General features: G+C 37.7%; 21 protein-coding genes and 2 long non-coding RNA genes across 42 annotated transcripts; 14 read left to right on the plus strand and 9 right to left on the minus strand.

Annotated features, from left to right (window-relative positions):
- The first annotated feature begins 16,205 nt into the window (after positions 1-16,205).
- On the plus strand, positions 16,206-357,357 carry LOC134790442 (leucine-rich repeat neuronal protein 1-like). 2 transcript variants are annotated; one of them, XM_063761247.1, is made up of 9 exons: positions 16,206-16,716; positions 103,218-103,261; positions 162,733-162,783; positions 208,448-208,495; positions 265,676-265,714; positions 339,536-339,595; positions 352,611-354,068; positions 354,147-355,274; positions 355,392-357,357. In XM_063761247.1, the coding sequence occupies exons 3-8, from the start codon at positions 162,748-162,750 to the stop codon at positions 354,570-354,572; spliced, it is 2,067 nt and encodes a 688-aa protein (XP_063617317.1). In that variant the 5' UTR covers positions 16,206-16,716; positions 103,218-103,261; positions 162,733-162,747; the 3' UTR covers positions 354,573-355,274; positions 355,392-357,357. The 2 variants fall into 2 exon arrangements, with proteins under 2 accessions (XP_063617317.1, XP_063617316.1); XM_063761246.1 differs by lacking the exons at positions 339,536-339,595; positions 355,392-357,357 and having other exon boundaries at positions 16,220-16,716; positions 352,611-354,284.
- LOC134791063 (uncharacterized) lies at positions 177,559-179,967 on the plus strand. The gene has a single exon (XM_063762095.1). The coding sequence runs from the start codon at positions 177,908-177,910 to the stop codon at positions 178,658-178,660; it is 753 nt and encodes a 250-aa protein (XP_063618165.1). The 5' UTR covers positions 177,559-177,907; the 3' UTR covers positions 178,661-179,967.
- A 4,322-nt stretch (positions 357,358-361,679) lies between the features above and the next one.
- LOC134790460 (translationally-controlled tumor protein homolog) lies at positions 361,680-365,766 on the minus strand. The gene is made up of 3 exons (XM_063761268.1): positions 365,617-365,766; positions 365,148-365,406; positions 361,680-362,077 (listed from the first exon to the last, which is right to left on the minus strand). The coding sequence occupies exons 1-3, from the start codon at positions 365,642-365,644 to the stop codon at positions 361,846-361,848; spliced, it is 519 nt and encodes a 172-aa protein (XP_063617338.1). The 5' UTR covers positions 365,645-365,766; the 3' UTR covers positions 361,680-361,845.
- A 260-nt stretch (positions 365,767-366,026) lies between these two features.
- On the plus strand, positions 366,027-391,063 carry LOC134790467 (zinc finger and SCAN domain-containing protein 2-like). Its single transcript, XM_063761276.1, is given in 19 exon segments — positions 366,027-366,185; positions 366,658-366,756; positions 367,042-367,150; positions 368,182-368,420; positions 368,970-369,153; positions 369,508-369,713; positions 370,101-370,272; positions 371,100-371,242; positions 371,788-371,928; positions 372,508-372,663; positions 373,988-374,132; positions 374,586-374,796; positions 378,849-379,080; positions 379,801-379,953; positions 380,819-380,992; positions 380,995-381,144; positions 381,689-381,778; positions 390,645-390,704; positions 390,959-391,063. Coding segments are annotated over 19 exon segments (2,901 nt in total). The 5' UTR covers positions 366,027-366,050; the 3' UTR covers positions 391,061-391,063.
- A 6,878-nt stretch (positions 391,064-397,941) lies between these two features.
- LOC134790430 (patronin) lies at positions 397,942-505,291 on the minus strand. 14 transcript variants are annotated; one of them, XM_063761210.1, is made up of 29 exons: positions 501,300-501,489; positions 458,619-458,714; positions 437,921-438,136; positions 433,445-433,633; positions 431,840-432,084; positions 430,404-430,495; positions 426,543-426,713; positions 425,970-426,188; positions 425,188-425,355; positions 424,628-424,737; positions 423,494-423,590; positions 421,638-421,828; positions 420,676-420,708; positions 419,457-419,513; positions 418,039-418,106; positions 417,068-417,323; positions 415,798-416,046; positions 415,011-415,028; positions 414,787-414,800; positions 413,378-414,023; positions 412,960-413,091; positions 412,697-412,801; positions 411,858-412,044; positions 407,723-407,791; positions 406,172-406,267; positions 404,126-404,233; positions 401,840-402,016; positions 400,195-400,477; positions 397,942-399,909 (listed from the first exon to the last, which is right to left on the minus strand). In XM_063761210.1, the coding sequence occupies exons 1-29, from the start codon at positions 501,411-501,413 to the stop codon at positions 399,765-399,767; spliced, it is 4,551 nt and encodes a 1,516-aa protein (XP_063617280.1). In that variant the 5' UTR covers positions 501,414-501,489; the 3' UTR covers positions 397,942-399,764. The 14 variants fall into 14 exon arrangements, with proteins under 14 accessions (XP_063617280.1, XP_063617271.1, XP_063617268.1 ...); XM_063761201.1 differs by lacking the exon at positions 501,300-501,489 and adding an exon at positions 504,929-505,291 and having other exon boundaries at positions 414,787-415,028; XM_063761198.1 differs by having other exon boundaries at positions 414,787-415,028; positions 423,494-423,598; positions 424,642-424,737; positions 501,300-501,488.
- A 541-nt stretch (positions 505,292-505,832) lies between these two features.
- Positions 505,833-508,881, plus strand: LOC134790418 (serine/arginine-rich splicing factor 4). 2 transcript variants are annotated; one of them, XM_063761185.1, is made up of 3 exons: positions 505,833-506,328; positions 506,801-507,135; positions 508,767-508,881. In XM_063761185.1, the coding sequence occupies exons 1-3, from the start codon at positions 505,932-505,934 to the stop codon at positions 508,851-508,853; spliced, it is 819 nt and encodes a 272-aa protein (XP_063617255.1). In that variant the 5' UTR covers positions 505,833-505,931; the 3' UTR covers positions 508,854-508,881. The 2 variants fall into 2 exon arrangements, with proteins under 2 accessions (XP_063617255.1, XP_063617256.1); XM_063761186.1 differs by having other exon boundaries at positions 506,807-507,135.
- A 310-nt stretch (positions 508,882-509,191) lies between these two features.
- On the minus strand, positions 509,192-509,726 carry LOC134790419 (mitochondrial import inner membrane translocase subunit Tim13-like). The gene has a single exon (XM_063761187.1). The coding sequence runs from the start codon at positions 509,611-509,613 to the stop codon at positions 509,341-509,343; it is 273 nt and encodes a 90-aa protein (XP_063617257.1). The 5' UTR covers positions 509,614-509,726; the 3' UTR covers positions 509,192-509,340.
- A 22,690-nt stretch (positions 509,727-532,416) lies between these two features.
- On the plus strand, positions 532,417-533,498 carry LOC134791064 (U11/U12 small nuclear ribonucleoprotein 25 kDa protein-like). The gene is made up of 3 exons (XM_063762096.1): positions 532,417-532,621; positions 532,700-532,771; positions 533,197-533,498. The coding sequence occupies exons 1-3, from the start codon at positions 532,469-532,471 to the stop codon at positions 533,437-533,439; spliced, it is 468 nt and encodes a 155-aa protein (XP_063618166.1). The 5' UTR covers positions 532,417-532,468; the 3' UTR covers positions 533,440-533,498.
- A 2,882-nt stretch (positions 533,499-536,380) lies between these two features.
- On the minus strand, positions 536,381-559,211 carry LOC134790466 (uncharacterized). Its single transcript, XM_063761275.1, has 21 exons — positions 559,068-559,211; positions 558,724-558,983; positions 558,212-558,315; positions 550,653-550,817; positions 549,582-549,746; positions 548,908-549,117; positions 546,680-546,897; positions 546,255-546,437; positions 545,839-546,167; positions 545,421-545,565; positions 544,879-545,034; positions 544,337-544,588; positions 543,198-543,422; positions 542,706-542,885; positions 542,061-542,193; positions 541,136-541,227; positions 540,683-540,819; positions 540,034-540,191; positions 537,650-537,774; positions 536,937-537,080; positions 536,381-536,529 (listed from the first exon to the last, which is right to left on the minus strand). Exons 1-21 carry the CDS (start codon positions 559,098-559,100, stop codon positions 536,392-536,394), a joined length of 3,552 nt encoding a protein of 1,183 aa, XP_063617345.1. The 5' UTR covers positions 559,101-559,211; the 3' UTR covers positions 536,381-536,391.
- Positions 559,212-561,633: 2,422 nt separating this feature from the next.
- On the plus strand, positions 561,634-584,446 carry LOC134790464 (tyrosine-protein phosphatase non-receptor type 23). The gene is made up of 21 exons (XM_063761273.1): positions 561,634-561,829; positions 561,909-562,111; positions 562,357-562,679; positions 563,113-563,286; positions 564,229-564,515; positions 565,064-565,254; positions 566,563-566,707; positions 567,138-567,369; positions 567,834-568,033; positions 570,590-570,722; positions 570,995-571,174; positions 573,031-573,174; positions 573,608-573,694; positions 574,233-575,918; positions 576,258-576,712; positions 578,475-578,606; positions 579,312-579,440; positions 580,148-580,326; positions 580,979-581,163; positions 583,366-583,488; positions 584,146-584,446. Exons 1-21 carry the CDS (start codon positions 561,743-561,745, stop codon positions 584,364-584,366), a joined length of 5,496 nt encoding a protein of 1,831 aa, XP_063617343.1. The 5' UTR covers positions 561,634-561,742; the 3' UTR covers positions 584,367-584,446.
- A 3,381-nt stretch (positions 584,447-587,827) lies between these two features.
- On the plus strand, positions 587,828-859,435 carry LOC134790434 (protein spire). 4 transcript variants are annotated; one of them, XM_063761214.1, is made up of 19 exons: positions 587,828-588,288; positions 658,119-658,156; positions 738,711-738,837; positions 759,688-759,839; positions 771,367-771,567; positions 773,477-773,506; positions 773,920-774,092; positions 774,416-774,479; positions 775,114-775,228; positions 834,026-834,138; positions 850,034-850,148; positions 850,747-850,827; positions 852,048-852,165; positions 854,989-855,130; positions 856,611-856,757; positions 857,747-857,848; positions 858,381-858,509; positions 858,624-858,826; positions 859,233-859,435. In XM_063761214.1, exons 1-19 carry the CDS (start codon positions 588,033-588,035, stop codon positions 859,429-859,431), a joined length of 2,505 nt encoding a protein of 834 aa, XP_063617284.1. In that variant the 5' UTR covers positions 587,828-588,032; the 3' UTR covers positions 859,432-859,435. The 4 variants fall into 4 exon arrangements, with proteins under 4 accessions (XP_063617284.1, XP_063617285.1, XP_063617287.1 ...); XM_063761215.1 differs by having other exon boundaries at positions 854,989-855,103; XM_063761217.1 differs by lacking the exon at positions 850,747-850,827.
- Positions 802,371-806,231, plus strand: LOC134790420 (uncharacterized). Its single transcript, XR_010144186.1, has 2 exons — positions 802,371-802,996; positions 803,364-806,231. It is a non-coding gene; the product is annotated as an uncharacterized LOC134790420 (long non-coding RNA).
- A 3,167-nt stretch (positions 859,436-862,602) lies between the features above and the next one.
- LOC134790421 (cytochrome b-c1 complex subunit Rieske, mitochondrial) lies at positions 862,603-867,386 on the minus strand. Its single transcript, XM_063761188.1, has 4 exons — positions 867,092-867,386; positions 866,854-866,997; positions 865,848-866,025; positions 862,603-863,132 (listed from the first exon to the last, which is right to left on the minus strand). The coding sequence occupies exons 1-4, from the start codon at positions 867,294-867,296 to the stop codon at positions 862,844-862,846; spliced, it is 816 nt and encodes a 271-aa protein (XP_063617258.1). The 5' UTR covers positions 867,297-867,386; the 3' UTR covers positions 862,603-862,843.
- Positions 867,387-870,228: 2,842 nt separating this feature from the next.
- On the plus strand, positions 870,229-1,021,458 carry LOC134790446 (zinc finger protein chinmo). Its single transcript, XM_063761253.1, has 9 exons — positions 870,229-870,244; positions 905,504-905,535; positions 986,824-986,969; positions 1,010,702-1,010,925; positions 1,012,045-1,012,361; positions 1,012,768-1,012,991; positions 1,014,514-1,014,702; positions 1,016,710-1,020,157; positions 1,020,350-1,021,458. The coding sequence occupies exons 3-8, from the start codon at positions 986,849-986,851 to the stop codon at positions 1,016,937-1,016,939; spliced, it is 1,305 nt and encodes a 434-aa protein (XP_063617323.1). The 5' UTR covers positions 870,229-870,244; positions 905,504-905,535; positions 986,824-986,848; the 3' UTR covers positions 1,016,940-1,020,157; positions 1,020,350-1,021,458.
- A 3,930-nt stretch (positions 1,021,459-1,025,388) lies between these two features.
- LOC134790427 (cuticle protein-like) lies at positions 1,025,389-1,026,543 on the plus strand. Its single transcript, XM_063761194.1, has 2 exons — positions 1,025,389-1,025,415; positions 1,025,952-1,026,543. The coding sequence occupies exons 1-2, from the start codon at positions 1,025,404-1,025,406 to the stop codon at positions 1,026,519-1,026,521; spliced, it is 582 nt and encodes a 193-aa protein (XP_063617264.1). The 5' UTR covers positions 1,025,389-1,025,403; the 3' UTR covers positions 1,026,522-1,026,543.
- Positions 1,026,544-1,028,915: 2,372 nt separating this feature from the next.
- On the minus strand, positions 1,028,916-1,030,780 carry LOC134790422 (cuticle protein 16.5-like). The gene is made up of 2 exons (XM_063761189.1): positions 1,030,684-1,030,780; positions 1,028,916-1,029,836 (listed from the first exon to the last, which is right to left on the minus strand). Exons 1-2 carry the CDS (start codon positions 1,030,693-1,030,695, stop codon positions 1,029,033-1,029,035), a joined length of 816 nt encoding a protein of 271 aa, XP_063617259.1. The 5' UTR covers positions 1,030,696-1,030,780; the 3' UTR covers positions 1,028,916-1,029,032.
- Positions 1,030,781-1,038,274: 7,494 nt separating this feature from the next.
- LOC134790425 (cuticle protein 21-like) lies at positions 1,038,275-1,040,018 on the minus strand. Its single transcript, XM_063761191.1, has 2 exons — positions 1,039,818-1,040,018; positions 1,038,275-1,038,888 (listed from the first exon to the last, which is right to left on the minus strand). The coding sequence occupies exons 1-2, from the start codon at positions 1,039,827-1,039,829 to the stop codon at positions 1,038,304-1,038,306; spliced, it is 597 nt and encodes a 198-aa protein (XP_063617261.1). The 5' UTR covers positions 1,039,830-1,040,018; the 3' UTR covers positions 1,038,275-1,038,303.
- A 940-nt stretch (positions 1,040,019-1,040,958) lies between these two features.
- On the plus strand, positions 1,040,959-1,041,970 carry LOC134790424 (cuticle protein 64-like). Its single transcript, XM_063761190.1, has 2 exons — positions 1,040,959-1,041,018; positions 1,041,197-1,041,970. Exons 1-2 carry the CDS (start codon positions 1,041,007-1,041,009, stop codon positions 1,041,851-1,041,853), a joined length of 669 nt encoding a protein of 222 aa, XP_063617260.1. The 5' UTR covers positions 1,040,959-1,041,006; the 3' UTR covers positions 1,041,854-1,041,970.
- Positions 1,041,971-1,045,466: 3,496 nt separating this feature from the next.
- LOC134790428 (larval/pupal rigid cuticle protein 66-like) lies at positions 1,045,467-1,046,442 on the plus strand. Its single transcript, XM_063761195.1, has 2 exons — positions 1,045,467-1,045,576; positions 1,045,821-1,046,442. Exons 1-2 carry the CDS (start codon positions 1,045,565-1,045,567, stop codon positions 1,046,367-1,046,369), a joined length of 561 nt encoding a protein of 186 aa, XP_063617265.1. The 5' UTR covers positions 1,045,467-1,045,564; the 3' UTR covers positions 1,046,370-1,046,442.
- A 2,793-nt stretch (positions 1,046,443-1,049,235) lies between these two features.
- On the plus strand, positions 1,049,236-1,050,359 carry LOC134790426 (larval/pupal rigid cuticle protein 66-like). The gene is made up of 2 exons (XM_063761192.1): positions 1,049,236-1,049,389; positions 1,049,778-1,050,359. Exons 1-2 carry the CDS (start codon positions 1,049,378-1,049,380, stop codon positions 1,050,351-1,050,353), a joined length of 588 nt encoding a protein of 195 aa, XP_063617262.1. The 5' UTR covers positions 1,049,236-1,049,377; the 3' UTR covers positions 1,050,354-1,050,359.
- Positions 1,050,360-1,064,144: 13,785 nt separating this feature from the next.
- On the plus strand, positions 1,064,145-1,066,048 carry LOC134790429 (cuticle protein 8-like). Its single transcript, XM_063761196.1, has 2 exons — positions 1,064,145-1,064,303; positions 1,065,432-1,066,048. Exons 1-2 carry the CDS (start codon positions 1,064,292-1,064,294, stop codon positions 1,065,978-1,065,980), a joined length of 561 nt encoding a protein of 186 aa, XP_063617266.1. The 5' UTR covers positions 1,064,145-1,064,291; the 3' UTR covers positions 1,065,981-1,066,048.
- A 2,863-nt stretch (positions 1,066,049-1,068,911) lies between these two features.
- LOC134790338 (cuticle protein 18.6-like) lies at positions 1,068,912-1,071,373 on the minus strand. Its single transcript, XM_063761106.1, has 4 exons — positions 1,071,242-1,071,373; positions 1,070,451-1,070,811; positions 1,069,944-1,069,984; positions 1,068,912-1,069,631 (listed from the first exon to the last, which is right to left on the minus strand). Exons 1-4 carry the CDS (start codon positions 1,071,251-1,071,253, stop codon positions 1,069,017-1,069,019), a joined length of 1,029 nt encoding a protein of 342 aa, XP_063617176.1. The 5' UTR covers positions 1,071,254-1,071,373; the 3' UTR covers positions 1,068,912-1,069,016.
- Positions 1,071,374-1,141,893: 70,520 nt separating this feature from the next.
- LOC134790473 (uncharacterized) lies at positions 1,141,894-1,150,043 on the minus strand. Of its 2 annotated transcripts, XR_010144190.1 has the most exons (3): positions 1,149,927-1,150,043; positions 1,142,673-1,143,300; positions 1,141,894-1,142,265 (listed from the first exon to the last, which is right to left on the minus strand). It is a non-coding gene; the product is annotated as an uncharacterized LOC134790473 (long non-coding RNA). The 2 variants fall into 2 exon arrangements; XR_010144189.1 differs by lacking the exon at positions 1,149,927-1,150,043 and having other exon boundaries at positions 1,142,673-1,144,056.
- Between the last annotated feature and the right edge of the window lie 3,390 nt (positions 1,150,044-1,153,433).

Here is a 1,153,433-nt window from a genome sequence, read left to right on the forward strand (position 1 = left end):
GCGCCGATCAGCTACTGCAGGCTGATTGGTGACCAAATGCAATCGTGACTATCATGTCCTTTCATTATTTAACGCCACAACATAGTACATAAAGAAAAAAAAGAAGACAGAAGGCAATGAAGACATAAAAAACCGGGCAAGTGCGAGTCGGCCTCGCGCACGAAGGGTTCCGTACCATAATGAAAAAAAAAAAACGGAAAAAATGCAAAAAAAAAAACGGTCACCCATCCAAGTACTGACCACGCCCGACGTTGCTTAACTTTGGTCAAAAATCACGTTTGTTGTATGGGAGCCCCATTTAAATCTTTATTTTATTCTGTTTTTAGTATTTGTTGTTATAGCGGCAACAGAAATACATCATCTGTGAAAATTTCAACTGGCTAGGTATCACGGTTCGTGAGATACAGCCTGGTGACAGACGGACGGACGGACGGACGGACAGCAAAGTCTTAGTAATAGGGTCCCGTTTTACCTTTTGGGTACGGAACCCTAAAAATCATTGGACGCTAAAATAGAATCCCCAGCTATTATCCAGCAGTAGAAGGACTCAACATAATGCCGCGGCAATCCGCCCTGGTTTCCATTAGAGTACCACGCTCGCAGTTATTAGTGAGATGCATATTTGACGACCGGTCTGGCCTAGTGGGTAGTGACCCTGCCTGTGAAGCCGATGGTCCTGGGTTCGAATCCCGGTAAGGGCATTTATTTGTGTGATGAACACAAATATTTGTTCCTGAGTCATGGGTGTTTTCTATGTATATAAGTATGTATTTATCTATGTCCCCTGATATTTTTTTTTATTGACACGACTCAAAGTCATACCGTAGTAAGATAAAAACTATATCAAATCGTTACTACAGAATCGGCCTCAGGCTTGTGTAATACTTAGCGGACAGCCTTGGAAGGGAATAGGTTAACTTGGCTTCGTTAGATACTGCGTCTGTTCTGCCTATAGAGTTGGTATTTGGGGTAAGATTGAACCATTTCGTGACCATTATGTTATTGTGTTACTTGTTGTTTTTTTTTTTTTTGTCACGAGTAAATGCTCTTCTCTATTCTATTCTATTCTATTCTACAAATGCTTGATGAAGTTAGAAGCTTATATGTGTGTGCACAGATTTGGTACCTATATTTTGAACTTTTAAAGCAAAAAACAAGTGCTAAATTTAGACAGAAGTAGGTAACTACCCTACCTATGCGTCTTACATTCCACGCAATCTTTAAATAAATAATAAGGGCTCCTTTTGTACCTTTTGGTACGGAACCCCAAAAATTTAGAGTAACCTTACTGATTGAAACAACTCCGGCAATTTCCAACGGCTTATGATTGAAACATATAAGTGTATGTTGAGTGCAGTATGAGGTATCGATGAATGGGTTTTAGCGATTGGCACGCATCGCCAGACAGAAACGGAATATCAAATCAAAGCTGCGTTTCGTCTCTTAGATTATATTACTAGTCCATAGACTCCATAGTAGATAAAATGAAATATATTTTATAAGTAGCTATGGTGAAGCAAATATAAAATAAGTACATCAGTACTGCAAATAATACTATCTTTTTTTTCTTCGTTATTTGCATTTTCAAAATACATTTTTACAAAGTTAATAATAATAATATTCTTTATTGTGCACAATCATGATTAAATACAGCAAATTAACATAAATAAAAAACTAAGCAACAACAGGCGGTCTTATCGCTAAAGAGCGATCTCTTCCAGACAACCTTCAGGTAGTAGAAATTATCGAAGGGAAGAAATAAGTATAAGGGTAGCAAAAATAAATTAAGTGCAATAACAGGAAAAAAAACAGCACAACTAAATATATAACAATATGAATACATACATTAATTAAAGTTAAAGTTATTAGACGAATAAGTTTTTAACTCTGGCATAGGACTATATAGTAACATTTTTAGTTTACAAAGGCTGCTAGCCTGCTACCTACTTATTAGCTTCTTTTTGGGTCTTGGGCTTAGGTTTGGAATAAAAAAAACCTAAAAGAAAATAAAAAACATCGTTGTCTTTTGCTGAAAGCGTTTACTGCATTGAAGGTATTTAATAACTGCAATTTAGTGTTTTTTGTATTTCATACACGACGTTTATACGACTGTAATAGGGTCAAACAGATCACTGTGTTATGTCTTTCCTGTAGACATACACAAGAGTTAAGGGCTATAAAGGTTAATTTTCTTATTTAACCCTTATCCACGTGAAAAGGTCCTCCTTTTATTTAAAGAACTATGATAAAATTATTACTTACATGCCCACAAGCTGTTAACTATTGCCCACAGGAGAGAAAACTAGTGTATAACCTTTTCACGTGGATAAGGGTTAAATAAGAAAATTAACCTTTATAGCCCTTAACTCTTGTGTATGTCTACAGGAAAGACATAACACAGTGATCTGTTTGACCCAATATCGAAAAACGTTGGGTACCATCTTCTTTTGTATGGTATAGGAGGCAAACGAGCAGACGAATCGCTTGATGGTAAGCAATTATCGTCGCCCATGGACACCTTGCAACACCAGGGGGATTTAAGATGGGAATACGCTCTTTTTTTGAAGTTTTGAAGGTCGTATCCGGAAGTAACGCGAGCGACAGTTCATTCCACTCCATCTAATAATAATACTTCCTTTGTACATATTTACTCGTGCTACCACAAACGTCCACATTCAAGGAGTCAGGAAGCCACAGGGAATTGCTTTCGCACGATAAACCACCGGACCTTATATATGTTTATTTATAAAGCATTGTGTTCGCAAAATATTCGGCCGTCCACGGAGGATGATCAGAGGGTCACATATTTGCATAGAGCGGGCGTGTTGGGACTTAACGGGACGCCCGGAGGCTGCAACGCTACCCTATATGGACTGGGAGTATGGTTCCATTGTATATATTTATTCTGGGCTCTGATAATTTTGAGAGACACTTGAAGGCAAGTGTGTTATATTTCTGGCAAGAACCATAACTCATAAGACTGAAGGATGATTCTACTTAGAACGGTGCGGGTCCGAGCCGAGGATTTCGACACTTCGTTTTCTATGATAGATAGTAGATGATCACGTGATGCTCTCATTCTCTATATAAAAGACGGACCGTTTAGCGTAAGTCGTTCTTTACCTATATGCGGCAAAAATATCACAAGCTTCTGGTAATCTTCGGTAGATTAGATACTTCAGTTGGTAAAGAGCGATTGGATCGGTGTTCCAAAAGGTCGGAAGCGGTGTCTGTCTTGAAAAAATGTTGTATCGCTTGCAACGTTGCTTGATAAAAACTTAGCTTACTTAACCTTTTCGACGCCGTGTCAAACACAAAAGCTGTCACTCGGACGCGACGTCACCCAAGTGTCAAAACTGAAATTGAACTTTATGCATATGCACGTAGGTCTATGTTGCTCTGTGGTCTGTAACCGATTAATCGGTCTTTGGCGTTGAACCTGCGGTGCGGATATATCGGTCATTGGCGTCCAAAAGGTTAACACATTCACTGCCCCCAACGCACATGTGCGTTCACCGTCATATAAGTTTGTTCCTAGGCCACGCCCCCGGCAGTGAATGCGTTAAGGATCACTCACGTTAGACCAGGCCGACCGGGCCGTGTCCGGGCCGGAGCTTCCGACGCTTACAGATGACAGGTGATCACGTGATGCTTTCCATAGAAAATAAAGCTCCGGAAGCGCCGGCCCGGACACGGCCCGGTCTAACGTGAGTCATCCTTTACATATGTGTCGAACACCGTCCAAGAATTTGAATTGTTCAAGGATGCCAAAATCCTCACCCTCCCGAGCTTGTATATTCTCGACGTAGCCAAGTATGTGAGAGGTAACCTTGAACAATTCCCAACGCGCGGCGACTCGCACAACTATAAAACTAGGCGACGAGGCGAACTGCGTCCACCGAGTACTCGTCTAGCCAAGTCTAAAAAGTGTCTCCACTCAATAGGTCCTAAGATATATAACCACATAACCTTAGACATTAAAAGTGCCACTAGTAATAAAGGTTTCGTGAATAAACTTAAGGCTAAACTTATGTCTGAAGCGTACTACTCTGTTGACGAATTTTTCAACGGCGTGCACTCTTAAACTGGTTCACACCACAATTTAACTTTATGTGCCAACATTTATAATTTGAAAATGTAACATAAATTGAAAATGTAAATTGTACTTAATATTAAATATATAAATGATGTGTTATGTTATGTAATATCGATGTAAATAGTTGTAAATATGAAATACTGTAATTGACATGTAAAACTATGTTTTATAAAGGAATAAATGAATGAATGAATGAATGAGCCCCCTTGTGGCCGGTCAATATCGCCTATCTCTACTCTGCCGTAGGACACGATACTGCCATTATTTTGTATATCGGTCCGTCCATTCGTCTGTCTGTCGCTCTTACACGATATTTCTCGGACGCCGTCCAACAATGAGCCGCCGGCCGGCAAAGATCACCTCTCCCAGCCCGCGGCGCTCGTGGCCGGCCAATAACGCCTATCTCTACTCTGCCTCACGACGCGATACTGCCATAATTTGTATATCTGTCCGTCCGTCCGTACGTCCATCTGTCTATCGGTCTTATGATATTTCTCGGACGCCGTCCAACAATGAACCCCCGGCCGGCAAAGATCACCTCTCCCAGCCCGCGGCGCTCGTGGCCGGCCAATAACGCCTATCTCTACTCTGCCTCAAGACACGATACTGCCATAATTTGTATATCTGTCCGTCCGTCCGTCTGTCCGTCGATCTTACAAGATATTTCTCGGACGCCGTCCAACAATGAGCCGCCGGCCGGCAAAGATCACCTCTCCCAGCCCGCGGCGCTCGTGGCCGGCCAATAACGCCTATCTCTACTCTGCCTCACGACGCGATACCGCCATAATTTGTAATTCGTAATGCAACTTTGATGTCTAGTGCGATCTGTGCGATGTCGGCAGGTTTGATCTGATGGGTTAACGCGACGGTAACGCGAGGGTAAAGTGTCACGATAAATTGTTTCTGAGTTGTGTAATGGAAAATCTGTCGGAAATGACTGTTTATTTTTTGTTTACAATAGTTACCGTGTATTTTATATTCAAACTGGGTGAAATAACAAGAATTATTAACCCTTAAAATATTTCCATTTGTTGTCTTATACATTTTGAAAGATATCGAAAATAACACAGTTAAAAAAATTCACAATATTATCGAAGATCGATTGATTGTGTAAGACGTGTATAGTCTAAGTCAAATTCGTACTTCGAATTTGACAGGTGATGTAGATAGCGCTTTATGGCTCCGTACAGTCAGCAGCAGAAGTTGATAAGCGGGCGAGGTATTCAAAATTACCTTGATACGCTCTTATTCTCTAAACTAAAGATTATTTTGAACACCTGGCCCGCTTAGCAACTTCTGGCTGCTGACTGTACATTATGCAGTAACTCTGGAAAGTAAACTATCAGTATAAAATGATAATACATACCTAATATAAATTACATAAATACGGAATCAAACCTACAATCTCACGAACACAATATCACGAGTCGAGTCCGTCACAACGACGTTATCATCAGCCTTAGGCTGTGATAGATCATATATCTGAAGCAAGTTGCAACTGATAGAAAACCGTAGTCATAAATAAGGTGACGTTCGCTGCGTTATTGATGCATATATAACGGAATGAACGTCAGATGGTAATTAGCCACCAAGTTAGGACAGTGTGAGATATTCATGATGAAGGAACAGTTACCTAACAAAATCAATTGTTGACAATCAGAATTAGCTCTACGGCAATGTAAGATGCCCTACTTTATAAATCTAAATGTTAATTAAATAAAACTTATTTTGTTGTTTATTTCAGGTACTAACGACGATTTAAGCGTGCAAAAGGTATGTCGAAAGAATAATCTAAAATAGAAACTGACCAAGAACTAAGAACAGATTATAGCTTAATCTTCTCTAAGCTAATACATGAATTATCCATTAAGATTGTAAGCCCAAAAACTGAACTGGAATCGCTTAATCTATATGTGAATAGTTTACTAGTATTCTAAATCTTCTTAAATTCGTGTTTTGTGGCTAGAAAAGAACCGAAGAGACATAAGTAAGCTTAGCACACTTACTATAGATAAAAACCCATTTATAATAAGTTTCAAGCGTGCTTTGCGAAAACTAATTTCTAAAAAAAAATAACTTTATAAGTATTCAGTTTTAGACATCGGTCACATAACTTTGTCCATTTTGAATGACAGAAAACTGATAGGAGACTCAACGTGTAACCTGTTTGTGTCATTCTCGCGTCAATCACCATATTAGACAAGACTAAATGACTGTGTTGCGTTCTGTGTCCAAACGGCGACTGTGTCGTAATTTTATCAGTCTGTTGTCAGTCTGGACTGATCGTCTAACCGTGTCCATTTTCCATCATTCTGGCATCAGTCAAAACTCGAATGGACTGATGCACTGAACTGACGCCAGAATTAGCGTATAACCGATGTCTATGGATTAAGCACTCTAACTGTTTACTGTATGTTATTTCTGTCTTTTTTCTTCTTGTCTGTTACCTTCCGTGATTCTTCTCACTTGATGGTCTCATCGGAAGATCAGCGCTGGAAGCCACCAGCAACATGCTGAGATGGGGCCATTTCGTGGCACTTTAATCTTATTTTGTGTTTTCTTTTATACTATGTACTGTTCCGATTGTTTGTGCTTACGAATAAATCTATTCTATTCTATTCTATTCTATGCTTACTTATTTATCTATTCTAGAAAATATTGTTTTATGCAAACTTTAAAGATAAGTTCAAGTGCTCTTAAAAATAATACACAACCGTGTAAAAATCTTCGCTAATCACCTTCAGTCTTCACACTTCTTCCGCACTCTAAGCCAGGATATAGCCTTTTCCCCGTAGCCTTTATTGTTGCAAATAATTTGCGCCCTTATTGTCAAAGAAGCTCTTTGTGGACACAAAGAAAATCCTCTGGAGCGAAATTGATTCAGAACAATAGATCCTAGATAGATGTTGGGGATTAAATTCTGAATGGAGGAGACATTTTGCTAAGTGTCGGGCGGATCGGAGCTTTGAGAAACTTAAACTTAATGGGTATTTGGATTTGGGTTGTTGTGAAATGATATTGACAATACCTATTTACTGTAGATTAAATACAACAGGCAATTTATAAAATTTATTGCCGAAGAGAAGTAAATGAAATGAATAGTGAATAGAATCAGGCGTTACTTTGCGGAAATCCATACTAATTAAAACCAAAATATTACTTTGCTAATCCGCGAAAAGATAACGTGCTAGTCAATCAGTGCTAACCCGTTATACTTACTTGCGTATTTTTACATGCAATTAATATATTTATATGGAGGGTGGGAATATTAATTGCATGTAAAAATACGCAAGTAAGTATAACGGGTTAGCACTGATTGACTAGCACGTTATCTTTTCGCGGATTAGCAAAGTAATATTTTGGTTTTAAATGAAATGAATAAAATGACCATACACCGGTAAAATAGTCTTCTTCATCGCGTTATCCCAGCATTTATTTTGCCACGGCTCATGAAGCCTGGGGTCCACTGGACAACTAATCCCATGATTTGACGTAGGCAGTTGATACAAAAGCGACTACCACCTGACCTTCCAACCCAGAGGAGAAACTTGGTCTTATTTGGATTAGTCAGGTTTCCTCACAATGTTTTCCTTCACCGAAAAGCAACTGGTAAATACCAAATGATATTTCGTACATAAGTTCCGAAAAACTCATTGGTACGAGCCGGCGTTTGAAGCCGCGACCTCCGGATTGGATGTTGCACGCTCTTACCGGTAGGCCACCAGCGCTTCTTATATTATATAATAACTACAAGCTTATAAAATTCCACCTGCTAACATTATTATCACGAGCAACATCGGAATGGGCTAATGTCTTGCAAATGGGAAACCAAGCCGCGGGCCGCTCGCCGGCACTTCCGGTATGTACGACCCACTTATTGTTAGTACCTGCCTGGCTTTAGCACCGGTTAATTATATACCTATAGTAACGGTTAAAAAGTAATTAAGTATGTTATTGTAGTAGTGTACACTTTATTGTACACAACACAGGTTTACAAAAATAAATTACAGTAATGGAAGTACAAAGGCGAACTTATCCCTATAAGGGATCTATTATATTATTATTATTGTTTACTTCATTGTTTTTAAAAAATAAGTTTTCAGTGGTTTTTCAAACGTAGTATAGTCATATGATTTAAAAATGTCCACTTGAGAGACTACCTACCTCTGACGATAAATGTCATTGTTATCTTTGCTGCCGCTTGAAGGATATAGAACCTTTTGGAAACGAAACATGAAACACAAACAAACACCTGGGCGACCACGGCTCTGAATTCCAAAAGGTCCTATAGGTATATTATATGTAAGTAACACACACGCATATAAGATTCGCAAATTTATTACACTTCTAATAAATATTTTATACATCAAACAATTAAATACCTGTCAATCTTGTTTTATTTAAGCTCAGAGTTGCATTCCTACCTAGATCTGAAATAAATATGCTTTGGGCAGATATATCCCAAAAAAATCTAGTCATTAAGGTAACAAAGCATCTTCCTATTGCGTAAAACCCCACGGAACTTTTCTTTGAAAAGGCTAAATTAAAGGTTCGGCCTACCTGCTCTATTATGTAACAAAAGAACGTAAGAGACGTCGTTTTCTAAAGAAAAGACGTTTGTTGTTCGTTCCCGAAATAAAATGTTAGTGAGGGATAAGTAATTTGCTATCTTATTTGGTGATAAGGTAAAGTGTGAAATTACACAGAAAAGATAATCTTAGTTTGTTATTTTTAAATGACCATGACTGTTTGGGAGACCTCCTCTTAGCTAATATTGTTGTGAATATGTATTACATTACAGTCACGCCTAAGTTTGTTACCTGGCTAGGCGACCTCAAAGTTATACTCTGATTGTCCTTCTTTAAGCATGCCATACGAGTAAATAATATTACATTACAAAAAATATTGCTTGTACGAGGGGGTCAGGGAGTGAGCGACTTTCGACTGGTTGGTAGGTTTAAAATCCTCGCTTGTATTAGCGGTGAAGATAAAGAATGGTGAAATCTGTATAAAATCTCTTATAACAAAAAACACCCAGGAACGAAAAAGTAAAACATAATTGATATTTGTTTACGATTTCCTGGTGTGTTTGGAGTCGGTGCTGCCAAGCCAAATAGGTCCCCAGCTGCCCAGAATGATCGGATCCCAAATCATGCTTCACCACTTGTCAAAACTGCAAAACTTTTGGTTGCAACATATATTTATCAACTACCTCATTATGAATAGTTCCAAACTGCACTTTTATACAAACCTGTAATAGCTATAGTTACAATCTCGTTTGCAATACATTACTCTCACGAACATTCCCGTAAACTGCGAACCGACAATTATGCCGGAGCCACATGAACAAAAACAAACATTCTCTTTGCCCCGATAACGAGTCAGCGAGCGACTTCGCACATTGTTCGTAGTTCAGGTGTTGTTGCAACTTGTGTTCGTTAGGTGCGCGCGTAATCTACTTTGCGGCGTATTGCTCGATCGTATGCTTCTTATTCTCTTTATTTTCCTGTTCATCTTGTTAGTCTATCACACGTTGTTCTTTGATAAAAGTGATTTATTGTTAGTACCGGAAAAGTACAGTAAAATCCAAGGCATAAAACTTTTACGAATTGCAGTGATCATTATTTCGTAACTAAACAAAAAATCGTAAAACTTCGCCAACGGCGCTCATTGTCTGAAACCCCCCGCGCATGTCTAGGAAGTCGTACTTCCCGCCAACTCCTCGTCTCCAAGCCCCGTCCCATAAAAGACAGATTAATAGCACTAAAGATGTGCTGAAACTCGAATCCTTTCTCCAAGTTGGCCAACTAAGGAATAATTAACATAGGTACCTACGATTGAACGGAATTTTCGCAGGGGAAGCGGGAACAAAATGGAATCGAGCGTTTCTTTTTTCCGGGAGAATAAAATCGTTGTTTCATTTGCTCTTTTGTCGCTACACACGGCTGGGTTTATTTGGCGACTTGCAATCGTTGAAAATACTCTTGATCGGTATAAAATGTTTCGAAGAAATAAATCTTTGTTAGGTTTCCGGGCATTTCGTTTAATATTAGAAATACCTTTATCTATATTTTTTCTACAAATTACCATCAGTGCCAATATTTACTCAGAAATATCGAACAATGCCTAGTCAAAACCAAGAAGTGCATTAATGTATATTCAGATATTTTTCAGTTTAGGTAATATCAAAAAGAATAGATAGTATAGAGGGGTCCTGTCATTGTAAATTTTGTAGTCACTGTAAATTTACTGCCATCTATCGACACACGAGTAAAACTCAAAATGAAAACGTATAAAGTTATCAAAAAATGTATATATATGGATAAATGATTTTATTATTTTTATATCATTTTGATCCATGTTCATTCACTGATATCTATGTGTTAAAATTGTTAAATATGAAACGGTGTCGTCACGCCATCTAGCCGAGGATAGGCTAAAGGTGTGTGCGGCATCTATTCGAGAATGACTTTTACTTGAATTCCGAGGCACGTTTTTTCCTTAGGCTTTATTCGTCTTATACGAAGTTACATATGTCTTTGGTAATATGTGACGTCCCACGGCAAAAGGTACCTTATGGCGGCTGGCGCTTACGTCGCTTAGCGCCGCAATAATATTGGAGCGGCGTTAATAATAGCGTAAGCGCCAACCGCCATAAGGTACCTTTACCCGTGGGACGTCACATATACAAATATGTTGGTACATATTTACGAAGACATTCATATTTTACGATTTACTTTTAAAAACCGAAAGCTACGAGATTTTGTGTGAGCAATGTTGGAATGATTTAGTTTAGCGACAAAAGGATTTCGCCAGTCATATTCGCCATATTTGAACACGCCGCTACACATTTTATCTGATGTAACGGTAAATTAACCGCTGTTGTTAAATATTTTGCACTATATTGGCGAAGTTTTTGCTCGAATAGTTGAAGAACAAAAAATGTTATCTGAAATCTACTCTTTACCTGAGGTACAAAACTGTAAAGTAATTTCAACTTTATAATTTGATTGGACTAAAAACACAATTGTATTTTTATAAGAATTTCTAATGGACACAGCCTAAAATAATTATATTATAAATTCGAAAGATACGTGCTAAGTTTGTTAATATTTAATGGTGTGACTGAATTTCGGTAATATAAAATATATTTTGTTTTATTTATATAGGGAACTCCATTAGATGCCAAAGTCTTTTCAAGACTACAGTATGAGGTCTTTAAAAAAGGAGGGTGTAGTATAGTTTTCTAAAGAGTAGTCAACGTACATGTAACTTCCATTAAGTTGCAATGGTCTATAGACTATGGCAACCACTCACCACACCAACGGCGTATACGCTTATTTGCCGCTGTAGTGATTAGGGTTGCCAACCGTACTATATTATATAGTATTGTACTATATTTTGGCTCTCTGTACTATATACTTTTGGAAAAATATATAGTACGCTAAAATACTATATTTCCGATTAAACGTATATTACACTCATATTTAGTATTTTATCTGAAAGTACTATATTTTTTTGGAATGTACTATATTTTTATTCCTTATTCTGGAAAATACTATATTCCACCAAAAAAAAGTTGGCAACCCTAGTAGTGATATGCAAAATGTTCTACCTAATGGGGTTGACCGGTAGCAGATGGGGCTAGCATAGCTTGCCCTGTCAATCCCTGGAAATGTGTCAGTTTTTTAATGAAATTTTATGCCCTGGATGCCAACCCTTTAAGCCAAATCTCATAGAACTAAACTAGTGGAAGGGGCAAGCTATGATGTCGCCATCTATGGAAACCTTTGACAGATGCCAACCCCATTATAGCAAACAAATCTATTTGCTGTAAAGTGCATAAGCCGTGTGATAATCGCCGGTTCCGTATGTCACTTGCATAATAGCGGTTTTCTCATCCCGATATTCATCTGCCTCTTTTATATCGCTGTTCCGTTTCGATTTTACGAGCCGCGTCCGAGACAGAAGCACGCTGTCAATGAGACCTACCTGCTTTTAAATTGACCAGAAAATATCTGCGGACGAAAATTTATTCCCCGTTAAAATTCAAGCTTTATACCGTTCTGAATAATGGCTGTATTCCTGTGGATTTCTATTTACGGTTACAATAAGTCTTGTTTCGGCATTAAACCGCGAGTTTAACTCAAAAGGGCTGAATGGTTGTTCAACTTTTGTCCCTTTCATCTACATCCGGCACACGTGAACGGAATCGACTGAAATGCCGAATGGCAATAAGAATGAAATCCCCAACACACGTCAGGAGATTAATATCAGCGCCGCTGTTATTGTCTACCGCTGATTTTATCATTTCTCTTTGTTTTTGAGATGATAACGCGTTCCCTATTGTGCTATTCGTTTTGCCTCATTTGTTTCACTTAAGTCGCTTTTTTATTGCAAGGCAAAGCCGCGCTCATAAAAAGGACTGTCATTTTGTGGTTAGGTTGTTCGGAACCGCAAAAAATTGCCCTCAAATTATACTCGAAGGCAGCAATTTCGTTAAAAAAACGTGGTTTAAATAAAAATACACCACGCTCTTTAAAATACTACTGCTTAATCTTGATAGTGGAACATGTGTAAAACGAATTCCACGTTTGGGTTTCAATGAAGGAGAAAGTTTTTCGAATTGAATAACTTTTTGCTGTAAAACAAGATTTAAAGTTGTATCAACAAAAGAAATCAAGAAATCCGATAACACATCGACTTGACTTTCTGATTCCAGTTGAAAAAGAATATTCACAAAGCGTTGCCAAATAGAGCAACATAGGTGCGGGCAGACTCAGGTTATTAAAACCATATGGACTAGTTTCAATGTATTTTGGCTTTTATGTCTCTTAGATACGGTTTATATTTGAATGTAATTTTTTGCAAATGTTGACATTATCGACGAGAAAGCGCGGTATACGTAAAACTACGTTTGACCGTTGTATTATTATCGATCTTTATCTCTTCCTTACAATCTGCGACACAGCTTTTGAACGCATCTAACGCATCTTCAACCTTATCGTGTTCGTTATAAGACTCATTTATTTTATTATAATGGAGTGTTGCTATCTGTACTATTGGACATGCATTATTTATGCTCTAGGGGAGTTTATTGAAATCATACGAAACAAGTATTGGACACCATTTCCTATCAGTACAATGATCTCGGAATTTGGGGCTCGTGTAATATGCCCTAAAACATTGTTCGGCTGTATACGGGCGATATATTAGCTTTAAAAGAGATTAATTCGTTACGGCTGCGTGGTTTAGAACTTTACAGTAAATTTGGTTCAAAATAAAAGTTGTTTTTGTTATCACTACATAGAAAGCAATTAATCGTGAAACCAACGCTAATAAAGTTGTATTTGTGGTATTTGGATTGTTACACTTGATTTATACAAAAGGTTTCAGTTACTGTACGATGAATTAGGCTTCTTTCTTTGAACTATAAAACAAAGCGCTGGATCTGATATCGTTTCTGGAATATAATTTCCGAAAAATAACACTGATTAGGTATATATGGAGTTATTCTTCAACGTTAGTCAAATCTAACGAACCGTTGATAATAATTTGTCCCTATCCGTCATTTTGACTTTTCTGTTTGTTAGAAAAAGACAAATTTTAACAGAGGTTTGTAAGAGGTTGCTATGTTTTATGATACGGGGGATAGTCTGGCAAATAAGTTTTGTCAGTAACAGTAGCGCTGAATCTGATATTGTATAAAACCATTTTCTAAAAATAACACAGGATAGGCATATAGTCTGGCACACAAGTTTTGTCACTAACAGAAGTCTTGTCACTAATAGTAGCTCTGAATCTGATGTCGTTGGTAGAATACAATTTTCTAAAATAAACAAAGAAATAAGTTTTGTCAGTAACAATAGAATTAAATTATACTCATCCCTTTTTGGGTTAAAATACCAGCATAAGAAAAAGACAGTATGATTATCTCTGCCTATACTCCACTGACAGGCGACTCTTGGGGTCTTGGGACACTATAATACAGAAGTAAACAGACCTTGTAATCATTAACTTTAGTAAACTGATCTCAACATCGACGGTGCCACTGTCAATATTGAAGTATCTAAGTTAAAGGTTTAAATTTTAAATTAATTAACAGTTGTTGTTGTTTTGGCAGGAAATGAATACCGTTGCCTGTTAATTGAGTATATTTTTAGGTCCGAAGCTGAACTCAATAAGAGGGAAGTTTGGACATTCTTGACTTTAAGAAAGCTTCATTGTAAATAATAATTGAGTGTTTCATCGATTTTTAATTAATTATACTTGGCCTTTGTTCATTTGATTAATTTTGAAATCTGGTTTTGAATTCGAATTTTTATTTATTAAAATTCGCGTCAAAACTGGCTGCTTCTCGACATACAATTCTCTTTATTCTTTATTTCTTTATTTTAAGTCACATGCATAAACTTACAGCTAAGGATGCCAAAACGATTATGCGGTAGGGACAATACATACAATGAGATTCAAACATAGTTTAGAGATTAAAACAAAACATAAACAATCAAATAACCTTTTGCACCGTTAAAGTTACATATGTGTTCATTTTGCGTATACCTAATGGTTGCAATAAACAATAGACACCAAATGGAGGCCTTTGCTGAGCAGTGGGATATAAAAAATAAAAGTAGTGGGTATATACATATTTTAACATGTTTATCATGTTAACTTTATTCCGTTGTTTGTATCCGTTGTCGTTGTTGTGTCGTTTTTTGTTTATATTTCGTTGTGTTTGTATTCGCAGTAATATCACAACTGTTTTTGGCCGATTTGTTAAACATTTAATTTAACTCCTTAATTTGGGTTATGGGCGGCTGCTAATTCTAACTTTGGCCGCTAACTTTACACCGGTTATAACTTTGCGCTTTTCGTCCGCTCAGAATTGTTATCCGTGTACAGTTAGCGCCATCTGTGATCACTCATAAAACTTACTGTTAAATATAAGAAATATAACGTAAAAAAATATCACCTAAACGGAATAAAAAATATTCACTCTGAGGTAAAAACGATTACCTTAACAAAAACGCTTCTAATAATACCTCCTGTAGTAGTTTTTACCGGATTATCTTTAAAGTACAGATTTTGACTCCATAGCTCTTTATAGGTATTAGGTATTTATACTAGATATCTATCAATAGGAAAGAGTATAAATGCCTCTTAGTTCAGTATGCCACTTGGCCAATATTTCTCTAGCTATTTCTATACCCATACTAACTAACGGCTAAAGATACATATGTCAAATGAAAATTAAATGCAATAAACTCACTAAATACTCCCACAATTTCAACCAAATTGGCTGTCAAGCCAACCGGCATCAGCTATTTCCCGACACAAAGCTGTGTATGAGCGAACAGTTTTACATCTGATTCGAATTTCGAACACAATGGAGTTAGTTCGGTTTGAAATTTGTCGGTAACTTCCCCCGTCTTCCGGCTGCGATTATTGTGTCCAGAATTCACTTGATTTATTACCTCTATTGCTTTGGTCTGATCGTCTGTGGCGGTTTTATTTTATTCGGCAATGAGATCATTATTCTTGATTTTAGGAATAAATGTGAAGTTTATTAGTAACCTGCAAATAAAAAATGTAACGTTTATAGGTTCAGCAGTTTTATAGTGATTTTTATTCAGAGTAAAGTTTCATCTTTAAAAACTGTTTTGTGGATAATTAGGTTTAACTCTCTATGATGCATATTTTCTCTCTATAATAAATATGTAGGTATCTGTAAAATCATATTACCAATATGTAGAGTCTGGATAACCTTATTTCCCTGCCTCATTTCGGTGCGAGGTTTCCAAACATCTGCCTGCATTCGATCCGCTCCCGATCCTCTCCGGCCATTGTGATGTCAACACTACAATACCCCCTTTCAATATCTAAAGTCATCTTCGATCCTCGGATAATGCCTAAATACAGCAGGTAGAAGATATATCAAAGTTATTAAAATTTTAACCGTTTCCATTATAAAATTTATAAGCTTCCTCAAAGTTGCAACAGCTGATATTTTAGATAACGCTCGAGTAAATTCAGTTAAGTCAGGAGGCAGTAGAAACATTACTCTTAATGAAAATGACGCAGCTATTTCGTGAGAGCACGTCGAGCGCAACGCTAATTACATTGTATACACGGAATGAAATGCAAGTGTACGCGGCGACACCGCACCGGCCGACAGCGTAAGCTGAGGTAATGTTCAAAATAATAATACTTATTTCAAGCTGAGGGTCCGCGAACCTCACGCATGGCCCGATGCGCCTATTCGTTCTCTCCCGCTGCCTATTCGCGCGCGCGGCCCCCTCAGTCGCTCGCCAGCTCGCGCCGCAAGCGGACCTATGTCTCTCGCAGATTACCCCCGTTCGTAGTCTCCGACGAACATATTTTTAATTGTTAAAATAAACTGGTTTCCGTGTTCACGTGCCTCGTTCCCGGCTTTTGCTAACTGGATCTCCTGTTTATTCACAGCTATTGTTTTTCTTTAGTGCAAAATGTGATGTTATGTGTGTTCAACGAGCGTACCGTCCTGTGTAACGTTAGCCCAAAGTGAACTCAATGGATGTAATGTGCTTTTGAATTGAAAACGTTAATCTTTTTGATCCTTCGCAGCCGGATTTTTCTCTGAGGTTGGTGAAAAATTTAATTTTCATGTAACGATAAGTAGTTTGTGTTTTACGGTGATAAGATTGAATGAATGTTTGCGAATGTAGAGTACGTGAGAACCAGTCAAGGTAACGAATGTAACGATATTGAAGCCGAACCGCGACGTGAAAACGAATTTTGAAATTATAATTTACTTCGTAAGCAAGGATCTAATAACAGTGATGAAACTGATGAATTCGAGGAGCGGTACTAATTTGTACGAGTATTAAACACAAATGAACTCAAGTATGTAGAGGCTGAAACTATGAATCAACATAATCGCTTCGTGGTAAGCAACGTGTGGGTAGATAACAGATATGATGAATCAAACAAACATTGATATAAGCAGGTGAATAATTTAAGAAGTTCGTTGATTTATAGAAGGATTTATAGCAATACAAAAATGACCAGTCTACGAGAAAAATATATCGATGAAGATACAATAACAGACGAGAATTAAAAAGACGCTGAATAAAAGCGCCGAGAGGAACTCGAACAATTAAACAGAAATCTTTTTAACCGGAATCACGTTTTGATGCACTTTCCTATCGAAGGTCAATTGGGTTGCAAATCTCATCGAAACAGTCAATAAACAGTTGGAATATAAAATAAATACAGATACATAGCCAGTCCTTCCGTTACTTGATTATTTTGGCTCCAATCCAAACATTTGCGGCCGACCACAGCATCCTTCCATCTTAATTCGACCATTCCAGCAATATACCCTAGTATTTATTACGTTTAAGGGTTCATCGCATTAGATTAACGGGACAGTAAAAGTGCTGAACTAAGTCCCATAAAGCGGATAAAGTATTCGTCCCAGGCAATTTACTCATCGGTATCTAGAAGACATAAACTTATAAAATTTTATTTATTTCCAAGAGAATTTTAATAATACCAACACTCTATCCGCAAATATATTTTACGAGGAAAATGATTCTTATTTAGGTAGTAAAACGTTTATGGCCGTCACTGTAAATTTGAGAGCTGTAGATAGTTGTGTATTCATTTATAAGCATTATTTTATTATCACATTGCGTTATTTCGTGTAAAGTTTATTCTTAGACATATTTATTTTACAAGGTCTCTAGTTTCTCATTAGCATCAATTACCTACTTAAACGGAGAATTTCTAAGGTGCCGCAAGGTTATCAGTATTTGTAAACAGTTATTGTAAACGTTGCGACTTGAGACGATTGTTCTGATAGAGGTGACTTGTGCTCCGGTTTATTTTATCAGTCCCATTCAGATATCTGGGTCAATATGATTCTCGAACAGAATCAATCGATTAATTAAAGAAATACGATTCATTCAAAGATCTTAAAGGCTTCTGTTCTGTTTTCTAGAAACCGGTTTCAAAGAGATTAATTACGATTAGATTTATGTTTTTGTTCTCGTTCAATCTCCTTTGCCGATTTGTGTCTTAAACTTGTGTTTATTTTCTTTGGAAACCAATTGGAGCCTATTTCAAGTTTCGGGTTCGTGGAAGTCCTGAATATTTATCTCCTTTGAAAGACGCAGGATTAATCAAGTTTATGTTTTGCACTGTCGCGACAATACTCTTCTCGGTATCGACTACCTTGATCTATCGGAAAAGTCGACAATAGACTTTGTCCTGTAAAGTGTTTGTTGTTTTAAAGTTCTGCGGAGCTTTGGCAAGATTAATAAGTTTGAAAATGTGATAACGACGGTACTCAACTTGGTCGGAACTGTTTTGATCGAGTAAATTTTGAAGATTTAAAAAAAGGCTGATTAGTTTAAATTAGAGGGTTGAATAATTTTGAACATGAAGCTTAAGTAAAAATGCTGAACTAAAAGTCATGTTGAATTGAAAAAAAAAATGCTTATTGGACTTTATAAATAGACCTTCGTAACGTCATAAACAAAACCTTTTCTTTGCTGTCACCAGATGACTAAGAGAACAAAAATTTAAAAATAAAATTATTGATTAACAAAAAAAACTTTTATCAGGTACATGTATAGCTTAAATATCCCGGTTGTCAAGAAGTACCAAAATATTGCCAAATGCCAATGCATTAGTAAATGATAGGTACATCCAACGCAATAAACAAGGTATAAAGTTCTCCAAACAGAATTACATCAAAGTAAATACAGCGGATCCAGCGAGGATCCTCTCTCGAATCCAATTAGAGAGATATCCATCTTAGGCATCCACTTCCAACAGCAATTTATCTTAGACCAACTGCTGTATGTGTGATTTACGTGCTCACCATAATACCTGCACTTTCAAATTATATCCTGCCTAAATAAAAATAAATACATGTTCTACTTTCGCAGATTTATCTTTTGGACCAAGGATCCTGGATCGCGCTTAAATGTAAAATATATTCCGCTCTCAGCAGAATGTGTTAATTTCTAAAAAGCATTATCCTCCACTCCGAATATTCCATTACTTTCTGCAGCGAGAATTCCTGAAACCTCATTAAATTCTGCTTTCTAAGATGCTGTATAAAGATTAACTTTGATATTTACTTCGAGCAATATCCTTATTTAAAAACGGCCGCTAATCTGAACACCCATTTAATTTATAAGAAACGTCCTGGGAATTAATTCCCTGAGAGCATTATTCGGGGATACAAATTATGTTTATAGCGAGAGCCTTTTCAGAGCGCAGCGGGGTCGTGACATATGACCCAGTGACGGAGATTTACCTTTAAATATTCCGTCGGCGAAGCAAAACATTACGCTTCGCTTAGTGGAATCGCTGGAGCTTCTGTTACGAAAACCATTCATATACACATAGAGCAAAAACGTTCCTTTGAATTCTGATTCCATCTCTTTCATATTCGTAAATATGGACCTAAAATGTCATACTTAAAAGTACTCGAGATATTGAAGCAAATCATCAAAGCACTGTAAAATGCAAGCCATAACTGTGAAATTCGAAATAAGAATTTCGAAAAGAAATATTAATAACCGTTGCTTTTAAGAGGCAGTAGGTTAAGCTTAAGTTTCTCTGAAGGTTTCCGTGGCGAGCTCGCTAAAATATGCAAGCCGAGCCCGTGCAGTTGGGAAACGTACACTTAATTATTTGTTTGTATTCCGTACCCAATTATCCGAGACGATGTTATTTCGAGATAGCTTTTATTGCTTTATTCTTGAAAGTTGAATTATGAAATAGGCGCGTGACAAGTGACGCATTGAAGAGCGTCTTTGTTTATTTAAATACACGATTTGACGGTGCGTCAACAGAAAAGACACTTGAAGTAGTGCTTAGACGCAGTCAAGTCATCATCCGATGCGACCGGACCGGATGGATTAAATTTCATACGACTGAGATTGCGATCACAAAATGTGAAACTTTTTAAACCATTGACACTTATATAACACTATAAAATCGAACTTTTGACTATTTTAGTTTTAAGCGCGGTAATGGAGCTATAGTTAAAACGCTACCTAGGTACTGAAACATTAAACGCAACTTTAAATTTAAAGGACTCTTGTACAGAAAACAACACGGTTTAATTATTTTGACTTTATAAAGGCAGGCTGGTCACGTCTGCCGAATGCCGAATGAGTTGTCGGGCAAAATCACTACAGAGTGGGAGCCCGAAAACTCAAATCGGGGAGTTGGCAAACCCCGCCAGCGATGGCGGGATGAACTAGACTCCTTTTTGAAGAAGTGGCCAGACACAGGATCGGAAAGAGATCTGGAGAAATTGGGGGGAGGCCTTTGCCCAGCAGTGGGACACGTAAGGCTCCAAATAATAATAATAATTGTAAAGCCTTCGCTTAGTCATAGATGTGCTGCTGTTTATTGTTTCAAAAAATACCTACATACCTGAACGTACGTACCTAACTACATGTGCAAGGTAAATATTTAAACATATAAAGTGCCGATTTATTGAAATAATATGTGGAAATCGTGAAAGTTTAAATACTTTAAATCAATATCAATATTTATTAATGTACATCCAAACATTCGTAAATAACATGATAATCGTAAGTAGTTCCATCGGATTATTCACATCGTGCTCAGTGTATGTGAACTTGACACCGCCGCCGTAAACGCTACAATCGCGCGCTTGAGCAATATCGGGGTCGACTTATGAATAAACTATGTATTCTAATTCCACACCGCTATTGATTTTAATCGAATTTAATTATATTAGCCTTCTGTTTCCGTACCAACATCCAGCAATTACACAGAATCTGATAATCATTATTAAAGGTAATTTTTCCACGCCCACTAAAAGCACCCGAAAATAATTTCTTAATTTCCTAATAGCGGCATAAAATGAGTCGTAAAATCTCCGGTGTTTTACTTATTTGGCTCGTTTTTTAATGTTTACGTTAATGGGTTTCAACTTAAACGGGGTTTTTAACTTTTTACGGCGGTTTTTATCGATATTTTGACTTGGCCTTATAGCGGTATGGGAGCAGGTGTAAGGATTGTGGCAATGATGGTGCTTTAAACAGGAAAAAGCGGGTAAAAAAGTAATAATCGACTTTCGTTTTTACAGCAACACGTGCTACCATGTAAACATTGTAAATAAACATACCATATGTCACACTTTGTTTCCGAACCGAGCGAACAAAAACTGTATTCCAAATCTAATAGGCCGTGACTAAATGGCCACCGAAAAATTACACGAACGCGTTATGGAGTATGTAATACACGGAATTTAACGGTTCATTTGCTCCCAGGCTTCGCGTAATGGCGGTCGACAGCTGTCAAGGCGATGTCAGTTTTAAATTTAAAACAAACATTTCGTTTTTATTACGTTTATGTATCTGTCGTTTGGCCGAGGTCGGTTTTTAAAACTTTTAATTAAAATTTAATAACAAATGGTAGATGAAACCCTTTTTCGGTTTAAGTGTAAAACGAAAGTTTGTTTAATGCCGTAATCATAAAAGTGTAATGAAGATGGTTTGCTATTAAGGTTTTTGTTTTGAAATCTTTTATTGTGTAACCTTTGAAGTCGTTGTGATATTATCGTGAGATGAGACCTTTTGTTAGCGGTTTAGTCTAAATATTTTTTCGTCTTTTAGTACCTAGCTATGACAGTAAGATTTTGCAATTCATATTCTTAATCTATTTGTAATACCTAATTATATTTTGTTTCAACAGTGACACTCTTAAGTTACCTAATAGGTAACTATATTATCAAAAAAAAATCTACATTTATATATTATTATATTATTATATTAGCCTTTCATCCTGAATTGTGGTAGTTTGTGATTTTATTTTTGCATCAGAGTACCTATGTCCCTCAATTCACTGTGCCTCTTGGCAAAGGCCTCCTCTAGCTGCTTCCACTGTACTCTATCGCGGGCCACTCTCCTCCAGTTGGGTCCCGCAGCAAGTTTTAGCTCATCCTCCCATCTTTTGAGTTGTTTTCCCGTATTCCTCTTAGCGTTTCTGGGGTACCAGTCTGTTATAATTTTGCTCCACTTCTCTCGATTTTCCCTCATCATGTGTCCAGTCCACCTCCACTTTTGCTGATCGATTCTGGTTAGGATGTCTGTTACTTTTGTTTTGGCTCTTATTCTTTCACTTCTGACTCTGTCTCTTTTACTTATTCCTGTCATACTTCGTTCCATGGCCCTTTGACATGATTGCAATTTATTTCTCTGGTGCTTTGTAAGTGCCCATGTTTTACATTTATATATATACGTTTCCAATTCTGGCTGTCTAGACAAAATTATGCAATACCTAAATTGATACTGTTGACAAAATTAGCCATTTTCACATACCTACATGTATACATATATACCTACTACAAATAGTATGTCAATACTAAATAGGTTCACAACACTAGCCTTCAAAGGCCTAAGAAGGCGTGCTTAGAATTTTATTAGTTCTTTTACACCTAGATATTACAAAATCGATCTGTATTTCTATAGTAGTAAGAGTGTTCGTGAATGCATTTTTGTGATGGTTTTGTGCAGACTTAGTAGCGAGCGTTTGCTAATTCTTGGAACTAGGTGTCCACACAAATGTTTAGTGACATATAAGTCCCATGTGACTATAGTGAATATAGTCACATAGGACTTTTATTGTTGTACTTATTTAACTTTAGTTGATCTATTGAAAGATAACAACGTATTATGCTGCAAGGTGTTAAGTGAAGAATCATGTAACCACGACTACGACTTTCTGCTCAAAAAAATACATATATTTTAAATTTTTCTTGAATTATAAAAATAAAGTACAACATGACGCTAAAATCCACAAGCTTATTTATTTCTTTAAGCTTCTGTGGTAAATTCAGAACATTTCGTTAATATTTTTATTTTAATCCAAACGTACGCCGTAATAATTATTAATAACCTCACCAGACAAAAAAGTTCTTACAACGCAATAAAATTACAAACTATTTTATATGTAGTCAACTAGTCTTGACATTAAGCTGAGAGACCTTTTCAGTGACGCTTAATAATAAATTAGTTCTGATGTCTCATGTAATACCTAAAAATCGTTTTCTGAATAAAGGACCCCGCAGCAAACGTAGGGAAAAAGTGGTTTCAGTCAAATCTCACGAAATTTTAGTATGATGTAGATTTAAGTCTCCTGATTATTTTTTTATAAGGGCACAAATCCCTCAGAAGTATACTTTCAGAAATATTCAAGTTAATATTTTTCTATTTCTATGAGGTATTTCCTAAAATCGATACATTGGTCCTTTCTTCTATGCTATTCTATTCTAGTCATTTCCATTACTTATTTGTAGTAGCAATCAACATTAATCATTCATTCGTTAATCGACTATTATCTACTTGTAAATCAACTATTAAAACTGCATAGACTAAACCAGTAGGCACTGTAAAGAAAGTAGCACCTAAGCGCGGGTTAGTGGGTCAAATAGCGAAAACCAATTAGCATGCTGCTTTACAGCGCTTTATACTACTTTAATGACTAGACGGTAAACCAAGATCGTAGGACTTGGCGCAGGACAGTGAGGAGACCCGACCCCAAATAATGGGAACAGGAGAGGAAGAAGAAGAAGAGAAGAATGACTAGACGGTAAACATTACGAAAGCGCTGCAACTGCTTACTTTCCTGGTATTGATCAATATAATTTAAAAAAGTCGCATCTGATTACCTGTAAGTTAGAAATATACGACGTTTTGATGTTAACGTGGAGTAAAGTTAAGTTCAAAACGTCGTATCTGTGTATGAGTTTGGTTATAAACATACGACTTTTTGATATCGCGAGTTGGATTAGCGTGCTGGCTGAGTAAGTTGACGTAATTAGGTCGAAATAGTCATTTTATTGGCGATGTTGGAAATAGGTAGTTTCAATTCGCAGTTAAGCAATTTCTATTTCTTTATAGAATTCGTAGTTCAATTTCATATTTGTGTAATTTATGCAAAGTTTTGCTTTTAGCATTGTAGGTTTTTACACTAGATTTTTTATAAATATGTATATGATTACTATCACTGATGATTGAACCGTGTGTGATGATGATGACTAATTCGCACTTATAAGGTAGATATTGAAATAGATTAACGGTAATATTTTCGTGCTTATTTTCTTTTCAAATCTAACTGTCCATCGATAATCCTTTGTCCGTCTCCAATATTTTGTAATTTCTATTATTTAGAAAGAGCCAAAATTTGACAGAGGTTCGTTAGAGCGTCCGTGAGCTGGCGCGGGTGCCATTGTAGGTAAAATCTGCCGCACGCTTCCGCGCCAACTAGGGGACGCCATAACCAGTCTATCTATCTATACAGTCGTTCGATGAGGGGTGACGGGGGGTTCGCGTGCACCCGAGCTGCATACATCGCTGTCATTGCATTGTTAGTCGGTACACGTCAACGGCCGTCGGACCACTGTTACTTTTTACTTTGTGCCCTATTAAATTGATCATTGACATAGTTACGTGACAACTCCGCCGTCAGACCCAGTTAAAATTTAATGAAGTGATCGATCTACAGCTGACATTAATCTCGGCTAGCAATTAAAACTTTCAACTCAACAACTGCATACATTGAAGTCCCAACTTAAAGTCTGGTTATGTAAGCCTTTTTTGTATAAATACTCAACTAAGGCCCACTTGCACCATCCCACTAACCTGGGGTTAAGCAGTTAAACCGTTAACCCAGTGTCAAATTGTACTGGTAACCATGGCTTCTCCAGGTTTAACCGGTTAACCCCGTGTTAGTGGAATGGAGCAAATGGCGCTAAGGGATGAAAAAATCTGTCAATACCGAATCGTACATGTGAGGATTTTTAACTACCTAGTAGCGTCATAATTATTTACGCTGGACGACATTTTTTTTTTAAATTAGGTATTAAGCTGTCTTTCCACTCGAACATGCCCCGGGTTTTCTTCTCCGCTCCGCTGGATTACAACTAAGTGGAAAGGCAGCTTTTATATTTTTTGACGAAACGACAGAAACTTGTACTGTGGTTTACTCATAGATTAATAGATACTATATTTCTATTTCAGTATATACACTATAAACAATTTATACTGTATGTAGGTAGAATTGAGAATTGGTTAGTTGAGAACCATAGAAAACAGAAGAGGAAAGATGCTTGGACACCTGCTAGGTACGACACGACGAATTTATGAAAATTATCATTGAAGGGAGAGTTGAGGCAAGGAGACGGAGGAGAACGTACATATGATGTAGGTATTAGAATAGGACTATGGTTCCGTTGGGACCGTACGACGAAAACCGACGGATACATAAAGTCTACATTGTAACATGATTGCATTTTTCTCTGTCAATCCAATGGCCATAATGAATGTCACCGGTTAAGCGAAATGCCAAATACGAAAGGGCACGAGAACACGAGTTTCGCACGCCCATTTCAAAAATCAAAAACCCCATTACGTAACTTACGAAATTCGATGTTTTTCCAACGCTTAAGAGAGTCGAGCGCTTACGTACCTATACCATAATAAATGCGTTATACAAATCAAAAGTAAAGCGTGGGACACATAAATAATGTAAACTTTGTTTACGTGAAAGTACTATAGCGACGAAATACTCATAGTAGGTAATTGCTTCAAGATTATAGAATTCCAGAAGCGCTGCTGTGGCTATACGGCAAGAATTAGCCCTCAAAGCACATAAAACGCCTCAAAATCCTTGTTTTATACATAACTTACACCTTTTTACATGAAAGTACTACAGCAACGAAATCATAGAATTTAATTGCTACAAGACAAAATACTCATCTTCCTCGCGTTGTCCCAGCATTTTGCCACGGCTCATGGGAGCCTGGGGTCCGCTTGGCAACTAATCCCAAGAATTGGTGTAGGCACTAGTTTTTACGAAAGCGACTGCCATCTGACCTTCCAACCCAGAGGGTACTAGGCCTTATTGGGATTAGTCCGGTTTCCTCACGATGTTTTCCTTCACCGAAAAGCGACTGGTAAATATCAAATGATATTTCGTACATAAATTCCGAAAACTCATTGGTACGAGCCGGGGTTCGAACCCGCGACCTCCAGATTGAAAGTCGCACGCTCTTACCGCTAGGCCACCAGCGCTCCTCGCGTTACATGGCTAACACGGCAAGAATCTGCCCTCAAAGCTTAAAATCCTTGTTTTTCACATAACTTACACCTTTTTTAGCGAGTACAGCAATCAGCACGGCGTTGGCACGCGTATCACGTCCCTCTGATAAGTGGGGGGTACGTGCATCGTTTGCATTCGAAGATTAGACGTACAGTCTTGCCGTGTGTCTTTAAATTTCATTGCCGATGATGTACTAAAGCTGGGAGTTGGAGAGAAACGAAAGGAAAACGTTTTTGGAGTTCATTCCTTAAGAATCGATTTTCATACACATATAAGCCCGAGAGTAAAATGAAACGTTACGCATATTATACGATTTATACGTTACGTTATAAGTGAGCAACGTATCTTGCGCATCATAGCAATGGCTGTGTGGAAACACTTTATTTATTCAATGTCAACAAACAACAGCTGTCATTTTGAGGAGTTTGATCTTATGGAAGGAGAGGTAAGGAATACAATCTCCATGTATCAAAAAGTGTCAGTCAAAAAACCTTAAATCGGTAAAACATCGAATATTTGATAAAATTAAATTCTAAGAATTGACAGCGCACTTCACTCCGTCAATAACGCCTACATTCTTAGCTACTCTAGCGCTACTCTGGAGAGATTTGGAACTATTATTTATAGCTCACAGCTGGACACTTTTGCAACAGTTTATCCTTCCTCTACCGTACATATTTGATCTCTTTTATAATGTAGGTATTTTATAGCCATAAACTCTATAGTAAACTCTTATTGTGCGTCGGAGCTGACACACACACACTCAATATTTTTTTTTTATATCAAAGTGCCTCCTCCGTCGTAATACCCATGTAAGCCGTATCGTGGCTTTTTGTACCTTCCACACTGTTAATTAACCGCCCTTCAACCTTATTATATAGACTCTAAGGTTCACCTATGGTCAGTGTCACTTATTCCTCCTGGAACAGGTTGCTCCGGGCCAATTAGAATGAGTAAGACGGATGGTGTGCGAGGGAGTCAAAGTTTAATTGACTGTGGCATTAACAAACGAAGCGGTTCCCTGCAGAGCTGTGGGATTACGGTTAAAAGGTTACAACTACTGATTTATTTTGTTGTCGTTTAACTGTTTAAAAATGGTTAACTGAAATAAAAAAACCGGACAAGTGCGAGTCGGACTCGCTCACCGAGGGTTCCGTACTTTATAGTATTTGTTGTTATAGCGGCAACAGAAGTACATCATCTGTGTAAATTTCAACTGACAAGACAACAACAACCGACAGACAGACGGATAGACGGACAGTGGAGTCTTAGTAATAGGGCCCCGTTTTTACCCTTTGGGTACGGTACCCTAAAAAAGGCCTAATATGTAAATTATAACTAGACTTTGTTAAGAAAGACCTTAGAAACTACACCTACTGGAAGAAGGTCGCCAAGGACCCCAACTGAAGATAGTTAAGGTCAAAACAAAAAACAAAAAAAAATGTTTCTTGAAAGTGTGCACCACTTAAAAAAACAAAGTCAAGAAATAGGTAAGACTTTCTTAAGGTGGCCACTGACGAGTCTTCCAACAGTCCAAATAGCGTGGCTGCAATCCAAAATCGGTCCGTTAATGTCAAAAACGTACAATGTTTAATATTAGGATGCCGTCCATTTGGATGAATCCATTGTATCGGCATCCATTTGGAAGGCTCGTCAGTGGCCTGCTTTAGTTACGTACACAAAAGCTTTCCCAAACAACATTACAAATAAAATGTGTATTCCGTTGTAAGAAACATCTCAACAAACTTCTGAAAACCAAACGAAACAGTTGGACTCCTGAATCTTTCATAAGTTGCTTTGTATAATGATCACAAACCTATTTACAAGGTAACTCCCAAAATGGCCGCAAGTGCACTACTTACCGCAATGTCGTATCTACTTGGCATAATTATTTCAAACCTAACTCTATTCTCTAGAAAATAAGGTGCATATTCCACAGACAGGAGGGAGAGAGATATAAGGTGTATAAGCAAATATTCGAAGTGGGCCAACATTTACATAAGGACCGTGTTCTATTAATATTCATTACATAAGTTGTGAAGAAGTTGGGATAATTAAAGGAATATGAAATTAAAAAATTATACCAATTTGATTAATGTCTGTCGAGGTTTTATGAAGAATTTACATACGTAAGTCCGAACTGAGTTTATAAGGAACATTAATAACATAGCGACTTATGAAGTTTCTTCGAAAATACATATCAATAGGGTGTAACATTTCTATATAAGTAGTTCGTTTTTTTTAGCATTAGAAAGAAGGTAAACAATCTTGACGTGTCATTTTATTGAAAAACACTCTTGAAAAATAAGTCACGGCAAACATTGTAACAATTATGAATCATATAAGATTATTTACATTATTTTGCTTTCATAAGTAATAGTGACTGATATTTAAAAAGGGTTTTTCAATTAAAAGACACGTCAAGATCGCGTAGTCTTTTTCTAATGCTAAAAAAACGAACTATAGAGCCTTGAGCTGAAAGGATATTAGTGGTATGTAATCTACAATCGAGTTATGACAATCGTAAAGCTGGATTAAAAAGTAAAACAAAATCATCATTTTTATTTCACTGACAACCCTACAAACTTATTTACATTTTAAATTGACACATGTCATCTCATTCAAAAGGATAGCTTGCTAGGGTTGAAACATACAGATTTTTGCACTAATGTTTGACAAACTGTACTTTTCTCAAAAACGGTTAGAAATATTAACGTGATTAATAAGTGAAAAATAAAGTACGTAACCTAAACTATTCCCCGTATGAGTAAAGTAAAAGTCCTTCGTTCTGTTCCACCCGATATATGTAATATACATAATTTAGGAAAAACTAGTAGATAAGTACCATAAATTGGTTTAATATTAGGTAAGTATTTTTTTGTATTATATATATTGTATTGTGCTATAGGACTTATAGGAGATTTGGCAAATATATCGATGCTGCATGAATAATCCCACATCATCAGTTAAATTATAATGTTTTTGCACAACTTTGATAGCGTTTTACGGCTTTTATGTAATAATTTACTGACTTTTACTAAATTAGTTTTCTTCATTTATTTGATGCAAAAATTTTTTTCTCAGGTTTCTAAAATTTATAATCCCAAATTATTCCCAAAACTTTATTATTTTATAACACTTTTATAATAATTTATTAAAGCGCCTCGCTTGGTGAGCAGAAGGAAATGACAAATACTGATACGTAATAAAGCTACAGCCCGAATATACCATTAATTAGCATATTATTATTTTTTATAGTTTTATCACTACCATTAGACGCCTTAATTATATCTCTCCGATCGTATTTGATTGCGTTTATCACAACCCATTCGTTACGTAACTTGAACCCTTAGAAGTTACAAAATTACCAAAAACCAACTTAAATGTGACCCCTACATTGGTACAACTACAAGTATCCAGAGGGCCTACCTCGAACCACGTTGTTGCCTCACTGTCGCACCTGTAAATTTGTGACGTAAGTGTGACAGGGAGGCAACACGTCGAACATGGTACGCGGTAGGCCCTCACAGCTCAATTTACGTTGGACACTCTCCTGCTTAGAAACTGTTCTTTTCAAAAGTCATTTCTATCATTTTATAGTAGAGATATGGAAATGACGTTTGTTAATGCGCTCTCACGAATATTCATTTATATTCATACTTTAGTGATAAGAATTACACTTTAAAATGCTTTGAGCTAATTAAAACAGGTTACGCGCCCCTGCATTATTGCTGTCAGTTTCTTTGATACAGAAATACATAACATTTTTAATAACGACTACAACAAATAATATCGTGGATAATTAATAACCGTCTCGAAATACTGATATCTAATATAAAAGTACTAATAATACCCACTAGTTAGTTGGTCCAGAATATTTGAAAAGAGAAAATAATTAGTTTCCCATTACAAGCACTTTTTGTATCGTTAAATCAAATAAGGAACGGAACGCTCCGAATCCGTTACGTTACATTCTTAATTCAAATTCACGTCGAACAAAGAGAGCTGCCATTCAAACGTGGCACGACACGCCTCTGATATCTACTCGTAGTTGCGCTAGATCAAAACCTAGTAAGTGCTTTTACGAGATTTTATTTAAATAGCAATTAAGTTGTCTAAGTTGTTAGTTCTAACTTTGAAAAATATTCTGAACCTACCGAATCGAAAATGTTAATTTTGATATAGGTACTCGTAATTTGATTGGCAGTGCAATAGTTATGGTACCGTCTTGGTGGTAAAAAGTGCTCAAAGCCGAAGTGCTTTCATAAAAAACGTAATATCTGTATGGGCTACCTCATCGATTTTGAATTAGAACCGTTTTGAGTTTTCCATGCTTAAAGCAAAATACCTACAGTCAGTGCGTATGAAAAACTTGAATTGAAAATTTACAAATTTACAAAATCTTATTTTACGAACTTTGTAAAACTAAAAGAAAAAGTAACTGTGTAAAATGAGACTTCGTTTTGTAACGTAAGTAAATGTTAACCTAATCGGATAGTGGTTAAATCGGCTTATAAGATTTGACCTAAACAAACAGTAGATTAGACCTCTATATCTACGAAAGGTAATTTAACACCAGTGTGAACCTGACCCTTGCCGATTGTACTGTAATAATATTCTTCGTTATTTCATAATTAGTTATGCATACTTGCTGATTTAATCGTATTTCGTGGGAACGTTCACTTACTTTAAAATTTGTAATTACAAATACTTTTTGCTAGCAAGAGAAAGGTATTCAGACTTTGAGGAACCTGACTTTAAAAGGAAAAAATTGAAGATAAACGAGTGTTTTTGTGGAGTGTCAGTGCAAAATCTGTGAAGAGTTTGCTTGGTTAGACTCTAGTAACATATTTTTCACTACCAACATAATAAAAACGTCAGTTTTACAGTAAGTTTAAGTACAGTACATCAACTGCTTGCGCTTGTAAATATCTGTTACCTCGTTTTGATTATCCACAGCCGTTCCATTCCCAATCCGTAACTTGCGTTCGTATTCGTAATTATTGCCTCGGTCTATAATGATGGGTTGCGTTGCGTTTGATGGCTGCGGACTGGACCTGCGTTCATTTTAACGCCTTTCCTGAACCAGTTTATTGGGACCTACAGATGTGTTAAACCTGTTCGTAGTCGGAGATCAGTGTATACTGGAGTTTCCTGAGAATTAAGTATTGTACTTGAAGCGTAGCTCGTAGTAAAGCGTAGATTTGGATTAGCGGTTATATCGGACGGAAAATTGCGGTTATAACTTTTAAAAGTATTTGATTGATTGTCTGTGCTGAAATTGCTGAGTTATTTGTTAATTCCTGTTGGTAAAAAATACTTTTACTGTACGAAAATAACCAAGCGAAAATAGGTATATCAAAGTTAATTAATTCGCTGACATCGACTTTTCTTTTCGCGTAGGCAGTGAGCAATTTGGTATCTTTATTTTAACAAACAAATGTAATAACGACTCCTACGCTAGCTGTACTGAAACCACTGGCTAGACGTGGGATGCGTATTAATTCAAGTAACACACAAATAAAGTAAATAATTATATACCTATTATTTATTTTGCCACTAAGTATTCATGAAATCCAAATTTCCTTATCAGTAGTTCAGTGAAAACCGTTTCATTTTATTTCACACCCTTCAGTTCAAAATTGGAATGAATCGCCCAACTACCGAGCGCGATCGAATATTTAATTGAATTTGAATTTAGAACACTCAGAATTTCAAATAAAAGAGCACGAAGCTCTAAAGCTAACATTTGCCAATTTAAACCTAATCACGTGGTATTAAAATTTAATTTCGAACGTGTTTGAACTTGAACTTGGTGCGGTTTAGTTTTGAATAGGTCGTCGAACGTTCGGTTATTCCTATCGCCTAACAAGTCATTGTCTCTAGTGAACCAGTTTAAGCTTTTTGCTCCAAATCCGCATAGTTATTAACTATGAAGGTCACCCTTAGGCTGGTTTGTCTTAAAAGCAGTTTGTTGTAGGCGATTGGAATTAAAGTCTAGCTCATACGTGACGTGCCGAGGAATTGGTTGGGCAAGTGTTTACGCTTCACGCAAACATCTTGAGCGTGATGAAATAATGAAGTTCGGTCAATAAGCGGCGCGTCAAAGAATTTAAACATTTCACTGGACTGTTTTGACTTGAGACCGTTAAGTTGGCAACTTGGCCAGTTGACAACATTATTTGATTAGGGTTACTGCTCGTTTTTCGCTTGTTTTTTTGATATTTAAATTAAATAAACATAGTTAGGTAAGCACATATTACTTTCCTTGAAAGTTTAGCACATTCTAGCGTCTTTTTGTACCTAATAATTATGTGACCCCTCGCTTGGTGTAGTTGCTAAAGATGAACGAATAAAAACTCCAAAATCTCCAAAAAATGGAGATTCCAGATGTCGACAAAATTAGTGTAGTTATTCCACATTTATTTTACACATGTTTCATATTAAATACTTTAATCCTAATGTAGCTAATTTATTTCGCAAAAACCGCTCATTTTTAAATAACCTTCATAAAAATTATTGCGCGACTATAATTAGCAATAACAATATTTCACTTTTTCAACAACCCTACCCTAGGGCTGGCAAAACGGATTTGTATTTTGATCAATGCAAGAGTCAAGAATTATTATTAAAAATTAGGGTGAGCGAAGTGGACCGTGACAATCTACTAGTTTGCTCTAAAATGATCCTAAGGGTTATTGTAATTACGTTTATGATATACTTTTTATGACAGCCAAAAATGTCATATGCGAAAAACCGTATATTATAACAGGCCGTGCATAATTTCGAGGTGTCTGCCACTGTTGACTCTGCTCCCCATTATTACTTTTTACGGTTTAACAAGCTCGTATTTTTACTTATCTCATTGTGTGAATTGTTATTGTAAAATTTGGCGGAGGGTGGCAGCCCTAGTGGCAAAAAATCGGAGGGTTGTCGCGAATTGTGGTTATAACTGTGCCAATTTAGGTAGAGTTTTTTTTTATAACTTTGTGCCAAGGGGGTAAGTTTCTTTTGACTTGGGGCCGTAAATTGATATGCAATATTAATGTGACATGGAATAGTAAAATGTTATTAATATCCGATATGGCTTTTAAAAGAGGATACTGAATTCGTTATGCGTGATATTTTAATCGTGTATTTTGAATATTTTAAATTCAGTTGACATTTATTTAATTTAACGTAAATAACAACGAAGAAACCTAAGGGACATAACTTTGTTAAACAGATCAATCACCCATTTAGGTATCTTTCAAGTCAAAGTCAAGGTCCTTTCACGCTTTTTAACTTATATTATAAGGCACAAAGGTGTCAAGAATTATGCAAAATTGAATCTTATCACTTTGAAATAAAGTTCAAAATGAGGTGGGAAATATATTCCCGCTGCCATACAAATCGTCAAACAAAAAAAAAAAACAAATATGGGCTAAAAAAATGTGGGCTAAATGCTCTCATCGAAGTAATAATTTCTAATCTATCGAGTTTATCTATCGTCAAAACTTTTGACTGTAAGTATAGGTAACTTTTACTACCGCTGTATTATATTATTTCCTACAAATTCACGAATCTACCATTCCGTGTCGCTGCCATCGTCTTCATCGCATTGAAATGCGAAACTTTTTATTGTTATTTCCTTTATAAGAGTTTTAAAGTGTTTTTACGAGTTGAAGAAATTTGGTCGGCCAATCTAACTTGTGATGACCCTGGCTAAAGTTATGCGTTAGGGTTGGCAGCTTTCAAGTTAATTAACTTAGGCCCACTTGCACCATTCCACTAACCCGGGATTATCCGGTTAAACCTGGAGTTGCCATGGTTACCCATAGTTCAAGTTCAAGTTTTTTATTGTATGTAAGAATCAGGTTACATTGTAGGTGGAATATACAATTACATATTTAGTTACACCGAAACTTTACCTTTTCAGGTGTACATACATTTACAGTATACATATTTAGTTACATATTAGGAACACTCATGATAAGCTTAAATAATCATTTATACAGTAAAAACATTTTTCTATAAGCCAAATTTTTATATTTGTTTTGAAATGCTCAAGTTCCATGTCTTTAAAACGATTAGGTAATTTGTTGTAAATTGTGATACACATAATATACGCATTTTTAGCAGTGAGCGACAAATTAACATATGGCCTAGGTAACCTGTGTCTGTATTTAGGTCTTACTACACGAGTACCCAATGATATATTTTCTGTGAACAAATATTTATATTTGTGAACAAAAACTGAAACTTCATAGATATAGACACAGGGGAAAGTAAGAATTTTATTTTGTATAAAATATGGACGGCATGACTCATTGTCAGTCGGACTAATCGAAAAAATGGCTCTAATACAGCGTTTTTGAACAATAAAGACATTATGTTTGTCTGTGCAGTTTCCCCAGATTACTACGCCATACCTTAAAATAGAATTTACATAACCATTATATGCTATTAACGCTGCTGGAATAGAAACAGTTTGACTCACCCTTTTTAAGGCAAAAACAAAGCTATTTACCTTGGAACATAGTTTATCTATATGTTCCCTCCAGTTGAATTGATTATCAATAAGAATACCTAGAAATCGTGCATGTTCTACTTCTTTTATAGATATATTGTCATATTGTATGTTTAGCTGTTGTGAATTGCCTTTATGTGTATGAAATTGAATGTAATTAGTTTTCTCCAGATTTATTTTCAAATTATTTCTATCTAACCATTTAATTGTAAGAGCAAGTGTTCTGTTAAGGTCATCATTATAAGTTAAAAGATCTGTACATTTCACAATTATTGATGTGTCATCTGCGAATAATAGACTATTATGTGGAAGGCTTTTGGGCATATCATTTATATAAATAATGAATAGCAGGGGACCCAGAATACTGCCTTGAGGTACTCCATAATGATTATTGACGAAAGTTGATCTATAACTATTTAGAGACTTAGTTACTGGACAGTATTTTATGGTCTCTACACATTGGGTTCTATCACTTATATACATTTTTATCCATTCAAGAGCAGGACCACGTATACCATATTTGTATAACTTTACTAATAATCGTTTATGACATACAAAATCGAAAGCTTTACTCATATCTAATAATAATACAGTTACCGGAATCTTATTATCTACTGCATCTAGAACATTTTTTACCAGTTTAAATGTGGCTAAGGAAGTACATTTAGATTTACGAAAACCATGTTGGTGATCGGATATTATATTATATTTATCAAGGAAACTTATTAATCTACTAAACATTACTTTTTCATATATTTTGGAGAAAACTGAAATTAAGGTTATTGGTCTGTAATTTCCCATATTAGTTTTATCGCCCTTTTTATGAATCGGCTTAACCACAGACTTTTTCAATATATTTGGAAAGCTACCTTGGATCAATGAAAGATTTAGTGTATGTAACATGGGCATTAAAATATACAATACACATTTTTTAACAATATCTGTCCTCACTTCATCATATCCTACTGATGGTGAATTTTTAAGTGACATGATTATGCTATGGAGTTCAGAAATAGTTACAGGTTTGAGATACATGGAAGAGTTATTATTATCAATATTAATATCATAGGTAGAGTTTGTAGTTACATTATCGCTTATAGTCTTTACAAAGAAATCATTAAATTGATTGGCAATATCTTGTGGGTCACTTATACATAAATCGTTCACTGTTAATTTATCAATAGATTTATCGGTACAATCAGATGAAGTATAATCTTTAATAACATCCCATACTGCTTTGCATTTGTTACTGTTATTATCAATATATTTAAAATTTTCTGTTTTTTGCTGGGATAATAAGCATTTTTTTAGTAGGCGGGAGTAATTCTTATATTCTAATTTATAATGAGATGAACATCTGCTAAGTAAGTACAGTTGTCTTTTCTGTTTACAACAGTTACGGATACCTTTTGATATTTTTTTTGAAAAGAAAGATTTATTTTTTACCTTAACTTTAATTGTTGGGAAACACAGATTATAGAAAAGAAGAAACAATTCATGAAATTTATCGAAAGCACAATTGGCATCATCTTCTTTTAAAACATCGTTAAAAGATAAGCTTGATAGACATTGTAAAAATTTCAATTGATTCTCTACGCAATAATCTCTTTTTAAAATGAACCACCATTTTACTGGACATGGCGGGCGCTTTTTTACGGGCACTTGACAGCTTTGCGCCGTATGGTCAGATAATCCTAAATCATGTACTAGTACTTGACTCTCCTTAACATTAGATGCAATGTGATCAATGCAAGTCTTTGAGTGATTGGTTATCCTTGTAGGGCAATCAGAAGTTAATTTTAAGTTATAGTTTTCTAGAATCTGTGTCAACTCATTTGCTATAGGTGATTTTTTTAAAGTATCAATGTTCAAATCTCCACACAGAATATATTTTTTTCGTTTATTTTTACAGACAGTATCTAGTAATATTTTTAGTTTATGGAAAAAGATGGATGAAGGTGAAGTGGGCATTTTATTTGTATAGATACATATGATTACAATGTTATATTGTGGAAGTATAGTGGCACAGCATTCAAAAGTGTGTACAAGGGAAATCGATTCAATATCTGGCATAGGAGTAAAACTTATATTGTTACGAACGAGTATTGCAACACCTCCTCTTTTCGAATGTTTGCGGGAAAAACTAGCCGCTATTTGAAAATGTTTTAATTTTAAATTACACTCCGATCCCCGAAGAAAGTTTGTCTCGCTTAAGCATACGATGTCCACGTTAGTACCATTTTTTTCTAGGTCATCTATGGCAATCATCAGCAACTCTTGTTTATTTAAGGCGCCGGAGATATTTTGGTGAAGAACTCCAATACTAGTTTCAGGGCAGGTATATGTGTGTGCGTTAAGGTGAAGTAGGCTCTCAATGTTGTTACCACGATTTTCGACGAAAAAGCTGGTTCTGCGACGGAGGTGATGAATCATTTTTATCTTCAACTATTCCATTTTCATTTCTCTGGGCGGCGGTATCAACGTCGGACGTACACTGGCGCCTTAAGTACGTATGTTCAGAATCTAAGAAGTGGTGTTTCAGCTGTTGTATCTGGTATGATTCATTATAGAGTGAACAAGATATTTGGTGGCGAATTATTGCTGCTAGCTGCCTCGAAAATGTAGTCATATGGCTGTTAAAGGTAGGTTTATATACATTATTTAATAATGAACAATGTTCAAATTGGTTTGCAATGAATGTGAGCATATTATTCAGTGGGCGTTCAGCCAAGTAGCGGTTGTAAGGTACTCGTGATATTATTATGTTCGAGTCATTCAGTTGTTGAATTAAATAATACAGATTTGCAAACAGTTTGCTTGGGTTTGTATCATTAGCTCCAGTTATTATGATCAAGAAATCGTCCTTGCCAAGGGCCTGGCCGTTATTTGGCAGTGAGCGTAGTACGTTTTGCGTATCCGCTCCGGGATTTGAATAACATTGTATTTCAAAGTACGCTCCACATAAGCTGTTGAGTAATGATCCTAGGTGTCTCCCTTGTTGATCAGCCAATACGACAATTTTACGCCTGGAAAAGCCAAGTTTCATTCTGTTATTTAAATCATGTTCAAACAGTTTATTATATACATTCATGTTGTTTCTATTTATATCTGGCGTCCGTAGAGAGTATTTATTTGTTGGAGCTGTATATGTTGGTTGTGTTGCGACGTTTGACGAGGTGGAGTTGATAACTGAAGGGATTGTAGTCAGAATGGGATCTTGTGTTTGTTTTCTAAGGTGAGCGCTAGGTGGCGCAGAACAGTTTTCTTTAGTAGTACCGAGGGAGGCCTGAGTTTTGTCTGGAATATTGGAATCCGTTTTCTGTGCATTTCCATTACTCAGGGGCAAATCTAGTTTTAGACTAGACTTTTCCATAGACTTTGCTTTACTAGAACCTGTGGTACCTGTGCTAATGACAGGTGTTAAATTTCTAATTTTTTGTTCACATTCAAAAAGCCTCTTATTAAGTGCTTCATTTATTGTTAATAAATGCTCAATCTCTGAGTCGGCAGATTTTAATTTTTCTTTAAGCTCACATATTTGGTTTGACATTTCTTCGAGCTTGAAACTGCTATTTAGACATGGTTCGTAGTGAGCTCGGTTCAGTTCTGGAGTTGATAGTAATTTTGAAGGAGAGGCGTCTTCAAATTCATCGTCTGATAATCCAGAGAAGGAATTTTCTGTAGGAATATTTATTCTATATTTTTTGCGGATTGTGACGTTATCACGCGATGAAGGAGACATAGTGTACGACTTTGGTTCAGTTTTAGACATACACGTTTGGCAAGTAAACGTTTTCTCTTCTTTTTCCATAAGATCAAAACGACATCTCGTTACATGTGTACAATCCATGTGGTAATATTTGTTACATGAAACACAGCGCAAATGGTATCTATCAGATAAAACATCGTTACATTTACTGCATCTTTTCGCCATCTTGTGGTGAGTAGTTAAACAATTATTAGTTCGCTCAATTTGATACAGCCGGTGGACAACAGATGGCGCTATTCTCAAAGTGCAAGCAGCAGGCGCGCGAAGTTTTTGGCGCGGAAGCAAACTGTTTTAACGGTCACTGCATAAAAGTTTGTTATAATTGTGATGAAACGTCTCAAGTACACCGAAATTATGTTTACACTACACTGAAGATAAGTTTATTAGACTATGAGATATAAGTATTTACAGTTAACACAAAATGTTTGCAAAAAGGTCCAAGGGTCATTGACTTCTTCACTAAGCGTCCTTTCGGCGGCAGTTGTCTAATTTGTAATTTTGAGGTATATTCACTTGTTGTAAGTATTGAATATTGTTTTATTTAGCTATGTTATCACTGTTTTTATTCACTATTAGGGAAAAAGTTTATAATATTCTAGTAATTATTTTAAAAGTCTCTGATGTATAAGTAAGAAGTTAGGTTAAGCTAATTTTATTTCACAGCACTGTTATATCACTATAGTTTCTTGAAATAATGTTCACCGATATAAATAGTACTTTAGTCTATAATATAAGGCACTTTTTAGACACTTTAGTGTTATTCTACATTTTTAACAATTAAAATACGGAGGATCGATTGTTTATGTGACGACAGCGCCACCTAACCCCCCCTATCTAACCCCATACAATCTAACTTGTGATGATCCTGGCTAAAGTTACGCGTTCTCAGGGTTGGCAGCTTTCAAGTTAATTGACTTATGGATTATATTTTATTAGGCATTTAGCAGTTTAGGTCGCTATATGTGTGTGTGTGTGTGTCTGTATGTGATACCGTAGCTCTTAAGCGGGAAACTGAGGTAGAAGGTTAAATTTAAATTATACCTAGTCATAATTTAAGATGAATAACCAGGTGCATGCTGAATAAGTCTAGTCATCCGACCTGAGTTATTGTAAATGACATAATTTGCAGTAATTTTGAAATATGACTAACATATTTTATACGAATTGTAACAAACTTGGAAGTATAAGTAATATTCGATATAGTTTTTTTAATACAAATTAATTAATGACAATAAATATTCTCACGGTCTATAATAACTCTTTACCTACAGGCATACTGCCAAGACCTAATGACCAGTAGTCATTGACTACGATGACTAATGCGTTGTTTACACTATGCGCACGATTCGTTCTGCGCGCAAATAGAGTTATGCGTAACGTTTCTATTGTACGATTACCTACGGTCTCAAGGACGATTGTTATTCGCAGACTATGGTCTTTAGGGGCCCACTGATTACCAGTTCGCCGGACGATATCAGCCTTTCAGTTAAGCCGACCACTGACTATCAGTCCGCCGGACGATATCGGCCGGTCAGTTGTTCGGAACTGTCATATTTTTGTTCTAACTGACAGGCCGATATCGTCCGGCGGCCTGTTAGTCGGTCGGCTTTAAACGCAAAATTTGACAGCTCCGAACGGCTGACATCGTCCGGCGAACTGGTAATCTGTGTCATGGGCACCTTAACGTCGATTTTTTTTCGTAATAGGAAACAATGTAGGTAAATGAATTAATGAAAATAATATGTAGGTACATATATTTACAATATGTAAATATGTCACGTTATTGCACATAAACAAGTAATTACCTACTTTGGAGGCATTTGTGTGTGCAAATATCTTTTGTCAAATTATATAAGTTTACATTCTTTTTTGCTATATTTTGTGCTGCTCTTCATCAGCTGAGCTTGCCCTGTATCACAAATCACAACTTTTTTCTCGCGTATAAAATTTCACTCAGTATTTAAAAACGACCATAACACACAAAACAAAGTAAAAAAGACTTCAAACACATTAATCGTGCAAATATTGCCGGCCCGTCCGCGGCGGACAAAGGCCAATTACGCCGAACGCCGATCGGCGTCTATCAAGCGGCGCGCCGATCGGCGTCGATCAAACGGCGCTAAAAATGGCTGCCGGCCCAGTGACCGGTGAAATGGCGGTAAAACGGCGCCAGGGATCCCTGGTTACGAGGTATCAGGGTTTTATGTAAAGTGTTCTATCGCTCGTTGACAGGGCAAGATAGTGCGAAAATTGTAGGTAAGAAAATATTCTTCTTTGCATCACAAACAAAAAGAAATTAAAAAAACAGATTTACAATGTAAATAAAGGTGAAAGGCGGTCTTATGTTGTAAGCGATCTCTTCCACTACTTCCAGAAAATCTTAGGGTTGCAGGTAGAGAAACAAATAGTAGCTTATAAAGAACAAAAACTATATTTTAATACATATATGTAATTGAAATACGTATATATTTCTTCAAACAAAAACGTGAAAAACGTCACTTATGACACTGACATATCTAATCCATATCCTATCTAGACTTATCATGAAGTTCGAATCGGGCCGAGTGCCATCGTCAACGCAGCACTCGCAGCAGTAAAGGTGACAGTCCATTTCCAACGACAGCTGCACTACTGTTAATTTTACTATGGAAATTGACAATGACAGCGACGCGTTCAGTACCGGTAGTGCAGCTGCGGTTAGAAATGGAATGTTACCATAATTCCGCAAGAATAATGCAGCTGCAGTTGCCATCCGAATGCCACCTTAATACTCCATATTGTAATATTAAGAGCTCTTTACATAGCTTATCATATACCTATGTATTCATAATATAAGCTAATTTGATTTAATTGCAATAGCACTTAGCATAAATTATGCTTGGCTAATGTTAATTAAACATTATTACACATTTCACACGACAGACATGCATAATATTTAGATTATTTTATGATAATATTATAAAGATATACTTAGCTAAAGTTTTAAGATTTACATTTTAATTAAACTACATTATTCGTATTTTCGCATATGCTAATAAAAATCTTTTTCTTTTACAGGTAATTTACTTATAAGTGCAAAGCGAATACCTTAGTTACAAGGATTTCGAAATTGTAAGTATTCCAGAATGTTTATCAATACCATTAAAAGTGATTAATATTGGCTAAAGACAAAAATATAAAACTACATAATTTAATTAGTTCCCTAGTTACAACGTCCGTTTATGATTTTCCACGGTAAATTTCACAAATAAATATGATTCGTGTACACTGTACAGTCGACGTCATAAATATGTTTACACTTTTGTGCCTTACTCCTTTGTAATAAGGCGAAAAATGTAAACATATACTTGACGTACTTGCAGTCCCTAATCATAAACTGCCATAAATCGACATTTGTCGATGAGCACACGCTAACAATGCGCGTAACTCATTACTAATGATTGGTCGGGCCATCTGTCGATCGATCGAGAATAGGGGCCCGATGAGCGTAATATTACTAACGGTTACATAGAGGCGGACCAAGCGAACTCTGTATGGGATTTGCACTTACAAAGTGTGGCAACGTCATTAATGATACATTTCTATGAAAATATGACATTTATAGTGAGACTGCCTCACTTTGTTATATTCAAATCGGTGCAAAGTGAGCTTAGACGGACTAGCGAGTTTATTATTATATATATAATACGGAACCCTAAAAATGGGCAAAAATTATAATGATGACCAAAAAATACTTTCAGTTAAATACTAGCCATAACAAAATAATCGCACGAGAACTCAATTATGAATTATATGCGTAATTGTAATAATTAGTTATTGTTTCGATTAAAGTTAATAATTATGTAATGGCCGAACGTTAATTGCAATTGACCATTAACCAGTACAAATTGAACCGTAAACGGTATACGGACGGTTACAGTTGGCGGTTCAATTTGTACTGGTTAATGGTCAAGAATATTCAATTGCCTTAACGTTTCGGCCAACACTGATACTGCGTGAACTCGTGAGTGACTCGTTACTAAATATTTTTAATATGTTCAAGTCTCCCGAGAGTTTTCCATTATATTAAGAGCCAACGGGAGTGGTCATTCCTCCATACAAACGTACTCCTCGTTTTCCTCCGTGGTTTTTGAAGCTAGAGCAATGATTTTTTCAACACAGATTAATATTGTCAATATCTGTGTCGGACCGTTTTGCTTTTTTTGATATTTTTGTTTTTTAAGACGCTAGAGCCTTTCAAAAATGGCCAAAATGGCCTAATTGACTATGCCGCAATGAGAGGCGTGGCATTCAAAACTGATATCAATTAGCCAAAAAAGCAAAACGGTCCGACACAGATTATTTCATAATCATTTAGATTTCCAAATTTGGTTACGATTGGTTAAGTTTTGGAGGAGGAAACAGAGGACTACGAAACCTCAATTTTTGAGATTTTTACGCAGGATTTTTCGCCTTGTCCTTATCGCACTACTTTTAGGTGCCGCTTCCGTTAGCGAGACGGGTATATTTACCTAAAATATTTAAAACTCAGCTCCTGTTTCGTCTTAACCGTGTCGATTGCTTGGCATTGTTTGCGCAGCTAGCAGACCCAGCACGACCGGCAACAATGGGATATAAAAGTTATAAACCCACCGCGAGCGTGCACTTATATTACTGTAGCCAGGTAACATGTTTATGGGTATTGCAGCGGAGAATGGTTATCTGGCTATGTGTATTAGTAGGAAAGCGTATCAGGAAGTTATCGTTGTTGCAAACTGTTCTATTTTAAAATGCTTCATTTTTTAGCATTTCTTGTAAGAGTTAATCATTATTGTAGATGCCAAAATGCGAACACAAAGTTAGAATACGTTTCCTACGTTTATAGTAGCATTTTCACACTTCTTTGTTACCTACTGCTGAATTGGTGTAGAATTAGTTTAGACATCTTACAAATCAATCCACAGTTTTGTACTTAAGTATGTCGAGATGGCAAAAAGACTGGCAAAACAAAGCAGGAGACCGTAAAATCTGGAGATCACTGGAGGAGGCCTATACCCGGACAGGGGCCTTAACTTACTGAGACAACTTCAACTACATATTCAACCAAACGCAATTGAAAATATTTGTAATTTAAGGAAAGAAGAAAAGGCTTAATAATAATAAAAGTCGAGATGAAACCGGCAGCTTCTTTTTCATAAATACGTAACAATAAACTTACTATAGGTAATTGCAACTTAGTATCACTATTGTTCTTGTGTTCTTAACAAAGGGATCCTAATATAAGTTCGACCTGTAGAATCATTCATCTACGAAACACAATATAGTTTAAACATGTCGAAAAACCTCTGACCCGTACACACGTTATGAAAAAAGCAACATCTGAATTAGGACATAAACTAGGCAACAATGCTCTTTCACCCCGTTCGGCACGTAACCGATCATAACCGGGTCGAAAGCGGTTACAACCGGTCCACTACCGGTTATAGGCCGTAAATCTCTTTGCCAATATCGGCCGTCACGCAGTGCCGGTTAATTGTGACCAAGTTTTACGTTGTGTGGGTTTCTGTTTGTAAACAAACATACTAAAGTGTTGTATTGTGTTTGCAAATAGTCACATATACGTATTTATAGAGCCAGATGAGTTAAAAGAAAGATGAGTAAAAAAACTTTATTGAAAATCTGAAAAAAATGTCCATACCTTATTTTTGTTATTTTGGCAAAACACAGACTTATGATTGATATTATATTCTTACTTTAAGCATTCGGTTTATTTTTTTCTGCAAATAGGTATGAATACTTTTTTGAGGATTTAGAAAGCAAACAATTTACTCCATAAGCTGATGTACCCATTTTTCTACACTCATGTGTTTTTTTTAAGCAAAAAAAACAATTAAAAATAGCAAATATTAAAAAAAAAACTATAAAATCCATTCTATTTATCACCTCCTGTCTTCAACTTATTCGTAAATTAAAGTCAAATCCTGACATACACAACATATCACCTTGAGCATCCACCTACGCGAAACACGCCCGTAAATATGTAAAACAACACATCCTATATTTAAATAATATTCATGCTCACAATAACATAGTGCCGACAGGCAAAAAAGAGATGAGTCTCCGAAAGGCCGTGCGCGTTGTCACTATACTTTATCGGCTAAGCTGAAACAAAACACGGGATAAATGTACTTCCTTTATGCAGTAGGGTGACAATGCGTACGCAAATATAGGACAAATGCAGCCCGGGTTTGCGGGGAATAGTTTATTCTGTGTTTTTTGCGTTCGGGACGGAATTTTCTGAATGTTTGTTGCTTTTGGTATTATTTGGCAACCATGGCGGTGTTTTTAAAAATAGTATCTGGACTAGAAATAATGTTAAGAAAATACCTAGGATTCAACTCAACTGAGAATACAAACAGTGTAGACGCCGAAAATCAGAAAGATTTGCCGTTGATAATGTAAATATGAATTGGATGTTGTTCGTTGTTTCTATGGTTAGTAACAACTTTAATATTGTCTGTAACTATTAATTTTACAGTCGACACAAATGCATATTAAACGTATGCATGATTTTTAACATAATTTCAAAATAAAGGAACTTCTAAATTTGATAGTTATTTACTACTTAACGTAAATAACTATCAAGCTAACGCTTACAACCAATTTAATTAGATAACTCAAAATGTAAGTTATGTGTCCAGTATGTTTCCCATCCAAGACAGTAACTGCTTTTTGCTTGAATGACAGATCAGTTGATACTTATATATATAGAAAACATCCATAACTCAGGAACAAATATTTGTAATAAGCACACCAATAAATGCCCTTACCAGGATTCGAACCCGTTACCTCCTTCGTAGGCAGGGTCAAAAAGGGAGGGCGTCAAAAGACTCAGTTCCGTTATTATCGAAAATTTTAGTCGCATGACGTTATATTCCGATACAGTTGTCGTGCATCATTATTTTCCATCATATTTTCACGGAAACCTACAAACGTGTCTTGCTATTTCAGTCAGTCTCGGTACAAAAAGTACTGAGGTTGACTGAAGTAGCATGACAAATACGATCGTTTCCGAGTAAATACGATGGAGAACCATGCACTACATCTGTACCACAATATGATCACGTATTTGTTCTATACTCCATAAACCAGTGGTGTTATTATCACAACTTCCAAGTATAAAGATATAAACAAGAGCGGGCTTAGAGCGAATAAATACAGTAAAGTGTATCTAGGAATTTACGCCGCACCTCGGGTCTGGGTATTCTAGGTAGTCTAGGTGCTAGGAGTAAGTTAGTCTCACACTTTATTCTATGTTTTACGGGAGGATAATATTTAAGACAATAAGAGGGAAAATAAACAGGTATTTGTAGGTATATACATAGTGTGAAGCTAACAACTTCTTTATTATTTATTATTAGCTTGTTCAGACCATGGTCTAATAAAACATGGTCTTCTATTCCCAGAGTGACACAGGCCTACGTCACAATAACATGGCCGCTATATATAGCGCTATCGCATATTATCATATAGCGCTGTCGCATGATGACGTAGGCTTGTGTCAGTAAGGTGACCTAGAAAAGACGGGAATGGAGTACCAGGCGGAGTATATTATTATACCACGGTTCAGACGACTTATTTAAGTTTAAATTTAACTTGTTGTCAAAAATGTACCTACTCGTAATATGTATGTACGTAGAAAGTCGTCAGAAAGCTTATTTACTTATCTATAAGTTTATCAATTACTATTATTGCAAAAGATACACATATTTACGAGCTCTTATTTAACTTGCCCTGTTAGTATTTAAGTTTGTTGGAAGCTTTTGACCCTCTTCCCGATTTCCAATTAAGCTGAAAATTTGCATACATATGTAAGTCGGGTGACAATGCAATATTATGGTACCATCAAGCTGATCGGAGGTCAGCGAGGACAGCTTGTACCAAAAATTAAATTTTTGACAAAAACTTATTCCCTCTCTGTTTAAATTAGAATTGGATTTATCACTTTACAATCGGATCTAACATAATTATAATAAGTAAATATATGGTACAGTACGGTTACCATCAGTTTGTCACTGACATAAACGCCGTCGAGAACGTAATTTACTTTCTATACATCTCACTCGCACTCGTATATTAGTTCAAACGGGATGTATAGAAAGTAAATTACGTTCTCGACGGCGTTTATGTCAGTGAGAAACTGATGGTAACCGTACAGTTCTGCATGTGCAACTTAATTTTGAGACTGAGTATGATATAAAATAGAATTTGAAATAGTTACGTCTGCGAAGTCCACTAAATACAGAACAGTGCTAAATACAGTCGAATACAGATTGGACTCTATTCTCGGAACTGAATAGTGAATACCATACTTTCAAGTGTTCATTTGTTTATGTTACACGCTGTATAAGTGACTGAGGTATGTGAGCTCGAGAAGAATTAAAGATTAATTGTTTTAATTAAATATAATTTTGTAACTTAATAACGAATTATTAGGTAATATATTTACTAATCTCTAGTCCTTATGTTTTTTTTCTTTCATAGTAAGGAATTAATTCTATAAGCACATTTAACCCACATTTCATAACCTATTATTTACCAAAAACCGACCATTTAATCCCTAAAAGTCTGACCAAAGTAACCATAGATTACACTTTAAGAATATTTGTTCCTCTCAAACCGAGTTAAATACCGGCTTAGCTACCTGGATGAAATTACTATAGCAACTGCAAACCAAATTGAATAACCGAGGTCATATCACTATCTCTCTCGCTCTACCTACGAGCACGCGAGTGTGAAAAAGAAGTTCGAGCCCGGTCGTCTGAGGGCCTACCGCGAACCACGTTCGACGTGTTGCCTCTCTGCCGCACTTGTAAATTCGTACGTAAGTTTGACAAGGAGGCAACACGTCGAACGTGGTCGAGTTTGGTTTGCGGATAGTATAGGCGGCTTCTCAAAGACCTCATCCCTCGTCGTCAGGTAAAGAATCGATTTAAAAATAGTTTTTTGATGGCTCAAGGAATATTTTTGAATGGTTCAAATATGACAATGCATTTATTTTATGGCTTTGACTGAGATTTGATTCGTGGTCATGATTTTTTTGATATCCTAAGGTACCTCTGACGTTTTGAAAGCGACATCACCTTCGTTGATAGAGTTTAAAAATACTACGGGGTAACCGGTTAAACCTGGAGTTACCATGGTTACCAGTACAATTTTACACTGGGTTAACGGTTTAACCGGTTAACCCCGGCCCCGGGTAAGTGGGATGGTGCAAGTGGGCCTAAAATGTTATTGTTTTGGTACTCATATTAGAGATCGCTTTTAGCGATAAGACCGCCAACATTTACAAAAGCTTGAACAGCATAAATAATAACACAGTTACTTTACTAAAAAAACAATTTCAATACCGTCCAAAAATGACGTAGAAAAAACAGCCCGAGTTTTTTCTACATCATTTTTTGTTTGTTATTTTTTGCTCCTTTCTGGTTGCGTATTGGTGGGATTTCATCGTTTTATATATTTTATTAATCTATACTTGCCGCAAAACTAAGTGGCGAATCAGGTCATAATGTTATCTCCTTTACACTTGTTAAGACCAACCAAGAATGAAAGAGATGGCATTATGACCTGACTCGCCACTTTTGCGGCAAGTATAGACCAATAAAATAATAAAACGATGAAATCCCACCAATACGCAACCAGAAAGGGACAAAAAATGCAACAAGGTATTCCCGACTCGTAAAAACTATCCAAACAAACAGCTGACATTCATAATAAAGCACCTCTGGTCTATTTCATTGTAATATCCACCTTATATCGATGGACTTTGAGTCGCTTTTGATATTGTAATTTTGACAAAAATAGGAACTTTTGAAAGCAATGCATGCTTCTGTGTCAAGAACGTCGTAAGTGACTAGTTTTTTCTACGTAGCTTTTCATCAATTCAAATCAAAACAGATGAAAACAGCCGTTCAGAGTTGAACTACATTCAATAAACATACATTTAAAAATAAATCGTATAACGTAGAGAATAAAGATTGATTTTACAATTCAACTTTTTAATTAAGTACAAATAAAAAAAAAATAAGTACCTAGTCCAATAAATCGAGAATAATAACCACATTAACTAGTCAAATAAGTTATAGAACTTTTTGATGTACTTTATAAACACCTTTTTGAATGAAGAATAATTATGTATCTTTTTTTTATGAAAAATGCTGAATATTTTTTTTAGCAAATAATTTGTTTGATAACAAAGTGAAACAGCCGGCGCTGAAATAATTCGAATTTGAATACTTTCTGTGCCCATTGAGCTGTGTACTTGCTTCATTCATAAATATTAGAATAATATTATCATGTTTCTAAAACCCGTTTAAGTACAGTCAAAGTATTAAATATCGACAAGAACAAAGTGATAAAAATATGTACACACTAACTTAATGCACAATAAGGTCTAGAATACGTATTTTTGGTACTTTGTCCAATTGACGACGCGTTTGCGGTAAGTGTCATTATGTATGGGATTTTGAGTTTCTAAAACGTCCCGCTTGGCGCGCTGTTCAAGATCCCATACAAAAATAGACAACGCAAACGCGATCGCACGTCATAGACCGGGAGATAGTGACACATTTTACTGGGTCATTTGTACCAGTATGGCGGTTCGTCAGGGGTCTAAGCATGTAATGAAGGAAAGAAAATGCTATGACCATAGCGCTGGTACCGGCGGCCCAATCGCGTGGGCGTTAGTCGAACGTGTCGGATAAAATACGAGTGTCGAACGATTTGTACCACAAAAATCCTCGTATTATTCGATAGTCCATAAAAAAGAAGTAGGCGGTAGCGTAATGCCATACTTCTCCGGTGTGACTTACAGCCCGCCATACTGAGGCGAACACGTTAATTAAAAAAAAACAATTCAACCATTTGTACCAAGCTAATTTTTGCACAGGTGATCATCGTCGAGCAGCCATTCATGGACATCACCATGCCATACTTTTCGGATGGTTCCAAATGGCCGCCATACCGCCGCAAAGGAGTTAATTTTTTTTTTATTGCTAAACGATTTGTACCACCTTGTAATTTTTTTTCAAGACTTTCTGTGTGATCATAAATGGAAATTTCATAATGCCATACCTGTAGGAGGTGGCAAATGTGTACAATATTTTTTTTTTATTTCAAGTATGGTGCCCCTTTCTTACCCTATTAGAAGTATGGCAAATATAATAATGGTCACATTGCATCATATAATTTCCAAAAATCCAAATGCCATACTGGTACAAATCGTCAATTTTTTTTTTATTTTTTAAGTCTTGGCTTAAGTCTCACAGTCGTCCGCTCCGTAGTTATAATCCGGAATAATTTATTTTTAGGTATAATTGTATCCAATCAAACAGAATATGATGATGCCATGCTGTAAAAAATTATTTTACGTATTGTATAGTCGTATTTTTGAAACGTGTCGATTAAATAAGTTTTTCAAGTATGGCAGCACTTTTTCCCCCTACTATAAGTATGGCAATTATAATAACGGTCACATTTTATCAAATACTCTCCAAAAATTTAAATGCAATACTGGTACAAATCGTTTAGCAAAAAAAAAATATTAACTTCCTTGCGGCGGTATGGCGGGCATTTGGAACCATCCGAAAAGTATGGCATGGTGATGTCCATGAATGGCTGCTCGACGATGATCACCTATGCAAAAATTAGCTTGGTACAAATGGTTGAATTGTTTTTTTTTAATTAACGTGTTCGCCTCAGTATGGCGGGCTGTAAGTCACACCGGAGAAGTATGGCATTACGCTACCGCCTACTTCTTTTTTATGGACTATCGAATAAAACGAGGATTTTTGTGGTACAAATCGTTCGACACTCGTATTTTATCCGACACGTTCGACTAACGCCCACGCGATTGGGCCGCCGGTACCAGCGCTATGGTCATAGCATTTTCTTTCCTTCATTACATGCTTAGACCCCTGACGAACCGCCATACTGGTACAAATGACCCAGTAAAATGTGTCACTATCTCCCGGTCTATCACGCTGTAAATGAAATTTACACTTTCTGAAACTAATGTAGACTCAATGTCAATATACTAACAAATGATATGGACTTTTATGTCTGAAATAAATGATTAATTGATTGAATATCAAAGGGTCCTATAGTTTTTTTTTTTTTAGCATTACAAATATGGTAAACAATCTTGATGTGTCTTTTAATTGAAAAACACATTTTAAAAATAAGTTACGGCAAATATGTAACAATTATAAATCTTACGATCATTTATATTCTTTTGCTTTCATATGTAATAGTTACTGATTTTCAAAACGCGTTTTTCAATTAAAAGACATGTCAAGATCGCTTACCTTCTTTCAAGTTCTTTCTAATGCTAAAAAAACGAACTATAATGAAAACCCCACTTCGTGACAAAAGCCACCTGCCTGAATACTCGGGGCGTTGTCAAAAAGACCTTGAATCAAATCGCGCATTACCTTTGCAAATGGCCGCTTGCAAGTCAATTGATTGTAATGCACCCATAAATGCATACATTACAATACTGAGTGGCGGTGCTTTTGGATGTAAGCTTAGGGATTATAATGTGGCTGTGAGTTTCCTGTTTTGAATTATGAGATCAGAGAGTTTATTTAGGTGACACATTTGACTAAATTTTGAATATTTTTAAGAATTGACAATAGGTAGGGTAGATAGATGCCTACTAAAGAATTCTACTTAGGAACTTTGAGTACCTATATAAAACACACGTAATATGAAACATGTAACTACATGCTTCAGGACATTTTTAGGTATTTTAGTCACATTTAACCACAGCTTACTCGTATATAAGTCTACACTCGCCAATTGTAGCTAATTTTTTTGAATTATTCCCAGTTTTACTACCTAATCGCAAAATATTTTCATATCCCCTTAACTTAATGATTCATTGTAAAAATCGGTGTAAAATATAAACACTATGAGAAAACTCCCACAAACTTAAGTTGAAAAATATAGCCGCTTAGATTTCTTGCAAACTCGACACATTTAACATAAAAGTAAAACAAAGAACATCATGCAACGAAACACAATAAAGCGCCGAGAATGTATTTTCCTGCGAAGCTTGTCCCACATGCACAATGCATGCATTATCGGCGTTTTATCGTCGCCTTGCAGACCTAGTGCAGTAAGCGTTGGATTACCTGCAGGCCTATAATGCCTGCATTGCCAATACGGTGTTGTTATAAAGGCTTTAGTGGCTTCGTCGCTGAATATTTTATTGTCTAACGACTGTCTTGGCTATGGTATTTAATACGGTACTATATTACCTAAGGTAAGCTTATGTAAATGAGCTTGTGTGGATTTTACTTGAAAGGATTAGTAAAGATTTCAAAATTTCTTTCAATGGTTTATGATTGTATCCTAATGTAAAATTTATCTAGAAACATATTAAAACTATTAGTAGCTGGTTCTATAAGGGTGAAGAAGAGAAATCGCCTTGTGGTCACAATAATTATATTTAATTGATAAAAACACAATAAGCACATAGGTGAAATTAATGTGACCAAAAAACGGTTTATCTTCTTGGCCCATATACAGGATGGCCAAAAAATAAGTAGGTAAGTAAAAAAAATCGTTTTTTATCGAGATATCGGGGTTGGTCCCATAGTAAAAGTTGCTCAGTATAATCCCAAAACCTCTTTGGCAACGGGAATGCACTTATTTTTTGGACACCGTGTAGAACCAGCCACTAGACCCTCCGCTGAACATTGGTCCTTCGAACCGAATTAACCTTTAAATCGGAGTTAGAAAAACACATATATCATCTACATATATGTGCAATTTCTTAATATATTAGCTGCAAGTGGGAAAACACTTCCATACCTATTTGCGAGCTCTAGAAAACATCGAGTGCTTAAATATGTACATTTTTTTGCCCTCCGCATCACATGTCTATAATTATCATGCATGGCGATTTAGCCTATATAATTTCCATAAATATGACTCACATGAGGTAAACAGAGATAACACGTGAACGTTTCGCAACGCCTTGTTTGCGAGCCGTTATCACGGCTTATCGACAGGTTATCGGTCTTTTACCTATACTCGCACCGCGATACGGGGCGGTCAGCTCATGTGAATATATTATTGATGAAGAAAACGTAACTTTCCAAGTAGGCACTGGCCTAGTATTGCTAGCTTCAATATTAATTCATAGTAATAGAAGTGATAAACAGGCTTTGTTTAAAAAAAAAAGTTACAATTGTCACCTGACAATGACAATTCGCTGTACATGCATGCTGTTCCAACAAGTAATAATAATTAATATAGGTATCATTTCATATTTTAATATATTAATTGTACCTATACTATCACACTATGGATCACGGTCTGCAATAAATATTTCAATTTCAATACCTATGTTGACGCTACAGAAATGTACGTAAAATTGTCAGTGTCTGGTGTAAAATATCAGCATAGTGAAGGCGCCAGGCTGTCACCTCTGTTCACTTATAAACTATTCACGCTATTTATGCTATATTCAGCTTCTATTTTAGTGTGTGTAATAATAATAATATTTTGTTGTTACGTTGTTATTAGTGATGTACCGACTATTGATTTGGCCGACTAGCCGACTGGCCGACTAATCGGCGCTCGAATGGCCGATTAGTCGGTCGACTAGTCGGCTAGTCGGCCAGATCATTAGTTTTGTATAAGTTCAGGTGAAAAACAATAGTTTTGCTCCTTTGGTTGCGCTATTCATAATTCATAATCATAATCTATAATTTAGCTTGGCTAAAAGGTGTTCTCTACAGGTTCAAAGACCTATCACAAGAATCCTCGTTCAATTTCTGTTTTTAGTTCTTTTATTTTGCGATCCTGAGCAGACCGTCATCGTCAGTACAGCTTGTAGGAGGTATTTCCAAGGCTCTATTTCCCGTACGTCGTCGCCAGTTAAGAACCTATCCCCTGTGGTCAGCGCCTTTACGAGCAACGTGCCCTGACTAAGTCTCTAAATTTTGCAATAACATTATTAGTTCCGCATGGTTTCACCATTAAAAAAAAAACTGAATAATAATAAAAAAATTAACTATCGAACTTGCACATGAAATTACACGAGAATCAGTTGAGATAGACCTGGGAAGCGATTTTTGAATTTAGATTGCTTGACTTCGTCACTCGAAAATCGGTGGAAAAACGCGAAATGCTAATTTTTGAAATACGAGCGATAGAAATTTGGAATCGAGTGGTATTGACCACTCGTTTTCAATTCTATTCGTAGAATTTGAATGCCTAGTAGTAGAGATATTATTGAACGATATACACGAAATCTAGCGGTCGAAATTAAAAAATCGGCCCCCTGTAGAGGAAAACACCATCCCACCAACATATGATAACGATCAAACGGTCAATTATATGAAAAAAAGTTTTCGTATGCACCCTGAATAGGTATTTTAGTAAAATAAACATAAAACATATGGTAAATATTGACTGTTGGTTTCTTTTTTTCTGTTTTTCTTTCACTAATAAAGTGCCGACTAATCGGCCATTTTTGCCGACTAATCGCCGACTACAAATGTGGCCGGATAGTCGGCTTTCCCGACTAGTCGGCGACTAGTCGGTACATCCCTAGTTGTTATCCCCACGCACGCCTATCAAATGACCGGGATGTATATACCCGTGAGTTTAGAAGAGAGACAAATAATAATATTTTGTTGTTACAGGTAAGACGCGTTTTGCATGACTGAATAAGGAAAACTACTCAAAGGACTGAAAGGTAAGCGCTACCGTTAGGTACTTAGGATACATTTAATATTTATTTTACATCTCAATATAAGAAAATAATACAGAGAGCAAACAGCAACACAAGTAGAGGTCAAAACAGGTGATTTTATCTCTAAAAAGGGATATCTTCCAGACAACGTTTTGGTGGCGGAAATTAATTAATACTTATGTACTTCAGTCAAAGATTTCAAAAGGAAGGATATAATGCTGAGTTGCCGAGAAAACATGCGCATCAACGAATTGTGCACTGACAGTTGCGCGCCAATTTTCTGGCCCTTTTTGTAGTGTTCGTAAGGCCCCACTTTACGAAGAAATTTTAAGCCAATGACTTTAGTATGATGTTAGACCGTTTGGTCTTCTGGTGATACCTAATTATAATTTGATAGGTACGTAAAATACTTAGATACCAACATTCCAAAATCTAAGAAAGCACTACTACTAAGCCTTTCCAAACATAAACCGTCATAGTCTCAACCAAGATCATATCTTCATACGTCTTTTTTCCACTAGAACTAATAATATCCTGTGTTACGCTGTATGCCTTTCTTTATCTCATCGATAACGCTTTGAAAGTGCCGCCGAATAGTTTTTTATTCTAACCACATTGTGAGAAAGCGGTGAGGTAACTTGTACAGCTTGTACTATTTTTGTCACAAGGGAGCAAAGTCGTTATTGCACTTACTGTGCCGGGTCACGGCTTTTTGTGGCTAGAACACTTCAAAGGAATAATGACATCTGTCAGTAGATGTCAGTTTGAACGCTTATTTTACAAGAATAACAACAAAGGTAAAGGAACAAAAGGAATTTAAAATGATATTAGAAGCAAAGGAGCCGACGAATCGCCTGATGGTAAGCAATTACCGTCGTTCATGGACACCTGCAACAGTATCTCGTGGCGAGATAGACTACCCGTCCCTCTTTTAATAACATAGTTAGAAAAAGACGGGTAGTCTAATCTGCTACATGTGCTAGCCACAGGGGCTTGTAAAATGTGCTGGTATGTTAACGGTATTCAGACTGCTGTAAAAAATGTTGTGTATCATTTGCAATTACTTTTTTATACGTAAAAGGTGCTAAGGAGGCCAGGAATGTTAAGTTTCCACTTACTGTATCGGTTGGGAAAAACGCCTTATTTTTACAAATAGAATATATGTAATGAACATATGTTACCCGCTCACTGGCAACTTAAATAGACCCACTTATTATAACACAGGAAGGAAGATGTAGGAAGAGCGCCTACCCGGTGGATAGACACAGTAAAGGCATATGCAGGACCCAAGGCCCAGACCTGCCTGCAAATGGCGCAGGATAGGAGTGCCTGGAAGAAAGCTTTGGTAATTACGACCCTCAGCAATGAGGATACGACTGGAAAGAAGAGAGATTATAACACAAAGCGAATGTCCAATAACAGGACAAATTTTTAATGAATAATATTTCGCTTTGAATAGGTCCTGCATTTAAAGAAAACGCAAATGAGTCAAAGAAAAAGAAAATTACACACTCCTACAAAATATAGACATATACATTTAAAAGTTAAAACTCCGCTGACATCACAATACATCACTTATTTCTAGTGTTTTGTGCATCGCTTCTCCTCACACGATACCTATATTTTAGGACAATGCACATTCAGGTCTCAAAATGAATAATGCCGTCATATATCTATGATAACACGCTTATAAACTGTACTATGTGCCTAGAAACAAGGCATTTCTACCGCGAGAACCGACTACCAAACCAGTATAGAAGAGCCCTTAGATTAAGGGGTTCCTACGGATATCCAGGTCTCTTTATACTGGTTAAAAGAACCAGTAGGAATACACAGCAGTGCATTCTCGTAAAAGTAAAAATGAGAAGGAACGATAGCAATAAGTCGCCATAACGACTTGGCATGTCCTCGCAAAACGCAACGGAACTGGTTGTTAGGGCATTGAGATATACTGGCTGGCTGGCGAATGTTTCAATGGTTGATTATAATGGTTATAATCTTTAAACGGAAGGTAAGGTGGTGGTACTAGTGCTCGACATGCTAATGCCCAATAAATGACGCTCTGCTGTCACCTCTATTGACAATGACAAGTTTCAAGATGGCATGTACTGGGACCGCGTCGAGCACCAGTACCACCACCTTACGTAAGTTTTTTTTCTATGTCAGGTAGCCCCCAAGAAGATAAATTGATAATCGTACATAGACAAAACGAATAGAAAAAAAATTCGGATGACAGATGTTACGAAAAGTCACGTGCCATTGTCATACATCGATTGGCGTTTTCTATCAATAATTGTCATCTTATCTAGGCCCCCAGATATTTAAAACCGAAATCTCAAAGAAACCAAGATTGCATTTTTGCTCCAGAAGCCAGACGAGACAAACCAAAATAAGAGAGACTTACAGAGTTCGGAGATCAAAAAAAAATTAAAATTTATTCCGCTAGTAGGCCTGAATAGAAGGCAGGCGTGGCTCACTCCGCGATTTCGTCGCTTTGCTACAGGTAGCTAAAAGTACATCCGTTCCACACCAATTTTGGTGGCTAGCCATAGCGGCCATATCTGTCCTGATCGTAACAGACGCGTTTTGTTAGAGAGTGAGTCTTCTGTACCAGGTACTATTATTTATTCTGTGCCTGAAGGGCTCTTTTACAAGTCAATATAAACACACTGGTGCCTATAACCTCCGGTGGGTAGAAATGGGAACAGCGCAGTGTACCCGTTTATGATGATTGCACGTTGAACAACAATGGGTACTTATGCGTTATAGGCCTGCTTGATTAAGAAGGTGCGTACCAATTGAGTGCGTAGAAAGATCAGGTAATTGTGAGCCTTAAAGGGGTGGGGGGGGAGGGAGAATGGATATGACGTCCAACTTAACTCCCAATCTGGAGGTCACGGGTTCAAATCCTGGCTCGTACCAACGAGTTTTTCGGAACTTATGTACGAAATATCATTTGATATTTACCAGTCTTTTCGGTGAAAACATCGTGAGGAAACCTGCATACATCTACGAAGAAATTCAAAGTGGGGACTATGGCCCAAGCCCTCTCGCAAGTGAGAGGAGGCCTGTGCCCAGCAGTGGGACAAAATATAGGCTGAATCATATTATTTTTATTTATTATTGGTAAGCTACTGTTGAATAAACGCATAGAATCCGTCTAAACTAAGGCCAACCGTACCACTATAAACGTCATATTTTTACAGGAATTTGACATTCATGATGGCGTCTGTCATGCAGAGTTGGCTTGGTCTAACGGTAGCTAGATTTTAAAGAATATCGTATGGTATGCTTTTTTTAGTGTTCCGTACACAAATGGTAAAAACGGGACCCTATTAGGTACTAAGAGTCCACTGTGTGTCTGCCGTCTGTCTGTCCGTCTGTTTGTCATCAGGCTGTGATAGCTAGACTAGACTAGATGTATTTCTGTTGCCGTTATAACAACAAATAATAAAAAGTACGGAACCCTCGGTGGCCGAGTCCGACTCGCACTCGACTCGGTTTTCTTTAATATACTTGGTTTATTCTGAAATTATAAACGATTTAATGTTTCCAAAAACATTTAAGAGCGCTATTACATTTCGGCGTTGAGCGAGTTTAGGTATTTTACGCGCTGCGGCAGGCCGTGCGAGCTCAGTACGCCGATCCCTTCTACCACACTCGCACTACAATGATGGATTAAACATTCTTGATCCTTCGCGAAGCATATTGAAATCAACCATAACAACACTAACTGTACTTAACTTTTAAAGTTCTAAAACTGTTATTTGGTAAGTACGAAAATACTAAATGCAATGCAAATGTACATAGGGGCTGTTCATAAATTACGTCATCTATTTTTGACGATTTTTGACCCCCCCCCCCCCACCCCTCAAATCATCCAAAAATCAAGCTTCGGATGAATCTGTTTCCTCCTACGTCATGTTACCATCATCCGATGTCCAGACCCCTCCCCCCCCACTCCTCCCATTTGAAACGACGTAATTTATGAATAGCCCCATACTCGTACTTATGAAGGTATATTACTCGAAAGAAATTATAGGTACTAATTATAGGTACCTACTCGCTTATTTACATGTTTCGTCATTGCATTTGGTACCTATAGGTTGTAAAGTTTGTATCAACGAGGGTTTAAAAACGAACTGGTACTGAGGATCTGATGATGATTAAGGTGGTCACGGATACCAATCAATCATGTAGTAACATGATTAGGCTCGTTTGATTCGTCTCAACAAGATCTTTGACACTGAAGATACACAGGGTCTGATGATGGAGCTGGAAGGTGGCCACGGGTACCAGTCTATCATGTAACTAAACAACTTCGTGTTTGGGCTCGTTTGATTCGTCTCAACAAGATCTTTGACACAAGACAGTACTCAGGGTCTGATGATGGAGCTGGAAGGTACCATTACCAATCAACCATGCAACTAAACCACATCGTGTTTAGGATCGTTTGATTCGTCTCAACAAGATCTTTGACACTAGGTGATACTCAGAGTCTGATGATGGAGCTGGAAGGTGGTCACCGGTACCAATCAACCATGCAACTAAACCACTTCGTGTTTAGGCTCGTTTTATTCGTTTCAACAAGATCTTTGACACAAGATAGTACTCAGGGTCTGATGTTGGAGCCGGAAGGTGGTCACCGGTACCAATCAACCATGCAACTAAACCATTTCGTGTTTAGGCACGTTTTATTCATCTCAACAAGATCTTTGACACAAGGTAGTACTCAGGGTCTGATGATGGAGCGCGAAGGTGGCGACGGGTACCTGTCTATCATCATCAGACCCTGAGTACTATCTTGTGTCAAAGATCTTGTTGAGACGAATCAAACGAGCCTAAACACGAAGTGGTTTAGTTGCATGGTTGATTGGTACCGGTGACCACCTTCCGGCTCCATCATCAGACCCTGAGTATTATCTTGTGCCAAAGATCTTGTTGAGACGAATCAAACGAGCCCAAACACGAAGTGGTTTAGTTGCATGGTTGATTGGTACCGGTGACCACCTTCCGGCTCCATCATCAGACCCTGAGTACTATCTTAAGTCAAAGATCTTGTTGAGACGAATAAAACGAGCCTAAACACGAAGTGGTTTAGTTGCATTGTTGATTGGTACTGGTAACCACCTTCCGGCTCCATCATCAGACCCTGAGTACTATCTTAAGTCAAAGATCTTGTTGAGCCGAATCAAACGAGCCCAAACACGAAGTGGTTTATTTGCATGGTTGATTGGTGCCGGTGACCACCTTCCGGCTCCATCATCAGACCCTGAGTACTATCTTGTGTCAAAGATCTTGTTGAGATGAATAAAACGAGCCTAAACACGAAGTGGTTTAGTTGCATGGTTGATTGGTACCGGTGACCACCTTCCGGCTCCATCATCAGACCCTGAGTACTATCTTGAGTCAAATAAATACATATAGAATGTCAGGTCGTTTCAAATATTTTTAATTCTGTCCGGTAGTTTATTAAACTGTACCATTATAAATTATAATACTATAAAAACAGTGCTAGGATCAAAGTCTCTCGTTGCGGTTTACACGCACACAGTATAGCGTTTTACACGGCGCCCGCCGCATACAATGATAAAAAACCTCGTCGTCGCCGTTGAAAATGTGCGGAGCCGACCGACACACGTCCTGCCTCTACAAGCTCTGCCGCGGCACTGAGCTGGCGCAGCGCGCGTCATCGGTAATATAGAGTAGTTTTCAAAAAATTGCCAAAAAATTATAGTAGAATTTCATAAACACTTATGTATACCAACAGTATAAGCAAACGTTGCAGATTGCTTGAGTATGAAAATGACTTCGATATTAAGTAGATTTTCGTAGGAATTGACACTTGTTTCGGAGAGAAAATCGAGTTCGTTTTACTTTGATTTTCTCTTTCTCAAAGGTATGTAGGAAAAATATAGTTTGATATGCCTAAAGTACAGGGTATTAGTAATACAAAATAGCCAGGTTTAGCAGAGTAAAATTCTCAACATTTCCAAATAAGAGCTCGCCATTCAGTGCTTCACGGGGTTTTTCGGAAACGACCATCAGAAAAAAAATCATTACTAATTTAATAAGTCCTTTTTCTAATATTCACAACGATATTTATAAAGATAAGAAGACGCTTTTACTGGAACAAGTACTCATTGTTTCTAATAATGAGCGCAAAGTCCTGAATTTCGTCGACTAGTATCATCAATTTTGCATTATTTCGACTTTTCTTGTAAGAGCGCTCTTAAAACAAACGTACCTACTCTGATGTGAATGTTTCATCATATAGATAGATTAATGTCAGAATTTTTTTTTAATGTGACCGGCACCGGTTTCTATATAATAAGTTACCAAACCCAAACTCAAATCTTAAAGTCATTAATTAATATTACTAAAGATGTTAGAAAATATTTTATACCTACAACTAACCCAAAGACACCATTCCACAATAATTTGATTAATCTAACTATGCATAAATATCTTATTCATCTACGTCGGCTGAATAATAAATAATCGATTGAATGAATAAATCTGCCCACGCGCAGCTACCTGGAATATTAATCATGTTGCTATTTTACGTTATTATTTATATCGACATAAGTAGGTGGCGCTTGTTATAAGAATTTATAGTCTAGCATGGCGTTTATAACCGGGCTTTAATGTTTAACGGTAATCATGCTATGGGGCGACAGGCGACACAAATTATTCAAATTAAAATTTATATTCAAAATAATTTATTTCATGTGATTTACACACACAGATATACAAAACAATAAACATACAAGAATTACACATAAACACATTAAAACCGGGCAAGTGCGAGTCAGACTCGCGCACGAAGGGTTCCGTACCATAATGCAAAAAACGGCAAAGAAAAACGGTCACCCATCCAAGTACTGACCCCGCCCGACGTTGCTTAACTTCGGTCAAAAATCACGTTTGTTGTATGGGAGCCCCACCTAAATCTTTATTTTATTCTGTTTTTAATATTTGTTGTTATAGCGGCAACAGAAATACATCATCTGTGAAAATTTCAACTGTCTAGCTATCACGGTTCGTGAGATACAGCCTGGTGACAGACGGACGGACGGACAGCGGAGTCTTAGTAATACGGTCCCGTTTTACCCTTTGGGTACGGAACCCTAAAAATTGACACATAGATATTATAATACAGTGCTAGCCAAACTATTAATTTTAGCTACCACTGTATCACACTTGTAGGGGAATGTAGTCACAGTGGAGCATTATGGGACAGTCTGGTTTATCCGCTATCATTCTCAAGATGGTGTTGGTACTGTCCCGCACCCGACTCACCAGTAGGCCAAGCACATGATTGGCGCGACAGTATCTCGCCGCGAGATAGACTACCCGTCTTTTTCTAACTGTATTAATTAAAGAGGGACCGGTAGTCTATCTCCCGGCAGGGATAAGGCGCGCCCAAATTAAGTAGACATAAATTATAGTTTTCATAGTGATGAGATTAAAAAAAAGCCACCTGCAGCATGTCGGGCCCTGCTCAGTGTAGAGTTTAGCTGTAATAACAAAGCAATTCATACTCTGTTCAAATGAATATCTTAATAAATAAACAGTTTCTTTTTAACCACCGAAAACACAACCTGCCCATAAAACAGTATAACCTTGTAAGTCCCCGCGTACTTGTACAACTACAAATTCAATTCGAGTTATGAACTCTTACAGAAATAAAGAAGTTCCAAATTAAAAAAAAACAACGGGTTGCACCGGGAGTGCCGACAGAAGTGAAAACTCAGTGACTAGTCCAAAATGTCTGTCTCCTTTCTAGTGAGCTTGTCTAAAATTCGAAATTCAAATTTGTAGCGTTAATTGTTTAAAATTCGAATAGAAATTGTAAAGTTACCTTGCAGACCTCGCATCTAAATATATTTGGTCATGATATTTTGAGTTTTATTCACCAGTACTAGAGTTTACTTTTACTAGCGATTTCATCAAGGTGTAGCTTTATTGAATTATATTTGAGTGCTATAAAGTTAGAATGTAACTGTGAGATCCTCGTATTTCAGCCCGTACAAGATTAGAACATTGAGCTTTATTGCTTAATATAAAAGTCCAGTTTTAAATAATTGACCTGATTATGATACGTTATGACTAAAGTTCTTTGGTGAATAAAAACGAAACAGCAGGCTCAGGCATACATTTACGCCGCGTGGTAGAAAGAGAGGGTTACGCGTTACGCGTTACGCTGTCTCGAGTTTATCATTTTTTTCCCCACCTCAAAAAGTGCTCAGCGCCGCTAAAGAAGTTTTCACTTCAAAAACGCATAATTTGCCTAGGCCTTACGAATCTATGGGTCGCTTGCCCTAAACAGTCTGATACTGTTAAAACGCTAGAATTCTTTTATTTTATGGGTAAATTCACCGATTGACTTTGATCAGTCCGTCAATGGCTGGAGCAACTGGCCCTAAGACCTATCCAATGGCACCCCACAATGACATGGGGTTGGAGAAAAATAAAAAAATCATACCGAATTGACGTGTAAGGGTGGAACCCTATTTTTACCACTTTTAGAGCAAGAGTAGAGTACCTACTATATCTGTAGAGGTATATTACATATATACCTATAGGTACCTTTTACCAACTAAAAAAACCTTTCACAATCCGATTTAACCTTAAAAACTAATTAGAGAAACTCACCAGCAATGCCTGTCCTCTTACAAAGCCGTTAATTTTATCTTTACTGCGCGAAAAATATAACGCATTATCGACAAAGCGATACTTTTTATCGCGTCTTTACTTAAACGGCCGTTGTCGAGGCATTTACCGGGTATTTATCGGGATAATATTATATGGGTATCCATTGGAAATTACGAAATAGGCTTCGGTGGTGAGAACGAACCTACGTAGATCAGTAGAATTCCAAAAACAAAAAGTAGTAATTAAAGATCAAGAAGTCTTGTTTTGACTGAGTGAAGTATCTACAGAGTTAAGTGTGCCCCCCCCCCCCCCCCCTCTGCATAGAAATTGTTTGCAGGAGGGGGGAGGGGTTGGATACTTGCAAATCTTTTAAATTCGCGTTTGTACGTGACAACTGTACTTTCGTGGAATGCTCCTAATGCGATTTGGAGATGTTATGTTCGCCTTTGCGCTATGGCTCCAGCCGTAACAGTTGAAAACTCATTCTATTTGTACCAGTTCCAAATACCACTGTATCAGTCAGAACAAAGTAACTGCCAGCATCAACAGTAGTCCAATAGGGCTGTAATAAAAATAATGTATAAATGCCCAAAACGCCGTAACTGTACCGAAAAACGGTGCCCTTTACGCCCTAGCGCGCGATCCCCAATATCGCACATTCGATATCTGTACCCTTACCATGAGTTTACAGTGGGCTTAGAAGCTAGCGACTACGTCAACTCACTTTCTTTACTCCGTCCCACCAATACGGGGTGTTTAACCTTTAGCCAATATTTGCGAGGTGAATATTATACGTATAACTCGTATAAAGTCATACTGATCCACCTTTACGATGGGGGCAACCCAGAAATCACGAAAAAATGTTTGGCTCTCCCATAAAAAAGATCGTTATTTGATCGGCGAAAATGTATGATACAACCATTTTTTTTTTCGCGATTCCACAATCGGTCCTATATCAAAAGTTGCTCAGTATGACCTACATAAGTACATATTTCCCTCGCAAAATTTGGCTAAGGGTAAAAAATAGTATACATGTGTGATACTACTTCCTGTGAGTGAGTTTATGCAGCCCTTAGCAAATATCAAATATGGCCAAGTCAAACTCATGGTAAAGGATATCGGGGGGATATTCCAATCCGTAGTCGCCTCACGCACAACGCCTAACGACGTTTACGGAATAACCGCCGAGTTATCTGAAAGAGTTGCCCTCATCAATTATTAATTCCGTACATCTCTTGATTGCGAGGGTCCTAAAGGCGTAATTTATGCTTTTAGCGAGTATTCGATTGGAGCTTGGTGAATGGGCTCTGATATGGGTGAATATTGCCCTTTTGATATCAAAAATAAATTCATTCCCTGCTACTACAGGCTGGCCCAAAAATATGTTATAATTGTCTTTTAACGCCGCATATTGTTGAAAATTTTAACAAACGTTTGCGCATTAAAAGCTAAAGGACATGTTTAGAAAGCAATACGTTTTGCTTTAGTTGATTTTGCCTAAATGACTGTAATTTAAATTTTTAATTACATTTTGTAAAAGACGTGTAAGAAAAATATTCCTAAAAATTATTTGTCAACGTATTTTGGAGCCATCCTATATCAAAGTTATCACAATCTCCAAAATTCTAAAATAAATTAAATCTCCAAGAGGGTAGCCATAAATGGATTTTCATAAACTTTTTGCGGCCTTGGCCTCCAAAAGTTTAATCTCTTGTTAAAAAGATGAGGGTATTATTAGGGCTTACTGTTAGCTGTTCGGTGTAATATAAATTGTTTTTTTTTCTCCGAATTCAGAGTCTTTTTACGATGATCAGCGATTTATCGTTGACAAAATTAACATATTTCTGGCTTATCTTTGACTCTTTTATTATAGTTTGGCAAGCCATTTCCGTCAGTAGAAGAAGACCGAAAGTTTAAAAATTTTGGGCGCGAAGGGTCATACTTGTCCCATACAAAATCTGAATTTCGTGCCTTTTTTTACTGACAAAGTGAGTTTACCAGTATATAATATATTATATGTTATGTTTTTCGTTGACTTAAAAAAAGAATTCGTTCTTTGTTCGCGACGTTCGAGCCGTCGACTGTTTTATGTAGGTACAGTCACCTGCAATAATATGTTACTCTTCGAAGGCCGCAAAAATATGTGATTGTGACACGCTCTTATCGCTCTACAAATTAGATCGTGTCAGATATTTTTGCGGTCTTCGTTGTGTAACATGTTATTGCAGGTGATGACTGTACAAAACCTTAAAAGTCTTACCTTAATTCTAAGTTACTTCGCAAAAACCCAACCTTCTCCCAATGTCATCGCAATACCATTTTTCCGCTCTCATACGTTCAAGCGCACCCGACCCGCAAACCCGACGGCGGTAACCCGACCAGACGAATCTGCGGTGAAACCCGATCGGTGAACAATGGAGACTGGGTTGACAAGGGGCAAGGACTGCAGCTATTCGGAATTTTAAAATCTCAATTTGATTTGCTTATTTTGCCGTAAAAAACCGGCCAAGTGCGAGTCGGACTCGCGCACGAAGGGTTCCGTACCATTACGCAAAAAACGGCTAAAATTCACGTTTGTTGTAATTTTATTTTGTTTTTAGTATTTGTTGTTATAGCGGCAACAGAAATACATCATCTGTAAAAATTTCAACTACCTAGATATCACGGTTCATGAGTTACAGCCTGGTGACAGACAGGTTTTATTTAAACTTGTGGCTTCGAAACTGCAACATTCAAACAATATTCACCTTTCTCTTCTTCTTTCCTTTTTCTTCTTCTTTTCTTTTTTTAGGGTTCCGTACCCAAATGGTAAAACGGGACCCTATTACTAAGACTCCGCTGTCCGTCCGTCCGTCTGTCACCAGGCTGTATCTCGTGATCTGTGATAGCTAGACAGCTGAAATTTTCACAGATGATGTATTTCTGTTGCCGCTATAACAACAAATAATAAAAACAGAATAAAATAAAGATTGAATTGGGGCTCCCATACAACAAACGTGATTTTTGACCGAAGTTAAGCAACGTCGGGCGGGGTCAGTACTTGGATGGGTGACCGTTTTTATAGATAATGGTACGGAACCCTTCGTGTGCGAGTCCGACTCGCACTTGGCCGGTTTTTTAAATATTCGAATTCGTTTTGGACCGTTAGGGAGCTTTTGGACTAAATGAATATCAAATCAGAAATATATTTTTAAATTCCGAATGTTTTGTCATGTTTTCACTCTACTGGGGATATTCAACTTATTGGTCAAGCGGTCTTAGAGCTATATATAATTATTAATTACCTATGTACCTATATTTTTAAAGAATTAAAATAAAAATTACTTAATATAGCAATCGGCATAAGAGATCGCTGAATTATTTATTTTAACAAATAGGGACTACTATTTATATCGTACCGAATTCACATCATACCGAACCGAATATTCGGCCGAATGTTCGGTTGGGCTAAAACGCTGAAAAACAAGTTCATACAGGTCCGCGAGTGCAGCCGCACGTGTTTTTGACCCTTCCCCTCTGGACCGGCCGGGAATGTTTATGAAAAGAAACGGAACCGTCTCATGTCTGACCGCGAAGTGCACCCGCGCCACGCCCTTAAAAAATATTTTTTTTATCCGGTAAATATTCGGCAGTTCGAACCGAATATTCGGCCCATCTCGAATCCTAATACGGGTACTACTATTTCATCAACAAAATATTCTCACGAAAACCTGCACCCGTCTACATTAATATTCCGTCAGCAATTTACAGCAGCATTGATTTCCCATCTCCAGTTTCATCAAACAATTAAGCCCAATACCCCTCAGTCCCCAGTCGTGAAACTAGGTCTGATAGTGCGACCGTGCGGCGCCAGTGCGCTATTTGCACACATTGTATAGTCGTGCATTAGAGCGTGGCGGGAAATTAAAAATGGAAGCAAGATTGAGGGTGAGGAATTTTAGTGATGTCACGATGTTTAATGATGGCAATTATTGTACATAGCTTAATAGAAGAAGGCGCGTTAGAATTTTAATATCTTCATATATATGAATTTTTATTTTTATCTATTTATTTATATATGAATTTATTGTCAGTCCTCTATTCTATGAGATTAGTATTGAATCTGAAAACGCCTCTATGTATGAAAAAAGACATGCACCGATGTACATTTGTACATCCATCGAGCAAAGTATACAGAATGAACAAAACACAACATTTTGTTAAAAGACATTATTTTTGATTTAGACACTCAAAATTGAAACTGACAAAATTATTAGTTGCAGTTTTCTTGCACATAGATAACATTTACAAACAATACAATTAAAATCCAAATTAACTATCTAATCGAAAAAAGTATAACCAAATGAACAACATTGTTTCAACAAGTAGGCACTACATTTATGTGACCGCGTTTAACGGGTACACGTGGTGTCACGTATCATATAAAACAACACTATTTGTCACATTTCATATCACATACGTATCGTAGGCGCGAAGAGACATCGATTATTTCCCCATAACAAACGTTGGGCAACTTCGTTTATTTCCATCGCTTGACGAGCTCAGGCGAGTTACACAGATATATGAACCAGCGCAACTGCCGACTACATACCGTAAAAGTATGATCTTGGATCTCTTTAAATCGAGAGTGAATAGACATCTTTTGGGTAAGCATGTTCCATCCTAGACTGCATCGGCACTTACCAGGTGAGATTGTGGTCAAATGTTTACCGTTTTCCAATAATAAAAAAAAGTATAAAACTTTGCCCTTTAACATAACTTTGCCCACCGTGTCATATCAGTAAAAGTAACAGTGACGCGGTGGGCAAAGTTATGTTAAAGGGCAAAGTTTTATACTTTTACGGTAGCTCATACGAAGCTCGGTACACGCAGTAAAACAAAAGGGACCGTGCGCGTTGGAGGATCTGCCACCTTGTGGCCTAAATCGTAAACATAAACTTGACATTGACACTTCACGTTAAAGCAGGTGCTGCCCCCTACAGGTCACGCACGCTCCCTAACATGTATTTCGCTATCCTTATCAATAACAAATACAGCAATCTAAAGTTTATGCGTCCATTTCAGTCATTATAATTATGCAAGACTAATATCTATAGAAATATACAAGTATGTCTACCACCAGTTTGACACTGACATATTCGCTAGCGTGTGCATATTAGTGCGAGCGAGATGTATAGAAAATAAGTTACGCAAATATGTCACTTTGACACTGCTAACGTAGTCGGGGTAAGGCTAAATTTAGAAACTTAGAAATTCACGGTAGTAGGTTACAGTCTGTAAGCAAATGGAATGATCTAATGTTTGTGGATAAACAATTGAAAGGCGATACGCTGACACACATATGTAACATGAAACCATTCAGATATAGCTCCTAATGAGTTGACTTAGAGTCTGGGATAGTTAACGGAGAGTTATTGTAGAACTTTAATGATGACAAAGATCTTTTTGTTTACAATGCGGTTATTATTAATAGTAGTTTCAAGTTTACTGTAAGATTCTTACCACAATACAAATTGTTAGAGAATAACATAAATGTTGATGACGGTAACGATTTTTATGTATTACTCTACTTGGTTTTCACGCCTACACAATTTAATGAAGTAAAAACGTGAGTGTAATTTAACATAAGTAATTCCTACACAAATTTTATTTTATTTTATTTTGCTGAACGTGCCACAATAGTGCCTACATTGTGCGAGGGTAAGCGAAATTTTGTTACACACAATGTTTTTCATCACACTTGCGAAGAAAAATACAAAATTTTAAGCTAATCATTCTTAAATACGGTGACATTTCAAACATTCATCCGCCATCTTGTAATTTTTTGATAGGTTAGGCATCGAAGGCAAGGGACCTTCGACATTCAATAAAAATATTTTAAACGGCTATTCAATAAATCAAATTAAATATTTTTAAACATAAATAAAAATATTAAATAACAAACGTCGGTATTTTAACCTTGACTTTAACAAAGTATTATACTTATAACCTACGTGTTGAATTAGTGACATAATTTAAAAAAAAAACTTTTTTTTACAATCCTTAACTAACTAACTAACTTCAGTACACCTGCATGAAATAAGGTATTTTTCTAGCAAGTGAGATGAAATAGGTATTTCCTCATTGACGCTGGTATCATTCAGGAATGGAACATAATAATTAACATTGATTTGTTGATAGTGAATCGGCACGTGTAACGTAGGTAGGTACAGGTTAATGGAATATGGGAATTGGGCCTTTGATCTACAACATGAGCAAATATAACGTAGTTGATATATCGCTATTGGACATACCGTTGTTATCAGATACCGCTGTTATGTAACGTTAATGTTTAAATAACGAAATTATACAACTAGCTTCCGATACACGGCTAAGGGCCACTTGCACCAATCACTAACCCGGGGTTAACCGGTTAAAACTGGAGTTACCATGGTTACCAGTACAATATGACACTGGGTTAATGGTTTAACCGCTTAACCCCGGGTTAGTGGGATGGTGCAAGTGGCGCTTAGTCAATAAAAACTTTGAACTCCATTTTAACCCCTTTAAAAATTTAATTTCTTATTTATTTTTATAATTAAGAGGCAAACGAGCAAACGGATCGCGTCATGGTAAGCGATTACCACTGCCCATGGACACCCGTAACACCAGAAGGGTTGGGTTGTAAGTGCGTCGTTTGCCTTTAAGATGGAAGTACGATCTTTAACGACAATCTTGAATGAACGACCTGCGGCGGTAGCACGGTCGCATTTTTATCTCTTGTCACTATGCCTGTCACGTTCTAACAAGTATGTTAGTGCGAAAGTGACGAGCATAGTGACAGGCGATAAAAATGGAACCATGCTGCGCCCGCTGTATAATTTGCAAGTATGTATGTAACCGACAGGTCAAGTATGACGTCATTGACAGTGCAATAGGGCCGTCCGTCTGCGTCGTCGAGCGCTTTACATCCATTATGCAGAGACGGGAGTGACAGAGAAGGACAGAAAATGAAGGAGAAGACATTTTTGCGATTCTGAATGATATGTAGCATCAATGCTAGAAGCAATTGTGTCCCGCCTATTGCCTCTTTTTTGTACGTTATCCTAGAAATGTACGCTAACCTATACTCTGTATTTAGGTATTTAAATAAAAGTAAACAAAATCTACCCTCAAATGGCTCCTTAAGCCAGTTGAGGGTAGTTGCAAACATTACATAATCAATATAATTATGTAGCTACATCGTAAGGAAATATCTATACTATTTTCCTAGTTTATTCTTCTCTTGTTTCCTCGATGAGTTCTTATGGAGTCAAACACCTTTTAGAAACATGTCAATTTTGTGGACAATACAATAAAAGTTGACATCTATGAAACCTATAATATCCCGATTTTCTTATTTGAGTCCCAAATACTGAAAAATGTATCCTGCCTCTAAAGGTGCAGCGTAAACATTAGCTTTAGATTCCTTTAACCTTGCGATGTCCTCAGAAAAAACGCGTATGAGTTAAGCATACTATACCTAAAATGTGTATGATACTGTAGTAATAATAGAAAAAAAGAAAGGCAGAGGAAGACCGGGACGTGCGTATTTGGACCAAAGAGAAAATCAACGTAGTGACGTGTCAGGAGCTCAAAACAGTGGCAGAGAAGAACGGAATGGCGGTTAGGTACTCCACCGACAACAGTCAGACTCATAAGAATGATGATGATACTGTAATACAAGTTCATCTCTACTGTTTCCGTGCCCCGTGGCCCTGAAATGCGGATTGAACGGCACGCAAATGACAATACGATTCCGTCGTGGAAATGTGCTGAAATAAATAAAGTGCTTTACGAATCGTATAAATGTATTTTTCTGGAACTGTGGTTAAATGTGCACATTACAAACAGTTGTAGGTATTATAATAACAATGTTCACGTGATTAGTATGCTGCATGATTTTTTACTATGGGACTGCGTCGAGTTGTATAAGTTTGTGAAATCATATAAAAATTTTACTTTTTGTACTATTCAGGGAAAAAAATACGTGAACTGGATATGTTTCGGTTGACATATACATATTATATTATGTTTCAATTCATTTAGTCATAATAAGAGCAGGTGCATGACGCCGCAATAGAAAAGTGCGTCACGAAAATGATTTTTTAGTATTTTTAGATTTTTATTAATGTATATACATATATGTTAGTTTGTAAGGTATGTATCTATGGGCCTTATTAGTTGCCTGAAAATAAATGATTTGATTGATTGGTAATTATTTTTGTTACAGGTAAGTTCCTTACAATGTTACAAGAACTCTAAAGATGCCGCCTACGATGTTATATTGAGGTAAGAAAGTTGTGAGGTTACTCATCCACAAAGATTGGGATGCAAGGTTATCTAATAATAACACTATAAGATCACTTCATATCCATTTACACATTTATTTAATTATAATACACATTAAGTCATAAATAATCTGTGTATACATGCGAGTAGGTACGAATACCTAATATTACTAGATAAATGGGTAAACCTCTTGGGGACTTCAGCTGTTATATGAATTACCAAAATATAATTCAATAGGTATTAAGCTGAAATTAAATTATCTTACACATTAAATTTACTAATACCAAGTATATAATAAATAGGTAGATTAACATAACTTTCGTGTGGGACTATGTTAATCTCTTTGAGCCTTTTGAAAATTAGAAAACCATTACTGTTTAAACAAGTTGATGACCGAAAGAAATACCGATATAAACCGAAGTAATTTAATTTGTTCTTAGAGTGGAAAACATTATCTTATAAAATTATGCTTAAGTGTCCAGGACCATTCAATCAGCCGAAAGGCGTTTACTGCTGGGCATAGACCTCTCGCAAGGATCTCCGCAACAACTGTTTCATCTGCTTCCATAGTTATCTGCAATCTTGACCATATATCATCGTTCCACCTTGGGCCTATTACTATTAACGCCATTTGCACCATCTCACTAACCCGAACTTAACCGGTTAAACCGTTAACCTAGTGTCAAATAGTACTGGTAACTATGGTAACTACAAGTTTAAACAGTTAACACGGGTTAGTAGGTTGATGCAAGTGGCGCTTAGTCATTTTACATGCAAAATCACTAAGCGCCACTTGCACCAGCCCACTAACTCGGGGTTGACCGGTTAAACCGTTAAACTGGTGTCAAATTTTACTGGTAGCCATGGTAACTCCAGGTTTAACCGGCTAACCCCGGGTTAGTGAAAAGGTGCAAGTGGCGCTAATATTATTAGCTTGTATTTTATTATGCAATAGGCCCCTTGTTAAGAAGCTTCTCTGACCGCTCTCTTCTTTTCCCATCCCGAACGCAACATTACCAAATCCCTATTACCGATTCCATGGCAACCAACGAAATCAGCGGTCCAAACACTTCCCAATCAATCCATTTTACATACCAGACCTACTCGCAATCAGCCATACAAACGCCAAAATATCTTCGGCAAACAAAGTGCGCGCCGAATTCGCTTGCCGCGACCTGTCCATTTAGGCCATACCGATAATGAGTTGTCAAAACAAGGGTCCCGTTTTACATTAGCTACATTAACATCATCAACAATCCTTATCAGTAAAGCTTTAGGGTTGAATCTTGTGTGTGCTAGTGAAAAAGTAACGTTGCCAATTTAATACCGAAGTTGAATCGCGAAAGTTCGGTTTTCGCTGCGGATCTGTTTAAATTTTACGCAAATCCGGCAATTAGCGCGTGCGTGTGGAGAATTTTAATTTCTTTTTTGGATTTTTTAATTTGAGGAAATTGCGAGTTAATTCAATAGTTTCTATGAGTTTCATAGTGAGATTTATGCTTAATTTGACTAACAGCAATTCAAAATACGTCATAACATTATGTCAAGTAATTCAATAACTTTTTGACATTTACTCTCAGCACTAGTGTTGATTAAGTCACGTACACACCAATAAAATCATGTACAGTCGCCATCAGATATATAGGAGCGGCCAAGGTGCTCACAAATATCGGAACACGCCTCTATTGTCAGGGCGTTACAGCGCGTGTTCAGATATTGTGAACACCTTGGCCGCTCCTATATATCTGATGGCGACTGTACCTACCTAATGACAGCGAGATTTTGAAATTACCTATTCTGTTTTCGTACCGATAGCAAATTGAACCGCCATCACCATCGCCAACTGCAAGATGGACCAAAAAGTTTCTTTTAAGGTTTATTTTTATTTTTTTTAGCTTTATCTCGTACGCTTAAGTCACATTCACTCATTCATTCATTTAATACTGTTTTTGAGATTAGTACCTATTCTGTGTAGTTGTGTGTGTAATCATTCGCTCAACTCTCCTGCCGATACCAATAGCAAGCAATCACTCATTCCGGACAAAAAAATCATGCTTTTAGATAATTAATTTGGGAACTTTGTAATTGTGTTCTAACTCTAATTGCATTCGTACCGCATTTCGTATGCTTTAGTAGACATGGGACATTTTGTATGAGTAATCTGCAGCGGAACTAACCCAGAGTGAACCAGTGTTCAAGACAAAGTGCACAATTAACGTATCCCCTATCAAATAAGGCTTAAATTGAGTAATCCGTGATATTATCCCATTAGGGCTCGCGTTAATTCGTTCACGAGAATCATGAGCAACTTCCTGCGAAGCGCGGGCTTGAACAACGTACGTATGTTTACTTATTAAGCTGTAGGTACTCACGCCTCACTGCCGTATTCGAACTTCAAGATATTCACAAGATACGACACGTACTAGATCAATTCTAGATACGTTATAGTTTAGATATCAACTAGTTCTCTTTTGCAGCGCAATTCGGGCAACCAATGTCACTCTTACGTTAGATACAGTAAGATATCTATTAAATGTGAATTGGATCTCTAAGTCATATCCTGTGGAAATAGTTCAAGTGTATCTCCAGAATCGCGGAAATGTCAAATTTGACAGGTTAGATCTTAAACATAATATCGTTATCGTATCTTGGTGATGTCTAAAAGATATCTAATAGATGTCTATTTCAAAATCCGAATCGGGCCCTCACTCGTTTGCCGATGGGCCGAAATTGCGCGCTATGGCAGGAGCGGCGATATTTCTTTGTAAGGTGCTGGGAGCAATTTCGACTGCGGGGTAATTTCAACTAATCGAAATATCCTCCAATAATGTAAAACATGGAAGATATTTCGATTAGTCGAAATTAACCCGCAGTCGAAATTGGCCCTCTGCACCTTATACAAAATGACTAAAGAATAGCTATCAGTACAGATACATGATGGAGTAAGATGTGTAAATTCAAAGACAATTTCGTGCTTCGAATTTGACAGATAAACGAGATGGCGCTGTACACTTTTGCGGTAACTCTGATCGTCAAAAGTTGGCGTTTGATAAATTGACAATACAGTGACCGCAACATATGGCCCAGTACAGCGCCATCTGTTTTGGATGGCAAACTATAAGGAGCACGTTGTTTTCTTAGACTTTACATCTCTATTGCAATCAATTCTCTTTGCTATCAGTGTTATCAATGGCCCAAGGAATCATGATAGAATAGTGTTAGCAGCTGTCAAAGGTTTTTAAAGATGGCGCCAGTGAGTTCGCCCTGTTTCTAGTTTTGTTACATATATGGAATTTGGCTTAAAGGGCTAGCATATAGGTCATAGAAATAAATAAAAAAATACACAATTCGTAGGATTGACAGTAAAACCTATGCTGGCAAATTTTAAATACTTCGTCCGACCAACCCCATTAAAAAAACCTGTTATATGTTACTTGGAACTTTTCATTTCATTTCATTTATTCCTTTATAAAACATAGTTTTACATGTCAACTCTTTCTCCAAAGCGCCCTCTATAGTAGTAGATTCGGATAAAGCTAACTCTGCACTCTACAATTGTGGAAGTGTCACGATTTATATTTAAATATGACACTTCTGGTTAACGCTGACTATCTACACTTTGTTCAGTGTTAACGTTAAATTCAGTGCAAAGTCACCTAAGTAGGCTCTAGAAGTTCTTAAATCCATTACGACAATTTTTTTTTTGATAATTTCGGCGTAAGATCTATTATTTGCAGTATAATTTTGGAACAAGACTAGCTCGAGATTCAAATTTTCTGTACAACGAAGTCTTATAAAACTAATTGCATTCCAAAATCCGCAATCTCCAACCCCCATGCGTTCAGGGCTGATTAACCTTTATTTGCAGTATATTGTTGATACAAGACTAACTTCAGATCCAACTTTTCTATAAAACCAACCAACCACTTATAAAACTAATTGCATTCCAAAATCCGCAATCTCCAGCCCCCACGCGTTCAGGGCTGATTAACCTTTCTCAAAACCCATTAAGCAGCCAGCCAGAGTAATCTCTCATACATAAAGACAAGCCAGAGACAGCGATGGTAATCTAACGTCCCGTCCCCCGGGCCCGACCCGTCTTCCAGTTTTAATGCACTTAAAATATTCTATGGTCCCATAAAATGTTGCCGATCTATGACTCTCGTAGGGATAGCGGTGTAATTTTAGTTTAGTGTATTTATTTCGGCCCTGTAGTACTATTAAGGTGTTTGCTAGACAAATGAATTAGCAAAGCTGGTGTAAGCAACCATTGGGATTAAATATTATTAGGTTGCGCACTATCGCTACTAAATTAGATACCTAGATTTTAAAGTGTTTGCACTATAAAACAGGACTAAAAACATCATCTGAATATAAACCAGCAGACTTGATTATGCATAATAAATGTCAAAAATTAGTTTATGCATCGCGTGATACGATCTGTGTTTATATCTAACTCCACATTAATATTCATTTCATTATGTAGCTAGTAGTTAGTTATTTCAGTAGGTAGTTAAAATATAGGTGATTCAAACAAAACAGTATTGGCTGAAACTATTTCTCATTAAAAAATCCTTTATTTCCATTAAATCGAAACCGTATTTCAGTTTTACTGAAGCGGCCATTGGCTTGAACAGTTGTTTTGCTTAAATCGCTGCCGTGTCGAGCAAAAAAAAGTTGAAAACTGCTACACCAGCTTGATTGTGCGGCTCGGAATTGGGCCGATACCCTAGTTTTTGGATAACTATCGAAAAGGGCGAAAGTGCTATTAAACCACTGTAAATTTACGTCATTTTGTCAATAGCCTGTCCCACTATCGAAAAAGGCCAAATGAACCATTAAATCAGTTCGATTCTATGCCATTTTGGGTGGAATGATCGGGATTCGGACAATGCACTTTAAGTACTTTTTCATTAAAATTTTAGCTTGAATGAGGTTATGGGTTAATTAGATCGTTCGATACAGAAATTTACTGCAAATTTGTTGCTAATCTATAAGCAATAACATCCAACATATTAAGTAGGCACAACAAAGAGCTTGCGCGCAGTTAGAGCGAATAAGTTGGACAATTGATTGTTGGGTTTTATATAAATGTTCGCCACATTCTGACATGATACTTGAATACGCTAATTTCAGAGTGATAAGTGTTAAAGAGCAATGCACTCATTTACACAGACACATTTATGATGAATTGTCACTCATATGTATAGGTATAGCCACTCTACTATAGAGGTACATAGTACCTACGGACATGCATTAAATTAAAACCTATAAATTGCAATGCTCTTTGGCATGCGGATAAAAATCATCACAAATCCGACCATCGCCAAACTCCCAGCGTTCCCGTTTAACAAGCAAAATCCGAACTATTACAACAATTCGAAAATCGAATCAGAACATGAAACTCATTTTCATTCCGGCATCCAAATGAAATTTAATTCAGTCCAGTTATAGCGATGGAATCGGGTTGATAATCGATTCAGGCATGTTTGATTACGCTTGTTTGCTCGTTTGTGCCCGCTGATTGCGAAACGTCAAATTGAATAATCGAATCATCGCGTCGCAATTATTGCTGGCAACATTTTCAGTGTTTGCACCCTTTGTTAGCTGATGGGTTCGGCAAACAGAGAGATTGCGAGTTGTTGATGCGATTTCGGTCGAGTCTTACCGAATTCGATTCTAAGAACTTGAGGTGCCTGGATTAATGATGAATACGAATATATAAGGTCAATACGGGTGCCTATGTATGGCTGTTCTTCAGATATGAAGCCTGTTTACATATTGATTAGGGCCTTATCACACTAGCGATTTGCTACTTGCGTTTAGTGGTAATACCGAGTAGCGTTTCATTAAACGTATAGTATTTTTGTGCATTTGAAAAACTATTTGAAATGTGGTTCATACTTTATTTAGGACGTGAATGATCGAGTACAGTCAGCAGCAGAAGTTGCTAAGCGGGCGAGGTGTTCAAAATTACCTTGACGCGCTCTTATTCTCTTAATAATAAAGTCGCGTCAAAGATCATTTTGAACACCTCGCCCGCTTAGCAACTATTGCTGCTGTACGAAAATGTTTATATATGTTTACCGAAAAATAAAAATATGACTATAACAGATTCTATTCATTTATCACGCGCTTCTCTTAAGGTGCATCCACACTGCAGTAAACTTTTGTGGAGCAACTATGCAACCCGGTAACATTACCTATTGTTGGTAAGTTACCTAACTTACCTAATGTACCTATGTATGGTTATATTGAAAACCAGCGCCACGGATTGGCGCGGCATCGGCATTATGCCGAGTAGGGGTTATATTTTAGCGTTCATTGTTTTTTTAGGTCTGTATGTCTTCTTTTCTATATGTAATATGTTGTGGCGTTAAATAAATGTATTTTCTTTCTTTCTTTCTTCTTTCTATTGGTTATATTACCGCGTTGCACAGTGTTGTTCCACAAAACTGCGATGTACACCTTTAACAATAAAGCTCTGCCAAGATCATTTTGAACAATTCACCCGCTCAGCAGCTTTTGACACAACATTAAACTCCGCATCATTAACCAAACCAGTTAGCTGCCAGCAGTCATCCATCATTGGGAGGAAATTATGGCCCCGATTAATCGGGCCCGGGCCCTTTATTTCAACCCTTTCGGTATCGGTTACAAAGACTTTCTTCCCAATAATGGGCCTGTGACATTTTCGTTTCGTTGAATGAGATCTGTTTTCCAATTTCCTAATCTCATCAAAGGAATAATTGGATTGGTATGATGAGACCAATACCTATTAACTCACATTTATAGACGGGTCTATCGCGAATTTATTTTATTACCTTTATTTACCACCGCTAACCGCGACCACGACCAGTGAAACCTGTGTCGAAGCGTCGCGTCGGTAAATAAAGGTAATAAAATAAATTCGCGATAGACCCGTCTATAAATGTGAGTATATTGTGTTCAAAACGCGAAAGTTTTGAATATTATATGAGACCAATCCCTATAATAATACGTACTTATAGGCTTATAACGAATGTACTAGAGAGGCCAGGAAATAGGGAATTACCAGCCGTGTGCGATATAACTATTATATTAAATATAGAACAGAATCTCTTGAACTGTATCGTATGCATAATTATTATACCATAGTTTTGACTTCTGATCCTTGTAGTGGTGATCTTAGGCTTCAAGAAACTCGACATTACCAGGCACCAACAGGGATCAGAAGTCAATTTCAGTGTTAGAGATCTTGGTCTAATAGACGAGCGTACCGAGCCGGTTTAGTAACACAAGGTTGGCAATTCCTATTTCTCCCAAGGTGTGTGCGTTGCGCGAAAATACGACTTAAACCAAAATAACTAACGTAAGACGCGGCACATGGCTAAGTTCCCGTTAGTAATCTCACAGCCAGGCCCCTATTTCATCACAATTGTAGCCAGACTTTGACAATTTTACCATGCATTGCTGGTGTAACAAGTTAATATTGACGCTATGAACCGTCGTTGCTAACCGACTAAGGAATGTACAGGAAATTGTCAGGTGTCGATTGTCAGTGCGGTGAAATAAGCACCAGCTAGGATCAAAATGCCAGCTCAGAGCTACTCGAGCCAATTCTAGTTTACTCGATCATTCAAATCGAAATCTAACTCATTGGACACGAAACGCACGCTTTACGCTGACCTATTAATTCGGACACTAATCGGTTAAAACAAATGAATGGCGGGCGGCGTCAGCGTCAAGCGTGCCCGCTCAAAGCGTGCGTTCCGTGGCCCCCGGGTAAATTCGAACACCACTTTGAGTCATAATTTGCAAATAGCTCGCTAAACGAAGCCATGTGGCCAGTATCACCGACAACGGCCGCGTCCAATTCGAAAATCGTACGATATTCCTAGAGATTCCAAATTAGAACGCTTATTGCAGGCGTTCATTTGTTTTACCAGTATGATAAATTAATAGATTAGGGACGCAGCTCGTATTCCTATCGCGTAAGATCCAGTTTCGCTTGAACTCCGTGTACGTATAGTTATTATAAACGTGGGGGTCTACTTATATTGGGTGATATGATAAGTGTTGGTAAGAACTTCTATTTTGCGCCAAGAACACGTCGGCTTAGCCTACTAATTGCATATCTGATTAATCGTTGTAACTTATTGCTAGCTTATGCCGCTTATTAATTATTTTTACTTTTTGCTTATCCATTCCGCATCTTGATTTTCTCGTTAGCTGCATGGGATATTGCGTTTTCTTTTTGCTATTGTTGCAGGCTACAGTTAGAAATGAAAATGTTAATTATAAAATTTATAAGTTATGGTCAGATATTTCTATTTTGACAAAAAATATCGTTAGCGTAACCTATATGGCTCATCTACCTACAGATTACCTACCGTATCGTCACAAAAGTAATCCACTGTATACCACATGACCCTACTAATGAACTATAGGTACTTTAATTGTGACTGCCTCCAAATGCTGATGTAAATTTCCTTTTTAACCGACTTCAAAAAAAGGAGGTTCTGAATTCGTCAGAATTATTCTAGCTTATTCAAAATACATTATTAGAATCCCTCAAAAACGGTAGTTTCTGAGGGATTGTGAACGTGGATTCTTTTTAAAACATAATCTGAAAATCAATTAACCGTTCAATTAAAAGTCCAAAATCGTAACATTTGGTTCCCATTCAAAGTTGCGATAATTATATTTTGATTGGGATCAAACTGTAAATCAGAGTTGGGCAAAAATTAACTTGAATAAGAATAAGAATAAAAACAGAAATTTTATTCTTATTCAAATCGATTTGAATTAGAATTATTCTTGCACTAATTATTTTAGAATAAAATTAAGGTGAATAAATCATGTGACTCTTATTTTAAATGCGGAATAAAAAGCAGAATAATTATTCTAGAAGTGGGCCTATTCTAACTAAGGTTTTATTCAACTAAAATGTTATTTAGAATTAAGTTAATTTTTGTAGTACAATCGGTTATATTTTGTTAGTTGATTTTCACCCTTCTATTTAAAAGTCGGATTGATTTGATATTTGTTACTATGAATAAAATTAAGGTGAATAAATCATGTGACTCTTATTTTAAATGCGGAATAAAAAGCAGAATAATTATTCTAGAAGTGGGCCTATTCTAACTAAGGTTTTATTCAACTAAAATGTTATTTAGAATTAAGTTAATTTTTGTAGTACAATCGGTTATATTTTGTTAGTTGATTTTCACCCTTCTATTTAAAAGTCGGATTGATTTGATATTTGTTACTATAGTTTAGGTATAGTACACATTGAAGAGTTCCGCTATACACTATCTAGTTCTATCATCCGATCAGGGTGCTTAGCCAACATACCAAACGTTGACCCTCCGTAGAGTTGCGCATAGTCTCTCTCTATCACTCTTACATATTAGTGCGATAGAGAGACAGATAGCGTTTCGTTGTCGTAGCGCAAACGTTTGGCATGTTGGCTACGCTCCCAATGTGCCTAGCCAAGATGCCAATTTTTATTTTTATTTTAATAACCGAATCATTAGGTAAATTTAGCTGTTCTGGGGGCCTAGCCAAGATGCCAATCGCTTGTGCTCCGACAACGCAGCACTTTCTGTCCGTATCACTCTTACATATTAGTGCGATATAGAGACAGAGATACCGTTTCGTTCTCGTAGCGCAAACGATTGGCATATTGGCTACGCACCCAAGGTGCCTAGCCAATATGACAATTTTAGTTTTTAATTTGATAACCAAATCTTTGGATACAATTTAGCTGTTCAGGGGGCCTAGCCAATATGCCAATCGCTTGCGCTTCAGCAACTAAGCACTTTCTGTTTCTATCACTCTTACATATTAAATAGTGCGATAGAGAGACAAAGATAGCGTTTCGTTGTCGTAGCGCAAACGTTTGGCATGTTGGATATTACGCTCCCAATGTGCCTAGCCAAGATGACAATTTTTGTTTTTATTTTAATAACCAAATCTTTAGGTAAGTTTAGTTGTTCTGGAGGCCTAGCCAATATGCCAATCGCTTGCGCTCCAACAACGACAGTCAATTTGTAAGATTTTAATCCATAAAATAGGTATAAATTAGACAAGAGACTAACTACTATTGCATCTACCTAACTATACGTAATTAGTACCTATACGGTACCCGGACTACATTTTTATTCGTGGAATATTATTTCGATTAAAAATCATGATTATATTTATTTGATTAAGAATAAGTTATTCTCATTCAATTTTTTCTCATACGAATTATTCCCGACCAAAATTATTTGAATATTTTTGACGGGAATAAAATCGAGATGATTTTATTCCTACGAATTCTTATTCAAATAATGATTTTATTCTTGAATGCCCAACACTGCTGTAAATTATAATCCGTCTTTTAATTGTCGACATATCGGGTTTAAAACTGCGAAACTGCGATGTTGGGATTATCGGGCCGATTCGAACGTACCTACATTTCAACATCATATCCGAATGAAGTCAATTAGTTATCGTGCGTATTTTTTCATTAGTACAGTCGCCCTCTGATATAGGTATCGGAGCGGTCAAGGCGCTCTTAAATATCTGAACACGCCTCTATTATCAGGGCGTTAGAGTGCGTGTTCAGATATTATGAACACCTTGGCCGCTCCGATATATCTGATGGTGACTGTATACGCATATTTATTACTATTAGATGATGGCATCATCATGTTGTTCTTCTAAAATACTAACGCGTTATTTTCAACCATAAAACCTATTGTCCCTCCATAAACGGTCGTTTACACAATAAACTCAGATCCCACGCTCACTAGTAACTACACATTATAAAAGCATTAAAATCACTTAAAGGAAGCGTAAGCGCCCTTTGACGCTATACGTCAACGTGTATACGTCAAAAAGTCGTATATTGTTGTGAGGCTTGTATAAAGATACGACCTTTTAACAGTCAGCGATTACATGTCGTCTGTGACTTTTACTGCCTCCTTTTAAACGTAAAAAGGTCGTATATTGTTATGAGGCTTGTATAATGTACGACCTTTTGACGGTCAGCGATTACATATTGTCTGTGACTTTTACTGCCTCCTTTTAAACGTAAAAAGGTCGTATATTGTTATGAGGCTTGTATAATGATACGACCTTTTGACGGTCAGCGATTACATATTGTCTGTGACTTTTACTGCCTCCTTTTAAACGTAAAAAGGTCGTATATTGTTATGAGGCTTGTATAATGATACGACCTTTTGACAGTCATCGATGACATTGTTTTGTCTTGTCCAACGCAGGCGCATTTACACGGTGCGCGCGCAACTAATGACAATTTAGCGCCTAGCGGCCCGATTCGAACTTTAAGGTACGTCAGTTAATAGATCTAGAAACGATATGGATTAGATATATTATGTCAGTGTCAAATGTGACGTTACTTCAAACAAAAACGTCACTTTTGACACTGACATATCTAATCCATATCGTTTCTAGATCTATTAACTGACGTATCTTAAAGTTCGAATCGGGCAGTAGATCGGTTGTTAAGGAGAAATGGGATTTTGAGTTTGATGTTAGGGGAGGAAAATTCGTACTGCGCCTTAATACAACTAGTTCCCGATTTGTGTTAGTAAAAAATTTAAATAAATACTTTCGTGCATGAGGAAAATTTTTTTGACATAAGTGTATAAGCTACTAGTATTTTGGTAAGTATTGTCATATTCTTCCAAAAATGTTAATACTCTTAATACCTACATGATTGAATGATTTTATTACCATTAGATTTTTACATAAATGTTACGAGTACAAACCTAAATAATGGTAAGTAATACATCAATGAATACATTGAAAGTGTACTATGAAATGAAATATACACACATATATAATGAAATATACACATATAAAATATATAATAACTGTAACATGTACTTACGTTAATTACCAAATTAATCATTTACTCCTTTTGAACCGACCGAAACCATTTTTATAATGTCCACATAAATATCTGGGTCAAATTTCTTCCAAAACGTCCACTTAACGACATTACAGGGTAATTTACGCTCTTACCCCATTATGACACCTAATAAGGAGGCTGATTCCAATTTCAAAATTTGTTATTTATGTAATTAGGCATATCACGCTAAAAGTGCGAGCGAGATGCCTAATGAGATGACTCTGATTACATTTCCCGCACATTAACTAATCAACTTATCATCCTTCTTTTTTAGGGTTCCGTACCTCAAAAGGTAAAAATGGAACCCTTATAGGATCACTCGTGCGTCTGTCTGCCGCGAAACTACTGGGTCTCAAATTTTGAAAAAATACACTAAATAGTTCTTTACCTGTAAATGACAGGAAAACCTATTAGAAACGTGCAGTCAAATGCGAGTCGCACGTAATTACTTAGTTTTTGATCCGACCCCTACGGGTTTTTTAAAGACGTTCACGTTCTACATAAATAAATACATTGTTAAAAATTGGGTAATGTATGGAACCCTTGGAACGCGAGTCCGACTCGCACTTGACCGGGTTTTTTTTTCTTCCCTCATGTTACATGGGCTATAACCGAGAAAATCGAAGTCCGTAAATTTCGAGCAACTATCAATGTCACTCTAATTACGCCTTACCTAACAGGAGTGAGAGAGAAAGTTGCCCGAAATTTGCGAACCCTCTGAAACTGATCGATTAACCTAGTGCACCGATTTTTAAACTTTTTATCGTTTCTACATTAATCTCGTGGAAGCTTACATTGCATTCTGCAAAGTATTTTTCAGTTATTTCGTGAACTTTAATTTGTCAGTGATTTTCTACTGAGGGCCTACCGCGAACCACGCTCGACGTGTTGCCTCTCTGTCGCACTTGTAAATTCGTACGTAAGTGTGACAAGGAGGTAACACATCGAACGTGGCTCGCGGTAGGCCCTCTGTACGTCTACCATCAGTGTTGACATTGACATATACGCTCACGTCTACGTAACTTACTTTCTATGCATCTCGCTCGTACTCGCATATTAGTGCAAGCGAGATGTACAGAAAGTAAATTACGTAGACGTGAGCGTTATGTCAATGTCAAAACTGGTGGTAGACGTACTGGTTCCCAAAGTCGGCGTGGGAAACTTGCGTGACAATTAAGTACACCAATCAGAGCGAGAAATCAGTCGTGTTATAAGGCATCTCGCTCTCACTTTTAGGTGTGCGTGAAATGCCCAATGATCACATCTCAAGGTCGCATCAAAACAAGAGAAAAACCTTATCAGATATTGAAATCAGAGTCGGTTTCAAAGGATCAACGACCTCAAACTGCCCGACATTTTGTCATCATGTGTCACGATTTAGATGTAACGGGATGTGACCATGTAAATAGATTAATGTATCCATCCACAATATTAACTGATGATTCGTAAGCCTTATCGCAATGGATTAAGATCCACATATGGCCAGTGAATTGCTGGGACGATGACAGAGTCAAAATGTGAACGAATGGAACGAATGAGTGAATGACTAGTGAAAACCTTGATTGTTCTTTACTGGTTGGCAGCCGGATAAACGTTGTAATTATGTAGGTGTATTAATTCACTTTGAATAATTACTTTCAATTGAATAAATACCGTAGGGAACATTTGATATGAGTGTGCTCTTGACATGAAAATCGATTTTGTAGATAATGGGCAATTTCATTTTAACTTGTATTTTAATCAAGCGCGACTTAAGTCGTGTTTGAGTAACGTCTAACCGTCAAATTCCTGACAATATGTATGGGATATGACATTGACCGTCTATTTTGTGACGATTGCTAACCGGCCGTTAATAGTACACAGTTAATTGAGAATGCCTTAATATGCGTTTTACAAAATTAAACACAACCGCGCGTGGAGATATTCATATTTTTTTAAAGTTTAGCAAAATACTTACCTTACTATATTAATCGTGATGATTATTATTATTAAGCTTAGAAATTATAGGTATAGTGTTTTCACCTGACGCGTATCAACAGAAATATATATGTTGTTCAAGGCTCGGGACCGGTGGGACCAAGCTAATTGCGTGTCATTTTCTATGACAAAGTATGGCAATGTCATCATTAACGTCAAATTTCTATAAAAATATGACGTTAATTACGCAGTTAGCTTAGATGAACAATACCGATGTATTTCGAATCCACACCGAACTCATACTCATACTCATTTATATGTAAAGCCATTTTACACTTCAAGAAAGAAAATATAATAGTAACACTAGTAATAATCATAAAATAATATTAGTAGGTACTTACACATTATGTATGGTTAAAATAAATTAGGTAACTAATTGTAACTTTTCTTGTAGCCAATGATCTGGGATTTGATATACTTAATACCTGGCTCATCTCTTTCTAATTTATAAATTGGAAAAAAAGGGGTTCGGTCCTCGTAAAACTGTGGCTTTCTTCGTGTACTGCTGTAGTGCATAATTATTTTCCATCGTATCTTCACGGAAACGTACGAACGTGTCTTGCTATTTCAGTCAGTCTCGGTACAAAAAGTACGAAGGTTGACTGAAGTAGAATGACCAATGCAATAATTTCCGAGAAAAAACGATGGATAACAATTATGCACTAAGGTAAACGTACTGGTGCTCGACGCGGTCCCAGTTAGGGTTGCCAGATCGGAAGGCGCTATTTTCGGGAAAAAATATAAATTTTTCGGGTATTTGGGGCTTAAGTCGGAAAAAAAAAAAAACATTCAAATTAAAGTAATTGTATTAAAAACAACGATATTTTACATTATTGGCTCTACGTCAGCTGCTCAGTACGGCTACCATCAGTTTATCACTGACATAAACGCCTTCGAGAACGTAATTTACTTTCTATACATCCCGTTTGCACTAATATGCGAGTGCGAGCGAGATGTATAGAAAGTAAATTACGTTCTCGACCGACGGCGTTTATGTCAGTGACAAACTGATGGTAACCGTACTGGTCTCTCGCCACGCGCGCGCTCGTGCTGGACGGGGGTCGCTAGCTCGCTCGACGACAGTTCGGAACTTGAAATTATTGCTTTATAACGAGAAGCTGTTTTTCGGGACACTTAACACTTTGTCGGGAATCGGGAACACTTGCTAAAAATCGGGAGAATCCCGCCAAATCCCGACCATCTGGCAACCCTAGTCCCAGTACATGTCATCTTGAAACTTAAGTCATTGTCAATAGAGGTGACAGCAAGGTGTCATCTATTGGGCATTAGCATGTCGAGCACTAGTACGTTAACCTTACATCTGTACTGAAACTGCTATATAATTAGATAACTCTGTACGGAGACGTTCGTTATTTTAACCCAGCTCTCAGCACGAACAAGAGTTTGCTTTAAGAGCAGTCTATCGCCTGGGGTGTAGTGAAAAGTCTGGATTTATTTTATACGTCCTAGGTAAGCTGTGCGCTAGACTAGACAGTTTGGTGTTACCAGAAATAATGTGTCGTCTTATGACTTCATTTAATTTGATGGGGGGTTTTGGTTTCACTTTGTTATTAAATAAAATTATTAAACTAGGTATGCTCAACAAAATAATTATCGACAAAAGAAACATTTGGCAAATGAAATTAAACGAGATATTAAAAAAATGTAAAAATAATAGTCATTTCTTAATACATTTTTCATTGGTTTCAGATTATTATGAATATAAATTCTTCTTCTTCCTCGATTCCTCATGACTGAGGGTCGCGACCACGACCACATCAGGTCGTTATTTTCGTCCATTCTGCACGATTTTCCGCCTTCCTGATAATAGGCGCCTGTGTAGATCCCTGGCAGGCCTTCTTAACAATGTCCACCCAGCGGGTTGATAGAATATAAATTCTACCAATCATGAATCTAAATTATCCTAATACCTATTAGTGAGTAAAACCTGAATTTAATCTGAGATTAGGTCAAAGGCAAAATACTTACCTACCTAATTTACCCTACCAGAGGGTCCAGTGAAATCTGGATTAAATATAAATACTCTTTCCGCAAGAAACATTTTATATAAATTATATTTCATTCACCATTTTAAACATAAAAATAAATAAAAACAACATTTCAAAATATTTCAGTGCTCTGAAGCAACGCTGAAATTGGAAAGTTAAAGTGTTGTAAAACCGAAATTCCGTGTACAACTCTAAAGGTTTTAATCACCGTGAGTGGGGCCCATCAATCTGCTTAATGCCGGGAACCAGCGATCTGTTTGCCACCTGTAAGGGATGGCACAGTGCTGCTTGCATAAACAGTAGTTTCTGACGTAGGTACTAATTCTTATTTGGGCCTTAGTCTCCGGTTAAAGTCGAACGCTGCGTTCAGGGGGCCGATTTTCGAATTTTGAACAGCGCGCCAGCGGAACGTTTTGGAAACTCTAAATCCCATACAAAATGACACAAACGCAAACGCGTACGGCACGTGACGCTATCGAATGAAATGTACACTAGGGATACAGCTATTTTCGAAATACGAACGATAGACATTGAGAAACGAGTGGTGCACTAAGCTTAGGTTTTACAAGTTATTCGATTAACCTATCTATAATTAAAGCAAAATTCGCCGAACCTTACATTTTAATTTGATATATATTTGACAGTCAGTCTCTTGTAATGAACATAAATTATGTTACATAATCATATTATTTTTCCAATTTAATAATGTGTATATTTTTCTTTGTTTCAGGTAAACTGCTTATCATGTCTTCAGAAGAACTTTGAATGATTGTTCGCTATTGTACTTCCGACACGATCCTATTGAAATGGTTTAGGAGCAAATTATGTATTATATTTCAAGTTTTCTTGGTTTCACCAATATAAGTTTTATTTATGCACCGTTGCAAGCTGGTAGTTACTTTTAAATTGATCTGTAGGTACTTGCAAATAATGGCTTGAAGTACTGACTACGTTGGCGCTACTGTGACTGTACGCAAAAACGAGTGATCCATTACGGTTAAAGATCTGATAGAGATGAAACTAAACGTAAACAACCCTACGGGTGGCTTGGCGTTAAATGGGTTAGATATAACCGAGAGGAGTATTCTGATATAACAATTTTTTAAGGTTTGGATACGACTATGATGATCTCTCACGCTGATTAGTATGTATGTATGTATGTAATAATAAATAAAAAATAAATAAAAAAAAGCCTCTTTATTTCCATATCAGTTAATTACAAACTTGGTAACGTTTAGGTACATACTATTATTTCTTAATTTATTTTATCTATTTTCTGTTTCTTTTTTTTATATTTAAACTTAATTTTATATTTGTGTAAGTATTAAACTAAAACTTGATAGGAACCCCATGTTGGCTAAAGGCCTCCTCCAATTTCTTTCATTCGTGTCTGTCTTTACATACTGTTTGTCTCTTTTTTTGTATGTATGTATAAACTCTTTATTATACACAACACAAAACACAAATTTATGGCACAGTACAAAGGCGAACTTATCCCTTTATGGGATTTCTTCCAGTTAGTATTAGTGCGTGACAGCGGACATGCAAGAGAACAATCTCACACCTGAGGATGCCGAATACCGGGCAAAGTGGAGAAGACTGAACAGTAAAGCGGACCCTGCATGGCGCTATAGTTCGTTTTTTCTAGCATTAGAAATAAGGTAAACAATCTTGATGTGTCTTTTAATACCTTCTTGCAAGTTCTTTCTAATGCTAAAAAAACGAACTATAGGCCGGGAAAACGCTAGATTGAAGAAGAAGTATTAGTGCGCAGGAAGTGCAATCAGTCTCATGTCATTCGGAATCCTCATACGTAGGTACTGTCACTTATCGGTAATGTCGGTGCTCTGTGAGTCGAATCAAAACATTAACAAGTCGTTTAATAAGAATCTTTACCCAGGGAGGTATCGAAGAGTTCGTCACTAGAGTTAGCGAGTTTGCCACACCATTGATATTAAGTAATATAATATAAAATATGAAACTAAATGCATTGTCTTGGTAGTTTGACTTCAAGTTTGACTTGATTATAGTCTAATAGGTACATATAATATTAAAGTTAAGCGGTGCCTACCAAAAGGTATGAAGATATTAAATGAATATTCAAAGAGACGGTGGACAACATTTTCTTATATCGAATTTTCATAATTTTTCACGGGGCCTATTTAAAATAGCGAACCCAACAAGAGCTTCCGTTTTTATAAGAGCTTCCGTTTCCGTCTGTAACATTTGACAATTTTGAGTAAAAATGTTGCTTTATGCTTAATAAACTTAATTTAAAAAAAGATAATTAAATCGGAAGGAGCAAGTCATATGCGGGCGGATGTCTCACAAAAATAAAATCAAGAAGGCCTATAAAAAGTTATTTACTAATGAATAAGATCCGAAAATCCGTTAATTCAATTCCTACTACAAAGTCAATTTGCTCAGTAAAGACGTTTTTAATAAAAATACGAACCGGTTGTGCCCTTTACCAAAATTGACGGATTGTTCCAACATTGTTCAAGGAAAATCCAGCAATTATGAAGCCGGTCAAAAGGCGAATTGTTATAAAATCATCAGAGAAGGTAGTCCTAAAAAAATAAAGTACCTGCGCGGGTTTGTCTTTTTTAAGACCCTTAAATCCCTGGCCGTTAATGTTTAATGTAATCCTGGGTAAATAATAGTACATTATTGTCGAGGCTCGGAAGTAGCTACTTGCAGGCTGAGGATTCGTTTTAAACGGACGACCTTGGGAGTCCGTTTAATTGAATCCGAAGCCAGCAAGTAGCCTTCCAGCCGAGTCATATATAGTGCTTTTCTCAAAAATGGTGCAAGAAATATAAATATCATAGAAATATTTTACAAAAGCAACTTTCTTACGTATATATTTTCACAGAAAAAAGTAGAAACAATTGAAAAAATTAGCTTTGCCGCCTTTTTATTTTTTTAATAAAAAAATAAAAGTGTATTTTTCTGCCGAAAATACGCCAACCTATTTGAGACAGCTAAATAGTCGCGGTACTAATCATCTGTTTGGCTGTTTAATGGGCCTGTGCCTTCATTTGATATGGCCATTTCAACTTTTAAAAAGTTTGGAACTCGACAAATAATGGAATTTGTATGCAACATTGCAGTCCCAAAATCGAGACTGCAATGTTTTTAACTTTTTAATTTTTGACTGACCATAAACTACGCGCTTCGCAACCTATTTTTTAAACGGCAAAGTCGACTTTGCCGTCCATTTTTGAGAAAAAATATTAAAGGCTGCGTCTTTGACACTGCTTTAACTCTTTAACTGCTTTATTTAATGAGAACAACGGAATTAGGGTAACTATTTCTTTAAGGAAGCTAAATGACCTTAGGTATTGTTACTTCATTGTAGGTACTTTGAAGAGGGAGAGAGAGAGGTAATACATTTTGTAACCCTAAAATATGCTTATTTTTCCTCCATAATTACTTAATTAGATATTCAATTTCAATTTTAAAATTATTATACTGTGGTAGGTATGTTGATATATTATCGATTTAAAGTAAACCATCACTACTGTCATGTTGTAACACTAATGAGGTTGTGATATAGTTTTCAGATATCTTCTTCCTAGTCGAATCCTCATGTCTGAGGGTCGTGACCACCATAAGGCGCTTTGTGCTGTAGTGCTCTCCCTCCTGGCCGATTCATTGCCTTCCTTAAGGAACCCTGGAACCCCTCGCGTGTAACCTCTTGAATGGCGTTGAACCAGCGTGTGGGTATCCCTCCCTGTTTTCGATGACCTTCAACAGGCCCAACTAGCAGAGCCTTTTCCAGGCTATCAGGCTCACACCGGGCCAAGTGCCCAAAAAAGCCAAGCATTCTCCCACGGCAAATAGCAGAAAGACGAGTCTGGATCTTGAGCTCCTGCAGAATAGACACATTAGTGCGACGCGCTGTCCAGGATATGCCTAACATTTTGCGCCAACACCACATTTCAAACGCATCTATTCTGGCTTTGGTCCGAGCTTTTAAAGTCCAAGTTTCTGAACCATAGAGAAATATGGAAAAAACCAGTGTGCGCATGAGTCGTACTTTTGTGCCGCGTTTGATGTTACGGTTTTTCCATATTTTCTCTAGTCACTTAACTGCAGATTTGGCTATTTGTCCACGCCTCACAACTTCTCTATCACAGTCCCCGTCGCTGCAGATCAGTGAACCCAAGTAGACGAATTCCTGTACTATATCCAGGTCTTGCAAATCGTGGGTCCTTTCAGATATAAAAACTGTTGGATCACAATTACCCAAAGCAAAGCAGCAAAGCAAAGGGAGCAAAGTTGGCACCTTTTATGGAATCAAAATCTCATCAAAGTATTCCCGACTCCATTGCTCATTAAAGTTAAGGACCTTTTTATTTATCGACTTAATTTTACAATCGTCGAATTCTTAATTCTTTTCGTCTCACGAATTTGACGTAACGAAAATACCTCCTCCTCTTCAAGAAACTTTGTATGTATTTACTTTGTAAAATAGGAAATAGTAGGTACCATTAAAAGCTAACAAGTATGCAGAACTAAAGGTACGTCTTCACGAAAATGCTCTATCACGAAATCAACAATCACGATGCATGCTAATGATTGCAGTTTCATGATGGCGGACGTACCCATTTATAATTACTACACATCCCTTTCTCTAAGAAAGGTATAGTAGTTACAATTATTATTCAGTTGTATAAAATATATTATTCTTTGTAGGTCTTAGCAGTGGGAAAACACTCCTCCTTTCGGGCAAACTCGGCTCCGTTCGGCTTAGCATTGCTCCGAGCAATTATTAGGGTTGGCACTACTTGACGTCCTTTTGACTTGAATTTTGTCAACCCTTAATAACCGAAAGGGATAGTGCCATACATTAGAAATGGATAGCATGATTCGCCCCTGAATCGCTGTCAAACTTCGGTTTTGTAGGAAGTGTCCTTTCTGTACGGTAGTAATATTATTTATTCTGTGTTCTTAGTAAGACTGGGAAACTGAAACTATGTAATATCAGGTAATATTAAGACAAAGTGTCGTTTTGAGTTGTATGTCAGTGTTCTAGTCTAGACTATTATAGCGTTACATATTTACTTTAAACGCGCTACGAGCCTCAAAGCTGATAATCGTTTGTCTTACTCTGTTATTTTGACTTATGTATTTGTAAAAAGGGATAAAATATAAATTCTGTCATTGAGACTCATAAAGTTTTATTTTCACAGCTTCGGTAGCCATATAAAAACGTAGTTATCTTATGCAAGTTTAAATAATAAATCGTCTGTTTGTCAAAATGTATCGATAATGTAGCATTGTTGTTGGCCTTTTGCGTGAGTGTAACAGAAATTAGGTTAAATGCGGCTCGACTGATTCTATTATTTTTGGTCAATTATTCATACTATGTAGTTATGGTTATTGATTATCTACACCTGTAATTCCAAGGCTGAAAGCACCAAAAATAATTTATACTAATATCTGGGAGACCGAGCTTTGCTCGGAAAGCGTATAAAAACTCAAAAATGCGCGTTTTCCCAGAGACCAAGCTAGATCGATTTTTCGCCCCATATATTTCCATATATCAAATTTCATCGAAATCGTTAAAGTCGTTTCCGAGATCCCCGAAATATATATATAAATAAATATACAATAATTGCTCTTATAAAGGTATTAGATAGATTAGATTCTATTTATTTGACAGAGTGCACCTTTGAAACGTATGTCCATTATAGTTCCCATAAACAATGTTAAGGCCGCACCATATTTTTAATTGTTCCAGCCTAGGGCAGATCGTGACTACCTTGATGACTCTTAACTTAATACACCCAATTACGACCACACTTAAAAGACCCGTCAAATCACACCACTTTCTAAACTCAAGAGGCCTATAATTCTAGATCATCTAACCACCAAAGTAAACAACACACTCAGTCAAACGAAATAAAACCTTAAGCTCAAAACATCAAGGCTTCTTATAAGTGAACATTATTTGTAGTTATGTCACTCATAAATACAATTCCAAAAAGGAATATGTGCCAAGTAATTTCATAGATGTCTGTTACGTTTTAGAACATAAAAGCTACCATTGTTACACGATCATTATAGTATTGAAGCCGGATTGTATGAACAGTTAGCAACGGTACCGGCGGATTTCCTGGGTTCGATTCCCAGATAGGAATGAAGGATGGAGTGTGGGATACGTTTTTGTAAGTCGTTCTGTCGAAGTAGGTAATGCACTTTTACAGTGTACTTACGTGTTTGATTTTTGTTTTTTCCATGGGTGGATTATCTTTCTTCTTTGACTTAATTGTCTCAAAGGCTTGTTTGACATGCTAAAAGACCTAAATTATTATTTTGTTAGGTATATCAACTACACCTTATAAAACAAAGTCCCCCGCCGCGTCGGTCTGTTTGTGTGTTTGTATGTTTGTTCGCGATAAACTCAAAAACTACTGAACGGATTTTCATGCGGTTTTCACCGATCAATAGAGTGGCTCTTGAGGAAGGTTTAGGTGCATAATTTGTTAACCCGTGCGAAGCCGGTCGCTAGTGTATTATTAATATAAAAATATATTATACCAGTTTCCGCTGAACTGATTATTTTTCATACGGATAATCGTACTATTTTACTGCCCTATTTAGACTTGATATTTCCTCCCAGTACAGATGAAGAAGCATATATAACCTCAAACGAACGTAAAATTAAAGAAAACTTAAAGCTAAAAATCCACCTCGATCCCCGCCATTATATTTTATCGTCATTTTAAGTGACATAAAATTTTACAGTAGCTATTACGGTGGGGTATTCGCTATCAGTGGGGTATTCGCTATCGATATCGGTCGACAAAACGATTGGTTTAATTCCAGCGCTTAATGCCCGTATCGGATTATGGCAGAATGACTCAGTCGACACAGTTTATGAGAGACTGACGACCCGTGTTTTGCACAAACAGCAAGACTCTATTTAACTGTCCGTCGGTGGACCTTATGTCTTATGTAATAAGGTCTACGAACTGTCAGTTAACCGTGTGGGCGGTGGTATGAATGCACTATGATATTTGTACCTTGGATTAGCATGTTCTACTACTGCAGTTGGATAAAGACCTTCCTCTTTTTCCTCCACAGATCTCAAAGCAATTACTCTTACTCATAACCAATAAAACCTAATAAAGCAAAAAAAAAATCGTAGGTAGTTAGTTTAGAGTAGGTATTAGCAGATTGGAAAATAGGTAGAACCCGGGTTCAAATACCGCTTTGCGGACTAGATCTTACTTTCAACTAGGAAACAACTAAAATTATATTATTATATATTGTTTTTAAGCAGTCACACTATTTTGTATAAGTAAATTATATTATTTGTGGCCTCCGCAACTGGATGGCTTGGCCACTTTTTCTATAATATACCTACGGGTTCCATTTCAGTTTAATTACTTTTATTGAAAATAATTTTGTCGAAAAAACATTTTTGGTGAGGGCCGAAGGCAGAGAGTAGAGTCGAAACTGGACACTTACTCTAGCGCGCGCATGTTATTTACCTACATTACCGTCCGGTACAGTTTATCCTTTTTTTTATTCGTATATCATATGACAACCAGATACAGAATAAAGATACTTACTACCTTTTTCAAGTTTTATCTCACTGTCATACATATTTTGCGGAAAGATTAAATAGGTACATTATGGGCAATAAGGACCACAAGAATATGTAGTTCTTTCACTCCACCATTATCGCAGGTCTTTCATTCGCGAATGACAGACGAATGGTCCTTCATTACGTTCCATTGACGCACGCCGTCGTTCCCACGCCGTTCTGGCGTGCATTCAGTTCTGATGCAGTTTGTTTTTGAACGACTTTGTGAAGGTGTGCTATTATGGCGGTTAGGTACCTGGCAGAGAAGGCGTGACGTACTTTTGCAGTCTTTTGCATTGTTGATTGCCCTTATTTGTCAAAACGCTGTACTAGTGTATATTTACTTAGTTTTCATTTTATAAATAAAATACATACATTCTTATATTACCTTCTAATACTGTACAGATGGACCAAAAAACGTTAAAAACATTTTTTTAAATATTTTTCTTACTTACACGTCTTTTACAAAACGTCCTTATAAATTATAAGTAGCTCATTTCAACTTAATCGTTTGTTAAAATTATCATCAATATATTATGTATGCCCAGTATACCACAGTAAAAACAAGTCAACGGTTTTTTTGGACAACCCAGTACAGCAGCTCTCACTTTTCCGTAACTTCACGTCACATAAATCAGCATCTTTGTACCTCAGGCGTAGGTCGATCAATGTGTCTATTACAATTATTGACTCTGGACAACATTACAAAAGAACTCATTGAAAGAGAAAAGGTAAGTGGTACGCCTCCAAGCCTACGTTGATGTCGTTGATCCTATCAATGTTGTTGAGATGAGGATACTTGCACTGTTACGTCTGCAGCAAAATGAAATATGTACCACAACTTCTCTTGCGGAAAGATTATGAGATAAAAAAAGAAAATTATACAGCTAAAATATATTAAATGGACAGTTAGCCATATTGTGCGAGGTGATTAGGTAGGCCATACTGAACAACTTTTTCTATGGGACCAACTCCGAAATCACAAAAATTTTATTAGCCGTTTCATAGATTTTGGTCGAGTGGATGTCGACGTTTTCAATGGGAAAGCCAAATTTTTTTTGGGATTTCGGGGTTGGTCCCATAGAAAAAGTTGTTCAGTGTGACCTACCTAATCACCTTGCATAATATGGCTAACGGTCCAAAAATGACCCTGTATATTTAAAAATAATAGTACATTGTGATACAAGTGTGCTACGGTGGCCATTACACACGAAAGCGAGCGCGCAATAAGAAAGCCGTTGTGTGTAAGAAACTTTCATATTAATCAAATTTTAATTATTAATTGTAATTGTAGTTAGTAAATTAAGTCTAAACTCTGTCATACTGCCGCCGTCTGTACGACCAGATTTATCTCCTTTTTTGTACCCGTAGGGTTAGCGACAGGGTTAAAGTAAACCAGCTTGCTTGTAGCCAATTTGTCCAATTTAGCCGGGCTGTGCAAAAAGCACGTCTGGCCACTTAACGGATGTCCCTGGATTATTTATCAAAGCTGGGCAAATTAGCAAATCAGAGTTAAAAACATGTTTACATCTTTTTTAGAGTTTCGTACCCAAAGGGTAAAAACGGTACCCTATTACTAAGACTCCGCTATCCGTCTGTCCGTCTGCCCGTCCGTCCGTCCGTCTGTCTGTCACCAGGCTGTATCTCATGTCATGAACCGTGATAGCTAGACAGTTGATTTTCACAGATGATGTATTTCTGTTGCCGCTATAACAACAAATACTTACTAACAAAATAAAATAAATATATTTAACTGGGGCTCCCAACATACCTATACAACAAACGTAATTTTTTGCTGTTTTTTGCGTAATGGTACGGAACCCTTCGTGCGCAAGTCCGACTCGAACTTGGCCGGTTTTTCGTTTTTTCTGGCCTAGGTAATGGTATATTTTAATCGGCTTCCAAATTCCTTTTTGGACGTCCTATACAAAAAAGCTTTTAACTTTTTACATGTTTGCACATATAAACCGCTTGAATCTTTACACATACCATCGCCTACACTGTTAACTGACAGTTCGTAAACCTTATTACAAAACGCATAAGGTCCATCGATGGACACTTAAGAAAATTGCTGTTTGTACAGTCGAGTGCATAAATATGTATACATTTCTTCACCTTAACCCATTGCAATAAGGTGAAAAAATTTATACATATTTATGCACTCGACTGTACTGGTACGCCCTGTTAACTAAAAGCAACAGAAATCAAAACAAATGCGTGCAAACAATCGTCATCGTCCCAAATAACACTGCATAAAAGGTTAATGGATTTTGCAAAAGGCTATGACTGTCAGGGTCTTTGTGTACGGCCTTTAGTGATGATGTGATGATGTCATTAGCAGAGCAGGGAACTTAGGTATTCAGACCTTGTTTTAGGATTTGCTGAGATGTTTTAGTAGATACAAATAGCGTTGTTCATAAACGCCTTAAGTCTAACAAGCTCTTGACAATCGTTTGCCCTTATCCGTCATTTTGACATTTGTGTTTGTTAGAGAGGAACAGAATTTAACAAAGGTTTACTCAGTTTTATGTATATGTACAGGGGGTCTCTACAGAGCAATTTATATATTCTTCTCAATATGGGAGCGGCAATCTCGAAATTAAGTAATTATATAAATGCTCGTCCGTATATAACATATCTTAATAAGTTTAATAACACACTTCTACTTTATGTGATACAGATATTTGCTTAGGGTAATTTTACCCTAATTTCAATTGAACCTAATCATGAAAACCATAAAACATCATCAGAACGTCGTACACGTAATGAAAGTTTGTAACCTATTCGTTTTAGGACTAATCTTAATTGTCATGATGCACTATAAGATTTTAATAGCATTTAAACTAATTTGCGTGATCCATTCCTTTCTAAGGGCTACATTTTTTTTAACTATCTATATTTATAATAGGTAGGTACTTACCGCAGGCACTTACTTAACAAACCATTATTATATCACATAACCATGTAATTACGCGCCATATTTCATATTAGTCATTACTGCAGAATGCAAACGAGCCACGTTATGCAAGGACGCGGCGGGCGTGTCACCGCAAGCTCCGTGCCTCTTCTGAGCTCCTGGTAGCTTGCTTTAATAAGGGAATTATTTTAAAGGGTTTCCGACCTTTTTTGAAGAAAAGCTGGTTATAAACGAGGTCTCTTCTTGGAATATTTTTAAATAGCCTCCTATTTGCAGTCTAAAGTTGACATACACTTCAGTTAAATCAGAATAAAAGTTACATTCACATGGCGACATGTTACTTTGATTTCCTTGTGAAATTACGTTGATGTCGTAGGCGTCGTAGCCGAGTTAATGTCGCTATAAGAACGTTCAATTCGTCACTTAGCTTATTTTATGAAGGAAATTGACAGTGACATAAGGACACCACCCGTTTCAACACCACAGCAGTAACGCTGCTGGAGCCTCTATCCTGAAGTAACCTTAAGGATTATAATGTACCTAGGTAATTTTTATGTAGCGAACAACTAACGACTATTGCTATAAATTAAAATGTATAGAGCACAAAATCCTGAGGATTAGTATATGCAGGAAACTACATTGACAAGATGCTACATTCCTTTACCTTCAACTACATTTGTCACACTTATTTGACATGTCCTCCACTGGTTATTGCATTAACTAGTAGCTTAACCCTAACTTTTTCTTAAATTAACAATGACCGCGCGTGACACGGCAAAGGAATAGGAGGTTACCTCATTTGTTATGGACTCCTGGTGCCGAGGAAATGGATTTAATAATGAGGTCATAACGGCACGGCCTTATTTTATGAGCTCCTGATGGCATAATTTACTGACGGATATTTTCTGTTTGATGACGAAAAGAGCTACGATCCAGTTGAAATGAAGTTATTCTGAAAGTGAGAGTATGAAAAATGATGATGAATGAGACGGTGTACCCTTATTTTATCGCCAAATTTTTTGCTAAATTTTGTTATAGAAAAAAATATTCATAGAATAATCTAATCGCACATTTTTGTTACAATTAATTCTGTTTCATCGATTATTCATTTCAAAGAAACATATTTTGTAATTTGATTAAAATTCAGAATATTTATTCAAAGATTTTTAATTATAATAAAAAACTGACTGTAGAATTATTATTCATTGAATATTATTTGTGCGACACTACAGTTCATAGAATATTAATTTCAACAATTATTATTTTACTAAATTACCTTTCACATACTCGTAGTATTCATTGAAATCGCTAAAAAAGGAGTTTATGTTAGCTTAGAGCTGCAACCCCTAAGAAAACGAATCGTTGCTGGAAAAGTGGGTTAGGTTAGGTTAGAACTGCGACCCCTAAGAAAACGAATTGTTGCCAGAAAAGTGGGTTAGGTTAGGTTAGAACTGCGACCCCCAAAAAACGAACTTTTTCCATAAAAGTGGGTTAGGTTAGGTTAGAACTGCGACCCCTACGAAAACGAACTATTGCCAGAAAAGTGGGTTAGGTTAGGTGAGAACTGCGACCCCCAAGAAAACGAACTGTTGCCAGAAAAGTGGGTTAGGTTAGAACGGCAACCCCAAAAAAACGAATTCCTTCCAGAGAAGCAGATTGCGTTTAATTAACGACTCAATAAATAAAATTCGACTAAATGACTATTCTGTATTTTAAATTTTGTTGAACCGTATTTATAAGAAGTAACTTTTCTACAGATCGATGATTCTGTGAAATGAAATTACATGAACAAATTGTTCTTGAGACAAAAATATGATTAAAAATTTTTGGTGAAACATAACTAAACCGAACTAAAATTATTTGAAGTAAATATTCTGTGTAAAGATTATTTTGCAATTTAAAATTACTTGAAAATTTTTCTGTGAAACTAAAATCTGCAGAAAAATCGCCGGCAAAACAAAGGTAAACCGAATGAGACATTTGGTTGCTGCATCATGGTTTGGTGTTGGTTCGTATTCGTACGTCTGACACCTAAAAGTTTACCGAATTCTGTAAATATAGGTACCTACCTTAAGAAATAAATTCAATTTATTTTCCTACGTAATTATTTTACGTATAAAATCAACATGTACAGAAACAATTAATTATGAAGCACCCGATGAATAAACACAATCAAACTTCAGACAGTACCAACAGATTCATTAATAAATTAAATCAGCCAAATGAGCCGCGAAAACCTGAGAGGAAATTAGAAAAACTCCCGTGAGAGCACTCGGAGAGTACCTCGCCACCTGAGCGCGGTAATCAAATCAGCGGGACTGACGGTCTGGTAGAATGTTGGGGGATGTTGGCAAGGGGTAAAATAGAGTATATACTCGTATGGTAGTTAACCATACGTATTAGCAATAGTCATTTGGAAAGCATGGGATTTGGTATGTGGGGTACAGCATAAAATTACAAATGATGTGATATGTAGAGAAGTATTTGGGAGGATGGCTTCAACAAAATTACAAAAGATGTGATAGGTATGTAGAATATTTGGGAGGATGACTTCAACAAGTTAAGGGATGTTAACCATATCTACAAGAAGTAAAATAGAGGATATATACTTTACAATCGTACAGCGGTATGCGTCTAGTATAAATTATTGAAATAATTTGGAAGTGATACAGCTTAGGCGTTTCGCAAGAATTTTGGGGGAGGTAGGCATCTGAGGGTGGTAATCGAATCAGCGAAATAGACGATACGAAAGAATGTTGGGGGATGTTGACTATAGTCTGCTAGGGGTACTCCGACTTAACAACTGTACGACCCTATGCGAATATATAAACTGTGGAAGCACTTGGAAGTGATACAACTAAGGAATGGACGTTTCGAAAGAATTTGGGGGACTAGTTACGTTGAGTGTAAAAGAAAGTCTCGTCGACATGTGATGTGTTTAACTATTTGGCAGGATTGCATATGAGGGTGATAATCAAATCAACGAGACAAACGATTCGGAAGAAAGTTGGAAGGGTTGTGTGTTGGGGGGTCAAATTGAACATATAAAGTTACCAATAAAACCGGCTAGACAATTTGAAAGAATGCCAATTTTCGGCGACCGATCATAACGCCAGGCAGTTAGTGAAATTAATAGGCATATCGAACGTGACAATCTTTGTCTCGGTCTCTGACAGAGCCCGGCTAGGCTCACTCACTCAAACGTAAAATACCTCAACTTTAGTTTGTAGTAAACACCAGCAAAAACGTTCTCCATCAATATTTGAGGCACACTAATCAGCTGTCCAACTTGCAAGTGGACACAGGACTAATGCTGCGGTCGCGCGACCAATAGTCCGCCGGATCAGACACCCTGATTAGCTCCGCTTTGTTTTGCCCTGGTACATTTGCTCACAACGTGTCAAAGGTCGAAAGTTACTTTGTCTTTTGGTTTACAATTGCGTGTGGATTTTGTTCATGATTGTAACAAGCGTATGTGAGGTTACTGACGTCAGGAATTTTGGCAGATTGTGAGCACTGTGGCCGGGTTGAAAAGGCTTAGGTTCATAAGGTTTTTTTCATACTTGTAACTAAAATGGCCGTCTACATTAGTATTCAGATTAAGTAAATTTAACGAAATTTCTTAAATGTTACCGTCTTGTCGTAGGACGTGCGGCGCTATGATCACATTATGTTCAAAAGACCGAAGTGATCCCACAAAGATTTGTACGGAACACTAAAAAAATCAAGAATTTTGACAGGACTCTGTCCTAAATGTATTATACTAGCGACCCGTCCCGGGTTACACAAAACCTTAACAAATTATACACTTAAACCTTCCACAAGAATTACTCTATTGATAGGTGAAAACTGCTTGAAAATCCGTTCAGTAGTTTTCGACTTTATCGCCAACGTACATACACACAAACATACAGACGCGGCGGCGGGGGACTTTGTTTTATAAGGTGTAGTGAAAATGCACGCAAAAAGAGAGTCATTTTTGTATAGGCATTTCTAACAAAGTGTTCATTTTCATTACTTTTGAGTACTGTTTCTAGCATAACTAGATATTCTCTACCAGCGGTTTGTAAGACCCAACGTACCGATTTTTCCCCTGTACCGGGCAAGAGAATAATGTCCGCGGTACCGGGACGAATAGCCCTCAGGATCCTCTTTGATTAAGCTCTGCTTTGGTATGCACCCCTGGTAGCTCGATTTTAGGTATAATACCCACCTAAATTGACTTCCACGAGAAGCCACTTAATTTTCTAATTTATGTCATTTTGTTCTCTGCGAAACGAGTAGGTAGTAATTAATACCTTTCGCATCGATATTATTAAATTTACGGACTGGTTCTCGACGTTGATGTAAAATTGCTATTTACAGTTATTGCAATTTGCAAAAAATATAAATCGCTCTGAATAGGTAACTATTTATAAAAACTATTTACCTTACACCTTACGTTACATTGTTTAAAGCTACTTTATTGTCCTTTAGCACAGAAAAACTTTTTGTTATTTATATCCTACTATCCAAAGGTTGTCTCGAAGAGATTGTTTATAGCGATAAGATTGCCTGTTACCTTTGTCTAAAACAAATTGTAAATATATTTTGTGACGCAATAAAGAATATGTACTTAACAATGAGGAAATACTTTTACTTAGCTACTACTACATTAATTTTCTCTTTCTCAAACCAATCCATCTCCATCTGTCTAATTTCACCCAAATGGCAATCGGCCCGGTTCGAACTTTAAGATACGTCAGTTAATAGATCTAGAAACGATATGGATTCGATATTTCAGTGTCAAATGTGACGTTTCTTCAAACAAAAACGACACTTTTGACACTGACACATCTAATCCATATCGCTTCTAGATCTATTAATTGACGTATCTTAAAGTTCGAATCGGACAGAATGGGCGGTCTATAAATGCCATAGACTTGAGCAGTCAATTAGAAGCGTCTATAATTTGCAAGTGACAACGCAACGACAGCGGGTCTCAGGGGTCCAAGCGTCGGTTCTAGGCCTTCGGACGTCTATTTTAGACCTCGCCATCGCTATTGGGATTCGATGGCTATTATCGCGTCAGTTGGAAGTTCCCTGTCTACATTCAGATCTGTGGTAGCTTGGTGTTATCCTTGTCTAATGTTAGGTCTACAAATTGCAATCAGACATTTTTAGTGTTCCGTGCAAAACTTTGTTCACGGAACACTTATGGGATCACTTCGGTCTTGCAAATCAGTTAAATGCGTTTTTCTCAGAGACCGTTTGACGTTATTTATCATAAAATGTAAATCAATATTTACATTGAAATTACATTTCCAATTATTCGTTGATTAATAGACAGCAAAGTGTAAATCGTAATAAAGAATAGTCATGATTATTTACGTATGTCTGTCACCAGGCTGTATCTCATGAACCATGATAGACAGTTTGACAGTTAAAATTTTCACAGAAGATTTTAAGTGGGCCTCCCATACAACAAACGTGATTTTTTTGCCGTTTTTGTAATAGTACGGAACCCTTCGTGCGCGAGTCCGACTCGCACTTGGACGGTTTTAAATTGTCTGATCACAACATTCTAATGGATTTTTTTTTTACAGATCCAGAGGATGACAGTTACATCTTCATACAAACAGCTTTCCTGGTAAGCTTTTAAAGTTATTTTAAGAATTTTTTTTCGTATACACACATAAGTAACATATTTCGAATAAACAATAACATTTACTTTAATCACAACGCCTAATTCCTTTGACACACAAAAATAAACGTTATTTCAAACAACATAAAGTCCAACTCCAAAACTCCCTATAACGGGGGGGGGGGGGTTATCGCAAACCGTTCGGAAAATCGCCAAAGTCGAACGTCTTCCATTAGCTGTATTAAGAGATCGGTATCGGGTAGCCTCCGCTTTGCTTTTTATTTTGGACTCCGCATTGAAACATGCACTGATTTTGAAAGGGTAGCTTGGGTAGCACGAAAATGTTGTTTTTATACTGTTGTTGATGCATCAAAATCTTTAGGTATTTTGTGTTCTTTAAACAATTTATCTTGTCTTATACAAGATAAATGACTTTAATTGAACTTTAATTAATAATAAAAAGATATACCTACAACCTACGAGTATATTTTGTCTGCGTACGGGGTCAACAGAAATCGCGGGGTGAATAGAGAATTTTCTCTTTCAAGTTGTTATATTTAAGTACGTACAACTCTAAACTCAGAGTTTTTGAAATACGTATATAGTAGACTATTTATTATCTACTTTGATACCAAAAGAACTTAATCAAACTGCCTAAAAGTTAGATTTTTTAACTCTAAAGTAAGGCTTCGCCGAGGTAAGAAATGAAGCCTGTCTGAACTTTGGTCTAGCGGTAAATGTACTGACATTAACAAAGTAAAAATTAGCTAACCTGGTAATATAGTATCTGTAGTACCTAAATAATAAATAATATCACCAATTTTCTCTATAATAAAGCATTTTCTTACAAAAAACTATCAACAAGCAATTTTACATGATAAAGGGGTCAGTGGACACGCATATGGGGTGATTAACTAGTTACGCCATAGGGGGTGATTAGATACCACAAAGGGGTGAAAAAACACGCCTTGGGGGTTAAGACACGAAAAAACAATTTTGTATTAAATAACTGTTTAACAGATATATATTACTATTTGCCAATAAAGTATCAACATAATAATGACCAAATTCGATGCCTATGACTACTAAATCTGAATTTTTCTATTCACCCCTTTCTTGTGTCTATCGACCCCGTTTTAAGGATATGGCGGAAACAGGTAGTTTACTTGATTTTCTCTGAATTGGGCGGGTAAAAATTGATTTCACAAATGCAAAATTGAAGAACTATTTAATCAAGACTCAAAAAATGATATCAAAATTTTTGCTTTTATCATTTGATTTATGGGCGAAAATCGTCCTTAAAGTTGAAAATCGTGTCTTTTCACCCCGTTTTATGGTATTGAAAACATCAAGTTAAAAAAAAGTTTTATGGGTATTCTCAATAACCGCTAAAATATTAGATGATGAGACTGCATCGGCACTTACCATCAGGTGAGATTGTGGTCAAATGTTTACCTTTTTCCAATAAAAAAAAATACCTAATATAAATTGCATTCAAAATTATATTCAATTTCATTCTCATGTCGCTGCAGGGATTTTTAAAATTAAAATTTAAAATTGTAATGTAATAAAAACAAATGAAAGTGGCGTAGATGCCGAACTAAATTGTATTTGCGATGATGAAAAGACATTCCAAATTCGTATTATACGGTGTTTTAAATTTGAAAATAACGGAATGTGATATGAAAGTATAAAAGCAAAGCTTTAATATATGCAGGTTTTTGAACTTTAGCAAATTCCAGATTTTTAAAACTTATCTTTCTTATAATATCTTAAAAATCTTAATCTTAAATCTTAAAAATATCTTTAAAAGACAAATAACTGATGAACTAAATATTATGTCTATGAATAAAACTAAATTAAATCTAAGAACCCTAAATTATTTCTTTATTATCACTGTTTTTGGGTTCCACTTGGAATAAAATCCTAATTTTGAAATAACTAAATAAAGTCTTACTAGAATAAAATTACAAATAAGTAATAAAGCATTTACAACTCCTTAGGTACTTATATTATAAATGCGAAAGTAATTCTGTATGTCTGTCTGTCTGTAACCTCTACAACGCTTCAACCACCGATTCGATTTTAATGAAATTTGGCATGAATATTGTGTGAGACCCTAGGAAAGACATAGGATAGTTTTTATCAATCATCATTATTCCACACAGACGAAGTCGCGGGCAGTAGCTAAATAGTACAATATAAAATAGTGCATTTAACATACACTGGTATGCCATCTGCACTATCTGCAGCTATAACATGTTGGCTAAACAAACGGCCCGATTCGAACTTTAAGATTCGTCAGTTAATAGATCTACAAAACGATATGGATTAGATATGTCAGTGTCAAATGTGACGTTTCTTCAAACAAAAACGTCACTTTTGACCCTGACACATCTAATCTATATCGTTTCTAGATCTATTCATTGACCTGTCTTAAAGTCCGAATCGGGCAGAAAATCAAATAAAAAAAATCGTCATTAGGTCAGGCAACGAATGCTCAAAAAAAGTTGTAGAGGGAAATGCTAGGAACACAATTTTTTGACTACATGCATTTATTGTGCCCCAGCTTAATATCGGCTACCGTAGGCACGAGGGCTTTATTCGTTTAGCGATGACAAAACTCAATATTTTCCGGTCGAGATATCAAAAACAAAGCCACGTGCCGACGGGTAACGTTTTGGAAGCCGATATTAAGAGATTTGGGGGGCCTTTTTGTATCCTGTTCGGTTGGGGTAAATTTATTGTCTGAGATTTTAGCGATTCTATTAATATAGCAATGGAATTTATATAAGCAAAATGTTTCAAAACCTTTACTCTACTACGTTTTTTTTTAATAAAAATATCTCGTTTTTCAAAGTTAGTTAAAATATGGCCTAGGTATAGTAGGTATGTCAATTGCGTCTCAAAAACTAATCGACTGACACCTATTTTACCAAAATCAGCTCAGTTTTGATGTTACAGTAGACCATATGACACAAACATACACATCTTTAATATATATGTACTACATAGACTGCTATTACTGCTAAAATCATTACCCTTTTAGAAGTCGCGTAAAAATATGCCGAATATTCGGCAAAACTTGTAAGAAAAGAAATACACACGTACAGTCACCTGCAATATTATGTTACTCTTCGAAGGCCGCATAAATATGTGACACACGCTTAATGCTCTACAAATAAGATAGTGTCAGATATTTTTGCGGCCTTCGAAGGGTAACATATTATTGCAGGTGACTGTACAGACGTAAATAGATGCAATCCAGTTTAAAAATAAGAATATTACATTTTAAGCAGACAGTTCCAATAAGTTTTATCAGAAAACCTTTTTCAATTGGAAAATACGTAGGTATGTATGCAGCAATTGTTAACTCTCAAATTTAATAACGCCCACGTTCCTTCATTTTAGTGCTCTTTTTCTATACGTATTTCTACGGAATAAAATATTTTTTGTGCTTATTTCAACGATGACTAATTTATCCAAATATTGATTCTAAAATGTTCTTATTTTACGACGAATTTTTACTTATCTGTTTAAACGCTACCTACGCTTCTAGTCTCACTAAAGTGAAATTGTATGTTGTTTGTCAATCACATATTTATTAAGTTCTGATACATTTCATCCACAATTATGAGCAATAAATAAGTTATTCAATGTTAAACTTACTGCAACATTTTTAGTCATGATTTATTTCTAGATTTTATAAATTGAAATTTGAATTTTATGGTAATACTTAGACATTATTGTACCAATGTCTGTGCTAACTTGATAAAGACAATGAAAATGAATAAAACAAAAATAAGTTAACACTTTTTAGTGTGCATTCTTGATTATTTTAACAAAGCTTTGCGTTTGGGTATCAAAACCAAATCATAATATTTTGATGATAATATAATTATTTTCTTTCAGTTGCCAACGGTTAAAAAAGCGCTGGTGGCCTAGCGGTAAGAGCGTGCGACTTTCAATCCGCAGGTCGCGGGTTCAAACCCCGGTTCGTACCAATGAGTTTTTCGGAACTTATGTAAGAAATATCATTTGATATTTGCCAGTTGCTTTTCGGTGAAGGAAAACATCGTGAGGAAACCGGACTAATCCCAATAAGGCCTAGTTTCCCCTCTGGGTTGGAAGGTCAGATGACAGTCGCTTTCGTAAAAACTAGTGCCTATGTCAAATCGTGGGATTAGTTGTCAAGCGGACTACAGGCACCGTGACCATGAACCGTGGCAAAATGCCGGGATAACGCGAGGAAAAGGATATTTTTCTTTCAGTTATCTGATTGTAATTTTAATTTTTAATGATATTTTGTATCAGGCATCAAAAGGCGTGTAAGTAAGAAAAGTCAACCAATTCTTTTTGACAACTTGTTTTATAGCCACCCTGTATTTTTCTGTATGGCCGTTAGATTTCCCAATCTGGTTACGGAGCCCGCATCGCTCGGGCCCCGACGGAAGCGACGATTGCGGGAACCGACGAGATGACCGATATGGGTTGATTCAGGCTTAAAAATTGAGGGCCACAAGTTACACGCTGTAGCGAAGCCGGTTTCGACATTGTGCACTGAAGGCCTACCGCGAACCACGTTCGACGTGTTGCCTCCCTGTCACACTTACGTACGAATTTACAAGTGTGCCCTCTGAAACGTAGGAAACGCTAATTACTTTTACAATGCAAGATACAAGTTAAACTTAAACAAACTCAGACAAGAATAATTTCAAAACGAACAAAATACATAATACAAACAAAAATGATGTATCATCATTTCAAACTTAAAATCACTGAAATACTAATTCATAACGAAACAATCCTATATGTATAATGCAAGATGTGCAAGTTGTGGAAAGTTGCCAAAGAGTAGAAAAAAATCTTGGATATTTCAGGAAAATTTTCCAGGAAAAAAGAAAACTTTCATTTTGGAAATGGAAACTTACGAATCCCACACAACGTAAATGTGAGAAGCTTCGGGTAATTTTTCATATTATTATAAAAATATGTGAATAATAATATTTAATCCGCTCTCCCCTTTAGTCTTGCCCCCAGTTCCATTGTCCCCACTCTCCTCGGCCGTTTAGCCCTCGTTGACAAATATCACTGAAACATGACGCTAAAAGGCTATTTATTCATCGCAGACTTTTGACAGCCTTTGTTTAGACTTAACTGTATTGTTCAACATTTAGATAATACTAACTTTCAACCCGCGACTCCGAATGCGTGGAATAAATAATAATAAATCAATAAATAATGAATAAATATTATGGACATTTTTACACGAATTGACTAAGCCCCACGGTAAGTTCAGTGGACTGATGATGATGATTGATACTAACTACCTATTGTCCTTTCCCAGTGGGCGCAGCATGGTTCCATTTTTATCTCCTGTCACTATACCCATCACTTTCGCAGTTACATACTTGTTAGAACGTGAAAGGCATGGTGACGAGCGATAAAAATGCGACCGTGCTACCCCCGCAGGTTTCAAACTATCTCCATACTGAATTTAATCTAAATCCGCATCGCATTCGGAGAAAAAAGTTAACCGAAGCTGTGAATACAAATTGTAAGGTATTAAGAGCGTATAAGAATAATTGTTGTTCTTTACATTCAATTTTTTTCCTACAACCAATATACCCCACCTTACCCTATCCTCTAATTCCCGTGGGACGTGCGAATTCCCCACGAGCGGTTATTAAAGATTACTGATAACTAGTATATGGTTTATAGAAGCAGGAAGCGGTATACTTGCTTACCTCGTTAAGGAGATGAGATGACTGTGGGCCATAGATGTCGGCCCGTAGATTCTGCATATCGTCGGCTAAAGTCGCAAACATAACACTACATTTTTGTAATGTTTTATTGCACAAATTTACAAGTAGTATGAGATGTGCCTTTAACTTGAAAAAATAATATTAAAGAAGGAAATTGGTTTTAACGGTTTTGATTTGAAGGTTCGGTTTGAGTGATGCTTGATGCTTAAATAATGTTTATTTTAACTTATTTCCTTGCATGTTTGGAGAACATCACTATAATATTCGGCAGGAATAGCATTTCGTGGATTTATCTTCATTGTTGGACTCAGTTCACTTTGTTCATTTCGTCCGATAAGATCGAAACTCATCCACGGATTGCCATTTCGGGGCCTCTGCAACAATGAATATTATGAGCAGACAAATTGTATTTATATTCATATTCATATTACTTATTGGCATTATTAAATTGCTCTTTCACTCCCCTCGTCACATCCGTTGATGGAGTCTTCGCTCCGCAAATGTCCACCTTCATCAAACATCTCATTGAAGCCATTGCTGACCCAACGGTCAGATCCCTTAGTGCTGTAATGGGCTGGCTAAGATCCAAAATTATAATTTCGATAATCCGAGCCACCAGCATGATCCGTGGGACACGGCACAAATTCAAACCCATCCAACATTTCTTCGGTCTCAATGACGGTGCAGCCCTACCTAACCCGTCTACCTCCACTCTGCACTAGCTCCATGTTTTTGTTGTTGCTCATTCTGTTTTTTTATAATTTTACATTTTTGATGAATAAATGAATCTGTGCTCTTATTAAATTGCTTGTCAACATTATCACAAAAATAATTTTATTAATTGTGTGTTTTTCAACTACTAGAAAATAACTCTCTAGAGAATAACTACACATAAACAACATAGCATAGCGCTACGCTATCATTTTACAGCGCTGCCTGGTGCTTGCGAATAATTTTACCTATATGCTCCGTCGAGTGTGCAAGTGATCTGGATGTATAGACAGATATGTATGTTGTAATGTATCATATAAAGAAGACATTAAGTTCCCAAGCCGTGAGATCATTTTATAAAACATCCGATTAAGCAATGTTATACCTCTATTAAAATACCTTGACGCAATCTTACCCTTTTTAAAACCCTCAATCTTCTTCATATTCAGATTTGTGTCAGATTGTTTATAGATTTGATAGTCCACGCAGTGCAAGTGTCATTTATATGTCATAATTTCATAGAAGTTTGACGTTTAATTTAACACATGCACTGCGTGGGCTATCAAAATCCGCTGCAGACTATTCTTGGTCTATGAAGTATTTGAACAAATTAAATTATTTTTCAGAAAATATTTTAATTTGTTTTTATCAAGTAGAAACACTACTATATAAATTATAAACTGAAATAAATGTCATATACTAAGAAAAAGTGACCAAGGCCTCCAGTGCCCCAGGCTGGAATCGAACCAGCGTCCTCTGCTATCGCGGCAGGTGCCTGAGCCACTCGGCCACCGGGCCACTCATTCTTGGTCTGACTCTAGAAGAGTATGCAATTGAAAATACATCAATAACTAATATTACATGTAACTGTCTGTCTGTTACCTCTCAACCGCTGAACCGATTTAGATTAAATTTGGTATGGAGATAGTTTGAGGCCCGGGGCGGACATTAGCTTATTTATCAATCTACAATTCATCATCATTCAATGCAGACAAAGTCGCGGGCAGAAACTAGTAGGTTTCTATTTACATACCTAGGTACTTATAAAATAAATTATCTTGCGAAAACGAGATCCAATTTGTAAAATAATTCGACATTTGTTCGCAAATAAAAACCTAAGCAAATCTATTTTATACACGTATATTTTACATCGAATTGCCAATCGAATAGAAAAAAGGGTCACCATTAGAGCACTAAAACCTTATTCAGACGTTTGAAAGGGTCACCTTGCCCATTTAAAGCAACATACGCCTATCTAAAACAATTCAATCGGTCCGATTCGAACTACGTCAAATATTACGTGTAGATACGATATGGATTAGATATATGTCAGTGGAAAAGTGACGGTTTTGTTTGAAGAAACGTTACTGACATATCTAATCCATATCGTTTTTTTATATTAATCCTATTTGACGCATCTTAAAGTTCGAATCGGGCCGAATGTCATTGAATTAGAGAGAGCGAAAATAAGGACAACTAAATTTAGTCTTTCGATCCGCCGCAAACAAAAGACTGCCCAGTCGTTCTCAATTTAAAAACTTTACTTTTTAAATGCAACACAGTACAGAACGTAGAATCCAGGTATTTCAGCTTACAGATCCAGCGATCGCCAAAAACCGAAAATGGAATGCCAAGCGTGCCCGATAGAGATAGTTTCTATTTGAAATTCGAGCTCAAATGGCTGACTACTGGACGGAACTATGCGAGGAGTTTCAGAATAAATTGAGCGAATTGAGTATCAGCTATGACGTGAAGTTAACTAATGTAGCCATTGTGCAGTTTGTACGTTGAGTTTAATACATTTACTTTAGAAGAACAGAACTTTACTCTAACTAAAGCTAACTTGAACTTGGTTTCTTACTTTTATCTATGGACTACCTTTCAGAAGTTACCAAAGAGACGAGTTACGTACATGAACCATATGACTCAAAACGGGTACCTACCTACCTATCTGCTGCATGAAATTATCATATTTTTGTTTTTAAACGTAATATATATCTTACTTTATACCTACTTGATTTTGTCCAATACATAAATCGTCTTGTTAAAAATATTGCCTAACCTGCGAAGACTAGCAACTTTTTTGCCAGATTCATACAATTTAGCAACTTTTCGTCTAGTGAAACCAGTTGACTAGCAAGTTGCATGAACTAGCGCCGGTACTTACTCGCAAAGCGTCCTAACAAGCCGTGAGCGTGAAAGAACGTTTTTATAGCCAAGTAGGCGATTGAATACTGGGGTAAGCTGGATTTTAGTAGGTTTCTACGGGTTAAGTAGGGCGTTTAAATGCACCCGTTGGAGTTCTTACTGCGTTGTGATAAGGTATATAATCGCTTGATTTTAGTGTATTTATTTAGTTAATAGAGTTGTGCACAAAGTTGTTAGTAAGTACCTAACGTTATTTTGAAGTACCTAAGAAGGAACCGTGATGGCAAAGTGAGTGTCTTCGGTACTTTGCAATTCCTATACTTAATTAGTTTCATTTCTACTACGCAATTTAAATATCATTATTTATTTAAATAACTGTGAACAGTTTGCACATATAAATGCTTTTTTTTTCATCCTTTTCTATTATGTATTGAAAGATACCCATACATTTATTTCATGCTGAATTCTCGGACCGGAATATCGGTATCGGTTTCGGTATAAAAATCATGTTTCAGCCGAAGATTCGGTTTCGACCAAAAAACTGCCTTTCTGCGCCGAAACTGTATTTTCGATTGTGTTGTGTACACCTTCGGTTGCTGCAAAAACCGGTTTCGGTCGGACACTGCTTTTTATAGACTAACTTGTATTAGTAGATAGATCGTTCACTCATCCCCGCAATAAACCAAGGGTGACAATGACAATATATGTGCCTTCTAACTACGTGCTACACTGATCAAACACAGGTTAACTTTTCCTGCACAAAAGGTTCCCCCGTCCCTTGGGAGTACTCGGTCCAGTCCCCCTCGTGTAGATACGACTTTATTTAAAACGTGGTCCGGTTCCTTAGCGTCGCGGTGTAGATACGACCTTATTACTCTAAAACTACACAGCGTGCAAGAAAGACACATGTGTTCGTAAATGCTAGTGTTGAAAAAGACCAAAGTTATTTTGTAAGCTGCATGAAATTTTAAATCTACATTAATAATAATATATTTACCATCTTTAGCCTTCGGTAAGCATTTGACTTTTTACAATATATTTTCGATATACTTACTTACCTATTAAAGTATGTTGCTCAACATTAGATAAAGTTTACTTAAAAATAACCCAAACCCACCTTTTAGCAAAAACATAGTAAAAAAAATGGCACCCCTGAATCCATTTTAATAAAACTACTCTTATCATCTTTAAAATATAAAGCCGTGTCTTATTAAATAAATCTTTTAACACCACACGATAGCGTCCCGTGTCGCACATCATATATATCGGAGCGGCCAAGGCGTTCACAAATATCTGAACACACCTCTGTTGTCAAGGCCCTAGAGTGCGTGTTCAGATATTTTTGAGCACCACCGCCACTCCGATATATCTGATGGCGACTGTACTACATCTCGATTGAGTTAAGTCCGAGCAAAACATCAATCGTACACGATTTATTATCTTTTGCATTATTCAGCGGTTGTAAATATTTCTTCGGCCATGTTCATTCACTTTCAGTTTGTAAAAAGTTAATCGATTCAATTCGATTCCGATAAGCCGGTTCCCATTAATCGACTCGTGTTTCGATGTTACACCGTGTTATATTTGCGAGCGTAATGCCGTAAGTGCAGTTACGGCCTTAATATTCATATTCTCTTCATCCTAGCGCATAAGGGCGTAAGTGTAATTGGAATCCTAATAGATTTATGCTGTTTTTTAGTAGCGCCGTATCTGTACTGAAATAAACTGGAATTGAATTTGTTATTCATTTGTCTATAGTTGGAATCTAAATGGACGTTGTTCATAGTAATTGAATGATATAAACTACAGGGGGTTTTTATGCTGCAAATACATCGAACACAGTTCATCATAATACTTAAGAGCCTGGCTCTTGGCGGTGGAGTAAGTAACCGCCATTCCGTTCTTCTCTCTGCCACTGTTTTGACTTTGACATTGATTTTCTCTTTGGCCTGGTCCAAAAACGCACGTCTCTGTCTTCCTTTGCCTCTCTTTTTGTTTATTCTTCCTTCAATTATAGACTTTATGTACCTAAGTAAGTATCGTGACGTATACACAGTTACGTCAGATCAATTCAATTAGCAAATAATATTTACATTTAGCTAATTCCAGCCTTGTTACAAATAGGTAACACTGGTATTTAGAAATAAAAAAGTTTTAAACTGTATACGGTATTAGCCTGTAGTAAAACACTTAAATTGGAAGCGCGATTAGTACCTGGTTGATTACCTAACTCAGGAAACCTATTTTTAGTTAAGTACAAAAACTGCAATTTTCTAATCCTTAAACCACGCAAACTTTATTTCTTATTGTTGGTAACAAGGTTGAAAACTTGTACAAGTAACTGCAATTATTCTGGAAATAGGCAGCCATTCAAAATTCAACTCTTTGACGGTGAAAACAGCGATGAAGTATAAATATATATCGTTAGAAATTGCATAAAATCAGCTTTGTTGACTAGTAATCATTAAAATTAAAACCTTTTTTCGCTTTATTATAGGGTAGAAAATAGTAAATAGGGTGAACTAGGTATAGTGAAGTAATTAACTATAGGCTTCCGTGACCCTTATCGGAGATGCTATCGGCGCACGCGATTTACGAAGTTTTGGAAATAAAAGGTCGTAAGTGTAAGGAAACGTAAGTTACTTACGACTTTATTAAATATGTTGAATGTGAAGCATGTAGCGCAGCGCTATGATGATTTGCGGATTATGGGGTACATTTTCATATTAGATTTATTTTTTTAATGTTTACACGGTTCGAAATTTCTGTTAGCATTATGACACTATGCTTTTGTTCTTCAATAAGTAAATAAAACGAAATGTAAAATTTAGAACAACTTAATAAACTGAGCAGTCATGCAATATATTGCACATAAAACAACACCCGTAGAGTACCAGCGTCGCAAAAACAGAATTACTCTTTCAACAAACCACGTAAATAAAAGATAATCCAAGGAATTGAAAGGGAAAATGTCTGCAAACAACGTGAATATGGCGGCGAGTGTACTTGTACAGTCGGGACACGTGCGGGAACTTCTTTCGCGATATCACCGGCTGCGAAGTTGCGGGCAAGTATCGAGCCAACCTTACTTTAGGACTGTGGAGCGGTGAAAGAAACAGCAGGATTGAATAATTTTACGGTTTAGACTCACTTGGTTTTAGTCACTCGCGCGACATGTTTCGGAGAGCCCAGTACGTCTACCATCAGTTTTGACATTGACACATACGCTCACGTCTACGTAAGTTACTTTCTATGCATCTCGCTCGTACTCGCTTATTAGTGCAAGCGAGACGTACAGAAAGTAAATTACGTAGACGTGAGCGTTATGTCAATGTTAAAACTGATGGTAGACGTACAGTACGGCTACCACCAGTTTTGACATTGACATAATCGCTCACGTCTACGTAACTTACTTTCTATGCATCTCGCTCGTACTCGCATATTAGTGCAAGCGAGATGTACAGAAAGTAAATTACGTAGACGTGAGCGTTATGTCAACGTCAAAACTGGTGGTAGTCGTATAGGTCTCCTTTCACACAACACAACACAAGTGAGTCTAAACCGTAAAATTATTAAATGTTAGTATGTCTCACAACAGTTGTTTAAATTCGATTAAACAGCAGGATGAAAAAGAATTTAAAAAGAAATCCTTATAGTATATCAACGATTGTTGCTGGACTTCTTATTGTAGGTAAAAAAAGATTAATGCCATGCCTAAAGGGTCCTTGTGCTCTATATGCATAAGGACTCTTTGCTGATGGGAAGCCGCAATGATCCGTTAAATAGGTTAGGTACTTAAATTGGCTATACTTTTTTGTGTTTACTGGAACGCTTGCGGATATTTCGTCGGCTGAGAATACGTTTGTGCCATATCCATTTTTGAGAAAATCGTTTTTTAGTGATTCCTAAAATAACAAAAAATTAGCTATAATTGGCCCTAATCGGCTTATGAAAAAAACTATTTTTGAAAAATGTTGTGCCATATCCGCATTTTACTATAGGATAATTACACTCTGTTAACAGAAAATTATCACAAAAGTGTGACATATCCACAACTTTTGTGTCATATCATACATTATGCGTTTAACATTTACTCATCAAAAACGGATATGACAATACTAAAAATGCTTTTATTTCATGATTACCACTGTATTCACAATATTTGTTTGGTACTATAAATAGTAAACATATGTGCCTAAATGATAAATACGTTCAATATTTCCTAAATGTAAAACTTTCCGAAAAATATTTTTTTTTTGCTTGTTTTTCGCTCTCCTGCAAACCATGTAAGTGGCATTGGCGTATTGCACAAACGTATTCTCACCCGACGATTTATACACGCTACAACCGTCTGGGTTCAGGTTCTGAGGGGCTACCGCGAAAACCGAAATTCGCAAATTGCGGGGATCTTTCTCTTTTACTCCAATGAAGGCGTAATTAGAGTGACAGAGAAAAATGCCCGCAATTTGCGAACTTCGATATTCGCGGTTATAGCCCAGGTCGAGGCAGAACACTTCGTTTTCTATGACGGGTGAGCGGTTATCACGTGATGCTTACTATACAAAACTAATGTGTCGGACGTCTCGGCCCGGCCCCCGGACCGTTCTAGTGTGACGGCGCGATTCGCAAAATGAATTAGAGATTAACTAGATACGATCACGTCGCACAGCGCCGCATTAATATTGGAGCGGCGTTAATAATAGCGTAAGCTCCAACCGCCATAGGTACCTTTTGCCGTGGAACGTCACATATCTTTATTATTTCATATCTAATGAATCTCTAATTCATTTCCCGAATCGAGCCATGAGTCATCTGACAGTTACACCACCTACTGTACCCCAGGCCACTGCGCCGCCAACTATCACGAAATGCAGTTTACACGGCCGCTCGAGTAGAGAACGCTGTCGCGAGCCGGGAATTGGAGCCGTAATGAATGGCATTGTCTTTATTGCTAGTGTTTCTTACATCTATATAATAGGATACTGTATTAAATAAACGTCTGGCTATCAGAACCACTACCACCAGTTTTGACATTGACAGATACACTCGCGTTTAAGTAACTTACTTTCTATACATCTCGCTCGTACTCGCATATAAGTGCAAGCGAGATGTATAGTATAGTAATTTACGTAGACGCGAGCGTATCTGTCAATGTCAAAACTGGTGGTAGCCGTACAGTTTTGCTGCTGTAGTGGTACCTGCGACAAGGAAGGTTCGATTCTTAAGCTTGCCTACTTTGAAAATTTCATATTTTAATAAGTGTGTATGGGTCATACTTTGCGTAATTTTGCGTTAGTACCATAGACAAAACTGTAAGTTCATATTTAACGAAAAAAAATGAAAATAACGATGAGCCTTTGGGGTATAGGTTATTATAATATGAGGGTATTATATGTACAAACGCTACCTTTTTAGCGAACGGCGAAATAGGAACGGTTAAAATTTAATTTAAAAAATTTACAATGAGACATTAATATATTGACTTTTGCAGCAGCAATGCCATAGAAGGTAGGATCCTATAGAAGTGCTATAATAGGTACGCGTGCCTCCGTGAGGGACAAAACATACCAACGCAATGCGACACTATGATTGGTCGAATTTATTTGTTGCACACCATAATCCATACTAAATCTCCCGATCTGTGTAAGATGTCCCCAATATTTATTTATTTAAATTTACGGCGGGGAATAAAAAAACTGTGAGACTGTGACAAGGGCAAACAATAATAGCGCGTTCGCTGCTACTCCTACTGGAAGATACATTATAAGACTATCCCGTGCGGTCATTTCCCCCCACCCCCCCTCATGCCTGATCCAGTTATATACTAGATTCATGAGCAATGCAGTCAAAACTGCATAACCCCGAAATGATTGACAGATACGACCTTTTAAAATTATCACACCAGCTCAAGCCTTCGCACAAAAAGACCTAATTAAGACGTCAACGGCACTGGTTAATCAACAGCGTATAATGGCGAGTGAAAAAACACAGCCTCGTTAAAAGTAGGCCGTTTTGTGTGTAATTATACCTAGATTGTTGACAGTGAAACTTTTCAAGCTTTTTTCTGCCAAATGTGGAATTAACTGTCACGTGACTTATTTAAGACAAGAACGCATCCTAGTATCCTCGAGAGACCCAAGCCAATTTTTGCGCTTTTGAATTTGGAACTTTCTTTTATTTCTATAAGGCCCACTTGCACCATTCCACTAACCCGGGATTAAGCGGTTAAACCGTTAACCTAATGTCAAATTGTACTGGTAAGGCCGACTTGCACCATTCCACTAACCCAGGGTTAACCGGATAAACCTGGAGTTACCATGGTTACCAGTACAATTTGACACTAAGTTAACGGTTTAACCGCTTAACCCCGGGTTAGTGGGATGGTGCAAGTGGCCCTAACTATGGTAACGCCAGGTTTAACCGGTTAACCCCAGGTTAGTGGAACGGTACAAGTGGCCCTTAGAGTTCAAAACTCGATTTTAATTTGTACTTGTACGAGTACGCGGGAACTTACGAGGCTATAAGAATTACGGTTCGAAATCGAATGACTAGAAGAATGGTTAAAGGGTTAATACGAATCGAGTAAGGTATCGGCATAGAAAATCCATAAATTGAGTCACTATGACGTTTCAAAATTGACACCAATATATCGGTCTCTTGTAATCAAGTACATATAGAATATAGATAAGTATCTACATCTCAACTCAATGCATCATTCATGCCAAATGACATACGTCCACACCGATTTATCAGAGCCTTTATTGCCGACATGTCTTCATCGTTAATAAACGCTCTGACACCGAACTCAGCGATAATCAATATACCAATTCAACATATCTCAATCTGTTATCCTCGCACGTGTATGGATTCGCTCTAGATCGAGCGAGAACGCGCTATGAACACGCTTTCGATACGTGAACTGCTTCTGAAGATAATTAATCATAATCATGGGGCTGTAAGTAGTTTTCCTTTGCTCAGCACTTGGAAAATGCTCGGATTTCGCGTATGACTTGGTAGATAAGTAGATAGTGTGTATATTTGGATGTGATTAATTATTAGTCTGGCGAAAGGCTTTGTTCTTAAGCCATTAATTTTAATAATGGTTAGGTTCACCTTTATGAAAAGGGGTCTTGACTTTAATTTTTATAATTATGTACTTATTTATTATTTGGACGCTTAAGATGATATATTTATGGAAAGTTTTCTCTTTAGTATATTTTTTAATCTCCCGGTATAAAAATAAAAAATTCCCAACAAAAGTACAAAGTAATCAGATACAGTTTCTAAAAGCAGCATTTACGTGAAACGGAACGCACGTTAAAATAAATATTCAGAAAACATAGTGCTGTTTAAAAGCTTATAATGCAAGCCCCATAGGAACAAAGAATATGCAATACAAACGCAAAATTACACCAGACTCATATCTATCAAACTAGTTCAGAGAAATCACAACTTTACAACCTGGATGTTAAAGTTGAAATTCTAGTGAAGTGTATAAACGTGTTATGAGGTTGCTAAAGTTAATTGTTAAAACTAGTTTTTCCCGCGAAAAATATTAAAATGGCCGCTGTAACGTCATTAGTGTTGGCCCACGCACGCGGTTCTGCATTCATCTACATTCTAAAGAGCTGCTATTTTGTTTAAAATAATACTTTTAGCATTTTCAGTGTTCCATGGTAAAAATGGGAACCATTTTTTAATCGCGTTTGTTACATAACACTGTTATTTCTTAATGAAAATGTAATACGGAAATTTATATACGTTAGAGAAAGGTAGTGAGTAGTAGGAGTAGTAGACTTATATTTATATCTGCAGTGGCCATGCACTTTTGCTACTGGATGTACATTTCACTTCACAACAAAATCGGAAACGTATTTTTGCAATTTGCGTTACCTAATGGTTTGCATTCGCTCATCAACAAATACACATCACGGAATTCGCACGTAACATGTTTTCTGTTCGCAAAAACTCAAAGCTTTTCAACACTTAAATGGTCATTAGGGGTTTACAAAAACCGTTCTCAAAACCGTAACTGCTAAATGAAAAGCTAACAATATTCTCTTGCAGTTAATTATTCAATAATCAGCTTTATTGCATTATAATAAAGCGGTTAAGATACGAAAAACGGAGCAGCTGTCAACAAAAGCGCCGTGCTAAAATGCTAATTCGCATTTGATTCGTTGTCACATTTCTTACCTTATCTAGAGACGAACGCACGCTTATTATAATTTGAGCCTTTTGCAGTAGACATCAAAGTTATTAATTGAGTACTTTTTGATTAACGTGCTTAGCAGCTGTATTGCAATATGATGACAAATCAGAACCGGTTGAAGGACAAAAAATTGGCGCTACGACGATGATGTCATCCGCTAAGTTATCATCGACTTGGATTTAATACAGGAAGCGATAAAATTATCAAGAGCAGTTTTTATAGTTATCAATTGAATTATTTATATTGCTTAAATGGGCAATATCCGAACGGAAGCTTTACGAAAAACGATTAAGATAAAATATATCACGCTTACTCTTTTAACGAACCTAAACCCACGGACAATGCAAAATGCTGTGACCAGTGAACATAAATAACGGAGCTCTACACCATCAACACCAAATATAGATAAAATATAATTCCCAGTCGTATTCAACACGAACGCCTATAAACAAACCGCAACGAGACAAAGTCCCATAATTCACGATGAATTGTGTTGATCAAGCACGCGAAGTCGCAAACTATTATATTTAAGACCGAATACTCGATCTGATTCATATAATCGATTTAGATTGCGCGCAACACTATTCGATGAGCTCATCGGCAGGTGGGCGTAGCATTCGAATTTAGAACGACTTAAATAAAAACTTAAGTTTTTTATTCGGCCAGTTCGATTGTTTGCATTTCAAGTTTGGAATGTTGTGTTTTTAAATTTCATGTTAGACAATGGGGCTTTGATAATATCTGTTCTACCTGGGTTTTTAACTCATTAATATTTTCTTCAAACAATTACTGTAGACAATATCTCGACTTCCGTGTTGCATTCTTTGTAACATTCAAATCATGTTTTTAATTTATTCAACGTTGATTGGATAACGTTTGTTAAATTAATTACAAAGCATGTTCATGTAACTAACTTAATATTTTTTATATATACCAGTTAATTAATTTCATTGAGTCGTACTTCATGTTAGTGTATGTAGGTGTGTAGTTTAATTAAACTGCGAGAGCGGAATGAGGTTCAAGATTTTACTTTGTATGAGGCTCTTGAAACTAATTACTGTAGTTTCACAGTTTTGTTATTGCTATGTTAGTTATGTCTTTCTTCCCGCTTTTCTCGTCTATTCAGGCATTTACGTGTAGTATTTTGCTTATAATACATACGAGAATTTACGTGAAGTAGGTACCTACTTCAGTAATCAGTGTAAGCATTGCTTTCATAATTGGACAATTATTATGTTATTTCTACTCGGAATCACGAGCTTTTTCGATCCTTATAGGAGAAAAAACGTGTCCCAAAGTTCCCACACATTTTTCGTTTCCATTCCGTTATAGTCATACAAAATCCGTATAAAATAGTAATATAATGAAAGTAAAAACATTGGGACATATTTTTTATATAGGTTAATAAAGGTATGAAGGATGTTTGATCATTTATAGGCTCTTTAGGTACATATACATATATGTTAATATGTTAATGGAGCGTATCAAATACACCTTATAAAACAAAAGTCCCCCGCCGCGTCTGTCTGTTTGTGTGTTTGTATGTTTTTTCGCGATAAACTCAAAAACTACTAAACGGATTTTCATGCGGTTTTCACCTATCAATAGAGTGATTCTTGGGGAAGGTTTAGGTGTATAATTTGCTAACCCGTGCGAAACCGGGGCGGGTCGCTAGTCAAATATAATCCAAGATAACCTGACCAAGTCTCAGTTTCACTTAATTACCTGCAATCTAACTAACCCAGTTATACTCGTACCTTGTGAGTCACATTTGTTTAACCAAAATTATACCTTATTCCTTTGTGTTAAGGGTTATAAAAGTGTGGTTGATAATCTGTACACTCACCTTACAGGATGCGAAGTGTAAACACGATAAGGTTGTGACGTCATTATGACCTCGCTAATACGCTGGACTACTGAGAAACATCATTAATACGTGCATTAATATAGAGTGTACAGCATACGTGCTCATGTGAAAACGTGTATACGGGTCAGTCGTCGGATATGATATGACAAACAAAACTAATAATAACGCAAAAGGGGGTTCCCCTCATCTGGCATAATATTGTTTGTTAGAAATACACTTCGCATAACATGTATCGCAGAAACACTTTTAGTCGAATGATAATTTTGCATAACTATTACTTGGCATTACTATTACTACGCATACAATACATTTTGCAGCATATTATTTAGCAGAAGATTACTTTCGCCGACTTTAGTTTAGCATAATTGTATGTACCATAATCATCCTGCAGCATACTCTTACTATGGCATAGTGATATTTTCTGCTATTAGCAGAAAAGTGGGTTAAGTAAGAACCGCGACCCCAACAAAATTGAACCTGTGCCAGAAAGTTATATTAGGTTGGAACTGCGGCCTCCTATAAAAACGAACGGCTGCCGGAAAAGTAGATTAGGTTAGGTTAGAACTGCGACCCTCTACAAAAACGAAAAGCTGCCAGAAAAATAGGTTAGGTTAGGTTAGAACTGCGACCTCATACAAATATGAACAGCTGCGAGCAAAGTAGGTTAGGTTAGAACTGCGATCTCAACAAAAACAAACACAAGCCAGAAAAATAGATTACGTTAGAGCATAACATTATATTACCTCTTCACGATTAAACCGCTAAAGTGATTTACGAGTAGATGGAATTTGGTATGCAGATAGTTTGAGATCCGTGGAAGGACAAAGGGTAGTTTTATTAAATCTTTAACACCATTCCTCGTAGACAAAGACTCAACTTGATAACTTTATGCCACCTAAATATTATGCAATACATTTATCTGCGAAAACAATACTCGTTTAAAAGACTATTATGAACATCAACAGTATGCCAAAACATGGTTCTGGATTTTAAAACTCTGCGAAATTATTGTATGCTAAATGATATATGCGAAAGGTAATTCTGCCAAACGACATTTCTGCCAAGTAACATTATGCAATACAAAAATATGTCAAAAAACTTTCTGCAACACATTAGTAAACCCGCAAAAGGACATAAATGTATAACAAACGCAAGTATACAGTTAAGAAAATAAAACCTACATAGTAGGAGCGAAAAAAAACATAATTGTGAGTATAGTGCATAATTGTTTTCCATCGTATTTTCTCGGAAGCGTTCGTATTTGTCATGCTACTTCAGTCAACCTCAGTACTTCTTGTACCGAGACTGACTGAAATAGCAAGACACGTTCGTACGTTTCCGTGAAAATGCGAAGGAGAATAATTATGCACTACATCTGTACCCAGATCTTCTGCAATAATAAATACGTTATCCACTTCCTTGAACAATTGTATTTATCGCATTGCACAATTGCACAAAGACAAACTCGTTCAGAAATATTCCCATTTCTTTCCTCAACTAATATTCATATTATTAAGTTGTTGCTCGCAGTTGGAAAGGAATCGCCGAAGCAGAAACGAAACAAACGTAAGCTCCACAATAGATTTCGTGTACGCAGGATTCACATTTGATACATAAGAGCTTTAAAGTTTGAGCAATAGGGTTGAAATTCGTGTAATTATCATCTCTAAAGGATTGCCTTCAAGATATAACAAGTACGTACACGAAGTGGGGTGCTGGGGTGTATCGCAGGGTACAGTTGTAGGGACAATAATTTTCAACACTTTCGCGTTATAATCACACGTAGTTCATATATAATATACTACAGTACTTATATAGAGTTGATAAACGTCGAATATAGTGAAATATAATAATTTGCTATAATTATTTTATGTGATGCGATTACTTGTCTCGTTTAAAGGAAGACTCTTGCTAGAACGGCCCGATCCTAACAGAGGCGTCCGAATCGTCCGATACTTCGTTTCTATGAATGCGTTATGGGTGATCAAATGATGTTTTTTATAGAAATTATAGAAAACGAAGTATTAGACGCCAGGACTCGGAACCGGTTTTCTTAAATCTAATCCCAAATTAGCCCAATATTTTTAATAATTTTATGCTCTTTCCGTAGGACTGAATCATGTATTTAGGTAACGACTTCGTATCATTAGATTTACCCATCAAAAATGAAATAATAAACCAAAGAACGAAAAAGAACGGAACAATACCGGTATTTTTTGCAAGAAGACAAAGCCGGTTTCGAGCCTTGTTAGACGCCTCAGCCCGAACCGGCCCGTTCTAGCGTAAGTCACACTTTATTACCCTTGCATACTGCTACTTGAATATTTATTAACTAATACCGCACAAAGAGCGTTGATATGGGAATCATATAAACCGTTCTACAGTGAATTAAGCACCGTTTCTAAATCAGAAATTATAGAACGAAATCCACAAGCAAAAACTAACCATATTTATTTCCAAATACGACTAACTGAACCTCAATAGCGGCCAAACGAAGCTATGTTAACGAACGAATTACCTGTTTCAAACTACATGTACATACATACATACGGTATAACTATCTCGTCTTTGCCGACTTCCTTCCTTCCCCGTCTGTTTCATGTTCGGCTGCAGGCGGTTGGTTTAAGTTAAAAAATGTCGCGGGAAATATTTTTAAGTTTTCGATGTGTGTACTTATTTAGAACTTTCTTAATCTAATGAATGATTGAAAATCTTTGTTTTAGGCAACTAGTGGCCCATACATAAATACCTTAACACTAGCATACATAAGTATTATAAAAATATATTTTAAAACTACACACTACACAAACACTACAAATCACATTATGGTTTCAGTATAGTTGGTCTAATGTCTGATATTTTAAATTAAACATTGGAGGTAAGTAGAAAGTAAAGCAGCAGCCACTGACAATAAGCAAGAGACTCTGGAGACCCGACCATCGACAACCTTAATCTATCACTACGTAGGCGGAGTCTTGTCATGCCCTCGGTGCGGACGACTCCTGCAGACTAAGATTGGCTACTGCAGAACAGAGAGAGATTATAAGATTATATAAAATAACCACTGCGTTTGCAGTTTCTATTTCCCGCTCCCGCTCCCGCCTCCGCTCCCTCCCGCAACTCGCGCGCAATCTCGAAGATTGCTCCGCGGCCGCAGCCCCGAATAACGCGATTAAGCGAATGAAAGGGCCGAAACGAACAAAAGCAAATGTGATTACGAGTTGTCGACCAGCAAAAATAGGCAATATTTCTTCGGGATTTACCGGTTTTTTTAATGCGTCATCCGTTTAGCCCGGCTTTGTGTGGTGTATGAAAACGGTTTTTAGTGTGGAGCGCCCTGATTAAGTTAAAAGCTTGGAGCGTGTCGGGGAGTTATTAAATTTCATTGAATTAAATGCATGATCACAGTTGGATTTTTTCTGGAAGTTTGTACCACAAAAGAGATTTTTTATATCTACGAAATATGTATTTGAAAATATTTTCATATAACATCATCAAGGTAAAATGCACTATATTTATTTATTTATTTATTTAAACTTTATTGCACAAAATACAAATAAAATGTACAAATGGCGGACTTAATGCCTAAAGGCATTCTCTACCAGTCAACCATAGGGCTAAACAGAGATGTAATAAAAATGGTGCAAGAAGAAGAGTAAGAGAATTCAATTAGGAACTATTATTAGTAGTCGGACTTTTGAATTCGAGTAACAAGCGATTTAAAACGGACCCCTACATGGGCTACATGGGACATATTTTGACATCCTTTTGCCAGTAATTTTTGACATTGGAAATGTCTTTTCGTTCGCTCCAGTATACGGTCCGATTTCACGAAAAAGTGCGATCCCCTTATATCTCGGAAAGTTGTGAAGATATGATATTAAAAAATAGGCTCAAAAGACGCATAATCACGAGAGCTGTAAGGTGCAAAAATAATTATTCGAGAAAGTCAAAAACAAAAAAAGTTATGGTCGAAATAGTGAAAATAAAATTAATTTTTTTCCGAATTTTTGATTTTGGTGCTCGATAATTTGGAAACGAAGAATGATATCAAAAATTTGAGAAAAACGGCTCTGGACAATTTAGTCAGCTACAATTTGAGCCTAAAACAAAGACGATCGGGTTAAGGGTTTGCCCTGTAGCCTAACCTTAAAATAGTCAAAAAGTCAGAACGACATTTTTCACAGGACATTTATGACTTCATGTTTCGCAGAGTTCGTTATCGGTGTTTGTTGTGAATTATCGGGATTATGACGGCAGAATAACACTTGCACTGCGTGGGCTTTCAAAATCGCTGCAGATTTTTCTTGGTCTAACTCTATCTATCCTGTTTGAGACGGGCGTAGATAACGCACTATTCGACAATCTATGCATTCTTGTGGTGGTGGAAATAGAAATAGAGATAGAGGGAGAGGGAGAGGGAGAGGGAGAGGGAGAGGGAGAGGGAGAGGGAGAGGGAGAGGGAGAGGGAGAGGGAGAGGGAGAGGGAGAGGGAGAGGGAGAGGGAGAGGGAGAGGGAGAGGGAGAGGGAGAGGGAGAGGGAGAGGGAGAGGGAGAGGGAGAGGGAGAGGGAGAGGGAGAGGGAGAGGGAGAGGGAGAGGGAGAGGGAGAGGGAGAGGGAGAGGGAGAGGGAGAGGGAGAGGGAGAGGGAGAGGGAGAGGGAGAGGGAGAGGGAGAGGGAGAGGGAGAGGGAGAGGGAGAGGGAGAGGGAGAGGGAGAGGGAGAGGGAGAGGGAGAGGGAGAGGGAGAGGGAGAGGGAGAGGGAGAGGGAGAGGGAGAGGGAGAGGGAGAGGGAGAGGGAGAGGGAGAGGGAGAGGGAGAGGGAGAGGGAGAGGGAGAGGGAGAGGGAGAGGGAGAGGGAGAGGGAGAGGGAGAGGGAGAGGGAGAGGGAGAGGGAGAGGGAGAGGGAGAGGGAGAGGGAGAGGGAGAGGGAGAGGGAGAGGGAGAGGGAGAGGGAGAGGGAGAGGGAGAGGGAGAGGGAGAGGGAGAGGGAGAGGGAGAGGGAGAGGGAGAGGGAGAGGGAGAGGGAGAGGGAGAGGGAGAGGGAGAGGGAGAGGGAGAGGGAGAGGGAGAGGGAGAGGGAGAGGGAGAGGGAGAGGGAGAGGGAGAGGGAGAGGGAGAGGGAGAGGGAGAGGGAGAGGGAGAGGGAGAGGGAGAGGGAGAGGGAGAGGGAGAGAAAATAAAAACTTATACAGAGAAACATAAAAAAGAAAAAATGCCACCTGACAAACAATCAAGACAAACAATCTCACCTCAGAATGTTGCTGGCGGCTGCTAGCATATAGCTGATGCTGAACCCTGGCAGTACCTAGTGGAGCTCGGGTTTAATACAACATAAACACACGCTGTTTTGGTCATCGGACTCGTCTCGATGAGCACTTAGGAGAGTAGTACCCAAGATAGAGCTGATGCTGAACCCTGGCTGTACCTAAAGGAACTCAGGTTTGTTGCAACATAGGCACACGCTGTTTTGGTCATCCGACTCATCTTGATGAGCACTTAGGAGAGTAGTACCCAAGATAGAGCTGATGCTGAACCCTGGTTGTACCTAGCGGAACTCGGGTTTGGTGCAACATAGGCACACGCTGTTTTGGACACCCGATTCGTCATGATGAGCATTACCCAAGATAGCTGATGCTGAACCCTGGTAGTACCTATTGGAACTCAGGTTTGGTGCAACATAGACAAACGCTGTTATGGTCATCTCTCGTCTCTAGCAAATGGGCCGCTGCCGATCACCACTTCTCGAGTTGACTACGGATTTGCCGTGTAATAATTTTCTTGTACTTTGAACATTAATATATCCTGCTTATTCATCGAAAAATGAAATATGTACCTATACTTATGCGCCACGGCGACAATTATTCAAACTTGGATACGCGTGTGGAAATTTTGCAATTTGTTTGTTCACAATGCGTTATGTCCAGGATACTTGTGTTAGTCTAAGAATAAAATAATTATCATTCAAATTATCATTCAACGTTGTAGTTTTATTTTGTAACTTTTTCCTTATCCAGACTTTCTCGTCGCTCAGCGACAATATTTTTTCGAATTCCGTAGATTCATTTCCAATGTGCTCGATAGTCGTGTGAGGCACGAAATCTGTGAATTTTTTTGTTTAGGTAGGCACTTAGATATAACTTGACACTTAGACAAGTTTGCCTGTCAAATAAAAAGGTGCGACTAAAAATGGAATGCGAAGAGTCATTGAAAGTATTGAAGTCAGAGGTAATATGTGATTTCGTAAATTATTTGCTTTTGTAACAGTACTTTCCAAAATATAATCATCCACCGTATCTCCTGAATACAGATCTTCGTAGTTTCCAGCCCGCTAACTAGAGATGGGTAGGGGTGAGTAAATACTGAGTATTTACTCGGTATTTACTCAAACCACCCGATAAATACCCGTATTTACTCATTTAGGTGGGTAAAAACGATTGCTTATAAAATATTCAAAAAGTGAGATTTAAGAACAAAATTGTCTTTAATTGAAGAGTGCTAACGTGTATTCACAATATCTATAAAATAAAAAGCATATAGGACGCTTAATTTAGGAAAAAAAGGTAATTATTAGTGAGAGGCAAATTGTGATAAATGCATAGTTAACAATTTTGTTTTTAATAAGAAGGTATTTACCCTAAAAATATGGTACTTAAATTCTATCGATGTTCTAGATAACTGCATGTCGCGCAAAAGTGCGTGTTTACGCGGCACTTACGACCTTTTATTAAAGGTTTTTTAAAGAAAACTCAAAAATGGCTCAACCGATAATGTTCAAAATAGTGTTTTTTGTACTCTATTATACGGCTAATCTCCCGATATGTTTTCATATTTTTTCTGAACTTTGGTTCTAAAGTTATAGAGAGACAAACATTATTTTGACCTTTCGAAACGGTTTTTTCCAAAAATATTAAATTTATCCAAAAATGTTCTTAGAAACATTCCAATTATTTTTAAAGAACCATTTAATGACGTGCAACACGTTGGTGGCTTTTTTTTGTGACAATTAGTTACATGTATGGAGTGCCCCTCTTAAAAATACATTTCTTACAATTTTGAGTACTTAATCCAGTAGCGGCTTACAAAATACACCCATATTTCAAATTTATATGTCTCTTTCAGCACTCTAAATAGTTTATACCCACCAATTTGGGTATAAACGAGTAAATACGGGTATATTGAGTAAATACTGAGTATTTACTCGGTATTTACCCGTGAGTATTTACTCACTATACCCATCTCTACCGCTAACCTTTCGTTTCGGAGCTTAAAGTGTTAATTTTTTTTCATTCGTAGACTGCCTCTTTTGCACTCGTGTAGATCTGTGCGTAAGGTAAGTGAAATTTTAGTCAAAATTGAATGTATACAGTGATCTAGTTCAGTCAAAAACTGAAGATCGGTTGCCATTTCGCTCAAAACAGATACGTTTGTTTCCCGATACCTCAGTCTGCTCAGAAACGTCCTCACGTCGCACCGACAGGTCTTGTCGTGACCTGATTCCGTTCAGTTTAGAACGGACGGCATCAGCAATATCTGATATTGGCAGTTGATATCTGCAAACAGGATCAGTACTTGAGCTGGGTTTTAAAAGATAGAATTTGAGTAACATCAAATGTAAATAATCCTGCGGTTACATCAACATTATAACTCTCTATTATGACAGTCATATTAACCGTCGTATTATACGATGGAAGAAAAGAGCCAAAAGATTTGGAAAAAAATCCTTTTTAGAGAAGCAAAGTACAAGAAAGTACAATACAGCTGATTTGATTGTGTTTTAAGACTTGACTTTTCAACTTGGCTTCAAAGGAAATTCTTCGAGGCATTCTCTACCAGTCAACGATTTGGCTACACAGAAACATTTAGCCGATACAGGAGCATATCAAGTGTAACAAAACGTATATGTGTTGGGGAATTCTTCAAAGGATACGCACACATACATACAAATACTAACTCTTATGACGGTATTCTCTTTCGCATAAATAATTTCAAAAATAGTAGAAAACGAGTATCAATTGGTCGATGTTTCCATCACGTCGGACTGATTTTTAAAGGGTAAAAGACCCGAGACACCCTATTACTAAAACTCCACTGTCCGTCTTTCTGTCTGCCTGTCTGCCTGTCACCAGGCCGTATCTTATGATCTGTGAAAATTTCAACTGCTAGACAGTTGAAAATTTCGGATCTATATCTGAATCCCTAAAATCTTTTCTCCTATCTTTGCATTCCCTAATATTGTTTGTCATAATGATCAGATGTCCTAACGCTCGTATTCCCTAATTTTGGTTTCCCTATTATTGAATGGGCGATTTTTTTTTGTCCTAATATCTTTTTCCCTAATGACACTTTCCATATTGAGTATTTATCCTAATGTTATGTAGCATAATTATTTTTTTGCCTAATTATTGTTAGGCCTAAAAATTATATATCCTAACCATCATGTTACCTAATTTCACTTAGCCTATCGTTGCTTGACCTAACACTCGTATGCCCTAATTTTGATTTCCCTATTGCGTTTCGTTTTTACAATGGTCGCAGTTCTAACCTAACCTAACCCACTTTTGTGACAGCAGTTCGTTTTTGCGAGGATCACAGTTCTAACCTAACCTAACCCACTTTTGTGGCAACATTTCGTTTTTACAATGGTCGCAGTTCTAACCTAACCTAACCCACTTTTGTGGCAGCAGTTCGTTTTTGCGAGGGTCACGGTTCTAACCTAACCTAACCCACTTTTGTGGCAACAGTTCGTTACCATTCATTATGGAAAGTAATTGTTATGATAATTGATCAATAGGAAAAGTAACTGTTATGACGATTGATTATTAGGGTAATAGGCATTAGGTCAAAACAGATAGAACATGTTATTTTATGCCAAACATTGTTAGGGATTTCGAAGAATATGGTACAAAACATTAGGGATCCTGATAGTTATGGTACAAATGCTTAGGGCAAATGAGTCTTAGGCTAACCATTACATTATGGAAAATAATCGTTATGACAATTGATCGTTAGGGCATGTGCCCATTAGGACAAACCAGTTAGGGCAAGTGACTTTAGGACAAACGTTGTTAGGGATTCAGAATGACACCCGAAAATTTCATAGATGGTGTATTTCTGTTGCCGCTATAACAACAAATACTAAAAAGTACGGAACCCTCGGTGCGCGATTCCGACTCGCACTTGTCCGGTTTTTTTCTTCTTTAACATTTCAATCAATAAAAGATAACCAATCATCAGTACCTATACCTAGTACATAGCTACATAATTATAATCCTAAATGATCTTGCCTGTACATCATACCTAAGTATCGGGATGTGAGTGCGATAGTGTACTCAGCACATCTACGGTACGGCCCCGTCTATTAGTATAATATTTCCGGAAGTTATTCGTCACAATGAATACGCTGCATTGTGCTTAGTGCGCACCGTGACTACATTGTTATGTCTGCCGCCAAGCTTCCCTGTGTACTTTCCTGGAACGCTCCTGTTAGATAATAAATACATATAGCTATTACGCTTTATTATATTGAAGGTATTATAAATCCCGGTGATTTTTACATTAAGGATGACTCACGCTAGACGGTCCGGGTCGAGGACAGTTCATTCCACAGTTTTTCTAGAAAACTGAAATGTCGGAGACCTCGTGTCGGACCTGTTTTACAGTCTGCCATGGTTTCATGAAATTATTCTTTATAAGTTTGACAAAGGTTCTAAAACCAAGTACATGAGTATGTATGAAAATAAAAACTCTGATGTAGGTTATACCGACCAATATTTATAATATGTATATACATTATATACGTCACAGAGATTAAAACTACAAAAAAAAGTTTATCAGTAGGTAGGTATCCATTAAGTACCAGTTTCTATTTCTAATTAGCAGTTTCGACACTTTCGACGCGTAAATATTACAGCCAAAGCTCTAGAACGCTAATTACATTTTTACCCTTCCTGTTGCTTCTCAGCAACAATTACGGCAAATTGCTCCAAGATTCAATCCGAGAATATTGCGAAAGGCTTACTTGCCCGGATTCTAGCGTGGATCTAGTAATCGATATAATAACTAGCTGCGCGAATATTTCTGGGTAACCGTGCGCAACAAGTCGCACTCTTGGGCGAGCTAGTCTAACTGTGCCTTTGATATTCGGAAGTAATGTACATTAATTGGAGAGCGCTGGATTATTAATTCACCGTACAGAACTTAAATCTAAAACAGATTCCTGCAAAACTGAATCTACCTACTTAACTACACACATGAATATGATACAAAAAAGAAGAAGAAGATAAGAAGAAGAAGAAGAAAGAAGAAGAAGGTATACTGCTGTTGCTGCGCTCAATAAGCAATTGCAATCACAAACTCGCGAGTCGACCGCGAGGCGCAATCTCACGGATGCATCCCGCCTTTGGAAGGATAATCATTTTTAATCGCCCAGGTTTAACTTAAGTATATCTGCAGCGGAACGGCTTACTACGTGCAGATAGGGTTGCGACCCGCGACCCATTATCGCGTTCTGAATTACCGCGCCCACCGCCGCACCGGCCGACGCGATATCGCGATTTACATGAAATGAGCTCTCCGACACGACTCCGCCGGCGCGAGCCGTTTCAAAATATTAAGCAAATACGAGAATCCGCGAGCGCATTTCATTACGAATTGTTTTATTATTCCCGCCGGTCACGGAACTCAATTGGAATTCTTAGACGGCCCGACGGGCCGGGCTGCGAGCGAGATTTTGCTTATTAAAAAGGTCGACGAGTTGTGGCTCCTTTATGAAGATTCCATCTGAGCGCAGTCACGAACGCCGCTCGCGGTGAGCATTAAACGCTACGATTAATTCACCGGAGGAAAGAGTGATAAGCAAAAACGTACCGGCCGGCAGCCGCCGGTAATCTCGAAATAATGGCCGCGCGGATTTATCGCGCGAACGACCTGATTGACGCCATCGACGATGTACCAGTAATTAAAAGTTGGCGCCGACTACCTCAAGTTAGTTCGTTACCTCCGAATGCATAAACTTGTACTAATTAGAGCGGAATTCTTTCAGCGGCGCCAAGATTTGGAAGTTCGCGGCGAACTTCGACGGAGTGTCGCAGCTTTAATTGAGAATCTTGGGGAATTCGCTTCGTAGGAAATTCGTAGAACAAACGGCGACTATGTAGATGGTTCCACTAAGTTTTTGCTGGTTCTCAGGTAAACACACGTATAATGAAGGGGAAATTCGCTGACGGGCGGAAAAGCACATAAGACGAAGTTACATTAACGCCCTCGGGTGGAAAAGGCGCTCCGCGGTAGGCGCGTTAATTAAGCAAGAATTTACTGTATTCAAACGGCGCCTTCGTCAAGTTTAAGTCAAAACCCCGGAACTTGTTTCCAAATTTGGTTTGCGTCTTCCGAAACGGATCTTCATTAAGTTTACGAGACCGACTTATTACGTATGTTTGACTAAAGGCACATTAGTGCTGCGGTCTCGGCACTCCTAATCCCGGGGAGTTTCGGCTAATTTCGAGTCGAATAAGGCCCGAATTCGGCCCAATTATAAGTCGGGACGGCTCAAATTCGGACCAATTAGATGAGCCAACGAACTGTGTCGCACTCGGGAGCAGTTTTGTCGGCAATATAATTTATTAGGGGGCTCAAAGTTGTCGGCTTTAACCCTTAAAGACTGGAGTGAAATTTGATTACGGACGCTTTAAATGTGTCTCCTTGGCCGTACTGGAAGTTTTAAACGGATGAGCGGGGCTCGGACAGATCGCGAGTTAAATGCACCGCCCCCCGCTTATTAGAATCGACGTTTTACAGATCTAAGTGAATAAGTCCATTCCTATCTTATTTATCCGAGAAATTTGTGTTCAACATGTTTTTTGGTCGATGTAGGGAAGGGTTACATCATTAGCATGAGTAATATAAATATATACCTAATGTACCTGAACAGTTTTTGCAGTCCCATATTATCTATGTATTCTTTTTTATATCAACATTTAATATAAAAAGCTAAAATTTTCGTATTTCAGATATCAATATTAATACAATAACTCATAGACATAGCGTCGAGAAGTAGTCGTGCGTTGAGTCCTGATGATAATGCAAAAGGGATTTACTACATATGTTTCAAGTTCGGCTAGGACTTGTCAAAATCGGATTGAAATGGACGCTCATAAGTCAGCATTAAGCCGTCAAACGGGACATGCGTAATATTAACATATCATTTATACCAATCCCGATGCAATTGTTCCATCAGTCGCGTCCGCTACCCACAGACTAGTTGCAGTATATGCAGCGATGTAACGATGGCCTTACATATAGGTAGGGTTGCTACATGTCAGGATTGCGGGAGATTTGGCGAGTGACAGGGTTTTTTAGAAACCGCAAGTAACTAGGTACTATAAGGAGCTAAGGGCCCCAGCAACCAGAGAGAGAAAGAGCATGCATGGGACAACTATGAAGAAGGAGGGGAGGGATTTATTTTTGGAGAAATGACCGTCCAGCAAATGTGCAGCAATACTGTTGCAACTTTACTTTACTACTGCAGCGTTAACGCGGAGGATGACACTGTCAATTTCCTTAATAATTTCATTTGCTATCTTTGACGTTACTGCTATAAGGTTCAGTCGGTCACTCATTTTACCAACGAGATTGACAGTGACATCACCCGTGTCAACGCTGCAGCAGCAACGTTACAACAGTAGTAACGCTACTGCAGTCCCAAACTGATTGTAACCTTAATAAAAAAAACAATATCAAGTAAAAAAGAACACTCACAAAATAGCAAAGAAGTATTCCAATACACAAAAAGGCAGAATACCGTTTGGAAATTTCTTCCAAAGGGACATTCCTTCTTCGAATCAATTAAATTCTTTTGTCGTGCTTTTCTCGTGATTATTTTCTTAAGGGGGAGGAAGGGACATCAAAAAGCCTGGGAATCAATCGCCTTACCTCTCAATACTCAAGCCGAAGGGCAATTAAAGGTTTTGAAATTGATTCGCAGAATTGGGGGCCTTTGTAAACGCTGTTATTGACATTGGTTGTGGCTATCGTTTGGGCGCCATTTTAGGCCGAAATGGGCTTTGCAAAGAACAGGTATACATATAAATACGTGTACAGGTACATATACGTACGTGAATACTTATTATAGTTATTATAGTGTTAGGTAAACATTATGTTGTCATCGTCATCGTCGTTATTACAAAGCAAGACCTAATCAAGTTATATGTCGCACTCAGAATAGATGTAGTAGACATAGATAATAAATTAGTTATATATGAGGGAATTTCTATTATTTTAAGACATAAATCACATTATTTAAAAGCTAGCTTTAAACATATAATTATGTAGGTAGGTAATTCACATTTAAACTTACTCATTTTATACTGAGATGAGACTGAGTTGCTTCTAACCGTTTTAATAAGGTCACTAAGCATCCTTAGCTATGATTAATTTATTCCCTCCGTCTTCAAAAGCAGCAGCATTGACAAGGCTCCACTAGCGAAGTGATAAATCATTAAAATTACTTGCGAGAACCCCTGATTATTCAATTAATCACTCTAGATTGGCTCGTGTATCCATGATAGGACGCAGGAAGGGTTGATTTATGGCGAAATAATAGTCTGCCGGAATTTGAAGTGTTAACTTAAGTTTTGGTTGAGCGTGAGGATCAAGTTTTGAGTGCCTTTGAGATGTTAATGCCCATGCCCATGGTAAAGGATGGTCAGTTTGGCATACTTCCCTACTTTCTAGTTTAGAGTGTTACTACATGCTTCAGTTTGAAGTGTCGGTGTAAGTGAACAGATAGGTGCAGCATTTTTATGGTGGCATTCGATGGATTGAAAATTAACAGCAATACACGATGGCTTGGCGTTAAGGTGTTATTTAGAACCACGGTACATGCCCTTCTAGCTATTAAACGTGGGTCTGTCATTTGGACTTATGTATTTGTAAGAAAATGTTAGAAATTAAGGTATTTAAATTAACTAATAGAGGCTTGTAAAGTAAAGCTTTATGAAAAAGATTTGGAATATAATGATTTTATAATACGCATAGTCAGAATAGACCAGAGACTGAAAGCTATTCTAGTATCATTATACTCAGTGTTGGCCGAAAGTTAATGCAAATTGAAAATGCTGGCCATTAACCATTATAAATTGAATCGTAAATTGTAATCGTCCGTTACGGTTTAAGGTTTAATTTATAATGGTTAACGGCCAACATTTTCAATTCGCATTAACTTTCGGCCAACAATGATTATACTCTTACAATACATCTTAATATACATTTACAATACAACATTGTTTATAATTACACTCTTAGCAAAAAAAAAATTTACAATACAACATCGTTGCCTTTTTTGGGTTTACATTACCATAATTACACAATTTATTTTGTAGAAATTCAGTATCTCCCGGCTACGGATTATAATTACTTCTTAAGCTTACATTTTTCATAATAGTGTTTCATTTAATACTTACTTTTCTCCCCTCTTAAGAATCACACGAAAAAGTCGCACCCATGCAATTAAAGTTTCTTATTTTAAAACGATATGCTTAAATTACAACGGAAACTTTTGATGAACATTTACCTAACATACGAGTATATCTGTCTGGTACTATTACTATACGTAGTTTACTTTGCCAAAAGTTGTTATTCAAAGACAGATCGAGTAGATGTTTTGTATGTAAAACTTCTACTCGCCCTATTTTTTAGGGTTCCGTACCCAAAGGGTAAAAATGGGACCCTATTACTAAGACTCCACTGTCCGTCTGTCTATCCGTCCGTCTGTCTGTCTGTCACCAGGCTGTAACTCATGAACCGTGATAGCTAGACAGTTGAGATTTTCACAGATGATGTATTTCTGTTGCCGCTATTACAACAAATACTAAAAAGTACGGAACCCTCGGTGCGCGAGTCCAACTCGCACTTGTCCGGTTTTTTAATTACAATATAATTATTACCAGTCGTAGATTTGTCACTTTTTTTTTTGTAAAATATCATGTTATATAAAATGTCATTTTAAAATGAAGAGCGTCCCTTCGATTGTATGGTGGCGGCAACGTTCGTGTGACTCACATATTAACTAAAGTGTTGTTAGGCGTGTCCGAGTCGCGTGGGCGGTGCCCGTCCATCGAGGCTACTTAACTGCAACTTCCCCCTTTTTACCACTTACCCACTTCCCCATCTAGGGCGCCACAGTGAGTAGCGAGCTTTATTTTACACGATGTACTCTGGCCACATAGAAATGGATTGTTTATTATGGAAGAACCAACTCGTTTTTAAGAACACAATTTTGCGCGCTATTATTTTTGGTACTTACTTAACCATTTTTATTACAGTAAAAACACCCAGCTGTGGCTGAAAATTAACTTGAATATCATCTCACAGTTCTGAGGCCAAATTATTTTGAAAAATACAATAAATACTTAACTCAAGCAACAACAAAAAGAAGACGGGTATAGATACTTAATTTCATGTTAAACTTGTGGACCATGTTGTAATACTCTGGTAGGTACCGAACCTTATTCGATAATTAAAACATTAGAATGAATATGCCTGTTTTTTTCCATTTAAATTCTTTCGAGAATGCCTTTTTCTCCAATATGCTCGGAAATGTTCACCTTATTGTAGCAAAAATAGTACGCGAAGTTCTTCGTTATTGTCAAAATCTAATAAAAAAAAATCAAACTATCGCTGTCCTGCTCTAGCGGACGGGAAGTAAAAAAACACTACAGTAATAACTTATTACTGTAGTGTTTTATACTTTTTAAAAATAAAAACGCAAACAGCCAATTATTATAACCGCGAGCCGCGTCTACACGTCCCGATCAGCTATCATTTCAAGCTCTGATAGAGTGAGATAATAAGATAAACGACCTTACTTGTCTCGTTCTTACAAGACCGTTGTGCTCGTGTATGATCGTGCGAATACTGCTTAATAAAATCAAAGATTATTTTTATATTTTTTTAAGGATCTCATCGGTGTTCATAAAGCTTATATAGTTTGTCAAAGGACTTTCTCATTTCAATCATAGACAAAGAGAATCATACTATCTTTGTCTTACACTAGTACTAGCACCCAAAAGAAAAGGATGGGTATAGTTTTCCTGGTTCTTACTGACTGACATATTAGTTTGACCAACTATATTGCACAATTATATTGAATGAACGAATATTGAATGGTACTGAATGGCAGAATAAGTTTGTGCCTTTAACTTTTAAAAATGTATTAAAGAGGGAAATAGTTTTTGACTTGACATTTTGATGTGAAGGTTCGATTTGAGTGATGCTTCATGCTTAAATAATTATTTTACCTTATTTCCTCGCATGTTTGGAGAAAAACACTATATATGCCTCGGCAGGAATAGCAATTCGTGGATTCGTCTTCTTTGTCGGACTCCGCTTCGCGTCGTCCGACAAAATCGAAACTCATCCACGAATTGCCCTTTCCCGGCCTCTGCAATAATGTACTATTAGTTATAAATGAGGTAAGTTCAGAAAACATTACAAGTCATAGAGGAAATCTGCCGTCCGTCTTTGACCTCAACACATTAAATATTAATGGTCAAATAACGCTCGTACTAACTCAGTCGACCCACAAAGCGTATACACGAAGTACAAGTAAAGTGCTAATAAATAACTAGCAAATCATCGAAGTTTATACGAGTAAGTAATGTTACGACCCCCCGTCCATCAGACGACCCCCATCCCGTTCATCAGAACACGAGTATTCCAGCTAAAAGTATGATGCCTTATCAAAAAGGACGTAAACCGAGACATATTAGAATTCGCATGTTTTTGTAATGTAGACTCTAAACGTATACGTCAGGATTTCCTCGGACATGTCAGGATTATTGTTCCTTTGTCAGGATTGCGGGGGGACTTGGCGAGTGCCAGGGTTTTTTGACGTGATAACGTCTTATAAATCGATTAACACCGGTAGCATGCATGAAAAAGTGTCACGTTGTGGACAGATCTCCATGGTAACGTTGTGGACAGATCTCCATGGTAACGTTACGTAATGTAATGGTAATGTTTTCTTATGACGTTATCACGCAAAATTATCGTCCGTAAACCGACTTTACAGACAACCATATTTTTTAGAAAGCTCAACTGAGCACGAAGCTGAAGCTTGCTAAAAGTTTAGAGTTGGACAGAGGAAAGCGAAGGATAATGCTGTAACTACTTATAACATATGGTGGCGCGTTAAGAGACTACTGACCCACGTAAGGTTTCATAATAAGGAATTTAATGAGCGGTTTTACCTATACTTTTTCGTGGTCGTTCACGGCTACGATAAAGCAGGGGGACCTAAATATAATGACCGTCCAAGAAACATCAGGATTTTTAGGATATTTTTATAACTTCGCCCAGTTACCTAACTAGGTATAATGCGATCTACCTATACTAGGTACTCAAGCCAATTTAGCTAAACCACTACCAGTTCCAAAGACAAAGCCTTGAGAACTTAGTTAATAGCCTCACACAGCTAATTCTAAGCAAGCCGTAATTCAGCATGCATCGATAACTTAAGCCCTGCCCGCGGGATGCATTTGGGGTGTGCATTAGCAACACATTAGCAGACATGCTGCATGCTAGCAACGTCAGCCATCACTCTAATAGCCTGGAAATTTGGCTAAGCACTAGCTAGTCTCGGAGGATGTTTCAACATGTGAGTGAGATGCTTCAGGCTGATGAGCTATTAAGAGCTGTTCAGTCTGTGACCGACTACCATGAGTACCATGCAAAGTAATTTATTTTCATATATGTAAGTCAAGTATATATGCAGCTACTGTCCATGGCAATTACGTTATTGTCCTTGTCTTGTTTTGTTGTAGTTTATAAAAACAATAATTCTATATTATATTCAGTTCAAAATTCAATGAATATGAATACCAAATTCTTCATCATTTAAAATAGTAATAAGTACTAGCGTCTAAGAAATATAAGACAGAAACTAGCTTATAAAAAAAATATTTCCAACGTATAGCAGCTAGCAGCATTTTTTGTATGATAACAATAAGCGAGTTTTCAACAATCATATCAAATTTTCAAACGCCATTGAGCAATAAACAACCCAAATCATTATCTTGAATCAGATCAGATCTGTGAGATTTGGCTATGGTTTTGCGGTGTATCCTATATCGATTGCCTGGCCGACTGCCAAAGCATTGTCGACGTGCGGAACTTATGGCCGGCAGAAAAAGAAAACTTTTGTCACTGGCCAGTGGCCGAAAAAGAAATTGACTGGCTATGGATATGATTTGTTGGAACGGCTTGAATTTGGAAGGCAGACGTTATTTAGCATATGGCTGTGGTTCGGACTTGTTTGGTCAGCTAGCCAGTATTTCAAATATTTCAGTGAATAAAATAGAGTTAGACCAAGAAAAGTCTGCAACGATTTTGATAGCATACGCAGTGTAAGTGTTATTCATACGTCATAATTTTATAGAAATTTGACGTTTAAAATAACACTTGCATTGCGTGTGCTATCAAATTCGTTGCAGACTTTTCTTGATCTAACTCTAACTTCAAATATTTTAAAATTCGAGTACCTACGTTTTTTAATGACTCGATTGTTTTATTTAACTCATTTACCTACACTCAAATTCCCATTTTCTTCAACACCACGTAAATGGTACGGTATCCATATAATTTATTTTTCACTCATAAAATCCCGACCACAAACCGCAAGAAACCCTAAACAGTTTAAATTTATCAAATTATTCCCCCAAAATGTTTAACGGAGCTGTTTGCAAGTGTCAAATCAAATTTATTTATGACGGATTTGCTTCCCGCACCACCTGTGTAGGGTGGCCAGGTTAATCCCGGTTATTCCGGTAATTCTCGGGCATGGCCGGTTATAAAATCCGATTTCTGTTTGTGACATGATATTCGTTTCCGGCCTTTGTTTTTAATTTAAATGCCGTGGATTAAATCATAGTATTGTTCGTGGAAATTAAATGTAAAAGCAAGGGGTTGATGTGTAACTTTCTTCTTTGTGGTAAATTCCGTATGTTTATCCGTTACAAATAAAATTTGTCATTTTAGATTTGCTGCATTAGCTTTTGCCTCCTTGCTTAAGCCAGCTAAATATGGTTAGTTGATTATGTTTTCTTTTATATTACTTGGGTTAGTTATACTTATTGAGTAATAGTAGTAGTTACTTGCTGCTGGTTTGTTACATAATAAAGTATTTGCATTTATTACATAAAGAATATAAGATACTTTGTGTTCTATACGGTAAACGATATATTAAGTCTCATTCTGTATGTTTATTATGAATGTACGTTTCTAGTTCATCATTGTGCAAGTTTTGCAACCATACCAAATAGGTATGCCCATTGCCCACATATGTACATGTGTACGTACCAACATAACATTACCGCCGAACTAAATACAACCTCTAATCCAGTAAGTTAAAACCAGAGCACTAACTCTGTCCGGGTTTAAGTGCCTATATCCGGTTTATTGGGCACCCTAGTGACCGGATTAATCCGGGGGTTGCGGTCGCAAGACATTAGACGATAATTATCGGAGTCCACAGCACGCGATGGGTATGGAGAGTTAATAACGCTGTTAATAGAGGCTTTATTAAATTGAAGTTTTGTGTTGATCAACGATTTTATACTACGACAGTGGCTAACAAGCCAACCTGGGTGGTAATCGTTTTATTTAAAGTTGTATATACACTTTTTTCACTGATTTGGGACTATTCTCTCTACTCAGAATAACGAGCTCTTTTGATCCTAGTAGGAGAAAAAGATCGTCCCAAAATTATCATGCATATTTTCTTCCTTTCATTTCGTTACCGCCATATAAAGTATATCAGTAGAAGTGGTAATGGAATGGAAATAAAAATCTTGGATCATTTATTCTCCTAATAGAATCGAAAGAGCTCGTGATACTGAGTAGAAATAACATTAACAATTTAAATAAAAGATGTGTATCGTAATGTGCAACTTTAACCCTTTGAAAGCAACGCCTAACGTGTGCGGCGCACCTAAACCATGTCGGAGTGCAAGGTGATATTGGGATGTAGCCGTGCGCGTCAGTTAACGTCTTCGACGGTCAAAGTGTTAACTCCCATGAAACTGTAACGTGTCACTATATTTTAATCGGAAGTCCAGCATTGCCTAGTTTTAGTGTCACTGTTTCAGCAGAAACAAACCATAAACCACACAATAGCCACTTTGTATAAGACTATCGTAACAAACAAATCATCGTTCTAAACTACGTTTTATGGGACCGACAATGTCAGCCTACAACGCTACACGGTCGTAAAAGTCGTCAGGCCGTCCGGGTGTAATGAGACTACAAAAATCCGGGTCTTGTCCGAAAAGATTAGCTTAGATGTGGTGTGCGTACACTTTAATATAGGAATCTTTGTTCCTGCTCATTTTATAATCGCAATGAAAATCAAATCAAGTGGATACCGATTTCATTAGATAGTTTTATTTTTCATTAGACGTTGATTTGACTCTATCATAATAATACGACCGAACGACGACCTAATGACGACCGGTCTGGCCTAGTGGGTAGTGACCCTGCCTATGAAGCCGATGGTCCCGGGTTCGAATCCTGGTAAGGGCATTTATTTGTATGATGATACAGATATTTGTTCCTGAGTCATGGTTGTTTTCTATGTATTTAAGTATTTATATATTATATATATCGTTGCCTGAGTACCCACAACACAAGCTTTCTTGAGCTTACCGTGGGGCTTAGTCAATTTGTGTGAAAATGTCCTTAATATTTATTTATTTATTATTTATTATTATTTATAAATACGTTAAGTCAACATATACCAAATTATGGAGTTTGAAATGCAAAACTCCTTTGAGACGCATACATTAAATATATTACAATGGATAACTAGATAACTACAGTCACTACCGCGAAGCGAATTGCTCTAGATAAAGCTTTTCGACATGGAGCGATCAATATCTGACATAAAAAAATTAGTGATCCGTTTTGATGTATACAATTTTGCAGATAATTTACATATGCCCTATATCTCTATCTTAGCATTTTAACCAATTATTGACAAGGATTATTGACTAATAATTGTTTTGTCTTTTTCAGGTATGTAATCAACTAATCAAGAAACAAGGATTCCTAGAATAAACACGGTACAGCTTGTGTAGCTTTAATTAAAATCATAAACATAAAGCGAGAGATAGCTCCTTAGCAACTTAATTGCGTTACTAAAAGAAACTCAAAGGTTTAACGGGTTTGTGAATCGACTTCGCTCCTTTGTAAATTACCTATAATAAGCAAATTGTTGGAATCTTATTTAATAACAATATTTATAAAAAGTAGTATAAGAGGAATTAACACATTCAGGGCCAAGAACCCGACAGTCGGGTACACTGTTCGTAACGACTACGCGCTACATACGGCGAAAATGTGTGGCGCTACCGGCGTAACCCGTAGCACTTAGTGGCAATGAATGTGTTAAAATACTAATATTAATAGTAGAAATACAAAAACACATATTTTTTCCGCTTTGTCGAAGAAATGCAACAAGAACAATAGCGGAGAACGGATAGCAGTGTAAGTAATACGTAATGAGGCATCTTGATCACGCGTCGACGGCCGTCTAATCTAGCGTTAAATGCAATAACGAGCCTGACAAAAACACGCGGCTAACGATACGTGGTACGCAGTTATGAGTCACTATCTGGTCCGACGCGCAAGTTTATGCACTCTTAAAGCCGTAACAGACGGGCGTACCGGACTACGACCTTGTTAAAAAGTACCTATTGTCAGTCGCGAGCTGGGAAGCTCTCTATCACACGATTGGGGGTAGGCATGAGCGCACGAGCTATAGCATGTGTTTTCCTAAATACCCTATTTCGTTAGGATCGCAAAGCTATTCTTTCCTCTTAAGGACGCAGCTATAAATGAGAGCGAGAGAAAGATATTTTGACCGGACCAAGGTTGCGGTCCTGTACGCTCGTCTGTTACGCGCTACCTATTGCCGGTTGATTTCGACTTAATATGTTATAATTTACGAAAGTATTATTGCACATTTATGCACTCTTAAAGCTGTAACAGACGGGCATACCGAACTACAACCTTGGTCCAGTCCGCGGCCTGTTCGTGTTCGATTGTGTTTAAGGTGGCCACGTGAGCCACGTCCGTTAATGACGCTGCTGTTAGTAAGAGCGCTCGTCTGTTACGCGCTTGTAATATTCCCGGTTCATCATCATCTCAGCCATAAGACGTCCACTGCTGAACATAGGCCTCCCCATTTGGGGGGGGGGGGGGGGGGGGGGGTTGAATGCCATAATCGCCACGCTTGGCAGGCAGGTTGGCGATCGCAGTCGAGTACACCGAATTTGAGGGACGCTGCTGCCCGTCCACCGGTGGTCTTGGACGTACTTTAAGGACATACCCGGGTCCGGGTCCGAATATTCCCGGTTAATTTCGACTTAATATATTAACATTTACGAAAGTATTCTTGTTTTTCTATTATAAATACGTTCCTTTCAAAAAGTTCCAACGTCACGATCACATCGACTGTAGCTGTAAACTTAGACACTCACGAGCTGACAACATTCGCGCCGACGTCCCGTTCCCTCGGGAACCGGGCCCGGAACGAATCCGATCCGACGCGGCTACGTGGTGATTCCTTTAATACACGTGACTTGGGTTTCAGCATAGCAATTTAAGCTTTTTATTGCTGTATATGTATATATGAAGTTGTCTTCTTTTCTGTATTCTTTGTACTGTTTTCTGTAATGAGGTGTGCAATAAAGATTATTTGTATTGTATTGTATTGTTGTCTAGAAGGATTGAGTATTTAAACAATCTGTCGCTTCCTGTCGTTTCGATTTCTAAATATGATTTGGCTTTTAATCTAAAAATGTAATACTAGTAGTATTAAACTAATACACGAGTTCGTAGCATTCTCATGAAACTTAAAACATGCGGCCGTATTTGAACAACACTTATAAGATGTAACAGCGATACTGTAATACCGATCTATCAGTGTCAAAAATGCCGTTTTTAGTTGAAGAAATGTCACTTTTGACACTGACAGATCGGTATCGTATCGCTGTATCATCCTATAAGCATTGTTCGAATACGGCCGTTACTTCGCTTGCGAACAAGTAGATTCTTAATAGGCACAGAAGGTATCATGCCATTCATGCCACTGGCACATTATCGGCATCAAATTGATTTTATGTTTATGAGCTTACCATATACACGGTGGCTAAAAAATAACTGCATTCCCGTTGCCAGGGAGGTTTTGGGATTATATTGAGCAACTTTTACTATGGGACCAACCCCGAAATCGCGAAAAAAAACTTTACCCTTTCATAGAAAATTGACCAGCCAAAATATTGTATGAAACAGCCAAATTCTTTTTTGCGATTTCGGGGTTGGTCCCATAGTAAAAGCTGCTCAGTATAATCCCAAAACCTCGCTGGCAACGGGAATGCAGTTATATTTTAGCCACCTTGTATAGATGATAAGTATAAAAAGTAAGTACAAGACAGACAAGCAATTCCATATTAGTAATCTGAATGCACTGCTTTATTTACAATAATTTACACACATATTAAATATAAGCTCTCTATGTGTTTGAAATTGAATTGCTATTACACTACTACATATAATAGCGGAATCTGAGTTTTACAAGCGCGTTAAATTTTTACAACCCGACATAATCCGAACGACTTATGCAATCAAAACGATATATTCCGGCTATGATTCTGAATACACAATCCGAAATGCAATACCGCACGATTGTATCACAATTCATTTTGTCACACCACCAGAATAGTATCCTATCTTCTCTAGACTCCGCATTAGAGAATATACGAAGACTTGCATTTACGACGCAAAATACATTCGTAAAACACTACGAACTGCACCACTCCTTTTTTTACTTCAGCTAATTTTATTTATTAAATTGAACTTACACACGCACCGGGGTGCTAAGCGCCGACGCAACTGATATTAGCTTAGCACATACTAACAAAAACGAGAGCACCTGTGACTTCAGTCTATAGAACAATACAGTCATTCAACGAAGCCGTCTAGACAGGCCAATCGTGCGGGGTGCGAGGGGCGAGGGGTGAGTCGCGCGCACCCGAGCTGCACACATACATCGCCATTGTTAGTACTGTTAGTAGCTCGGTACTACTTACAAGGATAGCGTGTCTTATTTGAAATGTGTACTTTTTTGGGCAGTTATGTAAAAGTCTTTTACAAGGTTAAGGTGTTCTTGTGCGGTGTCGGCATTTACGCAAACATCAATGGCGTCGGTCCACTGTAACTTTTTACACTGTGCTATAAGTAGGTATGCTGTATGGAATCCATACCGTTTACTTAATTTTATATTCCATCCAGTTGGTAAGTGATCTTTGAGTCCCCAGAACGTATCGAATATACTATTCCCTAAGCTGAACGCGAACGCAACTTGAACTCGGTTTGCATTTTGAAGAGCATCGATCCAGGGGGCCTACCGCGAACTACATTCGACGTGTTGCCTCTCTGTCGCACTTGTAAATTCGTACGTATGTGTGACAGGGAGGCATCACGACGAACGTGGTTCACGATAGGCCCTCTGGTCTAGCATTCGCATTCGTTTCCTGTATCGAGTTTTTAAATAAACCATTATAACGGGACCTCTAGAGCCGCTACAAATATTCTTGATCCTAGAACGCTCGTATACTGGTTATAACGAACGACGGACTCAAGCGAGTGATCACAATGACGTCCCTGAGCGATGCAAGAGTCGAGTTTCCCGTGAAACATGGAATTTATCGAGTTGTTTATATTCGATTCTCTCCTTTGGTACTCTGGACACGATTGTCGTGTGCAAAACGAGTGGAAAAAGCTCTCCAGTCTATTGTGGGACGTTATTTTTAAAAGGTCTTTTTAAATTAGAATGCGGGACCGGTTTGCTCATAATAAGTAAAGGTTCTACAGGTTAAAAGGATTTAAAGTGTTTAAGAGAAAATCGAATAAGTACGTGCGTCTTGTGAAACATCTATATGTACCTAAGGGATTAGCCACATTTGCAAAATCGACAATGATAGTATGTTTATTTGAGACTGAAATCCTTTTTAGTGTTTTTTTGCTAAAATTAAAGGTATTTTCCTAATAGGATCCTTTTAAAAGTCAGTAACAGCACACAGCACACATCTGATAAAAAAAAATAAACAGGAAAATTTATAATTTACGAGTTATGCAACAAAGTTACTAGCAAGCCTTACAATTTTAAGTCTATTGGTTTAAATTAAATATAAACTTTTGGGGCACCAAAGTTAACAAGAGGTTTCAACAATTGTTCCGATTTATAAGATTGAAGATTCGAACGGATGATCAGCAACAAAACAGGGCCAAAGTTTGCTTTAAAACAATTCAAAGATGGCCGGCAGTGTTGAAGTTTTATCCGTCTTCGACTTCTCGTTTGGAAACGGCGAATAGATGCAATCTCAGATGCCTGGACTTTGGCCGATATCGGAAACTTTGAGAAACAGATTTGGCGATTTATGTTTGTTAAGCTTTTACAGTCAGCATCGAAAGTAGCGGATCAGATTACGCGTTAAAAGTAAGATATGTCTTTGTCCCTATATGTAGAACAATTTAAGGATGACTCACGCCGTGAGTCACGGTAGACCGGGCCGGCTCCGGGCCGAAGCTTCCGGCGCTTACTTTTCTATGACAGATGACCGGTGATCACGTGATGCTTTTCATATAAAACGAAACGCCGGAAGCTCCAGCCCGGACCCGGCCTGGTCTAACGTGAGTCATTACAGAGTCGAGACCTGCGAATCCGAACTGTAGAGATTTAAACTATTTTTTATCGAAATTTAAAATTTCTATAAAAATATGTAAGTAAATAAATGATAAAAAAAATAAAATCGTGAGACATATTACATTTTTCATTTACAGAAAATGTAATGTAGGTAAATATATACTAGAACCAGTTTACACGAATCACTCACTGCTTTCGTATTAAATGCATCGCGTGCAATCTCCTCCACCGGGGCCCAATTACCGTGTAATCACGGATTTGATCTCGACCCATCCACGCTAGTCCAGCTACTGCATATTACTATTATGTGGGGAATCACACGCATTTATATCAATACGCTAACGGATCTTTTTCATGTGATCTTCAACCTATGTTTTGTTAGCGGGGTTTTGAACGTGCCGTAACTGAAAGCGTATGTCATCGGCCCACACTCTGTCAAGATGGGTTCCCGCGAAAAGGACGGTAGCGTCGGTCTATGCATTGTCGTATATTCAGTCCAAGAATAAATCGTTTACTCAAGACCTAGTGCGTTTCCGTGTTATTAGTTTATAGGCGGAATAATTTTGAAAATCGCTAATAAGTATCAACTAAACTATAAGCGCTTCATACTTGGCAACACTTAAACTACTGGAACGTTTATCAAGGCATCTTTCTTACTGTTGCCAAAGAAGAAAGTGTTTCGTAGTTTTGTAGATATTTGCAATTTTCAAAATTATCCCGCATAAGAAGTTATCCCAATGTATTTATACCTACTATTGCTACATCATACTTACACAAAACATTCGTTTGTCGAATTTCAACTGTCGTGAGTCATACTTTAACACAAAACTATACCGCAAAATTTGTTAAAGAGTTTAGTTTTTGTTTTTGTTGTAAGAAGTATTCTTAAGCGACTTATGAAGTTTGTTCTTAACCTAAGCAAAGCCGGCTTGCTGATGTATAATTTACAATCAATGCAGAAAATGCTGAATTATCAGTAATAAAAGTGATTTATGCAAAAGTGTGACTGAATGGAAAACTTACCTATTTGATTGAATGCGCGCTATTCCTTATTTACCTAGCTGTTATGCGGCCCGATTTGAACTTTAAGATACGTCAAATATTACGACTAGATACGATATGAATTAGATATATCAGTATCAAAAGTGACGTTTCTTCAAACAAAACCGTCCTTTTTGACACATGTCGTATCTAGTCGTAATATTTGACGCATCATAAAGTTCGAATCGGGCCGTCTGTCCGCTTTAGACTGTTTTCTTCCCACGCTTTACATTTTTAGTTTAGTATTAAAAAGAAAAACATAAAACGAAGTCCCTACAAAGTATCGTTTTGTTCTTATCTCCCGTGATTGCAATTCGGCGTTTATTTTAATTTCAACAATTAAAAATCGCTCTCCGACTGTGTTCATTAAGAGTCCGAGAGAAATGCAAATTTGAAAATTAAGTTTCGCGCACTTTTCTACGAAAAATGCTTTACTTTATTAACATATTATATTATATTTAATAATTTGGCATAAATTGTCTTGTTGAGTTTGTTACAGTGCATTTAATTTAAATGTTCATATTTATTTATTTGCTTTTATATTAAAACTAAGACTTTGGCTACAGTGTTGTATTACATTTAAACAAAATTAAGTAATTTTTCTGTTCTGTTCTACTCTTTCATAAATACTATTGACGCTAAAACGATCCGTGTCCGGGCCGAGACGTCCGACACTTCAGTTTTCTATAGAAAGCATCAAGTGATCACCGATCGCTCGTCATAGAAAATGAAGTGAGTCGGAAGCCTCGGCCCGGACCCGAACCGTTCTATCGTGAGTCATCCTTTATGTAAACCTTTTCCAAATGCAAATAATATAACCTAAACATATTTAAAGGAAAATCGGTTTTCTTGTAAAGCTTTCCTTTTCTTAAAAAATATATACTCGTATATGCCTTAAAACATCCAAACCAGTGAAAATCAACATCTATAAACGCCTCGCCAACCAATCTTCCATGCGCAATCTGACGATTCTCGGCTCGGCAGTAAACCTGTTCCTCAGCTAATAACATGCTAGCCTCAAACAGTGCAATCATCTATTTTACGGCCTAGGGACTATCGGTGAAGTTTACAGCGCGGCTGAGCATTGGTATCTCATTTCAATATCATACTCACTTACCGTTAGCGGCTGTGGAGCCAGAGAATAAGATACATATAGAAAACGATGAAAATACGCCAACTTGGAAATTATTAAAGCTTTAAACTTATTCCGATAACATAAAAATATTCTGATAGGTAACATCATTGTATTTACCGTATAGTTAATTACCGTAAAACCACCTAACTACGAGTATAGACCAAAAACTCCCAAGTCTCCCAACTGTGGTTCAAAACAAAACTAACTCGACTATCTTCTTTCAGATGTTAATATTATTTGACTGTTCTGAGGCAAAATATTTTCATAAAAGGAGGAAAAAGTACTATCTGATGTTCCTTTATTCCTCTCTTTAGAACGATAAAAAAAAAGAAAAAGATAGAAAAAAGAGTTTGGTATTGTATTGATAGTTAATTACGAGTTGAACTTCTAGGTAAGTTTTATAACTGAACTATAGTTTACATAGTGGTTTACTGTACTTAATTTTCATAGGTTTACGTTTGTCTCAGTCGCTTGGTAAAGAAGTTGCGCATTGTGATTTTCTAGAAGTAAGTTTGGCTACTAAAACTAGTTTATATTATATAACAACATTACTTACTTAAACTCATACAAATCAACTTCAACTTCAGCCTTGACCAGTCCATAGGTAATCACAATAACTTCTTACCAACTGCCTCATTTAAATGGTTACACCTAAATATAAGATATTTTACGCTCGATAAACGGTTTTAATATATTCAAAACCCCGTATTCACGCTAAAAGTACCGAAGCTACTATTAGACTGAATTATAAAGAGTCCGTTAATAAGTAAGTGCAGAAAATGAGCTCCGCAATAACTGGCACAAATCGCTCTTTGTGTGGCCCCGCTGCGAACGGAAACAAGACTATCAATTTCACGTTGATTGAGTTTCATGTGCTCAATTTAGAGACGATTCTAAACATTCAGCTAAGTGAGCCTTCCTGGTCTCAAGCGTCCCTCCCCATTCGGTTTGGAGGTTTAGGAATTCGCAAAATTTCCAGTGTGGCTTCCCCAGCCTTTTTAGCGTCCACTCATAGCACGTCTGGTCTCATAGGAAATATCTTAAGGGCTTTGCCCACAAACTGTGAGATCGCGGGCTTTGAGGACGCCAAAAATGCTTTTAAAATTGCTTGCCCAGGCAAACAATTTCCAGACAACCCAAATTCACAAAGGAGTTGGGATAATGTTTACTGTGATTTAACTTACAATACTCTCCTAAACAACTGTACAGGTCCAGACCGCGCGAGGCTTTTGGCGGTCGGAGCCCGGGAAGCCGGTTACTGGCTACATGCCCATCCTTCGCCCAATACTGGTACTTTCTTGGATCCGGCCTCCCTTAGACTGGCGACTGGTTTGCGACTCGGGGTTTCGGTGTGTACGCCACACATATGCTCTTGTGGCACGGACGTGGACCGACTGGGACACCACGGATTATCTTGTCAAAAAAGTGCAGGCCGTTTTTCGAGACATGCGTCGCTTAATGACATAGTCCGTCGGTCTCTTGCCACCATCAATGTGCCTGCTCTTCTTGAGCCGACTGGCATTATCAGAGATGATGGCAAGAGGCCCGATGGAGTGTCCTTAGTTCCTTGGAGCTTGGGACGGATGTTGGTGTGGGATGCTACCTGCGTAGACACACTGGCACCGTCCCACCTCCAACGGACTACTGTAAAAGCGGGCGGAGCGGCGGAAAGCGCCGAAATTCTAAAACGTAACAAATATAAGAGCCTCGGTAGAGAGTACCATTTTGTACCATTTGGTGTTGAAACTCTAGGTCCATGGGGTCCCAGCGCGCATAAGTTGTTCGCAGAAATCGCGAAGCGTCTGGTTGACGTAACTGGTGACCGAAGAGCTGGCGGCTACCTCGCACAACGTATCAGCATTGCGATACAGCGAGGAAATGCCGCCAGCATCCTTGGTACAATGCCTCAAGGGCCTATTTTAGATTTAAGCTAGTTATTAATTTCGTTTAGTAGTACCACTGTATATATATTGTGCTCAATTAATGATTGTCTCGAGTCTAGATATTACTTATACAGGTTTATTAAACGCCTGGTATATAACATATAACTCTTTGCGGCCGCCTTTGCTGCCATTAATAAATTAGTTTACCCCTCGGCGTAAAAATCTGGGTAAGGTATTTTGAGGCATGAAACCTTAAATTACTAAACCTGTAATTTCAAGTCTAGACGTCATTAAAGATTTAACACTTCGTCAAATATTAATTAACTAATGACACACGAAGTTCAAAGGTGGCGTAGATAATGTAGAATATAGGCTACTACCCTAGCCAACCTGCAAGGGTTAAGGTGGGGCATAAAGTTTTGGAACCACTGTTTATAGCCAAAGCCATCAATTTTCCAAATATTTTAACATTAAGACAAATGTACAAATTCACTAAAATAATAAGAAACCGGTATTTTTTGTATGGGATCGAAAACAGTATTTGGGCCATTTTATTTAAAGTTGTCCCCTACACTTTTTTTTCATAATTGGGATTTTTTATGTTATTTCTACTCAGAATCACGAGCTCTTTCTATCCTAATAGGAGAAAAAAAGTGTCCCTAGGTTTTATTCGCATTCCGTTACAATTTTTTCATAGACTTTGTATGGCGGTTTCGGAATGGAAAGATCGAAAAATGTATGGAAATCTTGGGACACTTTTTTTCTCGTATTAGGACCAAAGAGCTCATGATTCTGAGTTGAAATAACATAAAAAATCCCAATTATGAAAAAAAAAGTGTAGGGTAGTGTAGGGTGTACTTTAAATAAAATGGCCCATTTTTCGTTCTTTGTTAATTATTTCATTTCTAATTGGGCAATCTAATAATACAAAGTCGTAACATAAATACACAACTGAATCCTACATTCCGAGTTGAAATTAATCCAAAAAATATGGTTATATCGAAGTTTTTGCAAAAAACCGGTTTCGATTCCTGCCTCTACCTACCTGACTCTTTGTAGAATTAAAAGTACCTAAACGTAATTGAACTTACTACGAAAATTACACATAATTAGTAAAGTCGCCATAAAATATATCGGAACGGCCAAGGTGTTCACAAAATTAGAACACGTCTCTATTGTTAGGGCGTTAGAGTGCGTGTTCAGATACTTTTGAGCGCCTTGGCCGCTCCGATATATTTGATGGCGACTGTACTAATAATATGCATTGTGCAGCAATTGTGTAGCAATAATCCGTCGGGATTATTATATTTAATACCTACTACCTATATGTATGCGTAGCCATTAACAAGTTCAATGGCCTCCATCTAATTAGTACCATAAATACAACCAACAAACCGGACCTTCTACAAGGTATACATTTTACAAGGCGTGAAGTACCAACGTACAGCGGTCGTTATAATTACCAAATTTTATAGCACTCTGAGCAGACGGGACGTTTTTCGAACTTTTTTAATAAATTACTAATCCCATTTCAATATTGAACTTGTTAGCTATAAATTAAACGGACAATACGGACAACTTCGGTATTAATTTGTTTGGCCCTTAGGTTTGGCCATTGCCACGGTTAAATAGGATTTTTCTAATTTATTCGATGGTATCGGTAATCAAGAATCGATTCTGGAATTAAATGTGACATTTCTCGGAGGTCGCGAGGAATACATAAATTAGAATAAATTAAATGAGACGCAGTAAGTCTTGAAGAACGATGTACATATATAATTAGTCAAATGACATATTATGAAACACGACGATAAGTATTACTTACTTAGAATATTTTTTTATATTTATTTGTTCATTCATAAAACAATAAATAAATATATCATATTTTAGGACGAATAACTATACCCACATAATGACCTACATGATTGTTACCACTATCGCTTCCCAAACTTTCAAAATCTAATTCTCAATTCGGACACGTGTTACCAACACCTCAATGTAAACTGGGCCTTATTTATGGCGAGATTACACGCGTTCGAATAATTTTATAATCCTCGTGTAGCGCCCACAGATTTATGTTAATGTCAATAAGTGAAAATTTATCTAATTTTGGTCGGCTCTATATAAACAGTCTGCGCGTAGTATTACGCGTTGGTATATGAATACTTGATGTAGTTTATACAAATGGACGTTTGAAGTGTATAATAACATATATGAGTGATTTTCACTTGCTTATATGACCATTTTATAAGTATATTTTTAATACACTATCTATTATGTACACTAGTATATGTAGGCATATTAGCCGCTGCTGCTATGTAGTAGTAAGTAGTAGTAGTTTGGAAGTATGCGTCTACCTTTATTTATTTATTTAAACTTTATTGCACAAAATATATACAACAATGTACAAATGGCGGACTTAATTCCAAATGGCATTCTCTACCAGTCAACCATAGGGCCAAACAGAGATACCTCTACAATTGGTGCAGATAGAGAAATATATTGAGTGAATAAAAAAAAAGCCAACTATACCTACTTATAAACTTATACTTTACTTTTACTTTATTACCAAATTATGAAACATTTCAAGATCATAAGACCACCATATTTAAAACTTTATCATAATATTTAAAGTACCGATCAAAATCATCCGTCTGATTTATGAAGTAGGAATGTAACAACAATATTTTTCCTGTCCATAGAAAGCAGTACGCGGACCATTCTTTATGTTGGAGACATTGGAGTGCCACTCATCATCTTTCTCGCTTTATCTCGATCTCAACTCGTATCTCCATCACTTCGAGCACATCTTTTTATAAAAACCAGTAAATTGTGATACCTGATCACGCGTAGTTAATACGGGTTTCAAGGTCTAACTGTTATACTGGTGGTAAAGATATGTTATATAAGTGGTTCGAATACGGGGCGTATACACTGACAAGTTGACGTATAGATGCAAGGGATAAGGCGGGAGCGATGCTACTTATTACAAAACAGGAGATAAAAAAGTATATTTTTATAGAGTAGATAATCTTACCATACAATTAATAATAGCGTCTAAGCTTACATAGGTATAGAAAATATATTTGTAAATGTATAAAAGTGTTTTTAATACAGTTGCTCACAAAGTGCTACTTTACGTAGCTGTTTAGCGTGCGGAAAGTTGGTTATGTCGAACTAGTGCTTTTTACTTTTCCAATTTTTTTAAATTTATACTTGTTCCAATTCACGACTACTTATTGATGAGTGTTAATATTAGTTTCCTTTAAACGTCGTAATCAGCATAAAAACCTACTGTTAATGTAAGAATATGAAAAATATACATATTTCATATTTTAATACTTACCTCTTCATCATTATAACACGTTTATTTTTTAATATTGAATATTGAAAATTCCGTTCTTAATAAGGTGTCTGAATGGAACGGAATAGCTGCCAAACGCCCATAGATATAATATACTTAAAGACGACGTCTAAGCGAGCTGTCACTGTTACCACTTTTGTTTAGTGTACGATTAACAATGTTTTACTTATTTTTTCGCAACTGTATTAAAAAACGTCGTTCGATACACGTGCGGAAATGTCATTCTTCACTCGTCCCGAGTCTTCCCACTCGCCTGCGGCTCGTGGCAAGATATCTCGGTACTCGTGAAGTAATGACATACCTTCCGCACTAGCATCGAAATGTACTATTTTTTAACTCAAATTAGTAATCATTTAAGGTACTTATTTAAAGTGCCATAGTTTCTCTCAATAACCTATCTTTTCACAATTTGATATTGTTATTTTCTTTGTACAATTTCCGATGTTTCATTTACCCAACTTACCTGATTTCTCAACCGGCATTCCCCTACTGGTCTATTATATTCAATGTTTTACGTTTTAGTGATATGGATGGCTATTAGACTGCACGACTACCAAAACAAACTGGCTGATAGTGAATGACCTTTTGTCTTGAAAAAAAAAAACGCCGTACACTCGCAACCTTCACCACATGCAGCGCACCACCGCGGCAGACGTTCCGTCGCGCCACCTGGCGACCGACTCACCACTAAATTAAAATTTCGAACACCCGCCGTCATGTTTTCTTTTCCTCGGCGTATAAATTAAATGGCATTCATGTCCACCGGCCTGTAATAAGACTTGTTTCGCTCGTTGTTTTATTTTTAAACGTTTCAATTACTCCGTGAGAACTCCGGCCGGTCCCAATTAAAATTCGAATGAACATCAAAGGGATTTTGGTTTTGGAACGTTTTTAATACAAATGTGTTTTTGGATGAAAATTCGTTAACTCCGTGTAATAACTTTTACTTTTTCGCATTTTATTCTTTATACGTTACGCGAGTATCTCGTTCGGGCAACATTATTGCGAGGCTCTTTATTTTTAGATCAGACATAAATTCTCATTATTTATAACGTCGTATTACTTGGGGAAATTCCATTCACAACGCCATGAAAGCCTCCTGATGATAATAAATTGTAAAGCGAGAGTTTTAGGCCTTATTAAAGAATTAGTTTCACCTATAAAAGTATGAATGAAAGCCGCGATGAACAAAAACAAAAGCGCATATCTTAGTAAGAGTATGCAAAAGACACACAAGCAAATTTGAACCGTATACGTTACGCTTTTAGGCATACATCGGCGATGACAGACAGTTTATAAGGTCTCGTACATAAGAGTGAATGAATGACATATCCGCCGACGCAGTAAACCCGTTCAGGGTAAATAATGACAATCACTCATTTAGGTCTTCAGTGTTTTTATGTGTGGCAACAAAAACGACGTCTAAAGCCGGCGATTTGTATGCACGGAACGGAATATGGAGAGGTTTTTTAACTTCACTTAGCAAATTGTCTACATTTGTGAATAATTTATGCACACAGGCATGACAAACGATTTTGGACTGCATTGTTTACGCGTCAAGGCAGAATTTTGTTCAGGAAAACGCTAAGTATTTAGTTGATATTAATTTCTCCTCTTTAGTAAAAACATGCACGGTGCGCTGTGTTGAAAAGATGAGGAATTATGATAAAGTATGTACTGCCTCAGGCCTGCGATATGTTAATCTTCTGATTATTACAGGCTTTTTCTCTTTATTTGTACACTATTTTCTTACAGTAATGTAATGATTCCTAAGATAATTAAGATTCAACTCGGTCGCTAAACTTCGGCAAGTTTAAGTTCGGCTATTTTTGCAATTTGGAAGAAACCTGCGTTGTGGATTTTGCTATGGTCGTACATTAGAAAAATATATGTGAGCATTTAAAAATATTCAATATTTTTTATTACATAAAATAGATACTTTTACCAACTAACATAAAAAAATATTTTTATTTTCATGATAGCTGAGTTGAACATTGTTAATACCATTTTTAAAGCAGAGAAAGAAAATGCCTCCCCAGAACAGCAAATACATTAATAAAAAATCTTTTTAATATTCAAGTAAAATATCCTTTTTTCCGTTGAAATATTCTCCATCCAGTCATCCCTTTAAATTAAACGCAAAAATCCCCAAAAACACCCGAACCAATCAAAGAGCTCGTTCCGCAACCATCCATCAACACTAATCGAAACGCGAATCCATTCACCCATTCGCTCAGTGAACGAGTTGAGCGCATGCGTTGAATGAGCGGAAGAGCTGCGTCACTCTTTTATATTGCGCGCTTTATGCCCCCTAATGAGGTCGGGCTCAACTTATGGACGGTCGGTGAATTATGGCCAGAGTAATTAACATGTAGCTAACAGTACAGGGCAAATATTTGCTAATCGGCAAAACCAGTAAGCTTAAAAAGTTGCTAAACATGCAATGTTGCAAGCTGTTTGTTTTGTTAGTTTCCTACTTGGATAGATATCGCTATATCGTGCGCGTGAACTTGTGAATCGCACTATCGAGATTTCCTGGGTTATAGATCCCTGGGATTTTTTTTTAATTTGTTTTGGGACGTGTACAGTCAGCATCAAAAGTCGACCAACCTCTAATAGCTTAACAAAAACATGTAAGTCCCATGTCAATGAGACTGTGAATAGAGATAAATACATATCTACACTTCTAGATACTTTATCCAAGCATAGAACGGATGATTATGTCACATAAATAAAACTATATGAACCCAGCAACCCTGAACCCTTTAGGCAAAACTTTGACTCAATATCGCTAAAGAAAGAGATGACAGCATAACTTCTCCCAAATCCAGCAGATCCCTTATCAGTGTAAGTTTGTTATCGCCAAACAGGCGCACAGGGAAAATGCAGGCTATAAAATTGCTACCCAAATATTTCCCCATTATAAGATCTTGAGACGATAACGCTACACGCCCCGCTGAACGCTCCGCTTCAAGCGTCCACTCAGGCCTTACACTTAGACTAAGTTTGTCCCTTCTATATACAATAAGTAGCCCCCGGTTGTAAACCTTTCAATCAAAGTAATACACATGTCGCTATGACGTTTAGTTGGTAGCACGTTGGACCGGTAGTCCAGAGTTGTGGGTTTGAATCCCACGATTCTCACGTTGATTAGAGTTGATCGCAGTTAAATTTTTCATTGTGTTAGACATCTGTATTATACAATTTGTAAGTTAAAAGTAAACCCCACTTCCATCCGTGTCTAGTTTCTGTATCTTAACTAAACTTATCTTGTCAAAACTTATTTACAATTTTAATTTCACGTACAAAAATCAGTAAGTACATACCTAATGACCTAGTTACTAGGTATATTCAGTTAATAAATCATTAGGTAGGTATTATATATCGAAGGCTGCGCTCATCATTAATAATTTATGTTAAGTAACGCAACATGTGCCCTGATTGATGCTACGCAGATGATTAGCACATCACGTAAACATAACATGTGGTTAACATTGTTATTGTTACAGTTGTTATTAATGTCTGTTCGCCCTAAAAAGAAGTCTCTGAAGTAAGTCTAAAGATAGACATTTAGATACGGTTTTTTATTTCACTGAATATTTGATTGATTAAGTTACTATGGACTTGTAAAGTAACGCCTGATTCAAAGGATGTGCTAATGCTACATATTTGTTCGAATGAAGACTCGTTATTTGAGATATTGTTAACAATGTTAATTTTTCTGATGGTAAGCGGTTATCGTAACCTAGAGACACTTTCAACTCCTGTATTGTAACCTAATCCAGACACTTTCCCCTAAAACAACTCCCTTAAAACATTGTAGACATATATATTTAATAATAAAGCTTTCCTTGAAAAACACTGTACACGAAATTTTTGCGCTATCTCACTGACTATACCTTTTCTGCTAAAACGTAATTTCCTGTTATACCAAGAATAATGATATTTAATAATACAATTTTGCGTACATCTTATAGGCAGTGATATTATCTTCTTGGATAAAAGATCAATCTCAACAATCATGTTGACTAACCATTCTGACATATTACTGAATCATTCTTTAAGACTCCCATATTTAATCAAGTATCAAGATTAAGTATTAAGTTTACTTTAGAACTTAGAACTACACTTAAATTACAAAATGACATTATAACGTCACACCATTAAACTGACATAAACAAACAAGGCCTACAATCGGACCCAGACCTCAGTGACCGCCCGAAACTTTGAACATTAACAGACTAATATAATTTAGAACGGCCATCTTGGTCTGTTGGTCTGTTTTTGACAAACAGTTGCCGGAGCTATTCCCATTGCCAAATTTTCGCCTCAAATGTTACGTTCAAAGTTTGCCTAGAAATTTGGGACAGTCTGTACATTTAAAGGATGAAATACAGTTCAGTTTTATAAAGAAGTATGTACCCTTTGAGTTTGCTTAATGCATTGTTCAAAGAAAATAAACTTTACTGCCATAGTCGCTTACGTCGCTAACCTTAGCTTTTACGTTCAAGCCTCGTCAATAATGGCGTAAAGGATTCTCCGCCATTAAGTCCCTTTTGGGATAGTCCGTCACAAATGTGTAGGGTTGCGTGCGAAGTTCTAGTTGGGAAGAATGTGCGGTGGACCGTCGTAATGGTCAGGAAACGGTCGTGCTGACCCTAAAGTTTGAGGGCATGTGTATTGTCACGTGATCTGCGAATGAGGGAAAAAGTGAGATCGTAAATTTAGGGCTTTAGAGTAGGCTGGTGCGTGTTAGGAATTGAACAGGCTTAAGAAATGAGGACAGAGATGGATGGTGAGACGTTGAGGACGGTGTGCGATGAAACCTAATTTTAGACTGTCTGGCTCTGGCTAGTTGGATACATATTTAACTAAAGCAAATTGAGGTCTGAACCTATTTCGCCTTGCAAGAAGGTAAAGGTGTGTGAAAATTTCTATTTCACACACGTAAAGTACAAAAAATATTTTCGAGGAAAAATTTCTTTTTACTTCATAATTTGGTACAGTTCTATGTAACTCGATACACAAAATAATAAGTTAACACTACAATATTTTGTTATAAAAATTAAATACTTACTATGAAAAACTTTATAAAACTGTCGATATCACCTTAATGAAAAATCTGCTTAATATTCTTTTACGTACACATTCCATCCATTTCCGCTTGAATTAATCTTACATACGTCACTATTTCAACAACATATCTCCTACAAGTCGTAACATAATTATGTAGAAAGCCCGTGTAATAAATGACATCACACAACCCTATCATAAATATTAATTACTACGGAAGGGTGGATTTCAAAATCCTGCGAAAACTTATGGTTCGGTCTTTATAAAAAAAACTAGTAGGTTGTGCGAGTTGCAACTTTTTTATATGTTTTTAAGAACTATTATCTTAATGTTCCTTCAATTACCATCTCCAATAACTTAATAGTTTTTTTTATATAAAATGTTTTATGTGTCTAAAATCATCACCGTCTACCGGAAAAATCTGAACCTTATTGTTTGCAGTGAAAATTATAGCATACCTATCGTACGATTGCGATTTTTCTTTTACTTATATCTTTTCCATGTTGTTGTTTAACGCATGGGAAAATATGCAATAATTCCTTCACCGAGAAAGTACATTTAAAAATATTTAAAATTTTGTCACGAATATTCGTCAACACCGTCATGGTAATGTCAATGTGAGCTTATCTCCGTGTATGAACAACGAAATACCGCTAAAGGTCCTTGCCCTATTTTTCACTTTAATATAGAATGCCAAAAATGATTTCACTATAAAGTCACATCATTGAATCGTGAGAAATATTACGAACAAATTTGTAAAACGTAGTTTGTCACAACAGAGCATCATCACCGTTATGCTTTGGTTTAAAAAAGTTACAAATGATATATTAGAAATAATTATTGAAATGAATGGCAAACTACATGAAGTTTATTGTGTAGCATAGACATTAACTACTATTATTCGTATTCTAGAAATAAAAACAAGAAACTCTCAAATCGTCAACACCATACCCATCATCACCGGGAAAAAATGACGACCGGTGATGATTTCATGTGTATGGTGATGACGGTTCTCAGAAACTTTTCTAGTTATTTTGCTATAATTCATTATGAAATTAAGCTGTATGTTTGAAAAACGTTCTCTATGTCTTCTAACACTATATAATGTCTACCGTATAAATGTAGAATAAATGTAGAAGAAGATATGACTATTTTTTTCACACTAGAGGATGGTTAGTTTTAAATAACATTTTGACTGAAGTAGGCAAAATTTAGGTCACTTAGAACGTAGAACATACAAATGTTTATTTTTTATTATCTAATAATGTAAATCGTGCAACTTAGAGTCTTTAATTGCATGTTAGTCGTGTTAAAACAAAGTATTTAAACAAGCAACATATATTAAGTTTTAGGCGACCATAGGCTACGGTACTGGCTCACTATCGTAATGGCCTTATGTTTTTTGATAATATTATATTAATTGATGTATATAATTACAGCAATTAATAATTATACCATTGGGTAGTCACCGGACCCAATACCTAACATTTTGTAACTTATGACATGCATTACAAGTAGGGGTCTTGCAACTTATAAAACACTGATTATATATTAATGTTTAGCTATTAAACAATATATATATGGATTTAAATCATTATAGCTATTTTTAAAGTTAATTAATAAAACAACAAAAATACAAACTAATGCAATGAATCAAATTATCAAAAAAAAAGTAATATATCATAAACATTAAGCTCACTGGTAAGCCAGCAATTTTATAATATGATATAAATACCAAATTATGCAGTAGATAAAAGAAGATGCGGGTTTAAACTGATAATAAGAGTACAATATTGTTAATATGATTTAACATTGAAAAAACCCAAAAAAATAAATGAATACATAAATTGCCTATTTCGGAATATAAAATATTTAAAATTATACAATAAAAATACTTGTTATATATTTATTTATATGAATAAAATGTATTTTTTATAATGTTCTAAAAATAATTTATGTAGCTAGTCTTATGTTCAAAAACATGTTATTTGTAATGTTTATTAAAGTTCTAAAGCCTTACAATTAAAAAAAGTTTTTGTTTTTTTTAATACGTTTTTAATACATATATAAATTAGTTCCCAAATCGTCATTACCGTACATGCAGTGTCATTACCGTCTATAAAAGAGTCATTACCATACCATGATTGTCATCACCATCTTGCGTTTTTATTTTCCGAAAGCGATAACTTCAAATATAAGCCACAAATGATTGTATAAATACCATAAATATCCTCAATATACAGCCCCCTATTACTTTACCCAGCTAGAATCGTGTTAAATTAAACATTTAAAAAAAATATTTTTTTGTATGGTGAAATTTTTGGTGATGAAATCCACCCGGAAACACAATTTCAAAATTAAATAAAACGCATTTAATTTAGTGTCAATTAACATTTAACTTTTATGGCCGATAAAACACCCGCATAATCTGCCTAGTAATTTGTTATTACGATAATTTTAATTTACGAGAATTGATATTAATATTTTATAGTTCATTTTCTTGTTTTTTGTTACAGATCGCTACCCCGGACATGATGACGAGAAATCAGGACCCGAGGCTTTGCGAGGTGAGTACCTACTAGTTATTTTCTAAACTTGGGCAGAAAATTATCATTTTCGCATTACTGGATCATGAAAACCTATGTTCCGAATGTTGATCGTTGAAATTCAAATTGAAAAGTCGTACACGATACCTATTCAAAATGTTATTTCCCTTCAATTTTCGAGGTTAAAAGACTAAAGAGCCTAATTTCGTATACGAGTATTTATCCACGCAACTTTCATCATACTTTTAGCTTATCTTTTAATGTTGTGGTATTAACAAGAACATAAAGTCTGCGTGCTTTACTAAGATTAGCAAACTATTTTCCACCGAAGTTTACTATAACTACTATACGTGTATGTATTATGATTATCTACTTAGCACATTTTATTTTTATTTCTTCGCTGCCACTTTTAGGGTTCCGTACCCAAAGGGTAATAACGGGACCCTATTACTAAGACTCCGCTGTCCGTCTGTCTATCTGTCTGTCTGTCTATATTTCACCAGACTGTATTTCATGAACCGTGATAGCTACGCCGTTGAAATTTTCACAGATGATGTATTTCTATTGCCGCTATAACATCAAATATGTACTAAAAACAGAATATAATACAAATTTAAGTAGGGCTCCCATACAGCAAACGTGATTTTTTGCCGTTTATTGCGTAATGGTACGGAACCCTTCGTGCGCGAGTCCGACTCGCACCTGGCCGTTTTTTTAAGTTTTTGACTTGATTATTTGCGACATCGTATTGTCCGATAGTTCAAACGAATAACGTACCAACTACAAATGGAACTCATACTGAACCACCATTTTTGTTTGGCCAGCGTATCGGGTTCCAGGTTCAATTTGCAGTGGTAAACACGGTCTGTTTGTCTGTCTCTTCGTACACATGTCGTCAGCAAATATATAGCGGCCACTGTCTAATGTACTAACGCCTTTGATAACAAGGTCTGGTCTAAGTTAAGCTTTGTTAGCATTTAGTATAGATAGATAGACATCTATTAGACATCTTTTAGACATCACCAAGTTACGATAACGATATGTTTAAGATCTAACCTGTCAAATTTTACAATTGCGCGATTCTGGAGATACTGTTGAACGATTTCCACAGGATATGACTTAGAGATCCAATTCACATCTAAATAGATATCTTACTCTATCTAACGTAAAAGTGACATTGGTTGCCCGAATTGCGCTGCAAAAGAGAACTAGTTGATATCTAAACTATAACGTATCTAGAATGGATCTAGTACGTGTCGTCTCTTGTGAATATCTTGAAGTTCGAATACGGCAGATAGACTACTTATATGTAGAAAATACATGGTTGGTACGGTTGAAAGTTTTAATTTATGACCCATTTTGTACCTTGTCACAGTGACAATAGTATGAGGTCTCTAGCGACTTTCATACTGAATGGATTGAAATGGGTCATAAATTAAAACTTTCGACTGTACCTAAGGTTTCTAGCCATCGGTCTTCGGATCTCTACAGGCCTGGACGCACCTTAAAGTACATTTTCGATCTTCATATACGATGAAGTTCCCGCCATCCGTATCAGTTTGATGCCCAGTGGGGCTAATATGGTCGGCTCTTTATCATTTGTCACCATGCCTGTCACGTTCTAACAAATAAATAAGTGCGAAAGTGACGCATTGCATGACAGGTGATAAAAATGCGACCATGATACCGCTGCAGAGGGCCTAACGTGAAGAACGAAAATCTAAATTCCGTTATTTGCCCTTCCATCGCTCTTCCATGTTCGTGCGATGTGATAAATTTCGATTTTCGTTTTACGCGATAGGCCCTCCGGTGGTTGACTATGACCTGCGCGTGCGACTCCGCGCCGCGGCCCTTTCGCTCCGGCCACGAGCGACGCGAATCGGGGGAAAATATGACCACGATACATTTACATAATAAATGTAACAAAGGTTTGTAATAAACTGTATTGTGCAGCGAAAGTTCTGCAAACACCGTAGCGAACGAATATTGGCTATGTGCAAAATAACTGGACAAGTCACTGTGCATTAGACGCAGAAAACGATAACAAATTTTTGTTTTGGCCTATTACCGATTACCAGCAAAAATCTTAAATAGGATAAGACGTTGGCCACGTTAAAAAAAACCGGCCTAGAGCGAGTCGGACTCGCGCACGAAGGGTTCCGTGCCATTACGCAAAAAACTGCAAAATAAAAACACTTTTTTTGTATGGGAGCCCCACTTAAATATTTATTATATTCTGTTTTTAGTGTTTGTAGTTATAGCAGCAACAGAAATACATCATCTGTGAAAATTTCAACTGCCTAGCTATCACGGTTCATGAGATACAGCCTGGTGACAGACAGTGGTGGTGGGTACGGAACCCTAAAAAAAGACAAAAGTACAAACCCTAACAAAAGTCATTCGAATGTATATTAGGTACCTAAATACTTAAAATTTTAAGAGCTTAAAACACATTTGTTTATCAAACGAACATGTTATTGTTCATATTATTTTGAAACAATATAAAAATAGAAACCATTCGTATTCATGGGCAACGGCGAATAAACAGAGTGTTTATTTTTGCGCGAGAGCCTTAAGCTATGTACATACGTAATGCCTGGATTCAATGCACCTGTATAAAATCACATTCGTGAATGCACGATGCAGCTATTTTATTCGAGCGTGGCTTAAGCGACAATCGTTAAGCGTTTCTACGAGTTTCACTAGCGTACTTTTATTCCGTAGGAGCGGTGGTGGCCGAGTGGATATGACGTCCGACTTTCAATCCGGAGGTCGCGGGTTCAAATCCTGGCTCGTACCAATGAGTTTTTCGGAACTTATGTACGAAATATCATTTGATGTTTACCACTAGCTTTTCGGTGAAGGAAAACATCGTGAGGAAACCTGCATACATCTGCGAAGAAATTCAAAGGTGTATGTGAAGTCCCCAATCCGCATTGGGCTAGCGTGGGGACTATAGCCCAAGCCCTCTCGCGCATGAGAGGAGGCCTGTGCCCAGCAGTGGGACGTATATAGGCTGAAATGACTTTTATTCCGCTTCCTTAACCCTTTACGACGCACTGTTGGATATAATTATACTCAGTGGTACGTAATTTTCTTTGGGCTTTGGCTCTTTGAATCTACTTATTTAAAATCACTCCAGTGATGTGACTGGTCCATCTTTTTGCTCTGCAAAAAGCGACCGCCTCTAAATAGTACAGAAAAGACAATAAAGATATACACCTGTGGCGGTATACTGTCAGATCTGTAATAAAAACTAGTTATATAACAAGGACTCATCTTACCGCCAGCAGAAAACGTCTTTCTCACTTGCACTAACGCATCTTACCGCGGCTAAAATCATTATCACCCAATGGTGAACTGCAATCACTTTAATGCGACATACATTGAGACAGAAGTTTATACTAGATACGGTATTTCCTATTTGGAATAATACAAAAAACTATCTCCGTGGTTTTTTTCCATCAGCTGATGGACCAAGGATGACGCTCAGATAGGTTTGTAAAACTTAAATAAAAATACCAAAACGCTATCTCCTTTACCTTACGGAAGAGTTAGGGCACTCTCACACTGTAGCGCATAACTTAGCATAAAATAAACGGGCGTCCACACGCGACTCCCTGGGAACGGCCGCGTGAGTAACTTGCTTTGTTTTGGAACGACCACCTCAAGACGGTTACGAACAATTAAATAGGATTTATCTGGACTGTGTTGACTGTTGACAGTGAGGTATAATGGCAGGACCCGCTTTGGCGTACTTTAGCTTTCGTCTTACTGAAATAGGTTCTCAAGTTTTTTTTTGTAAGGAAATCAGTTTCACACACACAGTCTCACAGTTTGGCGAAACGTTAGATTAAGGTACTAAATATTGTAATTTTTTTTAAATTTCCAATAAATAAAAAGTTGTAAATCAGTTTTTGGACGCGTTGCTACTGCTGACATAAAGTTAAAATTTACTTAGGCACTAAACTTTAAGCGAATTAATGGCAATCGTAACCTTACTTTATACGGTAGAATTACCTATTGGAAATATGCAGCAGTGAACATTTTAACACGCAGTGTAAAAAGGCGTATTAAAAGTGTGAGGTGGTCTATGTACGTATATATTATATGTCTGTGGTTTCATAGCTTCCAATATGATACCTATGCATCTATCTTGATTTTTTCTGGATCATTAGTGCCTTGAATATTAGCTTGTTATCTGTTTATCCATCAACTATCACCGATATTTTACAAATATGTGAAATTAGCCATTTTAAAACCAGAGTAGGTTCTTATTTAGCTTACAAAATTACAATACAAATAAATAAATGTATTATACATAATGAGGCTTAGTAAACGCGTGCAACAAATTAATTTACAGTCTGACAAAATAGAGTAGAAATTATAAAGTGGCAATACTGTAGTGTCGTCCCTTTCAAATCAATCTAAGAATTGCCCTTTATTAATTTCTACTCTTTTTGTCAGACTATACATCCATTTTACCGTTAATAATCGAACCAACTCAATTAATCATTATTCCAATAATTCATAATCCGACATGATAATCATGTTGCTATGTAGGTATAAATGCAAAATCAACTGCACACCCAATTTTAATCACCGCTAGCAATGTATTTACCCGATTAATTACCGAGTAATCGATTTGTCCAGCGACTATCGAATAGTTTTCAATCAGCGAAATCGAGTTGCGACAGACCACGCCAATCCACGATTCGTTTGGGATTCGATTTTTCAAAGCAGATTTATTCGAGCTGAAATTTCGAGTATTTTAGACAAATCCTTCTCTAAGAATCGGATAATTTTGTTTTTTTATCTTGTGACACTAATTCGTAATTTTAAGCTAGGTCCCCACTGAAAACCAGACTCCAATTTTAGCGTCCAATGTTTTTTTAATCAATTTTCTTTTTCTTTATATACTAAGTTGTGGACTTATAAGTAGGTTGAGGAAATTTCGGAAAATGGCTAATCCCGATAATCATTTAAAACCACTCATAATTATTCCGTTGTAATAAGTCTGTTTTCGGAATGATTTGCCACTTTTTGAGTGATTTTTCCTTTCGGACTTACCCAAATACACCTTAAATTGTATTTTCTTTCTTCTAAAAAAATAAAAATAAAAATAAAATAATCTTTATTGCAACTTTGAGTTGTTACATAACATTGGTTCCTGGCTCTCAAAGTAGGTTTCCCTGTGTCTCAAGAGCCAGTTCCTTCCCAATTACAAGCGTAGGTAATGTTACAATGTTAGACATTTTATATTACATATTTAACAATATTAAAATTAATTTTAAAGAAAGATGAAACTGTGATGTGTGTGTACGCGCGCGTGTGTGAGTATTCTGTGTGTCTGATTTTTATAATAAAATTTTGTTCTAAAACTAATTTTATCCAAAATATCAAGTGATTAATCAAAGTAAAATAAAATCCGAACGTCTAGCCGTCTAAAGCACTTGACTTTATACATGGATTGATAATTCTAATCCTATCTAATAACAGGCTCACTGATCCCCTGAGTTTAATCCCTAATATTAATTAACCTTGAATTATAACGTTGAACTTCGGAATTTTTAGAGGATTTTTTGGGGGATTATCTTGAGCTTCGCGCCGTCAATTTGTCAAACTGTCATTTTTCCTTGTTACTTTTTTAACGCCTATTTGTGACGGCGCTACAGATTTTTATGATTAACTTATCTTTAAAGCCGCATTAATAATATTAATTAAGAACAGCAAAGGGTTGATTTAATAGAGGAAGTTTTTGCTGATTATATTTTGGATTAGATAATTCGAGTACTGATAAATGTACAGTGTGTTCTAAATATTTGACATCTGGAATTTTACATAAGTATATACGAGTACGGATACTTATGATGGTCGTTCTTGTCTACGTGACGTGATAAAACGGTGTTCGTCACTTTCTATCCCACGGTGTTAAAAAGTGACAGTTATTTTATCACGTGGATAAAGATGGATAAAGCCATCCATAATACGCCGGCTGGAGTAGATAGCACTGTACGGCTAGGGCTACGTATAACTCCGTATATGCGGTAATAAGTACTTTAATAGATTATTTTAAGATGTAGTAAGATAAGCCGTTTAGTAACCTTCGATTTACTTAAAAAAATCTGACTATATCTGGATTGATAAGCGCTAACGTTTCACAATATTTCCTAAAATTCAACTCAAGTAAATTCTTAACTAGTCAAACCAGGTGCTAAGCTACTGAAACTAGGTTTTAAATATGGAAGCCCTCATGTTTGCCTCCATACCGTATTCGAAGTGCAAACTAAATGCGACCCACTTCCCGCCAATCAATAGACTAATGAGGTCGTCGGTCGTTGATCATTCGCCAGTCATCGGCGAATCAACCGGGCTGCCGTGAATCGAAATTCGAAGGTCGTCCGTCTTTATCGCTCTTGCTGTAGTGACAGAGCTGGAGATACACGGATTTTGAATTTCGATTTTTTTGCGGTGCGACATGGCTGAGTCGTGTCGTAACGTAGTAGCGTAAGCTCGATATTTGTTGTTGGCGTTTTATGTGATTCAACTGTGCTGTATTTGAATTTGACAACATATCAAAATGTTATGATTGAATGGTTTGAAAAATAAAATTCATATTAAACCGATAACAAGCGACGGAAAGACTACGTAGGACGTGACGTGTACTTTACCTAGCTATTTCAGACTATTAGAAAATTGCAAGCTTTAATGTAAGGACGTGACAAAGTTATGTAAGTAAACACTCTAGGCTTACTTATGGAAGCATTTTTTACACCTTTGTCGACTACATATAAAAAAAAAATGTAAAGCAACATATAAGCAACACATAAAAGCCCTTCTCAAAGCACCCCGATCTGTCATCCTAAATATTACCAGCCGAAATTCAGCGAAATTATACCTAAATATTTACCAAAACGTCTCCGCGGTAACAAAACACATTGTCTAGCAACTCGTATGATCCTTTATGTTTTACTACTAAGTTCATTCCCTTTAGCAAACGTATGCAGCAGGTACAACCAAGCAAACTTAAACCCGAACTTATATCTTATGTTATAATAATAAAGGGTCATGATATTCCGGTCGGTTGATTTTTTATTATGATTCTTACGCAGGGTCGGGGTTTTTGATAAAAATATTGCAACCCTTAGGGTTAAGACGTTGTATCACTGTTTGTGTGTTAGGGTGAGGCCTTTGATGTGATAAGAGCTTTGACGGTAAACATAGTGAACGATAGTTCAACATAATAATATTGCCTATACGTAATTGGCTGTAGCAATATTGCTTTACTTTTATGGTTCTTTTGAGTCGGAAAATGCTGAAAATTTTGTAATATTACTCTTGTGAATGCCTTTCTTTGCAGTTATAGTTTCGGAGGGTTCTTATTCTTAGAGATCGAGAATTATTTTTTCGGAAAGTACTCAACTACATTGTTCAGTAGACATCAAAAAGGTTCGACGGACACTTTTATATAATGAGTGTTTAGAAAAAGCCTCCTTTTTCGGACGTTAAGGAGTTTCCCTTTTTCAGACTTAGTGAATTCTGTGTATTTAAGTAGGTTTTCCATTTTTTTTCTTCCAATAAGATCCTTTTAAGAGCTGTAGTAAAACTAGGGATCCTTATAGTTTCGTTGCTTGTCTATCAGTATGTAATTTTTTTGTATAACTTCGAAACGGCCTCTACATAATTTCCCCATAAGAGTATGCCGTATCGTAAAACTCACATGATATTAGCATGATACGTGTTAGAGCGTTTAATTACACAAAATCTTAGCCGTAACCGTTTTCACTGCTTTTCGTTATCCTTTTGCTGATAGAAGCTGGTTTTATATCCGTGTAGCAAATGATTAACAACATTGTTCGTTCTTATTCCGCATCTTGACGAGCAATAATAAAAGCAACGGTTTCCGAGCGATCTTCTGCCGTAAAAATGCATCGCCTGGCCGCGAGCCAGCTCCCTTACAACAGTTATTATTGGGTTACTCATATTATTCACGGTTTTTTATTCGTACTGTGTCCAGTGAAGCGAATTTTACAATGTAGCGGGCGCTGTGGTCAAATACCAATCGCGATTTAGTCATGATGAAAGACGTCAATAAATAAATAGTAATATTTAAAACTTTCGCGTTTTGAACACATATTAACTCACCAGTGAAACCTGTGTCGAAACGTTGGTAATTAAAGGTAATTAATTCGCGATAGACCCGTCTATAAATGTGAGTAAATAAATAGTAAATACTATTATAGGAAATTTTTACACAAGTTGACTAAACCCAATAGAAAACTTAATAGGTAAGACTTGTGGCCTGTTGGCTATGTTATTGATAATGATTTTGCTCATCACCCCCATGTTCGATTGAAATCAAATGTTTCATTCACTCGTATTCTACATCAAAATGTAATTGATAAGATAAATACAGTCATAAAAGCTTGAATCAGAAATATTTCCAGTTTTCGCCTCTAAACTGCCACTAAGCTTTATATAATCTGGTCGCCACCATAATAGGCTCATTGCCACTCTATTTGCGTGCAACCACAAATAAATAGAAATACTAACGGATGCAATAAATACAAATACCAGGCTATCAACCGACTTTTCTATTGTGGTGGTTTGTGGTTATTGGCTGAAAGGGCGTAGTTCTGCGGGGAACCTTTTGTTTTAAGACGTTGTTGTTGTACTGAGTGCGATCGACCTATTAGCCGTGAGGCCTGGAACAGGAATGTCGTATGTGTTAAGGAAAACTTGAGGTACTATTTTGTAAGAGTAGGCTAGTTGAACCTTTAAACGTATCAGTATAAATACAGTTTCAGATTTGTGTATCAGGGTGGTTCTTCTTTTTAAGTGACAATGTTTAAGTTTCCCGCATTAGTAATTATTTATCTTTAAATTTCATTTTTCATTTTATTCTCATCATTACAATATCAGTAATGTTATTAGTATGGAGCCTATTTTCAGTATAGAAGACAAACGACCAGACACACCTCAAGATTAACTAGAGTTTAATGAGATAAAGAAAACGTGGAAACAATAAGTTTTCCACGTTTTCTTCATCTCATTAAACTCTATTCTTCTCTAAACTTCTTGGTATTGGGCCAAACTTGAACTCACAACTCCAGGATACCAGCCCACCACTGAGCTACCGAGACTCTCTGTAAGCCTGGCACAGGAGGAGGGGCGCGACAGTATCTCGCCCGCGAGATAGACTACCCGTATTTTTCTAAGTGTATTCATTTAAGAGGGCGCGCCAATCATGTGCTAGCCCGGCTGGTTATCTCAAGCGTTCGACTAATTTAAGCCCACTTTACAATAGGAAAAGTCAGCTAGAACATACGCCATTTTGTTTCCCAACGGCATTAAAGGCTCACTTACCGTGGCTCATTGGAATAAATCCGCTTTACTGTGGGTAGGTGCGGTAAATCGGCCTGTACCGTGATATCCCGAATCACAATTAGCTGCAAGATACGGTAACATTATAGGTACATAACAATTGCAATTTATTCGATTAGTTAATTATATTAAATACTGTAAATATAAGTACAAAATATGGTTTAGAAAAGTCAACATAAAATATAAAATTTTGAGCTAAAAATATAACTGGCTCTAAAATATTTCACCTCAATACCTAAACTACTCGTAAGTAACCACCACCGACCATTTGTAACCACGTTATTAGCTAAAATAAATTCCGATTTGAGAACCTCCTTTTTTTTTGAAGACGGTTAAAAAATACAGTAGCTATTTGTCAGAATCATGCGTTAGTTTATTGTAATTCATTTCATTCAATGTAAATTTAGACGTTAGACTTGCATCCGCCATGTTGAATTAATCGTGACGTCACAGGATCAGTGCTGCCAACACCTCATTAGTTTAAATTGGGTGGTCCACAGGTGGCGCTGTTTAATTACTTGTATAGGTGTTAGGCAAATTAATTGTCTCTTAACATGGAATTGGCACTTAGGTGCTTATTGCAATCATTATTGGCTTATTGGGCACAAGCCTGGTATACAGGGTGATTATGTTATGTCTGACCATACTTTGAGTGATGAATTTATCATACTGAACAACTTTTACTATGGAGCCAATCCCAAAATCGCGAATACATAATTTGCCGCTTCGCCAAAATGAATGCAGATTTCGTTTTATGCGTTTTCTGGGTTGGCCACGTAGTAACAATAAGCAATAGAAAGAAATTATTATCATAAATAAATACATTTCATCTCTTTCTATTAAAGATTTGACTACCTATTACCTAGTAATTAAATTAAGCCTGAAATCTAATCAAATAATTATATTACTAAGTTTCTTTGCGTAAACCTACGCAATAACACCTACGTTATATTTTATACTTAAATCATAATTTAAATCGGGCACTAATTCACATAATTTATTTTCTTTGTTTCAAAAACATTGCTCTGCTGTTTTTTTACTTATCAATACATTTTAATATATTTTCGTTACCTCTTTCACTCGAAAAAAAACAGAACTACCAACCCAGGAAAATTTTAAATTCGGTTTTTAAAACCGGCCGGTTTTATCGCAACGGCTATTACTGGCCATCGAAAAAGTACGTTTTGAAATTCGAACGACGACAAAAGCACGCCGCTGGGGGTTAATCGCGCCATTGGAGCTGCAATAATCGCGTTCGCAGCGCCGTCGTAGCTGCCAGCCACAGCTTATACTTTAGACAAATTCAGAGGGTACATTTCTAATATTTAATGGGGCCGGCCGGGCGAAGTAGTAGTATTTAGGGTCGGTTGCACCAAATCGTTTGTCACCGTTTAAGCGTTCGCTACATCTTTTTGTATGGGAAATTTCATACTTCACTGCTGTTTGACGTTAAACAGTCTGTTAAATGTGGTTGGTGCAACTGGGCCTTAGTCTTTCCGTGATCACAGCTGGTGCAACTCAGCTGAAACGTCGGAATTTAAGGTAAAAACAATGAAATTATATCGCGGTAGACCCGTTTGTTTAATTAAATATGACAAAACGCGAGAGTTCACAGTGTTACATTTTTAATAACAAAACTTCTTTTTAATAACAGATATATTAAATATATTGAAACGGGCAATCACGTATTTGAAGTCGAAAGGTGCTCGATATGTTTCGCTGCATATCAAGAAGGATCATCGGGAGCACGCGTTGGCGAACCGACAGAATATTATCCTAGGCCTTTTAAATTCCTGGCTTTTAGTTAAAATTACGTTTTTCGTTCCTACACCAATATACGGATTCAACTCGCCGTTAAGGGGCCGGTATATGACGTTTTCGATTTAGACCTCACTTTGTAACCATAATTTGTTCAATAAATGTTTAATAATTGCATTAAATTACACGTAAATTTGTTCACGAAGAAACCGTGTACCGACTCTTCATGCCATTGTATTTTTAATTTGCTGTTATTCTCTACAAATCGACACTAAAAGTATCAAAAAATCTAAATATGGAGTTCCGTTTGAGACGGAAGCAAAACAATTTTGTCTTTGACAGTAATTGAATTATTGTATGATTCTGAAAGCTAGATAATCCAGCTACCAATTTATTATCGATTTATATTTTTACTCACAAAGACAACACAGAAATTCAATCTCAAATGTAAACTTTCGAACAATTTCCATACATTGACGACATCACTCAAAATTCTTCTTCAAGTCAGATGCCCGTTGGGGCTACACCGGAGCACACGTGTACTTCTTCAAATGAAAATGACAGCTTGATTTTCTTGCTTTTGACAATTATATTGACATTAAATCATATACGCACACGAGAAAGTATACCAGTAGATAAATTGTATTTCAAAAAATAGGGTACATAAATATCAGCTCGCGTCTCATTTAAATTTGATTTGCTGTTATAATGGTTGAAAACCGCAGTAAACTATCTTAAAACAATACGATTACAGTCGAATTTAAGTATTATGTTCCTTCAAAACTCGCTTAAAATGAAAAAAGTTTAAAGACTCATATTTACTGATTGGGATCAATTTTTATTATGCTGGTATCATTTTGCGTCAGTTTAAAAACGTATTTGACTTATGTACGTCAATGAATTTTGATGACAATTGTAATCTTGTATTATATTATAGAACTTTTATCTTAAAATAATGCCTATTAACAGGAAGAGTTATGTAATTCGTATAAGTAATACCTGAAAGTCTTGTACCTAGATCTGTAATACCATGGATTGCGACGAATAAATGATAATGATTATGCGGTTCGTTCCGTCTATATGTATAATGCGTGTACGTGCTGTTCTCTGAAAATCTTCAAGAAAAAATAACGGCTAGACCAGCACCAAGTACTAGCGAGTTTTTGCGGCTTTGGAGACCGAGATGAAGCTTACAGGCCAATAGCGCTCTAGTTATTGTTATGTATACCTATGTATCGAATGTTTTATAAATTACCTATAAAAAGCAATGTTTTATTTCGATTAGGTCTACATTTTGTGCATATTGCATATCTGAAGTATTTTCGTACTAAACTTGAAACTTTCGTTGAAACTAAATAAAATAATTATTCCAAATGTACAGTCGCCTGCAATTTATGTTACACAACGAAGGCCGCAAAAATATCTGACACGATCTTATTTGTAGAACCATAATACCATGTCATATATTTTTGCGGCCTTCAAAGAGTAGGTACCGTCATTATCACCAACTTTGCCCGCTTATTTTTTAAAACGAATTTCTCAAAAAACATCACATCATATGACTTTTTTTGCTCAGCACGTCCATTGTGATCAAACGCATCAGTTTATTTGAAAAAAAAAAATATTTTTTATCGTGTTTTTACTCATTTTTTTGCGTTTTAGAGGACGGGCAAAGATATCCGGGGTTTTCGCCAACATTGCCCACGTCAATTTGGTATTCAAATACAGCTCGTATGATGATGATGTCTAAGGATCACTTAAAGGTTTTGGGCAATCCTACCATTCCCTGTTAATAACTTAGCGATAAGTGTAAAAACTTTAAAATAAATTTGCTGGGCAATGTTGCCTACCCGTTTTTGCCCATTTCCAAATAAGGCTCGCCTAAGCATTTTACAAAGGCTAGGGTTGTCACTTTTGAGAAAATCTGTTACAATAGTTTAATGGCAAAAAATATGATTTTTGTTGTGTTTTTCATTCGTTAACGGGATAAAACATCTAAATAAAGGATAATAAGACAAATTAAATACAGTATATATTTATAAACTTATTTTAGTGTACAAACATAACCTTCTTTTACTTGCGAAGTTGGGTAAATTAGATGAAAGTGACAACCCTAATCCGTTTTTGGTGGTGGGCAATGTTGGTATAGATGCCAAATTACCGGATTACTTTGCCCACCGCTAAAACTTTTGTGTATTTAGGCCTTTTTAGTTTAAATCTCAATAGACATAATCTATGCTTCATGTGTTATAACTCAAACCCGGAAATATTTGTCAAAGGGTTCTCAATTTTTTCTACTTGCATTCATTATTTATCAATTTTTTGCCCGCCGAAATATACCCTATATTAGACAACTCGCTCAAACTCTAAATTCCCAAGTCAAGATATGCACAAGTTTGGTATATAGTTTTGTCAGAAATATAACCTATTTTCTACTAAAAATAGCAGGGTGGCCATAACTATTATAATTTTTTCTACATTAACGAATTTGTTTAAAATTGTCGTTTTGGGCAAAGTTTCCCTGGAGGCAAAGTTGGCGCTAATGACGTAACATATTATTGCAGGTGACTGTACATAAATGTTTCGGTGATTTTGAGATTATTTTTCAGGTTAGTTTACTAACAATCAAGTTATGCAGATACCGATTTCGTGAACGTATAAGTAGTAAGGTACCGCTATTGTTTAGCGATACCGATTATTTTTGAAGGCAAAACTATACCGTTGAAATATAAAGATATTAAAATTACAGCAGGGACAACCATTTTTTATAGGTGTACCTAAACCATCATTGGCCGAGCGTTAGCAAAGGTCTCCGTTTCAGCTTGGGCAAAAATGCTTTTGTATGTTCTCCTTTGCAGATCACATTTCTCAACTGATTCTCGTGAAAATTTGTAAGCAGGTTCGATAGAACTATTCTGTTTCGCTTTATCCGCCAAAATGGAATTGCCACCCTGCTGAAACATTATTTATTTAAATTCCTATTGAATGGATTTTGCACCTTATGAAAAACCGTATAGAGTAGTAAATAACATTTTACATCTGACTTAATGACATCTTGTTTTATTCGCTTTAATTGTACAAAACGCGTATCTCGACAAAGCAATATTAGGTAGTAAAACAGTCAACAATCAAATTAATTAAATAGGTAAGTACGTCACGTGTGACATGAACAGACAAGGAAAGCAAGATTAAATGCATTGTTTCTCTTTCATCTTTCAATGGAACGCTTTTACCCTCAAAGGAGGCTAGTGGTCAATACTAAACTAAAAGTCCAATCTTAAAAAAAAACATGATGGGTCACTGACCTGTCCCAGTAAAGTGAGGTAGTGTGCGTGAAGTGCGCTTGTGTGTGAAATGGGGTAAATTGACAGAATCTGAAATTTTACCCACCGCTACCGTCGCCATGATATTGTATGTACAATGAAAGTCAGTCAGGTGAAAAGTCTTCGAAAAGTACAAACTTTGCTAAAAGGCACTCAGAAATTATCATTGTGTTGGATATTTTGCTTGAAGGTTTAAGAACCACTTTCATGTCAAGAATACACGTGCCGACGTATATTATTTATCATAAGGTATTATCATTTTATTTAATACTCAACCGAGTCATTCACAAACAAAAATATAATTTAAGAAAAAGTCCGTTTCCGGTACTAGAACTGTCAACACTACAGTGATAATATCCAGTGAAATTAAACGAACAAAAATAGTTATAGCGCACTTGGAACAGGGACTTCGTAACAAAACACGAGTAAAACTACTAAGAAGTGTTAACAAATAATCAGAACTGTGTTACTGTGGAAGATCACTGAAAATTAAAACCACGGATCATCGCGGAGTTGAGGTTAGAAACACAACAGACAAGACAATATTATTACTCATTGACATTGTCAAACACCGCCAACAAAATTGACGTTACAGTCAGTGTTGCCAACTGCAATAAACATTTCTACCATTTTCTACTATTACGTTCCAACATACGCAAATACAACTAAATAATAGTAAAATGGAGGGACAATTCCAAACATTATTTGATAATTTGAAGATCGAGATGCAAAAACAGAATGAAGATTTGAAACAATCCGTCACAAAAAATATTTTAGACAAAATGGAAGAGAAGTTAATTCCTATAGTGGAAGAAAATAAAAACCTAAAGGTCAGAGTAGAAAAATTGGAAAAAGAAATAGAGTATCTAAAAAAAGGAGGGAGAGAGAATAATATCATAGTATTCGGCCTGGATGAGAAAGAAACGTCTACCATTGAGTTATTACGGGAATTTAAGGAAAATCTGAAAATCGACTTAAATATTAATATGGAAGACTATGAAATAAACAAGATCTATCGTTTAGGTAAGAAAAACAGAGAAAGCAACAAGCCGAGGCCGGTATTATGTTCGTTTATAAATAACTGGAAAAAGATGGAAATCATTAAAAACAAAAAACACCTAAAGAAAATTCATGTATCTGAGGACTACTCAAAAGAAGTATTAGAAAAGAGAAAAACACTACAAGCAGATTTAGCTGAAGAGAGGAAAAAAGGCAATATAGCATATTTGAGACACGACAAACTAATAATAAAAGAGACCAACAACAACAGCCAAGAGAAAAGGAAAAGGGAATCATCTGCCTCACCCTCTGATTATAACAATCAGCCTAAAAAGCAACTGACTGTATCCACAACCAAGACCAACAGAACAAACGCTTTTGATATGATGCGTTCCAGCTCTCTTTCTAATATATCTACTACCAAAAAACAATAGCAATTAAGAATCGGCAAACGGAATCCAAAACCAACCGACGAAACTATTAACAACAAAGAAACAGAAAACTACCAAACTCCCCCAAGCCGACTGGTCCTCGTGGGGGAAAGAGACCACAACCCTCCGACAATAACTGGCAACAACAACAACAACAAAAACCATAAACAACAAACATCGAAATTTTACATCGCAGCCCTAAATGTACTTACCCTAAAAAATGAAGAAAATCTTACAGAACTAATGTATGCGTTAGAACACATCAAATGGGACATCGTTGGCCTGAGCGAAGTGAGAAGAATGGGTGAAAATATCACGTCACATCCAGAATACATGCTTTACCATATAGGGGAGACCCCGGGCCTTCATGGCGTTGGATTTATTATCAAAAAGCATATTACAAAGTATATAGAAGGATTCATCGGTATCTCGGAGCGTATCGCGATAATGAATTTGAAAATACCTGGATACAAAGATCCTTGGTCCATTGTACAAATATATTCTCCTACTGAACAAGCAAATCTGGAAACAATAAATAAATTCTACATTGATCTAAACAAAGCGATCCAAGATCACGGTCATAAAAACCTTATAGTAATGGGAGACTGCAATGGACAAATTGGGGAAAAGCGCCCAGAAGAAAATATGATACTAGGACCATTCACATATAGTAACAAAACTAGAAGTAGAAATGGAGAATTTATCACGAACTTTGCACTAGAAAATAACCTTACCATCTTAAATACTATGTTCATGAAAAAGAAGAAAAACATGTGGACCTGGATCTCGCCTGACGGTAAAACAAAAAATGAAATTGATTTCATAATGACCAACAGAAACAGCTACTTCACTAACTTTACCGTAATCAATAAATTGAACTTTAACACTAACCATAAACTAATTAGAGCAGAACTGGTATCAAAGCAACCAAAGAAACCTAGACCAAGGCAACACCCAGAAAACATAAACTTCGGAAAACACCAGTTAGAACAAATAACAGTTGCCCTAAAAGACAAATTCACAGACATCCAATCTAAAACGAAAGGATTAGGGACACAAGATAAATACAACTGGATCGAAAACACCATTAAAGCTCAGATACAACTCAGTGCAAATGCCAAAACCGAGCCGAAGAAATGGCTAACTACAAATACCACAAATCTCCTAGAAGAAAGAAACCACTTAATTAGTGCAAGAGATGCTCCAGACAGACGAAAACATTTAACGAAAATTAACAAAGAAATCAGAGAAAGTATAAGAAAGGATCGAAAACAAAGCAGAATGGAAATTATAGAAAAGTATATAAGTAAAACGGGAGGAGTAAAAAAAGCATACAAAGAATTAAAGAATTCAATGCATTGGATAGTTAAAATGAAAAAAGACAATGGAAAATGTAAACACAACAGAACGGACATATTAGGCACAGCTACATCCTATTACAAGAAACTGTACGAAAATAACACAACAGAAGACGAAATTGATTTAGCGGAAAACTCAGACATTCCTAGCATTATCCAAGCTGAAGTCGAGAAAGCTATAGATACACAAAAATTAGACAAAGCACCAGGTCCCGACGGTATAAATAACGTTATCTTAAAACAATGCAAAGAAGTCTTAACACCAGTCCTTACAAACATATTTAATGATATCCTACACACTGAAATAATTCCCCAGCAATGGACAGAATCCAACATAACCCTACTATATAAAAAAGGGGATAAACACGAAATCGGAAATTATCGCCCTATCAGCCTTATGTCCAACATTTATAAAGTATTCGCAAAGATCATTTTAAAACGGATTGAAAGAACACTAGATGAACATCAACCTATCGAGCAGGCTGGATTTCGGAAAGACTACTCGGTGATCGACCACATCCATGTAGTACGTCAAATTCTAGAGAAGTATCACGAATACCAGCTCACATACTACATCGCATTCATTGACTACAGCAAAGCTTTCGATTCTCTACTACATAATAACATCTGGGAAGCATTAGTAGATCAAGGGATTGAACATAAATACATTCGACTGATCAGGAACGTATATAGGAATAGTACAGCTAGAATCCAACTAGAAAAGAAAGGCAATCCATTCAAAATAGGAAAAGGCGTCAGACAGGGAGACCCCCTATCTCCAAAACTATTCTCGGCGGTACTAGAATCAATTTTCAGACGACTTAATTGGCAAAATCTCGGGATTAATGTGAATGGTGCATTGCTGACGCATTTAAGATTTGCTGACGACATAGTGATATTCGCTGAAACACCTGACGTCATCAATCGAATGATAAAAGATCTTACGTTAGAAAGTGGAAAAGTAGGGTTAAAGCTAAATCCCGAAAAGACTAAGATGATGACAAACGGAAACAAAATTACGATACAGTTAGACAACACCGAAATCAAGTACACCGATGAATACATATATCTGGGGCAGCTCATAACACAAGAAGAACCTATGCGAAAAGAAGTAGTGCGAAGAGTGACGAACGCCTGGAAAAGATACTGGAGCTTAAAAGAGGCTATGAAAGACAAAAAATTGCACATAAACATCAAAAGTCAACTATTTAACACGTGTATACTACCCGTCCTTATATATGGCTGCCAATCATGGAATTTAAATCAGGAAATGACCAGAAAACTCGCAACCTGCCAATACGCTATGGAAAGGAGTATGCTAAGTGTCAAGAAATCAGATAGACTGGGAAATCATGTCATCAGAAATAAAACAAAAACCATAGATGTAACACGGAAAATGAGAAGACTCAAATGGAAATGGGCAGGGCACATGATTAGAGGTAATGATAAATGGAGTAAGAAAGTGACAGGATGGTACCCCAGGAAAAGCAAAAGGAAGAGATGTAGACCACGGAAAAGGTGGGACGATGATATTAGAAAAGTGGCAGGAGTAACATGGAACAGAGTGGCTCAAGATAGATCGGAATGGAAAAGGTTGGAGGAGGCCTTTGCCGATTGGCAAACAGATCTACAAAGAATAAGCAAGAAGCAAATACTAGAATAAGTTTTTATGTTTATATTATCTTTTGTTTAAATCAGTTTAATGTTATTAGGTTAAGTGGATCTGAATAAAAGGCTATATTATTATTATTATTATTATAAGAAAAAGGAAATATTACTGGAAAAAAAAAGGAATCTTGCCCGTAGGGTAAAAGTTTTCTATTTTTCATTTATATCAAAATTTACCACTATTATTTTACCCGCATATTTAACACCCACAAAGATGAAGTTACTCATCCATACACAATTCCGAAAACTAGTATAGGTACTATTTTATCCTCAAACACAATCGCTACATAAACTCTTCCTACTACAGAAGCAGTCTACAGATCAGTATCAACGTTTCACAAAGGCACCTCTGCAAACTACTCTGCGTTTGTCGAATGGCCAGGAATATGCGGCTCGTTCCGTTTTACGTGCGCGGTTATTTTCGTGTACTGCTGTCTGATGCACTCGCAATGTAAACACAGACTTTATTCCAATCGCTTACTATGCACGCGTACCCCCAAGCAGGCAGCTTGGCAAGCGAGGCGTATCACAAAAAAAGATTAAAAAAGTAACTGCCAATCTGTGTGGGATTAAATGAAGTCTTCAATCCGCAATGCAACTTGACTTGGAATTCAGGCATTATGGACCGGCAATGATAATAATGGTGCTGATGCGTACATCTACCGCGTGTGCCTACGCACACTACTACGCACGCTACCTACGTAGACACCGTGCATGTGCGCGAGGGCTAAACTGTTGGAGCCGCACACATCACGCAAGCGGTGTGCCGTCTCTCATAATCTGGGTCTGTTTATTACAACGCGTTAACGTCTACGCACACGCATCTGATGTGTACAGGAATGTATACCTTGATTCGTTGAGCGATTTGAATGAGACTGGCTCGCAGGCTTTGTTTTAGATTCGGATCGGCCAGGAATGCGTGTGTAACTGTAGCTGCTTTTATTTTGGGGGTAATTAGGCGGCGTTGGAGCCTTTACTCTTTTGTTTTGGTGGCGTTGAAACCGTTTACTTTTTAAAGGCGTGGAGAAGCGATACTTATTGTTTTAATGGTCTTATTTGTTATGGTGATAGGTTTTTACCGCACCTGGGTCCCTGCTTCCACAACTATCGATAAATTATACGTGTTATGCCATTCCACAATTTACTGTATTTTGTATTCAAGTATCGACCACGGTTTTGTATTATTCTAAGATTTGTTATATACAAGGTGTCCCAAGAAGTAGTGATATACTGAAGCTGGGAGGTAGAGACCTAGAGGGCTATTTGAATCACCCCCATGTATGTTCCGCGATTTTTCGTATTTTCGGAGTTATGATTTTTTTTTTAATTAAAAAAAAAATATTAATAATAATTGAATTAATTAATTTTTTTTTAAATCATAACTCCGAAAATACGAAAAATCGCGGAACATACATGGGGGTGATTCAAATAGCCCTCTAGGTCTCTACCTCCCAGCTTCAGTATATCACTACTTCTTGGGACACCTTGTATAGTGCTCTACAAGAATAGAATATTAATTTATTCGTAAGCACAAGCAGAGACGAGAAAATTTTACAAACAGAAAACATACTTAGTTTACGAATTTCAAATCGAGCTAGATAATTAGATAGAATATAAAATAAAGGAAACAATTGATTAAATCCATCTCTACCTATTTGCATTTCTGCTTGTATTATTTCTTATTCAATAGTAGTTTCTTATCAAGTTGTTATGTGAATAGTCAGAAACCCCTTTATTCATAAAACATAGCAAACCTTTGTTTAATTTTGTCCCTTTCTAACAAACCAACAAATGTCAAAATTAAGGACAAACTGTTATCAAAAACTTGTTAGACTTGGCAAGCGTTTATGAATAACGCCATTAATGATTGACAAGTTAATATTATGTTTAATAACGATGCGTCCAATTAGTTGTTGATCTCAGTTTTTAACTTTGTATCAAACTATCGTATCAAAAAACTAAACCAACTCAGTAATCACGTCGTTAAAACAACACAATATTCAAATAGTATTCGAACTTGTTTGTGATCGGTTATTTAGATATTGTTAATGGCTGGTTTCACCGTTAACTAGAACTAGGAGCTGTAGTTGTTAATTTTGGTTAACTATTAGTTGTTTGCATTGGAAATGTAACGAAATATTTACACAATTTATTGAGCAGTAAATTCAAACACCAATACAGTAGAACCTCGATTAAACCGAATTAATTGGGACCAAAACTAGTTACGATAATTGCTAGAAATGTGGGTTTGTTTGGAAACAGGGCAGTAAAAAGTCGAAAGCTTTTTTCATACACATTTTCTATAAAATAGTTATGTTCGTTGAGGAACGGCTAGTGTTCATATAATGTAAGGTTCGGATAATCGAGGTTCTACTCTAAATCTAAATAAATGTATTACTTATTTCCATAAGGTAAACCAATATACATATAGTCAAGAAGTTTTCTAAGGCGTTTAATCAAACTGTGAGTGAGTAAACTAGATATCTAACTAAAATCTATTTAATGTTAATCTGATTTTCAGTGCGTCACGTTTCTCAGTTGATTTCGTGTTACATGACATGGACACGAATCAATCTTCTCGACGATGTCTTGCTCAAATGGGGACATGTCACTGTATACCTGCAAATATACAATAAATGGACAAACTACAGCTAATTGAAGTGCACTTAAATTTTATTTACCAACTTACATACAGTAAATTGCACTCTGTATTTGCATAATTTACTCCACCTTACGCTATTTCCATATAAAAAGACGTAAGGGACAATATTACGTTATAAAAAGGCGACATACGACGTTTTGATGTAAGCAGGTTTTATAACGGATGATCTGAGGCGGGTGGAAGCATGCCAAGTAATATGAAGTTTGATTTCGTTGGACAATTCGATTTTAGTTGCAATTCGTCGGGTTCGTTTTACAGTGTTGGTTGGCTTACTTACAATACTAAAAATATTTCTACGTGTAAAATATATCTGTCTTAAGCCTACATATGTCCCACGTTGCGGCAGATGTCATCTCAATTCAAAAGAGGGTAAAATACTAGGTTAGTTCAGTAATCTGGTCTTGTAGTAGAGGTAGAAAAAAAACATGTAATTATTTAGAGCAGTGCAACCTAAAGAATCTTCTTTAGGTTGATATCTATCAGACTTTACCTGTAAATAGTACCTGTATTGTCTTTCTGACTATTAAGGGGCTACCCCACGCCAATGACCTTCAATCTGAATCCCTTAGTTTTCTAATTTTTTTGTAGCTTATTATATTAACAGCAACGGCTTTAAGCAATATAGTATCCCATATTTACTTCAAAGTTCATTGTCTTCGAGATATTTGGCATCAAATTTGAACAATTTTAGGCTAAAAAAACTGGTTTTCTGGCCATAACTTTTGTGTTAATTAGTTTAAAATTAAAACCCTGGACACGTTTTTCGAGACGTGAAAGACGAATCCAAATATGTAGATTTCGTACATGTAAGATCCTTCACTGCAAACTATATACGAAAAAAGTGTTTTTTAGACAATGTTTAAAAAAATAATAAAAAATAAGTACTTATTCATTTCTTTCAAAATCCGGTGGACAATACCGGAGATAAAAGATTGAAAAACCGATAACCGTTTGTCTTATAATTCTATCTGTAGTGCAAAAAAAGGAGATAAGATTCAAAACTTGTCAAAAATCGATGAAAACCTCGGGTAGCCCCTTAGTGAGGTTTATCCTTTACAGCTATTAAAAAACGACGAATCCTTAGAAATTTTGTCACAAAACGCTTAATTTTTTTATTGGTAGGTCTAATTCGCAATTGATTCAGTTGAAGTTAAATTTATAAAATGATTTGTTGCTTGCTAATAAATCTATATTTTCTAAAATTATTAGTAACATCTGTATACATATACATTGACCTACAAGGTCTTTTACAACGTTTTCCCACCGGCCGCTGACGAGGGTAGCTTGTCCTCTGTCCCTTACGTCTGTCCCTTACGGCTGTCCGTTACGTCTGTCGGTCCGTCTTTAACTCGCCTCATTAGTATTCGGGATACACGGTAATCGGGATCGGTAACAGAAGAGATAATTAGAAGTATTAATTGGATACTTCCATTCAGTCTGTTTAAAGTCGGACTTACGTATGTATTCTTTAATAGAAGTATGCATGTGTTTGTTCCGTTTCTATTGAGACTCAGCAGTTAATAGCTGATAGTTTTGTTTGATTATTAAATTCGCTAAGGTACCGATTGTTAGTATTTTTAAACAAAAGTATATGATTCCTAACGACACAACGTAACGACAACTTGATACTATTGATACTAATACTAAACCGTTTCTGTCTTTTTCAGGTATGTAACTACGGAAGCTACTAAGAAAACACACGGGTAAAGTAGTATACCTAAAAATCTGTGTAGGGATGACTCACGTTAGAACAGTCCAGGTCCGGGCCGAAGCTTCCAACACTTACTTAGTTTTCAGTTTTCTATGACGGATGATCGGTGATCACGTGATGCTTTCTAAAAACTGAAGTGTCCGACGCCTCAACCCGGACCCGGATCGTTTTAGTCTATATCTAGATAATTTAGATCTTTAATTTTTTGATACATTATTATAACAGGAAGGTATAATACATGCCCTGGTCAGAATTATCACCTGATTCTTGGTAGGTACTTACCTTCTTATCAAATCGTGTGTGAGAAGACAAATGTTTTATCGTATTCATCACGCTATAAAGCCATAATCTCGCGTAGCTTCCAAGAAATCAAGCTTACAAAATAAAATTATCATATCCGTACGCCATTATATATATCGGAGCGCCAAGGCGCTCACAAATATCTAAACACGCCTCTATTGTCAAGGCGTTAGAGTGCGCGTTCAGATATTGTGAACACCTTGGCCGCTCCGATATATCTGATGGCGACTGTACATCTGTATAAATTCCTTATAATTACTTAATGCCTCTCTCAATTTGTAGCGGGTCGTGTCAGTAAATTAAATCCAACATGGATTCCTTTCCAATCTTATGATCAGTAGGCCTGGTTTACACCTGTCGACAGTTGCGTGGGCAAGTCTCATTATAATACAGCTTTATCTTGCATGCTTATAGACATCTCTGGAAGTAAATATACTCTATCTTTAATAGGTACCATAGTCTAATAAAATATGGTCTTCTATTCCCAGAGTGACACAGGCCTACGTCACAACAACATGGCCGCTATATATAGCGCTATCGCATATTATCATATAGCGCTGTCGCATGATGACGTAGGCTTGTGTCAGTTAGGTGACCTAGAAAAGACGGGAATGGAGTACCAGGCGGAGTATATTATTATACCATGATAGGTACTTAAATAAATGTAAACCAATAATTTGTATATTTTCGGGTAGTTATAACATTTTTTGATTAACCAACCAAACACAACACCACCTGGTTCTATCACTGAACGACCTGACTTTAATAACCTACATTATTTGATCATGTAATGTTTTCATCTACCCTCAACTGGCTTAAGAAGCAATTTGAAGGTAGATTTTGTGTACTCTTTTTTAAATACCTAAAAATACAGACATAAGCAGACAAATTCTATTACTAGTGGCTCTGTGAGCTGTAGATCTCGCGAGCATAGATTAAAACAGAATAAACATTATGGTTCAGTCATTTATAAAAAAAATAGAATCCACAATATAATATATTTCATCATCGAACCTGTTCACAAAATTTCATGAAAATCGGTTAAAAATTGCGACCTGTAGAGCAGAAAATCCGGACATAGGTACGAAAGCATTTTTGCTCAAGCTGAAACGGCGACCTTCTCTAACGCTCGGTTAATTATTTACATACCTGGGGGCCTAGCCAATTTGACAATCGATGTTAAAAAACGCCTATCTAAACTTGGTACATCCTATTTTTATAATAAATAACATACAACGATTACAACTAGTTTGTAAACCGTGTCCATATTAGTAGACGAAATTAAACATATAAACCTTAATCTCGGTATCGGCGGCCCACACTTATCGACACCGTGGGCATCACTATCGCGAGATTTATAGTGACGCCCCGCATGACTTATCGACGTCGATGCTTGACTCGTTCGCTGACGGCCGTAGATTGCCTTTAATAGATTCCACACTATACGAGTACATAATACAAAATCCGGAGAGCTACATTGGTTTTGACATTTCCGGCAGTAATACAGTCGGCTGTAGGTAATATCGCGCTGAAATATTGCTACGAAACGTCAAATTTAAGCTTAAGGTCTCGAATATAATTACCTTTTTTATATTTCCTGCAGCAATGCAGTCAGCTGTATTACTACAACAGTATACGAATCTGAATTCTAATGGTATCTTAGTTGACCTACAAAATACGAATACAAATTTCTTTATTATCAGTATTATCACATAAAAATTATCCAGTTTTGTTAGCACAAATTAATTAATTTAAATAAAAATCTAAAAATTAATGTTTACTAAATAAAACTGAAGTTCTAATTTGTTTAGTTCTGAATTAAGTACGTTTACCTTACAGCAAGAATTCAATTTTTTTTTATTTCCTCATATTTTTTGAGTATTTACTTAATAAAGTATAAGAATGCCTTTTAATAATAGAAAGCCCAAGTCGTATAATATATGCTTTATCTAGTGAGTGAACCATATAATATTTGAAATTTTTGTCACTATGTATACCGAAATTGTTTGCAAGATGCTTGCTGATGATCACTTACTACATAAGCAAGTTATTTTAAAATAAATCAAATATAAAAGAGATAGTTACGCAAAACTTGGCTCGTTAATGAACACAGTTATAACTTACTTACTCTTTAAACAAACTTAAAGACTTAAGTCAAAAAACAAACTTAAACTTTAATACTTAAACAATAGCCTCCTAACCGACTTTGAAGGTGAAAGTTGGCTATGCAAGATTAGGTACCTACTTAACAAAACAAACAGATAGTTTCTTTACTAGCACACTGATTAGTAAGTGTAAGCAAGTGTTGGTAATTGAATAAATATTTGGATAACGGACGCTGGTAAAACACTGGTGTAAACTGCTCACGCAACTTTTTGGGACCAACGCCGAAAACGCGAAAAAAATATTGGCTATTTCATACATTTCAGTTGATCAGATGTTGATGTTTTCTACGGAAGAGCCAATTTTTTGTGCTTTAGAGCCGCACTAAAAGTTGCTCAGGTTGGCCTACATATGCACGTCACAATTATTTTTAAATACTTCGTATATAATTTCCGAGGGAAAGGAAGACCCACTATGAGATGGCAAGATGACGTTACCAAAATTGCCGAGCCAAATTGGATACAAGTGGCCAAGGATCGAGATACATGGAGGGCTTTGGAGGAGGCCTTCACCTGTGAACACGGGGTTCTTGAATAACTATTTAAAACATAAATAAAATAGGTATGTAAACAATTTTTAATATGTTCAAGAAATAAAAGGCTTTTTATTTTTATTTTATTTATTTTATTATATAATTTCCGATGGCGTGAAACAAAACACATTCTCCAGATTCTCCAAGCCTAGACTGCAAACAAGTAGAAGTATACAGGAGCAAATACCTAAGGACTCCGTGCACACTAAAAGAGGCAGTTAGCGACCTGAAAACATTGCTAGGCTTCATGAAGGAGTTGGGGTGGTTCTGTGGTTAGAGTAGCGCTACCTCGTTTTACGCAAAACGGTTTACGCACAATGGTTGCAGATTTTCGGAAAATGCCCAGAAGCACTAACTAACTATAGCGATGTCCCGCTTGCACACCGCAGCGGCGTGCAGTTTCGCACTCACTGTGAACACGGTCTAAGATAGCGAATGTGCAGGTCAATGGTCTGACGTATTTGTAAATAGAATTCTAAGTTTGACTCCTGCGCAGGTATTGGTCGAGATGCGTTGTAAGAGGATACGCAATTGGCAAAGGGCATGCACCTGCATATAATTGTATCGGCATGTGGCTCTCTGAAATACGTACAGAATAAAGTAAATATAAACTACGTTTGTTTAGGTACCTATGTCTTAACCACGATATATAAATTTACCTTAGAGCATACAGTAATGGAGCCTTTCAGTAACTCTCCTCTGTCAAAAACCTTGCACATCAATGTGCAAAAAATTCATTCCGTGTGGATGTCATAGTGAGAATGTGTTAATTTTTATTTAAACTAGCCCCCCCCGTCCTTAAAATTAACCTATCTTTTAGCACTGAGCTTTAGTAAAATTCTCCCTAACGAATTGACCCTAAATTTAAGTCGCCTAAAATTTAGACTATGAGAATAGTCGGCGGATGGCCCACAGTTGACGGGAAGATTCCAAGTTGGAGTGTTCTCAACTGCCGATGCTCTTTTGTTATTAACAACACTCACCCCGAGTGCTCACTGTAAAGTTGTTAAGGGCTATCGATTTTGAAGCGTTTAGGAAGTGGACTAGCTGTTTTGTAAGCTAATCTTTACCGGAGTGTCGCAAAAAGAAAGGGTGAACTTTTTCGCATGCAGTTGTATTTTGTACATCTTTGTTATTTTAAATTATTTTAATATCAGACATAATAATAGTTGTTTGTTTTACAAGGGGCAAAGTAGCTTCGTGCTAATATTGATACCCGAGCAAGCGAATATATTCCAAAATTCAACCGAGCGTAGCGCCGAGTCATGTCTAATGCAATAATCTCTGGGAGACCGAGCTTCGCTCGGAAAACATATATAAACTCAAAATTCGCATTTTCACAGAGATACGCCCCCGAAAAGCCCCATAAAGCAAATTTCATCGAAATCGTTAGAGCCGTTTCCGAGATCCTCGAAATATATATAAATAAACAAGAATTGCTCGTTTAAAAGGTATTAGATTAAATTTGACGATAAAAAAATCTAATGGCTATTATAAACTTAGCTCTAATATAAGTTTAATTTAGTTTCAACCTAAAACTTCATGCAAGAACTAATTAAACAAGTTACCTCTAACTTTAATCTAGCTAATGAAACCACATACATATAATTAATATGACTTAAACTTAAATCAAAGTTTTGCACTCGCTGCTTTTTGGTCTGTGACCTAAGGCCGCGACACAACTCCCGTGGTCTAGTGTGAACTCGGCTTTAGCGAAGTTAGTCTGAGTTGATACAGACAGACAGTTTTGTTTTGATTAATTTTAGATTGAGTTCGGTTGGGATGTCTAAAGTTTTGCGGTGAGTTGTCCAGATCAGTGTTGGTCCACGCTTACGTGGTAATTAATATATGTCTGTAACCTGACTTGAACTTAAAAACCTTAACTAAACAGGAGGCCTTAGCCATAACAATCGTCGAAAAGAAAAAACCGGTCAAGTGCGAGTCGGACTTGCGCACAAAGGGTATACCATTATGCAAAAAACGGAAAAAAGTCACGTTTGTTGTATGGGAGCCCCATTTGAATATTTAATTTATTCTGATTTTAGTATTTGTTGTTATAGCGGAAACAGAAATACATCATCTGTGAAAATTTCAACTGTCAAGCTATCACGGTTCATGAGATACAGCCAGGTGACAAACAGACAGACGGGCAGAGGAGTCTTAGTAATAGGGTCCCGTTTTAACCCTTCGGGTACTGAACCCTAAAAATGTATTGGGATGACAGATGCTATGAAAAGTCACGCTAGATTTCCATACATTACTTATATAAGTAGTCTCAAATGGCGTTTTCTATCAACGATTGCCATCTTGGCTAGGCCCCCTGGCCACTATTTACGCTTGACAGAAACCCTGGCCTGCGATCACAACTTAAATGCAGTTAAAATGTCGTAATATATTTCTTATGCTGTAACGAATTATAAAATAAATGCCAATATATTGAAATGAGATTACTTCCTGTGAAGTTCGAATGCGGCTAAAAATCAATGGCATGTGACTTTCGAAGTTACCTTTTAGAATTAGTTGGCTCTAGTTGCCGCGTATTTAACATTGGTGGTCGTTCCGACGCTTGTTTACACGCGCGCTTCATTTCGCAAAATGCGTGCCTATACGCGCATGCACGTGCTTCCAAAAACGAGCTTATACGCTCGTATAAACCGCTAGCCTGTAACCGCCCTAACCTACTATATATCTTCTATAACAAAACCCAACAAACAGTTTTCTTTATAATATTCACTCTAAAACCTAAAATGCATCCATCCCTCATGCCCCAAGCCGGATGAAAAATGATCCACACCGCAGCTAAAATTATTTATTCCTCGCGAACCCATCCCGAGGGTAGCTGGAGGCCCTCGCTGCGCTCTGCGTTGTTTTAAACTAGATAACTCGACGCGAACGTGGGCTAAGCAATTTAGATTAATAAGGTGTCTGGTAAAATGTGGTGTCAAAGTTTTAATTATGGTAATTCTACACTCGTTGCGAATTTCCTAATTTTCGCACTCATATCGTAGATAACTTTACCAATCGCTTTACTTCCATGTTAAACCTATAAAAAGGTACTTAAAAACTGGGCGCTTAATAGCTTAAGACCCAGTAAATCGTTTAGTAACTTGAGATAAAACTTTTATAAAGTTTCGCATACGATCTCATCAATGTTTTTACCCCAGTCACTTGTTTCAATTCAATCCATATTTATTCAAGCCAATTCACTCAAATTCCATCTACCTTTAGTTACGTCAGACCTACTCATATTATCTGACAAAATACAAATTTGCACCGATACCGCGAACAATTACGAATACCTACACCTTTTCGAATTTTATACACATTTAAGGTACCGTTCGGATTCAGACTACACCAGCATTACTGCTGCAGTATTGCAGCGCGACATTACTGCCGAGTGCGTCGCTACCGCAAATGTCAAAATCGTTGTTGTTGCCCGGGTTTTCAACATTTGCGGCACCAATGCAGTCAGCAATAACGCGTTGCAATACTGCAGCAGTAATGCAGCAATATGGCATCAAATTCAACATAAATTTATCGATAAAATTAGCTTATTGTCGTTTTCTGCAGCAGTGAAGTCGGCTACATTAGGTACTGCAGCGGTATTGCAGTCGGCAGTAACGCCGCGTTGCAATACTGCTGCCGTAATTCTGGTGCAGTCTGATTCCGAAAGGCACTTTAGGTAAACACTTGTCAGCGTATATATTTATCAATACAGTATACTCAATTCTAATTACATTATAACACTGCGAAAGTCCTGTAATTATTCAACGCGAAAGTTTACTCGTGTGAAACCGTTGTCTCCAATTAGCCAGAAGACACGTGCCTTCATTACGAGTCTCCTATTATACGCAGTCCCCTAGTTATTTTGCGAAAAAATCGCAAGTTATACAAGATCAGGTAACAGGAACAATAAGGCAAGAGGAACTTATAAATCTTATAATATACATATGTAGAACTTATACAGGCTACCCAAAAAATAAGTGCATTCCCGTTCCCGTTTTTCGCGACTTCGGTGTTGGTGATATAATAAAAATTGCTCAGTATAATCCCAAAACCTCCCTGGCAACGGGAATGCACTTATTTTTTTGCCACCGTGTATATGTATCGTTATATACCAATTGTCTGGCAAATCTCTATAAAATAAGGTTATAAAAATTCGCCTACAATTATGGGATTTCGCACATTTTTCTAGTGACGGAAAAGATTAACCAAACTATATATTTTCTCAAAGCATCCGATACAAGATTGCCAACAAATCATACTAGTAATCGAGTGCGAATCGCATCATAAATCCTTGTCTTCCCGCAGGCTCGGCGTAATCGTGTAAAAGAGATAGATGCACCGCTGCAGATTGCCAAACCACTTGACCAAATCGACTTAGGATTCGGAAACCCATCCCCCAGTTACGAACTAGTACCTAAATTTTGACTTCATCATTGTGCAAATACACTCAAGTTATGTATAATGGAAATTGCCACATGTTTTTACTGATCTTTAAAGTACTTACCGTATATTAGTATATTACCGAACCACTAGAGAATAAATCAAATTATTTGTATTATTTTGATTAGTGTTTTTCAGAAATATAATTGTGAGGATTTGGGAAAATACACTCAAGTTATATGTGTAATGGAAATTGCCACATGTTTTTACTGATCTTTAAAGTACCTACTTACCGTATATTAGTATATTACCGAACCACTAGAGAATAAATCAAATTATTTGTATTATTTTGATTAGTGTTTTTCAGAAAATAAATTGTGAGGATTTGGGACGGGTACCGCCGTGGCCGGGTGACCTAAGGTCCAAGCGCTAGCCGCCTAAGCTGAAGACTGGTTCGATTCCGGCCTCGGCCACTGGATATCTACTGATCTGTGATATCTACTAGTATTTCAGTTTATATATTATCGAAGTTACTACAACATATCTGGGTGGGACGATCTAAATTAAATACTTATCCTTATACTTAACTTTGTGGAAAAATCTTGTTCAATATAAATTAACAATGTTATCAAAATGTATAAAATTCTGAGTCTTGTTCAATGTTAGTTTACTTAAAATTCAATAATGCCCTAGAGCAAGGTACAGCAATAAATTTACATAAACCTAATTAGGTACAGTTCAGAGGAGACTCGGACTCCATCTATTTGCGCAGCTTGTTAACCCAGTTTTATGCGAAAATGTTTTCATAAAAAACACTGAATCCGATGATAATTAATTTAACTTCTGGACAACGTATATCTTTATTTAGAACTCGTTTTGAAACCGCCTTGGGCGAGTCCACCTACGCTTAGAGCTCAAAAATGACTCCTTACTTACACAACATCGTATAGCCGCCGTTTATTATCATTGTAAAAGAAACTTTGTTTCTTTCATCCTAAAGTTCACATTGTATAACAGTTTGGATGTCAATGAGAGTTTTAAAAAGTTATTTGTATAACGCCTAACAATTTAGTAGTGGGTTGTCTCATGTTAACATAATCATCGTAATTTATTCTTAATAACAAATCTATTATCTCTTCATTATGTTTTATTGTTCACATAACTAACCCGTTATTGTCCAATCGTTTCTTGTTTTAGAGAAAGGTTAAATTATTCTTATCAAGCAACATTAGTTGGGGATAAGTTTTCTTTAAAGCTATCAGAATGGTGTAAGATTTTCTATTGAACCGTTAAGGTGCAGTGGGTTCAGAAAACGAAGTTTTTAAAAAGCCGTAGCTCTTTTTTGGTTCACAATACGGCTGCCATACATTCAATTAGCAATCTTGAGGGCTTTTTCTAGTGACTTCCGCGATTCGAATCCTAAGTTTTTGACTTTTGCTCGATAGAAAACGATCACGAACATAGGTCTAAAACGGACTTCAAACATTCGTAACAATTTGTGCACAAAAGATAAAAATATGAAAACTGCTTCTAATAACGCGCAATTTTATGCTTGAGCGAATTCCGCGATTACTTTTTTTTTTATTTTAACATTAAATAAATAAGTTCAAAAACATGATATCAGCGGTCCCGTGCACGCAACTTCTTTGATCAGATGCCCGCTGGGCTTGAACGAAGGCGGTCCTATCGCGGGGCGCACTAAACTGACAGTTGTGTTTTGCAATTATTTTGACATTAAATCATATACGTATACGAAAAAGTATACCAGTAGACAAATTGTATTTACAAAAATAGGGTAAATTAATTATCATCACATAGAGCTCGAGTCTCATCTTAAATTTGATTTGTTGTTGTTTACGGGGGATAATTATTGAAAAACGCAGTAAACTATCTTAAAACAATACGGTTCTAAAATCATTTTAAGTAATTTGCTCCTTGAAACCCCGCTTAAAATGAAAAAAGTTTGAAGACTCATACTTACTGATTGGAGTTAATTTTCATTATGCTGGTATTACCTAATATTGCGTAATTTTAAAAACGTACCCATGTGACTTCTGTACGTCAACGTCAATGAACTGATTGTGATGACAATTTTGTGATCTTGTATTTATGTTAGAGAACTCTTGATCTTCAAATATTACCTATTAATACGGAACGATATGTAAATATTTCGTGTACTACTTGAAAATCTTGAAGCGGTACACCTATTTTGTTGCTGTGAGGTCCGCCCAGATATATAATGCGGTTACGTGCTGTTCTGCAAACCTTCATGAAATCAAGAATAAATAAACGACTATGGTCTAGCCTCAGTCCTAGTGAGTTTTTGCGGCTCGTGAGGCCGAGATACGAGTATACTTGCCTACGAGGCTTACAGGCTGCGGACTGGTTTACTGGGATTGTCTATGTATCGATTGTTATCCAAATTTACTATAAAATAAAACAAAGTTTTTAGTTCAATTATATTCTGTGCATACTTATATAATTTTATTTTTTATACCTCGTCGATGACAAACAAGCATACGACCCGTCTGACGGTAAGCAGTCTCCGTAGCCTATTGATATAGCCTGCAACTCCAGAGGTGTTAGGTACATGCGCGTTGCCGTGCCTAACCCTCCGCACCCTCGTTGATAACTGGCAAGCATACTCACCGGCAGGAACAATACTATGAGTAGTATCTAGTGTTATTTGGCTGCAGATTTCTGTAAGGTTGAGCTCTGCTCTAGATCTGGAATTACATCTGCTGTGCTGTGTCCTACCACACAAAGCGAGATGTAATTCACAGTGGCCATACCTCTCTTTTGGACGTAGTTCAAGGACCAGAGGAATGTCCATATATCTTAAGTATTTTCGTACTATATAACTACACAGATTCAGATTCTGAATATATAACCGTAAGTTTACCAAAAATTTGGCGTAGCTGTACAGTCAGATGCAGAGAAAAACAATCCGCCTAAATTAAATTTCCACCCTGCCAGGACTTTATTTATTGATAAAGATAACGATATGTTTATTTGCAAAAATGTAGTGATGAACATAGGTGGACAGTAATTTTGGATGCGTAGGGGAGAGCGGGGAGAAACGCAACACTTTGTACTTTGACCTTAGTTTCTGGCTAACCGTTATTATTTTGATGAAATTAATGTAGTCATATATAACTTCATTGCATGTTCTGTAAATTAACATCTTGATTAACCTTATAATTGTGTATTTTGTATGTAAGTACTAGAGTGACTAAAAAATCGTCTGTTGTTACTTATGACCCCGTTGGCGTGCAGAAAGTAACACATGTGAGTCAAAAGTAACAAGACACAGTGGGCTGTAATTAATATAATATGACATATCAAATCAAAAAAGTACTATATAACTATGTAAATTATTATTGATCACACACTTTAATATTTGCATTTTAACTACATAAACATTAGCATTTTAGGAAAACAAATCAATATTAAGTCCTCGTTAGAAATTGTTTTTATTTCAAGTGATGAGATCAATTATTCTGTTATAAACATGTTTCATACTCAGATAATTCAGGTTCAGAGTTTCTTCACTCATAAATATGGCATACATCGTTTAAATCATCATTGACGCATTAAGCATGTGACCCCATATTAGATTCAATAGGTATATATTGTATGGGATGTAAATGTTACTTTTGTACCTATACGGCTTTGTTACTTTTGTACCCGACCGCATTTTTCGAAAAACATGAAAGATATCTTTGAAACGGAACGTGTTCGAGAAAATAAATTGCAATCAATCGAATCAATAATCAATATCCCTTCGGGTGGCAGGGCCTCCGGTTGAAGGGTAGGAAAAATGACGCGGCCATTTTTTTAAATATGCCCCTGCTTGGCAGAGGCCGGGAGCCGGACACTTCCCTAATTGGCGGCGAACCGGGAGACGGTTCCGTCATAACAAGCCCGTGAGTAGCAGAGACCGTCTCCCGGCCTCTGTGCGACATCGTATTTCGCGCCTAAAATAAAACCGTTAACCCTATGCCTTGCTTGCTCACTCTTGCAAGATACATTCGTCAATAAACAATTATTAAGGATGGTATTCCTTAACGGTCGAATTCCCGCGTAAAATAAAGTTTGTTAGAACTGTCGTGTGAATCATATTAAATGTATTGTTTTGTCATAAAAACTGCTTTTTCTACAATCAATTGTTTTATTTCCTAATTATACGTATTTTTATACATGAAAGTAGAAAAAATTTGGTAATAATATGAGATTTGATCAAGTCCAGCATAATTCACATAAAATAGAATGTAATTCATTGGTATACAATCAAATAAACCACTTTATGCTGAATTCAATAATACATAGGTAATATATATCATTCATACATATTTTTTGAGAAACGGTCATATTTCTAACACGCGCCAAATTCGCGATGACCACCCTGGAGGCCCCGCCACTTGACGTATATTTTTCCAAAATGGCCGCGCCACTCAACTTCAACCCACCGTTAAATCTGAGGCGCCGCCATTCAACGGCTTGTTATGTCTGTCCGTCTCCCGGCTCCCCGCCACCATAGAGACCGGGAGCCGGACAATGCCACTCTAGGGGATATGCAATTATTCAGAAAATGTATGTATTTTAATACAACGTAAACATCAAATAACTAAAAGTCGAAAAACGTACTTTTGATTAGAAAAATCACGTTGCGTTTTCTCACACAACCTAATAGCACGTGGCGCCCGTTTCGACTGAATGCAAGTGAAGGGGGCGCCACTGTCTATCACCTAATAGCAGCGGAGTGGTGTTTTGACTATTAGATAAACTTACAGAGCAATAGTTACTTTCCTTTCCACCCGCCGTTACGTTTGTCCCCGCTCTCCCCTACATTTCACTTGAAAAAGCATGCAAAATTTTCTTATTAGCTAGGTACTACAACTAAATATATACAGATTGAAGCTAAGCTAACGTAAGTAAGTTATATAATAATAACATCATCGGAATACACATATGATTTCATTGAAATTGTCATTGAATTAATTAGAATAGAATAGAATAGAATATGTTTATTGCTCACATATTGATCTTACTCTACAAGTACAATAAGGTTACAACATGTTACCCTACAAGGGCATTGCAAATACACGTGCATATAAAATATGTATACACATAAGAAAGGTACACTATAATTTATCTATTTCTACGCCTATTAAATATAACAAAATTATTATTTTATTATCTTTGAATTATACTTATTTTCATTGAAAAACTCTTGCAGGGAGTAAAAACTGTGATCTATTAGGTAGGTTTTTAGCTTAGTAACAAATTTTGTGTATGTTTGCTCGTTAGTTATTTCTTTTTGCGCCTTATCGAAAGCCCTATTGAATAGAGTAGTACCTAAATAACGTTTTTCATCTGACGACTTCTGTATTTATTCGGTTTATTTAGTACGCGTATCTAATGAATTCGATTTTAGTTAATTTACATTTAAATACGTCACATATGACATGAACAGACAAGGAGAGTAAGATAAAATATATTGTTTCTCTTCCTTCTTTCAATGGAACTTTTTTAGAGTTTCTCTTCCTCAAAGGAGGCTAGTGGTTAACACGAAACTTAAAATACTCTCATTTGCATCTTTAAAAAAAAACAGGATGGGTCACTGACCTGTCCCAGTAAAGTGAGGTAGTGTGCGTGAAGTGTGCTTGTGTGTGAAATGGGGTAATTTGACAGAATCTGAAAATTTTCCTCGGGCATACCTCGCCTTAAAGTAATGATCGGTATTTTAAAACCTTTATATCATTAATTTATAAATGTACCGTAATTTGTATGTAAACTGTAAGTTACAGCAACGAAACACTTTTCTAAAAGTGTAATAAAAACTAAACGGAGAACATTCACTACGTGTAATTTAAAAACAACTTTGTTGCCGATGTTTTGAGAAAACATTGTATTTCACGTGCATTTCATTTTGATGCTTTTTTATTAAGAATAAATAACAGAATCTAGACAATCTAGTTGCTGTTTCAAACAAATGGAACAAAACAAATCAACATTATTTCTTACACACCCTACATTAGTTTGAGATATTTGTATATTTTTTGACTGATTCGGCTTTCTGGACGGCTAACGCCAAAATCAAAATTCGATATAGTCCATCTCCATTTCACTTGCTTTAATTCAGCAAAATGGCCGCAGATATACAATTTTAAAATTTAGATTTTTCTGTTGAGGGAGGCAATGTCAAAAGATACTTAAGACTTATACGCTGTATCTTAAGGTATTTAAATAAAAGTAAACAAAATCTACCCTCGAATGGCTCGTTAAGCCAGTTGAGGGTAGATGAAAACATAACACGATGAAATAATGTAGGTTAAAGTCAGGTCGTTCAACTGATCCAGGCGGTTTTGTAATTGGTCGGTTAGCCAATAAATGTTATAACTACCCGAAAATGTACAAATTGCTTGTTTACTTTTATTTAAATACCTAAAGATACAGACTATCCCCCTTATTCATAAACGTTTACTAAAGTTGACAAGCCGATAATAATCGTTTGTCCCTTTCCATCATACCAATACGTCGGAAAGGGACAAACGATTATTATCGGCTTGTCAACTTTAGTAAACGTTTATGAATAAGGGGGTATAAATTTTCCCACATCACGTTTTTACCATCTCTCTATTTTGTATCAGTCTGCGTCTCGTCCTTGGGCAAACAATTTTATTACACCAACAATTCATAAAGTTCTATTTAGTATTCGGATGTCGCAGCACTTATTCAATTCTCGCATAAGAACATTCCAACAACGAAGTGCGTCCGTAGGCGCGACACGATTCCCAAAAAATACATTACACAGGAATTTCATTCCAACGATTGACTACGTCAATAAAGGAAAGGAAAAAAATATTATGCAAAGAACTCAGTGAAATAAACTGGAGTGAAACGCCCGAGTGAATATTCCTCTCGGAAATGTTCCGTTATTTTGATTTAGCCCCGGTATCAGTTCCCTCACCTGCCCTGACACTTTTAATAAAGTAACATTTCCTGGCGCCCTCGCTATATTAAAGTGAGAAACGCAGTGTCCCATTATTATTGACCCGAATTATGGTATAGTCTAGACTTCTAGAGGCCAACAATGAAAATTCGATTGTAGATTCTATCGCTCGAATATGCAAGAGTGATAGAGAGGCAGATAACGACATTTCGATTTTCGCGGTAGGCCCTCAAGTTGGAAAATCATCGCCGCTACCAATATCTGACTTGACGTTAGTTCACTTAGTAATACAAGTAAATGTATGATTATACAGTGACTAAAATCATAAAAATATTCGAAACCCTGAACATCAACACAAATCTATAATAATAAAAAAACATACAACCGAATTGATAACCTCCTCCTTTTGAGATTTGGAAGTCGGTTAAAAAACATCGATTTGTCCCGCTTACTTGCGACCACACGACACCACCTTGACATCGCCTCCACATCGTCACGACACCAAAAAAAAATTTGAGGAGTTAATTTAGCTTGGATTTGTTTTCCACTTAAATTCTTATTTGCTAATGAACGCACTGAAATTCCTGTTATTTACTCATTAAAATATTGTCATTCTGATTTTAATACTTGCCTTCACTCGCAAGTGTCATATTTCAGTCGCGCCACTTAAGATGGCGGCACGTCGCGTTCGCTAAAATTTTATGCATTACCTATCTCCCGACGAATTCTGAGCTGTCTGGTACAGGCTGTCGAAATATCACTACAAACCCAGATGCCAAGGAATAATAATCTTTATTTCAATGTTATAAGAAAGCATGTTGTTGTGAATCAAGTCTGTAAGGATAACTGATCAATTACAGTCAATAGCTATGAAAGTAGGTAACATTTATATTGAATGGATTTACATAATGTACCTAGTTTAACTGCTATTGAGTGTATTTGCCAACTATCTTATTTGTCAGGGCAATGAAGTATTTACCCAACATATCGCGCATTGAGTTGGCACGATGTTAAAGCCTGAAGGGATTGTGCATTGACGATTTACAATCCACCATCTAGCTTTCCTAAAGCCTTATGACTTATGACAATGTCTATGGAATTTGGATCTTATCTGCTCGGATCAGAGCAGTGTTTTGTGTCTTATAGTTGATAAAATACGATGTTGTGAGAGTAATTGTTGGAATTGAAATCCGAATTGAAGCGACGCGTTGAGATTAATGACCGTTGAAGAAGCAAATAGGATTTTGGACGCGACAAGAGCTTTACTCTGACGAAGATACCCATTGTTGTACAACGAGGCGGCCTCTAAATTACTATGATAAACTGTTATTCTATCAGAATTAAAGCTTTGTTTTCGGCACCAGTGACACTGTGTCAATATTTTAATCAATTATTCCTCGCTATGAATTCATTATTGTATTAAAATTATTACCAATAAACATTGTGTAGCTGAGAAATGTTAAATAAATATCGATATCTATTTTTTATTAAGCTGGTGCGTCCGCCAGCTACATAACAAATTTTTAAATTAAAAAAAAAAGGAAAAAGTCATCGCGTCGGTCGAGATTGGAACCTAACAAGATCAGTACCTAATGTCACAGATTTAAAATAAATAACGTAAAGGTATTCATTTAATTGTTGCTAACACTACCTCAGTTAAACGGCAATCCATCCATCGTATTTTCACGGAAACATACGAACGGGTCTTGCTATTTCAGTCAGTCTCGGTACAAAAAGTACTGCGGTTGACTGAAGTAGCATGACAAATACGAACGTGAAAATACGATGGAAAACAATTATGCACTTCACCTGTCGGTACTATTATTACTAGCACTAGCTCTAATGGGAACACACCTCGTAATAACAGTCTGTCGCTTCACGTCACTGTGGAACGCACCTCAAACATTTATTTAAGCTCGCCGTTGACATCGTTAGGAGTAATTAGAAAATACCTTCAACTTTCTTAGCGGGGCTATTAATAACTAGCTGCTTTGTCTACTGACATTGAAATAGAATGTTCGTGAGATATTTGTCATTTCTTAGAGATGTTTGACGTTCGTTCGAGCTTTCCTACTTGCTACACTTATCGCGTCGAATGATGGTCCCTGTGACAGTTCAAGTCTCTTTTTAATTTCAAAACAAATAAAATAATAAAGTATAAAAATTATTAAAGAAATATGTTTTGACCGTATCATTAGTACTTAAATGCTACATTTATAACTAAACTATAAGTGTGCTAAACTTCCATAAAATGACCAAAAACAAACTTCCATAAAGTGACAGCTACCCTATATAAAAATGAACTGACCATCATTCTACGCTACAGGTATATTAGTTATACCTAGGGCTTGCAATATCGGATGGTTTTCAATTCCGGAACTGATTTTCGATATTGGAGTCCAATTCCGGAATTCCGGAACTGGTTCCGGAATTAGGGTTTATCATATTTTTATTCGATTTTTTAGTAAAAAAACAACAAAATATGTGAAATTCTGATACTTTACGTTTATTAAAGTTAGTAATGTTTAAGAAAAATTTAATTTGAAGTAGGTACGTTTTTTTTACCACCCATTATACCAACTTATTAAAATGGTTACAATTATTCACTTCTATGATACGGGGTATTTATTTGGGGAAACTAGTTGCTAGCAAACCATTCGATGCATAATTTTATAAAATAGTTAAATATAATAGCTTCCTACTCTTCCTAACCTAGTAGGTAGTGGTGTTGTTTAAGAAGTTGGAGGTCTAAGTTTGGCTTTTTCCTTCCTAGTTCCTAATTATGATTCAGGATATCATATATTATATATTATCACTTCTACAGGATTCGAAATCGTTAATAGAGAAAACCACTTTCTCTCTGAATTCAAGATAAAAAGTCCAAATATTTTTAAATTTCAATTCTACAAATTCGCTTATGTAGGATTCAGACTATTCTGAATATTCTAAGTAAATCGCTCTGAGCCTATATTGTCCCACTGCTTTAGCAAACGGAAAAGTAAAATACATATACCTATACTATAGGTAGTTCACTGAATGATTAAGAAGCACTAATAACGACAAAAAACACCCGTACAGTGTAGTTTCTTAACAATTTTTAATAATAAATGTATTAAAACGTACAAAAAGTACTTAAATCTAATTCCGGAATTTTCGATATTGAGTGGTATCAATTCCGGAATTGTAATATCGGAAAATTTGTCCGAGATTCCGGAATTTCGAAATTCCGGAATTCCGGAATGCAAGCCCTAGTTATACCTTGGGTATATTATTCGAAATGGCTGCTTTTGTATCTATCAAAAACTGTAGGTAATCGAAAACTTTTCGATGATCATTTGATTATTGATTTTATAGTCTGGCTGGTCGACAAGTTTTATCAAACAGTAGAATAAAAAACTATATTGATTCTTTTTAGGGTTAGCTATAATATAAAACTAGCATAAGAAAAAATATAAGTAGTAGAGTTATGGTTCTCTTCTGCTGACATTCTCGACTGATAAACTCTTGCCAAACTATATATTCAGATCGTATAGTTCGTGCTGAAGCGAAACATAATTGCAACGCACTAATAAACATATTAGATTAGATGGATCAAAATCAAAAATCAAAATCAAAATCAAAATCTTTATCTTTATTTGCTAGAATATGGTAACAAGGTAAGATCTTATGGTTAAGTTGTCCATGCATATTCAACCTGCATGCAGGCGTGCAAATTATTTACAGTTTTTTATTATTATTTAATATGTCATTACAAATTCTAAACTAAAAATATAATATTAAAATGTCAAACAACTACATACAAAATAATGGATTAAAATAATATCTAAATTACTAACAATTACAATTTCACTATTAATTATCGAAATGTCATGTGTCAAATACTCTTTAATGCTATAAAAACATTTGTCTAGTAGCCATTTTGATAATTTAGTTTTACATGAGGTATTATTTTCTAATATTATGTGTTCCGGCAGGTTATTATAAAGGACTATACACATGTTGTAGCAGTTTTTTTTGTAAACGGCTGTTTGGCAGGAAGGCTGATGTAACAGGTTTTGATATTGTGCTCGTGTATGTCTTGTACTAAAATCGCAACGATTGACAAAATGACAGGGGTTGTTCCTAACGTGGAGACATGCGTCTCTGATATAGACACACGGAAGTGGAAGAATATTAAATTTCTTAAATAGAGGTCTGCAACTCTCTAGAAACCACGCGTTGTCTATCGCCCTTATGCATCGTTTTTGGATTCTAAATGCCCGGTCGGAGTCCACGAAATTTCCCCATAACAGTAATCCATAGTTCAAGACTGAGGAAACGTAACCATGATATGATGTTAGGGCAACTGACACAGTTTGCCTTAATTTTTTGAGCGCAAAGATAAATCGGTCTAGCTTTTTGCAAACTTGATCAACGTGAATTTTCCAATTTAAATGAGTATCGATATTAAAACCCAGAAACGTAACCGTATCGACCATCTCAATAGTTAAATTATCATATTTAATTTGTACGGGCAATGGATTTGAATTATAAGAACAGAAATTCATGGCTTGAGTTTTAGTTATATTAATTTTAAGATTGTTCAGTTCTAACCATTGAATCGCATCTGCTAACGTATTGTTCGCTGTTGATTCAAGACTGGTGTGATCGCCTTTTATTATAAGAGTAGTGTCATCCGCGAAAATAATGCAATCTTGTTTTATGGACTTTGGGAAATCATTAATTGCGATTAAGAATAGCAGTGGTCCGAGAATGCTTCCTTGAGGGACACCAGTTTTGTTCATCAATAAACAAACAAACAAACAAAATTTACTTTATTCATGTAGGCCTAGCAACAAGTTCTTATGAATCGTAATTAATCTTAATCTAATTATCAGAGCAATTTATTGATGTTAATATTATTCCATAATACAATTGGAATTATACATATCAAATTTAACACTAAAAATTTCACAAAAGGATCGTCAAACATTAAAAAGATTGTATAAAAAAATACTAGTCTAGAATTTCTAGAATAAAATCTAAATGTCAAAAAAAAAGCATAAGTGACAAAAGAAGTAGATAGTATTACATCGGAATATCCATTTCCTCATCAATAATCAAATATACCTAATAAATAAATAATCATTTCGAATAACAATTAATCCCAATACATCGGACCTATATTTTTTCTTTATAATATATTGCGTTCTTCCCTTTAAATAACTTTCTATCCATTCAAACGCTTTACCTCTTATTCCGTATGTTTCTAATTTTTTTGTAAGTATTGAATGGTCGACAAAATCGAAGGCTTTACTTAGATCTAGAAAAAGAGCCATTATTGGTTGTTTGCTATTTAAACACTCTGTAACAGTTTTTACTAAATTGTAACTGCTCATGCTTTTATTATAATTTTTTTTATAGTAATACCTATTATAATTGGCGGGGATTAGATTAAAACAAGCAGAATACAGCCGCTGCATTCATATCAGTGCATTCATCTCCCATAAACTCTAAATCCAATAACAATGCGGCCAAAAAACAAAGAGCTTTTTATCTATTAAAAGCAACCCGCGAACACGTCTAAGCTCGTGTGTCCACACGGTACGACAAAAGGAGGCCGATTCTAATTTGACAATTTGATATGAAAACCATGTACATCTGAAAAAAAAAGCCCAACACATAGAGTAATCAAAAAAAAACTAAATTGAAGTAATTAAGAAATACATTTTGATCAATATCCTAAAACCGATTTTGGTATCACAAACCGACCTGTTGGCCGGGGTAACACATAATTCCCAACCCCAATTTTCGTATAAGTAGCTACAAAATATTATGTTACTGTTATAGAAACATTTCTTTCAGTGTAATTTTTATACGAAATTCAGTATAATGTTGATACGAAAATCACTCATTTTCAACGACGTCGTAAGGGTAACATTCCATTTCTGACCGCAGCTGCACTACTAGTATGAACACGTCGGTGTTATTGTCAATTTCCATAGTAAAATGAATGGTACTGCTGCTGTTGTTGGAAATGGACTGTCACCTTAACAGTAATGCAGCTGCAATTGATATCCGAACGTCAACTTAACACTAATTGGTGCTCGCGGTCTATAAATAGATGAAAACTTAATCAAACTGTTAAAAACAGAATCTACCTTCAGGGCCAAAAAGGACAAAAAGGTGTCCACGCGTCCGCGATGCGGGACCGTCCTGAATTATGGCCCCGATCTCGCTGGATAATTTATTTAAAACAGTTCCGTCCACGGTGCACAAACTGGATTTATTTTAATTTAAACTCATTAGTTTGTTTTGTTTTGTAAAGATAACGCTTTGTGTGTAATATTTATGTTGTTTTAAGTTTTGTTTTTACTTTTAACTTTTGTTTTTATGTTGGACGTAGGGTTGACAACATTTTGTGAATGCCAAGAGCAAACTAACAGGATGCTTTTAAGGATGATTCACGCTAGACCGGGCCAGGGCCAGGCCGGAGCTTCCGGCGCTTCGTTTTCTATGGAAAGCACTACGTTATCACCGATCAACCGTCATAGAAAATGACATGTCGGACGCCCCGGCAGGAGCTCGGCCCGGTCTAGCGTGAGTCATCCTTTAACCTGATGGATAACCAGCCTAGCCAGCTAGCCATAACCAGGCGTGGCGCACACCGGGATTTCGTCGCTTTGCTACAGGTAGCTAAAAGTACATCCGTTGGGCCCCAATTTTGGGGTTTGCTATAAGCCGCGCGTGGCGCTGTCGCCACCTAGCGACCATATCTATGCTGATCGTAACAGACGCGTTTTGTTAGAGAGTGAGTCTACTGTACCTAGTACTATTATTTATTCTGTGCCATAACTTTATAATATTTGGCGACATTATACATATACATTTTATAATTGAACTACACAAAAACAAAAAAATACTTCACGGTTAAATTTCTCCTTGTAAGTTATGAATCTCTCCTGCACCAAACATATTTGTCTCTGTTTGACCCAATGGTTGACTGGTAGAGAATGCCCTCAGGCTATAAGTCCACCATTTGTACTTATTTATTTATTTGTGGAATATAGTGTAAATAAATAAACTATAGAACCTAACCGCAATTTGAGATAGGGAGAAGTACCAATTTACTAACCATCTGCTTACCAATCGAATTTGATACTGGGTTAACTGTTTAACTGGTTAACCCAGGTTAGTGGGATGGTGCAAGTGGCGCTAAGAGTCTTAAGATGAAAACAATACAGAACTTGAAATATTACAATGTTACATCGCCTTCGCACCCAGCGTAAGATTAATAAGCTTCCCATCTCACTCCTAAATAAATTGCAGTCGTGCCCCAGATGTTCAAAGGCGCAGCATCCCGTCTCACTCTATCCACTTAAGAGCAGGTGTGTAAGATATATTAAGTATGTTAGTGGGCATCAGGTGTGAGTTCCGGTCATTGACCTGACTACCTTCGACCCTTGACAAATTCTATCTGTGATGTGGATGTCACTTATATAAATTGGTATAACGTAACGGATTTTTCCGGACAGTTACTTTTTTAAATTAGACCTTGTTTGGAAAGCCGGAAATGATAATACTGAATTTGCATTTCAGAATATTTTTCCTTGTTTTTGGATAAGTTAGCCGTTTGTGAAATAAATTATGAATATTTTTTGAGCCAGAGATGGGTCATACTTGGCCTCAATTTTTATTTGTTCCTCAAATGTATTTAAATGAGCAATAAAATTTACTACAATATTTGACTTACATGTTTTTCCTATTACACATTGTGGAATTCCTAGGAATCCTAAGCATATTGTAAATCGTGTAAATATTTGTCTCTTTCCCTGAGCCGACGGAGCCCCGCGTAGCGCTACGCGATGCTCCTATTTCTGGTCAGTTTGCCCTTCAGGCATCTGAATCAACCTAACGAACCTATGCTACCTATAGTACCTATATATTTTGGTTTAAAGTGACTACCGTCAAAACATTACACAGGAACATTACGATCTGCCTGATCTTACGATCGGCCGCCGACATACACACTTTACGAAATGCAAAACGTAACAAATACATTTTCTTCTTTCGCAGAGGACGGGCGAACTACATGTGAACGATAAACAGCAAACGGCTGGCACGGTAAGTCCATGTTAAAGCTGTCTCCACATTGGATGTTGAATATGTGGACCCGCAAACCGCTCTGGTGTGACATCTATAGGGTGTTATTTCAACCCTTAGTCGAGGTTAAGTTAAACCTATACATATTTAAGTCCAAATGGCTTCCCCTCTGGGTTGGAAGGTCAGAATTATCTGGCAGTCGGTTTCGTAATACTTGTGCCTACTTCAATTCTGGGGATTAGTTGTCAAGCGGACCCCAGGCTCCCATGAGCCGTGGCAAAATGCCGGGATAACGCGAGGAAGTAGGAAGGATTTAAGTCGAAATGGCAATCGCGAAAATATTTTTTTTTTTTGTAAATAAATATTTTGACTGATCGGACGACGATCTTTGGAGAGCCAATTTTAGTCCCATAGTAAAAAATACTCAGTATGACCTTTATTTACCTCGCAAAATAAGGCTTTGAATAAACACCCGTATACATGCATAATAGCGCTGGCTCGGTCACACACCGGATCGGCATACGGATCCGCATGTGTGCTAAATAACGTAAGTCCACGTTAAAGCCTCGATCCCGAGTTCCGTTTAACGGAACGGTGCCATCGACTCACTCGCGACAGCCGAGAAATATATCGAGTTGGAATATGCTGGCGAATTTACGAAGAAATGGCTTGGTGAATACATTACTTTTACTGGATAAAAAGTTTAGTCTAAGGTAAAGTCCGGTCCATACTTTAAGAAATCTGGACTTTAAAGTCTCGTTTAAAAACCTGATTGAATTCACAAATAGTCCTGTCAGTTTTTTCAAAGGACAGGGATGTCAACTCAATGTCAACTGAAGGCTAATATTTTATGAGATTTTGAATCAAATTCCTCGCTGTAACAGAAGATCTCGGACCTAAAAACTTAATACACTTCAATTGAAAAGAAAATTCCCACTGTATTCTGGCAAATAAATAATTTGTATTTTATGTTTGAAAATTCTGCGAAGAAAAGTTAGTCTTATTCAGAGTTAACTTCGTTAAAGCAAAAAGATACTTGTTATTTGTCAATTAAGCAAGAAACTTTATCCAGTTCCTTTCATGCTTTGTCTTGTTAAAAATGTTATCGTGTTCTAACGTTATAAAAGGTGTACAGAATTTCTTCGTGTCTTGTCATATAAGCGTTTTATATGTTCTTATCGCTCACGTAATCTGCACTGTCAGTTTGCAGAATAAAATGTGTATTTAAAAGACCCCTCTTGACCGCTTGATATATTCGTGTCATATGCCCGCTCTTTTCACGCAAATCTTTCGATCCCTTTGAGGAATCCTTTTTTTACTTTACGACTCGGGCCGCATTGTCTGTGAGTGCCACATAAAACTAGGATCTCCAATATCGCGCCATCTGCCGTCTGATCATCCCGAAAAATCACTCAGAAGGCGAATTACGGAATCTGTTTACTGCAAACGTCAGAAGGGGCATTACGCTGTCCGAATAGGCATTCTTTACAACTCCTATTGGAATGTTTCGCCTCCAACGCCAGACTAATTATTCGTCGCTTCCGTCCTTAGAAATTTCTCCGATCTTTTATTTTCCTATTTGTCCTAAAATGTCAATGACTTTTGAAGAGGGGTTTTTTCGCTTTGAAGGATACCGAGGAAAAACATAAATTAGGCCGTTCTTTGTTTCTTTGTATCAAAGGGAGGAAAGTTTTAAAATCTTGTTTAGTCTCATTACCGAGTTATCTGGGGCGTCTTCATAATGGAAATGATGCATCCGACGCACGCGCCGTGCGTATGATACGGTCGCCGGACACGATAATAAAACGTCTAAAACAAAGGGAATAAAAGAAAGCCTCGAATAATATTGGGTCCTCGACCGCCGGAACGGGCTTAAATTTTCGGGTTTTTCCTGGTTTTTCGGGCGAACTTTCGGGGCTTTCCTTCCTGACTTGGTAACGGACCTTTCGAAGTTCACGGCGCGGTTTCCCGTTGTCCTTTGTTTGAACTTATTATGAAGGAAGGATATTATGGAGGAAGAGAAACTGATCTGAAAGTTCGCATTGTCTTTGTTAAAGGTGCTTAAGTCTCGCCTAGGTGTCGTAGGTAGGAAAACAGGGCGTGCAAGGAAGAATTAGCCGGGAACAAAGGGGTTGTAGGCAAACAAGTTTGTGAAAGGCTGCTTAACTCTCAGCCCCCTTGAGAACATGTGGGGGGAGGCAAATGAGACGCCATCCAGAAAACATTATGCCACGTGCCGATGAAAATGCAGCAGAATTTCAGAGTTTCGCTTACAATTTACAGGCTTTTGAATGTGGAAGTGTTTAGAAACATTTTAAATGTCGTTTAGAGGACCGGCTTGCGTGGCGGCAATGATTATGTCTCGATTTACTCCTGCATTAAGCCCAGTCGGAAACATCACATTTATTTGACTCTTTATATACTTAGTTTTGTTTGTTTATTTATTAACCAACTTACACTATACAGCTTATACAGCCACGAGAGACGTTGTTTCTTGCTTACAGACGCTGCATAAATCATCTGACAAGATGTTAAAGGCCTCATGATGAACTTACACTAACAGATATACCTAACATATAAGTTATAGGTTATAATAAGTATATGCGTGTTTGTCTATACAATTTAATTAAATATAAAGATTTCCTTCTGAAGCATACAGAACCATACATATGGTGAAACGATTCAATCTGTTAACAAACTCAATAATCAACTTACTCTCAACTTTTATCTAACCACAGAAGCTTAAAAGCTTATAAAAAGCGGATTACAGACAAGCTTATTAGAATATTTGAAGCTCGGATTACAATAGGGGAACAACTCCATCTAATAACCAATAAGTTGTAGTTACACACGTACTATCCCTTTCTCCATTCTCTAGTTACACCGTATTAAAGATATCCCTTCCTACTTTAGAGCACGGTTAAAACAATAGAGACAGTACCTTGACTTTCAACTAGTCCATCCCTTCTATGCGAAAGTAATTCTGTCAGTCTGTCTGTTTGTTACCTCTTCACGCTTAAACTGCGGAACTGACAGAGCTGAAATTTATGGAAATGGAGATAATTTGAAGCCCGGGGAATAACATGGGGTACACTGATTTAAACTTTCACGATTATTAAACATTATCAAACTGCACAACGGGACTTAATCGCGTATTTAAGTTTTACCTCCGACGTTTCGAGGACGGCGTTGTCCCCGTGGTCTCGGAGAAGACTGGCTCAAGTTGACATCAACATATCTTTAATGTTAAACATTGCAATTTTAATCGGGACGAGGGTTTTAAGATCTCATCCACATGGAATCCAGTCATTAGTAAATGTAAGCGGAAACGAATATCGACAGTCGATAAATCGAATATCGTTAGTGTTGTGTGTCGACAGAGTGACATCCCTAGTGCGCAAAACGTTCAAACTGATAAACAAGACCAAGTGCGGGTAGTTCGAAAAACTCGCGCGGCTAGAAGATGTTGATGTCAACTTGAGCCAGTCTTCTCCGAGACCACGGGGACAACGCCGTCCTCGAAACGTCGGAGGTAAAACTTAAATACGCGATTAAGTCCCGTTGTGCAGTTTGATAACATGGGGTAGTTTTTATCAATCGTCATCCTCATTTTACACAGACGAAAGCTAATAATTTAATAAAACGTTACATCTGCCCATTTGGCAGGGGTTTATCTCAAACTAAATTGAGTTTTGCATAGGGGCGCCGCCGTCAATGACAGCTGGATCATTATGAAAAGTATTTAAACACAACTATGTTTGCTTAATCTCGGGCCCTGTTTATCACTAAGTAATAGCAATTTATGTCACTAAACATAAGATAACCTATACCTATAATACGCATATAAAGGGAGTATCCATATTTTGTGGTTACAGTGGCGAGACGTCTATAGATCTCGCTTCCCAACTATTCTATAAGGCAATCTCTATTTTACTCATTTAATTAAATTAATAGGATATCTAGTAACTAAAAATCTTGTGCCTTCCTTTTAAAATTGTACGAGACCACACACATTTGCAAATACCGTACCGTAATATTTACCAGAAAACGCGCATGTCTGCCGCCTGCTAAGTCGCTTTCAAAATCATTGACGCATTCAAAGTCAAGATACTGTACCAGGGTATACTTGGACTGCGTTCCACCCTTACGCAATTACATCAAAATATCATTTGATTCATGTTTGAACTTACACTTAGATTTGAATGTTAAACTGCGCTTTTAATTACTAGGGGAGATGAAAAGGCGACATTTATCACCTTTTCAATGCAGTTTACGTGTAAAATTATGTAAGATAAGTGCATGTTAACGAGTTTAAACATACCACATAATATACATATACGAGTAAGTAGGCATACTCGTAGGTAAGAGCATGTCTGGCACGCCATTTCAATAGGTAAGTACCTACATTTTTCCTGACGCGTATTAAATGAAAAAACGTGACCTCTTTTGAAAATACGAAAAATTGAATTCATGAGATACGGTGGGTGATCATATCTTGGAATACACTGTTACCTAATTCAATCCTTCCAGTGAGACTTGCGTTTTTGGTCAGACTTTTGACATTTTGCTAATCACCAACCAACGTTTTGCTAAGCTAACAAAAATAAATCCTACAATAAGTTTCGATTTTGACCCACCATCATCGACGTATTAGGTACCTATTAAAAATAGTGATCATGAAATTGGACATAAGGCAGGCCACTGACGAGCCTTCCAAATGGATGCCGTTATAATGGATTCATCCAAATAGACGGCATCCTAATATTAAATATTGTACGTTTTTGACATTCACTGACCGATTTTGCATTGAAGCCACGCTATTTGGACTGTTGGAAGGCTCGTCAGTGGCCACCTTAAGTCAAACCCGTCTGTTACTGCCCTCTCGATGTTTGGTTAGATTTGCATAAAACGTTTCGCCTATTTTAAAATTTCATGCAACATAATCATTAATCTTCTAACAATTAAAAAACAATAGATAAACCTTTCTTTTATCAGTCTGGTTCTTAATCTTAAAAGAGCTTTTCAGCCAAATACCCTGTAAGACCTTACGCCCTTTTAACCAGGTCAGGTAATTAAGTAGGTTAATATTTTAACGCCACCCCCATTTGTTAAGCACGGCTATCAATGACGGATGCGTGTAGATAACTGTGTGATGTTATTCATAATGCTAGGGGAACACGGGCGAGTGTAACGCTCAGGTGGACCAGTAAAAAAACGTTGTCCAATAAATTAAAAAAAAAAAAAAATATTTATACTTACAGGAACAAAAATAAAAAATAAAAACACAATAAGTATAATACGATTGTTGACTGTAGGTATGTAAAATAAATTATTTTACAGCATGCATGACATAAAGCTCTAGAAAATTATGGAAAAGAAAACCGCAGATATTTTTACATAATTTCTATTTAACAAATCGGAAAGAACTTAAAAGAGTACAAAAACGTCACTTTTGACACTTGTTTGACACTGACATATCCAATCCATATCTCCTTGTTCGAAGTAAGTTTACCGTGACGTCATGCGTGTTTATCATATAAATCGTTGCTTCATACTTGCTAATTGTAACGCGTACATAAGTCCATTCCTGATAGGACTAGACTTGCGGAACGAACGTCATAATCGCGGCAGTAATGCGGTTGCTAACGTTACTTCTTTTATCAAGGAAATAAACAGAGGGCCTACCGCGAACGACGTTCCATGTGTTTTCTCCCTGTCACACTTACGTACGAATTTACAAGTGCGACAGAGAGGCAACACGTCGAACGTGGTTCGCGGTAGGCCCTGATACATCGGCGGCAACGACGACGCCGCAACAGTATACCTAATACAGCTGCACTTGACATCCGAACGTCACCTTTAGGAATCTCGAGATCACGTTACATTGGCGTCCAATAATAATTGCCTGCACTGACGAAAACAATGGGAACACAAACTGGTATCGCCCGGTTATTTATTAGCCAGGTTGAGTTACTGGTTACCCAAGTGACCTGTGACATTAAACAAAGAAGCATCGTGTATTATTTGGGATTCGTCTCTTTGAAATTTTGAATATAAAAATAGTAAAAAAAAGTATCGTAAAACCATCTAACTATAGTCCAGTACCACAAATATGGTCTACGAGTTCAATATCAATACACCTTATAAAACAAAGTCCCCAACCGCCTAGTCTTTTCGATTCGCAATAAACTCAAAAACTACTGAACGGATTTTCATGCGGTTTTCATCTATCAATAGAGTGATTTAAGTGTATATTTATATGACCGTGCGAGAAGCGAACGAGCGCGGATAACTATAACTCTTTCTGTTGCGTGTTCCTCAGGGCCTGAAGTAATAAACCCGCAGATGCTTTGAACAATTTGACCATTGGTTTTCAGTATCCAAGTCGGTAACCTACTCTTTGCTTCCACTACTAGATAAGCCCAAATTTCTATGAAATCCATTAAAATTGCACCAAGTATACACACGCAGTATATCTACCCTTTCTAAGATAGCGCACACATACGTGTATATGCATTGTTTGCGGTACTAAGGCTCCCCTTTCATTAGGCTCCCCGCACGCGAATGTCAAACGGATCGTGTTCGAATGACCGAAGACGCTGGGGCGGCTCAAGTAGGGAAAACTTCAATTATAGACCTTATTTTGTAGTAATAAGGATCAATTTTCAGTTTGTCTTGAGGGATGTGGGTTTGCGGAGGAGGTACAAACTACAATAGTATTTAATTTAACCTATTAATTGCCGAGGGCGGAATATGGCGTTGAGTGGGTTAAAATATATTTGTATAGTTTTGTGTACTGCCTAAGAGCATGAAATTTAAATTGGCCTTTAAGATTAATGAGTTCTTTGCGCAAATATTGTTATTACTCTCTATTAATATTTAATATTAATACTGCCGTATTCGAAGTTCAAGATATTCACAAGAGACGACACGTACTAGATTCATTCTAGATACGTTATAGTTTAGATATCAACTAGTTCTTTTTTGCAGCGCAATTCGGGCAACCAATGTCACTTTTACGTTAGAAGAGTAAGATATCTATTAGATGTGAATTGGATCTCTAAGTCATATCCTGTGGAAATCGTTCAACAGTATCTCCAGAATCGCGCAAATGTCAAATTTAACAGGTTAGATCTTAAACATATCGTTATCGTACCTTGGTGATGTCTAAAAGATGTCTTGGATGTCTATTTCAAAATCCGAATCGGGCCCATATTCAAAATGCACGCAACGCATTCTTGCGAAATGTTGATTGAGAATTGAAAAAAAATCACTATATCGCATAAATGCATAAGTATTTTATATCAGACTTTTGCTTTCAGGTCGTCAAAATGTGTACGAAACGTACTTTCATTTTCTAAATGAAACTCAAACTGAGTGGATTGTACAGAATGCAAACCGTGACAATATCGGATTACAAAGTCACTTTAAATCAATCAATTACAAAAGAAACATGCTAAGAACTGTTTCATCGCTCTTTGTACCAACTTTTGTTTGACTTATCTTGTTACTGTTTGTTTTTACTTTCAGTTCATACCGTTCTGGGAAATTCATTCACTTCTAACATTAACCCACGTTAAAATAAAAGCTGTTATACGAACTTGACAATTGACGACGGTTATGAAATTACAGACAGAGTTAATTTTAGAATTTTGACATTTAAGTAAATTATTTTAGAAATCGTTTTTTTTAAGTTTCGGTCCCGAACACCTTCTATCTCTCTCCCTCGCACTTAATTTTGACGCATGCCAATAAAAATGCAGAGAGGGGTAGTCAAAGCTCAGGGGAACTCACATCTGTCGATGTGGCTTACTCTTCCTGGCTCCATTGTCTTGGTATACAGACTACTTGGCTCAATACAACCAGTTTATTATATGGCCTCGAGACTGGCAACCACTAAGCGTATAAAGTTAATGTTATACTGGTTAGCTTGCAAGCGATGAGAACATATGTGCTTCATGACAATAAGAGCGTAATTTTATAAAAAAAAGTCAATGGCGCTTACGTCCTTCTTTATACTGACTTGTACGAGGACTCCTCGGTGCTTCTGGTCGCCTAGTAGCTAGAGGTTAGTTAAGCGAGATACGAGGGGAAAAAGTGGATTATCGCCATTTTTTCAGCAATTTTGGTAGGTTTTAGAAAATCATAATAGAGGTAACACTCATATAAGAATATGCGTTCAGACAAGCAAAAATTGAAATTAATCAAATTTTTGAAGTAAAATTCAAAAACCAAAAATTTATTTCTGATTTTGTTTATTAATATTCATCATCATCATAGTCTACAAAAACTCGTCTTGTACCGTATTCTTATGCCGAAAAAGTAAAAAAGGGAAGAAATTAAAAAGCAAGCCTCATTAAAACCTTTGTAACACTGATACAGGGATCAGACCCAAGTCCTAATTACAATTCAACAAAGAGCGCCATCTACAAAAGTAAGGGGACAAATCCAAGGGGACCACAGGCCCCCTTTATACCCATGAGCCCTATGTAGCGTAATTCTGGGCCCGTATTTACTTTCCTCTCTCAAACGTAAGATAGGGGACGAGTTAAGTTCATGGTGATTGTCAAATATTTTCGGAAGACAAAGGAATAACAGCCCAATTAGTAAGTTTAAGAATGTAAAGCTTTCAAATTGAGAAACGAGTATTTGCTTTAAAACTCGTCTGTCATTTTTAAGCGACTATCAGTCTTGAAGCGTAAACGAAAAAAGAACGGTTAATTTTATTCGAAATTTATATTTGATAAACCGGCGAACTTCAAAAAGGGTCAAGTATTTTCGTCCGTTTCTTTTTCTATAAATACTGGCAACTTCGGTCTACGTTTTAAAACATTTAGTTTTATTCGAAATTCAAATTGAAATAACCAGCCAGCATAAAAAAGGGTCTTTGATCGGTTTGTTATTGTAACGTCAACACGTGTGTCGGCCGCCACACGTGCCCACCGGTACTTTAATCCATGACCATTTTTAACCCGTATTGCAATCGCATAAGTTCTACCAATACTCAATTAAATGTGTTGATGCTAGAACCGCTGCATGTAAACAGCGGTGAGCGGTTGAACTATAAAACACCCACCGATGCCCTGTATCAACATGCTACTAATTGAATTTAAGAATTCAAACATGGAACGTTGGCTGAATGGTCGCGAACCGTTCGAGAACTTTGAATAAGTCGTATCATTCAATTATGAAATTCTAAAATCAACCCAAATTGCTTGCGTTTAAAGTCTAATTTTTAACGAACATAAAATACTCACATGATATTATTGTGGTAGTTTTTCCGAATGTTGCAGTTTAAATTAACTTGCAAAGTGTTCTATATTCAGCAAATAGTTCTTTTATTGATAGCGATTGAATATTTTATCGTGGCCCGTATTATTTGTCGTAACAGAAAATATTTGCTATCATATGAATATTTTTTGTCCTTCGCAAATGTAGAGTTGTACTCGTATTCTTTTATTGTTCGTCTAGGCTAAGTCACCGCTATTTGAGACACGTCAATAATACAGACTGTAACCCCTCAATTACAAGCTTCAATTAGTAAATTTATGTTTTATCCCTGTCTTACAAATATATAAAGTCAATATGACAGATTAAGACAAAAGATTAATAGCGAATACATTACAGTCATGTAACGCGTATGTATAACGCCATTGTTTTTTTAGGGTTCCGTACCCAAAGGGTAAAACGGGACTCTATTACTAAGACTCCGCTGTCCGTCCGTCCGTCTGTCACCAGGCTGTATCTCACGAACCGTGATAGCTAGACAGTTGACATTTTCACAGATGATGTATTTCTGTACAACAAATACTAAAGAGTACGGAACCCTCGGTGGGTGAGTCCGACTCGCACTTGTCCGGTTTTATATGTCTCGTGCCGGGGTATTTTTGTAGATAGATAACTCCTTAGACATAGTACTATTTATAAACACGGTGCCGTTTAGTTTAGTGCCATCCCTGAGGTTGTAAAAAACTTGGATGGATTGTTTTAAAAAGCGCTTCCTCCAGCTATGATACAAAGTTGGAATGAATTATAGTTGATTTTTTTTAACTGACCGGATAGGATCATAGTTCTAAACGGTCAGCTTAAAAAATTGAACTATACCACAGAATAAATAATAGTACTGCCGTACAGAAAGGAAACTTCCTACAAAACCGAAGTTTGACAGCGGGTCAGGGTCGAATCATGCTATCCCTTTCTAATAAATGGCACTACCCCTTTCGGCTATTTAGGGTTGTCAAAATTCAAGTGATTATCTTATCTGTGGTCGTGCACGCAAAAGGAAGTCCAGTGGTGCCAACCCTAATAATTGCTCGGAGCAATGCTACGCCGAGCAGAGGCGAGTTTGGCCGAAGTCAGGAGTTTCGCACCCCTGACTATAAATACGTGTACTTTTATAGAAATATGAAAACTGCTAGTCTTTATTATTTACTTGTCTTTCTCGTTATTGACCTACTTAGGTCAAGAACGTCTCGAAAGAGATAATCAAATGGGCTCTTACCCGAGATAATATTAACTTAGAAGATGTGCCAGAACTAGTAATTAAATATGTTATTTATGTTCATTATTAATGGAGGCTACATTTGAGCAATATCCTTTTGACGTGGTTTCATTACAATGACTGATGATTCCAATATACTCTGATGTCAGAGTACGTTCGGATTGTCCTGTCAGTCGCCCGTGCGTCTCTCTCGCGTCAATACATCAACGGACTAATGTTAACGGACAGATGTCACAATAATAGGCCTCTAAGTGCCACTTGCACCATCCCACTAACCCGGGGTTAATCGGTTAAACCGTTAACTCGGTATCAAATTGTACTGGTAACCATGGTAACTCCAGCGGGCTCAGCACGGTTCCATTTTTATCGACTATCACTATGCGCGTCCCTTTCGCACTTACGTACTTGTTAGAACGTGACAGGCATGGTGACAAGGGATAAAAACGCGACCGTGCTAAGCCGCCAGGTTTAACCGTTTAACGCCGGGTTAGAAGGATGATGCAAGTGGCCCTAAGACGCGCGTATTTTTTTTTTTCATTTTTTTTTTTCCATTATTTTCTCAGTAGTTTTCTATAATTTATAGAATTCGTTAAGTACAGTCAACAACAGAGCTATGAATACAGGCAAAGTGCCAAAAATATGTATACACGACCTTAATGTACAGGCAATAAAGTACTGTATACATATTTTTTACACTTTGCCTGTATTCATAGCTCTGTTGTTGACTGTACATAAAAACTTAATTTTGACGAATGATAATTAAAAAATGAGAATATTGTTATATTATATTTAATATTTTCTGATTTAATTTTTTTTATTAAAATTCATAGAGTTACACCAAGAAAAGTCTGCAGTGATTTTGAAAAAAATGCGAAAATCGCTGCAGACTTTTCTTGGTGTCACTCTAGTACATTATCCTACTTATTTTTCATCGTTATAATAAATGTCGAGGCCAAATGACGCATCGATGAAATGATGACCGATATTCACCAATAAAAGACCTAATTTAAAAATATTGCGACAATCACAGCTGACAATAAAGGACTCAATTTACAATCCCAATCACTACAATGACATTGACGGGAATGGTGTCGGTGAATGAAATGAATGCATTCATTCATTCATTCAGCGATCGAATCGTTCAACATCTGGTCTTTGTTCTCATCTCGATTTTGATAACTCTTTTATATTACAATCTGGGGCGACCGTTATTTAATATAATAAGAAGTAGTCAATCTTATTATAATCTACATGTACATTTTGGCTTGCGGAACTAGAATTGTATAATAGGTATCCGTTAATGTTTTACATTGTTATAATAACAAGAAATTTAATATGATGAAATTGATGAATAGTTGAAATGATGACACAACTACATAGGTTACTATGGATTTTGGGCCGGGCCGGTTACACCAACTCCCGGTTATCATACTTATATTATACCTACTTACATGATTTTTTTTTAACTTTATGGTGTGTTCGGCAGTTTTACAACTGCTTTAAAGAGTGAAATCGGTCAAACAGCTCCGAACACACTTATTATTGATTAGTTATATATACTTATATAAAATGGATAATTAAACACATAAGATTTACAGTTTTATATTTACTTAGGTTACATCTCACGATCGTGAAGTTACAGGTTACGTCAACTTGCACACACAGCAATCAAACATAAAAACACATTCTTTAAAAAACAGAACGTCGCAAACGGATCTCGATCAGGCTATCAAGGAAGGCGAATGAAAATAAATATTGCGGTGCAAACTTATTTACTCACTTAAAGCCACTGTCGCCTCGACTTAGAACTTTATAAAGGGATGTTATTCTTAAAGCACATCTAGTGCTGGCGACTCAAACGCTCAGATAAATAAGAAATATAGTCACTCTCTAATAACATATAGTCTTTACGGATCTTAAAGTCACAGTCACTTTATCGAATGCTTTAAACTCCAGTGCTAGGTTAGTATTAAGAACACTTGGCTACTACCAGTACTTACGCCTGTAGGTTAGAATCGAGGTCTGACCATTGGACACATCGTAAACTAAACCAGGATTGCGAGGCCCCGAGATTCGTAAAGTCTGAACGTATTCGTAGGTCAAATATATTCTGGTTTTTCGATAATAAGCTCAGTAATAGGAATAATAGCCCCGAACTATTCGAGATAAGATAATGGCAAAGACAATTAAATTAAACGGGACTGAGGACAAACAGAGAATTCCCATTTGGTAAAGTATGGGGCTAGTTTTTTTAATGGCCGGCTCTGTGACTTCGTGTTATTTTGAGACAAATGGCATTTACTTTTATTCGAGACGGCAGACAATTCAAATAGTATTAAAAGTTTTAGAAGCCTAAGTTGTTGCTACTAAGTGAGTACTAAGTGAAGTGAATTCAATTGCTGTTTTAAGCTTTAATGGGAATGACTAAAAATTCGCAAAAATTGCTCTTTTTAGAAAGTAACGGAGAGAGAAGTTGTTTACTTCTTTGGATTTACATTTATCATCACAAATTCACAACGATATATGTTTTCAGCTACATATTTTGCTTGCCAGAATTATGTATTTATCGTATGTAAAGTAAGATTTATATCGGAGCAATTGGAAGTACATTTCTGAATAAAGAAAAACATGAACAAGTTACAAAACCTACTCGTATTATTTACACACAACGAAAGTGTCACATCAGGCATATGCGAAATTTATTACTTAAACAGTATTTATTTACCATTACTACCCAACTGACGCACTTACTGTAATACATTTCCAATAGCGCACACACACATTTATTTATGTGTTCATTCAGCGCGTGACTATAATCGAAGTATTTGTTTACTGAATTGACAGATCGTGCGAAAACTAACATTTTTCACACAATAGCAGCACGCGGTGACTTCGGGGTGAATGCGACCCCACGGGGGTGAAATCGATGCTATTATTACAAGAATTACTTCAATATCGCGTCACGTGCTTCTGAGAGTTGGGTGAATTTTAGAAATTGTGTTGTAAAATATTGTGTATTTGGTTCCATTTATTTTGCTTTCAATGACAATATTTAATCTTTTTACCGCCAAATACGTGTGATTACTCGTATGTCGACGGCAATAGGCCTGATGACAAATTTTGACAACCCTTTTAATATCGTCGGTACACTTGTATTAGTTCCGAAAAACACTATATTTCAGTTATACTCATAAGATTTAACATAGATAATTGCATTTTATTATAGCTAGTTTAAACTTCGCGCGAAAACGCCTCGCATGCCATTTGTGACGTCATTATTTAGTTGGTGGTAGGGTGGTAGACATTGTTTACATACTTACAGTTACGAATTTCCCTTGAATCCGAATGATATTGTTAATTCAGCACCATATATTACGATTAGGGATGATAAATACATTACAACAATTTATCACAATAACTCATTTTACACAAAAACTCTCACACGGTTGCAGTTTAAGATGAATTATTTAGATACATGTAAATTTTGAGTGAAAATCACCGAGCGCCGGTTTTACTTTTTAATTTTTCATTTTTTCTAATTACGACAGCCAACAAGGCAATGATAGTTCCATTCAGCCAAATAATTAAAAGTTTGTTGTTGAAATATCGTATTATTTAGCATTTTATTTAAATAATAACAAATAGATATCTATTTTATATCGTGTAATAATATTTATTGTACGTAATAAATGTTTAGTGGCGAAATAATATTTTTTTTGCACCTTTCGAACTCTTTGGTGAGGACGTATAGATTTCGGTCAATGAGGTTGTCTATGTTGCTCTAAGAAATATGTTATGGATTGATGACGTCACTGTTTGGAACGCTTCTGATTGGCGTTTCAGTAATAATGGCCGTTTGGAGAATTTTGCACTTTTATTTTATTGAATATCTTAATAATCCTTCAGTTTATACTGAGATTAGGCCATTTTTTAGAATCATATTAACATATATGTTTCTTTGAAACCATTATTTCCATGATTCTTTGTTACTTGCAACAGGCCTATTCGTGCCGCAGATATTACATCTATATATAGGCCATTAAATAGATGAAAGTTTCGGTAATATATGTATTATTTTACAATAGTTGTATAGGTATATGAAAGTTGCGAATCAGACTACGCGTCAAAAGTAGGTATGTAGATACCTAAAAACAGATTCGGCCGTACAATGAGATACGTCAAATACTAGATACTGACCGATATGAATTGGATATGTCAGTGTCAAACAAGTGTCAAAAGTGACGTTTTTGTTTGAAGAAACGTCAATTTTGACACTTGTTTGACACGGTTATATCCGATCCATATCGTTTCAATATCTAGTATTTGACGTATCTCATTGTTCGAATACGGCTGATTGTCTCTATTTGTAGAACAATTAATGAGACATATATTCTTGAACGCAAACTGTAGAGATATATCCCTATTTGGAAAAGTATTCCAGTGTGGCAGATGCTTTTGGCGAATTTCTTCCGCTACTATTAATGCTGACTGTACTTTTACTATTACGCACTCCTGTTTTAGCCATCTTCAAGGTTAGCTTATGGTTAAATAGATAGCAAATTGCTTTAAATATAGGCTACATTGCTTCAAGAACGAAAGGAAAAGCATGATATTATCTATCCTCGCATTGGATTTTTTAAAGTCCTAGTTTCAATTAACCATCAGTTAGTTCCGGTGCTAAGTGCTCGGTTTAACCCACGACTTAATTTATCTCTGCCGCAATTTATTCCCCGGATTAATGTAATGAAAGTCCCGGGCAGGTCTTGCTAATTGCCACTTCCAATTGTCTAAACAAAAATAAAAGGAGGCCTCAAGGCGAATTTATCTCCGAGCGGGTTAGGAAGTGATTACGAGTATCAACGTTTGATGAACGGCTAACCGGTGATCGAAAAATGGCCCTTTGTTTTTGAATTTGGAACGTTTATTCGAAAATTAGAATGTGTTATTATTTTTATCTACACACATATCATAAACTCTCTATGACGCCTTCAAAATCCGTAAATAATGGCCCACATTACGATAAACTGTTTTGTTACAGCAAATTTCTCATCTGTGAAAATGTCGTAATAGTTTCATTACTATATCAAAATCGATTTGGTAATGCATTCAAATTTCGAACGTCTCTGAAAAAAAAAAGCAATTTGATTTGACCCCTATTCTAATATCAGTCGAGATGACGTTTTATTCGAAATCAAATTACACACAATATTGCTTCAATATTGACAAATTCCGCATGTATAAGTATCGGACGATATGGTAATCGACCCCGACTCTAGTTTGTCTCTGAATTAAAAAAAAACGTGCGGATGCGTGACATGCGTGAAAAAAGTTTTCTTATGCCGCCATTTGACGTACAGTTTATATTTTAATTAATTTGTAAGTAAAAAATAATTTGTTTTGTTGTTTTTAAAGTAACTATAACAAAAGTTTCGTGTAAAATGTGTGATAAAGATATTTCGGAGACGCCAGCTCATATCCGCGAGTTCCGCCAGAGAGGAAAGTGCCTCAATGTCGGCTGTAATATGAGGTTAGTGAATATATCATAGAAAGTTTATAATATGTGTGTAGATAAAGCAGTGTATGTAACTGTACATAATTAGGCATTAAAACACTCGTGTGATACTATTATGAAACTCATTTCATTCGTTTCATAAACCCACACTCGTATTTTAATGCCTTTCATTATGTAGCAGTCACATAAACTACTATAAATTCACACCATTGTATAGGTACACTTATTGCAGCGAGATAAGGGCTGCGAATGGTCATTGGTTAATTCACTGTGTTGCTATTAATACAAATAATGTATTGATAGAAAGCTTTAGCGCCACTTGCACCATTTCACTAACCCGGATTAACCGGTTAAACCTGGAGTTACCATGGTTACCAGAACAATTTGACACTGGGTTAACGGTTTTACTGTTTAACCCCGGGTTAGTGGGATGGTGCAAGTGGCCCTAACTAATGATGAAACCGTCATCCTATAACATTAGATATCCTACAGTAAAAATAATATTCAAGACAGAATAATTCAAAAAAAAGATTCAAGTAGGTACCTAATAAATATATATATAGGTACCTACCTCTTTACAAACAAACATAGCTCTCAATAAATTACTCTCGCATCTTTCTCTGTCAGGTAAAAATAAAAATTTAATTATAAACTACTCTAGTACTCTCATCATCATCATCATTTCAGCCTATATACGTCCCACTGCTGGGCACAGGCCTCCTCTCATGCGCGAGAGGGCTTGGGCTATAGTCCCCACGCTAGCCCAATGCGGATTGGGGACTTCACATACACCTTTGAAAGTCTTCGCAGATGTATGCAGGTTTCCTCACGATGTTTTCCTTCACCGAAAAGCTAGTGGTAAATATCAAATGATATTTCGTACATAAGTTCCGAAAAACTCATTGGTACGAGCCAGGATTTGAACCCGCGACCTCCGGATTGAAAGTCGGACGTCATATCCACTCGGCTACCACCGCTTCCGCTCTAGTACTCTACTATAGTTGAAAATTATTAATCGAATATTTGACTTTCGAATTAATTAGTGGAAAAGTTCGATTAAAATCTAACTTGATACAGTTTTGTTATAGTTCTTATTGCCTTTAAAATACGGTTCAATTTCTTCATGTAAACCGTATGAGTAAGTTTGTGACGTAAGAAACATAGTAGTAATCCTCAAAGGGCCCCCACGCAATACAATCAGCGTAACTCGGACGGCAGCTGCGGAACCCTAAATTACGGCTCACTTAGCCGTAAAGAAGGGTTCCGTTGCAGTAAAAAAAAAACAAAGACATATTGACAGTTTAATCTGCACGGGACGGATGGGGTAGTGACGTGGAAAAAGACGTAAAAAAGATAAGTGACTTCAAATCGGTATTTATGGCACGTATAATTGTATATAGGTATACGGTAAAACTACGCTTATATTAAAGAATAGGGAACTCTTATCTATCTGGGCGTTTTCAGAAATAAATATTGAAAACCTGATTCTTTCACATCTGGACGTTCTTGGGCTCAATCTACTCAGAATCGACAGCATTCTCCATCCCACCATTAAAAAAAGATGTCCCAAAATGTCACTTCCATTACGTCACGTTTTAGTATGAAAACATTTTCACTTGTATGTGCGAGACGTAGTGGAATGTACAATTTTCATACAAATTTTTGGGACATTTTATTTTATCATCAAAATTGAATATGCTAGTGATTCTGAGTTGAAAGAACCTAAAAACACCGGGATCTGTGAGAATCGGGTTTTCGAAATTTATTTCTGAAAACGCCCATCCACCAATGTTATTAAAATCTAACGAAAAATTCTTAAAATTAGACCAAGAAAAGTCTGCCAAGATTTTGAGAGCACACGCAGTGCAGGAGAGGTGTCAGTTTAAACGTCAAACTTCTATGAAATTATAACGTATAAATAACACTTGCACTGCGTGTGCTGTCAAAATCTCTATTCTTGGTCTGACTCTCATTCAATTCATCCTCTCCTAGTCGTTTTTCGGCTACAGCGACTGCTTTGCTACAGCTGAGAGCGTCGCTGGTGCCTCTCAGGTGACTGACGTAGCCAATCTTTGCAGCAAATGTGCGGCCACATTCGCTGCAGGTCAGCACCCCTCCGACGTAATTGTACGCGATGGCCACAGGTGGTCTGGCCTTGAGCTCGTCACGCTTAACGTCGAGCTCTGTGCGTCGCCTGGCTTCAAATTCACGCACCTGCGTCTGCACAATATGTCTCCACGGTGGACGGTCACCAGCAAGTGTCTCCCATGTTGATGGCTCAATATGAGCTCTCTTCATATGCCGCATCAACACACCTTTGGTTTGACTCTATACTCTGTATAGAGGTACTTAAATAAAAGTAAACAAATAATTTGTACATTTTCGGGTAGTTTAACAGTTATTGTTTAACCAACCAAGTACAAAACCACCTGGATCTGTCACTGAACGACCTGACTTTAACCTACATTATTTGAACATGTAATTGTTTACTCGTACTGTTTCGTATTGTTTTTAACTCGCACGTAATATATAAACGGTATTCAATCCTTACATTTATATAAACTTTTCTAACCCCATATATTATATCCTTACTGAAACCGGCAAATAACGTACATTACCATAATAACACGCAATTATCGGCACCCCCGTTTTAGAAACTTATCACTAATATCAGTGTAAACTCGCTATCTTTTATCATTTACCAAAAGATATTTATCTTCTAGTTCCTCCTATATTCATATTTCCTTTTGGTCTTTGGAGCAAAACATCGAGCAATAACTTTTAAATTCTACTTATTATTAATAATAATTTCCAATCAAAACTCACCTCTGTATTTCATAAAATAAGGTTTAAAATCTAATGACATACAGTGTATTGATAGGAGTTTTTGAAAGTAGCCGATCGATATTTGCCTAAATGAATAATGGCCGAGGCCGAGGCGTATTCTAACGGCGAGTTGTTATTAATAATCGACAATTTGGTGACCTAAATGGCCAATATTGTCCTAATAGAGGTGTCAATTAATAATAAGATACGTGATTGAAACGTATACAACTGTGAAAGCAAATAATAATGTTGAATGAAATTTCTAAAATCTTTTAAAAATCGAACTACATACATACTATAGTTCGTTTTTTTAGCATTAGAAAGAACTTGAAAGAAGGTAAGCGATCTTGACATGTCTTTTAATACAAAAACGCTTTTTAAAAATCAGTAACTATTATTTATGAAAGCAGAAGAATATAAATGATCGTATTAGATTCAGAATTGTTACATATTACCCGTAACTTATTTTTAAAATGTGTTTTTCAATTAAAAGACGCTATTTCTAATGCTAAAAAAACGAACTATAGAGTTATTAATACATAATAAAGTGTTATTTTAAACGTCAAACTTCTATGGAATTGTGAAGTTTCAATAACACTTGCGCAGTCTGTGCTATCAAAATCGCTGCGAACTTAGCTTGGTCTAACTCTACATACGAATTACTAAAGGATGTGTAATATGGCATCTAAACATCAAAAAACGAGACGTTCGTTCAAAGAATTCTGTCTATTCACAGTGTTTCTAAAGCTAAGTACCTTCACTTTAAGTACCTAGTACTAGTCTAGGCTCGCGGAAGCCATTATCCCTTTAGCAGGAATGCACTTCGTCTGCACTCCTGTTTTTATTGCACTTTTCCGCATGCAGTTTGCTGCAGATAATAGATACATAGCATACTTTGCATGCACTAAAGTACTATATAGGTAGTACTAAACATTATAGTCTGTATCTTTGGGTATTTAAATAAAAGTAAACAAAATTTACCCTCAAATCCCCCCCCCCCCCCCCTTAAGCCAGTTGAGGGCAGATAAAAATATTACACGATCAAATAATGTAGGTTCAAGTCAGGTCGTTCAGTGACACATCCAGGTGGTTTTAAAGTCCGAATCCTCCTATTTTTGCCACGAGTTGACACTAACATAATCGCTAGCGAGTGCGTAAACTCACCATGCATCTCCCTCGCACTAACATTGGTGCAAGAGAGATGCACTGTGTTTAAGTTAACGAAACTAGCGTTTAAGTCCGCGTACCTACTTTTCTCGTAAGTATTATAACTCGGGTTTAAAAGTGCGACATTTGTTACCGGCGTGCGTTCGACGCAGATCGCCTCTCAAGTTTCGAGATCTAATGTTATGGGTGCTGACTCTCTTGAGCTCTATTTTATAAGGCTGGGAGAGACTTCGAGGTAACTCTGACTTCGATTAGATATTATCGCTGGAAATCTTGTTAACAATCTATATTTCGGTAATACGTACTACCTTCTTATGTGTTACTTATTGCATGGTATTCCAATTTATAGGACGCAAAACCTCTCCGCAGGAGCTTGAAAAACCTTAGTAAAAAGGAAAAAGCAATACCGGTTTGGGAACAAAAAAAATTTCACATCACCTACTCGGAATAGGGCTTTTTCTTCCCTGTTGGGAGGGATCAAAGTAGCACTTGTTGTGCAGTGATTTATTGTGTACTTATTTATTTGTGTCGAGAACAAATTTTGCGACAGATACAGGTTAGCTTCATACGTTCTTGAACACTAAGGCCCACTTGCACCATCCCACTAACCTGGGGTTAAGCGGTTAAACCGTTAAACCAGTGTCAAATTGTACTGGTAACCATGGCAACTCCAGGTTTAACCGGTTAACCCCGGGTTAGTGGAATGGTGCAAGTGGGCCTAACTGTAGTATGTAACCGTAGGGCCGGTGGCACACACCGGTAAACTAAACAGCGGCTAATCAAGCGGTCGGTCAGCGGCCGGCGAATGCTGCGGTTGGCTAATCCACGATTTGTGGTCTAGTCGACTCCGCGCTAATCATACCCAGTTTACAATAATTAGCGGAATTTACCGTGATGGTCAAATTATATTTAACAGTCACACAAACCGCCGCCATACAATCAAATCGAGTACCTAAATACCTTCGAAGTCAGTGCGCGATCTAGGTGTTCGAAATTACCAGGTTCTTACTCTTTCATTAGGCAGGTATGTATTATTACTATTCAGAGCCCACTGTATCCCACTGCTGGGCAAAAGCCTCCCCCCTCTTTTTCCACTCGTCTCTGTTTAGTGCTATATCTGGCCAGTCTCTAATAAAGGAGTCCAAGTTATGCCGCCATCGCCGACGAGGCCGAGGAGCAGGCTCGTCGCTATGTATATTAGTTTAAAATTTAAATAAATGTTAAATATTAAAGAAAAAGTGTCAGTCGCGATTGCTGAAGACGTTGGCTCGATCTTTGTCTTTAGGGACATTAGTGTCAATGTATATCAAAACAGTACCTTTACAATTTATATTTAAAATTTGAAATATTTATACGTTGGAATAACATCTATCAAAATATTTGACAGCAATATGTAATTTGGTTTATCTTTAATAATACATCAGTTTTTGAAATATAGGTAGTATCTTGGGGTTACCATTTAAACATTAATTGATCAATTACAATTTTAATACTGTACATTAGAAATGTACCTAAATGAAAAATGTGACGTTCCACGGCAAAAGGTACCTTATGGCGGCTGGCGCTTACGTCGCATAGCACCGCAATAATATTGGAGCGGCGTTAATAATAGCGTAAGCGCCACAACACAAATAGTGTGTGTAAAACATAAGTTAGTAAGTATTTTCATTTCAATTACCCAATGTAACGCATCAAGAAATTATACTAAATTTCAAATTTATAAACAATGAATAATTACTACAACTGTTCCCAACTTCCAAAGACCTACAGAAACAATCCCCAAGCTTCAAACACCTCATAAGTATTTCAAGATCATACATTACAAAGTTAACCCATTCGAACGTTTTAATCAAAGTGCCTTGAACAGACGCTGAAATGATGTGAGCCCGTTAACGGCGCGTTAATAACTAATAAGGAACCCTTGTGATACCGGCCGTAAAGTAAAGTATTGTTCAATTTATGATAGGTATTAAATTCAAATTTCGAATTCAAAATTCCACGTTTTATTTCAAAAATTCAAATAATCGTTAAAGAATGTTTGCTTGACAAAGAAAAATACCGGGAAATCATTTTCTTTTCAAAATATTGGTTAAAAAGCTTGTTATTCCTTGCTAATGAAGCAGAGTGGAGGTTTCGGCTGTTTGTAGGTACCTATATGTACCTATAATGGTGTTCTGAAATTGTGATCATTATGATGTTTTATGGTAAAAAATATGTTTTTCCATTATTTTGTCATGATGTCTCACCTTCCATATTGAAAATGATTTGATTTGATTTAATGGTATGACCGATTGTCAAAAATGCGATCTGAAATATATTTATATATAAATATACAAAAACATACGTTATATAGACAGACAACGCACAGACTAAACCATTATATATTATGTATTATTTTCAAATACTGTAGAGCTCTACTAAGAAACGATTCTAGGCCAATTATGGTTTTTATACATGATGCGATCTCCTTTTAAGTAACAATGCTTTTAGTGACGTGCATGCTAGTTTAAAATGTAAACCAATGTACATACAAAACGTTATGTAAAAAACAGTATCGTTAAACGATTTCACTCAAGAAATCCTACAGCTAAGCCCTATCCAAAGTAGAAAAGCTGTAACTTACACGAACTTCACTACATTTACGTCGTTTTGATACTAAATGGTGAGCGAGGGTCGGTCTTAAACGTTAGTGAGGCGTAAAAAGCGATATCAATGACATCTAAGCTTGTTAGCACGTTCACTTACACGCCATGAACTGGGCGGTTACAAGTACTTAGCATCTGTCTAGTTGCCTAGCACTATTTACTGGGACAATTTGAATGTTAACTTAGTAAATGTTACAACGAACTTACTGCAACAGCACAACTGAGTATTTTAGGAACAACCATAACAATAAAGCTCCAACATGACTTGCAGAACTTCCAGCAAATTTTTCCAAGCACGATCAACGGCATTCCATTTTCGAACTTACTAGGATTCAATCTCTACCCAAGATTCCAATTTCAATTTCGAACTTTTTTATCCGCACAGAATGCATCCTTTTCGTCGCCAGCCAGTACGGGAGGTGCGTTCGAAAACTTACATCAAAAGTCCATTCCAGGGCACCGATACGTCTTGGGGACTCTCTAACTGTCGGGATCCGAAGCATCTTTTGAAATTCAACGATATTTTAATGGCCACTATCGGGTTGCCACGGTTGAATTTCTTTTTTTTTTAACTTCCGCTCTTGAGCTTTGACAGAGCCCGATATTGCCTTGCCTCGGCATTTATTTACCGTCGAATCGTTCCAAGTTTACCTCCAATGAGTTCGCTTTTGTTTGCTTTATATTTCGATAATATTAATTTAGTTCCAGTGAATATAATCGCAATTCCATACAGCTATAGAATTCGCAGTTATGCCAAAACAACTTTGAATTTGGAATCGAATTTGGCTTAGGAGGATTAAATCAATGCTACCTATGGTGCACATCGCTGTTCTGTAGAGATATGGTATATACGAGTATAGATAACTCCCTTGTCAAGCATATTGACTATTGAATCACGTCTGAATCCTCTTAATGCAGTGGCAATATGTCCAGGCCGTAAATAACCCCATTGTTTTAGTTTGGCTCAGTTTTTCGCGGGTCATTCCGGCTGGGTTTGTTTAGCGCGAACACTTCTATCACAGAGGACTATTACCTGTCACTGGCCAGCGATATCCTCGTATTTGTTAATTGAACTGACAATTCAAACTACGCAACGATTTTGTTCTATTTTCAAATCGGATTCGAAATGGAAGTGCCGGCTTTACGCGAATTTAAACATCGAACGGGCGTCTATATTTGAAATTTGAAAGTCATTATGAATTCCGTTTGCAAGCCAGTCATAATAATTGATCGTCGAAAATATCCCGGCTCAAACACGCGTGTTGAGATTTCTCAATCATACTATTTCAATATTTACTGAGGCAATATTTACGTCATTGTGCGCTATGCTAATGTTCCCAGTCCTCGATAAACAAAGCGATTGTCGTCTCGTTAGAGGCATCCTCGGATTAACTTTCCGTTAATGAAACCGTTACTACGCTTGTAGCAGCTCATTGTGCGAGGGTATTTTATCGTGCGATCTCTATACAAAATAAATCGGCTCACCTACTGTTCTGTTAGAAAATATGGCGGGTCGCTTAATTAAAAACTGTTCGTTACACGCCGGGCCTTGTCGCGCTCGTTTTAAAGTTGAGAATGATATAAGGAAGTACTTTGTTGGAACTTGTTAACTTTAGGTATTAAGAAAATGAGTTTGAGGAAAAATTTGTATAATGCTGAGACGTCATCGCTTCCGAAATGTTTTCGAACAAAGTCAAGTTTGTGAAACTGGTGAAAGGCTTAAATAACAGGAAAAGTTTGCTCAGTTAAAACCCAAACAGGCACTCTCCGGCGAAAGAAAACAAAACGGCACAATGGACGTTTAAAAACCGGGACGGGAAACAGAAATATTGTTCGATATCGAAAAGTTCGTTCGCTAACGACTCGCGAAGAGACTGGGTCCAGTTCATTATTTTCGGAAAGGGAGCGCGGGTCCTATTTTTCATTTTCTCCCTCTTTCGCCATAAAGTCTGATGTATGATTAAAGTTTGCTTCGCGTGTATTGGAACGTTCTATTTGTTTTTTTTTTCGAGCCGCATGCAGGCTTTGCCCGGAATTTGTTTACCGCAAACTCGACTATATCTCGTATCCTGATATTAACTATAGGCTCCAGCCATTCGTGTCAGCAATGTAAAGCTGGCTTGACTTTGGCAACTCACAAACTCTCTAAATGCCATGTCGGTAGCAATATGCGCCAATATATATGATTTTTTAAACCCTTTTTTATAGCGACTGAGTGAAAATACGCTGAATTCCATCAGTTTAGCCGGAAAACGTACGCGTTTAAACTTAGAAAAAAGACCAAAATTATAGAGAAAGGAATACGAATTGCACTTTTACCACATTTTTTTTAAAACCAAAGCCATCCTTATATTACTTGTCTCATCTTTATGTTAACTGGCAATAACTCCGTGCCAGAGAACTTTCATTACACTAACAGCGGCGACCTTAACGATGCCCGACCATCCACCCTGTATTCACACGTTGTATATCATACAAAATGAGCTCTATTACCGACAATACCTCACCACTCGCTGTTCCCATTGCCAGGAGGTATAGTATGAATTTTCTCTTGCGTACGTTCTTTTGTGCGAGCGGTGAGCTCCCGTGTAGAGCGCGTGCCATAGCAACAATGTCGTATAAAAAGCGGCTGTATCGTGGTGGTTTTAAGGTTCAAATCTATATACATGTAACATGTTATGGTAATGTAGGACGAACTACCTCGTCGAGGTAGGCGAGCGCTCATAGCATTACAAATATCGGGAGCAACTCCTACTCCAATCAGGACAACACTTTGTGCTGGTCACATTTAAGCTGGATTGCCTGTGAACCAAGAGCTCAGAAAGCCTTAGGAATATCACCTTGAGTTAGCGTCGACGGCAAATAGCAATTATTTTTAGCAAGGTACCCATAATTACCACTTGGTCCCGGCTCCGTGCATTAATAATAATTAGCACCTCTCGCCTACAATAATTCAATAGTACTTCCAACGGTTACGGGGAAATTTCATTTAAATATTCGACAAGGATGGAGATCATTGTAAATTTCGAGCACTTACTGAAGACAATTTAATTTTGAATTTAGAAATCGTCCTGAAATATGACAAAATGTTATGTAGAATAGAAATCGACTAAAATAGTTTGAGAACTACTATGAAGGTGCTATGAAGGCTGCGAAGAGAGGGTAGCAATCTGGAAAAATTGGTCATTGTTGGCAATACCGAAGGCAAGAGAACACGAGGCCGATCGCCAACACGTTGGTCTGACCAAATAAAGGAAGCCGCCGCCTCTTCCAAGCTACATCAAGTAGTGAGGGCTACTTTGGACCGCAACCGATGGAGACAGATTGTTTATTTGAGGGGTTCCAGTGACCACGATCCTCAGTAATGAGGGACCGACCAGAGAGAGAGATGAAGGTGCATCAGTTTATTCATCTAGTTTAGTCTAGCATAATTTATGATGTAATTTAATATTATGAGCATAGTCTAATAAAACATGGTCTTCTCTCCAGAGTGACACAAGCCTACGTCACATAAATAACATTGCCACTTTGTATAGCGCTATCGCATATTATCATATAGCGCTGTCGCATGATGACGTAGGCTTGTGTCAGTCAGGTGACCTAGAAAAGACGGGAAGAGAGTACCAGGCGGAGTATATTATTATACCATGATTATGAGAATAAATATCTAAATCTAAATCATAAATATGTTGTTCGTAAACTCACATCCCAAGAAAACAGTAAGTAGGTATAGTATGTTGCAATTTTGAAACCCTAAACCCTGGCTATTTAACACATTCACTTCCAGCGACTTGCGGTATTTCCCGTGTTATCGGCTCGGCTACGCTCGTAGCGCGTAGCTCGCGTTGGCACTGGAAGTGTTAAAAAAAAGGGAGATAATAATCATTGAATCCATCAAATAAGTACATATCTATATTATACGTATAATGCCATAAAGTTGGTAGCTAATGTTTCATGATTCCATGTTGTAAGTGTAATATATTCGGACTCTCATAAATCTCGTAAGTCAGAGATTGTTCCTAAAAAGCGCTATGCTAATACCTACCTACATTTTATTAGCTATTTACTTGCTGACACGAATAACTAGCCAGAGTACAATAAACTGCGCGAAAAGGTGCACAAAGCAGTACCCAGAATTAATTTAGATTACCTCGAGATTTTTCGCAAGAAATATCGCGCCATGATAGCGGAGGCAGCATTGTGATCTATCCGAAAGGCGGGGCATTAAATTCCGTGGAAGCGTTTTAGTGCCCTCGAAGCGCTGGCGGCGCCATAAACTAATGTTATTCGGTCTGTTATGTGCCTTGCGGGAGCCCAGGACCTATAGCGATCCCGCACAGAGCTCCGGCGAGAACCAATAATAGCCCACTCTCTGATTAGGTACACTTGTTACGGAAGATCAGATCATTGTACACTGGTTTTTAGAGCTTGGGAAGCAGTGGGAGTACGACCAGGGCCGCCGCGGACCCGACTCGACCTATAAATTTTTCATGAACCAGCCATTTCGCGACGAGCAGGAGTGGTGATTGAAAAAAGCGTTCCGCGATATTGCCTCGGACGTCTCGACTCGAACGTCGGTTTCAAATTGGAATGCGTTTTCTAAATTAAAAAGGGACAGTCTTTATTTTGTTTTTAATGCAAAAGTTGCTTGTGTAAACACTGGCTGGTTTTTTTTGCGTTTTTTACTCATTTCGTGAATTAGAAAGAGGTAATTTTAAAACAGTTTTACTTATGGCCCAGTTCTATAAAATATCAATATCTTTCTTTTTACAAATTTCAGGCTAAATAAGGCATAAAAATTTAGCCACAGACCTAATGGAGCGTTAAGGCATGACTAATTTTGTTTTTATCCTTAAAATAGGTCAGTATCACAGTATAAATCTTAAAGTGAACAGTTGAACGCAAATCCTTGTAACAACTTATCAGTTTACGACAACAAAGGCAATCTGCGAGGAAATGGGCTTGGATAGCCCCAAGCCAGCATAATTGATAGAGCACTCCATTAATACCGGGCCGGGCAAAACAGTACGGAATTATCCGCTACATCTGCTACTAAACATGCAGAATTATAACTACATGTGCCACCCCCCGTGGAGATTTTTATATGAGTGTAAATATGCTCTTCAAAATAACCAAAAGTCAATAGGGAGACCGAGGCAAATCGTATCAAACTAAAAAAAACTGTTGCTGTTTAAAAGCCAATGAATGGCACTGCAGTATAAGAGGAGAGACTTACAGTGCAATTTTAATGCTGTAATTCAAATATCAACTGATTTTTTATTTGGGTCCGATTCACCTCGGTCTTTCGTAATATTTATGCAGGTGTGAGTACAAGACTAACATTTTAAGTGTAAATCTGTTCAATGCTTCGAAATGTGCGAAACAACATGTGCCGCCTCCCGTCGAGCTTAATTAAAAATAAAAATTAAACTCCAATATAGTGTAAACAACGTTATTTGCGGTATTTGACACATTATGACTGACGTATATAGAGATGTAACTAACGCAAATCGATTGTCACAGCAAGCGATTACGATTGGATGGCACGTAGACTGAGGTATCGAATTGTGACGTATAATGAATTTTTATTTGAGATTTAAATAAAGCTAGAATTATATGGTTTTCCCGCAAGCTACCGGTTGGTCGGTGTATTTAATACACCGACCGAGTAGGTCGCACCCATTGTCAAAATTGAAACTAACTGGGGATCTATTTTAAAGTTTATTTATGTTATTACTGTGTCAAATTTGTTGTCTGTTAAGTGACGATAAATATATCCATATTTACAGTTAATTATCCACCTTTTCCTTATTTTTATTAAAAGAAAAATGAAAAATTCATATCGATTTACTTAGACGACTACCGATTCATAACGGTGGTGTCCGGCCAACCCTAAAATTAAAAAAAAAAAGACGTAGAACGTAAACGTTCGCAGTGCAGTTGTTTTCCTTTGTGATTTCGATGTGCAAAACATTTTACGTAGTATTGCTGTTGTGAGTGACAGACGTCAAATACCGTAAATAACGTTGTTTACACTATAGTGATCTATTTTAAACTATAGATAACCAAACTTTTTCAATCAATTATAATTAATAAAACTTTCAATTCCATTTTCAAATTCAAATGAAGCGTTCGAATTGCGGCTCTATTCAGATTGTAACATGGAACTATTCTGATATTGGGATGAACCGTAGCGTAATAATTTCTATTAGCATTTAGTTATGAATCAATTCCAGCGTCCACGGGCTGGCGATTGAATAATCAATCAGAGGGAATGCAAATGGGGCCGCAACAGGCTTGAGGACTGTTTTTGGGGCCGCAGGCGGTGCGTGGTGCTGGGTGAAATTGAGTGTTATTTCGCAAGTATTTTACGAAAAAATACTCGAACGTTTAATACTCGTAGCTCGTAGCTCGCAATATTTTATATCGCCGTACGCGCAAATTGATAGTCTCAAAATAGGTTGGAGGGTATTTTTCTGACCGAAATCTCAGAAAACTTATTTTACCAGCCGTTATTATTTGGGTAGGGCGCATTGCTCATCACGTAATTTTACAACATCAATACTTTTGAAGACTGGAGTAGCGCGCATTGGCATTTACTGAATGTATTTTATGTAATTTGCAAGTACTTTTACTGGATGAAATATTGTTAAAAGGTACCTTAGTTTTATTTATTTTAATACTAATGATAATCTTTTTTTTTTGTTGCAGGTAATAACATCTCCTATCCCACCACGCATAACTCTAATAGGACTGATGCAAGATAAGAACTTTTATATTCAACATATTTGGTAATATTTTGTAGCCACATCAGAGGTTATGCATTAGTGTCCGACCGAAACATGATTTTTATGCCAAAACCGAACCCGTCACTTCAATAAGACACTGTTATAAATATTAGTACACTGAAATTGATAAAAAGAAATGCTAAAAGCACTCTTTTTCTTTATTTTCTTATCGTATTCCCGGGTGCATCCTACCTACTGCGCCAAATAATCAGTATACTACACTTCGGATCTCATGTAGAAAGATCTTGGCATCCACTAGGTATAGTTGATCCAAGACTTAACTCATAGGTGCTATTATTTTAGTCCATACTGCCACTACATTCAAAAACGGTGAGACAGATATTTTGTCTAGATTCCGTGGCGACGTGGCCGGGATAGATTTAATTAGTTTATCTATTTCTCGCCCATTTCACTGATACTAGCTACCTTTACACAAGTACCTAGTATTTTCGTCCGAGTATTAATCCCCATACCTACGTCAGGTCCAAATGCGATGAGACGGACATTTTGTGTAGATTCCGCGGCGACATGTCGCCGGGATGGAATATTAATTGGTTTAGGTTCGCTTCTTGCGTGTTTTCAGACGTGGCGGCCATGTGGCAGGATATCCGGCTAATTGATGATTCACTGTGGCAAATACTCTTGATCTTTAGGAAACTAGTACATAGCTTCATGGAAAATGTCATTATAAGGTAATCAATTAACAAGTGCATCGACTGAAATTAATGAAGATGTTTTAAATGATTTCTTAGTATAAATAATAGATACCGTAGAGTAATTTGGCCTAGGTGGCTGTTTAAGATTGTCCCCAAATATTTATTTAGTTTTATTTATAGATTTTCTCAAACTAAACACTAAGAGCTGTCTTAAAATAACTAAGAAAGTTCCTACTGAAGTTTCCTTTTTTAAAAGCTAAAAGCTACATTCAAGATATTAGGTACCTATATGGTATATGGTATATAAATGATAAACTATACAATAATATTTTACACGGATAAACCGCTCCCTGCGGTACCCGTTAAGATGGTGTTCATAATGCTTTTTATTTTGTATTAAGTACTATACAGTACATAAATAATAACACACTTTAGGATAGAATTAAATACCGACGCAAACGTATTAAAATCTGTAAATTAAAAAGCAGAGATGAAAAGATTTAACCACCGCCATAAATATCATAAAGCTGGTTTAAAAGCGAGCGTTGACAGTGAGAGCTAAGCCTTGTTCTCTAAGGTAATTTCAGAATCGAATAATTCACATTTATTCAAAAAATACCCATTATACTCCCTCTGTTGCATATTCAAATTGATGGTTAAAAGTTGCATACAGGGTACTTTTTAACTACGGCTTACCAACCTGCAATCTTTTTAAACGAGTAAGTTCACTGTTCTTCTGTTGTTCTGTTGTTGTTCTCTGATCTTTTTACGTCTTACGCCTGTTTGGTTTCTCAAGAGCAAGTAAGAGAATAATTTTGAGAGTAATCGTTATAATCAATAATTAATAACGCATTACAGCAGGTTTTAGCTAAAATAATGCTGAAAGGTTATATTATGTAGTTAAATACAGTAAATATTATTTGTTGACACCTTCTCACGCTCATTAAAGCGTGCAAAACATGGTGCAAAACCTTAAGACGAGCAACATATTCAAGATTTTTTTATAAAATAATTATAACATTTTCCCCGAGATTTTGGTTCCTGTCCAATTTGAATGCTAAGAGATAATTATGTTCGCTATTCACATATTCAATATACTTATTTATTATGCTTAAATTGTTAATCCACCAACGATTAATAGTAACAAACGTGATGTAACTATCTTTTTTAAGAATGTATAAACGCCGTTAAAATATCTGAATTCAAACAGGACACAAAGTAGAAAGAAACATTCTGTACTATACATTTCAGTCATCCAATACTGCCACAGGCCATCGAATACTGTGTTCAAATCTCTTCGGTATTGTATGGATTATTCCATTGTTACACTTTCATACTTTGATCCCGAAGCTAAAGAAAACTTACTTGATATATGGCTTGAAGTATTCTTGAGAGCATATTTGTCTTCTACAAGTACTCACATTTTGTTGGTGTCTCGAGACAGGCAATTTCTCAAAATTCTGAACTGTCACTTGTGTTTGTACTGTGAATATTTGCTTTTATTTACGGATAAAAATAGTTTCGGGCGAAAATTCACTAAATACTTTAGTGTCTTGAGTTGCTGATTTTATTCATTTTAACTTCTATCTTTCGCAGTAGTTTTAAATAATTCTAACTACGCATTGTTTTACTCTAGACAGCAATTTCCAAATAAAACTCTTAAGGCAGGTATAGTTCATGGGCTATAGGAAGAAACAAAATAGGTATTTATTTACTAAATAGGGCCCGCCGGGCCCGGACTGAGGCATCTGACATGTAATTTTCTATGACGGCTGATCGGTGATCACGTGGTGCTTTCCATAGAAAACGAAGCGTCGGAAGCTCCGGCCCGGCCCTGGCCCGGTCTAGCGTGAGTCATCCTTAAACCATATTTCATCTGTTAACAAATTATAGATGTGTCTAATTGCGTACCTAAATCAAACAACAATCTTTTATAAATGATGTTTCACAGAGCAGATTCTTCATTTGATCGCATCTGTCGATGATGAACGATAAGCAAGTCGTTCGGATGGAAACCGTTGTTTCACGAGCGATTTGCCTCCGATCTGGACTCACGCTACATCTAACCGAGATTCATCACTGCGATTTGGATTTTTTTTTATATATTTGGAGTTCAGTCCTTTACCACGTCGGTGGCAGCGAGAGTAGAGCACGCCTTTTAGTAAACGATTAGGTAGTGTACCCCATTGCGTAGCGGACCTATGTATTTACCTAATTCCTTGATTATAATTTAATGCTGCTATCTTCGTAACGTAACGCTGTATATATGCAGCTTGCGGCGTCAAAAGGGGGCTAATATTTTGCTAAGACTTGCGATATTTTCGCGGCTTTTGATTTAACCAAGCAATATAATATATACAATCGCTTCACCTAAAATTTTCCTCCTCTTAATCGACTAAATTGAAGCGCGATGAAATTTCATAAGTTAACAAAAAGGCCTTAATGCCCAAGGCGGCAAATCTTAGAATACATCGCTAACGACTTCGATAAAATGTCCATATAATTTCCATTTTTCCTCACGATAACAAAGCCTCAAGGGCTCTTCCACACTTTGATTGGAACAAGGGCTCTCGAATCAAAAACACTTATTATTTGTAATAAAGCCTGCGACCTCCGCAATAAATTTCTCATCCAAAGAGGGTTCTTAAAAAATAACAACACAATTCGTCTCATGAATCCATAATTCAGAGTAAATCGTCGACCGGAAACCGGGTAACCGCCGCTTCCTGTTACGAACCGTTGGGCTTAAGATGGCGGGGTTCCGTGCACAAGGCATTCGTATCACAATTTTACTTGTAATTATTTTATCATTGTGAAAGGCAAGAGAAAAGAATTGTTTATAGAGTTAGTGATAGAAAAGAGGTCTAGGCAGAGTATAAATATTGTCAATATGAAAAAATGGGTTATTTACAAAATGTAAGCTAGAAATGACGACTACTTACTGATACTCTACTTAGAAAATGTGCTAATATTTAAAGGCACAGTTAAATTGCATATTTAAATAAATTAGACAGATTGACCAAGTCGTTCTTGAACTAAGCTCGATATATGATGAAAAATACGTTAAATTCTTAGATATTGTCGTTCCATTATAATTCACAGTATCTAATTTACTCCAGTTTATTTAATGCCATATTTTCAAGTATTAAAACATTCAAAATTGTATTCATAATTATCAGAATTGCTTAGAAAAGCGCTTCTAATTTCAACTATATTATAAAACAATAACCTCTCATCAGCAGAGAAAACTCTATGCTATATAAGTTATTTATAATTATTCTAGAATACTATGGAATAAATGTCCTTATAGTTGCGTTTCAATAAAGTAATTTCAGAAACTTAATTTCACTTACCAATCTAAGTTATCCATGCTACGAAAATAAATAAAGTCGACTTCTAGCTAATCAAAAAAAAATTTGGTTAAAAGAAATTGGTCTATTTTGAACTTTTATACTGAACGCTCTCGCTGTACCTCCCTTGTGTATTTGCAAACTGGCAAAAGAATTCTTCTATTTTCAAATTCAGAACACCATTTTCGCCGGCGGTTTCCCGCTTGGCGTTGGTTGTTAAAGATGGCGGCGGGCGGACGGCCGCGGGCGAATATTTCCACGACACTTCAGCTCTTCCGGATTCCGGGAGGAAAGTATGGGACACGAGCCTTTTCAGATGCCCGGGGCCTTAAATCTAGAAATATACTTGAAATTCCGATATAAAAAGTCAGTGTCTGTGCGTGTTTGTGAAAACTTAACACTTAAAACCACATTTATAACTAAAGAAGCGAGTAGGTAGTTGCGTAGGTCTATATACAAAAATATACGCGTCTCACAGCTTTTGTAAGTTATCTATTTCAAATAATTAAAACCTACTAAAGAAGTCTATTCGTGTATTTTTTATTTATATAGGTACTTATAGAGTATTAATATACAGCTGGGTCCGAGTTTTTCCTTGTATTTAATAGCATCTTACTTACAAACGGAAAAACAAACCATTTATCAACTAAGCTCTATAGTTTCTGATTACTTTTTTCCTTTTTCTTTTACTACCGGCTTACAGATCTTATTTTTAAAGATTGTCCATCTTAAACGCTATGACTTAAGAGGAATAAAAAGTATTATTTCAGCATTCAGCTGAGTAAAATGAGCGCTGGAAATTATTTATTCGTATCATAAAATTTAACTGCTTCGCTGTCTAGACGGCCATGTCCGACTGTAGGCATAAAATCGGTTCGATTTGCATTATTTTGTGCGGTTAATGTTTTTGATCAAGTTAAGACAGATTTACGTATTGATAGGGTTAGTTTGACCCGTAAGGTTCAAGGTACATTAAGCCAAGAGAAAGTTTGATATTAATTATGTTTAATGGTTTTAAAGAATGTTATACCGGGTGTGGCCTGTAATATGAGCAAAAAATTAAATAGTATGCTGTACTCCTCATATTGACCAACATTTGTTCAGCGACTTTTAAAAATAACTTTGGGTTTGATTTTTAATACACTTTAAAGTTTATTCTAAGACGCAATGTATTGCGAATGTTGTTATGTTTAAGGCGTGACAAGCAACGTCAATCACAATGATATGGCGATGGCGTCCATTGAAGATAATATTTATTTTGTATGAAAAATAGGGAGTCTAATACATCATAATTTTTAAAAGTTGTTGAACAAAAGTGTCACCGTTTGAGGAGTACAATCTATGTTTTAATTATTTGCTCATGTTACAGGCCACACCCGGTATAAAATATTCCACCTTTTTGTTTCTCATTGATATTTTTGTACAGAAGCCCTACCACGAAAAGCGAAATTTCGATTTTCGTTTCAAGTTTATGATAAGCAAGTTAAGTACAGTCCGCAATACTAAGCTAACTTAGCACCGTTGCTTACAAATTTATATGCAGGGAGGTACATTTTCTCTGCAGCTGAGAGTACATACTAAGTGACTTACGAAAATAAATACTAATTAGGAAAATAAACATTATTTAATAAAGTGATAGTTGCATTAAACATAAACATTATACCCGCAACAAGTGTTTCACACATATTAAATCATAATGATAATAAATTATTAGGACTAAGATTATAAAGCCGGTTATATCCGGATCGGTGTTTATTTACCCTGACCCACATTGATCCCACTGATCCCGAGCAAACAATGCAGCGTAAATATTTGACCCTTTGTTGACCCCACACCTTGCGGGCCTGTGGTCCAAGAGTGAAGCGGTTAGCTCACGATTTCACGGGCCAAGTCGCGGACAGAACGTTTTTTAATGAATATGGGCCCGATTCGGATTTTGAAATAGGCATCTATTAGACATCTTATAGACATCACCAAGATACGATAACGATATGTTTGAGATCTAACCTGTAAAATTTGACATTTGCGCGATTCTGGAGATACTGTTGAACGATTTCCACAGGATATGACTTAGAGATCCAATTCAGATCTAATAGATATCTTACTCTATCTAACGTAAAAGTGACATTGGTAGCCCGAATTGCGCTGCAAAAGAGAACTAGTTGATATCTAAACTATAACGTATCTAGAATGGATCTAGTACGTGTCGTCTCTTGTGAATGTCTTGAAGTTCGAATACGGCAGTATATCGGTCATGCACAAGCAAGTTTTACTGTGGAACCAACCCAGAAAACTTTGCTTATTTATATACTTTGGCCGATTAGGTAGATGACTATGGGATACATAATTTTCTTTTTCGCAAATTCGGGAGTCATGCCATAGTACCTCAATGTCACCTCGCAAAATTTGGCTACGGGTAGAAAAAAATACACCGTAAGATGCTTATGTTGAAAATTTATTCAGAATCGTCGTGAGAAAAAATTAATGTTCAACACAAGTGTTCATTGTCAGAAATTGAATCGGCGAGAAGCAAAAAGGTTTCGACTTTCCTTAGCTATTTGCTTTAAATATGTCACTCATTTTAATATGTAAAATAAAATCTCTTCTCAACGTCAACAATTTACGTAAATATTTATTTGTGTACCAACCTCTGACATTTCAATCGAAATCGATTTACCATATTTTTTCAGAAAGTTACTATGTTTATTCGAGCTTAAGTCACTTTATTATTTTATCAGTAATTCCATTCGTATACTAATTTAGCTGCCAGCGCATAAATATGTATGCATTCCACCTCTAACCTCCGTAATCTGATGCGGTTGACACAGGCGGACTTATGACATACATATGCATGCCCAGGGAATTATACGTGATTAGGAGCACCTGGTTTGACTAATAGGTATGCCACAACCTTATTGGATGCTATATTAGTGTGGTGAGATAAGTTATTGGAATTAATATATCAACGGTATCGGCTTTAATGCCGTGACACATTTTACGTAAATATTTCTAGATGAATGATAATTTATTAAAAGAAGCGTCAGCTAACGGAACTGGCAACCACAACTTTACTGAAGATATCTATCAACTGAGATGCCAGTAGAACGAACTGTGTGCATTATTATTTATTACATACAATACATTATTTAGTCACATTAGTGGCTGTAAGCATTAACCACTGGACTCCTGAAAAAAAATGCTACGGATCTAAAACTAGGTTTTCATATCGAAACTGTCGAAAGCCGATAATCCGAATAAAAAAAATACAGCTAAAGTTTTCAGTCAGCTTTTGGGATTGCAAAAAGATTTTTTCCCACAATCCATGTAAAAATTAAAGTCGTTAACTCGCATTATTTATCCTTCATAAACCGAGTTACAACCGCATTCACCGCTCACAACACGAGTTATGTCCTCTAACCGTCCATCGCAGACGCACATATCACGGCAACTTCGGGCTCTCGAGACCGTTAATAATAAGTGTCAGCGGCAGCTAGAGCACTCTGGCGGTGTCAGAAAAAGTGCCAGGTGCCGGTTATAAATAACACTAGTGTCCAGCGCAGTTTAGTATTTGAATAAAGTTGGCGATGCGTTTTCTGAAAGCACTGGGATGTAACTTTGCTCGGATTATAGTATGTTGTTTGACTTTTTAGTGCTTGAGTGCTGTGTATGGACTTGTAGTGCATTGTTTCGATATTTAGGACTATTGATAGGTGTTTTATAGTTTATTTAGTACGTAATACTTTTGTGTATAAGAAAACAAAAGATTAATTAAATTCATTTCTACGAAGTTATGACAATATTCATGGGGTTTTCTGTGTTTTTACTGGTATGTTACAACCTTTAGTTTTTCTTTAACATATAAATGATACCAAATTAAAATAAGAAAAAGTTACATTTTCCCTATCTTTTAAGAAAACAAGATATTTTTATAAATCTATATTGAAGAGAGATGGACTGGCAAAAAATATTATTGCAGAAATACACTTCGGGGAAAACACTTAAGACGGTCAAATATCAAATATTCATTGGTCGTTTATCGTAGCTAGGCCGCGAGGTTTCCCGGCGGCCATATTGTATTTATTCTGTCAACACGCGTTGTTGGCAGTCAACAAAATAACTGGATGGCTTCATTAATCTCTTGTCTGCCAGGTCAATTCGAACGTGCACATGACATCAAACTGATATTTGAATAATATTGGAATCATGTTAGTTGTCATTTGCTCGTTCATTTCGCTCTGACTTGTCCGTACATGTATTAGTGCAAGCGAGATGCCCAGAAAAGACGCCCAGAGGGATTCAGAAAATAAAACAATAATGTAATTACATTCATATAATTTGATATGGTATTGTAAAAATATACCACGTCTAATTCCGGTGCCAAAATGAAGTCTGTCAGTATTTCAAAACATGTAGAAAGCTAGTTTAGGAATTCAACGTCGAATTTGTCTAAACAAGTTATGTCTAAGTTACCTTGGCGTGCATTCCTAACGGCTGAACGGCGCGAGTGAATCGAATTCACGTGCAAACCAAAGCTAAGCGAGATCTTTAATATCTATCTACGTGTACATAATACCAACGCGATGCAGAGAAGGATAGAATAAACAGGATATAAGCCTCTCCGTTGCCGCAGCTTATGCTCTTATGTTGCAGCCAGTCAAGTGATCGCCCTCATGAGGCTGTTTTTGGCCGGTAGTAAAAAGACCGGCAGTATTAGAAGCAGTTGCATAAGCAATTATGTGCGTTTCTCCAGAAATTTCTTGCCTCTGAGCTAAACTGTGGAATGAACTGTCGCCCGCAGTATTTCCTGACCGGTACGACCTTCAAACCTTCAAGGAAAGAGCATTTTAAATCCCTAAGCTAGCAAGCTAAAGCCCTCTGGTGTTGCGGGTGTCCATAGGCGACGGTAATCGCTTACCACCAGACGATTCGTCTGCTAATTTGCCTCCTTAGAAAATGATTGTTTACATTTTGTCTGAAGCCGAGCGATAATTTAGTAGGTATGCTTGCTTGCCATCGACGTGGTACCTATTAAATAAAATATAATCGATCATAGTTACTCCGCCAACATCAATATTTCCAGCTACATGCTGGCAGTGGCATGATCATCAGCAACAGTTACAACGGCTTATTTTGCTAGTTTTCGGAACATTCGACTCAGTTGTGTTCGATTAGCGTTTGGAATAGCAGCTCTGGCAAGTCGGTAAGTTGCGTTGGACTCACCGTCGAACTCTTGATTTACGAACACAAATTCGCGCGATGCGCTATTATGCTCAGACTTCAAAGACAGAAGTTTCCTCCTGTTTACTGTACTAACTAGGACTAGAATTCTCTCTAAACTTTTACCTCCGATGACTATAAGCTTCCAACTAACCCAGGAAAATCCCAACAAAAAATATAACAGTGGGTAGGTTAAAAGTGAAGCCTAACAATTAACAATTGCTTATGTATCGCAAATTCTTTTCCCAGAAACTTAATTTGTCTATCCATTTCGGAGATAAATATGACTTTTAGTTAGTTAAGTTATACTGAGCATTTTCCGTAAGTCGACAACCATTGTGCCTATTTTGCGTGAAAACGAGGTAACACTACTCTAGCCACCCCAGCTCCTCCATGAAACCTAGCAGTGTCTTCAGGTTGCTAACTGCCTCCTTCAGAGTGAACGGCGTCCCTAGGTATTGGTTCCTGTATACTTCTACCTGTTTACAGTGTAGGAGAATATGTTTTGCTGTTTCTTCTTCTTCCATGCACGTTCTGCACATGGGGCTGTCTGTTTTACCCATATTATGTAGGTGTTTGTTTAGTGTGTTATGTCCAGTGATTAATATGACTTTTATATAAATCCCTCATGCCATCAAGTCACTTCGCCGTATTTGCGCAAGTACAGCATCTCATTGAATGCAACACAGATATTCGTACAGAGCGAGGAAAAGTGTTACTATTTAATCCCATAAAATACCATCTCCGTTCCGTCTTAGATAAAGATAAAGATTAGATTACTAGGTATCCAATAAATTAGATTAACTTTTGATCATTGACCTTTCCTAAAGTTCCAGAACTCAGATTAATAAGATCAATCCCTAAAACAGTTTTATAAAATGCCTAACTTTTAGCGTAACTATTAAAACTCTCTTTGTTCTCGCTCGAATCTCGAATATCTCGATGCAGCGTAATCTGTCATTACGCGCGGCTATTCGCGCGCGGCGAACGAGGAGTCATAAAGACGGTAAACATTCTCGAGGGTTGCCCTTACTCAAATTCGCACTAAACATCGACTTGGAAATTACGAGCGCCCATTTTATATATACGTCTCGTAATATTTTCGGCTGTTATTCTTGTTGCGTGTTTAAATGTGTTCTGTCTGTTGTACTAACTTGTGAAATTTATGAAATAATATTAACTGCAGAAACTTAACTTTACACAAATACCCGTTATTATTCCTACACTCTGAGGATGTCATTTATGAGTTGTAAATCACCGCACAATCAGCATATTTTACATGCAAAAAAGACAAAATCGTAACTTGCCGGACAAAAGCGGACCTTTCGGCGCACTTCCTCTCGTAAAACTAACCTTCGCACATAACTCGATCATAATTCACACAGGCGTCATTTGGTGCGCTATCTTAGTAACCCCGCGGATCTTTACGATCGGCTTCTGCGCCCGATCGCGATAGGCAGAAGCCAGGATAGGCTGAAGGGTTCTTTAATGAGGGATCTGATGTTGAGGAGATTTTCTGGGAGATGCCACTTTAGAGTACGTAAAGCTACGCATGTGTGTGTATTTGTATAGACGTGTTTTGATGTGGGGTTAGGAAGGGTACGTAATTTGTGGATTAAGGCAAGGTGTGTCGCGTTAGGTAGACTCAGTGGATTTAATTGGGAGATTTCGATAACTATGTTTACATTTTCTCTATGGTTTTTACTACGTCGTCCAGTTTAGTTTTATATTGCTAAATTGTTCAATTAGGTACTAAATTAAAAAATCTTTTTATTACTGTATAAAATGTGACTGCTTCTATTTACAGACGTTTAAAACAAAAAGTATGACAAAACAATGTAAGTATAATGAAAGATTTTTTTAAATAAGTATAGGTACATGTTCTATAAATATTATTGTATGAAAAAATGACACCTCGTAATCGGACCTACTTAGTTTTTGATGTAGTTTTAAATACATCTAAGATTTGGGTTTCACTAGGTATCGGATAGTATTAAAGTATTGGTATTAAAGAGACTTAGATGAGAATACCTACATAATATTGTAATAAGGCACACTCTGCCCTAGTTCGCAAACCGTATTATTACATATCTGTCCCGTAAATCATTGTCTAAACTTCTGGATTCCCCCCGATTTCTTCGCCGATTCCGCATCTGTCCCTATCGGTGATCGCTTAATGGAACTTAAGAGAATACTTCTAAGGCTGCTATTTGTATCACAGAGCAACCAATCGTCTCAAACAAACCAGTTTAATTGCGACTTTTATAAGTAACAATACAGGTTGAAATTTTAATCACCAGCTATACTCTGCGAACCTAGTGAGTTTACGAGGAAAATCTCCAACGCAGCCGAGTCGGGCATGCTGCCGGATACCGGGCGGGCAGTATCCAATGAGGATTACCTGCACCTCTGACAAAAAAAAAAAAAACAGGTCATAATGAACAACTTTTACTATGGGACCAATGCCGAAATCGCGAATAACAATTTGGCTGCCTCATAGAAATCAGCGGCATCACATCAGCCGGAATTCATCATCTCAGCCATAAGAAGACGTCCAATGCTGAACATAGGCCTCCCCCATAGACCTCCATACGTACCGGTTGGAAGCGACCCGCATCCAGCGCCTTATGAAATTGCCGGTTTTATGAAACGGCTAAATTTGTTTTCGAGATTTTGGCATTGGTCCTATTTTTTTTATTAGCCTACGTCTGTGTCCCACTGCTGGGCAAAGGCCTCCCCTCTCCCTTTCCAATCCTCCCTGTGCTGAGCAAGATCCCGTCAATCCTATAATAAAAGTTATTCGGTATGACCTATAAAGTAGATCATAGAAATTCAATGGATTTGACTCAAGTCCACGGTCGCGCTTCAATAGTGTTTCCGGTATTATGTAGCATCAGGTGTTCAGCAGAAATAAATAATTTAGACGTTTGTGGATTTCAGTATTTTAAAGTATCGTACATCGACAAACGAATACAAAGAATAATCGTACATCGACAAATGCCGATTGAAAAGAAAAATGTATTGGGATGACAGATACAACGAAAAGTTACGTGATCTATTCCATACATTATTTTTTTATTTTTTTTTAACATAGATATCTGAGTCGGCCGGAAAAATCCGGCCCTATTTCTCATTACCCTAAAGGCAAAAGTTTTTATAGCTAGTACAATTCTGCCGCCAGAGTGCAGCACTACCGACTCAGTAAATTCATAGACTAACTTATACTTACTGTGCCTTAAACTGTTTTTCGACAAGTTTTCACAGACAATAAAATATGACATTGATGCATCAAGGCGGTTTGTTAACAAGGGCCTACCGGTAAACGCGAAAATCGAAATTTAGTAATCTGCCTCTTTATCGCTCGAATATGCAAGAGTGATAGAGACATTAGATAACGAAATTTCGATTTTCTTGTTTCGCGGTAGGCCATGTGATTGACGTGACGTGTGATGTGTCAATGTGGTTTGTTTACTGTATGTGCCACAAAGGTGCCACCTACGCAGAGCTTTGCCTAATATTCCCTATTGTTACTTAGGCCAATACTAGGCCCATATAAGGTAAATAAAAATCGGGCAAGTGCGAGTCGGACTCGCGCACGAAGGGTTCCGTACCATATAAAAAAAAACAAAAAAAAAAAGCAAAAAAAAAAACGGTCACCCATCCAAGTACTGACCACTCCCGACGTTGCTTAACTTTGGTCAAAAATCACGTTTGTTGTATGGGAGCCCCATTTAAATCTTTATTTTATTCTGTTTTTAGTATCTGTTGTTATAGCGGCAACAGAAATACATCATCTGTGAAAATTTCAACTGTCTAGCTATCACGGTTCGTGAGATACAGCCTGGTGACAGACGGACGGACGGACGGACGGACGGACGGACGGATGGACAGCGAAGTCTTAGTAATAGGGTCCCGTTTTACCCTTTGGGTACGGAACCCTAATATGCAGTCATTTTAGAATTTCTTGTAGGGTCTCGATAGTAGCCAGAAGCGATGGCTAGGTAAGAATTGAGAGTAGCACCCCAGCGTCGTGGAATCCAATACGGCCAGCGGATTTATTCGCCACCCGATACCATCGCGATACGGCCGCCGACGACACACGTAATTTAACTCCGAATAAGGATTTATTCCCGTATCAAAAAGAAATTATAAGAAATCCTGTACCGCACCATTGTGGCCAGATTCCTTTAATAGGCGGCCCAGGATCTCATGAGAAATATATCCGCGCGCTGAGCCTTTAATGTTCTTCGTTCTTTACGAAAAAGATATACTAGAAAACGTTTTAATAAAGCATTGAACGGTAGCGTTTCCACGAAAAATATGAGCTAGATTTCGGGAGAATAACCTCACCGACGGAGTAAATTGCGAAGTAATGTAAACACATTTGTGAGATAGAAAAATTGTCCGGCGAAGGAGAAAGTAATATATGACAAACGTTTAATAATGCTATCTCTTACACTCGTTTGGTTGTTCAATACTCTACATAAGAAGAATCACGAACATTATGAATAACATTAAGCGTAAGAAAATAGGTGCAAAAGCTAGACGTTTGTGAAATAGGGCTTTAATATTAATGAGGTCTCTAAGGGTTTGATGGAAACTTTATAAATATGCTAATGTGTATTTTAGAGTAGAATAACGATAAAAAATTTCATGTACGTAATTTAATCGCTTTACATTGCGACGCCGCGGGCTAATCTTGGAAAATCTCCTCGCATTACATCTTGAGTCGAAGTGTATGGGGTAAATTGGTTTAAGCAGCTTTTATTTATATCTACCGAAGTTTCTTATGAATTTCCTGACAGTAGAAAATCCGTTGATAAGTTAGGAGACTACGTTAAGTCTATTAAAATACGAGAGCTGATTATTATATTATCTTTGGCACAATAGAGCGGTTTTCTTAACCAGCGCGGTGCACGGTGGCGTCGGTGGCGTCCAGATTCAAAAAAATAAAATAGAATCTACATAAAGACGAGGTCACTAAGCCCTAATTATATCTTATTATATAGGTAATTAATATCTGGGAGACATAAAAACTCAAAAATGCGAGTTTTTCCAGAGATAAGACCTTAACTAGATCGATTTTTCGCCCCCGAAAACCCCCATATAGCAAATTTCATCGAAATGGTTAGAGCCGTTTCCGAAATCGCCGAAAAATATATATAATTAAATAAATATATATACAAGAATTGCTCGTTTAAAGGTTTGTTCTAGGATACTTGACTTATTAACACACTCGTTATTGCGTGTGTTGGTTGCGCAATCTGCCGCCATCCGTCTGGACGGACGTTGACGGATGGTCCGCTAATGAAACAACACGATCAAGCCTGCCTGACAGGACTACTTAGCAGAAAACCCTGGGTTTAGGTCACAAGTAAACCCTACCTTATCTTACCTTCCTTTCCAGAATTAAAATGAATCTAAAGACAAGCCATATACACTATATACAGTTTGTAGTGTGTGGCAGACCGAAAGAATTTGTACCACGCTCTGAGTCTTTGTGTCGATGTTCCGCCTTAGGATCTATTTTATGAAAATAGACCCAGACATGCGAAAGTCGAGACGACAGTAATAAAATGGTGAAACTTGGCTTAAAAATGTCTATATCTATTTGTGTCTTTTATTTAAAAGTAGAATGCTGAATTCCGTTGGAGTTTGGAGGTCACAATTTTTCGTCTTTAAATGCTGGAGAAAATCAGACCGCAAACAGACTGAAGAGTAGTACCAGGTACATTCTTGCGTCTAAGTTGCTTTTGTTTACCTTAAAATTAGTTTAGTAACTATGAGAACTTTAAGGAGAACGTCAGGCAACTAACCGGGACTTTAATATATCTAGAAGATTAATGACACAGTTGAACTTCGGACATAAAACTAAGACAAGTTCCATCCGCAATTTTACATAAACGCTCTCTCTGCCATTAAATTTTCAATCCCGACTGTAAGAACGAATTCGGTCGCTGTCGCCGCATCATAAATCTAAACTTTACAAGCTCAGTACTAAAGTAAACGACTCGGGAAATCCGACTCGCAATTAAATAGAGAAATCGTCTTACGTAAAGTGCATTTTTCAGTGGTTGTTTGGGGCTGACGCGGCTCCATCTCTCATGTGTGGCTTAGCTCGGTGTTTCACGAACACACGAGCCAATATTAACTCTCCCGGCCTATGAGCTCCTGGTACTTTTAACGAGTTTCTTTGGTTTCCATGCGCACGTCTTGGATATTATTTATGAAAACAAACGGCTACGGCTGATTTATGAAAAGCAATTGTAAAGAAATTAAGGTAACTCCACGTCGTTAAGTACTTACTTAAGCTTAACGAGAAAAGCTTGCACAAAGGCCTAATTTTAATATTTATTATCGAAAGTTTAACCTAGACACTAATTATAAATACCTTTCAGATATCAAAAACCGTAATGGAGTTTCTTTTGTTATTTCTTAACGTGAATCAATAGATTCCTTTGACCAACGACAGTATTATTTAATCGTCATTATTCTCAGTAAATGCCTAAGTGGAGTCTGCCCTTGAGAGGCCTCCAGTACAAGAACTATGATGAATGATTCGCAGAACCGACGACATCGAGAAACATTAGGCGCTGGCCTTAGTTCGGTTCCAAAATACGTTCCGAGCGCTATTTAGCGAGCGTAGAAAGGCAATTTTCTATCCTATTTCTGTCGGAACTTGGAATTATCTGCTATCAATCGGACAAAAGAGTCGAATGAACAAACTTGTTTCTCGAAAGGCCGACAATTTATCACGGGCATCATTTGTTTCGGCAGACGTCAGCTAGTATTGTTTACGGTGCGCGAAGAATGCTCAGATAGATTTGATTAAAGTGCGGAGACAAAAGAAAAGTGCGTCTGTTCAGTTCTCAGGGGGTGGGAGGGGCGAAGGCGGTGGGAGGGGGTAATGGGTGTCGAGAGGCAAGGGTCGTGAGTGACACTTGAAGTTGTAATCATCCTTGCTGCCTTTCACCCGCGGCTCTGTATTTTTGTGAGCCTCATTAAAACTACGACCCACCGCACCCGGTAGTGATGGCATCAGAGAATGAATTGCGAATTCGCATACCATGTTCTCTCTCGGATCCCTATCTTTCTATAGAAATAATTATACCGTCTGCCTGTATTATTCCATTCACTTCCTGCATGGAACGAGCAATTTGTTATCTTCAGCACACGTTTGTTTCAATGTTAATTAAGCGGCCGCCTCTAAACTTAATAATTTATTAAGGTAATGAAAAAGCCTTATCAAATGAAATGAATTGGCATAAAATATTACTTTCACTAATTACTTTCGGCAATTAAATGAAGTGACACCTTAGTAAACATAATTTGGGTTAATAAGTTCAGGGTGGGGTTATATATAATTTTAACACATAATAATATTCAACGAAAATAGTAGTAATATTATTACTTCTAAACTGAAAATTAAAAAAGTACATATAACTATCCAATTATTTTAAGATTTTTCGCTTTTTTAAATACATTTTCTACACAAAAACTTAGTTTCCTTTGTGATTTCTTTGTTAGCAAGCGAGCGATTTAAAACAATTACGATTTTTAAAAGTTATGACTTCAGTCTTTACCCTAAGTCACTGTTAAGGTAGACTCTGGACAAAACATTTTCCAAAATATGCCAAACAATACCTACATATAACAAGAAATATTATTTGAAAAGGGCATCCAGTCTAAATTGATAAACTTTAGATGACCAGTTTCCCCTTTGTGACCCTCCCATGTTTTCAAGGGTTCTGTGACAATCACTCTATCTTGTGAAGTGTTAAGAGTTAAGAAAGTTAAAGAGTCTCATGCTTTCAAATGCACTTGACTTGAAAATGTATCCATATGGTAGTAAATTCACCAGTATTAGGGATATGGTATACGGCGGGAGACTTCCAAATACAGTGCTGGTCAATAATATAAATATCTATCTATAAACTGAAATAAAGAAATAAATCTCTATCTATAGATTTAGTTTAGTTGTTGTTTAGCTCCTAGTGCTAATATAGATAACGAGCTAGCTTGGGAAGCGAAAGATCCCAAAAATGAACCACGAGCGTAGAGTGGTTCGAAAAGTGAATAGATAGATAGCATTTATTGGTAAAAAGTGACGTTTTTTGGTTGAAGAAATGTCACTTTTGACATTGACAGATCAGTATCGTATCGCTGTGACTTCTTATAAGCATTGTTCGAATCGGGCCCTAAGCTGAAACGAAGACCTTCGCTAGTTCTACTACAATAAAATTTGGCTTGGCTCAACACCTTTTATCCAGAATAGTTGTACGAGTATAATTAATGGCCAGTGTGTACGCTCCATTATTTATGAATTCGCGTTTCATTTGTGGCCATTACGTACCGAATTAAATAATGCGATATTATGCCGTATTTGTTTGGACTCAATTAGGCGAGCGCATTGTTGGCTTTGGACAGCCGGTTAATATTCAGCGAGTTGGTGTGTTCAATGTGAAAATGAGTTTAAGTTAGTTTAAAAATAGAACGAAATTTTACGCGACTATGTAGTCCACGTGAGAGCTCTTAGGATTCGACGACGGAGGAAAGGGTGTGGCGGTGGGGAAGGGCATCGGCGGTACTCTTCGTCTTCTTCTTCACGTTGTCCCGGCAATTTTGCCACGGCTCATGGGAGCCTGGGGTCTGCTTGACAACTAACCAAGACGAAGGTGACGGCGGTACATCGATCATAAAGGTCGAGATGTTACGATTCCTCGAAATTACACGCGAACAGTTTTTATTACGTTTTTGTCTCACATTATGCAGTTTTTTAGCGGTGAACAAAAAACACCGGTGAGTCTGCTTTTATTGTACCTTTGTGATTTTGAAAATCCTATTTCTTAATGTTAAAGTATACAAGACCCCAGTTCGTAACGTTCGTTCGTAGAGTTGAAAGAATATTATCTGAACTAAAAGTTTCCTAATAAAGTAAAGTCTATTCGTTTCAGAAATGTATTTTACTTCTAAACTTTCAATTACTTATTAGTCGTTTGACTTTCGAGTCCAGAATGAAACTGCCTTTTCAATAGAAAGCTACAAGTTACACGTCATATAGATAGCTTCAGCGTACATTTTTACGCTTTGCAAAAACACGCCAAGTCAACAACAACAAACGGAATAGCGTTCCGTATAAATGAACCTCTCAGAAAATATCGAATACAAACGTTATATTTCGAAATTCAAAGAACCAGCGTTGCACCGGCGCGGCGATGTAACAATCGAGTGTATTCGTACATCGCAAACACTGATTTAAAGCGAGATTCGAAACGAAACGTTCGACAAAGGACGCGAGGTAACGACTTCCTCGATATTCGACCGTGGCGATAACTGGCGATCAAAAGTGTTCGAATGTAAAAGTGCAGGGAAATGATATTTGAGTTTTTCGTTGGATGCGAAAATAATGAAAGCAGGGATGGGGTGAAAGCATACGTGAATTACAATAAAAAGTTAGAGTCGTGCCGGGATTTGTTTGATGTCAAGTTGGAGATGGAAATGAAGCGTAGCAATATAATGAAATCATGTACGTTATGTGTACACATTTTAAATAGACTACAGATACTTGTTATTTCTTTTGCGAATGATAATGATATTAAAGTAGACGTTGAATACTTATTATTAAAGTCCAAAACTGCAATTATTACATGAACTAAAATGAGCTATAATGCAAAATATAAGTCCCTAATAACAAATAATGTCAGGAGAAAATCAAAATACAGAACTAAAAACACGAGTATCTACCGCGTTAAAAATGGACTCTGCACGAAATGCAATAAACCTAGCTGTCAAAATACTTTCAAACCGCCTTATCAAAGCACTAGATTTATATCTACCCTGGTTACCTCGAATCATCCTTTCATTTTCCGTGAAAAATTACCCCAGTGAATGGCAGTAGCCCAGTTTCGGACGGAAGTCACGGCACGAGTTGGCGATTTGGTGCAATTTGCGGGGCAACTTGGCCCGTTCACTGCGCTCGCTAATAAACAACTTGGCCGGTGCTCTGCTGGACTGAACCTCGTCTAGTTAACCCACGGCGATGTTGAGAGGTAGGAATTCGTATTTAATAAAAATGTGTAACGAATCTGACACAATTATATTTTAGGTGTAAAAGCTGTTCTGATAGGTACTGATAAGTATATAAATGGGCCAAGTAAATAAATTATCAATATCAGAAATCAAATCGACTATAACTCTTTAATGAAATACACTATGCAATTATGAATATACTGCAAGTACCTAACATTACAAACGGCGGAATCTCCCTTGATTTTATATATTATTTTATTATGACTAGAAGCACTTAACCCTCTAATGAAACAGGTACCATTCCTATCCCTCATCTAACACTATATGAGTCTAAGATTTATATCAACCACTATAATAGCGTTGTTCGATTACCCTATATCTGTTACGCTTCTCGAGTTCACGTTATGCTGGTTGCCCTAATAACTGGGCTCATGTAGCCGATCAGAACTTCTGGCCAGGTCCAGTAGGTGAGTTGGCCAATTTGCAGTAAATAAGAATATCGGCCGCCTCGTTATCTGCCCTCGTAAATGAGGTAATGAGGCGGGGTGGCGTGCACCGTGGCCTTTATTTGATAAAAATAGGTTTCGCGAGCTTTGCGGCCCTTTCAGTAAGGGATGATGAGTATGGTGAATAGAGGTAAGTAGCCAATAACTATGTTATTAGTTGTAACTGATGATCAGGTAAAGTTAGAGGTAGACTGGGTGGAAGAGAAACATTTGTATGGGATTATCATACTGTTTCATTTGCCTCGTAGGTACCTACATGTTAAATTATTAAGCTTATGCTTCTGGACTCACCTAAACTTACCTTGTTTATTTCTATTAGGAGAGATAAAATGTAGTCTTAGCCGACTCTCCTTACGTTAAGATTTAATTACACTCAGTAACTTAGTACCATGCAAGACGAAGAACTACTCCACTAGAAGGTAGTTTTATGGATGACGCACGCTAGAACGGTCCGGATCCGGGACGAGGCGTTAGTTTTCTATAGAAAGCATCACGTGATCACCGATCACCCGTCCGAAAATGAATTATCGAACGCCTAGACCCGGACCGGTTCAAGCAAAGCACATTCGAATAAAAATTGTTAGCTAATTTCAATAATTTCTAAGAAAAAAAAAAACTTATTCTTAACAATTTATAGAATAACAATAAGTACAAACTTAGGCACAACGAAATATTTATAATATCCGAAACACGTGTATTGTATTAAGAATAACGAAAATAAAATAAACGGTCCAGTTATTCCCAATGAAAATGTAGGTAACGGAAGTTTTTTCCGACATATAATTGTTTCACCACGATCCACATTACCTACAGAGTTTTTACAGGGCTGCGGGAGACAGGCGGTTTAGCGGAACTCTGCCATTTTGTCCGAGAGGTAGAAAGTTCATTACATTTTTTATTTTATTTTGCCGTTACCTATTTAAATCTGACAATAACACACACAACACAATTGACTATTGACAATAATTAATATTATGTGTAGTAGGTGGTTTGAAAATGTGATGTCTATTTGATGCCCAAACTTTTTCATACACTTTTCGTCGGGTAGTTGTAAATCTCTGTTTTGACATTTTGCTGGGACATCAGTTAAACGCGACCACGACCAGTGAAACCTGTGTCGAAACGTCCTGTGTAAATCCGTCTATAAATGTGAGTTAATATGTGTTCAAAACGCGAAAGTTTTAAATATTATATTTAAATCTGATTGTAGGCATTATAAAAATATCATTACGGAAGTAGGTGTGTAACATTGTCTAGCTTACGGCCGTCAAAGATAAACCAAGACTTTAAAGCATACCTTTAGCGGATTATTAAGTTAATTAAGTTGAAATTTAGTACACATATTATTATGTAAATTAGTGACCTAAAGATGGACATGTTTTTTTTTTAATGTTAAAATACATAGGTTTGAAGTTATTTAAGAAAATAGCCAAAAATGACCATTCCCCCCCTCCCTTTATCTCCAAAACACCTGGGTCTAAAATTTTGAAAAAAAAACACAAAATAGTTCTTTACCAATAGATGACAGGAAAACCTATTAGAAATGTGCAGTCAAGCGTGAGTCGGACTTATGTACGGAACCCTAGAAACGCGAGTCAGACTGGCACTTGGCCAGTTTTTAGGGTTCCGTACCCAAAGGGTAAAACGGGACCCTATTACTAAGACTTCGCTGTCCGTCCGTCCGTCCGTCCGTCCGTCCGTCCGTCCGTCCGTCCGTCCGTCCGTCTGTCACCAGGCTGTATCTCACGAACCGTGATAGCTAGACAGTTGAAATTTTCACAGATGATGTATTTCTGTTGCCGCTATAACAACAAATACTAAAAACAGAATAAAATAAAGATTTAAATGGGGCTCCCATACAACAAACGTGATTTTTGACCAAAGTTAAGCAACGTCGGGAGTGGTCAGTATTTGGATGGGTGACCGTTTTTTTTTTGCTTTTTTTTTGTTTTTTTTTTTTGCATTATGGTACGGAACCCTTCGTGCGCGAGTCCGACTCGCACTTGCCCGGTTTTTAAAATATCGAAAACGTGGTGAATCTAGGTAACATATTTTACGTCCAATTTTGACACAACTTTCTTACTGCTTACCTAAAAACCCCGCCTCAAAATGTATCCGGTTTATACCTACAAAAATTTTTTACGTCTACAATTTTTGGGCGCTTTATGTATAAAGTTAATTACAATTTTGACTCCGATTATTTAGATTCCCGCACTAAATACTCGTTGCGAGTCACAAAGGACGAGACAGTTCTAATTACTACACGGTCCGATATGCAAATCGGTTGCTTTGTCTGTAATAAACACGCGCGGTCCGGCAAATTGCTCCGTCTACGAGACCCTTAATAAACCACTTGCTAGATGAATGGCCAGACGTTCAAATTGGCTATCTTTTAGTTTTTAGGACGCACTAGCCTGAATGACAAAACGGAATCTATTCATATCTCACAAGTATTTTTGAGTAATTGGATACGTGACTAAAACTTACGTTTACTTAGAATGCTCAGTAGCGAGCGACGTTAAAATTAGATTCCCAAAAATTTGTAGTCCATTTATTATAACCTTTATTGACCTTCTTCTTGATTAAAATAACTTGATGCCTTACTATAATTTCAGAAGCCGTTTATTACCCGAAAATTCAAAGTTACCCGTATGAACTTGGTTCTTTAGTTACTTCTCATAGGGCAAAAGCCCTAAAACTTCAAGATATTGTAAACCGCAACGCTCAGCTCGGAGCACTAATGAACCCTGTTATCAAGCTACCTTAACCACAATGGCAATTCATGTGCGAGACAGTCGTAATATCACACAACTGCACTTGACGTGCATTCGTGGGCACCATCTTTGAGATGTCTTGTCAAACGCATCCACGGAAATAAAGTATGGGAGATGCGAATGCAGCCGTCCCTGTCGTGCATTGTTAGAAATCATGGCTAATTTTATAGTTTATCTGTATGTAGGTTCTGGAACCCGTTTCTCAAAAGATTGTAACTTGTCTTGTAACTTGTGATGTCACTTTTTGACAGCTTTTGATAGAAAGGGACTTCCACTTGTATATATTACAAGTTTCAAGCTTTTGAGAAACGGGCCCCTGTGCCCCGTTTATCAAAAGCTTGTAGCTTGTAATACAAGTGGAAGCCCCTTTCTAACTGGTCTGCAACTTACACGAATGTGTTGATGACGCTTAGTTTGATCCATAATTGCAAATATTTAAAAGTTAATAATCAAAATTCTTTCATTAAACTACCTTCTGTAGTATGATTTTCAATAGTAGGTAAAGTAAAACTAAACGGACTTCATGAGAAAAAAGGTACGTGAACATGAGCTTTAACTTAAAAAAAATAGAAGGCAAACGGTAAGACTAATCGCTTACATACCGGCAACTCCAGAGAGGCGTTGCCGGTGTTTAAGATGGGAGTATGCTCTTTCCAGAATCCCCTCGTCGCGCCAGTCTCATCGTTTACCAATTTATCTTATCATGCGACATCTCGTAATTATTGAACAAAACACGGAAACGCGTGACAAAAAGTTAGAAAACAAAATGAATACGAAATTCGGAACGGTGTCTTACTCAGGGTGCCAATTAATTAATACGGGAGAACTCTCAACAAGTTTGCTTTTGAACGTACTGTTAGGTAATGAAGTTAAAAGCGGGGAACTTCTTTGTCATATTACTTAATTAGCTTATGGAGTATTAATTGTTTACATATGTGGAGGAAATGGAGATTTCACATGGATTTAACAAAAGGTTTCAAAGCTACTTATAGGATGAAACTCTATCTTATTAAATACGGACAATAGGGGAACGTAGAAAGTTTAGAAAGTTAGGTGCGCTACTAATGGCAGCCTAATAAAGTTTTCTATTACATTTTCCCCATTGCTCAGACATAAATTTGTTAAACTCATTGTCAAGCATAAATATGATTAATGATAATGGACCATCTATTGCAATTTCTCATCCAATAAGATATTCAGAAGGAGATTTCAAAATGTACAAGATCACAGATACAAAATCACGGGACGTGGAGCATGATCGAAACGTCGATATCAAAACAAGCTTGCATTTCGTTTATGTACAAACTTCGCCTTCGTGCTCTGACTCTCAACGGTGTTCTTCTCTAAATAACTGAGAGAAAGCTTTTAGGTCCTAGTTTTCACTTTTTTTAATCCTCTCCTAGCCATTTACGGCCACAGTGACGTTTTTTCCATGCCCTATACCTTAATCTTCTAACTAGTGACTGTTACAGCCGATTTTAGCTGCGAATATGTACACATCGCACATCAGCACAACTTACACATACCTAACTGTATTGTAATAAATCATTATAGTATTTCACTAACACCAAAACCAGTTACAAATACTTAACGTAACATAATAATACTCCCCTCAATTCCTCTTAAGAGCGCTCTTACAAGAAAAGTCGAAATAATGCAAAATTGATGATACTAGTCGACGAAATTCAGGACTTTGCGCTCATTATTAGAAACAATGAGTACTTGTTCCAGTAAAAGCGTCTTCTTATCTTTATAAATATCGTTGTAAATATTAGAAAAAGGACTTATTAAATTAGTAATGATTTTTTTTCTGATGGTCGTTTCCGAAAAACCCCGTGAAGCACTGAATGGCGAGCTCTTATTTGGAAATGTTGAGAATTTTACTCTGCTAAACCTGGCTATTTTGTATTACTAATACCCTGTACTTTAGGCATATCAAACTATATTTTTCCTACATACCTTTGAGAAAGAGAAAATCAAAGTAAAACGAACTCGATTTTCTCTCCGAAACAAGTGTCAATTCCTACGAAAATCTACTTAATATCGAAGTCATTTTCATACTCAAGCAATCTGCAACGTTTGCTTATACTGTTGGTATACATTAGTGTTTATGAAATTCTACTATAATTTTTTGGCAATTTTTTGAAAACTACTCTATATTACCGATGACGCGCGCTGCGCCAGCTCAGTGCCGCGGCAGAGCTTGTAGAGGCAGGACGTGTGTCGGTCGGCTCCGCACATTTTCAACGGCGACGACGAGGTTTTTTATCATTGTGTGCGGCGGGCGCCGTGTAAAACGCTATACTGTGTGCGTGTAAACCGCAACGAGAGACTTTGATCCTAGCACTGTTTTTATAGTATTATAATTTATAATGGTACAGTTTAATAAACTACCGGACAGGATTAAAAATATTTGAAACGACCTGACATTCTATATGTATTTATTTGACTCAAGATAGTACTCAGGGTCTGATGATGGAGCCGGAAGGTGGTCACCGGTACCAATCAACCATGCAACTAAACCACTTCGTGTTTAGGCTCGTTTTATTCATCTCAACAAGATCTTTGACACAAGATAGTACTCAGGGTCTGATGATGGAGCCGGAAGGTGGTCACCGGTACCAATCAACCATGCAACTAAACCACTTCGTGTTTGGGCTCGTTTGATTCGGCTCAACAAGATCTTTGACTTAAGATAGTACTCAGGGTCTGATGATGGAGCCGGAAGGTGGTCACCAGTACCAATCAACAATGCAACTAAACCACTTCGTGTTTAGGCTCGTTTTATTCGTCTCAACAAGATCTTTGACTTAAGATAGTACTCAGGGTCTGATGATGGAGCCGGAAGGTGGTCACCGGTACCAATCAACCATGCAACTAAACCACTTCGTGTTTGGGCTCGTTTGATTCGTCTCAACAAGATCTTTGGCACAAGATAATACTCAGGGTCTGATGATGGAGCCGGAAGGTGGTCACCGGTACCAATCAACCATGCAACTAAACCACTTCGTGTTTAGGCTCGTTTGATTCGTCTCAACAAGATCTTTGACACAAGATAGTACTCAGGGTCTGATGATGGAGCCGGCAGGTGGTCACCGGTACCAATCAACCATGCCACTAAACCACTTCGTGTTTAGGCTCGTTTTATTCGTTTCTATGAGATCTTTGACACAAGATAGTACTCAGGGTCTGATGTTGGAGCCGGAAGGTGGTCACCGGTACTAATCAACCATGCAACTAAACCACTTCGTGTTTAGGCTCGTTTGATTCGTCTCAACAAGACCTTAGACACAAGATAGTACTCAGGATCTGATGATGGAGCTGGAAGGTGGCCACGGGTACCAGTCTACCATGTAACTGAACCACTTCGTGTTTGGGCTCGTTTGATTTGTCGCAACAAGATCTTTGACACAAAGTAGTACTGAGGGTCTGATGATGGATCCGGAAGGTGGTGACCGGTACCAATCAACCATGCAACTAAACCACTTCGTGTTTGGCTTCGTTCGATTCGTCGCAACAAAATCTTTGACACAAGTTAGTACTCAGGGTCTGATGATGAAGCTGGACTGTGGCCACGGGTACCAGTCTACCATGTAACTGAACCACTTCGTGTTTGGGCTCGTTTGATTTGTCGCAACAAGATCTTTGACACAAGGTAGTACTGAGGGTCTGATGATGGATCCGGAAGGTGGTCACCGGTACCAATCAACCATGCAACTAAACCACTTCGTGTTTGGCTTCGTTCGATTCGTCGCAACAAGATCTTTGACACAAGTTAGTACTCAGGGTCTAGGCCCGAGAGCTAGGGCCGAGATTGACAGGTACCCGTCGCCACCTTCGCGCTCCATCATCAGACCCTGAGTACTACCTTGTGTCAAAGATCTTGTTGAGATGAATAAAACGTGCCTAAACACGAAATGGTTTAGTTGCATGGTTGATTGGTACCGGTGACCACCTTCCGGCTCCAACATCAGACCCTGAGTACTATCTTGTGTCAAAGATCTTGTTGAAACGAATAAAACGAGCCTAAACACGAAGTGGTTTAGTTGCATGGTTGATTGGTACCGGTGACCACCTTCCAGCTCCATCATCAGACTCTGAGTATCACCTAGTGTCAAAGATCTTGTTGAGACGAATCAAACGATCCTAAACACGATGTGGTTTAGTTGCATGGTTGATTGGTAATGGTACCTTCCAGCTCCATCATCAGACCCTGAGTACTGTCTTGTCTCAAAGATCTTGTTGAGACGAATCAAACGAGCCCAAACACGAAGTTGTTTAGTTACATGATAGACTGGTACCCGTGGCCACCTTCCAGCTCCATCATCAGACCCTGTGTATCTTCAGTGTCAAAGATCTTGTTGAGACGAATCAAACGAGCCTAATCATGTTACTACATGGTTGATTGGTATCCGTGACCACCTTAATCATCATCAGATCCTCAGTACCAGTTCGTTTTTAAACCCTCGTTGATACAAACTTTACAACCTATAGGTACCAAATGCAATGACGAAACATGTAAATAAGCGAGTAGGTACCTATAATTTCTTTCGAGTAATATACCTTCATAAGTACGAGTATGGGGCTATTCATAAATTACGTCGTTTCAAATGGGAGGAGTGGGGGGGGGGGGGTCTGGACATCGGATGATGGTAACATGACGTAGGAGGAAACAGATTCATCCGAAGCTTGATTTTTGGATGATTTGAGGGGTGGGGGGGGGTCAAAAATCGTCAAAAATAGATGACGTAATTTATGAACAGCCCCTATGTACATTTGCACTGCATTTAGTATTTTCGTACTTACCAAATAACAGTTTTAGAACTTTAAAAGTTAAGTACAGTTAGTGTTGTTATGGTTGATTTCAATATGCTTCGCGAAGGATCAAGAATGTTTAATCCATCATTGTAGTGCGAGTGTGGTAGAAGGGATCGGCGTACTGAGCTCGCACGGCCTGCCGCAGCGCGTAAAATACCTAAACTCGCTCAACGCCGAAATGTAATAGCGCTCTTAAGGACAGCCCGATTAAGTCACATTATCGCTAAAATAAGTCGAAACTCGAGACGTTTTCCCCTTACTCTATGCCAATGTGTAGAATTTTGACTAATGAGCTGTCAATCCGTCAGTCTTAATGACTGTAGGACCTAATTAATATTTATGATCCTGTGTTAAGCGAGTTACTGGAATAATTGTGAGGTTGTATATTAATGGCGTGTTTCTTTGCCCACAGGATGCTGTAAAGGCTGTTGAACAAGGCGTCAGAGTCATGGTGAGTGTTTATTTTAAGAATTCTGCGTATTCGCAAATACGTCATCAGCATGATTTATGAGAAACCGAGCGAGCTTTAAACGGGGCCGATAATAATAACTATAATAAGCTTTTTGGATTGCTTTTATTATACATCTACAAAAAAACAGTCGCACTATTACTCGATTCTCACTTTCTGCATAAATTAAATACAGAGTAAACTAATTTGAGAGCCTTTTCTAGTCTTGTAATTTTGAATTTTCAAGGCGCGATATTATAAATTGCGATCTCGAAATCCTTAGAATCGTATTCTAAACACCATTTACAATTTTACAATTACATAAACAGTTATATCAAATATTATATTTAATTAGTACAAGTATGTGAATGCCGTGAATCCCAATGCCGTGAATATGAGATACTACTATTACATTATTAATCTAATAAGAGACTGTACCCTCGGTGTTATTCCGCGCATTTTCCAGCTACTAATCAGGAGGACGTCAGTGATTAGAGCAAGCTAATCAACGTGCCTCCAACGCGCTGTCAGCTCTACGATAACACGCTGGCAATTAACAAGCACGTACAAAACAACTTGTGAATGAAACGACACGTAACGGGTTATGTGGATGAGGTGTGTCCACACCAGGCAAAAGAAAAGTATCGAGTATGTGACGTTGACGTATCTGTAGTATACCCGCATAACTACTTCTAATAAAGCTAAAGGTGACATTAGGATAACTATAGCAGCATTACCTCATAACTCAGCTGAAACGTCGGAATTTAAGGTAAAAAGGTTTGTGTAATTAAATATGTGTACAAAACGCGAGAGTAAAGTGTTATATAGCAGCATTACTGTTACAACGTTACAGTTGACGCGGGTGATTCCGGTACTTGGCATGATATGTCTTTGATAAAAAGCTTTAAATACAACGTTATTCTACAGTTTTTTCTAGTTTATTAAGAAAGCCATACACGTCGCGTCGATACCAAAAGTTAACCTTTTATTTATCATTTTCTTGCGACAATAGCATATTAATTATCATGCCATATTTATTATGCTTGTTTAGGCCGGGGTCAGCAAACCACAGATAGCATACGGATATTTTGAGGTACAATTGTGTTTCTTCTAATTTGTCAAAACTACACAACTAAACAACTATGCACTACATACAAATGTAGTGCATAGTTGCTTTCCTTCGTATTTTCACGGAAACTTACAAACGTGTCTTGATATTTCATTTAACCTCTGTACTTTATGTACCGAGACTGACTGAAATAGCAAGACACGTTCGTACGTTTCCGTAAAAATACGAAGGAAAACAATTATGCACTACATCAGATCTGTACCTATACACGATAGGCGTGGAGTTCAAAGGGTTAAGGAGTTATACTTCAATAGTGATATAGTTGTTCAGCCTTAAACTGCGATGCATTTATAATAAAATAGTCGAGTTCTGGAACTAGTGGAGCCAGAACATGGACTACCATCTGGCGGTGGCAGCCAGAGAGCAAACTTGGAGAGACTAGTCTCGCACAAAGTTCCGTGCGTCAGAAACATGTGCGAGCATATACCCATTGGTAGTTATCGAACTACGTGAACACTTCACTATAATTTTGTATTTCTTTTTATATTTTACTGAGGAAACTTCTTGTTCAAATAGTTGTGCAGGAAATTTTAAATATGCTATTACTTAGTGTCCCACTGCTGGGTAAAGGATTCCACCCTCTGCTTCCACTCGTTCCGGTTTTGAGCTACATCTGGCCAGTCTCTCAAAGGAGTCGAGTTTTAAAATGCAGCAGAAAAAATAGCTGTTCAACCTTTTTTATTTTATTCCGTATTTTTTTTTACCGTAAAATAATAAATCTTTCGTATTCTGTGACACAGGCATTTTCTCGTAAAAAAACTATACCATCAATTACCCATAATAATTAAAAGATGTAACATGATAGGGGCAGGGCACGACCACTTAGCCCTATCGCAGCCTTTGAACCTAAATAACGGCTTGCATTATTGCTTTAATTGAACCTAAGCCAACGACCTGCAATATCAGATGTCTTGCGAAATCGAATTGAGCCTAATTAAACACTAATCAAATGATAGTGTATAATGTAGTGGCTATTAACACTGGAATCTGATTGGATACAGCTAAGTTAGTTTAATAAAATAAATAAAGTACTTCGTTCTCAGAAATGAAAAGTTTAATTAACTCTTGATTGAGGCTAACGTATAATACACTAGGTTATTTTGTGGTCGTGATCCCGAATGTCAAAAATGTATTAAGATGGTCATACCGCACAAGGTTTCCCATGGGACTCACCCAAACCTTGTCACCAGTACAATGATGTACCTAATACCTATCAAAATCACCCGGTGTAACGATGATTTCATTTTTATTTTAAATCTCATCATTATTTAAAACGGTCAGTGCATATGCCAAAAAAGTATCTTATAAAAATTAAACGAATTCGAAATATATCTAAAATACTTCGCTTTTCCATCAATATTCGAACTCTAACCTATTTCAAACGCATGGGCGCATTCCCATTCCGTGCATTTCGAAAAAGGAACGAACACCAAGTTTAAACACTCGGCGCCAAACCAATGAAGTGGAGTCGATTGCGCTTTGGAGCGGTCACTTGTACTCTTCCCGACGCTTTGTCCTAATTGCGATCCTCTGTGCGATGTCCGCGCGTAACGAACTTTACAACTCCCATTCTTTTTTTTAAGTATCCGACCTTACTTTTCGAAAATAGAACGCTCTCCCGAACACTCGGAGCCAACGAGAAGTTAAATAACAGAAACGTAATTCAGAGTTTTGTTTGAAGAAAAATGCAAACGGAGAAATTAAGCGAGGGCAGAGAGAATATTGAAGTGTTCACCGGCTCGCGAAACAGCTCATTACTCATAATTAGCTCTCGTAAACTCCGTTCGGCCGGTAATACTTTTTGCAATTACTTTTAATTACAAAAACGAGTTAGCAACACTATTTGTAATTCGTGTTTACCGAAATTACATTATGCATTCGAGAAATTACATCTCGAGAAGCTGCAGCGTTTTAATTCCGTAGACAATGTTTTCATTTGCAGTAATAACCGAGTCTCTCTGGAAGATACAGACGTGGTATAAAAGAGCAGTGTTAAATAAAATTCTCGGCAAGTTTTCTTCGCTTTGATGGGAGACATAATTTGAATTAATTGTGCTCTATAACTTTGGGAATAAAACTTTATCATAATTGTAACGAATGACATATCAAGTTGATGACCGTAGGCAAGGGAGCTTATATATTTGCCTCCTGCGACACTCTTCAACAATTATTATATTTCGTCTAACTCAACTTCAGAATTTATTGCGTGAATTCGTAACGTATTCGTGAGTATAAAATAAAAGTACATTTTAATAGTTGTCGACATCAAGTTTGAAATTTTAGTTCGAAACCGTTGAGTCGCGTTGAGAATGTCGAAAATACCCGCCAGCACGGGCACTGGTATCTTGGCACGTTAACGAACGGCCCACGAAGACCGGGAGCGATACGTAATGTGACAGCTAATTTCCTGAGCGCCCGCTCCAGGTTTTTATTGTCTCTTCACCATTCCTATCACGTGGTGCGCTCATCAACATGGGGCTTATGAATTAAAACGTGCTTAGATTGCCTTTTCGGTTTTACGATGGGGGAGATGCACTTGGGAAGTACTTAAAGCGTAATTATTGCAGTTCTGGGCCGTTATTAAAGGCATTCATACTCTATTATACTACGCCAATATATAAATCACTTCAGTCTGACTGTGGGTAATGTATGCGGTATTGTAGGATGTACCGAAGCGTGTGCGTGATTTGTGAGGGTTACAAATATGGAATAATTTAGTACATAACATAATGCTATTATGTAAGGCGGAAACCACCATACGTGCAATAAAGCCTGAACGAAAAATATATTCGAGAAGCAATAAAAATATGAAAATATCAGTGTAGGATGAAAACAAAATTTAAAAAACGTGAACTTTATTCTGTAAATTCGTCCGCGTAACCAAATAAGACGGTTCAAAGGGTAATGTAATATCCATTTTACTAAAGCACATCGCTAGAAAGTTTTAAACTGTTCGGTGATATTTCAACTGACATTGTCCGTTTCGGCACTAGGAACGAAAGTTGAATTTTCAGTTGGAGATTTTTACAGTAATGTAATTGGTAAGCAATGTTACAGACAGAGATTACTTTGTATTGTTTTTACGGTTTCGTATATTGTTTTATAAAATAGGTAGGTACAATATAAGTTTAATAATTAGAAAGACATTTCTTTTGGTATTTTTATATAATTTTAGGCCAGTCTGGTATTTGATTTTTACTTTTATCAAATTCAAGCATCAAAACTTCTGCCACTAACCCAATATTATAAATACGAAAGTAGCTTTGTTTGTCTGTCTATCTGTTACCTCTTTAACTAAGATCAATTACAGTATGGAGACAATAATTTTTATCCCAGATATCATACCTTTAAGCCTTTAGGGTAAGAAAATGGGGGTGAAGTTTTTATGAAAGTGGTATATGGTACACCTACGAAGTCGCAAGCTAGTTTATGAACAAAAATCTTTAGCAATAAGCCACAATACAGGGTTATCGAACGAGCTGGTCGAATTAAGACGACATTGTTAGCGGTCGCCGTCAGCCCTGACGTTTGGTACAGATAAAGCCCAATTGCGGAAACAGAGACTGCACTGACTACAATACTACATACAGCAACTCTTAACTGTTCATCGGTGGACCTTAAGCCTCTTGTAATAAGGTTTATGAGCTGTCAGTTAACAGTGTGGGCGACGCATACAGTAACAGGCTGCGTGCAGTTGATGCGTCAAAGGTATTTCGCATATTCGGCAAATTGCTTCCTAAAGGTTAAATTGTAATGGCAGTGGTTAAAACTGAAAACCAGGTTGGCGATGAGATTCGAGTGCTGCCTGCCTCGACTCGTAATAGGTATACAGTTAGACCAAGAAAAGTCTGCAACGATTTTGATAGCATACGCAGTGCCAGTGTTATTCATACGTCATCATTTCATAGAAGTTTGACGTTTAAAATTAGGTACTTGCACTGCGTGTGCTATCAAAATCGTTGCAGACTTTTCTTGGTCTAACTCTAGGTATGTTTTCTGTAACGTGTTTTCATAAAAGAGGGTTGGATCAAAGGCAGAGACAAACTCAGCCCACGTATGCAATGCACTATGACAATCTGAACCCGGAAATATCTATGCTTGGAAACTTACTCGTCATGTGTTGCGTTGCGTATGACAAGTAGGTATGTTTCCATGTATAAAAAATTCAGAGTTCAGATTTCATAACGCATTACATACGTTATACGTACGTGGGCTCAATTTGGCCCTACCTTGATCATACCATGTTGTGACGTCATACCGTATTTCTCTTTCTAACTTTTTAGCAGAAATTGTTTTTACACTTTGCTAAAACTAAAGTGATTTGATGTAAGTATGCCGTAAGAAGTGGAAGAAAAAATAGTAGTGAAATAATGTAGAGCTTTATCTAAGTACTTTAGTGCAAACAAAACAATGTGAAACAGAGTATCTGGCAGCTGAGTTAGTGGTGCTCATCTCTAGGGGCATCAGGCTGGACGCTCGGCCACTCCCGGCAGCGGTCGGCAACCATCGGGCACCAACTAATTGCCGACGGAACGCAACCACGATCTACTTCATTAGATTAGACCCACGTACTCGCGACAAGGACTCTTAAGTTCTCGGTGAGAAATGTTACCTGCATTCTCCTTCGCATTTTTATTGAAAATTGAACCGTTCAACCCATTTATTTAGTTTCTTTTAAACTGGTTTTACGGGCTGGGGCTTAGCGAAAACGCCCCGTTATTTATAGTAATGCAAAAGTAATGCAACGCTGCGCTCCAAAAACTAAATAAATAGCGGCCACTATAAATCCTTCTCTCGTTTGAAAAATCGCTGTGTACCGTTACATTTAACCTACGTTGTACGGCAATGTTTCAGGCAAAATCGACTAATCCAACAGCGGTAAAAGTAAATTTTGAGCACACTCATCAATAACCATTTTGACAGCTAAGCCGCCATTTTTCATTTGGTTTGCAGCTTGGAGAGGCCGAGAACCGCACAGTCAGAGGTCGCGAACAAAAAGCGCCGGTAAACAGGGATGGGGAAGCGAGAATTCGTTTTAAAAGCCATTACATTGAAGGTTTAATTTCACTTTGGAGTCTTTCGAGCGTGTCGAAGGCAGCGTTGGAGGTGTGGCGGGATTTTTCGCCGCTAATACTAGCTCCGGGAGCGCGGTAGATCAACTTCCGAGTCATTTATTCGCAAATCGCGTTACTGCAGCTCGCAGATCGCTTTACATCAAATTACATGTCTCGACTAGCTAGCAGGATTTATTATTGGGCCATTCCGCTTGATTGCTTGTAATATTTTAAATGCAGAGCTTTGTTAGCGGCCGGTACTTCTGGTCACGTTTTGTTTGAGCTACTTTATAGCGCCTTTCTACAGGGATGTGAAACTTAAGTAGACGCTAAGAAACGTGAACTTAGGCTTAGTCTTGCATGATGCACGCAGCTATTCTAGATTTATATGTCTCTTTGCCGTATATGAGCTGTAAATTTGAGTTACCTCTGCATCTAAAATAATTTAAATTTAACATACTATTTATTACGCTTAATTAACTAAAACTAGCTAATTCTATGGACGCCCTGCCACTTTCGTTCACACTTTATTAGATAATTGCATTCTAGTTATGATCGCATGATGACAAATTACTCAAATTAGTTAATAGCACCCTATAGAGCGCAACCCTTTGTTTATATATCACTTGCTATATACTTAACTTGCCGACGTACATACTTGAAACAAATGAATTGGATAATTAAACTGTTTCGTGACGATGATATCATTACTGCAATACGTCGGTAGTTAATTTAGGTATATAAACAAGACATTAATGTATAAACTAAACTAGTTTTCAACACACTTGCTCGTAATGTGGAACTTATTGAACCGCTTTTAGGCTCTAGATTTTTTTTTATATGTACTTTTACAAACTATCTTAATGATTAAAATTGTATTAATTATAAATTTTTATTTTTTTCTCACAAGTGTATTAAAAGCCGACCTATGAAACACGTGTTTTTTGGTAATTACACACATCGGCTTTCTTATTGTGCGCTCGCTTCCAGCTCGCGCGCACAATATCGCCTCGAATGACAAACGTAGCACACTTTTGTATCATAATCTACTAAATATCGGTCAAACAATTCCTTTCTTGCCGATTATCTTGTTTATTTTGCAAATAAATTACTGCAAAATTTAAGTCCCCTAGTAAAACATACTTAACTAGCATACTATCTGTCCTATATACGTCGCAATTCATCCAGCATTTAAACTGCCCCATTAGTGAGTTTGTATGCTGAAATTTCACAAAGACAAATCGAGTTACACGAGCCAAGCAACGTTTATTTTCCTACTGTTTCACATATCGCAAATTAAATAACACGGCGCGGCGAGAACGGCAAAACTCAAGCCTTATTTACATACAAAATCCTACATTAATATAATACTAACTTAATATTAATACTAGTGCGCTGCGCTTGCACTCATGTCTTGGCTAAAGGGCAAGCAAGCGCACTTAAGCAATACGTTTTCAATATAATGTTGATATCCCAAACGCACATTGAAAATGAGACTCTCATATTATGCTGCTCATGAGCGCATTTAATCGTTCCAATTTTAAAATAAGAACTATTTACGATGTTCGGAATTTGAATCGAACAGTTGGCAGTTAGCAATTTTAGTTGAGCGTGGTGCGTTTAGAAATTGCACTATTTAATGCGCGGTCTGATTTGAATTGGAATTACTAAAATTATCGTAGATTTTATGTTAGTTGGACAATTGAATCAGAGAATTCATTACATTACCTACACAGTTATTTTCATTTATATTGTCTATTTGTTTTAGCTCTTAAATAAATAAAAATACATTTAAAACAAATATGCTATATTTAGCAAAATCATCGCCATTATTTATTCTAATAAAAAATACTGGCTGAATGTTATATACAAACGCGACGCTAATATTTAAAAAAAAACTGACAATTGGCGGGTGGGGTCCTATTCTGTAGCGTGCGTTATTAAATCGCCTGCAACGCACGCGAGCCTCCGTGACGTACTAATTGCCGGGCTCGGCTCGAGCAGCTTATTACGGGGTGTTCTCAACCAGCCGAGCCAAGGATCATTGTTTTTAAGGATCCAGGTAAAGTTTAGCTGTGGTGTTTTTAGTGGTATTAAACGGGGAACAAAGGCGAGAAAGAAAAATAGCAGTTTTTTTAATGGGAGTAACGAGACTATGCTGTTTTAGCTTCTATTTGAATAAGTTGTTAGTGCGTAGGTATTCCATTTTAGGTAGGAAATAACCTAATTAATGTTTAGTTTCTAATCTTTTGTTACATTAATAGAGTGACAAATAAAAAATGTAAAAACATGACGGCATAGACATATACAATTATTCACTGGTAATGCACAAGTTTTATATGGCTGAAATTGAAATTTAATGTTAATAATATACATAAAAACCTTATACTTAACTTTAAAATTACTTTGTTTTCACTAATTTATCGCTTTTTTTTTTTAAAGTATATTAATTTTACTTACTTACTCCGTTGGCTCAGCGACCCAAAATGAGACTTGGCCTCCAACACAAGACAGCGCCACTTTTCTCGGTCCTGTGCGACCTCTCGCCAATTGTTGACTCGAAGTTCGCGCAGATCCGCCTACTACATACACTACATATAACTTTTAACTATGCTCGAAATGTGTGTTACCTCCAACTAAAGGCTTAATTAACAATTTTTAACAACATCACACTAATAAGGGCGCATAACAACCAGTTATACCGGAATAATTAGTTCACAAACTGCCATAACTTTTCGCATAAAACCCAACCAACATTGATATAGTGCACCGACGTCCCTACAATTACATGTTAGTCGGAATTTTGGGGTAGATTTATCACGCAACTCACATTCCGGAAAGATTGCTATCGATTACAGAATGCCCCCCTCATTGTTGAGGAACGTGTGTGACAAACAAAATGGCCGCTCGGGGTTACCAACACCAATTTCTAGAGTGCTCATTAAGTCCTTACTTCTTGAGCAAAATTCCTGTCACTCGGCGATGATATTTCGGAATTTTGTTCTTGCATTAAAAACAATTAAACTAGATATTGTGTTTCAATCTTAAAACCCTGAAATTACCTACTGATTGAATTGCCTGTAATTTCTCATATGCTGGCAGCACAGATAAATGACCATAATCTTGAAAAATGCGGATGTATGGCAACCCTACTCATGCTCCGTCAATCCGTTTGTTTGTGAGTTCAGAATACAATACCATTATACCACGCTTCCATATCTAGCTTACGTAATATACTAGACTAGAAACTATTTTCCCCCTTTAAACAAGTTTCGTCAAAATACTCGACGACAAAGAGTTGTCTAGCTTATTTTATTGGTGCGTCCCCAGAGATTTCGAGAAGAATTGTGCCAACTACCGCTATAACATTTATATCTCGCTGTTTGTTGACTCCAACAATTAAGTGCTGCAGAAAACATTTTAATTTACAAACCAATCATTTACGTAAACAATAAAACTCGGCTTAAAGTCACGCGACCAAATGACAAATGAACGAAATTCAATTTAGTTTTTTTCTCCATTTAATTATTGGGGGCGGTAATGCTGGTATCATAACAAACCTCTACGCTCGCGTGCCGCGTCCGTCACTTATCCTTTTCTATTTTTCTTTTTCTTTTTTTTTATAAACAGAACGCTCCTAGTTCCCGTTTTATTCCATTCAGCCACGCCGGGGGAGCTACTTTTATAAATGTTCTGGTTTCACTAGTTTAGATACTATCTCTATGTTTGTTTTTCGTCAACCATCGGCGTTTGCTTTTTCATGTGGTTTTTTGAATTACCTTTTAGCGTTACAGTCAAACTGAATACCTTTCATTGGACAAATCCCGCGATTTTTATCCGCGTTTGGACTTTGTAGCGAACCATGTAAAGCTATTCTGTTTATTTGGTTAACCCAAATGAAAGCCTAGCCTTTTGTATTGTAGACTCGTATTTTTAGTAATCTCCTAAATTGACCAGCAGAAAAACGCTCGTATATTTTCTTCATTTGTAAAACTAATAGAAATTACCTCCTTTGTCTGTTGACAAATCAATTACGACAATAAAGAACTGCGCAACAATTGCTCTAGAAAAATAAATTGACATCAATGTAAATAAATTGACATTCGCATCAACACAATCACTCTTCGTGCTCGGTTGGTCTTGATACTCGTACAGACTGAATAAATAACCAATATGGTTGTAAAACCATCAAATAGTTGCATTCCACAATTGTATCTTAAGAAAATCACTATGACGATAGAGTCTGACCAAGGCATGGCATTAATGAAAAAGTGTGGCGTCTTTCTATGAAAATATGTTCATAATGACACTCCCTCACTTTGTTCTATTCGGTGCAAAGTTAGCATAGACGGACTCTAGAAAGAAAAAGTCGATTCTCTGATTCAATATTGTTTTCGGAAGGAAAACTGTAGGATAATGGAAATTAGAAGTAAACTGTATAAGGAGACGCGCGCGCTTCCGTCCGTAGCATCTGAATTGTTTTATACTGAAGCCTGCGCGTTCCTAATTCCCTTGATTGCTCCCAACTTTGCAGTCGGATTGCATTCCAAATGCAAACTGTCGCGTAGTTACGAATTACAGATAAATCCTGGCGTGGAATTGCCGTGAAATATTGACAATTCAGTAAAATATCGCGCTACCGCTTAACGATCAATCTGTATGTGTAATATAAGAGTACGCGCTAAATATTTTGGATAAAAATATGCCATGATGATAGGTTGGTTTAGATGGGCTACTTTGGAGATCATTCTGATAAACTTGTTCCCTTCCGGGGTTCTCCCGAGGGTCTACAGTATGGGGTTCTTCAAAAAAGGAGTGTACAGGTTTTAAAAGGGTCGGCAACGCACATGTAACACCTCTGGAGTTGCAGGCGTCCATAGGCTACGGTGACTGCTTACCATCAGGGCCGTATGCTTGTTTGCCACCGATGTGGTATAAAAAAAATGTTCAAGGGTCCGTTCACACAGTTATACCTCAGGTCTTATACCTATTTAAACCATCATAAGCAATAATGAATGCGCGTTTTTATCACCGCTGCATGGATTTATGAACCGCGCTAATCGTTCCCACGGTGATGGTTTATCGCCTGAACATCCATCGTGTAACGGTCGCGTTCTCTATTCAAATTGTCTTATGACGATTAAATTAAACATTTGAATGAGATTCTTTGGAACAACCGACCAATCTCTGACTAGTAGGTATATCTTCGATGGCATTAATTGCTAATTCAGTCATCCAGTCCTACTATATTCTAGACTTATAAACACACAGGCAGATGCTTGTTTGCCACCGATGTGGTATAAAAAAAAAAGACAACAAGCAGGTGTATAAAATTGCCATAGTACCTACAAAAAAGTATTTTCTTAGTAGGTACATTCTTTTGATATGAAAATCTTTTTCTAGGAATAAATGTTTCTAATTTAGCTTTACAAAGTTCAAACCAATAAAAATCACCTCACTCGAGTTTTGAACCCTCGTCCTCACGCTACCAAAACCACTGGACCAAAACGCGTTTAATTCAATTAATTTTGAGTTAAAATTACGTGAAGACGCTAACGTTGTCTTACGAACGTGAATGAGTATAATAAGAATTTACAACGTAGTGCTGTGTAAATGTACCGGAATAATTGGGACGTGTGTGTTTTCTACGCAGCGTCCCGTTTTGAAAATCGAACGCGAATGGGTCCAATAATGAATTTCAAGCTGCAGTGCTCATATATCCCGGGCCGTGGTGTATAATAAACTACAACTAATATTACAAGCGGAACTCCTTTACTAATAAGTGAAATTAGAAAAGGAGTTCCGCTTGTTATAAAAAGTATATATGTAGTGAACCGATCTTGTTCGAGAGATTTCGTCGACCTTAATATAATGAATATATATTATTTAAAACTTTAAAAATAAATAAGTAATACAAATATCCAATCTTTATTTTTATCAAATTGGCAAAAATTGTAACAGATACACGAGGTAGTTGGACATTTTCAAAAAGCGATTCGAAGACTCCTAAGATCTTTTTCATCGATCAAGTCATCAAGTTTTCTTACATACCGCTCTCAAAATTAAATTACGTTACTTGAACTAATTCTTTTGTATCAAAAACGAACAACCAGGTAGCAGCTATTAGGTCGCCCTCCTTAGCTATACCTACTTATTTACACAACCCTATTAGGACCGTTATGTTCTTATCGTCCCATGACGGCATTATCTTGCCATGTAAGCTCTCTAATATACAATATCATGTCATATCTCGCAAGCCTTAATGTACCGCAACGCGGCACACGTCTACATCACTATACTTACCTTCCTTACGCTAAACAGCGTATTTTTAAGTGAAAACCATGTTACATACGTCATTTTGGTAAAATAAGGGTATGTTAAGAACATGGAATTAATACTGCATTATAATAACGTGTAAGGGATAATAAAAACAGGACTTAATTCCACGTCAGATGCGGCGACGACGCATTTCGTAAAAATGAGCTTTTAATGGGTCCTCCGCACACGGCACCGACGATCGTTTTTCTATTAAGTGTAATTTCGACATGTCGGTGCTTGTGAGGCGTGGTGTAAAAAACGGGCTAAGTACGAGACGGACTCGCGCGCATAGGGTTCCGTGTCATTACGCAAAAAACGGCAAAAAAATCACGTTTGTTTTATGGGAGCCCCACTTGGATATTTATTTGTTTTTAGTATTTGTTGTTATAGCGGCAACAGAAATACATCATCTGTGAAAATTTCAATTGTCTGTTCATGAGTTACAGCCTGGTGACAGACAGATAGACGGACGGACGGAGGGACAGCGGAGTCTTAGTAATAGGGTCCCGTTTTTACCCTTTGGGTACGGAACCCTATAAGCGGACTATTTCTTTGGCTTGATTGAAGTTCCACGATCAGCATTTCCATCCGGTGGAGTTAACTTTATCTTGCTGTACGGATATGATAGCCGTATTTCTCTACGTCTTATACGTATTTATCGTGTCTACGTGACAGCGTGATAAAGACAGTGTCCGTCTGTTTCATTCGTCGATAAAACCATCAATATGTTGTCTGCTGGTACTTAATATATGAAAGTTTCTATAGGCATCTGTTTTGAAATAAGATATCTCCGTGTTTGTTACGAAACTTAGTACATATATTATTTATAACCTATTTATATGTATTCATATAATTATACGCCGGGAATTATTCGTAAATAGGAATCATCAGAAGTTATAACTTCGCTTAAGGCGATTTACACAAACTTGGCTCGAGTTTCGCAATACTAGAAATAAGTATAGAGATTTTTTGTTTGTTTTGTAGGTACATTGTACCTACCGCTTCTCAACGACGCATTTAATCTCTTGAAGAATTTTTAAGTTTTTAATCTGGGTGTTGCAAACTATATTTTGTTAATTTACTATTTCAGGTACCTACATAAAAAAAGTAACTTATCTATAAAATAAAAGTAAAAACTAATACTAAATAAAATTAAAATACATCTTGGTTATAATTATATTCGAGATGATTTGAGTCCTGGGAAAGGACATAGTTTTTATCGTGGAAATAGTCCCTTAAAGGGGTGAAAAGAGGGGTGGAATTGACTATGGAAGTAAAATTATACGCTGACGAAATCGCAGACAGCAACTAGTGTTACACATATACAAGCAAATCAGCAGTAAAGGACTCGGTAACCGGTTGTAACATTGCAAGCGCGGCCAGAGAGCACGTACATTATGCATCCAAAACTTCGCGATTAAATCGTACGGCTGTTTAATGTTAGTTTATTCGATAACGTGCCAGGCATAAACTAAAACACGAATCCCAAATAGCAACGTCTCTCCGGCGGAAACGGCCAGTGCATGCCCGCGAATTTAGCAAAGTTATTTGGCGAGCGAGCCCGGTCACTCATTGTTCCCCGGGGGCTGATTCTGCCTACTATTTGATGGTTTTTCTTCTCAGTTTGATACGTTGAGTCGTGTCCTCGGCGAGCACCAATCAGCGTTAGCTGCTCACGCTAATTAGAGCTTACGAAATGCAAACAGACCGTCTAGCATAAGTTGCGTTCTCGGCCGCGAGTTCATAGTTGAAGTCGCGCAAGATGTGTGGACTGTGGAGTCGCGCCCGAGAACGCAAATCATTCTAGCAGGTCAGGAGTTGTCTAACTTGTAGATATGCGTGCGATGCCTGATAACACGAGTCAAGTCGTGTCAAAATGAGACGAAAATATAAAAATGTTAAAACGGAATCGGCTTCGCTACCCTACCACATCGCCTACAGAACCCCGTTCCGTTTCAAGCCTCATAAAGAACCCTTTATTGCCTGTATTCCTATGAGTCTAAGACTCGTTTGAACACAAAAGCGCACATAAACACACTGTTTCACACTCGCATTATTCAAACCCCGAGTGGCTTTTACTGTTTTTGTTGTTAGTCTATTTTAATATTAAAGCTGCGTTGCGGAAGTGGCGGTCGTTTCGCGCGAATCTTGCTAAATTATTCGCGAATAGCGGCGGTCACTTGTGTATCGCCTGGTGTAATTAACAGGAATTCGCAGATTACTTATTTTCATATACCACCATACATTGGCGCTGGACTACTAGTTAATATTAAAGCGCAAACACTTATGCGTAGGTTCCTACTACGATCTCTAAGCACGAAAAGAACACATATCGTTAGAAATTGATTTCTGAGAGTTAAATATTTGCTATTTTAGTACAAACTGCAGTTTATCATACCTAAAAAACCTTTTTTCTAATGGCTATTTCTTTGAAAGCATTTCATAGTGCGGAGTCTATGATGCGTGGTCTATGCAGAAACTAGACTCTACGGCGATACAAAAACCACTAATTGTTGTTACGCGTAAATTGCTCGTTAAACTCTCCCCGTGTGTTTTGTCGCAATAAAAAGAGGTACAACGACATTAGTTTAAAAAAGCGAGACAAATTGAGGCTATAAAAGCAAATTAAAAGACATGCTACGTTTAGCGCTAAGATTACTTCAATTTATTCTCATAAAGTCCCCATAAGTTTTGATAGCCCATTCCGAGCGCCATGTAAGCGCTTATACCTACTCATAGCATCCTTGTACAACAATAACCGTCAGAACAACCTAATAAGCCCCCGGAACACGCTAATCACCAGCCGTTGACTTTTCAATCAAGCCGCGTCTATCCCAGCTATTAATCAACATTCCGAGTCGATACTCGAGTCGACACTCGATTCGAATCGGCCCGTCTTCCAGCCCGGCTGGTTCAATCAACGCTCTGTCTGCGGACCTCGGAATCAATCGATTCCTCTAGTCGATATCAGTAATTCGATTAGAGCGTGTAGGGCTGGTAACTTACCTAACACGGATAATAAATTAGGGTTGTCTGTTCGTGGTTTCGTTGAGCGTTAGTCTTGTTTGGAAGGTGGTCTTTGTTGTTAAACTGAGTTTTAGGTAGGAAAATGTAACAAAAGTTTTGGTACGATGTAAGAAATATTAGCTGACGGTTGAATGGATGTGAATAGTTTTATGTAGTGATATAGGTTCAAAGGATCCTGCTAGGAGGTAAAATGAGGTCTGAGAATTCTTATTTAATTTAATGAAATCCTCAAATAATGTTTACATCGTTTTAAAAATCTAACAAATACTAAAAAATACTAGAAATAATGAAACTTTTATTTATAAACAATTACACACTTTTGTGTTTTTGTGTATGACACAAATAATATACGTGCAAATGCCACAAGTCTCCAATTCAGCATAATGCTATCCTATTGTCCAAGTCCATATTACTCAGTGTTTTAAGTACCTATATTTTTCGATTTATTGGTACTTTAGTTTTTACCTCATTAGCAAAAGTGCTCAGTTTCATTAAAAATTAAGTAGGTACCTACTCATAATACGATCACATTCGTGAAGATAAAATATTCCATTACACAAATAACAACTTAAGATATAGTACACGTAGATACAATATAGACCAAGCCCGAACAAGAACAGGGAAAATAAAACGTTTTCTTTTAGGAACACATGCTGTTGATAGGCGAACTCTTTTATAAAACATGGGCATTCATGTGTAATGCTCGATGATGAAATATGTATAACGAAAATATGAAGGAAATTTGGCAAAGAGTGATGATATAGGTATTTGGATTCTTTGTACGTAATTTAATTAGCTTTATAAAGAGTTGTCAGATTTTAATCATTATTATAAGGATGAAAAGCAGATTTAAAAATAGTGTTCTTGCTTAAGTGACAGATAACTAAACTGCTGAGAAAGAAAAGTAAGAGATCAGATAAAGTAGCAGCAACGGCACATCAAATATGCGTTTCTATTGGGTAAGGGAATTAAGATCGCTTTTTGATACCCGTAGGATAATAGGCTCAAATTAGATGAATCGATAGGAAGAGTTCTATGGACACCTCGCCACTGTAAGGTAGTCAACTAGTCACGCACGTCACACTTGCCAAGTCGACTACGTCCCCAGTTTACCAAATACCCAAGTGTAGCGTCGCGCTATAGCATTTGGGGATACAAGCAATCCTAATCAGGAATGAAAGCATCACAAAAACCACCAGTGTCATGACCCCAGATATCCAATAATACCTTGTAATCTGATTAGCACAGCCCCGCGCAGCGCCGGCACTCGCGGCCGTGCAACCAGCACGCTTATTAGATTGTGGTGCCGCTGCGTTTTATTACAATTAGTGACACATTGTGATGCCGGGTGCATAGTCAGCGTATTGCAGAGTTTATTTTTGATTAGGAATTTACTGTATTGAATGTCTGGTTTTTTGTTATCTATTTATTGTAGGTATTTTTTACTTATTCCTTTTGTTTTATTTGCAGATTAATCTGTTATGTGAAAATGGCGAGTGTTACTCTATAGTTTTTATTTTATTAGATTTTGCTTATTAAACAATTATGTAGGTAGATATATTCTTTAGAGCCCCCTGATGTTATATGACCATAAGTCATAAAGCCTAAAGATCGCTGTGTTCTAAAACGTATTAAAATCCTTTGATTCATATCAATATAGGTACTTCAACAGATTTATATTAATGTACCTTACACATTCTAAAATAAATACAGTTAGAAGCTACTTTCTGAAAATATTTACATCTAATTGCAGCTATTTTTCACATCAATTTTAAACTACCTATATTCATATTCATATTCATATTCATATTCAATTCTTTATTGCAGATAACAGATGATCTATATTAAATTAAAATAATTAAAATAATATGCCACGGAAATAAGACCTTAGACATTTATCAAAAATCGCCGTACTATTCAGTAGACAGAGACGATTTAGAGATCAACTAGATCTACATTAGATATCGACTAGATATGACTTGGATATCTAAGTCATAACTTGTCGAAATCGTTCAAGAGGACCTCCAGAATCGCGGAAAGGTCAAATTTGACATATCTATCTTACAAATATCTTTAAATTATCCGTATCGTAACTTGTTGAAGTCTAGTAGAAATCTAATTCATTTTCCGAATCGAGCCGTAAAACGACACTTACTAATAGGCCTTTATAAAACAGTTTTATCACAGCAATAACTGTGTCACACCGTTAAAAGTTGAATCATCTTAAAGCGACGAAAATTCTTTCACACGCCCCAATATGAATACTTTAAAGCTTAATCATTATCTTAATTATATGTATAACCGTTACAGGCTTAAGCTGTTTAGTTTTATGTTGATTTTAACTCTATAAACTGATGTTAAAGGTTGCATTTTGATTAGTTTTGAAAATGGAAAAGAGCGTTTTCGCAATGCCTAAGTGTTATAGCTCAGCGGCACTAACTATATTTTTTTATTGTTGTATTTTAAAGTATTTAAGCTTTATCCCTTTCCCACCAATGTTCAAAAAAATTTAAACTAACTAGTAAGTTCGCGTTTTCAACTTTACTAAAACATAAGGTAAGGTGGGTTTATTTTGCTCGGGGCAAGACAAACAGTATGAGAATTCCATACAAGTGATAGTCTTACCCTGGTGATAGTCTTACCCCACCTTACCTTAGTTCGTTCGTTCGACCTGACGATCTCTAAATAAGTCTGTATTTGTATGCAATTTGTAGTCAAAAAAACATGAGGCAGTTTTAAAGGGCAATTTTTAAGTTTTCACGTACCTGTTCCACAAATCCGTTAAACAAATTGTAACTTTCTTCCATTGCGTTTAAGGTTGAAATTCCGTTTTTCTCTTTGAACCTTACATTAATGCTTTAAGTTGATTTTAAAATGAAAGGCATAAAACAAATACGATAAATATGTTAAGTGCATAATCGGATTCATCCATAAATTCATTTTACGAGTAGTTTACGTCTGTTCGTGTGTTCTCATTATACTTAAAGTCAAATAAATTTTAATACATTCGATAGCATGAGAAATAGAAATATTCAAATTATGTGAATAATGTAAGTGCGGTTTCCAAATTTGACGTTGTGGGTTCGAATCCCGTTTCGTGCTAATATTTTGTTATCTCTTCTTAGTAAAATGACTTAAGTGCTGCGAAGGTAATATTGCTTATTATGTCCATAGCATCTTTAAAAAAAACCTTTTAAATCGGTCTATTGTGACGGACAGGCAACTACGGAACCCTACACTGGGCGTGGCCCGACATGCTATGACCGGTTTTATTTAAGGTGCAGCGTGACAATTTCGACTGCGGGGTAATTTCAACTAATCGAAATATCTTCCATGTTTTACATTATTAACTATAAAGTCACACACAACACATATTTTTCGCTATCTGGACATATATGGCACTCTAGTTAATAATGTAAAACATTGAAGATATTTCGATTAGTTGAAATTATCCCGCAGTCGAAATTGCCCCACTGCACCTTATATGTATTCTGGTTAAATAAATCCTAAAGGTTACGGAAATAAAGTGCCGATGAAATAAAATAAACTAGACCGTCACGAAAATACACATAATAGAAGTAAGGAAACTAAGAACGAGGAATTTCATGCATTGGCCGCCATTTCCTGTCTCTTTCGCTCGCGCGTAATTATATTGCTGTGTTGCCCATGACTGCCACTGTGCGAGCGAAACAGCAATATAATTATTCGCGTGCCATAGAGATGGGGAATATACGAAATTCTTTAGCTTGAATCCATCGCTCATGAAAGTTTACGCCGAGCAGGAGTTTGTTCACAAACTAAACATAAACTAAACGTTCACAGCGTCAAACTATGATAAACAGACTCACTGTCCCTGACGTAACTTACGAGACTGGGGCGCCATTCGACGCGGCTTGGTGACACGGCTACTACGGCTTTTGAAAAAAGGGGCTAAATACGTCACCAACGAAGTTGTTTATTAAGTATAGTAGTTATTTATTTATTCTTAACTATTGTTTATTGTACCTAATATTGAAACTTTCACGAAAATTTTCAATGAGTATTTTTAGGTTTCTATTGATTATATGTATCTCAAGTAGCCAAATAACATTGCCACATCAGATCTGTAAGTAGCCACATACTTGTCAATAATGGCAAGAGCAGCCATTATAAAGGTTAAATTGTAGCTCAATTTGACCTTTTTAATGACACGCACTGCACGATAACTAAATGACATCATTTAGTTGTCAGTTTACCTTCAGATTGACCTAAATGTGGAATTTTTCTTGTCAAATTGTGGCTCAACTTGACCTTTTTAATGACACGCACTGCACGATAACTAAATGACATCATTTAGTTGTCAGTTTACCTTCAGATTGACCTGAATGTGGAATTTTTCTTGTCAAATTGTAGCTCAATTTGACCTTTTTAATGACGCGCACTGCATAATAACTAAATGACATCATTCAGATGTTACCTTCAAATTGGCCTGAAAGTGGTATTTTTCTTAATTTTTTGGAATCAAATCATTAAAATCAAGTTTCAGTTCCATGACATCATCATATTGGGAAGTACCTTAGTTTCTGTACACGCAGCAATATCGCCACCTATAAAAGACAATGTATAATATAGCCTGCAGCGTCCACAGCTCGCATAATTCCGCAGTAAATTCTCCCTTTAAATTTAATTCCATAACTCCCGTCTGTACAAACAAGTGCAGTTTGAATGAAAACCGTTGCCAGCGTTCCGAATTCAAATCTTTTGAATAACCGGATGATCTTGTCATTGTGGTGACGGTTAATTTAAAGTTGTCTTTGTCTTTAAGGCGCATACACACTGACAAAGTATTGTCTGTGCTGCCAAGCAGAGTTATGAAGCTGTGTATGCAAGTATATTAGTTTGTAAGGAAAGGACGTCACACACCGAGGACCATTTAGCGCGCTGTACGATTGATGTCGACGCGGCAGATCAAGGTTTCAGTGTGTGAATCGTCTTACACGGTGCTTGAAGACTGACGGAGCAAAATGTAGTAAGAATGTTTTTATCTATTAATGTTAATGTAGTTCTCGCACTTGCCAAATGCTTAACACGTTCACTGCCAAAGTTTTCGTAGCGCTGCGCTCGTATCCGATTCCAGCGTTTTCCCGCTTTGTAGAGGAAAGCGACTACGAACAGAGAACCCGCCGAGCGGTACCTACTCAACTCAGTGTGTTAATAAAACTGATTTTATAACTAGCAGAAAGCAATGGTGCAAATTTATAACATTGTTCGAAACAACAGCTTAATTATGTATTTATACGCTAGAAATATGTTTACTCTTTTACATTGTAATAAGAAAGAAACTGTATACATATTTTTGAATTTTATGCCCCGCACGTTCTACGAACATTGCTACGGTGGCGTAGCGCTCGTAGCACGCACCTACGGGTCGTAGCCACGTAAAACACGTCCAACGGATTATTTACTACCAACGTGCACAAAACAACGAAAATCCGGACACTGCGCGCATCTCCCCGATTCGTGCCGTTATAAAGCAACCTTGGCAGAAGGTAATAAAGTTGAATTTAGAATGCCCTGCGTAATGTGATACGAGGTTTCCGTTACAAGCAAACAATTTCGAGCATACATGAAAGGTAAAAAATTACAAACTTAGATACGCTGGCGGGTATAAATGGAACTAACATCGCCACAAAAGCCTTATAACAAAAACACTATTAATATACAATGCAAATTTTACTTTACCACGACGCTTTTAAATCCATAATGGCGCCGCAGCCATCGACAGGGGTTTGCAACCTTTTACTATAGACGTGTTATATCCAAATGATGACAGCGCAGGGTCAGATAGGACAGTGGGTCGTCCGAGAAGTAGGGCAGCGTATGCGTCCTTTATCGCGCAAACAAATTCGCCGTTTAAGGGGCCATGAATAACCGGGATGGTGGTATAAATCAGCTGATCGCGGCGTGTGACGCGCCTTAAACAATTTGGGACGGTGATGCGACATACGACATATATTTTTATAGCGAATGTTTTTATTTGGATAATTGGTCCCTTGTATTCTGTGGCCAATGAGTTTGCTATGACGTCAAAACTGCCGGTGCCGAATTATAAATGTAGGTTGTCGACGACAACTGAATATCTCATTGACGTAAATACTAACAGCCGTATTCGAACAATGAGATACGTCAAATACTAGATATTGAAACGATATGGATTGGATATGTCAGTGTCAAACAAGTGTCAAAATTGACGTTTCCTCAAACAAAAACGTCACTTTTGACACTTGTTTGACACTGACATATCCAATCTATATCGTTTAGTATTTGACGTATCTCATTGTTCGAATACGGCTGTAAGTTTCCTTTACAATAAAATTCCAGCAACGCTAATTTAGCTTAGAGACGGTTTGGTGCGACCGGTCATATGTCTTCTATAGTTCTAATTCATATTAATACAGATAAACTAACTTAAAGTAGGTATCTAAACAAATAGGGATACGCAGTGAGGTTAATAAATCTATCATTACTCACTAACTTGCTGCACTAGGAGGCCAATTCGAACGCACAACATATCAACACGATATCTGAATAGTTATGTCAGTTAGTTATCATTTGCCCATGCGTCTCGCTCGTGCTAATACATGTACGGACAGGTCCGAGCGAAATGAACGCGCGAATGATAACTGACATTATTTAGATATCGTTTTCATATCAAGTGTACGCTCTAATTGGCCTGTAGGCCTCCCATTGAGTACAAGGTCTCCAATAACGGAGGAAGGACCGTGTTTGGCGCTGTGGTACATCGGCACAGTAAATCTGTCGCGTATCCTATTAAGATAGCATCAGCAATTCGCTCTCCCGGTCATAAGTAATCCGCCGGGTTTTTACGTGTTTCTGGCTCGTTCGATAGTATGACGGTAACGTCCTGTAAAATGAATAGAATTTAAATATGATTTTGTGTGTGCTTTTTTTTTCATTTTAATTTGCATTAGTTTCATAACTTACTTTTATTTGTCTTCAATTCTCGCCCGAGTCTGTTTAACACATGGAATATGTTGCGTACATAAGAATTCAGGAAAAAAGTCTTTGCTCTAGGAAATGTGGTCGACCTCTGCACTTCTAGTAGCTTCGTATACAGGATGGCAAAAAAATAACTGCATTCCCGTTGCCAGGGAGGTTTTGGGATTATACTGAGCAAACTTTTACTATGGGACTAACCTCGAAAATCGCGAAAAAATATTTGGCTGTTTCATACAAAAAAAAAATGATCGCATTTGGGATTGGCTCCATAGTAAAAGTTGCTCAGTATAATCCCAAAACCTCCCTGGCAACGGAAATGCAGTTACTTTTTAGCCAACCTGTTATAGCAATGTGCTAAGAAACGTACAAGGGCTTTCTCCATCTAATATTGAAGTACATAATGACTAATGAGCAGTGATCGTTAATTTTCCACCATATTTATATTTTGTACGACAGACGAGTATAAGACCTAATGTTTCTTGGAGAAATGTTATCATTAACATTAACTGTATCGACTAGTAGAATAAAATTGCGAATTTTTATTTTTTGGAATTTTTAGTCGGTTCGAGTCCCGGGCGAGGCAAGCGAGTTTTGGAAAAAGTTTGAATGCAGTTTTGTTTCTTTTTAAAAATAAAGGATAGTCTCCTTTAAGTAAAATGAGCCAGCTTAAGGATTTAAGGTAGTTTCCCTCCAGGGCCCGACCTATCTTTCCACAGTGTAATTAATCGTTTGTTCTTATTGGTGCGCGTCAGATGCACGGCTCGCACCGTGTGAAGGTTGTATATCAAAACTATAACAAATTGTTTTAATTTAAATCGGCCTCCTTGCCCAAACTTAGCACAACTTAAATCGATTGTTACCCCATCGTTGCAAAATTCAACGTCCCCCGCGTAATGATTATTGCCTTATGAATATCTAAACCTGCTCGAAATTAGTTCGGCCCTTTAGCGGTGCATGGAAATTTTGCTTCTTGAAACCGAGTACAAAGTGGCAGGAATTTCTCAGTTTTAAGCATTTTCGAGATGAAATTCTAGTGGAGAAATTTTGCTTAGATATACTAGAGGATCACGGTGCAAAATGAAGTAGAATTTCTAAGTTTAAAAACGTAAGACACGTTTTTAAACTTAGAAATTCTACTTCATAAGAGGTGTTGAGGCATTTCTTATTCTGCTGTATGACCACAGCTTGTAGTTGGTATAAGATCCAACTGTTATTAGATTAAGATTTTGTGAAGTGTTCTTTAATTCATAAAAGTAGGGACAACCGCTGTGTTAAAAGGATATCACAAATGACACTAGATTTTTTATTGATTATTGTTTTTGGCGTATTCATTTTGTATTAAAAAATGTAAAAAGTAGTTGACGAATCACTGACAGTTACATTCCTGCGAAGCATATTGTAAAATTTTAAATAAAGCTGTTGTTGAGTAACTTATGTTTAATTGTATATAAGCTTTGTGCCTCTCGTGGTGAATATTCGCTTTTACTCGTAGTTATAATTTAAATGGACGAGTAAATATTTAATTTTAAGTAACATATTAAGTAACAAATATTTATCGTGTATCATAACTTTTATTACCGTAAAAGCCCCCTTTTCTATAAAATAATATAATAAACTAACTAGCAATTCCACTGGGCCTTAAAGTAGGGTTTAAGTCGGGCCTTGAAGCAATTTAAGGCTTTGGGCGAAACCCTAGAGCATCTAGAGTATCTAAGATCAAAGCCTATCTATGTCTAAGGGTAAAATTATTACTTTTGCTGACACCCAGTTAACAAAGTATGATTTATAACTGTTTTTAGGGTTCCGTACCCAAAGGGTAAAACGGGACCCTATTACTAAGACTCCGCTGTCCGTCCGTCCGTCCGTCCGTCTGTCCGTCTGTCACCAGGCTGTATCTCACGAACCGTGATAGCTAGACAGTTGAAATTTTCACAGATGATGTATTTCTGTTGCCGCTATAACAACAAATACTAAAAACAGAATAAAATAAAGATTGAACAGCTTACAGAGGTCACAAAATAAGTTAATAAAAGTTCTATTCAAATACATACAACCATTTGACACCTACATCGAAAATCTATAAAGAGACTAAAATAATGAATATCACCCAGACCTACATATATTACACCTGTCTCCTAATCCGTAAAATCATGCGAAAAGACCTGCATATTCAGATAACTTTCACTGAAAAGCACAATGTACACAAAATGAAATTGAGAAACGCTAACAACCTAATACTCCGGACCCCACGCACTAATAATTACGGGAAAAAGAGCTTACTCTGCGAAGGTGGTAATCTATACAACAAATTACCAAATACTATAAAATTTGCTAAATCGAATACCACTTTTAAAAAATTACTTAAGCAACATGTTTTAAATAACCTTAGTACAAATAATTAATATAATATAACATATTTTTTTATTTACATAAAAACCATAAAATAAACAATTTAACAAATAATACATTACATGTACAATACAAATTTATTATTTTTATTAATAAAACATGTCTTAATAATATGAATATTATGAATTAGCTCTCAATATTAAAATAAATAAATAAAAGCAAGCTATTGACTAGAATAGCTTCTTTTAAATATAATAAAATATGTACACTAAAAATATGTAAAATATTAAATATTTAACACTGAAATATGAAAATAAATAGTTTTTTAAAATATAAATGTACATATAAAATGTTTGTTTAGTTATAAGTACATCCTCTGTTTTATAAGCTGTGTTACTGACTAGTTGTTATCGCTATGTACTATTCTGATCGCCTGCCGAGCGCGGGCAAGTTAATGGCGCGCCCGAGCTAGCTTAATAGTAACCATGATCTCCAATTACACATAGTCGCTACGCATCCCGCGATCTGCAGTTCTGGTTAGCCTGGGACCTCGCGGCTGCGCTCGCGCATGGTAACTAATATAATGTTCTCGCGTACTTACTTGTGTGAGTCGCTGCGGGCACAATAAATAAAAAATGTATACCTACCTACATATACATTTATTATGCAAGAACTCAATAAATTTGCACTTAATATTATATAACAAATAAAAATGTACTCGTCAAGATAATTAATTCTTAGTATAAGTATGTTAACTCATGTAAGTGAATTGTAATATTCTTATGAGTAATAAAATTTCTTTAAACCTATTTAAGTGGGGCTCCCATACAACAGACGTGATTTTTGACCGAAGTTAAGCAAAGTCGGGCGGGGTCAGTACTTGGATGGGTGACCGTTTTTTTTTATAGATTATGGTACGGAACCCTTCGTGTGCGAGTCCGACTCGCACTTGGCCGGTTTTTTTATACTGATGTTTTTTGTATATATTTGTAACCAAGTGTATTTGACATTTACCTCTTCGTTTGGATTAATTTAATCTTATGTAGACTGTAAAGTAATACGCAATTTCCATAAATGGACGCCGTAAGAAACACACACGTTTTTTTTTCTGGTAATATTTTATCAGTGTAGCGATAACCAATTTGCTATTAGCATGCGTGAAAAATATCGAAAACAAAAAAGCATGACAGTTGCCAATAAAAAAATAAAGACGTTTCCGAACCCCTGACTTGGCCTAGTATTTTAATAGTGCAATGCCTCTTGCATTCGCTGCACTTGCACTTCCAAGGCGTCTTATCGGTGCAAGCACGCGCGAGATGGTACTGCTTAGCACTGGCTTTTGCCGGATTTTTGCTTAGTCTGCTTAGGCGCCATTTTATTTAATGTGGTTTGGTTATCTTTGTCTTAGGGAAGCGGGTTAGTTTTACTTGTGTGGCCATATAAAATGTAACCATTTTGTATGTGCCACAAGGTTTGAACATACCTAGGGTTCAGTCTCTTCTTCAATTTAAGAGGTATCCTCTTGTCGGTGGAGTATTCTCCATTTCTCCCTCTCATAAGCCATATCCTTGACATCTTGATACGACACGACACCAGCTTTTTCTTTTATTTGGTCTACATAGCTACGTCTTGGTCTGCCCCTGCCTCTGTTCAAGGGTTCAGTAAAAAACTTTAACTTCAAATTTCATTTATTTTATATTTACAGGAAAGACGCGTATGTTGCATAAACTCATAGACGCATAGGACTCGTAGACGTAACCTTAACTCATACTAAAGAAGTTTTTGACCTACTTATACCGTAGGGACTGCGTTGCGGAGATCAACTACATATGTGTAATTTAATTTAGTATTCCAGACTATTTATTAATAGAATATTAGATAAGCATTGATACGTTCATTAGTGCGTATGTAGGCTTAGGGCCGTTGAGATTAATTACTGTAAATTCTCATTAGATTAGACTGAAAGTTACTGTACCTACCTACTAAAATCTGAAGCCCAATTTAAACGGTTCGAGAACTTGTACGGAATAAGGATGATAGACCGGGAGATAGTGACACATTTTACTGGGTCATTTGTACCAGTATGGCCGTTCGTCAGGGGTCTAAGCATGTAATGAAGGAAAGAAAAATGATGGTCATAGCGCTGGTACCGGCGGCCCAATCGCGTGGGCGTTAGTCGAACGTGTCGGATAAAATACGAGTGTCGAACGATTTGTTCCACAAAAATCCTCGTATTTTCCGATAGTCCATAAAAAAGAAGTAGGCGGTAGCGTAATGCCATACTTCTCCGGTGTGACTTACAGCCCGCCATACTGAGGCGAACACATTAATTAAAAAAAAAACAATTCAACCATTTGTGCCAAGCAAATTTTTGCACAGGTGATCATCGTCGAGCAGCCATTCATGGACATCACCATGCCATACTCTTCGGACGGTTCCAAATGGCCGCCATACCGCCGCAAGGGAGTTAATTTTTTTTTTTTTGTTAAACGATTTGTACTAGTATTGCATTTAAATTTTTGGAAAGTATTTGATAAAATGTGACCGTTATTATAATTGCCATACTTATAGTAGGGGGATAAAGTGCTGCCATACTTGAAAAACTTATTTAATCGACACGTTTCAAAAATACGACTATGTGTACGTAAAATAATTTTTTACAGCATGGCATCATCATATTCTGTTTGTTTGGATACAATTGTACCTAAAAAAATATATTTCAGATTATAACTACGGGGCGGACGACTGTGAGACTTAAGCCAAGACTTAAAACAAAAAACAATTTTTTGACGATTTGTACCAGTATGGCATTTGGATTTTTGGAAATTATATGATGCAATGTGACCATTATTATATTTGCCATACTTCTAATAGGGGGAAAAAGGGGCACCATACTTGAAATAAAAAAAAAATATTGTACCCAGTTGCCACCTCCTACAGGTATGGCATTATGAGATTTCCATTTATGATCACACAGAAAGTCTTGAAAAAAAATTACAAGATGGTACAAATCGTTTAGCAATAAAAAAAATTAACTCCTTTGCGGCGGTATGGCGGCCATTTGGAACCATCCGAAAAGTATGGCATGGTGATGTCCATGAATGGCTGCTCGACGATGATCACCTGTGCAAAAATTAGCTTGGCACAAATGATTGAATTGTTTTTTTTTAATTAATGTGTTCGCCTCAGTATGGCGGGCTGTAAGTCACACCGGAGAAGTATGGCATTACGCTACCGTCTACTTCTTTTTTATGGACTATCGAATAATACGAGGATTTTTGTGGAACAAATCGTTCGACACTCGTATTTTATCCGACACGTTCGACTAACGCCCACGCGATTGGGCCGCCGGTACCAGCGCTATGACCATCATTTTTATTTCGTTCTTTACGTACTTAGACCCCTGACGAACCGCCATACTGGTACAAATGACCCAGTAAAATGTGTCACTATCTCCCGGTCTATGACTCACGTTAGACCGGGCCGTATCCGGGCCGGAGCTTCCGGCGCATAGTTCTCTATGAAAAGCATCACGTGATCACCTGTCATGTCATAGAATAGTAAGCGCCGGAAGCTCCGTCCCGGACACGGCCCGGTCTAACGTGAGTCATCCTATATTCGATACAGTGTAAAATAAATTCAGTCGATCGACCAAATACCGCAATGTAACGAAAATTGCATGCTAGTTCTTGTACCGTCTTTAGAAAATGTGACTGAATAACCAGATAAAACATTCGTGCCAAATTTTACAATTAATAAAATTCGATTATATCTCCGAGTCTCAGAGCAATCGTCATAAACTTTGAACAGTCATTTGTATTGAGTATAGACGTTCGCGTAGCGACTGCCTCAGTGAACAAACTTTCCACAGACATTTGTAAACAAACGGGAGGAATCCCTAGCAGACGCTCACTTCACCATTCAACACACTGAGCCTAGTGTATTCTGAAAGGAAAGTTCAACACAAATACTCATACTCATACTCATATTTTATTGATAATATAAATTACACGTCAGGCTTCCATGACTAATCTACATTAATGGACTTAATGGTAGATAAATATTCAAGTTAGGCTAAACGCATGGTCTACCAATTCGACATCATTTCATTCGAATATGAACTGTGGGTATATGTCGCCGCTGAAGTATGCTGGTAAGACCGTGGTAACCTCCTTGAAGATCTGACTGAAGTGGACTAGCGTCATGTTGCATGTACCGGCGCATATTTTAGAGATAGCGGACAGGCATAGGTTCAGCAATGTCTGTGTTTTGGGCTGATATACTCATGGTACTGCTGATGACCAATTCAGTACGTACGAATATCAGTGTTTGGCGCTCGTATCCCGTGAGGTCGCGCTATAAAAACCAAACAGCAAATACGTTTTCGATGTAATTTTGCAACGTTAATATTCTAGAATAAGGCCCCTATAAATCATTTCACGATCGTAAACCGTATTTATTCCTCATATTCCCTATATTCTTCAGTACTTCACTCGGGGACGCGAGGGGATTATTACCCTGTTATCGGAAGTGGATAAATTACTTTATTACTAGCGGAGAAACCCTTTCGCTCCAGCCTTTGGAAAATGGAAATTCGTTGGGAACGGTTTAAGGAGCTTGGATAATAAAATAGGTTTAAAAAGAGCGTAAAAAATACTTAGACGAGCGCTTTAAAAAAGCAGAACCGGTTGGAAATATTGGAAATAGACGCGATACAGTTTCGATATTTTTGTTTGATCTTCGGAAGGTTTGCGTGGTTTCTTTTTTAAAGCGTTTTATTCTAAAAAACCATTCACTTTAGAGTAAACCGTGCACTGGTAGTTTTATTTATATTTTGTCATAATTACAGAAAGTTTCGTTAAATATTGCAGACATTAGTAGAACATTTAATTTTAAAACTTATTGTTTTGGAAAATCTAATTGCAAATACATGTAATATGTGCAATGTTGCTCGATTAAAAGGTTAGAATATTTTACGTATTTACTGATATTATAATAAATGCCTTACTTTTAAATATTTTTACGTCAAGTTTCTTTAAATTTTACTGAGCCACGTTATCTACTTTGAAGTCGTAACCCATTTCAGGTGTGTCGGGCGTTACATTTTAATCATTTTAAATAGTCCAAGCTAAATATGAGTCGTGTAACGACTTGGGCGTAATTAACGCGAACCCTTTTAGCAGTAACGCAGTGGGAGTGGTCGTTTGCCGTTATAAGGCCGCCGTTATAAGGCCCGTCTACTGCCGGGTCAAACGGTGGAAACTAGTTTTAAAGCCCGATTGGCAATTGGTGTTTTTGAGGATTTCCGTTGTGGTGCCGTGACCAGGATATTTTTAATTAGGTATTTAAATTCATTGAAACGCCACTGCGATTGTTATTAACCTATATATTTGGGATACACACTAGATTAGTTAAATCTTAGAACAGAGTTGTTTCGGTACAAAAAGCTCTTGCTCATAAATAAGAGACATTGTGTCATTTACAATACAGTACAATTGGATTCCGTTACATTACAATACGAGAATATAATCTGAGAGATGACAAGTCAGTAAGCCAACTAGGTCAGCAATAACCACCCCTTAAACGTTTAAGGGCTACTAATATAGGGTAGTTGGGTTCTTGTCCTTCATTAACCCCTAAGCCGCTACAAACAACCCTGGCCACGCCTGATAACGATATGAGGATGAACAACATTAATTCTAAATACCTTATTTATTTCTACTTTGGCCGATATCAACATTAAGTGCCCTGAGAGGATAACTCGCAAACGAAATAAAATACTCGCTCGTTAAAATTAAATATTTAAGCGAACTGAATTTACTTTTTAGTCGTTTATTCTGTACTTGATGCAAATTACTTTGACATTTACGCTAGCCGTATGCTGATAGTTTATTTAAGATTTTTTTACAGTACATATTATAGTGCTTTACCGCCTTAGTGCGGTAACTAGCACTATAAGTGCGTATGTCGAAAATTTAAAGGGCCATATGTACTGTAAAACGTTGTACAATATACGTGCGAAGAGGTAATTCGTTCCTACTTTTTCCTACTTTTCGCACTTGTATCGTAATGTACTAATTTCATCAAAAAACTACCACGAAACATATTACGTTACAAGTATACCTTTACAAACTATAACTTCTTGTTAGTTTACGGAGATCCTACACAAAGATCAAGGTGTGATTGTTGACATTTCGAACCTTTTCCTCACCTTTCATGTACCATGTACCCATAATCCTCAATCACATCAAGTTTGATCAGTTATAAAAGCCACCGTTTTACCCCCTTGTTTATATTTCATGGGATATTCCTAACGCAACGTTCTAAGTGTTATGGCGTCGGGTATCTTATGGGACCCTGTCGCATTGCTATTATGCTAGGTCGGTCGTAACTTTCGTCTAATTGGCGGCTGTTTGCGGCCAGTATCGCAGCCGTTAGATTTTATTAATAAAAAAAATAGCGCGTTTACTCATTGGATAGTTCCTTTTGTACTTTCAAATATGGAATAGCTGGGAATTGGGCTACCGAATTCTGTGGAATTGGAAATACTTTTTTTTGCACTACATCGTTGCGTTGTTGCCAGAATAACTGTTTTAAAATATTTATCGCGTAACAGTATTATTTTTAAAGTTAATGGTAGTGAATAAAATAGGTAGAGGCAATTCTGCCGTGCATAAATAACGACGCTCAATGGCCGGCGTCACAACTTGTCCGGACAATAAATTACTGGCAGATGAAACGCGCCGCCGTTGCCTTGTTTTGTTATTAAAAAAATATTAATAAAACACTTGTGAAATGCAAGGCAAGTGTCATCACTTGTGTAGATTTATTTCAGATTTATGGTTAAACCAAAAGCTATTAGCTAAACCTATTTTTTTTTGTATTTGGTATTGCGTATTTAATTAACTGTTACTACTAACTCTTCTAACTGAATGCTTTTATAATATTGTAAAAAACGCTTATCTCTTTTTTTTTACTTTAACTGCTTACAATATGTCTTAGCTACCAATGCTACCATGTTCAAAAGAAACACCTAATAATGTCGACTACACCTTAACCACGTCACCCAAATTATTTACAGCTACATTAGGTACCGAAGTACATAAATTAATAGAAGCTCCAACAACGTACCCAAATACCAAAGGTGAAAATCAAACTTCGCCCAACTATCTGTTACTAACACAATATATTATGTACAAGGCGGTCGACTCTGCCTTTTACCTCCAAGATAATGTCAGAGACAAGACAAACATGAGCATTGAGCAACACGGAGTTTAAACTTCGGTTATGCGTATAAAGGAACGCCGAATTAACATAAACACGCCTTGTTAACGCTCGTGTCGTCCTATTTGTACGTTTATTTGCTCTGTGGTAACATTTCCAACATTGCAATGTTTTTATTTTCAAATTTAACACAATACATCCAAATTATACTGGCAACATGCATTTAGCGTTCCGATTACGTTTTTTTTTTTGTTTTACACGACAAGTTTTCGAACGCATTAACATATACTCGCTACATGCATTTTACGTTCCAATTTTCACTACAATGAACGAAATTTGCTACTGTATTCAGAAGTACCAACATTAAGGCCAGAGTACTATCGTAAATTTGCCTCTCGTTTGTCGTTGTAGTGATATTAAATTAAACAATGTTCACGAACGTCTGAACTAATTTTCACAGAAAATTAAATCAGCTTCGGTTAAACATAGGAACGAATTTATTATTTAAGAATTTGCTCGTCTCGGCTGGAACGTAAATTAAATATTTAACTAGATCTGATTAAAATAAATAGGCCGATGAAGAAAAATATGCAAATAGTAAGAAATTCTCTTGATCAAACTTAGAGGCTAAATAGTGATTATGATTTGCAAATAACAGTAAATTGTTAACTACAGAGTACATATCGTGGTATGAATCGTCTTTTATATATCTTCTTCTTTTTGCCTGCGATCTTATTTTCATAAATATTGATAAAATATGCCTCAGACTAGATAGTCTGAGATATATTACGTACAAATGGAGATCTTTATATTTTTATTACAGTTGGTTCCCCACAACACAAATTAGCGTGTAAGGTGACAGACTACTTTTGAATAACTACAGATTTGCATCTATTCAATAAATAAGTTTTGAGTAGCCTTTAGCTGTACAACTCTTTGTACTAAATACAGTAAAATAATTTAAATAAACAAAATACAAGTTTATACAACAGCTTCAATCGCGAACTAATATAAAGTACGCGAAAAATGTTGGGTATATTAAGATAGTGTAGCTACATAATACCGAGCTAAGTCATACATAAGGCTTTTACACATAACAGGCGCTTAATGGGCGCTAATCCATCTAAGTCATGTGCACTTCCCTTTTCCTCAGATGTGGTGAACGCTAATCGACGAATATTTACAGCGTCTAGATCACGTACAGAGCTCAGCTCTAAATGCTCCTGAATTATGTTCAAAGAGATCGGCTTCAATTGAATTTACTTTGATATTTACTGGGGATAATATTATAGAGGTATTATAGAACCAGTGAACAATATAATAGTGAGACGTGACATAATAAAGATTCCATTTTAACACAATTGACGTTCGAATTTCAAAATACAGCTTGATGTTATCCTGCCAGTTACAATCTAAAACTGTTTAAAAAGTATTCGAAACTTACATTCCAAGTTCAAATGGTGTGATTGCGTTCCGTTTGAGGGTAAAGGCGCGCCCGCTCATTCAAGATCACTCCACATAATTAACGTCCACATCGAGCTATTTACACGCCCGCATGCGTCGGCGGAAACGGAACGCAAACGTCTGCTGTTCCAACACTATTTACTCACTAAATTGATAGGAATAATACAGACGAATATCTCTGCAAACACAAATTCGCCAAACTGCAATATGGACTTCACCGTCATTACATTTTTAATTAATCAAAAAAGTTACGCGGTTTTTTTCGAAAATTCTCGCATAATTTTATGCTGCACTCATTCCATTTAAAGCATGTTATGAAATAATGTATTCTCGTCGAGTAGACCCGGCGATGACGTGCGAAATAATTATAGCTTAAAAGCAAACACGTGCCATGCTTTATTTTCTTTCGTAAGGTTTTAATCACTGACATTTCCGTGACTGCATCACTTACCGTACGATGCACGAAAACGAACCTAGTCGAGCTCATATTAGAATAGAATAGAATAGAATAGAATAGATTTATTCGTAAGCACAAACAATCGGAACAGTACATAGTATAAAAGAAAACACAAAATAAGATTAAAGTGCCACGAAATGGCCCCATCTCAGCATGTTGCTGGTGGCTTCCAGCGCTGATCTTCCGATGAGACCATCAAGTGAGAAGAATCACGGAAGGTAACAGACAAGAAGAAAAAAGACAGAAATAACATACAGTAAACAGTTAGTTAAATAAGAAAAAAAGTTACACAGCAAGAAGATACAACATAACGACTATTTACAATTAAGATTAATTAATACAAAAACAAGCATCGTGCTCTAAATCGCTGTATCGATCCGGTCCGACCATATCTTGGCTGAGCATTACAGCTGTATATACTATTAGCGCCAACGGTGGCTACACTAACTAAAAAGCAATGTCACAATGTCAGACCAAACCAATATCGAGCGTTCATGAAATCTACGTTAAAAAATCTTGTAAGATTAGCTTATTAGCAAAACAGCATTGTAGGATGACGAATTTACGAAAATGTACGAAATACTAACATAACAGCACTCTACTAAGTATGGCGTAAAGGAATGATGAACCCTTGTCAGGCCAAAGGAACAAAACACTTGAGGTAAGCATAAGTAAAATTACAAACTACAGGCAGCTGGTATCAAGTCTGTAGGCTTCTTGGCTACGTTGGTGATTAAGTAAATACAGTTTAATCTTTGACTTAAAGCTATGAATACTTTGCAGGTTTCTCAAAGGCGGAGGTATATTGTTCCAGACTTTCGACGCGGCATAGCGAAAACTTCCCCGAAACGCTGCTGTGGCATGGCGTGGCATTAACAATTGAATTCCACAGTTACGGCGCTCGCGGAGCTTAATACAAGAAAGCTTATTGAAGAGATAAGGCGGAGTACCATATTTAAGCACACCAAAGAGCAGACAAGCCAAATGAAGTTTACGACGGTGTTGCATCTTGAGGATCTTATGGCTGTTCAGAAATGGTGTCACGTGAGCTCTCAACGGAATATTGAAACAGAAGCGAGCACAGGCATTTTGAACACGTTGAATGAGTCTCTTTGTCTTTGCAAGAAGTCTAGGCCCAAACACTACATCCACATAGTTTAATTTTGATAGGACAAGTGATTCAACTAGTTGACAGCGGAGGTTTTCGCTTAAATATATTCATTATATTTTAATGCCACCGCCATTATTTGCCTCGTAAAATTTTATTTTCATTCACCACGTAACAATGTTAAATTATTCACTATTCAAATAATATCTTTCAACTTTTGTGGACCGTGTAAAATCAATGTGTCCATGTTAAATGAACATGAAAATGAATGAACGATTGTTATGGCACTCGGTTGTGGCATCTGTTATAATTTCCAAATTTAAATAAATGTGTACCATTTTTCTGCAAACGGCTTGGCGCTTTACGCGCCTAAGTGCTCCCTGAAAAAATGAAGTCCGTTGACGTTTCGCGACCCCATCGATCAGCGGAGACCGCGGCAATGGCGGATACATCCTCTAACTACTGCTTAATGTACTTATTCCGCGTGATCGATCACCGTCCACGACATCCGAATCCATTAAGCCCTGTCTAATTGATCGTCGGACGAATTGAAAATGGCAAAAAGTGGCCCTCGTGGCCGGAGACGGTAAAGATATTCGCCACGTAAATACACGTCAACGCAGCGAATGAATGATATCTAGTAGTGATGTGAACGGATCGACTCGATTACGGAGTTGTCAGTCTGAGCGCGGGAGAAAATTGAATAAGGAACGAGCGTTCGTAATTTGAAATTGGCAGGCGTTCCGCGAGTAACAAACCATAGACAAACAATGTGAGCGACGTGCTTTTTCCGCACGCATGCCTGTGTTGCCAGTTGCCGGTCGCCGCAAGTGCGGGCGACCTCAGATTGGGGAAACCGCCGGGGTGCATACCTGAGCGGTGTTATACCGATCTAGCTCTAATCTGTAGCGCCATAGTGCGGCGAGCAACGGGAATTGCGTGCTTGTGGCATCATTAAGCTATTCATCATATTAAACATGAGATTGGTAAAGTCTATTACACAATATTTATCTGTATAACGAAATAATTATAATTAAATTGTAAGCTCAAAATAAAAAAAGGATTGTATAAATAAAATTATATTTTCTCTCTTTAATAAATATGTTCCATGAAAATAATGAAACCATTGCCTGATTTATAAAAGGAAGAATTCATTTTAACAGAATACTGATTCCTGAAAACTTGATTACGGTTTATATGCCCGCAGCGTACGTTAATTGAAAAAAATATCTTATTAAAAATAAAATTCCCGTAAATAGATACCGTGTTTTTTACTCTACTTTAGCCTCATACAATCTTCATAAAAATAACGTAACTTCAAAGTAAATTAGAATGAAAGTAAAATCTAAATTTTGTATAACATTATATAAGTATGAATAAAACCTCTTTGAAAACTCCACAAGGTTTATACATCATGTTTTTAATTTATCTTTTCCTTGTGTTCATTCAAATTGAAGAGGAAAGTGGAAGTCTTAATTGGATTATGTTTGAATAACTCCAGATGCACAGCACGGCCCCTTTTGTTTAATATTCGCTCGACTTGAATTTACGCACATTTTTAAAATATCTTAAAATAGGAAGCTTTTCACAAAAATCTCGACACGGGTATTTAAAGTACCTATTTTATGAGAAATGATATTATATAAATATAGATAGGTCATCCATAAGGAACACAAAAAAATCCTTCCATATTTATTTCATTACCTACGAATGAATTCGTTTTTGTTGATTAATTTCCGCATATATCATTCATCTTTGTTATACTCGTTGTTAAACATAAGCTTGTCTCGTTCTTTCTTTCTATCTCGGTGTGCGAGAGCTCGTTAGCACGTGCACATTTCTCGCTTGCCTTAGCGTAGGCGTGACTAAAGGTAAGCGCTTCTATTTTGGAACGCCTATAAATAACCTATTTGGACTTATAATATATAGACGGTCAAGCAAATCTTGTCAGTAGAAAAAGGCGCGAAATTCTAATTTTCTATGAGAAGGTATTTACTGGCCCGAGACCATTTCGAATGAGAACCTCCGAGAACGTTGCCACGAAATCCCGATCGACCAGCAGATCAAGCGCCGTAAGTGGAACTGGATTGGACACACACACCGGAGGGGGCCCGACCATATACCTAAACAGGCCTTAGATTGGAACCCCCAAGGAAAGAGAAAGCGTGGCCGTCCCAAACAAACCAGGCGGCGTACGGTGTTAGACGAGGCGAAGAAGATCGGGAAGTCTTGGAGCGAAATGAAGCGAGAAGCTCAAGATCGATCTACATGGAGAGTCACTGTGGACGCCCTTTGCCCCATCTAGGGGTCATAGGATCTTAAGGATGAGAAGATATCCCTTCGCGACTACATTTTTCAAATTTGCCGCCTTTTTCTACTGACAAGATCTGCTTGACCAACTATATATTACTCACCAAGGAGGACTTTTGGACGAAGGGTGTCAAGTTTCGGCGGATACGCGGCCGGCTCCCATACACTGCGGGGTTGCGTAATGCATCGCAACCATAATGTGATTTGTAGTGTTTAGTTTTAAAATATATTTTTATAATATGTATGCTAGTTTTAAGGTAATATTTATGTATGGGCCGCTAGTTACCTGAAATAAAAATTTCATTTCATTACTGGGTATAAAGCGAATTAGTGTCCTGCCTTCCAACAGGCGTAGGAGTTACACGTGATAAAATATTGTAAGTGTCACACCAAATGATTGAAAGAGACGGACACCTGCACTACATAAAATCGGACAGACCGGACTATATAATCGGAGATCACCCTTGTCTGGTTCCACTGAACCATCGACTGCCTTCTTGGTAAGCTATAGGTACGACACAACGGTAGGAGCCAGCCGTCTTGAGGCCGAGACACAATGGAGCGTGATTGCGGTGCTGCATACATCACCGAGCTGCGGTCCGTAGCAGAGGTGCCAGCGGAATGTGTGCAGTTTTTAAAATAAATAAACAAATAAATCTTTATTTTCAGGAAACAATTTGTCCATAGATAAATAACTTAAAACTACTATAGATAGGTATTATGAAATCATATTTTAAAAACTAAAAACACACATTATGGCAGCGTTGCATTTCGCATCTTCGGCCAAAACTCCTCCTTGGCGAACTGTATTTAGTGGCCTGGGGATAATCGAGGACCCTTCGTCATCATACTTAATTTACTACACTGTAATACTGAGTTTGCACCCCAGCGAACGGCTCAACCTGATCAGGGTATGGGAATCTGATGCCAAGAAGTACCTATTAAATGATTAGTAGTACCAGTACGGATTGGTCGTACTCGTAGTTATCGTCGTGACAACGTGATAAAGTCTGCGTGTCTCTTTAAATCGCAGGGCGTTAAAAGCTACGTCTGCTTTTTCACGCCGATAAATCAGTTCCTCATATACCCGCTCTCCGCGTTTAACCTAAACTAGTAGACGTAATAGGTAAGTACCTAATACCTATAAGTCATTACGATAAATTATATTTCAATTCCCTCTTTCTCAATTAATTCTGTATGAGTTCGTTCAAATAAACCACTAGCTAAGACGTAATCATTGAGCTCATCAAGTTGCGGTGTTACCGATTATCTAATCATCGAGCAATCACTCATTTGCATAATACCAATACGAGCCAGCCACAATCAATCATAATTACTGACAATCATCACATTATTATAAAGGTTAAATTAAAACGCAAGTGTTAATATTATTCGACAGGTTTTTAATCCTATTAGAGCCAGTGATTACCTTCCTTATTTTTTGTTGGATATTTTTCGGTGTCGTGATGTTATAATGACGTTTATTATTTAATCAGGCATACAAATCATTAAATTTGCTGCGAGAAGAAAGTTTGGCTGGTCTGGCTCTATTTCGCATAGAGGCCAGCCATCTAGTGGCTTCAATTTAAAATAAAAACTTGACATAATGCTTCGCGTCAATGAATAGGGGGCTTCTGTACTGTCGTCTATAGTTTATGCACTCTCCCTATTACATTAGGTAGGCCCTCGGGCCTGACATCCTTGAGCTTTTCCCTCGCACCGTCGCGCGCTAGTCCAAGATAACGTGCGACCATTTGTACCGGTGACTGATCGCGCGTCATAACGCCGCACCGCGACCGCCTGTCATTTGTGACAGATAAGTTATTTAAGTTCGGCGGGAAGAAAAATTTCGGGATCGCAATCTTAACCTAAAAAAACGGCCGCGGGCGTATTGGCGATGGATTTGAATATTTAACAGCCGTGTTTGCCCTTTTGAGTTTTTATGCGTTATTTGGGTATTATTTTCAATAAATTTTCACAGTAGATTTATGCTGTTCACTGTTTTGTATTTTTTTTTACATTTAATTAAGTCAAAAGTCAGTTTTATTTGTACCAGTCTTACTGGTTAAAATATGCAGTTTTAGGGGTGATTATGTAGGTCATACTGAACAAATTTTACTATTGGGCCGACACCGATATCGCGAAAAAAATCTACTGTTCCATAGAAATCATTGACATGTGATTCGCCGAAATGTATGAGACAGCAAATTTTTTTGCGTTTTAACGGTTGGCCCCAAAGAATAATTGTTTAGCATGACCTAAACATTCACCCTGGCATAACAAAAATACTCTGTATAGAAAAATCATAATATTATCGAAATACAGAGAAGATTTTTCTAAAAAACGCATCATTATCTAAGACGCTCGACCATAACCCGTCAAAAGCGCCGCTCTATCAGCGCATTAAGCTTTCATGTCGCGCTATCGATACAGCCTGTTATAATTAAATCGATAAAATCGACATGTAACGCACTTCCCTATCGCGCGCTAGCTTATCGACGCGACGCCGGGTGGGCGACCACCCAAGACACCTTCAACTAAAACATAACCGATTGAGGTTATGTGTGAGTGCAATGCATAATGGTAGGTTCCGTGACTGTACCATCATAAAAAAAAAACAGTTAAATTCAGACTAGGAACGAATAAATGTGATACAATTTTTAAAATATGATGTAGATACCTACCTAAATGTAAATTGTTTTTCTTTGTATTTTTATAAAAAATACAATAGCAACTCAAGCCTAAATAGATCTAAATCTAATAATAAACATAAAAAATTGAATAGACGAATAAAAATTAAGTAATATTTAAGAAATTCAATCCCAAACTTTTTTTATTTGCTTAAAAAATGCTTGTGGCAGCGGGATTTTTAGAATAAGTTGAATGTTTAAAACCTTTGAATAATGGATTCGAAAGTTACAAAAAAACTATTTTGCTATTGTGACAACTTTGTATGAAGTATTGTGAAAATGTCAACCTCATAAAGTAAATAGATAAAACAGCCTTCAACCTACATACCTACAAAACTTAAAAAGTTTAATAAAATAACATAAACGAACGGAGGGCCCATTGGCACTCTATACGGGTCCCTACAAACGTAACCTCAAATAAAATGCCCATTACCATATAAATCTTTATATTATCTAGAACAATAGCTGAACATGACTCTGTACTTCACAATCATTTTATCTCGACTCAACTTTTTCGATTTGTCCCGTTTTTATTGTGCGTATTGTAAAATTGAATTCAAGCATTTGACGAAATGAAAACAGTAAAAGTGCCATCGGGCAGCCAGTTCTGATTGTTTGTGATGTTAAATTTTATTTTTAGCTGTAAAATGAAAAAATATTGCGCAATTCAATTGAGCTTTTGGACTGGCATCAATTTAAATTAAATAAATAAACATTTTTGACGATTTCACAATTGGATATTACGGAGTACGCGTATTTTTGCAATTTTGATCGATTTTTATTGCATACCTACATATAATTTGTATACTTCTACTACAGCGTGTTCTTTATGTACCTACCTACATAGTTAAATTTCATTTTATACATAGACAAAAAAGAGAGATTTTTTCTGCAGTTGTATGTGAATTTGGACATTATGTAACTTTGTAATCTACCCGATCGTTACATTAAGGTTCTTATTAGAAAGATCCACAACAAGCTCTCTTAATCTTCATAAAAGCCATGAAAACTTCAAAATTTGTGATATCATTTCACCCTTAAGTACTCGTACATAGCGGCAACATGCTTGCCATCATACTTAAAACATAAACGCATCTCTACAATAAGAATAAGTTCGAAATCAAATGACTAGAAAGACTTTTTTAATGGTTTAAGGGCTCGTCTCAAGTCTCAACAGCCCTATTATTTGGCATTTAAGGCCAGCAACCCGTCACCGTTTCACACCTCACGGCAATGACGATATTACCAAATGAAAGCCCCCCTAACGGCTTCACCGGATCACTTCAACACAAAACATTAATTTGAATAACTAAACGTTTGTACAACCGCTTATGTAAGCGGCGGTAAATTGCCCGCCTTTGTTTTTCACGGCTAAGATATTACTGCCAATTTATTACAACAACAAATAGAATTATATGTAGTCAACATGTTTGTTTACTTTGGCAAATTTCAGAGGCCGGGAATCTCATTTTGGTGGATGTTTTGAGATATTTTGCTTTTAATCTGCTCTCGATATTTATATTTGCCCAAATACCTGGGCGGGTATTGCTTATTGCTTGTCATGTTATTTTTTTTTTTTTAATAATAACGCTTGTAATTATCCAGGAATTTTATGCTTTATGCGTGTTTCTTGTTTTTCAGGAAAACTATATTTTTTAATTAAATCCAATGAAATTATTTTTTTTCTGTTCGGGAGTTCCTATATTAATAACCAATATTATTTGTACAATTTCATAACTAATAAACATTTTTTCTTGTTTCAGGTACGTAATTGCACTTAAAATGGAACCAGAGAGGTATCGTCTAAATTTAAAATCAGGCATCGAGCTAAGTACCTACTATTTATTTTTCCTCTTTACCAAATCTCTTCTAGAACAGTATCGGCATTTGAGGCCAGCAATGTGAATCGGCGCAGCGATGGCGGAGAATCTCCCGCATTTCCTTACGAGCCATCTTAATTGCGGCTAATTGCGAGAAAAGCCCTCCCATTAGAGTGCTCGCAAAGAGTAAACGAATTAGCAGACACGTACAACAAAGAGGGGTAAATTCGCTTTAAAACACCCGGTTCAGGTGTGAAAAAGCCAGTCTTAAATAGAATAGATTAAAGTGTTTTAGGAGCGCGCTTGGAGAGTTCGCGCTAATCTCGACCTGGCAGTATATCTTCATTGCCGACGAGAGTACGGACGAGAATTCTTGAACTAACCAGAGTATTGTGAGCTCGAGATCCTTAACAATTAATACGTAGTTAAAGAGCATTATTACACTGGTTTGCACGCCTTCGATTCGCCCGCGCTCGGTGAGTGATCGTAATGATACCGCTGTTTCGTACCGCTCCACGCAAATTAATATTCCGTAACTTTTTAAAACCGGAGTTTCCCGATTTCGAATTCGGGATTCAGCCGCATTTCGAATTTGAATTCCGAACTGTCTGCGTTCTGTTAGTGCTTCGGGTACTTCAAAGCGGACTGATAAAATGCCAGTTAATTTACCAACTCATTAGCGGTGGCAACAGGAAAAGCGGCACTTCTAAAATTAGAGATAGTTTTACGCTTTCTAGCTTTGTAGCATATGGACTGTAGGCCGTTGTGTTAAGGGTTATATTTGCTTGTAGTGATGTGGTCGTTTATATCGGAGTGATAGTTGCGTTTGGTTTCCGCCACCGCAGGTTCAATACCGTCATTAGTAGTGCAGGCAGGTGCTAGGGCAAGAACCATTAAGTCGGTCCCATTAATTCACGCATACCTAGATACTTACACGTTTCCTAGGCTTATCACAGATACTCCCGATAAATACCATTTTGTACGAATTGATAAGGGATTTGGTATAAGTTAAAATTAAAAAAAGGGAAAATCTTTGTCACAGGGCCTAAAGTAGCAACATAATCTTGAGTTTTCTTAAAAGACTCTTGAAATCATAAAGTAACATTTTTGATAGTTCCATATTGTGGTCGCAGTTCTTACAAATGTTCTATTAACATACGAAAAGCATGAAAACCTCAGTTCATATTGATAGCCGTAGGTACCATGAACAACTGATTCGATGCTCACATTTGCAACAACCGAACGCGCCCGATTATTAAACCGAAATATACTCCACTGTTCCGAAATGCCGAACGCAATTACGCAAATTAACTGATTAATAAAGCTTTGTTAATGATTTTCTCGTGATTATGTCTCCCCGGGGCGACAAATACAAATTCATATTTCGAATCTTACTCAGTTATGTTGTAGTATACATGGTCTAATAAAACATGGTCTTCCATTCCCAGAGTGACACGCGATTACGTCACAATAACATTGCCACTTTATTTCAACATAACATGTTACATGGGTACATTATACCTATGGTTAATAAGTAAAAATATTTCTTTATAATTTTATAATTTTCATTTATATGTATTTTAGCTTAAATTTTACAATAACACGTCATTTTTAATTACTCGTTAGCAATATCTTCCGATTCACGAAAGAAATTTCAGACTTTCGGGTAATTCTGTTTATACTACTGGCAACACAGGATAGCGCTGTGGACATTTGACATTTCGGGTCTAGATAACTTCATGCCCTGACCGTCATCCTTGTCGAACGCGTGTTAATTGTTATTTCCTTCTCGCTCAGTGTCAGCAGTCGCAGTGTTTTCCAAACTTTTCACGTCGTAAGCTTGGTAATTAATGTGTAACTGTGAATTAGTTTTTCAAACGTTTGTCTTGTATAGATAAATAAAGTTTAATTTAATACATTAGATTTGTTTTATTTTACTATGTTTCTACATAAATAACTTAAAATTAATGCCGTTAAAATAATTTTCACCGTTGGTTAAAATTCTCCCACATTTCAAAGTTTGAGAACCTGTAAACAGCATGATGACGTAGGCGCGTGTCAGTTAGGTCATACGCGAATCTCGGAATGGAGTACCAGGCGGAGTATATTATTATACCATGGTAGTATATAGGTACTGAGTGCTCCATATCACATGATGGAAATTTATGTTCGTTATTATGACCGCCGTAAAAATTATAAGGTCACAGTTATTTGGATATTGCTTTATGAGAGCATATTTTGCGACCGTAAATGTGATGGTATAACTTTTGATGCATTTTCGTATTGGCATATCAAAAGAAATCCATTTTAGTAAAGATGTTTTCGATTCTGTGAACGCCGCATGCTTCTATCTGCTAGAATAGGTAAGGTAATGCCTACATATCTATCTATATTACTATCTCCTTCTATCAGATACCTGCATATCTTCTGGGTGAAACTGCAAGCGGCTTGTTTAGATATACAGTAACCCATTTTCTTTGCTCGAGACTATCACATACAAACAACAACTCTTCCCAAGTTCTTCAACACTCGCCGCGCTCACTTCAATTCTAGTTCTTTTGCCTAACTTAATACTTATTACAAGTATAGGTACCCTTGAACACAAAAGCCGGCGGAACTCGCAAACAAATGGAAGTATTACGCAACCGTGTACACGTGTCGAAGATATTAAATAAATCGACGCAACCAATCATCTCGCGTCGCGTCATCTTAGAATAGGCGAGTCTATCAAACTTGATCCATTGTTCTTCTTAGTCGTACTCTTGTCAGAGTAGCCATTGAGGTAAGCGGGTACTATAGAGCAGCACCATAGACATGCAAGGGCACGGCCGTTTTTATTAATATTTCTCACAGATTTAAGGGTGACTCGGTGAGAATCTTTAATTGTTCGGTCCATCGCTTTGAGGGGCGCAAATGTACCTGTATTCACTAATTTTGCATAGACTTAATAGCATTAAACTGACAACTGCCGAAATTATCGAAAGAAATTGTACACTCAGCAGACGTGCTAGCATGAGGAGTTCTCGCGCGCGACTCCAATCTTGCGCGACTATGCATATACGCACTCGTACTAGAAGCTCTGCAGAAGCTAAACGAGCGAGATGTGCAAACTTCACATTCTTATTCCAGAGTCAGATGTTAAGAAAAAAAAAGTAAAAAAATTAAGATTAATTAAGATTATTGTTCAGAAACAATAAAGTTCACATAATTTTGAACTCACTTCAGCTATTTCTAACTGTACCCAGTAGTCTTGAGTAAAATCTGAGCCCCAAACTTAACCCTCTTCAATCGTCCGTGAATGAAGTGAAACGGAAAAGTTGGTGAATGTGATGAATTGCCGTTAATGCGAGTTCGCGAATGTCGCGAATGGCCTCCGCCTTACACTCGTTAAAACTTCGCACTCGAACCGAAGGCTGTTGTGCGGATTAATTGTACTTTGCCGAAGGAAATTGCTTGCAGTGAATAAATTTAGATAGGGCCGGTGGATTTAAAGTGGACTTTATTGGCCATTTTATTTTAGACCCCGTATGTTTAACAACCAATAAAACTAGAAAACATTAACTCTGCACTAAGCAATTTCATTTTGCCCTTAGTGTTATAGGCAGCCATAGGTCACGAAATAAGTAAAATAATCGTCAAAAATGAATCGGTCTCACCAAACGTCGCCTTCACAGAGCAAAAGTGCGAGTTAGGTACTATAATAAATACCGAAATAAAATACTATAAACTCACATCAAAACATCCATCCTTTCAAACATAAATATAATTTTCCAAATCGATCGAACTATGTTCTAGAAATCGGTAAAACATTGAAAAATGTAGTCACGGTTGAACACCCGGAAATTTCTACGACAATATTCTGCATCAATTTGTAGGGTTAGCTTTAAGCTCTTTCCTTGAGAACATAACCCTAACCCTCCTTGCTGAAACTTTTGCTTTTAGTCGGCACTCTTATCTCAAGTACAATGGGGAACAAATAATGTTCCTTCAGTAATTTAGGCGGATAAATATGTATGGTTGGGATTAGCATTTTATCTCTTAGCGGATTGATATTCATGCATGCACCGCAGGCGTATTGCATTCATTACGGGTAACGGGTACACGGCGGGTACACGTCTCTTGCGCCGTTGGATACGTGAGTAATGTTTTACAGAATCGCACGCTTTTTCTATCTGAATTCTGAATACCTGAAAAGTGTTGTTAGGTAGAACGGTATAACTCTGGCAATATCGGAGATATATTTAAGCTGGTGCTGGCGCTGGAAGTCGCCAGCAACATGCTGAGATGGGACCATTTCGTGACACTTTATTTTTCACTATGTTTTTTCAATGTATGTCTGTTGTCTGTGTGTTTACGAATAACAAACTATTCTATTCTATTCTATTTACCTACTTAACTAAGATGAATACTGAATAAGTACCCTTATTTATTTCCATTTGTTCATATTACTATTCATATTAATGTGTATTTACATCCATAATATCCATATACTAGGTACATCTGTTGTTGTACATAGTATAACCTATCAATATAAAATCTGACATTTAATTTGCAAAAGGGTCGCAGGAGTTTCACACTTGACTCAACGTTGAAAGCAAAATAAGATGGGCCCTAAATTATATTTTTGACATTAACTGTAATTATAAGCAACAAGTGGCTCGTCTGTTGGTAATGCAATTTAGTGTGTTAGCATTGCAATCGCAGGTTTAGCCAGGTTAGTGTCCAAACACAATTAATCGCGCCGTCGGCCGCCATCATGTTTATACCTATGTACACGTACAGACTAAACACAACGGGGCATTACGCGGGTTACTCGCATTGTATCATTTGTAACGTGTACTGTAACTCAAAGTAGTGACGCTTAATTAAAATAAGATATCTGAATAGGCCACCAGAATGAATTACTTTCCCAGTTAAGTTATTTTAACGCCAATAGTAAGTGCACTTCCAAAAAAAGAATTTGACCGTTTTATTCTAACAACTGCACCTAGGCTGTTAAACTGTTCATCAATTCTTGAAAGTGTTATATTTATATATATTCCTAGTCTTTGATTTGTTTATCCGAGTTGACACACTGACTCAACTGAATGACTGTATTCAAATTGTTCTCATTATGATTCGCAGTGCATCTCTGTCGCACCAATATCCGTACGTATAAGTACGAGAGGGATCCATTCGTAAAGTTCGACACTCCATATTACTAAGCATGCTCAGGAACTGAATAAACATTTGAACTAAATTAGTCCCGAATCCAACCGTAATATGTTTCAGTTCGCCGTGCACCGTCGGTTGCAGTCTGTGCTGACTCAATCAGCCCGGAGCAAGCGCATTGTTGATTATATTAATGTCTTAATAGCTCGGTTGGACCGCGTTAACGCTTTGTGGCAGTCGCTTAGAATATTAGTTTGCGTAGCGTGGCTTATGCTATGGGCATTTGAATAGATATTTAAACAAACGAAATACACATCAAGATTCCTATCTGTGTACATTTATTTATTTCTTGTATACACCTAACTATATATTCAAAATTTTACTACTATGCGATTGGAATAAAGGCTCCTCACGAATATTTCGTTAAGTATTTACCTATATCTAAGTTTTCATGAATGAAACAACTCCCATTCATAGCCACTACAAACCCACATTAGCATAATAACCCGCGTTAAAGTTAACTGCGCCGTTCCACGAGTTAACTTGTACAAATGATCATAAGCAACATAATTAAAGTTGTGCACTAAAAAGCTTCGCGCCGCAGCGGGCCCCTGCACTATTAATAACGGTATGTTTCACACGGAGCGCCGCACTGTGTACCGACTTAGTTTCATTACGATGAATATTAACAACAAAGTATGAAGTATGATAATTATAAGCAATTTAGCAGACCCTTTAATAATAGTACATTACGATACGAGTGCGTAAATTAGTAAATTCGCAACGAGTGGCGATAAATTGAAACACGACCGAAGGGAGTGTTTTAAATCGACACGAGTTGCGAATTACCTTTTCGCACGTTTATTGTACAACGTTTTACAGTCCGTACATATATGGCCCTTTAAATTTTTGACAGACGCACGTATTGTCCTTAATCCTGCCCTAGGGCGGTAAAGTAGCACCATATAAATAAATAAATAAATATTATAGGACATGTTTTACACAAATTGACTAAGCCCCACGGTAAGCTCAAGAAGGCTTGTGTTGTGGGTACTCAGACAACGATATATTATATAATATATAAATACTTAAATACATAGAAAACAACCATGACTCAGGAACAAATATCTGTATCATCATACAAATAAATGCCCTTACCAGGATTCGAACCCGGGACCATCGGCTTCATAGGCAGGGTCACTACCCACTAGGCCAGACCGGTCGTCAAAACTCGAGTCTATAAATCGCTCCGGCAAGCCGTCGCGATTTAACTTACTCTCGTTTGCAATATTCAACTTACGCCCCATGTTGCACAATATACTATTTTATCCATGAGAAAGAGTAGAACTTAAAATACAAATATAAACAACAAAATTGTCAAATGACGATTACGATACGGACAGCATCAGAACCAAAATCAGCGGATGAAATATTAACACGCCAAAAGTATCTACCACACCTACCACCCTCAAATACTTTTCTAAATAAAATAGTAATTTATCTCTACAGTTCATGTTCAAAAGTATCTGCCATAGTTTATTTGTTCTAACATATAGGGGCATGTTTCTTTTTGTTATGCATGCATGTTATGCTTTTACAGAAGAATGAATACGTTTCTTTTGATAATTAATGTAGGTACCCAGAGAAAAAAAATCATACTATACAATCGAAGAATTTATGCAGGATGATCTATTATACCATGGTTTGCAATAAACGATTCTATACTATACTATATAACGCACTATCACTACATCCTTTTAATAGCCCTATATTGCCACCTCTTAGTAAACAAATCCCAAAGCGTTGCACTTTGCAAAGGACCTCAACCCGCGCATTCTCTCAAAACCCGCTTCCCAACGCTAATCCACACCAGAAACTTCCATAGAAACTTGAATCGTATAAGATTGCGTCTTCATGGAGACAATTTAGCAAATGTATCGCACAATCCTCAGGATTACTAGAGACCTTGAAACGAAGCATCCTATGTGTACTGAGGAAATAAACGTATAAGGCTTTTTGGGTTGTTACGAGGCCTTTTTGTCCTCATGTGGAATGTAATTATTTCTCGGCAGCGACTGACGATGAAATGGGCTGCGACGTGTATGAAGGTTTTGACAGAGAAAATATTTGGGCGGGCGTTTGGTTGAATCAAATTGGCGGCGCGAATGAAAGCCGTGTTTAAATAAGATTTCAAGTCAAAACGAATCATGTGAATTGCGCTTTTGTCAGTATTTAGAAGTAGGTAATATAAGATAACCTGTTTATCATAGATTAACGAAATTTAAGAAGATTTTGACACTGTCTGCTGGACAGCTAGACTAAATAAGTTTAAAATAGCACTGTACAGCACCTACGATTTTGCGTTTACTGTGTTTTCATAACTTACTGAAAAGAAAAGTCACAAAACGAGACAGGAGGACAATTCGTACGTAAATTTTAATCTAAAAATTATGTTATTTTATTATTATTCGCCCGCGCGTCTCGTTCGTATGCACGAACAAATATTAGCGAAATGCACGCGCAAATGATAACATAATGACATCATTTAGAAGACACAATGTAAGTTTGAATTGGCTTGCAGGTGGTAAAACTGCAGTGAGACTGAATGCATTTCACCATACATCGTTCAAACTCGACTTACCTCACAATTCCAAGTACTAATACCGCTAAACGCGAACCAGAACGCCTAACAACAAAAGAGCGCAATTTCCAGCGCTCTCGAACTGGGGCGAAATCGAACTCCGTGAAACAAGTGTTGAGTGCTGGCTCAATGAGGCGAGCCCTGCCTGCTCCCTTCACTTAGCGAACTTCGCTTTAAAGTAACCAGTGTAAATAGCCACCTCTAACCTCGTGTTTTTGACGAAACGAAACGAAAGGCTAAGATAAATGTAAATAATGTACTATGAAAAGTTTCTTTTTCTGCAAACGATTGTCATCTTGGCTAGGCTCTCTGAACAGAATATAATTAGAGACCACTGTATTATACGGAGACGGTTTTCAACCTTTTTTTGTGAGTAACTGAGTAACTTTTACTATGGGACCAATCCCGAAATCGCAAAAATTTTTTGGGTCTGCGATAGAAAATTACATATTTACATTTTATCAGACAAAATGTATGAAACAACCTTTTTTTTTCACGATTGCGGAGTTGAATCCATAGTAAAAAAAAAAGTTGATTAATATGAATTATATTCAGCTCGCAAAATATGGCCAAGGGTTGAAAAACACCTTTGATAGGCAAAGAGAATAATTTTCAAGTAAAAAAGCGCCATGGGAACAAAAACATCAGCATCCCCACACCGTATACACCTTACGCTTTTTCGAGGGCGCCCGTTAATTGCAAATTGATTCGTCGTGTTTTTTGCTGGAATGTTGACAAAGGCTGATGAGAGTAATTAATGGTTCGATGGGTAATTTTATTAGGGAAACGTGATTTTGGGTAATAATGGATGCCTCGGCAAAACCTTGTGTTGGTTCATAGTTGTTTCTTTACGGACTGAAATGTATGCTTAGGTACTACACTGTTTGGACTGTTGAGAAATTTTCAGATATATCCGAGAACTTTAATAATTCTTTGGAAACAAAGAAAAGTGTTGACCTACAGGTAACACGATTACCACAGTAGTAAACAGTTTAATCTTATTTATATAACGCTCATACTTATATGATGGATGTACTAACTCACAGAAACCGAACTAAACAAAATACCGGACAAGTGCGAGTCGGACTCGCCCGGTTCCGTATTTTTTAGTATTTGTTGTTATAGCGCGTTAATATATGAAAATTTCAACTGTCCAGCTATCACGGTTCATGAGATACAGCCTGGTGACAGAGATAGTTACGTTTACGTTTTTAGTACGGTACTTTGGGTACGGAACCCTACAAATAAGACCTAGCCAAGTAACGCTTAGCATCAAATTGATCGCATGCCAGCAGCAGCACTTACTAAGCAAACTTACTAACCAAACCTCAACATAAGCCGAACTTCGCTAAACTGATACATAGTAATCTCGAACTTAAGCGATAGGTGAGGCATTAGCACTGAATGACAAATAGGGGTACCCTGCGGGTAACTAAGTCTAGTGTTACTAAGTGTAGTGTGTGCCGAGTCTACATTTGAATAACGCGACTCATTTTTACGAGACTCAGCGCTTGAAAGGCATCTGAGTCTTTTATGTCCCGAGTCGAGTCCTTTATTAAGGATTTTTAAAACACAACCTGCTCAACTCCAAAGCCTCCGGACTGAATAGACTCCGTGAACAATTGTTTTCTCGTATCTAAACAACAGTAAAGAAAATATGTGTTATTGTATTATTTGTGTAGGTACATAATAACCCATGGCTTTTACATGCAGACAATTGGCATTTGTAAAAAAAATTGACTTCTCTGAAAAGGACTCAAGTCTCTGTTAAAAACTTGGTTCTCCAACAAGTTGAAAAGAACTCAAGTTTCTACATTATAAGTCTTAAAAACTGAGTCGAGTCTTAAAGCAGACTCGAAGGACTCGAGTCTTAACCACCACTACTAGCCAATCTAATGGGTAGCTTAGTGCCAACCCCGAGATTAGGCCGGTTCGGGCCCTACTAACCGCGGTCTGAGCCCGGTGGCGGTGACCTCTGGCAAAAAGGTGCGGGTCAAAGTTTTAGGATTCTTGTTAGTGATATGTTTGCCGACCACGTGTTACGGATTTCAATGTTGATTAAATGCAGGGTGATGAATGTGTGTATCGGCCCTTTGTTTTGGTACTTGTGACACAATGAGATTATTCCTTAGTAAGGGATAATCCTTTCGATATATTTACCTAACACCAGTTGATTTACCTAACTATCAGTTTATTTGGTCTGGTAAATAACTTCTTATTTATCGTTGGAGCAAAAATTGGTGGTGGTTTTAGGGACACCCGATATAGGTAATAAGAACCTCAAGGGGTAAATTGTTAGTATGCATACTGAGAGGGCAATCGCGGCGTCCATTTTAAACAAATGCAAACGTACGCGAGCGACCTTAATGCACGCTGCTCAAAACCCTTGGACGCTCAACGCCACGATGCACGCCCCGCTGCACGCGCCGCCGAACGCCCCGCTGCTCGCCCCGCCGAACGCCCCGCTGGCCGCTCGCCACTGAAAACTGACTAGCATTAGCTCTCCTTGTTCCACAACTGCAGTAAACTGAATAGTTCGTAACGGACCAACTTGCATTGTAAATTTCAACGAGCCATAAAAACACGGAACCATCACTTCGGGTAAGCAAATACACGCTGAAATTTGCAACCACTCAAGTGCTATCAAAACGGATTAGTTTGTAGGTAAGTATATAATTTCAATGCTAAGTGAACCGTTTTCACTGCATATGGGAAATGTAGTAAAGTTGTTGAAGTAGAAGTTAACTTTAACTTAAACAAAAATAGTTGCTGTGAAAAAATATTCTTATACCTATGTAAATAGTACCTACATTTATACGAGTAATGTATGTGTTAGAATACAAATAATATTGTCTTAATCCTACCTATATGTCTAATTGTCTTTAATTTTCGGTAATCTCTTTCAATCTTAGAAATATTTCAAAATAGGATGGCTAAGAAGCTGCCTCTTCTCCAGCGGAACACAAAGTAGTTACCTTAATAAAAAATATAAAAAAGCTTATGCTCAGCAGATATACATTTAAAAAATCATATGATCATAGCAATATGAAAATTATTCCGTCAAATCCTACAATATCCGGCATCAAACAGTTATTACTCAAAGAACACTCGCTAGTCTAAAAGCATATCTAAACAAAAGCTACCAAGGAATTTCTAGAATAATCAGCTCACTAACTTTCGGCTCACGCGTTCCGTGCACTTACCAAGTTTCCCGTGCGGCCTCAGCATGCCTTATTACGGTGCACTAACCATTAATATCCTCTGCACTGACTCCTGCATATTGCAGGTTGTGTATTCCCATAACTCCAAGCGAAGGCGAGCTACCTTTTATGGTTTTGACGAGCTAGTAGGTACTACTGTGAAATCCGTATGTAGCGGTTACTGTAGGTATATTAGCTTAAGGATGTTTTCCCATTTTCCGATTACCCATAGTTGTTACGAATCTCAAGCTCAACTTACACTTTCCCGAGAAATGGACTCGCCCGAAAAATGGACTCGGCCGAAAAATAGACTCACCCGAGCTCGCGTAACCATTCAGAATGAGCAGTCTTGCTGATTTCCCTCAGGCGCGTCAAGTGTTTTTAAAAATCCGCAGCATAACAGGGAGCGCGGAAATTTTGCTTTTCCTTATTCTTTTATATTAACATGGCGCTAACATCGCCGAAATCTTGGGAAGTTTGCGCAACAATATTACTTTTTTGATGCGGTTGCTTGAGTAAATGGAAAAAAATATAGTCAAATTATAAATTCTTAACTAATAAACAGTTATTATTGATAGCACTTGTTATGGTAAACCTACAATTACTTTATTAGACTAGACACCTACTCCGCCATAATCAGTTATGAAAGCTTGACTAAAGGCTCACCACATGAACCGCAATAAAAGTAATAAAAATGTAAAGGCGGTAAGCTTGTGTATGTATTTTTAACCGACTTCCATTTCATAGAAGGAGGAGGTTCTGTATTCGGTTGTGGCTATGTTCTTTTTTTTTTTTTTTTTATGTATGTTCATCGATTACTCCGAGACCCGTGGGCCGATTTGAGTAATTCTTTTTTTGTTCGAAAGGAGGTACTTCCAAGGTGGTCCCACATTAATCTGGTGCTGTTCTGATGATGGGATTCAAGAGGAATTGAGGGAACTCCTCAATTTTTAAAGGCACATGTATGGTGATTTGGGTATTGTCTTAAGCAAATCAAGCATTTCCTCTTAAAAACCACTAATTTGATGGAGTGGACCTGATGATGATGATTGTTGATGATAAATGATGATGATTTTATAAGTGTAGATTACTCCGGAACCCGTGGTCCGATTTGAGTAATTATTTTTTTGTTTGAACGAAGTTACCTCCAAGGTGTTCCCATAATATTGTTGGTTATAATCTGGTGACGGAATTCATAAGGAAATGAGGGAACTCCTCAATTTTTAAAGGTACGTGTATGGCGACATCGTTGTTTTTTATAGTAACTCAAACATTTCCTCCCGTTAATAACCCATTTCATGAAGTACAACTGTAGCCTTACCACGAGTTTGACACTACATCATCGCTATCGTCTTCGTAACTTACTTTCTATACATCTTGCTCGCACTAATAGGATGCCAGTACGAGCGAGAGGCATAGAAAGTAAGTTACGCACTCGCTAAGCTTAATATGTCAGTGTTAGAGTTATGGTAAGGCTACTGAGGAGTCGGCAAATGGCGGTTGAAGGGTTGGTGGTTCAGGCTTCAGGGTCGAGGGGTTCCGTGATCAGGGGTTGATGTGCTGTGAGGTTGAGTGATCTGGGGGTTGAGGGATTGGGTCAGTGGCGGGGCGGAGGATGGATTTTGTGTTTGTGCACTGTAGTGACAGGAATGATTACGAATTTAGTGATACGCATCATTATTATTTTCATTCATGCGTCACGCGTCACTCATAAGCTGTTAACAATGCCTTACAATTAAAAATGGAGAAATAAAAACTTTTACAAAAAAAAAGAAAACCGACTTCAAAAAGGATGAAATAAAATATAATCCGTTTTTAAGTATATGCGTTACTAACTGATATGTTTGAAGTCGGTGCCAAGACAAATAGTAACAATACCGGTCAAAAATAATCAGCTTTATGTCTATAAATCACATTACAACTGTACTAATAGGTATTATAATAGTGAAAGTAATTATGTCTGTCTCTTTGTCACCTTTTCAGCTCAACAACTGCCATGTAAACTGGTGAAATTTGCCATGCAGGTAAAAAGTTAAAGCCCTGTAGATGGTTCTTGAATTGTTTTATATTTTGAAATCAAGTTCTCTGGATAAGAGGCAGGAAATAACTCAGTCCCAATCCCACACCTGAGTACTATGGACAGTTCGAAAATTAGTAAAAATTGCTGTTTAAAAAACATATCGGCAATCGCATTGGTTTTATACTAGTACCGACAAACATGGTACGGACTGCGCCAAGGTGGAATGACAGTGGGTTCTTAGGTATCTACAGAAAGTATGACAATTGCTGTCGTGTAAGGCAATCCTTGTTATGGCAAACATTGTTACCGGATCGCCCTAAAATCATGGTATGTTTCAAATTTGGCTTGGCACCGACTTCAAACATATCAGTTAGTAACGCATATACTTAAAAACGGATTATATTTTATTTTATCCTTTTTGAAGTCGGTTTTCTTTTTTTTTGTAAAAGTTTTTATTAGTTTCATTTTTTAACTAAAAGGCATACAACTGTAAAGCGTATGTACATTGGTACGCTATTTTTGCTTAGTAGCGTTACACGCAACCTTAATTTATTCAAAACGTTCCACGGATATATTTTATTTAGGTATGTTTGAGAGATTTTATCAGCGCATATGTATTCTGGGACTTTTTAGGGTTCCGTACCCAAAGGGTAAAACGGGACCCTATTACTAAGACTTCGCTGTCCGTCCGTCCGTCCGTCCGTCCGTCCGTCCGTCTGTCACCAGGCTGTATCTCACGAACCGTGATAGCTAGACAGTTGAAATTTTCACAGATGATGTATTTCTGTTGCCGCTATAACAACAAATACTAAAAACAGAATAAAATAAAGATTTAAATGGGGCTCCCATACAACAAACGTGATTTTTGACCAAAGTTAAGCAACGTCGGGAGTGGTCAGTACTTGGATGGGTGACCGTTTTTTTTTTTGCTTTTTTTTTGTTTTTTTTTTTAAATGGTACGGAACCCTTCGTGCGCGAGTCCGACTCGCACTTGCCCGATTTTTAATGATAAGGCGGAGACGCGAGTTTAGTGACCGCGCACATAATCTCATACTAGAGATTTTGCACACATATGTATGTAGACTTAAGTACATTTATGGAAATAAATAGTTTTTTTTTTTTTAAACGCCAAATAATAATACAGTTCAATTATGATAATAATGTCATAGAAATACTTGGTAGGTTACTCAAACAGGGTTTACTTAGGTAGGTACAAAACAAATGTGTCTGGCGAAAGTAAAGTGTGAAAATACGGTTATAAGAGACGTTTCGATAGGTACCTATGTATTACGAAAATGTCAACTGAAACAAGGTAATTTCATAAGAACTTATATACTCAGTAAAGTTCCTGTATAAACTCAAGAACAAGTAAGTTTTGAGTTTGGCATTTTGCCAATAAGTACATGTTTGCTAAAGAAGTGGAATTATATTTAAAAAGTAGGTGTAGGTACTGTAGGTAATTTACGTAAAACATACAAGTAGGTAGCAAAGACAGACTTATTCATAAAATTGTTTTTTTTTTATCCTTTAGCAATGAACAAAAAATCCAGGGATTTTTCCGTCAGACTAATTTGTTAAAATAAATCCAGAATAATTCAATTTTTCTGCGCCATTGGACAGTGATAAATTCTAGAGATTTGACTGTTCAATGAACTTTTACGTTATTCAAGTTATTTTAAGGACTGACTTGAATTTTTTTTTAAAGATAATATAATAAAATAATAAATAAATATTTGTCAGTCACGTTTTTCGGTGAAGAAAAACGTCGGGAGGAAACCGGACTAATCCCAATAGGGACTAGTTTCCCCTCCGGGTTGGAAGGGCAGATGGTAGTCGCTTTCGTTAAAACTAGTGTCTACGCCGGTTCTTGGGATTAGTTGCCAAGCGGCAATCTTACACAGATCAATCTAGCCCCAAACTAAGCAAAGCTGGTACTAGGTCGCAATATACATACTTATATTAGAAAAATACATATATATATATATAATGTGTATAATATCCATAACTTAGGAACAAATATTCATGATGAACACACACAATTAATACGAAACTTTACAACGTGCTATTTGTTAGAATTAAGTATTCAGCAATTGACAATCTTATGCTTAATTAAATAGGCATGTTAACTGCAAATTGGATTTTAAATTAAGTCACCACATTCTCAGACACACGCAGAAGCGTAATTAGATCAGAAATAAATAATTTAGCACGTAAGTAAACCTATTAAAATTAGCCTTGTACAGTCGCCATCAGATATATCGGAGCGGCCAAGGTGTTCACAATATCTGAACACGCGCTCTAACGCCCTGACAATAGAGGCGTGTTCCGATATTTGTGAGCACCTTGGCCGCTCCGATATATCTGATGGCGACTGTACATACAGCCATCGACGAAAGCAGCGACGTAGTACGAAAGCAGTTACGAGACGCTAAAATTCTCGAATAGTACCGCAGAAGTTTTTATATTCTTGGTAATAGAATTGCGTGCAGATCATTTTAACTACGTCACATTATACTACACATACGTACATTATCATATAGGTACATATATTATACACACTTCAAAAAAATAAGTTCCCGTGAGCGTGTCGTGAGTTTGCCAGCTGTAGTAGATGTACGGTCAAGGAACTTAATTTCATTACAATTTCGTACCTTGTAGTGACAATAGTATGAGGTCACTAGCGACTTTCATATTGACAATCATATATTTCACATATATAGTTACTGTGACAAGGTACGAATTGGTACTGAAAATAAATCTTTGACTGTAGGTACATTTAACCACCGCCAACTTTTGACAGCCATGCCTCCATAGGTGGCGCTGTAAGATTATGGAATCTTACAGCGCCACAGCGCCATCTGCAAACACGATCTTCTGAGACTTTTCTACTACCTACTACTCTAGATATACGACAATATTTACTATCTCTTTAATATACATTGTTTAATACACCTCTTTAATATATTTCGTTTGTATAGCTTCCTCGGCTGACTGTACCGTGTTAATTTGTGAATACTTGACGACACGGGGGCCCTTTGAACGCAATCTAAACGTAATTAATATTATAACCAATTTGATTAGCCGGGGGCCTGGCCCCGGAACTAATCATTAGTTTGGAATTTCATTTTCGAGAACCAGATTGTATAGCGCCTTGTGTAAATAGATCAGGAAGGGTTATTGGGTCAGAATAAGGTAAAGGTGGCAGTGGTAGACCCTGCCTCATTAGCTGCCAATGGCTATAGTTATATAATAGTAAACAGAATGTTAAACATCTACTGTATTGGACCAATCAAATTTGTTTTAATACTTAATATATTTTTTTAATGTTAATGATTATTAATGATGTGATTGGATAGCCTGTACCAAACGATGTACCAGAAGATCACCAGCCGAGCGGCAGCGGCCCATACGGAAACCGTATTGTCGGTCACTGAGCAACTCAGGATAGGCAGTAAGGCAAACTTATACTTCTACGGGATCTCTTCCAAGTTTTGAGTAGATAAGAATTGACGAAGGACGGTAGAATTGCACATTGATTAAACGTAATAACGTACTTAGGCCTAGTTGCACCATTCCACTAATCCGGGGTTAACCGGTAAAACCTGGAGTTACCATGGTTACCAGTACAATTTGACACTGGGTTAACGGTTTTACCGCTTAACCCCGGGTTAGTGGGATGGTGCAAGTGGCGCTTACTTACATATTTTATGTTGGTCATATATCGATGCGCGGCCCCAAATTCGCGATCATTTACGCCGCCTATTCTGTAAGCCTGGCATAAAACCGATTGGTATTGTAATTAACAGATTCGAGCGATAATCGCCGCTCGCCCCAGCTGCTAAAATAAAGCGATATTGCTATCGCACTGCGAGTCGAACTTTGTTGCCCTACTTAATTTGAGAAACGCGACATTGCCGACTGCGTTGCTGCCACAAAATTAAATGCCAGTATCGGCACAGTGTAAAAAGTAACAGTGGTCCGACGGCCTTTGACGTATATCGAGCTGCTAACAATGCGATGACAGCGATGTATTTATGCAGCTCGGGTGCGCCCCTCGTGGAATGACTGTATAGACTGTGGTATCGGTATCGCCGCCTGAAATTTTGACATTTGTGACAATAATGCATTCCGCAGTAATGTCACACCGCAATAATGCAGCAGTACTTAGTGCTGGTATAGTCTGAATCCTAAGGGTAACTTAAATTAGTGCGAGATGCGCTACAAGTATTATCAGATCCAAAAAAGTCGGACTCGCCCACCGAGGGTTCCGTACTTTTTAGTATTTGTTGTTATAGCAGCAACAGAAATACATCATCTGTGAAAATTTCAACTGTTTAGCTATCACGGTTAGGGAATGCAAATGTATGGAAATTATCGGTTACCGATAATTTCCATACAAAAAATAACCGAAAATAACCGATTTGCATTCCCTAATCACGGTTCATAAGATCGAGCCTGGTGACAGACAGACAGACGGACAGTGGAGTCTTAGTAATAATAGGGTCCCGTTTTTACCCTTTGTGTACGGAACCCTAAAAAAGAAATCAAAATCAGAATACAGTTTAAATTATAATATACGTGGCTCCAGTGACCGACTCTTGTGCTCGGTAAGGACGGGAATACATGGGGAGCATAAACACTCATTTGCCGAGTAATATTTACTTACAAATGCTACAATTGTTTGCTGCTATTGATTTAAACCTTACGCGTCCATTGCAATTGCGCTTTCGGATGCAGCTTGCCTGTTTAACATACATTTGTACTTTTTAGAATCATAAACTCAGATGCAAATTTACCAAATCGGATAGAATAATATTTGAGCAAGAAACCTAAAACACAGCTCAGCTCAGCTGTGTTAACGTTACGTACTCTCGTAGTTTTAATTATCAAATACTTCAGAACATACGTACTGTCACGGGATTGTTACGCCATTAAGATTCTTGATTAATTGGAAATTCTATAGCGTAAGTATTGAACAACCAATTTAGCTAGGACCCTAAATTCAAATAAATAGAACTTGGGATTCGGACGCAACAATCACGGAGCGTGATGGTACAAACAGACCCATACTACTTTATCGTCCTATCCTCAGAACTAACACACTTATAAGAGTTGTAACAATTGGTCTTCTTAGTGCATGATGATATGAGTTAAGGTTGACTCACGTTAGAACGGTCCGGTCCAGACCGAGGCTTCCGACACTTCGTTTTCTATAGAAAGCATCACTTGATCGCTGATCACCCATCATAGCACGGATAGCATAGCATAGGACCGTTCTGGCATTTATGTCTCCGCCAAATCTTAAAACTCTAGATAATCTTACTTGCTTTACCCGAGATGACTAAACTGGGACTTAACTCACACCATTCAGCATTGTCATCTAAGTACTTAAAGTTTTTCTCAATGGTCAACTTTGACACTAAATAACGCTTCTACATACGCGTTGTCCACAAACCTCGCCAACGTAATTCACTTCGCTGAACTGGCTCAACTTCATTTTTCAAGTGCAAAACCGATTCCAGTCCAAAGGGTGCTTTTTCACGGCAATCCTTCCCGAAGGTTCTTTATGAACGGATTTCTCCGGCCATTATCGCCGGCTGGCGGGGGCATTTGTCACAATTACAGGACTCACGTTCACAAAGAGATCCGCGGCTGTAGTGATACCAGTGTAAGGTACCTCCGTTTAAGAAGACCTATCGTTATTTTTAATTTATCTTTCTTAATTTTAATATGAACTTGCAGATTTGTCCATGGCTACCAGCGAACATGGATGCAAAATTTGAATCCATTCACACTTATAAAAGTACTAGCGGCCCGCCCCGGCTCCGCACGGGTTAACAAATTATACCTAAACTAACCTAACCTAACCTAAACCTTCCTCAAGAATCACTCTATTGATAGGTGACAACTGCATGAAAATCCGTTCAGTAGTTTTTGAGTTTATCGCGAACATACAAACAGGCAGGCGCGGCGGGGGACTTTGTATTATAAGGTGTAGTGATGAAAATTTGAAAGTAGGCAAGCTCAAGAACCGAGCCATCTTAGGCGCACCTTAACTGAGTCCTACTGACTGCGCCAGTGTTATATGAAAGACCGAGAACCATGACTTAAATGAGATAAGTGGTATCGACATACTGTAACTTTACATAACACGATTACCATTTGATAATCATACTACCTCTACTCATGAGAAATCTTCTCGTCTGTTCACACCTAGCAGCCTAATCGGGTGTCCCAAAATTTTCAGGGCGTCCCTATTCTTGGCCATGTCTTGAAAATGGGGAAATTCAATTTGGAGAGTAAATATAATTCTTTTGTGCGTCCCAAATTTCCTCACCGAATCCCGAATTTTAATACCTTGGACCTGAGAATCTGGTAACCCTGCAAGCTTTCTAGGTCAAGGGGTCAAATTATGCTGGACATGTCTTTTGGCAGCTGGTTTGTGAACAGGCCAAGACTGCCTAGGAACGGTGGCCGATTAATTTATAACGCCAGTGCCATGGATTAGGGGGCCAACTTTTGAACCGAGGATCGGTGTTCGCTAAGCTAAGTTTACGCGAACTAAATTTTTGGGTACCTGTGTATGTTGGTATAGGTAGGTACTATGTATAATGAAAAATACACGAAATACGCTCATGAGACAGTCACTGTGTCGGGTGTATAATTGTTCGAATGTCTAAAGTATTCGTTATGTTCTGTCAATAATATGAGGTAATATTTATGTACTTACATGACGTCAGGTCTATGGAAATAATTCCACCTTATCTGTCGCCATACGTAAGTTAACTCAGAACTTTTGTAACGCAGCGTGAAAACTCATAAAGTAATGATTAATGTTTTCTTTTATTCGCATTTACTTTATAATATTATTCATAGTTATGCTAACAGTTTATCGTTGACAGGTTGTTCTTTCAAGACATTTATTTGCATGTACTTAATAAAAAAACTTAGTTCTGCCTGAAGACTTTATTATTTTTTCTGAAGTGAAGACGAGGGTCAAATCGACGATATGAAAAGGTCGTCCTGTCCTTTCCTTACGGACTCTTGTATTTGACGTCTCAGATATAAAAGAAACACGAAAAGTTAGCTCGTTATAAAAGATAACATCATAAAAGCATAAAACATGCCAAATTTTCTTCACCCACATTATAATTCATGGTCAAACATGACTACAAATAAACATGCAGATGGGAAAATAAATGTCACTATTTTATATTTAACGTTCAACTTTACGACATGTCAAACGATTTGAAACATTTTTTAACATTCTGGCACGCTGCATATGCAAATGCGCGCCTATGACACTTTTCACTTTTCCCTTTCACTTCTATAGATATCAGCCGGAGCGGCTATGTTAATACGACACACACTTGAACTTGGCACTCGACCCATACAATAAAAGTGGAGCTGTTTCTTAAAATCCGGTTTATTTTCTAAGAGATCGCGTCACTTCAGCACGCTCCCAAATGGAAATGACCCTTTCAAGACGCTCGAGACCTCTCGGAGTTAGCCCTGAGCACTCTCGCGGACCAAAAAGGTGACCAACACTCTAAGAGACTACAACTGCGCAAAAACTTCGCGAAACTTCTCCGACAATTAGAACGGTTCAAACGGTGATAAATAAAATTAAAACTTTCGACGTTAATACCAGCTTAAGCGTAGTTCAACGTTCGGATCGTCAGGTCGGTTTACTTAAGTCTTCATTGTAGTTTTAGAACTTAGATTACTTCGAAATTGCGTCATAATAGACCAATTGTTTCTATGTTCTTTAGTCTTTGATTCGTTATCTTCATAAATAAATATTTAAACTGTAGATGAGTTCTAAGCACCGAGTTTGAATTAAATTGAACTTGTTTAATATTTTTGCTACGCAGCAGTTCGGTTTCAGTATTTGAAATTTGAATTCGGAGCTAATCAAATATTTTACTTGAGCAACGTATATTTTTCTCGCGATAAAAGTTACTTAACGAAGTCTATTTCGCAGTGAAACTGAATGGGTCGTAGCCGTGGCGAGATGACCGTCGGCGGGTCAAATCCAGTCAGTTGATACTCCCCAGAGCTAGGGCTGTCTAGTCACTTGAGCCAGTGACTTAACTTAAACACAGTTTGTTGCCAATCTAGGATAACAGTTTTAGAGATACCGATCTCATTCCGCGCGAACGGCTCCGGTTCGGGTATTCTCGGGACGATTCGTTTGCCGTCGCTCGTGATTGGAAAGAGTTATGAAAATTCTATTTTCAAAGATTTTTCCGTTTGGTATTCAGACGGCGCGCCGAGATTTGAATAGGTTCTTACACGGTTGTCCAATTTGTACTTCGAGCTTGTTTTTGCTGATTTTCTAAGACGCCGAAGAAGATTTTGCAGGATTTTATACTCTATGTTAGCCGAATGATACGCTTGTAATATTTCTTCTATAAAAACGATCATGGTATGATTTTCTCCAATAATTCAATTCTAAATCCAAAGGTGTTTGCGTTGTTAAATCATCAAAGTATCGTTATGTTGAAAGCATGTCAGGCCTAAAATATCTGCGTACTTTCCTTTGTACTAAGTCGGGCGATCGGCCTAGCGGTTTAGCATTACGGATACACGCTAAAGTTACCCTTTGAGGTTAACCTCATCTCGTGTAGCGTTAATAAGTTTAGCGGTATCCGTACAAATTAGAGCGCGTTATTCATTCCCAGTCGGAACGGTATCGGCACAAGTTTGTTCAACAAGACTTTGCCAACAAATTAACTGTTGGATACTTGCGCCTGATTGGCTATTGGGTGAAACTGCCTGCCGGAGAGTAAATACCGGCTTTCACTGTGAGATTACTTACGTTCAAGGACGTGTTACATTAGATGTTTCTTGTTTAAAGTTACGCTTTTAGGGATGCTTCATACATTTGCGAAGACTTAGGGATATGAAGAACCCCCAGTATTAACCGTACCCTTTTTAAAAGAATATGTGCGTTACAGTATGCCATACCGTAATATAATGTAGGTTAGCGGTGTCGGTATTAGGTACTGCAACCTTATATAAGCAACCAACAATGTTGTTGTGACCTTTTGCGTATAAACGTTATATACAGGGAGGCCCGAAATACGTTGATAAATATTTTTTAAGGAATAATTTATTATTTATTATATTATCAGATCAAACACTTATTAAATCAGTCTATCTTGCACTTTGTCAATCACTGTTAGTATATTGTATCACGTCCTGGGGAGGAGCAAACAAGACAACGATCATCGATTTAGAAAGAGCTCAGAGGGCAGTTCTCAAAGTTAGCACTTTCCGTCCCTTACGTTATCCCACGACTCAATTGTTGACCGAGTGTAAAGTTCTGAGCGTTCGACAGTTATTCGTCTTGAACACTGTAGTAAAAAAACATTCACTCATACCCTATAACCCCCAGATCTTATCTGGCAAGCGACGTGCTGACATAATTTGCACCAAAGATTCATTCCGCACCGCAAACACACGTAAGTTTTTTTGTTTCCTCGGCTCTTTCCTTTACAATAAATTCAATCTCCTATTGAATATTTACCCAATGCCCAGTAAAGTCTGCATAAAAGCGGTACAAACGTTGCTCATTGGCAAGGCGTACGAGGACACAGAAAGACTACTAGAAATAGTCACATAGAAGTTAAGAAAGATTTATATGTGTGTTGTACAAACTAATTGCTAAGTATGTCACCACTTAACGTTCTAAAGAGTAGAATATAGTCATAGTCATATAGTTTATTGTTATTATAAATAAATAATCATCTTGTTTGGTAAGCACTTCCCCACTTATACACTGACCTACAAAACGTGCATACCTAAGATACAAGTAAATGTTTACTTAGTTTAGGTATTGTTCAAATTTCCATTAGAGTTTAGAAAATACATATTTGTATCGGTATTAATATTGTTAAATTGATCTGTACCTATCTTAACCTGAATCCATGAATTACTAGTATTTAAGTATAAATTGTATAATTACCATTGTATAAATCAAATTAGCATAAGTTTTAATGAATAAATATTATCTTATCTTATCTTATCTTATTATACGTAATTTACAAAATGTCATTAAAAATACAATCACAAACCTTAAACAAAACGTATTACCTTAAACATATTCTCCTCTAGCTTTGTTACACATAAGCAAACGTAGGTTAAAATTGTCAACAATATGCCGCCGTTAACATTTTTGTCACCGTATTTTTGGGCCATCGTGTATGTATAACCGTACTAATAAGTCTTCAATATCTGGTTTTCCGAGCTTTGCTCTGAAAACGTATAAAAACTCAAAAATTAGCGTTTTCCCAGAGATAAGACCAAGCTAGATCAATTTTTCGACCCCGAAAACCCCTATATACCAAATTTCATCGAAATCGTTAGAGCCGTTTCTGAGATCCCCGAAATATATATCTAAACAAAAATTGGTCGTTTAAAGGTATTAGATAGATACTAGATAGATGGTATTAGATAGTTAGATAGATAGACACTAACTCGGCATGACATAACTTAAACATATATCTCCAAGAACCAGTTATAACCACAAACAATACAACTCCCTAGGAAACCAACTTACGAAGTTCACTTTTCAAGTTTATGCTCTTTTCATGTTTATGCTCCTTCATGTTTATGCTCTTTTCAACTGCGCAATATGCGCAAACGCACGGGTGTGTAAAAGCTAAGCGCTTTTGAACAATAGACGCGGTAATTCATACAGTAACAAAGGTTTGGTCCAAGATATAAGCGTTTTGAGACTGCCACTAAGGCCATAAGTTCTAATTTTACCTTTAGGATTCCGCTAGCTGGCGCGGGTACACGCGGAGCTGCGCGTGCCAATGTAGGTAAAATTCGCCGGACGCGTCTGCATCAGTTAGCGTTGCTCATACCTACTATTTTTCGTTAAAGGTGACAGTCCATTGCCAACGACAGCAGCACTACCATTCATTTTACTATGGAAATTGACAATAACGCCGACGCGTTCGTACTAGTAGTGCAGCTGCGGTCTGAAATGAAATGTTACCCTAACCCGCTCACCCGCTCCGTGCACCCGCACCAGCTAACTGACGCCTTAAGGGCGTCTTTACGTAGACCCATGGCTATAGTCTAATACTTATGTGATTTTCTATGTGTGTGTTCAAGTGTTCAGATGACTATATTACGAGGTTTACGTCGTTGTTGACTGTTTACTAGAATTACGTTACTGTAATTAACTTAGCTTTTACCAATTTACAGTTTTCCTTAAGCACATGAAAAGTTTCTTGAAATATAAAAGGGGCATTCCATAACTGCCATCAAACAGCAATTGCACGATGCACGTTCTGCCGCATTCTAAATTGAACCATAAATGAGCTTCGAAAGTGTTGTTTTAGTTATAGTTCATACCATTAGGTATTATTCAATTTGAAACGGTGGAACAGGCGGTCACTGCCTACAGTCTGAAATGGAACGACACTAGGGATTGCAATCCGGTCCGGCGGATCCGGTAATCCGGCCGGATCCGGCACTTTTTAGGAGCTACCGGATCCGGTTAAAATCACCGGATCCGGACCGGATCCGGGAAAATAGAAAAAAAGACCGCACACAGCACCCACTGTGCGTTTTAGGTGAGATAAAGGCGACGGATGTGAGATAGAAGTTAAACAGAATAAAGAATGAATGAAAATGTCAAGATTTTATTAAAATAAAAAGATATATAATATGACGATGATTGAGAACAGAAGAGGATTTCCTCTTCTTTCATGTTGGTGGCACAACCGATTACTTATATACTTAGAAGTAAAAATTAAAGGATAGAGATGTTATATAAAGCATTTGTAACGACCGGTCTGGCCTAGTGGGTAGTGACCATTCAGTGACACTGTCTATGAAGCCGATGGTCCTGGGTTTGAATCCCGGTAAGGTCATTTATTTGTGTGATGAACACAGATATTTGTTCCTGAGTCATGGGTGTTTTCTATGTATATAAGCAAGTATTTATCAATATACTATAGGTACGTATATATATCGTCGCCTAGTAGTACTACCTAGCTAGCTATTACCCATAGTACAAGCTTTGCTTGGTTTGGGGCTACGAGTAGTTCGATCTGTATAAGATTGTCCCCAAATATTTATTCATGAATTATTTACTTATTTGTGATTTAGGCTATAAAACTATTTTCACAGATAAAAAATGAAAGCAAGATAATATTGGAGCGCATTTCATATAATTTTGGTTAAAAGTAAACTATCTTGTTTTTAGAATGGATGTCAGCGTTACAAATAATTCCATCAAAGAACAGTTACGAAAACTTGTCCTTTCAATGAGTTCCAATTCCCATTCCATAATTATCCCATTAACAGGCTTTGGAATCGAATCAAATTTATAATTTTATTGTAAACGTAAATTTGAGCAGAAATTAATAAATGACTAAGATTTCAAGTTTTATTTTTAAATTTTGATTGACATTGTGACACTTTTTAATACTTAGTTTTATTTTATCGTTAAAAAGTTATTTCTTATTAACTTTAAATTGTTGTTTTATGAATACATTTGCAAAAATACCCTTTGTTTCTCATATAACGCATAAAACTTGAAAAATATGTCATTTAATTAACTTTAATATCCTTATACCTAACCGGATCCAATCCGGCCGGATCCGGCCGGATTGGCGTCAAAATCCGGCCGGATCCGGCCGGATTGAAAATCAATCCGGTTTGCAATCCCTAAACGACACCTTTAAGTGTGTTGCTTTTGGTAGGTATAGCGGGCTGCAAAAGTACATACCTATGCACTTTTGGAGCTGGCTGTACCATCAAACTCTTCCGAATAGATAAGTCGCTGGTATTGGCAAGTTAGTCGATTTTTCACGCTAAGTTCGCATTTTCATCAATAATAACAAAGTGTTTCTTTCCAAGTTTAAAATGTAAATGGAACGCCGCTCGCCGAACGCTTGCCGAAGCGAAATTCTCGCTCCTTATCTCCGGCGGCGGTGGCGGTGGCGTGACACGACGTTATTTACGCGCCACCCCTAATCCCCTATTTATTCCCGAGATGTATCTGAAAATTAGGGATCACCTCGGCTCCGGGAGGGTTAATTTGCCGCGAGTGTCGTAGTAAAACTCTGATAAAACACAGATATTGATACGTCACGGAATACTGCGATTATGCGTACGCTTTGTTTCCCTTTTGTGTCGGCTACAATGCTCTGCACAAAAGGGGGATTCTTTGCAGAAAACCTCGTCGGTTGCTTCCTTTTGCGAAGCTGCGCTGAGCTTTTATGGAGTACCATTTCCGAAATATATTTCCTCGGCGCTAGTATCGGGCATTAACACTCCCAAACCCTCGTAAAATTTGTGTTCTAGCAGTAAAACGGTAGTTTTTAAAATGTTTAGACTGCTCTCGCCTTAATTAAACACCCCCGGGGCTGCATTAAAACCCTCTGGCCACCAAGACACATTAACCCTTGTACTCCAAACCTTTTTCGTTCCAACATATCCATTCTCCGCGAATGGGCGTTTTAAAACACTTTTCCGTGTGTTTAGGCCTAGGGACGCAGAGTGTCGAGCGACGTGGGGAAACTACTCGAATGTCTTCCTTTATACAAACCTTTCAACGACCAAATGTTTGAATTTGGAGTGTTATAACGGATTTGCTTTTAATTTATCAAAAAGCTTTTCAGTAAGTATAAGCTACGTATAAGCCAAAACAGAAAAGCCATTATATTAAAACAATTATTTTTACTGGCAACATTTCACGTATTACATGATAAATAGCTCGCGACCAGAGCTGCAAACAATTTAGCAAGTTATTAACAGATTAACAGCATACCTAGTGCACTAATAAAAGCTAATTAATTAAGCTTTCTCGGTCATCGCACAATTATTCAGCGCACTGGCCTCATATCAGATTACTCCTCTGATTCTACAGGATTCAGGACATGAAGGATTCCATTATTGCATTCTGCTGTAGGTACTTTTTGCGAAAATCGTTCGTTTTTGTTTTAACGGGAGCGCCGAAATGCAGCACGTTGTTTTCCCGCTTGGCCTTTAGTCTGGTTTTGTTCGCGCGCAAATAAAACGCAGGAAAAGACTAGACAACGTATAGTGCGCCATTAATCCTTAAATGCATTTTCAGTTTCGAGTTTCGAACGCAAGCAAATTGTTAAAATCGTATCGGCCTTGACGAGCTGTATTCAAACTCCGTATTTATTTTTCGAGTTTTCCGGAAAGTTGTTAAGTTGAAACTTTTGCCGGCATTGGTTTGTTTGGCCAGTCATTACAGGAATGAGCGTGCGAAAACGCTTCAGTAATTTGCCATGTCACCGGCCGAGTCGAGGCGTTTTTACAAATGCAAAACGAAGCGGTAATGATGTTGCTAGTTTCGACAATATTCGCTGTCGGCGGAAAACTCCTTTAGAACATTAAGTGAAAGTCGTTTTGTGCTTTTGTTGTTTATTCAGGGTGAAACTTGGCTCAATGCGTACGATGCTTAAGTATTTTTTTCCATTGTATACCTAGTAGTATTGTTCACTAACACTTATTGTTAATAGTAATCAGTAACGGAAAGGCTGCAAGCTATTTTCTAAACATTTCACAGTTACTACGAAACAACCACAATTTACAACCTTAACATTCACTAGAACCGCAAAACCTAGGAGTTCATCGCCAAGTTAACTTGGTATTTACGACTACTTACGCCATCTATGCGGCTCTGACATCCAGCAATCCTTTCAAGGGGCGAAGTTGTTTACCGATTGTCCCGCCCGTGTATCCTTCCCGAGGTAAACAAAAGTCGATCCTCTTAGGGTTTACCTAACAGGCAATGGTACAATCACGGCCCCTTCAGCGTCTTAAAAGCTTTATACTCTTCGCAGAAAATGCAATCTTTTAGTAGTGTCGGTGGGAGGGCTTTGTGATCCGTTGTTGTACGTATTGGCTCTTTTGGAGTCGGCGAGCTCAAATCTTTAAGGAAGTTTAAATCAAGCTAGTGATTTAGAAATAGGGGTTTGCCATTGGATAAGAAAGAGAAACCTTTTGAAGGCAGCTTTCAGACAACAATACATTATAAAACACGTCAAGTAACAATTCAAGTCTAGGTAAGAATTTTACATCAAATTCAGCCCTGGAAAGAAACTCCTCAAAAATTCAACATCCGTTGTAAACCTCCATTGTGTGCTCTTGATAGCGAAATTCGTGAAAAATTAAAAAGTTTACCGAAGAAAGCAGGTCCGTACAATGAGGTTGTAGTGAAGCCGGCGTGTTCATAAATAGCTTGCATCGAGTGCCATTAAGTATTGAGGGGCTGATATTACATTCTACGGAAACGGGCACAATGCCTAGCTAGGTCTTGGAATAAGCGTTGACATCAATTATTTTACACTTATAATTACAGACTACGGACAACTTATTATAAACTTTTTCTAGGAGTGTATTTATGGTTCTAGTTATACATATCGACTACCGTAGGCTCAAAGGGCTTAACGGACAAAACGCGATTTTTCAGGAGAGCCAAAAAACTGTTTTGTTTTGAGAAAAAAAAATCATAACTTTTTTGTTTGTTTGAATAAACTGATGCCTGTATGTGGCTTATTCTTAACTTTCTGAGAGCTTTTAAACTGATTGCTTGAACTTATAATACAATGCTTATTTACGAAAATAGCATTAGAAAAAGGGCGTAATGTACAGAAAAATTAACTGCTTTAGTACCATTTGGCGTAAATCCAACAATTTCGTTGCAATATTGGCAACTTGCATTTAATGAACTTTATACTTCTAAGTACTGTAATTTACAATATTTTTTTCAAAAACTTATGGAGATGTATTCACTGTTAAGTTTTATTCCCCATTTTTGTATTTTGGATACTTAAACTTGGAAAAGGTCGTTTTTTTAGCCACTAAACCAATGTTTTCTTTTTTTTATTTGTTTATATTATTTGAACAGAGTCACTGCTTTCCTACCATCTATATTTTTGTATGTATATCATAACAATTACTTTTACTATAGAAAGTATGTATGCATTATTTCTGTTTCAAATCTTAATTTGATCATAAATTTTACTTTTACACACTATAATACTATTAGGTAGGTACAATAGTAGTTTTGACATTTTGTATGTCTGTTCAGTAAAACTTAATGAATATGCGATTATTTATGACATAACATCAGAGTAAGTAGCAAAAAAGGCATATGGCCAGGCCTACGTACTTCTATGAATGTAAATCCAAACGTTATAGACAATAACTTTTATAAGGTTAATCCTATGTATAAGGGTTTAATTTAAACAAAAAAGTATTAATATTACGTCTAATCATAATTGCAAATGGCCTAGTCACATACAAAACTAAAAGTTATCAGTCTAACCTTAATTAATCGTCATAAATATCATTTGAATATAGTCATGTTTTATTATTATCATAAAACTGATGAAAAAGGTACCCACTAGTTCAGTATAAATTGTCAAATTTTAGTAACCCTATAAATAAAGCATTAATGAGCACATGACCAGGTAATGCAAGTACCTACTTAATAAAAAAATTACAAGGAAAGAACTAGGTCATCCCACTTATACACAAAAAAGCAACAATTATAAACTCGAAATTTTACATAGTATGTTGGCGTATCTCTTACATTGAATTCTCTAAAATTCGTATAAATACCCACTAGTTGTGGGCGTAACGTACATTTAGCACTCAAAAATCTACTGCAAATAGGCGTAACTGACAAAAAACTAGCACAGATTTAATAAAATTTCCGATGCAAAAGGGCGTATCGTAAAAAAAGTTGGGAGTTACGCCAAAATGTCCCACAACATTTTTTTGAATTGGCAGATACGGCAAAATGCGTTGGAAAATTGTGTTCAAGCATTGATTTTTCATAGGGCTTATCGGACATTTTTTTCAAGTTATCGAGACGTTAAATATACCATTCGAAGAGAGAAAAAAACTGAGTATAATTGCATTCATAACTCATTTTCGCCATTTTGTCCCTTACGCCCTTTGAGCCTACGGTAGTCGATATGTTGAAGTTTTTTTATTGATTATGGAATCGGAAATCTGCCGCTCAACATTGAACAACCTGTATAATGTATAAATAGAATAGAGTGTAGGATTATTTAAGCCTAGGAAGGATTTAATAATACATGGTTCATTTTTCCCCCCATAATCGAACGACAATAAAAAAAAGATTTTCAAGACAACTTGAGTTGAATAATCAAACACAGATTACAAAATAACAGCCTAAGCCCTAAACCAAGACAGCATGCCATTAAAAAAGTTAAGAATTATCTTTGTTTCAATTTTGCAAACAAATTGGCCCTGAATTATAAATACGAGAAGCGGCAGGTTTTCCGAGGCATGGGTTTATCTTTGCTCAGTATTTCCTAGCAATTGCTTGAGCTAATTTAATGTTATAAACGGTCGAGAAATGACATAATCGTGGGTTCGGTGGGAGCGCACATGTGCGGATCGGGAGTGCTGCCGCGTTGAAAAAGAATTTTCTTGTCTGTGGAAATGGAATTGTTTTTTAAATATTGCGGGAGTTCACTTCATAGCATTATCTGTGGTTAAAATGGAATATGTTTTATTAAATTTGCATGCAGTCTGCAGGCGAGATAACGATGTCATGACCACATTCACTTATTTATGATTAAGAAAAACAAATGACAAAACAAATACGTTGTTGTATCGTTTTCAGTAAAAAACTATTGTTGAATTGACAAACATTCGACTACTGACTACGTATTTAAAACCATGGGATAATATTTCGTATAATGGCGTGCACAGATCTGCGAAAAACTAAAATGTTATAATACCTTACCTAATTATGAACAAAAACTGCAGAACTTGTGTATATGAGTGTTTTAACAGGAAGTTGAATTGACCTCGTCGGTCTCTTCGAGAACATCAACCTGTGCGCCATCCACGCCAAGCGTGTGACCATCCGTCTGAGTCTGTTTAGGATTCTGAAAAATTTTCTGTTATAGGCCAGTCCAGACGGGATGATCAAATTAACCAATTGAAATTGGCGTCAATATATTTTTGCGTCCACACTGCCTGATTTGATCAGACGATTGAATCAGATTGGGCGAAAATTGTCCCGTCTGAACGGGCCTTTCTCTATACGGCGCCCACGTAGGTATAGAGCACAAAAATCCACTAATAATTTAATGATCATGAAAACTTGTCTAAATCCTGGGATCCCTCGCAAAGCATTTGAACATCTAAATGAATAGTTGACCCTCGTTTCGACGTGGAATCTCCAACACAATTGCGAACCAGCAATTACTTGCGGGCATCTATTTGAGTGCGGAGCGATGGCAAGTGTCTGTAATTTGCCGAGCGTGTGCAGTGGCGCACTCTATTATTGACTTTGAAGTTTTAGTTTACTTATTTTGTGGTGCCTATTAAAGCTAGCGCATTCTAGATATAGGTATATGAGTATATATTAAGAAAGATAGGTCTGTATATAGTTTATCTGAGTTTTTCTGAATGATATACTTATCATTATCATAATGTATCAATTTTTAGCTAAATTGACGACCAGTTGAAAATTAGCAATAGGGGGGTTTAGACGTTTTGATATAAGTACCTATAGGTATTATTTTGTACCTAGGTACCTATCTGTGCAGTAATATATTACATAAGTAATAAAGACCAAACTGTATCAATGTATGTCAACTTAACCTCAAAGATTAATTAATATTTTCTGATTGCGTTTCTCTTCAAATATTCTCCGGAGAGTTATTTGCTAACTCAGAAATAAAATAGCTCTCGGAGTTTGATTACCTCTTAGTATTAGCACTATATATTAGCCGATGTTTTTGACCTTGACGCTTCTTGCAGGGACTTTGGCCCTCTGTCGTATTAGCAATGTTTAACCTTCAATCTGTTTGTTACAGGTGACGGCGTGGCAGGTCAGCCGGCGGGTCGCCAACGTGCTCACCTCCAACGCATTTATTGTAAGTATCAACTAATAACACCACTTATTGAGCCTAAGACCTTTGGCTTAAAGGACTCGCATCCAGGCCATAATTGTTTAAAAAAAGAGCCTAAGGCCTTCGTGTCCAGTCCACGCCGTACGTTTTCTATGGAAATGTCACTCGAAAACGCTGCCTGAGTTGTCAGCCGGAGTCCAAGGCCTCAGATCCCTGTAAACAATTCTGTTTGAAGCGATATTAAAAAAAAACGAACACGGTACGCCAGGAAAAAAAACGTCAGTGTGCGTAGGTAAAGTTTATACTTTATAGGACTTGGCATAATAAGTAGGCACTTTACGTAAATAGGTGCGGTTTTAAAAGTATGTACTAACGATTAAAATATTGGGTGTTACCTATTTATAAGGGTACAAAGATTCTATGTGTTTGTGCATCCTATAGTTTTTCCTGTTTGTTATTGAGCTATAAATCCTAACTTAACATGAAGCCTATTTATTGGTTAACCAACCAAATACAAAACAAGAATAATCATAATAATACAATATTAAAACTAGAAATAACATAAAAATACAATCTATAAAATATATGTACATACACCTACACATGAAGCCTGATTACACTGAATTGCTCATAGTTATATGGAATAATCTTGGATTAAACATTATGGATAGTTCATTGAAACAGATTTAGTTAGTAAACGAATGAACTGTAAACGACTATTCACTGACATATTATACAATAATTCAGGACACAAGTATTTCGAAACACGTTCAACACACATATCAGATTACCGCATACTAATGCAAAATAGAACATCTATACTAAATTAGGAACTAGTCTGTTTAACACTGGAATACTGAATTTCCAGAACTAGAATACTCGATCTGGAGCAACTATTGCCTGCTACCCAGAATAACAATAGAGATGCATCTTGAATCGCGAGGCAGAGTAGACTAATTAATTTGAGACGTTATAATTAACTGGAAACTTATCTTAGTGAGGAATCTTCCCGGTATGAGTATACTTAATGGTGTTCGTGTGCATTTCATTTTTGGAATAGGAACGCGCGGCGGAGCGTTCATAATCGCGCTTACTGTACGTGAAAAGTAAAGCTTCAACACATTGTACTATATAAAAAGAAAGAGTAAAAAGAACTTTCCTACATGATTTTTTTCAAAGGTTGCGCACGAGATTTTAACATTTTAGAAATAAACGAGTTATCTATCTTTTTTATATTAATATTGTGGCCTCAAATAAATACGTTCTTGTGAAGCTATTTGTAGGTATCTTAGGCGAAACAAATAAATATTTATATAATATACAGTTATAAAACCTTGTAAAGAAACTCATTGCCATCCTTTGGCATTCATTAATACGGAATAATGCAGCTGTAGAAACACCGGACGAACAAGGTGTGAGTGTCACATATTTTCTGCATGTAGTGGGCTTTACTTTATCTGGTAGAAAGTGTTATCTAGCTTAGTTAGGTTCTTCGTGGGCGACAATGGACTAGTAGGAGTAGAATATCTGTTTGCAACGCTAATAACGCGTATGATGGACACAAGTTATTTATCTATTTTAAAATTTTAATCAAGCAATAATGCATGTCTTTCAAATACCTTATAGACAAAAATATTAATTTCATAAACTTTAAATCTAAACACTATTTTGGTGACAGAACGGCTTGGCTCCGTTGAATTATCTGTCCTTGTATCGGATTCGGCAACTTGCCCTGGAACCTCCGAAGCACGACACCCTTCGGCCAGTTGCTTATCTTGTTCATAGAACAATGGGCACAATACACATTGTAGATACAATGTCAAAAATTCAACGTGTGTCATTTCTAGCTCATGAAAATGTATGATTTGTATTTGGTGTGGCAAATTTTACCTAATCAAATAACTACATTTTTATTAGATATCAAATGCCATCAATCTATCAAAAACTATTGAGTTTTGATAGTATTGATTGAATAGTTCAATAGGCAAGCACAGCAGCTTCAAATACTAATTGATATTTGTTGTAATATACTGTAGTTCTATTGATATACATCTTTGAGTTACAAAATATAATATAATAATAAGTTACAAAATATATAATAAAGAGTAACATGAAAAATGTTCAAATGTTTAATAACAATAAATACCTACGAAATCCCTCCGAGCAAAACTTTCAACCAGTAATGTAACTTACGAAACATCCACAATGATAATCACATTAGTAGTTCCCCCGTATTATCATAAATGCATATTCATTGAACTTTCCACCCCGCTGTAAAACGTCTAATGGATTTTACACCAAGCGCGCTACTTAGTGCTTATGTTGGTCAACTTTACGTTCAACTTTTGAAAGTAACACGTGTATTATAATTTATAATAGGGTAAACTATACTAACTTTGGCAATTTCGTAATGATTAGCCCCGTGGTAACTTTTCTACAAAGATAGTCCATGTACACTATTCAAGTTTGGACTCATGGCAATGTATGCCATATGTAGTAAACGTAAATGTTGACGTAAAACCTGGCGGGCGACATGGCGATGCGAAAGTAATCTACAGGTCAAAGAATCTCAATCATTGAGTTGATAGTTTAGTCTGCAATGTTTATATTATGTTCACCTACGCATCGTTTGAATAAATAGGTACCAATATCATTCTGACAGTCAATATAATGTTTCTAGTAAGAATATCAGTCCTGCTCGAAGCTTAATAAAATAATAATAACATAAAACATCCATTCCAATATCAATTATTGCTCGACAACTTATTGGTAATTGTTTAATACCAAATGCAACTTTTCTATTTTCGTATAACGCGATTTACGCGATCTTAGTTGATACAAAAACTGAAGTCCTAACTGCGAATCACTTTTTTCGTTCGTTCGTCCATTTGCCTCCAATATGCAAGAGGGATAGAGAGGCAGACAATGTCTATATTTGTTACTAAGAATGTAATAACGACATTAAAATGTGGATATTCTTCAACTCAACCTTAGTTTTATTGTTATTTTTTTATTTAATTCAATTAAGAAGTAAATGGAATTTAGTGATAAATTCATCCAGCTAACGCCCGCTCTGTACAGAACCGCAGGAATTCAGGGCATAGCCATTAGACTCCATCATCTGGTTTACGGAGGCAGACTGGTGGAACAACGCGTTGAGTAGGTGGAACAAAGGCCGATTGGAAAATATTGCTTTGGATATAACTTAAGATGGGTACATAAACGACTGTTTTATACAGGTTACTATTGGGTTATTTATAAAAAACAACGCGCAAGTCATTTCTTATTGGTTCGAGTTGATAGACAAATCCTAGACCACTTAAGGCCACTTGCACCATTCCATTCATTAACCCGGGGTTACCGGTTAAACCTGGAGTTACCATGGTTACCAGTAAAATTTGACACTAGGTTAACAGTTTAACCGGGTAACCCCGGGTTAGTGGGATGGTGCAAGTGGCGCTTAGGTATACATACAATTTAAATCGACTCTTTCTATTCCAAATTCCAACTGGCACAAATGTCTAAATAAAAATGTGTAATAAAGGGACGTTTCGGTATAACGCCGATCCATTAGATGACGACCGCTATATCATCTCATGCGCGATAATACGCATTTGTAGTAGCGCGTAAACGCATATGTCGAAATTGCCAATATGAGCTCTTATTCACTGAAAAAATTAATGGGCTATAAGGGGCGAGCATGATCGCGTTTACGCGCGTCATTAGACCAATAAGTCCCTTAATAGCAAGCAAGTGAGTGCGGAAAGCACAAATTATGCTTTACGTCAGCTATATTTTTTCAATCTTTAAGGTGATATATTGAACCTATTATCCCAGTGTTAGTAATAGACCTAAGAATCCCAGCCTACACGCAATTATTTTAGATATCGAAACATAGTACACAACACGCCACTTTACCAATTACGCGCTTGGCAATAAATCTAGATGAATATATCGATAACAATAATGATTTACGAACCGCGCCGAACGAATTACGCGGACAAACAACCAGAGCAAACCAATGCATTCCTAATTAATTGAATCGGTGTAAAGCATGGATTAAAATGCAATCATATTTACGGTGTGGAAAAAACTATCACTCTAACTAAAAGATAAAATGAAACAAATGTCATAATAAACCTAAAATAATAAGTACCCTTGGTAGGCACTTAACCAAGGACTATGTGGAAAAGTGGGGAACAGACTAGGTTACATAATGCCATGCCAATGGCCTTACAAAAATATTTTGTAAAACAATTTTGGTATTCGCTGTGTAGAGCCTGCCTACGGGAGACATTAGGTATTTGACAGCTGATTTAATGTCAAATCGTATAAAGTCTCGACACGCATTTACGCACATTACCGGAACCTATGTTATAAGAAACCTTATAAGCACTCAGGACTATCCCTGAGTCCTGAGTGCATCGGCATCTGAATGTATCTTACAACTTAAATGAAACAGATGTCTTAATAATACTTTATAAAATATTTTTATAGAAAATATTTGTATATAAGTATATATGTAGTTAATAATTGTTATCGACAATTTAACATCACCCTAGTTGTCAAGTTATGAAAAGTTAGTTAATGTAATGTACTGGTACCTATTAATTAATTTACCCATAAGTTTATCGCATGTTAAATATTGTTCACAGATACAAGACACTTATATAAGTTGTGGTTACCTATAATTAGATAAGCATCAGTCATGATTGTTATATAGATTTAAGAGCATGTAAGATGTATTATCTGTTGGTAATCCTAAATAAAGAAAATAAAATAAAATAAAATTGATACCAAAAAATTTCAATCAATAACCAATCACCAACCGTTTATCAATCTTTAATTCTTCCCATCCGCCGTAATTCCAAGCCAGACCATTACACCGGCTGCATTCAGCACCGCTACGGACGCGGCCAGATACAGAAATCTGCATAATCATTATGCCCGTTGCCTACTCATTTCGTCCTCTGTTAACGACAAATCAAGCGAAACGGTTAAATATTCAGTTGGCTCGATGGTGCGTGTTTTATACGCGTTATGTTGGCAACAGGTCGCATAAGCTTTTAGTTATGTGACAAAATTAAAAAGAAAAAGCGCAACCGGCCAGTCTCTTCCACTAGGCTTTGTCGCTCTCGTGTAACGTAACTTTATAAATAAAGTTGGTCAAGCTGATCTTGTCAGTAGAAAAAGGCGGCAAATTTGAAAAATGTAGGCGCGAAGGAATGTCGTCTTAGGTATAGAAAATTTGAATTTCGCGCCTTTTTCTACTGACAAGATTTGCTTGACCATCTATACAAGTGGACACCAATTTACAACGCAAAAGTTGAAATGCCGAGCAGAGTTTACAATTTAAAGGACACGGTTGCCCCCGCTATGATACTTCCTTCCTAATTTAAATCCGTTATCCGTCCCGAAACATAGTTTTAATAAAATTACAATGATATTCCAAAGCTCGACCCAATTTCGGGGACATTTGTAATTCAGACGTCGGTGGGTAAAGTGGCTGTCTTCGCTGAACGCATTTTTAATCAACAAACCCGTCGAATTTGCGTGCTAATTTGAATAGGGCTGGAGGGTTCCGGGAAATCCGGGGCCTTTAACAAGGTGAGAGTTAAGCGGACACAGGGACAAGTTAATAATAAATAGAAATACATACTTCATTTTGTACACTACTTGTAGTTTGGATTGTCACATATTTTTTATTTGGTAGTCAGTCTTACCATAAGCAAAATAAAGTCCGATTATGATACAGTGTTTAAAATAGTATGATTTATGTAATAAAGACTTTATGATTATTATGGTGTGGTAGAACACAAATGTATAAAAACTATGTTCCATCTATAGTTTATCAAGGGACTGTCTCATTTCAATCATAGACAGAGATAATTATACTATCTTTGTCTTACACTAGTACTAGCACCCAAAAGAAAAGGGTAAGTATAGTTTTCCTGGTTGTTACTGACTGACAAATTGGTTTGACCAACTATATTTATCAGTAGCAAACTTGTGGTGGTAAACCTGTCAAGGAATCATGTGCCGCTAAAGAAAATAAATAAATAAAGACACATATCTACAGTCTCTATCGTCATCTCGTGATCGTGAGTTCTCTTAAAGAGTTCAATCTAAAATAATTAATGGCGATGTTACTTCTAGGCCTGAGAACTGTTTAAGTGGCGCCATCTACAAAAATATTAAGGCACACTACTTTAACCTTTTGGACGCCAATGACCGATATATCCGCACCGCAGGTTCAACGCCAAAGACTGATTAATCGGTCACAGACCACAGAGCAACATAGACCTACGTGCACATGCATAAAGTTCAATTTTAGTTTTGAGACTTCGGTGACGTGGCGTCCGTGTGACAGCTTTTGTGTTTGACACGGCGTCGAAAAGGTTAAGTATGGACATTAATAACAGTTTTTATTACATACTTGTCTTTGCCGGTGGCTATGCTGGGAGTGGGTATTAGGTTATGTTTGTTCAGTTTACTTTTCCCCACTTAACGTGACCCGCCATTAATAATTCGCGATTGAATAATCGTCTTTGATTAAGAGAGCCCGCATCCGCCGTACAAATGTTTCCACGTTTATTTTGACATGAGCATTTGCTTCGTTAAAATACGCTTCTAATACTATCAGCAACGGTATTCATTCTTTCGTACACATTATTTCGTATAAATGTACCTAAATAAGAAAGAGAAGACACAGTTAACAAAATTGAGTAACTAAACTGCCCCAGCACATTTGACATCCGAATGTGACATTCGAAAATTCATTCAATTGTCCTCGTACGGTACTACAAGTGCAAAGTGGTTTTCGAATAACTGTAACTGGTTCGAATAACTGATAAAACTATTCGATTTAAAGTACCTAAGTCAAACTGCTGCAGCAGCGGTGCAGATTGTTATACCACGTGTCCCAAAATTCAATGATAAGCTGACACCAGAAGATGGATCTGCTCATGACTACTCGAGGAAAAAAAAGAAAAAAATATATCTCAGTTTATTATGGAATTACAAAAACGACCATGTCTACAATTTTTTATTTAATTTTTTCAATTTTTTTTTCTTGAGTAGTCATGAGCAGGTCCATCTTCTGGTGCTAGCTTATCGTTGAATTTTGGGACACGTTATATAGGTACCGACTGGCGACTACATGCTGCAGAAAATGTCAATTGTACATGACATGAACATTGACATTTCATATCAATAAAATATCCGCGTGAAATGCAGTTCACTCCTGCTTATTAAAAATATTTGGCACTTTCAGTGACGCAATATTAGCTTTTAAAACTATTACTTAGTTTTAACACTGTATTTTTAATGCACTTGTAAATTGCTTGATATGCTTGACCACACTGGCAGGGTCGCCAAGTGATGTGACACGTAAAGACAAACACTTATTTCAGGAGTATAGGTTACTGATACTATGTTGCCTATGCTATATATATACGGTACATGCGAGAGGGTGTGCGTGTCATATGACACACACTACAGCATAGAGACTACACCGTTTAATTAAGACTGCACGTCGCCTATATCTCTCAAATGAATTTATAACAATATCTATGAACGTGCGGTATTAATTTCCATTTGAGCTAGCCTGAAGCTAGGTCTCGGGGGAGAGTTTAATTGAAACAAATTATTGGATAGTTTTCCGAACGTGACGGAGGAAATTGAACTTTATAGATATGACACTGTTTGATAACAGTGAGAGGTGAATGTTAAAACACTACTGTAGTGATAGTTGTAAAATAAATCATTGTGTGCAACGGTACATAGTTAGGTCATAAAACGCAAAGGCCGAAGATACAAAACGAAGTCGAGTTTAAAGATAGGCCCGAGAATCCTTATTATGTACCTGTTGCACAAAATACTATTAGCCAACATCTTAAAATATTATTCAAATTGACTTATAATAATTTAGTGTAAAAACGTCTGGGTTAGGTCTAAACCAATCCAACCACGGTAACTACTCGGTTTAGTATAGAACCTCCTCCTTTTTGGGATTTGGTTAAAATTATGCAAAGTACATTTCTTATATTTATAATAATAAGAATGGCTATAATTGCAAAATAAAATAATTATGTTAGATTTGGATGTACCCTTAGTTTATGATCGGTGGAAATCGGATGCCATAATTATTTCTTTTTATTTCCCATTCGTACCAAATCCCGTTGCTATAAAGCCGCCTGTGCATGAACGTCGTAAAACAATAAAGCAGCACAAGGAGCATAAGCACTCAATTTATTTCAGCCGTTAGACGTATATTCGTGCCGTCCTTTATTTAAACCAGCAAAGCACGCATTTTTGCTCCGGTTAGGGTCACCACACGTATTTGCCTGTCTCGCATTTTAATGGGTAGGTACTTAAGTAATTTAATAATAATTCAGCCTATATACTTCCCACTGCTGGACACAGGCCTCTCAAGCGCGATAGGGCTTGGGCTACGGGCTACAGTTCCCACGCTGGCCCAATGCGGATTACGGACTACACATACACCTTTGAATTTCTTTGCAGGTGTACGAGTATGTAAGTTTCCTCACAATATTCCTTAACCGAAAAGCTAATAGTAAATATCAGTTGATATCCCGTACAAAAGTTCTAAAAAACTCATTGGTACGAGCTAGGATTTGAATCCGCGACCGCGAAATTGTACGAAAGTAGAATGATTGTAGGTATAGTAAATTCGGCAATCAAATTGATGTTAGTATAGTTTAAATACTTACTGTCTCTCTCATGTTAATGTTTATCCCGATTATATTCTCAGTTACTACTTCGGAGCCCAGGTGCCTCTTATATGGCTAGTACCTAGATTTAATACCTACAGGGCGCCCGAAAGACTAAGCTAAGCTTGCTATACCCCTTACAGAAGCAAATAGGCATATAGAAAGCACTGGTTATACAACGGATATCCAGATTACAAACTCAATAACAAAATATAGGATGGCTTTTAAAACTTTTGGGTTGAGGTGAAATGAAGAGAAAATTTTCCGGTTCCGAATCTCCACGAAAAAATTGAATAATGGGACTTTTTCCAAATAACACGGAATTGTGTCCACGCTTTTCAGTTCTGACATGGCTACCCTACCCCGACCGCAATTACGGAATTTGCATATCTCACGCCCTCGACTCTTTACGGCATTTTTGTATGCCTGCCCGAAGATAATTTACGCTTTTGTGTACAGGCTGTACATAATACACTCGTGGAAAACAAGAAAGGGTAAAAACCATTTTGAATATGTATGAGAGCTCCAATTTAGCTCGGTTTTATTTGAATTAAAGAAAATACACTACTCCCCGTTCCTGTCAATTAACATTGACTGCGGAAATGTGCTGTTTCCGCCATGTTTTCTTTTATTGGCGCCAAGACTTTATATTTCGTTGGAGCTCGGGAAATGTTGCCAGTAATAAAAGGAGGTAAAAATTGTAACATCGTTATTTAAACTGGGACAATAGTTATCGTTTCCTATACGTTACTGTCTCACAAACGGTTGAGAATGTTGAGATAGTTCGCGGGTGACGGACTTAGCATTATTACCACCATTTAGACGCCCGCATGCTGTAAAAACTCCCGAGGAATTCTCGATGTTACCAGCTTGAAATGTAATTTATTTTACCAAATCCCGCACCGGGCGCCATATCGTGTCTAGCTTAAATAATCTAAGAGGAGTCCTGGCACGTCATTCTCAAGGAAACCTGGAGTTTCTAGAATTCTAGGGTTTAAATAAAGTATTTCCTAGAAAAGATATTTTGGAGAAATTGGTAGAGTCCGTGTAAGCTAGCTTTGCACCGACTTGAATAGATCAAAGTGAGGAACTGTCATTATAAACGTCATGTTTTCATAGAAATGTATCATTAATGATATTGCCACACTTTGACATTGCAAATGTCATACAGAGTTTGCTCGGTCGGTCTCTAGTCTTTTTTGGTGTACGAAATTGTCTTAAAGCTAGCAACATTGTGCGTAAACCGTTTCGTTCCGAGTAATAGAGTAGGTAGGTGAAAATCGCTTAAGTGCTCAGTCGACGGCAACAAATGTGTTACAGTGTAGCTTGTTAATTAAGATCGGCTTCGTGTGAGCTTCTGGCGTTTTAGGCTGCTTTCAGAACGATCTTTACTTACTTAACGTTATTATTTCAGCTGTTTAAGTTAGATACCAACTTAAATGTAAGCTTAAATGCAACTAGATCGGAATTTATTTTTAGTATACTTTCACGAAAACTGGCTTAGTTATTGGATAAATATATGCGGTAATGAGAACATTGGAACACTAGGACTTAGGTTTTGTAAGGAATTTAACATTCGCTTGCCTTTGCCTCCGAAAATCACACCTTTCTATTAGGTGTGATTTAAGGAAATCGCACCTAGGGTCCTTCTTAACAGAAAGATATTTGATATTTATTGAAGGATAATTTGACAGCATTACAGCTAGCGCTAATGCGCTGAAAAATAATATGTTATAGTAAAGCTATAGTAATGAAATTATATCATGAATATGACAATAATTAAGCTATAGCAAGCTATAGTGACGATGACTATACGTATGTTGATACACAAAAGAAGCAGAACATGTCATGCGAAAAGGTAGATGTACCCCTTAAGCGAAGACTGTTATAGCAGGTTATCCTCGATCGCAATCAATTTATAGTTTGTCAAACCAATTTGTCAGTCAGTAAGAAGCAGGAAAACTATACTCATCCTTTTCTTTTGGGTGCTAGTACTAGTGTAAGACAAAGATAGTATGATTCTCTCTGTCTATGATTGAAATGAGACAGTCCTTTGACAAACTATATATGTATTCACCAAAGAATTTAACATATCGTGTGTGGCAACCTCGGAGTAATTAACAATGGAGCCGCCATTAACAGGCGTTCCCCTCTGTCGAAAATAGGCGGCCAATGGTCAACAAATTGTCAACCATATGTATGGACTGACGTTTATCTGACATGACGTACCTATACATTTGATGTGCCCCTCCCCCGCAAAAAACGGCAGACTATTTTGTACCGACGATTTGAGACATGGCGTCTCCGTTGGTTATATCCTCTAAGGTGGCAACCATTACAGACCATCTAGATACCATAACCCCTGCAGGCTTACCAACATTGTAGCACAAAGTATGAATAGGCAGCCATGCCTGCTTTACTGCCCCGCTAATGCATCCCCTCGTAAAGTAACTTCATTTTACATTGTAAGCACCATTTTTACACTTTCACGCTGAGCATTGGTGAATCCTTTACAAACGTGTTAACGCTTTAAAATGCAAGTAGTTATTAAATACTGCATTAGAAGTGGCATTATATATATTGGTTTCGTTTAGTCCTTTTACGTACCTAGTGATAATGTCCTTTTATTATGTTCATTTTGCTCATTTGTCGATTAAGTACTCCATACAATTCTTGAAGAGTTTAGATTCATATTAGATATCTAGTTCAATAGAGCGTTAAAGACCTAAAATTAAAGTTGCGTTAGAGCTGACAATAATTTTAAGATTATTATTGAACATAAGAAAATACATTTTAATAACTATTTGATCGTAAACAGCTGCTTTAGAATGAACTTTGTCGCAGCTACTAATGTGTAGAATACCTATATTTAAATCCTACCTTTTAAATCTTCATATCTACCTACCTATAATGGCTATAATAGAATAAATATAACATTGCCCGCAAGTGTTTCCATCGAGCTTAGTCAGCCTAAAGCTTGTTCAACGACGCTGTAGAGCGCCCAAATCACTCGCGTTCGGACCGGCCCGGTTATTGGATTTTAGCGGAAATTTCACCGGTCCCGGTCCAAAACGAACAACGCACCTTGCTGTTTGCGAATAACCCTGCATATCGTATTTTAAGTCTGATTTGCACCGGCCGGCGCACCCACTCGTTAAATGGGACAACAGATACGCGGAAATGGAATGCAAAACGTTGCACAATCGTGACTATTTCGAATTTACGCGTTCGCGGATTCGAATTTTGAAATTGAAAATAGAAATTAATCGCCCAGATGGTTTTAAATCAATCAAACCGGCGAATAACGCAATACGCGTTCCGTTTTTTATTTTGCGTAATAAAACGCAACGAGTCGATTGAAATTGTTTGTCCAATAAAGTGTAATGAAATAATGCCCTTTGAAAATGTATCTGATATCATTCTCAAAGAAATCAGAAAGTTGTCTTAAAATACCTGCGACTATAAAGTCCTTTAAATTGGAAGGAGGGTAGGTATACATAGGTAGAGAGGGTCCACTATAAGTAGTTTCGCAGATATTTTTCTTAGTTTCATTAGAGGATAATAGACTGGCAAAACTCTCCGTTCAACAAAACACTCCCAACTCCCCAAGAAGACGAGTACGTAATAAGACGAGATATTTTGTTCCAATAATTGAGTTAGTTGGTTGCAAGCAGCGAACAACTTGGGGACTATCTATCTCGAATACCCAATCCAATTGTCATCCAGGCGGAGTCGCGAGTCCGCCGGCTCTGAGAGCTAATAAACTTATTTACTTATCCGCTCTTTTGAGAGATTCGGTGCAGCGTCAGTCAGCAATCAAGGCGTAACAGAATTTAAAGTCTACGTTGTAATTCTAGAGGCGAATCCGCTCCACTCAGGATCTCGCTGCTAATTGTTGAAAAGAGGAAAAGTAATAAAAGTGCTAGTCTTTGAAGCAAAGACGCTGCCCCGAGCGCCTCGCCGGAGCGCATTTTAATAAATTAAAACTGTGCAAAATTCCCATTCCAATATCATTTTATTTCCCTTTTTGCGAAGCTGCTGGAACTCGCTCCCCTTACACTGATTCAGTTTAATTTATCACGGGCGAGGCAATCAATTTTATGTATTACTTTATCATTATTAAACAAAACATTTAATTCACCAACGGGCCCGGGTAATTCCGGCTATATCAAAGGTTGTATTGATGAAAGCGTTCTATTTGGACGGTCGATGAAACGTTTCGGGCTTTATGTTTCGTCTTAATTTAAGGAACCTTTTTTATAGGGGTCTAAAAACATTTCTAAATCTGAATTTTATTTTGTTTCCAGGTGGTGCTTATATCCTTGGAACTGTTAGCGTGGCGGAGCGGGGCGGCGGCGCTGGCGAACTGCCCGAGCGGCTGCAGCTGCAATGATGAGACCCTGGTGGTGGTCTGCGAGGAGAGCCGCCTGGACGTGCTGCCCATCGCGCTCAACCCCTCCATCCAGCGTCTCATTATCCGCAACAACAAAATCAAAACCATCGACAGCTCCATGCAGTTCTACGCAGAACTGCAACACCTCGACCTCTCCCAGAACCACCTTGTTAACATTCCCACTAAAAGCTTTGCCTACCAACGGAAATTACAAGAGCTCCATTTAAACCATAACAAGATATCATCAGTAACTAACACCACATTCCAAGGCTTGAATGCGCTGACGGTCCTCAACTTAAAACGAAATTTCCTCGAGGAGCTGACGAACGGTGTGTTCTCGACTTTGCCAAGATTAGAGGAACTGAACCTTGGTCAGAATCGAATATCGAGGATCGAACCAAAAGCATTCGCAGGACTTACAGCTCTGAGGATCCTTTACTTGGATGATAATCAGTTGAGTTCTGTACCTACAATGTCCTTTAGTCTTTTGGGAAGCCTGGCTGAACTGCACGTGGGACTCAACGCTTTCTCGTACCTGCCTGACGACACCTTCGCGGGTCTAAACCGCCTGGCTGTGCTCGACTTGAATGGAGCCGGACTCTTTAATATAAGCGAGAACGCATTCAGAGGCCTTCCAGGTCTTAGAAGTTTGAATCTCTTCGGGAATAGACTAAGCGTAGTACCCACGCAGCAACTAGGTGGACTTACGAGATTGGAAGAGCTGTACATAGGCCAGAATGATTTCGTAGCGTTAGAAAGCCACTCATTCAAAGGCTTGAAAAATCTGAAACTCTTAGACATTACTGGTGCTGCCCAGTTGGAGAGAGTCGAGAAAGGAGCTTTGGAGGACAACATAAACTTGGAAACTATCGTACTGGCCAATAATAAGAAACTATCAGTGATAGAAGAAGGTACTTTACTCGGCTTGCCTAAGCTGAAACATGTTACGCTTAGAGACAACGCCATTGTTACGATCAGTGAAACTGTGTTCGTCGGAAAAGAGCTGAGACAACTGGATATCACTGACAATCCTATTTCCTGCGACTGCCAACTTCTTTGGCTGCATGAATTATTGAATGAGAAGAGTAATTTCACTCAAATCCAATGCGCGGAGCCACTACATTTGAAGGACAAGTACTTACGTACTATAACTGCAGACGGTTTGGGCTGCGCCGTTCACGACACGCGGCAGCAAACGATTATATGTGTCGTAGTAGTCGCCTGCGTGGCTTTCCTAGCATCACTCGTGCTCGTGCTGTATCGCTACCGCAAGAGCATGCACGAGAAGCTCAAGGACTACAAGTGGAACAAGCGCGCGATGCGCAAAGACTTGGAATACCACAAGCCCATCTCCACCGAAGAAGACTGCATCGTGCGCGGCATCCACCCCGCGCAGTACCCCGCGCCGCACGCGCCCGGTCTCCGGCCGATCCCGGTGACGGAACTGTAGCTAGAGCTTTACGCCTCCCCCAGCGTGTTCTTCATGTCGGGCCAGCAGCAGGGCTCGGCGCGGCGCGCGCGGGGAGGCGGCGGCGGCGGCACGCTGCCCGCCAACGGCTTCACGTACATCGGCGGCGACCGCCCGCCCCCGCTCACGCTCAACAACGGCGCGCCCGCGCTGCTCAACAACGGCTCGCTGCGCTCGTTGCCCGACAAGAAGAACAACCGCAACGGCTTCGTGTGCCACGAGAACTTCCCGCGCGCGGACCGCTACTCTCGCAAGCAGGAGAACGGGTACATTCGCAACTCGGAAACCATTATCGGCTTCCCGCGAACTCGCGACTACGACGACTACAGCGAGCCCGAGTACTCGGTGATCGCGGAGGCCGATCGCGACTATCGTTCGTGCGCGCACTCCAACACCTTCAACTGTTGAGCCCGGGAGGCGTGAACTTTCAATCGTTTGTGATCTTGTAATTCTAGCAATAAATCTTCATTCCATTAAGTTTTTCTATGGAGGACCTTGTGATGGGACTTAGTGTAGCGGTTAGTGACGTTTAGAACTTCGGGATCGGTGTACGTGCGACCAGTGAGGACTATGTATCGTATTCGGTTTAAGAGAGTACATTATTTGTAAATTATAAATTTAAGTAGCGATGGATCTATTTTTCGATGGGGCGGAGGGCGGTTGGAAGTGAGACTTTCATGAAGACGCCCGTCTGTACAGACTAGTCGCGTGCGGCAAGCGCCGCTGCCACGTAAGGTCGCCTTTGCACTTTTGCACCTGCGTTCCTACTTACGCGAATAAAACTTACAAGTACAAAGGCGGGGTAAATACATCATCATCTATGTGATTCGTAAGTATCCTACCTATGGGTAGGCGGTACTTTGTATTTGTTTTGTACAAAAACCATTCCATAAGTCTTTTTAATGTCTAAATTTTTATTTATAACGAATAAATATTAAGTGTGCGTTAAATAAGACACCAATATGAATGATAGGTAACCTATTATAGGATTAATAAATGTAAATATATTTATACTATATTGAGATATTTATAAAATTTAATACGATCTTATTCTTCTTAAAGTTTCATAAAATTATTTCTGTATTTCACTTACATTAGTATGACTAGTTTGTTTGCTATGGACTGGGACCAGTTTCTCAAATGCTTGTAACTTGTAATACAAGGGGAAGTCCCTTTTTAACAAATGCTGTCAAAAAGTGACATCCACTTGTATTACAAGCTTTTGAGAATCGGGCCCCTGGTATCGTATTTCCTCCTCGTCACTATTGTTAATACATTGTATTTCATATTAGGTACGGCAGCACCCACTTCTTACCTGTATGTCTCACTTTTCGCTCAAATCTCACAAATGCATAACGGACCTACTTAAGTTTCAGTGAAATTGTAGATGCCGTAAAATGGGGTGATTTAGGAATGACGGGGTTAAATGACAACTTATAATTTTCTAAATTAACTTGATCCATTCAAGTAAACAGCATAAAATACAACTACCAAAAATATCGAAAAAAAAATAGCATTTCAAGGTCACCTCATTCTGCTGTAGGTACATATTCTCATGTCGCAACGATTTTTTGTTAATATTTAAGTTCATCATTGCCATTACATGATTACAGTAATTAATTATGTCAAAATAAAATATGTAATCTTTAAGAGATGTTGATATTTAAATCAGCTACAATAAGTGTGCTACTGAAAGCAATACATAATATTAAAACTGTTATAGATATATTTCACAAACTTGTAAAGGCTATTTATCAATAAATAGAGAACTTAACTTACAATACAAACGAAAGACCCAATAAAAAGATATCAGAAAATTCATAAATTACAATGCCCGTTTCTTTATTTATTTCGTTTGAAGCTAAATAGAGCGAATAAGTATCTAATCTCGACGTACGACGAGAATGAAATATTATAGCCATCATGTTATAAAAGCTAGAGCTTGGCAAAAAAGAGCAGAAATAAAAAGTGTCAACACTGTAGTGTCGTCCTTTTTAAACCAATTTATATAAGAAAACGGGACGACACTACAGTGTTGCCACTTTTTAATTTCTACTCTTTTTTTGCCAAGCTGTAGGTAAGTGTTGCAATATAAAATGTAAAAAGTTTTTTATTTATTAATACTAGCCTAACCATAGTCTGATAATTTTAAAGCACTTAGAAATATTCTGTTATACTATGCGCTAGATGCCTGCCACGTTATAAGTATCTTACGACATTTTTACGAATAAAATTATTTGACTTGTTTAACGTAGGTACAATGTAGTTCGGAAAATTGAGTTCCTTTTAATATTTGCAATGTAATTTACACAGGGTCTGAGAAGTTCGAATATGGAACGAATTTAAGCTGTTCGAATTTCGAAATTCAGAGTTGCAGTCTATGGGAGCTAAAATTCGTGGAAATCAGAATGCCGAATGAATACGAGTACACTTTGCATAAGTTACCCAATAACGTTAATATTTTTCCGCGTAAATTGGAATAACGTCAAGTCTAGGAACTTGAGGAAACGTGAAAACCGTTATACGAAAAATATTTTTTAAACCAATTCAACGAACGAAACGAATGTTTTTTGTGTAGCTAATATATATTTTAAAAAAATCTGGGGGTCACGTAAAAGTAACGAGAGTCACGATTTCTTTCCTTGTTTTTTTAAATAACGAAACAAATTTAAGTGTCAATAACAGGTATAGGGTAAAAAGAACCCGTATCCAGAGATCAATTAGCACTAAAATATGTAACTTGAATGAAAGGGACATACAATAAAATGGTGACTCGCGTTACTCTTGCCGCGACCCAGAAGTGTCTTCAGGTTTCCAATACAATTTGCTTATGTTCTACTGATCATTCGAACTACTCCTACTACTACTTATTTGTGGATAAGAATCCACTCCAAAAATACATGTACTTTAAAAACTTTTCTCTAACTAAACGTTGAAACTTGATCTTATGGTGGCGTATGTTCATACTTCATGTAAATATGGAGAATATAAAGACTAAGATATGTGGGCATGCGTTCGTGCCTCGTGGATGCCTAAACATGTATACAACTAAATGAATACATATGAAAAATTGTGATTAGTGTACATAACATTATCTACACGACGTTGTAATAGAATCATCGGTCATTTTCTGTATTTTATTGTAGTTATTACCTACATACAAACTCGATAAATATAACATACCTCAAATTTACTGGTTGTTTTCTTTACTGTGTCCAGAGGCGTATTTACAAATTTGGCGCCCCGGGCCATTTTGATTTGCCGCCCCCCTTCATCAGTGACGATAAAGTATTTTATTTAAGAAAAAAAAAACCTGCAACAAGTACCTTTGGGGTGTGAAATAAAAAAAAACTAAACATTTACCATTTACTCACATAGGCATTTACATTGTTTTCCTATGTACAAATTGGTTGACAAAGTCATCAATAACGCTAAAAAAAAAAAAAAGCGCTGGTGGCCTAGCGGTAAGAGCGTGCGACTTTCAATCCGGAGGTCGCGGGTTCGAACCCCGGCTCGTACAAATGAGTTTTTCGGAACTTATGTACGAAATGTCATTTGATATTTGCCAGTCGCTTTTCGGTGAAGGAAAACATCGTGAGGAAACCGGACTAATCCCAATAAGGCCTAGTTTCCCCTCTGGGTTGGAAGGTCAGATGGCAGTCGCTTTCGTAAAAACTAGTGCCTACGTCAAATCATGGGATTAGTTGTCAAGCGGACCCCAGGCTCCCATGAGCCGTGGCAAAATGCCGGGATAACGCGAGGAAGTTTATCAATAACGCTGTCGTAATTTAAAACGTTTGTCAGCTCAGCTTCTATATTAAGAAGAGCTAAGCTATTCAGGCGCTCTCCGCTGATAGTGGAACGTAGATAATTTTTTATTCTTTTGAGTGCAGAAAGGTGACGTCACTAATGTCACTATTCTAGATACAGATTTATTTTATATGGGCCGTTTTTGTCACTCAATGACGATGCGACCTCGTTATATTTGCCTGATCTGATCGGTGACCGGTGGGTACTGCTGGGTTTTGGCCATTGAGAATCAAGGTGAGACATGGCAGTCAGGCTGGATATAGCTAAGGAGTTCGGTCGGGTCTGGCATCGAGTCTGCTCGAGGGACTATGTTATACAAATGGATCGCTAGCTTTTTTTCCGGTAGACACACATGAGCCGTATAGTAGACGGAAGCTGCTCCGATAGTGTGGACATTACCGCTGGCGTTGCACTAGGTTCTGTGCTGTCATTGCTGCATATCAATGATAATCATTGCTATGCAGACGACAGTAGTAGGGATGCGTATTACACAGGCCGTACCATTATCCCTCATTCTGTGGTGCTGGAAAGTCATGAAAAGTATTGTATTTGTACCTGATATCGAGAGCACTCTATCTGTACTGAGTTTCGGCATGGGATCGGAACACTTTAGTGAGATTCAATACCACGAAGACACAAGAACCGCCCCGCCCGTATGTATATAGTCAGATGGGTCACAAATAATGTTAGGTACGTAAGTGAAAACGCGAGCGTAGCGAGCGCGAAATTTTTTCGAGAAAATAGTAGGTAAAAAAAACGGAACCCATATAAGATCACTTTTTTGTCCGTCCGGCCGTCTGTCTGTCTCAATATAAAGGGTCTTGACATGACAGAGGTCGGCAAAATCGACAAGGCTTGTTATTTAAATTTTACAAATAAATAGGGGAGCGACAAAATTCTGGTCGACCCTATCTGAAGAGCTAATAAAATATTTTTTGACCCAAATTTGCCGCCCCCTAAAATCTGCCGCCATAGGCTTCAGCCTACTCAGCCTAGTGGTAAATCCGGCACTGCGCCGTACTAATACTTCTTGAACGAAAATGTTGCTTAATTTAGGTACTTGTTGGTAGATATTTTTAGCAATTGGTGGGGTTTGAAGCGTTCGTTTGTTTATTAATTTAAATGTCAATTAAAATATAATAAAAAATATAGCTAAGTTTGATTATAAATGGCGCCCAGAAAAGGCCGCAAGGGGGCGGCTTCGCCGCCCCCCTGCGGCCTGCCGCCCCGGGCCATGGCCCCCTTGGCCCTATGGTAAATACGCCCCTGACTGTGTCGCCCTTTCACACTAGCAAGCAAGAAGTCATTATCCTACCTATAGTACCTATGTGATATAGTACATATAAGTACCGCTACTTGACACTAGATGTCACGAGTGTCGCGACTGACGAAATGTATACTGTGCGTGCATAGGGTTGCCAGATGACAGGAGAATTTTCCTGACATGTCAGGAATTTTGGCCTTTTGTCAGGAATGGGGACGGAACACGAAAATGTCAGGAATTTTTTGAAGTGATATTTTTTTATAAAGTAGGTACCTTTTTATTTACTTAAATTAATCCAAAAACATTGTAAAAAAATAAATAAATGTCATCCACTCAACAAATCTTTACTCAAAGAAGTTGACGCGGCTATCGGCTCAATCGGGTGGCCATCGCTAACGGCTAGACCCCCCCCCCCCCTCCCGTCGTCGTCGTAGTCAAAAATACCAATGTCAGGAAAAATATTCGGAAATCAGGAATTTCGGATTTTGTCAGGAAATTCTAAATTTGTATCTGGTAATCCTATGCGTGCATCAACTTTACAACTAATATTACAAGCAGTGGCCTATTTTATAAAGCTACAAGTTACAAGCGGAAGTCTCGTTCTAACACATCCAGCACAAAAAATCGAGTCAGTATATTGCAAGTAAAAAATAATGTTACCTATCCCCGTATAAAAATTATCACCTGCTGTAAAATATCGTACATATTTGGTACATATGCAGTTCCTGTAGTTCTATCTATAATATCAAGATCCATCAATTTATGCATTTATTATTACAGAGCCATCTCGTATAAAGGCGCACTAGTTTTATACATGATGGAGTGAACCGTGAAAGAAAGGCGCACAGGTAGTTAATAAGTTTGCCGCTAGATGGCAGTTAAGTTAAAACTAGCCACCCTACGAGAAGGGGGCGAGCGGCGAGCATGAGGCTCTAGCCAGGGTTGGGCAAAATACTGGCTTCCACGTATTTCAAATACAAATTACAAAATACATTTTTAAAAGTATTTGAAATACCAAATACAAATTACTTTGGTGACGGGTATTTGAAATACAAAATACAAATCACAGTGTTTAAAATAATGTATTTCAAATACAAAATACCTTTCAATTTTTTTGTTTAATCATTCAGTTTTTTTTAACGAATATCCTTTCCTAAAAACTTATAGGGTCATTGCGCTAGTTTTCGTCCACTTGACGAAATTTGAATATAAACCTACATTGCCGCACAAATTTGGACTGATTTCAATCCTTAATGTCGAAACAATATATATATCTGTCTACATATCAAAATTATGGACCAGACCAGGACTGGTCCATAAATTCAAAGTCGCTCAGCGAGCTATGGAAAGGGCTATGCTCGGAGTCTCTCTGAGGGATCGTATTCGAAATGAAGTTATCCGTCAGAGAACTAAAGTTGTCGACATAGCCCACCGGATTAGCAAGCTGAAGTGGCAGTGGGCCGGTCATATTAGCCGTAGAACCGATAACCGTTGGGGTAGACGAGTTCTCGAGTGGAGACCGCGCATCGGCAAACGTAGCGTAGGACGCCCTAAGACTAGATGGAGCGATGACCTTCGCAAGGCGGCTGGCAAGAGCTGGTTCAGAGTTGCCGTAAATCGTGCTCAATGGCGTGCAATAGGAGAGGCCTATGTCCAGCAGTGGACGAGACCAGGCTGATGATGATGATGATTTCAAAATTATATTTCGCAAGTAGTAAATTAAAAATGAAATATATTATTTGCTAATCCGTCAAGTAGTCTAAAACTAGAGCATGGACGGAAACTACTGCAATGACCCTATACCCTGGCTGTTGACGAAAAGTTCCGCAGAGAATAGCTCGCGCATTGTTTTTGCCCTCGTAGAAGTCGTACATTATATTTAAATAAACGTTCCATTTTAGGATTATAGAATTTAATTAAATGTATTTTGTAGAAATGTATTTTGATGCTTGAAGTATTTGAAATACAAAATACATGTGAGTGCAGTATTTGAAATACCAAATACAAAATACTTTTCCAGGTAGTATTTGAAATACAAATACAAAATACAAAAATGTATTTCAAATACGTATTTCAAATACATGTAATTGAAATACTGCCCAACCCTGGCTCTAGCCTTTGATAGTTTCGACCCTACCTACTAGAAATGCCCTCCTTAGTCCTTTCCATTCCAATTTTTTTTCTACGATTAGAAAGAACTGTGCAGAATAGAGAATTAAAGTAAGACAAAGAGTGCTCACTCCATACATTCGTTTTGGTACCAGAAGCTACATCTATTGTCAAGTAGCAGTACTGATAATTCCGCTACTCGATGCTAGATGTCGACTGTGAAAATAATAGGCTTTTTTGGTACCAAAACTGATGTATGGAATCTATGTACTTTTTTCTCTATGGTCAAGGTACTCGTATTGCTGTGTATGTAGAAATAAAAGGATTGCAAGTGCTGTCATTAATTTATTTAAGTTATGTAACATTTGATAACATTACAAAATTGTTCAGCCTTGTGATGGGAGAAGCCGGATCCAGCGGACATGGTTTGTAAATAAATACAAAAGATGAGTTAGGCGATGTGTGGAATATTATGAGTATACAGAACACTTATGCTGCTTAGAACTTCTCTTCTTCTAGACCATGTTTGAAGAACATCATGATTGGCACTTGCTGGCCATCAATATCTCTGTACTCGCACATGGCAACCATACCGTCGCAGTCCATGGACTCGCCGGTGAAGAACTGTAGTTCCTTAAACCTGCCGAGGATGTCCTTCATAACTTTGTTCATGTTGGTCTTGAACACCTCAACTTGGTCGGGCGCCTTCTCATTTAGTTTTTCAACTAATCTGTAATAGAGGAGAAATCTTCTGTTAGAACTTGAGATGCATAACACTTGAGAAAGAGGGACTTTTCTACCTTGATAGAGTACAAATAGTTTCTCTGATATGGAACCATAGTCTCTTCAGATTCAAAACAATATCTTCAGATTTCACTTTCCTTATATCACTTTAAATTATCATTTTGTAAAATAATATAATGGTAAGATCAAATAACAAGGTCACAAAGTCCAAATTTAAGTCAATATTAATTATAGATTTTGTCATTTTGTTAACTCCAATAATAATGTGCACAAACATATTTAAAATGATTGTCCATGGTTAGAAGTTACTGTTATAGCATCATATGCTCCACAGGAAGGCACTACAATCCAACCTCCGGTATTAGATGATGCCTATCTTTTGTAATTACTTCATTAGCTTGCTAGCGTCTGCCCATGACATTGTCCGTAGACGTTAATCCCCCATAGTACTTGACCACATCAATCAAATTATTTGATTATAAGCTACACACAGCAAGACACAACCTGAATTATAGACTGATTCAAATTCAGCCATTATTACACAACAGAGCAAGAAATATCCAATCGTCCAAACACCCCCTAACTAACTTTTGACACAATACAATTAACATTGTGGCATTCGATTGACTTAATGTATTGGACATTCTTACATTCTTAGTTAGACAATGTATCAAAATCAAAATTGAATGCAATTTTTGCAAAGGCTGCGGAAAGTAAAACTAAAATGAAATCCACTCATGTTGCAACAAATTGTATAGGATTTTAGATAATTGACAGCTAAGTAGTCTTGTAAGAGAACTTGAATTGAACAAAGTGAGGGATTGTCATTATATTTTCATGAAACTGGACATTGTCACACTTTGTCATTCCAAATGCCATGCAGAATTTTTTGGTCCCGGCTCTAGGTGCAACAAATTCAATCGATCAATCAATGCTTTCAATGTAACACAAATTGCATGCAATTATTAGTGATGTGAGTTGAAGCGTTTACCTAACCTTTCTGACACTGTTAAAAAGTCATCAAAGCTTTTCTCCACCAAATTGTATGAGAAATACTAAATAACTATATGGCTTTGTAAAATAAAATACTATATTAATAAAAATACTGACATTTACTAGTGTCGCTTTTGATATAATTTTAATCAACATCATCCCCACCATACATGAAAAATTTCAGTCACATTAGAATTAATGGTCTTAGAAAATAGAATTGAGTTTTTTTTATTTAAAATGGAATAAAACAAAACAAATCCAACTCTTGTTACATTTAATAATGATTTTAGTTTCCTTGGAGGTAATTTGTAGTATAGTAGAGGTAATTTCTAGTATTAGGACCGTGGGACCCTAGAGGCTAAGCCAGCACTAACTAATATACTTAGGATGATGTTTGTAACTGGCATTTCATGCTTCAATTACTTGAATGCTAGGCCTACTTGAATAGATTGTTTTGACTTTATTCAGTGATAAAATGGTATACTGTGTGGACCATATGGCTAAGCAAAAACAAAAGTAATCCTCATCTAGGGAACAAATCAAATTATTTCATAATAATTTATTGATTTGTGTTTTTAAGTCAGACATTTTAAGTAGTCACACTACTATATATTGTAAACTGAACTCCCTCTGTGTAAAATTTGCCACCGTTACTCCGGACACTATAGTTCGTTTTTTTTAGCATTAGAAAGAACTTGAAAGAAGGTAAGCGATCTTGACATGTATTTTAATTGAAAAACGCTTTTTTAACTATTACTTATGAAAGGAGAAGAATGTAAATGATTGTATTAGATTCATAAATTGTTACATATTTGCCATAACTTATTTTTAAAATGTGTTTTTTAATTAAGACACATCAAGATTGTTTACCATATTTCTAATGCTAAAAAAACGAACTATACTTAGGACAATCTATGGCTATGCTAACTCTATGAACATCTTGAATAACAAAACAACCCAATGGGCCAGTGCACAACTGTGGTGCACTTATTTCCAAAATCCACCCACTTATATCTATCTAATACCTTTAAATGAGCCAATCTTGTTTATTTATATATATATTTCGGGGATCTCGGAAACGGCTCTAACAATATCGATGAAATTTGCTATATAGGGGTTTTCGGGGTCGAAAAATCCATCTAGTCTAGGTCTTATCTCTGGGAAAACGCGCATTTTTGAGTTTATATATGTTTTCCGAGCCAAGCTCGGTCTCCCAGATATTCAATGTAATGAGTGTAATGAATGTTAGGACAATCTATGGCTATGCTAACTCTATGAACATTCCTGTATAATAAAACAAGCCTGAGATAGACTGTAAAACAACCCAATATGCACTGCCCTGGCCCCAGGGATCGGAAACCGGTATTTGGTCCATACAAAAATACCGGTATTATTACGTTCTTTTCCGTTCTTTGGTTTATTATTTCATTTTTAATGGGACAATCTAATAATACAAAGTTGTTACCTAAATACATGATTCAGTCCTACCTAAAGATCATGAAATATCCAAAATATTGGGCTATTTCGGGGTTTTAGTAAAATACCGGTTCCGAGCCCTGCCTGGCCCATTGGGTGTTTTGTTTTCAACTCTGAGAACTCTGAGACTCTTCAAATAATTCAGTATAAACTAATTCTGTGTATGAACAGGTTAACCTTTATCTTGACTGATAAAGCCTTTATATCTTGACCTTCAGTGTAACCACAACAAAGATAAGCTCACATCTCCTTTATTGAATTAAAAATTGTTCAAAAACTAACCTAAAATATGACAAAAGATGAGTTCATTCTTCACAATGACTCATCTTAAAGGCATCTGAGAGTTTAGTGGCAATAAAGCTATTGTTAGATAGTTGATTTGTGACCAGAGGTTTTATAATAGATAACTAAATGCATCTGCAGTTGCCATTACACGTGTTAGTGTTGCAAAATTCAAGTCACCAGCAACTTCCAGATCTTAAGTCAAAAATTCACTAAACGTAAACATTACTGATAAATTAAAACAAAGCATTTTAACCCAAACCTCAAACGGGTTTCTTCACAGTGCAGTTATCACAATCACTCACTTTTTCATGTAGTCCTTAAGGTACAGTGTATACGACTTTTTGTCACCGAAGGCATATGTCTCCACAAGCCTGTGGTTGAGAACTATGTCTAATCCAGTCTCCACGGTAGAGTCAGTGCCCTCATCGGCCTCCTCAGCCGAGGGGTTGAAACCCTCGATCTGGATATCGCCCTGGGATCTCTGCACAAGTTTAGCGGTCACTTCGTAAATTACTTCATCGACCAGCTTCATTTTGTATGTGTCCGAGAACATCTCGTCACCTGAAAAGTACAATTACATCCTGTTATTTCCATTTCAAAACCTGGAGAAGCCATCTGGATTGTCGATGTGGCATAAAATATCCAAAATTGATGATGAGACATCACTGTCACGGGCACAATGAAATGTCAAAGTAACCGATATCAATATTACACATATTTAATAAAATATTCACTAATAACACTTCAGTATAACACGACAAACGTAATTACCAGTAATAATATCTTTATAGATTCTCATTTTGATGGATTAAGGGCGATATAAATAATAAAAACCGAAACTACGGCCTCTAGCCCCAAGAACTAAACCGGAAAGGGCTTTCAAAAAGAAAGAAGGGGATATTGAAATGTTGCTAGATACGTAACAAAATTTAAGCTAAAAACGCTTCAATATACTTGGCTCACTAGTTTTATTTTTTGTATTGATTGGTAATCATAAAGTATTAAATTTGATTATAGAACAGTTTTTAATTCATTTTGAAAATAAATACAATCTTTTATTTATTTTAGATACATTATAAAGAGTATTTTAACGTCTCAAATATACGCCTAAAAACTGTCATTCTATTATCCTTGGGTTGGTTTCGTTATGTTGGCAAAACATAAGGAAGTAGATGGTGTGATTAAAAAAAAACTCTCAGTAGAAGATGGAAGTCTTTCTGTATAATTCTACTGTTTGTAGATTATGTGGAGAAGAAAATGATAATGGAACATTATTATATTCTAGTGAAGAAAATAGCCAGAACTTAAGTGAAATCATTAATACCTATTTACCAATCAAGGTAGAGTACTTTTTATTTAATTCGTGGTTGTTTTGACTCCATTACGAAACCAAGATGGAGGTCTGATGAACGAAAATGTTAACATTTTCTATCTTTAATCTTATTGTAATGCGTATATTGTAATGGAAATATATGAAATAATAACTGTGTATTTTTATAATGTTTATTTATATACTGCTTTTACTTCTTACCATACCTAAATTTTGTACTTATTACGCGCCACTATTTGACATTTTTACAGCTGATTTGAATAAAAGTAAGGTTTATTTGTATCAATATTTTTATGTTTTCTATGATGTATTATTAAATTTCTACGCATTATATCAGTGACATGACGATATAACTTATTTATACCGAACAACCTAAAATATTGGTCATTTAAATTACTTACATGCATCAATTTTATTTGTAGTTTTCTAATAAGTATAGGTAAACTGTGTAGGTACAATAAAGTAAATTTTATTCTACTCAGGTATCAGACGACGGACAATTACCACGGACCATTTGTCCAGGATGTACTATTCAGATAGAAGCTACTGTAGAATTTATAACCTTGATAATAAATGGACAGGTTTGTACATTATCATCTTAAATCTTTATAGGTACCTAATTGTTTTTATCACTTTTTTCCATCTCTAAGGGTACACAGGGTTATCCACAAAAGTACTTTTATATTTTACACAACATAAACCAACAAGAAATGAATATGCAATAACAAAGTAAGTAGTTCTTGTTTTATACATAATTCTGCTTAACGACAAGCTGGAAAAGATCTCAGACGGATAATTTCGCATTTGAATTTTCTTAATGTATATCTACTACATGTTACTTATTTTATGACATGATTATATTTCAGAAAATAATAAGAGAGCTGCATCAGCGGGAAAAGGAATATAAGAAGTCATTGTTCAATAATGCAGTGGCAAGTGAGCCTGAGATTATCACCGAGAACATTGTTTATGAGAGTATGTGTAACCTCTGTATAAATAAAAAAGCCATTTATTTCTCGGTAACCCATACACTATAAAGAATTTGTAGTTAACCACGTGCCACCCAATGTACATTAGGATGTACACTCAGTTTCGATGCAATGTCAACCTTAATTAGAAATAAAGTAGGTAGCATCGGCAGAAGAGGTACAGGCCTCTTCCAGTTGAATTTTTGTATTTGTTATTCCCTTTCTGTTTCATTTTCCTCTCTTAATCTTTTTTGGGTTAGAATTAAATGATTACATTTATAGTTTTAATAAACTGGAAGGTCCTCTGTATATCATAATCATGATAATCATATTATTTTAATTGAATCATGTAAATGATAAAAAAAATACTTATCAATGGGTTCGACAACTGGTCTGGCCTAGTCGGTAGTGACCCTGCCTATGAAGCCGATGGTCCCAGGTTCGAATCCTGGTAAGGGCATTTATTTGTATGATGATACAGGTATTTGTTCCTGAGTCATGGTTGTTTTCTATGTATTTAAGTATTTATATATTATATATATCGTTGTCTGTGTACCCACAACACAAGCTTTCTTGAGCTTACCGTGGGGCTTAGTCAATTTGTGTAAAAATGTCCTATAATATTTATTATTATTTATTTATTTATTATTATTAATGGGTTAGGCAGCCTAGTTCCTTTCAATGTTTCATTTAAATAAAATTAGACAATATTATTGTTATTCAATGACTTGTAACTAAAGACCTAAACTATGGTGTGCACCCAGTACTGATTTTCTATACCAAATCAGTCCCTTACAAAATTAGTCTGGGATTCCCAGTTCTTGCCATACAAAGTTTAGACCCGAGAGCAATTTCTAACTTAAACTATTAATGCAATATTTAATATTGACTTTGACATAATACAAGCAAAATAGTAGTAGTAGTAATAGTATTAGAACAAATTATTTTTAGATTTTTTTATTTATTTCACTATTACACAATAAACAGAGGTTTGCTAAGTTTTACGAATGAGGGAGATTGACAATTCCATTATTCCAGTCAACACCAGCGATGGCGTCTACCAAGTGGAGCACCCGATCGCCCTCCAAGTGGCAGGCTTGGAGAAACCCAAACGCAAGCGAGGCCGGCCTCCGAAGAAGCCCAAGTCTCCTGAGGAGTTGGCGCAGGAGGCCACCGCTAGGCAGCAGGTTGAGGAGGCCAAGGTTAGCCAGAAAGAGGAGGAGTTGCAGGGGAAACGGAGGAGGAAGACTCCAACTAGATTCAAAGAAGCTGTTCAGGTAGACTGATTTTTTCTATTTTGTTGGTTGTTCTACTAAATATTATTGTGAATTTCTTCATCTAAATTAAAATCATATCCATTTTTAACCCCCCTACGCAAAAAGAGGGGTGTTATATCTGTATGTTTGACGCCAATGTCTCTGTATCTGTGGCATCATAGTTCTCAAACAGACGGACCCATTTCGATTTGGTTTTTTTACGTAAAAGCGAGTTTCCTAGCGATGGTTCTTAGCTATGTTTGATAAAAATCGATCAAGCAGTTTGAAGAGTGTCAGCTCTTTTCCAAAATTATGTTAGGCATTTTTGGCATAATGCGTAGGGGATTAATGAAAAAAAAAATACTTAGTTATATTAATTTAATTTTTGTTAAGCTTGTAAATTTCATCAAAATTATTACTGGCGGACAGAGTTACTGTTATATTTTAATAGTATGGGTCTAAAACAAAATTTTCAAAGCTCTACGCGTTCAGTATTCCTTCGTCTGTTCTACTGATTTTAATTCCGGAATTCAAGATGGTCCAAACGGTATAGACTCATTTATATTCCAGGGCAAAGAGCTAGAAAGGATATTCAAAGAGGAGGGAGTGACAGACGGAGACGAAAGTGATACAGAAGCTAAACCTGACGCAGACAAGCCGCCCGTGTCCAAGGAACCCGAGGTCATAGGGCATATGGAGGCCTCTGGAGAACTCGTGGTCGTTGTTAAGGGCAAAGGCCGGGGGAGGCCGAAAGGTAAGTCACTATGGCAAGCTGCTTTAAGGGGCTCGAGGTCATAGGACATTTGAAGACCTCTGGAGGTTTCCAAGGAGGCCGGTCATAGAGTTTTAATATTATATAAAAGTACTAGTTACGTTAGTATGTAGATAAGACAAACCGCCTGGTTCCACGGATGTCGAGGTGCTAGGGCATATGGAGGCCTTTGAGGAACTTGTATATTGTAGGTACAGATACTATACAGGAAGATTTTGTTATACTTTAGCTACCAAGCAAATTCATAGGCTACCTTAAGCAAGCCTCTCGAGTACCGAATTCCATACCGTAACATGTACAAAAACAGATAATGTAAAAATATAACTGTTTATCCAGGTCGCATGCGTCCGACGCGCGAGCAGTGCGCCATCTGCGGCATGGAGTTCTCGTGCGTCGGCCGCTACATGTCGCACGTGGCCGCGCACGGGCCCGTGCAGTACCGCTGCGGCTGCGGCCAGACCTTCCCCACCAGACTCATGTTCACCACGCACCAGAGGACCGCCGCACACGAGGGACAGACGGTCATCCCGTGCGACACGCAGGTGAGACGCATGTAGTATGCCGCACGTGTCGCACAGCTGCGGGCAAGCCTTCCCGACGAGACTCATATTCACGACGCACTAGACTCTAGAGGACAGCCGCACACGAGGGACCGAAGGTCATCCCGTGCGACACGCAGGTGAGACGCATGTAGCATGCCACACGTGTTGCACAGCTGCGGGCAGGCCTTCCCCACCAGACTCATGTTCACCGCGCACCAGAGGAACGCCGCACACGAGTCACAGACAGTCATCCCGTGCGTCATTAATCATTATTGCTATCTAATACCTACATAATTTCATGCTGCACAAATCTTTTCAGGTTATTGAAAAAATTAAAAAAAAACTGTATTTATATTTCTCACATACTTAAAAAAAACCCTATTCCAGAATCCAGAGCACCCTCAAACGTCTCCAATAAAGACTGAGCATCCCCCAGAGCCCTCCGAAGAACTGCCCTCAGTAGAGAAACTCGTCAGCAATGTACAGGACACCACGCTGCCGGCCGCCGTGCCGGACGCCGACACGACGGAAAACGTGGAGAAACCGGACGAGAAACCGGGTCCGTCAGATAGACAGACCTCTGTAGGCCTAATAGCAGAGGGGCGCGACAGTATCTCGCTCGCGAGGTAGACTACGCGCCTTTTTCTAACTGTATTCATTAAAGAGGGACAGGTAATCTATCTGGCGGGCGAGATACTGTCGCGCCACTCCTGTGCGCAAAACCAGCCAACCCGGCAAAACCAGAATAATAGAATGATGTTACAGTTGTAGTGCATAAATATGTTCCATCGTATTTTCACGGAAACTTACGAACGTGTCTTGCTTTCGCTGATCTGGACGTATCGCTCACCCTTATTCATAAAACTCCGCAAACCTTATTGTTATTTATCTCTTTCTAATAAACACGAATGTTAAAATGATTGTTGGGGTCAGACAATTATCAAGGTCTCGTTATGATTAACGCCATTTCTTTAGTTTTTACTAGCGATCCGATCCAGCTTCGCACGGGTAAACCTTAACAAATTATGTAGGTGTCTAATTTGACACCTAAACCTTCCTCAAGGATCACTTTATTGATAGGTGAAAACGGCATGAAAATCCGTTCAATAGTTTTTGAGTTTATCATGAACATGCAGACAGACAGTCGCGGTGGGGGTCTTTGTTTTATCCTCGTAAGACCCAACATATAAAGCTTCCCAATTTTTTAATTTGAACCTTATTCTATAAGTCAATTGGAACGAATTTCGTTTGTTTTAAATAGCAATGAAACAAAAGAAATGCTACCTACTTTATTTGGTTCATGAAAGGTTCAAATTAGATTGCAACGAATATGTACATTCTAATGGACATTTAGTCTCACGAGGTTAAAAGATGTAATGATTACAGAAGTGGCACCAGAAGCGACGCCGCCAGAGACCGAGGTGGAAGCGGACACGATCGTGCTCGGCCCGTCCGGCAAGCCCAAGCTCAAGTGTCCGCAGTGCGACAAGATGTTCAGCAACAAGCAGAGCCGCTCGCTACACATCAAGGTTCACTAAACATTCTTATAATTGCTTCGGTGAATCAATTTTTTATGTATCTAGTTGCCTTACCTACGAACGTACGTAATATGAAGTCTAACATGTAGAGTCATATGTAGAGTTCAATAAGTATCTCAAAATAACAAGTTTCTCTATACTTTTATACACCTTTTAAATTCACCAAATATGCATTTTTGTAATATAAGCGATGGCGGGTCATCTAATAAACATATAATAGAACGTGTTATAACTCAGCGACTTTTGTCACCTAGCCTAACATGACAGAATGACAACAATAAATAATTAATTCCCCCACTTATTCTGTTACTTTAAAAATATTTTCAGTCGCGAAAATATTTATACCTATTTGACTTACTTTCTTTAATTAAAATTTCAAATATTGAATGAATGTTTCAAAAATGTTTTGTTTCATGAAATTATATTTCAATGCTTTTTTCGCTTCTCTGAAACAGTTATTTATGTCTTTTGAAAAGTTCATCGTATGAGTTAAGTTTTTTTTGCACTCCCTAATTAGTATCTATCTTTGGTCGCAGGCGGTGCACGAAGGCGCGAAGCCGTACGTGTGCGTAGAGTGCGGAGCAACCTTCGCGTATCCTCGCTCGCTCGCCCTACACGCACATTCTCATCGGAGGGCTCAGCCCACTAAAGGCTTCGCCTGCGATCTGTGTGGGAAGGTATGTAAGGGTGATATTCCACCTGTCCTATTTCTTTGTCCAATGTGTATTTTGTCTTAAATTTTGCTTAATGAGAGAGTGAGACGCAATGACATTGGACCAAGATATTGGATAGATGGAATACCTCCCTAAGAAACTGTTTTGGAAAACTTTACGTATTAACTAGTAATTTTATGAATGCACTCGCTCGCTCGCGCTACACGCGTATTCTTATCAGAGGGCTCAGCTTACCGTAGGCTTTGCCTGCGATCTGTATGAGAAGGTATGTTAACTAAATAAAATACGTAACTAGTTATAGAAATTTTTTCGTTTCAGTTGCATCGCAATTGTGACGATCGCAACGAAATTCGTTAGACAAAACAAGTTATTTGAGAACCAGTCCGAGTATACAGAGATATGTAGAGCCACATGTAGAGTCGAATATGTAGAATTACGTGTTAAGTCGAAATTTTTTCTATATTTGTCACCAACTAACTAAACGAAACTAACACTAAGCAAATTGTGATTCGAAATCGACTGTTTTGTTTGTTGTTGTCAATATTGCGAGTGATTAGTGTATTTTTTTAAACTCACCTATAGGTGCTGAACCATCCGTCATCCGTGGTATACCACAAGGAAGCCGAGCACACGGGCCAGCGCTACGTGTGCGGCAAATGCGGCAAACTGTTCAAACACAAGCAGTTGTTACAGCGGCACCAGCTGGTGCACTCCCAGGCGCGGCCTTACAGCTGCAAGGTAATCTACTTACCCACAGGTGCTGAACCATCCGTCATCCGTGGTATACCACAAGGAAGCAGAGCACACCGGTCAGCGCTACGTGTGCGGCAAATGCGGCAAACTGTTCAAACACAAGCAGTTGTTACAGCGGCACCAGCTGGTGCACTCCCAGGCGCGGCCTTACAGCTGCAAGGTAATCTACTTACCCACAGGTGCTGAACCATCCGTCATCCGTGGTATACCACAAGGAAGCCGAGCACACGGGCCAGCGCTACGTGTGCGGCAAATGCGGCAAACTGTTCAAACACAAGCAGTTGTTACAGCGGCACCAGCTGGTGCACTCCTAGGCGCGCCCTTACAGCTGCAAGGTAATCTACTTACCCACAGGTGCTGAACCATACGTCATCCGTGGTATACCACAAGGAAGCCGAGCACACGGGCCAGCGCTACGTGTGCGGCAAATGCGGCAAACTGTTCAAACACAAGCAGTTGTTACAGCGGCACCAGCTGGTGCACTCCCAGGCGCGGCCTTACAGCTGCAAGGTAATCTACTTACCCACAGGTGCTGAACCATCCGTCATCCGTGGTATACCACAAGGAAGCCGAGCACACGGGCCAGCGCTACGTGTGCGGCAAATGCGGCAAACTGTCCAAACACAAGCAGTTGTTACAGCGGCACCAGCTGGTGCACTCCCAGGCGCGGCCTTACAGCTGCAAGGTAATCTACTTACCCACAGGTGCTGAACCATCTGTCATCCGTGGTATACCACAAGGAATCCGAGCACACGGGCCAGCGCTACGTGTGCGGCAAATGCGGCAAACTGTTCAAACACAAGCAGTTGTTACAGCGGCACCAGTTCGTCCACTCTCACGCCTTTTTGAATCCACAATAAATTTCGCTGAATTGTCCAAAACTGTTACGAAATATCAAAATGGGTTTAAAAAACCTATTCTTACAGCATTTTACAAGTTCCTACTGTCTCGTTTTGGAACCGAACAAAAATCTGTAGATTTTTTAATATTATTAGATAAATTCGCAGATTAGCCGTGACGTGAGCTTCGAGTTAGTAGCTTCATAAGTAAGAAATTGGTCTATTTCATAAATTATAACCCTGAACCTCAAATCGGTAACACGATTACAGCGCCACCTGCATCATGCTGTACGCGATTATCCTCATTGTGTGGGATCCTCACTCTGAGGAAGCGTAAAGTTCCATTGGCAAAGTAATTTTGACAATTTGTTCAAAGTTATTTAGCGTTCTTCCTTTCGACTTATTCACCTTATTTTGTTGCTGTCACAAGAGGCGCTGCTTATTTTAATCTACTTTAAACTTGTCCACAGATCTGTAGCACGTCGTTCAAGACGAAGGCGAATCTTCTAAACCACGCGTTACTCCATTCTGGCGTTAAACGGTTCGCGTGTGAGCTGTGCAAGCACCGCTTCGCGCACAAGACCAGCCTCACGCTACACATGAGGTGGCATTCAGGTATTTATTGAACAGTACATTATATAACATTACACCTCGGCGCCAATGCGTTATAATAATAAATAATAGAATAAAAGTAATAAATAATAATAATAAGAATAATAGTAAGTAATAGAATTGATTTAATACTAAAAATACCTATCTGGGTGATAAATGTACCATTAACATTAAAAAAGAGTTTCACAAAACCGTAAAAGTGTGAAGCTTTCTGTGTTTATCCACTCATACACACATTTTGAAGTTAAAATTAAAATCTAAAAACGGTGTCCTTGGGAAAATGTTTCGTTGACAAATCAGATGACTGATACTAGCAAGTCTTTGCACCAGCTGGCAACCTTTCAACAATACTGTTTCCTCTTTAGCGCCCTCTGCAGTGAGCGACTGGCAATTTCTAAACCACTCTTGAACAAAGATGCACAATATTAATAAATCGAATATTCGTCTTCTCGTTAGGCCTAAAACCATACACCTGTAAAACATGCGGCAAGAGCTTCAGTCAAAAAGGCAACCTGTCCGAGCACGAACGTATCCACACGGGCGAGAAACCATACCAGTGCGCTCAATGTCCGCGGCGGTTTACTACGTCCTCGCAGCACCGGCTGCACGCGCGTCGCCACCAGGCCGACACCGAGCGGCCGCACGTCTGCAACCACTGCGGGAAGCGGTACGTATACAGCACAGTGGGGACAAACCATACCGGTGCGACAATGTCCGCGTTTGTATGTCAGGGTCTTTGTAATGACCCCATATGTGACGTCCCACGGGTAAAGGTATCTTATGGCTGTTGGCGCTTACGACGTATTCGTATTGGAGTGTCGTGAATAAAAGCGTAAGCGCCACCCGCCATAAGGTAACTTTTTCCCTGGAACGTCACATATAGGCAAGTTGATTTTGATTTAATTGTGAGCGATCGGTTCGCTACATCTGAACAGACTATTCGTATTTGACATCGCTCATCTTATTACAACACACAATAGACTTTTTCTCCTCGTCTACTGTAATTCTTGAATTAAGATTTCTTATACCAAACTGCAATTGGGTATTTTTAATGTATGGGCTTCCAACTCAACTATAATAGTTATTTACGATACAAGTGCGGAAAAGAGGAATATCGTAATTAAAACACGACCGAAGGTAGTGTGTTAAATCGACACGAGTTGCGAATTACCTTTTCGCACGTGTATCGTACAACGTTTTACAGTACATATGGCCCTTTAAACTTTTGGCATCGCACCCCAAGTAACACAAAAGTAGCTGAATATTGTTTGAATAATAGAGCATTCCGTACTGTATGCTGAATAAGGTAGCTGTATAACGTCTGTATAAGCGCTTATACAGACGTTATACAGAAGGTTTGGGCGCAAAGTGGGCTAGCCCACGCCGCTTATTACTGAATAACAGTAATGTAATAGCTGTATAAGTGTGTGCCCACACATTGAATCGCTGAATAACACTTGTATAGAGGCTGTCAAAAGCTTCTATACCGCTTTTAAACCAAAGTTATCCAGCTTTGTATAGAATGACTCAGTTAGTCACACGTTATGCAGCTTTTGGTTCAAAAGTGCATTGTTACAGAAAATATATTCAGCTATTTGTGTATGATTTGTCTTCCATTTAAATTTGTGAACTCGTGTCAAAGTGTAGTGTCTGAAGTGAATACAAAATAAGGAGGACATTACCCATATATTGATCTGATGTTTACATAACATCAATTTCATTGCGCATGCGACTTTACTGTTAATATATATATATACATTTTATTTAAATTTTTAAAGCGCCGCGTAAATAATGCACTGTTTAGAAAGTAAATATAGAAAATGTAGTACTCCACTTTTAAATTTGTAATTTTTTTGCGGTGTTTAGATGTTTTAGTGATAGAAAATGTACTTTAACAAGTTATGCTACGATAAAACTAGTTTTATAAATGAATATAAATGGGTTTTTCAGTTCATTTTACATTCCTATTTAATTTTAGAGGTTAGAATATGAGCAACCGTAATGGCGTCCGACTGTGCTGAATATAAGCTGCTGCCACAGCTATTATGTGCTAAATTTCTGAATAGGCATTCACATTATTCGCGTTACTAAGCTACATGTTAGATAAGCATGGTTTTAGAACAACCAGTTTTGAATAACATCAGTATAATAGTAATTGTTTTCGCAATCTTAAAGCATATTAGGGTTCTATACACAAATGGTAAAAACCACATAGATCCTCACTAGTTTGATGAGAAACATTATAGGTATGTAACACGGGCAATATTCAATCCTACTTCCTACTAATATTATAAACGCGATATAATATTTAAGTTATATGATAAATCTGGGGGCACGGCAGACTACACAGTTATTTTTTCCGTTATCAGTTCCGACAAATATGTAGTAGGTAAAGGTATACGCAAAGATGTACGAAGTGAGTACGAAGATGTGTATAGTATGAGTATGGTTTGGTTACGAGTATGGTATGAATATGAATATGGTATAGGTGCGAAGGTGCGGGTATATTAGTAGCGGGTATCACGGGTATGAGTACAAGTATAGTTTGAATGAATGAAAGAATGAAAACATTTATTTTCAGGCAACTATTGGCCCATAGATAAATACCTTAAAACTAGCATACATATGTTTGGTATGGGCAGTATTGTTTAGGTATGAGTACGAGTATAGTGTGGGATGGGTATGAGTAGACCCACTTGAAACCTAAAACAGTCTGTTCAAAATCGATTGATCGATTGTGGAGAATCGATTTCGCTATATTTTAATGGGGGTGATTATTTAATTTTTCTCATACCCAGTCGAGTCTACAAGTTTTTAATGCAACAATATCAATAACTAGCATTTGCCACCTTGTTTGCCAACTAGCAACAACCTTAAATGGCCATTGGTAAACTTTATCTCGTTGCAGTAAGGTATGCAAATGGTCAGTTAACAGTGTTTACGATGGTAGCTAGCAATTGTTTTACGTCATTAAAACAATAATGCATCTTGTGTAAAATAACCAATCGAAGAGAATTGTTAAGAAAACTAAACCTCGATTTTTTAAATAATGGTTGGATTAAAGAATAAATACGCAAGATGCGTTCAAAATAAAATAAAAACACGCTCAAGCTCAAAGCAAACAGGCTCAAGTAGCACTGTTGACCGTGTATAAACTTATAAAGCTACGGAACCCTCTCCACCGCGCATTTGTTGATACTAAGCAGTAGTTTGAATAGCGCTGCTCATTGCGTTCATTTTGCAGCTTTTAGCAAGAATAGATAGTATATGTGTACTAAAATCGCCATAACTTAAGTATAAGTGTTGTTTTAGTATTTATTATTCAGACGTTATGTCTATAAAAGCCATAACTAACCCATATATGCAGCTACTGAATAACAAATAATATGTGGATTTCATTACAGCTTCCAGTAATAGCGTCCACCTTTATTCAAAAACTAGCATTAAAACAGAAACTGCAACCGCTTTTTGAAAGTCTTCACCGACGCTTCTTTTCAGCATTTAGTAGCCACTATCACATTTTTCTTAATATTGTCTGCTTAATATCTCACGACACAAAATATATACAGCTAATTGCTGCTAATGCTGCTATTATGCAGCTTTTAGTAACCACAAATGCTTTAAGCTGAATAATGTCTGACTAACTGTGTAAGAAATAAGTATTATTCAGCTTTAATATGCAAAACCGATACTATGCAAAATTTATTCAGCATTTATTGGTATATAGGCCCACTAGGCCCACATATTTTCTTATTCCGAATTTAGTAATTTCCACCGCTTATACACAAAATTTATGCAATCTTAATTTGAATAAGATGATAATTTTACTCTATTATCCTGCTTGTGTGTTACTTGGGACGAAAAGTGCTATTTTACGCACTAGTGCGGGAAAATAGGTCCATATGTACTGTAATATTCATTTCGATAAAGTTTAGTCAACCATAATGAAATAGACCAATCACAGCTCGCCGCGATTAAGAGGACGAAACAATACTAGCTCAAATTAATTATTTATTTTAGGTTGTATAGTAGAAATGATTGCTTCATAAGTCAGAAACGCGCATGTGACACCCTTAATATAGCAACATCCATAGACTACGAAAACCACTTAGTGTTGCTTGTTAGCCTCCATAGGCTACGGTGGCCAAAATCGAGAAAACAACTGTCTAAAAATTGAATTTAGTGCGGAGCAAGTACCAGGGCCTCATGAGTTACGAGTTACGAGAAGGTGTCGTTGACCAGCCCGCCGAGCCGCGGCGGCCGGGGCGCGTACCAGTATGAAGGTATCGCGGCTGTTCTCGTGTCTTAGCTGTATACTTTTGGTTGGGTTTGTTTGTATGATTCTACTAGTTTAAAGTATTATTTTTGTTGACCCATAGAAAAAGTATTGTATACAATAGTGATATAATCATCAATCATCAATCTCGTACCTCACTTAGGCAACTCAGCAAGCTTCGTTGCCTAAACACGGTGCTCGACTGAAAAGCTCTCTATTATATCACGATTGTATAAAATACTATTATTTTACACCAAAAACAAAGTCTCCTATCGCGGCTGTATGTCTATACGCTTGCGATGAACTCAAAAACTACCGAACAGATTTTCATGCGATTTTCACCTATCAATATAATGACTTTTGAGGAAGGTTTAGGTGTATATTCTGTTGTACCCGTGCAAAGCCGGGGCGGCGGGCTAGTACTGAGTTCCTCGCTCGTGCAGGTTCGTGTGCCGCTCGTCGTGGCTGGCGCACATGAGACGTGAGACCCGCGCGGCGGGCGGGGCGGGCGGGGCGGGCGCGGCGCGGCACCGGTGCGCGGTGTGCGCGCGCGGCTTCGCGGAGCGCGGCGCGCTGCTCAAGCACCAGCGCCGACACACCGGCGAGCGGCCCTTCCGCTGCCCGCTCTGCCCGAGGGCCTTCGCCGACTGCTCCAACCTCAACAAGCACAAGAAGGTACCACCGACCGTCACGAAACTAGATGGAATTATCTGAGTTATAGGGTACACTTAGAAATTATACAGAAAAATCCGGACAAGTGCGAGTCGGACTCGTGCACGAAGGGTTCCATACCTTTACACAAAGAAAAACACGTTTGTTGTATGGGAGCCCTCTTAAATATTTATTTTATTCTATTTTTACAGAAATATCACGATTCATGAGATACAACCTGGTGACAGACAGACGGACAATGGAATCTTAGTAACCCGTCCCGTTTTTACCCTTGGAGTACGAAACCCAAAAAATTACCACACCCATAACCCATCCCATAACCCTTATTAGCCCATTTATGAATAAATAAATGAAATTCTTTATTTTCAGACAACTATTGGCTCATAAATAATTACCTTAAAAGCTAAAACTAACATACATATTATACAATATATCTTAATAACTAAAACACATGGCTGCAATGCATTTCGCAACCCCACTGTGTCAGGGAGGTCCAAACTTGACACCCTTCAGCCAAAACTCCTCCTAAGAGCTAATTTAGACGACGCACGAACTCGCATGCGATTTTAGTTACATTGCGGACTGCTGGTTACGTCCTATTCAACCAACCGATCAAAACCCGCCATGTAATGAAACTCGCATAAGAGTTCTCGCATCGTCTAAATTAGCCCTTAGTGAAGGCGGTTAGACGTTCGATTTATAAAATAAACCTTGTACCAACAGCAAGTGCACAAGCAAGTCAGCCTGCTGGTCGACAAGAACCTCCCGGTGCCGGCCGCGGCCGCCCCCGCCAGCCCGCAGGACGAGCGTGTTATATACGTGGCCTACGACGTCGACTCCGGCCCCACCGCCTTCCACATCGTCGAGTCCGACCAGGTACAGTGGATGCTGATACGCAATAATGTGTCAACCCACATTAATTTTTCAATAAGATGTCAACTCAAAATATTGACGCTTAAAGTTGACATTTTATTGCAAAATGGATGTGGGATGACTCATTTTTGCTAAACACCATCCAGATATTGTACATACACCAGACACATGAAACGTTGAAGCGAATCTAATCAAGACCGTCCTTCTTATCAGATTTCAATGGTATTGCTTGTGACTATGGGGCTGTCCATAAATTACGTCATCCTTTTTTGACGATTTTTGACACATAAATAAAGATAACATCTATTCCGTGGCAAAATGACACGTCAGAAATCATCACCAAACTTAACCCAGCAGAGCCCATAGAACTATTTTACACATAGCGATTTTTGGGTACACTTAGTAAAATCTTCTTCTTGGTCGTGACCTCATGTCTGAGGGACGTGACTCCTGGGATGGGATATTCTTCCTATCACTGCTCTCCAGGCCTCTCGATCTTCGGCCATCTACATCGTTGCCTGGAGCGAAGTCTGGGTAATGTAAAAATAAGCGGGCATCTCGCTCGTTTCTTCCCAGAACGTGCAGAATGTGGAATGACTCGCCTCCTGAGGTATTTCCTTTGCGCTACGACATGGGATTCTTCAAGACGCGGGTATTTAGGGTTCTCAAGGGTCGGCAACGCTTATGTGGCTCCTGTGATGTTGCTTATGTCCATGGGCGACGATGACCGCTTCCCATCAGGCGGCTCGTCTGCTCGTTTGCTGACTATCACATAAAAAAAAATATTGTTTGGACCACATCTGACCATCTACTGGGTGTACGCCCTTTACTCCTTAGTAAAGTAACTAATTGTAATTTTTACCCACAGATGACGACAATAGAAAACGACACAGTGCTGAAAGACACCCTGTACTCCGGCTCCTCGCTCCTGCGGCGGCCGGAGCTGCCCGAGCCGGAGCCCGTGGAACAGATGGAACAGGTGGAACACGTCCTGGAGGAGATGGAACCTGTGGTGCTGGAGGAGAGCGAACATATGCCGGTGAGTGTTGGCTGAAAGACACCCTGTACTCGGGCTCCTCGCTCCTGCGGCGGCCGGAGCTGCCCGAGCCGGAGCCGGTGGAACAGATGGAACAGGTGGAACAGGTCCTGGAGGAGATGGAACCTGTGGTGCTGGAGGAGAGCGAACATATGCCGGTGAGTGTTGGCTGAATTCGTATACGTTATACGCCTTTCCAGTTTTTCACTGCGTTTGTGGTATGTATCCTCCCGTGATTGTGTCTATGATCTTCGGTGATGCTGACAATGTCATGTGATACAAAAATATATTCTTTTGTCCTGGCTAAGAATCTAGAGTTTTATTCATATTTATTTACGGATAATTTCCATACATTACAGTTTGACTTTTAAAAATTGGCGAAAATGATGCTTGAGATCAGGGGTATGTATACTCGTCGGATTGTATGGCCTTTAACTCCCCTGCTTTCTTTCAGTGAGTCGCACTGGCTCACGGGACCTAGTTTGGAGTGGTTAAGACTGTGACCTCTCCTGCTAACCGTTTATTCCAGCATCGTGCAGTTAACTACCAACGTTAATTAAAACGAGATGCTATGCTCTAGTTTGACTTCTCTTTCGCTCACACTTGATTCTAGAGCTCAATCCGTTTTACATAAATAGATCCGTGTTTCCAACCTGCTCACCTGGAGAGAGGTACTGTTTCTACAATGGTATTGTTTGTCAGGTCACGGACGAACAAGGAAACCCGCTGCACTTCACAATGCAGGACGGCACGCGGCTCGCCATCACTTCCGCCGACGGGAAGTCGCTGCAGGTAACATATACAGTCTCGACATGTTCCAATAAGGGTCACTAATAAGGTTAAGTTTAAGAATTTGTTTGTTGGCGCGAAATTGGAATGTTTATTGAAGTTAAGTTGAAGTATAAGCCATAACTTTATCGCGCATGGTCCTTATAAATAAATATTATAAATAAATAATAATAAATAAATATTATAGGACATTTTTACACAAATTGACTAAGCCCCACGGTAAGCTCAAGAAGGCTTGTGTTGTGGGTACTCAGACAACGATATATATAATATATAAATACGTAAATGCATATAAAACAACCATGACTCAGGAACAAATATCTGTGTCATCACACAAATAAATGCCCTTACCGGGATTCGAACCCGGGACAATCGGCTTCATAGGCAGGGTCGCTATCCACTGGGCCAGACCAGTCATCAAGTATTATAGTTAGTCACTCTTAGGGCCACTTGCACCATCCCTCTAACCCTGGGTTAAGCGGTTAAACCGTTAACCCAGTGTCAAGTTATACTGTAAACCATGGTAACTCCAGGGTTAACCCCGGGTTTTTGAATAGTGCAAGTGGCCCTTAGGCACCTGTCTCACCACATGGACTGCTTTCGGGCTTGAATTAGTATTTTGAATAAAAACTTTTTACAAACAAAGCAAACCGACTTCAAAAAGGATGAAATAAAATATTATCCTTTTTGAAGTCTATGCGTTACCAACTGATATGTTTGAAGTCGGTGCCAAGCCAATTTTTAAGCATACCATGACTTTGGTGCAATTCGATAAGGATTTACCTACGTTGGATTGCCTTACACGACGACAATGAACGTACTTTCTGTAGGTACAGTCGACGTTAAAAATATGTTTACACTTTTCGCCTTATTACAAAGGACTAAGGTGCAAAAGTGTAAACATATCATTGACGTCGACTGGACCTAAGAACACACCTCAGAACACACGATCAAACCTTCTTGGCGCAGTCTGTACCATGTTTGTCGGCACATTAGTGTAAATATAAATGCATTTTTTTGCCGTCGTATTTTTTAAAGAGCATTTCTTACTAATGCTCGAACAGTCTATAGCACGCAAGTGTGGGATTGGGACTGAGTTATTTCCCGTCCCTTATCCAGAGGACTACATTTCAAAATATAAAACAATTCAAGGAATTTACCTTCTTGCCAAATTTCACCTAAAGCGGTTCAGTTATTTAGCCATGAAAAGGCGACAAAGAGGCAGACAGAATTCTTTACATATTTATAATAGTTATTAGTACAGTTCTCATGGGATTTATAGCCATAAAGCTGATTATTTTTGTCTGGTATTTGTTACGTAGGGTAGACTTACAAGTATGTCGGTAGTTGCACATTCTGAAAATAAACCAGTCTGCTATGGATCTCGATCTTTTATTCATCTAACATTGGCGCAGTCGAGTTAAAAATTTAATTTAAAGTACTTTACGCTTCGTTTTAACATGCCATACGGTAAAATAGAACCATTTTCGTTAGAATCTAATTGGGACAATTACGTGCGTCGCGTACAACAGTTTATTAAGTTAAATGCCATAAGTGATAACCTAAAAGTGCCCACGTTGTTAACAGTTGTCGGTGGCGAGTGTTACGATTTACTTTGTGATTTGTGTTCTCCTGCCCATCCAGAAGACAAAGGTTTTGACGATTTAGTGGCCTTATTAAAGAAACACTTAGAACCAGAAAGATCCGAGATAGCCGAGAGACACGTTTTTCGGCAAAGGGTGCAACAGCAGGGTGAAAGCATCCGTGTTTACCTTCAAGGGTTAAAACATTTGGCTAAAACCTGCAACTTCGGAACCGGCCTCGAAGAAAATCTACGAGACCAATTCGTCTCGGGTTTATACAGCGAGGAGATGCGTTCTAGATTGTTCGCCGAGAAAGACATAGATTACAAGAGGGCCGTGGAGTTGGCCAGCGCGCTCGAGGCGGCGGAGCGGCACGCTCACACGGCGTGCGCCCCGGCCCCGGCGCGGCCGACGACGGCCTGCATCGCGTGAGCACCGGCCGCGGTGCGCGCGCCCGCCCGCCCGCCGCCGGGGGCAGCGGCGCAGGCGGCAGCGGGGCGCAGCGGACCCCGTGTGCGCGATGTGGGAAATCCACTCATCCACCAAATAAGTGCCGGTACAAGAACTTTACGTGTGATTCGTGTGGCGTCAAGGGCCATTTAAAAGTTATGTGTACGCGCAAAGGTGAGAGTGGCGATTTTTTCAATAAGAGGACGGCTAAAGGTCAGTACTTTTTAAATAAAAGTAGCGATTCGGACGATGACGATTGCCATTTCTATAATTTGGTCTCGAAGGGAGATAACGACGGACCGTATTTAGTGAAGTTATCCGTGAACGGTACTTGTTATAAATTTGAAGTTGATTCGGGAAGTAAAATATCTGCAGTGTCGAAATTGTTTTATGAAAAACATTTGTCACATTTACCCATTAACAAAAATGTGTTGTTGTTAAAATCTTATAATAAGACTCCTATCAAGACGCTCGGTTATATTGATGTAGATGTAATTTGTGGACAAAATTCGGCTAAACTTAAACTACAGGTTATTGAAAATGGTGGGCCCCCGCTTATGGGTCGCACTTGGATAAGAAAATTAAAATTGTTGGAGTATATAGAATGTCACAATATATCTGAAAGCGATTCGGTGGCACTACTGTTAAAAAAAGAGTATCCGGAGGTATTTGCGGAGGGTTTAGGTACTTTTAAATCGCGTATTCGTTTGCATCTAACGGATGAGGTCCCTGTTTTCGTGAAGGCGCGCGCGCTGCCGCTGGCGCTGCGCGAGCGCGTGGAGCGCGAGCTCGAGCGCCTGCGGCGGGAGGGCGTCATTTACAAGGTCGAGCGGTCGGATTACGGAACACCTATCGTGCCGGTTATTAAATCTAATGGTGATATCCGTATTTGCGGTGATTATAAAATCACAATAAATCCTATTCTCAAAGATTTTCATTATCCACTCCCGCGAATAGAAGAGATATTTGCAACGTTAGGAGGCGGTGAGCAGTACACAAAGTTGGACTTATCAAATGCATTCCAACAGTGTCTGTTAGAACAAGAGTCTCAGCCGATGACGGCTATAACCACACATGTAGGAACGTTTGTTTATCAGAGAGTACCTTTTGGTATTAAATGTATACCAGAAAACTTCCAAAAAATTATGGAAGAGACTCTTAGTGGCCTGCCGTCGACCGCAGTATTTGCAGATGATATTTGCGTCACCGGAAAAGATAGGGCAACACATTTGGCTAATTTAAGGGCAGTTCTGCAGAGACTTAAAGAAAATGGACTCCGTATCAATTTCGATAAATGTCAATTTTTTAGAGATAGTGTAACCTACTTAGGGTACAGCATTGATAAGGACGGTTTGCATACAGATCAAAAAAAAATTAACGCAATAGTTGCAGCCCCGCGTCCCACCAATATCACACAATTGAAAAGTTTTATGGGCTTAGTAAACTTTTATTCCAAATTCTGTTCAAACATGAGTGACATCCTTAAACCGTTGTATAATTTATTAAAAAAAGATGTTGATTGGGTGTGGAGCAACGATTGCGATATTGCGTTTACCAAAATCAAGAAGGTGTTATGTAGCGCGCCCGTGCTGGCGCACTACGACCCGACGCTGCCGCTGGTGTTGTCGGTCGACAGCAGCGCGTACGGGCTGGGCTGCGTGCTGGCGCAGCGTGGCAAAGATGGCCGCGAGCGCCCGATCAGCTGCGCTTCGCGTACGCTCAGCGCTGCGGAGCAAAACTACTCGCAGCTGGACAAAGAAGCTTTAGCTATTGTTTTTGGGGTAACAAAACATCACCAGTTCTTGTATGGCAGGCGCTTTATACTTCGTAGTGATCATAAACCCCTCAGTTACATTTTTGGGAAAAATAAAGGCATTCCAGTCACAGCTGCGAGTGTAAAGACAGCATTCATATTGATCAAGGATGTTTATTATGGGGTTACAAAATTATAATACCCATGACCTTGCAAAATGACATTTTAAAGGAAATTCACGAGGGGCATCCGGGAATCATTAAAATGAAACAAATTGCTCGAAATTATGTTTGGTGGGGGACGCTTGACGCAGACATCGAACGAACGGCGCGCGAGTGCGACGCTTGCCGCGCGGTGCGCCCGGCGCCGGCGCCGGCGCCGCTGCACTCGTGGCCGTGGCCCGAGGAACCCTGGTCGCGTTTAAATGTTGATTGGTTAGGGCCTTTTAACAATAAATATTATTTGATCGTTATTGACGCCCACTCTAAATGGATAGAGGCGGAGAAAGTCAACAGTACTTCTGCGTCAACAGTTATATCTTGTTTTAGGAGAATGTTTGCGCGTTTCGGCCTGCCTAAACGGGTGGTATCCGACAACGGACCGCCCTTCAGTTCGCTTGAACTGAGGACATATTTTGAGCGAAATGGCATAAAACAAACCCTAACTCCGCCCTACCACCCAGCAAGTAACGGTGCAGCCGAAAATGCTGTGCGATCCGTAAAACGAGCCTTAAAAAAGGCAAACGTTGAAAACGAAGACGCAGAAACCGCCTTGAGTAGGTTTTTATTCAGTTATCGTAACACGGAGCACAGCACTACCGGACGAGAACCGGCGGTCGCGCTACTGGGGCGGCGGCTACGAGGACGCCTAGACCTGCTGCGGCCTGACGCTAGTGAAGTCGTGCGCGAACACCAGGTCGCCAGTGAGCGACGCCGAGCCTCGCGCCTACGTCAAGCTACCGTTGGAGATCCGGTCATTATCAGAGATTATACGAAACAGAATAGAAAATGGACGGAAGGGGTTGTTATAGACCGTCAGAGCCCCGTATCGTATTCTGTCAAAACAGGAGATGGCCAGGTACACAAACGGCACATTGACCAAATGTTACAGGATAAACGCAAGTCTCGGTTTTCTCTTACTAAAGTCCAGGAGCCTGTGGTGCCCGATAACGGGCAACGAGAAGTCATCGCAAAAGAGGGCATAGTGGATGAATGGCAGCTGGCAGAAGAGGAACCGGAGTCGCACTTGCCCGCTGTAAAAAGTCCAGCTCAAAACGCCGACTGTAAAATGGGGCCCTCTTCGCCGCAGGAGGTCGAAGGTCGAACTAGGCGACAGGCCGCTCTGCGTTGCATAGAAAAATTACAAAAAAAAGTAAATTATTAACTTAACTAGCTACTTAAGTACTATATACACTCCGCAAATAACTTCAATACCTAATATTTAGTACCAATTTCATAATAATATATAAAGACAAGAATGTTACATTGCATAAGTGTGTCAACACAACCTTGAACTTCATTCATATTATCGATAAGGAAAATCATGTAAAAAGCAATAACTTTTAGCACCTTATGTCTTTGCAATAATAAATAATAAATAATAAACAGATTAATTACTTCAGAATATTCATACAATATAATCATTCATTAGGTACTTTAAAAATGTATCTAAAAATGTTACTTTGCATATTATTAATGAGCTAAGATTGTAAACATAAGAAAAACTGTAACGATTTCGATGAAATTTGCTATATGGGGGGTTTACGGAGGCGAGGCGTTTTAACTCTAGGAAAACGCGCATTTTAGATTTTTTATGTTTGCTGTGCAAAGCTCGGTCTCTCAGATATTCAGTTTTTATTAACGCTGTTTTCTACAGTAGTACCGTTGAGGCACCACGTCACTGACACAAAGGCAAAAGCCGCTATACACCAATGCATGCATGCTAATGAAAAATACTGTATTATTTTCCTAGTCTAATTCATACTAAACAACCATGCATAATCTATTGAAAGCATCTAAGTACCTACGTTTACGAATAAACCGACGCGACAATTTTGTATATGATCCCAGCACATCTGTAAAATTAGTTTGGTTACGGCAATAACATAAACAAATATAAAATAATATAAATGTGTAATAAATTTCACATTTCGTCGGAGTCCATTTCAGTTCATCATCAGGTCCATCTCGTGACCCAAGACCTTACTGCTCACCTAGAGGATTCTAATAAACCCACACAACATGTGTCTATCACAAACCAACACCGATTTCCCTCGCACTTCTTCAAAGTTCATCATCAGGTCCAGCTCGTGGCCCCCCACCTTACTGCTCACCTAGAGGATTCTAATAAACCCACACAACATGTGTCTATCACAAACCAACACCGAGTTTCCTCGCACTTCTTCAAAGTTCATCATCAGGTCCATCTCGTGCCCCCCCCACCGTACTGCTCACCTAGAGGATTCTAACAAACCCACACAACATGTGTCTATCACAAACCATCACCGAGTTCCCTTGCACTTCTTCAAAGTTCATCATCAGGTCCATCTCGTGACCTAACTGCTCACCTGGCTTCTTAAAAAAAATTACATCATTCATTTATTATTAATAAATCAATCATGAATTTCAAAAATACACTTTGGTGGCAAACGCAGCCTATGGAAACTATACTACTAACTAATGGCGCTTGCAACTAGGAGAATGTCACATGGGCGTTGCTCTGAAAACCTGCTAAAATATGATCATTTTCTTATTTTGATGCTACCTCAATAATGGTACTACTAACTAAAAACTAAACTACATGCTACATATACCCACTAAGATAAACTACCAACTACCTAATTAAAACTATAGATTTTACAGATCAATTTTATTTATTCTCAATTAAAAATGAAAGAGAATCACAATTATCTTTTACATTTCTTAAAATGGTACAATATGGTTCGAGCGAAAGCACGAATTTACCGCAATTGACAAAACCATCACCGTCACATCACTAGTTGTTGACGTGAAAGGGATAGCACATTGCATTTTCAAGTTGACGGAAAAGGACGGGCTACTTCACTGCCGCTCAGTACAACCATATTGACCAGTATAAAATGAACCCCGCGGACAAGAAATAATTTTCAACAAAATAGTGATTTTGACTTACCTGTGGAATGTTATTCCATCTGTTTTATAACTGGAAGTCTTAGATGACTTGCCACACCATTTCACACTGCAAAATCCCATGATTTGAATAAATTGCGATTTATTTTCGTAAACACGCGCACACTGTTAACAGGTCGTGAATTTGGACGCAACTGATCGGAGCGGCGCGCGTGAAATATTTTATAAGCGCTATTGCTCGCACGAGTGGAGGCCGCGAGTCGTCCTATAAGCTATGTCTATAGGGGTTGGTCTGTGTCTTTAAGTTAAGACTGAATTCCATTCTTTTTGTTAACTCACGCTAAATAAATATAAGTATCTATTGTATTTGCAAAATATTGTATAAGATACTGTGGTGGACTTTATGTACATCAAATATTGTGCAAATCATAATAGATATGTATAATAAGTACGTTGTGTCGCGATATACATATAATACTGTTTATCTTTATTAGCAGTGCCATTTAAATTAGTTTATTTGAACATGGCCTTAGGTGTATGAACATGTAGCTTCTTGTAGTTAAAATTTCATAACTAGTTTAGATATAAGTTATTATTGTGAAATGAGAGGGAGGTGTTACGTAGGGTAGACTTACAAGTATGTCGGTAGTTGCACATTCTGAAAATAAACCAGTCTGCTATGGATCTCGATCTTTTATTCATCTAACAGTATTGTTACTACTTGGCTTGGCACCGACTTCAAACATATCAGTTGGTAACGCATAGACTTCAAAAAGGATAATATTTTATTTCATCCTTTTTGAAGTCGGTTTGCTTTTTTTTGTAAAAAGTTTTTATTTTTCCATTTTTAGTTTTAACGCATTGTTAAGAGCGCGACGCATGAATGAAAAACAACATCATGTTTAACACTAAATTCGTGTACCTATTAATTTAGTAAAAATCAGGAATTTTCTCGAGTCCGTCTGGGAAATTATAATTCCTGTCAACTAAATCCATCCGCCCGCCCCGCCACTGACCCAAACCCTCAGCCCCGATCACTCAACTTCACAGCACATCAACCCCTGATCCAGGAACCCCTCGATCCTGAACCAGCAACCCTTCAACCGCCATTCCCCGACCCCTTAATCCCTGACCCCTTAACTCCTAACCCTAACCCCCGATCAGTAGCCTTACCAGCTTACCACGAGTTTGACATTGATATATTCGCTAGCATGTGTGTAACTTACTTCCTATGCATCTCTCTCGTACTAACCTTAGTGTGAGCGAGATGCATAAAAAGTTTCATTTAGATGCATAAGACGTTAGCGAATATGTCAATGTCAAACTCGTGGTAAGGCTACAGTTGCAGTACATCAAATTGGTGGTTTTCGGAAGCAAATGCTCGAGTTACTTTAGAAAACCCCGAAATTACTTAACACGTGCCTTTAAAAATTGAGGAGTTCCCTCAATTCCTCATGGATTCCATCATCAGACCAGAACCAAAAATAATACGGAAACACCTTGGAGGTAACTTCTTCCAAACAAAAAAAGAATTACTCAAATCGGATCACAGGTGCCGGAGTAATCGCTGAACATACTTACATTTAAAGAAATCATCATCATTATCATCAAAATAATCATCATCATCAGGTCTACTTCATCAAATTGGTGGTTTTCGGGAGAAAATGCTCGAGTTGCTTAAGAAAACGCCCAAAACACCATGCATGTGCCTTTAAAAATTGAGGAGTTCCCTCAATTCCTCATGGAACCCATCATCAGAACAGAACCAAATTAAAATGGGACCAACTCGGAGGTAGCTCCTTTCAAACAAAAAAAGAATTACTCAAATCGGACTACGTATGTCGGAGTAATCGGTGAACGTACATAGAAAAAAAAAAAAAAAGATAGCCACAACCGAATACAGAACCTCCTCCTTCTATGAAATTGAAGTCGGTTAAAAATCGGTTTTTCCTAATCCTCGTCGGTGTTTTTTACAGGTTATCACTCAAGATGGCCAGACGATACCAGTTGAAATCAACGGATTCGCAGATGAAGAGGTACCTTTATCTAATCAACTTGTGAACATTCATTTATAAAACGTAATTTTTTTGCTTGGACTTTTACTATTATTAGGTTAACAAGCCTGAGAACGTATGTTAACCTGTGGAGCGCCCTAGTATCACACGTGTGATACTAACTCCATTTGGGTCGTAGTGACTCACGATCCGACGTGTGTTACTAGAGATCAATATGGGTCAAATTACTTTGCATCAATTTGTTGTATGATAAGAATATGTGATAATTGTTGCAGGAAATAGAAAACCCGGACACGATAGTACACCAACTCAACCTGCAGAAGACAGTCGACACCGACGGCGCCTCCCACGTCGCACACTACTTCACCATCGTCTAAACTCCAAACACAGGTTTCAACAAATTGAATTAGTCCATGGGCCAGGCAAGATTTCGGTATAATTTGGGGGTACCAAGTTTCCTTTTCACAGCAGTTAGATAGGCTTATTATGATGTTAAAAAACCATGATTGCCATCTCAAAATGGTAGCTAACAAAAATGGCCGCCAATCCAAGATGGCGGATATTGAGTTTTAAGAAATCAACCATAATTCGAGAAATATACGTCCGATTTCGTTGCTGTTTTTTTTTAACCAAAGCTCTATAAGTGAGCTTAAAATTATGTTTATATATTATATCGATAAAGTCAACCATTAATTAGTAATTAAAGAAATATTGAAAATCTTCTCATTTTTTTGTGATACTTTTTTCTAAATTAAGTTTTTACAAAATATCTCAAACATTAAAAAAAAGTTTTAAATGAGGCAATATAGTGTATTAAATTAACTTTAATTTGACGTACAATTTGTATGGGACTGATGACTGAAAATACATGGAAACATAAATTTGGTTTTACTTCCGTTGAAATTCACCGTTGACTAAATCACTGCATACAGAACAAAAAGCTTCGGATAGATGTTGTAGAGTACAAAAATCATGTTTTTAGTATATTTTAATAACTTTAGAAATTGATCATAATAATATTAGAACGATAGTATTATTAGTTTTATTTGTTACAAGTAAAAACTACTTTAAAATCTTGCGTTTTGTATACATAATTAATGTTACTAACAGATCTAACGCGATTAAATTTCATTATTCATTGAAACGTCGGAAAAAAGGTTAAAAATGAAATTTAATCGCGTTTGACCCGTTAGTAACATTAATTAGCTAAAAACTAGTTATTCAGTGAAAATCTTTTCAGCTACAAATCAAGATGATGCAAAGTGAACTAGATATTTGTATAATATGTAGCGAAATAAGACCATTTTGTAAAGTACCCCCCCAATTCCCCCAAAAGATGGACAGTAGGCAGTATTATTCAATTTTAATGCAGCATTAATAAGGAATTTTGAGTCTATTCTTATCTTATTGTTTTCGGGGGCCCTTGCTTGGATACACTTCGATCCATAGGGATCTTTTGCGCAATTACCCCCTAGAAAAGATCCGTCAACTACTCAAGAGCTTTTCCCACCATATATCCCTGTGCCGGATGATAGAGCTCATGGTTAGCGTTTTAAAGTCCTTTGGTTCAAGATATCCTGCTCCAAAGTCCTTAATTATTTTTCTGGCCAGGGGGTGACATTCACAAATTAGGTGTTTTACTGTCTCTCTTCGCCACACATACGACAATCGGTGTTGTCAGAGTGTCCCATCTTGGCCAGAATTCCTTTGACCCCGTAATGTCCAGTAAACACCTTGTTATGATTTGGAGTTGTCTTTTGCTAAGTTTCCAAAGCTTTTTGCTCCAACCGGAGTCTACTCCTTGCATAAAGAGCTTTGCGTGCTTTAGACCCGTCAGACTGTCCCATTCTTCCTGATGTTTGATCTTAGTATGGGCTTTAATAGCCGTTATGATGGTTCCCTGTGAGAGCCCCACGAATCGTTCCGGACCTATAAGGTTACCTAAAGATCCAGCTCTGGCAAGTTCATCTGCATTTTCATTGCCTATGAATCCCTCGTGCCCTGGGATACATACCAGTTGCACTCTGTTTTGCCTTCCAAGCTGGTTCAGAGCTTGGACGCCATTGTATACCAGTCTAGAGTCCACTAGAGTCTATTACTAAACGACGTGACATAGGTACCGGATAAAAACTCTTTACTTAAGTTATATTTAAGAAAAATTATTTGAAGAATCTGTTACGCTGACGACATCCTCTATTAAGTAAATAAATATAAATATTAGGGGACATCTTACACAGATCAAACCTAGCCCCAAACTAAGCAAAGCTTGTACTATGGGTACTAGGCGTATAAATACATACTTATATACATAGAAAACAACCATGACTCAGGAACAAATATTAGTGTTCATCACACAAATAAATGCCCTTACTGGGATTCGAACCCAGGACCATCAGCTTAGCAGACAGGGTCACTATCCACTAGGCCAGACCGGTCGTCTAAGTAAGAAATAAGTTTCGCAAGTAAATAGAGAATTTTGAGATTTTACTCTTGGGTTTATGATAACATGCTTCTGCAGTTACAATATCATTTCACTATAAAGATAAAGGCTCTCTTGATTGTTCCAAGCTGATAAGATAGTTGCATTTTATTCACATGTGAGGCAAAGTAATCAAATGCAAATTTTGATTTGTTTTCTTATGTTTGCTGGTAGAATTGGCTTTTAAATGATGATTTTGAATATTAACATTTAATAACATTCATTTTGAATCGATTCGCTTTGATTTTGTTTGATATTTTACAGTTAGTATTTTCCTCGTGTTGGTGTAGTGAAAACCTCGCTACGCTCAAGATTCCATTTTTCGAACCACGAGCGTAGGCAGTCTTTTTGTCTGTAATTTTATTAAAGACGTGATATTGGTGAAATGGACTCTATATTGGCAGTGATATTTCACAGTACCTATATACCTAAAAATTCATCCGGTATGTCACGTCGGTTACTAATAGCCTCAAAACTCCTTATTAATGCTGCATTAAATAACAATGCCCACGATTGTCCGTCTTTTAGGGCCTATCTCGCCACATATTAGGTCCTTACCTATGAAATTGGCGTTTTTGTTCATAGATATAAGTCTGATCCTAGTTTTTTTTTTTTTACAAAAGTACATACACAATTACAATAAAACTACAGTGCACTCAATAAACAACGATTTTACATACAATTAATTGTTATTTTTTATTGTTAAGTGTTCAGAATTAAGCCTTGAAAATAGGTCTTTTCATGTGCTGTCGGTTCGAGTATTAAAATTACTTATATTTTTCTAATGGTACCAATTTTCAAGAAATGGAGATATTGAAAACATACCTTAAAGGTGTCAAAAATTACTGGAAAAATTTTGTTTGGTTTGAATTAGCCATCAAAAAAATATCCGCAAAATTAATTGTATGGAAATTCGTGTTTCGTTGAAATTCTCCGAACAAAACGCCAATTTCATAGGTAATGACCTAATATTATACACATATATAGTTCACTTTATTTGTAGCCGAACACATTTTCACTGAAGACATTTCTATTTATACCGAATACCAGTTTTTACTTGGATCAATTCGACATTTTCAATTTAATCGGTTAATTTAGTTCCACAAAAACGAAAGGCGAACGCATCTCAACGGTATCTCAATAGAACAGTTCTTTAACTGGTAACCGAAACGAAATCCTTTTCGTTCCCGGGTTTATGAACGAAACCGGTTTGAAAAATAAAACGGTTTCCGAGCCCTGCTACTATTATTATAAATTATTAAATTATACTATAAATATCATTTTTGTACTCTACAACTTCTATCTGACGCTTTTTGTTCTGTACGCAGTTCACTGAAGAAATTACTATTTCAATCGAATACTAGTTTTTACCTAATTAATGTCACTAACGGGTCTAACGCGATATAATTTCATTATTTTACCTTTTTTCCGACGTTTCAGCGAATAATTAAATTTAATCCCGTTTGACCCGTTAGTAACATTAATGAATTTAATTAAGTATACAAAACGCGAGAGTTTAAAGTAGTTTTTACTTGTAAAAAATAAAACCATTATTACTATAATTTTACTATTATTATAAATGATTGCTATTATTATTAAACTATACTAAAAACATGTTTTTTGTACTCTACAACTTCTATCTGAAGCTTTTTGTTCTGTACGCAGTTATTTAGTCAACGGTGAATTTCAACAGAAGTAAAATTTAATTCATGTTTCCATGTGTTTTCAGTCATCAGTTCCATACAAATAATACGTCAAATTAAAGCTAATTTAACACACTATTTTGTCTCATTTAAAACTTTTTTGTAATGTACGAGATACTTCGTAAAAACTGAATTAAAAAAAAAAGTATCACAAAAAAAAAAGAAAATTTACAATATTTCTTTAATTACTAATTCACGGTCGACTTTATCGATATAATATGTAAACATAATTTTAAGCTCACATATAGAGCTTTTGTTTAAAAAAAATTGCAATGAAATCGGACGAATACTTCTCGAGTTACGGTTGATTTTTTAAACTCAATATCCGCCATCTTGGATTGGCGGCCATTTTTGTTAGCTACCATTTTGAGATGGCAATCATGGTTTTTTAACATCATAATAAGCCTATCTAACTGCTGTGAAAAGGAAACTTGGTACCCCCAATTTATACCATTTTCAAAAATTTGACCAGCTGGCCCATGGACTAAATAGCGCATAATTGTTTTCCATCGTATTTTCTCGGAAACGTTCGTATTTGTAATGCTACTTCAGTCAACCTCAGTAGGTACCGAGACTGACTGAAATAGCAAGACACGTTCATACGTTTCCGTGAAAATACGATGGAAACTAATTATGCACTAGGTACATCCGTAATCTACTTAAATGCCCTTTTCAGTTACACGATTGAATCGATTAAATTCTAGACTTAGCCTTAGCTAAGTCAATTTTTCCTTTAAAAAAATCCTGACTAGATTTTTTTCCGAAATTTAAGAACCACAACAATGCCAAACTACTATACTACGTAGTCATTTATATATAATCGGTTCGATAATCTGGAACTTATGCAGCCTCAAGTCGTTTTTACAAGAAAGACAATGTTTTTTTTACTAAAATACCCAATGAAATAAATGGAACATACCTTTTTATCGAAACATAAGAATATGCCAGCTAAACTATACTTTATAGTTCTTTTTTATTATACACATTCGATTACTATCTCGACGATTAGTCTTAAGTATTTTAACACAAAAGGTTACTTAAATACTCACTGAAATAAATGGTAGGTACATTAAATTCAACCAATATAAAGGTTGATTCACACCATTAATTTTATATTTTGAATTTTATTATTTCAGTAATAAAGTTTTACCAATTCTGCGATAAAGAGAGAATTTAATTCACACACTACCGATATTTATATTTTTAAAACAGCTGGGATTAGCGTATGGTATTCAAAACCGAAAACACAATGTTCACAATGATCTCAATTTAGTGTATGTATAGTTAAAGTTATTTGAGATGAACATAGTAGGGTAAATAGTCAATTACTGGCCACTGTTTAATAACATAATTCATTTTAGTATATAAGGTGGCTAGTTATTGAAGGGTGGCCAGTTATTGACACCTTATACTAAAGATGAATTATATTCAGCTATAATTATATTTGTAGGTGAATAGAATTCATTTTTATGTATAAGGCGGCCAGTTATTAAACAGTGGCCAGTAATTGACGATTTACGTATGTCGGCCTAAATTAACTCAAAATCATAAAGGTTTTGTTAGTATCGCTTTAGATCGCTCCTCTCAAATAATTTTAAGTCAAGGTATGCTCTGGCCGATTTGTGGTATTTAATTTCGATTCGATTTACCGAGTGATTTCTTTTATGTAGCCATGTAAAAATGTAATAGTACCTAATGTTGTTGCCACGAATCGGCCTAGACATAACTTAACCATACATAATATACCTATATGATGTGCAATGTACATTATGTACATGTAAATTTTTCAAGATTTTAGTTTATATTTTAATAATTTAATGATTAGCAATATAGCGACTTGTATTTATTAAGATAGCATGCTTTTACTAACTGTAAGCTGTACCGTGAATTGTATTTTTTATCTTATAATTATTAAATTTGTTTTTACATTTTAAGATGAACAGTTGAATAATTGGACCATACTTAATTTATTTAATTGGTATTATGGAAGAAAATGTTTATGTTTTATGGATAATAGGATAATATAATAATTAAAGTTGATTTAATACATGACTTCGTTTTTTTGTATCGATGCAACAGAATTAGTACCCTGTCAGTAACGTTGTGAAAGAGTGTGGGAAACTGAGAATAATTAATAACAGCGTCCGTTAGTGATAGTGCGAAACATCATATACTAATTCGCCAGTAACTGGCCACCCTAAACTGAAAATGAATTCTATTCACCTATAAACATAATTCATTTTAGTATAAGGTGGCTAGTTATTGAAGGCTGGCCAGTTATTGAAACCTTATACTAAAATGAATTCTGTTTATAGGTGAATAGAATTCATTTCTAGTTTAGGGTGGCCAGTTACTGGCGAATTACCCTGTGAATTTATAACCAACAATCTCTTATGTCAACAGTCAAATACGCTGGTTGTTAATGATTTTTGCATTCACTTGTGTATCGCCTTAGGATTGTATTTCCACCTGTCCAATTTCTTGGCCCTTGGTCATTGCGTCTCACTCTCTCATTGATCAAATTGTGAGACGCAATACACATTGGTCAAAGAAATTGGATTGGTGGAATACCATCCTTATTCCTTTTGTCTGTGTATGATAAAGATCCTGATTCCTGTCGAAATTATAGTCATTTTTAACGTTTTGAACGCCAAACGGCGCTTCCATTTGCCGTGCCACTGACGCCACGGGGGTAAAATTTAATTTTGTGAATAAATAATGCCAACCTAAAAGTGGGGTGTTTTTCAGTAGATTTTCATCAAAAAACGATCGACGTCAAATACCGTCTTTGGCGTCGTTGTCTCGATTTTGCGTTGACGTCAATTACCGTCTGTGGCGTTCAAAAGGTTAAGAACTATTTTTTCTGCTCTATACAGCACGACCGAGGTTTAAACCCAGGATTTTTCCACACAGAAGATTAAAAATCTCCCTCCTGTTCTAAGAGGTGTTTATTTCATGAAAAATGCTACTCAGAAACTTTCGTGGTCAGTTTAAGGCGGGGCGTAACAAGCTCCAGTTAATTAGTATTAAGAAATGTTAAGAAAGTATTAGGGAAGGTTCAAATGAAACAATTCAGTAATATGAAATTCAATATTATTCGTTATGTTTTTGTATTAATACAATATATTTGCATACCATAATATACTATCGGTAGTATATTTATTGATGACCAATCATTAAACAATGAAAGAATGATATTCATCAATTTTCGTTTAACATTCTTTTAATAAATAGCTGTATACAAAACAATTATTTACAGGGTAAGGCAGTACGTTACGCCGTAAGCGCCTCTTACTTTAGCTATACAAGCGGTAAAAAAATGGGAATCGAACGAACGTCACTAAACAAATACATAATGATCTAATCTTAATCCAGTCAAATTGAAATAATTACTAACGAGTTACAATATTATAACAAATAAGCGATATTAGTTTGTGAATTTGTTATTCTAGATAAGGGACAGTTTAATTTCGTACCTACACAATCGACAGTTTGGCTGTGGGGTTTGTGACAATTTGGAACAATATCGACCATCTCACTAATACATATGGCAAACGTCTCGTCTATACAGAACACCGCTGCTCAACACAACACCGACGCCGGCACGTCTCCCTCACAAATATGTATACAATTGTGCGTCTTATTCCATTGGAATAAGTTAAAACATGTGTACATATTAATGACACAGGTGCAGAGACGCGACGGCCGCTTCAACTTGAGTGTAACGTGATTCAGCATCCGTGCAGATTACGGGGCCAAAGGAATGGGATTTAGCGCCGTACTTTTAATTATTTATAGAAAATAACATTATCGCAAGAGGTCCCGCCTCGACCTAATTTAAGAATTAGACGACGTACGATTTAATTTATTCCATTTACATTTTCTAAAACAAACTAATACAGTCTATACGTAAATTTGATAAAATCAATCGCTAGAATTCTCAACTACATCTTTATGACTTGATTTTTCTTATACATAATTTTCTCAAACTTATTTTTATAAGAGAACACTTTGCACTGCACATTTTTGTAGCGTTCTTCCTTCCACAGATGCAAAAAACCCAGTGTCAAGTCTCCAAATCCAATTCCTTGCGCTGAACCACGTCAACCACCAGCTCGCATCGCGTAACCAATCGACATAACCTAATCCGATTCGAGCTTCGTCCTCCACATCTGTACATACACAGGCGCGACCGAGCACGTGGCGGGGACCAATAACACAGACATACGCCGGCATATCGTAAAGGGCAGGGCGTTACAAAAGAAAAATTGTAGGTAAATGTAACTGTACATACACTAAGTCTACTGGGTGAATTCGGGATCATGATCCTAAATGACAAAAGTGATAGATCATCCTGAACAACTTTTCCCGAGGGACTGACAACCAAGAACTAGCAAAAATTAATTCAGCTATGCCATAAAAAGCTCAGAGTAGCTGAAACGTTTCTGGTCCCATGGGAAAAGTAGTTGAGTATATCTTCATCACTTTATGTCATTCAAAATCATGATTACGCCCAGAAAAGTCATTCTCTATATCGCCAGGTGACAACCAAAACTCACTAATTACCACAAATTCAAAGCCATAGTGAACCTAAGCTACATGAAAAGTTGACGAAATATAAAGTGAGCCGAGCTTGTTCAAACTTGTTTGAGAGATCGGCTCACTGTATATTTCGTCAACCTTACGAAAACAAGGTTGGTTTTTAGTCGGCAACGCGCATAACACCTCTAAAGTTGCAAGCGTCTATAGGCTAATGAGTAGGTTTTGGTTGTCACTCTGTTAAAAGCATAAAAGCCACTTTGTTTTCACTTCCACAGATATAATAACAGTTAGTCTGCCCTCTCCGGTACCCAACACCACACTATCACTGATCCCCACCCGACTCATCGACTAGAACGCCTATATGACGAGGGCCATGTCCTTCTTGCTGGGCAGCTGCACCTTCTTGCCCTGCCACAGCGAGTTGTGTATCGTGAACGCGTCGATGGTCACCGTCAGGTGCTTTGTGTGCACTTGCGAGAAGCACTTACTGCCCGAATTGTATCTGGAAAAGGAGGTATTATTTTTATATAAATATCAAGATGTTGGAAAACAGAAACAGATGTTATTTGAATGGATCATGAAACTAAATCGACGGTCTTAATTTTTTAATAAAATTGTTATTCATAATAGTTATCTCATACCAAAATTCCAATTTTTTATTAGAAATAAAATAGTGCGGTACAAACTTGTCTGATAACCAGAAATCAGTCAGACAGTACAAGTACCTTCAGCGCTCATACCTGGACAGCTTGAAAAAATGTTTCGCCTACATGCAATAAATACTCACTTGAAGAACTTATCAAACATCCTATCATTAACATTCTTCGGTCCCGTGCCGTACAGCTTCGTGACATGCTCCGTATCCGGACAGTACGAGTAGAGCGCCCTGAACTGGCACCCGGCATCCCTGAACAGCACGAGGAAGTGCTTGGCCTCGGAGCGCGCGATCTCCTCTAGGACCCGCCGCTTGGCCTCGGCGTTCACGGCGCCGGGGAACACGCAGTACTCGACGGCGTTCAGCATGATGCCGCGGTTCGACTTGGTTGCCGGCTGCTTGTACAGCCGGGGGCCTGCAATGTCACATTGTTTCATTGTTAACTTGTAACTGTATTTGTACTGTATTTTCTTATGGGTGCGGGATTGACATTTATAGACTTTAATAACATATGAAGTATAGTCACGCTCCGTGATTGTTGAGCCATTTAGGGTTCTAGCTAAATTGGACATACCATAGCGTAAGTATTGACCAACCAACTTCCTCTATCATAAGTTTTTAATTAACAATTTTAGAGTTACGTAACTACTGGATTACACCATTGGCGGAAACTGGGTGAAATGCTAGTAGCACGGGCTAATGTGACAAAAAAAAACATAAATTTTAGTGAATATTTTAATTTTAAGAACTCAAAAACGTACAAATAAATGTGAAGACTTTTTATTTAAGTATTATTGTATTTCACTAACGTAAAAAAAAAGTATTTAAATCTCTATAATTTTGATGTGATTGTAATGAATTAATGATACAAATGCTGTGATGGATGTAGTGCTGAGTGTTATAGTTGTGAGTAAGCCGAAGCACGCAATCGTTGTTAGGTCAAAATGCTCCAATCAAAACCATGCCTTATAGTAAACTTATACTCGAATTATGTATTTAATTGGTACGTGTTTCTGTTGGCATGACATGGTTTGACATCTACGTGCCATTCATTTAGGCATGTTACTGCACTTACAGTAATATTATTCCTTTTATTACTACAGTACTGGAGCCACGGGGTGTTTAAATTATCAAATTACTAACACATAAACTTAAATCATAAACTTCTGTAACCTGCAGTAACCGGAAATATAATGATAAAGAAAAATGTAATCCGTGGCCCAAGTACTTATAATAATTGTCAGTTTCTAGTGCATTCTATTATAATTTATTTTCTACTTAGTGTTCTGGCGAGTGATAAGAAATAAATGTTACATTCATTTTGATACTTTCAAATTTAATAAGATTTCTTACTACGTAACTGCAATTTAGTTTTTTCTACTTAGGGTTTTGTGGATTTTAATTTGCATGTATTACACTAACTACAATTTATAAGATTATATTTCAGGACCTTTCCGCGGATCCTGGGATGCTGAAGAAATAATATAATTTTTGTCAAGTTGTACTTAGGCAATTGTTAAACGAATTAGGCCAGGTATAATTTTTTGTATTGGAAAGAGATAAAACAGAGATTCTTGAGTAAATAATGGCTATTATAAACCCAAAGATTACTAATTATGTGAACAGCAAAACTAAGAAAGATTGTAATAAACAATTCGAAATTAAGTACTAAATTAAAAGTTAGATTTTAGCATCATTGACTTTTAGCGTCGAAAGAAACATTCGTCGTCAGTATTTTCCGACTCAACAGTCAGTCTAACAATGAACGAAGACTCACCAGAATAGTCCATGATGGAGGAGTGTGTGGAGGAGACGTCGGAGGCGTCGTCGGCGTGCTGGCGGCGCTTGCCGATGGCGCCGGGCAGCGAGCCGGGGCCGGAGGCCGGCGAGCCCAGCGCGCGCAGCCCGGGCGAGGCCGCGCGCCGCGGCGGCGTGGCGCGCCCGAGGCCTGAGTCTGCAATATGCCACCTGTCTATGTTGCGAGCTCCTCACGGTAAGCTCCTAGTACCTACATGTGATGAAGCGTCCGGAGAGTACACACTAACGCGTTTTATGTCCTAACATAGTATGTAGTGACCCTACGGGGCTGGAGTAGATTCGAATACTGATACAACCATTGTTTTGCAAATATTTGTTCCTGAATTATAAAAGTTCACTATGTATTAAGTATTTGCCTATAATATCTATCCATTTGATATAAATATTATTAATAGTCGTCTAAAACGCACCAGATCTGAGGGACGCGACAGTCGAAGCTGTCAGAGGCGCAGTATTGTTTAAAAGAACCTCGACACAGTTGAAAAAGACAAGAAACTGAAAAAGACAATTCTTATTGAGCTTACTATAAGTCGATTTGTGTAATGGTGCTCCCACCATATAATATAACATGATAGTGTTTTATTATATTGTCACATGATTAGCCCTCATTTATTTACTCTACAAGTGTGAAGATAACCTCCAGCTTACTCCGGAATACTTTACTTAAATTAAACAATCAGTAATGAACAAAACTTAACAAAAGAGATATCGATAGATCTTGCACCTTGATTTTGTGAAATGAAACATTTCATACTTCACTAATTTATTAGAGAAAAATTTAGGACATGGACGCTTCACCACCGTCTTCTAAAATGATACTAAGATGATCTCGTGTGGGTTCTATCACCATTTGAAATGTATTTTGTAATGACCCTCTAAAAATTTACCAAAATATTCAATTATATGAAAAATTCTACGATTTTCTTACTACCATTAACAAAAAAGACAAAAACATTTAAATGTAGTATGCTTAAAATATATATATAATAAACTGCTAACAGTAAAGCAGATTCAGTTTATAAAAAGAAACCCCAATATACATCAAAAACAAAGAATGACTTTTACCCAATTAAAATCTGATAAAAGTTAGATGACTACCTTAAATACAAACCAATAAATTTATTTTAAAAACTAATCTGAATTAAAATTATTGTTGTTAGTAACAAATTATTCTATTAATTTGACTAGCATAAAATTAGAATTAGTTAAGTAGGGATTATTTACTTAATAGGGTACCTATATGAATAAAAGAAGAACATATTTAATAGAAACATAATTATCAAGCGTAAAATACTAAATGTGTACTACGTACGGTGGGTACCAAAGCCAACTAAGCTACGTATGCGAAACTAAAGGAAAAGAAGCCTCAAAACATTTTGTATTTTACGCAAATTACATAATACACCATATAATTATTTACCGTAACATAAACTTATATACCTGAGTAATATATAAGCGGATATAGTAAAGGTAAATGTCGAACGATGTCACACCAACACCATATTGAACATGCTCTAACACCGACCCTAGGGATACCGCGTAAAATAAACCATAACCTCTATAGATACGTAAATATTGCCAATGACCCAAGAAACGAAATGTGCACAGAATACGCGTTCGAGAAGTACCGCGGCGGCGGCGAATGGTTCTACGACTGCTTTGCTTTTAAAATTAAAAAGAAAAGTGCAGTTGTGGCCGAATTAAAAACAATTTACAATAGAAAGAGTAGGTATAATTATTAATTGAAGTACGATTCGTGAGAAATGATTAAGAATTTGAGCTTGAATTAAAGCTGTAGGTACAGTCAAGTGTAAAAATATGGGTGTAGACAACTTACTCAAAAATATGTCCCATAGTTCTTAATTTACTTACATAAGAGCTATGGGACATATTTTTGAGATGATTTGTGCACCCATATTTTTACACTAGACTGTATATATACATATTTTAAGAACACAGTCAATGACAGTCATTGTAGTGGCTAATTCACAGGTAAACGCCAATATGACACAACTATCCGATATGATAAGATAGACGTATATAGTATGTGTTTCTCTATCTTTATATCCAATACCTGCGTCTCTCGCACATCTACCTTTGAATAAGCCACTTCGTCAAAACAGCAATTGAACCTTCGCCGCGCCCAGTTCTTCAAAACGCGCGCAAACAAAAAAGAACCCAAACGCACCATAAACAAAAGCGAAGATCGCACCGTGCCGAGACGGCGTACTTAAACGTGTCTTACCGCACAAGTTCATTAGAGAGCTAGACTTCCGTCCCGCCTTAAAGTTATTCTGGTAAGTGGAATATTTAGACCTTCCACGGGCCGACTGTGGTTCCTCATTCACGCGCTCTGAAATGTTTCCTATAGTCATCACGACAAACTCATGCAATCCCGCGCAAACACATGCAGCTCGCAAGCGGGCGAGACCATCATCATCATCTTTAAATATATGGCAAACAAAATTAATACTAAAAACGCGATATGTAGACACATGACTGAGCATATTATTTATAGGGAACCAATATTAATGCGCGGAAGGTCTAGGCACGTCGAGTGGAGAATCAAGCGCAAAAAACCTCTTACGGAATCATAGCTGGTTCCGAACTACATACAAGGCCAAAATATAAATATAAAAGCATAATTTTGTGACTCTATACAATGCTACTGAGCTGTAATACACATAATAATCGAGGGATATAATTTGGTTCGAAATAATACAAGCGTTCTACGAAATAAATCAAAGAAGCTTTCTTAACATTTTAGGGGTTCAATAACGCAATCTGTTTTATAATATAATGTCCGGATCAAAATATATCAGAATCACTAGGAATATCAAACAATTTAGAAATGTTCTTACTTTTCTGAATTACATCAGTGTGAAGCAGATTTTAGTATTCTGATACATATTTTTTTATTGTACGTGACACTTAACGATTGTCGATCGCTTCCATACAATTTTTATGTAAAATAGTTACTTATTACAACTTATATGAAAACGACGACACGTTTGAAGACGTTGCTCGTTAGGTAGAAACAACATCACATTAGAATACATTAATCACGTCGATTGATTAAACGAGTATGAATTTTTAATTCGGAGAATAATTAAGTCTTATTTTCGGTTAATCAATCGACGCGACGGCTTTAATTTGCAAGATGTAACAAGCAAAATGAGAATAATAGCTGATACTCAAAATGAACATGTTTTCTTGTGGCATTGACAGAAACAGCTATTATTTTCAACTCTTAGAGCATCTAGTAACTTTACGAAACAGTCTGCCAATTTTTGCGGGGGAGGGGACGTCAAATGTATTGCTATTTCTACATGATTTGTACGTAACATACAAATAGCCATGTCAGTCCATACAAAAGTTTGCACAATTGTGCAAGTTTTTCGGCAGAGGGGTAAGCTCTCAAAGGCGACTCCAGTTATTAAATGCTCTAAGTTTCAACTAGATAAGTTCCCAAAAATAGTTTCAATCATAATCATTCACTTGAATTACTGTTGTGTTTTGTTTGCTGGAAAAGATTCTTTAGAAATACTCTGTTTTAATTTGATGAAGCCTGTTTTTGGGATATTTCCAGCAAAGCACGGGGGACATATCAAAACAAAAACTGAGAAACTTCATTCGTGTTATCTCACTCCAAGCAACAGTCGAAGGAAAGAGACAGCACGACAGCAGTTTCGGAAAACTGAGTGAAAACAAATCAAGTGCAGCATGGAAACGCTTACGCCGGTGTTCGGTCTGAGATCGCAGGAAAATGAGCCCAATTGAACATATGGTTCTGCGATTTTCTTTTATTTTTCGGTATTTTCATTTTCACCATAGTTTGGTTTCGTTATACTAAAAATTCGTCATAATCACATTTTTTAATTAGTTCGCACTCATAATTCTTTCTCGATCGTAGTGTAATTTAAGTCCCGGTTTCAAAATGCACGCATACTGTTAAGAGGATAGTGGACAACTGCTTTTCCAACAAATGTAGTCCTCATTTTCCTCCTAGGATACTGAATTGACATTATGGAAAATATTTTTACGCAATATTATTTATATTAACTACAGTTATTTTTTCTTGGTTAATACAAGTACACCTACATCAAATATTTTCCATTATGTTAATATCCAGAAAGGAAAACCGGGACTGTACGGTCACGGAGGACAGAAGCGGTCACGTGACTTCGTCCTCTTTTGTCTTAACACGCTAGCTCAAATCGAATCGAACCGTACGTAAGCGTCCCACGCCTCACACAGTAGAGCGTCGTTAGTGGTGGCTGGTGTGTCTCACCTCTTGAGGTCTTGCAGCTGCCGCGGCGGCCGAGCGGGCCGCCGGCCGCGCTGGCGGGCGACACGCCGCCGCCGCCGCGCTCCTCCACGGGCGAGTCTGCAATGCGGTTAGTGTGCCTGATGCTTTATGCGCTCATTCCGTGAACATTCACCTCGCGACTACCGACAGTGGAGTGAATCACCTATTTCTTGTTTCCGTTAGCACAGTTTGTTAGAAAAAACGTTGTAACTAACATGCTCAGTTGTTGCCTCAAATGTTCGGTGAATATTAATCCTATAAGACCACGGTGTCCAAGGAGTATACGTAACAAATGCAAAGGTTTACAAGAAACAGTTGATCCACTAATTTGTATTTGGAAAAATAAGTTCAAACATTATTAATTTCGTTACAAACAGTAAAAATAGTCCAGAAGTCACAAGATAATGGTGGTTCAGTCCAGATAAATTAGTTAATTGACACCTTAGTAAATAGAGAAATATTATTATGTTTAAAATGTGTATTAATAGTACATTATTGTCGAGGCTCGGAAGTAGCTACTTGCAGGCTGAGGATTCGTTTTAAACGGACGACCTTGGGAGTCCGTTTAATTGAATCCGAAGCCAGCAAGTAGCCTTCCAGCCGAGTCATATATAGTGCTTTTCTCAAAAATGGTGCAAGAAATATAAATATCATAGAAATATTTTACAAAAGCAACTTTCTTACGTATATATTTTCACAGAAAAAAGTAGAAACAATTGAAAAATTAGATTTGCCGCCTTTTTATTTTTTTAATAAAAAAATAGAAGTGTATTTTTCTGCCGAAAATACGCCAACCTATTTGAGACAGCTAAATAGTCGCGGTACTAATCATCTGTTTGGCTGTTTAATGGGCCTGTGCCTTCATTTGATATGGCCATTTCAACTTTTAAAAAGTTTGGAACTCGACAAATAATGGAATTTGTATGCAACATTGCAGTCCCAAAATCGAGACTGCAATGTTTTTAACTTTTTAATTTTTGACTGACCATAAACTACGCGCTTCGCAACCTATTTTTTAAACGGCAAAGTCGACTTTGCCGTCCATTTTTGAGAAAAAGTATATTTCAGTACCACAAAAGGATGTACGAGGATGGATGTACGTTGAGAGCGAAAAATTAAGTCAAGAACAATCTTGAGCATAGATTACTTTTATAGAACAGGAACATGGTAACACCGGACTCCACCATAACATTCCTAAGACCATAACAGAACCAGCATGTAGAACAATCCCTTATGGTTAAAAGTGTAAATGTTTTCATTTGATCATGCTCAATGTAAATAGTGTAATAAGTTCATAGTGTTATAAAATATATCACAAAGGCTTATATTTCATTGTATTGAAAAATTGACCATTCACATAGCAAAACGTGCTTTATATCTAAATCGCTCAGGGTAATGAAGACTTTTGAACATGCAATACCTCTGTTCAGTCAAAGAGTATACTTATAGTACCAAATATCCGTAAAGACAAATGTTGTCTTTGACTGCACAAGGCAAAACGCACTTTATAAACATGCAACAAGGTGTATTTACCTCTGTAGAGGCCGGCCCGCTCCGCCAGACTGTCCTGTGAGCCGCGGTAGTAGTCGCGCCGCATGGTGCCTGGTGCACACAGATAGCTAGTACGAGACCACGAAAACTACCGATCGTCTTTAGAATAGACTGAAGTTGGAGGTTTTCGTGGTAAAGGCAGGGGTGGGTTGTAGCATGAGTCAGTAAACAGATCACTTCAGGGGATTCAAGAGCTATATGGTCTAAGGTCACATTTCATACATTATAATTATTTTTAAAAATTACTCTGTAATGAAATCCAACCCTGTCAGTGCGACTGGCAACTGATTCTTGCTACAAAAACATTACAATTAGCAGGATACAAGGCACACATGCCAAATAATCACTGGAAATCTTTTTGTTTTACCCCTATTTCCTGCGAGGAACCACCCATCATAGCACTTTTAGCAATTGATTTCGACATATAAAGCATACGTCTACTTCAGAAGAGGTAGGATGGAAGCGCCACCGTAAACGTCGATATTTTATGATAGTAATTAAGTTTATAGTTGCGCTGTTACACTTTGTCGCTTCGAAGTTGGTGCAGACTTATGATGGTTCTAATATCCTTCTAAATAATCTCTCCAAATTGTTCGAGTTACCTATAACTAAATGTTTCCAGTGATTTTTGGTTCGTAGCCAGGGGGCCTACCGCGGAAACCGAAATTTGTAAAATGCGGGGTTCTTTCTCTTTTACTCTCACTAGGACGTAATTAGGGTGACAGAGAAAAATGCCCGCAATTGACGAATTTATAGCCCGCGGTTATAGCCCAGGATATTTAACGCGTATGCCGTGCGAACGGGGAAAGTTCAACAGCTAGGGGGGAACAAAACTAGAGGCATACACGACAAGAAACATGCCAAAAGGACATTGATTAGTGCTAAATAGGGCCAAATGTGCATTAATATAAACACGAAATTATTTCCACATAGTTGACCGAAGCGTAGCGAAGGTCTACGTTTTGACTCGAGCAATTTGCTTTCGTATGTCCGGATGTTCTCCTCTACAGGTCGCAATTCTTAACTGATTCTCATGAAATTTTGTGACCAGATTCTATGACTAAATAATTTTTTTTTGTCAATCCGGTTTTTGGAAATTTTAAAAAATGGCGGAGTCGTGATACCTGTCGCCTAAACAAATAGTCGTATCGATATCATAAGAGTTTTTTCTTTTTGAGACATGTTTACAGAGTTAATAGCAAAAAATGCAGAAAAAAATTATCGCTGGTTTAGGCGGTATTTAGATATTTAGTTTTGTATTTCCGGATGTTCTCCTCTACAGGTCGCAATTCTTAACCGATTCTCATGAAATTTTGTGACCAGATTCTATGACTAAATAAAATTTTTCTGTCAATCCGGTTTTTGGAAATTTTTGAAAATGGCGGAGTCGTGATACCTAGCGCTTAAACAAATAATCGTATCGATATCATAAGAGTTTTTTCTTTTTGATATATGTTTATAGATTAAATGTCCAAAAATTCAGAAAATTTGTATCGCTGGTTTTGGCGGTATTTAGATATTTCGTTTTTACTTGAGAATGAGTAGCTAAATTTCGTCAGCTTTAGTAAGAACTATCATGGCGCATTTTGCAAACGTTCGCTTTTTTTGTTTGCATCGGGAGGTTCCTGGTTCCATCCCCAGTAATTGTATGCTGCTACACAACTTTTTGTATTTTTTTATACTTAAATTTCGTATCAATTGTTGTTTTTTATTTTATTATTTTATTTTGAAAAAATGAAAAAAATCGTATTTTTTATTTATCAAGCGCGGGCTAAGCGTATTCGTTTAATTTTTGCAAGAGATGATGGCTTTTTGCGCTTTAAAGAAAATTTGATTCTTGAATATACGGCGCCATACCTTTGGCCTCTATGCTCGTCTAGATGGCGACACCATTTTATATTTAACAATTTTTACTCATATCAGTAAAAGAACATGGGTCAAAATCATATGGCGTTCTAAAAATAAAAAAAATCATTTATCCATACATATATACATTTATTGATATTTTTTATTAATTTTCATTTTAATCCTGTATCGAAAGATGGCAGTAAATTTACAGCACTGATTTACAGTGACTACAAAATTTAGTACGACAATAACCCTCTACTATAGGGACCGTGCGCGTTGGAGGCGCCATCTTGTGGTCTGAATCGGAAACATGTACATTGCCAAAGCAAGTTCTACCATCAACCGTTCTCGTAGGTACGTTTTCTTGTGCATAGTAGGTTCTGCCATCTTGTGGGCTACATCGGAATCATAAACTACACATCTACGCTTCGCGCCAAAGATCTGACGGCTCCTGTGCTGCCCCCTATAGTTCATGCACGTCCCCTATACAATCTATTCTCTTTAGAATTTAGATTAGTTAGATATTTAAATTCTTACTCGACTAAAATTAAAAGCATGAAACTCCTTCTATTGCGACTCGAGGAGGAACAAAGACTGAAAAGACTGGCAAACCAAACGCGCACGAAGCTTCTCAGTTGCAGTTTACAGGCTAATTAAAAGGTAATGTTGGTTCCCTAACATAAGTAGAGTTAGACCAAGAAAAGTCTGCAGAGATTTTGACACTGGCACAAATAACATTGGCACTACGTGTGCTGTCAAAATCTCTGCAGACTTTTCTTGGTCTAACTCTATCCACTTTCCTATACAATTAGTATGGCGACGTGGATACTTAAGTTGGGGCACCGACCGTACACTGACATCGGAATGATATTTTTATCATGTTATTTAGTAGTCATCGTGCGTCTCGCTTGTGCCAATACATGTACGGACAAGAACCAGCGAAATGCACGATAACTAAATGACATCAGTTAGACGTCATTCTGATATCAGTGTACGTTTGAATTGGCCTGTTAGCCAAAAATTGTTTCGTATGTCCATCTGTTCTACTCTACTGGTCGCATTTCTAAACCAATTCCCGAATTTTGTAAGCAGGTTCGATAGTTAAGGTTTTAATTGTCAAATTAGATTCTCTAAATTCTTCTAAACAACGAAGCCATACATTTACTCAGTTTTAAGCTCAGCTCGCGAGGTCTACAGCTCACAGAGCCACTAGTACTATTTGATGGCAAGTTAATTGTTTCAACTAAGGTGTCAACAATTACTTTATACTCAATTTTCCATTAATACTTTTTTAATTTTGGCCGTATTTGCACACGTACTAGTCTCTAATATTTAGCGTGAATATAAAATGTCATATAATAAAAAATACTGTTAACAAAATAAAGTTGTGATCGGGAACACACAACAATTAGTATTAAATCATATTTATTTTATATTCACGCTACATAACATAAAAGTCATAATATCAACAGCATATATTTGTATACATGGTGGAAGATTTTAAAAAGGTCTCAAAAGAGTTTGTAACAATTGAGATATATATGTTAAGGGAGCTTTTACAGCGCAAATATGTACTGTCAATTGTATTGCATAATCAAAACAATAGTAATCAGTAAATAACAGGACAACATTAGTTTAAAACAGGGCTCACACGGGACGCAAGCGTTTTCGGCGTAATGTGTCAAATATTTAAACAACGTACCGATGTAGTGCATAATTATTTTCCATCGTATTTTCACGGAAACGTACGAACGTGTCTTGCTATTTCAGTCAGCCTCAGTACAAAAAGTACAGAGGTTGACTGAAGTAGAATGACAAATACGAACGTTTCCGTGAAAACACGATGGGTAACAATTACGCACTACATTTGCATGTATCAGTCACGGAGCGTCAATCGTAGTGAAGCCGGACCTAATTTGGTTTAATTATTTGTATTGTAGATGTAGTAAAAGCATTCAATTGATTGAAAATTAGACAAGACGGTAGGAATACAGTTTTAAAGACGCTCTGCCACAGCAAGGTACATACACAAAATGCGCTAAACTTATGTGCGCACAATATAAATAATAACATAATAAGATTAAGAAAATGTCTGTTTGTAAATGTTGTAAATATGTGGAGTTCTATGCCTAAAGGGTCCTCATATTCCATGTGTATCGACGCGCTGCCGACGAACTCGAAATGCAACATTAAATTTTGTGTAGGGTTCCAAACGGGCTACTTCTAGTAACAAGAAGTAGAGTGGGGGGTCCCTGGAGCGGCAACTCACCGGTGAGGTTGGTGGAGGAGGGCTGCTTGCTGCCGAGCAAGCCCTCGGCCTGCTGCAGGGCGCCGCTGTCAACATGTATGGTCTTGGGGCGCGCGCGCGGCGGCTGCTTGCCGCGCATGCGCGTGGGCGGCGCGCCCGCCGCCGGCCGCGCCAAGTCCATGAATTCTGACTTGTCGAACACTTTGCCCTAGAATACAGATGTCGACGTTAGGCTGAAGTGCGTTACACGCGCGATTGCATTCTAAAATAAAAGCCGCTCCCCGCCTGATATAAATAAAATCATAAAACTTCTCGTACGCGCCACCGAATGCTACTAACTACTAAATATACTTAGCGCCACTTGTACCGTCCCACTATCCCGGGATTAACCGGTTAAACCATTAACTCAGTGCCAAATGGTACCGGTAACCACGGTAACTCCAGGTTTAACCGGCTAACCCCGGGTTAGTGGGATGGTGCAAGTGGCTCTTAGAGTAAGGCCTGAGTGGACGCTCGAGTTGAGCGTGCAGCGAGGCGGGACGAGCGGCGTCCATGTTAAACAAATGCAAACGTATAGGAGCGGCCTTAATAGTGCAGGCTGCTCAAATCACTTGTGAGCCCGACGCCACGCTGCACGCCCCGCCGAACGCTCCGCTTCGAGCGTCCACTCAAGCCTTACACTTAGTGTTAATGATCCCTACTGTAACGTATCGGCTGCGAAACGCCCGTTTGCTCGCGAACACGCTCCACGCTGACGTCGGCCGCCACGCATCGGTTAAAACAAATGACAAACAGTCGACGTCAGCTCGTCTCGGATCGTGCATTCTGTGGCACCGGGGCCTGAGACGACGAGATCTCACCTCTCGCTCGGCCTCCTCGATGGCCTTCTTGAACTTATACTGCTGCAGGATGGCCTCGCGCCGTCTCGCTTGCTCCTCTTTCCGAGCCGCGCGCTGTTCCGCCACCTAGAAAATTTGAATTGCAAAATGGTGAGAAGAAAAGTGATTTAAACACAATAAAACCTCCGGAGGCGCGGAGCAGCGGTCTGCTCGACGGTTGCGCGTCTCATTTACGCTTGCATGGTAGTATTAAGAGTAAAAGAGACAGTATGACCAGTTCTCACCTGTTCGTCCCTTGCGCGTCGCGCAGCCGCGGCCTGTTCTGCGCGCGCGCGGGCTTCGTCCGCGCGCTGCCGCCGTTGGAGGGAGAGAAGCATAATTCGCTCTTTCTTTCGCTCCATTTCCTCTGCTGAGTTCTGGAAATTAAATACATACATAAGTTGTTTAGATATCTGACTTCTCCTTTTTTTTTAAACTTATTCAAGTAACCGAAATTCGCCGACGAAGATGTTTTGTCCTCTCCATTAACGGCTCGTTAATAGGCATTAGCAGCAACTGATTTAAATCATGGTTGCAATAATTAACCTTACCAAGGCAATAAAAAGCAATTGATCGATTATCACTAAACAACTTTCCAAACACGGTTAGTGTTTCGTAGCTGGCAAACTGGTCCTTTTTGAATTCTGTGAAGAGCATACTGACCGGGTCGGGGTTCATCTCGCCGATGACTAGCGCGGCGGGCTCGGCGCCGGGCCGCAGCGGCCTCTCGCTCGGGGCCTCGCGGGCCGCGGCCTCGGCCTCCGGCCGCGAGTCCCGCGCCGGCGAGGCCCGCATCTCCGCGCGGTGCACGGGGAACTCCTGCGGCTCCCAAGCCTCCGGACTCCCCCGCTCCGGACTCTGGTACTCTGTTCTTTCTTTCTTAGGTGACATCCGCTTCACCCGTAGAGGTGGTTTGGGTCGTTTCGGCGCTTCGTTATCGAAGGATATGTAGAAGCCTTTCTCGTTCGTTTCCTCCTCCTGCTCTAGTTGTTGGAATGAGTTGCGGCTTAAGGAGGGTCTCGTGGGGGAGGGAATGCGGTAAGTTCGGGTGCCGGAGGTGATGTTGAGGCGGTTGATGCCTTGTCTGAGGGCGTCGTCTTCCGCGTTTCCTATGAAGGATATATTCTGGGGCTCCATGTCGTCGACGGGCGCGGGACTGGCAGCTCCGAGCTGCTGTAAGCTGACGGGCTCGGGCCTTCTAGAGACTTCTGGAAGCGAGCCCTGCCGTTGGGGGGTTTTCGATCGGCGCGGACTGGTCGTCAGCGGCGGCGATTGAGAGTATTGGTGTTGGTTGGGTATCACAGTGTAGCTGGGGAGAAACATAGTAAGTCAACTTTACAACTCAGATAAAAAGATACGATAGATAATAAATGTATCTCTCATTAATAATACTTTATGTAATGGTTTTCAATGATGGCCTTTAACGAAACAATTGGATCTATTCTAAGTTCAATTAATAGCAAGATAACATAAGTAAATTCAAGTGTTTCAACAGTTCAGATTTTAGTGTAAATCAGGGATGTTGTGAATATTTGCATCCGCATCCGCGGAACATCCGCATTATTTTCAACATCCGCATCCGCATAAAATCGTTGCGGAGCATCCGCATGATGCGGATGTCGACCAAGTCGGTAACAGGAACGTATTAGCGGCGGCGCCGGCGGTGTAAGTGCTAGGTAATTTCGTCATTATATATAACGAAGTCGTCTAGATCCCGAAAAGCCGGCCAAGTTACTGTTTATTAAATAAAACGCACCTATATTCTTGCTCAAATACTAAACGTTTCGTTTTTTTTAAATAAAAAATGCTAAAAATGTAATATTTGACGTTTTTTAAGTACCAAATCTTGACATCCGCATCCGCGGATGTGAGGCTTTAAATATCCGCATCCGCGGATGTCAAAAAATCTGCCTCCGCAACATCCCTGGTGTAAATACCCGAAGACAATTTTATCTCTACCGGCAAGTAGAAATAAGTAAGCTTAGAGTGTTCACTTGACTGACCATACACTAACTGATATATATGTAATGAGCACCGAACGTTTAGTTATTAGTGTATGGTTCGGGCCATACCTGAGGTGGTTCTGCTCGGTGCCGTTCTGGTGGCGGTCGTTGTTGTAGTGCACTTGGAAGGGTTGCGGGGGGGTGGGGGTGGGGGTGGACGCGGGTGCGGGGCCGCGCTCGTGCAGCAGGAAGCCCTGCGGCGCCCAGCTGCGCTCCGACGGCGCGGGGGAGGGGGACTTCCACGTGCGGGGGGGAGGGGTGTGCTGCGGCTCGTACTGGTGCTGCTGGTGGTTCTGCTGCTGCTGGTGGAGCTGGAATACGAGGAAATAGTTTATTTATCTACCCATATTCAGATGTTACGTTTGTTTAGAACAAAGAATAAACAATTTACTTACTTAAAATTGATTTTCTTAATATGCGACCCAACCTTATCATAAGTAGGTAAGATCTTATGAACTTTAAATTGATAATACCACCGATAAAACCAGATGATCATCAAAATGAAACCCTTTGAGGATTTGAAAACCTCTCCGTACAGCTTAAATGGTTGCATCTTCGTGTCTCTTACTCGCAAAGATCCATTAAACGAAAACAGAAATAGTCACCGACCAGAAAACCCTCCAATTCATTTTCATGCTGCTGTCATACAGGTAGAACTGGTTAAACTACTACTTATTCGAAGTTCTCAAAGGGTTGAGAGTGGAAATCTTTTTAAAGTTAGTGACGTAGACTCCACTATCCTATTATCTGTACCCGCACCTTTTTCATTACTTAAGTACACAATCAAATTGTTGCATAATGTTCAGATAAATACTTACCTACTTTACTCTTTATTACCTAGGAACAGCTATAAAAAAGTAATGAAACAAATGCATTTATATTTTGTATTTGTATCTCTCTTAAAAAACGGAAAGTAACCAACCCACCAGCCCCTCAGCTCACTATCCCGTTGAACCTTCCATAGTCTGCCGTATCCCCATTCTGATTGGGTAGGTGCCGTAGGTGGTACCCGAAGTTCTCGAAACGTTGGAAGTACCTACTTTTAAGATACTTACTGTAAAAAACCAGAAAATAACCAACCTGCCAGCCCCTCAGCTCATTCTCCTGCTGTTGCTGCGCGTGTTGCGCCCACGTTCTCCTCTGCGGCTGAGGCGGACTCTCATGGAGGTAAAACCTCCCATAATCCTCCATATCCCTATACTGGTTAGGCTGGTTGTACTCGAAGTTGTCGAAGGGTTGCGGGTAGAAGTCCCTCGGCAGGTGCGGGGTGGAGCCGAAGGCGTTGAGCGCGGGGCGAGACACGTTGTGCTGTGAGCTGAATTGGCTGTGCTGTGGAGTGAGCGGTGCGTGTTAGCGTGTGCAAAGCTGAATTTATAATAACAGTTACACTTAACTGAGACGATTCGAAAGATAATTTTTTGTACAAGGTAGCTTAAACCTAATCAATTTCGCTCAAGCTTTTCAATCTTTTACCCACTTAGGCCACTCAGCAAGCTTCATAGCCTGAAGACAGTACTCAACTGAAAAGCTCCCTATTTTATCACGATTGTATAAAATACAGTCGCAGTGCAGTCGGTCGTGCCGTTATGTTATGAGTTATGAACATGTTTTACTTTACGATATTTTAATGAAAAATCTTGACAAATTCATATTTGAGTTTTGTTAAGTTTAATTTTAATGCTAGCTAACTGTTATTAGATAAACTAACGAAAATACAAAATGTTAAATGCAAGTTTTAGTCTTTATGTATCAGATTAAATATGTGACGATATTTACCGATAATTTATTGTAGTTAAAGGTTTCAGTTACGTTTTAGCAATCAACGTGCATGGTAATGAGTTATTTCGTTTGCAACTTTGCTCCCAGACCTTATGCTTCCAGGCATTGTACAATCCCAAAAGCTGTCACGTAAAGCAATGAGCACACATACATTTTAAATCCAAAGAAAAATCCAGCTACCAAAGTATTTCTCAAGTTTTGAAAAGTTTTTAAAGACTCAAATATTTTAAGGGGCCCACTGATTATCCCATCCGGCGGACTGTTAATCAGTGGGCCCCTTTAAACAGATTAAGATGAAGATATGTGTCCAAGTCTAGTCAAAGGTCTCACTTTGTCGCTTACCATAAGGACGAGATTTGCTTGTATCTTTATACGTATAACCTGTCAAAGCGTCTTTTTGGCAAGCGACAAAGTGGGATTATTTGCTTGGAAACGACACATTCTACAATTTACGAAAAAACTTTTTGTCCAAAGGGAATTTGTTGATCGCTGTACCTTTCCAATAAGATTTAAAATGTACAAATGTGCCCAGAAGTTGTCGTAGCCATGTTTCCTTAGCCAATTAACTTACCAATTGTGGAATGTTAGGCGGATACTGCTGGAAAGGCGACTGCGGCTGCGGCGGCTGAAACAGCTGCTTGGCTTGCTGCTGTTGCAGTTGCTGCTGTTGCTGAGCTTGCAGCTGTTGCTGCAACTGTTGCTGTAACTGTTGCTGCTGCTGTTGCAACTGCTGTGTTTGCTGTTGCTGCTGTTGTTGTTGTATCTGGTTCTGCTGCGTGGCGAGCCGCGCGATGTCGCTCTGTATATCCTGCAGGCTGGAGTTCATTCTGCAATTATTGGGTATTGCATCGAGATCCGATATTGTTTTTGAATTTTGAATGGTGCTATTGGTGCTTATGCCAAAGAGTTTAGTGCCAAATGAGTACTAAGGTAGACAGACGAACAAAAATATAAGCATATCAAAGTGAAACAAATTGTACCTATATCGAAAACAACCCCAAATAATTAGTAAGTATAAAGTGAAAAAAAAAATCATCATCAAAAGAAATACCAGACGGAAAAGAAAACAAACAATCAGGTTATAGTATACTTATTTGAATAGAATGTGACGTAGAATACTGCAATATTCTGCCGCCAGATGCAGCACTAGCACAAACCGTAAACCACAGAGTAACTTATACATACTATGCCTTAAACAGTATTTTGACAAATTTTCAACAATTATTTGTTACAAATAAATATGACATAGATGCATCTAGGCGGTTTGTTTACGGTTTGTGCAGGTGGCGCCGCCTACGCACAGTTTTGCATAATATTCCTTATTACACATACAGAATCAAACAAAATTCAAAAAGGTCTATATATAAATTGTTTATACGACAACGGTTTCACTCACTTGAATTTGAATTTTAGGAAGGACCCCCGACGGGCCCAAAACATGTCGCCAATAGCGACTAAAAATTCAAGTGAGTGAAACATGTCTCACGAAAGTTTAATATCGATTGAAGGTCTATATATAACTACGTATGTAGTTATACTTACTTGGCTATTGACTGTTGGTACTGCTCTAACGCCACGTTGTCCACCGTTTGACTCGGCGCATCCATATCCTAGAGGAAATAACTTATTATAATTACACATTCGTTTAAAAAAACACGTACATTTTTAATAAACGACAAACGATATAAGCTTGGAATTAAGGTCAATGTGGCTAATTCCGTCATAGGGCCTATTCCGTCAACTAGCGTTTTTCTAGAACAACGAACAACATTGATAATTTCGCCGACAAAGCAGCGATTGCTTTTAGTTTCAGCAATCAAAAGCAAATGTGCTTTTCATACGATTGAAAATCAAAGAAATATACGCTCGTGGACGGAATATAAAGATATAAATATATTTTCAGTGAAAAATGCAGTTACAATCAGTAAGATGTTTGAAGCCTTTTGGTGTTTAATCATAGTCAGATGACGGTATAATTATTTCACTTTTGTACTCTCATTAATGTATCATGGTAAAGCTTTTATTTTATAACATTTTCATATTATCAATACAGATGCAGTGCATAATTATTTTTCATCGTATTTTCACGGAAACGTACGAACGTGTCTTGCTATTTCAGTCAGTCTCGGTACAAAAAGAACTGAGGTTGAATGAAGTAGCTTGATAAATACGAACGTTTCCGAGAAAATACGATGGAAAACAATTATGCACTACATCTTTAATAACATACAATACATCATTCATAATAAATTTTAGTTAAAATGTTATTATAATTACGTTTGGAATGTGTTGTTAATTATGATGCATAATTTCCCTATGGATTCATTATAACATGCAACTCAACAAACTCATGCAAATAAGTAACCATTGTGATTTCCAGGATCCATTTACCTTATCACTTAAAACACGAATAAATATTATATATGAAAAGCCTCATGACATACATAAGTCATAAATTATATTGTATAGCGACCAACAGGGCGACCCGCTAGCTTATGAACTTATGATATTACTCACATCCTGAATAAGGGTAAACTGACGAATTCAGATGTGTATTTAATGAGATTACAGCGTTATGGTCCTAAGTTATGGTATACGGGATGGGCGAATGACGGTTAGTTCAAGAGACATTCTTATTTTCTAAAGTTAGCATGTCAAATAATCTCTAGGCTAACTTATCCAAATCAACCGATCGTCGCATTGACGAAATTGTTATTAAAGTAGACCGATTTATAAAGCAGTAATACAAAAAGCTATTTAACGATAAGTTTTTTTTAATTAAACATGTAAGTACGTCAAATTGGACGCATGTTGATATTTTTTTTACTCGTAATACCGAGTTAGATTGTCAGCGCCCACCATATTTTATATTATTTAAGAATTAAATTTATTTTTATAAATATGACTCTACGCCTCAGTGATCTTATTCCGGATACGAGGTAAATGTCCCTATAACGCACCTGCTGAGGCTTATCTTCGGGCCGCTCGTCGCCAGCCGGCGTCCGCGCGCCCTTACCCTGCAACACCGCCACCGTCACTCCATACATGCATTCATCGGGGTATAGGACCACTAGTGGGTAACGTGTCTAACGGTATGTGACAATTGTGAAGTGCAATAAGATCTATTCGGGATTACGTTTTGATGTATATGCTTTTACCAAAAAAAAAATCGACTTGATAATTTATCAACAATTTCGCTTTACCAAATGTCTGCCATATTTACCACATATACGAGTTCTTATAAAAAATATCCAAATCACTATACAGGCTATAGTCGCCCACGAATCAACTTGCCAAGACAAAGGCATTTTAATTTGTCAAATTAAAGATTCAAAATTCAATGCCCAGAAGACCTTTTTATAGGCCTCACGGCGGCTACAGGATAGATAGGTGTGTCTTTATTATTTGAAGAGTTCCCTCGATTTCACCAGGATCCCATCATCAGATCCTGACCTGATTTGTGACCAACTTTGAAGTTATCCTTTGAAACAAAATATCTCCAAAGCTGTCCAGCTCTAATAGAGAATTCGGGAAACAAATATAAAAGCTATAATCCCGACGAATTGGAAACCTCATCCTTTTTTAAGTCGATTAAATATAAAATTAAAGTGATGATTGCCGAATTTGACCTTAATGCACTTATATAGGGTTACTTTTAGGATCATATACTCCAATAAACAAATCCATGCTTTTCAATATCGTGTAATGGAAGTGGGTTATTCCTACACAAACTTCATTGTGCTCAACTCAACATTGTGACCGTGTGAAAATGTATCTTAAAAACATAACAGTAAGGTTCAAAATGGTTTGATGATATTGGAACTTAGTGATTGCGCAAAATACTCGTGAAAACTGGATGAGTACAAATAGTAATAATAATTTAATATAAAAAGCCGCCTGAATTTACTTATACCAGCAATTCTGGTGTATTCAAAAGCTTAATCTTATACAAAAGTAAATTGCTTTCAAATATTTAAAAATAGTATAATAATATCTGCAGAAACACTACAGTATTAAATATTTAATTCGAGATGAAAGGCATAAAAGCGAATGTGAAACTAGATCGAATTATTTGTACAGTATTCTGAAATAAATGAATCAAGTGACGTCACAAAGTAAAAGAACGAAATGTACTAAAAACTATATCAAAAGAATAAAGATTTGTGACCAGCCACTCACCAAAGAGGCCAGCTGGTATTGCAAATATGTATCCTAATAAAATAGAAAAACATATTATGTACTGTAGTAAAATAACTCTGTTTAGGGCGATAAGTATGTGTGCTACCGTGACCACACGTACTCGTATAGTCTTGAAGAGTATGTTAGAGGTAGCACTATTGGGTTATTCGATAAGACAACTTTAGAATTATTATGTAAGTTTTCTCTAATTTTATAACCTATCCATACTATACGTTCCCACTTATTACACATTCTTATAAAACACAAACACACATTACTATTCAAAATTAACACCCAAACATACAAAGTATCATAAGACGAAATTCACTTGGAAATTGATAGGGACAAATACAACCATATTTTATAAACCCACAAAAATACCGCATTCACCTTTAAGAAAATTTTCCTCGCATTATCTAGAATTAGAGTTCAGCAGTGACAATGCTAAATATTATTTACTCTCATTAATCTTTTATGATGTGCTGTTGTTTGTACTAATTTAATGCACGGTTAAGTGATTTTAAAAGACTGTCACTTCAGAAAACTAATTACATGAATTAACCTTTTAGATAAAACACGAAAACAATTACGAACTTTGTAAAAAATTTACTTAATTGTAGATAAAGGTTTCAATTCGTACTACATTTTCGTGTTTCATGTATACCAAACCAATAGTTCTAACAAGACACACATTAACATTTCACAGGGACAATTTAAACGCTAAATTCACTGATCGGTAACCATCCAACAAAAACCAACATTTTCATCGGTCAACTTTGGTCCTATACACCAAAGAAAATGTCACCTCAGTAACTTGTGAGGAGTGTCTTTCCAAAAGGTCTTATTTATCTATGAACACCATACAAAAATAAGTCCTTTTGAAAAGACACTCCTCATATAGTCACAGAATACGTAGTTTTTATCGTAAGCTTACCAACCAGCTCAATCAACAGCCAACTTACCCTAGTAACAGCCTGTAGAAACGCCTGTTGCCCTAACTGTTGCCTCTGCCGACTGACGGCGACCTCCATTCTTCGCTTCTCCTGCTCAATTCGTCTCCGTTTCTCTTCTAACTTTAACCGTATGTTGTTTAGTTGTGCGGCCATGGCTTGCCCGCCGCTTGGTGACGCGTCATCCGATTGGTCGTCGCCGTCTGGCAGAAGATAGATTGTTTAAAACTACGTCAACTACTCGTTTTTAGGGTAAGAACTAACTCCACAGAAGCATGTGATTGTTAAATAAAGCACTTCTTCGGTTAAATTATGAGTAATAATCGTAATTTAGAGTAGGTAATTCGTCAATTACTGGCCACCGGCGAATAACTGGCCACCCTAAACTAAAATTGAATTTTATTCGCCTATAAACAAAATTCATTTTCGTATAAGGTGGCCAGTTATTGAAACCTTATACTAAAATTAATTCTGTTTATAGGTGAATAGAATTCATTTTTAGTTTAGGGTGGCCTGTTATTAGCCGGTGGCCAGTAATTGAAGCATTACCCTATTTCATGATTATACTGCACCAGATACAAATTCTCATACTTATTTCTGCGGAGTTCTTTCTAATGCTAAAGAAACGAAGTATAACGACAGAATATTTAGCATTATTTCGGTGCGTATAGCATCACTAAATGAGGGAAGGCTTAGGCTTTTGAACCTCACACACGTTTATAATGTAGTGAATCTAATACTACTAAATGATATACTTGATAATTACTATGGAAAGATATTATCCTCCTAAGGCATACAAATGAAATATCCAAAATCTGCCATTGAAATTTGAACCTATGGTGTAGGAAATAGAGTTGAATTTGCGTTGTTGGAAAATTTTACGAAACAAAGCAAAAGCGACTCTGTTCCAATTGAATAGGATTTAAGTTTCATCGAACTGAAGAGGTACCTCTTCGGACCTTGGACCTTAGGAGGTTATGGTGGTCAATAGGATCAATGTAAGGGTGGTATTCCACCTGTCCAATTTCTTTGTCCAATGTGTATTTTGTCTCACATTTTGCTTAATGAGAGAGTGAGACGCAATGGCATTGGACCAAGATAGTGGACAGACGGAATACTACCCTAAGAGCAATCTACGTGTTTGATGTTCATTTTAGTTAAAACGTTTCGAATAAATGATCAAAAGCATAAAGCTTCCCAGTACTACTGATTCTGTTTCATTTTGAATTATAAGAACTACTTAATTATTTTGATCTCTTAGGAGTATGTGATCAAAATATATTTTGGTTTTATTAATTGCAGTTTTTTGGTTACCTATTTTGGATAAAGAACGGATTTGAAATGATAATAGAACCCAGTTGTTTAGTCAAGTTTAAAACAAACAAAGAAAGAAAACAAAGGAAACCTTTCCCGTTTATATGATATGACAACCAAGAGAAACCCAAGATTAAACTGTATGCATGTAAAAGACACGCAAATTAAGGGCTCATTTAGACGGTGCGAGAAGTCACATGCGAGTTTCATTACATTGCGGTTTTTGATCGGTCGGTTGAATTGCACGTAATAGTCAGCAATGTAACTAAAATCGCATGCGAGTTCGCGCGCCGTCTAAATAAGCCCTTAGCGTTCCTTCTCCTGTGAACGTGTATAGTTTCGAGTAGGGTTTGCACGACGGATCCGAAATGTATGGGAAGATCCGCGGATCCGGATCCAGATCCGGATAATTTCATACATTTCGGATCCGGATTGCAAACCCTAGTTTCGAGCATTGACCTGTCGACACCCACAGACACACACAGGACACACAGGACAGGACAGGAGGTCCACAGTTAAGTATAAGAATGTTATAAACATAATGTGTGACTGACTGGGCTGCGCGTCCTGCGCCAGGCACTGCTGCTGCCACGTGGTGGTGGCGGCCGGCGGCGTGCTGAACGTCGTGCTCTTGCGCCGCTCCACCACCTCCTCCACACCTGGGGAACCCCGCACTAATAACCACGTGTCCAGATGTTACACGAATAGAGTAAGGCCCACTTGCACCATCCCACTATCCCGGGGTTAAGCGGTTAAACCGTTAACCTAGTGTCAAATTGTACTGGTAACCATGGTAACTCCAGGTTTAACCGGTTAACCCCGGGATAGTGGAATGGTGCAAGTGGCGCTTAAGGTTCTAGATGACTCCATGATATTGTAATGTAGTCAGTCAGTCCAAGCCAAGCTAGCCGTGCACCGGACTTGGAAAGTAACAAGAGTGACGACTGACGAAGTGCCACATAATATGACATTCGTAGTGGACAACGTGAAAGGTTACAATTAGATGGGCTATTAACTGTAATTTATGATTTTCCCTCTTACTTATTGTCTTTGCTTGGTTAAAGCCAGAACGATGATGAACAGATCCAGGCAGTTTTTTATTTGGCTGGTCAACTGATAAATGTTTAAAGTACCCGAAGATGTAAAAACACATTGTTTACATTTATTTAACTACCTAAAGATACAGACTATAGTAATAAAACATCGATATATGCATAGTCTAATAAAACATGGTCTTCCATTCCCAGAGTGACACGGGGCTACGTCACAACAACATGGCCGCTATATATAGCGCTATCGCATATTATCATATAGCGCTGTCGCATGATGACGTAAGCCCGTGTCAGTTAGGTGAACTAGAAAAGACGGGAATGGAGTACCAGGCGGAGTATATTATTATACCATGGATATATGATTTGTCGAAATGTATGAAGCAGCGAATTTATTTCGTGATTTCGTAGCTGGTCTTTATCTTAGTAAAAGTTGTTCAATATGACCTTAGACATTTACCTCTCAGAGTGTGGCTAAACGTAAAATAACCCTGTATAGGTCGAAGTATATTTTTTAGATTTAGAAAGACTTTTATAGCATTTTTTTAAATGTATTTAGTCATCTAGAAGCTTCAGTAAGAAATCGAGTTAGTAATGGGAATATGTGGTCCAAAGCGCACATCGAAAGCAGCAAACAACCACACGGCACGCACCTTGGTCGCCGTTTCTGAACTTGAGGTCCGCGAAGCTGGTCTTGGTCATGTCGCCGTCGGTGGAGTCTCGGTTTAGGTAGAAGCCGTCACCACCGCCTGTAATAAATGAAAAATATCATTAAAGCCAACAAAAGATAACGAAATGCAGATAAATTGTTGCAAGTTTCAAGGGTCATCAAGGGTTCCTGCTTTACATTTTGGCGTATTTTTTTGCAGAAATCATTAGCTTTCTAAAAAATGAAACTAGACCTTAACCGGATAAGTCTGACTCAATTTTGTGATATACTTGAATGTATCATCTAAATCGTCCAAAGGATTCCAATCAGCAGCTTAAAAAGGAATTCCAAACAATTCTTGATTAGAGACCTTCGGAAAAAATCGAAATCTACGGCTTTTCATTCTTCAGAACGCGGCCTAATAGGTAGTCGAGGATTCCTAACCGTCAGACTGTTAAGTTTCATCCAAACACAAACCATTCCACGGTTAACTTTCGTGACAAGCTTAACTTGTAAGACCATTACATTATCAATTTCCTAAAGGTGTTACCTTTATTGCTGAAGTGGTTGTTGGAGTTGATGGTGTCGGAGCTGAGCTGCCGCCGCATGGGCCGGTCGGGCTCGCTGTCTCCGTTGTAGTCGCCGTGGAAGAGGTTGATGGAGCCGCGGATGTCTTGCCGAGATGAGCGGAGGGGAGGGTTGTAACTGTCTAGGGGACCTGCGGGAAGGAACACAGTTTAAAATTTTCACAAACTACAATATTACAAGGACTATATCGCATTGGGATTCTACCGGTGATGGCGGGACAAATTGGATTCCTTAAGTCATCCGATCCAAGTGGCTAGAAACAGCAGCATCGCACTAGGATAGGATTATTGGAGGATTTGCCCAACAATGAAGCTGCGAAGCGCCCAGCAAGCCGTGTAGTAGAAAGCGTATGCCGTTTTTAACCGGTGTGCGCGGTATAGGAGGAGCTAGGTAACTTTTGTAGTACCGTGCCGATATTATTGTGAAGTTTTGTACTTTATTCACTATTAGTTCATTCAAAATAATTATTACTTTATATAATTGGTTTCATATCAGTAGTACAGTTTTATATCACACGGCAGTATGTTCGGCCAAGTACATACCCGATGTCCTTTTAGAAGGACATAGTTCTTTAAAAATGTCCTTTCAAGCAGTACTGCTTGAAAGATCTGTTGTTATTTGTCTTTTTTCGATTGGCGTTTCTGAGACACCCCACTAGATAAACAAATTTCTGAACCGATCATTGATCTGTGATCTGAGAGTTGATGGTGTAAAATGCGGATATATTTTTATGTTATAACTCACCGGCCGGGGCAGATATCTTCCGAACATTCGCCACTGTCGCTAGCTCTTTCTCCGGATTCCTCCCAGCGAAATGCAGTCGATCTTGCGACCCTCCAAAGTTTTCGACGGTAAGCTGACTGTCGTCTGTGATTGAAGACCGTCTTGAACGGCGGCCGGCGAAGGAGTTTTGTGTTTGATAGTTGGACGGACGGCCGGCGGCGGTTTGGTTCGGGTCCACGACTGTGAAAGAAATATGAGACATGAAAGATATTATTACAACGCTCCGGAATGTTACATTGTTAAACAAACATGATTTACCCAGATGGCACAAAGTGTTGTGTGATGGCAATAAGTGTATTAAACGTACTTTTATACATTGTAGTAAATAACTCTACATAATCATCCGATAGTTTTACTTGTTATTTCATATCATCTACTCGCATGGCGACCGTGACAGGACTCCCGTACATTATCACTACATTGTTGAGAGTAATGGGAACTCCTTCATCTTCGATGTACCACGAACTCTCTGTGGGCTGCAGCTCCGACGGTCCGGCGTCATATGCCATATGAAGGTAGGTATATAGAAGTTACCGTTATCGTCTTCCCTCCTCGCGATGGATGATAACGTGGTGATCCCCCTCCCTCGATGCACCACGAACTCTTCTCTCTGAGGACTGCAGCTCCGCCGCTCTGGCGTCGAGCACGCCGAGCGACCAGTGGGAACGCGCGGTCGCATGCCGCAAGCAGAGGGTGATCGCGGTACTGGAATATTAGCTTTGCATTAAAGGGATAAAGTTGAGATTTCATTGCTAGGAGTTCGACATAAATATGTATATGCATGTGACTTTTAATTTCACTATCTAAAATGTAACACTATTTTTAACTTGATTGTTCGTTTGCAATTTTAATTGCCCACGCGATCAGCTCAGACATTGCTGTCTTTAGCTTGATGCTTTCTTTAGGGGCTGTCCATAAATTACGTCATCGATTTTTGACCCCCCCCCCCCTATAATCATCCAAAAATCATGCTTCAAATGACCCCATTTCCTCCTACTTCATGCTACCGTCATCCGATGTCCAGACCCCCCCCCCTAATTTGAAATGACGTAATTTATGAATAGCCCCTTAGTGGTATAAAATAATGTAATTAATGATTATTTAAGTTTATAATGAGCTTTGACATACATTTCTATGTTTCACAAACTTTAAGTTTGGATGTGAAAAAAAACAATGACATCTAAATACAATCAACTACGAAGAGTACTATGAAGCAATGTCTTCAAATGTAAACTCGTAACATAAACTTCAAATAATATAAGCACTAACTAGACATTTGAAATAAAATAGCGTCTATTCTAAACACTGATCTACGCTTTACCTATATGTGTGATGACATCATTTGCAAATGAGTAAAAACAAACGATTAGAACCAAACAAGGCGCTCTATTATTACCCTGATGGCCATTAATAAGGTTATAAATGATTCATTGAATTCATAATAAGCACAATATATGTTATTCCATTGTCAATAAGTAGGTCTAAAAATCTATAATTGCAGTGTTGTGTCAACATCAAGAATATTTCGCAACGCAAGTTGCTTTAAGTCTGAATCTTATAATCAATTCTTGAAGTCGTCGGTATTTTTAAGCGTATCACCCCGTTTAACATTATCTTTAAAATAAAGAATCAAGTTAAGAATAACTAATGGCTCATAGATGCAGCCAAACCTTGAATGTAATCATTTGTTTTTTACCCGTGATGTCACTACTCTAGACTCTACAGCTGGGAGTCCTGAGGGCATAATTTCAACGACTCCGCCCAAGTGCTGAAAGCGAAAGCGCCGACCATGCAGAAGCGTAAAATATAACCGGAAAGCGAAACCATAACCGGATATTAAATATTAAGCTAATATTAGAAAATATAAAACGCAATATTTACAATATGTATGATTTACATTCGTATAGTAAAAACTTAAATATAAAAATAACACACACGCACACACGTAAATTCTAATCAGAAAAAGGTTCTATAAAATCGCATATCATTAAAAAAAAAAGTCAAGAACAGCCCTAAATTTCTCGATTTAATATATCGAGTTTACTTTTAACTCTTTAAAGTATTTATAAATGTAAATATACATAAGTACTCAACATCCCGATGTCCTTCCTATAGGACATTAGTTTCTAGAACATTAATACAAGTATTGTTTAAACCACGTTTAGCGTTCTTTCTGGTAGATTATAAAACAAAATCCACCTCACATATAAAACCATTACGTTACATTTCGCCTCTAAATAAATGTAACAAATCGATCCTTTATAAAATAAAATAAAAAACAAGCTCCTCAATAAACGCTGACATCAGCAGATTTGTACAACCATGAACACAAATATGCCAGATGACATGATAGGCGTAATGGGCATGCTTAGTGCCGGTCGGCTCACCCACATTGCTTTAATGAGATGTCGTGAAGCGAACACAATCACAACACAGATATTGCTCTTAGTGCCGTTTGGATTTAATAAGTAAGTACTTTTGTAAGGACACGATATTATCAATTGATATTATGATTGATATTTTATGACACGATTTAAATTTTAAATTTACAGAGATTTATTGAAAAAAAAATGTTGACTTTTTTTGTAAACATTGGCAAAACTTGTATCCAGTAAATTGGTTCTTATAATGGAAATTATAATTGTGACTAAGTATATCTTTTTTAGCAATCAATGCTTTTTTTTATTTAAAAACCTTAACGTTGAAATTGCAATTTTGTATGTATGTTAAAAAATTCAATGATGTAGGTATTTAAGTAAAATTTACACACATCGTTAACATTAAACAAAACTAAAATATTTTAACCCATAGGCAAAGAACATGTTCTTTATATTACACATCTTATCTACAATATTGTTAAATCAAGAATTCTCTCATCATTCCACACTGTAAAAATTCGAGTCATTTCAACTGTCATTTTAGTTTCCATATAGTCATAGTGGCTCAAATTAAACTAAATGAATGGGGACCAACTGTCCCAAAAAAAGTACATCCAAACGGCACTGGGAGCGGACGTCACGCGGTACCTGTGAAGGGCGCCTGCGCGTGCGCCTGCGCCGACACGGGCGGGTCGGCGCGCAGGTCGGGGATGGGCGTCGGCGGCGGCGGCGGCAGGCAGCGCTTGTGGCGCACGCCGTGCTCGTTGCTGTCCGAACGCGCTGCCAACACCAGGACTTCAGACGCACAACTCGCGACCGCTTTTAACCGGTGTGCGCGGTACTGTTAGGAGCTAGGTAACTCTTGTAGTACCGTGCCGATATTATTGTGACGTTTTGTACTTTATTCACAATTGGTTGATTCAAAATAATTATTACTTATACTATCGGTTTCAGATCGAGACACACGGCATGTTCAACTTCATACCCGATGTCCTTTCAGAAGGACATAGTTCTTTAAAATGTCCTTTAGAAATGGTATTTAAAATTTAAGTGTTAAATAACTGAAAATCTTCATAATATCAGCTGATTATAATCAAAACCGTCAAGCTTTAGATTATAAAACATACAACGCTATATATCATGATATTCATGATTATGCTAGCAGATTTTATTTATTCCTATAGCATTATGTCGGTCATTTTAAGTGTAACATTGAAATTATTCAAATGAGTTTTTAGTTTTTACTGTTAAGACAACCTGACGAGAAGTTCAAACGCAACGCCGTTAGGTTGATTAAAACTGCGACTATCAATCCGATCTCGAGTTGTGTGAAGCGTTATACGTACGCTTGTACGCATGCGTTTAGTCGCAGTCGCACGCACGTGCACGGTCACCCTGTCTTGACTTACCAGATTAAATGAAGCCATCCTATGAACTTAGGAACCTAAAATATTCCGAACCAAAATATGTATACGTAGACTTTCGCTGTAAATGTAACAATGTGCCAGATGAATATAAAAATCGATACAAATGTGTATAAAATATTTGTATGCATATAAATAACCTTTACCATAAGGCTCCGTATGCTCGAAGCATAAGCAAGACAGGGTGACAACATTAGAAAGAAACGTTACTGAGCAAAGCTGTCACATCTTACACAGCGACTTACCTCCACACACATCTAGAACAAAATTGTGTTTTTACAATAAATAAATGTAACAGAATCGAAATTCGAACCCAGATTCGCTGAATGAATATAATGAAAGCATCAATATACCGCCTCCGCGCTGGTTTGTTACAATAAGAATCAAATAGATAGTGACAGCCAAAGTGGCCAAATGTATTGTATACACCTTTGTAACCATGTGTGCTATATTTAGCCACTTTGGCCGTCACTATCTATTTGATGCTGATTGTACTCGTAAAGTTGGTAAACGTTTAGTAGGCTTGAATCTTTGACATTATGACCACATACTCCCATTAGATCTAGCATGCGTTAGGGCGGGTGGGTACTCACCGACGCCGGGGTACTTGACGGATTTGACTGGGTGCACTTCTAGCATGTTGAAGAGATCGGCTAGCATTGCTATTAGGTTTTGTCGCATTGATCTGAAATTTAAAATGGTATTTGATATCTTTCATAAATTAAAAACTCTTAAAGATCTAGAGAAAAAATGCAGCGTCGTCAGTCAGTAGAATATCTCCATTGCCCGATGTCCTACTCATAGGACAATTAGACAACGAACTAACAAGGACAAGGCTGATTACTTGAAAACGGTAATTAATTGTGCAGTAAAAACAAACAGTCCCATATCATACAAATGTAATAATTCCATAGTTTAGAAAGTGATGCGACTACAGACTCAAAAGAATACAGTAAAATCTACAATTGTATATGATGATGATGATGGTATGTGTAATTGATTGTACAATTGACAGAACAAATTATTTTATTTTAACCGTATATCTGTGACTGTGTCAAGGCTAACGGTAAAAATATCGATGCGACCAGTTTACCAAAAATGTACACACGGCCTAATTACAATGTCAAAGTTATGTATACATCTTTTCGGTAACTTAGTCGCATCGATATTTTTACCCTTGCCTGTACAACTACATTATTTAGGCCTGGCGCTGAGCCAAAGTGCGGTAACTCTACAAGATCCCTGGGGATCTCGTTAAGTTATTACTGCTGTGTGAGTCAGCCAGGTTACAGTTAGGCTAGGACATGTAAAGCCACTTCAAAACTTAGGTAATTTAAGTTTATTAACTTTATAATGAAGGTGAATGCAGGCATATATGATTTACTCGTAAATATGAAGAGACAATACTAAAGACTTGCCAAAAGAATGTGTCATAATTAATCATAGTAATTTAATGAATATTAACTATTTGAACTTATTACTTAAATTCGATACTAAACGCAAATCAATTAATGAAGTGAGAATTAATTAATAGTGAAGTCTTGTTCAATTATATAAGCACGTTCAGTTATACTTGTATATGGTTTCTCAGCGAAATTAATTTCTTATATAAAATCTATAATTAAATAAACCGGATACCAATCATCCTTTATAGAACCGTAAGAACACCCAACTTCCAGCACTACAAATATGTTCCAAAAGTTCAACACGTAATTAAGTATCAATACCAATGATCTTTTTGTTTTTTTTTCCATTGTTTTTTGTCTCAGAATAATAATCTCTAAACGAAGATATTCGAGTTCCTTTTAGACCATAGTTTCCCAACTAAGTTTCCCAAGGAAGGAAGGTCCCCCTTTTGGACTATAGTTGGATGGTTTTACGGAACATGATTCGTCGTTACGGCATTGTTGACTGTATAGAAGTAAAGCGAGCCAGCGTTAACTAAACTCACCCGTGCGTCGGGACAGTAGAAGGAGATGAGAGCTCATGCAGGTTCCTCACTAAGGGGACTTGTGACGACTAAACTCACCCTCGCATATACGTGACGTCCTCGGGCAGCATGTGGAACACGTTGTGCGGCAGACTCGTCTGGCAGAAGTCGTGCACCAGCATGAGGTTGTGGAGGCAGTCCTGTATGGAGGCCATGCGGCCGACGCGCACGGCGGAGCGGGGCAGCGCGTCGGGGCAGTAGAAGGAGATGAGAGCCGCCAGCGCCGTGCCGTCGCAGAGCTCTTGCAGGTTCTTCACCATTGGGACTTGTGATGACTGATCTTCCTGTAATGATAAGGTAAAAAGATAAGTTCATATCATTAGCCAATAGTTAGGAGAACAATTGAACAACAATAGAGTTCATAGCAAAACATGTATAACTGGCTTCCTTGTTGAAAAAATATCAGACGCAGCTGCCACTTCAGAACAAGAGGAAGTAGCTAGTTAAAAGGATTTCTTCAGCGTGTGTGTATGTTAAGCTGCGTGTGTGTATGTTAGGCTGCCTTTGCCCCGAGGCAGAGATGAGAGGATACGTGCGGGAATCAACCAATAGCATAGGTTGTGATCCAGCCAAGCGGAGAAGACATGTGGATTACAAACAATGCTATTGGTTTTAATTCACATTGGTTAGTGGTTGACCCCGATCATGATCATGACAAAAATCTATGTCTAACAACAACCCTCTAAATAACATAATAAACTCATTCTTCAATAATTGAATTATCGCGATAACAAAGCATAACCGTACGTGACGCCAATTATAATTTCCCCGCTTACTCAACTCAATTTGCCTAGGCGGTTATATTACAAAACAAACTATACCAAATAACTGTGTAATTGACCAAGACGGTGATTCCGGTGCTAAGCTCGTTAATTGGGCTGACATTATTTTTAATCCATGGCATGTCATGTCAAATTGAAATTACAAATACATTATGTTATACATGCGTGAATTAGATCATAGGTAGGTGCGTGGGACGCTGCTGGAGTTCAAGGATAGCGTGATTTAAGTGAAAGATTGAATAATTAATTCGAGACAATTGGAGTACGGTTACTCGTATAACTTAGTAGGTACGTCTTAAGTATTTCTGCTTCCGACAAAACAGGATCAAGCGTAATTTGTGTTTCTCAAATGTACAGCACAGAAATCAGTTAGCACTGATTTCTAAGAAATAAGCGCGTCAGTAACCTCAATCTCAGTCTTCATGGGGTACCTAATATTGGAGTTACCTGAGGGTTTGACCAGTGCCAAGTCTTTATGCTTTTGCATCCATAGACCATGGTGACTATTAATCGCAGAGAACCATCAAAGCTTCCAGCACGTCGAGACATCCTCTAGCAATTGGTTTAATTGTCTTCAATACCATCTGTACGTATCTCCGCCTTGTTCAGCGCCACACAGGCCGCGTTGATCCAACACAGTAGCCCGTCTTCGTGTCGAATCTTTTTGCTTCTACCTCCTTGAGAAACCCTTGCAGTTGGCTTCTATTCCTATCATTCTCTTCAATACGATCTGTACGTACCTCAGCCTTGTTGCCAGACTTCCGTGCGGAATATTGGAGTTGTTGAGGTGTTGACTCGTGTCGAATCTTTGTGCTTCTATCTCCTTGAGAAACCCTTGCAGTTGGCTTTAATTCGTACGTACCTCAGCCTTGTTGAGCGCGGCGCAGGCCGCGTTGATCCAGCACAGTAGCCCGTCTTCGTGCGGAACATTGGAGTTGTTGAGGGGTTGACTGGTGCCGAATCTTTGTGCTGCCGCCGACACCCTGTCCAGCGTGACTACCTCTCGCGCGTACAGCACCATTAAAGCTTCTATCACCGACATGTGTGCAGTCTGAAAAGATAATTAACATATCAAATTGTTCTGTAACGCACTTGTTGGATGACCATCAATCTCTTCAATTTAACCTAATATGCCAGCCAAAACTCGACCTTATTTAAGTATGATGTTAGATTTAAATTTGATTGTCATTGCTAGTCCGATATCGTGTCCGTGGGATTCAAGGCTCAAGGTATTGATATCATTGTGATTGGGTTCACGATTAAATACTTCCAGGGCGGGTCAGAATTTTAGCTTCATATTTATATCTTTCTAAGAAATCAGACAACACAAAAAAGCTGGTTGACCCTTTTAATAAAAACTCAATATGAACCTAACAAAGCTAAAACCTAAGGAAATTTGTCCTTGAAACGCTAAATAAACGTGTTATTAAAATGTTTTTTCAACAACGGCCCAGTTATTTCCTATGTTTAGTACTCGAAACATCACCGAACAAAAACTTATAATGTTTTCGGGCACAGGATTGGTATGAATTATTTATTAGAAACAGAAGCTTTCGGCGGATCATTATTCATAAAGTTGATACAGTGCTGCTAAGCCAGCAGCGATATGATGGAAAGGGCTGATAATATCCCTACACTCAGCAAAACGGAATCCTTTGCCAGAGTAACATTATAGGAAATCTCTCACTACGTATTTCTAAATTTTTTCATGGGTACCATGCTGGTGGTCCTCTAGCAACATTTTGCTCTAGCCTCTATTGTCAAGGCGTTAGAGTGCGTGTTCAGATATTTTTGTGCACCTTGGCCGCTCCGATATATCTGATGGCGACTGTACCTCCACATTATCACAGTGAAAGATGATCCCGAGAGCCGTGTCGGAGTTATCAAACTGTCATCGTTTCTAATATGGTAAACATTGCATTGTATAAAGCGCAATGCAATGCAAAGGATGCAACCGTAGATATGTATCGTCGGTACCTGTTCCTGGTTTCATAAGCATTTAATATTAAATAGATACCTTTAAGACATCTGGTATTGAGTAATAGGGCAACCAATTACGAGAACGGCCAGCAGTCAGCTCTGTTATTTATTAGTATTCTATAATCTTGTTTAATACGAGTCAGTATATTATAAGCCTTGTAGTTTAATAGCGTAAATAGAAATTGTTTTAATTAAAACTTAGTAGACTACCCTTTAAGAAGGCTCCTTTGTGAATTTTTAACGACCGTACTTGTAAACATTTATTTACATAAAAAAGTATCGAGAGTTTCTTGTGGTGCGGTTAAGGAAAAACTTATCATATTTTCCGGGCCGTAAAGAAAGTTCCGCTTGTGTAAGTTAAGGGCCTGCGTGACCTATTTGTCCGAGGCAAAGCACTCGTATGACTCGGTTTGCACTAGGGGAGCTTAGTTTGGGCCAGGAGAAATTATTCCCGGGCTACCCATAGGATTTGTTTGACGAACTAAACTGATATTTGTAGAATAAAGATTGTAATCCTAATTGCTTCATCTAGGTTTTCATATTACATTAAGGCACTTCTATTTCATCATATCAAAAAGTCAAAGAGCTGGCGCAAGATAGGGAAAGCTGGAAGATACTCCACCAACAAGAGAATATCTCTTAAGTTAATGATGATGATGATATTTCATTAATAAATAAAAATATTAACACAAGTGATACAGAATAACATCAGACTATTGAGCAATTGTTATTGACTAGAGTTTGTTCAAGTTTAGTCGAAATTCGCACAAGTTCGAGAACTGACTTGCCACATAAGGCACTGCTACGTCAATACGAGAATTCTCACCCTATGACCCTATTACCTATTACCAATAAAGTATGAGTATGACGGGTTTCTCAGCAATACATTTTATAAGGCGGTCTTCTCTACATTAAGGCGCGGTGTGTAGTAAAATGCGCTTTTTTGTCACCATATTTACAGACTTTTACAAGGATTTCATGCATTATTTTCTAGTATGTATAACTTCAGTCCTTGAACTACGTTATTGCTTGTCAGAAACACGACGGCTCATAATTTTCTCGATAGAATCTTAAGTTGAAAACATGCCTAACACTGTCTTTATTTCCTTATGTTAGAAGTACTACGACGAAAATGTATATGAAACTTACTTCAGTCGATAGCTTTTAAGTAAATCTTCATTATTGCTTGTCCTTTAATCGAAACGTTAATGTTTTCATTCATCATTTGATGAATTCAACATTTTGCTTACTAAATTACACCCTACGCGGCAATACCTTGCGCCCATTCCTCACGCCAGTACGCCCGTGACCACTGTCGGCGTCGGACCTATGCTAGTTTAGCGGACGTTTCATAAAATGGGTAATCACAGTATAAATATGCAAATATGTTATACACACAATGTTTTTCAACATGCTTACGAAGAAAAGCAAAATAATTCTTAAATACGGTGACATTTCAGACATTCGTCCGTCATATTGTCATTTTATAACAAGTTGGGCAGCAAAGGCACACACCCATCTAACCAATCCGGAATTCAGTCACGATTGATAAATTGTGTAAACATATTTTAAAAGGCTATAAAATTAATCAAATTGAATAATTTTTAAACATAGATATACAAGATTCAAATATTTTAGACTGGTCATATTTTTCATAATATCGATTTCGACTGGCAAATCGTATTACTTTTTAGCAACCGGGTTTTTAGGGTTCCGTACCCAAAGGGTAAAACGGGACCCTATTACTAAGACTTCGCTGTCCGTCCGTCCGTCCGTCCGTCCGTCTGTCACCAGGCTGTATCTCACGAACCGTGATAGCTAGACAGTTGAAATTTTCACAGATGATGTATTTCTGTTGCCGCTATAACAACAAATACTAAAAACAGAATAAAATAAAGATTTAAGTGGGGCTCCCATACAGCAAACGTGATTTTTGACCAAAGTTAAGCAACGTCGGGCGTGGTCAGTACTTGGATGGGTGACCGTTTTCTTTTTGCATTTTTTTCCGTTTTTTTTTTTGCATTATGGTACGGAACCCTTCGTGCGCGAGTCCGACTCGCACTTGCCCGGTTTTTTTTATTATTGATCCTAGCGAAAAGTGTCCTACATGTTTCTTGTAGGAAATTTTATGTTTATTATTTATGTATGAGATTTTTTTTGCTATGAGTCATACTTTTCAAATTATTAACGAAAAAATAAAAACAAGGAACCTTAGAATTTAATATAATTAACTTTCTCTCTTTATTATCTTTTTAAATATTGATCCCTGCTAAAAGTGTACTGAATCTTTTTTGTACAAAATTTTGTGTAGATTATTAACGTTTAACAAGATTTTTTAATATTGGCCACCATTTACGAGTTATTTACGAAAAACTAAAAAAAGGGACCTTCACCCCCCCGTCCCCCCCCTCACCCCTACACCCTCAGCACACCCGCTAAGCTCGAGGACATTAAGTATGGTTATCTGGACACCACAAGGTATAACTGTGCCAATTTTTTAAAATTATACGAATTATTTCCGCAGATTTTTTTTATTTTCTTGAGCTATTAACAAACTCGAATGTCGAAGTAGAAGTCTTTTTTGTCATTACAATCTTTAAATGCTTGACTTTTACTCGTCAATTCAAAATTAGAAAAATAGTAAGTATTACAGTTAGAGTTATAAATTGTTATATGTAATTCTTTCTTGTGAAGACAGCTAATTTTATGTACTTATTGGAGCTATGCATAACTCAATAGTCCCACAAATTATCTTAGCTTTGCTAGTATTCTTCCTTATTTTCACTACCTACTTGCCCGAAATTGACTGCTAGAGTTAGACCAAGTCTGCAACGGTTTTGATAGCATAGGCAGTGCAAGTGTTATTCATAATTTCATAGAAGATTGACGTTTAAAATAACACTTGCACGGTGTGCAATCAAAATCGTTGCAGATTTTTCTTGGTCTAGCTCTATTACATTTTTAATGTCTATTAGTATAAGTACTATTTTTTGTCTCATAATAATTTGGTATCATTTGATTAGATTCTCAGTTTGTCGCGGTATACACTTATATTGTATATAATTAATAATTATTTACACTCACCGTCTTACCTACCATTTTTAATTTCATTAAGTACTCATCAAAATTCGAATTTGCTAATAAATCTTATTCAATATTAATTGCCGGAAAAAATCCCGGAACTGACAATTCAGAATACCGATGTCGTCAGAATAAGGACGTAGACGTGCTGCGCGGGAATGGTGCGGTGCGCCGCGCGGGGCGCCCGCCTGCTCGTTCTACCACGCGTCTGCTTCACCCCCTTGAAAACGTAAAACTCGAGTATAAGAGCGCCTTAACTAAGGTCAAGGAGACTCACCATTTTGAGCGGATTGTTCTGAAGCAGCACTGTCTCCGTAAGCGCGCAGTCAGGGGGATCTGGTACATGTACGCCTTTCCTCGCGAGGGTCTGCAGAATGTTCCAGTGGTTGAGGCTGTGGTAGTTGGGGTCTGAGTACATGTTCGCTAACGCCAGACAGTAGATCTCGGCGTTGGCGAGACCCCCGACTATAGGTGGCTTGAGGTGTTCCTGGTCCTGAAAGAGAAGAAAATTGAGGTCAAATTAGTCAACAGAGATGATGGTAATTCTAAATATGTTGCAGGCGATAAATTCAAAACATATTCAGCTGAAAATATCTTGGAAATAACACTTGGAAATCAATGGTAGCTCCCGGCTAAGATACTTTATTTTTATATTGTTAGGACTAGCGTCCAGCGTTCATTCATAGCAGTCCAGTGTAGGAATGACCTAGTTAGGTTCGGGTGCAGTGCAGCATTTTTATTTCATTTCAGCGAGCGAGAGTTCTGGAGGCCTAACAAAGTGTTAAAGTATTTTATAGAAAAAGGCTAAAGAAACGTAATGTACGGAAATGATGACATCTGTCGTCCCGATGCATTGTTACATTTCGATTGGTGTTTGTCAATAAACGATTGTCACCTTGGCTACGGTCCCAGTTCTATAGGCGCTAGGATTAGCAGGGCATAAGGTTTTTTTTCTAATGAAGTATACATAACCAATGATATAAGAAAAACTCTAGCAGAGCCATGGCATCCAATAGAACTCAATTCCCATCACCTTGCCCATATTGAGATAAGCACTTTATGGTTTATCCTGTATATATCAAGGAAAAAAAGATCAAATTCGCTCAAGCTTGCCCAACGATTTTAGCGCCACGCCACATAACTTGTAATACCTACATAATTTAATTATCCTCCTTGAGCGCAAATTACACAAAAATAATTATGTTACATTATGCCTATCCAAAGACACGTGTATCTTGTCCCTGTAAGCTAATACAGAAATAAATGAATTTGCTCCAAACTTGTTCCCGTGTTTAAATCCATTTAGAGATCTCGACAGACAAAGTTTGCTGTTTCAATAAGATTCCAGCCTCCTCGGTAGGTAAACAGCATCGGAACTTTACCATCAGTCTGCAACTTGAATTTCCTGAGAACTCAAAGTGTTGGATAGAAGAGTTGAAACAACTAACATAAAGACAACAATGAAACCAACTGAAACAAAACACTAACAATTAGTTTATCCATACGCTGCCTTGCAAAATGAATTTGAATGGGTTATTTTGTAAGTGATAGCAGCAACAACATTAATTGACCAGCGGCGAACCATTTTTGCATTAGTTCGAGATCAATAAAAATATATTCCTTTTTCCTTTATGTCAAAGTTTTCCTTTTAAATTTCTTTACTGGCATTGAGCCAATTGGTTATTATTCCAATATCTCCAGACAAGGCTGGTGACACCCACCCAGCGACGAAACTTAAACCAATTTTCAGAAATCGGTTAAACCTTCACATTTCGAACGCTACAAATTCAAACTGCAAAAAGGGACGTAGAGGTCAATCGCTGGGCTATTATTACTGCTTACCGAGCTCATGGTCTCATGTGGACCAACATAAGTGTGACTTAAGATTATGTAGTCTTTACTGATCTCGAGGCTACAGATACTTTGGTTCACCTGTTCCCAGTAGCAATGGATATTGAGAATACTCCAGACCCAACTTCACGGCTCCTTTACTCATGAAGATTCGATTTCAATTCAATTTTCAATTTCTCCACAGAAAAACCGAAAGTGGGAATATTCGTCCTTTTTCCCGTACAACTGTAAACACATTTTATTAGACGACCTAAATTTTATACGTGTACAAGACTGGCTGAAACCGAAATTATTCCTGATAGTCCCAAGAGAGCGTAAAAACGATGGCCACTTTAAAGATGTTATGCCATTTAGGTAGAAATGTAGGCAATGCGGAGACCGAAGATAAAATGTAGACCAATGTTCGGTCACGTTCCGCTTTTTAACTGAGGACAATTTGCTAAGTGGTGCCTTCAGATATTCTGTTACTATATTGAGTTATACTTTCTCGATGATCGCAGACGTAGACAGGGATCACTCGTTATTCTTGTAAGCAAAGGTAGAGAAAGAATCCCGACAAGCCGGATAAACACAACTTCTGCTGATTGCTGAAGGCAAACCCAGATGAAAGAAACGGCGATCTGAATCCGTATATGTATATTAAATTCTGGGCTTTGTCACTCACATATATATTGGCTAGAGACAAAGAGCTATAACAAAGTACCCCACTGGTTAAACGTATTCAAAGGTTGAAGTCAAAGATACTTTAACCTAATTTTTGGCGTGCGTAAGTATTACTATTAGGTATTCATGAAATAGTTACATTGTGAAAATAAATAAGGATAGTCCAAGGATGATTTTATGATTTAGTTTACATGATTTAATTTATACAACATGGTCGAATTCACAAACTTTATATACTGTACAAATCAAATCACGTCAGGTTCTAAGTGTGGTCGAACGGCTTTAACATAATAAGGGAGCGTCCCTGAAGTAGAAGATAACATTATCCGTGTCATAGTTATCTTAATCTTGTTTGAGTCTTTAGTATACATGTTTAATGCCGGCGCACTTAATCATAAGTCCTTAAATATTCGCCATATTGGCCTCAATATAAACGGCTCCAGTTATGCACGAGCTTCAAGGGTAGAAGAATGACGTCACTAATGCGGGGTGACAACATAACCTTGCCGACGGGCGCGGTCGGCTAGACGCCATTGTGACGTCACTGTTAAAAGCACTATTATAATGGCTAAATGTTATCTGATTACCACACCTTTTGTTCTTCACAAATCCTATTTCAACCCAAGTTATTTATTAAACGTAAATATCTTTATTTACGTTAAATAAACAGTGATATAGGGTGACTGCTATACTGCCCTCCTAAGCCGAATAGCGCTATCTCAAAAACAAATGATTTTGAAAATGGAATTCTCAGTAATAGAAACTAAAGTATAAGTTAGCAATGAATTTTCTTTTAAGATAGTAGCTAGTTTGTTAGTGCACGACACCTTGCACCTTGTGACTATGCGCTGAAACTTGGCACAGTTGATTCTTAGCTGGTCATGAGCAGATACAGACCGGGAGACCTCGAGAGCCACGTCTCATTTAGTGGGGGGGAGGGGGGGAAGTTCGACGCCGCCGCGCTTCACTTGGAGCAACATTTCTCTAAAACTGTACCTATTAGGGCATGTGATATATCATTTTCGGTTAAATTAAGGATGAGGAATTTTTTTTTGGAACCAAAACAATGCACTTTCTAACAAAAAAAAAACATAAAGTAGAAAAGACAAAAAAACGTATCTTGGATTTTTTCATAATTACCAAATTTTTTTTTAAGTGTAGTAGGAATCTGAAAACAAAAAATATAGTTGTAAAGCTACACTTATTACGTTTAAGAATATATATAGTTTATTATACAAAACTGTTGATAAATGGGAGATAAAAAATAATATTAAGCGTGGGCCAGAGTGATCTCAATACAAAATATTATGAATGTGGGAAAGTTACTTATAATTTGTTCTACAATCGTTTATTTTTTAGTTTTTCGTAAATAACTCGTAAACGGTAGCCCACAGCAAAAAAATATCTTTTACGTAAATAATCTGTTTCAGATTTCTTATAAAATAAGTGCTCGTTTTTTTCGCTAAGGTCAATATTAAAAAAAATATTGAAGGGAGAAAATAAATACTAAGGTCCTCTTTTTTAGTCATTCGTAAATAACTCGTAAAGGATGTCCAATAGCAAAAAATATTTTAACACAAGAATAATTAGCATAAAATTTCCTACAAAAAAGGTTATTCAAACTTTTTCGCTAGGATCAATATTTAAAAAGGGGACCTTAGAATTTATTTTCTCTCTTTAATATCGTTTTTAATATTGATCCTAGCGAAAAAGTTCGAATGACCTTTTTTGTAGGAAATTTTATGTAAATTATTCATGTACTAAAAAATTTTTTGCTATTGGCCTTCGTTTACGAGTTATTTACGAATGACTAAAAAAGGGGACCTAAGTATTTATTTTCTCCCTTCAATATTTTTTTTAATATTGATGGTACCGAAAAACAGTAGTACTTATTTTATAAGAAATCTGAAACAGATTATTTACGTAAAAGATATTTTTTTGCTGTGGGCTACCGTTTACGAGTTATTTACGAAAAACAAGAAAAATAAACGATTGTAGAACAAATTATAAGTAACTTTCCCACATTCATAATATTTTGTATTGAGATCACTCTGACACACGCTTAATATTATTTTTTATCTCCCATTTATCAACAGTTTTGTATATTAAACTATATATTTTCTTAAACGTAATAAGTGTAGCTTTACGACTGTATTTTTTGTTTTCAGATTCCTGCTACACTTTAAAAAAAAATTGGTAATTATGAAAAAATCAAAAATACGTTTTTTAGTCTTTTCTACTTTATGCTTTTTTTTTGTTAGAAAGTGCATTGTTTTTGTTCCAAAACTAGATTCCTCATCCTTAATTTATCCGAAAATGATATATTACATTCCCTAATAGGTATAGTTTTAGAGAAATGTTGCTCCAAGTGAAGCGCGGCAGCGTCGAACTTTCCCCCTCCCCCCTCACTAAATGAGAGGTGGCTCTCGACGGCTCCCGGTCTGTATCTGCTCAAGACCAGCTAAGAATCAACTGTGCCAAGTTTCAGCGCATAGTCTCAAAGTGCAAGGTCCCCATACAACGGTGTGCAGTAACAAAGCAGCTATAGCGCTCTTTGGCTTAGCACGGCAGTATAGTTAGCCAGTATATAGTAATTGGCCACTCTTAATAATAAGGTTTCAATTGGCTTGTTTCTTTCTGATTTGTAAGGAATGGTCAATTACTATATACTGGCCAATAACTATAGCACACACCCTACTAGAGAGAAAAAACTTATTAATGCCAAAATTTATTTAGACGAAATGCTTTCTTGTAGTCGTTCTTGGGAATTTCTTAAGCAAACAGCTTCTGTAGGTCTAGCGTACACGACCTTTGACGAATATGCCTACATTTACACTCTCTCTAAATGCATATACCGTTTCTGTTACGTCGTGAATATTTTAAGCTTCTTAGAAACGATACTCTTTAAATAATAACTGTTCGTTAAACAACTTATTACTATCATTATTCGTTAGCCCTTACTTTCCTCTCACGCGGTTACCGGACTCATCATGGTAAACCCGGGCCATTCCCTCACGAACTACCTATGGTACACCGTAAATAAATTTAAGGCTCATCCCGTCTGATATTGAGTTCCACAAGTCGACGGGACTCGAAGTCATTTGTTTGCTTAAAGACGAAAGATCTCCATACAGGGCGGTCGGCTGCCTGCTTCTCCCACAGAAGCGGGTCAATGTTGCAGCTCTTCATGTGGCGCTTAAGCATATCTTTAATTATTTATACTTGAGAAGTTGCCCGCCGTGCTTTCGCTTGCCCTCCTTGAAACGTGGCCGCCCCAACGAAGTTTTCGTCGCATAATATAAACTTCTAATCAAAATTTTGCTTGTGGTCAGCAATGCTTTCTTCTATATCTCTCGTCACCAGTCAGCTAATGATTCACTTCCTATTCTTATCGCCCCTTATAGTCTCTACCTGTTCTTCTTCAATTACAGCCCTTCATTCTAACCTCATATGCGCCGTTTTAAGAGTAATTAGTCTAACGAGGATTAAAGCAACATTACGCAATATATAATTGCGTGCGGCACGATCTTGGCTCCGTTTTTGCACATTAACCCGAATGCCGATTCATACGACGCTCAGCGACAGTTTCCCTCCCACGGAAAACTGACGGCTCAATATCATTCAAATTGAGAATAATGACAACTTTTATTGTTTGATTGACAATAAACGTAGGACTAATGAGACTGACAGATACGTCTTTAGAACAATCGACGCCCGACGCCCAGGCCACAATGAATGAAGGAAGAAAGAAGAAAGAAGATGTATTTATTGCCACAACAGCGAATACAGAACACACAATAAAAAATAAAGAAGTTACTTAACCTATAAACATTATATTGGCTTTGTGTTTACGCAAAGTTTTCCCCATATAATATGACTCATCATCATCTTCCTCGCGTTATCCCGGCTTTTTACCACGGCTTATGGGAGCCATTATAATATGACTGATTGCCCCAAAAAGATTGACCTAAATGGCTTGTTGGATTTTATTAATATTTTGAGACTTTGACACTCTCCGCAGATTATAAGCTTAACTACTACGTTGAACTATAAAATACCTCCCACGGAAATCTGAAAGCTCAATTTATCATTCAAACTGACAACGCAGTTATGGACAATACAAACGACTGGTCGTTTATTGATACTACGATGAAATTGCTTAATTGTTGACTAGTCCACAAGGAGGTTTTGATAGATGTTCACGATAGAGCTACGTCAATTATGTTTGATAAACGATTATCGCTGTACAATAATTTCTGAAAAGTTAACAAGGTACGTAATAGTTACGTATTGTATAAATCAAATTTTAATTGGGTCTGAAACAAATGTAATATGCTAGTCTATTTTTTTATTCGGTAGACTAAAATGACATTTCCTAGTATGAACACTATGAACATAAAATGTCATTTCATAGTATGAAATGTCATTTTAGTCTACCGAATAAAAAAAATGACTTTAAAGCGCAAAAAAGCCCTCTCTTCATTGGTGCGATGTGTCAATGTCAAGTTAAAATTGCCGATTTAGGCCACAAGGTGGCAGACCCTCCACCGCGCTAAAGTTCTACGCAAAAAAAATATGTTTCTACATGGTTTGGTAATTTTTGACATCATCTTTTTTTTTATGATAACGTTTATTATAATTAAGTACAATTTTACAATTTGATTGTTATTTGCGGGTGCGTCAGAGCAAACTAGTGCGACAGAGAATTAGAACGTCCTCAAAATGCATTAAAAACCTTGAAATTGGTTGAAAAAGACTATATTTATTTAGTTTTAAAAACGAGATCAATGCAAATGTAAACGTCATGATGCAACCAATGACAACCTTCCATATCTGGACACATGTTTAATATGTACATATGATTCAGTGGGCAATGTCAACATTGCCCCGTTTTAAATTTAGACTTCAGTCATATTACGTCACTTCTGTAGCCCTCTACAATTCTACATTTATATTGAGTTGCACAGAAAATTAATAGCACAGAAGTCTGACAGCTTTGTTAAATTAGCACCATTTACGTTATTAAACCGACGCCGACTCGTTTATGCATTCAAAATGTGCTTGTCGCCGCAGAAACTGGATCTAAATTTGTAATTTTCACGTACTTGATATTCTGTATATGTGACGTCCCACGGTCAAAGGTACCTTATGGCGGGTATGGAGTTATGCATACCCCAGTAATCTACAATAAATAAGCTATCGATAACACAAAAGATCAACCTTCTAGGTTGCGTAGTTACAGAGATATGATTTTTTTTAAATAATGTTGTGAAATTAGCAACTTTACGATAGAGAAGTTTTAAGTTTAGCCGCCTAAAAAACTATGTTCCTGAAGTAAGTTACATAGTTGACTACAAATAATAATACCTTATATATGTGAGATTAAAAAAATATTGCGACTTGTTCTGTAATGCAAAAAGAAACTTTTGATATCGACTGATTTATGTGTATACTAGCCAATCTCTTGAAAATAAAGTTTTATTTCATTTTCACGATTGATTGCAATGAGCTCTCAAGATTTAAATTCTATCTATTAGAAAACGACACTGACAGACAGTTTAAGCAAAAAACAATACCGATTTAGAGGTGAAAATGTATTTTCTGACTTTTTCATATAAAATCACAAAATTGAATATTTTTACTTTTAATGTGACAAACAATCAATTTTTCTGAGCACATATGAAAGAAATTCTGTCATTCAAATGAAATAAATCCTAAAACCCCAACTAAATACTATATTTAACCCCTTATGCCACTTTAAACTTACATAACAATAACAGTATTTGCTCCATACATTTACGAAAAGGTACCTTATGGAAATAAATCTAATAATACATCACTACAAAATATCAATCATATTACAGTTTATCTTTTATGAATAGAAAATATTAATTTACATTAAACTGCCCCAAATTTAATTAGTTCTTCGTCATAATAATCTTAAAAAAGACCAATAATTTGTATGTGTAAAAGGTACCTTGTGATTAAGTTACATGATGAGGCATGATGATGATGGAACAGTTATGATAAACTAATAATATTTTGGGGTTAAGATGGTATAAATCGTCTATTTCTTATCAATAATATATTTCGGTTGCTATTGAAGATAAGCGGCATTGAGGTTCAATGACCTCAGATATTCCATAAGGTAATGCGTCGGGTATTGGCATTTTTCAGCAAACCAATGGCTGATTTACTGCATGCGACCAAACCAAATGAAGATTATTCTAGTTAAGAAAGACTTGACGAGAGTAACTTTGGTATAATAGCAGGCTACTTGGATTTGTGATGTCGGTCTATGTACGGTTATAATATTTGCGAGGCGCCCCAACCAGAACTGAAATTATCAAATTAGTTTTGCAGAATGCTAATACAGTTCTCTACCAAACTTCTTTTCCCGTATTGACTAGCTTTTTTGGGAATTTTCAATCTTTTTTCCATAAGGTACCTTTTCTACTAAACTCTGAGACGACATTACTAGGCTTATAACTAACTTATAACAAAAATAAAAACAGGTAAACAAACGTTACGCATTAAGGTTTCAGATCACACAATAAAAAAAAATTGAGCATTTTTTCGCCTCTTTACAAAACATTTCATATCTCCGAAACTAGAAACCCTCATAAGGTACCTTTTCCCGTGGAACGTCACATATTATTATTTTCTGTGTGTCGACTATGACAGATTACATAGCCGGCGTAGCCGCTCCTTCAAACGCAATGTAAACAACAAACCGGTTGGTTGCGATATTGATTCACGGGACATATTTAGCGTGTTATTAGAAGCGTGAACGAAACCAAATGTGTTAAAGTAATCATTAGACTGCTTCGATTATGGCCTCAAACAAAACGTCTTCTTCATTAACGTTCGACTATGTTATGATTAAGATGAAACTAGGGCTTGCATTCCGGAATTCCGGAATTTCGAAATTCCGGAATCTCGGACAAATTTTCCGATATTACAATTCCGGAATTGATACAACTGAATATCGAAAATTCCGGAATTGGATTTAAGTACTTTTTTTAGGTTTTAATACGTTTATTATTGAAAATTGTTAAGAAACTACACCCAACTAGCAAAATAGTCGTATAAGAATTGATTTACTCAGCCTGTAATCGTATAACAGCCGAGTTACGGTTGTTGAAACACCAATATATCGTATAATAGCGGTTAACTCGACTATTTAGCAATTTTCGCTAATTAGTGCTATAATCATGTCGTATAAACGTTTATAGCACTATCTTTTAGCACTTTTATTCCACCTTTTAATAAATGCTGAGTTAGCGCTACTAAATCACTTTTATTCCGCATAATTGTTCTATTAAAATCATATAACAGCTATAGAATAGCTAATTGTCTGAATAAGGCGCTTTAATACAACTGTTACTCAATTCTCTTCTCTGTTGCTATAAAAGCTTATTAAAAGCAATCCAATAACCATTTGGCAACAATGCAGCTGTAACAGCGCGCTTATATCATAATTCGGGTAATGGGGTTCAAACCGCTGTTATAGGAGCTGAAGTGTATTTACAGGTTTTATTCAAAATGTATTCAGCTTAGAGTACTTTTAAAGAGTTTTGAACTACATTAACAGCACAAGTCAGCCATGTTGTCGTTTCAATATAGTCCGGTGGCCAACTGCATGAAACCCTACCTGATAAAAAAATAGAAAAATCCTACTCTGTAGGGGTAGCTGACTTTTAGTAGCATCAACTGCTCTTGGTCGGCCGCGGCTTCATTTGGCAAATTTTGCGCAAATGGCAAAATAGTGGCACAAAAATTCATCAAAAAAAACCCCATCGTATAATAGAATTGAGGACAGCAAAACAAAAGTGGTCAGCTACATCCTGTGTTGGCAGGTTCCTGTGTCCTACCGAATTTGTGGTACAACGTGACAGCTACAATTTACCTCATCGAAAAATAGAATGAAAAAAACTGATTGTAATACCTACATTAAATTTGTTGACGTATGTCTTGGTCGGTCTCACCTTAGCCTGGCAGCTTTTGCAGTCCGTCCGCATTAAAAAAAATATCAATGGCAGCTATCCTACCATACAAGTGACATTCTATTTTTCGATGAGGTAAATTGTAGCTCACTTGGTACCACAAATTCGGTCGGACACAGGAACCAGCCAACACAGGATGTAGCTGACCACTTTTGTTTTTTGATGAATATTTGTACCACTTTTTTGCCACTTGCCACTTTGGGTTTCATGCAGTCGGCCACCGGACTATAAATCCATAAACATGGCGACATCATGTGCTATAAGTGTAGCAGTAAACGCAGTTACTCGACTTATAGTCGAATTAATGAGATATAAGAGAAACTAGATCGTGTAAGCAAATTTTTACTTATTTTAATTAATATTTTTTTATTGAAATTTAAGAAAATAGACGGCCCATGAATATATATGAACCAGTGCCTTTGGTTTTATCAATAAAGTATTTTTCGCGCTAGGTTTTACTGTATTACGTGTACTTACAGACAGTAAAAACTTATGTACACAATCACGGTAAAAATAAATGTCATGGATGACAGCAGTAAAAAAATACTTAAGTACCTTTTTGTTTTATTAGACACGTGAAGACGATTAGGCCTCAAACATAATAAAATAATTGTAATATAATCGCTTACCTGAGATCGTTTTTAGCACATATTAGTTGAATAAAAGCATTTACTGCACTCTTACACATTTAAAATGCCGAGTAAAAGCAATTCGGCTACTTTTACGAAACATTTTTGCTGAGAAAAAGCAGTGCGGCTGCTTTTATAGAACACTTTCACTGAGTAATAGTAAATTGCTAATGTTTATAGAACAAATAGTCGAATAAAAGCACTATCGTTGCTATTAAAACACCAGAAGCGCTTTTATCCACTTTTACTCAACTCTTGCAGCATCGATTTGCTTCTTATACAGCGCTTACTCGATTTTTATAACACTTTTAGTCTGTATAAGTGCGCCTTTTCGCGTTGAGTAAACGCTTACAGGACTTTTATTCGACTGTTTTTACACCTTTTATAGCACCAAAAAGCGAAAATAAAAACGTGCTCTCAACTTTTATAGCACATAGATTTGCTAGTTGGGACACTATACTGGTGGTTTTTGTTGTTTTTTTTTTCGATGTGGCGCGCGCACAGCTCTTGTGAGCAAGGACCCCGCTAAGGATACGGGCGAGCCTTGCTCATATGCATATCTGTCGCCAGTTTTCCCTTAGTCGCCTTATACGACACCCACGGGACGAGATGGGGTGGTGCTATTCTTTTCTGATGCCGGCACCACACGGCACTGGTTTTTGTTGTTATTAAGTGCCTCTTAGTCATTCAGTAAATACCTACCTATAGTATAGGTATATTTTACTTTTCCGTTGGCTAAAGCAGTGGGACAATATGGGCTCATAAAAAAAGCAAAGCAATTTACTTGCTTAGAATAGTCAGAATATTCTGAATCCTACATAAGCTAATTTTAAGAATTGAAATTTAATAATATTTGGACGTTTTATCTTCGATTCACAGAGAATACTAGGTTAGGAAGAGTAGGAAAGCTATTATATGTAGCAATTTTATAAAAATATGCATCGAATGGTTTGCTAGCAACTATAGTTTCCCCAATTTGTTCTCCGTACCTATAATAGAAGTGAATAAGTGGTACCATTTTAATAAGTTGATAAAATAAGAGGTGAAAAAACGTACTTCAAATTCAATTACTCTTAACGTTTATTAAGGTTTCACACTTTTTGTTGTTTTTTACTAAAAAATCGAATAAAAATATGATAAACCCTAATTCCGGAACTAGTTCCGGAATTCCGGAATTGGAGTCCAATATCGAAAATCAGTTCCGGAATTGGAAACCATCCGATATTGCAAGCCCTAGATGAAACCTACAGATGTGCAAGTTGCAGAAAGTTTGTAAAAAAAAGTTGGTACAGTTCTAGGATTTTAGGAAAATTTTACATGAAAACGGGAAACTTTCATTATGGAAATGGAATATTTTGATTCCCATACAAAAATACCTATGGGAAATTCGGTAATTTTTCCACGTGAAAATTTCATCATTTCGGAAATTTTCCAACGGCACATACAGTAGAATGTAGATGAACTTGTATGACTGATGGAACCAATTGCCAAGTACGCTGCGCCTTGCATGTTACAAGCTTTCTGGGTGATGGTGCCAGTCAGACAGAGATTCGTCCACTGGTGTGTAACGAAATTAAGCATTTCGATAAAGCTTACTATTCTTACATTTCTTAACAAGCTTTAATTATGTTAGGTAATTTTCTAACAATAGCGTTCTTGTTAACACTATTACGTTGCCTATTTTACAGCTGATCACAATCGCTTTCTGAAGCAACAGGCTGTAAAGGACTCCATGTTTATTAAATGCGATCGATCTACATGACCTACATCTATTCACAAAACTCGTACTCGTAGTTAACTTGTATAATTGGAACTTTAGACTCGTAACAACTACTCGTAATCAAAGATCAGGTTATACTGGTTGTGGCTAAATAGTCCCATAGTCGTCATAGTGCGACCTAACCTTGGCCTCGTCGCGATCGGCCGTACTCTAATACGAGTCGGTCGGATTCCCGGGACACAATACGTTGGAATATCGAATATGGTTTTGGTAAACTAAACATGTTGTGAACTGAAATTCTTGTTAGTTATTTCATGTTTGAAGAACGTGAAGGTGACTTTTATGGTTGGCTTCCTCGAATAACGCGTTCCTGGGTGCCGATGCCGTCCGGTTATGTTGTATGGATTTTGTATAGAGATCTTAACGACGCTCAATAATCACGTCAAACTTATTTTAAGACTTTAGGGTCCTGTCCTGTAAAATTGGATAAATAAATAAACATAAACCTCCTGGCATAAACCGGACTATACACAAGTTCTTCTTTAAAAGACGTTATGATTCAAAAACGTTCCGGAAAATAGGCATGTTTTCTGTGCACAATATAAAAGTTAACGATTGGGGCAAAATTCACAAAGACTTTATCATACAGCTTTTAAAAATAGAAAATTTAACAATAAAGGTCCAGCAAGAAAATTAGGTATAAAATATGTTTTTCTCAAACATGCAATGAAATATTGATGTTATGTTCCTTATAATAGGCTGCGAAGTATGACGTTTCAGGTGCGGCTAGGACAAAAGGTCGTTAATGGAATTTCATACACATCTTGCAGGCCTAGGCCGGCAAAGTCCTCTTTTTTAATTTTCATTTCACAGATATTTGTGACACAGCATCGTGGCATTCATCCATTAAAAAAAACTAGAGGCAGTATTTGCTTTATGGTTCGTAATGACACTCTGCCACTACGCCTATAAAAAAAAAAACAATGTTTGCTATAATTTGCAGTTTTATTTGTATAAAACCAACATGAACTTAATAAATAATACATTCTATAATTTTATAATTATAAATTTAACTACACAAATAAAAATATTTCATCTAAACTTTAGCGGTAAAAAGGTCTACTCAAACACGCGTAGTAATATTTTTTAAATTGTTATGGAGGTAAAGTTGAAAAATATTCATTCTGTTTTATTGGATTTATGGTGCGTTGTTGATTTTGTGACTTTAATATGAGTTCCGATGAAATAATGAAATTAATATTAATTGTAATCGTAGGTGTTGGAATTGGCAGCGTAAGCAGAATTGATTTTAATAACTTGCTGCCTCTGCCGCCAAGTCAAAGACGTAGTATGTATATGGTTGCTTATGGCAATTTTATTATTTGAGAAACTAAGAAAAATGGCTTACAGTTTATTAGAAACAGTTTTGTGGCATATTTTAAATGAATGTAACTACAAATTCGTCAACACTGTGGAAATTATACTTATTTACTCCATGCATAAAGCAACGATGTATGTGAAACATGATATCAACGTGAAAGACTATGTAAACTTATGTGACGAAAACGACAGTCAGACGGATACAAGGCGAAAAAATCAAAGATACATGAAAATATACGGGTAGTAAAAATACACGACTCGTGTAAAACATACGCGTGATAATGATATAGGTACGTGTTGGTTATATTTTGGGTGTAGTTTACTTTTAGTTTTTTCTATAAATAAAACTTGGGTTTCATGGATTTTTTATTTTATTTATTTCATTGCATGTTTGAGAAAAGCACTATAGGTACATACCTCGGCGGGAAATGGGGTTGCCCGCGCTCAGACCTATCCCTATATGTCTATATGTCTTCGGCCGTCAACCCCTTTCGTCCCGGCCTCTGTAGTAATGTACTATTATTGTGTTAATTCAACCTTAGCTCATACTAAAAAAGTGTTTGACCCGAATAGGTAATATCGATAATATTTCGAAAGAACAAATTATGTATGTAGATAGATAGACACTATAATATAGACAGTCTAGCATTTATTTTGTCTAGCACGCCTTGACCCTGTAAAAGAGACGTCACAGATGTCAGACGTCAGACACAATAGAGACTCGCACAATACTAATGCAACACTCAAATCTAAATAAATTACGTGTACTGTTAAGTATTACTGTTCAAAAGAGGAACAACATTGTAACGGAAAAGCAATCATAATAAAGCAAACGCAAAACATTACCATTACAACACATGATTATTTTATAAACACAAATCCGTTCGCGTACTTTGTTGAAATTGTGTCAAATTGTGAATCCAAATTAATTAACATGATTTGAAATCAATCATCTGTGAGTCGCGATCGCTAACATTCAGGAAAGAACGATTACTTTTTCGATTCTATAACTATTCATTGCACATTATCATTACAATCCACTGTATTGAGTAAAAACATAAAACTTTCTACTTACTTACTGTTAAATTCCTAATCCGGCCACAGAAATTCATATTGTATTAACAGCATAACTCTTTACTGACCATCAGTGGACTTGTCTTTGCAATAAATAAGTTTTACGAATACCTAGTCAGTCAGTCGACACCAGAAGTATAGAAAGCTGGTACCTAATGCAATATACACATATCCATGTGCCTGCCTGTGAAGGATGGAAAAGTATTACCACAATAAAGTTTGTTTGTATCCGTATGAAAGCTTCTCCACGCGACATTATTATATTTGCGCCAGAGAGAAGAGCACAGAAATGTGGATACAATTTATATTCTAAACAGGAGACCAATTTGAAACAGATGCCATTAATGGAAACTAATTAAAAGCCAGCATTGAGAAAGTTTATCGTTATTAAGACATACGCGCCAGAGAAAGCAGCACGAAGTGTCAGCATTGATTTGTGTTTCCTTCAGTTATTATTCGAGGCAGATATACGTACATCTCTACAATAAATGGCCAACACAACAGACACTTTACTCGTCGTTCAGAGTGCAGAGATATATTGACCCTCCAGCATACAAATTTCTATGCATTGGGGAAGTGAGTCAGAACTATCAGAAGTATCTGCAACTGACATATACGACTTGCTCGTTTCCAAGATACCATATCGGACAAGCCAGCGCGTAATCCTAGCTCGCAGGCTTGTACGGACGTATTTCTTGAACTTGACGCACGAAATATTATATTAGTCTACGGACGGACCTTATCTTGTCCTATATATTATACTACGCTTTGCCTTATCTATGTACAACAGCGTATCTCAGTCAGCGAATTGTTTGACAAAATGGGGTCATCCAATCTGCATCAAACGATATCTGATTGCATCAAGTTGCACTTTTCAAGGTCTATGTAAGCAACCGGTATGTTGAAAAGTGCATGCGCGACCTTCAGGTCGTGGCGATAACGGTGCGATCTCAAAACGAGATCGAGACGAAAGCACTCACGTGTTTCCACGGATTACGGAAGTCGAGCGTCACGATTTTCATCGTGCAGACTGTATCGTGTAACAATATGAGTACAGCAGTTCTTGAGAGCATTTGTAAACATGAGATGATCTAGACTGTCTCATTACTCTCATTAGATCAGTGATAATTTAAGAAAAGGGGGGAAAATCTGTTTCTCGATTTAGATATACTAGTACATATTTGTAAAGTTCAAGTAGGTACATTGGTCTTGGTCTGCAATGCCTTTGGTCTATTTGGACCGTTCAATCCGTTCATGTATAGGCTACGATTAACTATACACAATACTTTTTTTTTAAATTACGAATCTAAGGTGAAATTATATAATAGACGAGTAGAAAACGTCGTGCGAATAGCCAATGTATAATGTGAGATTTACAACGTCGTGAGAAATAAACAGGATTTACTTTACATGCTACATGAAATGCTAATCCAGCTTGCTCTAGCCCGCCTGGTTGTAAATTCTTTTCGCGCGCTCTAAAACCCGTTTCATTCAGTCAGTTCAAAACAGCTGTTTTTAAGTATATTCTATTATACTCCCTCAGCCTTTAACATCCTGTGAGCTTTTAACATCCTGTTACCTTGGAGCTAATATTCGATGTACCGTTAATAATTTTGTCATCACACGTGTTTACATTAAATTGCAATAGCCAGCGATTTTTACTATATCATGTATTTAGACTGAACGAAACCATTATGAGCATTATAACTTGCTTCTTACGACTCACTCTAGTCAGCTAATAGAACGCAAAGTGCTCAATTTACAGCATTATAGAGCATAGGCAATACCAATATTGCCATTTAACTACCACAATATTAATGGTGTCATAACAAAGTTCTTATACGGCCAACGATTCAAATTGGATGTCATCACAAACACAGCGCGAGCCAGCAAAAACTAGTTTCGCACATCTGTTAGCCGCCTAGGCTACAACGACAAACTGTGCCTTAGTTCAAAGCGAAAAAGTTCCGACAAAAGTTCCCAGGGTATGAAAGTGCATAAACTTGCGGTTTCACATGTTTCGAGATTGGCTTTATGAACGCAAAAGCAATATCGTCAATAGTGTATAGATAACCATTTATTACTGTTCAGAAAGCCTGGGATATCGAAGGAATTAATATGCGTTATTAAAAACTAAGAATGCAGTGCGATTGAAGTATTAAAAATAGAAATATAAACAGGATTGAAATCGTAACGGATACCTACCTACTCAAGTTAAAAGCTATCGTCCATTTCAACTAATTGTACCTACGGATGCATTAGAGCGGTACGGTTCAGCTACTTATACATTTAGGTCAAATATTACTGATCAGTGTCAAAACTGAATTTAACTTCCATATTTTTAGAGATTTGTACAAAATTAAGCGGATGAATCATAAGAACCGGAACAAATTACGATCGCTGCAAATGTTGACTCATTGTAAGATGTGATAGAAAAGTACCCATTAAAGTTGACTCACAAATTGATACTATTGTGGTTTCACTGGACAGGTAACAAAATAATTATAATACTAGGAAAATGTGAAGAGATAAAAATAATTCAGGAAACATATTTTTGAATGCGACAAAAACAGCTGAGTCACCGGTCAACGGTGAAAAGAACAAAAGATACCAGTTTCCCGATGGCGGAAATGGCGCTGACTATTTTTACGGAACACAGATAACATTGCTCTTTATTTTAACCGGAACGTCACAAAAGCACCCTTATAACGATAAGCATAAGACTTCAATATTCAAACATTTTGTTTGAAAAAGTAAAGTTAAATTGGTTTTGACATCTCTACAAGCTTGCATTCGTTAGAGGTTATTTCCATCGTGAAAAACGGTTCGGGACGTTGTCGTTAAAGCAGAACTGCAGGTTAGAATTTCAAAGGGACATGTTCAGTTCATATTTATACTTGAGTAGGCAAAATATGAACACGTCAGCGGGGGAAACAAGTGTGGGAGGTGTATTACAATAAATCGATGTTTGTTCGTGAGTCGGGACGTGTGTTGTTGCCCTGTTGGGCTTTATAAGGCAGTGATTAGCAATTTACTTGATTGTAATCGTTGAAGTGCAGTAAATCGTTCAATTGCCTTTAGATTTAGGAGCATTTACGGTGTCTCCTCAGCAATAGCAACACCATGTTACAGTGTATTAACCCCGCTAGGTCGAAGTGTCTCACGACCTTTTGCTAGGGTTCAAGTTTTATGCGCAGACCTATGTAGAAAAATCCAATAAATGTTGATATGTACCCGCACGTAAGCACCCTACATTTTAGTAATTTTACATCGTAATTCATGCTCAAACAGACTTCGCCTGTTCGAGCGAGGTGGGAATTCGCATTAGGGTAGATAAGATCTCCCAAATATAGTTAACCGTAGTATAAGTATAAGGTTCATGAATTAGCAACCCTACAAACAGAATACTTGAATCCGAAATAACTTGTCTGGGAACTGAGAAATTAGCTCTAAACATTAGCGTCTGTTACATTGAATTGTCTGTCTGATAATACTTTAGCTCTTCCAGGGAATTCACACCCCTCGCAGATATTTCCGAAGCTGGCCCTTGAGCCCGTTCGCAATAACAATTGTTAATGGACATCCGGCGAGATAATAAAACTTCTTGGTATTCTAAACTCATCCTAATCCGCAAACCCAACAAGGGAAAAGTTTTCCGTCAGGAGTTTCGGAGGGAAACCACTAACACGGACGGACGTTAAGCCTGGTAACTTATTAACATTTCATTGGGTTACTGATAGTTTAATAGGGAAACGAACACACCATATAGATAATTTGAAAGCTCTCACGTCGCGTATAATTTGGTTAACACACACGAAGGTCCACTAATCATTGGAATGGCCCATTTAGCAAGGCACTCCCAGCCAGTGAGCATGCACCTCCATACTGAAGCTCGCGTGTCGCTCGCTACCAACTCCATGATGCTACGATCAATATCATGCTTTACCTTACCTTCTTGGCAAAAATAGACGTACTCAAGGTCGGCATTTGGAACGAAATCGCTCAAGCTCAAGTTGTGTAAGTGTTTGAACATCGCAAGATATAACCCTTTTCCGGTCAGAGAAGCCACCTTTTGTATATCAATCACCTGTCTGTTGTCCTGTGGACGGTAATAATAAGGGGTCTAGAAATTGACCGTTTATGAGATCGCCACTTGGAAACAGTTAAAGGGATGCATATGTTATATATAAACGCGAAAAAAAATCTTTATTTCCAAAGTCGTAAACAAAAAAACTTTCGTGGAAGAATCGTGCAAGGGTAAGCGAAACACGACTTTGTGGAACATAAAACATTAGCCAAAGTCCCAGAAGTAGGTCATAACTCATATCATAACCCTAACACAAAGTTTTCAAAACCACCAACACAAGTATTTCAAGAATCCCGTCTGTTTGCGACTAGCAAATATTTCCAACATTAATCGTTTTATCTACAGAAATCACTTTATAACACAGACGAACAAACGAAATAGTCGAGATAAGGGGACTTGTTACTTAACCTGATAGTCTTGTAACGTAAATAAATAACGAAGAGCGGCGGGAGCAGTGAGAAATAGATTAGTTCGCGTTTGGGGGCCGAAAACACGTACCTTATTGTTTCAAACAAACGATACGCAACTACGAAGCCATTTTATGTTCTTTCCAAGAACTTGGACTGAAAGAAATTCTTTATTGCGCAATAATGAAAGGTCAGTCAGGCAGTAAGTATTGTTTCACCAAGCGAAAGCAATGAAACAAAATTACCAGTAGATTTAATTAACATTGAGAGTTTGAGAGCTTCATCTGCACCAGTTAAAAGTATTCCATTCCAAAAATAACAGAAAAACTGAAGTTTATTTTTAAACAAAACGACAGGAGCAATAAACTGTCAAATAACCCGTTTAACAAACAAAGTGGCCGTTTCAAATCGAGCTGCGGTTTTCCTTACGCAAATAAATAAAGCTAAACAATAGCAGTGAAAAGCAAACGTGAGAACGAACAGGCATTGACGACTTTTGTTAGTGCGGGTCAAAGACCTGTTATCTAAGCCGGAGTATCTGTGCCGTGATTCAGTGAAACTTTAACTGTCTTCGGACCACGACCGCGAGTGCTTGGCACACGGGCCGCGATGATGCAATTAGGGATAAGAGGACTACTGCTGCATTAATTTAAAATTAATGCTAAGTTAAGTGTAATAAATTTGATGAGAATTATTTAGATAAACTTGTGTGTTTATCTAAATATTGATGAGCTTTTTGTAGCAAAAGTTTGTAATAATAATAACGATTAGCTTTATCTTGTAACATGCTGATTGCTGACGTTAATGTAAGACAGGCATTTCGCAGAAACACAAAATATACAGGTTTAGCGTACAACCAGCCTATCATGTAATCAAACGGTACAACTTGATAGCCAAGTGCTGAGATTGCCGAGGCGTGTGGGTGGAAGGTCCTACCCTTAGGCGGTGTATGACGTGGTAAGTACCCTTTGAGAACTTGTTAGGAAATATATTTTAATTTCTTGACGCGATAAACACCAGCCCTTTTATAGGGTAATATTTTTTTGAATATGCTTTGCTCCATGTTGGGCATCATCTTGTCTAGAATAATCTTCGACAAATCTCGTCAATTGGCAATCAAAATTTAAACGTTTCTTAAAGATAGTTGAAGATGATTACCTCATGGTCCCTGTAAAAGGGCTCCTGCAGGTTATCCGGGACCCTGTTGTTGAACGCCTTCGACAGCAGCCATTTGATCGATGCGCGCTGCTTCGACTGTAACAAAAAAAACATTGCATTAGTCAACGATACTCCCAAGTTTGGAAGTACAGAAAAGAATTGCAAAAGCGAAAAAGGTAGTAGTCGGCAAACCAAAATAAAATTCAAAAAACACCTCTGCGGTGCGTCAAAAATAGAAGGTAAGAAAGCAATTTTGCTTTTGATCATTGCGCTCACTTTTCTTTTAAAAACTTTGGGGCGATGTCTTAATATTGGCACACAGTTCAGAATCCAGTTCTTGATCGTCTCTATACAGTCAGCCATGGATAGCCCACTTGTTTATGGACATTACCGTCAGCACGCATTGAACAAGCCATTCAGACTGTCGAACAGCACAATAATTGTCGACCGCTGCGTTATGGCAACGTCCGCTTATTGTGAACGCATTAAACGGTAAGTGACCAGGCCTTGTGCTCATTTGCGGACGGGACCCACTTGTATCGCAATCAATATCAATTCAATAATTACCAATTTTACTAGTATAATTGATATACTCGTATACTAGCAAATAAGTATGGAAAATTATGCTTTTATGACTGCTTTTCCAACTATCTACGATAAAAGCCTTCCCATAGGGATGCGACTTAGCTAAGTGAGTTTTGCTTATACCTCGCTCGCATATCTCTCTTCTGAAAAATCCTTGACACGACTTTAGGCGTATGATGCACCTATCTGTAAAACAGCGGTAACACTTTCTTTTAAAATACGAACGAGAGATATGTACGACACACAATGAAAAACGTGTTTCTCATGTCCGTACAAAGTGTTACCAATCCGAGAGGAAAATAGAATATGGGTACTTGCAGATGGTCATTTCAGACTACATAATTTGCAAGGAAGCTCCAACTATCTTTTAACGAAAATTGTCGCGTATGACCTGTTGCGTGTTTTAGTTTTATCCAAGTAAGAACGAACAAAACACAACATCGCCTAAGTTCCGTACGGTAGTACTGGTGCTAATAGACCAACGTAAACAAACCATTAACGTGCGACGCTGTAAGGTCATCGGGTAGCTGCGTAATGCATAGTCATTACCTCATTAGCATAAAGTGCATTTAGCAAGAATGTTCCCTAAGAATGCGTATTTATTGTTAGGGCACAATTAAACACTTAATTTAAAGTGGTGTGGAAACGAAACGACATTTACAACTTGTGTGATAGACATAGTAGAGATTCTCTAGTAAGAGTTTGTTAATATAAAGTAGATTCGTGCTCTAAACTAAACGAAGGATATTTTTTCTACTTTATCAACTCTTGATTCTACTGAGTTCAGTTTAGAACTTTAGATTTCATTGAGTTTGTATACATTTCTTCACTCGGAACTCATCATTAACTTTAATCTTGTGGATAAACTTTGCTTTATATCATTTTTGAGTCGTGTACCCATTGCTTTTTTAAACAATGATGTTTTATACAAGATGTGTTATACACGTTCCAAAATTGAAGCACTCACCTCGTGTCATGTGTACGAGTTTGTCTCAGTCTGCCTGACGCAAGCGCGAAGGTGTACACCGGTTAATACTTTTCCACAAATAACGTGTATTAAGCAACAAAATGCCGACCTGCGTTATGTTGAAATGCTCAAATTATCCGCGGAAGCGCAAAAAATTGACGGCGTCACATATCATTCGAAAGTAAAAGCTGAAATAATCCGTTTTTCTTAGGTTTAATCTCGAATGAAATAAACCCACCCGCCATTTTTGCCGGCTGACAGAAAGAGATAAGTTTATGTTCTTACCAGTGAGAATGACAAGGACGCACCAACTGCGCTCATAGATTATCATAGCAGACGCGTCATGGTAAGTTGCTTTCATTGTTTGGTGCTTGTCGTACAAATAAGAGAAATAAATTTCAACTTAAATATTAAAGTTTTTTTACTTGAACGCATTTTTTCTTGTAATAAAAGTACAACAATTGGCTAATTAAAGATTATTATTGGCCATATTATTGTCCGGGTCGCGTCAATTAAGTAAATAGGTATATTGCTGTTAATACAAAGATTTTACTTTAATTAAATTGCAATAACACGAGATCAATCAAAAATAATATGTACTATGAACTATAACTAGTAATTAAATAGGGTACAAATAGTTTTAACAGTTCTAAAAAAGTAACTAATTTGACTAGTAAATAGTAAACTTTAATTTAAAAATTCATTCTATATAATTTTATGTAAGTTTGGGAAAAAAGGTGTTTTAAATAGAACGTTTCATTACCATTAACCTATTTAACTTAATTAGGTATTTCATACCCCGCCTAAGTAACCCACAGTGTCTCGGGTAAAGAAAATAGTCTCAATGTATACTATTATTATGCTATTCAAAAAAACAAACCTAACAAAAGTAACAATGATAAGTATAATATAATATCTTTTATTGACATAACTAAATGTGAAAACTGTTTACTTCGGTAGCGAGTACATTACTATAATAGGTACATAGAACTGCACTAAAATGATTTGCACCTTCTGTCAAACATCTTATTCTTTGATATTTTTTTTTCTTAATAAGTTTTACGTTTCGCGCCATCTTCACTGTTTGCCGTCGTGTTATGGTGGTATCACTGATTTACCAAATTCACGCGCAAGTGACAAACACTAGCCGTCTCTTTTTTACTTATGTATCCTTTTCATTGTGCCGTCTCTTTTACGCATTTGCGTATGAAGTTGTAAACAAATTGTAACTGATGCTGGCGTGACGTTGGCAGCATTGGTTGGCATCATTTTTTTCGCTTGATATGTTAGTGTATGACATATCTTGTATAAAACATCATTGTTTTTAAAATAATACGCTTCAAGAGAGCTTGCGTCAGCTAAAATCTCGCCGACTGGCTTTAAGCCTTCCGCGGTTGATCTAGCACACTTGGCTCCATGCCACTGGCTGTTAACAGTTATCACAACAACTGACTATTGTCTCATTGTACTACTAACGTACGAGTAGTATTACATTTATCAAACTGGAAGACAGCGGAGATTAAACGACAAACATTGTGTAAATTCTGCAGTTGTTAATCTTTTTTCTTGGTAATATCTTCACGTACTGCTTGCCCATAATCTAATAATAATAAAATAAAGTACTGTATGCCCAGCAATTCGTAGCACTTTGTATGTAGATCTTAGTACTTTAATGTTTGATCTATTTCCCTGACAGAAGCTAAGTGAAGTTCAGTATATCTACACTTTGATCAATGGCAAGGTCTATTTTAATCATCCTACACAACCGTAGGTTTTAATTTAAGGGGTCATCCATTAATTACGTCACACGATTAGGGGGAAGGAGGGGGTCAAGAAAATGTGACATGTTGTGACATGGGGGAGGGGGGAGTCACAAACATGGTGACGTCATTTCAACTTCATCACTATTCATCAGTAACCGAAAATTATTATTTTTTTTATTCGCTGTACATTTAAATAATGAAGTTTTGGAAGTAGGTAATTTTCGTTCCTAATTGGTTTTGTGTTATAAAATAACAAATATTTCTTTTACCAAAAATATTTTTTTATAAAAAAAAATATGGCCTAGTTAGTATTGCCGATTTCGTTGAAAACAAAATTGCGTAAAATATGACGTCACACCAGGTGGGGAGGGATTTGCAAAATGTGACCAAGTGTGACAAGGAGGGGGGAGGGGTCAAAAAACCTAGAAATTCGTGTGACGTAATTAATGGATGATCCCTAAGCAATAAAGCTGGTAGTATAATTTACATCTGTTCAAGTGTGAAACTCGATCACTTTCATTTAGTGATCATGCGATCCCATAGTAAACTCCCAGCCATGGCATGTTTACTGTTGAGTGGTGTAAACTGGCAAAAAGGTTACCGATGTACGGTAGTCTGTGCTAAATTGGAAAATAAGTGAGATTAAGTGGGTATCAAAGCTTATTAGGTAGTGTGGTGAGTTAAGTAAAATATAATGGCCATTAGTGAACTGACATTATTTTATGTATATATATATATTATAAGAGATAAAGAGTATTTAATGTTACCAATTAACAAAATTATTAAAGGAATGATTTATTATATAAATATTTGTTAAGTGTTGCTATGAATGACACGTCATCTCACTCATGAAAATCCGTCAAGGCCTTTGAACTGTACAGTGAGCGATTAAAATATACATATGTAGGTACATAATACACACTATAGAAATCCTTCTTCTTGTATCAATCGAAAAAAAAAATTATGTGTCATAAACACAAGAATAATATTACCAGGCGTTTATTTAGACTTTTACAATGTCTAAACGTTCCCAAGACCTATGTAAAGCGAAGTGACGAAGCCGCAGGATCAAACTGATTTAGTGATCGGCACGAAAAATCCCTACGGCGTTCCCTCAGCGCTAATAAAGGCCAATCCATAACACCCGTAAGCCGATTTGTAAGCAGAGACAAGATAGACTGTGAAAAACAACAATATCAATAACGTCTGCTTTATAGTACGCAAAGGAAAAGGACTTCTGTTCAGAAGGGCTCTGTATTACTTTCCTTAGGCAGCTCATAATTTTGTACTTCCTAACAGACCTGCGAAATGTCTAGATTTGACGTTGAACTTAAGTTGATTCATATGGATATGTATGAATCCATTTAAATAATCCAGTAAACGCGCTTGATGGATTTTGCACGTAAACTCTATTATTTTCACTAAGCTTTAGCTACAATGGCAAGAAGTTAGTACCCACGAAAAAGCAAACAAAATTACCTCCCATTTGTGGCAAAGAAGAGCAGTTTGTTTTGTTTGGGCAGAGCCCACGGCCAAATCATAACGCCGAAAGGTCGGGCGCGTGCCGATGCATGCCGCAGTTTAAAAATAGGCCGCGGAGACACTCCCGAATAGGAAGCTATTCGCTCCCAATCAGACGCCATCAAAGTGGTCTTTGAGATTTAAGGAGCGCTGTAAACTATGACTAACATGTGGTAAAGAGTCGTTCAGAACTTTAGACGTGCGACTGTCAAACCGGAGATGGCACATCCGTTTTCTGGTACGAGTTTCTTCTAGAAATATCATTTCATATTTATCAGCAGCTCTCCAATAAGGCGAAGATTCATCTCAGAGTTAAACTTTGTTGCCTAGCTAAGATGCCAATAATTCGCTCCGTAGCGAACGATACGCTAATGTCTCTCTGTCGCACTATGTAGTTCTAAGATTACCGTTTCGTTTGTTAGAAAATATAGCTTTAGGAAGAGAAGTAAATATGGCTTTAGGTGAAGAAAGAATATGTGAAAATGATTGGGATGAAGATGATGAAATTTCTTTTAATAATGAGAGTGAAGCGGTGGACAAAGAATTTAATAGTCAGGTAGAGAATGAAAATCGGATAGACGAAAATTTGATCAGAGATATTGAAAGTGAAGTAGACGACAGTGATTTAGATAAAGATTATAGAGTTACGGCGCAACGATTGGCATCTTGGTTAGGCCCTCTGGTCGGATGACAGACGTTTTTAGAGAAAAAATGTGCCTATACCAATTGGATTAAGCAGCCAACCGAATTATGAGTTAATTTCGGTAGTAACCGAGTCCGCGCTAAGATGAGAAGATACTATAAACGGCCACTATCAACCGTGGAAAGTTGAAATTGGAATTTTGAACCGCATGGCTGCTGATCAATTATTGATAGATCTCACGGTTTGTCCATTGTTACTCGGCTTTAGATGGAGCGTTTGAATATTCATAACGCCGAGCAAAACATTACAATTCTGATATATAACATTGTATTCTGCAATAATTGAAACAATATTCATAGACGCTGCGTGCAGTCCTGTACTGTTGTTCATTTAGTGTTGCTTGTAACTTTCATGACAAGGTTCTCCATTTTGAGGTTGTCCACTGTATGAGATAATTCTCTACCGAGAACGTTTTGTTGACGTAACATTCTCGACAGTGACACAAGTCTATGGACCATCAAATACGCATATGATATGCATTCTAGAGAGCAATGCAATAAAAATGCTTTTGCTGACATTCCTGGTTTAAAACTCATCACAAACTAAACCATTTGCATTTTATTTTATATTAAATCGCGTTTCGCCTGTAAAGCCTTACTTTCATGCATATAATATACGACAAGTAGAGCGGGCCGCCACTCTCTACGCTGAATTCGTACTGGTTAATTGCTGTGCAATTAGCATCGCCGAACGCTTCACTCTCTCCCGAGGTCTTCATTACTATAGTCTGGCCGGCCATCCGTGACGATAGCAGAACAGCTAAAAACATCATTAGCATGATGTAAAAGACGCCCCTGTTGGACTATGAGAATCAGTTTCAATGATAGCTGGACGTAACATACTTGTCACCCTCATACAGTGTACACTTGCAACCAACAACTTTGGTCCATAAAGGAAGCCTACCCTTCTAAGACCATACAATAGTAAAAGACTCACGAGTCACGACTACGATTAGAAGCGGAAGGAACACTTCCTGCGTATCTATAAGTCAATCAGTCAAATGGTGTAAATAACTGGCGCACATAGGGGTATTTGAGCGATCTACGCGGCCAAAACTATTTTCGTGCAGAAACTACTTGTAAATGGTTTAAATAATTAAAACAAAGTATAATGAGTTGAAAAATATTATATTATTTATACAAAATAAATAAATAATATATATATATATATATATATATATATTATTCTTCTGGGTTCGGATTCGGAGTCGCAGACATTAACATGTCGATTGATTCAGGCAAGAAACTTTTTATTTTATTCTTTTTGACGCTTCTCATGGCACTCAAGAGAGGGTCCGAGCTAAGAAGTAGTCTGTTTAAAATATCCCTGTTGCAGGATTCCCTGGAGAATTTTCGGGCGTAGTCTCGACGATATGCCCTAAAATGTTTATTCCGGGCCTCTGCAGCCTCCTCAGACAGCTGCCCTATAGGCAACAACGCATTTTTTATGGTAACCGATCCATGCACGAGGATTTTGTGCATAGTCGGTGTCATTGGATGCCATCCATACAACTCCACATACAAACGAGCAGTATCCAATGCGTATTTGTCATATTTCTCGGGGTCAATTGGATATCCACTCGAGATCACTTCCAATATGACTTTAAGTCGGTATAATAAATTGTAGTCGATTCCCGTTATCTCAGAAGCTAATTTTGGGTCTTCGAAAAATCTTCTGCTAGTGTTGCCGTCATTGGTGTTTCCGAAGTTTGCTTTTGGCATGTCAACAAGTAAGCCAGTTTTCTCCCGAAACTCATTCTGAATTCTGAGCTTTGCTTCTTTTTCTAAAATCTTTTCAGCTTCAGTTTTTTTTCTTCCTGTACTTCTTCACGTCCATTTTGTATGCCAAATGTAACATACTTTCAAAAATGCGTATTCTAGCATGAAGTACGGAAAGTCCAAACTCGGTAGCTTCGGCACATACTTCCTTATTTATGTCGAGGTTGTTAAAATCGTTTGAAGATGCACCACACATGAAGCATTTACTTGTAGACTTTGTTCCAGTAGCAGCATTGCATACTTTACCGTCAACCATTGTCATTATGAAAACATGGCTTATCGCAAATTTGTTATCTCCCAAAAATACCTCTGTTGCAATAAGCTGATTAGCTGCCGTTTTCACGTGGTCTATTTCTTCTTCCGTTATGTCCGTACTCTCTTTTACAAATCTAAATCTAATAAGCCTGCAAAATCGTGGAGAAGATGGTTTGGGGTTTTGCCAGACTATTTTCTGGTCATCTTTACCACAGACTAATCTCACAGGGACAAAACAGCTTTGAAAAATGTTTGCGTCTGAGTCTGTGTCATTTTCAAATTTTTGTTTAAATCGTGACTGCTGAGATCCGTCGCATCCCCATTTACAAATTAATTTCAGGCTCTTCCGTTCTTGTTCCGTTAACGTTAGTAAAACCTCTTCTAGGTAGATTGATAGACGCCTGACAGTAAGATCAACCAAAGCTTGTAAGTTGTTTTCAGCAGTGGTGCTTGTCACTTTGCATTCCTCAGGGGCTGGGTAACATTCCTGTTTTGCCTTCTGCAATAGGCTGTAACACGGAAAAAACTTCTTATTAGTATTTCTTATGATTTCGTATTGTCGACGAGTTAAATCTGCGTCCACAAACATTGCTAATGCTTGAAATGGCGTAAGACTGTCGATGTCCTCTTTCATCTTTCTTGACTCATCAAGTGCTTTTTTGTACTTAGTGGCTCTTGTTGGAGAACTAAGTATGTCTTTTAACACATCCGATGCATCACGTTTCCCAGTTTTGCGCAACTCAGTTTGTGCTGCACGAACAATTACTTCTCCATCAACATTTGATCTAACTTCCTCCGTTTTCCTTCTTTTAGACCTTTCACTCGATTCGTCAAATAACTTGCAAGGTCGACCGCCGCGTCGAGTTTCTGGAACCACTGGAAGTTGAAATGTCCCATGAAGCCACGAATCATTGTATTTTCGAAATGCATCTTCTTTTTTACGAGCTTTAGACCATCTTTGTTTGATTTCCGATTTAAAATTGGCAAATCTTTGCTTAAAACTCGCAATTTCATCCTCGTGGTATTTTTCACAAGATAAAAGTTCTTCTTTCAAAAAATTCAATTTATCTTCGATAGTAGGTAGATCGAAGCTGCAGGCGCGGTCAAATAAATACTTGCGAGTCACAAGATTTACTCCTGATGAACTCTCTGCACCTAAAAGAAACAATAAGTCTTTAAAATAAGATTTAACGTAAATCGTGAATTTAGTCCATTTTATCGTCATAACTTCAAAGTCCTAAAATACCGCTTATCTGCGACTTTCTGCGGCTAAATTTCAAATCATTCTCTTTACAAAGACTCCGAGTTCAAAATACAACAGGATTCGAAACCGTATATGACCAAATAGTAGAACTAAACCCTTAGTATAAGAAATATAATGCGTAAAATTACTATGCAAAACGACTAACATTCAAAACCCATAAACATAATGAATAGATTTTATATATGATTAAAATTTATTTTAAAATAATATTTTATTACCTGTAGTATCAGGATCCATCACTTTTTTTCCACTGCTTAACTTAAATTCACAAATAGTCACTGATAAAGTTAACGTTTGCGCAAGAACGCCGAGAACAGACACGTACACCTGATGGGACGATCGAATTCCGACTGCCCATATGTTGACGGCGTACTCTAAATAGAAGTAGGAGGGGATAAAAATTGTTCCCCAACTAATCACCTTTGACCCAGGTAGACGCTTTTCTACCTGACGTACACTTTATAAAATTGAGTTTTGGCCGCGTAGATCGATCATATACCCCTATGTGTGGCAGTAACAGCCCTTAAAAGGTCATGTCAATGCTATCATGCCATAATTTTGCACTATCTGTATAGCCGTAAATAGTAAAGCAATACGGATAAACGATTAGCAAAGCAAGCATATAAGTTTAACCGTGCTGCTTAAACACTAGTTAGACTAACATTTCAGAAACGAAACATACGCCGGCAAGTTAGTCGACAGTGTCCGCATGAGTAGTTACTCATATAACAAAAACACCTTTCCTTAGTTTAGTTATAAAAACAAACGAGATGCAAGCCATGTTTGCACAAATACGGCCAAGTCAGTTTTCAGAATTAGCTAGCATATTCTCGAATGGTGTGAAAAGATAACGTCCCGTTTTATTATTAGTGATAGTAATACTCTGACTTTTTCATTAACAACAATAGCCCCACAAACAAAAGCAAGGGAACCTCACACCGGCCAACAAAGAGCGCAGCAAGCCGCTAACCGAGATATCAGATAACCGGCCCTTATTAGTTCGCATTCAATGCAGACGCATAAGGCAAAGTGCTACCGCTGACAAATGCGGGGAGATGTATGTTGCATTGTCTTAGTAATTAGACAGCCGAGAATGGTTCGCAGGACTTGATGCAAATAGGCAATCTGGTTGGCTGCAAGAGGTCGAGAGTGCAATATTGCGAAACAAATAAGCAGCAAGCTGATCAGACGATTGGATCGCAGCTTGGGAGCACTTCACGAAGCATTTCATACCTAGTATAATTAGACCGTTAGGTTAGTTCTAGCTATGCGTAATCGGAAGCCAGGCTTACGCTGGTCCGCTTTTAGTGTCTGTGAGCGTGGTGAACAGGCAGCAGTGGAAACTGGAAAGGTGCGTTGGCACCTGCACCCACGCGCGCTCTGAGGTCGAGCGCCCACGCCACCTCCGCAAGCCTGACCGTGCGTTCCCATTGCTTACCGCGTGCAGACAAATTGAACGCTTTGGCAAACTTGTTTAACGGATCTTGGGTAGTCACAGTGTCGGTTAAACTGGTTCGCCAAACTGTTTGTCAGCCAGTAGCTTAGTAAGCGTTTGGAATAACACTGTATCCACTCGGGTGCTTAATTTTTATGCTCCTATTCCATCGATCAGGACAGCAATTTCAAGTTTCAAATCATTGTTAGCCAATGTTATGACTTATTGCCGACACCCACATAATCCGCCATTGTATCTGAGCTGATTGGAATGTTCTGAAAATTTGTATTCTCTTGTTTACAGGAGCGGAAAGTTACATGATCGTGAGATAACTTTTCACGGCGCAAAGATTATGCGCAGACGACCGCAAATGATAGCATTTCACGTCGCGTGTCGAGTGATTATTAATTAACAATATGTTGCTGGTCGGCGCGGTGTGGTCGGGTGCACAACGGAATTTCAATACATTTGCTCTGTGTACTATTAGGCGCAGGTTTCATGCCAACTGCTCTTCCAGGTGCGATTACCTTTTCTGTTTTGTCATTAACCACTTAAAATTGCTCTTTTGTTTGTTCTTCCAATAAAGTAATTTAATACTCATCCATTCAAGGACTTCCTGCAGCATAATTTCAAGGTGACTTCCACTTAAAGATAGAAATAGTCTTCCTCACGAAATCGCAATAAAGGAACAATACGTAACAAAGTCAATATACCAAAAGTGCATTCACGAGTTTGCAACAACGGAACAAGAAATGATTCACGATCACGGCTACCACCATATTGGGAAGGGGAACGAGTCAAACTGCCGGCGGATTAAAAAGAATTCTTCGCGTCCGTCATTACATAGTTATACATCAATACATAATTCATCAGATGCACTCTACATGGGCATAGCAGCTAATTCTAGCCATATATATGTTAGTTAGAATTACGGTGGTGCAAAGAGACCAACGGAATCTGTTTAATGACTTGCCCATACTGGTAATCAGGAAACTACTGTATCTGTATATACCTCAACTGGAAACAACATGCAATGACATCAATCTTGTCAAACGTCCTATTTAACTGAATTAATGGTGGCTAAATTAGTCTCGATACATGCAAGCAAAACATGTAAGATATCAAACCTCTTTGAATGTCTATGTAAAATTAAAGACAGATTATTTTGGACAGTAATTTTATTATGTTTTCCAACCGGTCAACGAATATTTACGATGCCGCCTACACTGCAAAGTACCGTTTAGTTTATAACCGACATAATATATTTTACATGGGGAACCAATGTTTGGCTATGCCACCTCCGCCGTATTCCGGTAAATGTGTAGGCCTGAGAAATGCATACATGTGTCAATGGTTTTACAATACAATAAAATACCGACCGTTGCTGAAGATACAGTCGCCATCAGATATATCGGAGCGGCTAAGGTGTTCACAATATCTGAACACGCAGTCTAACTCCTTGACAATACAGGCGTGCTCAGATATTGAGATATTGTACAATTGAGACAATAACAAAACCTACTATGACACCGTCATTGATATTGACGTCTGTTATCGTCATCGATTTCATTGACTGTTGGGTTGAAATACAGCCTGAGTAAATTACTTCCACCAACCGATCCGATCAGTTATTTATTGGCATAAACTAGTATTTAGCAAGTAACGCCTGTTATGTAATATTCTGTGGTTGTTATTATCGTACCGTGCGACAGACCTTAGCTCTCAAAGCAATGCACTTGATAACATTCATCATAAAACCCATAAAGTTTCAAGGGCATTCCGAAAACGTAGCGAAACGTAACAAGCTTTCGCGGCTGGTGGAACTAATCGCACAGTCAATTAGATCTGTACAGGAAACTATAAATGATTAGATCCCTGACTCATTGCAGATTATTTTTCGGTCCACCTGACTGTTGCCTAGTCAGTCATTTCCTTGAATAAAAGTAGAAACAAAAAATATAATCTATAGGTAGGCCTATCTTGAAAATACAAGATTTCTTACGTATTTAGTGATTGTGATCATTTCAACATTATGAGTTACTAAAGGCGCAAGCCAAGTTTTTTTATGTTAGAAGGCAAAATGTAATGCTTGAGATAAGCCTAAACACACAAAACTATTTGAGCTAAGCGACCAATGAAGTCATAACTTAATGACAACTATAAATACCGAACCCACGCAATCCTTGGAAGGAGCCACACTAACTTTACAGCATGGAACCAATTATGTTACAAAAACCACAAATTGACGTACCGTTCAATATGACTAATTGTAATGATTCCTGCAAGGCTAAAATAAATTTTATAACCACCAGGACAGCAATTATTTCATACACTACAGCAATTATACATATGTATGTATGTCGTTAGCTCTCGGTTCTAGCAAATGAAACAAATTCGTCCAAAAAACGACTAGTAACCGATTAGAAGCAGAATTCTAATGAGACAACGCGTTGACCATAGGCAAAGTTGGTTACAATGTAAACTTTGATGAAAATTGTTTGTGGCCTTAGAGCCTACGCGTATTAGCGAAGCACTGTCAAGGTTCTAATATGATCTGCAAAATCTGCATAAACAAAGGAAGTCGACTATTGTAATTTAAACAAAGCAATCTTCATTTATGATAAATGTTATTTTGAGAAATATTTGACCAGCTTAGTTCATTGCCAAGGCAGATAAAAACGAAACATTATGTTATGATAAGATATGACAAGGTATTATTGAATTATGATGTTGGTGATTGATTTTCCAGTGCTTTCTCTCAGATACAAGAGCATTCTATTATATGTATTATATTCTAGCAAACGTGCTATGTATATGAAATCGATGTTTACTAAAGAAGTAAATTAAGACGAAACGGGAGCTGAGCTAAAAGTCAATTTTGAGATTTCAAGCTGAATATACCCGTCGCTCTGACGGGGCGTGAGAGACTGTATTTGTGTGTGTAATGCACGCACACAGATGCGTACGCTTGCACCCGCGCGCGCCTCATTGCCGACAATTTGCAATGTTATTTTTCGTGCGTTACTGCCACGAGGCGTTCACTTATTACTTACTGTGTTGCGATTGAATTTTTTGACCCGGCTTACGTTTACGGAACTCGATAATCTTTCTACTACTGTGACTTGGCTTTGTTTACTTGACTTTGCTGATCAGCTTATTGTTTTGGACTCCGTGAGTTGTGGTTACCTATTGGACCGCACGCAATTCATCTACCTTTATTCAAGTAATTAAGCGTAATTAGCCGAAACCTTTATAAGAGTGTAATTCATAAGAAGTACATAAGATATAATTTATGTACTGGTTTGCTGTTAGCTTTTAATTGTATCACTTTACATATATGTTACTCAAATAACTAACACGGTTACACTGTTGTAAGAACATTATTTTTCAGGTACTTAGGCCTTATTATACCTACTATAGGCCTTATTACCTCCTAGTACCTTAGTAGTAGTAGTACTACTACGGAAATTGATTCAAAGACTCAAGACTGACTTAAGTGGCAGTAGGGTGTAGGGTTTTTTCTAGGCTTAATGAGTTCGCTGAAGCTTATTTTTTATACTTAGCGCACAGAACCACTAGTTTAACAGTATCAGCTCTAACCACATGTCACCATTTTGTCCTTTACGTAACAAACTCAGGGGCCCAGAATATCCGATGTACCTATCAAATCAAGGTTCTGTACCAAATAAGGCCCGGTTATTATAGTTCGTTATTTTTTAGCATTAGAAAGAAGGTAAACAATCATGACGTGTCTTTTTATTAATAATTATTGAAAAACGCTTTCAAAAATTAGTTTATATTACTTATGAAAGCAAAAGAATATAAAAAAGTATATGATTAATACATACATACATACAATCACGCCTATTTCCCGGAGGGGTAGGCAGAGACCACGGATTTCCACTTGCTACGATCCTGACATACCACTTTCGCTTCCTTCACATTCATAACATTCCTCATACACGCTCGCCGGTTTAGGGTGCTCTTGCTCATTAATATGATTAATATGATTTATAATTCTAACATATTTGCTATGACTTATTTTTCAATGGTAATTTTTAATAAGACATGTCAAAATCTGTTACCTTAATGCAAAAAAAACGAACTTTAAGCGTGCTAACTTTCAAAATTTCATTTTTTATAAGATAATATAAGTAGATGGGCAAAAATTTTGCGTCCATGTCCACCAGTGAGTAAGTGATTGAGATACCTAAACATTTAACTTTATAATGTAAAATGATATAATTTACTAACCTACTCGTTTAATTTCAGGTAGGTTGAATAAGGAACCAAGTAACCATGGCGAGGAGCAGTATTTACTAACATTTTCTTTTTGGGTCTTCAGAGTGTATCGTTTCCTTTTTTTTGCACATATTACACTTAAATATATATTCTCTGTGTAAACCCTTACGTCTTTCAATGACAAAGGCAAGATCAGCAAATGTACAATTTGTATGATCGTGCCTGATATTTGAGATCACAGAAAATAAATATTTTAAATCCACTATTCTGCGACCTTCTAAAATTTTGTTTTATCATGATTCATGATCAAAAAGCTCGGATTCAATAGTCATATCAAACGTCGATTATGCAGTTGATGATGAGCTTGCATTTTCTACCATTGGTGCTGCAAATGCATCAACCGGTGGCGATAAACTTTGCCCTCTTGTAAAACAAATTACTATTGTGATTGTGTCCAGCAAAAGGCCAAAATTCGGTTTACTTTCCTGTTTAAAATATTACTAATTTATTCATATTTCAGATTAGGTACATAGGTAACTGTCTGAATGTTACAATGCCAGCTGGCAAATTCTATCACATTTGTTTGTTTGGTAGTCATGGTAACATTCACTTACATTGATATCCTTATTAAGATCTGTATCTTATTATCCAGACCTTAAAATATTGCCACCGTTGCCCTTTAAAAAAATACTGTTTAAATAATTGGCTACTCAAACAATGCTTCTATAGTATAAATAATGACTACACAAAAATGGGTAGTATTGTATATAATGCACGAAATAAGGCCCGATTCTTAAGCGAGTTTAAATTTTGAGGCCATGTCCGCTAATACTATAGACAAAATATCAAGTTTAATAAACACAAAAAAAAAACATTGATGGGCCTTATTTTATAATTTAGGCCTTACTTTGTAATTTAAAGTAGAGTTAGGCCAAGAAAAATCTATAGCGATTTTGATAGAACACGCAGTGCAAGTATTATTTCAAACGTCGCTTCTATGAAATTATGACATATAAATAACACTTGCACTGCGTGTGCTATCAAAATTGCTGTAGACTTTTCTTGATCTGACTCTAAAATATTCTTTATTACACCACAAACATAAAAACAAATTTAAAAAAAACCGGCGAAGTGCAAGTCGGACTCGCACACGAAGGGTTCCGTACCATTATTTATAAAAACGGTCACCCATCCAAGTACTGACCCCGCCCGACGTTGCTTAACTTCGGTCAAAAATCACGTTTGTTGTATGGGAGGCCCCACTAAAATTTTTATTTTATCCTGTTTTTAGTATTTGTTGTTATAGCGGCAACAGAAATAAATCATCTGTGAAAATTTCAACTGTCTAGCTATCACGGTTCGTGAGATACAGCCTGGTGACAGACGGACGGACGGACAGCGGAATCTTAGTAATAGGGTCCCGTGTTTTACCCTTTGGGTACGGAACCCTAAAACCGATTTACAATGTAGATAAAGGTAGCAACAGGCGGTCTTATCGCTGTTAGTTCTTATTCTTCGTTTGTTTAGCATTAGAGTGAAGGTGACGTGTCTTTTTTAAGCATGCAATCGTATAATTATTTATTAGCTTTTTTTGTAATAGTTATGTACTTAGTGGTTAATATTAGTATTTACTATTTTTTTTTTCAATAATGCTTAAAAACGAAGTATAGACATGACAACCAAATATTAACGCCATTGTAGGGCAGGATATACAGAACATGAATCATTAGTACTGTCACGCTCCGTGATTGTTGAGCCATTTAGGGTTCTAGCTAAATTGGACATTCCATAGAGCACGAGTAAGTATGGAACAACCAATTCAGCTAGGACCCTAAATTGCTCGACAATTACGAAGCGTGCCTGTAGGTACCTAAAAATTTTGTTAACCCATTTTAACCATGCAATAAAATATTTTTGATTTTGATTTCTAATTTGAAATATTAGAATCAAAAAGTTCATAATAGATTGTATATCATAACTACAAAAATGTGTTCCCTACTCTCAACCCAAAACCCCTTGTATCTTAGGATCTAGATATTTTCACACAAGACGGTTTATCGATAACTTCTTACATCACTAGATTATCGACATTAAATGTCGACTATTGCCCATCACTTTTCTGGCTGTGTACGTATTTAGAAACTTGACTCCGCCCCTAAAATTAGTGCGATAGGGACAACTGCAGCTGAGGCGAAAAATCCTGCGTAAAAATGACAAAAATCGAGGTTTCGTAGTCCTCTTTTTCCTCCCCCAAAACTTAACCAATCGTAACCAAATTTGGAAATCTAAATGATTATGAAATTATCTGTGTCGGACCGTTTTGCTTTTTTGGCTAATTGATATCAGTTTTGAATACCACGCCTCTCATTGCGGCATAGTCTATTAGGCCATTTTGGCCGTTTTTGAAGGGCTCTAGCGCCTTAAAAAACAAAAATATCAAAAAAAGCAAAACGGTCCGACACAGATATTGACAATATTAATCTGTGTTGAAAAAATCATTGCTCTAGCTTCAAAAACCACGGAGGAAAACGAGGACTACGTTTGTATGGAGGAATGACCACTCCTGTTGGCTCTTAAGTGCCAGTTGCACCATCCGCACTTGACAGACTGATCAACGTCACCCGGCGCGCCGCGGCGGTTTACTATGAAACTTTTCATACAATACAATTTAGCGAACTCTTTAACGATGACAAACAGTTTGGTGCAGTGCAACCGACCCTATAAGTTCTGCCCCTGTAATCCCAGAACTGGAAAATGATAGGTATTATGTCCGGTCTGAAAATCGCTCCACTAACCATTACATACCAATACGGGCAAACTTTTGTGACCATTTAAAACCTTACAGCAATAAGATAAGATCCATTAAACTAACAGTCGCTAAGTATGAAGTTAGTAAGTACAGTTGCAGTAAAGCGGTTTTCTTTATAGTAGCTAAGATACATTCTTCGGATTATCCGCGATCCATCGTGTGACCCAGTTGGGGCGCGGACTATAGGCGATGTCGGTGAAAGTGTGAGATGCGCAAGGGAAACATACGACTAATATAAACATTTCGTAACCGTAAGTAGTAGTATCCGCTATCCAAAGTATCCAGTACAATACAAACGATGTTTGGGTATTGAACCACGTGTAAATTGTTTGAATAATGCAAAGGTAATTTTATATTTCTCTCTGTTTAACCTTACTGGGTGAAGGCTTGTTTAAGCCCTTGCTACACAGTCGCCGACAAGCCTTCTAACTGTCTGACCTTGGTCTGTCCTTGGTCAGTTTTGGTCAAATTTTGTTGGAAACAACTGTCTACACGGTCCGGTACGGACCAAGGCCACGCGGTCTGAAGGCTTGTCGGCGACCGTGTAGCAAGGGCTTTATTGCGGCTTACGGCGTACGAAAAACGACGAGACTAGAAAATGGTCCCGGGTACTGACGTTGTACAGCGGGAACGGGGAATTCCCGGTTCCGGCACTGATTTTGTATTTCAGAGGAAGCTAGCCTTCTGCAGAGTTGTTCATGTTCGCATTAAGACTAAAAAAAGCTTAGCGTTCGCGTTCGTTGAAATTGTCGTTGGTGTTGAGAATTTGAGATACAATCGCCATTGACCATCGAGTCATTGCACCGGTGGCTACCGTTTTATGACCTTGGTCACCGTACACGTTAATGCGCTATGCAATTTCACGCATAAACTGACGTGGACACAAACGAGCTCGTTCGTTGTGCTAAAATGTTTGGCTAGTTAGTGGTTACGGAATGTCGCTGACCTGCAAGTCCGTGCGATCGATACGCCTAACTAAACGTTGAACGGATATTACTTATTACATAGGCGATTACGTCACGTTTGAATACAGGCTGTCAAATGTGTGATTAGACTGATTAGAAACTGTGGGCTACTGAAAGTTGTCTGGGCAGGAAGCGAGGCGCAAACGCGCGATGTTGCCAAGTGACTAGGGTTGCCATACGTCCGGATTTGTCCGGACATGTCAGGATTTTTGACCCTTTGTCCGGATTGCGGCTGGACTTGGCAAGTGTCCGGATTTTTAGGAATGACCTTATAAAAAAAATGTTTTCGTGATTAACGTGATATATTTATTACAAAGTTAACACAGTTTTCATGAATGAAAAGACACAAAAGTATTAGTGAGTAATCAACGAAAACAATAATATTTCTTTCAACGGTACAGTACACCACAGAGAGCAGCGCGCCGCCGGGGCGTCGTTCAAGCTACGCCAAATCTCTGTTACATGAAATGTCCGGATTTTTAGGGTGATGTCAGGATTTTTATCAGGACATTTAATTCTTCCATATGGCAACCCTACAAGTGACCAACATTAAGAGGATGTGCTGTCGTAAAGTTTACAGCACTAGACACTATTAAAAGGTTTAGTGCAGTTGCAATACTTGCAGTCAACTCGCATAGTCGCATTCCAAGGCGTGAGTGCTATGGGACTTGTGGTACAGAAATCTGACACCTCCTATAACAGTAGCATGGGACAATAACCTAGTGGTTTTAGGGTTGAAGTTGAAGCTGTGAGCATTAGCCTAAGTAACCAAAAACTTTTGGGCCTCTTTAGTTGGCCAACTTTATCTATTCCCAACTGCTTTGTGTACAACCCTTAAGTCTCCCCATCAGGAAATTTTTCGACACGTTTTTAAGGACTTCTTGATGGTCGGTAATCGGTTATTTATACAAATAGCTGCAGGGCTGAAAGTGTCACTTATTTTTCCTAGTCGTTAAGGAGAGGACGACAAAATGCGTCTTGATTACATGTTATTAAAATTCGTGACACGGACGCCGGGAGCTACTTATGGCATGCCGTTCGAACGTTTGGTAAATATACGTATAAGTCGAACAATGGTAGGCGTCGTCCGGCCGACAAGCGACATCTGCCTCGAACTTTAACTAGCTTGCTCACACGCGACGATAGGAAAAACGTGTGCCCCAGAATTGAAATGGACTGCAGTTAAGAAAGCAGTACTAGACACGTTATGATTTATAAGGCGTACCACAGTTTTAGATCGACACGAATTCCTCTGTGTGGATAAAACTAGCGGAGCATAGTTTCCAATCATGTTCGCGATTTAGTCATCAATCAACATCTGAAAGCGAAGACAACGCGCATTGTCTAGCTACGACACTCCATCTCCATACCCATTATTATAGTAGACTACCATATGGGCACAGCAATGGGTGTGGATGTCAGCTGGGTGGCGTCGTAACATAATCGTCGGTAAAATAGAGTTATTTCACTTGCTTTTTCTGAGCTAAATTTGTTCCATAAAGCTCACTAGTACACGAGAAGATTTCTTCTCCATTGGGAGGTGGCGCCTATTTTCTTTATAGGCTACAGTGCTGAAAGAGGGCTTTAATAAACAAAACAAACCAATTTATTACATCACGTCACCAATATGTATTTAATTGATCTCCATTCTCATATAACGTTACACGTCAATGTGTCGGTTCTGTGCGTAAGAGTTACTTCAAAGAAGGTGGAATCAAAACATCATTATGGAAAAGAGACTAAGCCCCAACGAGCCGGGGATTGGAATTGAAACTTGAATCGATCCCCGCTCGCAGACGTTCGCTGAATACAGGCCTTATCGGAATACCAAATATAGAACTGATAAACGTATGTCGGATGTTGCTAAATTTGCACTGCAGTCTTGAAGACGTATTTGGACACAAAAAAATCTTGTTAACGTGTTAAAAAAGGTACGACTCAATCCGAAAGTTATTCGTCAATGAAGAATGCTTGAAAAAATGAATAGAGCTCTTTTTGCCTGCATTAAATTCAAGCTAGGCATTACCTACATCTTTGAAGAAAGTGAAGGTGAAGGTGTCATTCCGTTGTGTAATAGCCGTTCCGAGAACGACTAGACGCAGACAATGTAATCAAACGTTCTTAGGAAACTCATCAAACTCATATAGAATCGGTGGTCAAATATTAAATTAATATAGCCACTGTGATTTGCAAAAAATCAAAAAAAAAATCAAAATGTATTTATTTGTAAACATAGGTTAAATAAAGATCTTATACAATAATTTATGTTTCACTATGTTTTGCCATTTGGCATACAAATATAAAATGAGAAGAGATGGAGTATGCACTAATTATAATATAATGTCAAGCGAAAATAATATGTAAAATGTCAAGCAAAATAAGAGTGTAAAAACGAAATTAAAATGTGTCCAGTAAATATTCCATTATCGAATAGTATGCTTTTTGTACCAAAAATCCATACAGGCATTTCTTAAATTCAATTAAATTATCTATTGTAATAATATGTCTTGGCAGCTTATTGTATATTTTAGGTGCCATCCCAAAAATACTTTTAGCAAGCAAAGCAGAGTTCACAGATTGGATGTAAATTTTGTCGCATCTGCGAGCACTTTTAAACATTGAAAATTGATGCATGTTGTTCTTGACATAAACCGCAGTTTCAAAAATGTATAGACATGGCAGGGTTAGTATATTGAACCTAATGAAGTGTGGTTTACAGGTTTCAAGTAACGGTAATCTACAAACAGATCTTATACATTTTTTTTGCGCCTTAAAAGCAGCCTCTCGATCAGTGGAATTTCCCCAGAACATGACGCCATATCTTAGTGTAGACGTGACATATGCATGGTAGGCAGTCAGTAAAGCAGACTCGTTAACTCTTTTACTTAGATTATACAATGCATAAGAAAATCTGCTGAGCTTATTACATACAATTTCAATTTGATTTTTCCACGTCAACTTATTGTCTAAACTTAATCCTAAAAATTTTGTAATGTCAGTTTCATCAATAATATTATCTTTATATGACACAGTAAGATTAGGCAATTTGTCTACTCTTTGTTTAAAATTCATAATTTTTGTTTTAGTCAAATTAATGCGTAAATTGTTTCTGTTTAACCATTCTATTACTGTTTCAAGCGTCTTGTTTATGTCAATTTGTAATGCATGTGGGTCTAAATCTGAGAAAACAATTGTACAGTCATCTGCAAAAAGGACCATGGGGTGATCTATAGCTAGTGGCAAGTCATTGATATAGATGATAAAAAGCAATGGGCCAAGTACGCTGCCTTGAGGTACGCCATATTTTATTTCTTTGAAATCAGATGACACAAGCTGCTCTGTTTTTGATTTTATACATATCTTATTAATTGTAACTATCTGCCTACGTCCAGTTAGATACGATTTTAGAAGTTCATTGACATTGCCGCGTACGCCATAATTATATAACTTATTTAACAAGATATTGGGATCAACAAAATCGAACGCTTTGGACATGTCCATGTACAGAGCGCAAACCGGTTTCTTTTTATCCATGTCAGTCATAATTCCATGCAGTAAGCTGTAAATTGCCATATTTATAGACTTGTTTTTCCGAAATCCATATTGTTCTACTGCAAATAATTTATAAGTTTCAAAATATTGGTATAGACTACTATAGATAACCTTTTCTATGATTTTGGAAAAAATTGACAGCAGTGCTATTGGTCTATAATTGTCCATGCATTCTTTGTCACCCTTTAATTGTCCATGCATTCTTTGCTCTCGTGAATTCCCACAAAGAGACCTGTCACTTGCTGATGCGACTAAAAAGTATAGGTATCCGTTTTACAGTAAAAGGGACATAAGCTCTTTCGGTTTAAGAAGTCTGCAATAGTCTGCATAGTTCGCAGGCCCGCAGTGCCGGCCGACATTCCCTCTTCCCAGGAATCTGGGTCTAGAGAGAATTACACAAGAATCTCGACATCTCTGTCGAGGATGCGTGAAAAGACGTTTTCTCGGGAGAGGATTTTTCCGCAAAGTAAACTGTGTGATTGTTTGGGCGGGAGGGATACGGCAGAGCAAATGGGGCGTATTAGAGCCCACTTTTTTGCTTTGTCATTCCGTTACACCTTATGTCCAATAAGGTATAGTAGAAGTTTTAAGATTTTATGAAATGAAGGAACCCTCCTTCAGGGACTCAAATGTGCATAATCGCGTTACAACTTTATGTGTGTTATTGTCATTGCCTTGGTTTATTGCACACGAGATATCACCATGAAAGAGACTTCGAAAATGTAACCATTAGGTTATAATACATTTTCGAGATGAGTACGTATTAACGTGCCCATTAATTTACGTAAAAACTTAGCGCAGCCTTTAATGAGCGAAAAGCGAGCTAAACAATTTCTACATTAACAAAGTTGTTCAAATGTAGTTATTACTTAGAAACAGTGATCAGCAGATTAGATCTATAATTTGCGCCTTTCGTGCGACAAGGACCTAACTGTAGAGAGTGTTCTAATAAGATACGCCCCTTCGTGTGAGGGCGGAGTGTTTTCCAGTCCACTAGCCACGATTACTCTCGGTCTCGGTGCTTTTATAAATGCATTAGGCGGTTTCTATTCCATTACAACGATGACATTTGAACATTGTTATCTTATGGTGTTAAGAGCCAACAGGAGTGGTCATTCCTCCATACAAACGTAGTCCTCGTTTTCCTCCGTGGTTTTTGAAGCTAGAGCAATGATTTTTTCAACACAGATTAATATTGTCAATATCTGTGTCGGACCGTTTTGCTTTTTTTGATATTTTTGTTTTTTAAGGCGCTAGAGCCCTTCAAAAACGGCCAAAATGGCCTAATAGACTATGCCGCAATGAGAGGCGTGGTATTCAAAACTGATATCAATTAGCCAAAAAAGCAAAACAGTCCGACACAGATAATTTCATAATCATTTAGATTTCCAAATTTGGTTACGATTGGTTAAGTTTTGGGGGAGGAAAAAGAGGACTACGAAACCTCGATTTTTGTCATTTTTACGCAGGATTTTTCGCCTCAGCTGCAGTTGTCCCTATCGCACTAATTTTAGGGGCGGAGTCAAGTTTCTAAATACGTACACAGCCAGAAAAGTGATGGGCAATAGTCGACATTTAATGTCGATAATCTAGTGATGTAAGAAGTTATCGATAAACCGTCTTGTGTGAAAATATCTAGATCCTAAGATACAAGGGGTTTTGGGTTGAGAGTAGGGAACACATTTTTGTAGTTATGATATACAATCTATTATGAACTTTTTGATTCTAATATTTCAAATTAGAAATCAAAATCAAAAATATTTTATTGCATGGTTAAAATGGGTTAACACAATTTTTAGGTACCTACAGGCACGCTTCGTAATTGTCGAGCAATTTAGGGTCCTAGCTGAATTGGTTGTTCCATACTCACTCGTGCTCTATGGAATGTCCAATTTAGCTAGAACCCTAAATGGCTCAACAATCACGGAGCGTGACAGTACTAATGATTCATGTTCTGTATATCCTGCCCTACAATGGCGTTAATATTTGGTTGTCATGTCTATACTTCGTTTTTAAGCATTATTGAAAAAAAAAAAGTAAATACTAATATTAACCACTAAGTACATAACTATTACAAAAAAAGCTAAATAATTATACGATTGCATGCTAAAAAAGACACGTCACCTTCACTCTAATGCTAAACAAACGAAGAATAAGAACTAACAGCGATAAGACCGCCTGTTGCTACCTTTATCTACATTGTAAATCGGTTTTAGGGTTCCGTACCCAAAGGGTAAAACACGGGACCCTATTACTAAGATTCCGCTGTCCGTCCGTCCGTCTGTCACCAGGCTGTATCTCACGAACCGTGATAGCTAGACAGTTGAAATTTTCACAGATGATTTATTTCTGTTGCCGCTATAACAACAAATACTAAAAACAGGATAAAATAAAAATTTTAGTGGGGCCTCCCATACAACAAACGTGATTTTTGACCGAAGTTAAGCAACGTCGGGCGGGGTCAGTACTTGGATGGGTGACCGTTTTTATAAATAATGGTACGGAACCCTTCGTGTGCGAGTCCGACTTGCACTTCGCCGGTTTTTTTTTAATTTGTTTTTATGTTTGTGGTGTAATAAAGAATATTTTAGAGTCAGACCAAGAAAAGTCTACAGCAATTTTGATAGCACACGCAGTGCAAGTGTTATTTATATGTCATAATTTCATAGAAGCGACGTTTGAAATAATACTTGCACTGCGTGTTCTATCAAAATCGCTATAGATTTTTCTTGGCCTAACTCTACTTTAAATTACAAAGTAAGGCCTAAATTATAAAATAAGGCCCATCAATGTTTTTTTTTTTGTGTTTATTAAACTTGATATTTTCTCTATAGTATTAGCGGACATGGCCTCAAAATTTAAACCCGCTTAAGAATCGGGCCTTATTTCGTGCATTATATACAATACTACCCATTTTTGTGTAGTCATTATTTATACTATAGAAGCATTGTTTGAGTAGCCAATTATTTAAACAGTATTTTTTTAAAGGGCAACGGTGGCAATATTTTAAGGTCTGGATAATAAGATACAGATCTTAATAAGGATATCAATGTAAGTGAATGTTACCATGACTACCAAACAAACAAATGTGATGGAATTTGCCAGCTGGCATTGTAACATTCAGACAGTTACCTATGTACTGATAACCGATAATGATCTTTCGCGTGTGAAGCCTAACAATCGGTATTAGAAATGGTCACCTCACTATATCGCGGCAAGGACTGACAGATGAGCATCGCCGCAATGGCGGCGTCGTAGGTCAAGCTTCCCAAGTTATGTCTGTTTTATTGTATTAAATCCTTTATTTGAAATTGATTGCTGTTTTACCTTTAACAGTTCAGAAGTGCGATAAGTAATTTCCGTCCACAATACATTTTACTTTGTTAAATGATGTAGTTCAACCACACAATGGTTGCCATGGAAACAATGCCGGTCTGCATTATTTTATCATAATTATTTAATTGAATTCGCATCAATCATCATTGAATAACAGACATAAATAGTTTCTGTAGCCGTAATAAGGCTTTACGATTATACTAAAAAGCTGTTAATCAGTTTACACGTCATCAAGATTGTGTACGTGACCTTGAGTTATGGTCAAGTTTGTGATCAGATAATCCATGTTAAATTGGATTACAATGTATGGTAAGCTATGAGTTATCGTTCCAATTTGTTGGGAAAAATATTACAGTCGTGTGACTTACAATGGTGTAACTTTGTAGTAGTTTTGTGAATAGTTTTGTAAGTGAACTTTTGGTGTGATAAATATTTAATTTTATCAGAAATCTAAGGTAAAATCACAAGTTGACATATCCACATAGTATGAGAAAGTATGTAATCATTTCAAAAAGTTAAAATCATTACTATAATTGGCAAGTATGAAATATTATACTTACTCATGCCAAATAAATATTGGTCACTCTTGGCTACTGCGGAGTTCAGTAATCATAGAATTATTATACAGAAATGACAACCCAACAAGGCTATTGTTACAATTATATCATCAATCATTATCATCTAATTGGCCTCACAGTGGTCAGAATACAGTAATTTCCATAGCAGTGTTCTATGTTCATAGCGCTTATAAAACTTGTGACTAAATAAGTTGGCCGGTTTACTGGTTGAGTAAACGAGCCATTGATTCAATCACCTTTATTTCAAAAGTGAAAAAAGAAAATAATAGTAGGTATCTGAAATAATTGATTTAATCATTGTCATGGTTCTTTACTTACAACCCAATTATGAGGAACATTGAAGTGGCTAGTGTGTTAGATATTTTATAGTATGCGCTATGCAGAAAATAGAAATAAAGATCTTTATTGGATTCATCCAAGCTTGTGCACTCACTGTGGTAAAATTTAGGCACATGAAATCTAGTGGAGTGTCACAACATATTTGTGTGGCTTAATAATAAATAATATTTGGAGATCATAAATGATGACTTGTGTTAATGCAATAAGTACTGAATAAATTATTGGGTTATATTTTAATTTATCATAAAATGCAGTGGTATTATATTATCTGCTATATTAGATTACGGTAAGATAAATGCAACTCTTAGATTGTTGCTGGGCATGTAAATCAAAAGATGATTATCGGGACTACCTATATGAAATGAATTGTCACTGTGTAACTAGCTGTATAGCTTTAGAAATTTATAGAGGTGACTAGAGTTGATTATTAATGAATTGAGTTACATTTAGCTAAATGAGGCAAGAATTTAAAATGTCACAGACAATTTCATATACACACTATTAACTTGCAGTTTGTAAACTTTATTCCAACAACATAAGGTCTACTGATGATCGGTTGAAAGTATTGCTGTCAGTACTTGACTGTTTTGTGTGTACAGTCCTCCACAATAAAATGCTTATAGACCTAGTCATGTCAAACATTATGTTGGTGGCTGCAAATTGCCTAATCTTTGCAAAGTGAGTACATGGAGATGAATTACTGTGTATGGTTCTTATGTGTTTGTGTATTATGTAATCAACTATTGGTTATGAAACTTATGAATGAAGTATGGTCTTGTGTGGTAAAATATACTTACTAATAATTCAACTTTAACACAAGCTACTGCACATACTTTGCATGTTCAAAAGCGAATTGGAGACTTTGTTGTGGTAAAATATGTTGTTTAAATGTACATCTAGATGTACTAAATGAACAAAATGAGTGTAGTGTAACAGTACTGACACTGGCTAATGGATATTTGTTGACATGTTCTCAGATGAAATAGTGCAGATTAGCATGCTTACTAGGCCGGTGCTTTGTGGATAATTCCATACAAGTTCAGGTGGATTGCAACCCCAAGAATTGAAGTAGCATGTACGTTGAATTTGCACATGCACTGCAGGAGGCAGTGAGAACAGTGGTGAGATGAAGTAACAAATTGAGTGGAGACAACTGGTATGGTTATAGTATATGCAAACCTGTAAGTGTGAATTGAATTGTAGGTAATAATGTTTTGTTATTGAATGAAATTTGTGTCATGTTAAGAGGGGTGAAAACTAAATTCTAATTAGTTATGCAGAGCTTGCCAATATTGTTAGATATGAGATATCTATCTCACAGAGGCGGCTTGTTCATATGGTTGTGGGCAAACTGGTTGACCGGTAGTAAAAGTATTAACTGGCTGAAATTAGGCCGGTAGGAATTGAAGTCTATTGATGGTGTGCTCCATGTAGATGGGGACTTCCAAGAACAATTAAAATTATTAATATGTTATTTGTGTGTGTGTATGGCTTCATATTGAAACAATGATTTTTATAATGTTAAGTATTTCTTAATTACCTAAAGTAAATTATTGATAAATTAACAGTGTGAAGTGATAATATTCAATGAGTCAACATGTTCAATTTGTTTGTTAAATGTTGTATTATCATGACATGTGTTATTATAAAGTCAATATGACTCCTAGAATGGATATTGCGGCTCGTGGCGGTGCGGCTGCATGAAGTGAGTCCTCTTCCTGACTGAACTGCAGCTGAAATGGGTTGCAATGAAAGAAGAGTCTGCAATGAGAAGTGACTGCAGATGTTATTACTTACTAAAGTTATCCAATTGAATGAGGCACATAACTTTACAAGTTTACAGTAATGGTCAATATTATTAACACATGTTGTTTCACCAAGTACCTACTTGAAGTAAGTTTCTGGATGTTTTCATGCAAATGAATCATACTGCCTATGCCTACTTTACTGATAATTGGCATGACTTATAAAATGTCTCTTTATGTCTTGTCTGTTTGCAATTTTTCAAAGACATCATAATATCAAGTAATTAATATGGATGGATACTATAATAGGTACATTTAAAATACTAGATAGTAACAAAACAAATAAAATTTGAATAGTATGCTGTGTGACTGAACTACTGTGTGTGCTAAGGCATAACTACCTACTGTTGGCTGGTGAAAGGGGTGTGTACGCAGATCATTCTAGCATTCAAAGCTGCCTCAGATGGAGGAAGAAAGGAAGTGGTCTTGTTGAGCGACCTATTCTGAACAACATTTTGTAAGTTAAGTTAGTAAACATTAGTTATGTATAGCAAGTTTATGCCTGGAGGTAGCAATGTTTTAAATTGCTTGTTCATATACTTGCTACTTGGTAGTATCTTTACATCACACACTTTACCATATATTGTTTGGTGTTGACAAAGGTCGAATTGATGAGAGAAACATGAAAATCGTTTCTGAAGGCAACATACCTTATGTCTGAGGTATGCATGTTACTGTAATTATCAGAGTGGATACATTATAAAAAATGGAAGAATATTTGGCGAGACAATGATTCTCTGGGTCTCTGGTTGGTTGTCGTGTGGTGATAACGCCGACAGGGCTATTACACTTAAGTACAAAATTGTCATTGTTGCCAAACTTGTTATGCTGTCACAAATAAGGTTATTGCCCGTGATAAAAGAAATGAATCCATGTAAGCGTAAAGTCGCCTTAAGTTAGTCTAGACATGGTGGTGAAAAAGAAAAGTTATGTCCGCCAAGTTTGGTTGCCTCAAGGGCTCACAGAAATGTTTACATGGTTGCCTCAAGGGCTCACAAGGTACGTTAAAGATGTACCTACATGGTTGACTCAAGGTTTCACAAGGTACGTTAAAGATGTAGGTACATGGTTGCCTCAAGGTTTCACAAGGTACGTTAAAGATGTACCTACATGGTTGACTCAAGGTTTCACAAGGTACGTTAAAGATGTAGGTACATGGTTGCCTCAAGGTTTCACAAGGTACGTTAAAGATGTAAGTACATGGTTGCCTCAAGGGCTCACAAGATACATTAAGGCTTTACGTGGTTGTCGAGAGCCTTTGCGGCTTGATACATGATCGCCTGAAGGGCTCACATACAGGATCGCCTGAAGGGCTCACATACAGGATCGCCTGAAGGGCTCACATACATGATCGCCTGAAGGGCTCACATACATGATTTCCCTTCGGGGCCTGGTACTGGACAACCTATGTGGCTTGGTTGTTGATAGCCTTTGTGGCTTGAAACATGATCGCCTGAAGGGCTCACATACATGATTTGCCTTCGGGGCCTGGTACTAGACAGCCTTAGTGGCTTGATTGTTGATAGCCTTTGCGGCTTGATACATGAACGCCTGAGGTGCTCACATACATGATCGCCTGAGGGGCTCACATACATGATCGCCTGAGGGGCTCACATACATGATCGCCTGAGGGGCTCACATACATGATCGCCTGACGGGCTCACATACATTATCGCCTGAGGGGCTCACATACATTATCGCCTGAGGGGCTCACATACATGATCGCCTGAGGGGCTCACATACATGATCGCCTGAAGGGCTCACATACATTATCGCCTGAGGGGCTCACATACATGATCGCCTGAGGGGCTCACATACATTATCGCCTGAGGGGCTCACATACATGATCGCCTGAGGGGCTCACATACATTATCGCCTGAGGGGCTCACATACATGATCCCCTGAGTGGCTTACATACATGATCGCCTCAAGGGCTCACATTATCGCCTGAAGTGTCTTACACAGCTGAACCAACGCTTAATGAGCGCACATATTCGCCTGAAAGAGCTCATCCAAATGAGATAGTACTTTATTAGATCGTGAAAGTGACTTAGCGAGTATTTTTGAATTTGTTGAGAACCCCATGCCTGGTACTTAGCGAGTATTACTTGCAAAAGAATTTAGTACTTAATTAATTAATACGTAAATTATATGTACGCTTAGCGAGCTCAAGAATATGATCACCTTTGCAAGACCAGTTTAAGAATTGATTTAGCGAACTTATATAGTATCTACAGATCGGCGAAGTTAAAATAGTGAGTTCGGAAGATGATAATTATGATGAGGCTTAAAGAGCTACTTGACAAGAACCAAATTAATATGGGACCAACTTGGAGGTAACTCCTTTCAAACAAAAAAAAATAAATTACTCAATTCGGACTACGGATGTCGGACTAATCGGTGAACCTTGAAGAAGGAAGGAAGGAAGGAGTAATCGGTGAAGTTTTTGTAATAAAATGACAATTGACGATATTATAATATTATTATATCTGCTTAAAGAACTGACGATTGGAGAACATGATATTTATCTAAGAAAACTGGAAATTTACAATATAAACCTGGTTTTGAACCATAACGGAACTATTACTTGAGAGCTGACGATTAAGATTGATTTACCAGCTCGTAATAGTCGCAATGATCTAACAATTTTGATGCATAAAATGGCACTACGAATATGACACCAAGAAAATACATTTTGATGTAGCCTAAAGAGCCTAAAACATCGGAAGATGAATTGTGGAACTGACCAAGTCGGTTGGTTTTGTTTTCTTATTTTTTAGCACAGTTAACATCGCGTCCAGCGAAGTCGTTGAGCACAACTGGCTACCTACGTCACGAATCCCTCGGTGCAAGGAGTACGAGGACAAGAGTTCTGTGGTGCTGATTGCTGACCTTCGGGGGCGAAGGTGTTTTTTTCATCAGGAGGCCGAACTGATAACCGATAATGATCTTTCGCGTGTGAAGCCTAACAATCGGTATTAGAAATGGTCACCTCACTATATCGCGGCAAGGACTGACAGATGAGCATCGCCGCAATGGCGGCGTCGTAGGTCAAGCTTCCCAAGTTATGTCTGTTTTATTGTATTAAATCCTTTATTTGATGATGATTGCTGTTTTACCTTTAACAGTACCTAATCTGAAATATGAATAAATTAGTAATATTTTAAACAGGAAAGTAAACCGAATTTTGGCCTTTTGCTGGACACAATCACAATAGTAATTTGTTTTACAAGAGGGCAAAGTTTATCGCCACCGGTTGATGCATTTGCAGCACCAATGGTAGAAAATGCAAGCTCATCATCAACTGCATAATCGACGTTTGATATGACTATTGAATTCGTTTTTTTGCATTAAGGTAACAGATTTTGACATGTCTCATTAAAAATTACCATTGAAAAATAAGTCATAGCAAATATGTTAGAATTATAAATCATATTAATCATATTAATGAGCAAGAGCACCCTAAACCGGCGAGCGTGTATGAGGAATTTTATGAATGTGAAGGAAGCGAAAGTGGTATGTCAGGATCGTAGCAAGTGGAAATCCGTGGTCTCTGCCTACCCCTCCGGGAAATAGGCGTGATTGTATGTATGTATGTATGTATTAATCATATACTTTTTTATATTCTTTTGCTTTCATAAGTAATATAAACTAATTTTTGAAAGCGTTTTTCAATAATTATTAATAAAAAGACACGTCATGATTGTTTACCTTATTTCTAATGCTAAAAAATAACGAACTATAATAACCGGGCCTTATTTGGTACAGAACCTTGATTTGATAGGTACATCGGATATTCTGGGCCCCTGAGTTTGTTACGTAAAGGACAAAATGGTGACATGTGGTTAGAGCTGATACTGTTAAACTAGTGGTTCTGTGCGCTAAGTATAAAAAATAAGCTTCAGCGAACTCATTAAGCCTAGAAAAAACCCTACACCCTACTGCCACTTAAGTCAGTCTTGAGTCTTTGAATCAATTTCCGTAGTAGTACTACTACTACTAAGGTACTAGGAGGTAATAAGGCCTATAGTAGGTATAATAAGGCCTACCTGAAAAATAATGTTCTTACAACAGTGTAACCGTGTTAGTTATTTGAGTAACATATATGTAAAGTGATACAATTAAAAGCTAACAGCAAACCAGTACATAAATTATATCTTATGTACTTCTTATGAATTACACTCTTATAAAGGTTTCGGCTAATTACGCATATGTGCATCACGCAATAAAATCTATAAGTAGGTACCTTCTAAAGTAATGAATACTCGTATTCTTAAAATAATGTTTCGTATAATAATAATACCCTCAGGTACCTTTATAGTATAATACTTAGAGGTTAAGTTCGTTGAAATTTAGATACTTAAATAAATTACTTTCAATCGGAATAGAGATGTTTTAGTGCCTTAAATTTTCAAATAAAATAAAACTAATATGATACTGGCAAATATTGGTCATATTTCTTGAGTACCTGGGCCTTATGAGAATACAGTAGGTATATGGTGCTTATAAGAATTATGTGCTTCATAAATCGAAGTAGGTTTATATAAACGTACATAGCCATTTTACATTTTTTTTTTTTAATGAAATCTGTTTTTAATTCACAAAAAATAATACTATTACACGTTCTTAACCTAGTTATAATCTTTAATATTTAAGATTTTAGTAACTAGGATGAGGGGGACATATTAAATTTATTCCCTAATCTTAAGTTCTAATATATTTATTACTTATCATTATAAATACATAATGTATATTTATGTGTAGGTATATGTATTATATTTATGTGCTTACTTAACTAATAATTATTCTTGTACTATGGTATTCAGTTCTTTTTTTATTATATACTTAATCTTATTAGGCTTATTACTTATTTCTAGTAAAACTCTATTAGGAAAGTTGTTTAGAATAGTAGGTAAGTATGAATTCCAAACTCTATTGCCATATTCATTAAATATTATGTGTGTAACTAATAAACACGATTTACCTATATGTATGTAGGTACCTACCTATACTTCGGCAAGTCATCTTTGACATTAGAAAAATGCAGCAAACTTAAAAAAAATGTAATCGACAATGATCGACCTCCCATTATAAATTAAATTTAGTGCCTTTTTCTAATGTTAAAGTTGGCTGTTGAGTGTAAGAGTATATATAAGTAAGTACACGATTTATTTTCCCTACCCTTTTGACTCATTATTTGACGTTATCATGAATTCTTTATAAGTAAGTATCATAAGTAGGTACCCTACGTACAACACAAATGTCATAATTATTGTAATATTATAACCAGAAGTTTTGTAAACAACACGTAGGTATAACAAAAGGTATAGGTATACTTGAATAAAGGTAGATGAATTGCGTGCGGTCCAATAGGTAACCACAACTCACGGAGTCCAAAACAATAAGCTGATCAGCAAAGTCAAGTAAACAAAGCCAAGTCACAGTAGTAGAAAGATTATCGAGTTCCGTAAACGTAAGCCGGGTCAAAAAATTCAATCGCAACACAGTAAGTAATAAGTGAACGCCTCGTGGCAGTAACGCACGAAAAATGACATTGCAAATTGTCGGCAATGAGGCGCGCGCGGGTGCAAGCGTACGCATCTGTGTGCGTGCATTACACACACAAATACAGTCTCTCACGCCCCGTCAGAGCGACGGGTATATTCAGCTTGAAATCTCAAAATTTACTTTTAGCTCAGCTCCCGTTTCGTCTTAATACCGCCGCTGTTCTACCATATCGACGACTTAGGGTATCAGTATCAGGTAGGTAGAAAGAGAAACTCAATTGGTCATAACAGTCCGCAAAATTAGTTCGCTGTCTTGCAAATGAGCCTGAAAACCATCTGTAATCTGTATTGCGAGTTGCGAGAAGTTCATTTCTACACTTTCTACTCATAAGATTAACGGCCGAATGTAGTTACCAATCTCGAGATCATGTCATGATCAGTGGAGATCAATTGTTTTGTGAATAGATGGAGAAACCTTGATCTTGACCGAACGGGTGTAAAATTCTCATTCTCTTGCGAGTTGGAGCGATGCCATATTTCTGCCGCTTTATAGGTCTTTTGTAATATTTGATTCACATTCTTAAACATAAATGAGACATTTATTTTGTCAGTTCATAAACAAATTAATTTATATAGTGATTCTTAAGGAAGGTTTGTGTAGAATTTGTTAACCCGTGCAAAGCCGGGGCCCGCAGCAATTTTCATAATGGGATATGACGGGTAACGAACATTGGCAACACGAGTACCCAATTACTGGCTGATAGCTGTATAATTTCCTGAGTTTACCATTATCATTAGGATAAACATTACACGAAAACAATCTACTCCACAGTTTATCAAAGGCTCTATACGTCTATAGTCTGTATCTTTTACGTATTTAGAAAAAAGAATAAATAAAATCTACCCTCAAATGGCTTCTTAAGCCAGTTGAGGGTAGATGAAAACATTACATGATCAAATAATGTAGCTTAAAGTCAGGTCGTTCAGTGACAGATCCAGGCGGTTTTGTATTTGGTTGGTTAACCAATCAATGTTATAACTACCCGAAAGTGTACAAATTGTTTGTTTACTTATTTTTAAATACCTAAAGATACAGACTAGGATAAACATTACAAGAAGACAATCTTACTCCACAGTTTATCAAAGGCTCCAAGCCTAGATATTCTCATAAAGCTCTCCATCTGTCAAACGCACGAACCCGTTTGGCGAATGCAGGCCCGTTGCAGACATTTGTCAAACGACTATGCCAACTGTGAACTAATTTTAGCCTTCGTTGTATTGTAGTACAGATGTGCGAACAAGGTTGTTGCACACCTGTGCTGTAGCCGGGCTTTGGAAGCTTGTTTCTTGCTAAAGTAACTGTTAAACTACTTAAGGGATCTTGAGGTCTGTTTGGTCTAAAGCCCAATTCAGATGATTTAATAGACTTACTCGTATTTGTGAGTTTTAATCAATTTTATTTTTATTATAGATATTACTATTAGCAGGTTGTTTGATAATGATAAAACATACGTGCTAGACTGCTAGTAGGCTCAGTCGATCACTGATTTCTACTACAAATAACAATTTTGATACCGACACATGTGACGACACACATATCCTACGTATAAACCGCAAATCATGTTCGCTCAACCTATATTACGCTGAGTAAATCGTTAAAACTGATTTTTTTTCTGCGAATCCGGTACGCAATACACATTTTTGCTAGCTAAACGATCAGTCGGGTTGTATCGAGCAGATTCCAACATTCTACTGACAATTTCATTACTACGAACGATGCGATCGCTTTATTTAACGTCACGTTTTCCAGCCACGTCGTATATTGACGACTTTAAAAAGTGTGTAATTTCCAGCTACATACAGACCGATGTTGCCTGTAGGTATTTAGTTCTTTCTTTCAGTCGAAATAGAAAATGGAAAATTAAGTTCTCAGACTCTACTTTGAAGATACTTTTCTTCGACGGTATCAGGACGACATGATGTAACAGATCTTTTGTGTAAGAAAACTTAAATAAATACATAAAAATATAGACGCTATGTGGTTGTGCGATGTTATGTCGTAATAGTCATAAATTTCATAACAAAATTAAATTCTAATAATGACAATAAAGAGACTAAATGTGCCATTTTCAACCAAAAGGGTACTTATTGTCGGTTGTCAATAAGGCGCTATTTCCATATAGCTTCAATTTGAAATCAACCTTATCGACAACCGACAATATGATACCTTTAGGTTGAAAACGTCACAAATTATACGTTGCCTTGTCACGTTTATTTGCGAGACTAATTCCACGCCGAATATTCCATTGATGAATGTCGTCACAGGTGAATGAAGAGAGAGGCCCATTCATGCGCTCAATGCTGTTTCGACACACGATTAATTTATTACGAGCAGTATTTTGAACATATGTTTATGTGCGCCATGCCATAGATAGACTAATAAGTAACCTGAGAGTACTCGCTCCATATATATCGGTAAAACACATATAATAAGTTTTAAGCGAGATGTTCGGTAATTAATGTGTAATATGAATTAAGCTTAATGTGTACTATGTTTTAGGCGAGCTTAAAACGTATTATTATGTTATGAACACACCTCCCGTACAACTTATTAGTATTAAGTATGAAGTGAATACATTGACTGAGTATTTTAAGTTAACTTTTTAATTTTATCCACGGCCATATATATTCGCAACAGTCGCATACTATAGTCACGGTACTACCGATGGGTGTCGCAAATCGTGCATTACCCATTCATCGAAACTGAATTAATATACGGGTAATAGTATCTAAACTGTGCAATGTTCGTCGTGTGCGATAGATAGCGCCATGGCAATGTATGCCGTCCGGAACTTAATTTCACTTTTTGCAATAATATAAAAATACCACAGTACAGTCACCTGCAATAATATGTTACTCTTCGAAGGCCGCAAAAATATGTGACACGCTCTTATGGCTCTACAAATAAGATCGTGTCAAATATTTTTGCGGCCTTCGTTGTGTAACATATTATTGCAGGTGACTGTACCGCATGCTTCCAAAAGGTGACATTAACCAGCAATATTACTGGGTTTGTGTAATTTTTAGAGCACCGTACAAAACTTTGTTCACGGTGCTCTTATGGGATCACTTCGGTCTTGCAAATCGGTTAAATGCGTTTTTCTCAAAGACCGTTTGATGTAGGTACCTAAAATTTGGAATAGTTATGGCAAGTACCATCACTAACACTGTGAATAAGTCAAAACTGCTTATTTCTGATTTTAGGGGGAAATTTAGGGGGTTGAGAGGGGTAGCCTGAATTTTTTTTTATTTGTAAGAATCGTGTGGGGTACCATTAGAAAGGTTGCAAAAAATTGAGTCGATGGACTGATTTTGACTTCATTTTAGAGTGCAATAGTTTCGATAAAAAATGCATTTAAAGTTGCAAGTTTTCATACAAAAATTTTCACCTCTGTCCTGGCGATTTTCGCGAAAACTATAGCTAACAGGCAGCTGACCAGTCAATACCCAACTTAAAGAAGCATGGAGACGGCGGGAAAATTATCAGCTTAACTTTATCTTTATTAGTTTTTCAACTGCAGCCTGATCTTTGGTTGCTTAGGGCTAGCTAACTGATGCTTACACTGGTCATTTCATATTAGGAAGTAGTTTTAGCGAGAAAGATCCTTAGTTAAAACTTTGGCATTGAAATGTATGACTTATGTCTTTGATACAAAGTTTAATTCTGCTTGCTTATTTTTGTGAGATATTATTTTTTTCTGAATAGCCTACTATAAGTATGAGAGAGATCTACATAATACAACCTTATTATATTGCAAATAAGTTTAAATTTCGAACAGGCTTTCCAACCAATTGCGACAGAAAATTGACTCTGATCTCAATGTGCTCAGTAAGAATCATATTTATTATTGCAGTTTATCTGAAACAATTCAAATTAAGAATTCCGTTCTTCACTGTCGTTGTGTTTTTTTTTTCACAATAGAGCACATAGAGTTAGTAAGGCGTATAGAGAAAGGGAACGGTGCTCTGAACACCGTAGTCTTGACTTCGTGCTTGGCCAATTATTTTAATTTAATTAGTGCCTAAAACATTAGTCAGCTTCTCGTGCACTGGACCAGGGTATAGTCAGTTGTAGCTACTGTTATGTAGCTACTGCTAATATTATGGTACCTTCATGCTGATCTGGTGATGGAGACAGGAGGTGGCCATAGGAACTGTGTGATGAAACAACACAATTAACCTATTCGTGTTTGGAGTTTTTAGAATTGTCTCGATTAGTATTAGTTGCCTGTGGTGAAAAAAGTACAGTCAGCGATAAAAGCTTGTACCAAAAATGATATCTGTGCTAAAAACTTATTATTCATTTTACAATCAAGATAAGGAAACCGACAAACATTTCGAAGGAGATGTAATTTTAGTACTTACCTTCATCCGGAACTCGGGAATCAAGTTTTCTAGTAAGTGTAATTTGAAAATAAACATAGTAAAGGTATGCTAATGAGCTGTCGGTAATTAGAGGAATTAGTAAAGCTAATTAACACCGGCATCCCAAAGGACTAGATCTAATGGCACCCGTCTAGAAATAGCGCAGACTGGTAGTTACATATTCAAATATTCATTTATGTAGACATTCGTACCTCCCGACTAGGTAGCACCATCGCATTTATACAATATTCGTACATCATCGCAAAATAAGTTTCGAACAGAGGTTGTAAAGTTCAAGGACAGAAAATCGAATCCAAAATTTTACATTTCAAACTCAGCCGACCTGAGTTGTCGTACTTAAGCAATTTCTATGACACCATCTTTCTTAGCAGCTTCCTCAAGCTTTTTATAAACTTACGACGATTGATATAATCTACTTTTATGAAAATTAACCTCCATTTAAACGGCACATACCGTATCCCATGCGGTATATACGTTGAGTTCATGAATAAAGCAAAATCACGGCAAAGGTACGAGTAATTATTCTGGATTCTGCGGCAATCCCCCATTCATGCTACATGTAGAGACCGCATGAAAGCAACCGCAACCGCCGCTACTTTCTCTGGACTCCAAACAACGCGAAGTGTTATTGTTAGCTACCAGCAGGCCTAAATGGCAGGTTATAACGTTTGAAAGCTAATGTTAACCAATATTTAATTACATGAAAGCAGTATTAGCAAATACAGTTATTAACGTAACTGAGTCAATGTGCATCACTTTGTCATGCTTCTGTCATAATTTCACAAAAGGCCTGTTATTCAGTTACTATTTTATTATTAATGGTTTACAACACTGATAAACTGACTGAACCATTATGTTATTGCAGATAAAAATAATAATTTTATCCATTAGATACTATTTAGTACTGAATCAGTTTTGCACCGATGTCGTTAAATTAAGATTAGTCTGATATACTACAGAAAAATATAAAACTTTTAGGTGATATATGTTTGTCTCGGTGTCAGCAATCTATCCATATGTGAAACTGATTCCTATTAATTGCATTCACAATCTCGATTTTTTCGTTCATCCTATATTTCGAAGGAAAAACTGTTAAAACTTCCTTTTTTTAAATCAGCCTAAAATTTATATTTTTCTTTGACACGTCCATGTAAGGTAATTAGTTAAAATAGTACATTATATGCTCTTTATAATGTGGTATATAATTATTATTATATCTAACATATTTTTATAGCTATCCCAGAATGAAGTTCACTCCAAAATTTAACTAACAACTAATTTGTTAGGCTATTTGCGTTGACTCAGTTTTGCACCGGACTATACATCGCCAGTAACTAAATACAAAAATAAGCCTGACTGAAATGATTAATAACTATTACAATGGGCATAGAATTCCTTACTTTAAATGAGATACCGAATTGGGAATACCTAAGAAAAAATTAAGTAATGCGAAAAATAAGTTAGGTCAAATTTTACAGTTTTCAGTATGAAATTAAGAAAAATGTATAAGACGGAAGAATATCATTTGTAATAAAGTTTTGTAGCGGCACTTAAGAAGTAGATATTCTGCGTATAGCTTTTTCAGGCAAATTTGTTTGTCATCAAATTATTTGCTTTTACTGAGGTACTGATATTGACTCAGTTATGCAACTAACTGTATACAGGCTTTTAGAAGAGCAAAGCAAAATTTTCTAGACATTGCAGAAAAATGTTTTTTTTCTAGTCAAGAATGCAAGAGCATGTGTAGATATAGATAATTTTGAACATAGCTAGCTCAACGACTTTTGCTACTGAGTAACGAATTCTTTTATCGTTCTCTAAATGTAAACAATCTTAGACTTGGAAAAAAGAAGCAGCTAGGCCACATCAAATTTATTGTCATCCATTATTCACTGTGAGAAAGGCGATAAAAAACTGCTGTTTGAGTTTTTTGTCTATGGACTATTTTAATATTCGTCCAACCGTTTATTTATTCCATTGTTCTCCACAAAGGCAATTTGTCCCAAAAGGTGGTAAATACTTCGGAAGCTGGCTGCGAAATTAGTTGAATACAAACAGCTTCCGAGGCGGTTGCGTCGCGTGAGCATATGTTAAAGAGGTCTTACAAGTTACAGGAAATTGAACTCTAAACTCTAAGCCCATAAATTTAACCATGTAATTGTAAGGTAATAGTAACATTAACATAACAGTATATGTGCATTATAATTTAAAAGACATACGTCTTTTAATAACGACGCGGCAGCAGATGGCACTTGTCAAGGATCTCAATATGTCATCAATGAAAATAGTTATCCGTTTGCTGTATGGGTGTAGAAAACGATTAATTTTTTGCACATCTTCCACGACGTGTTTGTTTATCACTCTTGTGGTATTTAGTTAATATAACTGGTTTTTGTTTATCCCGAAAACCAAGTTAAAATATCAACGCAAAACAGCAACACTAAGCGAATCCAACAGAGTTTCACAATGATATTGCAATTAGAATAAATATTTAATGGAATAAGACACACATCTAATTACATACAAAGAAATGCTTTCTTCATATCTCATAAAAGTCATATCCATAGTTCACGAACATAATTCAAACACATGGTGGAGTGTTATGAAGAGAAATATTTGAAAGTCGGTACGATGTCGAAACGGCATCAAAGGCCTCTGATTGGAAATGGATCGTTTGATTCAGTTAGGGCTTCGGTATTACGCAACTTATATTGTTTGGGACCGTTGCATCAGATGATTCATATCTCTAATAGCATTTAGGTGGATCTAACGCAAGAAGCTTAAAATAGGTGTTTGCTTAACCTACTGTTAATCATAATAGATTTTGCAATATATTATAGGCATTAAATATGTTTGATTATCATAAATTATATTAATGGACTCCACATCTATGAGATCTCATCTGTTTTGCATTGTTAAGCTAAAATGCAACCAAGGCTATATACATCAAAAACACATCAAACAATCAGAGTATAACACTTTCAAAGACTAAAGGGCCTACGTATGTTCGTCGCTCAAAGATCTCAAATCTGTTTGAACTTTGACAGAACTGGAGATGCGGTGAATTAAACACGGACAACCTTCCAGCAAGGTGATGCCCAAGAATCGTTGCAAAACGAAGATAGATGTGCCTACGTGTTACAAGAGTAACAAGGCCCGTGCCTTATAAGACGGCTGTGGGCGGAAGCTAGCCCGACACAACGAGCCACAATCAAACCGTGTTGAAACACGAATGGCCAAAACAAGGGCCGACATTTTTAATCCAAAATTAAAAATAAACTAACGCTAATGGCCCGCTCGGAACTAAATTAAATTCATAGGAGTTTAAAGGTGCGCGTAAAACTTAATTTAGTTTTCTAATTAACTGCATTGAAATATAGATAGCGAATGGCCTTTCATTTCGCACTTTCTTCACTTGTATAATTAGCTGCTAAGGTCTCGAACACTACGATTTCTGTATTCGTCATGTTTGTCTTTGATACCAAATTTTTATTCGTTTAACAGATTGCAGCCTAAACCTGTTGTCGTCCCACTGGTTTTATGTTTATCAAACGAACATTCCGATACTACGACATACCGTGGTTTGACAACTTTTGGGCGTGGAATGTACCAATAGAGATATTTTAAGAAATCCAAAGTAACGGATAAAGTTATAACTATTATCTGTCGTTACTCGGCAGTCTCGACGCGTTGCGAAAGTGAAACATCGATTTTAACGGCATATTCAAATTGGGATTGTTTTAATAAAAAAGCTAGCGGGTGGGAATGGAAACCGGGCTGAACAATCGGTCTGAATTACTCTACATTCTGATGGCACACCATTACGACGCTATTGAAACACTATTTCTACCACTCACTATAAAAGGGATGTAACTGCGTGTGAACTAATCCTAGTCTTACTCCCTATTCAGTTAAAATGTACATTTTGTTTACGCAACGTCGACTCTATCAAGTCAATAATATTCTGGCCTCAGCTCTCAACAATAATGTAAGGTAATACACGAATAAGTTCCGAGAGATGGTCGCCGACGTCCGATGAGGACATGGCACAACAAGAACAAGAATACACGAGTAGGTATCAATCGGAAAGTACTTACGCGTACGATATCGTTCCCATTGAACACACATATCAGAGGTGACAACCGTACCAACGACAAAACGGTCAGTCTGAACAGATACTTCAAGTACGTGGCCACCATAGTAAACGCAGACGGTTTCCGACAGCACGTATCGCTGAGCAAATGGAACATAAGTTTCGATTTAATTTGCGGCTTGGAAGAAAATTAGGAGGGTAAAAAGCGAGTAAGCACTAAGATCTAGGTCGGTAACCGCGTGCTCCTTTCCAGCGGAGTTCAGCGAGGCGTGCTGAGATAAAGCCACGGTTGGCTGGCCCAACCTTGGCCATCCCGTCCATCCTGAATGACATCACCGCCGAATGTTCCGACCGTATGGTGAGGCCAAGGCCAGAATTTCGATCGATGCTAATAACAGCGGAATATTAAAAAGGAAAGCCAGGTCGACGACCCCTGGTGTCGCAACTATGGCCGACCTGATGGATTTGTTCGGTCCTCAAGCTATTTGTAGCAAAGCCAAAGTTAGAAACGTAAATCATTTTACGACTCCACCGTTTACATGTCCAGTCATAAGTCGCTAAGTTACGGCGATCGCACGGAACTTTCTAAAGCTCGCCAGCGATAGAATTTTATTGTTCCCGCTCCGATAGCAATCTGTACATTCTTTCATTATTCGCGTCCATCGTTATCTGAGTATGCAGTTATCGAACACATAAATCGCTAGCGGGCACACCTCGCACGATACCGTCGTATCTTACCGAGACGGCGATGGAGGCGCCGGGTACGATGGCGGTCATCTCATGGCCTTCAGGGGCGCTTAAGAAGCGGCGCAGGGTGCCGTATCCTGAGGCTGAAGCGACCATGGCCACCATAGTTCACGGCACTTCACTGGCACTGTGTCATCACTCGCGTACGCGCACGCAGCACGCGCGCCGAGGTTCTACTGAGCGCACGCTCTCCCCACCGCCAAGACGCTCCAATAGTTTGTTTAGCGACATTAGATAAGTGCGCTTATAATTGTACTTCCGTTGCGTATTTAGAGACATCCTTACACATAGGTGTTCTAGGTCTAATAGGCGGGAATAGTTACTCAAACTTTTTTCTTAACACAACAATAATTATTATTGCAAGAGTAAATTAATTGGATATCTTGAATAATCTTGATCAATGCTGATAAAGTTTTTTAGGAAAAAGTAATTTGGAAAAAGAAAAAAAAACAATTCAATTTATGTAATTATTTTAAATGAATAATTAAATTAATTTGAGTCAATGACTAATGTAATACTTTACCAACTATTTTAACTTAAAACTTCAAGTAATCAAACCATTGATCTTTAAAAATACTGTTTTATTTTTGTAAGCGGAAGATTTTAATACTACTTTTGTGAAAATCAAGGCTGTGTCTGAATGTGATCTATTCATCAATGAAATAATCCATACAAACAAAGATTTTTTTTACCTAGGTATAAGTAAGTACTGTTGAAGATTTCATACAATACATTACATGATTCATATGTAGGCAGACTAATCAGGATATAAAAACTGTCCTTCAGTCTAAGTCTATTATTCTACTAACAATGTAGTAGTTTATAGTTAACATATTTATTTATATTGTTTACTATTATAAATACAAAATGGAATAATAATGAAAGCTTTTTGAATAAATGTTTTTTACAAAGGATGAATCATTCAAATGATATAACATGGCAGAGATAAGAATTTTGATAAGATAGTTTGCAGTATAACAATTAACAGGCATCAGAGTTTTTGTCGCATGGTAAGACTAATAGCAAGCTATGGAGTCGACATTTGCCATAAATGTAAACTCTTATTCATACTCATACTCATGATTAATTTTATTTAATATGAGAACAGATTACTAAATAGTTACTATGTATATGAGTTCAATTTATTAAACCTCATTTGTTGCAATAGAGCCGAAAGTGAATGGAACTGTCACCTAAGAAAATAACCTTCCGCAATTAAATACGTTATGAATTAATTCTATCACTACTGTCATTGATTAGTTGTTTACTTGAAAGATATTTTACGTTTCAACACGTGTCCGTCTATACTTTCATACTTATTTAAACGAGAAATTGGAAAGATTAATCAGATGTGCTATTTGGTACAAGAACGAGAAGAACATAATATGTATACAAAACACTATGGATATACAATGTATACATATAATAGGTATGAATTACGTATTTCAATGGACGATGAAGTCGATGTGGATGGTGAAGATATCGTGTTTGATTCGTATAAATTCAATGGCATAGGCAATAAAATAGTTGAAGTTATGAATTCATAATGTAATAGAAAAATATGTTTTTATATAATTCGACTAAGATAATATACACGACCAACCACTCTAAAGGTATTTTAAGATAAATTAAATAAATGAGTATGAGTATTAATAAGAGTTTACATTTATGGCAAATGTCGACTCCATAGCTTGCTATTAGTCTTACCATGCGACAAAAACTCCGATGCCTAACAATTAATATTGAAGAATTACTTTATTGGATTAAGATTTACCCATTATTTACAAGTGTGACAGAGAGGCAACATCTCGAACGTGGTTCGCTGTAGGCCCTGACTTAACACTACTTACAGCTAAATCAGCCACCCACATAATATTACCAAAACTGGGTAATATCAATGTAACTATTGTAACCTCTAGCTATTCAAGTGATTGAATGTTACTTACACTTTGCTCTTGGATTCTTTTATGAAAAATATGGCTTATATACAGGGCCGTCATAAACTATGCTGCCCTGGGCACATAAGAAATTTTGGAAAGTAAAGAAAGCTAATTAAACTAACATTTTTCTACTATGATTTTCTATGGGTAATTAAATATACTGTTACTGTCTGTCCTTCGGGGCCCCCTGCGGAAAGGGGCCCTGGGCATGGGCCCGTGTGCCCTTATGGTAAAGACGGTACTGCTTTTATACTTACTTAATATGGTGTACCAATGCTTCTTATTGGTACACTATATTTTTCATTGGCACCACCCAGTATGTGGATCTATTTTTCTAACTCATATAAGCATTACAAACAAATTCCTTATCAATACAGACAAGTGTGTCCACTAAAATTGTCTAAAAACACTATTAAAAATTGTACTTATTTTTTATCTTAACAAATCCAATCATTTCTCAAACCTTACTACAGCATTAAAAATTTACTACGGGTAAAAGTATTGCAAGGAAAGCCACGTACCCCATGTCTAGTAATTAACATTTGAAAACTGGTTTTAGCTTGTGTTGCATAAAAATTATGTTGGCTAAGGTGAACCACTTCATACTTTTAGCAGCCCGCTGAGAAATTTTACCACTTAATTGATTATCATTACTTGAACATAATGTGTCATGGGAGGAAAGTGATGTCATAGGTTATTAAAACTGTACTAAATAACTGTAAACTAATTAATGTCACTAATATAAGGTAATTTTATTAATAACTATGTTGACATTGATACTTGAATGATTCAAGGTCATTACTAGTTAGGTATACTGCCCTGCTAAGCCAAATAGCGCTATCTCAAAATAAATTTCATTGCTAATTTATACTTTAGTTTCTATAACTGACAATTCCATCTTCAAAATCGTTTGTTTTTGAAATAGCGCTATTCGGCTTAGGAGGGCAGTATAGTAATATAAAATTAAAATATATTTATATGTATAAACAAAGCAAGCTAAACAGTATTTAATTTTTCTAATGGAAATAGACTAGACAAACTATCTAAACAGTGAAACTGTCCTAAGAGAACTATGATTTAGACGTACCAGCATCAGCTGCCTGTCTGTGTAATAATAAATAAATAAAATAAATTCTAAAGTCTTGCTTGGTTAAGCAATGTTACATTGAAGTAGCAAAAACACTGCTTTATTTGTACAGGGCAGTGAAAAGCGACCGCTGCACCAATGTAAAAGCTCGCTAATTAAATTTCTGAACATGTTCTCATTATAAAAAGGTCAAGAACAAAAGGGGTCTGACATAAATGCATCTAGACTGACACATAAGGAACATAACAATGTTCCACGGCTATAATTTATTCATCAGTAGTGTGGGCAGCTCACTTCGCCCACAGACAAACCTTGGTTTATTTTATTAGATTTATAAGGATACATGGTCACTTTGGCACTCATTTCTAACTTACTTCAAGATCAAATTCGTAATTTCATGAATATGTAGGTGAGTAAATCCTTCAAGAACATGCTGCTAAAGTACAAACACGAAAATGTTTAGCATTCCTACACTGATGAACTGATAATGAGCATTGATAAAGACATGCTAGCACGAGCACGAGTACCAAGGCAACATGATCACGGCTGAGTGAAAACTGCTAACAACCGGCAATTACAACGGCAGCGCTCACCTGTTTTGTGTCCACCGTGTCCGTAGCCTCCATGTTGGCATGTGTTCGCTCCTGCCTCTCCATGACTTCGAAAACATCAGAATTGCTTAAACCATTTACTAGCCACTATAAATGCACACGATATGAGTATAAACATAACAATCGCGATGGACTCTGAATTTTTTTACGAAACAATGTCAATGATCAGACAGCTCACGTTAGACAATTCAGGTCCATTACACTAAAGAAAAAAACATTACGGTCACGTAATCACAAAATTACACACATTCTGCTTGTTTCAGTAACGAAACAGAGAACTTGCAGTGGATTTTTTCGCTACAATATCAAAAACACTGTTCATCACCATCTTAAAAATTTCACACATTCCGTCATCGAGGCCGACTGACTGGTCGCTGCCCTAACCAGCGTTCCTGTTGACGCAATTGTTTCTTTTATAACGTACTTTGTTACTCAAATTATTTGTGGTTATTTATAGGTTTTATTTTGAAAAAAATACACATTTTATTGATTTATTTTATATATATTTAGTGCAATCAGATAAATTTACTAATGAGGAACATGAAATATTAATTTTATTAAAGCATTTGCTGAATCTTTACATAATGTAAAATGGAATGGACAAGAATTGATAGTTTTAGCGCCATCTAGTGAATTAAAGTTGAAGTAAATAGCGCTAGATTTAAATTAGTTGAAACGTTAAAATTACTACAATAGAATGTTATTCTTAGATATGAGTTAATTATACATATTTAAATAATTACAAATATTCTTATAAGTAAGATCTATCCAAACATTAAAAATATATAACCTAGCGATACTGAAACAAACACACTGGAAATAATAAAACGCAACATCTACGCTTGACGCAAATGTCATTTGTTTGACTTGAACTGTCAAACTCAAATCAATAGTTGTGTAGGTATTGTGTACAATGTAGGGTTAACTTTTTGCATTGAATGAAAAGTAGTTTCATTACCGGAATTTTACTAACACAATTTAAATTATGCCTCGGGAAAAATCATCCCATCGCGACAGGAGAAGTTCCTCCTATAGCTCCGAATCGTCGTACGAAAGGAAGAAGTCCAAAAGCAAGCACAAGAAACGTTCTCGTTCAAGAGATAGATCTGTAGCTAGTAGCCATAAGAGCAAGTCAAGCTCTCACAGACATAGAAAGAGGAGTTATTCTAGAAGTTTGTCTCGGGATCGCTACGAGTCGAAGTCGCGGAGGCGCTCCAGTTCGCGAAGACGCTCTAGTTCGCGGCCCCGCTCGAAGCGATCTCGGCGATCGGTGTCGAGGAGCAGATCCAGAAGCCGTACGAAACACAGTAAGAGCAGTAAGAAGTCTCGCAGGAGGTCGCGCTCTCGCTCGACTAGCAGTCGCTCTAGCTCTTTTGATATAGGTAACCATTTATACAAGAAGTCTTGCACGATTATTAAGTAAGAAGTTAAGAAAAGACATACAATAGACCCTCGCTAATTCGGTGAAAAGTGTAATCCAGATGTTCTCGTTGCGAGCGCACTGCCTTTGATAATCACAAAATGTTTAAATTTAGGTACTAACTAAGAGTGCCTTTGAAATGTGTGATATTGTAAAGCAAAAGAGTATACTTCATTGATTTTTTACTGTTTAATTATAGTAATGTTCATACATTATAATATAATAATAATAATTCAGCCTATATACGTCCCACTGCTGGGCACAGGCCTCCTCTCATGCGCGAGAGGGCTGGGGCTATAGTCCCCACACACACATTATAATATATAAAATAAAAATAAATACTCTCTCTAAACATCTTAAGTGATAAAACCTATGCCCATTACTTTATTTGTAACCAACCTCAATTATTCCCCTGATATTCTTACCATTTTCAGAACCAGCACAAGGCTTCAAATCTGTTCGGCTAGATGACACCGAAACCAAAGTAGAGCAGGCCATCAAGGCCGCAGAGGCTGCTGGGTTGACCATGACCAAGATACCAACTTATGAATACCCAGAAGTAGAAGTTAAAGAAGACATGCCGACAATCCACGATAGAAACTTGCTTGCCGAGTTGAATAGTGATGTGTTTATCCAAAGGTCTTTCACATCCTCAAAGAATAAGAAACAGAACCAGAACATTGTAATAGACTTGGATGCGGAGACTGTTAAAGTTCCTAAAAGTGATATAAAAGTTAACAATATGGATGATACTATTCTGAACATGGATGTGAGTATAAATTGTTGCTGTTCTGTTTTTCTTACACTGAAAAGTGACACTCAGTACACCATATAAAACAAAGTCCCCCGCCGTGTCTGTCTGTTTGTATATTTGTTCGCGATAAACTCAAAATCTACTAAACGGATTTTCATTCAGTTTTCACCTATTGATTGATTCTTGAGGAAGGTTTATAGTTCGTTTTTTTTAGCATTAGAAAGAACTTGCAAGAAGGTAAGCGATCTTGACATGTCTTTTAATTGAAAAAAGCTTTTTAAAAATCAGTAACTATTACTTATGAAAGCAGAAGAATATAAATGATCGTATTAGATTCATAATTGTTACATATTTGCCATAACTTATTTTTAAAATATGTTTTTCAATTAAAAGACGCATCAAGATTGTTTACCTTATTTCTAATGCTAAAAAAAACGAACTATAGGTGTATAATTTGAAACCCGTGCAAAGCTTGGGCGGGTCACTTGTATTATATGATTTATATGTAATAATAGAAAGATGTAATGTAAGGTACAGGAACTGTGTTAGCGGAAAAAAATGTATGAATCTTTTCTGGTATTATGTCATATATACACATCGGTAACTCGTGGCATTTAGGTAGCACTTAAAAGATTAGTGATGAGCACACATCGGTAACTCGTGGCATTTAGGTAGCACTTAAAAGATTAGTGATGAGCACACATCGGTAACTCGTGGCATTTAGGTAGCTGGCACAGACTAGTGATGTGACAATGTTCTTCCTATACGAGTCGAGAAAAAGAAACCACAAAAAAAAGGAAATTAATTAAACTAATCTTTTAAGTACTACCTAAATGCCACGAGTTACTGATGTGTAGTCATATATAATGGGCAGACGACGCATGCAATATACGTCAAAATCATATCAAACGATATACGTAATTAAAATTGGTTTAAATAAGACGTATATTGCATCCGTCGTCCGCCCATTAGTCATATACAACGCAAAAAGGTGTTACATGGTTGACACCATTGTCTATGTGTCTATCTATGGCATCCTAGCTCATCACTCATCAGGATGCATCAATTTCAATGCAGATATTTTTGGCATATATTGTAGAAGGTTTTTTACATTTTTAATTAATTAGTTATTCTTCTATTACATAACTACCAATATTGATTAAAACTAATGTATCTTAACACTAGCTACATTGCAACAGTCTTATGTTTTGCCATGAAAATTCCGAACTCTGTCAACAAGTTTACTACCATTAGAGGGGTCCTGTCATTGTCAATTTTGTAGTCACGGTACATTTACTGCCATCTATTGACACACGATTAAAACTTAAAATAAAATTGAAAATGTATAAAATAATCAAAATATGTTTCTTAATTTTTATTGTTCCATACTGACCCATGTTCTTTCACTGATATGTGTTAAAATTGTTAAATACCAAACGGTGTCATTAACACCATCTAGCCGAGAATAGGCCAAAGGTAATGGCGCCATCTATTCGAGAATGACTTTTCCTTGGCCGTCCGAGGCATGTTTTTTTCTTAGACTTTATTTATCTTATACGGAGTTATATATATCTCTGCTACCATCTAGTTATATATTGAATGTTTTTATTAACAAAGATTGATTTACATTTACTTTGCTGTTTTAGGAAATTCCAAGCGAAGAAGAGTTGAGAGAGATGTGGATAAAGAAACTTTACCAGTATAGGAAGAGAATGCTGCGGGGAGAAATTTAGTAAAATAATAAATGGAACAATATACTAACCTTGTTTTATTGCATCATTTATTTGGCTAACAAATTAATATTTTTAAGTTTAAGGCAATTTGACTAGTGAGTGCTACAGACTAGTAGGGTATCTTATGTAACAGTGAAGTACAGTACTTGGGTTGCTTAATTTCAAACTCGGGTAAATCCATCTGTCAGATTATGCGAGTTTAGTATTAAGAAAAGGTAATAGGAATAGATATTTTTGGAGACGGTCGAATGGAATTACCACAGTTTGAAGTTAAGCGACACACTTGTTACAGTAGTTAATATTGTTAAATGGATTCGAAAAGTAAAATAACCAAAAAATTAACCTAGAATATTTTATTCAAACATTTATAACATAACAACTGGCAGTTGCAACTCAGAACTTGTCACATGCTGTGGAACTACAATTTTCGTCTATATTTACAGAAACGCAGGGGTGTATTAGTTATTCCCTTCAGATAAAGTCGCTTTCACATGTTGTTCCGCTCGCGCTGGATGCGACTGCTGTAGGTCCGCGACACCAGGTTCCAGGCATCCATATACCTGTCCATGCACATGGCGATGCATTTCTGTTCAGAACTGTCCAGGGCCGTGCCCGGTTTGTTTATGCACTTCTTAAAACATTTCTCGGACATTTTCGTCAGAAGTTCCTGCGCGTTAGCGATAGCAATCTGCTGTTTTACTTGATCCATCAACTCCTCCTTTTGTGTTCCCGAAAGTGAACCCGTTGATAAGGAGTCCATTTTAAAGTTTAAGGATTTTTTTAATCCGAATTATACGCTTTCGAATTTATTTCATGTGACAGTTAAGTAACCTTAAAATATGCGGATCTAGAGGTGATTGATCGACTTCTGAAAATGACTGGACTAATATAAAATCATGGTGTATAAAATCGTAGTTTCATAGTAACATTCAAGAGCTGAAGATTTTTTTGATTTGTATATATTTAAATAGTAAAATAACTGAATAAAATAAAGAAATTAATGTGGAATTTAAAAATATTGATATATTTTTTCGGGTAAATTTAAATTGCTCCTGGCAATATTGATTTTGAAAGTCCGTATTGCGATAATTGCTAACGATATTTTGTTGATATGTAATTAAGTTCTAAAATTTGAATAATTAAAAAACAGCATAAATATATTGATAATTAGCATACAGTAGTGTATGTACTTTTAGTACCCAAAACTATTCATTCTTTGCATGAACACAAGAGAAATAAATGAACAATTCAGTATAAAATTTAAAGGTACAATACGGACCTTAATAAAAGTGTTGCCAAAAGAAATATGTAGAAATTGGGTAAATTTGTCTTGATAACCGTTCCAAAACACGTAAATTGGTCATTTAAAAAATGGACCCTGCGAGTACACGCCAAAGAATATGTAATGGAAAAAGGCACAAAATTAAGAATTTGCACTTCGTGATCTACAAGGCCGTATAGGAGAGCAAGTTGCTGGTGAATACTATAATTATGGCTACGCGATTATGTTCGTGCAAGTCTTGTGCAAGTACTCGCCGTTAGCAAGATGAGAACAACTGGAAGCGCCCTCCACACTCATGCGCGAAGCCGCGAACGCGAGTGTAGCGTCGATTTCGCAGATTGTTCACGCCTTCGCGCCTAGTTCTCCGTTTTTTGTCGGTATTTCGGCTCGCGTCAAAGGAGACGCGAAGCGCGAACTTGCAAGACTCCACATTACACATTATTTTGGCTCCTTTGTGGCAAGATAAATATTAATTATATTATATTAAGCTACTATATTTTACGGTTTTACAATAACACAAAATGGAAAAACAGCTAAATCACGTATGATGCCATGGATAACTAACAATTAAACTCGATCAGCTGATGCTTTTCCGCCATATTGCCGCAAACCAAACTGCGAAATCGCCGTGAAGTGTGCGAGTGTGGAGTCACAAGCCCCCTCCAGACTATGTGCGTGAATCGCGGCGCGACGTCGCGGAGCGAACATATCGCGAAGTTGACGTATGACTCCACACTCGCACACTTCACGCCGATTTCGCAGTTTGGTTTGCGGCAAGATGGCGGAAAAGCATCAGCTGATCGAGTTTAACTGTTAGTTATCTATGGCATCATACGTGATTTAGCTGTTTATCCATTTTGTTTTCTTGTAAAACCGTAAAATATAGCTGCTTAATATAATATAATCACAATATAATTAATATTTATCTTTACACTTTACATAACCCGCGCAAGTGTAAAACCCCCTCCAGACTATGCGCGTGAATCGCGGGCGAAGCCGCGAACGCGAGTGTGGCGTCGATTTCGCAGATTGTTCACGCCTCGCGCCTTGTTCTCCGTTTTTTGTCGGTATTTCGGCCCGCGTCAAAGGAGACGCGAAGCGCGAACTTGCAAGACTCCACATTACACACTATTTTGGCTCTTCTGTGGCAAGATAAATATTAATTATATTATGTTTATATTATATTAAGCAGCTATATTTTACGGTTTCACAAGAAAACAAAATGGAAAAACAGCTAAATCACGCATGATGCCATAGATAATTGATGATCAAACGAACTTCTTGAAGTGAAGTTCGATCGAAATTATATGAGTCACTTCATTTGAAGATATAAATGTATATTAACCATGTAGTTTCCCTATTGTACAGGTAGCATCGCACACATTTAAGAGTAAGTGTTTTGATTATGTCCAACTTCTGTTTGTATTTGTTAGGATTATTTTGCAAGAAGTTAATTTTGTTTCCAAATTACCCGCTAGATGTCGTTGTACCATGTGTTAAATTTCCTACTTTGCGGTATTAAGATTTTTCTACAAAACATGACGTCTGGCTAATATTAATTATTGTCAAGCTTTTAGAACAGTTATACCTCTAACGAAATTATACATTATTGTACAGTCATTAGAGTGTTATTCTTTTGGGCCCTTTTTACATGGTCCTTCGAACCGGATGAGTTCGGCTAATGCCGGCTACATACGTAACGATAAATCGTTGCGATAAAACTGTGCAGTCCGACTGTGCGATAAATCGAACGTTCCTAGTGCCTCCACACGCCTCCGATATCGGAGCCGATCATCAGTTCTCCGCAAAGCTCATCAGAAACAACATGTCATCCACAATGACACTGCTTTGGAGTTAGATTTATGATTTCTCTATTATACAGATGTATAATGTAGGTAAAGCCATACAATTAAATAAAATTATAGTATGAGCGTAGGAAAACATGAAAAATCCCGTAAGTACATAAATAAGTTTTTGCCAAAAATTTCATTTTTGGTACACGCTTTTATTGCTGACTGTACTTTTCTTACAACAGACAACTAATACTCATCAAGACAATTATAAAAACCCCTAACACTATTAGGTTGCGTTGTTTCATCACAGAGTTCCTATGGCCACCTCCTGTCTCCATCCTCAGATCAGCTCAATGGTGCCATAATATTGGATTGTCATCCGATTTATACATGCAAATTACAAATACAATGCAAATACAAAAAAAAATCAGCTTAATCGGAAACCGGGAAGTGGATCAAATTTAACTTGCTAGATTTGATTACAGACCGACAAACAGACAGACAACAGTCAGGTGAAACTAAATAAAAGCTTGTAAAAACAGCGACTACGAACAGAGAACCCTACTATCGGGTCACTGGCACTAAATGCAGTACCGTCTTGACCATAAGGGCACACGGGGCCCGTGCACACAGGGCCCCGTTCCTCAGGGGGCCCCGAAGGATAGACAGTAACAGTATATATATTTGATTACACATAATAAATGTTAGTTTAATTCACTTTCTTTACTTTCCAAATTCTAAAGTTTATTTTTTTCATTAATGTACTTACTTGAATAATAGGTAACCCACGTGCGCACACAAGCGAGCGACGTGAAATACTGCCGAAATGAACGGTCGCCATCCACACGCAACGATAAAACTGTGCAGTTCACTTCGACAACGATTTTTCTGATATAATTTGCAACTGCCACCGATCAACGATTTATCGTAACGATTTGTCATACACACGGTTCGATTTATCTGCACAGTCGGACTGCACAGTTTTATCGCAACGATTTATCGTTACGTATGTAGCCGGCATAAGTGGATTCGGTAATCTTCGGGCCAACGGACGCCGGCTAAGGCAGTGGATTGCTGTCAGCGGTGTCAAGGCGGGAAAAGCCTATGTTCCGGAGCAACGTGTGACGTAAGCAATGCATCGTGACGTCAGCGGTGAGATGCAGCAGTATAAAGTAAGCGGATTATATGTGTGACGTAGTGAAGTGTCAAGACAACCGTGAGTACATTAAAATTATTACGTAGTGCAACTGTCAAGGACTTAGTGAAATTTCAACGAATTTGGACTTTGAAAAATTTCATCAAGTTTTGACTTAGAAAAATTCGTAGCAAGTTTGGACTTAGAATAGTTTTGAAGAAAGTGGAACGACGGGGAATCCACGCCCAATTTTGCCTAGATTGTGCTAAGTCCCAAACACTTAGAAAATTTTATCATGGAGGCTCTTATAAAAGTGCAGCAGGACTTGTATTTGAGAATTGATAAGGCTAAAACTAACTTTAAAAAATCGCCTAAGGAACGGCTTAACTCTGCAGATTACCTTAGCACTAGATTAGAAACCTTAGAATCTTTGTGGAATCAGTTTGTGACAACTCATACTCAAATCATTCAAGAGTCTACTACACTTGAGTTCACAGAGTATGTAACTGAAGACGTATATTCTAGTGCGGAAGAGTTATTCATGGATTACAAGTCGGATCTTAAGGCTGCCTTAAATAAACTAAACGCGTCAATTCCTGGAAAGAGCACTGAGTCTACCACTGTTGGGAATAAGTCAGATATTGGCCAAGGCAAGTCGGTGATGGTAAAGCTACCAAAGATTTCGATTCCTACGTTTTCAGGGGATTATTCGGAGTGGACTAGCTTCAGAGATCTATTCAAGTCGCTCATCCATAAGAATAAAGATTTAGATGACGTCCAAAAGTTGCACTACCTGAAAGGTTATTTAGTCGGTGAAGCTGAACAGCTTCTGCGTCACGTACAGATCACGCAAGATAATTACAGCGCCTGTTGGGAAAAATTGGAAAAGCGCTATAATAATAAGAAGTATCTTTCCAACTGCATTCTCAAACGCTTCATGAGTCAGAAGAATATTACGACAGAGTCCGCGAATGCACTCAAAGAATTGCTGGACACTACGAATGAGTGTTTAGATGGATTGAACAACTTAGGCATCGACACAACTACATGGGACATAATTGTGATTCATATCATTTGTCTTAAATTAGACAACGAGTCTAGGAAACAGTGGGAACTTAAGGTTAGCGAGTCTTCTGATGATTTGCCCACACTTAACCAACTTCGAGAATTTTTAGAAACCCGATTTAGGGCATTAGAATTTTTGGATGGGAAATCATCGAAGACAAGCTTTGTTCCAAAGAAACCCAACGCACAATCTAGTAGCAACTTAAAAGTGCATCATGTAACTGAAGTTTCTTGTGGCTATTGTTCAGAGAATCACAAATTGTGTAATTGTAAAGGTTTTGCAAAAATCGATGTTGATGCTCGACGTGATTTCATCCAGTCCGGTAATTTTTGCTTTAATTGCTTAGGTTCAGGTCACAACGTATATTCCTGTCGCCAATCTACTAGATGCCGAATTTGTAAGCGCAAACATCATTCTTTACTGCACCCAAAAACTAGCACTCAAGCAACCGATTCTAAAGTCAAACCTACTCAATCGGTTGAAGGCGATATTGTTGCACACGCAACAACAGCTCCATCATCATCGTGTGATGAGCCCAATAATGTAACAACGTGTTTTTCGACCAGTCGTGGACAAGTTTTCTTGCCAACGGCTTTGGTTCAAGCTCAGTCGAAAACAGGTTCAGGTATAACCCTCAGATGTTTAATCGACCAATGCTCGGAAGCCTCTTTCATAACGGAGTCTGCAGCACAAGTGCTCGGACTTAACAAGGTTTCCCACAAGAGCACTGTCACGGGACTAGGCGGTGAAGAGAGTTCACCTGTGAACTCTAAGTCGGTGGTAAAAGTTAAAATTTCATCACTCCTAGAACCTGACTTTGAAGTGAACGTGCATGCTCATGTTTTGGGCAAGGTAACATCGAATCGTCCGAGAAAACGTATCGACATTGATTCGTGGTCAGAACTGCCTAAATTAGATTTAGCAGATTCCACATTCAACATTCCCGGCAAAATCGACTTGCTCTTAGGGGCAGAGGTGTACGGTCAAATACTTTTAAACAACATGATCAAAGCTCCACAGGGAGCACTCATCGCTCAGCGAACGTCTTTAGGCTGGATCGTTTCAGGGCCAACTCACTTAGGTGAGTCGGAAATTCGTAAAAGCGTTAGCGTTAACCACATTCATTTAAATGAAAATGAGCTGCTCAAGAAATTTTGGGAGCTCGAGGCTGACCACAATACGACAGATCTCAAGCATCATTATACTGAAGACGAGAAGAAATGTGAAGAATTTTTCGCGGCTACCACTGAACGTGATAGCACCGGTAGATACATTGTGAAACTACCATTTCGTGATCAAGATCCCAGTTGCAAACACGGAAACTTTGTGCCTATTGCAACTAGGCGTCTCAACCAATTAGAAAAGAGGTTCGCAAAAGATGCTGAAATGAAGAAACGCTACTCGGATGTCATCAATGAATACCTTGAGCTGGAACACATGGAAGAAGTTCCTCCAGAACAGGAGAACAACCCAGATGCAGTTTACTTGCCACATCATGCTGTCATCCGAGATGACAGATCCACGTCAAAGCTGCGGGTCGTGTATGACGCGTCTTGTCCTGGCTCTAATGGCGTATCCTTAAATCAAGACCTGTTAGTAGGTCCAACTCTGCAACCTGTTTTGCGTCACAATATTCTTCGTTGGCGTTGCCACCCTATATGCCTGGTAGCAGACATTGTTAAAATGTACAGGCAAGTGAAAGTTCATCAAGACAATATAGATTTTCAACGTATTCTATGGCGTGAAAACTCGGGGGAGAAGATTAAGCACTTGAGACTGCTTCGAGTCACCTTTGGTACGGCCTCAGCACCTCATCTTGCAGTGCGTGCTCTTCAGCAAGTAGCCTACGATGAAGGAGCACAGTATCCAAACGCTGCTGATAGGGTCCTCAAGCATTTCTATGTAGATGATTTGTTAACAGGCTGTGAATCTGTGGAAGAAGGCAAATTAGTATACCAAGAGATGAATGAACTTTTGAAAAAAGGTGGATTCGATTTACAGAAATGGAGCAGTAACAATGAAGAATTAATAAGTTACATGAAAGAAACTGATGTCAAAGAGGAAGGAAGTCTCCAGCTAAAGATAGATGCTGTCATGAAAATTCTGGGACTCGTCTGGAACCGCCGAAATGACGAATTTGAGTATTCGGTACAACTTCCTCCACTCAAAGTACCTGTAACAAAGAGAAGTGTCATATCTGACATATCAAGGCTGTTCGATCCACTCGGCTGGTTGGCTCCAGTGATCATAGTAGCCAAGATTTTCATCCAAAAATTGTGGCTTTCGGCAATCGAATGGGATGATGAAGTTCCACCACAATTAATGAAGGATTGGCTAAACTACAGAGAAAGTCTAAACCAACTTACCGAATTCAAGCTGCCCAGATGGAACCATGCTAGTTCCAATGTAACTGCGGAACCTTAGGGATTCTGCGACGCTTCTAATGAAGCGTTTGCTGCTGTTGTGTACTTAAGGACTATAGATGAAGAAGGAAATGTGCACGTGTCACTGATCACGTCTAAAACGAAAGTGGCACCAATTAAACAAATTTCTATTCCACGTCTGGAATTGTGTGGGGCTGTGTTACTCACTAAATTGCTGGTTGAAGTAGCCGACGTTATGAGTATCAGCAAAGCGAACATTCGTGCTTGGACTGACTCCACAGTAGTCATCTCTTGGCTAAATAGTCGTCCAAATCGATGGAAAACTTTCGTCGCCAACCGTGTATCTGAAATAATAACGTCAGTAGAGCCGCACCAATGGTCCCATGTCTCGTCGAAAGATAATCCTGCAGACTGCGCATCTAGAGGTACACGACACCTGAGTAATGAAGAGCTCTGGATAGAAGGTCCGTCGTGGCTGAAAAATAAGGAGATTAACTATAAAAAACCAAACATAAAGGATACGAACTTAGAAGAAAAAAGCACTAAAGCATGCTTCGTGAATACTTACGATAATGATGATGTCACAGCAGATGCCGAAGAAACACTTATTTCAAGGTTTTCTAAATTGTGGAAACTGCTACGCGTTCTGGCTTTCTGTAAACGATTCTTGAAATGTGCTAGAAAAGAAAAAGTAAGTCTGTGGTTAACAAGCAGTGAAATCCAAGAAACTTTGAAAATGTGTATAAAGATTGTGCAAGGAAATCATTTCAAAGAGGAGTTGAAGAACCTGAAAGAAAATAAAACGGTTAATAAGAAAAGTCAACTTACCTCACTGAACCCGATTGTAGATGGAGATGGTGTCCTAAGAGTTGGTGGAAGATTAGAGCACGCTGGAATTAGTGAACAGATGAAGCATCCAGTAATAATTCCACATAAGTCACACTTAACAACTTTAATCTTAGACAATGCGCACGAAAAAACTCTGGATCCAAATATTACGTAATCGGAGCAACCAATGCGGTTAAGTTGTTCGTTCGCAAATGTGTGACATGTGCTCGCTATGCCGCCGCATCGCGACATCCACTGATGGGACAGTTGCCGTCAGTTCGAGGAACTGTCAATCGCCCCTTTTTTCAGAGTGGTGTGGACTATGCTGGTCCAATAAACATGCGCACCTCAAAGGGAAGAGGTCACCGCTCTTACAAAGGCTACATCTGCCTTTTCATTTGTATGGCGACAAGAGCAATACATCTTGAAGCGGTCAGTGACTTGACAGCTCAAGGATTTATTGCGGCATTTAAACGCTTTACAGCACGTCGTGGTCATTGCGCTGATTTGTGGAGCGACAATGGAACGAACTTCGTGGGAGCTGCTCGTGAGCTGAAGCAGTTATACGCCGAAGAACGATCAAGCGTGGCTGTGGAAATTGCTGATCAGCTTGCTACAAACTCCACTAATTGGCATTGGATTCCTCCACATTCTCCAAACTTTGGAGGCCTCTGGGAGGCTGGGGTCAAATCCACGAAACATCACCTTAAACGAGTGATTGGAGATTCCACCTTGAGATTTGAGGAAATGGCAACGGTTTTAGCTCAAATTGAAGCTTGCCTTAACTCAAGGCCTATGTCAAGAATCAATAGTAGCAACAGTAATGATCCTATACCACTCACTCCTGGACATTTTTTGGTTGGAGAGCCCCTAGTACTTGTGCCAGATTCCAACTATGAAAGTACTAATGTAGGTAGTTTAAGAAGATGGCAGCTAACACAAAAAATGGTTCAAGATTTCTGGCGCCGATGGTCGCGTGAATATCTGACTCAGTTTTACCACCGTTATAAGTGGGCCCATCAAACGCCCGAGCCAGTAGTAGTGTGGTGTTAGTAAAGGAAGATAATTTGCCTCCAGCAAGATGGTTGTACGGTGTAGTCATTGATAAACACCCAGGTCTGGATGGAATCACTCGAGTAGTTAGTTTACGTTGTAAAGGGAATATTATTAAACGACCTGTTGGCAAACTATGTTTTTTGCCAATAGAAACTTAAAGTGTTAGTTAAGATTTGTATTTTTGTTTCTTACCAAATGCAAGTTGAGGTTTTTAATTTGGTATCATTTGTTCAATTTAAATGCAAAGTTATTTCAGTGTGCTGAGTTATTTGTTTACATTTTGAATATCACATGTTGCAATTTCCTTTCACTGTGTCATGATATAAGTTTTGTTGTATTTTGTCATAGTTAGTTGTCTCATGGTGGGCGGAAATAAGGACATTTGTGTTATTTTTTTTTTTTTTTTTTTTTTTTCATTTATTTATTAACACAAAATATTTACATACATTCAAAGAATTATGACAGCGAACAAAGCCCTCTGAGGCTTAACTGCCGCTGTAATCGCTCTTATTTACTCTTAATATTATATTAAGCTATGGAGTATTTCATTTCACGAAGTCGGCAATCATGTTTCTTATTGTGAGGTGTTAGAGTCTAGATTCCGCAAGTGCCCTGTCTTCGTGATATGAGATATTCCTGTAAGTGTGACGTATACATATAATTTACTTATTATTGTCCTTGGTGGGCGGAATGTCCAACATCTGTTTGTATTTGTTAGGATTATTTTGCAAGAAGTTAATTTTGTTTCCAAATTACCCGCTAGATGTCGTTGTACCATGTGTTAAATTTCCTACTTTGCGGTATTAAGATTTTTCTACAAAACATGACGTCTGGCTAATATTAATTATTGTCAAGCTTTTAGAACAGTTATACCTCTAACGAAATTATACATTATTGTACAGTCATTAGAGTGTTATTCTTTTGGGCCCTTTTTACAGATTATGTCAAAATAACTTCCGCCCACTTCCGGTTACCGCTCACCGGCGTGCGGCGGCCACTCCGCTCTTCATTATTTTTAGAGAAGGCAGGAACCAAAACTTATATCAGGGTTCTAGGGCGGGAGGGACCTTATATTATATCTTCAAATGAAGTGACTCATATAATTTCGATCGAACTTCACTTCAAGAAGTTCGTTTGATCATCAATTATATTTCGTCACTTCATTTTTCAGATATAAATGTATATTAACCATGTAGATGTTTAGAGATACAAGTTTTGGTGGAAAATAGATAAAAGTTTTAATTGTGCTTTTCTTTTATCTTTTTATTTATTTACTATTATAATTTATATTTTTAACGTTTGGTCCAAGTTAGGAGATTTCTCTTAACTATCGCATGGACGACGCCAGGGCGTCCCAAAGAATTTTGGTTTTTCTCAATTTATATGCCAATAACCGCAGTATTTTTAAATAGATACTATACGTTACGTACACAACGTACTGACATTAGAAATATATTGTTAAAAAACAATATAGTGAAACACTAAAGACATATTATATCTATCTTGGTCCGAAGTAGTACAAGTCATTCAGTTGAAATTTATTTGTTGATGTTAACCATGGTGCTAAACCGGAATGCATATTTTTATTTGGCCTTCTGTATATGCAAAATATTTAGGCCGCTACTCATAAAAGTGGTACCTATGAGATAATTATAAAAACGTTAAATATTGCAAAACATTAGACTATAGATTAATCGCCACCGCCGTACATATATATATACTTGTATATATGTATAATGTATTGCTTTTTTTTTGGGAATAATTTTGTTCAGTTGTATTTGGGTTTTAACTTAGTGTCCCAAATATACCATATTTTGGTGTAATAAGTGATACGATTCCAAACCGGAATTTACCAGTCATTTAACTTAACCAATTCTGTTTTAAAATAATACGATCTGGTGATCATTTTTCATGAAAAAACCATGATACTATTTTTTCTGATTTATTGACTGCTGTCCTAAAGGAATCCAGAAGTATGGTAAACTAAACTGACCCAAAATAAATCAATGCTTTAGCAAACAACTGTGTTAATGGGTTGCGTTTTTAACTCTTTAGGCAATCAACTAGTAAAGTAGTTATTATCACTACATATCGAACGCAGTGTAGCCCACCTGCGTAGTTTGCACACCAAGTTTAATATTGTGTATATAATATTCTACACAAGTGTATTGTGTGAATTGAATTATAAAGCATTGAAAAGCACGAAGATAATTTATTGATGCAAGTTCATCAAATGTACATATTAGGTACAGCTAGGTTCTTTTTTTTTTTTACATATTAGAATGTTAAAACAAAATCTAATAATCCCGTTCTAATTTGTTGTTCATAAACATAATCGACTAAAATTGTATACAATTCGTGGTCAACTTTATTAACTTTAATTCGATTTGAAAAAGTTTTATAAACTCAAAGTGTCCTTTTGTGAAAGTACACAAAAGGTCTCTTTTGTATTAAAATTCAATAGCGGTCCTTGTCCGCGATACGGACTTATATTAATGTTGATATGAAATCTGAAATTACAGGCTCGTCTACGATACGAGTAATAACGAAAAAGGACGTAATTTAGGCTAACGATACAACCCAGCGTTACCTCCTCCAGACAGGACAAGATACGCTGTGGCTGTGATATCGTTCCCCGCGTCTTGACGCTTGTGACGCGTTGGCAGTGTGATGTCTGTCTTCACGACTCATCCTGTTAACGATGTTCTCTGAGCAGACGGCGACAATGAGAAAATTCAGTTATTAGACGCATGCCCACGCATGTCGACATACAGCAGCTCCTGCGGCACGAATGGTACAACGGGATAAGACTCACGCGTCCTAGCGCGTTTCAAGATTTTCAACTTCAAAATAAAAGTTATTTTCTTCTTTCTTTTATGTATATATATATATGTCGAATACAGATGGTCTCAAAGGCGGTGGGCGCGTGGGGTAGTATCTCGATGTATTACTTCACAGCTAAACCAGTATGCTACCATGCTACCAGTGCATGAAATAAACCTTAGGACTCGTTAACCATACTAGTGCCTACTATATTTCAGAACTAAATGATGAAAAGAACTAATTGCTATTAGAATGTTGACTGGTTAAATTGAGAATGAAAAGATCACATGAAACCGTTCAAATCTTTATTCAAGTCAAGCTAGGCCGGCTCCAACCCTACGCCTCTAACATGAGAAGATTTAGCCCTATATGGGACCGGCAACAAACTCAGAGGGACAAATCTTTTCAAAACAAGTTAAAAACCGATAATTTCCATACAAAAAATAACCGAAAATAACCGATTTGCATTCCCTACACATAACACATCATTTCTTTATTTCACAAAAGTAAGCTTCTAATGAAACATAAGAAATCAAAATAACACTTAGCTAAATGGTTAAAGAACGCGGGATTCTATAAGCTATGAGAATAATCCTTCAGGTATAAACCTTCAGGAACGTAGCGAGTTAGGCACACGGTTGGCTAACGAGTACGTCCGATCTCTAGCGCGGGCCGATCAAGAAGAACTACCAGCGGCGGAGCCTCTCCGCTCCCGCCTCATAGCTAGTTTGTTAGTGCACGACACCTTGCACTTTGTGACTATGCCCTGAAACTTGGCACAGTTGATTCTTAGCTTGTCATGAGCAGATAGAGACCGGGAGACCTCGAGAGCCACGTCTCATTTAGTGGGGGGGAGGGGGGGAAGTTCAACGCCGCCGCGCTTCACTTGGAGCAACATTTCTCTAAAACTGTACCTGTAATATCTGTGGTATTAGTATCCGAAACAAATGTAACAGTATAGGACGTTTCCGAACGTAGTTTTAAAAAAATGATATGTAATGTCAAATGGGTGACCACACCCTCTTTGCCGGAAGCTTCCCTAACGATAAGTACTACTTGCTGTAAAATAACTCAATAACTAAAATAAAACATAAGTGTACCTCCAAACCTGCGTTTCACTGAACTCCAAATACTACATGGCGCAGTCGTACAAGAGCCAAGCTCCAGTTAAAATACTTTCTGGTACCTTGTTGTACATTTTGCTGCATTTGTCACCCTCTTTTCACTTTCTCCTCTCATCTACTCAAAGGTTAACTGGAAGAGATCCCTCAAAGGGATAAGTTCGCCTTTGTACTTCTTACTAATTGTATGTTATTTTTAATATGTCTTTTTGTACAATAAAGAGTTTACTACTACTACTACTACTAAAATAAAACTATAAGAATAAAATAAAAACACAAGATATCAAGTCAAGATGTCGGGCGTCGAGTACCGCATGCCGGCACCGTTAAATCTTGAGGTAATTGAAGACCTTTATCCGCAATGGCTTAGATTTAAGCAGGCGTTTAGAATATTCGTCTCAGCGGCTGGTTTGGAAAAAATCACGGAGGCCAGAAAAGCATCAGTTCTACTTAACTGTATCGGTCAACCGGCGCAAGAACTATATTTTAATACGCTAAAGAAAGAAAATACAGAAGACACCGCTAAATTAGAAGAGGTAATAACACTGTTTGAAGAATATTTTAAACCGAAATCAAGTGAGGTAATTAACACATGGCAGTTCAACAAAAGAATACAAGAAGAAGGAGAAAACTTTGATTCCTATTACACCGAGCTTCGAAGAATAGCAAAAAATTGTAACTTTGACAAGCAACTGGACCGGATGTTAAGGGACAGAATTGTAGTGGGCGTCAGAGAGCAGCGAGTTCAACAAAAACTGTTGGAAATAAAAGACCTAACACTTGAAAGAATAAAAGCCATTAATAGTATTAAAAGTCCCAGTAATAAAAAAGAGCTACAAGTGTTTCTAGGAATGGTAAATTACCTAAGGAAATTCGTTCCTAACCTAGCTAAAATTGCATCACCACTCCAATTACTTCTTAAGAAAAATGTAGATTGGTTATGGACAGATGTACATGAAAATTCGTTTAATAAAATAAAATTGCATGTCACCGAGGCACCTGTTCTGCAAAACTTTGATGTAAAACAACCGGTGGTTATACAATGTGATGCCTCAAAGGATGGCCTTGGTTGTTGTTTACTTCAAAATGGAAAACCTGTTTGTTTTGCATCGAGGAGTTTGACAGCATCGGAGAGGAATTTCTCACAAATAGAAAAAGAGCTTTTAAGTGTTGTCTGGTCAACCAGGAAATTCCATTACTATATTTATGGGCAAAAGTGCATTGTTCTTAATGATCACAAGCCACTGGAAACCTTACTTAAAAAATCTATACATGAGGTTCCATCGCCCAGACTTCAAAGATTAAAATTAAAATTACTCAAATATGACATTGAATTTCAGTACCTTAAAGGTAAATTTATGTATATTGCTGACCTACTGTCACGTGCTTTCATGACCGGTAATGAAACTGATGAACCAGACATGTATGATGTCATTCACTGTGTTGGCCTAGCAAATAACTTGCAGTGCACTAATGAACTTAAAAAAGAATTAATTTCTGAAACTAATAAAGATACGGAATTGTCAAATCTTAAAGAATTTACTAAAAATGGATGGCCAGATAAAAAACATATTCCTGATAACATGCAATATTATTTTAAATTCAAAAGTGATATTACTGTTGATGATAATTTGTTGTTTATGAATCATAGATTATTAATACCTAAATCTTTACGGACACACATAATGGAAAAATTGCATGAAGGCCATCTTGGTATGACTAAAATGAAAAATCTAGCTAGAAGTATGTATTATTGGCCCAAAATAGATGAACATCTAGATAATTTTGTAAGACAGTGTTTTGTTTGTCAAACTTACCAAAATAACAACACAAAAGAGCCACTATTAAGTCATAACATCCCAGACTTACCTTTCTCAAAGTTAGGAACAGACATAATGGAATATCAAAATAAAAGCTATCTAGTGATATATGACTATTTTTCTAAATGGCTAGAAGTAAAACCAATAAGTAATAAAAGTGCCAAGACTGTCATAACTGTCATAAGTAGTCTTATAGATATTTTCTGTATATTTGGTGTACCGAGTGAGATAGTCTGTGATCATGTTCCCTTTGACTCACGAGAATGTAAAAATTTTGCTAACATATGGGGATTTAAATTTACCTATACCAGCCCTAGGTACCCACAGTCGAATGGTATGGCGGAAAGAGCTGTACAAATTGCTAAAAAATTGCTTATTAAATGCCAGGTGGACAACACAGACTACAGATTAGCGCTTTTACAATATAGATCTTCTCCTGTTTGTGGCACTAAGTTTTCACCAGCTGAATTGTTAATGAATAGAAAAATAAAAACTAAATTACCTGTAACATCTACATATTTAAGACCAAGACTGAATATTAATATTAAAAGTGAGTTCCATAAGACTGTATCTAGAAATGTACATAACTATAATGCTAATACCAAAAGTAAAAATAATTTTGTTGTTGGCCAGAAAGTCTGGTTTGAGAAAGACTGTAATAGTAATAAGTGGCTACAAGGCCAAATTGTTCAAAACAATGGACTGAGGTCCTATGATATTATAGATAATAGTAATGTTAGGTACACTAGGACTTCTTATCATGTTCGACCTGGGTGATTGGTAGTCCTCCGGCGCTCTGCTACTGGTTGAGTGTGGGGCTACATAGATCCTTATATTGTGTATGGTACTTATTATAGACACATTATTAGTCATAAGGTACTTAGTATGTAAGTAGAGGCACATACTGATTTTTTTTTAATACAACTATGTGTAAATCTTTAACCATATTGGTAGTGGTAGTTAAAACTTAGACTTAGTATTTTCATTTGTAATGCAGCGTTACTTCAAAAAAAAAGGGGAAAGAGAATGTATAATTTTTAAAAAAAGAAAGGGGAAGATGTAATATCTGTGGTATTAGTATCCGAAACAAATGTAACAGTATAGGACGTTTCCGAACGTAGTTTTACAAAAATGATATGTAATGTCAAATGGGTGACCACACCCTCTTTGCCGGAAGCTTCCCTAACGATAAGTACTACTTGCTGTAAAATAACTCAATAACTAAAATAAAACATAAGTGTTCCTCCAAACCTGCGTTTCACTGAACTCCAAATACTACAGTACCTATTAGGGCATGTGATATATCATTTTCGGATAAATTAAGGATGAGGAATTTTTTTTTGGAACCAAAACAATGCACTTTTTAACAAAAAAAAACAAAGTAGAAAAGACAAAAAAATATATCTTGGTTTTTTTTCATAATTACCAATTTTTTTTTAAAGTGTAGTAGGAATCTGAAAACAAAAAATATATTTGTAAAGCTACACTTATTACGTTTAAGAAAATATATAGTTTATTATACAAAACTGTTGGTACATGGGAGATAAAAAATAATATTAAGCGTGGGCCAGAGTGATCTCAATACAAAATATTATTAATGTGGGAAAGTTACTTATAATTTGTTCTACAATCGTTTATTTTTTTAGTTGTTCGTAAATAACTCGTAAACGGTAGCCCACAGCAAAAAAATATCTTTTACGTAAATAATCTGTTTCAGATTTCTTATAAAATAAGTGCTACTTTTTTTCGCTAAGATCAATATAAAAAAAAAATATTGAAGGGAGAAAATAAATACTAAGGTCCCCTTTTTTAGTCATTCGTAAATAACTCGTAAAGGATGGCCAATAGCAAAATATATTTTAACACATGAATAATTAGCATAAAATTTTCTACAAAAAAGGTTATTCAAACTTTTTCGCTAGGATCAATATTTAAAAAGGGGACCTTAGAATTTATTTTCTCTCTTTAATATCGTTTTTAATATTGATCCTAGCGAAAAAGTTTGAATGACCTTTTTTGTAGGAAATTTTATGTAAATTATTCATGTACTAAAAAATTTTTTGCTATTGGCCATCGTTTACGAGTTATTTACGAATGACTAAAAAAGGGGACCTAAGTATTTATTTTCTCCCTTCAATATTTTTTTTAATATTGATGGTAGCGAAAAACAGTAGTACTTATTTTATAAGAAATCTGAAACAGATTATTTACGTAAAAGATATTTTTTTGCTGTGGGCTACCGTTTACGAGTTATTTATGAAAAACAAGAAAAATAAACGATTGTAGAACAAATTATAAGTAACTTTCCCACGTTCATAATATTTTGTATTGAGATCACTCTGACCCACGCTTAATATTATTTTTTATCTCCCATTTATCAACAGTTTTGTATATCAACAGTTATGTAAACTATATATTTTCTTAAACGTAATAAGTGTAGCTTTACGACTGTATTTTTTGTTTTCAGATTCCTGCTACACTTTAAAAAAAAATTGGTAATTATGAAAAAATCTAAAATACGTTTTTTAGTCTTTTCTACTTTATGCTTTTTTTTTTGTTAGAAAGTGCATTGTTTTTGTTCTGAAACTAGATTCCTCATCCTTAATTTATCCTAAAATGATATATTACATGCCCTAATAGGTATAGGTTTGGAGAAATGTTGCTCCAAGTGAAGCGCGGCAGCGTCGAACTGTCCCCCTCCCCCCCCCCCACTAAATGAGAGGTGGCTCTCGACGGCTCCCGGTCTGTATCTGCTCAAGACCAGCTACGAATCAACTGTGCCAAGTTTCAGCGCATAGTCTCAAAGTGCAAGGTCCCCATACAACGGTGTGCAGTAACAAACCAGCTATCAGTCAAGTTGGCAAACCTGCTCGACCAGTCTACCAACATACCGTCAAAAACGCCAACTCGTGCCTACGCTCACTCGAGATAAACCTCTCGACGTTCCAAAGCCTTCTACCTGTCATCTCAGTTCAACAACACGCCAATAGATGGCGTTACTCTCTACGCAACTTTATTTCAACAATGCGCCAATAGACGGAGTTACTCTCTACACAACTTTATTTATTTTGTTACAACCAAATAATACGTAGCTCAACATTGCTAATCGATTTTATACGGGCGTCTAAAATAATGAACTATAACGCTGCAATACGTCTTTCTGATGTCAGGGTCCGACAGGGATATATATATATATATGCTCATAACCTGTCTAACGTCGTTGTCCTCTGATCTATCCGAGAAGAAATATATTTTGATATTCATCAAATCAAATTTTATTTATCAAAAATAAAAATCTATCACGTTCGTGAAATATAAAAAATATATGAACTTGCATAATTATGCTATCGGTTCAGTCACGAACTATAATATGAGTGGCATCACCAAAGGTATATTTAACAAAAATAATTTATAAGAATTCCTGTTACTCAACTTTCGTAGTAATCTTTCAACAAGATCATAATTTACCCAAACTCAAATGTTTAGTATTGAGCTCATATTACATGCCTATAAAGATGAGCGTATATGTATATTCATGATTTATCAATTTTATATTAGGTACCTTACTAGTATTCGAGCTATTGAAGTGCATAATAATAACCATTTAAACCTGATTAGGTAAAGTCAGCGTACAATAAACATCATTATTTTGTAATTAGTTTAGGTACTGTATATGACTCTATTTGAGGAGTCTTTACATTTGAATAAAGATAGGTACATGAGATGAATCTTTTTATTATGTTTAATTATATTGACAGCAAGACACGATTGGCCATATTTGCACAAATATTGGTGTTGCAGCGTCTATTCCCGCAGGGCGAACGAAACAGGTACAGCAATCAACCACGATAACAATTCACAGAATCTCAGGTATTAAGCATCAAGTCTCAAAACTTATGATTTGTATCCAAATATTCGCTCCGTCGGGAACGAAATATTGTGAGACGCAATTTACTTGTATATTTTTAAAATGTGTTAAAAACACACACAATGGCATAATAATTATATTGATTTTTGCTGTATCGCTACGCTACTGGCTGTGGTTGTATTGCGAGTTTAGAAAATAAATATTATATTTAGTGATTTCATCTTAACGCCATTATTTATATTATGAATGTGATACCTAATTAATAGCATGTGCTATATGAATGACACAGTGGTATGGTTACATAGAAAAATAAGTGCAAGTGGTGGGTTCCCACCAACTACCCACGGATACTAAATTTATGATATGTACATGGTATAATAATATACTCCGCCTGGTACTCCATTCCCGTCTTTTCTAGGTCACCTAACTGACACGGGCTTACGTCATCATGCGACAGCGCTATATGATAATATGCGATAGCGCTATATATAGCGGCCATGTTGTTGTGACGTAGCCCCGTGTCACTCTGGGAATGGAAGACCATGTTGCATTAAAAATAATCTTGGCGTCTCTTTTTATTAAAAATACCCTTTTAAAATATATCACAGCAAATATGTAACAATTATAAATCATATACGATTATTTACATTATTTTACTTTCATAAGTATTATAAACTAATTTTGAAAAAGCTATTTCAATATTATATTTATTTTCAATGAAAAGATACGTCAAGATTGACTACCTTTTTTCTAATGCTAAAAAAATAAAGTATAGTGCCATTAAAGTTACTAAATTGTTTTGTAAACAAATTACCGTTAATGGTATCTACTGTTAATAAATTTTAATAACAGAATTATTAGTTAAATGTATTAACTAGTTAAAAATCGAGAGATATAAAACAATGAGTATGAATAAAATTAAAAAAAAAAACATACTTAAATAAAACTTGCATATATGTTTCATTTTTTTTTATCGAAAGTTGATTAATTTACTCATACTAGAATACTACAAAATAATTACTATAATGCATATCAGTATTTGATTAAATATTTATAAAGCACTTTATGTAAGTATGTACTTATTTAAAACTATTTTAGGCTATAATATCATATTTAACTACTTACTTTTTGTACTTTTATCCCCATCTACAACTTCAAAAACTTTTAGAAGCATCTTCTTATTTCTCTTCATATTAAATGAACACTTATTTTTAAGAAACATACGATCGAAGCGAGAGGTCAACCAAACATTACAAATAAAAAATAGAAAACGGGTAGGTTTGAGGTAGGTACTTGCTGCAACAATATTGAATAACTTGTTTTCAAACATGGACTGACTAAGGTATTTTAACCTTTCAGCCAAATTACATTCCTTACAAAACTGTTACTAATATTTATCTCGTCTTTAATATGTGTATTATAGAAGATAATTCTTTTATGCAAAAAGAAAAATTATAAACGTAGGTACAAAATTACGATTATTTTGAATTTTTTACCTTAACTAAAATGCGATTTAGGTATATTCGCAAATATGTGAAATGTGATTTCATTACTAAATTATAAATTACTACCATAAACTTGCGAAAATGACTGATTCGCGTATTTACTTTGGATAACATTACGAACACAAACACACTTGCCACCATAACAAATTAATGAATTAGCCAGATTCGCAAAATTGCTGTAAGCTATACACGTTGTTGGGTAATAATCTCCACCATAACAAAGTGATGAATATGCCAGATTCGCAAATTTGCTGTAGGCTACTCATGTTACTGGGTGATAATTGCCACCATAGGAAATTAGCGAATATTTCAAATTCGCAGATTTGCCATAGACTTTTTATTAAATCTCCACCATAGCAAACTGACGAATATACCACATTCGCAAATATACTGTAGGCTAGTCATGTTGCTGGGTAATAATCACCACCATAGCAAAGTAACGAAATAACTAGATTCGTTTATTTGCTATAGGCTACTTTCTTCATATATATATAATATCTGACACAGTGAATATACGAATTTGCCCGATTCGTAAGTTTACTATGGGACAAAATCTTTCATGATCCATATAATAGTCCACGGAAAAATACCTTAACTACAAGTTGTAAGTTTACCATGGGTGCAAACATATAAACATTCAGATTTGTACAAATGTAACTCTGGAACCATTAATGTTAGATCTATGAAAATTTGTGAGAAGGTGTATTCTCCTATTTGGTGCAGAGTTATATCAAAAAGTAAATTTTGTAAAAAATGCAGACACGTGAGTTTTCCATGGGGGCGACGATTTGTTGTATTCATGAAGAAAAGGCGTAGAATGTTTCGTATTCAGTACTCGCAAATTACTTTAGTGGGTTTATTAGATAAATAATGATGAATAAACTCATCTTCCTCTAATTCAATTGAATTAGGTATAGATACTTATTATAATTGGATGATTAAAAATTCAATTATAAAAACTAATTTTCAAACAGACAAAACAGTACCTATTTACTGACTTCGCCTATAATAAGCGATCTCGATATTATAAACATATTTTTTATGTAGGTACTCATTTTTATGCAATTTAATATAAGGGGCTATTCATAAATTACGTCATTTCAAATTAGGGGGGGGGGGGTCTGGACATCGGATGACGGTAGCATGAAGTAGGAGGAAATGGGGTCATTTGAAGCATGATTTTTGGATGATTATAGGGGGGGGGGGGGTCCAAAATCGTCAAAAATCGATGACGTAATTTATGGACAGCCCCTAAGAGTAAACCGAAGTTGTTAAAGTTTCATCGCCCATAACAATATTGACTAATAATAATATTTGTCTCTGTATCTGTATAAATTAAAAAATCGTCATCAAAATGTATGCACTGTCAGGGCACCGATTCATTTATTTCACTTCATTTGTTTAATTGCATACATCAAATATTATACGTCAGCAAAATCAACCTTAAAATAGTAATATGACGTGATATACCTAGGTACATACCCCATACCTAGGTACACCTAGCAATTCCCACTTTTAGAGACAAGTTATATCTACCCACTGTATTAATATTATTTATATGGGGTAGTATAAAAACAATGCACTATTGTGTTAATTATAAAATTTGAGAGATATAATCTCGTGTGGATTCACATTCTGGGCGCATTAGGATTCTTTTTCTTATACTTTTTTAAGTACTTACCGTATTATGGGTTAGGTGTGAGTAAAATTTATTCAGACAATTGGATAGTAGAAATTCAATTATATTTTATATGTCGGGCCATCTAAAAACCAAATAAAAAGAAAGCCTCCCTCGGCTCTATAATACAATTATAATTTCCATTTTAGTGGCAATACATTTCTCACAAAATATAATTACTATTAAAAATGCGCTAATATGAATATCTAGGCCCTTTGTTTCGTTGTGTGTTGTTCGATCTTAAGCCTTCGTGTTGGTTCACGGCCAACCCCCAGGCGCAATGATCGGTGTTCGAAATACGAACAGACTTTCCTTCGTGTTGGTTCACGACCAACCCCCAGGATGATTTATTCCTTCGTGTTGGTTCACGACCAACCCCCAGGATGATTTATTCCTTCGTGTTAGTTCTCGACTAACCCCCAGGATGTATGTATGTCCTTCAAGTTAAAGGATTGCACAACGATTTTAATAACAAAATATCAAATCACAATATCATATTGCGCAACGAATAAAATGTAATCTAACACCATAGTACGAAACGAAGATCGTTATTAAAAAAGCAATGTAGTCTGGTCTTGTGCCAAACACTTCGGCAACTAGACCGACGTGTGGACGCTACCACGCACAAATAAAGAATGAAGAGCGGAGTGCGGAGTGGCCGCCGCACGCCGGTGAGCGGTAACCGGAAGTAGGCGGAAGTTATTTTGACATAATCAAAACACTTACTCTTAAATGTGTGCGATGCTACCTGTACAATAGGGAAACTACATGGTTAATATACATTTATATCTGAAAAATGAAGTGACGAAATATAACTAACAGTTAAACTCGATCAGCTGATGCTTTTCCGCCATCTTGCCGCAAACCAAACTGCGAAATCGCCGTGAAGTGTGCGAGAGTGGAGTCATACGTCAACTTCGCGATATGTTCGCTCCGCGACGTCGCGCCGCGATTCACGCACATAGTCTGGAGGGGGCTTAATACCCCGTGTGAATGTTATTGTACCAAACAATTACTAGTTTTGGAATGGTCTCAACTTGGTTTTAACACAATTGACAATGACAGTTTGATTGTGTCAAAATCATAGTCAAAATGAGCTTTTTTGCGGTTTATTTACTTTATTTATTGACTTTGGATTCAACTTCGTCTGATAATAAAAGTTATACTGATACTGTTTTATTACGACATTTTTAGAAGGACTCCATACTAAACCACACTAACAAAATTTAAATTTAAGGCCTTCAATTTAATCACAAATGGAAGAGACCGAGTCCGAAGACGTGACCAGTACCCTATCTCACGACGATTTGCTCGAAGTTACCAAGTCTACTGTGTGTACTTTGCTCAGTTGTGATCCTTTGCTTGCCGATTTGCCAACTGATATTATACTAGAAGAAATCCTTGCTCAGGTAAAATTAAAACATTTCTTCTTTTAGGAGAAAAACAAACTAAGTTTAACAGAAACTTACCTTATCTTTTCTTTACAGATTGCAGTTGAACATGGGCAATCTATTACAATTTACATATCACGAGAGGATGAACCTACTTTGAAAGTTATTGTAAGTACTATTAAGTATAAAAAAAAAACAAAATACATTTATTTCAGATAACTATGATCCATACATTGATAAATATAGATAACATTACGAATCACAATAATAATCATACATCACCATTACAATATATATGTTAAATTAAATTAAAATTATTAAATTTAGCATATTATATATGTATGTATCAATGTATTGTCATCTTGTGTTATTACTTTTTTTCGGTGTACTTACCTATTCCCATTTGTCCCTGCCGCCTTAAAATACATGAGGCAGGGTCAGTTGTGAATGATTCATATCTGTTCTCATCTGTGCTTGGTGGGGACAAATGAGAATACACCGTTTTTTCATAACTTGGAGATCATCTACTATGACGGGCACAACTTTGCACCCATTTCTCTTTTCTGTAACACCAAGTGATGTATTTGTTGCAGATTCCCCAGAATGCTTCAGTACGGGATCTCAAAAAGTCTGTTGCCAGGCATTTTGAAATCTACCAACAAAGGACTGGCAGCAAAGTGAAGATCTCCTGGAAATATATCTGGAAGACCTACAATTTGTGCTTTGACTCACTTGTGTTGGACAATGATAATAGCACTATTGAAGACTATGGGGTCACCAATAAAGTGACACTGACTTTCAAGAAAAGGAGAAAGAAAACTAAGAAATTTTCATAGTACTTATCATATATTGTCTAAGTTTAAAATATATGCTATAATATAGATATTTCACATGACATGACACTTGTTATATAATCTTAAACATAATATCCCATTCCTTTAGTTTAATCAAAAACTAGTGTCCGACCGAAACATGTTTTTTTGCCGAAACCGAAACCGAATGTTCGGCTTTGGCTCTAGTTTCGGCCGAAACCGAAACTTTTGTAGAATTGTTAAAATCGTTGAAAAAATGTCATAAAACCGCTTTTACACACATTATGGCACTGTCAACACCCAATGTCCTTGAAATTGATGTTACTTAAGCAGTTTAAAAAAAAAATACTAGAGTTAAACCAAGATAATTCTGCAACGATTTTGATAACACACGCAGTGCACGTGTTATTTTAAACGTCAAAACTTCTATGAAATTATGACGTATAAATAACATTTGCACTAGTTGCACTGCGTATGCTATCAAAATCATTGAAGAATTTTTTTGGTCTAACTCTATTCATTCACCAGTCAAGCTAACATGTAGATATAGGGTCAACCAAAAACGCGAGCGCAGCGAGCGCGAAATTTTTTGTTACCAATATCGCAAGGCCGGGTACCGATCTTCACCTGGGCCTAAAAGTCCGAAGTGCCCCAGTGAGGCGAACTTTCATGCGAAGTCAAAGCCGTGCTTCAAGCTTCAGGATAAGTAGTTGAGCACAGACTTCAACCATTGTCCATTGGATTAAAAAGCGAGACCACAGGCCGAGCATGGCGCAGCGAGGCCAAAGGCTAAGCTGAAGAACATGTGGAACACAAACCAATGGTAATTTGAGGTAAAAAGTGAGGCTAAGATCGAGCATTCGTATTATGTCAGTAGTACAGTTGTCCTGGGGACACTTTTAAGGGTTTTTTCTTCGTTTTGATCAATAGTCAGCTGTTCAGCCAGGCCTCCGTCACACGCTCAAGGCCACGCGCTATATGCCTACCGCTCGGCGTATCGTCGACGATACAACCGACAGAGGGCCGCCGAACGCCCGCCTGAGCGCTCGCACCGCATTGCACCGCGCGTTTCCCGCGCTTATGCTTCGAAATGCCGAAACCACGTAATTATTGTGCAGTAGATGGGTGAAAATTAAAAAAAAAAACAAAGGAAAAAGCCTATAACAAAAATTCATCTTTTTATGGCGGGCTAAAGGTCCCACCTGAAAGTTTAATAATTATATTGAAGGGTTAGAAAAAGTATTTTTAAATAACTTTGACGACGTAATAATTAATCGGCCTGGTAGCACCGTATTACAACTTTTAAAAACCGTTGATTGTCCGTTGCTTTGCTCCTGAATATTTATTAAAATTATTTACGTGATTTAGGATATTTTCAACTACTTATTAAATTTTAATAACAGAGAATTCCGAGAAGTGAAAAAATTATAAATCATTATATTAAAACTAAAACATATTTGATTCGCAACATTCGTTTTATTACAATAATCATCATAGGTAGGGTAGCTACAACCCTAGCGCATTCTTACGATGACGCGTTGGCACGTGACTCGAACGGCGGGCAACACAGTCTCGACTCTTTGTGCGCGTAATTATGGTATGGTACATTTCTTCTTGTCCTGAGCAGCAGGTATTATTATTAAGGTTCTGTAGGCTATTATAGCGTAGGTATTTTTGCTTTTGTTTGGGAATGAAGTATCTGTTACGTAGTAACTATTTATTAATCTGTGGTTCAGCCTCGCAAAATATTAACTATTGAGAAAATCAACTTTGCGGCACTAGTTGAGCGTAGCCTTTAGCCTCGCTTAAAATTTGCCATTAGAGGTAGATAGGAAAATGACTGAATAAGTGAGTGAATAAGAGCGAAAAAGACATCGTTCGACTCGGGCCGAGCTCATACTCGGACAACTGCTATGTGCGACAGTGCTATCTCATTCACTCCGATACAATCATCAGACAGTGTGCGCGTTATAGGTGTTGACAGCCTCTTAAAACTGCGTCGACCGTCCAATGGCGCCCTCATTAGTGAAATTGTGTTTTATAATAAACCAATTAATTTCTGTACCTACATGTACCTACTGTACATTAATCAGTATATGCAGGTATTAATATTGTTGTCCTACTTATTCCCCAACTTTTGGTCTTTGTCCGAAGTACCATTTCGTAAGTTTCGCCCCGGCCGAAAGGTTCGGCCGTTTTTTGGCCGAAACCGAAACTACAGCCGAAACATGATTTTTTGGCCGAAACTGGCCGAAACCGAAACCGAACCTTCGGTCGGACACTATCAAAAACATAATGTATGTCACAAAATAATAATTATTGTTTAAAAGTACTAGATCCACTCGTACTTACTATTCTGCCATTGCAACTTTTTTATCCAATAATAGTTTAATTTTACTTAATAACAAAAAGCTTAATTACAGTCTGAAGTAATATCATCTTGCTATCATGGACAAGGTTGCTTAAGACTTGCAAAATACTAAGTTCTTTTGGAGGCCCGCAGTAGTCACTCCCTACATTGCTTAGTAAATACACTCGTTATTCTGTTGTATACATCCATGGTGGGGGCACCATTAGTCATAGGAGAAATGCTAAGCATACTCGTATTAAGGTTGGCTATCAATATTGACTCCTTCAACTCATTATCCAAGGAACGATCCAAGGGAAAAGATCATCCGGACGAAGATGTAACCCATGGCTCAAAAATCTCCGAACATGGTTCAAGCAGAGCACACGCTCATTATTCCGCGCAGCTGTGTCTAAAGTTCGTATAGCACTCATGACAGCCGACCTCCGGTATGAGATGGCACTGGAAGAAGAAGAAGTCAATATTGAAATCACATGTAATAAACTATTATTATCTGGCATATTCCCAACAACAGTCAACGTTAAGCAGCTGCTGTCAATGCTGTCATCCACAAAGCCAGTAGCATTGCCATTGCCTGCCCCTCTACATCTTCTCATCTCTGCAACATTTTACAGTTGCTCAAAGTCAGGTTGCGGCGGCGGCTCCTGCGGCAGCGGCTCGAAGTCGCCGAGGCTGTAGCTCGGCTCCTCGTGCCGCGGCGTGGCCAGCGGCCGGTCGTACGCGTCCTTCAGGAGCTCCTGGTCGTGCTGGAAATAATACATCGATTACAGAGTTAGGTTTATGGCATTTCACTGGTTCCAACACAAAAATGATTTAAAAACAGTTTGTGATAAGTTGCGTTCAGGAAAGGCAGCATTTAAGTGCAAATCTGCACCATTGTCCGGTGTTATTATCTTATTAAAATTTAATCATAGACTTCCCATCAATACTGACAAAACGTAAGGTACCGCTATGTTGATACAGGTGTATCAGATACGGCACGAGTGAACGAACGGTAACGGCCTGGCCACGACATTGCGCGACTGGCTTCGCCTAAGGTGAAAACCATAACCATTCGTGGCCAGGCCGTAATCCCCGGTGACGGTTAGGTGGCAATATTGATACTGGGCCATGTAGTTGGAGGGGTTGGTTGGGGACATGCAGACGAGGTTACCTGGTCGGCCTGCAGCACGGAGGGCGGCGCGAGGTCGTCGAGCGAGAGCTGCGTGTTGAGCACGGACGGCGGCGCGTAGTCCGGCGCCGGCACGCTCTCCGGCGGCGGCTGCTGCTGCTGCTGCTGCTGCTGCTGCTGCTGCTGCTGCTGCTGCTGCTGCTGCTGGCAAACACAACCATTATAAGATTATAACTAAATACTTGCTTCCTTATTTTCAGATAATATTCTATTCTTTGTGCTGGGTTCTCAGAGCTCAATCATCAAGTAGACATATATATTGCACTACAAAGAATATTTTTTTTCTTTATCTAATCTGGAATTTAGTACACATAAATAGAATAGAATATAATTTATTCGTAAGCACAAACAAACGAGACAATACATAATATAAAAGAAAACACAAAATAAGATTAAAGTACCACGATATGACCCCAAATGCACGCTCGAAGGAACTCGCTCTGTATAGACGTGCTTCTCTCAACGTATTAAGCTCTCGTGTGCCACGATTATTTTTTTCAAATGGTTTCCTCGTACGCAGGTCCACGTTCCGGCACTTAAAGCCGTGCGTGCGTTTGCCTCAGACGAGGCTTAATTTCACGGACCGGCTGTTACAATTGCCTTGCGAGGCAGCTCGTTTTGTGTCGAGTGGGCCATTCTAAAATATCAGCACGTATCAGTGGACGTAATAACAATGAAAAGAGATAGCAACTCACTACAGGGAGCTCCTCAAGGCGAGGCGCGAACGCGTCGTCGCGAACGGTGTTCAACTTGGCGGCGTCTTCCGATATGTAGGCGGTCTTGTGCTCACAGCTCAGCAAGTGCGTCAGCATGTCGGTGCCTGCAAAGTAAAATGTTTGAAAAGCTGTCACTCTCTCGACAAAACTGATTCGGTCGAGCTATATGTTGAAATGAAGGTATATCTTGAAATTATACGTTGTTTCACAATTATAAAAAAAAAGGTAACTTCAGATGTTTATCAGGTAAAATACAGTTATTTTTAAGCCTCATTTAGACGGTTCAAGAATTTGCATGCGATTTTCGTTACATTGTGGTATTTGGACTCTGTAGTTAGCAAATGTATCAAATATTGCATGCAAGTTCTTTAACCATTCTAAATGGGGTTTAAATTATATAAACTTAAACTGTTATGGCATTTTCACAACACTATTAGGTACTTGCAGTGAATCTAAAATACTTTGGTTGTTCTTCTTCTAGGTTTTCGTTTTATCTTAGTATGGTCGGTACCAAGTAGCATTGCAAGCTGTATATAAGCTGTATTAAAGTTTATTTGTATACTATAAGCTGTACAGTTAGGCTGTACAAAGGCTGTATAAGCGCTTATACAGCCCTTATAAGTAAAAAAAGGGCCCAAATTATACAGCCTCTGGCGTTATTAGAGCTGTAGAGTAGCTGTATAAGCAATACATAAGCTGCATAATAGCTGCATTACAGCTATATTTCGGTGTAACAGGAAACCTTAACACTACAGATAATCTCTTATAAGTACGATATAAGAATATAAGTTTTAAATGAGTTATAAGAAAGAATTACAAGAGAATAATAATCATTTAAGAAACTAAAATGTCTTAATCTTGTTCATTCGTAATATAGTAATGGCGACAATAAAGTGTTATAGTGGATGGTAAAAGTAAAAGTAAATATTATACAGGACTTGAATGGAATATTACATTATTGTTAAGTGCGGATTATTATTTATTGTGAACCTGTGTATCTTTTCTGGCAAAATATTTACGCGCCTGCAAAATAACAAAGAGAAACCATAAGGAAAATATCAAAAATCGGTAGTTACTGTTTGTTTTTAAGGTTAGAGTATCAAAAATATTTATAAATATTAATTCTAAGGCTAAACAATTTATTTTAGCTGGTAATCATAACACGGCGTTAGTCTGCTAAATATTTGCAAGTATTTCTTTAATTATATTTACAAATACTTTTTTTTTTCAATTGTAAAATGGCGACAATTTTTAAACAGCCTACAGGATAGTTGGAGAGCATTATAATCTTAGTAGCTGTGCTGTGTAATAAATGGAGTGTCTTTTACAGCTTTTGTAATTAAAACAGCTTTATAATAGAATATTTGTATTCGTTTGGCTGTATTTCAGTTCTCCGTACATAAGTTATAATTCTCTTTACAGATCCGTATAACAAATAAAAAACCTGTACTGTAACTGTCATATATTCCTTTAGTTTTATAATACACTTATTTTCAGAAATCATTACACTACTATACTTATACGAGTGTAAAATTACGCCAAAAGATTGTTATAAGCGACTCTATCAGTAATACAGAAAAAAGCTGTACTATAGCTGCCATTTATTCATTTGGTTTTATAATACCCTTACAGACAGAAGTTATACAACTACTATTCTTATAGGAGAGTAAGATTACGCCATAAGAAATAGCTTTAAAACGGGGTTGACAGATACATTTGTACAGCTACAAGTGCCAAGTGATACTACAATACAGCCTGTATACAGCTTTTACGATAAAATTAGCTTGTAGTGTTTCACAACACTTAATGTTTTAAAACGGAGTTAACAGATACTTTTATACAGCTAAAAGTGCCAAGTGTTACTACAATACAGCCTGTATACAGCTTTTACGATAGAATTAGCTTGTAGTCTCTCACAACACTTTTAGTTTTATAGTAGATTTTTTATATTCTGATAAAGCACCCCATGCTTCCGCAGAATCCTTTATAATGATTTTATACAGCTTGAGCTGTATAATGTCTGTAAAGTACCTTTTATACAGCTTAAATCTTTTCTGACACTCTTATACGTCCCTTAAATCACTCTAAGTTCTTAATTGGCTGCTATATTGATGTTGCCGACACTTCCATGCTACTTGGGATAGGCTCGGACTCAGGGACAAATCATTTGGCGTTTTCTCCGTTTTAGTTCAACGTCCACCGGTCATTGCCGTGAGCCGGTGAGAGGCAAGCAACAAGGACCAACTCTGCTAAAATCGAAATTTCTTTATCCGCCTCTCTATTGCTTGAGCGATAGCGAGGCAGATAAGGAAATTTTGATTTTCGTTTGGCAAGGTAAAAAAAGGCCCTCAGGAAGTACTCACCCACTCGGGTAGTGTAGGAGCACACACAGTGCAGCTCGGCGGGCGCGGCCCGCGGCGCGTCCTCCAGCGAGTGCGCGCCGGCGCAGTAGCCGCTGTGCCGCAACATGGCGCGGTAGCACGAGGAAGTGAACGAGCACTTGGTACAGGATGACGATCCACTGTAAAAAAAATGAATTAGTTTTATCAAGTCAAAATGGTAAGTGGCATATCAATTAAAAATTACAACAACAATTATAAAGTCAGATTTCAACATTCAGTGTGATCCGCCATGCAGCTGCATGGGTTGTGAGATGTAGCAAGTCTTCCGGGGAACCAGAATATTAATGCAGAGGGCAGCGCTGGATAATGTGTTCCATGGTTTGGGGCTCTTCACCGCATTCACACAAGTCTAAGTACTTCCCCCCACCTGTGCAAAAAGTAGTTGCATCGGGCGTGCAACTACTTTTTGCACAGTTGATGACGCCGTGAAACCTTGTATATGGGAATTAAACAATGCGTACTCACAGGAAATGCTTGTCGCTGTCTAGAGTGGAGCCGTGTCGCACTCGCGACAGATCATGCCGTCGGGAAGGACCAGCGTCACGTCCTCGTAAGTGGCGCTCATAGTGTGGCTGTAGTCGTTCGGGCCTGGGCCTAACATGGTACTCACAGGAAATGCTTGTCGCTGTCTAGAGCCGTGTCGCACTCGCGACAAATCATGCCGTCGGGAAGGACCAGCGTCACGTCCTCGTACGTGGCGCTCATTGTGTGGCTGGAGGAGTCCTTCACTGGCGGTCGGGCCTTGGTCTAAAGAAAAAAAAAATTAATTCATTCGGTCATTGGTTCACACTTTAATTTTGCACATCATATATTGCCAACTACTGAGGTACGGTCAAATATCGCAATGTATCGAATCGCGCATACGAGTCGTCGAGACATCTAAATGGCCATTTAATTATTGCGCACATTGACAGATTTTAGAGGAATTTATACCACGAACGCTCTGGCTATGGAGGGGTCTCCCTGTCAAGGTTTTCTCAAGAAACTGCAGTGGGGTTTGTAAAAATAAAGATGACCTATGAAACCGGTTTTTATAAAAAAAATATATTTGTATGTCCTTTACCTTAGGCTTGTTGATGAGATGCTCTTCGGAGCAGAGAGGGATGGCGTTTTCAACCGTGGTGTGGTCGCGCACTTGATGCTCCTTCAACTGACCTGTAAAAACAACAGGATGACATCTAGCCGTCAAGAGGCCTAAAAAGGCCTTCTATTGTATTATATTTGGTAAAAATTCTGAGAAATAAAGTATTGCATTTGTCTTAGTAGATTTTAAATTTGTGGGTGGCTAGGCTCAGCAGAGATCTGTAAAATTTATGACCTAAGAGCCACTCCTTCACTTATTTTTCGCAGGCCAGATTAAAGGGATTTTGTCTTTTTTCGCGGGCCGGACGTGGCCCGCAGGCCGTAGTTTGGAAACCTCTGATCTAGAATATAAGTTGGTCGGATGTGAACGTGAAACCTGATAAATTTTGAAAATAAGAGTTGAAAGACTGGATAATTTGCCAACTCACCGAGGTGCACAACGAGGTGCACAAACTTGAGCACGCAGCGGTTGCAGCGTATCTCCAGTTCCTTGTCCTGGTGCTGCTGCAGGTGGTCGAGGAACAGCAGGATGTTAGCGGTCAGCTCGAGCACCTGGGTCACCTGCACTTGAAGACTGGACTAACTGAGCACTCACCGAGGTGCACAAACTTGAGCACGCAGCGGTTGCGGCGTATCTCCAGCTCCTTGTCCTGGTGCTGCTGCAGGTGGTCCAGGAACAGCAGGATGTTAGCGGTCAGCTCGAGCACCTGGGTCACCTGCACTTGAAGACTGGACTAACTGAGCACTCACCGAGGTGCACAAACTTGAGCACGCAGCGGTGGCAGCGTATCTCCAGCTCCTTGTCCTGGTGCTGCTGCAGGTGGTCGAGGAATAGCAGGATGTTAGCGGTCAGCTCGAGCACCTGGGTCACCTGCACTTGAAGACTGGACTAACTGAGCACTCACCGAGGTGCACAAACTTGAGCACGCAGCGGTTGCAGCGTATCTCCAGCTCCTTGTCCTGGTGCTGCTGCAGGTGGTCGAGGAACAGCAAGATGTTGGCGGTCAGCTCGTGCCCGTCGGCGTACACTTGGATCACCTGTATAACACAAATAATTTTATAAAAACAGACATTAGCGTCAAACATAATATAATACCCCTGTTTTTGCGTATTGAGATAAAAGTTAAAAACACGCGCGACGGCTACACCTTCCGTCGCAAGTTTCGCGCGACGCGCCATATCTTTTGTTCCCTTCTAATTTCCTGTAAAAATCGATCAAAACTGGTCGCCATTTTGAAATTTTTGTATTACAGTGCCGATCGCGTTAACTGACCTTGAGACAGTGCGGGCACTGCACGGAGTGTGAGCGTACCTGTCGCGTTAGTGGTTGGCGACTAGCGGTAGTCGCACGTGTCGCAGCTGTACGGGAGCTCGAGACATGTGGCTGACGTTAGCACTGACCTTGAGACAGTGCGGGCACTGCACGGAGTGCTGCTTGGCGTGCCTGTCGCGGTAGTGGTCGGCGAGGCGCCGCTGCGAACCGCGCGGTAGTCGCACGCGTCGCAGCCGTACGGGAGCTCGAGACATGTATGGCTGACGTTAGCACTGACCTTGAGACAGTGTGGGCACTGTACGGAGTGGTGCTTGGCGTGCTTGTCGCGGTAGTGGTCGGCGAGGCGCCGCTGCGACGACGCGCGGTAGTCGCACGCGTCGCAGCCGTACGGCAGCTCGAGGGGCAAGTGCGTCTTTTGCATGTGCGTGGCCAGAGTTAGGACGGCTGCGAACCGGACCTGTTGGATTTCCAAATGCGATTATGTTCATGAAATAATTGGAACTGTGGTGAAAGTAGTATGGCTCTCATTTTCTACCCAAATTTTAATATAAATATTTTGATTTCGCTGAGTAGCTTTTTTATAATAAAGGTCTGAAATTGCATTAAAAAATGTATTAAGTACTTGAACGGCGTGACGAAAACCGTGATAAAAAAAACCTGTATACGTTTGGAAAGGAATTCAAAGATGTGTTTGAATTGAAGTTCCGAATCTATATTAAACTTCCTGCGTAGGCATTATAGTTCAAAAGCTCTTTATTTTCGCACTTACCTCGCAGATCAGGCAAGCATACGTAAACAAGTCAGGCGTCTTGGTGTCGCTCGGGTGCTCCTGCTTGAGATGCGCCGTGAGTTCATCATCGGTCGCGAACCGTATGAGACAGTATGAACATTGGGCGGTCGAGTCCGGGGCGGAGGCAGGCGCGGGTATGGCGTGTAAGAAGAGATGCTCCATGAGGGAGATGTTGTTGGTGAACTCGATGAGGCATGTGGGGCACTGTTAATGGAAAAGAATACGTTAATTCACGCTGCTGTTACTTTAGTAAGGATAATCAGAACAGTACTTTACAACACAAAAAGTTTTTAAATGTCACCCTCTTCATCGAAAATTCTACACAATCTGAGTCTTAACAACAAACTCACCTCAACAGCAATAGACACTTTTTCCACCGGCCCCTCCCCGCCAATCTGCCCGAAGTAATACCGCTCCATCGACACAGTCTCCTCTGGCTTCATCTCCTTCTTAATATTCTTCAGCGGTATATCGTCCAGGTCGTCGTCGACGTACGAACGCACGGCTTTGCATCGAGAGTGGGGGGTAAATAAGAAACTCACCTCAACAGCAATAGAAACCTTCTCCACCGGCCCCTCCCCGCCAATCTGCCCGAAGTAATACCGCTCCATCGACACAGTCTCCTCTGGCTTCATCTCCTTCTTGATATTCTTCAGCGGTATATCGTCCAGGTCGTCGTCGACGTACGAACGCACGGCTTTGCATCGAGAGTGGGGGGTAAATAAGAAACTCACCTCAACAGCAATAGAAACCTTCTCCACCGGCCCCTCCCCGCCAATCTGCCCGAAGTAATACCGCTCCATCGACACAGTCTCCTCTGGCTTCATCTCCTTCTTGATATTCTTCAGCGGTATATCGTCCAGGTCGTCGTCGACGTACGAACGCACGGCTTTGCATCGAGAGTGGGGGGTAAATAAGAAACTCACCTCAACAGCAATAGAAACCTTCTCCACCGGCCCCTCCCCGCCAATCTGCCCGAAGTAATACCGCTCCATCGACACAGTCTCCTCTGGCTTCATCTCCTTCTTGATATTCTTCAGCGGTATATCGTCCAGGTCGTCGTCGACGTACGAACGCACGGCTTTGCATCGAGAGTGGGGGGTAAATAAGAAACTCACCTCAACAGCAATAGAAACCTTCTCCACCGGCCCCTCCCCGCCAATCTGCCCGAAGTAATACCGCTCCATCGACACAGTCTCCTCTGGCTTCATCTCCTTCTTGATATTCTTCAGCGGTATATCGTCCAGGTCGTCGTCGACGTACGAACGCACGGCTTTGCGTCGAGAGCGGGGAGTTGGCTCTTCTTTCTCTTTCTCCTTTTTCTGGTCTCGCTCTTGCTTAATCTTCGTGCGGCGGAGGGCTAGGGGTATCTGGAAGAGAGAATAGTGATAATGGAAAGAAGAATAGAAGGCTCTACCGCCATTATTGCAATATTTAAATAGAGTTTCGGGCAATGTGAAACTTGGCTTTTTAAATAAAAAACTTTTTACTACTACTTCAAAAAGGATGCTTTTCTGATGCCGGCACCACACGGCACTGCCAAATGAAGGCTACCGTCACATACCGAGCGATACACATTATAATGTAATGTGTATTGCGTATTTATCGTTCAAACCCGTCAAACTATGATGAGGCTTATACCAAAGCATTATATACTGACCTCTTCTTCATCGTCGTCGGGCACGTAAAGTGTCTTCTCCTTCTTCTTCTTACGGGGCGGAGGTTCAGGGGTTGGCTCCTTCTTTCGGCGTCCACGCTTCCCGCGTCCCGTCTCTTCTGTTGCAGATGTCGATGCCTCTTCGGTGTTCTTTGATTTCTACAAGAACACCGTTTTGATTTCAAATCATAAATTGCATTGAATCAAATTTATTTGAAGTAAAATTGTGTCTATTTTGGGTAATTTGAGCTCGTGGCACAATCGTGGCTCGTGCCATTGAGCTAGTCCGTTTATCAATATCGCTATCGGTCTTATTTTCAATTCAACAAACCTCTCAATCATTTCACTCTTTTACGCTTCCAGGAGTTTATTTTGTCGTTCGTTTTTTTTTAATTATCATAGGCAATGGCAGTTATTGAAACTTGGAAACCGGCCTGCTACATTAAACATCATTAATCATTTACAATACCTTTAATATTTATTCCTCTCTTTAGTACAAAAAAGTGTTTACTCACTTACTACTAGGAAGATCCGTAATTCCGTACCTTGCTGGGATATTTCCAGTTCTTGAATGGATTAGCTGCAATCTTGTTCAGGCGGACTGTAATAGCATCCTTGGAGTCGAATTTGGTCTGTTCCGCGATATGAAGCACAATGTTTTCGAACGCTTGCCCGGGCGAGATTCCGAACCTGCAGATTAGAAAATGAAAAAATAAGAGTAAACGGTTTTTTATACGACGATCTTTCTTACTGACTGTACTTAATGATCCACTATTCGACTGTCCATTTTTTCGTTATACCTCTCCCTCCACACCAGCTCGTCCAGGAACTGCTGTATGATCTGCCTCGACAGCAATGAGAGCGTGTTCTGGAACATCCTCGGCACGATCCTCCTCAGGTACTCCATGATGTTGGCGTTGCTGTTCCTGGCCGGGGTGTCCGTGTGACAGAGACAGCACTCACCTCTCCCTCCACACCAGCTCGTCCAGGAACTGCTGTATGATCTGCCTCGACAGCAATGAGAGCGTGTTCTGGAACATCCTCGGCACGATCCTCCTCAGGTACTCCATGATGTTGGCGTTGCTGTTCCTGGCCGGGGTGTCAGTGTGCGAGGACGATTGGTGGACATTCTTGAAGCCCATGGACACTAGGGTGCCCTTGTCGACGGTCAGGTCCGTAAGGATGACAGAGGACGGGTGGACCCAAGTGACGAGGGGTTCGAGGATTTTTTGGAAGCGCTTTTTGTAGTTTTTCTCGTGCTCGGCTAGTGGTTCAACGGCGCGGAGGCGGATCTGAAATATATAAGAATGTTATTATTGGTGTCTTTGATATCGTTGACAATTCGTGTGTAACTATAATAATTTTATGACTATTCTCACCAGTTTGTCGGCAGGGTCCAGCACGCCCAGCACCTCCACCTTGACTTGGCGCTGGGTTCCATCGTGGCTGGTGGTTCCGAGCGAAATAACGCCCACCTCGACCTTCTTTCCGGCGCCGCCGAGTAAGCTCATGTGTTGGTGGATGGCTGAAGTGCACACTGCTCGCAACCAGGTGAATAGACCCTGGAAAAAAATAGAATAGATATTAGGTTCTTAATATCAAGTTATCAACCGAGAAACACTACTAGAAAGCTCCAAAACGACCAGTATAATTTCAGTAAATTTCGTCCCACTGAACTGGCCGAAGCACTAGGCTATACTGCCTTGTCATACGCAGTGGGACGGTAGCGCACTGCTCTTGTCCAACGGTTCTAAACCGAAAATAACCTATGCTAAACTTGAAAATATTAATAAAGTTACCTTACCTTGACATAGAGATTGTCCACTTTAACCCATTGCACGACGTTCTGCACATTAGTCTGGCAGGCCCAATGGTAGACCAGCTTCAGAAGCACGCTCGGAGGGAAGGTAGCTCCCTCAAAGATGGAACTGCAAAATACGGACACGAAGCGAGTCGGGCAGCATTCGGAGATCCAGACGTAGCCGCCGGAGAACGGGAACTTGGATACGTCGGAGTACATGCCTGAAAATAAATGGGTATTATTAGCTGTTCAGAGACACAAATATAACTGGGTTTCCTCAGATTTGTCATAATTTGGACTGGGTCTTCTTTTTTTACATACTCTCCCACCAAGCTCCAACCATATGAGCAATTTTATATTTGTAATTTTTTTAAAGGACTGTCGCGCATGAGAGGAGGCCTGTGCCCAGCAGTCAGACGTTTAAAGGCTGAATCATATTATATAATTTTGTTAAGGTGACTGGAGATATACGAGATTTTCGTGAAGATGTCCGAAGTTTTTGCATGTTTACTGTAGCATTGGCAACTTAGCCATATTTGCGATTATCCTCGAATAGGTGCTCCGTAAACGCGCAGCTTAATGGTCAAAGATAGTGTATTATTTATTTATGTTGATCTTACCGAGCTTGAGCTTATTGCCTTGATGTATCACGCACCACTGCTCCGACCGCACCAGGCCCTGCTGGATGAGCCACTCGGTGAACTTCATGGGAGTGTGCATGAGCACAGACTTCACTTTGCTATCGAGGGTTGAACGGGTCCTTAGCTGTAGTATGACTTACCCAGCTTGAGCTTGTTGCCTTGATGTATCACGCACCACTGCTCCGACCGCACCAGGCCCTGCTGGATGAGCCACTCGGTGAACTTCATGGGAGTGAGCATGAGCACAGACTTCACTTTGCTATCGAGGGTTGAACGGGTCCTTAGCTGTAGTATGACTTACCCAGCTTGAGCTTGTTGCCTTGATGTATCACGCACCACTGCTCCGACCGCACCAGGCCCTGCTGGATGAGCCACTCGGTGAACTTCATGGGAGTGTGCATGAGCACAGACTTCACTTTGCTATCGAGGGTTGAACGGGTCCTTTAGCTGTAGTATGACTTACCACGCTTGAGCTTGTTGCCTTGATCTATCACGCACCACTGCTCCGACCGCACCAGGCCCTGCTGGATGAGCCACTCGGTGAACTTCATGGGAGTGAGCATGAGCACAGACTTCACTTTGCTATCGAGGGTTGAACGGGTCCTTAGCTGTAGTATGACTTACCCAGCTTGAGCTTGTTGCCTTGATGTATCACGCACCACTGCTCCGACCGCACCAGGCCCTGCTGGATGAGCCACTCGGTGAACTTCATGGGAGTGTGCATGAGCACAGACTTCACTTTGCTATCGAGGGTTGAACGGGTCCTTAGCTGTAGTATGACTTACCCAGCTTGAGCTTGTTGCCTTGATGTATCACGCACTACTGCTCCGACCGCACCAGGCCCTGCTGGATGAGCCACTTGGTGAACTTCATGGGAGTGTGCATGAGCACAGACTTCACTTTGCTATCGAGGGTTGAACGGGTCCTTAGCTGTAGTATGACTTACCCAGCTTGAGCTTGTTGCCTTGATGTATCACGCACCACTGCTCCGACCGCACCAGGCCCTGCTGGATGAGCCACTCGGTGAACTTCATGGGAGTGTGCATGAGCACAGACTTCACTTTGCTATCGAGGGTTGAACGGGTCCTTAGCTGTAGTATGACTTACCCAGCTTGAGCTTGTTGCCTTGATGTATCACGCACCACTGCTCCGACCGCACCAGGCCCTGCTGGATGAGCCACTCAGTGAACTTCATGGGAGTGTGCATGAGCACAGACTTCACTTTGCTATCGAGGGTTGAACGGGTCCTTAGCTGTAGTATGACTTACCCAGCTTGAGCTTGTTGCCTTGATGTATCACGCACCACTGCTCCGACCGCACCAGGCCCTGCTGTATGAGCCACTCGGTGAACTTCATGGGAGTGTGCATGAGCACAGACTTCACTTTGCTATCGAGGGTTGAACGGGTCCTTAGCTGTAGTATGACTTACCCAGCTTGAGCTTGTTGCCTTGATGTATCACGCACCACTGCTCCGACCGCACCAGGCCCTGCTGGATGAGCCACTCGGTGAACTTCATGGGAGTGTGCATGAGCACAGACTTCACTTTGCTATCGAGGGTTGAACGGGTCCTTAGCTGTAGTATGACTTACCCAGCTTGAGCTTGTTGCCTTGATGTATCACGCACCACTGCTCCGACCGCACCAGGCCCTGCTGTATGAGCCACTCGGTGAACTTCATGGGAGTGTGCATGAGCACAGACTTCACTTTGCTGTCAAGAGCCGAGCGGTCGGCGGGTGGTTGCGTGTCTTTAGCGCGGAGGTAGGGGCGAGCGACCACAACCAGCGATGGGAATGTTTTGCCTAAGAAAAAAAAATATGTTTATTCTAAAAGTTTGCACATAGGTGAAACTAATTGAAATAGAAAGTGGCTTAGTAAATTTTTGTTTTTATAGCATGTTGCTAGCCTAGCGACAAGGGAATTTCTAGAAACTTATGGACAGGATAGGCCAAAGGTATGGTGCCATCCACTGCCACCTTTTCGAGAGAGGGCGCCATACCTTTGGCCTACTGTCGAGTAGATGGCGATACTTTTTGATATTTGACAAATTTAACACATATCAGTGAAAAAATAAGGATCAAAGTCAAATGGCGTTCTAAAAGTTTTAGTCATTTGTGTCGAAAGATGGCAGCTTAGTAAATGTACTGACTACATAATTTACTTTGACAATATTCCTCTATTTCAAATTCTCTTTGCCCATAATCTCACTTATTTTGTTAAAATAACGTACATATAAATTTAATTATAATAAATATTGAGATCTCACCTTGCAGCTTATTAAAGGACACTTCCCTGGAGTCGGCCACGTTCTTGTTGCCATCATCCTTGGTTAGGTCGACGATGGCCGTGGTCTTGGTGGCGCTGCCGGTGAGCAGCCCTCCGATGGCAGTGGCTTCGGAGGGACGCACGTTCGTGACCACGCTGTGCACATCTAGTTGAGAAAATTTATAATTAATGTCCCATCATTTTTAAGAAGAAGAAGGAATACATTTATTTTAACACCACAACAAAGTACATGAAAAAAAAGAAAAGCATGCAGACATAAAAGACATTTGGACGCTAAAATAGGATCCCCACTCAGCATAATGCCGCGGCAAACCGTGGCGCTGGTGTTCTGTGGGGACCTGACTTAATCTAAAGTTGATGGCGACGCGTACGCCAACGACACACAAATAAATTTACATTGATATAAAAAACACAAACATTATTATTTATACAAGAAGATTTTTCAGTTTCTATGGCCAATTGGTCACCAATCCTGTTATCAGGGTAACTTAATGGTACCATAACAAATTCTGCCAAGTTTTTATTGCTACGTTCTTAGGGCTGTGCCCTCACCGCCTTGTGGTAGTTTTTGACATTTTTAAGTTCATTGTAATATGCCTAAATTGAAGAATTAAGATCCTTGTGACTTCCAACCCAAGATTTCACCACAACAAAATTAGAGTCTGTGCGGAAAGAAAACAGTTGTGGGATTGATATTGATATTTATTCAGGGAAGGCCTTTACCCAAACGGGGTCCCTGGATCCATACCTCAAGAAAGGAGAAAAATCAACAAAAACAACAACAGTATAAAAACATATTTTAGCCGAATCTAAAAAATAAAAATTCAAATGATATAATTTGTAAGAGGTATGGAAATAAAGAGGCTATAATAATTTATTCAGGGATAATTTTACAGCATTACAGCTAGCGCCAATGCGCTGTAAAACTAAATATGTTTTAGTAATTATATGATGAATATGGGGCCCAATATGTTCCATGACTCTTCTTGTTCCGACCAGACTCTAACAAGTATTATCAGTGAAATAAAAGCAGATTCATATGTATACTTACTTGATGGTGCAAGAGTCTTATCCTTGGTCTTGGTGCTATCCTTGTCTTTCTTATTCTCCTTGTCCTTCTCCTTATCTTTCTTCTTCTTCTTGTGGCGCGGCTCCAAGTCTCTATCGGGAGACGGAGAGTAGTCACGGTCTTCTTCTTTATTCTTTTTGGGGCGACCTGATTTGCAGTACAATATATTAATAAAGGCACTCAGCAAAGCACAATGTAAAAGATTAAGCATACCTCAAAGAGCCATGGAAAGACGCATCTTAAAGAAAAAAAGAATAGACAAAATAAGTAGCAAGAATTTAAGAGATAGGCTTTACTGATGTTACATACAAAACAAAACAACTGAAATGGAAGTGGGCTGGACATACTATTAGAGGAGGAGAAAAATGAAGCAAAACTGTAACACTCTGGCACCCTAGAGGGCACAAAAGAAACAGAGGCAGGCAGTTTAAAAGATGGTCCGATGAAATCGAAGACATGGCTGGAAGGACTAAAACATGGACCAGATTAGTGCAAAATAAGGAAGAGTGGGGAAGATTGGGGGAGGCCTTTGCCCAAAGGCACACATAATCGGTTATCGTAGATTAAGGAAAACTATAGATATAATGTATGCGGAGTGAAATTTGGACAAAGTTTGTATATATAAAATATAGAAACACAAAAATCTAAATAAAAAATATGTGTTGCCAATGTAAAGTCAATATATCTGTCAATCAGTTTGGTAAGTCTCATAAAGATTGGGTGTTTAATTTTGTAATTATGGTAAATCAACAAGAATGCCGTCGTCAAACAGTATGTAATTTCTATAGTAGCCATCCCCTATGGCCGAAATCAAAGGTGGTGGAACATTTTGTGCAAATGGGTGAGAGTCGAAGCACTATTTACAATATTCTGGGCCATGTTGCATAACAAACTACAACTAATATTACAAGCGGAACTCCTTTTTTAATTAGTGAAATTAGAAAAGGAGTTCCGCTTGTAATATTAGTTGTAGTTTGTTATGCAACATGGCCCTGGCTAGTGTCCGACCGAAACATGTTTTTTTGCCGAAACCGAAACCGAATGTTCGGCTTTGGCTCTAGTTTCGGCCGAAACAGAAACCGAACCTTTTGTAGACTTGTTAAAATCGTTGAAAAAATTACATAAAACCGCTTTTTCACACATATTATGGGGCTGTCAACACCCAATGTCCTTGAAATTGATGTTACTTAAGCAGTTTTTTAAGAAAATTACTAGAGTTAGACCAAGATAATTCTGCAACGATTTTGATAACACACGCAGTGCAAGTGTTATTTTAAACGTCAAAACTTTTATGAAATTATGACGTATAAATAACATTTGCACTAGTTGCACTGCGTGTGCTATCAAAATAATTGCTGAATTTTCTTGGTCTAACTCTATTCATTAACCAGTCAAGCTAACATGTAGATACAGGGTCAACCAAAAAGGCGAGCGCAGCGAGCGCGAATTTTTTGTTAACAATATCGCAAGGCCGGGTATCGATCTTCACCTGGGCCTAAACGTCCGAAGTGCCCCAGTGAGGCAAACTTTCATGCGAAGTCAAAGCCGTGCTTCAGGCTTCAGGATAAGTAGCACAGTCTGCAATGTAGCATATAAGACTCCAACCAATGTCCATTGTATTAAAAAGCGAGATTATTCCTTGAGCGCTGGTGGCCTAGCGATAAGAGCGTGCGACTTTCAATCCGAAGGTCGCAGGTACAAACAACGGCACGTACCAAAGAGTTTTTCGGAACTTATATACGAAATATCATTTGATATTTACTATTTGCTTTTCGGTGAAGGAAAAACATCGTGAGGAAGCCGGACTAGTCCCGATAAGGCCTAGTTTACTCTCTGGGTTCGAAGGTCAGTCTGGTGGCAGTCGCTTTCGTAAAAACTAGTGCTTACGCTAATTCGTGGGATTAGTTGTCAATTGGACCCCAGGCTCCCTTGAGCCGTGGCAAAAATTCCGGGATTACGCGAGGAAGATGATGAGTTTTTTTATTATTCCTTTGCCCAGGCCCAGTAACATGCGACAGTGCTATCTCATTTACTCCGATACAATTAGACAGTGTGCGCGTTATAGGTATTAACAGCCTCTTAATACTGCGTCGACCGTCTTAGTGGCGCCCTCATTAGTGGAATTGTGTTTTATAATAAACCAATTAATTTCTGTACCTATACATGAATCAGTATACCTATGTAGGTACATATTAATATTGTTGTCCTACTTATTCCCCAACTTTTGGTCTTTGTCACATAGTTTAGTTTCATAGTTAAAAACCCTACACTATAACGAATTGGAAGCCATCGTATGATAAATAGAGAATATAAATATATACACACAAACACACATACACACACACACACACACACACACACACACACACACACTCACGCATACATACATGCGCGCGCTAGCTATAAATTAGGTTAAGTTAGTTAAATATGTAATATTATTAAGTATATTAAGTTCGAAATAATTTTATAGCATGTCTTATATTTTTATTTTTTATTTTATTTTTAGGCACACAAAACAGATAACATTTATTACATGGAATAATTCTTTTTAGAGCAGGTTTTTGGTTGGGAATGCCATCCAAAGCATGTATGCACATCATGAAACAAATATTAGAGCGAAAACTACAACTATACTAAAACTAACTTAATTACACAATAATACAATTTTAGGCACAAAACATAATAATTCACATAATGAAACTTAATGTAATGGTGATCGATGGCAAAGAACTTCCATAACCTGTTTCCGAAAGATTGCAAATCTTGAGTTGAATATATCAATATGGCTATGTTTAGATACCAGGTCGTTGTACAGACGGCACATTCTTACAATAGGGTTGTAAAATGAAGTATTATTTTTATACACTTGTAGAGCAAAAGTCTTTGGGGCACGGGACCTGAACCGGGGGGTATTAAATGTAACTAGGGACAGAATATTGGGAGATACAATTTTGGAGTGGAGAACTTTGTGGAGAAATAGCATGTCATGAAGAAGACGGCGTGATTCAAGGGAGTAAACATTGAATGTGCGCAATCGTTCGACATAATCCTTGCGTATAAGATCACGGTTGTAGCGGTATGACAAAAGCTTGAGACACCTTTTCTGAACTTTCTCGATATTATTGGAATGTAAAGAGTAGTACGGTGACCACACATTACACCCGTACTCAAGAACACTACGGACAAGACTATGAAAGAGTGTTAACAAGCTTTTTGGTTTTTTAAAGTCTTTGGTGATTCGGAGAATAAATCCAAGCATTTGGTTAGCTTTTTTTGTGATGTACTCGTAATGATATTTAAAGTTTAACTGTTCGTCAAACCAAATACCGAGATCTTTAGCTAACTCTCTGCGTGAAAGTTTCTGATCGGCTATGGCGTAATCGTAATATATTTTTTGTTTTTTCTTCGAAAAAGTTATCGCGAAGCATTTCTCCACATTTAGGAACATACGATTATTAGCGCACCAGTTTGAAATAACATTTAAGTCATCCTGCAGCAGTAAACAATCTACGGTACTGTTTATTGCTTTGTATATTTTCAGATCATCTGCGTAAAATAGAGAGGGGCAAGACAATCGTTCTGCCAGATCATTTATAAAAACAATAAACAGCAACGGCCCCAAGTGTGACCCTTGAGGTACTCCTGAGGTTAAAGGTACAGGAGCAGACAAAGATACTCGAAATAAATGATTTTTTTTTTTTTTTTTTTTAAAGATCCGTTGACAGCTGCAAGTTGGCTCCTGTTGTTCAAGTAGGAACATATCCACCTGAACAAATTACCATGTAATCCGTATAGTGCGAGCTTGTGACAAAGGATGTTATGGTCCACTTTATCAAAGGCCTTAGAAAAGTCCGTATATATGGTATCGACCTGACCTCTATCCGCAAAGCTAGTACATAGATAATTTTTGTATTCCAATAAATTTGTTACTGTAGACTTATTTTTTACGAACCCGTGTTGCTTATCAGATATGACTGTTCTAAAGTGGCTATATAAGTTTACATAGACTTTAGTAATTATAAGTAACATACTTTGTTGTAACATACTAAATTATATTATGGATTGTACCCTCTCAAATTATGGAAGAGCGGGGCCTTCTGCCACAAGTATATTTTATACTTAAAAGAAGGTTCCAACCTTATTACTATTGTAATGGAAATTGTAACCCTTAATAAACAATTTTTCATTTTTCATTTTTCATAGTACGAAGTACCATTTCGTAAGTTTCGGCCCGGCCGAAAGGTTCGGCCATTTTATGGCCGAAACCGAAACTACAGCCGAAACATGATTTTTTGGCCGAAACTGGCCGAAACCGAAACCGAACCTTCGGTCGGACACTAATTCTGGCGTCCTTTGCCTTGAAAAAACCACTGCTAGAAAGCCTGGTTCTGGAAACTATTCCAGCTTGAGCAAGGTTTCTGAGAGAGCTCGATTAAAGAAAATTACGGCCGGCCGTGTCGCAAAATCTTATAGAGAGCTCGGAAGAAAATTTAAAACTGACGGCAAAACTGTTAAAAAATATCTTAAAGACATGGGCATCGATAAGCGATGTAGAAAAGTTAAGCCCACTGTCTCTGAAAACCAAGAAATCACTCAGAAAGTACGGCAGCGTAAATTAGTCAAAGAAATATTTTACGCTAAAAACAATGCCACTTGCGTTATGGATGACGAGTCATATTTCACGTTAGATGGAAACGAGTGGCAAGGCAATTACTATTTTGAGAACACCAATGGTCCAACCGATGAGAACGTGAAATATGTTGAGCATACAAAATTTCCTAAAAAAGTTTTGCTATGGCTTGCCATCAGTCGACGCGGAATGTCTAAGCCTGTATTCTTTGAGTCAGGTTTAGCTGTAAACGCCGACCGCAACATAGAGCGTTGTTTGCCATTAGTGCGGGATTTCATAAATACGAGTCATAGAGGAGAAAATGTAGTGTTTTGGCCAGACTTAGCCTCAAGCCATTATTCCAAAAAAACCCTTAGCAAAATGGCGGAGTTAAACATCCCATACGTACCGAAGACATCAAATCCACCTAATGTTCCGCAACTTCGCCCTATAGAAGATTTTTGGGCAAATCTAAAGAGGCAAGTATATTGCAATAATTTTCGTCCCAAAAATGTACATTTTCATTCGAAAAATAAAATCGGAGCTGAATAAAATGACGACATCTGTGTTTTCGACAGCGATGGACAAAGTACCACAGAACTGCCGTAAAGCATCTCGCATGGGAGTAAACTATTTTTTACATTAAGCCTTGATATATACAATTATACATTATTATAAGAACATCATCATCATCATCATCATTTCAGCCTATATACGTCCCACTGCTGGGCACAGGCCTCCTCTCATGCGCGAGAGGGCTTGGGCTATAGTCCCCACGCTAGCCCAATGCGGATTGGGGACTTCACATACACCTTTGAATTTCTTCGCAGATGTATGCAGGTTTCCTCACGATGTTTTCCTTCACCGAAAAGCTAGTGGTAAACATCAAATGATATTTCGTACATAAGTTCCGAAAAACTCATTGGTACGAGCCAGGATTTGAACCCGCGACCTCCGGATTGAAAGTCGGACGTCATATCCACTCGGCCACCACCGCTCCATAATTATAAGAACATAATTATTTTAAAAAAGAATGGTGTTTTTTTTATTTAAAACAATATTGAACTTTGTCCAAATTTCACTCCGCATATGTTAGTATAAAATTGTATTTCTGATATAAGGCTATAAATATTAATAAAGAATGCTATAAGACGTGAAAATAATAAGCCTAAATTTAAAACTATGTTAAAAAAACACTACCATAATTTAATTACATACTACAGTAAAACCTGGATAATTGCAATTTCAAGGGACCAGCATTTTTTAGTCAATTAACCAGGTTTTTCATTTAAGCAGGTCGTGCCAATAAACGAGGTTCAAAAATTCGTTGTGTCAATTATAGAGGTTTTCATTAATAGAGGTTGCGTTCTGACAAATTTCTTTTATGGAGGTGCAAATAACCATTGAAAGTAGATTTCCAAGCTTACTTTCTGGGTTTCTGGTCTATGACTTGCACTTTTATACTACCTACATTAATTACTACTTTTTAAAAAATTCCCTTGAATTGTAGAAGAAAGTTTTATTGGAATGTAAAAAGCATACTTTGTTTTTGATTTAATCAAAACTATTTCACCTACCTACCTATTTGGCTGTGATAGATATTAGATACCCAATAAATAAATTGAATTCTGGATGAAGATTTAAAATAAAATGATCATTGCTATTAAAATATTGTTTCTGCTGTCTACAACTACATTATTTCAATTACAGAGGTTATCAATAAGTCTCGTTTCAATAATAGAGGTAATAAGAAGAGCTAAAATAACGGATTTTTTTAGCACAGTGTCAATTATAGAGGTCTTAGTTGCGATGTGGTCAATTACAGAGGCAAAATTACGAAAAGCACTAAAATCTAAATTGCAATTATAGAGGTTCCAAACTTTCAATTATAGAGGCATTTTGGTCTCAAGGGACCGGGACCGGACCTTTGGTTGCACTTATTGAGGTTTTCCATTTATCCAGGTGCCAATTAACCAGGTTTCACTGTATAAGTTATTAAGTTAATAACTAGAGACTGATGACCCCACATTCAAACTCATTGTTGAGTTTTGCGGGGCTATGCCTACTTTTAAGAATAACTCTGTATTTTATTAAAAACAAAAAGCCATTATATTGTTGTATATCTCTGTTTGTATACCATTTGTCAGACGACCGGTCTGGCCTAGTGGGTAGTGACCCTGCCTGTGAAGCCGATGGTCCTGGGTTCGAATCCCAGTAAGGGCATTTATTTGTGTGATGACACAGATATTTGTTCCTGAGTCATGGTTGTTTTCTATGTATTTAAGTATTTATGCATTATATATATCGTTGTCTGAGTACCCTCAACACAAGCCTTCTTGAGCTTACTGGGGGACTTGGTCAATCTGTGTAAGAATGTCCTATAATATTTATTTATTTATTTATTATTTATTATTTGTCAGACCAAACAGGTCACATGGACATGGCAGGCTAGAATTGTTATGGGTATAAGCTAGCAAATAAAAACCTTACTTAACATAAATGTTGCATTAGTAAAAAAAAGTTGTGACAGTTTTGAATGATTCACAGTTAGTTTCATTAGACTTATATCGACCGGGATATGGACCGTGATTACCTTTTGTATAGGTAATCACAATCAAAGGTAGTCCATATCCTGGTCAATATAAGTCTAGAAAATTGTAAAAGCCTTTAATATTTCTGGGTAACAAAACTTAATCTTGGGTTTTAACTTAATTATCTATCTCGTAAGTTCCTCCAGAACCCTCCTAAGAGGTATAGGCCTCTTCCAGATTCTTTCAGTTTTTTCAGTCTTGGGCCGCCCATATCCAGTTGGCCCCTGCTATTTTAATTATATCATCAGACCAGCATGCCAATGGCCGTCTTCTCTTCCTTTTTCCATCTGGACATTTAGAATTTACAATAAGTCTAGTGAAAAAAAGTTGTGAGTTTGTACCTCTTTTGCCAGTCCTACTTCCTTCCTTGGAGATGGAGAGGGAGCGAGATCTAGATCGAATGATCTCTGCGCTCTGTCTCTCCAGATCCTTCAGTACTGGTTGCCTGGAAAACGTGAATTGAGCAATTATGAATTACAAAAGCACACAAAATGTGGTGCTGCAGACAGACTGACTGACACACAAACAGACATTGGCGTATAACACCCCTCTTTTAGGGTTAAAAACAAACCAATAAATTAATTTCAAAAATAGAAATAAGGTTCAAAGCATGCTATGGCTTGTAAAGCAATTAAACAACCTAAGAATGTATTCACAAAATTCCAGGACAAGACCTAGATTTTCATTTGTCAGTATGGTTCGCACTGGAATAGAAACTTCCAAGAGCATGGCCTAAACACAAACAATCGTCTATTCTATACCAAAAACTTTGTTATAGAAGTGTAATTTTTTGTTGATATTTATCACTTTGTAATGAGTTTTGACTTTACAAATTACAATGAAATGTACTCACTTCCCAAGCAACTGGTATGCAGTAAACTGGTCGCCGTTATACACAATCTGTCCACCGGTATCTTTCACCAGATCGTCAATCTTGGTTTGAATGCTCTTGTACTCGTCGTCGGCATTCTTATAGGCATTCAGTTGACATTCAGAGAGCTCCTCCTCCCAACACTCGAGCTCTAACGTGGGAACATCAGGCCCAAAGTAAGTACGCTTGTACAGGTCAGCTTCAATTATCTCGGGCTGAGGCACAGGCACGGGACTCACCTCCTAAAACAAAAATGTTTGTTTACGACTTCACGCCGAGGGAGACTTGTCGGCTTTTAGGTAATAGGGATTCTAAAGAAACTGTACCTCTGAATCCACCTTCATCTTTTTTAACTTCATCGCAAGGGTATCCTCCAGGCACTATGCGGTAAACATAATAAACATTAGCGAAATATGCGCTGAAATTACGGGACACCTAAAATTTGTAATGTAATTGTAATACAGCGTCAGTCAAAGTCAAGCTAATGGCGATTTTGAATGAATGAATGAAAGGAACGGAAATGAAGTTCGAGAACGAATGTGTATTGCTAGCATAGAAGGTAGGATCGCATAGAAGTGGTATACGCGTGCCTCCGTGAGGGACAAAACATACGCAAATGCGACACTGTGATTGGTCGAATTCATTTGTTGCCCACCATTCTCCATACTAATAAAAAGGTGGAGAGCAAACAAAAAGTGAGACTGTGACAACGACAAGCAATAATACCGCTTTCTCTGCTACTCCTACTGAAAGATACATAAGACTATCCCGTTCTGTCAGTTACCCCCACCACTCATGCCAGATCCAGGTATATCCTAGATTCATGATTGCTAGTAGTCGGGACCAAAGAGAATATAATCACTACGTTTTAAGAGACGGGACTTCCATACTAGCGGGTTGATTAGTCTGTGTGTATGTTTGGTGTTCCAATCATTACCAACATGTATGACAAAGAAATGTCAAAGAACAATAGTACCAACATAACAGACTTAAATAGTGTAGTATGCCACACGCTTGCGTATTTTATCGATATAGATAAATTGGGTAGGGTTGAAACATGGGCTCCTGTCAACAAATTTCGTACTAGAAATCAGGTTAGAATCGAGTCCACACTTAAGTCGTATGTTATATATAGTGTGGACTTTTAGTGGACTAATACATGGTTGGACTTAAATGTGAACACGATTTTTATTTGTTAAAATAAAAATATGTAATTTTTTTTTAATAAATAAATATTGTTAATTTTGTTAATTTAAAATACATCTCTACGGTCCGACGGTCCACAGGTAACAGAAGAAAATGTGTGTTCACCTGATTATTTTTTTTTCTACTTATATATAATATTCTTGAATAATAAAATTAAGTCTTCCTTTACAACTTATTTGCGCCACTGCCTGCATCTGAAAACATTTAATAATTAAAACAGAGACACATACTTTTTCTTATATTTTAGGTTAAAATCTTAAATAATAGAGAATATCACGCAAAACTCTGCGTAGGTAGCGCCACTACCATCTGTCACAATCTGGGGGTCTACCGCGAAACAAGAAAACCGAAATTTCGTTATCCTCTCTATCACTCTTGCATATTCGAGCGATAAAAAGGCAGATAACTAAATTTCGATTTTTGCGCTTACCAGTACCAACCATTACTTAAGACCTTGTTAACAAACCGCCTTGATGCATCAATATCATAATAATTTATTGTCTGTGAAAACTTGTCAAAAAACAGTTTAAGGCAGAGTATGCATAAGTTAGTATATGAATTTACTGGAGACGGTAGTACTGCACTCTGGCGGCAGAACATTGCAGTAATATCCCCTATTACTAGATTCCAAAAATATATAATATAATGTCCATTCCATTAATGCACAGATGATAAATAATTTTCCACTAAAAATATTCGGGGAAATAATTATAGTCATGTTGTATACCAGGAAATTCACTCATTTTATTTTTATTTACATTGATAAAAAATTAGGCTGCAGTCGATATCGATACTTCGTATCGATACTTGTAGTACATCACTAGTTCACAATTAAAGTGGATATGAAATATCTAATTTTCGATGTGTTTATAGCCTGCTACACCAAAATAAGGCTAAAAGTATCTAAAGCAATACTTACCGGTCTTCATCTAATGGAAATTTCGCCATAAACTTCCTTTTTTGCGATTTTCGCGAGCGTATCAATTGCTACATATTTCGCACTGAAACAACTTAGTTTTCGGTGGCATTTAAACAAAATCTATTGACTCACTGTATGTTCTTATCACGTTTGACTGTTTTGAAAAATAACGAAGGCTTTTAAAAAAGAAATTGCAAGAAATACGTAAGTAAAAACCTACGAACCGCCATGACAAGCAACAAAGCAATGTGGCTGACAGTTGACTTGACAGATAAATAGCACTGACGTTTTATTTTGTTTTTTTTTGCTATGGCTAGGTCACTGAAGTCCATACAAAACCTTTTTTTGTTCCTAGTTGCGTCAGCCTGGTCGGGACCGTGCGCGTTGGAGGCAAAGAGAATATAATCACTACGTTGGAGGGTCGGCCATCTAGTGGCCTGAATCGGAAACATAAACTGTACTTGTATGTACAATCTTTAAGTTAAGGTATGTGATACACAACAACACAACTTCTTTCTAAATGGTATAAGGATTATTAGGAACGAAAAACTTGTTTATTGAACTGTAACGCTATACTTTCTGATAGAATATTAATATAAATAAAGTAGCTGTTATTAAATTGCGTTTCGTTGCATGATTAAAAAGTTAAAAGTATATTCATTGTCCACTAGATGTCGCTAGCACGGCTAGCAAAAAGTCACTACAGATAAAGAATATATTAAAAAAAAATGCTGACCCAATCATTCAAGCCGTTCATTCATTCAGTTCAGTCCTAAATCAATCAAACAAAAAAATGACAGCTCTAAACTAATTTGTGATGAAATTGTTTTCCCAAGTGATTTTCATGTAATCAGCCAGATAACAATCCTGTAAACAATGGAGGCGGTGCCCAAGTTGCCGTTGTTGAGTTTCGAGCTAAAAGAGAGTCCGGAGACCACACACTTTGGGCCAAAACTTAAGCAGGTCAGTGCGAAGTGTAAATGTAGTGATAAGTGGTTTCTAGAGACATTTCTTTGTTTTCACGGATGATTGATCATTTCAGTACATTGCGGACGCGTACAGGGAAGACCCTGAGAGCTATAGCAATGAGATGCATCAGCTGGAAAGCCTGCGGTCGTCCGCCGTGAGGCCTTCTATTGACGCAGCAGGTCTGAGCGCGCTATACAGATATTTCTGCCAACTCAGAGCCATCCAGAGCAGGTTTCCGATGGCTAAAGGACAACCAGCGGCTTGTACATTTGCGTGGTAAATAAGTTCAGTTTTGATCTTGATAAGTTTATTAAGTTTTACTAGGACAATGACTCACTGATTTTTCTAGACGATTTTATGTGAACTGTAGGCAATAACAACACGTTGTCTGTGTTAACATTGTATATTTAGCCTTATGAAGTTAGAAAACGAGATCCTAAGAACATTTATATAAATAGTAATAAGCATAGCAACTAAATATGTGTTGTTGTTTTAAACTGCCTACCTATTTTGTCCTACAGGAAAGACCTCTATGCAAACATGAGCAGTCCCCTAGCAGACATTCGTTTTGAAATGGCCTGCATCTTACACAACATTGGGGCTCTGCACACCCAGCTTGGGGCTTCAGAGCCTCGCACATCCCCAGAAAGTCTAAAGACGGCATGCACCCACTTCCAAAATGCAGCATGGGCCTTTCAGCTGGTGAAAGAACAGTATCCACAGCCAACAGGGATAGATGTGTCACCAGAAATGATGGCGTTGTTCCAGGAGATCTGCTTTGCTCAAGCACAGGAGTGTATACTTGAAAAGAGTATTCAGGACACTAGGAAACCTAGTGTTATAGGTAAGATCTTGGTAGCTTTATAATGTTTGACATTTGTAATTATGGAGTAACCAATATGCTTTCACTTACTCCTGTCTGATGTTATTCTTTATAAGCAACTCCAAAATTATAATTAGGAGGAACTTAATTCACATAATTCACTTATGTTATTATTTTTGTTCTGAATAAGGCATGTTTGATCTTGGCACTGATAAAATGCAGATAAAGCAAAAGAGAATTGGCTTGATAGTTTTATTTGATTACTGTGAAATGGTTAAATATTAAATCCAAACTCACTATTTAACATTCACATTACATCACACTTATCCCATTGGATTTCATATAATATAAATAAAGAGAAATATAAAGGTAAAGTAAATTTTTAATAGACCCAATAATCATTAATTCTATGTATACTTTACACCAACTACTTAGAAATCTGTAAATCTATCAGGTGCTGTGGCAACCCAGGTGATGTTTTTCTACCGTAACTGCCTGAACCACCTCGGAGCATCAACTGGCTCTGAAAACGTCCATGAAATAATTGGCGGCAAGCTCTACAACTTCTGGCACCGGTTCTTGTCGTTCAAATTGTCTTATATTGGCTGCATTGTGTGCTTATATCAAGGTAATTATAAATATACATTTCACATTTATAAATGCACCAAATTGGCAGACTCTGGTAATAGGTCCAATGTCTCTAGTCAGTTGGCTCTTTGGAGAGCGAGCATGTGCGTATCCAGGCATAATTATTAATCCACAAAACGACTGAACGGTACTGTGAGGTCTCATATAGCGACAAGTACAGTAGCCAAAAAGGTTGTTGCTCGTTTAGCGCCAACTCAACACATTTACAACACATCTACAATGTGGGAAAAGGAGTGGAGAGACAAGCCTCCCGAAACCCTGGGCGTTAGTATCAACCCTACAGTGAAACCACCTGGCTTTTTAATGCCCAGAAAAGAATGGTGTCAGCTGAATAGACTAAGAACCGGTTGTGGACGCTCACGAGCGTTCCTGCACAAATGCGGCTGGGTGGAGTCTCCGAAGTGTGAGTGCGGTGCTGCGGAGCAGGATGTCGCGCATATCTATCGAGACTGCGCGCTACGTAAATACGATGGAGATCCAGCAGACTTGTTCACCCTTGACGGCGACGTTATCCAATGGATGCAGGGTTTAAGCATAGTACTATAAACGACTGACAATATGCCATACGATTAAATAAATAATGCACCAAACTCAGTTAGCCACAACTAAATTTTTCTAATGATAGATAAGGATCTGAGTACTGTTTGTTGATTTATTATTTGGTAAATAAAAATATATATTTCATTAAATATGCATTCAATAATTTCAATCAACAAGCAATTAATTTCTGTATAAATTTACTTACTAATTTACATCTACTAGTTTGATCAGATAACAATAAACCATATACAAAATACAAATACTTAATTGTTATAACACACACAAAAGGAAATAGATAAAAATTAAGTAAATACAGACGACCGTCAATAGCAAAAGCGCAATTTTTAAGTAATTATATAATTGTCACTCTCCCCATTTCAAGGAATGAACGCCGAAGAACAACAGAAGATGGGCGAACGCGTTGCCTTCTACCAGCTCGCCGTGGACAAGCTTGCCGAAGCCCAGAAGCTCGCCAAATACGTAGAACCTGTCCAGGTCACCAAGGAAGCCCTCACATTCACCAACGACGTGGTGGAGGGGAAGCGGAAAGCGGCGAAGAATGAGAATGAATTTATATATCATGAGGAAGTGCCGGATAAGGATTTGCTTATGGATATGAAGCCGGTGTGCTTGGTTAAGGCTTTGCCGGTCAATTTGAATGATCCTGAGGTATGTAATATTAGAAGATTTTTTTCTGCTTTAAATAAATTGGTGAAAGTGATTTTCTATCGAACAGAATGTTAAAGTAAAAAAAGATTGTTTTTTAAAACTCATTTTTATTGTGCAAAAAATATATGACCGTCTTCCGTGTCATTTCGTGGCACTTTAATCTTATTTTGTGTTTTATTTTTTATTATGTATTGTCTCGATTGTTTGTGCTTACGAATAAATACTATTCTATTCTATTTGATAATGATGATTGAACAATATGGACCAAAATGCCAAAGCTTCAGACGGTTGTTTTAGGGCGCTAGACTAACGTTTCATACGCGCCTATAAGATCGTTTTTGGAAGGGCGTGTAGGCGCGTATAGACCAAATGTAGAAATGTAGCGAAAAATAGCGCGCGTGTAAGCGCGCCGAAACGATCGTTCACGCGCAGAAAAAAACGCTAATTTCTAACCGCTCTTATTACCTCAGCTGGCGTCATATTTGATTGCTTTTGCGTTTGGCGTCATATTGGATTTTTATTATAGTTTATTTCTTTGTTTTACACAGGTGTCAGGTCCTGACATATTCTCCCGCCTGATCCCAATGGGAGCTCACGAGGCCTCCTCCGTCTACTCTGAAGAGAAGGCCAAGCTGCTCCGCCAAGTCGTCGGCCAAGTGGAAGCCAAGAACACCGAGCTTACTGAGTTCATGTCATCATTGCAACTTGATCAGTTAGAAGTGCTGGATTCTGATCAAAAGTAAGTAGAAATATCCTTTTTAATTTAACCCTGTATTGTTTAATATTCCAACTATAATAAGTGGGTGCTGGCCACGAGGTGTCTTATGCCTAAAGAAAAGTGACACTGTGTAAACGCCTACTTGCCTACAGATTGAGTCGTCAACACTCACATCAAGCTTACTTTTTTAAATGTTGGAAACAAATAAATTATTGTGCATCTAAAGACAATATCAGATTAAAAAAAAATATGTAAATATTGATTTTAAAATAGTAAACGATACAAGTGCGGAAAGTAGGAAATTCGCGTGGTGAAGTATGATCTGTGGTGAGTTGCGAATTACCTATTCGCACGTGTACCGTACAACGTTTTACAGTACATGTGGCTGTTCAAATTAACGACATAGGCACGGAAAGAGCTTATTGCCGCACTAGTGCGGGAAAGAAGCACCATATTGTGCGTTCTGATCTTATTCAATTCTACCAGCAGGCAAATGGTATAATTTCCTCATATTATTTCATTATCACATCTACGAATTACTTAGTCAAATGAGTAAGTTTCCTCGCAATCTCACTTGTAAGGTTTCAGTCTAACGGCGCAATATATTGGATCAGTGAGTCACTCGAGCAAACGGCGGGTTTTTTGTTTGGGTGCCGATATCAGATGATAATGCTAACATTACTTATCTGAGAAAATATACTTTGAGGTCATTAGCCTGTCTATTTTTCTCGATTAAACTAACGACAGCATTATGTTATTTACAATCCACAAAAATTAAATGAATGAATACGTTTAAGATGATTGCTCTTATAGACATCAAAATAGATCTTTATAAGAAATGCATTTGTTGGCAAGTACTCAGCACAATCGTCGGCTAACGAAATTATTTTTCCTTAAAATCTAAAATACACATATTAAACATTGTAGACTGACTGCTGATAAAATATTTATTTATTTAACCATGCACAAAAGAAAAACCTTACAGGACAAATGGTGGACTTAATGCCATAATGCACCATGACCAACACATGACGCCTTCTCCTTTGATATGCTTTAGGCTGATCAGTGCAGGTTATGTTTTAAACAACCAAAATTTTACAGTTATTTACGAAGTAACCATTGCGACTTGCCTGTCCAATTCTATAGATACTTGTGTCGCTTAATTTCAAACTCGGCTAAATCCATCTGTCAGATTATGCGATTTTGGTATCAAGAAAAGGTAATAGGGTAGATATTTGCTGAGAGGGTCGAATGGATTTACCCAAGTTTGAAGGTATGCGACACACTTAAGTGTAACTGTATTTATTTACTTATCGTTTGATCCAACAGGATCCCTCAAGAGATAGTGGACAGATGTGCAGCCATGAACGCCAAGACCGAGGTTATACAAACGCTGGTGGATTCCATGAATAATCTCGCTGAGATCATCAGCGACGTGGAGAACTCGCTCGCCGAAATCAAGACGCTCATTCAGGTATCTAACTCATCATTATATCAGACTAAATTTGTCTACTATGCCATCTCTAAAGATATTTTCACCGACCGGGCATACGGCGCTCAGTGCTGTCATCTAACGGTTCACTGATTTTGATTATGGGAATTCTCTGACTGTTTGCTCCGATTTACTGTCACCACTTAAACAACGAGGAACCAATCTTCTGCACTGGAGTCATAAGACTTTTGTAGCGTCTTTGCCGTAGTTACATCTCTATTTGAATGGTAACGCTGTACCGTAACGGGCGCTCAAGATTTCTCGCAACCATTGAAGCAGTCATTAAAATACGATCGTAATAACCGTAGGTTTAGTTTATAAACTTTTAATTAGTACTTGAATATACCTACTCCCAAAATGATCATTGCTGCTAGGCCATTATTCAGCACTTATATACCTTTTCGAATTCCAGGAAGAAACATTGAAAGAAAAAGAATTCCAAAAGGTCATGGGACCACGCCCACCCTCCATAGTGCAAACCGAACTATCCAGAGAGTTCCACAAATACCAGGAGGCCCACGCGAGAACCAACGAGTCCAACCAAGTGCTGCACAAAGCTATGACGCTACATATAGCTAATCTGAGGCAGTTAGCTGTGCCATTAGATGTTCTGCAGAGTAGGATTCCTACCATCGATAATATTGGTAAGTGTATAGAGTTCCACAAAGACCAGGAGGCCCACGCGAGAACCAACGAGTCCAACCAAGTGCTGCACAAAGCTATGACGCTGAATATAGCTAATCTGAGGCAGTTGGCGGTGCCATTAGATGTATTGCAGAGTAGCATTCCTACCATCGATAATATTGGTAAGTGTATAGAGTTCCACAACGACAGATATCATTCGTTTCCTTCATTCCTATCTCGCCAGGTTTCGTGAATCGACCTGTACTCGCAAAGAGGCCAAGAACCAACGAGTCCCAAGTGCTGCATAAGGCTATACAACATCTCTCTTTGATATCAGATTACTTTTGGGTTATTGCAACTGTTATTTATACGTCATAATTTCATAGAAGTTTGACATTTAAAACAACACTTGCACTGCGTGTGCTATCAAAATCGTTGCAAACTTGTCTTGGTCTAACTCTAATCATATTGTTTTCATTGACAGAGGGCTTGGACCGGGAAGCCATGTCGGAAATGCGTCGCGTCGTCGGCAAGGCGCGCCACATGCAGGCCCAGCGCGAGCAGCTGGTGAGCGCGCTGCGCGCCGCCGTGGCCGCGGATGACGTCACGGCGGCGTTGCTGGCGCGCGCCGCCGAGCCCCGGGACCAGCTGTTCGCGCAGGAGCTCGCTAAACATGACCCTCAGGTTAGTCTATATACCTTAACACATTCACTGCCAAAGATTTCGTAGCGCTACGCTCGTAGCCGATCCCAGCGTTTTCCCGCTTTGTAGAGGAAAACTACTACGAACAGAGAACCGGCACTCAATGTGTTAAAAAGGCATACTTAATAATAAGCATACATCGTTATCGCGGGAGCAAATACGATTTGACAATACTGAAAGATTATAAAAAACAGTCAAAAACAGAAATGACATTCGTATAGAGAAACGTTTATACCTACGACCTTAAAATGTATAATTATTTTATTGAATATCAATGCTATCTTACCTCCATACTTGACTTGATTGGTACTTAAAAAGATTACCTATTAGGTACGCAACCTTATCAGTCAATTTAGACATTTGTCAATCTTGACTGATCTTTATTTGTAACAACATAATCAAATAGAAGTTGCCTTTAAAATGCCTCGAAGGAAAATAACATGTGATGAATTTGTGGGGTTGTTTATACAGGATTATCCTGAGCTAGAGGCTCGCGATACAAATCTATTTTGCTCGAAGTGCAATATTAGTTTTTGTAAAACTAAATCTTCCGTGAAACGTCATTTTAACTCTGAAAGACACACTTCTCTCAAAAAAGATTTTAGGTTGGAACTGACAAAATTTCTAGTAAGCTGTAACATACCGTGGTCTCAAATAGAGAACCCTGTATTTAAAAATTTCATTGAAGATTGTGTATCTGGAAAATTTGAAAAAACTGTTCAGGTCCCTTCAGAATGTTTGCTGAGGCAGACTTGCGTGAATGAATTATACGACAAAGAGATGGATATAATTAGAGACGAATTAAAAGACGCGTATATATATGTAAGTGTTGATGAAACCACAGATGCTATAGGTCGTCAAATCGCTAACGTTATAGTAGGTGCTATGCTTGAAGATGATGTTGGAACTCCACACGTGCTGTCAAGCAAATGTTTAAATGAAACGAACAATATCAGTATAACTAATACTGTAAAAAATGCCCTGGATGATTTGTGGGGCCCTGGTCACAATAAGCATGACAAGGTGTTGTTGTTATTGACTGATGGTGTGGGGTATATGTTGAAAGCTGGCAGAAATTTGAAAACACTTTTTCCGAACATTGTCCATGTTACATGTTTAGCCCATGCTCTTAACAGAGTTGCCGATCAAGTTCGTGTTCTTTTTCCAGAAGTTAACCTATTAATTTCAAATGTAAAGAAAGTATTTCGCAAATCTCCGAAAAGAGTAAAAGCATTAAGAGAAATGTTTAATGGAATTCCTTTGCCTCCAAACCCAACAATTATTCGCTGGGGAACATGGATCGAGGCTACCACTTACTACAACAAGTATTTTGATGATATAAAAAGCGTTATAGACACATTTCGTAATTCAGACGCACAGTGCATCGTCAAAGCAAAAAAATCTTTACTCAGTGCAAAAGTTCGAAAAGATGTAAATTTCATAGCAAAGTATCTGCAAGTAATACCAGATGCTATAAATAAACTGCAGTGCCAAAATCTATCTCTTAGTGAAAGTTTGACCATAGTACAAAATACATACAAACATATATCCAAATTAATTTTGAATAAAGATGGAAAACAGATTTTAAAAAAGTTCAAAGTGGTTTTGCAGAAAAATGCCGGATATGAAGTTATGAAAAAAATGTGTGAACTGATATCGGAGAAGGAGATAGTACTAGATTCAACGATATATCGTTCTACATTTGATTACTTCAGTCGTTTTAAAAACGCACCCATTACAACAGTAGCAGTCGAAAGATCATTTAGCCAATTAAAATGGATATTTACTGCACGACGCCGCAGATTAAGAGTAGAAAACATAGAGAAAATTTATGTCGTATATTACGAAAATCACTTAAGATCAACAAAAATTAAATAATGTTGTACAAAATAAATCATGAATATTTATTTGATATGTCGATTCCGGGTCATTATTTACTAACAGAGTGTAAAGCAAGATTTATGAACATTATGCAACAAAAACTTCGTGCTATGTATGATGAACTTCTTGGAGGCTTATAATGTGTAGGCAGAAAGGTCTGTTTTTACTAAACGGGCAGTCTGTTTTACCACTTCTTTAATAAATTTATATTTGCTCCCGCGATAACGATGTATGATAATAAGTGTCGCGAAGCAGTAAATAATCCAAATAGCAACATACAACAGACTGGCCACAGAAATAAAACTCCCTGTATAAAATCAGTCACCAAAACACAATAAACCAAAATAATTCATTGTCCAGCAATTGCAGAAGCAGGCATCTTTATTCAGTAAAGAAAACTGGCAGAAATCACGAACCGTGACTACGAAACACTGTTGGGTAGGTCTTAAGTAGCGTGTTTCTAGGACAGTGGAATAGCTTTAAATAGCAATTCTCTCAAAATTCTCTTCACAAAATTCTCGTGTAAGTGAATATTATGTATTCTTATGAGAAATAAAGATCTTTAAACCTAATTATGGTAGGTGGACTACAGAACTTCACAACCCGTATTCTAAACCAACGTTATTCATATTTTTATGTTGTTTTAATTTGTTTCAGGTGAAAATAATAGAAACAAACCTCGCGGCTCAAGAGAACATCATCAACCGCCTGACGTCGCTATACGCTTCGTATGGAGAGTCACGACGTATGCTGTCGGACTTGCTGAGGAAGCGAGAGAGCATCATCAACGGTATTTATATCTCCTTTTAACGTATGTGTGGTGGCGCGCCATGAATACGGGCGTCCGCTAGCGTGGGCGGTTGCACGGAGCGGGTGCCATTGTAGGTAAAATCCGTCGCACCCGCAAGTTAGCAACACTCATACTATTTTTCGTAAATCCGCTCACCCGCTCCGTGCAACCGTGCCACCTAGCGGACGCCCTATTTGTGGAATTTAAACATTAAGCTTTCTCTTTCTTTCTTCTAAAATTAAGCTTGGAATAATAAAGCAAATCTTCCCCAGCCCTCATAACCTCCTACGACACGTACGGCGAGCTCCTCGGCAAGTGCCAGAAGGGCCTCGAGTTCTACAAGAAGTTGAGCCACAACGTCAACCAACTGCTCACGAGGCTGCGAGGAACATGCCAAGTTCAAGAGGAGGAGAGAGAGTCACTGCTTGCCAAGAACAGTAAGGGTAGTAAAGGTTAGTTTAAGCAAGTATTTACATTTATCTCGGCAAGTGTCGGGGTCTGCAATTCTACAAGTTGAGCCACAACGTGAACCAACTCCTCACGAGGCTACGAGGGACATGCCAAGTTCAAGAGGAGGAGAGAGAGTCACTGCTTGCCAAGAACAGTAAGGGGAGTAAAGGTTAGTTTAAGCAAGTATTTACATTTATCTCGGCAAGTGTCGGGGCCTGGAGTTCTACACGTTGAGCCACAACGTCAACCAACTGCTCACGAGGCTGCCAGGAACATGCCAAGTTCAAGAGGAGGAGAGAGAATCACTGCTTGCCAAGAACAGTAAGGGGAGTAAAGGTTAGTTTAAGCAAGTATTTACATTTATCTCCGCAAGTGTCAGGGCCTGGAGTTCTACAAGTTGAGCCACAATGTTAACCAACTCCTCACGAGGCTGCGAGGGACATGCCAAGTTCAAGAGGAGGAGAGGGAATCACTGCTTGCCAAGAACAGTAAGGGGAGTAAAGGTTAGTTTAAGCAAGTATTTACATTTATCTCGGCAGGTGTCAGGGCCTGCAGTTCTACAAGTTGAGCCACAACGTCAACCAACTCCTCTCGAGGCTGCGAGGGACATGCCAAGTTCAAGAGGAGGAGAGAGAGTCACTGCTTGCCAAGAACAGTAAGGGGAGTAAAGGTTAGTTTAAGCAAGTATTTATGCTGTTATATTGGCAAGTGTCGGGGCCTGGAGTTCTACAAGTTGAGCCACAACGTCAACCAACTCCTCACGAGGCTGCGAGGAACATGCCAAGTTCAAGAGGAGGAGAGAGAGTCACTGCTTGCCAAGAACAGTAAGGGTAGTAAAGGTTAGTTTAAGCAAGTATTTACATTTATCTCTGCAAGTGTCGGGGCCTGGAGTTCTACAAGAAGTTGAGCCACAACGTTAACCAACTCCTCACGAGACTGCGAGGAACATGCCAAGTTCAAGAGGAGGAGAGAGAGTCACTGCTTGCCAAGAACAGTAAGGGTAGTAAAGGTTAGTTTAAGCATTTACGCGGTTATTTTGTTTTATTTTATTTTTATTTATTTATACAAGGAATTCCAACAGCTATGAATGATACATTAGACTTTTTAAATAGCATTACAGAGCCAATTATAGGAACCCGCAAATAGAAACTGAATATATGATACGTTACACAGTACACGCTATAATAACCAAGCACAGTATGCAACAACGCAACCTAATTGTGTTAGGGGTTTTTAGAATTGTCTCGATGAGTATTAGTTGTCTGTCGTAAGAAAAGTACAGTCAGCGATAAAAGCTTGTACCAAAAATGAAAATTTTGCCAAAAACTTATTCTTGGCAAGTGTCAGGGCCTGGATTTCTACAGCAAGTTGAGCAACAACGTCAACCAGTTATTTGACCAGGAGTTCCTCACGAGGCTGCGCTGCAAGCAAGAGCAGTACAGATGTAGTGCATAATTATTTTCCATCTTATTTTCACGGAAACTTACGGACGTGTCTTGCTATTTCAGTCAGTCTCGGTACAAAAAGTACTGACATTGACTGAACTAGCATGACAAATACGAACGTTTCCGAGAAAATACGGTAGAAAACAATTATGCACGACATCTGTAAAAGTTAATAAATCGTGTGACTGCTTAAATACGTAAGCAGTCACACTGATGCGTGGGGATCCTCGGCAAGTCCCTGGATCTCTACAAGAAGTTGAGACTTTTATTGAGTTTATTTTCCTTTTTTTACAGAGATGTTGTCCAGGGGATCGGGGGGCGTTCCAAAAGTTAAAAAAACATTGCTCAAGAGCAATTAAGACGGGTCACTTTTACGGTAATTTCTTCACAAAATAACCGAATGTTTGTTTCAGCGGCCACCCCCGTACCGTCTTCACCGGCAAGAATGGAGAGGGCTGACAGCGTCGAGCCTCGAAGCGAGGGCTCCGGCCTCAAACTGAAGGACTATCTGCCGTATATGAAGAAGAGGCAACTGCCCAAAACCCCTCAAGGGACAGGTCAGTCCATATGTGGCGAATTTTTAAAGGGTCATTGAGGGTCAAATCCCCTGATACGTCAAAATGGTCTTTCTAACTTTATAATTAATGTCGATTGGTACTTAAGAAAAAAAAAATGGAGAAAAGCAAGTAGGAAAGCGGACCCTGGCAAAGAAAGGCCGGAATAACGCTAGATAGAAGAAGAATGTCGATTGGTACTTACATATTTTGGAAGACCGGTAGTAGTAAGCGACATAATTATCAATTTTAACGATTTATTTTAATGCCAAGATTTTTTTAGAGACCGGCTTAGATAAGGGCGTTAGAAAAGCCACAAATGAAAGAGTTTTTGAAACACTGGCGAGTTTTTGAAGCAACAAGTAACGTGTGCCATATAGCTTGCACATTAGATAATTTATGTTATTTGCTTAAATAATTGTTACACTATTTATAGGTCAACCAGAAACGTTACCGCCAGAAGCGTACTACCCAGAGTCGATATACCCAACATCCGTGAGACCAGCTCCTGTTGGATCAGAAGGTATGTAAATATGGCTGTCCTTTAAATATTGTGTACTTGCCTCGGCCGGCCCTCGGCATCGTCCGCAAATACGTCTGTAACTGCCCCCTTAGTATTTCCTTATATTTATAGCCTTCTATCAGAATACATTTTATACTATATCAATAGTTTTCCTTAATCTACGATAACCGATTCTGTGTGCCTTTAGGCAAAGGCCTCCCCCAATCTTCTCCACTCCCCCTTATTTTGCACTAATCTGGTCCATGTTTTAGTCCTTCCAGCCATGTCTTCTATTTCATCGGACCAGTATCAGTATTTCTTTACTGATTTTCAACCCCTATTTCACCTTCTTAATGAATGAGTTAAAAAGTATCCTATGTCCCACTCCAGAGTTTAAACTGTGTGTGCCTCGAATTTCATCCTACTCTGTTCAGCCGATTTTGTGAGGTAGCAACTTAATAGCCTAACATCTACATTTATAATCTTAGTATGATTTAAATTATTTTAGATAGATACTCTATAACTTAATTTTATGATGGATTATATCTTTCTTTCGCAGCTACTGATCCAACCCAAATGCAACTGCCAGACGGTGTGGTCATGCCTCAAATGATGCCTCACCAGTACGCCCGCTACGGCACACCCTACACCCAAGAGCCCGAACCCTACTCCACACCCTCAAACTTCTCCTACCCTTCCAAAACCTACGAAAAACCCGAGGACAACCCTTTTTATTCAGCCTACACCCCTCCTCAGTACTCCCACCAAATGTCCAACCCACAAACATACGCCAACCCTTACTATTCTGGCTCTCAAGACAGTGGGACTATAATAACCGATTCACAAAGTAACTCTTATACTATGCAAAGCCAAGCGAACGCTAACATGGCTACTAATAGCCAAAGCGTGCCAAGCAGCGCCTCAAGCAATAGCCAAACTAACGCACCATATATCTACGATATGTACGGGCAAAATCAAATAGCACCAATCCCTGAAAATCCATCAATGACTTATGCAGGTCATGATTTGAGCGCTAACTTCTCTCAAATGCAAGTATCAGCGCCTAAAGATTATCAACCGCCGAATTTCGGTAACGATTATTCACAAACGTATTATAGCGTGAACTACCCACAAGCGGCCACGCCTAATATGGCTACATATAGTAACGCTGAACAGAGTAACTCAAACACTAATTCTACGCAAAGTACTGATTATAATACAGCGATAAATTATCCATACGCTCCTAATTCTGCGTCAACGTACGCACCCAATTCTGCTGTTTCAACGTACGCACCCAATTCTGCGGGTTCAACGTACGCACCCAATTCTGCAGGTTCGACGTACGCACCCAATTCTACGGCTACTTCGTACGCGCCTGCCTCCGTTGCTTCATATGCTCCTAACCCTGTGACTTCTTCGTACGCTCCTAATTCTGCTGCTTCCAATTACGCACCTAATTCTACGGGTCCTACTTACGCCCCTAACTCTGCTCCTACTGTTCCTGCGTACAGTGAGCAATATAACTACACAACAGGCTACGAAGCATCATCACAAAGCTACCCCGTATACACGAACGCTGATACTACAGCCTACTCTACCACCACAGTTACCAATGTCCCAGTATCCATCGAGTCACCATACAATCCGCCCGAACCGAATCCAGCACTATCCCAAATAGACGCTTACGACCAACCAATCAAGTCCCATGTCACCGGAGAAGCATTGAACTACCCTAGCTACCAAAGTTACGAGCCTAGCTACACCCCAACCCCTAACCCAGAGACAACACCGACCCACCAACCAAACAACTTCTACCAAGACCCAGCGAACGTGAACTACGCGCATACCTATCAAAATCATCCGGGTTATAACTTCAATCCAGGCACAGGAGGTTTCGACTATAACTACGGCTCTCAGAATTCTTATGCCAGCTACGTGCAACCAAATATAGACTCTCAGTCGAACCCTAAAGATCCAAATTGGAACGCGCAAGGGGTCTACACGAGCGCTGGAGCGTGTGAAACTGTCCAATCCCCTTCAGAAACCCCTCAAACGCCGCAGCCAAGCGACAATCAGACTTATTACAATACGCCGTACGGATATATTACTAATACTAATCAGTCACAAGAGGTGGTGTCGAATCCTGAAGTGACGACTACGAATTATGGTGCCAATGTGAATCAGTCGACTTATATGCAGTCTGGGGAACAGTACAACACTAATGTCACCTTTAGTAATAACAAAGGTAAGTAAATCATGCAATGTCAGTCATTTAACCTTTTGACCGCCAAAGACTTCAACTGACGCGTTCGGTTACAGTTACGGTAATATTAATCTTCGTGCATTCGGATAAGGTTTATATTAATTCGTGGCGTTCAAAGAGTTAAATAAAACAATGAAGAATTGACACTATTGGTTACGGGTTAGATCTCTTCTCTAGGCTCTGTATAATCCATATCAATTGTTACATTTAAATAAGCTGACAGCTGAAACCAAAAACAATATAATGTAATTATCAGTTTCTTTATGAAATAAATCACTTAAATGAAAAATATCTTTTATTTTAACATCCATTTTATTTCAGTAACGACACCCAAGGAAGAAATAGAGGAGCCAACTTTTGAGGCAAAACCAGAGCCGATCCAAAGTCCACCGGAACCAGAAACTCAAGAACCTCCACCAATTAAAGAAGAGTCTGAACCGGTCCCAGAGCCCTCCGTTTTCGACTTATTATCAGACATAGATTTCTCAGTCGAACAAACACCTCTAACGCCTCAAATAAAAGTACCACAAATATCAGAAAGCGCGATCAAAAAGCCTTTACCAGTGCCTAAAGTTGAACCAATTCCGAAACCAGTGCCAAAAGAAGAAGTGATACAACGGCCAGCTAAAAGGGACCTGTTTTCGGACCCTAGTTTGCTGAATAGTTTTACGCAGGAGGTGAAGAATTTGCAGGCCTTGGTTGACTCGTTGACGAATAAAGTGCAGGGTGGATTGACGCTGTTGGACTCTAAGTGGAAGTCGTTCCAGGATATACAAGTGAGTGTTTTGTTATCAAGATTTTCTTTATTCTGTTTACGGGTTATATTAGCGGATGGTGCTGGGCCTTAAAATACGGCGTTGCGTAAACAAGAAATTTCCTTTGGCAGGATTGGTCCTTAGGACCCAAGGATGGATTTAACAAGTGGAGCCACCGAGATTTTTGATGTAAATTTTCTCTCGACTTGATCTTGATATCTATATCATTTAAGTTACTAGGCCAAGTTTGGTATCGTTTTTAGGGTTCCGTACCCAAAGGGTAAAACGGGACCCTATTACTAAGACTTCGCTGTCCGTCCGTCCGTCCGTCCGTCCGTCCGTCCGTCCGTCCGTCCGTCCGTCCGTCCGTCCGTCTGTCACCAGGCTGTATCTCACGAACCGTGATAGCTAGACAGTTGAAATTTTCACAGATGATGTATTTCTGTTGCCGCTATAACAACAAATACTAAAAACAGAATAAAATAAAGATTTAAATGGGGCTCCCATACAACAAACGTGATTTTTGACCAAAGTTAAGCAACGTCGGGAGTGGTCAGTATTTGGATGGGTGACCGTTTTTTTTTTGCTTTTTTTTGTTTTTTTTTTGCATAATGGTACGGAACCCTTCGTGCGCGAGTCCGACTCGCACTTGCCCGGTTTTTGTATAAATCGGGGATGCCGAATACATTTCTGATATCATAATGACACCATTTAGAAGTAAAAACACATAAAATATGAAAAAAAAAAACTTTTTTTAATTCCTCTTCACACTTAAACCGCTAAACCAATTTAGTTAAAATTTGGTACAGAGATAGTTTGAGTTCCAGGGAATAACATAGCCTACTTTAAATCTCAAAAATCATCCTTTAAGGGTGTGAAAAGGGAGGTGGAAATTTGTATGGGGATTCAATAACCGCTGAACCGATTTAGATAAAATTTGGTATAGAGATATTTTGAGTCCCGGGGAAGAACATAGGATAGATTTTATTCAAAAAAAAATCTCTGGGGAATCAATAACGGCTGAACCGATTTAGATGAAATCTATGTCTACATCTTTGATTTACTTGAAAATGATACTAAACTTGACATAGAACCTAAACTTAAACAATTATTAACATCAGACGTCTCCGACGCTTAAAACCCCCCCACCCCCTACCTGCATCAAAAATCTGGGTGGCTCCACTTCTTAAATCCATCCTTGGGTCCTAAGGACCAATCCTGCCAAAGGAAATCTCTTGTTCATGCAACGCCGTGGTTGACCTTTTTATGCTCTGAGCACACTCAACTATATTGAAGGTTAATAATTTTAATAAAAATATTATTGCATGACCTAAAAAGCGCAAAGCTTAACCCTTTAACAGACGGGACGAAAAAAACCGGCCAGGTGCGAGTCGGACTCGCGCACGAAGGGTTCCGTACCATAACGCAAAAAACGGCGTAAAAATCACGTTTGTTGTATGGGAGCCCCACTTAAATATTTATTTTATTCTGTTTTTAGTATTTGTTGTTACCTATAGCGGCAACAGAAATACATCATCTGGGAAAATAAGTCCTAAAAATTATTTAAAATAAAAAACAAAAACATGATGTTATGGGGTGTGTTTTTAAAGGGAAGCTTTTGATTCGGAAAATTACAAAAAAAGTACTTCTTCTAAAATTCATTCTAAAAGTACTTTTCATGTAGTAATAAAAAAATGTTATTTTCATATCTTGTTTTCTCTAGTATTTTATCAACTATAAGCAGTGTGACCAAGAAATCTAAATTCAATAATTTTGTGTACAGAGTAAAGAAAACATGACGCGATCGAAGAACATCGCGAAACAATATAAGAGTGGCAACATCGCGCCCTACGACGACTCCCGACTGACGCTCAGGAGTGACGCGAATGCGTACATCAACGCTTCTTATTATAAGGTAACATACAGTCTGACAAAAAAGAGTAGAAATTAAAAAGTGCCAATACTGTAGTGTCGTCCAGTTTTCTTATATAAATTGGTTTGAAAGGGACGAAACTACAGGATTGCCAGCTTTTAATTTGTACTCTTTTTGTCAGACCATACAGAGTGGATTTATTTTAAGGGCATCTAATGAAAATAGTCTTAGGACACCTTTAATTTTTGTTCAGTATCAAAGGTTGTTTACAGGCCTTTTTAATGCTCTAACCTAGTTTAGATTAGGGCACCAGTAAAGCCATAAATGAAAGAAAATGTTTTTCATACATTTTGTTAGCAAACAAAGTAAAAATGTTCATATATTATTCTCTTTTTTCACGCCAATCAGTCTTTGAACTTGATAATTTATTAAAACCAAAATTTTACTTTGCTAATCCGCGAAAAGATAACGTGCTAGTCATGCGTGCGTGTTAATTAATATGGATTTCCACAAAGTAACGCCTGAATTTATTCACTATTATATCATTTATATTTACTATTGGCGCAAGGCCGCATTGGCAGGGTCGCCATGTGAGGTGGGACGTAAAGGAGAATTCGTTCGTACTGAATATAGGTTTATTCTGTCTTAAATAACAAGTACAAGCCATTATATACTAAGCTATGCACGTGTGTGGGTAAGGCGTAGTACACACACTAGAACCTAATGGTATGTTTTTTTCGTTATCAGCAACTGGCTCCCTGGTGCATTCCCCTGGTGATATCCTCGATGCCACAAGAGAGGAGCTACAGTGTTTTCTGGAAGGCCGTGTTGGAAAACAAAATCACGTCTGTCGTTTGCTTGCTGAGCGAAATTGAGGTCAGTAAATACGTTTTTTGAAGGATTACAAAATTTGTCTTCTAACAACTTAGTAATAGTATACCTACTAAGTTATATTTAGTCTAACAAACACAGCCAGTAAGAAACAGAAAAACTATAGGTATCCTTTTTTTTGGGTGCTAGTACTAGCGTAAGATAAAAACAGTATGATTCTCTCTGTTTATGTTTGAAATGAGACAGTCCTGGGCCAAACTATACAAAATCTTATTTAAAAAGTTCTCAGGTTTTCACTAAACCCAAAAATCCCATTGCTTTAAATTTAAGATTCGCTCTTTTTGGTTCTGTCGTCTTCTTATATTCCATAGCCAATTGACAGGCCATTGAACTGATTTTGTGGTCAGTGATGAAATTATTTTTAATCTGTACTAGCGATCCGCCCCGGCTTCGCACGGGTTAACAAATTATACACCTAAATCTTCCTCAAGAATCACATTGATAGGTAGAAACCGCATGAAAATCCGTTCAGTAGTTTTTGAGTTTATCGCGAATATGCAAACATACAAACAGACAGACGCGGCGGGGGACTTTGTTTTAAGGTGTAGTGATTTATACTCAATACGGTAAAGTTTTGTGTCAGACAAGTGGTTTAAAAAACTGGCTATGGCTAAATTATTTAACCGGCAAATTATATTTTAATTTGTGTTCAAAAGGCGAGACTTAAGTTATTTTGGTTCTTTTTTGTACAGATGCAAGGCAAATTCTACTGGCCGACGGCGAAGGGCCAATCCTTAGACCTCCCCGGAGTTAAGGTGGTGCTGGATGACGTCACATGCACTGTACATTGGACCGAACGGAAACTTACAGTGGTCCACGGGAGTACTGTGCATAAAGTGAACCATTATCAAATCAGCGTATTCCCTGCCAAGTAAGTTGCACTTAATAAAGCCAAAAATACTTACAGACGTAGTGCATAACTATTTTCTATCGTATTTTGACGGAAACGTACGAACGTATCTTGCTATTTCAGTCAATCTCGGTAGAAAAAGTACTGAGGTTGACCGAAGTAGTATGACAGATACGAACGTTTCGTAGAAAATACGATGGAAAACAATAGGGAATATTAGGCAAAGCTCTGTGTAGGTGGCACATACAGTAAACAAACCACATTGACACATCACACGTCACGTCAATCACATGGCCTACCGCGAAACAAGAAAATCGAAATTTCGTTATCTAATCTCTCTATCACTCTTGCATATTCGAGCGATAAAGAGGCAGATAACTAAATTTCGATTTTCGCGTTTACCGGTAGGCCCTTGTTAACAAACCGCCTTGATGCATCAATGTCATATTTTATTATCTGTGAAAACTTGTCTAAAAACAGTTTAAGGCACAGTATGTATAAGTTAGTCTATGAATTTACAGAGTCGGTAGTGCTGCACTCTGGCGGCAGAAAATTGCAGTAATATCCCCTATTAATTATGTACTACAACTGTATTAAAATTTTATATAATTTACAATTATGTCAACTAACGGCCCTGCTTATACAAATATCATAGTACATTTTTACTTCACAGAATCGTCTGTTCTCCTCTCATCCTCCTCGTGGACAAGATCCTATCGGAGACCTTTGAGAACCGTCTCAGTAATCAGCTCAGCGGCGCCTGGCTTCAATGCGGTACGGGTGGCGGGCGGAGCGCGTTACTGGCGCTAATTATAGCGCTCGTGTGCCAAGTGCGCGCGGGACAGCCGCAGCTGTGCGGTGAGTACATGTATAGATCCTACCGGAGACCTTTCAGAACCGTTTCAGTAATCAGCTCAGTGGCGCCTGGCTTCAATGCGGTACGGGTGGCGGGCGGAGCGCGTTACTGGCGCTAATTATAGCGCTCGTGTGCCAAGTGCGCGCGGGACAGCCGCAGCTGTGCGGTGAGTACATGTATAGATCCTACCGGAGACCTTTGAGAACCGTTTCAGTAATCAGCTCAGTGGCGCCTGGCTTCAATGCGGTACGGGTGGCGGGCGGAGCGCGTTACTGGCGCTAATTATAGCGCTCGTGTGCCAAGTGCGCGCGGGACAGCCGCAGCTGTGCGGTGAGTACATGTATAGATCCTACCGGAGACCTTTGAGAACCGTCTCAGTAATCAGCTCAGTGGCGCCTGGCTTCAATGCGGTACGGGTGGCGGGCGGAGCGCGTTACTGGCGCTAATTATAGCGCTCGTGTGCCAAATGCGAGCAGGACAGCCGCAGCTGTGCGGTGAGTACATGTATAGATCCTATCGGAGACCTTTGAGAACCGTCTCAGTAATCAACTCAGTGGCGCCTGGCTTCTATGCGGCACGGGTGGCGGGCGGAGCGCGTTACTGGCGCTAATTATAGCGCTCGTGTGTCAAGTGCGAGCAGGACAGCCGCAGCTGTGCGGTGAGTACATGTATAGATCCTATCGGAGACCTTTGAGAACCGTCTCAGTAATCAACTGAGTGGCGCCTGGCTTCTATGCGGCACGGGTGGCGGGCGGAGCGCGTTACTGGCGCTAATTATAGCGCTCGTGTGCCAAGTGCGAGCAGGACAGCCGCAGCTGTGCGGTGAGTACATGTATAGATCCTACCGGAGACCTTTGAGAACCGTCTCAGTAATCAGCTCAGTGGCGCCTGGCTTCAATGCGGTACGGGTGGCGGGCGGAGCGCGTTACTGGCGCTAATTATAGCGGTCGTGTGCCAAGTGCGCGCGGGACAGCCGCAGCTGTGCGGTGAGTACATGTATAGATCCTACCGGAGACCTTTGAGAACCGTCTCAGTAATCAGCTCAGTGGCGCCTGGCTTCAATGCGGTACGGGTGGCGGGCGGAGCGCGTTACTGGCGCTAATTATAGCGCTCGTGTGCCAAGTGCGCGCGGGACAGCCGCAGCTGTGCGGTGAGTACATGTATAGATCCTACCGGAGACCTTTGAGAACCGTCTCAGTAATCAGCTCAGTGGCGCCTGGCTTCAATGCGGTACGGGTGGCGGGCGGAGCGCGTTACTGGCGCTAATTATAGCGCTCGTGTGCCAAGTGCGCGCGGGACAGCCGCAGCTGTGCGGTGAGTACATGTATAGATCCTACCGGAGACCTTTGAGAACCGTCTCAGTAATCAGCTCAGTGGCGCCTGGCTTCAATGCGGTACGGGTGGCGGGCGGAGCGCGTTACTGGCGCTAATTATAGCGCTCGTGTGCCAAATGCGAGCAGGACAGCCGCAGCTGTGCGGTGAGTACATGTATAGATCCTATCGGAGACCTTTGAGAACCGTCTCAGTAATCAACTCAGTGGCGCCTGGCTTCTATGCGGCACGGGTGGCGGGCGGAGCGCGTTACTGGCGCTAATTATAGCGCTCGTGTGTCAAGTGCGAGCAGGACAGCCGCAGCTGTGCGGTGAGTACATGTATAGATCCTATCGGAGACCTTTGAGAACCGTCTCAGTAATCAACTCAGTGGCGCCTGGCTTCTATGCGGCACGGGTGGCGGGCGGAGCGCGTTACTGGCGCTAATTATAGCGCTCGTGTGCCAAGTGCGAGCAGGACAGCCGCAGCTGTGCGGTGAGTACATGTTTAGATCCTATCGGAGACCTTTGAGAACCGTCTCAGTAATCAGCTCAGTGGCGCCTGGCTTCAATGCGGTACGGGTGGGGGCCGGAGCGCGTTACTGGCGCTAATTATAGCGCTCGTGTGCCAAGTGCGAGCAGGACAGCCGCAGCTGTGCGGTGAGCATAGACTACCTTCTAAAAGATTTTCAGAGACTTGCGGGCACCACACATAGGAGCTCCATTACTTGTAAAATACACACAGGAGCACACTTTACTGACTGACTCCCTGTGTGTCGACACCTGATGCATTCTGTGTCTGATCGATCACACAGATGTTTCTTAGCAACTATACCTATACTAATCTAAGCGTTTATTGCAGTATCGGTTTGTAATTAATATTTATTTCCTTAGATACACTGGACGCGGCGTGTGCGAACCTTTACAAGCACCGTACGGACGTGTTGGAGGACACCAAGTTCCTCGCCGACGCGTACAGAACGGCGCTGTTCTACGTGCAAGGAGTGCTTTGCTCTGGTGAGCCGATTTATAATAATTATAATCGTATAGATAACTCATTTATAAAAAGCGCGCGACCCTCTCCAGAGCACCTATATCCATTTCTTGAATATAAATATTGCACGCGATGTAAAATTTCTATTTCTAATTAATTCATTTGTCTAGTAACACAAGAATACGATACGACGTCATGGCGTTACACAATTCGATGCTGTGTCATCATGTCAGCTTCTTTAATTCAGCACATATTACACATATTGTGTCGACTTCAACGTTGAAGGTTGTCAGGCGTTGTATTAATCGTGTTTTTGAAGTGAAAACTTCTTTAGCGGCACTGTGCACTTTTTGTGATGGGAAAAATGTTAAACTCGCGACATGTCACGTGACCATAAGATTCGTAAGACGGACACGTGACCTGATCGAAAAACTGTTACAATGTCATTGAGGTTTCACTTCTGCCGGCACTCCCGGAGTGCAACCCGTTGTTTTTTTCACGATGCATGTCGCAGATTGCCATGCCACGACGTTGAACATTGCTTTTGCCCTGACCACTCACAAATAGCTTTACATGATCATTTAAAGTGCGGAAGTAAATATACTCGTATGTCGTATTATACCTTCTATATACTTTTTCGACGTTTTCTGATTTAACCATTCCTGTCGTTCCTTCCGCAGGTACTACCTCATTCAACGGCGAAGCCATCTCGGTCCCGACCGGGGCGTCCGTATTACCCCCCGTCACGCCCACCCCCACCCCCACCGCCGCCAGCTCCCAAAGAACCAAGTTCTCCCGAGAATCCTTCGAGGAGATGAAACAGTCGCCCGGCCTCAAGAGCGGAGACATGAAGGACCCGCTCAACTTTCTCGATCCACTGTGGAGCTTGAAGAAGAAATAAATCGATTTTAGACTTTGATGTGTTATAATAAGGTTGGTTTTAGCTGAAACATCCTCAACGAAAAAGTGGACGATTTCATAGGGTAATGTCGATAAAAATAATTTAAGGTGGGTTTTTGAAGCGGAAAAATAGACAACAATCCATAGGCTCCTACTTTCCCACAAATAAGTTAAATTATTTGAAATCATTTGAATGCTTGCGTTTTATCGTAAATGAAGTAACTTTATACGAGAGTAGGTGAATTATCCAGCAATTATCGGCCCGTAAAAGAAGAAATAAAGACTGGTCGGATTTCGACTCTACTGCGGAACGGTAAGGTTGGTTTTTGAATGTGATAAATTATTGGATATAATGATAATTATGATTTTAAATTATTTAATCGTAGCCTTAGTTTAGGTACTTATTCGATTATAGTTATTACCTTGCTTAGTAGTTACTTTCACTAATGTACGTTGTTATAGGTAAGGAATTATAAGAAGAGGCGATTGGAACTAAAGATGAACAATGCGAAAATCAGACTACATTTCCAGGTTTTGAAAGTTTTGCTCTAAATTGTCTTATATATGGGTCATTGTTATGTTATCAAAGTCAACATGTGAATTGCAATAAATAAATACAATACAATACAACATCGTAAATGTGTACTTTTTGATTTTCACTCCTTGATAAAAGTTCAGTTGAGAGAAATACGAGTACATGTGGCAATTCTTCTGTATTGTGAAACGTCTATGTGCATTTAATTTGTACCATTTGCCCCTCTGCTACTATTACCCGGCAAGTAGATGTTCAGAAATGTATGTTAAAGCAATTATAAAATGTAATTACATACATTTATATCGTCAATAATTACAATAATTAGCGTTGTTTCTAGACCAATATTAAATTAGAAACTAAAGTATTTTACAGTACATATGGTCCTATTTTCCCGCACTAGTGCGTAAAATAGCACTTTTCGTGCGAATGTCAAATTTTAAAGGGCCATATGTACTGTAAAACGTTGTACGATACACGTGCGAATAAGTAATTCGCAAGTCGTGTCGATTTAAAACACTCCCTATGGTCGTGTTTTAATTTATCGCCACTCGTTTCGAATTTCCTCTTTTTCGCACTTGTATCGTAACTAACTATTATAATTTAAGTATTGATCGGTAAGTTGAGTGTAATTGTTTGTATCGAAATCAGTTATGTAAGGCATTGGGTTAAAATTAATGTCCAAAACATGTCTATACCTATGCAACTTATTAAGTAAAAAGATTAATTGTTTAATGGTATCTTTTTAATGTTTCGTCACACGTATTCAGATGTATTTTAAAATGTGTGTTGCAAGATATATGGAAAACAATTTGTAAGAAAAAAGGAGGTGCATTTATGTTTTTAATATTTTTAGTTACAAATAATTTCAAGTCGGTTGCTAAATTAACGATACATTATTTTATATAAAAAAAGCCTTATTGAAAGGCTAAATAAAGTAAATAATTCAGCTTAGTTTAGCGACTTATATTAATGTAATAGATTATTATGGCCATTGATCAATGTTCAATGTATACAGGGTGTTTGGTACATCGTTTGCCAAATTAAAACGGCAGATAGGTTGAGTCATTTGCTATCTACCAAGCCTAGAAATTTTTAATTTTGCGCACGTTTTTTTTTTCAGCTCTGCCAGTTTTTCGTAAATTTCAAATTTTTACTTGCGCAATAGTAAAAAAAACCATAGCCATTTTTTTTTCTAGGCATGAGTAGATAGCAAATTACTCAACCTATCTGCCGTTTTAATTTGGCAAACGATGTACCAAACACCCTGTATAATATCTCTGAACAATAAATTAATAAAGTTAAATGTACAACGTTGGTGAAATAATGGACTTATCGAAATTTTTACCAAAATATTCCTGTTTACAATGTCTTTTGTTTATATGTAATGTTTTAAAAGTAGTTCATTCAATTAAATGTATGACTGATTTGATTGTTGTTTCATTGAAAGATGGCGCTGTGTTGAAGAAGGTTCTTTTTATTCTTTAAAAACTGACGAGAAAGTTGCACTTTATCCACAAGGGTGGCGTGGCAAAGTAATTTGATGCAAATTTTGAGTGGTTTTCTCATGTTGCCTGGTAGATATGACTTTAAATTATGATTTTGAATAATCAACATTTAACCACCATACCAATATTCATCATCATCAACTCACAATAAATTAATAAAGTTATACCAATATTAAAACAATTTTTAACCCGCATACCTTGAAACCCTCGCAACGTTTAAGATTCCACTTATCAAACTACTCGCTACGCTCGTGGTTATCTTTTGCTTGCTCGGGTATCGGGCTGTAATAAAATAAATAACTAGTACCGAGACCGAGGCGCTTTGGGGTCATCCATTAATTACGTCACACGTTTAGGGAGTGGGAGGGGGTCAAGAAAATGTGACATATTGTGACATGGGGGAGGGGGGGACACAAACTTTGTGACGTCACTTTAACTTCATCAGTAACCGAATTTTTTTTTTTATTATTTTATTCGCTGTACATTTAAATAACAAGTTTTTAAAACGATAATCGTTTTTATTCTTTTAATTTTCGTTCCTAAGCAGTTTTGGGTTATAAAATTACTAATATTTATATCGTCAAAAATATTTTGATAAAATATTAATAATACTTAGGTACTTACTTAATTCGATTTGGCGATTTCGTAGAAAAAATGTGACGTCACACTAGGGGGGAGGGGTTTGCCAAATGTGACCAAATGTGACAAGGGGGAGGGAGGGGTCAAAAAACCTAGAAATTCGTGTGACGTAATTAATGGATGACCCCTTTGCTCGGAAAACATAAAAACTCAAAAATGCGCGATTTTCCCAGAGATAAGACCTAGCTAGATCGATTTTTCGCCTCTGAAAACCCCCATAATACAGCAAATTCCATCGAAATCAGAGCAGTTTCCGATATCCCCGAATTTAAAAAGAACTGGCGGAAGATTGCGCCGGATCGAGACAACTGCCGTGTATACACTGTAGTGAGTATTATATTCTTTGATACACTGTATACAGGTTAGAGGTATGGTACTCGTGTCGGAGGCTGTGCCATTTAGTTATGTACATACATAGTTACATATTCGTCTGTTATTTTTAGGGTTCCGTACCCAAAGGGTAAAACGGGACCCTATTACTAAGACTCCGCTGTCCATCCGTCCGTCCGTCTGTCTGTCACCAGGCTGTATCTCACGAACCGTGATAGCTAGATAGTTGAAATTTTCACAGATGATGTATTTCTGTTGCCGCTAATATCCCTTCTTTTCTGCCAGTCCAAACATTTGTTTTACTTTACGTCTTCCGCCTACCTCTTGAGTTTAGAAGTAAGAACCAATTTCAAGGGCAAGGGCAACATTAACCCTCCCTATTCCCTAGGAAGTGAGTTCCGCTCGTCCCGGAGCCCTCTAGCCTCCGGTCCTCCGAGACTCCGTCACCGTCAGCAGTACTCGCCGCGCCGCCGCCGCGACTACACGCTTGTCACGGTCACTCCGCGCAAGCGCGCTACATCGCGCCCACCCCATTGACAGTGACGTTTCTAAGCATGACATTCGTGTTTTCGGTGTGATTGAATAAATAAATTAAAAATTAACAGTGATCGTGGTTACAGTGGATTTATATTATTAAGGATGGGTGTCGGCTAGGACCATGATGCGTAAAGGGCCCGTTTCGGGCGCGGATTTCGCGCTGGACGCTGCCGAGTGTATTTCGCTTCAGCAGATTCTGCAGGCGTTTAACTCGACGATAAGTGAGGAGCATGCCTGGGCGCTGGCCTACCAGGCGGCCAGGTGCTACCAGAAGTGCCTGGCTGACGGGAATACCTGCTATTTGGCGACGGAGCCAAGGCACGTGCTGCTTCATAAGGATGGCTACGTGCATCCTAATACGCTGGTTCAACCTGGAGGTAAGTCCACGAAAACCTACGTACCCCTGAGTTAACTTAAATGTATGAAAACATGTACATGTTAATGTCTATCAGCCGAAATATCTTTCAAAAACGATAGATCAAATATGTTATGTTACTTATACTTACTTTTATACTTAGGTATCTTCCGAAACATCCACGTTTTTCTTTGTAGTTGATTGATAGTGTCTGATTAATAGCGAAATTTATGACTATAGCAAACATAAGTAATAGTAGGTAGATTAAGCGGAACAAACGTTATCTTGTACGAGGGTGCTATTGTTTACTTTAACGAAGTGAAGTGTCTAATAAATCTCAAAGTACCTACCTACCGGTACCGACAAAAAGTAGTAAATAAACAGGTACTTAGGCAAAACTAAATAACCATCACCGATTCCGCTGCAAATTGTCTAAATGCGTTACCATCTATATACTCTGTATCTTTAGGTACTTAAATAAAAGTAAACAAATAATTTGTACATTTTCGGGTAGTTATTGATTAACCAACTAAATACAAAACCACCTGGATCTGTCACTGAACGACCTGACTTTAACCTACATTATATGATCATGTAATGTTTTCATCTACCATCAACTGGCTTAAGGAGTCATTTGAGGGTAGGTTTTGTTTACTCTTTTTTAAATACCTAAAGATACAGACTATAGCCATTTATTTTTACGTGTAGGTGTTTCAATTTCTGCTCAAAATGCCATCGTACTGATAATATCCACTTAAATTTCATCAGGATCTTAATTACAGTTAGGTCGGCAACACATAAAGCGGTCGTTCAGACAATATTGCAAATATGCGTTTTTAATGTGGCTAAATAAAAATCCGCATTTCAAACATTACCGGCTAACTTAACTTTTTTAAAGAAACTACCATCTTGGTCGATAACGTCGCAAATAAAAATTTACTTTTACATTTTTGTCGGTAAAAGCTGTTATTTCGTAATGATCGTTGCCTCTCGAGAAGCGAATATCGAAGTCCTCCTGTTATCAGTTCGTCATTGTATCTGTGATTACACTGATTACCTGTTGATAAGAGCCGCGTGTCCTACGGCACTTGTTTGCCGTAGTCGATGATCAACTATAGGACTAATGATAATCAATTAGGTAGTAATCACGTACGCGGTACGTAATAACATACCCACTCATCAAACTACACAATTTGGCATCAACTATAGGTCTACCACTTAATCTCAAGCGGTTAATAAATAAAGAAACTTCTGCGCTGTGATACCTATAGATATAATGTTACGTTTGTTACTTACTTAACGTAGTACATAGGTATTAATCAATTTGACACAGCCAAGCCTTCAACTAATCCGTAGGTGACCATATTATAGCTATCTTCTAGAATCTAGGCAATTATAAGACATGTACCATGCGACCTGGCGGCTTAGCACGGTCGCGTTTTTATCCCTTGTCACCATGCCTGTCACGTTCTAACAAGTATGTAAGTGCGAAAGGGACGCGCATAGTGATAGTCGATAAAAATGGAACCGTGCTGAGCCCGCTGCAGAGGAGAACATCCGGACATACGAAAGCATTTTTGCCCAAGCTGAAACGCACGGAGACCTTCGCTGACGCTCGGTCAACTAATTCAGCAGTTATCACTTTTCATAATAATCAGAGAATAAGTACAGAAAGTTAAAGTTTAGAGAATACGTCAAAATAACAATATTGACGATAGTCAACACCACCTGACAAGGTGTGCCGTACGTTTGTTTACCACCATCATTTTACCTGTATTGTAACTGATTTGTAGGTAAGTTGGTAGGTATGTATGTTCTCTTCGATTACTTATTTTCCAATCCCACTCATATTCTTCACAAACAGTGCAGCGAAATATTCACACGTAATTCAATCCCGAGAGCTAAATTCGCGTGATTGTGCGGGTGTCATGTGCCATGCATGGTATAATAATATACTCCGCCTGGTACTCCATTCCCGTCTATTCTAGGTCACCTAACTGACACAAGCCTACGTCATCATGCGACAGCGCTATATGATAATATGCGATAGCGCTATATATAGCGGCCATGTTGTTGTGACGTAGGCCCGTGTCACTCTGGGAATAGAAGACCATGTTTTATTAGACCATGGTGCCATGTATCTGACTGTATCTAGGCCGGACACCGATCCGCAACTTCTACCTACTTGCTTTTATTGCAATTTACATTTAGGTAGGTGCCTACCAACACATAAAAACTGATGGCATAAATATACCTATCCTTTTTTTTTGCGATCGATAAAAGCAATCCGTGAAAACAAACTTAAATGCCTGCTACGTAAAGACACATAGGCTATAGTTTTTACTCCGTATCAGATATGACACAAGTTATTTTATTTTGTAATCATCGTGTACCTAAACCTAAATTGCCATATAAGGGCCGATGCCGACGGACTGCAACCCGACTGCAATTTGTATGGGAACTGCACGCCGACTGCACGCCAACTGCAACGTCGCGTCGGCGGGCAGTTCCCATACAAGTTGCAGTATTTGCAGTCCGTCTGTACCGGCCCTAAATACCTAGGCTGCACCAAAGCAAACAATCGAAAAACCGGTATTCCTACGTATCTACATACACATAAGTACCTATATTTACTATAGTTTGTCAAAGGACTGTCCCATTTTAATCATGGTCAGACAGAATCATACTATCTTTGTCTTACACTAGTACTAGCACCCAAAAGAAAAGGATGAGTAGGTATAGTTTTCCTGGCTCTTACTGACTGACAAATTGTTTTGACCAATAACAATACTTTACTTACGTAGTACATACGTACTGTTTCAATTGGCATGATACTTTGTATATTTATGGTTCGTCCAGAAGTTGGGTACACGCCGATGATATACAATTATACAGCATGTACCTGTGTAAACTTGATTAGATAACGGTTCATATTTTGCTGATTTTGCGTTATGCTTAGTTCTTCCATTAGTGCACTGTGTTCACACGTAACTCAATCCTGAAAGCTCATTTCGCGTGATTGTAGTATCAAGTGCCATGTACCTAGGCCTGGAGGCATATTCTGTTTTTACAATTTGATATAGTTTTCATCTTATTTTGATACGACCTTGACCCAGAGCACCAACCAGCGTTAGCGGCTCACGCTAAGCTAATGCAATGGAGTAGTAGTCTGGCACTTATTATATCATTATCACTTATTGGTGCTCGTGAGATAGGTACCTGATAATTGTATCAAAAAACCGGACAAGTGCGAGTCGGACGCGCCCACCGAGGGTTCCGTACTTTTTAGTACTTGTTGTTATAGCGGCAACAGAAATACATGATCTGTGAAAATTTCAACTGCCTAGCTATCACGGTTCATGAGATACAGCCTGGTGACAGACGGACGGACGGACGGACAGCGGAGTCTTAGTAATAGGGTCCCGTTTTTACCCTTTGGGTACGGAACCCTAAAAAAGGTGAACACAGTGAATTTATATTGAAAGAACTAAGAAGTATAAGTGGAAATAGGCAGATATTAACCGATAGTTACCTAATCAAGAAGTTAACATGATATACAGCGTGTTGGTAAAAACTGGACAAACCAAAATAAGATGCCAATTGAAACACTATTATATTATAGTTCAAATTGTTAAAATAGAATCGTCATTCTGACACCGATCCGCCACTCCTATTTGCTTTTATTGTCGCAATTTCAATTCGCCGCCGGTGCTGTGCAGAGTGACCCATTTTAGGCAGGTGCAGTGCGTGTTGCATCATCTAATAGGTAATTGATTGCGCTAGGATGGCCAGGGCTTTCAAATTAAGACAATAATCGAAACATAAGAGGCAGACGAACCTAGCCGCCGCCAGTCTGTAAAACAATACAGTCATTCGACGAAGGTCTAGATAGGACAATCGTGCGGGCTGCGAGGGGTGGGTCGCGAGCACCCAAGCTGCATACATCGCCATTGTTAGTAGCTCGGTACTACAGTACAGGGCTAGCGTGTCTTATAGTAAGTCAAGTGTAAGTCTTGGGCAGTTGTGTAAAAGTCTGACAACCCTACTGTGTTCTTGTGCGGTGTCGGCATTGTCCACTGTTACTTTTTACACTGTGACACCGCATCGCACAAGGTACTACGACTTAAATGCACGGAAATGACTATCAAAAACAAACGCTAGGTACTTAAAAACACAATTTCGTCCCAAATGCGTCCTTCGCTTGCCATCAACAAAACGTTTATCTAAATTAAAAGAAACAGGTAATTTTAGAAGCTTACTTGTCAAAAACACGAGACACCATTGTCATTCAATGTCATTTCCGTAGTATCTGAGGGCCTACCGCGAACACCGAAGTTGGCATCTTTCTCTGTCACTCTAAGCTGGCGTAAGCCTTTACCTATTGGAGTAAACGAGAAAGATGCCTGCAATTTCGGTGTTCGCGGTAGGCCATCTGTTTTGTCCTCTAGATAGGACTGTAGACGAATCCTTGGCCTTGTAGAAACTAGTGGGTAATTAATTTGTATTTGTACAACCTCGATTTATGTCAGGGTCAGTGTTACGCACATTCTTACTTTTTTAATACTTTCTTCTATTGTATAGGTATATTTGTATAAGCAGTCAAATGAAGTCGAAGATGAGAATGATAAGATAATTTCACTAGAGAACCGACCGAACGTCATAATATGTAGGTAAGTATATTATAAATTTTAGTTTCTAAGTTATGTTTGGTTATGTGCATTCAATGCACTATATCCAAACCCTAAAAACATCTTATCCGTACATTAAAACTACCTCTTCTTGAAGCAAGGAAAATAGCAAAAGCAGAAAAAACTAAGATAAATTACATATCTAAATATAAACACTTTAAAAAAGTACAAAACCTTGAGTGACAATGACGGGTGACAGGGTGATAGGCAAATGTAGACTTGTTAATGGAAACAGCGTATCAGGTTGACTAACGGGGTTCTTTTTAGCTCTTATAGAGGATAAGAAATTAAAACGGATAAGTTAGTTTACCTACATAATTTATTCCAGAAATATATCAACAAATTATTGGGAATCAACCCTATTTAGGATTTTTATCGTGTGTAGAGGCTTATTAGGACACCCTGTAATTTATCACTGTCAGTTTCTCAGAGCGAAAAACACATACATACTGTAAAAAAAAAGATTTTTTAGAACTGATTACCTACTTGAGATTGTAGACTTTGCCCGGGAGGCTAAAGACACCTTCTATACACACCTAATCCAATTGATCACTGGCACATTTTTTTACTAAACTACTCATCACATAACGACATAACTGACGACTTCCCAGAGCTAAAAACTCATTTATCACAATGCAAAGTTCCCCATCTCATGAGAATCCAATCATACCTTATAGTTCCACAGTCTTAACATTCAATTCCAAAAAGTCGTAACTATTTAGTATTTTCAATGTCACTGTTTCATATTTGAATGGAAATGAAGAAATTTCCTCCACGCAACTCCGGATGCGGCAAAAAACTATTACAGGTGTACAAACAACCAACATTATAAGATCTCTCAATTTCTTATAATTGCTTCGCAAGAAGAGGTCACGAATACATTGGTTCTAAGCATTCGACTCTGTAAGAAAGAATACACGACACACAATAATCTATTAACTCTTTCTGTGGGTTTTTGCTTGTATATTGTTCTGCGGTGATGCGCCATCTATGGGAAATGGGTCTCGGTCCTCGAAAGTCTATAAGTCTATTATTAGTTATAGGTTCAATGGTTTTAGCACAGTAGGGCTATAATCAGTACCATAACTTACCATGGTACTGACTTAAAATATCTTTCGCATCTGATAATTGTGTCGCTTAAATTCAAACTCGGGTAAATCCATTCGACCCTCTCAGCAAATCTCTGCCCTATTACCTTTTCTTAATACCAAAATCGCATAATCTGACAGATGGATTAACCCGAGTTTGAAGTTAAGCGACTCAATTATACTTACTTGTCAAATTGTCATTCGTGTTTTAAAGATAGCTATTGCAATTAAATATATTACGATAACGATTGCTATTAAAATAATGGTTTCGATAAGAGAATATTTATTCCTGCTATTCAAAGTCACAAAAACATACATATGTATGTACATAGTCACTTTTCAGTGTGTTTCAGTTCGAGTTCGAAACGGCAGAATAAAATTGTTCCCGCAAAAAAATGCAAAAACGTGACTAAAAATTCGGTCAGGATATTATCATACACAGATAGTACCTATATGTTGGTGTGTATCTTACATATTATTGTATCTTTACAATATATTACCTATGTTAGTTAGTTTCTTATTTTTTATTGCGGACGAAGTCAAAATACTGAATTACCTGTACCGTGTTTCTATCATAGCCTGTTTAATGAGATACCGTTGCCAATGTTGTGTTTAGATTATGATCGGCGCTTGTTTTTACAACCACGACGTCACTTGTATTTTACGGTATTCGTCGCGGTACTGTTTGATGACTGACGGAAAAAGTTACATGAAAAATGTGCCAAAAAAGGCAGTTTAAATAAGTTTTTGTGTACGTTTTTGTTAGTTATGCAGGATGGGTTTCGTGCCAAGCTTAACCTGCAATGCAGCGATAGCGCCGTTACTACCAAACTTATTTGTTTGCAAAAATGAAACATCTCGCGTGACCAAGTTCATGGCATGATTGGCATATTAAGTAAAAGTTCTGTTTTTGGGTTTGTATGTGGCCAAAATGTAAGGAAATTGCAATAGTAAGATAGGTACGTTAGGCGACTACTTTACCGATAAATTGCTTATATCGTCAGATGACAAGTAAAACTCACTAATTACTAAAAAAATATTACACAAAAATCAACCTTATTTAAGTACTAATATGGTTCACTATGATCTTGTGGTGGTTATTAGTGAGTTCTGCTTGTCACCTGACGATATGTATAATTGACGACATTGACGTACAGAAGACAGGCGAATTAATATAGGTAATGACAATGACGCACTAATTAAACATAACACTTTTATTACTTAGTTACAAATATTAAGACCCTTATGCGTTTAGAGATAAATTTTATTTCAGTCAATCATGAAAAAAACGACCGTGAACTCGTCGCTGAACTCATTTTTCATCCTCTAAGAGACTTATAATTTAATTTACGTAACTCAACTAGCCTTAATCACGCTATTCTGCCCTTGAACCTTAGAAATAAAACTTGCCAAGGAAAGTTTCAAGGTCAATGACGTAAATTGCAACGTAAAACAAAGAAAGTGATCGATCGTCGAGATATGCGATTGATAAACGTCTACCTAAGTACCTAATCGTTTTGACGGAAGACAGCGAATCGTGTGATTTTTACAAGATGTTGCTGGGCTGGGCGATTAAAACTCCACGTACCTACGCGTTTCAGTTGCTATTGCTAGCCGAAGACAGGACCATGCATAAGACCATAACTATTGATATACCTACCATCGGGAAGTTTCCTGAATTGCGACGAAAAAACATTGAAAAAAAAAATTGGAAACATTTATAGGCAAGTGTTACATCTAATTACCTTTTTGTTATCTGAGAATGTTCTATTTATAAATATAATCTGTTGATTTCAATTAAAATCATTACAAGGACGAGCCGTTTAGTTGGGTGTTAGATCAAATATCATATCTTATCAATATTATAACAAGAAGTAACATCCACGAACTAGCAATGACAGCAGAGCGTTGCAGTGGTGTAAGTGTTGCCAAAATAATGAAGTTCTTCTGGTTTATTAGATATTAGTGATTTTCAAAATTACCTCGTTTTCGAAGTTACCTTATCAATTAATAGGTATTTAAAGGTTCTGGACGTGGTCTGAACTGGACATACCCAGTTCTGATAGTTCGTCTGATAGTACTTAGTGTAATTGTAGTGTACAAGTCCATAATTACTGCTTCACAAACTCAAACAAAAACTAACTAAACGGTGTCACAAACATGAAATCTTGTGAGAAAATCGATAGTGTGCCACACACACGTTTTGATAAACTATCGTCTGATAATCGAAGATAAACATCTCTATTCCAGTTATATCTCAACTCAACTCAAAGTTTACGGTATACTTCATTGTTGCTCTAAAATGGTTTCCTTGTATTGTAGGTGTGAACTTTATAATCTTACTTTAACCTGCTAATCTCCTATGTTAAATTATTCCTTGCTACCTTGACTTAAGGTCTTTGCTTATTAATTCTGTTTTTCCTTTTAGTGATCGTTATTTATGAATTTGAACCCGTAAAGTGCCTTTCGACATTGCTGAACTTTCAAATGAAATATTTTTTTACGGATATAGGAACAAACGTGTGATAATGATAATGTAGAGATTAAGATAGTAATAATTGCAATAAAGTTATACTTGGTAAGTCCCCGCGCCCTTGTACAAGTACAAATTTAATTCGAGTTTGAACTCGAATATAGATATAAAATAAAAGGAAGTTGCAAATTCAACGTAAGAATTTCCTACGAGGTTAATATAAAATTATAACTACATAATTGTAATTTGAATTATCTTCTCAAATAAATTCCCTCGTGTCACTTTTTGTTTTGTTACCTGTCATTTATAATATTTAATGGGGTAATTAGACTAATTAGTATTTAGTATAGTCCCTGAGGTAAGTAGTATGTAATTTTTAGAAGTAGTATGTAAACATAATTAGGTTAATGGAGATTTGGTGGAACATGGAGGTTCGGTTGATTACTAATTTTTTGGCATAAGCTATTATTGTTTTATGTCGCGATCTTTAGCTTATTTTTATAATAATTAAGTCACCGATTTTAGCAATAACTATAAGAATAACAACATAATCGCTTCTTTCCGCAATAAAATCTTAAATTTCCATTTACTAATAAGTTCGTCTTCGTCTACCTCCGAACCGGTATTATTTCTCCTCGGCTATATATTCTAATGGCGTCTAGCAAAAACACATCTATGGTTTCTTTGACGGAATCAAATAAAACCAATTGACATGGGAATCCTTTTTGCCACGCCGATAAACTGATCCTCTTTTTTCAACTACGTTCTTTCTAACATCTGCTTGGTTTGGAGATAATGACTTTATTTAGTACGTGATAAGGTCTTTTTTGCGTTTATACTTATAAGAGAAATACGAGGTTTCATAAATTAGCAGTCTCAATGTCGTTTAACTATAGCGTCTATAAGTTTCTAATAACTTGCCGCAACAATAGGGACGCACCTCTAAAAACTTACCCTTATTCTAGACCCTATTTCAATAGTAATAAAGTAACAATTCCAATGTGTTTAGTAGGTGTATTCCTGGAATACCTTCCAGGTAAGGCTGGTTGGGTTACATTCTATGGTAGCGTTTGCATTGTCAGCTCTGGAGCCGTGTGTAAATACGCAGTGGTGTTAAGTTGATACGTTTTTATATTTATTTTATCGATATTTATTCTGGTTACGCGACCATGTTAGTTAAATGTAAATGTAAACTAATACATGAGATAACCTTACCATTAGAAAATTTAAAATTACAGTATAAAATAATTAAATAGGTACTAGATGGATGATGCCGATCGATGAATTAGACACTGATTTAAAGGTTGATCTACACAAGGCGCTAAATCTATTATTTTATATTAAGAGGTACAGTCGCCATCAGATCAGTTGAGATCCGAGAGCCCAAGGTACTCAAAAATATCTGAACACGCACTCTAACGCTTTGACAATAAGGGCGTGATGAGATATTTGTGAGCACTTTGGCTACTCCGATATATCTGATGTCGACTGCACCTACGTTAGATTCAGATGCGCAGTTGTTCACATTAAAAAAAAAATCTAGTCTATGCTACATGGTTTGAACTTTGAACCTTAAATTTTCCGTCAGTCTCATAATAAGTAAAAAAAATATGACGTCCAATTGACATACAATCCGTAGGTATCACGGATACTTTGCGTCGCAGGGCCACAGGGCGTTTTCTTCCGGGCCGTATCGACCCGCGCCTCAAGGACACAACCTGTGGCTTTACTGCATTTACCACGCTTTTCACTGTTTACCTAGTTACAAAAAAAAATTTTACCGCGCGTTCGAGTCTCGTCCGAAGCTAAAATCTTTCATTTATTTCTGAACTTCCTCTGCCCGCGAACTTGTTTGCGTATAGTTAAAAAATGTCAACCAAATATGTGGGTTCAACGCAACGTTTGAGGATTTTTTTTTTTATTTACATCCTATACCTTTAACGGTTTAAGTTGTCTATAAGTAATATCAGTATCTTTTATAACTCTGTTTTTATTTTATACAAACTTACATTTTTTTACTTTTTTTTAATTAGCGATGATGTTGTCAATAATATAATGTGCTTAGGCTCACAATCAAGGGGATGGAGCACCTATTGTCAAAGCAGACGTCAAGATTAATATAATAATATCCATCCAAAAATTAGGAAGCAAAGGGTCTACTCTTACGAGGATCATCTGTTGATCATTCATTCACCGTTTGTCGTTCATTCATTCATGAAATCATGTTGCATGAAAAGAATATAACTTAAAATAGCACCAACTTTTCAACAGCAATAGCGCTTAGCGAAGAATTTCACGACAATGTTTAATGAGATACCGTTGCCAATGTTGTGTTTAGATTATGATCGGCGCTTGTTTTTACAACCACGACGTCACTTGTATTTTACGGTATTCGTCGCGGTACTGTTTGATGACTGACGGAAAAAGTTACATGAAAAATGTGCCAAAAAAGGCAGTTTAAATAAGTTTTTGTGTACGTTTTTGTTAGTTATGCAGGATGGGTTTCGTGCCAAGCTTAACCTGCAATGCAGCGATAGCGCCGTTACTACCAAACTTATTTGTTTGCAAAAATGAAACATCTCGCGTGACCAAGTTCATGGCATGATTGGCATATTAAGTAAAAGTTCTGTTTTTGGGTTTGTATGTGGCCAAAATGTAAGGAAATTGCAATAGTAAGATAGGTACGTTAGGCGACTACTTTACCGATAAATTGCTTATATCGTCAGATGACAAGTAAAACTCACTAATTACTAAAAAAATATTACACAAAAATCAACCTTATTTAAGTACTAATATGGTTCACTATGATCTTGTGGTGGTTATTAGTGAGTTCTGCTTGTCACCTGACGATATGTATAATTGACGACATTGACGTACAGAAGACAGGCGAATTAATATAGGTAATGACAATGACGCACTAATTAAACATAACACTTTTATTACTTAGTTACAAATATTAAGACCCTTATGCGTTTAGAGATAAATTTTATTTCAGTCAATCATGAAAAAAACGACCGTGAACTCGTCGCTGAACTCATTTTTCATCCTCTAAGAGACTTATAATTTAATTTACGTAACTCAACTAGCCTTAATCACGCTATTCTGCCCTTGAACCTTAGAAATAAAACTTGCCAAGGAAAGTTTCAAGGTCAATGACGTAAATTGCAACGTAAAACAAAGAAAGTGATCGATCGTCGAGATATGCGATTGATAAACGTCTACCTAAGTACCTAATCGTTTTGACGGAAGACAGCGAATCGTGTGATTTTTACAAGATGTTGCTGGGCTGGGCGATTAAAACTCCACGTACCTACGCGTTTCAGTTGCTATTGCTAGCCGAAGACAGGACCATGCATAAGACCATAACTATTGATATACCTACCATCGGGAAGTTTCCTGAATTGCGACGAAAAAACATTGAAAAAAAAAATTGGAAACATTTATAGGCAAGTGTTACATCTAATTACCTTTTTGTTATCTGAGAATGTTCTATTTATAAATATAATCTGTTGATTTCAATTAAAATCATTACAAGGACGAGCCGTTTAGTTGGGTGTTAGATCAAATATCATATCTTATCAATATTATAACAAGAAGTAACATCCACGAACTAGCAATGACAGCAGAGCGTTGCAGTGGTGTAAGTGTTGCCAAAATAATGAAGTTCTTCTGGTTTATTAGATATTAGTGATTTTCAAAATTACCTCGTTTTCGAAGTTACCTTATCAATTAATAGGTATTTAAAGGTTCTGGACGTGGTCTGAACTGGACATACCCAGTTCTGATAGTTCGTCTGATAGTACTTAGTGTAATTGTAGTGTACAAGTCCATAATTACTGCTTCACAAACTCAAACAAAAACTAACTAAACGGTGTCACAAACATGAAATCTTGTGAGAAAATCGATAGTGTGCCACACACACGTTTTGATAAACTATCGTCTGATAATCGAAGATAAACATCTCTATTCCAGTTATATCTCAACTCAACTCAAAGTTTACGGTATACTTCATTGTTGCTCTAAAATGGTTTCCTTGTATTGTAGGTGTGAACTTTATAATCTTACTTTAACCTGCTAATCTCCTATGTTAAATTATTCCTTGCTACCTTGACTTAAGGTCTTTGCTTATTAATTCTGTTTTTCCTTTTAGTGATCGTTATTTATGAATTTGAACCCGTAAAGTGCCTTTCGACATTGCTGAACTTTCAAATGAAATATTTTTTTACGGATATAGGAACAAACGTGTGATAATGATAATGTAGAGATTAAGATAGTAATAATTGCAATAAAGTTATACTTGGTAAGTCCCCGCGCCCTTGTACAAGTACAAATTTAATTCGAGTTTGAACTCGAATATAGATATAAAATAAAAGGAAGTTGCAAATTCAACGTAAGAATTTCCTACGAGGTTAATATAAAATTATAACTACATAATTGTAATTTGAATTATCTTCTCAAATAAATTCCCTCGTGTCACTTTTTGTTTTGTTACCTGTCATTTATAATATTTAATGGGGTAATTAGACTAATTAGTATTTAGTATAGTCCCTGAGGTAAGTAGTATGTAATTTTTAGAAGTAGTATGTAAACATAATTAGGTTAATGGAGATTTGGTGGAACATGGAGGTTCGGTTGATTACTAATTTTTTGGCATAAGCTATTATTGTTTTATGTCGCGATCTTTAGCTTATTTTTATAATAATTAAGTCACCGATTTTAGCAATAACTATAAGAATAACAACATAATCGCTTCTTTCCGCAATAAAATCTTAAATTTCCATTTACTAATAAGTTCGTCTTCGTCTACCTCCGAACCGGTATTATTTCTCCTCGGCTATATATTCTAATGGCGTCTAGCAAAAACACATCTATGGTTTCTTTGACGGAATCAAATAAAACCAATTGACATGGGAATCCTTTTTGCCACGCCGATAAACTGATCCTCTTTTTTCAACTACGTTCTTTCTAACATCTGCTTGGTTTGGAGATAATGACTTTATTTAGTACGTGATAAGGTCTTTTTTGCGTTTATACTTATAAGAGAAATACGAGGTTTCATAAATTAGCAGTCTCAATGTCGTTTAACTATAGCGTCTATAAGTTTCTAATAACTTGCCGCAACAATAGGGACGCACCTCTAAAAACTTACCCTTATTCTAGACCCTATTTCAATAGTAATAAAGTAACAATTCCAATGTGTTTAGTAGGTGTATTCCTGGAATACCTTCCAGGTAAGGCTGGTTGGGTTACATTCTATGGTAGCGTTTGCATTGTCAGCTCTGGAGCCGTGTGTAAATACGCAGTGGTGTTAAGTTGATACGTTTTTATATTTATTTTATCGATATTTATTCTGGTTACGCGACCATGTTAGTTAAATGTAAATGTAAACTAATACATGAGATAACCTTACCATTAGAAAATTTAAAATTACAGTATAAAATAATTAAATAGGTACTAGATGGATGATGCCGATCGATGAATTAGACACTGATTTAAAGGTTGATCTACACAAGGCGCTAAATCTATTATTTTATATTAAGAGGTACAGTCGCCATCAGATCAGTTGAGATCCGAGAGCCCAAGGTACTCAAAAATATCTGAACACGCACTCTAACGCTTTGACAATAAGGGCGTGATGAGATATTTGTGAGCACTTTGGCTACTCCGATATATCTGATGTCGACTGCACCTACGTTAGATTCAGATGCGCAGTTGTTCACATTAAAAAAAAAATCTAGTCTATGCTACATGGTTTGAACTTTGAACCTTAAATTTTCCGTCAGTCTCATAATAAGTAAAAAAAATATGACGTCCAATTGACATACAATCCGTAGGTATCACGGATACTTTGCGTCGCAGGGCCACAGGGCGTTTTCTTCCGGGCCGTATCGACCCGCGCCTCAAGGACACAACCTGTGGCTTTACTGCATTTACCACGCTTTTCACTGTTTACCTAGTTACAAAAAAAAATTTTACCGCGCGTTCGAGTCTCGTCCGAAGCTAAAATCTTTCATTTATTTCTGAACTTCCTCTGCCCGCGAACTTGTTTGCGTATAGTTAAAAAATGTCAACCAAATATGTGGGTTCAACGCAACGTTTGAGGATTTTTTTTTTTATTTACATCCTATACCTTTAACGGTTTAAGTTGTCTATAAGTAATATCAGTATCTTTTATAACTCTGTTTTTATTTTATACAAACTTACATTTTTTTACTTTTTTTTAATTAGCGATGATGTTGTCAATAATATAATGTGCTTAGGCTCACAATCAAGGGGATGGAGCACCTATTGTCAAAGCAGACGTCAAGATTAATATAATAATATCCATCCAAAAATTAGGAAGCAAAGGGTCTACTCTTACGAGGATCATCTGTTGATCATTCATTCACCGTTTGTCGTTCATTCATTCATGAAATCATGTTGCATGAAAAGAATATAACTTAAAATAGCACCAACTTTTCAACAGCAATAGCGCTTAGCGAAGAATTTCACGACAAATAATAAAGTACCTGACCTAAGACAATGCAATTCCAAAAACAATATTCTCAACTCGCAAATTTTCATTAAAGCTTACTAGTTATTGAACGTGAACAATTGTAGCCTACGGCTATCTTCGTCTATTGTTTGTTTTCATACAGTTATACTAATCCTTTACACAATAGAATATTTAAATACAGGAACTGCAATATCCATACGCTCTTTATAAAAGGAACAACAAGTTCCTATTATACATTACGCGCTTCACACAACATTGAATGAACATCCTTCACTTTTAACAAGTAGTGTACGTCAAAGTATAATAAAACCTTGTAATTCCGAAAGAGCATTATGTTATGGAAATGTCTATAGGACATACAACGTTTTAGTTTTAAGCAAAATAGTTTTGTATTGTGATGATCTCGCAGGTCACGGAAATCGTGCACACGACCAAGTTTAAGACATGGTCTGTGATTACCTTTGCATACGCCACAGAAAACCAGTGATCTTCGATTCTCCACACTCGTTACGAATGTAAAGGTCTCACTTTTAGTGGTTTATATTAGGCAACGGTTAGTGGAATAACAGAAATGATTGTTTTATTGTGCCGTACAATAACCTACACTTTCCATATAGCATTATTGGTTAAAAAAATAGGTAAAAGCTTTCACATTCTTTTTATAAACAGTGTTGCGTTTGACCCTAGTTTCACCGATCGATCGTCAGGGTCAAGTGCTCTTGAAGCAAGAGGTGTCCCTTCTTGGAGATAAGGCGGGGCCTAAACGAGGCCACTGTTCAAATGTATCTAGAAGGCCCTACGTGGATTCTTCTTTAGGTTGGGGCAACTATATCGCGTCACGTCACGTATTACCGACATATATTTTTCAAGAATCTCTTCCTCGCGCATCTCCTCTCATCTCTGGAAATGCAGCTTATCCAAGTGAGTTGATACACAAGAGGCACAATAGTACATAACATAATAGACAACGAATGTTTTTTGGCATTTCTTTTAAGTTACACTCTAAAACACGTATACCATCGCCCACACTGTTAACTGACAGTCCATAAACCTTATTACAAAAGGCATAAGGTGTATCAATGGAGCTTGTCATTGTCATAGTATTTGCCAATGCGTAAATAGAGCCTATAAAAGGTCACTCAGGGTTAAGTGTGCTAATTTTAGGCCGGGGGTTAGGGTGTGACGATGACGTGACGTTGACGGACGTTCAAAGAATAAGGGTATTTCTATTCTACTCATGAAGATCGATTACTGCTCCATATATTGGTTAAGTATACCTATATACAGTCCGATATCAAAGTGAACAAACAAAACATTTGAAATACTTACCGACCAAGGGTTTTCGTGAAAAATGTCTACTACCTCTTAGAAAGTGGGTTAATGTAGGCAAAGTCACACGCTTCAAAGGTAATAAGTGTAATAACGAATCGATGGGCACCTCTGGCACCTCATCCATCAAATTAGTTAGTTAGTTTTGACCCATATACGCACATGACATACGTATAAGTACTCGTATATAGTTGAGTAAAAAATACCAGCCTTGACAATTAATTGATAGCCTACATAATTTAGACCTTGATAGTATGAGTTTATAGTAATACTTACATAGTAATGACATACTCGTAATGTCATTTTCTTGTCAATTTTTTACAAGAAACTATCATAATGGAAACCATAATTAATTCAAGAAAGTCAATTAACACAAAAAAATTGTCCGTTGCGAAATAAAAACTTTATACCTACTCGTACCAATATGTTTTATTGTTACACTAAAACATTTACATATAACGCTGATATTGTACCTAAAAAATCTCAATTATTTTGTACATAGTAGGTATTTTCGTCAGACCGATAGGCTATCTCACTGTTTTGTCCGATTTGTGAGCATTCATCATGATCATGGCGAAATAATATTTAAACATTTAGCAATCACAATTTACTTGCTGATTTAACAGTCTGACAAAAATATAGAAATTTATTGAGGAGACGAGATTGGTAGCTGATGTTTTCCACCATATGAATGCATCAATATTTGTCGCATTTGATATTGACACACATTTGATAACATATCTGATGTTGCCAGGTCTAAGCTATTTTCGTTACTCCTAATTTAATTGTCAGTATTGCTACTTCTTCTTGTTGGATCAAGGTACAGTATTTTAATAATGCAACAATGCTGCACTGCAATGCGAAATCCTCGCAGGATTGAAAATAACTGCCCAGTACAATGCACCAATGCACTTATGTGAATTTAAACGAAGTCCTGTGACTTCATGCGGCATTTTACTCTTAGATACTCGTATCTAATAGGTAGAGTAGATGCTATATTTTAATATCTCCATTGACATTTTGCTGGGACGTCAGACTTCCGTGACCACAGCTAGTGCAACCTGCCTGAAACGCGGGAAAAAAGGTAAAATAATGAATTTTAATCGCGTTAGAGTCTGCGGAAAGAGAAGAGTCATAGAATGTATTGGTTCCCCTAATATATTCCACGACTCTTCTCTTTCCGCACAGACTCCAGACCCGGTAATGACATTAATTTTACTATGTGTACAAAACGCGAGAGTTTAAAGTGTTATATATTTTTAATGAATCCGGACCGATACGAGCTTCTCAATTTCAAAACAAGAGACAAGAGCGTACATTTTAGTATCTAAAAGGTGCCGAAAGGCTGCTTTTCTGGTATTGCACAGGTGTCTGTTGGCGGCGATTCTTCTGACCGTTTGTCTCCTATATCATAAAACAAACCATTAAGTCCACCACCACGCGATTAGTACGCGGCAAGTAAAACCACCACGCGATTAAGTCCCGTTGTTCAATTTAATATCGCCAAATATGTTATGCATGGTATAATAATATACTCCGCCTGGTACTCCATTCCCGTCTTTTCTAGGTCACCTAACTGACACGGGCTTACGTCATCATGCGACAGCGCTATATGATAATATGCGATAGCGCTATATATAGCGGCCATGTTGTTGTGACGTAGCCCCGTGTCACTCTGGGAATGGAAGACCATGTTTTATTAGACTATGATGTTATGAGTTGTGAGGTACTTGAGATAGATAGCAGTAGGAAACTAGTAGATATCGGATTGGACAATGTGAAAACGCTCTAATTGTACCTACCCGTAGTTTCGAGTGTTGTCAATGTTGTCATACGATGCACGTGCAATGCAATGGCTTTTAAATTGGATTACATCCAAGCCTTAAGCGGATTTTGCGATGTGCTGACGAACTATGTGCTCTATAGTACAAATACAAATGCATTTATTCCTTACTTTTGTACATCTGTTCTTAGGTATAATATAAGGGTTAGGTAGGTAATTAGTCCATCTCAGGTATAAAGATTAAGTAGGTAAGTATTTATCTAAACATTATGCAAAATGAAATGTAAGTAATTAAATAGTGGTAATATTGATATTGTAGTTACACAATTGACCTTAGAGTCTGTACTCTGCGACGCGGTTATAGTATTTTCAATGAGTGTATATTATTAGGAGAGTTATCGGAAAGTCAAGGAAAAAGGACACTTACCTAAAGTGTCATTCTATGGAACTCGCTAACTACATATGTAAAATTGTAAACAAAAGCCACTAGTAAATTCATCATTCTCGACCATTTCAATATGGCGGTTTGTTTACATATTAGCAAGTTCCATAGAATGACACTTTAGTAGCTACACTTATCCGTATGAGCCTTAATTGTTTATCAATATATTTTCCCTTTCTTTTCTTATATTTTCCATTTAACGTCTACGATGATTGAAGCTAACAATAACGTCTAACGTAGCGGAGAATATTGACAGTTTAATATTCAGGTATAACACCAATTATACGGACATCAACACCATTATTTACACCAAAGCTCAATTTAAAATATTGAAATGTAATCCAGTGAAATATCCGAAAAATTGTCGGCGTGCTACAATTCTCCCAGTCATGTCTTGTTCGAGAAAGTCGGAGGTCAATTCTGAATCAATAATGTGTTACGGGTTTGAACTGGCTAAGATACGACCTTGACTATCATCTTGTGGTGATGGGCGCGCATCTCTTTTTTTTTTAAATTGATTGCACAGTTTGGTCGACATAGTGCTGCTGCTTTTATTGTGAGAAGTGTCGTGGCCGAAAGGGCTACGTCACCACCAAGGACGTAAAGGAAAGGAAATTTACAGAGATAAGGATAGAGAAAAGCAAGAATAGAGAAGAGAAGTTAACGTGCAGTAAAACAATAACGCTAGAGTTAGACCAAGAAAAGTCTGCAGAGATTTTGAAGCGGTTTACCAATTTTTCTATTTAATAAAAGTCAAGTACCTAGCTTATACAGTAATGTGCAACAACAAGTTTATTTAAACTGAAATAAGGAATTTAAAATACATATATGAAGCGAGTTGGTTGGTAGCAGGGATGTTGCGTATATTCGCATCCGGATCCGCATCCGCGGAACATCCGCATTATTTTCAACATCCGCACCTGCATCCGCATCCGCATAAAATAGATGCGGAGCTCATGCGGATGCGGATGTCGACCAAGTCGGTAACAGGAACGTTTTAGCGGCGGCGTAAGTGCTAGGTAATTTCGTCATTATTCATTATAAGTATATTAACGAAATCGTCTAGATCCCGAAAAGTCGGCCAAGTTACTGTTTATTAAATAAAACGCACACCTATATTCTTGCTCAAATACTAAACGTTTCGTATTTTTAAATAAAAATTACTAAAAATGTAATATTTGACGTCTTTTAAGTACTAAATCTTGACATCCACATCCGCATCCGCGGATGTGAGGCTTTAAATATCCGCATCCGCATCGGCACCCGCGGATGTCAAAAAATCTGCATTCGAAACATCCCTGGTTGGTAGTGGTTGGTTAGGGCTAGGGCTGCGGTAGGGCTGCCCCGTCTTCAAAGCCTGGGAACTTTATTTTGTGGATTTAAATCTGTGCCGTGTACTGCAGAGATTTTGATAGTCCACGCAGTGCAAGTGCAGTGTTAAGTGAAAAAAATTAGAAGCTTGTTATTAAATAGTTACGGTAATGCAAGTTAGTCATATTTAGTTTAGTAATTAGCATAATATTAAGCATGAAGGTATAAATATTTAGGTATAATTGGGTGTATTTCATTCGCCAACAAACTGTTTCGCAGTTTGGCTAAGTTTTGTAGTTATAAGTGTTTTTTGTTTATTAGCAATAAAAGAAAAAAAAAACCTCAAATTTCTATGTAATTATGATGTATAAATAACACCTGCACTGCGTGGGCTATAAAAATCGCTGCAGACTTTTCTTGGTCTAACTCTATTTACAGAATGTTTTGAGGGGGCGCATCTCACGCATGAAATTTCACTTCATTCGTATGCACGAATTTGCGTGAGCAAAATAAAATCAAAACCGTAAAAAAATATTAAATCAGAATCGGGCACTCCGTTTTCTATTAAAAATGGGACGCGAATGAGTTTATATTCTCATTTAGTATTTTTGTTCTCACTTGTCGCCGAGTTTTAAGACTAAAATGAATGTGGAGATACGAATAAATTAATGGACTTTGTGAAAGTATCGGCTCCGTTTCATTATTTGTGGTTTACTGTTTGATACTTTCGAGATGAGTCATGTGTTAATGATATTTAAATTGTGTTGTTTATTAGACTGTGGATAAGTCATCGACCTGATTAATTAACAAATTTAATTAATATTTCAATACCTCTCTGAAAATTAGCTCTAATTATGGTTTGCTATTTGAGTATTTGACATTACCTACTTGTTTAGTCTTAAGTTGAGTACCTAATTACTACATAAAATTACTGATGTAACACAATACTATATGTATTCTAGAGTTTGTGCGGAAAGAGAAGAGTCGTGGAAAGTCCATACATTCACGACTCTTCTCTTTCCGAACAGACTCTACACAGGCGTACAGAGAGCAATGGCTGGAAATTCCCGAGGAAACAGTATTTTCAAAAAATAATAAAATACAGGACCAATATTTTTGTTGTAATTAATTATAATTAACTTTTAGTTCTGCTTAAATAAATATTTCCTCTTAATATTACGAACAATTTTTCTAATTCTTTCATGGATTCTTCTAAATGTCCCTTCGATTCACATGACTTGCATCACAACTCATGCCAGCGTCTGGTAATTACCGCCCATTAGGATTCCTTCCTCGTGCCTAGGCTACCTAGGCTGCCTGCTTAGGCACAAACATTTTTCTAGACGCACTAATGAGCGGGGAAAGCCGATGATGGATCGGAAATTGATGCGCGCCCGTTTTTGCTTCGGGTGCAATGTGGGCGGGTTTTAATATATTTATTGATAAGTAATGTAATAAGCTACTAAATTATGTACATTAACAGGTCATAAGTTTTCCATTTTGCGTTTTCTGTTCCTATATTGGACATGAAAAACAATGTTGAAACTCGTACAGTCGGACATAGCTACGTCAGTACCAAAACTTGATGTCTTCTTCTTCTTCAACCTAGCGTTTTCCCGGCTTAGCGCCAGGGTCCGCTTTCCTGCTCAATCTTCTCCAATTTGCCCAGTCTTCGGCATCCTCAGGTGTGAGATTGTTCTCTTCCATGTCCGCTGTCACGACGTCCAGCCAGCGCTTCTTAGGCCTGCCTGTCTGTGGGTCGAAAATCGGGAGCGCGCTTATTATATATCGGCACCTTTTGGTTTTCGAATCGAGACACAAAACGCAATACAAGGTTTGCCGGAGTAATGACCTAATTTTATGCTCTCGCTTTATTCTTTTCAAATAAGAATCTTCTTCTTCAGGGGGTAATGGGGAGCCCCAATACTGAAGGTCAGCTTTTTGAAATCTTCCATATCCCACGCTAATCGGAACTCTCAAATAAAAATAGCGGATTTTTATTCTCCAATCTTTTCAAGAGTAATATCAGATCCTGGAAAATCGGTACGTCTGGCTACACATTCAATACCGTTTTTAGAGTTCCGTAGCCAAAATAACAAAAAAAAAATGCCATGTCAGTATGCTATCTATATCGTTTTCCCTTTAATCCTAATCCTTTACATTCACATGTGAAACTAACATTTCTTTACATGTCAAATTGTCCATATATTCAGAAACACTAATATCGCAAGCACGTTATTTTAATATGGTGATATCCTGTTCAGATAACACGATACACTTTGACCGTTCGATATTTCTGAGTTCTGACCGACCGCGCACATAAAACTTATTGCTTCAATTAGCACCACGTGAATTAATTCCTTATCACACTTATCACTCTACTTGTTCACTTCGCACCTTAATATGATTTGCGTAACACTAGCCGTTATCTCCTTTTATATTATTAATATGTGACCTTTCGCGGTGATTGATAAAAATAAATCATGGTCAGTGCTAAATTGGTATTATTTTATTACAGTTCTAAATTATACCTTTTGGTTGCAATTTGTTTACTTAAGCGGTGTCGTTGGTTTGTTAAGAGGTGTTGTTATGTCAAGGGGTGTTAGTGTATATTATATATATATTGTATATTATAGTATATTCGGTACATACCATACATGAATCAAGTCTTCGTAAGTAGTAGGTATACATAATTATCTCAGAGCATATAATACTAATACTTCATTCCTATATCTGTGATAATTATCTACAAAATATATATTGTTTATACTTCGAGACTCGAACAATTTGTTTTCGATATCTTATCGGTCAGAAGGCCTTAATTTACATATCTACATTTGACATATTTGAATAATATAACAATATCTTTTGGTTGATAATAAAAGCGACAGAAATGGCTATTGTTCTCCGAAATGTCGTCATTATATTAGATGACTTCATTATTGATTCCTAGATACGACGAATTGAAATGAAGATATTGTTAGAGAAAGAAAGTAAACACGAGGGACAATGGCTTAAGAATTTTTGACGTAATAATTAGGACGTCACTTTCTTTTTGTCAAGCTGATACGTCTGCAAGCGATACTACAAATTTTTAAATGGGCCTCCTTGAGGCGTGTTTAAACGAAAGATAGTAATGGAAAGATTGGCACGCTTTTGGTAACCTTCGGTTGCTCAGCTGGTTAAGAGCGACAAGACCAGTATTCCAAAGTTCGCAAGCTCGAATTTCGCCCGATGAGGTGAATTTTTAAATTGTTCCTTAATTAAGAATCCCTTTCTTTTTATAACCACGGAAATTTTCTAATGTTTTTCAAATTTATAAATCCGTGCAGAATCATCGAAAATTACTAACATGCAAATGTTATTTACTGGAGAATGTAAGTTGTTCAGGTCAACCCTGTATATTCTATACTGGTTTCTACCCGCAACTTCGTCTGCGTGGGATTATGATAATGATTGATCAATACCCTGTCCTTTCTTTAGCCTCGAACTATCTCCATACCTAATCGGTTTAGCGGTTTAAGCGTGAAGAGGTAACAGTAACAGACAGACAGAATTATTTTCGCATTTGTAATATTATTAGGTGTCATCGTCACTGATACTTTAGCTAAATGTCTTCTCGTCTCGCAACACTTAAGTATTGTCCCTTCCAAGGCTTCTCATTCTTAATGATGGCATGTCGCTTCTGAACCCTCTGACAGATCAATTTTATTGTTCACATCAACTTCTTTCACTTTCCTTTCCAAGGTTGATGGCGAAGACGCTATCTGTGACAGATCGGTTAAATCATTACGTAATTCAGCCAGCCTTTAGACATTCTGGAAATTTCGTTTCGTAATGAAATCGGACACGGAAATGAGTTGGTGTTTATCAACGACTTTAATAAAATTATTGGATTTATTGTTGAAATCCTCTTAACGGCCGCAGCCTGTGTGGTTTATTCAGAAATTTAAAGTGTACTATCAATTTTTCAGTATTAATGCGTGCGCTCAGCGATGTTGTCACTACTTTAAAAAAATTGGTTTGTATCTTGTTCTGAAAAAATGTGGCAACTATGTACATATGGCATGCATACCTATATATTGCATATAGAGTTACTGCGTTTCAACTTAAAGTAGCAGTGTTAGATATGAGATTTTTTCAAAGTACCTAGTTGATAGAATTCAGAATAAGCTGAAGTAAACTGACGTTTGTGCGAGTGTTCATGTATTGTAATGACATGATTGCGTTATGGTTATGCCAGTTAATTTTATTTTCATGTTACTTTACTCAATCTGCTTCTTAATACCCTACGTCAAGCGCAACGCACTGATTTTGATATATTTTCATCATAATTTACTTTTCTTAATACGCCTACCTGTTCTATGGTGCGTACTTTGCGCAACGACCGATGCATAATTATTTAATCGTGATGCACCGCGCACTTGCATCGGTTAAAAAATTACACCCCGCACTTGATATTAAGAAACGTGGTCCATCGACCCGGACCTCGTTGTGCAATAGTTTTGTGTTTACCGAGTAATGAGCCATTTATATAAATTGATGAACCACGAGTAGGTACCAACAGCAATTGAACTTACCTTAGATAGACCTTATGCTGTTGAAAATAAGGTTCACAAGTGGTTACTCAGCTGAGCCGGCAGTGCTACCACGACTAAACCGAATTAAAATGAGTGATGTTCAGAATGATAACAATGACATTTCGTATACTTTCGTACGGCCGTTTGAAAATCGAACACTTATAATAAGTGCGTTTCGGTTATGTAATTCGAAATAATGATGTTTTCATTTATGAGTTATAGATACGATTGTGGCCGAAGTATTTTTGTATCTTAATCATCGGGATAATCGATACCCTTAGGTGTTCCACGGGCTCTTGGTGAAGTAATAATTATTTATGAAAAGGGAACCTGTCTATGCAGGAGATGATTTAATGAAATTGTTAGTTTCGTAACAATCTAGGAGCGTCCATGGGAACGTCTTGGGCGCTCTTTCTTTTTACTCTAGATGATGGGATGTAACAAGCGAAATGAGCGAATTTATGCCGTGGGAATAGTGCGCGCAAATTTGCACCGCGGCGAATTGGTGGGCGATCGCTGATAGCGATTCATGTAGAAACACTTTTATTTGTAGGAATCGGCGTGAAAGGCTGGTCCTTTTTACGTAATGGCCTATTCAGGGATCCATAAAAATTACGGACGCGTGAGAACGGCACAAAATGCGACAAAGGTTTCTCTGACCGATTTATGGCATTCTTCCCGTTTTATTATTGTTTTACGGCCCCATTGTGTCCTGAATTTTTTCAACCACAACTATTAGACAAATGAATGAGTGACAATAGGCAGTTGCACGGTACTAAATGTCAGGTGGATTTATTGGAACGCCCGTTAAGCCGCTTTGAATGTATAAATTTAACACTTGTTGCTCTGATTGCCCGAATATGCTGGAGGTTTTGACATTTATATCAAACGATATTATCTTTGGATTGCAATTTATATTAGGTTGGTAGGTGTGCGATTGCTTTCAAGAGTCTGTCTACACCGACTTGAACGGAATAAAGTCAGATTATAGTGTTTATTAAACGTCATATTTTCATATTTGATAATAACATTTTTGTCATTGCAAGTATGCTTGGTCCGACTCTATTTCGTTGTCAAATGAGTTTCTTCTACAGTATGTCCTTAATATTTAATGATAGAGACTAGTTTAGCTTGTATAAACTATCATCCTTTCCAAAGTTTGCGGAAGAACACTAGTGCATGTAGTGCATTGTTGCAACGTTATCAAGATTGATTTCCATCTTATCAGCTATCACTTTATCAGCGACCTTAATGTTTGTGTTGCTGAAACGTCACAAGTGATTACTTGTGACGTTTCATCAGGCCATGAGGCGTATTCTAATTGTAATAACAGGTTAGAGTCTGTGCGGAAAGAGAAGAGTCATAAGAATGTATTGGTTCCCTTTTATTCCACCACTCTTCTCTTTCCGCACAGACACTACGAATTAAATCAGGATTTGTTATGGATATGATCTGTCAGTATCAAAAGTGACGTTTCTGGTTGAAGATGTGTTTTGATTTAGTCCAAAAATTAAAATAATTAAAATCAAAATCAGCCATAACGGGTAAAATGAAGAAAACGGAAGTTCACTTACGAATCTCCGCCTCAGCTCTATAAGTTAAAAAAATAATATGGTTGCCTGTAAAATCGGTTTACGGACGATAATTTTGCGCGATAAAGTCATAAGAAAACGTGGCCGTAACCATGGAGATTTGTCCACAACGTTACCATGGAGATTTGTCCACAACGTGACACTTTTTCGTGCATGCTACCGGTGTTCATCGATTTAGGTATAAGACGTTATCACGTCAAAAATAGTTACTTTCTTTTCGAAATAACAGCAATTCACATTCAACAATACAATATACTAGTCTATTGTAAATACGAGCGGATATTTCGTTAGCAATTTCGACATAAGAATTGCATCTTAAACAAGGTGCCGTGTTTTTCTAACGATACCATCGTTGACACAGTTAACTGATCATATATAAACCGTACTGCGAGGTAATAAGACTTAATATTGGTCATTTAGTGTGTTATTCTTAGTATATCAGACAACAATAGGTCGAGATCTATTGCAACTCATCTTTATGGGTGAACTAGCATCTCATTCATATCGTGTTATTGAGAAAGGGACCAATATTGTTATTCGATTGGCGAAATTGATACAGGTATATAAAGCCATTTCTACACGCGCTCAGATTGTCTCAATTTTTGAATGAGCTATGACTACCGTAATATTATATGTACTTACCGTAAAATATATATTTTTTCACCTTATTGCTATGGATTAAGGAAAAAAATGTATATATAGTTGGTCAAGCAGATCTTGTCAGTAGAAAAAGGCGGCAAATTTGAAAAATGTAGGCGCGAAGGGATATCAATTCAATTCATTTATTTGTCGAAAAGCAGGTAATGTTACAAACAGGTGTTACATACATATAATTAAGTGCTCCACTTTTGGCCGTATGAGGCATACAAATATTTAACGTGAGTGGCGGTGTAGCTCGTGAGTTACAAATTAATTGTCATCATCCTTAAATAATAATAAAAGTCAACTATTTACATACTGCGTGCTCATCAAATATTGTCAAAATACTAATTGTTAAATGTCAAATTAAGGCCTATATTCTATACATAATAAATTACTTACATGCATCAAAAAAGTTCGCTGTCATTTAAATATTCGTATCTCATAGAAAATTTTAATTTCGCGCCTTTTTCTACTGACAAGATTTGCTTGACCATCTATATTTATGAACTCTACTGTACATATCTAGATCTACATACTTTTCGCTCATTGACACTGATAAAATCTATCTAATATCTTTAAACGAGCAATTCTTGTATCTTTATTTATTTATATATTTTGGGAATCTCGGAAAAACGATTTCGATGAAATTTGCTATATGGGTGTTTTAGGGAGTTTTTGTATGTTTTCCGAGCTTTTCTCCCAGATATTAAGATTTACTTAAATGAAAATAGGATCTTGGCGATTTGAGGCTTCGCTTAAATAAGCTAAAATAAGTATTGATTTATTAGTCGCTGAATGGACAATGGACATATCTTATAATTAAGGATATAAATAAAAAGAATCACTTGTAAAGTGTAATAGCCTGCATGTCATCAATTCATCATACATGTCAAATATCTATGAAAATATGACGTTAATAATGACACTCTTTCATTTTGTTCTGTTCAAGTCGCTGCATAGTTAGCGTATACGTAACTTATGTGTCATTTATTGCACGAGGGACGAAACTTTGATATTTCACATTGTTAGCTGGATGGTGTTTAGCAAAAATGAGTCATCCCACATCCATTTTGCAATAAAATGTCAACTTTAAGCGTCAATTTTTTGAGTTGACATCTTATTGAAAAAAAAATGTGGGTTGACATGACACATTATTGCTTAACAGCATCCAGCTTTAGTATCTTTATTGTCTTGTGTAGACATTTCTCCCATTGACAACCAAGTGTGATTTGTTTTAAAGACTTTATGAAGTAGATGATATCCTTAAAGATAGTCAAGTACTTGAGAATGGTTTTGTGTTTGTTTTAACGACATTGAGTACATAACGCCAGCCAGATAATAGGAGTATCCAATATAATACTATACTAGGAAAAACTAGATGACTAAGCGCCACTTGCACCATCCCACTAACCCGGGGTTAAACCAGTATCAAATTGTATTGGTAACCACGGTAACTCCAGGTTTAACCGGTTAATCCCGGGTTAGTGGGATGGTGCAAGTGCCACAAAATGAAATTAATAAGGTTGATGTTATACCCCTAGTCCCTAGGATTAAATTGCAACGTTGGTTGGTTTACTTGATTTTTGACACACAAACTGAACGAACCTAATTAATAGCTTTCTCTACGGTGCGTAAAAGAAACCCGTAAAAATTACGCTCTTTGAGACCGCAAACGCCAAATCAAAATTGGCGTGACGGTGTGTAGCCCGCTTTTGAGCGGCGCCCGCGCACGCCAAGGCCAACTGTCAGATGTCATTGAACACAAGACGCGTAGCGCGTAGCCATTCAGAATACTATCCACGGCTACGCAGTTAACCAGCATATCAGACCAGTATATCTTTGCGGTTGCGAAGTTGTTACGAATTTTATTTGGTTTCTTAATGCCTATTTGTCTTGGTCTGATCTGATCTCTATCCATAACCTGTGTTTTGGATTTGGACAGGTACGTCAGGTACATTCTCTGCATATTAAGGCCGGTGTTGCATAGCAATTCGATATGTAATCTGTATATATGCAATATGAAAATGCTGCCTTGTATGTTGAGCAATAATATGATCATTGGGTTGAATTTCTTCTGTCTCTTCAGTTCCTCTAGACCGATTGTCGTGATCTGGGCCGCCACCATCCTCACCATTTCCAATTCTCGTCTGTTCTATTCTCAATTGCCATTGTTCTGGTAATGCCCGTGGTATTGCATGAAACTTCTATCGATCACGTCATAAGTGCTGACCACTGATTCTCTTATCAAACTGCACAACGGGACTTAATCGCGTATTTAAGTTTTAAGATTTACCTCCGACGTTTCGAGGACGGCGTTGTCCCCGTGGTCTCGGAGAAGACTGGCTCAAGTTGACATCAACATCTTCTAGCCGCGCGAGTTTTTCGAACTACCCGCACTTGGTCTTGTTTATCAGTTTGAACGTTTTGCGCACTAGGGATGTCACTCTGTCGACACACAACACTAACGATATTCGATTTATCGACTGTCGATATTCGTTTCCGCTTACATTTACTAATGACTGGATTCCATGTGGATGAGATCTTAAATGTAAGCGGAAACGAATATCGACAGTCGATAAATCGAATATCGTTAGTGTTGTGTGTCGACAGAGTGACATCCCTAGTGCGCAAAACGTTCAAACTGATAAACAAGACCAAGTGCGGGTAGTTCGAAAAACTCGCGCGGCTAGAAGATGTTGATGTCAACTTGAGCCAGTCTTCTCCGAGACCACGGGGACAACGCCGTCCTCGAAACGTCGGAGGTAAATCTTAAAACTTAAATACGCGATTAAGTCCCGTTGTGCAGTTTGATACTGATTCTCTTACTACCAAAAATGCTTGAAGTAAGGGATCATGTTATACAAGTAGAGGCAAATCCATAAAATATACAAAGGTTTTGGAATAGACGCCTAGGATGTGGATCAGGGACGGTTGCCGATGCCGACTCGCCCGTCACAATGTCCACGCATTGTTGTCAATCTGCTTGCCCTGTCTGATGTGTGGTTTCGTTAGAGTTTAGAGTTCGATCATGTTACGCTTGCAATGAAATTATTTGGAAACCTCACTGAATTTGACATTTAATTACGTGGAGATAGATGCTTTATTCTGGCTGTGATGTTTTGAGCTTTTTTTATCTTCATCGTTACTAACTGGAGGTAGAAAATTTGGGTTGATAACTGTGAGTTGATTCGTTCTTTCAATTTTGTATTGTGGAATTTAGATTAGACTTTGACACTGACATTAAAAACAAATAATTTTAATATTTTAACATCTAAAGGAGTCTAAAGGTCATTAACAATGGAATATTTTAGCTTAACAATGGAATATTTTAGCTGTAGTCTTATCAGTCTTTTTGTTTTGTTTTTTTTTTATAGGTTTTTCGGACAAATTGTGGTTTGGACTTTGGAGTTAAAACTATGCCATTAGGCTGTTACATAATTTGACTTTCATCAGCATTTTTTCAAACAGGTTACAATTTTAAGTAGGTACCTAAGTAGTTGTTTATTCATTTAATATGTTTTTAACGACTAAATTTTTGATACAGCAAATTATATCACCGTTACCTATGTTGATCCGGTACCCACAGAACTAACCGCACTTGAATGATGTGGCCAACTGGCCATAAACAGGGAGTGTAAGGTAAAACCCGATATTTAAGTCGAGATAATCCTTCATTGCCGGTACCTACAGAAGTAACCGCACTTGAATGATGTGGCCAACTGGCCAAAAACAGGGAGTGTAAGGTAAAACCCGATATTTAAGTCGAGATAATCCTTCATTTTATTAAGAAATCCCCGTACGGACCGTTTAGTGTGTAAATCACTGAAAGACATCCTTGCTGCCGCTGACTGTACATAATCAAAGTACAATTTGTCCATCAAACGAGACGTGCAAAGTTTCAAACCCACGTAAATACATCGATCCCCGCAAATGCCATCAAGTGCACAATATAATCCATTCACCGTCTACAACGCAACATCATCCTAACACATCCATACGTACTTATCACATTCAGGACATCCATAGCCGAAACTTAGCACAATGACAATACCACCTTTCTCCTTGACGTGGGTGTGCATTCGGCCTTGCACTGTGCGTGGGCGATTCGACTGTGTATTCCTAGCCTTATTTATTACCTAAATACGGGATTGTCAAGTGGTTTGATTGCGTCAGAAAGGGCAAAGGGCGATCGTTTGCGTAGTAATGACGTGAGGTGGTTGATGGAAAGTTAGGACCTTGGGGAGGATTTTGCGAGTTAGGTAACTGAAAACAACTTGTTGACTGTTGTGTTGTTTTGACAACTTGTTGCTTATAAACAGACTTAAACAGTTCTAAACACAGAACTATTTTTCAATGTCCTGTGGGGAGGAAATTCTACTTTGGAAACAACCGCGATCCAAATCTAAATCGCGAAAACAATTTCAGCTATTCCATAAATAATATCATTATAGATGTTATAGGTAAGTAAAAATTGATATAGGTAAGTACTTACAAAGCAAATAGAGCGACATATACTTCTTCTTCTTTGTCGTCACACTCTTGCCAGAGTGGTCGTGGTCGTCATTCAGGGCCGGTGGCAAGCTTCACAATCCGTCGCCATTCCTCCTGTACTAGCCCTTCTTGTACATTCATGCATACTTACTCGCTCTTTTAATTACATACTTGGTTGGTATTGATAGCAATGAAAATATAATGTTATTTCAAAAATGTGAGCGTGACTTCGACTTCGATTGTATGGCGGCGTCTATTAGGTTCGTGTAATAAGTGTAATAACTAGTTTAAAAGTCGGTGCGGACGGTAGTGCATTGACGCTGATCGCTTCAACCTGTTAATGAAGTTGACAGTGTTATCTGTCAACCGGTTTGACATGTTACGGATAATCTTCGGATTTGCATGTCATTCCTCGTTCCGGCTTTGAATATTTATTACGAATGTCTTTATTTTATCCAAACTTGATACTGTACAGTTACTTGATAACGCTGTTGATTTACAAATGTAGCAATCAAGAAAAGATTCTAACTGCAACGGCAATGCAAAAGGAATTCTACGTGACGTTAATAAGACTTAAAATAAAATATGCATTTTTAGTTAACGAGATTCCAATAAAGTGTACCACATAACTCAACTTGACCTGAAAATAGCTTAACAAATTCACTTGGTCTTAAATAAATCTTGCATGTTGATTTTCACCCAGTTTTGTTCGAGTCGTTTGACCTACTTGTGAAGATCTGATGACAATGCCGTTTTAAAAATGCAAGTAAAAAAAACTTAAATATTTAACTTGATGTGATTATCTTGTCATATGTGTCGACACATATCTTATTAAACACTTGCTTATTTGTACAATGCAATAAGGCAGCGGTCGATTTCTATGTAGTCACACTACTTAGAAACACCAATATAAATAAATTAGGTAAATATAAACTGAAGTAGATGACATTATGCACCTAGTAAAGAAAAACTTAATAAATGATTAATTTTGCTCTATCATAAATGAAATCAAATCCCTTTACATATACATACATTTTGCAACCCATGTAGGTACTTACATTTTCAGGGATTGTAATTTTGTTAAATTATACGTCGACATATTATGCCTACTAACTTTCTCCGTTTAGCGGGTTGCAATATTATTTATTTAGGTACTGAGTTTAACAATCCGATTAATATTGAATGTTATGTTGACACTGTTCACAGTTGACATAAGAAACCGCCAAACGTCCGTATAATCGGATTTTAACGTACGTAACTTCTGTTGACGCAACGTGTTTTTAATTTCTCCTCAGTATACGTACGAGATGGGTACGAGTACCTGCCATGGGTTTGTTCAAAGCATTTTTAAGCTGGTTGTGACTGAGTTTTGTGAAAAATAACCTCGCTAGTCGTCACCTGGGGGCCTAGCCGATATTACAATCGTTGGTAGAAAACGCCAAATTCATTTTTCTTTTCGTTTGAATTTGTCGATGTAAGATTGTCACGTTGGCTAGGCGCCCTGGTGTTCCAACATTTTTTGTGTCGAGCCCCCTTCATGACAACCAAACGAATATCTGGGTTATCTTTATTAGTAAATTTGGGATCTCTTAGGACAAAAGGTTTTAAAGAAATACGAATAACCGGGGATTATCAGGAGCTATATCATATTTAAAACGTGTCGAAGAAGGCCGAGGACTCGAGAGTCTCAAGTGTCGATATTATCTTTAGGGAAGTGTAGATAAAATTATACTCGTTTGTAATGACATAACGGTGCAGGCAGATGTTAATTAAAGATACCTCATTAGTTATAGGTATTCCTTACCTTCACGACGCTGCTGTCCTTTGAACCAAGATTCCGGATAAAGGATAAAGGGATAAATTAAACTCCAAGAAATGCAATAAAAATACGGCGTTTTTGAACATTTTGAAAAGGAATAATATAGATGCCGCGCAATGTTTTTGGTTTAAAAAACGCGGTGTACATACTCAAGGTTCCAAAATAAGAAGGAACTGGCACTATTGAAATAGGTATTGAACCCCCTCACTTTGCATGAGGACTGATGATAGGGTTTGTGATTAATTTATGTGATTCCTAATACGTGAAAGATTTTGAACGCAACTAAATGATAAACAAATTAAACCATGTGACTTGGTCATTCTGCTAACCAATAGTGAACTGGTCAAATGGCGACCAGTACGGTTACCATCAGTTTGTCACTGACATAAACGCCGTCGAGAACGTAATTTACTTTCTATACATCTCGCTCGCACTCGCATATTAGTGCAAACGGGATGTATAGAAAGTAAATTACGTTCTCGACGGCGTTTACGTCAGTGACAAACTGATGGTAACCGTACTGATTCCTATTATCGCAACGGTCACGAATAAAAGGATGATTCAATTTCGTAAAATGCAACCGCAGGGAGACAAAACGCATGGCTGTCACACATCGTGACACTTGTAATCGAAACGACATGCGGTGACGCAACATGGACGTATAAGTTTAGCCAATAGCCAATCAGAGTGTCATTTTGAGGTACTAAGTAACCCCAATAAAGAATAACGCCGCACGCAGGTTGCAGTATTATTTTCCATCTCGACTAGATATCTGAATTAGTCAATAGGAATATCGAGGGGTGAGCGGTCAAACCCGATCAGTCGAGCAAATGGGTTTTTGAAATTGGAACGTGTATGTGACGATTGTGACGTTTGTGGAGGTCATTATTATGTAAAAGAAAAATATTTAAAATAGCCCTCGATAATCTCGATATATCCTCAAGGAAGACGAAGTCTACAAGCGTTGCTATAGGAAACTACATTGGTTATTAGGTTACGTAAAGATCTTATAGCCGATGATCTTGCGGTGGTTCGGGTGTCGACCGCAGCACGCCGACGTGCGCGTGCACCGAGGATCACGTGCAACTGCGGTGGTCAGGGAGGCGCACATAGGTATTCGAAGAATCTGCGTCTCTTGTTTGTGCTCTTGCATGACCGTTTAAAGATTTTATTTTATTTTAATTCTGACTCTCATTTCATATCCTAAACATACCCTCTAAAGCCGCGGAAAGTGGCACCGCTGCCGCCGCTGGCCGCTGTCGTCCAAAAGGGATATTCCAGTCTAAATATTTTGATCGAGTCGCGCGAAGCACCGCTCGAGCCGACCTTGCCCGGTACCGTCTGGGAGTCGGCAGAACTGTGCGCACAAGGATGCACTCGATCTTCGTGGCATCACCATCTTTTTGACATCTCGGCTATCTCGATAGTATCATCAATTTAGCAGTGCGTCAAGGCAAGATCAAGGAAAGGGAACAGTCGATATAGCACCTGTGTCTTATACTTTAAAAAAAATCATTCATCATTCATTCATTAATTTAAAAAAAACCATTACATACGAGTACTCGTTGTGCTTTGCACAACTGCATCGACGGGAACATCGCCACTTCACAAACCTGACCATAAGATACCCATATCATTAACTCTCTTTTCACATATATACAAATAACAAAATACAAATACAAATACAAATGCATTTATTTCATTACTTTTCTTAGGTATAGTATAAGGGTTAGGTAGGTAATTAGTCCATCTTAGGTATATGGAGTAAGTAGGTAAGTAAGTATTTATCTAAACATATAACACACATATACAAAAAACCTTGGTCTCCCCAACGGCCGATCCTCGAAAATGCCGATGGCGATGGCGTCGATAAAGCGGTGTCTTTGTGGCAGCAATTAAGCGTGACAATAAATCATGGCTTGTCAACTTTGTAAGAGCATTGTTGGTGTCATAATTACCTCGAAAGGGTAGAGCTGAGCCCTAATGCTTGTTGGGAGTTAATGAGTCATATATTTTGATTGATGTAATTGCCTTACATTTAATCTATTGTAATCGCAATCAGTTATTGAGGTTTGTATTGCATATATAAATATTAAATAACTATCGTTTTAAATCAGTCGTTACAACGCATGTAATGTAGGTTGAAACAATACACCAGTATTAGGTATCTTATACAATACTCACTCCTACCGTGAACCCCGAACCTTCGTTCGTCGTAAGTTCGTGGACGCAAAACTTCGTTCGTGGTTCGTGGTGCGCCATCAGATTCCAGCGTGAGCTTCGTTAGTAGTCGGCGTTAATTACGAGACTTCAACCTGTTCTACATGTATCATCAATTCATCAATCATAAAACCTGATTTAAATTAGATACTTTATTAGTGAAACATGTACATATTTTATTCGCCAATTTGAAACTTTAAATTACAACTTACATATTTGTTAAATTATAATTTACTTGTCTAATGTTGATTTTGTTTTCTTTTCAGGTAAACTATGTTGAAGCTACTACTCGATTGCACCTTGCACTTGGAATGGAAATTATGGTATCATTTTAACTGTATTTCATAACACTATAATTTATATAAATGTGAATGGTCGGTCATGCACCTATGTGAGGTTCGCTATAAGTTCACGTCACGTTATACTAACAGCATCACGGAATAAGCACATATTGAGCTGTATGACCGTTCTGAAAACCTTAAAAAAAATAGCGCTGTCCGATCTTAAGGCCGTTGCGTCTCTCTGGTGTTGCAGGTTCCATCGGCGAGACGGTATTTGCTTACCAATAACTTGTCGTTTGCCTTCTATATCCTAAATAAAAATTACAGATTATGCAACCACGGCCACCGAATTTTCAAAAAAATTATCCCCAACCTGAGCAGCCTCCAGCAACAAAAGCACATCATAGTGAGGGAAGAAGTGTAGTGTCACCCAATTAATGTATGGGACGTGCAGATTTTGGTATCGGATGAATTCACTTGGCACAGATGTAGAATACGTAAAGCTAAGCCAATCCAGCCCGGTAGGCAACCGCCACCCACTGGTGGGTAGGCAGGCGGGCATCCAAAGTTACACGCCGCATATCGGCTTCTATTTACCTACCACCTCGAGTTAGGTATCATTTCCAGATAAATCGGGCATGAGGAATTCATTTCTGAGACATTTAATGTACAGTTTAATAGAAATAAATAAAAATATTGACGAATAAATCAAAATCGGTTTGCAATTTTTTTATTCAACTATTACTATTATCAGCCGAAACTACAAATGCTAGAAAGTTGAAATTTGTACACCAGGCTACATTTATAATGTGTACAAGAGATAAGAAGCGATTTTGAAAAATTCAACCCCTAAGGGGGTGTTAGCGCGATACTGGCGTTAACTATATTATTATTCTTGTCTTTGTTGTAGAATTATTGAAACTAGTTTTATAATAATAAATTAGCATATTTATTGTACTTTTTACATTGAGATGTTGACATTAAGTAAGTTGTTTTTTCTTGTGATTGACATATTTCAAGTATTTCAAAATTAGAATGCGCGCCGCATCGTAGGTTCTTCTGGCGGCGCTAATGCATAAAGGTTAGATTGTTAACAGGGGGTTAAAAAGGGGATGAAAATTTGTATGGGGTTCATGTTTTATTTTAAGCTAGGAATTTCAAACTTCGTTAAAAGATATATTATTGAAATACTACTTACTTACTTACTTACTCCGTTGGCTCAGCGACCCAAAATGAGACTTGGCCTCTGACACAAGACAGAAATACAAGAAAACTAATTTCAGCGTTTTTGAAAATTCATCTCCTAAGGTGGCGAAATAGGGGTTGAAAATTTGAATGAAGATCAAAAAATTTTTCGAGTGTGGGGCCTTAAACTTTTTATACGCGCATATTATTAGAATACAAGAAAAGTAATTGCAGCGTATTTAAAAATTCATCCTCTAACGGCGGTAAAAACTACTCTCAATTAGCTTAGCTTTACGTATATTACATCTGTGCTAAGTGAATTCATCCGATACCAAAATTTGCACCTTATGACACTACTTCCCGGGCTATCAGCCTGTGACATGTTTTAGCGACTTACAAGCCAATTCGAGTTTTAGTGATTCGATGTGTTTCCGATATGTGTCAAAAGTGACGTTTTTGGTTGAAGAGCTGTCACTTTTGACACTGACAGATCAGGAAACAGATTGAATAACAAAAACTCGAATTGGCCTGTCATCTAATAACCGTAATGCGGTGATTATAGAACGTCCCATTAACCCCGTGTATCGGAGTTTAATCCGACTGGTCTCGCCACTTGCCCCTTGATGGTTTCAACGCTTAGGGAGTATTATAACGCTTTAGGAGTTAAGAATTCCACTTGAAGTCATTTCATGGTTCGTTTTGATTTTTCTTGTAATTTAAATCCGGTAATTTAAGCATGCGGTGAAAAATAGTTGGTAAGAAAAAAAAGTGACTTTTCATTTGATTGCTCGTGACAGTCGTGACTGTATTTTGCTCGTCTCAAAGTTTGAACCTAATGTGATAGTTTGAGATTAAAGTCATCTGAAGTAATAATACATATTATGTACATATCGAACGACAAAGCACGTACATTCAAATGTAAAAACATGGGTACACTCATCATACTCTATAATATGATATATTTGACGATCATAATATGAATTCTTGTAGATTGACATGCGTGCACTGCAATTTATAATGTATTCATCTGTATTATGAAATAAATAAATCTATCTATCTATCTATGTCCCATAGCTTTTATGTCAGCGAATTAAGAACTATGGGACGTAGGTATTTTTGAGTAAGTTGTATGCACCGATATTTTTACACTTGACTGTACAATATCGTGTGACCTTATTTGCACAGCTCGATATACATATGTTTCCGCACTAAGATGCTGCGTAAGCAAGAGGTTTATAAAATCTAGCGCACTAAATCAGATAATTCAATAATTCTTCTTATGAGTTTCGACTGCATAAAGGCTCTCGGCTCTCACTGGAATGAAAAGTCTCACTTTTAATTTCTTTTCCCTTGAGATCTCAAAATTTCTCCACGATTATTCCGATTCATAACATCTCCATTCAACCGTTCGAGTTCGAGATTCAAATGCAATGTCACCGGTAGTTACTTTTTTCTCCGCGATATCTTCCGTTTTCATACCGTTCCCACCGAACCGTTCGAGTTCGAAATTCAAAATCAATGTCGTTTCGTTTTTCGGTGACCGTTACATCACTGAAGCCAGGTAATGGCCGACGTAGCGTGACGTTTACTTAGCTCCCCTACAACGGTTATCGAAGCCTGAAGGTCACGGTTATTTGCAAACAATTGATAGTGTGACATAAGGATTACGAAAGGGTCTATCAACTTTTTCTTGTTGTTCTGTTCCATTGTCTAAAAACAGCTGGGTTATTGTCTCTAAAATGGTGCTCATACTCCTTTTACACTAAGGGGTTTGGGCCTCATAATTTGAGCAGTTATATAAAAAAAGTTCAAGTGATCAAAAATTCAAAATCAAAAAAATATATTTAAGAAGTTCAGACAGAATAATAGCGAGCCAAATTTCAAGAAAATACTAAAATAGGAAAATGTATGAAATTTTTAAAGCAGTCACGCCAAGTTACCGATTCTCGTAAAATCATAGTCATATTTTTCGCGGTCCAACGAACTGAATCGTAGACGACACAATGTTTCAGATGTTTCCGTAGAAAGTATGTATATATTTGGATACGTAAGTTGTGTTTTATTTTTCACGATTGGTCTGACCAGGGGACAACCGCACTACATATAGGATTGGTTAAAAACCGGTAAGAGGTAAAAAGCATACCTATGTGATCGGTGGCTAGTAAAAGTAACCAGAGCCACCGTAGAGTTGGAACAGTTAAGGCTATTTTGAGTTACCTATCAACCGATGTCAACATAACCAACTATTAGCTACATTGACTACAAAATTTTACTAAAATAACTTTTTGGACGATTGAAATGATCACTGAAAAATTAATAAATACGATAACTGAAAAAATAACAAGCCTAGCGGAAGCAACAGACGTGCTCTAAATAATTATTATCCCGAGAAACTGTAATTTATAACCATAAGATGCAACCAGCAGTCCGATATCGGTTCGAGAATCTCTGGTTGCACCCACATCAATCGCTGCCGCCTTTTTGTCGCGTCTCCAATCGCCCGTGACATCTTAAGTCACTTATATCACCCACAGACATACCAAGCTCTTGTCTCATTAAAACCAGTATAAGTGAGATCTTGGCTCACTGATATTTATCACTATCTTGAGGCCAGAATTATGCTGGATCTCAGCATCTTGGTCAAATGGGAACGATATCTACAATCCGGTGCCATGCTCAGCGGTGTACAACCTTCGTAGCATTGTCCGTAAACACGACCTAAGCAAAGTACACAAAACAGTAGCAAGGGCAGGTTGACGACCTCTTTGATAACAACCAAACCGACTGTTCTTTTCTTAGACGCAGTCCTTGATGCGTAAACTGTCGTGCTTACCCAACGGCACTTTCCTGTATAGCCTAATATTGGCCTATTCTTTGGAATACAAATGTTACCTACTACATATACTCATGGTCAAATTTAGAGGAACGCAAAAAAAGGTTAAATTACTGGATCACACAGCACCTAAAGAAAATTTCAAATTTAGTAAATAAACTTTTTTTTTTGGGTTCCTTAAAATGTGTGCGGGTGTAGTGTATTACATATTGACGAACCCTATATATTGTGAAAAAAAGAGGAAGGAGTAAGATCGTGCTATTTTTTTTAGAGAAAACTTAAGCCTTACATATTCTTTAAAACACACATTTGTACATTTGTCTATTTTCTGTGTAATTCTCTACCCACGTTCCACATATTATTTCAGCCTTTGCCATTAAAATGGAAAATCGCCCCAGTTTCAACAAGTGTCGCAAGCTTCATTAAAAGTGCATGCGTCGACTGCCTATATTGTCGATTTTCGTTTTAATTCACCGTGATTATCTCTCGATACAGCGGACCTCAATTAACAGCTTGGTCTTGTGTTACTTTCGTCGGCCGCGTAACGGTGTCCCGTTGTCTTGAGATGGCCCTTTGAGAGACTGGCTTTCGAGGTGTTATTGCTTGTGTTAGATTAAGTGTGGGAGAGGAGAGGTGTCTGGATAGATTACTCTTTTTATTGACTTTATAGTGTGATTTACGTGAATTGGCAAATCGGGACATTTATATTTAAGGCACCTACCAGATCTAGAGTACCTACCTATTGATTGTAAATAAAAAAAACCGGATAAGTGCGAGTCGGACTTGTCCACCGAGGGTTCCGTACTTTTTAATATTTGTTGTTATAGCGGCAACAGTTCTATCACGGTTCATGCAAATACAGCCTGATGACAGACAAACAGACGGACAGGCGGGCAGTGGAGTCATAATAATAGGGTCCCGTTTTTAACTTTTTACCCTTTGGGTAGGGAACCCTATAAATGAATACCAAATGGGTGTAATATAATCTGAATTTGCTTATTTGTGAAGTCGCACCACACCTCAGCGAAGATATACGACGTACAAATTTCAATTACTCCTTAGCATTAACATTAATAGCTCCGAGTACAAATAACGCGCAGCGGTTAATATAATTTATGTTATCAATTTATTCTATAAATAGTCGATAGCTTGCGACCTTTCTGATAGGCCTGAACTAGAAATTATTATTTGCTGGAGATGGCGTGCGGAAGAATGTGAAACGACGTGGAACTGAGAATGTGTGTGCAAGTGTTAAAGTCCAATCCGGAATATTTATAGTAAGTAAGAGTAGAGATTTGTGGAGTGAAACGCATGTCAATCCAACCGTATAAATAAATGAGTGTACCAATTGTAATTGCACGAAATACTCAAATGCAATACTGCGAAAATATATAACTGCTAAATGATAGTCTCCATAAGTAGATGTGAATTGATTAACAAACTGACAAAAGACATTTTAAGGCGATCGAAAATAGGTCGTATCTTAAAAACTGAGACATAAATTTCACAAAGTTTGGGAACAAAAGGACGAATAACTTAATCTTAAATCAATTGAAAAACAGATGACAAATATGTATAAACACGAGATTAAAGCTTTTGGATTTAGAGCGAATTGTAGCAAAAGATTTTAGATACCTGTAACTGTTTAAGCTGCAGATTTGATAAATACACATATCATTCTACCTATACTAAAACCTGTGTAGGTAGACCAAATAGAAACATCTGTCAGTGAAATAAAACGAAGACGCCGTCAAACGGTCCGTCATCGCCGCGACAGCCCGTAATTACGTGATGTAACTTCATTGCCAATGCCAAAGCGCCGCTACGCCCCAAGGCTTGCTTTTATTCTCCACTTGACGTCTTGCTAAACAAAATAAACAAACACTTTTAATATTTTACGTTTAAAATCGAAAGGCATCCTTATGAATTGCAAACGTCCTCGAGAGCTAAAAATAAAGTAAAAGTTAATTGTAACGTAATGAATTAACGGCCATCGATTGTAACGTGCACCTCATCTAGAGCTCACATGTGAATGAATTAATAGTAAAATCAAAAACTATGAATCGCTTGAAAGCCCGCAACAAATGCATCAGCATAAATATACACTTGAGAAAGTATCGCTATCTCAGAACGAATGGCACATGATAGCATGACCCATTAAGATCGACGCATCAAATTTCATTTCCAGCCACTCAATCTTCGTGTTCTCACTACACAATAATTGAATTTGTGAAATAACCAACGCATGAGTTACGATGTTTTTGTACTCACCCACATTCTGGTATCACTCTCACGCGCTTCTCCGATTGCACTTGACACTGTTTCGAGGAATGCCATTTCGAATGTTAGTCGACCGAATTCAAATCGTCATCCATGCGTTGCCATATCACTGGGGCTATTTTGAATGGCTAGTGTCATAACTGCATACACTGTCGCGTGCTGGCTCCAGTGTTCTAAATACCAGTGTCTTAATAGCTTATCGACTGTAAGCCGGAATGGCCGGTAAACATGAAAACTTTTGATATATTGCGGCGAAATTTTACTTTTGTTAGTAATTACGGTTTGCGTGTACTATTCTAACGATATTAGACTTTCAATTGGAGGCTATTTGGTATAAAGGAACGCCAGTTTGTTAATAATCTGACCACACTGAAATCATTTTTCACAACGTACTTTTTCCATCTAGAAAGTGGCTTAGGTACTTATATGAATGCTTTGGTCCAGTTCTGATAATTACGCTCGAGTTAAATTACTTATTAGTAGCTGAGAATTTCATTGTTAAGTAGCGTGTCAATTTGTTTGGAAGAGTAAATTGTTCTTTTGACCCTCGGCCTTGCACTCTTCCGATGCGGCCGCTGAGCCCTGTGGGAGTCCCGGCGACCCGTGACGCCCCTCATTCCCATGTGCGCCGGCGCAGGTGCCTTTGTGCTCATCCCATGAATTATTTATACCCCATTGTTGCCCCTTTACGGTCAGATGTAGGTACGCGGCTTTTGGCTTCGCAAAACCCGAACGGCATTTAGGAAGCGAAAGTGAAATGTTAAAGCTGCAACAAGAACATGCAAAACGTAACGTTTTATTACGTTGGCATTTGTCAAACGTATATAACAGTACACCGTTTATGACTAAACATATGTCACATGCCACGATTATGACCAGCATTTATATAAAAGATACTCGTTCAAAGATCTCTACGATCTGAGCTTTCTTTCATTGTATAGAGCGCTCCCGAGCCAGGACTATCTAGCACTCTCTTTAATCCATATAAATAAGCGACATTGCTCTTCTTGAATAAACATTTCTGCTTAAACCGGCCAACTTATCATTTGCAATGCACTCGCAACTTTCCCAGTGAAATTTAACTCTTCTCACCGCCGCATAGGCTTTAAATTCTCAATTTAGGCTTCTTCATAATTATCAGCATCTTCTAGTTTCGCGATGTACACGTTTCGCGCATTACCATCTATTTGCACTCGCACTCTTTGCACACGTTGTGCACGCCGTGTCATCTCTGTCTACAACTGTACAAGAACGTAAACAGACTTCCAAAACTCATCTATCAACGCGGATTAGTCATTTTCACTTAAGCTATTAGTGTTAAGGTTAGGGACAATGGATGCAATGTAAACATTGAAGTGCGCGTCAGTATGATTGGCGTTTTACATGTTGCGTTAATAGAAAGAGTGTGTTAATTTCTCTTTTCACGAAAGATATTTTGATTGAGAGCGTGTAGTGAGTCTTAGTTCATTACTAACTCTCACAAGCCGGGTTATAGGCATATCTCAGCTGTGCTTTAATTCCAAAAAACATAACATAGTGCAACTTAGCCAGTTTAAGCTTGAGCTACGATTACACATAATTAGTTACGTATCTTGAAGCAAATTTCGCTGGTTAGTCTGAGACCCTGCTTGATAAGCAGAGATCAACGGCTCTGTATTTACATATGTAGAAAATGGCTTGTCATGTAGCGCGGTTTTCGTCCCGGCTCATTAAAATAGAAGAAATAGCGCACGGCGTAAGACGTGTAGTCCTGTATTCAGGCCGCGTGTTGCCATTGCATGCCGAGAGTAGGAGAGTCGAACAAACAAACCATCCAGTGTTACTGTGTCTTCGTGGATGCTAACAACCATCAGTGTGCGTGAATGGTTCTCTTGACCGTTTGACTCACTCGCACTTTGTAAGCGATTGTAATTACTGAGCGCCTTTCAATTAAAATAATTGAATTAAAAGACTCGTCGCCTCTCTTGACAGCTTAGCATTTCTTGTTTTCTCCTTGCTACAGTAAAAATGCTTATTACGTGCCGAAGAAACGTTTCCGCGGCATGTTGTCATGTTGCAGTTAAAAGCTTATAAATAGAATTGCGTGTTTGGCTTGCTTTTGCTGTCTGAAGTGTAAAGTATGTTTAATATGCGTTTTCCTACACGAGATAGACATCATGATTTCATTCACTATTTGAGGGGGAAGTATGCGGCGAAAGATTGTGTAATCGAGGTCTTAATTATGGTATGATATCAAAAATAAGATGTATGGTAATGGTCATAGAAGGTTGTTTTCATGAAGAGTGGGATTGTTGACGACTCGTCACTTTCTGCACACAACCGCGAGTTTGCACTTCTCATCGCTAATCCTGTGTAAACTGCCGTGTGCCCATTCCTTATCTACTTTTCCTGCACCTAATTGACAGTATATGTACACTTTTCCTTGACAAGTTCCTTTTAACACAGGATTTCATTCACTAATCTTTTGACAACCTAGTAGTTTGAAGAGTAACCTAAATAAACCGAAAATTTTCCTTTTATATTAGATTAAACAAATTTTAAACTGTATTAACTGTATTAGCCACATAAGAGAGTATCCCAAAAATCTAAGGCAAATATCTTCCATCGTTTACTTAGTATATTTTTGTCTTCACTGCAATTTACTAGATAAGTTAATACATTTCTAAGATAATTTGAACTGTTATTACCGTGAAAATTAATATGTGTTATCTGAGAAATATAGCAAGCCTGCAATGTCCATGATTGTATGAATCAGCCGCGGCCAAGACTGGACTCGCTGACCGAGTAAAAGCTAAACTAAAACTGACAACATCATAGTAATAACCTATTATATGGAATCTAATCTAATACAGTAATAACATGTCCAGTCACATGTCCAGCGCCTCGTATCATGAGAAATAGAAATGTCAAGATGACGGACTGTTTCAACGAGGTATTATTTTCTTTTCTATATTCATTACATTGCCACTTTCTTTTCGGATATAAACTTCTCAATTCGTTGAGTTCAGTTTCTCCACAAAATTATGCTGCTTATTGTCTTGATAAGTGTATGGAAAACATTTTTCTAAGGCACATTGTTACGTGCAATTTCATTGTTATTCAAAAGTTATGCTTCGGGCGGTAATATGCTGAACATCACACTGCTTGAATGAGTGGACGCTAGTGTTGCCACACTGCGTTTCACGCCTGTCGCAGTGTTTACATCCATGGCCTTTTGTTTGTTGTCCGTTCCTCTATTTAAAAACTCCGAATAAATTAGTTGAACAATTACCAACATTTCCGCTAAACATTTGAATTACATTCGTCTCGGAACGCTTCTGTGATGGATTCGTGCTTTCTACTTTTCTATTACTATCTGTATCGCCGTTCATCGCACCACCCATTGTGACGTTCTTGATTTATTTCTTTTTACCAATTTCATATTTCGTTACGACGATAAGCAGCCGCCATTTGTGCTCGCACTTCGCCATTGAAAGCAATCTCCATGTGAACGATTTCGGCGAGGCGAATGGCTACTCTTCTACTACCAAATTATACATCATTTTTTCTGTTCACGACCCATTGTTCGGAGGCGGCTCCGGCGGTATGTTTGGACTTATCGCGTCTAAATTATGACCTTCGGATGAGAGTATTTCGGCCTAATAGGTGAAACCTTTCACGTGGTCTGTCAGTCCATGTGATTAACCATAATAATCAGTAATCTCACTTTCTAAGATTGCGTTTCTTTAGCAAAGTTATGGTTCGGAGTGAGCGCATAGCCGATGGCCTCGATCGGGGTGCGATACGGTTTGCTCTGTCGCTAATGGGTGCCGAGCACGGAAGCTGGGAATTTCTAGCAATTGTGAACTTTTCACCTCTCGGGCGAAAATTGTCGGGCATAATAACAAAATTACAACTTTCTAAACGGTTATTAAGAGTCACTTAGCTCGTTTTGGACGACCACAACAATGTGCGTCGATCGCGGCGGTGTCGTGCCGCGACTTTTTGCGCTGGTCTCACTTTCACGACATGTCCTTATCCGCGCTTCGATATTGTTCAAATTTCGATTTCGTTGAGCGCCGCAGGCTCGTCGGCTACGGCCACGGCCGCGCCGTTTATCTTTTTCTTTGTTTCTGCAAGGTAGGATTGCGCGCGCATTTAACTCAAGCGGACTTTTGCAGAGATTTCCAACACGATTGACCCCGACCTGCCCTCATCACATTACGCTGATATCTTATATCTACAGTTCCTATCTGCTCTAAGCTGTGAACTACCGATAGACTATTATTTTCAATGATCAAAATACTTTAGATACTAATGGCTGCTGATATGCTAAAAGTGCGATTTGAATATTTTGTGAATATATGGTAGCGCAGACTTTATCAAGTAAAGGTAAAGAATGTTGTTAAATAATATACTGATAAAGATAATGTCTATCAGCGTAAGACTAGTGTGTGTACAATGTAATCAATAATAAAATTTATTGAGTACTTCTATAAGATATAAGACTCGGGTAGGTGTATCCTTGATTGACTATGATCATTTTCGGTGGCAGTTAAAACTACATTTTACCTAATACTAATTCGATTATAGTCTCAATTTCTCAACACTGTTACTTAGGATCAACCTTCTATAATACATCTCATCAACCATTCGTCTAATTAAGTCATAATAATATCAGAAGAAAGCAAATAGTCCATGTTATCATTTGCGTCAACATTGACTCCACACTTCATTCGCCGTATAGTCTGTGGCTCTACCGCTAGTTTATTATCTTATCTGTAGGTACATCACGCACCGCTGGCGCTTACATTTATTTATTTATTTCGTGACCATGGATACAAGTTTTTTTTTTTTTTTTTTTTTCCCTAGCCTACTTTGGTGTCCCACTGCTGGGCAAAGGCCTCCCCTCGTTTTTTCCACTCGACCCTGTCATCGGCATTTTCCCACCATTTGGGGTAGAATGCGTCCAAGTCGTCCCGCCATCTCCTTTTCGGTCTGCCTAAACTACTTCAGACTTAGGATACAAGTACTTCAGACTTATTCATAAACATTACATAATAACCATAAATAAGTTTTTGGCAAAAATTTCATTTTTGGTACAAGCTTTTATCGCTGACTGTACTTTTCTTACGACAGACAACTAATACTCATCGAGACAATTCTAAAAACCCCTAACACAATTAGGTTACGTTGTTTCATCACAGAGTTCCTATGGCCACCTCCTGTCTCCATCATCAGCTCGATGGTACCATAATATTGCATTGTCATCCGATTTATACATGCATGCAAAATTTCAGCTCAATCGGAAACCGGGAAGTGGATTAAATTTAACTTGCAAGATTTGATTACACACAGACAGACAGCAGACAGACAGACAGACAACGGTCAGGTGAAACTAAATAAAAGTTTGTAAAATACACAATAGTAGCCATAACAACAGGACATTTATTAGGGTTGCCAATGTTGCCATCATTTTCAATAAAATAACAATATTGTTGCAGGTATCAAGTTTTAAAATGAAATTAAGGCACATAAGACGAATATAAATATTAAATAGCCAGTATTATCGGACGTGTCAACATTAACCCCACTATTCGTCGCTGTTGCATATTCTGTGGTCCCTCTCTGTACCGCTAGTCAATTATCTTATCTGTGATAGCCCATCGCGCGCCGCTGGCGCTTAAGACGAAACAGGAGCTGAGTTTTAAATATTTTAGGTAAATATACCCGTCTCGCTAACGGAAGCGGCACCTAAAAGTAGTGCGATAAGGACAAGGCGAAAAATCCTGCGTAAAAATCTCAAAAATCGAGGTTTCGTACTCCTCTGTTTCCTCCTCCAAAACTTAACCAATCGTAACCAAATATGGAAATCTAAATGATTATGAAATTATCTGTGTCGGACCGTTTTGCTTTTTTGGCTAATTGATATCAGTTTTGAATGCCACGCCTCTCATTGCGGCATAGTCAATTAGGCCATTTTGGCCATTTTTGAAGGGCTCAAAGGGCCTTAAAAAACAAAAATATCAAAAAAAGCAAAACGGTCCGACACAGATATTGACAATATTAATCTGTGTTGAAAAAATCATTGCTCTAGCATCAAAAACCACGGAGGAAAACGAGGAGTACGTTTGTATGGAGAAATGACCACTCCCGTTGGCTCTTAAAAGGGTTGCCAGCCTTTTCAATAAAATAATCTCATAATTAATTAAAATAACATTTTCATTCTTTTTTACGTAAATGACGTTGTTTGCTGTGAGCGTGGGACGCTGTTTATTACGTAAACAAAGCAGCCACCTCTTTATACTGGAGTATTTGACTCTTGTATGGAGATTGTGGTTTTAAACAGCCTTTGTTTAATGAAGCTTATGAATTTCATATTTATACTTTTTTTATGTCAAAGAATAACGGTTATGTTAGTTAACTTGGTAGTCACAGTTTATACTAACTTTACTAGGTTGGGTCATTCATGGACCTGGATTTTTAATTATTTATTCGTAGACCTCTACTCAAATTACTCAAAATATCAATGATCATTAAATTTTACAGTGTGTGCAAACTCTAAGTACCACCTACACGGTTTTATATGATTTGCAACTGAAACATAACATTTTAAACTCCTTATCAATAAACTGTTTGACGACCGACCTAGGCCGACCGGCCTGGCCTAGTTGGTAATGGTATAGTATAGGGACCCATGGGTTTCAATCCTGGTAAGGGCATTTATTTGTGTGATAAGCACATATATTTGTTCCTGAGTTATGGGTGTTTTCTATGTATTTAAGTATTTGTAATTGTATATTATATATTTCGTTGTCTGAGTAGGTACACTAGGTACCCAAAATACATGCCTTCTTGAGCTTACTGTCGGTCTTAGTAAGAATGTCCCATAATAATTATTTATTTACTGACTTCACCCTTTAAAAAGTCTAATTATATAAATTTTTAGACACTTAAAGAACTCATTATCATCCATATCCCAAGTATATTAACAGTTATAAGCAAGCCTGGCGAGAGATAGTAGAAAGCCCGCGCCCCGGGCGCCCTATATTCCGCTATCTGTCCCACTTGCTATCAATTAACTTTCGAAGCTTCCGAGGCTACACAACTATAACACTTTTTGTGGCAGCCGCAGTTTCCATAGTTTCCCTTGTAGAGGAATTTTTATGCGAAGTGGAAATATCGCGCATGGAAAAGCGATGGACTAAGCCAGGGGTCGGCAAACTTTTGAAAAGAAGCGCCAACCACAGTAGAATACCTGCGCTTTAGGAATGCCAAAGAGCCGAAAAAGTTGATTTGACTGGGTTACGTTCTTTAAGACTAAGCGCTACTTGCACCAGCCCACTAACCCGGGGTTAACCCTTTAAACCGTTAACCCAGTGTCAAATTGTACTGGTAATCATGGTAACTCCATGTTTAATCGGTAAACCCCGGGTGGGATGGTGCAATTGGCGCTAAGTGTCTATAGTCCTGATGTCTTAAGGAGCCACAATTGCGGATCAAAGAGCCGCGGTTTGCCGACCCCTGGACTAAGCGATCTGAATGCAACGCAATCGAACGCATGGTTGTTAGTACGTGACTTGATCGACTGATCGTGTAAACACTCTGAGATGCATAAAAGTTAATTAATGATAATGTCCTGTAATGATGCGAGATCTAGCATGTGATCTTCAGATGTAAAGAAGGCATTGGATAGCTAACCGCAAGTGTGATTAAGTGTTTTGCAGAATATTATTAAACAGCATCCAATTCTGTTACGTTACGGTATATAAAATTTCATATTAAGCGTCCACACTGTAAGAATCTGTCTTAGAAGTTAAGTACGAGTATGCACAGACTTCGCAGTGAAAAATTGTGGAAGTGAAATCATACCTACACGTAATATTTACATGGAAATTTGACGATTATGGCACTTCCACATTCTGACTCTTGCCAAGAGTCGGCTTAGTTTAACTGTAACTGGCAATTTGTAAATGTCATTGCAAATGTAGGTATACATAAGGACCGGATCGCATAATAAAATACAAGCTAATACTATTTATACGGGATGTTCAACTCCAAAGGAAAGATGTCACCAATCGTCTGCAGGTGTTCATAAACAAATGCCTGCGACGCTTTCCGTTCCGCTAAATTATTTTTTTATTTTTGTAGAGTGGTTACACAGTTTGGTCGACACAGTGACCAGCAACTGCTTTTGGTGTGAAGAGATTGGTGTCGTGGCCGAAAGGGCCGCGGCACCATCAAGGACGAAAGGGAAAGGAAATTTACAGAGTAAGGATAGCAAGGAATAGAGAAGAGAAATACGAGTAGGATAGAGAAAAGCAAAGAATAGAGAAGAGCCGTTCCGCTCAAGATCGTGACAAATGCAGGAGGATTCTTCTGCGAGCCCTATGTCCCTAATGAGGGATAACAGGAATGCATCATCATCATCATCACTATGTATTAGTGATTTTCTAAGTAAAATCACTAATAGTATTACCTTGTATTTTATTATGCAATGCCCCCGGTCTACCATTTAGTTAACAATGTTGCTGTTATAGTGAAATTTACCTGACTTATTGAAACTTTCCTTTTGAATTTAATTCTATTAGTAAGTATATTCACCGTACGCTTACCCGACCGCCGTAACTATCCTTAATTAACTGATAGCGATACCACTATCGTATCGATAATACGTTATTTGGCATTGCAAAATGGCGGGAAAGCGTTACGCCAATACGGCAGCCTAATAATAAGCTTGATAATGGATATAGATATTTACCTACCGGATATTGTAACGTATATGGGTGTAAGTTGTAATATCAATGCGCCATTTGCGCGCTCCAAATGGACTGATTAAGGTCGATACAAGCCGATGGTTTCTGAAAGCGCATGGCAGCTCCCTGGATCCCATTTCTCGAAAGATATTAGTCTAATATTATTGTAGTGTGTTGACATGGCAACCCATACGATTTGACAGCTCGTGGACTAATAATATTAGTCTAATATCGTTTGAAAAATGGGTCAATGGAGCTTATTCTTCGGTATTAGACTAATATTTAGTTTACGAACTATCAATTCATGATGGTTTCCAATACGCGCATAGCCGGTGTGCTCTGGCCTTTATTTTAAATGGCACTCTCATCGATGGTCCCTTTTATTATGAAAGACATTCTAAAATGGTATAGATAAGGAAATAAACATTGCCTACTCCGTTTAAATAATAATAAAAAAATCATAAATAAACACCGATTACTGACACGGTCCTCCTTCACTCTAAAAAATGAAGACCAACTAAGAGCAGTTTCTTCTTAGTTGACGTTAAGTTAATTACAACAATTACGATCTTATATAAATCAATGAAAGCTGATTACTTAAAACAATAAGTGTATCTGTGATTGAACTAATAAAGTAGGTATTGATTAATCCTAACAATTGTATACCTTGCATCTATTATTAACTTGTTGACATAATTATGTAACGTAGGTTGATTCAATAAATATCAAGCTTAGTTGATCTTACTAGGGTCAATTAGTTAGCATAATTCTTTTTCATGTACACTGAGAGAAAAAACTAACAAAAACACACTTAGAATTACAAAAATAAAACTTAATCCGGGGACAAGGAGAGTCAACTAATAGGAACAAATTAACTTTTGCAATTTCCATTTAGTAGGAAATACAACTTCTATATTTGTAATTTGAAGTATGCTAGAGTAATTTCAGAAATTTGGTTTTGTTATTCCGAGAGGTGCTTTAGCAATATCGGAGGTGATGACGTCATGGGTGAAAACTAACCGTTTTGTAATTCTAAGCGTGCTTTAGCAATATCGGAGACGATGACGTCATAGGTTTTACTAAACTGTACTGCGATTCCAAGCTAGCTGTTGTTATTCTAGAGATAATGACGTCACAGGCAAAAACTAAACTGTTTGCAATTCCTCCGCTCCTAGCAAACGGGCGCCGCGAGAGCATGTCGCGCGCGTGGTAGCTACCCGTCTCTATTTCTGTCTGTATGAATAAAAAAGCATTTGGTAGTATATCTCTGTACTAAAGAGGCACTATAAAAGCCTGTCGAGATATTCTACCCATTCCTTTCTTATTCATACAGTCAGAAAGAGACTAGTAGTTATTACGCGCGCAACATGCTCTCGCGGCGCACCTGTGCTAGGGAGGTTGGAATTGCAAACAGTTTAGATTTACCTTTGATGTCATTATCACTAGAATAACAACAGCTAGCTCGAAGTTGCAGAACAATATATTCCTGTAGACCCCAACTACACAGTAGGTCGCGGGTTAATATGTCCATGGCCCACAATATATCCTAAATTTATTATTTAACTTAAGTATGTTTTAAACAAAGAAGACACGAGACACGCCCGCCCGACATCCGACACAATACTAACTCTAACCAAATGAACGTAGCAAGTAGCTGTGTTGGTATTACAAAACTCGTTTAGTGATTGGTACAACAATGAACATAAACACAACAAGTTTATCTACTAAATACCAGTAAACTTTGTAATGTCGCTATAGTAACAACTGAATTGTTATTTTAAATGGGGTAATGTTATTCCCGCGAACTCGTTTTTTAGATATTACAAAACTATGTAAGTGAGACATTTACTAAAATCATAACTTGAAATCACAGATGCTTTTTTCCAAAAATCACAAACTTTACTAGTAAAAATCGGAGAATTTTAGTAGTAATAAAAATGGATTGTAACAAATACTGAACTTTGTTTAATGCTCCATTTACTAAAGTCTGTTTGCTGAAATTAGATTTAGTATTACTGAGCTGTTTGTAGAAATAAATAAATTTTACAGAAATAGTGAAACTTCTATGATTACTACTAAAACTTCATTTTTTCCCCCAGTACAGAACTGTTTATTAATTCCTGGTGGTGATTTTTCTCTCAGTGTATATATTGAACAAGATCTTAGTTGGCTCAGTTACATAGCAATAGTAAGATCAATCAGAATTACCTTATTTGAAATGTCGAAGTCCTTGTTAGGCTCGTATGGAATCAAGATGCTTGATTACGACTATCAAAATATTGATAGGGCCAACCGAATTTTTTTTAGAGTGTTATCGTTGCGACATTGCCCCGCCATCGGGAGGTATCACAAATGTGTTTCCAATACCGCGGCCTTGCGCCAGTACCAACAGCAACACTCCTCACTGTACATCGGTGGACCTTTTTACAAAAGGCTTAAGGTCTACCGATGTACAGTTAACAGTGTGGGCGATGGTACCACCGCGAAACGTAAACAAACCTTATCTTATCGCCATCTGCATTTGGGGTAACTGGGCCACTGACGCAACGCAGGTTAAGCCGGACTTGATTGAGCTGGGGCGTCAATCAACATTGAGATCGATAAAAAGCTTTGCCTTTAACCGTTGATAGTAGAACAAGCCGCTGGAACAAGGCTTTGTTGTTGTCCTATGGCACCCCAGAGGTGCAAAGGGCCTGCACACGCTCCGCCATGCCTTCCTATCTTCAGCGACCCTTTTGGCCTCGCTCCAGCTCAACCCGACCGCTCGTAGCTCACTTATGACGTATCGTTGTCAAGAGTATACAGGGCTCCCAGAGCCACGGCTTCCGTCCGACTTCGAAGTAACATAAAAAATATACGATTTTAGGAGTTAAACCATTATTGATGTAGGTTTTTTTGTTATTGAGATTATAATGTTACTATTGGTTAGTCATGACATTTCACCACATTTCCGCGTAGTACACAGTCAGCCTCAACAGCGTGGGACGTACAGACAGACATACACTTCCCCGAACAGATAACGTCAATGCCGGCACAATACTGATATATCACTATCCAATCCGACGCGTATTGAGATTTAACCATCATTCATATTCTTTTCATACCATTACTTCTCTAGATTTTAGGATACGTCTTTATTTTCTAATTAGTATATTATCCGTCTTCGGTTATAGTGCTCAATTTACATTTAAACGTTTTTCCATATCGTGTGTCGCACTGGTGGGCAAAGCTTTCCCTTTTAAACTACTCCCTGAGCTGAATAAGATCCCGCTAATCCCGCTGGGACGCATCTAGTCCAACGCGCCATCTTTTTCTTAGGTATACCTACTCGTACCTATGCCTGAAAAACACATTGATAGCAGAAAAATCCTGCCTTAAAAATCGGCCCCAAATTATAACTTCATAAATCATAATCATAAGTCATCTAATCCTCTAATTTTTAGCACCCATGTTAAATGTAATGTTGTTTAAAATATACTTATTTAAAGTGTTCTTAATTCTCTGTCTATTCTTATTACGTGTGAGGGCAACAGTGGGGTCCACGTTTTCGAGAGCATATAATATATAGGCATGTTTAATTTACATAAATGTCATGAAAATTCCTTTAGGTGTGTATAAACTAATGTAAATGCCAGACCAGCGACCTAGACGCCAAGCTCATAATAGATATTTGGGTTAGCAAAACTATTTAATTAATTCTCCTATTAAGTCGCCGCAAAGTAATTAATATCGATTAGGACCTGTGATGTATTATAGGTACATTCCATTTAACCTTCGCCATTCAAAATCGGGTAACAATCGTAACAATTTGCTATATCACGCGTAGCAAGGATGCTAATAGTCCATTAATAGACGTGATAAAACGATACATGAAAACGCCATTAAACTATCTTTGATAATTATTGATATCTCGAATAAATTATTATACATAGTGTTTGTTATATCTATGATAATTATTACAAGGAAAATTATGTCGATTTTGTTCATAGATACTTACATATATCTTTCTCCAACTAACCAATAGGTTTTGAAACACTCATCGGAGTCATAATCGATGAAATATTAATAACTTGCAGAATAGCAGTAAAAGTTGTCAATGGGGCCAGGTTGCCTTCAGATACTTTTAAACGCCTCGCCCGCTTAATTCAGTTGAGGAGTCTTTTCAAAAGGGCTTATTTCTCTATGGACTCCATAAAAAAATAAGCCCTTTTGAAAAGGCACTCCTCAGTTGTTAGCTGTACCTTAACCTGTGCATTCGTAATACGTGTATGTAGGAACACTATAAGAACTAAATTTGAAATATTTTTTTATCAGTCGGCATATGTAGGTTTCTTATAGTTATGTTTTACCTAGACAGCAATTGTTATCAATACACGAGTACCTAAACTACATATCTATTCGCAGATTGCAGAACCGCCCCCTTGACTCATCGCGCTACGTATAAAATATCAAACTAACCACAAAAACCCAGCCAATCTCCACCACTTATACGTATACGCGTTTGAATTGATTACGCGCATCGCGAGCGTGCCTTTGAACGCGTTTACGTGAGCCCATTAAGATTTTACGCTGGACCATGGTTTTATATGTGTATTCCGATTGCTGAGGCAGCAGCTAGTTAGGTTAACCACTTTAACCAGCAAAATAGTGAACTCAGATTACACTTATTATATAGTTTATTACGTTATTAAAAAAATACCAATGGTTAACACCTTATACCTTGGATTGACCTGAAGGAAAGTGACTGTGACATGTGACAGCCTATACCTTCGATTGACCAAGGAAAGTGACAGTGACAGGGCTTAAAAAATTTACAGAAATACAGATCGTACATATCATAGGGCTATTTCATGGGAACATAGATGGTACTTATCACAGGTAATAAAGACAACGGAAGCTAATTCCATACTTTAAAGTTTGCATAATAAATGGCGACATAAATCACTGTACGTATTGATATTAATATTAATATTGGTATTAATATAGATTTAGATTATAAATAAACTAAGTTGTTAATGAACAGTGTAATGTAATGTAAATGCCATACGATATATAAATAAATAAAAGGATGTATTCTCTCTTCACGCTGACGATGGAATGAAGAAGAGGGATATATAGATCTATCATATAAAGAGTACACTTATATTGGTTAGCGGCTGTGCCAACAGCCTCCAGTAAGCGTTGTAAATCACTGACATTTGTCGTCGAACGATCCAAAGAAATGGTACAATCTAGAGAAATAGGAATGGGATATTACTGACGTAGCATTGCATCAAGCATAACATATTAGGAACCACGGAGAATTTGCGCTTGGATTTAACGAAAACATACTTATGATCAATACCATAAAGCTTCCATCACACGACAGAATTTTGTGGTTTGCCACGCGAATACCTATACATTCTTCTGTTGCAAGAAAGGCTTATGTGACGCTATTTATATAATAAGATACCCCATTTCGTACTTACGAGTATATACAGCGCAGAACGATATGAATATCTATGAAGATAGATAAGGGAGCCGGCGTGAAGCAAAGCATTCCAGGTAGGTTATCTAGAAGTTGCTCGGCACTGGGCACGTTGCCTTCATGTGGTTATTAGAACCTGATTATGGACTATTCTAGTCTAGTCTCGTTAGTATAGAAATGTTAACATGTGCATGAAGTTCACGAGCGTTTAGAATTCCCATAATGAATACGTAGTTTGAAAGCTAACTTGTTTGGATCTTGTCTTATTGGTCGCCTTTCTCATGGCAAATTGTCCGCAGGTTCGACAATCACTACATCTTATAAAACAAAGTCCGCAACCGCGTCTGTCTGTTTGTGTGTTTGTATGTTCGCGATAAACTCAAAAACTTCTGAACGAATTTACATGCGGTTTTCACCTATCAATAGAGTGATTCTTGAGGAAGTTTTAGGTGTATAATTTGTTAATCCGTGCGAAGCCCATTCTACAATGCTGGCTCCGCCATTAACTGCACACCACGAGGAGGGCCTTATGGTGTTCAGTTACCGTAGCCCATAGACGCTTCCATCTCTAGGAGTGTCTCATACCCGTCGCCGACTCTTAAGGGGCCCACAGATTACCAGTTCGCCGGACGATATCAGCCTGTCAATTAAACGCAAAAGGTGACAGTTCTGAACAACAGACAGACTGATATCGTCCGCCGAACTGGTAATCTGTGGGCCCCTTTAAATATATGTATACTCGTGGTCCTTTTGTAGAAGACTTAACTATTTAAAGTTTAGTCACGATATTTTCATTAATTTTATTTAATGTTTATTACGGATGATGCGGTGCAGCGTACATATACTTGTTCTTGCACACATTTAATTCAGAATCAAGCAGATACCGGGTGCGTTGAACTATAAATTAATAAGACACGTAAACGTTTTGGCAAAACTGTAAGACTGGCTCTTTTTGCTGTAATTTGTGGAATCAGATGGCGGAACGAGGCCTATTTAGAGAATGTTCCGAAAAAAACACATAGCATCGTGGAAATTTAGCCTTAATCCAGTCGTGTTAAGGGTTGATGTCGAATGTATATTTAGTTGGTACTGCAAACTATGTGTTTGTGTCATACACTGCCTCTCATAGACTCCGTATTAAGGATTTACGAAGATTCCGCGGTCACCATACATTGAAAACGTATCACTACAAGCCGCAACGGAATTGCATCCCGCACTATTTTATACTAAGCCAGCCTATTTTATCCTAAAACGTAAATGCTGAATTGCTGATGTGTTTAAAACGTTATTGTTGTGTGCGTAATTAACGATAGCTAAAGCAGTCGTGTTTTCAAAATGTGCGTTGAGCATCTAAGGTTACGAAGTAAAGCTTTATTTGCATGAAATGTGGAAAAGGTCTTAAAAAAACATTATATCGAATTTTTTGACACATTTAGCTTAATTGCAGCATGCACAATATAGATTTAAAACTAAAATCTCTTACAGCATGCAACATATACACAATTTTATACAATTGCGATATAACATAAACTCTCGCCTCTCTATTAACAATAAAATTGTGATGCCTGAGAGCAATCTTTTTCTTCGAATTATCCCAGCATTTTGCCACGGCTCATGGGCGCCTGGGGTCCGCTTGACAACTAAGTGCTGTCTATTAACAATTGTGATGCTTGAGTGGAATCTTTGACGTAAAATACATAAGTGACCCGTTTTTAATATATTTAATATGTGTGTTACTAAAATGCTCCATCTGTTTAGGAGAAGTGATCTGTTGTGTGTAATAATGATATGCCAGGATGGGTTTGTCACGCGCGCGGGTGAACGCTCTAAGCAAATGTGCCTTGATCTCGGGCGTCTTCGCATTTTCATACAAAGCTCTCAAGTTTACACGGTAATGAGGAAAACATTTGATAATCATGTAAATGTAAAACACAGTTGGATTATGTGTGAATTTCATTTACGACCTCTGCTTGCAAGTAGTTTTGAATTACAAATTAGACATTTTCATATGAATGTTTTAATAATATCACTGTTGTGTTATCTAAAGAAGTTGATGTGGACTGTTTATGATAATATAAGGGCCAGTTACATTAAACCGCCCGTCTAACTAAACGATGATTTTCTTTGCCGGAACTTATAACATATTATATTATATAGTAAGTCTTTCATTACACACACACTATAACTACGTCATGTGTAGCAGCACTTAAAGTAGGCACAAGTTTTTAGATATTTTTGTCATGTTGGTTATCATTTGGTTCTTTGAATATTATATAACTAGGTACCTACCTATTTACAAGGCATCTACATACTTCTATCGTTAATAGTGTAAGAAACAACCGACCTAAGGTTCCATTTTATACGCTCTGACACATACTTATCCAGAATCGTAACTGAAAATTGATAAGAAATATGTAGAAACGAATTCAAACAGTTTTCAGGCATGTTTACAAACACAGTTCAGTTATCAGGCGCCCTTGACCAGAATACAAAGATTAGCGATGTTGAAATGTTCTGCAATTAAGATTGTGGACCAGATAATAACTTTGAAGCCGCTCTGTGAGCCGAGTATATTCTTGAGGCCCTATTCGGACATTGTGCGATTTCGAGCTTTTTTCAGTAAAAGTTGTGTTTTTCTTATTCTAAAATGTTTCAAATTATTGAGGTTATTTCTACGCAAAATCTATTGATTATATACTGGGAAAAGCTCTTCGGATAACTTTGCTGTCTCGGACGTATAACGCGTCTGGCCAACTCTATAGTAATTAGTAACACCTGCGGAAGAGTCTTTAAGACCAAGTTCGGCCTGGCCAGCCACTTTATATGTCTCGGACGATCGTCCTCTGCATAGGTATGATAGATGACTCACTTATCTCTGCAGCTGACTGTACAACGTTGCCGTTCTTGACGTGCAGTAGAGGTACTTAATGATAAACATTGAAAACGGATGTTGGTGAACGCGTTCCGTAACTGGCTTTTTTATTATATAAGAGGCAAACGAGCAGACGAATCGCCTGATGGTAAGCAATTACCGTCACCCATGGACACTTGTAACACCAGAGGGGTTGGAAGTGCCTTAAGCCTCTATAAGATTATATTCTTTTCTTGAAGGTTTGAAGGAAATACCGCGGACGATAGACGACAGTTTCGCTGTGCGAGGCAGAATCTAAGTGGTGGAGATGAAAATGTGGTCAGCTTGCTGCTAGTCAGAATACGGCCCATGTAGGCAGGAATTATCTTGCAATGTTTGTCATGTTGCAAGCCACAGATTTATTGGCCGACCCGATCATCTGGTGCAGATAAGCGCATCATTGGACCGTGCGGCGCGAGGCATTTGTTCTATCATTGACATAGTTGATCTATTGTAACCCTTACTGTAACGAGATACAGTCTATCAATGGTCAAAGAGAGTTGCTGTTACGCGAATACCGAAGTTGCTATGAATTATCGTGCTATGTTTGGCATGCTGTTGGAACTATTTGTGTACGGTGCGGCTAACTTGGAATTTAAGCAAGCCTAAATTCCGAAGTAGGCTGAAATAGAGCTAAAAAGTTTCGAAATGGTCAGCTCATAGATAAAGTGTTGTTATTGTAACTATTAGTTAAACTTAGATTTTAGATACAATAATTCTTGATTTAATACCACATCGGTGAAAAACAAGCGTATAATCAGCCTGTTAGAAGTGGTTATACTGTAGTCTACATGGACGAGTACGAGTATTTAAACATACAATTCTTCAGGTTATTTTATGTTACGAAATATTAACAAATAAACATACAACATAAAGCAAGGGGGCAATTTAGAATCCATCTAAATTGTAATCATTAGTGTTCGGTTCGGCCTGCACTTTATGTAGTAAAGTACCATTACGATGTCAATTTCCATGGTATTTATTCATGGCGCCCTACTTTACTGTCTCAAGGCTGGCCAATAGTTCATGAATATTTTATGCGTCTGTATAAAACATATTTAAAACCAAGTACCTATGAATATGGACTGGGATTGATAGACTTGTGGCAGTAGTTACAGTACTAATTTATTATCATAGGTATACGTGTAGACGCCATCAGATACATCGCAGCGACCAAGGTATTCGCAATTATCTGAACACGCCTCTATCGTCAAAGCGCTAGAGTGCATGTTCTGATATTTTTGAGCACCTCGAACGGTCCGATATATCTGATTAGCGACTGTACAACTACAAGTACACAACCCTATAGGGGTTATCACTCAGGCGTCTCACTAATCTGCGCCGTCAAAAATTAACCAATTGCCAAAACAAGTCCTTTTTAATCTAAGCACCTTTAAGCACCATCAAATTCGTCGGCAATGTAAACCAATTACAAATAGCTTTCGAGCTTTTATGAAGCCCAGCGCATGCGCGGAGCTCGTAAAACGGAGGTTGATACTTGATAGTCAGGTACTCAGGTAGCGTGGAAATGCCCAAATTAGGAGAAAACACACGGAGCAGATGCTGCGATGCGGTCTTCCTCGCGGCGTAATCAGCTACATGTATTTTTTGGAATATGTCAATCGATTCTACTTTCCGTGAGATTCAATTGTTTCTAATAAGCCTGCTGTCTATCGAATGTGCGAAAATAAATAAGCGCGCGCGAGTGAAAACTCCCCATACAAAAATCATGCATCCTTTTAACATAAGGAATCTGATAAAAATGTATAAACCACACTATGGCAAAAAAAAAACTATGGTAAAAGATCGATGGAACGAGTGGGTGGGGGCAAAAGTGACATCTGTCACAGCATATTTTCTACGGCTAGATAAGCGCAGAGGGTAGGATGTGGCCAACCCATTTATTTTAGATGGAGAACCAGATATTCAAAATTTTCAAACGGTCAATGGTGCAACCACGCGTTCCGCGGTGTTTTACCATTCCATATCTTTTACGACTAGCTTATATGTTATGTTAACTAGTGACGTCAGCTTAGAGCTATTAAACCCAGGCAAGGTCAAAAGCTTGATTTACGTAATTGCGCTCTTAGGTGTCGACCCTTTTCAAAACCTTTAATTAATGTTTTAAATATTAAACATACTGTTTACCCTTAAATTAGAGATTTTCATCACGCCCAAGTGTCAATTAGTCTGGAACTTATAATGAGGGGTTGCCCAGTTCCAATAGGGAGGCGGAGAATCGCAAAATTTAATGAACCAGATAACACACGGTTACTTTGAAACTGGCGTTAAATGTCAGACAGCTGTAAAACCTACGTCAAGTTTATAATTTTGGTAATAATTGGGATAATTTAATTGTATGCACAAACACACAGTCTTTTTACCCTAACGCATATAAACGAATACTTTTACGCACTGTTTTTGCAAATTAAACTTATGGCAACAACAACGCTCAAAACATCACTGCGTCAGTCCTTAATTATTTTTTAGGGTTCCGTACCCAAAGGGTAAAACGGGACCCTATTACTAAGACTTCGCTGTCCGTCCGTCCGTCCGTCCGTCCATCCGTCCGTCCGTCCGTCCGTCCGTCCGTCCGTCCATCCGTCCGTCCGTCCGTCCGTCCGTCCGTCCGTCCGTCCGTCCGTCTGTCACCAGGCTGTATCTCACGAACCGTGATAGCTAGACAGTTGAAATCTTCACAGATGATGTATTTCTGTTGCCGCTATAACAACAAATACTAAAAACAGAATAAAATAAAGATTTAAATGGGGCTCCCATACAACAAACGTGATTTTTGACCAAAGTTAAGCAACGTCGGGACTGTCGGGAGTGGTCAGTACTTGGATGGGTGACCGTTTTTTTTTTTTGCTTTTTTTTTGTTTTTTTTTTATATGGTACGGGACCCTTCATGCGCGAGTCCGACTCGCACTTGCCCGATTTTTTAATAGCCTATCTTGTGTCAGTTGTGTCTCACTGCTGTGTAAAGACCTCCCCTTTCTTCCGCCACTCCAGTTTCCAGTTTTTTTTCTTGAATCCTTAATTAGAACTCAATTTTTTGGCGTGGCTACTTCTGTTGCCAACTGCACAAGTGTCCTTATATCTAGACGCTTGCGGTAGACACTTCGCAAATCCTGTAGACACCTAAAGACACAGCCTTGTGACGTCACTCCATTAGCGCAAAACGGAGCACCCACTTAGACACGCCGTATGAAATTCCACATGCACCTTCACAAGGTACCAACATTATCATTAGAAAAGCATCCTTGATACGTTAGCTTACGATTCATTTTCCAAAGCGTAGCGAAAGGGATGTACGAGGTTGCCTGTAGTGAGTGTATTTGGCCAAATCACAGGTGTAGAGTAAAAAGGGGTGGGTCGTCGACCTCGAACTCTGCCGGTGGAGTTACGTGGAATCGCAGTTATTAGACTGTGGCGTAACCTGCACCGCAGTGAGAAGATATGGAACAGTATAAACGCTTTTTTTAGTAGGTATGGCGTGGCGTAAAGATCGTAGAGCTCATAGAAAAAGTTAAAAAGGACTCCTCCAATTAATATATTGTTTAGCGATAGTTCCAAGCAGGGACCGTATAACCGGTTTTATTAAATACCTGTATAAAAACTGTCAAACGAATACCGGTTAAAATGTTATACCTATATTCGCATTAGAGGTATTGCTGTCATTCCGTTTTTGTCTTTATCGCTATTTGTACACTAATTGACATAATGAAATACCGGTATTCATTAATACCTCAATAATAACAGGTATTCAGTATACCGGTAATGGTTTTCGTATTTAATACCGGTATTCATTGCACTTGATCAAAGAGTAACCAAAAACTTTGCGACAAGAGGTTAAAGTTGTTGTTAAGTCCTCATGCCAAAGACATATGTAACTTACTATCTATTCTTTTTGCTCATGCTTATATTGATCGCTGTACAAGCGAAAGATTTCATGATTTAACCACGAGCGTAGCAAGTGGTTCGAAATCTGTAAAATTGAGCGTTGCGACCGTTTCAAGGCACGAGGTTAATGAATGAATCAATGAAAATAATTAATCCCAGAAAACATTTCCATATGAAATATGAGCGCCGCGCCGCCAAAATTTTCGCGCCGCCGCCGCCGCCAAAATTCTGCGCTATCGGTGTGGCATCGGCGTGACCTTGTTAGATACTAGAGTCTGTCTAAGCTAACTTTGCACCGATTTGAACAGAACAAAGTGAGGGAGTGTTATTATAATATAAACGTCATATTTTCATAGAACTTTGACATTAACGATGATATTTACACACGTTGTCGTTGCAAATGCTATGCAGATTAGTTTGATCGGGAATTTATTGCTTTTATACAGTGTTGGCCGTAATGGTTAATTCTAATTAACAATTGATCAATTGCATTAACCATTAATTCCGCAATTAATCAATTGCATTACGCATCAATATAATTAAAATTAGTTAGAATTGAAGTTTGAGACGTTTAATTACATTGATTGTCAATCTGCATTAACGTTTAATGGAATTAAATAATTTATTTCATAAACTAATAATTAATGTTACTTTTGCTTGGAACTATTAAAATTATAAATAAAAATAACCATTAATACAAGCTTCAGTGAATTATCAGATCGTGATACATATTTTAACATGAGACTCTACACTATATGTTTCTATACACTCATTATAGGTGTATTCCTATTTGTCGCTGCCATATGTGAATTGGAGACAAATGGGAAACGGGGACAAATGGGATTTATATGCAGAACCTATTCCATCTGTTCCAGGTGGGAACAAATGGGAAAACATCAGAAAATGAAGTGTTCCCATTTGTCCCCACCTTATTGGTGTGGAGACAAATAGGAAACGGGGACAAATGGGATTTATATGCAGCGTCTATTCCATCTATTCCAGGTGGGAAAAAATGGGAAAACATGGGAAAATGATGTGTTCACATTTGTCTCCACACCAATAAGGTGGGGACAAATGGGAATGTTTTATACGAATGAATATGAACGGCGGGAAACAAAAGGGATACACCCGATATTAGTGTTCCCATTTGTCTCCGCTCCAATGAGATGGGGAAAAATGAAAATATTTCTATGCAGCGTCTTTTCCCATGTTTCTATACACTCATTATCTAGGTGTATTCCTATTTGTCCCTGCCATATGTGAGTTGGAGACAAATGGGAAACGGGGACAAATGGTATTTATATGCAGAGCCTATTCCATCTGTTCCAGGTGAGAACAAATGGACATACATCAGAAAATTATGTGTTCCCATTTGTCCCCCCCTTATTGGTGTGGAGACAAATGGTAATCGGGAACAAATGGGATTAATATGCAGCGTCTATTCCATCTGTTCTAGGTGGGAACAAATGGGAAAACATCGGAAAATGATGTGTTCCCATTTGTCTCCACACCAATAAGGTGGGACAAATGGGAAATATTTATATGCAGTCTTTTCCTACATGTTCCCCGCGGGGACAAATGGGAATACACCCATTATTGGTTATAATGGGTGCATTATTGGTGTATTCCCACTTGTCCCCTATGCATGTGCCCTACGCCATACATGAGAAGGCACAAATGGGAATACATCATTTTCCGATGTTTTCCCATTTGTTCCCGATTCGCGTGACCTACGCCATGCATGAAGCTGGGACAAATGGGAATGTTTTATATGAATGAATATGAACGGCGGGGAACAAAAGGGATACACCCGATATTAGTGTTCCCATTTGTCTCCGCTCCAATGAGATGGGGAAAAATGGAAATATTTCTGTGCAGCTTCTTTTCCCATATGTTTCTATACACTCATTATAGGTGTATTCCTATTTGTCCCTGCCATATGTGAGTTGGAGATAAATGGGAAACGGGGACAAATGGGATTTATATGCAGAGCCTATTCCATCTGTTCCAGGTGGGAACAAATGAGAAAACATCGCAAAATGAAGTGTTCCCATTTGTCTCCACCTTATTAGTGTGGAGACAAATGGGAAACGGGGAAAATGGGATTTATATGCAGCGTCTATTCCATCTGTTCCAGGTGGGACAAAATGGGAAAATGATGTGTTCCCATTTGTCCCTTCTCTCATGTATGGCGTAGGACACGTGGATAGGGGATAAGTGGGAATACGCCAATAATGCACCCATTATAACCAATAATGAGTATATTCCCATTTGTCCCCTCGGGGAACATATAGGAAAAGACTGCATATAAATATTTCCCGTTTGTCCCCACCTTATTGGTGTGGAGACAAATGGGAACACATCATTTTCTGATGTTTTCCCATTTGTTCCCAACTGGAACAGATGGAATAGGCTCTGCATATAAATCCCATTTTTCCCCGTTTCCCATTTGTCTCCAACTCACATATGGCAGGGTCAAATAGGAATACACCTATAATGAGTGTATATAAACATATGGGAAAAGACGCTGCATAGAAATATTTTCATTTTTCCCCATCTCATTGGAGCGGAGCCAAATGGGAACACTAATATCGGGTGTATCCCCTTTGTTCCCCGCCGTTCATATTCATTCATATAAAACATTCCCATTTATCCCCACCTTATTGGTGTGGAGACAAATGTGAACACATCATTTTCCCATGTTTTCCCACCTGGAACAAATGGAATAGACGCTGTATATAAATCCCATTTACCCCGTTTCCCATTTGTCTCCACACCAATAAGGTGGGAACAAATAGGAACACATCATTTTCTGATGTTTTCCCATTTGTTCCCACCTGGAACAGATGGAATAGGCTCTGCATATAAATCCCATTTGTCCCCGTTTCCCATTTGTCTCCACACCAATAAGGTAGGGACAAATGGGAACACTTCATTTTCCGATGTTTTCTCATTTGTTCCCACCTGGAACAGATGGAATAGGGGGCTATTCATAAATTACGTCATTTCAAATTAGGGGGGGGGGGGGGGTCTGGACATCGGATGACGGTAGCATGAAGTAGGAGGAAATGGGGGCTTTTGAAGCATGATTTTTGGATGATTATAGGGGGGGGGGGGGTCAAAAATCGTCAAAAATCGATGACGTAATTTATGGACAGCCCCTAGGCTCTGTATATAAATCCCATTTGTCCCCGTTTCCCATTTGTCTCCAACTCACATATGGCAGGGACAAATAGGAATACACCTATAATGAGTGTATAGAAACATATGGGAAAAGAAGCTGCACAGAAATATTTCCATTTTTCCCCATCTCATTGGAGCGGAGACAAATGGGAACACTAATATCGGGTTTTGTTTCCTTTTGTTCCCCGCCGTTCATATTCATTCACATAAAACATTCCCATTTGTCCCAGCTTCATGCATGGCGTAGGTCACGCGAATCGGGGACAAATGGGAATACACCAATAAGCACCCATTATTACCAATAATTACCAATAATGGGTGAATTCCCATTTTTCTTCGCGGGGAACATATGGGAAAACCCTGCATAAAAATACAGAGACAAAAATTACGATGTTTATTCTTGTTAATTGTTAATTATCAATCACATTTTTAATTTTCATTCAAAATTGATTTAATTTTTAATGGTTTGTAAAGCAATAACCATTAATTCTTTTTAATTTTTTAATTCTTTTTAGTGGTTCGAAATAAATTAATATTAATGCAAATTGATGATCAATGCAATTGATAATTAATTTCCCTTCAATGGTTAATGGTTAATGGCAATTAACCTTTTCAATGGTTAATTTTTAATGGTCAATTGCATTAACGTTCGGCCAACACTGCTTTTATATAACGTGCTAACAAATTAGGTACCGATATTTTAAGAGATGGTACTTACTTTATATAAAAACAATTAACTTTAAATAGAAATCAAGAAAACTTTTCATATCATATTTTTGTTTTATTTACCGAACAAAAATATAAATTAAAATTATATCTAAAAATAATCATTACGTGAATTTAACCACATAAAGAAAAAAATACATAGAGTGCTCACTCAGAAAAGTCTAATGCTCAACAACTTTCAGCGAATATTAAACAAGGATTAACTGGAACTTTTTTTTAACTCCTTCTGCTTTAATACATATAGTAGTAGTAGTAGTAAAACACTTTATTGTACAAAAATCAAAACAAAACAGGAAAAATAACATTCGTCATTAGTACAAAGGCGAACTTATGCCTTTAAGGGATCTCTTCCTGTTAACCTTTGAGCAATATTAGTTGTAAATAGTTGTTCAATACAATTTTTGAGACATTTTTGAAATTAATATTCTTTTTAGGGTTCCGTATTTCGTACCAATATCAAGTTGATATCAACTGCAAAAAAGTTTCTTGAAGGGGTTTTTATAGGCTTTTAATATCGTACGTTTAAGTCACATTCACTCATTGATTCATTCATACTATTTTTGCGATTAGTAGGTGGTCTGTGCGAGCAGTGTGTGTAATCATTCACCTCTCCTGGCGATACGTACATATAATAACTATTATATTTGACTATAGCTACCCGCACTGACTTCGCACGGATTACACAAAACCTTAACAAATTGTACACCTAAACTAAAGCTTCCTCAAAAATCTTTCTATTGATAGCTGAAATCCGCATGAAAATCAGTTGAGTAGGTTTTGATTTGAGTTCATCGTGAACATACATTCATATAGTTACAGACAGACGCGGCGGGGGACTTTGTTTTATAAAGTGTAGTGAATTAGTGATAGATTCAATTAACAGTAACCTCACAATATAAAGAGATGTTCATTATGCTGCTTATCTACAGTTAATGCCATGAAAAACTTTTTTCCTACCATAATTCAATAAATTAAATTAAATGAATTAAGGTTTGAATTCTCTTCGCATAAACCACGTTTTCAAGTCTACGCCGCCGATTCGCCGCCACCGCCAACCAATTTTGACCGGCGAACCGCCGCCGACTAAATGCCTATTGGGCGGCGCTAGACGTGCGCGCCGGTCGAAAAAAATTGGGTGGCGGCGTGCCACAAAAAAATCCACGGCGGCGGCGTGGAATTTTTCAACTTTTCAATATTAAGACGTATAATGAAAAGCCATGCTTAACCCTTAAATCGACAAGGGAAAAAATCTCAAAAAACTGTGTTAGTATCATTTTTTTGGTGTTATTATCTTATTATGTGGTTGTTTATTGTAGAAAAATCATGAAAAAAATATATTTATAATAGTTTCGAAAAAAACATAGGTATGTCAAATATGTTGGATGTTGCCAGGTTCGGTGTAAATAAAAAGATACGCCGCATAATGAAAAGACGTCTAGTATTTTGGACGTTGCCTAGTTAGTATACAGTACTTTATATGCATAAGGTTTTATTTGTCAAATTCATGTTTTTTTTAAAATAAATATAGAATAATTGCATTTTTAATTACAAATACACTTACTGATAATGTCAACTTATGTTATGAACTAAAGTAAAACCTATTATTTTTATATTTTTCCAAAAGCTTTATAGCTCGTAGGTGGTAAAATTTTACCAGTCATTGGCGTAATTTTATTAACATTAAATCAAACTTAGCGGGGTATCGTAGGATGCAGCAACATCTGAGCAATGGTATACAACAATGCATGCAATTTTATCAATATTTTCGTAAGTAATTTCTCAAATGAAATCGGGTCTGTCTCTTGATGTCTTGATGAACGCACAGGAAAAAAAACCGTAATAATATTTTTTTATCTATTTGGTTCATTACGTTGCAATACGACAAGTAATGACTTTTTAAAAGGTTTTGAAACACCTAAAATCCCTCTGTTTAATTCATATTCATATTCATAAAAACTACCAGAAAACGTGATAATTTTACTCTTCGCATACTTGGCACAAGTGCCCTGTAATCGACAACGGTTAAAACACTGGACATTATACTTTGTAAATGTGTTTTACCCATAGGTACATGGTACATACAACACATTTTTATGTAAATCGTACTGCCACATAATAAATAGTTAGTATGGTGTTGGTGCGACATAAAATAGTAGAAATTAAATTATATGACCAAAAAATTTCCGTAAGTACGTAATTATTGCCATGTTTAAGTAAGTATTTTACGTTAAAAATGTGAGAGTTACGTAGGAAGTGGCGCCTATTTCAACTATTTCTTATCGGACTATAACCTATTACATATTTTAACGCTGCATAATACTGTCTTATAATATAAAAAATATTCGGCGCGAATTTTAATCTACCGGCGGCGGCGGCGGCGCGCGGACTCCTTATGGCGGCGGCGCGCACGTCTAATCGGCGCTCATATATTTGAGATTATAAACTACATACATAATAAAATACAATTAAAATTAACAAAAAAAAAAACAATTAAATGAATCAAATGAACGCTATTAAATATTTATCATTCAAAATCATCACCTAACAGCTAATTTTACCAGCCAACATGAAAACGGGCATTCTAAGATCCGGATCTTAAGTATTTACAACTTTACAAGCGGGCCGGACAACGTCCTTGACGAGTAGCGAAGGAACGAATCGTGGTACTACTACAACCGGTATTGGCACTTACTTATTACCGGTAATAGCTTTAGGAGTAAACTATCAAATAGTGGTATTTGTTGTCAATTGGCTAAACCGATAACACTATTGAATACCGGTATTCGAATACCTCTATTCGGAGCTTAAGTGATATAAATACCCAAATTCAAATTACACCGGTTATACCTCAATAATAACCTGTAGTCAGAATACCGGTAACGGTCCCTGGTTCCAAGTTCCAATGCAACACCGCTCATCTCATCAAAAATCCATTTCATCTTACTCCAAAGCACCTTACCTATGTAATACAATTATATTCTACAAATCGGTTAGAGCAATGTTATGATACCTATTAAAAAATGTGTAATGCTTCATCGACATGTTCTATAGTGACTAGCACTTATTTATAATTCGCGGGAAACTGCGTCATTTCCTATGAAGTTATTGTTGACTTCAGTATCATTTCCTGAAACTTTGTAAGGAAACATACAAAACGCACTTACTTGTCGAAATCGGAAATATACTAAAGAATAATCGTGTTAATGAAAGTATAACGTAAATAACTATTGTAGTGAACAAAGAGCTGAACATAACTCAGTTTGGCAGAAGATAGCTACTGTTTTAAAACTGTGTACCAGAGCGCACTGAATTAGACGAAAGCCCAGATGATTGAATCACGGTCTAGTTGCACCTTAGCAGATCGACGATCACTAACGACCTCTGTTTGTTACAGATGACAGCAGCCGGGAGGAGGTCACCTCGGAACAGCAGGTGAGTTTAACAGGAACTGTTATTAGCGAAATTGTGAAAAACTTTAGTGACTTTCAGAGTGGAAACCAAACGATTCTTATATGAAACTACTCATACGTAAATGTTTGAAGCTAAAACATTGGTTGCCTTTGGATTGGACTCTATTTAACAGGCGAAACCCTAAGCCTACATGCAGACACAGACAGCATATCGTCAATGAAGACTCTCTCTGATAAAACTACCGAAAAAAATTGTTAAAATCATGTTGTTACTTCCATCGTAACATTAGTTTCTGCACCATACCAAAAACGAAAACTGCATTACTAAATTTTTTATTTGATCATTAGGACTTCATAAGATAACTACAATATTTCATCATCATCAATATTTAAGAGCAATGCTCTTGTCGGTGGAGTAATCGCCACTCTTCTTTTTGCTGGGTCAGCCATTTAACTCCCTCGTACGACACGACAGAAACTCTATCTTTTATTTGGCTGAGATATGTGAGCATGGGCCTTCCTCTGCGTCTTTTCCCCTCAATCTTGCCCTCCAGGATGTTTAAAAAGAATCTGTCCTGCCGTATCAGGTGGCCAACCATCTTGCCCCTTCTGTAGCTATTGTGTCTAACTACAATATTTACAACTTGATAAATTACTATTATGCTTAAACCCACATCCAATCTTGCAATTTCCGAAATATTCTGTTCTTTGTCAGAATTCAGGGCACCATAACAATCCCAGCAGCTAAAATATGCATTCAATAATGTAACAGGGTATTAAATGTCCGACTGTAGTAGCTGACCGCCCCCGTCACTTCAGTTTACAATATTACAATATTGTGACAGGCCTGTGAACAAGACTAGTTCAGAATTTGCTATGCTTAACGAGTCAGTTTTGTTAGTGTCTGCTCGTAAATGACATTATTACAAAGGGACTAAGTTTTCACATAATTGGAGTAATATCCAAATATGTACCTTCTTCTTCCTCGCGTAATCCCGGCATTTTGCCACGGCTCATGGGAGCCTGGGGTCCACTTGACAACTAATCCCATGATTTGACGTAAGCATTAGTTTTTACGAAAGCCACTGCCATCTGACCTTCCAACCCAGAGGGGAAACTAGGGCCTTATTGGGATTCGTCCGGTTTTTTCACGATGTTTTCCTTCACCCAAAAACGACTGGATCATTTGATATTTAAATGATATTTATTATTTAAAATTTATTGCACAGTAAAAAATATACAGTGACAAAAGGCGGACTTAATGCTACACGGCATTCTCTACCAGTCAACTTTTAGTCCAAACAGAGAAGCATAATTGGTGCGGTGTATGTAAAGAACACTAAAACTTGATGCTTAAAATTAATAGGCACAAATATAAATGTAATATGAAGATACAATAAATATATATAGGTACATATTTCGTACATAAGATCCGAAAAATTCATTGGTACGAGCCGGATCCAAATATGTATACCTAGAAATATATTATAGTAAGACTACACAAACATCTAAGGATAGCATTGGATCAGATTCCAAAATTCAATCATTTTAACGGAGAAGCTAAATAATGGCACATGATTTTGTGTTAGTTTTATTTGATATACAACTTGAGTTTGATAGGGTCGTTACTACCGCTCGTAATCCCAACAATATAGTTCAACCATAATAGAATTAGGCTGATTATCACACAGCCACGGCCGAAAACTAGCATTGAACCATTGTCGACTAATGCCGCTAATAAGCCCGTCGTGGCGCAACACCGCCACGCATGAATGGGAGCACGCCTCCAGCGACAATGCCGACATGCAACATGGCAATGCATTCTTGAAAATACCAAACATATTTGGAACCACGTCGTTTTCAAACTTCACGGCATCCGACTTTATTGAAATTACGAAATTAAATTACAATTGTAAGAATCTATATCCAGGTCTCTTCTCTGGTAAAATTGTCATGATTCAGGGATTCAAGGGAGTTCTAGCTTGCAAATAAAAAAGCCAATAACACACATGACCATTACGGAAAAACTGTTTAGTTTTTTTTTAACGCACTACAGTTAATTATAGGAATTTATTTTTGGCGCGTGTCATTCTGATGAATTCCTGAGATGCCAAATCCAGTTTTCATCATAGCGGTCCAACATATCCTCTTTATCCACTCCTTTAGCGGCAGTTCAAGGCTTTCATCAAATACCAATAAAAACGTTACAATATGGGGACAAAAGGCATGCGACAAATTGAAAAGATGTTTACAAACATTGTACAAGACCAGTTTTGAGACAGCTGTACAAAGTAAGCACGTGTAGAAAAAGTTGAGAAGAAATGTGTAACTGCCGTCTTCCTACTACCTTTAGACCAAAAACTTGTAACCATGAAATAGCATTACAAATACTAGTTGTATCACTTGCAGCTAATTCAGTGGAACGCAGCACACCCCCCGGTGAGCTTGGAATGCAATTTGTCCAATTACACTGGTATAATTATAAGTTTTGCACCTTACGAGCCAAAGATATCAAGTTACATTCAATTAATGCAACATTGTATGTTTTTATTCCATCGTATTATCGTTTAATGGATGAAGGATGGTTACGACTTTTATACGAGTAGCGTGCGATTTATTGAATTTCATAGACTGGAAATTCCTCGGTATTTTTTTCTTATATGTGTTTTAAATGTAGGCATACAATGACAACAGATATACCTAATGCTGATTGCTTTGGCCAAATTTCAAAATAATGATACTAAATTTTACATAATTTTTAATAACAGATATATGGAAATTGATACAAATATTCGTTTTATATTTAACAATTTTCCTGGTGGGAGTCAAAAAACCGGAACAGTATTCAATTTTTATTTGCGGGGCAATGTCAGCGGTTGGGGCTGGATGCAACCGATTTACGAGCGACCACACGCCCGGACACATTTGTGAACACGACCCGTGTAATATAGGACCCCAACACGGCGCCATAAATTCCAAGCCTTGCTTTCGACAGTTTTAGTAAGCTCCCCCTAAAAAGATCGTTGGCTTTAAGGTCAATATCCTCCACACAAACGACCATAACGCGTTACACAATTGCATATAAAACAACTGCACAAGTCCGGCTGCGGATATTAACCTAATCTCCTTCGCGAAATTTAAGACTCCATTGAATACGCTGACCATTACAATTGACAGTGGCCCTAGCATGCTACCTTGTGGGACGCCGCAACGGTACCATCCGTGAGTTACCGACCGCTCCCGCCCGCCGTCCGTCAACGTGATAGATGTACGACTCGGGCGATCTGGGCTGAGAAATCCGCCTAGTTATCGTCGACAGCTGAATGGGTGATTTGGTATTCGTATTATACTAGTCTCTAACCAAGTGCCCGGAGAATTATACGCCGGAGGCGTGACATGCGCTTTGATATGGAGGTCCGGAGGCATCCTAATTTTTCGATAGACATTGGTGTCTACTTATAACAATGTCAACGTATGATGTTTCTCTTGTGTATTGACGCCTGCTGCTGCTGTGTGAAATGTGAACATTTTATGCGCTTCAATTATTTATATTGCTGTTTTTGTAAGGATCTGTCGCTTATTTATTAATGCACACAGGATGGTGGACTGCCAAGGATGTGCGTATGGTTATTACTCTTTAATAGTTGAGATCCGTATCGCAAGCAGCTGCGGCCGCCGGCAGCGCCCGCAATAGGAGACTTTTGTTTTGTTTTATGTAACACTATTCATTCGCAACCAGTTCTCAAGGATATTAGCAATCTGGGTTCAATCACATCGTCCGCGGTGAATGAAATACTAACCGGCCAAACTTGGAAGTCCGGTTCTGTTATAGTCTGTTGTTTAGGAAAGCGTGGTCCGCAAGTTGGAGGATTGTTGGAGAGCAGGAACCTGCCGAAGGAAGCAGGGGCCGCGCGGCCACTTTTTGCGATAAGAATCAATCGGGCGAAAGTGAATCGATCGCTCGCTATTTATCTCGGATTATGGACGTGCGAAGTTATCGGTTACCGCGCGGTATCGCGGAGTTAAAAGCTTCTGTTCATTAGAATACTGAACAAGATAAGGAAGGTACGCTACGGTTGGAAGTTTTTAAATATAAAGATGCTCGTTGAATCGCTGATAAAACGCCAAATGTATTAAGCCTTGGTAACTATGTAAAAGATATAAGAAAATGCGCCCCACCCCCACTATTATAATGTGTGCCAATTAATAAAAAAATAGGTTTGAAGTGACTCGTGAATCGTCCATAAATTATTTATGAAGCTCAATTCCAATCGTGCTTAATTTATGGATAGAGTACACGAGCTTTTAATTAACGAACAATTATAAAAATAAACTAAACTCCAATTAAAGACACGATGTTAGTGTTACTTTTAATTGCAATGACACAGAGCGTTCTTAGCCTTAAGTCGTGGAAAGTTGAAAATGTTCCAGTGAAAATTCCACAACATAAATGCATATAATAATGCCGACAATGTACCGTTATTATTCATTAAGTGGGCTTTTAGTGTGGAAATGATCGGACGAAGCAAACGAGCCGGCGATTACGGACCCGTTTGCGAGCCGTGACATAGATTAGAAGCCTCCTTTACTGAATTAATAGAAGCTCGCCATTGTTGATGCGCGCCGTAAATAAACTGAGACAACTTTGCAGTCACGAGTTTTGGAATATGGAAGATCATGAGCATTTGAAACAACGCGATTTACCATTTTAACAATAACAGTAGTACAATTGTGACCTCGATACCTGCTGCTTTTTTTGCTGTCTCCACAATCAAATGTATGTTTCATAAGATCATTAGTTGTCTTGTCTACTACGGCTTATGTCAATATAATCTGGAAGTTCACAAGCAGGTTGACGTAGCGTACTTTGATTTTCAAAAGGCGTTTGATCGGGTTGATAACGGAATACTATTGAACAAACTGGCTCAATGTGGTCTGTCGTTGAAGCTTCTTGGTTTCATGGCTGACTACATGTCAAAACGGATGCAATTTGTGCAATATCAAGGATGCAAGTCTAAACATTATCAAGTAACATCTGGCATAGGTCAAGGAAGCAATCTCGGGCCTTTATTATTTTTAATATTAATAAATGATCTTCCGGCACAAATATCTCATTCCTTTTGTCTAATCTTTGCCGATGATGTAAAACTGGCTTATCCTGTTGACGACTTGCGGGATACGGCTATACTTCAGGTTGATATAAATCGAGTACACCAATGGGGCATAAAAAATAGTCTCGCGCTTAACATTCCAAAGTGCTCTATAATCTCATATACACGGTCAAAATCTCCATACCACAATGATTATCACATAGCGGGTGAAAAGATAAGGCGAGCTGCCTTAGTAAAAGACTTGGGCACTTGGTTTGATCCACAGATGACATTTCATCACCAGGTTCTTCAAACCTGCAAAGAGGCCCAAAAACGTATGGGTTTTGTTAAGCGGCAGACCAAGCACTTTTCAAGTAGACGGACTCTGGATCTGTTGTACTATTCATATGTTAGAAGCAAACTAGATTGTAACGCCATTGTATGGAACCCTCATGAAGACAAATATGTCCTAACAGTCGAAAAAGTACAAAAATCCTTCGCGAGATACTTGTTTAAGAAAATGTATTTTTACTATCCGTATTTGTATCCAACCCCGTACGTATTGGGTATGGTGGGATACCAGACACTCGAAGCTCGAAGAAATGTAGCCTTGGTACGATTCTTGATTCGTTTACTACGAGGCCAGACAAATAACAGCTACCTCTTAGCGCAGGTATCTTTCAACGTTCCACCTGTTTCAAGGCACAATCTCCGTCCTCGTAAACTACCCTTACTCAACCTCCCAAACACCAGTACCAAGTCGAATTCCCACTCACCTCTCTACCGAGCTCTAAAGCTTATTAACGCCATATTGGCCCAAGACGATTCATTGGACTTATTTTCGACTCCTGAACCGAGATTCTTAGCCACAGCCGGGCGCTACCTCGAGGCTATAGTCGCCCCGAGCACCATTAGTACTGATTAGATAATAATATTATTTAAGTTATGACATACTGTTTTTTTTTCGTTAATAATTTATTAATTATTATAGTTATGTATAATTCAATTTAATGCTTATATTCCTATGTGTCATGTTTGGTGTATACTGTAAGTGACATTATAATAAATAAATAATAAATAAATATAATAAATATGTCAAGTGTCATCTCTTAATCTTTTCTGTAGAGTATTTGCACTGTATTGCAATATGTGTGTGAATTATTTATAATATACTTCCCGGTTTATAATTTACCAGTTCTAATTTTATAACTAATCGAGATAATATCCGGGCCGATCTTAATTTTATGTCTGTTTATATGTATTAATACCTGTTAATTAGTCATTAATGTTTGCGTTATATTTATATAAATTATCTTTAGTATCTCCACTATATGTGAGGTAATATCGTCACAGTCGTCCGGTGGCTGTTTCCGGATTTGAATTGCTTCCGCCGTGAACAATAGCGTTTTGGAAAATTCATCTACGTTCTTGTTTTGTTTGTCTTGTTTGGCGTCCCTGCAAATCTGATCGTTCACGGGTTGCCGGTGCTGACCTTCGTTTAATAGATATTAAGTGTTGTAAAATGAACGCATCTGCATTGTTTGCTTTTGCGTCCGGTCTTTATTAGACGGACAATCGTAATAGAATTGACACAGGCTCACCAACAACATTACCTACATTATTTGCTTTCAATTTGAGTCTATAAAGATGTACGTACAGTGTAGGTATATTTGATTTTAGTCAGTTTTTTCTGTAATTCACTCAAATTGGAGAAGACATTGTATTCTCCAATTTGAGGATCTCTCCCAATTTGCTGTAATTTGTATTATATATTCGTATAGTGATTATTGTGTTCCGAGTCTATTCGTCTTTTATTTTCTTGTATAACGTCGGCTAAACTCCCAAACCTCGTAACTCCATTTCAAGCATATTAGGGATTTGCTACCTTAGCCAACATTACCTAAAGTTGAAAACCTCGTAACTCCTCCGGAGGAGTTACGAGGTTTTCAAGTTTTGCCGAGGTTTGCGAGTTTTGCCGACGATAAGCATGACGTACAGTACATATATGCATTAGTTCACACGCATTATTTGTATGTAAATTCGCTGGATTCCTCATTAGTTGTGAAGTTGAACAATGGCGGATAACTGGACGTCCGCATTGTTTCGTGAGGTGTATTTGTGGGGAGGGTCCCATGGGCCTCATCCGGCCGTCTTGCATATTCCACTGCGCACTTTCTTTGTACATGTGTGTGTATGTCTGCCTATCTGCATGTAATGTAATGTAAGAGCTTCCGTATTTAATATCTAGTAACAATGCATACTGTTCTAAACTTGGTTGATGATATGATATTTTGACATCTTAATTATTATAAGCAGTGATCGGACAAATCATCGCAAAACCATAAAAAATCATTTATATCTCAAAATAGGACAAGATTTATTAAACTCATATTATGTAAGTACACAGTATCTTTATAAAATTTCCAGATTACACCTACTCAAAAACTGCAGTTCAAAATTGTTAAAAAAATGTATATGCTCGTAAATTGTCCGAACTCTGATTATAAGTATTACTTTCAAGAAATGTGATGTTGAAATGAATATGTAAGAAAATGGGAAGTGTGTTGTTTATTATGCACACCTAAATGTTGATATTATAGTAATGACATCTGGATAAAAACAAGTTCACAAAATTTTCAGACAAACCCTTTAAATTTACATAACTAATACGATTAAAAACTGTGAACTTACTATAAATAGATGGAACTTGTACATATTTATTGAGGACGCATAAATATACCGCCCACCGTAACCTCATGCACTTCAAAGGCAGTAATTTTTCTCGCATAGAAAATCAATCTTCGGCCACCTTGTCCCATTATTTACGATCGAGGCGTATTCAAAACCAATGTAACGGTTGGTCCCAATGATTTAACTGCTGTTTCCACAGCATTGAACTTGTTTTCTAACGCTTCCAACAATTATACTGAAGTCCCACGACTGTTGTCCCAAATGATCTTTAAATGGCTAGGGATTTAGCTTACTGTAATACCGTGGTTGCATGTCGAGTAGTATGTTGTGAGAATCGACTTAATGGTGTAGTTGCTGGCTTTTGTAACTCTTAGGTAAGCAACAACGTCACCGTTAATCGACGGTAAAATATATATAGTCACGGAACCCAATAGTTCATTGTTAAAAATAGCGAAACGGATGCCGCTGTAGAGCGTTTTAGCTATTATATGCATAATGCACACAAAGTTAACATCATCAAGCAACATGAGAACATGACAGCAGCGGTTAAATACCACCTTCACCATAGTAAGTATAGATTTACTTACTTACTGAGTTAGCCATTATTAGCTGGAATCAATTATTATAAAATTATAATGCTCCCATAAGCACTGGTCCATCGTATTGGCAATCGTTATGAAACTCAAATTAATCTAGATCGTAAGTATCTAAGTATTAACGGTTAAAATTGTCCACTCATTTGTAGTTTATACTGCAGCAAAGTCATTAAAATCGAATTGAGAAAACTGATTGGTTAAACCGATTCTTGAAAAGTCTAGCTCTTTTATATTGTGATATATAGACAAATGTGACTTGTTCTCAAATTATTAAGCTAATTGTCATTTTTTGCTGAAAATTGTTCGCGAATTTCGCGATCAATGTTAAAATCCACGCGAAACATGTCGCGGGCAACAGCTAAATAGATACTTACAAGTGCGAAAAATAGAAAATTCGAATTACCAATTCGCACGTGTATTCTACAACGTTTTACAGTACATATGGCCCTTTAAATTTTCCACGTAGTTACGTAATGTGCTTATTATAGCACAGGGCGTCGTAATGGAGCACCAGATGTACTGTACTGTACATTATGTGTGCAACTGTGCATTTATTTTGAACATTTTGCTCAAAGCTTATTTATAACCAAGAAAAAAAATTGCATCCTCAATTTAAAAGGCACGAATCAGATAAGAGTTAAGTTTGTAACCAGAATAAGTATGGATGCAGTGGATACCACTTGGATAATTGCTTTGCCGTGCAGTGCTGCGTCATTAGGGCTGGCCGATCTTATAAGGCAAATTACTTCTTCAGCGATAAGGTTCAGTTATGGCGATATGCGATCACATTCCCGGCTCTGGGATTACCGTATTTATTATTTATCTGAACCCTCGGTAGCCAATGGGTGGAAGGTAATGGCTTGCCCCGTTACCAGTTGATAGGGAGATAGAACAACTAATAGGACCGTGTTCCACGTACTCGCAACAGTTAGATTGTTCTATGATGGAATACCTCATCACATTAACTTATGAGAACATCGTAATAATGGAATGCCGTGTAATAAATTAACGTATTAAGGTAACAGTTACCTTCATCCGATTTAAGATTTACGTCTTCTGAACGTCAACTTCACAGTAGCTTTATGATCATAAATTAACACTTGCTTCTCTGTTTTATTCATTAGCATGACATTTAAAGAATTATTATGTTCTCAGGCATTTTATAATGCGTGAAAACCCGTGTTTATCTAGGTTAGAAGCTACTTATATTACAAAAAGCCTTTAAGTTTTCGGGATTGTTGCAGCAATAGTGTGATTAATGTGACAGAACCACGCGACGTCTGTATGAATCACCACAACTGACTTGACTAATCACCATCCGAATTCGTTCGCACGAGTGTCCGATGCATTTGTCACAGCTAGCCAATTCATTTAATTGATGAATTGACTGCCATATTCGGTATCTGCGAATTTGCGAATCACTCTCCTTGCTCCAGTTGTTGACCAAACTTCTACTCTGATTTGTGGGCGCAGAGCTCCATTTTGAAAGTGCTCTTTCACGAAGCCGCTATTGTTGTATTTTGACTTTTGTCTATGGTTCTCAAAGATCACTCCCACGTTTCTGGTTGTAAATGGTGTTCCATTGTCCGTTGCCAACTCCCCTGAGACAATTCTTGACCTTGTTCCAAATTTTGCTGTCATTCGTAGGTTTTTGATGAACAAGTTGGTTTAACCTCGTCGAGTTTTATGGAGTACGTACAAGTAGTATTGCCATGGCTTGAATCGTGCCGGCATTTCTCTTAATTTCTCTTTTTCAATGGTAACAAGATGTACAGGTTAATTGGCTTCCGTTTCGCGGCTATCGGTGCACCGATGCCCCGCTAAGATTAAGCAACGCGTGCCATGCAAGTCGTCGTCGGACTATCGTCGGTCATTTTTTTATTGCATTGCATCTACTTTCTATTTGCAGGAAGTTATTGCAGTAAGTATTTAGTACTTGCGAGGCGCCAGCATTTTATCAGTGGCACGGAGAAATATTACTTTAGTTCCTGCCGTGTGAAACCGGTAGGAGCCGGGTAGAACACGTAGTTATATCAAGTTTTACGTCTTGATTAACTTGGTATCTGAAAAGCAAGTCAAAATTTTCAAGCAGATTGTGTCAGATAGTCAGATTTGTAATTGAACTATTAATGCATTCTCTGACGAATGACGTACGACTTTCTACAGTATTGACTCGTCCTTAGTCGTATCTTACAGTTCTGTTAGTGTAAGGTCAACCTCTTTAACAGTGTATTTTATAAAAGCGTTAAGAGATGAATGTTACACATGCTTTTTTAAAGACACTAAAATTCTTCTATAAACGAAAGCTAGATTATTGCTGTTGAGTTCAAGCAAAATTACTAGTAACTTATAAGTTCTTTAAGTGCCATTGATTAAAGTGCATGACCATTGATTGGTAGATTACGCTGACGGTCAAGGCTAGAGCGCAGTGCAGGCGCGAACGCGCGAAGTTCACCGCTCCCTCGCTGCTACGGCGTCTACGCCGCTTCAATGCGTACTTATTTTTGTGCTTCGAAGTTTGACTTTGTCAAGGCATTTGATTAGGTACGCTGTTCAGCTGGAGTGAACGAATATTAATTAATGATGTTTTTTAAAATACCTACACCATAATTTATAAATTAAAACTACCCGACCTGTCTTGGCACTTGGCTTATTCAGTAGCAGAAGTAGCCAAGCGAACAAGGTGTTTAAATAGGTATTTACGATACAAGTGCGGAAAAGACGAAATTGTAAACGAGTGGCGATAAATTAAAACACGACAGCGTAAATGACTAAACACAACAGTGCAAGTCATTTTCAACAGCAACACAATTCGTCGGACTGTATTTATTGAACTCGTTTTTGCAAGTCTGCTATCTCATTCATCCATTTTTCTTGGCGTAAGTGTGACGTCTAGGTTCTGTTGTATTACAAGGTGATAAATAAAACTCAGTTGGTCAGTCAGGTGTGCTCCGCGACCCGCCTGTACGCCATGACAGTTGACAACAGAATGTCGACTTGCAGGTAGTTCGCATTGCACTTTTATTGTATAAACGTCACATCTCTTCCTTTTTATAATGATTTATTTATTTTATTTTATGCGTTAGCCATGCAACAATAGTTCAGTCATCTCACATCTGTTTATCTTATAACTGCTAGGTTAATTTAGATTCTAATTCCGACATACTACCACCGGTTCGGAAAACAGCGTTAACCTCAGACCCGAGAAGAACCGGCGGAAGAAACTCGGCCAGGTGTGGATATATTCATTTCTCAACAGTTCAACAATAAACATTTTTTAACAATATAACCTTGGAATATTCCACACACACACACACTACACTATTCCTAGTATCTCTCTCAGTTGCTTAGCGGTCAGCTGGAAGAGATCCTTTAAAGGGATGAGTTCGCCTTTGTACACATTTATTCTATTCTCTTATTGTTATGTACTTGTTTAGCGTAATAAAGTGTTTTAATACAATTATGGTTTTACTTTTACAATGTCAGTCTCTCTCCTTCTCCTTTTTTCAGTTTTGAATTTCGAGTCTGCTTTCTTTTATTCAAATTGATAATAACTCGAGGTTCAAATATCTTACCAGTTTAACCTTAATTGATACATATTTTCTTTGGATGCTTACACTTTTCTAGGTATTTTCATTAGCGTTCAAGCTATATACACGTTTCACACAATTAATACCTATTTCGTGAATTTCCAATAAAATTGTAACATACAGGTCGCTTTCCAATAACATCTCGTACATGTACATTATTTATTGGCAACAACTGATTTCCTCAGTTTTACTTGGCTGTTTGATAGGTAATATAGTATAATATATAGATATAATGCAATTTATAATATACGTAAATGGTCCAATGTTAAGTAAGGTAAAAAGTCATACCAGATATCACAACCTATTTAGTTTTACTTGTGTACTGGTATGTTATTTACGCAAACCATGATCTATACAAATAGATTTCTATTACTCGGGTAAAATGATGTAGGTACCTACATATTTGACCGTTATTATTATAAATTGCATTGGATACATTATTTTATTACCGTTTTTTAATTATAATACTTGCTGAATACAGTATTGACCTCAATTATATTCAAGTATGGTATATCGACTGTACTGTTAATCTAGCAACTTAATGTTACTTAATACAATGAATGATATTATTTATGTTATGAAAACAACTTTAATCCCTGCTTACAATTGGAAGTTGATTTTAGCCTTGACTATAGTCTACAATAGCCCTTGACTACAATATACACAGCCTTAATTTTACAGTTACAGTCACATTAATAAAATTTTTTAAAGACATTTTGCTTCCCTTAGGTTCAATTACTTACAGATTTATTATAGAGCAAAACTAGCACCTGTGTATGTTCATTTTGATGGTGGCATATATTGTTTAACTCTAATTATGTATATTTTACAAGCAACCAATGGAATTTCATTACCATGAACACGGTTTCACCGACTACATTGTTCGAAGATTTACTTTATTATTATTCCGTTGCTTTAATAAAACCCTACGCCATTTTGGGTTTTAGTTCATACTTGGTACTTAGTACCTGTACGATAATTAAACAACGACTTAATAAATAACTCTTTGATAATATATATGTACTCTTGCAAATATAGAGGCTCGATCTGCAACCTCAATTTACAAGGTTTGTTTGATTTTGTTAGTTTCAACCTCAACTAGGCAAACTGCAATTTGGTGCAATCAAGATCACGTCTGGTCCTTACGTTTTTATACGTACACAGTATAAATTTCCCACTAACGTGCCTTTTTATTACACTTAATTAAAACTCATCTCTATCTGGGTAACTGTCCGATATTGACGCCATCGCTTGGCCGTCCATTTTACGGATTTGGTTACTATGTTCGTATGTGTATGTTTTCACTATTAGGAACAAGTCATATATAAAGTAGCGCAGTGGGAGTGCAAGGTTTCACGCATCGTCACTGATTGGTACTTTGTATTTTTTTCAGCATTTACTTTAGATACCTACACAATGTGTGGCATTGTGACGGACCCAGCGTCTATTTATTTACCTTAAATTGACCTTTGACCTGATTGTAAATTTATAGAATTACTATTGTGTTCTTTTGGCACTAAAATTAGTTGATTGGCTTTAGGTAATTTATTTATTTTTGGACTTTAATTTAGTCGGCCCGTCGACTTTTATCGGTACTCATTTAGTCCTAGTGCAGCTTTGCATTTTGAATTGGCCTTTGTAGGCACATTTATCACATGCCGGCACATTTTATCTTTTAGGGGGAATGCGGCGCCATTATCGCAATCCTGTCTACCTGTTTGTTATGTTTGCCCAAAAACTCTTTCAGTTGCCTCCTAACATTTTATCAAATTTGTTCCCATAATCACTTGTTTATTGTAACTGAAACCCCTAGATTCAATATTTTCCTTTAGATCGGCGGAGGCTCAATTTTCCGCATTGAAATCACATTTAGAATCATTAGGAATAGATTAGATTAGAAATTTCCAAAGTACAATTCTTGTTGCATCAGTCGAAACACGAATCGTTCATACAAACTCTGTTTTTGCGAAAAGTATTCTTATAATTTGTCGACAGCAACTTTAAAAATGTCCATTACGCTAGCTTCTGAAACGTGCGTACTTGGAAGAGTGCTCGCAGATAGCAGGCACACGACACTCAGGCACATTCTAAAGCGGACAATTAAGACATTATTGTAATACTATCCGTAAGTAAGCACGGAACATGTGCGTTAGGTAAGTACCTTCTAACTACCGAGTTTCTGTACTTAAGGAGTTATCGAAGTAACCTAACGTGTAACAAACAGAACAGGTAGACACATATACATAGGATTGGACCCCAAGACATACATTAAAGTTCAACGAGTCTTTGTGACAATAACCTGAGTTTCACTCCTTAACGTTAATTATAGTCACATATTACTAACAATTTAAATTTTATGGAATTTTTCCTGAGCTATATTTATTTTTAATTCTGAAGAACTTATCATTTGCACTACATGGGCCGATATCCCATGCAGCACTCGCGGAGTTTTCACTCCAATGGTATTTCCTTATTCGGACTTAGGTTCCACTCACGGAGTCTTCACTCCAATTGTAGGTATTTATTTATACGGAACTCGTATCTTGCATAAACTATACATTAATACCATTGTCTTTTCAGCCTATGAAACTCGACTTTTCTAGTTTTCATATTTATAGGCAAGGTTGTGTCAATGTCTAGTTAGTTATTTTAAATACACCATAGTCGGCATCAGCAAACCCGCCCCACCACCATAACCGCGGTACTTGCATTTGAAAACTCGTTTAAATAATTAAATAAAGAACTTATTTAAGGAGGACAAGGTAAGCATTTCATGAGTTTCCAAATGTAATCGATCACCGCGCAATCATTGCTGGCGCGGCAGAATGATTAAGCATAGCCATCCCTTGCCAAGGCCCACGGTCCTACCCGCTGTAGTAGGTACTTTCTAAGTTCGGTGGACGAAATTTTTACATTTATTCGGAAAATGTTTTTTTTTATTATAATTATTTTCAACAAAATCTGTTTACTGCACACATGTACGCCTCTAGATTCTTCAGACTCTCAAGACTCTTAGACCCTTTAGACTTCTTTAGACTATTTAAACTCTTACAATCTTTAGACTCTAACTTAGATTCTGTAGTCTCCTTAAGACTCTTTAGACTATTTAGACTATTAAGACTATTTAGACACTTTACTTTTTAGACTATTTAGACTCTTTAATCTCTTGAGACTCTTTAGACTCTTTAGACTTTTTAGACTATTTAGACTCTTTAAACCCTTTAGACTCTTTAGACTATTTAGACTCTTTAGACTCTTTAGACTCTTTAGACTCTTTAGACTATTTAGACTCTTTAGACTCTTTAGACTCTTTAGACTCTTTAGACTCTTTAGACTCTTTAGACTCTTTAGACTCTAGACTATTTAGACTATTTAGTCTCTTTAGGCTCTTTAGACTATTTACTCCTTAGACTCTTTAGACTCTTTAGACTATTTAGACTCTTTAAACGCTTTAGACTCTTTAGACTATTTAGACTCTTTAGACTCTTTAGACTCTTTAGACTCTACTCTTTTAACTCTTTAGACTTTTCAGACTCTTTTCACTCTTTAACTCTTTAAACTCTTAAGACTCTTTAGGTTTAAACTCTAGGTTTAGGTAAGACTTTAGGTTCTTTGATCTAACTTATTTTTATTTTTTATTTCCTTATACATATATTATGTGATGTGAAAAGCAGTATGGGTCACATGGTAGCAAAATTATTTTCACTTTGGGCGTTAACACTTGAATCCCTCACTACGCTCAGTATTCCATTTTAATACCTCGCTTCGTTCAGGATTCAATGTTCGCCGTCGCCGTAACCATGACATTTTGCTCCTTAGCGACACCACCTAATGTTTAATTGAAGCAGAGTTGCATCTGTTTTGCTTCGTTTCATTTTAAACAAAACAAAATCAACCCTGAATCCTACACTATAGATTCAAATTTCAATAGCAAATTTCAGACTTTTTCCTTGTATGGCTGGGCCCCAGGAGGGTGAGTGCAATATTAACACAACAACATTTACAACCATAAAAGTATTCCATTTTTGGAGAATACTCGTATTAAGCTTAAGCTTTACGACAAATTTCACCGACAGTATCAGTTTGTTTACTTATTTTTCCTTTTGCAATATAGAAACAAGACCCAGATAATATTATGCTGATTTGGTTAAATAATTTAAATGCATATCTAACTAGCACACGTAAGCTAAGTAGCACCATGTTGTATAGCAGATGATCTGTTGATTTTTATTGAGTCTGACGCTAAATAAAGCGTACACTTATTATTTATTTAGGTAGATAACTTCTGGTTAAAAGTGTTAACCCTATTATGTGAACTGTTATTAAGCATTTGTCGTTAATTTGATACATTTGTGAGCTAATAATAAACTACAGCGCACCCAGATATTGTTTCAACAACCGTTAACGCAGACAGCACCACGTTGGTATACTTAGTTACCTGTAGTAAATTACCGGTGAACAGACATATTCAGCACTACACAGCAATATGCGCGACAGTTTATTTATTATACGTATAACTTAATTATAGTTTTACACGCTTCCTTAAATACACAGTCGCTATAAAAGTTTTATTTCTATTTTATAATAACTTATTTTACTGTATTTGGCTTAATTTCTGTTCACCGACCCGTTTTTGGAAAGGTAAAAGCATTAAATGGTATTTAAACTGAATAAGACGTTGAAATGTGCCCTATAGTAATATTATTAGCGTAAAAATAGTTCTTTTCTCGATCAAAATATAGTTTAAATACCAGATGTGTACCTTATAAAGATGTTTATGTGCTCAGAGCTATAAATTAAGTCCACAATGGGTCCATCATACCTGTGCTATTTGGGTCATTCGTCTCCCTCCCTTTTATTGAAAAAATAATTTCAAACTGATAACTTTTTGTCGGTTATTTAGCAACTACATCGATTTTTTTTGTTTTTTCTTACGTTCTTTATCCTCGTCGCCATTGTGACGTCTAGGTTCTGTTGTATTACAAGGTGATAAATAAAACTCAGTTGGTCAGTCAGGTGTGCTCCGCGACCCGCCTGTACGCCATGACAGTTGACAACAGAATGTCGACTTGCAGGTAGTTCGCATTGCACTTTTATTGTATAAACGTCACAGTAAGTAAAAAGTAAAGTCTATTTTTTCTATTATGAAATGGTTATTGCAACTTGTTCTTTCTGTAGCCGTTGTATCCAATGAAATGCGAAATTTTCTGTATTATGCGTTTCTGTTTTATTGTTGTTTATCAGTAACTCGGTACTGAGGTCCAGTTCATCAACCTATATAATAGCTTCTGAATTTGAGAGTCCAAAAAAGTGAGAGTTCATCAAGGGTTTACGTTTCGTATAAACGAGTTATATTATAACGGTAAATTAAGATCACATAATGTTTAGCGATCATCTCCGTATCTATCTTGGTATTCGCAAGCAATGTTTACAATGGATTCATTGCACGTCGGTTCCGATGACATTACACGTAACCAAGGTTGCGGTAAACTTCTATAATAAAATCTATAACGGCACTTTAATATCGGTATTTACGTCTAATTAATATCTCTGGCTTTATGGTTTATAATGAGTGGTGTTATAAAATTAATCGTTAACTAGAATTTATCTTATTTTGATTGGGGCGGTTTGTGCTACGAACATTTTGATCAACGAAGACTGACAAACTACTAGGTACTTACAAACTTTTCATACAAGCAAATATTATTGGATTAGGTACAGACGGTTTTGGTGCAACCAGTTCGTATAAAACTTTTTACAAAAAAAAAATGAAACCGTCTTCAAAAAGGATGAAATAAAATATTATCCTTTTTTATGTCTATGCGTTACCAACTGATATGTTTGAAGTCGGTGCCAAGCCAAATTTAGAAGCATACCATGACTTTGGTGCGATTCGATAAGGATTTACCTACGTTAGATTGCCTTACACGACGACAATGAACGTACTTTCTGTAGGTACAGTCGACGTTAAAAATATGTTTACACTTTTCGCCTTATTACAATTAAAGGAGTAAGGTGCAAAAGTGTAAACATATCATTGACGTCGACTGGACCTAAGAACACACCTCAGAACACACGATCAAACCTTCTTGGCGCAGTCCGTACCATGTTTGTCGGCACATTAGTGTAAATATAAATGCATTTTTTTGCCGTCGTATTTTTTAAAGAACATTTCTTACTAATGCTCGAACAGTCTATAGCACGCAAGTGTGGGATTGGGACTGAGTTATTTCCCGTCCCTTATCCAGAGGACTACATTTCAAAATATAAAACAATTCAAGGAATTTACCTTCTTGCCCAATTTCACCTAAAGCGGTTCAGTAGTTTAGCCATGAAAAGGCGACAAAGACAGAATTCTTTACACATTTATAATAGTTATTAGTACAGTTCTAATGGGATTTATAGCCATAAAGCTGATTATTTTTGACTGGTATTGTTACTACTTGGCTTGGCACCGACTTCAAACATATCAGTTGGTAACGCATAGACATAAAAAAGGATAATATTTTATTTCATCCTTTTTGAAGTCGGTTTAATTTTTTTTGTAAAAAGTTTTTATTTTTCCATTTTTAGTTTTAACGCATTGTTAAGAGCGCGACGCATGAATGAAAAACAAGATCATGTTAACACTAAATTCGTGTACCTATTACTTTAGTAAATATGTAATCAGGAATTTTCTCGAGTCCGTCTGGGAAATTATAATTCCTGTCAATTAAATCCATCCGCCCGCCCCGCCACTGACCCAATCCCTCAGCCCCCCGATCACTCAACCTCACAGCACATCAACCCCTGATCCAGGAACCCCTCGATCCTGAACCAGCAACCCTTCAACCGCCATTCCCCGACCCCTTAATCCCTGACCCCTTAACTCCTAACCCTAACCCCCGATCAGTAGCCTTACCAGCTTACCACGAGTTTGACATTGATATATTCGCTAGCATGTGTGTAACTTACTTCCTATGCATCTCGCTCGTACTAACCTTAGTGTGAGCGAGATGCATAAAAAGTTACATTTAGATGCATAAGACGTTAGCGAATATATCAATGTCAAACTCGTGGTAAGGCTAAAGTTGCAGTACATCAAATTGGTGGTTTTCGGAAGCAAATGTTCGAGTTACTTTAGAAAACCCCGAAATCACTTAACACGTGCCTTTAAAAATTGAGGAGTTCCCTCAATTCCTCATGGATCCCATCATCAGAACAGGACCAAATTAAAATGGGACCAACTCGGAGGTAGCTCCTTTCAAACAAAAAAAGAATTACTCAAATCGGACTACGGATGTCGGAGTAATCGGTGAACGTACATAGAAAAAAAAAAGAAAATAGCCACAACCGAATACAGAACCTCCTCCTTCTATGAAATTGAAGTCGGTTAAAAAATAGAAGAAATATGGCAAACACTGCATTAACACTATAAGAATAAGAATGATTTATTGCGGTACTGTGTACATTTGTGGATGGTAATCATGATACAATTAGTTTCAACAGTTATCCCCATTTCGGTATGCAATACTTAAATAACTTATGCACTAAACTTAAATAACATGCAAAGATAATTACATACCAATTAATGCTCAAAATATTCCTTCTGACTTTAAAATGTTTTATCTAATAGCCAGTTTTTCAACCTTACCCTGAATCGGTTATCTTCAAGTGCCTTAATATTAGCTGGTTAACGATTGAATAAAGTTATTCTTTATTTTATTATGAGCCTTATTTCCTACTGCTGGGGAAAGGCCTTCCCCCTCTACGGCTGCTGGCTCTTCGGTTTGATAAATAAAACGAAAAAAAAAAGATTTAATCGACATAATAATGCTACTTTCGACGACATAGCGTAGCATGATGTGAAAGTAAAATATTACCCCCTAGTCTGTGCTACATGCTGAATTAAAATCACATACATATCTTTACTCTGAAGCCAGGCATCGTTGCTATAAACTTTATCATGTCATTCAACTTCACGAATGCCATGCCTCACCAGCATTTCACGGTCGAAATAGTGTAACCAATGGTCCTACAGCACCACGCTGTATCCTTGAATTCCTTAGTCCAGTTCGCTATTACAGCCCTTATTCCAACGTGGTAAGGGTGGGGTTGTTGATGGATCTGGGCGTAGATTAGCGATTACACGGGTTGCGCGCGTGCGGTGGGTTGCGCGCGATTTGCACGCTCGCGACCGTTGGACCTTGGATTATCAGGCATTACAAGCGCGGACCACATCAACCAGTCTATATAGAACCTTAAAATGATCATAACTGTGGATAAGTGGAGAGAGGTCTTATACTGGTTCGTCATTGTCAGCGATAACTCGGAAATTTGGAATGATATCCCTGGGCTGAAGCGATGATATCAGGCGCCGCGAATGTTTGATGGTGGAAATGGTGATGTTTACGGGCTGATTTGCAAAGTCGATACTAACGGTTTAAGCTTGAACTTGTTTCCTAGCCATTGATGCTAAATATTCCAAGAATTCAATACAGTAATGAAAACGAGGATACAATACAAACATATGTTTCTGAGCCTAGATGAAGAGCCTAATGAAAAATTTGATAAGTTTAAGAAACATCAACAGTTATTAAAACTATGCAACTAAATTGGTGATTACCTAAAATAATCATTTACTGTGAGGACTATGGCGCCCTAATATGTATAACACAAGAACATTACATCAAAACCACCTGCTATTTACATGCAAACGATTACAATTGCATTAGTCATAGCTCGCAGTTTATAGCATCCCCAACATGCACAAACAACAAATATTATTAGCAGTCGTTATGCCGCGAACATCGCAACAATGCTAAAATTATCACGGACAGGCCCCAATTTCACCACGGTGACAGGTGCGACAATTGTAAAATCACTGTTGCTGACGTCACAGGCATCCATGGGCTACGGTTACCACTTACCATCGGGCGGGCCGTATTCCTGTTTGCCACCATCATTGTATTATTTAAAAAAACTTTATTATATCGGAAAAAAACAGATATTTCTTTTGCGAAGTTTCTGACAATTGTCAAGATTTAGAAGAATTGTAGGTAATTCTTGACAGGTAATGAGTTATATGTCGGAATTTCGTGACAATTGTAGTGTTTCTTGAGACAATTGTCATAAACTTAGCAAGAGAAATATCTGTTTTTTTCCGATATAATAAAGTTTTTTTTTATAAAACAATGATGGTGGCAAACAGGAATACGGCCCGCCCGATGGTAAGCGGTAACCGTAGCCCATGGATGCCTGTGACGTCAGCAACAGTGATGTTTTACAATTGTCGCACCTGTCACCGTGGTGAAATTGGAGCCAGGTGGGGTCTAATCGCAGCTCGCCCTGTAGAAGGAGCATGTAAGACTCGCGCAATACATGGCGCCGGTCGCGCTAACCATGGGTGCTCCAATCTCCAGTGCCGTAATGCCGAAAAATCACTACGAGACTTTCCTAAAACATTCGTCTTACATATCACGATGTCTCAATGAATACTAAAGCATGTACAATATAACACGTTTATAACATAACTTCCACCTTTATGGCCTGTGTAAATAAAATAAAATCTGAAGATAATTATCTGTTATAGTACCTATTGAGTGTTGTGGGAAGCAACTTAGCAGCACTGGTCGGATTACTATCTATTTTACAAATAATTAAGCTGACTATGCGAGAAAATCGCAAATTTCGCATGTTTTATTAATTTCATTACGCTTAGTTTACAGGCCCCAATTTCACCACGGTGACAGGTGCGACAATTGTAAAATCACTGTTGCTGACGTCACAGGCATCCATGGGCTACGGTTACCACTTACCATCGGGCGGGCTGTATTCCTGTTTGCCACCATCATTGTATTATTTAAAAAAACTTTATTATATCGGAAAAAAACAGATACTTCTTTTGCGAAGTTTCTGACAATTGTCAAGATTTAGAAGAATTGTAGGTAATTCTTGACAGGTAATGAGTTATATGTCGGAATTTCGTGACAATTGTAGTGTTTCTTGTGACAATTGTCATAAACTCAGCAGAAGAAATATCTGTTTTTTCCGATATAATAAAGTTTTTTTTAATAAAACAATGATGGTGGCAAACAGGAATACGGCCCGCCTGATGGTAAGCGGTAACCGTAGCCCATGGATGCCTGTGACGTCAGCAACAGTGATGTTTTACAATTGTCGCACCTGTCACCGTGGTGAAATTGGAGCCAGGAGGTAGTCCGTAGTCCATTGGTGCATGGTAGTTATCGTTGTTTGGTCCGTCGTTAGTGGTTCATGTTTATGCCGCTCCAGCCTTATTCCTATTGCTTCCGTATTCCATATATTAGACATACTAATATATTCGAGGTCTCTAGATTCGTAACAATGACGTGTAATCAGAGCGAAAGTTTATACTGGCTCATTTGAGTTCTTAAATTGTTCGTGCTTATGTTAGCCACTGGAATCAAACCGCTGGGACGTGTGTGGAATGATGATGAGAGTGATTGATGGGCCTGCAAACATTAGATGCATAATGTAATAATGCAGTTTTGGACGGAATTTGGCCGTTTCGATGCTGTCACGTAATCGTGAACAGTTTGGATATGGTCTCCTAAATCAGTGGTGGGCAATGCCTTTGATAAGTAAATAACCGACATAAGAGGTTTTTACAATTAGATACATTAGTTAGATCATTTATGACTCCATTAATTGATGAAATAGAAATAGAAATATTTATTAAAACAAATAAATATTTCTATTTTTTTCTATAAGTAAATAAGTAGCAATTTATGCTTCGTTGCTGTGAAAACGTAGAAAATCAGATTTAGTATTAATTAGTCTCCAAGGGAAAAAGATGTGAGTTTTTTGAGTTGAAGTAAAACTTCATGAGCATTGTAGGAATGCAGGTATATCTTAATCGTATTTGTAGATTTATTTAAGTACCTATATTACCGAAGTACCTTTGTGCGTGTAGGTACGATCCTATCTACAGTCAACGGTAAAAATATGGGCGTAGACAACTTACTCAAAAATATGTCCCATAGTTCTTAATTCACTGACATAAGAGTTATGGGACATATTTTTGAGATGATTTGTTCACCCATATTTTTACCGTTGACTGTACCTCTTGCCTTGTACCTATAATTAGTTTCCAGAGCAAAACTTATGCCCAGAAACATTTTTTTGTACTTCCAAATGATCATTATAGACAGAATAGCAACTACAAAGCCACCGTTAAAGAAAGTTATTACCCATCAGCTGTTCGACCAGCCGCCCATAACCGGCTTTGACTTATTGCTATAACCTATTGAGTACGCGAGCCGAAGGGATAGGGCAACCGATATAAGATTGTGCATTGTGAATTTATATGAATAATTTATTACATGCAACAAAGGTCTCAAGCGTCGAGCAGATTCGGCAGGTTATCTTAGAACCGCCAAAACACGATTTCTTACCGCCAGAAACCTGCGCTTGCGATGGTACGGGCCAAAGCACGTGTAACGTGTATTAGGGTGGTATTCCACCTGTCCAAATTAGTGCGTCTCACTCTCTCATTAAAGCAAAATGTGAGACGCAATACACATTGGACAAATAAATTGGATAGGTGGAAATGGAATACCACCCTTACATACTGAACTGTTACTGGTGCACCCTAAGCGTGTAGTTTTAGGTATCTCAAAGAGTCGCAAATGTTGTTTTCAGTTGTTTAAGAGCCACGGTTTGCTGAGCCCTGGGCCTGATAGTTTTACACAGATTCTTAAGAGAGGCAGGTCACAGCGAAATGTCATCACGCTTGAACCTGGAGAAGCCCAACTGGGGGAGTAACCAACCTTACAGAAGACAGAAGAAGACAGCCATAATAACACTGCTACTTACTCTGTAGGTATGTAGTGTTGTGTCCCTGACGGCGAGTGAGGTTCCCACAGCTCCGAACCCTTATAGCAATGTTTAACCAATGTTGTGACTTGTGCACCAACATAAATATGGATTTTTAAAGGCCGGCAACGCACTTACAATCTCTCTGGTGTCGCGGGTGTCCATGGTAATCGCTTACCATCAGGAGATCCGTCTGCTCTTTTGCCTTCTATATCATAAAATAGACCCCTTGGCGTCTTGGTCTTCCTTAGCACCATATTGGGTAGGTTCATTACGGACGAGGTCACCTTACACCGGTGCCCGAAGACTCGGATAGCTTGCGCTCGCGCACAACGTCCAGCCAATGCGTTGCATATTCCCGCGCGCCACTGACACTGTGAACTTAAACCCTTCAGGCCCACGGCCAGTTCCGATCCGTACCTAGTTTCCAGGTCGCTCATCTTGATTGTTCTCGATTCCTGACGTCCGAAGCCTAATAGCTTTGCGATTTTCAATGTTTGTGGTGCTTTGGTGACAAAACATTTTTCAGAATTGTTCACATTTTGTGATCGTTAAAAATAGAACACCAAATAATTATCATTTGATGTGTCTTTGAGTAATAGACCGGGAGATAGTGACACATTTTACTGGGTCATTTGTACCAGTATGGCGGTTCGTCAGGGGTCTAAGCATGTAATGAAGGAAAGAAAATGCTATGACCATAGCGCTGGTACCGGCGGCCCAATCGCGTGGGCGTTAGTCGAACGTGTCGGATAAAATACGAGTGTCGAACGATTTGTACCACAAAAATCCTCGTATTATTCGATAGTCCATAAAAAAGAAGTAGGCGGTAGCGTAATGCCATACTTCTCCGGTGTGACTTACAGCCCGCCATACTGAGGCGAACACGTTAATTAAAAAAAAACAATTCAACCATTTGTACCAAGCTAATTTTTGCACAGGTGATCATCGTCGAGCAGCCATTCATGGACATCACCATGCCATACTTTTCGGATGGTTTCAAATGCCCGCCATACCGCCGCAAGGAAGTAATTTTTTTTTTTTTGCTAAACGATTTGTACCAGTATTGCATTTAAATTTTTGGAGAGTATTTGATAAAATGTGACCGTTATTATAATTGCCATACTTATAGTAGGGGGATAAAGTGCTGCCATACTTGAAAAACTTATTTAATCGACACGTTTCAAAAATACGACTATGTATACGTATAATAATTTTTTACAGCATGGCATCATCATATTCTGTTTGTTTGGATACAATTGTACCTAAAAAAATATATTTCAGATTATAACTACGGGGCGGACGACTGTGAGACTTAAGCCAAGACTTAAAACAAAAAACAATTTTTTGACGATTTGTACCAGTATGGCATTTGGATTTTTGGAAATTATATGATGCAATGTGACCATTATTATATTTGCCATACTTCTAATAGGGGGAAAAAGGGGCACCATACTTGAAATAAAAAAAAAATATTGTACACATTTGCCACCTCCTACAGGTATGGCATTATGAGATTTCCATTTATGATCACACAGAAAGTGTTGAAAAAAAAATTCAAGATGGTACAAATCGTTTAGCAATAAAAAAAAAATTAACTCCCTTGCGGCGGTATGGCGGGCATTTGAAACCATCCGAAAAGTATGGCATGGTGATGTCCATGAATGGCTGCTCGACGATGATCACCTGTGCAAAAATTAGCTTGGTACAAATGGTTGAATTGTTTTTTTTTAATTAACGTGTTCGCCTCAGTATGGCGGGCTGTAAGTCACACCGGAGAAGTATGGCATTACGCTACCGCCTACTTCTTTTTTATGGACTATCGAATAATACGAGGATTTTTGTGGTACAAATCGTTCGACACTCGTATTTTATCCGACACGTTCGACTAACGCCCACGCGATTGGGCCGCCGGTACCAGCGCTATGGTCATAGCATTTTCTTTCCTTCATTACATGCTTAGACCCCTGACGAACCGCCATACTGGTACAAATGACCCAGTAAAATGTGTCACTATCTCCCGGTCTATAACTGGACGGAAAAACACAACAACAACGGGAGTTGTGGAGATCGAGGGGAGAGGCCTTTGCCCAGCAGTGGGACACTAACGGGCTAAGTATAATGTGTCTTTAATAGTTTCCGATCGTACGGCAAGTGAGCCTCATTAGTTGGTTTTAGCTCAAATGAATTCGATATAGGCATGTCTGAAAAAAGGAAATAAACAATTAAACAGAACATAAAAAGTGCTACCAAAATCAGCCTATGCTAAAAAAGTAATTGAATTCGAGAACGAAGCATACGTACTCGTACTCGCACGTCAAATTGGTGTTGAATTAAACGAACCTTTTTTTTCTCGTTTTCGACACACTGAAGGATATGTCGGAGTGCTCACATGCTGTCGGAAGTCACATGGCATATAGGAATCGGCCCATTAAGCATCGTAAAGATAAAACGATTACCGAATCCGAAAAAGATAAATTGTCTCCAATTAAGATGACATTTATTGGTTTTATTGACGCGAATGTGTATATAAATAATGTAGATAGTAAATAAAGAGTCGATCGGGGCCGCGGCAGATGCTGTAACGGTCCCGCCGCGCCCTGGAGGCCTATTCGGATAGTTATTTCTTGTTATCAAACTGTTATGGATATGATGAACAGTAACTGGTAGAAGAAATGACACTGTTTACAGCTGACAGATCATATCCGTTTGAGAACAAGAAATAACTATCGGAATAGGCCTCCTGTCCACAATCGGGCTCGTAATGGAGGAGTTAATTTCATTTGCACACTTTACTCGATATCTATGTTTGCTATTATGGCTTAACGGTTACAATATTTGATATTGAAGGTGTTTGAACTGGAACTGGAAGCAATCTAGCTGGGTGGCTGAAGATTATGTCTTGGGCAATGTTTATGAACATACAACAGTTACAGATAATATATAGTTCTTGACTTTAAAGAGAGTTGAAATGAACGAATGATGAATTAATAGAATGGAAATATGCACACACCTAAACAATAAAGATATAAGAATTATACATTTAAAATTACACTGACAGTTTTATGTTTGTAAACGACTGTTGTTGTTAGTCATGTGAACTCACCACGATTGAACACCTATAACACATTACAGTTACAGAAGGAAATACAATATTTGTTTATCTAACGTACTCTTATCCACAATCGAAAGCCGATGCTAGCTGCGGTCACAGCGCTAGTAATTCAATAATACGATGAAACGATGATACATCGACACCTAGAGCCGACACGACCGCAAAACTGGCACTTCCTACTTCATCACTCAAGAGTTTTTTGCCAGCTAATTAGAATCAAAACACTTGTAACCCCTTTTCATTTCTCTTCGTGCCGCAGAAAGTTAATGAAACGAGAGCACACGCAATTCTGTTTTTTCCATAACGTACCTGTCCGTCAAATTAAAGTTTTCTTTTTAACTTTGTTACTATTCGAGATTTATATAATTAAGGTTCCGCTATTCAGGTGTACGAAAAGCCCATCATTACATTCATTACAGTCCCATTCACGGCTTTCGATTGAATCACTGCCTTTAATACTCCAACAGACTTTTTCTATATCATCACGATCAAATTGACCAATATACAATTCTTGTGTTCTACAAAGCTCCAAAACCAGTTCTAACAAACTAGTAACCTTATTAAGCTCCGAGCTTCCAAACGTGTTAAATCTATGATTTGTGTTGGCAGTTTTAATTTGAAATCGTTTTCCGTTAAAAACAAACCATTGGGACCGGTTACGGTCATTGATACGTCGATATATCAACGTTTCGTACGACCGGTTCTCGTCCGACCGTTAAATCTTGAAGTGATAACAGCTAGTGTTTGATTGGTTTTTACGTGCTCCTACTAATACGCTAATATTAGCAGTTGCTTGTTTAAAATTGTTTGCACAGCAAACGAGGCACGCTTGTTGCCGTTGTTTGAAAAAGTAACGTGCAATTGATTTCCTTTTCGAGCGCAGTTTCCAACGTTCAGCTTTCCATTATTATGTATTCTCGGAGTAAAGAGGGACTTTCCTCGGAATTGCTGGGTTGTCGCCGCGCGATACCATCACTTGGTTATCCCATTAGACAAGCATTCTGGCTCCTTAGCGCATGCTTATCGTACCATCTTGGAGATGTGGGAAATACTTGTAGGCCCTCATATTAACCCGTATTACCACTCAACTTGACTGGTGCAAGTGTTGAATTGAGATAGACGTACAAATTAATAGTACATTGTTCATAGTCTGCAGTGCTTATAGCACATAAATATTATAGGACAATCTTACAAAAATCGACATAGTCCCACAGTAAACTCAAAGGATGTTGTGAGTACTAGACGACGATACTTGTCTCAATAGTAGTTATTATTTTACACACAATGTAGTGAACAGTACGGTTACCATCAGTTTGTCACTGACATAAACGCCGTCGAGAACGTAATTTACTTTCTATACATCCCGTTTGCACTAATATGCGAGTGCGAGCGAGATGTATAGAAAGTAAATTACGTTCTCGACGGCGTTTATGTCAGTGACAAACTGTACGGTTACCATCAGTTTGTCACATGGTATGGTAACCGTACTGATGGTAACCGTACTGAAGTATTTTCAATCAATGGTTTTATTTATCATGATCGTTTATCATCATTGCCCTACTAAACCACAGTAGTTTACATCAGCTTCACTACTTTTTACTGCGCGCAATAAATTCCATTATCTTTATGGTTTTTATGAAACATTAAACTTTCAGGCAACTGTTTCGCTCATACTTATTATTATTATTCTGTTACATTATAAACTTGTTAAATAATATTACAAGTGCACGTGCGGAATCTACTTCCTCGAGCCTCGTACCTAGTTTTACCTACTTTTAATTCTAGTGTTTTCACTTGTTATTCAAATTTAATGATTCTTTCTCCCATTGAAGCAAAGTATGTACCTACAGTGAGCTGCGAAATTGCATGGCAAAATATGAATAAATTCATTGATGAATTCGCCAGTTGTAATGTAAATGGTAGAAGAAATAAACGGTAGTTTCATTAAAAATAAATAAACAAATAAATATTTGGGGACAATCTTACACAGAATCAACCTATGTAGCCCCAAACTAAGCGTAAGCAGTGTTAGTAAGACAACTTGTGACTTAAATAAACAATAATTCTTAAAGGCATGCCATTCTTTCAAAATGGAGTTTTCATTTATTCACAAACGTTGCTTTACTGATTTATAAACCAAACACGATAACAAAAGTGGTTACACTATCTACATTAAGGATTAAGGCTAGCATAGGTACAGGTAATTAACGTCCCGATAAAATGTTGTAATATGGGGTCTCATTCAGATTGCTTGCTGAATGCAGACAAGTTGATTGTAGAAAACAGTGCTCTCCGAATACGTGTAGTTACTTGCGTATCTCAAGACCACGTTACACTGGATCTAATAACTCATTTGCCGGTGTAACCACATTTAATGGGACTGCCTTTTTAATGTAATGGCTCGCACGTGCCTATGGCGGCCACATATATTCCAGCGTGGACTTCGTCATCCACCTGTTCTACACGTAGCATCGATCTTAAAACCTGATTCAAATTTGATACTTTATTAGTGAAACATGAATCTTATTCGCAAATTTGAAACGTCGTAAAATTGACATATTCGTTATTTTTAAATTTACTTTTCTAATGTGGATTTTTGTTTCTTTTCAGGTAAACTATGTTCAAGCTACTACTCGATTGCACCTTTGCACTTGGAAATTATGGTATTATGTATTTTACTCTACCTATTAACACACTATATTTTATGTAAAGTTCAATCGTCGGTCACGTTTGGCAGGATACCTTTACGTTATATACTAACAACATCACGGAATAAATACATATTGAGGGCCTTTCTGAAGTAAAATAACCTACAGTCTCTCGGATTCTTCAAAGTATCTGTCTCGTAAGCTGTATCATTAGCAACAATGGCGATTACTATTAGCGTTTTTGCGACGACCGCTGCGTCGGCAGGTGACTCTTCGGAATGCGGCGCGCAGTTGCCGATGCACCTGCTGTTGTCTAATTTCGTTGCGGCAATTTTAATGTGCATTATTGTACTGTCCTACTATTATAGTTCAGTTTAAGGTCATGTGTTGTGTTGTTATGGCATTTTTAGTTAATTAATGGTCTGACTATCAAATTTTACGTTAATAACTATTAATAAGTGTGCCTTAACTTCTTTGCTAGGTCATTATTAGGTTTACTTGTCTCTAATGTGAAGGCAGGTGGAGCGTAATATAAGCTACAAGAATATAATGTACCTATAAATAGCTTGTCTTACAACTCTTACATATGATTAGAATTGTTTCAGTCTGTATTTACTTCCGGAGTTTAAGTAAATATATGTTAATAGACACATTATTGATAATAAATATTTTGTTGGTAAAAATCTGATAACAATGAGTAGTAAAGTGCGCCAAACTAATAAGTTTTGTAGTTACCTACTTTGAGCCGTATAATTTAAAACTATTAAATACTTTATTGCAAATTTTATTCATATCCGGGTGGTGGGAAACTCCTATACGGTCCTAATTCCGAACTTGCAAACCGATTAAGAATAAATTTACTAGAGATGCAACGGATAGTTGTTTGGCCGGATACCGGATACCGGATATTCGGCCTGACCATTGGCCAAATATCCGGTATCCGGCCGCCGAATATCCGGCCATCAGAACTATACCTACATTTCTGTTTTCAGGTGCGCATTCGGCAGGTCTGACCTGTTTCCTAGTGAATGTTCGCGCGGACACATATTTCTAGGTTCGAAATGAGTGCGCGTGCAAGTCAGTGGAATGTTTAAATTGTTTTAAAATAATAAACAACTACGATTATGACCATGTCTGTTTCTTAAATTCAAATTAGTTTACTCCGAAATCAAGCAATGTTACTATCCGGTATCCGGCCGGATAGTAGGTCACTATCCGGTATCCGGCCGGATATTAAAATCATGGCCGAATAGGCCGGATACCGGATAGTAACCGAATATCCGGTGCATCTCTAAAATTTACTGTCCATTACATTCCTAATAGAATAGATCAACTCTGTTAGCATTAACACACTTTATGCTTCGGAATCAACTCCTTTTCCGTAAGTACGTTTCTGCTAAATGGCGTGTGTTATTGTAACATCGTCCACACTGACTGAATGTGAACCTTAATGCAAAGGTATAAAGCCCACCGATGCTCAGTTGCTGTTAGTTCATTAACAATTACAAGCAGGGAGTAAGCAGATCAAATCACAGCCCGCGCATTGATTGATACAACAGCTAACACAAAAGATACCTTATAGTTAACGAATTAAAGTTTAGATTGACTTATCAGGAAACCAACTTTAAAGGAATTAGATGCATCCTAATGTGATCTTTGGCTATATAGTTATAGAGGGTAAAATGGAGTGGATTATGATGTCATAGTGCTAATTAACCGTGGGGTGTTATCGAGTGTGCAATGAGGTCCCAATGCTGCATTTGTAATTGCAACAATAGTAACTGTTCGGAAATGCAATAAGTGTGAATATGTAGATTTGATAGAAATAACCGAGCAAATTTTAAAGTTGAAACGAGTCTTGGAAAAGCGTAACCTACTTATTAATATCTCGACAATATCTTATTTTACTTACAATGCATTTACTGCATAGTAAAGTTTAAATACACACCACAGCCACAGATGCTGAGAAGTGGTGCATTTAGGTTGCCTAGTTATATTTATTTTTTAGTATGTAGATAGGTTTATTATTAATATTTTGTAATTAATGTAACTAACCTTAATTAATTTTAAGATTTGTTGTACCTACTAACAATATTATGGATCTCTGGATTTGAAATAAATAATTGAATTGAATTGAAATACTTACATTTTTTGACATACATCTAATGACTTATCACTGCACAGAGAGACCATTAATTAACAGACTTTATCTATCATTATTATCACGTGATAAAGTTAATAATACGCCCACAGTTCACAAAACACATGACACCTCAAGTCGATAAAAAGATGAGGTGATAATTATATGGCTCCTACGCCACCTTTCTCGCGTATTTTAGGAAAATCCACTTTTACTTTAATACATGGAAGGAGTTTGTTTAAACTCAAGCCTATAAACATTTGTTTTAAAGAGTGAGAAGGAGTTATGTGCTTGAGTTTTTAAGGTTGATACGACGTTTTGTATCGGTGTAGAAGTGTACTCGTAGTGCAGTGTAAGAGGAAACTTTATGCCATAATTTATGAGTATGTCCTATGTGTGTCACATTGATCAGGGTGTGGTACAAAGATATTCACTGTGAGAGAATGTATATGATATGATACAAGGTGCCTATTCTGTTTTTTACTATTAGTAGACTACTGTTGGCCAACTGCTTTCCTTTTGTTTTTCTCTGGGCTTGAGTTTTAACATAACATACGAAAGTTCGTCTCGTCATATTTGTCATAAATCTCAAAATGTTGTGATTTATCACTGGCACTAAATATGCAAAAAAAAAAGAATAGCGTAAAATATAACTGACATTTGATGCAAATGGACGGCAAAATCGTCTAGCAATTGTGCCTAATTATAGTTTGAGATTTATTTAAGGTGGTGGTACTGGTGCTCGACGCGGTCCCAGTACATGTCATCTTGAAACTTAGTCATTGTCAATAGAGATGACAGCAGGGTGTGACAACATGAGATGTCATCTATTGGGCATTAGCATGTCGAGCACTAGTACCAGTAGTACCACCACCATTACTCCATGATGCCTTTCCTATTGCAACTTTTAAATATCACTATTTTATAGCCCATCTTCAACAATCACATCAGTTTTCTCCGAACTTGCGAGTTCCCAACAATTACATCTAAATGTGGAGTTATTAAAGAAGATGGTAAAAAAGGTCGGACTTGGATTCCGATTAAATTACCTGTATCAGGTTAATAAATTACTATTCTTGTGTAGCAATTAAGCGTGTGAAAGAATCTGTAAGTAAATTGTTAGTGGTCATGGTCATGAATATTTTTAGTAATAATTAAAGTAATAGTCTGGTAGTTTATTGTCTTGCGAATGAGCTGTTGAGTATAAAAATAATCATCCAGTTATTTGACTCGAGTTGTAAGTTTGTTGAATAGGTTTCCAAATTAATAATTGTTTACTTTTCACTTTCCGTGTCAAACAGTTAAAGCTTTTAAATGTTGCTTTTCAATTTGATAAATTCATCTATTTATCATATTCATACTTAATGATCACAATACAGCATTGGCCTCGGGGTACATGAAGTTGTTTCTTGAGAAATCTTCTGTATCAGAAGATTCACGAGTCCTCAATTCTCAGTCTGTATCAGAACACAAGTCATACCATACCCATAATACCCAAAAAGCTAATAATTCTCATAGTGATTATTTGCACTACATATTGGACCTGCTACATCATTTACCTATAAGCATATCAGCTAGACAGACTACTCGCGGTATAAACTACAATTTAGTATAAGAGCGAAGATGTCGCGAGATTCATGCCCGCTGTCGCCCGTGGCTCGCGGTGACCCAGTGACCGGGTGCCCAAACGGCCGGAGACAGGTTCCCGACCAGTCCGGCCACTTGCGCCTAGCATTGTCTGCAGGTAGTCAGGTCAGGTCGACTCGCGTGGGATACGTAGTTTTAAAGGGCCCAGTAACTAAACTAATAGTAGGTCGTGTTGAAGTTACACGAAAAACTAGGTACCTACATCATGTGACATTCGAAATAATTATGTTGTCTGAAAATTCTGAAATAGGAGCCAATAATCTCTTGTAAAGTTATGATAAAGACGGGCGTCTGACTAAAGAAGTTTCTTAACTGAAGATAACTAACACTAAGAGTAAAATAACGAATAACTAAGAGAACAAACCTAGGAATGCTTACTATTTTTGTGGCCTATGAAAAACAGGATCCTTGGTTTCTTCTTATGCCACAATTTGGTATTCGGAAAACTTAAAAAAAAAACTCTGTGGTGACTTTATATCCACTTTTTTGTGACGTTGGTCAATAAGTTAGAAGGTTTTGTTGACCGTTATAAGTAGGTATATCAGGTATATGTCCGAGAATCTATTAGCATAATCATCTCGCTAAATATTACTCATAAAACTTTTTACGACACATCAAATCATGGTCGAAGACACATGTCGTGGAGATATGTGTGCTCAATCTCAGAGAAGTGGGTTAAAGTTGACTTGCGATTCTCAATCGGACTGACACACTTCCGATTGTCGCAAAACATCTTTCGTCGGCATAACCCTTGCTGATTAAGCCGTTTGTTTGGAATAATAATTTGAAAAAAATATTGAAGTGTTGCAAAGAAGTAACTTGGACATCTTAACCACGAGAATGTACATTTACTTAATAAACTGTATCAGTGGTGAAACGGTAGTAAAAGTATCCCCTCAATGATGAGCTACTTATGCTCGAGTTGTTCAACCCCGATTTTTTTCCCCGAACTTGAGATTTCTCAACCTGCCGCGTTGGTTATTAAACATCTCCCATACAATTACTTTCCGTATTTATTGTTTCCGAGCCTCTCTCCAATACCACGATCGAGGAAAAAAGTCGTTTTTCCGTAAGAGGTTCATAGTGCATTAAGTCGTTTTTGCCTTACGTGGTCAGAAGGCGGTCATTGGATCGCTGGCGCATAATTTCGCTAATAGCTTCTTCCGAGGGCCTCGGGGCTTCATGGGTGACAAGATTAACGGAATAGACCGCAGATGCTTGGAATAGTATACTTTAGTGCTTTCTACGGTCATAATTCATAATAATGTGTGAGGAGTCACTCGGAGTGGTTTAATATAGTGCGCCGGTTTGCTTATCAAATGTGTCGTGGGTGAGCTTACGTTTGTTGTCGAATTTCTGAAAACTACGAAATATAATTCTGTATTAGCTACCAGTTTTTTTTGGAGAAGGGAAACGTCCTTAGACCGATTTAGTCTAATCCCCATGAAGCCTAGTTTCCTCTTAGGGTAAGATCGGATGGCAATTACCACTCTCGAAAAAACTAGTACTTATCAAGGTGTTTATCTAATTGTATAGTTAAAATTTTTTGAACTGATCTTGTTCACTTACCTGTACTAACAATGGCATTGTTCTATTACAATCCTATTATCTGCTTTTGTTCTTGTAGGCGCCAACCAATTTACTTACAAAATAAGTTAGAAGTACAATGCATGTATATTGAATTCTAAACCTTATTTCTTGTTGAATGGGGTTAAAATGGTCTAAAAAGATAATATCATATTCAATCTTTTGGAAAGTCACATGCACCTTAGCCACGACAGGGACGTATTCGGTGTTAAATAAAATACGTAGAAAGATAAAAATGTTTATTTATTATACATATTAGTTAACAAAAATAATCACATTTAATCAAAATCAACAAGTTCTTATACAAATATATATCAATCTTCAATCTGCAAAATATTTTACATACTACTAGAGCCAAAAAAAGATACATAAGTGTATATATAAAAAAATAATCCCATGTATCCAAAACCAACAGATTCTTATATAAAAACATGCCTATAATCTTAAAACTATAAAATATTTTACATACGTGATATACATATTAAATAAAATATGCAGAAAGATAAAAAAAGTATAATTATTATACATATTAGTTAACAAAAGTAATCAAATATAAGCAAAATCAACAAATTCTTATACAAATATATGTAAATCTACAATCTGCAAAATGTTTTACATACTACTATAGCCAAAAAAAGTTATATAAGTGTATATATGCCTGTTAGGCCTGTTATCAAATTGTGGGACACATTATGATATGATAGTTTTAAATCTTAGTGTCTAACTGGCTTTCGCTCGTTCAGTACATGTGTTCTTATTCAATTCCTACTGATCTTTTACGCAACTTGGCTAAGTTTTACCGGACATTCCCTGCTTTCGATTGGATTTTGTACCTTGTGATTTTAACGACCCTGGCTACGTTTTACCGGACTTGATAATAATTATGTGGCGACCGTGGGTCAACGCGAGTGCAAGTGGACATAAGTCATATGTTCACTTAGACATTGGTGCTCAACGAACTGTTTTAGCAGTTCATAAAAAAGTTCTTGCTGAAAACGGACCATATGGTGCAATCAAGCGCACAGCAGAATTGACAGAATATAGTGAGAGTACCGTCAAGAGAGTAGTTGCCCGGAAAGAACCTAGGAAGCCGAAAGTGAATAAATCTAAATTCACAAAGATCGATAGCTTCACCAAAGACTTCATTGACAGAGTAATAAGTGATTTTTATTCTAAAAACATGTCACCCACTACAATGATGATATATGAAGAACTAACTAAAGATGGTGCAACCTTTCCATATTCACAATCATATTTGTGCAAAGCGCTGAAGCATTTGGGATATCGTTATTCTACTTTAAACAAAAGACAAATTTTAATGGACTCTCCAAGACTGATAAACCTACGCGACGAATATTTACAAGAAATATTGAGATTTCGTGACATGGGAAAGTGTATCGTCTTTTTAGATGAAACGTGGTACGACACCCATGACGTCGCAAACAAAGGCTGGACCAAAGAAGACAGTAAGTGTACGTTGGACGCGCCGGCATCAAGAGGCAAAAGAATAATTATTCTACATGCTGGATCAGAAGATGGCTGGGTGGACGGCGCTTTACTACTCTCGGCAAAAAACATAGCCAATTGTAGTGCCGACTACCATGAAGACATGACCGCCGCTTTATTTGAAAGGTGGTTTGAGAACCAGTTGCTGCCAAATATTCCTGCCGGGAGTGTCATTGTGATGGACAATGCGTCATATCACTCCCGGCAAAAGGAGTTAGTGCCTTGCACTAATACAAAAAAAGGCGAAATTCAAATTTTTTTAAAAAAGCATAAAATAGATTACCCGGTTAAGGCCACGAAAGAAATCTTGCTAAAAATTGTAAAAAGCAAGACATTCAAAAAAAGTTATCACGTGGATGAAAAAGCTAAAGAAAGGGGTTGCGAAGTGTTAAGATTACCCCCTTACTACTGTACACTAAATCCCATAGAGTTGATGTGGAGTGACGTGAAAGCAAATATAAGAAAGAAAAATACAGAACCGAAATTTAGTGAAGGGGTATTAAATCTTATCCGAAATGTGATAAACGCGACAAACTCCCATTGGAGGAATTGTTGTAGGCATGTTGTCAATTTAGAAAAAAAAATGAAACGCAATTATAGTCACCCTCCATTAATTATAAACGTGACTGAAGAGTCTGATGAAACCGAATCCGAATGATAAACAGATATTTAGATTATATATTAGAGATTATATATTATTTTTATAAGAATATGTAGATTTTGCATGTGATTTTTTTATAGGTACACATACACATAACATCTCATTATTTATACTATTTTGTGGTTCTAGTCGCATGTTAAATATTTTGTAGTACTTATTAAGATTATAGGCATATTTTTGTATAAGAATCTGTTGATTTTGGATACATGAGATTATTTTTTATATATACACTTATATAACTTTTTTTGGCTATAGTAGTATGTAAAACATTTTGCAGATTGTAGATTTACATATATTTGTATAAGAATTTGTTGATTTTGCTTATATTTGATTATTTTTGTTAACTAATATGTATAATAATTATACTTTTTTTATCTTTCTGCATATTTTATTTAATATGTATATCACGTATGTAAAATATTTTATAGTTTTAAGATTATAGGCATGTTTTTATATAAGAATCTGTTGGTTTTGGATACATGGGATTATTTTTTTATATATACACTTATGTATCTTTTTTTGGCTCTAGTAGTATGTAAAATATTTTGCAGATTGAAGATTGATATATATTTGTATAAGAACTTGTTGATTTTGATTAAATGTGATTATTTTTGTTAACTAATATGTATAATAAATAAACATTTTTATCTTTCTACGTATTTTATTTAACACCGAATACGTCCCTGTCGTGGCTAAGGTGCATGTGACTTTCCAAAAGATTGAATATGATATTATCTTTTTAGACCATTTTAACCCCATTCAACAAGAAATAAGGTTTAGAATTCAATATACATGCATTGTACTTCTAACTTATTTTGTAAGTAAATTGGTTGGCGCCTACAAGAACAAAAGCAGATAATAGGATTGTAATAGAACAATGCCATTGTTAGTACAGGTAAGTGAACAAGATCAGTTCAAAAAATTTTAACTATATGAACCTACGGTATATCTTGGGATAAGTTTGCGGAGTTACTCCATTACGTAAAAATACATCAGGGAATATAGACAAAGATGAAATGTCTTCTAATGTCGGAGTTGAGTTCCCTGGACCCTTTTACAAGATTAGTTTGACACCAAGCGGACTTCAGAGAGATCCTATATTGCTATTTGTGGCGTGTCGTGCTATTGAAGTCCTCGTTAGTCTCGTTACGCAGTGTTACAACACCGATCTGTGTCGCGTCAATAGCCGTTACCTGCGCGGGCGCCGCCCTGTGCTTCCGTTACAGCGCACGCAGGCCCAGACAGTTCTTTCGACTTTTTAATTTGTATACTATTTTTCTTTCTTATGAAAAGTGTTATGGGTTTTCGAAGGAGTTTAGTTCTTGAGCTGCGAGGCCTATTTAGGCCTCTATACGCAGTTGGAGTACGGATTTAATACTGCAATGAAATCCAATGATTCGCGTATACATGAGTAGGTATTACGAATTCCTTAAAATGAACAGCTTTCGTCCGAAATCGAGCACCATTGACAGTTCTTCAGTTCTATGGTACAAAAGCGTCCTTTGGCAAGTCTCTGTGTACGGTCTACAAATCAAGCTTCAGGTGTTGTTGTTAAATTATTGAGTTGACTAGACATTGAATAGCGATAGTGATACGTTATAGTTTTTGTCATATGTTTTTAAATATTTTTGTTGCGAGTGCCAATTAACTTTGTTTTGTTATTTTTAAGGCTATTTGTGTTTTTTGCATATTTGATTCATAAATAACGTGCTACTTAAATTACTATCCCGTATCCGGCCTTTGGATCTCTAGTCCTGCTTTCTTTACTTATTGATTTATTCGTCACTGACTAGTGGATTATCTGCGCCTTATGTTCTGCGCACCGTCACGCGCTCGCGCCGCCGCGTCTGCTCTCAATGACATTAGCATGCGTGACTCATGCGCAGGTCACGGGATGCCAATTTACATTACGTAGGGAAATAGGGGAAATACTGTGATAAACGCAAATTGCGTTTTGATTGTACAAACATAAGTTTTCTGTTATGAACTTCTTTAACTATGTACATCCAGAGATTCAGGGGCTCTGAAACAATTAGATATTAAGTTTCATGTTAGGTAATAAATCTGACTCTAATTCTTAGCCTAGTTTTTATAGACTATACTTTATTATTACACTATATAGTTGTGAAATATGACAAATTATAATTTGAAAGTTAGGTAGGACCGTGAAATGAAAATTAACCACCTACAGTGCAGTTACGACTACCTCCTTTACATAAGTACCTCCAATAGTGAACTAACCGCACAAAACGAATTTTACGATTGTTATCTGACAATGGCATTGAAAACACATTTCTTTCGAGGCATTCCCTTTCTACTATCGCCGAAAAGTCAATGACCCGTCAATGTCAGTGCGAATAAAATCTCCATTGTGGCCCGCTAAAATTCGAATCGGAATCCCTGTCCATCTAAAAGAAGTCCCGTTTGTGTAATTAAATATGTGTACAAAACGCGAGAGTTTAAAGTGTTACATCTAAAAGAAAGTACAGATTGATTCTACATATCGGCAAATCAGAGAAACATCAATACAAACAATGGCAAGGTGAAATTTATCGTAAAAAAACATAAATAGTTCTTCGTGTACACGAGTTTGGAGTTCCTCTCGCCGGACCAATCACTTTCATCTCGCTTTTGAGAGTGTAATGAACAGTACAAAGAGATATTTGCATCTATGTGGTACATCGGTGTTTTTTGCGTCTAACTTCGGGTAACATGTCGAAAGTTTGGCTCACACACCTAGCTATACTTTAGTTATATAGACAGCTGTTAGTTACCAACTTAGGTAGGTACCATAAGCACAGCCAAAATACGTTTTTTTTACACAAGGAGTAGTGGGCCACTCATGAAGTGTACAGGTTTTTAAAGAATGGTGTCTAAAGTAAATGCAATCTTATTTAATAGTTGTTGTCAGTTAATGACAGATTTATGTTACGTAAATGTTCATGCCAAATTTCATGTAATTTAAGCACTTCGTTTTAAAATGAGAGCGTAACTACGATTGTATGGGATCGGCTTTTTGGTGGCGGGTTGATGTGACTCTTAAAACTGACAAAAAAATAAAACCCAAATCACCAATTATATCATAAACCTCCAAGACTAATTAACACGGCATTTCGGGCAATAAAAAACTCAACTTCCACACAACCTCATTATTTCAGCATAAATTGTCTACCATCAAATTTATTTCCATCTTTTTGTCACCGTTAATCATTGCAAATTACAGCACTTTCCGACGTCAGGACTGCATTTCTCATTTATGCACTTGGCTCACGAGCACCAGTATAATGTGACCCTCAGTTCAATTAAATCTATGCGTTATCGGGCTTCCCATTTAAACTGGTTTAGACGACACGTTAAGTGTTGGGAATGAGCACTGAACAGCCCGGTCCCATCTCATCGATAAGATTTAAAGCTAATTACAGCTTTTTGCTCGCTGCCACTGTGCACAGACTTGTTTGCTCGACTTATAATAAGAAGGTTGTATGTAAAACTGTATCTCTTGTTTATACGCCCTTTAAATGTTGTCTTATTTGTCGAACCTGTTCTCGGCAGATCAATCATCCTGGATAAAAAATTGTCGATCGATTTATTAACTGCATATAGTTATAGTTAGATTTAACACGTTCATTTAATGTTTAAAAGTTTGGTTAAGTAGTTTTCAACATGAATTGAAGTTTGATTTAGTAATCGATTTAGTAATTTATCCAATAACATTTAATATCTGGGAGACCGAGCTTTGCTCGGAAAACATATAAAAACTCAAAAATGCGCGTTTTCCCAGAGATAAGACTTAGCTAGATCGATGTTTCGCCCCCGGAACTCCCATATAGCAAATTTCATCGAAATCGTTAGAGCCGTTTCAGAAATCCCCGAAATATATATGTAAGTATATAAATAAATATATACTTATATAAGAATTGCTCGTTTAAAGGTATGATATATATTGATCCCTCACTTTTGCCTAATTTGAAACAATGGGCAACTTATCCTATAGAAAAGGCAGGTCTAATTAAATGCAATAAATACCTATAGGTTACCTATAGGGTTTGCAATCCGGATCCGAAATGTATGAAATTATCCGGATCTGGATCCGGATCCGCGGATATTCCCATACATTTCGGATCCGTCGTGCAAACCCTAGTTACCTATATCGCCAGTATGTACCTACTACAGCCTTCTTCAAAGTTCGAGCTATAAAAAACTACACCTCTTATTGTATCATTGGTAATAACTTGGTCTCATCGTATCTATCCTGGTTTCATACAATAATGTTTATTACTTACATACTGAAGTGGTACCTACCGACTTATAACTGCGCAGAAGTAAACATTAGGTTTTTTATTTGGCAGGTACATACGAGTTATTACTTGTATGTCTCAAGTTAGCACGATTATTACTCATTATTTCAAAATGTTGATATATGTAGGTACCTAGTAAGTACCTGATTAAGAACCTCATGGAGGAGTTCATTTTAATCCAAAAAACGAAGTAAACTATGATTAACTCATTAAAAGTAACAGCACCAAATCAATTTTCGTATTAGCTACTGTATTATATCATTCTGCCATTGGCTAATAAAAAGTTATGATTGATTTATAAGTCTTATTACTCGCCTTTACTTTCGAAACTATAAAAAACACTTTATTAATAAAATAAGTGCAGGTGTTAATAAGGAAGTTAAACCATTGAATTTGGTATTAAATTAACATTCTTTCTACAATGTTACATAAAGTAAGTACACGATGATAATGTCGAGAACAGCTTCATTTCACGCATTATTTAGTAATAGCTTTTGCCCGCGTCTTCCACCATCCACCACCACCAAACATCCACCCCCTTTTTCACCCCTTTAAAGGGTGATTTCTGTGATAAAAACTACCCTATGTCCTTCCTCAGGACTCAAACTATCTCCATACCAAATTTCAACTAAATCGGTTCAGCGGTTTAAGCGTGAAGAGGTAACAGACAGACAGACAGACACACTTTCGCATTTATAATATTAGTATGGATTTGCCATTGATGTTAAAAATGATTAATAAAGTTATGATATTATGCGAGGAGAGGAAGTAAAAATAAATCACTAAGGAGCCTCAGGTAGAAAAGGAACGCTTGTAAGGCATGTAATATTCAGGGGCAGAAAAAGACCCGGCTTCGGACTAGGTACCTACGACAAGCGAAATTAAACATTCCTTAACTTGGAATTTTAACAAAACGGCGAAGAACGCTAGAAACGTTAGTAGGTATTTTCTATTCTGTAGGGTCTTTCATTTCATGCAATAAGTTTACAAGTCGCTGTGGCAAAATCGGGTTTCGTCATAAACAAAATTGGGTAGGTACTCGAGCGGACACTTCGCACGCACGAGTTGACTTTATTTAAATTATGATGACAATCCCATATTAGTTCGGTACACTTTAAGTAACCATATGGTTATCATAACCAGAGGTAACCATGTCTATATAGACGAAGGGCCCTTTTAAAGTTTTTTACCTACACTTAAGTGCAAAACAAACTGCCATTCGTTACGTTTGCATAATAATAAAATTGAAAATGTTGCCTTTTATTTGTCGAAATCGCTTCGAAAGTTCATGTCAGACAGTAGTGTTTTCGACCGGGCATTTCACTTAAAGCAGCACGATTATCACACTTTAAAAGTCAATTATGTGCCATATTACTGGGTAATAGAGTCTACATTATAGCGGGGGCTGTGATGGTTTGTTTACTTTCAATAGTTCGCTGAATGGTGTGTTATTATCAAATTTGGCACATAATGCGGCGCCCACGCAGTTTAAGAAGTAATTGACGTTCGCTAAATTGAAGTGTAAATAAAAAACACTTCAATTTAGCGAACGTCAATTACAGGGACTTTTGTTCAACTTATAAATATTTTAAAAATGTAATTTTATTATACATATAGATATTTTCGTAGAGTTTTATGCTGTATAGAAAATGTGGAGCATGTGCAGTTATATGGGAGCCCTACTTAAATATTTATTTTATTCTGGTTTTAGTATTTGTTGTTATAGCGGCAACAGCAATAATCATCTGTCAAAATTTCAACCGTCTAGTTATCACGGTTTATAAGATACAGCCTGGTGACCGACAGACAGACAGACGGACAGAGGAGTCTTAGTAATAGGGTCTCGTTTTTACCCTTCGGGTACGCAACCCTAAAAATGCTCCTTTTAAACATTTAACAGTTTAACTTTTGCTTGAGTTCAAATTTGTTCGATTCTATATCTCGAGTTATCAACTTCTTCCCCCCGTGTACCGAATTATTATTCGCGCGGCTACCGGAACTAGCACTCGTTTTTCGCGAATAAGCTATCACATAGGTCCCATCGACTCCATTCACTAACAGATGCTGCGATCTCTATTGTGCGCTCCTATTACACACGAAATTTTAATTATCATACATTCCTTATTAAACTTACCTAATTCTGCTGCCCGTCATATCTTATTATCTAGTTATTACCCAAGTAGCACAGATTAGCTGTATAGCAGCCGCATAATGAAGTACGAATACGCTTGAAGCTTGAATATAAAAACTGCATAAGAGCTGTATAAGCGTCTTTTCAGCTTTTATAACTCTTAAATGGGCACAAATTAGGCAGCCTTAAGTTCACATAGCTACTTAAGAGCGTTGTAGCAGCAATTTAACGGAATTATAAGGGGTAACAGGAGTTATAAGAGGTGTATATTGGCTGGGTAAGAGACCACCATTTACCCTTTATTCAGCTAATATGTCACATGTGCGCCCTAATACCGGGAAAGATTGACGTTGGGCTGAATAAAAGATAATTAATAACATACTTTTACACCTCTGCCTTAAAACTCAGCTATTATATTTAGTATAGTGACGACGAACGCAGAGGTGAACATATTTATATTGAAGCAAAAACGTTAAGCGCAACGACACCATAAGTCATTTTGTTAAAGTGTTTAGTTAAATGTTTGTACATGATCTTTTATATATTAATGCGAGAAAGATGTTTGGGAATGCAAGTTTATTGACATTATATATATACATTATCTAAGAAAATTTCAGTGCGCCACGAAAATAATCAGTATTTATTTAAATTAATGATATAAATAAGCTATGTTTAAAAACTATTTCAGTGGTTCGGACAGAATTATGAGATAAAAAGTTAATAATACGTTATAGGAAGTACTAAACTAATGATTTAGGTTAAGAACTCAGGCACAAAACCATATTGTTACCCTTAAAAGTTGGAAAAGCAATTTCAATTTTGTAGGTTATATACAATAAAATGGCGGTCAATGTTAAAAAGCAACGTGAACCGTTAAAATTCTTATATGCAGCATACGACTGTTATATATCCCACTATAAAGTCCAAGTCGTTATTTCGATACACTAGTGAACCTCTAAACAGTTATAAGGCATCTTATGAACGTTTTAACAGCCGCTATGCAGACAGTCCCAATGGTAGTATAATAGGCTGCTTAGCGGTAAACATGTTCAGCGCTAAGCCGTATTATGCGCCACATGTGTTCGATTATACGTCTATTGGTTTCATAATAGTTCACTCGTTCTCCCTTATAATAAGTCAGCGAAATAAAAGCTGCTTTAGCGGTAAACATGTTCAGCGATAAGCTGTATTATGCGCCCCATGTGTTCCATTATACGTCTATTGGCTTCATAATAGTTCATTCGTGCTTCCTCAAAAAGTCAGAATAATAAAAGCTGCTTAGCGGTAAACATGTTCAGCTATAAGTTGTATTATGCGTCCCATGTGTTCCATTTATACGTCTATTGGCTTCATATTAGTTCACTCGTGCTCCCTTAAAAGTCAGCGTAATAAAAGCTGCTTAGCGGTAAACATGTTCAGCGATAAGCTGTATTATGCGCCACGTGTGTTCCATTATACGTCTATTGGCTTCATAATAGTTCATTCGTGCTTCCTTAAAAAGTCAGCGTAATAAAAGCTGCTTAGCGGTAAACACGTTCAGCGATAAGCTGTATTATGCGCCACATGTGTTCCATTATACGTCTATTGGCTTCATATTAGTTCACTCGTGCTCCCTTAAAAGTCAGTGTAATAAAAGCTGCTTAGTGGTAAACATGTTAAGCGACAAGCTGTATTATGTGCCACATGTGTTCCATTATACGTCTATTAGCTTCATAATAGTTCACTTGTGCTCCCTTAATAAGTCAACGTAATAAAAGTCCACAATTACCTCCTTATACAGCACATGGCGTAATTTTATCCACTAAACAGACCTTATAACGGTTAAAGCATTTGATAACCCTTAAAGCTGTATAGGGTCGTAGCAAATATACCTTTATATCACTCTTTGCGTATTAATGGTAGTTTTCAGAGCCGTAATGCATCTTTTAATCAGCCCTAAGCTATATAAATATCACTGAGATCTATTATACAGCTGTAGGACCACGAGTGTGCTCTTATAAGTGTCTTAATACGCACAGAGCGTTAGATAGAACTAGAAGTGAGTAGTTATAGAGCTATCTGTGCTACTTGGGTAAAGTCTAATTTCATTTAACCAACGCTAATCATTTTTATTATTCCAACAAGCTCGCATCTTGTTTAATAACACGATATCAAAATAGACTTTCACATGATAAAGAAATAGAGTTCCAATTCTAATGAAGCATACACGAGAGATACCATTTTGAGAAAGCATACAGTCGATTTGATAACATTATTATCACCGACGAAAGTTTGACACGTAACGTTAGCACATTGGCATTGTCCGAGAACTTTCTTTCTGCACAATTGTGTTTTAATCAATTCGTAATTAAACCAGGTGTTACGGGTGAAATGGAATGTAATAGGTTACGTGTGTGTTACGCATAGGCCTACCTCTCACACCCACGTTTTGTCTAGATCTGACCACGCTGACTTAGCACAAACTTGGCAGTAAGAATACATACATACATATCCCTATTAGCGAAGTGCTATGTCAAGTATAGAGCTATATTTGACGTAGCACTTGACATACAATCTTAGCGTATATCTATCTATAGCGGCCATTTTTGGATTTAGAGTATTTAAACCTTCTGTCTAATCCTCCACGCTTTTTGATCCATTGCTATCAACATCTGGGTAAAACTTTTTAGTGTTACTCGTTGCCATGGTTACGTTCCCCCGGACCACTCTTTAGGAACCTTTACTACAGCTTATTAAAGCTTAATAAATTTTATTTAGTAAAAATACGTTTTATCACACCTCCCTTACAACTTAATAATCTTAAGTATGAAGTAAGCACTCTAAGCACACTTAATTTCTCTGTGATGTAAGTTTTTTACTCTTTTTCCTAGCCACCGGGAAACGCCAAGGACGGGTGTCGCGATCAAGTGATAAGTGGGGTGCGATACTTACGCGATTCGGTCACGTGGATACGTGATTAATTAGTTTGACTTCCTGGATAAAAGCTAAAGCGTAATACATAATTAGGGTTCCGTACCCAAAGGGTAAAACGGGACCCTATTACTAAGACTCCGCTGTCCGTCCGTCCGTCCGTTTGTCACCAGGCTGTATCTCACGAACCGTGATAGCTAGACAGTTGAAATTTTCACAGATGATGTATTTCTGTTGCCGCTATAACAACAAATACTAAAAACAGAATAAAATAAAGATTTAAGTAGGGCTCCCATACGACAGACGTGATTTTTGACCGAAGTTAAGCAACGTCGGGTGGGGTCAGTAGGTACTTGGATGGGTGACCGCTTTATTTTAGCCGTTTTTTGCATTATGGTACGGAACCCTTCGTGCGCGAGTCCGACTCGCACTTGCCCGGTTTTTTTAATAAAGATATGCATGGTGTAATACCGAATGCTTCAAGCGCGAAATGATTTTCTTTCTTTTCCGAAAATAATCACATAAATTTATTCGTTGGATGCGTAGTTATTCCTGATTATCACATCTCCTGAATCAGCCTGTATACTTAAAGGTACTATACATAATATAATTAATATATCATATATTCGCAGAAGTTTGTAGGTTACATTTAATTTCCTAGTTAGCCTTTAATTATGAGTAAATCAATAATTTATAGACAGATAAGTGGCAAAACCTTATAATTATATAAGTAATGGAGTTGTTCTTCGATTTTGGCACTTGATTATGATATAAAAGTTTCCTATATGACTTGTATTACCTTGGGAAAGAATGGCATACTGACGCTTCGGCTCGGTAGAAAATGAACCAAGTTAGTAAATCGATAATAAAAGAAAATAGCTTCTGCCCGTCTGCGTGAGATGACGATGATTGATAAGACTATCTCAGTAGCAAATTTCATCTAAATCGAAAAAGTAACAGAGTCACTTTTGCATTTTAAATAGGTAAGGATTATATTTGAATCATGCCGAGGTTATATATGATATCTTAATAAAACTCTCTGTCAAATCATTCTATTACATTTTTGAGATAAAATATATCTGCGGAATAGAGTACAACAATTTTTTTTCTCGAGACTCAATCAAAATTGCGTTGTGGTGTAGTGTAAATGTAGATTAATTTGATGGTTATCGGGCCACATCAGTCAGAAGATAAACACGAGAGTAAACAACCTTTAAAACTTGGCCTATCAGCTTCCGTACACAACATAATCGATCGCTACTTACTATTCGACCCGTGGGCGGTCGTGTTTCAACCGATCCGCGGCGACATGCCGCCCACGACCCGCAACTTTGTACCAATACTACCATTGATGTATGTATATATCTAAGGACTGGCCTCACGGGCACTAAAAATTGTACTAGTTCAGCGGTGTCACTCACGAATTCGAGCCAATCGTGCAGTCAGCAGTGCAACTAGTTGCGACCAATAGCGCGCGTGATGCGAACTCATCAACCAATCGCCGGCGTAATGCGAACTTATCAACCAATCGCGCTGTACTGGCCTCTGTCATGCCTCATTATTATTGCCCGTAACGCCAGTCCCTAGATATCTATGTCAATGAATACTACGATAACATTCGCAAACGATCATCACGAACCCACCCTCCCTTGAAACTTCTACTTTAATTCCATTGAATACGACTTAATTTCGCCTGAATGTCTTAATCATGTAATAGCTTGTTTTTCCCCTAGATTAGATCGCAAATCCAGTAGTTTACATTTTAGGTTAGACAGTGAGAGTTCACTTTCGCCTTCAGAATATTGGCGAATTGGTGTGTGGGATGCCGTGTGACCGATGCGTGTCCGATTATTTGCTAATCGGTTTGACCCACAATTTAACTATACGATTATTATAAAAAAACATGACGAACTTGGCGGTGGCACTTACATTTTCGTAGATAGCGAAAGTTTGTCAACAACACATCGTCAATTTGAAAAAGCTGACTTTACATTGACATCTCCTTGCATAATAATTAAACCTAAAGTACCATAATACTTAAGTTTAATAAACATATAAAAATGCTCCTCAATCTGTGCTATTTTATGTTAGCTTGATGCTACGGGTGGCTAAAGCACTAAGTTACAACCTACCTAATGTATAAAATTAGTAACGGCCTGATTCGAACTTTAAGATAGGTACGTCAAATTTGCTAATGATACGATATGGATCGGATAATAATTAGGTCAGTGTCAAAAGTGACGTTTTAGGGCCGCCATACACGAACTACTTTGAGCAGTCAGTGCCAACAGCTTCAAGCGGTCGCCGTTGGGTGATCTGCAGTTTCAATACAAAATCGTCATTCGCAATACACGAACCGCTCAAGCAGTTGCAACTGCTTCGGGCGGTTGGCTGCGCGGTGAAATATCATCATGCGGTCAAGCTGCAAAAGCAGTCCGCGTATGTTGATCACTGGGTTACTGCTCGAGCAGTCCGTGTATGGCGGCTCTTACTTTGACGTATCTTAAAGGCCTGGCCAAACAGCCGGCGCGACGCAGCGCCGCGTGATGGCGACGCGATGCCTGTTCAAACAGCCCTCATCGCGCGCGCGAACGCGGCGCGGACGCGCGGGAACGCGGCGCACCGCTCGCTGTAACGTCCGATCCGACTGATGTGACCCAGCGGCGCAGCGCTGCGCAGGCCAGGCCTTAAAGCTCGAATCAGGCCGCAAGTAGGTAAGTAAAATTTACAGTACATATGGTGCTACTTTACCGCACTACTGCGATATGCACATTACCTGACTATGTCGAAAATTTAAAGGGCCACATCACATGTACTGTAAAACGTTGTACGATCCATGTGCGAATAGGTAATTCGCAACTCGTGTCGATTTAAAACACTCCCTTCGGTCGTGTTTTAATTCATCGCCACTCGTTTCGAATTTTCTATTTTTCACACTTGTATCGTAATGTATTATTATCGGATTTACAGCAAATTGCAATGTTTTCGCATAACATTTTATAACCCATTTGTGGGCAATTTTGTATGATTTTGAGGATTTAAGTGTTTATTATGTATTCTATTATATAATAGAGAAAGCTAATATGATTATAGATAAGCTGTTATTTCATTGTTCGCTGGTCAGATTTGATCTAAATCTATTCTCAATTATAATTTCGTTCAGAATAAATTATAATATGTACACTGTTTGCATAACTCAGTAACACTTAAGCTGACGTGTTGATTGAAATACTTGACCACTGTTTCATGTATCATCTTCATACGTCGTTATCGCGGGGGCAAAAACAAGCCTGTCAAAGAACACATGTAACAGGACGTCTGTTTTGTAAAAGTGGAATATACTGCCTACACATTTAAACCTCTAAAATGTTCTTCATATCTTCATAAAGTTTTCGCTGGAAAAGGTCAATTAATCTCGTATTTCACTTTGTAAACGTATACACAGACTTATAGGTATAAGTCAACGTGTCAACTTGAAAAATAAGTCACAAATGTATTTAATTATTTATATCAGTATTTACTTCTGAATGTATTTTATGTGATTTTAGTAATAGATGACCAACATTTTATTTAAATTCAATTCTGCTACGTTTTGAACCCAAACGTTACTCGATAGGAATGTCACTTCTGTTATTATTTATTTGTCATAATCTTTCACTACTGTCAAATCGTTGTTGCCCCCGCGATAACGACGTATGCATCTTATCTATCTCAAGGGGCCCACTTCGCCGGACCATATCAGCCTGTCAGTTAAACGCAAAATTTGACAGCTCCGAACAACTCACAGGCTGATATCGTCCGGCGAACTGGTAGGTAATCTGTGGGCCCCTTTATGTTATGGCACACGGTATTTTCCAGAAACGGTATATCAGGAAATAACTTACAATGTTATAATGTAATAATCCTTTCTTTCAGACAGTATAAATTTCATTTTTTCTACAGGTTTGCGTATTTTTTTTTCCCTGTCTGTGTGCCCTGTATATGCAAAAGGCCTCCTCCAACCTTCTCCATTCCTCTCTATCCTTGGCAACTCTTGTCCATGTGCGTCCTGCTGTGGCTTTGATGTCGTCCACCCATCTTCTAAATGGTCTACCTCTTTTCCTTTTCTTATGGCCTGTGAACCAGTGAATTGCTTAAAACAAAAACACTTTTTCCTAAAATGTTTACATCAGTGAGGACTACACAATGTTATATTAGAAAGAATTATTTGTGTGGTATGCAGTCCTAAGCAGAAGTTGCTAAGCGGGCGAGGTGTTCAAAATTTACGTTGACACGCTCTATTCTCTTAACAATAAAGTCGCATCAAGATCATTTTGAACACCTAGCCAGCTTAGCAACTTCTGCTTTTGTAAGTTTAACCTTTTTTGTAAGTTGTCTGAAGAACAAAACAGCGTGTTTTATTGCAGTGACATCCTCTACGTAGTAGTCACAATACACGGGTTACGCCACCGATACAATAATGTCACTATTTACACAACTATTGTCCGCGGCGTTGCCCAACGCTAATGCCGCTTCTTATTGTGCTATAGGTTACAGATGCACCGATATGTCCTCTCCGAGTGTGTAAGGGTACTTATACACTGATGGGCATGTTATTGGTACTCCAGACTGTCTGTAAAACCCCGGCCAGATACTCGACGAGTGGCATGAGCATTGGGCAGTGTATAACAGTGGCAATGTATAGTAAGCATTATCAAAGATTTAAACGTATTTGTAGATGTAGTGTAATTGTTTAACAATTTCATTCAAACATACCTCATATGACTTACGGAACAAATTCGATTAGGTATTTTATATTTAATTTAACCCCAGCCTAGAGTCTAGAGTAGGGTAGCCTAGAGGTCCAGTCGACTGAAGACACCGATTCATAGGTATCCGGGCTCCGCCACTGAAAGGTTTGGTCACTTTTGGTTTTGTATATGATACCTATTTTCAGTTTATACCTCTTCTTAAGCTGGACTTCATAATAATACATTCTACATTAATACCGCCATCGCCGCACTCGCTGAACCGATTAAGATGAATTTTGGTGTGGGGATAGGATATCTAGTTATTTAAGGCTTGGAGAAGGACATAAAATAGTTATTATCAATCATCTTCACCATTTCACGCAGACGCTGTCGCGGACAGCTAGAATCTAGTAGTATGTCTTGCCAATGTGAAATCTGTATCAAAATTACTTTGTAAAATTTACATGCCGATGTCAATAAGAAAAGAACCGGATATGAAACAAATTAAAAGAATAAAAAAAAAACTATTAGGAACTAATAGGAAGATGTACATGAACAACTATTAAATTGAACATCCAACATGGTAAAGTTATTAGTCGGTGAAATATGGAAAACAAAACATTTAGAAAGTCGCAACACACAATCATTATTGTCATTAGTTTTCGACTGTCATTTATTACCGATATAAATAACAATGCAGATGCGTCTTTATTATGCTCTTTAAGGTTACAGATTTACCGATATCTGCGAATGTTCGACGAGTGACAGCTCATTTGTTTTACTTAAGATCAGTCAGCTGATTATTTTCATTTTTACGTTAGAGTCGCACCAAGAAAAGTCTACAGCGGATTTGATAGCCCACGCAGTGTAAGTGTTATTTATACGTCATAATTTCATAGAAGTTTGACGTTTAAAATGACACTTGCACTGCGTGGGCTATCAAAATCGCTGCAGACTTTTCACGGTCTGACTCTATGAAGCTTGTGTGAAAAAATATTTTCATGCCTTTTAATAAATAATAAGACTTCTAGGATGCAACACAACATAACTTCATGATTGGAATAAGTTAATGTTTTCAATTAAAGTAGTATTTAGTATTTACTAATTTAACTGTTATGAGTTTCAAGATCGGAAGCCTGTTAGTATTTTATTAAAAATGAAATAGTAACAAGTGAGAGGGACCATAACAGTTTACGCCTGACATAATAACCACTTCGTACCTACTTAGTCTTCAAGACGGATGAGTGAATGGTAGCGTGATTGCAAACTTATCTAATTCTTCATTCACTACAGGTGGAAAACATGATCTTGATAAATCGTCGCGTAAATGAGGAGTGAACATTAATCTCATTCGCCTTTCCCTAAAACCATTGTTGCACAACTTCCGCGCCGTATATATCCTCCATATCTGCATTCCAAAACTCATTCAATTGTGTAACTTACTCCTCGAGAACAAGGTGCACAATTGAATGATTTTTCAAATGCAGACACGACGGTCATTCGTGTTGCGTAGAATATTCTTCGTGGGAAGTTCAATAGGCCAGAGAAATGAGACATTGTTAAAAGAAGCGAGAATTTACTTTAATTTTGTTATGAAACCATGAATCAGGTTTTAATTAAAATGCCCTTTTAATAACAATGAGCTGTTTATGTCAAACAGAAGCGAGATTCGCACGCAGCTTCTCAAATGGCAACTTACAAAGAATATCATGTCCGTATCCCCGCGGTAATGATTTGATGAGACGTTGCAATACAACTTTCTTTTAGTTCTGTTAAATTATGATTCTTAATTTCTAGTCGTAGTAATTATATACATTTATACTTGGATACAGAAACAAATAAAGGTTTAATTTGTTTGCGATTTCTGTTAATTAATCATTGCACTCCGACACTTGCATAATGATTATAAATGCTTGCAGCGTAACATTAGGCCTATACTTAGTCGTTCCAATCAATCACAAATAAATTATCACCTGTACGGTAACTTCTCCAACCATGTACACAACCATCAGCCTTATTGCGTAGACACAAAGTTTAAAATAGATCTTAAATGTGTTGGTTATGGAATTCATCGCTTTCCGGATCATACGGGAAGTTATCCCGTCTAATTGCAGCTGTCTTGTGTAGCTCTTGATTACTATTAATGGCCGCTAGTATCACTCAATCAAATGTCATTTGACACGTTGATTGAGAGTCTGATGCACGTGATCTTAGCGATAATGGCAAGAAGTTGATACGCCGATTAGTTAATCAACTGGTTTTAAATGATGGTACTGTGTGTAACTGAATGTCTAAACTAGAAGTTTAGTTTAGTCCTTATTACGCATGATGTATGTAGCAAGTAGAATATAACAGTAAATAATTCGTTGATATAACTACCTCTATATTACAGAATGCGTACTGATTTCATACAATTCCACGACGTCTTTCTCTCCTAATTCTCAACCATTCTCTTTGTTATGTATTATTTTATTTCATCGAATTCATGACATTTATCATCTCATCATTTAAAATTGTCCTCTTTTTAGTTATTTACCCATATTATAATTTTATTCTTGGCACTTTTAAATGGGCACCTGTTCAATAGTTAATAGCCTTCGTCTCTGAAACTTTGTAACGCTTTGTGTAGTTACTGGGTAACGAATATAACGAATCTATTTCCGATGTGAAAACGCTTAAGTTCGTGTTTCTCCGAATTAAAGTTTTGCAGCTCTGGAAGCTTGTTATACAAGTTCATACAGTATTTGAACTGATGTGGCCAGTTCAATCCGACTTTGAATTTATTTTACCATGCACTTTTCTAAATTAGTATTTGGGTATAAGTACCCAAATCCCAAAACAAGCTACCTATTCATATAAATAAAGGCAGACTTTTGAAGTGTATTCAGGTTTAGAAGTAGATAAAGATTTTAGGTACTTATCACAGAAATCACAAAACACGCAATGTGCTTGAATTTTTTGAACGCACTGGTGGCAATCTAGCAGACGAATCGTCCGATGTAACATTTGCAACACCAGAAGGGTTAAAAGTGTGTTTGTTACCGGCCTATGATGGGAGTACGCTCTGCTCTTGTTGTATCGGTCCGGAAATACTGCGAGCGACAGTTCATTCCACATCAATAAAATAATCACGTTAAAATACTGTTTAATATACATATATTAACCGTGTCGTAAACTTGACTTTACATTTTACGTGCTCATTGAATACTGTAGAAGTGTACAACTGTACAATACACGGAACTATGAAATTATTTTATTACCGCCAGTAATTACTGCTTGTTTTCTGTTTTCTAATGAGGATTCATGGGATCGTTCTCTCAATTATTCGAAGTAAATGGCTTGGTCGAGACTGTAAAAGCTTGTTTTGTGATGCATGGGTATTTGTGTAAACAATGATATGAAAGTTTTACGTTGTGTGATTAATTATTCAAAATAATAGAGTAGGACCCAGCTAATTACACATGGCATTTGCAGTCAGGTCAGCAGAAAGTGATAGTAAAGTCATTCTAATAACAGTTAATGGTTGCAGTAGAACCTCGATTATCCGATTTTAGTTAATGTACTGTACTGTTTTTATAACGGTGTAACGACACCTTTTTACACAAAACCGTTTTGTTTAATCTCGTCCGAATAACCTAGGCATCTAGTCTCGGTCCTAATTTTTTTGGATATCGAGGTTATTAGGACAAGTTTATATTAACATATTTTTGCAGCGTTTGCAGTGTTTCAGTTGTGATTGACAGTTTAAGTACTGCGGAATGGAGTATCGAGACAAACCATTCTGGTTTAACGATGCTTTTGGATCAAAATATTATGTAATTGTGATTTATCTCTAATAAATAAAATAAAATAAAATAAATAGTCCTACATACTCCCAAAGTTTAATACTGTACTTCAGCGGTCGGCAACCTTTTGGCAGCCAAGGGCCACATAGCAGTTAACGAAGTGGACGCGGGCCGCACTTTGTTAATATTTATGACTTTCTCAGACATTGTCATTTGTTAATATTACATACAAAGTAGCCAGGGAGGCTCGCGGGCCGCAAGTGAGAGGTTCGCGGGCCGCATGCGGCCCGCGGGCCGCTGGTTGCCGACCGCTGCTGTACTTGATGGGGTTCAGACTATCGAGTCTCGACAATCTGTTGGTGTCGGGATCGTTGGCCAACTTGGTCGTCATGTTTAGTTTCAATTACAGAGCTGTCGGCCCGACACGGCCGTCCTGACTCTGACTGACGTCGCTTCAGGGCGTAGGTCAGGTCAGCTAGCGAATCCATTTACTTGCCTTACATCATCTGAAATGAAAGTGATGGTAACTTCATTTCGAATATGGGTATATTTATGTGTCCTAGGATCAGCAGTGCTGATTATGTTAAAACCTACACTTAACATAATTTTAAGTTTTTGATAATGATAAAAAACATTTCCAATAAAAATACCGTTTTATTTGTTCCAGGTAATACATATTGGACCTGGTTAATCAACGCTGGAAACGTTTATATGTTTGAGATTGAATGCTCACATACAAATCATTTACATGGCTATGTATGGTATTTGAATTAATTCAAGGTTTGTTTTAAGTACCTACCCTCTGAAAGTTGGCACTCTTTTTAACCGACTTCAATTTCATAGAAGGAGGAGGTTCTGTATTCGGTTGTGGCTATTTTTTTTTTTTTTTTTTTTCTATGTACGTTCACCGATTACTCCGACATCCGTAGTCCGATTTGAGTAATTCTTTTTTTGTTTGAAAGGAGCTACCTTCGAGTTGGTCCCATTTTAATTTGGTTCTGTTCTGATGATGGGATCCATGAGGAATTGAGGGAACTCCTCAATTTTTAAAGGCACATGCATGGTGTTTTGGGCGTTTTCTTAAGCAACTCGAGCATTTTCTCCCGAAAACCACCAATTTGATGAAGTAGACCTGGTGATGATGATTATTTTGATGATAATGATGATGATTTCTTTAAATGTAAGTATGTTCAGCGATTACTCCGGCACCTGTGATCCGATTTGAGTAATTCTTTTTTTGTTTGAAAGGAGCTACCTTCGAGTTGGTCCCATTTTAATTTGGTTCTGTTCTGATGATGGGATCCATGAGGGATTGAGGGAACTCCTCAATTTTTAAAGGCACATGCATGGTGTTTTGGGCGTTTTCTTAAGCAACTCGAGCATTTTCTCCCGAAAACCACCAATTTGATGAAGTAGACCTGGTGATGATGATTATTTTGATGATAATGATGATGATTTCTTTAAATGTAAGTATGTTCAGCGATTACTCCGGCACCTGTGATCCGATTTGAGTAATTCTTTTTTTGTTTGGAAGAAGTTACCTCCAAGGTGTTTCCGTATTATTTTTGGTTCTGGTCTGATGATGGAATCCATGAGGAATTGAGGGAACTCCTCAATTTTTAAAGGCACGTGTTAAGTGATTTCGGGGTTTTCTAAAGTAACTCGAGCATTTGCTTCCGAAAACCACCAATTTGATGTACTGCAACTGTAGCCTTACCACGAGTTTGACATTGACACATTCGCTAACAAGTCGTTATTCCCTAACAAGATGCATCTAAATGTAACTTTTTATGCATCTCGCTCACACTAAGGTTAGTACGAGCGAGATGCATAGGAAGCAAGTTACAAACATGCTAGCGAATATATCAATGTCAAACTCGTGGTAAGCTGGTAAGGCTACTGATCGGGGATTAGGGTTAGGAGTTAAGGGGTCGGGGAATGGCGGTTGAAGGGTTGCTGGTTCAGGATCGAGGGGTTCCTGGATCAGGGGTTGATGTGCTGTGAGGTTGAGTGATCGGGGGGCTGAGGGATTGGGTCAGTGGCGGGGCGGGCGGATGGATTTAGTTGACAGGAATTATAATTTCCTAGACGGACTCGAGAAAATTTCTGGTTCAGGGTCGAGGGGTTCCTGGATCAGGGGTTGATGCGCTGTGAGGTTGAGTGATCGGGGCGTTGAGGGATTGGGTCAGTGGCGGGGCGGAGGATTGATTTAGTGTAGTAGTGACAGGAATTATAATTTCCCAGACGGACTCGAGAAAATTCCTGATTACATATTTATTAAAGAAATAGGTACACGAATTTAGTGTTAAACATGATCTTGTTTTTCATTCATGCGTCGCGCTCTTAACAATGCGTTAAAACTAAAAATGGAAAAATAAAAACTTTTTACAAAAAAAAGCAAACCGACTTCAAAAAGGATGAAATAAAATATTATCCTTTTTGAAGTCTATGCGTTACCAACTGATATGTTTGAAGTCGGTGCCAAGCCAAGTAGTAACAATACCAGTCAAAAATAATCAGCTTTATGGCTATAAATCCCATTAGAACTGTACTAATAACTATTACAAATAAGTAAGTAATTCCGTCTGCCTCTTTGTCGCCTTTTCATGGCTAAACAACTGAACCGCTTTAGGTGAAATTTGGCAAGAAGGTAAATTTCTTGAATTGTTTTATATTTTGAAATGTAGGCCTCTGGATAAGGGACGGGAAATTACTCAGTCCCAATCTCACACTTGCGTGCTATAGACTGTTCGAGCATTAGTAAGAAATGCTCTTTAAAAAATACGACGGAAAAAAAAATGCATTGGATTTCCACTAATGTGCCGACAAACATGGTACAGACTGCGCCAAGAAGTTTTGATCGTGTGTTCTGAGGTGTGTTCTTAGATACAATCGACGTCAAAGATATGTTTACACTTTTGCACCTTACACCTTTGTTATAAGGCGAAAAGTGTAAACATATTTTTAACGTCGACTGTACCTACAGAAAGTATGTTCATTGTCGTCGTGTAAGGCAATCCAACGTAGGTACATCCTTATCGAATCGCACCAAAATCATGGTATGCTTCAAAATTTGGCTTGGCACCGACTTCAAACATATCAGTTGGTAACGCATAGACTTCAAAAAGGATAATATTTTATTTCATCCTTTTTGAAGTCGGTTTGCTTTTTTTTGTAAAAAGTTTTTATTAGATATGTGTCTATAGCAGCTAGGTATCATCCCAGTTAAACTGACAGATTTAAGAGTCACACAAACCACCGCCATACGAGCTACCTGGATACGCTCGGCTCTCACTAAAGACATTCTGAAATATCATGAAATTTGATGTGGACATTCAAGTAACAAATGTATAACAATGTCTGGTACTAGTTTCCGTTGCTAAAAAAGTTTAATGTACTCGTAATGTAAGCATCATCATCATCATCGTGGCCTTTTGGTGACCCAAACTTGGATGTAGGCCTCTTCCCTCTTCTTCCACTCCTGTCGATCTTGTGCCCGATTCATCCAGTCCCGACCTTCGTGTCGTCGGTTGTCGTCCAACCAGCGCTGCGGTGGTCTATCGCACCCTCAGATGTCCGCTCTGGGCCTCCATTCAAGCACTCGTCTAGTCCAAGGACTCTTGTCCATTCTCAATTCTCTTGTCATTCAATTTAAGCATATCGTTTTAAATAAGAGCGTGACTCGATTGTATGAGAGCGGCGTTTTGGCGGCGCGTTCATGCGTTTAATGTAAGCTAACTGCAAACCACAAGTCAACAATACAGCGTCGGCATCAGTTAACACTGATTAGGAAGCTTACTTATCGCCGAGCAAAACGCAATCATTGATAACTGTGAAGCCAGCTGCCAGACCGGATTGCGGAGCTAGGGTTACCAACACCGTGAGTGCAATCAAATGGTCTTGGTATCTACAATCGATATCTGTTACCTATCCGTGACAAGTGTTTATAATTATAGCGAGAAAGATAATCAGAGATTACCTACAATTCATAGGGAAATAAATGCTTTGTTTTATTCTGTCTAAAATAGACATCATTCGTCACGAATATATTTAATTTTTTAGTTATTTCCGATAACATTTATTTAAATAGAGTGGCAGAAAGTCCATATATCATTCTCACTGTACAAGTGACTACACACCCATAACGAAAATATTCGAATTTGAAAATTGGTCTGGCACTTAAAAACAGCCCGAAACGAATAGATCTATGATTAATGGCTCTGTAATGCTATAATAAAAAAAAGTTTAATGTATCTTTCATAGCTGTTGGAATTCCTTGTAAAAATAAATAAATAAACAAATATTTTAGAGTAGTGGCAACCCTAACCGAAGTGGGACCTAATCGTTGCGCGGGCGCCGCCAACCGCCAATTTCTTCAATCACTCAATTGTACACAATTCGCGACGGACGCTCACACACTCGTTATTGGCGTCGTCTTGTTGCAAGTTGATTCAGTTGGTTCACTATGCATGCAGCTGCAGTTGAAACAAAATATGTTCTAAAAATTTATTAATCAACAGAAGTCTAAAGATGACGTTTGATTGTTTATGTATGACTGTATGCATTGGACAGATAATTAATAAATTGATCCATTAATTAAATTCAATCACATGTTTTCAATCGCCGTAAATTTAAGTACTAGTTCCTTCAAATTTAATATTAACTTTAACTTCTTTAGGAATTTTAGGCAGTTCAGTATGATCTGATACCTGGCGCCATATTTAACTTTCACTGATCCATTTGTGCAATCCGTTATTAATCTTTTTAATGAAAACTCTAGTTGTTAAAAAAACATTCTAGTCGCTCCACAGGGAATATTGGACGAGATTGCACTTTAAATTGAACTTTAATTAAAAACTTCCACCACTTAATTGGTTCTAGAGACCCTCTAGGATTTAATAGAAAAAGAGGATTACAATCGATAGCATTCCTTTAAAATGCGTTAGAAAATTTATAGTTATTCTACTCAATATTATAAAAAAGATCTCATTTACTGGTCTAATAAAAAAATTGGGATTCCATTAATTGAAACACGTAAAGTAAACAAAAGTGAACGTAATATTTTTTTTATTGCACCGAAATAAATACATTTGATATATCGCTACTCTTATTTGCATTAAAAACTTTATGATTCAGACTAAGCAATATACCGTTACCACACTATTAACTGCCAACTCGTAAACCTTATTTACCTTAACATCGACGATCAGGAGTGCTGCCGTTAGTACTTCACATTTACGAGTACTGGTACTGTATAATAAAATAACGTAACAGCAGAAGCTTAATAAAATAAATAAGTGGCAGTACGCGAATAGTTTGGTAAACGATAGCCAGTATCTACCTAAACAACGTCGTTTACTATGTGTCAGGATCGTAAACTTGCCGAATGGCTTGGGGGGTGACCGTTGGGATGTGTTATGTATGACGCGTGTATTGGTTAGCGAAAACTTATCCCACAGGGACCTAAGTCAATAAATTAAACCTCATCCGGTAAATCTTTAAGACATACCTTAGAGTAAGTAGGTATGATTTCAGTAATGGTAATGGCATAAGACTGATTTTATGTATTTAAATCCTTTTTGCTAGAGTCAGACCGTGAAAAGTCTGCAGCGATTTTGATAGCCTACGCAGTGCAAGTGTCATTTTAAACGTCAAACTTCTATGAAATTTTGACGTATAAATAACACTTACACTGCGTGGGCTATCAAATCCGCTGCAGACTTTTCTTGGTGCGACTCTATTATGTTGTTCCATCGAAGTTGTCTACCGAAACGCCTCTCACTTGAGAATTGTAACTACAATAACAACAATTGACAAACAGTCTTCATTTACAGCAGAACAACTTCAGTACAACGAGCCGTTCCGAAGTTTCTCATTATTTGCATCAGGAAGCGTCGGGCAAGCGACATTCTGTCGCATTTGCATAGCTTTCTATTCCCGCTAGGTGGCGCTGTCCCGTGCGTCAAAAAGTACTTTCTATCAATGGAAGTTGTATGAAGTTACGCTGCTTTGGAGCAACGCGATCCCATATTGCGTAACGCTATGGCTTGTTAGGCGCTTTATTGTGTGGCGAACAAAGATATTAAGACAGGTGAGTGAGGATGTGTAGCGTGTAGGAAGCAGGCGACAATTGCGGATACGTATAGCTGAACAGGTAGGTGTAACTGTCAAGTGTGATAGCTTTTGATCGCGGTTTCGCCCGCGTGGTTTCGCCAACATGTTTAAATACATAAGTCTAGGCTGACATTGCTTGGAGTTATGTGTTCTCATCAATACGCCAACGCAAGTTAATAAAGCTATAAAGACAAGTAGCACGGGTAGGATAGACAGAAACAACTTCTTAAATTCGTGCAAGCGCAAGCGAACGACAGAACAGACCGCTACCAAAAGTCTAAGACTGAATAGGCTAAAAAAAAGTTAGAAGAAGAATGAAACCTCCTTCAATATTTATTTAGATCCAACGCAAATCTATTTCTCAAAGAGTTGTCGATTCTTTCAAGCTTGAAACTCTAACCTGTTCATTTTAAACGGCACACGCGAGCTATTGAGCTACTTACCGCGGCCTTGTCCTCCGTTCCTTTTACGGGGGTTGCTGACAGCCTGTGCCTGATCTATGGCCCGTTGAATATTTACGCACAATGCATTGAGTGCGGACTGCCGATTCTATTTATTAAAGTGGCTGGGTATAGGGACGTTGCGGGAGCTTCATTTCGCTTCACAGACCAACCCCGCTGCGTATTATTCCCCTGATTGGAGAGACCAACATTTCTATAAGACCTGACGCTACGCAGCGTAAGGCGTTATCAAGAAACCTAGACTCAAGCATCACCACAACGGCCGATTGTGATCTACCTTTAGTACCCTACTCTGATGGATTCATACGATTCTTTACCAGATTTTTGGTTCATCAGTTCGGGAGCCTCTGACGCAAGTAACCAAGTACATTTTGAACATCATAAACATAATGTCCATATTAGCAATTGCTTTAAACTTATTACGGACGTTAACAAAAGAGTGGCAAATATCGTGTGACAACACATTATGAAACAGTCTTAAACTCTGACAACTAAGAGAAATGGCTTCCGTTCTGTCGGAGTTGCAAATTATGCAAATACTCGCATTAACATCACAAACAACAATCGCACGCGCAGGAACAAAATTAGGCGGGAGTACCTTGTCACTTTAAACGTGTATGAAAATTTAGTCTCGAAACACACATTTTGGGAGGGGAAAGGTTCTACCGTGTTGCTAGGAGAGGAGTGACAGTGACGTGCGGATGTCCTTGGAAAGTAAAATTATACCGACATTACCTAGCTGTATGTGTTTATTGTGTTTGAAGAACTTGTCATAATACGTCTTCGTTGCATTGTAGGTATAACTATACGTAAAGACTGTGAAACGAGAGAAGAGTGAGGTTTAATTGTTTTTTTTTTAAATATTCGATTATAAGATTAATATATGTATATACCAGATGTGTGACAATCCTGTAAGTCACACCTTTCGCCGTAGGAAAAAAATACAAATAGGTACACATAAAAAACTGTAGTTTGAAAGTGTGCAGATTTTTAAATAATCATAGGTAACCCGATTAATTATCGTTTGTCCTTTTCCAAAATTTAGGACTCGCATTGTTATTTGCGTCCTTCATTTGGCTAATTTAGTTTCCATGTTGTTCCCTAGACCCTTATTAACAGTAACAAGCCAAAGCAACACAATATATGTACGACGGGTCAAATGAATTAAATTGATTCACGCTGTACCGCGTGTCTACAGGGTGTTTAAACTATGCGATATATGTACAAATACATGAATAATACTCACATAATATTAGTAATATTTACATACTTATAGCATACTAATATTGTGCTCTTATCTAAGAAAAATATGTATTTGCAGTTTGGAGATTTTGTTGGTATTTCAAATTGAAGAAAATAGGCACATGCAACCATGCGGCACATTTTTTTCTACTTGGGAATCTTTCTCGAAGTTTTGCGATGTCTATAGCGGTTTCTAAAAAATAATTGCATTCCCGTTGCCAGGGAGGTTTTGGGATTATGCTGAGCAACTTTTACTATGGGACCAACCCCAAAATCGCAAGAAATTATTTACCCTCCCATGGAAAATGGACCAGCCATGATTTGATTGAGCTGATTTTTTTTCGCGATTTCGAGGTGGGTCCCATACTAAAAGTTGTTCTTATACTGACAAGGGGTTGGTCCCATACTAAAAGTTGCTCAGTATATCCCACAACCTCCCTGGCAACGGGAATGCAATTATTTTTTTGCCACCCAGTATAAAACAAAACGTGCAAGTTAATTCACCCATTTATACTTTTTACAAAAAAAAACCTAAAATTGTTTGTTTTTATCCATCCTGTATGAATTGTTGTGAACGTGAAACGGACAGACGACAAATCGAATTAATTAACACTCGCGACTCCATCATTATTGCGTTAGCACAGTTGGTCCCGCGGCCTACTTGTCCGAATCGATAGAACCACCTATTTTTAGTTCGCATCCGAGCCTCTCATTTGTAACTGAATTGACCTAAATAATATATTGATTTGTAAATTTCCCAATTTAATCTCAATGGTCGTAGAGCATTTTAAATATTTGACGCGCCATTTGTTGATTTGTGTTTGTGCTTTGAACAGACAGAAATGATCTCGAGTAGAAACCACATGAGCACATGATGGAAAATAAATAAATTCAAAAAAAGGTGAATTAGGTGAACCAACATCACAGGGAGCCGAAGGATATCAGATAACGTTTAGATACCTATTTCATTCGTCTTTGTCTTTAGGCCAATAAGATCCGATTTTGGATGCCGACCTACCGCTGAAGTTATTGCTTACGTTTATTTATACTCTACCTACTAATATCGATCGGCTACACCGCTACAGACATGGTCTAATAAAACATGGTCTTCTATTCCCAGAGTGACACGGGCCTACGTCACAATAACATTGCCACTTTATTTCAACATAACATGTTACATGGGTACATTATACCTATGGTTAATAAGTTAAAATATTTCTTTATAATTTTCATTTATATGTATTTTATCTTAAATTTTACAATAACACGTCATTTTTAATTATTCGTTAGCAATATCTTCCGATTCACGACAGAAATTTCAGACGTTCGGGGTAATTCTGTTTACACTACTGACAACACAGGATAGCGCTGTCACATTTGACAATTCGGATCTAGATAACTTCATGACCGTCATCCTTGTCGAACGCGTGTTAATTGTTATTTCCTTCTCGCTCAGTGTCAGCAGTCGCAGTGTTTTCCAAACTTTTCACGCCGTAAGCTTGGTAATTAATGTGTAACTGTGAATTAGTTTTTCAAACGTTTGTCTTGTATAGATAAATAAAGTTTAATTTAATACATTAGATTTGTTTTATTTTACTATGTTTCTACATGAATAACTTAAAATTAATGCCGTTAAAATAATTTTCACCGTTGGTTAAAATTCTCCCACATTTTAAAGTTTGAGAACCTGTAAACAGCATGATGACGTAGGCCCGTGTCAGTTAGGTCATACGCGAATCTCGGAATAGAGTACCAGGCGGAGTATATTATTATACCATGGCTACAGAATACTCTCAATATTCACTCGTATCTCTTACGGATGAGTAGTCACAACCGATTCGCGCCAAAGTTTCATAATATTCGAAAAGCGGAGAAATGATAAAGCTACGTTTATCATAAATGTGTTTCATAAACTTTTGGTAAATAAGATTAAAAACAGATTAAATTACGGATCGGATACCCAGCACATTTCCATGAGTGTGCACTAAAGAGTCGCATGAAACCGCCGCAAAAAAGCCGTTCCCATTATATATACGAGTAGAGCGTAACTTCGTTTGTATGGTGGCGGTTAGGTACGTGTGACTCTTAACTGTTTCCAATACCTGTGTCAGTACAAATCAATAAGCATTGACATTGCCTTCCTTATCTCCTAGCCTCGGCGGCGACGGCTTCCTTCCGCACGCACGGCCGTCTGCGAAATTTATTGCTCGCTGCGCGTTTGTTGCATTTGTCGCTGGATTTCTTCGGTTTCCCGGTACGACCGTTACTTAAAGCTAGACACATATAGTGTCGTTGTCTCGTAGGTGAATATGAGTTTCAAATAACACCGGAATGCTGTTCCGTCGAAATTATGTACTTACCTACGCATCGGCGATCAACTTGTTGTGCGCCGAATTTCTGAGAGCTCGGTGGTCTACACCGTCTACACATTCTACAATGCTTTCATTGATTATCTGCAGTTATCTAATTTTTAGACTTACTCTGTATCTAATTTTTACTTAATCATCTGGTTTATTTACTATAAAAATACTTCGAACTAGAAAGTCCATAAAATCGGTATGCCTACTTAAACTATGTTTTCACCACACCATCTTGTAAAGGCTGTCTTTATTCTTCAAAAGCTGATGAGAAAGTTAAATTGTATCCACAAGCGTGGTAAAGTAATTACGCTCCTTGTTCAAGTTTGGAATCTTTCGCTTGCTCGAATATCAATACTAGTATTAGCAATTACTTTGGACCCTTTTAAAACCAATAGGAATTGTTGTCAGTCTGTTTATCCCAGCCACAACCCAGAAGCAGTTGTGATGTGTAATAACTAATAAAACATGAACATGTCAGAGTGTGTTTCCACCTTTACCGTGTTTATGGTCGGCTGACGCGTCGCGTTGCCCAGAGTGAGGCAGTAAATCCTAAACAAATGCAAAGCAATTTCAATCTTGACATGCGTTAGTTCACTTTATAGGAGAATGTGTTCGTACATGCTGCACTCGAGTTTCATATGTTGATATTGTATTGGAAATTAAACTCGAACATTGGATCTAATTTGCAAAATCATGGGAAATACGGATATCTTACATCGCACGGTGACAAAATAAGTTACTTTTGTTATGTTTGTCTTTTTATATTTGCTTGTGAATTAACGGAATTTCTATGTGGTCTTGAAAATTTGTTTGTTTTATTCTCTTGGTTGGTGGTAATCGCCGAATTTTTGGTCATATTTTTCGAGAATGTTTTTTTCTGCTCTATACAGCACAACCGAGGTTTGAACTCACGATTTTTGACAAATAAAAGGTAGAATTTAAGGTACTAGTATTTGAACAGAGTAGGTACTCTTAAAGACCATTGATGAGGATAATGATATTGATAAGTATGTTTATCGTAGTTTAGTATTCATAATACGAGCCTAACACAGCTTACCGTGGAACTAACTCGTTTTGCAAGATTATCCTTTGATATTTATGGTTATAGTTCAGCACTTTCCTTCTATTCACCGCTCCTTAAGCTCCATTTAACCCACAGATAATTGCCATCTAGCCCGTAAACAATAATCACTATAACTTTCCCTGGCCCTTCTAAGGCTGGGTTGGCCCCTAATTTCCTTACAAGACAATGCCCTACTGAACCCTCCGGGTTATCAGGCCTGCGGTCATCGGACGATGTAGGGCCTAGGAAAGGAGATCGGGTGTAACCTTATATGTGACGTCCCACGGTCAAAGGTACCTTATGGCGGGTATGGAGTTATGCATACCCCAGTAATCTACAATAAATAAGCTATCGATAACACAAAAGACCAACCTTCTAGGTTGCGTAGTTACAGAGATATGATTTTTTGAAAATAATGTTGTGAAATGAGCAACTTTACGATAGAGAAGTTTTAAGTTTAGCCGCCTAAAAAACTATGTTCCTGAAGTAAGTTACATAGTTGACTACAAATAATAATACCTTATATATCTGAGATTAAAAAAATATTGCGACTTGTTCTGTAATGCAAATAGAAACTTTTGATATCGACTGATTTATGTGTATACTAACCAATCTCTTGAAAATAAAGTTTTATTTCATTTTCACGATTGATTGCAATGAGCTCTCAAGATTTAAATTTTATCTATTAGAAAACGACACTGACAGACAGTTTAAGCAAAAAACAATACCGATTTAGAGGTGAAAATGTATTTTCTGACTTTTTCATATAAAATCACAAAATTGAATATTTTTACTTTTAATGTGACACACAATCAATTTTTCTGAGCACATATGAAAGAAATTCTGTCATTCAAATGAAATAAATCCTAAAACCCCAACTAAATACTATATTTAACCCCTTATGCCACTTTAAACTTACATAACAATAACAGTATTTGCTCCATACATTTACGAAAAGGTACCTTATGGAAATAAATCTAATAATACATCACTACAAAATATCAATCATATTACAGTTTATCTTTTATGAATAGAAAATATTAATTTACATTAAACTGCCCCAAATTTAATTAGTTATTCGTCATAATAATCTTAAAAAAGACCAATAATTTGTATGTAATGAAAAGGTACCTTGTGGTCAAGTTACATGATGAGGCATGATGATGATGGAACAGTTAGGATAAACTAATAATATTTTGGGGTTAAGATGGTATAAATCGTCTATTTCTTATCAATAATATATTTCGGTTGCAATTGAAGATAAGCGGCATTGAGGTTCAATGACCTCAGATATTCCATAAGGTAATGCGTCGGGTATTGGCATTTTTCAGCAAACCAATGGCTGATTTACTGCATGCGACCAAACCAAATGAAGATTATTCTAGTTAAGAAAGACTTGACGAGAGTAACTTTGGTATAATAGCAGTCTACTTGGATTTGTGATGTCGGTCTATGTACGGTTATAATATTTGCGAGGCGCCCCAACCAGAACTGAAATTATCAAATTAGTTTTGCAGAATGCTAATACAGTTCTCTACCAAACTTCTTTTCCCGTATTGACTAGTTTTTTTGGGAATTTTCAATCTTTTTTCCATAAGGTACCTTTTCTACTAAACTCTGAGACGACATTACTAGGCTTATAACTAACTTATAACAAAAATAAAAACAGGTAAACAAACGTTACGCATTAAGGTTTCAGATCACACAATAAAAAAAAATTGAGCATTTTTTCACCTCTTTACAAAACATTTCATATCTCCGAAACTAGAAACCCTCATAAGGTACCTTTTCCCGTGGAACGTCACATATTAATAAGTCTGAAATGAAAGTGAGATTCGGAAATATTAGTACCTATCTAATAGTAATAATACAGCTCTTGGGAGATACCTAGACATATTTGGCAAATGGTCGAGTCTTTTGTGTAGACGATGTTTCTGGATCTTTGTTATAGGTTGAGTGTGGTTTTCTATATCGGAATTGTCTTATCTTTGTACGTAATTGTTCTACTAATGAAATGTGTCTTTTTTGAAAATCAATTGGACTTGCAATAGATAAAAAATATCACAAGTCCGAACAACTTTTCCGCACATTCAGAAGGTTATCACTAAACAAACAAGTATTTTATGCCTTTGTTTATAGGGAAAACACTCCTAACAAATTTGCTTGATTTTGAAAACGACGCCGCACAAATGTTAAAAATATATAGCGGTCGACGCCAATCAGACGCAAGCATCAGCGAATTCACTCGCAATGTTTTGTTTCGTGGCCTCTTGTTAAAGTCAATCGATTTGTCATTGCACAGCTTTCGACTAGCACACATTGCCTCACGCATTGCCGATATCGGACTATCAGCGTCTCGTATATCACGGGTTTCCCACGGCTGGATTTATGCAAGCATTTAAATCGCAAATCTGGCGCCCACGCCCGCTGGCCGGTAGCCGCCAACCGGGTTGATGTCTGCTCAGTAATCTCAATATTGGCTGCTACAGTGAATAATGATATAGGTAGAAGTTACTGGCTCGTCAAGATCTCTAATGCTTTTAGTATATCCGTCTGTAGTGTCTGTACAACAGTTACACTCCTCGCTTCATGGGTACTGTATGTGGCACATCAAAAATAAGTCTTCATCACGTTCGGTTCCTTATCTTGCAGGGTGTGGAATGAACGATCCCTTTGATGCTTGTAGTATACCTACAAGCATTGTTTCAACCCGTTTATAACAAACTACTTATCTTCATTTTCCATTTTCTCTTAAAGCACCTTTATATCTTTATTGGCAATATCATAACTGGACTGAAAACTTCTCATACCTACTTTCCAAGAGTATTTAGCGTTAAGAATTTCGTTTAGAGATATGTCCTTATTGTGCGAGCAACGTTACAATTACCAAAGTAATATGCAACAGTTCCGATAAGAACGTCTATTGACGTTAGGTTTGGTTTACACGAGGTTAGTATTTGTCTATAGTAGGTAGTTGTCGCCTTGTAATAAAGCACAATTTCAAGTTTATTGTAGCTACTAGTTACTTTTTATACAATATACATATTAGTATGGGGCCCAACGGGTCCATCGTAGTAATGTTTTGCTCAACTGTTCACACTACTTGTCAAGTACATATTAGTAGATCTTTCTGTTGAAGGTAGTAAGTACATATACTTAGGTATGTGTTGATTACTAAATAAGATAGACTTCTATTACTCGCACTGCCAGTTTCACTAAAACTAAGCACAGATCATTCCTAGATAACTAAAAATAACTCAAGTAGTATCTTAAGTATGACCTAATTACTATACTCTGTATCTTTAGGTATTTATGTAAATAAAAGTAAACAAATAATTTGTACATTTTCGGGTAGTTATGACATTTATTGGTTAACCAACCAAATACAAAACTGCTTGGATCAGTCACTGAACGACCTGACTTTCACCTACATTATTTGATCATGTAATGTTTTCATCTACCCTCAACTGGCTTAAGGAGCCATTTGAGGGTAGATTTTGTTTACATTTATTTAAATACCTAAAGATACAGACTATAGGCTCTTAATCGTAAGTTGTATTTTTTTCAGTAATGTCGTCGACAAACGGCAAGTCAAGTGGGTAATTATAAGATTTCTATTTGGGGGTAGTTACGTGCTCAGTTATCATAATCAGCTAAATTCACTTGTGCTTACACATCACTTATACATTTTTTTTACTCTTACGACACTGATAGTCACTAAGCTCGTGTAAACTCGGCTTTAGCGAGGCGCGCAGGCGCGTAAATCGGACGTTGTTATTGTTTCTATTTGCGCTCGCGCAATACAATGCAACGCGTGATTTGAATACAATGCAGCCGATAACAGATGCACTATGTAGGCTATTGACGGATTAAACGGTGTAGGGGTGGTTTTGGCCAGTTACTCCATAGTACTCCACAGACAGCCCTTCTTAATGTTTTCAACTAGTATTGACCGAGCGAAAACGAAGGTCTCTATTTCAGCTTGCGCAAAAATTATTTCGTATGGCCGGATGTTCTCGCCTACGGGTCGCATTTTTCAACCGATTCTAGTGAAATTTGGAGAGTAGATTCGATATTTATGCAGAATTTATGTACATGTCAATTCAGTTTTTGTTTTCTTTTTTTTTCAAAATGGCGGATCTACTTTATAAATATTTTAAGCTTACAATATGTCTGTTCTCGTCTATCGGCCTGATTGGAATTTTTTATTGCGGTACGCAATAGCCCTAGCGAATGCGTCATATCATAAAAAAAAATAAGAGCAAAATGACCAGAACTTTTTAAAAGGTTTCGGACAATCCATAGGTTGTAGTTTCAACACCAGCTTGGACCAAATAGTTTTAAAATCTGTAACAAATAAACATACAATTGAATGATAATATACTTTTCATCTTAATAATGAAATTGAAATAATAACGAATGATTTGCACATTAATAGCAATTAATGTGATATTTACAGTTGTAAGTTCATTCATCAACCAAACATAATTATTGCTATGCCAAACATTAAGTCCACCTTTTGTGATTCTTTACGCATCATTACATTTAGTTTGGCATCAATGGCAACTGAACAATCACGAGCATGGATGAAAAGAGGTTGTAGAACGAATTGAAAATAATTATGTATAATTTCACGTCCAGTTGTGTTCCTATTTGAGCAGTATTAATATAAATCTAGCAACTTACTGCGTGTAGATTCAGCAGTAAAAAATAAGATGAGAGCTGAATGTTGACATGTACAGCATGTACATACACTATTTTATTGTTCAGGACAAGAGCTTCCAAAGAATCTGTCAAGTGGCTAAAAATATGCGTAAAAACGGCTTCCTACGTAAGCCATTAAATAGTAGCCGAGATTCACTGTTGCCAAGTCAAGTGAGAGATGGCTCGCATTAAATAGTTACTGTACACATTTTGTCTAGACTGCTCTTCCCGGACACTGCTCAAAGATTTAGAACACTATGGATGGATGGTTGATGGGATGATGGGTTTACTAAGGATATAGCATTTACTTAGAAATGCTGTCCCCGGCTGCTCAGATGCGGATAGAGCTTTTAAATACTCCCATGGCTTCCTCTCATTAATCTTATTGCCAAACCTTATTTAGTGGAGTGTGTAGCGTGACGTTGCAGGAGCGGTTGCAGAGCTGTTGAGTAACATGTGAGATTCCACCATAATCCATAAACCTTGCGCCCTCGTAATAAATGCTATAATCGAAGTGGATTAGCCACAATAGCATAGGAGCACTTTCCGCTGGTTGGCTCTGATAGTCACGGTTCTGCGTCGATAGTTCCTAGCCAAAAGCTTTAGAAGGACCAGTGTACTGTAACCTTCATTCCCAAATGTTTGTTGGAGATAAAGATGCCAATTTTATACTGGTTTTGAGAGTGTTTAGTAAAAAAAAGAATAACACATGTGCAAGAGTTTTGAACAGTCCGCGATTACCTGTAATTGATGTATAAACTATGTAATTATGTTTGTTAGGTGTTATGACATGGCGCCAATCTGCCTCAATGATTCTGACATTTGAGTGCGAATTTTTGTAATAGAGTTGTTCCGGAGTTTATGTCATCGCCAGGTCGGGGGTCAAACGCAAGGTGTATATTAACGTCTTATTCTTATCTAATAACGTCATTAAGGAAGTGTTAGATACACGATGTTTCTACGGCTGATTAAGCGTCTTAAATTATAGTATAAGAGCGTTAAATGTACGATGATCGCCAATCTTGGTATGCAGGCCAATTTGAACGTACCTATACTGACATCAGAAAGATATGTATTTGAGTCATGTTATATATTTATCCTGCGTCTCACACGCGTTTATACATGTATGGACAAGTACAAGCGAAATGCTCGATAACATGATTTAAATGTCATTCTCAGTCAAGTGTTCGCATTGGCCTGCATGCCAAGATTCGTGATCATTACACGATAGGTATACTTATGATTTATGATATAATATTTCAATTCCTAGAGAGAATGAATGAAATCATATGAGTGCAGTGCAAATGGCGCAGACATCAGTTCCATGTCTTTTTACGATGTTACACCTGTGTCATTGAAATCAGAAAGAATATAAAATTAAATAGCATTTAAGTACTAATTCAGATCAATCAAGCGTAATTTAGTAGCGAAATCGAGACGGGTTAGAGAGCTCTGCCAATTTTGGTAAAATAACATAAACCAGTATAGAAAGCACCAATATTAATTTCACCCGGTTACTTACCTATCACTGAAAACATTAACCAATTTAATTCTGTTACTAGTTTTCTATTTGCGGCCATATTTTAGCGCGGTAAAGATCCTCTCAATTACAAGTTACAACACTGGCTGCTACTTATTATCCGCGACTGACTTGCTCAGTTGGTAGCTTCACTACCAGTCAACCTTTAGGCAAAAGATAATAGCAAAATATAATTCATATCAATATGAGTAACAAGTCATTTGCGTCAATTAAGAGCCAACAGGAGTGGTCATTCCTCCATACAAACGTAGTCCTCGTTTTCCTCCGTGGTTTTTGAAGCTAGAGCAATGATTTTTTCAACACAGATTAATATTGTCAATATCTGTGTCGGACCGTTTTGCTTTTTTTGATATTTTTGTTTTTTAAGGCGCTAGAGCCCTTCAAAAACGGCCAAAATGGCCTAATAGACTATGCCGCAATGAGAGGCGTGGTATTCAAAACTGATATCAATTAGCCAAAAAAGCAAAACGGTCCGACACAGATAATTTCATAATCATTTAGATTTCCAAATTTGGTTACGATTGGTTAAGTTTTGGGGGAGGAAAAAGAGGACTACGAAACCTCGATTTTTGTCATTTTTACGCAGGATTTTTCGCCTCAGCTGCAGTTGTCCCTATCGCACTAATTTTAGGGGCGGAGTCAAGTTTCTAAATACGTACACAGCCAGAAAAGTGATGGGCAATAGTCGACATTTAATGTCGATAATCTAGTGATGTAAGAAGTTATCGATAAACCGTCTTGTGTGAAAATATCTAGATCCTAAGATACAAGGGGTTTTGGGTTGAGAGTAGGGAACACATTTTTGTAGTTATGATATACAATCTATTATGAACTTTTTGATTCTAATATTTCAAATTAGAAATCAAAATCAAAAATATTTTATTGCATGGTTAAAATGGGTTAACAAAATTTTTAGGTACCTACAGGCACGCTTCGTAATTGTCGAGCAATTTAGGGTCCTAGCTGAATTGGTTGTTCCATACTTACTCGTGCTCTATGGAATGTCCAATTTAGCTAGAACCCTAAATGGCTCAACAATCACGGAGCGTGACAGTACTAATGATTCATGTTCTGTATATCCTGCCCTACAATGGCGTTAATATTTGGTTGTCATGTCTATACTTCGTTTTTAAGCATTATTGAAAAAAAAAATAGTAAATACTAATATTAACCACTAAGTACATAACTATTACAAAAAAAGCTAAATAATTATACGATTGCATGCTTAAAAAAGACACGTCACCTTCACTCTAATGCTAAACAAACGAAGAATAAGAACTAACAGCGATAAGACCGCCTGTTGCTACCTTTATCTACATTGTAAATCGGTTTTAGGGTTCCGTACCCAAAGGGTAAAACACGGGACCCTATTACTAAGATTCCGCTGTCCGTCCGTCCGTCTGTCACCAGGCTGTATCTCACGAACTGTGATAGCTAGACAGTTGAAATTTTCACAGATGATTTATTTCTGTTGCCGCTATAACAACAAATACTAAAAACAGGATAAAATAAAAATTTTAGTGGGGCCTCCCATACAACAAACGTGATTTTTGACCGTAGTTAAGCAACGTCGGGCGGGGTCAGTACTTGGATGGGTGACCGTTTTTATAAATAATGGTACGGAACCCTTCGTGTGCGAGTCCGACTTGCACTTCGCCGGTTTTTTTTAAATTTGTTTTTATGTTTGTGGTGTAATAAAGAATATTTTAGAGTCAGACCAAGAAAAGTCTACAGCAATTTTGATAGCACACGCAGTGCAAGTGTTATTTATATGTCATAATTTCATAGAAGCGACGTTTGAAATAATACTTGCACTGCGTGTTCTATCAAAATAGCTATAGATTTTTCTTGGCCTAACTCTACTTTAAATTACAAAGTAAGGCCTAAATTATAAAATAAGGCCCATCAATGTTTTTTTTTTGTGTTTATTAAACTTGATATTTTGTCTATAGTATTAGCGGACATGGCCTCAAAATTTAAACCCGCTTAAGAATCGGGCCTTATTTCGTGCATTATATACAATACTACCCATTTTTGTGTAGTCATTATTTATACTATAGAAGCATTGTTTGAGTAGCCAATTATTTAAACAGTATTTTTTTAAAGGGCAACGGTGGCAATATTTTAAGGTCTGGATAATAAGATACAGATCTTAATAAGGATATCAATGTAAGTGAATGTTACCATGACTACCAAACAAACAAATGTGATAGAATTTGCCAGCTGGCATTGTAACATTCAGACAGTTACCTATGTACCTAATCTGAAATATGAATAAATTAGTAATATTTTAAACAGGAAAGTAAACCGAATTTTGGCCTTTTGCTGGACACTATCACAATAGTAATTTGTTTTACAAGAGGGCAAAGTTTATCGCCACCGGTTGATGCATTTGCAGCACCAATGGTAGAAAATGCAAGCTCATCATCAACTGCATAATCGACGTTTGATATGACTATTGAATCCGAGCTTTTTGATCATGAATCATGATAAAACAAAATTTTAGAAGGTCGCAGAATAGTGGATTTAAAATATTTATTTTCTGTGATCTCAAATATCAGGCACGATCATAAAAATTGTACATTTGCTGATCTTGCCTTTGTCATTGAAAGACGTAAGGGTTTACACAGAGAATATATATTTAAGTGTAATATGTGCAAAAAAAAGGAAACGATACACTCTGAAGACCCAAAAAGAAAATGTTAGTAAATACTGCTCCTCCCCATGGTTACTTGGTTCCTTATTCAACCTACCTGAAATTAAACGAGTAGGTTAGTAAATTATATCATTTTACATTATAAAGTTAAATGTTTAGGTATCTCAATCACTTACTCACTGGTGGACATGGACGCAAAATTTTTGCCCATCTACTTATACTATCTTATAAAAAATGAAATTTTGAAAGTTAGCACGCTTAAAGTTCGTTTTTAGGGTTCCGTACCTCAAAAGGAAAAAACGGAACCCTTATAGGATCACTCGTGCGTCTGTCTGTCTGTCCGTCTGTCACAGCCTATTTTCTCGGAAACTACTGGACCAATTAAGTTGAAATTTGGTACACATATGTAAATTAGTGACCTAAAGATGGAAATGTTTTTTTTATAATTTTAAAATACATAGGTTCGAAGTTATTTAAGAAAACAGCCAAAAAATGACCATTCACCCCCTTTTATCTCCGAAACTACTGGGTCTAAAATATTGAAAAATACACAAAATAGTTCTTTACCTATAGATGACAGGAAAACCTATTAGAAATGTGCAGTCAAGCGTGAGTCGGACTTATGTACGGAACCCTAGTTTTTGCATTAAGGTAACAGATTTTGACATGTCTTATTAAAAATTACCATTGAAAAATAAGTCATAGCAAATATGTTAGAATTATAAATCATATTAATCATATTAATGAGCAAGAGCACCCTAAACCGGCGAGCGTGTATGAGGAATGTTATGAATGTGAAGGAAGCGAAAGTGGTATGTCAGGATCGTAGCAAGTGGAAATCCGTGGTCTCTGCCTATCCCTCCGGGAAATAGGCGTGATTGTATGTATGTATGTATTAATCATATACTTTTTTATATTCTTTTGCTTTCATAAGTAATATAAACTAATTTTTGAAAGCGTTTTTCAATAATTATTAATAAAAAGACACGTCATGATTGTTTACCTTCTTTCTAATGCTAAAAAATAACGAACTATAATAACCGGGCCTTATTTGGTACAGAACCTTGATTTGATAGGTACATCGGATATTCTGGGCCCCTGAGTTTGTTACGTAAAGGACAAAATGGTGACATGTGGTTAGAGCTGATACTGTTAAACTAGTGGTTCTGTGCGCTAAGTATAAAAAATAAGCTTCAGCGAACTCATTAAGCCTAGAAAAAACCCTACACCCTACTGCCACTTAAGTCAGTCTTGAGTCTTTGAATCAATTTCCGTAGTAGTACTAGTACTACTAAGGTACTAGGATGTAATAAGGCCTATAGTAGGTATAATAAGGCCTACCTGAAAAATAATGTTCTTACAACAGTGTAACCGTGTTAGTTATTTGAGTAACATATATGTAAAGTGATACAATTAAAAGCTAACAGCAAACCAGTACATAAATTATTATGTACTTCTTATGAATTACACTCTTATAAAGGTTTCGGCTAATTTCGCTTAATTACTTGAATAAAGGTAGATGAATTGCGTGCGGTCCAATAGGTAACCACAACTCGCGGAGTCCAAAACAATAAGCTGATCAGCAAAGTCAAGTAAACAAAGCCAAGTCACAGTAGTAGAAAGATTATCGAGTTCCGTAAACGTAAGCCGGGTCAAAAAATTCAATCGCAACACAGTAAGTAATAAGTGAACGCCTCGTGGCAGTAACGCACGAAAAATAACATTGCAAATTGTCGGCAATGAGGCGCGCGCGGGTGCAAGCGTACGTATCTGTGTGCGTGCATTACACACACAAATACAGTCTCTCACGCCCCGTCAGAGCGACGGGTATATTCAGCTTGAAATCTCAAAATTGACTTTTAGCTCAGCTCCCGTTTCGTCTTAATTTGAGTGACACGACATTAACATGGCGTTTATTACGGCGTTTCCGGGCATGAGCCAGTGTAATGGCTTTATGGACGGATCCTAACGGTTAATTAATTAGTTTTATATAGGTAACAACCTAGTGTATATAATTTATAAGCTGTAAAATTCACTTAAAGTTCGATTAGTCAAAGGAAATTAATATACAGCCCAGGATTAAATAATTATAACATGCCTTACTTTCCCATAACTAAGACGAATCTAACTCCTTACACATAAAGTTCCGATAAAATGTTTTTCCTTACAGCCCAAGGTAAATATACAAACATATTTGAAAACAGCCAAGTGCAAGTCGGACTCGCGCACGAAGAGTTCCGTACCTTTACGCAAAAAACGGCAAAAAAATCACGTTTGTCGTATGGGAGTCCCATTTAAATATTTATATTCTGTTTTGTTGCTATAGCGGCAACAAAAATACATCATCTGTGAAAATTTCAGCTATCTTGGTGCCTGGTGACAGACAAACAGACAGACGGACAGCGGAATCTTACCCAAGTAGCATGGAAGTGTCGGCAACATCAATATAGCAGCCAATTAAGAACTTAGAGTGATTTAAGGGACGTATAAGAGTGTCAGAAAAGATTTAAGCTGTATAAAAGGTACTTTACAGACATTATACAGCTCAAGCTGTATAAAATCATAATAAAGGATTCTGCGGAAGCATGGGGTGCTTTATCAGAATATAAAAAATCTACTATAAAACTAAAAGTGTTGTGAGAGACTACAAGCTAATTCTATCGTAAAAGCTGTATACAGGCTGTATTTTAGTAACACTTGGCACTTTTAGCTGTACAAAAGTATATGTCAACTCCGTTTTAAAACATTAAGTGTTGTGAAATACTACAAGCTAATTTTATCGTAAAAGCTGTATACAGGCTGTATTGTAGTATCACTTGGCACTTGTAGCTGTACAAATGTATCTTTCAACCCCGTTTTAAAGCTATTTCTTATGGCGTAATCTTACTCTCCTATAAGAATAGTAGTTGTATAACTTCTGTCTGTAAGGGTATTATAAAACCAAATGAATAAATGGCAGCTATAGTTCAGCTTTTTTCTGTATTACTGATAGAGTCGCTTATAACAATCTTTTGGCGTAATTTTACACTCGTATAAGTATAGTAGTGTAATGATTTCTGAAAATAAGTGTATTATAAAACTAAAGGAATATATGACAGTTACACTACAGGTTTTTTATTTGTTATACGGATCTCTAAAGAGAATTATAACTTATGTACGGAGAACCGAAATACAGCCAAACGAATACAAATATTCTATATTATAAAGCTGTTTTAATTACAAAAGCTGTAAAAGACACCCCATTTATTACACAGCACAGCTACTAAGATTATAATGCTCTCCAACTATCCTGTAGGCTGTTTAAAAATTGTCGCCATTTTACAATAAAAACAAAACGTATTTGTAAATATAATTAAAGAAATACTTGCAAATATTTAGCAGACTAACGCCGTGTTATGACTACCAGCTAAAATAAATTGTTTAGCCATAGAATTAATATTTATAAATATTTTTGATACTCTAACCTTAAAAACAAACAGTAACTTTACCGATTTTTGATATTTTCCTTATGGTTTCTCTTTGTTATTTTGCAGGCGCGTAAATATTTTGCCAGAAAAGATACACAGGTTCACAATAAATAATAATCCGCACTTACCAATAATGTAATAATCCATTCAAGTCCTGTATAATATTTACTTTTACTTTTACCATCCACTATAACACTTTATTGTCGCCATTACTATATTACGAATGAACAAGATTAAGACATTTTAGTTTCTTAAATGATTATTATTCTCTTGTAATTCTTTCTTATAACTCATTTAAAACTTATATTCTTATATCGTACTTATAAGAGATTATCTGTAGTGTTAAGGTTTCCTGTTACACCGAAATATAGCTGTAATGCAGCTATTATGCAGCTTACGTATTGCTTATACAGCTACTCTACAGCTCTAATAACGCCAAAGGCTGTATAATTTGGGCCCTTTTTTTACTTATAAGGGCTGTATAAGCGCTTATACAGCCTTTGTACAGCCTAACTGTACAGCTTATAGTATACAAATAAACTTTAATACAGCTTATATACAGCTTGCAATGCTACTTGGGTAGTAATACGGTCCCGTTTTTAACCTTTGGGTACGAAACCCTAAAAATATCATCCTCAGTTGTCGCATGTCGGGTATAAGTGAGTAAAATATCAACTCGCAAGCGAAGAAAAGTATAGAGGTAGGTAATGCGTTTCTGCTTAAGTAACCTTCCGACTATTGTGCCGAATTTCAAGTTGATTTGTTTATAATGCATTATTTTCCCAAGACAAATCCCTATTAAAACGGCATTAAAAGGTCTATTAGGCTGCGTTTGCGCAGCGAGAGCGCGGGCGGGGCCGCTCACGCGCCGCGTAAATTGTGTAATGGGCTAATGGCTTCATTCGCCAAAAACATCACGTTACGTGACACGGGCTACTGAACATCGAAATACATACCAAAATTGTCTATCTCGCTGTTACAAATCGTATGATCTGTGAGCAGTCGGTGCCCTAACATAAGTATCTACTTTTCTATATATGTAGTATGGCGACTAGCTAGTACTTAGACTACTTAAATTGGGGCGCTCACTGTTATGCTTTTACCGGCTTTACTCTAATTTTTACCTTAATTTTGCTAATTTGCTTTTGCCCTAAACCTAATCTTCGTCGTTTTATAAAGCACTGCCTAAGTTTAGGTACAAAAGTTACGTTACGTGCAATCCAAAATTGAAAAACGCTAGAAGATGAAATGAAAGAGCAATTTGCGATCAAATTGAAGATAGCTAGATTGAAGTGTACACTTTATTATCTGATGAAGTTATTTTGGAAATTACTGGCTTCCGCAACTAAATTGTTCTTTCGTGCGCTTTTTGAAGAAGTAAACATTTTTGTATTTAGGAAAAATCGGTTGTTACTTTGTAGATAAAATCTAAAGTCAGACTATAACGAGTTAGTGTCAAAAAGTTTTATTGTATCAAACGTAGCTTAGGGTTGCTTATTTCATCAAAATTGAAATTTTCTATGTCTTACCCCCTTAATTTGTTCTATGTTCTCTTTCAGTAAAAAACAAATGTGGATTTTTTCAGAATGAAGTATGAAGGATCCAAATTTTCTAAATTCGGTAGCGACCCCTCAAACGAAATTAAAAATTCTGAAATAAATCCACATTTGTTTTTTTGTGAAAGAGAACAATTTAAGGGGGTGAGACATAGAAAATTTCAATTTCGACGAAATAAGCAACACCCTAACGTAGTTCCTTTGGTCACCTTCCGACTGCATTATATTATGAGATCAGCTCCATATTTGCATATTGGGTATGTCTTCGGAATTACGGAAGGACTCGAAACTTCAACTGGATCAGACACCGGGACGGGAAGTGGTTCAAAGTTACAAGATTTGAAGTAATCAAATAGGTACATACCTACATATGTACCCATAAGCAGTGAAGCTAAATAAAAGTATGTAAAAAAAGATGAACGTAGTTAAAATGTGTACCTATCCTTGTTACAGTTGGTGGTGAACCTGGCGCTGGCCATCTACCACGCGCTGGACTACACCCACTCGGAAGACGAAGAGCGGCTCATCTCGCCAGACCTCGAGGGGCTCATCACCGAGATGACGGCTTGCGAGGCGCCTGGTAAGTGTTACTTACTTATGTACCTACCTTCCCTTCTACCTACCAATACTTAGGTGATGAGGTGGGTTTGCTTTAAACTTTTCATGTCCTCAAAAGAAACTTCGTATTCGTAGTTCGTGAACCGCTGACCCTTGACATTGTGTTTGAAAATGGTTTAAAATTGAGTTTAATCACCCGGCATATATGTAGATACGTAACTGCAAAGGTCATAAGTCATAAAGGACAGTGCTACAAATTTCATATGAGTTAATTGATACCAGTATAAATAAGGTCCCCTTGTAAGAACGATCGATCGATGATTTGAAGAATGTCGTCTAAAGTGGATAGTTGTTAGCACAACAAAACAAAGTATTGGAAATTCCCAGATATGACCAGCAGTGAAAATTTACGTTTGGTTAATTTACTTGCACATTGGTCAATTACAAGTAGAAATTATACGTCTATGAAATCCCGCGTCTGTCTATACCGTATTTTATTACCACTTAGATTTACAGCCTCTCTCAAGACATTGCTACATACATACTAGACTAAATACCTCATTGACACCAAAACGAGCGTATCGAGTGTAAGTTACCGGCATTACTGGCATTACATTATTCGGAATGAACTTTAAGAACTCTGCAAAATGGTCTGTTCCGGGTTAATAAATACATGGCTTGCATTTTTTACAAATTCCCTGTGCAGTATCTTGCGTAACTTATTCTGTAACATAAACCATTGTCTACACCTGAAACTTCGCCCCAAATAACTTCCATTATAGAACATTATACAACCTTTGGTCTATTAGGTTACTGTTTCCAATTACCCTGGGCAATTTTATTGGATAACCGACAAATAAAAGGTTGCATAATCGGTGCAAATAGGCGATTGAGCCGTTAAGGCTGGATAAGTGGTCCGTTTTCTCCGGTGAACTCTCGATGGACCTTTCGTCGCCTGCGAACCTGAGGGCCTACCGCGAACCACGTTCGACGTGTTGCCTCCCTGTCACACTTACGTACGAATTTACAAGTTCAACAAAGAGCCAACACGTCGAACGTGGTTCGCGGTTCCCTCTGACGGCGTTGAAAAACGGTGCGAAGGTTCATCTCTATAATATTTTTCAAACTCGAAGGGTAGGATGACACCTGTCATCTCCATATAATTTATAACCTAAAAACGCCAAATCTCGCAATTGTATTGAAATGACAGGTGTCATCCTACCCTTCGAGTTTGAAAAACATTATAATGTAATCGTATCGGTGAGGCAGCAAGTACAGAAAACATTAGTATAGTTCGTTTTTTTTTAGCATTAAAAAGAACTTGGAAGAAGGTAAGCGATCTTGACATGTCTTTTAATTGAAAAACGCGTTTTAAAAATCAGTAACTATTACTTATGAAAGCAGATGAATATTAATGATCGTATTAGATTCATAATTGTTAACATATTTGCCGTAACTTATTTATAAAATGTCTTTTTCAATTAAAAGACACATCAAGATTGTTTACCTTATTTCTAATGATAAAAAAAAACGAACTATAGTGACCGACTGAAACCGGATTTATTGCCGAACCCTAAGGTTGGGTTTTGCTCTACTTTCGGCCGAAACCTATGCTTCGGGTGCGCCCTAAAAGAATCGGTATTTTTTTAGCTGAAACCGAAACGTCGACCGACACATTATTTCTATGACGAAAACTAAATTTCAGTCGGATACTAATATAAATAAAAGTGAACAGTCCAGAGGGAAAACAGTGACAGTTAATTTTCCATTTAGGTAATTGACTTTTTAAACGTGCCATACTATTAGTTCGAACTAGGTACCAAAACTTTTAGATTTGGGGAAGGATTTAAAGTTTAGTGTTATTTCTGAATATATCTACTAAACTATAAAGAATAACATAAATTTTAATTTTAATAAAAAGGTGCTCCACAACTTGGCACCTTTTCATTTCAAAAAATAGTTGTCGAAATGCTGTAAAAACTAAGTGGCTGGTACCTATCAACGGGTGTTTACCAAAAATATAATAGAACTATATCGAATGCTTGTTGCTAAGGAGACGTTGATAACTGCAAGTCACTAGGCTAATAAAGTTTCGAACCATGCATTCATTTTTTGCCGAAACCTATTTACGGCACCGCACGATCCTTCCGAAATCTCATTACGTTCGCAAAAACCCTAGAACAGGAAAAAAATGTTAAGTACAACGTAGAAATGAGGTAGATTTATGTACCTACTGGTAAATAAACAATAATATAACATGTTGCTTAATAGTTAGTGTTAGTATGGAATAATCCAATAATTTTCATGTTATACATTTCTGCCGATTAGTTTTAGATAGTCGGATCTCGATAATATCTGTTCTGCTCTGCGCATGCGTGTAAATCGGCGCCGCCGGCGTCCCATGCTGGGAGCCTGATGGGCCACGCGCGAATTGACAACGGGTTTGACTCCCCTTTAGGCTTCTATGGGGTCATAATTGGTTTACCGATAAACTTTAACGTAATATTCATTTAGTGTAGTGTATTAGCATTCAGCTCTCCTGTTTCGTGTATTAATATACGACTGCATTTAATAATGAAGTCGTAATCGTAAATAGTAGTGATGTACGTTTATGCTGGTGTAACTTAATAGGTATACGCTACCACGATTGAGAATGTATGTGTTTATTGAGTGGGTTTAGATAAGCTACATCTATTAGTTATCTACAGCACAGAAATAAAACACAAAAAATAAAAACATTACCCATAGCTCTTGGTCATAGACAAATTCTTCGTCTTCGGCGGTCCTTCGGAACGGTCTAACCTTTATGGTGAAATTAGTTTCCAAACCTTTTGCAAAAAACATAATTATATATTTAAGAGCTGGACTCATGTCGGTGAAGCAATTTCCAAGTATCTCTGTCCTGTATTTTCTCATAAAAGCTTTGTATAATTGGCGCAAAAATAAATCCTTTAGAAACTCTCGAATACCTGCTTAGATTACCTGCTATTTTTTAAAGGTTTTAAACCAAGTAGATTCTATTATGAGTTGTTCATACTTATGATCAATAATGATTCAGAATATGCCCTTAGATCTATAGAACCTTTGAAAGTGATCCAAGCTCTCCATAACCGTCTGCGTGGGAGTGGTCGTGGGAACCCGACTGCACTTGACTCCCCATCGGGGTCAGGCTAATTGTATCCCCGCTTTGCATTCGCTGCGTACTATTACAAGTGCGTACAATTAAACCAGTGCGTGCCGCTGATTGTGCTCGTTCTATTGTTTTTCTATGATCTTTGAAAGTAAGACTTGGAGCTATTTATTTAGTAATTACTTTCTTTGTGAATCAAATAAGTACTACGCATTATCCGTGTAGCTTCCGACGGATGGATAATGAAATGATAGTTCGCTCTAAATTATAGGTCTAGTCATGAATCGTGTCTTGGAAAAGGAATACTTTTTTACTATATATAGGTACGTATACCTATAATAATTCGCCATTGTGGCCTAGGTACTACTCGTCACACCTCCATTATTCAATCCTGTCTTTTGACTCAATTTCACCACTTAATCGAAATGGGATAGCTGTTTTCTAGAAACGATGACTAACTAATTTGAGTTTTGGTCTGCGAATTTAGCCACTGGTTCGACATTGTCTCCTCAATTCATTGAGTATCTTTCCCTTTTTTGAGAAGTATTTAGTTACCCACTGTGCAAGATGACGGCTTGGATTTAGTAGCATTAACTACTTAATTAAATTCGAATTTAATCAAACCAATCTACATCAGGCCTCTATTTCTATTACCCATTTGTTCTTCCTTTTTAAAGCTGTAAGCTAGAAACTAATAGATAGAATTCTTAGTGTAATTTCAATTTTAAAACTTTAAATATTGTGAAGGTATCATGAGAATTTCCAATCAAGCAACTCCTCCTTTTTCCCCTACTTCTCTTCCACGCATATCACAATAGATACCTAATTCACATGTTAAACGAGAATATTCAGACGCCTCGATTAATGAAGGTTCTGATAACAATCACACAAATTAGCATTTCAGATGGAATGTGCTCTATAACTCCACAAAACAATGCCGGCTACAGTCACTACGGAGACATTTGTTCCCATTGCATTCCACCGGAATCATTCCGGATGCGTGTGATTTCCGCATGCCGAGCAATTTGGTCGGAGTTTTACTGATCTTGATATGGACGTATTTCCTTGCATTTACCAGACATGCGATGTGGACGGACCAAGTATTGACGAGTGTTCTCCTCAATAAAATGTGTTTACTCCTGAAATAAATTATTTAACTATCAAATATGTAGAATTTCGAAGACTCTTATATGAAAAGCTGTCATCATACTCACACACTCAGGTTGTGTGTGAGTATAACAGTTTATCTAAGTACTAGATGGGATTTTAAGAGCATTATTCGTTGTTTCAGTATAGGTACCTCTAGATAGCCTTAAAGATGTGAGATTAGTATTTCATATATACCTATTGAGCAGGAAGGAATTGAGGAGGAGGTGTATTATCCGAATCCGAATACAATAGTTACTTCACGTTAATATAAATTCGCCATAAAGTAATAACTAACACCGAACCTTTCATTCCGAAATAAATAGAAGTACTCCCACAATTTTATGACACATATTGTTAATGTATATTAATTAACTCGGCACACATACTTTATTATACTCATTAATTCAATACGTTTAATTATTGAGTATTGCACAAAACTAATTAAAATTTCAACATAAACATTCTGTTTCCGCGCATGTCAACTTTCGATTGCAATTTCAAAATGTAACATTAGCATTTGCATGCATTGTGGCTGTCCATTTTCACTTTCCTCAGGTCTTGTATTCCCCAAGCTTGCTAACCATTGAACTAAGATATACTGGTTTGTAATATGATTGACACCTTGAGCTCTGAGATAATTATTATTATCAGAGATCACGCTAAACATACCTACTTACACTACTTACACTTTTTTTGTAATAAGTAGCTGTAATATAAATACGTCGGGCCTCGCAGGATTATTTTATGTAAATTATGTGGCGCCCGCATTAGCCCAAAGGGTTGTTTCTACATATGTTAAACTGAATAGGATGATGACTGATATGAAGGGTAATTATGGATCTTTTAAACATCACATTGGAGAATGTGCACTTGTGCAGGGCGTTGGACCTCACACCGATATTCTTGTTTCGTTTTCAAACGGAATTTAAGGTAGGTATCCCAGTTAATTGGATGGATTGCCTGCGCTAGTAATAACATCCATGTCGTCTGTCAGCGGCGCACGCCCGGACCGCCCCGGCGACTTATCGCCCGACGTCCTATCACCGACCTATGCACTTTAAGCCCGCGGCATGCATGATGCCTTGGACTGGAGAAGCTAGGCTTATGACGGGTCGCACTTATACTAGTTCACCTTAAAGGACGACATGAACTGTCATGTTGTCTGTCAGTAGTTCACGACTGCGACCAAGAGAAATATATCGACCGACGTTATACATACATATATGTAATCTCTGCACTTAATGTTTGTTGGATGATTTTCACGAGCACTCTGTAGGATGCACCCGGGATCCATGCAATCATGAATGCATGAAGAGTGATAACAATTCAGATCCAGCGACAACCCAGAAACGATATCTCAGGAGAAGGAGGATTAGGAGAGCCGACCCCAATTAGAAATAGGACAAGGCCGGAAGAAGAAGAAGAGGAGACTACATGAAGAGTGATGTATGTAGTATAATAACTTAAGAATGTTAAGATACGTGAAAATTAGCATTTGGATTGAAGTAATGCGTAAGATATTACCTACACATCGGATTTTTATATAACGTACAGTTTTTTGCTGTACCTCGACGCATTTGGTGTGTCAGACTTGTGCCTGCACATGCACCCGTCGCACAATGCGACGACGATCCGTTCCGCTCGCTCCTCCGCAGACTCTCACAAGTGTTCAATCTAAATTAACCTGTCATATTTTCTACGTTTTCCCTTCGAGTTTTTGCACCGATGTCTCGACTTATAATCGAGACGTAATTTCTCCTACCACTACGGTTACGTCTGGCCGCAGTAAATTGATAGCTTGAGGCAGTAAATCAGCCAAGAAACCTATTGCAACCATTATAGATTTGCGCGTAACGCACGCCGAATTAATTTCACACAAAGCCTTGGGCCTTGGTTACAGAGATCGGTTCCAGCATGTAAAGAACCATATATTAAATCTAGAACAAACTGCTTGTAAGATTTGCATGAACTGTCGTAGCGGAATCTTTTGAGCGTTTCAAGTTCAAGCGCTTATGTGCAGTTTACTGTATTAATTTGTATTTTAACTGTGGTCTCGCGAAATACGTAGTGTGATGGATTTATTAGCCTGCGTCCGAGCATACCGTTTTATATGGCCAGTAATTTTATGCCTATCAGTAACCCGAGAGCTTGCCGACCTTTTATAATTATAATTAGTGTACGTCATATTTATAAACTGTAAATCTTATTTTTATTCAAGATTACATACTATAAATAATAATATGTCTTGAGAGGAAGCCGTTACGGATTTAATTAATTCCCAGCTTTAAGAAAAAGATTGTCTTAGTTTAAAGATAAACCAATGACAAATGTAGAACCATCACCCACACTGTTAACTGACAGTTTGTAAACCTTATTACAAAAAGCATAAGGTCCACCGATGGACAAGTTAAAGAGTGTTGCTGTTTGAACAACCGATGACACTGAAACTTTATCGAATAGATAGTAGCCAAAATATTATCGATTAAACCCAAGTGTCGGATGCAGGCCATTGCAATCTACATAAAATCATGAAATCCTATACATGATGTTAGTGGAGACACGCCATCTCAGTTGAAATCTGATTACCTTTTAACCATAAGCTGTAGGAGGCTTATATCTAATTCGTAGCTCCTACTCGTAATTTTAGCACAAATGTACCGCTTATAAACAACATTAAATTGCCTAGATTGAACAGAAGACACACGATAGTTTGTTGTGTACAGTCGTCTGTAATATAAGAAAAAACGTGAATAGGAAACAATGTTTTTAATTGTATAAAGAAGAACAAACTATGAAACGTGTCACTGCAATTGATTTCTTTTGCAAGCAGAAGATCGTTTGGATGACCCCTTTTTTTAAATCAGTGACATTTTTTCTAAGATTATACTTTCCTTTCCTTACTTGGTTTCATACATAGCAGAGTGTCGTGTGACATTAAAACAAGCATTAGCAGCCTTTTGTCCTCCAGCTCCTGCAAAACAAACAAAAATAACGTTCTACACATAGAGTCCAAATATGATATGCCTGATTTTTACAAGTTTTTATTTAATTTGCCCTGTTAATATGTAAGTTTGTTGGTTGGTTAGTGTGGGTCAAATTTTGGAAGCTAAATTTGATCCACTTCCCGATTTCCGATTGAGCTGAAAATTTGCATACATTGTAAGTCGGGTGACAACTGACAATGCAATATTATGGTACCATCGAGCTGATCTGATGATGGGGACAGGAGGTGGCCATAGGAACTCTGTGATGAAACCAAGCAACCTAATTGTGTTTGGGGTTTTTAAAATTGTCTCGATGAGTATTAGAAAAGCTTGTACCAGAAATGAAATTTTAGCCCAAAAACTTATTAAGTGTCTTGTCCTGGCCCCAATTTCACCACGGTGACAGGTGCGACAAATTGTAAAATCACTGTTGCTGACGTCACAGGCATCCATGGGCTACGGTTACCACTTACCATCTTTTGCGAAGTTTCTGACAATTGTCAAGATTTAGAAGAATTGTAGGTAATTCTTGACAGGTAATGAGTTATATGTCGGAATTTCGTGACAATTGTAATGTTTCTTGTGACAATTGTCATAAACTTAGCAAGAGAAATATCTGTTTTTTTCCGATATAATAAAGCTTTTTTTAATAAAACAATGATGGTGGCAAACAGGAATACGGCCCGCCCGATGGTAAGCGGTAACCGTAGCCCATGGATGCCTGTGACGTCAGCAACAGTGATGTTTTACAATTGTCGCACCTGTCACCGTGGTGAAATTGGAGCCTGATGTCACATATTGCATCTGACTGTACCCAACCCACCAGGAACTCAGTCTAGTAGGCGTAGGTCCAATTTGCCCTTTGCCACCGGCCCAATAAGCCTAACGAACGATTGGAACATGAAGTTCACGGCCACGCTCCGCGGATAACTGTTCACGGACGCGAGCGAAGGTACGAGTACTAGTGGGCAATCGAAACGAATCGAAAGTATCGATTTGATATTGCATGCGGGTCAATCGGACATCGAGTCGAGTGAACTGATGCGATTCTTACACCGTAGCACACGAGAGTGTAAAAGCATAAAGAGTAAATACGTATGTATAGTTATTTATATGTATACATTGTATACATATAAATAATGTTAAGTACATATATATCTTAACACTTGGGACGACTCTTTTTAGCGTTCCTTACCCTAAGGGTAAAAACGGGACCCTATTATTAAGACTCCACTGGCCGTCTGTCTGTCACCAGGTTCTCATGAACCGTGACAGTTGAAATTTTCATAGATGTTGTATTTCTGTTGCCGCTATAACAACAAATACTAAAAAATACGGAACCCTCGGTGGGCGAGTCCGACTCGCACTAGTCCGGTTTTTATACAATGCATTGATTGCGATATGGTAATATGATTACAATTTGCATTTTACAGATAGGTACATATTTAGTACTTACCTGTGTATAACGTTCTACTATAGTAGGGAAGAAGTAAGTAATATACCGAATACTAAATACCTATGTTGCGTAAAAAACTTAACAACAAAATGAAAATCGGCTCATTTAATTTTAACTCCAACTGTGCATAGAAATAATCTCAATTCTGTCAATATCAGAACCACAGAGAAATACCTCCCAACTTCTAAACGCTTTGAAACTTGAGTTTATTATTAACATCTCACTTAGACGACGACGTTATCAGACATCTGACGGCCGTGACCGATGAAATTTGGTTACAACGGGTCATGTTTCTGATTGGATTTAGATATTTGTGATTATCGTGTTTATCTCGTTTTGTATACGGTTTTGTGGATCGTTATACAAAGCACTAACAACACTCTTACGTCGGGTGATCGATGTTAATTTTATAATTGGATAATGATACGTGGGTGCTACACTCTTCTAGAGAAAAGTTATGGCATATTCTATCATAAAAGTAGTGGTGCTCTCTAGAGTGTGATGTACTTTGCAATCCCTTTGAACCTTTGCAATCGCATAACAACGGTATAAGGGGTCTTGATATAGTTAAATGCCGCGTGTGTCTGGATTTTTAACCGTACTTACACTGAAACTGCAAAATAAGTATCATTTATATCATTATATTATACCTTTAAACGAGCAATTCTTGTATATATATTTATTTATTTATATATTTTTCGAGGATCTTGGAAGAGGCTCTAACGATTTTGATGAAATTTACTATGGTATATGGGGGTTTTCGGGGGCGAAAAATCGATCTAGCTCTATCTCTGGGAAAACGCGCATTTTTGAGTTTTTGTATGTTTTCCGAGCAAAGCTCGGTCTCCCAGATATTAAACGTTAATACACATAATATACAAGTGCACGAATAAGCATATTTATTTAAACAAAAGGTTAATTGTATATAAACAATCATACAAAAATAACTTAAATATATCTAAATATTTTAATCTAAATTCGTTTTCTCACATTTGTAGTTACTCAAAATATGAAGACACGATGCGACCTCGACAATAATGTGTACTAATCGACCCGATGCTCAGCCGAATCCCCGAATTACGGGACCAAACTGACCATGATCATTCAACATAATGTCATGCACCGTACGAAGCAATTCTTCGTCAAGCGGACATTGTGTTTCTGTGTGTCAAACTTCGCTAACGACCGCAAGGCCGCGGCAAAGAAAGTCATTTTACGACTCTCCATACAATCCAAGAGACCATCCTCACGAAATTCCCACGACTTGATACAGTCGTGATAACGTTTGCGGAAACACAAAAGCACATCACTAAAAGTTCCCTGAACCTTATTTGCATTCGCACAAAGATTAGAATCGCACTAGCGATATCTATTTGTGAGATGATATGAATATTCGGATATCAGATCTTCTAGTAACGGTCGGCTCACTTACGGACAATGTTTTTGTAGATGTCTGGTTTTACCTTGTTTGCTACGTTCATTTCGCACGCTTTGCTTGGGTAATTCGTTATTTAAATTGGTTGGGCGTTTTCGTAATGATAATTAAGACTAGTGCTTCCTGTCGAACTTTCTTTGTTATATTATAGTTATAAATGTTGTAATGGTACATATCAACTCCATCACTGGATTCACTGGTCAATTCAGGTCGTGCGCGGGCCATAAAAAATAAACACTTAAAATACTTTCGGTCAAAGATTGAACGAACCCTAAATCGATATGTTATTGTGTCACCTTATGTCTTTATTCAATCCTCGGACACATGAAATGTTACGTGGATATCCCGAGTTCTTGCTCAGTTAAGTTTCAGTAAGTTTACACAAGGTAACTAATAAACATGTAAAATGGACGTTTGATCAATTCCGCACTACATCAACTAGGGTGATGTTTTACTTAAATAACTTTAGTTGTACTATGTCACATTAAACTTTCCATATTTAGGCCGAAGTAAAAGCTGTAACCTTCGCCGGGTCGTTGTTATGTCACAGGCAGCATGTGTATTTAACGACACCATATAATTTGTGATTAGTATCGCCGGTGAAAGCCGGACAGATGGACGGACTGTGCAGGGGGTCTTTACGGCTTACACTTAAAATTTAAACACAGGGAATTCGAGATCAGATCGGATGATAGGAAATCTGTCTTTGAGGCTTGACTTTTGCTGGTTTTGATCAATTTCGGAATCTTTATTTGTCATGATTATGACATATTAGTGAAAAGGAATAAAATTAGTTCATAAGACATAAATAATAAAACGTATAAAGTACCTAATGTCAATATTAAGCAGGATTATTCTGATTGTAATAAGAGGTTATGAATTTGATCTGGATTTGTTGTGGATATGATCTGTCAGTGTTGTTTCTGGTTGAAAAAATATTAAGTAGATACTATAAAACGTAATAATTACACAAAACTAATAGGCTTGTATCACGTTGAAAATATCGTGAATGTGTAGGTACTTACACTGACGAAGTTGTCCTTTCATTGGATCTCATCCAGTTGACATTTTGAGAACTGAGAGTATTTATATCTACTTAAGTTATAAAACGCAAGAGTCGCAAAAGTCCTTCGATGATAAATTTTTAAACTCAAGTACTTACCTACTTACTTCATATCGAAATGTCCACAAAACTTTACGACTGTACGATTGGCCAAATAGCCCCATCAATAATGCTCAATACTTGTTTGGACAGCCATTTTAAATATAAGTAATATACGTTACATTCTCGTGACCCATAAGGAGGTGCCTTTACCAGCTCCCGATTGACTTATCAACTGAAATACATTGTTTACGACTGAAGTCATTTCGAAAGCGGCTTAATAAAGTTTCTCCACTATACAGGTATACAGGCTGGCTAAAAAATAACTGCATTCCCGTTGCCAGGAAGGTTTTGGGATTATACTGAGCAACTTTTACTATGGGGCCAACCCTGATATTGCGAAAAAAATTTGGCTGTTTCATACATTTTGGCTGGTCCATTTTCTATGGGAGGGTAAATTTTCCTCCAAAACCTCCCTGGCAACGGGAATGCAGTTATTTTTTAGCCAACATGTATATGAAGAGCATAACCGCTTCTAAATACAAACGTAGTCCCCATTTTCCTCCCTGGATAATAACATAATTGAAAATACTTTTTACACAATTCAATGTAATATTAACCATAGTTATGCCCCTTTTTATACAGTCCGACAAAAAAGAGTAGAAATTAAAAAGTGGCAACACATTATTGTCGTCTCTTTCAAATCAATCTAAGAAAACGGGACGACACTACTGTATTGCCACTTTAATTTCTACTCTTTTTTGTCAGTCTATTATATTATTAGTACGAACCCTAGCTATTAAATTATGTGCATTCACGTTGTTGACTGTCTATAATACTCGTTAGTGCGGAACCAGTACAACAGACGAGATACGACGCCGCCCGTCCCGTGTTAATTTCTAATGTTATCACTTGCTAATCACGTCTCTTCTCTGCCAACAAGGGGAGGGGTTTTAAGTTTAAGATGACTTATTGTGAAATCTTTAATAGGCAAGATGGCACGAGATATATATAGACGATAACGTACACATTAAAAAAAGTGTCTATAAGTGTGTTGATCTTTCTTGGCCATAATAATATTTCTTCGCGACAAATAATATAATTATTTTGTTTTATTAGCCTGATGTTAGATTATTATACCTTTTCACGGTGCAACTCTATTTCTTAGCGTAAATAGACGCATCTTTCTCAATGTTTACGACAACATTGTACTTAAGCTTTTAGCTTTAAATAAATGTCTATATGTAATTGTCCAATGAAATCCGAATGACTGGGTCTAACATTACCCTACCTACCTCCGTTTATCCCGACTTCCCTATTTCCCTACTCTACATTATAAAATGCGAAGGTAACTAACTGTCGGTCTGTTACATCTTCTAGCTTACACCGTTGAACCGATTTAGATGATGGTATGGAGACAGTTAGAAGACCGGGGGAAGGACATAGGCTAGTTTTTATCTTTTTATCAATCAAATCACCGAGCCATTAGCAGCGGAAGTGTTTGAACGGACCAACTGTCCAAAATGATCTATACACACTCTTAATGTCTTAAGTGTCTTAACTACAAAGTTATGTCAATATCTTGCTCGCAAAGCTAACTCTGCAGCATGGTGTTATCCCCCACACAAATGGTGTAACTGAGCGTTCGACTCGCTATGCTATATATACCGGGTGTGGCTTGTAACATGAGCAAATAATTAAAACATAGATTGTACTCCTCAAACGGTGCCACTTTTGTTCAACAACTTTTAAAAATTATGAAGTATTTAGACTCCCTATTTTTCATACAAAATAAATATTATCTACAATGGACGCCATCGTCACGCCATATCATTGTGATTGACGTTGCTTGTCACGCCTTAAACATAACAACATTCGCAATACATTGCGTCTTAGAATAAAATTTAAAGTGTATTCAAAATCAAACCACAAGTTATTTTTAAAAGTTGCTGAACAAATGTTGGTCAGTATGAGGAGTACAGCCTACAGTTAAATTTTTGCTCGTATTACAGGCCACACCCGGTATATATGCTATTATATTTATTTATTTTAATAAGTCCCCAGAACTCTGTTCGGTGCCTAACCGGGAGGCGTTTCGATCCAAACACTTCCATTATAGGAGCGTAATCTATTGTTTGTTATTTATTGCGCGCGCGCTCCGTAATCAAAATGGATTTAATTGAATATCTCGCTTGACCCTGCGGCGGCTGTAAGAGACGTTGAAAGAATTCTGGTGTCGACGGAGTATTTATTGGTTTAAGTAATTTTGATTATGTTTACAAAAAAGGACAAGCCAAAGTCGGTTTTACAGCCGGTTATATCAAACCATCTGTAACCATAACTACGATCACTAAAATTATATTGTATTAAAAGAATCATAGTTCTCTGCTGAGTTATGCTCATCCATCACTTGATTTGGCCGCTAACGTCTTTTTTTTGGGGTAGATACATCGTCAAATTCAACAAATATTTCCACGAAAAATGTATTGCATCTAAGATTGAGCTATTTTGTTATAAATGTTATAATAGTTACATGTTATTCGACTGCAACGGACGGACGGAGAATATTAAGATTTTAGTGGAGTGATGTCGTGCCAACAAAATGTTTAAGTTTTGCCCAACATTCTGAAGTCACTTATATTTCACACATTTGATTTATACGACACTCAACACAGCGTTTTCCACCTCAAGTGCGACCACGACAATCATCGCCAATAAATTTTATCCGCCGACTAGTTTCGTACTAACATCAACAATTTGACTGAACATGGCTGAACCTTATCTCTTCGCAATAAGGTTCAAGTAAGTTCATTAAACTGTGACGACGATGTCTTCGTGTCATGTAACACATTAACCTCCGCGACGTGGCCATCATTCATACATGCATGTAACAATTATTCATATACACTTCCTCGCTTGTACGAAAACCAAATGACACATACATGTCTTGGGATGTTTCACAGTTGGTCGTCTGTGTATGGCTAAATGACAGAGAGAGTGTAGGCTAGAGAGAGCTCGGGAGTAATTAGGGTTGCCATATGAAAAAATGGAATATCACGACAAACATCTGGACTTCCCCCTAAACATTCTTTAACCAGACCTCTGTATCTCGAAGTTGCTTAAAATCTGTTGTAGCTAGAACTCCATACTTTTAGCTAGCTTCTAGGAGTTAGTTGAGGTTTCACAGTTGGTCGTCTGTGTGTGGCTAAATGACAGAGATAGTGTAGGTTAGAGAGAGCTCGGGAGTAATTAGGGTTGCCATATGAAAAAATGGAATATCACGACAAACATCTGGACTTCCCCCTAAACATTCTTTAACCAGACCTCTGTATCTCGAAGTTGCTTAAAATCTGTTGTAGCTAGAACTCCATACTTTTAGCTAGCTTCTAGGAGTTAGTTGAGGTTTCACAGTTGGTCGTCTGTGTGTGGCTAAATGACAGAGATAGTGTAGGTTAGAGAGAGCTCGGGAGTAATTAGGGTTGCCATATGAAAAAATGGAATATCACGACAAACATCTGGACTTCCCCCTAAACATTCTTTAACCAGACCTCTGTCTCTCGAAGTTGCTTAAAATCTGTTGTAGCTAGAACTCCATACTTTTAGCTAGCTCCTACCTAACCCAGTTGAGGTCCTAGAAACCTCAACTAATCCAGTTGAGGTTTCTAAAAACCCTGACATTCGCGAAGTCCCACCACAACCCTGACAAAGGACCATATCCTGACAAGACAGGGAAATCCTGACGTATGTAATTGTAATGTACCCTAATAACTACCCTAAGGAGTAACGTCATATCATTCGAATTTGTACCTATAGGAGCCCAACCTTACACGAAACTACAGCCATGCCATTATGATTGCTAAAGCTCCCTAGGAACGTTTGTCAACATACCGAATCGTTGTACGATTGGCACTTGGCAGTACGCTTGTTTGTCACCGTCGGTTTAAATAAAGATAGTGGCCAAAGACAATATTACAAATTGTTATTAATAGCTGGTCCAAGAAAGCGGCGTGTCTTTTTCACCTCTTTTGTTTAAGATATTAGATCGATTGCGAAAGGTAATTTCTCTATTGTCACATCATTATTACTACTATTGTAGCACACACGGCTTTTGTGGATGTATTTGAAAGTTATTAAATCAATGTCTATACCTAATTAAAATTAAATAAGTTTTACAGAGAAATCTTTGCTCTACATAAGTGTACTTTATTCTACAAATTAATTGTCAAACAAAGCCAAGTCACTAGACTTATATCGACCGGGATATGAACCGTGATTACCTTTTTTATTGTTCCCGGTCGATATAAGTCTAGTGAAACTAACCGTCAATCATTCAAAACGGTTAAAGCCAAGTCAGTCTTTTATTTTGAAATTCCGCTACACTCGTTTACTTCTTACCTCGATATTCTATTCTATTCAGCAGTTATTCCCAACTTAAAGCGGTTCCCGAAAATCGCTTATCTTCGAAAACCTCGCCAGACATAGCATCAGCATTCCTCCACACGTGCTAAAAATTGGAGGTTATCGGCTCTGCACCGTTACCTAACGTTTCCCAATTGTGCCCGCGAGCCTCCGCAGCATCCCTCTAACTGCAGCCTCCCGTTATCACCGTCCATTCCCAGCCTGTTATCTCGAACAACGCACAACGGTTAACTGTTATTCTCTCATGTGAGAACTATCGTTTTGTTGACTGGGGGATCTATTATTTGTTTCTGACGACTAACTGCTTTTGCATTCGTACAAGGCCCAAGGTAATGAAGAATTCTTACACGTGCTGATGTTGCAACTGTTATAATTGTTAATGATTTTATGGTTGTTAATCACGTTTTGTCTTTGAGGCCTTGGTTCTTGTACTCAGTTTGAAACGGGAGACTAATGCTTAAAAGACTTCGCTAATTAGTTTTACTTGTATTCTGTAATAAACTGCAATTACTACTGTCATCGCTCGCGTGTTATGATCTTCAATGTCAGCGTAATGTGTGTCAGAAAATAAAGGTCACACTTTACGACCACCGTATTTAGTTCCACTTGGACAACAATTATACGGAGCCATCAATCTTGATGAGTAGTAAAGTTAGGCTGTCGTAAAATGAAAACGAGACAAATTGATGGCCGATTCGAGATGATACTGCAACCTGTGCTTGTGTTGTGTTGTTGTAGACGTTTAGTGTCTATTGTGTTTGAATTTGAATCTATGATGTAAGGTAAAAAAAACTAATCACTTTTTTGTACTAGCAAGTCTTCAATCAGCAGATAGCAAATTAATGATAAACCTGCAAAAATTTCGTGAGAGATTGTTAGGATTGTAAATCTTTAGTGACAATTTTATTTGAGTCCATTGCAATGTTTAGGGACATGTGTAAAAAAAAATATATATACATTCTTGTACCAGCTATTGAAAAGATGTAGAGGAAAACATGCTGATGATTCAGAATATGCATATGTACTTACATATATGTAGTTTACAACGACAACAACTACTCTGTGTGTTGAAACTTTACATCGCACCGTGCTCATATTTTATCATATTTAATATTCAAATTGCCAACCAAGCAAATCTCCCTTTGTTTTATGGATATTGGCCATTCGAGAGCTATTCTTATAGCCAATTTCATAACCTCCATGTCAACTGGCGTCTGCCGCAAGAGGATTAAGCACCAGAGTCATAGCTGAGTCACGGTGAATGAATAGACATAAATTTGTTATGCAAGCGTTTGGTCGTGGCGATTTCTGCCGATTTATTCGGTGCGGAGAGCGCCTGGCGCCAGGACTTAAATGCCAGGCCAGGGGAATAACGATTTCTGTTTAGGTACGTATTGTTTCTGTTTCCGTAACCATTGTTGTTGTATTTGGATGCTCGTGATTTAATGACCAGAAGTTTAGTGCGAACAGGGTTCGATAACTATTATGGCTGGTCGACGCTTTCAATGTTTACCTATTTACGTCTCCTGCTAGGCCATGAGACTTTAGAGCATGTCATTCAAAATGCAGGCCATGCGTACCTACTACGAAAATTTTCGGTAAAAATATTGCCAACAACTCCCTTCCGGGTGATTTAAGCAGCTGGTCATCGCTTGGTGATATATTGCACTAAAAAACAATATCCTTATGTTTTATTCATCACAACATTGCATAATATAAATAAATATAAACGATGGACATGATAGGAGCATTTATAGCTCTGATTCAAGTATTGAGTTGCGACTGCCCCTTTATAAAATGTTCAAAGGCCTTATTACCCCACATAAACATTAGTCGTAATGATTAATTCATGCAAAGTACCAGGGTATTATAACGTCGCAGCGTGCGTCTGATAGACGCAATGCAACCACGATGTGACTAGGGTTGACCGACGGTTCAAATTGTTTTGCATGATGTGACAGTAATTTTCAGTATCTCTCACTCAGGACTGCGGCCGGAATACTACCTTTGTCAAGTTTTTTTATAATTAGGATGTGGAAATGGATAACAACAACATCCGACAAGTGGGAAGGGGGTCTAACTGGAGGTAATTTAGCTGTTTCTAGGATGCCAATTCTAACGAACATTTTGATATCTAAGTAAATGATAGCATTTTGTTATGGAAATAATCTGTTGACAATGACATTTCTTTAACCAGAAAAAGATAATAAAGTTCGAATAGCCCTCTAGGTACGCTAAGCGCTCGGATATTGAAACTTGAAGTTATTATGATTGACAGAAAATGCATGCTGCATGTCTACACAGAGTTATATAGTTAACACGTCACAAAGCTTCTTAGTTTAAAGTATACGTATATCAGCAAGTTTGTTTTGTTGAAAAACACATCAGGGATCAGGGATCTTGCCAGGAATTAACCATTTGCAGATTCCTGATAACCCTAACTGCGCCAGCACCTCCAAATGCCGTACACGAGCTGATAGAAATTCAAATGTCTGTATAATCACATTTCATCGAATTAATTGCTTACGTATGAATGCCTGGTATCAGATGAAGTCACTACCGAATAATTAGTGTCTAGGTTTCTGTCACTTCTTGACATGACATACCATTGCTATAATGTCACCATCAGTTTGTTTGCAGTTCTCAATTACCTACACTATTCCTTCTGGTTTCTTATATAATCTACAGGGGTGGGGCGAAAAATAAGTGCATTCCCGTTGCCAGGGAGGTTTTGGGATTTTACTGAGCAACTTTTACTATGGGACCATCCACGATATCGCGAAAATTTGGCTGTTTCATACATATTGTCTGGTCCATTTTCTATGGGAGGGTACATTTTTTTTTCGCGATATAAGGGTTGGTCCCATAGTAAAAGTTGCTCAGTATAATCCCAGAACCCTCTTGGCAACGGGAATGCACTTTTTCTTTGGCCATCCTGTATATTTTTTATTAGTATTAGGCTTTTCTTCTAATTACATAGGGACAATTGAATCAATCCATATTGCTTTGACAGTATAATTATGTACTTGGACTCATAGATAAGTGCTAGAGAATATGTTTAGGAACTATGTCTCACAATGGTAGTGATACCATTTAATAGCTGCCAATCATGTCCAATGTCAAGAGTGGCTTTAGCAATGCGCCGGCGGCGCCGGCAGAGCTTGTGCCTTGTGCAACTACAACTGATTCCGAAAGGACTTAACAACCAGTATCCCCAATAAAGTTACACTTTGGTTTAGAAGGATGTAACAGGGGTATTATACAGATGTGCCGTCGGAAAGTTTCCAACTTGCGAAATTTACTTATGAAAAAATTTCGGATAAGTACTTCTCAAGTTTTGGTATGGGAAACTAAAGTTTCCATTTCCAAAATGAAAGTTTCCTCTGTATCCAGTGAAATTTTCCTGAAATGTCCGATAATTTTTCAACTTTTTGGAAATTTTCCGCACCTTGTACATTTGTAATCAGGGGGCTCTAGTGTGCAAGAGTTGGAAGTGCTGGCAAAAGTAAGGAGGTTATGACCTTTTAATTGTGCGTAAGAACTAGAATTTAGCGCAATTTTAACACCCATTACAAAAGGACATAACAACCGTAATGGTTGACAGGAGAACTACAAGGGTTTAAGTTTAATTGACCTGTGTAAAGGTGCTTATGCCCTTTTGATTGAGATGGGTGTAGATCGTGTGCATGGACCGCAAATGGACCACACGTGCGGTGACGTAGTGCATTACAGTGCAATGTTGTAGGCTTTTGGGTTATAGAGGTGTTTTGTTTTTGTTAAGCTACTAACTACGGAAATTTTTCATTGAAGACCAAATACAAGAAAAGCTTGACGTCGTGTCTCGCGTCGTAATAAAGCGTATGAACGTAATGCTGGGAACTGCACCGACGAGGAATCTTCTCTGTAACATTTATTAAATATACATTTTTGAAAATTATTAAATTTTTGAAAATTAAAAATCTGTATCATACTGTACCTATATTGTTACAATACATATTAGAACCACGTGTGTAAAATGTAACAACATGTCGAAGATAATTGACAACTGCTTTGTTCTGGACAGTTAGTGATATTGTGGCCAATAATACGTAAAGTCATGGCGCTTATAATCATCAAAATACATGAATCCTGAATTTGAAAGATTACTTCAACAACCGTTTTAAGCCAACCATGACATATGAGTATAATGCTAATGGAATATTCATTTATCTATATAATTCAAGTCAGAGTCATCTTATGAATACTAACGTAATACATATTATATTATGTAAATTACATTGAATATGTAATCCCTGTCGGCTTCATTAAAACAAGACGTGTTTCAAATGTACAGAATGCCTGCCTTTTGATCAGGGCTTGTTATAAAGTTAACCTATCTAAATTCGCGAGTGTTCGAGTTGTTTTGAATGTTCCCACCCAGCAAAGCGGCAAGTTTACGTTACAATTTCATGCTACGAAAGGAATTATTTACGCTTTGCAGCAAAAACTTGTGAACATGTCTCAATCTTATTTCAACGGATTAAGGTGGATAGTTGCGTATATATTTGTGCAGCCGTCTGTACGTTTTAAAGTGAGAATTCCCCGCACCTAGTGTTCAGCGATACCTCAATGAGATCATCGGAATTTGCCGCTTCAGTTGTTTTGTAATTAAATACTTGTTATAAAGACTTGTTACTTAAGATTATTGGGGAGGCAGAATGTGAGATAAATTGGTAGATTAAACATGTTTATCGCGATGTTAGGTGAATAGAGAAATCATTCAGCGGGAAGGAATTTGTTCACGGCGGCTGCTTTTGCGTTACTTAAGCCCCCCATTCACACTCCTACCACACGTAGTCCGCAACCCCCATACACAATCCTACCCAACGAGGCGGACTACGAGGCGGCCTACACGGTAGGAGTGTGAATGGGGGGCTTTACAGTCTCGTTACTTTACAACAAATATGCCAAGAAAAAAAACCCTTTCAAGGGTTTGAAATAACGTATGATCAAAGAAAGCTTCAATTAAAAACAACATTAACCATAGCCGTTATTGTGTTTTGTCTATGTATTATTTCCTATTCCTGAAATTTGACATTGCGTTATAAATAGAGTAGGTATTTCAAGAAATTGATATCCAGTGATTTTTATTAAAAAACTACCAAACTTGAAACTACCAAAAGCAACGAGATACAAATAGTATTATGTTTGTCCACAGATGACGAGGAAGAACTCGGTATCCTGTCCGAAGGCTCGGAGACATCGGAGGGCGGACGCGCGGACACGGACGACGAGGGCATCGAGCGCGACGCGGACCCCGCGCCGCGCCGCCGGCGGCGACGGCGGTTCATGCTGCGCGACGTCGTCGAGGTATGTGTCTGTAGTCTGTAGATAATGAGACCAGAGGGCCTACCGCAAACCACGTTCGACGTGTTCCCTCTCTGTCGAACTTGCAAATTCGTACGCAAAGGACCTTTCTGTTTCGTTTGATTCATAAACTAGTGGCTCTGTGAGCTGTAGACCTCGCGAGCAGAGCTTTAAATAACATGGTGCTAAGAGCTTTAAATATAGTAAATTAAAAAAAAAAAACAATACGAAATTTATGTGTAAAAAAATACAAAAAGTTATAATATCCCAGCATACAATTACTGGGGATCGAACCCAGACCCTCTGTGCAAACAGAAAAAGCGAACGTTTACAAACTGAGCCAAATAGTTCTTAGATGGGTTGACGAAATTTAACTACTCCTTCTCAAATTAAAATTAGTTAAAATTAAATATCCCAATACCTCCGAAACCAGCGAAATAAATTTTCTGAATTTTTGGCCATTTAATCTATATACATATCTCAAAAAGAAAACACTCGTATGGTACCAATACCACTATTTGTTTAGGCGCGAGCTATCACGACTCCGCCATTTAAAAAAAATTAAAAAAACCGGACGGACAATAAAATTTTATTTAGACATAGAATCCAGTCACAAAATTTCACGAGATTCGGTTAAGAATTGCGACCTGTAGAGGAGAACATCCGGACATACAAAAGCAAAATGCTCCAGTCGAAACGTAGACCTTCGCTACGCTCCGGTCAACTATACTCGGGACTTTGACACATTCTTCTAAACCTTAAAATGCCTTTTCTATCCGTTCCTCCAGAATTAGCTATGTATCCGGCATTCCTTCCCTGTTCCCTCATACGAATGTCAGATGTAAACAACTAAGCTTTACTATTTGCACCATTAAAATATTCAGAGCCGGATACCTCGATTATGAGATTAAAGCCCTCTCATACGGTTTCGCAACCGACGCCACCTTGCATTCCAGATCGCACGGTCAGGACAAGATTCATGTGCTTGTATCATGCCCTAATGTACTCGTAATTGTAAGCCATGCCATACATTGTATCACAGAACGGAGTCTTACAATCGTGTCACAGAATGGCGCTTGTCTTGTGGTGTAGGGTTCGCGCGTGATCGGCGAACTTCATTCAGTGCCCATTCACGAGTGAACATGTATCGATTGAATGATTATGATCTTAATTGGATTTTGTCAACAGGCTGACAGGAACACAAAGGTTGATTAAGGAGAATTAAATTTAACGTGTATGTTATTGGTCGCCTGATGGTCGGTTAAAGCTTTTTGGATAAGTTATGAATGATTGGAAGACTTGAACATGCGTTTCGTAATTAGAATATTTTTTAGTAGCTGAGTCTTTTATGATTTAGTTAGTCAATAATGTGGCTTTACTAACTAGATTATAAGATCACAGGAGCTGGCTAGCTCTTCTGCAAAAACTAGCACGAACAGCCAAATAACTAGGGATTTCATAACTACCAGTGGATGATGGCGATGGTCAAATACTAGTTTATAAATAGATATTGACTATAAAACCCCTTTGAAACGTGAACATATGAAATCCTCTTCTAAACGGATCGACACATGTCGAGCGTTTTCTCAACTAAAATTAGGTACAGTCGCCATCAGATATATAGGAGCGGCCAAGGTGTTCACAATATCTGAACACGCGCTCTAACGCCCTGACAATAGAGGCGTGTTCCGATATTTGTGAGCACCTTGGCCGCTCCGATATATCTGATGGCGACTGTACGTGAGTAACATGTTTAATATTTTTTATACAAACAGACCATTAGAATTTGAATGTTCTTAAATCAATAAATTGTTATATATCAATAAATTTCGGGACGGACATTAAATTTGTAAAAAAAACACATTAAAAGGTGCTTTAGAGAATTCTCATAAATTTGGGTGAGATAGATACGTAATGTGGGAATATCACCCGCTCTCCATTTTTATACGACTTTCACTTACGAGACGATCCTTATCCGAATATGTAAGAATAAGATGAGCTAAGGTGAGTGCACACTCAGTGTTATTATAATAAGTACAACAAAGTCGTTGGTATGTCGTCGTTAGGTAATTACGAATCAATAACAATTTTTCATCTTTGCTCGTTTTTTTTATTGTATTAGTCCAATAACTTTATCTGAACAATCATACAGTGGATCGGAAACAATGAGCACAGCCGCTCTAAATAACTCCCAATTTTCCTACCCTATCTAAATCCTGGTTGATAAAGTAGCAACATCCTGAAATAAATAATGACTACGAATCCTCATTACAGCTTAATCATAGTCTAAAAAAAAACAGGATCATTATGCATGTTTCACATTCACCTTATCCACCAACTATATCCTAAACACACAGGCTAGGAATAAAGTATCAACTATCACCTATTTCAAAAAAATGATAAACCAAAACAAACTGACAGCGGTTAAAATGCCAGTGTGACCCAAGAATTACTCCAGTCACCACACCTCATTAGTAAATCAGTTTGATTCAGATCATGTGGAGTGTCGTCCCGCCCCGACAATGAGCGTGCTGCCTTACGTTGCGTCACCGATGTGGGCGCTGGGCGATAGCGATGACATCTGCTTTCACTGCATGACTTGAGATCAGGTGCAAGGGCGAGACGGCGCCCAGACAAAATATAATGCGTTTGTTCAGTAAGAAGGAAAACGGGAAAACTGTATGTGTAATTGTATACGGTATACAATTACACATACATACACATTACGTATACAGTATACCTGATCACTGATCAGTCGAAATATAATATGAAACCGCCGTTCGCTATTTTTCATTACCTACCCAGTTACCTCGTAGAGTATATGTTAAGGGTTGAGGGGGAAACATTTTGTATAGGGGCTGAAAATCTTAGTGATCCTAGAAAAACGATGAAGCTCTACGTTAGTAAATGATGTTATCAATTATAAATAATCGTCACAAAACATGAGATGCCACAAAAATACAAAGATTTTTGACTGCCGCAGATTGTAACTACTACTTGTAAGTTCGTTATCAAAATAGCAAAGGCATTCATAAGTGTCCTTGATGCAATGTATTCATGTCGATTTGACCCACTTACATGACGTGTTCGATTGTTTTCAAGTCGAGCACGCGCGAATTCCGATGACAATCCCAACAGTTGTGCATTGCCTGTTGTTACATAAGTGATTGTAGTACCTAAGAGGGCCCTCTGATTACCAGTTCGCCGGACGATATCAGCCTGTCAGTTAATTTGAAAGCTCCGAACAACTGACAGGCTGATATCGTCCGGCGAACTGGTAATCTTTGGGCCCCTTAAACATACTGTACTTGTATCAGCAAACTTTTTCTGTCAGGACAAGAATTACCTATTTGAGAAAGGTACATGAGCTTTTCTCAATTCTTGTCACATTCCTCTCACCCATTTGCACTTTCCTGTAAAAGAGCCTTTAAGATCTACAAACGGAATAAATTAAGTTCATGTTAAACCTATTTAAATTATTTGTGTGAGAAAGCTGCTTCGACTTCGAGCAAGCTTATGGCGTTTTGATGTTCTTGCTAAGTGAATCTCAAGCATAAGTGGACATAATGGGACGATACCGTCCGGTCGTTAGTAAGTTAGTAACTTATCATTATCATTACGGCTGTTTTGATTTATTTCACAATTCCTTGTTTAAGGGCTTTGTTAAGTACCTACGTCGGAATTAGAAGGAAAGTATAATTCATGCCTTTATCTGAATTCGAAAGTTTTATTAAAATTCTAGAATGTGATGAAATGTTTTTGTTGACGACTATTGTTTAATTAGTTGTAGAAGAAATCGTGTTTTATTTCTAAGCCCTGAGTTAATAATATATAAGGAGACTTAAGGCGTGGATGAAATGGAACAAAGCATGCATTAGAACTGAAAGCAAAATATATGTAGTACCTAGTTACCTAGGCAGCCAATGTTTATTTATTTATTTAATCTTTATTGCACAAAAGAAAAACCTTATAGTACAAAAGGTGGAAATAATGTTGAAATCATTCTCACATTCTCAAAGAAATTTTCCGGCACAATTTCCTTCACCGTTTTCTTTACCGAAACGCCTTTTACGAGGGACCGCAGGCGAAGTGGGTCACCAGGGCGTCTCATCAATAATATAGCAGTTTTAGTTTTTCTCCATCCTCGACAGGAACATGAAATGTGTTTGCGCGTAGCACGCACTAACCATTCATCACAGGTACGGTACAAATAAGAAACTGTAATAAATTAATATGCAAAGACTATTCCTGCTCCGCTTAATGAAATAGGTGTATCTTTCTGGGAATGTCTGTCGGTTCAGACTTTTCGCGTACGGAGGCAACAATTTCACGCAGTGAAATATAAATTACAATTAAGCCTAGTTACAGGCCCCGTCCCAGTAAATTACACATTGATTTGCGACACCTCGCTCTGTAAGATTTCATTCCGATCGGCCGACAAACGCGTCGGCCACGCTCGCTGATAAAATATCTCCTTAACTTTGGTTCAAATAATTCAAAAGCGGCAAGCCATAAGTCACTGTTTATTCTAGATTTATAGATAGCGGGCAGAGGCACGGTAATGACCAGTTGTGGGTGTCGATGTCGGCGCTTGTCGGTCCACATCCGACTTGCGAAAGTGATCGTGTTGCCCCCGTCTCCCCTTTGCCTTGACACGCTGAATCATAAATGCTTTGTTGTTATTTGATTAGCGTCAATTAGGGCTGGATCGCCTTTGTGAACATTGAACACAATTGTTGAGCAACAGCTTATTAATTTTGAAGGAATAATTTCCGTTTATTAACTGCCATCTGAACTTTGATCTGTGAACTATACAATCTTATTAAGAGTCTTATTTCTTCTGGTGTAAACGCAAACCTATTCGTGAGTTGAGTAAACGACGATCGGAAAAGAGCTAGGATGAAACGACACTTGGTTGAAACGAAGGAACGCAAGAATTGGGAATCTTAAAAGGAAATCTATTGGCCGTCTCTAAATAATAATAAATGATTGTTAATAAAATAATATAGTTACGAAAGCAACAATTAACACAAATCGAACGTTGAAACCGTGACCAATTTACTTAACGTTTTGCGTTAACCATTTACGGTGCGCTGTGACAATTACATGCATCACATTCCAAAACGGGCATTATGAATTTTCAGTTCATGCTTTTAAATGTCATAATGCTTATTGTGAAATGGCGATAATGTGCCTTAGTTCATAATGTGTTGCGTCGACAATTGATTACAGCGAATTGGATCTTTGGTGGTTGACAGTTTAGTTGCAGCACCTTGCAGAAGCGTGGGTTAGTTGAGCAGTTGCGACAGGCCACCACTGTTCAACTTGCTAAATGACGAACGGGAGATCTGGAGGGGCATTCCAGAAAAGTGCCGAGTACGTGACACTATTTTTTCAACACTTCTGATAAAGCTTAAGAAGCCGGTATTTTTGGAATGATAATTTTTTTTAACTTAGCTTTAAACGGTATGCAATAGGGTCATTCTCGCATTTCGTGCAAATCGGTATTATTTGCAATTTACCAAAAATGTGATGGTGTTTTCGAATATCTGTTAATGCAAGGTTGTAACATAGGACCTAAAGTATATTGGCCCGCCATGAACAATTCTAAAAAGGTGGTTATTTTCTTTATATTTACAATTAACCCCCACTATTTTCATTCCTCTCTGCATGTAACGCGTGAAGTTAAACTTTGACCTCCATTTGAACCTTAAGATACTTAAAATAGAAAACTTGTTGTTGGTTCAGTAAACAAGTAATTTAGTTATGTTTTATATCCTATAATATTATACGCTAAGAAATTAACAATAAAACTATACAGCCTTATAAGTGATGGTCCAAGCAATTTCTTCATTACCGACGCGAGAAATGGATGAGCTATATTTTGCTATATAGCAAGGGTATATAGCACTTCCCGCGGATACAACACATTGTTCGTCAGTCAGTTGGCCGCGTGCTACCACAGCGGTCGTCCGTATGTTGCTTTTGACGAAAATACCTACGTTCTCTCGTGTCGGGAAGGAGTGTGGTTCAGATAAATCTTCATCGCCATCTAGTGATTTATACAGTAAGTACCAATTGTACATTAGTAAAATTATACCTAATTGATGTGTTTTAGGGTTGCCTTTCATGTGGCTTATTCTGCGAAATCAAGGTCTGATATCAACCGACCTAGGCGACGAAAACTTCCAAAACTTCATTCATATCTGTTTCATTCATTTCTTTTCCTTCCAATTTTGCCAGGGAAGGTAATGAACGAATTTAGAAGGTAATGATAATGTATATGAGGCAGTGCATTTAATGGAAAGAGGGTTAAGTTATTATAAATATAATGTTGGTATAAACATTTAAAACTATGTAATAATATATAGGGGAGCCAAACTGGTGATTTTTTGGATTTAACTAGAGCGCAGTAGATTAACATAATCTGCCGCTCTATATATAATACCAGACCGCACTCAAGGACTGTGCTGAGAAATTTGACACGTTACTAAGAGACTAAGTGAGTTGGAATCATCTGATACGTGTCGACGATAAGGTAGAGAACGGGGCAAATGTTTGGATTAAAGAGCAGAAACTACAGAAACATAAACACAGGCCGATAAACAATAATAGTGCCTCCGCCGTCAAAAGCGACAATTCCCATTCCGTGCGTGATAAATCTCAGAAAACTGATACCAGCAGTAAAAAGCGGTGTAAAATCCCTCTCAGGGCGGTGGACCATCGCAAGTTCATCCATCTGTGGAATATAGCTTGAGGATCGGAGGACATACGGGCATATCTGCTGTTATTCATGGTGCACTGTCGATGAACTTAAGCTCAAAGGGGACTCCAAGACTTTCAAAATAGGAGTACCCTCGACAATGTATGAATCCTGTTTATTTCCAACTATGTAGCCCGATAATCGTGGTCATTTCGTAAATCCAACGTCAATGGGAGTCAGACAAAAACCAACCAGTAATACTTAGTTCGGAATCCTGATTTGAAACCTTCACTGGATCTAATTTACCAAAATGTAAGGGGTCTTAACACCAAAGTAAGTTTTTCGGGCTTCTATGCTGTTGGTCCAGACTACTTAGGTACCTGCATAAGGGGTCTTAACACCAAAGTAAGTTTATCGGGCTTCTATACTGTTGGTCCAGACTACTTAGGTACCTGCATATATCTTAAAGGGGTGTTTAGAGCATTTGAATGGTCCAATACACTCCATGCTTAATCTGGTACCTACTCTCCACAAGTACATATCATCACCATTGGAAGATTTCACGGGTAAGACCGATCCCAAAGTCAAGGTATTCTTTTCTTTCAGCTTTAGCAAAGCTGTTTGAGTCCATACTCCATGGCACGTTGTCGAAACACGTGAAACCATTATGCCTGTGCAACACTCAGCATGGTTTCAGAGTGAAACGGTCTGTGAAAACTAACCTGACCTTGGTTAACAGTGACACCATCTCAGAGCATCTGGATATGGGTATCCTGATAGACGTCCTGTATTATGATTTCCGAAAAGCCTTCAATCGTGTGGGTAACGATGTATTCCTACACAAACTAGACGCTATTGGGTTCAATCCACATTTGCTTAACATTTTTGCCAGTTATCTGCGTGATAAACCGCAACACGCAACGACCAGCATGGCCACTTCGTACCAGATCCGTACCATACTCGTTCTGGTGACAGCCAAGATTCAATCTTGGGGCCTTTCCTATTTAGAATAATGGTCAATGACCTGCCCTCGGTTATCCATAACGCTCGTTGTCTACTCTACGCCGACGATCTTAAATTGGTATATTGAGTTGAGAAGGAGGAGGATTGTAAGTTGCTGCAGGAGGATGTTTCATCATCTCTGTGCCAATGGAGTCGGGGTAACAAACTGACTTTCAATGCGGCTAAGTGTCAAGTGTGTAGTTTTAATCAAACCCTATTTCCTACACATGCTCAAGAGTCGTCTCAGTAAAGGATCTTGCGGTCATATTCGATACGCGGCTAACATTTCACGACCATATCAAAGCACTTGGTACTGTAGCTTCAGTAGATTAGGCTTTGTCACTCGCATTGTCAGAGAATTCCATGACCCTTGCCCCATAAAAGTTTTTTACAATGTTCTGGTCAGAAGCAAGTTGGAGGCGTCAGCATTAGCCTGGATCCCTTACGAGTCGACGTACATTCTACTATTGGAAAAGGTCCAAAAGAATTTCCTTAGGATGTATTACCTAAAAATATTTATTTTAGGAACCCTGGGCTTCATTTCTTTGGAGGTGAGTCAGGTGAGGCACAACTTAAGCCTACTACTTTTAGCTTGTTGGGCTTTTCGTGGAGACTCTGGCTGCCTTGAACTAGTAGAGAGGCTTGTAAGACTTTTTGTACCGGACATTAGAAATATAACCCTTAGGCTTCTCCTGGTGCATCTCCTGTTAACTCATGAGTTCTTGAGATTTTGCGAGTTTATGGAGCTACGGTGGATGGATTGGCAGTCGAGTGTATTTGGATGTTAATTTTAAATTAAAGTATGTAGTTTCTCAGTGTGTTGGTGACAAGACTGATGTAGTGCTGTGTAATCATTAAATAAATAAACAATACGAAATACGTCTTCAATCACGTAAATTGTGCTTGACAATCGCTACAAGCTAGGTGGTAAATCATAAGACGCGATTGTCAAGCCGGAGTATTTGTTAAGTCGGCTTGATCGTCTGCACAGCGCTTAAGACACGTGATTTTAATGTTGTTCATTATATTAATGGTGTTAATTTTCATTAACTAAAGTTTTTTTATTGCGATTTCATAAGTTTGTTTCATTACCCTCCACTGATAAAATTACCATCCATGCCCATTTCATTACCAGCGCGTAGTTCATTACCACCAGTCTTATTAAATGAAAAGGAATAAGGTTACGAAGGTGCCTTTAGCATAAAAGTGTCAATAAATGAATCCACAATGCATGAAAACCCAAAAATTTACCATTTAAAAGAAAATTTACAAATCGAGAGAACATCACCGATTTGCACGAAATGAGAGAACGACCCAATACAGATTTATACAAAAGGTACGAAGGTAAAGGCCATACACGAGACGTCCCCGACAAAGTAGGCCTTTTATGGAACGCTCTTGGAAAGGAATTGTCAGTGTATATTATCCTTTTTACATGGGCCGTTTTAGATTTTAGTGTCAACGTAGGTATGTGGTAGTCAAGGACTAAATGTTAGTGTAATGTGTAGTGTGTACCGAGTGTGTAGTGTGTGTGGTAGTGTAAAGGCCAATTTGGCAGCAATATTGTCGAACAGCAGAAAACCACTGTTCTTCATGAGAACAGATTCACATAATGTGCCATAATGTACTTTACTGTATTTGGAGAAACCACTCGTAGAGTCAAATGTGATCCTTTTTTAATATCACAACAGGAATATATTTCTATCAGAGATTCTAATAAACGAAAACATCCCATTTACAACCTTAGGCGGGTAATAACAAGTCTCATGACTCATGATAAGAAATATAACTAACATATTTCATTATATTCCTCTAATAGAGAGTACATAGAGAACTCCCGCGGTCCTATCATATAAAATACGAGATCCTACCCAGAGAAATCTTTCCCGTACCATTTTCCCAAGGTTAACAGAATTACTTTTATTTTCCTCTTCGGTTCTATTATTTTGCTTTTCTTATATATTCCACCAAGTTTATCTTTGTAATTAAATCTGTTCTGGTAACAGCGATAGACATGTTAGTTTGGTTGGCAACAAAATTCTATGTTTTTATTGCAATCTGAGCCGAATATCGCTTACGTCACAGTGATCCGTTATCCCAAATGACATGCTGACATGTGGTTTGGAAAATTCGCGAAGGAAAACATCGCGCGTCATCGGTTTGGTGATAAATAAAAACGTTACTGTTTTGTTTCAATGTTTGATTTTAATTAGAGTTTCCGCGATTGAGAGATGCCATCTAGTGAAAAACTCGATCGCGGAAACCCTTATTGGAAATAAATCATAGGAATGACGAGAAATATTAACCTTTTAGGAGAGATAAACATATCGTTTATATCATAAAGGTATTGAGTTCATTTATACCGGAAACCGAAATTTCATAACTTGCAAGTTGCACCACTGGTCCTTATGTAGCTTCGGTTACACCTCCCGGGTTTGTGTCACACCACACTTTGACATTTACCCATTTTGGTAAAGCCGCAGAGCAAATCCGGCCAAACGAGAAACTGGACTAACTTAAATAATTACTGATTTCTTTACCTGTACCTTCTTAGTGTTGCGACAACACATTATAACATACTTGCTTCGTAACCCATATCGTTTCTTAAATCTAATTACGAACGGCCTCGAAACTCTCTTTAATTCGCTGTATAATTTATTCAAGCACTCTTTATTGTTATTTTACGATACATTTAGCAACTGCCGAGCAATTTGATCGTAATGTACAAAATGCGTTGTGGAATGATATGCAGCGGGCAATATGGTAATCAGACATGCAAATGTATTGACACTCTTATATCCCTTTGCTGTTCCTTTTGTAATTTGAACTGTAATACCAAGCAATAAAGTTGGGATTGAAAGAAAAAGATGTGGTGGTATACGAGTTTGTTGAAATTGTTAGAAATGGCAACTCGGGCGGCTAATGAAAATTGAAAGGATAAGTTATCTGGAGCGGTTCTGTATTAAGCGTAATGCAATCTGTGTCTTTCATTAGTTTGTGCATTGATGAGGATTGGAATGCGTATCGAAAGACTTGGAGATAATGATTTTCAATCAACATTCGATTTGTTACGGATTTTAACATCATTTCAAGTTCAATACAAGTTCATTTGTAGGTATGCGAATGATCTTACTGTATCCGCTACCAACTCATTACACACTGCGTAACGAGATTCTGACATAATGATTTATAATAGTCCACGTCACGTCACAATCGACGCTCCCTCAAATCGGACGTCGATAACTGTGACAGTGATAATTGGCAATCTTACAACCTATTTATTTTGAATCTAGCCATAATTGTTGAGTTGAAAGATTTGCATTAGATAGTGGTGTCTGCTTATGCAGCATGCCGTGCCGTCACTGTTTAAATCCGCAGGCTTATCGATTCGAAGTTGATCTTGGTGTCCAATAGGTACCTACAAGTTGGCGCCGGCGGCTACTTGCATTTCCTCCTAGTTTCCTGCGTGCAACGCGCGTAGATCTTTCTCTCCCAATGTTATTTCTTCAGCATAACCTTGAATGCTAATACCTACCCGTATGGCACTGAGACCAAATGTGCCGCGTGTAACAATACTGTCATCTTCATTGGTCCATCACCCATCAATATATTCATATGTATGTACTTGTTTGTGAATTTGTCATCGTAAAATTGGAAGAATCCGTCAGTTTACTAACGACTTCGCGATACCTGCGCTGCGTCATGTGCCCTCCTGCTACAAGCCCACTATATATTATTACCTACTTACTCTTTTTCTTACTGGTCGATGAACCACCAAATACACGGGAAAATAATTTCCTAACCCTCTATTATTGTTGCCTTCAGCGTTGCGTATGGCACTGCGGCGGCGGGCACCGGTCGCGCGACACCGCCGCCGCGCACTACCGCGCCGTGTGCCGCGCGCTGGTCGCCGAGGCGCTGGAGCTAGGGACCTTCCTGGCGAGGGTGCGCGTCGGCGGCGCCAGGGACCTCGGCGCCGCCGAGGAGTCCGTCACGCATCTGGACACGCTGCAGTTCTCTGATTGGGTGAGTTGAGGAAAACGCTTCATCAGTTAGACTATAAGCAGTTCTCTAGAATCCATATAAAATTGAGAAACTATGAAAAAATTATGCAACTTAAACAACTATCTGCCCGATTCGAACTTTAAGATACGTCAAATATTACGACAAGATACGATATAGATTAGATATGTCAGTGTCAAAACTGGCGTTTTTGTTGAAGAAACGTCACTTTTGACACTGACACATCTAATCCATATCGTATCTTGTCGTATCTTAAAGTTAGAATCGGGCCGTTTATATGTAAAACTTGAATTCTGAGAATAAAGTCTCGTATAGATACTAGCTCGAATAGGGAGTGTTCAGGTTTCAGGAATTTAGCACGCGATAGGGTTTAATAAACTTCAGCAGTACACCAGCCGGCTTCAAACTTTGAATTCTGTAATTTGTTAGAAATATCCTGATAGAGATATACCTTGTTTCGTAGATAAAGATTCAGAAGACAGGCAACTCAAATGACGTGCAATTTACCCGATATTAACTTAACTTTTAGGCACAAATGAGGACCATAATTATTTGGGCAGTTTAAAATCGAAATGCAAAAGGATTGTTAATTTATAAGTACAATAATCGGGCATATGCAAAATAGTTATTTGTTTTACAAGGGGGCAAAGTTGTTGTTTAACCGCTCGTGCTAATATTGATACCCGAGAAGCGAAAGATTCCAAAATTGAACCACGAGCGTAGCGAGTGGTTCGAAAAATGGAATCTTAAGCGTTGCGAGGGTTTCAAAGCACGAGGGTTAAACAAGATTTGCCCCCGAGTGAAACACAAAATTTTTCACCACACCAATCCGAAGCAAATATTAAATGTAAAATATCAAATAAAATCAAATCCAAATGAATGTTATTAAATATTTATCATCCAAAATTGTCATTTAAAACTCAATTCTACAAGCAAACATAAGAAATCGACTCAAAATTTGCATTTGATTACTTTACCTCACATGTGAATAAAATGCAACTTTGCTATCAGTTTTTGAAGTGCAAAGTAAGCCTTTCCGAGTTGGTGTGGTGAAAAATACTTTAATACGTAACTGAAACTGCTGAAGTCTTTTAAAACAAATCTTTTGTAAGAATTTGATAAAACCTGCCTCTCTGTCTAAATATTCATTTAAAGTGATGACATCACTTTACGCCCGCTAAATGAGAAAGCCTAATGAAGGGAATACCAGAAGTCTCCAACCGGCATGCGCTGCGTGCCGCTGTAGGTGTCCCATGCAATATTCATGGCTTTCCTGGAAGTTTCACGTGCCATGCCATTGATTATTTATTTCCCTCGTTGACTGCAAGTAAAATACATTGTAATCGTGCTTTACCCGTACCTAAGAGTAAAATGTATGGATTCAAGTTCATTGCAAACATAGGAAAACTACCTAATAACTAGTGTCTCTGTGGGCTATAGACCTCGCGAGCATAATTTAAAACTGAATAAATGTATGGCTCCGCTTTAAAAAAAAATTATATACATATAATCATATAACCGGCTCACCAAATTTCACGAGAATCGGTTGAGAATTCGACGTGTAGAGGAAATTATTTTGACAAACGAAAGCATTTTTTATCTAAGCTGAAAGGAGACCTTCGCTAACTCTCGGTCAATAAGTAGGTGGTATTATCAGTACCTATGTCAATAATTTTGACTGCCAATTGATATTGGGATCAGTTATTAATATTATAGATAAGTAGATGTTTTTTTTTCTAATGAGAAATAAGAGTTAAAATATTGGAGAATAATTATTAGCATTCTTCCTTCTTTTGTTTATGTAGGTCGAGATAACGCGAAAACAATAAGAACAGGGCGTTAATTAAGTTATTATGTTTTCTTTTATTGTATGATCTGGAAATAGACTAACATATCAACTTTCCGATTGTAGTCAAACCGAAGGATTTGGAGAGCCCTTCAAGTATGTAGACCGTAATAACAAAACTAATGCGATGTTCGATACTTACTGTTTACATTTATAGCTTTGAACCCCTCACTTAGGTAGATTATATATTATTATTTCACTTACGGAATGAAAAATAATGCATGCTATGAGATGTCACTTTTCTTTATAGATAAATAAAGTTGTTCGTCAGACAACTTAAATACCTAATAAAAAGGGCAAAACTGTAATTGGAACATGCTTATATCAAAACTGATGTTTATAATACGCACTAGGAGCTTTGTGAAATGATTTCAGGGTCAATTTTGGACGACCAGCTTTAATTTTGTTCCATATCGGTGTTTATTCCATTCCTATTTAATTTGTGTTCCTGCCGCTTTACTCTTAGCAAAGCGTCGTATCGAGAACTGATTGCTATTGTTATTTTCCAGGCGCGGTTTTGGATGCAAGTTATCGGAGAGTTGAGAATGGGTGTTAAGTTAAAAAAAGTCAGTTACTCGCGGACCCCCATCGAGTACGAGTTGACCCCGTACGAGATACTCATGGACGACATCAGATCCAGGAGATATACTTTAAGAAAGGTTGACGGTGCGATACCACCGAGGTAAGGTCGATCTTTTTTAAGTGATACTGAACCGTCTGAATCGTATGTGCCTTGAAGATATTGTGACCAAGGCACATACGAAACATAATTCGTATGTTTGGTATGTGACTTGGTCACAAAATCTTCTTTAATCTAAACTGACAAACGTATTAGTCAAATATGAATAAGATTGTTGAGCATGCGTAAGGCTTCTGTACAGTCTGTATCTTAGTATTCAGTTCTAATCCTCTATCTATGGACTACTAATGTCCTAATAATGGATAATACTAACTTAACTACAGCTATGTTTAATTATAAATGATTGTTTTTTTTTTCTTTTACAGTGTAAAGAAAGACGCACACGCAATGATTCTCGAATTTATTAGAAGTAGGCCTCCACTAAGAAAGGTAAGATATGAATTGTAGAGTAGGTTACGTACTTATTATACTTTTTCCAACAATATGACCTAATTCTTATGCAAATATCGTATTCGCATGCCTCCTTCATATTTTACCACGCTACCTACCAACGCTAATACGTAGACTGATTGGGTGAAATAATTCAGGACTCGATTAGCTACTATTTATTTTGATTATTCTGCACATACTCGCTTACTGTAGGTACTCCAGTACTTCTACTACATACGACTATGTTAGTAGAGATTCAAATGCCTCACCCCCGATGGACCCTAAGAAAATGCCATACTCATCAGCTTTCTACCCTGTGGCCTGCTCGATTACCGAATTCGAATTCCAAATTTTTACATAAGTACCCACTTTTCTATACAGTTAGCTATATATGGCAACGTGGGTACTTACTGCGTGACTGTCATTTGGAACGATTAGTCCAGTTTCCTCAAGATGTTTGCCTACACTGAAAAGCGACTGGTAAAAAATCTAAATAATATGTCGTAGGTGTAGGTGTCATGCAGGTCACGAAATCGTACCAATGAGTTTTTCGGAAGTTTCGTGACCTGCAACGAATGAGAATGTCATACTTTAAACAAAAAAATAAATATAGTCTGTTTTTCCATGTACACAGGCATCAGAACGCAAATTACCCCCACCACGGCGAGAAGCGACTCCTCGAGAGAAGCTGCTGGCCTCCATCCAGGTCGGGCGGCAGCTGAGGCCCACGCCATACTCGAGGAGATTATGTGAGTACCTACATAATACGTTTATTTGAGGTTAGGGGTTGTGCACAAATCACGCGAGGTGTTTTCTGCTACCCCTCCCCCACAAAACCTCACGTGTATATTTTTGATTATTTTTCATTCGACCTAATTTTAAGATAAATAATATGTAGTACTCATGTGGTAGGTATTTTTTCTTAGTTTCGTTCACTGTAGAAAAATACACATGAGGTCTCCTTCCCCAAACGTGATCTGTCGTGATTTTTTCGTGACCTCCTATCGACCCACCCTATCGAACCTCGCGTGATTTGTGCACAAGCCCTTTTTTATTGATACAGGTTTAAGGCTAAGAAGTATGCTAAAATGTATTAAGGCTGCTAACTTTGTAGGTACTCTACTGAGACTATAGTTATCGGTAGAGCTACATACAGTACTAATTGCAAATACCCGTATTCGAGACTATCAAATAGTCTCTAATGATTAATCTTGGAGTTGGCTGTTAGTGTAGAACTTGATTATTCTCTCTTAATATTTCATCTAAATTCTAGATATGTAATCTAAATTTCACTGCGACATTCTTATTTCTACTATAAATATATCCTTTACATCTGTAAATAATAATAAGCCCTATTTCTACTGAAAATATAAGAGCTTTATCAAATATTTTGAAGGTACTCGTATTTTATATTCCTCAGTACGCCTACGCTGAATACGAAATAACGAACACGTTTTTAACATTACCGTCATGGAACAAAAATATTAGCATGATTTTATTTTCTTCTAACAACTCCCTAAGCCTTTAAGAGCCCATCAACGTGCACACTAGCGCCACTGCAAAATAATCGTGATTATTTAAATTTAACGACAGGTATTTAAAAAAGGGGGCCGCTACGTACTGTATTGTGTATTTAATAGTGTCCGACCGAAACATGTTTTTTTGCCGAAACCGAAACCGAAACCGAATGTTCGGCTTTGGCTCTAGTTTCGGCCGAAACCGAAACCGAAACCTAAACTTTTGTAGACTTGTTAAAATCGTTGAAAAAATGTCATAAAACCGCTTTTACACACATTATGGCGCTGTTAACACCCAATGTCCTTGAAATTGATGTTACTTAAGCAGTTTTTTAAGAAAATTACTACAGTTAAACCAAGATAATTCTGCAACGATTTTGATAACACACGCAGTGCAAGTGTTATTTTAAACGCAAAACTTCTATGAAATTTTGACGTATAAATAACATTTGCACTAGTTGCACTGCGTATGCTATCAAAATCATTGAAGAATTTTCCTGGTCTAACTCTATTAATTCACCAGTCAAGCTAACATGTAGATACAGGGTCAACCAAAAACCCAAGCAAAAACGCGAGCGCAGCGAGCGCGAAATTTTTTGTTAACAATATCGCAAGGCCGGGTACCGATCTTCACCTGGGCCTAAAAGTCCGAAGTGCCCCAGTGAGGCGAACTTTCATGCGAAGTCAAAGCCGTGCTTAGGGTTGCCAGATGGTCGGGATTTGGCGGGATTCTCCCGATTTTTAGCATGTGTTCCCGATTCCCGACAAAGTGTAAACTGTCCCGAAAAACAGCTTCACGTTATAAAACAATAATTTCAAGTTCCGCACTGTCGTCGAGCGAGCGAGCTGACATAGTGCCAATAATGTAAAATATCGTTGTTTTTAATACAATTACTTTAATTTGAATGTATTTTTTTCCCTGACTTACGTCCCAAAATCCCGAAAAATTTATATTGTTTCCCGATAATAGGGCCTTTCGATCTCGCAACCCTAGCCGTGCTTCAGGCTTCAGGATAAGTAAGTTGAGCACAGACTTCAACCATTGTCCATTGTATTAAAAAGCGAGACTACCGGCCGAGCATGGCGCAGCGAGGCCAAAGGCTAAGCTGAAGTAGAGGACATGTGGAACACAAACCAATGGTAATTTGAGGTAAAAAGTGAGGCTAAGGTCGAGCATTCGTATGAAAAACTGTACTGGGGACACTTTTAAGGGTTTTTCTTCGTTTTAATCAATAATCAGCTGTTCAACCTCGCAAAATATTAACTATTGAGAAAATCAACTTTGCGGAACTAGTTGAGCGTAGCCTTTAGCCTCGCTTAAAATTTGCCATTACAGGTAGATAGGAAAATGACTGAATAAGTGAGTGAATAAGAGCGAAAAAGAATTCGTTCGACTCGAGCCGAGCTGATACTCGGACAACTGCTACGTGCGACAGTGCTATCTCATTCACTCCGATACAATTAGACAGTGTGCGCGTTATAGGTGTTGACAGCCTCTTAAAACTGCGTCGACCGTCCAATGGCGCCCTCATTAGTGGAATTGTGTTTTATAATAAACCAATTAATTTCTGTACCTACATGTACCTACTGTACATGAATCAGTATATGCAGGTATTAATATTGTTGTCCTATATACTTATTCCCCAACTTTTGGTCTTTGTCCGAAGTACCATTTCGTAAGTTTCGGCCCGGCCGAAAGGTTCGGCCGTTTTTTGGCCGAAACCGAAACTACAGCCGAAACTTGATTTTTTGGCCGAAACTGGCCGAAACCGAAACCGAACCTTCGGTCGGACACTAGTATTTAAGTACCTTTTGAATACATCAAACTAGTTTTTATGTTGCTCGTCGAACTAGGACCTCAAAACAAAAACGGCCGTTTTAACTTTGGACGCATAGATTGAAGAATCCAGCAACATAAAAACTAGTTTGATGTATTCAAAAGGTACTGAAATACACAATACAGTACGTAGCGGCCCCCTTTTTTAAATACCTGTTACCTGTCGTTAAATTTAAATAATCACGATTATTTAGCAGTGGCGCTAGTGTGCACGTTGATGGGCTCTTAAGGCTTTGATATTATAATCTTAGAAGGATAAACGAAAGTTACGTTCACCTTCAAAGTTCTACGAACATTTTGCGTGTCTGATTTATCAGAGGGTAAAAAATCTTTTCACCACACCAGCTGGTAAAGGCTCTCGTCATTGCTCAAAAAAGGATAAGAAAGTTGCTTTTTATCCACATGTGGGGCAAAGTAATCACATGCAAATTTTGAGTTATTTCATTGTTAGCTGGTAGAATTGACTTTTAAATGATGATTTTGAATGATAAATATTGAATGACGTTCATTTGGCTTTGATTTTGATTTGGTTTGATTTTGTATTTGGTTTCATTTTGTTTGATATCTTGTTACAGTTAATAAAGTTAATATTTTCTTCGGGTTGGTATGGCGAAAAATATTGTGTTTCATTTGGGGGCAAAATTTGTTTAACCCTCGTGATTTGGAACCCTCGCAACGCTCAAGATTCCGTTTTTAGAATATTTCGTTTGCTCGGGTATCAATATTAGCAGCACGGGCGGTTAAATAACAACTTTGCCCCCTTGTAAAACAAACAACTATTGTGCTGTTTTCTGAAGCAAAATTTAAGCAGTTTATTAGCAGAGTAGTCATTGGGACTGAACATCATGATGGATTATGCTATTAGAAATCGCACGTATCGACAATCGTCATTAATATACCTACATGAAATTGTTTTATAAATATTTATCGAATTTTAACCAAAAAACAAGTAAGTTTAGCAGACATGTATGAATTTGAATAGATCCATTAAAATTAATCTAGATCAGAGTTTCCCAAAATTTCCTCTTTCCTTTCCTGTGTACATTGTTTCTTTTAATTCCAGGCCATCGCTCCCGAACAAGCTTTACAACCTAGCCATCCCAATATCCTACCTATCTTACTACCCAACCAACCCTGAGAATTATTTGGCTACGAAAATATGGAATCATACTCGGATTGGACAAATTTCAAGAATATTGCGCTTGCTTTTTTAAATTTTATATGAGTTTAATAAATTATTTTGTGCTCATATTGCAACATGTATTTGATTTTTATGCACGTATTTAACACGTATCTATACCATGTAATAAGTTAATAACACTCAGAATCCGCATAACAGCGGCAAGAGAACAAAAGCTACAGCTGTCATACCGAGCGGGAAAGCGCCTGCAACAAAAATAATAGCAAAGTTGTAGAGAGGAACGTTAAGTGTGCAGTAGGCGTATGCTGGAGCTAGTGGCCGCATCACAATAAGGTCGTAATGTTGTTTCACTTTGAACCTTGTTCATTGGCACATAGGGCAGTATTTTGCAAATGCTGGAATCGAACTTTTAAAGTAGGTAAGTACCTATCCTGCGAAAGCTATTTTAGTAGAGGTGAGAGGTCAATCCGATATTGAATATTGTTTTATTAATTAAAAGAATATAATCCTGGGATGTTTCGGGTAGCTAGACTAGCTAGTTCAAGATTGAACTGAAATATATGGCTTTACTGTAACTACGACCAAATTTTTACTTAGAAACACTGATAACGTCTTTCAACGTGAATGGAATTACCTACAGATTGTCTTCGTTGAATTGCGTACAAAAAACGTTGTTAGTTATCAGATGTTAGATAGCCTGGTTATTACATCACAGTAGAGTAGCTGAATAGACAATTTTTCTAGAATGAATATATTTAAAAAAAAAACACCAATAGCGTGCGAAAAAAACTTTAACTCAAGAACTTAATCAAATTGGATCAGCGGTTCCCAAATTATTTTTTCTACATAATATGGACAGGAATAAATTATGGAATAACTTTTGACATTAAAATTTATTAATAATACAGTTTATGTTTTTGCTAAATAATTCTTTTTTTGTAATAAATACAATGTTGTACATTTAATTAATATATTAATTAGGTACCTACTTCTAATCTTAATCAGGCCTATCGCGAACTTAAAAGTCAGTTCAAATATGATGCACGTAGGTACATAATTGTAAGGTACCTATGCGTTCGCCGTTCATGAGGCCAGTGCAATACCTACAAATAAAAAGTGTGTAATAAGATATCGAGAAGCATCATCACACAAGTCCCATGAAATACATGACAGCATTGTGCGCTCGCGCTGACGAAACTAGATCGCGTCTGATATCACCGCGCCGCGCTGGCGCAATCTACCATCTATTCATGATCTATTCACAACAGCTCGTCTGGTGCCTAGATTTCTAACAGTTATGCGTGATTGGAGCTTTAAGTAAAATTGTTTGGGAAATTCAATACACAGATTCTAGACGATACGACTAAATACTAAGAATAACACACCTTTATTTTGAATCGGGTCGGGGTTGAAAAATTAAGCTGTGGGTTATACTTGTAAGTAGTCATGGACAAATTTAGAGAATCGCAAAAAAAAGGTTTAATTACTCGATTACAGCACCTAACGTAATTTCAAAATTAGTGATTCAATTTTTTTTTGCGTTGTTATAAATTTGTCCATGAGTGTATAATGTATAATTATGTTGTCACTCACACTTGCACATTCGTTAGCATCTATCTAACGGTCATCTTTTATTATTTATAGCCTGTGACCATCTAAAATACATCATCAGATGGAATGGAAGGAGATTTCTTCTAATATACTTGTCAAGCTGTAAGTCATTTAGCAGGTAATTTCTAATGACTATATCAAGTCTAGCGGGTTATTTTAATGATGAACAGCTGATGATAAAACTAAAGCACATGCGATATGGAAAAACCTCTTTTAACATTTATTTTGAACGAGAAGATTTATCTTGTTTTGTATCGCGCTATAAAATATCATAGGCCTTGTTTTATAATCGCGTGACCCCAAGTAGTGCGAAACTGAGTAATTGATGTCAAACCAAACTAATGTAGGTCAGTAATCCAGACGAGATCCGACGCCAGGCCGTCTGGTTCCACAGATTATATAATAGTCCTCTCCAATGCGGTAACTCTGGGTGACGTCACGGGCGCTAGTGTGCCGGGCTATGTTATGATAAGGGGAGCATTTGCATTTACATAAACATTGTGGAAATATGTGCTCACTTGGTGTCAGCAAATGTATTGGTATTATGGAAGGGTAAGTTACAGGATTTATTATTCCGTAACAAAGCTGAGAGATGTTTTCATTTATAATATTTTAAGAAACGGCTGCATATAAAGAATACAATATACCCTACGCATAGAGATGGGTCGCGGGTATTTACCCAATTTACCCACCCAGGTAAATACCCGGTAAATACCCGGTAAATACCCATCTACCCGGTATTTACCCGTATCTACCCAAATGGACGGGTAGATTCATTTCTTGTTGCACATGTCGATTTGTGTTAAAGTGGAGATGTAAACCGAGTTAATGGCTGTAATTATTGTGTGTCATTTAAAATGAAATGGTTTAGTTGCAGTTGCAGTTGTAACTAAGGAATTTTTAGTACAATTTTGATAAATATTAAAAAAACCGGGCAAGTGCGAGTCGGACTCGCGCACGAAGGGTTCCGTATCATAATGCAAAAAAAAAACGAAAAAAAAAGCAAAAAAAAAACGGTCACCCATCCAAGTACTGACCACTCCCGACGTTGCTTAGCTTTGGTCAAAAATCACGTTTGTTGTATGGGAGCCCCATTTAAATCTTTATTTTATTCTGTTTTTAGTATTTGTTGTTATAGCGGCAACAGAAATACATCATCTGTGAAAATTTCAACTGTCTAGCTATCACGGTTCGTGAGATACAGCCTGGTGACAGACAGACGGACGGACGGACGGACGGACGGACGGACAGACGGACGGACGGACGGACAGCGAAGTCTTAGTAATAGGGTCCCGTTTTACCCTTTGGGTACGGAAAAAAAAAGCAAAAAAAAAACGGTCACCCATCTAAGTACTGACCACTCCCGACGTTGCTTAGCTTTGGTCAAAAATCACGTTTGTTGTATGGGAGCCCCATTTAAATCTTTATTTTATTCTGTTTTTAGTATTTGTTGTTATAGCGGCAACAGAAATACATCATCTGTGAAAATTTCAACTGTCTAGCTATCACGGTTCGTGAGATACAGCCTGGTGACAGACAGACGGACGGACGGACGGACGGACGGACGGACAGACGGACAGACGGACGGACGGACGGACAGCGAAGTCTTAGTAATAGGGTCCCGTTTTACCCTTTGGGTACGGAACCCTAAAAAGGCCGTCATAAGAGTATTTTTTAGACTTGAGTAAATTATCGTACTTATACGTTGATAATACACATTCCAACTTCGGTCGGCGGGGGGTGTGGTTGGGGGGAGGGGGGCAAAAGTGAACTTTTTCATATTTCTTGGAATCTGTCATTAATATCGAAAAGTGTTGTATGTACAAACTAAAGTAGACATAATTTTCTACAAAAAAGGTTATATACATTTTTGTCCTAAAACTAACGTGTTTGACTTATAAGTTTCACAAGTTGGGATACTGCACAATTTTTTTTTTATTATCTTTCATAAGTATTCTTTATGTTCATCTTTCTAATGTATATTAAAAGCATTTTAAAACATTTCCGGAAGCCAGGGAATGATTTTACACGATTTTCATAATTGGACTGATATGTTAAAATCGAACTTCACCTCATAGCAACCTTTTCGTAATTAGTTTGAACATACATTTTATGTAACAATATAAAAAGATACTTAAATTAATCTTATTTATACTCACATACCATTAAACACATCAAATTTAGAAGAAAAACGAAAATACCCGCGTATTTACCCGCGGGTAGGTAAATATCGGGTATTTACCGGGTAAATACCCGCTCTCGGGTATTTACCCGGGTAGTTGCCCATCTCTACCTACGCATAACAGCCGTAACAGCCATTGAATAATCAGTTAGAATTTGGAATTTAATCCGCTAGATTACTGTAAATAATTGAATGGCATTTTGGACATTTTTATGTTGGTATAATGAATTTAACGTGTAACTGTGTCAAGTATGAACTCCAGAGCATTTTATGAAAATATGCAAAAAACATCACGTTCTGTTGAGAACAGCGTTTCTCAACATCACAGTTTTAGTAAACATAAATAATTAGGGCCAGATCTCCTCTCAAACTCCACAGAAATTTCCTAATTTCACAGTAACTTCAAAATGGCAAGTAATTTCACCACATTTTAATTTCGAAAATAACCGACAATATGAAGTATTCGTAATTACGCATATACACCTTACTTGAAATCAGTTCAGTAATTAATATATAAGTACTGAAGTTATCTTAAAAAATATAGTTCTGCAAATTGTACGGGCCACAATGCGGCGAGCGGCAAAACGAGCAAGTTACTCAACTCGACTCCAATACACTGCGGTTCGACAACTTTTTGTTTTCTTCAGATTTGTGGTGAGCGTTTTTTTTAATGACGCAATAATAGAAGCACTCACTATTAAATATCCGTCTTCTTTTACTTATTAAGCTGTTTTTTCTCGACGAACAAATTTGTTGAACTATTTGTCATTAATTTAGCAATTAGGTTAATGTTAGCTCATTAATCTGATATTAGAAACTATGAAGTAGATGCCATTTTTAGAACGGTTGTTAAAATTAATTACTTCACGCATTTGAAGTGTGAGAGTAAGAAACATTAGTTACCTACCTAATGCGTACCTAATGCGCTAAGTGAAACGTTATTTTAGTGCCGCACGTATGTAGCAAAAGTTTTTATAATTAGCAGACATTTTCTTTATTGTAATTTCAGAACTATTATTTGTAAAAATGTATAGCCAAAATAATTTATAACAAACAGGCATGCAACAAACAAACATTCATGAAAAACACCGCTCAATAATAATAATTAATAACACAACTTATTTATATCATAAGTAAAAGAAATTGAAACTTTTAAAAAATCCGATGACACGTCAATAGTTTGAGAACCGTTGCCAAGCGCTAGCTACAACCGCGTAGCGCGTACTTGCCATACCGCAGTCCGTACTTGTCATTCGCGCGGTACGCCCGCGCCATTCTTACTATATTATTTTATAACTATAAAAAAATAATAAGTAAGTACATACATATATAAAAAAAATTGTTTGTGAAAAATATAAATAAGAAAAAGGAAGTGGCCCTTAATTGGATTGTGTCAAGAGCGTGTATCACTGCATGGCTTCCAACCCTTAATGGAGGTTGCACTAATAGGATTTGTCCTATCAATGTCCAGCGCAGCGCAGTACGGAGGAAATCCCTGCCATAGGAAGTGTTTTTTTTAAAGGTTACATTCAGTTTTGCATTCAGCCAGTGGCTACTGAAAAACGGCCTGTGCTTAGTTTTTTTTAATTTACGTGTTCCCAAATTAACTGGGCAGTGTTATAAAGTGAACTTTTCGTAACTTTTACTGTGTTTTTATCCTAAAATGGGAGTCTGTGTGACCAACACTTTGGCCATGGAAATAAGTCGTGAGTATACTTTAATTTTTAACCTTTGCAATTTGATTTTGAACCTTATAACATAGATTTTAAGTATCTTTTTGCATGTGTTATGGAAGCACTTAAAGGACTACTTTGTAGTTTTAAGATTACGATACAGCCATAAACGTGGGTACTGAACTGATTACGCTTTGATAAAGATTTACTACAGTTTATCCGTTTATTCTAAATTAGACTTTATGGTCTTGATATTAAAGTACATTTAACTTTGTAGTTTCGAGGCGTGTGTAAGGTTTCAGTTAACACTTTACCTGTAACGGTAGTGAACGGTTGTTCAAATAGATTTTTGTTTTGGGTTTGGTGCATTGGACTATTACCTACGCAAGATGTTAATTGATATACGTTTAACATACTGATGTAAACATGCGCGCAACAAATTCTACAAAACGGCGCTGCGCTTGTAAATTCTGACATGTGACTGAAATGAAATCCTGAAAATGATACACCAGGCTTTCTTTTCTTAAATTTTGACAGATCAGAATTTATAAGGGCAACGGAAAAAGATAAAAATAGCATGAGAGGCAAAAGGACCCAAATATTAACATGTCTACTTTTGCATACAAACTTGAAGGTTTTTTTTGGGTGTTTTTCAATGGATGAACCTCGAAATCGAGAAAGAAATAATTTACTGTTTCATACAACTCTACTTTTGATGGATCAAAAACGACAATTTTCAAAAGGTTGATAAACATTTTTTTGCACTTACACGAAATAATCAATACCTAAACGAATATGATGTTTGTATTTTTTAACTACCTATCTATTAACTCGTAATTAGATTAACCGCTGCCGCGCGATATTCATGAGAAGTACCTACTTACCAGGTATACAGATATAAAAAGCGATAAAATTTTAATTTCAGAAAAGTATGCTAAACGATCATGCAGCAAACGATCATGAATTAACAAAAATACATAACACCTCCTCAATCTGTAGTTTGGGTATTTATTTACTTATCTGTTTACGCGTAAGAGGGAGCCTAAAATACGACAAACCATTTTGAGGACTCGGTAGTCTGTCTATTAAAAACAACAATTTTTTAAACTAACACGCAAATTAAAAAAAACTCAGTCAGCCGGAAATATTTGCTCTTATCGGATAAGCTTCGCTAGCTTAGTCAGTAGTACAGTCAGGCAGTCAGCAGCAGAAGTTGCTAAGCGGGTTAGGTGTTCAAAATGATCTTGACGCGACTTTATTGTCAAGAGAATAAGAGCGTGACAAGGTAATTTAGAACACCTGGCCCGCTTAGCAACTTCTGCTGCTGACTGTACAATGGCCCGCTGTTCCAATAAAAACTCGAACTATATCTTTTCCTTTTTTTAGAATGTTATATAAGTAGGTGCCTTAATAATAACTGAAGCGTGACAATTAATTAAATGTCTGCAGTGATATGAAATTTCACTTATTTTCAAGCGCCATAATATATCCCCGAAATTGCCTCCTGATCTGAGATTGGCCTACATCTAAACTTCTAAAGTAAAGAGCCCGTATATTTGGTTCTGAAGTGCCAATTCCAAGCATCTCTAGCACGTACTTCGTGAGCCGTTTGAGGCTCGCGCGGCACTCGAATATAATTTTAATGCCGTCGGAATATCTCGGCGTATCTGTCTTAGGCATTTTGTAAGAGCTATTTCGAAATTCCTTTTACTATTAAGATCGTAATAAATCATTTAAAGGCTTTATATTTTTTAAGTAAAGCTTGTTTAGCCTCGTAAAGCTATATTTTGATATATATTGATTGTATGAAATTTTGGGGACATTGTTTTTCTTGTATTAGGATCGAAAGAGCTCGTGATTCTGAGTGGAAATAATATAAAGATTCCAAAATCTAAAATGCAAGTTGAGGTACAACTTCAAATAGAAATGCCCGTAACGTAAACTATCATCTGTCACCTCTAAAAATAACCACAAAACATTCATTTCGGTTTCATCTCGCGTATTTTCCGCAGTGCTGCTTCTCGTTTTTCTCGGCCCGTGTAGGAAAACCGGTTTATTTTTAGCTCATTGTTCTAGTGGGTACCTACTGGGAAATTCTCTTGATCCGACGTCAAATACCGAGGTGCATAGTTTGCTTAAGGCTTGCGGAATACTGAGATGATTACATTTAATTGGCATTTTATCTTGCGAATGGCATTTGTTTTGATACTTTTGATGTTTGATTTAACTTAGTAGGTAATTAATATATCTAGTATGTTGTGTGTTTGTTTAGGAAACAGTAGTAATAAATAAAGTGACCTGTTTATTTTAAACACATAAATACACACTTGGCTTTTTTGTTATCTTGTGTGTCTAGTGGTTCTTTAACACTTATCTATAAACCCTAACGTAATTGATCATACTGAACGAACCATACAATGGAACCAATCTCACAATCACTAAGAAATAACTGAAAATATTCTTGCATTTACTATGGTTACAGATTATATAATTGCCCTGTATTGAGCATTCACATGAATTCAGATAGAGGCAGATAGTGAGGCGCTGACTGCGAACCAAATAAAAGTTTAGATCATTTCTCGTTGTTAATAAAGCAAAATCAAATATATAAAGATTTGGTACAATTTATACCTCGAAAAGGTATATTTCTTCTCCGATAGCACGGGGACAATTCCGTCCTCGAAACGTCGCGTCAGAGGTAATTTTTAAACTTAATTATTATTTATTATTCGCGATTAAGTCCCGAGGTTTATTTTGTTTATCTACCTCTATATCTAATTATCTCGGCCGTCCACTTGGTTTCGCATCATTATCAACTGGCGCTAATTCGATTTCGGTGGAAACCGAGACCGAATCAAGACCGACTTTCCTCGGATACCGATACGGGAGAAAACAATGGAAAGCACACCTGCCGCGGCTATGGTTATGCAATTTTTGACACTTTTTTGTCATTGTGTGATAATTCTTATAACATCAGTCGGCTTTTCTTTTGGGCTCATAATTTACATATGTACTTATAGGTCTACCGTTTAACTGAGCCGGTTGGTAAAAAGAAAGCGTTAGTGCCCGATAAAAGGACCCGATGCCATGGCACTCTCTAGTAGCTGTCTTGGTCCAAGAGTCTGAAGAGTCATTTGACATCCGATATCGTAACGGACAATGTGAAGGTCTTAAGCCTATCCTACGTAGGTACCTGTCTGCCTGCCTGTGCCTGCTGTGCCTGCGTGCCTATATAGGTCTTCTTCTTCCTGCTTTTATCCCACATTATGTGGGGTCGGCAAAACATGTTTTTCTCTTCCATTCTCCTCTATATTTCGTCACAGCATTCACTCCTTTCTCATTTTCTTTTTCTCGTGTCTACCTACACAAGAACGTAGTTAGTATTAGGCATTAGGTACCTACTTCTATTGATCACGTAAAAATCACGTGTAAACTACGTAGACGTCTATAAGTATTTAATATTTCTGACATAACCAGTCCTCAACTTATTTAATTATACAAAACAAGTAAATAGGCTATCAATTTCTAGCAAACTTCGTTAGTCTTGTAGCCCTACAGTTAATTGTTAAGCTTTAGTTTTCCAGTTACGAGTAAACTTACTTTGTTTGAAAACAAACTAATTAATATAAATACATAATACCTACATAAATAATATATATATATGGTTGTTTCTTAAGAGGATAAAGCTATGAAATTATTTTGGTCGATATGTCCAACTACTATAATAGTCACACAAAAGTGACGTGACGAGCACACATTTTTAAGTCGTTTAGCTAGGCAATCAAAACGGTACACTGTGTGTGGAGATCTCTATTTTAGGTAAATCTGTTTTATTGTTCTGGAGTGTAATTGATATACATACATACATATACGAATGTGTGTTCAATTTAACATAATTGGTGGTCTGCAGTATTTTAACGTACCTAATAATGGATCATACGATTGAAATCATTTTCATAACATAACACATTGACAGCTGATTGAGCAAATGGTGCAAGTGAATGTTTACTTAGCGTCGGCGACCCGACATTTGATCGGAAGGTCGAAACGATCAATTCTTTGTCGAAATCGCGAGTAATGACCACGCAACACATTCAATTGGGTATTGATTGATATCTCAGGTCGTTAGTTGTAATGATTTGTCATTTTAACTGAGTCTTGCTTTTGGTCGCTTTTATACTTATTAAATATTCCCAAAACAATTTAGTCTAAGTTCTATTATTTGGTCTTTATCATTCACAAAATTAAAAAGGTGTCTAAGATTTTTTTGTGACAACTAAAACACGACCGCACAAAAGAGCAAATTCACAGGTCGTTTTTTTTTGTAATAGGTAAACATTTAACTAGGTAGGTACTTCACTTAATATTAATAACAATATAATATCGAAATATTACAGTTACCTACCTAAGAATGCTCCTTAGAGTTAAGTAAATAAGTACCTACTCTATAGTTCGTTTTTTTTTAGCATTAGAAAGAACTTGAAAGAAGGTAAGCGATCTTAACGTCTTTTAATTGAAAAACGCTTTTAAAAAATCAGTAACTAGTACTTATGAAAGCAGAAGAATATAAATGATCGTATTAGATTCATAATTGTTACATATTTGCCGTAACTTATTTTTGAAATGAGTTTTTCAATTAAAAGACACATCAAGATTGTTTACCTTATTTCTAATGCTAAAAAAAAACGAACTATAATACTCGTAAAACCATAAATTTAATTTAAGTACATTGTTTGCACCAGTAGAGATGAAGCCTGCAACTTTTCATCATAATTCTACTAAAGTTGACACTGACTGAAGTGACCAACTTTTTCAATTTCGCCGCATATATTATTCGTGGTACCGCAATATCTAGTTTTTTTCGGGTCGTGACCGATCTGTCCTTTCCCTCGACGGTTTGCGAAATTGGACAGACAGACGGTTGGAACATTCTTCAGCGTGAATCGAAATTTAGATTAAACTAATCGGTAACATATCTCAATTCTCAATGTGACATAACGATTTGTTTCTCCCTAATATACCTACGTATATCGCACTGACAAATCAGGAAAGGAATTGTCAGTTGAACTGAGTTTTTATTTTCAATTATGACCCTTTACTGCTCTTTAGGGTTCCGTACCAAAAAGGTACAAAAGGAAATGGTGCGACTCTGTCCGTCCGTCTCTCTGTCACATTGCTAATTTAAATAGGCTCATACTTCAGGTTTTCGCGACTTTGTATGTTTATGCTAATACATATACTCACAGTTCAAGGTATCATACCTACAACAGCAATTCTAAGGAGATTTAGTTACCTGGTCCAAGGATAGCATGAACGCTCGCTTGCAAAGTTCTGCAACGGATTAAATTGCACTCAACTAGTTCACCAACACACTTCATGTACTTAGTTGAACTGAACTACTAGTACATAGAACTATAATTACATACATATTTGTAACTATCTATTGGACTGCGCTGTGAGGTCTGCGAGATATTTTGCGGGTTGGACACGTCACGATTTCACGACTTTTAGAAGTACGCGTAACACCGCTTGGCAGTTTGGAGGACATTTTTTCTTTAGTTTTATTCATTTATTGTGCCTAACTTTTAACGTAATTTCTTTTAAGATTTTTTTTCTGAGGTGTACGACTGGTATGGGTAATTTAAACACTTTAATCTTTATTATTAATTGTCATTTACTACTATGGAATGGATTAATTTTCTTGCTAGTCTGGACTGTTGTTTAGAGTCTTTTCAATAATAGGCTAGGTTAGGTTAGGTTATGAGTTTACATTCGAACATTTTAAATTATACTTTCTTACTAATCACAATATTCTTGTGCTATGTAAAATAGATGCTCGGACTTGATCAATGGAAAAACTTATTTTTATTCTGACAACCTGTTTTAGTTACCTACATTACCAATATCAAGGCTAAAAGTTTTATGGCGTTATTCATACCGCCCGCTAAGTATATCAAACTATTGATAATCGTTTAAAGCTGGTCCACTAGACTCGCCGAGGCGAATCGAATCGAATCGCAATAATTCGCCTCCTATATTTTCTATGCAACTGCGTCCATTGACGAAGAGCCGCGGCGCGCCGATTCTTGTCTAAAAATATAGGAGACGAACTATTGCGATTCGATTCGATTCGCCTCGGCGAGTCTAGTGGACGCCAGCCTTTATCCTTATCCATCGTTTTGACATTTTTGTTTGTTACAAAGGAACAAAATTTAACAAAGGGGTGTTAAGTTTTATGAATACGGGGGTTTGTGTCCTGAGCCACAGCGAGAACCATAAAATTTCTTGAATATACTACTAATGCTGTGCCGCCAAGAGTGCTCGAATCTAACTTGGATGCAAGCCAAGCTCGAGACGGATAGCCGGCCGACACGTGCAGACCGGGTACACATATTTCAAGTCTAACTTAACTACAACTACGGCTATTCGTTAGATAAATAGGATTTAAAAGCATTTGGCAACACTTAGTTAATTAGAAAAGACTTAATAGGAACTTCTACTTCCTGAAGATTTATGGTTTATCTAACTAATGAATCAAGCCAGAGTGAGTAAACTAACCTAAACTGTATCCATAGGTATATTGCGTTTCTATGTTTTACAAATTAAACGTAGCAAAAGTTGCAAAATCGGCAAATAAATTACCATTCTTGACTTCGCAAAATCGCCACAATAAATAAAGCCTTATGAAATATCAGCACTTTATTTGTAAACTAAATCGAGAATGTTCAATTATGATAACGTTGCGACATCAATAACGAGTTGGCTATTGTTTTCTTGCGAATAAATGCTACAATGTGTTTTACTCGTATAATTAATACTCTAATATTTACAGCGAGAGTCTGGCCTTGTTAATACGTTGATTGAAAGAGATTGGATAAAAAAGAAAGACGGTTTATATTTATGCTTTTATATTCCTATCCTCTCACTATTAAAATGTATTTTAAGGGTTCCGTACCCAAAGGGTAAAAACGGGACCCTATTACTAAGACTCCACTGTCCGTCCGTCTGTCTGTCACCACGATGTATCTCATAAACCGTGATAGCTAGACAGTTGAAATTTTCACAGATGATGTATTTCAGTTGCCGCTATAACAACAAATACTAAAAAGTACGGAACCCTCGGTGGGAGAGTCCGTCTCGCACTTGTCCGGTTATTTAGACGCATAAGGGTGGAATCACATCTGTCAGCATCGAGCCGCATTTTATATATGAGAAATTGCTCGTTAGTATGAACATGCGTACGCATGCTTTCAGTTTTCCGATGCGTACGCATCTTCATACTAACGAGCAATTTCTCATATATAATAAAATGCGGCTCGATGCTGACAGATGTGATTCCACCCTAATTGTAGGTACTGTATGACTTAAAAATTCGTATACGTCACGTTCCATCAGCTCGCAGGCGCAGGTGTTTCATACAGGTAAGTCAACAATATTGTGAAATAACAGCAAAGAAATTACTTCAATTTATGATATAGTTTAATAAACTAAGGCTAATAAACTGTCAGTGAAAAGTAAATTGTTACCATCACGAATTTTCAAAGCGCTTCACCTTGCTAAAATAATACGGGTAGCTTTATTTTTTATATAAGTACCTACGTTAGAAAAAGATTATTAAAGCAGCTCATTTCGCAAGTATTCTGTTTATCTAGCGCACGAACAATTAAAAAGTGGTCCGTGTAGGCCGTGTATACACCAACGAACTTGATAATAGGTAAACCTTAATTACAAGGACATAAAGCCTATATGGCCAGTCAGTTGCACCACCTACTCTTGATTTTCTGCCCATGTAGGACGGCCGTATGTCAAGAAACAGGCTTGGTAGTTTATTATGGTATTGCTGCGTCTGCCGGCGAGTAACGGTACTTGAAAGGGAACATACTAGTCTAAATTACATGGGCTAGTATCTACATATGTGACGTCCCACGGTCAAAGGTACCTTATGGCGGGTATGGAGTTATGCATACTCCAGTAATCTACAATAAATAAGCTATCGATAACACAAAAGATCAACCTTCTAGGTTGCGTAGTTACAGAGATATGATTTTTTGAAAATAATGTTGTGAAATTAGCAACTTTACGATAGAGAAGTTTTAAGTTTAGCCGCCTAAAAAACTATGTTCCTGAAGTAAGTTACATAGTTGACTACAAATAATAATACCTTATATATCTGAGATTAAAAAAATATTGCGACTTGTTCTGTAATGCAAATAGAAACTTTTGATATCGACTGATTTATGTGTATACTAACCAATCTCTTGAAAATAAAGTTTTATTTCATTTTCACGATTGATTGCAATGAGCTCTCAAGATTTAAATTTTATCTATTAGAAAACGACACTGACAGACAGTTTAAGCAAAAAACAATACCGATTTAGAGGTGAAAATGTATTTTCTGACTTTTTCATATAAAATCACAAAATTGAATATTTTTACTTTTAATGTGACACACAATCAATTTTTCTGAGCACATATGAAAGAAATTCTGTCATTCAAATGAAATAAATCCTAAAACCCCAACTAAATACTATATTTAACCCTTTATGCCACTTTAAACTTACATAACAATAACAGTATTTGCTCCATACATTTACGAAAAGGTACCTTATGGAAATAAATCTAATAATACATCACTACAAAATATCAATCATATCACAGTTTATCTTTTATGAATAGAAAATATTAATTTACATTAAACTGCCCCAAATTTAATTAGTTCTTCGTCATAATAATCTTAAAAAAGACCAATAATTTGTATGTAATGAAAAGGTACCTTGTGATTAAGTTACATGATGAGGCATGATGATGATGGAACAGTTAGGATAAACTAATAATATTTTGGGGTTAAGATGGTATAAATCGTCTATTTCTTATCAATAATATATTTCGGTTGCTATTGAAGATAAGCGGCATTGAGGTTCAATGACCTCAGATATTCCATAAGGTAATGCGTCGGGTATTGGCATTTTTCAGCAAACCAATGGCTGATTTACTGCATGCGACCAAACCAAATGAAGATTATTCTAGTTAAGAAAGACTTGACGAGAGTAACTTTGGTATAATAGCAGGCTACTTGGATTTGTGATGTCGGTCGATATGTACGGTTATAATATTTGCGAGGCGCCCCAACCAGAACTGAAATTATCAAATTAGTTTTGCAGAATGCTAATACAGTTCTCTACCAAACTTCTTTTCCCGTATTGACTAGTTTTTTTGGGAATTTTCAATCTTTTTTCCATAAGGTACCTTTTCTACTAAACTCTGAGACGACATTACTAGGCTTATAACTAACTTATAACAAAAATAAAAACAGGTAAACAAACGTTACGCATTAAGGTTTCAGATCACACAATAAAAAAAAATTGAGCATTTTTTCACCTCTTTACAAAACATTTCATATCTCCGAAACTAGAAACCCTCATAAGGTACCTTTTCCCGTGGAACGTCACATATACTCAGCTTCGTTTTAAATGTCTGTGTAATCAACTAATCTAAAGGACGGGGTAGTATTTATTGTATAGGTAAATAGTGCATCATATACATTGTAACAATTGAAGATGGATCACTTTCATACAATGCGTTTGTCTAAATACAAACAAATACAAACTATGACCGCTTCTCTTTATAATATTTACTAGCTTTACTCTATCGTATTCAGAATGTCGTAGTGTGTACCTATCACATAAACATATTGTACATAATTATGTATAAACATTTCTCGTATGTCTGTTTACTATGCGAAACTTAGGACATGTCATACGTGCCATCAGCCGCAAAAGTGCATGGCGACTTTTTCAATGAATTCATTCATAATTTCTCCATGCAATTTCGCACCTCACTTTATGTACATGTATTAAACTTAAAATGTTTCCTGTTTAAGTGTGTTAAAGAGACAAAAAATGTCCTGCTTATGTCGACTAGATTGCCTGTGGTGATTTCTAGTTGTCTGTGGAACGTGTATAGTAGGTAGATGGTAGGTGGTATTAAGCTTTGGATGGTCCAAATTATATTCTGAGAAATGATGTCTCATCAACAACTCAGACAACTCGCATGCGATTCGCAGGTCAGGGACATTCGAAAGAGAGTTTGTGTCCGTGTTATGTTCTCATTAATAATAGTAGTTAAATTTAATATATGTTGTGATATTCTAAGCCTTACATTGTCAGGCAAACCCCAATAAGGTGAATCGAGGTCACTTCGAAAGCGGGATAATTTTGAAAATCGTTAATAAGTATTTACCAGAAGCACTTCACACTATGGCGTGCTACTATAACACTTAACAAGGGCATGTGGCTACAGTAGGAAGTTTTTCTAATTGTCCCACATTTGAAGCTACCTTAATGTACCTTACTTGTAGTATCTATCTAATCTAAGTAAATAAATTAAATAATATTTTCCGATTATTCATCGTCAAACGTTAAGCTGAATCTTTTTACCCGTTTCAAATTTTAAACTCAAAATATTCAGACATTATTCATTCGCTCGAAGATCGTTTAGGATCGTTCATTCCCTCAATTCAGTTTTTACCGGCCACACGAGTCTATGAACTCTTTACCGTTACTCTATAAAGTGGTACTTGTAATCTCAATTGATAGTTTTTGCTCGTTCTGTTGTTGCGTCAAAATATTTTCTGTTGCTTGCTTTTATTGCCTGCCGCTTGGAAATAAATTTGAGACTTGTCGCGTTAATTTATTTTGTTTCAAGTACTTTCTGGCATAAAATGTGTCGAAATTGATTTCTGAACGATAAATAAATTTTCACTAAAAACATCTAATCTACCGTGATTTTAAGTAGAAAAGAATAAGAAGAGGGAAAAATGAACATTAAATATTTCATATCAATGTTCTATTAAGTAGGTAAAGCCATCGTCAGTGACAAGATATGAGCATTGGTCGGTCGGTGATAAAAACGATCATATCTCCGCCGGCAAACCAGTTTCATTTATGTAGCATAGTAAAAACGTTCTATATTCATAATTTAAATAAGTGGAACATATCCATTCCATTGAAATGGAACCGTAAAGAAGCTAACATTAGAGCACAAATCCATTGGATTTATTCATGACTGATTAGAATTAACTACATATTATTTAAAATGCACTTACGGTCGCTAACTAGCATTCAGTTGACATTTAACTTATTGCAATCACAATAAAGATGAAAATATTATAAAGCTTGCCTACTGTACATTTCGTACAAGGCTACCCGCTCTCACGGAACTCAGACAGGAAACAATTAATACTAGCCACTATCAATAAACTATCCATCTTATTGGGCGTTGCCAATTTGTAAAAACCTGCCCAATTTGCTTGAGGTACCTAACAGATTGGTATAATAGCATTGTATCGAGCAATATAATAAAATAAATTCGAAATACCGTCTATAAATTGGAGTTAATAAATAATTAATAATAGGAAACTGGAATCTAAATCACTGAACACTGCAAATGTAACGATGCATTCTGACTTTAATTGCCTCATTTGTTTTAAATTGCTTACAATAAACTATTAAGCTTGAAATGAGATGTATCATCATCGTTCTTCAACAATTGCTGGTTTACAACGAACTAAACAAACAATTCGATAATCAATTATCAGTTTCAATATAACAATTTATCTCCGTCATTGTAAACGTAAATATTGTAAACGGCAACTTTCCCTCGCATGAGCGGTCTCATGCTAACCATTTCGTTTTTACGGCAGACTTCCGCGATTAAAGATCATTTTTCCCAAGTCCATTATAATGATTATCGTGTTAGAACAATGGTATTTGCCGTTCCAATAGGTACGTTGTTCAATAGACAATGATATTTCGTGGTTGCATGTATTGTAACTATGTAGTTTCTTGTGGTCGCAACGATATAGCTATGTCGTGTTTTGTTTTTAACGTAAGTTTTTAAAAGTAAAAATAGTTTCTTCATGGTTGTACAAATATACATACTAAATATATACCTACCTAAGTACATTCCCAGGTAGGTGAAATACTGTTTTCTCTAATCACTCACGGTGTTTTTGATAAATTCTTTGCCATTACTGCTATGCGTTGTTATCCGGGTAGAGTGGAACTGACATCTATCATCGTTTTGAGCTTATGAGGCAATCTCGTGGTACTTTGAGAATGTGAAGCGAGCACCTTCACTGAATGGGTTCATATTTTGCAAATTTTAATGCTCCATTGTTCTTATTGGTAACATGCAAGATTGTGGTTGTCCTTGTAGACGTTTTTGTTAAGAATGGTAGAAATACGGAGTAATTAGCCCATGACTGCGTAATAAATACTTTGGTAGGTAGGTATTGTTTTTAGTTTTCGATAACATGTTGCCCTATGTTGCACGCTGGGACGTGTCTGCGAAAATTTAAGCTTTATAGAGGATTGGTGTTTAAACCCGCTTCTAAAACATTACGAGTACTATGTACCTATATCTAAACACTAGCGCAATAAGAGTAGGACAACAAAGAGAACCACCTAAATCACTTACCCATTCAGGAGCATAATGTTTTCACAAAACACAGCGCACTTCTGAAAACTTGTTAAAAAGAACATGACACACTGACGTGGGACGTCATTCACGAAACTCGAATTCATAACTCGGAGCAACAATGTGCCCGCGATTTGTAAGGTGTCAAAAGAAAACAACTTTTTAAATAACGGTGCTTAAGAGGCAAACAAAAGATGGAGGCCTGGATCGATACGTCACAGTGGTGTAGGTGCCTCATTTCGGATGCAGTATCTTCGTTGATTACACTCTAGAGAGAGTAATCGTCATAATGATCGTGATGAATCGTGATCGTCATATTGTGATTGTGAGTGGCCGAACTGCATCTGCTGTCCTTCACATTTACGCGTCTACGAGTATGTAGTAGTTTTCGTAGTAATCCATTGCGACCTTGATTTTTCGGTCCACAAGACTAGGTAACATGAAATCAATTTAATTAATAAAATAATAATTAATTAATTATTAATTTAATAGACCTGAAAACTGACTGACGACACTGAAATAGGTATTTACTTACTTTAAATTAGTAACTTTGACACATAAGTTAAATAATAAGTAAAAATGTGTTACTACAATCAAGCTAATATTTATATTTATATCCATAACCGATGATTCCGCCAACGGCAAGGTTTGAAGGGATACGAAATAATAAATGAATAGAAGCGACTGAGGCGTATCTAGTAGACGTATCTTAAAGTTCGAATCGGGCCGCTTGTATTTATTTCTGAACTATGACAGTGTCAGCGTCCTGTCGAACACTAAATTTTAGCTCCGTTTGCACCAAAGAGAATAGTATAGAGGGGTCCTGTCATAGTAAATTTTGAAGTCACAGTAAATTTACTGCCATCTATCGACACACGACTAAAAAAATTATATATATGGATAAATGATTTTATTATTTTTATATAATTTTGACCCATGTTCATTCACTGATATCTATGTGTTAAAATTGTTAAATATGAAACGGTGTCGTCATAGCCGAGTATAGGCTAAAGGTGTGTGCGCCATCTATCCGAGAATGACTTTTTCTTGATTTCCGAGGCACGTTTTTTCCTTAGACTTTATTCATCTTATACGAAGTTACATATGTCTTTGGTTTGCACGATGCGATCTTCCCCGGGTGTCAAAAACATTAAACATAGAACCGGATGGAAATATTCGTATTCCGTTCGAATGTTGTTTCTAATGTTGGTAAAGTGCACGTTCTACTCGAATGTTGTTTATTTATGTTCTGACAGGTCAGGTTTGACCTGATTATGCCATTCCGTTAAGTATTACGAGGCGATTATGCCAACAACTTTAATTTAGACCAATTACAGCACAGAGTTCAAACTTCTAAAGTTAAAATCAGTTTACTGGAAAGTTGGAAACACTGAACTTGTAAAAATAAATAAGGCTTACTATCCAACGCCTTTGTAAGTGAAAAACGATCCTACTAATCTGAGACAATCTTTTAATCCGCTTAAACATAATGGTTCACCTATTTACTAAAACACCATATCTTAATGTCTTAGTGGCAGTGATCAGTGCTCGCCACGGGCATAGTCTAATAAAACATGGTCTTCCATTCCCAGAGTGACACGGGCCTACGTCACAACAACATGGCCGCTATATATAGCGCTATCGCATATTATCATATAGCGCTGTCGCATGATGACGTAGGCCCGTGTCAGTTAGGTGACCTAGAAAAGACGGGAATGGAGTACCAGGCGGAGTATATTATTATACCATGGCCACGGGCACATTACACCTGCCAGGCCTGTGGTCGTGTTTGCCGCTCCCGTATTGGCTTACACAGCCACGAAAAACGTTGTCTCCCTACCTGACACTGCTTGTATAGTCTGTAATAGACTCGAAGGCCAATGATATCTAAATAGAATGATGATGATGATGAATCTTTATTGTAGAATTGTTGTATGAGGCGTTTTGTTCAAATTGAAATGTCAATATAGGTAAACAAGTTGAATTTTAAACTCTAAGTATCTTTGTCATCATCCTCCTTTTTGCCATGGATCATGCGAGCCTGGGGTCCACTTTGGCAACTTATCCCATGATTTGGCGTTGGTTAGTTTTCACGAAAACGACCGCCATTACCATCTGACCTTCCGACCCAGAAAGGAAACTATGCCTTTTCGGGATTAGTCCCTTGGCGATGTTTTCCTTCACCCGAAAAGCGACGGATTAAAAGTCTCACACTCTAACCGTTAGGCTACCAACGCTTTTAACTCTACATTAAACTTTTAACTTTATTAAAACAAAAAACTACTATGAATAGATAAGTTCCTATTCATTCTAGGGAATGCGAATTTCCGTTGAAGATTTTTTTTTAACTCAAGATAGCTCGATTGTTCTTTTAATCTACTATATCGATGGATTATCTCTAGCGCTGCAATCTTTTTTCCTTCCTTTCTTTTCCAACATTTTTTTTCATCTAAAGCAAGTGCAACGGAAATATTCTATAAGTAAAGTGTTGAAAGTGGTATGGTTCCGTTAGCACTTGATGTGGGTGAGTCCATAAATCATAACCAAGGTTGTTCGCGCTTTCGAGCTACCATTGTAGTTAATATATAAGTATATGGCTTAAATGGCATCAAAATATGTATGTAAAAATATTTTCCATAATTTCAATATCCACAGAGGAAAAAAGTGCATTGTTTAAAGAAAAGTAGGTATACAGTCAGAGACAAAAGTTTGTATCAAATTTGTAATTTTTGACGATCACTTTTTTCGTTCCTTTCTTTTACATTTTTTTTCATCTAAAATCTAAAGCAAGTGCAGCGTAAAAATAAGTATGTAAGTATTCAAAATGGTTCGTTTGCTCCTGACGTGGGTGAGCGTTCCATAAATCTTACTTGTAGCCAAGGTTGTTCGCGTTCTCGAGCTACTATTGTTGTCCGTTGGCTATCTCGATCTGTGTGCTCGATTACGTGTTGCCAAACATCTGATAAAACCTTACATTTTATTGTTATCCTAACGAGCGTGGCCGAAATGTAATGTCAAGTTTGATACAATGATTTCTTATAGAAATATTGCGTCAGAAGTTACTTTGAAATCGCGAATTTTGGTTTTTTATTAGCTAATAGCGTACCTTTGAGGAAACAAGTATGTAGTTATAATATCTATATTTGTAGTTAGGTATCAAACTTATTTATATAATTTGCCGTACACGGACGTTTATAAACCAATTAAGTCAATTAGTATACATAGGTATAGCTATTATAAAGTGTTTAGATTTGATACCTCCAACACTAATGCATTACGAATATAGTCGTATAAATTAGTTTTTAATGTGCTAAATTATTTGTAACTAAACTGCCATTTACCATTCCTCTGAGCTTTCACGTCGGCTAAAAGGTTGATAGATGTCGGTTCCAATAGCAAAGTAAACAAATCTCCGCTAGAATATTAGGGTTCAGACCCTTCAGACCTTACCCTACACTACTGCGTCATAAACGCTGACGTCAAAACTCACACTTCCATATTCACTACTCCGAAGACGAGATAGCGCTTTATGTACTCATAAACCATCCAAGCAATGGTTGCGGTGCTTTATATTTTAGTACGTGGAAATTTGAATGACGCGACCCTTGTACTTTCAGCTCAGATTTCCAGCGCGCATGCGTCAGCTGTAACAACCCTCACGATCCAATATGGCGACGGTCGCCATAAGCTAAGCACGCGCTTTTTATTTACAAAAAAAAACTGTGCTTCATATTATAAAAATCTCATTTACGTCAATTAAAACTAGAAAAATATTAATTAAGAATAGTTGTTCTGTAGATGTAGAAGGAGATTTAGTGAATTTTATGTGATTGTTTAGGAGTTCCAAGGGTGGCGCAGTGCGATCAGATGTGTTTGATTGTGTTACCGACGGGCCGTGTGTTATAGGTCAACGTTTTGGGGCTAACGTTTTAGCCTTTTAGGCCAAGTTACGTAAATAAACGTGCACGTTAATTTAAATTTAGTGAATGTAAAATTAAACGGTGTTTTAATCAAATAGTTAAGTAATCAAGATAAACGCTCGATTAAGAGCGTTTAAAAATACATTTGGTGTTTGTTGACATTGAGGTAGGTCGTTATTAACAAGTAGATGAAAAAAAAATAGATGCCAATTAGACAAACAAAGGAATTAGGTGTGATAAGTTCCTGCGCAAGTGTTTTATTTGTGATATTTTAAAATAAACGGTGGACAAAGACCTTGTGCCTCAAAACATTAAAAGAAGTGCATAATAGAGATCTCTTAAGTAGATACTTAAGTTAAAAATCGTGTTAGTACAACGGCGTAACTAGGTACTTAATTTGAGAATCTGTGGAAATCAATTGAGACATCTGGATATTTGAAATCCCAGCCACGCGTGATAAAATTAAAAAAGTTTCTGATCGCTTTCGGCTTTTGAGATTGGTGGCTTTAGTCAAATCTAAATTTAAAAAGTTAGGCTTTTGCGTGTGTGGGTGAACTGTGAAGTCGGTCAGTCAAACTGCGGCGGTCGCGGGTGTCGCCGGCGGCGCTGCTGCTCGCGCGGCCCGTGTCGGGGCTGCTGGAGCCCGCGCGGAGCCCCGACGAGCCGCCGCTGGACGTGGCGCAGGACAAGGCGTACTGGGGCAGCACCGCGGCCATGACCAGTGAGTACCAGCATATTGACACTTACGCTGTCGGTGTGGATTCGGCAGAAGAGCTGCTGCATGTTCTAGCTTTGATGAACCACGCAGCGAAAGTCTTAATAATACTGAGTTACCAATGCTGTCCTGGAGACCGTAGGAGTATTATGGATGGCTTTATCCACGTGATAAAATAAGTGTCACTTTTTAACAAAACGCGATTGATAAGAGACAGACACCGTCTTATCACCCTGTCACGTAGAAAACTACGACTACCATAACCGTCTGGCCGAAATGCCAATCGAAACTTAATACTTGTTTACTTTTCGTTTGGCGTTTGTCAATGGACGATTTGATACCTTAATCGCTATAGTTTGTCAAAGGACTGTCTCATTTCAAACATAGATAGAGAGAATCATACTATCTTTGTCTTACACTTAGTACTAGCACCCAAAAGGAAAGGATGAGTGTATCATGTTCTTAGTTAAGGCGTTTTGGAACACACTACGATCACGTGACTATAACGTGACCGACGCGTCCAAGCAAACTGTAACGAACAAACTGACTTGTGGAATACACGGAGTTCTCAATTATGTTATTGTTTCATTGAATACCTACTAATTGCTTAACACGATACATGGCGCAGTCGCAGTCTACTCCGTCAATCATGTCGATGTTTAACATACCTGAAAAGTTAAACGTATCAGGAAATCTGTCGGAGAATTGGAAAACGTTTGAACAGAACCTGAAAATATATTTGGTGGCGTCTGGCTTAGACAAAAGCGATGACACAAGGAAAGTGGCTATCCTTTTAAATGTAATTGGTGAGGATGGCATTAAAATCTACAATAACTTTGCGTTGACGACGACGGAAGACGTAAAGTTTGAAGATGTCATGAAGAAGTTCAAGGACTATTGTGAGCCTAAAAAGAATGTTCTTCATTCAAGGTTCCTTTTTTACACCAGAAAGCAGGAGGAGAGCGAACCATTTGACAGCTTCCTAACTGATGTAAAGAGGCTAGTTAAGAGTTGTAAATTTGGAGCGGACGAAGATGATGCTGTTCGCGACCGACTCGTATTGGGTACCAATGACCTGCATACCCAGAAGAAGATAGTCATAGAAGGCGATGCAGAATTGGACATGGTAATCACAAAGTTGCGACTTGCCGAATTAGGACGTCAACATGCTGCAGAGGTCCAAGGCAAAGTCAAGGTTGATAAGGTGATTGAAAAAAAATCGAACAGCAAACCGGTACATAATAATAATATGGTACTGAAATGCAAATGGTGCGGAGAACAACATGAGCGTAAACTCGAAGTGTGTCCGGCTCGTGGCAAATTGTGTACAAAGTGCAATCGGTACAACCATTATGCTACAGTGTGCCGCAGCAAATATGTAAAAGCTATTGCAGACAATCAGGAAGATAGTGATGGTGAATTTTATTGTGGCAGTGTTCAGAAGGTACGTTCTAAAGAATGGACACAAGCATTATTAATAGAAGACACCAAGAGTATCAAGTTTAAGCTAGATTGTGGTTCAGATGTTAACTTGATTCCGTTCAGTGATTATCAAGCGATTAAACAAAGAAAAAACCTGAAGTTGGAATCTTCTAAATGTAATCTCTATGCTTACAACAATACAGGGATAAAAGTATATGGCTCTATATTGTTGGAAGTCAAATTAATGAGTAAATGCTATTTTATAGAATTTATTGTTACAGATTCAGAGTTTCAACCAACCCTGGGCAGAGATGCTTGTTCAATGCTAGGTTTGGTTGAAAGAAAATACATTAATAAAATTGACTCACTGGAAAATGACATTGTTACAGATGATCCAAGGAAAATTGAATTAATTGCAAAGTACCAAGATGTATTTACTGGGACAGGGAGATTTCCAGCTGAATGTCAAATACTACTAAAAGAAGGGTCTGTACCAATCTCAAAACCACCTCATCGTGTTCCTCTAAAATTAAAAGAAAAACTTAAGTCTGAACTTGAACGATTGTGTAAAAAAGGTGTCATATCAAAGATGGATGAAGCCACAGAATGGATCAATAGAATTGTGATAGTTGAGAAAGACCAAAATGCAATCCGTGTGTGCTTAGACCCTAGGGATCTAAATAAGTGTATTCTTAAGAAATATTATGAAATACCAACTATAAATGACCTTAAATCTAAAATATCTGACGCTAAATATTTCTCGGTCCTAGACTTGAAAGAGTCTTTTTGGCAAATTGGTCTTTCTGAATCTAGTAAAAAGCTTTGTACATTCTCAACAGTCTTTGGCACATACAATTTTAATGTTTTACCATTCGGATTAGACATTTCAGCTGAAATATTTCAAGAAAACTGTGAAAATTGTTTCAAAAACATAGAAAATACATTTATATACATTGATGATTTTTTAATATATGGCAAAACAAAAGAGGAACATGATGTGGCTTTAGAAAAAGTCTTATTAAGGGCACGAGAATTAAATATTAAATTTAATCTTAAAAAATTTCAATATCTCCCTGAAATAGTAAAGTATTTTGGTCATGAGATAATTAATGGTTGTCTGATGCCTGATAAAAATAAGGTTAAAGCTATAATGGATTATGACTCGCCCTCCGATAAACAAAGTTTACAAAGGTTTCTGGGCATGGTAAATTATATGAGAGATTACATCCCAAGATTGTCCGAATTAACAAGCCCGCTAAGAGAACTTTTAAAAAAAGATGTTGTGTTTCAGTGGAGAGCGACTCATGAAAAGTGTATTGAACAAATCAAAAACATTCTTATTAGTCCACCTGTTTTAAGAAATTTTGATCCCAAGCAACCTTTAACTATCCAGACTGATAGTTCAAAAAATGCAATTGGCTGCGTTTTGATGCAGTTTAAACAACCAGTTGCATTTGCATCTAAAAGCCTAAGTAAAACTGAATGTGAATATGGTCAAATAGACAAGGAATTTTTAGCCATTTTATTTGCTTGTAAAAAATTTCATTATTATATATATGGTAGGCATACTGTAGTCCAAACTGATCATCAACCATTAGTTGCATTAATGAAAAAAGAAATTTATTCCATTGCATCACAAAGACTACGAAAAATTAGATTAAAACTAAATATATATGATATTGATGTCCAGTATGTTAAGGGTTCACAGATGTTGATTGCGGATGCTATAAGTAGAGCATCTTCTAAAGCTGATGCTAGTACACTTGAACAATCTTTGGACCATGTTGTTCATACTGTGAATGTATGTGATAGCTTTCTCATAGAGATTACAGAAGCCACATGTAAAGATGCAGCACTATCCCAAATGATAGAATACTGTAATAATGGTTGGCCTACAAATATTGATAAAGTTACAGATCTTGTCAAACCTTATTGGAAATTAAAAAATAACATTGTAGTTGAAAATAATATTGTATATTTAGATAATAGGATTATAGTTCCTTCATCTCTTAAAAAAACTGTTATGGAAAGAGTACACTCTGCACATTTTGGTATCACTAAAACGCTGGGTAGAGTAAAGTCACTTTTCTTTTGGCTAAACATGAAAAGTGATGTCATTGATACTATAAGTAAATGTCATTTATGTGAAAAATATAGTACTAGAAAAGTAAAGGAATCCTTATTATTAGATGAAACTACACCATCACTCCCATATCATAAAGTGGGTTGTGATTTTCTAAATTATGGTAATGAAAACTATCTAGTAGTGGCTGACTACTATACTAAGTGGTTTGATCTAATAAAAGTTAATTCTATGACTGCTGCAACAGTTATAAAAATATTAAAAACCTTATTTGCTACTCATGGTATACCAAGCATTCTCAGAGCTGACAACATGCCATTCAACTCAATTGAATTTAAAAACTTTGCAAAAATGTATAAATTCTCTGTTGTTACATCTAGCCCGCTGTATCCTAAATCGAATGGCTTTGTTGAAAAATATGTTGGTATAGCAAAGCATATGTTAAAAAAATGCAAGGATGAAAATTTAGACATACATCTTGTTATCTTAGAATATAGGAATAGCCCAGTGATAGGTTCACCATACTCTCCATCTCAATTGTTGTTTAGTCGTTTTACTAAGTCTACACTGCCAATACACAACAACTTGCTTGCACCAAAAGTAGTCACTGATTTTGATAAGTATCAAGAAAAAAGAAACATGATGAATAAAACGAATTATGATAAAACTGCCAGACGTTATAATTATACTCTAGAAAAAGGGCAAGATGTTGTATATCGCAGAGAAAATGTATGGTTGCCAGCCAAAATAGTGGACTCTCACAGTTCGCCCAGGTCTTACTTGATCCAAGATGATCAGGGTTCTATGTTAAGAAGGAACTCTTCGCAACTGAAGCCATCAGCAACTTCCAAGATACCATTAGATGTTTCTGTTAGCTCGCCGAGGCGATGCGTTATACCTGAGGATGGGGACTCGGAGTTGCCTATGGGTTCTGAACAAATGATGGAACCTGGATCTTCGGCTAATTGTGAAGGCAGACCTAAACGTGTTATTAACCCTCCAGCTTATCTTAAAGACTATGAGACAGACTTATCACATAAGGGGGAAGATGTATCATGTTCTTAGTTAAGGCGTTTTGGAACACACTACGATCACGTGACTATAACGTGACCGACGCGTCCAAGCAAACTGTAACGAACAAACTGACTTGTGGAATACACGGAGTTCTCAATTATGTTATTGTTTCATTGAATACCTACTAATTGCTTAACACGATACAATGAGTATAGCTTTTTTGTTCTTATTTACTGACAGATTTGGTTTGACCAACTATACTTATAGTATCCGCGTGACGAGTATTATTTGTCATTTTAACCGTCTATTATTAATCTATTTAATTATAAATTAATAGCTTGTTAGAGTCGGAGGACGGATAATTTGACAGTTTAATGGGGGTTCCAACATCTGTGCTAATCCGTTCAGAATTATGTTTATTACTTGTGCGTGCAATTAGCTGCGGCTGTGTTAATTAACAATGAGTCATAACAACTGTCCCTAGCCAACCGCAAACTAAGCTTGCAACATCATTTACTTATTTACCTGTACAGTTCCGGCCCGAATTTAACTTTAAGGTACGTCAAATATTACGTCTAGATACGAAATGGATTATATGGATATCGTGTCTAGGCGTAATATTTGACGTATCTTAAAGTTCGAATCGGGCCGTGCACCAATGCGTAATCGTATGAAAAACTAAGAGAATTAAGAGAACTTGAACGCAATCAGTGCCAGGTTTTCGTAGCGCTATACACGCGTAGCCGATTCTAACCTACTAACCGATTCGTTTTCCCGCTTTGTAGAGGAAAGCGACTACGAACAGAGCGTCCGCCGAGCGCGCGGGTTCCCGTCAATGACTGTGTTAATTTCTTCGTTTAGCAATTATCTAAAGAAAACTTAATTACGCTAGGAAACAATAAAAATAATGAGGGATCAACGCCGACATTGTTTATACATACTAAGTACGGCAACGGCACAGCAAATCTGATTTAATGAATGTCGAGCGTAGTTACTGTGGGGCTCGCAGATTCCGAAGTCAGGAACTCGTACACGACGGCTGGAACGCGCTGGCTGGCTGCTGCAGATTACCTCCAGATTACCGCACCATTACCGGGGCTGTGTAGGGTGTTTAATGAAAACACATTTGTTGATTTATAAGAAAACTTTGGAGAGTGTTGGGAGGCTGGTGCCTCTGTGGCTATTGATGAGTGAGTGACAAGCATCCAGGGTGGGCGCGTATATATAGGCGCGCTCGGCGCGATCCCCACCGTGGGTACTCTAGGCCACGCCTACTCAAGGCGTGGGTGTTACGTGCAGAGTGAGAAATTGTTTTATTCAACCAATAAGCTTAGTCTATTACATATTGTTCGTAATTAAGGGAAAAGGGTATGCAATTTATTGGGGAACAATTTACACTTAAAATTATACACATAACATAATAAAATTAATAAAAAATGGACACAAGTTACATAATAAAATAAACACACAAAAGTAGATTAACATAATATAAGAACGATTAAAACTAAACATGTATGATTAAAAACTAGCTATACACGACAATCTCCCCCACGTGTGTCAACACCGTCTGATTGCGAGGAGTATATAGGTATAAGCCGGGAAACTGGGCGGCGGACGTCACCTGCGCGGGTGCGAACAATGGCTACTCTTACGTGGCCATCAGGGCCGGGAAAGAGTTGTGCGATTACGCCTCTAGGCCATGTTCCTCGTGGCATGGAGCTGTCCGCTACGATGACTACGTCGCCTACATGTAGTTTCTTCACGTTCTGATGAGCACCGGGCCGAGGGAGGAGGCTGGGTCGGTATTCTCGCTGCCAGCGCCTCCAAAAATGGTCGGCTAAGGTCTGCGCTGTCTTCCATGACGAGAGTGACATAGTCGCGTCTGTGAAGACGCCCAGTGGTGACATTGAGCTCGATCGCCCGATGAGAAAATGGTTCGGCGTCAGAGCTTCGCTGTCTAGGTCTGGATTCACTGGTGTCAACGGTCGAGAGTTGACTATGTGCTCGGCTTCCAGCAGTAATGTATGCAGAACTTCTTCGTGAGGTGCTCTCTCTTTGAGTGTTACCTTTAGTGACCTTTTCACGCTGCCTACGAGCCGTTCCCATGCACCGCCGGCGGAAGGGTTGCCGGGCGGTATCTTTTTCCAGGTTATGGCTCGCTCGATCAAAAATGGCTTTAAAGTGTCGGGCAGCGTCTTCTTGGCTTCTGCCAGTTCTCGCTCTGCGCCGTAAAAGTTGGTGGCGTTGTCAGAGTAAAGAACTGTAGGCGTGCCGCGTCGCGCTATCATTCTGCGCAAGGAAAGTATCATAGAGGATGCCGAAAGTGAGGCGGCAAGCTCTAAGTGCACAGCGCGTGTCGTGAGGCATGTGTATAGTACACCCCATCTCTTTTCGCGGCGGCGGCCTATTGTGATTTGCATAGGGCCAAACAGGTCTACGGCTGCAGCGGTAAATGGCGGTTGATTCGCCTGGAGCCTCTCTGGCGGGAGGTCGCCTACAGGAACCTTGAGTGTGGTTCCTTTATAGGTCCGACACCATTGGCACTTGTTCGCTATATAGCGAATATTACCGCGCAGCCCGATAATAAAATATCTCTGCTTCAACTCGTTGATGACGGTTGCGTGGTTGCCGTGGTCGAAGAGCGCATGAAAATGATGTATTAGCAGCTTGACGAAGTCTTCTTTTGCGTGTAGGACGGGTATGTGCACGTCTTTGTCAATTCTAGCGTTTAGCACTATGACTCCGTTCTTATCAAGTTGTATTGCTATCTTATGCAGCGGAGACTTCTTCGGTAGAGGCCGCCCAGTTTCCAATAGCTTAATCTCCTCTGGAAAGGCAGCATGTTGACTCCGGCGAATTAGCAATATCTCTGCTAAATTTAAATGCCCCTTATTCACTTCTGTATCTGTTTTCTTAGATAGCAGTGAGGCTTTGAATACCTCGGCGGCAACCAGAACCCTAGCGGTGGCGCGAACTAGTCGTACGAACTTTGAGAACCTACTTACCTCCGGCAGGTACTCAAACTTATTTTTCGCGACACCTACTGAGCATACGAGTTTGTTGACGCGCTCTTCGCCCGTATCGGCGACGGGCGTTGGCGCTTTTTCGGTCGGCCAATGCTCTTCCGGTTTACGTATAAAATCGGGCCCTATGAACCACCGATGGTTCACTCCGAATTGCGCAGGTATACCGCGAGTCGCGTCGTCAGCCACGTTAGCTGCACTAGGCACCCAGCGCCAGTTGGCGGGGGTGGTAGTGTTCTCGATTTCTGCTAACCTATGTGCTACGAATGTTTTATACCTACGTGGGTCCGAACGTATCCACGTGAGCGCCGTTTTGGAGTCAGACCAAAAATACTTGTCCTTTATTACGTAATCTGACTCCTTGACTATGGTTTCCGCTAATCTAGTAGCTAGTACGCAGCTCTGCAATTCCATCCTCGGAATGCTAACTACCCGGAGAGGCGAAACGCGGGCCTTAGCGGCTACTAACGCGGAAGTTCTAGTCCCCTCGGGGTTGACGCTAACTAAATACACGGCCGCGGCATATATTTTTTCGCTCGCGTCGCAAAAAACATGCATATATGCCTCCCTATTAAATGCGGTCACGTGTCGCGGAATCTCTAAGTCTCGTAATTGTTGTACGTTATCGATGAACGATCGCCAGGCGGGTGCGAGTGAGACGGGTATAGGCGAGTCCCAACCGATTCCTGTCCTCCATATTTCCTGCATTAACGCCTTGCCTAAGACGGATATGGGGCTTACGTAACCGATCGGATCGAATATTGACATCGCGCTACTCGTTACCTGTCGCTTCGTTGGCAATTTCTGACCGTTAAGTACGTCTTCGGGCGTATTACGAAAGTTCACGTTGAAACCTAAGGTGTCACGCTTGTGATTCCATTTCAAACCTAAGGTACGTTCGCTCTCGCTCGCGCCTAACAAAGACGTTTCCTCTTTGCTATTAACTACGTCAGAAATTACCGCAGGGTGGTTTGAAGCGAACCCGCGGAGTTCGAAGGACGCGCGCATGTTTAGCTCGTAAATATCGTTTACTACGCGTCTGGCGTGCTCCTCTGACGTGTCGAGGGCGATCAACATGTCGTCCATGTACGTATTTTTAATTGTTTTTTCAGCTGCGATCGGAAACTCAGTACTATGCGTTTTTGCGTTTTCGTTTTTGACATATAACGCGGTTGTCGGCGACGCTGCCGATCCAAATATAAGCCGCTTCATTCTGTACTCTTGTGGAGGAGATGTACGGTCTTCCCCCCTCCAAACGAAACGTAACGCGTCCCGATCTCGCTCTACTATTTCGATCTGTAAAAACATCTCTTTGACGTCGGCTATCACCGCGATTTTACCTTCGCGGAATCGCACTAATACGCCAAAAAGGGACTCTAACAGGTCGGGGCCGGCTAACAGCGCGCTGTTTAGCGAACGTCCGTATGCTGTAGCAGCCGCGTCCCAAACTAACCGCATTTTACCGCGCTGTGGGTGAAATGTGGGGAAATGAGCTAGGTACCACGTCCGGGGTGAGTCGGGGGGCGGGGGCGAGTTCATTTTCTCCGCGTAACCTTTATCGAGCAAGTTGTTCATGTGTTTCGTATATTCGGCTTTCAACTTTACGTCGCGGTCTAGTTTACGTTCTAGACTGAATAGCCGCTTTAACGCTTGCGCTCGGTTATCGGGGAGTTTTTCGTCGTCAGTTCGCCATAATAAGCCCGCTCGATACCGATTCTCCCCCGGTATCTTATCACACGTGGCTTTTAATAAGTCTAGCGCGCGTTGGTCGGGATCGGCCCGAGGCAACTTTTGCGAAACGCCTAACGATTCTATGTCGAAATGCTGTTTCATAAGCTCTAGAGCTTCGTCGTCCGCGGTTTTGGGCCGTGCGTGCCCTACAAAATTTACCGCGGCGCGACGCGTTCGGTCTGGGCCGTGTAGGACCCATCCTAATCTAGTTAGACTCGCGACGGGAAGGTTAGGCGGGCCGTCTATGACTTGCCGAGAAATGATGAGGTGCCAGTTATCTTGGCCTATCACGATAGTAGGTACTGACGTCGGGTAACTTAACTCGTCCGCGATTTTCGACAAATGTTCGCACTTGTCGACTAAGTCACGTGGTACGCCTTGCGAACCTATACCTATATCGCCTATCGTGAGCACCTCCATTAACTCCAAATGTCGGCTACAAAAACCCCTAATCGCGACCTGTAGTGAATACGAATCAGGGTCTGTGACTCTGCCGCCTATTCCTTCAATTTCTAGCGTCTCTCCGCGTACACGAGGCGCGATTTTGTCAGCTGTCTCGTGCAGCATTAAAGTCATTGCCGCGCCTTCATCGAGTAGCGCGAGGGTTTGTACGGTACCTAAAGGTCCCGACACCTCCACAGGCATGACTTTAAGATACGTTTGCGGGAGTCTAATATTGTTTACAGATACGGCCGGCGTACTGTTACCGTTCGCGGGCGCGGCCGCGTTCAGTCCGTGTAACAGCTTACTGTGTCCGGCTTCGCACTGATTTACACCGCACGCGACGTATTTACACTTAAACGGCCTACGGTGATTCACGTCCAAACATCTGTAGCACAATCTAGCACCCTTCACCAGATCCCATCGCTCAGATATCGTCGCGGCTAAAAACTTTGAGCACGCACTGACTTTGTGCTCGTTCCCGCTCTTACAAATGGCGCACGTGCTGCGCGAGACAGGGACGGACGATACCTGCTGTTTGGGTCTAGCTCCGGTTGACGCGGTTTTTTTTTTATTGTTATTTTCGCGCGGTTTTACTTGTGCGACAGTATGTTTACTACGCGATCTACTCTCCGTTTCGCGTGGGTAATCTTCGTGGAAATCTGACTCCGAGCCCGTGCTACAGTCGCGGGAGAACGCGGGGACGCGAGATCTAGAGGGAGCGTTGCTCGACCGCCTAGGTTCGTGTTCAAAAGATACCGTGTTCACTACAGCTCGCGATCTAGTAGCCGGTCTGCGGTTTACGCGTTTGGCTGCAGTACTAATATCGTTGAGAAACTCAGATAAAGCGGCTAAGCCGGGAGTTTCCGAATTAGTCTGCCTATATTTGGCCCATTCGTAACGCACTATCAAATTTAATTTGTCCACTATTTTGTTCACTAGTTCAGGCGCGTGCAAATATTTTTCTTGACGCAATGACTTTACGGTGGCGACGGCGTTCGCGATATGCGCGGCAAACGACGAGATATTAGCATTGTCTTCAGACAAACGCGGCATGCGTTTGATATTATGCAGCTCCGTAAGTACAATTTCCTCGGGGTCGCCAAATTGCCGTTCTAGCGCTTCCATAATTTCGTATGGATCCTGAACAGTGTACATGATCGATTTTACGGCCGTCCGGGCCTCGCCTTTAAGCGCGCGTCTGATTCTACTGACATTATTGACGGCACTAAACATGGGCGACGTGTCCTCGAACTCCGCTCTAAACGATATCCATTCGGTGATATCTCCGCCGAACGGGGGTAACTCAGGCGGCTTGTGATACATCGGCGGGTAGGTACCGTGTGGTACCTCTAAATATCGCGGTTGCGGTTTGCTGGCCCGGTCGGGCGCGGCGCGCGGCGCGGTCTCTTTCGGCGGCGGGATTTTTACGTTTTTACGCGCGATCTCGCGCTGTAGCGTCGCTTGTCGTTCTACCCAACTTCTAGTTCGTACCTCGGCCTCGGACTCGACACTGCCGCCGTCAGACTGCGCCTTAACTTGGGCAATCTGCAGCATTAACTTGGCAGTATCGGACTCTGCTTTGGCTACGACTAGAGCGGCTTTACGAACCTCGAGCTCTGCTAACAGCACGGTTAATTCACTATCGCGGTCCCTACTTACCGATTCGCGAACAGACCTAACTGACTCGCGAACAGACGGCGCTCGCGGCGGCGGCGCAACAACGGGTGGCACTAAAGTATTCGACCGACTGCGAACTACCACTGTATCGTTATGACGCTCGTCTGAGTGTACCGACTCATTTTCTTTCTCATCACTAGTTTTCTGGTCGCCACTGGTGCCTTTGCTCCACGTATTGGTCGCGCCGGACGTAGTATTGCCGGACGAGGGCGTAGGCGTGGGGACAGGCAGGTCCCGTTTGCGTGAGCGTAGTGATCTTCCGTCTTGCGACATCTTCTTCTTTCTTGATTTTTACGCACACAACACAACACAACACTTGACACACGCGGGGGGTCCCTAACTATATACAAATTTACCTGCCTAACGCCTATGCTCTGACGCTACCGAGCGCAGCGTCAGTGCCCCTAAGCGTGGATCCCTCGGTGCACTGAATCTCCCGCAATGGCTAAAGTGCAAGGCCTAGAGCGTTCGAAAACAGTGTGATGGTATCACCATGTGACACATGCAACTAAAGTTGCCAGGACACGTGAGTGGAGGCGAACCTACGACACTGCACGGTCCACCGGCAAGCCGGTAATGGTGGGTTACGGAAAAGGTTGGTATGGTAAGGTCTGAGCCGAAGCGAACTTCGGGGGCTCAGCGCGTTCGTTTTTCTTTGTTCTCCTGAATTAAGTATAGTTCTACTTAAAATTCAGCGCGTACTTGTTTCTTTCTTCATTCGGCAAACGAAGGACCATAATGTCGAGCGTAGTTACTGTGGGGCTCGCAGATTCCGAAGTCAGGAACTCGTACACGACGGCTGGAACGCGCTGGCTGGCTGCTGCAGATTACCTCCAGATTACCGCACCATTACCGGGGCTGTGTAGGGTGTTTAATGAAAACACATTTGTTGATTTATAAGAAAACTTTGGAGAGTGTTGGGAGGCTGGTGCCTCTGTGGCTATTGATGAGTGAGTGACAAGCATCCAGGGTGGGCGCGTATATATAGGCGCGCTCGGCGCGATCCCCACCGTGGGTACTCTAGGCCACGCCTACTCAAGGCGTGGGTGTTACGTGCAGAGTGAGAAATTGTTTTATTCAACCAATAAGCTTAGTCTATTACATATTGTTCGTAATTAAGGGAAAAGGGTATGCAATATATTGGGGAACAATTTACACTTAAAATTATACACATAACATAATAAAATTAATAAAAAATGGACACAAGTTACATAATAAAATAAACACACAAAAGTAGATTAACATAATATAAGAACGATTAAAACTAAACATGTATGATTAAAAACTAGCTATACACGACAATGAAGTTAATGCATGTGCGTAAGTTCGCAATGAGTCATGCCGTCCCTAAGCAACCGCGATTCAAACTTGTATGCGCGTCTGTAATCTAATCAACCATCGTGCGCAGAAAGCGCGAAAACCATTGGAAATCGTATTTGCGACGCTCTTTACTTTATGAGCTACATAAAACTGGTATTTTGATGTCAAGCTACTAATTAAAAGTAGACTAACGGGATAATATTGTCTTCGGTTCTTCGGATCTTTACTTGAAAATAGTTGTAATGTAGAACTAGCCTTATTATAAACCAATTTTGCATGTATAACTGGCCTTAAAATTAATAGTTTATGATGGTTCATTATTTTGTAAGTGGGTATAGTTTTTGCACAGCGTAGTTTTTCCTTAGCCCCGTTGACCACGAACGCTATAAAGGGTTCGAAACGGCGGGATGTAGTATGAATTCAATATACGCGATATAATCCGTTTCAATAGTTTTATTGCTGACTAAGGGGATGTTTATGTAAACAACATTAATGACACTGGTTTATGACGACACCAGATAATAAAAATGTTTTGCGCTCCTCTCCTCTGACAAAAGAGGAAAACCAATTACAACGAACTCCATAAAAATTTACGAGGACCATTTTTAACTCAATCGCTACAAGTAGGTATTAGGACATTCCATGAGCTGTCCCGTGCAAACACATTTTATTTCGTAATTTACCTTCCTAAATATATACAACGCTTCAAGTCGATGATTAGGAATTTTACTGGACATTTTACACATTAGAAAAAGACATAAAAATCTTAGGTATACCTACACATATTTAAATCGCGTTTGGGCGGGAGAACGGTAGAAAATTTCGTATATATAATGCTCAATGGAGACAGAATAATTATTAATGGATGTAATGACAGAAATAATTCTACTGAATTCAAATTCTTGTTGACTTAATAAGAGGAGACTGTGTGAGGCGCTTTGTCTTTTCAAAATTAATTAGAGAATATATTGCGAACATAAATGGAACAGCCAGACCACCTGCAGTTTATACGATCGTAATAAACTTGGTTAAGTAGAACCTCGCTCTTGATTGAAACTACCCATACCCATATAAAATTCGAGAGGGTGTCAGGGAAGGAACACATACTTGAGAAGGGTGTCCTTCTGAATCCCTAACAACGTTTGTCCTAAAGTTACTTGCCCTAACTGGTTTGTCCTAATGGACACATGCCCTAATGATCAATTTAGGTTAGAACTGCCACCCTCGCAAAAACGAACCGCTACCAGAAAAGTGCTAACCTACTTTTAGGTTTAGTGTTAGAACAACTGATCATTATGACAAACAATATTAGGGAATGCAAAGATAGGAGAAAAGACTTTAGGGATTCAGATATAGATCCACTTGACAACAACCAGTGGTATTTTACTCAAATGTTTCTCGCTCGTTTGGCTCATAGGTGCTCCGATCCGAGCGAGTGGTTTTTTTCATGAAATGCCATGACTAAAACGTGTAAAAATTAAATACAAAAGCTACAATTTTGCGTCTGTCCCATCTGGCACAACCTTGTGAGCGAGAAAGAAAACGCGGCATTGGGCCCGATTCGGATTTTGAAATAGACATCTATTAGACATCACCAAGATACGATAACGATATGTTTAAGATCTAACCTTTCAAATTTGACATTTGCGCGATTCTGGAGATACTGTTGAACGATTTCCACAGGATATGACTTAGAGATCCAATTCACATCTAATAGATATCTTACTCTATCTAACGTAAAAGTGACATTGGTTGCCCGAATTGCGCTGCAAAAGAGAACTAGTTGATATCTAAACTATAACGTATCTAGAATGGATCTAGTACGTGTCGTCTCTTGTGAATATCTTGAAGTTCGAATACGGCAGATTGGCGCCATGCGCTAGGCAGGGAAGAGAGAACAATCGTTAGATGGTGATAATTATGTTCATCGTAAGTACTATTAAGTATTCTATGATACAACCATGTAAAATACCCGCATAAATACATAAAAAATTACTTAGCAACACAGCCTTATTTACATAAACATAACTACAATTTTTATAAACATGTTTACCTTTGTAGTCCCGTTTTCCATTCAGAGCTTAATTAAAAGCAAATGGAGCGAATCCGCGATGAATTTCACGACGCGTACATTTACACCTGAAGGTCGCGTGTAAGAGACAGGGGGGAGCGGGGGCGGCGCGGATTAAATACCTACATTAAAGTTGTATTCGTTGTTTAAATTAAATATGCCGCCTGCGTCGTCTGTCGAGTACTTAAGCTACCCGTCTTTTATCACCCTCGTCTTAAATAGGGAAACTCTACGAATTTTGCATCCACATTATAATCGGACCAAGCTAACTCAGCACCGACTTTGACATGACAAAATGTGGAAATGCTATTAGTAAACGTCATATTTTCATAATTTGACTGGTTATACCTCCACACTTTATTTATTTATTTGTTTATTTAATCTTTATTGCACAAACGAAAAACCTTATTGTACAAAAGGCGGACTTAATGCCATAAGGCAAAGTCATCATTGCAGTTTATCATTGCAAGTTATGTTAGTCTGATTGAGAGCTAGCTTAGTCTGATTTACACCGATTTAAAGGATTAAAGTCAAATTAAGTACCTATATTAAAAACGGGTCATTTAATTTGTCAGTCTCAGGGAAAATTTTGTTATTAAAATTAAAGTCAAAGCCCACTTTGACTTACCTATTTATATATAATGATCCTTAATTGTTTTGCATACAGAAGGAATTTATTTAAAAATAGTACCTAGATATTATTCTCGTCCTCGCCAACACTGCGCTACGAGTAGTTCAAATGTCAAAGTTCACTTTAAACAAATCCCAGGCCTCGGTAACTAAACTAGCTCGGATATTTTCCTCCTAAAGAAAATCATCCAATCTTATATTCACTTTGTTCCCGCCCGCGCTTGCCTTTTGCGTCGGAACAAATGTGAAATTTCACTTTAAATAAATCCCAGACCTCGGTAACTAAGGGTATTCCACATGTCCAATTTCTTTGTCCAGTGTGTATTTTGTCTCACATTTTGCTTTAATGTGAGAGTGAGACGCAATGTAGTGAGACACATTGGACCAATATATTGGACAGATCGTCGGGTGACAAGCAAAAGTCACTAACTAACACCATTGAAATTATTGGACAATAAACCGTGTTACAAGTGTAATAAAGTGCATTGTTACTTTAATTTTTTGATTGTACTTAGTGAATTTTGCTTGTCACCCGACGAGATGGAATACCACCCTAAACTAGCTCGGATATTTTTCTCCTAAAGAAAATCATCCAATCTTATATTCACTTTGTTCCCGCCCGCGCTCGTCCTTTGCGCCGGGGCAAATGTCAAAGTTCAGTCTAATTTGCGTCAGCACAGAATTACGAAAATAGACTAGCCGTATAAAGGGATTTCGCGATTTTCGCGAAACCGTTACCTGACCGTGGCAGATTGTTGGTTTAAAACTAGAAGTTATCTGTGGAAACGAGACTTTTATAATTAGATGGATGACCTCGTGATTTTTTATTATTTTAAACTGACTAGTGATTGACCATATCCTCAAATGATGGAGACTAGAGTCCGTCTATTCTAACTTTGCACCAATTTTAACAGACCTATAAGTGATTGTCATTGAAAACGTCATGTTTTCATAGAAATTTGACATTAATGATGCGTGGCCACACTTCGTTACGGCAAATGCCATGCAGAGTTAGATTGGTCCGACTGTAAGATGAAGCTCTTTGGACTATCACAAATAAGTATGACAAATGTATTTTATGTCAAAAGTTCCAAAGTATTGATTTAAGTCTAAAAACCAACACTTTCTGCTCAAAAAGTGTTTTGCACTACGTAGTTATGGTACAAATAACTACCTACATTTAGTACTTTTTACTGGGAGTTCCTAGACTAAAGTGTCCAGGCGCGTATTGCGTATTATGGTGTACTTTCGTTTGGGCCAAATACCTTTCGCCAAATTTCACTTCCCAAGAAACTTATCGCAATAGTTTCATTTCCCAAAGGAACCTTTAGCAAAGTTACACTTCGCATATAATTTATTTGGTCAAATTATCATTTGGCAAGATTTTACTTTGTCAAATGTTATTAGGACAAAAACTTATTTAGCAAACGTTTGGTTGGACTGGAGCAAAGGGGGGGCTGGGACTTAGATTTTTTTTTGACAAAGTGGTGTCACTATTAGTGTCATAGTGACACCACTTTGTCAAAAAAAAATGTTTTTAAATGATTGTAATGTGTATAGATCACGTCAAAATAAGCATCTTTTATTGAAAAATATTTTCTCAAAAATAAAAAAATGGCCGAGTTAGACGCCTCCAAAGATTGATGTTTTAAAGGGAGCTGGGACTTTTCATCGAGAGTGGTGTCATTATGACATATATTTTAAATGATTGTAACGTATGGAACACGTCAAAATAGGATACTTTTACTGGCAAAACTTTTTTCTAATATTGAAAATGGCGGAGATAGAGCGTTTAACATAACACTTTTTAAAGGCAGGTCGGTGTAGGTACGACGACGAGCGAAGCGAGGAGGAGTGTTAGGTAGAACTGCGACCTTACAGAGCCAGAACCGACTTTTTTATAATAAAGTCCCAGCTCCCTTTATGCAAGTAAGGGGTCATCCATTAATTACGTCACACGTTTAGGGGGTGGGAGGGGGTCAAGAAAATGTGACATGTTGTGACATGGGGGAGGGGGGAGTCACAAACATTGTGATGTCATTTTAACTTCATCAGTAACCGAAAATTAATTTATATTTTTTTAATCGCTGTACAGTTAAATAATGAGATTTTGGATGTAACTTTCGTTGTGTTATAAAATTACTAATATTTATATATCAAAAATATTTTTTATTTAAAAAATAATGCCGACTTTATATTGTCGATTTAATTCAAAACAAAATTGCCTAAAATGTGACGTCACACCAGGGGGGGGGGGGGTTGCAAAATGTGACCAAGTGTGACAAGGAGGGGGGGAGGGGTAAAAAAACCTAGAAATTCGTGTGACGTAATTAATGGATGATCCCTAAGTTATGCTTAATGATATAATGATACATTTGACTAAATAATACTTGGTAAAATGAAACTTGTCCAAGTAATTATTTGCTAAATAATAACTTGCCAAAAAAGACTATTGATAACTGAAAAATTGCGATAAGTTGTTTTGCCAAAAATTTTTTTGGGAAATGATAATTTGGGAAACATAGTTTGGGATGTAATACTTTGGGAAACGTTTTTGGCCCATTCGTTAGTAAACCGCGTATTATGGATGGCTTTATCCACGTGATAAAATAATAACTGTCACTTTTTAACACCGCGGGATAGAAAGTGACGCACACCGTTTTATCACGCTGTCACGTAGACATAAACGACCATCATATCCTTACAGAATACTTAAGTAAAGGCACCGACTAATAACGAAACCAATTAAACCTTGTGCAAAAAAGCATATCAAATATCTATTTACAATCTGATTGCTATTTGATAATCTACAATCTAATGGCTATTTGCTATGTATAATTTTATTTATTTCTCTTATTAAGCTCATTTTCACGCTATTTGTAGTAATTGAAAAAGCATTTTCGGTTTTCACTTCATTTTAAGGGCGCGGCCGACCGGCAAATCGAACCGGCAATAAATAGCTCTATTAAAGGCTATTAAGAGTAATAATGAAGCATTTTGAGCAATTGACTGTAATAAGGAGGCTAATTCGAACATTCCGATATGAACATGATGTCTTTTTGTTATCATTTCGATCGTAAGTACTTACTTGTTTGTACAATGTACTTATGCCAGCGAAAGAAAAGTCTTCTAGAAATCGATTTTCGCTCATGTCGTCTCGGATATGGATGAATATGGTATATGGTATCGACGCATTCAGTGTAATGCCCTGAACACAAATATATGAGATGATCAGATGACAAGTGCGAAAGAAGTGGGGGTAGTTGCTGTGACGTCATAAAGTCGCCAGTACAATTTTTTTTTCTTTTAAACATACCATGTGGGGTACCCAATGAAAGGGCTTTGTGAGTAGATCACAAATATATAACATACTGTAACGTATACCCGAGACGACATGAACGAAACCTAACCTAAAGTCTATGCCACCGGCCTGTTCACTGGCACGAGCAGATGCACGGGCGAATGATAACAAAATCAGTTTTACAGCTAAATTTAAGTTCGAATAGGCCTGAAGGTCGTTTTTCCGATTATGCCGGTGATTTTAATGGGAACATCGATCGGGGAGCATCGTCTGATTAATTGGAAGAAGTGATAGGGACTTTTTTACTACTAAATCGTATAGGCAAGGCGGTACTTGTGTAAAAAATAATTTGAAAGGTCTCTTTTTATAGACCTGGCTAAGTAGGTTTCAGTAAGGGAGTAAGTAACTCTTTCTCCCAATTACAGTCCACATTTGAAACAAAAGTAATCCCTCGTTGTATTCCATACTTATTTACCGTACTATTTTATTCGAATCCTGCATAATTTAGTAATTGGTCTGATGGTAATCGACATAACCTGACCTATACATTTTTCCGTATATGTGTACCTGGTGATACAACAATTGCGTATCCAAATGCGGGACTCGCGGTCGCCATGTAAAGAGGCGATACGAGAACAGGTGAAAGAATTGAATGATAAGTAAATACTGATTTACTTGTCTAAGCGAGATTATATTAGAAATTGACTTGTTGTAGCTTCATTCTTTCATAACAAAGTTAATTACAAGATCTTCAGACATTTTTCCAGCGGAGTTTCCTCGCTAACATCTTATCCTCTACAAAGCGCCGAGGGATTTCCTTAACGACGTCTCAAAGGTAACTTTTAATGGCGGATGACGACCTCATAATGAATGCAGCTGCAATCCGCGTTACACAGACTAGGGTTTTATAAAGAGAATAAACGTAGACTAGACTTTTATGTGAAAGATTAGACTGTAGTAACTGTATTTAATATGAAATGGGTCTTTCTTTGTTGATAATCAATATCAAAACCTTATGTTAGGTCACCGTTTTTTTTCTATTTATGACTCGTGAGAGTCGTGAGAGATGTCGGCTAGGCTCTGTGTTTTTTTAAACATTATTTAGCTGAGTGATTTATTCTCACGTATAGGTTACCAAGACATAAGCCGTTCATGTTGTAAATGAAAATATATCTACAAGATAATTCCTACATAGATTTGGATTACCAGTGTAGGTAGTGGGATAATTCATTTTCAAAGTTTAACACAAAGAATAAATATTTCTATAGAAATCCACACTGCAGTGTTCTCCATATAACTCATCTCAAGCTTAACAGGATCTAGTTTTTTCGGCCTTTGAGGCAGGCGTTAAAAACTCCAAAGAGAATGTACCTATTGTGAGCTCGTGAATAGCTTTTATGTTTTGTGCTCCGAAGAAAAGACGCTGAAAATGTATGATGTTTGTACATTTTTAACGACGGTTTCCTTTGAACGTAATGCAGTTCATGTTCCTTTTTGATAACGTGGTATTATAAAATCTATTATGATTCCAGTTTTGTACTAGGTATGCATCCAGTTACACAGTTTTTGCTAGCTGCTTAAGCTTCAGTTCTGTTGAATTTGACACATTAGTACTCCTTGCCTTATCTTGTGATTTTCAATCGACGCAATTCGTTAGCAAAATTGTTAATGAACTCTACTTAATGTAATTTAATTTTGCGATGTGATTGAAAGTCCAATTATTGGAACTTAGAAGACACGAAGCGAGGGCATCTACATCACGTTTTTCGTGTAACCTCCAAATCGCATGCGTTTCGAATATTAACCCTGTTGGCTTTTGTCCGCCATCCTTGACTGAACAAAAGAGGTGTCGTAATGTGGAAATTACGGCCTGTATCTGACAAGGATTAATCGTTAAGTATTGAACTATTGATAGCTTTGCACGAATTCTAACCGCAGTTTTCACGTCACTGGACATGATATAAATGGGATTAATAGTATTATTTAGTGCGGTTCAAGAAATTTCAATTTTCTGCACGGATAACTAACACGTTTATAATTGAATACCGTTTATTGCGAAACGGAGCTTGACTTTATGTTTACTTTTATCGATTTTAACGCTTAATTAATGAATACTTTCTAGGCCAAGCGCGCTAGAATTTGATGTATATTTTGCGTTAGTAAAATGTTAAGATTCTGTAGACATTAATATGTAAAGCAAGATTATACAATACAATACACTACAAATACCTCAATCAAAGAAAACAATACAAAACATATCAGACATACAGGCAGAGAAGAGGACAGAGATGATCTAATACCTAGTTCTTCTATTTGTTCGTGATAAATTCTGTAACTACCGGTTCCAGCATAATGCATTTTTATACATGTTGCTAAAGTAACTTCTTCATCGGGGATGATTTATATTTCCTATGGATCTGGAAAGGAAATATTCAGTCAAAATTAGTCCCGTGAAACCACCCATAAAGCACAAGATTACACTTAGGTACATTGCACTTACCTGAGTAGATGTATCTTCAATACAATTCTGGCCTGTCGCCAACTATCCGTCGTATCTCACTGGATCCCAATCTATTAAACTGCACGAGGAACGTGCCAATACCGCCCATTCCGGGATCTCTAACGGTATTTACTTGCCTTAAACTCCTATTTTTCACCTTAATATAGCCTGATATTGACATTGATTAATAGATATAATATTGCGTTTGGTCTCAACTATTTCAGAAATCAAATAATCGTTTAGCCAGTGTAGTTTTTTTACCAGAAATAGCTGTTTATTTAACAAGTATGTACTTACAATTATGTACATAATGCTTTAATCTTACACAACAATGGTTTTCGGACTTTTGGAAGGCGTGCGCGGAGCCTAAGCCAACACTGAGTGTCATGGGACGCACGCAGAGGCAGTACCCGCCAGTAATATAGTTAGTCACTTATTATTACAGTCATTTAGTTTTATCTTATTTCATACTAAATGGATCGGCATTTTAATCGACACATCCATGACACTCAGTGTTGGCTTAGGCTCCGCGCACGCCTTCCAAAATTATGTAAAATGTATGTCAATATCGAATGCCAATGAATTGTCAAGGAATGTCAAATTATGTCAAATGTAAGGAGAGGTGCCGAAACACCAACGAAAGGATGTCAAATATAAGAAGCGAGTTTTTACTGCAAGGTTAGAAATTACAATGAATACAATATGTTGATCTTATTAATAATTACAGCTAGGTTGAGTGGGAAATTGCGATGCGTGTGCAAGATGACGCTCTACTTTTTGGGCAAAGTACAGATGCATCGTTTGCACGGAGATGTTGTTTTGGGTCAGATCAAAGTGCACATGCATAGCTGCAGAAAATGTACATCTTTGTACATAGTGGCGACTCAGAAAAGGGGCGCTAAGTTAATAACAAACAGAAGTCAGGTCGAACTATATAAGTTAAAATACATGCATGTAAAATCTAGGTAATATGTAAATCTAGAGTCAAATATAAAACAAATAAGGTTTGAGTACATTTAAACACAAATTGAATGATTTAATTATTAACTATAGGTAGGCACTTAAAGGTTCGTACTTGAGTCAAAAACCACCTCAGTCGGGGCGGTTGTATGTTTTCGCGCACTTGGTACTGGTTCACTATACACACATTCACTTTTTTCACTATCACTTGTTTCTTTTTTGTCAAGCGGTTGCTGCCGTTCCAATCTCCAGGTTCCCGTTCGGTATTTGTAGTATACGTACAAAATAATGACGAGTATGGGTATGCTGATGATTAATGATGTTCCGATGGTAATGTATTGGTATCGGTCATGAGAGGACATCTCTTCAAATCTGGATTGGGACTTAAGCAGTTGTATCTCACGATGAAGGTGTTGGAATTCTTGTTCATGCGTTTCATTATTGAATGTCATGTGAATGATTGATGTATTCAGTACATTATTTAGGGGGGATAATTCTAATAAGATATTATGAGGTTCTAAGTCAATAAGTGTTTTCTCGATATAATCTTTGTTGGCATATAGCATAAAAGTGTCACCTTTCAATACACAACCTTGACCGAGCTGAATCAGTCCGTTGTTATGAAGTGCTTTCGTCGCCAGGCCGTCTGGGCATAAAATGCGAACTAAGCATTCTTCGCAGCAGGCGAATAGCCATGTGTTTTGTTTATGCAATTTGTACCATCTGTCGGCGCAGGGTTTTGTTTCCGTGTGGCAATAGGAGTCATATTTCTTGTGATGATTTAGGATTTCTGTGTTACAAATAGATTTGCCTTGTTGTACGTCATAGATGGGATTGTTCAAGTGACATAGTAACTTTTGTTCGTTCATTTGGAGGCATGTGTTGATGTCAGTGCGTTCCATTGGGATGAACGTGTCTTGATTAATGTTAAATGCAATTAGTTCGGTTCCGGGAATGACCTGTTAGACCAGCGGTGGAACAAAAATGGGTTTTGATAACATTAAAGTTTTTTCTTTTTTGATATGTTATTGCATGCATGTTAAATAACATTTATGTAAAATATTAGAAAATTATAGGTGGAGCGTTCGGCCATATTTAAATATTTCAATTTTGCTAAATAACTATGTAAATATAAAATTAAAGTTACAAAAAACTGTAACATGTTCAATAACACTTTAATTTATTCACAATATTCGGTTTTTAGAAATCTGGAACAGCTGCTTTCTGGTGAACGTAAAAACACGAATTACTTTGTCAATAAAGAATTAAAGTAGCTGATATTGTAAAATTACGATATTATCTATCAACTTAGTATACTTGTAAAAAATTAGAAATGTAGACAATGTGCTTGTCTAGATATTGATTTCTGGTTAAGCAGTATAGCCAATATTGAATTAAAGTTTGTAGAGTTAATATTACACGGTCATAATAAAGATCTTAGTTCCCACACAAAATATTAGAAATATAAAATCACGGCGACACTAAATACTGATACGTAAGTATGCATTCCGCGCTTATATTGAGTTACATTTCAAACGCGCGGCGTTTTCGCGCGCCGCGCTGTGCGCCGTGGCAGGAGGCAGCGATCGACGGTGGCGGGCTAGCGATTAGCGCGGTGCCCGTAAAAAATACGCAAAACGTTTATAAAATTATTATCAATGGTAAATAGTTATATTGTTAATAGTAGGTACACTAATGGAAACTTACCTACACTTATTTATTTCTATATGTACTAGGGATTGCCCGCGGTTTGGTTTACGTAGAATTCGTTATCGTGTTAAGTATAGAAATAATAGATACATTTGAAAATTATTTTAGGTGCATTGTCATACAGATAACCACCCTTGTTAAAGTATTCTTCAAATTCAATAGACAGGTGTCATTTCAATATAATTTTGCGTAATTTGGCGCTTTTAGGTTATAAATGACTAGCGACATATATTTTTTGTTTAAGAGCGATATCCGATATATATATCTCCGATAATATTTACTTTATCATTTAAATCAATTTCAAACTAACGTTATTCAATATTTATCATTTTAAAGTCAATTTTACCAACCAACTGAGCTTTACGAGTATACCTACGGAAACAACTCAAAATTTGCATCAAATTAAATGCCACTCTTCTTATCCGTTTCGAACAATCAAGAGGGCCTTTACGAGCTGATGTAGTGAAAATTTTATTTAACCCTCGTCCCTTGAAACCTTCACTACGCTCGAGGTTCAACTTTACGAACCACTCGCTACGCTTGTGGTTCAATTTTAGAATGTTTCGCTTGTTTGGGTATCAATATTAGCATGATTAATCAACAAATTTTCCCCTTGTAAAACAAATAAATAAGGTAGGTGAGGTGCAGGCATATGAGGCCCGGCGGGTAACAAGGCCCAGCATTCAAAAATAGCAGTTGCTCCCTATTATTCTGAATTTGTACTTGTTGCTAAGAAGATCCACTGTCAGTGCAGGTAAAAAGGTCCAGTCCCGGGCCTTATTGAACGTATGAGATGAAATAATAGATTAAAATATTTTTAGATAATTTTGAATATTTTTAATCTCTCATTAATAAGGCCGATTTGAAGAAACTTCTATGAAATTATGACTTATAAATAACACCTTCACTGCGTGGGCTGTCCAAATCGCTGCAGACTTTTCTTGGTCTAACTCTAATAATTTTTCACTTGCTTTATTGACCTAAAGACGTTTTAAAGAATCAAAAAGTCTAATAACATTTAGACACTTATACTTTTTAAAGGCAGTAACTACTTACTTATATAGGTAACTTTTTTTATTAATACATAGGTAGTTATTTACGATAGAAGTGCGAAAAATTGAAATTTTGCAACGAATGACGAATTTTTAAACACGGCCAAAGGGAGTGTTTTAATGTGCTTATTATAGCACCGGTGTCGTAATGTAGCACCAGGGCCCTATTTCACCAACGTGACATTGTTGCTGACGTCACAGGCATCCATGGGCTACGGTTATAGCTTACCATCGGACGGGCCTTATTCCTGTTTGTCACTATCATTGTATTATTAAAAAAAAACTTTATTATATCGGCAAAAAACAGGTATCTTTCTTGTGATGTTTATGATGATAATGATGACAATTGACACAAGATTTCAAAGAACTTTCGGTAATTCATGACAGTAAATGAGTTCTGTGTCGGAATTTCGTGACAACTGTCGTATTTCTTGTGACAATTGTCCAAGTCCCAGCCCCCCCTTTGCTACAGTCCAACCCGAAAGGCACCTTAGGTCGGCGCTTACGTCATTATTACCGGCGCCCTAATACTAATGAAATGAAAATGAAATGAAAAATATTTATTTCGAGCAACTATGGACTCATACAGATTTGTTAGTAGACTTACGTTCCTAATGTTAGTACCTAATTAACTATTACAATATATATACACTGCTGGAAACATGCATTTCGCAGCAGTGTCTCATATACGGGCAGTCAAGTCTGTCCGCTATCACACACAGGATAGGGTTGGGGCTGGCCCGCACCCGGCGCACCAGGGATGTGCATCGTGCAAACTAATGCGGTGCTACGCGACGTAAGCGCCGACCGCCATATTCAACGTGGTTTGTCACATAGTACCCTGTAAAGGTATGATTCCAGGGATAAAAAATATGTTATAACGTTATCCAGCGTATAATGGAATTCATAAAAGTTTTTCTTTATAATTACTACAAGTAAATTTGTTCATATTTGCATATTATTAAAAAGGTAAATGAAAAGTAATTGAGTAATTTAATTACTAATTAATGTAATCACAATTGCAAATTACACAGAAAAATTAATTACATGTAATTAAATTTTATGTAATTAAATTACAAACATTTTAATTACATGTAATTAAATTACACGAGTAATTAATTACGCCCAACACTGGTTGGTGGCAAACAACCACACCGCTCGTCTGATGGTAAGCGGTTACCGTAGCCTAGAAAGGCCTGTGACGTCAGTAACAGTGATGTCGACAAATGTAGCACCTGTCACGTTGGTGAAATAGGGCCCAGATGTACAGTAAAAATCATGTTAAAAGATAATACTAACTGTTACGAATAAATATTTATACTGTAAAAAATTATCCCACCAAAAACATTTTCATGTAAAATGTTGCTATGACGAAACCATAAGCCTAAGACTCGCACTGTTAAAAAGTTATCAGATCTCTTGTCGAGCCAAGCTTCAAACTCTACAAGCCCCTTCACTAACTCTACACCTTAGTCAAAATATGTGGCTTGGCTGTTTTGCTACCGCCACATGGGCATAAGGTGAAAAACTTATTATAATCATTATTTTTAGGGTTCCGTACCTCAAAAGGAATAAAACTGAACCCTTATAGGATCACTCGTGTGTCTGGCTGTCCGTCTGTCACAGCCTATTTGCTCCGAAACTACTGGACTAATAAGTTGAAACTTGTCTATAACCCAAAGACATACATGTAAAGTAAATATGTAATATAAATTTAAATAAAGGGGTCACTTTTGAGATGAATGATAAATAGAAGAAAAAAAACTATATCTTTGTTATATGTATATCAAATGAAGGGGCTCATTTTAGAATTAGAATCTCAAATATAGTTTTTTCATAATTTTAAAATAAATAGTTTAGAAGTTATTTAAGAAAACAGGCAAAAAATTAACATTACCCTTATCTCCGAAACTACTGGGTCTTTTTATTATGAAAAAAATACACATATTAGCTCTTTACCTATAGATGACAGGAAAACCTATTAGAAATGTGGAGCTAAGCGTGAGCAGGCCTATGGAACTCTCTGCGCGAGCTCGGATTAATACCTACGAATCTGCTCCCGTTCACGGTAGAAAAGCAAGCCAGTTGGTTGCCACACGCGCTCACGTACGCACGTCATCGCGCGCCGCACTGTCAATTTTTATGATAGTTACACGGATGGCGGGATTCGGGAAATGAATTAGAGATGCACTAGATAAGAAATAGTAAAGATATGTGACGTTCCACGGCAAAAGGTACCATTGCCCCGACTGAATATTGGAGTGGCGATAATAATAAGCGTAAGTGCCAGCCGCCATAAGGTACCTTTTGCCGTGGAACGTCACATATCTTTACTATTTCATATCTAGTGAAGTCTAACGGCGCGATATCTTAAAGTTCGAATCGCGCGGCTAGTAGGTACCTACCTACTATTGAATTTCTTTAATTAAACATGTAATGTTTAATATGTGTGACAAATGTATAGATTTAGATATCTATCTATTTGAAATAGGTAGTAAATTTTTAATTTATTTTGGTAAATGTTTATTTTAACGACAGTAAGTTTACACCGGAAAGTGCCTACTCATTTTTGCTCTGGTTAACTTATAATTAATTACCTTTATTCATGGGGTTTCTATTATTTTTCTTTACTATGTAACATTAATCTCTATCTGGTTTTAAATTACACGAAGTTTTAAAACTAATTCTTGCTGGGATTATTGCGCGGTTTATAAAACGGCGTAAACACTGCGGTTACTGCAGGGACATATGACCTTTTAAATGACTATGTCGCAAACACTAAAGCATAATCGGAATATTAGGTATAATTTAAGATTTAGCTTTCCTTTTATTTCACTCCTCTGTTTAAGTGGGTATTTATTTATCATTTCTAAGCGTCAGCAACCCTAGCGTTGTGCCGGTGCGCGCGGTGCGGGGAGCGGCGCGTTGAAGGTCACTCCATTGTATTTTTGTGTAGGTATCAAAACGGTAGGTACTTGCGTTTTGTTTGAGAGATAAGTATCTGTTCGTAAGAACTATTGTATAATCTGTGGCGTGAGTCGGACTTAAGTACTTAGTTTTTGATCCGATCCCTACGGGTTTTTAAAAGACATTTTACTCACTTTTCACTAAAAAAACATATTGTTAAAAATTGTGTAATGTACGGAACCCTTGGAACGCGAGTCCGACTTGCACTTGGGCGGTTTTTTTATTATACATACAATAGTTCTTGTAGAAACGAAACGGCCGAGCTACATACTTTGACTAAGGTGTAGAGCTAGTGAAGTTAGGGCTTGTAGAGTTAGAAGCTTGGCAAGAGATCTGATAACTTTTTGACAGTGCGAGCCTTATGGTTTCGTCTGGGCAACATTTTACATCAAAATGTTTTTGGTGGGATTTCACTTCTTTTTGTAAGTTGCTTATGACAATCTTCCATCCCCTAATTTAAAGGGTTGGGGGTGATTTACTATTAAAAATCCTGAAATAAGTATCTGGGGGCATCTGTTACACAATGTACTTCTTACTGATTCCCCATATAAACCCTTCACCCCGTAAGGGTAAACTTTGGGGTTGAAATCTATTCTATATCCTTCCCCATAACAATACCTATCTACATACCAAATTTCAACTAAATCGGTTCAGCGATTATTGATTCCCCATACAAGATTAAACCCCCTCATCATCCCCTTAGGGATTAAATAATTCAAGTTTTTGAATTTATTTGTTGTTTGTGTACTATTAATTTGATATGTAAGATAGTTTATCTTACATATCAAATTTCAGCTTCTTAGAGGACTTCAGGAAGTACCCTAAAGGTATTGATAATCATCAAGTGAGTGAGTCAGTGACGAAATCGAAGTTTTTAGATATGAATAAAATCTAAAGTATAAGAGCTATGCAATTGATATGCTTAATAAGTCCGAGAACTTTGTTTATCTAGTATAATCCAACCCCAAGTTATGAGGGTTCCAAAAAACGACGAAGCGCTTCGAGAAAAGGTAGATAGTGCCCTTGCGCTTTGCTCGTCTTGGCGGGGGCACTGCCGTGTCCCCAGATGTTAAAACATAATAATAATAAAGCTTTATGTTTAGTGACTTTAGTTACCTACTATTTTCGCGTAAACTAGACAATTTTTATATGTTTAGTTAATAAGGCCCAAAAGAATTATTTTTAACTTATTATAAATATCCTCTTGTTGTGAAGTACCAAATATTGTTATTTGTATATGTATAACTCTTAAGTTAAAAACAATAAAATCTGTTATTGTCTACTGTCAAAATTATTATTTTTTGCGGGATTAAGTAATACCCTGCTAGTGTTCACTAAGGCCCACAATAGGACTTTTATAAAAGGTATATTTTCCAAGAGTATCGTAATATTTTTATAACTATTTTGGTATAATGAAGAAACTTCAATAAATAAGGTACCTATTTGAGTGAGTTTTTCATACTTAATATCCTGTTTATTAAAAAAAAAACATTTTAATTTAAGGTGGGCCGTATATAGGCATATACGGCCGACACGGAATATACAATAAGGTGAGGTCACTTACCTTATTGTATATTCAATATGTATACGTGTAATATTGAGCAGTTGGTTTATAATATACATAATATGATATTGACGTTGAATAGGACAGGACATGACAATAGGAACCAGAAATAGGTATAGTCGGTCAAACCAATTTGTCAGTAAATAAAAACAAAAAACTATATTCATCCTTTTCTTTTGGGTGCTAGTACTAGTGTAAGTCAAAGATAGTATGATGGTTCTCTCTATGTTTGAAATGAGACAGTCCTTTGACAAACTATGGTAAAAAATAGTTGTGAATATCATGTACATTTTTATTACAATTTCGAAATTCAAATGTTCTTCCTAATCAACTCGGCCACTAAACTAACTGATAACTTGGTATCCGATCCGCTAACTCGGCGAATGAATCGCCAATTCGCCAACTCTCCGAGCCGAATCAACGCTATCACACTGCTACTAAGGGGCTATTCATAAATTACGTCATTTCAAATTAGGGGGGGGGGGGTCTGGACATCGGATGACGGTAGCATGAAGTAGGAGGAAATGGGGTCATTTGAAGCATGATTTTTGGATGATTATAGGGGGGGGGGGTTCCAAAATCGTCAAAAATTGATGACGTAATTTATGGACAGCCCCTAAGGCCATTCAAAAATAAACCTTAATTCGAGAGCCCGAAGGTTCTTATATGACAAACAATACATTATGACTTAAAACTTTATGGGAAACAAAGGGACCCCTTTAATTTCACGTAATGTCCGCATCTAATTTATATATGTCCACAGTAAACAAACAAATGAATGATAAGAAAAGACAGACAGTGCTGTGAGCGGCAGGTGGGGCGAGGCGAGGGGCGAGGTATAGGTAGGCTATGATAGGGTCTCGGGCGCCGCGCCGGCGACACTGACGGACCAGCGCGGCGTATGTATGAATTTCGCGCCTTTTTAAATATATTTTACTATTACAATGCAAGCTACACACCGAAATTTCTTATTTTCCATAATATGGCTTCGTATATTATTTTATAGTAATAGACTTATTTTTACAGACTCTAATTCAATATTAGATATTATAGGACAAAAAACGCATATTAATTCTAAAGCATATATCTTATTCTTCTAAATTTTTAGCTTGCCTATTAACTTAAGAATTTAGATATGTTGTTGTGGATTTATTAAACTTTAATTCAATATCGACAAAATAATAAGCTAATTTGTAGTTTGACTAAGAAGCACGTTAAAAAAATTTCTAATAATTTTACATTATAAAGCGTCATACATATTATAAACGATGGAACTTAAACATTGCACTTTAATTCAATATTAAAAAATCATTACTAAAAATATATAAATACCTAATTTATATCTAACGCTCGTTCTAACTTTTCGTCATATTTTACAAATATGCTTAAAAATATGTCCCATGGCAGATAAGTATCACTTTTTCATCTTTAGAATTATCAAAACTTTTAGTGCAAAAATCCGGTCCCACTATTGGTCTATGTATGATGTTGTCACGTGATGCGTGTTGCGGGACACTTATTAATCGGTCAATTTCATATACTTCGTTATGAACGTTCGGTTAGAAATTTCATATACTTGTTTCGTGGGAAGTTATAGAATCACTCTTAAATTTAGTTCCAAGAAAGGATATCTCTATATATAGGTAGTACTGTTAAACAGTTTTATAAAACTTTCTGGGAGGGAAGTTATCAAATGGATAGGTGACTTGGGACTTTAAGTCTGTAATACAATAACTAACACGACAAGACTTTTAGACGGTATATTTACTTGTACAGACTAAATAAGTAATGAAACGCCCTTCGTTCAATGAAAATGCGCTTTTAACCTTAAAACGTAGGCTACGTACCTACGTAAAAACATTTTCTTAAGGAAATTGAATTAGTCCACTTCGTTGGATTCCTGTCTCTATAAAGAATACGTATTAATATTACTCTTTACATGAAAGTATAAATTGCCTGCCATTAATATTTTTACTTATAAAAATAATATATTTGTACCAACAGATGCTTATTATGTATGAGAGAAAGGTTCAGCGTGGGTGTGCTAAAATTGGAGTGATCGTATCTATTCCTAGAATTAACGCCAAACTTTCAAATCGGCCTTAATTGGTATGTTGGCAAATTGGACGACACCCATGCGGGTTTTGATTAGACCCTCATGTACCTACAATGTAGGTACTTAGCTTATACTAAATTAGTTGCAAACTAGTACGATTACTGTATAAGTCTACGGCCTACGCGAAAAAAGGAAACTTCTAAATAAAATAGGAAAAGTTAAGAAACAACTTAGGTACTTACATAGTTACTAGGTTTTTGTTGGATAGCTATTGTAAATTGGTTAACCCTTTGACCGCTGACGATATCAACTGACCAGCACGATTACATACTTACAGTTTACAGTCTTACACCTTCATGCATTCAAATAAGGTTTACGATAGCGCGTCGTATTTAATAGGCGTGGCGTTCGAAGGGTTATTCAAACCGGAATACCATTATGTCAGCTACGTTATTGACAACCAGCTAAACAATGAAAGCTCTGCTAAATATAAGCTGGCATAAATGTAAAAATAAAGTCGTGAGACCCAACTCTGAACTGAGCTCTGAGCTTGGTTCAAAATTGTGTATTCATTGGGCCCACATCTCTCATCTTTTAGACATCACCAAGATACGATAACGATAAGTTTAAGATCTAACCTGTCAAATTTGAAATTTGCGCGATTCTGGAGATACTGTTGAACGATTTCCACGGGATATGACTTAGAGATCCAATTCACATCTAATAGATATCTTACTCTATCTAACGTAATAGTGACGTTGGTTGCCCGAATTGCGCTGCAAAAGAGAACTAGTTGATATCTAAATTATAACGTATCTAGAATGGATCCGGTACGTGTCGTCTCTTGTGAATATCTTGAAGCTCGAATACGGCAGATTGTATCTTATGTGTATACATTTTGTGAAGTATAGTAACGACATTAATCAAATTGTTTTCTTCTTGTTACAGCAACCAGTGGGTCCGGTAGCGGGCCGGGAGGAGGCGAGGCGAGGCGGGGCGACGTGACACCGCACGCGCAGCCGCAGAGGAGGCTCATCAAAGTCGACTTTGACAACCTAGAGGTGAGCCAATCATAGTTATAGAACATCTAGCGACCTTCACCAAGGAGGAGTTTTGGCCGAAGGGTGTCAAGTTCCGGCGGTTCCGCGGCCGGCTCCCTGACACTGCGCGGTTGCGAACTGCATCGCAGCCATAACTGTGTGTTTTTAGTTTTAAGATATATTTTGTAATAATATGTATGCTAGTTTTAAGGTATTTATCTATGGGCCAATAGTTGCCTGAATATAAATATTTTCATTTCATTTCATTTCATAGTTATAGAACTAAAAGGTAGTCTAGCCTTATCCCAAACTTTTCTCCATGGGTTCATTTTTCTCGCTTGTTACGCCGAAATGCATTAGTTTAAAACTAATGTAGGGTAATTCGCCACTGGCTACTGTTAGTAATTGGCTAATTGGCCACCCTAAACTGAAAATGAATTCTTTTCATCAATAAACAGAATTCATTTTAGTATAAGGCGGCTAGTTATTGAAGGCTGGCCAGTTATTGAAACCTTATACTAAAATGAATTATGTTTATAGGTGAATAGAATTCATTTTTAGTTTAGGGTGGCCAATTACTAACAGTGGCCAGTTCCTGGCGAATTACCCTATGGTGGTCGGCGTCAGCGTCGAGCGTGCGTTTCGTGGCCCTAGAATTACTCTTTACTGAACCAATAATAATATCTAGAGGCTATACGTCCATATTTTGTGACCAAATAATTTACAGAGCCCCTGTCAAAAGATGTTACAAATATGGTAATTCTTATCTTATCACACAAAAAACTTTACATTGAACCCATGAAGCAAAGAGAATTTGAAATAGGGGAATATAGTCTAAGTAAATTATGTAGTCAGTACATTTACAGCCATCCTTACAGACTACATAATTTACTTTGACAATATTCCTCTAGTCTAAATTCTCTTTGCCTTGAAGTGCCTCAGGTTATACGGGTGAATTTCGTTTACCGTGAAATATACATTCATTCATTTTATGCTTTCTTCCTGCAACTCAACTTTTCGTTCAGAAACATTTGTCACCCAAACCCTTATCTTTTCGTCCTCAAATCATTAATCATGTAAGGCTTTATACATTCAAATTTAAAGAGGCGTGAAAACATGTACTACTTACTTACCCATATAGTATCCGTAAAAACGTACAGGGGGGCTACCGCGAAAGTCAAAATTCGCAAATTGCGGGGATCTTTCTCTTTTACTCCAATGAAGGCTTTATTAGAGTGACAGAGAAAGATGCACGCAATTTGCGAACTTTATAGCCCAGAATATCAACCCGTGAACGTTGAACCGTTTATCAAGTGAACACGAGTAAGGGGCACGCACGAGGTCCTTTGGGACCTCTAAGTTTGATTGTTATGACGACCGGTCTGGCCTAGTGGATAGTGACCCTGTCTGCTAAGCCGATGGTCCTGGGTTCGAATCCCAGTAAGGGCATTTATTTGTGTGATGAACACTAATATTTGTTCCTGAGTCATGGTTGTTTTCTATGTATATAAGTATGTATTTATCTATACAAGTATGTATATCGTCGCCTAGTACCCATAGTACAAGCTTTGCTTAGTTTGGGGCTAGGTTTGATCTGTGTAAGATGTCCCCTAATATTTATTTATTATTTATTTATTTATTTATGGAACACACCAAAATGAGGTTGCCATTTCTAGGCATATTTGTTGTAGGTAGTTTTTTTGTTTCCCAATTCCTAGTGTTTCCTGATTTTATTTATTTATCTAATATGTTTTTGTTTCTGACATAACATAACTACGAGTATGTCAGTATGCTGAAATGATTAAGTAAGTAGGTAGGTACTCATTTGTATCTACATCGAAGAGAGTTTTTGCCAAACCTAATCAAGTTGATGTAAAAAATAGATTAGATTCGTCAACGCCACCCACGCCACGCGTCATATGTCATGATCTAAATTAGATTTCGCGCAATCTATGAGTTCCAGAGTAGCAGAACTTTTTTTGTTGGTAATAACATTATAATATTAAAAGTAAAGGTAAACCTAGAAATAAAATAAAAACACAAACTGTTGGTAATTAATTGACACAAAAAATATTACGTACATATTTAAATTAGGGTAATTGTTACAATAAGCAGGTATTTGTATTTATCTTAAGATGCCTGCAAATCTATATTTAATTTTACGATTCGACCCGTGCTTGTAATATTTTGGAAGAGATTACCGCCGTATACGAGTATTAGATAAAAACTTTTCTAAGCACAATCAGCAGCAGATGTACGAATACGTACGTAAATGAAATTGTGTGAACCCATAGAATTTACCCTTACAAAATCTTACATTATCCTTACCGCGAGTTAGACACTGACATATTCGCTAAACTAACTGACAATGCATCTCCCTTGTACTGGCGTTGGTGCAAGGGAGATGCACTGCGTTTGAGTTGACGCAGTCGCTAGCGTTTAAGGCCGCGTAAAACTCATGGTGAGGGAAAATCTTACATGGTTGCCTCTGATATTACGTACATAAACCGTAAAGTTATCGACATAGCTCGCACAGTTGTATCGGCTAGTCCTTTGTATCGGAAACCGATTCCGCAGCCCGTAAAACCAGCGTTGCTCGCTATTGATTCAAAACGTCCAGACGTCTGGACGATATGCTTTTGTTTGACAACTTTGTATTGTTTTGCATGGGATGCCGGGCTCTTAAACGGAATACATGAACTTCAATGTTTTGGTGATGTTTTGCGATGTTATAAGCAGTTGCGTAGCTATAGGCGTGGGCGAAGTGGGCTGTCGCCTAGGCCTCGCGCCCCAAAGGGGGCCTCGCGCGATTCCCCTTCGGGCACAGTGAAAGAAAAAGGCCTCGCAGATGCGACTTCGCCCACGGCTAGATTAGTTCACGCTACGCCACTGGCTTTAAGGATGAGTTATAATCTATTTGTTAAGAAATGATGATACTGTTTGTCTCAGAGGGCCTACCGCCAACGTCGAGAAATCGGACATAGTTACCTATGTCTGAAGATAACGATTTTTGATCTATCGATGTTGGCGGTAGGCCCCCCTGCGTAGTCGGACTAAGCTAACTATGCACCAATTTTAACTTGACAAATTGTAGAGCTGCCATAATAAACTTCATATTTTCATCGATATTTGACGTGTACATATTTAAGAAAGACCACACACACACAGCTGTGGTCTTTCCGTGACCACAGCTGGTGCAACTCAGCTGAAACGTCGGAATTTAAGGTAAAAACAATGAAAACATATCGCGGTAGACCCGTTGTGTGTAATGAAATATGCAAATATGTGTACAAAACGCGAGAGTGTAAAGTGTTATATTTGACGTTTATTTTGACATTTCCACACACTTCTACCTTGCAAAGTCTGCACAGTAGCTTGGTTCGACTCTAAATCAATAAAATGTTTTATGAGTGCTACAAATCGTTAGACCTTTATCTCGCTATCGATTGAGAGTCCAGACAGACGGGTTTTATTTTAAACTTTGTAAAAATTGGTCTCAATATTGGACGCCGTGAGACGGATCTAAAATGTAGCACATCGAGGTTTATTCATGTCTAAAATAAATATGAAAAAGTATATTTTCTTTCTTTTAAAAACCATAGTGCTCCTAAACCCGTAATAACATTCTAGCCCGAGAACTAAGAAGCACCCAGCTGCTCCTAGCAACAATAATTATCGCCACTTAGCGTCTATGGCTAATATCTAACTGTACACACATCCTGTACTAGTACAACTGTGTAAATACTATTTTACAATTCACAAAAACTATCCATTACCGTATACTGTACTTCCAGCATAAATCTAACCCTCGAATAGCTATAAGATTCACGAAGGTGCGGGTCAAACTAAAGTAAAGAAGAACTCTCAGATGGGTAGAAATTGCTTTATGAATATCTGGTAAGCCTGGCGTGGCCTAGTTCGTGAAGTAACGGGAGGCACGTGAAACACTTATTTCCGAGTCATTTTGACGTTTTCAGATGTTTTTTTAAGCTCTACCGTTTCAGGTGGTTGGGTTATTTGCGTCAGTTTACATTAAGACTGAGACTCTCAGTTATGAAGATACTAAATAGAAAGCCAGGTTGCTTAAAAAAGCTAAAGCGCCGGAGCTTCCGGCGCTTCGTTTTCTATGGAAAGCACCACGTGATCACCGACCAGCCGTCATAGAAAATGACATGTCGGACGCCTCGGCCCGGGCATGGCCCGGTCTAGCGTGAGTCATCCATTAGCTGGAAAACAAATTTGCTAATCATAATTAAATGAAACATCGTCAATGGTAACTTTTATTTTAGCAACGTAGACATAGATCGCGTTGGTTTAAACTTTAAACTACTCACTGAAATTACATCGATGACGATGTAAAATGCCTATTAATTATAACGTATAATTTGTAGATACGAGTAGGTACTAAGAGAGATGTAGCTTCGAATTAACCCCCATAATCTCGAGAATAGCACCCACTGGAACTTATAGTTATTTTTAGATCTTATAACAATGAGATAGGGTCCAAAATAGTATGGAACTGTCGTGTCACGGATTTAGATCGAGGTTTTAGTAACCCTTTAGATTTAAGTCACGTCCTTATTGAGACGATTACGGAATAAAATCTAGCACGTGAGGCAAGCTACAATTTACATTCACGCGTTTATTTATGTTTAGATCTAACGAAATATAAGTAAGTAGGTATAGGGGCGTCTTGTGTCATCTCGAGGTTCCTTAAACAAAGATGCCCGGAGGGCAGGATTGCTATTGGGCTAAGAATCTCACCTATTGCCGTTCGATTGAATTCGTTCCACCGCTGTCGGCAATGTATCAAAAACGTCTGTAGAGCACATAATATGAAATGTTGTCTCTATCAGTATAAAATATTGAAATAGGGAATAAGTTATGGCAAAAAAATCAATTATTTTTATAATCTTTTATCGCTGAATGTATTTTTCTTTCCACAGACAATTATTATTGTATTAGACCCATCGAGACAATTCTAATATACCCAAACACAATTAGTTAGCGTTTATCGAAGAGTTCCCATTGCCACCTCCTGTCTCCATCATCAGATCAGGTCCATGTTATCATAATATTGCATTGTCATCCAATTTGCATACTTAATTACGTATTCAAAATTTCAACTCAATCGGAAATCGGAAAGTGGGTCAAATTCAGCTACCAAGATTTGACCCACACTAACTAACAGGGCAAGTTAAATAAAAGTTTGGAAAAACGATATTAATTTATCCGAAGTCCGAGCATACCTCCTGGTTGACATATTTCGTAACTACATTGTACTTCTGAATTGTTTAAACATGAAATTATGGCATGGCAAGCATCGTTATGTAAATTGTCCCATCATAGGAGGTATGCAGTTTTACAGCTCCTTTAATGGGATTGGGCCAAATACCACTATTTTTTTACATCTGTGGAGTAACAAACATAGTGTGTTGTATACCTTATCTCATGGTAAATGCAATTAACAAAACACATTCTAGTTTTCATCAAGTATTAATTAATTAAAATTTAATAAATCAACTCACCTCTTTTAGCGAAGTTGTTAAGAATTCTTAGTGGTATTTTTTTTTCAGTGACATGACAACTTTTGGGTTGACGCCAATTTCTTAAAAAGTAACCGAATTTATTAAAAATTCAAACTGAAGCAGCTCTAGGACTCTTATTTATGATAAAATATAGCCAGTGCTTATAAACTACTTTTAGATACTTATTCTAGAGGATTTGTGGTTTTTTGTCCCATTACGGGTTCCACGTCCATTATAGGGTATACTACATTATTCGACAAGCGACGTTTGACGTATCGTGTTGATCTCCCGTTGATGTGGGAAAAATCATAAGTTCTCGAATACGTACAATGTCAAAATTTGACATTAGCAATACACAGTTAGGTGACAAGTTGACAACCAAAACAAACCGAACTACCTCGAGTTTAGAGTTGAGTTTTGGTTGTACCAAATGATATTATCCAGAGTTGACCGAATCAACACTTGATAGAATCAACATGCAATCAAATCAATTGTTGATTTGACGTAGATGCGAAATGACAGTCGTACATGTCAAATTTGGCCCAAGGACGTCCCCAACTTTTACGAGTTATTAAACTTCCACCCAAACAACTGTTTTCGTAAATATTCAGTGAACTCCATGTGTGCGGTTTATTGACACATTTGGCTCTTTTCCATCTCATTAAGCCACCGACAAAGTGATTACAAAGTTATATGTAACACGAAACACGTAGCTTAACCCTTGAAATTACATCATAATAAAAGGGCTGAAATTTTAGGAAGTATGAATGTTGTCCTCATTAAAATGTGTATGATGTTTGGAGCTGAATAAAATTTATTCAGCATTCAACATGAGCGTCTTTCATTAAATATACTTACTTTGTGTGACTTTGTCCATAGATACATAAAAACGTATTCTAATGAGATACTGCACTGTACTGAGTGTATTTGAGCGTTCTTGATTGATGTAATTATGACAAATTCATTATTGTTTGGCACATTAGCCTACATTTATCAAAACAATGCAAACGCATTCACCGTACCTAAATAGTCGCATCTGTCTGTTTGTGTTTGTTTGTATGTTCGCGATAAACTCAAAAACTAATGAACTGATTTTCATGCGATTTTCACCTATAATTTGTATCCGAAAATGTTGCTTCTGAAATTTTTGAGTGATATTTTAATGTCAAGTTTTTTTAACACAGTTTTGTAATTACAAATTGTGTGTAACACATTTGTTAGACAGTTATCCAGTTGCTTCCTGATAATTTCACCATACAATTTCATATCATAAGTATCATAACACGTCGATGTAGTAAAGCGTAAAATATTAACAGTGCCATTAATTTTGCAACGTCCGTACGAGTACGTTCCGCAGTGAACCGCATGCAGCAATGCGGTATCATCTGCCTAAAAGCTTATGCACGCATTTTTGTACTACGAAAATGAGGGTCTCAAATTATAATGCATTATCAAGCTACTACATATATGGCTATACATTAGAGACAGTAATACAAAAAGCACAATGGAAAATTCTAGGATAGAAACAGAAACGGATGAACTGGCGGTCTAGCCAAAGTGACAATCGCTTGCGCTTCGCTATCAAATCGCTTTGTCTCTATCACTCTTTCATATTAGTGTGACAGTTGCGTTACGTTCGCTACGGAGCGTTAGCGATTGGCATATTGTCTACGAGGTCTGTATCACAGCTTTAACACAACAACTAGAACCACTAAAGGTTTCATTTGGATTCCGACTGCAGCAGCGTAACAGCTGCTGCAGCGTTGCAGCAGCGTTACTGTCAATTTCCTTACAACAGCCGCAATGACGATCGAACGAGCTCACAAGGCTCTTTCCTTACCCAGACAGCAGCAATTTTTGTTGTATAAGCCTATCCGTAACCATAACTCAATACTTACAAAAAAGCCTTAAGCTCCACTAACGTTACTAGTTCTCACTACAGTCATAGAGAAATATAGTAAGAATAGAGTGCTCACTCTATACATCAGTTTTGGTACCAAAAAGGCTATTATTTTCGTAGTCGATGCCGCTACTTGATACTAGAATTATCTAGTGTCGCGACTCACGAAAATTCTATTGAACAACAATTTATAATTAATATTAAAAGCAGAAGGAGTTGAAAATAGAGTTCCGGATAATCCGGTTATAATTATATTAGCTGAAAATTGTTGAGCATTAGACTTTTTGGTCGTTGTAACATCTATTGTCATTGTCAAGTAGCAGTACTGATAATTCCGCTACTCGATGCTAAATAATTTATGACCGCCTGACACGCATCTGCGCAAATAAAGCGCGATGTATGGAGTGAGCACTCTATGTATTTTTTTCTCTATGCTACAGTATACAACTGAACGAGCATTGCACGTTATACACGTGCAGTTGCATAAGCGAAGGGAAAGCACAACCGCCCTTTTCGTGATGCAATGCACTTTAGCCTCGAGCCTTTTACTGTACTCTCTCTGGCTTCCTTGCTCTCTCCCGCGACAAGTTTTTGCCATTACTCATTGTTTGATTACCTAAACATTTCAATATGTAAGCAATATCTGACGGCTGACGGTTACAAGCTCGGAACATATTATCCGTCAGATAAAGAACATTGCGTACAAATAATTTTCAGGTTAAGTATTATCACAATTTTATTGTAGAATCAACGTGGAACAAACTAACCAAATTCACAATCTACTTAACGATTTTATTAACTGTCCACCAACCCAACCAACAAACGGATGAACATAGACGGCTAAAAGTGGTCAAGATACACTCCACGGGTAGCAAGATATCACTCATATCTTAATCTAACACGCTCGAGTAACTACAAAAATTCCTTCTTGGGTTCCCCTACCATTATGAAGTGTCTATGTAATTTTTTGGCTGGGTGTACAGGTCAAGGGTGGAACATCTTTTGTCGAGACATAAGGTCATGACTTAACCAGACCCAAGTCCATACCGCAACTTTTTGAGGCACAAAACCGAGGTCAGGCTTTGACTATTTGGTAATTAATGACACATGTGACCCTGTACAGGCGACGTCAAAGACATGTATACCTTTTTAGTCTTGTTACAATGGTAAGTATTGAGTACCATCGTCAATAAAGTTAACTCACCGTCCTCAAGCCTTATTGCAACGAATTGCGATCTACCAATGATCAGAGGGTTTTGCTGTTAATAAGTTAGTCTTGGCTGGCCGTACCAATACACTCGTTAACATTTCTTTTAAGTATACCAAAATTTAGAAACGTTTTTCATTGGTGCTTCAAATAAGTTTTTCATAATTTTTATTTGCGCAGGTGCGTGTTAGACGGTCATAAATTATACAGGGTGGAAAGGCACGACGATCCTTCCCGGAAGTATTAGGTCGTTTAAGTGATACAGAGACTATTGGTAATGGTAAGAATCGTTAATTGAGTAAAAAATAAAAATTGCAAAAATACTACTTTTTAACTGTGGTGATAACCCTATAGCATGTGCACATGACGGCTAGATTAAGGATCTCCGTCGGGAAAGCTCGGGACTTTACACTTTTTTCCGATCGTTGACAGTATCGCAATGATGTATGAATGACGCATAAATGTCAAATAAATCAAATGCATGCAAAAATATTACAAACAATTTTATTACTTTCTTAGATAATTACTTTTTTCCAATATTTAATACTATCTTCTTTTCACATACGGTGTTCAAATGTACCTCCGTGTATTACAACGCCGCCGCAGCCCGTACCCGAGTATGTCGATGCACATGCGATATAGTGTATGCTCTTCGTCATTTATCCTCCGCAGAAACCACTAATTAGCCTTTGTCTCATTTCGTCCGCAGTTTCACATTCCGTTTGGTTTGGTACACCATATCTTTTACACAGCCCCACAAATTTAAATAGCCACGAGCATCTAACATTTTTATTTGAAGAATATGACATTCAATAAGTATAGTTCAATGAAAATTTAATTTCAAACATCAGACGTCTTGTCTATTTCCTACCACGCAAGAAGGTTTGTTAGTTTGGTATTGAAGAAGTATTTATTCTTGATTTATTCTTAGTATTTCATTTTTGCAAGTTCATTTGGTGCAACTAACACAACCTACATGTAATTTTTTATTATTTTAAATAGTTTCCAATTATTCGAAAATAATTTTGTGAAACGTGTTAAGAAACTAAAACCTTTTTATCAGTCAAGGAAACCAGAGATATTTATTATGAAAGAGGTTGTTGTTGTTGTTATTATCATAACTACTTTATTTACAACTGAATAAATTCACATTCTATGTTCAAAGTGGCCTCCGTGCATAATAATGCAGGCTGCAGCCCGTGCGCGAGTATGTCGGTGTACCTTTGCTAATATTCGCTCTCGAACGTTTCTACGGCGCAGGCTGGCGAAAGCAATGGTTAACCGTTGCCTCATTTCTTCGGCGTTGTCACACTCCGTTTTGTACACTATATCCTTGATAGTCCCCCAAAGAAAAAAGTCTAGAGGCGTCAGATCCGGAGATCGTGGTGGCCAACGATGCGGTCCGAACCGGCCGATCCATCTATCTCCGAATTCGTCGTTCAGGGCTAGCCGCACTTCGTTAACAGAATGGGCCGGTGCACCATCTTGCTGGAACCATACTTCTCTACGCTCGGCCACTGGTAAATCGTCAAGGTAATTCTGCAACTCCGTATTCAACAGTTCCAAGTATCCAGCTCTGTTCAAAGTTGGAGGCAAAAAAACAGGTCCAATCAGTGTATCCCCGTGTATTGCAGCCCAGACGTTAACGGACCACCGATATTGGTGACCCGAATGTCGGTATTCGAACGGATTTTCTACTGCATACATATGTTCATTTCGCCTATTCCACATGCCGTTACGGGAAAACAAACTTTCATCGCTCCAAATAATGCGGCGGATGAACAGGCGATCTTCCTCCAGTTTATTTAAAAGCCAACGGCAGTATGCTGCTCGTACAGGGCAGTCCCTGGGCAGCAGAGCTTGAACTCGCTGAATGCTGTAAGGGTGAAGACGTGCACGTTTCAAGATTTAGAGTACTGCGGTATGAGTTAGGCGGAAATGTTGGGCTGCCTGCCTCGAACTAGCCCTTGAATTTTGCTCGAAATACCGCAGCACTCGCTCTTCAAGTCTTGGTGCAATGTGAACTACACCTCCTCCCCGTTGGTCGTTTTGGCCCGTTCGTGGTACTATGGGCTCATTATTTGCCACGCGATCAATGGCCCGTAAAATTGACATACGGCTAGTTGGGTGTGGTGGAGGATATCTTTGTCTGTAGCGTCGTAACGTCTCGGCGGCATTATAATTACACTCCCCGTATAACATAAGCAAATTTAGGTAATCGCGGGCTCCCAAGGGCATTTTGGAACTAGGTTTTATCGCGTAATTTGCAATTTGTGGCACATTTAATTTCAAACATCAGACGGTCTGTCTATTTCCTACCACGCAAGAAGGTTTGTTAGTTAGGTATTTAAGAAGTATTTATTCTTGATTTATTCTTAGTATTTAATTTTTGCAAGTTCATTTGGTGCAACTAACACAACCTACTTGTTATTTTTAATTATTTTAGATAGTTTCCAATTATTCGAAAATAATTTTGTGAAACGTGTTAAGAAACTAAAACCTTTTTATCAGTCAAGGAAACCAGAGATATTTATAAGACGATTGCGTACTTTTGAGTGGTTGTCAATGTCACCATTTGAACTGTCGTTGTAAACAATGTTGTGGTTAGTATTATTAATATTAAGGAATAACATAACTATTTCATTCAAGTATTGAACAAGTGGAACCACTAAGAAAGCGAAAATCCTGCAATGATTCTTACCGTGCTGTAAGCAGACCTAAAAATGGTTAGATGGCAACAAATTAGCATAATTTCCTGTCGAATACTGATTGTTTACAAGTAAGTTCATTGACCCTGTCACCTGTTAGGGTTAGAACAAAGTAGTTTTTTGCGTGGATGTTTAAAAGGTCATAATTTAGAAACGGTTGCCCATATTAACATAGTTTCTATGGAGAAAATATAGAGCTTAGGCTAAACTATCTCCCATTTCCGGAAAGGATCGTCGTGCCTTTCCACCCTGTATAAGATTTGACAAATGGCAATAAAATGGAAAATATTTCAGAATTAAAAGAAAGTACGTGGTTTGGATATTAAACGACAAAAATAAACTTGGCACAACCCTGTAACTTCTTTGTACTATTAACTTGTAGTAGTTGTAGTTTATAAAATGATATACAGAAATAGATTGACATGCCTGTATCGTTTGGACATATGTAGGTTCGTTCGGTTATTGGAAAGTACCTAATATTAATTATGAACTAAAGACTAGTAAAGACACACCTAAGGGGCTGTCCATAAATTACGTCATCGATTTTTGACGATTTTTGACCCCCCCCCCCCCCCAATTTGAAATGACGTAATTTATGAATAGCCCCTAACAACATACCTAAGAATTAATTATTTGGTTTATCGTTTATTCTTCATCTTGATCAAAATAATATCTCAAATGTGCAGTCTCAATTTAATACCAGTACCTAATAGTTACATCGATTGCGTGTAAAACGATTATTTGCAAATGTCGCAAATTTAACAAGGCCATTGCGTGATCATCTTTACATTTTAGGACTTATGGCTAGTTTTACGTAACGGGCAAATAAATATTTTTATGGCAAAATACATTTTACTCTGTTACATCATTGTTTCAAGTAATATAGGGGCATGAGAATGTGGTTAAAAACTGCACATTGCATATTTCATAAAAGTGAACCTTAAACCTTCTTCATATAGTCTGTTTTACAGTGTACTACTGTGGATTGCACGTAGAACATGAGTAACTCATAATTGCATCTCAAAAGAACCGCATCAGACGTATTTCGTCAACATCGCTCACTGTTGCGAATAACTTTACTTGGAATGGCGCTCAAACTACTTTTACAGACATCAATCGTAGAAGTTACAACATTTAAAAAGCAGGCATCTTTGCCTCCGTAACTTATGAAACAAGTTTAATAGATCCCCAAATCCAAAATCAATCAATCCATATTTTATTTGTCGTAATACGGTTAACATGGGATCTTATTAATCTACCTAATTAATAGTATGTACCTACGTATGCGTATTTAATGCGTATTAACCTGCATGCAGGTGAACAACTATTGCATCCTTCTGCAATGTACAGTGCATTGTCAGTATCAGGATGAACATTATTAATTGGTGTAAAGCCCCCTCCAGTGTATCCGCGTGAATCGCGGGCGAAGCCGCGAACGCGAGTGTGTAGTCGATTTTGCTGTCTGCGAAAATCGACTCCACACTCGCGTTCGCGGCTTCGCCCGCGATTCACGCGCATAGTCTGGAGGGGGCTTTTCAGATTAGGAGGCGTACCTACTTATTCTGATTGTAATGTGTAACAGGTTATGGATTTGTTACGGATATTTATGATCTGTCATTGTCAAAAGTGACGTTTCTGGCCGAAGAAATGTCACTTGACACCATAACAAATTCATATTAAATTTACCTGCTAATGCTAATACAATCTGAATTTGCCTCCAGGATCTGGTCGGTATAGAAACAAGTACCTACAATGTAAAAAAGTATTAAAAAAAAATATTAATTTCAACCAGTGTGATACTAAATTAACAGTAAATTAAAACAAAATAAGACAGTAATGCTTTAATCCCTTAGAGCGGCGGTCGGCAACCTGCGGCCCGCGGGCCGCATGCGGCTCGTGAAACTGTCACTTGCGGCCTGCGAGCCTCTCTGGCTATGTAATATTGAGAAACGACAATGTCTGATAAAGTCATAAATATTAACAAAGTGCGGCCCGCGTCAACTTACTCATCGTTAACTACGCTACTAAAATTACGCAAAAAAAGGTTGCCGACCGCTGCCTTAGAGCATTTAGTAACTGGAGACGCCTTGGCTGTCATTTTCTGTACAAAACAGTTAGTGTCCGACCGAAACATGTTTTTTTGCCGAAACCGAAACCGAAACCGAATGTTCGGCTTTGGCTCTAGTTTCGGCCGCAACCGAAACCGAAACCGAAACTTTTGTAGACTTGCTAAAATCGTTGAAAAAATGTCATAAAACCGTTTTTACACAAATATTATGGGTCTGTCAACACCCAATGTCCTTGAAATTGATGTTAATTAAGCAGTTTTTAAAAAAAATTACTGGAGTTAGACCAAGATAATTCTGCAATGATTTTGATAACACACGCAGTGCAAGTGTTATTTTAAACGTCAAAACTTCTATGAAATTATGACGTATTAATAACATTTGCACTAGTAGCACTACGTATGCTATCAAAATCATTGCAGAATTTTCTTGGTCTAACTCATCAGTCAAGCTAACATGTAGATTAGATATAGGGTTAACCAAAAAACCAACCAAAAACGCGAGCGCGAATTTTTTTGTCAGCAATATCGCAAGGGAAGTAACAAGAGTGGAAAACCGAGAAAAAGGTGGATGGACTGTGTGAGAGATGATATGAAACGAACGCAAGTGAATTATGAGATGACGGGCGAGAGAGAGGTATGGACGAAAACAACATACTGCGCCGACCCCAAATGAATGGGCAAGTGAATGATGATGATCGCAAGGCCGCGTACCGATCTTCACCTGGGCCTAAAAGTGCCCCAGTGAGGCGAACTTTCATGCGAAGTCAAAGCCGTGCTTCAGGCTTCAGGATAAGTAGTTGAGCACAGACTCCAACCAATGTCCATTGTATTAAAAAGCGAGACCGCAGGCCGAGCATGGCGCAGGGAGGCCCAAGGCTAAGCTGAAGTAGAGGACATGTGGAATACAAACCAATGGTAAATTGAGGTAAAGACTAAAAAATTAAGCTACGGTCGAGCATTCGTATGAAAAATTGTACTGGGGACACTTTTAAGGGGTTTTTTTTTTCATTTTAAACAATAGTCAGCTTTTCAGCCTTGCAAAATATTAACTGTACAGAAAATCAACTTTGCGGCACTACTTGAGCGTAGCCTTAAGCCTCGCTTAAAATTTGCCATTAGAGGTAGATAGGAAATGACTGAATAAGAGCGAAAAAGACATCGTTCGACTCGGGCCGAGCTGATACTCGGCCAACGGCTACGTCCGACAGTGCTATCTCATTCACTCCGATAAAATTAGACAGTGTGCGCGTTATAGGTATTGACAGCCTCTTAAGACTGCGTCGACCGTCCAGTGGCGCCCTCATAATGGAATTGTGTTTTATAATAATAAATCAATTAATTTCTGTACCTATACATGAATCAGTATATGTAGGTTATTACTATTGTTGTCCTACTTATTCCCCAACTTTTGGTCTTAGTCCGAAGTACCATTTCGTAAGTTTCGGCCCGGCCGAAAGGTTCGGCCGTTTTTTGGCCGAAACCGAAACTACAGCCGAAACATGTTTTTTTGGCCGTAACCGGCCGAAACCGAAACCGAAACCGAACCTTCGGTCGGACACTAAAAACAGTCTGCCGATTTTTGTGGGGGAGGGGACGTCAAATGTATTGCTAAACATGATTTGTACGTATCGTAGAAATAGCCATGTCAGTCCATACAAAAGTTTGCACAACTGTGCAAGCTTTTCGGCAGAGGGGTAAGCTCTTAAAGGCGACTCCGGTTATTAAATGCTCTAAGTTTAATCCGCGTTTACGATGAAAAATAAAAAAAAACACCGCAAGTTTGTCCGTCGCATTACGCAAAGTAATGGAAAATTTGCCCAAGCACGGCGCAGTATTTAATTTGACGGGAACGTTTATAATTAATTCTCGGCGGCAATTTAAAGTAGGCCGTGGCCGTTCCGCACGTTTTTCACGGAAAATTGGGAAAGCTGGCGGTTTAATGCAAATGAAAATGACAGAATTTAATAATGGTAAACAGAGTATTCTTTAGTATCTATGCCAGTAAACTATTTGTAATAACTTTATCATAGCGAATAATTAATCGACTGCAGATGTGTGGAATTCTATTTTTCTAAAGTGGACGGATAGCTAAATCATATGTTTGGACAAAATATGTCAGTGATATCACCAGATGCCTACATACCGCATACAATTGTATATGGTAACAGGAAAAACCATTTCGTTAGCGCCTCAGATTGCCAGAACATACCTACTTATTAAAAACATCGTCACTTGCATGCGAAGATCTGACATACTTGTAACTGTATTATATAAATTACACAAACGGGTCTACCGCGATATAATTTCATTGTTTTTACCTTTAATTCCGACGTTTCAGCTGAGTTGCACCAGCTGTGGTCACGTTTGTGTAATTAAATATGTGTACAAAACGCGAGAGTTTAAAGTGTTAAACTGTATTATAGTTCCGTAAATACCTTAAAATTCACGTACATAAACCCGTCGACCTATTAAAACAACATTGATAACTATCTCTTTCTTTCCCAGGACGATGAAGACGAGGAAGACACAGAGACCTGCGCGACTCCAGAAGTATGCGCGCCCCAACCGTTCCCGAGGCACACGGCACCGCAACATGCGCCTAAACCCTGGAAGCGAACAGGTAAGGGAAAATATACCTTGGCTTTCACTTGATAAGGTTTTAAATTGTATGACTGACTTATTGAGCTTGAGGCCTGGAATCCTAAATGCTAGACGATTATTAACTTTACTAAGAATGTATTAGGATATAATGTTGCTTGTGATCTGGGAAAGGCGCAGTTGGTTATCCTTCTCTGGACAGAAAACAGGTAACTACTTACCGAAGAAGTTAAATGAAAATATTATTACTAGGGATGTACCGACTAAGTCAGGAAAGCCGACTAGCCGACTAATCGGCCATCCGAGTGCCGATTAGTCGGCTAGTCGGCCAAATCAATAGTCGTTACATCACTAATTATTACGTTAAAGTGATCTAGAACTGCTATAAGCTTTCTGCTAAAGTTTTAATACAACTATAACGTGCCTGTAATGGAAAAATGATTTCTTAGCTTGACTTACAGTCCCTCTTAAGACTTGGACAGCAAAGTTCTAAGTCTGACCATAAACTGAAAGTAATTGAAACTATGCTCGTATGTATGCCAGTATTAGTATTAAGCACTTTTCCTTACCCATGCACACCTTTGGCGACGTTGGCAACTTTGGCAACATTGGCAACATAGAAGAAACGCCTCCACGCGCGCCCCCCCGCACGCGAATATCGCACGACGAGTACCACCAGTTCTGCGACGAGGCCCTGGAATGTATGAACGCATGTGCCAACCCTAGCTGCATGACGTCACGTTGCAATTGTTTTTATTTCGAATCGTTCGGAAATTTGCACTGTTTGGTTTCGTTTCAGCTTTTGTTTTTAAAAGAATCACTTTTAATAATGCTTAAGATTTAGGTATGACAGTAAAACTTTTCATCAGGGCCAGGGGCCCATTTCTCGAACGGTATTAGACTAATATTATTTGTCCACAAACTGTCAAATCGTATGGGTTGCTATGACACCACACTAATAATACATATTAGACTAATATAATATCGTTCGAGAAATGGGCCCCAGCATTGTTTTCGTGGATCTGCAATGTTTGCGTTTACTGTCAATCAGAGCCATATTTAATACAAACGAAGAACTCGAAAATATCAACTCACATATCGAAAGAGCAAGTTGATTGTAAATCGTATGCTGATTGTAAATACCTACAAAAAATATAACCGTGCATAAACACTACTGTTGTAGGTATTTAACATCTTTGTTACACATTTTAGTTCACAGTTTACACTTTAATTTTGCAATTAGTCAACGTTTTCGCTTAGTTAACATCCAACGCAGTTTTTTCACGTTGTTTTATTACTAGCAAATAATTTCCACTTTGTAACATAACATAATCATAATTTCACAACTTTGATGTTTAGCTTTGATCATTGTCAAAGAACACCGAACATATTTTAGTCATATTTTTCAGAAATTTCATTATAATTTTCATGTTCATTGCTTTTGCGTAGGTAGGTCTGTATTCCAAGTAAAATATTCCCTAGTCCGTTCAAATAGGTAATTAATAAAGTCTTAAAAAGATTTGTTAGAAGTATGAAATACATATGTAAACATTAACGCGAATTTTAAAATTCGACCTCTTTGTCAACAAATAGTTCTTCTTCGGAGGGTTTTTATATCGAATTTAATTTGTTTACATTAGATGAGTAAATATGTTCATTTTTAGACCATACTTAAGTAAAGAAACTCCATTGAAACACTCGATGAGAAAACCTTTAATTCAGCTATAATGGTCCTGGCTCAAGATGACATTTATAATCTTATCTTTCACGCGTACTCGGACCAACAAAAGCTCAAAGCTCCTTTTTGAGGCACTCTGTTTTTGGTAAAAAGCGTTCTCCATTAGGATTCGCAAATATTTTCCCCTGCCAAATGGACTTAATTAATGTTGTATAAATGCCTAATGAAAATGTTTATCCACAGCGTACGACTTGGCAACGCAATGTCCGTCTCGACGCGCCTCCATGCGGCGTCATACCGTGGCACACGCACACCCTGTGTGCCCACCGATAGATGGCGCTCACTCCTTGCCACACTCAAGGTAACAATTATGTGTAGTGATTGACGGTAGTAGAATCCAACGATATGTATGTTGTTCGATCATTTCTCGACGCGCCTCCATGCGCACCCTGTGTGTCCACCGATAGATGGCGCTCACTTCTTGCCGCACTACAGGTAAGAAAGGGAACGACTCGGTAACAGCATACGTGTAGTCTTTGACGGTAACTGTAGCTTATGTCTCGACGCGGATCTATGTGGCGGCATCGTCATTCCGTGGCACACGCGCACCTCAGATGCCATATGCCCACCGATAGATGGTGCTCACTCCTTAACGCACTCAAGGTAATAACCAAAATACATGCAGTGTTTGACGGTAATAGGACCCCATGAAAAGGCCCACGTTGACTTATGTCCCGTTTCGACGTGAATTCATGTGGCGTCGCAACGTAGCATATGCCTTATGATCTGTCTATCGAGAAAACGCGCACTTCGGTGTGGTAACACTGCAAATTAAAAAAAAGGAACCAGTTCGACTGAGACAGGGGCGTTTAAAGAATATTGAACTATATGTTGAAAGTAAAGAATCGTCTAGAAAAACTTGTTGTGATCGCTTTTATCTATCACTCTGGATCATTAATCACTCGCATACAGCCTCCTACATAATAATTACTGTGCTTTTGCTTTTACATATTTATCAGAAAGTAAAAGTGGTTTATGTATTGCGCGAAATGCGGAGCAAATCGAATACTTGTACAAATGCATAGGATACGTGTTATTCGGACGTTGTCCCTTAAGAGTCACCCGAACATAACTGCCGCCATACAATAAAAGTTACGTTCTAATTTTATAACGACATTCTGAAATAACATGAAATTTTACACGAACATTCAAGTAATAATACTATTTCTATGTCTGGTACTAGTGTTCGTTGCTAAAAATTTTACTTAATACAAAGAAATGAGAGTAGAACAAGCAGAAGCTTTGTAAGTATATAAAACTTCTACTCGTTCTAGGTATCGTCACATAAGAAATAATAGTACTACCGTACAGAAAGGACACTTCCTACAAACCCGAAGTTTGACAGCGGTTCAGGGTCGAATCATGCTATCCCTTTCTAATATATGGCACTATCCCTTTCGGCTATTTAGGGTTGTCAAAATACAAGTGATTATCTTATCTGTGGTCGTGCACGCAAAAGGAAGTCAAGTGGTGCCAACCCTAATAATTGCTCGGAGCAATGCTGAGCCGAACGGAGCCGAGTTCGACCGAAGTCAGGAGTGTCTCCCCACCGGTATCGTCTTGGGTCGTCCCATTAATTTTCGTCAAGTTCTTAAATTAGTGCTATTCTGCTTTCGTCATTCGTCACAATCGTCGGTGGCTTTCAATGTAGAATGAGTGACGAAAGCAGAATAGGACTAATTTAAGAACTTGATGAGAAACTAATGGGACGTTACGACCCAAGACGATATCTCGTTCTAATGTATAAAAATTGTAGGTACCATAGATATCTATAGGTATGTTACGTTAATGTTCATGCCAAGTTTAACTTCGATTGAATGGGATGGTATGGGAGCGGTTTTTTGGCGGCGAGTTCATTTGACTCTTAAGGCGATTTACACGTTCCTCGTGCACAAAGTAAGTAGTAATTGGTAGTATAAAATACGTTAAACAGCATTAGACGCAATACCGGGTCCATTAAAACATAATAGCCACAGTAGTAGAGACGTTGAATAGTAAAATGCTTTCGCTTAATGGCAACATAAATACTTACGAGTGTATGCATCAGGTTGTGCAACTTTTACAATTCAATTACTTTCACTCACACAGAAAAAAGTAAACTATTATCCTCCTAAAGTCCCGATTCCTGTTATGGACAAAATGAAATCAAGTTTTTAACTATATTGGAATAAACGAAGGTTCCTAATTCAAAACTGCAAAAATGACTCTCAGTTTTAAGGAGGTTAATAAACTTCTAATGCTAAAACTACTATTTAGTACCCACTACTACTGTTTTTATTTGTTTTGTGCTCTTATTGCTGCTCGCTTGGACCAATATTAGCGCGCGAGTTGTATATAATCACGATCAGAATTTTAAAGTTATAATACTGCTTCTGTCTAACTGGATAAAATGACGAGTTGTAAATATTTTCCGGTTATTTACTCGGAAGATTCACAGTACGGGATCCCATTTAGATACGGCTGGTTAAAGATTATCTGGTACGATAATTGTTAGTAGGTAGTTAAGATAACGTTTGTTTGAACACAGATAATATAAGCATCTAACAGGTGGATCACAGATATTTTTACCTAAAGTACTAGAAGCGGCAAGTAAAATAATGTAGGCCGATCCGTGTTGACACGACACTTTTGTTTGGCCTCATTTTTATCATCGTCAAAGGAATACCAATTGCAATGCCCATTAGGTATATTAATTATAGAGTCTATTTTTTTAACAGCTGAATTTAATGGCACTGGATGTATGGCTCCATGTCTACGTATCCATAACCGCGTTACTATTGTCGTAACAAAATGCTGTCAAATTGTATGGCGCCTAACAGCGTCCTCTATTTCAGTTGTCAAATATATGTTGGCACTAGTGACGCGTGTTTGTATCATTTTATCTATGGATTGAAGCATGAGGTTTTTTTTCTCTTCCTCGTCGTATCCTCATGGCTGAGGGACGTGACGAATGTGGAAACTTTTCACCAGTGCTCTCCAAGCCGCTCTGTCGTGGGCCCAGTGCATGCTAGCCGCCTGCAATGTGGCGTTTGGCGTTTAAATTCGAAATGTTTGGCGATTTTTTTAATAAGTCCTGTGTATAATATATAGTTGATAATTCACTGACAATTGATCGTATCCCCAGGCCGGGCTCCCGAGCGTCGTGCGCGGGCGCAGCCTCGCTAGCGAGCAGCGACGACGCGCAGCTGGGCGAGCTGTCCTGGTCGCGCTCGTCGCTGCAGGACGAGCTCATCAAGTCGGTTAGTGGCAGCCCCAGAACACAGCACGTGAGTAGATGTAGTTAGTTAAAGGTTTTACCAAGTGTTGCTTTCTATCAAAATAAAATAACCGGACAAGTGCGAAGGACTCGCGCACGAAGGGTTCCGTACCATTATACGCAAAAAACGGCAAAAATCACGTTGTATGTGAGCCCCACTTAAGTATTCATTCACTTGGTAAAACCAAAGATTTGCATGTAATACATTTAGTTCCTGTTAGATATCCAATACATACAATCCTCTTAATAAGTAGCATATATAGGTACCTAAGTTAGTGATATAGTTATTCTAGATAAATAAATGAGTATAATCATATGTAGATTAGTAAACATAGTACTAATTCGCTAACCCACACTTAATTATTAATCTTAGTTTAACATAATTCGCATGCACAATATCAATCGTATTTTTGCATTTTTTTTTCAGTACTAGATTTAAAGTGCACGATAAATTTAATTACATACCTATTTGCAGTTTAAACACACGACATGTTGAAAAGAAACGTGTTTTTAAGCAAATCCTCGAATTACTATTTTCCAAAACGCTAGCGTCAAACCGAGGGTAACCATGCATGAAACGTTAACTGTAGCTCACACCGGCGTGCCAACTGTCATTATATTGTGTAATCCTAGAAAGTATTAGGCGCCTTAACGAAGTGTGAAGATTAAAAAAAAGTGCTATAATGGCTAACCAAAATTAAATAATGAGCGTCTTTGTCCGCCATTGGTTGATTGCAAGATGCTATAGATAGAGTTAACAATTATTGAAATAAATGAAGGAAATTAGATGAGGCCACATCCTTGTGAATTATTCGATTTAACCCTTAATAAAAAACCTGCGTGGGCTATCAAATCCGCTGCAGACTTTTCTTGGTCTGACTGAAAAGAATGTGAGAGCGGCACCATAAACGGCAAATTGTCCCATGAAATTATAACGTTTATAATCTCGCTCTCACATTTTGTCGGTGCATTTCTAGCTTGGACGGACTTTAGGGAGCATGTTATATCCAAACTCGACTGCCATTTTAGTTGACAGTGGTACTTAGTCAGTGTTACTTTAGAAATCCATGAAGATAGTGGCTTAAAATAAAAGTAGCCAGAGATCTGTAACGATATTTTAATTTAATTTATATAATAGATACACTTTACTAGGTAAGCTAATAGTTGTGTGGTAGTTAGTTGCCAAGAATTAGTAGGTAATAGTATTACATATTAAATAACCTACACAGAAAGGGGTTAGTTGAAACACAAGTCAGTTGGCATAGTATCCCAGATCACATTACCTGGCAAAGTCAAACTATACATCAGTACATACCTATCTCTAAGCACTAAAATTGCCAAAACGAAACCATTCAGTACAATCACTTACAGTTTAATAACTGATCTGTCTCTGACGATGCTGTATTGATCATACCTTTGATTCAATTTGCCTTGATTACCCTAATATTTTCACGAGGTCTTAATTCTTAACCTAGTCTTTTTTCCAACAGAAACAGTGGCAGGACGCCATAATGTCCGACGACCGACTGTCCCTAACTCTTGAAGAGATCGTCCACATCAGATCAGTTCTGACAAAGGCGGAGCTTGAAGTATTACCTGTCGAAGGCAGGGTTAAAGAGGACGTGGAGAAGAGAAGGGTAAGTACACTTGACTTAATAATATGAGCCATCTCACTTTTTTTATGTTAAGTGGGATGTACCTATAACTGGCACTCATTATGAACTTCAATTGTCACCGGACAATGACAGTCGCCTTTTAATCCAATGTAAAAACGGAACCTATGTATAAGACGTTTTGTAACTAGACATAGTCCTATACAGCGAATTGTCAATGTCAAGTTGGTGAAATCGAGATTTGATCCCCGACATTGTGTGTAGGAAAAAATATTTATTTTGTTTTTACGTTTTACAATAATAATATGATTGAATGATGAAGGCCGGCTTACCGCAATATTCATAAAATATTTATTACATTTTTTGCATTGCATTTTTGCAACTCAGTGACCGTGATCTCAATGCATTCACACGTCATCATACCTACTGTCACATATGTACGCAAATATAATTTATTTTGTATGACACGTGTGTGGAAAGTTGTCATTTGCTTTTTATATGATTATTTTTTCATTAAACTATAGATAGTTTTGCTGCTTGTGGGGTCATCCATTAATTACATCACACGTTTAGGGGAAGGGAGGGGGGTCAAGAAAATGTGACATGTTGTGACAAGGGGGAGAAGGAGTCACAAACTTTGTGACGTCACTTTAACTTCATCAGTAACCGAAAATTTATTTAAATTATTTTATACGGTAATATACATTTAAATAACAAGTTTTTGAAACGATAACATTTTTATTCGTTTAATTTAATTTCTTAATCAGTTTTGGGTTATAAAACTACTAATATTTCTTTTGTCAAAAATATTTTGATAAAATATTAAATCAATATTTGCCGATTTCGTTGAAGAAATGTGACGTCACACCAGGGGGGAGGGGTTTGCCAAATGTGACCAAGTGTGACAAGGAGGGGGGAGGGGTAAAAAGACCTAGAAATTCGTGTGACGTAATTAATGGATGACCCCCAATGAGTATTTGGTTTTAACTCACAATTATTTATTCTGCTTCCAGGTATGCTTCTTATGTTTGAAGACAAGATTTGGCATATTTGGTCCGTGGGGCCAGAAGTGCAAGCTGTGTAAGAAGACTGTTTGTCAGAAATGCTGCTCGAAGGTCAGTACTTATTGCAGCCTAAGTTACTTTTCCACCTAATAGAGATCTCGAACGAGTGACATTTGAGCAAGGACAACAGGAAATCTGTACTGAATGTTGCGCAGGCATGCCGTGGAGATAATCTTTGTTTATTATTGTAGCCGTTTTATATTGAAATGCGGAAGAAATACTTGGTTTAAATGTCCAAATTGTAATGTAATCGGACGGGCTGTGTTCGAATAGGTATCGATCGTTTTCGCTTAAGACACCGGACTGATTTTGGTAATTTGAATAGGGTTTCGCATTCAACCATTATACTAACCAACCGTATTCAGATTAGGTGTCCCTGTTCTCTGATGATCTTGACAATTTGTATTGTTAAGTTTGACAATCCCTAACCTAAAGGCGTGGCGTCTGCGATGCTTCATAAGTACTTGTAAGTACTAATCGTTCTAAGGGCCTTTTTTTAAGTAAATGTATTGAAGACCCTGTCGACCCCAAGTGTATCTAGTCTAGAGTATAAGTACTTTATTTATAATTGGTTTGTTTTCAGATGCGAATACCAACGGAGCACTTTGCGCACGTGCCAGTAGTACTGCTCAGCCCATCGTTGCTGCCGTCGCCAGAAGACGAGCCATCCTTCCCGAGGAGCCTCATGAGTAGGCTGGTGCCGGAACACTCGGTAAGGGTCCGCTTAATGATGATGCCTCTAATTACATGGTCCATTCTTATTGGTTTTGCAATAACAGTAGGTACCTATAATGTTTCTAACCACAGATTTTTGGGTGTTTTTCAGAGCTCAGAGCAGAACAGCGTAGGGAGCGCGCCGAACAGCCCGGCAGCCTTACGCCGTGCGGCCCCAGTTCACTCCGCGCCCGGCTCGCGCGGCACCAGCGCGATGGGCTTCGCGGAGCTGTCTGTGCCGCCCGCCATGAGCCGTAGTGTGGAGGGGCCTGAGAGCATGCCGGTCACGTTGCCAGTGCAAACGCCAGAGCGGAGGTATGTGTTTTTCGTAGTTCTATGAAGCAGATAACTAGTTAATCGAGCTTAGTTCGAATGTTTTAGATTAACTCTGTACTCTGTATTCATTATAGTCCCGAACTCACATACATTATTGTAATTAATAATCATCGGTCTGTCTCTTTTGACAAGAAAGTGGTCTACCACTTTCTTGGCTGACCGTACCTAAACTTGTTAGAGCGTGATACCGAAGATTCCTACTCATTCGACTTATTAAAATAAAACAGGTCAGATCATAATATAATTATTAAATAGTAAACGGCGCTGATGATTTCGCGAATCGTCACTACTTCCATCAATCAAATATAGGACAAGACAGTATTTAACTTCAGACCACTAGAGAAGTATCTAAACAATTGTAACTTGAAATCCTAACCGATTCCAGGGCCCGCTACAGCCGCAGCACGACGAACGCGACGGCGGCGGAGCGGCTGCGCGGCGTGCAGATGGCGGTGTGCCACGACTGCAAGGCCATGGTGCTGCAGATCATCAAGTCCTCGCGCGCCTCGCGCTCCGCGTCCCGCGACCGCGCGCTGCGGCACCTCACGCTCGACCTCGCGCCCGTCTACACCGCCGACTGCTAGTGCACACTGCACACTGCACACTGCACACTGCACACTGCACACTGCACGGTGCACGACGCTTGTCCGATTGAGTTCAGGGGATGATCGTTGATGGAGCTTCATACGCGTTTCAACGATCTAATCTGCCTAAGTAATATTTTAGTTGGTTTGCAAAAGGCCTCTCTTGAACGTGTCTCGGTTTCAGCCTAAATACTATCTCCTCCTGCAAAAACGGGCATTTTTTCGTACCTTTTAAGAAGTTAACGAGGCCGAATCTCTTCAATCTTGATTTCAAACGGACAAGCGCTCATGTTTCGCTCACCGAGTGTACATTCTGAATATTTAAACTGCTATAAATTAAAATGTAGATTCTGGGTAACTCAAACTATCGCATCGCTTTCTTTGAAACGAATCAAATATTTAATTGGAAACCTTGATGACCTTTTTTTGCTCGACATTCTTTTTCATTTTCCTTTGAAAACATGACATTTAACGCTTTACAATTCATATCCTTTGACATCAATCCCAGATTTCAACCCGGACAATAAACAGTGGAAAAAGATCTGATTCTAAAATTGGTTCTTAAAGTATAATTAGGTATAGATAATACCAAACCCCTATTTCACCAACCTGACAGTAGTTATCTGACACTGACACACATTTCTGCTTGGACAGGCGACTATAAACTTGACAATGCAATAATGTACGGCATATTGTCAATGTTAAATAACAATTGTCATTGTCAAGTTGGTGAATTGTCAAGGGGAGATAACAAGGAGCTTCCGAGGTTGTGTGAATCTAACAATTTGTTTTAACTAGACAATGACTCTTGACAATACTCTATGACCTTTTGACAGATACCTAATAATTTTATTTATCGCACAAATTCATTTTCCCATTTTTAATCGAATTAAATATTTACAACAGAGACATTCTCGCGCAGATGTATTTAATGATATAATGATAAATGTAATGATATATTCCAAAACTAAATCATATTTTGTCACGTATTGTAATAGAAAATAGAAATATTTATATTCATATTTTTTCCAAATAGAATGTTTGATGTTTCGAAATGTCTATAATAAATGATTGTAAATCAAAGTAATCTGTGTTCAGAAATAATGATGTGCTATGATTGTTATTGTATAAAGAAATTTATCGTGTACATAGATGTATTGATATTGGTAATTCTGTCGATTGGATACCTTACCTCCGGCGAGCATGACTAAAGTGTGATATGCTCCGCCCGCTATCTCGTCAACCTAATAAATCAGGTTCTGACTTTTCAAGACTTTACCGACCTACTGACATTTATATGACCTTGGTTAGGGCATTTCTCATATCACACCAATTATAATATTGGAATCACTGGCAGTTAGCTATTTCATAAAGCTTCTAGAATAGACGTGGCGTACGATCCAGTCTAAGAAGCAGTTTTCTGTGCCATAAAATCTATTCAGACATTATTATTGCGATTGTAATCGTGCTTACCTCCACGTCCCCTCAATACTAGTTTTAGGATCGCACCAATGAAGAACAAATATCTGTGTCGTTGTAAAGAACTTACTATTTACTTATTTATTTCCTCGCTTTGCCATCTTATTTATTTACTATGAAATGCCGGTCCCTGCGCTCAGATCTTTTTGACTACGTTGAATTAAAAATCAACTAAATAAATTGAATTTTAGGTATTTTTTTCGAAAATCCCAGTGAAATTTAAAATTGCGGGGCCGGCTTAATCAAGTCTGATTGTGTAAAAAGTTAATTGTAAGCTTAGTTTCCTCATTCCACTATCATGTCTTAGTTTTATTTAGATGTAAATTAAATTATTTTGCCAAATATGTAACCACTTTCGATATTTTCTTGTAAATATAGCTTCTTTAAGTGTTCTCTAATCGGTTACTTAATCCTATATAGAGGTAAGTTTGTATAAGATTGTCAGCCATGCTATGGTGGCGCGTTATGTTCGTAGTCGAATGAAACAAAGTAGGTACCTACTCTACCTTGTCGACGACGACCACAACGTTGCGTTATAATAATCATGATAGCTACGGCACTCGCTGAATCCTTTCGAAGTTTTACATTCCCTCCGTTATGTTATAGTTCACTTTAGTTATATTCATCTTATCTAGTTTTTTGTTTATTAACAGGCGCCTATTACACCACGCTGACAATTGGCACCTGACACTGACAATTTTCTGTACAATTTCGGATTGATAAGTCCGTAATTATCGACCACGACGACGACGACAGTACATAGCGTCAATTACATATTGACTTGTTGGAACAGCAATGTATGCCGAATTGTCATTGTTAGGTGACAATTGTCAGTGGTAAAACAGGGGCCAGTTCTTTGCATGGTCGATCGAAAATGAGGCCTAATTCTTATAATATAAAGTCGTATTTACACTTACGTACAATCAAATTAAAACAAATTTTCTCTAAATTTTTCTGTTTATGTGACAGACATTACGATATACTTATGAAGTGCCAATACGACTTTTGCTATATCAGTGTAAAACATTACTGCTCAGAGATCAAAAGAAGTCGAATTACCAGTTACAGATTATTGTAAATGTGTGTAAATTGTAGTAGTCTATATTAGATGTTACGTAGATTGTAACTATTAAAAACATACCTAAAATAAAAAGAGGAAATAAAAAAACGATACCTAATAAAATAATTACAAATCGTATTGGCATTTTGTTTTCAACCGTAATTTAAGTTCCTACCTATAGATTAGATTTCTTGGAGAAGCGCCAAGAAGCAATTACGCATCACTATATTCCATGCACAAAGACAACTTTGTAAATCTTGACAATGGACAAAATTGCATGATGAATTGAACTTTATCTCATCGAGATAAGGTTGAAGTTCCGTTTATTCTTCTAGAAAGTACTTTCAATGATGTATAGTAGTTATTTATTTAGAAAGCAAATACAGATGTTTAGTAGTGCATAATAATTTTCCATCGTTTTGCTATTTCACTACGTGTCTTACTATATCAGTCAGTCTCTGTTCAAAAGTATCGTTTCCGAGAACGAAGAGGGATGTTAAATACATATCATAGAACGTCTTTTCACGTCGATGCGTTACTTTAAGGGTCACGACACGGGTAGTAGTAGCCACCGAAGTCACTCCAGTTAGCTATCTGATCTGCAATGGTGGCAGATAAATAAAAAATAAGTGTTGATCGCATCACATTTATTGATTGATTTCTATTGTAACATTAGGATAAATTATCCTTTTAAATAAAATTTGCTACAGCCGCCTCGCCGCGTTATTAGCAATTTTAACCCTTAAATGCAGTATCAAAACTGATCCTAGTCACTTCGAACAAAGCACAAGCTTGTACTTATACCTGGAGTTTCAGTAACATTTTCAATATGGATTTAAGGGTTAAACGCGGGAAGGCAACTAATAAATACGCTTAACCTACAATCAGAGTGCCGTCGTCAACGAACTGATGAGGCGGGACCTCAAGGTTCAAAGGCGCTGGGCCTTTGCGGATGCGTCCAGAAGCGTCATAATGGGAACCGTGGCAGGGGCAGTAGTAGCCACCGAAGTCACCGGCGTTGGCGACGGGCACGCAGCCGAGATGCGTGCAGACTCCGATGACGACCAGCCAGCCGGGGTCCTGGGTGCGCTGGTCGTCATGCTGCGGGTCGCGGAGGGTTTCGATGGGCACGGCCTTTTCCGTGGCGATCTCGTCTGCTGTCCTGGAAGGGGATGGATAAATGAGTTTAATGGTAGCAAGTACCTTTTTTTTGGAGTAGGGTTGACATATGAAAAAATTTAATATCCTGACAAAAGTCTGGACATCACCCTAAAAATGTCAACATTTTCTGGCCGGTCAATCTCCGGAAATATCTTATTTTACGTAGCGTAAAAAAAGATACGGTCATTTCTGCTGCAATAAACACACTTCGACACTCTTAAGGAAATCAAAATTTATAGGGTACTTGCCCGTTGACCAAGAACTAGGAAAGGCAAGTAATATCGTCTTATACTACAGGGAAAAATCTCATAGTTTATAAAATTTGTACGGAATCCTTCAGAAGTCCAAACTCGGGGTTTGCCAGAGAGCTATGGAGCGGAGCATATTAGGTGTGAAACTAAGGGATCGCATCCGGAACACCACGCTGCGCTCAAAAACTCAGATAATAGATGTAGCTCAAAAAGCGGCCAAGCTAAAGTGGGACTGGGCTGGTCATGTCTGCCGCATGCCGAACGACTTGTGGGCCAAGTTAACCACAGAGTGGGTGCCCCACGAGTCACACCGGGGATCCGGCAGACCTCGTCGGCGATGGCGGGATAACTTGGACTCCTTTTTGAGAGACTGGCCAGATGTAGCTCAAAACCGGGACGAGTGGAAGAAGAGGGGGGAGGCCTTTGCCCAGCAGTGGGACACAACAGGCTCATAATAATAATGTACGGAATCCTTGGTGGGCGAGTCCGACTCGCACTTGTCCGGTTTTTTTCTTTACAGATAACAGATAACGAACGAGTTGTCTCGAAGAGCTTTTTTACAGATTGCTGGGTGTCATGACATCAGGGATTTTGGAGAGCTTGATCCCAGTTTTGGCCACGAACAGCCAAGGCCATAGATATATTTTGTGTAGGGATGTACCGACTAGTCGGGAAAGCCGACTATCCGGCCACATTTGTAGTCGGCGATTAGTCGGCGACTAGTCGGCAAAAATGGCCGATTAGTCGGCACTTTATTAGTGCAAGAAAAAAAAGAAAAAAAAAAGAAATCAACAGTCAATATTTACCATATGTTTTATGTCTTTTTTACTATACCTATTCAGAGTGCATACGAGAACTTTTGTTCATATAATTGACCGTTTGATCGTTATCGTATGTTGGTGGGCTGGTGTTTTCAGGTCGATCTCAACTGATTCTCGTGTAATATCATGGGCAAGTTCGATAGTTAAATAATTTTATTATTATTCAGTACTAGCTTTTGCCCGCGACTTTGTCTGCGTGGAATTAGTGACAGCAGCTAAAGTAGGTATAGCGCCTTTATAATGCTAAGAGTAATCATTCAATTCGCGCATTGTTTACTTCAATTACTAGGCAATTCATTAACTCTTTCAATTCCACCTCCCTTTGCACTCTCTTCAGGGATGATTTCCGACATAAAAACTATCCTATGTCCTTCCCTGGGACTCAAACTATCTCTATACCAAATTTCAACTAAATCGCTTCAGCGGCTTAAGCGTGAAGAAGTAACAGACAGACAGACCGACACACTTTCGCCTTTATATTATAGTATTATATAGTAAGTATATATTGACGAACTATTAATGTTAAACTGAAATAAATGTCATATACTAAGAAAAAGTGACCAAGGCCTCCAGTGCCCCAGGCTGGAATCGAACCAGCGTCCTCTATTATTAGCGTTTTATTTCAGTTTATAATTTATATAGTAGTGTTTCTACTTGATAAAAACAAATTAAAATATTTTCTGAAAAATAATTTAATTTGTTCAAATACTTCATAGAACTATTAATGTTATTGCAAAAATTAGAGACTTAGGCAGGGCACGTTGATCGTAAAGTCGCTGACCAAGGGGATAGGTTCTTAACTGGCGACTACATACGGGAAATAGAGCCTTGGAAATACCTCCTACTAGCTGTACGGATGGTCTGCTCAGGATCGCAAAATAAAAGAAAGACAGAAATTGAACGAGGATTCTTGTGATAGGTCTTTGAAGCTGTAGAGAACACCTTTTAGCCAAGCTAATATGATGAATAGCGCGACCAAAGGAGTAAAACTATTGTTTTTCACCTGAACTTATACGAAACTAATGATCTGGCCGACTAATCGGCCATTCGAGAGCCGATTAGTCAGCTAGTCGGCTAGTCGGCCAAATCAATAGTCGGTACATCACTAATTTTGTGTCATTGTCTGGACCTTGAAAACTTAACCTTGGCATCAGTGTGCCATGAATCTCGAAAAATATAATTTCGATCTTGGCTAGGACAACAGTCCCGGTAAACTGGAATTTCTTTGAATCGCAGGGAAACATTGCTTTCATCATATATAAGGTTGTCAACCACATGGCAAAATTATTTAGCTTGCATTCAAAAATCAACTCCGCAATCCGAAGTAACACGGTCTAGCATAAGTTGCGTTCTCGCGCGCGAGTCCATACTTGAAGACGCGCTAGATGTAAGGAGTCGCGCGCGAGAACGCAACTTATGCTAGCAGGTCAGTTGACGGTGCCACCGAATAAATAATAGTACAGAAACTTCACTTCTCTAACAAAACGCATCTATTATGACAGACATGACCGCTAGGTGGCGCAAGCGCGAGCAGTCGTCGTCGGCAACTACTACGGCTAGACACCAAAATTGGTGTGGGCCGCATGTACTTGTAGCGACACGACGAAATCGCGGAGTGAGCCACCCCTGACTGTGGAAAATTACCTGTGACGAATGAACAGCGGCTTGCCCCTCCACTTAAATGTGACGGACTTGCCCTCAGGGATCTCAGAGAGCTTGATCTCGATCTTGGCCAGGGCCAGTACGTCAGCAGCGGCAGCCATGGAGGACACGAACTGCGTCACGACGGACTTGGCGGCATAGGCGCCGGCCATGCTGCCCGCTGTAATGTTTTGTAAAATGTGAATGATGAGTATGTCAAACCAACAGTATCGAAATCCGATATTGGCTCACAATACCGTAATTGAATATGACCCCCAAAAATCTTTTTTTAAGGTAAAATCAGTAGGTATAAGAGTCAATGAAAATGGTATGTATTTAAAGCTTTGTTTCACATAAACCAGCTAAAATTTGTGTCTGACCGAAGATTCGGTTTAGGTTTCGGCCAGTTTCGGCCAAAAAATCCTGTTTCGGCTGTAGTTTCGGTTTTGGCCAAAAAATCCTTTTTCATCGGCCAGGCCGAAACTTATGAAATGGTACTTCGTTCTATGAAACTAAACTAAGCGACAAAGATCAAACGTTGTGGAACAAGTAAATAGGACAACAATATTAATATACTGAGTTATGTATACAGAAATTATTTGACTTATAAAACACAATCCATCCAAAGTATTTGCCATAATCATAGAGAAATATAGTAAGGATAGAGTGCTCACTCCATGCATCAGTTTTGGTACCAAAACGACTATTATTTTTGTAGTAGTTAGGAGTGGCCAATTACTATGTAGTGGGCAATAACTATAGCAGTCACCCTATGTTTTTTATACATGTACAAGAGGCTAAGGAATGTAATGTTGCTATTATACAATATGTAAGTACCTTTCCATTATAGCTCAAGGACAGTTTGTCATATTTTATTTATGGTACATTTAGAGTGTGTTAATGACATAAATCCTTGACAAATACTTAGTGAATCACATATTTGTGGCAACAGAGTACTAGGTACTTTAATTATACATTGTTATGAAACGGTAATAAGCTGTATACTAACCTCCAGCCATAAGGTATGTGAATGATTGACGTCCATCAGCAGTCTCCTTAGCCTGAGCCGTAGGATCCTGAGTTTCCTTGCGACGGTAAGCGGAAAAATCGGGGTACGCAATATCGGTGTGCGCAAATCGTACTTGAGTTGGCACTGAAATTGACAAGTGTTATGTAATATAATTTTTCATTAGAATCACCTGCGCAAAATGAGCGAAAACACAAACTAATAAACAAATTAGGCTTACCTTTCGCGCTAGCCTTGACCTTCAGGCCCTGGATAGGCAGGGATCCATGCAAGGATTGCACAGTCGAGGCTTTGGGTAAAGGTTGTGCCACTATCTTTTCGTTGGACACTGGAACGGCGACCAGTGGTCTCAGACCGTTTGAAACCACTTGGGATGTGGATTTGAAATACGGAGCCAAGTGCCCGGCCCTCACAACGGAAGTCATTTTGATACGCCTTCCTAAAACGTAATAAAATCGTTTTTACAAGAAAGCGCCAGTGCGCGAGGAAAGATCTAAAACGTCAATTTCGTGTTGCCACATTGAACTTTTTTCCGGGTCTTCAAAAGCGTTCAGGATAAATTCCTACCCAGTTTCACAGTTAAAGCTTTAACACACGATTAAACCGAATCGCATCGTACCATTTTCGGTCGTTGGTAAAAAGGTTTGCGTATATCTCTTACAAACTAGCAAGTATAGTTTGTCAAAGGACTGTCTCATTTCAATCATAGACAGAGATAATCATAGAGTCAGACCAAGAATAGTCTGCAGCGGATTTGATAGCCCACGCAGTGGAAGTGTTATTTTAAACGTCAAACTTCTATGAAATTTAATGACGTATAAATGGCACTGGCACTGCGTGGGCTATCAAATCCGTTGCAGACTTTTTTTGGTCCGACTCTACTATATTTGTCTTACACTAGCACCCAAAAGAAAACTATGAGTATAGTTTTCCTGGTTGTTACTGACTGACAAATTGGTTTGACCAGCTATAGCTGCACTGAAAAGTCCGCACAAATTTCGAACCTGCGCTCGACCGTGTGTAAATTTTAAGTGTATAAGTATAGTGTAAATAACATTATTTGCGGTATTTGACGTCTGTCACTCACAACAGCAATACTACGTAAAATGTTTTGCACATCGAAATCACAAAGGAAAACAACTGCACTGCGAACGTTTACGTTCTACGTCTTTTTTTTTTTAATTTTAGGGTTGGCCGGACACCACCGTTATGAATCGGTAGTCGTCTAAGTAAATCAATATGAATTTTTCATTTTTCTTTTAATAAAAATAAGGAAAAGGTGGATAATTAACTGTAAATATGGATATATTTATCGTCACTTAACAGACAACAAATTTGACACAGAAATAACATAAATAAACTTTAAAATAGATCCCCAGTTAGTTTCAATTTTGACAATGGGTGCGACCTACTCGGTCGGTGTATTAAATACACCGACCGACCGGTAGCTTGCGGGAAAACCATATAATTCTAGCTTTATTACATCTCAAATAAAAATTCATTATACGTCACAATTCGATACCTCAGTCTACGTGCCATCCAATCGTAATCGCTTGCTGTGACAATCGATTTGCGTTAGTTACATCTCTATATACGTCAGTCATAATGTGTCAAATACCGCAAATAATGTTATTTACACTTTAAAGCAATTCTTCAGTAGAACATATATATAGATGGTCAAGCAGATCTTGTCAGTAGAAAAAGGCGGCAAATTTGAAAAACGTAGACGCGAAGGGGTATCGTCTCATAGAAAATTTGAATTTCGCGCCTTTTTCTACTGACAAGATTTGCTTGACAAATTTTATGAAATAAATTTTGTATCTTACGCTTTTTCTGTAGAAAAATTGATGTGTGCGTTAACACTCTCACACACACACACACATGCACTCTCTTTCACCTTAGCTGCGCGAGTATAATAAGTATTGTTAATGTAATTATGCCGATAATTTTTATTCAGTTCGTGAGTTTCTTTTTTTCATATTAAAGTCTCTTTCTTTACTGGCTGCAACTTTACTAGTGTCGTGTAAAAAACTCTACAGTTGCCTCCAGTAGGGCTACCGCCAATACCGAAAATCGTCAATTGCGGGCATTTTTCTCTGTCACTCTAATTACGCCTTCATTGGAGTAAAAGAGTAAGATCCCCGCAATTTGCGAATTTCGGTTTTCGCGGTAGCCCCTCAGAATCTCGCGAACTAAATTGACAGGTCAATGTGCACAAATGATACCACAGTTTGGCCAGTGCTGTTCATATCGATATTTTCAAAAAAAGTTTGAATTAGAGAATATCGCGAGAGTTCACCGCTAGGGGCACTACTGCTGCGCGGTCAGTTAAAATGAATCTTTAAGTAATCTTGTTAAGTTATTTTACAAATGTTATTTGGTATTTCGAAATTGTGCAATTTTATAGTAATAGAGACAAGGATATTGGGATAAACATATTGTAATTAAATCAATATTTTATTTTATTTGTTAGGAAAACTTACAGCTAGAGTAACAAGTTAGGTGATAACATATAAACAGTGATTTTGGCTCAAAATACAGTTAAGGCCAGCCCAGACGGGGAAATATATATTTCGTACAATGTGATTAATTTCTCATTTAATTTGTGTGGTGTGGACGCAAAATTTAAACCGTCTCGGTGATCCCTATTGCTTCGATTGTAAAGACCAGTCCCTAAATCTACCGGCCACATATACAAAATTAAATCACCGATTTTAGATTTATGATGACATCCGAGCTCTTGAAATAAATAACTTGCCCCCAAACGTGCATACTAATTACTAATTGAAATTTGTCAATTTCGCATCCGCACCTCGTGATTTGATCGGTAACGTCACAATCGAATCAAGCACTTTTCTCGTCACGTTCATATTAATCGAAATCGTTTGTGACCCCTAAACAATTATCACATGGGTAGTAAGTGCATTATCTTAATTATCGACATATACCGTGACTATTTTTTCTTTGCTATTCCGGGTATCATTTTATTTGTCAAACTCATGTCAATTTAGTTCGCGAGATTCTGGAGGCGACCTTACTCGACATTTATCTTGGACGATATAACCAAATAGAGACGAGACGCCTTGTCTTGTGTGAAATTACATTTTCTGTCAAAACAATCTGCTGACTTTTTCGGGGGAGGGGCACGTCAAATGTATACGTAACGTAAAAATAGTCAAAACCATGACCAAAAAAAAAACGCATAAAAATGTAGCGCTTCCCACACGATCGATCATGTAATGTCATGTTCGATCGTGTATTAGCACTTTTATGAAAGGTGTTGTTGCCAGTAATAAAGACATCTCTGTACACTTTTGCAAATACTGAACGCAACCAATACACGTCACTTTGACAGCCGCTTCGGAGCCAAAAGGTAAGATTTTAAAATTTTGTTTAATAAATACAGGCTTACTTATTTAATATTTTGCATTTATAGTGACACCTATAAGATTTCGAAAATGCGATTGATATAGTTTTCATTTAATCACTGTTTCTAAGGGCCCCGATATTACATTGCCGGTGTGGTAGGTCACAAGTTTTGGTGTACACAATAAATTCAAGACATTACTAACTGAATTTTATGAATAAACTTGAAGTTACCTTCCTACTTTGTTTTAAAATAACTCTTTCGTTCTTTACGAAAGTACGAAAAGGTTAAGTAAGATGTACAGAGTCTAAGTCTGTAAGTATGTGGGTATGTTTGTTTTAATTAAGATGTCAAATAATATTTTATGGTCTGGGTTATGAGCAGGGGCGTATTTACCCTAGGGCCATCCGGGCCATGGCCCGGGGCGCCAACCTCCAGGGGCGGCATATGCCAACCCCCAGGGGCGGCATGCCGGATTGCATTTTGTTTTTCTTCCTTGACTTCTGGGGCGGCAAAACGTATTGGCCCGGGGCGCCAAATTTCAAAATACGCCCCTGGTTATGAGACATTAATAGGCTACATTTTCTACTGATTTCTAAAAAGCAGTATGTTCTATATGAAAACAACTAGATTCGGGTTAAAGTTATTATATTTTAGCAGGTAAAATTCTCTTTAATATTTTTCTGTTTTGTCTGACACATTGTTTTTACAATAACATAATAAACTCCTATTTTTCTCTGTCCACCTATTACAACGTTTTTGCTACATAAAATATGTATTATAAGTACTACAAATTTGTATATAAATAAATATCTGGGGACATCTTACACAGATCAACCTAGCCCCAAACTAAGCAAAGCTTGTACTGTTGCTAGATGACGATTTACATACTTATATAGATAAATACATACTTATATAGGGTACATAGAAAACACCCATGACTCAGGAACAAATATTTGTGTTCATCACACAAATAAATGCCCTTACTGGGAGTCAAACCCAGGACCATCGGCTTCACAGGCAGGGCCACTAGGCCAGACCGCTCATCAATTTGAGATAGAGTATGACTGGTTTTTTAGCCAGGCAATGTTTAATATGGTTATCAATGTTGAAGAAGTTTATGGTGGGCGTTTCTTTGCTAGGTCCAATCCATTTTTTAGTTTCATCCTGTATAATTTGTTTTTTTTTTTTACTGTAAGAAACCATAAAACTGTACTATTAAATTAGGAATTTAGTACAGTTTGACAGATCATTCCCAATATAAAAATAACCTTCTATTCATATTAAATGCATCCCTCTTGCCAATTCAATGTACATTGATACATGGTTCATAATTATTCAATTTTGGACACAAAATGATGTTCTTGTATGACTAACAGTTGAGTTCTCGCCTATAAAGATAGATGGCGCTATTATTTAGATTTCTGGTACCAGTTATACCTGTACCACTACCACCCCACCTCCCTGGTTTCAGAGAAGCTTGTAAAGTGTAAACTTGTTGAAGTATAATTGCCAGTTGTAACACATCAGCTTTAATCAAATCAAGAAGTTATCTAATTGGTTTCGAAAGATAACTTAACCAATTTCAATCTTTACTATCTTAATTTAAAGTTCATTTTGGTATTGAGTGATTGAGTTGTTATAAATAGCTTGTTACTTTAAGTTTTCCAAATACATATTGTACAATGTTATAATACTGATAATTAATATACCAAATATAATAATTCAATTTTAAGTTGGAATCTAGTCTTATATTTAGACCTAGCCTTGAATGAATCTTGTTCATTCATTAACATCTAACATATACCTACTACCGTTCTTACGCATAAAGTCTTAGCTATATCACAAAATCGCGGCGCTTACGCTCTTTTACATACCATACCTCTTGCATAGTTGACATTCAGCCGGTGTTCTAAACGGGTTTCCCGTGCGTTGAAAGAAAAAAAAACATAAATCCGTTTTTTAATAGCATAATGAACAGGTCATAAACACGAAAGTTATAGGCTATGCAAAATTCTTGACTAGTCGTGCTGGTATTTGATTGTGAAATTTGGAAAGCGAAAGAAATTATATATTCAATACAGGCCTAGTCCTAGGCACACTTTTTAAAAACAAGTTTTTGCATACCTAATATACCTAAGTATAGCTTTATTACTTTTCTACGGAACATACCGGCGGTATTATAACTCATAGAAACGCAGTAGAGACAAATACTCTTACTGCTGGCCTTAGGCCTCCTCTAGCCATAGGGTTTGTTGGGCTACTGATGTGATGTGCCCAAACCCTAAAATTGCGAATATTCCATTTTTAATAATCTAAAATTTCTGCAATATTTGTATAGGGGGTGAAATTTTTCGTGTCCAAAATGAAAGGTTCCTCCATTTCCTGCGAAATTTGCTTGAAATTTCCAACAACATTTCCTACTTTTTGGAAACTTTCACATTTGTAGGCTCAAGTCCCCACGCTAGTCAAGATCGTTTTGGAGACTTTACAGCTTCACACATCTTTGAATTTCTTCGCAGATGTGTAATGTTTTCACCTTAGACCTACCTGTGGGTCGTTACTCCTTATTAACGTCTGTACCTGTAGACTCCTCATTATCATTTAATCTAAAGCTTGACTCGTTATAATAATTTCTAATTAATATGAGATTTCATCAGTACCCGACATAATTACGCGGTTATCACACTTGATGCGAATTCGCACGTCGCTCCATCACACATAGAGCTGTCAAGCCGCAGCGACCAGCGAATTCGCTTCGAATGTGAAGACCCGAAGACCGCCTTAGGTAGGTAAGTCAGGTACCTGCCTTAGACTACTATAGAACCTTAAGTCGTCCACCCTACGCCCCACCACCCTGTGTAACACGGCCTATTTACCCGCAATCAAACATCTACGACGATTTGATATTAGTAATTTGAATGGACAAGTAGGTACAGTCAAGGTATTACTATGTACACGGACAAAGTGTCATAAATATGTACTTATACCCGACCTAATTCCCTATTAAGGTAGTGTGTTTTTGGTACTTTGTTTGTGTCCATACACACTTAATACTTACCTTGACTGTACTTCAGTAATTGATCCAAGGAAAACGTTACCTACTACTAAACTAGCCTGTTACGTAATTATTTGCTCACCAATATAATAAAGTTCCAAGAAGGAAGTTTCAGTAATTAATTGGTAGCATACTAAACATTAGTTGAATATTTCCGTATCGGCCAATAGCGAATGATTGCATTCTGACGCAAAACAAAACCGTGATGACCTTTGCTAATGAATATTTATCAAATTAGGCAATTCTACTAATGCGCATTTGTTGCGCCGCGTGTAAGTCTGGTTACTTGATTTAAATTTTAGACTTAAGTCTGTAATTTTGCCCAGAATCAACTTTTAAAGCTGTCACCGCAGATTTAGGCACGTCAATTGTTCCGGGACGCTCGATACGAACACATATTGGGCTCAGTCTAGTGTAGAGACTTGAAAATAGTGTTGGTTAAGACTCGACTCAATTTTTCGCTCTCATCATCACAGGCCTTTCCGTCTATTGCAGACGAATTATGCATTGATGTTTAGACAACGGGTTGGTGAGTAATAATTATGTCGAAACTCGAGTTCTTTTCAATTTGTTAGACACCAGAGTATTTTGTAGGGGTGTCATTCTGAATCCCTAACAACGTATGTCCTAAAGTCACTTGCCCTAACTGGTTTGTCCTAATGGCCACATGCCCTAACGATCAATTGTCATAACGATTATTTTCCATAATGTAAGGTTCTGAAAAATGGTTAGGTTTTAGCACTTGGTGCCACAAAAGTGGGTTAGGTTAGGGTTAGAACTGCGACCCTCTCAAAAAAGAAAATATGATTACATTAGGATAAGTAATCAATAATTAGAGAAAACAAAATTAGGGTTTTTAGTGTTAGGACAACTGATCATTATGACAAACAATATTAGGGAATGCAAAGATAGGAGAAAAGGCTTTAGGAATTCAGATATAGATCCATTTTGTAGAGACTGTTGTAGTTATTTTTGTTTCAGTCATTTGAGTATGAGTAGTCAGGTCAGAAGCTAAACGAAGGTCCGATCCTGTAAGTGCCTATTGCAGTTCTAGTATACATTATCGAATTTGTGCACAGGAATTGCGCGACTTATAGTGTCCAGCATCCAGCTTTCCGCGCGAATGCTTAAGGATTACATTTTGCTCCCGTCGTCTGTATTCAATGACAAACACGGTTTTATCTTTAAAATAATAGTATAGCGTTTACTGAACCAGTGGGCATCTTTGGCTCACTCGTCAACTTGTTTGTAATGAAAAAAAAAAAGAGTATGCTCAACACTATGGCTCGCCGTCGCTCATTGCGATCTATTCCTATTCCGGCGACGACCACCGCCTTATTTGTTATCTGCACTAATGCAGTGTTTATTGTTTTCCTTTATTTAAATTACCTCTGCGTATCGGTGGCCATTCGTCACACGATTCGCGAATGATCAATCTAAAGCTTTTTTATTTCAAGCGCGTCGTGTCAAGAGGTTTTGTAAATTATCTGCTTTGATGATTTTTGGCAGCTGATTTAGCTTATCCCATCTTTGGCTTTTAACGGGTTAACTTTAAGACATCATTGCGTATTTAATTTGTACCATAAAAGTATATTTATTTGCACATAAAATAATAAGTACAAATGGTTGACTTAATGCCTTTTGTGGGTTTAATATTTTTATTTAGAATTTCATAGAGTAAATTGCCAATTATCGCGAAGTCGTAAGAAAATTACCTATATGATGTATGAGGTTGTACGAATAATACCTTTTTTTTACTGTTAATATTAACAAAAAAATAGAATAAATAATCTCTGAAAATGTAGTCGGCTTCGTGAAATTTGGATCTTGTTCCGAATTCGGAAAGCTACAATTATCACTTATATCCTAGATGGCGTTAAGATCATCACGACGATATCGGATGGACATATTTTCAATGAAACAGTCATTAGCATAAATTATTTTTTAAATGGCCACATTTCCACGTGGCCTCGTACCCAACGTGTTGGCTATAAAAAAAATAGTCATGGCCGCTGCAGCGCTTTGTCGGCGTGTGTCCGTGAATTTACGCACACAAATATATATAAACTAGTATCTAATAACGAAAAGGTGTAAGAGCGCGATGATCAATGTTTATAAAGCCCTTTTGGGACAGCAGAAAAGTATAGGCACACGAAATCTACGAAATAGGTCAAGCGATCTCGTACTCTGAGAAGTGGTGTTAGGAGCGCAGATGGGTTGTAGGTATGTTGCTAGGTTCGTATCTACGCTGCGTATTACGTAGCACACATGCAAAGGCAAATCCTTGACAAGTCTACTCACACTGTTAACGATAAATAACGCATTTAAGTTGCGTGCGCCTCACAGATAGCCACGTCCGTTCAGTTTGCATACAATTATCCTCGGAGACTTCAGTTTCTGTTGATAAATTAAACAAACTGTTATGTAAAGTTGTATATACCTGTATTATTACCGGTAACTATTTGGGTTAAGGCGAACCGATTCATTTAACGATCAATTTTATGATTACTATCTTAAAGATAATTAAGATTTAATCCCTCCCGGGCTTGACTGAAAAAACTCCGCTTACGAAGATTAATAGGTGTTTCAATTTTAAAAACTAGCTATTGAAATATTTACGAGCAACAGGTGTCCAATGAAAAAACCTGCGCTCTTCTGAAGTACCTGTATCTTAAGTCATAACTCAAAAAATATCGATAGAGACCAATTTTAGATTGCCATGAATGACCTTAACTTGCATATTAAAACGTTTCCGTGCCGGTAGTTGGAGTACGAAGTACGAGTAGGTTCGTTATCACGCGCAATTTTGTACCGTTGACTAATACAATTTTCGTACGTAACTATAAACCGCGAACGCACACAACTGCAAAACTGTGCGCGTGTGCGTAACGCGTGCAAATGTTCTAACTTCTAAGTGTATATAGATGGCGCTAGGAGTTCTCGATCGTTAGTTCTAAGATGCGTTTCAGTGTGAATAGAGTGGGTTTAGATAATGGGCGATGCGCGGGGCGCTGCTGGGAGGGACGGCCCAATTTAAAACGCGGCATTCGCCATTACACAATGAATTTATTGCTGTACCGCATACGGCTGACACATATTGCGTGCATGACATGTGCGCCGTACCCCGGAATTCTCGACAATTAGCGGTTAGTCCATGGCCCATGCTTTAGAACAAACTTTGCCCATTTGTGACAATCAATCTAGAGGCGTTTTGATGAAATTAGCGAAGGAATGGTAGCAACAGTTATTGAAAAGATTTTTGCGAATGTTTAAAATTAAGGTATAATTGAAGCGAAGTGCACTGAGTTACGGAATATAGTGATTCTCGTTTGGCCGTCATCCAAATTGATAGGTCATTTGGCAAGAGTTCTGTGTCTGTGACACCTGTCGTCACGGTGTGCTGTCTACTGTCCCTTTTCATGCGACGTACTCTTCATTTCCTATGTGGCCCTGGTACCTCGGCTTTACGTCGGTTCTTATTTAATCATAGACGCGAGCCAAGGGCAAGGTTGTATGGCTCAATTCCGTTACATCACGAGTTCAGGGTTTAACAAATTTATCGATACTTACATCGATTGTTTCGAGTTCTACTCCAAATAGTTCTCTAGTGTGTTATGTGGAGCATTATATTGGGAACTGGTTTTTGTGAAAAGACGAGCAAGGGTAGATAATAAAGGGAATGCTTCCTCTAAAGAGCACTGCTCTGCTCTCCTTTGTCCGGCTTGCCTACAAGGAAACACAATTGGCGTACGTCGCTCCTGGGGTCCGATTCTCGGAACTCGTTTTGTGGGACTCTAATGGTATGTCCGAATAATAGAGATCCCTCCTGGACGAGCTGTATGTCTTTCCGCATTAGCATTTAACCTACTTCTGAGTGTTTGTGGAAGATTGTGTTTGTTTTTAATTAGGACATTAAATAATAACCAAGCGCATTGAGAAGGGTTCATTTGCACCAACCACCTATGTATATCCGACGTACAGATTATGATTAATGTAAGGCAAGAAGCTTAGAAACATCTCATACCTTTAACTTAATTACACATGAAATAGTGGCTTTAAGGAAAAAAACCGTGTGCGTGTATAATCGGACTGATTCACTATTTATCATGTAGGTACATATATAACTATGTTTGTCAAAATTAATCATTTTTTATTTCGTTACATTTCGCTTGTGAGTGTGCAAAAAACCCTGCAAAATAACGCCAAATTAAACGCACTACGCATTGCGCGTAACGACTCGACGCGGGTTTCCCTTGAGATTTACTGAGGTGACTTAGCGTTTGTGATAAATGGTTATTTGGACAGTGCACAAGACTGTCACTTGATATGTTTTTATACCTGGATAAGGTTGATTAAGGCTAGAACTGAAGCTGAAAACTAAGCAGTGCCAGAGTTTTCTAATACTGCAATTAGGTACTGGCAAGACAGTGTTCAGTGCTTATCACACTGTGAGTCGCGACATTCAAAGCTTCTATAGATGGATCGCGGGGGTTCGAAAGCTTAAAGACATAGCGCGGCTTATCTTATCTTATCTTATTGTTTTCGGGGGCCCTTGCGGATACACTTCGACCCATAGGGATTTTTTGTGCAATCACCCCCTAGTGAAGATCCGTCTACTACTCAAGAGCTTTTCCCACCATATCCATGTGTCGGATGATGGAGCTCATGGGTAGCGTTTTAAGGTCCTTTGGTTCCAGATATCCTGCTCCAAAGTCCTTCATTCTTTGTCTGGCGAGGGCGTGACATTCACACATTAAGTGTTTTACTGTCTCTTCCTTTTCGCCACACATACGACAATCGGTGTTGTCAGAGTGTCCCATCTTGGCTAGAATTCCTTTGACCCCGTGATGGCCAGAAAATACCCCCGTTATGATTTGGAGTTGTCTTTTGCTAAGTTTCTAAAGTTTTTTGCTCCAGAGCTTTGCATGCTTGAGACCCGTCAGACTTTCCGATTCTTCCTGATGTTTGGTCTTGATATGGTCTTTAATAGCCGTTGTGATGGTTCCCTGTGAGAGCCCCACGAATGGTTCCGGACCTATAAGGTTACTTACAGATCCGGCTCTGGTAAGTACATCTGCATTTTTATTGCCTATGAATCCCTCGTGCCCTGGGATCCATACCAGTTGCACTCTGTTTTGCCTTCCAAGCTGGTTCAGAGCTTGGACGCCATTATATACCAGTCTAGAGTCCACTCTGGGCGCTTCAAGCGCTTTGAGTGCAGCCTGACTGTCGCTGAGTATATAGATATTCTTCCCTTGGGTTTGTCTAACTATATTCTCATGCACACACGCAATTATAGCGAATGTCTCAGCTTGGAAGACAGTGGCGTAATTGCCCATGCTTATACTACTACTAAAGTCATTTGCATAAATGCTTGCCCCCGTACCAGATTCTGTCTTAGACCCGTCTGTGTACCATATGATGTTATTTTCATCAGATATTGGTGCTTCAAGACCTTCGGTCCATTCAGCCTTGTTGGAATTTTAACGTTAAAATTCTTATGGAACTTGGGTTGTCGCAGCCGATATTCATAATCCTTTTCATGAAATTGTCACATTCCATGTTTGTGTGTTTGGTCTTTGGCTTGCTATCGCTCCAGAGGCCTGTTAGGGCCAACCTGTGTAACGATTTCCGCGCCTCAGATTGTATCACTAGGTGTAGCGGCGAGAGGTCTAGCAGTACCTCCATCGCCGCTGTTGGCGTAGTTCTAAACGCGCCAGTAATAGCCATGCATGCCGTTCTTTGTATTTTCATAAGGGCATCCCTGCATGTGCTCTTTAGTGTCCTTGGCCACCATGCCAGGCATCCGTACAAGATGATTGGTCTTACCATGATGGTATAGATCCATCTTAGTACCTTTGGGTTTAGACCCCAAGTTTTGCCATAAGCCGATCTACACATTCCAAACACTCTAAGTGCCTTGGTGGTTGTAAGTTCGACATGCTTTCTCCAGTTCAGTTCTTTATCTAGTATAACGCCTAGATGTTTCACTTCATTGGACATTTCCAGTATAGCGCGGCTACTCCAAGGCTTAAATAAAAAAGCAGGCTGCAAATTGAGGGCGGAGAATAGCGAAATATAGTCTCATGCCAAGTGGTAGGTACGTACACGCCTTAAGAAAAATGAAAAACACTACCCCGCATTGCCTGAACAGATAAACTGGCTCAAAATTAGACAATCAAGGTACGGTACGTCACAGCCTTGTTTAGAACGCGCAGTATCGACGGCGCCTCAAGCAGATAGCGTATCACGCGTTATCACTGCATTGCTGATAGCGCTGCAGGAATCCGCCTACTTTTACTAATATAGATTAATCTTCATGATACCAACACATGAGCGATCAAAGGAAACGTGATCTACTCGTGATAACACAACGTATGTGCCCTTTGGGAAAATCGCCCTGTTACGCAGAATCTACGGGATTCACAGAACCATTAGTAGGTATACAGACCCCTAAATTAAACATAATTGTTACGTATCGAGGGATTAATAGGTATTCGAAGTCGAGCGAGTGCCGTTTTGTAACTATATGAATGTATACTGGCCAATCTCGATTTTGATTTGCTTAGCATAGCTCAGTAATTGCTTCTCAATCAGTGAAGTGTATCCGGAGCTTCTAACTCCAGCGAAAAAGCCTGCAAATCGGTAGCTCTCCACAGTTCCTTGCACACCCTTTTTGGCAGCCGCGGTCAAAGAGTTGGGGACGCATACAACTGCAATAGGCTGCTAGTAACGCACTTGCAATGGAGTCTGTTTAGACTGGATGAGTGGAGGGGTGGAGGCTTACATTACAGCCTTTCTTTCTAGAGCCCCTTTTTGGCACAGCCGACAAATTGGATCTAGACTGAGAATCTAGATTTTCTCATTTAAAAACGTCTACTACAGGAAAATTCGCGCTAAGATTAATTTTGCACCCATTTGATGTTTTTCTCTAAATGTTCCCGAGTTCTTTCAGTTGGTTGTTACTCGTATCAAATTAGATACAATCGTTTTAAGAAAAGAGCGTACTCCCTTGTTACTTAAAATCCCTCTGGTGTTGCGGGAGTCCATAGGCGATGGTAATCGCTTACCATCAGGAGGTTCGTCTGCTCATTTGCCTCCTATATCATTAAAAAACAATGTGTTATTAAGTATTCAGGTAACATCTCTAAGATATAGAAGTAGAAACTATTCCCCGATTCTGGCCCCACCTCTCAGTGGTCACCGATCCTGACCCCAGGGCCGATCCACCGCCCCCGGTGAACCTAAAAAAAAAAAAAAAAAAAAAAAAAAAAAAAAAAAAAAAAAAAAAAAAACAAATAGCCCCCCATTTGAATTGATTGCGCTAGGTCTCAGCAGTGCCCGGCGCCTCCTTCAGGTACTTACGAAATACGCTAATTAAACAATACACCTTGCTCACCACGGTAACAATAGGCTTATCGACCCTTTTCTATTGTTCGATCTCGACTCGGGCGCGTTATTGTGTTACCGAGAATACTACCTGGACCCTTCACCCACCGACGTCTTCATTCATGCCTTCTTTATGTGTGTATTATACTGTAGGTGTTTGTAATAGGTATTAGCGATAGGTATTTGCAATAGGTATTAGCGATAGGTATTTGCAAAAGGTACTTCTTTGCGATGCATTATCTTATTATCTTACAACCTCTTGGAGCTATTTCGGTTTATAAGGAATACAGTTCTAACCTAACCTAACCTAATTAGATTTTAAGATGTAGCCTAAACTAACCTAAACCTTCTTTTACCAAACCTAACTTGACCAAACCTAACTAAAATCAACCTAACTTCTCATTTCAAACTAACCTGCTTTCACCTAGTCTTCGTTCAAGTTATGTTTTAACCTAAATACCTAAACTTCTTACCTATCCAAACTAAAGCATCCTACATATCGTATACATACTTACCTATATTGTGCATATTGTATTGTGTTATTTTATTTAGTTTTACCTATTTCTAACTCATTATTTTTGTCTGCGATAAATGCAATTCAACCTAATGTAGCCTTTTTTATTCTTAAACTATTCTATCTTCTTAAACTTAGTATGTAAGTATGTCTCATTATCTAATACTATATGTTTATTTTCACATACATTTTTATGTTCTTTGTAACACGATAGAAAGTAAACTCGTAGCTACTTGTTTCTTTGTATTATTAAAATAATAACTAGGCGTGTGAGGCATTTCTTGTGCACTTGTTTTCATTGTTATAACAGCTTAATTGCTTTATTGATAGACGTCTATTATATTTTATGCTGACAATGGATTATTATGTGGATATAATTTGGGTTTGAGTACAGGGAGCGTCTGTTTAGATGAACTTGTTGAGACATGTTACTTTGTATGATTTAAAAAAAATAACGAGACGTGTCAACTGGTTTCAACATGATTTAGTCTAATACGTCGGCATTTCTTGTGTGTTGGTATTCATTGTTATAACAGCATAATTGCTTTATTGGTAGACATCTATTATATTTTATACTGACAATGGATTTATTGTTTCCTATTATGCTTTTGAATTTGGGTTTTAGTAAAGAGAGCGTCTGTATTAGATGAACCTGTTGAGACATGATTTGAACGATACTGTATCCTGCTCACTATCACAGTATAAAAGCCGAAGAGAAATGGCTTTGAGTAAGTATTACTGTCGTGGCAGTCCTCTGTATCAGAGCTCCTTGTATCTACTGCAGTATATAGAAATATAGTGTTAATTCAACAGTGAAGTGTTTAAGTGTTTATAGAAAGACCCAACAATGGATGTAAGTATGTCTTTTATTACCGTAACTTACTTTGTTTTGTTTTCACTTGTGTTCTTTGTGTTTTAATTATCAAGATTGTAGACAGTGTGTAAATTATTGTTTTATATTGTTTCAGTTCACTGAAAATACTTTCAAGAACTATTACTACCCGGATGATAATAAAGACGAATCAAGCGATGAAGAGGGTACGCTTGGTCTCAAAGTTAAACAAGCCATCGCAAAGAAACGTTCAGGAAACAATATCGATAGCTTCTTTGAACGACCTAAAAAGCAGTCTAAAGTTGTGAAACGGTCTTCAAATGTGAGCAAAAGTTCACCAGACGGTGTTGCAAACTTGTCATCCGGACAAGACGACGGGGCCTATGCATCACATTTGATTAAAATCGAGATATATGATATGCATAAAATCAAAAACGTCCCACCCATGGAACACTGGAAGCATGCGGACTTCAGATTGAAATATTTTGCGTTGGAAGACGATTTGGAGCTACAAAATACGCGAAATATTATTTATAACATAACAAAGCAATTAGCTTCTAAGGACAGTAGTGTGAAATATTTTATAGATAATAAGAAACAGTGATAGTTATAATTATTAATGATAGTAGTAGCTTAATGATTGTGTTAACGTATTTCTCATTTTTTACCTCTCCTTAAGTACATTTTCCATGTAACAGATTTTTTTGTGTCGTCTCGTTTTTTAAGTAACAAAGAATGTTAAGAAATATTTTGTAAATAATAAAATTTAAAAAAAAATGTGTGGTTTAAAAGGTCTAGGTCTAGGTATTTTATATGAAAAAATAAAAAATCTTATTTAAGTACACGTATTATTTTATTTCACAAAAAATGTTTTAAACATATTCCTTAATATAAGGTCATTACATACAGAATTATCAGAAAACAAACTTAGCATATCTGTCATAGTTTTTCCATGATATTTAAAATACAAATAAACTAGACAATATTCACCACAAACTGAAGTAAAATGGTTTTGAAGAGGTTTATTGTTATAAAACCACTGTCTGGTGTTTCTTTTTAAAAATAAGTTATGGTAACCTGAAGGTTTCCGTCCGAAGGAATCAAAATATTCTCCTATACCAGTAACATCAATGTGTATGGCAACCCAGTGGGAGCCTGGTTTCGTGTCAGGGTCCAAATTACTAACAATAAAGACAGGTAGATCGACCCAAATAGGTATTTTGTTAGCAGCAAAAACATTTGATTCAAAAAGTGGGTTTAATTTCTTCATACAAAATTGAATCTCATTAGTATCCATAATTACTTAATTAATAACAATTTATGTCTTGATGATGCTGCAAACAATGACTACAACAAAATAAAGTAAACGAAAGAAAACATTGTATTTATATAATTATGTTTTTCAACTATTATAATCTACAGATACATCACGGTTTTTGTTTATTTCAATAATGTTGTCAAATTCTGCATACACGATACAATTAATGGTGCTAGTTAGAGCCGAATCAAAGCGTACTTCTATCCGAACACTTCCATGTCTAACAAGATTCCAGTGTGAAGTTGAACTAGCAGATAAATCAGGGGTTAAATCAAAACATAACAAACAATATCCTCCACCATAATCTGTTCTACTTATTCCATTACCTTCGTTGTGAAAATGAATACCAGTTCCAGAAAATAAGGTGTGATATGCCGCCGCTATTAAACCAGAACTAAATGACGGTTGTAATGTTTTAGAAGGAATTTCATGACCATCTACAAACAAGCTAAATGAATTCATATTATAATTTTGAAAATTAAATGGATTCAAAGCTAAATTTCCATTAAAACCTGAATTTGATACAAATCCAATAATACAGCGTTTAGGAATTTGTCCGAGAAATATATTATCCAATGTTTTACCCTGGACCCCTGTTGGTATTGTGAGAACCTTAACTTCTGCTCTCGTAATGGGGTACTTCGCAGTCGTTGTTGCCAATACTTTTTGATGGGCTAACAAAACGCTAGGATTGATTTTTGTTCTTCTAACAATGAGACTAGCATCTGTTATTTGTACTTTAAGTTTTTTATCTTGATGACAAATTAAATTAAATGATTCTTTTGATCGGACTAACTTAATACGCAATTCAACACCATTTATCAAGAATTTCTCTTGGTTAAATATATCGCCATGCAAATGTCCAATCATTTCCACTTCCTTACTCTCTTTGATAAATTCTAGTCTTTTCTGAAATCCTTTGTTGTTGGCATCAACGGTATCCATAAAACCTGGGGTATCCTCATACCATAACCCACAAGTAAGATGGGTTTTTTTGGCTGCCGGTCCATAGTTGAGAAGATTTTCCATATAAGCACGGTAAGCATATGTATTGTTTGGGGGTGATATGAGTTTTTGATTTAAATATACATCAAGTTGGTTGAAAAGGGAATGTAGCCAGTTATTGGTGGGTCCAACTCCGGCATCTGCTTTTAATTTTGTCCCATCTTGATTCAATACTTTAGCAGTAATATGTAACATTGTGTGTGATAGATCAATGTAGTCATCTCCTGATCCAGGTACTTGAAATTCAATGGGGCCATCATCACTTAAAGATGAAATTGGTTTGTAATGAATCCAATGTCCGCTTTCAATACTTGTTTGAGTTGATGGAAGGGCAAATATATCTAATTCAGATTTTGCACATTCACATGAATGACTGTGTAGAAATGACATTATTTAACTTGAAAATATATCGTTATTTTTATTATTATTTCTACTTCCTCTTCGTCGCGATGCTTTTCGAGTAATGAGCGGTTCTCTTCTTTTATTCGACATTTTATACCCAGATCCTGACATGAGAGAATCAATTTTTTCATCAGCCTTTCTTTTTAGGTTAGCGCTCGCTTCCTTAAATCGTGATCGAATGGAACTATCCATAGGACGAGAATTTACCATATCAGTTAACAAACCAACCCCTGCCCCTAAGGTTTCTTTTCCAATGGTTTTTAAACCGCTAGATAACAAAGGGAGCACTGATCTAAATAGTCCACCCAAAAAACTGCCTATACCATGTCCTCGTTGATATGGAACTCCCTTATAGACAATACCTATCCCAGAGCCGGCTTGGTGTGAATAATAATGTTCGTAAGGACAAGAGACTGACGATCTGTTGTAAATCATTTTACTCGTTGAAAGTGTAGCTTCACGCAAGAAGATCCAAATTGAAATGGTACTCTGACACCAGTCGTTGTTCTTATATCTATTTCAATGGTATCGAACTCTCTTCGTAAAACTGGTACATAATGAGCGGGTGAGAAGATGTGAGTTTTATAAGCTCCATAAATGAACTTAGTTGGATCTAAAGGTATTATTCTGAGTAATGAAGTAATAACATCTCCGACTACTTGTGGGTGTATTATATCAGTATAAACAAATATTTGAGATGGTAAACCTAAATATAAATTTGCAGGGCTTTTTCCTAATGTATTTTGTTTTAAATTTGTTTTCGGTTTAAAACCCAATTGCAGACTTAGTATCGGAGTTGTAATGATAGATGTTATTTCTTTATTTGTTGTTGCTATTCCAACCAGTTTTGTTAATCCATCATATCGAAATTTTACGTTATTTTTTAACTGTGGGTTTTCATTAAACGCTTGAAGAAAATGATCTATATTATCATATGTAGTGGCTGGTATATGAGTTTTTATATCTACTATTTTTGTAGTTTTATCGGTGGGTGATAACACCTTTTTCTTTAAATAAATGATGTTTTCGTGCTCTTGAACATTATACATGGAACAAGGATATTGAAATTCCACCAACCCAACTACCCATTCTCCATCCAATTTAATGGTCTTTGGTAATTTAGTTAAGAAATGTGCAGTCGTGTTATCCGTGTAGTAATCTGATGAACTATTACTTAACAAAGTTAGATAAAAACTATTTTCACTCATATTTTCTTTAAGTTTGATTCAGGTATCCAAGAATTAAATTTATTGGGATAACCTTGCCACTTAACTAGTATTTCCTTTCTGCCAGCAACTCGACGCGAGCGTATTATTTTATCAATTTTATACTCGTTGGAGGGGAGGTAAGTTACCTTTTGTAATTCTTTAGAATAAAATGTACCAATGATGGGTTCACCTTCTAAATCCTTTATTGTATAAACAACTCGTGGCGATCTGTTAATAATCGAATCAATAATAAATATTTCATCACTCCAATTACTTTCATAACCTTTTTGAAACACATGCTTATATTTAGTGATTCTAACATGATCACCTACATTTAGTTTTTTAGTTTCTAATGAAATTTGCCTATCTTTTTTGCGATCATATAAATTACACCAAACAGTCATAATATTATTAGAGCTAACATCAACTGGGCGCATTTTAATGCTAGAATGATAGCTATGGTTGTAAGAATGTAGAAGATCTTGTAATATATTTGTGTAGTTATATGTATTCTTATGAGTGAAGTAACGCCACATTTTCATTTTAAGTGTTCTTTGAAATCTTTCTACTATACTTGCTTTAATGTCGGGGTTATTAGTGGTATAATAATTAATATTTTTGCTCTTAAAGTAATCTCTAACCGCCTTTGAAACAAATTCTGTACCTTTATCAGATTGGATGTGACGGGGAACAGAGTTGGCTTCAGTAAATATGCTTTCAAAACATTGTTTAACAGTTGCTGAATCCTTCTTCTTCATGGCTCTTGCAAAAGCATATTTACTGAACACATCAATAACACAAAGAATATATTTGTACCCATCATTATATTGACTATAAGTACTCATATCACTTAAATCAGCTTGCCAAAGTTCATTAAAGTTCGAGAGAATGTATTTATTTCTAGTAAATCGTCTATGAATAGGTTTATGCAGCGTGTGCGTATCTTGAGATTGTAACCATTTTTTCACTTCCTCTTTGTTCATTTGACCTTTCATTTCCTTTGATAAATTATTTAAACTGCTATAGCCAGCTGGATTAGAGACGTCATAATAGATTCTGTTAATATCTAATAAGGAGTCCATCTTTCCCACTCTATTTTCTTTCCGGATCGCTTTTGCTCCCGTGTAGCAAGAGGCGTAGAAGTGTTATTATCTTTATCTGTTGAGGCTCTCGTCTTCACAGATGTGGAGGGGGTAAAGGGTTCAATCAAAGGAGTACCATTAATAAATGCTAAATTTGTAGGATTACCTATGCATGACCTAGGAACTTCGATATCTTTTAAAAGTAAAGCAAACACTTCCCATCCAATTGGCTTAGGACGTTTAAGACATCTAACGGTGTCGCTTACCAAATCAGTAATATTACTATTTTGAATGGTTTGGTTATTTATAACAACTTCACCAGTCTGTTTCCACCAAATTTTCGGTTTACTTGAAACAATGTAATCTAACAACGTTCGAGCTTTTTTTTCATAAGATTTAGGTAATATGTTTATAATTTTTGACGGACTAATTGGCATTAGTTCTTGATTTATTTCGCCAGGTGGTGTATTAAACGATGACGGTGTGGCTGCTTCAGTTACATTATCTGTAACTGACTCATTATTTTCAATCTCCTCCTTTTTGTTCACTTTTGTTTTTATAATATCATTACTTTCGTTGATGACTTGATCTACCCCCTCCATCACGATGGGTATTCTAAACGGTTTTCGATCTGTTTCAATAAAATGTAGAAATCTTTGTAATGCTTGAGAATATAACGTCCACTTTTCGCGATCATTCATTTTACTTTTAAGGATTTTTTGCATCTCTCCATCTAGCCGAGATGAGGAATTTTCGGGTGGACTCTCATTCCGTTTCAGCCTTTCAATAAAATCTGATTCAACTAATAACATTTTTTTTGTGTTTTCCATTTTGTTTATGATAAAGAGTTCACTAAAGCACTTAAAACTGCACCTAAAATAATAGGTAGAAATGCACCTCCTTTTTGAACTATAACAGTTTTTCTTATTTTATGTTTCCCTTTCGAAACTAATTTTCTTAAAATATCTTTATATTTTTTTAGTTTCGTCTTTTCTTTTTTTTCTAATGGAATTTTCCCATTTAGGACGTTATAAATGCACTCACAAATAATGTTGATCTCTTCATCGTCACAAGATTTAAGTAATGCAGTACGATATTTGGGTTTAAGCAACTGCAATGCTTCAAGTAAATGTTTATATGTGTTTACTCTTGCATGCATCATGTAGAACTGACTAAAATATGGTGATTTTTATCATATTTAAACCCCTTTTTAGGTACATACACTGTGCAATGCCCATCAAACGGAAATATTTTTGTTTTAAAACGGCATATGTCATTTGTATTTTGTTTCAGGTCAATCATGAGGTAACCATGAGCCTCCTTTGTAGCATCTTTGTAGGCTTCGTCCACAAACTTTGAGTTTTCTGGGTAAACTTGTCGTGACAGGTAGCGTATTTGAGTTTTATCCCTGGGATTTTTAAAAAATACAATGTAGCTTGTATTCAATGAAATATCACGTTGACCTCTACCTTGATGAAATACGTTTTGTGTAATATAAAAAACACTTAAGTTTCTATGATGACTACCTTTCGTAAAAATGTCAACGATTCGTCCATCCGATTCTCTCATCAAATCATCTATAATAAGAAGTTTAGGTTTCTTCCCATCAAACATTGAAAAATCTGGTATTCCTTGACTATAATTTATATTTTCCAGATTGTAGAGAGGTTGCATTTCATCATAACACCAAATAATTTCATCAAATTCAACATTACATATCTCTTTGGAGTTATTCAAAAAGTTTGTAACAAATTGCGTTTTACCACACCCACTAGGACCTGCGACAATGGTGGTGAAAGGATGATAAAAGTGAATCATTATTAAATATCGTAATCTATGTCTATGTGTGTATGTGTGTGGGTGAGTGTTGATATGTTAACGGATGGACTTTAAATGGTAATATTCAGAAAGATGATTACTATTTAAACAACTCAGATATAGTAGACAAAAAAACAAAACAAAATGATTACGTAAATTTTTTTTTATTATTTATGATCACACTTTTATCATTATTTTTTTGTTTCATATTTACAAAAATACCTTAAAAGATACAATAAAATAAAATTCATACATTTTTTTACATGTTTACAAGTAATACCTTAAAAATATACAATGTACAAACAATAATTTGGAATTCGAATGTTCTGTGTGATTATATTACAACTTTGAAACTTTTTCATTATTGCGGTATTTTATAATGACCCCACGCTAGAGTGTCAGAAGAGTTTTCTAATAAGTACCGTTTTGTATCTTCATGCGATAATGATATTTTATTTATTTTTTGAGTGAATATTATATGTTTTATAGACTTAAATCTTAGCATTTGAGCGCGTTGCAAATTTTTATTAAATAAACACGTTTTGTAATTGTCAAGAGTAAATTTTTTTGTAACACATTTATTGACTCCTTTAGCTTTTGATAAAACACCGTATTTTTCAGTTTTCTCATCATTCTCGTCATATTTTTCAACATCTAAGGTATACATTTTAGATCTCAGACCTACGAACTCTTTTAAAATTCTACCATTATTTTCATCTTTGAAAAACCCTAACCGCTTTTTATTTATTAACGGCAAATCATATTTATTGTTAGGAGGATAGTCAGATGTATCAAAATATAAATTAAGATCTGATTTTATATCTGCGTAATAATTTTCCGTGAAAATTTGATATACTAAGCTATCAGTATCTGTATAAAGAAGCTTAAGGTTGTCTGGATATTTGGTTTTCATGTAGCTGTAGTGAAAGTCATACATCAAAGTTTTCGATATATCTAATACGCAAAATCCCAGATAAATCGGTTTATTATAAAATATTTTAGTTTTATTCAATTGAACGGCCACTAAATTCTCAGAGAATATGGATAAACTATGGAACTCAGGTTTCGCTATCAAAGATTGAACCCCCTGCGTTTTTCCTCGATTTTCCCAGTGATTTAATAATTTGACATTTACGCGTTTTGCAACATTTTCCATGGTTTTACCGAACACTGAATTATTCATTAGTTTAAAGAAATCTTTTTCAAAATCGGATGATGCCTGTGATCGCATGTGGGTGTTCAAATCTATGTAACTTTTTAACCACATAGACTGCTGAAATTTAAGAATGCGATGGATTTTACTCAATTTCAAACCATTCTTCAAACACTGTTTTAGATTTCTATAATGAATGACATAATTCGTTTTTTTATTTAAATTAGGAATTAATTTTTTTTCTTTGGAATTACCCAAACAAACGTTTTCAGGACAAAATGGCAAATCTGAATGAGAGTCATGCAACTCGTTAGGGTATTCGAGATCAACTTCTAAAATTAAACCATGATCAGCGTCATCAGATATATTAAAGTCAGTATCTGTATTTACCCATTCAAATTTACCGGTAGGAAGACATTGAGACATAGCCCACCCGTAAAGGTTATTTGCATCAAAGTACATAAGAAATGACGATGGGATATTTTGATTATAATCTTCCAAAAAAATATTATTAGCCTTCGCGTATCTATTACTACATTGTGATATGCCACCTCGAATATTTTTTGATATAAAAGCTATTTTATCGATATCAGTTAGGAGTTCTAGTTTTATTTTTGTAGTTCTTAGCATTGCATCCCAACTTAATCCCGGAGCAGTATAATAATGAGCGGGGTCTAATCCATACGTCTTAAGACAAAGGTTTCTAAAATTTTCAAATATATCAGTTAGTAATAGAACATCAGTTTTTAAATATAAATCAGAATAATCACCCATATTTTTGCATTGAAAATGAGACCAAACATCTTTTGCGTGATCATAATCCTCTTCTGAGATGTGACTATCAGACAAGGAACTAAAGAAATCATCTTTAGAGGGAAGAGCTGTTAAGTTTAAAGAATCGTATGATGACATGTGTTCATAGGGATAGACACCCTTTCGTAATAAGCGTTTAAAATCCTCCTCGCATGAAAAATTCAATTTTAATTCATGAAATTGTTTAGGCAACAAGTTTTTTGCCAATTTGTCAAGACTACTGGACATAAATTTAAGTGAATCGACAAATCTCAATTTAATTGTGCGATTATTTATTTGTAAGCTCTTAGAAAATGAAATGTATTTCTCTTTGTTCTCTGGAATCAGTTCAATGTCGCCTTCCGCCAAACCAAGCCCATGCACTATAAAATGACTATCATAGTTACACAAATTATGGAAAAATACAGGTACAAAATTAGGTGCCCTGTATTTTTCAGAACAAAATTTATGTGCCACTCCTTCATAAAGACCAGTATGGTAATTATAGGAAATGACTGAATCCTCGTTTAAATTTTTATCACAAATATAACATGTACTACTCTGAGCAATATGCACATTATTTGCATTAGATAAAGGCAATGGAGTTTTTACAAAAGTATTTCTCCTACAAATAGCCTTTAAGTCTTGTTCCATATACTTCATAAATTCCTGGGTGCAATTTTTGCCTTTATATGTTCTGTACACTGACAATTTATCATTATAAGAACATTTAATGTAGTATCCAAAACTATATACCTCATGTTTTTGTACATTTGTTGTTGAGGATGTAGTAGGATTAATTGTACCTGTTTGAATCGGGTTTAGAAAGGCCTCGAAATCAGCATAAATAACAAAAGGTACCCTTAATTTACGTTCATAATTATCGAAAGTAAGTATATTGGAGGAAACGTTTTCATTGAACCAGTTTTTCTTTTTATCCTGTTCTGAAGGTAAATGTGTACAAACATGGAAACAATCGTTTCTTTGATGATTCATTAAATTGTCGCGAGTTGTAAAGTTCGACAAACAACCATCACAAATATGTGCAGCATGCTGTGTATTTGATAATTGTTTAGATACTAACCTAGATAAATTTTTGATATAGCAATAATGCCCCTTACTGTCTTTGGATATGTACAATAAATTCAAGTGGGTAGCTTTTTTGCACTTTGTTAAGTGTAATGGGCCTACTACGTCATGTTTTTTACTTTTCGAATTGTATTCAAGACCAAAAACGTTTATACTTATATCATTCATTTTTTCAAATTTCTGAATATCTCCAACCTTAAGTGGGAAAGTTAAATTTATAAAATTTAATTTATTTTTATGCGCTATATACGATTTCGTAGTGTTTGAACGATGACTTGTAGGTGGATACAAGCCTGACAATACAGCCCATCTAAAACATTCATGATCATTATTTTTTACATTAATAACTGCTTTTCTGTTCTGAATATCACGTGGTAATTCGATATAGGAAGAACCACGCAATGGATTAAATTTGTTTACATTGACATCTAGATAATTAAATTTTACTAAACTCCATCCACTGTCTTTTCTCTCAAAGTTAAATAATTTTGTTAATATATCTTTAACAACTGACTCGAAAATATCATCTTTGTCGCTGCTAACATCAACTACATTGTTACATAATTGGAAATCAAATGTATTATTTACTTGTTTGCTCTCTTGAGTAAAATCCGCATTCAAAATAAAGTTTACTTTTAAAGCATGGTGATCAGTGAGGGAACGATCCAATAATGCAAAGATTTTATCTTTATTTCCTAGTAAAATGGATTCGGGAGTAAATGGTTGGTGAACATTTTCATTTAATAGTATTCTGTAAGTGGCCACCCTATTCTTAAAAGCATTTTCAATTAACTGAACATTAACCCATTCAATGTCAGCCCTTAAAACATTATTTTTGTGAAGATTACTATTTAAATGATTTTTAAAATATCTTTTAGAAACAAACTTATTACACACAGAACATTCAATTTCATGATTATTATTTGCACTCACAATGACATCGGGAACTGGTTCGGATGATGTTGATGCTACAGGTTCAGCAGCTGCTGAACGGTTTTTCTTCACCAAGAATTCTTCGGTCTCCAAAACTGCAGCTGTCCTTTTTACTCCCCGTCCTATTTGAGAAGATCTATAACAATACATAATAAACATAAATATCTTAATGTCAGATAAAATAAAAATAATTACTAAAACGGTTGGTTGTATATACTAACGTAAGTCTTTTCGACACTGCTGACAATAGGCCCGCATCATCAAAACTCCATCAATCACATCTGATGACTGAGTATTCCCCTTGGAATTTTTGATATGCCCATCACATGGTGTATAATACGGTATAATATCAGAATCTTCCAGTAACGAGTGAGGTAATTTGTTTGATATATACCACATTCTTATATTTCTATGAAAATATGCTAAAATAAATTCTTTACTTAATTCCTCAATCTTATCACGAGGCAAAGTGAGACCAATATGATAGTAAGTAAACACCATTATATGATAATAAGGAAAAGGATATCACAGTACAAGCACGGCACCAAAACACTGAATGATATGAACTCGAGATACCCCGCTTATATAACCAGCACTCTCCCACCCCACGTTTATCCTAACAATAAGTTCTGGTCACAACAAGTTATGAGGAACCCATCCTTTGTTAAACAGGTACTGGTTAAGAGTTATAAACATGTATGAACAGGAATACTTTTACTTACGCCTCTCGATGTAGTTGGCTCACAAGACGGGCAGCCTCGCATAGATCTTCATTTTCTTCTATTTCTTCACAGAGTCTGATAAGTTCAAGATCGTAGACATCACAACTCAAAGAGTCCATTATGAAATGAGAAATCATACAGTGCTTTCTTTCATTTAAATAGTTGACTACAGGTATAAGATTTCTAAGAGTGGGGACTGTAATCTTTACAAATGAGAAGTATTAAATTAAAACTTGTTGTAATGTGATACAATAAAAATAATCTGTTACATGGAAAATGTACTTAAGGAGAGGTAAAAAATGAGAAATACGTTAACACAATCATTAAGCTACTACTATCATTAATAATTATAACTATCACTGTTTCTTATTATCTATAAAATATTTCACACTACTGTCCTTAGAAGCTAATTGCTTTGTTATGTTATAAATAATATTTCGCGTATTTTGTAGCTCCAAATCGTCTTCCAACGCAAAATATTTCAATCTGAAGTCCGCATGCTTCCAGTGTTCCATGGGTGGGACGTTTTTGATTTTATGCATATCATATATCTCGATTTTAATCAAATGTGATGCATAGGCCCCGTCGTCTTGTCCGGATGACAAGTTTGCAACACCGTCTGGTGAACTTTTGCTCACATTTGAAGACCGTTTCACAACTTTAGACTGCTTTTTAGGTCGTTCAAAGAAGCTATCGATATTGTTTCCTGAACGTTTCTTTGCGATGGCTTGTTTAACTTTGAGACCAAGCGTACCCTCTTCATCGCTTGATTCGTCTTTATTATCATCCGGGTAGTAATAGTTCTTGAAAGTATTTTCAGTGAACTGAAACAATATAAAACAATAATTTACACACTGTCTACAATCTTGATAATTAAAACACAAAGAACACAAGTGAAAACAAAACAAAGTAAGTTACGGTAATAAAAGACATACTTACATCCATTGTTGGGTCTTTCTATAAACACTTAAACACTTCACTGTTGAATTAACACTATATTTCTATATACTGCAGTAGATACAAGGAGCTCTGATACAGAGGACTGCCACGACAGTAATACTTACTCAAAGCCATTTCTCTTCGGCTTTTATACTGTGATAGTGAGCAGGATACAGTATCGTTCAAATCATGTCTCAACAGGTTCATCTAATACAGACGCTCTCTTTACTAAAACCCAAATTCAAAAGCATAATAGGAAACAATAAATCCATTGTCAGTATAAAATATAATAGATGTCTACCAATAAAGCAATTATGCTGTTATAACAATGAATACCAACACACAAGAAATGCCGACGTATTAGACTAAATCATGTTGAAACCAGTTGACACGTCTCGTTATTTTTTTTAAATCATACAAAGTAACATGTCTCAACAAGTTCATCTAAACAGACGCTCCCTGTACTCAAACCCAAATTATATCCACATAATAATCCATTGTCAGCATAAAATATAATAGACGTCTATCAATAAAGCAATTAAGCTGTTATAACAATGAAAACAAGTGCACAAGAAATGCCTCACACGCCTAGTTATTATTTTAATAATACAAAGAAACAAGTAGCTACGAGTTTACTTTCTATCGTGTTACAAAGAACATAAAAATGTATGTGAAAATAAACATATAGTATTAGATAATGAGACATACTTACATACTAAGTTTAAGAAGATAGAATAGTTTAAGAATAAAAAAGGCTACATTAGGTTGAATTGCATTTATCGCAGACAAAAATAATGAGTTAGAAATAGGTAAAACTAAATAAAATAACACAATACAATATGCACAATATAGGTAAGTATGTATACGATATGTAGGATGCTTTAGTTTGGATAGGTAAGAAGTTTAGGTATTTAGGTTAAAACATAACTTGAACGAAGACTAGGTGAAAGCAGGTTAGTTTGAAATGAGAAGTTAGGTTGATTTTAGTTAGGTTTGGTCAAGTTAGGTTTGGTAAAAGAAGGTTTAGGTTAGTTTAGGCTACATCTTAAAATCTAATTAGGTTAGGTTAGGTTAGAACTGTATTCCTTATAAACCGAAATAGCTCCAAGAGGTTGTAAGATAATAAGATAATGCATCGCAAAGAAGTACCTTTTGCAAATACCTATCGCTAATACCTATTGCAAATACCTATCGCTAATACCTATTACAAACACCTACAGTATAATACACACATAAAGAAGGCATGAATGAAGACGTCGGTGGGTGAAGGGTCCAGGTAGTATTCTCGGTAACACAATAACGCGCCCGAGTCGAGATCGAACAATAGAAAAGGGTCGATAAGCCTATTGTTACCGTGGTGAGCAAGGTGTATTGTTTAATTAGCGTATTTCGTAAGTACCTGAAGGAGGCGCCGGGCACTGCTGAGACCTAGCGCAATCAATTCAAATGGGGGGCTATTTGTTTTTTTTTTTTTTTTTTTTTTTTTTTTTTTTTTTTTTTTTTTTTTTTTTAGGTTCACCGGGGGCGGTGGATCGGCCCTGGGGTCAGGATCGGTGACCACTGAGAGGTGGGGCCAGAATCGGGGAATAGTTTCTACTTATAGATATGTAAATAGAGTACCTATCCGTTTGTATGTCCTGCGGTCACAAAGCCTATTTTTCTTTATTACTTCATCTTCATCATAAGTAGCAGTTTTTCCTACTGTTTCATAAAAACAACCGGTTATCAAGTAAGTGCACAGAATCCTTGGTCCATCGGCAGCGCACGCGGAAACCCTTTCGGCCCAAGGCCAGAAAACCGGTTTCACCAACCGGTATCATCAAAACCCAACTTGCCCGATGGCTTCTCGCGTTTTCGTTTGGGTGAACTTCAAAATGGGCGAACTCGCGATTTATTTAAGAAAGTTTTTAGTTTGTATGTATAAAGAATCTTGGGGTACTTTTACAAATAGGTACCCCAATTTTCTTTAAGTAGGTTTAGTATGGCACGTAGGTTTGGTATGGAAAATTGGTTTTTAGATCGAATATTTTTAAGTGCGTTGTAGTGTATTACTTAACCAAGCCGTTAGCTAACGTTAGTTAGCTCGTAATCTTATATCACCCTCAGGAACACCTGTTGCGATAATCTCCCTGAATATTCCACGATGAAAGGTTTTTTATAGAAATTAGAACCCTTTATATTCGTAATCAAGTCTCGCATTGTATCCTTAGAAACTGTCTAGTACTCGATGGGTTACAATTACGAAGTAAATAACATTCATTTCCATGTTATCCAAATATCCACCTAGATAACAAATATTTCCTTGCGTCGATCTAATCAAAATGTGAAAACCAGACATCGGATTTTAGCGGTAAAAATTTAAGGTCAGGTAAGCAGTTCCTTGCTACATTCAATTATGGATGCTTTCCCCATATAGTAACTAGTGAACGCTCCAAGCTTTGTTTGTAAGACAATTCCACACTATTCCATTTTTGCGACATCTCAACGTCTTTCGGAGATCTTTTCGAGATTATCTTTTCGTCATCGGAGCGGCTAAGGCTCATACAAATATTGGAACACGCCTCTATTGTCAGGGCGTTAGAGTGCGTGTGTTTAGATATTTTGAACACCTTGTCCGCTCCGATATATCTGATGGCGACTGTACCAAAACTACCAAACTGGAATGGAATGCCGCTAGGCATATAAATTACTTTTTATCTGCTGATTAGTAGAACTAGAAACACTTCCGTTTCTAGGAGCTCTTTCGGCTTTGATTGTTCTGAGAAACTGGACACTCAAGGATTTTTAGGAGTTTCATGTTTTTCTTTCGCTTTGTGCTCTAAAAATGTCAAGGTATTGGGATAACAAAGCGGATTTGTTTGAGTTAGAAAAAGGCTCGTGATTTTGCTTTTGATACGAATATTATGCGGGAATTCCACTTTTTCACCAATTTGTGTATTGATTTTTATTTGTAAAGGGTTATCTGCAAATTCTGCAATAGTTACTATTATTTGTCAAACTTGCCGAGTTTTCTTTGCGCTTGTATATATGTATATATATATATATAGGTAAGAATATTTGTCGCTTTCCATCACATTTTAAGCTTTCCATCACGTTTGTATATATGTAGTATAGGTTAGGAGTGTTGCTGTTTGTACCTTTCTAGGGCGGTATTTAGACTTAAAATATTTTAAAATTATTTGATAGGATAGGATTTGATATTACCTCGTGAATCTTGCTCACGCTTATTAATTCTTAATTCGAGCGGGATGCATACAATAATATGAAATCAATTACAATTTAATTAAGTTCGAACGCGGCCCGCGGCTTAAAGTATGTACCGTGAGAATAGATACTACCAGTACGTAGTCGGTTTAATTCGACCAGTCCGCCGGCAGTTTTTACAGAGTCATTAGCTTGGCAACATCTGTCCTGCACATTAACGCGACGCAAAGGGCATGGAAGTTAGCGGAGATGAATGTAAAATCCGAAAAAAATGAAAAGTTTTTTTTGGGAATTTCACAAAATTTAGTTTTTTTCGTTTTTTTCCAGTTTTATTCAGAAAAGTTAAATACGTCATACACAATGCCACTGATGAGTGATGCCAGTGTCAAAGTCAATACAATGCCAGAAACTAACACATTAGACGTGCAACCTTAACCTACTACCTGTTGAAATTCCTAATAAAGTATATTGAATAATACAGAAGTTTAAAAAAACTTGATTTTTGGGCTTTATTCGTTTTTTTTGGAAATATTGTAACTATAACTTGCATTGTTTTTTTCGAAAGAAATTTGAAAAAAAGAAACGTGCCGTTTTGAAATTTTCCCGTATTTTTCCGGGTTTTTACAACGCTAGCGAACGTGCCCTAAATGACTATATGGAGCGTTGCCATTGGCAAGGAAGGTCACGGTCAGAGGTGGTTGGTGGTGGTAGGTGGCGAAAGTCTGCCATTAAGACAAGTGGCTCTAGCTCTAGACTCATTTCTAGTTTTTTTAGAGTAGTTGCATTTGTGTCCTTATCAAATTTGTTATGTTGTTGTTATAATATATTAGGTCATGTATAAATTTATACCTGAATAAGCTATCTGGGATGACGTAGAATTTTTCATTTTGTTATCATCATCATTTTCAGCCTTTTATCGACCAACTTTGACCGATCCTGAGTTAATCTCGGTAGATCAGTCAGTTAAAAAACCTTGCGTTGCACAAAGAATATCTACTATTGTATGGTTACAAATACAAATGCATTTATTTCACACTTTTTTACATATGTTCTTAGGTACGGTCAGCCAAGAAAGTGGTTTACACTTTTCGACTCTATCAATCAGATGATAGAGTCGAAAAGTGGTAAACCACTTTCTTGGCTGACTATACCTATACATGTTATGGTTGACTTACATACAATGACATATATTATACAATAATATCATTATTTATTTCATACAAATTGTATGAATTAAAATAATAGACCCTAATAAGATTCAGCGATTTACAGGCCTATTCGGATTTCGAGATAATCACAAGATCTTGAGACGATTTAGAGATCAACTAGATCTACATTAGATATCGACTAGATGTGACTTGGATATCTAAGTCATAACTTGTCGAAATCGTTCAAGAGGACCTCCAGAATCGCGGAAACGTCAAATTTGACATATCTATCTTACAAATATCTTTAAATTATCCGTATCGTAACTTGTTGAAGTCTAGTAGAAATCTAATTCATTTTCCGAATCGAGTCGTTTGTCTGATCTGATCTAACCGTTGCAGCTCCACTATCTTCTCTATACCCCTTTTTTCACTGCTTTACCGCGCATACTTGTTAATTTTGTATAGAATGTACTCCTATATGTAATGGAATGCCTAGTTTCTATGTGATTGATTACACACTTGTTATCACGGAAACAATCTTTTCTCACCTACGAGAGGCAAAGCGTTCATTGTCTTTTTGACCATAATATCTGGGAGACCGAGCTTTGCTCGGAAAACATATAAAAACAGAAAAATGCGCGTTTTCCCAGAGATAAGACCTAGCTAGATCGATTTTTCGACCCCGAAAACCCCTATATGCAAATTTCATCGAAATCGTTAGAGCCGTTTCCGAGATCCCCGACATATATAAACAAGAATTGTTCGATAAAGGTATTAGATTCCAAATAAGTTTAGGTTATTATTTAGTTTTTTTATAGCTATTCAGGCTAATTTGAACGGATATTGATATCAGAATGACATCTGATGTCATTCAGTTGTTGACGTTATTGTGCATTTCGCTCGTACCTGTGTCGTACAAGTGTTGGCGCGAGCGAGACGCACGATAACTAAATAATATGATTCAAATATCATTCTGATGTCAGTGTACGTTCGAATCGAACGGCGCGATTCGGGAAATTAATTAGAGATTCACTAGATATGAAATAGTAAAGATATGTGACGTGCCACGGCAAAGGGTACCATAGCGCCGCAATAATATTGGAGCGGCGTTAATAATAGCGTAAGCGCCAACCGCCATAAGGTACCTTTTGCCATGGAACGTCACACACCTTTACTATTTTTTATATCTAGTGAAAATCTAATTCATTTCCCGAATCGATCCCCGAAATGTCCCAACGGGTAACCAAAAAATATGGTACGTAGGTAACTACGTACCATATTTTTCTGATTTAATTATAAAAGTTAGTTCATATTGTTTGCAAATATTTTTTGCAAGCATGCAGTTTCGTAGCATCGCTACGCCGTAGGGGTAGCGTAGCTGCATTCGCTACGGTGCATGTGCACGTAGCAGTCTACAAAGATGCGCTTCGTAGCGGATTTGCTACAGCAACGTATGCAATTTTGTATTGAATTCTAGATTGTTAGATTTTTATTTCTTTTTTTTTGAGCGAAATAAGACTAAGATTTTATTAAATTTTAGATTGTAAGTATATTTCGTGATACATAATCGGGCAAAAAATATATGCAAGTAATTCCTTTATTTTATACGGATACTGTACCAATGCACTTATTTTTTTAATGATTAAACCAAGCTGCAAAAAATATTCCCCCCTCGCACCCCTCCCCAAATAGTTTCCAAGTGCGACAACGCTTGGTCACCTTCTCCCACTAACTTCCCGTGGTCTTCACCCCTTGAGTGTGTGGTATATAGGATATAGCAGGGATATAATGTAGACGAGATGCATTCAGGATATTCACCATTTATTGACTGACATGACATATCGTTCAAAACGACGTAACCATTCCAAACAGCTCTGCGGCCGGAGGTCGCATACACTACAGAGTGGTTAATGACATTTTAGTTTCATGGACGACATAGTATTTTTTAATTTTATATGGAGGTGATTCTGATTGTAATAACATGTTATGAATGTGATCTGGATTTTGTTATGGATATGATCTGTCAGTGTCCAGTTTCTGGTTGAAGAAATGTCACTATTGACACGAAATCATATCCAAAGCTAATCCAGATCGAATCCATAACCTGTTATGACAGTCAGAATCAGCCTCCTTCATTCATTCGTTTTCATTTATTTTATTCACTAACATTGTGTTTGAATGTCATTCTATTTACAATCTTAAAGTTAGCATTAAATATAAAATTAATATTTACAATACAAAAATATGACACTATCATAAAACAGAACTAATGATGTCTTAGAAATTTAGGTATTATTAATAATGATTACATGTCTCCATCTTGAACCCACCGTTTTCGCGTTTGAACTCTAGGAAGGCATACGAATAGCAATGCGCGTAGGCACGGTGCCTGGGCCTATAACCGTGAAAATCGAAGTTACAAATTGCGGGCATCTTTCTCTGTCACTCTAATAACGCCTCAACGGAGGTAAAAGAGAGAAATGCCCGCAATTTGCGAACCGCGGTGTTCGCGGTAGGCCCCCTGTGCGCGGGAGCGCGGGCGCAGCCAAACACGCGAATATAAATAAACCGGCGGGTTCGATAGCCGGCTTCTTCGCAATAGTCGTATTGACATAATGGGAGTGACCGTAATGCTTTTTAAAGCAGCCCACTGGCGAGCCTTCCAAATGGATGCCGTTACAATGGATTCATCCAAATGGACGGCATCCTAATATTAAACATTGTATGTTTTTGACATTCATGGATCAATTTTGGAGTGCAGCCATGCTGTTTGGACTGTTAGAAGGCTCGTCAGTGGCCACCTTAACCGAATTCAAAAAACGGTGGTGATTCTAAATTCACCACTTTTATTTTTAATATTAATTGTGCCACTTCGTTGTTTAATTTTATTTTATATTTTATCTGGCAAATCATTTTGCCAGTAGAAAAAGGCACCAAATTTAAAATATATGTAGGTACGAGATCGACCATTCGCGCCTACATTTTTCTAATTTCCCGCCTGTTTCTTGACAAATGGTTATATTATCATGATTATTTCGATGAATACTTGGTCGGATTAAACCTGATTAAAAAGATGAAATGGAAAATAAAATGGCCGGTGTGACCAAATCCGTAATCACTTCACTGCAATTAATAAAGTTACGTTGGAAAAACAAACCGAGTGATCATATTTATACAAAAACTTATCACAAAAATATGTGTATATTGGTGTAACAGTTCGTAAAAATGCTAAGTGGATTCCATTTACATATCTAACCTTTTTAGGGTTCCGTACCCAAAGGGCAAAAACGGGACCCTATTACTAATAAGACTCCGCTGTCCGTCTGTCTGTCACCAGGCTGTCTCATGAACCGTGAAAGCTAGGCAGTTGACATTTTCACAGGTGATGTATTTCTGTTGCCGTTATAACAACAAATACCGTAGACCGGGGTGACTTTGGAAAATTTGGGGTTACTTTGATAGATTTAAAACGGCCATAGAATTACCATTATTCATTATTCACTGAAAATGTTCATGTAACTAGTTAGATTACTATATACTCATATTCACCTACTGTAAAAAATCTCGCATAAATATATATTATGGCTTAAAAACTAGAATTTTAAAGTCGCCCCTGCATTTGAAAGTCACCCCGGTCAATGGTACCTACTAAAACAGTTACAGTATAAAATAAGTGGGACTCCCGTGCAACAAACGTGTTTTTATTTTTGACGTTTTTTGCGTAATGGTACGGAACCCTTCGTGCGCGAGTCCGACTCGCTCTTGGCCGGTTTTTACTACAATATGTATCGTTGCTGAATGTCAGCAGCATACACGTGCAAATGTTGAATAATATTTACTATGAATAAACTCCGCCGAGTTTTTTGTATACTTACCTACAAACTGCGTCGTATTTATTTATTTCTTGCAAAAAAATTGGCAAAGACCTTTCAGATCACATGACACGCCACAGACTAGAAAGATACGCTTTTAAACTGCACGCCTTCTTGTTTTTTATTGAATGTGGCTCATCTTTTTTAAACGATGACGTTCTAACTCTGCCAACATAGGTTTGCCGTCGGTGAAATTGGCAATCGTACTTCGTTGCGTACTATGATTTTATCTATGACGATAGGAATAAGTTTGTTGTTTGAGTTAGACAAAGAACAGTGTTGCAATTTTGACAGTTGATTGAACTTTGCTTCGTAGAAACTTTGCACGTGTTTGTCTATTTGGGGTTCCGCTGTTTTTAAAAGCTCTTATTTAATTGCAACGTACGTAGATACGTTTTCAGTTAAAAATTAGTAGTTGATTTTTGATTGCGGGATAGGTATTTAAAGGGGCCCACTGATTAACAGTCCGCCGGACGGTATCGGCCTGTCAGTTAGAACAAAAATTTGACAGTTCCAAACAACTGACAGGCCGATACCGTCCGGCGGACTGTTAATCAGTGGGCCCCTTTAACCTTAACCTCACTGGTAATTTACCAGTAACAAGTAACATGATGAAAAAATGTTGTTTTCGACAGAAAACCCACATTTTAGGTATTTCATTATCAGTAAAGTTCGCTGGGTTTTATTCAAGTTTAGAGGTCATATAATGTAAACATTATTACATACCTATTACCTATCTAACACTTCGACTTGACGACTGACAAGCGTTAGAGATAGCGAAAAAGAAACATATAACAGGGAACTTGATGATCTCATTAGCGTCATTCAAATGAAGACAAAATCAATAGACCATAAAATTTAAATTGCCGTATTTAGATGTCAAGTGTAGCATAAATACCTATAAACACCATAATAGGGTCGATCAACTATTTCTTGTTGTTATTCTGTCCCATCAGCCAGGAGACTATAGTAGCATAGTTTCTTAGAAGAGCTGCTGTACCATGTTCTACAAACGTGTTTAGTAGATGTCCCATTATGGAAAGGCCTTATAACTACCAAAAAATTCAAGTTTGGTTCATATAAATACGAAATAACTAGTATTTTAAGAGTGACCCAGCGGACCGTAACCATAGCAACTCCTCCTCCTCCTTGTGTCGTATTCCTCATTGCTGAGGGTCGTGGCCTCCACGAATTATTTTGTGGACTAACTCCTTCCACTTGTTGCGATCTTCAGCAGTGTGCAGTGCATCGTGGATTTTAGACCATCGTGCCTTCGCGGATCTGATCTGTCCATCGCATTGGGCTTCTTCCACGTGGTCGCCTTCCTTGGACTAGCAACCATAGCAACTAGTGACAAGAAAAAATTGATTCACCCAATAAATAGGTAAAATGTAATGATTTTTACTCGAACCCAATACTAAACTACGTGTTTACCTTAACTCGACCTTGATTTTAACGCTTCCCTTGCAAAAACTAGTCCGGCCGTGCAATAATTGTCTATGAGTAATGCTGACTAACCAATGGTTGCAAACAACTGCATAGTGGCCAGGGGCCCGAAACATTCTTTTAAAAATAGCTTTCCGCTGGATTTGCGTTAAACCCAATATCAATTTTCTGAAAGACCAGAATCCTGCACAATAAATTCAGCTATTACACGCCTCCGATTTTATTGATTTTACAAACCAAATGTTGTAAATTTTTAGGCTGTATTATTTCTTTGCTGTCTATTTGTCTATGACCAATGGTTGCAAACAACTGCATCGTGACCAGGGGGCGCAACCTTCGGCGACTTTATTTCCGTATGGGTGATTCACTTCAGTTTTTTGTCGATGGATTTATTACATGTAGTGTAGTCAACTAATATTACACGATAAAAAAGGCTATTACGATGGAGGCATCATCTGGCCTTGAAATTATTGTACATAAGTTGTATAACGAAATGAAACAAGAGAAAAGTCAATTCTATTGTTTTACGGCTTAACGATAATTTTATGCTAGACAAATATGAAATTATTGGCTTTGATTACACAGGTCAATTCGAACGTACACTGACAGAACGATATTTGAATGATGTCATTTATGTATCGTGCGCCAATAGATATACGGACAAGTTCGAGCGAAATTCAAGGTATCTGAACGACATCATTTTAGTATATGTCACTCTGATATCAGAGTAATTTCGAATTGGCCTGACGTCAGTGACGTCATTGGATCGATTTGAGGTTAACATATTATTACGTTAGTGATGTTCGTTCTTAAATTAAAAATGTATTACCTATACCTACAACTAGATGGCTAGAAAGTAATCATCAGATACCTTTATTCGCCCGTTGCAAAGTTTATCCTGTTATAAACCAAGTTCATTAAGAAGTTATTTTAAACCAATAATCGCTACTTTGGACGTCTTATCCCTTTATAATCTCCTTTAAAAAATACGTCTGACAATTCTAATATTTCTTATTCTTAGTGAGAATATAGAATCTTAAACCTAAAATATTTCACTTCATCAAGTTACAAGTGTGTTCATACGTTCAAAACAAAATGAGTTTTAATGTAAAAATTGAGATAAATTTGGAATTTTAGTCTAACGAAGTTTATCCAATAAAATATGTACATAATAAAATTGGTACCCGAGGGTTATATACTTAGATGAAGGCTGTAAATGTAACGTATATATTATATTTTTTTTAATACGTAGTGTTTCCATTGTGATATAAAATCACCTGTTATGTGGAACCCTAGGCTTAAATATTGATTTTATTATAATTTATGTTTTTTTCTTTTCAGCTTGGGGTTCAAGATGGCAGTTTAAATAACAGGTAAGTAATTATATTATTTATTACAGTTAATTAAAATTTTACCTACGCCATAGATATAACCTATAAAATTGTTCGTTTCTGAATTGGACTTGACTACTACGCAATTAATATTATTGCGTTTTGGAATTTATTTGACAGGGATATAAAAACTATTTAATTATATGGATTAGAGTTTTAGACTTTAGACAGTGCGATTTCGGTTTTCGAGTAAACCGCCAAACACTTTTATTGTTGCATTTTGATAACGTAGACTATCTAATCTACACCACGGGATTTGCAAAAGAGGCCTCGTCTCGCGGCTACATCCCACCGCTGGGCACAGACCTCTCATGCGCGGGAGGGTTATAGTCCCCTCCTAGAGTCCCCACGCCCACATGAGCCCAATGCGGGTTTTGGATTTCTTTGAATTTGAATTTATTCACAGATGTATGCAGGTTTCCTCACGATGTTTTCCATCACCGAAAAGCTCTACTCTAGGGTAGGGTATTACAGCCGTAGTAGTAGCTAGAGTACGATACGAACACACATACTTACTGTAGTTTTTTTTTACCAATTTAATGCATTCATAAGTCACTTATTTCTCTACGCTAATGACGGCTATTACTTTATTTACTATGTTTAATTATACACACATCACAGATCTATCTATATAGTTCAATTTTACTATAATTTCTTGGTCTCTCTTAATATCAATTATAGTATAGTGCAAAAAATTGTACATTCGTCCGCTCCCTTACGAGGTGTGTATTGCCGCTAATTACTGCGCTCCCCACATGTCTTCAACACATGTTAAGGTCACTGAACTATTTGAATTTCTATCACGTACAAAGAAGCTGCAAGTGAGTGAATTTTTAACTAGTAACAAATGACTGAGAAGCGATAAACCGCCAGTTAAGCGTGGCCTTCCTTTCCCCGCATTAGAGCGCCGTACGCGGGTCAGAGCGGAGCATGAGCGTAGTAAGCCAGGGGTGGAGTAACGCTGGTCGTTTCGTGTTACGTTTGGCGACGCAGTTTGTTGTTAGGGGGATATTCCTCGCATAATTGGCCCCCGGCCGGTCGCAGCATTACGTCATCGTTATCGCAATGTGCGTTTGGAATGTGGCTCGGCGAATAGGTTAAATAGATAAATTACTGGAACTAATAGCTGTGGAACTTGGTTTTGTATTAAGTTTAACTAGGTACTTAGTTGAGGATTTGGTTTTAAGTTATAATCGTTGCCTACGTGTTAAATATATTATAGAAAACATTTCTCTTTTTTTTTAATCTCCTGTTTTTCTATATGCAGATATCTATTTAATTAATATTTAGTATCGTTTTTTTTATTATATCGTATTTGGAACATCATATTAGTCCACTGCTGGGCGAGACCACAGTCTCCCGCAAAGATCTCCACAACTACCGGTCGTGTGCTGCGGTGTGTTATAAGAGCCTTATATTTTACAAATATTTGCACGGAATGCAAATAAAATAGAAAAAGTGTGTCTAAGCCAATCTCGTCCATTTGCATATTATTTTCAAAAATATTAAGTCTAGAGGTCACCAGCATTTAAATCCCTTCATTCAGTTTACGGTCTAGTATTCTCACAACAAAGCTCTGTATTGTATTCATACATATAAAACAAGTTGAGCGGCTATAAAAAGGTAGGTAATCCAGCCTAGTGCTAATTCTATGGAGCGAGAAGCGTAGGGGCGCGCGCCATTCTGTCTTTGATCAACATGACGTGTGCTTCGTGTCAGCGGAGCGAGATTAAGAAAATAAATTTTAGACAGCTGTTTTTATGCCTTGAGACAAAAAAATATAAACGATTGCTCGTGAAACCCAATAAATAGGTTTCTCTTTGTAACATGTGGTTAAAAAAATGAAATTTTAACTCAGATCAGGTAAATAAAAATAATGTCTCAATATCGTAACAACTGTTATGTAATTTAAATAGATCTTGTATAATTATATGGTTTATCTCCATTTCGAAGATTTGACTCACTGTATGTAACCCGCCTTTAAAGTTAATCCCTTCTAGACCTAATTCTGTATAACGCGCGTGTCTGGTCCTAAGTCGCAATCTATTCAGCCCGATTCTAAACACATAGCTCGTGTGGGCCGAGCCAGGAGGGTTGAGAAAAGAGGTTGTTTATGATCGGAAAATTTTGTAGACTTGTTTGTATACTTATTGGTACGAATACGTATACGTTAATTCTCGCATAACCTGTGAGTGTATGGAAAAGTTGTTCTTGTATAGAAAAATAATCCCTCAGGGTAAAAAAAGGTTCTGTTTATGGCTGGAAAACAGTTTTTGATTTTTTTAAGAAAATGATTATTTGGTTAATGACAATGAGACTATTTTGAAGAGCCATTATTATCGAATAGTATCGATAGTCATTGTGTAAAATTGTCTCCGAATAACTCCAAGAACTTATGAATTTTACCCAAGGAAACTAATTTAATTATATCAGTTCAGGGGCAAGTGTACGGCCCGATCAGTAGACGCTTGCAACTCTAAGGAATCCAGATGCGCATTATCGACTATATTTACCATACTGGGTTTTTACCCAATTCCTGATCAATCGACGAAATAAAATAACCCTTTAGGCGTTCCGATTTAAAGTTCTCAAAACAGCCCTGCCGGCTTAAATGACATCGTAAGCCGTCAGCCGTCAATGGGCACTTCATCCACAGCTGCCTGACACCTGAACACTTCGCCGTCGACTGCACAAAGACAACTTGCGAACTTCGGCCAACTTTCGTCGAGCGGTGATTAGCGCGACTTTCAGAAACTGTCGGCGCTTTGCCTAATTGACGGCTGGATTGTGTAAGTTTTTAAAGGACCAAGATTGGGCAAATTAGCTGAGGTTAGGAACTATGCTTTGATAAGTTGTGACGATTGTAATATTTAACTTAGTTTTTTTATAAGCAGTGTTCAATTTGCAGAATGTACGCTAACTTTTCTTAGACCATTGGTGAGCCCAACTTTCAGAAACTTTCGACGTTATACGGCGAGCAATGGACGGCTGATTTATTTAAGCTTTTAATGAGCCTAGCTTGGACAAAAGCCGATGTTAAGATGAGTTTCTATAGCTGTTTCACTAATAATTGGGCTCAGGCATTTTGATAATGTCTGAGCCCAATTATGCTGCTGGAATTATCCAATGCAAAACATTCTATTAGAAATTTATTTTAAATTTTCGGTACAATTTCCAGAAACAAGCGAAATCAAATTTTAGATAATTTACGTTGCTAGTAAGGATTGATATGATTTCGTCGATTGCGAATAGAAATCTTCAGCTAACTACACTCGAAATCAAGAGGCCTTTTAATTTGGCTCATAATTGCCGTCGTTCGGATAGGCGGATGATGTTCGAGTGCTTTTAATTACAGTAGAAGTGTTTGGTGCTGGTAATATTATGTTGGGAATAGCTGTTGAGTCCCGGAGGCGCGCTGGATTAGGCCGCCGGTGGGGTTGCAGGCTCCCGGCTCACCTTGGAGAGTAATTATAATGATCGGCGCCGGAGCCCTAGTCTGGGCCGGGACTCCTTCCTGGAGAGGCGTGCCGGGCGATGGGGTGGCGCAGCCAGCGGAGGTACGCCCACGCACTTCCGTCCCGTTTCCGCCTGCGTAACACGCATAGACTAAGCTAGCCGCCTCTCGCTTGCACGTCCCGTCGTGACCCCCACGCCCCCACGCACTGTAATAACCCAATTTGTAAGAACCCCCCATTTTCAAGGACGGACGTCGGTCTTTATGGCGGCGGCGACGGCGGCGTCGATTCCCCGACCTTGTTTATTTCAGTTTCTTTTTGTTTAGGAACTGGCTCGGCTTATTTTGGTACGTCTACCGGGCCAGGTCTAGGTTGTTTTGTGTCGAGGTATCGACTGTTGCTTGCGCATGGGTTCATTTAGCGTGTTCCTGAGCAATTAGACATGATCTTAGTAGTAATTTCGCGTTTCAGTTCCTTAGGGCGAGTAAGAAGCGCTAGTCTGGGAGCTTTTGTTATGAACGAAAATATAAGGCGACGTTTTCTCAGGGGTGGTACATATTTTGCATGATTTATGGAATAAGAGTGAAGCGTGCCCGTGCGAGGCCTCATTTGTTTAAGTCGTTGTAAAGTTCAAGGTCGTCGACAACACCCTTATCAAAACCCGTCCTTTAGGGTCGTCTAGACGGTTCCTCACCTCAACCCTTAAAGGGGTCCAGTCAATTTATGAATTGAGCGAAATAAAGATTCTTGGTTACATTTGTGGGTTATTGTGTTTCTTTTGTTAGGGATACCTTAGGATTCAGTCATCTGTTGGATAATAGATATTGAATCCATATGACTTATTTATGACAACATATGAATAAGGAGTGTTTCCGGGTCATATCTCTAAGTATCTATGATTCTTTTGTAAGATGTGACTTAAGTTTCACGTCTAGTACGTCAGAGAATCTAATGACTACTTTGTTTGTGATAAAATCATATTAATGCTAATATAATTGCGCCTGTGTTTGTTCCGGAGGTGTTTGCCGAAACTTCTCTTGTATCTAATTTAATGAATGAAGCTAATTAGTTATTATACCTGATATTTGCTGTGTTATTTAGTAGAGGTTCCGTGTTAAGTTTACAATGCTGTAGTTAAATTCATTATGGACAATGTTAATTTGAGTTATTTTTCAGCACCGGTATTTATTCTTTATTATTTATACAAGTGTAAGTTTACAGCTAGGTACCTATTTAAATGCTTACCTAAATTCTTAATATTGTGGCTTAGCTTATTAGTTCAGATTAGATTTCTAGTATTTTTTTTAAATAAATGTTGGTAAGGAAGTTGGTTGGATAGTGATTTTGTGACATCTGTGATAGTGATGTGTAATTATCATCTGTCATTGTTATGTCAATAGTTATACTTTTTTTATATCTACATAGATACTTGAAGATGAAAATAAGATTAATGTGATATAAGAAAAACATCATGGACATGGGCAGGGAAGTTAATCAATCGGAATATTGATATTAATAAAGTTGTCCCATATCACAAAATTCAAAGTGAATTTTGTAACAGCAGAGTTTAAAGGATAGTTCGATCACTCAATAGTACTTAAATTAATGCTACATTAACATTTCCAAGCAAATAATTTAGGCATGATCTGTTTACACGGGCCGTTCAGCTGGAAATCCAACGCAAGCCCTTTGAAATTTAAGTCGTAGGCATTCTAGACAGTAAACACCTGTTTCGACGCTGCGTCAACAGTCTCCCTCCCATCTAGAATATTCCTGGGTCATTTAACCCTAAAAATATAATTCCAATCTAAGAAATTAACTTGCTTGACACTTTCCCGTGAAAGAGGAATAAAGACACACCGACCAAACCAATTCCAATGTAATCTCAATGCGCTACTTAAAGTGACCCAAATAAGAGTCCCTAGTCAGCATTCAATTTGAGCCAGAGAAAGGTGAAAAATTTGCGCCTTTCGTCTTTATTCGATTGGTCTCAAGCCAAAATTGTCTTAAGTATTGTGTATCAGTCAGCCGTTAGAGCGTTTTTCCTCTAGACATCAGAATCTTTGATGCTTTAATTCAGACCGCCAGACATGGCGGGGTAACCCCTGGGACAGCCAATTCAGAGAGTTGTGAACTTTGTATAAATTTGATATTTGTATTGTCTTTAATTTTTTCATGAACAAGGTCACATCTTTTTAGTTTTAACAAATGGCGGTTAATATAAACGTATTGCGGTAAAAGCGTTTACCGGCAAATATTTTTTCCTTTCTTATTACCTACCATTTAAGTTAGGGCATTTTTTTGTATTCGACCCCCTTCTTAAGTTATTAAAATATTTGTAATGCGTAATAGATATTCGCATGCTGCTCTTGCAGCTTTTAGTAGATGTATTACTTTGACTGCCTATGAAATACATGCCGCCATATCTGATACACCTCAATTTGATAAATTGAACTGCATAATGACCACTGTAAATAATATCTCAATGTTTTTCTTCTTACTTATTTCAAGAATAATGTTTTGAGAATTGGGAAGTTTACTATGATGCTGAAAACTCTATGAAAATACTTTTTCAAACTTATGTAAATCCACAAAAAACCGTCATTGACGTCGAACGAGTAAGATGCACTTATCCCCACGTTGGGCGCCATCATAATGTTGTCGGCCTGCTATTGCATTGTAACTTTAATAAAAATAAATTAATAATATTACAGACGTACGAACGTGTCTTGCTATTTCAATCCGTCTCGGTACAAAAAGTACTGAGGTTGACTGAAGTAACATGACAAATGCAAACGTTTCCGAGAAAATACGATGGACAACAATTATGCACTATCAGTTATAGTTGGGTTAGTGGGTTTCAATAGGAGCATTCCATAAAAGTGTCTACCGTTTGTCCCGTACAAACGCGAATTTTATGAAGATTTGCAGGTATAAGAATTTCCTTTTCTATGACAAATAGTCAAAAATATGCACAGAAAAGTAATCGCCTGCTTTAAAATGCCGAAAAAAAAATCGCAACACAGGAAATAAAATTGCGTTTGTACGGGATAGCCCGTGGAATGCTCCAGTAGTAGAAAAAGTAAACAAATAGCAATATTTCGCTTCATAAACCAACGAGGCACCTGGGGAAAAGGAAGACCTACATTTCCGTGGGTCTTGCAAGGTCAAATTCGACTGTTTGCTTTGAGTCCGTCCTAAATGCAGGGAATTTGCTATGGCCGTAGTCCAAAAATCTGATAATTTTATACTTTTTGTGCAAAAGGAATTCTGTGCAGATTTTTCTAAGGTAAGTACCCCTATTAACGACCCCATTAAAATTGGCATTCATTAACGCGGTATGTACGAAATAGCGTTTAATAAGAAAGCTTACTAACTTTCTTTGAATCTAAGAACACAGAAATAAAGCCTTATCTTTTGACTGTCGAATAAGTATAACATTACTACGAAAACATCACGCAAAAAAGTCGAAAATCGTAAACCAGCGCATCAGGAGCGCAAGATTTGGTTGCTCCATACTAACACGCAACACCTCAAGTAAGTAAACGCGTATTCTATTTAGTGATTAGCGTAATAATAGTAAATATTATGGAATGACTAAGACTTGAGATTGATTCTTAGTTATTATCTTTATGATTCCCAAATACTTTATTTGTGATATTTAATCGCCAATAGGAAAAAAAGTGGAAATTAAAAACCTCGGTGTTAGGTTCCATTTTCTTTGTGTGACACCTAATTTCGAGGTATACCTCGGTAATAACGGAAACGGTATTTTAGATTCGAGCGATCTTATATTCATATATAAATGCACATTTCCTTGACTTTTGATGTTATTGAAATATTTAACCACCTATAAAGCTAAAGAGCTATTAACGTGGTATGAAATCTATGCAAGAACTCTTAATTTTGGTTACAATTATAGACACCTTCTCAGACGTTTTCTTCGAAACCCTTATATGAGAAACTCGTTCAAGTATTCATATAAAAACAGAAGTTTGGATATAAAGTTAATTTTAACCATTGTTTTGTAATATTTGGAATCATCTATACTGATTGTATTAAATAAATACGAGATAACTATTTATTTGTATTAGTCGTAAATGCGTTTTTAAATTATTTGAATTGAACCGTTTAACGATGGTTAGAAAAGACATCACTCGGTAATAAGCTGTATGAGAACCTAATACAGAGCCAAAACTTTAATGTAGGTACCGTTGCACACAATATTGTTTCAAAGGCAGCAAACATAAAAGGATATATGTAATTATAAATAAAGTCAAAGTAAATATTGGTTTTTAGATCTTTGCCTAGAAGTTAGCATTTTTTTTATACAACACTTGGCTATTGTGATCAATTGATCATATAGACAAAGGAATCATATAGGATTATATAGAAGTGCTGGAGTAGAAAAATAAATTTTATGTTATTTTAATAACAAAATAGACACACAAACATACAACATTAACATTAACTTACACAGATCTATATATTGTGTAAAATATAATTGTGGTAGCTTAAACTTTTTGGCGCAACTTGCCCTCCACGTCCGGTTGAAATAATTAAGTACCTATTTATTTAACGTAGATAGGTAATAAATTAAACAAGAATTTCGACAGCATCACACTTGCTCGTAAAGGGTAGGTAACCCACGATGTTATTAGCGTTAAAGGAACCAACTATTTTTAATTTAAATTCATTAATTAAGTCTTATAATATGAAAAGCGTACTGTACTGAATACCTATTAAATTAATAACCTACCATTAAATTTTTTATCCATTATTGTCAAATAAATATTATTTATCATAATTATGGAACTAAAAATGTGACGGGTTATCCACCCTCGTAAAAAGGAACCCACATCCGCGGTATTTGGGTAACAGTGGTCCATTACCACGGTAATAGGCGATTTAGACATGTTAGTTTTGATAATTATTTTTTCCTTTATAAGTTTCTAAAACAAGGCCAGAAACTAAAATAATATAAACTTTAATTAACAAACTAACATAAAAAAATATGTCTTGGTTCATACACCGCCGGTTTATGCTTCATTTTTGGCTCTTTTTGGAAAACTTGCTTAACCCCCTCGTTAATAGGGGTACTTACCTTAAATACGGTTTCAATTTAAAAATTAAATCCCTCCTGAATTTTGGCAAACTTTGGCCGGAACCTTAAAACGGGATGTAGCTGGGCTAGCTTCGTATTTAGGGCACTGTTTTTGCTCAAATTCAGAAAGTAGTATGTCTCTCAGACTCAGACATCTAACAGACTTTTGCTTAGTAGAGTCTATGGGAGGCAGGCGAGGAGGCGTAGGCGGTTTCGACTATTCGACAATTCAGGACTTGGATGTTCTGTTCATCATCGCACCTATTTTCAACCACCCATGTGGAAAAAGGATAGCGACGTTGTCGACATATTATAGAATACCCTTGCTCCGCCCGTATAAACCGCTCTGCAAAAATATCAACTTTTTTCACTTTTTGGGCTAGGGGTGGCGTTTCCGTGGAAAAGTTGAACTATTAGTACCTAATAAGCTTTTTTTGACAACGTTATTAGGAATGTTGAACGTGCATAAAGCGTAAACTGGGTTCTTTTATTTAGGCAGTATACGAGTTGTATGGGTAGCACGAGTGGCACCGTCACAAAAGGGGCTAGCATGACTGAGCTTTTGGGTGAAGCGCTGAGAGCTAAACATTAAGTCATACCATTTCTTTAGGTGGACGAAAATATCTTGAAGAAATATGCGAAAAAACTAACCCTCTTGAATAATAAGAAGATGCCTGTGTCCAACAGCGAGACGTATTATATGCTGGTAATTATGATATCCAGTAGGGCTAGAAATTCTTATAATAAGTAGTTAATAAGCGGCTGTCTGTTAATAAACATGCTACAAGAATAAATAAATAAATTAGGCCTTTTAGATAACGGTATTAGCCTTCATAAAATACACAAAAAGTACTCAATTATCCCACTCAACCTTAAAATTAACCATTAACATAAAGTACTTCAAACACCTATTTATGACCATCCTCGAAGGCGGTCAAAGCGATGCTCTATCTTTTTCATATTCCCAGCTTTACCGTAGACAATTTATGGATATAACTAAATTCTACATAGTGTGCAGGGTGGAATAACTTATAACAGTATAAGCTCTGAAATCGAGGCCAGTCTTTCATAGGAAACTGGCTGGGAGCACGCGAGAAAACGCACGCAAGTCCAGTTTTCGTACTACATGACGCCTTATCGCGCACTAAAACCGATACCATCGCTGACATCCTTCCATATTTCAGCCCTAGCATGCAATGGCTCCACGCTATAACCGACGTAACCCGCAATGTATAGTCGTAAGCCTCACAAACGCTTTACTGCATATCTGCAATAACTCCGCGCTCCTGCCGCGCGTGCTAACTTACCACCGATATACCGATATACGATCTACGATGAAGCAATAAGGACCGGAATCACGTGAACTTTAACACGGATAAAGTGCTTGTTATAAGGTTTCCTGGCTATGAAGGATTTCATTGTTGGCGCTAAGGTTTTGTTTGCCGACACGCAAACAGCTTTTGTTTTAGTATGCCAAATATTAGAATTTCAACCGGCAAAACTAGTTTAGTAAGCTTTTCAACTTTGGTTATTAACGCTCGATAGATGGGTTTATATTTACACATGTTTGTTTGGTTTGCGAATTCGATATTGGATCGTTCAGTTCGGAGCGAGACAACGACATAGAAACCGATAGCGAGGCGCCTAAAAATGTCGATTTAGTCACGTAGATACGGAACATTTGTTCGCACTGCAAGCAGACCCGCTAACGACCTTGAAAATTCACTGTTGGAGCGCGGAAAGCGCTGGGTACGTCGTCAGAGACGTTGGCAAGCGCGAATTGATAGCGACTTGCAAGTAGACGGGGCTATTGCCCTCCCCATTCCATTGCAAGGCCACCCAGGGCCGGATTCGAAGCCTCGTAGTCATGGCAATGAGCTCGTTGCGATAGTGACTAGCACTCCCCGCCCGCCCGCGCCCCGCGCCGCGTATTTAAAGCTCTTTTCAACAACTTCCCTCAATATCGCCCGATACCTGGATATCCGAAGGTCAAACGTGCGAGCTCCCAGTTTTTGGAAACGCTTTTGACAAGTTTCTGAGAGAACTATTACCGATCGCACTTTGCGAAAATGTAAAGGATTAACAGCAAATTTAATAGCGAGAAAGGTCGGCATCTGACGTCAATTTAATTAAACCGTTTGTAATTAAAAGGGGATTAGTTTATTACAACGTATTAGAGCCGGTATAATTCGAGGACTGTCTAGACACTGATTTGGGCTAAGCTTTTTCTTTAAAAAAAACAGCATTAAGAAAACAAAAAGTAAAAAGAACCTGCCTACATTAATTTCCTGGAATAAAAATATTGAAAACTAAAAGTAGATAACTAGATGTCTTGCCTCCCGAAAGCTCTACCTTTTCGTATTTAATAAAACATAGCTGATTTGACCTGTCAGTACGCGCCCTATTTACCTTGGTGCCTTTTATGTGTATTTGAGTATCTGTATCTTTATGTACATTTTGTTTCGGGACCGTAATTGAAGAAAAATATAGAATGTTTACGAATGTCTCGGCAGGCCTATGGAACTCTCCGCGCGAGCTCGGATTTATACCTACGAATCTGCTACCGTTCACGGTAGAAAAGCAAGCCAGTTGGTTGCCACACGCGCTCACACACACACGTCACCACGCGCCGCACTGTCAATTTTACGATATAGTTACAAGCTACGTAGTTACTGTAGTTACTATTGAATTTCTTTAATTAAACATGTAATGTTTATTACGACAAATGTATATGAATATTTGAAATAGGGGGTCATCCATTAATTACGTCACACGAATTTCTAGGTTTTTTTACCCCTCCCCCCCTCCTTGTCACACTTGGTCACATTTGGCAAACCCCTCCCCCCCTGGTGTGACGTCACATTTCTTCAACGAAATCGGCAAATATTTATTTAATATTTTATCAAAATATTTTTGATAAAAGAAATATTCGTAATTTTATAAGTTATAAAATTACGAATCTTTCTTTAATTATAATTATAACTTTAATTATAACCCAAAACTGATTAAGAAATAAAATTAAACGAATAAAAACGATTATCGTTTCAAAACCTTGTTATTTAAATGATAATTAGCGTATAAAATAATTTAAATACATTTTCGGTTACTAATGAAGTTAAAGTGACGTCACAAAGTTTATGACTCCCCCCTCCCCCTTGTCACAACATGTCACATTTTCTTGACCCCCTCCCTCCCCCTAAACGTGTGATGTAATTAATGGATGACCCCTTGGTAGCACATTTTTAATTTATTTTGGTAAATGTTTATTTTAACGACAGTAAGTTAACTTTACATCGGAAAGTACCTACTCTTTTATACTCTGGTTAACTTATAATTACTTACCTGTATTCATGGGTTCTCTATGATTTTTGACCTTTAAAAATTCATAGAGACCTTTCTTCTTCTTTCATATAACCTTTAAAAATGAGTATTTCGCAAACACTAACGCATAAACGGAATATTAGGTATAAATTAAGATTTAGCTTTCCTTTAAATTAACTCCGCTATTTAAGTAGGTATTTATTTATCATTTCTAAGCGTCAGCAACCCTAGCGTTGTGCCGGTGCGCGCGGTGCGGGGAGCGGCGCGCTGAATGTCACTCCATTGTATTTTTGTGTAGGTATCAAAACGGTAGGTATTTGCGTTTTCTTTGAGAGATAAGTATCTGTTCGTAAGAACTATTATATAATCTGTGGTCTCGGTAAATATGAAGTATGTGAAGAAGATCAGAGACTCGGTGGCTCGCCCACGGGACACTTGTTGTGTACGTCTGATTTCCGACAGACGAGCTGATAATGTATCTGTCGGTAACATGTCCTAGGTAGCCATGGAAAATGACGTAGAGTAGGCGTTGACTAGAGATTTAAGAAAATATTTTTAGCTAAAGGTTGCAAATACTTTATTTTAGGTTTCATAGAACTGCGAAGTAAAAAGCGTTGTTATGTCTGTTACAATTTGAAAACTTTATCTTACGCAGCAAAATCTATGTTATTATGAACAAAGCAAATTTACGACTTATGAGTATTTATTTAAATGTTCGCACAAGTTAAAATTGTACTGTGCCTACACTTTAAACTGTCGGATGATGCAATGAAAAACCCACTAACCGTTTAATAGAAGAGAAGGAACCGTTTAATTTTGCAAACAAATCTACGATACGGCTACGTAGGTAGTCAAGTTATTCACAATTTGGGATTATAGCTATTAAATTGTTCTGTAAATGCTCAATACAAATAAAACTTTAAAGTTAGTGAATGTATATCACAGACAATGTGGCGACGAATTAAATGTACTGACCTCAAAATGTTGCCAATTTTTTTGTGTTTTAAGAAGGGATTTAGTAAATAGTTGGGTATTTTTATTTATAAAACTTGTTTACATGTGTGGAAATCCTGTAACTATGTATTGCCGGTGTGTCTAGTAGGTAAGTTTACTTAGGATACGAAAATCAATATATAATATCTAAACTAAATTGAACAATGTTTCGAGCGTTAGGTAAACTAGGTTAGGTTTGTTGGCATAATATTTGTGATAAAAATACCTTACTTACGTAAGTATAATGTTCAGTGTTTACTTAGCTTTTTTTATATGTCGTGTTAAAATTTAGGTAATTGAAAAAAAAATCTCAACTTATATTATATTATATTTAAGAAATGTCACCAACAATCAGTATGAATTCCAATCTGGAAGTTTATTCCGAATTCCATTGAATTATATACAACTTCTCCACACAATGTGAAACCGCTACTATATAAAAACAAACGCAAAACGGGTCTCGTTCCAAAAATCCCTAACCCTGAAAAAAGATTATCTCACAAAAAAAAAAGATTTTTATCTATGTTTGCTCTAGCATGCCAAGTGCGGCCCTGCATGGGATGTTCGCTGTATGCCAAGTCGCAGTTTGCTATTTGTGCGCGCCGGGCCTCCGAACTTGTCCGCCCGCGCCCGCGCCCCTCGCCCTTCGACCATAGACAATGCTAGTTAGACGGGGCACTGTTCTAATACGGTTGAGCGAGCATTTTAAATGCAGTTCATTTTGCCGGAAGGCCTAATTTTTTGTTAAGAAAATTCGCAACTCCAGGAAAATAGGGGAGATTTCGTTGTATTTTTCATCTATCTTGCGCGTTCATGATATTATCTCTTAGGGTCTGAACACTCTGAACTCATGAAATGGCTATTACTGCTATTAGGGATCCGTAACAAACGTGTAAAGAGGAACCCTTATTATATACCTAAAGTCTGTACGCCTTCGTGATACTCTAATCTTATCGTTTCAACTAGAATTTATTTATAGGTACTGCTGAGTTAAAAATGTTTAAAAATAAGTTTGTTAGGCACTAAATAAAGTCCGTATTATGTATTCAGATTTCTTTGATGTCCACAATTTTACACATTCTTACTGAAACTAGATCTTACCGCGAATAAATGTTTTATTTAGGTATTCAAATAAGATTTCGCGACTGGATGTAAACAGGATAAATGTCATTGTCACCCTACTGCCTCGTGGAGTCACGATCTAACATATCTTACAATTCTTACATAATCCTCGCTTGAAACTTAATCTATGACAACTTATCTGCTATACCAGCCTCTAAACGATTCAAATCACATCTTCTCATTTAAAATGAAGATTGATACGTCATGCGTCATGTAACAATATTATGGATATAACAAACCTCAGAAGTCAGAACTAACTTGCACTAATTCCATGCCGAATTCACACCATTTGCAACCTTCGCTCGTAGTTAATAAAGTGCAAATTGAAAAACATTCTTGTTCTAGCTGATGCCCTTTTGTTCGAAGCGTAGGGTGACCATATGAAGACGCGTCTTCCAAAAACCATCACCGCCCTTTCCTTCCACCATAGGCCTATGAAAGGCTCTATAAATTGTCCGAAGTTGGCATGGCCGCGTGGGTCGAGTTTTGTATTTATGTTATTGTTTTGTGTCCATTCTTTTGGCATGAGATTGTCTTTGGAAAGTTTAAGCACGTACTGCCGTATTCGAACTTCAAGATATTCACAAGAGACGACACGTACTAGATCCATTCTAGATACGTTATAGTTTAGATATCAACTAGTTCTCTTTCGCAGCGCAATTCGGGCAACCAATGTCACTTGTACGTTAGATAGCGTAAGATATCTATTAGATGTGAATTGGACCTCTAAGTCATATCCTGAGGAAATCGTTCAAGAGTATCTCCAGAATCGCGCAAATGTCATATTTGACAGGTTACATCTTAAACATATCGTTATCGTATCTTGGTGATGTCTAAAAGATATCTAATAGAGGTCTATTTCAAAATCCGAATCGGGCCCGTAGTCCTAGAGTCTTGATCTTGATTCTCGAATACGCGTTTGACGTATCAAAATAAATTTGAAAACGAATTTGATGCTTGAGCGGTGTCGCTCTACTAGAATTCGGCCACATACGGTCGAAAGTATTAGTTTATGACCCATTTCGTACCTTGTCACAGTGGTAATCAATATGAAAGACCTAGCGTCTTTCACCTAGCAAACATTTTTGGTCATTATTCCGATAAAGGCACCTATTTGCGACCTGAAATAGGTGCCTTTATCGGAATATTTACCAAAAATGTTTGCTGGGGAGGCCTCATACTGTGTCACTGTGACTAGGTACGAAATGTGTCATAAATTAAAACTTTCGGCTGTATACCTATTGCTATTGCGATCGGGACATATTGATATGTTATATTAAAGTAGTTTAATTGATGTTATAGGGTAACTACACTATGATTGGCCCTTTGTATAGTCATTTGCCTCTATTATTGAATGAAACAATGCCGTGTCAAAGGTAAAAGAGGCCAATTAATTGTATATAACTGAATCCACCTAAGTAGGTACTTATTGTCCAATACTACAACTATGGTCTATAAGTTCAAACACTTATTAAAGTACCAATATCAATAGTAATTTTAGTATTTTCTGGGTGTTTTCCGCCATTTATGAAACTATGTTGCATCAGAACTAAATAATTTAAATAAAAGTCACATTATACCAAGATATTCGAGTTAGTTTTTGACCATAATTGGGATATTTGGACTAAGTCGCGTGATTGTATTTTACGGTACCTACCCTATTTGGTTTGAATTTCCAATTTACAATACAGAAATTAGCTCTATCTTTTTTTTTTTTTTTTTTTTTTTTTTTTTTTTTCGTAAGCACAAACAATCGGAATAGTACATAGTATAAAAGAAAACACAAAATAAGATTAAAGTGCCACGAAATGGCCCCATCTCAGCATGTTGCTGGTGGCTTCCAGCGCTGATCTTCCGATGAGACCATCAAGTGAGAAGAATCACGGAAGGTAACAGACAAGAAGAAAAAAGACAGAAATAACATACAGTAAACAGTTAGTTAAATAAGAAAAAAAGTTACACAGCAAGAAGATACAACATAACGACTATTTACAATTAAGATTAATTAATACAAAAACAAGCATCGTGCTCTAAATCGCTGTATCGATCCGGTCCGACCATATCTTGGCTGAGCATTACAGCTGTATATACTATTAGCCCCCATTCGCACGACAGCCCCTTCAACGCGCGTTAAAAAAGCGCTTGAATCTGTCCGCACTCTAATTTCGACTTAACGTCCAAGGCTTAAAGTCGAAAATCCAACAACGCTTGATAAAAAGATCTGGTTTACAAACAAGCGTAGCAAACATAATATTTAATTTAAATACCTTTTTTTTAAGTGTAGGCGCTTGGGTGGGCCATCTAAAATAATGACAGTCTTGTTATGTCTCTAAATATAAATAGTCTGTCAAGCCATTTCCCTCAGTAGAAAAAGCGGCAAATTAAAAAAAAATTGGCGCGAAGGGTCATCTTCCCATAGAAAATTTTAATTTCGCGCCTTTTTCTACTGACAAATATGTTTGACTGGCTATGGTTAGGTAACTATTATATCGATTGTGCGTATGTTACAATCCGTATGTCTGCAAAAACTTTCAACCTATCCCCATTATAAAGTTGTGTTATACTTTCCAAGTTATAATAACCGTCTAGTTAGTTTGTCAGCGTGATTGTTCAGCGGTGAGTGATAGCTCCATCGATCACAGGTGTTATGTCTATGACTATAAGAGGGTAAACTAAATCTATTCGTTATTTATACCGTCCCGTTGAGGTAAGATGGACGATGAATTCATCTTGACATTGACCTTAAGGCAGCCCCGCTGACGATGATTATATAGGAACGAACAATGAGCATGGTTTTGTAGGGTTCCGTACCCAAAGGGTAAAAACGGAGCCGTATTACTAAGACTCCGCTGTTCGTTTGTCTGTCTGTCTGTCTGTCACCAGGCTGTATCTCATGAATCGTAATAGCTAGACTGTTGAAATTTTCACAGATGATGTATTTCTGTTTCCGCTATAACAAAAAATACTAAAAAGTACGGAACCCTCGGTCGGCGAAACCGACTCGCACTTTTCCGGTTTTTCTTTGATAGTGGACAGTCAGTGATAGACGTTTAATATAATCACGTCTATTTTCTACAAAAGATTTACATGTGAGCGTTAGTTTTTCTTTCGCGAAAAAATAGTTCATAGTTGGTTGCACTCTCGTCGGCGGTGTGATAGGCTGATAGGTGACATGCCATGTCCGATTGGTGCTATTTTTTTCAGACGCTGCTTTTGAATTTAAATAAGTAAAACTTTGATCTCGCCAAAGACATATATAAAAAAAGAAAAGGGGTATGAAGGGGTAAAAGGGGTATATGTAAAAGTAAGAAAAACATTATGAAGCGGCTTTTAAACTTTTATAATCTATTTTTGGTACATACTAAAATATAAGTACTACGATCAAGAAATTCCAGACGAACGGGCGATCGATAGCTAATTAATATCGACACAATTAGCTATTAAGTAGGAAATTGTACTCAACACGTACGAGATTACCTACCTAAGGGGTCATCCATTAATTACATCACACGTTTAGGGGGGGGAGGGGTCAAGAAAATGTGACATGTTGTGACAAGGGGGAGAGGGGAGTCACAAACTTTGTGACGTCACTTTAACTTCATCAGTAACCAAAATTTTATTTTAATCATTTTATTTACTGTACAGTTCAAAAACAAGTTTTTGGAACGATAATCGTTTTTATTAGTTTAATTTTTTTTCGTACTCAGTTCTGGGTTATAAATTTACTAATATTTTGACAAAAAATTAATAATACTTAATTCGATTTGCCGATTTCGTTGAAAAAATGTGACGTCACACCGGGGGGGAGGGGTTTGCCAAATGTGACCAAGTGTGACAAGGAGGGGGGGAGGGGTCAAAAAACATTGAAATTCGTGTGACGTAATTAATGGATGACCCCTAATACTGATTTCTAGATAACTATAAATTAAAGGTCTAATCGCAAACAAGTACGCTCCAAAAAGCCCTACAGCCGGTATGATTGTGAACGTTTAAATTAGTGTGCAAACTAGAGCGGGCCTGGAAATCCATCAAAGGGATCGTTGCCATGGAGACGGATTCTTGCTACTCGAATTTAAGCTCTGCCATCAAAATGCGAACTCCGGGCGATAAATAATTAATTTCCGTATCGGTACGATTGTACGTACGGAAAACTTGATTATTTAGGGAGTGTCAATTAGGGATGTTTTCTGGAACATGGTTTAAGAAATCATGCAGAGTATAATTGAAGGGATGTTTACAAAAACAACATAACTGACTACACTGGTTGACACGTGAAACGATTAACAATGTTCTTAAAAAAGTGTCAACCGCTCTAAGCAGTTATGTTGTTTTTGTAAACACCCCTTCAATTATAATTACCTTTTAAAAGCTTTCATACAATTTGACAGCCGTCAGATGTCCCATACCAACCACCCATACCGAATAGAGAATGGAAAGATAAACGCCTGGGAGCTGATTGGTCCAAACCAGAGGTAGTGGGTACAAACCGTACTTGGAGAATCTGTACCTACGGAAAGAGAAGAGTCGTGGAATGTATGGGGCCCAATACGAGTACATTCCACGACTCTTCTCTATCCACACAGATCAATCAATTTATCATAGTAGTAGGGCTTACGGCGATATTTACATCGAAAGCTGCATTTTTGGCAGAAAGCAAGCCGCTTTGCCCAGCGATACTAGGGACTAATCTGAATGATTTCATCCGAGGAAACACAAATTTCATTCACTAGAATTCAAGATGGCGGACCTTTTTCAAAATGGCGGCTGCAATATTAAAAAAAATTATAGACACAAAACGGCTGCACCGATTTTAGTGATTGATATATCGATCAATTCGTATTGACACTTGTAATCGAATAAAAAATATGGCATTTAAGAAATTAAAGATGGCGGCCGAATATTAAGAAAATTGTGTTTTTTTTCTTTAATTTTTTTCCTTCTAATGAAAATAACAACTAAATATTCTATAATATGATCACATATTCTTTCATTTAAATGAAACCTGATAATATTATCTGCAAAATAAAAAAATAATCTTAACAATCCGGTGAGTAGTTTTTGAACTATACGCATTTCAAAAAGCGCGTAACTGCCGTTCGAAACGGCCCGCTCGCGCGGCTCGCGTCAAAACTGAGAACTTTGATGATTTAAAGGTAAAAAAAGAACTGAAAACATATTTACTTTATTTATTGAGCTATAAATAAATAAATAAATTGTATATCTGCTTATTATTTGTGACCATCACGGGAAAAGGTATAGCGCCTGGCGCTTACGTCGCTTAGCACCGCAATAGTATGGGAGCGGCGTTAATAATAGCGTAAGCGCCATCCGCCCTAAGGTACCTCTATACCAGTGGGTTCAAATTTATTCCTCTCTATCATCTTTGCCCGATGTGGTTGAACTAAAAGAAAAGAAAATTCATATGAAATCAGAACAAAATATACCTAATATAATAATAATTCAATTAAATATATAGAGATGAACTACGCCAAACTGTCCCGCCCCTCCAATAGGTACTATTTCAATGTGTTTAGTATTGAAATAGTAATGGAGGGCGGGACAGTTTGGCTTGGTTTATCTATAAGTACCTTTTGTTTTTGCAAGTGCTGCATTGCACTGTGCAGGGTAGACCCACCCTCCCACACGTGCAGCGCATTGTTTCGCAGCATATTTTACAGCCGCAATGGTACAGGTATGATAATTCACGCCACATCGCCCTAGCATCAGACCATTGCGATTTCCAACTGCCATTAGATGACTTCCAACCCCAAGAGGATGGCAATGGCACAGAGGCATCATCAAGAATAAGGGCATATCACCCCATAAGTGGCCTGCTTGATATGTGAGACGGAGCGCGTGTTTATGTAATGCTGCCGATGTTGGTGGGATGCTGGTTACCAATTTATTTTTAGTAGCAAATAGCTCCTTGCGTACCACTACTTCCATACAAAAGGAAATAAGTCTTGCTTCAAAACGTGGTTGTCACACCCTGACGTTACACCAGCTTTGAAACAAATATCGCAGCCATTACAAAGCCTTCCTGAAGAAATCATGGCTATGCCGGAAAAGTTCACCTGCTACCTATATGACCCACAAATAGCACATTCGTCGGACAACTTGGTACGCAAGGAGCTATTTGCTACTAAAAAGAAATTGGTAACCAGCATCCCACCAACATCGGGGAGCATTACATAAACACGCGCTCCGTCTCACATATCAAGCAGGCCAGTTATGGGGTGATATGCTCTTATTCTTGATGATGCCTCTGTGCCATTGCCATCCTCTTGGGGTTGGAAGTCATCTAATGGCAGTTGGGAACCGCAATGGTCTGATGCCAGGGAGATGGCGTGAATTATCATACCTGGACCATTGCGGCTGTAAAAAGGCTTCGAAACAATGCGCTGCACGTGTCGGAGAGTGGGTCTACCCTGTACAGTGCAATGCAGCACTTGCAAAGGCAACTGCAAAAACGAAAGGTACTTATAGATAAACCACGCCAAACTGTCCCGCCCCTCCATTACTATTTCAATACTACACACATTGAAATAGTAATGGAAGTTAGTTTGGCGTAGTTCATCTCTATATATTTAATTTAATTATATTAGGTATATTTTGTTCTGATTTCATATGAATTTTCTTTTCTTTCAGTTCATCCACATCGGACGAAGATGATAAAGAGGAATAAATTTGAACCCACGGGTATAGGTACCTTAGGGCGGATGGCGCTTACGCTATTATTAACGCCGCTCCAATACTATTGCGGTGCTAAGCGACGTAAGCGCCAGCCGCCATAAATTTTCCCGTGATGGTCACTAATAATAAGCAGAAATACAATTTATTTATTTATTTATAGCTCAATAAATAAAGTAAATATGTTTTCAGTTCTTTTTTTACCTTTAAATCATCAAAATTCTCAGTTTTGACGCGAACGGCGCGAGCGGGCCGTTTCGGACGGCACACTGAGAGAAAAATCACCACCAGGAATTAATAAACAGTTCTGTACTGGGGAAAAAAATGAAGTTTTAGTAGTAATCATGGAAGTTTCGCTATTTCTGTAAAATTTATTTATTTCTACAAACAGCTCAGTAATACTAAATCTAATTTCAGCAAACAGACTTTAGTAAATGGAGCATTAAACAAAGTTCAGTATTTGTTACAATCCATTTTTATTACTACTAAAATTCTCCGATTTTTACTAGTAAAGTTTGTGATTTTTGGAAAAAAGCATCTGTGATTTCAAGTTATGATTTTAGTAAATGTCTCACTTACATAGTTTTGTAATATCTAAAAACGAGTTCGCGGGAATAACATTACCCCATTTAAAATAACAATTCAGTTGTTACTATAGCGACATTACAAAGTTTACTGGTATTTAGTAGATAGACTTGTTGGGTTTATGTTCATTGTTGTACCAATCACTAAACGAGTTTTGTAATACCAACACAGCTACTTGCTACGTTCATTTGGTTAGAGTTAGTATTGTGTCGGATGTCGGGCGGGCGTGTCTCGTGTCTTCTTTGTTTAAAACATACTTAAGTTAAATAATAAATTTAGGATATATTGTGGGCCATGGACATATTAACCCGCGACCTACTGTGTAGTTGGGGTCTACAGGAATATATTGTTCTGCAACTTCGAGCTAGCTGTTGTTATTCTAGTGATAATGACATCAAAGGTAAATCTAAACTGTTTGCAATTCCAACCTCCCTAGCACAGGTGCGCCGCGAGAGCATGTTGCGCGCGTAATAACTACTAGTCTCTTTCTGACTGTATGAATAAGAAAGGAATGGGTAGAATATCTCGACAGGCTTTTATAGTGCCTCTTTAGTACAGAGATATACTATTACCAAATGCTTTTTTATTCATACAGACAGAAATAGAGACGGGTAGCTACCACGCGCGCGACATGCTCTCGCGGCGCCCGTTTGCTAGGGGCGGAGGAATTGCAAACAGTTTAGTTTTTGCCTGTGACGTCATTATCTCTAGAATAACAACAGCTAGCTTGGAATCGCAGTACAGTTTAGTAAAACCTATGACGTCATCGTCTCCGATATTGCTAAAGCACGCTTAGAATTACAAAACGGTTAGTTTTCACCCATGACGTCATCACCTCCGATATTGCTAAAGCACCTCTCGGAATAACAAAACCAAATTTCTGAAATTACTCTAGCATACTTCAAATTACAAATATAGAAGTTGTATTTCCTACTAAATGGAAATTGCAAAAGTCAATTTGTTCCTATTAGTTGACTCTCCTTGTCCCCGGATTAAGTTTTATTTTTGTAATTCTAAGTGTGTTTTTGTTAGTTTTTTCTCTCAGTGTATGGGCGATCCAGATGGGGCTATAATATTGTGGGGACTAATCCTACCATTCCTAGCAGTGGGACTTTATAGGTTGATATTTCACTCCCATAACTGAAACAAAAGCTAATCTAATAACACATTTTAATCCACGAAATTGTTAGGGTTGTTACTTAGGCCAAAATACACATTTAAAAGTCAAATATAACGAAGAGAATCGGTAAACAAAGTGCTGATATAACTCCAAAAATCATGGAGGGAATCACAATTGTTAGAAAAGTTGTCAAATCATCTTTATTGCCGTTTGCGTCTTTATCTCCGACTCGAGAGCTTATGAAGCTATTAGCGCCGCAGAGCCGCCAACAATGACAGGATAATAGTGGATAATAGTTAGGTCCCCTAGGTAAACGTCCCCCTCCCCTAGGTAGGAAACTGGCTGTCAGGGTCCAGTATTTGTACATTAACTTGTCAATATAGTGATCCTTGTAGGTTGCGACACTGTTCTCTTACCAACTCAAAGGTACATAGACTTTTTTTTGGCCGCCGTAGGTCCTTGGCAATAAAGGCGATGTTACCCGTTAGGAGTACAGTGTCCAAATCGGAAATCGTGGGTTCAAACCCCGGCGTTTTCTTATGCACGAAATATCATTTCGATATTTTTCCATGATGGAAAATATTGTGTGAAAACATGACTTAACCCGTTAAGGCTCAGCTTCCCCCAGGTTGGAAGATGAGATGGTGGTAGTTTTCTTAAAAACCAGTTCCAAGAATATGAAGCTCCCAAAAGAGGACCAAAGGCTAGGCTGTTAAAGGATAAGAAGTAAGGAATGCAAATCGGTTATTTTTTGTATGGAATAACCGCGGTTTCGGTTAAAAACCGATTATTTCCATACAAAAATAACCGATTTGCATTCCCTAATAAGAAGCAACCAGGAAAGCACTTAAGTTATGGAGGAGGATGTCTTCCGCCCAATCCCCTAAAACTACCCGCTATTTCATGATGGGAAACCATGTGTAAAAACCTCACTTATCCCGTTCAGGCCTAGTTTCCCTTGGCCCTCAGGTTGGAAGGTAAGATGGCGGTCGGTTTCGTAAAAACCAGTTCCAGGGATGAATTCTTGGGACGAAGGTCCCAAAAGATTCTTTAAGAAGCAACCAGGAAAGCACTAAAGTTATCGAGGAGGCTGTCTGCCGATAGGCCCAATCCTTTACAGAGCTTAGTTAAAACATCTTGTTTTGTGGAACTATCATTACCTATGTGTTTCAAAGTCACTACATATAATGACATACATTCTGTTACGACCTTGTCGTAATTATTGTGTCCGCGTATGGATTTGAATGTCTTTGTTCATTCATGACTTATAAACGACTTTTTCTAGCCTCCAACTCGGGTAACGACCCAGGTATAATGGCATAGTTTGGTCTTTGCAAAATATATATAATACATATTTTCATTCACACTTATTTTACTTATAGTTCGTTTTTTTAGCATTAGAAAAAGACTACGCGATCATGACGTGTCTTTTAATTGAAAAACGCTTTTTAATAATCAGTGTCTATTACTTATGAAAGCAAAATAATGTAAATAATCGTATATGATTCATAATTGTTACATATTAGCCGAGACTTATTTATCAAAAGTGTTTTTCAATAAAAACACACGTCAACATTGTTTACCTTTTTTCTAATGCTAAAAAACGAACTTTAATCACATAATCACCGCACTGTTTCTGATTTTTATGTCGTCTAGAATCTAAAATCTAAAGGCTCCTCTTCACGTTGGGCCAACGCCAACGCCAACGAGGGACGCATTTATGCGTTAGAGGGAGCAAGTGATATTGCTCTCTATATCTCATTCTACCGCATGGCTGCGTCCCTCGTTGGCGTTGGCGTTGGCCCAACGTGAAGAGGAGCCATAAATGTTAACAGCCAATGAAACTGAAACAAGTAACACTTTACTTTTGTTGATAAAGTACCGATACCTAAGTCATTAATTATGTATATTATACTAACATTAGCCTTAGGATAAAAACTGTCACTAACACATACCTATTGGTAACACATCCAAGTTGGTCGCAAATAAATGAATTTATTATTACTATTAAAATAGTCCAGAATCTAGATATTAAGTACTTCATCGTAGATTAATAATTGGTGTTATATCGTTGTTTAATAATTGATTCTTTCAAAAGTCGAGATCAAACCTTGTTGCATAATTCTAAACCGGATACCCCAATTCAGGCCTCAAATCAGCATTCTATTCTAAACAGAACCAATGACCTTCCATGTGATGAATATTTTGCTTTCGCTCGCAAATCCGTCTAGAAAACTAAAATTTTACCAACCTAAAGATTGTTAAAGAAAATAATGAATTCGGCTAGACTAAAACTTTACTAACCGTATTTAATTACACAAACAGGTCTACCGCGATATAATTTTATTGTTTTTACCTTAAATTCCGACCTTTCAGCTGAGTTGCACCAGCTGCGGTCACGGAGTCTTTCCGTGTATTTAATTACACACACGGGTCTACCGCGATATAATTTCATTGTTTTTACCTTATATGTAGGTACAAAACGCGAGAGTTTAAAGTATTTTACAAACGGTAAACAAAATAATGAACTGCGTGAAAAACATGTAACTTAATACTTAAGACAAATAAATGAGTTATAGGCCTATTCGAGTTTTAGACATTCGATCTGTTTCCGATATGATACTGATCTGTCAGTGTCATCAGTGACGTTTTTTGTTGAAGAAATGTCACTTTTGACACTGACAGATCAGTATCATATCGGAAACAGATCGAATAACTAAAATTCGAATTGGCCCGTGTTGCTATAATACTTCCGCGTGCGATTGTGACCTCTAAACGTAGACGAGTAAGTGTCAATACGTAAAGCGCTGAGCGCATAGAAGCATTACGTAACGAACTTGAATCGCTGTTCACGGTCATGGTTTACTTAAAAGGTCAAGTCCTAAGATTGTATCTAAGATGGCGGTGGTCACGTGTTCTTGTGAATTAAATTATATTAAATTATAACGCATGGGGAAATAGATAATACTTGAAATCTTCTTTATTAATACAAGAATCCAGTACGTCTACCATCAGTTTTGACAATGACAATACGCTCACGTCTACGTAACTTACTTTCTATGCATCTCGCTCGTACTCACATATTAGTGCAAGCGAGATGTACAGAAAGTAAGTTACGTAGACGTGAGCGTTAAGTCAATGTCAAAACTGGTGGTAGACGTACTGGTAAAAGTTCGAAAACTCGTCACTCACTTGTTTAAGAATTATTTTAAAATAAATCTCGATAGGTTTGAAAACTAAAGTACTGTCTAATGAATTGTTATAGTTGAATTAAACACTCGCTGCACGCGAATATACAGGGTGATCAATCCAAATGGGTCAAGTATGGAGAAGTCAGAAACTATAAGAGATAGCGAAATCTGTTCTTAGGAACCATGGCTTCGATTTTAGATTTAATAATAATGGCATTCAATTTTTTTTTTAAATCTATCATACATAACCGGGATTCGAACCTGGTCAATATTCTTGTTGTTTGTTTGTATGGCAACTTTTAAACGATGCGATGCTCGACCAAATATCATAGAGGGCCCCGAGACAAAACAAACTACATTAAAAAAATTCAAAATGGCCGACTTTTTTTTAATTTTTTCATGTTGGTCCGAGCGCGCTGAGATTTGGCATGCGGCGAGCCTGGGGACCCAAGATTACCATGTCAAAAAAAAATTTTGAAAAATCCAAAATGGCGGCGGACACGGGCAAAGTCAAATTTCCAAGTAGGTTAAGCGAGCCCGAAGGGCGAGTTTCAGGCCGGGAGGCCGAAGACCGACCCCGGCGGAGGGCCGAAGGCCCGGAGCCTCCACCCCGACTCCCAATAGGAAAAGTGTTGGGTCGTGTTTAAGCTCCAACTTCCCCCTTTCGTGTGACGCTTCGGGCCTTCGGCCCTACGCGGAGCTCGGCCTTCGTTTACTCGGCTTCGGCCTCGCGTTTTGGGAGTCGGGGTGGAGGCTCCGGGCCTTCGGCCCTCCGCCGGAGTCGGCCTTCGGCCTCCCGGCCTGAAGTTCGCCCTTCGGGCTCGCTTAACCTACTTGGAAATTTGACTTTGCCCGTGTCCGCCGCCATTTTGGATTTTTCCAAATTTTTTTTTGACATGGTAATCTTGGGTCCCCAGGCTCGCCGCATGCCAAATCTCAGCGCGCTCGGACCAACTTAAAAAAATTAAAAAAAAATCGGCCATTTTGAATTTTTTTTTATGTAGTTTGTTTTGTCTCGGGGCCCTCTATGATATTTGGTCGAGCACCCCCCACCTATCACGCATCGTTTAAAAGTTGCCATACAAACAAACAACAAGAATATTGACCAGGTTCGAATCCCGGTTATGTATGATAGATTTAAAAAAAAAAAATCACAGATTTCGTGCCTCACACGACTATCGAGCACATTGGAAATGAATCTACGGAATTCGAAAAAATATTGTCGCTGAGCGACGAGAAAGTCTGGATAAGGAAAAAGTTACAAAATAAAACTACAACGTTGAATGATAATTATTTTATTCTTAGATTAACACAAGTATCCTGGACATAACGCATGTGAACAAACAAATTGCAAAATTTCCACACGCGTATCGAAGTTTGAATAATTGTCGCCGTGGCGCATAAGTATAGGTACATATTTCATTTTTCGATTAATAAGCAGGATATATTAATGTTCAAAGTACAAGAAAATGATTACACGGCAAATCCGTAGTCAACTCGAGAAGTGGTAGCCACATCGCCGTTATCGTCACTCGAGTCTTGATCGGCAGCGGCCCATTTGCTGCAAGATATGAAATTTTCTTGACAGCAGTTTGATGCGACGAGAGATGACCATAACAGCGTTTGTCTATGTTGCACCAAACCTGAGTTCCAATAGGTACTACCAGGGTTCAGCATCAGCTATCTTGGGTAATGCTCTACCATGTGATCATCATGACGAATCGGATGTCCAAAACAGCGCGTGCCTATGTTGCACCAAACCTAAATTCCGCTAGGTACAACCAGGGTTCAGCATCAGCTCTATCTTGGGTACTACTCTCCTAAGTGCTCATCAAGACGAGTCGGATGACCAAAACAGCGTGTGCCTATGTTGCAACAAACCTGAGTTCCTTTAGGTACAGCCAGGGTTCAGCATCTGCTCTATCTTGGGTACTACTCTCCTAAGTGCTCATCGAGACGAGTCCGATGACCAAAACAGCGTGTGCTTATGTTGTATTAAACCCGAGCTCCACTAGGTACTGCCAGGGTTCAGCATCAGCTATCTGCTAGCAGCCGCCAGCAACATGCTGAGGTGAGACCATTTCGTGGCACTTTCTCTTTTTTATGTTTCTCTGTATAAGTTTTTATTTTGTGTTTGTGCTCACGAATAAAATTATTTCTACCTCTACCTCTACCTCTACCTCTACCTCTACCTCTACCTCTACCTCTACCTCTACCTCTACCTCTACCTCTACCTCTACCTCTACCTCTACCTCTACCTCTACCTCTACCTCTACCTCTACCTCTACCTCTACCTCTACCTCTACCTCTACCTCTACCTCTACCTCTACCTCTACCTCTACCTCTACCTCTACCTCTACCTCTACCTCTACCTCTACCTCTACCTCTACCTCTACCTCTACCTCTACCTCTACCTCTACCTCTACCTCTACCTCTACCTCTACCTCTACCTCTACCTCTACCTCTACCTCTACCTCTACCTCTACCTCTACCTCTACCTCTACCTCTACCTCTACCTCTACCTCTACCTCTACCTCTACCTCTACCTCTACCTCTACCTCTACCTCTCTTTCTATTTCCACCACCACAAGAATGCATAGATTGTCGAATAGTGAACACGTTATCTACGCTCGTATCAAACAGGATTTTGATAGCCCACGCAGTGCAAGTGTTATTCTGCCGTCATAATCCCGATAATTCACAACAAACACCGATAACGAACTCTGCGAAACATGAAGTCATAAATGTCATGTGAAAAATGTCGTTCTGACTTTTTGACTATTTTAAGGTTAGGCTACAGGGCAAACCCTTAACCCGATCGTCTTTGTTTTAGGCTCAAATTCTAGCTGACTAAATTGTCCAGAGCCGTTTTTCTCAAATTTTTGATATCATTCTTCGTTTCCAAATTATCGAGCACCAAAATCAAAAATTCGGAAAAAATTGAATTTTATTTTCACTATTTCGACCATAACTTTTTTCGTTTTTGACTTTCTCGAATAATTATTTTTGTACCTTACAGCTCTCGTGATTATGCGTCTTTTGAGTTTTTTTTTAATATCATATCTTCACAACTTTCCGAGATATAAGGGGATCGCACTTTTTCGTGAAATCGGACCCTATACTGGAGCGAACGAAAAGACATTTCCAATGTCAAAAATTGAATGCCATTATTATTAAATCTAAAATCGAAGCCATGGTTCCTAAGAACAGATTTCGCTATCTCTCATAGTTTCCGACTTCTCCATACTGACCCATTTGGATTGATCACCCTGTATAGTGTGCTCTGTGTCACACCTACCGACGGCGAGTGGGTGTGACAGAGAGCACACTACGTCTTCGCGTGCAGCGAGTGTTGATTCAACTTTAGTTAATACCTTTTCTGACACGCACAATAAGATACCTGAAGTCATATTTGATTAACCGGGTATAGGAAAATTTAATCTTGTGCTTTTCATTAAATTATTATAAAAAATGTGATTTCTAATTTAGATTTTGGCGGTTATTCAATCATGCCTTAGATTAGAGCATTTAGTAACTGCACTGTACAAAACAGTCTGCCGATTTTTGCGGGGGAAGGGTACGTCCCGCACGTCAAATGTATGTTTTGTACGTGATTTGTACGTAACGTACAAATCGCCATGTCAGATAAACGTCAGTCCATACAAAAGTTTGCACAATTGTGCAAGGTTTTCGGCAGTGGGGTAAGCTCTTAAAGGCGACTCCGGTTATTAAATGCTCTAAGAAGCGTCCAGAATACACACACGTATAGTTTACAACTGGATAAAATACCTCTACATCAGATCATTTTATCCCGAATATTATTATCGTCTAGCTTCCGTAAAGTTTGAAGTAGCGAAGTGTTAAGTAAGGAAGCGTTATGATTATAACAGTCTCAGTAACAGTCTGTATGTGTGTTTGTGTCTTGTGTTCCAACGTACCGTCAAAACGACTGAGCCGAATTCGATGTATGATGTGTCAATCGATTACTTAGTTTTTGTAGCTTGGGTGACATAGGATACAATTATAATTGCCTACCAAAACGGAAGAGGTAAGGTCCTGTTTTTTCCATTTTAGTTACGGAACCGTAAAAAACCGTCCTAAAAACCGTAGTCTAGTTGTCTTGTAACTTTTTACTGGATACTTATAATAATGAGATATAAAACGACCAACCTTCAACACCATTCAACCGCCTATGACGTGTCATATATGTTTGATTTGTCGACATCATATTATGATAACTATGAACGTCGACAACTTCATACGAGTTAGGGCCATTACGTCATGTCAGAATTGATCCCACAAGGTTGCAAGACCGGTAACTTCGTGGTCGGCTCAGAGTTATACTTTTGAAATGTCACCTGCGTTCTATAGGCCAATTCGATCGCACACTTGGAAATCTAAATAATGTAATTTAGTTACCAATCGCGCGTGTTTTTCGCTCGTACTTGTCCGAATTTATATTGGCGCGAGCGAGACGCACGGGCTAATTAGAACAAAATGACATCGTTTAGATATCATTAAGTAAGTAAAGCAAAGGTAAGTTTGAATGGGCCTCCTAATCTTGAACAAAAAATAGCGTATTATATCCACATGCGGCGAGAAAAGCTGCGAGAGACATTTATCTTGTTCACTTTTCCCTTCGTTTTGAATTTTTGTATGGGAAAGAAGAATGTGGTGCACTCCTAGGTAAGCAGCAGTCCAGGTTACCGTAGCTTATGGACGCTTGTAACTCCAGGGGTGTCATATTAGTTAATTAGAAACATTTTTTGTTCGTTTTTGCCAGCACATTTAACTTAAATTAATAATGCTTCGAAGGCAGATAGTAAAAAAGTAATTCAATGATAATATATCAAACTCGCTCCTATATATTTAGTGCAACAAAGATTAAATATTATGTAGGTACCTACTAATTATGTTTCATGTATCTTTCTCGGCACGTGTAATCAAATGAGTACCTAATCTACACGTAGGTATTGTCATCATGGCGTAGCATGAGAACTACCAATTTTGTAGGTATTTGCTTTGGAGTTCAAAATGATTGGCCACAAAATGTATTTCCATATACCCTAAAATATAAATAATATGTTTAATCTACGTATGACAAAAAGAAAAAGCTGCATTTTGTCGTTTTGCTAACTAAAATAATTTACTAGAGTGATTGGATGATTATCATGAAATAAAATCTTCCTCTGAAAATTTATATAATAATATGAAATATGTAGTTTTATTAATCTTCAATATGGGTCCCTAAATACTTTATTATCTAGCACAAAGTCAGTCGAAACTCTGAAAGGGACTGGGAAACAGTGGTAGCAACCCTAGAGACTTTTGTTCAGATATAAGACACATTCGTCAGATTCCTTTACGTCAGAATAAATTATAGCCTATTTTTTGTCGGACGAAAACGGACTTTTGGTCAAATTCCGCTTTCGTCAGGATAAATTATATCCTGTTTTTTTCTGACTAAAGCGGAATCTAATATTTAGGAAGGCGGTTTTTTGACATAATAGTATAATAATATAATTTTGACAAAGTATAAAAATGTCCACGTGTATGTTAGATGGAATATAAAAATATCGAAGTATAAAAATTACTACTCAAATGAAAAGAAATATAGCTGACGACCAGTTACGAGTACAGTCAGCATCATATAGTTGGTAGCAGTCAAAGTGTCCTAATAGTTTAGTTAGTATTTGAACACTTTATATGAAAAACGCGCATGGGTGCTCAATAGTTTTGGCCAAGGCTGTATATTATTATGATCCTGGTAAGTAAAAAAATAGACATTTTTATACGTTATCTTTTAAAAAAAATTGTTTTTTTATTATAGACATTTTTATACGTTGTCTTTTTAAAACTTTGGTTTTTTTATTATAGACATTTTTATACATCGTCGTTTTTTATATAAGACATTTACATACTATGATTGTAGACATTTTTATACTTTGATAATAGTCATTTTTATATTATATTTCGACTTGACAATATTTAAACGTTCTGAAGTATTGGCTTTCTAATACTCAGACAAATGTATGTTTTACAGGTAGACATTTTTATACATCGCCATATTTCCTTAGAGTCCATACACGCATAAATCCTATGAGTTTAATGCAGCGGACATTGTTATTGTAATAAAGAGCTTATTTCAAATAATAAATATTGTGACTACAGTGTGAATACCTAATTAAGTATTTAATTAAAGTTATTTTAAGACTAATTAAGGTGAGATCTCTTACCTACTGTGAGAATGGGAATGTTTAAATTGTTCGATCCACTGGTAAAAGTATCACAGGATAATTCCAAATCTTTCACACCAAAGTTAAGTTTTTTCTGTGCAAAGAGGAATTCCGTTTATGTCCGAAAAAATTAAGCTATAATTTATCCAGACGAAAAAGAAATCTGACGAATGTGTCTTATATCTTTGTTAGGACTCTGAAATCTATAACATCAAAATCTCAAGATATTTAACTGAAACCACATTTTCCATACTTTAGGTCCGGGGTCCTATATTTATTTATTTAACCTTTATTGCACAAAAGAAAACCTTACAGTACACAAGGCGGACTTAATGCTATAAGGCATTCTCTACCAGTCAGTCTTTATCTAACTTTAATATTTCTAATTTCCCGTCTCAGCCCCTTTTATTATTAATATTGGGGTGTTGAGGGCCTTTGAGTGTCGCATCGACTAGCATTGATCTATTGTGACGGCCCTTTAAAGTTCATTACTAATCATTGCATCTAGAAAATACCAGATTCTTTGGGCCGTAATGTTCTGTACACCATAGGGTTGCAATCTTGCCGCCCTAGCCCAAGTAGCATTGCAAGCTGTATATAAGCTGTATTAAAGTTTATTTGTATACTATAAGCTGTACAGTTAGGCTGTACAAAGGCTGTATAAGCGCTTATACAGCCCTTATAAGTAAAAAAAGGGCCCAAATTATACAGCCTTTGGCGTTATTAGAGCTGTAGAGTAGCTGTATAAGCAATACATAAGCTGCATAATAGCTGCATTACAGCTATATTTCGGTGTAACAGGAAACCTTAACACTACAGATAATCTCTTATAAGTACGATATAAAAATATAAGTTTTAAATGAGTTATAAGAAAGAATTACAAGAGAATAATAATCATTTAAGAAACTAAAATGTCTTAATCTTGTTCATTCCTAATATAGTAATGGCGACAATAAAGTGTTATAGTGGATGGTAAAAGTAAAAGTAAATATTATACAGGACTTGAATGGAATTTTACATTATTGGTAAGTGCGGATTATTATTTATTGTGAACCTGTGTATCTTTTCTGGCAAAATATTTACGCGCCTGCAAAATAACAAAGAGAAACCATAAGGAAAATATCAAAAATCGGTAAAGTTACTGTTTGTTTTTAAGGTTAGAGTATCAAAAATATTTATAAATATTAATTCTAAGGCTAAACAATTTATTTTAGCTGGTAATCATAACACGGCGTTAGTCTGCTAAATATTTGCAAGTATTTCTTTAATTATATTTACAAGTACGTTTTTTTTTTATTGTAAAATGGCGACAATTTTTAAACAGCCTACAGGATAGTTGGAGAGCATTATAATCTTAGTAGCTGTGCTGTGTAATAAATGGAGTGTCTTTTACAGCTTTTGTAATTAAAACAGCTTTATAATAGAATATTTGTATTCGTTTGGCTGTATTTCGGTTCTCCGTACATAAGTTATAATTCTCTTTAGAGATCCGTATAACAAATAAAAAACCTGTACTGTAACTGTCATTCATTAAAAACATTCGTAAAAACTAAAAAACTAAAACTAGTGCCTACGTCAAATCATGTGATTAGTTGTCAATGAGCCTCATGAGCCGTGGCGAAATGTCGGGATAACGCGAGGAAGAAGAAGACTGTAACTGTCATATATTCCTTTAGTTTTATAATACACTTATTTTCAGAAATCATTACACTACTATACTTATACGAGTGTAAAATTACGCCAAAAGATTGTTATAAGCGACTCTATCAGTAATACAGAAAAAAGCTGTACTATAGCTGCCATTTATTTATTTGGTTTTATAATACCCTTACAGACAGAAGTTATACAAGTACTATTCTTATAGGAGAGTAAGATTACGCCATAAGAAATAGCTTTAAAACGGGGTTGACAGATACATTTGTACAGCTACAAGTGCCAAGTGATACTACAATACAGCCTGTATACAGCTTTTACGATAAAATTAGCTTGTAGTGTTTCACAACACTTAATGTTTTAAAACGGAGTTGACAGATACTTTTGTACAGCTAAAAGTGCCAAGTGTTACTACAATACAGCCTGTATACAGCTTTTACGATAGAATTAGCTTGTAGTCTCTCACAACACTTTTAGTTTTATAGTAGATTTTTTATATTCTGATAAAGCACCCCATGCTTCCGCAGAATCCTTTATAATGATTTTATACAGCTTGAGCTGTATAATGTCTGTAAAGTACCTTTTATACAGCTTAAATCTTTTCTGACACTCTTATACGTCCCTTAAATCACTCTAAGTTCTTAATTGGCTGCTATATTGATGTTGCCGACACTTCCATGCTACTTTGGAGGTGGGTACTTCTTTTTGACATTAGTGGCCCCTTGCTCATTCAGCCTAATATTAAGGTACAAGTGCTGTATATGTTTCTTATGATCTTATTCATGATATCGTCGAGATATCACTAAATCGGCCATATAGCATTCGTTTTCATGTGGAACCGCGGCCTCAAAATCTGCATAGCTAACAAACAACAAATGGCATTTAAAATGCAAATAAAACCTAGTCTACTAGGAAGTATTGCTAATGTAATGCAAGCAGTCAGTTGATGACGTCACCCTAGTTCACGGCCGTACGCCAAGTTCATAGGTACCTACTACTTCTTAAACGTACTGTGTGGGTTTCTATTGCTAAACCTAGAATTAAACGTGCAAATTTCAACCTTGTTCAAAAGACATACGTTACAGGTTGTACATATTTTTGGACGCGATAATGTAATTATGACTTTTCTATGAAGTTTTTTGAGACAATGAATAAGAGCAAGGAATGTTTCTATTGTGATTTCATTATCGTATTAATGGCATTTATCGGCGATTTGAAGCATGAATGATTTTGGTAATAGGTGCCTACTTAGAGGACGGAAATCCCTGCTATTAATCAGGCTCCTAATCATTTGAAGATTAACTAAAAAACAAAACATTTTCAATCAGTAATGTCAATAAGAAAAATACATTTAAATGACACACTGTCACCGTAAACGCAAGCTCCTGATGACACTCCTCGGTACGGAGTGAAACATGTCGTGCGTTTTTCGACTTAAAATACGTGAGTGACCCGTTTTTAATATATTTAATATGACACACTGTCAGATTATTAATAATTATAATGTCAAATAACAACAATATGAATGTTTTTAATTTTGCGAAAAAATCCACATGGTAAAATTCCTGAAATATATTCCATGTTTTTACTATACTAGAAAAAAATGCCAATTTCTAATACTTATGTAAACTAAGTCCCTTTATTTGTTGTGAATTTTACAAAAATATCCGAGTAATCTTCAACTTTCTGGAAATCTGTATATAGGTACAGTCACCTGCAATAATATGTACTCTTCGAAGGCCGCAAAAATATGTGACACGCTCGTGGCTCTATATACAAATAAGATCGTGTCAGATATTTATGCGGCCTTGGTTGTGTAACATACTATTGCAGGTGACTGTACCAGTACGTCCAGTACCAGGCGTGGCTCACTCCGCGATTTCGCCGCTTTGCTACGGGTAGCTAAAAGTACATCCGTTCCACACCAATTTGGGGAAAGCCATAAGCCGCGCGTGGCGCGGTCGCCACCTAGCGGCCATATCTGTGCTGATCGTAACAGACGCGTTTTGTTAGAGAGTGAGTCTTCTGTACCTAGTACTATTATTTATTCTGTGCCAGTACCCCGTGTGTATTCATTCGATAGCGTTACGTGACGTACGCGTTTGCGCTTAGTGTCATTTTGTATGGGATTTTGAGTTTCCAAAACGCCCCGCTTGGCGCGCTGTTCAAAATCCCTTACAAAAATAGACAGAAAATATTCACAAGAGACGACACGTACTAGATCCATTCTAGATACGCTATAGTTTAGATATCAACTAGTTCTCTTTTGCAGCGCAATTCGGGCAACCAATATGTCACTTTTACGTTAAATAGAGTAAGATATCTATTAGATGTGAATTGGATCTCTAAGTCATATCCTGTGGAAATCGTACAACAGTATCTCCAGAATCGCGCAAATGTCAAATTTGACAGGTTAGATCTTAAACATATCGTCATCGTATCTTGGTGAAGTCTAAAATATGTCTAATAGATGTCTATTTCAAAATCCGAATCGGGCCCATAGTAACGCAAACGCTCGTCATGCTATCGAATATACGAGAACGTAATTTACTTTCTATACATCTCGCTCGCACTCGCATATTAGTGCAAACGGGACGTATAGAAAGTAAATTACGTTCTCGACGGCGTTTATGTCAGTGACAAACTGATGGTAGCCGTACTGCTGCCCGCGATATCATCCACGTGGAAAGTGTTAATGACAAACACTTTGCCCCTCTACAATCATTTTATCGTACATTTTATCTAAACGTTACAGAAGTGGCCGAGACATGCAGACAAACATACTTGTTTTGTTTGTTGCGCGCCTAATACCTACAGATATAACTCTTTTTTTTATTGCTACCTACTCTTAAAAATATACGACCCGATTCGAACTTTAACATGCGTCAGTTAATAGATCTAGAAACGATATGGATTAGATATGTCAGTGTCAAATGTGACGTTTCTTCAAACAAAAACGTTACGCAATAAATATAAAAAGTATTTTTTTTAACTTACAATTACTGAGTTTAGTTTCGTCCGCTTTCATGTGATTAGGTAACACAGACAAGACATTCTCCAGACTGAACATAGTAGCTCTACCCCCTCTACCACAAATACGGTAGTTTTATTCCATTATCGAGTCGAAAGTGTTTTTGTGTGACGTCCGTGTCTTTGAACGGACCAATCACGGCACGGGACCTCGCTCACCTCGTCCCCCGCACCCCCGTATTTTTGGCAGCATCGGTTTCATGAAATAATTGCTCTAAACTCCGTCTAGAGGATTCCTAGTCTATGTTAGGTAATCACGGTGTTCATCTAGTTATGGTTGTTTTTTTTTTTTATCGACGACGCACTTGCACATAGATAGTGTTATCTCAATAAACACTTGTATTGGCACGTTTAAGATAAGCTAGACATTTAGTACAAACGTGTGTAAAAATGCGCCTAAACTTCTCACCATTTTGAACTCTATTCACTTGCTAACAAAGTAGTTAATTGAATGGCTAAGGGCAGTCTAGCTCTTTAGATTGAGAGACTTAGTGACTAATCCAGGTCTCTGTCAAATAATGGTACCTAAAAGGACTAAGGTGATTAATTATAGGTACTAGAAAGGGTCAAATACCTAAGCTTGTTCGGCCGAATGAGCAGTTTTAAAGAGATGATTTGAAATGAAGAGATGAATGGTGAAAGCAAATTAATCTTTAAATTGTTTCTTAAGGTTATACAAGGTTAAGAGCCCATCAACCTGCACACTAGCGCCACTGCTAAATAATCGTGATTATTTCAATTTAACGATAGGTATCTAAAAAAGGGGGCCGCTACGTACTGTATTTTGTATTTAAGTACCTTTTGAATACATCAAACTAGTTTTTATGTTGCTTGATTCGTCAATCTATGCATTCAAAGTTAAAACGGCCGCTTTTGTTTTGAGTTCATAGATCGACGAATCCAGCAACATAAAAACTAGTAATAGTGTCATTATCTTAAATTAATTACTTAACACGAAACCGAATTTGTGGCCCGTTCGGAACGGGTAATTAGGGTCCGTGTAATTAAGGTCCGTGCACCCGTGTTACCCGTGTGTCCGGATCCACGGATACAAGGGTCCGGCCCGTTCTCGACGTATGGTGACGACCGGACGCGTTCTTTATAAGAGCGAAGAATGAAAAGTTTATAACGAACAATAACACATTACCAATAACAAGCAAAACGAAAAAAAAAAACAGAACAACAACAACTAGATCCGGAGCCGAACGCAAATCCGGAGCTGAACGCACTACACGGACACGGATTTCGACGGGTTTGTGTAGTTCGGACGCTTAGCACCGCCGCGCCGGGGCTAAGAACACGGGCGCACGGGTTGGCGTGTAGCACGGATTTCGGAAGCCCTAGTATAGACCGCATATTATTATATGTATAATGAGTACATCATGCAAGTTTTGCCTGTTACCAAATATGTATAATTATATTGCAATTTATTTTGGTACATGACGAATTATTCGCACTCAACTGGCTTCCTTTTATGTGAATTATTTATGCTAAAACTTTACCTAAAGTTCAATAACCTTATTATATACATTTCAGTTCGATGTTTTATGTAAGCAATGAACTTATCAAAGTCGAGTTCACCCTGGAATGTTTTAAGACGTTACTATTGTTATGTATGAAATAACTTTTCGTCCTAGTTGTAAATTTTACTTTCTTGTACATATTATACAATGAAGGTTAAATAAATATAATTGATGTAGAACTATTTGAGTGGATTATATCGCGTATATGTGTAGGTATTACAATTATACGTATTGACGTGTTGAGGCTTTATTAAAAGAAAATTGTTACGCGAAAAGTCATAATCGTTACCCAACATATAATAATTGTAAAAAAAAATGTTTTATACATAGCCGGTCCAAATAACAAGTTGAGTTAGAAATTATTTTTAGTGACGCGTCAAAAAAAACAAATGTTTTGGGTTACGCGCGTCAAAGATTGCGCAATAAATGTAATAATATTGTTTTGTTAGTAAATATTGTTAGTAAAATCTAGGTTCCACTCTCAAGTCTAGGGTCTACGAGCGCTACGCCGCGCGTAGCACATCGTAACAAATATAAAATCGGTACTTTGCAAAATTTTATAATGGCTAAACCTTTTCCAAATTTTCGCTAAAGACATTTGACCTATTGAACTAAAAAGGCCTAAATTAGTTATTTTGTATTTTTTTTTTAGTTTAGATATTTATTTAAAATGTATCGCACAATAAAACTATACTGGTACATAAACGACTTTACTCGCAGACAAATACTGATTATAATTAATACAATTAGAAAAATAGTAAATCGACCATACATTTACATTTCGTATTTCGTATTACACTATACAAATATAAATATACCTACACGTTAATACGAAATAACAATATTTAATATCGTGGTACAATATAATTTAATCAATGTTGCTCGTGTGCCTAGAAACAAAGTTTTTACCATCCACAAGTGTATGGCAAAAAAGTGGACACACCTAGTCGAGTAGGTACCTACTTTTGCTGCATGAACGTACCTACAAAACTCGTTTCTATCGGCGTTGATTGGAAATATACACAATGAAACGTTCTAACAACGCTTATACTCATTCTAATGATAATATCTTTATCTTATCTTCGTTATGTGCAGTTTAAAAACAAATGACTACGGATTTTAAATCGCTACGTCATATCTCCGGCGCCATTTCCCCAAACTGTTTAATTAGAGAAGTTCGCAATTTAAATTCGACGGAGCGGATAAAATCAATAGAGGTTGCACATATAGATATAATAGTTTACCAGGTAGGCTCTATGCGGAACTCGAGAATTTTCCCTATCATCTATGTGTGAATGCGCGGATGTGTGCGTTTGGTGTGCAACTAGCTCGCCCGAGGTCGCCCACATCGGCCACATCTGATCTGTGCAAATTCTGTTCGCTCAGGTCTTTGCCCGCGGCCAGGGCCGCACGGTCGTATCTCTCAATTTTTGCTTGTTAATTATAAAAATAATGCGTTATATAACGCTAGTTCCCTCTTACTCGCTCTCGCGAAGCTAAACGTAAACCCGTCGCGCCGCCACCGGCGTTGCGGTGCACACATTGAAACATACTAGAAAAATACATCCACGAATTTCGGCTATGCGTTGCCTGTGTGCGTGAATGACGTTATCGCACAATGCGATTACAGGGCCGCACTGGGTGCGGACTCACTCGCTGAAATACAAACTGCGCGCAATGAGTGTAAACAAAGAAATGCTTCAGTTTTTTCTTATAAAACTACGTTTAGAGCATTTTTCAAAATAACAAATCAGATTTCTACCAAGAAAATTATCTCGGAAACTTAGTTTTGGTTAGATTTTGGCGATTGTTTTTGTCGAAGTGCATTATAAGATTGAGTGGTCGAATTCGTACCCGGTCATACACGTGCCGCGATTTTGTCGTTGGCATGTTGGATGCGATCTTTGGCAGGCATTGTATGCATCGTGTTTGCGCAGCCCCCGCTCCCCGCGTCCCGCCACCCGCCGCCCGCGTTCGATTTGAATTTGAACACATGCACGCATTTACGCAAAGGTTGGATGTCAATTGATTAGTTTTTCGATAATATGTTGGCTGGTTTAAATTGGCGGGTTGTTATCGCTGTGATTTATGGTGTTGTGTGTGTCGTGACTAGTTTTTATGCTGCATTAATAGTTACTGTAGCTCGAGACCTGTAATTATTGTAATTAAAATGCCAAATATGCATCTATTTTTACGAACAAGCACTCGTCGCAATGTATATGTATGTTTGGAAGTACATTTAAACAGATAAAAACTTTGGAAACTTTTGTATTTAATCATTTTTATTGATAGGTACAACATAGGTACCTAACTAGTTTTTTTTCGTTTGTTGGCACAGTTTTAGTGAAATATGAATGAAAACAAGTTATTTATTTTCTTATCGCTGATAATAGCACCGCTGTCTTTGTGCAATCAATATTGCAACACGTCAACAGCTACGGATTGCTACGCCGTAGAACTTAAGTGCATTAGGTACTTTGTTATGCAACGCATGCAGTGTCTGACTCTATCGAAAACAATTGATACCGGTGATGATTGATAAAATCTATCCTATCGGCGCGATTCGGGAAATGAATTAGAGATTAACTAGATACGATATAGTAAAGATATGTGACGTCCCACGGGTAAAGGTACCTTATGGCGGTTGGCGCTTACGCAATTATTAACGCCGCTCCAATATTATTGCGGCGCTATGCGACGTAAGCGCCAGCTGCCATAAGGTACCTTTTGCCGTGGAACGTCACATATCTTTACTATTTCATGTCTAGTGAATCTCTAATTCATTTACCGAATCACGGCGCCAGCCGCCATAAGGTACCTTTTGCCGTGGAACGTCACATATCTTTACTATTTCATATCTAGTGAATCTCTAATTCATTTCCCGAATAGAGCCGTATGTCGTTACTCGGACCTCAAATTTCATCTAAATCGCTTCAGCGCATTTATTATACCTACCAGTAGAGATTCGTTAGATTAAATAGGCTACAAATATAATGACCACCAAAAAATACTTGGTACCCTAAATAAAAAAAATCATGCTTACCAAAAAAAATTAATGAGCACCAAAAAAATAAGGCCTAAAAATACAAAAGTACCACCGTTTTAATTGCGACTGCACTTCGAATTGTATTCAAATACCAAATATATTGAATGATCACCAAAAATCATTAATGATCACCAAATCTTGAAGACCAAATTAATGCTACATTTTCACCTAAATAAACTACTATGATTACCAAAAAATGTATACGTATTACCAAATAAAGTAAACTGATGCCAAAATTACTGGCCCCTCCCGCTCAACCCTCCGTACCCCGCACCGTATACCTACCTAACCTAACCTACTTTTCTAGTAGCATTTCGTTATGCTACTAGAAAAGTAGGTTAAACTGCTATCAGGTAAGTGGGTTAGGTTAGGTTAGCACTGCGGCACTTACAGAAACGAAATGGTACTAGAAAAGTAGGTTAGGTTAGGTTTGAACTGCGGCCTTTACAGAAACGAAATGCTACTATAAAAGAAGGTTAGGTTAGGTTAGAACTGCTATCCTCACAGAACCGACATGCTACTAGAAAAGTGGGTTAGGTTTGGTTTGAACTGCGACCCTTACAGAAAAGAAATGCTACTAGAAAAGTGGGTTAGGTTAGGTTTGAACTGCGACCCTTCTAGAAAAGAAATGCTACTAGATAAGTGGGTTAGGTTAGGTTTGAACTGCGACCTAAAAATAGAAAAGTACAACTGTTTTAATTGCGACTGCACTTCAAATTGTATTCAAATACCAAATTTATTGAATGATCACCATAAAACATTAATGACCACCAAATCTTGAAGACCAAATTAATGCGATATTTTCACCTAAATAAACTACTATGATTACCAAAAAATGTATACGTATTACCAAATAAAGTAAACTGATGCCAAAATTACTGGCCCCTCCCGCTCAACCCTCCGTACCCCGCACCGTATACCTACCTAACCTAACCTACTTTTCTAGTAGCATTTCGTTATGCTACTAGAAAAGTAGGTTAAACTGCTATCAGTTAAGTGGGTTAGGTTAGGTTAGCACTGCGGCACTTACAGAAACGAAATGGTACTAGAAAAGTAGGTTAGGTTAGGTTTGAACTGCGGCCTTTACAGAAACGAAATGCTACTATAAAAGAAGGTTAGGTTAGGTTAGAACTGCGATCCTCACAGAACCGACATGCTACTAGAAAAGTGGGTTAGGTTTGGTTTGAACTGCGACCCTTACAGAAAAGAAATGCTACTAGAAAAGTGGGTTAGGTTAGGTTTGAACTGCGACCCTTCTAGAAAAGAAATGCTACTAGATAAGTGGGTTAGGTTAGGTTTGAACTGCGACCTAAAAATAGAAAAGTACAACTGTTTTAATTGCGTCTGCACTTCAAATTGTATTCAAATACCAAATTTATTGAATGATCACCAAAAAACATTAATGACCACCAAATCTTGAAGACCAAATTAATGCGATATTTTCACCTAAATAAACTACTATGATTACCAAAAAATGTTTACGTATTACCAAATAAAGTAAACTGATGCCAAAATTACTGGCCCCTCCCGCTCAACCCTCCGTACCCCGCACCGTATACCTACCTAACCTAACCTACTTTTCTAGTAGCATTTCGTTATGCTACTAGAAAAGTAGGTTAAACTGCTATCAGTTAAGTGGGTTAGGTTAGGTTAGCACTGCGGCAATTACAGAAACGAAATGGTACTAGAAAAGTAGGTTAGGTTAGGTTTGAACTGCGGCCTTTACAGAAAAGAAATGCTACTAGAAAAGTGGGTTAGGTTAGGTTTGAACTGCGACCCATACAGAAACGAAATGCTACTAGAAAATTGGGTTAGGTTAGGTTTGAACTGCGACCCTTACAGAAACGAAATGCGACTAGAAAAGTGGGTTAGGTTAGGTTAGAACTGCGACTGTTACAGAAATAAAATGCTACTAGAAAAAGGTGACGAAGTGGATTAATTAATTTAATAGGATAACGATATATTAAATATTTGCACATTTTTAATTAAAATGTGGTTACAATTTTGGTGGTCATTTACTATTTTTGGGTTTAAAATGATTATTTTGGAGTCATTTGCTTTAATAGGATAGCAAGATGTAAAATTTTGATTATCATTTCACATTAAAATGGGGTTTGAAATTTGGTAATCATTTACTATTTTTGGGTTAATAAAAATTAGTTTGGTGTCATTTCCTTTAATAGGATAGTAAAATGTAATAAAATTGGTAATCATTTGACATTAAAATGGTGTTATGATTTTGGTGATCATTTATTATTTTAGGGTGGTAAAATAGATTTTTTTGGTATTAAATTTTACTAAATCTGGTGATCAGTTAAATAGCAGCCGATTAAATATATCGTTTGTTTGTGCTTTATTTGCAAATCTCAACACAAATCAAATTTATCGACGCCAAAGACGATACTTTTTCATTCTAATGCCAACCTTTATGTACTCGCGGTTCCGCATTAGAATTTAAGCGTGATGCAAAACCGAAAAAATAACGCGCAATAATGATACGTAAACTGTAATGACCGGTATTGTTGCTTATGTACAATTGCCTTTAAATCCGACAATTCGGGTAAAATACTCAAAAATATCTGGACATGCACAACGTTTTTCCAATTCAGATGTTTTATTGATAAAAGGCAGTCATTTTACAAGTCAATAAATACATGTAAAATATCTGTTATAATTTTATACTTCAGGTACCTAATACTAATTATTATTACATAATTATTTATATTAATATTGTATATTTACATTCATTGCATATAATTGAATTAATTACTTAATATAGTTTGTCAAAGGACTGTCTCATTTCAAACATAGACAGAGAGAATCATACTATCTTTTTCTTATACTAGTACTAGCACCCAAAATAAAAGGATGAGTATAGTTTTATGTTCTTAATAGATTTGTTCAGATATTTGTTGGCATTTCGGCCGCTGCGACATTTCTGTTGGGACTTTGACTCAATCAACAAGTGTCTGCGCTCGGTAAATTTGTTGATTTAATAAATTTGTGGCAGGTTTAGGGGAAACTGTTACGGGAAATTCCAAGATATTATTTTTCGACTTCAGAATTTTGAACAACTTTTTTTTAATTTGTATTAGTAGAATAAGGAACGTTTTCTTGACTCTCACTACGACACTGGTCTACATTACGTGAGCCTGTAATGGGAACGCAAGTGTGCCCCTTGTCCATGCAATGCAAACATTGGTATACGAGTATCACTTTCTATTTGATTACTAGAGTAATTAGTATTTTAACAGTACTGTAGCGAAAAAAGGTGTACATAGTCTACATGCCCTATGTAACAGGAGTGACACTTCGTGCAAATCTTTTCTGTTCTGTGCCCTGTTTATCAAAACCTTGTAACTTATAATACAAGTGGAAGTCCCTTTCTAACAAAAGCTGTCAAAAAGGGACTTCCACTTGTATTACAAGTTACAAGATTTTGATAAACAGACCAGTGCGGTCTTCATCAAATGTCTCTTTGAATGTAAATGCTTGATTTGTTAATGAAAAAACTTATATGATTTGAAAAGTTCTTTTGATTCCTCATAGATCCCATCATCAGAACTGGATTTTGACAAAAATGGGACCAATCTGTAAGTAGGTATGATATACTGTCAATCAAAAAAATATTTTTTCTACTCCCGTACTTTTATTTGTCATTTAAAGGGTCGTGCACACACCTTTAAAATCCTACCTTATATAGCTGGTCAAACCAATTTGTCAGTAAATAGGAATAATACTCATCCTTGTCTTTTGGGTGCTAGTACTAGTGTAAGACAAAGATAGTATGATTCTCTCTATCTATGTTTGAAATTAGACAGACCTTTGACACACTATAGTTGTCAAGACAAGTCTTTAGTCTATTCCCCAAAAAATAATTTGTGCATACACGCAGTATCTTTTTGGCGATTTTACGATACTTCATGTAATGACCACTTAAAAAATATTGAATGAAATACAGTGTTGCCAACCGTATTTTAAATGTCATCTCTGACAAATAAGTGAACCATAGACATTTTTTTTAATTTCATTCGTTCATTCATTCTTTTCCCGCCCGTACCCTCCATTTTTGCTACTTCTTGAATTAAAAAATTGTTAAATTTACAATTTTATTTCAAAGTAAGTGCTTGGTCGTAGAAAAAGTATTATATGCAACGTTGTTTTTTGACCTCTCTTAAACAACGGTTGCATAAAATACTATTATAAAATCGGTTGAGAAATGGTAGAGTTCTGAGGAAAAAAACAAATACCGAATCGTGAATCTTTTGGAATTTAAAAGTGAAATAAAGATTGACAATGCATCTTATGTCATTTGTTTATCATACTGGATGAATAGGCAAACTTCCATTTTTTAAATTTTAATTTTATATAAACAAATTTGAAAGGTTTAGTAGTTAATATTTATTTTTGGCTGCAGTGCGATTCCTATTGAATAAAAAATAAATACATTTATTACAATAAATTACAATAAGAATCTTATAGAAATTAACGGCCTATAAAACTGAAGCGCAATTCGATAGGTACAACCTAAATTACTCATTGTTTTAAGGAAAATAACAGGATCACATATAATTGTAGCCAATATGTTACATGACCTAATTTGGTAACCTTGCACATATGGATATCATGATACAAAGGAATACCTACTACTGGCCTGACAACTGTTGTCCGTAAATTGTCACCACCAGCTGACGCACAATCTACTCCAGTCAGTGGACCTCCTTCAAGAAATAAACTCATTCTTGATAAATTCTCTATCAGGAAGGAATAACCCACAACATAATTTATTTATTGTTCTATACATAGGTTTGAAAGGCTCGGTACATTCACCAACGGATACGTAGCTGTCCTTCAGGCCCAATGTTTCATGACACAACCTCCTGAAGACCGTTAATCGCCCGGTCATGATTGACAACATTTTGACCTGGCTCGTGGACCATGAGGGCCCAACTAAAAATTCCCTGTGTGAAAAACATTTTGTTCTCTATAACTAACTTCACAGGCGCCTATTATCAAAAAGGCGGAAAATCTTGCAGAATGGAGAGCTTTGGTGCACCTCATGTGGTCGCGACCCTCAGTCATGAGGAATCTAAGAAGAAGAAGAACTAATTCCAGCTTTTATTAATATTTACTTTTCACGACATACCTAGTATTAAAACACTATTGGTATATATATATCTGTCAAATACTAATTTTAAAATTGAGCGCCGGGAAGTGCGCACCTTACGGCCCATGTGAAAAATCGCGATCGACCCACTTTGCTCTACGGTTATTTCCGACGCGGATGTTTCGCAGATGCATTCTTTGTCGAGGATTCTTCACCCGTTCATCTGCCGCACTATTCATAGATAAAATCTATTGGCTTGATTGCCAAGAAATTTTGGGTAGCGATGACAGCAGTCAAGGATTATCAAACGGTTTACAATATGGTAAAGTTGATGGGTTAGGATCAGTAGCCCGATTCGAACTTACCGTTTTGTAATTGTCGCCATTTTAACATCGCTGGCCAGAGCATCGCGCATCGCACTTGTACTTACCTATTGGCATAAAAGTTAAAAAAAAATCTAATGCCATTAAAAATTCAGACTATGTAACGCCGAAACGGTCGATACATTTTTAGCTCATCTCATGCAGCATTAGAAATATCTTGAGATTATGTGAGGTATTTTGTAGCTTACTTTGAGATAGTAGGTAAGGATATATTAGTTATATAGGTATATATTTTGATTGATTGTGATAAGTTGTAGTCTATTTGTGTCAAATTAAATTTAGTATTTAATATTTTAATATACAAACTTGTAAATTATTAAGTAATGTTTTAGACAATTTATATTGCTGGCGCTACTGCTGCTAGATAAGTTTAGTCAATTGACATACTTTTTCTTTATTGTGACCTTATTCTTTAATTACTAGTAAGATTTATGCGTGCGCTGCGTTAGCGGAGGTCAACTTTCATGCTAACGATACTTTTGCAAGCCTACTTGCGAAATATACGCATACAAATTTACATATAATACATGAACATAAAATGTAATGAACAAAAAATTCAACAACGTTTTTGCATTTGAAAGTGTGTCGTCGTTTGGCGTTTTTTTTAAATATCACAATGGCCAAAAATATTTTTATTTTGATTCGAGACTGTTCTGTTCGCCCCATAATAAAACGTTATTAATCATAAAACATTTTGTACTGATTCTAGTTTGAACTAGTATTAGTAGTAGATACGATCTGTCACTCACTAACAGTAGTTCCTATTGTTTCTAATTTCCTAGTTCCTACCCAAGAAATGTCCATAACTGGTCCATCCTGTCCTGACCACCTTCAGCCTCAACGACCCAGACCCTCAACGGCATCAGTAATTTTTTTAAAGCAGGAGCATCAGGCTCCTGCTTTAAAAAAAATGCAAATTGATGTCAGTTTGATCTCATCATTCGCCCGCATAACTCACCCGAACACGTATATTGGTGCAACCAAAACGCACTACAGTATCTATACCGTCTTGGTTGAACATAGTCTTAATTAAAGATTGTCTCCCATTTTACCTTCTGAATAGATTCTATAAGTAAATACTGTATGCATAAACAATATACATACACGAGTACGTGTCATGGTCATGGTTACTTGCAGGTTTTTGCTATTTAAAAAATATAAATAACGTATTTACATATGTCACAGAAAATACCAAAAGCTTCACGGAAATAACCGTCATGTTCAATTAACGTTGGAGTTCTAAGAAACATTCGTGGTCCTATAAATATTTTAAAATATATTTGGTGCATAACATAGTGACATGAAACCCATAAATATTAGTGCGTGGGTTTTCAGTGGTAGGGATTTGATTTGGCCTATTTTTTAGTTCTACTGCTAGGTTTATTTAAAAAAATGTTATTTATATTTATCATATTTTACTATCATATGTTACATATTTTACTGTACTGCATTTTAGAAGTCGACTCGACAACCATTCCTACATATATTTGTTTGTATCTCGTCATCATCATATCCCTCTTTATAGTTCTCTCCCGGTTAAATACTATGAATACCGACACGGGTTTTAGCGAAAGCTACCACCACTATTGAAAACTAGGCCTTGATGGGGTTCCTGGTTTCGATGCCACTTTCTCCGAAAAGTTGACTACTTAGTTAACGAATATTCAATATTTTGATTTAAAGAAAAATTTAATAAATTCACCGTGTCGTGCAATATTCGAACTTGTGACGTGTCGGTACCTCGGTCTCTCACAAGTTCTCCTCATAATTCCCAATAATTTATTACTCCTCGTTAGACAGAGACGACCGGCCGACTTGACATCATACAACAAGTTCCTGTGATATTGACTAGACTAGATCGGCTACGTGAATCGTATTTTTATGCTTGTCCCAATAAGCGCCACTTGCACCATCCCACTAACCCGGGCTTAAGCGGTTAAACCGTTAACCTAGTGTCAAATTGTACAGTTAACCATGTTCACTTCAGGTTTAACCGGTTAACCCGGGTTAGTGGGATGGTGCAAGTGGCGCTTTGGGTCATCACTAACCCGCGCACGGCATAAAGTAGCGAAATTAACCATCGCATCGTGTGACCTAGATATCGGTCTATTTCAGAATAGAGAGCAGCTGCATTATTTTTTGGGCAGCCACAGTGACCCGGTTATTCGTGAGTGCGCGTCAGCCCTGGTCCTTTGTCTACCTTTCGGTTGAAAAAACGGTAGATTTCTTGAAAATGTACGCATGTAATGTAATTTACAATAAAAAAATATAAGAATCTTTGGGAGTTTATAAGTTTTTCATGCATGTATCATCTGCATTGCATACGTTTCCCATGTTGCTAGCTTTGTTGAATGAGAGTTTTTAAAGGCTATATGGTTGGTATGTTATATGGTAATTGATAAGGCTAAAAAAAAAAATTAAAAAACAATAATTTGACACTAATCGTAGGAAACAGTAGGTGACAGGAAAAACCCGTGACCTCAGCTGATGCAACTCAGCTGAAACGTCGGAATTTAAGGTAAAAACAATGAAATTATATCGCGGTAGACCCGTTTGCATTAGCAGAAGCAGTTGTTGGTAACCCAAAACGTTTACATTCATACTCTAAGGGCCAGTTGCACCAACCAAATTTGACAGACTGATCAACGTCAGCCGGCGCGCCCCGGCGCCTTACTATGAAACTTTCCATACATGAAAATTTAGCGAACTCTTTAACGATACGAACAGTTTGGTGCAACCGACCCTAAGGGTCGGTTCTACCAAACCGTCTGTCACCGTTAAAGGGTTCGCTAAACTTTATTGTAAGTTTCATGAATATCTGCTGCGTGACGTTGATCAGTCTGTTGACTGTGGTTAGTGCAACTGGCCCTTATTCGTCAAATTGGTGAAAATAAAAGAAATTCACCAGATATATGGGGCATTATATATGAAAAGGGGCCTTATCGTCGGTGGCGCTTACGCCGCACAGCGTCGCGCGGCATTGTATTTCTATCGGAACATCGTTAATGATGGCGTAAGCGCCATCGACTATAAGGTCCCTTTTCATAGATAACGTCACATATCATGTGTCTCTCTGTTATCTCAAAAAGAAAACAAAACAACTCTGCAAAAGACAATATCACGTTCTCCGTTTCGTCTAACTAAAAAAACGTCTTTCATTAACAAAAAGCAGGGCGTTTATTAAAAAAATCAGAAACATTGATAGATTAAAGTATTTCTTCAACAATCTGATTTGGTATTTAAAGTAATTATTTAATATTCAAATTATGTCTAGTTATTTTATATCGAGTTGTTAGGCGCTTAATAAAACACCTAGGTGGCATTAAAAACGTAGTCAATCGAAATTACTCCTCAAGCTGGTTTTACGAGAAGTCTACAAATTAAATTTGTTACGTGACATCAAGCCTAAGGATTTAGGCATTCAGTTTTTATATAAATGTCAGGGCCAATGTTTTGCCGAATGAAAAATATTCGAATGTCACAACTAGTTTCGTGCGTATTTTAAAGAAACACAATACCATCTGTATCTCAAAAATAATTAGGTTCCCAATTATTTTTTTAAGATAAAGATGGTATTGTATTGTGTTTCTTGAGAATTTTGGAACTTACTCGTAATTCTGTTATTAGATTAACTCAATAACTGCTATCAAAGTGGCGGGATGAGTATGAATATATTTTGACCGAGAGCGTTAGCGAGGTGTCCGTTTTAGCAAAGACATATGTAACTTCGTATAAGACGAATAAAGTCTAAGGAAAAAACGTGCCTCGGAATTCAAGTAAAAGTCATTCTCGGATAGATGGCGCACACACCTTTAGCCTATCCTCGGCTAGATGGCGCGACGACACCGTTTCATATTTAACAATTTTAACACATAGATATCAGTGAATGAACATGGATCAAAATGATATAAAAATAATAAAATCATTTATCCATATACAATACATTTTTTGATAAATTTATACGTTTTCATTTTGAGTTTTAGTCGTGTGTCGATAGATGGCAGTAAATTTACAGTGACTACAAAATTTACAATGACAGGACCCCTCTATACTATCTATTCTTTTTGGTTTTAGCTTGGGCAGTCACAGATCATATCCATAACAAATCCAGATCGCATTCATAACCTGTTATTACTACAATCAGAATACCACCTGAAATCTGTTAGAGTCCGTCTATACTAAAGGGGCCCACAGATTACCAGTTCGCCGGACGATATCAACCTGTCAGTTGTTCGGAACTGTCAAATTTTGCGTTAACTGCAATCTGTGGGCCCCTAGACTGTGTACCGACATGAACAGAACAAAGTGTCATATAAACGTCATATTTTCATAGAAATTTGACATTATTTATGACATTGGCACACTTTGTTTTTGAAAAGCTGTGCAGAGTTAGCTTGGTTCGGTTCTATTGACAGACGCAAACTTGCAAATACTTACATATGCACTCGGTTGACTTCCGCTCTCCTCCAACTTCGGTTAAATAAAAACTGGAAGTATATGTGACGTTCCACGGGTATAGGTACCTTATGGCGTTTGGCACTTAGGTACCGTATTATTAACGATGCTCCAATATTATAATGTGGTGCTACGTACGAAAGCGCCGACCGCCATAAGGTACCTTTTTCCGTGGAACGGTACATATCGTCGTCAAAGTAAACAAAAGAGTTTGACTCACGTGAAAACACGTGTAGAGATTACAGTAAAAAATGTAAAAATGCTTCTTCAATTCCTATAGGATTTTCGAAAATGGCTCTCATATTAAAATCAAACCCTTTCAGTACGTTCTAATTTTATTAAATTATAACTCTCAAGGGATGTAAGAACGAGTCACTTTGTATAGAAAAGGGCCATTTAAGTGGTTACATTATTATTGAAATTAACATAGTGAATTTAAACATTTCACCTTTACTATTTAAAAAAAAATAGATATTTATATATCTTAGGGTTATAATTTTTTTTTTATTTTTTTTTATTTATTTATAATAACGGTACAGCTAAATGTCCTTCTTATATATGGACTCGTATTGCTCTATACTACATTCAATTTTTAAAATTCACGAAGTCCTCCCCACCGTTAAGAGATATTTCCAGGAAATTGCGAACGCCTTTAGTTCGACCGAAAATTGTCAGGATTCAATAAAGGAAAATTTGCGGCAATATTTATATCTCAGTCCCCGCATATTTCATTTTTCCTCCTCGCCACTCCGTCCACGGAGCTATAAAACCACCAGAGATTTCAGGATAATAATCCACCGAAACCTTAATAAAAAGCGAATAAAACTTTTAGGATCACCGTCTAGTTGAAAATCGAGTGTAAAAAACGGAAAACCCCAATTATTGCGACTGATTACACAGTATTGTCTCCGCTCCAATGCCCCTCCGATACAGGTGGATAATTGATTGGACAAACATAGAATTAGGGAATTTATAAAACCGTTACGCAATGCATTTTTTAGGGTCGAGGGGGGGCAGTCAGCGCTTTTCAGAAATTACGGCGGGCGGTGGGGCGAACGGTGTGGCGGGATATGACGTTCGATTTAAAGGGTAGGTGCGTAGGGGGTGGCCCCCGGGCGGCTGTTGACGGGTGCTCGGCGCGTGCGCGCTGCGGACGCCGCCCGATTTCCGCACGAGCGTTGACAGTTTGCCCGGACTTACTTCCTCGATACCGCGCGTCCGCGGCGTCGCAGCTTCAGGCCGAGTTCTGCCCACCTGGCCTTCGGCCCAGACTCGCTCGCTTGCCCGCCGATGGCGGAGTGACAACTCAACGTGAGTACCGCATATTTTCTGTGTGTTGCGGTTTCGGTGCGGCGCTCTTACTGTCACGGCATCCGGTGTTATCGCCGTTTTACAGTTTGCAGTATTTCAGCGGATACGTGCATTTCCTTTGTCCGCTGATTTCTATTCATGGCCATTTGGTACAATAAGGTTTGATTTTTTGATAATTTTTATTACTTAAATGCATGGTTTTAATATATAATTACACAAACAGTTCTAACCTAACGCCCGCGTTAAATCGGTTAGCAACATAAGTTTGTCGGGTTCTTTTTATAATTAATACAGAATAGTATGTAGGTAATATAATAATTAATATGTACTACTATTCAATTCAAGGTACTAAATAAAATATCGTCATTATAACCTGTGTTCCATATTTTTATGACACCGGAAAACATAGTACGCGCTAGTATTTTTGTTGTGAACCGGAAACATTGTAGTCATTACGAACGCCTAATCTAATAGGTAATCCTATTAAATTAAGTTAATTTTAAACACCCGTAGTCTAAATCCGTCATTGTTATTTTGGACCAAATTTAATTTATGGTTATTTATGTACACCATTTTTCCCATCATTTCGTTTCGAATAATATAATATGTACCTGCGCAAATTATTTGATTCTTCTAGGTGATTAGAAGAATCAAATAATTTGCATTGTATGAAATATTCAGTAAAACTCTTTAACACAATTATTGTGTATATTATTGTAAAATACAAGTAAATAGAGCTTTTTCTAATAAAAAAAGGAGTCTATAGTATTGAGGTCTCGAATTATACGAAACAGTCTTAAGGAGTATTAAAAAAAGTTCTGTAAAAACAGCACGGAGGCGATATTTTAAGCCGGTACTCTATACGAATATTTAATCTTATAAGCCAATTAAGGAAGTGAATTCATTGTCCATACACGCAACGGTTGACGAGGTATCTAATATTCAAAGTAATAACATGGTTAATATGTAAAGCCAGGTGCCATTGTCGGGTACCTATTTATCAAGTCAGATGCAAGAGTTTGACATTGAACGCTTGTATGTACGCATGCGCTAATATTTGTCCAGATGTGGAAGTGCGAGTAGCGCTGCCATTGCTAAAGCCTACAGAACGCAGGCGAGCATTGACTGTACGCGAACCAGTATAAGAGATCCGTAACAACTGTGCGTTATCAAAGATCACACGAACACTGGTTGGCTTGAGTTGGATACTTGTCAGGCGATCAGAATAACTGCCATGAAATGCCTTCGTGAAAAAATTGTCAACGAACTGGTCGTTTGAATTTCGAACGCCCTTTATATAGTTTTCATTTTTCATTTTTACGGAATTATTTAAACGTCCGTTACGTTTGCTTTTTTTATTTATGGCACTTTGCACGTATAATACATAAATAGGCTCCAACTCCTATATTGATGAAATACTTTAATCAAAACAAACAATAAGGTACTTATTGTAATGTAATTGTTAGAGCTTATAATTTAAGTACTGTAGGTGTAGTATTATCAAGTTGAAATTTTGTTTCTATACTGGAATACATAACAAAACAGTTTATAAAATAGCTCTGATTGTACTCCTCGATGCCTTCAGTTTAGGTTATATTGCAGCGTTGTGCCATTAGTTGGCGCCACTTTCATTGCCATACCAAAAATACTTTGGTCGCATGTTATGCCTTGTGCAGCGCGTAGCTTCGGATACGCAAAAATCAAATTTACGATGAATAAAATTTATCTTGTTTATGTTGCTGCCGCCGAAAAGCAACATCAAGCAACACCAGTTGCTTCAAATATCATTAAGGGAAAATATAGTTTTCTTTTTAGTAATGGTATACAATCCTGCTGATAGTACGCGGTTTTTCGGTTCTTTGCTTTTCACCATCGAACGCTATATTTATGTAAGCTCAAATATAAAATCAATATCAATTGTCGAAATGTGGATAAGGTGGCTTATTGCAAATAGTAGGAAAATAAATAAGTTGTTCGTATTCTACGGGCATCGTTATTGCGCTTCTGGTCTCATTCTAAACGCATACGGAGGCGAACACTTAGTAAACCGGTATAAAAGCGCTCCTGATACCAAATAGTTATTATGGGTCTCGGTTTTACAGTTACACTGGTTTGGCTATGCGTTCGAATCGCCAGAGCTCGATAAGAAATTAGAATACAACGGCATTCACCCCCCTGCAAACGGTATGGATGAAAGGAGAAATCGGACTATGAATCTAAATAGCTTTCTGTACGCAATAATGCAATAAAATAAGATGAACATTGACGACAATTTATGATATGTGATTACCTACTCTGCCCTCTTAAGCTAAAAAGCCGTATTTGCATTCAGTTTTCATACAAATTGACTGCAATTACGGTTTTTTAGCTTAGGAGGGCAGTACTGATGAAGTAAAAAAAAGACAAAATGATATAGTCTTTCTGACGTGGACATAAAGTTTGATTTCGAATAACCTTTGTGTGTTTTCTTACTGCACATCTAGCTCAGCTCAGTAAATATCTTAATACCGTACTTTTGGTAAATACTTACTGCACTGCTTACTGTACTTTTGACTATTAAACACATGTGCGCACTCGTGGGGCATTCGATAGATCTAGACGCAAAGACTAGAACCGCGAAACCGCAATTTGCGAAATTCGATTTTTATGTCAGATTTTATGTAGTTATTACTACTCGTAATAGCTTCTACGGAATATATTTTAAATGTATTGTTATTTAGTTACCTGTCGGTTACATTATTGGCGCCACTACATATAACTAGATAACTTACGGATTTACCCAAACGCATGGGGTGTTTGCGGTTTCGCATATTTGGTACAAACTTCAACATTCATCATCATCGGGGAAATATGCGGTTTATTTCTAAAATTTAAAAATAGGTAAATAAAATAAATAAATTAAAAGTAATTTAGTGTCGCAAAAATAACTTACAGCAACTTTTTATTTTAATGGAATCTTGCAGTTTTGATGCTCTGAATTCCTCATTGATAAGCGTAAAAATAATGTAATTTAAGTATATAAGGATGAAAAAGTTTGCAACTATAATTTTCGAGGAAGGTTCTATGAAACACATGCCATATTTTAATCATCGTTTGAACTGAATTAAAGATTGAATTTGATTGAATGTATAACGTGTGACTTGGGTTGCAAAACTTGAAAGCAAACCGGAACAATACCATAAGGCTCTGTAAAATATTGCCGACCGGTAAACGGTGAGACGAGGGAAGTGATCACTGACATAGGTATGTACCTACAGATGTGTGTAGTGCATAATTGTTTTCCATCATATTTTCTCGGAAACGTTCGTACCTATTTGTCATGCTACTTCAGTCAACCTCAGTACTTTTTGTGCCGAGACTGACTGAAATAGCAAGACATATTCGTCTGTCTCCGTGAAAATACGAAGCAAAATAATTATGCACATTTAGCGATGAAATTATTGTTATTTGTTTTATAACGAAACTTATGAAACAATTCAATTCACTTCGCCTCGCTTTCCCAGTGGAAAAGCCAAGCATAAATTTACTATTTTCTTAACATAATAAATGGATATTTGCTTTTTCTGTTGTACAGTCAGCAGAAGAAGTTGCTAAGTGGGCGAGGTGTTCAAAATTACCTTGATACGCCCATATTCTCTTAACAATAAAGTCGCGTCAAGATCATTCTGATCTGAACACCTCGCCCGCTTAGCAACTTATGCTGCTGACTGTATTAAGACTGCACACATAATTAGGGTTCCGTACCCAAAGGGTAAAACGGGACCCTATTACTAAGACTCGATCCGCTGTCCGTCCGTCCGTCCGTCTGTCACCAGGCTGTATCTCACGAACCGTGATAGCTAGACAGTTGAAATTTTCACAGATGATGTATTTCTGTTGCCGCTATAACAACAAATACTAAAAACAGAATAAAATAAAGATTTAAGTGGGGCTCCCATACAACAAACGTGATTTTTGACCGAAGTTAAGCAACGTCGGGCGGGGTCAGTACTTGGATGGGTGACCGTTTTTTTTTTGCCGTTTTTTGCATTATGGTACGGAACCCTTCGTGCGCGAGTCCGACTCGCACTTGCCCGGGTTTTTATATATTTTATAAAGGGCTCAGTGTCAATCCAAGAATTCTCAGTGTTATTCTAACGCACACTGATAAACCTTGCACTTGTGTGCCTCTGCGCTGATTAGATAGCTGCATGAATTTTGTAAGCCCTTTTGTTTTATATAGGCGGTATAAAACGGTTTGTTCTTACATAATACATTTAAATAAATCATCATCATCTCGCTGATGTTGTCCCGGCTTTTTGCCACGGCTCATGGGAGCCTGAAGTCCGCTTGGCAACTAATCCCGAGAATTGGCGTAGGCACTCATTTATAGGATAGCGACTGACATCTGAGGGGACCCATCACCAAAATCAGAGGGGAAATTAGGCCTTATTGGGATTAGTCCGGTTTCCTCACGATGTTTTCCTTTAGCGAAAAGCGACTGGTAAATATCAAATTATATATCGTTCATAAGTTCCGAAAATCTCACTGGCATGAACCAGGGTATGAACCCGCGACCTTACGGATTGAAACTCACACCTTACCCTAAGCTACCAAAGCTTAAACGTGAATTATATTAACACTAATTATCGACCCGCCCCGGCTTCAAACGGGTTAAACAAAACCGTAACAAAGTATACACCTAAACCTTAAGAAATTGTTCTAGGTATTGATAGGTGGAAACCGCATGAAAATCCGTTCAGTAGTTTTTAAGTTTATCGCTAACATACATACAGACAAATAGACAGACGCGGCGGGGGACTTTGTTTTATAAGGTGTATTTAGTGATAATTAATCAAAGTTGACTAGCCTAAGTTGACGACCGGTCTGGCCTAGTGGGTAGTGACCCTGCCTGTGAAGCCGATGGTCCTGGGTTCGAATCCCAGTAAGGGCATTTATTTGTGTGATGACACAGATATTTGATCCTGAGTCATGGTTGTTTTCTATGTATTTAAGTATTTATATATTATATATATATCGTTGTCTGAGTACCCTCGACACAAGCCTTCTTGAGCTTACTGGGGGACTTGGTCAATCTGTGTAAGAATGTCCTATAATATTTATTTATTTATTTATTATTTATTTAAGTATTCTGAACGCTTAGAAATGAAGAACTATTAGGCTCTTCGTGATACCTATAGTTCGTTTTTTTAACATTAGAAAGAACTTTAAAGAAGGTAAGCGATCTTGACACGTCTTTTAATTGAAAAACGCTTTTTGAAAATCAGTAACTTATTAATTATGAAAGCAGAAGAATATAAATGATCGTATTAGATTCATAATTGTTACATATTTGCCGTAACTTATTTTTAAAATGTGTTTTTTAATTAAAAGACACTTCAAGATTGTTTATCTTATTTCTAATGCTAAAAAACCGGGCAAGTGCGAGTCGGACTCGCGCACGAAGGGTTCCGTACCATAATGCAAAAAAAAAAAAAACAAAAAAAAAGCAAAAAAAAAAAACGGTCACCCATCCAAATACTGACCACTCCCGACGTTGCTTAACTTTGGTCAAAAATCACGTTTGTTGTATGGGAGCCCCATTTAAATCTTTATTTTATTCTGTTTTTAGTATTTGTTGTTATAGCGGCAACAGAAATACATCATCTGTGAAAATTTCAACTGTCTAGCTATCACAGTTCGTGAGATACAGCCTGGTGACAGACGGACGGACGGACGGACGGACGGACGGACGGACAGCGAAGTCTTAGTAATAGGGTCCCGTTTTACCCTTTGGGTACGGAACCCTAAAAAACGAACTATATGTCGCGCGTTGTAACTACAAATACGTGAGGAAAACCGAAAAATTTTAATACGAGTAATACTGTGAAGTTTTTTTTAATTTCACCTAAAAAAATCATAAAAATAGAAATAAAAATGTTTATTTACTTAATAACTTTTAAATCACAGTTTCTAATAATGTCAAAACTACTACTTACATAAAAATCTAAAAAATATTTTTTTTTTTGGATTTCATACAACTTTGAAATATTTCAAAGTGTTTGAGCACCCCCTTGTAGTTGAGATAAGATTATAAAACTTGGCGTATTTTGTCAATATAATAAGTGTACCAAAATGAGGGGGTGCCGCTTCTCCTAGCTAGAGTTTGAATTTTTCCCATACAAACGTGAACCACCCTTGTGTTAATCGACTAAGTTAAATGCAGGGTACAGTTGTCTCTAACATAGTTAGTCGCAAATTTGACTTTCGTATGATAAAAAAACAAAATGTAATTTTTAATTTATTTTATCAAACGAAAAGTTTCAGTTTCCAAAGAAAATGATGTGTTAAGGCAAACAACTGTCAACGCGTAATAATGAAATAAAATATCAAAACTTCAAAGAACAAACTTGTTCAGTATTTCAAAAGCACTTAGGATATAACAGTCAGAATGAACGCGAACTTTAATTTACCTGAGAAATTGCAATTGCGATGCTAGCAGCTAAGGGTTACCACCTATCCAATTTTTTTGTCCAATGTGTACTGCATCTCACATTTTACTTTAATGAGAGAGTGAGACGCACTGACATTCGACAAAGAAATTGGACAGGAATACCACCCTAAGCTGTATTTTGAGTACATTGAATGATTTAAAAAACATAGTTTACTGCTATATTTTTGTCGGAGTTTTAAAATTTATTATTTAATGCTGTCTAAGGTGCGTTGCGGCAACTTCGAGAGCGAGATAATTTAAAAAATGGCATGTATTTATAAAACCAGAAGCACTTTATACTTTAGTAACAAGCTACTGCAACGCTTACCAAGGCATCTTGCTTACTGTTGCTATAATAGAAAGTACTTCTAGTGTATATACTACACTATTATGATATAGGAGGCAAACGAGCAGACAAATTGCCGGATAGTAAGCGATTACCGCCGCCTATGGACATATGCAATACCAGAGAGTCATTAAAAAAAACCCTGTTTCGAAGTTGCCATAATCACCCTAATGAATCTTATATCAATTGCGGATTAAATGCTTGTGCCGTTCGTTTAGGTAAGCCCTTAGCATGAAACTATTTTTTACAGTCAACCACCCCATTAACCCAGTAATGGTTGCGATTTCGGTCACGTCAATGAGTTCCAATTAATCTCATTACGTCCGCTACCGCTAGGCTCGGGCTCACGCAAATCTTTACAGTTTAAGGCCCACTTGCACCATCCCACTAACCCGGGGTTAAGCGGTTTAACCGTCAACCCAGTGTCAAATTGTACTGGTAACCATGGTAACTCCAGGTTTAACCGGTTAACCCCGGTTTAGAGGAATGGTGCAAGTGGGCCTTAAGGCTTATACAAAACTAGATGCGTATGCATGGCTCTTGATCCTTGCGACGACACGTGCGTGTAGACGCCGCCGAGTGTACAGCTTGGCAAAAAAGAGTAGAATTTAAAAAGTGGCAACACTGTATTGTCGTCCCGTTTTCTTGTATATATTGGTTTGAAAGGGACGACACTACAGTGTTGCCACTTTTTAATTTCTACTCTTTTTTGCCAAGCTGTAAATGGAATTATGGGCATTTTCACTTAAAAATGTACCATTTACTTTTTTTCGATAATGTATCAACTTTTGGGTTATTTCTACTCACAATCACAAGGACTATCGATTTAAAAAGAAAAAAGATGTGTCCTAAAAAAATGACAGTTTTGTAACGCATCTTCACATACATTTTGTATGGACCGTTACAAAACTGACACCCAACCCAACATTTGTATGAAAAAATGGGGACACTTTTTTTCTTTGTCTCATTCAATAGTACTCGTGATTCTGAGTCTAAATAACCCAAAATTTGATGGTTTACAAAAAAAAGTAGTTAGTACCATTTTTTTACTCCTCTCTGGAGAGGAGTATCCTGAACATTAGGCTGAAGGACAGACAACGATCCCAAGATATACGTAAAAAAACCAACGCCATTGATGCTCTAGAGCATATGAAACGCCTGAAGTGGAAGTGGGCTGGTCATGGGGCAAGAATGACAGATGAAAGGTGGACACAACTTGCTACTATGTGGTCGGGCCCAAGGGCTAAGAGAGGCCAAGGACGCCCTAGAGACCGCTGGGTCAAAGATATTAAAAAAACTGCCGGAGAAAACTGGATACAGAAAGCCCATTCAAGATCAACTTGGAAACTGTTGGAGGAGGCCTTCACCCGTCAGGGGCCTTAATTACCATTAATATATTACAATTTTATATTCATTATGTACTAGTTAAGGTAGATTAAGGATGAAAATAAAGGCTTAATAATAATAATAAGGCGCTACACGGGCGGTTCTACAAGGCCCTCACGGGACCCGATGTGGACCTGCTCGCGTCGGTGAACTGGTTACGATTCGGGGACCTCTTCGGAGAAACCGAGGGTTTTGCCTGTGCAATTGCGGACGAAGTGATGATGACGAACAACTATCGGAAATATATCCTGAAGGACGGTACGGTCGACATTTGTCGGGCATGCCGCCGTCCCGGAGAGTCACTCAGGCATATCATTTCCGGTTGTTCTCATCTTGCTAACGGTGAGTACTTGCACAGACATAATCTCGTAGCCAGGATTATTCACCAGCAACTTGCTCTTCTATACGGCCTTGTGGACCGCGAAGTACCGTACTACAAGTACTTACCTGCGCCTGTTCTCGAGAATGGTCGTGCCACGCTCTATTGGGATCGATCTATCATCACTGACAGGACTATTGTCGCCAATAAGCCTGACATCGTGCTGATAGACCGATCGCAGCGCCGGGCCGTGCTCGCCGACGTCACCATCCCCCATGATGAGAATCTCGTGAAGGCCGAGAAGGACAAGTCCAGCAAGTACCTAGACTTAGCTCACGAGATTACCGCCATGTGGGATGTTGACTCGACGATCATTGTTCCGATAGTTGTGTCAGCGAACGGTCTCATAGCGAAGAGTCTCGACCAACACCTAGAGAGACTCTCGCTGGGTGGTTGGATCAAGGGTCAGATGCAGAAGGCGGTAATATTGGACACGGCGCGTATAGTACGTCGGTTCCTCACTCTGCGGCCCTGACCACCGGCAGCTTGGGCCAAGCTCCGCTGCCGGCGGCACCCTAGGTTAGGTTTTTTATAATGTGTTTATATGTATTTTTTATTGTTTTGTAAGTGTTTTTATATTTTACTTTTATATTCATATTATAACAAACCTAACTTAAGACGAAAAATAAATAAAGAGACTATAATAATAATACCATTTTTTTTAAAAACCCCTTACATGATTTATATCATGTCAGCTGTCATGTTGCTGTGTTCCATGTCATGTCCTTGCTAACTGAAGCCTGCGCTACGAATACCTCCTAACCTACCTTCAAACCTTCAAGTTAAGAGCGTACTCCCATCTTAAATGCCGATAACGCTATGCAACCCCTCTGGTTTTGCAGGTGTCCATGGCCTACGGTAATCGCTTACCATCAGGCGATTAGTCTGCTCGTTTGCTACTTTTATCATAAAAAAAGAAAATGGTGTGGCTAGGTCTTTAATACATAGAGTCTGCAACGGCTATCAAGTCTGGATCACAGAGTACTGATATAGTAATTATTAATATGTGAGTACGGTAGAACGGGGTGACTTTCAAATGCAGGGGCGACTTTAAAATTCTAGTTGTTAGCCATAATATATTTTTATGCGAGATTTTTTACAGTAGGTGAATATGAATATATAACTAGTTACAGGAACATTTTCAGTAAATAATGAATAATGGTAATTCTATGGCCGTTTTAAATCTATCAAAGTAACCCCAAATTTTCCAAAGTCACCCCGCTCTACGGTACTAAGTAAGTAGATTCCAGAAAAATAAAATTTACCTTGCTATAAAATGTAAACAAAAATATTTCAAACAAATATCGTGAAAATATTAATGTGCCTAATTTTTTTTATACGAAACAGAAAAGCTTCCTATAAGAATCATAAACAAAACCTTATTGCACTTATGTCAAAAGTACCTAAGTCTTTTATGTTATGTCTAATTGGTCACTTTTTGAAAATCCCTACACGAAAAAAACAACACCCTACTTCTAATTCGTACGTTATCATAATTCACGTGGCCTTGCTATTATCGATAAGGGAACATTGTTCACTAAATTGTGTTATTCTTTACATTTTACTGCATTTAATAATTATTTATACATATAAATACGGAACTAGAATGCGAGGCCACTGAAAAAGGGCCGGCTCGGTTCAACCATGCAAGTGATTTTGAACTTTGTCACCTATACATAAGTTCCATAATAGATGTGATAGAGTAAAGGAAAAAGGTATGTGATTATGGGCTTCATAGGCATTTAGTGCGTATTCGTGTAGTCAAGGTCGTAAACATGAATATGTCTCTAATTTATTTTATATAAGGTAAAATCATAATATTTGTATGTATATGGTTTATTAGTCGTCAAAATGTTTACAACGAAGAGAAACACCATAGAAGTCACAGCGCACATATTTATGTACTATTGATATTTGCTATGGTGGGCATTTTCATTTAACTTGTACTTTAAAGCGCTACTTAAGTCGTGTTTCAGTAACGTCTAACTTTTACATTCCTGACAAAATGTATGGGATTTGACAATGACCGTCAGTTTTGTAACGATTGCTAACCGGCCGTTAAAGGTGCACAGTTAAGTGAAAATGCCCTGGTACAGTCAACGTCAAAGATATATTGTCAATTTTCGCCTTATTATAAATGATTAAGGTGCATAAGTGTAAATATATCTTGAACGTCGACTGTTCAACTTCTGGTAGCCGAATCATTATCTATTTTTGGTTTGAAAATACCTACCGTTATGGAAAAAATATTTGATGAAAACATGGGAACCACCTAACTCTAATTTATTTAATCGTATGGCAAACTTTAATGTCACTGGGATGTATTCTACCACGAAAAAGTATTTAAAGCGGCATAACTCATCCAATAATCCCAAAAAGGCCCCGACAAATCTTAGTTTGATCGGGGTAATGCCTCATCATCAGTCCTTATGGTCACGCTGCGTCTGCCTTTTCGATGCGGCCGTCGTTCAATCTCGGGAAACGGCCTGTCACCAAGATTGCTTTTTGCTGCTGACTTGCTTACTTTCCTCGACGTTTATGAAAATTAAATTTAAATGGCAATACGGTATTTGAATTACAGTTCTGCGCAAGATAAGGGCATTAAATTTTATTTTAAAAATATTCAACCTGGTCCAGTCTTCACACAAAACTTCAAATCCGTTTAGCTATCTGCGATTCGGTTCTGCAGGACATTTTGGCTGTCGATTTAATTAGGGTTATAAGTTGTTGTGGGTAGAGCCGCGGGCCTCGGGTAATAATTATCTTAATACCGTTATAAATATGTAAATGGTTATTGTTTTATTTCAAACTTATCCTGAGTTTATTTTACGATCTCGCTGCATACCGGATGGGAACTCCTTCATTAGGCCACAGCCTAACTAGGAAATTATTGCGGTTGTTATTATAATAACAAGCGTGCAGAGATGGTTTATTTCGGTGTAGCACGCAGCACAGACGGGCGCGGCAGACGCCTGCACGCCTGCACCACCGCGAGGGCGCCTCTAACCATCATTTTTTATTTTGCGTGCGTCTTTTTTTGGCAGCGCGAGTTAACCTTGGACTTTTTCATAGCGAAGCGTTGCACGTACGCGTTTCGGCTAGTCGTAGAGCGCCCCCCACTCGACGCGTCCGAATTTTCTGCATTCGTTCGGCGCGAAGACTTTTCGGCGGTCGTGCGGTCGCATTCGCGAGCTCGGCTCTTAGCGGCAACCACGGCGGCGCGGGCGCGGCGCGCGGCAATATGCGGAAGTGAATACACGGTGCCAACATAAAGTGTAAGCTACAGTGATACGAAACACCAGTGAACAAAACAAAACTTTGCAGTGATACGTACTATGAGTGCACGGCTCTATTGAGCTCTAATGGTTTTCTATTAACGATTCAAGGACTCTGGAATTGGAAACATGGATACGAGGAAAGTATTGTCCTTTTCTTTTGTTATCAAGATCCCAACGAGATTGTTGTAGGCATATGTTTGTGCGTTAGAAAAATATTTGGACCAGGAAGTGCGTAAGTGTAGTAGAAGGCCCCAAAACAAGGAGTCATCCCATCCAAACAGATTTAATGAGTGCCTACTGCGATTTGGCATTGACAAATTGTATCGATACGCAGCATACGATAAATTTCAAGACCGCGAGATTCGGCAGAATGCACCTTAAAATGCCCCTTACAGAGGATATTTTTGCACACTGCTGCGCCGGTGTCTCGGTTTTGCATACACGTGCTGTCGTTTTGAGGCTATTGAACTTGATAATGAGACATTCGTATCTACACTTTTTTTGCTAACCGATATTGCATCATTAATTCTCTTTTCAAGATCCCACGACCGGTTCACGGTCTGACATCATTCATGAAGACGTTTTTATCTATGATTTGAACATCAATCGAATCCCTTCCAATGAGGGTTTTTTAATGAATTCCATAAAATCCAGTTTAGTGAATTGGGCGTGAATTAGATGGGTAGTGGGCCCGGAACTCGGCGAAACTGGTCGCGTAACGCATTAGCATTTGCATAGAGACTGCCGTGGCCCCGCGCGGGCCGTGGCGGCCTATTAGCACCTAGTGCGCGCCTCCGTTGCAGTCCGGCCGCTGAGGATGTCTCAGGGCATTTTCATTTTAAGCTGTTTTTAACTTAAATATATCAAGGACATACAGGGCGAAATTTTAACCACCAGCCATACTCTGCGTAGTGAATTTCTAGGGCATACTGAACAACTTTGATTATAGGGCCAATGCCGAAATCGCGAAAAAAAGTTTGGTTGTTTCATACAATCCGGCTGATGTCATGCCGCTGGTTTTGATGGGACAGCCAAAGTAGAAGACATTAAAAAGTCACTACGCAGAGTAAAGCTGGTGGTTAAAATTACAATCGTAATGATAATTACAATATATTAGGGTTAGACTAAGATGTGGTCCAAGTGTGCGTAAAACGCCACTAATCTTTTTGAAATTTGTTTCAGCCATGTCACTCGGTAATGACCATGCACGTGTTGTTGTTTTTGCAATATTGTTTTGCACATTGATTTCTATTCATTTGTTTTCAACTATTTCACCTTGAATTTAAATTTAATAGGCGTGCATTTGAAAAAACCTAACAAAAACTATACCAACTCTACGAGTAACATAAAGTTTACGTGTATTTTTATTGGAACGTTTCGTTATATCTCACAACCATCATTATATGGCACCGCGTAGGTATGAAGGTCGGCTCTACAATTTATAGTACAATCTGTACAATCTTTCTGTTATACTCTGCGTTTCCGTACTCGTGACTGCCGAATCCTAGTGGCCAATCAGAGACGAGCGTAGCGCATACCGCGAACATACTTTTGAAATTCGGACTCAATTATTTTATCATAGATTCGATGGCGCGCAGATGTGCAGATGGGTTAAGTGTTATTGTACGAACCATTTTAGCGTAGTCTTTGTGTGCAGGTTTTCGAAATACTCACGGAATTTATCTTTGGAATATTAAAATCTTTTAGAGCCACTTGCACCATCCCACTAACCCGGGGTTAACCGATTAAACCGTTAACCCAGTGTCAAATTGTACTGGTAACCATGGTAACTCCAGGTTTAACTGGGTAACCCCGGGCTAGTGAATGGTGCAAGTGGCCCTTAGTATGAAAATGTGTTAGGTTAGTTTAATCAAAATCGTATAATCAACGAGTCATATTTCCTGCTGATGTCCAGTCATCTATTCGTATTTTTTTCTATTATTCCACGTAATAGAATATGAAGGAAGTTTGTTGCTATGATATGCGCTTCTTAGAAACCGGGCCAAAATGCGGGCACGTGTTTTATCTTCGCGAGATAACCTTACATTTGGTAGGCCTACCGCACTCGGCATTTGCTTGCTTGATAACAACGTGATTAGACAAGACGTGGCAACTTCTGGCGAGTTGCAGGCAAAACGTAATGACATGTTTTAAGGGGCCCTCAGATTACCACTTCGCCGGACGATATCAGCCTGTCAGTTGTTCGGAACTGTCAAGGCAACTGTCAACTTTTGGTAATATGTGAGCCTCTTAATAATTGATAAGACAGTTAACGAATTAACTGTTTTTGTATTCGTGGTTTTCAAATACCTATTACCTTCTTACGTGCTTTTTCGATTAGTCCGACAGCGTCTTGTAATAATCGCTAGAGCAGCACGTAGCCTCAGACAAAATCCGTGTTCTTTTAATTTAATTAATAATATTTGGTACCACAACGAATTATAGAGAGATGTACTTAATTTACAATAATTTGAAAACTGTATGCTGCAACCTTTTTCGCGTCAGGGCCCTCTCGGTGAGAAAGAGTATATTTTCTTGCGACCTTATGTTAATCGTAAGTATTATACCTACCTAAGCTCCGCGCACTATGCAATGGGGCGCACCGCAATTAAGGGTAATTTTTAAAAATATTGAAACAACCTGTTGATATTACGTTGTAGTAACTGCGTACTTTTCAATTTAATTAAACTTCAATACCAATCACTGTCAAGGTTATCTGCACAACTCCATTTCTGCACCAATCTAATCTTCATCATCCCACGTTGGCGTCGTGGGCGACGTTTGTCACCGTCCGCTAACTGATTTTGTAATAAGTCCTCATTTCCTCAAGGCCTCTGGGACCTCGGGTGCCCGAGGGCTGGGGAGGGCCAAGGACACGCCGAGGACCTTCGAGGCGCGACGCTTACGCAACCGAGGCCGTGGCGCGTCTGTGTGCAATGGACGTTAGTGTGCGTGGCTGCTTGTCGATGTTGGATGGGATTGTGTTGGTTCGTGTCATAATAAAACTCCAAACAATTATGGATAAATTAAATTGTTATGTCATGGACAAATTACTTTGATTTCTGTTATAACTTTGTATGTAGTAGGTTTATGTCATCTCTTTTACATTCACAATCTTTAAGTAGACTTCAGAAGGCTGCTATGTCTGAATTTATGTATATATGAGAAGATAGAAAGTACCTACAATAGAACCCTGGACGACTTTATCGTACACAATTTAATAAACAACTAGCTCTTAGATATGTACAGTATATAGTCTGAGCTTTCCTGTGTAATTAATTTTAGTGTTCTCACTTTTGTTAAAACATTTCATACTTAGAATGTTCATTGGAGGAAAGCCCCTACTGGACCAAAATCATAATGTGAGACAAAATTAACCCGTTAGGCCGTAGGGGCAACTTACTTGGCATCATACTTAAAATAAAAACGCATTCACAAGGGGTCCACTGATTAACAGTCCGCCGGACGGTATCGGCCTGTCAGTTGTTCGGAACTGTCAAAATTTTGTTCTAACTGACAGGCCGATACCGTCCGGCGGACTGTTAATCAGTGGGCCCCTTTATAGTAATAAGAATTACGGCTTGATATCGAAAGATTTGAAAGGAATGTCAAATGGTTAAAGGGTTAACAAGTGCAACTGCCAAATTAAGCATGCGACTAATAAAGAAACGAGGATACATTTCGCCATTCCGTTTTAATAGAAATTACCCTTGGACATGAACACTTACTCAACCACTTTGTTTCAAAGGATAAATGTGTTATTTCAATAAGATTTGTACTACTTAAAATAATAGTAACAAAAGTATGATTCACAGCATTAGGTACTATATGAATCATTATGGAAACATAATTAAATGCAACAGTTTAAACAATGTTTCCAATAATTTATTTGGACAGATTGATCTTAACATAAGTATAATATGATAAAACCTTGAATCGGTCACCCGAAAGTTCATTGAAATTATAAAAATGTATTGATATCCATTGTGGCTTACTAAAACTTGAAATAAAAATCAATTACTTATTTTAACGCTACTTACTTATAAGCAATGCTTATATTGTAAGCTCTAAACCATAATTAGATTCCAAAAAATGTTGCCACTGCAATAATTTGTTTGTAAAATAGTAAATTCCTTTTTATAAATAAATACGCTAAGATAATTTATTTATTGGTAATTTTACGCCTACGATTTAAAAAAGTACTTTTATTTACTTATTTTTACATAAATACAAGACGCGCTAGTAAAAAGTGGCAACATTGTCTTACTTTTTTTGGAATCTAATTATGATTTAGAGTATAGTTAATTACTACTTTCTGAAAAAAAAAGGAATCTCCATCTCCAAATTTTAAGCACGCCATAAACAAGTAACCGTCAGGTCTCACGTGGTCGCCCCATATAGATGCCATCTGCGGCAAGCTAAGCTCAGCTTCTTATGCGCTATCGAGGCTAGCTCCTACCTTATCCGCTGATAACATAAAAAAGGCTTACTACGGCTACTTCCACTCCATCCTGATATATGGCATCGACCTGTGGGCAACAGCGGCTGATCGTGAAAAGGTGTTTAAAATCCAAAAGCGCGCCGTTCGAATAATTGCTAACAAACCGCACGATCATCCCGCTCGGAGCCTATTCAAAGAGCTGAAAATACTTACCCTACCTAGCGTATTCATTCTTGAAGCCTACCGTGTAGGCAGGCTTCAAGAATGGGTCCGGTACAACCTCGGGTCGTATCCAACTCGCGCCCAGCACCATGCCCCCGGCAGGAGCACGCGCGGCCAGCACCTTCTAGTCGTGCCGTCGCGGAGGCTAGCTAAGGTTCGAGGAACACTCGGTGTACTGGGGCCTAAAATTTATAACTGTCTTCCAGCTGACATACTAAACGCGCCCAGCGATGCAGTTTTTAAAAACAAGGTTAAGAATCGGTTACTAGTTTTGGCTTGTTACACAATTGACGAATACTTTGAAATGATATCATTGGCCCACTCATAAATATTGTCTAAAAATTTTTTCGTGAAACACTTTTATTGCTTCTTCACATTTGCATGTCTATCGAGTTCTTCTTTAGGCCTTTCTAATGAGCCTAAACTCGATGTAGGTATTTGTTTTTCACCATCGAGGAGTTCCTTTGGCTACCTATGGACTGCATCATCAGATCACCATATTAACATATTATTGCATTGTCACCGGAATTGCAATAGTATTCCAAATTTCCACTGAATCAGATACCAGGAAGTGGTTCAATAGCTACAAGATTTGAAGCATTATACAAAGAAGATAGGTACCTAAGTATATATATATATATGCAGTGAAGCTAAATAAGTGTGTAAAAAATACCGATGGCAATGTTAAAAAAAAATTGCGTATGGTTTTTACAGTCATTATGAAGTAACTACCTAAATACCTATACCTATTGCGGTGAGTGCACACCAACACGCAATTTAGAATAATACATATGTAAATCACTGTGTCATGTGTCAAGGAAAATCGATAATTAAACAATAGCATACTATTTGACTATGTACAATTATTATTATTTAATAGAAAACAGTAGGTAACCAAGTTACTTTTAGAGCGCTACCAAGTTTTAGCACAATTATAGCTTTATAGCATCAACGTGGACCAAACTAACCAAATCCACAATCAACTTACCGATTTTTTTATTGCCCACCAACCAACGGACCAACATAGACGCCTTAAATTGGTTGAGGTAGACTCCACGGGTAGCAAGATATCACTCGTATCTTAATGTAACCTGAACTGAATCTGAACTACAAAAATTCCCTTTTGGGCTCCCAAGTTCTTCAGCGGGCGCAGCACGGTTCCATTTTTATCGACTATCACTATGCGCGTCCCTGTCGTACTTACATACTTGTTAGAACGTGACAGGCATGGTGACAAGGGATAAAAACGCGACCGTGTTACGCCGCCTGGAATTTGTAAAATGACAGATTCGACCAAAAAAACTTAATTGTACTTATTTTAAAACCATAAAAATGACGAGATTGTATTAATAAGTAATAAATATTTGTTTGTAACGCCTTTCTACCTTGAAGTCAATTTGAATGAATTTTTTACACAATACAGGGTGAATTTGTTATCTCTGACGATACTCTGAGGGGTGGATATGTAGGTCATGCTGAATAACTTTTACCATGGGGTCAACCCCGAAAACGCGAAAAAAAATCAGCTGTTCTATAGAAAACATTGACTCTGATTCACCGAAATGTATGAGACGGCAGCTTTTTTTGCGATTTCAGGATTGGCCCCGTAGTAAAAGTTGTTAAGTAATGACCTATTCACCCCTCAGGATTTGGTCAGAGATAACAATTTCACCCTGTATTTAACCTCTTTTCTGTGTATGATAAGGATCCTGATCCTGAATAAATTTTTAGTTATCTTGTTAAAAAAAATTTCGAGAACGTTTTCTTTCTGCTCTATCCGAGGTTGAACACACGATTTTTGACCACCGCACACATCTAAAAGGCTTAAATCGCTCATCACAAAGGAAAAAGTGACTATTTTTGAACTAAATATTACTAATAACATAGTACCCTGTTGCTTTTCTACGTACGAGTATGACATTGAGTACGTCTAGCATTAGTGGTTCTTCTAAATTCGTCCCTTAAGGGGCCCACTGATTAACAGTCCGCCGGACGGTATCGGCCTGTCAGTTAGAACAAAATTTTGACAGTTCCGAACAACTGACAGGCCGATACCGTCCGGCGGACTGTTAATCAGTGGGCCCCTTAAAAACCACACTGACCTGGTTTTCAATACTCAGTTAATCCACACTACGAATTTAATAATAGAGTTCTACTATCTATATATCTACAGGGTTTTCCCAAAAGGAATTTAATAAATGTGTTACAGGAAAAAATACTAGGCTAGTTATGGGTGTCAACTAAACCATGATTAAAGGCATGAAAAGCTCGGTATTTACGTGACAGTGGAAAGGTATTGTCCATTTAAGAAAATATAGCTTATGTTGGTGTGATCAGCTGTTAGTGATATCTTATATTATAAATTTCATTCCTATTTTATTATTCATTAGAAAAGCGCTCTTAAATAAACGAAGTTAGAGCCGAAATCCATATGAGGCTGCTAACGTTTCGTTCCACGCAGGTAAATGCTACAGTATTTTTGTTCAACAAAATTATATTTACGCGACATCTTATGAAATAATCGTAGGGCCTAATATTGGGCTAAAATCGAGAAAGCGGTCATTACAATCATAGGCCGAGCAATCAAAGAAATATCTTGTAATTTCGTACAACTCTCCCATCGCTTACCGTGCAAACAATAAGTAATCTGACCTGTGTGGGATTGTTGTTCTCCAAAACCGGTGTTTGCATTTTGGAAATTAGGTCAAGGATTATGTCTTTGTAAAGACACCCGGTTTCTGGTCACCCCACCCGGAATAAGACATCTAAGTACATCCATTGTGACTTCATTGGGGCACGCATGAAATGGTAGGTATGAACGTATCGATCAGTCAGTTAATAGTCGTTTGGTTGTAGAGGAGCGATGCCTATGATCTGTTATTATGTATTTAAATTGAGTATAGCCAATTATACATATTAATTTGTTATTGGCTAGTTTTTTAACTCGTAGCTTTGCATTCGGGCCTTTTTTTACTTTGAAGTGGCTTCGAGGCGTGATTGCAAGGTATATTTAACGCGTTTGAAATCTTATTGAATATGATACGTAGCATAGTGATAAGTAACCGTTGTTTAAGTACATACTATTAACTATAATATACTTCATTAAATCCCAATGAGTCATGGTATTATAGTTCTTTGTAAGTCTCAGAAAAAATAGAACGTAAGTTTGAGAAAAAATGAATACATAATATTATGAAAAGCTCTTGGTATCAATTTTAAAAGATGTGTTCTTATTCACTACATTATTAAAAGTGTTATAACTTCATCTTTTTCTTCCCTATAAGCGCAAAATGTTCTAATTAATTATTATGCAACGTTTCGATTTTAAAACGAAAGTTGTCATCCATGAATTGCAACCTGCGTTGCGTGGAACAAGTTCTTAATGTGCACTTTTATGACTCTACTATTTATTACCGTATCTGTTGCGTTAATTATGATCGATCATAACTGTTAATCGGTTTCGTAATGCTTGGTTTTATGGTTGACATTTGCAGATGTGTTAACAAAAGATATCCCGCCAAATTTTCGCTACCGAAAACTGTCGCGCTATTCAAGTGTTTGGACTGGAAAACTAATTTAGTAATTGTAAACCTTCATTCATACATTACAAAAATTTATCGAATTTAGTTATAAAAAGGAAATACTTAGCACGGCAAAAGGTTCGTAATTTTCGCACCATAAAACTACGCAATCGCTTGTTTAAAATTCACTTAGACTTACGTGTACCTACATATAATTACACTCTTCTGTAGTTCTGCCGCGGCATCTCTGAATATCTAATGGCGTACGTCGTACTAATTTCAAAAAGCTTTATGACAATGGGAATTAAATGTCACTTAGGTCAATTAGTTCTGCACGATACCATGCGCTCGCGCAGCGAACGCAGCGGGCACAATGCGATCACTGATCACTTGCTATTAGACAGAGTATATAAGACTAGCGATTGAAACATGTAATGTATAATCAAAATATGTTATAATTATTACAAGCTCCCATGTTAATTGTGCAAGCTCTAATGTTTATAGACATTTTTGGAAGTTGAGCACAATAATACATAAAGTTTAGCACAATAATAAATTTAGAAATGTAACATCAAGGTTCAATTATTTTTTTCAATTACGCTCAACGAAAAGAGACTTTAAGGAAGTGTCACCATCATTCGACGCTTGAGGTGTAAAATAGCGCCTGCGGATGGTGACATTGGTGACTGCCAGTCATCGTAAGTACTTCATAATGCAGCCTGTGTGGTGTAGTCTATGGACGCAATGCAATGTGCGTGCAACTTTCTATTTTGACGGCGTTGTCGAGCGAGCCCTGCACGTACTGCAGGAAAACCGTCATAGAAAGTTTTGTTTGCAATTGTTACATATGCAGTTACCTGCTTTTTAACTACATAGATATACGTATAAATACCGTACGTTACACATTAGCATACGTGTCCCGTTTCATAAATTTTGGTACGGCGAAATATAACGGGGGGCACTGATGTAATGATTTCGGTTCATTCCTAAGTTTCGGTATGTTTACGCAGCTGTAGTTACCACGTTAGATCATAGCGGATTGATGATTTAAGTGTAATGAAAAACCTAGGCACTTTCATGACAAAATTAAACATTACACATTTAATCGTTAAAATTAACCTACTTCGCAAAATTCACTAATTCCAGTAAGATACGTTGATAGAGTTTGACTTACAAACGTCAGCTGACTTACAATCATCTGTGTGTCGGAACTTATAAAAAAATATACATATTTGTCGTAAAATCATATCAACAGTATGCGATAACACCCTCCTATTTACATTATCCAACTGTCTCAATTAACAGTTATACTTGATAAAACGGCAAATTAACCTTACAAGTTAAACACTAGTCATAAAAAAAATGAACATGCGCATGCAAGCCCAATTCAAATTAATAATTAGAAAACCCGTTTTGTATGAGAGCGTCTATGTCGAAACCCACTAGTTTACATAATCTCAGAGCAAACGGCACCGAACGCAAGTACTAAAACGTCCAGTTATGAAAAAACTTCACACGCATTTAACTTTTAAGGAAAAAGGGCTCAAGTAACGCAGGACGCATCGACTACCTGACCAGATTATATAGAGCTTGGTCTAGTATGGTGGTTCTTAGATGTAAAGGTTAGTTTTAGAATGGATGCGTATACGCATCGGCGGTCATCCGGAGTGCCGCGCCTCTCTTTCACAACCGCAGAATGCATTTCTCCGTCATGATGACGTAGGGACGCGGTGACCCACTCTACGACGCTTTATCAAAAGGTCGTATCTATACACGACTCCCATAGTGATTTATGACTTTTTGATAGGTATGGTAGCTATTGCGGTTAGGGATGGAAGTATGCGCTTTCTTTTGTTTTAGAACGCCTTTGTCCATGGTCGGTTTGAAGAATATGATTTCGTGACAGATAATTGTTGACGGTTTTGGTAGATTAGGTACTATAGTAGAGATTCATCTCTTGAAACTAAGTTTTAATCATTATCATAGAAACTTTAGCATTATGTATTGCGCAAGACACGTTTTTGCCTTAAACCGTGGTTTTCCAGAAATAAACCATAATTACGTACAGTGAATTCAGTGAATACAACAATTGATTTGAAAACCCGTCGCTGAAAATGTATAAATGGACAAATTAAATTGTTTCTCGGGAATTTTAATAAAGCTTAAAGTCAGTAATCTCACAAATGTAAGTAATGCAATTAGCCCAAAGCTCCCACGGCGCGTAAACGCCGTTTAACTAGCAATTCCACAAATGTGAACAAAGCATAGTACCAGTACGTAACAAACAATGAACACTTCTTAGAGCATCGTTAAATTCGACTACGTATACGACTCTAGTTACAAAGACAATCTATTGCTACCATAATAAAAGAACGCAAATTCATACGACTATCCACCTTACCGCACCGTGATAAGACACAAATGTACATCCTTCAAGAGCAGTCGTAAGATATACGAGCGAGGGGGAACAAGGGATAAGTGTGCAGTACGTTGATTCCGCTTACGAAACTCGGACAAAACTGTAACGAGTCTGCTCATACGAACATTTTTAGACGAATTCTCTTGCAGTTTAGAAATTATTGTGCGTTGATTCACAGAATAAGGATGCTGGTAGAGGCTGTGCGCAGTGCAAGCCTTTGTTTAGAAACCGTTAGATGTATGTACCTGCTTATTACGCATTTTGATAGAAGAAAGAACTTAGATTTCATTCGTAATGCTTATTTTGTAGTACAGTTGCATGTTTAGGCAGTCAAATTTTTATAAAACACTTTTAGGAAAAGGAGTTAGCTGAGTTGTAATTAAAATAGTTTCAGACTCTCCTACATAAACGTTATGTCATTCACGTCAGCATGAAATACCTCAATTGCATCTTCCTGCTTTTCGTAGCTTTTAATATAATTATTCTCTCAGGTTTTTCCAATGAGAAGTGCGTAAATAGGCAAAATGGGTCTCTGATCATACGTCATCACCTTATCAAATGTCAAAAAACCCAACCCAAATTTACCCTTTTAGTTGTTCGTGGTTTTCTTATCATGTATTTACTAAAACTGTAACTGAAATTAGGTAGAAATTGCATTGGGTATTTTTATAGGTGTGCCAGTAGAGAAATCTTACTCCAAAATGTTATTACGTGCAAAATGAAAAGTAAGTACCATAGGATTCTGTTCTCTTAGATTTAGCATTAAGTGGGATTTCTTATTATTATCATGCGCTTCCTGTTGTACACGACTGCCCAAAAATATAATAATAGGAGTGTATTGTTTTTAGGATTCATGTATGTAAGTATGTATTTTGAAGTTTATGCTTCTTCCTTTGTTCGTGGTTTCGACGTGATGCAACTGCCATTTTCCTATTCTCTATTCGAATTATAATATGATGTTGCCAGTATTACAAGTTGAATTATTAAAAAAAATAATACGTGAATTTATTTAATTTTAATATTGATTTCATTAGGTACCTATTTGGAAACTTTTGTCAAATTGACTACACTATACAGTTCTAATAGAATCAGTACATTATACTTAAATATATGAACAAACAATAAACTTAGCGTATGTTTTTCATTGATTATGATTAGATATGATGTCATTTATGTAATTATCATTAGGTACAATAAATGTTAATTTTTACAATGATTCCACGTGCAAGGATAACATTTTGAAGTATTTTTCGCTAGGGAGCTTATCTTTGAGATAAAAGGTTTTTAGACTAATTATACATACATATGCAATCTCCATCTAGTGGTATAGAATTACCAAACATAACTTTGAGGGGAAAATTGAAGCACATATAAATAAACTGAAATGCGGCTGATAATAGAGAGATATTCCTCTGTCTGCCTCTCTATCTATCGAGTATGCAAGAGAGACAATGAGGTAGATAACGAAAGCTCGATTTTCGTTTTTCGGTGTAGGCCCTCAGGCAACACCGAGGCGTTGCAACGCCGAAACTTTGCGCAACTCGGTGCAACGTCCCGCGCGCCCCGCACACCACGCTTGCGCGTGTGTTGCATGCCGGAACCGGGTCGTAGCCGAAATTCAACGACCAGCCCAACCAGGTCTCCCCCTCCCTGATATAAACCCCATTATAAATGCCTACCGTCTCCCATGAAATACCAGGTTACACTGGACGCCTATACGTGCACGCATGCAAATGTGCGCCCAAACATGTATTACATCTCGCTCTTATTATAACGTAGTAAGGTGCAAAATATTCACGTCCAATGTACAGTTAGCCGAGTATCTAATCGATACCGTATCGACTGCATTCGGCCTGCGAAGCCTGTACGTAAATTATTACAGTGACGCTTTTGGTAACAGGTGCAGAAATACGTTTATCATACGTTTTCCGCAATGAAATATTGCAACGAACTTAGGCGTGGGAAGTGAGTAGATAGTTTAAGTATTTGTTTATGTAATTAAATTTTCAGATGATGGTTTCATTGATAAGATTGCATACTCGTTTGACTTATAGATTTTCATCTGTCTTATTACTTACAGGCTCTTCCATGTAGATCCAATTATTATCTGATTATATAGACCCAAAAAAATTTTAATAAAAAAGTCTTTGTATGCGTTGTAACTAAAAGTGTATTAGTTATTTATCTTCATACTATTTCAAGTCATCAACATCATTAAGCTCTTGAAAATGGTTCACTAAAGACTGAATTTATCCTAGCGAAGAATGAAAAATTGTAGCGAAATCTAATTAATTGCTTCCAACATTGCATAGTAACAGTACTTTTTAAACCAACGCCCACAGCGGGTACCTATCCTTGATAATCTCAAGTACTCCCAAAATTCACGAAACGGGGTCGGACATTTCAAACGTTAATCGCCATAGGGAGAGATAAGGAAAATCCTCAGAAAACGATGTGGGGGCAGAAAGCTCGACGTATTGAAAAAGCAACGCGAACGACCGCCTGCTCATTACTGCCACAACTTTATTTTACAAAATAGGATTGGAGTTTTTAATCTTGTATTTTCCACGGAAACTGCCTTTTTTCACAGTCTGTTCAACCAGTAATCAATTTTTCAATCAGTTTCGCTGGCGTCAAAGAAAAATACCTGCAGCGACATTCGACCTTACAATTTTGCAGCGCATGTTGCTTACACACATATACAATTTAGAGCGAGATCTAGCCAGCCATAACAAAAAAGGATCCAGTTAAAATCTCTTTGTATGTTCGAATTGGCCTCGTAAACAAAGATTGTTGGTCGTTATTTGTTTACGACAAGTAATTAAGTTTTAAAATAGAGAGTTTCAATTTAATTTCAGATACCTGCCAGATTTGATACTTAAACCCTTGCACAGCTGTACAAATTGGGGGTGGCAGGGAGGAAACTTTGATGCGGTGGGGTGTAATAAGTACTAATGATCGCTTGGGGGGCGAGGGCAAACTACTCGTACTTCCCCGTGAGGTAACACGTTCAGTAAGATTGATTGGTATTAAATAACTGGTATAGTTCGAGGGATAGATAATGATGGAAAAACAAGCACTTGTGCATGCCTTTTTAAGAATTTTACCGTATTTAATAAAAGTTTGTAGTCATATGAGGTTCTTCATAAACGCGCTATAGGCCTTAATTTGCTATTAATCTTTCATTTTCACTTATGGATAAGTAAAAAAATAAAAAAGGGATAAAACAAGTCAACTAATTGAGGCTTGTAAAGTTTTATGAATAACCGAAAGTGGTTTTGGATAAAGTTCAAAGCATAGGGGTAATGACATGTGCAGGTTTAAAGATGTTGGTTCAAAGGTTCCCTAATTAAATATTATATGACTTTCAATGATTTTCCCATGGAATTCAGTGCGAGTCCATGTCGGGTCCATGACAGAAGGCAAATAATACTTAGGTACCTAATTTTCCTAAAGAAGTAACTAATCCAGACATTGGGGGAGACCTAATCATGTCTACGTCATTCTCATTCATTATTAATGACATGTGGCTTTTGGACACATACTAAATACATAAACCTGTTGAAAATATGCTTTCCCATGGGACTTGCCTGAAATTTAAACGATTGTCATTCTCGCAGTTGTAAAACTCTTCCGTCGTATTTACCCGAAACTACCTACATGTATTCTAGACGCTCTCATGGGTGTTACTGTGTCACCCCTGAAGGACAGTAAGACGATATGTGAAGTAGCACCTTATTGGTAGAACTTCACCTAAAAGCTTGAGGCCTAAATAGTTTCTAGTGGTAGTAAGGGTATTTAGTGACCTTTGGGATCCTTCAAACTATTGTTTCGTGACAGATTATGGCGGTCGTCTCGTGCCCAATATTCGGAATAACATCGTTTATTAATACTCCTTTTGTTACACGTGTATTGCCTATTATTCTATTAGACAAGAGTCGAAGGATCTTGTATACCCTTTTGACTTAAGACGGTCATATTAATGATAATGAATCGTGTTTTGGGCATGCCTAAAATATATCGTTACCGTTTAATATTAACATAACTTAAAAATCTGCGATACAGTCTAGATTTTTGTTCTAAGTTCCACTCAAACTTTATATATTTTTATTATTTTGATTGAAATAAAAATTTAGTATCAAACTGGTGTAGTTTGATACAAAACTTTTATTTACAAGTTTTATCACTCTAAAAAAACAATAAATAAATATAATCTGTACTAAGAAAAGAACTGACTTCACAAACAGTTTAAAATGCCGTCATCTTATTTTATTTAGTAGTTCCACTTTACTAAATGGTGCTTTCCGAGAGCAAATGCTTGGGTTCTCCTCCTTAAAATTAATTACATAAAGCTTTTCATCAATTGATATTATAGAGGCGGCACAGATATGAAAACTTCAACATTTTACCTATTGTTGAGATACAAAACAGCCTGATTACAGACGAACGGTCAGCGGAGGCTTAGTAACAGGGATCCTTTGACACCGTTCTAGTACAGAACCATGTTACATACTTGTTGCTTGAATCAAACTGAAGAACCTTCGTACTCCTTACCAGTCCAGACACTACAAGTTAGTGTCCCTTTCCACCATTCCCTTCGTAGCCAACACGCGTTGGAAGTTGGAATCAATTTGAACTCCACGCACCGGAGCTGAACCGTGGGAACTAGCGGTCACCGTCATTACATATTCATGGTAGCCTGGCCCGGTATCGATCATGCACCGGTTGTTCACCCTGCGACCTTGGGCCGAGCCACCTTCCGCCCCGCGCCCGAAGGCTTACCTGGTACATTGATTTTGTTTTTAAGGGATTTCATATGCAAAGTCGGTAGGCTGTTTTAATAATGGATTTACTGCTGCTTTTTATTCTTTGTGTAAAGGGCTTTGGGTACCGTTCAGGGGAAAAGGTAGAATTGATTGATTTTTCTTGTATAGTTTTCGGCGCTAAATGTAACGTTTGCAACATCTGGTAAATGTAGGACAGCTGAAAATACTTAAGTAGCATTAGGTACAGTTTAATTAGTCCATACCTTCATCCCTTGATGAAATTATAAATTTATTTGAAAGATACATCTGATAATCTGTTATTCTGTGTCTCGTAACTATTATTTATGTTATGTCATCCCATCTTTTAGGCAGTCCCGTGAAAGATAGCATAATTGAAGCACTTTGCAGATTAAAGTCTAACCGACAAAATTATCCTCCTGGTAATTCCAGATTAGCCTCCGGAGGCTTTAATATTACATTTTACAAAACAAGACTTTCTAATCTGAGTGTCGTTAGGTTTTAAGTTTGTGCCTAACTTTTTAATAAGGGATTAATACAGTATTACCCCGGTGTTAATTAAAAGTAAGTGGAAAAACTAAAAGGCAGAGGCCTTTAATGTTCTATAGTTTGGAGTGGACTTTTACGACAGTCAACAAAGTGTCATTCCTGACACTTTTGAGAGGTTTTGTCTAGACTCTCTAGTAATCTATTTTGAACTTATTGAAGTTAAAGGGGATATGCATTAACAGTCTGTTTAACACTCTAAGGGCCACTTGCACCATCCCACTAACCCGGGGTTAACCCTAAACGGGTCAACCCAGTGTCAAATTGTACGGGTAACCATGGTTAACTCCTGGTTTAACTGGTTAACCCTGGGTTAGTGGGATGGTGCAAGTGGCCCTAATTTAATTATAAATGGGGGTTATGAAAATCGAGTCAGGACACTGACTCGATTTTCATAACTGAGGAATCATAAACGACAGTTTATGATTCTTAAAACCTACCTAAGGTACCCCGGCGCGCTTTGAACCAGATATTTAGAAGAGTCGTCATTCGTGGTACATACGAGTATATATACAGAGCACGTTTGTGCCCGTTCGTGCCCCGTTACTAAAAGTTTTGCGTCGCGACGCATGTGTACATTTTGTATGAAATCTCGTTAAAAAGGCGTCGCGTCTCACGTCTCTACTGTCTGGCTTGCACTTTACATTCGTCGTCACTTCATAAATGAGATATGATACATTCGGATTTAAATATATAAGTACTCGTTGATTGTCTATATGCATTTTTATTTTAAACCGGCGTTATTATACAATAAATAAATCTTGTTGGAGATAGCGGGACGAACTTACAGACTTTGGTGAAGACTGGTGGTTAACTACTCCAGATTTAGATACTTCGACGAATAAGAAAGGCTGGGCAAAAGCCCAGCAATGGCACGCTGTAGGCTCTTAAATAATACATACTAATTTCCGTAAGACCAACCAACTATAGTCCATAATCGGGATATAGTTGGGACACTATGGTCCAAAACTAATTGAATATCTTCGTTTGGGTGTGATTATTATTTGAACGACGTAATTCTGAGAAAAAATATGAGTATGGATACTTAATTATGTATTGAACATGTGGACCATAGTCGTATTGGAATATAGTTGGGAGGTTTTATGGTTTTCATTGCTGGGCACAATTTGAAAATAGTATTTTGGTTACAGGGAAGGTAACCGAGGCGGCCCGGGCATGGACTCTCAGCAGCAGCAGTACTGCCTCAAATGGAACAGCTTCGGTTCAAACTTGGCCACGTCGTTCGCGAACCTCTGGAACTCGGAGAGTCTCGCCGACGTCACACTGTACTGCGAAGGTGAGTCTCTTTGTCTAAGGCGGTCTTTACAATATGGTGGGATTGGTGGGGTTTCATTCGATGCCTCTCTTTCTGAGGGGTATGAGCGGCTGTATCCGTCTTCGTACTGTGACAGCTGTTCCGGGGCCCCTGACTATGAGGTGGTCATGTTTTCGTAATTTTGTGGACGATGGAGTGTTGGATGACTGCCTGCTTTTACTACCGGGCGTTCCAACCTTGCGATCCCTAGCCCGGTGATACGGTTTGAGCGGGGCTGAGTTTCAGGACCGCAGTGAAGGCAACCGGTAGCACAGCTGCCGTTGATCCGTTGGGCTCTTTACAATAGATGCCTATCAGCACACTGCTTCTTTGTGCGAGCGGGACATTGCTATGTACTTGCATAGAGATGTCTCTACGCACCGGAGCGACATGCCGATTCGCGTCAGTGTGATATCGGCCGCATACGAGAGGTCAAAGTATCAGAGTAGGTATACTGTTCAAAACGGGTTCCTAAATTTTTGCGTTTTCTTAAAAATCTTCTAATCTTGCAAAGTATACTCCTTTATTAATTTATGACTCCTTTAAACATTCTAAATGTAAAGGGCCATATCTCATTTATATCTAAAAGTATCTTGATGTGTAATAGTACCATGAATAAATGTAGCCGAAACGTTCAAAATTATCTATTCTATTTCCCTGAAAGGCTTTGACGGCTTTGTAGATAAATGCCAAACACTGTTTTTAATTTAAAAAGCTACTACGGTTTCGACGTTACTTATATTTCTTTCATTTTCCTTCACATCATGGAGGCGGGACTGACGAGTCACGATGACTTGAGAGAACTCAACCGCCTGGAAATACGCGGCCATGGTTCAAGAGTCTCGAGGGATGCGGCCGAGTTTCTGACAGCCCTTAATGTAAATGAAGGAAGCTTATAAAATTACAGAATAGTAGTACAGTCGCCATCAGATATATCAGAGCGGCCAAGATGCTCACAAATAGGTATCCGTGCACGCCTCTATTGTCAAGGCGTTGGAGTGCTTGTTCAGATACTTGTGAACACCTTGGCCGCTCCGATATATCTGAAGGCTGCTGTAGTATTTTTGTAAATAGCTTTAAAACGTTTTTAAATAAAACGTTTCTACACGCGCATTTATACCTATATTTTTAAAATAAAATATAGTTACTCATTAAAAAAAACTGCTTTGCTTAAAGGTCAATTTGCTTCGTCGAGGTTATGGTGACGGCTGCGAAAATGCTAAAATTTAAATTTAGCAAGTCAATTACATATAAAAAACTAAAAATATATATGACAATAGCGACATGGTTAATTTTAGATCCACATTCTTTAGTCAAAATGTTCAAATTGATTAGAACAAGTAGAACAATGGAAGATAAAAATCCACAAAATTTGAATTCTCCTTTGGCGAAAGACGATCCCGAGACTTGAGAACTATCAATCTGAATTATAAAAGCTTGCGTGTCCTTTGTCTCCTATTTTCTTCAATGATGACTAATCACGTGGCTTTTTTATTATTTACATACAGGGTGATTCAGGAGACGTGAGCAGGACTAATACTGCACATTTCGTAGATTATAAGCAACACTTTCGTATCAGTATTAGTGAGGTTAACGTTAATTTTCTAGTCGTGTTGAAAAAAAAAGTTATTAATTTATTTACGACATGCGTGGTCACCCTAAAATTAGAATACTAAACTACCGATATTCTGTGTCAAATTGAATGTCACCATCGCGGTCTGGTTACTTTTGAAAACTCGTATCTCACTCAAGTTTGACAGTTTATTTTCTTCGTAATCAAAAATTAAAGAGGTTTTATGCTTATTAATTAGGTCTTGTAGGGTGACCGTGATTGTAGAGGATTAAATTTGCCCTCACCAAAAAGTTAAAAAATAGGAAAAAAACTGGCTGTTTCACCTAAATACGACGGTGATCGATCAATTATCAGTTACTGAGTGTGCAGGATTAGTCCTGCTCACGTCTCATGAATCACCCTGTATATACTTATAAATTATTTAGACAAAATCAGTTTCCGGCGAAACTCTTATGAAAATTTTACGGTACGCTAACTTTTCGAACTATCCCCTTATTCATAAAACTTAGCAAACCTTTGTTAAATTATGCCCATTTCTAACTAAAATAAATGACAAAAAGACAGATAAAGACAAATTATTATCAAAAGCTTGTTAAATTTGACAAGCGTTTATGAATACCAGATTAATTTACGGATAGGTAGATCTGGATGTGCCTGTACGTGCTGTAACGTCGTAACAGTTGTAAATTATATTATCTCTTTATTATCACGACATTCATCACATAATGCCAATACGAACGTTGTGCGTATATGCATGTCCACGAAGTCTTGCTAAAAAATGATAAAAAGGTCGTTGACATCGTTTGCGATAAATTTGGCACTTTTTTCCCAGTTGGCCTTGACGTTAGCATGCAACATTTTTACGGCGTGTGTATTAAATTTGATAAGCTGTATGTACCTATTGCAGATATTGAGGAAAAAGGGTTGGACTGTGATAATGATGTTGATTTAATCATCATTGATTTTATTGTAGTTGATATACATTTGGGTGTTACAGAAGTAATGTATAAAATACTAACTCATATCCTGACATTCTAAAACACACGACAGATCATGTAATGAATTTAAGGTCACTTCTGTGGACAATACAATGAAAGTTTACTACTACAGGGAAAATGCGAACGAGTTCAGTATAATATAAAATATGTATGACCCATATAGTTTTATTAGGAAAATATTTACTTATTCAGTATCTCAAAAAACATGGCCTTGAAATGGCATATCGTTGAATGCACAGGTTATCTATTTATCATGTTATTGCGTTTTCCTTAAACAGACACGTGTAAGTGACTCGAAGATTGTTTTGAAAGGTTGTTTACCGTTAAGTTGCAGAATTTGTATTATTTTCCTACTAAACCGTATTTTCAAATCAGTTGGTGACGCAAAAACTTCGCCGTAATATTTCATCGGCATAAATTCGGCGGTTGTAAAACCTTCAGGTATTAAATTTCACCTGGGGGCTTCCTTTAATAACGCCGTAAACTTACACTGCTAAGCTTTGTGCATATAGTATGCGGGTAGGCATTTCTATTCAAATTCGGGTGTTAATTAAAGCACGTCACGTCTCCCATGAATGCGTTGCCGAGGAATAGCAGAGATAGTTGTTGTCATCTCCCACAAACATTACCGACTTTGATGGCAGCCCCTTTAATACACTTCGTGTTGATAACAAGAAACATGAATTTCAACTTACTGGAGTTTTTTTTGCCAAGATGTGTGAAGAAATTGAAATGTTTTGAAAGAACACATGTTTAAACAACGCAAAGAAAATACTTAGAAGGTTAATAACAAGAAACATGAAGTTGAATTCAATGTCATTAGAGTTTTTAAACAAAACGTTGCAAACCTTGACAAGTTCAATGATGAAATTGAAATATTATAAAAGTTCACATTTAATGAACGTGAAGAAACTCCCTACAATGCGATTGTTAAACATCGGAAAGCTAACAAAGTTGAGAATTTTTTCGACGACTGTTTGACCCTACTTCACAATGAAGACTTAATTGCAGTTAATTTGCAGGACCGTTTCAATGGATTTCATAGGAGTTTTTCCTGTAAGGTTTCCAGTCGTAACTTTTCGAGGTCGAGCCGAACAAGTGCGCTAGACGCAGTAGGAGGAGGGTGGGGGGAGCCACCCGCCGAGAACTGGGCTGTAGAAATGTTTGCTGTTAATGTGGAGATGGCTTTTGGGAATTGAAATTTATTTTCAAATTGTGACAATACTTATGGTAGTCTTCTTAGAGAATCCTCTCGATACTCATGTATCTCATGCTGGTACTTTAAAAAAAAGTAGGTTTCATGTCTTATGGATTCAGATAAAAAACAGTATATTGGAAAATGGTTGTAATTATAAGCAGGTAAAGTAAAGACATTCAATTCCTGTTTTTTAGATTGTTACACGGTGCACTATTTTTCCAAAGTTATACATATCAAAGACTTCCATATCTACCTCACGTCGGATATTCGCTGGATCTCTTCTGGCACTTACCTCTGAGGTTGGGGTGAATCTCGTTATTCTGCATGACCGGTTCGGATTCTCGTTATAATGCTCCTTTACTAAAGTCTATACAGTCGCTCTTTGCTCCAACACGTATCCCATTGAGTTCCTACTCGTGTCAAAATTGCTTCCGCATAATGATATTCATGCCATGCTTTGAAAACTCACTATAATGACTTGTTTATCATGCAGTAGGATGCATAGTGAAGCTTTCTACCAGATTGTTGATTACGAACGCTGCTGCTGCTGTCGCATAAGCTGAGTTATATCATTGTGGTGGTCTTGAGTGTCCTCAAAGAAAGTACTTCTTTTATACACATATTGTACTTGTTTCTTTGTGGAAGAATTCAATTTTTACTGGTCTGCCGCGTGACTCAAATTGCGTTAAAATTATTCAGTTTTAATTTTCCAAGTACCGCATTATATGCGTTTCGAGAACGGCGGCGAACGCATCGGCGCGGCTCGCTTCCCTTATCGACCGAGCCGCTATATGTGTCGCGAGGCAACCGACCCTCCGGCCTACCCGAAAACCTCCCAAACTCCCCCACTCTCGACTTGGCTGTATTCCAGCTGCCGACACGGATTGCATGGAGTCACATAACGCTTAACACAGCCTAATGCGGCTCTCGAAAATTCCGCTCCACAGAATTGATTACCCACACTGTGTCAAACCGACGGCCAGTTGGAAAGACTCGGTCCTTTTGCATCATTTTTACGGTTTCACTTTCTGGTGTGAATTTCGTGCGTGCATTTATTCAAATGTGGGGCGGGCGGAGGTTTAGGTGGCAAATATTGGATTGTTTATTCTCGGCAACTACGTGCGAGTCGGGCGATACCTTGCGACAATACGTTCCAATATTCAGCGTCTGCTGCTGGTGTACGTTGATACAATATTTGGTTTGAAGTTTGCTCATTCGAGACGATCTCATACCTAATCTATGGTTATATAAATAGTAGGTATTGAAATAGATTGTTTAAGCGATATATTTTAATACAGTATTTCCTTTATTTTGTCATAGAAGCCAATCGATTCCGAATCAAAAAAGTGCACATCGATCATTAGATAAACTCAAGTTATCATAGTTGAAATGATAACAAAACCTAGCTACGATAATACACTAATAGATTAAACAGCCGCCAAGGGTTTCGAGGCTTAAAGATTTCAACAGGAATCGAATAGTTCGTCGCCAAATCTTGAATACTTGATGAGGAGAGGCGATTTCGGTTTTCCGTTCAATAAAAGGGGGTTTACGTCCTATTTATAGCTCAATTTCGGTGTTTAGATCAATAATGTGTTTCAGATTGGACAAATTATCCGGAAAAATGATTTTTATTACTGTATTTAGGATGATCGATCGCAATCAATCAGATCTATTTGTAAACTCGTAACATAAGGAGACTTCAGAGTTTCTTCTTCGTTGAAATATGTTTATGAAGTTTCGAATTTATGATGTTTACATTATTATAGTATCTAGGTATCGTCATCATCATGAATTGTTGGTTCGTTCCAAAAATACTTAGCAAACTATTAATAAGCAGTTTTTACTGGGAATCGGAATCGTAAACGGATCACTAAAACCGTAATAGACAAGTTTATTTTTACACTGACATTGCCTTCGCGACTGACGTGAATTAGAGGCATTTCTTCATACTCCACCGCACATTAAAGTGGCGTTTATCACATGGTTGGTTTTAGGTTAACGTCAAAAATCAAGGTGTTGGTGCGGTTGGCCAAACGATGGGAAAAGGGGGGTTAGGGGGAGTTGATACCACACCGACGCTCCCCCTCTAGCTATACTTGAGTGCATTATACGTAAAACAAAGCCACCCCATAACTCCCAGGAGTAATGTGCGTTGCATGGTGACTGGAGGCACAAATTTTTAACCCTTTAGGGGGTTGCAGGGTCGTGGCCGTTAATTGCATTTAGGGATGTGCGTTAGGGTTGAGTTACCTTAACGAAACAGATAATCGCGGGCGGGTTGCGCACTCGTTATAGGTTATTGTTTTAACTTTTTAATTACTTGATTGCTTAAGCATAGATTTTACAAGTTGTTTTATTTCCACCCTTTTAAGGGTAAGCTTCTCCGTAAGTTATTACTTCCGTCGTTAAATGCGTGTACGGCCTTACGACGTCTGTGATGTCCTCGTAAACATAAAACGACAAAGTTGCTGCGACTTCTGACTTGTTGAGTGTCTAAAGTAACTTCACGAAATGCTACGCAATAAACTAATCTGTTGAGAATTACGAAAAATTACTTGGTTTTAACTCCAATTTACAATGTTTATTAGGTTGGCGTGGGTCGCGTGCGTGTTTCTTATTAATGTTGTTTCTATTTTAAACGAACACTTCACGAAAACCTTATTCCGCCTTAATAATTTTGCATTAAGTGACAAATAGCTTTTCATGGTAGGGAATAAAATACATGAAAGCAATATATTAGTTAAATTTACTTGTGTAAAGAAGGCGTTTGGAAATTGTGATGCATTGCCAATATTAATTCCTAAACAAAGGTTCATGTTGTATGAATACGAATCGACTTACAGTTCCACATAACATGTTGCTACGCCAATAGAAGGCATTATAGTCGATGTATTATGTAAGAGGAGACTACAAGCTTGTATAAAAGGTGAGCGTGGCTAGAATTTATTTGTCTATCAAGACCCAGACTAGGCCCACGTTTTAGCTAAAAAAATACTTGAGTAGGAGTCGTTATAAAGGACGAAGGAAGGCTCGAACGTCCTAATAAACTGTAGCTACCTACCACTTTTTTAGCATGGATTTTTATTGTTTTTAGGGTTTCGTACCTAAAGGGTAAAAACCCTTTTACTAAGACTCCGCTGTCCGTCTGTCTGTCACCAGGCTGTATCTCATGAAGCGTGATAGCTAGACAGTTGAAATTTTCACAAATGATGTATTTCTGTTGCCGCTATAACAACAAATACTAAAAAGTACGGAACCCTCGGTGGGCGAGTACGACTCGCGCTTGTCCGGTTTTTTAGATTTGCTATTCGCTTTAATCCTAAAAGGAGATAAAACTTCTCTCAACATTTTTATACTTTTTTCGTACTAGCACATTTTTATCCCCTTTAGGATCAAAAGGAAGTTCTCTCTGAATAGAAACGATGTATATTTAAAAATCTAGTGGGGAGAGAGGTACGGGTTTTTTAGAATGGCCCGGCTGTCCGTGATTGCAATTTTAGCAGACCCAGACGCAAGACCACCATCACCAACCAACGCACGTAGCCCGGGCGTCCGAAACGCTTCACCTAGTTTTTCAGTACCCCCACTTTCCCCCTCCGTGCAAGATTGATTTTCTCTCGCACATTTCGCTTGCACTTTCAGTGGGGGTGTGTATCTCTCCCTCTCTAGCGTGGCCCGGTCGACCTTGAAACGGGGCGGGCGCACACAGACGTCTGGCAAGGGATGCGTTGTCGTCTACACGCAGTGGGGTTGTGTGGGTGAGCCTGGAAACGGGGTTAGTCGTGCTCCCCACCCCACTGACGTCGTTTTCACTTGCATCCGGGCGCCGGCTATACCTATGCCTATGCGTACGTAAGGGACCCGATTTTCGATCTGATTATGGTACCGGCAACGAATTTTCCCTTTCATTTCGGAGCGGGTGGCTGTGCTATGTGCAATTTAGTTTTGATGGTTGTTACGTGTCTGCGTAATAGCTTTAAGTCTAACACTATTTCAGTTTTTAGTACTATTCGAGTTATGTTTATTGGTTACGTAGCCTTTGCAATTTACTTAACGATGTTTTGCGCTTTATTTTAATTTAGCGCTGCGACTTCGCGTAGCGCCACCGAGCAAACAGCTGTTGCTGACGCTTGATATTGTTTTAGGTATACTGTATTATCTTTATCGTTTGTTATGTTAATTCCATTTTATGACTTATGGCGTATTCAATGCACCTGTTTCTTCGATCATAACTTGGCTTCATAAAGTTTATTAGCCTTAATAGTTTTGGGTTTTCCGTTATTTTTATTATCCTTTTACTATTACTCGGTTTTACTTCTAAGTCTCTTGAGACTCCATTAAATACTCCATTATGTATTTCGACTTGTTCACTCATCTAGGTAGGAATGTTCTTTATGTTTCCTAAGGGAACTAAGTTTTCTATTACTAGTAGTATATAATGATACATCAGTAGTGGGTATATTCTACGATAAGGCCATATTTTACATCGGAAGCATACCAGGTGATAAAAATAGATTATCATATCGTGGATTAGAAATACTTTTTGGCCATTTTCAGCGATTATTTAGATCATAATAAAAGACTGCTGTAACCAGCTAAAATGGGGTGAAAAAGCTGTTATTACTTTATTACCTATACGTAGTTTTGGGGTTTATCGATAGTAAAAGTAGTTCAGTACAAATGTAGAGCATAATTGTATTCTATCGTATTTTCTCGGAAATGTTCGTATTTGTCATGCTACTTCAGCCAACCTCAGTACTTTTTGTACCGAGACTGACTGAAATAGCAAGACACGTTCGTACGTTTCCGTAAATACAATGGAAAATAATTATACACGACATCTGTATAGTTGTATACCTACCTAATCTTGCAAAGTATAACTACGTTGAAAAGAGACAGTATAAGTATACCAAAATAATGCCAGTGATGACTAGTGAAAATTACGTCACCAGATACCTAAACGACATAATTGCGTTAGTCGGCAGTGTGCGGTTGCGGTGTTTTGCATCACACTGCTCGCTTTGTTCGGGAAAACGAATGTGCGTGCAGGACCCGGCCATTCGTCACCCTACATAAAGGTTCTTGTAGGTAAACTGTGCGATTTATCACCTGATTTAGCTACAACAATGTTTTAAAGCAAGGGCTGTAGAGATATAGACTGCCGTATTCGAACTTCAAGATATTCACAAGAGACGACACGTACTAGATACGTTATAGTTTAGATATCAACTAGTTCTCTTTTGCAGCGCAATTCGGGCAAGCAATGTCACTTTTACGTTAGATAGAGTAAGATATCTATTATATGTGAATTGGATCTCTAAGTCATATCCTGTAGAAATCGTTCAACAGTATCTCCAGAATCGCGCAAATGTCAAATTTGACAGGTTAGATCTTAAACATATCGTTATCGTATCTTGGTGATGTCTAATAGATGTCTATTTCAAAATCCGAATCGGGCCCAGAGTACAATCTGTTTTATTATTAGTATACCCCGGTTTGGACATTAAAAAAGTGCGCAGACAAGTGAAATTTACTATAAGAGTGATTTGCAAAACATATTTTCATAATTAAGCGTAGTTAAGAAGCTGTGATTACTCTTAATTTAATCTACTTAATTCATACACACGTCACATATAAATCTATAGTATGCTAACACACTTTCATGTTGCATAACTTAAATAGAAATGGCTTAATTGTCATAACACAATGGAATCAATTAACTTTTGACTAATTACAGGTCCTTAAGTCTATGTACACATTTTTTGCAATTCACTCATAAGTCGTAAGTAACGTAAAGTCGTATTCAAAGAGTTGTGTTTGTGCTCTGTATTGTTTGCTATATCATATATAAATATATTCTTAAATGCATTTAAAAAACGGGACCCTAATTTTTTTTGTCTATATGAGGCTCAATCGTCAATTTTTTTTTTTTTTTTTTTATATGAATAAATCTTTATTTACATACAATATATATACAGTGGTACTACTAAATCGTCAATTATATCTACCTTATATTATTTTCCTAAAACACGATTAATTTCTTGAAGAACAACAGTTAGCGCATAGAGTCTGGCTAATGAAAGTTGAACTTGAAAAAGCGCGGCAGTTTGAAAAAATCTGTAGCAGGCGGCTCTTTGATTACAAAGATTGCATAATTTTTAGGGTTCCGTACCCAAAGGGTAAAACGGGACCCTATTATTAGGGTTCCGTACCCAAAGGGTAAAACGGGACCCTATTACTAAGACTTCGCTGTCCGTCCGTCCGTCCGTCCGTCCGTCCGTCCGTCCGTCCGTCCGTCCGTCCGTCTGTCACCAGGCTGTATCTCACGAACCGTGATAGCTAGACAGTTGAAATTTTCACAGATGATGTATTTCTGTTGCCGCTATAACAACAAATACTAAAAACAGAATAAAATAAAGATTTAAATGGGGCTCCCATACAACAAACGTGATTTTTGACCAAAGTTAAGCAACGTCGGGAGTGGTCAGTATTTGGATGGGTGACCGTTTTTTTTTTTGCATTATGGTACGGAACCCTTCGTGCGCGAGTCCGACTTGCACTTGCCCGGTTTTTATGATTTATACACTACGAAAATCATAAAAAGTATAAATATTATGCAATCCTTGTAATCAAAGAGCCGCCTGCTACAGATTTATTTAAATTGCCGCGTTTTTTCAAGTTCAACTTTTAGCCAGACTTTACTAACTACTGATTACAACCCAAGTCAGTGTAATATGAGTTCATTTGTCGCCCACGCAATAATTTACCATTATCCTGGAGGCTTATCATCATTGTAACAACATGAATGAATTTAATCTTTTCTTTATTTTGTCAGCTGTCAAAATTGACACTTCTGATTGTCACTTTTGATCATATCCTAAACCAGATCAAATGTATAACCTGTTATTACAAGAATAAGCCTCATGTTGGCAAAGTTTGTATTTAACGAATCTCGCCTGCATCCTCCCCGTGCCGACCTACTTGGTTGCGCGGTGACCCATTTAGGCAATGCAAGCACAGATCACTTGTCCACTAGACGGGGCATAATACACCCTCACTGAAAAAAATTAATTAGCCGCATTGCGTAATTCAAAAAATAACTGAACTTAAGTGGTAAGGAAATTTAATTTAATCAATACCATAAAACCGATTTTGTTGGTTCAAACTGACCTGTTAACTGGTGTAAGGGTGTAACACATAGTACGCAAGTCCCAAAATTATTGTAAGTAGTAACAAAATGTTTTGTTATTGTTATGCAAACATTTCTTTCAGTGCTGGCCCAATATAAAATTATCAAGGTATTACTATTTCATTTCTCTGCACTTGTTTAACTTGCGATATAGTTGTTTTCAGGTATAAGAGCGCCAATGTGCAGAATCTAAACATCAAAAATCTGATAATAAAGACTGATGACACTCTCAGTTTCACTTCCAAATGCATCAGTATGCATTTTCTAAGTTTGAATGCCGCGTGAACGTAATCTTTGCGAATGCTTCATACCCGTAATGTGGAGTCTACGGGAATTCGTCTATGAATCCAAGTCTAGGGGCCCGGGAGTGTTATCATCGTTATTTTGGGCACTCGGGATCTCTGCTCCTTTGTCTATTCCCCTCTGTTCTATCCTGCCTTTGCCTACTTTTGTGAAAAGCGATAAGAATGGTAGTAAAACGGTGTTTGAAACGAGCACCTTTGGCGTAGGATTTTGTTTTATATCGTCGGGTGACAAGCAAAACTCACTAAGTACTATCAAAAAATTAAAGTAACAATGCACTTTATTACACTTGTAACACGGTTTGTTGTCCAATAATTTCAATGATGTTGAAGTTAGTGACTTTTGCTTGTCACCAAGGACCGGAAAACCCCTCTTTACGCTTAATCCTATCCATTCGGTAACCCAATCGATTCGGTTACCGTATCATTCGGTAACCCTATCATACTGTTACCTGATTGTAATGGTAAGCTTATTGAAACGGTAACCTTAACCTTTAACCGAGTTAATTCAAAACCCCATCGCGATAGGGTTTTTGTTAGGGGTTTTTAACAGGTTTTTATTCGGTTATGGTAACCTTTATTATCGGTTGCTTATACGTTTGCAACATCCGTATTTAGTGATGTGCCGTCAGTAGAATACTAAAAAAAATAGTTGTTTTATTAATTGTTAACTTTCTTAATTTTGTTTTTTTTTACTTTTTTGTTTATTTATTTACTATAATTCATTTATTTCATTAATGTTATTTATTTTATTAATAATATTTATTTTATCAATGATATTCATTTTATTAATGCAATTTATTTTATTAATAATATTCATTTTATTAATGTTATTTATATGATTAATATTATTTATTTATTTTGATTATTTTGTTTATTGTATTTATTGTGTTTATTTCGTTCATTTCATTCATTTCATGTATTGTTTAGTATGTGGTTTCAGTGACAGAGTTATTCATACTGCGACCTGCGACTTTCTGCATTATATTCAATTAGAATGTTATTCTGAATTAAGTTAACTTTTGTAGTACAATGTATATAATTTGTAAAATAAATTTCACTCCTCTTTTCAATGGTCGGATTGATTTGAATTTTTTTTTAGCGTAAAAGTTGTGATTGTGATAGATAGGTAGGTACATTTTTTTTAGGAGCTTACGAAACGGTGATGATAATTTGATAATGAAGCTACATAAAAAGTAAACTGCGAAATTATAATTATGATGGTTCAATGTATATTCCTTTGCCAATTAAGTATGTATTTTGTTATTATTCTTATCAGCCTTGAGGTCTTACGTATGCTGTCTCTTTCACACATACGGAAAGTGAATGAGATAGCAAATTACAGCAGGTAAGAAAAGAGTCCTACGCTTATCACTAGATTTGCAGAAAGTCGCAGATCGCAGCATGAATTATTGTATTGTATTATTTGGCGTGTTTCCACTTGAGACCGTCATTTATTACTCATTGGCAATAACAATAAGATTTAGTCGTGGCGTGGTGAATTTTTTGACAGCATTTGATTTGAGACACGTGCGGTAGGCGGTGTGTGAAACGATATTAATACCTATTGATTTCCGTCTAATAATGAATGCAAATTTTAAATATCAGCTGAACTTTTAAAAACACAATGAGTCTCGGTAGTAACTCGGACACTGAAACTACATACTAATGCCTATTCCCATCTGTGCCCGGCGGAGAGAAATAGGAATACACCATATCGAGCTATTCCTTATCATACCTTTAAAAACACCTTTTTTAGGGTTCCGTACCCAAAGGGTAAAAACGGGATCCTATTACTAAGACTCGGCTGTCCGTCTGTCTGTCACTAGGCTGTATCTCATGAACCGTGATAGCTAGGCAGTTGACATTTTCACAGATTATGTATTGCTGTTGCCGCTATTACAACAAATACTAAAAACAGAATATTATAAATATATAAGTTGGGCTCCCATACAACAAACGTGATTTCTTTGCTGTTTTTTGCGCAATGGTACAGAACCCTTCCTGCGCGAGTCCGACTCGCACTTGGCCGGTATTTTATTTTTTACATTAAATTAGGCACAGTGAGCCATTGAAGTGTTTCGCTATCCACCATCCGGTCAGATCAGCTGAATTGTACCTGATGATTTAGTTATCACATTAAAAGCAATACGGGTATCGACCAATACAAAGACTATGCGGCAGTAAATTAAAGTAATAAAATTAGGTATAAATTAGACAAGAAACTATTATTATTTACTTCTATCTATACGGCATCCAGACTGCATTTTAATCCAGGAATATTATTAAGAATATAAAATCATGATTACATTTACTTGATTAAGAATGAGATTATTCTTATTAAATTTGTTCACATACGTTTATTATTTCCGATCAAAATTATTGGAATAATTTTGACGGAAATAAAATCAACATGATTTTATTCTTAGGAATTCTTATTCAAATAATGATTTTATTCTTGAATGCCCAACACTGCTTACTAAGTATGTATCTATTTAATTTAATCAAAATTATTTCACCTAGGTACCAATGTTACAGATACTCAATAAATATAATGAATTCTGGTATTAATGAAAGATTTGAAGTATTAAAATAAGGTTATCACTGCTATAGATAATATATATATATTCTGCTCGCTGCATTAAGCAAAACAAGGTAAATTACGACTTTTAGCTGACACAACTCACCGCATCTGAAAACGTTTAAAAGTAGTTGCTTATTATAAAATAAGCCCATAATAACTACCTATTATGTCATTTGTCAACAATGGTTAAATATCTACCACACTACCACAATCCGCTAACGCATGTATCTTTATCACAAAGTGATTTATTTAACCACTCTATCTAAAGATAAACTATACCTACCAGTAAAATTACTAGTTAGGTTAAAATATTTCCTTAAATCAGTCTTTACTCTGTATGTACATACCAAGTTTGAACCCGAAAATAGAAAAATAATATCTAAGTAGCATTAAAAATATAACTAAATAATAGCAGATATTGCTAGGATAGGATGGTGTTTACTTGCAGCAAGCCCTTTTCTAAAAATTCCAAACTAGAATTGCTCCGAAATGAACAAAAACAATAAGAACACACAGGTATAAAGATAAACAAAGGAATGGCCGCGCTGCGGCTGTCGCTCCAAAGTAATACTGTAATCGCTCAATAATGTTTTCAATTTTAGCTTAAGGACTCAAAGTACAATATTGTTTGAATTGACAATAAGCGAAGTTACCGACAAAAAAACATGTTTGTGCTGGAGACTTAATAGACCGCCCATGCCAACCACGGTTATTCAATAATAAGTTAAATTTAAGTGTGCGTAAAGATTACAATCGTTTGAACTGGTTCAAAACCTTATTATGAGGTAACTGAATCGACTGGGTTTTTATTTCGGTTACCGGTAACCGAGGTTAACTCGATCTGATACGGTTACCGAATCAAAGTGTTACCTTATCAGACGGTTACCGTTATGGTAGGGGTTTTTATAACCACTTTTAAAATAACCCTATGAAAAACCCCGGTTAAGGTAACCGGTTCCGGTCCCTGCTTGTCACCCGACGATATGGACCAGTGACATTTTCTTTACAATGCTACTACCACAGTATATAAAACAATACAGTCATTCGACGAAGGAGTCTAGACAGGGCAATCGTGCGAGGGGCGAGGGGTAGGTCGCGCGCACCCGAGCTGCATACATCGCTATTGTTAGTAGCTCGGTACTACTTACAGGGGCTAGCGTGTCTTATTTGAAATGTTTGGTATGTTTCTGTTGATGTCTAAAAGTCTGTGTCAACCTTACTGTGTTCTTGGGCGATGTCGGCATTTACGCAAACATCAAAGGCGTCGGTCCACTGTTACTTTTTACACTGTACTACTACAGTCATAATAGGTACCTATAGTTAAGAGGACATGTAGGTGTGTTTTATGTGTTTGAGATGTATTTAATGTATTTGTTGTTTATTTGATGGTCGTTAGGGTCATTATTTTACATCATCTTGTAATTGTAACCACTTAAAATGTTTCAACATCGAAAACGCACTTATTTTAGGAGCGCATCAATGACTCACATACTTAGGGCCACTTGCACCATTCACTAACCCGGGGTTAACCGGTTAAATCTGGAGTTACCATGGTTCCCGTACAATTTGATACTGGGCTAACGATTTAACAGGTTAACCCCGGGTTAGTAGGATGGTGCAACGCTTTTAGGGCTAGTGTGTCTTAGAATCAGGGTAATGTAATAAAATAACTCTTTAATTATTTAAAATCTTCTTGAACTTGGAATTGGCTGATTTAGACGATTCGAGAACTCGCATGCAAGTTTCATGCCATTGCGGGTTTTGATCGGTCGAGCGGTCGGTTGAACTGGATTTATCCAACAGTCCGCAATGTAACTAAAATCGCATGCGAGTTCGCGCGCCGTCTAAAGGGGCCCACTGATTAACAGTCCGCCGGACGGTATCGGCCTGTCAGTTAGAACAAAATTTTGACAGTTCCGAACAACTGACAGGCCGATACCGTCCGGCGGACTGTTAATCAGTGGGCCCCTTAAATCAGCCCCAAGGGCTCATTTAGTTTAGCGAGTGTAGTTACATTGCGGACTATTGAGGTTACATCCAATTCAGCTGACCGATCAAATACCGTAATGTAATGAATCTAATGAGTTCTCGCCACTCCCCCCACTTAAGTTGCAACTAAAATGCATTCGTTTGCTGTAGGTGCTTGTTGTCTGTCGTTCTGCCTCATTATTTCACATACCTACATCCCGTCACCACTTAAAATGTCCCAACACCAAAAACGCATTACAACCAACAAGCCCCAAATCCGTAGCGCATCAGTGACGCACAGATAGCGTTAGTAGGTCTCGGAACGGGGCCAATGTCAGTGTTGCAAGCGCCCGCGCACCCAATGTCGTTTTATTTCCTACTATGTACTGCTGCAATGATGCGTTTATACTGTTTCAAATGGTGTTCATTGGTATTTTTGAATATTTTTTTTAACAAAAGTACATACACAATTACAATGATATGGTTTCGCCAAACTGCTTGACAGTTTATTGGCGAAATACAGCACTCTTTACTTATAAAACTATAACTTATATCTATGTATTAAGGTCTAATTTGGGTATTCGCAATGTTTTTTTATACACTTTGTATTTTAACTTAATCTATTTTCTTTGAGAAAAGAATTCATTAACCATATTTTAACTTTACTTTTAAACGTATTTACACTTTTACACTCATCTTCAGATGTTAATTTATTGAAAATGCGCGGTATAAGGTACTTTCTCGTCCTTTGCCCGTTTAACATGAGAATAGGAGTAAAAGAAGTAAGGTCGTATCTTTAATAGTTATTTACGATATACGTGCGAAACGTAGGAAATATATTATTGGGGATCACTGTACTGCCTCTCTTGTAATATAATTTTTTTGAAATAAATATATTTTGAATTTTTACACGTGTATCGTATAACGTTTTACAGTAGGTACATATTAGGTACATATCAACGGCCTCCTAGCCTAGTCGGTAGTGACCCTGCCTTCGAAGCAGGAGGTCCCGGGTTCGAATCCTGGTAAGGGCATTTATTTGTGTGTTCATCACAAATATTTGTTCCTGAGTTATGGATGTTTTCTATGTATATAAGTATTTGTATATATGTGTATATTATATATATCGTCGTCTAGTACCCACAACACAAGCCTTATTGAGCTTACTGTGGGACTAGGCCGATCTGTATAAAATTGTCCTATAATATTTATTTATTATTTATTTATTTATATGGCCGTTTCAGGAAATTACGACGTTGTTACGTAATGTGCTTATTATAGTCCAGGGTGTCGTAATGGAGCACCAGATGTACTGTAAAAGTATTTTGGATAATTTGCCATAGTTTTATTCTTTTCGGAGGCATTTTTCCTTCCTTATCCTTCCTTTACAGAATGCTAACGGGAAACAGGATACTTGATACATAGTTATTGGATGTATAGGTATCCTCGTTAGACCCAGGCCAATTTTAGTGCTTTTGAATATGGAACTTTCTTTTATTAATTGTTATAAATATTACATTTGCTAAATTGCTAACGATAGGTACTCCGAAAGGTACAAATACAGGGCTTTACCAGAAAAATATACATATTTATGTAAACCTTGTATGTACATATTTGTGTTTTATGTAAACCTGTTTATATGCAATAAAGTGACATACATACATTTATAATGTCGTAAACCACAGATTTACGGCCATTAGTACAATATTTTAAAACATTTTCGGCTAAGTACTTAATAGTAATAATAAGCGGACAAATTAAAACATTAATCATACATTATTTATTTGCGTGTATAGGGTCACATTACAGTAAAGTGGGCTCTCAAGGAAAAATATAAATACACGTGTATGATTTGTATGACATGATGCAACAGTATATAACTGAAGTAAATCCATTTTAATCGCCGTAACCGATACGCGTTACACAAAATTAACATAAACATAATGAAACGGTCCAACTACCGACTGCCGTATTCGAACTTCAAGATATTCACAAGAGACGACACGTACTAGATCCATTCTAGATACGTTATAGTTTAGATATCAACTAGTTCTCTTTTGCAGCGCAATGCCGGCAACCAATGTCACTTTTACGTTAGATAGAGTAAGATATCTATTAGATGTGAATTGGATCTCTAAGTCATATCCTGTGGAAATCGTTCAACAGTATCTCCAGAATCGCGCAAATGTCAAATTTGACAGGTTAGATCTTAAACATATCGTTATCGTATCTTGGTGATGTCTAAAAGATGTCTAATAGATGTCTATTTCATAATCCGAATTGGGCCCCGAATACGTTTGCTGTAGGTACCAAAATATTGTTTCTGTATTAAATCTGTGTAAGGAAAGCGTAGGAGGAAGTATCTCCTACAGTTATTAGTTTCATCACCAATGTATATTTACACATTGATCTACTAATCCCAATTAGCAAATTTATGAACTCGCACAAAACAATAAACGAAGTGTAGACCTTAGTTTAATCTTCATAGGGTCCGTCTAAGCTAAGTCTGCATCGACTCTACAACGACAAACTGTGACATTGCCATTATAAACGTATGTAACATATTAATACATTTATTACTGTAGGTTTGACTGTTACTAAAATATCTCTACATGTACTTATAATGACTATTTATTTTATAAAGCAATAACAAGTACTTACCTAATATAAACAAGAAAATTAAGCCTTAAGGTAAAAAGTATAAACTAAAATTGTAGTTTTATTTCTATATGTAGGTATCTATTTTGACTTTTCTCTAGTTATGCATGTAATTTCCCGTCGCCGTGAGTCAATTCTTGGTTCTCTTTCTATCTTATTTCGCCTCATGGTCCATTTGAGATTTAAAGCCAACCACTGACTAACAGGCCGCCGGACGATATCGGCCTGTCAGTTAGAACAACAATTTGACAGTTCCGAACAACTGACCGGCCGATATCGTCCGGCGGACTGTTAGTCAGTGGTCGGCTTTATATCCAATAGGTATTCGAAATGTCAAAATAAAATTCAATGCCCGATTTGAATTTTAAGATACGTCAAATATTACTTAAGTCTAGATACGATATGGATTAGATATGTCAGTGCCAAAAGAGCCTTTTTTGTTTGAAGAGACGTCACTTTTGACACTAACATATCTAATCCATATCGTATCTAGGCGTAATATTTGACGTATCTTAAAGATCGAATCGGCCTGTCAGACATAATCATCCCTTTACCATCTAAACCGTTCTAATTAAAAATACAATAGGTACATCGTTTATAAAGAAGAAACATTACCGTAATAAATTTGTCATAACAACCCTGTAAGTGGAAGATTATCGTTAAGCCGGTCATTTATCAACGTACCATGGCCTATCCCAAGTGGATCTTTTCGGGCTCGGGGTAGCTCCGAGATATTGTGATAAGATTGATAACTGACCAAGTCTCGAAGTTCTATTTAGTGTTTTTGGGGATATACTTTCGTGTTTGGGAGTTTTGTTTTCTTTAACTTTGGTATTCTGATAAGGTCAAGTCGCCGAAATGTTTTAAGTTCGTATTTACTCTGTGTATTTGTTATATAGTTTCATAAGACGCGAAAAGAGAAAACCGAGAAAATGTGCTTTATTAAGAATTAAAAGGAAAGCTGTTAAGTAGTATCGGAAAGATGAAATAAATTGTATTTTATAATTACTTAAGCTCTAGACAGCGTTTTGGGTCACGAATTTACGTGTGTGTACCAAATTTCAACTTAATTGGTCAAGTAGGTACTTTGGGAGACAATGAGCTGTGACAGACGGACAGACAGACAGACGCACGAGTGATCCTATAAGGGTTCCGTCTTTTCCTTTTGAGGTACGGAACCCTAAAAAACATCCACGGCTACCTGTACCTCTGTCGTCCTTACTCAGCGAACTTTCCTTACCTATTTAGTCACCATTTGTACAATTACAATTTTATTCTAAAGCACATTTAATAAATTCGTTAGGTACTTGATATTTTTACTGGCACAGATTCTAACGTACTATCAAATTCGGCGATATCTAGGCGGCAATGTAGGTGATACCACTATCAGATGCACAGAGGGCCCGAAGGTGAAGCGGCAGAGATACGAGTCGAGATTACCGCATAGATCGACCGTCTGAACTATTTCCACACTGATAAACGAAAATAAAACTTCATTGCATATAGGTATTACATTATATTTGGTCAGATATGGACCATCATTTTTGATGTAATTGAAATTTGAAAACATATTGTAAAGAACCCTTAAACTGTGATATTGGCGCATCTTTGAACATTTTCTATATTTTAGTGCTGTTTCGAACATTTAAAATGAAACTAAGAATATGTTAATTGAAACGATAGTCGTAGGTTTTTATTCTAATCCATTAGTGCATCTACGTCAAACAAGACACTTAGCTAAACCTATTATACTAAACACTTGGCGCATAATCAAATATTAAATGAATGACTTTAAAAATCAGCTTAGCGTCACGTATTGTCGATTCAATATGCAATTACGTCCAATTTAGCGCAAAAAAATCATCAGCCGAAAATGGACTTTGTCACCAACAAATAGAAGTATAAATAACATAATCATTTGCATAAACATTCTTAAATTTTACCGCCGGTATCAAAATACAACCTTATTACGAGGTTGTAGAGTTTTAATTTCATTGGTGTGGTAAATAATGAGACAAGTGCAGAACGAAGCAGAGATCACGAACAAGGAAGTGTTTGCAGCTCTGCCCTCCTAAGCTAAAAGGATGTAATATTTTCATTGAAAACTTAATGCAAATACCGCTTTTTTACCCGACTACGGCAACGCAAAAGGAGGGTAATGATTAGCTTAGGAGGGCAGAGTTACTCTGTAGGCGTAGGCGGCGCTCGGCCGTGCAGCGGAGCGGATTAGGCTGCCTGCGGACTTACGATTATTTTACGCGCTTTGGGGCTGAATAACTTGCTTAACGATAAGAAAATGGTACAATATGCAAGGTATTTTCCGCTTGAAAAATACCAAAAATCGGATATAAGTATTAAGTTTTTTAAGTGCCGTAAAACCTCCCAACTATTTATAGTCCACAAGATCAAAAGGAAATTAAGTATCAATACCAATGTTCCTTTTGGTAACTCCGAGATTTTTCTTCCATTTATAAACACACCTTGTCTTAGAACTACAATAAATACAGTAGGTAAAAATTATAGACTAGTAAAAATTATGACTGCTATTCGAGAATCGGGAAGTGTATCTGTCTATCCCATTTCTCCTGTAGTGCACGGTCAATTTATCTTCAATTCAGTTATATACTCGTATATCATATATTTGAATTTAGTGCAGTACTATTTTGGCACTAGTGATCTTTAAGGGTGTGTAGAGCGCTAACACCGTTATCAAAACAATGCTACTAATAGAGGCACAACTACACATCGCAGTTTGTTCTGGCGCAGTCACTCAAGGCTAACCGTATTTTGTTCCGCGCGGCTCGGCTGACGTCACCGTCCAGATGTACTTCTGGCTTATTACACTTATCGCTTACAGAGCTAGGGGTCAAACGAACCAGCCCAAATATGTTCTCTAAACCTGTAATAACTGTGCGTCATTGGAGCTCAAACTTATATTGGTTCTTCTGAGGCGAACGTTTATCTGCATAAGGCATGGGAACATAGTCCTGCTGTTATCAACGAGGAAGATACCTTTACTATAATAGGTTTGAATTAATAACACTTTGGGTAAAATTACCTACTTTATAGTAACGTCAACTAAACCTAGTACCTGGTATGGCATGGTTTAGGATGAAAGTGACATCATGTCGTTTCCGTTCTTTTTCCTCCTGCATCATTGACGTAATGACTTCAGTGTCAAGTGTCGATTGAATAATGACTACTATAAAATATACTTATTCAATGATATCTTATTCTGATCTAGAATTTTGTTGTATTCTAAATAAGTGCATTGTCACATGTCTTATGTAGTAAACGATACAAGAGGAGACAGTAGGTACCTGAAGTAAAATTCAAGGGAAACTGACGTATGAATAGAAGAGATACATTTAAATTTGATGCGCATTATGATTTTATGTGTTACCTTGAGAGTCAGTTTGTCATAGCACTCGTAGGTTAGTAAAAATAACAAACACATTTAGGTAATACTATCATCAACGTCAAAATTACACTTACGATCATTTTTATTTATTTATGGTCATCATTGTCATCAATTTATAATTGAGAGCAATAGAAATATTAAAAATGCTTCCTGAATGTTGTAGTAAAAACTTTGTACTATAAATCCCCACTGTTGTGTGTTCATTATTTATTATTTTGTACCTGTAATGGTACACTCAACAAAATAGAAGTATTTAAATAACAAAATGAAACAAGATACAATGATGATGACAAATGCATTGTAAAACAATTGCTTCTTACTATTAGAACAATTGCTTCTTACTATTAGATTTTCATTTGGTTGACCAATTTGACCATATTATGATGTCGCGGTCAGCTTACACCCTACTCGTAACTTGACATTGTTCAAAAAACTTTGCACAACAGGCATTGTGAAAGTAGGGCCCTTGTCAAAGTCGCATGAGAAAAATTATAGGTAAATAATATAAGACACGTGGCAAAAACTTGCACCGTTAATTGGGCCAGCCCTAAAACGGAGAGCACGAATGTATGATAAGATCGGCCTCAAGGATCATATTTAGTCTACACATAGATATACTATACGAGTACAAGGAAATATTCTACAAAGCACGAATGCACTAGAAAGCAAAGTCGCACACGTTGTTTACCCATAAAGTTCATAACAAAGCGTCGATCCAGTATCATATAACTCATATAAAACGACATAATTATAGCTTGGATCTCCATTGAGTGTTCGCGGAATGCACGGACCACCTTACTTTTACTACGTAGGTAGTACATACTCGCATCCGAGATGTGTAGTTACTACGACAATGTAGTATTTATAGAAGTCTAGTCAATAAAAGACATACTACGGCTACTATTTATAATTGGAGGCCTTTTATTTTTTATTAGTACTTAGTACTTTATATGAATAAACTTTAACCTTGATAATTGATTTCTCTTTGTTGCAATATATGTCACAGGTTGTATTGTAAGTTAGCGATACTTTTTTTAACGCCGCATATTTTGGTGAACAAATAATGTATTCATATATTATGACTCGGTTAAAAAATGCTACATGTGTTAAACATAAATACCAATATGTTTCAATACATTGCAACTGAAATTATTATGATATGTACTATAATAATGATGATACGAGTTAATTATTTGGGTCGTCGTTAGATCAGTAAATAATTATGGAGATCATAAAATTTGAATATTCGAGTAGGAAGTTGTTTGGATTAAGGACATCGCACGCTCCAATGGATAATAATCTAAAATGTACATCTTAGTGTTCAGAACCTTCGAAAATTCCACAATGAATATGTAAATATTTTATTTTTAACTTGCACATTTCCAACTCAATAGGCGTCGTTCAGTCCTTAAACGTACGAGCAATAAATTCATTGATGATAGTCATGAGATGCCGTCATAGGCCGTTTATATGATTAGGTGCGTACTACAGGGAATTCAGATCTCAACGGCGTTGAGTCTTCTTCAAATTGCGGAAGGATTTTTTGCGATGATGCCGCGAATATTAAAACTTATTTAACGTGATTTTCGATGAAGATTGATTTACTTAGAAATACTTTATATCTTACTTTAGGACCCACTGAGATTATATTTAACTAGAAAGCTACGCCTTGTCTTCTCTTCATTAAAACAAAAGAAGACTGATTATTTTGTTAATACTCAAGGGAGTCTGAAGAAGCATTGCACGTCTTTTGCGTATACCTTTATTAAAAGTGTAGGTGTAAGTAAGCGTATCTATAAAATATGTTTTTATCTTTCCAGGCCGCCAATTCAAGGCTCACAAAGTAATCCTAGCGGCGTGCAGCAAGCATTTCCAAGAACTCTTCGACACCGCACCGCCCAGCCATGCGGGGGCCTGCTACGTCATCCTCGAGGCCACCACGGCGGACAACATGCAGGCGCTGCTGGAATTCATGTATAAGGGCGAAGTCCACGTCAGTCAGGATGCGCTCTCCAGCTTTCTTAAAAGTGGGGAGAACTTACAGGTTGGTACAACGAAAAGTGTAAGGGCGGTTTTAGACTAGCGTTTTATGTATGCTCGTATAGACCAAATATAGGGAGAATAAAAGCGCGTGTACGCTCGTAAAAACCAAGTGTAGGGAAATGTAACGCGCGCGTAAGCACGTACCGCTGGAACGACCGTATACGCGTAGAAAAATACGCTAGTCTGAAACCGCCCTAAAGCTTCGGCTTGGAATGATTTGGAGAAAAACGCTATTGTCTACGGAAGATGGGCTTTAAATGTGGCGATCCTTGGGGGTGGCGATCCTTGGGGGAGGCGATCAGCTGCATCTGCCACCACGGCGGACAACCATGCAGACGCTGCTGGGGTTCATGTACAAGGCGAGGTCCATATCAGTCACGATGCGCTCTCCAGCTTTCTTAAACTAAACTATACTGGTGTAGAATGGTAGCAATTATAAGATTTATAAGCGTTGGTAGCCTTTATAATCTGGATTGACTTGATAAAGTCGTTAGTTGTCTTTGGGTTTTAATTGTAGCGACCCATGAGGGAGGGGGGAGGGTTGTTCGCCGTCATATATTTTTATTTTACAATAGTGTGTAATACCTAATTTGTCTATTAATTATTTCACTTCTGCTAGGCAGTGATTAAACTCTTTTCATAGCCCGAAAAAAAGCACTAAGATTTTTTTTTGATAAATAAGCAAATTTTGCACTTCAAACTTCAATTAAAACTTGTTTTAAAAATCCGACAAGTAAATCAATATTGAACGTTCAAATTCAAACTTCCCAAATACCAGTTTTTCCAATTGTGCAAATGTCAAGTCAGACATTGAAAGCTAACATTCCCCGACACGGCTTTGTAAACAGTCTGAGTTACCAATTAGCAATGCAAACGGTTTTTTGCAAACTCTCTGCAGGATCCGCATAATCCAATCTAGGACCCTGTTTTAGTTCAAATCAATAGAGTCGAGAAAAGTATACGTAGCGTTAATAAATAAGGCCACACTTTAGTCCTGTCAGGTGACCCTCAAGGAATTAATCTTAACACTAGAACATTTCCAATTTCGGTCACAATTGTATTACAGATCTATAATTCCAGAAAGAAACCTTAAATAACAATATCCGTCAAACACTTTCAGGTCAAAGGCCTCTCAATGGAGATGTCACAGGACGCATGGGTAAAACAGCAGACACAACAATCCTCAGAACGCCACCAGACTCGCATAAAAACGAGCCCAGTGTCCAACACAGGGAACTGTGACGGGTCTGAAGCGCAGCAGTCGCACACGTCGTTTGCGCCGATAATCCCGGGCTACGGGCTGCCGATCCACGGCGGGGGTGCGGGGATGGGACGCTACGCGCCTCCTGCGCATGTTCCCTTACACCCGACGCCGCATCGAAGACCCGCGCCGCCTAAAGCATCGCCGTCTCAGAGTCCACATGCTAGGAATTATAGGTAAATTCACATAGAGTTCTTCTAGCTAATTCAGTATCGTCTTCATAAAGTGTGGAGTGCCATAATAAACGGTGTATTTTTATAAAAATTTGATGTTTCTGATGACACTTGATGTTAGCTTGACCCAATTGTAGTTAAATATGTTTATTCTCGCGTTTTATGATCTTCACAAAGGTTTTCTTTACGTTCTCGGCTAGGTCTTGACTATCCTAGAAGAAATTATCGGGATTGTCAGACAATGCTGATTAAAATATTGTTTAATAGGAAGAAGTTTAAGAAAGATATTCTTAGTACTCTTCCTTTTTACGCAAGACTCGCACATTCTTGCATTTGCGAAGATACCCGGTAGTCATCGGGAGGTATGGTGCAACTGTATATGTAGTAATATTGATCGTTGTGTTTTCAGACAAAGCTCATCATCGTCGCACTGCGGCAGCGTGGCGGAGGAGCCGGACACGCGCTCGTCGCCCGGCGCGGGCTCGGGCGCGGGCGCGGCGGGCGCCGGCGCGGCGGGCGGCGCGCGCTACGACGAGCCGCCGGACGCCGCGCAGCTCAGCGCCGTCAAGAACAACGGCTACGAGCGCACCGACGACCTCATGGAGCGGCGGGACACCGACCAGGGGGCTGAAGGTACGCTTGCTTCTTACCTATGTTCGAGAACAGAAAAGACCAGGCTATGGAAACGCCATCTAGAACAACTGCTACGAATGAACCGACGAACTCTAGCGACGGGACACGGACCAAAGGGCTGAAGGTAGAACATAGCAAAGCCTTCCTTCTTATATTCAAGAACTGAAACACTAGCAATAACGAAGACTAAGAACGGACGGGTAATAATATCATTGAGCGATGGGACATTGGATTGAGAATCGAAGGTAAGGCTTGTCTAATACACCACCACTTCCTTTAAGAACTGAGACACAACAGGCTGCGGCAACATTGTGAAGCAGACCGAGCTCATAGACCGACGGGACACGGACCAGGGGGCGGAAGGTATACATAGACACTTCTTTCCAGAATTGAGAGACGCCGCACTGCAGCAACAAGAACGGATGACTGAAGACCTTTTAAAGCCAATAAACAGAGACCGGGAAGTACAAACACTTCACATACTCTTTTTGTTCAAACTCTGATATATATGTATAACAGACTGCAGTAATGGACGAGGGATTTTAAAACTGCACGCGTGTGACTTAAACGTCTTTAACCGCATCAATATCTCTCGTGATTTTATATAAACTTTAAATACTTATTTTTTTAAGTTGTTACACATCTCTCCTTAATCAGATCACAATTGAATTTTATTTCACTCGTCAAAATACATTATTATGAACAAACAAGTATAAAAAGTTTACATCAAACACTATTTACATGCCTAGTAATACTCAAACTAAACATACAATACAATATTAAGTATACTTATACAAAGTTAAGTCTAAAGTAAAAAATCTAGAAATAAAATTAATGGTTACAAACAAATATGAAGTAAAAATATAGGTATAAAATAAACTTGCCTATAAATCCCCAGTCACAAAAACTCATACAATACTTAAAATTAGCCAACTGATTAAATAAAAACGCTTCTCAAAGTATTATATCGTCTCTCAATATTTGCTTAAAATATGATACCTATATATTTATTGTTGAGTTAAGAAACAGCATCGCCTAAAATTATTAGCCGTCATAATTATAATGTAAAGTTCAAGACGTACATAAGACAAAAAAAACTAAGAGCAAATTGGGCTTTTTTTGTTTTTTTGATTATTAGTTACGATACCTACGAGTTTTTTATTAATAAAATTGTACAAATATTACATGCCAATTCAATGTGGACGGGGAATATTTACTGTGGTATTAATACAATGTCAACCATATTATTAATTATTATAAATAGATTTAATGTTAATGTTCGATTTGTTTTCATAGTTATATCGATTACAATTTTAATTATAGTGAATATAATTATTATATTTACTCATGTAAATTCTTAGTTTTTTTATTATTTAATAGCTATTGATATACAATAAATTGTGTAAAAATATTTTCCACAATGTCAATATCCAAAGAAAATGGGGCCTACATTCCCCTAACCACTTAACGGTGACAAACGGTTTGGTGCAACCCTTGGTTAATCATTTATGTTGTGTTCCAGATTTACGGGTTAAAAACGAGAACGACTACCACACGAGCGGATACAACAACGCGTCACCGCCGGCCGCGACCATACCGCCCAGCTACCACGACAAGCCCGCCACCTCGCCTGTGCCCAAGCCCACCGCTGACATGACGTGGCCCACGAAGATGATCACAAGCAAGTCCGGCGGCATCGCCACCCCTGACGGTGAGTGCTGCCACCTACCATTATAACGTCAGACCAAGCTAACTCTGCACAGACATGGCAGTGACGGAGTATGACCACAGAATAAATAATAGTAAGAAGAAAGGAAACTTCCTACAAAACCGAAGTTTGACAGCGCCCTATATGGCACCCTTTCGGCTATTTATGGTTGTCAAAATTCAAGCCATTATCTTATCTGTGGTCGTGCACGCAAAGGGACGTCAAGTTGTGTCAACCCTAATAATTGCTCGGAGATTGCTCCGCTCAACGTTGGCTGAGCCGAACGGAGCAGAGTTTGCCCGAAGGGAGGTGTTTCGCACCCCTGGTATGACGTGAAAGGTATTAGAAATGAATGTGGAGGAGGGATGTAAAGGTCTTCTGTACAAACAGCAACACTCTTAACCTGTCCATCGGTAGACCTTGTCTTTAAAATAAGGTTTACCAACTGTCAGTTAACAGTGTAGGCGGTACGCTAGTGGCGCATGGCGCGGCGAGCGGCAAATCCAGGCCGTTCATAAATTTGGTCGAGCGCAATGTATGAATGGCTATGATTTGCCGCTCGCTGTGCCGCGCGCTACTTGCGTCCAGTCCGCGGCCTAAAGGGGCTTACAGATTACCAGTTCGCCGGACGATATCGGCCTGTCAGTTGTTCGGACCTGTCAAATTTTGTGTTTAACTGAGGTTGATACCGTCCGGCGAACTGGTAATCAGTGGGCCTCTTAAGAGGAGAGGAAAACTAAGGTAAAGGTGGATGGGCTGTGTGATGGATGATATGAAAATAAAGCATGTGATTTAAGATGACGAACGAAAGAGAGGTATGGAGGAAAAAGACATGCTGCGACCCCAAGTGAATGGGAAAAGGCAAGCGATTGATGACTCGATTCCTTTAATTAGAACTCAGTTTGAGACTCGTATTATCACTACTTAGACGCAGTTTAACTGTAGATAAAATTTTATATTTTACATTAGTTATTAACAGTGAAAGTTCAATGTCTTTTCTTATAATTATTTCGTAATTAATAATTCAAATGTATGAATGAAATATAAAAGTATCTATAATCATCCTTCATATTAAATTGTCATACAGTATCATAGAATAAATAATTCTATTCAATGGGCAAAAATGCTGTGTATTCAAATGCTCGGTCAAGGCCGTAAGCATCGGCAACCGTCGCATTTGAATTTTATATTTTATTAGTTAACCGTCAAAAATAATATGTGAAAAATACAGCCGTTGACTTGCACACGCTTTCTGAAAAAAAAAAACCGGACAAGTGCGAGTCGGACTCGCCCACCGAGGGTTCCGTACTTTTTAGTATTTGTTGTTATAGCGGCAACAGAAATACATCATCTGTGAAGATTTCAACTGTCTAGCTATCACGGTTCGTGAGGTACAGCGTGGTGACAGACGGACGGACGGACGGACGGACAGCGGAGTCTTAGTAATAGGGTCCCGTTTTACCCTTTGGGTACGGAACCCTAAAAAATGATGTCATATTTTGCGAATAAATTTTCAGTCTATCCGGAGCGGTCAATTTCGCTACTAGATTGGAGTAATCGTATCGTGTTTTAGTTTCTTAGTAGGGTACACCGTCAATTACTGGCCACCGGTTAATAACTGGCCACCTTATACTAAAAATGAATTACATTCACCTATAAACAGAAATTTTAGTATAAGGTTTCAATAACTGGCCGCCTTTCAATATTCATTCTTAGTTAAGGTGGCCAGTTATTAAAAAGTGGCCAGTAACTGACGAATTACCCTATTTACGCACTTAACCGCTAATGGACGCTGGCGAGTATAAGTACATACCTACTATAAGGGCTGATTTAAACGGTGCGCGAACTCGCATGCGAGTTTAGTTACATTGCGGACTGTCGGTTACGTCTAACCATTGTCTGTGCGTCTAACTCAACCGACCTATCAAAAACCGCAATGTAATGAAACTCGCATCATCTAAATGAGCCTCAAGTGAGCGACTAGTAATGACGCGACCCTCTCGTTCGCAGGCAAGAAGCTAAAGTGTCCGTACTGCGAGCGGCTGTACGGCTACGAGACGAACCTGCGCGCGCACATCCGGCAGCGGCACCAGGGCATCCGCGTGCCGTGCCCGCACTGCTCGCGCACCTTCACGCGCAACAACACCGTGCGGCGCCACATCGCGCGCGAGCACCGCCACCAGGCGGCCGGCCTGCACGCGGCCGGCGCCGCCGGCCCGCTGCCCAACCACGCGCAGTAGGCCCCCCCGATATACCTCGTCGAAGCATATTATTGTAACCGGTAATCTACCTCAAAAATTGATCTTAAGGTTAATTTTAATCGTGCGATAATTGTTACTTAATTCCCTTGCGGCTCGGGCCGCTCGCCCGGCCCGGGTCGGGGCGGCGCCGCCTCTCGGTCTTTCGAATATGTCCGGTTGACTGTGAACGAAGTTACCTCTCCTCGGCCGGTCCGGTCGCCCGGTGGCCGGACGGTCCGGTCGAGGATCTTAGAAATGATGTTGAGACTGATGGTCATAGGCTAAGTGTATGTAAATAATAGGAGAATATTGTGTGACGCCTTGGCCTAGGTTGAGACACGCGTTTAGGTTCGATGTGGCAAAATCTCTACAATTTTATTTTCTACACCGTTTCTGGAGCATTTTTATACATATTAGAGTTACTGATAGATAATATTTTACTTGTAGTCCGCCGGGTTAAGTTTCTGCAACGCATCTGTGATACGATAATAGACGGGCATTTATTTTTCGCTTCTAGTTTTGCCACATTGTCCTCTCTAAGGGTTATAGAACTGTAGATTTTTAGCAGTTTTGTACTGTACAGTGAACTTGAACGGTTTTAGTTTGTACGAAGTACAATTTGCCGATAGGAAAGTAAGTAGTTAGGTAAAGAAATAAAATGGTGTTTTAATAATAATGCACGTGAGATGCATGAATGTGTTTACAGCCCATAGTATCTGTCGTTCCTTCGATCCGAGCGGGTTGCCTTGTAACAATTCTCAAAACCGACCTACTCCGCGACGATTGCGCCTAATTTGATTGTTTTAAAACGGAAGGAGTCCGTTTATAACGATTAAATTATGTCAATTTTTATCGAATTTGATAATAAGTCTATTTTTAATTACTTGACGCATAAAAATACTAGCAAACTTGCGTTGTTACATCGCCGCCGCCGGCTCGCTGCACGGGTGTTACTATTGAGACCAAAATTATTATATGTTTCAAGGGGATGGTATCGATTTTAACATTCCGTTTTGTTTTTTTTTCTTTTGTCGTAGTGCATTTAGGTGAAGGCCACTTACATACCTTTAATATTCCTAGTCATTTCAGTGCAACCACTTGAGGTTTTTTTTTATTATTTAATGATAATTTAGGGGTGGGTTTCGGGTCATTGTATTATATGTTGTGTGGGCCCGCGGCTCGCTCTGTACTTGAGAAGTAACTATCCTCTGCAATACATGCTCTTTAGTTTTCGTAACTCAGATGGGACAGTGCCAAATATCATCAATTTAAGTTCACATCAATTTATTTATTTTATATTATTCTTTTATTTTGTTAAGTGTGGATGTAGCGACTGTGTGTTATATTCCTGATATTTAGGAATACGCTGCATTCATATTTATAATATTTATATTTAGGATACACTATTAAATGTTTATGAAGAGACAACGCCTTCCAAAGGCTCAGTGATTTTATTTTAGTGATTCTAGTTTCTGTTAGGTTACCATGGGAAGACAGCGTTTTAGTTATCTTTTAATGGTTTCGGGATATTATTGTTTTCAAGAGTAGTTAAGTTCAGAGTTTGGGGCCGGATCCGTCCGCATGTGAAATAGTTTCGTCAATAATATTGTTCACTTTACGACAATGAATTAATTTATGACTGAATCAAACGTAAATAGAGTAGTCGTAGTATCCATAGGTTATAATTTGACAATGATTATGAATAGATCGAAATTGCAGAACGACACGGTATGATTTGGCCCAATTGTTCATCTCCGTTTTGATATTTTAGTAGTTACCAATCTATATGACTGTGAAAGATTTACCTCATTCAAATTTATAAAAGCAGACTTCTATTTTCTATACTTATACTTATATTGACGTTTAAGTCCAGTTTCTCTGTAATGTTCGATAAGTGACTCAGTTTTGATTTCAAAGGTTGGATCGGTTTTGGATAGGTATTTAATCGTGGCAAGAGATCGCAGGCCAACTGTCCTGTCTCCCGACAATACAAACTTTATAATAATTATCGCACAGAATAATATTTTGGCTACTTTATTGTATTTGTCTGAGATCTCTTCGTGGGTAGGGTGGGGTGTTTCATGTTTAGTTGGCATCGTTTCAATAATTATCATCATTTTGATCGTTTCTCAAGCGGTCGCTTTGATTTATGATTTAAAAAATCATTGATTTTGTGGCATTATTTCGATTTTAATGTTAAGACAGAAATATTTTGCTATTTCGCTTATAAATTGTTAAAATTACGTTATTATTTGTAAAGTGATTTCGAAAAAAATAAGGAAGAATTATAGTTATATTTTTGTCTTTTCGGTTATCTTATGAATTCAAAATTCATAGTTGTGATTATGTTCTTTTCGACATTTAATGTTTTTGTGATACATAAAAGAGAGCTGCATAAATGCATCACGTTTTTTTTAGCTTTTGTCGTTTCTTTTAAGTTGAATGATGGGTTTAGTCGTAAGGCAAGTCGCGAGCGATGCTTCGAGTGGCACTAGGTTCGTCGAAATCATTATTGGATTTACTTTCTATCTTAAAAACCTAAGGTACAAATTATAGATTACAAATCGAACGTCAATTTTATTAATAACCGTTTATTTTTAGAATAATTTGATGTTTTCTTCGAAGTACAATATTCAGTATACTTGGGATAATGGATAACACGTCTAAATTAAGTTGAATTGTTAAAGCTATTAGCGGACAAATTACTAGAGGGTCCCTATATAGTTATAATGTTGTATTTGATGTGATAGGTGAATTCACATTTAGTCGGTGTCTGCAATCCCTACACTAAGACTTGGCCGAACTCCCCAGAATGGCTATAATAACTCTGTAAAGATGGCAACGGTGCGGTGAACAGTAGGTACTGCGGCTCGCTCCGACTGACCGAGGCATATGGCGCGCATCGGCGGAGCGGGCTCGGTATCAGTGATTGAATACAAAATTAATACAAACTGCTTTTAACTTAATAAGGGAAGATTTAACCAGTTTAAACACTTTCCAGTCAAACCCTTGTAGTACTGTAAATAGGGATCGATTGGAAAGTGCTTACGAGTTTGTTACGACATCTAACATCTAACAAAGTCGTCCCTGATAAGTTTGCCATTTCATTATTTTAGGATATTCGAAATTTAAGGAATCTGTTATAATTTTGTTTGGAATAGTGATTTGGAGGCAACAGTGATTTGAAGTTCAAACAGTTTACTTAATTTAGACCAGTGGTGGGCAAAGTACGGCCCGCGGGCCAAGTGCGGCCCGCGTAAGGATTTATCTGGCCCGCCGTCGGTCATTTAAAAAAATGTATAATATGGCCAGCAATATAATAAAAATACATTTTTGCTGTGAATCTGGCCCTCTGAAATTCCTTCAAGTTTTGGCCCCTCATGAAGAAAGTTTGCCCACCACTCATTTAGACCATGAAAGTCGGACTGGTCTACCAATTTTACTTGAATTGTTTGAACTGTTTCTACTTGTCTCCTTACGTTGTTGGAGCCTGATTGTTTTGCTGGAACAAAACTGCCTTTGCATTTCATTTGCTTATCTAACGGCTCCACTTTGAGTTCTCTATGATAAGTTTACGTTTAGTTTAAGTTTTTAATGTTAAATCGCGATATGTCGTGATGGTAAAGCCAAAGATTGTTACGGGTATGGTGACCCTCTGCCGTCACACTGGCTGTACAGTGACTACACATTCAACTTCCGTCTTTAAAAAAAAAGACATTTGAATAAAGAACATGTTGAAAAGTCGTTGAACGTGCCCCACTGTACAGCCACTCTAGCTGATAAGTTAATCTACCTCGAGAAATATAACATAGTAATAAATAAGCTTTTAAATAGATTTTTATATGCAAACGGTATAAATTTAGTGTGTAAGCGTGTTGCGAAAATTAAAAAAAAAATTAAAGTACAAACTATGCTACCTCAGGATTCAACACTTTAACGACTTGAAATTCTATAAACATCTCCAGATGTATTTAAGAGTATTTACAAACTTAAGATTTCTATACTCATTGCGAGACGATTTAATACTTAAATAATATGGACTGAACGTTAGTGGAACAAATATTGTTAAAGCTGTTGTAAATAATGCTCATATGCGTTCAGATCCGAGGCTAGCACAGACGTGAATCTCGGTGTCCACCGCGTCGGCCCGCGGCGCGGGTCGCTGTTGATGTCGCCCCGCCGCGCGGGTCGGGCGGCTCCGGGCCGCTGAGGTGTCGCTCCTAACCCTAGGCTAAGTTGTTAATTAGGCTAGTTTTAATAATCTCATAGACACTATTCTACCTCATTTCTTAAGCAAAAGCTTGTCGGGGAGTCGGCCGCAGTCGCAGTACTCGTAATCTAATTGTACCTTCCTTCACTCTCCGGAGTATAAAACATTTTTATTCGTAATTTTTATTATTATTACTTTTTCCCAGTTAATTTTTGTGTTACATAGATGTTACTATGTTTTAAGGAGATGAAAAATGAAAAATTATTGTTTGTTAGGTTTCAGCGAATTAAAAAAATTGTAACAAAATTATTTTTTGTTTCTTATTTTTGTTCCCTTTTTTCTCCCTTCCGTTTTTGATTTATTTTTAATTTATCTTTAACAAGTTACACCCGTCCATCGTGTTTAGTATTTATTGTAATAAATTTAAGTACATTATTTAAGGAATTGACGTTTAAGTAATATTCATAAAATAGTTGCACTTAACTGGACAGGAATTATTTAAGTAATCATTCGATGTTTTTATATTTTAAGGGTGCACTTACATTGAATCGATCTCGGGCGATCTCGGGGATTCACCTCTACGAATTTTATAATGAAGAAAATATTAATGTTCTGTCGCATTTAATGTAAGTATTAAATTAAAATGTTAATGTTATAACAATCACTTTCGGATTCACTAGAGTTATTCACGAGACACAAACCTGACAATAGAGTTAAGAATGGCGAGGCCCCACGCCGCCGTACAATCGCATCGGTGTTAACTAATCGTACTTAAGATGACTATAAATCTGTACCTACAAGAATAAATATATTGATGTTTTATAATAGCTAGCTCAGCCAGTGTGGCACGAATTATACCTAAAGTCATCCAAGACTGTAAATACAGCATTATTCTAGTACATGTTAACCGTTAACGTTAAGTTCGGGTGGGCTAAGTCTCGATGTCTTTACTATGTTCTTGGTGTCAACTTTGTGTAAGTGTGGGCTATCTACACAAAAAAAGCGAAAAAGGGCAAAAACAACGAGCAATCTTTGTACAACAACTAAAGTACAAATTCTCAAGTCTTAAAAGTTAATGCCAGTACAAATTATGGTATCGGATTTTATGTAAATGTTGCCAAAATTGTATTTTTTCGGCAATTATAATTTTAGGGTAAGTGAGGAGAGTACAAAATGGTTCGTATTTAATTCAGGTCAGTGCGGGTTCCGTGGGGGCTAGCTGCGGTTCCTAGGTTTCGTTTCGTTGTTCTGAGTTGGTAGGGCAGGTAGTCGAGCGGTAGTAGGTACGAGTAAGCAAGGTGAGTTAGATCGAGTAAGGTATGTACATTTTGTAAACCAGCATGGTTGTAAAACTAAGTAGGGTTTTGTATCTTAGCAAGTTAATGCTTAGTAAAAATGCGGTCATCGGTGGTCTATGTCTGTAAAAGGGAAAGTGATTGTCTGTGATTTTTATGCGACTTTTTTATATAAAGGAAAAAAACCTTAACAGTAAGAATAGCACTACTTGTGATTTTTACATTAGGTATTTATTAGTTGATTTCTTTTTTGTACTATACGATAGGAACGTAGCTGTGGTGTAGTGGTGAAGCGGGTTGGATGTGCATAACATATGTATAGCTGTCTTAATAAGTATTTACATACAAGCTGATATGGAATCGGTCGATGTTTGGCAAATGGTTTGACCACACGCGTTAAGTATTGTGTTCGAATTGCGTGTACTTCTGACACCTTTAATTTGAATTTAGACAAAAAAAACGTTTTTCTTTATATGCGCTTTAATTATATTAATTTAATAAAATATCAGACATACTCAATGTTGGTTTCACATTTTCACACGCAGAAGGTCAGTTGTGTGCTCTTCGAAAATTAAATTCACTTATATTAGAACTCACTAGGCGGGTTAATTTTATATAAATTATAGTGCTTGGCACTGCAAGTGTTGGGCAAAGCAATCAACCTTACAGAATTATTGGCGGAAGTACGCGTGATTCGCTTTTATATTAGCGAAATGATTTATTGAATGATAAATGTATCTGTAATAATTTAAATGGTTCTAGCGAATTTTTTAGTGTCCTAATGATAATTTGGCGGATTACGTTTTGTTATGTTGGTTTGGGCGTCGGTGTTATGTTTGCTTCGTCGTTCGGATACACGTTTTGGGTATAAAGTCCATAAATGTCCATTCTGCTTGACTGATTCCTTCGTCCCTCGGGCGTATCTCATATCGGTGTTACATGTAAGCGTGTATTCGGACATTAAGCTAAGTATATGTTACCTGTGGAGAATACAGGTACATAATTCTATTTGTCCACGATAACACTGCGGTAACGCAGAGGCCTCGGCCTCATCACGAACCTAAAACCTGATTTAGATAATAGTTATTACATGGAAGAAAAATTTGATCCACTGTGGAATTCTTAATAAAAAATTGTTGCTAAAATATGTCTTGTTGTTTATTTAACCTTGTGTTAAAGTAATTAACTATATGTTTAAAAACAATATAGGAATAAAAATACTCAATGTAGTTTACAGCCAGAACATAATTTGGTTAATTAGGGTAGAAAATACAAGCGCCTCTGTCTACGATAATATAATGGAGTCATGTACGATTTGCTATTATATTAACTATAGGCGATCATAACTACGTAACAAAATAATATGTATTTTAATGAGTAAGAAACAATTCATTTTCTTAAATTAGATATAAATATCCATGAGAAAAAAAAACCAGTACCTACCCATACCCACTTAGATAACTTCTATTTTATATGCACCTATTGTCAAAATAGGGTCGAACTTGCAACATTCAGAAGAATACAACATTTCAAAAATATAGTAGGTACCTATAGCATAAAATATATTTTGGTTACTTGCCTATTTGGTACCTATACCTACTTACCTGTATTCACGTTGATACGTAATTAATACTAGTTAATATAAAATATATTTTACAATGGCATTACAAAGAGCAACTTTTCACAACACCAAAACACAATATTAATAATTTTAAAACTTTTTTTTAAGCAACCTATATATGTATCTTGTAGATTCGATTCTTTACGTACAATCCAAAAAAAGAATTTGTCAGTAGAAAATGGCGGCATATCAAAAAATCTAGGTAGGCGATCTTCCATAGAAATTTTCAATTTCGTACTTCCAAATATTATCAATGTTTGCCAGACTATACTAGGTAGGTACTTAAGACGAGTAGGTATAATTGAACCGCTTCAAAAGCCGTTTGTATCTAATAGCTTTTTAAACTAAGATCAGTAGCCATGCGATAAGGAGACGTAAGTCGTACTTATTTAATCACTTGCTAACATTTGTAATGTATGGCCGAACCGGCTTAGCTAGATTCGGTACTGGCAAATACGTACTTAACGTTTTAATGCCAATGCTGAGTAAGTAACAAACAAGTGACATTTTTGCTGAGCACGACATTTGAGGGTTTCATATGACCACTAAGTTGCCCTTGGCTTTCTTGGGGCTCGATTTGACTCGAGAAGGTGGCCATATCTCGGCCAAACTATCTGTAATGAAGACAGATCATAACATGTTGTGTTGTGTTGAAAAATGTTTGCTGTGACATCGCCACATAACATAAAATGTGAAAATGGCGCCGTGTGGCGACATAACATGACATAAATGTGTTGTTTTCAGATTGGAGAATCTCTGAATATAGGAGATCCAAGCTTTAAGGGTGAAATTCGGTGCACTACCTACCTACTACCTGGCAGCAGGTACTTGAAGGTACTTTGAAGTAGTGTCGAGGAAAAATTAATTAGTGATCTGAGAACTCATGTACAACCTTACATTTGGTACATTTCAGCGCTACTTTTCACTTAACTCTGCTTACTTAAGTAATTTAGAAGACACTAGTACCTACTTGTTACCAACGCAACCCAAAGTGTGGTCACAAAATAAATAATAGTACTACCGTAGTGTGGTCTTTGATAATTGAAGCAATAAAAATAAATACGATTATACGGTGAATTGCTTCATTAGCAAACTCATAAATGCTGAATCCTAATATAAATCAATCAGCACCACGGCAATAAAACTAGTCCATTAAAAACCAGAAGTCACTACAATTTTGTTGAAATATGCATACAAAAACCAATCCTGAACAATTAATTTTGCCCGCGAATCGGGCCTATTTTTTTTAAGTCTGACGAGTGGCTGATATCGTGGGGATATATATAAGCGGATGGTCGGAGGCAGCGGGCATCATTTAGTTGATTATCTCAATCCGAAATGGCTGCTAAGGTAACTCATTTTATATTATAACAATAGTTGGTAGTATTTTGTTGGGTATACGCTGAGCTAACGTACCAGTATGCGGTTATATTTCAGAAGTTGGACAGAGTGTATAATTATTTTTTGAGAAAACAAACTTGATAGCAAAAGTTCAATAGTTTACATATTATAGCAATGTATTAAGTTACGTATCCTCAATAAATATGTAAAAATAGAACGACTTATTTCTCAGACATGTTGCATAAATATACAACAGTTCGTCCTTTTGAATTAAAATTCAGAGCACGTTCCTCAAAGAATGTCAATGCCAATAGGTATGGCGATCTGTCGAAGCCTACTCACCTACTTACATTTTTGTCTTTTTGATGAAGTATTTATTTTCCCTATCAAGATCAGAAGTTTGATGATTGATACAAATGCACCAAAAAAGTTGTCTTGCTTCTGTTGTTTTTTCAAAGATTTTTTTTTGTGTCAAGGTGTTTACTAGGGACTCTATTTTGGTTGAGCTGTATAGAACTTATAAATTAAATTTGATCTTGTTCCAGTTCGTCATAGTGCTCGCGCTGGCGGTGGCCACCCAGGCGTCAGTGGTGCCGGTGCCTGTGGCACGCACAGACGACTACACCAGCTTCGCGTACGACGTTGCCGACCCCAACACCGGCGACTACAAGAGCCAAGTCGAGACGCGCGTCGGCGGCGTCGTGCAGGGCCAGTACTCGCTGCTGGACGCTGATGGTACCAAGCGTACCGTCGATTATTCCGCTGATGATGTCAATGGTTTCAACGCGGTCGTGCGCAAGGACCCTGTTGCTGTTGCTGCGCCTGTTGTGAGCGCGCCTGTTGTCAGCGCGCCGGTAGTTGAAGCCGCTCCCGCTGTGGTTGCTGCGCGCGCCTCCCCTGCGGTGTACTCTGCGGCTCCTTCCGTGTACTCTGCTGGTCCTTCCGTGTATTCTGCTAGTCCTGTCGTGTATTCTGGTGCTCCCGTTGTCCGAACAGTTGCTGCGCCTGCCAGTTACGCTGCTCCAGTAGCATACTCTGGCTACTCTGCACCTGTTGCTTACTCCAACAGCATTGCAAGTCCTTATTACCCTGTTCCTTACTCTACCTATTATTAATTCCTCCAAACTGGCCTCAACGAAAATAGGTACTCAAAAAATCAATACTAAGTCATCGTTGTAAATACTATTATTTTATGTAAAATAAAAAGTGAAACTACCTTAATCTCTGTTGTTTCATTAGATCTCGTCTTATTTAAACCATAAATGAATCGTTTCTATTTAAGTAATAAAATATAGACTATCTTGTGTGCAATTTGAGTAATACGATATAGTTCTGACGAAATCCAAGTCACATAAGGACCTTGCCAATTTACTACAATTACCTATTTCATTATTAGCTTTTAGTCCACCATTTCCTTATGGTATCATGTTCCGCTTATGATGAATTTGTTCGTATTATAAATCTTACGTCAACTGGCATTACGGAATATGGCAATTATTTTTACCTTTTATTATTTCTACACTCTCTGATTTATAAAATACTAATCAGCTTTAAGGAGCCCACTGATTAACAGTCCTCCGGACGGTATCGGCCTGTCAGTTAAAACAAAATTTTGACAGTTCCGAACAAATGACAGGCCGATATCGTCCGGCGGGCTGTTAATCAGTGGGCCCCTTTAGTCCACGATGTCAAGAGTAATTTTATACATCAAAAAATCAACTGTAAGGTGTTACATATATAGTACTTAATGAAAATGTTTGGTCTCATTTTTTTTAGTAGAAGAAAGTTAGACTGTTTAAGCAAGGCATAGGTAACAGCTGTAAACCATTGTACAACCACTGAATAAACCAGCTTTAATTTGGAATCTATTGTCCGAGAACACGGTAAATTAGTGAATGAGATTTGTTCTGGCTGTTATGGCTCTTATGAACAGGTGGGGCTGAATTGCAACCGCATATCTGTCTTCATACCATAGCAAACATTTTCCGTAAAATTAATTTCTTTGCTAGTTAAGTGAGTCGTGTAACGCAATTAGATCGCATTGTCATTTCTAAATATCTCACAAAAGTTTTGAATATGATAATAATTTACAGAAATATAAAACAAAACATTTTACTCACTTTTTAAAATAATTAGCAAATATCATATTTTACAGTACATGTGGTGATAATTTAATTACCGCCCTAGTGCGGTAACTAGTGCGCACTATACGTGCGTATGTCGAAAATTGAAAGGGCCACAGGGTACTGTAAAACGTTATACAATACACGAAAAGGTAATTCGCAACTCGTGTCGATTGAAAAACACTCCCTTCGGTCGTGTTTTAATTTATTTATTTCTCGTTGCGAATTTCCTACTTTTCGCATTTGTATCGTAATGTACCGTAAAACGGGGTGAGTAGGTTTCGCGGGGAGAGGTGGGTTATGAATGGGGAGAGAAGGTTTGAGAGGGGGGTGAGAAGGGATTTTAAGGCTACTGCTACAAAAATAATGTATTCCAATTTAAAATGGAGCTATAGTAATACGCATAATAAAAAAAAAAACGATTCAACAATCTTCCAAAATCACCTTTGTATGAAAACCCGTCTCACCCCAAATACGAGGCACTACGGGGTGAGGTGGGTTTTCCTCTTTATCGTCAAATTTATGAAACGGAACTACCCAAAATAAAATAAAAACTAAAATACAAACGTCCGGAACACTTATTATAATATATACACCATTCAGTTTCCATATGTAAAAATAAAATGTTATCGAGGTTTGAATTTCAGTTTTGACCCTACTCACCCCATTTTACGGTACTACTTCATACTGGAATATTATTATGCCTATCAAGTGCGACACTTACAAAAGCAGGCGGTCTAGCATGAGTTGCGTTCTCGGGCGCGACTTCATACATCTTGCGCGATTTCAAGTATGGACTCGCGCGCGAGAACGCAGCTCATGCTAGACAGCCAGGTACAGTTTCCCTTAAAGGAAGCGCACAGAACCGTCTATAGTGTGGGAAGGCATCAAGGTCCCTTTATGCTCCATTTCTACAACTGCTATTATTTATGACTACCAACACGCATAGGCATGGAGCCTACGCAGTACTCGCTATTTTCTTTGTTCTTGGCTGCATTGACATTTTGATAAAGGTGTTATAAAATAATAAGCAGTGTGAGTGACTCACTTTTACCTACTTTCTGGGGCCTGTTTCATTTGATATACATACATTTGTGTACGGTAAAATTAGGTTACTAATATAATCCTATAATACAAATGGTCCAGTTTTTAACGTTGATTATCAACGAGCCTTTTGGATTTGTACTCATTACATTTCATTTTGTTGCACTTTTGTTGCTTAGACGTATACTAATGTTTTTTCTATATTAGATAGGTACTTGTAAGTTGTGGACTAAAGTTAGGTACCTGATTTTACGGTATTCCATATATTATACTATGTATTGATGGGGAGGATAGGGATATGCAACGGGGTAGGTTCTTATAAAAATGACGATTGTTAAGTGTAAACGTTTGTATTTCGCATACATACTGCATATGTACAAAGTCGTATAAGTTATTTACATTACGAAGAACACGTCGTGGTTTATGGCTAAGGAACCTTGAGACAAGGCTTCGTTAAAGTTACCATTGAGCTACCGGGGCAGCGTACGCGCCGTAGGTGTAAGGGGTGCCGTAGTATGAGCTGTATACGGAGGGTGCGGCGTAGCGGGCGACGACGGGGGCGGAGTAGACGGCCGGGGCGGCGACGCCGACGGTGCGGGTGGCTACCACGGGGGCGCTAGCGGCGTATACAGCGGGCGCTGAAGCAACCACACCGGTCGAGTAGACGGAGGGAGCAGCAACCGTACGTGCGGCAACTACAGGGGCGGAGTATACAGCGGGAGCGGCGACAGTGCGTGCGGCATACACAGCGGGCGCTGAAGCAACCACGCCGGTCGAGTACACAGAGGGAGCAGCAACCGTACGTGCGGCCACTACAGGGGCGGAGTATACAGCGGGAGCGGCAACAGTGCGTGCGGCATACACAGCGGGCGCTGAAGAAACCACGCCGGTCGAGTACACGGCAGGGGCGGCGATAGTGCGCGCGGCAACCACAGCGGGAGCGGCTTCGACTACCGGCGCGCTGACAACAGGCGCGCTCACAACAGGCGCAGCAACAGCAACAGGGTCCTTGCGCACGACAGCATTGAAACCGTTGACATCATCAGCGGCATAATCGACGGTACGCTTGGTGCCATCAGCGTCCAACAGCGAGTACTGGCCCTGCACGACGCCGCCGACGCGCGTCTCGACTTGGCTCTTGTAGTCGCCGGTGTTGGGGTCGGCTACGTCGTACGCGAAGCTGGTGTAGTCGTCTGCGCGCGCGACGCCCACGGGCACCACTGACGCCTGGGCGGCCACCGCCAGCGCGAGCACTACGACAAACTGGAAATAAATGATAAAATTGTACATCACGTGACAGAGATAAAAGTAACTAAATGTTGTATGACTAACGGCAACGCTTTTACTTATTTCGTGGTAATAGTAGTAGTAGTAGTAGTAGTAAAACACTTTATTGTACAAAAATCAAAACAAAAAAAGGAAAAATAACATTCGTCATTAGTACAAAGGCGAACTTATCCCTTTAAGGGATCTCTTCCAGTTAACCTTTGAGCAATTGTTTGCAAGGTTTGCAAATTGTCAACGTATTTAGGTATGTTGCTTTAATGGCCTTTGGTGTTGGATTATGAAGGAATCTTTTACTATTTTACCTTGTTTAATAAAACAACCTAATTACAATTACAATTACAATTTAGAAACAATTTTTAACGGTCGTTATATGAAAGTCAGATGCGCGGCGGCGTGACACGTAAAAATGACATTGAACTAAGTAATATGAATTTTCTATAGTTCGATTGCCACCTTTAGGTTGTTTTTTAATAAATTAGTTTTGAAACTCAAATGAAACTAGATAAAGAAGAGATTTCAAAGGAATATTGCCATGAGTTTAGCTAAATACAGATTCTAGGAACTAGGTACATTTGAGGTTTTGCGTGTTAAACTGTAAACGTTAGCTTATTTTGAAGAAAAACTATAGCGGCCGCACTAAGAAATTTATGAAACATTGCTTTTGGTTTTTCACGCTTTTTTATTTTATTGAATAATCGATCGAACACACTAGAATCTATGCTTTTTTTTTAATCTAGCAAAGATCTCAATAACTCCAATGTCAACATGCACTAATGAATAAAAGCCACATTAATCACAGCACTAGTAATTGTAAGTAGATCACCTTAGCAGCCATTGCGTACGGACTAGAGTACTTCCAACGTAGGAATGATTCTCATAGGATCGAGACGAGCTTATATACGAAGAAGCAAATATGAGGGCGTGGTAACAAGAGTATGGACCTCATGTGCGACTGCCGTGCGTGGTGACATCCGTGGACTCAAACGCTTTGTGATAAGGTTGATATTTCCTTGGTTTGCAGGCTTTATGTATATGTCACAGGCATATTTTTTAAGACATGCGTGTGTAGCATGTACAGGGCGTTTGTCGATGATGTATCCGGAAACGCAAGGTCGCTGTGATCTGGATGGCTGGCCGGTCGGTGCATTCTTCGAGTAATTTATGCCGTCTGCTTGGCAGAAGACGTGTTTACGTTTTTTTCGGTTAATTATAGTGGAATTTGTGTGCAGGAGCTTATCTGTTAAGTTTAAATTTGTGTCATGCGAAAAATGCATCGTTATCAGATTTTATGGTTGACTTTTGAATAATAAATAGGTCGGAGTAAGTAAATTATTTAGGACACTAAGGTCAAATATCAGTGTTGGGGTAGTAAGTCTGGTCTAAGTATATACTTATCGATTTGCGTTTATTTCAAATGAGGAGAAAAACAATAAGCTTCATGTTTAAAAGTCCTAATTTCGTGTGTTAAACTGATATTTTCAAAAATCAATCCCTCTCTACCTGCTATAGAACATCTACATAAATGTTAGACTCGGACCAAGCTAACCCGCATGGCAATAGCTATGACAAAATGTGACAATGTTAGTAGTATTTATTTAATTATTGAGAATATAACGTGTGACACTTGCTCAAGTACTTTGTTCTGTTCAAATCGGTGCAAAGATGCTTAGACAGACTAGGTACTTATCAAGTATATGTGATAACGATATAAAACCCCTAATTAATTAGTCTTCAAAAACGTTGACATAAATTTGTCTTAAATTCAGGCCAAACTTGGCCTAATCAGGTAATCTCTGTCAAATTTGCAAGGATATTGGAGCAATGTTTTAACAGTCTTAATTAGTTCAATAAAATGCTAAACAAATAACTAGTTATGCGCAAACGGTCTAGTTTTCATGCTAAGCTATGACGCTACATCTGTCGTTCCTTATAAGTTTCAAGGCGAACTATATTTTCAATTTCTTTGCCATCGCACTATGTGAATAGTAGTTGTGGGTTGCGAATAAATACCACTAGTATCAAGGCAAATATGACAAAGAATATAATATGAGACAAATAGTCAGAAGCTATAAGAGAGATGGCTAGAGGCCCTTTTCTTAGAAAACTGTAAAAAGATGTGAGAGCGTAAAAAAACATTATGCACGCTAAAAGAAGGTTAAAAGTTAGCCTGGATTTAGGTACTTTCAAGACGAGCAGTCGATGGGACCGAGATTTTATAGTTGTAATTTCTGAGATAGGTTTTTACGCGCTACTCGTTAATTAACTTACACCCACTTAACAGCCATACAGAGACTTACGGCGCGATTCGGGGAATGAAATTTGCCGGTACCTTTTGCCGTGGAACGTCACATATTCATATCTAGTGAATCTCTAATTCATTTCCCGAATCGCGCCGTTATTCTGTTGCTTACCATAGATATTCTCGCACTGTAGGTAAATTCCAAATTGGTGGACAGTGTTTTATTGTGGTTTTATTTGAAAAATGATCGTCAATAGTTGATTTAAGTAGAACGTCTCGGGCCCGGGCCGAGGCAACCGACACTTCTTTTTCTATGACAGGTGACCGGTGATCACGTGATGCTTTCTATAATGAAAACGAAGTGTCGAATGCCTTGTCCTGGACCCGGGCCGTTCTGACGTGGGTCATGCCTAATATAGTTATTTATAAGTTTTGGTCTGTGGGCGGAGCTTAAAGGTTTTGTTTCAATTATTGGTAATGTGGAAAGTATTTAGATATTGAAATCAATGCCGTGGTTATCATAGTAAATTTGAAGTAATTAACTATAACATAATCAAAATAAGTAACGTGTAAGTAACTAAGCAAATTTTTTATTTTATTTTGGGAAATAGTTTCTAATTTCAGGAAATTAAAGAAATGTTTTAAGAATTAATAGGACCTATCCAATGTCAGCAAAAAAAATACTTCCACACTTTACACGTAACATACATAATACATGTACCTAGCTCTAGGACCAAATGTGACGTTCCACGACAAAAGGTACCTTATGGCGGCTGGCGCTTACGTCGCATAGCGCTTAATAATATTGGAGCTGCGTTAATAATAGCGTAAGCGCCAACCGCCATAAGGTACCTTTACCCGTGGGACGTCACATATGTGTATTTAAACCAAAAGGACATCGATTGAATATAAATGAAATTTAAATTAAATTATTTGTTGGAGACTGTGGTGTAGGGCCTTGTTAAGGATTCAAGATAAGTTTGCGATTTTATTCAATCAGAGCCTTACCGGTGAGTATAATAGTGGAATGAAGTAGAAGCATTCGATTTAAAAAAATGGATATTGATTTGATATCGACTCGTGTATCTCACGCGCTTATAAATTGGTGCGAGTCATGAATGTCGAGATAATCTCGATAAGATAAAATTTCTTTACGATAAAAAGTGTGATCGAGAGAGAAGTCAAACTACAGAATTGCATCTCGTTACGATTACGAGGTCAATGACATTATTTAACAATAATGTTAACTTGATAAAAAGAAATGCTACTACAAAACCTTGGGTTTTGGGTTTGAATCTTTGGGGTTGATACCTACTCTCTTTTGGACCAATTCCTCTTTGAGCGTCTCTCATGAACACCTATCTTGGATAGTACGTATGTACAGTGAGCTGCGAAATTGCACGGAGAAATTACGAATGAATTCATTGATAAAGTCGCCATACACTTTTGAGGCTGATGGTGCCTACTAGAGTTAGACCAATCTTAGTTGGCAGCGATTTTCATAGCTCACAGACTGTGCAAGTGTTATTTTAAACGTCAAATTTCTATGAAGTGATGGCGTTAAAATAACTGTGCAAGTTTTATTTTAACACTTAATAACACTTGCACTGTCTAGGCTATCAATATCGCTGCACACTTGGTCTAACTATATCTGTACATCTACAGTCTAGGTGCGAGCGAGTTGCACTGGGCCCGATTCGGATTTTGAAATAGACATCTATTAGACATCACCAAGATACGATAACGATATGTTTAAGATCTAACCTGTCAAATTTGACATTTGCGCGATTCTGGAGATAAAATCTTGAACGATTTCCACGGGATATGACTTAGAGATCCAATTCACATCGAATAGATATCTTACTCTATCTAACGTAAAAGTGACATTGGTTGCCCGAATTGCGCTGCAAAAGAGAACTAGTTGATATCTAAACTATAACGTATCTAGAATGGATCTAGTACGTGTCGTCTCTTGTGAATATCTCGAAGTTCGAATACGGCAGACTGACTACCTAATGTCAATGTTAAATCAATATCAAGTCAAGATCAGAATTTTAAAGTTTCTACTGTCGCACATGTTTTCACATTTCCATTTTACAATGTAAGGCTTTTGAATCGCAATCAAGCTATCTGCCTGATTGCTTTACATAGTTGAGATATTTACTCCCTTATTTAATTAATGTCGTATTTAATGGAATAAAAACTCGATATTTAATTAGTAATCAGTCACTCTTCCGCCCACATTGAATTTTGGAAGGCATGTCTTCTAATATGATCAAGTTTTTTATGGCATATTACAATTTTAGGTAGATATAATAAGTAGGTACCTATAAGATAAATGTCCCATGCTTGACACTGTCCTAATAGTTGCCACCTTCAATCTATTGGAATTAAGATGTTAAATATGTAGTACATACACGTTTACCTTACCTATAGGTATCGCGTATGGGAGTCTGCTCACACCTACTTTAGTAGGTACCTGTACCTACTATGGTTTATGTGGAATCAGAGAAAACATTTTTTTATCCCTAAATTGACCCCTTAAAGGACCCCTCCCTTAAGTAAGGAACAGGAATCATGGGTGTTCTATGTATATAAGTATGTATTTATCAATATAAGTATGTATATCATCGCCTCTAGCACCCGCAATATAATGATTAAAATAACAAACGGCTCGATTCGGAAAATGAATTAGATTTCTACTAGACTTCAACAAGTTACGATACGGATAATTTAAAGATATTTGTAAGATAGATATGTCAAATTTGACGTTTCCGCGATTCTGGAGGTCCTCTTGAACGATTTCGACAAGTTATGACTTAGATATCCAAGTCACATCTAGTCGATATCTAATGTAGATCTAGTTGATCGCTAAATCTCAAGATCTTGTGATTATCTCGAAATCCGAATAGGCTTGAAAGAATCTCGAGTGATACGAACATAAGTAGATACAAGTTTACTGTCTGGCGCAACTCCCGTTGAGTTCTATTCTATAAGTATAAATGAATAATTTTACAATACACGCGGCCCGTCCAAGGACACGTCTATGTACGTAGTTTAGACTAATTATAAATACTTAAAAGTAATATTTTTTGCTATTCGCTAATACAAGTCCAACAGGAAATTACTTGAAGCAAATCGTACCTACTAATTTACTTGAAGCAAATCGTACCTACTAATTTACTTGAAGCAAACCGTACCTACTAATTTAATTTTGGGCGCGCAATTTAATAATTGTAACTTGTTCTGCTTAGACGATAAGGAAAAGGTTAAATCTGCTCTCGATATTATCTGTTAGATCTTTTAAAAAGACAAATTATAAATAAAGACTATCAATCTATAACGTATGCATACAATGTCTTGTCTTGAGCACCAGATTTTTATAGACAGACGGCGCCACACGCCACTTCACGAGTAAATAAGTATATTCATTAGGTACTTATATGGGCCGTTGTTTATTTTATTGTCGTTTTTTTTTAGTTAGACATGATTTAAATGTGGCTGATCTGAGGAGCTCCTCATTCTGGACGGAATAAATATGAAATCACAACTTGTCCCGAGAAAAAAAAATGAAGTTTTTGTTGAGTTACAAAAATGTGTTTATAACACAATGGTTTTTGTGAAATTGCGCTTATGTTGTACATAAGGAACTCTATCCATCCACTAATTTTTATCGAAATCTGAGGAAAAGAAATCGATCACAAAATAAATATCGGCTCATAATCATTTTGCATAACGCTTTATACCCACTATTTTATTGATTTTTTAAATATGCTAATTTGCCACTGACATGGCACAAAAATATAGTAAAGTAGACATATTGTGCCACAACATGCGGCGCGGCATCCAGTCTACATTATTAACTTATCTCTGGTTTTAACAACGTTAAGTAATTGCTTCATCAAGATATTCATTGGAATCTTATTGGCATTTTACTTGTATCATTAACTGCATAGTTCGTTCTACTTTGTATGCCAGTTACAATGTTAGTACGTATTTATTGTTGAATTATTGTGTTTGATAAAGAATTACGGAAATTCCATTTGTAGGGAGATTTTTCATCCGACCCGATTACGAGAAGGGTTATGATCATAGGCTGCCGTTGTCAAATATATCTTTCTACATTATATATACTTCACTTAAATGAAATATTTTAATTAAAATCTTAATAAAAAGCGCGGACGTGGCAGGCGCAGACGGAGATGGCGGGACGACTTAAGGATGACTCACGTTAGACCGGGCCGTGTTCGGGCCGGAGCTTCCGGCGCTTACTTTTCTATGACATGACAGGCGATCACGCGACGCTTTCCATAGAACGTTTTCTATGGAAAGCGTCGCGTGATCGCCTGTCATGTCATAGAAAAGTAAGCGCCGGACGCTCCGGCCCGGACACGGCCCGGTCTAACGTGAGTCATCTTTTAGACATCTTCATTAATAACTGGCCGGAAAAAGCTCAACAATGGGAGTCGTGGAAATCAAGGGGAGAGGCCTTTGCCCAGCAGTGGGACACTAAAACAGGCTAATATAAAATCTTATTAAATATACTACTAGGTACTACTACTCCGTTGGCTCAGCGACCCAAAATGAGACTTGGCCTCCGACCAAGACAGCGCCACTTTTCTCAAAATGTGACTTTGCCTCCGACCAAGACAGCGCCACTTTTCTCAAAATGAGACTTGGCCTCCGACCAAGACAGCGTCACTTTTCTCAAAATGAGACTTGGCCTCCGACCAAGACAGCGCCACTTTTCTCAAAATGAGACTTGGCCTCTGACCAAGACAGCGCCACTTTTCTCGGTCCTGTGCGACCTCTCGCCAATTGTTCATTATACACCGTGTTTTTATTGAATTCCGTTAACTTCGGGGTATGGTTAAGTACGTTTAAGAAAACTAAATGGCATAGTTAATTTTGAAAAAAAAAATATTTTTTTGCTTTTTTTTTTCAGAAAAATTAATATTAAAAAGTAATTAAATGTAGCATATAGCGTTGTTGTAACACGGGCATTACATTTAACTAAACCAAACAATTGAAATCTGTGACATATCAATGTCAATTCGAACATCGATCGACCGAGATTTTACTTAAGTTTAGTAGCAAATGTATGAACTCATTCTAAACACTAATCAATATGTAAACCTGCCTTAAGGCAAGTGTACAAGCTTGTAGAGGCCTTATAGGAAAAAAATAAAATATTGATTATCTTCGAAATGGAGTTAATTAGAATATCGGTGTCTTTGGGAAAGTTACTTGATTTAAGCTCAGGTATGCACCCTTGAAATTAACGGAAATCAAAAAAAAACACGGTGTATATACAATACCTAATATTTATGAACAAAGCTGTGCACAAATGTTTGAAATAAACATGAAATATCCCTTAATATTTCCTTGTCTTCTAACTTCGCCAACTCATATTTTCTTATTATCAACATCTTTTTTTTTAATCTTAGGGGCTGTCCATAAATTACGTCATCGATTTTTGACGATTTTTGACCCCCCGCCCTATCATCATCCTAAAATCATACTTCAAATTACCCCATTTCCTCCTACTTCATGCTACCGTCATCCGATGTCCAGACCCCCACCCCCCTAATTTGAAATGACGTAATTTATGAATAGCCCCTACATATTAAAATACCTAATTTGAAGCAAGCGAGTCGTCATCGCGATAGTCATCAAATTTATCCCAATGTTATGATTGAAGGTTATTTTGTTAACCCTTATTTTTAAGGAATTGCATCATCGTCATAAATTGATAACGGAATTAATTAAATCGCTGATTCTGGAAATCTGTCTATCTACTATCTGTGTGTTTGTGTAAGTGATCCTGACCAGACCATCTTACGATTAGACGACATGTATAAGTTCAAGGTCTAATAGTAAAATAAATGATGATAGAAAAGAAACATGTTGCAACAAAAAGAAAACAAAAAACAAAACATCGTTTCACCAATATTTAATATATTGGATTACTTAACATGAGTTCAGATTATAAATAGGTACAGTCACAGTCGCCATCAGATATATCGGAGCGGCCAAGGTGCTCACAAATATCTGAACACGGCTCTATTATCATGGCGTTTGAGCGCGTGTTCAGATATATTTGAGCATCTCGGCCGCTCCATTATATCTGATGACGACTTTATAAAAACATTATTTACAGCATTATAGAATCCGTTTTAACAAAGGCGGTGGGTTTTCAGAAGTCTACCATCCTCCGTAGTGCGCGCCATAGCCGAGTCCATGGCCCAATCCGAGACCGGCGTATCCCAGGCCGCTACCAATACCTAGGCCATGAGCGCCATAACCGAGGCCGAGACCATGGGCGCCATAAGAGACGGCGCCATGAGCGATGGGAGCGGCATAAGCGGTATGAGCTAACGGAGCGGCGTGGGCAACGTGGGAAGAGTAGGATACGGGAGCGGCGTACGCCAGAGGAGCAGCGTGGGCGAGAGGAGCGGCGTATGCGGCGGGAGCGGCGTGGGCCAGAGGAGCGGCGTATGCGACGGGAGCAGCGTGAGCGGCGATGGCGACCGGAGCTGGGTGCAGGCCAGGATCTTTGCGCACAACAGCGTTAAACCCGGATTGCGCGTCAGCGGCGTAGTCGACAGTGCGCTTCGTGCCATCAGACTCCAGCAGCGAGTACTGCCCGCGCACGCTGTCGCCCACGCGGGTCTCGTGCTGGCTCTTCACGTCGCCGGTGTGGGGGTCCGATACGCCGTACGAGTACTCGTAGCCTCCGTGAGAGGGGCTGCTTTGGACCACCGCCACGAGTAGAGCAAGGACTGCGATCTGATGAATAAAATGTTTATTTGTAAGTTTTAAATAATCAATGTGGGCTATGTAAATGTCTTTGTACAGTCGAGTTCACAAACATCTTAAGCCAATGTTCCAAAAAAACGCCTCTAAGATGCAGAAAATAAGGTCGTGTAAATATATTTTAGGAACGTTGGCTTGTAAACATTAACCCTACCGTACCTAAAGTTTTATGCAAAAGCAGTAGGAAACACCAAATCCTATAAATAAAAAAGTACATACAAATGGGAAATCAATCGTCAAAAGTAATTTATAAGTTTATTTGCCAGAACGTTATCTCGTATTAGCGATGTGCTGTTCTCGAAATATTCCTGAGAACTCGAAATATTTCAGATAGATTTTCTGAAACGTTCTCGAAAATTTCTCGGAAATATTCTCTGAGAGTTTTGCCCTTTCGTTTCGCAAAAGCGCTGAATTCCTTTGTTTAGTCGCTTAGTCTAGGAGATAAGACAAATACCATGGCAGCTTAAAGCCAAATACTTGGCACCATTCATAGCAATATAAAAAATAATACTAATTGATAAAAAAACCAGGGGTAAAACAACACAAAATTGCCAAACAAGTCATTTGAGGCAAAAGGTATAAACTTACCAAAAGTAAATATGTCATTCCAATAAAAAAAAATAAGATTGTTCATAACTTATTTAATTTAATAAGAGAACGATCTTGAGAAAGTAGGGAATTTTCCAAAAATTTCTTCGGAAAGGAATTCTCTGAAGCGAAAACGTTCTCATCGGCACATCACTATCTCGTATTAATTATTCATATCGTAAACAATCAACGTTCGCAAGCGCGAGATAAAATCGAAACTAACAACTCAATTCAACGTTCGTTGATTCGAATAAGTTACGCACGAGTATTTTAATTAATTAAACTCAATGCCGCCTTGTGTCATCGATATTTACCTTTGAGAACATGTTTGTATTGTTTGTTGTCTACACCACGAATGATAACGAACCGGGGACGCACGTATTTATATGGTAGAGTTATTAAAATTAAAATGTACGAGTATGTAACGCATTCCGAGCGCCAAAAGGAAGTGTTATGATACTCTGAGTGACCTACGCTCGCGGAAACCCCTTTCGGTTTTGGCTCATAAATAATGCTAATCCGAGCAAATTTAATAAAAAATATACAATGTTTCTTTTGGTCTAAGAAATACTTGGCAAGGTCAGTGTATTTATTATCGTCCTGATTGAACATACTTGAAGAAAATATTGAATAGGGAATATTGGGAACAGGGGACAAATAATAGACAGAAAGAGACACTTTACATATAACTACTTACATCGGTAGTTAAGCATACTTTGCACACACTTACTCTTATAACTTTATGTAAGAACATCAACGAAGTAATAACGTAAATATGCATATTTATTGAAAACATATGATCTGGTTATTCAAAAGCTTTTATAATTTGCGATGTTCACATGTACCTAACTGGTCGCTTTGAATATTCGTAAGCACCTCAGCTGGCATCCAATTGAGGTGAGCATACGTACTTAGGTATTAAAGTGGGTAGTGTATTATTTTATGGTACCATCGAGTAAATCTGATGATGAAAACGGAAGATGGTTAAAAATATCTGCAACTCTCGTATGTAATACGAGTTTTACCGTTACTACGTCAAACCAACGAGAATAGAGTGTATCTTTGGTCAAACTATAACTTGATGGGTGCTGTTGACAGTAGGTACCTACACATAGGTCATACAACTAAAGACGGTTGACATTATAGCTTGTACTTATAGAAAATTGTATTCTCGATACTGTATAAAAAATACTAGGTACGAGTAGGTATTCCAAATTTTAACAAAATTTCATATACATTTACCTACATATAAATTTAATCACAGATCCCTGGTCTTATCACTAATTTGCAAATATTGTAGGTATGCAATATTTGACGAGCAAAAATTACGTTACTTGTCATAACTCATAAGATTACAAAATATTGTTAGCAATATGATGTATCCGTCATGCTTCAGCTCTGACCTCCAGCCGGCCAATATGGAGCCGCTGCGCGAATATAAATAGTATTAAACTTCAGCAGTAATCAGTTGCAAGTAGAAGTCGACCAAATAAACATTCTAAAATGGCAGCGAAGGTAAATTTTAAATATAATGCCCAAATTACTTGACCTAAATGTTTAGGTGATCTTGGATCTAGTTACCTTGTTTATTTGTCAAGTTAAAATCAATTCCATTTTATTTCAGCAAAAGTGCACTTGCTGGACTGGATTTACTTACTTAAGCTGGTATATAAAATTAACTGTTCTTTTGCAGTTTGTCATTGTAGCCCTCCTGGTGGCAGCTGCGCAAGGCAGCGCGGTGCACGGTGGCGATTACAACAGCTTCTCCTACGGAGTATCAGATCCTAACACTGGTGATGTGAAGAACCAGCATGAGACCCGCGTGGGCGACAGCGTCCGCGGGCAGTATTCCCTCCTGGAGTCTGACGGCACGAAGCGCACTGTTGACTACGCTGCTGACCCACATACAGGATTCAACGCCGTCGTGCGCAAGGATCCTGTGATTGGACATGGTTACGGTGCTGGTTACGGTGCTGGTTATGGCGCTCACGCCACTCCTCTAGCGTACGCCGCACAAGCCGCTCCTCTTGCCTACGCCGCTCCTGTCGCCCACGCCGCTCCTCTCGCCTATGCCGCTCCCTTGGCCGCTCCCTTGGCGTACGCCGGTCACGCCGCTCCCGTAGCCTACTCTTCCCACGTCGCTCACGGCGCTCCTCTGGCTCACGGACTCTACGGTGCTCAAGGACTCGGCCTGGGCTATGGCGCCCAAGGTCTTGGACTCGGATACGGCGCTCACGGCCTCGGTCTTGGCTACGGAAATGGTCTCGGTTACGCAGCTGGTCTGGGACACGCTGGTGGACTTGGATACGGCCGTGGTCTCGGCCATGGTGCCCACTACGGTGGATGGTAATTTAATAAAGCCTTCCCTTTTAAATACCAAACCAAACCAAAAGTGATACTCAAATGAAAAGCTGTGATTTATACTGAAAATAAATATTGTATTTGTGAATAAATGACGTGAAACTTACTAGAATATTTATTTTGAGCCTTTGATAAATATTTGAGGGCAACATTTAGACCCAGGTGTCGAAAGATATACTGGCAGGCCTATTCGGATTTCGAGATAATCACAAGATCTTGAGACGATTAGAGATCAACTAGATCTACATTATATATCGACTAGATGTGACTTGGATATCTAAGTCATAACTTGTCGAAATCGTTCAAGAGGACCTCCAGAATCGCGGAAACGTCAAATTGGACATATCTATCTTACAAATATCTTTAAATTATCCGTATCGTAACTTGTTGAAGTCTAGTAGAAATCTAATTCATTTGTGGTATCTAACTAAACTTCTAAGAAGTAAGTAATTAGGTCTTACTTTTACCACATCCATAGAAAACATCGACATATTTATTATGATTTGATATCTCAGACTCTCAGAGTATGATTAGATATAACAAATCATTCTGTATAACTTCTCTCGACCCGATTCAAATAAATATGAAATAATTTAAGATCACAGACAATACACCTCTGCCTGCCTGCTACAATTATTTATAGTTCATGTTGCAGAATCGCAAGTAGATAAAAGAACTCATGTACAAATTCTAAATGTATGTTGATGGCTGAGTGGTAGAATACTAAAATAGCCAGTTAATATCAGAGGCAACCAAATATTTCAGTGATTACAATCCACAGTCCAGTACATTACAATGAAGGCCTAAGACGTCTCTATGAAAGACTAATTAGTCTGAATTACCACGCCGCCGAATCGCATAGGAGGCCGGTTCGAATTTAAAAACCGGCCAAGTACGAGTTGGACTCGCGCACGAAAGGTTCCGTACCATTATGCAAAAAACTGAAAAAAAATCGTGTGATGTATGGGAGCCCTACTTAAATATTATTTTTATTATGTTTTTAGTTGTTGTTATACCTAGCGGCAACAGAAATACATCACCTGTGAAAATTTCAACTATCTACCTATCACGGTCCATAAAATACAACCTGGTGACAGACAGTCGGACAGACAGACGGACAGTGGAGTCTTAGTAATAGCAGAAAGTATATGTAATAGGGTCCCGTTTTTACCCTTTGGGTACGGAACCCTAAAAATTGATCATTAGCCAGTACATCTAGCTTGTAAGTACTTGTAGTTGTGGTGTGTGTTGTGTTGTGTGTTGTGTTGTTGTAGCGAGCGCAGCCAACAACACGATTTTTTAAAACCTGTTTGAAAATGGTACAGTCAGTATCATAATCGCGGATCTACTCGTCAAAAGTATCGTCTATTCTCTAGTATGCAGCTGACCAAAAAGAGATTATATCTTTGTATGTAGAACTATTAGACTGTAAGGCGGAATTCCACCAGTGTGCGACACGAGCTTTTTTGAACTGAATTATGCTTATTGTGCCGCACAGTGCAGGGGCCCACTGATTACCAGTCCGCCGGACGATATCGGCCTGTCAGTTAGAAGTAAAATTTGACAGCTCCGAACAACTTTACTGACAGGCTGATATCGTCCGGCGAACTGGTAATCTGTGGGCCCTCTACGGCGTACAAAGCCCAATTCCAAAGAAAAACCGCAAATCGATGTAGGTACAGTTTAGCCATTTGGCACACGCATAGAAAATAAAACAAAATTTTTGAGTTCTTAAAAAGAAATCCTGAGCTGCTGAGTCATATTTTTTTTGTATGGGAATTTTTTTTTCAGAATGCGATAGCATGATTGATAGTATGCGGTATCATATAAAGGGGCTTTTTGAGGCGATTCTAAAAATATACCACATTTCAGCATTTTTTTAAATTAAAACAAAAATAATTTACTAAACATACCAAGTCAACGATATGGCTGATTTTTTTTTGCACAATATACATGATACTACTGATACATGATATCCTCTTATATTTTACCCCAAGAAAGCAAATTTGAAAATAATTTCATTTAGTTTTTTTTTCAATATTACATACAAAGTGACACAGTTCTCTTCAGTAGGTACTTACCTAAATATTTTAATACATGACTCCCTGCTGTCACCTCTATTGCCAATATCGTATGGTAATGAGTATATACGAGTATGTTCTGGGATACTAAGAGCTCGGTCGTTACGACCCTATTATTGCCTATTATTTTAAATGCTTTATTTACAAATAATACCTAAGAACAGTGTACGAGTAAATACACGAGACCTAACTATGTACCTCCCTACTGAGTAATTGCATATCTAGCCAAGGACCTAATTATACGAAACAAACCGTAAAAAAACGATTAAGTAGGTGTGCATTTTTATTACTAGCTTTTAGTTTTTTGCACCCGAGAGTCAAGATAATATCTAGCAATAAAAGTTTAATGCGGGTGTTTACTTGACAAGGCAGGTCCTTGCTGAGTCATGTTCTGATTGGTATTAATTATAGTATAGTTGGTATCAAGCGTTAATTAGGTATCTAGCCGAATTTACTTCTGAAACTACTTATATCTTCAGAGATACTCAGGTAATTTTACTGCAGTAACACATTTCATTGTATGTTGAACTATTTCGCATCTAGATAAGATATCGAAAAGTTAAGAGAATCTATGGAATCAAAGCTTATTTTGTGGGTTGCACCCTTACAGCCGGGATACATTTTTTACCTACTTAACCCTTCAAGTGACATACGTCACTTTTCAGTAGTTGGAATTTAAACTTTATATTAATTAGTCAAATTTTAAATTTAATTAAAGTAATCGACCACGAGCCGCCACTCGAAGGGTTAAGGACTCCAATAAGGAAAACGTGAAATATAATTATATGTACATGGTCATTAACTTTGATTGTTTTTTCCACAGAATAGACATTTTTAGGGTTCCGTACCCAAAGGGTAAAACGGCAATAGGGTCCCCCTATTGCTAAGACTTCGCTGTCCGTCCGTCTGTCTGTCACCAGGCTGTATCTCACGAACCGTGATAGCTAGACAGTTGAAATTTTCACAGATGATGTATTTCTGTTGCCGCTATAACAACAAATACTAAAAACAGAATAAAATAAAGATTTAAGTGGGGCTCCCATACAACAAACGTGATTTTTGACCGAAGTTAAGCAACGTCGGGCGGGGTCAGTACTTGGATGGGTGACCGTTTTTTGCATTATGGTACGGAACCCTTCGTGCGCGAGTCCGACTCGCACTTGCCCGGTTTTTGAAATGTGTTTGACTCAATAGCTATAATTTAGTACAATAATGTGTCCTGTGTCTGAATTATTTAAATGCTATATTCACGTGCAAGTGTTGTTTTTCCTGTCAAATTGATTAACATTGTTCAAATTCCTTTAGATATTGTGTAATAAAGTGGTTACTTCTTCCGAAAGTCATAAACTTTTCCCAATGTCCTGCTGCCCTTGATTGAGACCGTGCACCCAATCCGCATAACACAAGACACAATAAGGTAATCCTTATTATACCTTATTTCATATTAATAAGATATACGATTGGTCGTTGAAATGATCGTGCCGTTTGTATGACGCACGCACGCGGACGCGGTACTGACCTCCGAAACATAAATGCACCGCTATGGGTGTATATAAATAGTTGCAGAAACCCTAAGTGTATCAGTTGCAAGTCGAAGTCGAGCAATTACACTTACAATAATGGCTGCGAAGGTAAATAAAATAATATGATCATTTAGTGGGGATTTCTTTATTTAAGTAAAAAAAAAAATAATGCTTTTAAAGCCAGATAATGTAAAAGTAACACCATTGATTGAGCTGGGAAATTTTTAGGGTTAGAGTTACCAGGACTTTACGAGTTGAAATGTAATATAATGTTTTACTATCTACTTAGGTAGGTAGGTACCTACGTGCCAAAAAATATTATACGGATCTAAAAAAATGTTTTCGTTTACAGTTCGTCGTTGTAGCTCTCTTGGTGGCGGCCGCCCAGGGCAGCGCGATCCATGGCGGTAACTACAACAGCTTCTCCTATGGAGTGTCGGACCCCTACACCGGCGACGTGAAGAGCCAGCACGAGACCCGCGTGGGCGACAACGTGGTCGGCCAGTACTCGCTGCTGGAGTCCGACGGCACGAAGCGCACCGTCGACTACGCCGCTGATGCCCACTCCGGATTCAACGCTGTCGTGCGCAAGGACCCTCTGCTGCACGCCGCTCCCGTCGCCATCGCCCACGCCGCTCCTTTGGCGTACGCCGCCCACGCCGCTCCTCTCGCTCACTCCGCCTACTCTACCCAAATCGCCCATGCCGCTCCCCTGGCCCACATCGCCCACGCTGCCCCCATTGCCCATACCGCCTACGCCGCTCCCATCGCCCATGGCGTCATCGGTTATGGTGCCCATGGCGCCATCGGCTACGGTGCCCATGGTCTCGGTCTTGGTTACGCCGGTCATGGACTTGGTCTCGGCCATGGTCTTGGATACGGTCATGGACTCGCCTGGTGAACGTAGTATAAATATGTGGTTAGTTAATGAAGAACGGCTGTGTTGACAAATAAAATGAAATATTTAATTTAAATGACGCTTTATTTTCCTTAATTTTAATCTTCTCGTCGTAAACGGACTGTTTATAAAATAAATTGTTTCACCGACGAAAGAAACCTTTTAAAACATGCACCGGTAAACGTACTAGTGCTCGACATGCTAATGCCCAATAGATGATATGACACCTTCCTGTCACCTCTATTGGCATTGACTTAAGTTTCAAGATGACATTTACTGGGACCGCGTCGAGCACCAGTACGTTTACCTTAATTTTTTTATAGATTTTTGTTCTTTCGGCCCTATTTAAGTAACCTAGTAATTGAATAATGAAAAAAAGGAGGCACTTTTTATTTCATACTGATATAAATGACTGATATAATAATTAGTCAGGTCATAAGTTCTGTCACAAAGGTTATGACTGAAAAAGTTTAATACAAAGCCTCCAATAAAAAAGTAAGACATGATTTCAAAGCTTAATTTATATTGATCGAAACGTAATAATATGTAACAAAACGTAAATTCGTTTAAAATATAGATCGCGATTTATTTACTCGGCTGGATTGTAAAGAATTATACTTCACTAGGGTATAAAAATCAGATAAATAAAATAGGTACTTAAAATTGTTTATTTATAATGAACCTACTTTATTAGAACGTTATTGTATCACCAGCATTTAGTTCTCCAACAAGTCTGTACTTCAGCTAATACCCTTCAAACATAGGGTACTTTTCAGCAACGAATGCCGTATCTTATTGATTAAGTATTTTTCAAATTGATTCATATAGTTTTTCGTTAGGTCAGTCTTCGTACATAAACTTTATTTAGGGCAAGAACTTCCCTTCTGAAGGTTTCCCAAGAACTACTTACTTCGATCGACCTGAATGTGACCAAAAATATTTTTTGCCGAATTTTCTCACTTTACCGATGGGACACCACAAACGCAAGTCCAAACGCAGGTAAAACGTTTAAATAAATACTAAAAGAAGTAAACAATTGTGAAAAATGTGGCAAGCTACATTAAAATTTGCTACAATACGGCGCCAGGAAAAGTTCATTGCATTAGCGCGCGGTTGTTTTAGGCGATAAACGCAGTGTTGAACGCATGCTTCATCGGTATGCAAGAAAAATAACAATGTGCTTACCGCTGCGTTTACCGCGTAAAACAGTTTATGATAATTTAAGATTATCTTATATAAAATGGATAAGCGGCAAACGCATCGCGTTACGCTGTGTTAATCGCAGACAACCGCGCGCTTTAGGTAGTCGTGTAAACTTGTAGAGCATAAATAGCAATGCCTTAAAATAAGTTATAAGAATCTAAATCGTTGTTTTATAAATGGAAAACTATGTTTAATTTGATTGACAAAATTTTGCCTCAAAGTTGAAATAACTTGCTTCGAAGCGAGGCTACATATTCCGCTCCAAAGTTTGTTATAAAATTGCTTCTACAAAAAACTATTGAGATAAACGAAGAAAAGATTATATCAATACAAGAAGAAATAAATATCTCTTTAACATTTCCATTACCTAATTAAAAATGAAATTCTTCATTTTTATATCAAATCATAATGTTTTTGAAAATCGGAACTTCCAGCCGCGCTCACCCTTTTATCGGCACACAATTATACTCATCCTTATTCCCATGGTAACAATTTTTTAACAAAGGTGTGTTAGAATATAATTTGCCCACTTTGGCCTTCACTATCTATTTGACGCTCACTGTGCAGCTAAATGTCACTTTTATAAGAACCGGTCAAGTGCGAGACGGACTCGCGTTCCAAGGGTTTTTAACCCAATTTTTAACAATGTATTTTTTTATGTGGAACTTGAATGAAATATCTTTATTAACCCGTAGGGGTCGGGTCAAAAACTAAGTAGGTAATTGAGTCCGACTCACGCTTGACTGCACATTTCTAATAGTTTTTCTGTCATCTATAGGTAAAGAACTATTTTGTGTATTTTTTTCAAAATTTTAGACCTAGCAGTTTCGGGGATAAAGGGGAGTGGGGAATGGTCGGACAGACAGACAGAAGGACAAGTGATCCTATAAGGGTTCCGTTTTTTCCTTTTGAGGTACTGGAACCCTAAAAATTCATCATCTGTATACGAATACATCTGGAGTATAGCCCTTTATATGGAAACGAAACGTGGACAATTACCCTATAAGAGACAGGAAGAGAATGGACGCATTTGATATGTTGTGTTGGAGACGAATGGAAGGCATCAGTTGTAGAGACAAGATAACCAATGAGGAGGTGTCACGAAGAGTGAGCGAAACACCTATTCTGAACACTATTGAAAATAGACGCGGAAAAATGATTGGACATTTAATACGACACGACCATTTCTTTAAAACTATACTGGATAGGACACAAACGAGGTAGAGGAAACCCAGGAGCAGTTACTAAGATCAAGTGAAAAAAAAGTAGGGGACGTGTCGTATCAAAAAGTCAAAGAGCTGGCGCAAGATAGGGAAAGCTGGAAGATACTCCATCGACAAGAGAATAACTCTTAAATTTATGATGATGTATGTACATACACAAATATGCATGTAATGCGAATAATCAGTTTTGATTTCCGAGTTTAGCTGGAATGACTATATCTTATAAAACAAAGTCCCCCCGCCGCGTCTGTCTGTTTGTGTGTTTTTATGTTCGCGATAAACTCAAAAACTACTGAACGGATTTTCATACGGTTTCCACCTATTTATAGAGTGATTCTTAATGTTAAGGTTTACCCGTGCAAAGCCGGGGCGGGTCGCTAGTGTATGTATATACTTAGGTAAGTTTATGATGTCAACGACCAACCAAATTCCTGGTCACTTAATACCTACGTAAGTTCTACACGGATAATGACTGAGAATTTGACCTCCGAAATATTATCGCAGTGCCGACAGCAATATAAATAGTTGTTACAAACCCCAATTAATCAGTTGCAACCCGAAGTCGAGCAATACACACCTATCACAATGGCTGCGAAGGTAATTTTTCTGTCTTGATTTCAAAATTTCAAAGATTTTTTTTACTATTTATGTACATAGGAAAATTTTAAAGAATTTTTTTTATCATATAGTAAATAATTAAACAAACATAAAATATATCCTTTCCCGGACCTCAAACTATCTCCGTACTAAATGTCATCTAAATCAGTTTAGCCGTTTAAGCATGAAGAGATTACAGACGGACAGACAGACAGACAAACAGACAGGGTTATTAACGCATTTATAATTAATAATATTAGTAGAAATGACATAAGTATTTGCATATGTATCCTATTTTTTAACCCTTATACATGCAGGGTTGCGTACTTGCGTAGTCAACACCGAGCACATCATTAGTTTTGTAACTGTGTGTGTTTTTATTTTTCAGTTCGTCGTTGTAGCTCTCTTGGTGGCGGCCGCCCAGGGCAGCGCGATCCATGGCGGTAACTACAACAGCTTCTCCTATGGAGTGTCTGACCCCTACACCGGCGACGTGAAGAGCCAGCACGAGACCCGCGTGGGCGACAACGTGGTCGGCCAGTACTCGCTGCTGGAGTCCGACGGCACAAAGCGCACCGTCGACTACGCCGCTGATGCCCACTCTGGATTCAACGCTGTCGTGCGCAAGGACCCTCTGCTGCACGCCGCTCCCGTCGCCATCGCCCACGCCGCTCCTTTGGCCGTTGCTGCTCACGCCGCTCCTCTGGCGTACGCCGCCCACGCCGCTCCTCTCGCTCACTCCGCCTACTCTACCCAAATCGCCCATGCCGCTCCCCTGGCCCACATCGCCCACGCTGCCCCCATTGCCCATACCGCCTACGCCGCTCCCATCGCCCATAGCGCCATCGGTTATGGTGCCCATGGCGCCATCGGCTACGGTGCCCATGGTCTCGGTCTTGGTTACGCCGGTCATGGACTCGGTCTCGGCCACGGTCTTGGATACGGCAATGGACTCGCCTGGTGAATGTAGTATATATGTGTTTAGTTAATGAAAAACGGCTGTGTTGACCAATAAAAGAAAACATTAAATTTACAAAAAAGTGTGTTTTTATGCCTTATCAACAATTTCACCTTATTTATTTTTTATTAACAATCTGAATAATGAAAGGTAGCCTTTGATGTTAATGATAATAAGAAATATGTTTTTAAGGGTTCCGTACTCAAAAAGTGACAAACGCTTTGTCACTTTTGGTTACGGAACATTAAAAACCAAATTAAGGAAATCTGCGTATCATTTTACATTTTTTTACACAAGTGCAAATTTGTCTCATTTTTACAGTCATACATTAAACTTAATTAGATTAGAACGAATTCTTAAACGCGGAGTGAGGTGATTGAATACTTCAGTATTAAATTTGCAGGTTCTTATTATTCATGTCAAGTTCGTTAAAGTTTATTTTAGTAAAGGATTCTTAAATAGTTTGTTGCGTTCATGCAATTTGAACGTGAGCTTGAATAATAATTTGATTCCAGATGCCGTGTTCAATTACTTCAATAAGTTTGCTTTTTTTTTATTCTTTATTGAAAGAGCTTTGTCACTGAGTGACGATGTCGCTCTGTATATACTACATAAATCTTATCGTCTACTTAAACCTACATTTACCAGCTTATAAATTAAGTTTGCAGCCTCTGACAACGGCTGGGATAATATATAATTACATCCACCAATCTTAAAAAAGTTATCATCTTCAATCTCTCGGCGAACTGATTCGTTGCGAACACATTCCATTAGGATGTGATATACGTCTTCCTCTACATCACACTCAGAACAATTTGGTGATGGAACTTTACGCATCATGTAAGCAAATTTGTTTAATGGTATGTGTCCGCTTCGGAGTCTCATAGCAAGTGCTGTTTCCATACGATTCAGATTACAGTCTTCAAACCAAGGTGCGCGTGGAAGTTGTGGCTGAACCGTTTTGTACCATATCCCCTTTTCGCGCGATCTTTCGTCAAAAAACTCGCACCATAGTTCACGACAGTGTACTTTTGACAACCTGAGACGGTCAGAAAAGGTAGGTATATGTATAATGAAAATCTATCCCGTCGCTATAATTATGCTTCTTTTGCCAGTATATCTACCGTTTCGTTTTCCGTAATGCCAATATGGGATGGAATCCACTGTAGCTTGACGGTCTTAGACGGCGTGCCTAACATCAATATTGTTTTCAAAATTGAATAGGCTATCGGTGCTCCTCGAGACTTCGAGGTGCATCGAGCCAAATGTTGGAGCGAGCTTCTTGAATCGGTCAATATTACAAACTTATTTCCCTGAATCGATTGAATTAAAGACAATGCCTCTGCAATAGCAATAAGTTCTATTTGCATGATTGAAATATCACTACATATTTTAAATTTCATTGATGAATGAGTTTGAGGATCATATAGTGCAGCACCAGCGCATTCTTTATCTTTTGACCCATCCGTGTATATTTGGTAAAATGAATTGTAATTATCGTCCAAGTATTCAAGACAAGCATAATTTAACTGATTGGAGTCGTAGGACTTTTTTGGTTTATTTATACAGTCCAAATTTAAACTGATGATATTTGCTATATCAATATTGCTAGTCCAGGTGTCTAAGGAAAACATCTGCAATTGAGAACTTGCATAAATCTGAACGTCTTTAAACATCTTACAAGCAATTACTAAGGGGGACTCTTTCGATCTCAGTTGACGACGCTGACTATTAACAGCTAATAGATCTTCAACAACTTCGGTAGACTGATTATTAAGTAACGCTTTGGATTTCAACCAAAACTTGCACGCTAGGTAACGCCTTCGAATAAATAAAGGTGGCAAAAATAACTCACATTGCATACTATGTATTGGCGTGCTTTTTATAAACCCTCCGATAATGCGCATGGCCTGATTTTGAACTATTTCTAGCTTATCAAGGTGAGTTTTAGCACTAGTGTCATACAAGAAGCTGCCATAGTCTAATTTACTTCTCATAATAGATATATATAGACGTCTTAAATGCTTTTGATGGATACCCCATCCGGATCCCGCTAACACTTTAAATAAATTTAAATATTTTGCCACTTTATGCCGTATTTCATTGATATGTTTACTCCAAGTTAGCGAACGGTCCAGCAACATGCCAAGGTATTTAACATGACTAACAGTTTCCATAGTTGTCCCTCCTATGTCTATGGATACGTTTTGAATGGTAGGGCCCCTTTTAAACAGGCAAATTTTGCTTTTAGTTGCAGAAATCGCTAAGCCACAAGGTTCTAGAAGTTTGATTAGGTTATCTACGGCAATTTGCATGTCAACAGCACCCGCATCGATATTTTTAACAGTTTTGAACAAGACAAAATCATCAGCGTATTGTGATACATTGACAGTGGATATTCTTTTACAGATATTTGAGGTCACTATATTAAATAATAATGGAGAGAGCGGATCGCCCTGAGCCAAGCCCTTACTCGTATGCCTGTATATGTAAGTCATTTACTTGAGATTTGAGTATTCGGTCTTTTAGAAAATTCCATATGTACTTACATAGCTTTGAACCAACATCCATTTTATCCAATCTTCTTCTTCTTTCCATCCTGTTACCCCCTGCTGGGGTGTAGGGCTCGAATCATTTTATCCAATAGCACTAAATAAACTATATCAACATTATTATACGCGTTGTCGATGTCGATAAAACAACCAATAGTAGCCCAGCCCTTTTGCATACCCAGTTGAACTTTGGATACTAAGCGACTAATATTATCCAAACAAGACCACGTTTTTCTAAAACCAGTTGTTTGCTTGGGCAGTAAGGAGTGCTTTTCAATATACCATTCTAGCCGCTTATTAATAATTGAGTGGAAGATTTTACATATACATGACATAAGAGAGATAGGTCGAAGGGACGATGATTCATTTAAGAGCGCTATCGGTACCTATGCCTATTCTGACTAGGAAAGATGCAAAAGAAATGCATAAGTTATAATGGTTGTTATCTGTCTTTCGTTTCCGGTTCCGGTACTATAAACGTCAGTTGATTGAGAGTGAAGCTCCCGTGTTTTAAATCAAAAACTGTGCAAAAAGTTACTATCTCGGAGAAATAAAGTGAATTCCAAGTAATCCGTGTGCCTGTGCTCATAAACCAATTAAAGTGCAGAGGAAACACATCGGTGTAAGCGCTAAATCATTACAAATATCATCTCAAGAAAAAGTGAGGTTATCTGCAAATAAAAGCAGTACCAACATCATAGCACAACTGCGTTTCGTTCAACAACAACAAAAAGAAAACGTTCTGTTTTACGTCAAGATGTGTGCGCAACTGTCATCAGAAATGTCACTTTTACTCGAAAAGATGACGGAACAACTTAACCTCCAAACAATAACAATTACGGAAAACATTACAACTACAATAATGGCAAAAGTTGATGAAAAACTCAAACCGATCATAGAGGAGAATGGAAAACTAAAAAACGAAATAGAAATACTCACTAGAAAAATAGAAAATCTAGAAACAAATGGAAAGAGAAATAATTTGTTAATACACGGGCTCCCAGAACAAAAGGACGAGTCTCAAGAAGAACTGAAAACGTTAGTAATTACCACCATGAAAGAAATTGATGTGAATCTGAAAGAAGAAGAAATTAATAGAATGCAGAGACTAGGAAAACGAGAAGTACAAGATGGAAAAATCAGACCCATTCTACTGGTCACAACAACTCTTCAACGAAAAGTGCAAATATTAAAAAACAAGAAAAAGATGAAATCTAACACATATATTACACAGGATTTGTCTAAAGAAGCTCAACTCAAAAAGAAGGAAAAAAGAAACATCAAAAAGAAAGACAATGAAAACGAGAAGAGGAAGAGATCTGAATCCCCGAGCCCAAAATCTAATGATAATAAAAACAAGTTAGACAACTCAAAAATAAGGAGGTGGGATACATTTCAGTACTTGCGTCAAAGATCAAACTCACTTTCGGACGCCCACTCAGACCGACCCGAAGACATGCCTAGTACCAGCCGGACACTCACAACACAATCATAAAAAACAACCACAAGAAAAGCCCCCAAGCCGGCTGGTCACCGTGGGGGTTACCGACCACAACCTTCCGAAATCGCAGGAAACAACGAAATATATAAAAAATATATATATCAACACTTACAACACTAGATCACTGTCTAAAGAAGAACAGCTGATAGAATTAGAATCTGCCTTAAAACACATAAAATGGGACATAATAGGCCTAGCTGAAATAAGAAGAAAGGGATACAACATAGTTGAAAGAAAAGACTATACACTATACAGCTATGGAGAAAATAAAGGAATACGGGGAGTAGGCTTCATGGTTAAAAAGCACATAAACCGCTATGTAGAAAACTTCAGATACACCTCAGAAAGAGTATGCTCACTTGACCTGAACATTAACAAATTCAATTTTTCTATAATTCAAGTGTATGCTCCGATGGAAAAATCAAATGATAGTGAAATAAATACCTTTTATCAAAATATAGAAGAAGCTATGAGCAACAGCCATAAAAACATAATTTTACAAGGGGATTTCAACGCCCAGATAGGGCAGACAGAACCAGAGGAAAGTGCAGCTTTGGGAAAATTTGGGTATGGTACTCGAAGCCCAAGAGGAGACAAACTTGTTCACTTTGCAATGGAAAATCAACTGAAAGTCCTTAACACACTATACAAAAAGAAAAAAGGCAGACGCTGGACATGGATATCACCGGGAGGCGACACAAGAAACGAGATCGACTACATCACAACAAATTTCCAACAAAACTTCAAAAACTGTGAAGTCATATCCAACCTACAACATAACAGCGATCACAGAATGCTAAGAGCCACTTTATGCATAGATACACTTCGTAAATCAAGGAAAAACTTTAACAGAACTCTAATAACAACACCGCCTGAAAATCTGGCAGAACTCAGGGAAAAAATACACCAAAAACTGGACACCATATTTACGGGACAAAGCCCCTACCCCGTGCAAGAACTTTACAACAAATTTGAGGATATTTTAAAAGAAAATTTAGCGGGAAAATCCAATACAGGACGAATGGATAGAAATATTTTGTCAAAAGATACACTAACACTAATAGAAAAACGCCAACTTTTAAGAAATACAAAATGCAAGACGAAATCGCAAAGAGAAGAACTGTCAAACCTTTACAAGATTACCAAAAATAAAATAAAAGAAGATATCAAAACCTACAAATTAAATGTCATCAGAGAAAATTTAGAAAAATCAGGAACAATAAAAAAGGCACAAAAAATTCTAAACAAAGGAAAACCCATTATGCCAAAACTGAAAAATAGAAAAGGAGAGGAAAAAACCAACAGGAAGGATATCAACGAAATTGCCACAATTTTTTATGAGGAGTTATACTCGTTAAAACAGACAAACCAGACAACTAGAAAACAAAATGAAGAGAGAAATAAAAATGTAGATCCATTCACAGTTGAAGAAGTACAAAAATCAATACATAAACTTAATAAAGATAAAAGTCCAGGACCGGATAACATCAAAAATGAAAGTATACATATGATGAAACCAGTAATAGCAGTTCCACTAACAAAACTATTTAATAAAATTTTAGAAGAAAATGAACAAATACCCACTCAATGGACAGAGGCACATATATCCCTATTATACAAGAAAGGAGACCCACATGACATATCAAACTACCGACCAATTAGTCTAATGTCTAATATTTACAAGATTTTTTCAATGACACTACTACAACGCATCACACCTATTTTAGATAATAAACAGCCAACAGAACAAGCTGGATTTATGAAGGGTTTCTCCACAACAGACCACCTTCAGACCCTATGCCAAATAATTGAGAAACACACAGAGTTCCAAATACCACTTTATATAGGATTTGTCGACTTTAAAAAAGCTTTTGACTCAATTACTCATACATCGATATGGCAGGCACTAGAGAATCAGGACATACCAGAAGTCTACATACATGTCATAAAAAAGATCTATGAAAAAAGTACAGCCAGAGTAAAAACAGACAAATTAGGAAGACAGATCCAGATCAACAGAGGGGTAAGACAGGGAGACCCAATGTCACCAAAGCTGTTCATAGCGGTCTTAGAAGAAATATTCAAAAATCTAAACTGGGAAGAAAGACAAAAGGGCATCAAGATAAACAACAAATATTTATCAAATCTTCGATTCGCAGATGACCTGGTAATATTAGCATACAGTGCAACTGAGCTCAGTATATTACTGCAAGAACTAAATGCACAAAGTCAAAAAGTAGGTCTAGAAATGAATGAAGAAAAAACAAAAGTCATGACCAACTCAAAAAAAGTGACTATACAAATAGAGAATACATCACTGGAATATGTTGACGAGTATATATACCTTGGAAAACAGGTATCATTCACAGACTGCACAAACAAAGAAATAACAAGAAGAATCGGACAGACATGGAAGAAGTACTGGGCCATGAAGGATATATTTAAGAAGAAACTACCAATAAAACTAAAAAAACTAGCCTTCGACTCATGCATTCTGCCCTGTCTTACATATGGTAGTCAAACATGGTCACTCACAGGAGATATCATCAAACGAATTCAAGTATGTCAACGGTCAATAGAAAGAAGTGTCCTTAACATAAAGTTATCAAACAGAGTTAGAAACACAGAGATAAGAAGAAGAACAAGATTTATAGATGCAGCAATACATATATTGAAACAAAAATACAATTGGGCCGGGCACATAGCCAGGATGAAAAACAACAGATGGACAAAAATAGCAACAAATTGGAATCCAAAAATTGGTAAAAGAAAAAAGGGCAAACCAAAAACAAGATGGGAAAAAGACCTAATAGAAACAATAGGAAAAGACTGGAAAGAAATGGCAATAGATAGACAAGAATGGAAGAAAATGTTGGACAAATACTTAAATATATTAGAAAAAGGCGATTCGGAAGAGGCCTAGGTCAAAAAGACCTTACGAACATGCATATAGAAATATACATACATAAAATTATAATTGTTAAATGAAATGTTAACAGTTCGTATAAGAAAGGCTTTAATAATAATAATAATAATAAGGGATGTGACGACCCCATCGCCCGCTGGTTTTACCAGTGCAATCAGTCAACGCAGGGCAGCTTGTGGCGAGCTGTTGGGGATTAGCGACCTCACGTACCCGAGTGCTCCTGGAGAGTTCTGTTACCCGCAAGGAGGGTGGGTGGGACAGGATTCTCTGCCTCTGGCTTGCCTTAGCCGGCCGGCCAGAGTGGAGTCGTTAGAGCTATAAGCTCCAGGGGTGGAAGTGAAATATGCATAAGACGCGAGTTGGCATAGTGGCTGATAACAGCCACTGGGTAGAAAGCGGCGCACACCTCTCGACACCCCTGAGCCGCTCACACCGGTGTTGCCCTTGAGCCATCCTAGATGTCGCTTTTTGTGGGGGCCCATCTTGTGAGGGCGAGTCACCGTCTGCCGGAAATAAAATTGCATACCGTTTTATTAGGCAGGCGTCCGGTTTTTTACCCCATAGCTCAGTTCTTAGTCCATCGCTTTCACCCAATAACCTAGTTCATTTTAGATTCCATCAACTCTCAATAGTCCTTACACCCTGGCGGGTGCTGCCTCTGCGTGCGTCCCATGACACGGGCAAGGGCAGCCTCCGCTCGGTGTACCCCTTACATTTCATTAAAGTGTCAAAAGGGCCTCTACGTGTTGGCTTCGGCTCCGCGCACGCCTCCCAAAGGTCCGGAACACCATTGTTCCGTGATGGGAAAGACATACAAATAATAATAATATCTTTCTTCACGTCTTTTTTCTGATCAGAATACGGTTTCAAGCGTACCTACCCTTTTTATGGCTTAATGCACAAATGCGCATCGAAAATAGAACTATACATAACTTTGAGTTTACATCTGAAATTGCGGTCATCTATCGCTACATCGCCAGTGGCTCTGGGCCCGATTCGGATTTTGAAATAGACATATATTAGATATCTTTTAGACATCACCAAGATACGATAGGATAGGGATATGTTTAAGATCTAACCTGTTAAATTTGACATTTGCGCGATTCTGGAGATAATCTTGAACGATTTCCACAGGATATGACTTAGAGATCCAATTCACATCTAATAGATATCTTACTCTATCTAACGTAAAAGTGACATTGGTTGCCCGAATTGCGCTGCAAAAGAGAACGAGTTGATATCTAAAATATAACGTATCTAGAATGGATCTAGTACGTGTCGTCTCTTGTGAATATGTCGAAGTTCGAATACGGCAGTCTGTGAGTTGTAGACGTATATATAGTTGGAAATTTCCATTAAAACGAAACGACAGAAAAATTATATCTAAGGTAAACGTACTAGTGCTCGATATGCTAATGCCCAATAGATGACACCTTGCTCACCTCTATTGACAATGATTTAAGTTTCAAGATGACATGTACTGGGACCGCGTCGAGTGTATGAACGTACCTTACCTGACTACGAAACCTGCTCACTAAATGACACGAGAATCCGTTTAGAACTGCGACCAGCAGAGGAGAACATCCGGACAACGAAAGCATTTTTGCCCAAGCTGAAACAGAGACCTTCGCTAACGCTCGGTCAAAAATTACTTTTATTTATTTTCTTTGATGCTAGTAATCATGGTCTCATATTGACACAAATATACATAATTTGATCCTCACAAAAAACAGACACAGTTGAGACAATGATACGGGATAAAAAAATTACGATATGATACGGGAATATGTATGTAGGTACAATTGGGCAATAGGTACACATTTTATTGTAGTTATGCTTAAAGGATGACTCACGCTAGACCGGCCCGAGCCCGGGCCGAGGCGTCCGACACGTCATTTTCTATGACGGCTGACCGGTTATCACGTGGTGCTTTCCATTGAAAACGAAGTGCTGAAAGCTCCGGCCCGGCCCCGGCCCGGTCTAGCGTGAGTCGTCCTTAACTCGTTCATGTATATCCTGTTAATATACCAAAATTAAGAGAGCTAAAAAGCAAATTTTTACGCTACCGCCTTACAGGCGGGATACATTTTTTCAGTGCCTCACTGCCTACTTATTGAGACTCAAATAAGAAAAACGTGATAATATGTATGTCTCGCCCAAGTAGCACAGATTAGCTGTATAGCAGCCGCATAATGAAGTACGAATACGCTTGAAGCTGGAATATAAAAACTGCATAAGAGCTGTATAAGCGTCTTTTCAGCTTTTATAACTCTTAAATGGGCACAAATTAGGCAGCCTTAAGTTCACATAGCTACTTAAGAGCGTTGTAGCAGCAATTTAACGGAATTATAAGGGGTAACAGGAGTTATAAGAGGTGTATATTGGCTGGGTAAGAGACCACCAGTTACCCTTTATTCAGCTAATATGTCACATGTGCGCACTAATACCGGGAAAGATTGACGTTGGGCTGAATAAAAGATAATTAATAACATACTTTTACACCTCTGCCTTAAAAATCAGCTATTATATTTAGTATAGTGACGACGAACGCAGAGGTGAACATATTTATATTGAAGCAAAAACGTTAAGCGCAACGACACCATAAGTCATTTTGTTAAAGTGTTTAGTTAAATGTTTGTACATGATCTTTTATATATTAATGCGAGAAAGATGTTTGGGAATGCAAGTTTATTGACATTATATATATACATTATCTAAGAAAATTTCAGTGCGCCACGAAAATAATCAGTATTTATTTAAATTAATGATATAAATAAGCTATGTGTAAAAACTATTTCAGTGGTTCGGACAGAATTATGAGATAAAAAGTAAATAATACGTTATAGGAAGTACTAAACTAATGATTTAGGTTAAGAACTCAGGCACAAAACCATACTGTTACCCTTAAAAGTTGGAAAAGCAATTTCAATTTTGTAGGTTATATACAATAAAATGGCGGTCAATGTTAAAAAGCAACGTGAACCGTTAAAATTCTTATATGCAGCATACGACTGTTATATATCCCACTATAAAGTCCAAGTCGTTATTTCGATACACTAGTGAACCTCTAAACAGTTATAAGGCATCTTATGAACGTTTTAACAGCCGCTATGCAGACAGTCCCAATGGTAGTATAATAGGCTGCTTAGCGGTAAACATGTTCAGCGCTAAGCCGTAATATGCGCCACATGTGTTCGATTATACGTCTATTGGTTTCATAATAGTTCACTCGTTCTCCCTTATAATAAGTCAGCGAAATAAAAGCTGCTTTAGCGGTAAACATGTTCAGCTATAAGCTGTATTATGCGTCCCATGTGTTCCATTTATACGTCTATTGGCTTCATATTAGTTCACTCGTGCTCCCTTAAAAGTCAGCGTAATAAAAGCTGCTTAGCGGTAAACATGTTCAGCGATAAGCTGTATTATGCGCCACGTGTGTTCCATTATACGTCTATTGGCTTCATAATAGTTCATTCGTGCTTCCTTAAAAAGTCAGCGTAATAAAAGCTGCTTAGCGGTAAACACGTTCAGCGATAAGCTGTATTATGCGCCACATGTGTTCCATTATACGTCTATTGGCTTCATATTAGTTCACTCGTGCTCCCTTAAAAGTCAGTGTAATAAAAGCTGCTTAGTGGCAAACATGTTAAGCGACAAGCTGTATTATGCGCCACGTGTGTTCCATTATACGTCTATTGGCTTCATAATAGTTCATTCGTGCTTCCTTAAAAAGTCAGCGTAATAAAAGCTGCTTAGCGGTAAACACATTCAGCGATAAGCTGTATTATGTGCCACATGTGTTCCATTATACGTCTATTAGCTTCATAATAGTTCACTTGTGCTCCCTTAATAAGTCAACGTAATAAAAGTCCACAATTACCTCCTTATACAGCACATGGCGTAATTTTATCCACTAAACAGACCTTATAACGGTTAAAGCATTTGATAACCCTTAAAGCTTTATAGGGTCGTAGCAAATATACCTTTATATCACTCTTTGCGTATTAATGGTAGTTTTCAGAGCCGTAATGCAGCTTTTAATCAGCCCTAAGCTATATAAATATCACTGAGATCTATTATACAGCTGTAGGACCACGAGTGTGCTCTTATAAGTGTCTTAATACGCACAGAGCGTTAGATAGAACTAAAAGTGAGTAGTTATAGAGCTATCTGTGCTACTTGGGCGGGGTCGTTAACTTTTATAGTAAGTATTGTCCACTGAAGACACTTTTCAGAAATATGTTTGACCAAATTAGTGAAAACTGATCCAATGTTTACTACTACATACTTACGTACTTACAGATATAGAATTGGTTTCCTTCGTATTTTCTCGGAAACGTTCGTATTTTCATGCTACTTCAGTCAACCTCAGTACTTTTTGTACCGAGACTGACTGAAATAGCCAGACACGTTCGTACGTTTCAGTGAAAATACGAAATAACATAATTATACACTACATCTGTACTTAAAAAGTAAAACAAAAAATAAGTATTTCCTCGTTTACATTTAAAATAGAATGCCAAAAATATACAGCCGTATTCGAACAATGAGATACGTCAAATACTAGATATTGAAACGATATGGATCGGATATGTCTGTGTCAAACAAGTGTCAAAAGTGACGTTTTTGTTTGAAGAAACGTCAATTTTGACACTTGTTTGACACTGACATATCCGATCCATATCGTTTCAATATCTAGTATTTGACGTATCTCATTGTTCGAATACGGCCGATAGACTCGGAACCTTTTCGGCTGTATTTAGATGTCATGTTCGCACTGTGGCCTATTTTATAAAGCTACAAGTTACAATTTACAAGCGGAAGTCTCTTTCTAACCCTATGTGTTAGAACGAGACTTCCGCTTGTAAATTGTAACTTGTAGCTTTATAAAATAGGCCACTGGTGTTTATTTATTTGCATAAATATGACAGTGATTGATTTGCGATTGAATTTGAATTTGTGGACAAAACAAAAGTGGTCACGAATAAGCGACTCACATATACCGGGTGTGGCTTGTAACATGAGCAAAAAATTTAACTGTAGGCTGTACTCCTCATACTGACCAACATTTGTTCAGCGACTTTTAAAAATTACTTGTGGTGTGATTTTTAATACACTTTAAAGTTTATTCTAAGACGCAATGTATTGCGAATTTTGTTATGTTTAAGGCGTGACAAGCAACGTCAATCACAATGATATGGCGTGGCGATGGCGTCCATTGAAGATAATATTTATTTTGTATGAAAAATAGGGAGTCTAAATACTTCATAATTTTTAAAAGTTGTAGAACAAAAATGTCACCGTTTGAGGAGTACAATCTATGTTTTAATTATTTGCTCGTGTTACAGGCCACACCCGGTATATGAAAGTTCCGTATTGGGTTCGAATGAATGTAACACCACAGATACGCATAATTGTGACAAATAAAAATCAAAATCCATTTTCGCGAGTGGGTCAAAATATTTGCAATGAGTATAAATATAAAAAAAAAAACCGGGCAAGTGCGAGTCGGACTCGCGCACGAAGGGTTCCGTACCATAATGCAAAAAAAACGAAAAAAAAAGCAAAAAAAAAAACGGTCACCCATCCAAGTACTGACCACTCCCGACGTTGCTTAACTTTGGTCAAAAATCAAGTTTGTTGTATGGGAGCCCCATTTAAATCATTATTTTATTCTGTTTTTAGTATTTGTTGTTATAGCGGCAATAGAAAACATCATCTGTGAAAATTTCAACTGTCTAGCTATCACGGTTCGTGAGATACAGCCTGGTGACAGACAGACGGACGGATGGACGGATGGATGGACGGACGGACGGACGGACGGACAGCGAAGTCTTAGTAATAGGGTCCCGTTTTACCCTTTGGGTACGGAACCCTAAAAACTGCCGTATTTGAACTTTAAGATATTCACAAGAGACGACACATACTAGATCCATTCTAGATACGTTATAGTTTAGAATGTTTAGATTTCAACTAGTTCTCTTTTGGAGCTCAATTCGGGCAACCAGTGTCACTTTTATGTCAGATAGTGTTAGATATCTATTAGATGTGAATTGGATCTCTAAGTAATATCTTGTGGAAATCGTTCAAGAGTATCTCCAGAATCGCATAAATGTCAAATTTGACAGGTTAGATCTTAAACATATCGTTATCGTATCTTGGTGACGTCTAACAGATATCTAGTAGATGTCTATTTCAAAATCCGAATCGGGCCCAGAGGGTCTTAAATACTGTGTAAGACCATTTATTTACTAACTATGACTTTATAAGTAATAAACCCTTACTGCTTACTAAGAAAAAATAAACTATACGTTAACAGTGAAGAGATGATTTCACACTCCCATATCAATGAAATGTGTGTACATAAGTCTAAAGCGATGTAATTTTTCTATATACTTCTCTAATAGTCTCTAATATGAAAGTAACTTTGGCTGAACTTACTTTTTTCTCATTAATTTTAGTAAAATTGATAATACAAGTGCAGCTATGCAAAACATGCAAATAATGCGACCGATCTGTTGCGATTTCCGAGTTCGCTTTAGTCGTAATTCGAATGCAATTACGATGTCAATGACCGACCAAACTCCTGGTCATTTTTAATTCATTTAAAGCCGTACAATTCTCATTGTTTACACGGGGCACACGAGTTCAGCTCTCGAAGTAACCGCTGTACACGTGACCCTGAGATTTGTAAGGGTTATGCACTTAAGAAGAACGCGCTTATAGCTGGTTAGCTTGAACCGTAGACTCGCCCGTGTATCGCTAGGTGATTGGAATGTTACACCCGCTTTACTATCACTTGGCAAGGTCTCCGATTCACCTGACAAACAATATCGACGTAACTATACGGACAACGACAGATCTTGACCTCCGAAATAATATGGTGCAGACAACGATATAAATAGTTGTTACAGACCGAAGCTAATCAGTTGCAAGTCGAAGTCGAGCAATACACACTTATCACAATGGCTGCGAAGGTAAATTGCTATGCTATTTAGACACAATTTGACAATTAGCATTTTTGCAGAAGTAATGTACAAAAGACAATCAATCATTTTCTGTAATTAGCAAGATACCTAGTTGCAAGATATGGGTAATGCCAATTTCAAATAGGTCTGGTGTTAAACAAAGACATATATATGTCGTAGTCAGATCGTATAATCCGCCGTATTACATTACGGCTAGCCGTTTTCAAAAACAGGGGCGTTTTGAAATGCGGCGGTTCGACGATTAGCCGGATTGTCATTGCGATACGTTCTTCAATAAGGCGGCCTACGTTTAGCCGCATCGTACTACTATTTTAGATTGTAGAGTGACCAGTTCTTTCGGTCGCCTACGTAACCGGAGTTTGACAATGTTTGCAATTTAATTTATTTTTACCATGGTCCCACCGCACTATACGTGTTTCTTTTCCAAAACATTTCCTTCACAACTTAAATAGACGGAGCCCCGCAAGCGGGGCTCCTATTTCTGGGCGGTTTGCCCTTCGGGCATCTGAAGCTACCTAACGAACCTAACCTACTTACCTACCTACGCTTTTTTCCTCAAAGTGTAATGTTTTCACGGACGTCTCACTAAATCAATAGGTAGGTAGGTTAGGTTCGTTAGGTAGCTTCAGATGCCCGAAGGGCAAACCGCTCAGAAATAGGAGCCCCGCGAAGCGGGGCTCCGTCTAGTTAAGTTGCGAAGGAAATGTTTTTTGAAAAGAAACAGTCCGACGAACTCCAGATTTGATGGACACCCCAGCGTTTGTCAGGCAGCGCCACAGGTGTTAAAAATGGGAACTAAAAACTGTCAAAGCGGCGGCTAATGACTCGCTGTATTACATTACGGCTAGCCGTGTTGAAGAACGTATGGCGCCGAATACATTCCGGCGGATTCTCATTCAGCCGCATTCAATCCGGCTAATCGTTAAACCGCCGCATTTCAAAACGCCCCTGTTTTTGAAAACGGCTAGCCGTAATGTAATACGGCGGATTATACGATCCGACTGCGACATATATATTATTATCTTTAAATAAATAAGTGGCCTTAGTTACTAGGCAGGGTTTATAAAAGCTAAGCTAATGGATGTGTTTAATAATGAGTGTTTCTTTTTGTTTCAGTTCGTCGTTGTAGCTCTTTTGGTGGCGGCTGCTCAGGGCAGCGCTATCCACGGTGGAAATTACAACAGCTTCTCCTATGGAGTGTCGGACCCCCACACCGGCGACGTGAAGAGCCAGCACGAGACCCGCGTGGGCGACAGCGTGGTCGGCCAGTACTCGCTGCTGGAGTCCGACGGCACAAAGCGCACCGTCGACTACGCCGCTGATGCGCACTCCGGATTCAACGCTATCGTGCGCAAGGACCCTCTGCTGCACGCCGCTCCCGTCGCCATCGCGCACGCCGCTCCCCTGGCGTACGCTGCCCCGATCGCTCACGCTGCTCCCGTAGCGTACGCCTCCCACGTCGCTCACGCCGCTCCCTTGGCCCATGCCGCGATCGCCGCTCCTCTGGCTCACGCCGCGTACGCCGCTCCCCTGGCCCACACCGCCTACGCTGCTCCCATCGCCCATGGCGCCATCGCTTACGGCGCTCATGGAGTCGGTCTCGGTTACGGCCATGGTCTTGGTTACGGACACGGTCTCGGCTACGGTGCGCATTACGGCTATTAAACAATAACACAACTCCAAACTGAAAGTAGACTGTGATGATTATAGAATAAATATAAAACATTTTAAAACTATTTGCTATTTTATTTTGTTCTTATAGTATATAATATCTTTCAATAAGCTCTCATCATAAGTACTTATAAACTAAGTTACAGAATTACAATCGTTTATAGCAATGACACTCGAAAACGCCAATCGAAACGAATAATGTATGAACTGTATTACGAGTATGTGACGTTTCGTTCATATTTGTCATCGTAATCCCGCTGTAATTTATCTTTTCGTTTGGTTTGGTCCCTGACAATTGTCATTTTTAACATCCGACGCAAGAAAGAGCAGTGTCATAATCATAACATTATGTGTCTGTTTGTGGCAGCGTAGCTAAATAACATAAGTCAAATTCAAATATCATTCTGATGTACTGACAACACTTTCGAATTGGCATGTGAGATAAACGTACTAGTGCTCGACATGCTAATGCCCAAAGGTGACACCTTGCTGTCGCCTCTATTGACAATGACTTAAGTTTCAAGATGACATGTAGGTACTAGGACCGCGTCGAGCACCAGGACTTTTACCTTATATCTTTTTAGGGTTCCGTACCTACCCCAAGGGTAAAACGGAACCCTATTACTAAGATTCCGCTGTCCGTCCGTCCGTCCGTCCGTCCCTCTGTCACCAGGCTGTATTTCACGAATCGTGATAGCTAGACAGTTGAAATTTTCACATATGATGTATTTCTGTTGCGGCTATAACAGCAAATACTAAAAACAGAATAAAATAAAGATTTAAGTGGGGCTCCCATACAACAAACGTGATTTTTGACCGAAGTTAAGCAACGTCGGGCGGGGTCAGTACTTGGATGGGTGACCGTTTTTTTTATAGTATTGGTACGGAACCCTTCGTGTGTGAGTCCGACTCGCACTTGGCCGGTTTTTAAGTTTCACTAACTTATTATGCGAAGTAGGAACTTACATCTTGACTTTGTCTTGTCTTATAAACTTACCTTTTGATCATTAATATTCATAAACATTTATTTTGTTTTCTTTTTCATGTCTAACTTTGGGTGGTCTATTAAATGTGATCAGTGGAACCTGGACTAAGGCCAATTGCATCAGCCGTAATTAGGGGATCATCATCAATCAGCAGTGAACTGTGAAACTCCCCGTATATTAAAATTTAGCGAACTTTTTGATGGTTTGGTGCCAATTGGCCGGAATCCTGTTTTTAAATCCAAAAACCGTCTGAAAGATAAAAAATCAAGTTAAAATTGTGGCTGTACTTGTGGAACATCTATTACCTACGGGTAAGGTTTTGATGTAGCACAATTTGTTTGTTTGGCATCCTTACCATCATCATCATCTTCCGTGCGTTATCCCCGCATTTTGCCACGGTCCGCTTGCCAACCCTAGAATGGCATCCTTATCATGTGCAAAAATTACCTAAAACGCATCAATTAATTTTGGTTCGTGCGTGTCCAAGCGGAACCTTCGATCCATTTGTCACCAATTGAAGGTCATGAGTAAGGCGTAATTAAAGCGATTATGGCGAATATGGCGCTATGCGTTCTTGTTAAATAATACACACGGATAGAGTCGAGTAGCTAGAGTTGGACCAAGACAAGTCTGCAACGATTTGATAGCGCTCCCAGTGCAAGTGTTATTTATACGTCATAATTTCATAGAATTTTGACGTTTAAAATACGCGCAGTGGCGTGTGCTATGAAAATCGTTGCAGCCTTATCTTGGTTTAACTCTTGTTAAGTATTTAATTGTTGATATACATTTCATAGTGCTATTTCCAATATGCATGCTGGAGCAGAATTGGACACATGCAGGGTAAAGTATGACTCACGTTAGACCGGGCCGTGTCTGGGCCGGAGCTTCCGGCGCATCGTTTTATATGGAAAGCATCACGTGATCACCTGTCATGTCATAGAAAAGTAAGCTCCGGAAGATCCGGCCCGGACACGGTCCAGTCTAACGTGAGTCACCCTTTTTTATACATTCAATGATTTTTCAGATTTTTCAGATAATCGGCCTCTAGTACAATGTTGTCGATATGTCATGATCATGACCCGCCATTCAAATTCATTGTGCTGGAGCACCCACAAAAATCAAGTTTTGAGGCTCATTACAGACATATAAACCTTCGTACGTAATGTAGTCATTACATTTATGTGATCTCGTGCAGCCTTTTAGATAGGTACCTGAAATACCACTCAACAGCTGTATGAATTTGGGCATACAATAATTGTCGAAGCTGCACTTTAAATTTAAAACATGGCTGTTATATTATTTATTTTACACATTGCTTATTGATATCAGTGGAGGTTATTTTATTAAAATGGACTTTGCGAATATCACGCACTATTATTAAGTCATTGAGTACCTGGTTGAGATCCGTGTCGGGAGCCGTGGCAAAACCAGCTGCCGATTGCTGCAATTAACTCAAATGTTAAGTTAATTATTTTCATTGGTTACTTGTGCCTACTGCCTAGTCACTCCTTCGTTTTGGAGGTCAGCTTTGTCATTGTTGGTCTCATTTTGTCATTGTTGGTCATTTACGTTTTCAATACAGTAATATTTAATATGTATCAAACCTTTACGTGTTTTACACTCGAAATTCTGTTACTAATTTCAAAAACCTCTTATCTTAGTACTGAAATGATATTTTGAGTCAAGCTTTTATACAGGTATTTAAACGATGACTCACGCTAGACCGGGCCGGGGCCGGGACGGAGCTTCCCGCGCTTTCGTTTTCTATGGAAACCACGTGATCACCGATCAGCCGTCATAGAAAATGACATGTCGGCCGCCTCGGCCCGGGCACGGCCCGGTCTAGCGTGAGTCATCCTTAATCCGCTCATCATTTTTCTGTCTTAGATCGAAAATGTACTTGATAATCAATTGGTTTGGAAAAAAACAATACAAGTTTAATTTAATGTCATTTATTTGACGTAATCACAGCAGTTTCGTGGCCATGGTAATAACCCATAGCTTATTTGAGTATTATTTATCGTCTAGGATAATTTAGTTTCTAATAGTGAGAGTATCCCAAATGGCCAGCATATCCGAGTCCATGAGCGCCATGGGCGACATGAGCGAGGGGAGCGGCGATGGCACCGTGAGCGTAGGCAGTGTGCGCCAGGGGAGCGGCGTAGGCAGTGTGCGCCAGGGGAGCGGCGTACGCGGCGTGCGCAAGAGGAGCACCGTGGGCGACGCTGGTGGCGTACGCGAGAGGAGTGGCGTGGGCGACGTGAGCGAGAGGAGCGGCGTGGGCAGCGTACGCTAAGGGAGCGGAATGGGCCAGAGGAGCGGCGTGGGCGGCGTATGCCAGGGGAGAAGCGTGAGCAGCGTACGCCAGGGGAGCGGCGTGGGCGACGGCGACGGGAGCGGCGTGCAGCAGAGGGTCCTTGCGCACGACAGCGTTGAATCCAGAATGGGCATCAGCGGCGTAGTCGACGGTGCGCTTTGTGCCGTCGGACTCCAGCAGCGAGTACTGGCCGACCACGCTGTCGCCCACGCGGGTCTCGTGCTGGCTCTTCACGTCGCCGGTGTGGGGGTCCGACACTCCATAGGAGAAGCTGTTGTAGTTACCGCCATGGATGGCGCTGCCCTGGGCGGCCGCCACAAAGAGAGCTACAACGACGAACTGCAAAAAAAGATGTTTCATTAGTTCATTATTAACTGGTGAACTGTAAACATTTGATGAGTAGAATTTCACTGCTATCTTTGTGGTAATAATTCATTATGGTAAGGACACTTTCCACTTTTTTTTCATAATTCACATTTAAACCTATTAGTATTAAGATATTCAATAATAAGTAAATGAATCGATGTAAGACGATTTCATTTGATTTCATACTTAAATATTTAGCAAATATTAGATTTTCACTGGTAACTAAATTAAAATAATGTAATTTTAGTTCAAAGAGGCAAACTAAAGCTTTAACGCTTCAATTACCTTAGCTGCCATTTCGATAAGTTTATTTGTTGCACAGTGAACTGCGAATGATTAATCCTGGTTTTTGCTCTGCCTTTTTATATGACTCCTGTACAATCGCTCACAGCTAATAATAGGAAGTAAAAGACACGTATACGCTCTAGGCCGAAGTAGGGTTTTTTAAGCGTCACTTTTCGTCTACGGTATGCGGAACTCGGCTCGGACCACGCGACCAAACATTTAGTTATACTCAGTCCGCTTGGACGCAAAGGAAACAATTATATTTATTATGCATCCAAAATTAGGCGGTGACCTTCAAATGCTAGATAATATTAAGTTTTGTATCAAGACGTTGCGTACTCCAGTAACTGTGTTAATTAGCTCATTTGCATTGAAGCTAATCGTGTCGAGTTTACCACGTTTGCAACATTATAAGTGATTACATCAGGTCAAAGAAACAAAGGAATTTGAGATATAATCTGTTTATTTACAAAACGGGTGCCAATTAGAGATGCCTAATACATTTTTAGTAGAATCGTCCGTATGGGTATCCGAATCTGGCGTACGGGTACGCTCCATAGGCGTAGGGGGTGGCGTAAGAGATGGGGGCGGCGTAGGAGATGGGGGCGGCGTAAGAGATGGGAGCGGCAGCGATCAGAGCAGGGTCCTTCCTGACAACGGCGTTGAAGCCGCCAGCGCCGGCAGCGTAGTCGACGGTCCTGCGGGTGCCATCGGACTCAAGGAGGGAGTACTGTCCCTGGACGTTGTCCCCGGCGCGGGTCTCGACCTGGTTCTTGTAGTCCCCGGTGTAGGGGTCCGCCACGCCGTACGAGAAGCTGGAGAGAGAGCTGGCGGAGGCCACTGCCACGAAGGCGAGGACGATGACGAACTGGAACGAAGATTAGATTAGATTAGATTTCTTTATTTCAAGATGACACTATAAATTTGCTACATTCGTCAAAATTATGTTTATAATTCGTATGTTCGTAATTAGACAAGGCGGTGGTGAAGGCGAAGATTTTATGAAGGGCTGCGTTTTATGGGTTAATTAAAGGGCGGATTTTACTGCTCTTTAACATTTCAAGCATCTAATTAGTATTAAGTATGAGCATGTTCATAACTAAAGCTGCATTTAAAGATTTCTAAAATTGGGTTTCAGATATACTTTTGATCCTTGTTTTTATAAAATCTGGTACTCAATGTTGACAATTTGCTAACATCAGTAAAAATATATTATTTTGTGCATTGCTTCAAACATTTCTAATCAATTTAAGCGTAGGTGACAAATTGGAAAAAGGTAATATATATTTTAAATTTACCTTCGCAACCATGTTGAATGAGGATAGGTAGTTGTGACTACGTCGGTAAGTCCAGAGGATCTGATGCTTCCGTCGAAGATTTACCGGCTTTTTATATCATCCAACACAAATCCCACATGCTCGAGATCTTGTTTTGGTGTCGAACAATCAGGAAACGCCTAAAAGTCAAGAGCGACGGGGCGACGTTCGGGAAAGGTCTCAGACGGGCTTAATGAAATGCTTCGATCTTAATTTCCCTTTGTACATGAATCATGGGTTGTTTTCTACCATAATTGTCCTTTTAAGACCGGTTCATGGTGGCGAAATGTCAAAGGGATTCTCGAGGATCCAAATATCCTGCCCATAACTTTTTAAATGTCCATTTTTAGGGTTCCGTACCCAAAGGGTAAAACGGGACCCTATTACTAAGACTTCGCTGTCCGTCCGTCCGTCCGTCCGTCCGTCCGTCTGTCACCAGGCTGTATCTCACGAACCGTGATAGCTAGACAGTTGAAATTTTCACAGATGATGTATTTCTGTTGCCGCTATAACAACAAATACTAAAAACAGAATAAAATAAAGATTTAAATGGGGCTCCCATACAACAAACGTGATTTTTGAACAAAGTTAAGCAACGTCGGGAGTGGTCAGTATTTGGATGGGTGACCGTTTTTTTTTTTTTTGCATTATGGTACGGAACCCTTCGTGCGCGAGTCCGACTCGCACTTGCCCGGTTTTTTATAATACCAGACAATTATTATGAACTTGGTATGTAGAGGCATTATTCAGGCACAAGTATTTTGCGTAACTACCTACAATATTAAAGTTGCTATATCTAGTAAGTAGTAGGTCCTCTGGCTGATATGATGATGATGATGATGATGATTAGGTACATATTATGTTATGTGTACTATATTCAAATCTACCAAGTATTTTATTCGTAATTGGCATGACACTGATTGAAAATAGGTACATAAGTACTATAATATAACAATTATTAGTGTGATATTCAATTTAGGTCTTGATTGTCTCAGCCCATCTCAAATGCTCTAGAAAGTCCTGGCGATTGATAGCTAACGGCGCTCTGTCGACAAATAGTTGACGACCGGTCTGGTCTAGTGGATAGTGACCCTGTCTGCTAAGCCGATGGTCCTGGGTTCGAATCCCAGTAAGGGCATTTATTTGTGTGATGAACTCTAATATTTGTTCCTGAGTCATGGTTGTTTTCTATGTATATAAGTATGTATTTATCTATACAAGTATGTATATCGTCGCCTAGTACCCATAGTACAAGCTTTGCTTAGTTTGGGGCTAGGTTTGATCTGTGTAAGATGTCCCCTAATATTTATTTTATATTTATTTATTTATTTATTATTTATAGTGAAAATTTGTACGAACGGGTATTCCAACTCACGACCTCCAGATTTTTGCACGCTTTTACTAATTGGTTACCACATTACAGGTTAATCATCTACGTACAAATATACCTAAACACAAACAAGTTGTCTGAATTAATCAGGTTTATTACTTATACAAATACCAAAATTTATTATAAAGTCCGGAGCGTCACTATATGTATGATACCTACGTGATTCGTACGTTAATTAACTACCTATTTTGTTGTAATTATTACCGTAGTGCACGAACAAAAAGTTTAAATTACTTTTACGGTACATATGGTCCTATTTTCCCGCACTAGTGCGTAAAATAGCACTTTTCGTGCGATGTCAAAAGTTTAAAGGGCTATATGTACTGTAAAACGTTGTACGATACACGTGCGAATAGGTAATTCGCAACTCGTGTCGATTCTCTTTTCCGCACTTGTATCGTAAATAACTATTTCAATCTATCTACTCATTCAATATTTTTTTCCGCATAATTAGTACCTACCAGTGTTAACTAGGGTATCTATACATGGGTTATACCGGGTGTGGCCTGTAACACAAGCAAATAATTAAAACATAGATTGTACTCCTCAAACAGTGACACTTTTGTTCAACAACTTTTAAAAATTATGAAGTATTTAGACTCCCTATTTTTCATACAAAATAAATATTATCTTCAATGGACGCCATCGCCACGCCATATCATTGTGATTGACGTTGCTTGTCACGCCTTAAACATAACAAAATTCGCAATACATTGCGTCTTAGAATAAACTTTAAAGTGTATTAAAAATCAAACCACAAGTTGTTTTTAAAAGTCGCTGAACAAATGTTGATCAGTATGAGGAGTACAGCCTACGGTTAAATTTTTTGCTCATTATTTTTTGGCCACACCCGGTATTATGTGTTTATTATTTAGAGCTTCTTAGCTCAGCTAGTGAAAAATAAAATCCGCAATAAAAATAACAGGACAGAAAAACGCAGGAATAATTGCAATAATTTATTTAACACATTGCTGATTACAGGAGTTATAACCTTAGTTATGTCATAGTACCGGTACTGCATTTCTTAGGCATTACTCAGGCAATTTCCCTCGTACTATTCCTACCTAGATACCAAGGTTAGCTGGGCCGGTCACCAATTATCTCTAGTTAATCTATCTACATGCTAAATACAAGTCTATATTCAAGGCAGTATTAAGTTAAATGCAAATAAAATAGTCTAGATTTCTTCTAATCTATAGAGATATACGACATACGTTCGTGTCTAGTGAATCTTCGCATCATAAAAAAATATTAAAGATTTTTAAATCATTATTAGCAACCAAAATATATACATGAAAAAAAATGATAATAAACAATAAAAACATAAATAAATGTGAATTCATCCTAGATTTCAGAGTGAAGACCTAACTTTTATTTAATCCATGAGTGATGTTGCTAAAGAGTATTCATTCAGATCATTGCATTATTTTATATCCACGAAGAACCGCGATTAGGAACATACTGCACCATGGAGCTCCTTGAAACAGCTGGCAACTCAGTAGCTACATTTCCAATATGGCCGACATCGGTCCTAACATCAGCGTTAAACCCAGTATGATCGTCAGCTCTATAGTCCACCGTCCTTCTCAGCCCATCAGGTTGAATAAGGGAATACTGTCCAACAACAGTGTCAGCTCTTCTGCTTTCATGCTGACTTTTCACATCGCCTGTGTGTCTGTCATTGACGGCGTAAGAGAAGTCGTAGGATGGGGTGTCGTAGGATGGGGTGTCGTAGGATGGGTACGGGTGGATACCGATGGTGAGAGGTAAAGGGGACTGGTGGATGTACATGCAGCTTGCTGAGATGATTAAAGCTGGAAGTACTGCGATCTGTGACAAGAAAGACGAATAATTTACATTAACACACTTACTCTCAGTGCCGATAGTCGGGTTCATTTTGTATTGGAATTGGGGCTCTTGGCACTGAAAAATTTAAAAGAGGGCAATGCAAATATGTAGCTTTTAAATTGAATTAATACGTTTTTAGAAAGGTAATTTCCATGAAAAAAAAAAACGCATGAGAACTGGATTATATTTGCAAGGGTAGACTTAACAAATAATTACAATAATAAGAATGACTGGTACCTAATTCTTCTAATTATTTATATGATTGTTATTTGCACGATTCTAAATCGACGGTATACAGATTTATTACAAGTAATTACTCTGTCTTCGACAAGTTTGGTAAGGAAATAGAAAACGCTATTTATAGCTGACACCAGTAAATGTGATAATTTATTGGGCCTAATTGCCGTCCTCTTTAGTAGCAGCAAATTCTCATGCATAATTTATAGTTTAGCGCCTAATCTTACTTTTAATGGCAATCTATAATGAAGGTTAACAATTTTTGCAATTCTTTGATACCTAGTTTATGGGTCAAACACGTTCGGAAAAATCAAAACAAATCAAAGTCTTTTTCTATGTTCATTGCAAAAGTTTGGAAATATTTTTCTAAGACTTTCACCATACAACTTATAAAAAGTAGAAGGTTTTGACATTCAATATAAGGATACAATTTTACTAAGAAAAGTATGATTTAAAATACGTTTACTTAATGATGTCCACAGAAAAGATGACCTTAATTCATACTAAAAAGTTTTTGACCCTCATAGTCTCATAGACACTTAATAAGATTAGTCAATACGTTATTTTCCTTATAACAGCCTTACAATAGCTAGTTAAAAAAAAAAACACATTTTTCACATGAAATCTTAATGAGGTGTAAAACGGCTTAATTGGTAAAATAATATTTATTTATTTTATTTATTTATTTAAACTTTATTGCACAAAATACAAATAAAATGTACAAATGGCGGACTTAATGCCTAAAGGCATTCTCTACCAGTCAACCATAGGGCTAAACAGAGATGTAATAAAAATGGTGCAAGAAGAAGAGTAAGAGAATTCAATTAGGAACTATTGCAAACAACTGAAAAACATAATAAACTACATATACAATACACAGATAAAAATAATAAAATATATACAATGAATATACTAATTTTAATTTTTAACAAGCAGAAACGTCTGCGAACGATGCTATTAAGCTTAGAATAAATTTAAAAGTGGAAAAATTACTGACAAGACAGTAATTTTTCCACTTTTAAATTTATTCTAAGCTTAATGAATATACTACTACATAATTCTCACATACATACTAATATATTACGATGGATACTACCTACTCATACTCTTGTTTCAGCAGATGTTTTTGCAGCATCCTCTTAAAAGCAAATTTGCTCGGGGCTTGTCTTATGTTGAGAGGGAGTGAATTCCAGAGACGACTCGCCTGGACAGCGAAGGAATTAGTCATGAAACCAGTATGGTGAGCAGGAACTGAAAGTTTGAGAATACGAGAGGTTCGCAGCTCACAGCCTGGGCGAGGGGTGTCAAACACGAACTTATTCTTAAGATATTCAGGAGCAAAAGGCTCAAACATAATAGAAAATAGAGTACAAAGTATTCTACTATTAATATTATTTTTGTCTAAGTGCTTAAATATTATTAAATTAACATTATCCTAGTCAGTTCTACTCCACTTAACTAAGTACTTACTAGTGTATAATCTACTTTACTTAATAATTAGGTACTTTAATAGGTACCTTCTGAATCATGGCGCTGGTTGATGACTGTCCTGTGAACTATGATTAGTGGTCAATTATGCCCCGATTTATACCGAAGGATGTGAAAAACAATCCTGCTTGCGCAAGAGTGTCGGGTGGCGGAGATTTGAGCCCTGTGGTTGCAGGTGTTTCATTTCCGTTCGTATTTAAATTAAGGGGCCCACTGATTAACAGTCCGCCGGACGGTGTCGGCCTGTCAGTTAAAACAAAATTTTGACAGTTCCGAACAACTGACAGGCCGAAACCGTCCGGCGGACTGTTAATCAGTGGGGCCCTTTAGTTCATAAAGAAAAACACATTTGCAGTGTCTGTTTTTATTTATACTATGGTTATATGTGTTCATGTGATGTTAATAGGACGACACAACCAAGGCGTCGCAGAGAGTTTAAAAATAAAATAAATATTATATGTCAATTTACACAGATCAATTTAGAGCCACAATAGGTACCTAAGCTCAATAAGGCCTGTGTTGTGGGTACCAGACGACAATTTACAGTATATAGTTGCATATAAAATGCTTATGGACCGCTCCAATCTGGAGACATTTAAATAACTATTTCATGTAGGCTTCTGTCGTCAAAAATTGTTCAGTTCTTGGAAATCAGTGCTTTAGATAGTCATTTAAATTATGTGTAGGTACCTTTTTCTTCAACTCTCCAAATGCAGTGTAGACATGTTTAGTTCACATTGATTATGCAATTAAAAAGTAACACGATTTACTTTTATTAAGTTAGCCAACTTAAACTTTGAACCTCCACAATCTATCTCCAAGAGTCCGTCAGTCAAAATCAGGAAGATCATAAACTTTTAATTAAAGCGTAGTCATTATCCATTTATATGTTGCACAATGCAAATGGTCAAGTTCGTAGGAAATTATGGTACTATAATGTAATGCATCCAGCACAGCACAAAACAGTCAGTTCACTAGCGCTTAAGTGGGTTGTTAAACAATTTCTTCTTCTGTTATTCTTTTCTGCTAAAGAAAAAAATGGATCACACTCTACCAGTTTTTTCTTGTGCCCTTACTAGGATAGGATACCATTCTATCTACCATATTTTTTTTAATAAATAATATTTAGAACGCGGTTTGCATGCGGTGAGTGACCAAACGCAATTCCTCTAGAATGGCCTATTTGACTGGACGAGAGTGAATAGTGTAGGTCTTCAACCAACCATGTATATGTAGGGGATGTAGGCAACCTAATATAGGAAGACACATGTAGGGGGCCCGTGATTTTGTCAAGTAGAATACTCCTATCTTAAATCATCTACTTTGATTTACGTGGTTTCTAACTTCTCATTTATATTCACGTAAAAATATTGTGAATTACCTAAACACATAAAATCTCTATCCTCGTAAGGCCCCGCGTACTTGTACAAGTACAAATTCAATTCGAGTTTTGAACTCTTTAGAGAAACGAAAAAAGGTTCTAAATTCAAAAGCACATAAACTGGCTTGGGTCTTACGAGGTATTGCCAGTACAATATACTAGGTATAGCCTCGATACAGTTACCGTGCTTATTAGGCTGTGGCCACAATATGCATTAAGGCAGTTGCACAAGCGGCCGTGGCATTGAACCGAGCCGAATTCTGACAATGACCCCGACGCATCGATCACCGTCATTATGTAACCGCCTTTATTATGACGATCAAGCGGGTTTTGCGATGAGCGTATGACATTTAGAGACATACAAAAAAAAAAACTTTGGCTGTTCACATTAAGCGCCCATCTCATATAAATATATATTATATATATTTTGTGTAGGAATTTAAAATGAGATTGATTATCAGAAGTGTATTTTTTTAAAAGTAGGTAACAAAACTTTTTTTTTGCATTTTGTGCCTATTCCCTGATGTCGTTTTTTTGTTACTAACTCGGATATTTTGAGAAAAGTCTCCCGCAGAGCGCTTAAATTAGCAAAAATTTGCCCGTATCAAATCAGATATGTTCTGGCAGTTCGTATTATTTAAAGCCAGTTGGACAAACAATAGAATGACTTTTTTTTGTCGAGGCCGAATGACTGACTGACTTAAGGATGACTCACGTTAGACCGGGCCGTATCCGGGCCGGAGCTTCCGGCGCATCGTTTTCTGTGGAAAGCATCACGTGAACACCTGTCATGTCATAGAAAAGTAAGCGCCGGAAGCTCCGGCCCGGACAAGGCCCAGTGTAACGTGAGTCATCCTTTACAATACAATACAAATACTCTTTATTTTACTTACATGTTTGGAAAGACGAAACTTTTCAAATTTTCAAGACAAGGTTCAAAGCTAATAGCAATAATTAATTCAATTCCGTCATTTCATTCAATCAAATCAGGACTAAATAATTAACCATGACCTGGCTACTGTCAGACAGGTAGCACTGACAACAAAATGCTTGACAATTTCAAGACTCCGAAGACAACAGTCAACTCGTAAACACTTCAGTTTCATACCCAAAAACCCACTTTAGAAAAACAATTGAATTGAATGCACAAGTTAAAACGCATCGGTATAACAACATTACATAACACCATTTATTTATTGTAATGTAATCTCACACGTGACTTACAATTACTTCCACAATTAAGTTGTCCATCATCCTAATGCAATCATCAGCACGTACCATCTGCCGGTCATTGACTCGGTGGAGATGAATGAAGTGACGTCACGACGTAGTAAAGATGCGCAGTGACACGGCGCGATCGTGACTTGTTTAATGTTTACGTTCGACTTAGAAGTTTTCAAAGTCAATGTTAGATGAGTGAGGTGTGGGAGAGTCTTAGGATGTCATTTTGTTCTTTTTTGCTCGAAACTACATTCTCTTTTAAGTTTTGTATTATATTTAGTGCGACATAAAATAGTAGAAATAAAATAAAATGGAACTAAAAAAAAATTTCTTAAATTATTGCCATGTTTAAGCATTTTACGTCAAAAATGTGATAGTTACGAAGGAAGTGGCGCCCTCAATAATTTTCTACAATTTCTTGTTGGACTATAAGTAGGCACCTACATGAAACTACCGGGTGATGATAAAACAACATTTTATGATGGTTATTTTCGTAATCTATGTAAGATTATTCGTTTAATTTATAATAAGTAATTTTATTCTTCTTATTCTTACTCTTATTCTACTTATCTGAATCATTTATCAATACGGTCACATACCTACTTAATTGAAATAATTTTCCATTATCTATTGCTTTATATCATACAAAACAAGTTAATTTAATTATTTGGGACAAGTGACATTTAAGTAATAGTTAAATTAAGGAGTGGCATGACTTTGGCAGTAAATCAATTGTCATGACTTAACGATTTACGTTGATCTAATATCGTTTGATCACGGCGCGGCGGACAGACAAAAAAGTTCAATTTTTATTATTCTTGTAGTTGGCGAATTGTTTTTGCTGTAAATATGGATTTAAGTTGAGATAAGGCATACTCCAATAAGTGTTTTGGCGTAACTTTGAAAAAAGAGTAGTTTTGAAAATAACAAATAGGTATTAGCAATGGTAGCGTTTGCAATGGTTTGTCGAAAATGAAACGCTTGTCACTTCCAATTTTCCATACATTGTTTATGTTTATCAAGTGTTTCGTTTTGTTTTCTGCAAACGATTGCCATCTTGGCTAGGCCCCTTGATGCCAACATAAATAAATAATAAATATTAAATAAATATTATAGGGACATTCTTACACAAATTGACTAAGTCCCGTAAGCTTAAGAAAGCTTAAATATGTTGTGGGTACTCAGACAACGATATATATAATATACAAATACCTATTTAAATACATAGAAAACATCCATGACTCAGGAACAAATATCTGTGTTCATCACACAAATAAATGCCCTTACCGGAATTCGAACCCAGGACCATCGGCTTCATAGGCAGGGTCACTACCCACCAGGCCAGACCGGTCGTCAAAAAGTTATAGTAGATGACAAGAATCAAAATAAGGCACCCATTTACTTTATTTTATTCGTTCTTATTCATAAGATATAAAAAAGTATAAGCGCCGGTGGCCTAGCGGTAAGAGCGTGCGACTTTCAATCCGGAGGTCGCGGGTTCGAACCCCGGCTCGTACCAATGAGTTTTTCGGAACTTATGTACGAAATGTCATTTGATATTTGCCAGTCGCTTTTCGGTGAAGGAAAACATCGTGAGGAAACCGGACTAATCCCAATAAGGCCTAGTTTCCCCTCTGGGTTGGAGGGTCAGATGGCAGTCGCTTTCGTAAAAGCTAGTGCCTACGTCAAATCATGGGATTAGTTGTCAAGCGGACCCCAGGCGCCCATGAGCCGTGGCAAAATGCCGGGATAACGCGAGGAAGAAGAAGAAGATTCGTTCTTATTCATACACAATACCATTAACTTACACTAGGTGCTAAACAAACTCCTTTCACACATATCGATAAAATGTTTATATATGTAAATAATACTTATATATGTGACAAAAGGTCACAATCAACATAAATATATCTTCTTTCTTTCAATTTAAGAGCTAGGCTCTTGTCGGTGCAGCGTGATGAAGTTGTCTCCACCTTGGTCGGTCCAAAGCCAGCCCCTTAGTGTCCTGGTACGACACGGCCCCTACATGCTCCTTTACTTGGCTCATATAACTCTTCCTTGGTCTTCCCCTCCCTCTCTTTCCATTTATTTTCCCTTCTATGATGTTTCTGATGAAGTGGTCGTGTCGTAGCAGGTGGCCTATCATTCTTCCTCTTCTATTTTTAATAACACTCATTAGACTTCTCTTTTCTTTCACTCTGTTTAGGACAGCTTCATTCGTAACTCTTTCGGTCCAACTTATTCCTTCTATCCTTCGCCAACACCACATCTCAAATGCTTGTAGGTATTCTTCGTCTCTCTTATTTAGCGTCCATGTCTCACATGCATATAGTGCGATGGACCATATATATGTTTTCATTAATTTCTTCCGTAAGTTTAAGGATATACGTGATTTAAAAAGGTTTTTCTAAATATATAACAAGTATAATTATGTGTATGAACACTCATAATTGTTCCATACCATACACATTCAACTACTATGAGTAGGGTGATTTTAGTGCAATTATTCCTAGCCTATAGGTAATAGGTATTTATCACGCCATTCATTGCCTTACAATTATTTATGAATCACTGCTACCTATATCATTACGTATCTACCTACAGCAACTAGTGCTAAGCGGGTTTGGCGTTTTGTTCATCGAAAGTAACTTTTTACAATAAAGAAATAAATAAATAAATAAATATTGGGGACATCTTACACAGATCAAACCTAGCCCCAAACTAAGCAAAGCTTGTACTATGGGTACTAGGCGACGATATACATACTTGTATAGATAAATACATACTTATATACATAGAAAACAACCATGACTCAGGAATTAACAAATATTAGTGTTCATCACACAAATAAATGCCCTTACTGGGATTCGAACCCAGGACCATCGGCTTAGCAGACAGGGTCACTATCCACTAGACCAGACCGGTCGTCCGTAAGTAGGTAGTTTAATACAAAGAACCATTATTTAATACTTGATAAGTATTTCATTGAAAAATAGGTGTAGCCACTGCCCCCGCTGGATACTGGGTAGAAAGGTTCTTACAGGCCTATTCGGATTTCGAGATAATCACAAGATCTTGAGACGATTTAGAGATCAACTAGATCTACATTAGATATCGACTGGATGTGACTTGGATATCTAAGTCATAACTTGTCGAAACAGTTCAAGAGGACCTCCAGAATCGCGGAAACGTCAAATTTGACATATCTATCTTACGAATATCTTTAAATTATCCGTATCGTAACTTTTTGAAGTCTAGTAGAAATCTAATTCATTTTCCGAATCGAGCCGCTAAAATATTACACAAAGCGGATGGTGTAAAAACTGTAAAATAACGGATATATGTAAACTAACATGTAAGCGATACATTACATCGAAGAGGGATATAATAGGTACATAATATGCATACTATGTATGAATATTAAATGACAAATCTACATCGAATTGACAGTTGAATTTAAGAATACATTAAGAACAAATTTTATTGAATTACCTACCGGTTTCATTACTACCTACGTAATTTATCCGCTAATGTGGTGCTGTGCGGTACACAAATTGTGGATTGCACTGGATGTAGAATAACAAATATTCATACAACTATAATTGAATATGTATGTAAGTATTTATTCATAAACATGTCTCAGTTTTCTTATTTTGTTAATAAATTACCGTGTCAACCGCACATTCTGTTGTATTCTGCTTCGGTTTTGTTTTTATGTTGTGTTTTACGTGTCAATGGGTACACTGAAAATCAGCGTCGTAACACTACTCATGTGCTGCGACACATGCTGAGTGTTATCCTTTTTGGAACCTCTCGCAACACTGTAACTTCAAATTTACCTAGACTTAAGCCTATTTTAATTTAATGTTGTTGTGTATGTGTGTTTCCAATAAAAGCATCATTCATTCCTTCATTCATTCATTCATTCATTCATTCATTCATTCAATATAGCGATAAAAATACATAATTATATTGACAACGATTGATATCTATTATTTTAGTGACATCAGAGGTGGGCGGGACGCAAGCTTAGGTAAGTTAAGAAGACATCTGTCAGACTAAGACCAATAAGAAGAATATTAAGACTAAACAATGCAGCAATTTTCTGAATTGATAAGTCTTTGAGTACTTAACTAATCTCATAGAAATTTTGAAAACAAAACAGAACGAGAAATAAATAATGTAGGTATTCTGTGTCGAACTGTTTTTTTGCGCTTAATCTGTGTACCTACTAGACCTCTGGTTTATTTACTTTGGCAGTTATAGAAAACTAAATAAAAAACATAAATAAAAAAATCAGCGGTCAAAAAAGTTGGCATGTTAAAATGGTAGTTTATATTTTGTAGTAATTTTACTACCATTCAAACATCTTAATCTCATTAAATTCTCATTGGTACTGTACATTCTAATTTTATTCAAAATAATCACTGAGAAGTAAGATGTGGTTCAAGAGTCAAGAGTCTAAAGAGTAATTTTTGTTTTATTATGTGTTAGACTGCAGTACGTGCGTACATAACATGTGCAAGCTGAGGAAAATATCCACAAACTTCGAAACACTCTCGGAAATTTCACGAAAATTTCACAGGAAAAAAAGGAAACTTTCATTTTCGAAATGGAAAATATCCATACAAAATTAAAAGACGTCTTCGAAATTTTTCCATGTGGAGATATCCCAATTTTGGAAACGTTCCGATAGCACATGAGTACATACTTATCCCTTCGGGTGGCAGCACCTCCGGTTGAACGGTAGGACAAATGGCGCGGCCATTTTTTAAAATATGCCTCGGCGTGGCAGAGGCCGCGAGAAGGTTCGGTCATAACAAGCCCGTAATTGGCAGAGACCGTCTCGCGGCCTCTGTGCGACGCTGCATTTCGCGCCTAAAATAAAACCGTTAAAACTATGCCTTACTTGCTCACTCTTGCAAGATGCATTCGTCAATAGGCAAGGATGGTATTCCCTAACGGTCGAATTCCCGCGTAAAACAAAGTTTGTTAGAAATTACGTGATGTTCCTGCCCCACCTCGCCCATTACGCGCCGACCGTCGTCGAGCCGCGAACATTCAAACGGAATACGCACTGATAAAAAGTGAAATAAACTGTGTGAATCGTGTTAAATGTATTGTTTTGTCATAAAGTCTGCTTTTTCTACAATCAATTGTTTTATTTCTTAATTATACGTATTTTTACATGAAAGTAAAAAAAAATTGGTAATATGAGATTAGAACAAGTCTAGCATAATTCACATAAATAGAATAGAATTCATTGGTATACAATCAAATAACCCATTTTATGCTGAATTCAGTGATATATCATTCATAGTTTTTTTTTGGGAAACGGTCATATTTCTAACACGCGCCAAATTCGCGATGATCACCCGTTGAGGCCCCGCCACTTGACGTATATTTTTCCAAAATGGCTGCGCCACTCAACCGGCTTGTTATGTCTGTCCGTCTCGCGGCCACCGCCACTTACCGTAGAGACCTCGAGGAGGACAATGCCACTCGAAGGGTTATAATGAAGTCAAAAACCTTTCATTCTTGTGCCTTGTAATACGTTCTTACACGCAGGTGTAACGCTCCGCGATCCGACCTTGCCAGCTTCCGCGAGAGAAAGGGCATTTCGTCGCGTACGTCACTATAACATACGTGCTCTCGTTGTTTGTCATCGACGTACAGTCATTGTGAATCAACAAACAACAATGTCAACTTAGGGCCTCTTGCACTATCCCACTAACCCGGGGTTAAGCGGTTAAACCGTTTACCCAGTGTCAAATTGTACTGATAACTATGGTAACTTTAGGTTTAACCAGTTAACCCCGGGTTAGTGGAATGGTGCAAGTGGCCCTTAGTGCCTCAAAACCACCAAAGTATAGTCCAAAAGCAAATTATCCTCGTAAGTCCCTGCGTACTTGTACAAGTACAAATTAAATTCGAGGTATGAACTCAAAAAATAAAAGAATGTTTCAAATTTAAAAGCGCCATAAATGGGCGCAGGTGTAATGGCTCCTCTACACGATGGTCTAGCGCCGGCCACTCCAAGGGACGCCGCCATGCGGTAGAATGAGATAGCAATATCACTTGCTCCCTCTAACGCATAAATGCGCCCCTTGGAGTGGCCGGCGCCGGGCCATCGTGTAGAGGAGCCATAACGCTCCGCGATTCGTCCTTGCCAGCTTCCGCGAGAGAAAGGGCATTTCGTCGTGTACGTTACTATACTAAATAGGTGCTCTCGTTGTCTGTCATCGACGTACAGTCATTGTAGATCAACAAACAACAATGTACAGTCAACTTAGTGCCGTAAAACCACCCAAGTATAGTCCAAAAGCAAATTATCCTCGTAAGTCCCCGTGTACTTGTAAAAGTACAAATTAAATTCGAGTTATGAACTCAAGAAATAAAAGAAGGTTCCAAATTCAAAAGCCAATTCCAAGCAATTCCAAATAATTGGCTTGGGTCTTAAGAGGGTATGGTCCAAAATTAACTAGAATATCTTATTCAGGTGTAACTAAATATAATCGAATATCGTATAGAAATGGTAAGATATAATTATAACAATGGAAGCTATTTCGGTATCTTGCCGACGTACTTACATATGTATAAGTAACTTACGAGTACCTACTTAAGTATACCTAACTAAAGTGTGTATATGGAATAACAATAACTGCTTTGGTGGGCTATAAGTGTTTGCTAGAGTCAGACCAAGACAAGTCTGCAACGATTTTGATAACACACGCAGTGTTATTTTAAAAGTCAAACTTCTATGCAATTATGACGTAATTAAGTATAAATAACACTTGCACTGCGTGTGCTATCAAGATCGTTGCAGACTTATGTTGGTCTTACTCTACCTATATAATTCGAAACAAACAAAGACGCGCTTGTTTTATAGTAGGTAGGTATTCTAGGCTCAATGACTTTAAAGATCTTTATTCATTCTTTGACCTTGTAAAGTTCAGTTTTTCCGGTTCACCGTATTAATAGTTTTTCATCTGGCGAAAATAGAAACTAATCAATGTCTGTACAATAACGTTAAAAGTACTTATCGCAAAAAATTGAGTGATGAATATTTTTAGTGAGAAACGAATTCACAAAGGACCCGCAGCAAAAAGTGGTTTCAGTCAAATCTCACAAAATTTTAGTATGATGTAGTCAAGTGATTATTTTTTTATAAGGGCGCAACTCTCTCAGAAGTATACTTTCAGAAAGAATTAGGTATTTATTGTTCTATTTTTGTGATGTCTTTCCTAAAAGCGGTACCTCTTGTGACACTCACTGACAGGTGCTGATGTTATGACTTACGAAAACTAGGTATGCTGCATATATTTTGTATGAAACAACTAACGGCTCGAGTCGGAAAATGAATTAGATTTCTGGGTCAAACAGATCACTGTGTTATGTCTTTCCTGTAGACATACAGAAGAGTTAAGGGCTATAAAGGTTAATTTTCTTATTTAACCCTTATCCACGTGAAAAGGTCCTCCTTTTATTTAAAGAACTATGATAAAATAATTACTTACATGGCCACAAGCTGTTAACTATTGCCCACAGGAGAGAAAACTAGTGTGTTATCGCGAACAGTACATTTTTCTCTCCTGTGGGCAATAGTTAACAGCTTGTGGGCATGTAAGCAATGATTTTATCATAGTTCTGTAAATAAAAGGAGGACCTTTTCACGTGGATAAGGGTTAAATAAGAAAATTAACCTTTATAGCCCTTAACTCTTGTGTATGTCTACAGGAAAGACATAACACAGTGATCTGTTTGACCCTTCTACTAGATTTCAACAAGTTACGATACTGATAATTTAAAGATATTTGTAAGATAGATATATGTCAAATTTGACGTTTCCGCGATTCTGGAGGTCCTCTTGAACGATTTCGACAAGTTATGACTTAGATATCCAAGTCACATCTAGTCGATATCTAATGTAGATCTAGTTGATCTCTAAATCGTCTCAAGATCTTGTGATTATCTCGAAACCCGAATAGGCCTGTTTATTGATTATTTCTGAAAGTATACTTCTGAGAGAGTAGTGCCCATACAAAAAAATAATGGAGAGCCATGATTCTTCATCATACTAAAATTCCGTGAGATTTGACTGAAACCACTTTGTCCCCATTTGCCCGATTCGAATTTTAAGATACGTCAATTAATAGATCTAGAAACGATATGGATTAGATATGTCAGTGTCAAATGTGACGTTTCTTCAAACAAAAACTTCACTTTTGGCATGGGACATCTAATCCATATCGTTTCTAGATCTATTAACTGACGTATCTTGAAATTCGAATCAGGCCGTATGTTTGCTGCGGGGTCCTTTACCTAGAAAAAATCCCAACACACAAATAGATGAACTGATTTCGAGAAAACGTCTAAGAACCACTTCTAGGAAACCGTATTCAAAACGGTTCACCCGTTTCGGAATTTACGGTGCCACACATACATTTAGTGGTCAAACAAACTTATAATGCCCTTCTTTTTGCATCGGGGGTTAAAAATGGTGTATGGGGTTTCCAGAAAAAAATGGTACCATTTACTTTTATTCGAAAAGCATCCATTTTTGGGTTATTTTTAGTCTCGGAATCACGAATAGAATGAGACAAAGAAAAAAAGTGTCTTCAGTTTTTCATAAAAATTTTGGCTGTCAGTTTTGTAACGGTTCATACAAAATATAATTATGTGAAAAGTGCGTTACACAACTGAAATTTTTTTTTGGGATTTTTTTTCTTTTTAAATTGATAGTCCTCGTGATTCTGTAATAACCCAAAAGTTGATGGATTTTCGAAAAAAGTAAATGGTACACTTTTAAATGAAAATGCCTGCTACTGGGGTATTAAATTTAGAAAGGGGTAATTTCAAAACTTACAATGTTTCTTTTAAGCAATGTGGGCCAGACAGTATTATTTAATAGCTAATTAATGCAATTATTTTTTAACATAAATCGCAAAATCAGTCACACATCGATCGAAAAACAGTAGGCGCCGAGCGGGCATGGGTCGCGTACGGCGTACGTACCTAAATCTTCTCAGTTACCCAGTACCTACTTAGTAGTTTTACAAACAATTACAATTTAATCTACAGCTGGAAAATTTTAAGTTAAGTACAATCTTTTGCTTTATTTTATTGATTCTTTTTTAAATACATAGTGGACAAAATCCTGACTAAATTAACTGATTACAAAATAAGACGCGGTTCTGAGTTCTTTGATAAATTGCATTTGAAAATAATTAAAATTAAATCTAACCTACCTATCGAACATGTCTCCATCTATGATTATACCATATATTTAATCTCACCTAACCTAACCGATTGCGCTTATAAAACGCGATTACAAGAAAAGCTCAATCATAGTTCGCCCTCGACGACATAGATGGCGCTGAAATCAAAACTTACTCCGCACATGCGCCGGGCGTCCCGGCGCTATTTTGGGTACCTACATCACGGGAACATTCTATTTTCGCACCTGACTTTCTACGAGAGAACTCCTGGTCGGTTCTGTCGCCCTGGTGTTTCGGGGGCGGGAAGTGACTGCCGTGACGTAATGGACGGGTGCCCGTCAATGTTGCGTGACGCTGACGTGTCCGTCTGACGTGCCTGAAATGCTTGAAGAAGTTAAAAAAAAGAGTTCACAATTTTAGATGATTTTAATATTTGTGTTGCAAATGACATTAATGTTAAAATTAAAATAAGTCCTACGAGTAATTTAATAAATTAAATCATGTTTAAATTATAATAACTAATTTTATAACATAATATTCATTATCAGAAATTAATACTTTTTTGTTTAATTAAAACATATAATTAAATATTCATGAACAAGTAAATGAAATTGATTTAAGCTTTGTGCAAATTCCGTTACCAATGTCATTAATAATCAATAATATAGATATAGACATAATGATAACAATAATTACTGAAATGCAAAACCGGACAAGTGCGAGTCGGACTCGCCCACCGAGGGTTCCGTCCTTTTTAGTATTTGTTGTTATAGCGGCAACAGAAATACATCATCTGTGAAAATTTCAACTGCCTCGCTATCACGGTTCATAAGATACAGCCTGGTGACAGACGGACGGACGGACAGCGGAGTCTTAGTAATAGGGTCCCGTTTTTACCCTTTGGGTACGGGACCCTAAAAATCGTGAATAAAAAATATTCATGCTTAATTTTTATTTAAATATAAAAAAAAATATTTAAATAAAAAGTAAATTACCGTCTAATTTTAACACAAATTAATAAAAATCCGGGCAAGTGCGAGTCGGACTCGCGCACGAAGGGTTCCGTACCATAATGCAAAAAAAAAAAACAAAAAAAAAAGCAATAAAAAAAAACGGTCACCCATCCAAATACTGACCACTCCCGACGTTGCTTAACTTTGTTCAAAAATCACGTTTGTTGTATGGGAGCCCCATTTAAATCTTTATTTTATTCTGTTTTTAGTATTTGTTGTTATAGCGGCAACAGAAATACATCATCTGTGAAAATTTCAACTGTCTAGCTATCACGGTTCGTGAGATACAGCCTGGTGACAGACGGACGGACGGACGGACGGACGGACGGATGGACAGCGAAGTCTTAGTAATAGGGTCCCGTTTTACCCTTTGGGTACGGAACCCTAAAAACATCTGTAACCTGGCAACGAATCGTCAAGTTTCCTTGAAATTCAGTAATAAGGTTAGGAGTACCAGGGGAGTAGAAATCGGTGCTACAAGTGCGTGGTTGCCACGACAACCATCGAAATTCGGCAGTGTGCGTGTATCCACCTGTTATTATCTATAACACTTCGATGGTTCGAGGCGTAATAGATAAAGTTGCGGGTAATTCTTTTATAGTTTGGGACTTACATGATGTCGACTTTGTTTAGACGTAGTTTGCATATAATCAGTTTATAAGACTGTTAGCTTATTAGTTTCCTGACGACACACCTGTATGCCGAAAAAAACGTATATTTCGACACTCTCAATGGAATAAAAATTCATAGGGTAGTTCCCGTTGACCGTTAGAACTAAGAAATTTGACAAATAATAAATCGTCTATTACACTTTACACTACAAGTTCTGGGAAAAATCTAACACTATTTTGTGAAAAATGAAAAAAAAAGTTAAATTTACACGAACCCTTGGTGGGTAGTCCGACTCGCACTTGTCCGTTTTTTTTATACTACTAAATGACAACATCTACATTATAGGTACAATGCATTTGCCGCCGTGGTTAAATAGTCAGTCGGTCATATTTGTTTAGATAGAGTTGGACCAAGAAAAGTCTGCAGTGATTTTGATAGCCCACGCAGTGCAAGTGTTATTTTAAACGTCAAACTTCTATGAAATTATGACGTATAAAGAACACTTGCATTGCGTGGGCTATTAAAATCGCTGCAGCCTTTTCTTGGTCTAACTCTAGTAGGTACACACTTTAGCAAAATATATCAGCGGCTATTTTAAGAAATGATTATTAAAAAAAAAATGCTAAGCACATGAACATTTTCAAATGAGTATTTCAATTCTAAGTTAGATCCCGCTCGAAGCGGAAATGATTATCCCGGAACGAGGCAAAATTGAATCCATGAAGGAAGTAAACTCTATGAATAATAAAACGCAACATTTCTGTGGCATCAGAATAAATTGCATTGAATCTTGGGCTTACGCAGAGAAAATTTAAATAAATTATATTAAATATGGGTCAAAAACGACCCGGAAAAAGTGCGACTTTCCCGTGGGCAATATAGCAGGTATAGTCCGACAAGAAATTGTAGAAAATTATTGAAAGCGCCACTTCCTACGTAAGTTACGTAACTGTCACATTTTTCACGTAAAATACTTTAAAACAAAAACATGGCATCAATTTAGTATGGATTTTTTTATTTCCATTTAATTTAATTTTCTACATTTTCTACTATTTTATGTCACACTATAATGATTTCATTAGAATTTCTGCTTTCATTATAAAACTTGTAAGAACTAAGAAGTCGATTCGAATATTTAATCTTGTTATGAAACGGTTATAGGTATGATGTGTCATCTGTCAACACTGACATTTCTTTAACCGTAACAAGAAATAACTATCTGAATAGGCCTTCTGGTTTGTATATGCCTATAAGGGTCCACTTTTTAGGGTTCCGTAGTCAACTAAGAACCCTTATAGTTTCAACATGACCGCCTGTCTGTCTGTCCGTCTGTCCTTCTGCAGGTTTGCTCCGTGATCGGCAGTGCTAAAAAGCTGCAATTTGCCATGGATATACAGGGTGGAAAGGCACGACGATCCTTTCCGGAAATGGGAGATAGTTTAGCCTAAGCTCTATATTTTCTCCATAGAAACTATGTTAATATGGGCAACCGTTTCTAAATTATGACCTTTTAAACATCCACGCAAAAAACTACTTTGTTCTAACCCTAACAGGTGACAGGGTCAATGAACTTACTTGTAAACAATCAGTATTCGACAGGAAATTATGCTAATTTGTTGCCATCTAACCATTTTTAGGTCTGCTTACAGCACGGTAAGAATCATTGCAGGATTTTCGCTTTCTTAGTGGTTCCACTTGTTCAATACTTGAATGAAATAGTTATGTTATTCCTTAATATTAATAATACTAACCACAACATTGTTTACAACGACAGTTCAAATGGTGACATTGACAACCACTCAAAAGTACGCAATCGTCTTATAAATATCTCTGGTTTCCTTGACTGATAAAAAGGTTTTAGTTTCTTAACACGTTTCACAAAATTATTTTCGATAATTAAAAATAACAAGTAGGTTGTGTTAGTTGCACCAAATGAACTTGCAAAAATTAAATACTAAGAATAAATCAAGAATAAATACTTCTTAAATACCTAACTAACAAACCTTCTTGCGTGGTAGGAAATAGACAAGACGTCTGATGTTTGAAATTAAATTTTCATTGAACTATACTTATTGAATGTCATATTCTTCAAATAAAAATGTTAGATGCTCGTGGCTATTTAAATTTGTGGGGCTGTGTAAAAGATATGGTGTACCAAACCAAACGGAATGTGAAACTGCGGACGAAATGAGACAAAGGCTAATTGGTGCTTTCTGCGGAGGATAAATGACGAAGAGCATACACTATATCGCATGTGCATCGACATACTCGGGTACGGGCTGCGGCGGCGTTGTAATACACGGAGGTACATTTGAACACCGTATGTGAAAAGAAGATAGTATTAAATATTGGAAAAAAGTAATTATCTAAGAAAGTAATAAAATTGTTTGTAATATTTTTGCATGCATTTGATTTATTTGACATTTATGCGTCATTCATACATCATTGCGATACTGTCACCGATCGGAAAAAAGTGTAAAGTCCCGAGCTTTCCCGACGGAGATCCTTAATCTAGCCGTCATGTGCACATGCTATAGGGTTATCACCACAGTTAAAAAGTAGTATTTTTGCAATTTTTATTTTTTACTCAATTAACGATTCTTACCATTACCAATAGTCTCTGTATCACTTAAACGACCTAATACTTCCGGGAAGGATCGTCGTGCCTTTCCACCCTATAAATAATCACGCCGACAAAGTGGTAAAATAAAAACTAGAATAAAATAACTAGTGTAAATGTGAAATAATGTACCGGCATGGCATTTAATCGCCTAAATACCTCATGGCGATTAGATATTTTTGGACACTCCCATGTGGGCGAAGGCGACTGTGGGAATTCTACATTTACCTACACGTTAATTAAAAAAATTACTGGCAGCAGCCGGTGGTTCACTTTGAAGTGCTTTGGAACCATGTTAATGTTAATTACGAGTCTGTACCTACTTAAGGTGAAATAGAAACATCGTCAAAGCGGCCTCGGCGTCCCAGACCGAATGAAGATCATACGTAACCGTCGAAGTTAAACAAATTAACGAACTAACTAAATTATTCTGGTCGCTAACAAAATAAGCTGGAAATCAAAACCTTTGATTAGTAACGCGTAAGCGAGCAATCTTCTAAACCCAACCAAAATAGCGTGATATACCCACACGCATAGTTATAACAGATCATACTTAATTTGGTATAGTCTGAGATGAGTATTTTATAGGCAACAAGAATAACAGTCCTGAACCCCGACAACTTTTCAGACTGCTTGACGCTCCCGATATAGCTCGCTCCGTTGCACTCGCACCCCTATTTTTAACCCGTGCGCTTTCTCTCTCGCACTTGTGGGTTTTCTTGGGATTTTCTCGGGCATGCGCAGAGCGTCGCGACGCACGTGTCGGTGTAACTCCTGGTGAGGTATGTCGTCCTGGTATCGGGCGCGCCTAGGGCGGCCGCTTCGCGCCGCCGCCCAGCGCCGCAGCCGCCCTAACCTCCGCCCGCCCAGAAGCAAGTAAGGCCGCTAGCGATACGGTCCGCTCAACTTCAGATTCGCGACCGTGCACGTGCAAAGTTACGCACGGCTTTTAAAAACCCGACGTATAAAAAAGTGTTTTAAGTTTAATTTTAAAAATATTCCTTTTTTAATCTACCTACACTTCTGTTTTAAATTTTAACAAAGTTTGTTTTTGCAGGTTTTAATATTTGTTTGGTGTAAGTTTTAGTGAGTTAAGTGTGTGCCCCAGGTCCTGGTGGTTTGCTGATGATCTTCAGATCCTGAGTCCGCTGCAGCCGACCCTCAAAATGAGACGTCAAGTAACAGTTCCAGGTGAGTGATAAAAAAATCTATAGGATATTTTCGTTTTTTAGAACATATAACCAATTATAAGAAATAACGAGGGAAAAAAACTTTTTTCTGTTGTGTATAAAAAGGAAAGTTTTCCTTCTGTGAGGGAGCCTTGTTCAAAGAACTCATTAGGAGACGGTTCCTGCAGAAAGTGTAAAACGTGTTTTTTGGAGCCATTAACTTGTAGCTGTCTTGTACAGTCAGCGCGGCAAAAACATCTACGTTTGCTAAAGCACTAAGAAATATCTTGAAATGTATGCCTCAAAGTCCATGTACTTACTACTTATTAGACATTATATTGGAATGTGTTAATAGTGTAACCTCAATTATGTATGTTTCAAAGAAAAAGTTGAATTTACAAGAACCACAAAGTTTTATTACATATTTGTATTTATAATTACATACTCGTATTTGTACTCGACTGTGTACAAGAGGGGCACTTATAAGTTTTTATTTAGGTGCCTAAACTTAGTTTGACACGAACTGTATTTCGAATGAATTTATTTATTAAAAATAAATAAAATAAACAAAAACAAACATAATAAAACTTACTAAATACTTAACCGATTGGTAAAAAATTTGGCCTAAATGTATTTTAACTTGCAATGATTGTAGGTACCTATGTATGTACGTTCTGAGAAGATGACATCCGTCTGACTCTGGGGCCATATTGGCTGAGGGTTGTTGCAGACAGAGCCCAATGGAGACAGTTGGAGGAGGCCTATTATGCCTTACGGCACACCGAACTGAGGGATATATTATAATTAAAAAAATATATGTTCAATTGTAATTTATATCGTTCGGAATAGATGGCTTTATTATTATTATATAAATGTATGTACATTCGGATTGTTCGGGTCAAGTCTTGCAAGCTAAATATACTTAGTGTTTAGTTTTTTTAAGTTTAAAATAGGTATAGGTATAGGTACATTTTATAAACTTAAAACTAAACGCTATTTAGGCGACAAAACGGCGCCTAAATAGTGTATAGTGTATTAAATAGCTGCCTGTTGAAAGAAAAGTACAGTCAGCGATAATTAGCTTGTATCAAAAATTCAATTTTTGAGTAAAAACTTATTATTATCAGTTTTTTTATTGAGTTACCGATATCATTCACTTATACTGGTATAAGCGGGATGTAGAACACGTATATACCAGCTTAACTCAGCTTAGCGTTGACATCAAAATCGGCTTAGAATAAACAAGTGAATCCTTAGCTTAATAGGCCAATTTGAGTTTTAGTCATTCTATCTGTTTCCAGTATGATACTCGTACTGCAGTGTCAAAAGTGACGTTTTTGATTTAAGAAATGTCACTTTTGTCACTGATGGATCAGTATCATATTGGAAACAGATCGAATTGGCCTGTAAGATTGAAATATCGGATAGACCGACAAATGTCAATGAAATCGAAATTGCTTTTAGAACACCACAGGCGTTTGGTATGTTCAGTGCGTGATAACCATAGAAGATAGGATCGTATAGAAGTGGTATACGCGTGCCTCCGTGAGGGACAAAACATACGCAAATGCGACACTGTGATTGGTCGAATTCATTTGTTGCCCACCATTATCCATACTAAAAAAAAGGTGGGGAACAAATCAAATGTGAGACTGTGACAAGGACAAACAATAATAGCTCTTTCGCTGCTACTCCTACTGAAAGATACATAAGACTATCCCGTTCTGTCAGTTACCCCCACTACTCATGCCAGATCCAGTTATATCCTAGATTCATGGTGATAACACTGATTAGATTTTTTTTTCTGAGAACGCAACCAACAAAATCTCGATTCTAGGGTGTTACAAACAACAACACTCCTAACTGTACATCGGTAGACCTTATAACAAACGGCATAAGGTCCACCGGTGTACAGTTAACAGTGTGGGCGATGGTACATGGAAAATCATTGATTTTTTTACCATTGTCTTCGACACACTCACAAAATATACAGGGTGACCTTAGCCATTGGACAAACCCTGAAATCCCACGTAGGGTTACTTCTCAGAAATGCTCTAACGGTAATATTTTTTTAATTAGAACAAAAGATAAAACAAAAATTATCAAACAAAAGTTATTTCCAATAATCGACAACAAAAAGAAACATAGTACTGTATTAATCATTGGCAGTGCTTTTGACAATTTGTTTGAAAGTGTGCGGCAATGATGACATTTGTCAAAAGTCAGAATCTTATTAATTTAATAAATAAAACAGATAATCAAAACGGTCGAAGAAGGTATCATACTATTTATTACCTCAGGAATTACTAACACATACAGGTTGCTCCAAAGTAAAGAAATCGTATTTTGTTAATTTCTTCGTAACCGCTACACCGATTGTTATGATACTTTGTATACTGGTTCTAAATACCCTAATGCTTATGTACATTTCGGCTTTGTCCAATGGTTAGGGACACCCTGTATATAGGGTAATTCGCCAGTAACTGGCCACTGTTAGTAATTGGCCACCCTAAAACTAAAAATGAATTCTATTCACCTATAAACAGAATTCATTTTAGTATAAGGTTTCAATAACTGGCCAGCCTTCAATAACTAGCCGCCTTATAAATGAATTCTGTTTATAGGTGAATAGAATTTATTTTTAGTTTAGGGTGGCCAATTAGGTACTAACAGTGGCCAGTTACTGGCGGATTACCCTAGCTAGAATTAAATATATTTAGCAAATGGGAATGTATGCGAGTACCCAGAGTACCTAGGTATACATATGAATAAAATTGCCAATATTTGTAAGAATAATAATCTAGTTGCTCTGGAATATTTGTTTTCCTTTTATAATCGTGAACAGAGGAAAAAAACGTATATTCTCTGTTTTTCGTACATAATTATGTACTTATATGTATAGAGTAGACACGTGTATACAATACTAATATGAGCCTTTACATTATACAATGAAAATTTTACAGCCGTATTCTAATTATAATTATAGGATTGGATCGGATCTGTCACTGAAAGAAATGTTACTTTTGACACTGACAGATCCGACCATAATTAATCCAGATCAAATTCATACCCTATTCTTAAAATTCTAATAAATTTTTGAATACGCCTGTTATTCGATCGCCCAAATATTCAAATATACTACCAAAAACCGGCCAAGTGCGAGTCGGAGTCGCGCACGAAGGGTTCCGTATCATTACGCAAAAAACGGCAAAAAAATTACGTTTGTTGTATGGGAGCCCCACTTAAATATTTATTCTATTCTGTTTTTGCTCTTTGTTGTTATATTAGTGGCAACAGAAATACATAATCTTTGAAAATTTCACCTGCCTAGCTATCACGGTTCATGAGATACACCCTGGCAGGCGTAGCTCACTCCGCGATTTCGTCGCTTTGTTACAGGTAGCTAAAAGTACATCCGTTCGGCCCCAATTTTGGGGTTTGCCATAAGCCGCGCGTAGCGCTGTCGCCACCTAGCAGCCATATCTGTGCTGATCGTAACAGATGCGTTTTGTTAGAGAGTGAGTCTTCTGTACCTAGTAATATTATTTGTTCTGTGACCCTGGTGACAGACAGACGGACAGCGGAGTTTTAGTATATAATAGGGTACGGAACCCTAAAAATTATCATTTCAAAACTCGAGCCTTCTGAAACTGACTAATGTTTATTCGCCTCTTAAAAAAAACAAAAGACGTTCTTGCCTCGCGTCTGCTGCTGACACATTTGTGAAGTCAACCATCTTCCACAGATCAACTACTCAGTAGACGAAGCAAATAAGACGGCTATAAGTCACCACATAAGGTCATTGGCATTGCCATACTAATATGGTGCATGGGTACTTAACTTCGAAAGTGAGGTAATTTTTGAAAAGGCAAAGTATCTATAAAACTTATAGGTAAATATATACTTTAATAACACTTAAGCTACTGCAACGCTTACCTAGGGCATCTTGCTTACCTAATACTGTTTACACAGTCCAAAGTGTTCCTAGTTTAGTAGATATAATTAATTTTGTCATGTTATTGTCATTTGCCGCTTTCAAAGGTAACTTGGGGTAACTTACCTTACTGCGACCGCTCGTTTTTGCACTCTGGACCGGTAATAATGTCATGAAACTATCTTTATTCTTTTATTTAATTCCAATTTTCATGAAAAACCTTAGAGGGCAACTTACATAATGTTTCAATTTTATTTTTTTTATTTGTCTAATGACTCAGATCAGATCCGACTGCATTAATGCTGGAAAAATAAAAAAAATCGTATAAACGACTTGATATATGACCTTTTTGACGCATTCCTGCGCAAAGTTAGTAAGAAACACGATTTCGACATTTGCGGCAGCAACGTCGCGCCGCAATACTGCAGCAGTAGGTAATGCTGGCGCAGTACCTATGTATTCGAACGGTACTTTTAATATAGCGGAGTCTGATGTCTGTAGTCTAGCTCATTCCCGCTTGCTTAGGAAAATCTTGACGCTCTTCCACGCTCATTCCAAAACCAAAAGGTCACATCCAACACAAGTCAACATGCGACTTAAGACTTTTTAGCGATAGTAGTGTCGTGAAGAAATGATAAGTTTTCGTTGGCGTTTCGAGAACGCTATAAATAAAACAACGGATATTTCTCTATTTCCGTTGAATCACTTCGAGCTCGAGATGGTCTATTATTGAGTACACTGTCTGGTAAGTGATGCATCTTGCGCACGGTCGTTCTTTAGATATTAAATTACACTGTGATTTTTCAAGCTTGCGAGTAGGTATTCATAGTCTATTCTATTAAAAGAATGTAAACAAACCAAACCACGTGAATATAGGCTAATTCGAACGTACACTGACATAAGATTGATATTTGAATAATGTTATTTATCGTGTATCTCTCTCTCTCTCTCTCTCTCTCTCTCTCTCTCTGGAATATTTGTTTTCCTTTTATAATCGTGAACAGAGGAAAAAACGTATATTCTCTGTTTTTCGTACATATGTACTTATATAGAGTAGACACGTGTATACAATACTAATATGAGCCTTTACATTATACAATGAAAATTTTACAGGCGTATTCTCATTATAATTATAGGATTGGATCGGATCTGACACTGAAAGAAATGTTACTTTTGACACTGACAGATCCGACCATAATTAATCCAGATCAAATTCATACCCTAGTCTTAAATTTCTAATAAATTTTTGAATACGCCTGTTATTCGATCGCCCAAATATTCAAATATACTACCAAAAACCGGCCAAATGCGAGTCGGAGTCGCGCACGAAGGGTTCCGTATCATTACGCAAAAAACGGCAAAAAAAATACGTTTGTTGTATGGGAGCCCCACTTAAATATTTATTCTATTCTGTTTTTGCTCTTTGTTGTTATATTAGTGGCAACAGAAATACATAATCTTTGAAAATTTCACCTGCCTAGCTATCACGGTTCATGAGATACACCCTGGCAGGCGTAGCTCACTCCGCGATTTCGTCGCTTTGCTACAGGTAGCTAAAAGTACATCCGTTCGGCCCCAATTTTGGGGTTTGCCATAAGCCGCGCGTAGCGCTGTCGCCACCTAGCAGCCATATCTGTGCTGATCGTAACAGACGCGTTTTGTTAGAGAGTGAGTCTTCTGTACCTAGTAATATTATTTGTTCTGTGACCCTGGTGACAGTCAGACGGACAGCGGAGTTTTAGTATATAATAGGGTACGGAACCCTAAAAATTATCATTTCAAAACTCGAGCCTTCTGAAACTGACTAATGTTTATTCGCCTCTTAAAAAACAAAAGACGTTCTTGCCTCGCGTCTGCTGCTGACACATTTGTGAAGTCAACCATCTTCCACAGATCAACTACTCAGTAGACGAAGCAAATAAGACGGCTATAAGTCACCACATAGGGTCATTGGCATTGCCATACTAATATGGTGCATGGGTAACTTCGAAAGTGAGGTAATTTTTGAAAAGGCAAAGTATCTATAAAACTTATAGGTAAATATATACTTTAATAACACTTAAGCTACTGCAACGCTTACCTAGGGCATCTTGCTTACCTAATACTGTTTACACAGTCCAAAGTGTTCCTAGTTTAGTAGATATAATTAATTTTGTCATGTTATTGTCATTTGCCGCTTTCAAAGGTAACTTGGGGTAACTTACCTTACTGCGACCGCTCGTTTTTGCACTCTGGACCGGTAATAATGTCATTAAACTATCTTTATTCTTTTATTTAATTCCAATTTTCATGATTAACCTTAGAGGCCAACTTACATAATGTTTCAATTTTATTTTTTTTATTGTCTAATGACTCAGATCAGATCCGACTGCATTAATGCTGGAAAAATAAAAAAAATCGTATAAACGACTTGATATATGACCTTTTTGACGCATTCCTGCGCAAAGTTAGTAAGAAACACGATTTCGACATTTGCGGCAGCAACGTCGCGCCGCAATACTGCAGCAGTAGGTAGTGCTGGCGCAGTATGTACCCTAACGGTACTTTTAATATAGCGGAGTCTGATGTCTGTAGTCTAGCTCATTCCCGCTTGCTTAGGAAAATCATGACGCTCTTCCACGCTCATTCCAAAACCAAAAGGTCACATCCAACACAAGTCAACATGCGACTTAAGACTTTTTAGCGATAGTAGTGTCGTGAAGAAATGATAAGTTTTCGTTGGCGTTTCGAGAACGCTATAAATAAAACAACGGATATTTCTCGATTTCCGTTTAATCACTTCGAGCTTGAGATTGTCTATTATTGAGTACACTGTCTGGTAAGTGATGCATCTTGTGCTCGGCGGTTCTTTGGATATTAAATTACACTGTGATTTTTCAAGCTTGTGAGTATTCATAGTCTATTCCATTACCACATTAAAAGAATGTAAATAAGCCCAACCACGTGACATACCGGCTAATTCGAACGTACACTGACATACTGATACCTATTTGAATGATTGTTTTTGTTACCTATAAACGAGCAATTCTTGTATATATTTATTTAGATATATACAGTGTGGAAAGATAATTCGGGCCCTGGAGGGAAACTACCTTAAATCCTTAAGCTGGCTCATTTTACTTAACGGAGACATTTCTTTATTTTTAAAAAGAATCAAAACTGCATTCAAAGATTTTCTAAAACTCGCTTGTCTCGCCCGGGACTCGAACCGACTAAAAATTCCAAAAAATAAACACTCGCAATTTTATTCTACTAGTCGATACAGTTAATGTTAATGATAACATTTCTCCAAGAAATATTAGGTCTTACACTCGTCTGTCGTATAAAATATCCATAAAATCTAATATTTAGTATCAAGATTTTTTTAGACAAGCCAAATTGAAGAAAAAAAAAGAAAAATCATGAAATGCAGTTTTGTTTCTTTTTAATAATAAAGGAATGTCTCCTTTAAGTAAAATGAGCCAGCTTAAGGATTTAAGGTGGTTTCCCTCCAGAGCCCGACTTATCTTTCCACACTGTATATTTCGGGGATCTCGGCAACGGCTCTAACGATTTCGATGAAATTTTCTATATGGGGGTTTTCGGGGGCAAAAAATCGATCTAGCTAGGTCTTATCTCTGGGAAAACGCGCATTTTTGAGTTTTTATACGTTTTCCGAGCAAAGTTCGGTCTCCCAGATATTTTTGTTAAATCGTGTATAATTTCGCTCGTACTTGTCCGTACATGTATTGGCGCGGGTGAGACGTACGATAGCTAAATAATATGAGTCAAATATCATTCTGATGTCAGTGTACGCTCGCGTTGACCTGTCAGTCATTCCGCCAATGAGGTACAACTTTTTGTATCTATAGTTCGTTTTTTAGGGTTCCGTACCCAAAGGGTAAAACGGGAGCCTATTACTAAGACTCCGCTGTCCGTCCGTCCGTCCGTCTGTCACTAGGCTGTATCTCACGAGCCGTGACAGTTGAAATTTTCACAGATGATGTATTTCTGTTGCCGCTATAACAACAAATACTAAAAACAGAATAAAATAAAGATTTAAGTGGGGCTCCCATACAACAAACGTGATTTTTGACCGAAGTTAAGCAACGTCGGGCGGGGCCAGTACTTGGATGGGTGACCGTTTTTTTTGCCGTGTTTTGCATTATAGAAATACATAATCTTTGAAAATTTCACCTGCCTAGCTATCACGGTTCATGAGATACACCCTGGCAGGCGTAGCTCACTCCACGATTTCGTCGCTTTGCTACAGGTAGCTAAAAGTACATCCGTTCGGCCCCAATTTTGGGGTTTGCCATAAGTCGCGCGTAGCGCTGTCGCCACCTAGCAGCCATATCTGTGCTGATCGTAACAGACGCGTTTTGTTAGAGAGTGAGTCTTCTGTATCTAGTAATATTATTTGTTCTGTGACCCTGGTGACAGACAGACGGACAGCAGAGTTTTAGTATATAATAGGGTACGGAACCCTAAAAATTATCATTTCAAAACTCGAGCCTTCTGAAACTGACTAATGTTTATTCGCCTCTTAAAAAAACAAAAGACGTTCTTGCCTCGCGTCTGCTGCTGACACATTTGTGAAGTCAACCATCTTCCACAGATCAACTACTCAGTAGACGAAGCAAATAAGACGGCTATAAGTCACCACATAAGGTCATTGGCATTGCCATACTAATATGGTGCATGGGTACTTAACTTCGAAAGTGAGGTAATTTTTGAAAAGGCAAAGTATCTATAAAACTTATAGGTAAATATATACTTTAATAACACTTAAGCTACTGCAACGCTTACCTAGGGCATCTTGCTTACTCGTACCTAATACTGTTTACACAGTCCAAAGTGTTCCTAGTTTAGTAGATATAATTAATTTTGTCATGTTATTGTCATTTGCCGCTTTCAAAGGTAACTTGGGGTAACTTACCTTACTGCGACCGCTCGTTTTTGCACTCTGGACCGGCAATAATGTCATTAAACTATCTTTATTCTTTTATTTTATTCCAATTTTCATGAAAAACCTTAGAGGCCAACTTACATAATGTTTCAATTTTATTTTTTTTATTTGTCTAATGACTCAGATCAGATCCGACTGCATTAATGCTGGAAAAATAAAAAAAATCGTATAAACGACTTGATATATGACCTTTTTGACGCATTCCTGCGCAAAGTTAGTAAGAAACACGATTTCGACATTTGCGGCAGCAACGTCGCGCCGCAATACTGCAGCAGTAGGTAATGCTGGCGCAGTATGTACCCTAACGGTACTTTTAATATAGCGGAGTCTGATGTCTGTAGTCTAGCTCATTCCCGCTTGCTTAGGAAAATCTTGACGCTCTTCCACGCTCATTCCAAAACCAAAAGGTCACATCCAACACAAGTCAACATGCGACTTAAGACTTTTTAGCGACAGTAGTGTCGTGAAAAAATGATAAGTTTTCGTTGGCGTTTCGAGAACGCTATAAATAAAACAACGGATATTTCTCGATTTCCGTTTAATCACTACGAGCTCGAGATTGTCTACTATTGAGTACACTGTCTGGTAAGTGATGCATCTTGTGCTCGGCGGTTCTTTGGATATTAAATTACACTGTGATTTTTCAAGCTTGTGAGTATTCATAGTCTATTCCATTACCACATTAAAAGAATGTAAATAAGCCCAACCACGTGACATACCGGCTAATTCGAACGTACACTGACATACTGATACCTATTTGAATGATTGTTTTTGTTACCTATAAACGAGCAATTCTTGTATATATTTATTTAGATATATACAGTGTGGAAAGATAATTCGGGCCCTGGAGGGAAACTACCTTAAATCCTTAAGCTGGCTCATTTTACTTAAAGGAGACATTTCTTTATTTTTAAAAAGAATCAAAACTGCATTCAAAGATTTTCTAAAACTCGCTTGCCTCGCCCGGGACTCGAACCGACTAAAAATTCCAAAAAATAAACACTCGCAATTTTATTCTACTAGTCGATACAGTTAATGTTAATGATAACATTTCTCCAAGAAATATTAGGTCTTACACTCGTCTGTCGTATAAAATATCCATAAAATCTAATATTTAGTAGCAAGATTTTTTTAGACAAGCCAAATTGAAGAAAAAAAAAAGAAAAATCATGAAATGCAGTTTTGTTTCTTTTTAAAAATAAAGAATGTCTCCTTTAAGTAAAATGAGCCAGCTTAAGGATTTAAGGTGGTTTCCCTTCAGGGCCCGACTTATCTTTCCACACTGTATATTTCGGGGATCTCGGCAACGGCTCTAACGATTTCGATGAAATTTTCTATATGGGGGTTTTCGGGGGCAAAAAATCGGTCTTATCTCTGGGAAAACGCGCATTTTTGAGTTTTTATACGTTTTCCGAGCAAAGTTCGGTCTCCCAGATATTTTTGTTAAATCGTGTATAATTTCGCTCGTACTTGTCCGTACATGTATTGGCGCGGGCGAGACGTACGATAGCTAAATAATATGAGGCAAATATCATTCTGATGTCAGTGTACGCTCGCGTTGACCTGTCAGTCATTCCGCCAATGAGGTACAACTTTTTGTATCTATAGTTCGTTTTTTAGGGTTCCGTACCCAAAGGGTAAAACGGGACCCTATTACTAAGACTCCGCTGTCCGTCCGTCCGTCCGTCTGTCACCAGGCTATATATATCTCACGAACCGCACGAAAAACGCTTTTGAAAAATAAGTCACGGCAAATATGTAACAATTATGAATTATATTCTTTTTATGATAATAAATTATTTGTATTTGTATATACGATTATTTACATGTTTTGGCTTTCGTAAGTATTACTTGGTATTACCAGTACGTCTACCACCAGTTTTTACATTGACATAACGCTCACGTCTACGTAATTTACTTTCTGTACATCTCGCTTGCACTAATATGCGAGTGCGAGCGAGATGCATAGAAAGTAAGTTACGTAAACGTGAGAGTATATGTCAATGTCAAAACTGATGGTAGACGTACTACTGATTTTTAAAAAGCGTTTTTCAATTAAAAGACACGCCAAGATCGCGTAATATTTTTCTAATGATAAAAAAACGAACTATATAGAATTATATCGTATGACATGGTATCGTTTGTTTACACTGTAAACTGTAAACTTTACAGTATTTTAAGGTCCTAATGAAATAGAGGATTGTATTTTTTTTGTTCTAAGCATAAAATAAGACATTAGCTTAAAAATATTAAAGAGATTGAAAACATTAACGAGTAACGACATAGTAAAAAAATACTTTTACTCCTGGCGTAAAACCAAGAAAATTAAATTTTAATTATTCAGAAAAAGTGGTATTTTCATGAAATATAACAGTATAAAAGTCAACTTACACAGTCAAAGTCTAAAACACAAAGGGTAAAACAGATAGCTCCATAAAATTAGCAGTGCGTGCATGGAAACAGAGGAAAGAACAATGATTTCCAAAGTATGGATAAGATCATGCATACAATTCCGACCGAACATTCTCGTTAAGCAAAACAGAGCGCCATCTGTTGTATACTCCGTTAACTACGTGGCCGATGGTCAGAGCAAAGGTACAATCAATTCTCTTTGACAGAGACATATATTCAAGTGGACTGCACTCACGCCTCCAAAAATCATGTTTAGAACAATAGCTCGAGGGCGACCTTAGTCCCTTTCTTTCTTTAGGGCGACGATAAAGTGATCATTGAATAAATGTTATCATTGTTGCCACAGCTAAACAAGCCATACTACTATTTTATTAATATAAATGTCATCACTATAGATTTTGCCGTGCTAGTTTATTAACTTCACTTAAGAATATAAAGTAGGAAAAAGTGGGAGTTAAAACATATCAAAATATGTTAGATAAATACATTCATTTTTTAATTACATTACATACAAAAAACTTCATAACCAAAGAAACTATATTTTTACTGAATGTCAACATTTAGAAAGGAACTATTCTTAAGTGAGTTAATGAACTAGCCTACCTACCTACCATACCAATAAAAATGACATTTATTTTAATAAATATGGTAATAGCAGAAGTCTCCCTCGAGGGCCGCGAGTTATCCGCTCGGCATGTTTATTGCAGTCGACAGTGCAGTCTACATTAATATATGTCTCTGTTTTACGTGCGCTGAGCGAAGGTCAACCGATCGTCATAATGAAACTAAAATGATCGCATTAATGTAATCTGAAATGATTTACCGATGATATGAAATCTCATTTGATTTTTCTGTAAGTAATAGTTTTTACACAATTTCACGATACAGCTAGGCGTATTTTTTAATTGGGAGTGGCATTACGTGACGCCTTTCCACTGCGCAATTCACCACGCGACTGAGCGCATGGGTGTGAATAAATGCGATTTTCACACCCACGTATCGGCCCCTTTCGCCGTGCTCGTAAAGCATGCCCTTACGAAGTAATATAATAGGTCTATGGGAAAGAACAAAACATCTACAGGCGTATTCTGATTTTAATAACAGGTTAAGAATGAGATCTGGATTAAAAATGGATATCTATCAATGTCAAAAGTGACATTTTTTCAACGAAAAACGTCTCAGGGTGTCCGTGCCTACTAACGGAGACAGTTAGCAACTTGAAAACCTTGCTAGGTTTCGCGGAGGAGTCGGCCTAGAGTAGTAGCGCTACCTCGTATTTCACGCAAAATAGGCACACTTGTTTTCGATATGCGGGAAATGCCTAAAGAAACTAACTAACTAACAATCAAAGTCTGAATAAGAATATATGGTCCTTAGACTTACATCGACCGAGATATGGACCGTGATTGGTGTACTGCCATCTCGCCGAAATATTTTTCGCCTAATTTCACTTCCCAACCAACTTATTGCAGTACTTTTGGTTGGCAAACCAATGCTTAGCATATTATTATTTAGCATAATTTTTATTTGATCACATGGTGCTATGAAACGGAGGACACTGGGGGACCCAAATAACCCGACAAACTTACCTAGTAAAGTAGGCATTCGTGCAGGCAGGCCGTGCCGTCTCATAGTGCTGAGTGCATCGACTACGCTACGGCCGTCTGGCTCGGCCCAGACGGAGGCAAAGTGTGTCAGTTCATTTTGTAAAATAGGATGGAACGCCAATTAAGTGTTTGTTTATAATAAAATAAGTCATTTATTAATTCTTGGACTAGTTTAATATTTAGATTTAGATTTAGCTTAGTAAGTAAAATACATTGCTTTCTGTACCAATTCGCGCCTATGTATTTGTAACTCGGATGTAAGCTGGTTTCCTACAGGACAGGCATCGCCTAGTGTAGGAATCAGGCCAACTACAGGAAAGGCACTCCTTATTCTTTCAAATTCTATACCTGTACAGTGCATTAACATAAGTTTTTGTGTATAACTAACCTGAATTTGTAAAGATGAATAAATATGTTTTATGTTTATGTTTATGTAATTATTTATATGAAAATAAGTAATTCATAAAAATTATACGCTAACACAAACAATTTCTTAAAAGTAATCAAAAGATGCCTTGAGAACCGGGAAGAACCGGGAATCCCGGTTCCGGCCATGCCCAGAACCGGGAAATGAAATTCTTGGTACCGGGACCGGTACTGCATGCCCTAGTGGCGCACCTATACTAGGTACATATTTCATTTTTCGATTAATAAGCAGGATATATTAATGTTCAAAGTACAAGAAAATTATTACACGGCAAATCCGTAGTCAATTCGAGAAGTGGTAGCCACATCGCCGTTATCGTCACTCGAGTCTTGATCGGCAGCGGCCCATTTGCTGCAAGATATGAAATTTTCTTGACAGCAGTTTGACGCGACGAGAGATGACCATAACAGCGTTTGTCTATGTTGCACCAAACCTGAGTTCCAATAGGTACTACCAGGGTTCAGCATCAGCTATCTTGGGTAATGCTCTACCATGTGATCATCATGACGAATCGGATGTCCAAAACAGTGCGTGCCTATGTTGCACCAAACCTGAGTTCCGCTAGGTACAACCAGGGTTCAGCATCAGCTCTATCTTGGGTACTACTCTCCTAAGTGCTCATCAAGACGAGTCGGATGACCAAAACAGCGTGTGCCTATGTTGCAACAAACCTGAGTTCCTTTAGGTACAGCCAGGGTTCAGCATCAGCTCTATCTTGGGTACTACTCTCCTAAGTGCTCATCGAGACGAGTCCGATGACCAAAACAGCGTGTGCTTATGTTGTATTAAACCCGAGCTCCACTAGGTACTGCCAGGGTTCAGCATCAGCTATCTGCTAGCAGCCGCCAGCAACATGCTGAGGTGAGACCATTTCGTGGCACTTTTTCTTTTTTATGTTTCTCTGTATAAGTTTTTATTTTGTGTTTGTGCTCACGAACAAAATTATTTCTATTTCTATTTCTATTTCTATATCTACCTCTACCTCTACCTCTGCCTCTACCTCTACCTCTACCTCTACCTCTACCTCTACCTCTACCTCTACCTCTACCTCTACCTCTACCTCTACCTCTACCTCTACCTCTACCTCTACCTCTACCTCTACCTCTACCTCTACCTCTACCTCTACCTCTACCTCTACCTCTACCTCTATACCTCTACCTCTATCTCTATTTCTATTTCCACCACCACAAGAATGCATAGATTGTCGAATAGTGCGTTATCTACGCCCGTCTCAAACAGGATAGATAGAGTTAGACCAAGAAAAATTTGCAGCGATTTTGATAGCCCACGCAGTGCAAGTGTTACTCTGCCGTCATAATCCCGATAATTCACAACAAACACCGATAACGAACTCTGCGAAACATGAAGTCATAAATGTCATGTGAAAAATGTCGTTCTGACTTTTTGACTATTTTAAGGTTAGGCTACAGGGCAAACCCTTAACCCGATCGTCTTTGTTTTAGGCTCAAATTGTAGCTGACTAAATTGTCCAGAGCCGTTTTTCTCAAATTTTTGATATCATTCTTCGTTTCCAAATTATCGAGCACCAAAATCAAACATTCGGAAAAAATTGAATTTTATTTTCACTATTTCGACCATAACTTTTTTCGTTTTTGACTTTCTCGAATAATTATTTTTGCACCTTACAGCTCTCGTGATTATGCGTCTTTTGAGTATAATTTTTAAAATTATATCTTCACAACTTTCCGAAATATAAGGGGATCGCACTTTTTCGTGAAATCGGACCCTATACTGGAGCGAACGAAAAGACATTTCCATTGTCAAAATATGGAATAATATGACACAATTAAAAATGGTGCGTATTGGAATGCGACAATTGCCACAACCTCCAAATAGAAACACAAACAAATAAATGTACAAACCTAGGGATATGATTACAAGTAGGTATAGCATAATTCTTCTTTTACATTCTTTCACTTACCGGATACCTAGCTTACCCGGCTTAGCCGGCTTAAGAGGGCAGTACAGGACTTTGAAATACATAATACCTAATGAAATACCTATCCGTAGTTCGAACAATCGATTTCTATTTACACTACCCAAAGTATTTCTACACGTTTTCTAATACGCTCGAGCATATAAAAACTGAAAAGAAAAATATTTCGCAAATTATTCAATTACCTAATGAAAACAATTCCATGAATTGTTAAAAGTTTTCAACAATGATTCGTAACGAGGTCCGTGAAGTGAAAAGTTTTATGAGGAAATTAAAAATAAATTCCTGGGAAGATTGGGCGCCAGATTAGGAGATTAAAATTGCTGGACGAGTTGCTTCCGTGGCTATTAAGTAAATTTTCTTTATTAATTGTTTTGTAATTACAGTCACATTTTTGCTAATATTTTGTATGCAGTCAATACTGTGTAATGTTGCAAATAACTTACCTTTACAGTGTATTAATAGGATGAATTTATTGGACCCTTCCGTTACTTACATCATTAGTAATATTGGGTCCTTACCTATGAAATTGGCGTTTTTGTTCATAGATGTAAGTCTGATCCTAGTTTTTTTTTTTTACAAAAGTACATACACAATTACAATAAAACTACAGTGCACTCAATAAACAACGATTTTACATACAATTAATTGTTATTTTTTATTGTTAAGTGTTCAGAATTAAGCCTTGAAAATAGGTCTTTTCATGTGCTGTCGGTTCGAGTATTAAAATTACTTATATTTTTCTAATGGTACCAATTTTCAAGAAATGGAGATATTGAAAACATACCTTAAAGGTGTCAAAAATTACTGGAAAAATTTTGTTTGGTTTGAATTAGCCATCAAAAAAATATCCGCAAAATTAACCCTTTACCTACGGGTGTCAACCAGAGTTGCCAGTAAGGCAACACCGCTGCAGTACGGGTGTCAACTATAGTTGATCGAAGTAATGGTCGTGTTCAACATTTTTTAAAAACAAAACGAGACCTTGTGGCTTGGTAATAGCGGTCACATTATGCACTGTGATTAGTATAGATACAAAGAAAAAAATATCATAATATTTCGGTAGATGGCTCTGACATAAACATAATTTTAAAATTACCGCGTTTTTGCTGGCAACTGGAGTTGACACCCGTACTGCAGAGGTGCTAATAATTGAATTCAATATGGCGGACAATAGTGTTGTTTTCAAATTTCATCGACTTGTTGTCGATATGAGAGTACGGCGTGGGAGTGTTTGGAGTGTTATTTTTAGTGTTTTTTTACCGTTTTTGGTTAAAATATTGGAATTTAACATGTTATGAAATCATTATTAGGTACAATAGTACCCACCACAATCATAACTTGTTAAATTTCAGTTTTACATTTACTAGGTTATCGATATATCGACAAATGCGTCGATAGACGCACATCACTATTTTCCATAAGTGGCAAATTGTTTTAGTGCAACGTTTTTTTATGATTGATATTTATGCATTATTTTCATAATTATCGTTATTTAAGTGTTTATTTGTGTTAAGTATATTATAAACTAATGATCTTAAACGTAAACTTGTGAAATCCGCGAGTAGTAACTTAAAAATCTTCAATTTCTTAGTGACTGGTATATTGCTTGATAGCAGAAAAAATAGTGAATATTATTACTCCAAGTGATTATTTATTGATTAAACACATTATACTTATTGTGTGTGTGAAGTTTCAAGTGTGTAGCTCTAATACTTCAAAAGTTACAAGTAAGTGAAATTATGCCTAACCGCTGACTCTCGCCAAAACATGCCCGTATTGGGCGGTGACGGAGCGATTCAATAGCCCGTAGGTAAAGGGTTAATTGTATGGAAATTCGTGTTTCGTTGAAATTCTCCGAACAAAACGCCAATTTCATAGGTAATGACCTAATATATGAAATAGCTAAAAGGAAACTATATATTTCAACTTTTGAGGTACATCCGCTGGACTCTAGAGGACCCACTTAATTCTTGTATCCAGTTTATATCATAATTTGGTTTTTTCTCAATATTTGAGACAGTGGACCGACGAGATACCATAACACTGGCATTTATTTATCTGAATTGTAACTTTAGCAAGAATTTTCGTACTTTGAAGGGTGGTTGCCCTTCAAAATATTATCCGAGACTGAATAGTACTTACACTACATAGTTATGTAAAACTTGAATACAAACCTGAATTAGTTAATCTATGTACTTATTATCCCTTTCAACACATAAATGAAAGATAAATGGCTAAATGAGTCCTGTAGCGCGTTTATGAATAACGTCAATTCTATTTAAGAGCCAACTGGAGTGGTCATTTCTCCATACAAACGTACTCCTCGTTTTCCTCCGTGGTTTTTGAAGCTAGAGCAATGATTTTTTCAACACAGATTAATATTGTCAATATCTGTGTCGGACCGTTTTGCTTTTTTTGATATTTTTTGTTTTTTAAGGCGCTAGAGCCCTTCAAAAATGGCCAAAATGGCCTAATTGACTATGCCGCAATGAGAGGCGTGGCATTCAAAACTGATATCAATTAGCCAAAAAAGCAAAACGGTCCGACACAGATAATTTCATAATCATTTAGATTTCCTAATTTGGTTACGATTGGTTAAGTTTTGGAGGAGGAAACAGAGGAATACGAAACCTCGATTTTTGAGATTTTTACGCAGCATGTTTCGCCTTGTCCTTATCGCACTACTTTTAGGTGCCGCTTCCGTTAGCGAGACGGGTATATTTACCTAAAATATTTAAAACTCAGCTCCTGTTTCGTCTTAACATTTCATTTCAAGATTGATTTGTTATTCTTATTAAATTGAATCGGAATAAAATATTTACCTACAGCCGGCGTATTATGGATGGCTTTATCCATCTTTATCCACGTGATAAAATAACTGTCATTTTTTAACACCGTAGGATAGAAAGTGACGGACACCGTTTTATCACGCGGTCACGTAGACAAGACCGACCATCATATCCGTACTGAATTTAGCAAAGTCAACCCAAGTTCAATTTCAACATAATTTTATTAAATAAAATGTCTTTCTTACGATCTTGGGACTTCTTACGTGTATTTACATGCATAAATGTTCATGTTAAGTTTATGTTAAGTTTTCAAATTGTGATAAGTAATAAATAAATAAAATTGCATTTTTATTTCATTTGTTTGTGTTTCTATTTGGAGGTTGGACAATTTTACACAGATCGATCTAGTCCCACAGTAAGCTCAGTAATGCTTGTGTTGTGGGTACTAGACGACGATAATTATAATATAAAGTAATACATAGAAAACATCCATAACTCAGGAACAAATATTTGCGATAAACACACAAATAAATGCCCTTACGAGGATTCAAACCCGTGACGTCCTGCGTCATAGGTTGGGTCACTACTGACTAGACTAGGAGCCCATAATACATGCGAAGTCCATTCAGATACATGTCTGTGACGCTGTTCACACTTAATATTCCGTGCAAGCATAGTTATAATATCTCGTTCACCGCACGGAAACTTACCTTACCCTTTTCCCGTTTTCCCCTCCACCTTTTTGCGGCCACTAAATGCACCTGGAAGAGCTCCGTAAATACGAATAAGTAGTAACGAGCCCGGTTCGTATTCAGTGCGGGCTACGGAAACAAGTACACAAAATGTTGTGTCAATATGACCTAGATAAAACGGTGTGTGGAGAGGAAATATGGCTTTTTCAATTGCAAGGAGAGTCAAATATTTAGTTAGGTACATATTTCTTGACGACCTCCTAGCCTAGTCGGTAGTGATCCCGCCTACGAAACAGGAGGTCCCGGGTTCGAATCCTTGTAAAGGCATTTATTTGTGTGTTTATCACTGTCACTGTCAATATCAATAAAATTGTATTTTAACATTTGCGGCAGTTTGTAGTCAGCAGCATTACTGCAGCAGTGTTGCAGCATCAAGCACCGACTGCATTGTTAAACAGATTTAAACTTTCACGATTTTATCAACGACGGGACTTAATCGAGTAAAATTAAGTGTTTATAATAACGAATACAAATACGTATAATACGTATATGTACGTCGTTGTGAATACATACATTGACTATGACAGAATATCTTGTCATCAAAATTGTATAAAATACAGATTTTAGCGCGGATGTCGAATGCGTTGAGGAAGACTCACGCTAGACCGGGCCGTGCCCGGGCCGAGGCGTCCGACATGTCTTCTATGACGGCTGATCGGTGATCACGTGGCGCTTTCCATAGAAAACGAAGAGCCTGATGCTCCGACTCGGCCCCGGTCCGGTCTAACGTGAGTCACCCTTTAACCATCAAAGAATTTGCAGAAAATATAATAATACATACTCACATAATAACGACTGCAGGAATTTCGCAAATGTCAAAATTGGTGTCGATGCCCGGTTTTTTGACATTTGCGGCACTGTTTTGACATTTGACTGAGTGTTTTAAGTGTTAGCAGTGTTCCTTACTTGTTCAGCCAGGCTGTCGCCTCCATGATCAGTAAATAATTATTATACATCAATTTGAAAACAGACTCTGAATTAGGGAAAATGAAATTTTGCAATTACAGCGCAAGTCTCGGCAGTATGATGGATGAAACAAACAATTACGAACGGTAATGATCTCGGGCCCACGGGCCAATTCGAGTTTTAGTTATTAGATCTGATTCCGATACTGATATGTCAACGTCCAAAGTGAAGAAATTGGTTGAAGAGATGTCACTTTTGACACTGACATATCAGTATCAGATCTAATAACTAAAACTCGGATTAACCCGCCAGTAACGACAATACGAGAGACAATATTGTTCTAGGACAAAGATAAAGCCTGGTTGTTTGTTGAAACTAGTTATTAATTCGAGAGGTTATTTGCTAAGTGCTTGAGAAATCTGATTGAAATGCTTAAATTAATGTCTGGTATTTTGCTACGACCAGGGGTCCGAAACTCCTCCCTTCGGGCAAACTCGGCTCTGTTCGGCTCAACATTGCTCCGAGCAATTATTAGGGTTGACACAACTTGACGTCCTGTTGCGTGCACGACACACACACAGATAAGATAATCGCTTGAATTTTGACAACCCTAAATAGCCGAAAGGGATAGTGCCATATGTTAGAAAGGGACATCATGATTCGATCCTGAACCGCTGTCAAACTTCGGTTTTGTAGGAAGTTTCCTTTCTGTACGGTAGTACTATTACTTATTCTGTGCTACGACAGAACATCAAAAAAAAATTGTTACCTTCAAAATTTCATATTTATTCGTTGAAATAATAATAAAGTTTTTGTACGTTTGCTTATAGAGATTATTCGGTTCACATAATTTATGAGTATTTCTCAGTCTAGACTCCGAGATCAAAATGAAATACGACCCGTATTGTATATTTACGATGTGATACCGTAGTGCACCTGGGGCCGTCTATGTTGTTTAAGAATCAATCTCGACGCATTAAGCTTCTAGCTCCCACTGTGGGTAAAATAAAATACAATATAAAATAAGTTATACCACACCAGCTTGTAAGGGCTCTTTTTTTTTACTTCAAAAACTGATGAGAAATTTGAATTTTAGAAATAAATTAAAAGTGGAAAAATCACTGTCTCGTGCGATGCTCGAACTCGCGACTCTAGATCCTAGCCCAGCGCTCTGCCAACTAAGCTACCGAGACTTTATTCGAGGAAAGCGAATATTTCCACAGTATGTGCGAGAGGCACCTAACGACATCTACCCTAAGAGTATTACACTTCTAAACCGGAGTTCCAAGTCATATTAGAAATTCACCAGAAACGATGAGCCCCCCATACTAAAATAATTCTCTATTTAGCATAAATGTAAAGTTTGTATTTTATTTGTATTCTTTTTTTGTACTTTTGTTTCTGCTAAATATAAAATAAATTAAGTAGAATTTCATCCACATGAGTGGCTAAGTAATCTGATACTAATTTTGAGATGTTTCCTACTTGTCTGGTAGAATTGACTTCTAAGTTATGATTTTGAATGAGTCTCATTGGAATTTGATTTGTAATGTTATTACAGTCAGGATGCGAAAAGAAAGAAATTAGCCTTTAAAGTCCATTTATTTTATCATATCCATGTCCACAGGAAAGTCGCATAACCATAACTCATACTTTAAAAGTTTATGACCAAGAATAACCAAGGAATTGTGTGGTAACTAGCACCAAATCACAGAGGGGATTTTTCCTACGATATATTTACCTGGGTGAAGCATCAAGGTAATCCTAGACTAACCTAGGTAACAAGTCGCTGTGTCTCGCTATTGAGACTTCTTCGACGCTCTGCACTGCATTGTTACTGTAGTAAGCAGGAATATTTTCTTATTTAACTTTATTTTCCCGCTCGAGTAGGTACTAAGTGGTATATCTTCAGTCCACCAAACTTTGAAGTAAGAACTAAGTTGTTTGAAGTTTTACAAATAAACGCTTTTCCAAAACACCGAGTTGTGACAGCCAAATAAATAAAAGTTAGTCGTACGACCGAAATTTGTCTTGATAAGTTCGCACGTGACTCGAAAGTCGAAACCGGAGCAGTTTGTACGTCGTTATTTTTAGGTAATTTTCACCATTATTATTTCACAGTTACAGAATAATGTATGTGGTAAGCACATGAATAAGTTGTTATATCATTCCTTTGAAAATCTACGCCTTAACTTTAAAAATGAAAGACAAAAGAAAACTAAATTCGTGTATAGAATTAGAGATGAGAAAGAACTGACAGTTTATGAGATTACTTCCAAAAATGTGTTTATTATTTTTAGAATAGAATAGAAATGTTTATTTGCCAGAATACGTTACAATTCGTTTTAGAGTCGGTATTCCGTCAACATAAAGCCAAAATGCAAAATATTACATTTACTAGTAGGGTGCATACACGCATAAAACAATGTCATTTCTTTATAAATAGAATTAAAAATAGATTTTTTTATAAATTAAATACACATTAAGAAATTACGCTAAAATCAAACATATTACCGATACAATTAACTGTAATTAATTAAATGGTGAAATAATCTCATTGGGTATTGAATTCTATTTAGGTCTGTAATTAATATTTTTCAACTCCTGATCAGTGATCACCGATAAAATTTCATCGTGTATAATTATCCAATTTAAGTGAGTCTAAACCGTAAAATTATTCAACGTGTATAATTAATTAATAAATTATCATTTTTGTAAATTATCAGTACTGGTCAGTGTTCAGTTGCAACTGAATTAAGGAAGCCGGTTGGAATGACGTGAGTTGAGTTAAAGTAAACACAGTACAAGAATACGAATTGTAATTAAGTAACTGTAATTATAACTAAGCGTAAACAATTAACTGCAGTTAATCGATCGAAACTCGTCCCTCGGCGCGCTTTGATAGAAGCTCGATCGTATCCCTAGAGACTCCAAGATTGGAGTTACCTACTGGTAACAGGTAATAACTCCAATCTATAATAATGTTAACTTTAGAATGCCCTTTGAGCTAGCTTTATTCAAGTAGCAGTTCTATTTTAATAATAAGATCACGTAAATTAATGCTATCGTCTGTCCGGCTGTGCTCTTCTACATGCCGTATTTCTCAACCGATTCTCGTGGAATGTCGCGAGCACGTTTAATAGGGAATATTACGCGAAACTCTGCGTAGGGGGGCTACTACCACAATCCATCACACTCTGGGGGTCTACCGTGCAACAAGAAAATCGAAATTTCGTTATTTAACCTCTCTATCACTCTTGCATATTCGAGCTATAAAGAGGCAGATAACTAAATCTCGATTTTCGCGTTTCCCGGTAGACCCTTGTTAACAAACCGCCTTGATGCATCAATGTCATATTTTATTGTCTGTGAACGCTTGTCAAAAAACAATTTAAGGCACAGTATGTATAAGTTACTCTATGGTTTACTAGCTAGCTTAGTGCTGCACTCTGGCGGCAGAACATTGCAGTAATACCCCCTATTATAATAAAATTGTAGTATTTATTTACCTGATGATGCCGACATGGCTCCCTGCTGCAGCTGCCATAAATGCAGTCGCAAATGCCGGTCCCGCATTAGCTTATACAGCCACGAGAGACATTGTTCCTCGCTTACAGACGCTGCATAAATCATCTGTCAAGATGTTAAAGGCCTGATGATGATTTATTTATGATGACGAATTGTATTTCTGTTATTATTTTTCAAAACGGCGAATTCATGGGGATCGCGAGGTCTGCAGCTCACAGAGCCACTAATTACTAATTGGATCGTATTTACCGTTTACATTTTTCCTCGTATTAGCCCCAAGCCTGCATGCACGTGTTTATGGCAACCCATGTCTCAAAAATAAATTGAATGTCACATTGTCACGCAAAATACCACCTCACGATACCGAGAAATTCGATATTTTCCTTTTTGACATCTTCCTGAACCGGTAACCCGATGCCAGCCTTAGGTACTGTTAAAAGCCTGTCAACGTCTTGCTCTGTCTTATAAAATTTTGTGAGAAATTATATTATACGTATCCCAAAGTTGTTCTTACGGAAAAATATCTGCAAGGGAAATAACAATGAAAATAAATGGAATGGAAAGAGGATGATATCTTATAACAACTGGGTATCCAAAAACATCATGTAAATTAAATAATCGAGTGTATTCTAAAGGAAACTTGACAATGATAAATTAATGAAGAGATCTTATCATTAGTCAGATAAGCTTCATGATATTAATGTTTGAAAGAATATAACAAAATGTCTTTGCTGCAAATGTTATTTTGAGTCCTGAGCAACTAAAAAAGTAACTACGCTCGTGATTTTCATTTTGAATAATATGCACAAGAGGAAAATTAAAATTTATCGCTTTAATTTAGGAAATGATCATTTCATCATTTTGCCCATACAACTTCATGTTTGTTTTTGTTTTGACATGTTTTACTTTATTTTCTTTTTTTAACTAATTGTATACTTTTACTTACTTACGCCCGCATGTGTCCGGGTATTTAATTTTGTAAGAACATGCCCTAATCTGTCAGTCTCGAGCAACTGCAAGATGCAGTAGATTTTAACAAGATTTACCGCTCCGGCGATTCGATGCAAACTCTCCTCGAAGTTTCTGTCAGCCCGGATCGACCTATAATCGGATTGCTAGATTGCAAAGTAGGTAAATATCTATCTCTAACTTTTACGACGGAAACGTAAATAGTAGGAAAGTATAATGCAGTTATGTAGGAACTTATATGTATATGTGCTCGTTGGTATGGTGCATATTTAAAACGAGCTTTCGAACCTCTTCGTTCGAGTTAAAAATATCTTTTTGTGTTCTATATTCGCAAATGACGAACGAGGATTTTATATCAATTTTGTCAGGCAGCGTCACAGTTCGTCAGCGTCATAATAAACTGAAACATTTTAGGTCTACAAATAATACCGCGATACCTTATTATTCTTGTCTTTGCTTTTATAAAGCGCTCTAGCCGTCACTGTTACATTCGATATCAGTACAAAAGCTCGTGGATTACTAAAGCTACGGTTTCTGCATTTTATCTGAGTACCTAGGTTAATTTATTCTCTTCTTCATCATAGTGAAGACGCACTTAGCTTCCCTAAAGTTTAAAAAGCAAATAATTAAATGAATACTAAATAAATATTATTCAATTATATTAGAAAAAAAAGCACTGATTTTATTGAAGTACTTACTGCAAAAATACATCACATTAGGTGCTGCCCAATGTCAGAACCCAAATCATATGTGTAACATTCTCTACATTTACTTTAAGCCTCCTAAAGGTCGACCTGTTATTAGGGACAAGTAAAACAATTTCAGAAAAATGTTTCATATCAGAAAAGGGTGCGGAACTTGTCTATTATTGTATTTCACCCAAATATTTAACTCTAAAAACGACCATGGTTCGTTGGTATTGAGTTCATTTTCAATGTAATATCAAATTAGGTACGATGTTTGTAAAGTTACCAGTCAGTACCTATCTTCTTATTTTGTAATGGTTTGCGGACTTAATTCTCGCATGAAACTCTAATGTTTTACTATTAGAATGGAATCGTATAGCTTCACGAGTCCTAACTTCACCGGTGGGGTCCAACTTCGCCCAAGTAAAATGTGAAAATAATAATTTGACTAAGGAATATCCATTGAATTTATAATAAATAGAGCTGTAATATAATACATTACAAGTAAAAAATAAATATTCCAAATTAACCTAACTTTGCCACCCACTCCTTCACCTGCTCATTTTTAGGGTTCCGTACCCAAAGGGTAAAACGGGACCCTATTACTAAGACTTCGCTGTCCGTCCGTCCGTCCGTCCGTCTGTCCGTCTGTCCGTCCGTCCGTCCGTCCGTCCGTCTGTCACCAGGCTGTATCTCACGAACCGTGATAGCTAGACAGTTGAAATTTTCACAGATGATGTATTTCTGTTGCCGCTATAACAACAAATGCTAAAAACAGAATAAAATAAAGATTTAAATGGGGCTCCCATACAACAAACGTGATTTTTGACCAAAGTTAAGCAACGTCGGGAGTGGTCAGTATTTGGATGGGTGACCGTTTTTTTTTTTGCTTTTTTTTTGTTTTTTTTTTTTGCATTATGGTACGGAGCCCTTCGTGCGCGAGTCCGACTCGCACTTGCCCGGTTTTTAGGGTTCCGTACCTAAAGGGTAAAGGGACCCTATTACTAAGACTCCACTGTCCATCGGTCCGTCTGACCGTCTGTCTGTCCGTCTGTCTGTCACTAGGCTGTATCTCATGAACCGTGATAGACAGTTGAATTTTTCACAGATGTATTTCTTTTGCCGCTGTTAACAACAAATACTAAAAAGTACGGAACAAATTTTTACTAAAACTTATTCCTAAATGTTAAATTACTAAACGCGCCTAATACAAGTTATAGTGGAATTATGATGAGGCAAAGCTATGTACAGCTGCAGAGTTATGTAACCCCCCCCCCCCCCTCCCCCTCCCTCGGCATAGAAATTTGTTTGCAAGGGGGTCACTTAAATACAGCTTACTGTAGTAAATAGTAAAGGCGTATTCAGTTTATTAGGGTTCCGTACCCAAAGGGTAAAACGGGACCCTATTACTAAGGCTCCGCTGTCCGTCCGTCCGTCCGTCTGTCACCAGGCTGTATCTCACGAACCGTGATAGCTAGGCCGTTGAAATTTTCACAGATGATGTATTTCTGTTGCCGCTATAACAACAAATACTAAAAAGTACGGAACCCTCGGTGGGCGAGTCCGACTCGCACTTGTCCGGTTTTTATTACCTATAAATTTTTTACTAAAACTTATTCCTAAATTTTAAATTACTAAACGCGCCTGATACAAGTTATAGTCGAATTACCTTATCATATTTCATGGCACCTAGTTAAGGTAAAGCTATGTCCAGTAAGCTGCAAAGTTATTTTTAATTATTATTTTCAATGAACTGCAACATTGATAATGGGGTTTGCCAATGATGATGGTAATTGGATTGATATTGGATTTGTTATTGCTGAATGAACACCCGTTGCGTGTTTTATTTGATATCGGAAAAGGGATTTATAATTTCATAGCTTCGAGATTTTATGTTATTTATGAGATAATGTTATATATTATGGGTAAAAAGGTTTTAGGCATATAATGTTTATTTTGTATATATGTATAGGTACCTGATAGGGATGTACCAGCTAGTCACCGATTAGTCGGGAAAGCCGACTATCCGGCCTCATTCGTAGTCGGCAATTAGTCGGCAAAAATGGCCGATTAGTCGGTACTTTATAAGTGACAGAAAAACAGGGCAAAATAAATAAACAGCAAATATTTACCATATGCTTTTCACCTATTTTACCCAAATTCATATATAGGGTGCGTACGAAAACTTTTGGCGAATTTTGACTGCGTGATCGCTTTCTTGTCTGATTTGTGGTATAAAATATAGCCTTAGGATTATTATCATTTTTCAGCGTTACTATATATTTATACCTAATTATGATGAATAGCGCGACGAAAGGGGTAAAACGATTGTTTTTAAGTGCATCCGAACATATACCGACTAGTCGGCCGACTAATCGGCCAATCGAGCGCCGATTAGTCGGCTAGTCGGCTAGTCGGCCAATTCAATAGTAGGTACATCACTAGTTACCTGAATATACTATGGTCCAATACGGTCGAATGTTTTTAATGGTGGTTACCGAGATTAGCAATGTTAGAATAGCGGTTTTAAATGATTTTCACTAGACTTACCCAACTTTGACACCCACCCGCTATCATCAGTTACCCGTGAACAAGATGCATGTACTGTAACTGCGTCGAAATATCGCGAGCTCGAAAACAATACAAAAGGTAATCACGGTTCATATCCCGGTCGATATAAGTCTAATGTTAGAATAGGTCCTGAAGAGTTGATTAAGACAAACTTATGGTAAATGTTTTATAAAAACGTTCGTTCGGTTTAATCCCTGCCGCATGCCGCTTTCCGCTATCACTCTAAGCGACAACATTCAACTTCTATCTTCACCATTTAGATGGTTGGAGGTCCTCGACTCAACTACACATATTATAAAAAAGTAAAGCAAAAAACACATTTACTTGTAGTTATAATATTGTATGTCAAACTTCTTCGAGTGTGCGGATCTTAGTAGTACCTATTGTTAGAGACTAGTGTTGGAAGTTTATGCTCGGGCGAGTCTTAGAGACTCGACAAAATAAGACGACAGCAAGCCCGTTACTTGAATGTCAGTTTAGTACTAAATCTATTTGTATTTATGATCTTTTTGAGAAAATTTTCTCCAGTCGAAGACTCGAGTCTTTACGGCCAACTGACTTAACTGAGTATTTTAGGCTAATCTTTAAGTCGTAGCAGGGATTATTTAAATCTTGTTTTAATACGCGTTACAATTTTCTACATTAATTTCACAAAAGTTTTTAGTGAGTTATTAGAAGATCTAGGTAGGTATAGAAAATACTTAACATTTAATTAAATCAAATATTCGAAACTAAAATAGATATTTTTTCCCGACGACTGGAGATTTTATCGCTTACTTAAAAAAAGTCTTTTAAGTATAGGTAATGTCGTAAAAACGAGTGTTTTTCAAAAGACTGAAAAGTCTCAAGCTGTTACCAACATTGGATCGTAACGATACAAAGTATTCGTAACATTGGTGTACTATGTTTATGTTTACGGCTTTTGTTACGACTGCATCTATCTGGACTATCTGGCTTGAGGAGCAGAATGTGCTATCAATATGTTGTAAAGTGTAATAGTATGAAAGCTTTGTAGATAATAAATCAGTAATTTTGATTTATGATCTAAGATTATGATTTGAGATATGTGTATGAACTAGTGCTAATTGATGAACCTTTGTATTCAGATATTAAAATTTTGAATTTAAAAGTAAATATACATGTATTTTTTTAACCGATTTACGATGCAATTCTAAATATTCTAATAGGCCACCACGCAGAATAACAACCGAAACGTCCTCAAGTGACGTTGAAAATGACATGGCATTAAAAAAGGAAATAAAATAATGAGAGGAAGGATGACTCACGTTAGACCGGGCCGTGTCCGGGCCGGAGCTTCCGGCGCTTACTTTTCTATGACATGACAGGCGATCACGTGATGCGTTCCATAGATAAACGATGCGCCGGAAGCTCCGGCCCGGACACGGCCCGGTCTAACGTGAGTCACCCTTAATGCAGCTACAGTTGCCATCCGAACGTCACCGCTTTGTTGGCTATACGTGCCGGGGTCGAGCAGCACAGTAAAAATGTCATGATTAGCTCACGTCGGGCCTACGGCTTTAGATGAAACAGTTTATAGGTTGAGTGTGTAAACTCACGACATATCTATTCGTCCAAAAAATCATTCATTTAAGGAGGCGGTCGGCAACTTGCGGCCCGCGGGCCGCATGTGGCTCGTGAAACTGTCACTTGCGGCCTGCGAGGCTCTCTGGCTATGTAATATTGAGAAACAACAATGTCTGATAAAGTCATAAATATTAACAAAGTGCGGCCCGCGTCAACTTACTCATAGTTAACTACGCTACTAAAACTACGCAAAAAAGGTTGCCGACCGCTGATTTAAGGAGTGCGATTTAGAGAAGGATTTACCCAAATGGAGTCGCAGGAAGAAGCTAGTTAATAACTCCATTCCGAACAGAGCCAGTGGGGAGACACTCCTGACTTCGGTCGAACTCGGCTCCGTTCGGCTCAGCATTGCTCCGAGCAATTATAGGGTTGGCACCACTTGACTTCTTTTTGCGTGCACGACCACAGATAAGATAATCACTTGAATTTTGACAACCCTAAATAGCCGAAAGGGATAGTGCCATATATTAGAAAGGGATAGCATGATTCGACCCTGAATTGCTGTCAAACTTCGGGTTTGTAGGAAGTGTCCTTTCTGTACGGTAGTACTATTATTTCTTCTGTGACAGAGAGTCAATCTGTCCAGAATATAAAGAACGCACTTAATGCCCGGCACTAAATTCCTAAGTGTTGGCCAAGCTCATTACTTCGGGCTCTCTTAAATAATTTTATTATTATGGCGGCTCCTTTTTTCTTTCTATGACGCCTTGGTTTTGTGGCCTCGTTTAAATGGCGTACATTGAAGTATTTTGTTGATGGTTAAGGGCGTGTTTATACTGACGATTGCCGCTTGAGAGAAAAAAGTCGCATCGTCGACTGAATACCTACAACTAAAACACAAATAAAGTAGTTACAAAAGCGCTTATTGTGGAAAGTTTCCAAAAGTAGGAAGGGTTTATGGCAATTTTCGAAAAAGTTTACAAAAACGACAAATATTTTAAATTTGGAAATTACACATTTAATTCCTGATACAAAAATATGAGGCAGTTCCGAATTTATCACATCACTGATCCAAAATATTAAAGTGAAGCTTTTCAATTTGACCTAAATGTAACTTAAGGTTAATGGAAATATTTATAGCTATCATAGCAAGAGTATATCTCACGGTCAATTAAATCAAAGCACGTCTATGGATTAATACCCGTTATCAGCGCCATTCTATAATAAAATAAGATACAGCGCGCATAACCTATCCAACCAATACCTTTGATCTCCAGCGACGAATAATTGTTATGGATCTCTAGGTCAAACTTAAACTGGTTATCTGAGGTTTTCGGTTCAGTAACCAATGAGAAGAAGGAATAGGGGTTATTTAAGATTAACAATATCCCTTCTCTTGCCTCTGGGGTCGGATCAGGTGTCCCGTCTGATGGGTTGGATTTACACGTTTAAGATAATTGAATCGATGATAAATAATCGATCATTCTTCAAACTGTGTTACAGTAAATATATCACTTGTGGACTGAGACCTTCCCTCTTGCCCGCGCCCTTTTGATCTGTATACCTAGTAAATAACTAGCGTAGGTTAGGATCATTTAGATATTTCAGATACTTAACACTATCTAGAGACCTAGTTACCATAGTCATTTAACTAATGCAGGGTTTATAGAAGGACATTTTATAGATGTTATTAAAATTTATGGAAGAACACGCGGGCTTGTGTGTGTCATAGAAGCAATTCGTGCATTAAAAACCGGCGTGACTGCACCACTTATTGAGTTTCGTTTCGTTACCTGCCCCTCTATGACTCTTTCATATTCGAGATATGGAGAGGCAGATAACGAAAATTCTACTTTAGATTTTTGCAATAGACCCTCTGGATTTTTGCGTAGCGTAGTTAGCAAGATAAAGAGGAATAAAAAGACGAAGTAAGGCACGCCCCAGGTACTGTTTAAAATGTAATGTATCCAAGTCTAAAAAAAAATCCCATCGTCTCTTATTTGGTTAGGCTCTACCCCGATATCCATTTAAATTTGTTCATGTGCACGTGAAGCCTTACATATGTCTGTTATCGTATTATCAGATTATGACTTGCCGTCATATCGGGTCAATCTTGGTTTAGAAAGTGTATAATAAAATAAGTCCTATCGTGCATTCTAATAATGATCGACTTAATTCAAAATTATAAGTGTAGATATAGCATGTCCGATTTCTAAGATCAAGTTTACCATAGATTTACTACGGCACACTTGATCTTAGAAAAGCGGACAGACTATACTTATGGACAAAACTTATGACAAGTCCAGTCAAACTTGCCACTATAATATTTGTAAATTGTAGAAATATCTATACAGGGATTTCTAATTTTTGGTACAATTCGCCGCTAAAATCTAGTCTATCTGTATTATGCTTTCTTCACAATTAGATATCCGTTAAATTCAAGATTTCTCATGCGGAAAATATGAAACTAATATATGATGCTTACTGACCAATAATGAAATTTACAATTTCAAGCTGTCATGAAATGTAAGTATAAAGTAATTAAAATATATGTACCTACTATGGCGTGGCCGCGTATATTTTTGATCACATTTACGGACTCTTTAAATTACATTAAATATATTCTAATCGATTCTCTTGATCAGAACTGTAAAGGTCATCATTCCTTGGAGCTATTCCCTTTGAGTATTTTTCCCAAGCTTCGGACCATCAAAGCATTTCAGTGATGTCGCATTGTTCAAACATTTACTATGTTTATTCGCTTACCTATAAAATTTAATTAAATGTAGGGTACGTTGGAAAACAGCGGATTGTTATGGCAGTTGGTGAGGGTTTTATTTGTCTCACTTTTGTAACTATTGTTTTTTTTTTATAAAATTAAAATGAGCATATGTCTTTTTAAAACATACTAGCGACCCGCCCCGGCTTCGCACGAGTTACCCTAACAGATTCAGGGCCAAGAACTCGACTGTCGGGTACACTGTTTGTAGCGACTACGCGCTACATACTATAGTGCTCCAACTGGCGCGGAATAAATTTGCTGCCTGTCTGCTCCAAGGTGCTGTGTAAGGTTCTGCTAAACAGAATGTCGGCCGCTGTCGATTGCAGACTCAGGGATGAACAGAGTGGATTCAGAACGGGACGATCGTGTACGGATCAGATTAACGTCCTGCGCATGATCCTAGAGCAGTGTCATGAGATGAAAAGCGAGCTCCATGTCCTGTTCGTAGACTTCGAAAAGGCTTTTGATAGGGTAAAGTGGAGAAGCATATGGCGAATACTGAAGCAAAGGGGAATACCAGTCAAGGTCATAGAAATAATCAAGTGCCTTTATGAGGGATCCACTTGTCGAATAATGCACAGGGGCCAATTGTCAGATCCGATACCCGTCACTGCTGGAGTTAAACAGGGCAGTTTGCTGTCACCATTGCTGTTCCTGATTGTCTTGGACGATGTGATGCGCAGAGTTACCAGTCAAGGGGAAAGGGGGCTGCCCTGGGTCAATGGCAAAACCCTTGAAGATATTGACTTCGCTGATGACCTGTGCTTACTCGCTACGACACAAGACTATCTGCAGTCGAAGACCGATGACCTGGCCGATGCCGCAGGAAGAGAGGGATTGCGTATCAACTGTGCTAAAACGAAAGCTATGCGCCTGCACGCCCAGAATGCAACGCCTATTCTAGTAAACGGGGAGCCAGTTGAAGAAGTAACAAAATTTACATATCTGGGAAGTGTTATGAACCCCCTGGGAGGTGCAGAAGCGGATGTTGAAGCTCGCATCAATAAAGCCCGCGCCGCATATGCGCAGTTGAAACCCGTATGGACTTCCACAGTCATCACTCGCCGCACCAAGCTAAGGGTTTTCAACTCGAACGTAAAGTCGGTCCTCCTATATGGATGCGAGACATGGCCCGTCAAGCAAGACATAACCAGTAGACTCCAGGTGTTTGTAAACAAGTGTTTGCGGCGAATCGTAGGAGTCTACTGGCCACGGACCATCTCCAATGTTAAACTATGGGAACTGACTGGCCAAAACCCTTTAGCTAAGGAGATACTTCTGCGGAAATGGCGCTGGATAGGACATGTTTTACGAAGGCCAAACAATCACCTATCCAAGCAAGGGCTGACCTGGAAAATTCCCGGAAAAAGAGGACAAGGTCGCCCACGTACCACCTGGAGGCGCACAGTGGAAAAAGAGGCGGCATCAGTTGGCCTCGGCTAGGCGGAGCTGGAAGAGGCCGCGCTGGACCGCGAAGAATGGAAATCCCTTCTGAGAGCCCTATGTCCCTGATGAGGGATAACAGGATATCATCATCACGCGCTACATACGGCGAATCCGTGGCTACGCGCTACGAGCGTAACCCGTAACACTTAGTGGCAATGAATGTGTTAATAAATTATACACCTTAACCTTCCTCAAGAATCGATCTATTGATAAGTGAAAACCGCATGAATATCCGTTCAGTAGTGTTTGAGTTTATCGCGAACATACATACAAACGGACAGACGCGGCGGGGGACTTTTTTTATAAAGTGTAGTGATAGATGTTTAATGATAATGATATGTGACATCCCACGGGCAATGGTACCTTATGGCGGTTGGCGCTAACGCTATTATTAACGCCGATCCAATACTAATGCGCTGCTATGCGACGTAAGCGCCAGCCGCCATAAGGTACCTTTTCCCGTGGAAGGTCACATATGTTTTAGTAGGTAAGTACTAGAGATGGGGTGGTATAGAAACACCTACCCTCAACCTATCGCAGTTTTACATAGGCAAATGAGGACAAAAAAAACATCACCATAAAAAAAAACTAAAATCATGTTACCGAAAATAGAAAATAATGCCTAACAGCCGTATTCGAACAATACGTCAAATACTAGATATTGAAACGATATGGATCGGATATGTCTGTGTCAAACAAGTGTCAAAAGTGACGTTTTTGTTTGAAGAAACGTCAATATTGACACTTGTTTGACACTGACGTATCCTATCCATATCGTTTCAATATCTAGTATTTGACGTATCTCATTGTTCGAATACGGCTGTAATATAGTAATTTGAAATATCTACTGGTTCTGACTCGACCCGATTTACGAGTATACTAAGGTACCTTATTATATACTCGTACAAAACAAGCTGCGTCATGACGGAGTTGGGACGGACAGGGTATTAAAATAATAGGCTGATACCATTTTTTTTCCGATACGAATTTTGTTGAAAATAATAATTTTGTTTCTGGTATGTAATAAAAGGATTAGTCCCCTATTTTGTATTGCATTGAATAAAATTGAATTCTTTAAAAATTGCGTGACAGCTTAGTTAGTATACTTAGACCTACCTAGACTTGTAGGAATAGTTTTTACCCGAATACGGCAACGCAAAATGAGGGTTATGACTTTAGTGAATTTGAATTCATAACTAATGACTATAACTTAACTAGAGGCTCTGTGGACATTTCAAGTCTGTCTTTAAGAATAGATTGAAATTGATAAAATATATGGCTCCAGAATAAAAAAATGCAAAAATTCTTTTACTAAAAAGCCCTTACTCCGTTAATTAGCTCGTCTCCATTGCAATTGTTAACTAAATTTTATGACAATTTTATTTACCGATTCTTTCACTAAATGACAAGGAAGATTTTAATCGATAACTGTGTATGTAGTGTATTAAAAAACCCTTATTGATATTAGGGGCCCGATTCGGATTTTGAAATAGACATCTATTAGACATCTTTTAGACATCACCAAGATACGATAACGATATGTTTAAGATCTAACCTGTCAAATTTGACATATATGTCAAATCGCGCAAATTTGCGCGATTCTGGAGATACTGTTGAACGATTTCCACAGGATATGACTTAGAGATCCAATTCACATCTAATAAATATCTTACTCTATCTAACGTAAAAGTGACATTGGTTGCCCGAATTGCGCTGCAAAAGAGAACTAGTTGATATCTAAACTATAACGTATCTAGAATGGATCTAGTACAAGTCGTGTCTTGTGAATATCTTGAAGTTCGAATACGGCAGTAGGAAGCTTTATTGATTTCTACACTGTCTGCCAATGACAGTTAATATGGTAAACGATTAAAATCTGTAATTAAAAAAATATATCATAACGGTATTTCATGTAACCCTTATTACGACAGATAGTATAAACTCGGAAACGATTTTAATTAACTCATTCAATTAGTATTCTTTACATTCTGATTCGGATTACGTATTCACTGGGAATTAAGTGCTTAGTCGGATTTCTTGCAAAGGCTTCGTTTCTACGTGTTAGGCCGGGGACTGGACGCTCGCGACCAGCGGCGCGGCAAGCGGAGCGGCAGGCTGCGTCAAATTGAAGCTAAAATGGACCTACACACCTGAATGGATCTTTTTTGACCGTCCTTCAAAATATATTCTTTCAAGTCTATACATTTTGATCGCTGATAGACGATGGTAAGGCGACTAATGCGCTTGAATCAGTGGCAGCTATGCTCGGGGCCTATTTGACTAGGTAAAGTGAGTCCGCAGCTAGGTCGGCCGACTTTCACCTCTCATTTTAAAACAACATCTTGGATTATTGTAATGAAACTTTGCACATATAATGACACGAGGTAAGGTAAACGTACTGGTGCTATCTATACTTGTAATTAGTTTATATAGCTCCAGCTTATAAAATAAACGAATCAGAGCAAAAACAAGTTTTGTATGAAAAACTTAAACTCGCTGTATTTTTTAACTATGGTATCTGAAGCTATACTTAAACTAATTACAGGTATAGGTATACTTTATCATATTGTAAGTACAAAGTTTCAGAGCAATTTAGCCAGTCGTTCTAAAATGAGAGCGTAGCGTAATTTCAAACAATTTTTGTCATACTGCCGTATTTGAACTTCAAGATATTCACAAGAGACGACACGTACTAGATCCATTCTAGATACGTTATAGTTTAGATATCAACTAATTCTCTTTTGCAGCGCAATTCGGCCAACCAATGTCACTTTTACGTTAGATAGAGTAATATATCTATTAGATGTGAATTGGATCTCTAAGTCATATACTGTGGAAATCGTTCAACAGTATCTCCAGAATCACGCAAATGTCAAATTTGACAGGTTAGATCTTAAACATATCGTTATCGTATCTTGGTGATGTCTAAAAGATGTCTAATAGATGTCTATTTCAAAATCCGAATCGGGCCCATAACTGCATAAATTGGAAACATTGCATGCATATTAATAAAACCCTCCTATAATATATAAGGTGCTACTTTATTAGTTGCAGATATTTTAACAGGTGATACTTTACTTTAAAACAATTAACTTTATATAGAAATTAAGAATATTTAATTATTATTTTTTGTTTTAATTTACCGAACAAAAAAATAAATTTCATTATGGTTCAGCGGGAAAACTGCAAAAGGTTATTAGGATGAAGTGGCCAGACAGTTAGGTGTTAGGTAAAAGAGGTACTAGAATCTGTTCAATGAGTTCACATTTAATAATCACATTAACTGGGCGTTTTTACGTAAATTTGTTTTTCAGTTTTTCAAAAAAAAACATCGTAAAAGCTATAATGTTTGTTACTTAAATATACTCCAGGAACCGAGTACTATCAGCTGTGCTGCAGCTGCAACTAATAAAGTAGCACCTTATATAGTGAATCGCTCAACCAATCGCTACCATCGAAACGTGGCCTTACGCTCACAGAGCGGGATACAATTTACTTTAAATACATACGAATTGAAGATAAATCGTTTTAATTAAATAAGTTTGTAGCAGTCGGTGCGCCTGATTCGTTCGAGGAGACTTTACAATTGGATTCGGTTCGTCCAACCCGTGGACTGTTATTGGCAGGTTCCTTCGAATACGACGATAATGTTACTTTGTAGATAACGTATAATTAGTCTAAGAGCGGGCGACGGAAAAAAGTGTATCATTTAAGGTTGACTCACGCTAGACCGGGCCGGCGCTTCCGGCGCGTCGTTTTCTATGGAAAGCACCACGTGATCATAGATCAGCTATAATAGAAAACGACATGTCAGACGCCTCGGCCCGGGCACGGCTCGGTCTAGCGTAAGTCATCCTTTATAGAGCAACTAAACGCCTCGCGAGTAACATCCTATTAGATCGGGACGCTTGGCAGCTGTTCACTGGTGGAGGTCAGTTTTGCAGGCCAAATTAGAATTGATTTGTTGTGTTATTTATAGAGCTCTAGATCCCTCGGATTGGTATTTTACGTTTATTGTTTGATTCGACATATTCGACATATTTGACTTCCAAGTTTACTCAAAGTTGTTTGATATCTGTCGATTTTGTTTCTGTAATTCTTTGGAACTCCTCCACCGAAAATCTTTGCTGGTTGCACTTTAATCGACGAACAGCGGCTAAAGCCTTGATCAAGACTACTTAGTCTTACTAACTAGAAGAGTTTGTTCGGTAGGTATTTTGTTTATCCTTTTCCGGGACTAGCTCTCCGTTAATAGGTAGCCGTAGTTAACGAAAACGTCTAAAGAAAAAACGTTATTTAAAAATTGGTCTTAAACAAAGTTCGTAAATAATAACGTTGAATTTGCAATAAAAACATAAATATAACCTAGAAAACGTTTATTTTGAATCCAAACGAGATTAAAGAACAAGTTTCTATACGATACTTGTCCGAGTTTGCGACCGTCCCTTGAGACAGTACTAGCAGGAATGGCTTCGTGCCCGGACAGTTAGCACCGGCCGCACATAATATATGACTCACGCTAGACCGGGCCTTGCCCGGGCCGAGGCGTCTGACGTCATTTTCTATGACGGCTGATCGGTGATCACGTGGTGCTTTCCATAGAAAACGAAGTGCCGGAAGCTCCAGCCCGGCCCCGGCCCGGTCTAGCATCCTTATAAGAGTGCGATCATAAACGTCAATTCGGTTGGAGATGTGCACGCATACGTCACGCAAGCGGTATGCCGTCTCTCATACGGATCTGTATAGGTATAGTACGTACATTGTTACGTGTGCAGTATGTTATCGTCAAGTCTGTGCAGAGTTAGCTTAGACGGGCTCTAAAGCCAATACTCCTAGATTACCTACATACAAACTACCCACACTATAGCCTGCAGGCCCAATTTCATTTCATTTCATTTCATTTATTTCCCACATATAAGCTGACAGTATTTCACCAAAACGCTTACACGGTACAGTACAAAAAAAACCTTAAAACTTAGCAGTTGTGCAGACAATAAAAATAAAGACCAAGTCACAAAATAAATTAAGCATACAATAAAAATTAAGTCACAAAATATACCAATTAACTACACAGAAAGCAAAGAATAAATAAACGTCACTATCAATGAGTCAATAAAACATAAACAAATAAAAATAATAATAACAATTAATTTACACAGAGTCGAGAACAGGTGTGACAGCTTCTAGGAAAATACCTAACTGGTCAGCAAAGATGTCGGAATCCGGGACCTGCATCAGCAGATTATTTATAAGTGCGATGGCCCGAGCGGAGGGCGCGCTCGCCGCAGGTACAGTCCGCGTCACAGGGCCTGCCAGTAGGCGCCTACGCCTTCGTGCAGGACGTGCGCCACCCGAAACCGAATCCCCTTCCATTGGACAGAAGCTGGGTAACGGAACAGCCAGCCCCACGCGGCCCAGGACACTAGGATTGTCGACCCTACCCCAGAACAAAGAGTGGAAATGCGCTATGAGGAGCTTTTTGCGTCTAAGTTCCAGAGAGTCCAGGCCAACCATGCCCAAGACAAAGCGGGAAGGGTAGAGAAAGGGATAGTAGCCAAACATCTTTTTATAGGCAAACCTGGCAAATTTGCGCTGCACTCTTTCAAGCACGAGCGTATACTTTGCCTCATGCGGATCCCACAAGATAGCTCCATACTCCAACCGACTCCGAACATAGGCAAAATAGAGCGCCAACGCTGGCCTAAGACTTGTAAATTGGGCAACTGTTCTAATGATGAAGCCTAAAGTTTTGCACGCAGTTTTACAAGTCACAGTTATGTGTTTTCGGAAGTCGAGTTGGGTATCCATAATAAGCCCAAGATCTCGTATCTCGAAAACTCTTTCTAGCTCAGCACTGTTCAGGCGATACGGTTCAATGATAGGGTGCTTTGCCCTAGACAATGTGATGACTTTACATTTAGTGGTGTTAAAAAGAAGGTGAATCTCTTCACTCCATGCTACGACTGCATTGATATCATCCTGCAACCGTCCACAGTCAGAAGCACCTTTAATATTAAAAAAAGTTTGAGATCATCCGCAAATAATAAGCATTTGGCAGCACTGACGACCTTCGGCAAATCGTTTATCATAATCAGAAATTGCGTTGGGCCGAGAGTGCTGCCTTGGCTCACTCCTGAGCGGGTAAAATAAGGCCGAGAGCTATAGCCTGCCAACCGGACAAACTGACTACGATTGCTTAGGTAGTTTGCAAAGAAGCACAACAACTTTGGAGCAAATCCGATCATTGCAAATTTTTCAAGGAGGATGTCATTATCTATTACATCAAACGCCTTCTTAAAATCAAAATATACTGCGTCCACCTGGCGTCGACCATCCATGGCCATCGTGACATAGTCCACAAAGTTGCTAAGGTTGGTAGTAGTAGAGCGACCTTTGCGGAACCCATGCTGGCTATCGTCAAGCTGGGTAGATATCTGCCGAGTTATTTCACAGTCAAGGATCATCTCAAATAGCTTTCCGAAAACCGGCAGCACAGCAATTGGCCTATACCCCGTGACGTCGGACCCGGAACCGCTTTTAGGCACAGGAGTCACCCTGGATCTCTTCCAACAATCAGGATAGGTAGCAGTTTGCAAGGAACGATTATAGATGTGCAGGAGTGGAACCTCTAGTGCCGATATGCAGTCCTTAGCCAGAAACGGAGGAACCGCATCGGGGCCAGTCGAAGATCGAGGCTTCAGTCTGCGCGCTGCTCTGCGCAGCTCCACGGCGCCGACGCTATCAATAGAGACACGCGTTGCGTCATTCGTACTTTTACGTGCAGCTTTATTTGGATCTAATTGCGGTTCCTCTGATTGGAAAACACTGCAGAAATAATTGGCAAAAGCATCTGCAGCATCTTGCCCCGTCACTGCAACATCCCGGTATGTGTACACGTTAGATTGACGTCGGTCATTCCGCTTGCTTTTGACATGTTTCCAAAATTTTCTGGGATCGCTTGTGATATCTCGCTCATCACAGAGTGCTGAGTCTATCTTGATTTTACGGATTTAATGCTAAAGTTTGTTTGATGGTTTATTCTTCTTTTACGCAAAGCAACTGGGAGGCCGATCCTATTTTAACAATTTGATATGGATATGATCTTGAGTTGTCTGATCACGAGCACTAATATGTGCGAGCGTAATGCCTTAGAAACGACTTCTGATTGCATGTCGTGACCAATCAGCGTAAGGGTAACATTGACCATTCCATTCCATTTCTGACCGCAGCTGCACTACTAGTACGAACGTGTTGGTGTTATTGTCAATTTCCATAGTAAAATGAATGGTAGTGCTGATGTCGTTGGAAATGGACTGTCACCTTAAGCCGCTAACGCAGCTCGCTCGCACTTTTGGTGCATGTGGGATACGGAAGCCTGATGGCACTACTCAAGGGCGAATAAAATCACTACACCTTAAAAAACAAAGTCCCCGGCCGCCGCGTCTGTCTGTTTCTGTGTTTGTATGTTTGTTCGCGATAAACTCAAAAACTACTGAATGGATTTTCATGCGGTTTTCACCTATCAACAGAGCAATTCTTGAGGAAGGTTTAAGTGTATAATTTGTTAACCCGTGCGAAGCCGAGGCGGGTCGCTAGTTAAGAAGAAAATCTTATTAAATTGTTTAAACATAACGGGATTCAAATATTACTGTTTTGGTCTTATTTTGATACAACCTTGAAGGTTGCCCTCTGATTGGTGCATGCGAAATGAAGAGAGTCATGCGTGAGATGCTCATCAATCACCAAGACTATCGTACAGTTACATAAGTGTAAAAATATGGGCGCACTCGTCATACCCAAAAATAGGTCCCATAGCTCTTATGTTAGCGAAACACTTGACTGCACAAGGTCGTATAAAAACCAGATCAAAACCACAACATAAATTTAAAGTACAATCGACCGCTAAAACCTTAATTTAAGTTTTGACAGTTGGGCCGGTGAGTTTGACGTAGGTTATTTTTATCACGGAAAAGTGCACGGATCCCGAGGGATGTAGAGGGAACGTAAATAAATATACTTAGGAGAAAATCGCTTAACAATAGCTACTAGCCCGTGTCCGTTTTTCCCTTTTTTCCCGATATGATAGTAAAAATACTTCAAAAGAAGCTAAAAATATCATATCTTTTAGAAATAGAAATGCATGGATTATTCGTGGATTCTAATAAAAGAAAACATTAAAATTTGGGCTTAAGGTGACAGTCCATTTCCAACGACAGCAGCACTACCATTCATTTTACTATGGAAATTGACAATAACACCATCGCGTTCGTACTAGTAGTGCAGCTGCGGTTAGAAATGGAATCTTACCCTTATTCACCAATAAACTTGCCTTATGATTTATTTAGCCGATCACGAGATATCAAAGTTTTCTTTCAAAACCTTATTGTTATACCTAAGACTTGTAAAACATAATTTGAACATGTCATATTTTCTTCGCACTTAAACAAACCACGTGTATTGATATCTTAAAGCGAATTCAGATTTAGAAACCAGGAGATTAAAATGTATCCGGTAAGCATCCGGGATTATTAGAACATCAACATTCATGCGATTTTAGTTCGTAAGTCGAAATGAATTAGGTCGGGTTCAGGTTGAAGTTTTGAACTAAGATTCGGCGGGATTCAGTGGCAATCATTACTTAAGTTTAGGTCTGATGTGCAAAAAGTGTCTTCTAATCGTTTTAGCCACAAAGGCAGCCCTTGGAATACATTAGACGCTTTTTGGTAAAAAATATTGCTAAATCGTGCCAATTTTCCTTTTTCCTTAAAGTATTCGCAACGTCCAGTCATGAGGAAATAAAAAATAAAATTTTGTGAAAACGATTAAGGTAAAATATCGAGTAAATAACGTCGCTTAATAGCTTTAAGTAATGGTTATTGAAAGGATTTATAATAAGGACCAATTTTGTAATCTTGTATATGAGTCGTTGATTTTTAACCATGGTCGACAATTACTTGATTAATAATTACCTATTCTTTTCCTGGACAACTAAAACTATAAATTGTGTAAGGAATTATCTTTCAGCATTCAGTAGACAACTCTCTATTTCTCTCACTCTCTCTCATTCTTTTTCTTTTTTGCCCAGTGGTTGACTGGTAGAGAATGCCTTAAGGCATTAAATCAGCAATTAGTCCATCATTTGCCTTTCGGTCCACCGGATCATTGTACTGCCTGAGCATATTTCCTTCAATTTTATGAGATGTCTATGAATAAAAATTTGTACCTATAACACATATACATATAGTTATACGAACTTACTGTAGTACCTATTCTTAAATAAAAGCACATGAAATAAAGGTGTTCTAGGACGTAGATGTCGGGAATAAAATTGCAAACTTGTATCGTATCGTCTTACATTGCATTGAAATCTTGCAATCAGATACAGCTGCACTGAGCTCAAAGAGGGATCCTGGCGATTTTCTGTTGTTATTCCATAGCTCATGTATGTACCTACGTATAAAGTTTGCGAAATATATACGTATGTGTGTAAACAGGAAGGCAATGTACTTCCCCTAAATATATCCATATTTCCAACACTTATCATGATTTTAGTGTAAACAAACGTGCATTTTGTGGAAATAGGTATAAGCACTAAGAGTAATTTTATTAGTTTAAGTTGGTTTAAGTCATTTGGCAGCCAGCTAAAGGATAGCTCTTGCTAGTCCGGGCCGTGCCCGGGCCGAGGCGTCCGACATGTCATTTTCAATGACGGCTGATCTGTGATCACGTGGTGCTTTCCATAGAAAACGAAGCTCCGGTAGCTCTGGCCCGGCCACGGCCCCGTCTAATGTGAGTCATCCTTAAATGACTTTTTCTATACTCTGTATCTTTAGGTATTTAAAATAAAAGTAAACAAAATCTACCCTCAAGTGACTCCTTAAGCCAGTTGAGGGTAGGTAGATGAAATCATTACATGATCAAATAATGTAAGTTTTTTTAAAGTCAGGTCGTTCAGTGACTGATCCAGGCAATTTTGTATTTGGTTGGTTAACCAATAAATGTTATAACTAACCGAAAAATTACAAATCGTTTGTTTACTTTTATTTAAATACCTAAAGATACTGACTATAAGCACTGTATCATAAAGTGACCACAATAGGTCTGCAGGTTTATTTACAAATGCAAAATCGCCTTGTTTCCCACTACAATGAAATCTTGCAATCAAACACAGCTGCGCTGAGCGCACAAAGGGTAGTCGCGATTTCCTGTCGTCAGTCCGTCGTGAATTAGGGGCGACTAGGGGCCCGATTCGGATTTTGAAATAGACATCTATTAGACATCTTTTAGACATCACCAAGATACGATAACGATATGTTTAAGATCTAACCTGTCACATTTGACATTTGCGTGATTCTGGAGATACTGTTGAACGATTTCCACAGTATATGACTTAGAGATCCAATTCACATCTAATATATATCTTACTCTATCTAACGTAAAAGTGACATTGGTTGCCCGAATTGCGCTGCAAAAGAGAGCTAGTTGATATCTAAACTATAACGTATCTAGAATGGATCTAGTACGTGTCGTCTCTTGTGAATATCTTGAAGTTCGAATACGGCAGTAGATCTAGAGTTCAGCTTTGGTAAAACTTTAGACGAAGCGCTGTTTCAGCTTCATGCAAGGTGCAAACATAGATGGGATCCGTTTTAGGGCACATTCGGTAACGTGTTCTGAGAAGGAAAAAGTAGAGGAAAAAGTTTAGGAATTTGTATGAAGGGCTAAATTTAGACGAGGAATTTTTTAAACGTTTAAAGCTCATCCGCGTATCTTTGTTTTGTTTTGTTGTCTATTCTTGGTTAAATGTTTGTAGGTAATAAATTTAGCCCCAAATTAAACAGGTCAACGTTCTCTAAATAACACAATATTCAACAACAGTAACTATTTGCACTTCTCTATAGGGGGGTGGCCCATAACATTTTAAGTAATAATGTATTGTTTGTCAGATTATCATTAGTCGTAAAACTGAAACCGTTGGGTTTTCAGGATTTTTGTAAGGTTATTTTGTTTTTTTGTATTTTGTATTTGTATAGATATATAGTTAGGAGTTAGGTTTGTTTTATGCCAATCCTGAAAGTTACGCATTTCTGAACCAAATAAATTATGACTAACGAAAATGCGGGCAAACAGTACATTATGACTTAAAACTTTTTGGGAAAGACCCCTCTATAGGTAATGTCAGTAGTCAGTACGCCATGTAGAAAGAAACGTGTATTTCTTCGAAACCAAGAGGACAACGTTTTCGTCCAAACGTCGGTTTTAAATATACAATTGTGATGACATGATATTCCGTCATAGTGAATGTATTCACAACGACGGGTCTTAATCGCGTACATTTAATAACTTAATTAAGGCGAGGTATGCCCGAGGAAAATTTTCAGATTCTGTCAAATTACCCCATTTCACACACAAGCACACTTGACGCACACTACCTCACTTTACTGGGACAGGTCAGTGACCCATCCTGTTTTTTTAAAGATGCAAATGAGAGTATTTTGAGTTTCGTGTTAACCACTAGCCTCCTTTGAGGAAGAGAAACTCTAAAAAAGTTCCATTGAAAGAAGGAAGAGAAACAATATATTTTATCTTACTCTCCTTGTCTGTTCATGTCACATGTGACGTATTTAAATGTAAATTAACTAAAATCGCTTAGAGGATATAACCAACGGAGACGCCATGTCTAAAATTTTCGGTACAAAATAGTCTGCCGTTTTTTGCGGGGGAGGGGCACATCAAATGTATAGGTACGTCATGTCAGATAAACGTCAGTCCATACATATGGTTGACAAGTTGTTGACCATTGGCCGCCTATTTTCGACAGAGGGGAACGCCTGTTAATGGCGGCTCCATTGTTAATTACTCCGAGTAAAATCGAATTCATTAGATACGCGTACTAAATAAACCGAATAAATACAGAAGTCGTCAAATGAAAAACGTTATTTAGGTACTACTCTATTCAATAGGGCTTTCGATAAGGCGCAAAATCAATTCAATGACAATTTCATTGAAATCATATGTGTATTCCGATGATGTTATTATTGTATAACTTACTTACCTTAGCTTAGCTTCAATCTGTATATATTTAATTGTAGTACCTAGCTAATAAGAAAATTTTGCATGCTTTTTCAAGTGAAATGTAGGGGAGAGCGGGGACAAACGTAACGGCGGGTGGAAAGGAAAGTAACTATTGCTCTGTAGGTGTATCTAATAGTCAAAACACCACTCCGCTGCTATTAGGTGATAGACAGTGGCGCCCCCTTCACTTGCATTCAGTCGAAACGGGCGCCACGTGCTATTAGGTTGTGTGAGAGGACCCAACGTGATTTTTCGAATCAAAAGTACGTTTTTCGACTTTTAGTTATTTGATGTTTACGTTGTATTAAAATACATACAGTTTCTGAATATTTGCATATCCCCTAGAGTGGCATTGTCCGGCTCCCGGTCTCTACGGTAAGTGGCGGGGAGCCGGCAGACGGACAGACATAACAAGCCGTTGAATGGCGGCGCCTCAGATTTAACGGTGGGTTGAGGTTGAGTGGCGCGGCCATTATGGAAAAATATACGTCAAGTGGCGGGGCCTCCAGGATGGTCATCGCGAATTTGGCGCGTGTTAGAAATATGACCGTTTCTCAAAAAATATGTATGAAGGATATATATTAACTATGTATTATTGAATTCAGCATAAAGTGGTTTATTTGATTGTATACCAATGAATTACATTCTATTTTATGTGAATTATGCTGGACTTGATCAAATCTCATATTATTACCATTTTTTTTCTACTTTCATGTATAAAAATACGTATAATTAGGAAATAAAACAATTGACTGTAGAAAAAGCAGTTTTTATGACAAAACAATACATTTAATATGATTCACACAGTTCTAACAAACTTTATTTTACGCGGGAATTCGACCGTTAAGGAATACCATCCTTGTTTATTGACGAATGCATCTTGCAAGAGTGAACAAGCAAGGCATAGTTTTAACGGTTTTATTTTAGGCGCGAAATACGATGTCGCACAGAGGCCGGGAGACGGTCTCTGCCACTCACGGGCTTGTTATGACGGAACCGTCTCCCGGTTCGCCGCCAATTAGGGAAGTGTCCGGCTCCCGCCCTCTGCCACGCAGGGGCATATTTTAAAAAATGGCCGCGCCATTTCTCCTACCCTTCAACCGGAGGCCCTGCCACCCGAAGGGATATTGATTAGATTGATTGCAATTTATTTTCTCGACCACGTTCCGTTTCAAAGATATCTTTCATATTTTCAGAAAAATGCGGTCGGGTACAAAAGTAACAAAGCCGTATAGGTACAAAAGTAACATTTACATCCCATACAATATATAGGTACCTATTGAATCTAATATGGTGTCACATGCTTAATGCGTCAATGATGATTTAAACCAGGGCTCGCCAAACCCCGGCCCGCGGGCCAAATCCGGCCCGCGAAGCGTTCCAATCCGGCCCGCCGACAGCGGTCCAATCCGGCCCGCGGGAGGCAGGCTACAGGTGTTCAGCCCTATCAGTATCAGTTCAGCAGCAACCAGATACACCCTCCCCCCCTCGGCGCCGACGGTGGCCCGCGCGAAACCTGATTTAAATGGCGTATGCCATATTTGTGAGTGAAAAAACTCTGACCCTGAATTATCTGAGTAGAAAACATGTTTATAACAGAATAATTGACTTCATCACTTGAAATAAAAACAATTTCTAACGAGGACTTAATATTGATTTGTTTTCTTAAAATGCTAATGTTTATGTAGTTAAAATGCAAATATTAAAGTGTGTGATCAATAATAATTTACATATTTAATTAGTACTTTTTTGATTTGATATACCTATCATATTATATTAATTACAGCCCACTGTGTCTTGTTACTTTTGACCCACACGTGTTACTTTCTGCACGCCAACGGGTCATGAGTAACAAAAGACGATTTTTTAGTCACTCTGGTACTTACATACAAAATACACAATTATAAGGTTAATCAAGATGTTAATGTACAGAACATGCAATGAAGTTATATATGACTACATTAATTTCATCAAAATAATAACGGTTAGCCAGAAACTAAGCTCAAAGTACAAAGTGTTGCGTTTCTCCCCGCTCTCCCCTACGCATCCAAAATTACTGTCCACCTATGTTCATCACTACATTTTTGCAAACATATCGTTATCTTTATCAATAAATAAAGTCCTGGCAGGGTGGAAATTTAATTTTGGCGGATTGTTTTTCTCTGCATCTGACTGTACAGCTACGCCAAATTTTTGGTAAACTTACGGTTATATGTTCAGAATCTGAATCTGTGTAGTTATTTAGTACGGAAATACTTAAGATATATGGACATTCCTCTGGTCCTTGAACTACGTCCAAAAGAGAGGTATGGGCACTGTGAATTACATCTCGCTTTGTGTGGTAGGACACAGCACAGCGGATGTCATTCCAGATCTAGAGCAGAGCTCAACCTTACAGAAATCTGCAGCCAAATAACACTAGATCCTACTCATAGTATTGTTCCTGCCGGTGAGTATGGTTGCCAGTTATCAACGAGGGTGCGGAGGGTTAGGCACGGCAACGCGCATGTACCTAACACCTCTGGAGTTGCAGGCGTCCATAGGCTACGGAGACTGCTTACCATCAGACGGGCCGTATGCTTGTTTGTCATCGACGAGGTATAAAAAATAAAATTAAATATGCACAGAATATAATTGAACTAGAAACTTTGTTTTATTTTATAGTAAATTTGGATAACAATCGATACATAGACAATCACAGTAAACCAGTCCGCAACGGTATTGGCCTGTAAGCCTCGTAGGCAAGTATATCCCGGCCTCACGAGCCGCAAAAACTCACTAGGACTGAGGCTAGACCATAGTCGTTTATTTATTCTTGATTTCATGAAGGTTTGCAGAACAGCACGTCACCGCATTATATATCTGGGCGGACCTCACAGCAACAAGATAGGTGTACCGCTTCAAGATTTTCAAGTAGTACACGAAATATTTACATATCGTTCCGTATTAATAGGTAATATTTGAAGATCAAAAGTTCTCTAACATAAATACAAGATCACAAAATTGTCATCACAATCAGTTCATTGACGTTGACGTACAGAAGTCACATGGGTACCTTTTTAAAATTACGCAATATTAGGTAATGAAATAAACACCCAAACAACATTAATACATTTATTTATTTATCCAATTAACAATAATACAGAAACAAACTGATCGTATTAAGTATAATATGCAGACCATATTACACTTAATACGACCGTGAATGATATCGCAAATAGGTATGACACAATTATACTCAGATCAATACATTTAACCAAATACTCCGTCGCTGGTGGCTGCTAGATGGCAAGTGGTCGCTCCCGCCTTGTGCTTGTCCTTTTATGACGTTGGGTTTGACAGCTCCGGATGTACGTCACACGCGGCGTTGCCAGGATCGTCGACGTGGTGTTGCCAAAATGCCGTGGCGACAACATCCGGCCGTCCTCTGCCACGAGCTACTCCTGGAGCTCGTTAGGGCCTGATGCGGAAGCTGTGAACAGAAATACACATAGGTATAACATATGTTAATTAAAACAGTGACATTGCTTTTAGTTCCATAGCATATGAAGAGTTTGAAAGTATCTTGGTTTCAACTAAGTAATGTTATAATTACTCTAGTCGTGTATCACCAAATACTATATGCAATAGCGTTCATCACAGATTCCTATCACATGTTATCGTACAATTCATAGCTCATGGAACGTTCAAAGCTTTAGCATTAGGCCTTTTAAAGATTAATTAAAGGGTCTGTAAGGTAATTAATAAGTAGTTATCATCTGCACCAAAATACACAAAGGAATGGTGAAACCATAATGGATATTATTTTGTAAACAGACTGTCTACCACTATGAAACACATTTAAATAAATAAGTTAATAGGTAAATAATATAGAAATACCTTTCATCGACAACATCCGGTTACTCCTCTATATGAATCCACGGCTTCATATTCTCCACGCAGGCCGTTCCATCATACCTTTTAGAACTTCTTTCAGCGCCTCGAAGATCAGTGACCTTGTACCTATCTTGTCCTAAAACCTCGGTAATTTGGAAGGGCCCTTTGTACAAAGGTAATAATTTTGTGCTATTACCATCATTGGACTGACTAGGAATTTTCAGCACAACTAAATCGCCAACATTATACTGTCTTGCCTCCTTTCTTTTTGAGTCAAATGATGCCTTCTGTCGTTCGGCATCTTTTTTAATATTATTATCGACAGTGTTTCTTAATGCAGTGACATCGATAGTACTTTCTAAATTATCATCAATAATCGCATCATTATTCATTCGAATTCGGTATCCAAAAAAAACCTCACTGGGTACTGCGGCTGTGGTTTTGTTTACAGTGATATTAATGCCTTGTTGGATACTTGGTATGTGCGTATCCCATTTATTATTCTCTGTATCAGCGCCCATGCTGCGCAAGGCCTCTAAAATCGTCAAGTTGTATCGCTCGACTTGACCGTTCGAGCGAGGTACGGCTGTCGCGATAATATGACGTCTTATATGCCTAGCGTTGCAATACTCTGTGAATAACTTGGATGTAAATGCGCTACCCGCGTCACAAATCAAACGTTTTGGGTTACCGAAAATCTTAAAAATCTTATTTAACTCATTAATGACTACTATACTTTTTGTGTTTTTAACCGCCGAAATGAACACAAATTTTGTGAAAGAATCTACGAGTACTAATAAATAACTATTCTGTTGAGTTGTTTTCACAAAAGGGCCAAGATGGTCCACGTGCAGAGTATGAAAGGGCCTTGCGTATTTCGGAATTGGAAATAATTTACCGGGTTTTTTACCATGTATATTTTTGTAATAAATGCAATTTATACAATTTTTTATGTATTTTGTAACAGTCTTTTTTAAACGCGGAAACCAGAATTTTGCTCGAATTCTCTCAATAGTTTTATCTACTGCAAAATGTCCTACGTCGTCATGGTTTGCACGTATTACATGCCATATACAGCTTTTTGGAACCAACCAGCGCCTTCCATACTCTGTACGTCGGTACACTTTATTACCTAACACCTCGTATTCATTAAAAATCCGTTTATTAGACTCGGCCTCCCCTGACAACAGAATATCGCGAATACTACATATAGCTGCATCTTGTAACTGAACTGACAATAACCAGTCACCTTCTGTAATAGACATCACGGATTCAGTTTCGTTATCATCTTTCAACGGGTTCCGGCTTAAGGCGTCTACATGCTGCATTTGGCAGCCAGCCCTATGAGTTATGTCAAAAGTGAATTCCTGCGTATACAACACCCATCTACTTATAGTACAGCGGCCAGAGGGGCTTATACACTGGTTGATGTGACTGGACAGTATCGTACCGACGAGTGGTACCGTTGTGTTCGGCAGAGTTTACTGAGTACGAAATAAGAACTCGTCACTTCCTAAGACTGTGGAGGGGATAACTGTGACGTCACAAAGATGGCGGTCCCGGATTTCAAAGTTTGGATAATTACTCTGCAAGTTATTATCAGATTTTTAAAAATGAGGTGTCCTATGATAGCTGATGAAATGTAGAATAAAACATGCCATATAACTAATAGTGTAATTTAATTAATATTTTTTTTATTTACAAAAATCCGAAAATTTTACATTGGGCCTTTTTTTGTAGCCCAAAAAACACAATGTAAACGGCCACATAGATGAAAGTTATGTCATATAAATCATTTAGATACATAAATAACCTATACGTTTCTTTTTGAATTTTGTAAATCGGATAATAAATAAGTAAACTACGATGATTTTACCGCAGGCGCGGCGCATCGCACGGCGCGCGCTCGGGTACTTGGAGGCGCGACTGAGAGGGCTGTATTGTATAGTGTAGATCAAAAACTACTTAACGTTTTTTAAAATATGATATATCATATCAAAGATATTAAAATAACCAAAAAAATGTGGGTGTAACTGGTGCTTATCATCTCATAAACAAGTATCTGGAAATAAACAAACAATAAAAATACCAAAAAACTCTACACTTTATTTATTAATTAAATAAAGATAATTAGTGAGAACTAATCAAAATAATAATTGAACCAAATTAATGATATTTTAAGCATAAGTAGCCTGGCAAGCGATTTATCCAACATTTCTATGCAATTCACAATAAATTATGATAACTTAATATAGAAGTTTTTACGAACTATAAGTAATTAAAATAATGTTTGTTTTATCATTATAAATAAATAAATAAAAAGCCTTTAATTTCTCAACATCGTTACACAAATAATATGATAATTTACAAAATAAATAAAGATAAAAAGAATGAATGAGAACCCCTTTTTTATAGGGTATAGGCCTCCTCCAAGGTTTTCCAGAGCTCTGTCTGAAGCTGTCGCTATCCAGTTTGGGCCAGCGACCGCCGTAAGGTCGTCTGACCAGCGCGTGCGCGGCTTGCCTCTGCCGCGCTTTCCTGTGGGTCCGAGCCACACCGTAGCTGCTTTCGTCCAACGACCATCCTGCAGTCTTGCCAGATGGCCTGCCCATCTCCATTTTAGCTTTAGTGCCTGTACTAAAAAGTCTATGAATTTGGTTTTTTCCTTAATTATCACGTTGCGTACTTTGTCTATTCTTCTGATTTTTAGTACTGACCTTTCCATGGCTGATTGACATGAACGTATGCCCTGCTTGCTATTATTAGTCAGTGGCCATGTTTGCGAGCTATAAGTGAGGCAGGGTAAAATACAGCTGTCCATAACTTTTTTCTTAATTGATAAAGGCATATCGCTTTTAAAGATTTCTTTCAGTGCCCAGAACTTTTTCCACGATAAGTTTATTCTACGCTTGATTTCATCAGGGCCACTGTTTGGGTCAAAAGATATCATTTTGCCAAGGTAAATATATGAGTCTACATGTTCTATGTTAATTTGACAGATGTTTGAGACTGTTGAAAGTTTATTTTTACGAAAAAGTGTCGATTGGACTCGTTGTATTATATGCCAATCAAGAGGTAATCTAAAAAATGTGTCTGAAAACAGTTTACGGCGTTTTGAGGAATCATTAAATTAAGTTTTATTCAAGCTATTAATAGTACATTTTTGTCGAGGCTCGGAAGAAGCCTTCCAGCCGAGTCATTTATACTGCTTTACTCAAAAATGGTGCAAGAAATATGAAATTAAGTAATAAATAAGTATAAGTTATAGAAATATTCTACAGATGCAACGTTCTTATGTATATATTTTCACAGAAAAAACTAAAAACAATTGAAAAGTTTTGCTTTGCCGCCTTTTTATTTTTTTAAATAAAATAATAGAGGTGTATTTTTCTGCTGCAAATACGCCAACCTATTTGAGACAGCTAAATAGTCGCGCTACCAATATAATAAGTATCGATCATCTGTCTGGCTGTTTAATGGATCTACGCCTTCATTTAAGCGGTATCCAGACGGGACTGATCAAATCGGTCGATTTGATCAGAAATGAAATTGGCGCCAGTCTCCAATTTTAGATTTATGGTGATATTAGAGCCCTCTAAATTGAAAAAATGCCCCACAATGAAAAATACTGGCCTCACAAATCGGTATTCTTGCGTCCGCACCTCATCTTATCGGTAATATTGGTCATTATCGGCGGCTGAATTCGGCGAGCCAAATTAGCGTTTGCGTCCGCACCTCCTGATTCGAGCGGGCAATTTAATCAGATTGGCGAAAAATTTAATAATCTGGATATTAATATGGCCAACTTTTTTTAAAGTTTGGAACTCGACAAATGATGGAATTTGTATGCGTCTTTGCTGTGGCGAAATCCAGACTTTTACAGCCGGTCAAACAAGTTTGTCAGTAAAAAAGGCGCGACTCTATGGGACGATTACCATTCGCTGCTATTTTTTTTATTTTTTCCGCTGTTTTCTACTGACGGAAATTGCTTGACTTTTGAGAAAATAAGAGTTAAGTACCACTACCTACTCAAAATAACAAAAAATGGTAGACTTTATCTCATTGCAATAAGCTACACTATTGCTTGCCGCTTACATAAATACCGACATTATGGTTGAGATTTGCGCAACATTTTTCTTGTGCAGAATCACAAGCTGACCTTAACTTCAAGTAATTTCAATTAAGCTTCTAAGTAGCGTTCTCAGTCGCGCCTCCAAGTATCCGAGCGCGCGCCGTGCGATGTGCCGCGCCTGCGGTAAAATCATCGTAGTTTACTTATTTATTATCCGATTTACAAAATTCAAAAAGAAACGTATAGGTTATTTATGTATCTAAATGATTTATATGACATATTTTTCATCTATGTGGCCGTTTACATTGTGTTTTTTGGGCTACAAAAAAAGGCCCAATGTAAAATTTTCGGATTTTTGTAAATAAAAAAAATATTAATTAAATTACACTATTAGTTATATGGCATGTTTTATTCTACATTTCATCAGCTATCATAGGACACCTCATTTTTAAAAATCTGATAATAACTTGCAGAGTAATTATCCAAACTTTGAAATCCGGGACCGCCATCTTTGTGACGTCACAGTTATCCCCTCCACAGTCTTAGGAAGTGACGAGTTCTTATTTCGTACTCAGTAAACTCTGCCGAACACAACGGTACCACTCGTCGGTACGATACTGTCCAGTCACATCAACCAGTATATAAGCCCCTCTGGCCGCTGTACTATTATACGTGGTACTATATTTTGTTTACTTAACGCAAATTTGACCGCATTACAATCTGTAGTTATTTTAAATTGAGTGCCTATTAAATAATGACGGAATCGTTGTAGTCCTGTCACAATTGCTAATAATTCCAATTCGAAGGAGTGAAACTTCTTTTCATCTTTTGTAGTTTGGCGGCTATAAAAATGAACTGGCCTTTCTCCATTTTCAGTCAATTGCATCAAGATACAACCTATTCCGTCCTGACTCGCATCTGTATAAAGATTTATCGGCAATTTAGGGTCAAAAATCTCTAGCACAGCATTGTTAATCAGTTTCTCTTTTAGATCGGTTACAGCTTTATCTTGTTCGGAACCCCAGTGCCAACTAATTCCTTTTTTTAATAAGTTAGTTAATGGTTTGCAAACTAGGGCGCAATTTTTAATGAATTTTCTAAAATAATTGACTAGTCCCAAAAATTGGCGCAACTGATGTACTGTTTTAGGAGTCGGATAATCTACTAACGCCTTTAATTTTTTTGAACTCGGCCGAATGCCATGTTCAGATATTTCGTATCCTAGAAATGTAATGTTATTACGAAAAAATGAGCACTTTTTTTAAATTTAAAGTTAACCCGTTAGTTACTAACAAATCTAGTACGTGTTCTAGGCAAGCTATGTTTTCCTCCAACGTTTCTGTGGCTATTAGTAGATCATCCATATAACATATAACCTTTCCAAATCGCAAATCGCCCAAAATTGTATTCATTAGCCTTTGAAATACCGCAGGCCCATTGCAGACCCCGAACGGCATTCTAATAAACTCAAAATGAGAGTCACTAGTAACAAATGCAAGTTTGTGCGCATCCTCTGGTTTTACCCCAATTTGATAATACCCGTTTTTTAAATCAAGGGATGTGTAAAACTTACATCCTCGTAACCGATCTATAAGATCATCTATCATAGGCATTGGATATTTCTCTTTAACAGTTATTTTATTTAATTGCCGATAATCTATACACAACCGTTTTTCTCCCGATGGTTTATCTACTAACAAAGCCGGGCTAGCGTAGGCAGAACAGCTGTGGCGAATGATACCGTTTTTTAAGAGTTCGTCTGTAAGTTCCCGTGTTTTTGCCTTCTCGGCTTCTGACATCCTATAAGGCCGTTGACAAACAGGCTTATTTGACGTCAGTTCAATTGACAATTCTACACAAGATGTTTTGCCCAAGCTAGTCATGTCTTGCGATGTACACTGAGGGTACCTTGAAAAAATATTATTTACTATAGTCTGATGCTCGCTAGATAGATCACTAATCGAACTAATGTCTACACTATTTACGCTTAAGACCTGTGCAGGATCAAACGTTAAAGTATCTCCCGAACGCGTGTACATGATGCTTTTGTTCTCCGTGAAATTACGTCCTATTAACAAATTACATCCATTCAACATGTCAACAACATACAATGTTATAAATAGTTGCACATTGTCTACCTTCAAGTTAGCCGCGACTGCTTCGGTGACTTGGAAAGAAACCTCATCTCTAAACCCTACTAAACTAATAGGTTTTATTTTGAATGGTTGTAATTTGCATCGTTTTATTACATCTGCCGTTAAAAGTGAGCACGCGCTCCCCATATCAAAGAACGCATCGCACTCTGTATTATTTAAATCTACCTTTTTATAAAACTTTTGTTTTGAGTAAGAACCGGAATGAATCATTTTAACCTCAACTTCTTTTTCAGGTTTAGGTTTCAATTTAGACTTGCATGCAGCTTCTAAATGACCTATTTTACTGCATAAATTACAACGAATAGTATCTTTCACAGTACACGTATTTCTTTTATGCCCTGTTTCACCGCAACGATAACAAGCCATGTTATTTGAATGGTTGCCACTGCTAGAAGATGCCTCAATTTTGACGGCAGGATCCGACCTATCATTGCTATTAAGGCTTGACGAGCCACTGTTACGGTACGCAGGCTTAGGTGCTGTATACGAATGAGTCTTTTGAATAGGGGGCTTATCAGTCGCGGTGTGCGTTCTACCGTGCAAAAATGCAGCTAAATCTTCACAGTATCTAAAGTTCCCTGCTTCAACTGCCGTACTTATACTGCTATCTCCAATAGAACCGACGATGATTGAATTAATATCTCTTTCACTGAATCTTAGCTGTAATCTGTCAATTTTACCCTTTTGTTGAAAAAAAAACTCGTAAAGAGACTGATTAGGCAAGGGCTTTGTGTCAACTAATTGTTTAATCAAGTTGTACATACACCGTTTCGTTTGAAATGTATCCGACAATGTATTACGCCATTGTCGCCATTTCCATGACGTCCACCGAGTCTCATTTTTTTGAAGAGAATCTAACCACGTTTTCGCAGAGTTACGTAATTTTTGCAACGCTTGGTATTTAATCATATTATCCGACCAACCGAATGCACGAGCGTTAGCCTGAACCACATTTAGCCACATGTCTATGTCGTCTACCAGAGGGTCATATTCGGGAATAACTGATGATAGGACAACGTTTTGACTCACAGTTGGCGATCCCTTACGGCCACGTTTTCTTCTTTTTCTTGAGGCATGGTCGCTGCTGGAGCTCGAACTTGCAGAGCGAGATGACGAGCTGGACGATGTGCTTGATGTCGATGAGCTGGAGCTGGTGTCACGCTTCTTTGCGTGGCGCCTCGATCTCTTCCGATGGCGTGGCATGGCGTGGTGCTACTCTTCACTTCTGATGAAATAAACACCCAAACAACATTAATACATTTATTTATTTATCCAATTAACAATAATACAGAAACAAACTGATCGTATTAAGTATAATATGCAGACCATATTACACTTAATACGACCGTGAATGATATCGCAAATAGGTATGACACAATTATACTCAGATCAATACATTTAACCAAATACTCCGTCGCTGGTGGCTGCTAGATGGCAAGTGGTCGCTCCCGCCTTGTGCTTGTCCTTTTATGACGTTGGGTTTGACAGCTCCGGATGTACGTCACACGCGGCGTTGCCAGGATCGTCGACGTGGTGTTGCCAAAATGCCGTGGCGACAACAGTAATACCAGCATAATGAAAATTAACTCCAATCAGTAAGTATGAGTCTTCAAACTTTTTTCATTTTAAGCGGGGTTTGAAGGAGCAAATTACTTAAATGATTTTAGAACCGTATTGTTTTGAGATAGTTTACTGCGTTTTTCAATAATTATCCCCCGTAAACAACAACAAATCAAATTTAAGATGAGACCCGAGCTCTATGTGATGATAATTAATTTACCCTATTTTTTTAAATACAATTTGTCTACTGGTATACTTTTTCGTATACGTATATGATTTAATGTCAAAATAATTGCAAAACCCAACTGTCAGTTTAGTGCGCCCCGCGATAGGACCGCCTTCGTTCAAGCCCAGCGTCAAAGAAGTTGCGTGCACGGGACCGCTGATATCATGTTTTTGAACTTATTTATTTAATGTTAAATTAAAAAAAAAAGTAATCGCGGAATTCGCTCAAGCATAAAATTGCGCGTTATTAGAAGCAGTTTTCATATTTTTATCTTTTGTGCACAAATTGTTACGAATGTTTAAAGTCCGTTTTAGACCTATGTTCGTGATCGTTTTCTATCGAGCAAAAGTCAAAAACTTAGGATTCGAATCGCGGAAGTCACTAGAAAAAGCCCTCAAGATTGTTAATTGAATGTATGGCAGCCGTATTGTGATCCAAAAAAGAGCTACGGCTTTTTAAAAACTTCGTTTTCTGAACCCACTGCACCTTAAGGACAGATCTAGCTTTCGTCGCCGGCGCACGCTCGCTTGCCTTCGCGCAGCGACGTCTGTCGTGCCCGGCGAGAATTAATTTGTTCGATTGTAGTGCTGCGGGTAGGCGGTGAGAATAAATAAAACTGTAGTTTTTAAAATAACGAACTAAAATTCTCCCTTAACTTCCGCCGCAAGCACACGATTACGTCGTAGGGTAGGGTACCTTCCAGGCCGGTGATTTTGCTCCGAGGGCAGTTCCACCACGCAGGTACTCCCCTGAAGCTGCCGGAGCCACTGCGGGTTGGGAGACGGACGAGCTGAGGGACGTCAGCCGGGGCCGCTCAGGAACTGCCGGACTGGTCTGCTTCGGCTACGGTCTTAGCCGTAACTAGGCCCCCTGGAATTTATTTCCATTGTGTGAGGAAAAGTTCTTAATAAGTCTCCGCTGACTGTACCCGGCACGGCAAGAAACAAAGCAAGAAGCAGTACTGCGTGATGATAATGGTGAAAGTTTGGTGATGTGCGGAATGGTACAGTCAGACGGAGTTTACACTTTACACTGATGCTAAGTTTAAATGAACAAGTTTTAAAACAAAACTGAGTATAGAATCTAACGGTCAAATTTTGAATTTAAAAATTACTGGAAAATAAATTAACTCATAGACTTTAAAGAAACACAATTTAGCAATTAAAACGAGATGTAATAAGAGTGGAATGAATGCAAGAGTACTTGAATTAAGTGGCAAGCAAAATCACACAAAGAAGTAGCATAGCGAAATAGCCGTTAGAAATAACATTTAAATCTACCTGCTTAGAATAAGCGTAAGAAATGTTCAACACTTACCCAAAGGGGATTTTAAACACTAAAAAATGATTCCTTTTGCACTAAATGAGTGCAGGAACGGAATGAATAAATACAATCGCACAAATTAATTCTCGCCGGGCACGACAGACGTCGCTGCGCGAAGACAAGCGAGCGTGCGCCGGCGACGAAAGCTAGATCTGTCCATAGTCTAATAAAACATGGTCTTCCATTCCCAGAGTGACACGGGCCTACGTCACAACAACATGGCCGCTATATATAGCGCTATCGCATATTATCATATAGCGCTGTCGCATGATGACGTAGGCCCGTGTCAGTTAGGTGACCTAGAAAAGACGGGAATGGAGTACCAGGCGGAGTATATTATTATACCATGGATCTGTCCTGACTCTGATCGACTCGCGCGCGGGCCTGCGCGGAGAGAGGGTCCGCGGGACGGGGACGCCGCTAGCCGGTTTACTTCGAACAAAAGAGTGTTGCACGAAGTACAGTGAGTCGCAATAAGAAGGAACAGTTTTGTAAAAATAATATTAAAGTGTTAATATTTTATTGTATTTAAGACAAGTGTTCTATTATTAAAGTATTTATATTTTAATAAGATATAAGTTATTTTACAAACTAATTTAATTTTATAAATGTAACCTAGGTTACGTAACGTATCTACGTTACAATACACGATTAAGTCCCGTTTGCTGTATCTGTAATGTGTAATAATCGTGAAAGTTTCAATCTAAATCTTGTCACTTATTTCCTCCTCATTCGTCTCTCACACAATTCAATCTAGTCTGGATCCTCTCGAATTAATAGTATTACTGCAGGCTATACGGAATTCATCGAAAGTCCGTCTACACTCTAGAGGCCTATTCTGTTTAAATAATTTGGTTGTCACCTTGTTTTGATACGAGCTTGAGGTGACGTTTGGAATAGTTTGGATGCCAACTGTGGCTGCATTACTGTTGCGGCCTTCAATTTCCGGTAAATTTCGTCGATAAAATGAGTGATTCCTTGAATGTCAACACCGCAACAGAAATGCAGTTGCAGTTGACATCCGAATGTCACCTTTAGTCAGCGTGCTGGTGCTCACGAAATGCAATCAAGCATCGTCTCAAAATGCTCGCACATTATAGGCGCCTGTGAAATGCCTGATGACACGACTCAGAGTCGTATCAAAATAAGATAAAAACCTTATCAGATCGTTTAGACAGAATCGACTTCCTACATCCATATTAATTGCTTCTGAACTTATGTCGGTAAACTGTGTCCCAAACTTTGAACGTGTTTATCCATCTATATCAATTAATTTTAATAGAAGTAAGTAATATGTGAATACTCCTTCGATACTCTCGCATCTAGACAGAGCTTTGGGTTTTCAGTCACTAAGAAATTAATTTACGTATTTAGTTAGTTTTCCTAGTAGTGGGACACTAGGCTCATATAAATAAATAAAAATTAGG

This window comes from Cydia splendana, chromosome 5 (genome assembly GCF_910591565.1).
Source record: "Cydia splendana chromosome 5, ilCydSple1.2, whole genome shotgun sequence".
NCBI lineage: Eukaryota > Metazoa > Arthropoda > Insecta > Lepidoptera > Tortricidae > Cydia > Cydia splendana.

Coding starts and splice junctions, on each gene's coding strand:
- LOC134790442 (XM_063761247.1), top strand. CDS start 162,748: ATGATGACGAGAAATCAGGACCCGAGGCTTTGCGAG. Junction 208,496..265,675: donor AACAGCAAACGGCTGGCACG/GTAAGTCCATGT, acceptor CTTTGCCCACAG/GATGCTGTAAAGGCTGTTGA. Junction 354,069..354,146: donor CCACCGAAGAAGACTGCATC/GTGCGCGGCATC, acceptor ACGGAACTGTAG/CTAGAGCTTTACGCCTCCCC.
- LOC134791063 (XM_063762095.1), top strand. CDS start 177,908: ATGGAGGGACAATTCCAAACATTATTTGATAATTTGAAGATCGAGATG.
- LOC134790460 (XM_063761268.1), bottom strand. CDS start 365,644: ATGAGAATCTATAAAGATATTATTACTG. Junction 365,407..365,616: donor CTATAAAGATATTATTACTG/GTAATTACGTTT, acceptor TGTACTTTTCAG/GTGACGAGATGTTCTCGGAC. Junction 362,078..365,147: donor CTTAAGGACTACATGAAAAA/GTGAGTGATTGT, acceptor CCTCTATTACAG/ATTAGTTGAAAAACTAAATG.
- LOC134790430 (XM_063761197.1), bottom strand. CDS start 501,413: ATGGTGGCCATGGTCGCTTCAGCCTCAGGATACGGCACCCTGCGCCGC. Junction 438,137..458,618: donor CCTTTTACAGGGACCATGAG/GTAATCATCTTC, acceptor CTTCTCTTTCAG/GACCAGGAACACCTCAAGCC. Junction 426,189..426,542: donor GAGGAGGGAAGACGATAACG/GTAACTTCTATA, acceptor TTTCTTTCACAG/TCGTGGACCCGAACCAAACC.
- LOC134790418 (XM_063761185.1), top strand. CDS start 505,932: ATGCCTCGGGAAAAATCATCCCATCGCGACAGGAGAAGTTCCTCCTAT. Junction 506,329..506,800: donor CTCTAGCTCTTTTGATATAG/GTAACCATTTAT, acceptor TACCATTTTCAG/AACCAGCACAAGGCTTCAAA. Junction 507,136..508,766: donor ATACTATTCTGAACATGGAT/GTGAGTATAAAT, acceptor TTGCTGTTTTAG/GAAATTCCAAGCGAAGAAGA.
- LOC134790419 (XM_063761187.1), bottom strand. CDS start 509,613: ATGGACTCCTTATCAACGGGTTCACTTTCGGGAACACAAAAGGAGGAG.
- LOC134791064 (XM_063762096.1), top strand. CDS start 532,469: ATGGAAGAGACCGAGTCCGAAGACGTGACCAGTACCCTATCTCACGAC. Junction 532,622..532,699: donor TAGAAGAAATCCTTGCTCAG/GTAAAATTAAAA, acceptor TTTTCTTTACAG/ATTGCAGTTGAACATGGGCA. Junction 532,772..533,196: donor AACCTACTTTGAAAGTTATT/GTAAGTACTATT, acceptor TATTTGTTGCAG/ATTCCCCAGAATGCTTCAGT.
- LOC134790466 (XM_063761275.1), bottom strand. CDS start 559,100: ATGAAGTTAAAAAAGATGAAGGTGGATTCAGAG. Junction 549,747..550,652: donor TAAGACTCTTGCACCATCAA/GTAAGTATACAT, acceptor TTTCTCAACTAG/ATGTGCACAGCGTGGTCACG. Junction 546,168..546,254: donor TGGACCCTGCCGACAAACTG/GTGAGAATAGTC, acceptor TATATATTTCAG/ATCCGCCTCCGCGCCGTTGA.
- LOC134790464 (XM_063761273.1), top strand. CDS start 561,743: ATGGAGGCGGTGCCCAAGTTGCCGTTGTTGAGTTTCGAGCTAAAAGAG. Junction 563,287..564,228: donor CATTGTGTGCTTATATCAAG/GTAATTATAAAT, acceptor CCCCATTTCAAG/GAATGAACGCCGAAGAACAA. Junction 564,516..565,063: donor TCAATTTGAATGATCCTGAG/GTATGTAATATT, acceptor TGTTTTACACAG/GTGTCAGGTCCTGACATATT.
- LOC134790434 (XM_063761214.1), top strand. CDS start 588,033: ATGATGCGTAAAGGGCCCGTTTCGGGCGCGGATTTCGCGCTGGACGCT. Junction 771,568..773,476: donor CGCTGCAGTTCTCTGATTGG/GTGAGTTGAGGA, acceptor TTCCGATTGTAG/TCAAACCGAAGGATTTGGAG. Junction 858,827..859,232: donor GTGCAAACGCCAGAGCGGAG/GTATGTGTTTTT, acceptor AACCGATTCCAG/GGCCCGCTACAGCCGCAGCA.
- LOC134790421 (XM_063761188.1), bottom strand. CDS start 867,296: ATGACTTCCGTTGTGAGGGCCGGGCACTTGGCTCCGTATTTCAAATCC. Junction 866,998..867,091: donor GGTCAAGGCTAGCGCGAAAG/GTAAGCCTAATT, acceptor TGTCAATTTCAG/TGCCAACTCAAGTACGATTT. Junction 866,026..866,853: donor CACATACCTTATGGCTGGAG/GTTAGTATACAG, acceptor AAAACATTACAG/CGGGCAGCATGGCCGGCGCC.
- LOC134790446 (XM_063761253.1), top strand. CDS start 986,849: ATGGACTCTCAGCAGCAGCAGTACTGCCTCAAATGGAACAGCTTCGGT. Junction 1,010,926..1,012,044: donor AAAGTGGGGAGAACTTACAG/GTTGGTACAACG, acceptor AAACACTTTCAG/GTCAAAGGCCTCTCAATGGA. Junction 1,012,362..1,012,767: donor CCACATGCTAGGAATTATAG/GTAAATTCACAT, acceptor TTGTGTTTTCAG/ACAAAGCTCATCATCGTCGC.
- LOC134790338 (XM_063761106.1), bottom strand. Junction 1,069,985..1,070,450: donor CCCATACGGACGATTCTACT/AAAAATGTATTA, acceptor AATCATTCGCAG/TTCACTGTGCAACAAATAAA. Junction 1,069,632..1,069,943: donor TTATCGAAATGGCAGCTAAG/GTAATTGAAGCG, acceptor CTTTTTTTGCAG/TTCGTCGTTGTAGCTCTCTT.